Source organism: Lissotriton helveticus, chromosome 3_1 (assembly GCF_964261635.1).
Source record: "Lissotriton helveticus chromosome 3_1, aLisHel1.1, whole genome shotgun sequence".
In the NCBI taxonomy this organism is placed as follows: Eukaryota; Metazoa; Chordata; class Amphibia; order Caudata; family Salamandridae; genus Lissotriton; species Lissotriton helveticus.
This window is the reverse complement of record NC_136061.1, coordinates 21,124,379-22,277,811: the sequence shown is the minus strand read 5'-3', so window position 1 is coordinate 22,277,811 and position 1,153,433 is coordinate 21,124,379. Positions and strand designations below refer to the sequence as shown.

Here is a 1,153,433-nt window from a genome sequence, read left to right as displayed (position 1 = left end):
CGTGTGTCTGTGTGTAGTAGTGTGTTTGTAGCAGCGGCAGGCGTGTGTCTGTGTGTAGTAGTGTGTTTGTAGCAGTGGCAGGCGTGTGTCTGTGTGTAGTAGTGTGTTTGTAGCAGCAGCAGGCGTGTGTCTGTGTGTAGTAGTGTGTTTGTAGCAGTGGCAGGCGTGTGTCTGTGTGTAGTAGTGTCTGTAGCAGGCGTGTGTCTGTGTGTAGTAGTGTGTTTGTAGCAGCAGCAGGCGTGTGTCTGTGTGTAGTAGTGTGTTTGTAGCAGTGGCAGGCGTGTGTCTGTGTGTAGTAGTGTGTTTGTAGCAGCAGCAGGCGTGTGTCTGTGTGTAGTAGTGTGTTTGTAGCAGTGGCAGGCGTGTGTCTGTGTGTAGTAGTGTGTTTGTAGCAGCAGCAGGCGTGTGTCTATGTGTAGTAGTGTGTTTGTAGCAGCAGCAGGCGTGTGTCTGTGTGTAGTAGTGTGTTTGTAGCAGTGGCAGGCGTGTGTCTGTGTGTAGTAGTGTGTTTGTAGCAGCGGCAGGCGTGTGTCTGTGTGTAGTAGTGTGTTTGTAGCAGTGGCAGGCGTGTGTCTGTGTGTAGTAGTGTGTTTGTAGCAGCAGCAGGCGTGTGTCTGTGTGTAGTAGTGTGTTTGTAGCAGTGGCAGGCGTGTGTCTGTGTGTAGTAGTGTCTGTAGCAGGCGTGTGTCTGTGTGTAGTAGTGTGTTTGTAGCAGCAGCAGGCGTGTGTCTGTGTGTAGTAGTGTGTTTGTAGCAGTGGCAGGTGTGTGTCTGTGTGTAGTAGTGTGTTTGTAGCAGTGGCAGGCGTGTGTCTGTGTGTAGTAGTGTGTTTGTAGCAGCAGCAGGCGTGTGTCTGTGTGTAGTAGTGTGTTTGTAGCAGTGGCAGGCGTGTGTCTGTGTGTAGTAGTGTGTTTGTAGCAGCAGCAGGCGTGTGTCTGTGTGTAGTAGTGTGTTTGTAGCAGTGGCAGGCGTGTGTCTGTGTGTAGTAGTGTCTGTAGCAGGCGTGTGTCTGTGTGTAGTAGTGTGTTTGTAGCAGCAGCAGGCGTGTGTCTGTGTGTAGTAGTGTGTTTGTAGCAGCAGCAGGCGTGTGTCTGTGTGTAGTAGTGTGTTTGTAGCAGTGGCAGGCGTGTGTCTGTGTGTAGTAGTGTGTTTGTAGCAGCAGCAGGCGTGTGTCTGTGTGTAGTAGTGTGTTTGTAGCAGTGGCAGGCGTGTGTCTGTGTGTAGTAGTGTGTTTGTAGCAGCAGCAGGCGTGTGTCTGTGTGTAGTAGTGTGTTTGTAGCAGTGGCAGGCGTGTGTCTGTGTGTAGTAGTGTCTGTAGCAGGCGTGTGTCTGTGTGTAGTAGTGTGTTTGTAGCAGCAGCAGGCGTGTGTCTGTGTGTAGTAGTGTGTTTGTAGCAGTGGCAGGCGTGTGTCTGTGTGTAGTAGTGTGTTTGTAGCAGCAGCAGGCGTGTGTCTGTGTGTAGTAGTGTGTTTGTAGCAGTGGCAGGCGTGTGTCTGTGTGTAGTAGTGTGTTTGTAGCAGCAGCAGGCGTGTGTCTGTGTGTAGTAGTGTGTTTGTAGCAGTGGCAGGCGTGTGTCTGTGTGTAGTAGTGTGTTTGTAGCAGCAGCAGGCGTGTGTCTATGTGTAGTAGTGTGTTTGTAGCAGCAGCAGGCGTGTGTCTGTGTGTAGTAGTGTGTTTGTAGCAGTGGCAGGCGTGTGTCTGTGTGTAGTAGTGTGTTTGTAGCAGCGGCAGGCGTGTGTCTGTGTGTAGTAGTGTGTTTGTAGCAGTGGCAGGCGTGTGTCTGTGTGTAGTAGTGTGTTTGTAGCAGCAGCAGGCGTGTGTCTGTGTGTAGTAGTGTGTTTGTAGCAGTGGCAGGCGTGTGTCTGTGTGTAGTAGTGTCTGTAGCAGGCGTGTGTCTGTGTGTAGTAGTGTGTTTGTAGCAGCAGCAGGCGTGTGTCTGTGTGTAGTAGTGTGTTTGTAGCAGTGGCAGGCGTGTGTCTGTGTGTAGTAGTGTGTTTGTAGCAGCAGCAGGCGTGTGTCTGTGTGTAGTAGTGTGTTTGTAGCAGTGGCAGGCGTGTGTCTGTGTGTAGTAGTGTGTTTGTAGCAGCAGCAGGCGTGTGTCTATGTGTAGTAGTGTGTTTGTAGCAGCAGCAGGCGTGTGTCTGTGTGTAGTAGTGTGTTTGTAGCAGTGGCAGGCGTGTGTCTGTGTGTAGTAGTGTGTTTGTAGCAGCGGCAGGCGTGTGTCTGTGTGTAGTAGTGTGTTTGTAGCAGTGGCAGGCGTGTGTCTGTGTGTAGTAGTGTGTTTGTAGCAGCAGCAGGCGTGTGTCTGTGTGTAGTAGTGTGTTTGTAGCAGTGGCAGGCGTGTGTCTGTGTGTAGTAGTGTCTGTAGCAGGCGTGTGTCTGTGTGTAGTAGTGTGTTTGTAGCAGCAGCAGGCGTGTGTCTGTGTGTAGTAGTGTGTTTGTAGCAGTGGCAGGCGTGTGTCTGTGTGTAGTAGTGTGTTTGTAGCAGCAGCAGGCGTGTGTCTGTGTGTAGTAGTGTGTTTGTAGCAGCAGCAGGCGTGTGTCTGTGTGTAGTAGTGTGTTTGTAGCAGTGGCAGGCGTGTGTCTGTGTGTAGTAGTGTGTTTGTAGCAGCAGCAGGCGTGTGTCTGTGTGTAGTAGTGTGTTTGTAGCAGTGGCAGGCGTGTGTCTGTGTGTAGTAGTGTGTTTGTAGCAGCAGCAGGCGTGTGTCTGTGTGTAGTAGTGTGTTTGTAGCAGTGGCAGGCGTGTGTCTGTGTGTAGTAGTGTCTGTAGCAGGCGTGTGTCTGTGTGTAGTAGTGTGTTTGTAGCAGCAGCAGGCGTGTGTCTGTGTGTAGTAGTGTGTTTGTAGCAGTGGCAGGCGTGTGTCTGTGTGTAGTAGTGTGTTTGTAGCAGCAGCAGGCGTGTGTCTGTGTGTAGTAGTGTGTTTGTAGCAGTGGCAGGCGTGTGTCTGTGTGTAGTAGTGTGTTTGTAGCAGCAGCAGGCGTGTGTCTGTGTGTAGTAGTGTGTTTGTAGCAGTGGCAGGCGTGTGTCTGTGTGTAGTAGTGTGTTTGTAGCAGCAGCAGGCGTGTGTCTATGTGTAGTAGTGTGTTTGTAGCAGCAGCAGGCGTGTGTCTGTGTGTAGTAGTGTGTTTGTAGCAGTGGCAGGCGTGTGTCTGTGTGTAGTAGTGTGTTTGTAGCAGCGGCAGGCGTGTGTCTGTGTGTAGTAGTGTGTTTGTAGCAGTGGCAGGCGTGTGTCTGTGTGTAGTAGTGTGTTTGTAGCAGCAGCAGGCGTGTGTCTGTGTGTAGTAGTGTGTTTGTAGCAGTGGCAGGCGTGTGTCTGTGTGTAGTAGTGTCTGTAGCAGGCGTGTGTCTGTGTGTAGTAGTGTGTTTGTAGCAGCAGCAGGCGTGTGTCTGTGTGTAGTAGTGTGTTTGTAGCAGTGGCAGGCGTGTGTCTGTGTGTAGTAGTGTGTTTGTAGCAGCGGCAGGCGTGTGTCTGTGTGTAGTAGTGTGTTTGTAGCAGTGGCAGGCGTGTGTCTGTGTGTAGTAGTGTGTTTGTAGCAGCAGCAGGCGTGTGTCTGTGTGTAGTAGTGTGTTTGTAGCAGTGGCAGGCGTGTGTCTGTGTGTAGTAGTGTCTGTAGCAGGCGTGTGTCTGTGTGTAGTAGTGTGTTTGTAGCAGCAGCAGGCGTGTGTCTGTGTGTAGTAGTGTGTTTGTAGCAGTGGCAGGCGTGTGTCTGTGTGTAGTAGTGTGTTTGTAGCAGCAGCAGGCGTGTGTCTGTGTGTAGTAGTGTGTTTGTAGCAGCAGCAGGCGTGTGTCTGTGTGTAGTAGTGTCTGTAGCAGGCCCCTGTCTGTGTGTGGTAGTTCCTATGGTAGAAGAGCCGTAGGGCAGGCGCAGGGGGGGGGGGGGGTTCACCTACTTGGATAAGAAGGCGATCATAAGTACAGTAATGCCAGAACAGGAGACACCCCAACATTCGGGTGTTAGGAGGGAGTGAGTAACCACGTCTGCCTCCCATGCTGCTCCACACACCTCCACCCCCGCCCCTCCCCTTATGAGGTAATATTGATCAGTGTGACACTCTTCCCCCCCAGGGGTGGGGGGGGGTGCATTACAAGCCCGGTGTAAGGGATACACTTGTGAGTCACACTCCTCCCCTCAGGTCCAGCCGTGACCCCCCCCTGACCCCGCCGATGGCTCACACACCGGATCTGCGCACATCTGTAACCAGAGTCCAGCTGCCTTTGATGTGGCCCCCCTGCGGCCACTGTAGATCGACATCAGGTGCACTGCCTCCAGCGCGCGCCTTTGAAGCGCTAGACACGCCATCGGGGCGCTACAGCCAGGAGCAGGCCTGCCGTACTCTCAGTGACTGAACCCACAGACCTCCCCCCCTCCCTCGGCTGGTGGACGTCAGCTCTCGTGCTGAGAACACAAGGGGTGCAGCTGCAGAGGTACAGACCGTCACTGGGGCCACAACAGGCCTCTGCGGTGCAGGTGGGCCCCATCCCTTCAGGGGTCCCAGGGAGCCAAGGGCCACTGCATATCTCTGAGCTCCTCACATGTTGTAGGGGGGGCATCACTGTGGCTCAAGGCCCTAGATCCTCCCCATGTGCGGTGAGCCCCATCATACCAGCACAGAGTGGCGACACTGACTTACCTAAGACCGTGTGGGGTGGAGGCGTGACCCCACGTACCGCCCCCACTGCCAGGCACCCTGCAGCTTCACCTCTGTGTATTACAAAGTCACACAGTGCCAGGCACCCTGCAGCTTCACCTCTGTGTATTACAAAGTCACACAGTGCAAGGCACCCTGCAGCTTCACCTCTGTGTATTCAAAGTCACACAGTGCCAGGCACCCTGCAGCTTCACCTCTGTGTATTCAAAGTCACACAGTGCCAGGCACCCTGCAGCTTCACCTCTGCGTATTACAAAGTCACACAGTACCAGGCACCCTGCAGCTTCACCTCTGTGTATTACAAAGTCACACAGTGCCAGGCACCCTGCAGCTTCACCTCTGTGTATTCAAAGTCACACAGTGCCAGGCACCCTGCAGCTTCACCTCTGTGTATTCAAAGTCACACAGTGCCAGGCACCCTGCAGCTTCACCTCTGTGTATTCGAAGTCACACAGTGCGAGGCACCCTGCAGCTTCACCTCTGTGTATTCGAAGTCACACAGTGCCAGGCACCCTGCAGCTTCACCTCTGCGTATTCAAAGTCACACAGTGCGAGGCACCCTGCAGCTTCACCTCTGCGTATTCAAAGTCACACAGTGCCAGGCACCCTGCAGCTTCACCTCTGTGTATTACAAAGTCACACAGTGCCAGGCACCCTGCAGCTTCACCTCTGTGTATTCAAAGTCACACAGTGCCAGGCACCCTGCAGCTTCACCTCTGTGTATTCAAAGTCACACAGTGCCAGGCACCCTGCAGCTTCACCTCTGTGTATTCAAAGTCACACAGTGCCAGGCACCCTGCAGCTTCACCTCTGTGTATTCGAAGTCACACAGTGCGAGGCACCCCGCAGCTTCACCTCTGTGTATTACAAAGTCACACAGTGCCAGGCACCCTGCAGCTTCACCTCTGTGTATTCAAAGTCACACAGTGCCAGGCACCCTGCAGCTTCACCTCTGTGTATTACAAAGTCACACAGTGCCAGGCACCCTGCAGCTTCACCTCTGTGTATTACAAAGTCACACAGTGCGAGGCACCCTGCAGCTTCACCTCTGTGTATTACAAAGTCACACAGTGCCAGGCACCCTGCAGCTTCACCTCTGCGTATTCAAAGTCACACAGTGCGAGGCACCCTGCAGCTTCACCTCTGCGTATTCAAAGTCACACAGTGCCAGGCACCCTGCAGCTTCACCTCTGTGTATTACAAAGTCACACAGTGCCAGGCACCCTGCAGCTTCACCTCTGTGTATTACAAAGTCACACAGTGCCAGGCACCCTGCAGCTTCACCTCTGTGTATTACAAAGTCACACAGTGCCAGGCACCCTGCAGCTTCACCTCTGTGTATTCAAAGTCACACAGTGCCAGGCACCCTGCAGCTTCACCTCTGTGTATTACAAAGTCACACAGTGCGAGGCACCCTGCAGCTTCACCTCTGTGTATTACAAAGTCACACAGTGCCAGGCACCCTGCAGCTTCACCTCTGCGTATTCAAAGTCACACAGTGCGAGGCACCCTGCAGCTTCACCTCTGCGTATTCAAAGTCACACAGTGCCAGGCACCCTGCAGCTTCACCTCTGTGTATTACAAAGTCACACAGTGCCAGGCACCCTGCAGCTTCACCTCTGTGTATTACAAAGTCACACAGTGTCAGGCACCCTGCAGCTTCACCTCTGTGTATTACAAAGTCACACAGTGCCAGGCACCCTGCAGCTTCACCTCTGTGTATTCAAAGTCACACAGTGCGAGGCACCCTGCAGCTTCACCTCTGTGTATTACAAAGTCACACAGTGCCAGGCACCCCGCAGCTTCACCTCTGTGTATTACAAAGTCACACAGTGCCAGGCACCCTGCAGCTTCACCTCTGCGTATTCAAAGTCACACAGTGCGAGGCACCCTGCAGCTTCACCTCTGCGTATTCAAAGTCACACAGTGCCAGGCACCCTGCAGCTTCACCTCTGTGTATTCAAAGTCACACAGTGCCAGGCACCCTGCAGCTTCACCTCTGTGTATTACAAAGTCACACAGTGCCAGGCACCCTGCAGCTTCACCTCTGTGTATTCAAAGTCACACAGTGCCAGGCACCCTGCAGCTTCACCTCTGTGTATTCAAAGTCACACAGTGCCAGGCACCCTGCAGCTTCACCTCTGTGTATTACAAAGTCACACAGTGCCAGGCACCCCGCAGCTTCACCTCTGTGTATTACAAAGTCACACAGTGCCAGGCACCCCGCAGTTCACCTCTGTGTATTACAAAGTCACACAGTGCCAGGCACCCCGCAGCTTCACCTCTGTGTATTACAAAGTCACACAGTGCCAGGCACCCTGCAGCTTCACCTCTGTGTATTACAAAGTCACACAGTGCCAGGCACCCTGCAGCTTCACCTCTGTGTATTACAAAGTCACACAGTGCCAGGCACCCTGCAGTTTCACCTCTGTGTATTACAAAGTCACACAGTGCCAGGCACCCTGCAGCTTCACCTCTGTGTATTCGAAGTCACACAGTGCCAGGCACCCTGCAGCTTCACCTCTGTGTATTACAAAGTCACACAGTGCCAGGCACCCTGCAGCTTCACCTCTGTGTATTACAAAGTCACACAGTGCCAGGCACCCTGCAGCTTCACCTCTGTGTATTACAAAGTCACACAGTGCCAGGCACCCTGCAGCTTCACCTCTGTGTATTACAAAGTCACACAGTGCCAGGCACCCTGCAGCTTCACCTCTGTGTATTCAAAGTCACACAGTGCCAGGCACCCTGCAGCTTCACCTCTGTGTATTACAAAGTCACACAGTGCCAGGCACCCCGCAGCTTCACCTCTGCGTATTCAAAGTCACACAGTGCCAGGCACCCTGCAGCTTCACCTCTGTGTATTCGAAGTCACACAGTGCCAGGCACCCCGCAGCTTCACCTCTGTGTATTACAAAGTCACACAGTGCCAGGCACCCTGCAGCTTCACCTCTGTGTATTACAAAGTCACACAGTGCCAGGCACCCCGCAGCTTCACCTCTGTGTATTACAAAGTCACACAGTGCCAGGCACCCTGCAGCTTCACCTCTGTGTATTACAAAGTCACACAGTGCCAGGCACCCTGCAGCTTCACCTCTGTGTATTACAAAGTCACACAGTGCCAGGCACCCTGCAGCTTCACCTCTGTGTATTCGAAGTCACACAGTGCCAGGCACCCTGCAGCTTCACCTCTGTGTATTACAAAGTCACACAGTGCCAGGCACCCTGCAGCTTCACCTCTGTGTATTACAAAGTCACACAGTGCCAGGCACCCTGCAGGTTCACCTCTGTGTATTCAAAGTCACACAGTGCCAGGCACCCCGCAGCTTCACCTCTGCGTATTCAAAGTCACACAGTGCCAGGCACCCTGCAGCTTCACCTCTGCGTATTACAAAGTCACACAGTGCCAGGCACCCTGCAGCTTCACCTCTGCGTATTACAAAGTCACACAGTGCCAGGCACCCTGCAGCTTCACCTCTGTGTATTCGAAGTCACACAGTGCCAGGCACCCCGCAGCTTCACCTCTGCGTATTCAAAGTCACACAGTGCCAGGAACCCTGCAGCTTCACCTCTGTGTATTACAAAGTCACACAGTGCCAGGCACCCTGCAGCTTCACCTCTGCGTATTACAAAGTCACACAGTGCCAGGCACCCTGCAGCTTCACCTCTGTGTATTCGAAGTCACACAGTGCCAGGCACCCTGCAGCTTCACCTCTGTGTATTCGAAGTCACACAGTGCCAGGCACTCTGCAGCTTCACCTCTGTGTATTACAAAGTCACACAGTGCCAGGCACCCTGCAGCTTCACCTCTGTGTATTCGAAGTCACACAGTGCCAGGCACCCCGCAGCTTCACCTCTGCGTATTCAAAGTCACACAGTGCCAGGCACCCTGCAGCTTCACCTCTGTGTATTACAAAGTCACACAGTGCCAGGCACCCTGCAGCTTCACCTCTGTGTATTACAAAGTCACACAGTGCCAGCACCCCGCAGCTTCACCTCTGTGTATTCAAAGTCACACAGTGCCAGGCACCCCGCAGCTTCACCTCTGTGTATTACAAAGTCACACAGTGCCAGGCACCCTGCAGCTTTACCTCTGTGTATTACAAAGTCACACAGTGCCAGGCACCCTGCAGCTTCACCTCTGTGTATTACAAAGTCACACAGTGCCAGGCACCCTGCAGCTTCACCTCTGTGTATTACAAAGTCACACAGTGCCAGGCACCCTGCAGCTTCACCTCTGTGTATTACAAAGTCACACAGTGCCAGGCACCCCGCAGCTTCACCTCTGTGTATTCAAAGTCACACAGTGCCAGGCACCCTGCAGCTTCACCTCTGTGTATTCACAGTCACACAGTGCCAGGCACCCTGCAGCTTCACCTCTGTGTATTCAAAGTCACACAGTGCCAGGCACCCTGCAGCTTCACCTCTGTGTATTACAAAGTCACACAGTGCCAGGCACCCTGCAGCTTCACCTCTGTGTATTCGAAGTCACACAGTGCCAGGCACCCTGCAGCTTCACCTCTGTGTATTCAAAGTCACACAGTGCCAGGCACCCTGCAGCTTCACCTCTGTGTATTCAAAGTCACACAGTGCCAGGCACCCTGCAGCTTCACCTCTGTGTATTACAAAGTCACACAGTGCCAGGCACCCTGCAGCTTCACCTCTGTGTATTCAAAGTCACACAGTGCCAGGCACCCTGCAGCTTCACCTCTGCGTATTCAAAGTCACACAGTGCGAGGCACCCTGCAGCTTCACCTCTGCGTATTCAAAGTCACACAGTGCCAGGCACCCTGCAGCTTCACCTCTGTGTATTACAAAGTCACACAGTGCCAGGCACCCTGCAGCTTCACCTCTGTGTATTACAAAGTCACACAGTGCCAGGCACCCTGCAGCTTCACCTCTGTGTATTCAAAGTCACACAGGGGAGGCACCCTGCAGCTTCACCTCTGTGTATTCAAAGTCACACAGTGCCAGGCACCCCTGCAGCTTCACCTCTGTGTATTCAAAGTCACACAGTGCCAGGCACCCTGCAGCTTCACCTCTGTGTATTACAAAGTCACACAGTGCCAGGCACCCTGCAGCTTCACCTCTGTGTATTACAAAGTCACACAGTGCCAGGCACCCTGCAGCTTCACCTCTGTGTATTACAAAGTCACACAGTACCAGGCACCCTGCAGCTTCACCTCTGTGTATTACAAAGTCACACAGTGCCAGGCACCCTGCAGCTTCACCTCTGTGTATTACAAAGTCACACAGTGCCAGGCACCCCGCAGCTTCACCTCTGTGTATTCAAAGTCACACAGTGCCAGGCACCCTGCAGCTTCACCTCTGTGTATTACAAAGTCACACAGTGCCAGGCACCCTGCAGCTTCACCTCTGTGTATTACAAAGTCACACAGTGCCAGGCACCCTGCAGCTTCACCTCTGTGTATTACAAAGTCACACAGTGCCAGGCACCCCGCAGCTTCACCTCTGTGTATTACAAAGTCACACAGTGCCAGGCACCCTGCAGCTTCACCTCTGTGTATTCGAAGTCACACAGGGGAGGCACCCCGCAGCTTCACCTCTGCGTATTCAAAGTCACACAGTGCCAGGAACCCTGCAGCTTCACCTCTGTGTATTACAAAGTCACACAGTGCCAGGCCCCCTGCAGCTTCACCTCTGTGTATTACAAAGTCACACAGTGCCGGGCACCCTGCAGCTTCACCTCTGTGTATTACAAAGTCACACAGTGCCAGGCACCGCAGCTTCACCTCTGTGTATTACAAAGTCACACAGTGCCAGGCACCGCAGCTTCACCTCTGTGTATTACAAAGTCACACAGTGCCAGGCACCCCGCAGCTTCACCTCTGTGTATTACAAAGTCACACAGTGCCAGGCACCCTGCAGCTTCACCTCTGTGTATTACAAAGTCACACAGTGCCAGGCACCCTGCAGCTTCACCTCTGTGTATTACAAAGTCACACAGTGCCAGGCACCCTGCAGCTTCACCTCTGTGTATTCAAAGTCACACAGGGGAGGCACCCTGCAGCTTCACCTCTGTGTATTACAAAGTCACACAGTGCCGGGCACCCTGCAGCTTCACCTCTGTGTATTCAAAGTCACACAGGGGAGGCACCCTGCAGCTTCACCTCTGTGTATTACAAAGTCACACAGTGCCAGGCACCCTGCAGCTTCACCTCTGTGTATTCAAAGTCACACAGGGGAGGCACCCTGCAGCTTCACCTCTGTGTATTACAAAGTCACACAGTGCCAGGCACCCTGCAGCTTCACCTCTGTGTATTACAAAGTCACACAGTGCCAGGCACCCCGCAGCTTCACCTCTGTGTATTACAAAGTCACACAGTGCCAGGCACCCTGCAGCTTTACCTCTGTGTATTCAAAGTCACACAGGGGAGGCACCCTGCAGCTTCACCTCTGTGTATTACAAAGTCACACAGTGCCAGGCACCCTGCAGCTTCACCTCTGTGTATTCAAAGTCACACAGGGGAGGCACCCTGCAGCTTCACCTCTGTGTATTACAAAGTCACACAGTGCCAGGCACCCTGCAGCTTCACCTCTGTGTATTACAAAGTCACACAGTGCCAGGCACCCCGCAGCTTCACCTCTGTGTATTACAAAGTCACACAGTGCCAGGCACCCTGCAGCTTCACCTCTGTGTATTCAAAGTCACACAGGGGAGGCACCCTGCAGCTTCACCTCTGTGTATTACAAAGTCACACAGTGCCAGGCACCCTGCAGCTTCACCTCTGTGTATTCAAAGTCACACAGGGGAGGCACCCTGCAGCTTCACCTCTGTGTATTACAAAGTCACACAGTGCCAGGCACCCTGCAGCTTCACCTCTGTGTATTACAAAGTCACACAGTGCGAGGCACCCTGCAGCTTCACCTCTGTGTATTACAAAGTCACACAGTGCCAGGCACCCTGCAGCTTCACTTCTGTGTATTACAAAGTCACACAGTGCCAGGCACCCTGCAGCTTCACCTCTGTGTATTCAAAGTCACACAGTGCCAGGCACCCTGCAGCTTCACCTCTGTGTATTCAAAGTCACACAGTGCCAGGCACCCTGCAGCTTCACCTCTGTGTATTCAAAGTCACACAGTGCCAGGCACCCTGCAGCTTCACCTCTGTGTATTCAAAGTCACACAGTGCCAGGCACCCTGCAGCTTCACCTCTGTGTATTACAAAGTCACACAGTGCCAGGCACCCTGCAGCTTCACCTCTGTGTATTACAAAGTCACACAGTGCCAGGCACCCTGCAGCTTCACCTCTGTGTATTCAAAGTCACACAGTGCCAGGCACCCTGCAGCTTCACCTCTGTGTATTACAAAGTCACACAGTGCCAGGCACCCTGCAGCTTCACCTCTGTGTATTACAAAGTCACACAGTGCCAGGCACCCTGCAGCTTCACCTCTGTGTATTACAAAGTCACACAGTGCCAGGCACCCTGCAGCTTCACCTCTGTGTATTACAAAGTCACACAGTGCCAGGCACCCTGCAGCTTCACCTCTGTGTATTACAAAGTCACACAGTGCCGGGCACCCTGCAGCTTCACCTCTGTGTATTACAAAGTCACACAGTGCCGGGCACCCTGCAGCTTCACCTCTGTGTATTACAAAGTCACACAGTGCCAGGCACCCTGCAGCTTCACCTCTGTGTATTCAAAGTCACACAGTGCCAGGCACCCTGCAGCTTCACCTCTGTGTATTACAAAGTCACACAGTGCCAGGCACCCTGCAGCTTCACCTCTGTGTATTACAAAGTCACACAGTGCCAGGCACCCTGCAGCTTCACCTCTGTGTATTCAAAGTCACACAGTGCCAGGCACCCTGCAGCTTCACCTCTGTGTATTACAAAGTCACACAGTGCCAGGCACCCTGCAGCTTCACCTCTGTGTATTACAAAGTCACACAGTGCCAGGCACCCTGCAGCTTCACCTCTGTGTATTCAAAGTCACACAGTGCCAGGCACCCTGCAGCTTCACCTCTGTGTATTACAAAGTCACACAGTGCCAGGCACCCTGCAGCTTCACCTCTGTGTATTACAAAGTCACACAGTGCCAGGCACCCTGCAGCTTCACCTCTGTGTATTACAAAGTCACACAGTGCCAGGCACCCTGCAGCTTCACCTCTGTGTATTACAAAGTCACACAGTGCCAGGCACCCTGCAGCTTCACCTCTGTGTATTACAAAGTCACACAGTGCCGGGCACCCTGCAGCTTCACCTCTGTGTATTACAAAGTCACACAGTGCCGGGCACCCTGCAGCTTCACCTCTGTGTATTACAAAGTCACACAGTACCAGGCACCCTGCAGCTTCACCTCTGTGTATTACAAAGTCACACAGTGCCAGGCACCCTGCAGCTTCACCTCTGTGTATTACAAAGTCACACAGTGCCAGGCACCCTGCAGCTTCACCTCTGTGTATTACAAAGTCACACAGTGCCAGGCACCCTGCAGCTTCACCTCTGTGTATTACAAAGTCACACAGTGCCAGGCACCCTGCAGCTTCACCTCTGTGTATTACAAAGTCACACAGTGCCGGGCACCCTGCAGCTTCACCTCTGTGTATTCGAAGTCACACAGTGCGAGGCACCCCGCAGCTTCACCTCTGTGTATTACAAAGTCACACAGTGCCAGGCACCCTGCAGCTTCACCTCTGTGTATTCAAAGTCACACAGTGCGAGGCACCCTGCAGCTTCACCTCTGTGTATTCAAAGTCACACAGTGCGAGGCACCCTGCAGCTTCACCTCTGTGTATTACAAAGTCACACAGTGCCAGGCACCCCGCAGCTTCACCTCTGTGTATTCAAAGTCACACAGTGCCAGGCACCCCGCAGCTTCACCTCTGTGTATTACAAAGTCACACAGTGCCAGGCACCCCGCAGCTTCACCTCTGTGTATTACAAAGTCACACAGTGCCAGGCACCCTGCAGCTTCACCTCTGTGTATTACAAAGTCACACAGTGCCGGGCACCCTGCAGCTTCACCTCTGTGTATTACAAAGTCACACAGTGCCAGGCACCCTGCAGCTTCACCTCTGTGTATTCAAAGTCACACAGGGGAGGCACCCTGCAGCTTCACCTCTGTGTATTACAAAGTCACACAGTGCCAGGCACCCTGCAGCTTCACCTCTGTGTATTACAAAGTCACACAGTGCCAGGCACCCCGCAGCTTCACCTCTGTGTATTACAAAGTCACACAGTGCCAGGCACCCTGCAGCTTCACCTCTGTGTATTCAAAGTCACACAGGGGAGGCACCCTGCAGCTTCACCTCTGTGTATTACAAAGTCACACAGTGCCAGGCACCCTGCAGCTTCACCTCTGTGTATTCAAAGTCACACAGGGGAGGCACCCTGCAGCTTCACCTCTGTGTATTACAAAGTCACACAGTGCCAGGCACCCTGCAGCTTCACCTCTGTGTATTACAAAGTCACACAGTGCGAGGCACCCTGCAGCTTCACCTCTGTGTATTACAAAGTCACACAGTGCCAGGCACCCTGCAGCTTCACCTCTGTGTATTACAAAGTCACACAGTGCCAGGCACCCTGCAGCTTCACCTCTGTGTATTCAAAGTCACACAGTGCCAGGCACCCTGCAGCTTCACCTCTGTGTATTCAAAGTCACACAGTGCCAGGCACCCTGCAGCTTCACCTCTGTGTATTCAAAGTCACACAGTGCCAGGCACCCTGCAGCTTCACCTCTGTGTATTCAAAGTCACACAGTGCCAGGCACCCTGCAGCTTCACCTCTGTGTATTACAAAGTCACACAGTGCCAGGCACCCTGCAGCTTCACCTCTGTGTATTACAAAGTCACACAGTGCCAGGCACCCTGCAGCTTCACCTCTGTGTATTCAAAGTCACACAGTGCCAGGCACCCTGCAGCTTCACCTCTGTGTATTACAAAGTCACACAGTGCCAGGCACCCTGCAGCTTCACCTCTGTGTATTACAAAGTCACACAGTGCCAGGCACCCTGCAGCTTCACCTCTGTGTATTACAAAGTCACACAGTGCCAGGCACCCTGCAGCTTCACCTCTGTGTATTACAAAGTCACACAGTGCCGGGCACCCTGCAGCTTCACCTCTGTGTATTACAAAGTCACACAGTGCCGGGCACCCTGCAGCTTCACCTCTGTGTATTACAAAGTCACACAGTGCCGGGCACCCTGCAGCTTCACCTCTGTGTATTACAAAGTCACACAGTGCCAGGCACCCTGCAGCTTCACCTCTGTGTATTCAAAGTCACACAGTGCCAGGCACCCTGCAGCTTCACCTCTGTGTATTACAAAGTCACACAGTGCCAGGCACCCTGCAGCTTCACCTCTGTGTATTACAAAGTCACACAGTGCCAGGCACCCTGCAGCTTCACCTCTGTGTATTCAAAGTCACACAGTGCCAGGCACCCTGCAGCTTCACCTCTGTGTATTACAAAGTCACACAGTGCCAGGCACCCTGCAGCTTCACCTCTGTGTATTACAAAGTCACACAGTGCCAGGCACCCTGCAGCTTCACCTCTGTGTATTCAAAGTCACACAGTGCCAGGCACCCTGCAGCTTCACCTCTGTGTATTACAAAGTCACACAGTGCCAGGCACCCTGCAGCTTCACCTCTGTGTATTACAAAGTCACACAGTGCCAGGCACCCTGCAGCTTCACCTCTGTGTATTACAAAGTCACACAGTGCCAGGCACCCTGCAGCTTCACCTCTGTGTATTACAAAGTCACACAGTGCCAGGCACCCTGCAGCTTCACCTCTGTGTATTACAAAGTCACACAGTGCCGGGCACCCTGCAGCTTCACCTCTGTGTATTACAAAGTCACACAGTGCCGGGCACCCTGCAGCTTCACCTCTGTGTATTACAAAGTCACACAGTACCAGGCACCCTGCAGCTTCACCTCTGTGTATTACAAAGTCACACAGTGCCAGGCACCCTGCAGCTTCACCTCTGTGTATTACAAAGTCACACAGTGCCAGGCACCCTGCAGCTTCACCTCTGTGTATTACAAAGTCACACAGTGCCAGGCACCCTGCAGCTTCACCTCTGTGTATTACAAAGTCACACAGTGCCAGGCACCCTGCAGCTTCACCTCTGTGTATTACAAAGTCACACAGTGCCGGGCACCCTGCAGCTTCACCTCTGTGTATTCGAAGTCACACAGTGCGAGGCACCCCGCAGCTTCACCTCTGTGTATTACAAAGTCACACAGTGCCAGGCACCCTGCAGCTTCACCTCTGTGTATTCAAAGTCACACAGTGCGAGGCACCCTGCAGCTTCACCTCTGTGTATTCAAAGTCACACAGTGCGAGGCACCCTGCAGCTTCACCTCTGTGTATTACAAAGTCACACAGTGCCAGGCACCCCGCAGCTTCACCTCTGTGTATTCAAAGTCACACAGTGCCAGGCACCCCGCAGCTTCACCTCTGTGTATTACAAAGTCACACAGTGCCAGGCACCCCGCAGCTTCACCTCTGTGTATTACAAAGTCACACAGTGCCAGGCACCCTGCAGCTTCACCTCTGTGTATTACAAAGTCACACAGTGCCAGGCACCCCGCAGCTTCACCTCTGTGTATTACAAAGTCACACAGTGCCAGGCACCCTGCAGCTTCACCTCTGTGTATTCGAAGTCACACAGTGCGAGGCACCCTGCAGCTTCACCTCTGTGTATTCAAAGTCACACAGTGCCAGGCACCCCGCAGCTTCACCTCTGTGTATTACAAAGTCACACAGTGCCAGGCACCCTGCAGCTTCACCTCTGTGTATTACAAAGTCACACAGTGCCAGGCACCCTGCAGCTTCACCTCTGTGTATTCAAAGTCAAACAGTGCCAGGCACCCTGCAGCTTCACCTCTGTGTATTCAAAGTCACACAGTGCCAGGCACCCTGCAGCTTTAATGCGAAGAATGAGTGTTTAATAAGTAACCAGTTCCCTGAGTAGCAGCGGGTTGAGGTATCATCAATATCAGATCTGTTTCGTAACAATGCGTCAAGGTTGAAGAAAAGTACTCCTTTTGGCATGGTTACCCCCCACTTTTTTTCTTTGACTAAATGTGCCCTGGGTCCCTGCCAATCAGGTTCCCAAGTGTTGTGTTTTTTCCCCAAACGGTACCTTTGTGTCCCCAGTTGGCGCACCTCTTGCTCACATATATGTCCCTTGCAAAAGGCACCAGTGATACAAAGGGCCTTGTAGGGAGAACGGGCCTCTAACGGCACCGCAAGAGGTAAAGGTAAGTCACCCCTGCTGCAGGCCTTATAGCACCGCAAGAGGTAAAGGTAAGTCACCCCTGCTGCAGGCCTTACAGCACCGCAAGAGGTAAAGGTAAGTCACCCCTGCTGCAGGCCTTACAGCACCGCAAGAGGTAAAGGTAAGTCACCCCTGCTGCAGGCCTTACAGCACCGCAAGAGGTAAAGGTAAGTCACCCCTGCTGCAGGCCTTACAGCACCGCAAGAGGTAAAGGTAAGTCACCCCTGCTGCAGGCCTTACAGCACCGCAAGAGGTAAAGGTAAGTCACCCCTGCTGCAGGCCTTACAGCACCGCAAGAGGTAAAGGTAAGTCACCCCTACTGCAGGCCTTACAGCACCGCAAGAGGTAAAGGTAAGTCACCCCTCCTGCAGGCCTTACAGCACCGCAAGAGGTAAAGGTAAGGCACCCCTGCTGCAGGCCTTACAGCACCGCAAGAGGTAAAGGTAAGTCACCCCTGCTGCAGGCCTTACAGCACCGCAAGAGGTAAAGGTAAGTCACCCCTGCTGCAGGCCTTACAGCACCGCAAGAGGTAAAGGTAAGTCACCCCTGCTGCAGGCCTTACAGCACCGCAAGAGGTAAAGGTAAGTCACCTCTACTGCAGGCCTTACAGCCCTAAGGCAGGGCGCTCTGTACCTCATGTGAGGGCATCACTGCAGGAGCAGAGATGCCCATAGAGAGGCTAAGCCCATTCTTAGACATTATAAGTGCACAGTGAAGCTGTACTGAGTATATGGCTGGGAGCTTGTCACTACGAGCTCCACAGCCACATGATGGCTTCACCGAATACCAAGATGTTTGGTACCAAACATCTCAGATGAATGAGCCCACACTGACGCCGGTGTTGGATTCATTAATAAATGTACTCAGAGGGCTCCTCAGCGGTGCCCCCTGACCACCTACTAACCCACCAGTGTATGCCTGACTGGTGTGCGCCAGCCTGCCACCTCTGGACATGTTTATGACCCCTCTGGGTGGGGGTGCTTCACACCTACCCTCACGCAGGAACAGCAATGGAAGGCAGCGAGCTTCAAAGGCTTCCCATCCATTGTTATGCTGACCTGGGCCCTCCAGTTAGTGGAGATGCCCCCCCCGACCAAGCCCCTCTTTTAGCGGTGAAGTCGCTGGAAAAATTAGTAAACAAAAGAGATGTGTCCCCTCTTAGCCAGGACCACCCCTAAGATGCCCTGAGCTGAAGAGACCCCCTCCTTTGAAAATCCTCCATATTGCTTTGGAGGATTTTAGCCAATAGGGATAGGGGTATGCTCCCTCCCCAGAGGGAGTGGGCATACAAAGGGTGTACTCACCCTAACAGGTAAGAAGCCCTTTGGCTACTACCATATGACCTCTGTAAGGCCCCTAACTTGCATATATAGGAGCACTCCTGAACCTTAATCTTTAGATTCCTGGTGACCTAAAGAAGAAGAATGACCGAAGAGCTGCACCAGTAGTGAAGACTCTCGACAACAACTGACTCGGCCTCAGCCCAACAGGTCTACTTGCAGTTTGTGAAGAAACCTGCTTCAAAAATTGGCTCATCCTGTGGACCACAGACCTTCAAAATCCTCTGAGGGCTGTCTGCCTTCCCCAAAGACCAGGAACTCTTGAGGACAGTGCCCTGTCCACAAAGAAACAACAAGAGCTCCATTGCCTTGTGGAACTGCACAACCCGACCTCCAGACCTACCTCTGCACCGACACCACCGGCCGAGTTGAAGTGACCAATTGGTCTCAAGAAGGTTCCCCTGTGGTCCTAACCTCGAGTCCATCCCACAGTGACTTCTCCTGGACTCCACAACGACGCCTGAAGGCCTCAACACAAAGGACCACTAACCTCTACTGGCTCTGGTGAGGCTTTTCCGACGTCAAAACAAAGACACCCCTGCACCCACAGCCCCAAAGGCCTTGAGGAGATTAACCAATGGTGTCCCTGCATCCCCCAGCTTCTGAACTTACCTCCACAGACACTGGTGTCCTTCATCCAGCTTCCTGGTCCGAGCCTCAGCCTTTATATGAAACTGTCTTTCTCCATTGCCTCGGATTGGGCGCCAGACACAGTGTTGGCACTCTATACCCGGCCGCCCCTATGCCGCCGAGGGTGAATATTTGGTGCTGCCTTGTGGCTCACCCATTGGTGGTGTTAACCCTTGGAGATCTACCCCCAACTCTGCTTTACTTACTTATAACCCACACCACTTTGAGTCTCCCCAGTCTTCCTTGGTTAGCATTAGGGCATCCAACTCTGAATTTGACCTCTGCACCCGGCCACCCCAGTGCCGCTGATGGTGCAGTCTTGGTGCTAGCTTGAACCTTGCCCTGTGTTAACCTAAAACCGGGAAGACTGGGTTTGTGAGTAAAGTACTTACCTGTGATATACATTCTTGTTTTCCTCCCACAGGATGACATTGCTCAGTTGAGATTTTGGACCCAGTGTATATTTTACTTGCCTTGCAAAGTATTGATATTTCTAAAAATCTGTAACTATTTTGCTAAACTAAACTCTGCAATTAAGTTTTCATTTTCTGCATTGAAAAGTTTTCCAATTTGAAAACTTTACTGACCTGTATCTATGATTCTTTAGTTCTACTAACAAAGTAATATTTTTAGAAAGCATTGGTCTCGAATTGAGTCATTGAGTATTTATTTATTCATGATTTATTTATTCAAGCGTTTTATATAGCGCTGGCTAGACCCGGAGGTATCAGAGCACTTTACATGAGGTTACACAAAATTTACATTACAAGATTAAATCAGTTCCAATTTACATCAGTTGCTAGACAACCAATAACAAGACCATAGAAGACAAGATAATTGAGGTGTAGAGGGGAAGTGGTAAGGGTAAAGGGGTGGGAGGGAGAAGCGGCAGAGATACGAAAGGAAACTCTGTCCAAGGTCCGGCTGGGTAAGTGACGGTCGAGGAGAAGTCCCAAGGCCCATCTCCTCTATAGCTATCAGGTAGATCCACCGGGCATTGGCCAAATAGCTCGTAAACATTTCTTGCCTGTGTGGTCGAGGTTATCATCAGTAATGAGATCCGTGAGTAACAGTAGGTCGAGGCTATCATCAGTAGTGAGATCCGTGAGTAACAGTAGGTCGAGGCTATCATCAGTGATGAGATCCGTGAGTAACAGTAGGTCAAGGTTATCATCAGTAATGAGATCCGTGAGTAACAGTAGGTCGAAGTTATCATCAGTAATGAGATCCGTGAGTAACAGTAGGTCGAGGCTATCATCAGTAGTGAGATCTGTGAGTAACAGTAGGTCGAGGTTATCTTCACTAATGGGATCCGTGAGTAACAGAAGGTCAAGGTTATCATCAGTAATGAGATCCGTGAGTAACAGTAGGTCGAAGTTATCATCAGTAATGGGATCCGTGAGTAACAGTAGGTCGAGGTTATCTTCACTAATGAGATCCGTGAGTAACAGTAGGTCGAGGCTATCATCAGTAGTGAGATCCGTGAGTAACAATAGGTCGAGGTTATCATCAGAAATGAGATCTGTGAGTAACAGTAAGTCAAGGTTATCAGCAGTATTGAGATCCGTGAGTGACAGTAGGTTGAGGTTATCGGCAGTAATGAGATCCATGAGTAACAGTAGGTCGAAGTTATCATCAGTAATGAGATCCGTGAGTAACAGTAGGTTGAGGTTATCATCAGTAATGAGATCTGTGAGTAACAGTAGGTCGAGGTTATCGGCATTAATGAGATCTGTGAGTAACAGTAGGTCGAGGTTATCATCAGTAATGAGATCAGTGAGTAACAGTACGTCGAGGTTATCATCAGTAATGAGATCCCTGAGTGACTGTAGGCCAAGGTTATTGGCAGTAATCAGATCCGTCAGTAACAGTAGGTCAAGGTTATCAGAAACCCTGGGCAAAGTACTACGCTACTCTTGCGTAGTTTGCGAAGTTTGCGCTACTTGAGCAAAATGACATCCCAGCGAGACTTTTTCCTCGTTCGCGATCAGCAACATCAAGTTGCCTATCGCGAGCGTGGAAAATAAACCTCCCGGCGAGATTCTCAACGAGTGTAGGTAGGTTTGTCATTGCGAGCGGTCGCATATGCTCACAACCGCTCGCGATGAGAAACTACCAATCCGCATTGAGAAAGCTGCCGCTCGAATAGAAATCTACTAGAGCGGCAGAAAATGACCGCTTGCTCTGTGCAAGATGCGGTTTGCACTGATTGCACAGTGTGGACAAGCATCCGGCACTGTGCAATCAGTGCGAACAGCATCTTGCACAGTGCACTACACAGTTCGCGTAGCTCGCAAAGTGCACTTTGCGTAGCTATGCGTAGCGCTACTACGCAAACTATGCCCAGGGTTAGTTATCAGCAGTAATGAGATCCGTGAGTAACAGTAGGTTGAGGTTATCATCAGTAATAAGATCCGTGAGTAACACTAGGTCGAGGTTATCATCAGTAATGAGATCCGTGAGTAACAGTAGGTCGAGGCTATCATCAGTAGTGAGATCCGTGAGTAACAGTAGGTCGAGGCTATCATCAGTAGTGAGATCCGTAAGTGACAGTAGGTTGAGGTTATCGGCAGTAATGAGATCCATGAGTAACAGTAGGTCGAAGTTATCATCAGTAATGAGATCCGTGAGTAACAGTATGTCGAGGTTATCAACAGTATTGAGATCTGTGAGTAACAGTAGGTCGAGGTTATCGGCAGTAATGAGATCTGTGAGTAACAGTAGGTCGAGGTTATCATCAGTAATGAGATCCATGAGTGACAGTATGTCGAGGTTATCATCAGTAATGAGATCCCTGAGTGACTGTAGGTCAAGGTTATCATCAGTTATGAGATCTGTGAGTAACAGTAGGTCGAGGTTATCATCAGTAATGAGATCCGTGAGTAACAGTAGGTTGAGGTTATCTTCAGTAATGAGATCCGTGAGTAACAGTAGGTCGAGGTTATCATCAGTAATGAGATCCATGAGTAACAGTAGGTCGAGGTTATCATCAGTAATGAGATCCGTGAGTAACAGTAGGTCGAGGTTATCATCAGTAATGAGATCCGTCAGTGACAGTAGGTCGAGGTTATCTTCAGTAATGAGATCCGTGATTAACAGTAGGTTGAGGTTATCATCAGTAATGAGATCCGTGAGTAACAGTAAGTCAAGGTTATCAACAGTATTGAGATCTGTGAGTAACAGTAGGTCGAGGTTATTGGCAGTAATGAGATCTGTGAGTAACAGTAGGTTGAGGTTATCATCAGTAATGAGATCCGTGAGTAACAGTAGGTCGAGGCTATCATCAGTAGTGAGATCTGTGAGTAACAGTAGGTCGAGGTTATCTTCACTAATGGGATCCGTGAGTAACAGTAGGTTGAGGTTATCATCAGTAATGATATCCGTGAGTAACAATAGGTCGAGGTTATCATCAGTAATGAGATTTGTGAGTAACAGTAGGTCGAGGTTATCATCAGTAATGAGATCTGTGAGTAACAGTAAGTCAAGGTTATCAGCAGTATTGAGATCCGTGAGTAACAGTAGGTCAAGGTTATCATCAGTAATGAGATCCGTGAGTGACAGTAGGTTGAGGTTATCGGCAGTAATGAGATCCATGAGTAACAGTAGGTCAAAGTTATCATCAGTAATGAGATCCGTGAGTAACAGTATGTCGAGGTTATCAACAGTATTGAGATCCGTGAGTAACAGTATGTCGAGGTTATCAACAGTATTGAGATCCGTGAGTAACAGTACGTCGAGGTTATCATCAGTAATGAGATCCCTGAGTGACTGTAGGTCAAGGTTATTGGCAGTAATCAGATCCGTCAGTAACAGTAGGTCAAGGTTATCAGTAACCCTGGGCAAAGTACTACGCTACTCTTGCGTAGTTTGCGAAGTTATCGCTACTTGAGCAAAATGACATCCCAGCGAGACTTTTTCCTCGTTCGCGATCAGCATCATCAAGTTGCCTATCGCAAGCGTGGAAAATAAACCTCCCGGCGAGATTCTCAACGAGTGTAGGTAGGGTTGTCATTGCGAGCGGTCGCATATGCTCACAACCGCTCGCGATGAGAAACTACCAATCCGCATTGAGAAAGCTGCCGCTCGAGTAGAAATCTACTAGAGCGGCAGAAAACAACCGTTTGCACTGTGCAAGATGCGGTTTGCACTGATTGCACAGTGTGGACAAGCATCCGGCACTGTGCAATCAGTGCGAACAGCATCTTGCACAGTGCACTACACAGTTCGCGTAGCTCGCAAAGTGCACTTTACGTAGCTACGCGTAGCGCTACTACGCGAACTATGCCCAGGGTTAGTTATCAGCTGTAATGAGATCCGTGAATAACAATACGTTGAGGTTATCATCAGTAATGAGATCCGTGAGTAACAGTATGTCGAGGTTATCATCAGTATTGAGATCTGTGAGTAAAAGTAGGTCGAGGTTATCATCAGTAATGAGATCCGTGAGTAACAGTATGTCGAGGTTATCATCAGTAATGAGATCCGTGAGTAACAGTAGGTCGAGGTTATCATCAATAATGAGATCCGTGAGTAACAGTAGGTCGAGATTATTATCAGTAATGAGATCCGTGAGTGACAGTATGTCGAGGTTATCATCAGTAATGAGATCCCTGAGTGACTGTAGGTCAAGGTTATCATCAGTAATGAGATCCGTGAGTAACAGTAGGTCGAGGTTATCATCAGTAATGAGATCCGTGAGTAACAGTAGGTCGAGGTTATCATCAGTAATGAGATCTGTGGAAAAGTAAATTTTGCCATGTTATATGTGCCTACGTGTTCCCCATCCTATGTTATATGTGCATGATCGATATGCATATATCCCCCTATGATCGATTAAAGACGCAATTATAGTTGTGTCCAACTCTAGTATGCCAGTTTCCAGTTCTCGTGAAAGCAACGAGTATTAGGCCTATGTTGCCACGTTTTACAGTGTGCACGTTAATCCATCGAATTGTCCCCGTTTCTAGGCCTCAAAAGGGCCCGGACGCCAGATTCAAGCTCCAGTCTTCTGAACCCGCTCCGAGGAGCGATGCAGCCCCCACCTGCATCCCTGACCCTTCACTTATTTCCTGCCTCGCAGTGCCCGGCCCGTCTTGGCTCTGCCTGCCTGTCTGCCAAGAGTATGTTATGCTTCTAGTTATCAGTCCAGCCCTCCTTCTTTGCATTCCTAAGCTACTGAACCGCATCAACAGTTTCAGTCATGGTCTAGTCTTTCTGTCTCCATGTAAGAGAAATACTGTATTAATATTCATAGAATATTCCTAGCTCACGCAATACATGTAGAATTATGCATGCACCAGTCTTAGTGTCAAGTAGCCTTTGCCCTGATAACTTTTAGTTTCTATCAACATGTACTCCAAACACAAGATACCAGATATGCTATAGGTACATGTCGTGCTGACCCCACAGACTTTAGTCTCCTCTTCTAGCGCAGAAGTCATAGCCCCAGTTCTTCCTGGTAACACGTCATTGCCCGTTTGCGTGCACCACTAGGTTAAAGGTCCCAGCTGCTCAGGTAGCCCCCTCCATGTTTCCGCCCACTCATGACATTTCTGTGACGTTTCATACCACATGTCTATGTATACGCCCTGTACACGCCTTCTAGTTACACCCATTTTTGTTCTTATCTTTCGCGACTGCTACGAGTTACACCTACTGCTACGCCTATTGTATGCAATGTAATGAAATGTATTATACTATATATATGCTGCACTGTCGATGAGGCATTGCAGCTGCCATCCATTCTATTTCCGTGCAGGCTATCCCGTTCCTGTCCCTTCCCTTATGCCTGATTAAAGCCTGTTAGACTCAGATACCTCGAATCCTGTCTCTTATTTATTGAGCTATCTGTTTTATTCATTGTATTCAAAAATAGTACCGGTAATTAATTATTTATTTACCACATAATGGCGCCCGAACAGGGACTTGCCCTTTCCCCACGCGCCGGCGAAGCCACGCAGGCCCCCTGACCCTCTGCAGCCGTGACGGAACCATACCGTGCACGTGCAGATATTTCTGCTTCAAGTATCCCTCAGGCCCACGGAGGAGACGGAGGTTGCGGTCCAGCATCCAGACGAGGCGGTGAGGAACGCGGCGAGTCCCGACCAGAGCCCAAGCCGAGAGTACAAGGTCCGAGGTATCCGGAGGCCCACCTGTAACTGAAGTCCGAAGTTCGTAGTCCGACGTCGTAGCAGTCCAGTCCAGTCCGAGGCCTTCCAGTTTCTTGCTGCCCGGTGAGTACCGTTGCTGGGGTAGTATCTAGACAGGGTCAATTAATTTGTCTCTGGTCCGTTGGGTTTGGGTACGCAGATCCAGTCCGAAGTGTCCACCTAGGTGGATACGGGTCCGACGTGTCTCTTTATGGGACCGGTATGTTCTGTACTGTTTTAGCAGTGCATCCAGTAATTCTAGTAAGTCTGTTCTCGAGAAGTTCAAGTATTATGTTTTAAATGTACCAGGTAATATTCTGTTTGAACTGTTATTCTAATGTTATTTATTGTGTTTTCAATGTCGTGGTATGAGTGATTTGTTTTTCTATGCATTACTGTGTTTATCGTGTATTGTATTGTGTTCAGATTCAAGTCTAGGATGCCTCTGTTTTCCAAGTTACGTCAGATAGGAACCCGGAAAGGGTTACTCGAAGAATCAGTTCCTGTCCCGCCTAAGGACAGTCCAGGACATTTTATGTATCATAAGCATGGCTTAAGTGCCATATTGTATTTAGATTTATGGGTCGACTATACCAAGGATCTAGAAGAGAAATATAGATGGCCCATATCAGGTACATGGGATGCCGAGTGCATCATGCGAGTAGAAGAAGCATTATGGAAAAAGAAAGCCAGACAGTCTCAGAAAGATGCCATCGAGTTATGGCGCAAAGAATCTCATAGAAGAACCGAAAAAGAAATCAGAAAAACAGAATTAAGTAGGGAATCCTCAGAAAGAGCCCAAGAAAGGGAATTAATCGAAGTAGGTGAACGAGTTAAAGCAGAACAGTCAGACAGACAGAGAAATGCCCTTATTAAGGGTATGTATCCTCTTCTTGCCGAGGGCTTGCCAAAAGCAACCCCGGAAGCACCCTGTAATTTCCCGCCGCCATTGGTCCCGATTAAGTTACGTCATAAACCGACCGCAGCTGATATTTTTCTTTCGTCTTATTTGGACGATACAGTCCCAGAATATGCAAATCATATTCCGCCTGTTCAACCTCAGCACCCTGTTAATAATGTAATTCCTGCTCCTCCAGTCACTGGTCCCGTGGGTCCAGTTAATGTTACAGCATCTGTTACAGCACCCCCGGCCCAGCCCACAGTACATGTACCCGCTACATCAGCCACTCTCCCAGCACGTACAGTACACACTGACGATTCTAGTTTAGGAGCCGCGGGGGGAGATTCTCCTGGTACCCCGCCTCAACACAGACGTATGACGCTACATGAACTAGCGTTACAGCGTACGCCAAAAGTGAATACATACGTAGATATCAAGCGAGCACTTACCGAATGTCGTTATGATCCAGTTCCAGGCGATGGTACCATGGTCATATATTCATTACGTTTAAGACGGGTGACCGACTATTTGGACACCCTGCCCGATATGAGAGAACACCTAGACAGAATATATCGTTTTATCCGTACAGGAGCAAATCCAGAAAGTGTTCACGAAGCCATGGTTCAAAGAAAAGTCGAGACTCAGCTCATGCTTTTAAAGTTTTTAATTAACTGTTTAATAAGAGAACAAGATTGTCCGGAAAAAGATCAAGAAGAAATGAAAGTCCTGACCAGGTGGAGTGACAATATAGCCGAGGGAAAACACAAGACGCAAAATTGTATAGAGAGTATGTACAAGAAAATTTATAGGGAAATAATAAAGTTACACGAGAAACGAGAAGCAAAACAAGCAACCGAGAAAGAGAATGACTCTTCTACTGAAGAGGTAGACGACGAGAATCCCTCCAGAATAGCGTATGTAGGTAGAACTAGACTTTCCGACAGACATTCACGTCCAGATTACAAGAAAAGTTTTCCTCCTCCAGTGCCAGAACAATGTTCTCTTGAGCAAGTATTCCAAGCTACCGATAAAATTCTGAAATCACGAATAGGTTATAGTGAACTTAATACCATGCATGAACAAGAACTAGCCCGATCAGCAGTCCGATGGACTAGTGATTCTACCACGTTTCCAGATGAAATCGTGGCACAAATGTTCCTGAAACTGCCCCCAGCCGAGCAGCGTCTGGTGGGTATGTATATGATCCAGCACCTCATCACACTGTATGAGGTTCAGCATTCTGATCCAGGTCCTTTATATGATGTATTGAACGAGTTACTCCAGTACAGATGGAAAGGTCTAGGTACTGATTTAATTAATGTCATTCTAGAACAGCGCCACAAATACAGTACGTTCTTGACTCCGCATTTTGTTCCCGTTCCACCCCCAGTAAGGAAGTCATTCTACATAGACAGACAGAATCCGTTACGAGAAGTACATCCAGTTAGGACAGCGGGTGGTGATCTAGAACGAGTATTTGTTTACACCCCCATCACAAAAATGGAACTCTTAGAGATGAAAAAGCTAATTCCCTGTCACGATAAAGATCCAGCAGGGTTCCACCGTGAATTAAAAGACATGCTCCGTATGGGAGAATACACGTATCCTGATATCATTAAAATGCTAAAGGTCTTGTTGCCTGCGGGCATATATGAAAAACTTAAAGAAAAAGAATGGGAGGTGGGAGAGAATAAGATAGATTGGTCCGCATTAGAAGCCGAAGATAACACACGAGTACCAGGTACCGGTCTTGGGGATAAAGCTAAAGCTTTGCCCGAACTGTTAATACAAGTCTTGCCAAGATTACTAGCCACGAAAAAGGAAGACTGGGATGCCATCTCAGCCTGTAAACAGAAACAAGATGAAGATACTAGTGACTTTTATTCTAGATTCGAAAAATGTTTTATTATTAATAGTGGTCTGAAAACAAGTAGTGAATCGTACCCTCATCTTTTTGTTACCAAACTAGTCGAGAATTCAAGTCCACAAGTAAAAAATCGAGTACTGAAAGTCGAGAGTTCTTGGCAAGCTAATACTCCGTCACAGATGCTTCAAATGCTCCAGTATCACCAGAACAGAATCAGGGAAGAGCAGGAACATGAAAGAAGACGTATGAAAGACACGAAAATGAAAGTATTAGTTGCACAGTCTGTTCCACAAGACAGTCAGAAGAGGGGTCCGAATCAAGCCAGTCATCCTGCAGCTCCCGTTAAAGGGACATGCAATTATTGTAAACAGCCAGGTCATTTTATAAACGAATGTGCAGTTCTGAAACACAACATAGCTACTGGTAAGACTAAAGAAAGACCACATCCGCCTAGACAAGAACAAGTTTTACAGACTTCCCAGCCACCGCAGAACGCACAACAGACAGTTACAGTACCGCAGCCTATAGCTGCAACACAGCATGTTACACAGCAGATGTACCAGTATGCACAGTCAGAGTATCCAGATTATCAACCATATTCATGAAACAGCCTAGAGAGGGAGGTAGGCTTGCCTCTCATCGAGATTCCTGTAGATCAAGAGGGTCCCTATGTACATAGTCAAGTATTAGGGAAAGACAGAAAGTTTCTGATTGATACAGGGGCAAGTAGGACTACCATCAGTCATGACGAGGTTCCAGGGGCTCCGCTCTCAGGCTCAAGAAATGTTTCCCTTGGATTTTCAGGAAAGCCTATTGTTAATGAAATATCGAAACCAGTTACTCTAGAAGTTGGTCCACTGTCCCGAACTACTGATTTGTTACTCACGAAATCTTGTCCAGAAAATTTATTAGGCATTAAGACATTAAAAGAATTAGGAGCAGTCATATGCTGCTCCCCAGAAGGGGTCCGCCTGTTCCTGCGAGATTTTAAAGGTCATTATGTATTACGTGATTTTGATCCAAGATTATTGAATGTACCACAGCATTTATGGGCGCAAGGTCCAACTGATGTAGGTTGTATGCACATTACACCCTATCGTGTCACTCTGAAGCAAGGTGTTGTATTACCACGAATCAGACAGTACAAATTGCCACCTGAGGCTGTAGCAGCCTTATCCAAAATTATTGACGAGCTTATTGTTCAAGGAGTGGTTGTAGAAACTGACTCCAATGTATGTAATTCTCCTATCATTCCGATTCTTAAACGTACTGATCCAAATGCACCTCCAGTTTATCGATTAGTGATCGACCTTCGAGAACTTAATAAGTGTATCATACCCCAGTACCCTATGGTCCCTGATATTTCCTCACTCTTGACAGCCATTGATTCCGAAGCCACATTCTTTACAGTTATCGATCTCAAGAACGCATTTTTCAGTGTCCCCATTCATCCAGACAGCCAGTTTCTTTTTGGATTCTGTTTAAATGGAAGAAGCTATAAATTCACACGAGCTCCTCAAGGTTTCACAGAAAGTCCTAGTATTTACAGTCAAGCACTTAAGAGACAACTAGACAATATTCACATGCCAACTGACACTGCCCTGCTCCAGTATGTCGATGATCTACTGATCACAGCCCGTTCCGAACATGACTGCGAGCGTGCGTCACTTACAGTTCTGTATTTTCTGGCCGAGATGGGGCACAAGGTGTCCCCTTCCAAATTACAATTCTGTGTCCAGCAAGTGGTCTACTTGGGACACTTACTGTCCAAGAGGGGTAGGCAGTTGAAACCTGACCGTATCCAGTTAATAGCACATCTTCCACAACCCAAGACACAGAAGGAGGTACGAGCTTTTATCGGCCTCACTTCTTACTGTAGACAATGGATTCCTCAGTATGCATTTCTAGCCAAGCCACTGATACAGTTAACGACACAGGAGGCAGCCGTATCGACTGTCCTCCCTTGGACCCAGGAACATACACTTGTTTTCAATGAGTTAAAGAAAGCTTTATGCCAAGCACCTGTTCTAGCAACACCAAACTACAGTAAGCCTTTTACACTTTTTGTTACAGAACGTGATGGTACTGCATTATCTGTTCTCACACAAGATCAAGCAGGACAATACAAGCCCTGTGCTTATTTTTCTAGCACATTAGATCCAGTAGCCCAGGCTCTGCCTGCGTGCCTCAAGTCAGTTGCAGCCACAGCTTTAGCTATCAGACAAAGTGATTCCATAGTGTTAGGACACTCCCTGACAGTACAAGTTCCACACTCCGTGGAAGTTCTTTTAAACCGAACTCAGACTCAGCACTTGACAATTGCACGTTTAACAGGTTATGAACTGACATTGTTCCAGCCACACATAGAAATCAGACGCTGCAACATTTTAAATCCAGCTACACTGTTACCGTCAGTTACTTCAAATCCTGCCACACATGACTGTGTGGAAGTTGTTAACACCACGACAAAGCCAAGACAAGACTTGACAGATATTGCATTACCTGATCCCGACCTGACACTTTATGTGGATGGTTCATGTATGAGAACAAGTACAGGAGAACTAGTAGCCGCGTATGCAGTGACTACTGACACCGAAGTTATAGAAACACATCGTATTGACACCCTGTCTGCTCAAGCAGCAGAGCTAGTCGCTCTGACCCAAGCCTGCATACGTGCCAAAAACCTGAAAGTAAATATATACACAGATTCACGTTACGCATTCGGAGTCGTACACGACTTTGGAGTGCTCTGGCAGGAGAGAGGTTTCATGACTTCTCATGGAACCAAGATCCGGCATGGTGTCCTCATCCAAGCTCTGTTAGATGCAATACATTTACCGACAGCTATCGCCATCATGAAGTGCAAAGCACATACGAAAGTCACTGACATCATTTCCCAGGGTAGCGACCTGGCAGATCGTACAGCCAAGCTTACAGCTCAGACTCCAGACATTCCAGTTAACACGACACAGACACACCTTCCAGATCAGACTACTTGTATGACAGTCAAGGACCCTACACAAGATGTAATAGATATACAGTTACATGCCACTCCAGATGAAATCAAGAAATGGTCCGAACAAGGAGGGGTCCAGACAGATCAAGGATGGTTGACGAAGGGAAAAGCCACATGGTTTCTCCCCGACTCTATGGTTCAAGTCATTATTAATACCGCACATAGTCCAGCACATTTAGGAGAAAAAGCTATGTTAGACAGTATCCAGAACATTTGGTTCAACAAGCATCTACGTGCAGCCGCCAAACAGAAAGTACGTACCTGTATGATCTGTTGTCAGTTCAATCCAGGTAAAAGTGTCCCGGTGGAACAAGGTGGATTCCATCCTCCCGACCACCCTTTTGAAGTCCTCCAGATGGATTATATTCAGATGGAGCGATGTCGAGGTTTCAAGTATGTCCTCGTAGTTGTATGTGCTTTGTCCAGATGGACAGAAGCATATCCAGTTCCAGATTACACTGCCGCGACCACTGCCAGGCAGTTGGTTCGTGAGTATTTTCCCCGCTATGGACTACCTAGGGTCGTGTATTCAGATAACGGCCAGCCATTCTCATCTGAACTCATGAAACAAGTATCCCTTCTGTTAGGGTACCAGTGGAAGTTCCATTGTGTACGCCATCCTGAAGCAGCCGGTCTCGTAGAGAGACATAACCAGACTTTGAAAATCCGCATTGCAAAAGTGTGTACAGAAAAAGGTGTAGATTGGTTAGTAGCCCTGTCAGTTGCTCTTTTTTATATGAGAATGGTTGCACACTCCAGATCAGGTCTGTCCCCTTACGAGGTCGTATTCGGCCGCTCTCCAAACATGTGGGGTACACCTAGACCCCGTAGCATTACAGACGTTTCCAGTAATATGCTGACAGATTACCTAGCTTCCTTGATGTCTGCCCTACACTCTTGTCGTTCACAGGTTGCCGCTGCATTTCCAGACAACACTGAGGTAAAACCGCATGAAGTCGTTCCGGGAGAATTCGTCCTGGTGCGCAATTTCGATCGTTCAAGTCCGTTGGAGCCCCGTTGGAAGGAGCCCCAGCTGGTGTTATTAACAACAAGGACCGCCGTCAAGCTCGAAGGACGCAAAGGCTGGGTGCATACCAGCCACATCAAGAAATTCCATGGATTACGGCCAAAGACATTTATCAAAGACTGCCCCGTTCTTAAGGACTGCCCAAAGACAGACTCTGAATTCAAACTTCCCCTGTTAGAGAAAACTCCGCAGCAGGAGTATAAAGCCAAGTTGAGGTCTAGCCAGTCAGACAGTTTAATTGTTTAAGTCCCTCTCGGGTGAAGCGGTTAGACAGGTTCCTGACATGTATGAGATAGACCCACATAGTGAGAGAGTTAGTCAAAACTCTAAGAGAATACGCTATCAAAAGAATATTTGCAGTAGATGCATTGTTACTCTGTTATTTTTTATGTTTCTGAGTCTTATGGTTACCTGCATAAGTTATGCTTTTCATTTATGTTTTCCTATTTCACATATACATATGTTTCCTAATGTTACAGTAGAGCACACATTTAGTGATCTGCCTCCTCACGAGTTATCCTATCGTCTTGCTATGCGTAATAACACATTTATCAGAATGTTACACTATTCACACCAGACCAGCAATGCCACTAATTGTTGGGTGTGTGGTCGACTTCCCCCTTTCCAGACACCGAAGGGAGTTCTGCCACTCTTTCCTTATCCGTTTTCACACAATGGTTCGTGTGGAGCATGGTCCACGTTAACGTCATCCCTAACTGATATGTCCCTTCTGAATAGAACATGTTTTCCAGACAAGCAAGGTCTTTCCCATAGAATAGGGTTAGATCTAGAAAACGAAGTATATGATTTAGGTAATTATTCCTCGAATTTCATGGTTTTGAATGTTCAGTCCGATACAACTCCAGATTTGCCTGCTATTTCAGTACTACCAGTCAAAGGCGAATTATGTGTCAGAAAGAATGGTTCCGCACATGTAGGACATAGTGATTGTACTACTATTGTCGAGTATAGTGACAGTGGGAAATCTATTTTCAAAGCCTCACGTCATTCTTATTTTGTTTGTGGTCAGACCGCATATATACGTCTGCCCCTCGATTGGCATGGAACATGTTATATTGCCTTCCTACTGCCACCAGTTTTTCTAGCCCCATCCGATTATCACAGAAACACATATCTAGTACACGTGAGACATAGAAGGGAGACTGAGTCCCCAATTGTCGAACAAACTGAAACTGCTCTAGAACAGTATCAAGACTTCAATAAAGGTTTCTTTTTCTTTATAGGCCCTGTCCAGAATAGTAAGTTAATACGTAGGTTAACCAGAACTCTTGAAGCAGTAGTGAATGAGACTACTTCCGCTCTAGGTAATTTAACTGAAGAGCAATCTGCTATGAGATTTGTTGTGCTCCAAAATCGTCTCGTTCTTGACGTCATACTGGCCGATAGAGGAGGAGCTTGTAGAGTCATCGGATCTAGTTGCTGCATTTTCATTCCTAATAACGCGCCGTCTGTTTATTCAGCTATAACCAGACTTCATAAAATTGCCCATCAGTTACACCAAGATCCAGGCACCTGGACATGGTCCGGTTGGCTCTGGAGTATAATATCTGCCTGGGGATGGAAAGTATTGTCATTCCTAGGTATAGCAGTAATGATCATATTCAGTTGCTGCCTCTGTTTACAATGTGGCCCTGCGATTTGCGGCATGTGTGCTACATCCTGTATTCCTAGTCCTAAATCCCGTTCCAAAATAATTCGAGACGAGCAAATGATGCTATATGAACAGATAGATGGTATCATGAATATTGATGTTTCCTGATGGAAACGTAGGGCACAAGGAGGGAATGTGGAAAAGTAAATGTTGCCATGTTATATGTGCCTACGTGTTCCCCATCCTATGTTATATGTGCATGATCGATATGCATATATCCCCCTATGATCGATTAAAGACGCAATTATAGTTGTGTCCAACTCTAGTATGCCAGTTTCCAGTTCTCGTGAAAGCAACGAGTATTAGGCCTATGTTGCCACGTTTTACAGTGTGCACGTTAATCCATCGAATTGTCCCCGTTTCTAGGCCTCAAAGGGCCCGGACGCCAGATTCAAGCTCCAGTCTTCTGAACCCGCTCCGAGGAGCGATGCAGCCCCCACCTGCATCCCTGACCCTTCACTTATTTCCTGCCTCGCAGTGCCCGGCCCGGCCTGGCTCTGCCTGCCTGTCTGCCAAGAGTATGTTATGCTTCTAGTTATCAGTCCAGCCCTCCTTCTTTGCATTCCTAAGCTACTGAACCGCATCAACAGTTTCAGTCATGGTCTAGTCTTTCTGTCTCCATGTAAGAGAAATACTGTATTAATATTCATAGAATATTCCTAGCTCACGCAATACATGTAGAATTATGCATGCACCAGTCTTAGTGTCAAGTAGCCTTTGCCCTGATAACTTTTAGTTTCTATCAACATGTACTCCAAACACAAGATACCAGATATGCTATAGGTACATGTCGTGCTGACCCCACAGACTTTAGTCTCCTCTTCTAGCGCAGAAGTCATAGCCCCAGTTCTTCCTGGTAACACGTCATTGCCCGTTTGCGCGCACCACTAGGTTAAAGGTCCCAGCTGCTCAGGTAGCCCCCTCCATGTTTCCGCCCACTCATGACATTTCTGTGACGTTTCATACCACATGTCTATGTATACGCCCTGTACACGCCTTCTAGTTACACCCATTTTTGTTCTTATCTTTTGCGACTGCTACGAGTTACGCCTACTGCTACGCCTATTGTATGCAATGTAATGAAATGTATTATACTATATATATGCTGCACTGTCGATGAGGCATTGCAGCTGCCATCCATTCTATTTCCGTGCAGGCTATCCCGTTCCTGTCCCTTCCCTTATGCCTGATTAAAGCCTGTTAGACTCAGATACCTCGAATCCTGTCTCTTATTTATTGAGCTATCTGTTTTATTCAATGTATTCAAAAATAGTACCGGTAATTAATTATTTATTTACCACAGATCCGTGAGTAACAGTAGGTCGAGGTTATCATCAGTAATGAGATTTGTGAGTAACAGTATGTTGAGGTTATCTTCAGTAATGAGATCCGTGAGTAACAGTAGGTCGAGGTTATCATCAGTAATGAGATTTGTGAGTAACAGTATGTTGAGGTTATCAACAGTATTGAGATCTGTGAGTAACAGTAGGTCGAGGCTATCATCAGTAGTGAGATCCGTGTTGTAACAGTAGGTCGAGGCTATCATCAGTAGTGAGATCCGTGAGTAACAGTAGGTCGAGGTTATCATCAGTAATGAGATCCGTGAGTAACAGTAGGTCGAGGCTATCATCAGTAATGAGATCCGTGAGTAACAGTAGGTCGAGGTTATCATCAGTAATGAGATCCGTGAGTAACAGTAGGTCGTGGCTATCATCAGTAGTGAGATCCGTGTTGTAACAGTAGGTCGAGGTTATCATCAGTAATGAGATTTGTGAGTAACAGTATGTTGAGGTTATCAACAGTATTGAGATCTGTGAGTAACAGTAGGTCGAGGTTATCATCAGTAATGAGATTTGTGAGTAACAGTATGTTGAGGTTATCATCAGTAATGAGATCCGTGAGTAACAGTAGGTCGAGGCTATCATCAGTAGTGAGATCCGTGAGTAACAGTAGGTCGAGGTTATCATCAGTAATGAGATCCGTGAGTAACAGTAGGTCGAGGTTATCATCAGTAATGAGATCCGTGAGTAACAGTAGGTCGAGGTTATCAACAGTATTGAGATCCGTGAGTAACAGTAGGTCGAGGCTATCATCAGTAGTGGGATCCGTGAGTAACAGTAGGTCGAGGTTATCATCAGTAATGAGATCCGTGAGTAACAGTAGGTCGAGGTTATCATCAGTAATGAGATCCGTGAGTAACAGTAGGTCGTGGCTATCATCAGTAGTGAGATCCGTGTTGTAACAGTAGGTCGAGGCTATCATCAGTAGTGAGATCCGTGAGTAACAGTAGGTCGAGGTTATCATCAGTAATGAGATCCGTGAGTAATGGTAGGTCGAGGTTATCATCAATAATGAGATCCATGAGGAACAGTAGGTCGAGGCTATCATCAGTAATGAGATCCGTGAGTAACAGTAGGTCGAGGTTATCATCAGTGATGAGATCCGTGAGTAACAGTAGGTCGAGGTTATCATCAGTGATGAGATCCGTGAGTAACAGTAGGTTGAGGTCATCATCAGTAGTGAGATCTGTGAGTAACAGTAGGTTGAGGTTATCATCAGTAGTGAGATCCGTGAGTAACAGTAGGTCGAGGTTATCATCAGTAATGAGATCCATGAGTAACAGTAGGTCGTGGCTATCATCAGTAGTGAGATCCGTGTTGTAACAGTAGGTCGAGGCTATCATCAGTAGTGAGATCCGTGAGTAACAGTAGGTCGAGGTTATCATCAGTAATGAGATCCGTGAGTAACGGTAGGTCGAGGTTATCATCAATAATGAGATCCATGAGGAACAGTAGGTCGAGGCTATCATCAGTAGTGAGATCCGTGAGTAACAGTAGGTCGAGGTTATCATCAGTAATGAGATCCGTGAGTAACAGTACGTCGAGGTTATCATCAGTAATGAGATCCGTGAGTAACAGTAGGTCGAGGATCTCACAGGCTGTGTTCCCCTTCCACAGATAGTGATATTCTATCATCCTAAAGCCTTTGTTGACCTCTCACAGATAGTGATATTCTATCATCTCGAGGACCATGTTGACGATCTACAGATAGTGATACTCTATCATTCCAAAGGCTGTGTCCACTTCTCTGCCCGACCTTTGATGCCTATCTCCAGTCCTGGTCGTCCAGGTACTGGTGATTTTATAATGTGTCCCTGGGGACGAAAGGCCATTCCAAGGATGTTGTAACAGGTTCCAGCGTCAACCAACACCAAGGCCAGAATGGTACATAGGTTTGACTCCTACACTCCTGTTGTTCATACATAACTGTGACTCCTACTCTTCTGTTGTTCGTACTTAAGTGTGACACCTACACTCTTGCTGTTCATACATACGTATGACTCCCACACTCCTGCTGTTCATACATACGTGTGACTCCCACACTCCTGCTGTATATAAGTGTGACTCCCACACTCCAGCTATGTATACGTTTGACTCCCACACTCCTGATGTATATGTCTGACTCACACACTCCTGCTGTGTATACGTTTGACTCCCCCACTCCTGCTGTGTATACGTTTGACTCCCACACTCCTGATGTATATGTCTAACTCACACACTCCTGCTGTGTATATGTCTGACTTACACACTCCTGCTGTGTATGTGTGACTCCCACCCTCCTGCTGTGTATAAGTGTGACTCCCACACTCCTGATGTGTATATGTCTGACTTACACACTCCTGCTGTGTATGTGTGACTCCCACACTCATGCTGTATATAAGTGTGACTCCCACACTCCCGCTGTCTAAAAGTGTGACTCCCACCCTCCTGCTTTATATAAGTGTGACTCCCACACTCCTTCTGTATATACGTCTGACTCCCACACTCCTGCTGTGTATAAGTGTGACTCCCACACTCCTGCTGTATATAAGTGTGACTCCCACCCTCCTGCTGTGTATAAGTGTGACTCCCACACTCCTGCTGTGTATGTGTGACACACACACTCCTGCTGTGTATGTGTGACTCCCACACTCCTGCTGTGTATAAGTGTGACTCCCACACTCCTGCTGTGTATAAGTGTGACTCCCACACTCCTGCTGTATATAAGTGTGACTCCCACCCTCCTGCTGTGTATAAGTGTGACTCCCACACTCCTGCTGTGTATGTGTGACACACACACTCCTGCTGTGTATGTGTGACACACACACTCCTGCTGTGTATGTGTGACTCCCACACTCCTGCTGTATATAATTGGACTCCCACCCTCCTGCTGTGTATAAGTGTGACTCACACACTCCTGCTGTGTATGTGTGACACACACACTCCTGCTGTGTATGTGTTACTCCCACACTCCTGCTGTGTAGAAGTGTGACTCCCACACTCCTGCTGTATATAAGTGTGACTCCCACCCTCCTGCTCTATATAAGTGTGACTCCCACACTCCTGCTGTATATAAGTGTGACTCCCACACTCCTGCTGTATATAAGTGTGACCCCCACCCTCCTGCTGTGTATAAGTGTGACTCCCACACTCCTGCTGTGTATAAGTGTGACTCCCACACTCCTGCTGTATATAAGTGTGACTCCCACACTCCTGCTGTATATAAGTGTGACCCCCACCCTCCTGCTGTGTATAAGTGTGACTCTCACACTCCTGCTGTGTATGTGTGACACACACACTCCTGCTGTGTAGAAGTGTGACTCCCACACTCCTGCTGTATATAAGTGTGACTCCCACCCTCCTGCTGTGTATAAGTGTGACTCCCACACTCCTGCTGTGTATGTGTGACTCCCACACTCCTGCTGTGTAGTAGTGTGACTCCCACACTCCTGCTGTATATAAGTGTGACTCCCACCCTCCTGCTCCATATAAGTGTGACTCCCACCCTCCTGCTGTGTATAAGTGTGACTCCCACACTCCTGCTGTGTATGTGTGACTCCCACACTCCTTCTGTATATATGTGTGACTCCCACACTCCTACTGTGTATAAATGTGACTCCCACACTCCTGTTGTATATAAGTGTGACTCCCACACTCCTGTTGTATATAAGTGTGACTCCCACACTCCTGCTGTGTATGTGTGACTCCCACACTCCTGTTGTATCTAAGTGTGACTCCCACACTCCTGCTGTGTATGTGTGACTCCCACACTCCAGTTGTATCTAAGTGTGACTCCCACACTCCTGCTGTGTATAAGTGTGACTCACACACTCCTGTTGTATATAAGCGTGACTCCCACACTCCTGTTGTATCTAAGTGTGACTGCTACACTCCTTCTGTATATAAGTGTGACTCCCACACTCCTGTTGTATCTAAGTGTGACTCCCACACTCCTGTTGTATCTAAGTGTGACTCCCACACTCCTGTTGTATATAAGTGTGACTCCCACACTCCTGTTGTGTATAAGTGTGACTCCCACACTCCTGTTGTATATAAGTGTGACTCCCACACTCCTGTTGTGTATAAGTGTGACTCCCACACTCCTGTTGTATATAAGTGTGACTCCCACACTCCTGTTGTGTATAAGTGTGACTCCCACACTCCTGTTGTATATAAGTGTGACTCCCACACTCCTGTTGTATCTAAGTGTGACTCCCACACTCTTGCTGTATATAATTGTGACTCCCACACTCCTGTTGTATATAGGTGTGACTCCCACACTCCTGCTGTCTGTATATAAGTGTGACCCCCACCCTCCTGCTGTGTATAAGTGTGACTCCCACACTCCTGCTGTGTATGTGTGACACACACACTCCTGCTGTGTATATGTGACTCCCACACTCCTGCTGTGTAGTAGTGTGACTCCCACACTCCTGCTGTATATAAGTGTGACTCCCACCCTCCTGCTGTGTATAAGTGTGACTCCCACACTCCTGCTGTATATAAGTGTGACTCCCACCCTCCTGCTGTATATAAGTGTGACTCCCACACTCCTTCTGTATATATGTGTGACTCCCACACTCCTACTGTGTATAAGTGTGACTCCCACACTCCTGTTGTGTATAAGTGTGACTGCCACACTCCTGTTGTATATAAGTGTGACTCCCCCCCTCCTGCTGTATATAAGTGTGACTCCCACACTCCTTCTGTATATATGTGTGACTCCCACACTCCTGCTGTGTATGTGTGACTCCCACACTCCTGTTGTATCTAAGTGTGACTCCCACACTCCTGCTGTGTATGTGTGACTCCCACACTCCTGTTGTATCTAAGTGTGACTCCCACACTCCTGCTGTGTATAAGTGTGACTCACACACTCCTGTTGTATATAAGCGTGACTCCCACACTCCTGTTGTATCTAAGTGTGACTGCTACACTCCTTCTGTATATAAGTGTGACTCCCACACTCCTGTTGTATCTAAGTGTGACTCTCACACTCCTGTTGTATCTAAGTGTGACTCCCACACTCCTGTTGTATATAAGTGTGACTCCCACACTCCTGTTGTGTATAAGTGTGACTCCCACACTCCTGCTGTATATAAGTGTGACCCCCACCCTCCTGCTGTGTATAAGTGTGACTCTCACACTCCTGCTGTATATAAGTGTGACTCCCACACTCCTGCTGTATATAAGTGTGACTCCCACAATCCTGCTGTATATAAGTGTGACTCCCACACTCCTGTTGTGTATAAGTGTGACTCCCACACTCCTGTTATGTATAAGTGTGACTCCCACACTCCTGTTGTATATAAGTGTGACTCCCACACTCCTGTTGTGTATAAGTGTGACTCCCACACTCCTGTTGTATATAAGTGTGACTCCCACACTCCTGTTGTATCTAAGTGTGACTCCCACACTCTTGCTGTATATAAGTGTGACTCCCACACTCCTGTTGTATATAAGTGTGACTCCCACACTCCTGTTGTATATAAGTGTGCCTCCCACACTCCTGTTGTGTATAAGTGTGACTCCCACACTCCTGTTGTATATAAGTGTGACTCTCACACTCCTGCTGTGTATAAGTGTGACTCCCACACTCCTGTTGTATATAAGTGTGACTCCCACACTCCTGTTGTATATAAGTGTGACTCCCACACTCCTGTTGTGTATAAGTGTGACTCCCACACTCCTGTTGTATATAAGTGTGACTCCCACACTCCTGTTGTATCCAAGTGTGACTCCCACACTCTTGCTGTATATAAGTGTGACTCCCACACTCCTGTTGTATATAAGTGTGACTCTCACACTCCTGCTGTGTATAAGTGTGACTCCCACACTCCTGCTGTATATAAGTGTGACTCCCACACTCCTGTTGTATATAAGTGTGACTCCCACACTCCTGTTGTATATAAGTGTGACTCCCACACTCCTGTTGTGTATAAGTGTGACTCCCACACTCCTGTTGTATATAAGTGTGACTCCCACACTCCTGTTGTATCCAAGTGTGACTCCCACACTCTTGCTGTATATAAGTGTGACTCCCACACTCCTGTTGTATCTAAGTGTGACTCCCACACTCCTGTTGTATCTAAGTGTGACTCCCACACTCCTGCTAAGTGTGACTCCCACACTCCTGTTGTATATAAGTGTGACTCCCACACTCCTGTTGTATCTAAGTGTGACTCCCACACTCCTGTTGTATCTAAGTGTGACTCCCACACTCCTGTTGTATCTAAGTGTGACTGCCACACTCCTTCTGTATATAAGTGTGACTCCCACACTCCTGTTGTATCTAAGTGTGACTCCCACACTCCTGTTGTATCTAAGTGTGACTCCCACACTCCTGTTGTGTATAAGTGTAACTCCCACACTCCGGTTGTATCTAAGTGTGACTCCCACACTCCTGCTGTATGTAAGTGTGACTCCCACACTCCTGTTGTATCTAAGTGTGACTCCCACACTCTTGCTGTATATAAGTGTGACTCCCACACTCCTGTTGTATATAAGTGTGACTCCCACACTCCTGTTGTATATAAGTGTGCCTCCCACACTCCTGTTGTGTATAAGTGTGACTCCCACACTCCTGTTGTATATAAGTGTGACTCTCACACTCCTGCTGTGTATAGTTGTGACTCCCACACTCCTGCTGTATATAAGTGTGACTCCCACACTCCTGTTGAATATAAGTGTGACTCCCACACTCCTGTTGTATATAAGTGTGACTCCCACACTCCTGTTGTGTATAAGTGTGACTCCCACACTCCTGTTGTATATAAGTGTGACTCCCACACTCCTGTTGTATCCAAGTGTGACTCCCACACTCTTGCTGTATATAAGTGTGACTCCCACACTCCTGTTGTATATAAGTGTGACTCTCACACTCCTGCTGTGTATAAGTGTGACTCCCACACTCCTGCTGTATATAAGTGTGACTCCCACACTCCTGTTGTATATAAGTGTGACTCCCACACTCCTGTTGTATATAAGTGTGACTCCCACACTCCTGTTGTGTATAAGTGTGACTCCCACACTCCTGTTGTATATAAGTGTGACTCCCACACTCCTGTTGTATCCAAGTGTGACTCCCACACTCTTGCTGTATATAAGTGTGACTCCCACACTCCTGTTGTATCTAAGTGTGACTCCCACACTCCTGTTGTATCTAAGTGTGACTCCCACACTCCTGCTAAGTGTGACTCCCACACTCCTGTTGTATATAAGTGTGACTCCCACACTCCTGTTGTATCTAAGTGTGACTCCCACACTCCTGTTGTATCTAAGTGTGACTCCCACACTCCTGTTGTATCTAAGTGTGACTGCCACACTCCTTCTGTATATAAGTGTGACTCCCACACTCCTGTTGTATCTAAGTGTGACTCCCACACTCCTGTTGTATCTAAGTGTGACTCCCACACTCCTGTTGTGTATAAGTGTGACTCCCACACTCCTGTTGTATCTAAGTGTGACTCCCACACTCCTGCTGTATGTAAGTGTGACTCCCACACTCCTGTTGTATCTAAGTGTGACTCCCACACTCTTGCTGTATATAAGTGTGACTCCCACACTCCTGTTGTATATAAGTGTGACTCCCACACTCCTGTTGTATATAAGTGTGCCTCCCACACTCCTGTTGTGTATAAGTGTGACTCCCACACTCCTGTTGTATATAAGTGTGACTCTCACACTCCTGCTGTGTATAAGTGTGACTCCCACACTCCTGCTGTATATAAGTGTGACTCCCACACTCCTGTTGTATATAAGTGTGACTCCCACACTCCTGTTGTATATAAGTGTGACTCCCACACTCCTGTTGTGTATAAGTGTGACTCCCACACTCCTGTTGTATATAAGTGTGACTCCCACACTCCTGTTGTATCCAAGTGTGACTCCCACACTCTTGCTGTATATAAGTGTGACTCCCACACTCCTGTTGTATATAAGTGTGACTCTCACACTCCTGCTGTGTATAAGTGTGACTCCCACACTCCTGCTGTATATAAGTGTGACTCCCACACTCCTGTTGTATATAAGTGTGACTCCCACACTCCTGTTGTATATAAGTGTGACTCCCACACTCCTGTTGTGTATAAGTGTGACTCCCACACTCCTGTTGTATATAAGTGTGACTCCCACACTCCTGTTGTATCCAAGTGTGACTCCCACACTCTTGCTGTATATAAGTGTGACTCCCACACTCCTGTTGTATCTAAGTGTGACTCCCACACTCCTGTTGTATCTAAGTGTGACTCCCACACTCCTGCTAAGTGTGACTCCCACACTCCTGTTGTATATAAGTGTGACTCCCACACTCCTGTTGTATCTAAGTGTGACTCCCACACTCCTGTTGTATCTAAGTGTGACTCCCACACTCCTGTTGTATCTAAGTGTGACTGCCACACTCCTTCTGTATATAAGTGTGACTCCCACACTCCTGTTGTATCTAAGTGTGACTCCCACACTCCTGTTGTATCTAAGTGTGACTCCCACACTCCTGTTGTGTATAAGTGTGACTCCCACACTCCTGTTGTATCTAAGTGTGACTCCCACACTCCTGCTGTATGTAAGTGTGACTCCCACACTCCTGTTGTATCTAAGTGTGACTCCCACACTCCTGCTGTATGTAAGTGTGACTTCCACACTCCTGTTGTATCTAAGCGTGACTCCCACACTCCTGTTGTGTATAAGTGTGACTCCCACACTCCTGTTGTATCTAAGTGTGACTCCCACACTCCTGCTGTATGTAAGTGTGACTCCCACACTCCTGTTGTATCTAAGTGTGACTCCCACACTCTTGCTGTATATAAGTGTGACTCCCACACTCCTGTTGTATATAAGTGTGACTCCCACACTCCTGTTGTATATAAGTGTGCCTCCCACACTCCTGTTGTGTATAAGTGTGACTCCCACACTCCTGTTGTATATAAGTGTGACTCCCACACTCCTGTTGTGTATAAGTGTGACTCCTTGTCTCCTGTTGTTCACACACGCTCCTTTTGGGAGGTGTTTTATCCCCCATCCCTGGTCCTCTGAAGACCCCTGTGTTCCTCTTCACTCCTCCTCTTGGTCCCCCCCCCCCCCTTGGTATCACTAATCTGCCCCTTTACCTCCCAAGGTATTTTTTCTGAAGCCACTTAAATATTTAGGTCAAGATAGGACTTCGATCGATAGGTGCCCAGGATGTAATGTTTGATTTATGGGAACTGTTTGACTCTTTGCAGACAAGCTGTCCGGGTAGAAAACAGAAACCCTGCCATCATGATTAATGCGAAAGTCAGACATCAGGCCAGACCTGAAGAGAGAGAGGAGGCTAATGACAAGAGAGGCAGAGAGGACAGAACACCTTACAGGAAATGCAGACCAGAGAGAACACACAGAACTAGAGAAGACATAACACCTAGAGAGAAAGAGCGGGAGCGCAGACACAATATCTGAGAGGGAGAGAAGGACATCAAGGAAAAATAATACTAGAAGCGAAAACACAATACACAGGAAAGAAGGAAGGACAGAGAGAAGACACAATACACAGGAAAGAAGGAAGGACAGAGAGAAGACACAATACACAGGAAAGAAGGAAGTGCAGAGAGAAGACACAATACACAGGAAAGAAGGATGGACAGAGAGAAGACACAATACACAGGAAAGAAGGAAGGACAGAGAGAAGACACAATACACAGGAAAGAAGGAAGGACAGAGAGAAGACACAATACACAGGAAAGAAGGAAGTGCAGAGAGAAGACACAATACACAGGAAAGAAGGATGGACAGAGAGAAGACACAATACACAGGAAAGAAGGAAGGACAGTGCAGAGAGAAGACACGATACACAGGAAAGAAGGAAGTGCAGAGAGAAGACACAATACACAGGAAAGAAGGATGGACAGAGAGAAGACACAATACACAGGAAATAAGGAAGTGCAGAGAGAAGACACAATACACAGGAAAGAAGGATGGACAGAGAGAAGACACAATACACAGGAAAGAAGGAAGGACAGAGAGAAGACACAATACACAGGAAAGAAGGAAGGACAGAGAGAAGACACAATACACAGGAAAGAAGGAAGTGCAGAGAGAAGACACAATACACAGGAAAGAAGGATGGACAGAGAGAAGACACAATACACAGGAAAGAAGGAAGGACAGTGCAGAGAGAAGACACGATACACAGGAAAGAAGGAAGTGCAGAGAGAAGACACAATACACAGGAAAGAAGGATGGACAGAGAGAAGACACAATACACAGGAAATAAGGAAGGACAGAGAGAAGACACAATACACAGGAAAGAAGGAAGTGCAGAGAGAAGACACAATACACAGGAAAGAAGGATGGACAGAGAGAAGACACAATACACAGGAAAGAAGGAAGGACAGAGAGAAGACACAATACACAGGAAAGAAGGAAGGACAGAGAGAAGACACAATACACAGGAAAGAAGGAAGTGCAGAGAGAAGACACAATACACAGGAAAGAAGGATGGACAGAGAGAAGACACAATACACAGGAAAGAAGGAAGGACAGAGAGAAGACACAATACACAGGAAAGAAGGAAGGACAGAGAGAAGACACAATACACAGGAAAGAAGGAAGTGCAGAGAGAAGACACAATACACAGGAAAGAAGGATGGACAGAGAGAAGACACAATACACAGGAAAGAAGGAAGGACAGTGCAGAGAGAAGACACGATACACAGGAAAGAAGGAAGTGCAGAGAGAAGACACAATACACAGGAAAGAAGGATGGACAGAGAGAAGACACAATACACAGGAAATAAGGAAGTGCAGAGAGAAGACACAATACACAGGAAAGAAGGAAGGACAGAGAGAAGACACAATACACAGGAAAGAAGGAAGGACAGAGAGAAGGCACAATACACAGGAAAGAAGGATGGACAGAGAGAAGACACAATACACAGGAAAGAAGGAAGTGCAGAGAGAAGACACAATACACAGGAAAGAAGGAAGGACAGAGAGAAGACACAATACACAGGAAAGAAGGAAGGACAGAGAGAAGGCACAACACAGGAAAGAAGGAAGTGCAGAGAGAAGACACAATACACAGGAAAGAAGGATGGACAGAGAGAAGACACAATACACAGGAAAGAAGGAAGGACAGAGAGAAGGCACAATACACAGGAAAGAAGGAAGGACAGAGAGAAGACACAATACACAGGAAAGAAGGAAGGACAGAGAGAAGGCACAATACACAGGAAAGAAGGATGGACAGAGAGAAGACACAATACACAGGAAAGAAGGAAGTGCAGAGAGAAGACACAATACACAGGAAAGAAGGAAGGACAGAGAGAAGGCACAATACACAGGAAAGAAGGAAGTGCAGAGAGAAGACACAATACACAGGAAAGAAGGATGGACAGAGAGAAGACACAATACACAGGAAAGAAGGAAGGACAGAGAGAAGACACAATACACAGGAAAGAAGGATGGACAGAGAGAAGACACAATACACAGGAAAGAAGGAGGGACAGAGAGAAGACACAATACACAGGAAAGAAGGAGGGACAGAGAGAAGACACAATACACAGGAAAGAAGGAAGGACAGAGAGAAGACACAATACACAGGAAAGAAGGAAGGACAGAGAGAAGACACAATACACAGGAAAGAAGGAAGTGCAGAGAGAAGACACAATACACAGGAAAGAAGGAGGGACAGAGAGAAGACACAATACACAGGAAAGAAGGAAGGACAGAGAGAAGACACAATACACAGGAAAGAAGGAAGGACAGAGAGAAGACACAATACACAGGAAAGAAGGAAGGACAGAGAGAAGACACAATACACAGGAAAGAAGGAAGGGCAGAGAGAAGACACAATACACAGAAAAGAAGGAAGTGCAGAGAGAAGACACAATACACAGGAAAGAAGGATGGACAGAGAGAAGACACAATACACAGGAAAGAAGGAGGGACAGAGAGAAGACACAATACACAGGAAAGAAGGAAGTGCAGAGAGAAGACACAATACACAGGAAAGAAGGATGGACAGAGAGAAGACACAATACACAGGAAAGAAGGAGGGACAGAGAGAAGACACAATACACAGGAAAGAAGGAAGTGCAGAGAGAAGACACAATACACAGGAAAGAAGGATGGACAGAGAGAAGACACAATATACAGGAAAGAAGGAGGGACAGAGAGAAGACACAATACACAGGAAAGAAGGAAGGACAGAGAGAAGACACAATACACAGGAAAGAAGGAAGTGCAGAGAGAAGACACAATACACAGGAAAGAAGGATGGACAGAGAGAAGACACAATACACAGGAAAGAAGGAGGGACAGAGAGAAGACACAATACACAGGAAAGAAGGAAGGACAGAGAGAAGACACAATACACAGGAAAGAAGGAAGTGCAGAGAGAAGACACAATACACAGGAAAGAAGGATGGACAGAGAGAAGACACAATACACAGGAAAGAAGGAAGGACAGAGAGAAGACACAATACACAGGAAAGAAGGAAGGACAGAGAGAAGACACAATACACAGGAAAGAAGGAAGTGCAGAGAGAAGACACAATACACAGGAAAGAAGGATGGACAGAGAGAAGACACAATACACAGGAAAGAAGGAAGGACAGAGAGAAGACACAATACACAGGAAAGAAGGAAGTGCAGAGAGAAGACACGATACACAGGAAAGAAGGAAGTGCAGAGAGAAGACACAATACACAGGAAAGAAGGATGGACAGAGAGAAGACACAATACACAGGAAAGAAGGAAGGACAGAGAGAAGACACAATACACAGGAAAGAAGGAAGTGCAGAGAGAAGACACAATACACAGGAAAGAAGGATGGACAGAGAGAAGACACAATACACAGGAAAGAAGGAAGGACAGAGAGAAGACACAATACACAGGAAAGAAGGAAGGACAGAGAGAAGACACAATACACAGGAAAGAAGGATGGACAGAGAGAAGACACAATACACAGGAAAGAAGGAAGTGCAGAGAGAAGACACGATACACAGGAAAGAAGGAAGTGCAGAGAGAAGACACAATACACAGGAAAGAAGGATGGACAGAGAGAAGACACAATACACAGGAAAGAAGGAAGTGCAGAGAGAAGACACAATACACAGGAAAGAAGGAAGGACAGAGAGAAGACACAATACACAGGAAAGAAGGAAGGACAGAGAGAAGGCACAATACACAGGAAAGAAGGAAGTGCAGAGAGAAGACACAATACACAGGAAAGAAGGAAGGACAGAGAGAAGACACAATACACAGGAAAGAAGGAAGGACAGAGAGAAGGCACAACACAGGAAAGAAGGAAGTGCAGAGAGAAGACACAATACACAGGAAAGAAGGATGGACAGAGAGAAGACACAATACACAGGAAAGAAGGAAGGACAGAGAGAAGGCACAATACACAGGAAAGAAGGAAGGACAGAGAGAAGACACAATACACAGGAAAGAAGGAAGGACAGAGAGAAGGCACAATACACAGGAAAGAAGGATGGACAGAGAGAAGACACAATACACAGGAAAGAAGGAAGTGCAGAGAGAAGACACAATACACAGGAAAGAAGGAAGGACAGAGAGAAGGCACAATACACAGGAAAGAAGGAAGTGCAGAGAGAAGACACAATACACAGGAAAGAAGGATGGACAGAGAGAAGACACAATACACAGGAAAGAAGGAAGGACAGAGAGAAGACACAATACACAGGAAAGAAGGATGGACAGAGAGAAGACACAATACACAGGAAAGAAGGAAGGACAGAGAGAAGACACAATACACAGGAAAGAAGGAAGTGCAGAGAGAAGACACAATACACAGGAAAGAAGGAGGGACAGAGAGAAGACACAATACACAGGAAAGAAGGAAGGACAGAGAGAAGACACAATACACAGGAAAGAAGGAAGGACAGAGAGAAGACACAATACACAGGAAAGAAGGAAGGACAGAGAGAAGACACAATACACAGGAAAGAAGGAGGGACAGAGAGAAGACACAATACACAGGAAAGAAGGAAGGACAGAGAGAAGACACAATACACAGGAAAGAAGGAAGGACAGAGAGAAGACACAATACACAGGAAAGAAGGAAGGGCAGAGAGAAGACACAATACACAGAAAAGAAGGAAGTGCAGAGAGAAGACACAATACACAGGAAAGAAGGATGGACAGAGAGAAGACACAATACACAGGAAAGAAGGAGGGACAGAGAGAAGACACAATACACAGGAAAGAAGGAAGTGCAGAGAGAAGACACAATACACAGGAAAGAAGGATGGACAGAGAGAAGACACAATACACAGGAAAGAAGGAGGGACAGAGAGAAGACACAATACACAGGAAAGAAGGAAGGACAGAGAGAAGACACAATACACAGGAAAGAAGGAAGGTCAGAGAGAAGACACAATACACAGGAAAGAAGGAAGTGCAGAGAGAAGACACAATACACAGGAAAGAAGGATGGACAGAGAGAAGACACAATATACAGGAAAGAAGGAGGGACAGAGAGAAGACACAATACACAGGAAAGAAGGAAGGACAGAGAGAAGACACAATACACAGGAAAGAAGGAAGTGCAGAGAGAAGACACAATACACAGGAAAGAAGGATGGACAGAGAGAAGACACAATACACAGGAAAGAAGGAGGGACAGAGAGAAGACACAATACACAGGAAAGAAGGAAGGACAGAGAGAAGACACAATACACAGGAAAGAAGGAAGTGCAGAGAGAAGACACAATATACAGAAAAGAAGGAATTGCAGAGAGAAGACACAATACACAGGAAAGAAGGAAGTGCAGAGAGAAGACACAATACACAGGAAAGAAGGAAGTGAAGAGAGAAGACACAATACACAGGTGTTGGACTTGGCCCTTAGGGCAGGTTCACCCCTAGACTTGTTGCCTTTAAATGGTGACCTGGTGATGGTGATTTTTGAGTTCTGCGCACTTTCACTGTGTCCCAGTGGAAAGTGCGTGCGCACTTTGAGTGCATTTGATGAGCTAGGCCTGCCCTCCCATAGGAATGCATGGGGAATGTCTATGTCCCTGGTAGTTCCTGATGTGTGGGGAGTGCGGGCTCGAGTTTGGTATGTGTGCACTCGTGGGAGTGAATGCTGCGCGATGGTATGTGCAGCTTGTATGTGTCTAGTGAGGAAGCGCCACTTCTAGACATGGCTGTACGTGTGCTGTGAGGGTGCTGGCGTGTGATTGGCTGAAGCTGGCTGGCATGCCAGGCTCCAGGAAGTCTGGATGGGTCTGCCCGGTGGTGAGTGGGAGATTAGCATGCTGATGGCTGGGGAGGAGTGTACCTGTGTCCTGAATGAGGCTGGGTTTTCCCCTGACAATGCTGGCTCCGCCCCCCTGTGGTGTGTCTAATGACCCAAGCCCTGCCAGTGAATAGAGAGGGTGGTTGAGGTAAACAGAGTACTCAAGAACCAGCTGCGACTGGTTCTGCCCCCACCCTGCACCTACAGACAAAGGAAATGGTGTATAAAAATGGGGCTGTGTCCCCACAGTTTTCTGTTCTCTTCCAGGATCCTGAGGGGGCTGCTGCTGCTGACGCTGGGCCAGAGGACCGCCACTTGGAGTGTCTCCCTGCCTGGAGACCCAGTGTGCTGGCTCTGTGCCCAGCCTTGCCCCCCTGCCTACCTAAGGACATTTTTGGGACTCTGCCCTGCTGAGGGCACCTGGGAGCGTTGTGCCTGTGCTCACAGCGCTTGGAAGCATTCTGGACTTTCCCTGAGGTGCCTGGGAGCGCTGGATTCTTGCCTCTGGCGCCTAGAAGTGCTGTGGTTGCTGCTAAGCGCTGGGAGCGCTTTGCTTTTCCTTTTGCGGCTGCCCACGCCGCTGTTTGCCGTTTTGGAGTCCCTTGGCAGGTGCCCACCCTGCCAGGGACCTTGCGCTGTTCTTGGCTAGCGAGTGCCCACCTCGCTTTATAGTCTAGGGAGGGCCGATGCCCACCCAGCATTGCCCAGCTCAGTGGCGCCTTCATTTGCCCCGTAGTTGCCTGCAGAATCCTGAGAGCAGCGCGCCCCGGAGCCTGGGGGCTCGCTCGAGGGGCTGCGCTGCAATTGGCTGCCCGTCCGGAAGCCAGGCAACCCGTGGGCAGGACTTTGGGACATCCGGAAGCAGCCTGCCTTTCCTGCCCGGGGCTCCCAAGTGAGGAGAGAGCCCCGCAGCCAGCAAAGACGACCCGCTGCATATCCGGAGGAGCCCCCCCCTGCCACAGGAGCCCGGTGAGTGGAGCTGCCCGGGAGGAGGGGGTGTGAGGCCGAAGCTCCGTGGTGCGAGGTTGGGGAAGAGGGGGAGGCGTTGGGGCACATTGCCGGTGCCCGCCCCCCTCTCACTCGTGCTAACTTCGGTTGGGGGCATCATTGAAAGGGTAGAACGGCCCCGGCTGACAGCGGGCCGCTCCCCCAGTGCAGAGGGCATTTCGGTCCCTTAGAGTCCGGAGAGGCTCGTGGGGCCAATTTGTTCATTACGAGCCCAGAGAGGCTCCCCGGGGGGCATTTGTATTTAGGAGCCCGAGGCTCCAGGGCCCCATTGTTGTTTAAGAGCCCGGAGAGGCTCTAGGGGCATTCTTTTGGCCAGAGCCTGCGAGGCTCTAGTGTGTGGCCACATCCTCCTCACTTCACAGCTGCCCAGCACTTTGTGGGCAGCTGCCTCGTTTAGGCCCCCTGGACTTTGGACACAGGGCGTCCTAGCCCTAGAGAGGTCAGTTGGCCTAGGGACAGTCACAGGTGGTGACTTAAGTGAGTTTGGCGCAATTGTTCTCTTTCTGCACCTCTGAATGTGTTTTTATGCGTCATGTGCCTTGTTCCTACACCTCTGAATGTATTGTTGATGCATCATGTGTTTTCCTTCCTTACACCTCTGAATGAATGTTATGCATTGCATCATGTGTTATGTTCTTACACCCCTACAGGTATTGTGATACTTAGGTGGTTGTTTTCTCCCTAGTACAGGTGGTGCTAGTGAGGTCCTGGTTACCAGTGATTACTGGTTGTGTGCTATTTTGTGCTAAAGTAATTTTACATTCTAAGTGCTATTTCTAAAAAGTGTTACTTCGAAAAGTGCTGATTCCTGACAGTGGTCCAGGTGGCCCTGTCTTGTACATATCCCCTGTAAATTCTGCCCGTGCCTCTGGCACATTGTAAAGTGTGTGTTTTATCTAATGTGTTTTGGTGTAATACAAAGGCTATTTTATATAACCTTGTGTGGAGTTTCCTTTGTGGTGGGTCCTGGGTGTTGTTGCTGGGGTGCGTGCGCAAATACTTAACTCACATCGCCTCCAAGTTTAGCCTTGCTGCTCGCGCCTCGTTACCTAGAGGGTGAGCAGGGGTTATCTTGGCGTGTAACTCCCTTGCCCTGACTTGGGAGTGGTGGTCTCTGACTGACTTTGGCGAAAGCCCTGGCCAGCCAGGGGTCCCATTTCCAACACTGGCGGCAAGCGGTGAGGATGAGGATTTGTGTTTGCATTGTACCACAGTGGCAGCTGGCTGCACCACAAAACTCTGCATTTTAGATGACCACATTTTAGGGGATTGTTTTTGGAAGTTCCATTATTTTCTTCTGAAGGTATCTATTGCGTAATTGTGTCCAGTACATTTGTCCCCCGCCCTGCGCCCAGAGTCGGTACCTGTGTCACATGTGGTCAGGTTGAGGAATCAGGGGTGGCAGAAACTGCCTTACCAGTCCGAGGGGAGGGTTGTGTGTGGATGAATGGTGTGTGGCACTAGACCAGTGAGTGTGAGTTCTCTGGGGTAGAGAGCTTGCTGATACCTTTGTGAATTGGGTACTCCTGTGTTAGCTCAGACCCCTAGGTTCCCTGTGTGATCTTGTCTCTAGAACGTCCTGCCAAGATGGAGCTTGTTTTTGATTTCAATGATCTAGCCACATACGGTATGTGGGAGCTGAGAAGGTTCTGTGAAGAGAGAGGCATAGGGGCGGATCAGTCAGGCTGGTATGCACTTAGGAGATGCATGGTCAAATGGCAAGAGGAGCAATGGGATCTTGAGCGCAGTGAGGAAAGGGCCCGGGCCTCACACCAGGAGGGTGGTGGGTCTGTGGGGAGCCCTGAAGATTCAGAAGAGGAAGAAGAAGATGACAGCACCTGGACGCCAGTAGAGAGTAGAGACCCCATAGATAGGGAGTCCCTTGCTGGGTCCAGCGTAGGAGGCAGCGCCTCATCCCTTTCCCTGTCCCCAGAGGAGCTGGAAGATAGGAGGAGAGAAAGGGAGCACCAGCTGGCTTTAGAAAAGCTCAGACTAGAGCATGCCCAGGCTATGGCACAGCTGGGCGTTAGAAAGCAACAGCTAGAGACCGAGAGGGTCTTAGGACAGGAAAGGATAGAGGAGGCTGAGAGGGCCGCCACCAGAGGCAAAGTAGCTCTGGAGGGTAGACTATCCCCTGCGTGCAGTTTTAATTTTCTGGACTCCCCAGGGCGGGTTGAGTCCAGTGGTGGCAGCTATATAGAGCCCAGTGCGAGCAATCCCAGTCCCAGTTCCCCCAGTCTGGTACCTGTTTCCCAAGAGGAGGAGAACAGGTTGAAGTTCAGGAACCATAGGAAACCGCCTCACCAGAAGTGGGGGTATTTTGTGGATGACTGTTCTGATGCAATGGAGGATTGGCTGGCGGCTAACCCGGACGATGAGAGGGACGGAGTGGTGAATATGTTTCTCAAAGAGCAGTTGCTCAGTGTTTGTTGTCCAGAGTTGCGCCAGCACCTGTCGAAGTTTGGATACTTTTGCCCATGGGAGCTTGCTAAGGAAGCAGAGCGCTGGGAAAGTGCTAGAGGTTCTCTAGAGTCATTGGCGAGTGACTCCAAAAGTAGTGGTTCAGGTATCTTCCAGCCCAGCGTGGTGGAAGAGGCTCAGTGTAGCCCAGCTAGGTACCAGGATAGCGAGGAGGGTGTAGGGGCTCACTGCCTGGCTCAGTGGAGCAGGAGTGAGGGGGAGACCGAGGTTCCCCAGACGCCCAAAGCCCTGCCTCAGGACTTGGATGGTTTCTGTAGGGAACACCAGGTTGGGGACCTAGGCTGTCCTGTTAGTCCATTTGAGGAGGATCTCCTAGTGAGTAGAGGACCTGGAGCGTCTGTAACCAGAGCTCCTGTGGTTCTAGAGTCTGGCAGTACCGCTCCGGTAGGGAGGGTACAGGAGTCCAGTGTGAGGAGTGATTGGGGGATGAGTTTCCCAGTGGATGCACCAGTGGACCAGGGACTAGCCAGTGGGGCTAGATCTTCTTGGGGGGACCCAGGTGGTGCCACTTCTGGTCTGGGGGATCTCCGCGCACTGTCAGGTGGACAGGGGACGGGAGATCTGCGCCAGACAGACAGTCACACAACATATGTGTCATTTGTTAGCCTCAGGGGGATGGTATGTGAATCCCCAGAAGTCCTGGAGTGCCAGGCAATTGTTCCACCGAAGGTTTTAGACCAGAGGTTGGAAGGCCAGGTTCAGGATCAGCCTGACCTGAAGGGTAGGATGATTGTAACCAGTGTCCTGACCAGTTCTTCTTCCAGAGGAACTTCTCCAGTTGGGAGAGGGCAGACCTCTGGAAGGGGGTGCAGAGGGTGGGAGAGCCCACCTCTGACCCCAGTGCAACTTGAGGGGTTAAACCCTGGGTTGGAGTGGCGTTGTAAGGGTACCCCTCGCAGGAGGAGGAGGAACCCTAGAAGAAGAGGTAGGGGGAGGAGAGCCTTCCCTGAGACTCCTGGTCCGCCTGAGGTTGTAGACTCTAGGCTGGAGAACCAGTGGCAGTCTAGTCCTGTCTTGCAGACAGGGAGAGTAGAGAATGGCTACTATGTGCCAGGGGTTACTACCCCCCACTCTGTGAATAGTCAAGGACCGGTGGCACCTGGGTGGCCCAGGGCCTGGTCCTGGCCACGGACAGCTTGGGAGTACCAGTGGGGTAGCCCAGTTGGTCCAGACAGTGGTTTTAGAAGGAATCCCATGGGTTCACCGTGGCATAAAACAGGAGGGTGTCCCTGCAGTTGCGGGCCCGCGTCCGTGTTCTATCGCCCCAAGCAGGGAAGTCCATCACGGTGGTGATTGTTCTACCCTGCGTTTTGGCTGGAAGGGTGTTGTGTTGGACTTGGCCCTTAGGGCAGGTTCACCCCTAGACTTTTTGCCTTTAAATGGTGACCTGGTGATGGTGATTTTTGAGTTCTGCGCACTATCACTGTGTCCCAGTGGAAAGTGCGTGCGCACTTTGAGTGCATGTGATGAGCTAGGCCTGCCCTCCCATAGGAATGCATGGGGAATGTCTATGTCCCTGGTAGTTCCTGATGCGTGGGGAGTGCGGGCTCGAGTTTGGTATGTGTGCACTCGTGGGAGTGAATGCTGCGCGATGGTATGTGCAGCTTGTATGTGTCTAGTGGGGAAGCGCCACTTCTAGACATGGCTGTACGTGTGCTGTGAGGGTGCTGGCGTGTGATTGGCTGGAGCTGGCTGGCATGCCCAGCCTTGCCCCCCTGCCTACCTAAGGACATTTTTGGGACTCTGCCCTGCTGAGGGCACCTGGGAGCGTTGTGCCTGTGCTCACAGCGCTTGGGAGCATTCTGGACTTTCCCTGAGGCGCCTGGGAGCGCTGGATTCTTGCCTCTGGCGCCTAGAAGTGCTGTGGTTGCTGCTAAGCGCTGGGAGCGCTTTGCTTTTCCTTTTGCGGCTGCCCACGCCGCTGTTTGCCATTTTGGAGTCCCCTGGCAGGTGCCCACCCTGCCAGGGACCTTGCGCTGTTCTTGGCTAGCGAGTGCCCACCTCGCTTTATAGTCTAGGGAGGGCCGATGCCCACCCAGCATTGCCCAGCTCAGTGCCGCCTTCATTTGCCCCGTAGTTGCCTGCAGAATCCTGAGAGCAGCGCGCCCCGGAGCCTGGGGGCTCGCTCGAGGGGCCGCGCTGCAATTGGCTGCCCGGCCGGAAGCCAGGCAACCCGTGGGCGGGACTTCGGGACATCCGGAAGCAGCCTGCCTTTCCTGCCCGGGGCTCCCAAGTGAGGAGAGAGCCCCGCAGCCAGCAAAGACGACCCGCCCCAGCAGCTGCATATCCGGAGGAGCCCCCCCTGCCACAGGAGCCCGGTGAGTGGAGCTGCCCGGGAGGAGGGGGTGTGATGCCGAAGCTCCGTGGTGCGAGGTTGGGGAAGAGGGGGAGGCGTTGGGGCACATTGCCGGTGCCCGCCCCCCTCTCACTCCTGATAACTTCGGTTGGGGGCATCATTGAAAGGGTAGAGTGGCCCCGGCTGACAGCGGGCCGCTCCCCCAGTGCAGAGGGCATTTCGGTTCCTTAGAGTCCGGAGAGGCTCGTGGGGCCAATTTGTTCATTACGAGCCCAGAGAGGCTCCCCGGGGGGCATTTGTATTTAGGAGCCCGAGGCTCCAGGGCCCCATTGTTGTTTAAGAGCCCAGAGAGGCTCTAGGGGCATTCTTTTGGCCAGAGCCTGCGAGGCTCTAGTGTGTGGCCACATCCTCCTCACTTCACAGCTGCCCAGCACTTTGTGGCCAGCTGCCTCGTTTAGGCCCCCTGGACTTTGGACACAGGGCATCCTAGCCCTAGAGAGGTCAGTTGGCCTAGGGACAGTCACAGGTGGTGACTTAAGTGAGTTTGGCGCAATTGTTCTCTTTCTGCACCTCTGAATGTGTTTTTATGCGTCATGTGCCTTGTTCCTACACCTCTGAATGTATTGTTGATGCATCATGTGTTTTCCTTCCTCACACCTCTGAATGAATGTTATGCATTGCATCATGTGTTATGTTCTTACACCCCTACAGGTATTGTGATACTTAGGTGGTTGTTTTCTCCCTAGTACAGGTGGTGCTAGTGAGGTCCTGGTTACCAGTGATTACTGGTTGTGTGCTATTTTGTGCTAAAGTAATTTTACATTCTAAGTGCTATTTCTAAAAAGTGTTACTTCGAAAAGTGCTGATTCCTGACAGTGGTCCAGGTGGCCCTGTCTTGTACATATCCCCTGTAAATTCTGCCCGTGCCTCTGGCACATTGTAAAGTGTGTGTGTGAGAAGTTGGCCTGATGTGCAGTGTTCACTATTCTAGTGATCACTATATATCAGTCCAAACAACCCTTATTGATGATTGGTTGTAAGTCAACCTTATAGACCAGCTATCCTAGTAGCATGGATACGAGCAGTCTAAGGCTAAGACTCTAGAGGGCGTGTTAAGCCAGCTGTTTTACCATCACATTACCCCTTGAACACCCAGTGAAAGGACACCACACAAGTGTTATGAAAATAAACAATGTATTTATTAGAATCACAACAACCCTGTACTCTTTATGAGGACAGGGTGCTAGGCACACAACAAAACTCTTACGAAAATACTTAAGTTAGCACGTTATACACAAATGCCCGAGGGGCACGAAAAACCATATACTTAAAAAGTGGAATGCGAAATTACTAGCAGGTAAGTACAGTACTAATAGGCTTTGGAATCGCTAGGACTTAACTAGGGAATCGTTAGATACTTCTAGGAGACCTAGGGGACTCGGGTGCAGAGTGTGCACTCTCACGCGGGATGCGGGACAAAGTCTATGGAGGCTAGTAAAGGCAAAGTTAGTGTTCACGGGCGAACCCGACCTGGTAGGAAGAAAACGACAGTGGATCCTGACCCTAGGATAGTGAGGCTATGCTGGGACACCGAAGTGCCGAAGTTACCTAGCCCAGGGGCTGCAGCTGCATAGGTCTGAAAAGACGTCGGGGATCTCGTTGCCGGACCAGCAGCCTGGAAGAAGGAAGTTGCTGGCAGGCGACCAGTGAAGGAAAGTTCGTTGGATCCAAGCCTGGATCGAGGAAGAAGAAACCTGAAAGCAGAGGGGACCAAGTTCTTGAATCACTAGCCAGTGATTAAGTGGGCACCAGGATGGCACCGGGCGAAGTCACCTCGACTAGGTGAGTGGGCGACGCTGGCTCTGCAGATCTCACGGACCAGGAGGCGTTGTCGGCGACCAGGATGGAGAGGCGAGCTGTCCCACGATGGATGAAGCTGTCGGCGTCGAAGTTACCCAGGATTGGGCAACAAGCCTTGGCTAATTCAAGCCCACGCGGTGGACTCAAAATGGCGTCTTGAGTGGACCAGGAGGGTCCGGGTGCTCCTCTTTTGGAAGGGAGCAAGGGCCAGCCTGGAGCAACCAGACCAGCAGCAGAAATGTCGTCGGGCGTCGTTCAGAAGGCCACAAGCCAGTGGGCTAGTAGCCAAACAACGCGGTGAGCAGCAAAAAGCAGAAGGGCCCCACGCAGATCGTGGAGATGCTGGGAGGCTGCACTTCGGTGCTGGAGCTGCTCAGGGTCGGGGCTTCTCGGACCCCAAAGCACTCACCAGGAAATTACTCGGCGGGCTTGCTGGAAAGAAGTCGTGCAGTCTTGAAGATGGCCGGTCCCTCGAGGTCTCGTCACACCCACGAATCTCAGCGTGACTGATGATGCAGGTAGAGGTCAGAGGTGCCAGGGAAGCCGGTTCTCGTCGAGCTGGGCAGTCTTGATCCGGAGGAGAGACTTGCAGCAGACCGCAGTGTTCTTAAGATGGTGCCTGCGGATGCAGGGTGACTACTCCTTAGTCACAAGGGAGAAATCTTAGGAAGAAGTCTTGAGTTCCTTTCGTGGAAAGTAGTTTCAGGATTCAAAGATGATCTGATTTGGAAGGGGGCCAGTTCCTACCTTTATCCTGTAAAAAGGGGCTGGCACGCGACTAAGTCCTGCCCTAGGGGTGGGACTAGGAGGGGGGTGGTTACACCCACTTCCTTGGCGGGCTTTTCCCCAGCACAGGGTCTGGAGTGACCCTGGAACTGGTTCCAGCCAGCCTATGCACAGTGAGCACCGGGGGGCCACGTGCAGTCACCTTCCTCTAAAGCCCTGCCTACCTACAATACACAAAACCCTGTCTGGGACGGTGCTGGCACCGCCCCTGGCAGGAAACCCTTTGTCCTTATCTCCTGCTCTGGGAGGACTCCCCGCAGCAGGAGGGCAGACTTGTGTCTCGGTGGCAGCATCCATTTTGTGGAGCTGAGGCTCTGTTTGACTTTAACCGGGGTTAGGGGTTACATACATGTCGTGTCCCTCTAGAAGGGTGGAATGCTAACCCCGTCGCCAGAATTGGTGAGGGGTTAGTATTCCAATTCGTATGACACCTTACTCGGCATGTTTTGATAAAGCGATACCAGAGTTGGCATATAACCGCGAGGATTATAATGCACTTAAGAGTATATGGTATGCGATATCATGGAAACGGCTAAGGGATGGATCCCGAAAGCCGCAGACAGGCTCAGCTCATGCCAGAGCACCATCTCACACGATTCCAAGCACTCTGCCTTCAGGATTGTTAAGGCCTGCCATAGGAGTGACTGATAGGAGATCTGTGTGTCCATTTTTAGGGTTAGATATAGGTATACTATATCTAAAGCAAAGGGTGATTACACCACCTTGCCCCAGCTGTCGTGCAGCCAGTTGTGTCAGTTTAGTTAGTCAGCCCAGGGGTGGCATAATACATGCTTCAGCCCCTGGGAGACTTCTGGGTACACCTCAGCCCTGGGTACAGGGACTTGGAGAGGGCCCAGTGCCAATTCAGTACCTGAGTACAATTTGGATAGAGAGAACAGCTAGGCTGTGGGTCTGATTAGCAGGCCCACAGCCAGGGAAAGTCGTAAACCAGTGCAGCAAAAAAGCAAAAATCTGGGTGATCATAGGATTGCAGACCCTACTCTCCTACATGACCCCCCCCCCAAACTTTGGGACAATAAACTAACCTTGACCAGGTGAGTCTTCTTGCTCTAAGTGGAAATACCTGGAGAGCCCATCGGCATTGCTGTGATCAGTACCAGGTCTATGCTCCACTGTAAAATCCATCCCCTGTAGGGAAATGGACCACCTAAGCAGTTTGGGGTTTTCACCCTTCATCTGATTTAGCCACAAGAGGGGCTTATGGTCTGTCTGAATGGTGAAGTGAGTGCCAAACAAGTAGGCCCTCAGCTTCTTCAGGGCCCAGACCACAGCAAAGGCCTCCCTCTCAATAGCTGACCAATTTTTCTCTCTGGGTGTCAACCTCCTACTAATGAAAGCAATAGGCTGATCATTACCATCAAAATTCAGTTGAGACAGAACAGCCCCCACACCCAACTCAGAAGCATCTGTTTGGACAATGAATGGCTTGGAGTAATCTGGACTCTTTAGGATAGGTGCTGTGCACATGGCCTGCTTTAGGTCATTGAATGCTTTCTGACAGCTTGCTGTCCACTGAACTTTCTTTGGCATCTTTTTGCTTGTCAGGTCATTAAGAGGGGTCACTATGGACCCATAATTTCTGACAAACTTCCTATAGTACCCAGTCAGGCCCAAGAAAGCTCGAACCTGAGTCTGGGTGATTGGAGGAGTCCAGTCCTTGATGGCCTGTATCTTACTCTCCAGTGGCTGAACCTGGCCTCCACCTACAAGGTGGCCCAGGTATACAACCTGTGTCTGCCCTATCTGGCACTTTGTGGCCTTGATAGTGAGGCCTGCCTTTTGCAGGGCCTCTAACACTTTCCTCAGGTGGACCAGGTGATCCTCCCAGGTGGAGCTAAAGACAGCAATATCGTCTAGATATGCTGCACAGAAGTCATCCAGCCCAGTGAGGACTTGATTCACCAACCTTTGGAAGGTGGCAGGGGCATTTTTCAGTCCAAAGGGCATTACCACAAATTGATAATGCCCTCCAGGGGTAGAAAATGCTGTCTTGGGTTTGGCCTCCTCAGCTAACCTGATTTGCCAATACCCAGCTGTCAAATCAAATGTACTTAAGAAGTTGGCAGAAGCCAATTTATCTATAAGTTCATCTGCTCTTGGTATTGGGTGGGCATCAGTCTTAGTGACTGCATTGAGGCCTCTGTAGTCTACGCAAAACCTCATCTCTTTCTTACCACCCTGGGTGTGAGGTTTTGGCACTAGAACTACTGGGCTAGCCCAAGGGCTATCTGAGGGCTCAATGACTCCCAGCTCCAACATTTTCTGCACTTCAGTTTTGATGCAGTCTCTAACATGATCAGGCTGTCTGTAGATTTTACTCTTGACAGGCAGACTGTCTCCAGTGTCAACATCATGGGTACACCAATCAGTTTGGCTGGGTGTCAGAGAGAACATATGTCTGTAGGATTGCAGAACTTGCCTGCAATCCTGTTGCTGATGTTCAGTGAGGCTGCCACAAAAGACAACACCATCAACTGATCCATCATCAGGATTCTGAGTGAGCAGGTCTGGGAGAGGGTCACTCTCTTCCTCCTGTCCCTCATCTGTGGCCATGAGCAAGCTCATGTCCTTCCTGTCAACATATGCCTTGAGCCTGTTAACATGGAGCACTCTGAGAGGGCTCCTGGGAGTTCCAAGGTCCACCAAGTAGGTAACCTCTCCCTTTTGCTCAATGATGGTGTGGGGCCCAGACCATTTGTCTTTCAGAGCTGCTGGGGCCACTGGCTCCAGCACCCACACCTTCTGTCCTGGCTGGTACACAGTCAGAACAGCCTTTTGGTCATGCCAAGCTTTTTGAAGTTCTTGGCTGGCCTCAAGGTTTTTGGATGCCTTTTCCATATACTCAGCCATCCTGGAGCGGAGACCAAGTACATAGTCCACTATGTTGGTTGCAGGCTTTTTGAGAGGTCTCTCCCATCCTTCCTTCACCAAACACAGGGGTCCTCTTACAGGATGCCCATACAGAAGCTCAAAAGGGCTGTAGCCAACCCCCTTCTGTGGGACCTCTCTGTAAGCAAACAAGAGGCAGGGGATCAGGACATCCCATCTTCTCCTAAGAGTTTCAGGTAGTCCATGAATCATCCCTTTTAGGGTCCTGTTGAATCTCTCAACAAGCCCATTGCATTGTGGGTGGTAGGGTGTGGTGAACTTGTAGTTCACACCACACTCCTTCCACATTGCAGTCAGATATCCTGACATGAAGTTGGTACCTCTGTCAGAAACGACCTCCTTTGGAAAACCCACTCTGGAGAACACTCCAACTAGGGCTCTTGCCACCACAGGAGCTGTGGTGGTCCTCAGGGGAATAGCTTCAGGATACCTGGTGGCATGGTCCACCACCACCAGTATAAACTTGTGCCCTGATGCTGTCTGGGGTTCCATTGGACCAACAATGTCAATCCCCACTCTTTCAAAGGGAACCCCCACCACAGGTAGTGGTATGAGGGGGGCCTTTGTTGTGCCACCTGACTTACCACTGGCTTGGCAAGTGACACAGGAGCGACAAAACTCCTTGGTATTCTCATTCATATGGGGCCAGTGAAAGTGTGAGACAAGCCTGTCCCAAGTCTTTGTCTGACCTAAGTGACCTGCAAGGGGAATCTCATGGGCCAAGGTGAGAAGGAAACCTCTCAGAGACAAGGGGATGACCAGCCTCCTGGTTGCACCAGGCTTGGGGTCTCTTGACTCAGAGTACAGGAGTCCATCTTCCCAGTATACCCTGTGGGCACCTGTGGTATTCCCTGCAGCCTCAGCAGCAGCCTGCTGTCTGAGGGGTTCAAGGGAAGGGCAGCTCAACTGTTCCTTCCCCAGGTCTGCTCTGGAGGGTCCCCCTGAGCCCAGAAACTCAACTTGATCAAGTTCAAGCTCTTTAGGCTCAGTTTCCCTCAGTTCTCTCAGATCAGCCTCCTCAGAGACTTGATCCTCAACCTGGGGTAAGGGGGAAGGCAAAGCCTTACCCTTACTGCTCTTCTTCTTGGAAGGTGTCTGGTCCATCATTTCAGGATCCAGCACCTGTTCAGTGGGGCATTTTCTGGCCTGTGACCTAGTCACAGCAAGCACATGTGCTGGCAAGCCTAACATTTCCATGTGAGTCCTCTGCTCCACTTCTGACCATTGTGATGACTCCAAATCATTGCCCAACAAACAATCAACTGGGAGGTCTGAACTGACTACAACTTTCTTTTGTCCCTTCACTCCACCCCAGGAGAAAGCCACAATTGCCACACTATGACTAGTAGTGACATTGCTGGCATTGGTCACCAGGAAATCAGTACCTGGCATGATCTGTCCAGGGTCCACAAAGTTAGGTGTCACCATGGTGACACTGGCACAAGTGTCCCTATAGGCCTGAGCCATTTTGCCATTTATCAAACGTGTCTGCCTGTATTTGCCCAAAGTATTGGGACTTATCTCAGGGGACATATCCACATCCCCTGTACAGACAAGGACAGCCTGAGTGAGTGTGCCAACTAAGTTGTCAGACCCCTCAGTACCCAAGGTTAACCCAACTAATGCCTTGGGAGGTACACTACCACTACTGACTGTACTAGGGGGTGCAGTTGCCTTAGGGGCTGTAGTGGCAGGAGTTTGTCCTCCTCTTTTGGTGCACTCACTAAACCAGTGAGATTTACTTTTACAGTACTGGCACCACCTTTTTGACTGGCCTTCTTGAGTCTTCTTCTGGGAAGCCTGACCCCCACCCTCTTTGGTTTGTTGGGGACCTGGTGAAGACTTCTGGTCATTTTGCTCATTCTTAACATTACCCTTCTGGTCTGCTTTCTTCTGACCACCCTGGTTTTGGTTCTGGTTCTGCTTGATCCTTGTCCTGACCCATTTGTCTGCCTTCTTTCCCAATTCTTGGGGAGAGGTCAGATCTGAATCAACAAGGTGCTGGTGCAGCAACTGGTTCTGACAATTGTTTAAAATTTGTTCTCTCATCATTAGATTATACAATCCTGTGTAATCTGTAACCTTGCTACCCAGCAACCAGCCCTCCAAAGCCTTAGTGGCACAATCCACAAAGTCAGACCAGTCCTGAGACTGAGTTTTCTGGGTGTCCCTGAACAGCAACCTGTACTGCTCAGTGGTTAAACCAAACCCATCAACCAGTGTATTCTTCAGGACCTGGTAATTGTTAGCATCCTCTACTCTTGTAGTGAGGAGCTTATCTCTACCTTTACCATCAAAGGAGAGCCACAGTATAGCTGCCCACTGACTCTGGGGAATGCACTGCACAGTGCAGGCCCTCTCCAGAGCAGCCATCCATTTCTGGATATCATCCCCTTGCTTAAAGGGGGGCACTATTTTAGTCAGGTGTTTAGTATCTAAACCCTTCTCTCTATCTCTTGGGAGATTGCTGCCACCAGTGGGAGCTAGCCCACTCATCTGCTGCTCTCTAGCAAAGGCAAGCTTCTCTTTGGCCAGGGCAAGTTCTTCCCTTTCAATCCTCAGTTCAGCTTGTCTCATTCTAGCTTCATGCTCTTTTCTCTGAGGGGAAGTAAATCTCCTCTGTGGAGGATTCCTTCTCCCCTGAGAAGAGGCATTAGAGTGCAGAGATCTATTGGAGTCCCTAGAAAGAGATCTATCTCTCCTAACTCCAAGGTTAGGCCCACTTCGGGTTAGTACTGGGGGTCCCCCAGATCCTAGCCCAAGTAAGTCTAAGTTGGTCCTGGTTAGCCTTCTGACTACCTCAAGACCTTTGTCTACCTCATCCCCAGAGAGTTCCTCCTGATCCTCCTCCTCCTCAACTGCAGTAGCAGTGTTGGGGAGGTCTGGATCCCCAGAGGTTCCCTCTAAGGCTGGCATGTTCTCATGTAACTGAGAAAGCTTTCTGGCATCATATGTCTCTAAGAGACCTATCAGAAAGGGAATGGTGGGGTTAGACCCCTGCTTCAGTTTTCTGGAGACACAGATCTGTCTCATCTCCTGGAAACTGAGAGCTGCATATCTTGAAGTGACCTGTGGAGGGTCAACACTGACCAGGGGAGTCTCAGTAGAATCTCCCTGGGTAGACATGCTTTTCTAGTGAGGTGTAAGTGGTGCACTTACCTACACTATGTGTTTGCCTACTGATCCCTTGCTAGAGTTGTAGTTTAGGGTGTGCTAGGCCCTAGGAGCTACAACAGCTGGTTCAGTAGAACTCAGAGTATTCTAAGCTAAGTTATATGTACCTTTAGTACTTATGTGATCTTTCACAAGATATTCTTAGGGCATGTGTGGTAAAACAACAGCAAGCTCAAATCCCAACCGCTGCTCACCAATGTGAGAAGTTGGCCTGATGTGCAGTGTTCACTATTCTAGTGATCACTATATATCAGTCCAAACAACCCTTATTGATGATTGGTTGTAAGTCAACCTTATAGACCAGCTATCCTAGTAGCATGGATACGAGCAGTCTAAGGCTAAGACTCTAGAGGGCGTGTTAAGCCAGCTGTTTTACCATCACATTACCCCTTGAACACCCAGTGAAAGGACACCACACAAGTGTTATGAAAATAAACAATGTATTTATTAGAATCACAACAACCCTGTACTCTTTATGAGGACAGGGTGCTAGGCACACAACAAAACTCTTACGAAAATACTTAAGTTAGCACGTTATACACAAATGCCTGAGGGGCACGAAAAACCATATACTTAAAAAGTGGAATGCGAAATTACTAGCAGGTAAGTACAGTACTAATAGGCTTTGGAATCGCTAGGACTTAACTAGGGAATCGTTAGATACTTCTAGGAGACCTAGGGGACTCGGGTGCAGAGTGTGCACTCTCACGCGGGATGCGGGACAAAGTCTATGGAGGCTAGTAAAGGCAAAGTTAGTGTTCACGGGCGAACCCGACCTGGTAGGAAGAAAACGACAGTGGATCCTGACCCTAGGATAGTGAGGCTATGCTGGGACACCGAAGTGCCGAAGTTACCTAGCCCAGGGGCTGCAGCTGCATAGGTCTGAAAAGACGTCGGGGATCTCGTTGCCGGACCAGGAGCCTGGAAGAAGGAAGTTGCTGGCAGGCGACCAGTGAAGGAAAGTTCGTTGGATCCAAGCCTGGATCGAGGAAGAAGAAACCTGAAAGCAGAGGGGACCAAGTTCTTGAATCACTAGCCAGTGATTAAGTGGGCACCAGGATGGCACCGGGCGAAGTCACCTCGACTAGGTGAGTGGGCGACGCTGGCTCTGCAGATCTCACGGACCAGGAGGCGTTGTCGGCGACCAGGATGGAGAGGCGAGCTGTCCCACGATGGATGAAGCTGTCGGCGTCGAAGTTACCCAGGATTGGGCAACAAGCCTTGGCTAATTCAAGCCCACGCGGTGGACTCAAAATGGCGTCTTGAGTGGACCAGGAGGGTCCGGGGTGCTCCTCTTTTGGAAGGGAGCAAGGGCCAGCCTGGAGCAACCAGACCAGCAGCAGAAATGTCGTCGGGCGTCGTTCAGAAGGCCACAAGCCAGCGGGCTAGTAGCCAAACAACGCGGTGAGCAGCAAAAAGCAGAAGGGCCCCACGCAGATCGTGGAGATGCTGGGAGGCTGCACTTCGGTGCTGGAGCTGCTCAGGGTCGGGGCTTCTCGGACCCCAAAGCACTCACCAGGAAATTACTCGGCGGGCTTGCTGGAAAGAAGTCGTGCAGTCTTGAAGATGGCCGGTCCCTCGAGGTCTCGTCACACCCACGAATCTCAGCGTGACTGATGATGCAGGTAGAGGTCAGAGGTGCCAGGGAAGCCGGTTCTCGTCGAGCTGGGCAGTCTTGATCCGGAGGAGAGACTTGCAGCAGACCGCAGTGTTCTTAAGATGGTGCCTGCGGATGCAGGGTGACTACTCCTTAGTCACAAGGGAGAAATCTTAGGAAGAAGTCTTGAGTTCCTTTCGTGGAAAGTAGTTTCAGGATTCAAAGATGATCTGATTTGGAAGGGGGCCAGTTCCTACCTTTATCCTGTAAAAAGGGGCTGGCACGCGACTAAGTCCTGCCCTAGGGGTGGGACTAGGAGGGGGGTGGTTACACCCACTTCCTTGGCGGGCTTTTCCCCAGCACAGGGTCTGGAGTGACCCTGGAACTGGTTCCAGCCAGCCTATGCACAGTGAGCACCGGGGGGCCACGTGCAGTCACCTTCCTCTAAAGCCCTGCCTACCTACAATACACAAAACCCTGTCTGGGACGGTGCTGGCACCGCCCCTGGCAGGAAACCCTTTGTCCTTATCTCCTGCTCTGGGAGGACTCCCCGCAGCAGGAGGGCAGACTTGTGTCTCGGTGGCAGCATCCATTTTGTGGAGCTGAGGCTCTGTTTGACTTTAACCGGGGTTAGGGGTTACATACATGTCGTGTCCCTCTAGAAGGGTGGAATGCTAACCCCGTCGCCAGAATTGGCGAGGGGTTAGTATTCCAATTCGTATGACACCTTACTCGACATGTTTTGATAAAGCGATACCAGAGTTGGCATATAACCGCGAGGATTATAATGCACTTAAGAGTATATGGTATGCGATATCATGGAAACGGCTAAGGGATGGATCCCGAAAGCCGCAGACAGGCTCAGCTCATGCCAGAGCACCATCTCACACGATTCCAAGCACTCTGCCTTCAGGATTGTTAAGGCCTGCCATAGGAGTGACTGATAGGAGATCTGTGTGTCCATTTTTAGGGTTAGATATAGGTATACTATATCTAAAGCAAAGGGTGATTACACCACCTTGCCCCAGCTGTCGTGCAGCCAGTTGTGTCAGTTTAGTTAGTCAGCCCAGGGGTGGCATAATACATGCTTCAGCCCCTGGGAGACTTCTGGGTACACCTCAGCCCTGGGTACAGGGACTTGGAGAGGGCCCAGTGCCAATTCAGTACCTGAGTACAATTTGGATAGAGAGAACAGCTAGGCTGTGGGTCTGATTAGCAGGCCCACAGCCAGGGAAAGTCGTAAACCAGTGCAGCAAAAAAGCAAAAATCTGGGTGATCATAGGATTGCAGACCCTACTCTCCTACATGACCCCCCCAAACTTTGGGACAATAAACTAACCTTGACCAGGTGAGTCTTCTTGCTCTAAGTGGAAATACCTGGAGAGCCCATCGGCATTGCTGTGATCAGTACCAGGTCTATGCTCCACTGTAAAATCCATCCCCTGTAGGGAAATGGACCACCTAAGCAGTTTGGGGTTTTCACCCTTCATCTGATTTAGCCACAAGAGGGGCTTATGGTCTGTCTGAATGGTGAAGTGAGTGCCAAACAAGTAGGCCCTCAGCTTCTTCAGGGCCCAGACCACAGCAAAGGCCTCCCTCTCAATAGCTGACCAATTTTTCTCTCTGGGTGTCAACCTCCTACTAATGAAAGCAATAGGCTGATCATTACCATCAAAATTCAGTTGAGACAGAACAGCCCCCACACCCAACTCAGAAGCATCTGTTTGGACAATGAATGGCTTGGAGTAATCTGGACTCTTTAGGATAGGTGCTGTGCACATGGCCTGCTTTAGGTCATTGAATGCTTTCTGACAGCTTGCTGTCCACTGAACTTTCTTTGGCATCTTTTTGCTTGTCAGGTCATTAAGAGGGGTCACTATGGACCCATAATTTCTGACAAACTTCCTATAGTACCCAGTCAGGCCCAAGAAAGCTCGAACCTGAGTCTGGGTGATTGGAGGAGTCCAGTCCTTGATGGCCTGTATCTTACTCTCCAGTGGCTGAACCTGGCCTCCACCTACAAGGTGGCCCAGGTATACAACCTGTGTCTGCCCTATCTGGCACTTTGTGGCCTTGATAGTGAGGCCTGCCTTTTGCAGGGCCTCTAACACTTTCCTCAGGTGGACCAGGTGATCCTCCCAGGTGGAGCTAAAGACAGCAATATCGTCTAGATATGCTGCACAGAAGTCATCCAGCCCAGTGAGGACTTGATTCACCAACCTTTGGAAGGTGGCAGGGGCATTTTTCAGTCCAAAGGGCATTACCACAAATTGATAATGCCCTCCAGGGGTAGAAAATGCTGTCTTGGGTTTGGCCTCCTCAGCTAACCTGATTTGCCAATACCCAGCTGTCAAATCAAATGTACTTAAGAAGTTGGCAGAAGCCAATTTATCTATAAGTTCATCTGCTCTTGGTATTGGATGGGCATCAGTCTTAGTGACTGCATTGAGGCCTCTGTAGTCTACGCAAAACCTCATCTCTTTCTTACCACCCTGGGTGTGAGGTTTTGGCACTAGAACTACTGGGCTAGCCCAAGGGCTATCTGAGGGCTCAATGACTCCCAGCTCCAACATTTTCTGCACTTCAGTTTTGATGCAGTCTCTAACATGATCAGGCTGTCTGTAGATTTTACTCTTGACAGGCAGACTGTCTCCAGTGTCAACATCATGGGTACACCAATCAGTTTGGCTGGGTGTCAGAGAGAACATATGTCTGTAGGATTGCAGAACTTGCCTGCAATCCTGTTGCTGATGTTCAGTGAGGCTGCCACAAAAGACAACACCATCAACTGATCCATCATCAGGATTCTGAGTGAGCAGGTCTGGGAGAGGGTCACTCTCTTCCTCCTGTCCCTCATCTGTGGCCATGAGCAAGCTCATGTCCTTCCTGTCAACATATGCCTTGAGCCTGTTAACATGGAGCACTCTGAGAGGGCTCCTGGGAGTTCCAAGGTCCACCAAGTAGGTAACCTCTCCCTTTTGCTCAATGATGGTGTGGGGCCCAGACCATTTGTCTTTCAGAGCTGCTGGGGCCACTGGCTCCAGCACCCACACCTTCTGTCCTGGCTGGTACACAGTCAGAACAGCCTTTTGGTCATGCCAAGCTTTTTGAAGTTCTTGGCTGGCCTCAAGGTTTTTGGATGCCTTTTCCATATACTCAGCCATCCTGGAGCGGAGACCAAGTACATAGTCCACTATGTTGGTTGCAGGCTTTTTGAGAGGTCTCTCCCATCCTTCCTTCACCAAACACAGGGGTCCTCTTACAGGATGCCCATACAGAAGCTCAAAAGGGCTGTAGCCAACCCCCTTCTGTGGGACCTCTCTGTAAGCAAACAAGAGGCAGGGGATCAGGACATCCCATCTTCTCCTAAGAGTTTCAGGTAGTCCATGAATCATCCCTTTTAGGGTCCTGTTGAATCTCTCAACAAGCCCATTGCATTGTGGGTGGTAGGGTGTGGTGAACTTGTAGTTCACACCACACTCCTTCCACATTGCAGTCAGATATCCTGACATGAAGTTGGTACCTCTGTCAGAAACGACCTCCTTTGGAAAACCCACTCTGGAGAACACTCCAACTAGGGCTCTTGCCACCACAGGAGCTGTGGTGGTCCTCAGGGGAATAGCTTCAGGATACCTGGTGGCATGGTCCACCACCACCAGTATAAACTTGTGCCCTGATGCTGTCTGGGGTTCCATTGGACCAACAATGTCAATCCCCACTCTTTCAAAGGGAACCCCCACCACAGGTAGTGGTATGAGGGGGGCCTTTGTTGTGCCACCTGACTTACCACTGGCTTGGCAAGTGACACAGGAGCGACAAAACTCCTTGGTATTCTCATTCATATGGGGCCAGTGAAAGTGTGAGACAAGCCTGTCCCAAGTCTTTGTCTGACCTAAGTGACCTGCAAGGGGAATCTCATGGGCCAAGGTGAGAAGGAAACCTCTCAGAGACAAGGGGATGACCAGCCTCCTGGTTGCACCAGGCTTGGGGTCTCTTGACTCAGAGTACAGGAGTCCATCTTCCCAGTATACCCTGTGGGCACATGTGGTATTCCCTGCAGCCTCAGCAGCAGCCTGCTGTCTGAGGGGTTCAAGGGAAGGGCAGCTCAACTGTTCCTTCCCCAGGTCTGCTCTGGAGGGTCCCCCTGAGCCCAGAAACTCAACTTGATCAAGTTCAAGCTCTTTAGGCTCAGTTTCCCTCAGTTCCCTCAGATCAGCCTCCTCAGAGACTTGATCCTCAACCTGGGGTAAGGGGGAAGGCAAAGCCTTACCCTTACTGCTCTTCTTCTTGGAAGGTGTCTGGTCCATCATTTCAGGATCCAGCACCTGTTCAGTGGGGCATTTTCTGGCCTGTGACCTAGTCACAGCAAGCACATGTGCTGGCAAGCCTAACATTTCCATGTGAGTCCTCTGCTTCACTTCTGACCATTGTGATGACTCCAAATCATTGCCCAACAAACAATCAACTGGGAGGTCTGAACTGACTACAACTTTCTTTTGTCCCTTCACTCCACCCCAGGAGAAAGCCACAATTGCCACACTATGACTAGTAGTGACATTGCTGGTATTGGTCACCAGGAAATCAGTACCTGGCATGATCTGTCCAGGGTCCACAAAGTTAGGTGTCACCATGGTGACACTGGCACAAGTGTCCCTATAGGCCTGAGCCATTTTGCCATTTATCAAAGGTGTCTGCCTGTATTTGCCCAAAGTATTGGGACTTATCTCAGGGGACATATCCACATCCCCTGTACAGACAAGGACAGCCTGAGTGAGTGTGCCAACTAAGTTGTCAGACCCCTCAGTACCCAAGGTTAACCCAACTAATGCCTTGGGAGGTACACTACCACTACTGACTGTACTAGGGGGTGCAGTTGCCTTAGGGGCTGTAGTGGCAGGAGTTTGTCCTCCTCTTTTGGTGCACTCACTAAACCAGTGAGATTTACTTTTACAGTACTGGCACCACCTTTTTGACTGGCCTTCTTGAGTCTTCTTCTGGGAAGCCTGACCCCCACCCTCTTTGGTTTGTTGGGGACCTGGTGAAGACTTCTGGTCATTTGGCTCATTCTTAACATTACCCTTCTGGTCTGCTTTCTTCTGACCACCCTGGTTTTGGTTCTGGTTCTGCTTGATCCTTGTCCTGACCCATTTGTCTGCCTTCTTTCCCAATTCTTGGGGAGAGGTCAGATCTGAATCAACAAGGTGCTGGTGCAACAACTGGTTCTGACAATTGTTTAAAATTTGTTCTCTCATCATTAGATTATACAATCCTGTGTAATCTGTAACCTTGCTACCCAGCAACCAGCCCTCCAAAGCCTTAGTGGCACAATCCACAAAGTCAGACCAGTCCTGAGACTGAGTTTTCTGGGTGTCTCTGAACAGCAACCTGTACTGTTCAGTGGTTAAACCAAACCCATCAACCAGTGTATTCTTCAGGACCTGGTAATTGTTAGCATCCTCTACTCTTGTAGTGAGGAGCTTATCTCTACCTTTACCATCAAAGGAGAGCCACAGTATAGCTGCCCACTGACTCTGGGGAATGCACTGCACAGTGCAGGCCCTCTCCAGAGCAGCCATCCATTTCTGGATATCATCCCCTTGCTTAAAGGGGGGCACTATTTTAGTCAGGTGTTTAGTATCTAAACCCTTCTCTCTATCTCTTGGGAGATTGCTGCCACCAGTGGGAGCTAGCCCACTCATCTGCTGCTCTCTAGCAAAGGCAAGCTTCTCTTTGGCCAGGGCAAGTTCTTCCCTTTCAATCCTCAGTTCAGCTTGTCTCATTCTAGCTTCATGCTCTTTTCTCTGAGGGGAAGTAAATCTCCTCTGTGGAGGATTCCTTCTCCCCTGAGAAGAGGCATTAGAGTGCAGAGATCTATTGGAGTCCCTAGAAAGAGATCTATCTCTCCTAACTCCAAGGTTAGGCCCACTTCGGGTTAGTACTGGGGGTCCCCCAGATCCTAGCCCAAGTAAGTCTAAGTTGGTCCTGGTTAGCCTTCTGACTACCTCAAGACCTTTGTCTACCTCATCCCCAGAGAGTTCCTCCTGATCCTCCTCCTCCTCAACTGCAGTAGCAGTGTTGGGGAGGTCTGGATCCCCAGAGGTTCCCTCTAAGGCTGGCATGTTCTCATGTAACTGAGAAAGCTTTCTGGCATCATATGTCTCTAAGAGACCTATCAGAAAGGGAATGGTGGGGTTAGACCCCTGCTTCAGTTTTCTGGAGACACAGATCTGTCTCATCTCCTGGAAACTGAGAGCTGCATATCTTGAAGTGACCTGTGGAGGGTCAACACTGACCAGGGGAGTCTCAGTAGAATCTCCCTGGGTAGACATGCTTTTCTAGTGAGGTGTAAATGGTGCACTTACCTACACTATGTGTTTGCCTACTGATCCCTTGCTAGAGTTGTAGTTTAGGGTGTGCTAGGCCCTAGGAGCTACAACAGCTGGTTCATTAGAACTCAGAGTATTCTAAGCTAAGTTATATGTACCTTTAGTACTTATGTGATCTTTCACAAGATATTCTTAGGGCATGTGTGGTAAAACAACAGCAAGCTCAAATCCCAACCGCTGCTCACCAATGTGAGAAGTTGGCCTGATGTGCAGTGTTCACTATTCTAGTGATCACTATATATCAGTCCAAACAACCCTTATTGATGATTGGTTGTAAGTCAACCTTATAGACCAGCTATCCTAGTAGCATGGATACGAGCAGTCTAAGGCTAAGACTCTAGAGGGCGTGTTAAGCCAGCTGTTTTACCATCACATTACCCCTTGAACACCCAGTGAAAGGACACCACACAAGTGTTATGAAAATAAACAATGTATTTATTAGAATCACAACAACCCTGTACTCTTTATGAGGACAGGGTGCTAGGCACACAACAAAACTCTTACGAAAATACTTAAGTTAGCACGTTATACACAAATGCCCGAGGGGCACGAAAAACCATATACTTAAAAAGTGGAATGCGAAATTACTAGCAGGTAAGTACAGTACTAATAGGCTTTGGAATCGCTAGGACTTAACTAGGGAATCGTTAGATACTTCTAGGAGACCTAGGGGACTCGGGTGCAGAGTGTGCACTCTCACGCGGGATGCGGGACAAAGTCTATGGAGGCTAGTAAAGGCAAAGTTAGTGTTCACGGGCGAACCCGACCTGGTAGGAAGAAAACGACAGTGGATCCTGACCCTAGGATAGTGAGGCTATGCTGGGACACCGAAGTGCCGAAGTTACCTAGCCCAGGGGCTGCAGCTGCATAGGTCTGAAAAGACGTCGGGGATCTCGTTGCCGGACCAGGAGCCTGGAAGAAGGAAGTTGCTGGCAGGCGACCAGTGAAGGAAAGTTCGTTGGATCCAAGCCTGGATCGAGGAAGAAGAAACCTGAAAGCAGAGGGGACCAAGTTCTTGAATCACTAGCCAGTGATTAAGTGGGCACCAGGATGGCACCGGGCGAAGTCACCTCGACTAGGTGAGTGGGCGACGCTGGCTCTGCAGATCTCACGGACCAGGAGGCGTTGTCGGCGACCAGGATGGAGAGGCGAGCTGTCCCACGATGGATGAAGCTGTCGGCGTCAAAGTTACCCAGGATTGGGCAACAAGCCTTGGCTAATTCAAGCCCACGCGGTGGACTCAAAATGGCGTCTTGAGTGGACCAGGAGGGTCCGGGGTGCTCCTCTTTTGGAAGGGAGCAAGGGCCAGCCTGGAGCAACCAGACCAGCAGCAGAAATGTCGTCGGGCGTCGTTCAGAAGGCCACAAGCCAGCGGGCTAGTAGCCAAACAACGCGGTGAGCAGCAAAAAGCAGAAGGGCCCCACGCAGATCGTGGAGATGCTGGGAGGCTGCACTTCGGTGCTGGAGCTGCTCAGGGTCGGGGCTTCTCGGACCCCAAAGCACTCACCATGAAATTACTCGGCGGGCTTGCTGGAAAGAAGTCGTGCAGTCTTGAAGATGGCCGGTCCCTCGAGGTCTCGTCACACCCACGAATCTCAGCGTGACTGATGATGCAGGTAGAGGTCAGAGGTGCCAGGGAAGCCGGTTCTCGTCGAGCTGGGCAGTCTTGATCCGGAGGAGAGACTTGCAGCAGACCGCAGTGTTCTTAAGATGGTGCCTGCGGATGCAGGGTGACTACTCCTTAGTCACAAGGGAGAAATCTTAGGAAGAAGTCTTGAGTTCCTTTCGTGGAAAGTAGTTTCAGGATTCAAAGATGATCTGATTTGGAAGGGGGCCAGTTCCTACCTTTATCCTGTAAAAAGGGGCTGGCACGCGACTAAGTCCTGCCCTAGGGGTGGGACTAGGAGGGGGGTGGTTACACCCACTTCCTTGGCGGGCTTTTCCCCAGCACAGGGTCTGGAGTGACCCTGGAACTGGTTCCAGCCAGCCTATGCACAGTGAGCACCGGGGGGCCACGTGCAGTCACCTTCCTCTAAAGCCCTGCCTACCTACAATACACAAAACCCTGTCTGGGACGGTGCTGGCACCGCCCCTGGCAGGAAACCCTTTGTCCTTATCTCCTGCTCTGGGAGGACTCCCCGCAGCAGGAGGGCAGACTTGTGTCTCGGTGGCAGCATCCATTTTGTGGAGCTGAGGCTCTGTTTGACTTTAACCGGGGTTAGGGGTTACATACATGTCGTGTCCCTCTAGAAGGGTGGAATGCTAACCCCGTCGCCAGAATTGGCGAGGGGTTAATATTCCAATTCGTATGACACCTTACTCGACATGTTTTGATAAAGCGATACCAGAGTTGGCATATAACCGCGAGGATTATAATGCACTTAAGAGTATATGGTATGCGATATCATGGAAACGGCTAAGGGATGGATCCCGAAAGCCGCAGACAGGCTCAGCTCATGCCAGAGCACCATCTCACACGATTCCAAGCACTCTGCCTTCAGGATTGTTAAGGCCTGCCATAGGAGTGACTGATAGGAGATCTGTGTGTCCATTTTTAGGGTTAGATATAGGTATACTATATCTAAAGCAAAGGGTGATTACACCACCTTGCCCCAGCTGTCGTGCAGCCAGTTGTGTCAGTTTAGTTAGTCAGCCCAGGGGTGGCATAATACATGCTTCAGCCCCTGGGAGACTTCTGGGTACACCTCAGCCCTGGGTACAGGGACTTGGAGAGGGCCCAGTGCCAATTCAGTACCTGAGTACAATTTGGATAGAGAGAACAGCTAGGCTGTGGGTCTGATTAGCAGGCCCACAGCCAGGGAAAGTCGTAAACCAGTGCAGCAAAAAAGCAAAAATCTGGGTGATCATAGGATTGCAGACCCTACTCTCCTACAGTGTGTTTTATCTAATGTGTTTTGGTGTAATACAAAGGCTATTTTATATAACCTTGTGTGGAGTTTCCTTTGTGATGGGCCTGGGTGTTGTTGCTGGGGTGCGTGCGCAAATACTTAACTCACATCGCCTCCAAGTTTAGCCTTGCTGCTCGCGCCACGTTACCTAGAGGGTGAGCAGGGGTTATCTTGGCGTGTAACTCCCTTGCCCTGACTTGGGAGTGGTGGTCTCTGACTGACTTTGGCGAAAGCCCTGGCCAGCCGGGGATCCCATTTCCAACATCACAGGAAAGAAGGAGGTGCACAGTGAAAACACCATACACAGGAAAGAAGGAGGGACAGAGAGAAGACACACTACACAGGAAAGAATGAAGTGCACAGTGAAAACACAATACGCAGGAAAGAAGGAAGTGCACAGTGAAAACACAATACACGAGAAAGAAGGAGGTGCGGGGATAAGACATGATACACGAGAAAGCAGGAGTGGCAGAGGACAGACAGTCATTTAGAGGGAAGGAGTGGCAGACAAAATAGAGTGTCTTAAAGGGAAAGGTGACAAATGCTTCAGAGGGAATGCAGCAAGATGAAGGGATACAATGCCTTAAAGCGGATATGGGGAACAAAACAAGCACATACACAAGAAAGAGTCAAGGGCAGAGCGACACAGTACTTAAGAGAGAATTAACCAATGTTGCCATTTAACATGTCATGAGTCATCTGTGCGGTCATAAGTAGAGCATGGTTGACACGAAAGTTATAGTTAGCTTTGTAAACCAGAACTGGTGAGTTTCAGTGTTTTTTTTATGTTTTAATATTAGTTTTTATATTATTACACCACCTAAAAATAATGTCAATTTAACCTTTATTTTGTTAGTGAATTTCTAGGGATTTTTTAACCAATGCTACAATCGTATTACCTTACATAGGCATAAAGTCATGGCATTAAGGCTTAGGGCTTTGTGAAGCGCATGGGAGGGGGCGGTAATATAACTCAGGTCTTATATTTACTAAAGGCTTAGATTGGCTGAAAAAACAAAGGTTAAAGTGGCATTATACTTAAAGCTCCTTGTTTTCCGTTTTTACGGATTTTTACAGATAAATACAGACAAAAAACAGTGTGTATTCTGTCTGCATTTATTTTTAAAAGTGGATAAATACAGAAAATTGTGTTGCTTTTAACTCTATGTGCTATCTTACACGAATTATAGCCCAACAGCTGAGCGGGTGGACAGCATGGAAAATTAAAAAACAGGATGCGATTTCTTTAAGTAAGGGCTGGTGTCAATATACATGTGTGGTACAATGCTAGCACTTACCAGGATGTATTAAGTAATATTTTACAGCTTAGATAGCTAAAACACGACAGACATCAAAGTCTGAGTGGCCGTCTATCAATTAAATATTATGGAAATGTACAGTTTTACAACTTCTTTTATATGCAAAATAAATATGGTTAAATACAGACGTAAATGTTAAAAAAATAAATACCATAAAACCGGGAGCCCTCGTTATATTTAGCTGAAAATGTGAGTTAAAATGTAACATTTTGAACTCAAGCGAGCACTGAAATTCACCAATCACACTTTACTGAGCTTACTAGACCATGTGCCCCCATCGTACCCCGTGTGGTCATCAATGACACCATGATTAATACAATCTGTGAGGTCATAAACAGAGCACGGTAGGGGCATACTTCCTCCAAGTAGCTCCGTAAACTATAACTGATGAATTTAATTGTTTTTTTAGTTTAAATGTTGCATTTTAACTAACATTTTCACCAAACTATAATGCCACTTTAACCTTTGTGTTTTTTTCGGGAAATTTCAAGGGATATTTTAACTTAAAGTAAAATCTAATTACCCCAGCCATTCCCCCCCATGGTTGGGCAACACTCCAATCAATCAATCAATCGTATCATTTGTAAAGCGCACTACATAACCGTGAGGGTCTCAAGGCGCTGGGGGGGATGCTGCTACTGCTCGAAGAGCCAGGTCTTAAGGAGTCTTCTGAAGGTCAGTAGGTCGTGGGTCTGCCGAAGATGGATGGGGAGGGTGTTCCAGGTCTTGGCGGCGATGTGGGAGAACGATCTGCTGCCGGAGGTCGCTCTTCGGATGTGGGGGACTGTGGCGAGGGCGAGGTCGGCGGAGCAGAGCTGGCGGGTGGGGGTGTAGAAGCTGAGTCGTCTGTTGAGGTACGTTGGTTGTTGAGCGCCTTGTGTACGTGGGTGAGGAGCTTGAAGGTTATCCTCTTGTTGACGGGGAGCCAGTGCAGGTCTCTCAGGTGGGGTGTAATGGGGCTGTGGCGAGGGATGTTGAGGATCAGGCGTGCAGAGGCGTTCTAGATGCGTTGCAGTTGTCTCAGGAGTTTGGCCGAGCCTCCTGTGTAGAGGGCGTTTCTGTAGTCCAATCTGCTGCTGACGAGGGCCTGGGTGACCATTCTTCTCATTTCGGTGGCGATCCACTTGTAGATCCTGCGAAGCATGCAGAGGGTGTTGAAGCATGAAGAAGAGACGGCGTTGACCTGTTTAGTCATGGACAGGGTGGAGTCGAGGATGATCCCTAGGTTGCGTGCGTGGTCGGTGGGAGTTGGGGCTGTTCCCAGTGCGGTCGGCCACCAGAAGTCGTCCCAGGCCAAGGGAGTGGATCCGAGGATGAGGACCTCTGTTTTGTCCGAGTTCAGCTTCAGTCGGCGGCTTCTCATCTATTCGGGGATTACCTTCATTCCTTCGTGGAGGTTGGTTTTGGCGGTGTAGGGGTCTTTGGTGAGGGAGAGTATCAGCTGGGGGTCGTCAACGTAGGAGATGATGTCGATGTCGTGCAGTCAGGTGACGAGGGCGAGTGGTGACATGTAAATGTTGAACATCGTTGGGCTAAGGGATGAGCCCTGGGGTACGCAGCAGATGATCTCGGTGGCTTCGGAGCGGAAGGGGGGGAGGCGGACGCTCTGTGTTCTGCCAGAGAGGAAGGTGGTGGTCCAGACCAGGCCCTTCTCTTGGATCCTGGCGTTGTGGAGGCGTGTTCATAGTGTGCGGTGGCAGACTGTGTCAAAGGCGGCTGACAGGTCGAGAAGGATGAGGGCCGCTGTTTCTCCATTGTCTAGCAGGGTCCTCATTTCATCGGTGATGGCGATGAGGGCAGTTTCGGTGCTGTGGTTGCTGCGGAACCCAGACTGGGAAGGGTCCAGGATGCTGTTCTCCTCAAGGTAGTGGGTCAGTTGCTTGTTCACAGTCTTCTGGATGACCTTTGCTGGGAAGGGGAGCAGGAAGATGGGCCAGAAGTTCTTGAGGTCCTTGGGGTCCGCCTTGTTTTTTTTTGAGTAAGGCGTTGATCTCGTCGTATTTACAGCTCTCCGGGAAGGTTGCTGTCTCGAAGGAGATGTTGATGATTTTCCGGAGGTATGGTCCGATGGCTGTGCTGGCTTTGTTGAAGACGTGGTGTGGGCGTGGGTCTGACGGAGATCCGGAGTGGATGGAGTTCATGATCTTGGTGGTGTCATCGTCGGTGATGTTGGTCCGGGCGGGCATGCGGCTGGTGTGGGTGGCGGTCATGGGGGCAGAGGTCTCGGTGGTTGTCTGGGGGTTCATGGCATTGAAGCTGTTGTGAATGTCTGCGATCTTGCGGTGGAATAAGGTGGCCAGCGAGTCACACAGGTCTTGTGAGGGTGGGGCGTCCTTGGTGTTGGAACTGGAATTGGAGAGTTCCTTCACGATGTTGAAGAGCTCTTTGCTGTTGTGTGTGTTGTTGTCTAGGCGGTCTGTGAAGGGGGCCCTTTTGGCTGATCTGATGAGGTGATGGTGTCTGCGGGTGGCGTTCTTGTGGGCGGCGTGGCTGTCCGGTGTTCGTTCACGGTGCCAGTTCTTCTTCAGTTTTCGGCATGTTTGCTTGGAGGCCTGGAGGTCTTCAATGCACCAGCTGGCTTTCTTGCTGGTGTGGCTGTTGGAGGGACTTTTGAGCGGGGCGTGGGAGTTGGCGCAATCGTCGATCCACTGTCTGAAGTTGCGGGCAGCGGTGTCGGGGTATGTGGGGTCAGTGAGTGGGCTCTGGGCGATAAAGGTGGTTAGCTGGTCTTTGGTGACTTTGGTCCAACGGTGGCGGGGCATCTGTTGGGTGATGTGGTGCGTGGTGGGCTTCCTGAAGGTGAAGTGGATGCAGCGGTGGTTGGTCCAGTGGAGTTCGGAGGTGTGGTTGAAGGAGACTTGGGGAGCTTGCGGAGAAGATGGGGTCAAGCGTGTGTTGTGACGAGTTGTCTGAGTCCGAGGTTGCTGAGGTTGTCGATCAGGGTGGTAGAGCTGGTGTCGTTGTTGTCCTCGAGGCGGAAGTTCAGGTCACCGAGGAGGATGTAGTCTGTGGAGGCAAGGGCATGTGTGCTGACGAAGTCAGAGATGGAGTTGCTGAAATGTGGTCAGGGTCCGTGGGGTCTGTAGATCAGAGTTCCTCTGAGGGTGGAGTTGGGATCGGTGTTGATCTTGAAGTGTAGGTGCTGATGGTATCGTTGTTGTTGGTCGAGACTCTGAGAGTGTTCCTGTGGACTTTAACTTAAATTAAAATCTAATTACCCCAGCCATTCCCCCCCATGGTTGGCTCAACGCTGGAGTTCAGCGCCGGGCCTGGACCGCAGCCAGACTCTGCACCCCCCACCCTCCCAAGGACAGACACCCCCCATTGTGCACAGTCTCCAGCCATGCGCAGCGTGGTGTTGGGCGAGGGGGCTGGCCCGCAGCCACATTATCCCCCCCCAAGGTAGACACCCCCCACTGTGCACAGTCTCCAGCCATGCGCAGCGTGGAGTTGGGCGCCCAGCCTCTCCACCCTCTCCTAAGGACATCTTTGTGTTCACCCCTTGTGAGGACCTATTAAGGGGGCTTGAGTCCTCCAGCCCCCCTGTGCCTCAGCTGTGTTATCTGAGGTCCTTGCAGTGGTCTTCCAGACTCCTGTTCCCTCAGTTTGAGACCGAGCTCTGCCTTTGAACCCTTGAAACTCAGGGAAGCTGCAGCAGAGCAGAGAGGCCCCCTGGAGAGGGGAGGTGGTTTGGAAACTCACAACTCGGTCATGCACATCCTTACACTCAATACATCTTTATCCAGTCAGTGCTCTTACATTCAAAGTGTTATAATGCACAAGATTCCAGGTACCACACAAAACGACAGAGTGGACTGAGGCAGAAGAGTAAAGCAAGCCGCCAACCAGTCCTTGATGGGGATAACAATGTGAAGACACTCCTGAGGGGGTGAGGGGGGCACACCCTCTCTGTAAGGACTCATCACAGAGGCCAACTCACTCCCTAACCCGGATGTGTTATTTGTGGGGTACTAAGTGACTTGCCTGTTTCCCTAAAATTCAACATTTCCAGTAGCCCTTTATTAAGCAAATGGTATTAGTGTTTTGCAGATAAAAGTTAGGCCTACAGGCTTTGTCTGCAGTTTATCAAAACTCAAAAGGAAGCCAGCAGCCTTTAGCAAACCCTAAGTTGGATAAAAACACAAGCATGGGCATTAGGCCTTTTACTACCACATTTAAGGGTGGCCATTAAACGCCAGCACGAGGCCTCCCGGGGGAGGGGCCAGCATGAACATGGGGGTTGGTCCTATCAAGACTTTAGCCACATCCTTTAGATCTTAAACCTGGAGAGGAGGGGGTCAGAAGGATGAAGTTGAATATTTAAGATTTAGTTTGAGCCCTTCTGGGGATTCCATGGTGGTTTCAGTAAATGTGGATTGGCCTTCACCATTTAAGGTAAAAAGGTTTCATAGATTCCTGCATTTGCACATTTTTATTGTCAATTTATTGAGAACTTTGCAGCAATACACCTGACATCACTTGTGTTAAAAAGAAAAACACAAAGAAAGTTTTACAGTTGAAAGATCAAGCAGTAAAGCTTTTTGTTCACTCAAAGAGATGCTTGCCCAGCTCCAATGTTCTGTCATCCTGAGACTTCAGGACAGTGTGTTGTGGAAACAGAGGCTCCAGAGACAGGAGTTGTAGCCTTTTGTTACAGAAGCAAGTAAATGATACACAAGCTCACCCTGCTTCTCATTTCTCTCACATTTGATCAGAATCAAAGTGAAAATACTCAGTTCTTGTCAGAGAATGTTTAGCCATGGAAATGGGTCTTTTGATGTGCACGAGAGAGCCTTTTGAAATTCTAACTTGTAGGACATTGGGTTACTGGTTGAGGGGGTGAAACCCTACACAAGCAGCAACCACAGGTCTTATTAGGGTGAAACACCAGCAAACCTTAGATTGTGCTCAATGTCTAGTATTTATGCAGCAGTAAAGAAAGTAATAAGTGAAAAGACAACACAAGAAAACTCCCACATCAAGTTTGAAAAATAGAGTAAAATGTAATACATTATTTGACACCAAAACAACAAACTTCAAATCAGTAAAACTGGAGATACATTTTTTAAAAGATTTACGTGAAAACACTGCTTATAAGCAGAATAGTCAAAGATGCTGTCAACAGAGGCTTGCGATGCAAAGTCCTGTTACGAGGATGTGTCGTGCATCAGCATTTCTGAGAAGCTGCAATGTGATGTCCTGCATCGAGGATGCGTAGCGGATGCACCACGCAAAGGAATTTCTGAAGAAGCTGTGATGCGAGATCCTGCATCGGAGATGTGTCGCGCAGCAGCAGTTCTGGTGAAGCTATCGTAGGGGCTCGCGATGTGTGATCCTGCATCGGAGATGTGTCGCGCAGCAGCAGTTCTGATGAAGCCATCGTTGGGGCTTACGATGCGGGATCCTGCATCGGAGATGTGTCGCACAGCAGCAGTTCTGATGAAGTCGTTGTTGGGGTTCGCAATGCGACATCCTGCATCAGAGATGTGCCGCGCAGCAGCAGTTCTGATGAAGCCGTCGTTGGGGCTCACGATGCGGGATCCTGTATCGGAGGTGTGTCGCGCAGCAGCAGTTCTGATGAAGCCGCCATTGGGGCTCGCAATGCGAGATCCTGCATCGGAAATGTGTCGCGTAGCAGCAGTTCTGATGAAGCCGTCGTTGGGGCTCGCAATGTGACATCCTGCATCGGAGATGTGTCACAAAGCAGCAGTTCTGATGAAGCCGTTGTTGGGGCTCACGATGTGAGATCCTGCATCGGAGATATGTCGCGCAGCAGCAGTTCTCATAAAGCCGTCGTTTGGGCTCTCGATGTGAGATCCTGCATCGGAGATGTGTCGCGCAGCAGCAGTTCTGATGCAGCCTTTTTTGGGGCCCGCGATATGAGATCCTGCATCGGAGATGTGTCGTGCAGCAGCAGTCCTGATGAAGCCGTTGTTGGGGCTCACGATGTAAGATCCAGCATTGGAGATGTGTAGCGCTGCAGCAGTTCTAATGAAGCCGTCTTTGGGGATTGCAATGCGAGATCCTGCATCAGAGATGTGTCGCCAGTAGCAGTTCTGATGAAGCCATCGTTGGGTCTCGCGATGTGAGATCCTGCATCGGAGATGTGTCGCGCAGCAGCAGTTCTGATGAAGCCGTTGTTGGGATTCACAATGCGACATCCTGCATCGGAGATGTGTCGCGCAGCAACAGTTCTGATGAAGACGTTGTTGGGGCTCGCGATGTGAGATCCTGTATTGGAGATGTGTCACGCAGCAGCAGTTCTGATGAAGCCGTCGTTGGGGCTCGCAATGCGACATACTGCATTGGAGATGTGTCGTGCAGCAGCAGTTCTGATGAAGCCGTTGTTGGGGCTCGCGATGTGAGATCCTGCATCGGAGATGTGTCGCGCAGCAGCAGTTCTGATGAAGCCGTCTTTGGGGATCGCAATGCGAGATCCTGCATCAGAGATGTGTCACCCAGTTGCAGTTCTGATGAAGCCGTCGTTGGGGCTCGCGATATGAGATCCTGCATCGGAGATGTGTCGCGCAGCAGCAGTTCTGATGAAGCCATAGTGATGTGAGATCCTGCTACGGAGATGTGTCGCGCAGCAGCAGTTCTGATGAAGCCGTCATTGGGGCTCGCGATGTGAGATCCGGCATCTGAGATGTGTCACGCAGCAGCAGTTCTGATGAAGCCGCCTTTGGGGCTCGCAATGCGACATCCTGCATCAGTGATGTGTTGCAGAGCAGCAGTTCTGATGAAGCCGTTGTTGGGGCTCGCGATGTGAGATTCTGCATCGGAGATGTGTCGTGCAGCAGCAGTTCTGATGAAGCCATCGTTGGGGCTCGCAATGTGACATCCTGCTTCGGAGATGTGTCACGAAGCAGCAGTTCTGATGAAGCTGTTGTTGGGGTTCGCGTTGTGAGATCCTGCATCGGAGATATGTCGCGCAGCAGCAGTTCTGATAAAGCCGTTATTGGGGCTCGGGATGTGAGATCCTGTATCGGAGATGTGTCGCGCAGCAGCAGTTCTGATGAAGCCGTTTTTGGGGCCCGCAATGTGAGATCCTGCATCGGAGATGTGTCGCGCAGCACTCCTGATAAAGCCAATGTTGGGGCTCGCGATGTGAGATCCAGCATTGGAGATGTGTAGCGCAGCAGCAGTTCTGATGAAGCCGTCTTTGGGGATCGCAATGCGAGATCCTGCATCAGAGATGTGTCACCCAGTAGCAGTTCTGATGAAGCCGTCGTTGGGGCTCGCGATGTGAGATCCTGCATTGGAGATGTGTCACGCAGCAGCAGTTCTGATGAAGCCGTTGTTGGGGTTCGCAATGCGACATCCTGCATTGGAGATGTGTCACGCAGCAGCATTTCTGGTGAAGCCATCGTTGGGGCTCGCAATGCGACATAATGCATCGGAGATGTGGCGTGCAGCAGCAGTTCTGATGAAGCCGTTGTTGGGTCTCGCGATGTGAGATCCAGCATCGGAGATGTGTCGCGCAGCAGCAGTTCTGATGAAGCCGTCTTTGGGGATCGCAATGCGAGATCCTGCATCAGAGATGTGTCACCCAGTAGCAGTTCTGATGAAGCCGTCGTTGGGGCTCGCGATGTGAGATCCTGCATTGGAGATGTGTCACGCAGCAGCAGTTCTGATGAAGCCGTTGTTGGGGTTCGCAATGCGACATCCTGCATTGGAGATGTGTCACGCAGCAGCATTTCTGGTGAAGCCATCGTTGGGGCTCGCAATGCGACATAATGCATCGGAGATGTGGCGTGCAGCAGCAGTTCTGATGAAGCCGTTGTTGGGTCTCGCGATGTGAGATCCTGCATCAGAGATGTGTCGCCCAGCAGCAGTTCTGATGAAGCTGTTGTTGGGGCTCGCGATGTGAGATCCTGCATCGGAGATATGTCGCGCAGCAGCAGTTCTGATAAAGCCGTTGTTGGGGCCCGGGATGTGAGATCCTGTATCGGAGATGTGTCGCGCAGCAGCAGTTCTGATGAAGCCCTTGTTGGGGTTCGCAATGCGACATCCTGCATCGGAGATGTGTCACAAAGCAGCAGTTCTGATGAAGCCGTGGTTGGGGCTCGCGATGTGAGATCCTGCATCTGAGATGTGTCGCCCAGCAGCAGTTCTGATGAAGCCGTGGTTGGGGCTCGCGATGTGAGATCCTGCATCTGAGATGTGTCGCCCAGCAGCAGTTCTGATGAAGCCGTGGTTGGGGCTCGCGATGTGAGATCCTGCATTGGAGATGTGTCACGCAGCAGCAGTTCTGATGAAGCCGTTGTTGGGGTTCGCAATGCGACATCCTGCATTGGAGATGTGTCACGCAGCAGCATTTCTGGTGAAGCCATCGTTGGGGCTCGCAATGCGACATAATGCATCGGAGATGTGGCGTGCAGCAGCAGTTCTGATGAAGCCGTTGTTGGGTCTCGCGATGTGAGATCCTGCATCAGAGATGTGTCGCCCAGCAGCAGTTCTGATGAAGCTGTTGTTGGGGCTCGCGATGTGAGATCCTGCATCGGAGATATGTCGCGCAGCAGCAGTTCTGATAAAGCCGTTGTTGGGGCCCGGGATGTGAGATCCTGTATCGGAGATGTGTCGCGCAGCAGCAGTTCTGATGAAGCCCTTGTTGGGGTTCGCAATGCGACATCCTGCATCGGAGATGTGTCACAAAGCAGCAGTTCTGATGAAGCCGTGGTTGGGGCTCGCGATGTGAGATCCTGCATCTGAGATGTGTCGCCCAGCAGCAGTTCTGATGAAGCCGTGGTTGGGGCTCGCGATGTGAGATCCTGCATCTGAGATGTGTCGCCCAGCAGCAGTTCTGATGAAGCCGTGGTTGGGGCTCGCGATGTGAGATCCTGCATCTGAGATGTGTCGCCCAGCAGCAGTTCTGATGAAGCCGTGGTTGGGGCTCGCGATGTGAGATCCTGCATCGGAGATGTGTCGCGCAGCAGCAGTTCTGATGAAGCCGTCGTAGGGGCTCGCGATGTGAGATCCTGCATTGGAGATGTGTCGCGCAGCAGCAGTTCTGATGAAGCCGTCGTTGGGGCTCGCGATGTGAGATCCTGCATCTGAGATGTGTCGCCCAGCAGCAGTTCTGATGAAGCCGTCGCTGGGGCTCACGATGTGAGTTCCTGCGTCGTCATAGGGGATACCATTGACAGAAGCTTGTGATGTGAAATCCTGCATCTGGGATGCATTTCGCAACAGCAGTTACGAGGAGCTTTGAGCTGCGATGCGAGGTCCTGCATCGAGGATGCGGCAAATAGAGGAGTACCAATGAATAGCTGCATGAACTTGCGTTGCGCTGCATCAGTTCTGCTCGAGAGACCACATCTGGGTTTTCAGAGCACCTTTGAATCAACTTCTAAGGGTATAGTTGCTGGATTCAAGTGGTTGGAGCCTTTTCTGTCCCTGATGCTCTGATCAGGAGGCCAGCCAAGTAGCCCATTGAATCACTTCTGGTGGTCCAGTCCTTGTCAATCTGGCAGACGGGTAGCCAACAGCAGAGTAGCAGTCCTTCTTGCAGCAGACCAGCATAGCAGTCTTTCTGAGACTTCCACAGGTCCAGAGGTGAACTGTACAGTTGGCACTAAGGGTCTGATATTTATACTTGATGCCAGCTTTGAAGTAGGAGAAGGTTCTTGAGGTTTCCACCCCAGAGTTGTTTTAAATGTCTCCATGCCCTGGCCCCCGCTTGTGTGGGGGTACAATAGACTGGTGTGAGTGTGCTGAGGCAGGGTCTTGGTGATGTGCAGGTGTCGCAGGTGACAGCTCCTCCGCCTCACGTCAGAGATGGTCCATCCTGCCACCACCAATTCCCACTTTGTCGCACTGTCTGGGAGCAATCTACAAAGAACAACTGCCAGCTACACCTTGTCATGTCTCCCAGGACAGAGGCTGCATGCACAAAATGGTTGGGACAAGAAAATGGCAACTCTCGGAAAGTGGAATTTTCAGAATTGCGACTTAACAATCTGACTATCCCAATAAAGAGGGTTTTAAATTATACATTTGTAAACCCCAAACTTGACATTCCGACTTGCCCCCAATTGGAAATTACCACCTATTAAATGTAATCAGAAAACCTGATGTTATCCTATGGGAGAGGTAGGCCTCACAGTAGTGATAAACAAATTTAGTTACACTATCAGGAAATGTAAAGTGTAAAAATACTTGTCCAACTTTTTAAATGTGTGCACCCTCCTCTCTGGGCTGTGTAGGGCCTACCCTAAGGGTGACTTATATGTATTAAAAAGGAAAGTGTATACCTGTCAAGAGGTTTATTTTGCCAGATTGTAATGACAGTTTAAAACTGCACCCCAGGCTGCAGTGACAAGCCTGAGACATGTTTAAAAGGCTACTCAAGTGAATGACACAACTAGTGCAGTATGCCCACTTGTAGCATTTAATTTGCAGGCCTTGGATTCATGTAGTACCACTTTACTAGGGACTTATAAGTCAATTAAATATGGCAGTTGGATGAAGGCCAATGTTGGCAGGTTTTAGGGAGTGAGCACACGCACGTGAGCACTGGTTAGCGGTGGTAAAGTTCACAGAGTCCTAAGGCCAACAAGATTAAAATCAGCAAAAATGGATACGTAAGACAAATGTTTGGGGGAAGAGCAGACTGAGGGTAACGGGGCTAATGTAACTGATCGCTGGCATTTGCGGTCAATGCAGGATCTTCAGTGCCAGAATAACTGTCAGTCTAGATGCGTCTTTCCTTTGCACTGTATGAATTCGTCCTTACTTTCATTCCTAGTTTAAAGAATCTTCGGCTGCTCTTCTATGTTGCATTCATCCAGAGACAGCACTCGCTTCTCATCAACGTTTGTAGTTAGAATGGTTCAGTTCTTTTTTTGACAAAGTTAAGATGGCTCAAGTGTTGCTGGAATGTGAATTTAACTTGAAAAAACAAAAGACAAGAAGCATTTGGCAAAACAGAAACAGTTGGTTTAATTCAACGCTGCGGCTGGGAAACCATCACAGAAGTGGGTCTGAGGACGGTCTCAAAATACATTCGTTCTCATTCCTTTATATACTGTCTTTAGAGCACCATGAAACAACTTAGAGATCTTATTTTATGAAAATGAATACAGGCCTAGTCATGGAGCTGTGAATCAGGCCACCTGATAGCGATGCATGCGTGGAAACAATGAGGGCCAGCGGGTGAAGTGTCCAGATGTCCGGCATGAAGAGCACGTGATCGCTACATGTATTGTGTGTACTGAGTTCTGATTGGCTGAGTGTTCCTGTTAGAAAGGCGACCCCGGGGGAGGCAGAAGATGTCTGACTGACCACCCCTAGGTCCACCCCTCCGTCGAGAAGTAGCCGAGCGTTACCGAGAGGCCTCCTGGGTGAGGGCCCTCTCCTAGGATCGTACAGCAGAATAACCACAACACTACAAACGGACACCACACAAGAGGTTAAGTTCTTAGGCTTTATCAGGAATAAAGGTTGCTGGTTCTCAGCGGTATGTACAGGCAGATCGAGGGATCTGTAGAGTCTCGTAAAAGGGTCAGGGTAGCGGGACAGTCTCAGTATGGATACAGGAAGAGATCCCCTGCGCACAGCTCTCAATCCTCGAGCCGGGGGTTCCGAGAGGTCGAGCCGCGGCAGCACCAGCAGGACTCGACAGGTGGTCTTAACGGAGAGGAGGCCGCGGCAGCGCCAGCAGGCTCTCAAGATGGTTCAGCCGCGGCAGCGCCAGCAGGCTCTCAAGATGGTTCAGCCGCGGCAGCGCCAGCAGGCTCTCAAGATGGTTGAGCTGCGGCAGCGCCAGCAGGCTCTCAAGATGGTTCAGCCGCGGCAGTGCCAGCAGGCTCTCAAGATGGTTCAGCCGCGGCAGCGCCAGCAGGCTCTCAAGATGGTTCAGCCGCGGCAGTGCCAGCAGGCTCTCAAGATGGTTCAGCCGCGGCAGCGCCAGCAGGCTCTCAAGATGGTTCAGCCGCGGCAGTGCCAGCAGGCTCTCAAGATGGTTCATCCGCGGCAGCGCCAGCAGGCTCTCAAGATGGTTCAGCGAAGGTGGGCCGCGGCAGCGCCAGCAGGCTCTCAGGGTCTCTTCAGGTTACAGGCAATGAGTTCTTCTGGTGTTGGCCGTGACAGCGTCAGCAGGGCTTCCAGTCCAGGATACAACTGCCGTCCTAATCCAGGGCTGGCCCAGATATAGGACTGGAGTCCTTTGATGTCCGGACCCTCGCGCCTGGGGGTCAGAGGGGCCGGGATGATGGTGTTCAGACACCCAGCAGGGGGGTGGAGCCAGCGCCCAGGGAGGCCGGAGGGCGATCGAAACCAGGCGTCCGGGGACGGCTGGAGGGCCATCGAAACACCCTTTTCTCCGGGATCTGTCGGGTGGCCACTCGACCACCTGGGTGGATCTTGGTGCCTCGATGTCTGGGCTTCGCTGGGGCCGGGGCCGAGGCCACGTGGTCGTGACGTGGTGGGCCCAAGATGGAGTCGGGCGCGGCCTCGTGCTTAGGTCGTGAGGGGCCCACGATGGAGCCAGGTCGGCAGTGGGGGTCCGGGATGGTGGCCGGACCAGCAACGTTGGGGCGTGCAGTGTCGGGCAAAAGGGCTGCCCGATGCTGGGTGGAGGGCCGATGTCGTACCGGGCCCGCCATGCGGGAGGGGTAGGACCACGCCATGAGGCCGGGTCCAACACGCGTCCCCCCCAGCTGAAGGCAGGGGAGAGTCACCCATCTTCTTGGGGATTCTCCTCGCCGAGGCGGAAGAATCGGGACAGGCCGTCAGCATTGGCGTGGTCGTTGCTGGGGCGATGCTCCACAGTGAAGTCCATCCCTTGCAGGGAGATGGACCATCGCAACAGTTTCGGGTTTTCTCCCCGCATCTGCATCAACCACCGCAGGGGCCGGTGGTCGGTCTGGACCCGGAAGTGGGTGCCGAAGAGGTAGGGTCGGAGCTTCTTTAGTGCCCACACGACGGCGAAGGCTTCCCTCTCGATGGTGCTCCAGCGCTGTTCTCTGGCCAGCAGCCGCCGGCTGATGAAGGCAACGGGAAGGTCGATTCCCTCAGGGTTCACTTGTGAGAGGACCGCCCCAATGCCGTGTTCCGAGGCGTCGGTTTGGACCACAAACTCTCGGCTGTAGTCGGGGGCCTGGAGCACAGGGGCGGTGCAAATGGCAGTCTTTAGAGCCTCGAAGGCTGTTTGGCACTCTGGGGTCCAGCGCACCTTTTGGGGTAGCCTCTTGGAGGTCAGTTCTGTGAGGGGCCCCACAATGCTTCCATAGTCTTTTATATAGCGCCGATAGTATCCAGTGAGCCCCAGGAAGGCTCGGACGGCGGTCTGGGTGACGGGGGGCTCCCAGGCCCGGATGGCGTCGATCTTTGGCTGGAGGGGAGCCACCAGGCCGCTCCCCGCTTGGTGTCCCAGATACGTCACGGACCCTTGGCCGATCTGGCACTTGCTGGCCTTTATTGTTAGTCCGGCCTGTCGGAGGGCCGACAGGACCTCCCGGAGGTGGGTCAGGTGCTCACCCCAGTGGCGGCTGTACACCGCAATGTCATCGAGATAGGCGGCACTGAATTCTTCGAGTCCGGCCAGTACCCGGTTCACGAGTCTCTGGAAGGTGGCCGGGGCGTTTTTCATGCCGAAGGGCATCACTTTGAAGTGGTAGTGGCCATCAGGGGTCGAGAAGGCCGATCGCTCTTGTGCTCCAGGGGTGAGGCCGATCTGCCAATACCCCGCCGTGAGGTCAAAGATGCTGAGATATTTTGCGGCCCCCAGGCGATCGATCAGTTCATCCGCCCGGGGGATGGGATGGGCGTCGGTCCGGGTGACTGCATTCAGCCCCCGGTAGTCAACACAGAACCGGAGCTCCGGGGGTGTGCCAGGGACGGTGGCTTTGGGGACCAGGACAACCGGACTGGCCCAGGGACTGTCGGAGGGTTCGACTACCCGCAGAGCTAGCATCTTGGCCACTTCGGAGTGAATGCAGGCCCGAACTCGGTCGGGCACTCGGAAAGCTCGTTGTCTTACAGGCAGGTTGTCTCCGGTGTCCACATCGTGGACACACCACCGGGTGACTCCAGGGGTGAGGGAGAACAGGTCTGCAAATTGCCCCAGCAGCTCCCGGCAGTCTTGGTGCTGTTCTGGGGTCAGGGTAGAGGAGAGCGTGACCCCTTCGACTGAGCCGTCTTTCTCGGTGATGCTCATGAGATCTGGTACAGGTTCGGAGTCGTCTTCAGCTCCGTCATCGGTCGCTAGCAGCAGACTCAGTTACGTGCAGGCGAAGTGTGGCTTGAGCCGGTTAGCGTGCAGAACCCGGAGGGGGTTCCGGGGGGATTCCAGGTCCACCAGGTAAGTGACGGGGCTCGTGCGCTCCACCACTTTGAAGGGCCCCGTCCATTTGTCCTGGAGGGCGCAAGGTTCAACTGGGGACATGACCCAGACTTGCTGGCCTGGCTCGAATTCGATGGATGAGGCGTTCTGGTCATACCAGCGTTTCATCTCCTCCTGACTGGCCTCGAGGTTGGCCTCGGCAAGTTCCCGGAACTTCCGTGTTTGGTTGCGGAGTGTCAGGAGGTACTGGTAGAAATCTGGTGGGGCATCTCGGACAGCCGTCTCCCAGCCTTCTTTGACCAGGCTGAGGGGGCCTCGGACTGGGTACCCATACAATAGTTCGAAGGGGCTGAACCCCAGGGACTTCTGGGGTACCTCTCAGCTTGGACGCCTCTGGGCAGCAATTCGCGCTATATAAATCCACATCAAATCAAATCAAATCTCGATACGCAAACAGGAGGCAGGGCAGCAGGACGTCCCATCTGCGTCGTAGGGGCTCGTCTAAGCCTTTGATCATTCCCTTCAGTGTTCGGTTACACCGTTCTACAAGTCCATTTCCTTGGGGGTGATACGGGGTGGTGAACTTATATGTGACCCCGCACTGTTGCAACAGGGATCGCATATGCTTGGAGATAAAGTTTGTACCCCGATCACTCACGACTTCCCGGGGGAAGCCGACCCTGGAGAAGATCCCCATCAGCGCTCGGCCTACTACTGGGGCCGTGATGGTCCGGAGGGGGATGGCCTCAGGATAGCGGGTGGCATGGTCCACCAGGACGAGGATAAAGCCGTGCCCTTGAGAGGTGCGGGGGTCCAAGGGTCCCACAATGTCGATCCCCACTCTCTCGAAGGGGGTGGTGACCACAGGAAAGGGCTGGAGTGGGGCCTTGACTTTTCCCCCGCTCTTCCCGCTGGCTTGACACGTCGGACAGGATCGGCAGTGGTTGTGCACATCGTTGCGCATCTTTGGCCAGTAAAAATGGGTCACCAGGCGGCTGTAAGTTTTATCCTGCCCCAGGTGCCCGGCGAGGGGCACGTCGTGTGCCAAGTTCAAGAGGAAGTCTCTGAAACGGAGGGGAACGACCAGTACTCGGCTGGCCCCTAGTTCGGCAACTTTCTGCTCGCTGTAGAGAAGGTCGTGGTCCCAATAGACCCAGTGGGACCCCGAGGGGCCTCCAGCGGCTTGAGTGGCAGCTTGTTGTCGGATTCCCTCGAGGGAGGGACAGGTTTTCTGTTCCTGCCGGAATTGTTCGCGGGTGGGGGCCACCTTCTTGGCGCCATTGAGCTAGTTCTGGAAGGTGGCCGAGCTCGGTGAGGTCTTCATGGTTGGGCCCCCGAGGGCCAGGTTCAAGGTCGGCGTCCTCGGGGACGGCGGGCGGTGGCGGTGCGGGCCACTCTGGTTCCTCGGTCGGAGCATCCTCCGGTGGGGCGAAGGCTCGGGCGGACATGGAGCGGGTGGTCGCACAGACCCACTCTGGAAGGCCTAGCATCCCCAGATGCTCGACGCTGGCCCAGGGGGAACTTTCCAGGTCGTTCCCGAGGAGACAGTCCACGGGGGCATAGTCCCGGACGGTCACCTTCAGTATACCCGACACCCCTCCCCATTCGAAGGGGATGCGGGCCATCTGGCACAAACTCTCGGAGTTGTCCGCCGTCCGCACCGGGCACATGATATTGGGGAGAACTTGCTCTGGCGTCACCAAGTGGCGTCGGACCGCTGTTACGCTGGCTCCAGTGTCTCGGAGGGCTTCGGCCCGGCGGCCGTTGATGGTGACCCATTGGCGATATTTCTGGGTGTTGCCTGGAATTGGGTCTCGGGGGACCATGTCTCGATCACCCAGGCATGCCAAGATCATGGCGGTGGGCTCCCACCCGGCCTGCTCCTGGTCGTTGTCGTCGTCCTCGCCTCTTTCTTCCCCCAGGGCGGCGGCCGTGATCTGGCGGTTGGGAGGACCGGTGGTGCCGGGTCGCTGGTTCATCGGGTCGGGCTAGGGGAACCCCCCTTCGGCCCAGGGCTGGTGAAGTGGAGGTAGGGGAGGACCCCATGGGGGTGTCTCGTCCCCTGCTCTGGCCTCCTCCGCCGCCCCGTGGTCGGTGGATCCCCGGGGATCCCCGGCCGTAGTCTCCCATCGGACTCCGGGGGACTCGGGTGCTCACCCATCTATCCGCCTCGACAGCGAGTTTTCAGGGCTCAGTTAGTTTGCTGTCGAGGAGGTGCTGCCGGAGTTCGATGAAGCAGTTGTTGGACAAATGTTCCCATATAATGAGGTCGACCAACTACTGGTAGGTGGTGACCTTGCTGCCTTTGATCCACCCCTCGAAGGCTCTGCTGTAAAAGTTCACGTATTCCACCCAAGTGGTACCGGGTATTTTTTTACAGTCTCGGAATTGCTGCCGGTACATCTCGGGGGTGAGTCCATAGCGAGTGAGGAGAGCGGTTTTCATGTGCTCGTACGAGGTCATCTCGGCGTCGGGGAGCTCTAGCAGGGCGTCTCTCCCCTCATTGACGAACTTCCCCCACAGGCCGGCGCCCCAGTCCTTGAGGGGTACTCGATGGGCGGTCATGGCGACCTCGTAGGCTTTGAACCACTGTTGGATGTCGTCGTTCTTGTAATATTCCTTGACGACATCCTTGGGTATGTGCACCTTTGTGTCCAAGGGCGGGGGCGAGGTCTTGCCCCCGGAGGCGTTGTCATCATTCGTTTTGGCTTTGAGTACTAGTTCTTTTAGGCCGCGCTCATGCTCGAGCATGAGTCTCTTTTGATTGAGGTCTCTTTGTCTTCTCTTCTCTTCTAGGTCTCCTTCTAGCCGTCGTTGCTCGAGTGCGATTTTCCTTTCCTCCAGCTGTAGTTCTCCATCCAACCGGAGTCGGGCGAGCTCCAACTCGTGGAGCCGGTTCCTCTCTCGCTTTCGGGCATCTTCGTGGGGGCTCGTGTCGGTCTCCGGGCATCCGCTCGGGCCCGGGTTGTCTTCATTCCTGGGTGGTGTGTCATCGGTGTCCACCCATGCTTGTAGGGCTGATTTAAAGTCTTCCTTGGTGCTCAGCCCAGTGGTAGCGATGCCCCGATCTTTGCAGAATTGTTTTAATTCTTTGTGACTGTAATCTTCCATTTTCTCTTTCTGGAATTCCGTAGTCGGTCTTGTCTCTTGCGTAGTCATGGTCGTGGTGTGTTTTTCTCGGTAGTGAGTGAATCACCCTCTGTACGATCTGCGTCGGCTCGGATCCCGTCGCTTGCCACCAATGTTAGAAAGGCGACCCCGGGGGAGGCAGAAGATGTCTGACTGACCACCCCTAGGTCCACCCCTCAGTCGAGAAGTAGCCGAGCGTTACCGAGAGGCCTCCTGGGTGAGGGCCCTCTCCTAGGATCGTACAGCAGAGTAACCACAACACTACAAACGGACACCACACAAGAGGTTAAGTTCTTAGGCTTTATCAGGAATAAAGGTTGCTGGTTCTCAGCGGTATGTACAGGCAGATCGAGGGATCTGTAGAGTCTCGTAAAAGGGTCAGGGTAGCGGGACAGTCTCAGTATGGATACAGGAAGAGATCCCCTGCGCACAGCTCTCAATCCTCGAGCCGGGGGTTCCGAGAGGTCGAGCCGCGGCAGCGCCAGCAGGACTCGACAGGTGGTCTTAACGGAGAGGAGGCCGCGGCAGCGCCAGCAGGCTCTCAAGATGGTTCAGCCGCGGCAGCGCCAGCAGGCTCTCAAGATGGTTCAGCCGCGGCAGCACCAGCAGGCTCTCAAGATGGTTCAGCCGCGGCAGCGCCAGCAGGCTCTCAAGATGGTTCAGCCGCGGCAGTGCCAGCAGGCTCTTAAGATGGTTCAGCCGCGGCAGCGCCAGCAGGCTCTCAAGATGGTGCAGCGAAGGTTGGCCGCGGCAGCGCCAGCAGGCTCTCAGGGTCTCTTCAGGTTACAGGCAATGAGTTCTTCTGGTGTTGGCCGTGACAGCGTCAGCAGGGCTTCCAGTCCGGGATACAACTGCCGTCCTAATCCAGGGCTGGCCCAGATATAGGACTGGAGTCCTTTGATGTCCGGACCCTCGCGCCTGGGGGTCAGAGGGGCCAGGATGATGGTGTCCAGACACCCAGAAGGGGGGTGGAGCCAGCGCCCAGGGAGGCCAGAGGGCGATCGAAACCAGGCATCCGGGGACGGCTGGAGGGCCATCGAAACACCCTTTTCTCCGGGATCTGTCGAGTGGCCACTCGACCACCTGGGTGGATCTTGGTGCCTCGATGTCTGGGCTTCGCTGGGGCCTGGGCCGGGGCCGAGGCCACGTGGTCGTGACGTGGTGGGCCCAAGATGGAGTCGGGCGCGGCCTCGTGCTTAGGTCGTGAGGGGCCCACGATGGAGCCAGGTCGGCAGTGGGGGTCCGGGATGGTGGCCGGACCAGCAACGTTGGGGCGTGCAGTGTCGGGCAAAAGGGCTGCCCGATGCTGGGTGGAGGGCCGATGTCGTCCTGGGCCCACCATGCGGGAGGGGTAGGACTAACAGTTCCTAACTTCATGTGGCATCTTAATGGTGTTTTGGGAAGGTGCGCACCCCTCGGCCATATGTGTTTTATTGGGAACATTGGGGTGTTGCTGCCTATCGGTGGGACTAATCTGGGTTTTCCTGTTACCGCGTTTGTCTGGCTGGTTGCACGGCACCCCACCTGTGACTTGTCAATCAGTAGCCTCATGCCTAGGCCGCGGGGTCTGCCTGACTACATATTCTTTACTCAGGGTTGATGGAGCGGACATCTTGGGAGATTTTGACAACAGTGATTCGATCTCGTGTTTGAACATACGCGTACCGTTGCTTATATCAACATCGATATTAGCACAAGAACGGAAGAAGGAGAACAGCTTTGCCTAGCACTCCTTGAAATAGACTAAATTAATTTTATTTTAGCCAGCAAGCCATATCTGTGCCGAGGAGGGAACTACAGTTGGATGCGATGAGAACATGCCTTGACACTCTTTCTGGTCATGGAGGGGTTCTGGCCGATGCTCCCTCTATGCAGCACTCGTCCCTGCGCACAGCCTTTCTTCCTACAGCGCCTAGACACTCTCTGGAGTGCTCTCCCCTCAAAGAACAAAACACTGAACTCAAGGGAAGGGTGAACACGTCGAACAAAAGGGAAGGGTGGAAACTTCCCTCTCTGAGGCAGGCGGCACACCAGGAGGCAGGTACATCAAATAAATAACAAAGGGGCTGCTTCTTTTAGGAACCAGAGGTCCACAGCGGTCAGTGTGGATGTGAGTGTGTCTCACTCTGCAATGAGAGGGTCTGGATGTGGCCTAACGGCCAGTGCTGCTGACTTTGGAACTGGGGAAACAGGTTCCAGTCTTGATGCTCAAGTAAAGAGCAACAAATCTTCCCAGTCCAGGTTGCTCAAAAAACGGTAAAAAAACATGAAACTTTTACCTCCAAGGTTAGGCAAATACTTTCAAACCAATCCTCCCTTTTTTGTTCATCATCAGACATGAGGCCCCTCCAAGTACATGAATTCAGGTGTTGCAAGGTGCAAAGCATCTCCTGTGTTTGATTTAGTAGCTTGTAAAGTTGCTCCATCTTTAATTTTAACGTAGGCCACTTATGGGTACACGTGACCCCTGACCTGCCTTTTAGTTCACTAAAAGCGTTGTATTTAGAGCGGAGAAGGTGGGGGCGGGCAGGAACGAATCTCGGTTCATGTTTAATAAATACTTTGCACAAATTGCCGAAATAGAGAAAGAAAAGTGTGAGTGTAAGGAAGAGCAAGGTGAGAAGAGAACTAAAACAAGCATTTACAATGCAATGGTCTCAGCATTCTTAAAGTTAGAGCTGTTGGCATTGCTCATGACATTATTTTTATTTATATTTTTGTTTTTAAAACATAAATAAATGGCATTGTCATTTACAATGCCAATAGCTTAATCTCTCGCAAATGCGAGACCTTTTGCATTTGCACCCACACACACAGAGCGCCACACACAGAGCCACACACACAAAGCCACCCACACAAAGCCACACACACACACACACAGCCACACACACAAAGCCACCCACACACACATACAGAGCCACCCACACAGTCATTCACATAGAGCCAACCACACAGAGCCACACACACAGAGCCACCCACACAGAGCCACCCACACACAAACAGAGCCACCCACACAGAGCCACCCACACACAGAGCCACCACCCACACACAGAGCCACCCACACACACACAGAGCCACCCGCACACACACACAGAGCCACCCACAAAAAAGCTAGCCACACACACACAGAGCCCAACACACAGAGCCCAACACACAGAGCCACACACACACAGAGTCACACACACAGAACCACACACACAGAGCCACACACAGAGCCACACACAGGGAACAGAGGCCAGAAAAAACGCTCACAACGAGGGAACAGGGGGCAGGAAAGCAAGCACAACAAGGGGGCAGGAGAGCAAGCACAACCAACGAGGGGGGCGGAGATCAAGCACAACCAACAAGGGTAGAGGAGAGCAAGCACAACCAACGAGGGGGCAGGAGAGCAAGCACAAAGAACGAGGGGGCAGGGGAGCAAGCACAAAGAATGAGGGGGCAGGGGAGCAAGCACAAAGTACGAGGGGGCAGGGGAGCAAGCACAGCCAGGGGGCAGGGGAGCAAGCACAGCCAGGGGGCAGGGGAGGAAGCACAGCCAGGGGCAGGGGAGCAAGCACAGCCAGGGGGCAGGGGAGTAAGCACAAAGAACGAGGAGGCAGGGGAGCAAGCACGGCCATGGGGCAGGGGAGCAAGCACAGCCAGGGGGCAGGGGAGCAAGCACAGCCAGGGGGCAGGGGAGCAAGCACAGCCAGGGGGCAGGGGAGCAAGCACAGCGAGGGGGCAGGGGAGTAAGCACAGCCAGGGGGCAGGGGAGCAAGCACAGCCAGGGGGCAGGGGAGCAAGCACAGCCAGGGGGCAGGGGAGCAAGCACAGCCAGGGGGCAGGGAAGCAAGCACAGCCAGGGGGCAGGGGAGCAAGCACAGCCAGGGAGCAGGGAAGCAAGCACAGCCAGAGGGCAGGGAAGCAAGCACAGCCAGGGGGCAGGGGAGCAAGCACAGCCAGGGGGCAGGGGAGCATCCAGTATCACTATCTGCGTGTCTGGCAAAAGAGGTTTTACGAACACTGCTCAATGGCTCCCAGACATGGTGAGGAAATATCGGATTCACCAATACATTCAAGTGACATTCGAATGTCTCATTGATCTCTGTGTCATTTGTAATCAGGTGGCAAGGAGATGGCACAGGTGGCACCACTGAGTCAATGCTCAGAAAACAGCTAATAGCTGATGCATGCGCCAGCTGTAGATTGTGATGGGTAAGGTGAAACACAAATAACAACTCCAAGATTACTGCTCTTTGGGGTGGGAGTCAGTCATAGGTGACAGCCCGGCATCGCACTCAACAGTATCTCTCAGAGGCCGATAACAATCCAACAGCTTTGATGGGAGGTGGCACTGCAAGGGTTCCCCCTCCCAAGCGGACTCACCATGCTGGCAGCTCCACAGGCGTTGCGGTAAGTAGCTCCTAAAAAACCGGCAAAACAAGCCCTAGGCAGCAGCATGCTTTGGAAGATGATAGAAAGTAGGAGGAGCATAGAAAAGTAACACGACTATGGAAATAAAAAGAGGACGTAGTAACGAGTCTGAAAGTACTAAGATAAATAGAAACAGAAGAAGGTGTAAAGGGACGTCCCTCTCTGATGTGCATAAATATCGTGGCCATCTTTGAGATCTGCAGATGTTAAACACTTTATTAAAATTACCATTCTCATCCGAAATATCCATATTTTCTAAATATAATATACTACCAGAACTTAATAGTTTTTGTACCCTCTTGCGGTCTTCTTACCTCTTCCCTCAGCTCTGATTTTGCCTCGTGCTCTGTAAACTGCAGTAATACGTATTATTGGGGTGTGTGTACCAGCACGGTAATTTACTTTGTGGACACGTACTATGAATGGAAATAAACACACCAGGATCCCATAAACAATCATTTGGGGGTGGTGACAATATGGAGTTGAGTCTTCAAGTGCGAGGACTGAAATTAATAAAAATGCAAGTATTAGGGTGCCCGTCGCCTGCTCTTTACCTTGTCCTGGTGGAGATGGCGGGTCGGAGGAGGGCTGCGGGCAGAGGGAAGGGGGAGGCGAGCGGAGCCGAGCACCACTCACAGATACCTGCAGATCTCTTGGTAATTAGCCCCGTCCCTACTCCTCACCCAGGGATCTGTCACAGCGTCCCAGTGTCTCCTTCAGTTATCCTCCATAGCCCCTTTAACCGCCCCTCGTCATGTAATCTGTCCTTTGTAGCACTGCAGTTCTCCAATCCAAGGCACCCTATAACTGCACCCGCAGTTCACCATAATACCCCTCGAAGTGGTACCCTCAAGTCCCTAAATCACCTCACCAAAAGAAGACTGTGGCAGGCGCTGGGGATTTTGTCTGGGTTGAGAATCGTTGTGCCTGCCCTGTGCTCTCACTCCGGTGTAGCTTTAGACCCCGTAGCTGCCAAACTGTCCCTCTTCCATCAACAGTATCAGGGACGTGGACACGAAACTGCTGTCACCGTCAAAACAGAAAAGGGACAGTAGGCAAATTCCAACGGTACAAACAACGGACTAAACCATCGGCACTTCTTCGGGAATAGCAAAGTCGCACCCTGAAATCGTATCCACAACATCAGTTTGCAAGAAAGTGTAAAGACGCAGTCATGTCTATAAAAAATATTAACGCGTATGCTTATATAAGATGCTTATATCTTTCTGTCATACGCTACTGTTACGATACGTTTTTATTGATATTGCATTGCTTCTTTATAATAAACACGTAGTCTTCACTCAGTGTATACTTAATGATCCGAGATAGTTCTGTGTTAATAATACATCCCAACCACTCTAAAATGGCCGCTCTATGTGTGTACTATGAATGGAAATAAACGGATGTATGACATTACAACGCATGCTTTTACATCGCATGCTTTTACAACGCAGTTTTTACAACTCATACCATTACAACGCATAGTGCTTTTAGGCACTGGATAGTGAATTGTTTAATTTACTATTCCAACTCCAGTCCCCGTGGATAGTAGGGAAGGTGTTGGATAGTACATTAAACACATTCCCTATCCTAGAGCGCCCCCCAGCGCAATGCGTTGTAATGGTTTGCATTGTAAAAGTTGCGTCGTAAAGGCACTGCGTGGTAAAAGTTGCGTTGTAAAGGATGTTTCCCGAAATAAACACACCAGGATCCCATAAACAATCATTTGGGGTAGCGACAATAGGGAGTTGAGTCTTCAAGTGCGAGGACTGAAATTAATAAAAATGAAAGTATTAGGGTGCCCGTCGCCTGCTCTTTACCTCGTCCTGGTGGAGATGGCGGGTCGGAGGAGGGCTGCGGGCAGAGGGAAGGGGGATAGGCGAGCGGAGCCGAGCAGCTGCAGAAAGAGCCACCATGTTTCTCCGAGTCGAGGCTGGAATCCCTCGAGAAACGTGCCGCAATTTTTTGACTGGGGGGCGTGTTTTTCTTTCTCCCCTCTTCCCATTGGCTGGAATGTAAAATTCCAGCCAATGGGAAGAGGAGAGGGAGGGAGCCGGAGATGCGGAATGCCATCGCTTGGACTCTCCAAGTCCAAGTTCGAGAGGGTCGTAGATGCGAGGGAGCCGGAGATGCGTGACACCATCTCTTGGACTTGGACATTGACGCCATCCCCTGGACTCTCCAAGTCCAGGTTCGAGTGGATGTTGATGCGAGGGAGCCGAAGATGCGTGACGACCACCTTTTGGACTCTCCGTGTCCAAGTTCGAGGGTTGTTGATGCGAGGGAGCCAGGGATGCGTGAAGCCATCTCTTGGACTCTCCATGTCCAAGTTCGAGAGGATCGTTGATGCGAGGGAGCCAGAGATGCATGACGCCATCTCTTGGACTGTCCATGTCCAAGTTCGAGAGGGTCATTGATGCGAGGGAGCCGGGGATGCTTGACACTATCTTTTGGAATGTCCATGACCAAGTTCGAGAGGGTCGTTGATGCGATGGAGCCGGAGATGTGTGAAGCCATCTCTTGGACTCTCCACGTCCACGTTCGAGAGGGTTGTTGATGCGATGGAGCTGGAGATGCGTGATGCCATCTCTTGGACTCTCCAAGTCCAAGTTCGAGAGGGTCATAGATGCGAGGGAGCCGGAGATGCGTGACACCATCTCTTGGACTTGGATATTGACGCCATCTCTTGGACTCTCCAAGTCCAGGTTCGAGAGGGTCGTTGATGCGAGGGAGCCGATGATGCGTGACGCCATCTCTTGGACTCTCCGTGTCCAAGTTCGAGAGGGTCATAGATGCGAGGGAGCCGGAGATGCGTGACACCATCTCTTGGACTTGGATATTGACGCCATCTCTTGGACTCTCCAAGTCCAGGTTCGAGAGGGTCGTTGATGCGAGGGAGCCGATGATGCGTGACGCCATCTCTTGGACTCTCCGTGTCCAAGTTCGAGAGGGTCATTGATGCGAGGGAGCCGGGGATGCGTGATGCCATCTCTTGGACTCTCGATGTCCAGGTTCGAGAGGGTTGTTGATGCGAGGGAGCCGGAAATGCGTGACGCCATCTCTTGGACTGTCCATGTCCAAGTTCGAGAGATTCATTAAAGCGAGCGAGCTGGAGATGTGTGACGCCATCTCTTGGACTGTCCATGTCCAAGCTTTAGAGGGTCGTTGATGCGAGCGAGCCGAAGATGTGTGACACCATCTCTTGAACTGTCCATGTCCAAGTTCGAGAGGGTCGTTGATGCGAGGTGCGTGGCACTATCTCTTGGACTGTCCATGTCCAAGTTCGAGAGGATCGTTGATGCAAGGTGCGTGACACCATCTGTTGGACTCTCCATGTCCAAGTTCGAGAGGGTCATTGATGTAAGGTGCGTGATGCCATCTCTTGGACTCTCCATGTCCAAGTTCGAGAGGGTCGTTGATGCGAGGGAGCCGGAGATGCATGACGCCATCTCTTGGACTCTCCATGTCCAAGTTCGAGAGGGTCGTTGATGCAAGGTGCGTGACACTATCTCTTGGACTGTCCATGTCTAGGTTCGAGAGGGTCATTGATGCGAGGTGCGTGACACCATCTCTTGGACTTGGACTTTGACGCCATCTCTTGGACTTTCCAAGTCCAAGTTCTCGAGAGTCGTTGATGCGAGCGAGCCGGAGATGCGTGGTGCCATCTCTTGGACTGTCCATGTCCAAGTTCGAGAGGGTCGTTGATGCGAGGTGCATGACACTATCTCTTGGACTGTCCATATTCAAGTTCGAGAGGGTCGTTGATGCGAGGTGCGTGACACCACCTCTTGGACTCTCCAAGTCCAAGTTCTCGAGAGTCGTTGATGCGAGGGAGCTGGAGATGCGTGACGCCATCTCTTAGAGTGTCCTTTTCCAAGTTTGAGAGGGTGGTTGATGCGAGCGAGCCGGAGATGCGTGACACCATCTCTTGGACTTGGACGTTGACGCCATCTCTTGGACTCTCCAAGTCCAAGTTCTCGAGAGTCGTTGATACGAGCGAGCTGGAGATGTGTGGTGCCATCTCTTGGACTGTCCATGTCCAAGTTCGAGAGGGTCGTTGATGCGAGGGAGCCGGAGATGCGTGACGTCATCTCTTAGACTGTCCATGTCCAATCTTGAGAGATTCCTTAAAGCGAGCGAGCCGGAGATGCGTGACGCCATCTCTTGGTCTGTCCATGTCCAAGCTTGAGAGGGTTGTTAATGCGAGTGACCCGAAGATGCGTGACACCATCTCTTGGACTGTCCATGTCCATGTTCGAGAGGGTCATTGATGCGAGGTGTGTGACACTATCTGTTGGACTGTCGATGTACAGGTTCGAGAGGGTTGTTGATGCGAGGTGCGTGACACTATCTCTTGGACTGTCCATGTCCAAGTTCGAGAGGGTCGTTGATGCGAGGTGCGTGACACCATCTCTTGGACTGTCCAAGTCCAAGTTCGAGAGGGTCGTTGATGCGAGGGAGCTGGAGATGCGTGATGCCATCTCTTGAACTGTCCATGTCCAAGTTCGAGAGGGTCGTTGATGTGAGGTGCGTGGCACTATCTCTTGGACTGTCCATGTCCAAGTTCGAGAGGATCGTTGATGCAAGGTGCGTGACACCATCTGTTGGACTCTCCATGTCCAAGTTCGAGAGGGTCATTGATGTAAGGTGCGTGACGCCATCTCTTGGACTCTCCATGTCCAAGTTCGAGAGGGTCGTTGATGCGAGGGAGCCGGAGATGCATGACGCCATCTCTTGGACTCTCCATGTCCAAGTTCGAGAGGGTCGTTGATGCAAGGTGCGTGACACTATCTCTTGGACTGTCCAAGTCTAGGTTCGAGAGGGTCATTGATGCGAGGTGCGTGACACCATCTCTTGGACTTGGACTTTGACGCCATCTCTTGGACTTTCCAAGTCCAAGTTCTCGAGAGTCGTTGATGCGAGCGAGCCGGAGATGCGTGGTGCCATCTCTTGGACTGTCCATGTCCAAGTTCGAGAGGGTCGTTGATGCGAGGTGCATGACACTATCTCTTGGACTGTCCATATTCAAGTTCGAGAGGGTCGTTGATGCGAGGTGCGTGACACCACCTCTTGGACTCTCCAAGTCCAAGTTCTCGAGAGTCGTTGATGCGAGGGAGCTGGAGATGCGTGACGCCATCTCTTAGAGTGTCCATTTCCAAGTTTGAGAGGGTGGTTGATGCGAGCGAGCCGGAGATGCGTGACACCATCTCTTGGACTTGGACGTTGACGCCATCTCTTGGACTCTCCAAGTCCAAGTTCTCGAGAGTCGTTGATACGAGCGAGCTGGAGATGTGTGGTGCCATCTCTTGGACTGTCCATGTCCAAGTTCGAGAGGGTCGTTGATGCGAGGGAGCCGGAGATGCGTGACGTCATCTCTTAGACTGTCCATGTCCAATCTTGAGAGATTCCTTAAAGCGAGCGAGCCGGAGATGCGTGACGCCATCTCTTGGTCGGTCCATTTCCAAGCTTGAGAGGGTTGTTAATGCGAGTGACCCGAAGATGCGTGACACCATCTCTTGGACTGTCCATGTCCATGTTCGAGAGGGTCATTGATGCGAGGTGTGTGACACTATCTGTTGGACTGTCGATGTACAGGTTCGAGAGGGTTGTTGATGCGAGGTGCGTGACACTATCTCTTGGACTGTCCATGTCCAAGTTCGAGAGGGTCGTTGATGCGAGGTGCGTGACACCATCTCTTGGACTGTCCAAGTCCAAGTTCGAGAGGGTCGTTGATGCGAGGGAGCTGGAGATGCGTGATGCCATCTCTTGGACTCTCCATGTCCAAGTTCGAGAGGGTCGTTGATGCGAGGGAGCCAGGGATGCGTGACGTCATCTCTTAGACTGTCCATGTCCAATTTTGAGAGATTCCTTAAAGCGAGCGAGCCGGAGATGCGTGACGCCATCTTTTGGACTCTCCATGTCCAAGTTCGAGAGGGTCGTTGATGTGAGGTGCATGACGCCATCTCTTGGACTCTCCATGTTCAAGTTCGAGAGGGTCGTTGATGCGAGGGAGCCGGAGATGCGTGACGCCATCTCTTGGACTCTCCATGTCCAAGTACGAGAGGGTCGTTGATGCGGGGTGCATGACACTATCTCTTGGACTGTCCATATCCAAGTTCAGGAGGGTCGTTGATGCGAGGTGCGTGACACCACCTCTTGCACTGTCCATGTCCAAGTTCGAGACGGTCGTTGATGCGAGGTGCGTGACACCACCTCTTGTACTCTCCAAGTCCAAGTTCTCGAGAGTCGTTGATGCGAGGGCGCTGGAGATGCGTGACGCCATCTCTTAGAGTGTCCATTTCCAAGTTCGAGAGGATCGTTGATGCGAGCGAGCCGGAGATGCGTGACACCATCTCTTCGACTTGGACTTTGACGCCATCTCTTGGACTCTCCAAGTCCAAGTTCTCGAGAGTCGTTGATACGAGCGAGCCGGTGATGCGTGGTGCCATCTCTTGGACTGTCCATGTCCAAGTTCGAGAGGGTCGTTGATGCGAGGGAGCCGGAGATGCGTGACGTCATCTCTTAGACTGTCCATGTCCAAGCTTGAGAGATTTGTTAAAGCGAGCGAGCTGGAGATGCGTGACGCCATCTCTTGGACTGTCCATGATCAAGCTTGAGAGGGTCTTTGATGAGAGCGAGCCAAAGATGCGTGACACCATCTCTTGGACTGTCCATGTCGATGTTTGAGAGGGTCGTTGATGCGAGGTGCGTGACACCATCTCTTGGACTCTCCATGTCCAAGTTCGAGAGGGCCGTTGATGTGAGGTGCGTGATGCCATCTCTTGGACTCTCCATGTCCAAGTTCGAAAGGGTCGTTGATGCGAGGGAGCCGGAGATGCGTGACGCCATCTCTTGGACTGTCCATGTCCATGTTCGAGAGGGTCATTGATGCGAGGTGTGTGACACTATCTCTTGGACTGTCGATGTACAGGTTCGAGAGGGTTGTTGATGCGAGGTGCGTGACACCATCTCTTGGACTGTCGATGTCCAAGTTCGAGAGGGTCGTTGATGCGAGGTGCGTGACACCATCTCTTGGACTCTCCATGTCCAAATTCGAAAGGGTCGTTGATGCGAGAGAGCCGGAGATGCGTGACGCCATCTCTTGGACTCTCCATGTCCAAGTTCGAGAGGGTTGTTGATGCGAGGTGCGTGACACCATCTCTTGGACTGTCCATGTCCAAGTTCGAGAGGGTCGTTGATGCGAGGTGCGTGACACCACCTCTTGGACTGTCCAAGTCCAAATTCTCGAGAGTCGTTGATGCGAGCGAGCCGGAGATGCGTGGCGCCATCTCTTGGACTGTCCATGTCCAAGTTTGAGAGGGTCGTTGATGCGAGGGAGCCGGAGATGCGTGACGTCATCTCTTAGACTGTCCATGTCCAAGCTTGAGAGATTCGTTAAAGCGAGCGAGCCGGAGATGCTTGGCGCCATCTCTTAGACTGTCCATTTCCAAGTTCGAGAGGGTCGTTGATGCGAGGGAGCTGGAGATGCGTGACACCATCTCTTGGAATATCCATGACCAAGTTCGAGAGGGTCGTTGATGCGATGGAGCCGGAGATGTGTGAAGTCATCTCTTGGACTCTCCACGTCCACGTTCGAGAGGGTCGTTGATGCGATGGAGCTGGAGATGCGTGACGCCAACTCTTGGACTCTCCAAGTCCAGGTTCGAGAGGGTCGTTGATGCGAGGGAGCCGATGATGCGTGACGCCATCTCTTGGACTCTCCGTGTCCAAGTTCGAGAGGGTCATTGATGCGAGGGAGCCGGGGATGCGTGATGCCATCTCTTGGACACTCCATGTCCAAGTTCGAGAGGGTTGTTGATGCGAGGGAGCCGGAGATGCGTTACGCCATCTCTTGGACTGTCCATGTCCAAGTTCGAGAGGGTCGTTGATGCAAGGGAGCCGGGGATGCGTGACACCATCTCTTGGACTGTCCATGACCAAGTTGGAGAGGGTCGTTGATGCGAGGGAGCTGGAGATGTGTGACGCCATCTCTTGGACTGTCCATGTTCAAGTTCGAGAGGGTCGTTGATGCGAGGGAGCCGGAGATGCGTGACGCCATCTCTTAGAATGTCCATGTCCAAGCTTGAGAGATTCGTTAAAGCGATCGAGCCGGAGATGTGTGACGCCATCTCTTGGACTGTCCATGTCCAAGCTTGAGAGGGTCGTTGATGCGAGCGAGCCGAAGATGTGTGACACCATCTCTTGAACTGTCCATGTCCAAGTTCGAGAGGGTCGTTGATGCGAGGTGCGTGACACTATCTCTTGGACTGTCCATGTCCAAGTTCAAGAGGGTCATTGATGTAAGGTGCGTGACGCCATCTCTTGGACTCTCCATGTCCAAGTTCGAGAGGGTAGTTGATGCGAGGGAGCCGGAGATGCGTGAGGCCATCTCTTGGACTCTCCATGTCCAAGTTCGAGAGGGTCGTTGATGCGAGGTGCGTGACACTATCTCTTGGACTGTCCATGTCTAGGTTCGAGAGGGTCGTTGATGCGAGGTGTGTGACACCATCTCTTGGACTTGGACTTTGACGCCATCTCTTGGACTGTCCATGTCCAAGTTCGAGAGGGTCGTTGATGCGATGTGCGTGACACCACCTCTTGGACTCTCCAAGTCCAAGTTCTCGAGAGTCGTTGATGCGAGGGAGCTGGAGATGCGTGACGCCATCTCTTAGAGTGTCCATGTCCAAGTTCGAGAGGGTCGTTGATGCGAGGGAGCCGGAGATGCGTGACGTCATCTCTTAGACTGTCCATGTCCAATCTTGAGAGATTCCTTAAAGCGAGCGAGCCGGAGATGCGTGACGCCATCTCTTGGACTGTCCATGTCCATGTTCGAGAGGGTCATTGATGCGAGGTGTGTGACACTATCTCTTGGACTGTCGATGTACAGGTTCGAGAGGGTTGTTGATGCGAGGTGCGTGACACTATCTCTTGGACTGTCAATGTCCAAGTTCGAGAGGGTCGTTGATGCGAGGTGCGTGACACCACCTCTTGGACTGTCCAAGTCCAAGTTCGAGAGGGTCATTGATGCGAGGGAGCTGGAGATGCGTGACGCCATCTCTTGGACTGTCCTTGACCAAGTTCGAGAGGGTCGTTGATGCGAGGGAGCCAGAGATGTCTGACGCCATCTCTTGGACTGTCCATGTCCAAACTCGAGAGGGTCGTTGATGCGAGGGAGCCGGAGTTGCATGACGCCATCTCTTAGACTGTCCATGTCCAAGCTTGAGAGATTCGTTAAAGCGAGCGAGCCGGAGATGCGTGACGCCATCTCTTGGACTGTCCATGTCCAAGCTTGAGAGGGTCGTTGATGAGAGCGAGCCGAAGATGCGTGACACCATCTCTTGAACTGTCCATGTCCAAGTTTGAGAGGGTCTTTGATGCGAGGTGCGTGACACTGTCTCTTGTACTGTCCATGTCCAAGTTCGAGAGGGTCGTTGATGCGAGGTGCGTGACACCATCTCTTGGGCTCTCCATGTCCAAGTTCGAGAGGGTCGTTGATGTGAGGTGCATGACGCCATCTCTTGGACTCTCCATGTTCAAGTTCGAGAGGGTCGTTGATGCGAGGGAGCCGGAGATGCGTGACGCCATCTCTTGGACTCTCCGTGTCCAAGTACGAGAGGGTCGTTGATGCGGGGTGCATGACACTATCTCTTGGACTGTCCATATCCAAGTTCGAGAGGGTCGTTGATGCGAGGTGCGTGACACCACCTCTTGGACAGTCCATGTCCAAGTTCGAGAGGGTCGTTGATGCGGGTGCGTGACACCACCTCTTGTACTCTCCAAGTCCAAGTTCTCGAGAGTCGTTGTTGCGAGGGAGCTGGAGATGCGTGACGCCATCTCTTAGAGTGTCCATTTCCAAGTTCGAGAGGGTCGTTGATGCGAGCGAGCCGGAGATGCGTGACACCATCTCTTGGACTTGGACTTTTACGCCATCTCTTGGACTCTCCAAGTCCAAGTTCTCGAGAGTCGTTGATACGAGCGAGCCGGAGATGTGTGGTGCCATCTCTTGGACTGTCCATGTCCAAGTTCGAGAGGGTCATTGATGCGAGGGAGCCTGAGATGCGTGACGTCATCTCTTAGACTGTCCATGTCCAAGCTTGAGAGATTTGTTAAAGCGAGCGAGCCGGAGATGCATGACGCCATCTCTTGGACTGTCCATGATCAAGCTTGAGAGGGTCGTAGATGCGAGGGAGCCGGAGATGCGTGACACCATCTCTTGGACTTGGACATTGACGCCATCTCTTGGACTCTCCAAGTCCAGGTTCGAGAGGGTCGTTGATGCGAGGGAGCCGATGATGCGTGACGCCATCTCTTGGACTCTCCGTGTCCAAGTTCGAGAGGGTCAATATGGAGTTGAGTCTTCAAGTGCGAGGACTGAAATTAATAAAAATGCAAGTATTAGGGTGCCCGTCGCCTGCTCTTTACCTTGTCCTGGTGGAGATGGCGGGTCGGAGGAGGGCTGCGGGCAGAGGGAAGGGGGAGGCGAGCGGAGCCGAGCACCACTCACAGATACCTGCAGATCTCTTGGTAATTAGCCCCGTCCCTACTCCTCACCCAGGGATCTGTCACAGCGTCCCAGTGTCTCCTTCAGTTATCCTCCATAGCCCCTTTAACCGCCCCTCGTCATGTAATCTGTCCTTTGTAGCACTGCAGTTCTCCAATCCAAGGCACCCTATAACTGCACCCGCAGTTCACCATAATACCCCTCGAAGTGGTACCCTCAAGTCCCTAAATCACCTCACCAAAAGAAGACTGTGGCAGGCGCTGGGGATTTTGTCTGGGTTGAGAATCGTTGTGCCTGCCCTGTGCTCTCACTCCGGTGTAGCTTTAGACCCCGTAGCTGCCAAACTGTCCCTCTTCCATCAACAGTATCAGGGACGTGGACACGAAACTGCTGTCACCGTCAAAACAGAAAAGGGACAGTAGGCAAATTCCAACGGTACAAACAACGGACTAAACCATCGGCACTTCTTCGGGAATAGCAAAGTCGCACCCTGAAATCGTATCCACAACATCAGTTTGCAAGAAAGTGTAAAGACGCAGTCATGTCTATAAAAAATATTAACGCGTATGCTTATATAAGATGCTTATATCTTTCTGTCATACGCTACTGTTACGATACGTTTTTATTGATATTGCATTGCTTCTTTATAATAAACACATAGTCTTCACTCAGTGTATACTTAATGATCCGAGATAGTTCTGTGTTAATAATACATCCCAACCACTCTAAAATGGCCGCTCTATGTGTGTACTATGAATGGAAATAAACGGATGTATGACATTACAACGCATGCTTTTACATCGCATGCTTTTACAACGCAGTTTTTACAACTCATACCATTACAACGCATAGTGCTTTTAGGCACTGGATAGTGAATTGTTTAATTTACTATTCCAACTCCAGTCCCCGTGGATAGTAGGGAAGGTGTTGGATAGTACATTAAACACATTCCCTATCCTAGAGCGCCCCCCAGCGCAATGCGTTGTAATGGTTTGCGTTGTAAAAGTTGCGTCGTAAAGGCACTGCGTGGTAAAAGTTGCGTTGTAAAGGATGTTTCCCGAAATAAACACACCAGGATCCCATAAACAATCATTTGGGGTAGCGACAATAGGGAGTTAAGTCTTCAAGTGCGAGGACTGAAATTAATAAAAATGAAAGTATTAGGGTGCCCGTCGCCTGCTCTTTACCTCGTCCTGGTGGAGATGGCGGGTCGGAGGAGGGCTGCGGGCAGAGGGAAGGGGGATAGGCGAGCGGAGCCGAGCAGCTGCAGAAAGAGCCACCATGTTTCTCCGAGGCGAGGCTGGAATGCCTCGGAGAAACGTGCCGCAATTTTTTGACTGGGGGGCGTGTTTTTCTTTCTCTCCTCTTCCCATTGGCTGGAATGTAAAATTCCAGCCAATGGGAAGAGGAGAGAAAGAACCTAAACCCCCCCCCCCCGAATCCGGGCTTCAACGTAGTGAAGTCTCTCTCCTCCAATGGCTAGCCTCCGTTTAGGAAGCCAGCCAATGGAGAACAGTGGCGGGTTCAAGCCCCCACACTGAAAAACAAAATTTCTCGGCCAGCGAGACTGCGCAAGCGCAGCCTACGCAGGCCGAGACCTAAAAAATGGGAAGAAGGCAGTAAGGACAAGCTAGCACATCGAGCAGAAGTGAACAAGGATAAGAAAAGGTGCGAGGAGAAGATAAGAGTGGCTTGGAGATAGCAAATAGAGAGGAATTATAGGTAGCATGATTAGGACACAATATGCAGTTGCACCTATGCCCAGGGGTGCAAGGAACCCTCTACGCCCGAGTAATGGGTGTGTTCTAATACTAACCCAGAGGAGAGTGTGAGTGTTTTTCTGGTTTGCATTAGGGCCCATAGCACCCGTACTATGCCACTGAGTTTGGTAGCTTGTACCCCGCACCTGTTTGCATATATATATATTATTGCTTATTTTCTGTGCACGCAGCCACAGCTGCAGCCCACGGAGCACCTTTATTGCTGCACATAGAAAAAACAAGTTAGAGATGTGTGACACTATCACGCAGGTTGTCCGTATCCAAGTTCGAGAGGGTCGTTGATGCGAGGGAGCAGGAGATGCGTGACGCCATCTCTTAGACTGTTCATGTCCAAGCTTGAGAGATTCGTTAAAGCGAGCGAGCCGGAGATGCGTGATGCCATCCCTTAGACTGTCCATGTCCAGGTTCGAGAGGGTCGTTGATGCGAGGGAGCCGGAGATGCGTGATGCCATCTCTTGGACTCTCCATGTCCAAGTTCAAGAGGGTCGTTGATGCGAGGGAGCCGGAGATGCGGAATGCCATCGCTTGGACTCTCCAAGTCCAAGTTCGAGAGGGTCGTAGATGCGAGGGAGCCGGAGATGCGTGACACCATCTCTTGGACTTGGACATTGACGCCATCCCCTGGACTCTCCAAGTCCAGGTTCGAGTGGATGTTGATGCGAGGGAGCCGAAGATGCGTGACGACCACCTTTTGGACTCTCCGTGTCCAAGTTCGAGAGGGTTGTTGATGCGAGGGAGCCAGGGATGCGTGAAGCCATCTCTTGGACTCTCCATGTCCAAGTTCGAGAGGATCGTTGATGCGAGGGAGCCGGAGATGCATGACGCCATCTCTTGGACTGTCCATGTCCAAGTTCGAGAGGGTCATTGATGCGAGGGAGCCGGGGATGCTTGACACTATCTTTTGGAATGTCCATGACCAAGTTCGAGAGGGTCGTTGATGCGATGGAGCCGGAGATGTGTGAAGCCATCTCTTGGACTCTCCACGTCCACGTTCGAGAGGGTTGTTGATGCGATGGAGCTGGAGATGCGTGACGCCATCTCTTGGACTCTCCAAGTCCAAGTTCGAGAGGGTCGTAGATGCGAGGGAGCCGGAGATGCGTGACACCATCTCTTGGACTTGGACATTGACGCCATCTCTTGGACTCTCCAAGTCCAGGTTCGAGAGGGTCGTTGATGCGAGGGAGCCGATGATGCGTGACGCCATCTCTTGGACTCTCCGTGTCCAAGTTCGAGAGGGTCATTGATGCGAGGGAGCCGGGGATGCGTGATGCCATCTCTTGGACTCTCCATGTCCAGGTTCGAGAGGGTCGTTGATGCGAGGGAGCCGGAAATGCATGACGCCATCTCTTGGACTGTCCATGTCCAAGTTCGAGAGATTCGTTAAAGCGAGCGAGCTGGAGATGTGTGACGCCATCTCTTGGACTGTCCATGTCCAAGCTTTAGAGGGTCGTTGATGCGAGCGAGCCGAAGATGTGTGACACCATCTCTTGAACTGTCCATGTCCAAGTTCGAGAGGGTCGTTGATGCGAGGTGCGTGACACTATCTCTTGGACTGTCCATGTCCAAGTTCGAGAGGATCGTTGATGCAAGGTGCGTGACACCATCTGTTGGACTCTCCATGTCCAAGTTCGAGAGGGTCATTGATGTAAGGTGCGTGACGCCATCTCTTGGACTCTCCATGTCCAAGTTCGAGAGGGTCGTTGATGCGAGGGAGCCGGAGATGCATGACGCCATCTCTTGGACTCTCCATGTCCAAGTTCGAGAGGGTCGTTGATGCAAGGTGCGTGACACTATCTCTTGGACTGTCCATGTCTAGGTTCGAGAGGGTCATTGATGCGAGGTGCGTGACGCCATCTCTTGGACTTGGACTTTGACGCCATCTCTTGGACTTTCCAAGTCCAAGTTCTCGAGAGTCGTTGATGCGAGCGAGCCGGAGATGCGTGGCGCCATCTCTTGGACTGTCCATGTCCAAGTTCGAGAGGGTCGTTGGTGCGAGGTGCATGACACTATCTCTTGGACTGTCCATATTCAAGTTCGAGAGGGTCGTTGATGCGAGGTGCGTGACACCACCTCTTGGACTCTCCAAGTCCAAGTTCTCGAGAGTCGTTGATGCGAGGGAGCTGGAGATGCGTTACGCCATCTCTTAGAGTGTCCATTTCCAAGTTTGAGAGGGTGGTTGATGCGAGCGAGCCGGAGATGCGTGACACCATCTCTTGGACTTGGACGTTGACGCCATCTCTTGGACTCTCCAAGTCCAAGTTCTCGAGAGTCGTTGATACGAGCGAGCTGGAGTTGTGTGGTGCCATCTCTTGGACTGTCCATGTCCAAGTTCGAGAGGGTCGTTGATGCGAGGGAGCCGGAGATGCGTGACGTCATCTCTTAGACTGTCCATGTCCAATCTTGAGAGATTCCTTAAAGCGAGCGAGCCGGAGATGCGTGACGCCATCTCTTGGTCTGTCCATGTCCAAGCTTGAGAGGGTTGTTAATGCGAGTGACCCGAAGATGCGTGACACCATCTCTTGGACTGTCCATGTCCATGTTCGAGAGGGTCATTGATGCGAGGTGTGTGACACTATCTCTTGGACTGTCGATGTACAGGTTCGAGAGGGTTGTTGATGCGAGGAGCGTGACACTATCTCTTGGACTGTCCATGTCCAAGTTCGAGAGGGTCGTTGATGCGAGGTGCGTGACACCATCTCTTGGACTGTCCAAGTCCAAGTTCGAGATGGTCGTTGATGCGAGGGAGCTGGAGATGCGTGATGCCATCTCTTGGACACTCCATGTCCAAATTCGAGAGGGTCGTTGATGCGAGGGAGCCAGGGATGCGTGACGTCATCTCTTAGACTGTCCATGTCCAATCTTGAGAGATTCCTTAAAGCGAGCGAGCCGGAGATGCGTGACGCCATCTTTTGAACTCTCCATGTCCAAGTTCGAGAGGGTCGTTGATGTGAGGTGCATGACGCCATCTCTTGGACTCTCCATGTTCAAGTTCGAGAGGGTCGTTGATGCGAGGGAGCCGGAGATGCGTGACGCCATCTCTTGGACTCTCCATGTCCAAGTACGAGAGGGTCGTTGATGCGGGGTGCATGACACTATCTCTTGGACTGTCCATATCCAAGTTCGAGAGGGTCGTTGATGCGAGGTGCGTGACACCACCTCTTGCACTGTCCATGTCCAAGTTCGAGACGGTCGTTGATGCGAGGTGCGTGACACCACCTCTTGTACTCTCCAAGTTCTCGAGAGTCGTTGATGCGAGGGAGCTGGAGATGCGTGACGCCATCTCTTAGAGTGTCCATTTCCAAGTTCGAGAAGATCGTTGATGCGAGCGAGCCGGAGATGCGTGACACCATCTCTTGGACTTGGACTTTGACGCCATCTCTTGGACTCTCCAAGTCCAAGTTCTCGAGAGTCGTTGATACGAGCGAGCCGGTGATGCGTGGTGCCATCTCCTGGACTGTCCATGTCCAAGTTCGAGAGGGTCGTTGATGCGAGGGAGCCGGAGATGCGTGACGTCATCTCTTAGACTGTCCATGTCCAAGCTTGAGAGATTTGTTAAAGCGAGCGAGCTGGAGATGCGTGACGCCATCTCTTGGACTGTCCATGATCAAGCTTGAGAGGGTCTTTGATGAGAGCGAGCCGAAGATGCGTGACACCATCTATTGGACTGTCCATGTCGATGTTTGAGAGGGTCGTTGATGCGAGGTGCGTGACACCATCTCTTGGACTCTCCATGTCCAAGTTCGAGAGGGCCGTTGATGTGAGGTGCGTGATGCCATCTCTTGGACTCTCCATGTCCAAGTTCGAAAGGGTCGTTGATGCGAGGGAGCCGGAGATGCGTGACGCCATCTCTTGGACTGTCCATGTCCATGTTCGAGAGGGTCATTGATGCGAGGTGTGTGACACTATCTCTTGGACTGTCGATGTACAGGTTCGAGAGGGTTGTTGATGCGAGGTGCGTGACACTATCTCTTGGACTGTCGATGTCCAAGTTCGAGAGGGTCGTTGATGCGAGGTGCGTGACACCATCTCTTGGACTCTCCATGTCCAAGTTCGAGAGGGCCGTTGATGTGAGGTGCGTGATGCCATCTCTTGGACTCTCCATGTCCAAGTTCGAAAGGGTCGTTGATGCGAGGGAGCCGGAGATGCGTGACGCCATCTCTTGGACTCTCCATGTCCAAGTTCGAGAGGGTTGTTGATGCGAGGTGCGTGACACCATCTCTTGGACTGTCCATGTCCAAGTTCGAGAGGGTCGTTGATGCGAGGTGCGTGACACCACCTCTTGGACTGTCCAAGTCCAAATTCTCGAGAGTCGTTGATGCGAGCGAGCCGGAGATGCGTGGCGCCATCTCTTGGACTGTCCATGTCCAAGTTTGAGAGGGTCGTTGATGCGAGGGAGCCGGAGATGCGTGACGTCATCTCTTAGACTGTCCATGTCCAAGCTTGAGAGATTCGTTAAAGCGAGCGAGCCGGAGATGCGTGGCGCCATCTCTTGGACTGTCCATTTCCAAGTTCGAGAGGGTCGTTGATGCGAGGGAGCTGGAGATGCGTGACACCATCTCTTGGAATATCCATGACCAAGTTCGAGAGGGTCGTTGATGCGACGGAGCCGGAGATGTGTGAAGTCATCTCTTGGACTCTCCACGTCCACGTTCGAGAGGGTCGTTGATGCGTTGGAGCTGGAGATGCGTGACGCCATCTCTTGGACTCTCCCAGTCTAGGTTCGAGAGGGTCGTTGATGCGAGGGAGCCGATGATGCGTGACGCCATCTCTTGGACTCTCCGTGTCCAAGTTCGAGAGGGTCATTGATGCGAGGGAGCCGGGGATGCGTGATGCCATCTCTTGGACACTCCATGTCCAAGTTCGAGAGGGTTGTTGATGCGAGGGAGCCGGAGATGCGTGACGCCATCTCTTGGACTGTCCATGTCCAAGTTCGAGAGGGTCGTTGATGCGAGGGAGCCGGGGATGCGTGACACCATCTCTTGGACTGTCCATGACCAAGTTGGAGAGGGTCGTTGATGCGAGGGAGCTGGAGATGTGTGACGCCATCTCTTGGACTGTCCATGTCCAAGTTCGAGAGGGTCGTTGATGCGAGGGAGCCGGAGATGCGTGACGCCATCTCTTAGACTGTCCATGTCCAAGCTTGAGAGATTCGTTAAAGCGAGCGAGCCGGAGATGTGTGACGCCATCTCTTGGACTGTCCATGTCCAAGCTTGAGAGGGTCGTTGATGCGAGCGAGCCGAAGATGTGTGACACCATAACTTGAACTGTCCATGTCCAAGTTCGAGAGGGTCGTTGATGCGAGGGAGCCGGAGATGCGTGACGTCATCTCTTAGACTGTCCATGTCCAAGTTCGAGAGGGTCATTGATGTAAGGTGCGTGACGCCATCTCTTGGACTCTCCATGTCCAAGTTCGAGAGGGTCGTTGATGCGAGGGAGCCGGAGATGCGTGAGGCCATCTCTTGGACTCTCCATGTCCAAGTTCGAGAGGGTCGTTGATGCGAGGTGCGTGACACTATCTCTTGGACTGTCCATGTCTAGGTTCGAGAGGGTCGTTGATGCGAGGTGCGTGACACCATCTCTTGGACTTGGACTTTGACGCCATCTCTTGGACTCTCCAAGTCCAAGTTCTCGAGAGTTGTTGATGCGAGCGAGCCGGAGATGCGTGGCGCCATCTCTTGGACTGTCCATGTCCAAGTTCGAGAGGGTCGTTGATGCGAGGTGCATGACACTATCTCTTGGACTGTCCATATTCAAGTTCGAGAGGGTCGTTGATGCGATGTGCGTGACACCACCTCTTGGACTCTCCAAGTCCAAGTTCTCGAGAGTCGTTGATGCGAGGGAGCTGGAGATGCGTGACGCCATCTTTTAGAGTGTCCATGTCCAAGTTCGAGAGGGTCGTTGATGCGAGGGAGCCGGAGATGCGTGACGTCATCTCTTAGACTGTCCATGTCCAATCTTGAGAGATTCCTTAAAGCGAGCGAGCCGGAGATGCGTGACGCCATCTCTTGGACTGTCCATGTCCATGTTCGAGAGGGTCATTGATGCGAGGTGTGTGACACTATCTCTTGGACTGTCGATGTACAGGTTCGAGAGGGTTGTTGATGCGAGGTGCGTGACACTATCTCTTGGACTGTCCATGTCCAAGTTCGAGAGGGTCGTTGATGCGAGGTGCGTGACACCACCTCTTGGACTGTCCAAGTCCAAGTTCGAGAGGGTCGTTGATGCGAGGGAGCTGGAGATGCGTGACGCCATCTCTTGGACTCTCCATGTCCAAGTTCGAGAGGGTCGTTGATGCGAGGGAGCCGGGGATGCGTGACGCCATCTCTTGGACTGTCCTTGACCAAGTTCGAGAGGGTCGTTGATGCGAGGGAGCCAGAGATGTCTGACGCCATCTCTTGGACTGTCCATGTCCAAACTCGAGAGGGTCGTTGATGCGAGGGAGCCGGAGTTGCATGACGCCATCTCTTAGACTGTCCATGTCCAAGCTTGAGAGATTCGTTAAAGCGAGCGAGCCGGAGATGCGTGACGCCATCTCTTGGACTGTCCATGTCCAAGCTTGAGAGGGTCGTTGATGCGAGCGAGCCGAAGATGCGTGACACCATCTCTTGAACTGTCCATGTCCAAGTTTGAGAGGGTCTTTGATGCGAGGTGCGTGACACTATCTCTTGGACTGTCCATGTCCAAGTTCGAGAGGGTCGTTGATGCGAGGTGCGTGACACCATCTCTTTGACTCTCCATGTCCAAGTTCGAGAGGGTCGTTGATGTGAGGTGCATGACGCCATCTCTTGGACTCTCCATGTTCAAGTTCGAGAGGGTCGTTGATGCGAGGGAGCCGGAGATGCGTGACACCATCTCTTGGACTCTCCGTGTCCAAGTACGAGAGGGTCGTTGATGCGGGGTGCATGACACTATCTCTTGGACTGTCCATATCCAAGTTCGAGAGGGTCGTTGATGCGAGGTGTGTGACACCACCTCTTGGACTGTCCATGTCCAAGTTCGAGAGGGTCGTTGATGCGAGGTGCGTGAAACCACCTCTTGTACTCTCCAAGTCCAAGTTCTCGAGAGTCGTTGTTGCGAGGGAGCTGGAGATGCGTGAAGCCATCTCTTAGAGTGTCCATTTTCAAGTTCGAGAGGGTCGTTTATGCGAGCGAGCCGGAGATGCGTGACACCATCTCTTGGACTTGGACTTTGACGCCATCTCTTGGACTCTCCAAGTCCAAGTTCTCGAGAGTCGTTGATACGAGCGAGCCGGAGATGTGTGGTGCCATCTCTTGGACTGTCCATGTCCAAGTTCGAGAGGGTCGTTGATGCGAGGGAGCCGGAGATGCGTGACGTCATCTCTTAGACTGTCCATGTCCAAGCTTGAGAGATTTGTTAAAGCGAGCGAGCCGGAGATGCATGACGCCATCTCTTGGACTGTCCATGATCAAGCTTGAGAGGGTCGTAGATGCGAGGGAGCCGGAGATGCGTGACACCATCTCTTGGACTTGGACATTGACGCCATCTCTTGGACTCTCCAAGTCCAGGTTCGAGAGGGTCGTTGATGCGAGGGAGCCGATGATGCGTGACGCCATCTCTTGGACTCTCCGTGTCCAAGTTCGAGAGGGTCATTGATGCGAGGGAGCCGGGGATGCGTGATGCCATCTCTTGGACACTCCATGACCAAGTTGGAGAGGGTCGTTGATGCGAGGGAGCTGGAGATGTGTGACGCCATCTCTTGGACTGTCCATGTCCAAGTTCGAGAGGGTCGTTAATGCGAGGGAGCCGGAGATGCGTGACGCCATCTCTTAAACTGTCCATGTCCAAGCTTGAGAGATTCGTTAAAGCGAGCGAGCCGGAGATGTGTGACGCCATCTCTTGGACTGTCCATGTCCAAGCTTGAGAGGGTCGTTGATGCGAGCGAGCCGAAGATGTGTGACACCATCTCTTGAACTGTCCATGTCCAAGTTCGAGAGGGTCGTTAATGCGAGGTGTGTGACACTATCTCTTGGACTGTCCATGTCCAAGTTCGAGAGGGTCATTGATGTAAGGTGCGTGACGCCATCTCTTGGACTCTCCATGTCCAAGTTCGAGAGGGTCGTTGATGCGAGGGAGCCGGAGATGCGTGAGGCCATCTCTTGGACTCTCCATGTCCAAGTTCGAGAGGGTCGTTGATGCGAGGTGCGTGACACTATCTCTTGGACTGTCCATGTCTAGGTTCGAGAGGGTCGTTGATGCGAGGTGCGTGACACCATCTCTTGGACTCTCCATGTCCAAGTTCGAGAGGGTCGTTGATGTGAGGTGCGTGATGCCATCTCTTGGACTCTCCATGTCCAAGTTCGAAAGGGTCGTTGATGCGAGGGAGCCGGAGATGCGTGACGCCATCTCTTGGACTCTCCATGTCCAAGTTCGAGAGGGTTGTTGATGCGAGGTGCGTGACACCATCTCTTGGACTGTCCATGTCCAAGTTCGAGAGGGTCGTTGATGCGAGGTGCGTGACACCACCTCTTGGACTGTCCAAGTCCAAATTCTCGAGAGTCGTTGATGCGAGCGAGCCGGAGATGCGTGGCGCCATCTCTTGGACTGTCCATTTCCAAGTTCGAGAGGGTCGTTGATGCGAGGGAGCTGGAGATATGTGACGCCATCTCTTGGACTGTCCTTGACCAAGTTCGAGAGGGTCGTTAATGCGAGGTGTGTGACACTATCTCTTGGACTGTCCATGTCCAAGTTCGAGAGGGTCATTGATGTAAGGTGCGTGACGCCATATCTTGGACTCTCCATGTCCAAGTTCGAGAGGGTCGTTGATGCGAGGGAGCCGGAGATGCGTGAGGCCATCTCTTGGACTCTCCATGTCCAAGTTCGAGAGGGTCGTTGATGCGAGGTGCGTGACACTATGTCTTGGACTGTCCATGTCTAGGTTCGAGAGGGTCGTTGATGCGAGGTGCGTGACACCATCTCTTGGACTCTCCATGTCCAAGTTCGAGAGGGTCGTTGATGCGAGGTGCGTGACACCATCTCTTGGACTGTCCAAGTCCAAGTTCGAGAGGGTCGTTGATGCGAGGTGCGTGAAACCACCTCTTGTACTCTCCAAGTCCAAGTTCTCGAGAGTCGTTGTTGCGAGGGAGCTGGAGATGCGTGACGCCATCTCTTAGAGTGTCCATTTTCAAGTTCGAGAGGGTCGTTTATGCGAGCGAGCCGGAGATGCGTGACACCATCTCTTGGACTTGGACTTTGACGCCATCTCTTGGACTCTCCAAGTCCAAGTTCTCGAGAGTCGTTGATACGAGCGAGCCGGAGATGTGTGGTGCCATCTCTTGGACTGTCCATGTCCAAGTTCGAGAGGGTCGTTGATGCGAGGGAGCCGGAGATGCGTGACGTCATCTCTTAGACTGTCCATGTCCAAGCTTGAGAGATTTGTTAAAGCGAGCGAGCCGGAGATGCATGACGCCATCTCTTGGACTGTCCATGATCAAGCTTGAGAGGGTCGTAGATGCGAGGGAGCCGGAGATGCGTGACACCATCTCTTGGACTTGGACATTGACGCCATCTCTTGGACTCTCCAAGTCCAGGTTCGAGAGGGTCGTTGATGCGAGGGAGCCGATGATGCGTGACGCCATCTCTTGGACTCTCCGTGTCCAAGTTCGAGAGGGTCATTGATGCGAGGGAGCCGGGGATGCGTGATGCCATCTCTTGGACACTCCATGTCCAAGTTCGAGAGGGTTGTTGATGCGAGGGAGCCGGAGATGCGTGACGCCATCTCTTGGACTGTCCATGTCCAAGTTCGAGAGGGTCGTTGATGCGAGGGAGCCGGGGATGCGTGACACCATCTCTTGGACTGTCCATGACCAAGTTGGAGAGGGTCGTTGATGCGAGGGAGCTGGAGATGTGTGACGCCATCTCTTGGACTGTCCATGTCCAAGTTCGAGAGGGTCGTTAATGCGAGGGAGCCGGAGATGCGTGACGCCATCTCTTAAACTGTCCATGTCCAAGCTTGAGAGATTCGTTAAAGCGAGCGAGCCGGAGATGTGTGACGCCATCTCTTGGACTGTCCATGTCCAAGCTTGAGAGGGTCGTTGATGCGAGCGAGCCGAAGATGTGTGACACCATCTCTTGAACTGTCCATGTCCAAGTTCGAGAGGGTCGTTAATGCGAGGTGTGTGACACTATCTCTTGGACTGTCCATGTCCAAGTTCGAGAGGGTCATTGATGTAAGGTGCGTGACGCCATCTCTTGGACTCTCCATGTCCAAGTTCGAGAGGGTCGTTGATGCGAGGGAGCCGGAGATGCGTGAGGCCATCTCTTGGACTCTCCATGTCCAAGTTCGAGAGGGTCGTTGATGCGAGGTGCGTGACACTATCTCTTGGACTGTCCATGTCTAGGTTCGAGAGGGTCGTTGATGCGAGGTGCGTGACACCATCTCTTGGACTCTCCATGTCCAAGTTCGAGAGGGTCGTTGATGTGAGGTGCGTGATGCCATCTCTTGGACTCTCCATGTCCAAGTTCGAAAGGGTCGTTGATGCGAGGGAGCCGGAGATGCGTGACGCCATCTCTTGGACTCTCCATGTCCAAGTTCGAGAGGGTTGTTGATGCGAGGTGCGTGACACCATCTCTTGGACTGTCCATGTCCAAGTTCGAGAGGGTCGTTGATGCGAGGTGCGTGACACCACCTCTTGGACTGTCCAAGTCCAAATTCTCGAGAGTCGTTGATGCGAGCGAGCCGGAGATGCGTGGCGCCATCTCTTGGACTGTCCATTTCCAAGTTCGAGAGGGTCGTTGATGCGAGGGAGCTGGAGATGTGTGACGCCATCTCTTGGACTGTCCTTGACCAAGTTCGAGAGGGTCGTTAATGCGAGGTGTGTGACACTATCTCTTGGACTGTCCATGTCCAAGTTCGAGAGGGTCATTGATGTAAGGTGCGTGACGCCATATCTTGGACTCTCCATGTCCAAGTTCGAGAGGGTCGTTGATGCGAGGGAGCCGGAGATGCGTGAGGCCATCTCTTGGACTCTCCATGTCCAAGTTCGAGAGGGTCGTTGATGCGAGGTGCGTGACACTATGTCTTGGACTGTCCATGTCTAGGTTCGAGAGGGTCGTTGATGCGAGGTGCGTGACACCATCTCTTGGACTCTCCATGTCCAAGTTCGAGAGGGTCGTTGATGCGAGGTGCGTGACACCATCTCTTGGACTCTCCATGTCCAAGTTCGAGGGTCGTTGATGCAAGGGAGCCAGGGATGCGTGGTGCCATCTCTTGGACTCTCCATGTCCAAGTTCGAAAGGGTCGTTGATGCGAGGGAGCCGGAGATGCGTGACGCCATCTCTTGGACTCTCCATGTCCAAGTTCGAAAGGGTCGTTGATGCGAGGGAGCCGGAGATGCGTGACGCCATCTCTTGGACTGTCCATGTCGAAGTTCGAGAGGGTCGTTGATGCGAGGTGCGTGACACCACCTCTTGGACTGTCCAAGTCCAAATTCTCGAGAGTCGTTGATGCGAGCGAGCCGGAGATGTGTGGCGCCATCTCTTGGACTGTCCAAGTCCAAGTTCTCGAGAGTCGTTGATACGAGCGAGCCGGAGATGTGTGGCGCCATCTCTTGGACTCTCCAAGTCCAAGTTCTCGAGAGTCGTTGATACGAGCGAGCCGGAGATGTGTGGCGCCATCTCTTGGACTGTCCATTTCCAAGTTCGAGAGGGTTGTTGATGCGAAGGAGCCGGAGATGTGTGGCGCCATCTCTTGGACTGTCCATTTCCAAGTTCGAGAGGGTCGTTGATGCGAGCGAGCCGGGGATGTAAGACTCCAGATCAGTCCTCCTTGACCATGGATGGTGTGATGAGCGCTTTGATGCACTGAGATTGTCCGGTGCTCAGGGTCAGGGTGGCCTCTTCAACGCCCGGTCAAGAGCGCCATTGGCTGAGCTGGTTCTGAGACTGACAGTCTCAGGTTTTTATTGGTGATGGGTTAAGTGTGAGTCTCCTTCCCGAGATCACAGATTCTCCTGGAAAATCTCTGGCAAACTCTTCGCCCCTGGATTCCTCGAGCTGGTGCGAGGGGTGGAAGGTGGCCCTTGTATGACCTTGAAACGCCCTTGGGATAGGTTCTGGCTACAAGCATCATGTCTATAGGGTGCAGTGGCGTAACGAACCTTGAGGGGGCCCCCTTGCAGGGTAAGTGAAGGGGCCCCCACCGAACTCAAGCTTGAGCACCCCAGCAGAAGTGCGGTGCTGACGGGGCCCCCTGGAGGGTGAGCCCCCCCTCGCACCGCGGGGGCTGCAGAGGCCTGTGTTACACCCCTGATAGGGTGTCTTGTGGTCTTGCTTGTGGGCAGGGACTCCCCGGGAGCCTTGCACGGGTCCTTCCCTGGCAGGAGATCCCGTGGGGGGGTCTCGCTCTTCTCAGGGGGTGTGTCTGCCTGTGGGTGGTCGCTCTGCTGGGAGTCAGAAGCACCGGTGAAACAGGTGATCTGGCCAATCAACGGGAGAGGGTCCGGGGTGGTCAGGGGAGGATGACGTCAGCGGGAGACCTTTGACGTCAGAGTGAGACCGGAAGTGCAGGCCCGTCGCGTCTCACTTAGGAAGGCTTTAATTGCAGTAACACTCGTGTGGGGTCCTTTAATCATCCACTGTAAATGAGAGTGATCCGCGACGAGGGGGTGTGGCGAAGGGGCTCATCCGCCATAGGGTCCATCAGACGTCCCGTGACGATAGCATCTTTCCCCTGAGATGGGGTGGGGAGTGGACGCCCTCCGTGACCTCTGCTCTGTGACTTTGCTGCTGGGAGTGTAAGCGGACGAACACCACTAATCACGTCACCATCACCGATTACATCAATTATAACATTAGATATGACTGTATTACTTACGTCAGTAATGACTCCATTGATCAAGATACTGATCAAACCCGATACGTCACTCCGCTGCCATTACCTCTGAAATCACCCAGGGGTCCAGTGATCTTATCAGCAAGCACATATTCAGGGCTTTAAGTGGGCCGGGTCCTGCCGGTGCTCACCGACAGTTCTTCAATGCAGGCGCAGGGACGGGCCCCTCTCGGGCTCTTCGTGCTGCCCTCACCCTCAGGGGGAGAAACAAATCTCACCTCTGCAGCAGATGTTCAAGTAACTTCAAAGAGACTCGTTTCAGTTCTTTCACCGTCTCATCACTTCAGAACTGATCCTCTTTCAATCTTGTATAGAGCAGAGCTATAGCTGTTGCTTATTTATCTTATGCATCTAACAACCATTGACAAAGCCAATTGTCCTGGCTTGTTGTAGGTGTAATGTTACTTGTGGAACAATATATCTGGATGCTCTGACGGAGACAGCGACATGCCAGTCGGGCGGCACGCTGTGCTAAGCACAGATTTTAAGCTTACATGTTTTTAAACTACACTCTTAATTTCATTGGCCACGCCCCTTTGAGAGACCCCCAGTTATTTCATCCCCCTTAAAGCCCTGCACACATTTATTACATCATTATGACAAGTGCACTAATGCAGTCACTGCAAGGATCTGTGTTTGACCTCATGGTTACAGGTTCAAATCCTGGCACGGCGACTCCGCCTTTCATCCTTCAGAGGTTGATATAATAAGTACCATTGTGAAAAAATAAACATGTTATTCTGCGCCGAGATGTCCTTCTGAGTGCACGTGCGTTTTCAAATACACGTTATGTTCTCAATACTGGCCGATTTCTCATGAATTTGCAAATAATAATTTCATTTTTCATAACTCCTCTGAAATGAGATGTGCGACGTTGGATGATACGAGAACTCTTCATCTGTGACCCCAGTGCCCTCTGCCCATTCACAGCTGTGACAGAACCCTCCACATCTGGGCACGCGTCAGAGGAGGGGGCTGGGAGGCGCCCTGACGCCTGTCACCTGCCACGTGAAACTACAGGGTCACAGGTGTCGCTTCCATTGTAAACCTCTGCACGGGAGCAGTTTATGCAAATGAGTTCATGACTCCCATGATTCTTTGCGTTGTGCTGAGCGTTGAAGTAAAATTACAGATAATGGCCGACAGTGGCACAAAAGCCCCGTGACACCGGAGACACCAATAATATAGGGGTGAGAATGGGGGGAGGCGGCACTGGTGCAGACAAAGGGGTCTTCTTCGGTGACGTCTTTGTGCCTGGTGACGTCCAGGCGTGAACCATCTGAGGTACACCTTCAAGAACCTCTATAGGATAGGAGGGCCCGTTCTGGTAATAACACACCTGGGGTGAAGGCTGCCAGGGAGGTGCATTGGTGCAGGCGGTACATGAACCTTCCTCAGTGACGTCTTTGTCCCTGGGGACGTCCAGGCGTGAACCACGTCAAATACGCCCCCCCCAGGAGCTCTATAGGATAGGACGGCCCATTCTGGAAATAACAGGCCTGGGGTGGAGGCTGCCAGGGCGGTTCAATGGTGCAGACAGTACATGAACCTCCTCCAGTGACGTCTTTGTCCCTGGGGACGTCCAGGCGAGGACCATCTCAGACATACACTTTCAAGAAGCTCTTTAGGATAGGACGGCCCAGAAGGGAGGTTCCTTCGTGCTGCACTCACAGACATAAGCACAAAGAACAGTTGATGGACAGAATGCAGAACAATGTCATACATTCACCCCAGAAAAATGAGGAGGCCCCCTCTCTGGGTTTGTCTGGGACCAGGGGGAAAGAGAATGAAAATCACGTGGTGTCCCACTCTACAAGCCCCAATGCTGAGCTTATGGACGACTGTATGAATGTTGTTGTGAATCCGACTGTGCAACACAAACGGACCTGTCTAAGACTACTCAGGTACAGGAAGGGCAAGAGGTAAGAGGTTCTGGTACATCAAAGTTATAAATCCCCACAGGTTATTATATCGTTTTTACACAATGCCAGCATGAAAGATGGATTAATGAGGCTGTTCTCAAATAGTTTTTGGTCAAAGGCGTATACAAGATTTTATTATTATTAATATCACATACAGTTTGATTTGGCAGTACATTAAAAACATAGATGAGTACACATCTCAATTTAATACATAATTTATAAAAAGCAAAACATAATACATAAAACAAGAATTAGAAAAATGTCGACACGGCGTTTCGGCTTTTTCTTATAAAAACACCTTCTTCAGGACAGATTCTAGGTTAAAAGAACACAGAATTACCAAACATTGATAATCATAGTGTTGTCTTTGTATGCACATTGTAACAATTTTCTTCATTACCAATGCAGCTATTGAGTTCACATGCCCTCATTCTTTTGTATATGTATACACAGTTGATATACTTAACCATTTGTAGTCTGTTACCTCTCCCTTTATCCTAGTCTTTTTGGTCTATGTCTGTGCAGACTGACACCTATCCTAATATTGTAATTATAGTAACCCCAAGGTGTCACATACCTCGAAATTAAGATAAAATAAAGTGGATTATTCTGAACTCAATGGTATATTGGAGTTCGTGCTGCTTCAGGATCCCTTTAGTCATGTGGGTCTGTTGGCTATCAGTGCTTCTTATGAGGATAATGGCAACTGACTAAGAAGTAAGAAGGAAAAAACAGTATATTATCTGCTTCATTTATTTATGACCTTCCTATCTTTCAAATGGAGATCCATATATTACCTTAAGCGATAGTAAGTACGGCGATAAACACTGTCCAGGGGAGCCACCTATATGAGAGAAAATACTTCTTAATGGTATGTCTATAAAAAAAAAAATTGGTGATGATGATTGGTGTTAATTGGGTGGTTTTCCTATCTTGGTTTGATGTGCATCTAGTGATAAGATACAGGACTCACCATTCATAAAGTAAGCGGATCACTGAAAATGCAGACCTTCTTCTGCTGATGAGGGATGAAACCACAAAACCGGTCCCAGGATGCTTGTTTCCGGTCCAGTGAGGACCTGGCTTGGCAGCTCGGGATAGATTGTTCCCATGAGGCACAGGGTCAAGACTGATTTGCATATGGCTGGGTTCTAACTGGAATGGCGTGGGGAGCAATAAAACGATGGATTTAGGCCCAGATCTCTGTACTTTGGTGAATGTATGACATTGTTCTGCATTCTGTCCATCAACTGTTGTTTTTGCATTTGTCACCCCAAGTGGAACTGGTATGCTCAGACGTGAGTACCGTGATCTCCATACCACTGGAATCAGTCTATCCTGGCTGAAGAGGAGTGAAACCCCAAAACTGGTCCTAGGATGCTTGTTTCCAGTCCAGGGAGGACCTGGCCTGGCAGTTCGGGCTGGACAGGGTCAGACTGATTTGCATATGGCTGGGTTCAAACTGGAACGCATGGTAAACAAGAAAATGATGGATTTAGACCCAGATATCTGTACTGGGGGTGAATGTTTTGATTTGTTCTGCATTCCGTCCATCAAGTGTGTGTCTTTTGCGTACTCACAGACACAGCATCAGGATTCACCAATATGCCGATGATGCACAGCTCTAGTTGAAGGTCTCCTTTGCTTCAGACATCCAATGCCTCAAACACGGGCTGCACCTCAACCAGACCTGTGAGCCCAGTGCCCACCTGACACTCAACTCAATTTAGACAGAATTCCTGTTATTTTCCAAGAACAGTAAACAAGATGCAGAACAGACCCTGGCTCAATGACATGAACCTTGGTGGCTTCGAAGCACACTTGTCACCAAATGCCACGTCACTTGGATTCGCCGTGGACACCAACCTCACCCTCCTGGAATGGGCTGACAAAAAATACAAAGGTTGCCGGTACCAGCTCTCTCTTGTAAAGAAAGTCAAATGATTTCTCTCAGAGAGAGAGACTTCAGAACTGCTGTTCAAGCCCTCAGACCCTCGCATCTGGGTGGTGGTAATGTCCCACTCCATGGCCTCCCAGACCCCACTTCAATCAATCGATCAATCATGGAATTGTGAAGCGTGATACTCGCCTGTGAGGGCCTCAAGGTGCTGGGGGGGGGGTGCAGCTCCGGTTCAGCCATAGAGCCAGGTCTTGAGGCTCTTCCTGAAGGTGTGCAGAGTGGGGGAGCATCTGATGTTGATCGGGAGCTCATTCCAGGTCTTTGCCACGATGTAGCAGAAGGCTCTTCCGCCGGCTCGGGTTTTGCGGGTACGTGGGGTTTTGGCGAGGGCGAGGTCGGCGGAGCGGAGTTTTCTCCTGGGTACGTGGAAGGAGACTCTTTTGTTGAGGTATTTTGGTGCGGTGTAGTGGAGGGATTTGTAGGTGTGGGTGAGTAGCTTGAAGGCTACTCTCTTCTCGACGGGGAGCCAGTGGAGGTTTTGCAGGTGTTGAGTGATGTGTTCATGTTGTGGGATGCCGCGGACGAGTCTGGCTGTGGTGTTCTGGATGGTCAGGAGTTTTGGGAGCAGGGATTTGTTGATTCTGGTGTAGAGGGCGTTCCTGGAGTCCAGTCTGCTTGTTATGAGTGCGTGGGTGACGGTCTTTCTGGATTCGGGGGGATTCATTTGAAGGTCTTGCGAAGGATGCGGAGGGTGTTGAAGCAGGTAGAGGCGACGGTGTTGATCTGTCGGATCATGGTGAGGGAGGAGTCGAGCATGATGCTGAGCATTCGGGTGTGGTTCATGGGAGTGGGGGGTTTCCGAGGGTGGTGGGCCACCAGGTGCTGCTCCATGCGGAGGGGGTAGGTCCGAGGACGAAGACCTCTGTCTTCTCCGAGTTGAGCTTCAGGCAGCTGCTGCTCATCCAGGATGCGACGTCCTTCATTCCTTAATGGAAGCTCAGTCTGGTGGTGGGGGAGCCTTAGTTAGTTAGGGAGAGGATGAGCTGGGTGTCGTTGGCGTAGGATACTATGCTGAGTCTATTCTGTCTGACGATGGCAGCGAGGGGGGCCCTGTAGATGTTTAAGAGCGTGGAGCTGAGCAAGGATCCTTGGGGTAAACCGCTGTTGATCTCGGAGGGTTCGGAGAGGAAGGGTGGGAGTCTGATTCTTTGGGTTCTGCAGGTGAGGAAGGAGCGGAGCCAGTCGAACTCCTACCAGGCTGAGATGTGTAGGGGGTAGCAGCGCAACGACAGAGATGCTGGGGCGGAGAGCAGAGTTCCCTTACCAGGAGGTCAGAGGTCTTGCTCAATCGTCCAAGCTGAGGCCTCCATTAAACAGAGAACAGGGGAGAGAAACGCAGCCGGGAGGTGGGAGCGGGAACCGGCAGGGGGTAGGGGCCTCATTGGCAGCAGCGAGAAAAGGGCAGTAAAAAACAGGCACGATACAAATAAAATGAAACAAGGGACACAACAAGGCACAGTAATAAAAACAGGAAAGCAGGCAACCAGGCACAGTAACAGAACACAAGACAGACAAACAGGGAAGGCTGGATGAGCAAACCAGCAGAAGAGCAAAGCTCTCCCACTGGACCACCAGGGATGAGGTGCAGGCAGGAGCCTGGGGGTGGAGGAGGGCCTCAAACACCTACCAGGCAGAGAGGTGTTGGGGGCAGCGGCACAACAGCAGAGCTGCTGGGGCAGAGAGCAGAGTTCCCAGGCCACCTTGGCACCCCTTAAGGGTATCCTGCATGCCTCATCCATGACCTGAAAAAATATGGCAAAAGAAGGGAGTCACTATGTTCCACAAATTTGGGAGTATTTGTGTCAGTACCACTCTTTTAGAAGCACACAAAACCTGTACATGTATCATGAATAGTTTACTGAATAATGCAAATACACCGTTATTCAAGATTAAACCTGTTTGTACAGTTTATTAAAAATGTCGTATTTTCTTTAGCACTTAGTGCTCACAATGTTTTAGAAAATGAAACAAGAAGAACACAATTGGTAGAAAAATAAAAATAATTGCACTACAATTACTAACAACAGTTGTCAATGTACACCAGTTAAAAAACAGCAAAAAATTATTATTGCACATAAGTCCGTTAAAAAACAACAGTAGTTGTTGCACACAAGTCACAAAAATCAGTTAAAAAACAGCAATAGTTGTTGCACACAAGTCGACGCAGCGTTTCGGTTTTATTTTTACACCTTCATCAGGACAGTTTTCTAATCAGAAAAAGAAACATACAGTTAGGAATCGCACTGATCACATTTTGTTTTTTATACATTGTTGTTAGGTTATGTTCATTATACCATAGGAACATTGGTTCTTCCTGGTGCTCTTATAAAGGGAACGTGTGGTACTAAAAGAGGATACTCTTTTTGTGGGAATGAGATCACTAGAGGTACGGGTTAGATGCATGCAATACACACAGAGTGTTAGAATGTAGCTGTACCTTGTGATTGACAAGAAAGGGAATAGCCAGGAGTCCTCTATAATCAATTCGAGGTAATCAATGTTCTCGGGCCATCCGAATTACACACTGGCATCAATACAGAGTGTAAGGAGATCTATGAAATAATGGATAAGGGTCTTATTTATTCTGGAGTACAGCGTGAGATAGTAGTACTCGGCTCGTCGGGATTGTTCTAGTTACCTTTAAGTGTGTGATACACAATCCTTACATCTGAGGGTCGAGGGAGCCACCGTTTTATTTTCTTTAGGGTCTTTTGGAGAGATGATTGATCTAATTATCATCAAACAAAGGAAGAGCGGACAAGAAATGACCGTGAGAACTCATACTTCACTCAAAAGATTCTCACCCTACCCCTGATCTCACAGATAGATTAAATTCTGTGGGACTTACCATTTTGGAGTGGAAGAACAGACAGAATAGATGCTCTTGACGACAGCTTTATCAATTGCAGTGTCCGTCACCGAACAGTCGTCCGTTTTAGAAATACTTTTATATCCGTGTTTCATCCGGATCTGTAATTTAATACAGTTTTCATTTACTCAATTTATCCTTTTTTTAAAAATAGTGTATCGTCTAGCGTCTGTAGCGTTTACAGGGTTAGCGTAGATCTTAGATCGGTTTACAAATTGTATAATTTTACAACATTTTATGTTAGCCTGGCAATTCGGTCTACTTTACATAATTATATTTTTAGCACTTGCTTAATGGGCGGCATTCTCCTGTGGAGTTTTTTAGACAATGTGATTACGCGCATAGGTTTAAGGCGAATTATGTAGCCCTATTCGGCATTAAAAGGTGACATTTTCGCTCACGATACGTTCTCAATTGCATATTGGGGAGTCTTTCAAAATGCGGCTAACACTGGGAATGCGGTCATTTATATGACCTTCCATCTTTGCCGTTCCTAGGCAATAAGTTTAGGTGCCTTAAGGGTTTGTATTGCGCGTTTTGAATGCGGCAGAATGAATAGCTATCTTCCGAAATTAGAATATTTTAGCTCGTGTGTCATTCAGCCATAAGATAACAGACTAGCGCTGGGGAAGCGACAAATTATTATCAAATGTCAAACCCATTGGCAAATGGAAGTCTAGGTGGTAGGGCCTCTATTTATACTAAAGCGAGTCCCGCTGCTTATCAAAATTACGAGTGTCCCTTCGTTAGTATCCATATTCTTACCTTTTGTATACAGGTCGGCCTCCCTGCTCCTCTCGACACCCTCGTTTTCCGGTATTCCCTTACGCCTGGGGACTTCCTGTTTATAAGTCCGCAAGTGTATCCGGTCAATCGCCTATTTCCCGCTAAATTTTAATTGGATATCCTGTCTGGGGCGGGAACCTAAACTACATCTGTAGTTTTTTGTTCTTTTCGCGCTGCATATGCGCTGTCAGGTTCAGATTGCAGGACTACTCAAGTAGTTTTTATTACTTCCGCCCTAGATTTTTATTAAACGGGCTTGACTTACCGTTGCATTACATTTGTAGTTATTTGTTATTCCATAACTGTGTATGCGCAGTCGTATTTAAAATATAGAAGTACTCTGGTTGTTTTTAAGGTAATGCCATACATATCTTTTGAGGCGGGGCTCATTGAGTATTATAAACCGCCATGTATGCGCGGGTCATTTCTATTTTAAGAAGTTCTATGGAGGTTTATATTATAACCATCTTAAAGATTTTACCGAGGCAGGCATACGTTTCTGTTGATCAGTATTGTAATCGAAGCCTCTAGGTTAGTTTGAATTTTCTTCTTGGTGGTACTATTATCCCTCATGGGGAGAGTTTTATTCTATCATAGTTCGTTCAGGGAATAACTATGGACCCTATCCACAATCTAGGGGATGTTTACTTATTTGCCCCAAATATGCTCTAATGGCACACTTTGAGTTCAGAATTCCAACCAGCATTAATATATGTTGGAAATACATGGGAACCTCGATTATAGAATGCGTTCCCAGTCTTCTTTGGAATTAAGGCCCTGCTTAACACTGTTAAAGCGGGACATGAAAAATTGCTCTCGCTTCTTCCTTTTTATTTCCATATTGCCCCCACGAGCATTCATATGTATTGTTTCCAAGCCACACCATGTAAGTTCCTGTACTGTATGTTTTGCTGATTGCCAATGCTCAGTTAATGGGGCTCCTTTCTTTTTTGTCCGGATAGAGGATTTATGCTCATTAATCCGTAGTCTAATTTCTCTTGACGTTTCACCTATATAGACTAAATTGCAGGGGCACTTAATCATATATATAATGTTCTTTGACCTGCAGTTAATAAAAGATTTGATTCTATGTTTTGCGTTGTTATGTTCAACATACTCTCCTTTGTTAATTATTGAGCAGTTCGAACAACTGCCACACGGAAAAGTGCCCGTTGGTAATGGGGCCTTGTCCATGGTTGTTTGTATGAGAGTAGACTCTTCCCTATAGGTGTGCACTAGTTTGTTTCTGAGAGTTTGATTACGTCTGAAAGCAATCATTGGTCTGGGAATCTTTTCTTTATTTTTATTAGTTATCAGATGCCAATTCCTATTTATGATATTTTTGATTTTATTACTTATGGCACTGTAGTTGGTCACAAAAATCAGAGGTTTTTTCTGATCATTTTTGGCTTCCTTGTGAAATAGATTATCTCTGTTGAAGTACTTTGCCCTTTTATATGCATGTTTCACAAGGCGTTTGGGGTATCCCCTTTCAGTGAATTTTGTTGTAAGTACCTTGGAATGCTTCTCAAAATCTCTGTTATTTGTACAGTTGCGTTTAAGTCTCAAAAATTGACCAAACGGAATGTTATCACGTTGGCAGGGGGGGTGGTGGCTGGTGTAATGTAACATAGTGTTACGGTCTGTTTTTTTAGTAAAAAGTTCAACTGCTAATACACCATCTTCGTGTTTAATCACGATATCCAAGAACTCGCAGCTGCTATTGCTAAAACTAGAGGTGAATTTTAAATTACTATCTCCCAGGTTTAGCCATGAGATAAATTCAATCAATAATTCCACTGGCCCCGTCCACATAAAAAAAACGTCATCGATATATCGAGACCAGTGTGATATGTTTTCAAAGAAAGGTGCCATTGGGTTAAATATGTGTATATTCTCAAATTCTGCCACATACAGGCATGCCAGACTAGGAGCACAGGTAGCTCCCATGCTGGTGCCCTTAATTTGTTTGAAATATTCATTATTAAAAACAAAAATGTTGTTTTTCAAAACAACCTTAACACAATCTATAATGAACACTTCGTGTGGATTCAGATCTCTACTTTCTGTGCTCAAAAGGCTCTCTATCATTGTGATAGTACTGTCTTGAGGGATATTGGTATATAGGGCCTCTATATCAAGTGTTACCAATAGTTGAGTGTTATTGTTAAAACCTAGACCCTCTACTTTTTGTATTATTGCTGCTGTATCTTTAATGTATGCCTTTTGGGCTACAACATATGGCTGTAGAAAAATATCCGCGTATTTACTAAGTGGTTCGGTAAGTGAGCCAATGCTCGATACTATGGGTCTAAGGGGCGGGTTTTCTAGATTTTTATGCACTTTCGGTAATCCATAGAGTGCTGGTACTGTAGGATTCTCATTGTATAGAAAATTAAATTAATCAGTGCAGATAACCTCATCTTCCTTTGCTAGATCTAGCATTTGTTTGATTGTCTTTTTTAATTCTTGCCAGTCCTTTCTGTCAACTTTCTGGTAGTGTTCTTCATTGTTCAACATAGAGGCAATTTTTTCATTATAGTTCTCTGTGGCCATGATAACAATACTCCCGCCTTTGTCTGCAGGCTTAATCGTGAGCATATTGCAGTTCTGGAGTTTATTAAGTGACTCCTTTTCCTCTAGCTTTAAATTATAGTTTAGCCATTGTTTATGGTCTAGGAGGTCTGAGACACTCTTCTCTACAGATCTCTCGAATGCCTCTATGTCTTTATTAACCTGCCCTAACTGTGGAGTCCACTTGGATTTAGGTTTCAACCCTGATTTATTCGCTGATGGAATCCTATCTTTGTCTTCAAAGAAAGATTGTAATCTAATCTTACGAAAAAAAGTTTGTAAATCACGCTCTAGGTTAAATCTATCTATTGGCGAGACTATTGCAAAACCTAATCCTTTTGCTAAAAGTTTATTGTCTATGTCTGTAAGGGGAAAGTTAGAAAGATTTATTATCGGGGCTTTATCTGTTAGTCCCAGGTCTTTTGGCTCCTGGTGTTCGGTCTGCGATTGAACTGAGGTTGAGGGTTGAATTTGGCCCTCCCCCTGTTCCTCCCTCTCTGTTGTCCAAATTGTTGGCGCTGCTCTAAAAAAGAGAGGGATTATCTATCTGACCTTTGGGTAGTATCTTTGTCCTTTTGATTATGGTGTTCACTAGACATTTCTGGTTCAGAATCTGAACTCGTGTATGAAGTATCAAAGAAACGAACCTTCTTTTTTTGGAAATGTTTAGGCTGGTTTTGCCATGGTTTATAGTTTTGAGTGTTCTCACGGGGACGTTCATAATAATCTTTTTGAAGATACGGATAGACATGCTCTGGATTAAATTTAGCGATATCTTTCTTCAATTTGGTGCTTTTTTTACCAATTAAATAATCTCTATAGCCATTGACATCATTTTTAATATCCTCTAATTTTCTTTTGGCATCTTCTAAGGCAGTACTTTCTTCTAATTTTAGTTCCATCTCATTTATTTCCTGTCGTTCAATGATGAGGATAGCTGTAGCTGTTTCTATTATCAGGAGCATCCAGTCACGGCTGCATCTATTGGCTATAAATGTCCAATTTTCAATGAACTCTCGATTATTGATAAAGATACCCGGTTCGTTTGTAACTTGAAGTCCTTTAGGTATTATTCCTTTTTTACAATAGTCAATGAGGAAATCTGAGTGAAGTTCTGTTCTCACTAGTTTTTTCTTGGCGTTCCATAACTTCCGCCATTCCTCTTCATCACAGTTGTCTATTTGGACTGTTGTGATGTTCTTAGTGGTACCATTCACTATTCTGTTAAATTGGTCTTCACTATAGCTACTTGTTTTCAAGCTATCCATTATGGTCAGAGCATGAGGATTACTCAGAGGTATATCCACACCACCTCCCCGGTTAACCAACCGTTAATAACAAGTCAAAAAAATCAAAAGGAGGTCTCCTAATAGTTCCAGTTTAGGGACAAGGAGAGTTAACAAGGCAAAAGAAGGGAGTCCCTATGTTCCACAAATTTGGGAGTATTTGTGTCAGTACCACTCTTTTAGAAGCACACAAAACCTGTACATGTATCATGAATAGTTTACTGAATAATGGAAATACACCGTTATTCAAGATTAAACCTGTTTGTACAGTTTCTTAAAAATGTCGTATTTTCTTTAGCACTTAGTGCTCACAATGTTTTAGAAAATGAAACAAGAAGAACACAATTGGTAGAAAAATAAAAATAATTGCACTACAATTACTAACAACAGTTGTCAATGTACACCAGTTAAAAAACAGCAAAAAATTATTATTGCACATAAGTCCGTTAAAAAACAACAGTAGTTGTTGCACACAAGTCACAAAAATCAGTTAAAAAACAGCAATAGTTGTTGCACACAAGTCGACGCAGCGTTTCGGTTTTATTTTTACACCTTCATCAGGACAGTTTTCTAATCAGAAAAAGAAACATACAGTTAGGAATCGCACTGATCACATTTTGTTTTTTATACATTGTTGTTAGGTTATGTTCATTATACCATAGGAACATTGGTTCTTCCTGGTGCTCTTATAAAGGGAACGTGTGGTACTAAAAGAGGATACTCTTTTTGTGGGAATGAGATCACTAGAGGTACGGGTTAGATGCATGCAATACACACAGAGTGTTAGAATGTAGCTGTACCTTGTGATTGACAAGAAAGGGAATAGCCAGGAGTCCTCTATAATCAATTCGAGGTAATCAATTTTCTCGGGCCATCTGAATTACACACTGGCATCAATACAGAGTGTAAGGAGATCTATGAAATAATGGATAAGGGTCTTATTTATTCTGGAGTACAGCGTGAGATAGTAGTACTCGGCTCGTCGGGATTGTTCTAGTTACCTTTAAGTGTGTGATACACAATCCTTACATCTGAGGGTCGAGGGAGCCACCGTTTTATTTTCTTTAGGGTCTTTTGGAGAGATGATTGATCTAATTATCATCAAACAAAGGAAGAGCGGACAAGAAATGACCGTGAGAACTCATACTTCACTCAAAAGATTCTCACCCTACCCCTGATCTCACAGATAGATTAAATTCTGTGGGACTTACCATTTTGGAGTGGAAGAACAGACAGAATAGATGCTCTTGACGACAGCTTTATCAATTGCAGTGTCCGTCACCGAACAGTCGTCCGTTTTAGAAATACTTTTATATCCGTGTTTCATCCGGATCTGTAATTTAATACAGTTTTCATTTACTCAATTTATCCTTTTTTTTTAAATAGTGTATCGTCTAGCGTCTGTAGCGTTTACAGGGTTAGCGTAGATCTTAGATCGGTTTACAAATTGTATAATTTTACAACATTTTATGTTAGCCTGGCAATTCGGTCTACTTTACATAATTATATTTTTAGCACTTGCCTAATGGGCGGCATTCTCCTGTGGAGTTTTTTAGACAATGTGATTACGCGCATAGGTTTAAGGCGAATTATGTAGCCCTATTCGGCATTAAAAGGTGACATTTTCGCTCACGATACGTTCTCAATTGCATATTGGGGAGTCTTTCAAAATGCGGCTAACACTGGGAATGCGGTCATTTATATGACCTTCCATCTTTGCCGTTCCTAGGCAATAAGTTTAGGTGCCTTAAGGGTTTGTATTGCGCGTTTTGAATGCGGCAGAATGAATAGCTATCTTCCGAAATTAGAATATTTTAGCTCGTGTGTCATTCAGCCATAAGATAACAGACTAGCGCTGGGGAAGCGACAAATTATTATCAAATGTCAAACCCATTGGCAAATGGAAGTCTAGGTGGTAGGGCCTCTATTTATACTAAAGCGAGTCCCGCTGCTTATCAAAATTACGAGTGTCCCTTCGTTAGTATCCATATTCTTACCTTTTGTATACAGGTCGGCCTCCCTGCTCCTCTCGACACCCTCGTTTTCCGGTATTCCCTTACGCCTGGGGACTTCCTGTTTATAAGTCCGCAAGTGTATCCGGTCAATCGCCTATTTCCCGCTAAATTTTAATTGGATATCCTGTCTGGGGCGGGAACCTAAACTACATCTGTAGTTTTTTGTTCTTTTCGCGCTGCATATGCGCTGTCAGGTTCAGATTGCAGGACTACTCAAGTAGTTTTTATTACTTCCGCCCTAGACTCCTGGCTATTCCCTTTCTTGTCAATCACAAGGTACAGCTACATTCTAACACTCTGTGTGTATTGCATGCATCTAACCCGTACCTCTAGTGATCTCATTCCCACAAAAAGAGTATCCACTTTTAGTACCACACGTTCCCTTTATAAGAGCACCAGGAAGAACCAATGTTCCTATGGTATAATGAACATAACCTAACAACAATGTATAAAAAACAAAATGTGATCAGTGCGATTCCTAACTGTATGTTTCTTTTTCTGATTAGAAAACTGTCCTGATGAAGGTGTAAAAATAAAACCGAAACGCTGCGTCGACTTGTGTGCAACAACTATTGCTGTTTTTTAACTGATTTTTGTGACTTGTGTGCAACAACTACTGTTGTTTTTTAACGGACTTATGTGCAATAATAATTTTTTGCTGTTTTTTAACTGGTGTACATTGACAACTGTTGTTAGTAATTGTAGTGCAATTATTTTTATTTTTCTACCAATTGTGTTCTTCTTGTTTCATTTTCTAAAACATTGTGAGCACTAAGTGCTAAAGAAAATACGACATTTTTAATAAACTGTACAAACAGGTTTAATCTTGAATAACGGTGTATTTGCATTATTCAGTAAACTATTCATGATACATGTACAGGTTTTGTGTGCTTCTAAAAGAGTGGTACTGACACAAATACTCCCAAATTTGTGGAACATAGGGACTCCCTTCTTTTGCCTTGTTAACTCTCCTTGTCCCTAAACTGGAACTATTAGGAGACCTCCTTTTGATTTTTTTTACCTGAAAAAATATGATCACATCACCCCCACCCTAATGGAATTCCTTGCCTCCTCCTGCCGCCCTCACACCGTCTTCAAAAACAGGTGCATCATTTACAAACCATCACAACCAGCACCCCTGCTTATCTTGAAGACAGGCTCACCATCTCTAATGGTTCTCTGCACACACACCCCCAGGAGATCATCAGAGTGCAGACGAAGAAGTGTAAAAACAAAAAACAAACCAAGGCAGCAGGCCTTCTCCATCTATGAACCAAGGACCAGGAACAACATCCCCGTGTTCATCAGCACCCCTCCAACACGGCTCTAGTTTAGGAAAGAGTTGAAGTCTCACATCTATGAAGTACACGACATCACGATGTATTCACCGCCCACAATTCAGCGTTGTCTCCTATTAGTCCTTAGCCTTAGGGTTGCCTTTGATTATGTACGGAACCCTTCTCTCTTTTGGCTAGGTTTGTCCTATAGAAATACCACATGCCTACCATAAATCCATATAAAATACCTTTTTCCTTTCCAAGATCATAATCAAGTCCGCTTCAATATATTCATGTTTTTATGTCTGAAAGAACTCAGTTCTAATAATTGTTTTGGATTTATGAAGCAGGTTTGATGGAAGCTTATAACTTTACTTCTTGTTGTTTGTTGATTTATTTATTTATTTATAAAGTTGTATATAGAGCGAACGTGACCCACGAGGGTATCAGAGTGCTTTACAATATACAATTATTAAACATTACATGGTTGATGTGGTATACAAACATTTCGTATTCGCCATTCAGTACAAAAGAGGTATATAGTATTATATGGATAGCGTAGGTGACTAGAAGACGACTAAGAGTGATCCACGAGGGAATCAGAGCTCTTCACAATCCACTGTTATTAGACATTAGGAGGTTGAGGTAGAATATATACATTCGGTATTCTCCATTCAATACAGAAGAGGTCGACAGAAACATCAGGATTTCATAGGTAACTATTAGTCAACATTGTATTAAAGTCTTAGGATGTAAATTTGTTCATTAGAAGCATTTTTACTTCTTTTTTGAAGGAGGTAAAGGATGAGATTCCACGGGTAAAGAACCTGTGTAACGCAACTTTTACCACGCAGTGCCTTTACAACGCAACTTTTACAACGCAAACCATTACAACGCATAGCGCTGGGGGGCGCTCTAGGATAGGGAATATGTTTAATGTACTATCCAACACCTTCCCTACTATCCACGGGGACTGGAGTTGGAATAGTAAATAAAACAATTCACTATCCAGCGCCTAAAAGCCCTATGCGTTGTAATGGTATGCGTTGTAAAAACTGCGTTGTAAAAGCATGCAATGTAAAAGCATGCGTTGTAATGTCATACAACCGATTCCGCGTACCAGTGTAGGTAGGGAGGTCCAAATCTTCGATGCCATAACTGAAAAAGCTCTGCACCCAGTTCTCTTTTTATGGAGGGACTGTGGTTTCGGTAGTAGTGACTTCGCACTTCGCAATTGTCTGCGTCCTCCCGACCGCTCTAACTTTAGTGCTAAGTAAGAGGGGGTGTTGTTATGCAGGGCTTTGTGGGTCATTAGGTGTATTCTTGCCCCATGGGGCGGCCAGTTCAGAGCTTCCAAGGTTGGAGAGATGTGGTTGTTTCTTTTAATCCTTGAGACCAGTCCGGCCGCAGCGTTGAGCGACGCCCTCAGCGGGGACCGCTTGTATTTGGGGAGACCGCAAAGAGTGGTGCTTCTGTAATCCAATCTTGGTAACACCAGTTACCAAGTTGTTATTATTAAACAAAGAGCACGGTTTCACAGACAATAACAAAGTGGAAGGGTGCCGGCCATTTCTGCTAATTGTTTATTCTCAAAAGACCCAACAATGATCAGATACGTGATAACAACTAAGAACAGGGTGTGATGGAGAGAGAGGAACTTTATACCAGAGACTATGGGGCACATTGCGATCACGGTTTTCCCGCATCCTCCGGGCCGGCGGAAGCCACAGCCGGCCCGGAGGATGCGGGAAAACCGCTGCGGAGCCTCCAAAGACCCACCCCCAAATTAGGATGGCTGGTGGGTCTTGGTTTCTGTCCGCCGCTTTTCCGCCGCGGTCGGCTTACAACATGGGCGGAAAAGCTCTTATATGGTGGCGGTGTCTCTCAGACACCGCCAGATATATTAGGATTGCGTAGCAGATATGTTTTTCCGCGGCAGGTTCTCCGCCATGGAAAAGCATACGGATGTGCACTTCGGGGGCCTGTTGTGGGCCTCCTGGGTGAAGGGGGGGGGGGGGTGCACATGGAAGCGGCAGGCACCGCGCGGTGCCTGCCGCTTTCTGCATGTAAATGCAATGCGTGCTTTTTTAACATTGCGGCGGGTGCAGCTTGAAGCCGCACTCGCCGCAATGTTAAAAATAGAGGATGTGACCGCCATGGTGGCGGTCACATCCTAATTGCACAGGAGGGAACGCCGCAGCCCATGTGGACGTTCCCTCCTCCTCAGGGGTCGTGGACAGACTCAAGTCCGTCCGCGATCCTAATCGGCCCCTCAGTACCGCGCCCATACAGCACTGCATCACCTTCCTTTGCTGCAGGCGACCAGGAGGAACATATCATCTTTTTTTCAGCAAGGTTATCTACCTGCCTTCCAACATAGAAGAGGAGAACAGACACTGCTCTATTGCCGAACACTGTGTCTTGGTTCAGACAGGGTATGTGGGGGGAACCATCTTTGAAACTGAAACTAGGCCCTTTCTTTGGTGCTAAGATCAGTTTAGACAGGCAATGAGGTAAGGATGGAATTGTAAATACAACATAAGAAACTATAATGATCTCATTAAAACATGACATTATTATTTGCTTTTAACACTTTTGAATCTGGCCGCTACGGTATAGTTTACATTCGTAAGTGTTACTCTTCACATTGTGCACACTAGGATAGAGTTTTGATTTTAACAATAAATCTTTGAAATGTCCCCTTGGTTTCCTCGTGTTCTTGTGTGTCCTTCCACAGGGTTTGAACTCCACTAATCATCTCTGTGATACCTCAAATGATGGATCGTTTCCTAAAACAAATCTTGCTCAGATGCAGCTCGGTGGGTTGTGGGGTGGTTGCAGTCCAACTGGCCTCTGTCTCAGGGTGGCACATTGACAAAGTCCTTCCTGCTAGGGGATCAGGGAAGCCTAGTTCAAGGCCGTCTTCTCAAATATTAATACAAAAATTGTATCAAATCCAGCTTTCGCGGTTCCTCCATTCATGTCGATTCCAATCCCCTTCAGCTGGGTCTGGCTACACCACGACTTTATGATGACCGCATTCGTCACAATCTGACCCGATTCTCCTGTGTCACTGCTGTGACTCAAGCACGCCATGTATGTGACTCTATCATCACTCCCAGGGAGGGTCACGCCTGTCCACTCTGTGTCCCTAGGGACATCCCTCTCTTCTCCTTGCAAGACATCGCACTGTCAGGACATGAGGACATCTCTCGACTCAAACTCATCCTCCGATTCACTCTATGTGGGTCATACCGCCAACACGCTCCCCGTCCGTGCCATGTGCACCCCCATCACCCTCCATACAAGGCGACAGCGCCTTGAGGCCTCTGCGTGAGCCGCAGAGCGCTGCATGAACGCAATGACCAGGAGGCAGCCATGGCCGAGGGGCCTTCGGTGCTGAGGGCAGCAACCCTCAGATCAGGACAGCCACGGGGAAATGATCACACGTGTGAAACATGACACCAAAAGGGATCTACTGAGTGAAGTCACTGATGATGTCACAGGTGACGTCATCAGTAAAAGGGTGACCACACTCAGCTGGGTCGGGGACACATTGGTAACATTGCATCTTAAGGTTGGGACCCATGACAAAGGATTAGACTATTTATACTGCGAATTAACATTAGACCAATATATGCACAGTAAACCAATACAGAGAAAAATGCAGTGCATAGAAGTAAGAGCAGCTCCAATGCAGAGTGTGAGAGAAAGAGGCGTAGGAGCCACTGAATGATCATGGAAATAAAGTGTCATGGAAGGTCACCAGGAAAGCTTCAAAGCACCCAGGAACAGAGTCACTTCAGAAGAACTCTTGAAAACAGGGTTATTTCCAAGATACCAGCATCAGAACGCAAAACCGGAACTGAAAGCAGCCGCCATTCATGTTCAACCTGCAGCTCATAACCCCCAGATGCGAAACAACCCACCCTGAGGACCCTCTCTACATCCAGGTCACAACCCCCAGATATGAAACAACCCAACCTGAGCACCCTCTCTACATCCAGGTCACAACCCCCAGATATGAAACAACCCAACCTGAGCACCCTCTCTACATCCAGGTCACAACCCCCAGATATGAAACAACCCAACCTGAGCACCCTCTCTACATCCAGGTCACAACCCCCAGATATGAAACAACCCAACCTGAGCACCCTCTCTACATCCAGGTCACAACCCCCAGATATGAAACAACCCAACCTGAGCACCCTCTCTACATCCAGGTCACAACCCCCAGATATGAAACAACCCAACCTGAGCACCCTCTCTACATCCAGGCCACAACCCGCAGATATGAAACAACCCAACCTGAGCACCCTCTCTACATCCAGCTCACAACCCGTAGATATGAAACAACCCACCCTGAGCACCCTCTCTACATCCAGGTCACAACCCCCAGATATGAAACAACCCAACCTGAGCACCGCTCTCTACATCCAGGTCACAACCCGCAGATATGAAACAACCCAACCTGAGCACCCTCTCTGCATCCAGATCACAACCCCCAGATATGAAACAACCCAACCTGAGCACCGCTCTCTACATCCAGGTCACAACCCGCAGATATGAAACAACCCAACCTGAGCACCCTCTCTACATCCAGCTCACAACCCGTAGATATGAAACAACCCACCCTGAGCACCCTCTCTACATCCAGGTCACAACCCCCAGATATGAAACAACCCACCCTGAGGACCCTCTCTACATCCAGGTCACAACCCCCAGATATGAAACAACCCAACCTGAGCACCCTCTCTACATCCAGGTCACAACCCCCAGATATGAAACAACCCAACCTGAGCACCGCTCTCTACATCCAGGTCACAACCCGCAGATATGAAACAACCCAACCTGAGCACCCTCTCTACATCCAGCTCACAACCCGTAGATATGAAACAACCCACCCTGAGCACCCTCTCTACATCCAGGTCACAACCCCCAGATATGAAACAACCCAACCTGAGCACCCTCTCTACATCCAGGTGACAACCCGCAGATACGAAACAACCCAACCTGAGCACCCTCTCTACATCCAGGTGACAACCCGCAGACATGAAACAACACAACCTGAGCACCGCTCTCTACATCCAGGTCACAACCCGCAGATATGAAACAACCCAACCTGAGCACCCTCTCTACATCCAGGTCACAACCCCCAGATATGAAACAACCCAACCTGAGCACCGCTCTCTACATCCAGGTCACAACCCGCAGATATGAAACAACCCAACCTGAGCACCCTCTCTACATCCAGGTCACAACCCCCAGATATGAAACAACCCAACCTGAGCACCGCTCTCTGCATCCAGGTCACAACCCCCAGATATGAAACAACCCAACCTGAGCACCCTCTCTACATCCAGGTCACAACCCCCAGATGTCAAACAACCCACCCTGAGCACCCTCTCTACATCCAGGTCACAACCCCAGATATGAAACAACCCAACCTGAGCACCCTCTCTACATCCAGGTCACAACCCGCAGACATGAAACAACCCAACCTGAGCACCCTCTCTACATCCAGGTCACAACCCCCAGATATGAAACAACCCACCCTGAGCACCCTCTCTACATCCAGGTCACAACCCGCAGATATAAAACAACCCAACCTGAGCACCGCTCTCTACATCCAGCTCACAACCCCCAGATATGAAACAACCCAACCTGAGCACCCTCTCTACATCCAGGTGACAACCGCCAGATATGAAACAACCCACCCTGAGCACCCTCTCTACATCCAGGTCACAACCCGCAGGTATGAAACAACCCAACCTGAGCACCGCTCTCTACATCCAGGTGACAACCCCCAGATATGAAACAACCCAACCTGAGCACCCGCTCTACATCCAGGTCACAACCCGCAGATATGAAACAACCCAACCTGAGCACCGCTCTCTGCATCCAGGTCACAACCCCCAGATATGAAACAACCCAACCTGAGCACCCGCTCTACATCCAGGTCACAACCCCCAGATATGAAACAACCCAACCTGAGCACCCTCTCTACATCCAGGTCACAACCCGCAGATATGAAACAACCCAACCTGAGCACCCTCTCTACATCCAGGTCACAACCCGCAGATATGAAACAACCCAACCTGAGCACCGCTCTCTACATCCAGGTCACAACCCGCAGATATGAAACAACCCAACCTGAGCACCCTCTCTACATCCAGGTCACAACCCGCAGATATGAAACAACCCACCCTGAGCACCGCTCTCTGCATCCAGGTGACAACCCGCAGACATGAAACAACCCAACCTGAGCACCGCTCTCTGCATCCAGGTGCAACCCCCAGATATGAAACAACCCAACCTGAGCACCGCTCTCTACATCCAGGTCACAACCCCAGATATGAAACAACCCAACCTGAGCACCGCTCTCTACATCCAGGTCACAACCCGCTGATATGAAACAACCCACCCTGAGCACCCTCTCTACATCCAGCTCACAACCCGCAGATATGAAACAACCCAACCTGAGCACCGCTCTCTGCATCCAGGTGACAACCCCAGATATGAAACAACCCACCCTGAGCACCCTCTCTACATCCATGTGACAACCCCCAGATACGAAACAACCCAACCTGAGCACCCTCTCTACATCCAGGTCACAACCCGCAGGTATGAAACAACCCAACCTGAGCACCGCTCTCTACATCCAGGTCACAACCCCAGATATGAAACAACCCAACCTGAGCAACGCTCTCTACATCCAGGTCACAACCCGCAGATATGAAACAACCCAACCTGAGCACCCGCTCTACATCCAGGTCACAACCCCCAGATATGAAACAACCCAACCTGAGCACCCTCTCTACATCCAGGTCACAACCCGCAGACATGAAACAACCCAACCTGAGCACCCTCTCTACATCCAGGTGACAACCCCCAGATATGAAACAACCCAACCTGAGCACCGCTCTCTACATCCAGGTGACAACCCCCAGATATGAAACAACCCAACCTGAGCACCGCTCTCTACATCCAGGTCACAACCCCAGATATGAAACAACCCAACCTGAGCACCGCTCTCTGCATCCAGGTGACAACCCCAGATATGAAACAACCCACCCTGAGCACCCTCTCTGCATCCAGGTCACAACCCCCAGATATGAAACAAACCAACCTCAGCACCCTCTCTACATCCAGGTCACAACCCGCAGATATGAAACAACCCAACCTCAGCACCGCTCTCTACATCCAGGTCACAACCCGCAGACATGAAACAACCCACCCTGAGCACCCTCTCTACATCCAGGTCACAACCCGCAGATATGAAACAACCCACCCTGAGCACCCTCTCTACATCCAGGTCACAACCCGCAGACATGAAACAACCCATCCTGAGCACCCTCTCTACATCCAGGTCACAACCCGCAGATATGAAACCACCCAACCTGAGCACCCTCTCTACATCCAGGTCACAACCTCCAGATATGAAACAACCCAACCTGAGCACCGCTCTCTATATCCAGGTCACAACCCCCAGATATGAAACAACCCAACCTCAGCACCCTCTCTACATCCAGGTCACAACCCGCAGATATGAAACAACCCAACCTTAGCACCCTCTCTACATCCAGCTCACAACCCCCAGATATGAAACAACCCACCCTGAGCACCCTCTCTACATCCAGGTCACAACCCCCAGATATGAAACAACCCACCCTGAGCACCCTCTCTCCATCCAGGTCACAACCCCCAGATATGAAACAACCCACCCTGAGCACCCTCTCTACATCCAGGTCACAACCCGCAGACATGAAACAACCCAACCTGAGCACCCTCTCTACATCCAGGTCACTACCCGCAGATATGAAACTACCCAACCTGAGCACCCTCTCTACATCCAGTTCACAACCCGCAGATATGAAACAACCCAACCTGAGCACCTCTCTCTACATCCAGGTCACAACCCCCAGATATGAAACAACCCAACCTCAGCACCCTCTCTACATCCAGGTCACAACCCGCAGATATGAAACAACCCACCCTGAGCACCCTCTCTACATCCAGGTGACAACCGCCAGATATGAAACAACCCACCCTGAGCACCCTCTCTACATCCAGCTCACAACCCCCAGATATGAAACAACCCAACCTGAGCACCCTCTCTACATCCAGGTGACAACCGCCAGATATGAAACAACCCAACCTGAGCACCCTCTCTACATCCAGGTGACAACCGCCAGATATGAAACAACCCACCCTGAGCACCGCTCTCTACATCCAGGTCACAACCCGCTGATATGAAACAACCCACCCTGAGCACCCTCTTTACATCCAGCTCACAACCCGCAGATATGAAACAACCCAACCTGAGCAACGCTCTCTGCATCCAGGTAACAACCCCAGATATGAAACAACCCACCCTGAGCACCCTCTCTGCATCCAGGTCACAACCTCCAGATATGAAACAACCCAACCTGAGCACCCTCTTTACATCCAGCTCACAACCCGCAGATATGAAACAACCCAACCTGAGCAACGCTCTCTGCATCCAGGTAACAACCCCAGATATGAAACAACCCACCCTGAGCACCCTCTCTGCATCCAGGTCACAACCCCCAGATATGAAACAACCCAACCTCAGCACCCTCTCTACATCCAGGTCACAATCCGCAGGTATGAAACAACCCAACCTGAGCACCCTCTCTAAATCCAGGTCACAACCCGCAGATATGAAACAACCCAACCTGAGCACAGCTCTCTACATCCAGGTCACAACCCCCAGATGCGAAACAACCCAACCTGAGCACCCTCTCTACATCCAGCTCACAACCCCCAGATATGAAACAACCCAACCTGAGCACCCTCTCTACATCCAGCTCACAACCCCCAGATATGAAACAACCCAACCTGAGCACCGCTCTCTACATCCAGGTCACAACCCCCAGATATGAAACAACCCAACCTCAGCACCCTCTCTACATCCAGGTCACAACCCCCAGATATGAAACAACCCAACCTGAGCACCCTCTCTACATCCAGCTCACAACCCGCAGATATGAAACAACCCAACCTGAGCAACGCTCTCTGCATCCAGGTAACAACCCCAGATATGAAACAACCCAACCTGAGCACCTCTCTCTGCATCCAGGTGACAACTCTCAGATATGAAACAACACAACCTGAGCACCGCTCTCTGCATCCAGGTCACAACCCGCAGATATGAAACAACCCACCCTGAGCACCCTCTCTACATCCAGGTCACAACCCCCAGATATGAAACAACCCAACCTCAGCACCGCTCTCTGCATCCAGGTGACAACCCCCAGATATGAAACAACCCACCCTGAGCACCCTCTCTACATCCAGGTGACAACCCCCAGATATGAAACAACCCAACCTCAGCACCGCTCTCTACATCCAGCTCACAACCCCCAGATATGAAACAACCCAACCTGAGCACCCTATCTACATCCAGCTCACAACCCCCAGATATGAAACAACCCAACCTGAGCACCCTCTCTGCATCCAGGTCACAACCCGCAGATATGAAACAACCCACCCTGAGCACCCTCTCTACATCCAGGTCACAACCCCCAGATATGAAACAACCCAACCTGAGCACCACTCTCTACATCCAGGTGACAACCCCCAGATATGAAACAACCCACCCTGAGCACCCTCTCTACATCCAGGTGATAACCCCCAGATATGAAACAACCCAACCTCAGCACCGCTCTCTACATCCAGCTCACAACCCCCAGATATGAAACAACCCAACCTGAGCACCCTCTCTACATCCAGCTCACAACCCCCAGATATGAAACAACCCAACCTGAGCACCCTCTCTACATCCAGGTCACAACCCGCAGATATGAAACAACCCACCCTGAGCACCCTCTCTACATCAAGGTCACAACCCGCAGATATGAAACAACCCACCCTGAGCACCCTCTCTACATCCAGGTCACAACCCGCAGGTATGAAACAACCCAACCTGAGCACCCTCTCTACATCCAGGTCACAACCCGCAGATATGAAACAACCCACCCTGAGCACCCTCTCTACATCCAGGTCACAACCCGCTGATATGAAACAACCCACCCTGAGCACCCTCTCTCCATCCAGGTCACAACCCGCAGATATGAAACAACCCACCCTGAGCACCATCTCTGCATCCAGGTCACAACCCGCAGATATTAAACAACCCAACCTGAGCACCCTCTCTACATCCAGGTCACAACCCGCAGATATGAAACAACCCAACCTGAGCACCCTCTCTACATCCAGGTCACAACCCGCAGATATTAAACAACCCAACCTGAGCACCCTCTCTACATCCAGGTCACAACCCACAGATATGAAACAACCCAACCTCAGCACCCTCTCTACATCCAGCTCACAACCCCCAGATATGAAACAACCCAACCTGAGCACCCTCTCTACATCCAGGTCACAACCCGCAGATATGAAACAACCCACCCTGAGCACCCTCTCTACATCCAGGTCACAACCCCCAGACATGAAACAACCCAACCTGAGCACCCTCTCTACATCCAGGTCACATCCCGCAGATATGAAACAACCCAACCTGAGCACCGCTCTCTGCATCCAGCTCACAACCCCCAGACATGAAACAACCCAACCTGAGCACCCTCTCTACATCCAGGTCACAACCCCCAGATATGAAACAACCCAACCTGAGCAACGCTCTCTGCATCCAGGTAACAACCCCAGATATGAAACAACCCAATCTGAGCACCGCTCTCTGCATCCAGGTGATAACCCCTCAGATATGAAACAACCCACCCTGAGCACTGCTCTCTACATCCAGGTCACAACCCGCAGATATGAAACAACCCAACCTGAGCACCCTCTCTACATCCAGGTCACAACCCACAGATATGAAACAACCCAACCTGAGCAACGCTCTCTACATCCAGGTCACAACCCACAGATATGAAACAACCCAACCTGAGCACCGCTCTCTACATCCAGGTGACAACCCCCAGATATGAAACAACCCAACCTGAGCACCGCTCTCTGCATCCAGGTCACAACCCCCAGATATGAAACAACCCAACCTGAGCAACGCTCTCTGCATCCAGGTCACAACCCGCAGGTATGAAACAACCCAACCTGAGCAACGCTCTCTGCATCCAGGTCACAACCCGCAGATATGAAACAACCCAACCTGAGCACCCTCTCTACATCCAGGTGACAACCCCCAGATATGAAACAACCCAACCTGAGCACCCTCTCTACATCCAGGTCACATCCCGCAGATATGAAACAACCCAACCTGAGCACCCTCTCTACATCCAGCTCACAACCCGCAGGTATGAAACAACCCAACCTGAGCACCCTCTCTACATCCAGGTCACAACCCACAGATATGAAACAACCCAACCTGAGCACCGCTCTCTACATCCAGGTCACAACCCGCAGATATGAAACATCCCACCCTGAGCACCCTCTCTACATCCAGGTCACAACCCGCAGATATGAAACAACCCACCCTGAGCACGGCTCTCTGCATCCAGGTGACAACCCGCAGACATGAAACAACCCAACCTGAGCACCGCTCTCTGCATCCAGGTGACAACCCGCAGACATGAAACAACCCAACCTGAGCACTGCTCTCTACATCCATCTCACAACCCGCAGATATGAAACAACCCAACCTGAGCACCCTCTCTACATCCAGGTCACAACCCCAGATATGAAAGAACCCAACTAGAGCACCCTCTCTACATCCAGCTCACAACCCGCAGACATGAAACAACCCAACCTGAGCACCGCTCTCTACATCCAGGTCACAACCCACAGATATGAAACAACCCAACCTGAGCACCCTCTCTACATCCAGGTCACAACCCCCAGATATGAAACAACCCAACCTGAGCACCCTCTCTACATCCAGGTCACAACCCGCAGATATGAAACAACCCAACCTGAGCACCGCTCTCTACATCCAGGTCACAACCCGCAGATATGAAACAACCCACCCTGAGCACCGCTCTCTACATCCAGGTCACAACCCGCAGATATGAAACAACCCAACCTGAGCACCCTCTCTACATCCAGGTCACAACCCGCAGATATGAAACAACCCAACCTGAGCACCTCTCTCTGCATCCAGGTGACAACTCTCAGATATGAAACAACCCAACCTCAGCACCGCTCTCTACATCCAGGTCACAACCCGCAGATATGAAACAACCCAACCTGAGCACCCTCTCTACATCCAGGTCACAAGCCCCAGATATGAAACAGCCCACCCTGAGCACCCTCTCTACATCCAGGTCACAACCCCCAGATAAGAAACAACCCAACCTGAGCACCCTCTCTACATCCAGGTCACAACCCGCAGACATGAAACAACCCAACCTGAGCACCGCTCTCTGCATCCAGGTGACAACCCGCAGACATGAAACAACCCAACCTGAGCACTGCTCTCTACATCCATCTCACAACCCGCAGATATGAAACAACCCAACCTGAGCACCCTCTCTACATCCAGGTCACAACCCACAGATATGAAACAACCCAACCTGAGCACCGCTCTCTACATCCAGGTCACAACCCACAGATATGAAACAACCCAACCTGAGCACCGCTCTCTACATCCAGGTCACAACCCGCAGGTATGAAACAACCCACCCTGAGCACCCTCTCTACATCCAGCTCACAACCCGCAGATATGAAACAACCCAACCTGAGCACCGCTCTCTACATCCAGGTCACAACCCCCAGATATGAAACAACCCAACCTGAGCACCCTCTCTACATCCAGGTCACAACCCCCAGATATGAAACAACCCAACCTGAGCACCCTCTCTACATCCAGGTCACAACCCGCAGATATGAAACAACCCATCCTGAGCACCCTCTCTACATCCAGCTCACAACCCGCAGACATGAACAACCCAACCTGTGCACCGCTCTCTACATCCAGGTCACAACCCGCAGATATGAAACAACCCACCCTGAGCACCCTCTCTACATCCAGGTCACAACCCGCAGATATGAAACAACCCACCCTGAGCACCGCTCTCTACATCCAGGTGACAACCCGCAGACATGAAACAACCCAACCTGAGCACCGCTCTCTGCATCCAGGTGACAACCCGCAGACATGAAACAACCCTACCTGAGCACTGCTCTCTACATCCATCTCACAACCCGCAGATATGAAACAACCCAACCTGAGCACCCTCTCTACATCCAGGTCACAACCCACAGACATGAACAACCCAACCTGAGCACCGCTCTCTACATCCAGGTCACAACCCGCAGATATGAAACAACCCACCCTGAGCACCCTCTCTACATCCAGGTCACAACCCGCAGATATGAAACAACCCACCCTGAGCACCGCTCTCTGCATCCAGGTGACAACCCGCAGACATGAAACAACCCAACCTGAGCACCGCTCTCTGCATCCAGGTGACAACCCGCAGATATGAAACAACCCACCCTGAGCACCCTCTCTACATCCAGGTCACAACCCCCAGATATGAAACAACCCAACCTGAGCACCCTCTCTACATCCATGTCACAACCCACAGATATGAAACAACCCAACCTGAGCAACGCTCTCTGCATCCAGGTCACAACCCCCAGATATGAAACAACCCAACCTGAGCACCCTCTCTACATCCAGGTCACAACCCGCAGATATGAAACAACCCAACCTCAGCACCGCTCTCTGCATCCAGGTCACAACCCCCAGATATGAAACAACCCAACCTGAGCACCGCTCTCTGCATCCAGATCACAACCCCAGATGTGAAACAACCCAACCTGAGCACCGCTCTTTGCATCCAGGTCACAACCCACAGATATGAAACAACCCAACCTGAGCACCCTCTCTACATCCAGGTCACAACCCGCAGATATGAAACAACCCAACCTCAGCACCGCTCTCTGCATCCAGGTCACAACCCCCAGATATGAAACAACCCAACCTGAGCACCGTTCTCTACATCCAGGTCACAACCCACAGATATGAAACAACCCAACCTGAGCACCGCTCTCTACATCCATGTCACAACCCGCAGATATGAAACAACCCATCCTGAGCACCCTCTCCACATCCAGGTCACAACCCCCAGATATGAAACAACCCAACCTGAGCACCCTCTCTACATCCAGGTCACAACCCGCAGATATGAAACAACCCAACCTGAGCACCGCTCTCTACATCCAGGTCACAACCCGTAGATATAAACCAACCCAACCTGAGCACCCTCTCTACATCCAGGTCACAACCCGCAGATATGAAACAACCCACCCTGAGCACCCTCTCTACATCCAGGTCACAACCCGCAGACATGAAACAACCCAACCTGAGCACCCTCTCTACATCCAGCTCACAACCCCCAGATATGAAACAACCCAACCTGAGCACCCTCTCTACATCCAGGTCACAACCCACAGATATGAAACAACCCAACCTGAGCACCCTCTCTACATCCAGGTCACAACCCCCAGATATGAAACAACCCAACCTGAGCACCCTCTCTACATCCAGTTCACAACCCACAGATATGAAACAACCCAACCTGAGCACCCTCTCTACATCCAGGTCACAACCCACAGATATGAAACAACCCAACCTGAGCACCCTCTCTACATCCAGGTCACAACCCCCAGATATGAAAGAACCCAACCTGAGCACCCTCTCTACATCCAGTTCACAACCCGCAGATATGAAACAACCCAACCTGAGCACCGCTCTCTACATCCAGGTCACAACCCGCAGATATAAAACAACCCACCCTGAGCACCCTCTCTACATCCAGGTCACAACCCGCAGATATGAAACAACCCAACCTGAGCACCGCTCTCTGCATCCAGGTGACAACCCGCAGATATGAAACAACCCAACCTGAGCACCCTCTCTACATCCAGGTCACAACCCGCAGACATGAAACAACCCAACCTGAGCACCGCTCTCTACATCCAGGTCACAACCCGCAGATATGAAACAACCCACCCTGAGCACCCTCTCTACATCCAGGTCACAACCCGCAGACATGAAACAACCCAACCTGAGCACCCTCTCTACATCCAGCTCACAACCCGCAGATATGAAACAACCCAACCTGAGCACCGCTCTCTACATCCAGGTCACAACCCGCAGATATGAAACAACCCACCCTGAGCACCCTCTCTACATCCAGGTCACAACCCGCAGACATGAAACAACCCAACCTGAGCACCCTCTCTACATCCAGCTCACAACCCGCAGATATGAAACAACCCAACCTGAGCACCGCTCTCTACATCCAGGTCACAACCCACAGATATGAAACAACCCAACCTGAGCACCCTCTCTACATCCAGGTCACAACCCCCAGATATGAAACAACCCAACCTGAGCACCCTCTCTACATCCAGGTCACAACCCGCAGATATGAAACAACCCACCCTGAGCACCCTCTCTACATCCAGGTCACAACCCGCAGATATGAAACAACCCACCCTGAGCACTGCTCTCTGCATCCAGGTGACAACCCGCAGACAAGAAACAACCCAACCTGAGCACCGCTCTCTGCATCCAGGTGACAACCCCCAGATATGAAACAACCCAAGCTGAGCACCGCTCTCTACATCCAGGTCACAACCCACAGATATGAAACAACCCAACCTGAGCACCGCTCTCTACATCCAGGTCACAACCCACAGATATGAAACAACCCAACCTGAGCACCGCTCTCTACATCCAGGTCACAACCCGCAGGTATGAAACAACCCACCCTGAGCACCCTCTCTACATCCAGGTCACAACCCCCAGATATGAAACAACCCAACCTGAGCACCGCTCTCTGCATCCAGGTCACAACCCGCAGATATGAAACAACCCAACCTGAGCACCCTCTCTACATCCAGGTCACAACCAGCAGATATGAAACAACCCAACCTGAGCACTGCTCTCTACATCCAGGTCACAACCCACAGATATGAAACAACCCAACCTGAGCACCCTCTCTACATCCAGGTCACAACCCCCAGATATGAAACAACCCAACCTGAGCACCCTCTCTACATCCAGGTCACAACCCGCAGATATGAAACAACCCAACCTGAGCACCCTCTCTACATCCAGGTCACAACCCGCAGATATGAAACAACCCAACCTGAGCACCCTCTCTACATCCAGGTCACAACCCGCAGATATGAAACAACCCAACCTGAGCACCGCTCTCTACATCCAGGTCACAACCCGCAGATATGAAACAACCCACCCTGAGCACCCTCTCTACATCCAGGTCACAACCCGCAGATATGAAACAACCCACCCTGAGCACCCTCTCTACATCCAGGTCACAACCCGCAGATATGAAACAACCCAACCTGAGCACCCTCTCTACATCCAGGTCACAACCCCAGATATGAAAGAACCCAACCTGAGCACCCTCTCTACATCCAGCTCACAACCCGCAGATATGAAACAACCCAACCTGAGCACCCTCTCTGCATCCTGGTCACAACCCGCAGACATGAAACAACCCAACCTGAGCACCGCTCCCTACATCCAGGTCACAACCCGCAGACATGAAACAACCCAACCTGAGCACCCTCTCTGCATCCATGACACAACCCGCAGACATGAAACAACCCAACCTGAGCTCCCTCTCTACATCCAGGTCACAACCCGCAGATATGAAAAACCCAACCTGAGCACCCTCTCTGTATCTAGGTGATAACCCGCAGACATGAAACAACCCAACCTGAGCACCGCTCTCTACATCCAGGTCACAACCCGCAGATATGAAACAACTCAACCTGAGCACCGCTCTCTACATCCAGGTCACAACCCACAGATATGAAACAACCCAACCTGAGCACCCTCTCTACATCCAGGTCACAACCCGCAGATATGAAACAACCCACCCTGAGCACCCTCTCTACATCCATGTGACAACCCCAGATATGAAACAACCCAACCTCAGCACCGCTCTCTACATCCAGGTCACAACCCGCAGATATGAAACAACCCAACCTGAGCACCCTCTCTACATCCAGGTCACAACCCGCAGATATGAAACAACCCAACCTGAGCACCCTCTCTACATCCAGGTCACAACCCGCAGATATGAAACAACCCAACCTGAGCACCTCTCTCTGCATCCAGGTGACAACTCTCAGATATGAAACAACCCAACCTCAGCACCGCTCTCTACATCCAGGTCACAACCCGCAGATATGAAACAACCCAACCTGAGCACCCTCTCTACATCCAGGTCACAAGCCCCAGATATGAAACAGCCCACCCTGAGCACCCTCTCTACATCCAGGTCACAACCCGCAGATATGAAACAACCCACCCTGAGCACGGTGCACAGACATAATATCGACTACACAATATCGAATGGACAAAATATCGAGTTTTAAATATCGTTTGGAGAAAATATCGACAGGACAGAATATCGACAGCCAAAATATCGTTTTTAAGGTAAGTGAAGTAATATCGACTGTAAATAATATCGAAAGTAAAAAATATCTTTTTTTATATAATATGTAATTATTTATAGTGTTTTTATGTTGTAATATGTGTGAAAAGTGTCATTTTATGTTATAATTATTTTTATTTAATGATTTTTTTTAAATTATTGTGTAATTTTATTCTGTAGCGGGTTGTGGGTTTATAGGGGAATAGGGTGGGAAGTAATTTAATTATAATTAATTAAATATGTAAATTTATTAATTGGTAGTAATAATTAATTAATTGGTAATTAAATATTATATGTTAATTATTTAAAATTTAATTGGTAATTAATTTAATTTAATTGATTAATTGCTAATTATGTAAATTAAAATAATGTTTTTCCTGTAGCTGGTTGTGGGTTTATAGGGGAATAGGGTGGGAAGTAAATTAATTATTATTTATTAAATATGTAAATGTATTAATTGGTAGTAATATTTAATTAATTGGTAATTAAATAACATTTGTTAATTAATTAAAATGTAATTGGTAATTAATTTATTTTAATTGATTAATTGCTAATTATGTTAAATTAAAGGGGTATTTTTTGGGTTCAGGGTCAGTTTTTAGTTTTTGGGTAAAGGGGTATTTTTAGGGTTCAGGGTCAGTTTTTAGTTTTTGGGTAAAGGGGTATTTTTAGGGTTCAGGGTCAGTTTTTAGTTTTTGGGTAAAGGGGTATTTTAAGGGTTCAGGGTCAGTTTTTAGTTTTTGGGTAAAGGGGTATTTTTAGGGTTCAGGGTCAGTTTTTAGTTTTTGGGTAAAGGGGTATTTTAAGGGTTCAGGGTCAGTTTTTAGTTTTTGGGTAAAGGGGTATTTTTAGGGTTCAGGGTCAGTTTTTAGTTTTTGGGTAAAGGGGTATTTTTAGGGTTCAGGGTCAGTTTTTAGTTTATGGGTAAATGGGTATTTTAAGGGTTCAGGGTCAGTTTTCAGTTTTTGGGTAAAGGGGTATTTTAAGGGTTCAGGGTCAGTTTTTAGTTTTTGGGTAAAGGGGTATTTTTAGGGTTCAGGGTCAGTTTTTAGTTTTTGGGTAAAGGGGTATTTTTAGGGTTCAGGGTCAGTTTTTAGTTTTTGGGTAAAGGGGTATTTTTAGGGTTCAGGGTCAGTTTTTGGTTTTTGGGTAAAGGGGTATTTTTAGGGTTCAGGGTCAGTTTTTAGTTTTTGGGTAAAGGGGTATTTTTAGGGTTCAGGGTCAGTTTTTAGTTTTTGGGTAAAGGGGTATTTTTAGGGTTCAGGGTCAGTTTTGGGGTACAGGGGTACAGTGTAAAAATAAAGTAAAATTAAATTTACATTAATTTAATTTAATGAAATGAAATTAAATTAAATTATATTTAAATAATTTTAAATATTTTAAATTAAAAAAAATTATTATATACTTACCAATACTTACGTTGTAATGGTAGTGCGTTGTAAAAGTTGCGTTGTAACGTCATATATCAACTGTTGCACTCTTTGCAGTGGGAATAGTAATTTTTACTCTTTTGTATTTGTACGTTAATAATATTGGCTATTATTTAATTAAATTTTGTTACTATATATATATATATGTTTTAAGAAATATGATTAAAAAAATATAATTTTTTTACTTTCATTAATTATTTAATTATTAAAAGTTATTTTAAGTATTGTTAATTATATTTTAGTCATTATTTTTTTATATTAATGTAATTAAACATTGTTTTTATTAAAGTCGATATTTTTTACAACTATATTTTTGTTAACGATATTTTGTACTCGATATTTTTGTACTTACCTGTTTGTACATACAAACTCGATATTTTGGTTGTAGATATTTTCTCGTCGATATTTTGGGTAGTCGATATTTTGGTAGTCGATATTCTTTCAGTGATCCCCTGAGCACCCACTCTACATCCAGGTCACAACCCGCAGATATGAAACAACCCAACCTGAGCACCCTCTCTACACCCAGGCCACAACCCGCAGATATGAAACAACCCACCCTGAGCACCCTCTCCACATCCAGGTCACAACCCGCAGATATGAAACAACCCACCCTGAGCACCCTCTCTACATCCAGGTCACAACCCGCAGATATGAAACAACCCACCCTGAGCACCCTCTCTACATCCAGGTCACAACCCGCAGATATGAAACAACCCACCCTGAGCACCCTCTCTACATCCAGGTCACAACCCGCAGGTATGAAACAACCCAACCTGAGCACCCTCTCTACATCCAGGTCACAACCCGCTGATATGAAACAACCCACCCTGAGCACCCTCTCTCCATCCAGGTCACAACCCCCAGATATGAAACAACCCACCCTGAGCACCCTCTCTACATCCAGGTCACAACCCGCAGATATGAAACAACCCAACCTGAGCACCGCTCTCTACATCCAGGTCACAACCCGCAGGTATGAAACAATCCACCCTGAGCACCCTCTCTACATCCAGGTCACAACCCGCAGATATGAAACAACCCACCCTGAGCACCCTCTCTACATCCAGGTCACAACCCCCAGATATGAAACAACCCAACCTGAGCACCCTCTCTACATCCAGGTCACAACCCGCAGATATGAAACAACCCAACCGCAGCACCCTCTCTACATCCAGGTGACAACCCCCAGATATGAAACAACCCAACCTGAGCACCTCTCTCTGCATCCAGGTGACAACCCGCAGATATGAAACAACCCAACCTCAGCACTGCTCTCTACATCCAGGTCACAACCCCCAGATATGAAACAACCCACCCTGAGCACCCTCTCTACATCCAGGTCACAACCCGCAGATATGAAACAACCCATCCTGAGCACCCTCTCTACATCCATGTGACAACCCCAGATATGAAACAACCCAACCTGAGCACCGCTCTCTACATCCAGGTCACAACCCGCAGATATGAAACAACCCACCCTGAGCACCCTCTCTACATCCAGGTCACAACCCCAGATATGAAACAACCCAATCTGAGCACCCTCTCTACATCCAGGTCACAACCCCCAGATATGAAACAACCTACCCTGAGCACCCTCTCTACATCCAGGTCACAACCCCCAGATATGAAACAACCCACCCTGAGCACCCTCTCTACATCCAGCTCACAACCCGCAGATATGAAACAACCCACCCTGAGCACCCTCTCTACATCCAGGTCACAACCCGCAGATATGAAACAACCCACCCTGAGCACCCTCTCTACATCCAGGTCACAACCCGCAGATATGAAACAACCCACCCTGAGCACCCTCTCTACATCCAGGTCACAACCCGCAGATATGAAACAACCCACCCTGAGCACCCTCTCTACATCCAGGTCACAACCCCCAGATATGAAACAACCCACCCTGAGCACCCTCTCTGCATCCAGGTCACAACCCGCAGATATGAAACAACCCAACCTGAGCACCCTCTCTACATCCATGTGACAACCCCAGATATGAAACAACCCAACCTCAGCACCGCTCTCTACATCCAGGTCACAACCCGCAGATATGAAACAACCCAACCTGAGCACCCGCTCTACATCCAGGTCACAACCCGCAGATATGAAACAACCCACCCTGAGCACCCTCTCCTCATCCAGGTCACAACCCGCAGATATGAAACAACCCAACCTGAGCACCCTCTCTACATTCAGCTCACAACCCGCAGATATGAAACAACCCAACCTGAGCGCCCTCTCTACATCCAGGTCACAACCCGCAGATATGAAACAACCCAACCTGAGCACCCTCTCTACATCCAGGTCACAACCCCCAGATATGAAACAACCCAACCTGAGCACCCTCTCTACATCCAGGTCACAACCCCCAGATATGAAACAACCCACCCTGAGCACCCTCTCTACATCCAGGTCACAACCCGCAGATATGAAACAACCCAACATGAGCACCGCTCTCTACATCCAGGTGACAACCCGCAGACATGAATCAACCCAACCTGAGCACCCTCTCTACATCCAGGTCACAACCCGCAGATATGAAACAACCCAACCTGAGCACCCTCTCTACATCCAGGCCACAACCCGCAGATATGAAACAACCCAACCTGAGCACCCTCTCTACATCCAGGTCACAACCCGCAGATATGAAACAACCCAACCTGAGCACCCTCTCTACATCCAGGTCACAACCCGCAGATATGAAACAACCCAACCTGAGAACCCTCTCTAGATCCAGGTCACAACCCGCAGATATGAAACAACCCATCCTGAGCACCCTCTCTACATCCATGTGACAACCCGCGGATATGAAACAACCCAACCTCAGCACCGCTCTCTACATCCAGGTCACAACCCGCAGATATGAAACAACCCACCCTGAGCACCCGCTCTACATCCATGTGACAACCCCCAGATAGGAAACAACCCAACCTCAGCACCGCTCTCTACATCCAGGTCACAACCTGCAGATATGAAACAACCCAACCTGAGCACCGCTCTCTACATCCAGGTGACAACCCGCAGACATGAATCAACCCAACCTGAGCACCCTCTCTACATCCAGGTCACAACCCGCAGATATGAAACAACCCAACCTGAGCACCCTCTCTACATCCAGGCCACAACCCGCAGATATGAAACAACCCAACCTGAGCACCCTCTCTACATCCAGGTCACAACCCGCAGATATGAAACAACCCAACCTGAGCACCCTCTCTACATCCAGGTCACAACCCGCAGATATGAAACAACCCACCCTGAGCACCCTCTCTACATCCAGGTCACAACCCGCAGATATGAAACAACCCAACCTCAGCACCCTCTCTACATCCAGCTCACAACCCCCAGATATGAAACAACCCAACCTGAGCACCCGCTCTACATCCAGGTCACAACCCCCAGATATGAAACAACCCAACCTGAGAACCCTCTCTAGATCCAGGTCACAACCCGCAGATATGAAACAACCCATCCTGAGCACCCTCTCTACATCCATGTGACAACCCCAGATATGAAACAACCCAACCTCAGCACCGCTCTCTACATCCAGGTCACAACCCGCAGATATGAAACAACCCAACCTGAGCACCCGCTCTACATCCAGGTCACAACCCCCAGATAGGAAACAACCCAACCTCAGCACCGCTCTCTACATCCAGGTCACAACCTGCAGATATGAAACAACCCATCCTGAGCACCCTCTCCACATCCATGTGACAACCCGCAGATATGAAACAACCCACCCTGAGCACCGCTCTCTACATCCATGTGACAACCCGCGGATATGAAACAACCCACCCTGAGCACCCTCTCTACATCCAGGTCACAACCTGCAGATATGAAACAACCCATCCCGAGCACCCTCTCCACATCCAGGTGACAACCCCCAGATATGAAACAACCCACCCTTAGCACCCTCTCTGCATCCAGGTGACAACCCCCAGATATGAAACAACCCAACCTGAGCACCGCTCTCTACATCCAGGTCACAACCCGCAGATATGAAACAACCCAACCTGAGCACCCGCTCTACATCCAGGTCACAACCCCCAGATATGAAACAACCCACCCTGAGCACCCTCTCTACATCCAGCTCACAACCCGCAGATATGAAACAACCCAACCTGAGCACCCGCTCTACATCCAGGTCACAACCCCCAGATATGAAACAACCCGACCTCAGCACCGCTCTCTACATCCAGGTCACAACCCGCAGATATGAAACAACCCAACCTGAGCACCCTCTCTACATCCAGGTCAGAACCCGCAGATATGCAACAACCCAACCTGAGCACCGCTCTCTACATCCAGGTGCCCGGACAACAAGCACAGCACAAAGACCGCCCTACTCACTATCACCGACGACATCCGCTCCCTCCTCTACCAGGGACAAACAGCAGCCCTCATCCTCCTGGACCTCTCGGCAACCTTCAACTCCGTCTTCCACCGCACACTAGCCACCAGACTCCACGACGCCGGCATCCATGGAAACTCCCTTGACTGGATATGCTCATTTCTCACAGGCAGGACCCAGCGAGTCAGCCTCCCGCCCTAACTCTCGGAACCAACAGAGACCAGATGTGGAGTGCCCCGGGGATCCTCTCTCAGCCCCACCCTCTTCAACATCTGCATGGCCCCCCTCACAACCATCACCTGAAACCATGGGCTCAACATTGTCTCCTACACCGACGACACCCAGCTCATCCTCTCCCTCACCAAAGAACCCAACATCACCAGGCACAACTTCCAAGAAGGGATGAAAGCTGTCACCACCTGGATGAAGAAGTACTGCCTGACACTCAACTGTGAGAAAACAGATGTCCTCATTCTTGGCTCCACCCCCTCTACATGGGATGACTCCTGGTGGCCCCCCTCCCTCGGATACCCCTCCAATTCGACGTACCACGCAGGAAACCTCGGCATAATACTAGACTAATTCGCTCACAATGAACCGCCAGATCTAAGCCGTTTCCTTGGCCTGCTTCAACACCCTCTGCATACTCCGAAAATTGTTCCGTTGGATGCCCTCCAAATCCAGAAAAACGGTCACACACGCCCTCATCACTAGCAGACTGGACTAAGGTAACTCTCTCTATGCTGGAATCAACAAGAAACTACTACACAAACACCAGACCATCCAGAACGACACAGCCAAAGTGATCCTAGACATCCCCCAACACCTTCGCGATCTCCCCATCTAAAAACGAATAACCTTCAAGCCGATCATGCACGCATACAAGGCCCTTCACAACATCGGACCAGCATACCTAAACAACCGCCTCTCCCTTCACGCACCTAAGAGACTCCTTCGATCTGCCGACCTCTCTCTGGCCACTGTCCCACGCATCTACAAGACCAGGACGGGTGGAAAGACCTTCCCCTACCTAGTTCAAGTTCAAGTTCGGGCATTTGTATAGCGCACTACTCACCCAGAGGGTCTCAAGGCGCTAGGGGAAGGGGTTCATTATTATTTGTCGAATAGCCAGGTTTTAAGTTCTTTTCTGAAGGAGATGTGGTTCTGAGTAAGGCGGAGGTGAGTGGGGAGTGAGTTCCAGGTCTTGGCAGCCAGGAAGGAGAAGGATCTGCCACCCATGGTGGATTTCCGGATGCGCGGGATTGCGGCGAGGGCTTGATTGGACGATCTTAGTTGGCGGGTGGGTTTGTAGAAGGACAGTCGGGTGTTGAGGCATTCGGGTCCTAGATTGTAGACGGCCTTGTGTGCGTGGGTGAGAAGGCGAAAGGTAATTCTTTTGTTGACGGGAAGCCAGTGGAGGTCTTTTAGATGTCCGGTGATGTGATCTTGGCGCGGGATGTCTAGTATGAGTCTCGCTGACGCGTTTTGGATGCGCTGGAGTTTTTTCTGTAATTTTGTTGTGATTCCGGCGTAAAGTGTGTTACCATAATCCAGTCGACTCGTGACCAGCGCGTGGGTGACAGTCTTTCTAGTTTCGAGGGGGATCCAGAGGAAGATCTTTTTGAGAATGCGAAGTACGTTGAAACAGGATGACGAGACGGCGTTGACTTGTCTGGACATCGAGAGGGAGGAGTCTAGGATGAAGCCGAGGTTACGTGCATGGTCTGTGGGTGTGGGTGCTGTGCCCAGAGTGGAAGGCCACCAAGAGTCGTCCCAAGCTGATGGGGAGGATCCTAGGATGAGCACCTCCGTTTTGTCTGAGTTGAGTTTTAGGCGGCTCTGTTTCATCCATTTGGCTACTTCTTTCATGCCTTCGTGAAGATTGGTTTTGGCGGTGTTGGGGTCTTTGGTGAGAGAAAGGATTAGCTGGGTGTCGTCGGCGTAAGAGATGATGTTTAGGTTGTGTAGACGCGCGATGGAGGCGAGAGGACTCATGTAGACGTTGAAGAGGGTGGGGCTAAATGAGGATCCTTGAGGTACGCCGCAGATGACTTCGGTGGCCTTTGAGTAGAATGGGGGAAGTCGGACTCTTTGAGTTCTCCCAGCGAGGAATGAGATGAACCAGTCCAGGGCTTTTCCTTGTATTCCGATGTTGCTGAGGCGATGTATAAGGGTGCTGTGGCAGACTGTGTCGAAGGCGGCGGACAGGTCGAGTAGGATGAGGGCCACTGTTTCTCCGTTGTCCAGGAGTGCTCGGATGTCGTCGGTCGCTGCAATGAGGGCGGTTTCGGTGCTGTGTTTGGCTCGAAACCCGGATTGAGATGGATCAAGGGAGTTGTTGGATTCAAGAAAGGCGGCGAGCTGGCTGTTGACGGCTTTCTCGATGACTTTGGCCGGGAATGGGAGGAGGGATATGGGTCGGTAGTTTTTGAGTTCAGAGGGGTCTGTTGTGGGTTTCTTCAGAAGGGCGCTGAGTTCGGCGTGTTTCCAGCTTTCTGGGAAGGTGGCAGAGTTGAAGGAGCAGTTAATGATATCGCGGAGATGGGGTGCGATGATGGAGTCAGCTTTGTTGAAGATGTGGTGGGGGCAGGGGTCAGAAGGCGAGCCAGAGTGGATTGAGTTCATGAGGCGAATGGTGTCTTCAGTGGAGATTGGGTTCCAGGCGTTGAGGTTGTTAGTTGGCGGAGTGGGATCTGAAGGGGGTGGGGAGGGTTGATCGCTGGGGGAGTTCTCGAAGCTGTTGTGGATGTCGGCAATTTTGTTGTAGAAGAAGGATGATAACGCGTCACAGAGGTCTTGGGAGGGAGTGATGTCGTTAGATGCTGCGGTGGGGTTGGTGAATTCTTTGACGATGTTGAAGAGTTCCTTGCTGTTATGAGTGTTGTTGTCGAGACGATCCTTGAATGCTAATTTCTTGGCGGATCGAATCAGTTGGTGGCATTTGCGGGTGGCTGTCTTGAGGGAGGCCATGTTGTCTGAGGTTGGTTTTTTTCTCCATGTCTTCTCCAGGGTGCGGCATAGCTTCTTGGATATTTTAAGTTCGTCATTGAACCAGGGAGCCTTTTTGCTGGCTGATTTCATCTGGTGCTTTTTCAGGGGTGCTAATTCGTCAGCACTGTGGGTGATCCATTGCTTGAGGTTGGTGGCAGCTTGGTCTGGGTCCATTGAGAGGGTGGGAGGGTTTTGGTTGAGCGATGTGAAGAGTAGGTCGGTAGTGATTTTGTTCCAATTTCTCTGAGGAATAGGTTGTGGACGGTTGTGGGTCAGGGTGCTTTTGTAGCTGAAGTGAACACAGCTGTGGTCCGTCCAATGGAGAGTAGTGGTGCGATCGAAGGAGATGTGCTTGCTGGAGGTGAAGATAGGGTCGAGCGTATGTCCGGCTATATGGGTGGGGGTGTCAACAAGTTGTTTGAGTCCGAGATTGGCCAGGTTGTCCAGAAGGGTGGTGGTGTTGCTGTCGTGTTTGTTTTCAAGGTGGTCGTTGAGGTCTCCTAGAAGAATGTAGTTCTCGGAGGCGAGGGCGTGTGGGCTGATGAAGTCCGTGATGTCATCGCTGAATAGAGTGCGGGTACCTGGGGGTTGGTAAATGAGGGTGCCTCTAAGTGTGGTCCTGGGGTCGGTGTGGATCTGAAAGTGGAGATGTTCGGCAGTTACAAGATTGTCGTCGGAGCTGGTTGTGATTTTGATGGTGTTTCTGTGGATGATGGCGATGCCTCCTCCTGTATGATTGGTGCGGTCTTTTCGGATAATCTTGTAAGCTTCCGGTATGGCTATGGCGATGTCGGGTGCTGATGATGTGTTCATCCATGTTTCTGTAAGGAAGGCGATGTCAGGTGACGTAGTGTCGATTAGGTCCCACAGTTCAGTTGCGTGTCTGTGGACCGAGCGGGTGTTAAGCAGGTTGGAGTCGGAGCTGTGTGTGGAGGAGGTGTGGTTGGTGAGGGTCCTGAAGCAGTTGAACTTGCAGGAGATGCAAGCGAATGGGCCGTGGGTATGTCCTGGGGTGGCTACGCAGCATTGTAGTGTGCGTGCGGGGTTGAGGGCGAGGAGAGTTGCGGCATCATATGTGACTCTAGTGGGTTGGGTGCGGCGGGGACCAGGGGGTCTGGCACTGGGCGCGGTCCAGGCGCGGACGGGCGAAGACGGGCTTACCTTTGGCGCACCTTCGGCGCGCATGGGGCGCGACCGCTGCGCATGAACGCTGCGCGGAAATGCATCTGTCATATGTGGAGGGTGGAGGGGGAGGGGCGAGGGGGGATCAGCTGGGAGGCGGGAGCGGGGAGGAGGGACGGGCCAGGAGTCAACAACAAAATGGATGCACACACAAACAGCGATATTGGGGCACCACCGGAGCAATCCTCCGATCTGGGCAGTGGAAGCGGCACAAAGAGGCACAGCAAATGCAGCAGGCGATGCGAGCGCGACAGTGGCAATTATATCAGGAGCAAAGGCACAACAATTAGTCAAGCGCTACGATGTCAGGCTGCAAGCGCTATGATAACAGAGCAAAGGCACAACAATTAGGTAAGCGCTACGATCACAGGCCGAGTTACAGGCAATGGTATGGTATCATGCGCTACAGCAGCAGCCAGCAAGCGCTATGATACCAGACAGCGTTACAGGCAGCCGGATGGTCAGGGAGCGTGGGGAGCGACCGCTTCAGAGGGATCCTCGCAGCCAAGACCTGCAACGACCTCCAGCAAAGCCCTACACTGCTCCAGTTCAGAAAGGACCTCAAGACCTGGCTCTTCCGATGACCCCGGCACTCAACGGACCTATCCCCCCGGCACCTTGAGACCCTTGCAGGTGAGTAGCTGCGCTTTACCAACCCTGCTTGATTGGTTGATTGATTGATGGATGAATAGGGCTGTCCTGCTGCGTTTGTATTTTTGCACTGGTTGGCGCTATGATGTTAGGTGGCTTGAGACCCTCATGTGGGATTTGCTGCACTCCATAAACCCCTGATTGAGGTCAGCGTTGGTCAAAGACACAGAGACAGCGCAGTGGTGCCTCCACCAGGGATGATGGTGTGTGTTGATTCCATCAAGACTGTGAAGTAAGGCCGCTTTCCAACTGGCAGCGCCCCTTGCACCTTGAATCCCTGCATGCCACGGGGCGCTGGTCCTGATGCCGTCTCACCTCTTAGAGAGTAAACTCGGTGAGAGTGTGGAGCAGTGAGGAGAAGGTCAGAGGATGCTTGGGAGTTCCAGGAGCTGCCGGAGGAGAAGGCTCTGCTTATAGATCACATTTGTAATCTCAGGATCTCAGGGACAGAGCTGAGTGTAAAGGAATCTGTGCTGGACAAGGCTGTTAGTCTCACAAAAAGGATGTAAATCCACCTGAAACGTGTGATAAGGGGCCCCAGAGGCTTCCATTTCACAGATATTTCTTGGTCTTGGGTTGATGCCAATGAAAGATTGAGGGGTCCTTGAAGGGTGAGGCCCCCCCCTGTGCCGCTATACATCACTCTAGAGAAGAAGAGTTAGTGGAACCTTGAAAAGGAGTCAGAGTCTACAGTGGGCGGTGCAGAGGGGGTTGGAGCAGAAGCACGGAGAAGGATGTTGTGGATTTACAGGATTACCCCACATTGAATCATAGGGTGGACAATGTTGTGGATTTACAGGATTGCGGCATCTTCCACGATGGAGCAATCTTGAGAAGGTAAGTACCTTGTTCAAAATTGTGACCGTCTTGGAAGGGAAGGAGCAGGAGATTGGGAGGGGGTTGGAAGTTGTAGTGTCTTGGTTAGACCAACATTGCATATTGCATCATCTCCACAGTGTTCCACTGGTGAAGCAGTGGATGACATGAACAGCACTATGACCAAGATACTACAGAAGTAAAGCCGCATCAAGACAAGTCCTGGAGAAGGCAAGGACTGAGAAGGCATGGACTGAGAAGGCATGGACTCAGAAGGCAAGGACTGAGAGGGTCTCTCTGATGGCTCAATCACTCCAAGCTCCAACATCTTTTGCACCTCAGCCTTGATACAATCCCTGACATGGTCAGGTTGCCTGTAGATCTTATTCTTGACAGGCAGACTGTCACCAGTGTCCACCTCATGGGTGCACCAGTTTTTCTGGCTGTGTGTGAGTGAAAACAAGTGTCTGTGGGCTTACAAAACTTGTCTGCAGTCCATCTGCTGCTGGTCAGTGAGGCTGCCTGCCAAGGCTACTCCATCAACTGAACCATCATCAGGGTTCTGAGAAAGCAGGTCTGGGAGAGGGTCACTCTCTTCCTCCTGTTCCCCATCTGTGGCCATGAGCAAGCTCATGTCCTCCCTGTCCACAAATGCTTTCAAACGATTCACATGGAGCACCCTGTGGGGGCTCCTAGGGGTTCCAAAGTCAACCAGGTAGGTGACTTCTCCCTTCTTTTCAATGATAGGGTAGGGTTCAGTCCATGTGTCCTGGAGTGCTGCTGGGGCCACTGGCTCCAGCACCCACACCTTCTGCCCTGGCTGGAACTCAACCAGAACAGCCTTTTGGTCATGCCAAGCTTTTTGTAATTCTTGGCTGGCCTCCAGGTTTTTGGATGCTCTTTCCATATACTCAGCCATCCTGGAGCGGAGACCAAGTACATAGTCCACTACATCTAGCTTAGGCTTTTTGAGAGGTAACTCCCATCCTTCCTTTACCAAACATAGTGGACCCCTCACAGGGTGGCCAAACAAAAGTTCAAAAGGGCTGTAGCCAACCCCCTTCTGTGGGACCTCTCTGTAAGCAAAGAGCAAGCAGGGTAAAAGGATGTCCCATTTCCGCCTAAGCTTCTCTGGTAACCCTTTTATCATTCCCTTGAGGGTCTTGTTGAATCTCTCCACAAGCCCATTGCACTGTAAATGATAGGGTGTGGTAAACTTGTAGTTTACTCCACATTCCTTCCACATTGCTTTTAGATAACTAGACATGAAGTTAGTACCTCTGTCTGATAATACCTCCTTTGGAAAGCCCACCCTTGAGAAAACTGCAATGAGGGCTTTTGCCACCACAGGTGCTGTGGTGGTCCTCAGGGGAATAGCTTCTGGGTACCTGGTGGCATGATCCACTACCACCAGTATAAATCTGTGCCCAGATGCTGTTTGAGGATCCATGGGACCCACAATATCTATTCCAACTCTTTCAAAGGGTACCCCCACCACAGGTAGTGGTATTAGGGGGCCTTTGTTGTGCCACCTGACTTACCACTGGCTTGGCAAGTGACACAGGAGCGACAAAACTCCTTGACATTTTCTGACATATGAGGCCAGTGAAAGTGTGAAACAAGCCTGTCCCACGTTTTGTTCTGGCCTAAGTGTCCTGCAAGGGGAATATCATGGGCCAAGGTAAGAAGGAAGCCCCTAAACTTCTGAGGTATGACCAACCTCCTGGCTGTACCAGGCTTGGGGTCTCTAGCCTCTGAGTAAAGGAGTCCATCATCCCAATACACAATATGGATACCTTGGGCATCCCCAACAGCCTCAGCAGCAGCTTGCTGTCTGAGGGGTTCAAGTGAAGGGCAATCTAATTGAGCCTGCCTCAGGTCTGCCCTTGAGGGTCCCCCTGTCCCCAGAAACTCAACCTGGTCAGGTTCAAGTTCCTCAGAGACAGTCTCCTCTTGGACTGCAGAATCAGTTTCCTGTGAAACCTGATCCTCAACCTGGGGCAAGGTGGAAGGCTCAGCCTTTCCTCTCTTGCTCCTTCTCTTGGGTTGTGGTTGGTCTATTGTTTCCAGATCCACCACTGGTTCAGGAAGGCACTTCTTAGCCTGAGACCTTGTCACTGCAAGGACATGAGCTGAAATCCCTAGCATTTCTGCATGAGTCCTGTACTCCACTTCTGACCAAACTGAGCTTTCAAGATCATTGCCTAACAGACAGTCTACTGGGAGGTCTGCACTCACAACAACTTTCTTTAGGCCATCTACCCCTCCCCAGAAGAAGTTCACAACTGCCACACTATGGGAAGTAGTGGAGTTGCTTGCATTGGTCACTAGGTAACTTTCACCTAGTACAATATGTCCAGGGTCCACAAAGTCAGGTGTCACCATTGTGACACTGGCACATGTGTCCCTGTAGGCCTGAGCCAGTTTCTCATTGATTAAAGGCGTCTGCCTATATTTGCCCAGGTTACTGGGACTCACTGTAGTGGACAAAGCTAAGTCCACATCATATAGGAGAACTGCCTGAGTAGGGATTCTGACTAGGCCAGATCCTACTTCAGTACCCAGGGTTAACCCTACTACACCCTTTGGCTGTGTTCCACCACTGCTTACTGTACTAGGGGGTGCAGGTGCTTTAGGAGCTGCAGTGGTGGGGACTGGATTTGTCTTGGTGCATTCACTGCCCCAGTGTGAAACTGATTTGCAGTTATTACACCAAGGCTTCTTTGGGCCATTATTCTTCTTTTTCTTGTTTCCATTTTGGGAACCACCCTCCTTATTACTATTTTGGGGGCCTGAAGACTTCTGGTCCTTTTCTTTATCTTTCTGATTTCCACCCTTCTGGTCTGTTTTCTTCTGGTCACCACCTTGGTTCTGGGGTTTCTGCTTAATCCTTGTTCTGACCCATTTGTCTGCCTTCTTTCCCAATTCTTGGGGAGAGGTCAGATCAGAGTCAATAAGGTATTGATGCAACAGCTGGTTTGTACAGTTATTAAGGATCTGTTCTCTCATGATAAGATTGTACAATCCTGTATAGTCTGAAACTTTACTTCCCTGCAACCAACCCTCCAGAGCCTTAGTGGCACAATCTACAAAATCAGTCCAGTCTTGAGTCTGTGCTTTTTGGGTGTCTCTGAACAACAACCTGTATTGCTCAGTGGTTAGGCCAAACCCTTCAATAAGAGCACTCTTCAAGACAGAGTAGTTTTTGGCATCCTCGGGTCTAACTGTGAGGAGCCTGTCCCTCCCTTTCTCTGAAAAGGAGTACCATAAAATTGCAGCCCACTGATCCTGAGGAACCTGCTGTACCATGCAGGCTCTCTCAAGAGCAGTCATCCATTTGTGGATTTCATCCCCTTCCTTGTAGGGGGCCACAATTTTTGTCAGGTTTCTATTATCATAGCTCCTGTCTTTTTCTCTAGGATATTGCTGCCACCAGTGACATCTAAGCCACACAATTTCTGCTCTCTTGCCAAGGCAAGTCTAGCTTGGGCCAGGGCTACCTCCTCCCTCTCTATTTGGAGTTTGACAGCTCTCATCCTGGCCTTATGCTCTATTTTTTTGTGAGGCAGTCATGCCTCTCTGAGATTCTCTTGAGGCACTAGAAATATGAGAGTCCCCTGATGGAGATCTCACTCTTCTGTTGCCTGGGAGAATGCTCTGGTGGGATCTGGGGAGGTGCTGGCCCTCTCCATTTCCCAGTAGGTTTAAATTGGCCTGGTTAAGCCTGGCAACTACAACCTGGTTAACCCCTTGATCCCGATCTTCAGGGTCCTCTACCTCTGAGTCCTCCTCCTCTTCCACCTCCTCTTCTTCCTCCTCTGGGGTGGTCTCAGTGGCTGTGGGGTCCACTCCCTCTCCTGATTCTAAGGGAACTGCATTTGCCTTTTCCAAGTCATCCTGCTCTAGAATGGCTATCAGGGAAGGACTGGTGGGACTTCTGCCCCTTTTTAACCCTCTTGAGATGCACAAGGCAACCAAGTCTTTGTGGGTTAGTTTGTCATAGCTGGAAGTTGCCTGGGTAAGGTCAACTGTCACAGGAACAGACCCTGAGGCTTTTCCTGTGTCAGACATGACTCTAGTGTGGTGTAAGTGATGCACCTACCTACACTAAGTGTTTCCCTAATGTACCTTGCTAGTGAGTTGTAGTCAAGGTGTGCTAATCCCTTTAATCTACAACTACTAAGTTCAGTAGAACTTAAATATGCTAAGCTTTTGATTTATATGTACCTAGAGGTACTTGATGTGATCTTTCAATTTGATAAAAAGATTGCAATGGTAAAACAAACAGCAAGCTCAAATCCGCACCGCTGCTCACCAATGTGAGAAGTTGGCCTGATATATGATGTTTCCAATTCTGGAACCACCCTGTATCAGTCCAAACAACCCTTATGGTGTCTGGTTGTAAGTCAACCTTATTAGACAAGCTATCCTAGGGGTAGCATGGACTAAGCAGCCTAAAGGCTTAACTTAAGAGGTCGTGTTAAGCGAGCTGTTTTACCACATACAATCCTGTAATATCAAATGAAAGGACACCACACAAGTATATATTATAAAAATATATGTATTTATTACTAAAAACAATCCCCAGTATTCTTTATGAATAAAGGGGCACAAGCGTTAAATCAAAAGCACAGTATAACATACAAAGTTGCTCAATTTTGGATGAGGCCAAGGGGCCACTCAAACCATATACTAAAAAAATGGTATAAGAGAGACCATTCAATCAGTGGTTAGGCCTAGGGCCTAGGGAATCGCTGGGAGCAGTCGGGACAAGCAATGCTGAAGTCGGGAAAAGCCCGCGGGATTCGGGTGCAGTGCAGAAAGTGCACGCATGCATCAATGTTAACCAATGGTGCGTAAAAGTTACAAAGTTAGAGTTTAAGGACACTTCCGCTGAACCTAGAGGAACAAAACTTAAGACACAGACCCTAGAGGTGTGTACCAGTGTGGGAACACCGGCGTTGCAATGTTACCTCACCCACAGGAAGCGGGTGCACAGGGTCGAAGTTTAGTCGGGTTTCGTCACGCAGGTTCTTGGTGCTTGGAGCTGAAAGGGCTGCAGGCGAGGTGAAGGAGAAGTGTCCGGTGGAGTCCAAGGGTGGACTCGAGTCGAAAAGTACCTGAAAGCAGAGGGGACAGAGTCTGGGTCACTCAGCAGTGACCAGGGTGGAACCAGGACGGAACCAGGCAATGTCGGGCGCAATCAGGTGGTCGTCGAGGAGCTTCTCTCCACTGTCACGTGGGCTCTGGGGCATCTACGAAGTCCAGGAGCAGGTCACGATCTGTCCCACGCAAGCTCTCGCCGTCGGCGCTGTCGGCTTTAAGATTGGAGCAAACAACACTTGGCAAAAGCAATCCACGCAGAACTGGAAGATTGCTTCTCACTTGGACCAGGAGGGTCAGAGTTGGGGCTCCTTTTCAGGGGAGCTGGTGCAAATCTGGAGCAACCAGAATCACAAGTTGTATTTCAAGTTTCGTCGGCACAGGGGCCACAAGCCAGCTGGCAAGGGACTGGCCAACGCGGTGAGCCAAAGAGAAGCAGAAGGGCCCCACGCAGCACTCGTCGAGTGTAGGGGGCTGAACTTTGGTGCAAGAGTGGCTCAGGGTTGGAGCTTCTCAAACCCCGTTGTACAGCTTCGAGGGTCACTCGTAGGCTGCACGGTCAGCGTCTCGTGGTCTTTTCAAGATGGCGTGCCCCACGCTTCCGGTCGCCTCCACGGGTCTCAGCTCTGCAGGGACTGTGGATCGGGCTGTTAGAAGGTAGGCAAGCTTGATCTCGTTGATCTCTGTTGCTCGAGTTCCAGCAGGAACTGCAACAAAGTAGACGTCGAGGGCTGGATGGTGCCTGTTTGCACAGGGTGGTCACTCCATGACCACAAGGGAGATTCTTCAGTCTTCTACATTGAGTAGGATGTCGAAGGGTCCAGAGTTTTGTTTCTTATCTTTCATCAGGATAATCTGAAGTGCATTGGCACTGCTCCCACTCTTATTCGAATCTGGGGGGCTGGATTACCTGCTAGGTCCCCTCCTATGGGTGGGACCCAGGAAGTGGGTGGATACACCCCCTTCCTTTGATCCTGGCCGCGCTGGGACGGGGGCTGGAGTGCCCCAGAACCGGTTTGGACGGATTATGCAAGGGGCAGCCTTGTGCTCCCCAGGCACTGTCTGGTTTCTTTCAAATCTCCCTGCTACAATCCACTATCTCCTGTCTGGGGGGTTGTAACACCGCCCTGTGACAGGAAACCCTTTGTCCAGGCCCCTTGGGCTGAGTTTCGGTCAGCTTCAGGGGGTCAGACTCGTGTCTGTGGCAGAAGCATCCATTTTGTGGATCTGAGGCCCTTTTAGAAATTAACTGCATTTAAGTAAAGTAACATGTCTTACGCCTCTAGAGGGGTGGAATGCTATCCCCATCGCCAGAACTGGCGAGGGGATAGTATTCCAAATCGTATGACACCTTACACAACATGTTTTGATAAAGCCAAACCAAAGTTGCTATATAACCGCGAGGATTATAATGCACTTAAGAGTATATGGTATGGCATTATCCTGAAACAGCTTAGGGATTTGTTCCCGACGGCTGCAGACAGGCTCAGCTCATGCTAGAGCTCCATCTCACATTAAACCACGCACTCTGCCTCCAGGATTGATAAGGCCTTCCATAGGAGTGGCTCACAGGTTTATATGTGTCCAGATATAGGTTTAGATATAGGTATACTATATCTAAGCAAGGGGTGATTACACCACCTTACCCCAGCTGAGTGATCAGCCAGTTGTGTCAATTTAAGAACCAGCCAGGGGTGGCAAAAGATATGCTGCAGCCCCTGGTAGGCCTTGGTGGCCCCTATGCCCTGAGCACCTATAGTGCATTATACAGGGGCTGACAAGGAGTCCATTTCCAATTGTGGTATGTGCCTATAGCACATGTGTCAGTAATTTAGTGAGAGAACAGCAGGCTGGGGGTCTGATCAGCAGGCCCACAGCCTCAGTAGTCGAAAACCAGTGAAGCAAAAAGCAAAAATTTGGGGTGACCATAGGATAGCAGACCCTACTCTCCTACAAGGAGTCAGAGTCTACAGTGGGCGGTGCAGAGGGGGTTGGAGCAGAAGCACAGAGAAGGATGTTGTGGATTTACAGGATCACCCCACATTGAATCATAGGGTGGACAATGTTGTGGATTTACAGGATTGCGGCATCTTCCACGATGGAGCAATCTTGAGAAGGTAAGTACCTTGTTCAAAATTGTGACCGTCTTGGAAGGGAAGGAGCAGGAGATTGGGATAATTGATTTACATACTTGTACACAATGTGTGTGTGATGTAAAGTACTATGACACCCTACACTGATATGAGTAGCGCTATATAACAAATGAAATGCATATGAGAGAGGGGCTACAGGGAGATGAGGGGCGTTGGTGGAGGGTGGCAAAGAGGGAATCCGAGGAGGAGGTCATGGGATGGAGGGAGGGAGAGGGGGGAGCTACAGAGAGATGAGAGTGACAGTGAGGGAATCCGAGGAGGAGGTCAAGAGGAGGAGGGGCTATGGAGCAATGGGGGGTACTGGTGGAGGGTGGCAGTGAGGGTATCCGAGGATGAGGTCATGAGGAAGGGAGGTATGGAGAGATGAGGGGCACTGTTGGAGGGTGGAGTTAGGGGAATCCGGGGAGGAGTTCATGAGGGAAGGTTCTATGGAGAGATGAAGCCACTTTTGGAGGGTGGCAGTGAGGGACTCCGAGGAGAAGGTCATTGGGGGGGAGCTACGGAGGGACAAGGGTGGTAGTAAGGGAGTCTGAGGGGAGAGGCTACGGCGAGCTGAAGGGCACTGTTGGAAGGTGGTAGTAAAGGTATCTATGGAGAAAGAGGTCATTGGTGTGGCGCCAAAAAAGACTTTCGCATCAGCGCTAAAGCTGGCCCTGTCAAGGCCTTTCTGCTTTTGTTTATTTAATTAGCAGTCGGGTCATAAGCGCTACTGTGGAACATATTTTAAAGTGCGTTCTAATTATATTTACTGCTATATTCAATGTTTTAAGTTTTAAGGTGATCTTACTAATGTTTTTTACGGGAATAGTATAAGTGGAGCCGGATGGTTGCCTGTATGGGGCTGAGGCCCAAGGTCGGCTCTGAGATAAGGTGCACAAGAGATGGATGGTAGAAAAGTGGATACTCAGGCCTGGAAGTGAGTGCGCTGCAGAGTCCGGGGTCAGGTGGAGGTAGTAATGAAGAGGGATTCTCCCTGAAGGCTGCACAGAGGGAGCCTGAGAAGTATCACTTGCCTGATTCTCCCACTTCAGAAACCTCCTCTTCCCATCAAATGGACATTACATGAAAAATAAAACTTTTTGAGAGTGATAAGATTTAGAAAGAGATTTGTAAAAGAGTGTGTTTTACTGGGCCTTGTGAGACTCAGGAGATAAAGGAGGGCCGGGAACAGTAGCGGTCAGCAGTAGGAGTTTCTGCAGGGCGGTGACGTGGGCAGGGGGATGGGCAGGGTGGGGGGTAGTAATGTATGGATTACGGAGTTTTACAGGTAAGTAAACATTTCAATAAATAAAACGAATTTCGTTGCGCGAATTGCATCACAGAAGCAGGCCTGGCTAGTCATATAAGAGACAAATTGGGGCCACAGTGGCCCACCCGAATGCATCCTTGGCCCACCAAAATAAAAGTTCCTGGAGCCGGGCCTGCTTGGCACCCACACGCTGGAGTGATGTCCATAGAGCCAGGTAGGCAGGCCGGCCGCGTGCCCTGAAGGAGGACACGTGCTGGTGGTACAGAAGTGCGGGCTCCACTTTCACTTCCTGTCATGACCGAGGAGGTTCCGGTTTGCTCCACCAGGCCTGGCTCTAGGGCTAGCAAAGGGCAGATGGGAGTCCCCCTTGGCTGTCATCACACATTGTGCACTCTGTGAGCACGAGCCCCTGTGCTGCCACCATCAATGCATCTGACACCGGCCTCAACTTCCGGGAGGAAACATCTCTTCCCTTCCCGGGTTGAGAAACATTTCGATGATTGTGCCCACAGAGGTTGAAATGAGGCCCTGCGGTTCATTTACTTGTTTTGAAAGTGTGTAGGGTGCAGCATATTTCCTGAGCCTCAAAGCAGGAACTTTCTTTTTTCAACTTTTTACACAATTTGTTTGGTGCTCTCCTGTTTTTCACAAAGAAAGGAAAGCGCCCTCAGCACCGTGCTTTAAACTATCCTTTTCAATCAAAATTAACAGACTGACGTGTTCACTTCTCAAATTCCATATTCAACTGTACTAATTCACCACTAATCCTTTAAGGGTTCCGAAGTGGCGTGCTATTCGCCGAAAAGCGCTTTGATGCCCATCAGGGGTAACAAGTGCTATATGTAAATGTAGTTGAGCTTATATAGCGCACAGCTACCCGCAGTGGGTTTCCCGGCGCTTGCTTAGGGAACCCTTCCTGGTATTCCCCTGTGAGATATCAGGGTATCCACAAGGTGAAAGTCAGGCATCCCGCCGCGAGGGGCCGTTGTGGAGATTAAGCAAGCTATTGCCCAGAGTCGCAGAGTGTGAACCCGTGAGTCGAGGAGGCACCAGGGAGAGAATTATCTAGTCCGTGGAATTTTTAGCCCAAGACCCCGCCGAGGCGGGGAATTGAACCCTGGTCCAGGACCGATCTCAGCTTCTGGGTCTGCTGCCTCTAACCCCTGAGCCACACTTCTCCACAATGAATGCAAACCTTTCTTCCCCTTTTATCCCCTTGCTATCCTTCTCACTCCAAGTAACTGACTAATATCCACCACTGAAATTACTTCATATTTCACCATATTAATTCACCACTAATCCTTCATAGGCTTCCTGTATAGCGTGCTTCAACGCCTCATCAGGGGTAACAAGCGCTATATAAATACAAACCTTTTTCCTCCTCTATCCTTCTGCTATTATTCCAAATCCAAATAACAGACTAACCTATCCACCACTTGAAATGTGCTTGCATGTTTCACTATACTAATTCAACACTAATCCCTTTTGAGTCCCGGTGTAGCGTGCTACTCGCCGAAAAAGGCTTCAACGCCTCATCAGGGGTAGTAAGCGCTATATAAATGCAATTACAATACAAAAACAATTCAGTTAGACACTGGCGTCCATGAACACTCTGTGGAGTTCAGTTATTAGTTGCCATCCCATGCACCTCCGGTGGGGGGGCGCCAGAGATCTGCCACGCCCCTGACAGTGCGACCTCAGTGTCGAGAACAGAAGGGAAACAGTGCCCTGCTGAGCAAGCGCCTGGAGACCAGGGCTTTAAATTGAAAAAAAACCTGGTGTGTCTCTCAAAGGGGCGTGGCCAATGTAATTAGGGAGTGGCTTAAAAACGCCTAAGCCCAAAATCTGTGCTTAGCACAGTGTGCCGCCCGACTTGTATTTTGCTGTTTCTGTCATTGCATCCAGATATGTGATACAACAAGTAACATCATATCTACAACATGTCAGGACTATTGGCTTTATCAATGGTTGTTAGTTGCATAAGATAAATAAGCAGCAACTATGGCTTGTAGATAATATTGAAAAAGCTTCCACTTGAAGCCCTGATGACATCACGACAATGTCGCTGATTCTGAGTTTCGAAAAGAGAAGGGAAATCAAGAGAGAAAATGACTCTTTAAAGGATTTCCCTACCCTACAGCACTCACCTGGCATGACGTCACGCCGTAACTCATCTGCTAGTGAGAAGTGAGCAGTGTGAGCCGCGCACACTAGTGAGAAGTGAGCAGTGTGAGCATGCGCACACGAGTGAGAAGTGAGCAGTGTGAGCAGCGCACACTAGTGAAAAGTGAGCAGTGTAAGCAGCGCACACTTAAGCAGCGCACACTAGTGAGAAGTGAGCAGCGCACACTAGTGAGAAGTGAGCAGTGTGAGCAGCGCACACTAGTGAGAAGTGAGCAGTGTGAGCAGCGCACACTAGTGAGAAGTGAGCAGTGTGAGCAGCGCACACTAGTGAAAAGTGAGCAGTGTAAGCAGCGCACACTAGTGAGAAGTGAGCAGCGCACACTAGTGAGAAGTGAGCAGTGTGAGCAGCGCACACTAGTGAGAAGTGAGCAGTGTGAGCAGCGCACACTAGTGAGAAGTGAGCAGTGTGAGCAGCGCACACTAGTGAGAAGTGAGCAGTGTGAGCAGCGCACACTTAAGCAGCGCACACTAGTGAGAAGTGAGCAGCGCACACTAGTGAGAAGTGAGCAGTGTGAGCAGCGCACACTAGTGAGAAGTGAGCAGTGTGAGCAGCGCACACTAGTGAGAAGTGAGCAGTGTGAGCAGCGCACACTAGTGAGAAGTGAGCAGTGTGAGCAACGCACACTAGTGAGAAGTGAGCAGTGTGAGCAGCACACACTAGTGAGAAGTGAGCAGAGTGAGCTGCGCACATTAGTGAGAAGTGAGCAGTGTGAGCATTGCACATGGATGTGTCTGCTGTCACTGCAGTCTGCCTGTGCCACGGCACAAAACCGAGCCCGATAGAGACCCGTTTCGAGGCCCCTTTAAAAAACTGCCAGTGCTCAGACCCAGTGAGACCCGGCCCACTTAAAGCCCTGCTGGAGACCTTCTGGTGACAAGCAGGGCTCTACAAATACAACCTGATTGATTGATTATGGTCAAAATGCAAGAATTTCTACCTTTTCCTGCCCAGGAAGCAAAACTGGACCCGAGCCCCTGCAACATGAACAGGAAAAAAGCCTAGAAGCAGACTTGCTCTTTGAAGAACGTGATGGTCTGAGGGGGCGATGTATGTACCCTAAAGCTTAGTTCAGCCCCTCACAGTGATCACAGCAACTTCCCCGGCAGAGGGTCTGTGCGCAGCGCCAGCCTACAGGGCCTCCTGTCTGGCAGGCGCCGCACTCGAACTCCCCTACTGGGGAAAGCTTCTTTGTAGAGACCGGTCAGTGGCGGCCCATTATAATGAACCCCAAGTTAAATACATTGGCTGGCCCCCAGTGCTTAATTTGAGGCGGTGGTTTCCGGTGCTCAGCACCCGCCCTTAATTGTCAACATCTTTATGACAGTCCGCCACATGGTGGCGCTGATGGTCTAGTTCACGGGTACTCAAAGTACGGCCCGGGGGCCGCCAGCGGCCCGGTAAGCCTTCCTTCGCGGCCAGCGGACCTTACAGACATGGTACCTGAGTTCTTTTAATTTTACTTTATGTGTCAGCAAACATCGCCGGTACTGCTCTGTGGGGGCGGGCGATTCCAGTCAGAGTGGAGCTGCAGGGGCGCTGAACAAAGCCCCATTAACATGTAAATGGTCTTTTAAAGACCTGAGAAGTACTGGGGTGGGGCTGTGTGTGTCAGCCTGGGCTGACACTGTTTCCCGGACACCCCTTACTTCCTGGGCACGAAAGCAAAACACATGTGTGGGTAATGTTCCGACATTTTAATGTCTATCATGACTAATTAGTGCATGTTGCACACATCGTGCGTTGAAATGCCAGTAAATATGTCAAAAATATAAATCCGAGAGGCATTGTAAGTCCCAAACAAGGAACTTACTTGTGGCCTACTACTATGAGGAATAAGCATTCACAATGAAAATGTGTCTGGTATTTTAGGTCTCGCTTACTCATTGTACATTGGCCTTCCTGTATATCCATTTTCAATCGATCATGTAATGCACAATCACAAACTGGCATAATCAATAATTCTTCTCATTTTATCCATTCCCAAGAATGATGAAATCCGTTCATTGGCTTCCCGTGCTGGGCCTTACAAACCAAACACACTGCTGAAGGATCCACCCGGGTCCTACTCCTGGGAAGGGAAGAGAGAACTTCAATATGCAGGTAAATACAGTCTCCCTACACGCAGGGGGCGGGGGGGAGGGGGGTGGGAAGAGTGGGAGACAGGACAGCGGGTGTGGTGACAGAGGGCAGCAAGGACTGAGAGCCGGGTGAGGTGGGAGGGCGGCAGGGAGTGAGAGCCGGGTGAGGTGACAGAGGGCAGCAGGGAGTGAGAGCCGGGTGAGGTGCCAGAGGGCATAAGGGAGTGAGAGCCGGGTGAGGTGCCAGAGGGCATAAGGGAGTGAGAGCCGGGTGAGGTGACAGAGGGCATAAGGGAGTGAGAGCTGGGTGAGGTGACAGAGGGCATAAGGGAGTGAGAGCCGGGTGAGGTGCCAGAGGGCATAAGGGAGTGAGAGCCGGGTGAGGTGACAGAGGGCATAAGGGAGTGAGAGCTGGGTGAGGTGACAGAGGGCAGCAGGGAGTGAGAGCTGGGTGAGGTGACAGAGGGCATAAGGGAGTGAGAGCTGGGTGAGGTGACAGAGGGCAGAAGGGAGTGAGAGCCGGGTGAGGTGGGAGGGCAGCAGGGAGTGAGAGACGGGTGAGGTGACAGAGGGCATAAGGGAGTGAGAGCCGGGTGAGGTGCCAGAGGGCATAAGGGAGTGAGAGCCGGGTGAGGTGACAGAGGGCATAAGGGAGTGAGAGCTGGGTGAGGTGACAGAGGGCATAAGGGAGTGAGAGCCGGGTGAGGTGCCAGAGGGCATAAGGGAGTGAGAGCCGGGTGAGGTGACAGAGGGCATAAGGGAGTGAGAGCTGGGTGAGGTGACAGAGGGCATAAGGGAGTGAGAGCCGGGTGAGGTGCCAGAGGGCATAAGGGAGTGAGAGCCGGGTGAGGTGACAGAGGGCATAAGGGAGTGAGAGCTGGGTGAGGTGACAGAGGGCAGCAGGGAGTGAGAGCTGGGTGAGGTGACAGAGGGCATAAGGGAGTGAGAGCTGGGTGAGGTGACAGAGGGCAGAAGGGAGTGAGAGCCGGGTGAGGTGACAGAGGGCATAAGGGAGTGAGAGCCGGGTGAGGTGACAGAGGGAAGCAGGGAGTGAGAGCCGGGTGAGGTGACAGAGGGAAGCAGGGAGTGAGAGCCGGGTGAGGTGTGAGGGCAGCAGGGAGTGAGAACCAGGTAAGGTGACAGAGGACAGCAAGGACTGAGAGCCGGGTGAGGTGGGAGGGCAGCAGGGAGTGAGAGCCGGGTGAGGTGACAGAGGGCATAAGGGAGTGAGAGCTGGGTGAGGTGACAGAGGGCAGAAGGGAGTGAGAGCCGGCTGAGGTGACAGAGGGCAGAAGGGAGTGAGAGCTGGGTGAGGTGACAGAGGACAGCAGGGAGTGAGAGCTGGGTGAGGTGGGAGGGCAACAGGGAGTGAGAGCCGGGTGAGGTGACAGAGGGCATAAGGGAGTGAGAGCCGGCTGAGGTGACAGAGGGCAGAAGGGAGTGAGAGCCAGGTGAGGTGACAGAGGACAGCAGGGAGTGAGAGCCGGGTGAGGTGGGAGGGCAGCAGGGAGTGAGAGCTGGGTGAGGTGACAGAGGGCAGAAGGGAGTGAGAGCCGGGTGAGGTGACGGAGGGCAGCAAGGACTGAGAGCCGGTTGAGGTGGGAGGGCAACAGGGAGTGAGAGCCGGGTGAGGTGGGAGGGCAGCAGAGAGTGAGAGCCGGGTGAGGTGACAGAGGGAAGCAGGGAGTGAGAGCCGGGTGAGGTGACAGAGGGAAGCAGGGAGTGAGAGCCGGGTGAGGTGACAGAGGGCATAAGGGAGTGAGAGCTGGGTGAGGTGACAGAGGGCAGCAGGGAGTGAGAGACGGGTGAGGTGACAGAGGGCATAAGGGAGTGAGAGCCGGGTGAGGTGTGAGGGCAGCAGGGAGTGAGAACCAGGTAAGGTGACAGAGGACAGCAAGGACTGAGAGCCGGGTGAGGTGGGAGGGCAGCAGGGAGTGAGAGCCGGGTGAGGTGACAGAGGGCATAAGGGAGTGAGAGCTGGGTGAGATGACAGAGGGCAGAAGGGAGTGAGAGCCGGCTGAGGTGACAGAGGGCAGAAGGGAGTGAGAGCTGGGTGAGGTGACAGAGGACAGCAGGGAGTGAGAGCTGGGTGAGGTGGGAGGGCAACAGGGAGTGAGAGCCGGGTGAGGTGACAGAGGGCATAAGGGAGTGAGAGCCGGCTGAGGTGACAGAGGGCAGAAGGGAGTGAGAGCCAGGTAAGGTGACAGAGGACAGCAGGGAGTGAGAGCCGGGTGAGGTGGGAGGGCAGCAGGGAGTGAGAGCTGGGTGAGGTGACAGAGGGCAGAAGGGAGTGAGAGCCGGGTGAGGTGACGGAGGGCAGCAAGGACTGAGAGCCGGTTGAGGTGGGAGGGCAACAGGGAGTGAGAGCCGGGTGAGGTGGGAGGGCAGCAGAGAGTGAGAGCCGGGTGAGGTGACAGAGGACAGCAAGGACTGAGAGCTGGGTGAGGTGACAGAGGACAGCAGGGAGTGAGAGCTGGGTGAGGTGGGAGGGCAACAGGGAGTGAGAGCCGGGTGAGGTGACAGAGGGCATAAGGGAGTGAGAGCCGGCTGAGGTGACAGAGGGCAGAAGGGAGTGAGAGCCAGCTGAGGTGACAGAGGACAGCAGGGAGTGAGAGCCGGGTGAGGTGGGAGGGCAGCAGGGAGTGAGAGCCGGGTGAGGTGACAGAGGGCAGAAGGGAGTGAGAGCCGGGTGAGGTGACAGAGGACAGCAGGGAGTGAGAGCTGGGTGAGGTGGGAGGGCAACAGGGAGTGAGAGCCGGGTGAGGTGACAGAGGGCAGAAGGGAGTGAGAGCTGGGTGAGGTGACAGAGGACAGCAGGGAGTGAGAGCTGGGTGAGGTGGGAGGGCAACAGGGAGTGAGAGCCGGGTGAGGTGACAGAGGGCATAAGGGAGTGAGAGCCGGCTGAGGTGACAGAGGGCAGAAGGGAGTGAGAGCCAGGTGAGGTGACAGAGGACAGCAGGGAGTGAGAGCCGGGTGAGGTGGGAGGGCAGCAGGGAGTGAGAGCCGGGTGAGGTGACAGAGGGCATAAGGGAGTGAGAGCTGGGTGAGGTGACAGAGGGCAGAAGGGAGTGAGAGCCGGCTGAGGTGACAGAGGGCAGAAGGGAGTGAGAGCCAGGTGAGGTGACAGAGGACAGCAAGGACTGAGAGCCGGGTGAGGTGGGAGGGCAGCAGGGAGTGAGAGCCGGGTGAGGTGACAGAGGGCATAAGGGAGTGAGAGCTGGGTGAGGTGACAGAGGGCAGAAGGGAGTGAGAGCCGGGTGAGGTGACAGAGGGCAGAAGGGAGTGAGAGCCGGGTGAGGTGACAGAGGGCAGCAGGGAGTGAGAGCATGGTGAGGTGGGAGGGCAGAAGGGAGTGAGAGCCGGGTGAGGTGACAGAGGACAGCAGGGAGGGAGAGCTGGGTGAGGTGGGAGGGCAACAGGGAGTGAGAGCCGGGTGAGGTGACAGAGGGCATAATGGAGTGAGAACATGGTGAGGTGGGAGGGCAGCAGGGAGTGAGAGACGGGTGAGGTGGGAGGGCAGCAGGGAGTGAGAGCCGAGTGAGGAGACAGAGGGCGGCAGGGAGTGAAAGACGGGTGAGGTGACAGAGGGCAGCAGGGAGTGAGAGACGGGTGAGGTGTGAGGGCAGCAGGGAGTGAGAACCAGGTAAGGTGACAGAGGACAGCAAGGACTGAGAGCCGGGTGAGGTTGGAGGGCATAAGGGAGTGAGAGCTGGGTGAGGTGCCAGAGGGCATAAGGGAGTGAGAGCTGGGTGAGGTGACAGAGGGCAGAAGGGAGTGAGAGCCGGGTGAGGTGACAGAGGGCAGAAGGGAGTGAGAGCCGGGTGAGGTGACAGAGGGAAGCAGGGAGTGAGAGCTGGGTGAGGTGGGGGGCAACAGGGAGTGAGAGCCGGGTGAGGTGACAGAGGGCATAAGGGAGTGAGAACATGGTGAGGTGGGAGGGCAGCAGGGAGTGAGAGACGGGTGAGGTGACAGAGGGAAGCAGGGAGTGAGAGCCGGGTGAGGTGACAGAGGGCATAAGGGAGTGAGAGCCAGGTGAGGTGGGAGGGCAGAAGGGAGTGAGAGCCGGGTGAGGTGACAGAGGGCATAAGGGAGTGAGAGCCAGGTGAGGTGGGAGGGCAGCAGGGAGTGAGAACCAGGTAAGGTGACAGAGGACGGCAAGGACTGAGAGCCGAGTGAGGTGGGAGGGCAGCAGGGAGTGAGAGCCGGGTGAGGCGGCAGAGGGCATAAGGGAGTGAGAGCTGGGTGAGGTGGGAGGGCAGCAGGGAGTGAGAACCAGGTAAGGTGACAGAGGACAGCAAGGACTGAGAGCCGGGTGAGGTGGGAGGGCAGCAGGGAGTGAGAGCCGGGTGAGGTGACAGAGGGCATAAGGGAGTGAGAGCTGGGTGAGGTGACAGAGGGCAGAAGGGAGTGAGAGCCGGGTGAGGTGACAGAGGGCAGAAGGGAGTGAGAGCCGGGTGAGGTGACAGAGGGCAGCAGGGAGTGAGAGCATGGTGAGGTGGGAGGGCAGAAGGGAGTGAGAGCCGGGTGAGGTGACAGAGGACAGCAGGGAGTGAGAGCTGGGTGAGGTGGGAGGGCAACAGGGAGTGAGAGCCGGGTGAGGTGACAGAGGGCATAAGGGAGTGAGAACATGGTGAGGTGGGAGGGCAGCAGGGAGTGAGAGTCGGGTGAGGTGACAGAGGGCAGCAGGGAGTGAGAGCATGGTGAGGTGGGAGGGCAGCAGGGAGTGAGAGCCGGGTGAGGAGACAGAGGGCGGCAGGGAGTGAGAGACGGGTGAGGTGACAGAGGGAAGCAGGGAGTGAGAGCCAGGTGAGGTGACAGAGGGCAGCAGGGAGTGAGAGCCGGGTGAGGTGACAGAGGGCATAAGGGAGTGAGAGCTGGGTGAGGTGACAGAGGGAAGCAGGGAGTGAGAGCCGGGTGAGGTGACAGAGGGCATAAGGGAGTGAGAGCTGGGTGAGGTGACAGAGGGCAGATGGGAGTGAGAGCCGGGTGAGGTGTGAGGGCAGCAGGGAGTGAGAACCAGGTAAGGTGACAGAGGACAGCAAGGACTGAGAGCCGGGTGAGGTGGGAGGGCAGCAGGGAGTGAGAGCCGGGTGAGGTGCCAGAGGGCATAAGGGAGTGAGAGCTGGGTGAGGTGACAGAGGGCAGAAGGGAGTGAGAGCCGGGTGAGGTGACAGAGGGCAGAAGGGAGTGAGAGCCGGGTGAGGTGACAGAGGACAGCAGGGAGTGAGAGCTGGGTGAGGTGGGAGGGCAACAGGGAGTGAGAGCCGGGTGAGGTGACAGAGGGCATAAGGGAGTGAGAACATGGTGAGGTGGGAGGGCAGCAGGGAGTGAGAGCCGGGTGAGGTGACAGAGGGCAGCAGGGAGTGAGAGCATGGTGAGGTGGGAGGGCAGAAGGGAGTGGGAGACGGGTGAGGTGGGAGGGCAGCAGGGATTGAGAGCCGGATGAGGAGACAGAGGGCGGCAGGGAGTGAAAGACGGGTGAGTTGGGAGGGCAGCAGGGAGTGAGAGCCGGGTGAGGTGCCAGAGGGCATAAGGGAGTGAGAGCCAGGTGAGGTGACAGAGGACAGCAAGGACTGAGAGCCGGGTGAGGTGGGAGGGCAGCAGGGAGTGAGAGCCGTGTGAGGTGACAGAGGACAGCAAGGACTGAGAGCCGGGTGAGGTGGGAGGGCAGCAGGGAGTGAGAGCCGGGTGAGGTGCCAGAGGGCATAAGGGAGTGAGAGCTGGGTGAGGTGACAGAGGGCAGAAGGGAGTGAGAGCCGGGTGAGGTGACAGAGGGCAGAAGGGAGTGAGAGCCAGGTGAGGTGGGAGGGCAGCAGGGAGTGAGAACCAGGTAAGGTCACAGAGGACAGCAAGGACTGAGAGCCGGGTGAGGTGGGAGGGCAGCAGGGAGTGAGAGCCGGGTGAGGTGCCAGAGGGCATAAGGGAGTGAGAGCTGGGTGAGGTGACAGAGGGCAGATGGGAGTGAGAGCCGGGTGAGGTGACAGAGGGCAGAAGGGAGTGAGAGCCGGGTGAGGTGACAGAGGACAGCAGGGAGTGAGAGCTGGGTGAGGTGGGAGGGCAACAGGGAGTGAGAGCCGGGTGAGGTGACAGAGGGCAGCAGGGAGTGAGAGCATGGTGAGGTGGGAGGGCAGCAGGGAGTGAGAGCCGGGTGAGGTGACAGAGGGCAGCAGGGAGTGAGAGCATGGTGAGGTGGGAGGGCAGAAGGGAGTGGGAGACGGGTGAGGTGGGAGGGCAGCAGGGAGTGAGAGCCGGATGAGGAGACAGAGGGCGGCAGGGAGTGAGAGACGGGTGAGGTGACAGAGGGCAGCAGGGAGTGAAAGACGGGTGAGGTGGGAGGGCAGCAGGGAGTGAGAGCCGGGTGAGGTGACAGAGGGCATAAGGGAGTGAGAGCCGGGTGAGGTGACAGAGGGCAGCAGGGAGTGAGAGCCGGGTGAGGTGACAGAGGGCATAAGGGAGTGAGAACCAGGTAAGGTGACAGAGGACAGCAAGGACTGAGAGCCGGGTGAGGTGGGAGGGCAGCAGGGAGTGAGAGCCGGGTGAGGTGACAGAGGACAGCAAGGACTGAGAGCCGGGTGAGGTGGGAGGGCAGCAGGGAGTGAGAGCCGGGTGAGGTGACAGAGGGCAGAAGGGAGTGAGAGCCGGGTGAGGTGACAGAGGACAGCAGTGAGTGAGAGCTGGGTGAGGTGACAGAGGGCAGAAGGGAGTGAGAGCCGGGTGAGGTGACAGAGGGCAGAAGGGAGTGAGAGCCGGGTGAGGTGACGGAGGGCAGCAAGGACTGAGAGCCGGTTGAGGTGGGAGGGCAACAGGGAGTGAGAGCCGGGTGAGGTGGGAGGGCAGCAGAGAGTGAGAGCCGGGTGAGGTGACAGAGGACAACAGGGAGTGAGAGACGGGTGAGGTGAGACAGATAGAGATAGAGACAGATAAAGACAGGGGCAGACAGAGCTAGATAGGGTCAGAGACAGGGACAGACAGCGATAGAGACAGAGAAAGAGAGAGATAGAGAGACATAGAGGCAGGGACAGGTTGAGACAGAGATAGACAGGAACAGACAGATAGAGACAAAGAGGTAGAGACCGATAGAGGCCGAGACAGAACGAGACAGACAGAGACAGAGAGATGGAGGGGGAGACCAAGGGAGGGAGAGGGAGGGAGAGGGAGACATAGGGAGACAGACAGAGGGAGAAGACAGACAGAGGGTGGGAGACAGAGGGAGGGAGGGAGACAGAGAGAGGGAGGGAGATAGAGGAAGGGAGGGAGAGGGTGACAGAGGGAGGGAGACAAAGAGAGAGGGAGACAGAGAGAGGGAGACAGAGAGAGGGAGACAGAGAGAGGGAGACAGAGAGAGGGAGATAGAGGGAGAGAGAAGGAGTTGGAGGGAGGGAGGCAGAGGAAGCGAGTCAGGCAGAGACAGAGGGAAGGAGAGGGAGACAGACAGAGGGAGGGAGACAGACAGAGGGAGGGAGACAGACAGAGGGAGGGAGACAGACAGAGGGAGGGAGGGAGACAGAGGGAGGGAGGGAGACAGAGGGAGGGAGGCAGAGGAAGGAAGGGAGATGAAGGGAAGGAAGGAGATAGAGGGAGGGAAGGAGAAAGAGGGAGGGAGGGAGACAGACAGAGGGAGAGACAGAGAGAGATAGAGAGAGGGAGACAGGGGGTGACAGACAGAGGGATCCAGACAGAGGGAGGGAGCCAGACCGAGGGAGGGAGCCTGGCCGAGGGAGGGAGCCTGACCGAGGGAGGGAGACAGACAGAGGGAGGGAGACTGAGAGAGGGAGAAAGAGAGGGAGACAGAGGGTGACAGACAGAGGGTGACAGACTGAGGGTGACAGACAGAGGGAGACAGAGAGGGAGACAGAGGTAACGAGACAGAGGGAGACAGACAGAGGGAGGGAGCCAGACCGAGGGAGGGAGACAGACAGAGGGAGGGGGATAGAGGAAGGGAGGGAGATAGAGGGAGGGAGACAAAGAGAGAGGGAGACTGAGAGAGGGAGAAAGAGAGGGAGACAGAGGGTGACAGACAGAGGGTGACAGACTGAGGGTGACAGACTGAGGGTGACAGACTGAGGGTGACAGACAGAGGGAGACAGAGAGGGAGACAGAGGTAACGAGACAGAGGGAGACAGACAGAGGGAGGGAGACAGACAGAGGGAGGGAGACAGACAGAGGGAGTGAGACAGACAGAGGGAGGGAGACGGACAGAGGGAGACAGAGAGGGAAGGAAAGAGAGGGAGGGAGACAGCGAGAGAAAGAGGAAGACAGAGAGAGAGGGAGTCAGAGTGAGTGAGACAGAGTGAGTCAGAGAGAGAGGGAAGGAGGGAGGGAGAGAGAGAGAGAGAGAGAGAGACAGAGACAGAGAGAGAGAGAGAGAGAGATGTGTGAATGCCGGGTATGTTGGCTCAGTGAACGAAGGCGTGCGTTGCAGGGGCCTGAGTTCAAACTCACGGTCACAGTTTTTTTTTTCTAGCCCCTCCCCTACCCCACTGACCCCGCCTCCACCAGTGCTGCCCTCGGCCACAAACCACACTGTAAATTCAGCCCCCGAGAGAAAGTTTGTGATTACCCATGGTCTAGTTAGAGATGAGAAGAACAACAGTTGTCTTTAAATTCAACATACATTGAAAACGACTGATACCTGCCGCCAAGCCATTTTAGAAGTGAGGGTGGCCTGTAATCTGAATTGTCACATTGTAGGAGTGTGAGGGTTAGTAGTTGTGTTGGTGATGCCTTAGATAGGGCTGGTGGGCGCAATGAGTGGTGCAAGCTCCAATGCCCTCCTAGCGGGAGGCCTGGCACTGACCTCCCATGTCAAGAAGGAGCCGCCTTTGCCACTGATGACTGGGGTCAGACTGTTTACCTTCTGCCCCTCCCACTGGGACATTATCCTTTGTGTGGAAAATAAATGCATTTCGGACTGTAGCACTCTTTAGAAAACGCCATTATGTGATGGGATGTGAGGTTGAGGGGGTGTGAGTGTGTGTGAGGGTGAGGGTGAGTGAGGTTGTTTGCGGCTTAGAGTGTGTGAGGTGTAGTGAGTGTGAGAGTGTTGTGATGGGTGTGAGGGGAGCGTGGGTGTGTGAGTGTAAGGTGTTTGAGGGTGAGGGGGTGTGTGTGTGAGTGTGAGGGTGAGTGAGGTGGTGTGAGGCTTCGGGTGTGTGACGGTGTGTGAGTGTGAGTGTGTTTGAGGGTGAGAGAGGTGTTGTTAGGCAGAGGGTGTGTGACGGTGTGTGACGGTGTGTGAGGGTGTGTGAGGGTGAGTGTGATTGATTGTGAGTGAGTGTGAGTGAGTGTGAGTGAGTGTGAGTGAGGGGGTGTGAGGGTGTGGTTGTGTGAGTATGAGTGTGTCTGAGGGTGAGTGAGGGAGTGTGAGGTTGTGTGAGTGGGTGAGGGTGTGTGAGTGGGAGGGTGTGAGGGTGACTGAGGGTGTGTGAGGGTGACTGAATGAGTGTAAGGGTGTGTCAGTCTGAGGGAGTTAATGTTGAGAGAGGGTGAGTGTGGTGAGTCTGTGAGGGTGAGGGTGTGCGGTGTAGTGAGTGTGAGTGTTGTGAGGGGTGTGAGGTTGTGAGTGTAGCGATGTTGTGTGACGGTGTGTGAGGGTGAGTGTGTGTGTTTGATGGTGAATGATTGAGTGTGAGTGTGTGGGTGTGTGATGGTGTGAGGGTGAGGGTGTGCGAGGGTGATTTACGGAGTGTGAGGGTGTGCGAGTGGGTGAGTTTGAGAGTTAGGGTGTTTGAGGGTGACTGAGGGTGAATGTGGTTGAGGGGATGAGGGTAAGGGTGTGTGAGGGTGAGGGGTGTTGATGTTGATATTTTGCAAGGCTGAGGGTGGCTGAGTGTGTGTGAGGGTGTTTGAGGGTGATTGTGTGAGGTGTAGTGAGTGTGAGAGTGTTGTGAGGGGTGTGAGGTTGTGAGGGGAGTGAGGGTGTGTGAGGGTGATGGGGTGTGAGTGTGAGGGGGTGTGAGTGTGTGTAAGGGTGAGGGTGAGCGAGGGAGTGTGAGTGTGTGTGAGTTGTTGTGGGTGAGAGTTATGGTGTGTGAGGGTGATGGTGTGAGGGTGATTGAGGGTGTGTGAGGGTGAGGGGATGAGGGTAAGGGTGTGTGAGGCTGAGGGGTGTAGATGGTGAGAGAGTGTGAGGGGGGTGAGTGTGTGAGGGTGAGTCTGTGCGGTGTAGTGAGTGTGAGCTTGTTGTGAGGGGTGTGAGTTTTTGAGGGGAGTGAGGGTGTGTGAGTGTGTGTGAGTGTGAGGGGGTGTGATTGTGTGTGAGGGTGATTGTGAGTGAGTGTGTGTGAGGCTGAAGGTGTGTGATGGTGTGTGAGGGTGATGTTGTGTGAGGGTGATTGAGGGTGTGTGAAGGTGTGTGAGAGTTTTGGGGTGTGAGGGTGATGTTATGAGTGTGTGTATGTTAATAAGAATTTTTTAATATGTGTCGTGTGGAAAAACGCGTGATCGAGCTTCCCTTTGTAATTGTCCTGCCTTATGTGTATTTTTTAATGTAATTTAACTGTGTGTGTGTTTTAATTAATGTGTGGTGTTATGTTTGTTTTTTGTGTCAGTGGAGTCCCGTATTAATAGTATTATTTTTAAAATGGCCGACGCAATGTGTCACCTTGACGTTGCCTACGTTAGCGTTCTAGTTTTTTTTGTGTTGTGAGTGTTTACGTTTCCTTGACGTTTATTTGTAGCCAATCGGAATGCGACGTTTTTGACGTTGCGTTCTGATTTGCTTACGTCAACGGTGGAATTCCCCAGAAGATCGAGAATGTTGATGCGCGGAAGGAGTGTTCTTGTTCCTGTGCTGTTGCTGCGTCGTTTGACAGGTAAGAATGTATTCCAAAATTTTTTTTTAAGTAATGTAATGTAGTATCTATAGTATGTTTAACTTAACAAATGAATAGGAGTGTATTTTTATAAATGTTGACATTGTTTGTTTTCGATCGCAATATTTGTAAATGATTATTATGTAATGTAAATTAAAGTCTTGTTTTTATTCGTCGATATGTAATGTATATGTTTTCGTAAAGTGTAATGTAATGTATTTTTAGCTGGTGTTTGTTATTTGACGTACAAGAGCTGTTGTTTGAATTTCTAAGTACTATTTAGTTGCTATTATATTTATGTATGTTGTGTTTGCATTGTTTTTTTCCTGTGATGCTGAATTAGCCTGATTATATGTTATTGAGGTAATCGATGTATTAAAGGAAACTTTTTGTATTTGCAGAATTTATGTTCCCTATCAATGTATTAAGAGGATGCACAGTGATGTAATGTGTGTATTTTATGCGTTTTGTGAAAGAACTGTTTTATTTTCCAATCCCTGTTTGCATATTTGTGTATTAATAGCTGCACTCTCCTTGCGTTGCTTTAAGTTTGCATTTTGGAATAGGTGCAAGTGTGTAATCCGCGTTGTACGTGTATATGAAATAGTTGCTTAACGATTTTTATGTGTACAGTTGGAGGCTGGAGTTGTATTTGGAGCGTAGAGTTGTAGAGTGGTATTGTAGTTATAGAGTGTAGTTTGAGGCTGGACTTTGACGGTGTGAGTGTGAGGGTGAGTGCATGTGAGCCTTTTGGAGTTTGCCACAGTATGTGTGACTTTGTAGTACTGTATGCAGTCTATTTTTTTCCCAAGCGTTTTTTGTGTTTTTTAGCTTTCTATGTGTTAGATCAGAATGTGTATGTGAACTATCTTTGATGTATGCAATAGTGAGAATAAGGGTGTTGCTTCCAATTTATGGGCATAAGGGGAGACGTCTTTGGATGTTTTTGTATTTTCTGTACTTCCCTAGATGTTTGTGAACAGCTGCGTGTGCAAGGGGCGTTGGCTGTTGTGTTGTTGAGTTGTGGTCTTTTGATGCTGTTTGATGCTGTTTTGGTGTCTGGTGTTCCTGTGGTTGTGCACTTAGCACCACCAAAACACTTCGTGCAACAGCAGCATCAGTCAGAGCAACACCAGAGTCTCTTTTTTTTGTGATTACGCACTTTATTTGTGTTTTTGTTTTTTTCTTGCATTGTTTAATGGTTTATTTTCCCTTACTTTAGTAAGTGCTTTCTGTAGTGAATTTTATTTCCTTTAGCTCGCTTTATCCACTTTTAAATTGTTGCCTTATTTGCTGTGTATTCAGATGTTTGCCTATTTTGTGTGCATTTATGATCTTTGTGAAAGAAATGTTTTATTTTACAATCCCTTTCTTCATTTTTGTGTATTAATTGGTGCACTGTCTTTGCGTTGCATTAAGTTTTAATTTTTGAATAGCTACAATTGTGTAATCCGATTTTTACGTATTAAAATAAATGTTGGCTAACGTTATTTATGTGTGGAGTTGGAGGGTGGAGTTGTAGTTGGAGGGTAGAGTTGTAGGGTTGTATTATAGTTATAGTGTGTAGTTGGAGGGTGGACTTGGACGGTGTGAGGGTGAGTGGATGTGAGTCTTTGGGTGTTTGAGGGTGCGTGATGGTGTGTGAGAGTGATTGAGGGTGACTGTTTTAGTATGAGTGAGGGTGTGAGTGTTGTGAGTGTGTGTGTGAGGATGAGGGGGTGAGGGTAAATGTTGCGTAACGCTATTTATGTGTGGAGTTGGAGGGTGGAGTTGTAGTTGGAGTGTAGAGTTGTAGTGTGGTATTTTATTTTTAGAGTGTAGTTGGAGGTTGAACTTGGACGGTGTGAGTGTAAGGGTGAGTGGATGTGAGTGTCTGAGGGTTTGAGGTTGTGAGTGAGGCTGACCGTGTGTTGGTGAGTGATGGTGTGTGAGGGTATGAGTGTGATTGAGGGTGTGATGATGTGAGAGTGTGAGGGTGTGATGTAGGGTGAGGATGAGTGAGGGTGTGTGAGGCTGAGGGTGAGGGTGTGAGTGGTTGTGATGATGCCTATAAGTGATCATTTTTTCTCCGTGAATATTGTACACTTCAAATGTATTGATGTTGTGAAGCGTTGTTTTAGAAGCGAATCAAGACCTATGTAATGTTGATTGATGCTGTTGTTAACGCTGAATTAAAAAACAAACACATCAGTAACGTTTTTTATGTAATGCATGTAAAAAGTGTTCATGTTTTTGAAAGGTACACATAAATTTTCACTGCAAAAGCTTGGCTTGCATTAACATAGATGCGCATTGATTTTGTCTGTGTTTGCTCATTAGAGACAAAGTTTACCTCCTTTTATATTTCCGCCTACAGATGCGCATTAATTGTGGCAAAGTATAAGTATGAAGCCACCTTTAAAAATTGGAGGGTGGAGTTGTAGGGTGGTGTTGTAGGGTGGAGTTGGAGGGTGTACTTGGCCGGTGTGAGTGTGAGGGTGAGTGGATGTGAGGGTCAGGGGGTGTGAGGGTGTGTGATGTTGTGTAAGGGCGAGTGAGGGTGACTGTGTGAGTATGAGTGAGGGTGTGAGAGTTGTGAGGGTAATTAAATGTTGGCTAATGCTATTTTCGTTTGGAGTTGGAGGTTGGATTAGTAGTTGGAGGGTGGATTAGTAGTTGGAGGGTGGAGTAGTAGTTGGAGGGTGGACTTGTAAGGTGGTGTTGTAGGGTGGAGTTGGAGGGTGGACTTGGACGGTGTGAGTGTGAGGGTGAGTGGATGTGAGGGTCAGGGGGTGTGAGGGTGTGTGATGGTGTGTAAGTGCGAGTGAGGGTGACTGTGTGAGTATGAGTGAGGGTGTGAGAGTTGTAAGGGTAAGGGGGTGAGGGTGTTTGAAGATGAGGGGGTGAGGGTAATGGGGTGTGAGTGTGTGTGATGCTATGTGTGGGTGAGTGAGGGCGAGTGTTGTGAGGGTGTGAGTGTGTGAAGGTGAGTGAGGGTGTGCGAGTAGGCATGGTGAATGGGGGTGAGCCTGTGGCTTTTATTAATTTTGTACACAAGTATGTTTAAGTAAAACTATCCATCCCTCTTGTGACTTGCTCTTGCTTTCACTTTTGTGTTTGTGGTTTTGCGAAGTAGTATGAGCTTATGTTACGTAATGCTGCTGTGTGTGTACGTGTTGATGGCATTTAAAATAATTTGTGTATGTTTTTGTAGAAGCATGTACTCACCAGAGCTGTTGTGTGTGCCTAACGGGTAAATGTGCACAACCAGCAGGCTCTGTGTTTTTGTTCCGTTTGTAAAAAGCAATCTCCATTATGTTCCCAAATACATACCGTAATTTTCCGCATGGATCTATTGTTTCCAAGCATTGGAATTGTTCTAATAACGTTATCCCAATGAAGGCAACCTAGGAAATCTTTAGTATGTGCAAGCCTAGACGTACAATCCCCCAATTTTCCATAGCACGCTCTAGAGGGAGGCTGTGAAATAGTAGGCATGGTATGTGAACTATAGGAGTTTTCTTAAAAAAAGCATCACGTTTCCAGTGTTAGTATTTTCTTTCAGTGGGATGTGTTTTTTTTTGTTGTTTTGTTGTGGTTCTCGGGCTAACAACCGGCTCGCATCCTGCTGTTCAAATTAGCATATCCCAAAAGCAACTTGACAACTGATTACAATCTTGACGACGGCGCTTAAAGTACTCTAGCATCCTGTAGTTTTGTTGACGAAAGCCTTGGAGTCTGGGGCCTGTGTGTTTATGTTAATGGAATTGAAGAGTGGTCCGAGCGGTACCGACGTATTGTTGGGGGTTTGGGGGGGTTGGGTGGAGTGTTTAGTCAAGTGGATGTGAGAGAGGCTCTGTGTTTGATTCGTTCATAAAAATAAATCTCCCTTCTCAACCAACAGACATACTGTAAATGTTTGCATGTATTTATTGTTCGCAAGCATTGTAAAGGTTATAATAACGTAATCCCAATGATGTCAAAATAGGAAATGTTTTTTAGGTGCAAGCCTATAGATACAATCGCAAAAATGTGCGTAGCACGCTGTAGAGGGAGGGGGGGAAAATAGTAGGCCTGCTGAATGGGGGTGAGTCTGTGTCTTTTATTTCGTTTATACATAAGTATTTTGAAAGTAAAGCTAGCCATCCCTCCTGTGCCTCTAACTTGCTCTCATTTTTCTGTTTTTGGTGTGGCGAAGTGGTAAATTTGCGTAGCACGCTGTAGAGGGAGGGGGTTGGGGGAAATAGTAGGCCTGCTGAATGGGGGTGAGTCTGTGTCTTTTATTTCGTTTATACATAAGTATTTTGAAGGTAAAGCTAGCTGATGTATGCTGATGAATGGGACAGAGGCTGGATGAATAGTAATTAAAATAATGTATCCAATGTATGATGTTGAATGAGAGAGATGCTGGATGATTTGTGTGTAAAGACCGAAATGTAGACACAGGTGTGGCAAAATGGTATGAGTTGATGTATGCTGCAGAATGGGACAGAGGCTGTATGATTAAGATTGTAAATAATGTATTCAATATATGATGTTGAGTGAGAGAGACATGGTGATTGATTTGTGTGTAAACAGCAAAATGTATACGGCGATTTAGATTCTAATTCGTCTGTTAATTTATTTATTTTTTACGACGATTTCAGTTTCAAGTCTTTCGTTTATTGTGTTGTGCGAGCCTGGCTGTGTGTAGGGAGAGAGAGGGGAGGTGCTGGCGTCTGGGGAGGGGGAGTCGAATTGCGAGCCTGGCTGTGTCCGGGGAGAGAGAGGGGAGGTGCTGGCGTTTGTGGGCTGGGGAACAGATGTCGAAGGCTGGTGAATTTTGTTTACAAAATAGTCTGTTTCAGTGTCCCAAAAAGGATTTGTGCAGGTTAGGGTTTAAGACGAGACAAGGTTTAAGGGTTTAAGAGGAGAGAAAGCCGTGATACTGCAGGGAGAGAGAGGGGAGGTGCTGTCGGATGGGGGCAATAGGTCTTGTATTGGTAAGAGTTTAAGCTTTTGTCATTGTAAATGACAATGCCTTTAATTTATCAGTTTAGATAATTAACAATAAATTACAATGCCACTAGCCAGCGTTCAAATGCTGGTGAGCCCAACAAAATCAAAATACAATGGCAGCCCTCTATCTGTTTCGTGTGGCTTGATGGTGTGGGTGGCTGAGGGGGCTTTCAATGCGGCTTCCCTTTGCAGGCTCAGTTTGAAGCCCTGGTCTTAAGTATGCAGCCTCGGCACTCGATACAAACTAAGTATCAGCAGAAAGGAAGGGGCTGCAACTTGGAGACACGGCCGTGATACTGCAGGGAGAGAGAGGGGAGGTGCTGGCGGATGGGGAGGGGGAGGAGAATTGCGAGCCTGGCTGTGTCCGGGGAGAGAGAGGGGAGGTTCTGGCGGCTGGGGGCTGGGGAACAGATGTCGAAGGCTGCCGAATTTTGTTTTAAAAATAGTGTGTTTCAGTGTGTGAGTTGTGCATGTTTAAGGGTTTAAGACGAGACACGTCCGTGAAACTGCAGGGAGAGAGAGGGGAGGAGCTGGTGGCTGGGGAGGGGGGTGAGAAATGGCAGCCTGGCTGTGGAGGAATGCGAGCCTGTCTGTGTGCGGGGAGAGAGAGGGGAGGTGCTGGCGGCTGGGGGTGGGTATTGCCGTGGGAGGGAGCCTTGTAGCTTTCATGTGCGAGAGAGAGGGGAGGTGCTGGCGGATGGGGTTGGGGATTGCCGTGGGAGGGAGCCTTGTCGCTTTCATGTGCACGCGCTTTTAATGTCAATGTGCTTGCGCATTGAGCTTCAATTTGACGGGCACTGCGAGGAATCGCCATGGAATCGCAAGTTGGTTAAAGTCTGTTTAAGCCCCCATAGTCTTGCAAGCTCAATGCGCATGCGCATTGACAGGCGAGACCTAAAAAACCTTTTTCAGTTTTATTGCACATCACAGGAAAATATGGCTCTTAAGGGTGTAAATAAAAGATAGCATTGGCTGAGTTATTGTAAACTGAAGACATAAAACATACAAAGCTGAGTGCAAAATAAAAAAAAGAAGAAAGGAGAGAAAAAGCATTGGAAATGTAAAGTACTGGCCCTCATTCCTGGCACTGTAGTGCCCTTTTTTTAGGCAGATGTACATATACGAGCAGGAAACATGCTGTCACTCGCAGCGCAAGGCAGCCCGTGGATTGAGGGGGTTGACCCTCTGCACCTCGCTTCACGTGCAGTGTTGTAGGAATGAAAGATCTGCTCTCATGGTTACTCCCACTTTTTGCCTGGACTCAGTGTGTTTTGACTGTACTTTGCTGTGATCCTGCTATCAGGACCCTGCATCTGTGTTTACTCTCTCCCAAAATGGCTTTGGTAAGTAATTTTGTCAGTGGCGGCTCCTGCACTAAGGCAGAGGAGCGTCGCCCCACTGCTTAAAGCATTGTCACTAAAGGAAAAATAAAATGATAATAACTTTAAGGTATTATAATTTTATTTTTTCCTGGTTGCAGCAGCTTTGCGGGTGGGACGGGGCAGGGCTGCTCGACTGACAGAGCAGGGGAGGGAAGGAGTGGTTTGCACTCCCTAAGTGCGCATGAATGTTTGGCCGGCCTTTTGAGACCAGCCAAACATTCATGCGCACTTTGCATGTTCTCCTCAACGCTGCATTCCAGCCTGGGTGGAGAACGTGCCCAAGCCCCCATTGCCTGGCTGAGCGCCGAACCACAGTGCTCAGACCAATCACAATGCTGCATTGCAGCCTGGGTGAGGCTGCATTACAGCCTGGGTGGAGAACGTGCCCAGGCCCCATTGCCTGGCTGAGCGCTCAGACCAATCACAATGCTGCATTGCAGCCTGGGTGGAGGACATGCCCAAGCCCCCATTGCCTGGCTGAGCGCCGAACCACAGTGCTCAGACCAATCACAATGCTGCATTGCAGCCCGGTTGGAGGACATGCCCAAGCCCCCATTGCCTGGCTGAGCGCCGAACCACAATGCTCAGACCAATCACAATGCTGCATTGCAGCCTGGGTGAGGCTGCATTACAGCCTGGGTGGAGAACGTGCCCAGGCCCCATTGCCTGGCTGAGCGCTCAGACCAATCACAATGCTGCATTGCAGCCCGGGTGGAGGACATGCCCAAGCCCCCATTGCCTGGCTTAGCACCGAACCACAGTGCTCAGACCAAGCACAACACTGCTTTGCAGTGCTGTGATTGGCTCAGGGAAGCCTGGGTGCTTCTTGGCTAGTCTGCTCCAGAGATGACGATGGAGAGAGCGGGAAGACCGTCGAGGAGGTATTTTTTTTATTCTTTATCCCCTCTGCCGACTCCCCTTCACTCCCGATCTGTGCCAGCCGCCTCAGACTTTTGTAGCTCCACAATTGGCTACTGGTGTACCCTGATATGTCCCTAGTATATGGTACTACGGTTCCCAGGACATAGGTACACCAGGGATCTCCCATGGGCTGCAGCATGTATTGCGCCCATTGGAGACCACTTAAACTGTGACTACAGGCCTGAAATTGCAGCCTGTTTGAGATGCTGCGTGAACCTCTCGTGACAGATATGGGTTTTCTTATATCTGCGGTCACCACACTTAAAACCTGTAAGTTACCCCATGGTAGGCCTTTCAGTTCGAAGGGCAGGGTGCTCGGTTACAAGTGTGCGGGCGCCCCTGAATGAGCAGGACACCCCTATAAACCCGAGAGTCGATTCACCAGGCTTTGTAAGTGCAGTCAGCTATTTAATACATATAGTGGATATCAGTGACTATATAGTGGCTGCACCAAACGTTTCATATCAAACATGTTGGAATCATACCCGACACGATTCCGATGTTGCGGTATCATCCCATGTACTGGGGGGCCCCTTGTACTCTCGTTACCAGCCTTTTAGAGCAGGCTAGTGCTGCTGCCTACCCCTGACACGATTCTGCCCTCCGCTGCTGAGCTAAGCTCGAGCAGGGGACGGTAGAACAATAGGTTTCCTGTCACAGGGAGGTGTGACCTCCTCCCAGACAGGACTTAGTGTATTGGGCTGGGGTGGTGGCACTTACCAGCATCACAGACTGCTTTGAAGGGCACATGTGACGCCCTCCATGCAGACTCCGATTGGAGTCAGTTCAGGAACCCTTGGTTCCCACTCTGGCTCAAACCTGGACAAAAGACATGGGGAGTACCCTCCCCTCTGTCCAGCCCCTCCTCTGCACGGGACCCTCATTACATTCCAACCCTTTCCTTGGGTATTTAGGGGCGCCTCTTGGGTGGGTCCTCAGAATCATTGTGGAACAAGACTCACCTCTGAAACGAAGACGCTCTTCGACCGTCCGGACACTTGGACTTCTTCTGGAACCAAGACTGCATCAAGGAAGACACCTGCTGCTCCTGGCCTCTCAGTCCTTCAAGTCTTCTCCGTTGTCTGTGTCTGTGCTTTGCTCAGGTTCTCCAGGAGGCCTATGGGCATCAAGGACATCCAAAGAAATCTCCCTTGGAGCGAATGAGTCACTTCGCTGCATCTGCAGGCAGCACAATGAAGCTGACCGGCCTGCTGCTCCTGTCGTCCTATAGACTTCCCGAGGCCCAGCAACACAGGTGGTGGTTCTGAAGCTCTCCATGGGCCTGACCGGTCTTCCTTGCAATTTGGATGACAGTATCCCTAGTTGCAGTCACTGGAACAAAACCCCTGTGCACCGCGTCCACTTGTCGTTGCCAAGGCTTGTTGGCTCTGCACTCCAGAGATCTTCGGGCTAAAAGAAGCTCCAGCCAACCAGCACCTCATTCCTCGAAGATCCGCGTCCTCACTGCACCCCTTGCCCTGTAGGCCTCCATCTTTGGTGACCTGCCTGAGGTCCTCTTGCAACTCCAGTGCCTTCGGCCAATGGGTCCACTCAACGGTCTTCTCTTACTTTGGTGGGGTTCCCAGCTTTCTCTGGACCTGCTTTGACTCTCCTGCACTTGATGAGTCCCTTGAACCTTGCTGGTCCCAACGATGGCATCTTTTCCTCTTCCTAGCCAGTTGTGGCTACCAAGGTTTGTTGGTGCTCCCGCTGGACACTGACCACCTAGACACTAACATCTGACATGGGACAGCTCGTGTACCTCATCTTCCTCAGCATCGCCTGGTCCCCACAGCTGCAGCGGCAAGGCCTTTGTGAACACTCCTGAGCTCCCTGCTAAGGGTGGGCATTGTGCTTCCGTGCCTCCTGGTCACCTCCGAGTGGCATAGACTCTGTCCTCTGCTTGCAAGGTTCTCCTCTTCAAGAATCCATCCTTGCATCCCACTGGACATCTTCACAGACTGCTCCAGAGCCCTTTCCTCCAAAGTCTTTCATAGTCATCTATGGCAGTTTGCGACGTCACTTTACCCCCATGTACCCAGCTTCCCGGGTGTAGGTAACCTGACTCCTGGGGCATCCACGTGTGGGGTGCCTCTCCAACCTTCATACTACAAAGGGTTTCTTCAGGGTCAACTGGGAAGGGTCCTTTTTCTTTAAAAATGCAACCGCAACTTCTCCAAAGACTTCCATTGGACAAGCGGCTGTCTTTCCACTCTGCACACGGCCTCCGGGTGTTGTGGGTACTTACCTTGGGGGGTTCCTTGTGTCCCCAGCTCTTCTGCGATTTCTGGTCCAAATCCTGTTCTCCTTTGCAGTTTGCATTCCACTTCTTTAGTATACTGTTTGGTCTCCCCCTGGAGACCACTGTATATTTGTGCTACCTACCTGATTTCTTTGCTAGTATTTTCATGTGTATTGTGATATCTCCGGGTAGGAAATAAACCAATGTGTTGGTGACTGGGTTTTGTAATAAATAGACGTATTTTACTGTGCGGTTCTTTTGAATCTAGTCTACACTGTTGATTGAATGGGGTAAAACAAGCTGCTTTACACTCCTTCAAGATAGGCCTAAAGGCTGCTCTCCACAGCTACCACTTTAACCCCTTGGCTGCGGCGGTAATTCTGCCGCAGCGCTAGGGGGGAGGGGGCCGCGTGGCGCCGCCATGCTCTTGACGGAACCACTCCATCACGAGCCTCGGGCGCACTGTGCTTGTGACGGAGTGGTTCCGTCACGGCTCCGCCCGTTCAATGGAGCGCTCAGCGCAGGCGTGGCAGCCGGGCCGTGACGGAACCACTCCGTCATTAGCACAGCCCGTCCGAGGCTGGTGACGGAGTGGTTCCGTCACCAGCACCCAACGGGTTAAGAGCTTGCTATGGTTATCAAAGGCCTCTAAAATCATCATAAGAGGTGCCTGGATTAGTGTAAGGTGCATCACTCCTTTAAGTGTGCACCAAATACTATCCCATTATAAGCTAATGGGGTAACCCGATCACTGTCCGTGGACCTGGGTATCGTACGATATAGAACAAAAACTGGTCCTTGGACTCCTTTTTTCTCAATAAATCTAAACACGGTTTTTAATTCAGTTCGCATGCAGAAGCATATTTGGAATAGAATAATCAATACATAAAGCATCTTGCAAAAAGGAAAATATAGATACCCACTGTTTCAAACAAAGCGGTCTATTTTATTCACAGTATCAAAAACACAAGTTAGGACATAGTTATACAAATAGTTATAGAGAGGTAGTTCCAGAGAAGAGGAGGGAAGTGAAAAGTGTGCTCCAGTGCTCAATAGAACTTGTAATGAACAAAGAATGAAGGCAATTCAAACAAGCATTTACAATGCAATAGGTCTCGCAGCATTAAAGTTTGAGTTATTGGCATTGTGTATGACAATGGCAATAGTTATAACTTTTGCAAATGTGACACCTATAGCATTTGTAATGCAATATGTGTTGTATTTATGTGACTTAGATATATTGATATTACAAATAACAATGACTTTTAATATTTTTAAATAATTAATACTTGAATAAAAGTTATTGTAATTGAGTCGGTGGAAGGGTGAAGTGGGTGGGGCAGCAAGTTGTAGTGGAGAGAAATGAGGGTGAAGTTGGGAGAGAGGAAGGTGAGACAGAGAAAAAAGGGTGAGGTGTGGAGAGTAGAAAAGATAAAGCCCATAGGAACCAGGCCTGGGTACAGGGAGGTGCATCCTACATAAGGGACTTCGAGAGAGTGACTGGCTTTTGAACAGAAACATCTCCGCATCTCCCTGGAATTTAATGTTCATATGCGCAATATAAGTCTCTTCCACTCAGGCCAATATTTGCTCAAGTGGGTGGAAATGAGGCGCCTGAAGCTTCTCACAAACGTCACACCACATTTGCCTTCTTTCATAAGAGGCGCGCCGCTGGTGCAAATACATTGATTTGACCAGGATCACACAATTTGGGCATGTACCGAATCTAGGATTTAAATAAAGGCGGTATTTTCATTCTCATACTCAGCTTAGGTACTGGACCTCACATCTCCTCTACCTTGGGCACATGTGTCCAGAGCAGCTCAGAAGCACTGTGGATGTCGTGAATGGAACAGATGATTATAGTCTCCTCACTAGCGTCGTATTCTTGACCAATGAGTAAACTCCATTTTTATCTGGGGTAAGTGAAAACTAGATATGTGATCTTAGTCTGTAAAACTGGCTAATAACCGCTTTCGATGAAATGAGTGTAAGAAAGAGTAAATTCTCTGTATAAGTATCTAGAAAAAATATAAGTATCTTTTGTAGAGATAGAATAGATATAATAGAGATTCTCTTGTGTTCCAAATGACCAAGACTTCCCATTAGTGGAGAGAAGGAGCGGTATCAAGTATAAAACACCGAACTTTCAGACTCTTCCTTGTGTTTTTTCCATCTAACTTTTCCTTTGTATCTGTCCTATCTGAATGAGATTCATAGCTTTATTCTGATCACTCATGACTGATGTAGACATAGAGAATTCTTTCTGACACGTATATGGATGTATGTATTTTTGAGACTACTATGTTTTATAAATAATCATTTGTGACATAACGTTCATTAAATATCAGGACATGACAGAATGAGATCATGTATCAATAGTACACTATGCCATCAATAGACTTTGGTAATAATTGAAAATAGCAGCAGGCTATAATAGAGGTTATATTATGTGATTTATGCTTCGCCAATTTCGGATTAATTTAGGACCTTTGCTGTTTGAACAGTGTTTCCTTGCTTAAATAGAACACATAGTTGATACTAGTCATTTTTTAAGTTATTCATATTTATGTTAAGATAACATCGTAACAATTGAGAATGGAAAAATTAAACTATATACTGTCTTATTTTTTGCAGAAAGTTGTAATCTGTCTTGAGAAAGGCGCTGGTCGCCGAAACGCGTCGACACACAACTTACTCCTTAATGTTTAAGAATTTTTATGTTATGATTGATATATATTCAATTTTTATGAAATGTATATTTTTTAGCTATTGTTTATGTGATTGTAATAAACTTGTGTAACTATTTGGAAACTGTTCAGTCTTAGTGTTGGTCCTTGCATTACTGTATTATTAATTTACAATTACTGCCTAGGTAGTTTTTTCCACTGATTTATTCCCTGACCTAGGGGTTGACTGTTATTTATTCGTACAGGGAACCCTTGTTGTTTACAAGTATTGTACCCACAGCTTGTCTGTGTAGGGTTGGCTGTCCTCATTCTATATATTATATTGCTATCCTAACCTCTATTTTTATTGGTAGCCTGGTTAAGCACCTTCTATAAGATAGATTTTTCCATTTCTTTTGCATTCTATATCTAGAACCTTCTCTTATCACTCTATTCTTTGAGTAAAGAGATATTAACACCCGAACTAAATTAGGAGATGGCACAAATTCAAACCTTTGGCTTCTCTGATGCAGAATTTGCATTATTAATAGGTACATCAAATACCTTGTCAGATGCTACAAACTCCTCGTCTAATACTCAGAGAGGACAAGATGATTACAACAAACTATTTGTTCTTAAAAAGAAATTAAGACGAATGGAAGCCCATGGAGAATTCATGCTAGCTTATCTTAAATCAGGCATAATCCCTATGGGGCTGCGAGTAAGAAATATCCCAGGTTTATTTGTACACCATCGCAGCTTTATAGAAAAATGGAGCATGATCGCGAGTCGTTGCTCGCGAGATTTAATGATGCTTATAGTAGAGACTGCAAAAGAACTAGCATTAGATATTAAAAAAGAAATAGAGACTTTGGAAGAAGCTATTAAACAACTAGGTAATGTAGAAGAGACTATGAAAAAATTAGAAGACCTCAATAAAGAAGTGGAATCGTTTGTAAACTATTTAGAAAAGCGTAAAAATGACAAACTCACAAAAGAGAAAAGATTTTATTCGATAGAACTAGCTTATCCATATCTCAGACCTGACTTTTACAAACAAAACCACTATATGGATACCAATAGAAATCAACAACAGAGGGTTAATAATTTCTCTGCCTCATCTGAATCAGGAGGAGAAGGAGAAGATGCCTTTTATGAGTCAGATAGCAATTACAATTCTGCTCAAGGTAAACGAAACCAAAATCAGACTCCTTTTTTAGGCAATCGCGGTGGTCGCCGCGGGCGATCCAGAGTGAGGTTCCAAACACAGACCAGGGGAGGATACAAACCCCAGCATCATTACCAACAAGATCTCAATTACCAACAAGATCCCCAGAACCATTACCAACAGCAGGAACCTCAGTTTGTCAGAGAGACAAGAAACAGACAATACTGGAAAGCGGGAATGTAATTCCCATATTTAATCTTTCCAATACCACTCTAAATGATTCTAGTGTTAGTCTTTTATCGAAAGGATTGTCGTTTGTTCCCCATTGTGGCACTAATGTCTTTGAGCTATATAGCGATATAATATCTTTCTTTCGGAAGATCCGATTAAAAAAGTTCTTCGAAAATGAATCAGTTGATTCATTACCAGTAGAACCTGTCACCCTTAGACTTCCATCTACATTTAGCCCATCCCTAGATCAGATTGGACCGGAGGTAGCGGCTTTCGAGTTGGTTGTTCTTAAAAAACTGGAAAAAACCATTCGGTTTATTCCTAAACCAATTTATAATTTAGATAAATTGGAACATGCTGCTCTACATGAACTTGCCTCTGACACATCAATTACAATCAAGAGTTGTGACAAGGGAGGAGGAATAGCAGTACTCGATTCCAAAGTCTATGAGCTCAATATGCTAAAAATGCTGGAAAATCAAACTTTCTACCAGCCAGAAAGGTACAATCCAATTAACAAAATTACGAAGGAGATTCGTTCGATCACTGCCCGGGCATTAGAAAATGGTGAAATAAATGCCAAAGAGTTTGACTATTTAAATACCCATGCAGGCAAGACTGCTTGCATATACGGACAACCAAAGATTCATAAGGATGAAAAAAATCCTCCTTATAGACCTATCGTCTCCACGATAGGCACACCCACTGAGGCACTTTCTAAATATGTGGACAATTTCTTATGTCCCTGCATACCCAATGTTCCATCCTACATTAAAGATACTAGTGCTATGATAAACAAAGTGGAGAGTATTAGGTTTAACTCGTCGCGAGATCTTCTCGTTACTCTGGATATAGAGTCTCTCTACAGTAACATTCCCATTAAAGAGGCTCTATCAGCAGTAGAATGGTTTATTGACCTCTACTCTGTACCTTGCCCCAAGACTTTTTTACTGCAATGTCTCCGTATGGTGCTTACGGAGAATATATTTGAATTTGGACATAATCTTTATCGACAAACAAAAGGAGTCAGCATGGGGGCTTCGGTGGCACCTTCTGTAGCAAATATTTATATGGCTGAATTTGAGGCTCGCCATATTTACAATGAGGTAGCGCCCTTCCATGAGTCCGTTTCCCATTGGTCCAGATACATAGATGATATCTTTTTTATCTGGACCGATGGGAAAGAGGCATTGGATGAATTTTTGGCATGGCTAAATTCATGTGATCAAAATCTCAAATTCACCTCCCATATTAGCTCTGAGAGGGTGGAATTTTTAGACATTTGGATCTTCCACGAGGAAGGTAAATTGAAAGTAGATCTTTTTATAAAACCCACGGCCAGGAATACTCTCCTGCACTTTCGAAGTTTCCATCCCAGAAACCAGAGACAAAGTATCCCTTTCTCTCAATTTCTGAGAGTGAGGAGAAATTGCTCAAACCTCCAAGATTTTGACTTACAGGCAGCTCAGATGAAACAGAAATTCTTAGACCGTGGCTATCCACACCGATTAGTGCGAGATTCGTACAAAAGAGCCCGGTACTATGATAGAGATTGCTTGTTGAGAAGTAAACCTAAGACAGAAGCGAATAAACTAGTTTGCATCACACGTCATTCAACAGTCAATGCGAAAGTGAAACAAGTTATTAACTCCTCATGGCATATTTTGAATAGCAATGGAGCTATTAAATTAGAAAAACCTCTCTTCGCCCACAGGCGAAACAAAAATATTAAAGATCATATCGTCCATTCTAGAATGATAAGATCCACAGATTCCCAGTACTTGGCACAGAAATCTCTTACAGGAGATAATCCTGTGAAAGGCACGTTTCCTTGCTCAAGTTGTAAATCTTGTGCAAATATTCATAAAGGAGTAACCTTCACTCACAATGGATATACAACCAGTGCCAACGAGATGTTCAATTGTAAAACTTCAAACGTCATATACTTTTTAGAATGCCCATGCCCGCAGGGGTATGTGGGTGAAACATCTCGTGCAATACAGACACGATTGACCGAGCATCGCTCAGCGGTCAGAACGAAGAAAGTCACTGCACCAATTGTGAAACATTTCATAGACCATGGCCATGGTCCTAATGATTTTACTTGGCGCATATTAGAAAAAATTAACACTGCAGATGACAAAGGAGGTGAGGCGATACGCAAAAAACGCGAAGTTTTCTGGATTTTTTCCCTCAACACATTCCGTGAGGGGTTGAATAGCGAAATCCCATGGGAGAACGCAATTTTTTAAATATACGGCTATAGAAGCACATGGCTATAGGGGAATACAGAAAGAGAGGCTGCTTTGAAGTTAGTTTAAAACTGGTTAAAACATAGCTTCTATTAGCTGCATGGATATTTTCCATTTAATTAATTTTTTGTTTTATTTAATTTACTGTCGAATCCATAATAGCAAGTAAAGTCTGATATAGAGTAGCACATAACTGAGCACAAATTGTTTATTTTGCCCTTCTACAAATCACAGATCGTGACTAATGGTGTGTATCACTATAGCAGAGTCTTTTCTCGCGTTCCATGAGCCTGAGAACAAATTGTTTATTTTGCCCTTCTACAAATTACAGATCGTGACTAATGGTGTGTATCACTATAGCAGAGTCTTTTCTCGCGTTCCATGAGCCTGAGTGACGTCGGGTTTAGGCTAATTACTCGCAGCGGTGGACACATAAAAACGCGCGAATCCGTCCCAATCTTTATTCTACCACGGAACCACGTCCGAGTCAGACGTTCGCCTCCACGCGGCTGCTATCTACGAATCCAAGGTATGCTTCTTGCCGATACCAATTATGACAAATTACACGCTTTGACTCAGGAGTCGGGCGCTCTGATTATGCCTTTTTGAAAACACCGGCAAGATTTATAACGCTGTGTCATTTGTCATCCGGCAGGATTTTGACAAGCTGCGTAAACCCAATCTATTCGTGTGAACTTCGTCACGCCATATCACGGGAAAGTAAAAGAGTTCATTACATAGGTATGTTACATGGAAGCGTTAGCTATACCCCGAGAGAGGAGAGCTTTAATGATAAGCCCCATCTTTTTTAAATAATAACACTTATGGTGTTTGTTTTTGCTTTTATTTTATGGATTCTAGTCTATCTACGCACACGGCCATCAAGTGCCTATCAAGTGTCAAAGTGATATCGATCTCAAATCACTGACTTTCGTTATTTGGTGAGTAGCCCAGTAAGAATCCAACAGGGCGCGCTATAGAAAATATGTCGCATTTAGACATTAATAATTTATCGATTTTTTATGTTTTAATTGTATCATTTAACAGATATCGCTGGGAATCTAGATCTCTAAAAGTGATTATAAAAGAAACAAAGTGTGGAGGCAACGTAATTTAAAGTACTATCACGGGTAAGAAGCGCATCTAGGCTACACATCTCTTTGAGAGTTCAAATTGATGGGACATGGTCACTATTATAGTGTGTCTTGACCGGTATATTTTGTATCATTATCCAGGCAGGTCTCTTATCTTGGCGACATAAACTGAAATATCCAAACAGTCGCTACAGAATATAAAAACTGAAGAATCTTTAGAATAGGTCAGTTATTCTCTCTTTAATTAAAATGACCTTTTAAGAAATGAATCAATCCATTGTAGCCCTGTATACCTGTAATAATAAACGGTTTCTGTCTTCATTAATAACACTACAGAATCAATTTTATAAATCAGAAACGTGAACTCCGGTTTAAAGAAATAGATGGAACCTCACTAGCGTCGTATTCTTGACCAATGAGTAAACTCCATTTTTATCTGGGGTAAGTGAAAACTAGATATGTGATCTTAGTCTGTAAAACTGGCTAATAACCGCTTTCGATGAAATGAGTGTAAGAAAGAGTAAATTCTCTGTATAAGTATCTAGAAAAAATATAAGTATCTTTTGTAGAGATAGAATAGATATAATAGAGATTCTCTTGTGTTCCAAATGACCAAGACTTCCCATTAGTGGAGAGAAGGAGCGGTATCAAGTATAAAACACCGAACTTTCAGACTCTTCCTTGTATTTTTTCCATCTAACTTTTCCTTTGTATCTGTCCTATCTGAATGAGATTCATAGCTTTATTCTGATCACTCATGACTGATGTAGACATAGAGAATTCTTTCTGACACGTATATGGATGTATGTATTTTTGAGACTACTATGTTTTATAAATAATCATTTGTGACATAACGTTCATTAAATATCAGGACATGACAGAATGAGATCATGTATCAATAGTACACTATGCCATCAATAGACTTTGGTAATAATTGAAAATAGCAGCAGGCTATAATAGAGGTTATATTATGTGATTTATGCTTTGCCAATTTCGGATTAATTTAGGACCTTTGCTGTTTGAACAGTGTTTCCTTGCTTAAATAGAACACATAGTTGATACTAGTCATTTTTTAAGTTATTCATATTTATGTTAAGATAACATCGTAACAATTGAGAATGGAAAAATGAAACTATATACTGTCTTATTTTTTGCAGAAAGTTGTAATCTGTCTTGAGAAAGGCGCTGGTCGCCGAAACGCGTCGACACACAACTTACTCCTTAATGTTTAAGAATTTTTATGTTATGATTGATATATATTCAATTTTTATGAAATGTATATTTTTTAGCTATTGTTTATGTGATTGTAATAAACTTGTGTAACTATTTGGAAACTGTTCAGTCTTAGTGTTGGTCCTTGCATTACTGTATTATTAATTTACAATTACTGCCTAGGTAGTTTTTTCCACTGATTTATTCCCTGACCTAGGGGTTGACTGTTATTTATTCGTACAGGGAACCCTTGTTGTTTACAAGTATAGTCGTTTTATACACAGTATGCTCTTTTTGTCCCCTGTCCTCGCGGCCACTACAACAGTAGTTTCGTATATCTTAGTTACAGCTGTGTGTGCTTCTAAGGGCTACAGCGCCAATACCGCTTTTAGGGGGCTCCGCTCAGTATATTTCCGAATTTTATAACTGCCCAGTTGAGTGATAATAGCCAGCAGGGCTCTTCATGACACAGATTACAAATAAAACAATGCAACAAAATTTTTTAAAGGGTAACGAGGCGCGAGATGCCAGTGGTCCTTTAACAAATGAATCAAAGTAAATAGCGTGGGCCATGGTAAGCGAACCTTTGTAGGAGCAGACAGTCTACTTTTCACAAGGAGCAGTTGTGAGTGCTGAGAAGTTGACCCATACTCACACTGCAAGCACATGTAGGCACACAGTGCCATGGAAATGTATATATAGACAAATCGCACGTTTCACCAATAGGACACACAGAGGCACACTCCGTCGCACTCTGTCTCTCAGTTTTGCAGTCACTCAGACAGGCTCACTCATCACACACAGAGGAGCATGCAAAAACAACGGAAAGCAGGCATGTACGCACAGAGAAACGAACACAAACAGACTAACAAACAGGCAGCGCCCGCTGGGGGAGGGGGTGCTGCTGTAAGGCCGGCGAGCAGCGCCTCGTGCCTCAGGTGTGCCAGAGCCACATGCAGTGGGACTGCTGGGAGCCGGCGCCTGCTGAGCCAGCAGTAATGGAGCTGCGTGCAGAGTGTGTGTCACTGTCCTACGGAGAGCATAGTCACTTCAGGGCCACAGGAACCCCCCGCCCCCATATAACAAACATCCCGCAAATAACACGCAGACACAAGTGTTAAGATTGGGAAAAATTGCTGCAGGTTTATTGTTACATACAACATTATGTAATCACGTTGGGTTATCTTACGGGCAATCCAAGGGCAGGCCGCATTCTCGCCACCTGCCCGCCTGATGAGCCAATCAGCACAGTGGCGAACCACCCAGCTGCTGATCATTATGGTAATAAACTACTCACGCCCCTTGCGGGGCGTATCTAAGCGACCCCCGGTTGCACAGGCCCACAACCGCCCGAAGGACTACTGGGGCGCCGTCTCGGATTCCTAGCCTCCCATGAGGTTCTAGGTTAGGCTCTGGCACCCCTATGTGCCCGCTGAAGTACTGTGTTGCACCTCTCTGTTTCCGGATTGCCCTGTAACTCCGCCACAGCCCGTGCGATGGTCCCCGCCGCCGCACGGGCCCCCCACCAACGCTACTACCTTTACCTGCAACCTTTGCTCAGAAGAGCCTCTTTTAAATAGGGGAGGAATAGGTCAACGCCCACAGCGTGAGATGAACCCCATCCGCCTCAAAATAGCCTTAGACTTTGTATAAAATGTTTCAAGTTAGAAGAAACCCCGCCCCTCCGTCTGGGAAGATTTCTTCATGGCGCTGTGCTTTACTCCTAGACCTGACAATTGCTTGGCACAACTAGCGCCTCCCCAGAGACCTGATCCTGACATGAATACATGCCAGAAGAAGCCCAGGCCCTTCTGCCACTAATCTGCAGCTACCCCGGGTCTTACTCGTTTACAACATTATCGTAACCAACCCCGGGTCGTGTAGTCGAACTACCAGGAGGTGACAAAGTGAAGAGGAGTGGCCCCTACTGCTGAGGCGCTTCGTATCAATTGATAGACGTTCCAGCACAAGCCGTGAAACTCAAACACCCTACGACAAGAGCCAGCAGGCTACACCCAGCTTAGTTACAACCTGCTGACACGCCGCTGTCCGCAACACATAGGACATTGTGCTTATGATAACGCTTGTGCTGCTAAAGTCCAAGAGCACAGAGGCATGGAAGGCTATACTATATAACTAGGACAAAGCCCATGCCTGTGCCAATACAGATAAGAGGTATTAACAGCAGGCACCACCTGCCCTCAGGGTTTTAGTCTGGAACAGCTTAGGCCATGCTACCACTAAGATAGCTTGTCTGTAAGGGAGACTTACGACCACCACCCAGGGGTTGCAGGAACTGGAACCAAGTGCACACTTAAGATCCCGACCTGCATCATGACATGCCTGCTGACCAAAAGCCCCTCTGACACTAGAGCATAAACCCCCGTGACAAACCCTCTACAGCCATAGTGTCGACTATCCCAGGTTCGAGGGGTCCCTCGTAACGTATAACTTCTGCCGAAGCGCAGTTCTCCAGAAGCAAAAGTGCTTAGAGAATGTTTGTGCCATATACTCAAGCGAAGTACCGAGGGATAATACAGTGCGCACGCATAATTCAGTATAACTGCGAGGTGGACTTACACTTTATATACACGATAGCCAAGGTAAACAGCTGGTATCACATGCCCCCTAGACCTGGCGGCAGCTCCACCCTGCTACCTTAAGAATAGCCTGTATATAAAGTTGCATTACGACCCCCGCCAGGAGGGATTTAAAAGCTGAACCAAGGTGCTCCCAAAATGGCGCTACCAAACCACAGGCCAACTTCTCACCTAGGGAAGAGCACAAGGAAACCAGCGGAAACTCTTTTTTTTAAAACATAAATAAAAGGCATTGTCAGTTACAATGCCAATAGCTTAGACGTGTAAATGGGAGACCTACTGCATTGCAAATGCTTGTTTAAAGGAGACCTCGAAACGGGTCGCTATCAGGCTCAGGCTGTCCTTTCTTTTTCCAGACTGCAGTGACAGCAGGCACATCATGTGCGCGTGCTCACACTGCTCACTTCTCACTAGTGGAGAAGTTACGGCATAACGTCATGCCAGGTGAGGGTTGCAGAAGGGAAACACTTAAATAGCCGTTTTCTCTCTGATTTCCCTTCTCTTTTGAAACTCAGGAGCAGCAATATTGTTGTGATGTCACCGGGCTTTAAGTGGAAGCTTTTTCAGTATTATATACAACCTATAGTTGCTGCTTATTTTTCTTATGCAACTACAACCATTGACAAAGCCAATAGTCCTGACTTGTAGGTATGCTGTTACTTGTTGTAATCATATATCTGGATGCAATGACAGAAACCGCAAATAACAAGTCGGGCATCACACTATGCATGCACAGATTGTTTGCGTACATGTTTTTAAGTCACACCCTTATTATATTGGCCCCGCCCCTTTGAGCGACCCCCAGTTTTTTCAGACATTCTGTGTCTTCGTACAGCTGTTACTTCAATTCCTGAGCCATTCTATCTAGAGAGTTTGCTGGGGGCCCACTACAATAGGTATGATTGGCAGTCCAGGCTCAGGCAGTGGTTGCAGTTGCTCCACTAGAGCGTGAACTGATAGACACTGCAGGCTGTAAACCCTAAATACTACCGGGAGGTCCAGAACTGAAGGCGCAGCGGGTAGGCTGCCTTCCAGATAACAGAGCCTAGGAAGAACAGACAGACAACAGCAGTATGAAGGCGAGCAGATTGATCATTGTCAATGACCTATCTTTCCAGGAAAGTTAAAACAGTGCAGGTCTCGGGAATGTACATAAGCAAGACTAACTCTACCACTTGGTAAGGCCCCAGGATGATATGTGCATGGTTCTACAAGTCCTAATAGCCTAGGACTAGACCTAGGATTTGCTACTATCCTAATTTTGGCACTTCAAGGTAGACTCCCATATACTAAACCATACCCTGACAGGGCAGTCAGATGATATCCAAAAGTGAGGGCCCCACCCCAAGAGCGCCACAGGAGTCTGTCATATGTATAATAATCAGGGGCAATATAATTCCCACACCCAACAGAGTCACAAAACGCGGCGCGAGGTTCCCCATAGCACACCAACGAGTGATTCCAAACTGGCTCAATCTAGCATTTGCTCAATATCCAAATTATTGCACATCCAGAACGGACTTCCCTACAGGACTACCTTGCCATGACAGTACAGTATGCTAATACCCAAAAGTGAAGGCCCCAATGGCACGCCACAGGACAAAGCACAGTAGCAGTTCTGCAATATGTAAGCTATTCTGGTGCCATAACTTTCCACACAGCCCTAAGGAGTCACAACGCGGCTCGGGGCCCCCCCTAGTACACTTGGACGTATAATTCTATGGAATGCCAGCACTAAAGTATTGGAGCAGACCAAAAGACGCCAAATACATGAAAAGTGACTGAAAATAACCTTTGGCACACTTATTCCTCACTGATGTGTTCTACGTACATAAGTTCAGACAGTCGCCTATCTTGTTTTGAGTTAATGGTATCACGCGACTTGCACAGGGGCACCCAGACACGCGTACTCATTAACTGCCTTATGCTGAGTACACTAGATGGTGGCCTGGTGTACTACCCACTTCACTGCAGGTACTCCAACCCATAAGCAGACTGAATCACACCTTAATTTATCTTCAGGCACCCAGGATATACTCGGGGATGTGAATATCATATCTGTGAGCAGCAGGCAGTGACCGGCAAACGTGAGCGTGCTGGTACAGCAATAATGAACGCCACGCTGGAAGCCATTCTGAGCCCTGGCCCTGCTTGGTGAGACAGAGGGAAGCAATGAGGCAAGTCAAGTTTCAATTTGTATAGCGCACTACTCACCCAGAGGGACTCAAAGCGCTAGAGGGAGGGAAGGGAGCTTACTTCCTTATCACTGCTTTTGACCCGAGACCTGGTGCTAGCACATACCACAGGGGCGCGAGCTCAGCCCACAAGTAAGGAGCGCTTAATTGGCAGTAATTCTTTACCTAAACAGGCACATGCAGGGAAAACGAATTGGCCAAAGTCCCCTGGTAAAGAAGCGCAAACTCAGCACACAGACTGAATTGACAGAAATCTCAGCATGCAACGCGCTTGGTCTACGAACACTTAATTGGACGCGACCCAAGGCTCGCAACCTGGTACCGGCACCCGCGTCGGGAGTACGAGCGCGTCCCAGGCGAAGGAGCGCTTATGTGCAGTATACATTATCAAGCCAGGGCACATGCAAGGTCAGTGGGTACCTGGTCACTGCATGTGAACGCGATCGTGCGAAGGAACCATTAATAATGCAGCGCCATCTAAGCACACACTACTACAAGAAGCCACTATTACAGCCGCACCCTAGGTTAGCCAGCACGCACTAAACACTACTGAATAGATTCGGCCAGGAACCCTGTCTGTGACGCGGCCAAGAGGCAAGAAAACACTAGTCATACAGCGCGAACAAAAACCCTAAACAATCGGGCCAGACAAGCGTAAGAATATCACACACAAGAATACCTAGCGCCTAACAAGGACGGCTGGGATATGGAGTTAACAGCTTCGAACTGTGCTGAGTCCCTAACATTACAAATAGAGGTAGCCGCATCCAGACCCAGAATGGTTCATGTAGCACCCGCTATGTTGCATAGGCCAGGGGAAGAAGTGAATAGCCCAGGGCACAAATGTATGCGACATTACCGAAACTCGAACACAGGTCCGAAGTCGAGCACCTTAGCCAGTAAATACCCCCGAATGCACGACTCCGCGCGTGCGGAGCACCCACGATGAAACTCGCATCCTTCCAAAGTGACAGCTGAGGTCATGCTTGAATCGAGCCTAAGGATACTACCGCCTGGTAACCTGCACACGTCACATATTCTGCCAACATGCACCGAGTGCTACCTTCAGCCGACATGCACCGAGTGCTACCTCCCGATGTTGATTACTCGCATAGGCACCCAGCCTCATGAATGGAACCTCTGCAAGAGGTATCTACACTTTTAATGTTCCCCTGCTACGTTATGATCCAATTGAGTATCTCTCCGGCGCCCGGGGGTACCGTCAGCGCTATAGGCGACGCAAAACCACAGGCGACCCTAATTTGTTCCCCCGTGGAGCCAGACCAAGTAGCAGAACACCTGGGTGCAACTCACCAAGAAAGCGACGACCCCATGGACCAGGCTGACTGGTGTATACTGTTCTACCAGTGTGTAACTGTCGGTGTGCCGCGTGTGCATCACCCATCCTTAGAGCGACCACGTGGCAGTTCCTCGGAGAGGCACATACATGAAAACCCTCTGGGGCCTGGGTGTGCCGCGTGAGCTCCAAGCGTCTTCGCAGGAAGGACGAACAAAGACACTAAGCCAGACATTGCAAATAACGCGTCAAGAGGGAGGGCCTGAAACCATTGGCAAGAGCAAAGCATCACGTTAGCGCACGAGAGGGCCCCCACCACGGTACCACCCCGCTAAATGCCTAAAACACTCTGCCAGCCCCCACGCGCCACGTGTTGCGACAGCTGCCAAGGCGCTCCGAAAGGCAAGGACTGGCACAAATTCGTGTGTGATGTTCCTGACAAACATTGCGGGGTAATGCAAGATCCCCACTTAGTGCAAGAGCTGCTGTAAGTCTTTACCAACAAGAAAATTGACATCATACAACAAATTTATGATAAAATTATTTGGGGGCGCACATACCCCTAGCACGTGACATACATAGCTTATACATGTATGTACAATCGACATACTGTTTTTCAAGCCCCCGGTGTAAAACAGAGCGCTCAGCACATGTGCGCCAAATAGCAAAATGCAGGCTATCTTAAACCCTCGCAGAAAACAGCGTTATAAAGACATAATACCAACGTTATAAGCATGTACCCACGGAACCAATCGCGCCTGGCACCCTGTGCGCCACATAGGATAATACCCGCTTGATTAGCCCTTCGCAGAAAACAGCGTCAACATGACAAATGACCAACCTGACTGCATGTACACACGAAACATTAGCGCGCCTGGCACCCTGTGAGCCGCGAGAACAATGCAACATTTCGCGCACCAACCTTTATATGCTTGAAAACACGAAACATTTAGCGCACCATATACCGCCTTAGCATTTGAGCATTTGCATCTATATCATTGTGGCGCCAGGACGGAGCATCCGCTGCGCGAACACACTGAAGTGAGTTATAACGTCGAAGCATATGAGTATTTTCATGTAAAACATTATCGTGCCAGAAGCGTGCATCCGCCGTTACCAGAAGAAATAGTGCATTACAACGTTTTAAACAACGAAACAATTTAAAACTCCCTCACACGGAAACGCGCATTTACATGTAAAACATAATCATGCCAGAATGTGCATCCGCCGCTACCAGAGGATGTAGTGCGTTACAACGTTGTAAACAAAGAAACAGATAAAAAACTCCCTCAAATGGAATCGCGCATTTTCATGTAAACATTATCATGCCAGAACTGTGCATCCGCCGAAACCAGAGGATGTAGTGCGTTACAACGTTGAAAACAAAGAAACAGATTAAAACTCCCTCAACTGGAATCGCGCATTTTTCAAGTAAAAATTATCGTGCCAGAAATGTGCAACCGCCGTTACCAGAGGATGAATTGCGTTACAACGTAGTAAACAAGGAAACAGATTACAACTCTCTCAAATGGAATCACGCGCCAAAGAGGAAGGGGAACCGCATCGAGTCTTGGAGGGACGGAGCAGGTGGGGGAGGGGGGTCTACCGTACCCACCAGAACCATGGGGCCCGGCGCTTGACCACGCGGCCTCCGCCCGAGTACCCGAACCACCACTCGCCGCCTCGTGTGCGCCAGAGATGCGGGGGATCCAAAACTTACCCGGCACAAAGCGCGGCCCTCCCGTCCTCCTCCGCACGCGACTCAACTTGGAACAAGGGTAGCCAGGCGGGCCGGCGCCTCACGGACCCAACCGAGGCCCGGACCCTGACCCGGAAACACAAGGCCCCAGCCGAGGATTACGGACGAAAAGGGGTTGCCGCCCTAAGACCCCCAGAACACAAAGATGCGAAGCGAGTCGGCAGCGAGCCCCGACAAGGCAGCAAACCTGCCTGCAAACCCCCACCTCCCCAGCGGCCCGCCGCTAAGCGGGCCGCCTGGCCAGACTCGGGACCTCCGCAGGGAGGGAGTAGGCGGAGGGGGGGTAATGCCCGAAGGCAGCCCGAAAGACACTCACCGGCGACAAGAGTGTCCAAAAGAGTGTCCCGACGTGTTCGTCGCAACGTCCGGAGCGGCAAAGAGGCCACCACAACGGCCAGAGGGGGAGATATACCCTCTCCCTGCCAGCCCCGGACGTGCGTCACAGCTCCGCCCACCTCCACCAGGCAACCTGCCCTGAGGAGGGGTGGAACCATTAGCTGGGGGTCGGGGAGGCGCAAAGTCGGCGATGGTAGGGATGCTACTGAGGAGTTGGTAAGGGAGCTGTGCCAGCTGAGTGCAGCGTATCCTTCAGGGCGCACATACACTATATTAGGTGTGCTGCTCTGTGGTGCAGTTTGTCTGCCAGGAAGCTGCGTCGACAGCCCACAGGGGATGGCTCAGTTGTGCCATGTGAAGCCAGACGTAGCTGCGCTTTTAGAACCAGCCGCTACTCTCTGTACCACTTGCCATGCGTTCGAGTGCTGTACACTTCCGAACTAACAGGGTGCATATACCATGTGCGCATGTCCACCGGGCCTTCTTAGTGCACTTAGAGCTCAGGTCCATACGTTGTGTGTTGGTGCTCAGAGATAAAGTCTCCACTACGCTAAGATGAGCTTACTGTGGAGAAATCCTTAGGGAATAACCCTAGCCTTGGTGTAATTTCTGGGGTACAATCTTTAATTGGGAGCGGGTGTAATATACCCCCAGCGGTGCAACACACGTTCACTGCATGCTACAGGGAGTGAGACAGCACGCATGTGCATAGAAGTTAAGTGCCGCTTATATCCCGGTGTGCAGTGGCCTCTGCAGTGCTCTGCAATGGAGTTGAATGCAGAATATCTTCCAGGGGGAGGCCTCTTTTATTCATGTGCAGGTTAGTGGAGCGCCTTGATTAGGGGGTCAGTCTTCAATGCGCGTCCGGTCCAGTGCGACTCCATAACTTGAGGGCGCCGGGGGTAGTCCCGCAGAGGCATCAGCTGCCTGTGCTCTGGCCGAGTGCTAAAAATGGTAAAAATGTATAGACCACGGATTGCGGGTGGCGGCGCGATGCAAATCATTACATTTTTATGCTGTTTGCGAAGCTACCGGCGGATAGGAACAAAGCAAACCTGACTTGCGTACCCTTGCGGATTGAAAGCAGCATCGCCTGCATGCCAAGTGTCCTACTGAATTCCACCGTAGTGTAGCAGAGCTTGTCTGAGGTGAGCCGTGGAAGGGGGGGAGGGGGGGGGTTAACATTTAAAAATCGCAAAAATCTGATTAATGTGCACAGTGACATTTTGAAGGTAAAGCATATCTGTCAACTTGCCACGTGCCAAGAAGACAATTTTCAGCAATTCCTGATTTCAGCACTAAAGATACTGGTTGAAAGGCAAGCTCGTGACAAGGGGGTCAGTTGACGGCAAACCTGACACCTTTCAAAGATGTCCACTGACACCCGATGGTAGTGGGAACTCAAAATGAAAAGCCGTTGCTGCTTTTGGAAGGATTTCTCGCGTGACGTGCCACCGAGCTCCCCGAATGCGCACACGAACTGCTCACTGCTTGCAATGCATGAGGCCTGTTCCAAATGTCACGGCTTGGGTGTTTTTTGTTTTTTTGCATCGGAGACATTTCCCCAAGTGGAATTACTTTAAGTGCTTCCGCATACCTGAAAAAGACGCACTGTGAGTGTGAATGTACCTGATCAGTGAGGTCATCATTTTAGGAAACTCGGTGACTCGCAAACAAAAAAAGAGCCAACGTGTTACCCACAATGGCATTCCTGCATTCGCAGACGATTGAGCCACCCAAAAAAGAAAGCATTACTTCTAACGTAATGTATGCATTATGGAAGAACAGAATGTTCGGCAGGTCACTTAACTTTGGCGGATGTAGTGGAAGCACCAGTCGGGCGCCCAGATACTCTAAATCTTCCACATGCCTTCAAATCAGTCCTCAGCGGTTTTAGAGTCTATCTGCTGATCAAACGTAACACACAACGTAACACACAACTTCAAGGACAGGGAGAAGAAAAAAAATGTTTTTACACACAGCTACTCCTTCCGCGATGTGTCCGGAAGTCAGGCAAAGTCGCCTGTGACGGGGGCGGGGCTGCGTCTGCACCGGAAAAGAAGGCAGGCGGAGTGAAAGCGTCTCGGGACGCCAGAAGGAGAGCGGAGTCCCTCTACATTGAACTGGTAAGTTGGGGGGGGCTCGGTGCACTCGTGTGTGTGTGTATGATGTGTGCGACGGCGTGTGTGTCTGTGTGTGTATGTGCATGCGTGTGTGTGGTGTATATGCATGCGTGTTTGTGGTGTTTTGAGCTTCCTAGGAGACAGCGCCTGGCCGCAGCGCTCGTTCACGTGCGCGTGGCAGTTTGGAATCGCCTCCAAGGCGATGCGCGCGGCCAGGATTGTCTCCTGGGAAGCTCACATGGCAACAATAGGGGCTCGGCGGAGACGCGCTTCGCGCGGCTAGCCGAGACCTAAAAAGGGGAGGATTTTTCAATGATTTAACATATAGAACTGGTTATAACATTAGCACCAGTTGGTTGAGGCCTGTCCATGCAAACATATTTCTATTATTCAAAAAAGTTTGTGCGGCATTGCAGTGAAATGTATCATCTGTTTGAGGTACAGGGTGGTGGCAACATGTGGTACAGTATACAAAAGAGCGGTGGAGAGGAAAGAACAGCACATACAAGAGTGTACAAGCAGTGGCACATTTGTGTATAATAAAAAACTGCCCTCACTCACACACAATGTGTGTGACATGCTTCATCATCGGGTCTGCTGCGACGCCCAGGCGTAGCCACACACCGGGAGGAGCATAGGGAGGGGAAACAAATAATACAAGAACAAAGTGCAACACCAAACTGAAAGTGACGACAAAGTTCACAAACATGCACAAACAATTCAAGACTGGGTACAGTGATAGAACAAAAAATGCAGTAAGGGATAGTGAGATTAAAACTGGCTCCTGGATACCAAGTATAGCTTTATTAGTAGGTTCCAAGGTCAGGATTAAAACTAAATTACAGATGGTAGTGCTAAGGTAGGAAATACGGACCCCCTAACACCCCTTCTTTACTGCTACAATCAACATGTTTCGATCTATTCGTGCCCTCGAATGATTGGTCACCTCGGTCTTCTTCAGGATGTCTGACTGTCCCAGTCTCATGTAATACCCCCCTTACCTTAGTTTGGTGTTAAAAGGGTATTAGTCACTTTTGCCCATCAATATGAGGCAATGTGGAGGGAGTTCCGCCAACACGGGTGACATAAACTGCGAAAATAATAACAAATGGCACTCACAATTGTGGACAACACCAAATGTTACCTTTTATTCTAGTGTTATTAGGTGGCTAAATCCCTTGTCTTACACCATGCCCCTCTATCTCATGCATAATTGCTGGCCACTGCTGGACAGTCAGTTAACCATGTCTAGAACCAATCGTTCCAATGCTTAAAAAATAGATGTAGAGACATCCGTCCCAACACTCAACTTGGTTACCGAATACGTTTGTAAGAAAATTATTATCCTTAAGACCCTCATTATCACAAAATGGAATCAAGAACTCTTAATTTACCCCGGGAATGTAGCCCAATGGACGTTTTACTCCCCAACCCTTAAAGACCAGCCACAACTCACCGAGTTTATTGAAACATACCACTCGACCTGGCGTTTGGAGGGTGGGGTTCCAGGGAACACAACCTATATTTCAAAATAGTAGAGAATCACACATGGGGAAAGTCGGAACCATTGAAAGTATCCCTCTCAATTTTCATACGTGTCACATGAAAGATCCCAAGAGATGATGTGAATCCACTCTCAATCTACAACTCACTGGGAGACGAGAAATGGCCAATATTCGAACATGCAAGTGCTGTCTCTCGAGCTGCTATACACAAGTTGTACTCCATAGTTGCTCATTTCTCTCATTTCAAATTTCATATCGTTGCCACACATCAACATCCAAATTAAAAAGGAAAGTAATCCTCCTCGCACACTTTATGCAGTTCTCTCAAGTACGATATAAAACCTTCGTTTCAGGTCTATCGCATATAAGCCCCTTTTGTATAAACAATCGGCAGCAAAATCATACACGCTCTCCACACAAATGTCCGCTCTTAACGCGCCCCAAGTATGCTACATTCCCAGGGTGATTAAGAGGTCTTGATGCCATTTTGTGATAATGAGGGTCTTAAGGATAATAATTTTCTTACAAACGTATTCGGTACCCAAGTTGAGTATTGGGACGTGTTGGACCCGGCCTCGTGGCGTGGTCCTACCCCTCCCGCGTGGCGGGCCCCGGACGACATCGGCCCTCCACAGAGCCCGGGCGGCCTCGTCCGCCCGATCCTGCACGCCCCAACACTACCGGTCCGGTTACCACCACGGGCCACCACACCGGCCTGACTCCATCCTAGGCCCATCACGTCCTGAGCACGAGGCCTCGCCCGACTCCATCTTGGGACCACCACGTCACGAACACGTGGCCTCGGCCCCGGCCCAGGCCCCAGCGCAGCCCCGACATCGAGGCGCCCAGATCTACCCAGGTGGTCGAGTGGCCACTCGACAGATCCCGGAGGAAGGGGAGTTTCGATGGGCCTCCAACCGTCCCTGGACGCCTGGTATCGATCGCCCTCCGGCATCCCTGGGTGCTGGCTCCACCCCCCTGCTGGGTGTCTGGACACCATCTTCCCGGCCCCTCCGGCCCCCAGGCGCGAGGGTCCGGACATCAAAGGACTCCAGTCCTATATCTGGGCCAGCCCCGGAGTAGGACGGCAGTTGTTTCCTGGACTGGAAGCCCTGCTGACGCTGTCACGGCCGACACCAGAAGAACTCCTTGCCTGTAACCTGAAGAGACCCTGAGAGCCTGCTGGCACTGCCGCGGCCCACCTTTGCTGAACCATCTCGAGAACCTGCTGGCGCTGCCGCGGCCCACCTTTGCTGAACCATCTTGAGAGCCTGCTGGCGCTGCCGCGGCCCACCTTTGCTGAACCATCTTGAGAGCCTGCTGGCACTGCCGCGGCCCACCTTTGCCGAACCCTCTAGAGAACCTGCTGGCGCTGCCGCGGCTGACAAAATACACTAAAGGGGGTCTAAGGGAAATTTAACGACCTAAATGCTACATCCCTTAAGACTACTGAACACCAACTAACAAGTAGCATAAAGTCAAAAGAACCCTAACAAGTGAGGGTTGAGTGAATGCATGTGCTGATAGCAAAATCAATCATGGGGCACCTTCAAGTTTGTTACAGTGTTCCCATCAGAGTCCATCCTGTGCCGCCCTACATCATTTGGGAAGGCTACCATAGGTACACAAGGAGAGACCCAGTGTCCGATTTGGCACAGCGTAAGCCTGATGGTAAGAAATTGCCCAATGAGATATATCTGACAGGTAGGGATCAGGATGTGACTACTAAGCAGTGCTAAATAATAAAGAAAATAAAGAATTTTTCAAAAGGTGGTGGTTTAAAAATGGGTCGAAGAAGGAAAATGAATTTATTGACAACCTTCTGCTCCCACTCTCTAAAAACAGTGCAAGAGGTAGTGTCAAACAAATAACTACCTAGACAGTTCACATGGTCAGGGTCGACATGTTTCTGCAGCTTTACCTGTGCCCCGGGGTCACTTACTGCTTCGTCAGGACCTATGTTGCTACTGCTTAATTAGTGCATGGTAAACAAGAAAAAATCAAATGAATTAAATGTCACCTTCGATTCTCCTGGTGAGAGGACCGTTGGATTTCACACAACAGCACATGCATAAAAAGAAAAAGAGAACATGCCAATTAGCAACACTCTCTGGCGAGACGTCAGTCTATACAGTATCTCGCTAACAATAATGAATAATTCATTGCTTGTAGCACTTATCTTGTTCTTACAAATATTCACAAGAGAGCCAATTTTTCACTCGTATAAAAACACTCACCCTATTTTAAGGAGAATGTTGCCCCACCTCACCCGGCATTAGCTCAGGTACTGCGGAGCCCCGCTCTGTGCAAACAACAAACACACACAATGAACCAGTTAAAAGGAAGTACTCTCTGGCCAAAGCAAGCCACTCAACATCACATGGTTCTAAGAGATCTTACTTCGTGTCTCATAACTCACCTAACCGTCGGTACTCCAGACGTCCAACTGGGCTGTCTGTGGGAGGTACCGGCGGTGTCAGTAAGCAGGCTTTTATAAGTCTCAATTTACATACCGGGTGGTGGACGCTGCGCTCGTTACCAGGAGCGTCGTCTGTCCATTTCCGGATATTCTGTGTTCTTTCCCCATTGGTCGGCGCGGCGCGATGACACTCATGCGTCGCGCTCAGACTCATGGGTAATGTAGTTTTACCGTGGCCCATTTTGACTGTAGTCGCGGACTACTCGATCTCCGTTCTAGGGTTCACAGATGATTTGATTACAGTTATGGGGTGAAGACATCACTCTACATGGTATGCGAACCTCTAAAAATTTAGAGGAAACGTTTAAAACGAGTGTTTATAAAAAGTTATTGATGAACAATAATTCCTTACAAGTGCTCCCAAATCTACCGTCTCAATCTAGACAACGGCGCCTCACTCGTCTGAATTAGTATTGCGCTTTATCATTTATCCAATGCACTACATGCTGGTTACAGTATACATTCAAGAGGGCCACCTGGTGTCACGTGACCTTTGTTAGTGGAATCTAATGGGCAATGTAATCACGCTCTAAGCGTTTACCCATAGCGAACGTCTACCTTTCGTGTCATTTGCCACTCTGACTCCTGCTAGAACACTACTTGATCGTATCTAACGTCAGTGGGTAATCACGCCCCTCTGGCATGAAGTCATCAAATAGGCTATGTGTAGAAGAGGTATTATGATTCCGTCACATGACACTCATGACAACGGGAAGACCCATTAATGAGGTAATGAAAGTGCATTTTTCGGATATATAGCTCACGGATGTCAAGGCACTGATTTTAGATGCTGTTAACTTCAGAGTGACATCCAAGGAATATCTTCATTCAGTCCTTGCCTATCTGTCCCCAATTTGTAAACCCATCTCTGTTCACGTCGGAACAGGAAACTCTTTATGTCAGTGATGTGGGTCGGTATCAATGGTTGCTCTATCACAGTCCAATGCAGATCAGACGGAGTATGCTTAGTTAATAAAAAATGATTCGTCAGTCTGGTTGACTGTCTAGAGCATCGGATGGAGCTTTTGTGTTCACAAATACGTGTCTTAATTTTGCTGGTGGTCATGCCCACGTATCTCTTATTGCAAGGGCAGCTTATTAAGTACACCAAATTGGAGCTGTTGCAATTTGTGAATCTACGTTGCTCCCACGGTCTGTCGGTCCCTATGTCGATGCTTTGTGATCTAGTTGTATTGGGACAGGCTGCGCAATTACCACAGGGATGGTGTCCTGTGGCCGCAGGCATGTTCCACAATGTACCAAGAGTTCGTGGTAACTCTCCTTTGGGACGCGTGTGGACCAGTCTGTCCTTTAGATTTTGCCCTCTTTTGAAGGCGAACAACGGAGCTGGGATGGTATCACCTCCAGTATTGAGAATACTCCAGCGTTTTTTTATGATTCTCTGAATTTCGTTGGACTGTGTGGTAAAAGTGCTCACACAAGTCATCCGATTGTGATGAGGTTTAGGTGGTAAAACTTCCAGTAACCCCTCGCGGTTGTTATTGGAGGCTCTCTTTTTTGATCTCCTGACCAGGTGTTTAGGATAATGTTTCTGGCCGAGATCTTTTTCAAGGCATACGGCATGGTGTTCAAAACGATCTTTGGTGGAACAGTTTCTTTGTATGCGCAAGAATTGCCCATATGGCAAATTATCCCGAAGAGATTTCGGATGACAGCTGTTATAGTCTAGTAATGAATTTCTCGACATCGGTTTGCGATATAACTCAGAAGACAAACCGGTGGCTGATGGCGTTATCAAAATGTCAAGGAACGCTAATTTGGATCTACTGTGCTCCATCGTGAAGCGTAGAAAACAATTCCTACTATTGAGCCACTCATGAAATGTTGTTAATTCCTCTTCACTCCCTCTCCAGACCACCAAAATATCATCAATATACCGCTTCCACAGACACACCTTGTCTGTGAAAGGGTTGGTGTCTGAGAAGATGTTGTCTGTTTCAAATTTATGAACATACAAATTCGCTAACGACGGAGCAAAAATGCTGCCCATGCTCGTCCCACTGACTTGGAGATAGAGCGAATCTTCGAATTGGAAAAAAATTTCCGTCATGGCTATAGTTGCCAGAGTCATTATGAGCCTGACTGGGGTGATGGAATCAAGATCTCTCTCCAACAGGAGTGCTTCAATTACTTCTAATGTCTCTCTCTGTGGGATTGAGGTGTACAAACTCTCCACATCAAAAGATACTAGGATGTCAGTTCTATCATCAAATTCGATGTCTCTCAACAGTCTTAGTACATCCTTAGTATCCTTGAGATAAGTAGGCATTTCACTCACCATTGGTTTTAAAAACACATCAACAAATGTTGACAGGGGCTCTAAGAGAGAGCCAATCCCCAAAATGATGGGGCGACCAGGAGGTGGACGCTGGGGCTTGTGTATTTTTGGTAAGTGGTAGAAGTAGGGAATTCTTGGTTTCGTAGTGCATAGGAACTGCCCTTCTTTAGCTGTAATCCAGCCCTCACTGAGGGCCTCCTCCACTATCTGGGCTATTTGTTTAGTCAATCTTACAGTGGGGTCTGAGGTCAGCTTTTGATATGCCCTAGTATCCTCTAGTTGGCGAAGACACTCACGCCTATAGGCATCGGAGTCAAGTAGTACTGTTGCCCCACCTTTATCGGCCGGTTTAATGACCAAGGCCGGATTGTTGGCTAGATTGGTAATTGCATCTTGTTCTCTACGTGAGAAGTTCTGGAAAGGTCTATGTTCTTTCCGAAAAAGTTCTTTTAGATCTTGGTCTACAGCTTCTTCAAAAGTGATGACTTTAGCTGGAATCCCCATAGTAGTAGGATTGCTACAACTCAAACGACTACGACAATCATAAACACTGGGTTAAAAAAACCCTCTACTTTCAATCCTACTACTATGGGGATTCCAGCTAAAGTCATGTGGAGGAGGCCCTCAGTGAGGGCTGGATTACAGCTAAAGAAGGGCAGTTCCTATGCACTACGAACCCAAGAATTCCCTACTTCTACCACTTACCAAAAATACACAAGCCCCAGCGTCCACCTCCTGGTCGCCCCATCATTTCGGGGATTGGCTCTCTCTTAGAGCCCCTGTCAACATTTGTTGATGTGTTTTTAAAACCAATGGAGAGTGAAATGCCTACTTATCTCAAGGATACTAAGGATGTACTAAGACTGTTGAGAGACATCGAATTTGATGATAGAACTGACATCCTAGTATCTTTTGATGTGGAGAGTTTGTACACCTCAATCCCACAGAGAGAGACATTAGAAGTAATTGAAGCACTCCTGTTGGAGAGAGATCTTGATTCCATCACCCCAGTCAGGCTCATAATGACTCTGGCAACTATAGCCATGACGGAATTTTTTTTCCAATTCGAAGATTCGCTCTATCTCCAAGTCAGTGGGACGAGCATGGGCAGCATTTTTGCTCCGTCGTTAGCGAATTTGTATGTTCATAAATTTGAAACAGACAACATCTTCTCAGACACCAACCCTTTCACAGACAAGGTGTGTCTGTGGAAGCGGTATATTGATGATATTTTGGTGGTCTGGAGAGGGAGTGAAGAGGAATTAACAACATTTCATGAGTGGCTCAATAGTAGGAATTGTTTTCTACGCTTCACGATGGAGCACAGTAGATCCAAATTAGCGTTCCTTGACATTTTGATAACGCCATCAGCCACCGGTTTGTCTTCTGAGTTATATCGCAAACCGATGTCGAGAAATTCATTACTAGACTATAACAGCTGTCATCCGAAATCTCTTCGGGATAATTTGCCATATGGGCAATTCTTGCGCATACAAAGAAACTGTTCCACCAAAGATCGTTTTGAACACCATGCCGTATGCCTTGAAAAAGATCTCGGCCAGAAACATTATCCTAAACACCTGGTCAGGAGATCAAAAAAGAGAGCCTCCAATAACAACCGCGAGGGGTTACTGGAAGTTTTACCACCTAAACCTCATCACAATCGGATGACTTGTGTGAGCACTTTTACCACACAGTCCAACGAAATTCAGAGAATCATAAAAAAACGCTGGAGTATTCTCAATACTGGAGGTGATACCATCCCAGCTCCGTTGTTCGCCTTCAAAAGAGGGCAAAATCTAAAGGACAGACTGGTCCACACGCGTCCCAAAGGAGAGTTACCACGAGCTCTTGGTACATTGTGGAACATGCCTGCGGCCACAGGACACCATCCCTGTGGTAATTGCGCAGCCTGTCCCAATACAACTAGATCACAAAGCATCGACATAGGGACCGACAGACCGTGGGAGCAACGTAGATTCACAAATTGCAACAGCTCCAATTTGGTGTACTTAATAAGCTGCCCTTGCAATAAGAGATACGTGGGCATGACCACCCGCAAAATTAAGACACGTATTTGTGAACACAAAAGCTCCATCCGATGCTCTAGACAGTCAACCAGACTGACGAATCATTTTTTATTAACTAAGCATACTCCGTCTGATCTGCATTGGACTGTGATAGAGCAACCATTGATACCGACCCACATCACTGACATAAAGAGTTTCCTGTTCCGACGTGAACAGAGATGGGTTTACAAATTGGGGACAGATAGGCAAGGACTGAATGAAGATATTCCTTGGATGTCACTCTGAAGTTAACAGCATCTAAAATCAGTGCCTTGACATCCGTGAGCTATATATCCGAAAAATGCACTTTCATTACCTCATTAATGGGTCTTCCCGTTGTCATGAGTGTCATGTGACGGAATCATAATAACTCTTCTACACATAGCCTATTTGATGACTTCATGCCAGAGGGGCGTGATTACCCACTGACGTTAGATACGATCAAGTAGTGTTCTAGCAGGAGTCAGAGTGGCAAATGACACGAAAGGTAGACGTTCGCTATGGGTAAACGCTTAGAGCGTGATTACATTGCCCATTAGATTCCACTAACAAAGGTCACGTGACACCAGGTGGCCCTCTTGAATGTATACTGTAACCAGCATGTAGTGCATTGGATAAATGATAAAGCGCAATACTAATTCAGACGAGTGAGGCGCCGTTGTCTAGATTGAGACGGTAGATTTGGGAGCACTTGTAAGGAATTATTGTTCATCAATAACTTTTTATAAACACTCGTTTTAAACGTTTCCTCTAAATTTTTAGAGGTTCGCATACCATGTAGAGTGATGTCTTCACCCCATAACTGTAATCAAATCATCTGTGAACCCTAGAACGGAGATCGAGTAGTCCGCGACTACAGTCAAAATGGGCCACGGTAAAACTACATTACCCATGAGTCTGAGCGCGACGCATGAGTGTCATCGCGCCGCGCCGACCAATGGGGAAAGAACACAGAATATCCGGAAATGGACAGACGACGCTCCTGGTAACGAGCGCAGAGTCCACCACCCGGTATGTAAATTGAGACTTATAAAAGCCTGCTTACTGACACCGCCGGTACCTCCCACAGACAGCCCAGTTGGACGTCTGGAGTACCGACGGTTAGGTGAGTTATGAGACACGAAGTAAGATCTCTTAGAACCATGTGATGTTGAGTGGCTTGCTTTGGCCAGAGAGTACTTCCTTTTAACTGGTTCATTGTGTGTGTTTGTTGTTTGCACAGAGCGGGGCTCCGCAGTACCTGAGCTAATGCCGGGTGAGGTGGGGCAACATTCTCCTTAAAATAGGGTGAGTGTTTTTATACGAGTGAAAAATTGGCTCTCTTGTGAATATTTGTAAGAACAAGATAAGTGCTACAAGCAATGAATTATTCATTATTGTTAGCGAGATACTGTATAGACTGACGTCTCGCCAGAGAGTGTTGCTAATTGGCATGTTCTCTTTTTCTTTTTATGCATGTGCTGTTGTGTGAAATCCAACGGTCCTCTCACCAGGAGAATCGAAGGTGACATTTAATTCATTTGATTTTTTCTTGTTTACCATGCACTAATTAAGCAGTAGCAACATAGGTCCTGACGAAGCAGTAAGTGACCCCGGGGCACAGGTAAAGCTGCAGAAACATGTCGACCCTGACCATGTGAACTGTCTAGGTAGTTATTTGTTTGACACTACCTCTTGCACTGTTTTTAGAGAGTGGGAGCAGAAGGTTGTCAATAAATTCATTTTCCTTCTTCGACCCATTTTTAAACCACCACCTTTTGAAAAATTCTTTATTTTCTTTATTATTTAGCACTGCTTAGTAGTCACATCCTGATCCCTACCTGTCAGATATATCTCATTGGGCAATTTCTTACCATCAGGCTTAAGCTGTGCCAAATCGGACACTGGGTCTCTCCTTGTGTACCTATGGTAGCCTTCCCAAATGATGTAGGGCGGCACAGGATGGACTCTGATGGGAACACTGTAACAAACTTGAAGGTGCCCCATGATTGATTTTGCTATCAGCACATGCATTCACTCAACCCTCACTTGTTAGGGTTCTTTTGACTTTATGCTACTTGTTAGTTGGTGTTCAGCTGCCGCGGCTGAACCATCTCGAGAGCCTGCTGGCGCTGCCGCGGCCCACCTTTGCTGAACCATCTTGAGAGCCTGCTGGCGCTGCCGTGGCCCACCTTTGCTGAACCATCTTGAGAGCCTGCTGGCGCGGCCCACCTTTGCTGAACCATCTTGAGAGCCTGCTGGCGCGGCCGCGGCTTGACCTCTAGGAACCCCCCGGCTCGAGGATTGAGAGTCGTGCGCAGGGTATCCCTTCCTGTAACCATACCGAGACTGTCCCGCTACCCTGTCCCTTTTACGAGACTCTACAGATCCCTCGATCTGCCTGTATATACCGCTGAGACCCCGAAACCTTTATTCTTGATAAAGCCTAAGAACTTAACCTCTTGTGTGGTGTCCGTTTGTAGTGTTGTGGTTACTCTGCTGTACGATCCTAGAAGAGGATCCTCACCCAGGTGGCCTCTCGATAACGCTCAGCTACTTCTCGACGGAGGGGTGGACCTAGGGGTGGCCAGTCAGACATCTTCTGCCTCCCCCGGGATCGCCTTTCTAACATTGGTGGCAGGCGACGGGATCCGAGCCGACGCAGATCATACAGAGGGTAATCCACTCACTACCGAGAAAAACACACCGCGACCATGACTACTCAGGAAACCAGACCGACGGCAGAATTCCAGAAACAAAAGATGGAAGATTACAGCCACAAGGAATTAAAACAATTCTGCAAGGACCTAGGCATCGCTACCACGGGCCTCAACACCAAGGAGGACTTTAAATCAGCTCTGCAAGCCTGGGCGGACGCCGATAACGCGCCACCCCCGAATGAAGACAACCCGGGCCCGAACGGACGCCCGGAGACCGACGCGAATCCAGCGGTGGAAAGACCCGCCAAGCGCCAACCTAGACACGGGCCTCCCCCACGGAGACGCCCGAGAACGAGAGAGGAACCGGCTCCACGAGTTGGAGCTCGCCAGACTCCGACAAGAAGGAGAGATACAGCTGGCAGAAAGGAAATTAGCCCTCGAGCAACTACGGCTGGAAGGAGACCTAGAGGAAAGGCGAAGACAACGAGACCTCGAAGAAAAGAAACTCGTGCTCGAGCATGAGCGCGGCCTCAAAGAACTGGAAATCAAGGCCAAGACAAACGAAACCGGCACCGCCGGGGGCAAGCCCTCACCCCCGCCGGTGGACACGAAGGTGCACATACCCAAGGAGGTCGTCAAAGAATACTATAAGAACGACGACATCCAACAGTGGTTCAAAGCCTATGAGGTCGCCATGACCGCCCATCGAGTACCCCTCAAAGACTGGGGCGCCGGCTTATGGGGAAAGTTCATCAACGAGGGGAGAGACGCCCTGCTAGAGCTCCCCGACGCCGAGATGACCTCGTACGAACACATGAAGACCGCCCTCCTCACTCGCTACGGACTCACCCCCGAAATGTACCGGCAGCGATTCCGAGACTGTAAAAAAATCCCCGGTACCACTTGGGTGGAGTACGTGAACTTTTACAGCAGAGCCTTCGAAGGGTGGATCAGAGGCTGCCAGGTCACCACCTACCAGCAGTTGGTCGACCTCATCCTATGGAAACATCTTTCCAATAACTGCTTCATCGAACTCCGACAGCACCTCCTCGACAGCAAATTGACAGAGCCACGAAAACCCGCTGTCGAGGCAGATAGATGGGTGAGCACCCGAGTTCCCCGGAGTCCGATGGGAGACTACGGCCGGGGATCCCCGGGGAACCACCGACCACGAGGCGGCGGAGGAGGCCAGAGCCGGGGCTGAGACACCCCCACGGGGTCATCCCCTACCTCCCCGTCGCCATCCCTGGGTTGGAGGGGGGGCCCCCCAGCCAGACCCGGGCCCCGCCCGAATGTTACGTGCCACAGATGCCAGCGGCAGGGCCATTATGCGAATGACCCTCTCTGCCCGATGAACCAGCGACCCGGCACCACCGGTCCCCCGAGCCGCCAGATCGCGGCCGCCGCCCTGAGTGCAGAGGGAGGCGAAGAAGAAGGCGACGACACCGAGCAGGCCGAGTGGGAGCCCGCCGCCATGATCTTGGCATGCCTGGGTGATCGAGACATGATCCCCCGAGACCCGATCCCAGGTAACACCCAGAAATACCGCCAATGGGTCACCATCAATGGACGCCGGGCCGAAGCCCTCCGGGACACTGGAGCCAGCGTGACGGCGGTCCGCTGCCACTTGGTGACCTCCGAACAAATTCTTCCCAACGTCTTGTGCCCAGTACGGTCGGCAGACAACTCTGAGAGTTTGTGCCAGATGGCCCGCATCCCCTTCGAGTGGGGAGGGGTGTCGGGCATGCTGAAAGTGACTGTCCGAGACGACTCCCCCGTGGACTGCCTCCTCGGGAACGACCTGGAAAGTTCCCTCTGGGCCGGCGTAGAGCGGAGAGAGCATCTGGGGATGCTAGGCCTTCCCGAGTGGGTCTGTGCGACCACCCGCTCCATGTCCGCCCGGGCCTCCACCCCAATGGAGGAAGACCCTATCAAGGAGCCAGAGTGGCCCGCACCTCCACCGCCCGCCGTCCCCGAGGATGCCGAACCTGAACCCGGCCCCCAGGGGCCCAGCCATGAAGAAATCACCAAGCTAGGCCACCTTCCAGAACTGGCTCAGTGGCGCCAAGAAGGTGGCCCCATCCGCGAACAATTCCGACAAGAACAGAGCACCTGTCCCTCCCTCAAGGGAATTCGACGACAAGCCGCCACTCAAGCCGCTGGAGACCCGGCGGGGTCCCACTGGGTCTATTGGGACAACGACCTTCTCTACAGTGAGCAGAAGATTGCCGAACTAGGGGCCAGCCGGGTGCTGGTCGTTCCCCTCCGATTTAGAGACTTCCTTCTGAACTTAGCACATGATGTGCCCCTCGCCGGGCACCTGGGGCAGGACAAAACTTACAGCCGCCTGGTGACTCATTTCTACTGGCCGAAAATGCGCAACGATGTGCATAATCACTGCAGAACCTGCCCGATCTGTCAAGCCAGCGGGAAGAGCGGGGGGAAAGTCAAAGCCCCGCTCCAGCCTTTTCCCGTGGTCACCACCCCCTTCGAGCGAGTGGGGATAGACATCGTGGGGCCCCTGGACCCCCGCACCTCTCAAGGGCACCACTTCATCCTCGTTCTGGTGGACCATGCCACCCGCTATCCGGAAGCCATCCCCCTCCGAACCATCACGGCCCCAGTAGTAGGTCGAGCCCTAATGGGGATCTTCTCCAGAGTCGGCTTCCCCCGAGAAGTCGTGAGTGATCGGGGCACAAACTTTATCTCCAAGTATATGCGATCCCTGTGGCAACAGTGCGGGGTCACATATAAGTTCACCACCCCGTATCACCCCCAAGGGAATGGACTTGTGGAGCGGTTTAACCGAACACTGAAGGGAATGATCAAGGGCCTAGAGGAACCACTACGACGCAAATGGGATGTTCTGCTGCCGTGCCTCCTGTTTGCGTATCGCGAAGTACCCCAGAGGTCCCTGGGGTTCAGCCCCTTCGAACTATTGTATGGGCACCCGGTCAGAGGCCCCCTCAGCCTGGTCAAAGAAGGCTGGGAGACGGCTGTCCGAGGTGCTCCACCAGATGTCTACCAGTACCTCCTGACCCTCCGCAACCAAACTCGGAAGTTCCGGGAATTGGCCGAAGCCAACCTGGAGGCTAGTCAGGAGGAGATGAAACGCTGGTATGACCGGAACGCCTCGTCCATCGAATTTGAGCCGGGCCAGCAGGTCTGGGTCATGTCCCCGGTTGAACCTTGCGCCCTCCAGGACCAATGGACGGGGCCCTTCAAGGTGGTGGAGCGCAAGAGCCCCGTCACTTACTTGGTGGACATGGAGTCCCCCAGGAACCCCCTCCGGGTTCTACACGCTAACCGGCTCAAGCCGCACTTTGCCCGCACTGAACTAAGTCTGCTGTTAGCGACCGATGACGGAGCTGAAGACGACTCCGACCCTTTGCCAGATCTCATGAGCACCACCGAGAAGGACGGCTCCATCGAAGGGGTCATGCTCTCCTCCACCCTGACCCCCGAACAGCACCATGACTGCCGGCAGCTGCTGGGGCAGTTTGCAGATCTGTTTTCCCTCACCCCTGGAGTCACCCGGTGGTGTGTCCACGATGTAGACACCGGAGACAGCCCGCCTGTAAGACACCGAGCTTTCCGAGTGCCCGACCGAGTGCGGGCCTGCATCCAGTCCGAGGTGGCCAAGATGCTAGCGCTGGGGGTAGTCGAACCCTCCGACAGTCCGTGGGCCAGCCCAGTTGTCCTGGTCCCTAAAGCCGCCGCACCCGGCACGCCCCCGGAGCTCCGGTTCTGTGTTGACTACCGGGGGCTGAATGCCGTCACCAGGACCGACGCCCATCCCATCCCCCGGGCGGATGAACTGATCGATCGCCTGGGGGCTGCGAAGTATCTCAGCACCTTCGATCTCACGGCCGGGTATTGGCAGATCGGCCTCACACCTGGAGCGCAAGAGCGATCAGCCTTCTCGACCCCTGATGGCCACTACCATTTCAAGGTGATGCCCTTCGGCATGAAAAACGCCCCGGCCACCTTCCAGAGACTCGTGAATAGGGTGCTGGCCGGGCTAGAAGAGTTCAGCGCCGCCTACCTAGACGACATTGCGGTGTACAGCCTCCACTGGGATACGCACCTGACCCACCTCCGGGAGGTCCTGATGGCCCTCCGTCGGGCAGGACTGACCATAAAGGCCAGCAAGTGCCAGATAGGACAAGGGTCCGTGACGTATCTGGGACACCAAGTAGGGAGCGGCCAGGTGGCTCCCCTCCAGCCAAAGATTGACCCTATCCGGGCCTGGGAGCCCCCGATCACCCAGACCGCCGTCCGAGCCTTCTTGGGGCTCACTGGATACTATTGGCGCTTCATCAAAAACTATGGGAGCATTGTGGGGCCACTCACAGAACGGACTTCAAAGAGACTACCACAAAGGGTGCACTGGACCCCCGAATGCCAGGTAGCCTTCGACACCCTAAAGACCTCTATGTGCACCGCCCCTGTGCTACAAGCCCCCGACTACAGCCGGGAGTTTGTGGTCCAAACCGACGCCTCGGAGCACGGCATTGGGGCGGTCCTCTCCCAAGTGAACCCTGAAGGGGCCGACCTCCCCGTTGCCTTCATCAGCCGGCGGCTGCTGCCAGAGAACAGCGATGGAGCACTATCGAGAGAGAAGCCTTCGCCGTCGTGTGGGCACTAAAGAAGCTCCGGCCCTACCTCTTCGGCACCCACTTCCGGGTCCAGACCGACCACCGGCCTCTACGGTGGTTGATGCAGATGCGGGGAGAAAACCCGAAACTGTTGCGATGGTCAATCTCCCTCCAAGGGATGGACTTTACTGTGGAGCATCGCCCCGGCAACGACCACGCCAATGCTGACGGCCTGTCCCGATTCTTCCGCCTCGGCGAGGAGAATCCACAAGAAGATGGGTGACTCTCCCCTGCCTTCAGCTGGGGGGGACGCGTGTTGGACCCGGTCTCGTGGCGTGGTCCTACCCCTCCCGCGTGGCGGGCCCCGGATGACATCGGCCCTCCACAGAGCCCGGGCGGCCTCGTCCGCCCGATCCTGCCCGCCCCAACACTACCGGTCCGGTTACCACCACGGGCCACCACACCGGCCTGACTCCATCCTAGGCCCATCACGTCCTGAGCACGAGGCCTCGCCCGACTCCATCTTGGGACCACCACATCACGAACACGTAGCCTCGGCCCCGGCCCAGGCCCCGGCGCAGCCCCGACATCGAGGCGCCCAGATCTACCCAGGTGGTCGAGTGGCCACTCGACAGATCCCGGAGGAAGGGGAGTTTCGATGGGCCTCCAACCGTCCCCGGACGCCTGGTATCGATCGCCCCCGGCATCCCTGGGTGCTGGCTCCACCCCCCTGCTGGGTGTCTGGACACCATCTTCCCGGCCCCTCCGGCCCCCAGGCGCGAGGGTCCGGACATCAAAGGACTCCAGTCCTATATCTGGGCCAGCCCCGGAGTAGGACGGCAGTTGTATCCTGGACTGGAAGCCCTGCTGACGCTGTCACGGCCGACACCAGAAGAACTCCTTGCCTGTAACCTGAAGAGACCCTGAGAGCCTGCTGGCGCTGCCGCGGCCCACCTTTGCTGAACCATCTTGAGAGCCTGCTGGCGCTGCCGCGGCCCACATTTGCTGAACCATCTTGAGAGCCTGCTGGCGCTGCCGCGGCCCACCTTTGCTGAACCATCTTGAGAGCCTGCTGGCGCTGCCGCGGCCCACCTTTGCCGAACCCTCTAGAGAGCCAGCTGGCGCTGCCGCGGCTGAACCATCTCGAGAGCCTGCTGGCGCTGCCGCGGCCCACCTTTGCTGAACCATCTTGAGAGCCTGCTGGCGCTGCCGCGGCCCACCTTTGCTGAACCATCTTGAGAGCATGCTGGCGCGGCCGCGGCTTGACCTATAGGAACCCCCCGGCTCGAGGATTGAGAGTCGTGCGTAGGGTATCCCTTCCTGTAACCATACCGAGACTGTCCCGCTACCCTGTCCCTTTTACGAGACTCTACAGATCCCTCGATCTGCCTGTATAAACCGCTGAGACCCCGAAACCTTTATTCTTGATAAAGCCTAAGAACTTAACCTCTTGTGTGGTGTCCGTTTGTAGTGTTGTGGTTACTCTGCTGTACGATCCTAGGAGAGGGTCCTCACCCAGGTGGCCTCTCGATAACGCTCAGCTACTTCTCGACGGAGGGGTGGACCTAGGGGTGGTCAGTCAGACATCTTCTGCCTCCCCCGGGGTCGCCTTTCTAAGAGGACGGATGTCTCTACATCTATTTTTTAAGCATTGGAACGATTGGTTCTAGACATGGTTAACTGACTGTCCAGCAGTGGCCAGCAATTATGCATGAGATAGAGGGGCATGATGTAAGACAAGGGATTTAGCCACCTAATAACACTAGAATAAAAGGTAACATTTGGTGTTGTCCACAATTGTGAGTGCCATTTGTTATTATTTTCGCAGTTTATGTCACCCGTGTTGGCGGAACTCCCTCCACATTGCCTCATATTGATTGGCAAAAGTTACTAATACCCTTTTAACACCAAACTAAGGTAAGGGGGGTATTACATGAGACTGGGACAGTCAGACATCCTGAAGAAGACCGAGGTGACCAATCATTCGAGGGCACGAATAGATCGAAACATGTTGATTGTAGCAGTAAAGAATGGGTGCTAGGGGGTCCGTTTTTCCTACCTTAGCACTACCATCTGTAATTTAGTTTTAATCCTGACCTTGGAACCTACTAATAAAGCTATACTTGGTATCCAGGAGCCAGTTTTAATCTCACTATCCCTTCCTGCATTTTTTGTTCTATCACTGTACCCAGTCTTGAATTGTTCGTGTATGTTTGTGAACATTGTCGTCACTTTCAGTCTGGTGTTGCACTTTGTTCTTGTATTATTTGTTTCCCCTCCCTATGCTCCTCCCGGTGTGTGGCTACGCCTGGGCGTCGCAGCAGACCCGATGATGAAGCATGTCACACACATTGTGTGTGAGTGAGGGCAGTTTTTCATTATACACAAATGTGCCACTGCTTGTACACTCTTGTATGTGCTGTTCTTTCCTCTCCACCGCTCTTTTGTATACATTACATTGACTTTAGGGAGCTCGGGGTGGCGGAGTTGTGTGTAGACCCTCTCCCCTTCGATGTGTGAGAAAATATATGGTACAGGCCTTTGTAGGGGGCAAAAGTAGACGTTTCGACCCGTCTAAGGCGTAAGGGTACTTTAGAACCTACGCATGCGAGTCTTCCTCAGGACAGGGAAAGAGTGGGGCAACCTAAATCTGGTGCCTGACATTGGAAGGCCCTGTTGCCAGCTCCCACAAGTGCATAATCCGCATCACATTCGCTGAGGTGGGGGGGGCACAGACACTGAAGGTGGTGTGCCGGTGTGTAGTATTCCTTCAGGAAGAGTATTTACAATGAAGACTCTTCCGATACTTGGTGAGATAAAATCACCCTGTTTGCCATAGTTTAAAGGCTCAAGAAGTCTCCATGGAGTTCGTGGATTCCGTGGATGAAGAGGGCTGACCCAAAGCCCCTCTCTGTACTTATACAAGGCCAGCTATAGGGTGGTGCGACCGGTGCAGCTGCACTGGGCGCTGCCCTGGAGGGTGGCACTGACCTGGGGGGGGGGGGGCACTGTGTTTAGCAATAACTTACCATTTCAAAACACCTGCTGCAGAGTTCCTTGTGCGGCCAGCTTTGAAACAGCAATAAAAATGTCAAGATAACCCTTGTGATTAATGTTCCTGCTAGAGAGAGAGATCAGAGATTTGTCTAGTGGCCGTTTTGACTCCCCATAAAGTCTTAATGTGCCTGATGCACAGAACAGATGTGTATTTCATGTGGATAGCTGAGTGGATTAGTAAAGTCGGCCTTTACCAGGGCTTTTAAACAAATGAAATGTATGTGAGGAAAGGGCTATTGAGAAGTGAGGGGCCCTTTTGCCGGGAGGAGTTGAAGGAATCAGAGGAGGAGATCATGGGGGGGGCACCAAAAAAGGATTGTTGCTCCGGACGCCGCCAGCGCTAAAGCCGGTCCTGTATATATTTGTTTTTTTCTTTATGATTTTTGCTCATTACATGAGGGTCCTGGAAAAGCTAAACCTGTCTGCAGGCCAGACCTAAAGATGTGTTTGAACAAACCAGTCACCTCTTCGCTTCACAAGCATGATAGTTCCTTAGAAGTGATGATAAATGTAACTTGTTACCAATGATAAGTAGGTAACCAAACCAATATAAAAGGTTCATACTCACTATGTGGTCCGTCTGGATTAAACCAGGCGGCATTGCCAATATTGGACTAGATGTAGGTAATTTAAATTTACCGATTCGAAAATACCGAATTTTAAAGATTCGGTATTTTCGAATCGGTAAATGCTATGTAGATAAAAAATCGTAAAAATTACCGAATCGTTAAGATTCGGTAATGGAGGCCCATAGGAATGAATGGCAATTACCGAATCGGTAAAATAGGGAAAGAGTCAAGGGTGGCAGGGTGTCACTTTGACACCCTGTTGCACCCCTGAATAGTGCTTGTGTGCACATGTGGCACACATACATGCCCTAAGGGCATGTATGTCTGTCACATGGCACAGGTGTAAATGCACAGATTTGCATTTACAGAGGTATTCGTTATTTACCACCAACTAATTGTTGGTGGTAAATAACGAATCCTGTAAGCACAGAAGCACTCTTCAAAGTGCTTCCTACATCTCATTTACTGATTCGATAAATTCCGAATCGGTAAATGATGATTCGATAAATACCGAATCGGTAAATACCAATTTGGTATTTACCGAATCGGTAAATTTGCCACCTACATAGGAAAAGCCTATTATCGGTCGGTAACGGCCGATTTCGGCCATTCCCGACCGGTAATGGCCTTCCTACATCTGGCCCATTGTCTTTTTTTAAAACTTTTTCTTTGTGAGTCTTCCATTAATTTATCAAAACATCTTCTCTTTGAGTTTTACACTAGGCCTCTATGACACCACCAATTGTGATATCATCGGGGATCAGGGTGAAGGTCTTGTGACGCGGAATTACCGATTGTGACGCCATGATGCCACGTCGCGAAGCCGATTCTTTCATTCGGGGAAGATCGGAGCGCTGGGACTGCGGGATGCACGGAAGTAACGTGAGAGCGTGACCGCAGAACGCGCAGCAGTCATTTTGAGTCCGCGAGCGGCAGTACCTTCAATGCAGGCGGACACGGGGTAGCATTTTGTTTCGATTTTCAACTTGAGCGGCCAGAAAATCTACTCGAAATGCATTTTTGCGTTGAAATTTTACCTGAATTGATTGTTTCCGTATTTCTTCAGCACGAAGCACACGTTTTTCATTTTAAATGGGAAGGAAGTGCTTGTAATGGAACAAAATGAGGGTTGTCCATTCTTTGTAAATTCAATGATGTATTTATTCCAGTAGTATTCAGGAAGAGAGCACCACCAGGAGCAGGCTGCGCTCTGCTCAGCCCATTCAGCAACTGATTCAAGCATACCAACATTCTAACATTCAACATTCTAAGCTTCACACATCCTGGCTGAGCAGCATACTACAGTGCTATAGACACTGGGTGGATGCTGTACATTCATTAGCACACCTCTTCATGTCCTGAAGACTCCTCCCTGCGCGGCCTCCAGCCATTGGTCACTTTTGATTTAGGGTTTGGAGGGAAAGCATCACTCTCTTATTGTCTGCACTCCCCACTGCATCTACACTATTGGAATCTTCACGTTTCCAGAGAAATCAAATAAGTTCAATGCCTTGGAAAAAAGGTTGTCGCTTGAGGGAGCGCGTGCAGTGGGAGATTTTGTTCCTTTTTAGGTCTCGGCCTAGAGACGCGCGAAGCGCGTTCTCGGCAGAGAACTATTGTGATCATGTCAGCCGCCAAAGCCGACAAAAGGAGACAAGAGCTGGGCACGCGCCCAGCAATCCTAATGGGAGAGGGAGCGACAAGTGATGGCCACGCACGGATTTAGTCACGCGCACACTCATGGCGCCAGCATCCCCGCCGCGCGCCGATCACTGGTCTCTTCCTGGCCGGCATCCAGAAGTTTCGCAACGCAGTGAGGGCACTGAGAGGTAGGTGCTTGTTTTTCTCTCTCGGCTTCTTCTATCCCCAAATCTAGCTCCTGTATTCTTTTAACCACTTAATGTCATTACTCTACCCCTCTATGTTGCAGTCCTTTGCTGTGCATGTTCTGTCACCTTTATCCATCTCTTTCTTTCTCAGCTGTGTACATCTTCTATATCCCTTTTCATTGATCTTCACGTTACACCTCTTCCGTTGTCGGTGTCTTCGCTCAGCTGGTTGTGGGGTGGCTCAATTTGTAAACCAAAATACTGGACATTTAAAAATGTTTAATGTTTGTCTTACCGACACAATGATATTTGGATATTTTGTTAACTCTTAGATGGTCACACTGTGTTGCTTTAAGATGTTGCATGCATCTCTTCCTGTCCAGAGAACCGTCTGTCTTTTTCTTCTCAGGGGCCTAAGCAAGCTGTAGAAGGGGGGCCCACAACCCCCCTTCTACTCAAGGGTATGAGTAGCTGTGGATATGGGGGGCGGGGGCGCTCGCAACATTCTGCAGGGGTGGACCATCATGTTTTGTTAAGATACTGTTTGTTCTGTTCTCCGATTTTATAAGTTGCTCTCTCTTACTCTTCTATCACTCATCTTTTAATAGTTTATTCCGCCCCCTTCGGCGCGTGCTTTTAGTGTTGTATTTGTGTGCTCATCAGGCACCGTGTAAACCACCCACTGATGGGACGATCTCGTTTACAATAATGAGATAACGTGGAGATAAGTCTATGTTGTTACTTTTCAAAAATGTCGATGACGCAAATTTTAATGGAAGGGATATGGCTATACTAACAAAATGTATTTCCCCCCCCCCCCCCCCCTCCCCCAAATTGAACTTCGAGTCAGAGGAAGACTTTTATTTTTGGCATAAGGTGGACCGTTTGACACTCAAGTTCTATTATTTTAACTAATTATTTTACACTTCCTGTTTAGTCTTACAAATATTGTGGGCCATAGCATTTTATTTTGTGGATTTAAATAGTGCGTTCCAAATCATTGCCAGCGTTAAGGCGCTTTACAAAATGAAGATCAAATTAAATACATTGCTGTCATACATTGTTACGTGAAGGTGATGGTTATTTTTATATATATATATTTATTTATTTTTTTGCAGAGTTTTATATAGCGCGAACTAGAACCGAACCGAATCAGTTATCAGAGCGCTTTACATAGCACCAGTTACGCTACATGAGGACACACATTCATTTTTTTAGGCACGGGGAGATTAAGTGATTTGCCCAGAATCACAGGGGGTTTTTGGCGTCGTTACCGAGACTCGAACCCAGATCCCCAGGTCCGACCCCTCTCCCTACTGTTGTTAAAGCCTAATTACAGGAAGATGAGAACTACTTCCTAATGACCAAAAGATGCTTGTTGTAATTGTAATATTTGCAGTGGAGGTAAGGAAATGATAATGAAGACTGTCTTTTACAGTGTAAAATTTAGCAGGATGGCCTGATAACTATAAATAACTATAAATATAATAAATAATAGGGAGAGGTGTGGCGCCGCGGCCAGGGCGACTGACGCTGGAATCTGGGGATCACGATTCGATCCCCGGCTCCGGCGGCAGGTCAGCCCAGCACCATGTGACTCTGGGCAATAGCTCGCTTAATCTTCCCGACGGCCCCCAGCGCCTAGAGATCATAACGGGTGATTGTGCGCTATAAAAATGTGGATTATTAATAACTTCATGTAGGGCATTGGGAGGATCGCAGTATGACTCACCGGTATGAGTTTCGCCGAGTGGTTTTAGAAGATCACACAGGCAAGTTAAGGATACCACTCCGCAAAGTGAGGCCATTGCTAGAGCAATTGAGATGGACTTTGTGTAGAATTTCTTCCGCTCTCTCCTCAAAGAAGTGTATGAATGAGCTATCCTAAGTTACGGATGCTCCTTATTTTAGGCCCTGCACCAAAGTTGCACATAATGGTTGAACTGTTTCCTAGTGGGGCAGTCTGTGACTGTCAGCCTACGATGGGATAGCTATCGACTGTTTTTACTGACTTGAGTGTCATTTTTCATTTCTCACTTTAGCAACTCAAGCATAACTCTGCTAAGTCTATTTCAACGTTGCAAAGTTGGTTATGGCCTGTTATTGATTTGGTCCTAATAGCTGACCCTCTGACATCCTTCCACCGACCCTTTTGGAAATCCAGTCACATGAGATACAGGCACCCCAGCGCCGTTGCTGAATATAACAAACTGAGGAAAATTATAGAAGGCATGCAATTTGAACATTCTTGAGCTGTGCAAATGGAAGACTTACCTGCCCATTTTCCTAAAAAAAATGGGAATTTTATCAGACATTAAAGCTTTGGAGAAAAATATTTTTCCCCCCAACTAAAGTGCTTCGGGAGACGATGTGCTAGGCTTTTTAATTGTTCTTCTTTCCATGAAGGAGCAAACTGCTGCTTGAAAGATGCCTCGCCTCTTAGCATTTTGACTGTTGCTTTATATTTTATCTAGTGTCGTAAGAAGTGTATCACTTAAACATTCAGAATGCTTATGCTTTGGTACTGCCTGCGGCGAGTGTATTATTTCGTACTTGCAGTTGTTCTACAAGATACAGCTTTGACTGGGGAGTATTTATTTTGTTCCAAACGGAAACCTTACTGGCTGGGATCCATAAATAATGATGTAATGCAGTCTTTTGCGTGCCAGGCTTGTCCAGTTTAGAAGTGTCATTACTGACTGTGACGACGCAAATGCGGTATATCTGGCACTTAGTTGGCCATCTCTGTCCTGTCTGTATGCATGTATTGGGGTTCAACTTAATTTGTGTAATATTCGTAACACAGTTCATGTAAATTCTCTAAAATTGGTGGATAGCATTTAAGTAACCCCAGGAGAGACTGAGATATTCGTCCACTTCCTACTTTTGACCATCATTTAATCAAGCAAGAACTCTATATTTTCTAGTTTAGAGATAGTTGCTGATGTTGAGAGCACACGCTCATTACTTTTTATTGTCCTTAAATACTATTCTAGTAAGTTTTTTACAGGGACATCTTAAGGATTTTGAGGGCCCTGGGCCCAATGAATTTTGGGGACCCCTTTTTAGGTCTCGGCTAGTAACGCACGAAGCGCGTTCTCACCAGAGAACTATAGCTGTCGTCTCAGCCGACAACGAGCTGGAATGTGGCTACAAGACCTGGGCGCGCGCGCAGTGTTCTCTATGGCAGCGTCGGATTATGACGCGCGCCTTCGGATTGGGTCGCGCGCGTGAGCTTGTAACGTAGACAGCTCACGCGCACGACCCAATTGCAAGGCGTGCGTCGGAATCTTCCTCTGCCATGATAGGCTTTAAGTTTCGGTTTTGGTCAGCGTGCGTGTGAAGGACAGCGGGGAGCAGGGGGAGTCTGCAGAGGGGCGCGCTGCGCCGATAAGCAGGCTGGCGTTGAAAATAGCTCGTAGCGAGAGGTACACTGTGATTTCACCGGAATGAAAAGGTTGAAAAGCACATCTGACTGAGACCGGGGTTTGTGTCTGCCTACATGTTAGTTATATTGAGTGCTGCATTTAATGGTTATTCCTGCTTCCGCTCATTCCGCTCTCTCGCCCTGGCGTCGCATATGTGGTATGGCTGTTTTCACAATAGCGATCGCTTTTTTCATGTTTATTTATTTAATGCGATTGTATATAGCGCGAACTTTACCCGAAGGTGTTGCTCTCTTTAAATGCTGCTGGAAGCCTGAATCATTTTGACATTAACATGTAGGGGCCTCTTTCTCCCTCTTCAGTCTTATCAGCATCAATGGCTCCGCATTTCCCAAGTTAACACTCTGTTCCATCAGTTGCACTATTTACATAACCTCAAAGCTTCCCCAGAACACATCAAGGCCTGGGTCACATTGACTGAACAACACCGGGTGCTTTGTCATCTGCTATGGTTGACCTGCCAAGCCACCAAGCACAGAGAAACAGCTCATATGACGATGGCAGCATGAACACCAGGTGCTCATTTACGGGCAGTTATCTCTAGCTGCCCTGAAGTACCACCAGGCACACTTCGCAGTCAGGACAAATAAATGACTAATTTTGCCTCAGCATCTAAGCTCTCAGGAATGGTCTTTAAAGACCCAGATATAACTAGCTGTCAGGATTACAGGGCCTTCGTCCGTGCTGGTTCTGCCTGGCTCCTTTGTGTGTCGCTGTGAAGTATGAGATCTTAGGTCTTGCTGCTTAACCTTCTTTTAGTATAGCTAAACCATTTTGTAATATAATAATATAAATAATATAATAATAATATAATAAGAGCCACTTATGTCGAATAGCTCAAACTCGCGTAAATGCTGAGACCTGTTGCATTGCAAATGCTTGTTTTTTCTATGTTGGTTAGTGACCTGGACTTTGGGCTGGAGTAATGGGGACCCATGCGTGATTACCTTTTTAAAGGGGAAATAGAAATGTTTGCAATTTTTTGATGGGGTAGGTATAGGGTTAATTGAATATCATTTGAATCCATTATTTTGCGTGGGTTTTTATAAAACTTTATTCTGATTTGTTTATTATTTTACTGTGATGTTGTTTTACCGTTTGGGGCCTAGTCTGCCCAGCACTAGTCCTTGGGTGTATTTTTGATGTATGTTTCGTTTCACAAACTCACTGCTGCTGTGTTATACGTTTTTGAAAAACATTTAGAGGGTTTGGGATGTGTGCGGAGTAAATGCAAAAAAGTAGGTTATTTTATTTTGTGTCTGCACGTGCCTGTTGCCAACAATATCTTTGAAATTCTTTCCTTTCACTTCTACAAGATGTGTTCTTTCTGAGAGTGGGAAGGTGCAACAGGCAGGACAGGGCAACTGTCTTCTTTTTTTTCTATGCTCCTTGGTTTGCTGGCCATGCTGCACTGGTCATTTTGAGTAGCCAGTGTGTGTATTTGCCATAGGCTGCCATGTGTTCTTTGTTCTCCTTGACCTTTCATTGCAGGCCATGCAGTGGTGGCCATTTATTTAGCTAGTGCGTGTGTCTGCGTGGGCATTTTGGGCCTGATGTAGGTCGCCAATTACCGGTCGGTAACGGCCGATTTTGACCGTTACCGACCAGTATTTGGGTTTTGCTATGTAGGGGGCTGAAAATTACAGAATCGGTATATTTACCAATTCTGTAAAATTACCGAATCGGTAAATTACCGAATCGGTAAATATACCGATTCTGTAATTCCAAATGTAGGTGGCACAGTTTACAGTGCCACAGGCCCTTAGAAATTCGTTATTTACCATGTAATACTGTTGCATGGTAAATTACGAATTTCTGTGTACATGCACATGTACACCTATGCAATGTGGCACACATACATGCCCTACATACATACTAAGGGCATGTATGTGTGTCACATTGCACACAAGGCAAAAACTGGGGTGCTACAGGGTGTCAAAGTGACACCCCGTCCCCCTTGGCAATTCGGTAATTTTACCGATTCGGTAATTACCGAATCGGTATTTGCCATTGATTCCTATGGGCTTCAAGGCCCATAGGAATCAATGGCAAATACCGATTCTGTAATTACAGAATCAGTACATACCGATTCGGTATTTGTTACCGAATGAATACCTACATCAGATTTACCGATTCATGAATACCGAATCGGTAAAATTCGGTATTTATGAAGCGGTAAATCTGATTTACCTATATCTAGCCCTTAATCTTTGTTCTCTATGCCTCCTTGTTTACTTGGCCATGTGGAGACCACCATTTTGTGTAGCCAGTTAGTGTGTATGTGTGTGTTTGATGGCAATTTGTCTTTGTCCTCCATGCCACCTTTTTTAGTGACCACGCTGTAGGTGAGGTAGATTCCCCATTTGTGCAGCCAGTGTACGCTTCCACTAAAAGTAATTTTCTAAGACCATTAATAGAAAAGGCCTATGACATTTATTGTTTTTTTCTGATATATTTATTTGTGTTTCTTCTCAGTTATAGTACAATGTGTTCTTGGATTTAACCATTTTTTTCAATTGTATTTGCCTACCTCCCATAGAGTCTCCATGGGCCCCAGGGACTGGTGCGGGACCAACAATTATTTAATGTTATTTTTTTCCATTTTTGCCTGCCTCCCATAAAGTCCCTGTTAGACCTGGCATCCTTGGCGTGGGTCTCCCTTTCCATTTTCATTATGCCTCCTACATGTATGACCTATTTTTGTGCTGGACAAGATGCTCTGAGCACTGAGCCACTGCTGATCAGTGCCACAGCCCAAGTGCTCCTTCTGATAAATATGACATCTTATATTCGTATCTGAACCAGGGAAAATGGTAGAGATTACAGACGAGTGTCCCAGAACTCAGGAGCTCGTAATGCATTCTTTTAGGGGAATGATTTTTAGACTCTGAGCTTGGAAATAGCACTTTTAGAAAGTGACTATTGTCTTACCCAAACCTTGCTGTGTGCTGCTGAAAATGTGTAGTCAAATGTCCGGGAAAAGTGACACGGTCTGGGCCGTCTCAAGAGCCTGGTGTTAGCTGGCTGCATTTAGATGGGAGGGGTGGAGTAGTTTCTGTTGAGCGTCCTGCCTTCCACAGTGCCGGCCCCACTTCCCGCTGAGCGTCTGGCGACCCTGCCTCCCTCCTTCGAAGAGGGGTCTTTTGGCAGGAGACACCCACAACAAGGACCTGGGTACCCGGGAACCCCCTGCCGGATCAAATAACTTCAAAGACCCCTTTTGCCCTATAACTAGGGGCCTTTTTGGCTGTAGTTTTTAGATTGCTTTGGAGTAAGAAGAGCCCTGCTGACCTCGTCGCGGCTCCCATCTTTCACACCATACCTCCTGTACACCTCACATCTCATCTGACGAGCCCTGCTGACTTTGTCGGGGCTCGAACCGTACCTCCTGTACGCATTGCATCACATCTGACGAGCCCTGCTGACTTAGTCGCGGCTCACACCCTACGAACCGTACCTCCTGTACGCATTGCATCACATCTGACGAGCCCTGCTGACTTCGTCGCGGTTCACACTCTACGAACCGTACCTCTGGTACGCATTGCATCGCATCAGACGAGCCCTGCTGACTTCGTCGCGGCTCACACTCTACGAACCGTACCTCCTGTACGCATTGCATCGCATCTGACGAGCCCTGCTGACTTCGTCGCAGCTCACACTCTACGAACCATACCTCCTGTACGCATTGCATCGCATCTGACGAGCCCTGCTGACTTTGTCACGGCTCACACCATACGAACCGTACCTCCTGTACGCATCGCATTGCACCTCTACAGCCCAGCAGTATTTCAGCGTGGCTTGTACGCCTCGTACCGACATCTACAGCCCAGCAGTATTTCAGCGCGGCTCGTACGCCTCGTACCAACATCTACAGCCCAGCAGTATTTCAGTGCGGCTCATACGCCTCGAGCCGAACATCAAGTACGCCTCGTACCAACGTCTACAGTTCAGCAGCTTCTTATCCATCCAACTGGTGCGGTGTCCATTTGTAGAGTGTCAAGATATTACTGTACATGGTCATAAATGCGTTATTCCTTTCTTCGAAGATATGTCTAATCACTCGGCAATGCTACTAAGGGGGTAACCTTCTACCCTAACTAGAGGAGGTGGGTCCCTGCTTGGTCAGAAGTAACTACCTCTGCCAACCAGAGACAGCCAAATCTAACAGTCCCCATTGGCCTTGATGGGACACCAGCTAATATGTAATGTTTTTTTTTAGCCAGTGTGTTTGTTTGCTAATGCCATAGGCTGCCATATGTTGTTTGTTTTGGTGGCCATTTTGTGAAGGCAGTGTGTGTAGTCACAGTGACCATTTTTTCTTTGTTCTCTATGCCTCTTTCTTTGCTGGCCCTGCGGGGGAGAGGGAGAGAGAGGGGGAGAGGGAGAGAGAGGGGGAGAGGGGGAGAGAGAGGAAAAGGGGGAGAGGGGGAGAGCAGAAGAGGGGGAGAGGGGGAGAGAGGGGGAGAGAGAGAGAGAGAGAAAGAGATATTGTTTGGTGGCCATTTTGTCTTTGTCCTCCATGCCTTCTTCTTCAGCTGCTTTGTGGTGGGTGAGATATTTTCCTCCATTGTGTGCAGCCAGTGGGTGCTTCAATCCCTATATTATTTAAAAGCCATTTCCTAGGACCATTGATAGAAAAAGCCTATGATTTTTTTTCTTTTTTCGAGATAAATGTATTGTGGTAGAATTCGAAGTACAGTGATTTGTTGTGTTTTTAATCATGTTTTCAATTTTTGTTTGCCTGTCTTCCCCTGCCTCCCATGGAGTTCTCATATGTTCTAGGCCCTGGTGGGCCACCAGCAATTATGTCATGTATTTTTTCCCTACATTTACTGTCTCCTATAGAGTTCCCACCACGGTTCTGGTCGGTACAAACCGACCTCTTCTGTATAATGTTGTTTTCAGGTGAAACAATATTTGACAAACAAAAATTAGTGCTACTGTTCCTAAAGAGAAAGAGGAGATATCGACAGGCTGTGCAGGACTCGGGCATATGCACAGTGCTAGCCAGCAGGACTGTTTCACGTTAGCGTCACGCATCTCAAAGGGATATCATGCTTCCTCATAGCGCTATTGCTCCTTGGTGGGCCGGTGCTGCAGTGCCCAATGGGTGCTCCGTATGGTCGCTTTGGCGTAGATCTTTTATTGGTTTGTTGTATGATGAATGCAAGGTAGAGTCTAGGTGGGGCGGTATCTCAGGTGTGATGAGGTGGGTTAAAACTGGTCATGGAGGCCAACAACTACTTTTAATAACTGCCCGCACTGTCAGATTAAAAACCTTTATCGGTAATGCTACAAAGGGGGGGGGGTCATAAAGTACCCTGGTAGTCTGAGTTCTTACTTTATGGTCCAACTCTAGTCAGTCAACATGTTTCGCTCCCCGAGTGGTCAGGAGTATCTGTGGTGCTTTGTCAGGACAGGAATAGTGAGTGAATATTCCTACCCCACAAATGTGTCAAAAGTGGCGCCCTTTGAGTGGTACCTACTTTTTGATGTTGGCTTTCCAACCCGTCAAGAGAGAAAAAGGAGACAGAATTATCATGTTCCAGGCATGAGAGCGTCTTATGGACCAGGATGACCATTACTGTGGACCAAAATGTTCGCACACCATAACAATACGTAGGGTGAAGAGCCAATCTATGAGAATAGCCTGCATTTAGAATTTCTTTCAGCAAAGTTCCCGCCTAAAGAATCTGAGGATGGTCCCTCCGTACGACAGAATTGCCACAGATCACAATGGCATGCAGTATGAGAAAAGGAAACTTCATTGTGTAAGTGGCAGAAGCTTTCATACATAAGATGCCACTGTGCAAATAGTGTAGATTGCCAGTTTAGCAGTCAACTGTTTTATACACTCAAGAGAGTTCACCATAGTGCGTGCTGCTATCTCATAAGTGGTCATGATAGAGCAAGAATTCGCATATTACGCGACTTGCTTGAATCAAGAACCTCGAATAACTTATAATCCTGTAATTCAACCTATATGTCTTACTAATTTCCTTTTATTTTGGATGTGCGTGTATCTTAGTGACGCTTGCCTATGTGTTTTACTAATACGAATAACCCTTGTTCCTAAAATGGCCGCCGCTTGGGGGTTTTCTACTGCGCATGCGTTAGTCACACTCACGTGACGTAGTTGCAGTTCTGGTGGGAAAATGTGCGCATGCGTACTTGCCTCTAAAATGGCTGTCTGTGTCCTAACGTGGTGAAGCTTGCGCAGATGCTCTCGTGTTATTGTCTGTTGCACTAATTCATAATGGCATAGTATATTTTATAGTAAAAGGTATAAAGTAGCTATTCATGGTATACAGTGAATTCATTTATTTCTATGTTTTAATTTGTTTTCGCTTACTTTTCATGTACCACGGTATGGAGGGTTGATGGGACGTACGGGAGTCCATATTGGAGTACACTATTGCGCATGACAGAAATTCGGCCAGTGGCATTGAACGACTGCCAACCAGAGGTGGCAGCCAAGACGTGCCTGGGAAGATGCACCTTCACCCAGCCGAAGAAGTCAAATTGTACTGCAGTTGCTACAAATGTTATTTCTCTATTGTATTCTGTAGAATAGGTCATGGGAACCCCAAATCAATAGGCGGTCTCAGAAAATGTTAATTTAGGCTTGTAGAAGTTTGTTCTGATTGGTGTGTTAACCTATCCTACTTTAGGACCAATCGAAATTGGGGATTCTGACACTTGCAACATTTGGGGGGTGGTACACTGACCCGAAAACAGTATAACTAGCCTAGGTTTAGCTAGAGAATTTGTCCGACTTGTCTGAATAGCTGACTTGTCACTGACCCAACGCATTCAATAGGTGACCGATACAGAGGTGCTGCGGAGCACTCTGTCCGAATTTGACCATAGACTCAAAGGTTTTACTAAACCTTAAGTGCTGGCGGAGCACTTTGCTGGGGAGTTCGCTAACCCAATCGGGGTTCTGACTGATAGCTGTAGAGAGGGTGGAGCGCAGGCGCTGCTTCTGAACTGCGGGTGCTGGTCGTGCCTTGGTGGTCCTGTCCTGATACTAATCTGGTTTTCCTGTCCTGTCCTGGGGTATCCATTCTGCACCTGCTGTCCCATTGATGACTGTCCTTCCTTGGGGTATTTCCTGTCCTTGACTGATCCGTGGCCAGGGTTGGTCTTCACACCATTCTAGGTAAATATATTGCCGAAAACTCTATACTGCACCTTCTATTTTTCTGTCTTCGCTTCAATAAAAACATACCTTTGCATACGTTAATTTTCCATGCTTTCCGCATTCTACTATATGAAGAGTCAATGCATTTATTTCCATACTCATGCGCCGCATACTGAACCAAGGTACCTATCCCGACCCCTGGAAATTAACATCAGTCCTACCCTTGTTAAAAAAACCTAACCTAGACCCAGAAGAACCGGGAAACTACAGGCCAATAGCCAGGATCCCCTTCGGCGCCAAGGTGGTTGAGAAGATTTGGAATAAACAGCTTGCCCAGTTTATTGCCGAGGCAGACATCCTCGACCCATCCCAGTACGGTTTCCGCGAGGGACACGGTACTGAGACGGCGCTGCTGATGGCGGTAGAAGAACTCAGGAGCGTGTTGGACGCCGGGGGGAAGGCCGCCTTGATTTTATTAGACCTCTCGGCGGCCTTCGACACGGTAAATCACAACACGCTCCTGAACCGACTAGCAACAGCAGGAGTACATAAGGATGCACGAAAAATACTGGCATCTTTCCTAGATAAAAGAACCTTCAAAGTGGAAATAGGAGGGATAAAATCTAAACCCTTCAAATCACCCTGTGGGGTTCCGCAGGGATCATCATTAAGCCCTACGCTTTTTAACCTATATGTGGCACCATTAGCTGGAATCATCAGGGCTTCAGGATTATTGCCAGTATCGTACGCGGATGACACGCAAATTGTGGTGTCAATCAAAAATGATAGCTCAAATACCGCAGACAAATTTAAAAACTGCATGACGCAGGTCAGCCAGTGGATGGAGCAGAACTGCCTAAAATTGAATGGGGACAAGAGCGAGGTCATGATATTAGGAACAAATGCAGGAATATGGTCACCAGATTGGTGGCCGGCGGATCTGGGCAACTGTCCGTCACCTGTAACCAAAGTCAAAAACGTAGGCATCATGCTAGACAACAGGATCACCTTTGACGCCCAAACCAGCAAATTAGCATCCAATATGTGGTTCATCCTAAAAATGATTAGGAAACTAGTGCCATATATTCCTCTTGATTCCCGTAAAACAGTAGTGACCACCCTAGCCTTGTCAAGACTCGACTACGGAAATGCATTATACGCGGGGATGCAGGCACAACATTTGAACAAACTGCAACGCCTGCAGAACTCGGCAGCGCGATTAATCCTAGATGTCCCCAGAACAGAACAAATCTCACACCATCTGGATACCTTACACTGGCTCCCACTGGCGAAACGAATAAGATTCAAATCATTATGTTTAACATACAAGGCCCTCCAAGGTACGGGCCCCCTGTTCCTCAGAACCCACCTAAAATTATACACCCCAACAAGAGAACTACGATCCAGCCAGGCAAAACTTTTACAAGTTCCTAAGTTCAAAAAGGCAAGATGGGGGGGCAGAAGTTTCATACTGCATGCAGCAAAAGATTGGAATCGCCTTCCCCTTGCGATTAAGACCTGTTCCTCCCTGATATCATTTAGAATGTCAGTAAAGACATGCTAAAACCCAGCTCCCGTGACACTAGGACACCATCTCTTTCTGCAGCGCCAAGACGCCCACGGGCACACGAGCGCTTTACAAAACTATAAATCAAATCAAATCAATCAAATCACAACATGTTCCTATGTTTCCCTACCTTTTAGAGCACATTCTCTCCATACTGTTTATGAGTTATAGATGTGGTTTATACTTTTCTCCTGCAATCCGATTTGAAGTAATGATGCTAGAACTATAGCGTGTTCCACTTTCCCCCCTATAGAGATATAGGATCTCCATTCTTTATCCACTTTGAAGTAATTTCCCAAATAGTAAAATTCTAGTTTGTGTTCCATTCCCGAATCCGTTTAGCAAGTTTCACCTTGTTCTTACCTTCCTATACAATCATAAATGGTTGCCTTAATTTTCTTTTTATATGGTTATGTGCTCTTCGTTATTCTGATTATAGACTGCCTTCTTGTTGTAAATTGTATGCTCTCAGAATCTGAATTCTAAGATAAACTTTTAAAACTTTCCAGTAGTCTGTGTTCATTTAATGAATATTAAGACATATAAAGTTGGTATTTGTATTTGCCTGCCTTTCTTTTACAGCTAGCTCCCTGATCCATTGTGATCATAGGTACCCGTAACGGTGGATTGGTAAGTCGGGTACACTAGAAATAAATAGGAAGGAAACCAGGGTTACTGGTAGTAGAGTGTTAGGTCACCCGATCAAGGTATATGATAAATTGGAAATATTATGGGCCTGGTACGTGTATGGTGAAATTATATGGCCGGGTGACCTGCGATCTCTATCAGTAATTTTCTGGTAGCAGAGCTATGGTTAGGGACTAGTTAAAGTTAGGTAGGACTAGCTAAGCTAGATAGGTTGGTTACTGCTAGAAATGTATTTGCTGCTACAAGGGTAAACAATTTTTCTGTGACTTGATCACTCACATGAAATGTTTGCTTTGAAAAATTATGAAATGTTTTAAATTGTTTTTCTTATTATTATACTGAGATATGTATTAACCCACTCGTTAGTAAAGGGTTATATGTTTGTTGGGAATCCCCGGGGAATTGAATAGCGAGTGGTGAAGAGAATCCACTTCGCTTCGAGGTCACTGGCCTAAGGAAAGTTGGTGGAGGTTAGGCAGAACTGGAAGCACTAACTAGGGTTTTCTGAATGCATGTTTGAATAAATGATAGCAACGAGTTCGCTGGTGAAACTTCTATTGTGATATAACCTAGTAAGGGTCACACCGGAAGGAGTAGCAGGTTCGTCGGAGCTTGGGTGATAGCAAAGGGGTTCGCTGGTGAAACTTTAGGCTCTGTATATATCCCGAAAAGAAGTGGATGAGTCGAAGAAGTAGCAGGTTCCCTAATGCTTGAGTGAAGGGTAGGCAGAAGCGATCTGTCCGTAGTGTGTGAAAAGTAAATGGAAGTAGTTTACTTGCAGTGAAACAAATCTTTGCTGTCTAGACACTTGGGTACAGTGGCGAATGTGTATTCGTTGTTAAATAACAAAAGCACTTGCACTTTTAGAGAGAAATGAAGTTTCCGTTACCTTGTGAGGGAGGGAGTCAGTTGCGGAGCTGCTCTGACGTCACTCTGTGCCGCGTTGGGATTGGTAGACGCAGCGGGTGTGTAGCGGAGCTGGAATTGTAAAGGAGGGGTGAGTGCCGAAGCGTGAGAACCTGTCTCGCGAAAAGGCCGCGCACCCATTGGTCGAGATTATTTGAATTCGTGCATTTCATTGGTCGCACGAAAAATAAGAGACGCACTTGGATTGGAAGTGATTTTGTAAACAAAAAGTCACTTGCAGAAATCGTATGTGGCACACGTATAGACCGCATACTAGACCTGATCCACGACATTTGGGGTTTGAAAACGATCAGTGGAAAGGGCATAACACTAGCATTATGTACGGAAATAAGAGAAAATTATCCCTTGTAAATAAAGTCAAGAATTATTTCAAAAAGGATAAACCGATTAAAACCAGAGAAGGTGTTGTCATTCCGCCTCCTAATACTCCCGCATCGTTCATGATGTTTGATAAAGGGTACCACTCTTGTGTGTGGTTGGAAAACTGGGCGGAATACACCAAGGATGACGGAATTTTGGCTTTCCCGTTAGAGGGTACCTTTAATGGCAGAATTCTATTTAATTTGAGAACCAGGATGAATGATTTACATCCCAGACCTAGATTAACGCAGTACGAAGCCCTAGAGGAATGGGAGTTTGAGGCTTTTGAAAGAGACAAGCCCCGATTGGATAAAGGGTTAACAAAATGTTATCCAAAATTGAAGCAAGAGACCCGAGATAAAAAGATGAAACAGTGGAGGCAGAATATGATTGTAGAAGGGTTGTTTCCAATGATGCCAATGGGTGGTCCTCCTGCGGGGGAGAAGAAGACAGAAAAATGCAAACATTGGGTGCCCATTGGGGAGTCGGATGATGAATTATTAGATGACATGTTTATGAGAAGTCCGCCTCCTTATAATGAAGGACCCCGACCCTCCAGTGTAGGGGATACTTCCCAACGACCTCTGTGTCAGGGAGGGAGTAGATCTGCAAGCACAAGAGACAGTTGTCAAATGCCTCCTTATACTGAAAGCCTAGGACCCATAGGTGCAAGAGACACCTGTCTAAACCCATCATTTAGCGGAGAATCAAGATATTCAGGTGAAAGAGAGTTTGGTTCAAGACCTCCTTATGAGGAAGAACTGAGAGATCTAAACCTAGGAAGTTATTTCCCAAAACCTAATTATGGTGAAGGACCAAGTGAGACACATCCCACTGCCCCGAATTATGCTCCAACTTTGACTCCGCAGGTATTACATGAAAGGTCATTAGACAGGTTACTGGAGGAAAAGGAGCGAGAGGCTCTAGCTAAACAGAGAGCCGAGATAATTCAGAAAATCTCCCAGTTGAATACAAGTCCTGAGGCCTTGACAATCCCAGTAACTATTGGACCAGTGGTCCCGCTGTATGGGGATAGACAGGGAAGTCCAAAGACTCCAGTTATTACCCCAGTTATAGCACAGCCAAGACCAGAGCCCTTAATCGTGGATGACCAGACAAGTGAATGCGAGTCTGAGGTCTCGCTAATGGATTTGACCCTTAGGGATGCAGGGAAAAGGTTACAGAAAAGACATAATCCTTTCAATACGAGAGAGATTCAAATGGACTCGACTTCGGGTACCAAGAGTGTCACGTTGGTGACTCCTGAAGAAATTGAAAGATGGAGTCGAGAGTTAGAAAAACAAACTCCTCAGTCGAAACCTTTAGATATCTACAAGCTGAGAGTAGAGATGGAAGAACTGATGGCAGGAAATGTGGGATTAGACAGATTAAATACCTATTCCGAGGAAGAGCTGCTGTTCATCTGTAGGAGCTTTACCCGAAATACCAGAGTGCTCCATGAGAAACTAACAGACACTGCAGCTAGTATGGGAATAGATATTTCAAAATCAAAGCCGTTACAAAAACCCTATAGAGCTGATTTCTCAGACAAAGATTTGGAAAACATGAATGTGTCAGGGAAAAAGGCACAGATCAAAGAATTATTGACTGTGCTGCAAAAATGGGGAGACGTAGAAAAATGGAAAGCCAGGTGGGCAAAGAAAAAGGATGAGGCTAGATCTAAACAGACGTCTTCTGAGTTCGTTCTAAAAGAAGCTGACAAGCCAGAGCAATTATACCCCATGCGTGAAGTGCCAGGTGGAAAATACGTGCACGTTCCATGGTCCAGACAGGATATTGTGTCCTTTACCAATGACTTTCCAAAATTACGAGAAAAGCCTGTGGACTGGTATAGGCAGGTGGAAAGGTTTGTAAAGGTACAAAAGTGCTTGTGGGAAGACCTGGATGGGTTTTCGATATAGTGGTTCCTGTGGATTTATGGACCGAATGCAAGGTGGCCATTGATTGGCCCAACAAAGAATATCCAAGGGACCCTGTTACTGGTGCTCCCTCAGAGGAAGTGATGAGAAAATATGACCAGGTCATGTTACACCTAAAGAAAAAGGTGCCTGCAAAGGAAACTGATTGGACCAAGATAGATAGAACCACACAGGAAAGGGACGAGACTGTGCACTCCTTTTATGAGAGACTGTTACAGGTGTTTAAAATGTACAGTGGTATAGATAACATCGAGATGAAGGATATGACCCACTTCATTTACAGGTTTGTAAACGGTTTAAGACCCGAAATTTGCCAGTGGATAAAAGACAATAAAATTTGTTGGCAGTCTAAGAAAATGGATGAGGTTTTACGATATGCAAAGTATTGTGAGGATGAGATGGCAGACAAACGAAAGGCGCTGAAAGAGAAGGTCATGTGGGCACAGGTAAAGTTGGCAGAACAGCAGGAAAAGCAATTGAATAAAATGAATAAGAATTCCCAAAATTCAGGCTCTGGGGGTGGAGGGAAGCCCAAAGTAAAAATGAGCAGAGAAGAAGCTAAAAAGAAATTCCCCTGTCACCAGTGCGGAGAAATCGGGCACTGGAGAGACGAATGTCCATATTTACAACATGGTAACACCCAAACCACTGATTTAACTCCACAGACGCAGAATGAGAAACAAAGAAAGACCCAGCATCAGGTAAAGGCAAGTCAATTGCCCCGAGCGCCAAAACCGAATTATAAAGGGAAAACACCACAGGGTGAGGATATAGAAATCTGGGGAGGCAATGAGGATAGAAATGCAGCAACTTCGCAATTTTTGTTGAATGCCACTTTTCTCTGTGACGATCAATTCTGACGGGGCCTGAGAGGGGAGGACGAGGAGTGTGTACTTGGCGCCTCCTTGTCGGTAGACCAGTCAGGGCCATACATTAAAGGAAAGGTTGATGGAAATGATGTCACCTTCCTATTGGACACTGGTGCTACCCGTTCTACTGTGAGAACAGCGGACGTTCCAAACCTACCCCTCTCGGGAGAAGCAATTCAAGTAGTGGGTGTGTCTAATCAATTGATTAGTACCCCAGTTACTGAGGCCATGGAGATCACAATAGGGAATTTCAAAGAAATGCATAGATTTGTAGTGTGTGATACCAGACCAGTAAACTTACTGGGACGTGATTTGTTGTGCAAAATGAACTGCACCATCTTTTGCACACCAAAGGGCGTCGAAATTCAAATACCCCAGACGAGAATGGCATATACAAATTAATGTTAATCAGGCCTGACTCAGAAATTAAACAAATGACTATACAAGACTTACCCGAAAAACTCCAAAAGACAGTGAAGCCAGAAGTATGGGACTTTACTGGGAAGGATGTAGGATTAATGGCAAATGTAGACCCAATCAAAATAGCCATGAAAGAAAATGCAGTTTACCCCAATACCAAGCCATACAAAATGAGTGCCGAAGTGAGAGCAGGAGTTGCCATTGAAATAAAAAGATTGCTAGAAGCAAACATCATACAAGAAGTGATGAGTAGTCCGTGTAACTCACCCATAATTGGAATCAAGAAACCTAGTGGCAAGTACAGGGTAGTGCAGGACCTGAGAAAGGTAAACAAAATTGTAGTTCCTTGCTGTCCTATTGTTCCAAACCCAGCAGTGATCCTGTATCAGATTCCCTGGGATGCTGAGTGGTTTACCGTAATAGACCTATGTCACGCATTCTTTTCGATCCCATTGCATCCAGATAGCAAATTTCTTTTCTCATTTGCTTTCGACAGTCACGTGTTCGTTTGGAATCGTGTCCCTCAAGGGTACACGGAAAGCCCCTCGATCTTTAATCAGATTCTGAAAAAGTGTCTTGAATCTTTAGTCTTACCTGGAAAATCTGTTTTGGTGCAATATATAGATGACCTCTTGGTGGCATCTAAAAGTCATAGAGATTGTGTTATTGACACCATTGCTTTACTGAATCACCTAGGTGAAAAAGGACATAAAGTGTCCCCTGACAAATTGCTGTTCTGTACAAAGTCAGTGAAATATCTGGGGCACCAAATAGAAAAAGGCATCAGAAAAGTTACCACAGAGAGAGTCAAGATAATTCGAAACATGCAGTTACCCCGTACTCAGAAAGAAGTCAGAATGTTCCTTGGGGTGGTAGGTTACTGCAGGCAATGGATTGTGGGATTTGCAGTCCTGGCAAAACCTTTGATAAAAATGACAAAGAAAGGAGCAAAGGACCCAGTGGAATGGGATCATGAAAGCTTGACATCATTTACTAAGCTACGAGAATGTCTGTGTACAGCCCCTGCTCTAGGGATGCCTGACTATTCCAAAGAGTTTGCACTGTTCTATGATACATGAGATAATTGTGCACTGTCAGTCCTAACTCAGGAGCATGGTTTGACTAGACGTCCAGTGGCATATTTTTCTGCCACTTTGGATCTAGTGGCTGCTGGATTACCCGGATGTCTGAAAGCAGTAGCTGCAACTTGCACGAGTCTAGAACAGAGTGAAGCTATTGTTATGGGACATCCTGTAACTGTGTATGTTCCCCATGCAGATGTGATTTTATTGACCAGAACTAAAACTCAGAATCTCACCCCTAGTCGGCTGACTAAATACGAAAGGATTCTCGTGGGTGCTGCGAATGTAGTCATTACTCGGTGCAACATTCTGAATCCAGCTACCCTGCTCCCTGACACAATGCTTGTAGAAGCCAAAGGAGAGAACGAGCATGACTGTATTGACCTGACAGAATTCAGTACTAAACCCCGCCCAGACATTAAAGAAATGCCTTTGCCTGTGGAACATGAGGAGCTGTTCGTGGATGGCTCATGTATGAGACACGAACTGGTAGGCCTAAGTGCTGCTTATGCTGTAGTCTCTGTAGACGGCATTAAAGAAGCATCCTGTTTATTTGGAGTGAAGTCTGCACAAGTAGCCGAATTGATTGCATTGATAAGAGCCTGTAAAATTGGGAAAAACAAAAGAATGTTATGTTATGTTATGTTATATTTCTTTTTTATATAGCGCGCGGCGACTCAAAAAGAGTATCCCGGCGCTTTAACAACGAGACCTACGGCAGAATAACATAACACGGCAATAAAAACAGAGAAGGGAATGCAGTAATAACAAGCATTGGAAATGCAATAGGTCTCGCAGCATTAGAGTTAGTGCTTTTAGAATTGTTTATGGGTTTTTTTGTAAATCTTTAGCATTTTTGTTTCCTGTAGCCAATGCTAAAGAATTAAAAAAAAAAAAACATAAACATTTCTAAAAGCTCTAACTCAAATGCTCCGAGACCTATTCCACTGTGTGAGGGTGAGGGGTTGAGGGTGAGTGAGGGTGAGTGAGGGTGGGTGAGGGTGAGTGAGGGTGAGGGGTTGAGGGTGAGTGAGAGTGAGGGTGAGGGTGAGTGAGGGTGGGTGAGGGTGAGGGTGAGTGAGGGTGAGTGTGAGTGAGGGTGAGTGAGGGTGAGGGTGAGTGAGGGTGAGGGGTTGATGTTGAGGGTGAGGGGTTGAGGGTGAGTGAGGGGTTGAGGGTGAGTGAGGGTGAGGGTGAGTGAGGGTGAGGGGTTGAGGGTGAGTGAGAGTGAGGGTGAGTGAGGGGTTGAGGGTGAGTGAGGGTGAGGGTGAGGGGTTGAGGGTGAGGGGTTGAGGGTGAGTGAGGGTGAGGGTGAGTGAGGGTGATGGGTTGAGGGTGAGTGAGGGTGAGGGTGAGTGAGGGTGAGGGTGAGTGAGGGTGAGTGAGGGTGAGGGGTTGAGGGTGAGTGAGGGTGAGGGTGAGTGAGGGGTTGAGGGTGAGTGAGGGGTTGAGGGTGAGTGAGGGTGAGGGTGAGTGAGGGTGAGGGGTTGAGGGTGAGTGAGGGACCGCAAAGCTATGGGGGGCAGAAATACCACAGGAGGGGGCTATAGCATAAATACCACTGGGAGTTGATAGAGCGGGAAAACGGCCAGAGATTTGCAGGGCAGAGAGAGCACCACAGCGAGACAGCAAGGTGCGAACTGTGTGAGATATTGTGACCGGCGCACGGTGGGGCATTCCCAGGGTAGAAACGCACTGGGACAGTGGCAGGACAGAGAACCCGCGCGAAGCTGGAATGGCAAGAAGATCTCTGGGGTTGGTATGGGTTGAGTACCACTAAGGCTGGTAGGAGGGGTGTACCACGTGAGACTGGGGAGTGTGAAATAGGAGCAGCTTTGTGAAAAACGCCGGTCATATAACACTTTGCATTGAAGGATCGTCTCCTACAAACTATGTGTCACTTTCTGAAGACCGTGTACCCTGAATACAGCAGCAAAGGGGGTCCAGGTTAAAGAGGTAAAGATGGAGTCAGACAGGTCAGCGCCCCGTGACGTGCAGGCTCTGAACATGAAAGAAGCAGCTTTAGCCCGCACCATTGGGCAGAAAGTAAAGGAAATGGAGAAAGTGAGAAGTCATGCACAACACACGTCTATATAGTATGTTGTCGAAAGTCACGCATGCTTGCAAATGTGCATTACAAGACATGCAGGATCTTAGAAAAGCAGTTATCCCACTAGTGGTATGTTACCCACAAATTGGGAACATGAGATATCCAGATGGCAGGAGTTGTTGTCATCACCATGCAATCTGTTATCCGGAATGCAAAATGATGGTGTAGATCATCTGAACCAAAAATCGAAGTTTGTTCGGCCCAAGGGCCCGAGAGGGTCGGACAATTAGCCAGTGCCTGATGAGCTGATCTGACAGATCAATGTGTGGGCCGGTTTGTTAGCAGTGTGTGGGCCTTTTTCATGGCCAGGTGGGCAGGTCTTTAAAGTTTATTTCCCTGATATTACAACAAACATTGCCTGCAGCAAACACAAATGAATGCAGTCCTATACCTTGCAAAATAGCCATATAGCATGTTTTTACAAGTTCAAAACTGGCCTGATATATAAATATGGGCCACTGTCGGATTCGCTACACGAGCCAATTTTATTTTGGTGCCTATTTTTGTCCCAGTACGACCCTGCTTCTATTTCATCACAGTCATATCCGGCAACTGGCATTACTGGAAACATAAAATCTGTCCACAAAGTAAGTGTAAGGGCTGAAAGACTTCGCTCACTTTAATGTCCTTTTTGTGCCGTTTCCTCTCCACTTGCCTACACACATGGCTCAATCGCTCAGTTTTTTTCTTCTATTAATGATGTCTCTGGCCTGCTCTTCGCTGTCAGACATTTATGTTAGTAATAGACAGCAGCTGGAGCAAGGTTTCCGGGCCTGCAGCTGAGGAGGTGGCTGTGTGCGGGTGGGAACAGGATCAGGGGCACTGAGCCCAGACATCTAACCACGTCTGAAGATTCCCCAAGAGGAACCTGAGAGGGAGCGGGCGCGTAGGAAGGCTGAGAGGAAGCGCGCGGCGGGGGTGCTGGGGACCCGGCGGCTCGCACCACCTCCTCCTCCTCTGAGGTGGGAACATTTCCCAGCTCTGCACAGAAGTTTCCTCGCCTCCTGCCTGGCGCAGCATCCTTGGGAACAATGTACTAAGATGAAAGCCAGCCATAAGTTTTGAAGGGGGTGGGGGCGCTTACAAGACTTGGGGAGGGGCGAGGTTATTAAGGACTTCACTCCTGGCAGCATTTGGCCAAAATGGCGCATGCGGGCAAGAGGGAGGAGTGGACGAGAGCGGGAAAGGCAAGGAGCACTTTGGCTGTTTCTTTAATCTGTTTCTCTGCTGTTAAGGCTTAATTACAAAAATATGCACCCTGAGGCCTTTTCACAGTGAAAACAGAGTCGCATTTAATGCGCACGGCCAAGGATGCAGTGTAGGCTCGCTTCTGCAATGTAGTGTGGGATTTGTAACAAGAAGCTGGGGACGGGTAAAGGGAGCGCATGCGGGCAAGAGGGAGGAGTGGACGAGAGCGGGAAAGGCAAGGAGCACTTTGGCTGTTTCTTTAATCTGTTTCTCTGCTGTTAAGGCTTAATTACAAAAATATGCACCCTGAGGCCTTTCCACAGTGAAAACAGAGTCGCATTTAATGCGCACGGCCAAGGATGCAGTGTAGGCTCGCTTCTGCAATGTAGTGTGGGATTTGTAACAAGAAGCTGGGGACGGGTAAAGGGAGGAGGCCGACATAACTCGCCTGTCATCTCCCAAAGTGTGTCTGATGAGCAAAATGAAGAGGGAAAAACAACAAATTCGTTATCACGGACAGAACATTTAAAACCTGAAAGTCCCAATACAGAGATCTACAGGGTTGGGCCAGAGGAAAAGTGCTTGCTAGTCACTTCCACCGTTGGATGAACTGCACTGTAACAAATGGTGTTTTGCCGGTCTGTGCCTTAAAAGACAAGACGGAGGGAAGAGAGGGGAGGGGGGAGGAGAAATGCGACAAGGCGGGAAGGGGCAGGCAGGATGACTCAGGGGAGGGGGCGGAGCGGGGCAGAGCGGCATGTGGGTGTGAAGAAGCCGGGCCTTTGAAGTGAAGCTAAGCTTCACTTCAAAGGTGTCGGAGGAATGCGGGCGGCTGTGCACGCGCTTTTAAGCTCAATGCACATGCGCATTGAGCTTAAAAGTCACGGGCACTGCAAGGAATCGCCACGATTCCTTGCAAGTTAGATAAAGTGTGGATGAGCCCCTATAGTCTCGCTTGCTCGATGCGCATGCGCATCGACAGGCGAGACCTAAAAAGGGGAAGAAAGGCCTATAGAGTAAACAACCAGGTCTTTAGACCCTTCCTAAAAGCCAGCAGGCTGGTAGCGCCCCGGAGTGTCAGCGGCAGAGAGTTCCACAGCTGAGGTGCCCGCAGTCCAAAGGAGCGACCTCCGATACGAGCTCTTACCACGCGTGGCACCACAGCCAGGAACTGTGACTCCGATCTGAGAGCCCGGGCCGGGTGGTAAAAGGACAGTCTCCTTTGAAGGTACTTTGCGCCTCCAGAGTGAAGGGCCTTATAGGCCAAAGTCAGTATATACTGACAGTCAGTACTGTTATGGGGTTGTGCATCACTTCGGCCAATTGTGGCTACAGAGGGAGTTTCTGCCTTCTTCAGGTACTCCCATCAGAAATGGAAAAGTTGTACAAGATTTACTGGAGGCAATCCAATTACCAAAAGAATTGGCAGTGGTCAAATGTGCTGCTCATAAATCTGGCATTGACCATATAACTTTGGGAAATAGATTTGCTGATGAAGTGGCCAGACATTGCGCCAAAAATCGCATGTCTGTAAATATCAAACTGGGGGGACCTGGAAACAGCTGCCAACTTATGGTGTTTGAGGAGGTGCCTACCTGGGAAGAGTTGAGAGATTGGCAGCATGTGGTGCCATCAAAAGAGAAGGAAAAATGGAGGAAACTTGGTTGTCGACAGAGGAGTGAGGATGGTGTCATTGTGGGCCCTAATGGTATGCCTGTGTTGCCTAGACATCTGCTTGCTTCAATGGCCAGGTTGATACATGGAGATTCACACGTTGGTAGGGACGCCATGGTTCTGGTTTTCCAACAAACATGGTACAATCCGAAGTTCAGGAAAGTAGCAGAGTCACTCTGCCAGAGGTGCTTAACATGTCAGCAGTTTAACGCTGGGAAAAGAACAGTAGTCGAATTGGGAAAGATTGGAAAATCAGGAGGTCCCTTTGTAAGAATACAGATCGACTTTATCACACTGCCTCGCTGTGAGGGAATGAGATATGTCCTTGTCTGCCTGTTTTCAAAATGGGTGGAAGCCTACCCTGCTAGAAAAAATGACGCCATAACTGTAGCCAAATTGTTACTATGAGAATTAATACCTAGATTCGGGGTTCCAGTCACAATTGAATCAGATAGAGGCGGACATTTTCAGAATGAGATAATCGATCAACTCTGTAAAGCATTCAAGATCATACAGGTGCTGCACTGTGCATATCGTCCAGAGGCTTCTGGAGTGGTGGAGCAAATAAATGGCACTATAAAATCGAGATTAGGAAAGATGTGTGTATCTACAGGCATGAACTGGATAAATGCTTTGCCTCTTGTTCTGATGGGACTCAGAAGTATTCCAGACCGAAAAACAGGCCTGAGCCCTCATGAAATCCTGATGGGAAGAGTGATGAGACAAGCATGGGTACCAGGACATAAACTGCTAAACATTTCTGATGATTTAGTACTTGAGTACTGCAAACAACTGGGTGACCAAGTGCGTTCTATCTCTCGCCAGATTGGGGAAGACGCCGTCGCCAATCCAACGACTCCAGTCCATAAATTGGTTCCAGGTGATTGGGTCGTAATAAAGAAGCATACTCGTACAAATTGCCTTGCACCGAAGTGGGGAAAACAACGCCAAGTGATACTGATGACCATGACAACGGTGAAGTGTGCCGGCGTTCCAAAGTGGATCCATGCCAGCCATACACAGAAGGTGATTCCAGACGAGAAATCTGACGCTGAAGGTTGTCCAGCTGAGGGGTCTGCAGACGTTGGTCCTGAAGTAGCTGATGAAGAACAACCGAGCACAAGTCAAGATGATTGGATACCCATAATCGACCTGACTAATGACCCAATGCAGACAGAGAGTGGGATAGAGAGGAAGAGATAGGCACAGGCGAAGATCCTCAGATTTTTGAGATTCACGTCAAGTCTGAGGAAGAAGAAGGTCAGACAGGGACAGAGCAAGTGATCGACACACCTCCACAAACTCCTGAAATTGAAAAGGGACAGACAAGAACTAGTGTAAAAGTTTGAGCAGAAGAAAATCAAGGGTTCGAAGTGCTTGAACAGGATCAGTTAGAACTAGAAGAACGTGTTCAGGACACAGAAATAGAGACACCCGAAAGCCAAAACCAGAATACACCTGAACAAGGCCAGCTTATTAACCAGGCAGAAGAAATAGATACAAGACCTGGGACTAGTCAGACAGGAAGGGAAGAAGCGGAAACAGAAGTGCCACAAACAAACGAAAATAAAAGAGCATTAGAAGAAAGCCAAATAACAGTGCCAGCTAAAAGACTCAAGAAAAAGAAAAATATCGAACCTAGATATATTAAGAGACTGAAACGGAGACTGAAAACAGTAGAGGAAAACCTTGAGCAAAGAAGGAAAAGTTCCCGTATTTCAGAGCAAGCTGGAGAACGTTCCAAAAGAAGAAGTGATCGAATAAAGAGACTGAACGAAAAATATCAAGATCCTGAATGGACATATTTGATTTTGGAGGAGTTTGAGGATCTTGATATAACTGACGAAAGTGACGAAGAACAGACAGCTGATCATTCTGCCGAAGAAGACGAACCAACCTGAAATTGCGCAGTGTAAGCTACCTGTACAAAGTTACAAAGAGGGGTTGAGAAACTTCTTCTGAACGAAAATGTCTGATTCAAATGTGAATGGAAGGCCTAAACGCAATTGTTGCAAAACATGCTGTAAAGTACGTATATGTAGTATAGCTATAGTGTTAATAATTTGGATAGGACTAACAGTTTTCATTCCTTATATGGTGAGCAAAAATACTGATATTGACCCTACACAGACTGCAACAACTGACACTGAAGAACTGGCAACCCGAAGTGTAGCAAGACGTGAGAAAACACTTAGCCTCAGACAAACAAAACTAGACTTAGAAGCACCAGATGAGGAAGGACTACATTATCACGGAGTTAAGAACCAGACTAATTTAAACATTTTCGCAAACTTGTTAATGCATTACGTAGAAACTATGGAGATAGAAGACTGCTATGTCTGCATGAAGCTACCTACTTCTGTAGCTGACTTATCATCACCTACCCTTGACTTATGGAATTTCCTGTAGTATTTTAGCAAGCTTATTTTACAAAAGAGGACCGTTACAGTACTACTACTCTAACTCAGACGTGATATTTTCTGAACTTCCTATACGTGGCAATCTGAATCCTGTACATACTAAAAGTGACGTTACACATTATATGGGAGAATACTTTCTGACTATAGGTACAATAGACTTAAATGAAGCACACAGAGACAACTTGACCTGTTCATTACATGAACAAGAGAAAATGTTTTTAAACATGGCAGAGAAAAGAAGGGAGAGTTTCCAAAGAAAGGCAAATGATAAAAGACAGAAAACTCCTAAATGGGCTGAAAACATGGAAAGCACCTCAAATGGTGGGAGTGGTCCTGCTTTGTTGCTGGATTTCGAAAGGAAGGAAAAACTCTGTCTTCACTGAGAAAAGACTAGTTATTATAATAACATTTTCATTGGTTCCAGTCAATGTGAACACAATTACAAGGTAATTGGAGGTTGGGGTTTCAAAAATGGGTCAGAACCTGTGTTTCCTGGAATTTATTATATATGTGGAAATAAAGCTTATTTCAAATTGCCGGATCACTGGTATGGAAGTTGCTACTTTGGCATTGTCTTCCCGAAAATATATCATGTGAATGAAATTGCTGGAAGCAATGAAAACACTAATGGCTTAGTGCGTAGTAAAAGAGAAAGCGTAGGTGAAATAATGGGTAGTATTTTTAGTGCACTGATACCTGGAGTGGGAGTGGTTCTGAACACACACAGAATTTGCAAATTATCCACAATAGTGGATGTGCTGTCTACTGACACGGCTCATGGATTTCTGTTGGTCAACACCGAAATGGTTGCGATCAGATCAATGGTTTTACAGAACCGACTTGCTCTTGATACCTTATTAGCAAAAGAGGGCGGAGTCTGCCGGATGTTGAAAGCGCAACATTGTTGCACTTACATACCTGACAAAAGTGTACAACTAAATGTGAAAAATATTACAAATTTGGAAAAGGAGCTCAAACCACTGGAGGTTGATAGTGCCTGGAAGAGACTTGTTGATGGTCTCTCCGCGGTAGGTCATTGGTTTTCTAATCTAGGTAAAGGTTTATTGTTTAAGGTACTGATGCCAATTGGAGTGATAGGTTTCGTCATATTCCTCATATTTGTCTGTTGCAAATGTCGCAAACACACAAAGAAATACACTGTGAATAGAAGAGGTGTGAAACGGAGTGTGGATGAACTTGAATTGGAAGAAATGAATAATCAAATTTACAAAAGGGTGAAAAATTCTCACCCTAACAAACATGTGAAAGAGAAATTGAATCGCCTGTTGGAGGAGATTGAGATGAACAAAGTGTGAGAAAAGTTGGCATCTGGTTCCATTAGTTTGTGATGATAGTAAATATCATCAAAGAGGGGATTGATAGAGCAAGATTTCGCATATTACGCGACTTGCTTGAATCAAGAACCTCGAATAACTTATAATCCTGTAATTCAACCTATATGTCTTACTAATTTCCTTTTATTTTGGATGTGCGTGTATCTTAGTGACGCTTGCCTATGTGTTTTACTAATACGAATAACCCTTGTTCCTAAAATGGCCGCCGCTTGGGGGTTTTCTACTGCGCATGCGTTAGTCACACTCACGTGACGTGACGTAGTTGCAGTTCTGGTGGGAAAATGTGCGCATGCGTACTTGCCTCTAAAATGGCTGTCTGTGTCCTAACGTGGTGAAGCTTGCGCAGATGCTCTCGTATTATTGTCTGTTGCACTAATTCATAATGGCATAGTATATTTTATAGTAAAAGGTATAAAGTAGCTATTCATGGTATACAGTGAATTCATTTATTTCTATGTTTTAATTTGTTTTCGCTTACTTTCCATGTACCACGGTATGGAGGGTTGATGGGACGTACGGGAGTCCATACTGGAGTACACTATTGCGCATGACAGAATTTCGGCCAGTGGCATTGAACGACTGCCAACCAGAGGTGGCAGCCAAGACATGCCTGGGAAGATGCACCTTCACCCAGCCAAAGAAGTCAAATTGTACGGCAGTTGCTACAAATGTTATTTCTCTATTGTATTCTGTAGAATAGGTCATGGGAACCCCAAATCAATAGGCGGTCTCAGAAAATGTTAATTTAGGCTTGTAGAAGTTTGTTCTGATTGGTGTTTTAACCTATCCTACTTTAGGACCAATCGAAATTGGGGATTCTGACACTTGCAACATTTGGGGGGTGGTACACTGACCCGAAAACAGTATATCTAGCCTAGGTTTAGCTAGACAATTTGTCCGACTTGTCTGAATAGCTGACCTGTCACTGACCCAACGCACTCAATAGGTGACTGATACAGAGGTGCTGCGGAGCACTCTGTCCGAATTTGACCATAGACTCAAAGGTTTTACTAAACCTTAAGTGCTGGCGGAGCACTTTGCTGGGAAGTTCGCTGACCCAATCGGGGTTCTGACTGATAGCTGCAGAAAAGGTGGAGCGCAGGCGCTGCTTCTGAACTGCAGGTGCTGGTCGTGCCTTGGTGGTCCTGTCCTGATCCTAATCTGGTTTTCCTGTCCTGTCCTGGGGTATCCATTCTGCACCTGCTGTCCCATAGATGACTGTCCTTCCTTGGGGTATTTCCTGTCCTTGACTGATCCGTGGCCAGGGTTGGTTTTCACACCATTCTAGGTAAATATATTGCCGAAATCTCTATACTGCATCTTCTATTTTCTGTCTTCGCTTCAATAAAGACATACCTTTGCATACGTTAATTTTCCATGCTTTCCGCATTCTACTATATGAAGAGTCAATGCATTTATTTCCATAGCATGTTCCTATGTTTCCCTACCTTTTAGAGCACATTCTCTCCATACTGTTTAAGAGTTATAGATGTGGTTTATACGTTTCTCCTGCAATCCGATTTGAAGTAATGATGCTAGAACTATAGCGTGTTCCACTTTTCCCCTCTATAGAGATATAGGATCTCCATTCTTTATCCACTTTGAAGTAATTTCCCAAATAGTAAAATTCTAGTTTGTGTTCCATTCCCGAATCCGTTTAGCAAGTTTCACCTTGTTCTTACCTTCCTATACAATCATAAATGGTTGCCTTAATTTTCTTTTTATATGGTTATGTGCTCTTCGTTATTCTGATTATAGACTGCCTTCTTGTTGTAAATTGTATGCTCTCAGAATCTGAATTCTAAGATAAACGTTTAAAACTTTCCAGTAGTCTGTGTTCATTTAATGAATATTAAGACATATAAAATTGGTATTTGTATTTGCCTGCCTTTCTTTTACAGCTAGCTCCCTGATCCATTGTGATCATAGGTACCCGTAACGGTGGATTGGTAAGTCGGGTACACTGGTACACCAGGGTTACTGGTAGTAGAGTGTTAGGTCACCCGATCAAGGTATATGATAAATTGGAAATATTATGGGCCTGGTACGTGTATGGTGAAATTATATGGCCGGGTGACCTGCGATCTCTATCAGTCAGAGTGCTAAAAATTGTCACAGTATTAAAAACAGGAGCGTGGTTGTGTTTCCATTACTCCCTTATACACTGTTCAGTCCATCCACCTCATGGCGGACATGTGGAACAGTTGTCAAGTATGATTACCCACTGGACTCCTTTCCAGGGAGTAAGGAAAGGCTAGCTGCCAGGGCATTCGGCAGCATGCAACGGGTGCAATGTTTGCCATGGAGAAGTCGCATCCATTTGCCAACATCTTGGAAGCGTTTGATACAAAGCTCTACGAATAGCTTAAACCCAGAGGCCTCACAATGGATTTGTTGCCACTGACAATTGCAGTAATATAGTAAAAGCCGTGGCTGATGGTGGATATTTCAGAGTCCTGTGTTCAGCACGTTGCATCCATCTAAATGCACAGGACTTAGTCAAAAAAGAAGACAGTCAGCAACATACTGGCCACCTGTCTGAGAATATGTACACATTTCAATGCAGAGCGTGAAGGGCGCTGAAGGGTGCCGCCCCTTACACACTGCGGAGCATAAAGGGTGCTGCCCCATACACACTGCGGAGCATAAAGGGCGCCGCCCCTTACACACTGCAGAGCGTGAAGTGTGCTGCCCCATACACACTGTGGAGCGTGAAGGGTGCCGCCCCATACACACTGTGGAGCGTGAAGGGTGCCGCCCCATACACACTGCAGAGCGTGAAGTGTGCTGCCCCATACACACTGTGGAGCGTGAAGGGTGCCGCCCCATACACACTGCAGAGCCTTAAGGGCGCCGCCCCATACACACTGCAGAGCCTGAAGGGCGCCGCCCCATACACACTGCAGAGCCTGAAGGGCGCCGCCCCATACACACTGCAGAGCCTTAAGGGCGCCGCCCCATACACACTGCAGAGCCTGAAGGGCGCCGCCCCATACACACTGCGGAGCTTGAAGGGTGCCGCCCCTTACACACTGCAGAGCCTGAAGGGCGCCGCCCTTTACACACTGTGGCGCTTGAAGGGTGCCGCCCCTTGCACACTGCAGAGCCTGAAGGGCGCCGCCCTTTACACACTGTGGCGCTTGAAGGGTGCCGCCCCTTGCACACTGTGGAGCGTGAAGTGTGACGCCCCTTGCACACTGTGGAGCGTGAAGTGTGACGCCCCTTGCACACTGCGGAGCCTGAAGGGTGACGCCCCATACACACTGCAGAGCCTGAAGGGCGCCGCCCCATACACACTGCAGAGCCTGAAGGGCGCCGCCCCATACACACTGCAGAGCGGGAAGGGGGCTTCCCCTTACACACTGTGGAGCGTGAAGGGCGCCGCCCCATACACACTGCAGAGCGGGAAGGGGGCTTCCCCTTACACACTGTGGAGCGTGAAGGGCGCCGCCCCATACACACTGCAGAGCGGGAAGGGGGCTTCCCCTTACACACTGTGGAGCGTGAAGGGCGCCGCCCCAAACACACTGCAGAGCCTGAAGGGCGCCGCCCCATACACACTGTAGAGCCTGAAGGGCGCCGCCCCATACACACTGCGGAGCTTAAAGGGTGCCGCCCCTTACACACTGCGGAGCCTGAAGGGAGCCACCCCTTGCACACTGTGGAGCTTGAAGTGTGACGCCCCTTACACACTGCGGAGCACGAAGGGGGCTGCCCCTTACACACTGCGGAGCGGGAAGGGGGCTTCCCCTTACACACTGCGGAGCGGGAAGGGGGCTTCCCCTTACACACTGCGGAGTGCGAAGGGGGCCGCCCCTTACATACTCTACTCGGACCTTCAAAACTGACCTCAAATCTCTTCTCTTCCAAAGAGACTTCCAGAGCTAATACACCCCTCTTCTAGTCCCTCAATGAAGTTCTTTCTTATTGTAAATTTGTAATCTGTGCCTGTAGGACCGTAATCCTATTGTGTTTTTTTGTTTGTTTTTGAGTGGCTGCCATCTATTGCTTTATTTTACCTCTTCTTGTTTCTCGTTTGTTTTGTAACTTATACATTTTGTAACACTCTCCTTATGTAACGTACTTGGTTCTGTTGTGAAGCGCTCTGACACCTTTAGGTAAAGTCTGCGCTATATAAAAATGCATTAACTAAATAAATACTGCAGAGTATGACGGGTGGCAGTTCTTACAATACTCTGCAGTGATTAAAAGCTAATTACCGCAAAATACTCAAGGGAACGTGTAGTGGTAAATAAACTTTAGCAACCGCTGCCTACTTTAAGAATTGGATTAATTAAGCAATGCCACGTTACAAAGGTAACGCGGATGCGCCAACTCCGCTGCGGGATGAAAGCCTACTCTGCCCTACTTCAATAGACTGACCCTACTCCTCCTTACTAGTGTAATGATCTCCCCTTTCTGAGAGACCATTCCTGCCAGACAAAAGCCTCTCTAGCCCATGTACCCCCACACCACCCATGAATCACACGTCCTCCTTCCGTACAGCCTCATCTTGTTACATCCCACCTCCGACCTCCTCCAGCCCGTGTACTCACTCCTCTTTTCCTTCAGTCACACTTACTTATGCCTCAGTCAATCAGGGAATTGTAAGAGCGCTACTCACCCGTGAGGGTCTCAAGGCGCTGAGGGGAGTGTGGAGGGGTCCGCAGATCTGTTTAGCCGAAGAGCCAGGTCTTTAGGGTCTTCCTGAAGGAGCTGAGGGAGGGTGCGGATCTGATGACTGCTGGTAGCTCGTTCCAGGTCTTGGTTGCAATGTGAGAGAAGGATCTTCCACCTGCTCTGGTTCCGTGGATGCGCGGTGTTTCGGCCAGTGCGAGGTTGGAAGATTGGAGGTTTCTTTAGGGTACATGGAAGTTGATTCTGCCATGGAGGTATGTGGGTCCGTTGTTGTATTGGCATTTGTAGGTGTGAGTGAGGATTTTGAAAGTGCTTCTTTTGTCCATGGGGAGCCAGAGACTTTGTAGGTGTTGGCTGATGTGTTTGTGTCAGGGGATGCTGAGGACGAGTCTGGCGGCGGTGTTCTGTATTGTCTGGAGTTTGCATTATAGGGACTTGTTGATGCTGCCATACAGTGCGTTTCCATAGTCTAGTCTGCTGGTGAGGAGTGTGTGAGTGACTGTCTTCCCTCCTGAGTCTATCAGGAGGGATCCATTTGAAGGTCTTACGGAGGATGCAGAGGGTGTTGAAGCAGCTGGAGGTGACTGCTTTGACCTGTCGGTTCACTGTGAGCGATGAGTCGAGTACGATGGCGAGGTTCTTGGCGTGGTCTGAGGGGGTAGGTGGGTGAAGAACCGGAATAACCCACTTACGGGGTCTCGAGGGCGGGGGAACCGCCCAAGTCTTCCATACCTTTCATACTTAGTAAAAGGAGACACAGGAGCCTTCATCTGCAGGAGGAACCCAGATTTATTAAATAGCCCGGGCTATGGAACAGAGTCCCAAGCTCGTTAGAAACAAGACAGAGGAGGCTGCTGCTTTACTCCGCAGCTTACAAGCCTTTTATACTTTTTCATTCCAGTCTTTTGGCTGTTAGTCCATTGTTGAACCAGGGCAGTGTTTGCAGTTGATAACCAGATCCAGACGATGTTTGTAGATGGTGACCTGGTCAAGTCTTGGTACACAAATCATTGTTCACTCGGTTTGATCAAAGCTCTGTCTTTCAGGTCATTATTGACTCAGCTTGATCAAAGCCCGGTCTTTCAGGTCATTGTTTAATCACCCTAATCAAGACCCAGCAGTCAGACCATTGTCCAGATAACCTGATCACGGTGTCAAGGATGTTTATCAAGCTGGGAGCAGGAGATGGAAAACAAATCATTTACACAGGGCGTGGGTGTCTCGTGGCTTTCTGTTGAACTGCAAAGATCAGGGGGGGTTGGGTGTGCGACAGTTCCTGGGCAGAAATGCAGGCTGCAAGATGGTTTTTGTTGTGTCAGTTAGAATTTTCCCAGGCATCAGCAGAAACAACCAGGTGGGTCGAGTGGAAGTGTTTGACAGGAGATGGCAATAAAAAAAACAATGGAGTCCCGGTACAAATGATGCCGATCAGAAGAACACTTTTCCTCATGGGCTTCTGAGGGGAATCGGCCACCATGCTGTCCCATGCAGAAGGGGTGGTATCGAGGATGAGGACTTCTGTCTTCTCGGCGTTGAGCTTCAAGCAGCTGTTGGTCATCCAGACTGCGATGTCTTGCATTCTTTTCTGGAAGTTGAGTTTGGCAGTGGTGGGGTCTTTGGTGAGAGAGAGGATGAGCTGGGTGTCGTCGGCGTAGGATACGATGTTGAGGCTGTGTTGTCGGACGATGGCTGCGAGGAGGGCCATGTAGATGTTGAAGAGGGTGGGGCTCAGTGATGAACTCTGTGGTTTTCTGCAGGTGATTTTCGTGGGGTCGGAGAGGAAGGGTGGGAGTCTGATCCTTTGGCTTCTTCCGGTGAGGAATGATCGGATCCAGTCCAGGGCTGTTCCTTGTACGCCTGCGTCGTGTAGACTGGTGACTAGTGTGTGGTGGGAGACGGTGTCATAGGCCGCTGATAGGTCGAGTAGGATGAGTGCTGCGGAGTGTCCCTGGTCCTGGAGGGTGAGGATGTCGTCTGTGGTGGTGAGTAGGGCGGTCTCTGTGCTGTGGTTGCTTCGGAATCCAGATTGGGACGGGTCGAGGATGGCGTTCTCTTCAAAGAATCGTGTCAGTTTCCTGTTGACCCTCCCCCCCCCTGAAATTGGAGGAGATGCTTCTGACAGTTCCCTGACATCACAAGCCCCGCCGAGTAACGATGTAAGGTACATTAAAGGCCACACACTGTGGCGTGCACCCCCTCCCATAGAGCGCCAGCGCCTCATCAGGGGTAGAAGCGCTATAGTTCAAGTTCTTCTACTTGACTGTGTGTGTGGACGCGCTTCAGTCTCAGGCGCCATCTCTGCTCATGAGTGAAAACCCCTCAGAAGTTCAGTGACCCACTGGGTGTCCAACTCTGACGCTCAGTGACTGAGGCCCAGTGAGTGCAGGGCTGCTACCCTCACACACACACACACTGACCAGGGCAACGCGGGAAGCACACGGCCTAGCGCTGGGGCACAGAGTGTGTCTGTCCTCATTGTGGTCTGACATCCGGTCAGTGCAGAGCGCTTCCTCTGCACCCAGCTCTCTCTTGCACACACACACACACACACACATACAGCTCTCTCACACACCTATCTCTCACACACATCGTCTCTCACACACATCTCTCACTCGGCGCACTCACTCAGCGCTCTCTCACTGAGTTCTCACACACAGCTTTCTCAGCTCTCTCTCACACACATCGTCTCTCACACACATCTCTCACTCGGCGCTCTCTCTCATTCACTCAGCTCTCTCGCACACACACAAACATACAGCTCTCTCACACACCTATCTCTCACACACATCTCTCACTCAGCGCTCTCTCACACAATAGCACTCACTGAGTTCTCACACACACAGCTTTCTCAGCTCTCTCTCACACACACCTATCTTTCACACACATCCTCTCACACAACAGCTCTCACTCAGCTCTCTCTCATGCACACACATCTCTAACAGCTCTCACACACACATCTCTCTCTCACACACAGGGTGTTAGTGACTAAGCAGGGCAACTCCGAAAGTAGGAGGCCTAGAGCTGGGACACAGAACATGTGTCTGCGCCCACTGGGGTGTCTGACATTTTGTCAGTGCAGAGCGCTCTCTCTCTCTCTCACCCGGTCACACTCGGGTATGAAAGGACTCCCCCCACGTCACAGGTGACGTGTTCAGCCATCCCTGGATGCTGAAGCTGCGGTACAGCTGCAGTGCATGCTGGGACTTGTAGTTCTGCCTTGTCATTGAAGCCGCAGTCAGATCTGACGTGGGTCCGCCAGAGGCTGCGAGATATTGCAAGCTGTCTCTTGTGTGTCTCCGCTTGTGGTCTGCCACAGCTGTCTCTTATGTATAGCTCGCTCTGTGCACCCCACAGCTGTCTCTGCCTGTGAACCCCACAGCTGTCTCGTGTACAGAGCTGTCACGTGACTCTACTGGGCGTCTCGAACACCGTCTCTTGTGCGTATTGCTACCTGTGCTCGTGCTCAGCTGCCTCTTGTATGTCCCCTCTCACAGCTGTCTCTTATGTATAGCTCTCTCTGTGCACCCCACAGCTGTCTCGTGTACAGAGCTGTCACGTGCCTCTGCTGGGCGTCTCGCACTCCGTCTCTTGTGCGTATTGCTACCTGTGCTCCTGCTCAGTGGTCTCTTGTGTGATCCTCTGCCTATGCTCTCGCAAAGCTGTCTCTTGTATGTCCCCTCTCACAGCTGTCTCTTGTATGTCCCCTCTCACAGCTGTCTCTTGCGCGTCCCCTCTCACAGCTGTCTCTTGTATGTCCCCTCTCACAGCTGTCTCTTGCGCGTCCCCTCTCACAGCTGTCTCTTGTATGTCCCCTCTCACAGCTGTCTCTTGCGTGTCTCCTCTCACAGTTGTCTCTTGTATGTCCCCTCTCACTGCTGTCTCTTGTATGTCCCCTCTCTCAGCTGTCTCTTGCATGTCCCCTCTCTCAGCTGTCTCTTGCGTGTCCCCTCTCACAGCTGTCTCTTGTATGTCCCCTCTCTCAGCTGTCTCTTGCGCGTCCCCTCTCACAGCTGTCTCTTGTATGTCCCCTCTCACAGCTGTCTCTTGCGCGTCCCCTCTCACAGCTGTCTCTTGTATGTCCCCTCTCACAGCTGTCTCTTGCGCGTCCCCTCTCACAGCTGTCTCTTGTATGTCCCCTCTCACAGCTGTCTCTTGCGTGTCTCCTCTCACAGTTGTCTCTTGTATGTCCCCTCTCACTGCTGTCTCTTGTATGTCCCCTCTCTCAGCTGTCTCTTGCATGTCCCCTCTCTCAGCTGTCTCTTGCGTGTCCCCTCTCACAGCGGTCTCTTGTCTGTCCCCTCTCACTGCTGTCTCTTGTATGTCCCCTCTCACAGCTGTCTCTTGTATGTCTCCTCTCACAGCGGTCTCTTGTCTGCCCCGGGCGTCTCACGCAGCCTCCCTTCCTCCAGCCTCCCTGGGGGTGTCGCGCTGCTCGCCCCCCCTCTCTCCTTTGTCTCTGCCCCTCGGTGAGACGCGCTCTCCGTCCGGGCAGTAAAGGGTGCCTCCCCCCCCCCCCCCTCTCTCGTCCATTTAAAGGGGGGGCGGAGCCTGGTGCAGCTGAGCCCGGGCACCGGCAGCAGCCCCGGCCCAAGAGAGCGCTCAGCCCGGGAGGATGAATGAATGAGACAGACCCCGGCGGGAGATACCACAGAGAGACCGCTCAGCCACGCACAGCAGCCTGGGAGCTTGAATGAGACGCCGGCTGGAGAGCCCGCTGAGCCCACCGAGACATGCAGCAGCCTGGGAGGATGAATGAATGAGACACCCCGGCAGGAGAGACGGCCGGTCAGCAGCGACCCCTCCGAGCTGACAGCGGCCTCCGAGACTGGAAGAGACGGCTGCAGAGAGGAGAGGGGTCTCAGCATGGCGGCAGCTCGGGCCACATGAACCCGCCGAGACATCCAAGACTGGAAGAGACAGACGCCGGCTGGAGGGAGGAGCCACGAAGAGACAGCCGAGCCCTGGAGCGCCGGCAGCCGAGGGCAGGCGCTCCAGCACCGGCCTGAGAGACAGTCACGGGCGAGACAGCCACGGAGGAGACATCCACGGGCGAGACAGCCAGGTAGAGGCCCGGGACTGCCCTGGGGCAGAGACATCCGTGGCTTGGGAAGAGACCGCTGTCCTGCCCTGGGACAGAGCGCAGAGAGTGCGAGGGGAGCGGACCCCCTGGGGAGGAGCCCCCCGGGATGACGTCAGGGCAGCACCCACCAGCACTGAAGGCGAGTCGTGGGGGTCCCCCCAGCCTCACCCCTGAACCCCCACGGACTCCCGGGGTCCGGGCCTGACTCATCCCCGCAGCGCTGGGAAACACCGAGGACTTCGAGGCGCTTTGGCATTTCCGGGCTGTCGGGGCTTTAAACCTGTGTGGGACCGCCCTGTCCGGGCCATCCTGTGACTCACCACCACCGTGTGTCATACAGACCCCCTCTGTCTCACCTCCGACCCCCCTCTATCACCTCCGACCCCCCCTGTCACTAACCCCCTGTGTCTCACCACCACCCGTGTCATACAGACCCCCTCTGTCTTACCTCCGACCCCCCTCTATCACCTCCGACCCCCCCTGTCACTAACCCCCTGTGTCTCACCACCACCCGTGTCATACAGACCCCCTCTGTCTTACCTCCGGCCCCCCCTCTATCACCTCCGACCCCCCCTGTCACTAACCCCCTGTGTCTCACCACCACCCGTGTCATACAGACCCCCTCTGTCTTACCTCCGGCCCCCCCTCTATCACCTCCGACCCCCCCTGTCACTAACCCCCTGTGTCTCACCACCACCCGTGTCATACAGACCCCCTCTGTCTTACCTCCGGCCCCCCCTCTATCACCTCCGACCCCCCCTGTCACTAACCCCCTGTGTCTCACCACCACCCGTGTCATACAGACCCCCTCTGTCTTACCTCCGGCCCCCCCTCTATCACCTCCGACCCCCCCTGTCACTAACCCCCTGTGTCTCACCACCACCCGTGTCATACAGACCCCCTCTGTCTTACCTCCGGCCCCCCCTCTATCACCTCCGACCCCCCCTGTCACTAACCCCCTGTGTCTCACCACCACCCGTGTCATACAGACCCCCTCTGTCTTACCTCCGGCCCCCCCTCTATCACCTCCGACCCCCCCTGTCACTAACCCCCTGTGTCTCACCACCACCCGTGTCATACAGACCCCCCCTGTCTTACCTCCGGCCCCCCCTCTATCACCTCCGACCCCCCCTGTCTCACCTCCACCCCGTCTCCCCAGTGCACCCTGTGTCTGACCTCTGACCACGTGTGTCTCACCGCCCCTGTGTCTCACCACCGCCCCTGTGTCTGACCTCTGACCCCGTGCCTGACCTCTGACCCCGTGCCTCACCACCGGCCCTCGTCTCCACCATCCTACAGGAGTCCCGGCGCCGCCCCCGCCGGTGATCTTGCTCTCACTGCGCTTCCCGGTCCCTGGATCCAAAGGGAGGATCTTTAAAGCCGGGTCACTGCGGGGGTCAGGCCTCGGATGAGACCCCCCCCCCACCCGTGGAGCATGAGTGGGGGCTATCTCTGAACGAGGCACTGTGCAAGGGGTCAACCTGACATCCCCCCCTCCGCACCCCCGGGATGGAAAGCCTCGCCTGCGCATGGCATAAACCGCTGCCCGCCGGGTGCCCCCTGGCACTGCCCCCCTGTGTGTGCCCTGCTGGGCCCCTGAACTGACCCCTGGGGCAGAAGAGGGCGCTGACCCGGAAGGAGCCCTTGGGATGGAGACCTTGAAGGAGGTGAGTGAGGGGGGGGGGGGGGCGATGCGGGGTGCTTGATGCGGTCCAGGCCTCTATCAACTAGTCGGTGCACCATTCCATTCCACCGTTTTAGCTCACGTGTCAGTGCCTACAGCGCCCACCAGGTGTCCGTGCCAAGACAGGGCTGATGTCCAGGGTCCACAGGTAACACGGATGTGGCGAAGTCTCACCTGCCTGAAGGCCTCTCTTGAACCTAAAAAAAAATCGAGATTGAAATTCTAAACCCAAATGGAAGCAATGGCCGTGCTCTGGCTTTACTCCATTCCATCATTTTTAGCTCCTCTCACCCATTGCAGGCAGGAAGCGCTTTGTCTCAGCTCTACCCCAGAAGAGACAGTTACTAGAGTAAGCTAATGAAAGGGGTTCAGGGAAGGCTGGGGGTATTTGTCACACATTAACAATTGTGCTCCAATCTTATAACCACTTAGTAAAGTGCCTGGAGCTCAGAAGGAGGAGCGCGCTCTTAACGGCCCTCAAAACCAGTCCAAAATATACAGAATCACCTTTGAGCACCAACATTATAAAAAGGCTACCTGGTTTTAGGTTTAAACCCAAAATAACTGATAAAACCCCACCAAAAGGAAAATGGCAATCACCGGTGTAAACATATAAACACTGAAAAAACACCTTTGCAACCACAAACTAAATGCCATTCAAAGAAAGGAAAAGATGAGTGAAAGAGACGTTTTTATTTCCCCCTGAAAGGGCCAATATAATGTAACTTTGTCATACAAGGCAGCAGCAAGACAGACTGGGCGAACATTATTCTGCTTGAGTTTTGTTGTTTAGAGATATCACTAAAACATTCTCTTCTCTTTCTGCTTTTTTCAGTTTTGTGGTCTTTGGTCTAAGGAGGCAGTGTTTAGATGCATGTTTTAGACCTTAGAATCGGAAAATATCAAAATCATATTTGATATTTTAGCTAAATTTGATTTCACTGATAGGTAAAATGGCTGGTTTCATAAGAATCTTTCCTAATATGTAGCATCACATTTACCCACAGACAGAGGATGGGTGAAATCCTTTGATACATCGCCCCCTTTTCTAGTGAGTCAGTATTGATAGCAGGTGAATTGCCAAACACCCCAGGCTTCAAACATTAAATGCAAGATGTAGTGACTCGTAGATGTGAAAAGAATGTTGTCACCAAGCATCTGAGATTGTGGCGAAAACTTGACACCAGACCTTTTGTAAACATGGAACGCAGTGTCACTTGGAATGCTGCTACAAAAGTTCCTACCAAGTTCAATAAAGATTGGAGTGATAGTGTTTGTTTTTGCAGTAATTCAGCTACGTATTTTATTTATTTATAACATTTTATTTAGCGCGAACATGACCCACAAGGGTATCGGAGCGCTTTACAATATAACATAATTGAACATTAGATGGTTGAAGTAGTGTACATACATTCGATGCTCGCCATTATACAAAGGAGATAGGTTATGGTAAATAAATAGCATAGGTGACTAGTAAACAACAAAGAATGAGCCACTAGGGAATCCGAGCCATTCACGTTGCACAGTTTTTCAGCTTTCGGAGGTTGAGGTAGTCCAGGTACAAACGGCATTTGCAATTCAACACAAAAAGGAGATAATCTATATGGATGGCATCGGTGCCTATTAGTCGGCGGTGAGAGATCCACGAGGGAATCTGGGCGCGTCACATTACACAGTTATTCAAACTTAGCAGGATGAGGAGGTATACATACATTTGGTAATCGCAGTTCAACGCAAAAGAGGTAGACGGTAATAAATGGATAGCATGGTCACTAGAAGTCGGCGTGAAGTATGATGCCTTCGGATGTGAATTTGTTCATTGGAAGCATACTCGATTCTTTTTTGGAAAAGGAAGGGATTCCATGTACAGCTGGAGGTAGGGAGTTCCAAATCTTTGGTGCGATCCCTAAAAAAGCTCTGCGCCCGGTACTCGTTTTATGGAAGGACTGTGGTTTCAGTAGTAGTGAGCTCGCACTTCGCAGTTGTCTGCGTCCTCCCGATCGTTCTAGCGTTAGTGCTAAGTAACTGGGGGTATGGCTGTGCAGGGATTTATGGGTCATGCAAGCGATGGAAAAAGTTGTATGATGGCCTGTCCAATCAATACCTGAGCTGAAGTGCTTCCCTGTAAGAGATCCTTGCCTTGCCCTTAGGTCGGGCAGTAACTGGTCTGTGAAGACCTTAGATCGGTCAGTAACTGACCTTTGATGCCCTTAGGTCCGGCATCCAAGACCAGGTCAGTTACTGCCCGACCTAAGGGCATCACTGACCAGTTACTGCTGGATTTCTGGTGTGGCTGAACGCCACCTGTCCCAGGGTCGATAGCTAGTTAGCGCGGAGGAGTCGCGGAATTCACCCATCAGTTCGCTCCACCAACTAAGACCTGCCATGCATCACCACCCACAGAATCGAGAGAGAGCTAGAGATCCGTCACGCTTTTTTCTTTCCTGTCTGGGCCGTGTGAGGTTTCCTGTGTTGAGTCAAATTAAGCCCCAGGCTTCAGTGTTACACCGAACGGATCAGCGTGTGACTCACAGCCCCCCCCCTCATCGATGGAGCCCGCCCCATGCACAGCACCTCGGCCCCGCCCCATGCACAGCACCTCGGCCCCGCCCCCTCATCGATGGAGCCCGTCCCATGCACAGCACCTTGGCCACGCCCCCTCATCGATGCCCGCCCCATGCACAGCACCTTGGCCACGCCCCCTCATCGATGCCCGCCCCATGCACAGCACCTCGGCCCCGCCCCATGCACAGCACCTTGGCCACGCCCCCTCGTCGATGGAGCCCGTCCCAGGCACAGCACCTTGGCCACGCCCCCTCATCGATGGAGCCCGCCCCATGCACAGCACCTTGGCCCCGCCCCCACTGACGCTGAGGGTGCTGCTCGCTCCTTGAGAGGGCTGGTTGTGTTATGGGGTCCAGACATGGGTCTCGTGCACTGACGTGTCTGACGCTTCCTCTGTGGCCTGGATGCATGACGTGTTCTATCCCTACGTCATCCTTGCGTGGGATGATGGCTCAGTGGGTTCATGCACCTGCTGCAGAGGCTGCGCGTGACCTCATGTTACCTGTTGGAATCAGCACCTAAAAGCCCTGGGGCGCCTGCGCGCTCTGAAAGTACCGTTGGGTTATGCGACTCCTGGCTCTGGCTACAACTGCAGAGCTGCAAAGCGCCTCGAGTCCTCTTCCCCCTTTTTCAGAGCTGGCTCCCCAACACTCCTGACCCCTGCCTTAGAAACAGGACCTCGGTCCTTCCATGACCTCAACAGACCCCCCTAGAAAACCCAAAGTGTCCTGGATCCTCAGAGCCAGAGTGGAGGCTTCAGGGGGGCCCTCCTTAATGTCCACTCCCCTCAAACCACAGGTCTGGGTCCTATGCACCTCCCTCTACAAGGGCTCTTGTGTCTCACTGCCCTGGACTCTGCCCTGCACGCCCTGCTTGAGAGCACCCCTGTCCTGAACCCTGCCCTGCCCACCTTTCATGACATTACTGCTCCTGTCCTGGACTCTGCCCTACACGCCCCGCTTGAGACCACTCCTGTCCTGGACTCTGCCCTACACGCCCTGCTTGAGAGCACTCCTGTCCTGGAGTGTGCCCTGCTTACCCTTCTTGACAGCACTTCTGTCCTGGACTCTGCCCTACACGCCCTGCTTGAGAGCACTCCTGTCCTGGACTGTGCCCTGCTTACCCTTCTTGACAGCACTTCTGTCCTGGACTCTGCCCTACACGCCCTGCTTGAGAGCACTCCTGTCCTGGAGTGTGCCCTGCTTACCCTTCTTGACAGCACTTCTGTCCTGGACTCTGCCCTACACGCCCTGCTTGAGAGCACTCCTGTCCTGGACTGTGCCCTGCTTACCCTTCTTGACAGCACTTCTGTCCTGGACTCTGCCCTACACGCCCTGCTTGAGAGCACTCCTGTCCTGGACTCTGCCCTGCATACCCTTCTTGACAGCACTACTGTCCTGGACTTTGCCCTGCATACCCTTCTTGACAGCACTTCTGTCCTGGACTCTGCCCTACACGCCCTGCTTGAGAGCACTCCTGTCCTGGACTCTGCCCTGCATACCCTTCTTGACAGCACTACTGTCCTGGACTTTGCCCTGCATACCCTTCTTGACAGCACTTCTGTCCTGGACTCTGCCCTGCATACCCTTCTTGACAGCACTTCTGTCCTGGACTCTGCCCTGCATACCCTTCTTGACAGCACTACTGTCCTGGACTCTGCCCTACACGCCCTGCTTGAGAGCACTCCTGTCCTGGACTGTGCCCTGCTTACCCTTCTTGACAGCACTTCTGTCCTGGACTCTGCCCTACACGCCCTGCTTGAGAGCACTCCTGTCCTGGACTCTGCCCTGCATACCCTTCTTGACAGCACTTCTGTCCTGGACTCTGCCCTGCATACCCTTCTTGACAGCACTACTGTCCTGGACTCTGCCCTACACACCCTGCTTGAGAGCACTCCTGTCCTGGACTGTGCCCTGCTTACCCTTCTTGACAGCACTTCTGTCCTGGACTCTGCCCTGCATACCCTTCTTGACAGCACTACTGTCCTGGACTCTGCCCTACACACCCTGCTTGAGAGCACTCCTGTCCTGGACTGTGCCCTGCTTACCCTTCTTGACAGCACTTCTGTCCTGGACTCTGCCCTGCATACCCTTCTTGACAGCACTACTGTCCTGGACTCTGCCCTACACGCCCTGCTTGAGAGCACTCCTGTCCTGGACTGTGCCCTGCTTACCCTTCTTGACAGCACTTCTGTCCTGGACTCTGCCCTACACGCCCTGCTTGAGAGCACTCCTGTCCTGGACTCTGCCCTACACGCCCTGCTTGAGAGCACTCCTGTCCTGGACTCTGCCCTACACGCCCTGCTTGAGAGCACTCCTGTCCTGGACTCTGCCCTACACGCCCTGCTTGAGAGCACTCCTGTCCTGGACTCTGCCCTACACGCCCTGCTTGAGAGCACTCCTGTCCTGGACTGTGCCCTGCTTACCCTTCTTGACAGCACTACTGTCCTGGACTCTGCCCTACACGCCCTGCTTGAGAGCACTCCTGTCCTGGACTCTGCCCTACACGCCCTGCTTGAGAGCACTCCTGTCCTGGACTCTGCCCTGCTTGAGAGCACTCCTGTCCTGGACTCTGCCCTACACGCCCTGCTTGAGAGCACTCCTGTCCTGGACTCTGCCCTACACGCCCTGCTTGAGAGCACTCCTGTCCTGGACTCTGCCCTACACGCCCTGCTTGAGAGCACTCCTGTCCTGGACTCTGCCCTGCACGCCCTGCTTGAGAGCACTCCTGTCCTGGACTCTGCCCTACACGCCCTGCTTGAGAGCACTCCTGTCCTGGACTCTGCCCTACACGCCCTGCTTGAGAGCACTCCTGTCCTGGACTCTGCCCTACACGCCCTGCTTGAGAGCACTCCTGTCCTGGACTCTGCCCTGCACGCCCCGCTTGAGAGCACTCCTGTCCTGGACTCTGCCCTGCTTTCAATTTTTGAAGCAAGGTCGGTGCTTCTCCTAGAGCTCATTATGTTAAAAGATTATGTGGCAGACAGGAAGTTCATTCTCCCATAGTGCACCGCGGCCCAATGAGAAGCGCTCGAGGTGGAGGGTGATGCTGGAAGAAGCAAAGGAGCTTCACACGTGTCTCTTTTACACACAGGACTCACATCACTGGTGATGATCCGGACCAGACCAGCCGTGTGTGGGACACATGACCCCTGCCCGAGGCTGGAAGGGCTGGGGGTGCAGGGTTGTTCTTGGGGGCTGATTTTGAAAGCTCGGGCTGCAGAGTTCCTTGTGTATCCAGTAGTTTTCACTCTACAAGAAGTGTCAAGATAACTCTGGGGATCAATGTACCTGTTTGAGAGATAGTTGTGTCTAGTGGCAGTTTCAACTCGTCTAAGGTAGCCCAGAGGGTGAATGTGCCTGCTGCAAAGGAAGTGTATCATGCAGATCTGGAACAGTATTATCTGTGCATAGCTCAGTGGGTTCCTGCTTTGGTCCCACAGACCCTTGTGTTACTGTGCAGTTCATGAATCGCAACCCTCCCTCACTGCGCTAGATTATGACGTGTCACCAAAGAGCTGCATGCAAGCTACATGGGACAGGTTCGAAAGTTATGTCTTTTTTTCAGTTTTTCATCTTCCTAATGTTGCTAAAAAGGGTTTGTAATGACTGTTTGGGTGCCACAATTTCACAGATGAAGGGACAAATTGAAGTGACTATCGGTTTTGCTTCTAGGACTTTGAGATCCAATGAAAACGTTTTAATCTGTTATTGAACAATAACTTTTGGGCTGTTGTTGGGCAGTTGAAAGATTTAAATGTTTTGTTTGGGGAAGAAAATTCATTCTCAAGACTGACCACAAACCGTTAGTCGGTATTTTGAGTGGTTGGATTACCTTGAAGACAAAAGAAGGCGAGTGGAAATTAGTAAAAAGACAGTTGCCTCGCATAATCTAATATTGACTGGTGTAAAAGTACAGCCCTATTTGACCCTGTCGATGACAAATCATGATCGATTTCTCTTAACCCGATTTAGATTAAATCTTGTTTTTAGACTCTTGTCCTTCCCAGAAATGAACTTATGGTCGCGACATTTACCTACCTGCCCTTGTGATAAATCCTCACCCCAATCTGATAATCACATTTTATTCTTTAGTAAATTTTATATTATACCTCGCAGAAAAGTCATAATCCCCTTTCTCAAAGACATGAACTTAAATAGATGTCGTTTAGCTTTCTTAGAATGTCAGAGAATGGACACAGTTTTAACCGTTGTTGTGCTTTTTTAAATATGTTTTTAAACTACAAAAATCTATTGGTGCGAACGAAACCTAATGAAATAATGTGTTTTTCTTTTAAATAGATCTGTATAAATTGTAATTTCTTTCATGTTGCTGCTTTTATGGTTAACGATTTTTTTAACCGAATAAAGTACTTTCTGATTTTGAGTGGTTGTACCTTTAAAGATCACACGCCAAGAATAGCGAGGTTAAGTTAAAAACTTTTTTACAATACAATTTCATTGTTGAATACATCCCAGGTGGTGAGAACGTAAGGGCGGATTACTTATCTCGTCCACCTTTAAGATTTACTGAGTATCCAGAAAATAATGATGAAGAATGCTTAAATGCTTGTGTTGATGTTTGCCACAACACTACATTTACAGAACAAGAGTGGATGTCGGGATCTTCAAAGATGTTGAGCTGGATAGTGTGAGAAAGTATGTAATGAATGGTTGATAAGAAAAAGTTTTACCCCTGGATTTGCAACCTTATTTTAAAGTTTCTGATGAATTGTCAAATGAAGAAAATAGGATGTTGGTGCGGGGAGACACATTTATTCCACCTGTCTCTGAGAGACCGGATCATTGTGTATGGACATGAGGGACACTTAGGCCAGACCATAACCAAAAGAAACATCAGAGACCGTTATTGGTGGCCTGGGCTGGATTCTGCCATTATTGCTAGAGTTCGGGCACGTGTTATTTGTGCCACTAGTGATAAAGGACTCCACTGAAGCTGTTCCCCTTCAACCTGTAAAATTACCTGAGTTTGTGTGGTCCAAACTTGCCATAGACTTCATTGGACCATTTAGTGTTCTTTCACCGGTTATTGTGGTTGTTGACTACTATAGTAAATGGTGGGAAGTAAAATTTGTTTAAGAGGCAAACGCGGCTAGGGTTATCAAGTTTAAAAAAAAATTGTTGTTGAGAGAAGGTTTTCCTAAAGAAATCGTCTCGGACAATGTTATCTAATTTATTTCAAAGGAAATGAAAAGTTTTCTCAAATCTAATGCCATTAAACACAAGTGAGTTGCGTTATATCATCCCCAAGCAAACAGTTTAGTAAAAAAATGAACCGCACATTGGCAGAGTGTATACAGTGGGCTATTCAAAACAAGATAGACGTGTCCAAGGCTGTCGAAGCGATGCTGTGGTCACATAGGTCATGTCTTAATGCTGTCTCTGGGCTCTCGCCATTTGAGATTCTACGGGGACGTCCTCCTGCTTCCAGGTTGTGTCCTGCATGGCTAAGAGAGTGTCAGAACAAGAATGAACATATGTTAAATGTGGACAAAGTTGTTAGACCTAATGTGGAAACATTTCAAGCTAAAATGAAGAGTCACTATGACACACTGTATAGAGTAAAATCTATAGAAAGAGACTTGCGTGTGGGAGATTGGGTTCGGGTCAAAGATCCCAATCATGTCCTTGAGGGGATGTCTAAATTTAAACCTCCTGTCAAGATTGAAGTTGTGACCAGGAATGCAGTGAGAACCAGCAGGAACGAATGGTGGAATAAAGGAAGGGTTGTGAAGCTACTTCCTCGTGATCTTTCTGTTCCATTTAATTCTTCTTTGCGTCCTCGTGCTGTTCCTTTTTCATCCTCTTCTTCTTCTGACATTGATGTTTCAGAGTCCAAGGGTTCTGTTCATCCTTTGTCTCATCGAAGGAGTAGTGGACGGAATATTGTTAAACCTTAGAGATTTTGTGATTGAAATTCTTTGGTGATTGAAATTCTTTCATATTCACTTACTTATATTGTGTAGTATTTGTAGCTATTTTATTTATGGAATGTTTTGCTTTACTATTTGTTTTGCGTTTATTTATTGTAAGCAAGGGAGATATTGTGGTGGTCTCATGTTAACTACATTCCAGTTTACATCACTGGAATGTAGAAGTTCCAATGTTGGTTCATGGTTGAGAGATTGCGTGTCAGTTACTTTGGGACTGCTGAGGTTGTGCCAAATAAATACACAACGTGAAGTACTTCTGTCTGCTGACTTTTGTTGATGATTACTTCACCACACCCTCCTTGTAGTGGTTGGGCCCTCTCGCTGCGCTCACTCTGCACCCTGAAGGGACTGGACTCCTCACATTTGCCAGGGCCGTTTGGGGTTCCCAGTCCGACCCTGACTCTGTGTTGTCACTTGTTAGTGATAAGTTGTACCCAATCCATGCGACATTCTGGACAATTTATTTTAATATTGGGCCACGATTTGCATATTCAAATTAACCCGTGGCTGGAGCGTCGCTGTGTTTTTGTACCTTAATGTGATGCAACAAAGTTCTGGTGTGTGACAGTCGATTCGGTTCATCCAGCTTTATTGGGTTAGAGTAGCTACCAGAAAAGCAGCAAATATACATATACAACAATCCAATTCAATTACACAAATATAATCTTAATAGATTAGTACATTAAAATTTAAAAACAATTCAACAAATACAGTACTTTTTTCACTTGCATTGATTTCAGAATAAGAGTTGCAACAGAAAAACAGATCTCGGGGTCTCCTAGTGCAAACAATAGGCTTGTAGCAGCATTGGTTGTCTTTACATTCTGTTTCTTTCACAAGGGTTTTAAATAGACATATCTATAATTCAGATATCGATCAGACAAAAGTAGAAAGTGCATAGTGCTCTATTTAAAGTGCTCATCACATGGGCATAAAGTGACAGGCTGCGTTTTCATTTTGGGGAAAGCAACTAGATGGTGGACAATACCCAGTCTCATCCTTGTTAGTACATAACGGTGTGAGGGTCACGTAACTAGTGATAGATAGCTCTGGAAGCCTTCGGTATCTATAATCGATTAATAAAACAGGTATGTTGTTTGTTTACCACAGTTCGCATCCTACAATCCTTTTTATGGGCCAAGAGCATGTTCTTAAGCTCTTGTTTAAACAGGCCTATCGCATCAGCTGGACTGTCCTGAATATGAGCATAAATAAGTCTTGGTTAACATCTCCTATATATTTAAGCCAAGGAATCCTAAAACACTAGTCCAATTTGGAGCGATCCTTGACAATAGATTGAGTAAATTCTGTCTCTTCTTTCGACCAAATTGATCTCCATAGTGTTAGAGGTCAAAGAGCGATCAAATCTGACAGGTATCTTAGCCCAACATCACTGTGTATTAACTCAGAGGATGCAGGTGCAGGCAGGCATAAATTTTATTTTTTTACAGGAATTTTCCTCCACTTGCATTACCTGGCTGGTGTTGTTGCCGCACACCCCTGCAACATATAGTGCAATAGAGGCACATCTAGCGATGTAGTTGTCTGTCATGTCTTTAATGGCTTGTTCCCCCAGTTTGGAAGCAAACCGGAAGACCCGGAAGACCCCATGGATACTTTTGACATCTTTGCACGAACATTAGACATTTTGGAAGACCAATTACCATTGCCAGAAAAAGTTAACCCCAGATAACAAAAATTGTCAAAGTTATCCACTTTCGCACAACTTGTAAAAAAGTATTTTAATTTCCTGGGTTTTATACCAGAGACCATAGTATACGTTTTGGCCTTATTGATTAACAACTTCCTTCCCTATCAATCGCTGTAGGCCAACCAGAGTTCTAGATAAAAGCACAGCATTTTGTGTTCCTGCATGACACGGGCCCCGGGCCCCTGTGGCAGAAGGCAGCTCTGGTTTACTGTACTGCAAACGCGTTGAAGGTATTGCTACTGTCCTCGACTCTGCCCCGCGTTCCCTTCTTGACATTACTCCTAAATTCCCTCTCTGGTTTTTAATCTCTCCCGGACTCTGCCCCCATACAGGTTTTTGGTTCTTTCTATAGGTCCTGGGACAGTGGGGGCTGCTGTAGAATCTCTGCGGTGGGGGCTGTCACTTACCACTGTTGTCGCGTGGCCTTGAGACCTACTGTTCGCTTGACTCTGCAGGGGTAGTAAGGGTGGGCAGCGAAGGCTCACTCCCTGCTGGTAGAGGGTACTGAACATGCATCCGGGCTTAATATACGCAGGTGGGGGGGCACCACGGAGCCCTTTTGGGGTCAGACTGATTTTTATCCATTGTAATTTGACCCAGATCAAGAAATAAAAATATAGAATAAAGGAGAAAGATATAAAGACAGGGCAAATCAACGAAAAAGAGCCCTCGGGAGTGAGTGAAAGAGACCGGGAGTGGAAGGGGTGGGAGAAAGAGGCACGAGGTGGAATCAAGACTAGACAGCCTCGATATTCATGAGATAAAGAGACGGGGATGTAAGAAAGAGGCATGAGATGGAATGAAGATCTGGCAGCCTCGATATTCATGAGATAAAGAGACTGGGGGTGTAAGAAAGAGGCATGAGGTGGAATGAAGATCTGGCGGCCTCAGTATTCATGAGATAAAGAGACAAGGGGTGTAAGAAAGAGGCATGAGGTGGAATGAAGATCTGGCAGCCTCGATATTCATGAGATAAAGAGACTGGGGGTGTAAGAAAGAGGCATGAGGTGGAATGAAGATCTGGCAGCCTCAGTATTCATGAGATAAAAAGACGGGGGTGTAAGAAAGAGGCATGAGGTAGAATGAAGATCTGGCAGCCTCGATATTCATGAGATAAAAAGACGGGGGTGTAAAAAAGAGGCATGAGGTGGAATGAAGATCTGGCGGCCTCGGTATTCATGAGATAAAAGAGACAAGGGGTGTAAGAAAGAGGCATGAGGTGGAATGAAGACTAGACAGCCTCGGTATTCATGAGATAAAGAAACAAGGGGTGTAAGAAAGAGGCATGAGGTGGGATGAAGACTAGACCGCCTCGGTATTCATGAGATAAAGAGACAAGGGGTGTAAGAAAGAGGCATGAGGTGGAATTAAGATCTGGCGGCCTCAGTATTCATGAGATAAAGAGACAAGGGGTGTAAGAAAGAGGCATGAGGTGGAATGAAGATCTGGCGGCCTCAGTATTCATGAGATAAAAAGACGGGGGTGTAAGAAAGAGGCATGAGGTAGAATGAAGATCTGGCAGCCTCGATATTCATGAGATAAAGAGACGGGGATGTAAGAAAGAGGCATGAGATGGAATGAAGATCTGGCAGCCTCGATATTCATGAGATAAAGAGACTGGGGGTGTAAGAAAGAGGCATGAGGTGGAATGAAGATCTGGCGGCCTCAGTATTCATGAGATAAAAAGACGGGGTGTAAGAAAGAGGCATGAGGTAGAATGAAGATCTGGCAGCCTCGATATTCATGAGATAAAAAGACGGGGGTGTAAAAAAGAGGCATGAGGTGGAATGAAGATCTGGCGGCCTCAGTATTCATGAGATAAAAAGACGGGGGTGTAAGAAAGAGGCATGAGGTGGAATGAAGATCTGGCAGCCTCGATATTCATGAGATAAAAAGACGGGGGTGTAAAAAAGAGGCATGAGTTGGAATGAAGATCTGGCGGCCTCGGTATTCATGAGATAAAAGAGACAAGGGGTGTAAGAAAGAGGCATGAGGTGGAATGAAGACTAGACAGCCTCGGTATTCATGAGATAAAGAAACAAGGGGTGTAAGAAAGAGGCATGAGGTGGAATGAGGACTAGACCGCCTCGGTATTCATGAGATCAAGAGACAAGGGGTGTAAGAAAGAGGCATGAGGTGGAATTAAGATCTGGCGGCCTCAGTATTCATGAGATAAAAAGACGGGTGTGTAAGAAAGAGGCATGAGGTAGAATGAAGATCTGGCAGCCTCGATATTCATGAGATAAAAAGACGGGGTGTAAGAAAGAGGCATGAGGTGGAAAGAAGATCTGGCGGCCTCGGTATTCATGAGATAAAGAGACAAGGGGTGTAAGAAAGAGGCATGAGGTAAAATGAAGATCTGGCAGCCTCAGTATTCATGAGATAAAAAGACGGGTGTGTAAGAAAGAGGCATGAGGTAGAATGAAGATCTGGCAGCCTCGATATTCATGAGATAAAAAGACGGGGGTGTAAGAAAGAGGCATGAGGTGGAAAGAAGATCTGGCGGCCTTGGTATTCATGAGATAAAGAGACAAGGGGTGTAAGAAAGAGGCATGAGGTGGAATGAAGATCTGGCAGCCTCGATATTCATGAGATAAATAGACGGGGTTGTAAGAAAGAGGCATGAGGTGGAATGAAGATCTGGCGGCCTCGATATTCATGAGATAAATAGACGGGGTTGTAAGAAAGAGGCATGAGGTGGAATGAAGATCTGGCGGCCTCAGTATTCATGAGATAAATAGACGGGGTTGTAAGAAAGAGGCATGAGGTGGAATGAAGATCTGGCGGCCTCGATATTCATGAGATAATGAGACTGGGGGTGTAAGAAAGAGGCATGAGGTGGAATGAAGATCTGGCGGCCTCGATATTCATGAGATAATAATGAGTCAGTGTGGAAGATGGAAGCGTGAGATGGAGTGAAGACAACGTGACCTCGGTATCCATGAGATAAAGAAAGAGGGAGGGCAGTGAGGTGAAAGACCAGAGGTATGAGGTGGAATGTAGACCAGGCAGCCTCGGTATTCATGAGATAAAGAGACAGCAAGTGAAGTGAGGTTAAAGATGATGCATGAGGTAGAGTGAAGACTACGTGGCCTCGGTATCCATGAGATAAAGAGACAGGGAGTGATCTGATGTTAAAGACAATGCATGAGATGGAGTGAAGACTACCCTCAACACAACTCCACATAGAATCTTAAAAGTTGCAGAGTGACCCTGTGTTAGTTGAAAAATCTGCTTTGGGTGTCAAAGTTAAGGAATGGAAAGAGGACGTGACGTGATCGACTAACTTTTTAAAAACTCTCCATATCTGAGGAGTATTTAAGGGTAGTCGGAACTCCATGGCATTCCAGAGAGTAAAACCCCGTGAGTTCCGACTACCCTGAATTACTCCTCAGAACTTGGGCTGTTCCGTGTTGGCTGTGATGGATTAAGGGGTGCTTATATGGGACTGAAATATAATGGGGTGGCGGTCCAAAGCAGGTGTCTGGTGGTCTGTGGGTGAGATGTATTATTTACCACACTTTACAAAGGGTATCCTGCGTGGGGCAGTTGCCCAGAAGGTGTAACAGAGTATGAGTGAGGGGTCCAGGACCCCCCTCCCTCCTCCTCCCCCCATGTCAATGGATCTCCCTCCTCTGAACCCGTGGGGGGGTCATTTTCAAAGGGTTTCATGAGCTGCTTCCAGGGAAGGGGGGTCAGGCACAGTATTGACCATGTTGCGTCTGTTCGATCAATGATCACTGCTTTCGTTGTTAATGAGGGCTCTGGTCAGTGGAAGGGATGCATTAATTAGCGGTTTACATCTTCCTAATGCGTTCCGTCCTGTGCCGCGGTGTGATGTTCTAGACGGCTATGGTAATTGTCTCTTCCTCCGTCCACCTTGGGACCAGGGCCATTGTCGCACCCCACGGAGAGGTTTGCGCTGCGTCTGCGAGGATCTGGTCTGACCACCGAGATGGTGGAGAAAGTGCGGTTATCACACAAGCATGGGGTGGCACCATTTTAGGTCGAGCCTAGCGTTGCAGCGCATGCGCTGCTCGCTCTGCGAGGCATGCTGTAGTAGGGTATGTTTGAGGAGTGGAGTGGAAGCCCCGCCCATATTTTTCATTGGCTGGTGGCATTGTCTTTGGTGAACACTGGCTTCCGATTGATAATGAGTCTTTTTAGTCCCTCCTGGTTACCGCCCTGTCTCCATTTATTTATTTATTTATTTATTTATTTATTATGCATCTTGTACCGCGCAAACTAAACCCGAAGGTGTCACGGCGCCTACCAAGAAGGATCAGAAAGCAGGGCGCAACTACTCATACGCTTGTACAAAGAGGCGTGTTTTGAGGGCAGCTCTAAAGGTCTGAAGGGAGGGAAGGGACCTTAGCTCTAATGGAAGATCGTTCCTCCATTTTGGAGCCAAATAAGAAAAAGCCCTGCCGCCCCATCTAGTTTTCCGAATGCGAGGGATGCGGAGAAGAAGATGGTTGGAGGAGCGGAGGTTCCTGCCAGGATTGTAGTAAGACAGGATGGATCTAATGCCTGTAGGGCTACTTTTCGCCAGAGCCTTATAGACCATACACATGGACTTAAAGACTACCCGCTCCTTTATCGGAAGCCAGTGAAGTTGCTTCCTGGCCAGCGTGGCCGAAGAGCGTCGGGGAAGATCGAGGACAAATCTGGCTGCCGCATTCTGGACTACCTGCAAGCGCTGCAGCTGACTCTTATTCAGTCCAGCATACAGCGCATTGCAGTAGTCCAGACAAGAACCCAAAAGGGCCACAGCAAGTTGTCTTCTTGCCTGCAAGGAAAGGTAATTCCTAATCTTCCTGAGGATGTGGATTATACCCCAACAGGTAGATACCGTCCTGTTGACCTGTTGACACATACCAAGAATGGGGTCAATCATCACACCGAGATTTTTAGCCGAGGAGGTAGGTTTAGGACAGGCACCCAACGAGTCAGGCCACCACTCCATAGACCAAATGTCTTCCTTTCCGCCGAACACCATCACCTCGGTCTTCTCCCCATTCAATTTCAGTGAGTTGTAAATCATCCACTGGCTGACAGCCTCCATACAAGATCTAAACCTGAAGGCTGTCAGCTCGACCGACTGGGAGAGAGACACGAGGATCTGGGTGTCATCAGCGTAGGAAACTACCTCCATCCCAAAAGATCTAATAAGTCTGGCAAGGGGGGTCACGTAGATGTTAAAAAGGGTAGGACTAAGCGCCGACCCCTGAGGGACCCCACATTGCACAGACAGGGATGGAGATAGAAATTTTCCCAGCATTACCCTCTGCTCTCTATGATCGAGAAAAGAGGAGAGCAACCCCAGGGCTGCCCCCCGGACCCCAATCTCACCCAGTCGAGATGTTAAGACACGGGGAGATAGGGTATCGAAGGCAGCCGTGAGGTCCAGGAGGATCAGGAGGGATGTCCGACCCTCATCCACACTCATACGGATGGAGTCGAGCACCAGGGTGAGGGCAGACTCTGTGCTATGTTCCCTCCTGAAACCATGCTGGGAAGGGTCCAGGCAGCCCGAATTCTCCACGAAGACAGCCAGATGCCCATTTAAATGGGCCTCAAGCATCTTTGCGGGGGCCGGAAGCAGTGAGATGGGGCGGAAGTTTTTTAATACCCCGGGATCTAGGGAGGGTTTCTTAAGTAGAGGTTTTACCACAGCATTTTTCCACTGCTGTGGAAAGACACCCTCCCTCATTACCCCATTCATGATCTCTAGTAAAGGGGGTAAGAGATCCTCTGCACTGCTTCAAGATCTTAAGGGGACAGGCATCTAGCGGAGACCCTGACTTCGTTTTATCAAGCAGCGTCTCCAGATCTTGTAGAGATAGCGGAGGAAAAGATTCCAAACAGCCGGCCGAGGGAAGCTCCGCAGAAGAGACATCCGGGACCACAGTAGCCGATGGCTCAGCCGTTGAGAGCCTCAGTGACTCCAGGGAAGAATAGATGTCCGATATTTTGGACTGAAAGAAGAGAGCTATGTCATTGCAGAGCTCCTGAGATGGAATAACAGGATCGGGGACCTGAAGAGATGTGAGAGAGTCCACGATCCTGAAGAGCTCCTTGGGAGATGAGAGGGAGGAAGTCAGGGCCACAAAGTAGTCTTGTTTGGTCCCAATAACTTCAAGCTTACATCTCTTAAGCAGGGTTTTATGAGCTTCCCTGTCTTTGGGATCCCAACTGGCATGCCATTTACGCTCCTGTCTCCTTACTTCCTGTCTAAGGAGTCTAAGTTGTTCAGAGAACCAGGGGGCTGATGGTCTTTTCCTGGCTGAATAACAGGACCGAGCCGGCGCCAGTTCGTCCAAGGCCTCTGTAAGGACATTATCATAATGCGGCACCGCCAAAGAGGGATCCATCTCCCGAGTAGAAGACAGACTGGGGATCCACGGATCAAAAGAGTGTTCCCCGATGTTTTTAAAATTCCTACGCACTTTTATGACCGCCCATCAGGACTTCCTCTTTTACTTGCGGCGTTACACTGTCTCCGACATTAGTTGGTAAGCACTCTTTTTTTTTTTTTGTTCATTCGGCTTTAGCAATGTCGGCCGTGATGCAAATATAAACAAGTGGCTGCCTTTGCGCAATGGCCATAACTTGTTTATTTTTGCATCACGCTTTCACTTTAACAATAGCTGTCGGCCAACCCCGCGAGTGCTATGTGGGGCGGCAGCTGTTGATGCTTCTTTCTATTGACCGAAGTTTCACCTCGGCAAATAGGGAAACCCAATGTGGAGTTGTCCACAATAAGTGCAAGCTAAATTATTTTAAACAAATGGAGTATTCCATTTTATAAACCTATTTTAAACTTTACACCTTGTTATTGAGTTGAGGTGTCCAATACGGCCTGATGCAGTAAAGTACGAGTTTGCTGATGAGCAGTTCCATGTGGTCACAAGCAAAACACAAGAGACTTATAGTATATCACTATTAGTCGGACTGTCGTGGCTAATGAGACACGCTTTTTACTCTCACCCATTTGCACCATACTAAGACTCGGTGCATCGTACGCTTCCACTTTATTGCTGTCTTTCCCGCTGCACTTTTCCGTAGGTGAACTCTTCCATGGCGGCTGGTGTCGTAGTGATTTCCGCACTGAGCTCTTCGGCGCCTCCACCACCCTGCCACGCCCCGGCCTCAAGTGTTTGGACATTACCCAACTCCCATCGTCTCATTCCCGGCATCCCCCTTCATTGCTGTCCGCCTCCCTACTGTGGCAATGCGAGCTCTCCGTTAAAATGGATTCCTGCTCGCTTTTGCTTACCACTGACCTTATCGTAGTACCTCGTGCCCGTCGTACCTAACTAGCACTAAAAGAGGGAGTATTATCTGAGCGGTTGCTAAATTCGAGTGACTGTTTTCCAGGCGTTTGCCTTGTCTGTCCCAGGCACAAACCCATCCTGTGTCCATGTACTTATGCCCCTGCCCGACGGCGAGGTCGAGGGAGAGGCCTGAGCTCTCTTCCAGTTTGAGACAACTGCATTTTGCTAACTGCATAGCCGGGGTAAACAAGCATCTGCAATGCAATAGGTCTTGCATTTACGTGAGTTTACGCTATTGGCATTGTAAATGACAATGTGTTTTATTTATGTTTCAAAAACCAAAACATAAATAAAAAGCATTTTTAATTATGTTAATAGCTCAAACTCTCGTAAATGCGAGACCTATTGTATTGCAAATGCTTGTTTGCAATTCTCGTGACTGATTGTGAGATGCATAAAGTCACCAGGGCTTTTATCCTCAGAGACTGACGCAAGCCCACTTGCGCATGCAGACGACGCAGGCCTTCGGTCTCCGACTCCATCCATCAATCAATCAATCAATCAATCAATCATATCATTTGTAAAGCGCACTACTCACCCGTGAGGGTCTCAAGGCGCTGGGGTGGGGAATGCTCCAGGCCTTCAATGTCAACGGCTGATGTCCAGGGATGAAGCCAAGACCTCGGTCCTTGGCCGTCCCCCAAGCCTGGTCGGTGGGACCAGGGGCGATGAGTTTTGGAAGCGGTGAATCAATGGCCATGTTCGGTGCTGAATGACCCTGAGGAATGACCAGCCACGAAGCAGGGTCTTGAAAAGGTCCATGGGTCTGAGGACCTTCTCTGAAGCCCCTGGCATCGCCTGTGAGCGCCTCCTTGAGCCGCGAGCCCCTGCCGAGTCTGACATCTGGGCCTAGACTCTGGGGGCCCTGGGACTCTGGGGGCCCTGGGACTCTGGGGGCCCTGGGACTCTGGGGACTCTGGGGGCCCTGGGACTCTGGGGGCCCTGGACTCTGGGGGGCCCTGGACTCTGGGGGGCCCTGGACTCTGGGGGGCCCTGGACTCTGGGGGGCCCTGGACTCTGGGGGGCCCTGGACTCTGGGGGGCCTTGGACTCTGGGGGGCCCTGGACTCTGGGGCCCTGGACTCAGACCAAGGAGGGTGTTGAAGGCCTCGCTTGTCTTTGCTACGGATTACTCCTATTGGATTAACCTCCAGGCCTGGCCTGTGTGTGTGTGTGTTATTTGTACAGCGCAAACCTAGCCGAGGGCAGCAGCGGGGGGGTCCACGGCGGGAATGAAGTGCTCAAGGAAGAGAGGTGGCTCTGGGCTGTGATGTGGTAAGCTTTAAGGAGTCGAGTCTTCAACTCTTTCCTGGGGCGGTCCTGGGGCGGTCCTGGGGTGGGATTGGGGCGGTCCTGGGGTGGTCCTGGAGCAGTCTTGGGGTGGTCCTGGGGTGGTCCTGGAGCGGGATTGGGGCTGTCCTGGAGCGGGATTGGGGCGGTCCTGGGGTGGTCCTGGAGCGGGATTGGGGCTGTCCTGGAGCGGGATTGGGGCGGTCCTGGGGTGGTCCTGGAGTGGGATTGAAGGCATGGCTTGGCAGTTCGGGCTGGACTGTTCCCATGAGGCACAGGGTCAGACTGATTTGCATATGGCCATGTCTGAACTGGGGTGGCAGAGTGGGCTAAAGAACGGTGATGGATTAAACCCAGATCTGTTGACTCGGTGTGAGTGTTTGATTGGTTCAGATGCTCCGCCCATCACCACCCCCTTTTGTACCGTATTCAGGCTATAGGCATAAAGCTCTGCCGACTTTCCGCCCATCTTTTTAATTGACTCCTGTCCCTGTCCTTCGTAAATGGTGACTTTTCACTGACCAATAGATTAGTAGTCCTTCTTAGTCTCTTCTTGTAAACTCCGATGAGGACACCTCCTCTTACATGTAATGTTACTGCTATGTTCCTCAGAGCAATATTTTCTTAAAAGGCTTCAGGCCGGACGTACTCTTGGTCCTAAGCTCGGCTAGCGGTGGTTACGTCACTCACCAAAACGTCTCACATTTATGAGACCTTCTATAAATTTCCCTTCATCAGTTACACACCGAGTACAACCTAATCTGGAATTAATATAATCATTATTTTGTCACATTTCAAAGCTACTAATTGTATATATGTACATATCTATTTTAATGTACTTGAGGAACAGTCTTACGTGCAATGCATTATGGGTAGGGTGGATTTACCATTTCTTCTGCAGTGCGCAGTACCATATGTGGCCAAAGGAGGTCCCACAGGACTTCTTTTGGGCACATAGGGTACTGCACCCTGCAACATGGCTAGAGAAAAAAACAAGCATTGCCATTTATAATGCTAATAACGCCAATTCCAACAAATGCTAGACTGATTGCATTTCCAATGCAATAGGTCTCACATTTGTTAAAATTAGAGCTGTTGGCGTAGAGAACTAACATTTTTAAAACTTTTTTCTACAATTGGATATAATGCTAGGCAAATATAATCACTCCACTGCAAATAAAAAACAAAAATAAAAAAACGTTGTTTTCAACATCAACAGCTCTAACAAATGTGAGACCTATTGTGTTGCAAATGCTTGTTCGTATTATATATGGGGCAGGCCTGAATTCTGAACCGTGACCGTTTTGGTGTATTCTTTTTGAATTTCACGACACTGTAGTTTACTTGCATATATCTTCTAGGATTGTATCCTCACTTTGTGGGGGAGGGGATCTTTACGCTATTGCACAACGGGTGATGGTTTGTGGCGTGTTTGTTTGCTTGTTCTGTGCTTGGTGATGCTGCTTCGGGATGTTCTATGTGCACTTCAGATGATTTGTTGACAAGGAGCAGTGTTCAGCGACAGACACACAGATGATGGACAGAATGCAGAGCAAATCAAACATTCACCCCTAGTCAATAGATCTGGGTTTAATCCAACATTCTTTTGCTCACCAAGCCACCCCAGTTCAGACATGGCCATATGCAAATCAGTCTTGACCCTGTGCCTCATGGGAATAGTCCAGCCCGAACTGCCAAGCCATGTCCTCCCTGGACCAGAAACAAGCATCCTAGGACCGGTTTTGGGGTAACACCTCATCAGCCAGACTGAGCAGTCTCTCGGCCCTCTTTCTGCCCCAGCCCTCCATCACCCATCCCTCTGTCCCGCTCTCTGTCTCTCCCTCTGTCCTGCCCTCTGTCTGTCCCGCTCTCTGTCCCGCTCTCTCTCTCTCTGTCCCGCTCTCTCTCCCTCACAACCCTCTCTCTGTCCCTCGCTCGCCCCTCTCTCTGTCCCTCGCTCGCCCCTCTCTCTGTCCCTCGCTCGCCCCTCTCTCTGTCCCTCGCTCGCCCCTCTCTCTCTCCCTCGCTCGCCCCTCTCTCTCCCTCGCTCGCCCCTCTCTCTGTCGCTCGCCCCTCTCTCTGTCGCTCGCCCCTCTCTCTGTCGCTCGCCCCTCTCTCTGTCGCTCGCCCCTCTCTCTGTCGCTCGCCCCTCTCTCTGTCGCTCGCCCCTCTCTCTGTCGCTCGCCCCTCTCTCTGTCGCTCGCCCCTCTCTCTGTCGCTCGCCCCTCTCTCTGTCGCTCGCCCCTCTCTCTGTCGCTCGCCCCTCTCTCTGTCGCTCGCCCCTCTCTCTGTCGCTCGCCCCTCTCTCTGTCGCTCGCCCCTCTCTCTGTCGCTCGCCCCTCTCTCTGTCGCTCGCCCCTCTCTCTGTCGCTCGCCCCTCTCTCTGTCGCTCGCCCCTCTCTCTGTCGCTCGCCCCCTCTGTCGCTCGCTCGCCCCTCTGTCGCTCGCTCGCCCCTCTCTCTGTCCCTCGCTCGCCCCTCTCTCTCTCCCTCGCTCGCCCCTCTCTCTCCCTCGCTCGCCCCTCTCTCTCCCTCGCTCGCCCCTCTCTCTCTCCCTCGCTCGCCCCTCTCTCTCTCCCTCGCTCGCCCCTCTCTCTCTCCCTCGCTCGCCCCTCTCTCTCTCCCTCGCTCGCCCCTCTCTCTCTCCCTCGCTCGCCCCTCTCTCTCTCCCTCGCTCGCCCCTCTCTCTCTCCCTCGCTCGCCCCTCTCTCTCTCCCTCGCTCGCCCCTCTCTCTCTCCCTCGCTCGCCCCTCTCTCTCTCCCTCGCTCGCCCCTCTCTCTCTCCCTCGCTCGCCCCTCTCTCTCTCCCTCGCTCGCCCCTCTCTCTCTCCCTCGCTCGCCCCTCTCTCTCTTTCGCTCGCCCCTCTCTCTCTCTCGCTCGCCCCTCTCTCTCGCTCGCCCCTCTCTCTCGCTCGCCCCTCTCTCTCGCTCGCCCCTCTCTCTCGCTCGCCCCTCTCTCTCTCCCTCGCTCGCCCCTCTCTCTCTCCCTCGCTCGCCCCTCTCTCTCTCCCTCGCTCGCCCCTCTCTCTCTCCCTCGCTCGCCCCTCTCTCTCTCCCTCGCTCGCCCCGCTCTCTCTCCCTCGCTCGCCCCTCTCTCTCTCCCTCGCTCGCCCCTCTCTCTCTCCCTCGCTCGCCCCTCTCTCTCTCCCTCGCTCGCCCCTCTCTCTGTCCCTCGCTCGCCCCTCTCTCTGTCCCTCGCTCGCCCCTCTCTCTGTCCCTCGCTCGCCCCTCTCTCTCTCCCTGTCTCTGTCCCTGTCTCTGTCTCTGTCCTTCCCTCTGTCCCTGTCTCTGTCTCTGTCCCTCCCTCTGTCCCTGTCTCTGTCTCTGTCCCTCCCTCTGTCCCTGTCTCTGTCTCTGTCCCTCCCTCTGTCCCTCTCTCTGTCCCTCTCTCTGTCCCTCTCTCTGTCCCTGTCTCTGTCCCTGTCTCTGTCCCTCCCTCTGTCCCTCCCTCTGTCCCTCTCTCTGTCCCTCTCTCTGTCTCTGTCCCTCCCTCTGTCCCTCTCTCTGTCCCTGTCTCTGTCCCTCCCTCTGTCCCGGCCCTCCCTTCCTCCTCTGCTCTCTTTGGCCTCCGGACATCTGTTGTTCCTGGGTCGATTGAGCAGTCTGAACCCCCCCCCCCCCCGCTCGCCCCTCTCTCTGTCCCTCGCTCGCCCCTCTCTCTGTCCCTCGCTCGCCCCTCTCTCTCTCCCTCGCTCGCCCCTCTCTCTCTCCCTCGCTCGCCCCTCTCTCTCTCCCTCGCTCGCCCCTCTCTCTCTCCCTCGCTCGCCCCTCTCTCTCTCCCTCGCTCGCCCCTCTCTCTCTCCCTCGCTCGCCCCTCTCTCTCTCCCTCGCTCGCCCCTCTCTCTCTCCCTCGCTCGCCCCTCTCTCTCTCCCTCGCTCGCCCCTCTCTCTCTCCCTCGCCCCTCTCTCTCTCCCTCGCCCCTCTCTCTCTCCCTCGCCCCTCTCTCTCTCCCTCGCCCCTCTCTCTCTCGCTCGCCCCTCTCTCTCTCCCTCGCTCGCCCCTCTCTCTCTCCCTCGCTCGCCCCTCTCTCTCTCCCTCGCTCGCCCCTCTCTCTCTCCCTCGCTCGCCCCTCTCTCTCTCCCTCGCTCGCCCCTCTCTCTCTCCCTCGCTCGCCCCTCTCTCTCTCCCTCGCTCGCCCCTCTCTCTCTCCCTCGCTCGCCCCTCTCTCTCTCCCTCGCTCGCCCCTCTCTCTCTCCCTCGCTCGCCCCATTTCTCTGTCGCTCGCCCCTCTCTCTGTCGCTCGCCCCTCTCTCTGTCGCTCGCCCCTCTCTCTGTCGCTCGCCCCTCTCTCTGTCGCTCGCCCCTCTCTCTGTCGCTCGCCCCTCTCTCTGTCGCTCGCCCCTCTCTCTGTCGCTCGCCCCTCTCTCTGTCGCTCGCCCCTCTCTCTGTCGCTCGCCCCTCTCTCTGTCGCTCGCCCCTCTCTCTGTCGCTCGCCCCTCTCTCTGTCGCTCGCCCCTCTCTCTGTCGCTCGCCCCTCTCTCTGTCGCTCGCCCCTCTCTCTGTCGCTCGCCCCTCTCTCTGTCGCTCGCCCCTCTCTCTGTCGCTCGCCCCTCTCTCTGTCGCTCGCCCCTCTCTCTGTCGCTCGCCCCTCTCTCTGTCGCTCGCTCGCCCCTCTCTCTGTCGCTCGCTCGCCCCTCTCTCTGTCGCTCGCTCGCCCCTCTCTCTGTCGCTCGCTCGCCCCTCTCTCTGTCGCTCGCTCGCCCCTCTCTCTCTCGCTCGCCCCACTCTCTCTCTCGCTCGCCCCACTCTCTCTCTCGCTCGCCCCACTCTCTCTCTCGCTCGCCCCACTCTCTCTGTCGCTCGCCCCTCTCTCTGTCGCTCGCCCCTCTCTCTGTCGCTCGCCCCTCTCTCTGTCCCTCGCCCCTCTCTCTGTCCCTCGCCCCTCTCTCTGTCCCTCGCCCCTCTCTCTGTCCCTCGCCCCTCTCTCTGTCCCTCGCCCCTCTCTCTGTCCCTCGCCCCTCTCTCTGTCGCTCGCCCCTCTCTCTGTCGCTCGCCCCTCTCTCTGTCGCTCGCCCCTCTCTCTGTCGCTCGCCCCTCTCTCTGTCGCTCGCCCCTCTCTCTGTCCCTCGCTCGCCCCTCTCTCTGTCCCTCGCTCGCCCCTCTCTCTGTCCCTCGCTCGCCCCTCTCTCTGTCCCTGTCCCTGTCCCTCCCTCTGTCCCTGTCTCTGTCTCTGTCCCTCCCTCTGTCCCTGTCTCTGTCTCTGTCCCTCCCTCTGTCCCTCCCTCTGTCCCTCCCTCTGTCCCTCCCTCTGTCCCTCCCTCTGTCCCTCCCTCTGTCCCTCCCTCTGTCCCTCCCTCTGTCCCTCCCTCTGTCCCTCCCTCTGTCCCTCCCTCTGTCCCTCCCTCTGTCCCTCCCTCTGTCCCTCTCTCTGTCCCTGTCTCTGTCCCTGTCCCTCTCTCTGTCTCTCTGTCCCTGTCTCTGTCTCTGTCCCTCTCTCTGTCCCTGTCTCTGTCTCTGTCCCTCCCTCTGTCCCTCTCTCTCTCTCTGTCCCTCTCTCTGTCCCTCTCTCTGTCCCTCCCTCTGTCCCTCTCTCTGTCTCTGTCTCTGTCTCTGTCTCTGTCTCTGTCTCTGTCCCTCCCTCTGTCCCTCTATCTGTCCCTCTATCTGTCTCTGTCTCTGTCTCTGTCCCTCCCTCTGTCCCTCTATCTGTCTCTGTCTCTGTCTCTGTCCCTCCCTCTGTCCCTCTATCTGTCCCTGTCTCTGTCTCGGTCCCTCTCTCTGTCCCTCTATCTGTCCCTGTCTCTGTCTCGGTCCCTCTGTCCCGGCCCTCCCTTCCTCCTCTGCTCTCTTTGGCCTCCGGACATCTGTTGTTCCTGGGTCGATTGAGCAGTCTGACCCCCCCCCCCCCCTCCCCTCCGGAAGCGGGGCAGATGGGCATTATGGCCAGTGGTGGGGGACACCACGCCCAACCAGCACCCCAGGGAAAGAGGAGCGATCCCCCGATTATTTGTTTAAATATGTATGAGCTGTTCAATGATGCTGCACAACGGGGTGTTTCTGTAGAGCCCTCGGCGCACTGCGGCTGAGAGGCCTCGTGGCGCAGGGTCAGGAGGGGCGTGGCACTGGCAGCTCACGAGTGCATCACCAGCGGGGGCGCTTCTGGCACAGAGTTACATCGGGGTGGGGGGAGGAGGGCAGGAGTGCCCCAGGTGCTTCGAAGCTGTGGGAGCTGCAGCCCCCCCCCCCCCCCCTCCACATACGGAGTTATATGAACGGGCGGGGGGGGGGGGGGGGGCAGAGTCCTAGTGCCGAGATTAGACATGGATGCATTGATTGGATGTACTGACCTGCCTGACTGCTAGGGTGCTTTTGCAGCAGTGAGTCACGTCGACACTGTAAAGTTGGAGGTGGAGGGCCCTAGGCCCGCATGTCAGGAGCAGCAATGACGGACGCAGACACCAGATGAGGGTAGTGGGAATGGCCACGAGCACGTGCGCTCGGCCCCTTTTATTGCCAGCGTCATGTGACACCATGACGTCTGTGGTGGGTGGGTGTAACGTGTAATACAGACACTCTGAACACTAGACCGCGTTCAGGCTAGGACACTACAGACACAAGAGCCTGTTCTTCACCGCTGCGGTTGTGGAGTTCTTTTGCAGCAGTGAGTCGCGTTGACACAAGTGCCTGCCCTTCACCCCTGCGGTTGTGGAGTTCTTTTGCAGCATTGAGTCGCGTCGACACAAGTGCCTGCCCTTCACCCCTGCGGTTGTGGAGTTCTTTTGCAGCATTGAGTCGCGTCGACACAAGTGCCTGTCCTTCACCGCTGCGGTTGTGGAGTTCTTTTGCAGCAGTGAGTCGCGTTGACACAAGTGCCTGCCCTTCACCCCTGCGGTTGTGGAGTTCTTTTGCAGCAGTGAGTCACGTTGACACAAGTACCTGTCCTTCCCCGCTGCGGTTGTGGAGTTCTTTTGCAGCAGTGAGTCGCGTTGACACAAGTGCCTGTCCTTCACCCCTACGGTTGTGGAGTTCTTTTGCAGCAGTGAGTCATGTCGACACAAGAGCCTGTCCTTCACCGCTGTGGTTGTGGAGTTCTTTTGCAGCAGTGAGTCGCGTCGACACAAGTCCCTGTCCTTCACCCCTGCGGTTGTGGAGTTCTTTTGCAGCAGTGAGTCGCGTCGACACAAGTCCCTGTCCTTCACCCCTGCGGTTGTGGAGTTCTTTTGCAGCAGTGAGTCACGTCGACACAAGAGCCTGTCCTTCACCGCTGCGGTTGTGGAGTTCTTTTGCAGCAGTGAGTCACGTCGACACAAGAGCCTGTTCTTCACCGCTGCGGTTGTGGAGTTCTTTTGCAGCAGTGAGTCGCTTTGACACAAGTACCTGTCCTTCACCCCTGCGGTTGTGGAGTTCTTTTGCAGCAGTGAGTCGCGTCGACACAAGTACCTGTCCTTCACCGCTGCGGTTGTGGAGTTCTTTTGCAGCAGTGAGTCGCGTCGACACAAGTACCTGTCCTTCACCCCTACGGTTGTGGAGTTCTTTTGCAGCAGTGAGTCGCGTCGACACAAGGGCCTGTCCTTCACCGCTGCAGTTGTGGAGTTCTTTTGCAGCAGTGAGTCACGTTGACACAAGTACCTGTCCTTCACCGCTGCGGTTGTGGAGTTCTTGTCTTGATTGAAGGGGTTTCCTCATCCTCCAGATGGTGGGGACTGAAACGTGTGCTTCACCTCGCCTCCCCCATCTTAGGGGTGGGGTTAGCTGAGGTGGGCACACCTCCCTTTTTTTTCCGTTGAGATTTGGGGCTGCCATCTGCAGGTAGCAGCCGAGGCTGGGGGTTGCATTTTGAATGTGGCAGGCTTTTGAAGCTTCCCTCATCGATCACTGGCCCATCCTGGGGGAGGAGTCATGACGCCTCTGCCCGGAATGTGCATTGTTTCTGATCCCAGCGAGCAGGGGCTCTTTACCTATGGATCCAGAAACCTGTCTGGTGGCGGCTAGATGCCTGCAGTGAGTCTGAGATCACACCAGGGTTGGTAGGGATTTAGCGGGCACCTCTGAGGTGCCCTCTGGTACATGGTACAATAAATCCCACACTGGCATCAGGCCAGGGCAGCTGATTTTGGAGGAAAGGGTTCACGGTTCGATCTCCGGCTCCGGCGGCAGCTCAGCTCAGCACCATGTGACTCTAGGCAATAGCTCACTTAATTTCCATGATGGCCCCCAGCGCCTTGAGACCCGTAAGGGTGAGTACTTCATGCTTTACAAATACGGGTTTACATTTCTACATTTTATTTAGTTTGGTACCAAATACTCCTGTTTTCAGTGGAGTCATTGTGGTGGGTTGTCGAGTTCCCAGCTCATGTACTCTCTGTGGCTTCCCTGAGCCTTACAATATTCGAGAATAGGCCCTTATACTGTAGGGGCACATCTGGGAAAGAGTGCACCCTGCCTTACAGCTGGTAAGGCCTGCTAGAGGGGTGATTACCTATCTCTTAGGCAGTGCTAGCTGGCGTGGCACACAGGCAGGGTGCCATGTTTGACTTGGTTGTTATTTTCACCTCACAGGACATGCCAGCTGCAGGGCAGTGGCGTAACAATAGCCCCCTGGAGCTCGGGGCCCTCTCTGGCACTGTGCACTCTGCATGGGTGGCAGTCTGGAATGGGTCTGGAGCGTGGGGCCCCCCTCCATGTAGCTTGCAGAGGGTCTCCACAACTTTCATTGTGCCACTGCTGCAGGGCAGTGACATGGTCCTAGTGAGGGGTCCCAGGCGACACTCTTCAGCCTCCAGGCTCCTTGGTGCCAGGATATCACCTACTAGGGACTTACAGGGGCAGAAGTACCAATCATGGATATTTTTTAGGGAAAGAACACTGGTCCCGGGAACCTGGACAGCAGGGACACCGTGCATCAACAATGCATCGAAAGCCAAGAAAAAAGTGGTGGGGAATGCAACAAGAACCCAGTTTCTCACAGACCTGGATGTACTCACCTGCCCGAGGGCTGCCTGAGGGCTAGGATGTACTTGCATGCCCGCTGCTCGGCCTCCAGTGTCTGACCGTACTGAGCCCGCTGCTCGGCCTCCAGTGTCTGACCGTACGGAGCCCGCTGCTCGGCCTCCAGTGTCTGACCGTACTGAGCCCGCTGCTCGGCCTCCAGTATCCCCCGAGGGGGTTGACCAACCGGTGGCCTTCATCAGCCGGCGGCTGCTGGCGCGAGAACAATGGTGGAGCACCATCAAAAGAGAAGCTTTCGCCGTCGTGTGGGCCTTAAAGAAACTCCGGCCCTACCTCTTCGGCACCCACTTCCGGGTACAGACCGACCACCGGCCCCTGCGGTGGCTGATGCAGATGCGTGGCGAGAACCCGAAGCTGCTGCGATGGTCCATCTCCCTGCAAGGGATGGACTTCACTGTGGAACATCACCCTGGCAACAACCACGCCAACGCTGACGGCCTGTCCCGCTTCTTCCGCCTCGACGAGGAGAATCCCCAAGAAGATGGGTGACTCTCCACGCCTTCAGCTGGAGGGGACGTGTGGTGGACCCGGCCTCGCGGCGTGGTCCTACCCCTCCCGCATGGCGGGCCCTGGACGACATCGGCCCTCCATCGACCCGCTGTCGCCCTCGGACACCACCCTCAACAAACTCTCGACGAGAGCCACCCCCCTGGCAAACCCCGGCTCCCCCCCCCCCCCCCCCCTGCAACCCGGCGAACCCGGCTTGCCCCAACCCTTTCAGGCCCGACTCCATCTTGGGCCCATCGCGTCCCGAGCATGTGGCCTCGGCCCGACCCCGGCCCCAGCGAAGCCCCTACATCGTGGCACCAAGATCAACCCAGGTGGTAAAGTGGCCACTTGGCGGATCCCAGAGGAGAGGGGTTTCGATGGCCCTCCAGCCGTCCCCGGACGCCTGGTATCGATCGGCCTCCCTGGGCGCTGGCTCCACCCCCCTGCTGAGTATCTGGACACCTTCATCCCGGCCCCTCTGCCCCCCCGGCGCGAGGGTCCGGACATCAAAGGACTCCAGTCCTATATCTGGGCCAGCCCTGGGTCAGGAAGTCAGTTGTATCTGGGAGTCGAAGCCCTGCTGACGTCGTCGCGGCTGATCCTGATAAGAACTCTTGAACCTGGAACCTCTGAGCCCTGCTGACGCTGTCGCGGCTCTACCAAGCTGAACCATCCGCCAAGCCCTGCTGACGCTGTCGCGGCTCTATCAAGCTGAACCATCCGCCGAGCCCTGCTGATGCTGTCGCGGCTCCACTAAGCTGAACCATCCACCAAGCCCTGCTGACGTTGTCGCGGCTCTACCAAGCTGAACCATCCGCCGAGCCCTGCTGACGCTGTCGCGGCTCCACTAAGCTGAACCAACCTCCGAGCCCTGCCGACGCTGTCGCGGCTCCCCCAAGCTGAACCATCCGGCGAGCCCTGCTGACGCTGTCGCGGCTCGACCAAGTTGAACCATCTCCGGAGCCCTGCTGTCGCGGCTCCCGGCACCCCCCAGCTCGAGGATTGAGAGCTGTGCGTAGGGTTTCATAGTACCAGCTGGTACCAAGACTGTCCCGCTACCCCCTTCCCCGGACATTGAGACTTTGTTGGGATCCCACGATCCCCCTGTACATATTGCTGCGGAACCTTGCCTTTATTCTTTATATAAAGACTCTTAAATCTACTCTTGTGTGGTGTCTCTCTGTGGTGGTGTGATTGCTCGGCTGTTACGATAGTAGGAGAGGAGCCTCGCCCAAGAGGCCTCTTGACGGCGCTCGGCCAATTCCATACGGAGAGGTGGGTTTCAGGGCGGCAGTCAGACATCTTCTGTCTCCCCTGGAATCGCCTTTCTAACAGATGTGATCCTGCTCCTCTTATTCCGGTGGAATGGCCTGAGGTTCCGTAGCAAAAGGTTGGTTTTTACATTTCCGGTCCTTTTAATTTCATACCTCAGGATTGTAGATTTGCCCTCGTGAGGCTTGATTATCACTCCAAATTGCCATAAATTAAGCTGATACAGCATGCCAACTCTGGCAATATTGTTATATTTTTCAAAGACTTTTTTGCCCGCAAAGGTTACCCTGAAGTTCTTATCACAGACAATGCTGCTCGCTCTGAGCCACTGCCGGTGCTCGCTCTGAGCCACCGGCAGGGCCGGACTGAGGACCAAAACCGGCCCTGGCAAAGTACTCGGCCAGCCACCTGGGGGTGCGACCGAGCTCTTTGCCAGGCCGGTTTTCAGCCGATTTTGTTACAGGACCAATTTTGCAGCTATGCTGCAAAAACGGCCCTGTAACAAAAATGGGCCGCAGGGCCCAAAACCGGCCCCCACCCATGCAGCACACCGGGGGATTGCCCGGTGCCTGCAACGGCCAGTCCGGGCCTGGCCACCGGTGCTCGCTCTGAGGCCACCGGTGCTCGCTCTGAGGCCACCGGTGCTCGCTCTGAGGCCACCGGTGCTCGCTCTGAGTCACGGGTGCTCACTCTCCGGGCACTGGGACATCTTCCTCCTGAACTCCCTATCATAATTGAACCAACCACTCCCTCTTCCCCCCCACACTTCATAACCTCATTGTGTATCATCCTGGAGTACTGTACCAGCCCTGGGCTCAACTCCGGGAATCTCTCCATCATCACGGCAGCTAAGATAGAGAAAGCCTCGAGCCAGTTTTCTATGTTTTCACTTTTTTGTAATCCTCCTTTTGCCCCAATTTTCCTGGCGTCCAGGCCCTCCTGACCCAACATGAGCAGTGTAAAAATGTCTATAAACTCGCGCCTCTAAATACCTTCTTTGGCTGCTTGGGGCACTTGCCAGGCCAGCGAGCAATGGCCTGACGGCAGAGGGTGGAGGTAACTTGCTGGACCGTGGGGGCGCGAAGAGGGGCCGGCATACTATACGTGAGGGCGAGAGGAGACACTACGCTTACGGCCGCTGCACTAGTGGTACCCAGGGGTGGCGTCGGGCTGGATGTTGGGGGGGGGCAAGCCTGGTGGTGCCGTGCTGATATCTCCCCCTGAGGTGGGGGTTGTAGAACTGCCTGCGGCAGTGCTGGCCCCATCCTTGGACACCTTGGACACCTCACGGGTTGCGACAGCTGTGGCCCCCGTTGCCCTAAAGGCTCACAAACGCATGCTGACCATACACTCGCAGCCGCTAGCGTGCCCCCTTCCCTTAGGCTAATCCTGTCACCCAGATGCACAGGGCTGGGGCCAACAGGACCCGCTTTAAGCTGTGACATAAAACTGTTCATAGTGTCCGTGAGCTTGGCAAGCTCGTCGCTAGTGGCGTCGTTACCTGGGGCCGCAGTACTGTCCATCGGGGTGGGCGGCCCCGGGGGAGCAGCCAGCGCAGGAACGACTCCCTTGGGTCTGAAGTGTTCTGCGTCTGGTCGGCGGCAGCGGATCTGCTGGGAAGTACCTGATCGTGGGCCTGGGGACCCGCTTGGGCGTAGAGCGGCCTGCCTCCGCGCCGGGGGCCTGGGGACCCGCTTGGGCCTAGGGCGGCCTGCCTCCGCGCCGGGGGCCTGCGGACCCGCTTGGGCCTAGGGCGGCCTGCCTCCGCGCCGGGGGCCTGCGGACCCGCTTGGGCCTAGACGGGCCGGCCTCCGCGCCGGGCCGCTGTTCTGCAGCGTCAGTGGTGAGGGACAATGAGGCCTCCTGGTGGTCGGGGGAGGAACTTATACCTCTCCCCTTCCCCCACTTCGGCCGGAAGTGACGAGCGGGACCCCGAAGGGGTCTCCAGACACTAGGCTGCCCAGTGCGCCATCCTGTGGCTCTAAAGGGGTCGCCTTCTTTTGAGAGTCCCCTTTGGTGATGTCGGTCAGCCCACACTGTGATGAGCAGGCCGGACGGGCCTCTCGGGACCCGGGGCAAACCCCGGGAGGATCTGGGCCAGACCGCCCCCTTCAGGAAGAGAAACTGGGGCGCTGCGCACCGCCGCACTGCACACAGCGCAGAGGAGCAACGCGTCCGTGCGCTGCCGCAGCCCTGAACTTTGAGTAGAGTTAATGGGCTTCTCTGCTGAAATGTTTGTAAAACATCTGCGCTTCCAAGCCTCCTGCTGGGAAAGGAGGCGGCACAATGAATTCTTTGACCCCCGATTATTAGACATTTTGGAGGTGAGGCGATGTAAAGTCAGATCTTGGGGGGGGGGGGGGGGGAGCGGGGGGGGGGGAGCAGGGCACGCCTGGGCCTGTTGTGTGCGCTGGGTTCAGCCCTGAAATGCGGCCCCTTCTTCCCTGGGGAGGGGCCGGACGGCATTAAATGTGAGAGCCTCGAGTTGTGAAATGCGCTTTCACAACCGAGCCCTGGGCCGGCGCCTCGAAGCCTCGGGCGCCTCCTGAGAGCCCTGTGACGTCAGACACGGAGCCCTCTGACCTTGCGCAAGAAGGGGGGGGGGCTGCGGAAGTGCAGGCCACAGGCTAGGGGCCCATGGCACGGTCCGAGGCGCCCTGGCATTGAAGGGGCCACACGGGGGCCAGGGGGGGCGGTCCCAGCCGGACTCACCCCGGTTCAAGGCCCAGGATGGGGCGAAGGTTCCCGGCTCCGACTTTTAGCAGGAGGAGAAGATGCGCAGCCGCTGCTGGGCTCTGAGGGCCTCTCCTGGGGCTAGAGCGTTTCTCCCCTCCCGACTCTGGGGTGCCTTAGGCCGCAGTGAGGGTATCCTTCCGACAAGTAGTGCCCAGTAATCATCTCAACAAGTCTTCTGCTCCTGACTTTAGCAAGGTTCCCCCTGATGGTGTCTTTCCTAGCGCCAAGACACCTCGGTAGGTGAACAGCACGAATCACAAGTGTATTTCATGCATTAACTCCCAAAGAGCCCAAGGGGCGATCCACCCTCCTCCATTAGTACAACGTACCCTGTCCACCCTCGTCCATTGGGACAAGGAGCGCTGTCCCCCCTCTTATATTGGTATAAGGGACGCCGTCCCCCCTCTTCTATTGGTATAAGGGACGCCGTCCTCCCTCTTCTATTGGTATAAGGGACGCCGTCCTCCCTCTTCTATTGGTATAAGGGACGCCGTCCTCCCTCTTCTATTGGTATAAGGGACGCCGTCCTCCCTCTTCTATTGGTATAAGGGACGCCGTCCCCCCTCTTCTATTGGTATAAGGGACGCCGTCCTCCCTCTTCTATTGGTACGGGGTGTAGGAAGGTGGAATCTGACTATATGGTTACCCCCACCTTTGACTGCTGTTTTGCTGGTTTTCGACTTTAGTTCGGCTGTGGCCCTGCTAAGCAGGCCCACAGCCTAGCTTTTCTCTCTAAATTGATACCATGTACTTTAGGTACATACCAAGTTGGTTACTGGGTCTCTCTTGTGAGTCCCTGTATATGGTACCTTAGGTACCCAGGGCATAGGTACCACAGAGGCCTACCAGGGGCTGCAGGATGTATTATGCCACCCCTGGGAAGCCTTCCAAACTGACACCACGGGTCTGCACTTGCAGCCTGGGTAAGGTGGTGTAAGCACCCCTTACTTAGATATAGTATACCTATATCTACCTTTACATATAGACGCATATTAACCTATAAGTCAGTCATGTGGCAGGTGTTAACAATCCTGAAGACAGAGTGCTTGGTTTTATGTGAGAGGGTGCCCTAGCATGAGCTGAGCCCCTCTGCAGCTTTCGGAACCATCTCCTTATAGCTGCTCTGTGATATAGCCATACCATATACTCTTAAGGGCATTATAATCCTCACGGTTAATGCTAACTTTGGTTTGACTTTATAAACACATGTCGTGTAAGGTGTCAAACACTTTTGGAATACTACCACCCTCCCCCCCCCCCCCCCCACCAGTCCTGGCGGCGGGGGTAGCATTCCACCCTTCTAGAGGAAGAAGACATGTAGTTACTGCTTGACCCGGTTAAAGTTAAACAGAGCCTCAGCATCACAAAATGGATGCTGCTGCCACAGACGCAAGTCTGACCTCCTGCTGCTGGATGAAACTCCGGCAAGGGAGGCTTGGATAATAGGTTTCCTGTCGAGGGAGGTGTAACCACCTCCCATACAGGCTTAAGTGTATTGGGGCAGGGTGGGCTGCATTTAGTGAATGCTTTTCAGACCCTGCCTGGGGCACACAAGGTGCTTCATGCATTTCCCAGTTTAAACCGGTTGCTGTGGCACTTTGTCCCAGCTCTGGTGCGAAACTGGACAAAGGGGATGGGGTGTAACCAACCCCTCCCCAGGTCCTCCCATAGGTGGGACCCCAGAGTTAGCCCAATCCCTAAACTTGGTATAAATATAGGAGCCCAGCCCCTAGGACTTTAGATTACCCTGGACGAAACTCTGAAGAAGAAATCTTGGACCTTCAACATTTCATTTTGACTGAAGAATCTCCCTTGGGGTCAAGGAGTGACCCCCCCTGTTCAAACAGGCACCAAAGACGCATCTTGCAGGTCTGTATTTTCGAGGCTCCTGCCGGATCCCTAAGAATCTGCGACACAGGACACGGACTTCCAGACCTCTCCGAGGCTGACACGAGTCCCCAGCAAAGCTGAGACCTGCAGCCATCACAAGAGACGTGGGACCGGAACTCCTGGACATCCTGCAATTTTGCAACTGCAGCTACTTCCCGAAGTTTTCCGAAGATATGCGTTGGGCTATTTGTTTCCCTTGCCCCGAGCATGTTTTGCACCGAAGCTGAGAGGCCTACACTCCACGAGTGTTCCGTGGGCCCGCTTTCTTCACTGCAGCTCGAGGCTCCTTCGCTATCCCTAGTCCGTTGGCTAGTGGGTCCCCACGAAGGACAATCCTTTGTTCCTTGAGGTTTCCTGGTTGCTCCATACGTGCTCCCCTCCAAAGGGTGAGTCCCTCAGACCTTGTTGGGCTACACTGAAGCCAATCTTGTCATCTTGCGTGGGTTGCTGTTGCCAAGGCTTGTTTGGTCCGATCCGGATTCTGATGCTGCAGCACTCCACATCCTTCGTGTGACAGCTCGAAACCAGTTCCTGGTCTTCGTGGCTGAAGAGTCCAGCTTCACCTCTTTCACCTGAAAACACCCGACATTGGTTGGCATCTTCCTGTCGCCACACTGGTCACTGGCTAGTGACCCAGACTCTGTCCCCTCTGCTTTCAGGTTCTTCACATCTCCGATCCACCCGGACACTCTTCCTCTGGTTGCCTGCAGCACTTCTTCGCAGCTCTCCATTGGAATCGACGACGAAACCCGACACCAAAAGGCACCTATGCACCCGGCTTTCCTGGGTGAGGTAACACGAGTACTCAGGTGCTCCCATGGGTCTTGACTCTCGAAGTGTCCTAGTCTAAAAGGGTTCCATCGTAGTTCACCTCTAAGTGTCCTTAATCTTTCTTATTGTAACTTGTTCGTTCTCCATAGAAAGTCCAATGGTGATCCGCAGCTGTGTTTAGACACTGCACGCGTTCCCCGTGGGTCTCCTGCATCCTAACCTTTAGTGATTTTAGGTAGCCCCAGTGGTACTACAGGCCCTAGGCCTGCTTTCTATTCCTTACTTGGTTCTTATACCACTATTTTAGTATATGGTTTGTGAGGCACCTAGGGCAAACGTATACTGTGCAATTTAATGTATGCTAATTCAGTTCCTTATAATGTACTTTGGCCTCTAGTATCATAAAGAGACTAGAGGGGTTGTGTTTAGAGTAAATACATATATTTAATATATATATACCTTGTTGGTGTACTTTCATTTGATCATTCAAGAGATTATAGACTGGTAAAACAAGTTGCCTTACATTCCTTCAAGACTTAGCCTGAAGGCTGCTCTCCACAGCTACCACTAGGATAGCTTTCTATATAGGTTGTCTTTAACCTACCATCAATAAAGATCGTTTAGACTGGTGCAAGGTGCACACTAGAATAGTGGACAGCAGATGCCAGGCCAACTTCTCACTCGGGGGACGCCGTCCTCCCTCTTCCATTGGTACTGGGGACGCCGTCCTCCCTCTTCCATTGGTACTGGGGACGCCGTCCTCCCTCTTCCATTGGTACTGGGGACGCCGTCCTCCCTCTTCCATTGGTACTGGGGACGCCGTCCTCCCTCTTCCATTGGTACGGGGGACGCCGTCCTCCCTCTTCCATTGGTACGGGGGACGCCGTCCTCCCTCTTCCATTGGTACGGGGGACGCCGTCCTCCCTCTTCCATTGGTACGGGGGACGCCGTCCTCCCTCTTCCATTGGTACGGGGGACGCCGTCCTCCCTCTTCCATTGGTACGGGGGACGCCGTCCTCCCTCTTCCATTGGTACGGGGGACGCCGTCCTCCCTCTTCCATTGGTACGGGGGAATGCCGTCCTCTCTCTTCCATTGGTACGGGGGACGCCGTCCTCCCTCTTCCACGCCGTCCTCCCTCTTCCACGCCGTCCTCCCTCTTCCACGCCGTCCTCCCTCTTCCACGCCGTCCTCCCTCTTCCACGCCGTCCTCCCTCTTCCACGCCGTCCTCCCTCTTCCACGCCGTCCTCCCTCTTCCACGCCGTCCTCCCTCTTCCACGCCGTCCTCCCTCTTCCACGCCGTCCTCCCTCTTCCACGCCGTCCTCCCTCTTCCACGCCGTTCTCCCTCTTCCACGCCGTTCTCCCTCTTCCACGCCGTCCTCCCTCTTCCACGCCGTCCTCCCTCTTCCATTGGTACCGGGACGCCGTCCTCCCTCTTTCATTGGTATGGGGGACTCTGTCCTCCCTCTTTCATTGGTATGGGGGACTCTGTCCTCCCTCTTTCATTGGTACGGGGGATGCTGTCCTCCCTCTTTCATTGGTACGGGGGATGCTGTCCTCCCTCTTCCATTGTGATTGGGGACGCTGTCCTCCCTCTTCCATTGTGATTGGGGACGCTGTCCTCCCTCTTCCATTGGGATTGGGGACGCTGTCCTCCCTCTTCCATTGGGATTGGGGACGCTGTCCTCCCTCTTCCATTGGGATTGGGGACGCTGTCCTCCCTCTTCCATTGGGATTGGGGACGCTGTCCTCCCTCTTCCATTGGGATTGGGGACGCTGTCCTCCCTCTTTCATTGGTACGGGGGACGCTGTCCTCCCTCTTTCATTGGTACGGGGGACGCTGTCCTCCCTCTTTCATTGGTACGGGGGACGCTGTCCTCCCTCTTTCATTGGTACGGGGGACGCCGTCCTCCCTCTTTCATTGGTACGGGGGACGCCGTCCTCCCTCTTCCATTGGTACGGGGGAATGACGTACTCCCTCTTCCAATGGGATTGGGGATGCCGTCCTCCCGCTTCCATTGGTACGAGGGACGCTTCACATTCCATGGGAGTGTTTGAGCCTTACACACAGTATCTGGTAGGGCTAGCGTCATCTTTGTTGATTTTATTTTTTTTGTTTGGCAATCATTTGAAAACTTCGGAAATTGCGAGTGCCTGTCTATCGCTGTTCACTTGCTACTGTCTGTCTGTGGGTGTTCACTTGTGAGCGCCGCTAGCCTGTGGGTGTTCACTTGTGAGCGCTAGCCTATGGGTGTTCTGCCTTTGGGTGTTCTGCCTGTGGGTGTTCACTTGTGAGCGCTAGCCTGTGGGTGTTCTGCCTGTGGGTGTTCACTTGTGAGCGCTAGCCTGTGGGTGTTCACTTGTGAGCGCTAGCCTGTGGGTGTTCACTTGTGAGCGCTAGCCTGTGGGTGTTCTGCATGTGGGTGTTCACTTGTGAGCGCTAGCCTGTGGGTGTTCTGCATGTGGGTGTTCACTTGTGAGCGCTAGCCTGTGGGTGTTCTGCCTGTGGGTGTTCACTTGTGAGCGCTAGCCTGTGGGTGTTCTGCATGTGGGTGTTCACTTGTGAGCGCTAGCCTGTGGGTGTTCACTTGTGAGTGCTAGCCTGTGTGTCCTGCCTGGCTGCGGGTGAGATTCACTTGTGCGTGTTTGCCTGTCAGTGTCCTGCCTGTATGTGTTGACTTGTGAGTGTCCTACCTGTGGGTGTTCACTTGTGTTTGCCTTGAAGAACCGGGTTATTTAATACCCAGCGGCGCCAGGGGCATGCCCAAAGTCTTCGGGTTCCACCTGTCTTAGAATACAGAGACACGGAAACTTCTTGGTGGCGTCAAAGATCGAATTTATTGGCTGCAGCCAGTAACAGAAGTCCTAGAAATCATCATGGTATGAGGTCTCAGGAGACTGCTCAATTTTACACAGCAAGTCATCCCTTTTTATGCCAAACATTATGCTTCAGGCAAACATTCCTTGTTTGGTTAAACTGCAATCACATGTTTCCACAACAAAAGTATTGCATGACAGTAAAACCCACTTTTCAGTTGCCCAGCCCGTGATCAATCATCGGTCAAACCCAACATTCTTCTTTAGACAGGTCGAACGAACCCATAATAAAAAAGGCCACAACCCAATCATAAATAGACCATAAAGAAAGCAGAAACAGGTGAGAGTAGGATAAGGCATATTTGTGTGCAATAAAACTTTACGATGTCCTGTGCTCTGATCCTTAATCTTGATCAGCTAAAGGGCAGGAACTGGTTTAACAAGGTCAGCTTCAGGCAACAGGGTCAGTTCACTCAGGTCAAACAGGAGTCAGCACGAACTGGAGCTAAGGTGTACATGTCCTTAAAAGACTGGTTCAGCCACAAACATGGGCCTATGTGAGAGCAACCACAAAATGGCTGCCATACACGAAATGGAACCCAAGGGTTCAGAACGAAATCCCTAAATACGTAGTGAATCCATCGGTCTAACGTGATGAAAACACTCATACTTGCCGCACTAACTAGTTACGGTTCGCTAATAACAAATTCGTAACGAAACCATGACCTTTATGGAACGGGTTCAGAATTCACGGAACCTCAGCCCCTCCTTTTGCCCTTACATAGGCAATAACCTAAATTCACGTCAATCTGAGTCCAGGTCTATATTCATCATATCATCAAGATGTTGCTGGAGCATAATCCTATTACTTAGTACCTCTCTTGGGACAGGTCTCCTTGCACACGTAGTAGCACAGAGGCCACATATAGCATGAGCGCACTGCACACAGACAGAACAGGAAAAGAATGGCTAAAGCCATCCCAATGATCATCAGAATCTTCCATCCCCAGGTCGATAACCGTTCCCAAAACCATCCAAGCAACAACCAATCTCCTTTATCCACATTTATAGACTCAGAGATCTTATGTAACTTAGAAATGGCCTGATATACTGTAGGAGCATTGTCTGGTATGAAAACGCAGCCACTCGATTGGATCACTTTACATACCCCACCTCGATCTGCAAGTATTGTGGTAAATAAATAAATAATACCCTATTTTTGACTAGACATATATCATAACAGATAGCTCAATAAATAAGAGTCAAGATTCGAGGTAGTAGGAGTTTCGCAGGTTTATTACAGCATAAGGACAGGAACAGGACAACCTGCATAGGAATAGGATGACAGGGCCCAGCAGCTGCTGGGGCTGGATCTGGGATGAGCGCGCTGACTTTTAATAACAATAATTGAGCATATATACATAACGCAAACACATAGCATTACATTGCAGTGGGCGTAGCAGTGGGTGGAGCAGAAGGCGTGACGCGTAGCAGTCGCGAAAGATAAGGGTAAAAAGAAGGCGTAACTCAGACATGTGATGCAAACGTAACAGAATATGTCATGAATGGGCGGAAACATAGGAGGGGGCTACCTAAGGAGCCGGGACCTCTAACCTGGTGGTGCGCGCAAACTGGCAATGACGTGTTACGAGGAGAAGCTGGGGGCTATGAACTCTGTGCTAGGAGCAGAGACTAAAGTCTGGAGGGTCGGAGCGACATGTACCTAAACCCTATCTAGTATCTGATGTTTAGGGAACATGTTGATATAAACTAGAAGTCATGAGGGGAAAAGCTAACTGACTCTAAGACTGAAGCATGCATTTATTCTACATGTAGTGCGTGATGAAGAATATTAAATGACCATTAAATACAGTATTTCTCTTAACATGGAGCCGTGAAGGCTAGACAATGACGGAAACTATTGATGCAGTTCAGTAGCTTAGGAATGCAGAGAAGGAGGACTAAGCTGATAGCTGGAATCATAACATAGTCTTGGCAGACTCAGAGGCAGAGCCAGGCTGCACCGGGCACTGCGAGGCAGGAAGTAAGTGAAAGGTCGAGGATACAGGTGGGGGCTGTATCGCTCCTCAGCGAGGGTTCAGGAGACAGGAGCTGAATCTGATGTCCGGGCCCTGTTGAGGCCTGGAAACGGGGACTTTATAATGAAATAACGTGCACACTGAGAAACGTGGCAACATTACTTTACATAGGCCTGATATTCGTAGTATTCACGAGGACTGGGAAATGACATACCAGAGGTGGACACAACTATAATTGCGTCATTAATCGGACATGGGGAGTACATATGCATATTTAATCATGCACACATAACATATGATGGATGACACGTAGGGACACAGAACATGACAAAATTTACTTTTCCACATTCCCTCCTTGTCACTACGTTTCCATCAGGAAACATCAATATTCATGATACCATCTATCATTTCATACAGTACCATTTGTTCATCTCGAATTGTCTTGGGACGAGATTTAGAACGGGGCTTGGGACTAGGAATACAAGAGGTAGCACACATGCCGCAAATCGCAGGGCCACATTGTATACAGAGGCAGCAGCTGAATATGATCGCTACTGCGATACCTAGAAAGGACAGGACTTTCCATCCCCAGGCGGAAATTATATTCCAGAACCAACCGGACCATGTCCAGGTGCCTGGATCTTGGTGTAACAGATGGGCAATTTTATGGAGTCTGGTTATAGCTGAATAAACAGACGGCGCGTTATTTGGAATGAAAATGCAGCAACTAGATCCGATGACTCTACAGGCCCCGCCCCTATCGGCCAGTATGACGTCAAGGACGAGACGATTCTGGAGCACAACAATTCTCATAAAGGATTGCTCTTCGGTTAAGTTACCTAGAGCGGAGGCAGTCTCATCTACTACAGCTTCAAGGGTTCTTGTTAACCTACGGATTAGCTTACTGTTTACAACTGTACCTAAATATGGGAACACACCTTTATCAATATCAATGAATTGCTCTGCAGCAGTTTCAGTATAATCGACAATCGGGAGGTTTCTCTTGTGTCTAGTATGTACTAGGAAAGAATTCCTATGGTAGTCAGGTGGGGCTAGGAAAACAGGTGGCAGTAGGAAGGCAATGTAACAGGTTCCCTCCCAATCGAGGGGCAGACGAACATATGCAGTTTGACCACAAATAAAATATGAATGACGTGAAGCTTTAAAAATAGATTTCCCACTGTCACTATACTGGATAATAGTAGTACAATCACTATGTCCTACGTGTACAGAACCATAATTTCGGACACATAATTCGCCTTTGACTGGTAGTACTGAAATAGCAGGTAAGTCTGGAGTAGTATCAGACTGAACATTCAGGACCATAAAATTCGACGAATAATTACCTAAATTATACACTTCATTTTCTAGATCTAACCCTGTTCTGTGGGGGAAACCTTGCTTGTCTGGGAAACATGTACTGTTAAGAAAAGACATATCTGTTGAGGATGACGTTAACGTGGACCATGCTCCACACGAACCATTATGGGAAAAAGGATAAGGAAAGAGTGGCAGAACTCCCTTCGGGGTCTGGAAAGGGGGGAGTCGACCACACACCCAACAATTAGTGGCATTGCTGGTCTGGTGTGAATAATGTAACATGCAGATAAATGTATTGTTACGCATAGCGAGGCGGTATGAATATTCGTGAGGAGGCAGATCACTAAACGTGTGCTCTACTGTAGCATTAGCAGACTTATTTACATGTGAAACTGGGAAACACAGGAAAAATGCATAACTGGTGCAGGAAATCATTATGCTGGTGAATAATATGAAACTTAGAAAAACGATACATCGGATTGAGTTTTGACTGACTCTCTCACTATGGGGGTCTATTTTATACATGTCAGAAACAGTCTAACCGTTTCACCTAGGGGAGGACTTAGACAATCAAACTGACTGACTTATTTTACTAGACCTTAGCTTTTGCTTATACTCCTGCTGCGGAGTTTTCTCTAACAGGGGGGGTTTTGAATCAATGTCATTTGCGGGACAGTCCTTAGGAACAATGTTTTGACAAGTCTTGATATCCTGGGAAATGTTCTTAGAGACCGGCTTTAATCCGTAGAATTTCTTGACGTGCGAAAGGTGCACCCAGCCGCGGCGTCCTTCCAATTTCACGGCTGTACGGGTGGTGAGGAGGACCTGACGGGGCTCTTTCCATCGAGGCTCCAGCGGACTTGATCTGTCAAAGTTGCGTACGAGCACCATCGAACCTGGAACGATTTCATGCGGTGCCACCTCGGTATTGTCTGGAAATGTGGCGGCAACCTGTGAACGACATGAGTTGAGGGCAGACATCAAGGAAGCTAGGTAATCTGTCAGCATATTACATGAAACATCGGTAATACTTCGGAGTCTAGGAGTACCCCACATGTTAGGGGGGCGGCCGAATACGACCTCATACGGGGACAGACCTGATCTGGAATGTGCGATCATGCGCATATAAAACAAAGCAACTGGCAGGGCTACTAGCCAGTCCACACCCTTCTCTTTACATATTTTGGCAATTCGGATTTTCAGAGTCTGATTATGTCTCTCGACTAGACCGGCTGCTTCAGGATGGCGTACACAATGAAACTTCCACTGGTACCCTAACAACAGGGAAACGTGCTTCATCAACTCAGATGAGAATGGCTGACCGTTATCAGAATATACGACTCTAGGGAGTCCATATCGAGGGAAAAACTCACGAACCAACTGCTTGGCAGTGGTCGCGGCTGTGTAATCTGGGACTGGATATGCTTCTGTCCACCTGGACAAAGCGCATACAACTACAAGAACATACTTGAAACCTCGACATCGCTCCATCTGAATATAATCCATCTGGAGGACCTCAAAAGGGTGGGCAGGAGGCTGGAATCCCCCTTGTTCCACCGGGACACTTTTACCTGGATTAAACTGACAACATATCATACAGGTACGAACTTTCTGCTTGGCTGCAGCTCGTAAATGCTTGTTGAACCAAATGTTCTGGATACTATCTAACATAGCTTTTTCTCCTAAATGTGCTGGACTATGTGCGGTATTAATGATGACTTGAACCATAGAGTCGGGGAGAAACCATGTGGCTCTACCCTTTGTTAACCATCCTTGATCTGTCTGGACCCCTCCTTGTTCGGACCATTTCTTGATTTCATCGGGAGTAGCATGTAACTGGATATCTATGACATCCTGGGTAGGGTCCTTAACTGTCATACATGTAATCTGATCTGGAGTGTGTGTCATGTTAACTGGAATGTCTAGAGTCTGTGCTGTAAGCTTGGCTGTGCGATCTGCTAGATCGTTACCTTGGGAAATAGTGTCAGTAACTTTCGTATGTGCTTTGCATTTCATGATAGCAATGGATGTCGGTAAATGTATGGCATCTAACAGAGCTTGAATAAGGAGACCATGCTGAATCTTGGTTCCATGAGAAGTCATGAAACCTCTCTCCTGCCAGAGCACTCCGAAGTCGTGTACGACTCCAAATGCGTAGCGTGAATCTGTGTAAATATTAACTTTCAAGTTCTTGGCGTGTATACAGGCTTGTGTCAGAGCAACTAGCTCTGCTGCTTGAGCGGACAGAGTGTCAATGCGGTGTGTTTCAATAACTTCAGTGTCAGTAGTCACTGCATACGCGGCTACTAAATCTCCTGTACTAGTTCTCATACATGACCCATCCACATAAAGTGTCAGGTCGGGATCTGGTAACGGAATATCTGTCAGGTCTTGTCTTGGCTTTGTCGTAATGTTGACTACTTCCACACAGTCATGTGTGGCTGGATTTGAACTAACTGATGGTAACAGTGTAGCAGGGTTCAGGACGTTGCAGCGTCTGATTTCTATGTGTGGCTGAAACAGTGTCAATTCATAACCTGTTAAACGTGCAATTGTCAAGTGCTGTGTTTGTGTTCGATTCAAAAGAACTTCCACGGAGTGTGGGACTTGTACTGTCAAGGAGTGCCCTAAAACTATGGAATCACTTTGTCTGATAGCTAGTGCTGTGGCTGCAACTGACTTGAGGCACGCAGGCAGAGCCTGGGCGACTGGATCTAGTGTGCTAGAAAAATAAGCACAGGGCTTGTATTGTCCTGCTTGGTCTTGTGTGAGAACAGATAATGCTGTACCTTCACGTTCAGTAACGAAAAGTGTAAAAGGCTTACTGTAGTTCGGTGTAGCTAGAACTGGAGCTTGACATAAAGCTTTCTTTAACTCGTTGAAACTAAGTGTATGTTCAGATGTCCAAGGGAGGACAGTCGATACGGCTGCCTCCTGTGTCGTTAACTGTATCAGTGGTTTGGCTAGAAATGCATACTGAGGAATCCATTGTCTGCAGTAAGAAGTAAGGCCGATAAAAGCACGTACCTCCTTCTGGGTTCTGGGCTGGGGAAGACTCGCTATTAACTGGATACGGTCTGGTGTCAACTGCCTACCCCTCTTGGACAGTAAGTGTCCCAAGTAGACCACTTGCTGGACACAGAATTGAAGCTTCGAAGGGGATACCTTGTGCCCCAACTCGGCTAGGAAATACAGAACCGTCAGTGACGCTCGCTCGCAGTCACGTTCAGAACGGGCTGTGATCAGTAGATCATCGACATACTGGAGCAGGGCAGTGTCAGTTGGCATGTGAATGTTGTCAAGTTGTCTCTTGAGTGCTTGACTGTAAATACTAGGGCTTTCTGTGAAACCTTGAGGAGCTCGTGTAAACATATAGCTCCTTCCATTTAAACAAAATCCGAAAAGAAACTGGCTGTCTGGATGAATGGGAACACTAAAAAATGCATTCTTGAGGTCGATTACAGTGAAGAACATGGCTTCGGAATCAATAGCAGTCAATAGGGAAGAGATGTCTGGGACAACTGGGTACTGCGGAATAATACATTTGTTAAGTTCCCGTAAATCAATCACTAATCGATATACTGGGGGTGCATTTGGATCAGTACGTTTCATGACTGGAATGATCGGAGAGTTACATACATTGGAGTCAGTTTCTACAACTACTCCTTGAGCCATGAGCTCGTCTATAATTTTGGATAAGGCTGCTACAGCCTCAGGTGGCAATCTGTACTGTCTGATACGTGGTAACACTACACCTGGTTTGAGAGTCACACGATGGGGTGTGATTTGCATGTAACCTACATCAGTTGGACCTTGCGCCCATAAATGCTGCGGGACATTAGACAGTCTGGGATCAAAATCTCGTAATACATAGTGACCCTTGAAGTCACGTAGGAACAAACGTATTCCCTCTGGGGAACAGCATATAACTGCACCTAACTCTTTCAGTGTTTTAATGCCTAATAGATTTTCTGGACATGACTTAGTAAGTAACAGATCAGTAGTGCGGGACAATGGACCTACTTCTAGAGTAACTGGCTTTGAAATCTCATTAACGATAGGCTTTCCTGAAAATCCAAGGGAAACATTTCTTGAGCCTGAGAGCGGAGCCCCTGGAACTTCGGCGTGACTAATTGTAGTCCTACTTGCCCCTGTATCAATCAAAAACTTTCTGTCTTTCCCTAATACTTGACTGTGAACATAGGGACCTTCTTGATCTACAGGTATCTCGATGAGAGGCAAGCCTACCTCCCTCTCTAGGCTGTTTCATGAATATGGCTGGTACTCTGGATACTCAGACTGTGCATACTGGTACATCTGCGATGTAACATGCTGGGTTGCAGCAATAGGCTGCGGTGTTGTAACTGTCTGTGGTGCATTCTGTGACTGAGGAGTCTGTGAAACTTGTTCTTGTCTAGGCGGACGTGGTCTTTCTTTAGTCTTACCAGTAGCTATGTTGTGTTTCAGAACTGCACACTCATTTATAAAATGACCTGGCTGTTTACAATAATTGCAATTCCCTTTAACGGGAGCTGCAGGATGACTGGCTTGATTCGGACCCCTCTTCTGACTGTCTTGGGGAACAGATTGTGCAACTAGCACTTTCATTTTCGTGTCTTTCATACGTCTCCTCTCGTGTTCTTGCTCTTCCCTGATTCTATTCTGGTGGTACTGGAGCATCTGGAGCATCTGGGACGGAGTATTAGCTTGCCAGGTGCTTTCGACTTTCAAAACTCGATTTTTAACTTGTGGGCTTGAATTCTCGACTAATTTAGTAACAAAAAGATGAGGGTATGACTCACTACTTGTCTTGAGGCCACTGTTGATACTGAAACATTTTTCAAATCTAGAATAAAAATCACTAATATCCTCATCTTGTTTCTGTTTACAGGCTGAGATTGCATCCCAGTCTTCTTTTTTCGTTGTTAATAGTCTGGGTAAAACTTGAATCAATAATTCTGGTAATTCTTTACATTTCTCTCCTAGACCAGTACCTGGTACTCGTATCTTGTCTTCAGCTTCTAGAACTGCCCAATCGATCTTTTTCTCTCCCACCTCCCATTCTTTCTCTTTGAGCTTTTCATACACCCCTGCGGGCAACAGGACCTTTAATAACATTTTAATGATATCTGGGTAAGTGTATTCTCCCATACGGAGCATGTCTTTTAATTCTCTATGGAACCCTGCTGGATCTTTGTCATGACAGGGAATTAATTTCTTCATTTCGAGGAGTTCCATCTTTGTGATCGGAGTGTATACAAACACTCGCTGCATTTCGCCACCCGCTCCTCTGACTGGGTGGACTTCTCGTAACGGATTCTGTCTGTCTATGTAGAATGATTTACTTTCTGGGGGTGAGACATGAACAAAATGCGGGTTCAGAAACGTTCTATATTTGTGGCGCTGTTCTAGAATGACACTAATTAAATCGGTACCTAGACCTCTCCATCTGTACTGGAGTAACTCGTTCAGGATATCATGTAACGGGCCTGGATCAGAATGTTGACCCTCATACAGAGTAATGAGGTGCTGAATCATATACATACCCACCAGTCGCTGCTCGGCTGGGGGCATTTTCAGAAACATTTGTGCCACTATTTCGTCTGGAAAAGTGGTAGAATCAGTAATCCATCGGACTGCTGATCGGGCTAGTTCCTGTTCATGCATGGTACTTAACTCACTATAACCGATTCGTGATTTCAGAATGTGATCGGTAGCTTGGAATACTTGTTCTAGGGAACCTTGTTCTGGTGCTAAATGATGGGAAATTGGCTTGTGTTCTAGACGTAAATGGCGATCTGGAAATCTGGGTTTTCCTACATACGCTATTCTGGCAGTATTCTCATCGTCTTCCTCTTCAGGATCAGAGGTACTTTCTTTCTCGCTTACTTGTGCTGCTTTACGCTGTTCGTGTATCTTTATTATCTCTCTACGGATTTTCTTGTACATACTTTCCATGGCACCAATGGTATTGTGCTTTCCTTCGGCTATATTATCACTCCACTTTGTTAGAGTTTTCATTTCTTCCGGGTCTTTAGACGGGTAATCCTGTTCTCTTATTAGACAGTTAATTAAGAACTTTAATATCATGCGCTGAATCTCGGCTTTCCTTTGAGACATGGCATCACTAATACTTTGTGGATCATCCCCTGTACGGATGAAACGATATATCCTGTCTAGATCTTCTTTCATATTCGGCAGGGTGACTAGATACTCGGTCACTCTCCTTACGCGTACGGAATATAAAACCATATTAAACTCGCCTGGAACTGGGTCATAGACACATTCGCCAAGGGTTTGCCTGATTTCTGCAACAGACTTATTACTTTTAGGAGTACGCTGTGATGCTTGAGCATGTAATTCGAGTGCTGATAAACGCTTGTATGGCGGCGGAGTTTGAGGAAGACCTCCTCCTGCGGCCCCTAAACTAGAATCATCAACTGATGCTTTCCGTCCTGGCAGGGTCGGTAATTGTAACGTGGGCTGGACTTGTATGGCGGGCTGACCCGGGGGGGCTGTTAAGGGCACCCCGGTGTCTGGAGGAGCAGGAATTACCTGATTTACAGGGACTGGCGGAGCGCGAACAGGATTTGCATATTCGGGGACTGTGTCGTCCAGATAGGACGAAATAAAAATATCAGCTGCGGTCGGTTTGTGACGTAGCTTGGTCGGAACTAACGGTGGCGGGAAATTACTGGATGCCTCCGGGGTCGCTTTTGGCAAGCCCTCGGCAAGAAGAGGATACATACCCTTTATGAGGGCATTCCTCTGTCTGTCTGATTGCTCAGTTCTAACTCGTTCACCTATCTCGATTAATTCTCTTTCTTGGGCTCGTTCTTGGGATTCTCTACTTAGTTCTGACTTTCTGATTTCTTTTTCAGTTCTTTTATGAGCTTCTTTGCGCCATAACTCAATGGCGTCTTTCTGTGACTGTCTGGCTTTCTTTTTCCATAATGCTTCTTCTACTCGCATGATGCATTCGGCATCCCATGTACCCGATACGGGCCATCTATACTTTTCTTCTAACTGTTTGGTATATTCTACCCATAAATCTAGATACAATATGGCGCTTATGCCATGTTTCTGATACATAAAGTGACCTGGACTGTCCCTGGGCGGGACGGGAACTGCTGCTTCCAGCAGACCCTTTCTAGTTTTTAACTGACGTAACTTTGAGAAGAGCGGCATGACTGGACTATAATCTGGACATAATACAATACACAATGAAAACACGAAATCACGTCGCACTCATACCACAACATTAAAATACATGAAAAACATTATAAATAACAGTTCGAACAGAACACTACCTGGAAATACTGAGAACAGAACACATGAATTTTCTCGAGAACAGAAACTGACTAGAACAGAGACTAGATGCACTGCTGAAACAGTACGAAACTTACCGGTCTCTTAAAGAGACACGTCAGGACCCGCATCCACCGAAGTGGACACTTCGTTTGTGGGACTGTGTACCACCAACCCACAGACCAGAGTCAATTAAATTGACCCTGTCTAGATACCACCCCAGTAACGGTACTCACCGGGCAGCAAGAACGGAAAGCCTCGGACTGGACTGCTACGACGACGGACGACGAACTTCGGACTTCGGACTTCAGTTACGGGTGGACCTCCGGATACCTCGGACCTTGGACTCTTGGCTTGGGCTCTGGTCGGGACTCGCCGCGTTCCTCCACCGTCTCGTCTGGATGCTGGACCGCCTCCTCCGTCTCCTCCGTGGGCCTGAGGGATACTTGAGCAGAAATATCTGCCACTGCGCAGAAGAGTTCCGTCACGACTGCAGAGGGTCAGGGGGTCGGCGTGGCTTCACCGACGCGTGGGGAAAGGGCAAGTCCCTGTTCGGGCGCCATTATGTGGTAAATAAATAAATAATACCCTATTTTTGACTAGACATATATCATAACAGATAGCTCAATAAATAAGAGTCAAGATTCGAGGTAGTAGGAGTTTCGCAAGTTTATTACAGCATAAGGACAGGAACAGGACAACCTGCATAGGAATAGGATGACAGGGCCCAGCAGCTGCTGGGGCTGGATCTGGGATGAGCGCGCTGACTTTTAATAACAATAATTGAGCATATATACATAACGCAAACACATAGCATTACATTGCAGTGGGTGGAGCAGAAGGCGTGACGCGTAGCAGTCGCGAAAGATAAGGGTAAAAAGAAGGCGTAACTCAGACATGTGATGCAAACGTAACAGAATATGTCATGAATGGGCGGAAACATAGGAGGGGGCTACCTAAGGAGCCGGGACCTCTAACCTGGTGGTGCGCGCAAACTGGCAATGACGTGTTACGAGGAGAAGCTGGGGGCTATGAACTCTGTGCTAGGAGCAGAGACTAAAGTCTGGAGGGTCGGAGCGACATGTACCTAAACCCTATCTAGTATCTGATGTTTAGGGAACATGTTGATATAAACTAGAAGTCATGAGGGGAAAAGCTAACTGACTCTAAGACTGAAGCATGCATTTATTCTACATGTAGTGCGTGATGAAGAATATTAAATGACCATTAAATACAGTATTTCTCTTAACATGGAGCCGTGAAGGCTAGACAATGACGGAAACTATTGATGCAGTTCAGTAGCTTAGGAATGCAGAGAAGGAGGACTAAGCTGATAGCTGGAATCATAACATAGTCTTGGCAGACTCAGAGGCAGAGCCAGGCTGCACCGGGCACTGCGAGGCAGGAAGTAAGTGAAAGGTCGAGGATACAGGTGGGGGCTGTATCGCTCCTCAGCGAGGGTTCAGGAGACAGGAGCTGAATCTGATGTCCGGGCCCTGTTGAGGCCTGGAAACGGGGACTTTATAATGAAATAACGTGCACACTGAGAAACGTGGCAACATTACTTTACATAGGCCTGATATTCGTAGTATTCACGAGGACTGGGAAATGACATACCAGAGGTGGACACAACTATAATTGCGTCATTAATCGGACATGGGGAGTACATATGCATATTTAATCATGCACACATAACATATGATGGATGACACGTAGGGACACAGAACATGACAAAATTTACTTTTCCACAGTATGACGTCTAAAACCATTCGATTCTGTAACGTCATAAGGCGATCCGCTTGAAGCTCAGCGGTCAGATTACTAAGGGCACCGGCAGTTTCATTTATGGTGGATTCAACCACTCTTGTCAATTGCCGTAGGTTTCTACTGTTTGCCATAGGTCCCCAAAACGGTAGGAAACCCTTGAAAAAGTCTCCCACTACTTGTCCCGTAGTATCATCCTTACTGAAGACACCCCTAACAACTCTCGTTCTGTGGTAATCTACGGCAGCAGTATACATAGGAGGCAACAAATATGCAACATAACATGTTCCCGAAAAATCAGGGGGCAACCATGTATATGCTCTATCATAGCAGACAAAATACGTGCCCTTAGCTGCTAAAAACGGTGGGGAAGTTTGGGACGCAAAGACATACGTCTGAGTACAAACACTCTTCCCTAACTGAGCTCTCGGATTCTTGCCTTTCCCGTGCAGACAAAAATGACCATGATGGGGTACAATGTTATGTTATAAAATATTTTATTACGCGCTCTGCTACTACAGAGTATCCTGGCGTGACAATCCAAATCGGAGGTGACCTTTTTCGTCTCTACTTCTCACCCAGACTAATACTATATCCGGTTGCATTCCAACCAACATATGCCATTAACTCATCTCTGGGAATAGTTCTATAAGTATCGATCGCTCTACTCATGTTTAAAACTCCTTTCACCAAAGCTTGGTTACTCGTGTTCTCTCTTCCAAATCGCGGAGGATAAACCTCAAGGGCATAAAGGAACATAGTCTGAAAAGCCCACAAAGACCCATTCTGACTAAACGGTAAAATCAAATAGGGAACACCTCTATCCGTAGTATGCGGCATAAGACCACACACCCAGCAATTAGTGATGTTCACCACCAACTGATGTTGATGCAATAACTGTACGAATGAGTTCTCTACAAATTCTGACCTTCTAATCTGTTCGTGTTCAGGTAAAGCATGAAAAGAATGCAAAGAAGTAGTAGCAAGTAAACTCATAGGTTGGAAAATGGGTGCAGAAATCAGTTGAAGAGAAAATACAAACCAACCCACCAAAGCTAACGTCATGCTAAAAAACATCAAAAGACATGTGATCAGAAAACATTTGCTATGCATAATTTTACACAGTTTCTTCTTAAAGTTCATTTTCTCAATGGCTCTCTCAATCTCAAAAAACTCCATCCTCTAACCGATGCTGTTCACGGTGGTTGGTTTTCTTCTGCTAAAGAATGCTTCTGTCAGCCCAGGGAACTCCCTTAGACCAACCAGAACCGTCGACCTTGCGTCTTCGGCTTGCACTCTCTAGTCTTTACACCGTGACCCTACAGCTGAACCCGGATGGTGGTTCACAAAAATATACCAAAAAGTTTCTTGGCTGAGAGAGTTCAATTCCTGAGAGTTCAGTTCCAAAAATCAAAAAAAAAAAAATCATTTATTTTATTAGTCCATTGTTTCTAGGACGTAGATTATAACGCTCTTTTCCAGGCCTCGTTTGAGGCTGAAACAGTTCAGGTTCAGTAGTGTCTAATCTTTCAGACACAGTCACAGCTTCTTGAAGGACATCGTCCTCTTCTTTCTCGGAGCCTCTCCACACCAACTCAGCGTCGCTAAACGGTGCAAACTTCGGCACCCTTTCAGTCTCTGAAACTGCAATACCTTCACGGACCCACTGGTCGTACGGCAGAGGCAACGGCGCCCTCTTACAATGTACGCCGTGGATCCAGTTTTTCTTCCCGAAAACCTTTACTGAAGTCCTCGTAGATAGCAGGACTTGGTACGGTCCATTCCAGCGGGGCTGATCATTCTTAGTCCGCTGAAAATTTTTCACCAGGACCCAGTCACCGGGATTGAGGATGTGACCTGGGTCCGCAGAAGCTGGCGGCAATTTATCATGAACCTGTTGATGTAAGACACGCAATTTAGTTGTCAAGTCATACAAGTAGTCCACTAGCATAGGGTATTCGATGTCACTAAACTTCGTTGGCCTCGGCACTCCCCAAACGTTTGCCGGACGGCCAAAGACAATCTCATACGGACTAAGGCCTATCCGGGAATGTACTGTAGTTCTAGTCGACAAAAGTGCCAACGGTAAAGCATCAGGCCATTGAAGACCAGTGCTCGCTTGAATCTTAGCCAGCTTTAACTTTAACGTGCCATTATAGCACTCCACTAAACCAGCTGATTGGGGATGATTCGCAGCGTGGAATTTCTGGTGAGTGAATTCCCAACCCTTCACACACTCTCTTCATCACCTTCCCCACGAATTCACTTCCGTTATCACTCCATACCATCCTTGGCAACCCAAACCTAGGGAAATATTCTTTGACCAGGACTTTAGCAGTGGACGAGGCAGTATTATCTTTTAGGGGGGTATGCTTCTACCCATCTAGAAAAGGCGCAAACAACTACAAGGACATACTTTAAATTATTTCACCTTTCCATGTGGATGAAATCCAATAGCAAAACCTCCCTCGAACGGAACGTCTGAGGAGCAAAGTGACCAGCTGGAGTTGGGGTTCCCTTGCCAGGATTATACATTAACCACACCGTGCAATTCTTGACCACATTCTCCGCACACTTGGGAATTGCAGCATTCTGCCATACTGGAGCCAACAACTTACAAATCCCTTTCACACTGATGTGAGACAAACCATGTGCCATAGTAACCACTGCAAGCACGTACGCATCTGGCAACATCCATCTTTGGTGTTCTGACAATTCAACCCAACAACTAGTCGAATCCAATCTACCCGTAGTTTCTCTGCAAACATTCTTCTCACTTTCAGTAGCTTCAGCCTGTATCGATTTCACACTCTCAATCGTATCTTCGCACATTCCAACATCACCAATCCATCTCGCAGGGCCTGCCACATACATTCGACTCATCAGATTTCTTGCTGTGTCTTTCGCAACTTCATCCGCAAATGCATTCCCTCGACCAACATCGTCCACAACTCTCTTATGCGCACTACATTTCACAATTGCAATCTGCTTTGGGAGAGTGAGAGATTCCAAAAGTTCATTCACTAACTGCCCATGCTGAATCTTAGTTCCATGGGAAGTAAGGAACCCACGCTCTCTCCACAAACGCCCAAAACTGTGAGCAACACCAAACGCATACGGACTATCTGTATAAACATTCACTCGTTTTCCTTCCGACAACACACACACTCTAGTCAATGCAATCAACTCTGCTGCTTGCGCAGAATTCTGTGGTATGCGTGCTGTCTCAATAACTGTATTTAAAGTTGTGATAGCATACGCTGCAGTCGTCTCACCATTCGGAAGCTTAAAACACGAACCATCAACCCACAGCGTACCATCCACATTCTCAAAAGGAGTGTCTTTTAAATCCACTCTCGCTTTTGTTTCTTCCTCTGAGCGAAGAAAACAATCATGCTGTTCTTGGACATCCGTCTCTGTAGAGATCGGCAATAACGTAGCTGAATTTAATACGTTTCATCTCTTGATGCGAACATGGCTAGCCAACAGTGTCAACTCATAGTCTGAAATACGTGCACTAGTAAGGTGCTGTGTCTTAGTCCTGTTTAATAAGGTATCCACTGCATGTGGAACCATCACAATCAGCGTATTATCCATCACCAGTCCAGCAGACTGTCGGATAGAAACAGCCGCTGCCGCTGTAGCTCTCAAGCAACTCGGCAATGCTTTAGCAACTGGATCTAACGTTGATGAGAAATACGCGCATGGACGCTGCTTGTCCCCAAAAGATTGTGTCAACACTGACAACGCACATCCCTCTCTCTCGTGCACATACAACGTGAAAGGCTTGCTATAGTCTGGAGTACCCAACACAGGAGCCGAACACAATGCATCACGTAATTCCGAAAAACTTTTCTGACATTCTTCAGACCACGGAAGAGGATTCGGTGTATCTTTACAAGTCAAAGCCAACAGAGGTTTCGCCAGCAAAGAAAAGTTCGGAATCCACTGTCTACAATACGACGTGATACCCAAGAAAGCACGCACTTCTCTCTGTGTGCTTGGTACAGTCATTTGCGCAATCGCTTGAATTCGTTCTGGGGTCAACTTTCTTCCCTCCTTTGACAAGAGATGACCTAAGTAGGTCACTTCTTGGCAACAATACTGCAATTTAGAAGGTGACACTTTATGATGCAAGTCCGACAGATGTCGCAACAAAGAGAGTAGCTTCTTTACAAGTTTTCTCATCATCAGCGGCCACTAATAAATCGTCAACATACTGAATAAGAGCAGTACCAGCAGGCAACGCAAGAGTATCAAGTTGAGTCTTCAAAGCCTGGCTATAAATAGAAGGACTTTCGCAATAGCCTTGGGGAGCTCTCTTAAACCGGAAGCTTTGGCCTCCTAAAGAGAAGCCAAAAATATCTCTACTCTCCTCAGCAATTGGAATACTGAAGAAAGCATTTTTCAAGTCTATGACTGAAAACCAGGCAGCTGAAGGAGGAATCAAAGTCAACAAAGCAGTAATATCCGGAACAACTGGAAACTGTGGCACAACAATCTTGTTAACCTCTCTAAGATCGATCACAAACCTGTAAACAGGTGGCTGAGAAGAGTCCGTGGGTTTCAGGACAGGCAAAACAGGACTGTTACACACATTACCTCTCGTTTCTTCAATCACATCTTTCTCAATCAAATCATAGATGATCGCTAAAAGTGCTCTTTCACCATCGCTAAAAATCCGATATTGGGGAATACGCGCCATTTTAACATTCGCTTTAAGCGTTACAACATAAGGTGGAATCTCCAAAAGACCCACATCATTAGGACCAGTAGCCCAAAGAGTTTCAGGGAGAGAACGCAATTCCGGTGGAAGCCGATCTTTAGACAAATACATCGGAGAGATCACTTTCTTACCCAATGTAAGCTGTACTCCCGAAGGAGAACAATGCAATGTTGCATGCAACCTTTTCAACAAATCCAAACCCAACAAATTCTCACCACAACCTGTCGTTAAAATGAGAGGTGCTTCCAACTCACAAGGCCCTATAGAAAGAGACAAGGGACTAGAAACTGGGTTCCGAACTGGGGCGCCAGAGAATCCTACTGAAACATTAGTTAAGCCAGACAAAGGTGCGCCAGGGAGTTTAGAGTGCATGATAGAACTCTTCGCTGCACCAGTATCCAAAAGAAAAGGCTCTACCACACCCGATGTGGCTACTTCAACATAAGGCCCACTCTGATCTACTGGAACCAACACTACTCCCTCTCTTTGTCCATGGCTGTCCTAGCAATCATTATAATCCGCATTCTCACTCTCAACATAATAGTCATCAGCATAGTGCTGAGTCGACTGACCAGATGCAATTTTCTGTTGATCAAAACAATTCATAGAATTCTGTGGGGGAAAGGAACGTTCGTTCTGAGGAAACGCACCACGTCCTCTACCCCTAGACACTTGCTGAAAACCACCACGGCCTCTCGGGTCCGTCATACCACTCGCGCGCTGTTGCAACACAGGGCACTCATTTTTATAATGTCCTTCCTCCCTACAATATGCACACTGATTTAAACTCAAGGGTGGTCTTGGAGGAAAATACCCAGCGTTCTGTGGCGGTCTCTGAAATGGGGGAGGTTGCTGAAACTGTGGGCGTTGCTGTGACTCTTGCTGATTCAAGCGAGGCGGATACGCCTGATGCAAAAGAACCTTTGTCTTTAAGTCTTTGGTCTTTATCTCTACTCTTTCTTTCTCGTCCTTGTCCCTATTCTCGTAGTACTGTGCAGTCGCTAATATCTGGGCCGACGAGGAAACAGCCCAAGAACTCTCAGAATCTTTCAACTTATTACACAGTTCAGGAAGTAAGTTAAAGACGAACGTATCTACGAACAATCTTTGCCCACCTTCCGTACTCATATCCTGACCACTATGATCTATAAATGTTTCTTCAAATCTAGTGAAGAAATCAGATACACTTTCGTCCTTCTTCTGCTTACATGCTGCTAACTTGTCCCAATTTACTCGTAACGCTGGCATCATCGTCTTCATTAAATTAATAATTCTACCTGGCAATTCCGTAACCAAAGGTTCAGGTTTAGCACCTCCCTGTTGTCTACCATCCGCAGCAATAATATTTGCCCAAGTATCTCCTAATTCTATCGCATGATTCTCATGACGAATCTTTGCCCATAGAGGTTGAGGTACTATATTACCCAACAGCATATCTATGTCTGCCAAATTCATGATGGATGCGTCAACTGTCTGGGAAAATTATTTGTAATAGCCAGCAGGATTCTTACGGGGATCAGGTAAGGTCTGCTTAAGAGCCAAGACCTCTGCTCTCTTCCAAGGGACATGTACCCATATTCGCTGAAAATGAGGCAAAACAGGCGGATTAGCAGTTGCGTCTCCTTCTTTCCAAAGTGGAGGAACCTCTCTCATTGGATACTGTTTCGCTTTTCTTCTAACAGAGGAATCAGGTTCGTTCAATGTCTGAGGCGGAAGGCTAGATCTAAAAGCCAGTATCGTCTCTACGGCATCTGTAATATCAGATTCTACTATCATCCCTTTAGCAAAATCCGACTGAACATCAAGTAGTTCCTGCGGGATCAAACCCAAATCATTATCTTCCCATTCCTGACGCAGAAACATACACATCACATTAAAAACATACCTTTGCTTGGGCGGTTCCCACTGAAAGAAAACATCCATAACCGCTGGCAAACTATACCTTGAGGCATTTATAATCAATTTACGAGCCAACAAATCCAACACAGCCCGTTCCTCGGAACCAGGAAGCTGACTACGACTCTGCTTACGTTCCGAAAAAGGGGTCATATTCAGTGACCCAAACAATGGAGACAATAAACTAGAAACAGTTTCTGTCATTCGTTTTCGAACAGAAGGAGAAGAAGCAGTCATAAGAACAGGAGAATAAGTGTTTTGAGGCAAAGCAGGTGTAGGAATAAGATCAGTAGGAGTCTCAGATGCAGAAGCGGAAAGCAAAGGAGTTTGAGGCAAAGCTGATAGCAAAGCTGGCAACCCTAGAGCGGCTTGCGCAGGAGGAGGTAAAACCATCTGTGGAGTACCAGGTGGCTGAACAACAGCAGGAGGTTGAACAACAAAGGGTGGAACAACCGGTGGTAATGGAGGCGCAGTAGCACCCTGCACATACGGAGGTGGTAATCTCAGTTATTGAGACATCAAAGGATCTTTCTCAAGATCTTCAATCGCTTTCGGAAGAGTAGACGGCAAGGCCGGATAACATTTATCTATGGCCATGCAACGTTGCCTATCTGACACCTCAATTTCTTTATCTTCTTCGTTTTCTTTAAACTGCCTAGCAGCTTGCATTATTGATACATCCTTTTCTCTTTTATCTCTTTTAGCTGGTTTAATTTTTCGTTGTCTGGCTTCTTTACGCCAAAGGCGAAAGGAGTCAAACATTGTCGGCCGGGCTTTCTTCCTAAATAATTTAGTTTCTAAATTGTCTAAAATCTCTGTATTAAGCTACCATGTTGGGGCCATTGTAAGACACCATCTTTTCTAGTGTAGTTGACACCCTTACTTCATTAAATGTAATGGGGCCCACGCCGTGTTTAGAATAGAGCTCATAAGTCAGAGTTCCAACCGGAGGTATCGGACACGAATCCTACAATCTGGAATCCCTGTTGCAACCACAACCAAACCAAGTACCAAATTTGCTACGATTAGGCATCTTCGCTCACTAATCGAGCTTCAAACTTCAAGCGATTATCTCTACCGATACACTCGTAAATATACAAGACCCTCGGCTTTGGAAATTGTAATTTTCAAATCAAAACTAAGGACCAAACAAACTAAGAACCAAAGGACCAAAAACTAAGGACTGGGAGCGACCCACTGAGGTATCAGTCACGCCACCAGAAGACCCGTCTATCGTCTCGCCGTACAAAGCATCACAAATGGGTCCAAGAAAGGGCGACAGTCAGGGCAGCAGTCCTTCGTAGCCGTCAGGAAAGCGGGAAGCCTCGCAGCAAAGACCTTCAGTCCACGTTCGACATGTCGGGATCGATGAAGTGGTGGCCGTCCTCCAGAATTTCCTCACGAAGCTCCTCATGAACCTCAGGCTTGGACCGGTACCGCTGAAGTCGCCCCACGTTGGAAGCGCCAACTGAAGAGCCGGGTTATTTAATACCCAGCGGCGCCAGGGGCACGCCCAAAGTCTTCGGGTTCACCTGTCTTAGAATACAGAGACACGGAAACTTCTTGTTGGCGTCAAAGATCAAATTTATTGACTGCAGCAGTAACAGAAGTCCTAGAAATCATCACGGTATGAGTTCTCAGGAGACTGCTCAATTTTACACAGCAAGTCATCCCTTTTTATGCCAAACATTATGCTTCAGGCAAACATTCCTTGTTTACAGTTTAACCAATCACATGTTTCCACAACAAAAGTATTGCATGACGGTAAAACCCACTTTTCAGTTCCCCAGCCCATGATCAATCATCGGTCAAACCCAACATTCTTCTTTAGACAGGTCGAACGAACCCATAATAAAAAAGGCCACAACCCAATCCTAAATAGACCATAAAGAAAGGAGCAGAAACAGGTGAGAGTAGGATAAGGCATATTTGTGTGCAATAAAACTTTACGATGTCCTGTGCTCTGATCCTTAATCTTGATCAGCTAAAGGGCAGGAACTGGTTTAACAAGGTCAGCTTCAAGCAACAGGGTCAGTTCACTCAGGTCAAACAGGAGTCAGCACGAACTGGAACTAAGGTGAACATGTACTTAAAAAGACTACTTCAGCCACAGTCATCGGCCTATGTGAGGGCAACCACAAAATGGCTGCCATACACAAAATGGAACCCAAGGGTTCAGAACGAAATCCCTAAATACGTAGTGAATGCATCGGTCTAACGTGATAAACACTCATACTTGCCGCCCTAACTAGTTACGGTTCGCTAATATCAAATTCATAACGAAACCATAACCTTTATGAAACGGGTTCAGAATTCACGGAACCTCAGCCTGTGGGGGTGGGGGTTCAATTGTGAGTGTCTGCTGGGAGTATCTCATCTGTGGGTGTTCACGGTTAACTTGTGAGTGTCTGCCTCTGAGAATCCTGCCTGTGGGGTGTTCACTTGCGAGAGTGTCACCCTGTGAGTATCCTGCCTGTTGGGGGTTCACTTGTGAGAGTCTCACCCTGTGAGTATCCTGCCTGTTGGGGGTTCACTTGTGAGTGTCTGCCTCTGAGAATCCTGCCTGTGGGGGGTTCACTTGTGAGAGGGTCACCCTGTGAGTATCCTGCCTGTGTGGGGTTCACTTGTGAGTGTCTGCCTCTGAGAATCCTGCCTGTGGGGGTTTCACTTGTGAGTGTTTCTGTGAGAATCCTGCCTTGGGGGGTTCACTTGTGAGAGTGTCACCCTGTGAGTATCCTGCCTGTTGGGGGTTCCCTTGTGAGAGTGTCACCCTGTGAGTATCCTGCCTTTTGGGGGTTCACTTGTGAGTGTCTGCCTCTGAGAATCCTGCCTGTGGGGGGTTCACTTGTGAGTGTCAGCCTGTGAGTGTCCTGCCTGTTGGGGGTTCACTTGTGAGTGTTTGTCTGCGAGTATCCTGTCTGTGGGGGGTTCACTTGTGAGTGTCTGCCTCTGAGAATCCTGCCTGTGGGGGGTACACTTGTGAGTGTCAGCCTGTGAGTGTCCTGCCTGTTGGGGGTTCACTTGTGAGTGTCTGCCTCTGAGAATCCTGCATGTGGGGGGTTCACTTGTGAGTGTCAGCCTGTGAGTGTCCTGCCTGTTGGGGGTTCACTTGTGAGTGTCTGCCTCTGAGAATCCTGCCTGTTGGGGGTTCATTTATGAGTGTCTGCCTCTGAGAATCCTGCCTGTGGGGGGTTCACTTGTGAGTGTCTGCCTCTGAGAATCCTGCCTGTTGGGGGTTCACCTGTGAGTGTCTGCCTCTGAGAATCCTGCCTGTTGGGGGTTCACTTGTGAGTGTCTTTCTTTGAGAATCCTGCCTGTTGGGGGTTCACTTGTGAGAGTGTCACCCTGTGAGTATCCTGCCTGTTGGGGGTTCACTTGTGAGTGTTTGTCTGTGAGTATCCTGCCTGTGGGGGGTTCACTTGTGAGTGTCAGCCTGTGAGTGTCCTGCCTGTTGGGGGTTCACTTGTGAGTGTCTGCCTCTGAGAATCCTGCCTGTGGGGGGTGCACTTGTGAGTGTCAGCCTGTGAGTGTCCTGCCTGTTGGGGGTTCACTTGTGAGTGTCTGCCTCTGAGAATCCTGCCTGTGGGGGGTGCACTTGTGAGTGTCTGCCTGTGAGTGTCCTGCCTGTTGGGGGTTCACTTGTGAGTGTCAGCCTGTGAGTGTCCTGCCTGTGGGGGGTTCACTTGTGAGTGTCTGCCTCTGAGAATCCTGCCTGTGGGGGGTTCACTTGTGAGTGTCTGCCTGTGAGTGTCCTGCCTGTTGGGGGTTCACTTGTGAGTGTCAGCCTGTGAGTGTCCTGCCTGTGGGGGGTTCACTTGTGAGTGTCTGCCTCTGAGAATCCTGCCTGTTGGGGGTTCACTTGTGAGAGTGTCACCCTGTGAGTATCCTGCCTGTTGGGGGTTCACTTGTGAGTGTCACCCTGTGAGTATCCTGCCTGTTGGGGGTTCACTTGTGAGTGTCTACCTCTGAGAATCCTGCCTGTTGGGGGTTCACTTGTGAGTGTCTTTCTTTGAGAATCCTGCCTGTTGGGGGTTCACTTGTGATAGTGTCACCCTGTGAGTATCCTGCCTGTTGGGGGTTCACTTGTGAGTGTTTGTCTGTGAGTATCCTGCCTGTGGGGGGTTCACTTGTGAGTGTCAGCCTGTGAGTGTCCTGCCTGTTGGGGGTTCACTTGTGAGTGTCTGCCTCTGAGAATCCTGCCTGTTGGGGGTTCACTTGTGAGTGTCTGCCTCTGAGAATCCTGCCTGTGGGGGGTTCACTTGTGAGTGTCTGCCTCTGAGAATCCTGCCTGTGGGGGTTCACTTGTGAGTGTCTGCCTCTGAGAATCCTGCCTGTGGGGGTTCACTTGTGAGAGTGTCACCCTGTGAGTGTCCTGCCTGTTGGGGGTTCACTTGTGAGTGTCTTTCTTTGAGAATCCTGCCTGTGGGGGGTTCACTTGTGAGTGTCAGCCTGTGAGTGTCCTGCCTGTTGGGGGTTCACTTGTGAGTGTTTGTCTGTGAGTATCCTGCCTGTGGGGGGTTCACTTGTGAGTGTCAGCCTGTGAGTGTCCTGCCTGTTGGGGGTTCACTTGTGAGTGTCTGCCTCTGAGAATCCTGCCTGTTGGGGGTTCACTTGTGAGTGTCTGCCTCTGAGAATCCTGCCTGTGGGGGGTTCACTTGTGAGTGTCTGCCTCTGAGAATCCTGCCTGTGGGGGTTCACTTGTGAGTGTCTGCCTCTGAGAATCCTGCCTGTGGGGGTTCACTTGTGAGTGTCAGCCTGTGAGTGTCCTGCCTGTGGGGGGTTCACTTGTGAGTGTCAGCCTGTGAGTGTCCTGCCTGTTGGGGGTTCACTTGTGAGTGTCTGCCTCTGAGAATCCTGCCTGTGGGGGGTGCACTTGTGAGTGTCTGCCTGTGAGTGTCCTGCCTGTTGGGGGTTCACTTGTGAGTGTCAGCCTGTGAGTGTCCTGCCTGTGGGGGGTTCACTTGTGAGTGTCTGCCTGTGAGTATCCTGCCTGTGGGGGGTTCACTTGTGAGTGTTTGTCTGTGGGGGGTTCACTTGTGAGAGTGTCACCCTGTGAGTGTCCTGTCTGTGAGATTTCACGTGTGTCAGCGTCCACGTGTCCTGTCTGTGGGTGTAGTGCACGTCCACTGTGTGCAGGGTGCTCCCAGCCGAGAGGCCGCTGCAGTGACTCAGTCCCTGACTGTCCTGTGCTGCCTGCTGTGGCACAGGCAGGCCGGGTCCTGCCTGCAGGGGGGTGCGGTCGGGCTCGGCCGCGGGGGCTCGGCTCGTCCCCGAGGAGTGCCCCACTGCTCCTGGGACCGATGGAGACTGTAGGGGAGGGGGTGGATGGTGACAGGTGGGGAGGGCAGAGGGGGTGAGGGTGGCACTTACACCGACCAGCACCTGGTGTGGAGTCGATCCCTTTCTAATGGCTCACGTGCTCCCGGGCCCCAGTGACCCACCTGTAATGGGACTTTCTCACCACAGGCCGCGCCCCTGCTGACGTCAGAGAGGCCTCCGCGGTGAAAGGGTCACTTAAGAAGCGATTACCCTGCATTAGCGGTTCCTGCCCTAATTACACCTGCCCTGGGCACAGCTGTCATTACCAGACCCCACAAGCACCTCACCTGTCTGTGGCATCTGACACCGCCTGAGGTAATGGCACCTGTGGCTCTGACGTCACTCGCTGAGCAGAGGCGGCCTCTGACGTCAACAGCCCCCGCACCCCCCACACACTACTGCCACATGGCCTATGCGAGGTAAGGCATGGCGAGACAGGAGGCATGCACACTGCCCGCCGCAGGCATAGCACTGCCCGGGGACCGCCGGGCCCTCACACCGGGCACAGGTCCTGTCTGGAGTCTGAGGCCACAGTAGTGCAAGCTCACACTTACAATGGAGGTTCACCCACACTGGGCACAGGTCCTGGCTGGAATCCCTGATGGCCCAGTGCTTAATTTGTGAAAAAAGAAGTGCAGGTGCAGAAAATGTTGCCAAGGAGGCCGCAGCTCACTTCTTCCTCCTGTGAGCCTCATTTTAAACACTCTCACTGCCTCAGTCTTTATCTTCTACCCTTGATCTGTTGTCTGTCCCCTAAGTCTTTGCTCTAAGAGTCTATCCTCTCAACTCTCAGATTGTTTTCTATCATATTTTTCACACCTGGGTGCCCATTAGGATGTAGGGCGGATCGCCACCGCCCGCATGTTGGTGGCGATCCGCCCTACATCCTAGCCCGCCCGCCCTCCACCCATTTCCCACTGCCATATTAGTATGGCGGGGGGACCGTGACGGACGGGAAGACCGTCCGCCGCTTTTCCGCCTGGTCAACGAGTTTTTTCCTCTGTCCTGTCCTCTGCATCCTTTCATTCTATCTTCTCTCTTCTTAAGGCTCTCTTCTTCACATCATGGCTGCTTTCTCTTTGTATCTGATTTGATCTCCTCCTTTTCTTCTACTCCGCTCCATCTTATCTCTCTCCTCTCCTGTTGTTTCTTTCTCCTCTTCACACGTGCTCTCTCTCATCTCGAACAGTGCTGCTGCCTGTGACCCCTGTCGTCGGCCTGTACATGTCCCTGCTATTTTGAACTCTGTGTTTTCCTGTTGTCATTCCTAAAGAAGTGGAAGATGACGTGTTTTACTGTCTTACCTACACCGGGTGCAAAAACAAAATGTACACCAAATGCAAATGCTTTTTTTGCATATATTAATCCGTGTAGTATGACTGGGTTTATTGCGGAACAGACGGCTGCTCGAGCACAGCAGGTCATGTCGCTGCTAGTACTGCCTGTAATTAGTAGGTCCATGGATGGCGACGGCATCGGCATCCACTGCTCAGCTTGCTGTGACCCTGCCTGCTACAGCACAGGCATTGTCCCCAGCCGTAATGCTGCCAATGCCGGTAAGTATGGCTGGACTCGCGCACGCTCAGAAATTGCCATGCTGCGGTGCAGCGCACAGATTCTACAGGTGACGCCATGCCGCACAAAAGTTGTGTTGGTCCACAGCCGCATCGAGCACGTTGAGGATAGCAGCAATGCAGGGCTGCAGGATACGCTACTCTCGATACGCAGCACGTGGAAAGTGCACACTTACTTTTGTTTATTCTTCCTCAAGAGCCCTCGCTCCCAAGTTCCAAATGCGCTCTTGCAGCTTCCTTGCCTCAACTCCGTCATGAGCCAGCCCCCAGCTACAATTATCCAATGGGAGGTTTAGGCTCAGGCAGTGGCAGGGTGCAGCAGACTCTGGGAATAGAATGCAAGCCATAGTTTGTCGATGACTTCTTGGATTTGTGATCAGTGTGATGACATCATCACTAACGTGGTGATACACAATCATACCTGCCTGGACAGGCATATGCTGGTCTGTCTATAAACATTTACCAGCCAGTCACCATGCAATGTATGTTCTTTTTATTTTGAATTTGAACAATCAATATTGAGACCACCACCTGCAGGGTCAGGAATTATAGCCTCGGCCCTGTGAAAGAAGTGCAGGTGCTGAGCACCTGAAAGCACCTGCTCAAATTAAGCACTGATGAAGCCACAGTAGTGCAAGCTCACAGCTCATGAATGCACCCCACTCACTTGCTGTTAGGGTGCGCTCTCTCATACCCTTGCTGATGCAGCCCCCTCCCCCATTTGTGCACTGACACACCCTTGCTGATGACCTCCTCCACACACACACTCGCGCACTCACTGGCACTGTCGGGTGTACTCACTCACCCTCACTGATTAACTCACCTCTCCCTCATTCATGCCTAATTGGGTGCGCTCTCATGCACCCTCACTGATGCACCCCCGCACTAGTGTATTCACAGGCCCTGTGAGGTGCACTCACTCACCCTCACCGTTGCACCACCACCATTCGTGCACTCATTGGCTCTCCCTGGTGCACTCACACACTGGTGCCCCCGCCCCTCCCCCACTGGCTCAGATGAGTCTCTTCTCCACCTCGGCTGCTCTGCACCCACCACATCCTGGGGGGGCGGTGGGGGGGTTCAGAGGCCGAGACGCCTCGTGCACTCCTAGCCCTGCACAGTTTGTGGGGGCGGGGGGGCGGGGGGGGGTAGATTGAAGCAGGAAGTCGGTTACTTATCGGGGCCGCCAGGGCCTCGGAGATGAAGGGGGAGGTGGGGGCGGGGGGGCTCCAGCCCTTTTATCTCTTCTCCCCCCAGGGCAGTTCTGAGAGAGGCAGCCGCTTGTCCCTGTGGCCCCCGATGAGCAGGGCCCCTGGTTCAAACTCTAGAACCGGTGCCCCCGTGTGTGTCTCCGGACCCTCCGAGCCCCACGCACCTTTGTGGGGCGTGATTGGGTTGGTTTTATTTGAGAGATTTCACTAACCTTGAGGCTTCCCCGAGCCCCAGGTGCCAGAGACAGACCCCCCCCATGCAGGAGCGAGACCCCGCAGGGAGTGGGAGGAGCCAATGAAGGGGGTTCAGGTTGGGGGGGGGCGTGTATGTGGACTTATATTCCACACTTTTCGCCTTTCCAGACTTGTGAGACGAGCGCTCCGCGACCACTGTCTTGGAGGGTGGGGTGGGGAGTTGGTGGTGGGGGGAGGGAGAGATTGTTCCGAGGGTCCGCTCTAGCGGATAGAATATTCTTGGAGGGTTCAGGAGGTGCACAGCCGAGCGCCTCTAGAACCCTCCAAGAAGGCTTCTATCCGCTAGAGCTCAGGCCGTGCGCCTCCTGAACCCTCCAAGAAGGCTTCTATCCGCTAGAGCTCAGGCCGAGCGCCTCTAGAACCCTCCAAGAAGGCTTCTATCCGCTAGAGCTCAGGCCGTGCGCCTCCTGAACCCTCCAAGAAGGCTTCTATCCGCTAGAGCTCAGGCCGAGCGCCTCTAGAACCCTCCAAGAAGGCTTCTATCCGCTAGAGCTCAGGCCGAGCGCCTCCTGAACCCTCCAAGAAGGCTTCTATCCGCTAGAGCTCAGGCCGAGCGCCTCTAGAACCCTCCAAGAAGGCTTCTATCCGCTAGAGCTCAGGCCGAGCGCCTCTAGAACCCTCCAAGAAGGCTTCTATCTGCTAGAGCTCAGGCCTAGCGCCTCTAGAACCCTCCAAGAAGGCTTCTATCTGCTAGAGCTCAGGCCGAGCGCCTCTAGAACCCTCCAAGAAGGCTTCTATCTGCTAGAGCTCAGGCCTAGCGCCTCTAGAACCCTCCAAGAAGGCTTCTATCCGCTAGAGCTCAGGCTGTGCGCCTCCTGAACCCTCCAATATGGCTTCCATCCGCTAGAACTCAGGACGAGCGCCTCTAGAACCCTCCAAGAAGGCTTTTATCCGCTAGAGCTCAGGCCGTGTGCCTCTTGAACCCTCCAAGAAGGCTTCTATCCGCTAGAGCTCAGGCCGTGCGCCTCCTGAACCCTCCAAGAACTCTTCTACCTGCTATAGCTCAGGCCGTGCGCCTCTAGAACCCTCCAAGAAGGCTTCTATCCGCTAGAGCTCAGGCCGAGCGCCTCTAGAACCCTCCAAGAAGGCTTCTATCCGCTAGAGCTCAGGCCGTGCGCCTCCTGAACCCTCCAAGAAGGCTTCTATCCGCTAGAGCTCAGGCCGAGCGCCTCTAGAACCCTCCAAGAAGGCTTCTATCCGCTAGAGCTCAGGCCGAGCGCCTCTAGAACCCTCCAAGAAGGCTTCTATCCGCTAGAGCTCAGGCCGAGCGCCTCTAGAACCCTCCAAGAAGGCTTCTATCTGCTAGAGCTCAGGCCTAGCGCCTCTAGAACCCTCCAAGAAGGCTTCTATCCGCTAGAGCTCAGGCTGTGCGCCTCCTGAACCCTCCAATATGGCTTCTATCCGCTAGAACTCAGGCCGAGCGCCTCTAGAACCCTCCAAGGAGGCTTCTATCCGCTAGAGCTCAGGCCGTGCGCCTCCAGAACCCTTCAAGGAGGCTTTTATCCGCGGGAGCTCAAGCCGTGCGCCTCCAGAACCCTTCAAGAAGTCTTCTACCTGCTAGATCTCAGGCCGTGCGCCTCCAGAACTCTCCAAGAAGGCTACTATTCGCTAGAGCTCAGGCCGTGCACCTCTAGAACCCTCCAAGAAGGCTTCTATCCGCTAGAGCTCAGGCCGAGCACCTTTAGAACCCTCCAAGAAGGCTTCTATCCGCTAGAGCTCAGGCCGAGCGCCTCTAGAACCCTCCAAGAAGGCTTCTATCCGCTAGAGCTCAGGCTGTGCGCCTATAGAACCCTCCAAGAAGGCTTCTATCCGCTAGAGCTCAGGCTGTGCGCCTATAGAACCCTCCAAGAAGGCTTCTATCCGCTAGAGCTCAGGCCGAGCGCCTCTAGAACCCTCCAAGAAGGCTTCTATCCGCTAGAGCTCAGGCCGAGCGCCTCTAGAACCCTCCAAGAAGGCTTCTATCCACCAGAGCTCAGGCCGAGCGCCTCTAGAACCCTCCAAGAAGGCTTCTATCCGCTAGAGCTCAGGCCGAGCGCCATTAAAACCCTCTAAGAAGGCTTCTATCCGCTAGAGCTCAGGCCGTGCGCCTCCTGAACCCTCCAAGAAGGCTTCTATCCGCTAGAGCTCAGGCCGTGTGCCTCTTGAACCCTCCAAGAAGGCTTCTATCCGCTAGAGCTCAGGCCGTGTGCCTCCTGAACCCTCCAAGAAGGCTTCTATCTGCTAGAGCTCAGGCCGTGCGCCTCCAGAACCCTTCAAGAAGTCTCCTGCCCGCTTGAGATCAGGCCGTGCACCTCCAGAACCCTCCAAGAAGGCTACTATTCGCTAGAGCTCAGGCCGTGCGCCTCTAGAACCCTCCAAGAAGGCTTCTATCCGCTAGAGCTCAGGCCGAGCACCTTTAGAACCCTCCAAGAAGGCTTCTATCCGCTAGAGCTCAGGCCGAGCGCCTCTAGAACCCTCCAAGAAGGCTTCTATCCGCTAGAGCTCAGGCTGTGCGCCTATAGAACCCTCCAAGAAGGCTTCTATCCGCTAGAGCTCAGGCCGAGCGCCTCTAGAACCCTCCAAGAAGGCTTCTATCCGCTAGAGCTCAGGCCGAGCGCCTCTAGAACCCTCCAAGAAGGCTTTTATCCGCTAGAGCTCAGGCCGAGCGCCTCTAGAACCCTCCAAGAAGGCTTTTATCCGCTAGAGCTCAGGCTGTGCGCCTATAGAACCCTCCAAGAAGGCTTTTATCCGCTAGAGCTCAGGCTGTGCGCCTATAGAACCCTCCAAGAAGGCTTCTATCCACTAGAGCTCAGGCCGAACGCCACTAGAACCCTCCAAGAAGGCTTCTATCCGCTAGAGCTCAGGCCGAGCGCCTCTAGAACCCTCCAAGAAGGCTTCTATCCACTAGAGCTCAGGCCGAGCGCCTCTAGAACCCTCCAAGAAGGCTTCTATCCGCTAGAGCTCAGGCCGAGCGCCATTAAAACCCTCTAAGAAGGCTTTTATCCGCTAGAGCTCAGGCCGTGCGCCTCCTGAACCCTCCAAGAAGTGCTCTATCTGCTGGAGCTCAGGCCGTGCGCCTCCTGAACCCTCCAAGAAGTCTTCTACCTGCTGGAGCTCAGGCCGTGCGCCTCCTGAACCCTCCAAGAAGGCTTCTATCTGCTAGAGCTCAGGCCGTGCGCCTCCAGAACCCTTCAAGAAGTCTCCTGCCTGCTTGAGATCAGGCCGTGCACCTCCAGAACCCTCCAAGAAGGCTACTATTCGCTAGAGCTCAGGCCGTGCGCCTCTAGAACCCTCCAAGAAGGCTTCTATCCGCTAGAGCTCAGGCCGAGCACCTTTAGAACCCTCCAAGAAGGCTTCTATCCGCTAGAGCTCAGGCCAAGCGCCTCTAGAACCCTCCAAGAAGGCTTCTATCCGCTAGAGCTCAGGCTGTGCGCCTATAGAACCCTCCAAAAAGGCTTCTATCCGCTAGAGCTCAGGCCGAGCGCCTCTAGAACCCTCCAAGAAGGCTTCTATCCGCTAGAGCTCAGGCCGAGCGCCTCTAGAACCCTCCAAGAAGGCTTCTATCCACTAGAGCTCAGGCCGAGCGCCTCTAGAACCCTCCAAGAAGGCTTCTATCCGCTAGAGCTCAGGCCGAGCGCCATTAAAACCCTCTAAGAAGGCTTCTATCCGCTAGAGCTCAGGCCGTGCGCCTCCTGAACCCTCCAAGAACGCTTCTATCTGCTAGAGCTCAGGCCGTGCGCCTCCAGAACCCTTCAAGAAGGCTTCTATCTGCTAGAGCTCAGGCCGTGTGCCTCTTGAACCCTCCAAGAAGGCTTCTATCCGCTAGAGCTCAGGCCGTGTGCCTCTTGAACCCTCCAAGAAGTCTTCTACCTGCTGGAGCTCAGGCCGTGCGCCTCCTGAACCCTCCAAGAAGTCTTCTACCTGCTGGAGCTCAGGCCGTGCGCCTCCTGAACCCTCCAAGAAGGCTTCTATCTGCTAGAGCTCAGGCCGTGCGCCTCCAGAACCCTTCAAGAAGTCTCCTGCCTGCTTGAGCTCAGGCTGTGCACCTCCAGAACCCTCCAAGAAGGCTTCTATCCGCTAGAGCTCAGGCTGTGTGCCTCCTGAACCCTCCAAGAAGGCTTCTATCCGCTAGAGCTCAGGCCGTGCGTCTCCTGAACCCTCCAAGAAGGCTTCTATCTGCTAAAGCTCAGGCCGTGCGCCTCCTGAACCCTCCAAGAAGGCTTCTATGCGCTAGAGCTCAGGCTGTTCACCTCCAGAACCCTTCATGAAGGCTTCTATCCGCTAGAGCTCAGGCGGTGCATCTCCAGAACCCTCCAAGAAGTCTCCTGCCTGCTTGAGCTCAGGCCGTGCGCCTCCAGAACCCTCCAAGAAGGCTTCTATCCGCTAGAGCTCAGGCCGTGCGCCTCCTGAACCCTCCAAGAAGGCTACTATCCGCTAGAGCTCAGGCCGAGCGCCTCCAGAACCCTCCAAGAAGGCTTCTATCCGCTAGAGCTCAGGCTGTGCGCCTCCTGAACCCTCCAAGAAGTCTTCTACCTGCTAGAGCTCAGGCCGTGCGCCTCTAGAAATCTAGCGGATAGAAGCCTTCTTGGAGGGCCTGGAGGCGCACAGCCTGAGCTTTAGCGTATAGAAGCCTTCTTGGAGGGTTCAGGAGGCGCACAGCCTGAGCTCTAGCAGATAAAAGCCTTCTTGAAAGGTTCTAGAGGCGCACGGCCTGAGCTCTAGCGGATAGAAGCCTTCTTGGAGGGTTGTGGAGGCGCACAGCCTGAGCTCTAGCGGATAGAATGTCATGTATTCCTATCGGTTCTGAATCGATCCCCCTATTCCTGACCCTATTCTAGTTAAACAAACCAACAAGTTAACTAGCAGTCAGCCCATGAGGCAGAAATTCCCCATGATGCAGATACCGTTATCTGACGCAGTCACACTACGGCACAGGAACGTGTTATCTGATTAGGTCATAACGCTTGCGATCTAATTAGACAAGCGATATTCCTCCAGCCCCTGATAAGGCATACGGAGTTCTCATAACAAATCAAACCTATGACAACCTGGGCAAAACCCTGCGGCCATTGTTTTGATTTCACCGAGAACTTTAGTAAAAGAATGTGCTAACGAGCAAATCGTATGACATCTTTATTGACGTATCTATGTCCATCCTTGCGTCAATCTCGGCACCTTAAAGGTATAAATATTACCGATCTTGCCATATGCAAACACACGCGTGGTGACGAGACGGAGCAGCCATACTTGCCGAAGCCGAGAGCAGAGCAGACCCCGCTGGCAGCAGCCCCGCCTTCCTGACGCGCTGAGAGAAGCTGCTTTCTCCTGCCGAGAATCCAGCACCGGCGTTTCCGGGTAGCCCTCGCAGGCAGCCTGGAATATCGAGACCAGAGAGAGAGATACCATTCCTCATTCATCCTAACTTCCAGGTACAGAACTGAATAACCCCTCACAGAGAATTCTTTAGTTATTCACTTGGCAAAAACAAACTTAACTTAAACTGTAACTTTCTATTCCCGCCCACGTATTAGGCTTAGGTCAGGTACACGGGGTAGGCGTATCTAGAAACACCAGTTGAGTACGTTTAGTCAAATGTATATGTGTATGTAAATATATTTTATTCATTTTAAACATCATATGGCTTAGAAACCATATCAATGTTTTTACAGTATTACTTTATACTATTGCTTTTAATGTATGCACTTTACTTAACTATAAGTATTGCAATAATATCGATCCATTTCTCTTGTATGAGAAAAGAGACTGATCAATAAATAACACCTTTTTATTGAACACGCCCGTCTCTTCCTTTTCTCTACATTCTGATGAGACTAAGAATATACGTACTGACTGAGTAAAATAATTTGCCTTTTGTTCACACGACTCTCGAGATTGACTCTTGATTAGGGGAGAGCAAAGTTGTCATGTTCTATGGTTGTCAGAAACTAAATCCCTTCTTGTCTAATCAGGGAAGTTAATTCCTCCTTGAACATTCGAGAAAGTTTCTAGCGAACTCTGAGCTACGCTGGCAAACCCAAAACTTAAGTCTAGTATCGACAGTAGTAGACCTAGTTAACGTCTGGCCTAGGCCTTTACTGCTGTAGGTATTATTCCAATGCGCAGAGCCTATTGGGAAGATAGGAACTACACTACATGGCGCCCAACGCGTTTGGAAAGGGCGATAAAACTAACATAAGACATTTAGAGTAACTCAGTCGTGCTTTCTCACTCAGACCCCTTTTCCCACAATACTCCAAAGACGTCTGGAGTGGGTGAAAGGTAATATCCTCCAAAACCTCGCAGGAGGGAACTCCTATGTATGGTTCTTGGTATAGTCAACGTTGAAGGATAAACAGTTCCAAAATATTGTGCATCTAATCTCTGTTTCCATAAGAAACCTGATCTGCAAACAAACAAAATAACCTTCAGGACAGTAAAATGTCAGAAAATGAAGAAGAAAGAGAGGCAGTTAGATTAGCAACTGAACTCGCAGATGCTGATGCTACCATGCAAGCAGCAGACGCGGATATAATACTCATTCCGGTCATCAAAAGGAGATCTATAACTCTAAAACTTATAGAAAATGGACTGACACCTAGAGGTGGCACAGTCATATTCGTAATTGAGGCACACGAATATCGGCAGACAGAGGTATATTATTCATGGATACATTTTCCAGCAGCTAATGCTGTAACAAAGTACTTCCACTATTACAAAATAGAGGAACCTCCTAATGAGTACACTCCTTTTGAGGAGGTGGAAGTACCACTCAAATTCCAAGAGCATTTGCTCTTATTTGATGGCGCCCTAAAACATAATAATCACATCACCAGGCTCGGTCCTTTAGGTAGACCAGGAGCAACGTGGCCGGTCCTAGCCGGTTACACACCACATCCAGACATCGATGGGATGTCTGCACCAAACCTTTTAACACAGCTAAAACAATTAATAAAAATTCATAGACAATTAGTTCAGTATGTGATGCGGACTTCAACAATTCAGCCAGCAATTAAACTTCCACAGCTGACCCCTCACCAGGGGAACACAAATAAAATTACACCACAGAACATCCAGTCTTGCCTAGGTAAAGTACCGGCTAAACGGGAACAAATACCATTCTGGTTGGCACAGAAAATTACCCAAATAGAGGCGGTGTTTCCTGACACCACCCCATTAGAAAAACACAGGATTCTGACTATCTGTCTCCCAATGGGAATCGCACCACACATTGAGGACTGTGACACTTGGGGTACAGTCTTTGCTTCCATCTACACAAAAACGCACAGTGTTCCATACATTTTGGTGATACCAGATGTGCTAAAACAAATTCAAGACGAATACGGTCCAGAGCCCGCTTTAACTCTTGGTATGAAATTACTGAAAGACTTCAAGCAGGTCTCGGCTATATTATTAGCCAACATAAAAGGTGAAGCAGCCAACGTGGCGATCCGCCAGAGGTTAAAAGAGACAGATATAGCAGACCAACCAGCTGAAATTGCCAGAATCATAGAAAAATCCTATGAGGAACTAGGTAGAGATAGTTTAGGTGGAATACCAGTAAAACCGCAACTGACTGAAAGTCCAGAAAATATATATTTTTTAAATAATTCACCAAAAAAGAACTGGGATGGAAACAAACAATCCAATCCAAAAGAAATTCCAGTCCAGAGGAAGGTCTCCTAGGCGAAGGGAGAAATCTCCGAACCAGAGACACAGGTCACCCCAGAGTGACCCCTCTGGGAAAAGATATAACCTTAGAAACAGGGATAATATAAAGAAGCCTGATAGATATCAAGACATTGATACACGTCCCTCTCAATCTTTTCAGAATTCCTCGCAGAAATCGGAAAGAAGAGGACGATCAGAACAAAGAGAAGAGCACACCAAGTCCAAAGACAAGGAACCTGCTCAGCTAAAAAAGAAATTACAATTTCCAAAAAAGAAGGTAGCCAGTATCAAGGTAGTTAACAATGCCGAGAATACTGAGGACACAACTGAAAAACGGAGAATGGGCTCAGACAATGCTAGACAGCGCAGCAGAGGTGAGCATAGCTCGCAAAGTCCTTATGAATCATCTGGAGACAGTGGACACGAATGAATATCTTCAAGTGGAAACTGCAGACACCAGGGTTAGCAAACCTCACAAGATATACGAGATAACATTACGTATAGAGGGAGATAAGACTAGGAAAATAAGGGGACTATTTTGGGATAATCTCTCCAAGGGCTATGATATCCTTCTAGCTGAAAAAGACTGGCCACCAGAGTTTGTCAGGGAGTGCCCTCATGGCGAAGAAGTAATTATGCCGGCCTTCTCGAATCATATCCCAATTCATAAAAAATACACACTTGCTAGAAAGTGGGCAGTGGCTCTAGCACCTGCTTTATATAAAAATCATGTAGGATGGGATGAGGACTCTCCTCCTCACAAAATCCAGTTAAAATCACAACCAACTGCACAAAGGCAGTACCCAATTAAGCAAGAAGCTAAAAAACAGGTAAATGAAATACTAGATCAGCTAGAATACCAGGGGGTGATTGAAACTTGCACCTCACAAATGAACAATCCTTTGTTTCCGGTCTCCAAACATGACAATTCATATCGTCTAGTTTTGGATTACCGACACCTTAACACATGTTGCAAAACTTTTGCAGTGCAAAACTCACACAGTGCTGCACTAATGAATAACATAGTGCGCAAAAAATACAAAACAACCTTGGACATCTCCAATGGATTCTTTTGTCAAAACATAGCACCAGAGAGCAGATATTTAACTGCATTCTCAGTAAATGGCACTCAAAAGCAATTCTGTCGGTTAGCCCAGGGGTACAAGAACAGCCCGGGGGTATTCTCAGCGAGAGTAACAGAATTACTACAACTATATGATGATGAAGCATTATCTTATGTCGATGACATTTACTTAACAGATGATGACTTGGAGACTCACTTGAAAAGAGTGAACACCATAATACTTGGGTTCGCAGCAGAGGGTTACAAATTCAACTTTAAAAAGTCCAGAATTGCCCATCTGACAGTCCTGTTCTTAGGATATGAATTATCAAGTGAAGGCAAAAGCCTGGCTGACAATTTCCTAGAGAAATGTGCCGTACTCCAAGCACCTAGAACACTAAGAAACTTAGTCAATTCTAGGCTTCCTAAATTTCGGAAGAACATACATTGCAAATTACGCAGAAAGGGTCAAACCCCTTTATGATCTAATTAAACCAGATTTTAAAAGATCCAATTGGGCTCAAATACACACAGAAATTCTGAGATCCTTACAAACAGACATGCTAATTAAAACAAAATTAGAAACACGTGATAACACACGCAATCTTGTGATTCGAGTCATCCCAGGGAGATGCGGATTCACATACCTAACCTCTAATGAGGGGGAAAAGGTACCAATTGCATTCAAATCACACTTGTACACAGAAGCTGAACAGAAATTCAGCAACAAAGAAAAAATTGTTCATGCAGTTCAAACCGCAATAGCTAGAGAGAAAGATCAAGCGGACGGTAGACATATCACAGTCAGAACAGCAAAATCAGCCTTTGAAGCATTAACAACACCGTGGAATTTACCAACAACAGCATTGAATCCGGAATGGATACAATGGGTGAATTCTATCACAATGGACAAAGTGTACTACTACTTTGATCCAGAACTAGAAGAATTAAAAAATCTAGAATATGAAGAAACATATCCTCTGCCAATCGACATTCTGCCTCTACGACATTACGCCTGTGTAATCTATACAGACGGACATGCTCAACCCTCCGTTTGGGGAGAACAAGCATACAACCCCACATGTGAGATTACAAAAGAAGTGTGGCGCGGAGGTAAACTAAAACCTCTATTAACAAAGACACACTCAGTAGAAAGTAATTCAGAACAACAAACTGAAATAATAGCATTGAAAATGGCGCTAGATAATGCGGATCGCGAATTCCCGACACTTATAGTGTCAGATTCATATTACTGCGTCAAATCATATAACAGCGATTTGCAGACATGGATTCAAAACGGTTACAAAGATGACACAGATGCACCAATAAAGCAGAAACTGCTCTGGGAACAAATAGCTCTTTTACAGAAAGAGCTACCAAAGACTCACGTGACTCACTCACTGAGTCATCAACGTGATGGCGTTCACGTTGCAGGGAATTCATTGGCTGATGAGGCCGCGAAGGCAGCTGTGCAAACGGCTTCCGTAGCTGCCGTCACCCGGTCAAAAACAAAAATAGACAGCGAAATATTACAAGCTGTCAGCGCTACAGAAAAGGATTCGATAGAACCACTCCCTAAAGGCTTTCCAGTAAAATACTCATACATAACTGATGCAAACAATGTTCCTTTTGCTCGAATCCCTGGAGTGGGGGATAGGGCAATTCCAAACATGGAACATAGGTTAGGACTAATAATAGCGGCACATGAAGGGCTTGCTTCTATTCATGCTGGCGTCTCAGCCACAGTATCATTATTAAAACAGAGGTACTGGTGGCCACAAATGAGAAGACAAACAAGGAACTATGTTCTAGAATGTGAAATATGTCAAAAAATGAAAGTATCAACGGTGAGACGTCCAGCGCAGACGCCCCTTCTAATCTCGGATAAACCATTAGCCTGTGTTTATCTAGACCACTGCGGTCCCTTACAAAGCGATGGTAACTATAAATATATCTTGGTCGCAGTGGATTCATGCACGAGATTCATATGGATGTGGCCCCAGCGAACGGCTGACGCCAGAACTGTTATAAAAGATTTGCGAGTCTTTATCGGCACATACGCAATTGGCATGCTGCATTCGGACAATGGTCCTGCTTTTAGCTCTCGGGCTTATAAGGAGGCCATGGTCAGCATGGGCGTGCAATTGCGGTACTCTTGTCCATTTCACCCTGAGGGGAACGGAATTGTTGAAAGAAAAAACCGTGACATAAAGCAATCTATAACGGCAAAGGTATTAGGTTCGGGAGCTGGGTGGGTCAAACATTTAATAAGTGTCCAACGTAGTCTCAATAACTTGCCAAGAAATTCTCTGAAGGGATTCAGTCCGTACGAATTATTATGTGGAACTAGGATGTTAGTCTTAGACCTCGACAGTCAGACTTCAGTGGTGAAGGAAAAAAGCTTTGATATCAAAGACCGTTTGGCTATTTTGCAGGACTTAAACAAAACAAGAAAAGACCTGAGCAACATCAAGTTGAAACAACAACCAACAACCACTGAAGAACCACCACCTGTCCCAGCAAGACCTGTCTGGATTCCAAAAGTCGGGGATCTAGTCAGGGAAAAGATAGCGGTAAAGAAGGAATTTGGGCCTTCTTACAGAAAAGCAGTTCCTGTCTTGTCTGTCAACGGGACAAGATCAGTTGTACTACCGCCACTTGCTGGTAAAAAGGAGAACCGAGTTGTATCCATCGACCTGGTAAAACCACAACATGTGGCCGATAACAAACAGTAGGCCAAGTGGACTCCCAATAAGTAGCAGAACACCAAGGTTTGCTACCAGTACAGAGGTCCTAACGAAGAGGCTCATCACATTCGAAACGCCTACAGAAGAACAACAAGGACTATGCAATAATGCAATAGAACTAAGACCTCTGAAAACCCAAATAAAAACATTTAGCAGAGACACACCACTCTATAATGAAGTACCAAGTGACAATGCAAGAAACAAAAATCCTGAACCAATTGGAACAATTGACAGAACTGCATCCGGCTACTTCATAAACTTCGATGATTCCTCTGAAGGCTTCAGTGAATCAAAGACACAGCCATCATCAAAATCCTTTAAAGACAAAGCTAAGGAACTTTTGAAACAACTGAAAGAAACATATCTGATTTCTCCATGGATTGAATTTTGGGTGGGTTTTGGTGCATTTATCCTCATACTTTGGCTCATCATGGTACTTACTTTGGGACGCTTCATTGAGGGAAAATATGCTAAAATGGACACAGCAAGTCAGAAAATCAACTTGATCCTCAAACCACACACATCTTCACACGTCGAGAAAAGAGAACTTTCTTCAGCCAACTTCACAGCCAATCCAATACCTGGTGGGGTAGCCTGGGACAACACTGACTATGAAATTTATGGTCCGGTCGAGATCCTGAAATATCCACACCAAATTAAGATCTCATTGAGTGACTTTGCAAAACCAAACTCATTTGCTGATGATTGGGACTTCGAAAGCATTAATAACATGATGTCTGACTTAGTAATGTCTGCTAAATTTACCAAACATGATTATTTGCAGGGTTCTACAAATTATGACAGTATGTATTGCTATAACCACTATGGTAACCACTTTTTACATAGATCTGCACAACCTAGAAATGTTTTAAATTATAATCAATGGGAACATTGTGGAACACCTCCAAAAGGGAGCTCAAGAACCGTTTACGACAAATATTCATATTTTTCAGGTTTTAACACAAGTAATGCTGAAACATTTTATTTTAAATTGTCAAACAAGACAGGAACCAAAACCATGATAACCAACACAAAATTGTTATATTCAGACTCATTTTTCGAACAAATGAATACTTTTGGTTTTGATTATTGGGACAAAAATGTTGAATTGAAAAGTGTTTGGGGTACAAAAGATTGGCAAGTACAGGGTATAGAAGCTTTGTTTAGAGCCTGCATGATCCCAGAACAAATGATATTTTTAAATGACACTGTTCAACAAACCACCTGTCTTGGTCTAGCCAAAATCAAAGATTTAATTAAACCGTCTATTCCAAAGCCAACAATGTTTAGCAATAACTCTGATACAGATGAAGAGATAGACGTAAACCATATATTAAACCAAAACAGAACACATCCAAATTGGAAACAGTGGTTGATCTGGCCCACAGATACTAATAACTGTCAAGACAGATTCCTGAACAAAACACAGGGTTTCAAATTGAACAGGCCAGATCCTAGATATCCCCAAAGACATCACACAGGGATAATTACCACCTACAGTGTGGGCAAATTATGCCTTCAATGGCTACAAACTTCCACACTGGCTGAAAGTAAGCAACACCTAACTTTACTTACTGATGGTGCTGACTTGCGTGATTTCACTTTGGGACCACGCAAACAGCGTCAAAAGCGTTTCATAGCAGCCTCTGTATATGCAGCATACAATGAGGCCTGGAAGGTTACTCAAATTGAAACAGCAGAGAGAATACGGGAAATTGACCGTATTAATTTGGAAAAATCACTTTCTGTAGTGGACAATGGGTTAATGACTCTGTCCTCCAGAATTTTTTCATTGGACAGCATTGTGTCGTCAGCAATCGATATATTATCGCAAGACTTACTGTTATTACAACATGGTCAGTCACAATTGCGTTCTATTGTACAGCTTGGCTGGACGTTACAAAATCTGCGTTCAGGCTATGTGCCTTGGCGTTTAATCAACACAACGTCACTATTCCAAATCTTTAACCTTACTGATAGACAAATCGGTATGGCGCAAAAGGGTGCTGATTATACAATATTGAGCATTGAAAAACTAGAAAGATTACCAATGACAATGTCAGAACGACCTGTCAGTGAATGGATAATACACGGAATCATAAATATTCCAATCTCAACCTTCAGGTTTCAATACTGCCAAAAATATATACAGGCTGGCATGTACGAGAAATTGGGAAAGGGGTACCTTAAAATAACTTGGAACCTGCCCTATTCACATGCATGTGTCAGTAATAAAGGACAGAAAGTGTTTCTTAGTGGCAACAATTGTGAGATGTCACTAAGCGGCACACTTCTGTGTAACGGAATTAGTTTGCATGGAGCCTGTGAAGGGAATTCATACAACCTTTCATGTCACCAGCAAGGCGCACCTGCAACAGAAATAGAACCATTCTTTCAAAGACTCTATAATGGGAGTTACATTCTTATTGTAGACCGCAGATGTTGTAGTCTTATGCCCGGGACTCCTTATCTAGTAACTACTACTGCGAAGGTCAAGTGCTGTGGACGCACATTGTTCCCCAGCTCCTTCCCAGACAGGGAGGCAAGGGCATGGCCCGATTTGAAAATTACTTCTATTCGAATAGATACTTTAAGCAGAATGAAAACAGTCCTTCAGACGCCTACCAGGCTCTCGTCATCAAAAGAAACGTATGATCTACAAGTCGCAAGGACGACTGCAGAGATACATACATTATTATCAACTAATTCCCCCGTACATTTCGCGGAAATCCTGAATGAAATCTTAAATATTTCTGATACCAATGGGGTCTCAAAGGTATTTAAGACAGTATTTTCGATGGCATTAACACCATTCAAAGCCATACTGGGTATTTTTCCAGATTTCGTCCATTCGATTTTTGGCGGACTTCCCCTGATCCTGGGACTAATTGCAGGAATCCTATTCTTAGTCCTTATTTTTCGTTATGGCAACCCATGTCAGACAAAACTCTTGCGACAAGGGAAGAAACAATCCTAGCCATTGGATACCGGGACCGGATATCAAAAATCCTGGGACTCTCCCGGCTTAGAGACCTGAACATGACTTGGTTTCTATCATTTCGACCAATGTGGCAAAGATGTGTTTTACCTGTATTAAGGTGTCTGCTATGCGGAGAAGAATGCGTGTTGGACACCTGTCTGACGCTACAATCGGATGCGCCGATGGATGCAGAAACATTGTTGAGCCCGATTAAGGTTCATGCTTTGTGCTGCCCTCAAAGGCTACCAATCCTGATGACGGCATTCGTGGAAGCTTCACCACTACGATTGATGGGTAGTGAAGTTCAAGATGAAAGCAGCATCGAACAGGTACGACCTTCTGTCAGTAATGCAAATCAGAATGTCAATGGAGACAATCATGCGCAAGAATGCATGATTACACCTATTTCCGAGTTAGTGGAACTTTCCCAGGAAGCTGTTGACAGTTTTTTCGAAAGCCTAAATGATATGATGTTCTCACCCGAACAGAAATAGAAACTTTTGAGCAAGCTCGCACACGGCGTTCCCTGAATTCGGCCTTCAACTTTAAAAATAAAGTCACATGAACATTTTCGCTCCAGTTCACGGACAGCAGTTTTTCCAGCAGCCCCAAAATATTTTTGCATATTTTTCGGGACACTATCTTCTGCTTAAAGTAAGAACTATTCTTAAAGAACTAAGGTTTCTAATACAAAAAAAATTTTTTAGATAGCTTATAGACATTAGCTGCCCGCTGGCATGTTCATAAAGATATTTTATTCTGTGATGGAATGGTCTCGAAACTTTTTTCTGTCAGAAACCATTTCATGTGTAATTCTCATATACCAAATAAGCAATAATGTATACAAATGCGATTATCTTGGCATTTTTCTACAGCTTGAGTGCATACCATATATATATGTCTGCAATTTTTTTTTCAGTATATTTGAAAATTTCAAAATGCATTTATGTATTTTGGGGTGGTAAGGTATACACACTACTCTATAGTATGTTGTACTATGTTATACTATGCCTAGATTAGTAAATATGTCCATAGTTCGCGTGGAGTGGGTGTCATGTATTCCTATCGGTTCTGAATCGATCCCCCTATTCCTGACCCTATTCTAGTTAAACAAACCAACAAGTTAACTAGCAGTCAGCCCATGAGGCAGAAATTCCCCATGATGCAGATACCGTTATCTGACGCAGTCACACTACGGCACAGGAACGTGTTATCTGATTAGGTCATAACGCTTGCGATCTAATTAGACAAGCGATATTCCTCCAGCCCCTGATAAGGCATACGGAGTTCTCATAACAAATCAAACCTATGACAACCTGGGCAAAACCCTGCGGCCATTGTTTTGATTTCACCGAGAGCTTAAGTAAAAGAATGTGCTAACGAGCAAATCGTATGACATCTTTATTGACGTATCTATGTCCATCCTTACGTCAATCTCGGCACCTTAAAGGTATAAATATTACCGATCTTGCCATATGCAAACACACGCGTGGTGACGAGACGGAGCAGCCATACTTGCCGAAGCCGAGAGCAGAGCAGACCCCGCTGGCAGCAGCCCCGCCTTCCTGACGCGCTGAGAGAAGCTGCTTTCTCCTGCCGAGAATCCAGCACCGGCGTTTCCGGGTAGCCCTCGCAGGCAGCCTGGAATATCGAGACCAGAGAGAGAGATACCATTCCTCATTCATCCTAACTTCCAGGTACAGAACTGAATAACCCCTCACAGAGAATTCTTTAGTTATTCACTTGGCAAAAACAAACTTAACTTAAACTGTAACTTTCTATTCCCGCCCACGTATTAGGCTTAGGTCAGGTACACGGGGTAGGCGTATCTAGAAACACCAGTTGAGTACGTTTAGTCAAATGTATATGTGTATGTAAATATATTTTATTCATTTTAAACATCATATGGCTTAGAAACCATATCAATGTTTTTACAGTATTACTTTATACTATTGCTTTTAATGTATGCACTTTACTTAACTATAAGTATTGCAATAATATCGATCCATTTCTCTTGTATGAGAAAAGAGACTGATCAATAAATAACACCTTTTTATTGAACACGCCCGTCTCTTCCTTTTCTCTACATTCTGATGAGACTAAGAATGCACGTACTGACTGAGTAAAATAATTGCCTTTTGTTCACACGACTCTCGAGATTGACTCTTGATTAGGGGAGAGCAAAGTTGTCATGTTCTATGGTTGTCAGAAACTAAATCTCTTCTTGTCTAATCAGGGAAGTTAATTCCTCCTTGAACATTCGAGAAAGTTTCTAGCGAACTCTGAGCTACGCTGGCAAACCCAAAACTTAAGTCTAGTATCGACAGTAGTAGACCTAGTTAACGTCTGGCCTAGGCCTTTACTGCTGTAGGTATTATTCCAATGCGCAGAGCCTATTGGGAAGATAGGAACTACACTACAAGAAGCCTTCTTGGAGGGTTCCGGAGGCGCACGGCCTGAGCTCTAACGGATAGAAGCCTTCTTGGAGGGTTCTGGAGATGCACGGCCTGATCTCTAGCGGATAGAAGCCTTCTTGAAGAGTTCTATAGGCGCACGGCCTGAGCTCTAGCGGATAGAAGCCTTCTTGAAGATTTCTAGAGGCGCACGGCCTGAGCTCTAGCAGGTAGAAGCCTTCTTGGAGGGTTCAGGAGGTGCACGGCCTGAGCTCTAGCGGATAGAAGCCTTCATGAAGGGTTCTGGAGGTGCACAGCCTGAGCTCTAGCGGATAGAAGCCTTCTTGGAGGGTTCTGGAGGCGCACAGCCTGAGCTCTAGCGGATAGAAGCCTTCTTGGAGGGTTCTGGAGGCGCACAGCCTGAGCTCTAGCGGATAGAAGCCTTCTTGGAGGGTTCTGGAGGCGCTCGGCCTGAGCTCTAGCGGATAGAAGCCGCCTTGGAGGGTTCTAGAGGTGCACGGCCTGAGCTCTAGCGGATAGAAGCCTTCTTTGAGGGTTCTAGAGGCGCACGGCCTGAGCTCTAGCGGATAGAAGCCTTCTTGGAGGGTTCCGGAGGCGCACGGCCTGAGCTCTAACGGATAGAAGCCTTCTTGGAGGGTTCTGGAGATGCACGGCCTGAGCTCTAGCGGATAGAAGCCTTCTTGAAGATTTCTAGAGGCGCACGGCCTGAGCTCTAGCAGGTAGAAGCCTTCTTGGAGGGTTCAGGAGGCGCACGGCCTGAGCTCTAGCGGATAGAAGCCTTCATGAAGGGTTCTGGAGGTGCACAGCCTGAGCTCTAGCGGATAGAAGCCTTCATGAAGGGTTCTGGAGGCGCACAGCCTGAGCTCTAGCGGATAGAAGCCTTCTTGGAGGGTTCTGGAGGCGCACAGCCTAAGCTCTAGCGGATAGAAGCCTTCTTGGAGGGTTCTGGAGGCGCACGGCCTGAGCTCAAGCAGGCAGGAGACTTCTTGGAGGGTTCTAGAGGCGCTCGGCCTGAGCTCTAGCGGATAGAAGCCTTCTTGGAGGGTTCTGGAGGCGCACAGCCTGAGCTCTAGCAGGTAGAAGCCTTCTTGGAGGGTTCTGGAGGCGCACGGCCTGAGCTCTAGCAGGTAGAAGCCTTCTTGGAGGGTTCTGGAGGCGCACAGCCTGAGCTCTAGCAGATAGAAGCCTTCTTGAAGGGTTCTAGAGGTGCACGGCCTGAGCTCTAGCGGATAGAAGTCTTCTTGGAGGGTTCTGGAGGCGCACAGCCTGAGCTCTAGCAGATAGAAGCCTTCTTGAAGGGTTCTAGAGGTGCACGGCCTGAGCTCTAGCGGATAGAAGTCTTCTTGGAGGGTTCTGGAGGCACACAGCCTGAGCTCTAGCAGGGAGGAGGCACCTCCGGATCCCTTCCCATCTCCTCTCGGCTCCTTCCAGGCCTTTGCAGGGGCTCTGTGGTCCAGGGGTGGCCTCCTCACAGGACGGCTGGATGTCTCCTTCCGCCGTTACCGTCAGCAGTGCAGGCTGGGGGGAGGGGCTCGTCTCTCTGCTTTCATCGACCCCTGGACTCTTACCCAGGACACATGGGGCAAGTGACAGCCCTCTGTGGAAGCCCCTCCTGAGGCAACTGAAATCACCCCCACAAGGACGCCTACTTCCGGCGGAAGCTTCAGGCATAGAGATGAAGGGTGAAGAGGACTGGGTTCCAGGGACTAGTTCTGGATAGGGATCTGATAACTAGTATTCAAGCAGTCACTGTGGCCTTAACTAGCTGAGCTTGTTACCATCACCACTCTTTGATCAAGGCTTGTGTCCACAGGAATCGCTTCCTGAGGGTGAGGTAAAGCAGCAGCCCTCGGGTGCCACCACTAGGGGGCGCCAACTTACAAGGAAAGGCCAGAAACAAACCCTTTCTCTTGGTGGTCGGGGAGTGCGCCAACAGCAACCTTTCATCTTGATTGTGTCCAAAATATATGTTGCTACGTGTGTCCAGAAAATGAAGGAAAATCAAATCTTTCAGATTGTGATGCAACTTCCTTTAATGTTTGCCGGCGGGTTCCACAGGGGTCCTCTCTGTCTCCACACCAGGGGTCCGACCAGCCTCAATCCTGGTGGTTTGTCGACCATGTTTACAGTGGCGGCCGGCATGGCTTGCGGGTTGGGGCTGAGCTCAGGTGGTCACAGGAGGGGCGCAAGTGAGTAAAATAAAAAGTGCCGTGCCGCCGGGTCCCGCATCTCTGCTCCGGCTCTTCTGCCTCCGACTTCAGGAACGAGGAGCAAGCAGCGAGGCCTCCCCTAAGCCAATCACAAGGCTGGAATGCAATGCAGCGTTGTGATTGGTCTGAGCGCTGCCAGGGGCTGGAGGGATGGGCATGTTCTCCATGCAGGCTGTAATGCAGTCTGCATGGAGAACGGGGAACGTGCGCATGACTGGTTTGGGTGGCCCGAGAGACTCTGGCTTGGCATCTCCCGCTAGGATTGTTTACTGGACCTGCCTCATGAACTCCTGTCCAACATCTCCTTAAAGCTTCGTAGTTTAAAGGTCTGTTTTCCGATGGTGATTAAATCCCTAGTAGGGCGAGAGAAGTGTCGGCTGTGGTGCACGCACCCTTATCAATGGGGGTTCCTGAATAGGGCATTTCTCAAGTTGTGTCCGTCTTTTATGTCAATGCTGGTATCAGAGATCATGAGATCAGAGGACTTGGATTCTAAAGCTGGTATGAAAAAAGAGACCCATCAGCCTCTCGGTGATGAGACTGGAGGGGCCAGCCCCTATATCTGCTTCTCGAGGATGAGTGGAGAGGCCAGTCCCTGTATCTGCCTCTCGAAGATGAGACCGGAGAGGCCAGTCCCTGTATCTGCCTCTCGAGGATGAGTGGAGAGGCCAGTCCCTGTATCTGCCTCTCGAGGATGAGTGGAGAGGCCAGTCCCTGTATCTGCCTCTCGAGGATGAGTGGAGAGGCCAGTCCCTGTATCTGCCTCTCGAGGATGAGTGGAGAGGCCAGTCCCTGTATCTGCCTCTCGAGGATGAGTGGAGAGGCCAGTCCCTGTATCTGCCTCTCGAGGATGAGTGGAGAGGCCAGTCCCTGTATCTGCCTCTCGAGGATGAGTGGAGAGGCCAGTCCCTGTATCTGCCTCTCGAGGATGAGTGGAGAGGCCAGTCCCTGTATCTGCCTCTCGAGGATGAGTGGAGAGGCCAGTCCCTGTATCTGCCTCTCGAGGATGAGTGGAGAGGCCAGTCCCTGTATCTTCCTCTCGAGGATGAGTGGAGAGGCCAGTCCCTGTATCTGCCTCTCGAGGATGAGTGGAGAGGCCAGTCACTGTATCTGCCTCTCGAGGATGAGTGGAGAGGCCAGACCCTGTATCTGCCTCTCGAGGATGAGTGGAGAGGCCAGTCCCTGTATCTGCCTCTCGAGGATGAGTGGAGAGGCCAGTCCCTGTATCTGCCTCTCGAGGATGAGTGGAGAGGCCAGTCCCTGTATCTGCCTCTCGAGGATGAGTGGAGAGGCCAGTCCCTGTATCTGCCTCTCGAGGATGAGTGGAGAGGCCAGACCCTGTATCTTCCTCTAGAGGATGAGTGGAGAGCCAAGTCCCTGTATCTCTCCCCTCTCAAATCCATCCTCCATTCAGCAGCTCGCTTCATTTCAGGGTCTAAACAAAGCGACCACATCACTTCTAGCCTGTCCTCTCTTTGATGGCTTCCGATCGAGACAAGATCTATTTACAAAACTGCCTGCATCACACACAAAGCCTTGCACACGTTCTCCTGTCGTTACCTGGCAAATAAAGCTTCTGCTTGAGCCCCCCGTCTTCAAAAGGGAAAGATTTATGGCGCAATCCTTCTCAGGCAATGCGGTGAGAATCTGGAACTCACTTCCCCCATTGCTCCGTGCCACCTCCTCTACCCGGATCTTCAAAGCTGATCTCGAATCTCTTCTCTTCCAAAGACACTTTCAGAACGAATACTTTCATACTCGGGCCCCTCTTGGAAGTGTGCTCTTCATTGTAAATTTATATTTTTTCCTGTGCATTCCTCACCCCTGTGTGCTGTGTTGGATTTTGTATTTGTGTACCCTTCATTTTCAGTCTTTGTAATGTTCTATTTTGTACCACTTTTCTCTTGTAACGTAACAAGCTCTATTGTACAGCGCTCTGACACCTACGGTTGTTCATTCTCTGGTTTCTAAAGCTGGAGGGGCTGGGGGCATCGCCAGCTCCATCTGACGGCTCGCCCTGCTCACATCAGACTTGCAGCATTGGGTCACTGCAGTGTTTGACACAGAGTCACAAAATGCTCCTTTCCCTGCCCTGCAGCACTCCAGCACTTTCATGTAGCTCCCCCACCCGTGACCGTCATGTGTCCTCCCTGCGTGTTAGTGTTGGTTTATGTGTTTTTATTCAATGCAGCCCTTCCCCACCGCATATCAGCACAGGGGGAGAATGTAATGCTTACCCACCAACCAGCTTCCTTTCATTTCTTATCTAGTGCTGCCAGACCCCCGACTCACCCCGTGACATCAGTTACATTTTACTCCTACCATTAGACCCCACAAAAAATAAAATATTGTGCAGAATTCTGCTTGTTAAAAAAACAGGCCCTCCATTTGTCCCCATTTTGCGGGAATTGATTTATAACTGCATTTACTTGTGAAGTATTATGGCATTATACCAGTGCTTACGGGTGTACAGTTACCAACCCGCCAGCACCATCACCGTCTAAAGAGGAGCTTACTGGAAAGGAAATCACGGTGACGGGTGGGGGAGCAACATGAAAGCAGGCTCATGTCAAAAATAAGAAAGGCATGCAGCCCCTCCCCATTACCCCTGAGCCCTCGGAAACCACTAAGGAGGCCCCTCTGCACGGTGAAACCACCAGTCGCTGTGACCTGTTGCCCCAGCCCTTCCGCATGCACAGCCAATGGTAGATAAAGAAAATGAAAACAGTGGGCCAATACCTTGGACAACATGCTGGCTTTATGGAAGGAGGCCCCTCTGCACAGTGAAACCACCCGTTGCTGTGACCTGTTTCCCCAGCCCTGCTGCATGCACAGCCAATGGTAGATAAAATGAAAAGCAGGATGCCTAATAAAAACAAGGCGGAAGAGACGCCGAGCATGGGCAAAAGAGACGCCGTGTGCGAGCAAAATATCCGGTCCGTAAAAATAAGGCTGAAGAGATGCCGAGCATGAGCAAAAGAGATGCCGTGTGCGAGCAAAATATCCAGTTCGGGTGGTAAAAACAAGTCGGAAGACGCCGAGCATGAGCAAAAGACTCCGTGTGCGAGCAAAATATCCAGTCCGGGTGGGCGAGCCAAAAAGGAGACAGGGAGGGAATAAACAAGCCTCACTTGCAATGAAAAGCGAGCGTTCAGCATAAATTGGGATGTGCGCCAATCAAAAGCATGGGTGGAACTTCCACCCCACTTCCGAAAGCAACTCCACGACACTAGACCTCGCAGAGCGAGCAGCGCATGCGCTGCGACGCTAGGCGAGACCAAAAAATGGCCGACTGGAAGCCAACCTATCTCTTTGGTCTCCAGGTACACAATGCCACAGTGGTCCCTGACACTGAAGTAACTTCTCTGAGTGACGACCTTCAGCGCTTTCACGAGGAGCACATCACTCAGTGACTGAAGTGCCTGCCCAGGCTTCAGGGCGCTGAAGAAGCGTGAATAACAAACCACGACACCGGAGAATGAACAGGGGCTGTAAGTGTATTATGCATATAACATCAGTTAGATAAAAAGATTGTGGCTAACACCAGACCTGATTGATTTACAAAATAAAAGAAACAGCTGTGCAGTGTAGCGCGCTCACACAAACCGCTGCGGAGGACAGGAAGCGCCCTGATGCAACATCTGCAGAGGTGGCGCTGAGCGACTGTGGGAACTGGTAATAGTGAAAGTGACTACCGTGTGGGCGGGGGGAGGCAAGAGGCTGCAACTACTAGAGCAGCAGTGGAGCTGGGTGACTACCACCGCAGAGGGGCCGGAGGCTGCATTACTACATGGGAGAGGTACCGAGGGTTCGATACTACCATTCAAGGGGTATCACGGGGTTACTGCTACTATAGATACTATTATTACAGTCTACTTCCGATGGCTGACACTACAGAGGGGGGGATACAGAGTCTACTGCTATCATAAAAGAGGTACTTAGAGATGAATACTACCATATTGGGGGTATGACGGGTTTACTACTACTAAAGGAACTTTTAGAGTCTACTACCGATAGTCAGATGCCACAGAGGGGATACACTGGCAGAGCAAACCGCACCAGAGCTGTCACTGTACTGGCAGGACATCGAGCACAAGAAGCAAGGCTGACGGTAACTGCGCCTCTTTTACTGCCAGCCTTGCTTCTTCTAATCAGTGACTGTAAGTACAACATGCATGTTTACACACCAATGCCAATAGCTCAAACTCTTGCAAATGTGAGACCTATTGCATTGCAAATGCTTGTTAAGCTCTGAGACCGAGACTGCAGCAGCCATGGGAAGGCAGGCACCGGGACGCCAGGCCATGCGTTTCAAAAGCAAGAGGTGTCGGCTGCAGCGAAACCAGACCTCGTCTTTGAATGTACAACAAATGTGGCGAGATAAGAGCAGGATTTACAGTCCTGTTTACAACTACTGCTGTAGAGAATTACACATTTCATCCATTTTAAACCCTGCTGTAGTGAGTTACACATTGGGGGCCCGATTCACAAAAGTAACTTAAGACAAAATTCTAAATTTACTACCGTTTTGGTATTCACAGAAGTTAGGACTCCTAAACTGCGCACAATCCTAACATTAAGACTTTCGGTATTCACAGGAGACATTTAGGAGTCCTAACTTTACTACTCCTAAACTGAGAAAAATACTAACTTTAAGACTTTTGGTATTCACAGAAGGCACTTAGGAGTCCTAACTTTAGGACTCCTAACTTCTGTGAATACCGAAATAAGTAAGTGCCTTCTGTGAATACCGAAATAAGTAAGTGCCTTCTGTGAATACCAAAATGGTAGTACGTTTAGGATTTTGTCCTAAGTTAGTTCTGTGAATCGGGCCCTTCATCCCACTCAAGGGTAGGCTATAGTGAGTTACACATTTAATCCCACTTAAAGCCCTGCTGCTGGGCGTTACACATTTCATCCCATTTAAGGGTATGTTGTAGTGAGTTACACATTTCATCCCACTCAAGGGTAGGCTATAGTGAGTTACACATTTTATCCCACTCAAGGGTAGGCTATAGTGAGTTACACATTTCATCCCACTCAAGGGTAGGCTATAGTGAGTTACACATTTCATCCCACTCAAGGGTAGGCTATAGTGAGTTACACATTTCATCCCACTCAAGGGTAGGCTATAGTGAGTTACACATTTCATCCCACTCAAGGGTAGGCTATAGTGAGTTGCACATTTCATTGCACTTAAGGCCCTGCTGTACTGAGTTAGCTGTTTTTTATCTGCTACATTCAGTTTGTCTCCAGCACCGGAAACGGGGGTGAGGAGGTTTGATCCAAACCTCCTCTCATTGGCTGAGGGCAGTCACCCGTTCCAGTGTTGAGTGGCGGGTGTTCCGCTGGTCCCGTGGCGTCTTCTGTGGCTCACATTTGTAGGTCTCGCCTGGGCTGCGCTTGCGCTGCCCTGCGAGGCTTGCTGTATTCAGGTATGGGCTTGGAGCGCCTCCCATTTTCCGCCCATCTTTTCTATTGGCTCCTGTGACTGTCCCTTCTAAATGGTTGCTTTTGATTCATGAATAGGCTTCGTAATCCCTCCTTAGTGCCTCCTTGTCTGCATTTGTAACCTCCCATGAGGGCTGGACTTTTTACTTGTGTTGTTCATGGTCTGTTTTATCTACAGCCTGTGACTTCTGTTTTCTTTAATGATTTTCCCCTATTGAAGGCACAACGTGCTTTCCTGCAAGGTGACCCACTTGATTAATTTAGTTTAATATGCATGGGGACCTTGCTTGATCACTGCGCCCGCTTAATTTAATATGCAAGGGCACTTCGCATGATATTGTAGCATGGCGCCCATTAGAACATTTTTGTTTTTTTTATTCATCATCAAACATGACCGTCCCAGGACCCCGGCTGAGGGAAAGTCCACTGTTTTAATAAAATAAAAACTGAGGCCGTATTTTTATTTACCAGCACCATTGCTTTGACTTTAAACAGTTTAAGCTAAAACGAGGATTACTTAAAAAGCAAACAATTAGGAAAAAATGGCATTCTTTTTCAATTTCTTTACTTTTTAAGCAATTGCGGTACCCGCGCTTTAGCTTACGATGTTTACAGCTAAATTACGTGTGTCACTAAGGTCTCTCATTTGTGAAAGATTAAGGTATTGGCATAGTAAATGACAATGCCCTTCATGTATGTGTTTCGGAAACCTGCAAGTGGTGCGTACCATTTGCAGACTTTCAAAACACATAATTAAAAGGCGTTGTCATTTACTAGGCCAATACCTCAAAGGCATTGCAAAATGCTTGTTCTCTTGTTCCTATGAAGGTTCTGTAATCTGTTGTCCATTAATTAAATTCTGTGTTTTTATAAAAAAGTTCATTTTTTTAAAGTTTAAAAGCAGGGGTTTACTGTTGTGCATGCACCAAAGGCTTCAGCGGACAGCTGGTCTAGTGGCCGTGTAAAACAAGTATGCATCATACTGAAAATAATATTTCCAGGGGCGGAGCTTAGTCAGTGAGATTGGGGTGTAGGGTGAATGTAAATCTCAAATTTCCCAACTAAAAAAAAGCATTGGCCGCAGGGTGGAGGGTGAGATGACATGGGTGGCCTGTTCCATGAGGAAGCCGGGGCCGGACGGATTTGCATTAAGTGGGCCCGTGGGGGTGATCTAAATGTCGTCGAAGGTAATCAATTGCAACAGCGACAAAGTGCCCCGTCCACCAAACTCAAGGCCCATCCTCCCACCCGATCTGGAGTCCGGCAGAATAGAACTGTTAGGCTAACGGAGTAAAGTTTTCTCCATTAGTGTCAAACTTGCTCTGACCGCCTGAGGGAGTGGACTCCATTGGAGGTGACCCCTCCGACCTTCCACTCCTTTACAGTGGAGCATCAGATGGCTTTAATTTTTGTTCCTGGTTGTCTTTGCCAGGTATATCCTGGGGTGAGGGACAGTGACAAAAGAGAGATTCCCCCCACACCATAGGAGGGAACTCCTACAGTGTGGGGAACAATATTGTTTTCCAAAAACAAATTCCAGCTTTGGAAGTTTATTAAAAAAACGTCTTTTTTTTAAAAAAAAATCCCTGGGGACAAGTTCACCAGCCAGCTGTCCTGTTTGACAGTCATTCTTCTAACTTTTCCTACATTGACAGGAATCGACATGACAGTGGGTTCCGGTCAGTCTACAGAGGTGTCCATCATCTCTCAATTTGGTGGGCGGTGTAAAGGCAGGATGGTGGATGGAAAGTTCTGCACCACCCTGTCTGCCTCTACTCCAAATGCCAAACCCTAAACCAGGCCCTCAGTCTGACACTGGAGGCCTTTGCCAAAGGCGGGCGGGGCACCTTGAAGGTGTGCATTGTAGTTTTTGGTAGTGAGACTGGTAGTGAGGTGACACACTGGCCAGACTGCATTAACATACGTACAAATGGCAGATCAATAAAGTCATGGTATCAGAAAATGTGCTGCATTAGGCCACATAGTTTGCCTTTCTTGCCACATAATTTAGTCAACCTAGCACATAATTTGGTCCTCCTCGCCGCATAATCCTAGAGGGTCTGTATATACCACTGCGTTCACGCCTCGCCGAGTGTCGGTGTATGCTTTTTTAGGTCTCATCTAACTATCGCGTAAGCGATGATATGCGAGATTGTTGGACCCGGCCTCATGGCGTGGTCCTACCCCTCCCGCATGGCGGGCCCAGACCGACATCGGCCCACCACCGAGCCTCGGGCAGCCCCGTCTGCCCGACCCTGCACACCCTAACACTGCCGGTCCGGTTACCATCCCGGACCACCACTACCAGCCTGGCTCCATCTTGGGCCCATCATGTCCTGAGCACGAGGCCTCGCCCGACTCCATCTTGGGCCCATCACGTCACGAACACGTGGCCTCGGCCCCGGCCAAGGCCCCAGCAAAGCCCGACATCGAGGCACCAGGATCCACCCAGGTGGTCGAGTGGCCACTCGACAGATCCCGGAGGAAGGGGAGTTTCGATGGCCCTCCAGCCGTCCCCGGACGCCTGGTATCGATCGCCCTCCAGCCTCCCTGGGCACTGGCTCCACCCCCCTGCTGGGTGTCTGGACACCATCATCCCGGCCCCTCTGGCCCCCAGGCGCGAGGGTCCGAACATCAAAGGACCCCAGTCCTATATCTGGGCCAGCCCCGGAGTAGGATGCCAGTTGTATCCTAGACTGGAAAGCCCTGCTGACGCTGTCACGGCCTACACCAGAAGAACTCATTTCCCTGTAACCTGAAGATACCCTGAGAGCCTGCTGGCGCTGCCGCGGCCCACCTTTGCTGAACCATCCTGAGAGCCTGCTGGCGCTGCCGTGGCCCATCTTCACCGAAACCACCTCTAGGCCTGCTGGCGCTGCCGCGGCCTCCTCTCCGTTACCGACCACCTGTCGAGTCCTGCTGGCGCTGCCGCGGCTCGGCCTCTCGGAACCCCCCTGCTCGAGGATTGAGAGCTGTGCGCAGGGTATCCCTTCCTGCACCCATATTGAGACTGTCCCGCTACCCCGCTCTTTTTACGAGACTCTACAGATCCCTCGATCTGCCTGTACACCTCGCTGAGAACCAGCAACCTTTATTCCAGATAAAGCTTAAGAACTTGACCTCTTGTGTGGTGTCCGTTTGTAGTGTTGTGGTTACCCTGCTGTACGATCCTAGGAGAGGACCCTCACCCCAGGAGGCCTCTCGGTAACGCTCGGCTGCTTCTCGACGGAGAGGTGGACCTAGGGGTGGTCAGTCAGACATCTTCTGCCTCCCCCGGGACCGCCTTTCTAACAGTGGTGGCAAGCGACGGGATCCGAGCCGACGCTGATCGTACAGAGAGTGATTCACTCACTACCGAGAAAAACACACCGCGACCATGACTATGCAAGAAACGAGACCAACTATGGAATTCCAGAAAGAGAAAATGGAAGACTACAGTCACAAAGAATTAAAACAATTCTGCAAAGACCTGGGTATCGCTACCACGGGCCTAAGCAGCAACGAAGACTTTAAATCGGCCCTACAGGCATGGGTGGACGCCGGTGACACGCCACCCCAGAATGAGGACAGCCCGGGTCTGAACGGAAGCCCGGAGACCGACACGACCCCAGTGGTGGGGGAGAGACCCGCAAATCCAGACACGGGCCCCCACGAAGACGCCCGAGAGCGAGAGAGGAACCGGCTCCACGAATTGGAGCTCGCCCGACTCCGGCTGGATGGAGAACTGCAGCTGGCGGAAAGGAAAATAGCACTCGAGCAACTACGGCTAGAAGGAGACCTGGAGGAGAAACGAAGACAAAGAGACCTCGAGGAAAAGAGACTCATGCTTGAGCATGAGCGCGGCTTAAAGGAACTAGAAATCAAGGCCAAGACAAACGAGACCAGCACCTCCGGGGGCAAGACCTCGCCCCCGCCGGTGGACACGAAGGTGCACATACCCAAGGATGTCGTCAAGGAGTACTACAAGAGCGACAACATCCAACAGTGGTTCAAAGCCTATGAAGTAGCCATGACCGCCCATCGAGTACCCCTCAAGGACTGGGGCGCCGGCCTGTGGGGGAAGTTCGTCAACGAAGGGAGGGATGCCCTGCTAGAGCTTCCTGATGCCGTGATGACCTCATATGAACACATGAAAACCGCTCTCCTCACTCGCTACGGACTCACCCCTGAAATGTACCGGCAGCGATTCCGAGACTGTAAAAAAATCCCCGGTACCACTTGGGTGGAGTACGTGAACTTTTACAGCAGAGCCTTCGAGGGGTGGATCAAAGGCAGCCGGGTCACCACCTACCAGCAGTTGGTCGACCTCATTCTATGGGAACATCTTTCCAACAACTGCTTCATCGAACTCCGGCAGCACCTCCTCGACAGCAAACTGACTGAGCCACGAAAACTCGCTGTCGAGGCGGATAGATGGGTGAGCACCCGAGTCCCACGGAGCCCGATGGGAGACTACGGCCGGGGATCCCCGGGGAACCACCGACCACGAGGCGGCGGAGGAGGCCAGAACAGGGGCCGGGACGCCCCCACTGGTCCTCCCCTACCTTCACTTCGCCATCCCTGGGCAGAAGGGGGGTTCCCCCAGCAAGACCGGGGCCCCGCCCAAATATTACGTGCCACCGATGCCAGCGACAGGGTCATTATGCAAATGACCCCCTCTGCCCGATGAACCAGCGACCCGGCACCACCGGCCCCCCGAACCGCCAGACCTCGGCCGCCATCCTGGGTACAGAAGGAGGCGAGGAAAAAGACAACGACCCCGAACAGGCCGAGTGGGAGCCCGCCGCTATGATCTTGGCATGCCTGGGTGATCGAGACCTGATCCCCCCCCCCCCGATACCCGATCCCAGGCAACACACAGAAATACCGCCAATGGGTCACCATCAATGGACGCCGGGCCGAAGCCCTCCGTGACACTGGGGCCAGCGTGACGGTGGTCCGCTGCCACTTGGTGACCCCAGAACAAATTCTCCCCAATGTCCTGTGCCCGGTGCGGACGGCGGACAACGCAGAGAGTTTATGCCAGATGGCCCGTATCCCCTTCGAATGGGGAGGAGTGTCGGGTATGCTGAAGGTGACCGTCCGGGACGATGCCCCCGTGGACTGCCTCCTCGGGAACGACCTGGAAAGTTCCCCCTGGGCCGGCGTCGAGCGGAGAGAGCATCTGGGGATGCTAGGCCTTCCAGAGTGGGTCTGTGGGACCACCCGCTCCATGTCCGCCCGAGCCGCCGCCCCAACGGAGGAAGCCCCGACCGAGGAACCAGAGTGGCCCGCACCTCCACCTCCCGCAGTCCCCGAGGACGCCGACCCTGAGCCCGGCCCCCAGGGGCCCAGCCATGAAGACCTCACAGAGCTCGGCCACCTTCCAGAACTAGCTCAATGGCGCCAAGAAGGTGGCCCCACCCGCGAACAATTCTGGCAGGAACAGAAAACCTGCCCCTCCCTCGAGGGGATCCGACAACAAGCCGCCACTCAAGCCGCTGGAGACCCCTCGGGGTCCCACTGGGTCTATTGGGACCACGACCTTCTCTACAGCGAGCAGAAGATTGCCGAACTGGGGGCCAGCCGGGTGCTGGTCGTTTCCCTCCGATTCAGAGACTTCCTCTTGAAATTGGCACATGACGTGCCCCTCGCCGGGCACCTGGGGCAGGACAAGACTTCCAGCCGCCTGGTGACCCATTTCTACTGGCCGAAAATGCGCAACGATGTGCATAATCACTGCCGATCCTGTCCGACTTGTCATGCCAGCGGGAAGAGCGGGGGAAAAGTCAAAGCTCCCCTCCAGCCTTTTCCCGTGGTCACCACCCCCTTCGAGCGAGTAGGGATCGACATCGTGGGACCCTTGGACCCCCGCACCTCTCAGGGGCACCGCTTCATCCTCGTTCTAGTGGACCATGCCACCCGCTATCCTGAAGCCATCCCCCTCCGAACCATCATGGCCCCAGTAGTAGGCCGAGCCCTAATGGGGATCTTCTCCAGAGTCGGCTTCCCCCGAGAAGTCAGGAGTGATTGGGGCACCAACTTTATATCTAAATATATGCGGTCCCTGTGGCAACAGTGCGGGGTCACGTATAAGTTCACCACCCCGTATCACCCCCAAGGAAATGGACTTGTGGAGCGGTTTAACCGAACACTGAAGGGAATGATCAAGGGCCTAGAGGAGCCGCTACGACGCAAATGGGATGTCCTGCTGCCCTGTCTCCTGTTTGCATATCGCGAGGTACCCCAGAAGTCCCTGGGGTTCAGCCCCTTTGAACTATTGTATGGGCACCCGGTCCGAGGCCCCCTCAGCCTGGTCAAGGAGGGCTGGGAGATGGCTGTCCGAGGTGCTTCCCCCGATGTCTACCAGTACCTCCTGACACTCCGCAACCAGACTCTGAAGTTCCGGGAACTTGCCGAGGCCAACCTGGAGGCTAGTCAGGAGGAGATGAAACGCTGGTATGACCAGAACGCCTCGTCCATCGAATTCGAGCCGGGCCAGCAAGTCTGGGTCATGTCCCCGGTTGAACCTTGTGCCCTCCAGGACAAATGGACGGGGCCCTTCAAAGTGGTGGAGCGCAAGAGCCCCGTCGCCTGGGGGCCGCAAAGTATCTCGGCACCTTCGACCTCACGGCCGGGTATTGGCAGATCGGCCTCACCCCTGGAGCACAAGAACGATCGGCCTTCTCGACCCCTGATGGCCACTACCATTTCAAGGTGATGCCCTTCGGCATGAAAAACGCCCCGGCCACCTTCCAGAGACTCGTGAATCGGGTGCTGGCCGGACTGGAGGAGTTCAGTGCCGCCTATCTAGACGACATTGCGGTGTACAGCCTCCACTGGGATGAGCACCTGACCCACCTCTGGGAGGTCCTCTCGGCCCTCCGACGGGCCGGACTGACAATCAAAGCCAGCAAGTGCCAGATAGGGCAAGGGTCCGTGACCTATCTGGGACACCAAGTGGGGAGCGGCCAGGTGGCTCCCCTCCAGCCAAAGATTGACGCCATCCGGGCCTGGGAGCCCCCGGTCACCCAAACAGCCGTCCAAGCCTTCCTGGGGCTCACAGGATATTATCGGCGCTTCATAAAGAACTATGGAAGCATTGTGGGGCCCCTCACAGAACTAACCTCCAAGAGACTACCCCAAAAGGTGCGCTGGACCCCCGAGTGCCAGGTCGCCTTTGACACGCTAAAGACCGCTATGTGCACCGCCCCTGTGCTCCAAGCCCCCGACTACAGCCGAGAGTTTGTGGTCCAAACTGACGCCTCGGAGCACGGCATTGGGGCGGTCCTCTCCCAAGTAAATCCGGAGGGAGCCGACCTTCCCGTTGCCTTCATCAGCCGGCGGCTGCTGGCCAGAGAACAACGGTGGAGCACCATCGAGAGGGAAGCCTTCGCCGTCGTGTGGGCCCTAAAGAAACTCCGGCCCTACCTCTTCGGCACCCACTTCCGGGTCCAGACCGACCACCGGCCCCTGCAGTGGCTGATGCAGATGCGGGGAGAAAACCCGAAACTGTTGCGATGGTCCATCTCCCTGCAGGGGATGGACTTCACTGTGGAGCATCGCCCCGGCAACGACCACGCCAATGCTGACGGCCTGTCCCGATTCTTCCGCCTCGGCGAGGAGAATCCCCAAGAAGATGGGTGACTCTCCCCTGCCTTCAGCTGGGGGGGACGCGTGTTGGACCCGGCCTCATGGCGTGGTCCTACCCCTCCCGCATGGCGGGCGCAGACCGACATCGGCCCACCACCGAGCCTCGGGCAGACCCTGCACGCCCTAACACTGCCGGTCCGGTTACCATCCCGGACCACCACTACCGGCCTGGCTCCATCTTGGGCCCATCATGTCCTGAGCACGAGGCCTCGCCCGACTCCATCTTGGGCCCACCACGTCACGAACACGTGGCCTCTGCCCCGGCCCAGGCCCCAGCAAAGCCCGACATCGAGGCACCAGGATCCACCCAGGTGGTCGAGTGGCCACTCGACAGATCCCGGAGGAAGGGGAGTTTCGATGGCCCTCCAGCCGTCCCCGGACGCCTGGTATCGATCCGGCCTCCCTGGGCGCTGGCTCCACCCCCCTGCTGGGTGTCTGGACACCATCATCCCGGCCCCTCTGGCCCCCAGGCGCGAGGGTCCGGACATCAAAGGACCCCAGTCCTATATCTGGGCCAGCCCCGGAGTAGGACGCCAGTTGTATCCTGGACTGGCAAGCCTTGCTGACGCTGTCACGGCCGACACCAGAAGAACTCATTTCCCTGTAACCTGAAGATACCCTGAGAGCCTGCTGGCGCTGCCGCGGCCCACCTTTGCTGAACCATCTTGAGAGCCTGCTGGTGCTGCCGCTGCCCACCTTTGCTGAACCATCTTGAGAGCCTGCTGGCGCTGCCGCGGCCCACCTCTGCCGAACCATCTTGAGAGCCTGCTGGCGCTGCCGCGGCCCATCCTTGCTGAACCATCTTGAGAGCCTGCTGGCGCTGCCGCGGCCCATCCTCACCGAAACCACCTCGAGGCCTGCTGCCGCTGCCGCGGCCTCCTCTCCGTTACCGACCACCTGTCGAGTCCTGCTGGCGCTGCCGCGGCTCGGCCTCTCGGAACCCCCTGGCTCGAGGATTGAGAGCTGTGCGCAGGGTATCCCTTCCTGCACCCATATTGAGACTGTCCCGCTACCCCGCTCCTTTTACGAGACTCTACAGATCCCTCGATCTGCCTGTACACCTCGCTGAGAACCAGCAACCTTTATTCCAGATAAAGCTTAAGAACTTAACCTCTTGTGTGGTGTCCGTTTGTAGTGTTGTGGTTATTCTGCTGTACGATCCTAGGAGAGGACCCTCACCCAGGAGGCCTCTCGGTAACGCTCGGCTGCTTCTCGACGGAGAGGTGGACCTAGGGGTGGTCAGTCAGACATCTTCTGCCTCCCCCGGGACCGCCTTTCTAACAGAGATATTAAGTAAGGGGCTTTTAAAAGTGCTCCCAAAGGCTGCAGGTGGATCGGGTACAGTGCATGTGCGCCGGTCGCGCGCACCCTTTGTCAGCCTCCGTGATCACTTTCGCGGCCACTTTGATGTTCTCAATGAGCCGCGCCGCCACTGAGTACATCAAAGCGGCCGCGAAAGTGATCACCATTTGCAATGTTTACTCTTTCCATTGGACTGTAGCACTTTGCGTCCCCCGTGTTTTCTTGCTTCCAATAAGAAATATTTGCTTCAAATGTAAACATTGGCCCCAGCGGTGCAGCGTGTGTGCACAGACCTGTCCTTTTCGGGTGATTGGAAATGGAACGCACAGGCTGCCCCTGTCACAGGAACGATGCGCTCGCATTCCTCCTTTTTTGCTCCGCATAGCTGGAAATGTGTGCTCGGGCGAGCCTGTGATGTGCTCAGGTTGTCATTATTGGACTGTAGTGTTTCCTTCCAGAAACTCTGACCTTCTGTTTGTTTGTTTCTTGCCTTTTGACCGTGGTATACATTTGGCGCTAGGATTCCTTCCGCTCACGTGTACTTCCCTCCTAATAGCACCCATTAGTCTGCGTGAGTTCCTCTGTCGTTGGCACTGCTGTTTCACCTTTTTTGCTATCTACCACGGTTTCTACGAAACTGTTGCTAAACCTATGTTTTGTAACTGTGTGTAAATCCTTGCGTTTATCCGTTTATGGTCGATGTTTGGATTCTTTTTTTATATGAGGTTTTGCATTTGTTTTAAATTGTGTTTGTTTGCAGAACTCATCCCACCCCACAACCCGCTCAGTCAACCACTGTCTCCTGAGCGATGGGATATCCTGAAGAACCACGGTGCGGGGCCAGGCTGCCCCAGCGGCATTGGTGCGTCCCTGCACCGCTTCCCTTTAGTGTAGTCTCACTCTTTCCACCGACCGGTCCCTGTCCTGGCCACGTCGATCTGGAAACATGATTCTGTATGATAATGCATACCACATCCATTATGTTATGGCGTTCATTTCCAAACATGGATTCTCTTAATGCGTATAATTGTACATAGCCTCCTTAATCCAGCCCTTTCGAACTGAATTTGCTTCTTACTATCAATATAATTTACTTATCATGAGCAAAAGAAACAAAATACCGTATAACGCATGCCTTTGGTCTTTAGACATAGATTCTGCTTTGGCCTGTCTGCTGTAAAGAGGAAACTGAGATACCACCCTTTTTTCCTGCATTACAGACAAAGCCTACATCACTTGGTAAACTGGTTTGGCCGTTATCACTTTTTATACAAAATATCCTTTTCAACATAATGGGGCTGTGGGTACAGACCCAGGCAGGAGGACTAGGCACATGGGGTCTGGACTGCACGCGCCATAGGGGCACGTTGGTCCTACACAGGTCTTCCTGTGAGCAGCTCTTTGGGTGTTGTGGTTTGGTCTGCTCCAAACCCCTCTGCTACCTGGCCTGAATTGCTTAATCCCAAATGGGCACTGTCTTGCAAGTTTGTATTATATGTGTTTCATGTCGCTACTACTACATTTGCAGCATGGTTGCGTTCTTCAGCTTTGCAACAGCTGTCGCTCCCTGAGTCATTGTGGTCTGACTGGCGGGACTTGTTTCCTAGTCCTCTGCAGGTTCTTTGCCTCTCCATTCTGCGTCTTCCTATCTGTGCATCAGAGGTTTTGGGGTCATACCTTCTGCATGAACTCTTACCTGAGTTACGTTGGACTGGCCTATGTCGTGCACACCCATCCACACCCAACCACACATACACACAACCATAACCACACACAACCACACACACACATACACACACACACACACACAATCACACACACACAATCACACACACACAATCACACACACACACAATCACACAAACCACCCACACAACCACCCACACACACACAACCACACAAACACAACCACACAAACACAACCACACACAATCACACACACAACCACACACACACACACAACCACACACACAATCATACACACAACACACCACACACAAACAACCACACACAACACACACAAATACAACAATACACACAACCACACATGAACCACCACACACAACACACACAACACACACACAAACGCACACGCAACCACACACACCTCACACAACCACACACCTCACACATCCACACCTCACACATCCACACACACACATCCACACACACACATCCACACACACACATCCACCCACACACATCCACCCACACACATCCACCCACACACATCCACCCACACACATCCACCCACACACATCCACACACACACATCCACACACACACATCCACACACACACATCCACACACACACATCCACACACACACACATCCACACACACACACATCCACACACACACACATCCACACACACACACATCCACACACACACACACATCCACACACACACACACCCACACACACACACACACATCCACACACACACACACACATCCACACACACACATCCACACACACACATCCACACACACACATCCACACACACACATCCACACACACACATCCACACACACACATCCACACACACACATCCACACACACACATCCACACACACACATCCACACACACATCCACACACACACACATCCACACACACACATCCACACATACACACACATCCACACACACACACATCCACACACACACACAACCCACACACAACCCACACACAACACACACACACTACCACACATGAACCACCACACACAACCACACAGACACAACCACACACAACCACAAACACAACACACACACACCCACAACCGCGCACACAACCACACACAACCACACACACAACCACACACACAACCACACACACAACCACACACACAACCACACACACAACCACACACACAACCACACACACAACCACACACACAACCACACACACAACCACACACACAACCACACACAACCACAACCACACACACAACCACAACCACACACACAACCACAACCACACACACAACCACACACACACAACCACACACACACAAACACACACACACTACCACACACACACAAACAACCACAAACACAACCACACACACAACCACAGACACACACAACCACACACAACCACAGACACACACAACCACACACAACCACAGACACACACAAACAACCACAGACACAAACAACCACAGACACAAACAACCACAGACACACACAACCACAGACACACACAACCACACACACACACAACCACACACACACCCACACCGTCAGTGCACACTTTCACCAGACACAGACACCATCAGTCAGCTGTGCACGCTTTCACCGGGCACAAACACCACCAGCCGTCGGTGCACGCTTTCACCAGGCACACACACACCACCAGTTGTCCGTGCACTCTTTCACTAGGCACACACACACCACCAGCCGTCAGTGCATGCTTTCACCAGGCACAAACACACACCACCAGCCATCAGTGCACAATTTCTACAGGCACACACACCACCAGCCATCAGTGCACACATCAATTGTTAACGCATCCACAATTAACTATTGTAGCAATCGGAGTATGGCTATCTTTACTTTTAAACATATTAATCTAAAGCGCAGCATGCCACAATCGCTACAAAAATATATACACATTTGTTTGGCCTACAATTTATAGACTTTTGTTGCAATTGGTGTTGCAATATTTAGCAATGCCAATAGCTCAAACTTAATTAATGCGAGACCTATTGCATTGTAAATGCTTGTTGATTCTTGTAGAGTACTCGGCTCTAACAGCGGGGCGGGGCCTAAAGCTTCCTGACACAATGTACTTTTGAAGCGGACCTAAGAAGGCGGGGCCTGTGCCCCTCGGGAGTGGTCAATGCACGCTTTAAGGCCCCAGCTGTGCTTGGGGTCTAGAACCTTCTATGAGTGAGTGCCACTGAATGATGTAAGCAGCAATGACGGAGTTGCTCTAGCGCTGCTCCCGGACATCAGCAGCCATAAATCTGGGCGGATTCATATAACCGTCAAGGGCCGCTTCCCGCCACAGTCTGCTGTATAAATCTGACCCCCCCCCCCCGAGTGCATTAGTGAGATTATCTGAGAACTGAGTCATGGTGGCCAGCATCGGCCAGGAGCTACCTCTGTACCCGTCATAGTGCCAGAGAGCGCCCCGCCCTCCTATTCCCGTCATAGTGCCAGGGGGCATATACCCATCATAGTGCCAGGGGGAACCCCCTGCCTTCCTATACCCATCATAGTGCCAGCAGCCCCCCTCCGAGTAGAGAGACCTCCTAAGGTGGCGCACTTGCAAGGTGGCATCTTTCATGCCGTGGTCTGACTGTCGCAATGGTGCAGGGCGCCAAGTTGGAGGGCTGACTATGGGGCCCTGGGCAGCTGCCCACTCTGCCCATGCGTGGCGCCTGCCCTGCACCTCTACCCTGCACTCTCTTCCGCTCCCCTGGACACTCCTCTTCTCCCCTACGTTCCCTCCTCTTCTCCCCTACGTTCCCTCCTCCTCTTTGTCCTTCCCCAGTCTTTTCATTATCCTAATGTTTCAAAGACGGTTCTCATCAGGGTAAAAATCAATTCTTATTATTAAAGACCACCTCCAACCATGTTTGTATTCGAAGGGCCTCATTTGAGAAGTGTTGCGTGACAGCAGCGATGCAACACTTCTCAGTGCGCCCTCCTTCCGACACCAATGATGGGTCACATTTACTGTATGATGCATCATGTCCAAGGAATGACAGTACGTCAGAAATACTGATGTATCTGTTGGCGCAAAACTGACGCATTGCTGGGGTATGTCTGAAAATAGACGCAACTCCAGCAATGCATCCTTTCACATGGGGCTTGGGCCTGTGTCAGTCTTATGCCTGCTGTGTGGCAGCCGTAAGATATTGTCGCAATGGCATCCTAGAAGTGGCGCACTGAAATCACATAGATTTCAATGCGCCACTTCTACGATGCTTTTTGCAGGGGAACGCCCACCCTGCATACATTATACCTGGTGCAGGTATAATGTGGTGCAGCATTTTACAAAGTGACGCATCTGCCTAGATGCGTCACTTTGTAAATAGAGCACAAGGTGGTGCATTTTTTATGCTGCCAGTGCATCACAATGTGACGCACGTGTGGCATAAAAGTGACGCAAGGGCTCATAAATACACCCCAAGTTTGTGCTTCTGCAGACCAAGCGCACTCAAACTATCATGTCTACCAGTATGGATTACGTGGCGCCACCTTGTAGTCCTTTGTCTTATGTAACATTTCGTGTACACTGATTTACACACCTATGATCAATTGTCTCTGTGTCGTTAGTGTGTGTGTGTGATGTAAAGTGCTCTGACACCCTACAAAAGTATGAGTGGCGCTATATAATTAAAGGCATCTAAGAGCGAGAGTGGCCATGGAGACTTCAGGGGTACTGTGAAAGGATGGTAGTGACGGAATCCGTGGGGGAGGTGGTCATTAGGGGCGCGCCAACAAACCTTTTCGCACAGGGCGCCACCAGCACTAAAGCAGGCCCTGATCTTGGTGCAAGTGTAGGAAAGTCATCCTGTGGCCGTTGTTGTGGCCATCTTAAAGCAGGTGTAGGTGAACCATCATGTGGCCATCTTGGTGTAGGTGAGCAGGTGTAGGTGGACCATCATGTGGCCATCTGGGTGTAGGTGAGCAGGTGTAGGTGGACCATCATGTGGCAATCTTGGTGTAGGTGAGCAGGTGTAGGTGGACCATCATGTGGCCATCTTGGTGTAGGTGAGCAGGTGTAGGTGGACCATCATGTGGCCATCTTGGTGTAGGTGAGCAGGTGTAGGTGCACCATCATGTGGCCATCTTGATGTAGGTGAGCAGGTGTAGGTGGACCGTTATGTGGCCATCTTGGTGTAGGTGAGCAGGTGTAGTTTGACCGTCATGTGGCCATCTTGGTGTAGGTGGACCATCATGTGGCCATCTTGGTGTAGGTGAACAGGTGTAGGTGAACCATCTTGTGGCCATTTTGGTGTCGGTGAGCAGGTGTAGGCGGACCATCATGTGGCCATCTTGGTGTAGGTGAGCAGGTGTAGGTGAACCGGTGTAGGTGAACCATCTTGTGGCCGTCGTTGTGGCTACCTTAAAGCAGGTGTGGCTGAACTATCATGTGGCCATCTTGGTGTAGGTGCGTAGGTGTAGGTGGACCATCATGTGGCCATCTTGCTGTAGGTGAGCAGGTGTAGGTGGACCATCATGTGGCCATCTTGGTGTAGGTGAGCAGGTGTATGTGGACCATCATGTGGCCATCTTGGTGTAGGTGAGCAGCTGTAGGTGGACCATCATGTGACCATCTTGCTGTAGGTGAGCAGGTGTAGGTGAACCATCTTGTGGCCGTCGTTGTGGCCACCTTAAAGCAGGTGCAGGTGGACCATCATGTGACCATCTTGGTGTAGGTGAGCAGGTGTAGGTGGACCATCATGTGGCCATCTTGGTGTAGGTGAGCAGGTGTAGGTTGACCATCATGTGGCCATCTTGGAGCAGGTGTAGGTGAACCGGTGTAGGTGAACCATCTTGTGGCCGTCGTTGTGGCTACCTTAAAGCAGGTGTAGCTGAACCATCATGTGGCCATCTTGGTGGAGGTGAGCAGGTGTATGTGGACCATCATGTGGCCATCTTGGTGTAGGTGAGCAGGTGTAGGTGGACCATCATGTGGCCATCTTGCTGTAGGTGAACCATCTTGTGGCCGTCTTGGTGTAGGTGAGCAGGTGTAGATGAACCATCATGTGGCCATCTTGGTGTAGGTGAACAGGTGTAGATGAACCATCATGTGGCCATCTTGGTGTAGGTGTGCAGGTGAACTATCATGTAGCCATCTTGGTGTAGGTGAGCAGTGCTTCCGCTTCTTCAGCTGAATCACTTTTGTGTTCTTTCCACATCATGCCATTTGGGTGTTTTCCCCTCACTGACAGTCTTCACTGTATTACTGCTTGCCTTGTATGTGGTGTTGTCTCCCCTTCCCATCCCAGGTGCACTGTGGACTGTGGCAGGTATAAGAACACAGACACACTGGCCACAGGCAAACCAGTCTGGATGGTGTCTTAAGGATTTACTTCACTCATAGTGCGCGCACTCAGCGCCTTCACTCGGGGTGCAGACCTGTCTTAAAGATTCCTCAATGGTTTATAGCGAGAGCACACGTCTAACACGGTTAGCAAAAGGGACGGACTTGGCAAACCACACAATGAAGAGCCGGTCTTCAGACCGCACACGCTGCACAAGATCACACTGCGATAGTGCACGCAGTGTGATGTGTCTAGTTGTTCATTAGAATACTGTGGGGAGGCAGAGGGCAGGGACTTGGACTCGGACAATTGAGGGCAGGGAGGAGGGGGCAGAGGCAGCAAGTGGACTGTGCCGGGCAGGCGTGGCAGCACAACAAACCATGAATGGCAGAAAGAACGGTGGCAGTGGCAACAACCCCACCATGCAGAACCGGCCAGAGAGGCTGTAGGAAGATAACAGACCATTGAGGGCAGCAGGAAAAGGCAGTGGCAATACAACCATGACTGCCAACAGACACCATTCAGGCAGAAGACTCCCGATGTGTTTAAGCCCAGAAGGACTTTATTTTAGCGGTCTCCCTCCTAAAATATCCTCTTTTTAACTGTAAATCACAAAATGACCAAAATCAATTGCCCAGATTTTGATTAAAAAATGTTTGCATGAATAGTACATTGGACCATACAAGGCAGGAGGACTGGGGTAGGGACATGGACTCGGACAGGAGGGAGGTGGCAGGGGCACCAAACTGACAGTACAGAGTTGACATCCGGGGTTGTAGCAGCGCCATGCACCACACAGGGCAAGCGGGACATTGGTGCAGCACAACAGACCCTGGAAAGCAAGGGCAAGGGGAAGGGGACAGGGGCATGCACATGGGCAACAGAGGGCAGGGGGGAAAGAGGCAAGAGTAGCAAGCTGACCATACCGGACAGACAGGAGGGACAATTACAGCATAACGTACCAAACTAGGCAGGAGGGAGGGGATAGGGGTCTTCACATGGTAAACAGAGGGCAGTGGGCAAGGGGGCATGGCAGGAGCAGCAAGCTGACCATGGAGGGCAGGCGGGATGGGCACTGGAAGCACAACACACCATGGAGGGCAACAGTGAGACTATAATGGTAAGGAGGGCAGATAGGAGGGACTGTGACAGCACAACAGCCATGGTGGGCATGTGGGCGGAGGGGGCAATGGCAGGCACAAAGGACCATGAAGGACAGAAGGGAGGGGAGGGGCTGGACACAGACCAGAGAGGGCAGAGAAAGGGGTCAGGGGCTTCACGACTTACTATAGAAGGAACAGCTGCAGCACAGCAGAGCGTGGAGGGCAGAAGGGATTGGCAGCAAACTGGTCCATGGAGGACAAGAGGGAGGGGCTAGGGGCATTGAACTCAGACAGTGGAAGGTGGGGTGGAGAGGGCAGGGGACTGGTGGCAGCCCTCTGACCATGCTGGGCGGGCGGGTGTGGCAGTGGCATGTTAATGGAACATGGTGGGCAAAAGGGAGGCAGCAGGGGAATGCGCACAGACATTGGAGGAAAGGGGAGCAGGGGCAGCAAGCTAAGCACAGAGGCTCAGCAGGAGGGCAGTGACGGGCATAGACTCTGGCAACCGAGAGCAGGTGGAGTGGGCCGGGACCTCAAGCTAACTGGAGGGCAGTGGCAGCACATCAGGCCTTGCAGGGCAGGAAGCAGGGGGCAGGTGCATAGACTCAGACAGCAGAGGGTAGGGGGGAGGTGGGTAGCTGCAGGACAGGCTGAAAGGTCAGTGACAGAACGATGGCCACACAGGGCTACATTGAGGGGCGGGGGGTATTGACTTGGACAAAGGATGGCAAGGAGAAGGGGGGCAGGGGCATCAAGCTTCGACCAGGGCAGCACAACATACAATGCCAGGCCAGACCTGGCGTCTAGCCCCTCCGCCATGCATTACATTTGACATATTAGTTTGCGTAAAAATAAACTAGAAATTCACCGAAAAAAATCAAAGATTAAAGTGACGTTATAATTAGAAATGGTAAGAATCTCAAATTTTACATTTAAAAAACTTAGAAACTCACTAAAAAAACAAAGGTTAAAGGGATGTTATACTTAGTTGAAAATGTCACTTCAAATATAGCATTTTAAACCAAATCCAATGAAATTCGCCACTTACAGTTATCTCAAGTAACTATAACTCGTACCCTCCAGTAACAATAACTTGTGTCCTCGCCATGCACCTCTTTTATTCTTGTATACTTAAATCACCTATGACATATTCACTAACTACATTTATAACATCCCTACTCAGATCCGAAATATCATAATTGTTGCGCATACAGAGCATGGCGGGGCAAGAGTTATAGTAAATTTAATTATGTGTATATATAGTTATAGTTACTTATATCACCAAAGTACAAAGATAAATATTACAACTGCAATGTTTCGGCTTCATTTCCCCCCTGATTAGTACAGGAATTTTTGCTCAGTGGCCGCACAGCTAACACTCCTAGATTATCAAAAAGCATCATGAGGGAAGATTCCATTTGGAATGTGGAATCCATGCAGTCCGCAGATCTCTCAAGAGCCGCAGTAATCCGGTGCTATCGTCCGTAATGTTCAGTCCATCTGGATGCAGTTGTTCAGATCGGTACTTCCAGACGTTTTTTCTCGCGTCCAGTTCTTTTAACCAAACCCACACCTTTGCTGAGGACACTCTCCTGGTCACATGTGTGGTATGTTGGTATAAAATGATGTAACGTCATGAGGTTGGTTTTACGGCATCGTCTGAAGCTCTTAATAAAAGAACTATGTAAAAGCCATCAACAAAAGTGCTTATCTACTTTATAACTTTGCAATAATAAGAGTGAATATTAAATCCAAAAACGATCTGCCGATACAAGGGACCGCCATGGCCATTCGAGTGGCTCAGACCCCTGCAAATGTCTTCATGGGCAACTAGAACACCATATACTTGCTACTTTTAGCATCAAACCGCTGGTACGGATATGACACGTTGATGACTTATTTATACTATGAAATGCAGGAAGTAATAATTGGAAGAATTTACAGCTTCTATCACCAGTATCCATCCTACCATTAAACACGCCAGCAGTGATACTAAACGGAAGCATCGCGTCTCTTTTCTGGATGTGCTGTTCGTCATTTATAAACAGAACCTTGCATCTGGTCTGTACCATAAGCCTTCAGATGCTCATTTGTATCTAAACTGGACTTCACGTCACCCCATCATGCTAAACGCAGCACCGTCTACCGCCATTCACTCAGAATAAGACGCATCTGCAGCGATCAGGCTGCTTATAAAAGACATTTACGGGAACTTGCATGAGTATTTGAAGTACCCGGCGATCCTCTGCATTTCGTACAGCAACAAACGGGCACGTCTTCGCAGCCGCCCAAGCGAGCACTTATTTGGAATACCAACAGCAGAAACGAAAGTGACAGAACCCCATTTGTGGTCGACTATCGTCCATCAGCGCTTAAGTAGAAAAGGATAATGTGAAAAGCATTTCCTTTTATTATCCACCTGTGAGAAACCACAAAAAGGTTTCTCCAAAACCGCCAGTCATAGCTTATCGCAGAGCTCCCAATTTACGATCTCTTATTCTGAGAGCAGAACTGAAGCAAGCTGTAACACATACAGGGTTCACTGCTGTGATTCTAGAAGGTGCATCGCGTGCGAATACATCTCACAGACATCATCAGTAACTAGTTCTGTTCCAAAAAGAGACCTGCAGCAGAAGACCGTATTTATGTGATGAATAACATGCATTGTTTCTGCGATTCACTGCGAATGTCAAAACTGTAAACAATATATATAGGGCAAGAAGTGAATGACCTCTGTACACGATTCAGGAACCACAAATCAGCAATAATTAATGACACTTGACCCGCCTGAAACCAGGCACTTTCACCTTGTGATCAGATTTGAAGATTTTCCATGTGGAACAAGTTTTGAAGCAAGAACCGTTCCACATCACGGACTATACAACCAGATTACTAAACATGCAGAAATCCATCGTTTAAATATTTTTTATTTTAGCTTCGAATGCAATGTAATGGGGAGAGGAGTTGGGCTAACAGATAGGGTAGTCGACCTCATATCTGGGGAACCCAGTATAAGTCTTGGCAAGGACATGCAGCATCCTGTGATTCTGGGCAAATCACTTCATCTCCCCGTGCCCTAACAAATATGAGTGTTTCCTCATGTAACGCAACTGGTGCTTGTGTAAAGCGCTCTGATACCCAATACCTTCAGGTCAAGTTCGCACTATATGAAACTCTGGGGGGGGGGGAAATTTGACTGACATTTTAGCGCAATAACATCACCTTAACATTTGCTTTTTTGGGTAAAAATATATATAATATAATATATTAACTTTGAAATATGTTTTCTCATATTTTTTTCTTGATAAGGACATAAGTCCTGGGTTCCCTCAAGATCTAACGAAATCAAAAGATTAACAGCCTGATTCATGTACATGCCGTTTTGCGTGGCCCTAATAGCGAATCATAGCGACTCGCTATTGAGGACACGCAAAACGGCATTCATGTAGGAATTGCTAATAAAATAGCGATTCCTACATGTTCTTTATTTGCGAGTAGCAATTTGCTACTCGCAAAAACTCCCCATTCATTCCTATGGGCCAAGAGGCCCATAGGAATGAATGGGGAGTATCCCTTATTTGCGAGTAGCAATTTGCTATTTGCAAATAAGATAGCGATTTTAAGGGTGCCAGGGGTGTCCAAAGGACGCCCTGTAGCACCCCTAAAATGCACATTTGAACAGGTGTTGCGCACACACATGTCCAAAGGACATGTGTGTGTGCAACATGCAACTTAGAAAAATGCTTTTAAAAGCATTTTTCTGAGTTTTTGCTATTTACCGACAGGTCTGACCTCTCGGTAAATAGCGGCCCCAAAAGTGCAAAATCGCAATTTCTTGATGTGTCATGAATAGCATTTGAGGAATCTCTATTAGAGATTCCTTAAATGCCATTCCTCGCAAATATGCGAATTCTTAAATAGCGATTTTTGCATTTGGGATTGTGAATACCAAATGCAAAAATCGCACTCGCAAAGGGCCAGATTCTCAGAATCTGGCCCTTTTGCGAGCGCTATTGCCTACATGAATCAGGCTGTAAATCTTTACAAAACATACTCAAAAAGACCAGAAGCTTAAAATCAACAAGCAATGACCAAGCCAAATCGTCTCAATTACTTTTACCTACAAGTGAAACCAACTGGCCTTGTTATTGCCTGTATATAGCAGTATTTAATGTCTGTCACGGCTGATGTTGTATCTCCCACACTTCTGCTGCAGTTTTGTGTTGACTGCTAGGTGGCAATGAAATGTGCGAACAGGTGTCTTTGATGCTGTGTTCAGAGCACGGCGAATGATGAATCTACCAACTGCGAAACCGAAAAACTCCTGTTGTCACAGGACGTCAGAATATAGGGACCTGGTCTCTCTACCACGTCGGTACCTGAGGCCCAAATCTGGCCAGCTCGCAGAGCCTCCTCTGACCTCTTAACCTTTCCAGAGTAGCAGGTGATTTTGGCAAACCTATAACATGGCCCTTTAGTCCCCAAGGCAACCTTGGAGATTTCCACTGTTTGATATTTTTCACGGATTACATTATTAATGAGTGCCGTACTGTGTGTATTTTGAATTGCAAATTTGCATGTGTCCGTTTATATGTCTGTAGTCTAAGACGATATGATATGAATGGTCCGGTTTTAAGAAGCGTGGAGAAGCGTGGCTCAGTGGTTAGAGGCGGCAGACCCGGAAGCTGAGATCGGCCGTGGACCAGGGTTCGATTCCCCGCCTCGGCGGGTCTCGGGCTCAAAAATTCCACGGACTCGACAATTCTCGCTCCGGTGCCTACTCGACTCACGGGGTCACACTCTGCGACTCTGGGCAATAGCTTGCTTAATCTCCACTACGGCCCCTCGCGGCGGGATGCCTGGCTTTCACCTTGTGGATACCCTGCCGGGGTATCTCACAGGGGAATACCAGGACGGGTTCCCTAAGCAAGCGCCTTGATACCTTCGGGTGATACGTGCGCTATATAAGTCGCAATACATTTACAAAACCGGAACAAGGGTGGTTATTCATTTGGGTGATGGAGGGTTCAAATACTCCCTGGTGCTCCAATTGGAAGAGTCTTTCTCTAACAGCTGCTGTAGCTTCCCATTTTATTGGGTATTGAGGTTGCACTCGTGGGCTGGACCGTATTCGTAGGACATGATAAGGAGAGGCCGTATCCCAGCCGACATGCTTGCGAACCAAAGCCGGGGCTTGTGCAAGAGCCCATTCTGCCGCATCTGCTTGCTTGACCTCATCAGGGGCAAGCACAGATAATTGTAGTAGTATTACATCTCGCATTGTGGGAATGTTTGTATAAACCCCAGGGGCCAATCGACCTCCGGTAACAAATGTCGTATGAGAATGTTACATTTTCCCAGAATATTACCGGACTGGCGCGCTGTGTCACCCTCAATTTCTATATTCACATCATATAATCTGTCTGGAGGGGCTACGTGCCTGTCTGGGGTTTCAACTAATATATTTCTCAGTTGCTGTCGCTGCCAGGAACTCCTGGAGATTCCGGCGCACTGTAATGACTTCTGCCGCGCTGTCGAGGAGAGTCACCACCCAACTCCTGTTCAGGAGGAGAGTTATCAGTGTTTGTGATATTTTTTGTGGTTCTAGCCGCAACCTTTTTTTAATTTTTAATTTGGGGCTTTAATTCAGGAGGTTTCTCTATTTTCTTAATCTTCACGCCAGGCGAGCATTGTTAGTCCCTCTACGGGTTCACCTACTCTTCTTGCCTGTCAGAACACCCTCCTCTCTCTTATTGTTTTTCCGGATGATCCCAGAAGGAAGAGAAGGACGAGTATTGGAAATTTGATAGCCGTCAAGTGCTTTTAACTGCGTGCGATCACACAAACTATAGCGTTTGGGAGGCAAAGAAAAGACGCTACAATGAGGAATGGCTAAAACTACACCCGCTAATGGGGAGTAGATACCAAGCACCATTTCGGTACCACGTCAACAGCCTGCAAGAAACAGCGCAAAGTAACTGCATACCTTTAGGAAATCTAGTTAGCCCACTTAGGGGATCAACATAATTCAGCAGTTACAAGTGTGGCTTACATAACTCGGACCGTAGGCAACCTTCCACTGCAACCGAACTAGAACTGAACATTAATAAACAAGCATTTGCAATGCAATCAGTCTTGCCGTTGGGACCTTGTATGTATTTAGCTATGCAGCACATTAGCCTGGGTGCTGAAACATCTACTGTCGTTTAACATGGAGGGACAGTAAGCACCAAACTGTGGAACACACCAGGTATGGGAACACAAGGAGAGAAATATTGCCTTTCAGCGGAACATGGTATAGTCCAATGCTATGTTTTTAATATAAAATCAGGGCCTTTGGTGGTCATATCACTGAAAATACAAGATTTAAAAAAATATTGTCTGCGGGTGCTTGTGGAAGACAATTTCTATGGACTGGAAGCTAGAGAAAGCTAAAGTGATTTTAGTATTTTACTGACCTCTGCTGGTTGTTTTCTATCAAGAAAGTTAAATAGAGGCAGTTGCTAGAAGAATGAACAATAAAAAAAAGTCTTTCAGCAGAAGACAATTCTGGTATTTTACTGACCTCTGCTGGTCGTATTCTGTCAAGACAGTTAAATAGAGGCAGTTGAACAGAAAAAATTGTCCCTAAGTGGAAGCAGACAAGTCCTAGGGCTGCTCTCCAGAGCCCACAAAGTACATACAAATATAAGTATATACTAAAGTATATACAAGAGCTCTTAAATGCTTGACCTAAAAAACTGGTCAAGGCTATTTTTGAAAAGGCTGCACCAGGCCCTAATGGGCTGCCTGGCTCTTTATTCGATTTCGATTTCGAAAAACTTTTATTCGATTAACTTGAGATAATCATAAAAAGTACATCATACAATACAGTTTATATAAAAACACATTATTACATTATAAAATTACAGGTAAAAAGACATTACGTGAGATCTAGAAAAGATTTAAATCATGTAGGCAACAAACACTGAGGCGTTAAGCCTATTTTGCTACGAGTCAGTAAACAAGATTTTAGGAAAAGTGCAACGTTCTTAGCTACATATTGTGAATCTAACAGCTGAAGTGCCAGAAATGCTGGGCGACATGACCTCAACCCCATTTGGCGCAAGAGTGGAATGATCCAACGCTTGCGCGCTTGCTTGTAATAACGACAAAACAAAGTAAGATGAATAGTCGATTGGGGAGAGTCTTGGTCGCATGGGCATTTACTTAGTTCATGGGACCAATTGGACACAGTTGGAAAAGTGACAAGACGAAAGAATAAGTTAAAACGGAACCTAGTCAGTAAATATTTTTCGTAGTTGGATAAGTAAAAAGTAAGATAGGGCTGGATGCCAGCAGAAACTTGGACCATCAGCACTTGCACATTTGTTTGCTTTGTTACTTCAAGAGAAAGACGCAGTTCCCTTAGATGATTAAGACATACATTTTTCAAGGTACTTCTATTAATGTCAACCATCGTTGAGGGCTCAGTGAAGTATTGTGGGCAATTCAGGTCCTTAAAAAAGTTAAAAACATACAGTAACCATGGAATTTTTCTTTATTCAAATCCAACATCGAGTTCTGGTCTAAGCATCTTGCGCCATTATTTTACGCAGCATATTTGTCCGCGGACGTTCCAGGCTCATGATGTGGGTGCATCGTGCAACCCATACATAAACAAGCATTTGCAATGCAATAGGTCTCGCATTATTTAAGTTTGAGCTATTATTATTGTAAATGGCAATGTTTTTTGCTTTATGCTATAGTTTTCTTATGTACATAAAAAGCTACATATAAAGTATTTGTTGTTAAAATTATTTATGCAGTATTTAAATTTGTTTGCATAAAAGATTACAAGAATATCTTAGCAAAAAAGTAAAACTTTTTAATCGTAATTGACTAAATGTCCATTTGTACATTTTAATTTCAAATAGGTAAGTGTAAACATCACAAATATATTGTGCAAACAGTGCAAAATATTTTAGCCATAAATATTTGAGCGTACATGATATGTGTTCCATAAAAGTATTATTATCAACTGACGCTGTCAGCAGTGTGCAATATTCTTCAGCCTTTGCTTTGTTTTGCTTCACTTTGGATATGTATACCTGTCACTGCACTATTTACACTGTGCTGTTCACACACGCCTATATTTTTTATAGTGAACAAGAGCTTTGGTAATGGGCGACAGTCGGAAATGGGGCTCAAGCGCCTAACTGTTGCTCATCAGCACTGAGTTGTGTGCCTCGATTGCAAATCATTGTAAATAACTTACATTTTGTTGTAATTATTTTTTTAAATGCTGTTTAGTTACCCACTATGCAACAAGATTAAATTTGTGACGGATTTTAATACTAGACGTACAATTTTGAGGGATGTATGCCAGTAGTATGTTTTCACGGTTTACTTAATTTGTAGTTCTTGCACTATCACGTGATAGGCACTCGGGTGTATTTAATCAGGTTTAGCCAACAACGCAATTATGTGAGCAAGGCCACCCTGCTGGCCGAAACGCGTCATCCCGTCCTGCATGTTGCGCTGATGGAATGAAAATAAATACATTTTGAAGTATTCCAGCCTGCGGTGAATTATATTTCCTGTGTCCGTTTCTCGTGGTTGGTGAATTTCAACACCAGGAGAGGGTGTCTGTGCGCTGTACATACAAGAGAATGAGGTTACACACTTCAACAACACACATTAAGACTCACCCGCGAATGAAGCGCGAGTGATTATTAATATGAGAACAAGGTTTTCAATCCCGGGCGGAAGTCAGGCAGGCCGGGGGCGGGACGTGAAGACACACCGGAAGCCCGGGCGGGCTCCCGTGAGGTGAGAGAGCCTCGCACGCACAGAAGGAAGAGACCGCCGCCGCCTGCAACGAGCCCTCGCCTGAAGACAAGTACCGGTGAGTGGGGGCCTTTACTGAGCCTTTACTGAGCTGCGAGGGCGGGGGGCATGTGTGTGTGCGTGGGGCGGCGGGGGGCTCTGTATGTGTGTGTGTGAGCGTGCGTGTATGTGTCTTGAAGTCTGTGTGTATGCGTGCGTGTGTGTATGCGTGTGTGATGACTGCGGGGGGAGGGAGAGAGTGTGTGCGAGCGAGTGTCTCTGTGTGTGTATGCGTATGCATGCATGTGTGTATGTGTGGGGATGTGCACGGCGCGGGAATTCTTGTGAATGTGGACGGAGCCGACGTGCGCGTGCAAGCATCTGAATCCAGCCGGGGAGAAGCGCGTGACAGTTTTTTGTCCGTCATTCCCCCGTGTCAGCTCGCTATAAGTCTCCAGCCCTGGACGCATCCTTCGGATGCGAATTCCAGGGCGAGACCTAAAAAGCAGATACAAACAACCCTACCCCACCAATTACTCCTTGGGAGTACTTTTAGATGCTGAGGCCAAGGCTTCCGCAAGAATTCTACTAGAGGAGTTTCGGCCAACCTCATCCCAACTATCAGATGGGATTCAGGCAACGCGCTTCGACTATAGACAACGTAGTCACACTTTCATATCTCACTCACAGATCGAAACTGCCCTGTTAAGACCCCCATAATGGCATGCTTTGTGGATTATTCCAAAGCATTTGATGGCGTAGACCAACAAATATTATGGAAGAAACTAGCAGAATGGGGTATTCCTCTATGTCTCACCCCTCTAAAAGCCACAATTTCACCCTACTTGAATGCATGGATACAGATCAAACCGGACCAGGGGGACTGGGTACCCCAAGAAATATACACAAAGATAGACATTAAACAAGGCTGTGTACTAGCTCCACTACTGTTTATCCTTTAACTTTTACACAGCAGGCCTGGGGCCTGGAATTGCTAAAGTCAAATCCATTCCTCCAAGTCCCGGATCGCACAAAATTCAAATATATTCGCAAAGATCCAAGTTATACTGGACTGTAATACAACGGGGCTCCAGTGAGAGCTGGACCAACTGGATCAACATAATCAGACAAACAATTTGGTGGCAAACACAAATAAAACAAAAATAGTTTTTTGTCACACAAAGGAAAAACAAAAAAAGTCTGGAAAATTGGCCCATTGCGAATAGCGAGGCGTCTGGTTATCTGACTCTGGTAAAGAGCACACACCTGAGACCAATGGAAGACAAAGCACAAATTCTAATATTTGCACAATGAAAATTGAACGCGAAATTGCACTTGCAGACCCTGCTCTTGAAATAGAAACCCTAAAACGAGTAATCTGTCAAACGAGCACTCGCATAACTACTAAGAAAAGCAGTCCTTGTAAAATCCAGGTAACTTTATAAACAGAGCCTTGATCAGTAGGGTTACCTCAATCTCCCTTCTTATGACCTCAAAAGACCACAACCCTACCTGAAAGTCCCATGACGTCGGGAATGTAGGCGAAGCATCTTGATCGCGAGACTACTAGCCCACCCGACTCGCGACCTACAATCGCAGGGGTGTCTCGGTCCAGCAATAACGTCAACGTGTAGGTTTTGTAATTACAAAACCCCAACCTTCACCCACTCCTCTGCTGCCCGCAGTTTGGCATCCCCATCGCCCTCTCCTGAAACCCTGGTTCCTGTCTCACGGGTGTCGTACATGCCAGGACGCGACATCATTTTGTCGCACTCCCTCCGATACCATGGTCTTGGCTCATTATAGGAAAATGTCTTAAATACTTCTGAGAATAAATAGTTTGATGTTAGGACAACGTGATTTTAATGTAGATTCTTCTCCCTCTGTGCATGTTTTACATGGTATTACAGTTATGAATTATGTTTTCCTTGATTTTATCATGATGATTGCATTCTTGATGATTTTAATTAATCAAACAATTAAAAAGCCACAAATTTAGCGTTTGTCAGAAGACTCTGGCAAGAGTGACCTAGACTGAGTACCATGTGTGATGGGATAGACTGCAGCAAAGATTGTATCCCAAGTGGTGCAGTCACCTGTTACAGGAACCATCCCAGGGGGTAAGCACAGAGCCAATATTCTGTGCTTGTCTTCACTGTCACTTTTTTTTTTTTTGGGTGATCCAAAAAGGAGTTTCCTCATAATATGCAGGTCTGTTACCCATAATTGAATGTACAATTACAGGACTTATTGCAAATACAGCAGCTAACTGAGCCTGCCCTGCTAGCCCGGCCCTCATTGGGACTGCCGTCAAGGTGCGCGAAACATACTGAGTTAAGTGTCTGTGTAGTCCGACTAGACCAGTGTATAATTGCTGACGCTCATTAACATTGAGACCCTGTAAATCAGGGAATGGTGTATAACCAGCTAACGCTGGACCTGTGGCCCCTTCTTTACTAAGGGGACCTACGTTTAGTTTACAGGAGCAAGTACCTGCATTAGGCACCTCGGGACCAATTTTGATGTTCACAATGTGAAAGTGGAATGTCTAAGTGCTGGATTGCTCTGTATTGTTGCAGTGGTGAAGCATTAGCGTAGTCATGTAATGTTTGTGTATTAGCATCGCTAGCATTGACAGTAAATAATTGACCCAAGAATTGAAGTCTTACAACCGACAGGCCACGTGGGCTTCAACCATGAAGATAAAGTCACCGCCTGCAATGCCAAGGCCGTGTGCATGGACCGCAGGTCTGCAAATCCCAGCGATTGGTATTGGCTGCAGCACCACCATTATAAAAACAGTAATGGAAACACAAATAAGGGAAATCCTTTTAAAGGTTCAATCATGAACAACCAGCCAAAAACATGAAGTGCTTCCTAAAATACTGTTGAGGATGAATCTCAACCCCATGGACATCTCCTGTAGTCAGTGTAAGGCTACCGTGGCCAGGCACAAGGGCTACTCAGGGAACCCATTGAAGAAGTAGCAGACCATCGTTGGTGGCGCCATGTTGCAGGGATTCTGGTGGGAAGCAGAACTGTGCCTTGGGAGAGCAGGGCGTCGGAATGTAGGGACCTGGTCTCTCTACCACATCAGTACCTGTCGGCCCTAATCTGACCAGACACAGAGCCTCACCTGAACTCCTAACCTTCCCAGAGTAGCAGGTGACTTTGACAAACCTAGAACAGGATCCTCTAGTCCCCAAGGGAACCGTGGAAGCCGATCATCACCTTTTGTTTCTCACGCATGAATGTCCATAGTAAATACAAGAAGGTCACAGGGAAAGTTTACAATATTTATTGAAGCTATCCTAGTCCATTATGAAGCAGATGTGCGACGATAAGCAAATACAACCAAGGAGCGTAACCAGCATTACTAGCAGACTGTAAACCAGGAACAACCCAACTATGGCAACTGAGATACCTGTCTGGGCCTACCCTCACTATGTGAGCACAAGGACATGCTGTCTGGGCCTACCCTCACTATGTGAGCACAAGGACATGCTGTCTGGGCCTACCCTCACTATGTGAGCACAAGGACATGTCAGTGACCTCTGGAATTAGCACCAGACCTCATACTTTACTTTCTTTACTTTAAACCATTTTATAACGCGCTCCATTACTGGGGAGTATCCTGGCGCGAGACAAGGGAAAAAGAAACAGACATCAAGACTCAGAGAATGAAAGAAAACACATCAGATTGTACTCTTGAAGAGGTGAGTTTTTAGATGTTTTTTGAATGCAGCCACTGTTGGCAAGGAACGCAGATGGAAAGGGAGAGCGTTCCAGGCCCGGGCCACAATCACAGAAATCGACTGACCACCAAGTCTGAACCGCTTAAAACGTGGAAGAGACAATTTAGACAGAGTAGAAGATCTCAGGGTACGTGCAGGGACATATCTGACAAATCTCTTTCTCAAATAGATGGGGCCTTGATCATGGGTTGCCCGGAAAGCCAGCACCAGAGATTTAAACATAATGCGCTGTCTGACCGGGAGCCAATGGAGCGTGCGCATCTCCACGCGCACGCTCTTCCATCTAGGTATGTTAAATAATAGACGGACGGCCGCATTCTGAATAATTTGCAGACGCTGCACCAAATAGGCGGGTATGCCACTAAACAGTGCATTGGCATAGTCCAACCTAGCCAAGATGAGCGCCCGAGCAACCGACTCCCTCGCATCCCTAGGAAGTAGGGGGAAGAATTTGCGTAGCATTCTCAAAGTGGCGAAGCAGGTGCCTGTAAGCTTCTTAATGTGATGCTCAAATTTTAGGTCCTCCGTGAACCAAATGCCAAGATTTTTGGCAGGTCTCCCCATCTCACTAGGGCCGGGAATGTTAGAAGGCCACAGTGAGCTCTTGAACGAGGGGGGAAAGGAGCCATAAAAGAGCACCTCTGACTTGTCCTCATTGCACTTCAGCTGGGCCTCCGTTAACCAGCGAAATACAGAGGACAAACACAGGTGGACCGTGGATGTATCCAGATCGGCATCGGGCCAGGTAAACAGCAGTTGGGTATCGTCTGCATACCCTATGATCTTAGCCCCAAACTGTTCCGCTAGATAAACCAGGGGGGTGATATAAACATTGAACAGTAAGGGGCTAAGAGTTGACCCCTGCGGAACACCTGTGCACAGAGGTTTAGGCTTCGAGGCATGGGGAGGCAGCCAGACCTGCTGGGTCCTATTAGATAGAAAAGAGGACAGCCAATCCAGGACTACACCCCCGATGCCCACAGCCGACAGCCGGCCGAGGAGGAGGTCATGAGGGACAGTGTCGAAGGCAGCAGAGAGGTCCAATAAAATTAGGACCGCTCTGCCACCCCCGTTACAACCGACAGGCCACGTGGGCTTCAACCATGAAGATAAAGTCACCGCCTGCAATGCCAAGGCCGTGTGCATGGACCGCAGGTCTGCAAATCCCAGCGATTGGTATTGGCTGCAGCACCACCATTATAAAAACAGTAATGGAAACACAAATAAGGGAAATCCTTTTAAAGGTTCAATCATGAACAACCAGCCAAAAACATGAAGTGCTTCCTAAAATACTGTTGAGGATGAATCTCAACCCCATGGACATCTCCTGTAGTCAGTGTAAGGCTACCGTGGCCAGGCACAAGGGCTACTCAGGGAACCCATTGAAGAAGTAGCAGACCATCGTTGGTGGCGCCATGTTGCAGGGATTCTGGTGGGAAGCAGAACTGTGCCTTGGGAGAGCAGGGCGTCGGAATGTAGGGACCTGGTCTCTCTACCACATCAGTACCTGTCGGCCCTAATCTGACCAGACACAGAGCCTCACCTGAACTCCTAACCTTCCCAGAGTAGCAGGTGACTTTGACAAACCTAGAACAGGATCCTCTAGTCCCCAAGGGAACCGTGGAAGCCGATCATCACCTTTTGTTTCTCACGCATGAATGTCCATAGTAAATACAAGAAGGTCACAGGGAAAGTTTACAATATTTATTGAAGCTATCCTAGTCCATTATGAAGCAGATGTGCGACGATAAGCAAATACAACCAAGGAGCGTAACCAGCATTACTAGCAGACTGTAAACCAGGAACAACCCAACTATGGCAACTGAGATACCTGTCTGGGCCTACCCTCACTATGTGAGCACAAGGACATGCTGTCTGGGCCTACCCTCACTATGTGAGCACAAGGACATGCTGTCTGGGCCTACCCTCACTATGTGAGCACAAGGACATGTCAGTGACCTCTGGAATTAGCACCAGACCTCATACCAGGTGTGAGTAGTTTGGTGGTCCGCACCATGGGTGTAAACTCAGTTTACGCAAGGCTGCTGCCACAGTCCTGGACCTGTCTCTCTGCTGGAATTCTCCTCTCTGCCCCACGAGTGGACGAGACACAGTTTATATGATCAGAACTACTGTGTTGGAAAGCTGCAGCTGTGCTACCGTGTTAGGTCTAAAAATGTTCGGAGACATTGCTGACCGGGCACAAGAAAACAGTACAGCATGTTGTCTGACCTTGTACGAAATGTTCAGACTGCATCTCGAGAAGAGTCGCTGAATAACCGGGAACGTGCAGCGTTTTTGTAAAATAATATTGTGACATAAAAACAAATGCATTATGTTTGGCTGTGCACCAGCGCCGGCTTTAGCACTGGTGGGGCCCAGTGGGACAATGTTTGTTGGCGCCCGCCCCTCCCCAATGACCATCTCTGCCACAGATACCCTCACCACCGCCCTTTAACAGTGCCCCTCACGTCTCAATAACCACTCTCTCTCAGATTAATTTAGTTTTCTAGCGCCACTCATACCAGTGTCGGGAGTCGGAGCACTTTGCATCTCACACACACATTGCAATAAGGCAATCGTACATGTGTAAATCAGTGTATAGGAAATGTTACATAAGACAGAGGACTGCACGGTATTGGAGTCACATGTCATCCACACTGGTAGGCAGTATAGTTTACGGGTGCTTATTCTGGAAAAGAACAAATTCATAAAAGGTAAAATCATTGTCCTGGGTTCCCTCAAGTGATAGTGTGTAATTTATACCCAAATGAACCCTTTTTACAATTTTAGGATTTAATTTGTACCTTGGAGTTTGCCTGCAGCTCTGTGACAGTTAATAGCTCACTGTTCTATATTTGTATTTTATCTTCTAAACTGCAAGTAACAAAAGGATCTCTCAGACAAAAATAGTAACCCACTGAACTCTTAGCATGATATGCACTTTGTGATCTGCATGGTACACGTTCTTTGCAGCAGGCACATTAACCCGCTTCCCTACCTTATCATGCGTCAAAACTTTCACAAGACAAAACTGTCTGTCTGCAGGAAGAACATTAATCACTAGAGTTATCTTGACATTTGTATTGATGCCTGACAATTGCTGGAGGCCAGGAACCTGACAGCAGCTGCTTTAAAGATGATAATATACTTGCAAACATGGCACCCTCACCCCAAGTCCGCGCCCGGTGCGGTGGCACCAGTTGCACCGCCCTAGAGTCAGCCCTGCTGTGCAAAGCATTGGCAGGCGATTGGGATCTAGAATGTATTTACAATGGCCTCGTCGGGTTCCCTGCGTGGAACTTTTGTGGTTATCGGTGCGGCAGTTGCTGCCAGTGGCTGAGAGACGATGGACCTAATAAATTTGAGGTAACAGTACCTTGGTGTGACGCGCTTCCTTTCAGAGGCGACGAGCTGTCTGTCGTCTCCCGCATTCACCTACTAACTATACGTCGGATGTTGCAGCACCTATGGCTCTACTGGTCCCTGTAGCGCTGGGTCCTTGTATGAGGTCGGGTCTGCACGAGGCTGCGTCTGCAGCGATTCCCCGACAACTAGCGGTGTTTTCGAGGTCGGTACCCATATTAAGCACCACGGGATTTAGGACAACCCAACTGTGACATCAGAGGGGAAGGCGAGGTCTGAATGAGAGGCAGTGGTTGAAATGGACAAATAGAAGTGCAGGTACCGTGTAGCAGAGCACCTGCTTGTTTCTGAGAAGTGCCGGTACTGATGAGAGGCGGAGCATGAGCGCAATACCATTCGGTTACCCAGCAACCAATTGGAAGCATCTGTGTGCGTGTCACCCTGACAACGATTGGAGCATCTACACACACACCCCGAAACCGGTCCTCGGTAGCTTGTTTCCGGTCTAGGTAAGACATGGCTCGGCAGTTCGGGCTGGACTGTTCCCATGAGGCACAGGGTCAGACTGATTTGCATATGGCCATGTCTGAACTGGGGTGGCAGAGTGGGTTAAAGAACGGTGATGGATTAAACCCAGATCTGTGACTGGGGGTGAGTGTCTTGAAAGTTTCAGCGCTCCGTCCATCATATCTTTGCGTTTGCTTTGTTCGCCCTAAGTTGGCAGGGTAAGCCCACAGGTGGTTCCGTGTGCCACTGGATTCAAGCTAGCCTGGCTGATATGGGGTGATACCCCGAAACCAGTCCCAGGATGCTTGTTTCCTGTCCAGGGAATACATGACTTGGCAGTTCGATCTGGACTGTTCCCATGAGGCACAGGGTCAGACTGATTTGCATATGGCCATGTCTGAACTGGGGTGGCAGAGTGGGCTAAAGAACGGTGATGGATATAACCCAGATCTTTTGACTGGGTGTGAGTGTTTGATTGGTTCAGATGCTCCGTCCATCACCACCCCCTTTTGTACCGCTTTGGCCGCCATAAGTGTGGCAGGGTATGCTCTGACGTGAGTCCTTTGCTCACTTTGCCACTGGATTCAAGCAAGCCGGGCTGAAGACGGCTGTAATGCCAGAAACCGGTCCTGGGAAGCTTGTTTCCGGTCCAGGGAAGGCATGGCTTGGCTGTTCGGGCTGGACTGTTCCCATGAGGCACAGGGCAGACTGATTTGCATATGGCCATGTCTGAACTGGGGTGGCAGAGTGGGCTAAAGAACGGTGATGGATTCAACTCAGATCTGTGACTCGGGGTGAGTGTCTCAAAAGTTTCTGCGCTCCGTCCATCATCTCCTTGTGTTAGTGAAAAAGAGCACATTGCAATTAACCTGTAAATACATTTAGGAATTTACTCACTGAACAATTTGTATTCATTGGGTGAAAAAAGAACTTTGTAACACCGTGACCATTTTTCAGATTTTAATTTGAGTTTGAGGTTTGACTTGTTTGCTCCTATTTCTCACTAACGGTTTCTAATGTCCCCCCTGCATAAGAAAACATTGTTATCTTCATCTTTTGAGCAGTAGGAGACCGCCGAGGGGAGCACGTGTCAGCCCCAGGTACTGTCCAGTACACGTGGGGTGGATTACAAGGGGCGGCTCAAGGTGCAGCGCTAGGATAACTTTATGGATGCATCTTTGAGTGAAAGTGTCTTGGAATGCAGGGGAGCCTGTAGCAGCCATCACAAATGAACAAAGTCTTTTAAATCCACCCGTGTATGTTAGTTAAAAACATTAAGTGAATGAAGTCACCAACTTCTATTTGTCACCGAGCCCAGTGATTTTTTTTTTTCATATTATTTTTTTAACTCGCCTGAAATTATTTCAAGACAAGTTATGTAAACTTTGTGGTGTGTCATGAGATTTCGTGGGCCTGAAATTTCATGTGATTTTCACCCACAGGAGACCGGTTCGAGCGCAAGATGTTTCAGTGGAACAACAAAGTCACAGATGAGACATTGTTTCCTGAAGCCAGTTTCCTGTCAGTGTCTTATGTGACTAGTTGCACGTCAGGTGGCCCTCGTGTTCATTTTTTGGTCTCGCCTAGCGTTGCAGCGCATGCGCTGATCGATCTGCGAGCCATGCTGTAGTAGAGTATACTGTGGAAGCCCCGCCCACCCTCTGCCCATATTTGTCATAGGCTGGTGTCATTGTCCTTGGTAAACGCTGGCTTCCAATTCATTATGACGCTTGTCAGTCCCTCCTTGTTACCACCTTGTCACCATTTGTTACCGCCCATGACGACTAGACCTTTTAGTTTGCTTGTTACACGGTCTCTGTTTTAAGTGTTTTAAGTCAGTGAGAACTAATTTGTTTTGTATTTAACTAATGGGGCCAATAGCTGCTGCTTCCTGCATTTGCAGCGGGCCCTCACAGGACAATGGTGGCCTCTTTTTTTGTGCTTTATTACTTTTGTGATAAATGCTTGCTGAGCGCGATGCCCGCTTTAGGGACACAGCGCTCCGTTTCATTTTTGTAATTTTTTTGTTACTAGAATGTTTAGGGCTGCGCCCACTTCACGGACACCGCACTCTTTGTTTATTTTTTTAACCTTAAAACTGAGTGCGGCGCCGCTTCAAGGACACTGCGCATGGTTTCTTAATTTTTTTCACTGAGCGCGGTGCCCACCTCAAGGACACAGTGTTCAGTGTTAAAGTTAAAATACAATTTTTTTTTAAACGAGCGCGGTGTCCTTGAAGCGGCGCCGCACTCAATTTCAAACTTAAACAACCCTTTGAAATGCAATAGGTCTCGCTTTTATGCGAGTTTAAGCTATTGGCATTGTAACTGACAGTGCCTTTTATTTATGTTTTCAAAAACAAAACATTTGTAGGCATTGTCATTTACAATGCATATAGCTTAAACTCGCGTAAATGTGAGGCCTATTGCATTGCAAATGCTTTTTTAGGCAAGGGATTGGCAAGTACACATGTGCATACATTTACGAAATCGTGTGAAATGTAAAAAGAAACCAGCATTTGCAATGCAATAGGTCTCGCATTAGGAAAGTGTGAGCTATTGGTATTGTAAATGACACATTTTTTTAATATGTGTTGGCTTTGAAAATATATAAATTAATAGCATTGTTATTCACAAAGCCAAAAGCTTACACTTTCCTAATGCAAGTCCTATAGGCTATGGCAATGCTTGTTGGTAGCAAGGAAGGACAGTGCTGTTGTGGTGCTGAGTGATTATGTGGTTGGGCTGAGTGATGTGGTGGTGTCCCAGATTGATGTGGTGGTGTCCCAGATTGATGTGGTGGTGTCCCCGAGTGATGTGGTGGTGTCCCCGAGTGATGTGGTGGTGTCCCCGAGTGGTGCCCCTGAATGATGCCCCTGAGTTATGTGGTGGTGCCCCTGAGTGATGTGGTGGTGTCCCGGAGTGGTGTCCCTGAGTGATGTGGTGGTGTCCCGGAGTAGTGTCCCTGAGTGGTGCCCCCGAGTGATGTGGTGGTGCCCCTGAGTGATGTGGTGGTGCCCCTTAGTGATGTGGTGGTGTCCCTGAGTGGTGCCCCTGAGTGATGCCCCTGAGTGATGTGGTGGTGCCCCTGAGTGATGTGGTGGTGTCCCGGAGTGGTGTCCCTGAGTGATGTGGTGGTGTCCCGGAGTAGTGTCCCTGAGTGGTGCCCCCGAGTGATGTGGTGGTGCCCCTGAGTGATGTGGTGGTGCCCCTGAGTGATGTGGTGGTGTCCCTGAGTGGTGCCCCTGAGTGATGCCCCTGAGTGATGTGCTGGTGACCCTGAGTGATGTGGTGGTGTCACAGAGTGGTGTCCCTGAGTGGTGCCCCTGAGTGATGTGGTGGTGCCCCCGAGTGATGTGGTGGTGTCCCGGAGTGGTGTCCCTGAGTGGTGCACCTGAGTGATGTGGTGGTGCCCCCGAGTGATGTGGCGGCGTCCCTGAGTGATGCCCCTGAGTGATGTGGTGGTGTCCCCGAGTGATGTGGTGGTGTCCCCGAGTGATGTGGTGGTGTCCCCGAGTGATGTGGTGGTGTCCCCGAGTGGGGCCCCTGAGTGATGTGGTGGTACCCCCGAGTGATGTGGTGGTGTCCCGGAGTGGTGTCCCTGATTGGTGCCCCTGAGTGAGGTGGTGGTGCCCCTGAATGATGTGGTGGTCTCCCTGAGTGATGTGGTGGTGTCCCTGAGTGATGTGGTGGTGTCCCTGAGTGATGTGGTGGTGTCCCTGAGTGATGTGGTGGTGTCCCCCCGAGTGATGTGGTGGTGTCCCCCCGAGTGATGTGGTGGTGTTCCCCCGAGTGATGTGGTGGTGTTCCCCCCCCCCCGAGTGATGTGGTGGTGTTCCCCCGAGTGATGTGGTGGTGTCCCCCCCCCCCCCCCGAGTGATGTGGTGGTGTTCCCCCCCCCCGAGTGATGTGGTGGTGCCCCTGAGTGATGTGGTGTGTGGGGGTGTGAAGGGGTGAGCAGGGGTGAGGGTGTGTGGGGGTGGGAGCGTTGTGAGGATGAGGGGTGTGAGGGAGGGTGAGGTTGAGAGGGTGAGGGAGGGTGTATGAGGGTGTGGGGGTGTGATGGGGTGAGTTTGTGAGGATGAGGGTGTGTGAGGGTGTGTGGGTGTGGTTGAGTGAGGGTGGTGAGGGTGAGGGTGTGAGGGTGAGGGTGTGAGGGTAAGGGTGTGAGGGTAAGGGTGTGAGGATGAGTGAGGGGGTGGGAGGATGTGAGGGTGAGTGTGGGGGTGAGGGAGTGGGGGGGTGAGGGAGTGTGGGAGGGTGAGGGGGGTGAGGGAGGGTGAGTGAGGGTGAGGGTGAGGAGGTGTAAGGGTGAGGGTCCGAAGTAAATGGTGGCAGGGCAGACCTCATAAGACAGAGAGAAGAGACTGCATGGTGACTGTGTTGGTCAGTTTCAGAATCAGGAGGGGCAGAGTCGGCACAGTCTGCGAGGGATCAACGTGTCTAGAGGCAAAGCATAGCGGATGTAGCATTGCAGCTAGCAAGTCGAGTGTTTTCAAGCTGAGTGCCCCTAGAGAGATGGCAACACAGCAACAGCATTTGAGGAGCAAGGCTACTGTAAACAAGCACGGTAGGCTTTCTCTTTCGTCCAGAAACAAGCTCTCGGCATTGCTGTGGCGGGAGGCGGGGGAGCGGGAGCGCATTCCTTTGAAGTCTGATGCGGGGGGCGGGGGAATAGCAGCCTTTGTAGTCTGATGCCGAGGCACAGACAAATGGTGGTGCGCAATGTGCACGCGGGGGCGGGGGAGCGGCAGCCTTTGAAGTCTGATGCTGAGGCACAGACAAATGGTGGTGTGTTTTGTGGCTGGCGATGGCGTGCACGTGCATAGATCACATGAACTGTATGCGATCCGCAGCCGTTTTGGTAGACTTTTCTTTTCCGCTTACTATAATCTCGCCGAGCAATGCGCAAGTGCATTGGCTCAGGCGAGACCTAAAAAATAGGACTTTACCTGCCATTGTTATACGATCTACTTCTGGGAATAAGAATACGCATTTACAATCTTTGTGTGCATCCTCACAAATGTATTTCGTTCTTTTATGACCATTCTTGCAGGGCGCTTCTGTCTATACCTCACAGATGCAATGCATGGATGGTGTCACACCCTGTGGCTGCCCTCAGCCCCCGCAGTGGGCCACCTCAGAGGGCGGCCTCCCTTAGTTCCATTTGGGCACTTCCCCACCCCCACTCTCTACTGTGGGACTCCAGGAGGAGTCCCCTTACAGGGCGCACCAGACACGTCATGTCTGGCGCGCCGGGGGATGGGGAGAGTATTTAAACCTCCCCCCTCCATTTTAGATCCTCTTTGTTGCCTGTCACGCCGTGGGGTCCACCCCTCACAGGACAGGTCTCTAAGTAGGGGCACTCTGCACCCCCTGTCTGGATCTTGAGTGGTCTTGATCTGGGGGTCCCTCTTTCGTCCCCAGCATTGATGAAGCCCCCCTGAGGGCCCCCTGCTGTGCCTCTACCATCCCTTTCAGGACAGGTCTAACAGGGGCACTTGACACCCCCTGTCTGGATCTTGAGTGGTCTTGATCTGGGGGTCCCTCCTCCCGGCAAACCACCCCCACTCTAGCCACAAGGACACGCCGGGCACTGCATCCCAAGAACAGTAACTAATTCCTCAAGAGCTCAAGACCCCCCGACCTTCGAGGGTAGCGATCTACCCTCCATGAGGGATAGTGCCCACCCAGACCTTGAGGAAATACCAAATCTTGGGTTCCATCTGGCTCAAGACTACCCGACTTTGAGATTAGTGATCTACCCATCCTCAGGGCTGATGCCCACCCAGACCTTGAGGGAATACCTGATCTTGGGTCCCATCTGCCCAAGACCACCCCGACCTTCGAGGGTAGCGATCTACCCATCCTCATGGATAGAGCCCACCCACACCTTAAGGGAATGTCTGATCTTGGATTCCCTCTGGCTCAAGTCCACCCGACCTTCGAGGGTAGCGATCTACCCACCATGAGGGATAGTGCCCACCCAGACCTGGAGGGAATACCTCTTCTTGGATTCCATCTGGCCCAAGACCACCCAACTTTGAGGTAGCAATCTACCCATCCTCCGGGAGAGTGCCCACCCACACTTTGCGGGAGGACTTGTTCTTGGTAATGAAATGACTGAACCCTGGTGATGGAGCGAACTCTCCTCTAAGATTCTTCATCAACGAGTCGAGAGTAAAAGGCTTTACCCAGTAGAGTCTTGCCTTCAGCGCAACCTATAGAGACTGGGACAGAGCAGGAGTGTGCTGCGTCACCACTTCTTTTTATTAAACAAGAGCGGATATGTCCTGTTTTTTGTTGTTGTTTTTTTTAGTGATGTATAAGGTAATTTAGTTTTCTGGGGATAACTTCCTTCTTGTAGCTCATCCCAAAATTGCATTTACAGTGATTCTTGGCAGTTAAAGAGTTTTTAGGCTAACAAGTTACTGGAATGTATCTAAATTAATGAGTATAAACATCGTATTGGAAAAGGCGGTCGTTGATTTTTGGCATACAGAGCAAGTGATGTCATCATTTTGCAATTTGGAAATAGTCATCACCAAAAAACTAGAATAATGAATCCTTGTAAATTGAAAAAAATGTAATGAGTGAGCCCAAAGAAGGTATGAACATATGCTAGCTTTGGATCAGGTGAGCAATAAATGGGATCAAAAATGAATGTTTTGGTAAAATAGGTTTATATCCTAAGCTGCTTACATGTTAGGGTCTCTAGAGCTAGATTTCTTACTAATGGATTGCTTAATGAATTCCATAGATTGAAAGAGGGCAGTGTCCTCTGGCCAGGATAGCAAGCTCAGGTGATTCAGAATGATGTGAGATTACTGGAGGTCTCGGTCCCGAATCGAGGTGGATCCTTCTCACGAGCCGCAGTGGTAGTCGACTCGCCGACATCAGCGGTATTGGAGTCGGGGGGCCACAGAAAAAAAATGTGGAAATGCCTCCAAGATCAAGGATTGGTAAGAATAAGAACTAGAGAGAGAGTTTGCACCTATCTCGAAAAATCAGCAGAGGTCTGAAAAACACTATCTCTGAATTGGACCCCAAGAGTGGGCTTACATGTGAAGATTAATCTAGAATATAATCAGAGAGCAATTCTAGATCATTCTAAAGGGGATGAAATGAATGAGGCGGGTACAGCGACAATGGAACCGGTTGATTCTACATTACAAATAATCTTGTGCAATAATATTAGAAGTCATTCTAACTTGCTCTGATATTTGAAAGTAAATGACCTTGAAAAGGTTGTTGAAGAATCTTCTGTTATTATTTAGAGCAGACAAATGCTGTAGTGGGAACAAATTAAATGGAATTACCTCTAGTAGAGGTAAAAACCTGAACATTTTAACTAATTTGTAGAATGTACTAATGTGAAGAATCTATCCTACGACTTGAGATGCACAGATTAGACCGCTCACAAAATGGCCAAGTCTATTGCGGATGGTACTGGATCTGATATTCTGTAAAACATCTCTGAAGAAAATATTACTGCCCAACATCGGCTCACACAGCAGAAACCAGCCTTCAGATCTGATTGGCGCCGTCTTGTTATGCATATATTGCAATTATCCGCTGATGTTTAATAATGGAAACGCTAAGTAGAGTTGGGTTCGCTCAGTAATGCGCTTCTGTCATTCCTTGAAGTAATCGAGCCACGGGATGACATTTAGTGGTGAATTCTGATGGTTGAGAAGGCATCCCATATCCAGTAAGGAGAGGACCTCTTTGGGGCTAAAAGCTGATGGCTACTTCTGGAAGGAATATGAGAAGACATCCTTTAATCCAGCTGTGGAGTAGAGTTACACTACAGTGAGGTATTCAGCCCAAGCCACCCTCATTTAATCCTCTGGGTGTAAAATCGGTGTGAAATATTGCTTCAACACATCTCTCCCCCCCCCCCAACCCCCCCTCTCAGGGTTTACAGACGGATGTAGGTCCATTTAAACAGAGTTTACAGGGTTCATCTGCCCCTGTCTATCTCGTGATATCCCTCACGTCTCCTCTGTAATTTAGGCTCCCAGTTCTCCATTTTGGTATTGATTTTTTTTTCTTCTTTTTTGGGAGATAAATTCAGACAGAAATCCATCTATTCTCCTGTCTGCATATATTTTTAAATATGGATGAGAGCTGAAATGAAGTTCTATTTTGAGTGATTGTAAATGCTGTCTCGCGACTGCCAGGCTAATACCCGTGGGAATTGCAGGTGAGGGAGTTAAATTAAAATACAATTTAAAAGAACAGAGGCTCCTAATGCTGCTTAAACCGCTGTGGATGTGCACAAGGTTTATACTAAAATGTTCCTGTTTTCATGCGAGTCTTTTAGTTTTTCCTCTATGGGTGTTCACAGCATCGAAACTGCCACGCATTAAAGTCTGCTTTTAAACAAATGTAGAAATATAATCGTTTCTGCTTAGTTGTTTAACAGAACCTGAAATAAATATGGATAAACACGACGAAAATGTAAAAAAAAAAACAAAGCACAAAATCTGGAGCCTTTTTTTTAAATAATGTTAATATTAAAGTTGGATATACAGACATTTGTACATTGGCACACAAATCAAATACCTAAATATACAGATTTAATAAATTAATTTGAAAAAAAACACTGCACTCGTACAGTGTAATTCGACCACTGTTCAGATAATTATAGGTTTATCACAGCATAAAAGTGTCAAAGTGAAACTTTTCTCGAAGCGCAGTCACTGCTGGAGCTCTCACGCTGAGCGCAGTCACTGCTGGTGCTCTCACGCTGAGCGCAGGCACTGCTGGTGCTCTCACGCTGAGCGCAGGCACTGCTGGTGCTCTCACGCTGAGCGCAGGCACTGCTGGTGCTCTCACGCTGAGCGCAGGCACTGCTGGTGCTCTCACGCTGAGAGCAGGCACTGCTGGTGCTCTCGCTCGGCGCACAGGCACTGTTGTTGCGGGCGCTCAGAGCGCAGGCTCTGTTGGTGCTCTCACCGAGAGTGCAGGCACTGCTAGTACTCTCACGCTGAGCGTAGGCCCTGCTGGTGCTCTCACGCTGAGCGTAGGCCCTGCTGGTGCTCTCACGCTGAGCGTAGGCCCTGCTGGTGCTCTCACGCTGAGCGTAGGCCCTGCTGGTGCTCTCACGCTGAGCGTAGGCCCTGCTGGTGCTCTCACGCTGAGCGTAGGCCCTGCTGGTGCTCTCACGCTGAGCGTAGGCCCTGCTGGTGCTCTCACGCTGAGCGTAGGCACTGCCGGTGCTCTCATGCTGAGCGTAGGCACTGCTGGTGCTCTCACGCTGAGCGTAGGCCCTGCTGGTGCTCTCACGCTGAGCGTAGGCCCTGCTGGTGCTCTCACTCTGAGCGCAGGCACTGCCGGTGCTCTACCGCGGAGCGCAGGCACTGCCGGTGCTCTACTGCTGAGCGCAGGCACTGCCGGTGCTCTACTGCTGAGCGCAGGCACTGCCGGTGCTCTTACGCTGAGAGCAGGCATTACCGGGTGCTTTCACTCAGAGCGTAGGCACTGCTGGTGCTCAACGCTCAGAGCGCAGGCACTGCCGGTACTCTCACTCAGAGCGTAGGCACTGCTGGTGCTCACGCTCAGAGCGCAGGCACTGCTGGTGCTCTCACGCTCAGAGCGCAGGCACTGCTGGTGCTCTCACGCTGAGCGCAGGCCCTGCTGGTGCTCTCACTCGGAGTGCAGGCCCTGCTGGTGCTCTCACTCGGAGTGCAGGCCCTGCTGGTGCTCTCACTCGGAGTGCAGGCCCTGCTGGTGCTCTCACTCGGAGTGCAGGCCCTGCTGGTGCTCTCACTCGGAGTGCAGGCCCTGCTGGTGCTCTCACTCGGAGTGCAGGCCCTGCTGGTGCTCTCACTCGGAGTGCAGGCCCTGCTGGTGCTCTCACTCGGAGTGCAGGCCCTGCTGGTGCTCTCACTCGGAGTGCAGGCCCTGCTGGTGCTCTCACTCGGAGTGCAGGCCCTGCTGGTGCTCTCGCGCTGAGCGCCGGCACTGCTGGTGCTCTCGTGCTGAGCGCAGGCCCTGCTGGTGCTCTCACTCGGAGTGCAGGCCCTGCTGGTGCTCTCACTCGGAGTGCAGGCACTGCTGGTGCTCTCACTCGGAGTGCAGGCACTGCTGGTGCTCTCACTCGGAGCGTAGGCCCTGCTGGTGCTCTCACGCTGAGCGTAGGCCCTGCTGGTGCTCTCACGCTGAGCGTAGGCCCTGCTGGTGCTCTCACGCTGAGCGTAGGCCCTGCTGGTGCTCTCACGCTGAGCGTAGGCCCTGCTGGTGCTCTCACGCTGAGCGTAGGCCCTGCTGGTGCTCTCACGCTGAGCGTAGGCCCTGCTGGTGCTCTCACGCTGAGCGTAGCCCCTGCTGGTGCTCTCACGCTGAGCGTAGGCCCTGCTGGTGCTCTCACGCTGAGCGTAGGCACTGCCGGTGCTCTCACGCTGAGCGTAGGCACTGCCGGTGCTCTCACGCTGAGCGTAGGCACTGCCGGTGCTCTCACGCTGAGCGCAGGCACTGCCGGTGCTCTCACTCTGAGCGCAGGCACTGCCGGTGCTCTACCGCTGAGCGCAGGCACTGCCGGTGCTCTACTGCTGAGCGCAGGCACTGCCGGTGCTCTACTGCTGAGCGCAGGCACTGCCGGTGCTCTTACGCTGAGAGCAGGCACTGCCGGGTGCTTTCACTCCGAGCGTAGGCACTGCTGGTGCTCAACGCTCAGAGCGCAGGCACTGCTGGTGCTCTCACGCTGAGCGCAGGCACTGCCGGTACTCTCACTCAGAGCGCAGGCACTGCTGGTGCTCACGCTCAGAGCGCAGGCACTGCTGGTGCTCTCACGCTCAGAGCGCAGGCACTGCTGGTGCTCTCACGCTGAGCGCAGGCACTGCTGGTGCTCTCACGCTGAGCGCAGGCACTGCTGGTGCTCTCACGCTGAGCGCAGGCACTGCTGGTGCTCTCACGCTGAGCGCAGGCACTGCTGGTGCTCTCACGCTGAGCGCAGGCACTGCTGGTGCTCTCACGCTGAGCGCAGGCACTGCTGGTGCTCTCACTCGGAGTGCAGGCACTGCTGGTGCTCTCACTCGGAGTGCAGGCACTGCTGGTGCTCTCACTCGGAGTGCAGGCACTGCTGGTGCTCTCACTCGGAGTGCAGGCACTGCTGGTGCTCTCACTCGGAGTGCAGGCACTGCTGGTGCTCTCACTCGGAGTGCAGGCACTGCTGGTGCTCTCACTCGGAGTGCAGGCACTGCTGGTGCTCTCACGATGAGCGCAGGCACTGCCGGTACTCTCGCTCAGAGCGCAGGCACTGCTGGTGCTCTCGTGCTGAGCGCAGGCAGTGCTGGTGCTCTCGCGCGGAGCGCCGGCACTGCTGGTGCTCTGACGCGGAGCGCCGGCACTGCTGGTGCTCTCGTGCGGAGCGCCGGCAGTGCTGGTGCTCTCGTGCTGAGCGCAGGCACTGCTGGCGCTCTCGTGCTGAGCGCAGGCACTGCTGGCGCTCTCACGCTGAGCGTAGGCCCTGCTGGTGCTCTCACGCTGAGCGTAGGCCCTGCTGGTGCTCTCACGCTGAGCGTAGGCCCTGCTGGTGCTCTCACGCTGAGCGTAGGCACTGCCGGTGCTCTCACGCTGAGCGTAGGCACTGCCGGTGCTCTCACGCTGAGCGTAGGCACTGCCGGTGCTCTCACGCTGAGCGTAGGCACTGCCGGTGCTCTCACTCTGAGCGCAGGCACTGCCGGTGCTCTCACTCTGAGCGCAGGCACTGCCGGTGCTCTCACTCTGAGCGCAGGCACTGCCGGTGCTCTACCGCTGAGCGCAGGCACTGCCGGTGCTCTACCGCTGAGCGCAGGCACTGCCGGTGCTCTACTGCTGAGCGCAGGCACTGCCGGTGCTCTACTGCTGAGCGCAGGCACTGCCGGTGCTCTTACGCTGAGAGCAGGCACTGCCGGGTGCTTTCACTCCGAGCGTAGGCACTGCTGGTGCTCAACGCTCAGAGCGCAGGCACTGCTGGTGCTCTCACGCTGAGCGCAGGCACTGCCGGTACTCTCGCTCAGAGCGCAGGCACTGCTGGTGCTCACGCTCAGAGCGCAGGCACTGCTGGTGCTCTCACGCTGAGCGCAGGCACTGCTGGTGCTCTCACGCTGAGCGCAGGCACTGCTGGTGCTCTCACGCTGAGCGCAGGCACTGCTGGTGCTCTCACTCGGAGTGCAGGCACTGCTGGTGCTCTCACTCGGAGTGCAGGCACTGTTGGTGCTCTCACTCGGAGTGCAGGCACTGTTGGTGCTCTCACTCGGAGTGCAGGCACTGTTGGTGCTCTCACTCGGAGTGCAGGCACTGCTGGTGCTCTCACTCGGAGTGCAGGCACTGCTGGTGCTCTCACTCGGAGTGCAGGCACTGCTGGTGCTCTCACGATGAGCGCAGGCACTGCCGGTACTCTCGCTCAGAGCGCAGGCACTGCCGGTGCTCTCGTGCTGAGCGCAGGCAGTGCTGGTGCTCTCGCGCTGAGCGCCGGCACTGCTGGTGCTCTGACGCGGAGCGCCGGCAGTGCTGGTGCTCTCGTACGGAGCGCCGGCAGTGCTGGTGCTCTCGTGCTGAGCGCAGGCACTGCTGGCGCTCTCGTGCTGAGCGCAGGCACTGCTGGCGCTCTCATGCTGAGCGCAGGCACTGCTGGCGCTCTCGTGCGGAGCGCAGGCAGTGCTGGTGCTCTCGCGCTGAGCGCCGGCACTGCTGGTGCTCTGACGCGGAGCGCCGGCACTGCTGGTGCTCTCGCGCTGAGCGCCGGCACTGCTGGTGCTCTCGTGCTGAGCGCAGGCACTGCTGGTGCTCTCGCGCTGAGCGCAGGCACTGCTGGTGCTCTCGCGCTGAGCGCCGGCACTGCTGGTGCTCTCGTGCTGACCGCAGGCACTGCTGGTGCTCTCGTGCTGAGCGCAGGCACTGCTGGTGCTCTCGTGCTGAGCGCAGGCACTGCTGGCGCTCTCGTGCGAAGCGCAGGCAGTGCTGGTGCTCTCGTGCGAAGCGCAGGCACTGCTGGTGCTCTCTCACCCTCTGCACAGACACCCCTGGCTCTGCCAGGCTGGCTCAGGCCCCCAGGGCGGGGGTTGCAGGGGGCACATGTCTCTCCAGCATGAAGTGCCAGACCCAGGGATGGTGCTTGAGTGGTATCTGAGCCAGGGACCTCTGTGCTCTGGGATCATGCATCCCCCCCTCCCCCCCCCCCCCCCCTCACCGGTCATCAGATCCCAGAGACCGAGGCCCGCGGGCACCCTCTCTCGTGGGCACACGCGGGGCTGATGCCGGCAGTGCTGGTGCTCTCGTGCTGAGCGCAGGCACTGCTGGCGCTCTCGTGCTGAGCGCAGGCACTGCTGGCGCTCTCGTGCTGAGCGCAGGCACTGCTGGCGCTCTCACGCTGAGCGCAGGCACTGCTGGCGCTCTCGTGCGAAGCGCAGGCAGTGCTGGTGCTCTCGCGCTGAGCGCCGGCACTGCTGGTGCTCTCGTGCTGAGCGCAGGCACTGCTGGCGCTCTCGTGCTGAGCGCAGGCACTGCTGGTGCTCTGACGCGGAGCGCCGGCACTGCTGGTGCTCTCGTGCTGAGCGCAGGCACTGCTGGCGCTCTCGTGCTGAGCGCAGGCACTGCTGGTGCTCTGACGCGGAGCGCAGGCACTGCTGGCGCTCTCGTGCTGAGCGCAGGCACTGCTGGTGCTCTGACGCGGAGCGCCGGCACTGCTGGTGCTCTCGCGCTGAGCGCCGGCACTGCTGGTGCTCTCGTGCTGAGCGCAGGCACTGCTGGTGCTCTCGCGCTGAGCGCAGGCACTGCTGGTGCTCTCGCGCTGAGCGCAGGCACTGCTGGTGCTCTCGCGCTGAGCGCCGGCACTGCTGGTGCTCTCGTGCTGAGCGCAGGCACTGCTGGTGCTCTCGTGCTGAGCGCAGGCACTGCTGGCGCTCTCGTGCTGAGCGCAGGCACTGCTGGCGCTCTCGTGCTGAGCGCAGGCACTGCTGGCGCTCTCTCACCCTCTGCACAGACACCCTTGGCTCTGCCAGGCTGGCTCAGGCCCCCAGGGCGGGGGTCGCAGGGGGCACATGTCTGTCCAGCATGAAGTGCCAGACCCAGGGATGGTGCTTGAGTGGTATCTGAGCCAGGGACCTCTGTGCTCTGGGATCATGCACCCCCCCCCCCCTCCCCCCCCCCCCCTCACCGGTCATCAGATCCCAGAGACCGAGGCCCGCGGGCACCCTCTCTCGTGGGCACACGCGGGGCTGATGCCGGCAGTGCTGGTGCTCTCGTGCTGAGCGCAGGCACTGCTGGTGCTCTGACGCGGAGCGCCGGCACTGCTGGTGCTCTCGCGCTGAGCGCCGGCACTGCTGGTGCTCTCGTGCTGAGCGCAGGCACTGCTGGTGCTCTCGCGCTGAGCGCAGGCACTGCTGGTGCTCTCGCGCTGAGCGCAGGCACTGCTGGTGCTCTCGCGCTGAGCGCCGGCACTGCTGGTGCTCTCGTGCTGAGCGCAGGCACTGCTGGTGCTCTCGTGCTGAGCGCAGGCACTGCTGGCGCTCTCGTGCTGAGCGCAGGCACTGCTGGTGCTCTCGTGCTGAGCGCAGGCACTGCTGGCGCTCTCGTGCTGAGCGCAGGCACTGCTGGCGCTCTCTCACCCTCTGCACACACCCTTGGCTCTGCCAGGCTGGCTCAGGCCCCCAGGGCGGGGGTCGCAGGGGGCACATGTCTGTCCAGCATGAAGTGCCAGACCCAGGGATGGTGCTTGAGTGGTATCTGAGCCTGGGACCTCTGTGCTCTGCGATCATGCACCCCCCCTCCCTCTCCCCCCCCTCCCCCACCCTCACCGGTCATCAGATCCCAGAGACCGAGGCCCGCGGGCACCCTCTCTCGTGGGCACAAGCGGGGCTGATGCCTGGCTGCCGTGTGACCGGGCCGTGACGGGCAGGGAGGGGGGCAGCGGCCCCCTCAAAGAAGCCTCTGTGCCCACGTGTCTGGGGGGGGTGACTGCCCCCCCCCGCCCTCCCTGCGTCAGCCAGGCTGGGGGAGAGGGGGGGCTGGTATTCTAGGACAGGGGTGCACTGAGGAGGGCAGAGCCAGTGCTGTGGCGAGGGCACCGGGGGCCGGCACGAATGGTGGGAACCCCCCAGCCCCGGGAGGGTGGGACACCAGGACCATAACAGGGGTGCACCAGGCCCTGTAAACCCCTGGGAGCCGGTGCCACTGCACCCGCTGCACCGGTGATAGCCTCGCCCCTGGGTCGAACCGGGCAGGGGCAGTGAGAGGCAGAGGTGTGCCAGGGGTTTCTGGGAAAGATGAGCGACAGGAGGGCGGGTCTGAAGATACTGTCCCCCAAAGATGCCCCTTTAGACGCTGCGCCCTTGATCCGTCGGGAGACCCTTCCTGCCTGTGTTATAGTGTGTGTGCTGTAGGGGGCGCTGCTCAAATGTGAATTTTCCTCATTAAATCCTTCAGCCGGAAGCGTAGCCACAGAAGTGGGGTCTGAGGACTGTCTCAAAGTCCAGTGATCTGAACAGGGTTCTGATCACTTCTTTGGGCGTCATCAAATGTTTGTTGATCCTTTTTGGTACAGAATGCGGGCCTTGAGACTCATAAATAAGGCCCCTGATAACACATGCAGGTGGGCCTCGACCTTGAATGGACACAATCGGGCCAGTCGGTCATCATGTGTCCAGATGTCTGGCATGAGGGCCGCATGACCACTGCGTGTGCTCTGTGCCCTTGCTTCATGTGGCATTTGATTTCATGGTGTTTTGGGACTGCACGCCCCTCTGGCATGTATGATTTATTGGGGCCAATCTCTGGACCATTGGGGTGTCCCTGCTCTTATCTGTGTGAATGACAGTTTCCTGTTGCACGTTTGTCTGCCGGCTACGTGCCCCCCATCCTGTCAATCAGTAACCTCAGGCCTGGGTCACAGACCCTGCCTGACCAGGCATTTCTGAGTCGGGTTGATGGGGAGATCATGACTGGTGAATTTGATAACAGTGGTGTGTTTTCGTTCTTATGTGTGAATGTATCAATTTGTTTACATCAGCATTGATTTGATCAATATTCACATTCTCCCTCCCCCTCCCCCTGTTAAATTTTCAGCTACATTATCGAACCCGTATTTCATAACAGTCCTATTATTGGGGGCTGCTTGTTCTTCAGTTTTTAGGTCGAGCCGACAGCCAGCGCCCCACCCACTCTCCGCCCATATTTGCCATTGGCTTGTGTTGTTGTCCGTCCTGAATGGTGGCTTCTGATTTGTCAATAGGCTTGTTAGTCCCGCCTTAGTACCGCCTCCTTCATTTGTCACCTCCCCTGGCGACTGCCCTCCAACTTTGGTTGTTACATGGTACGTGTTTTTTAGACTGTGAGCACTATTTTCTTTAATGAGGTCCTACTGCAGGCACGACATGCTTTGGTGCCTTCTTTTTTTTTTTGTAGAGTTTTATATAGCGCGAACTAGAACCGAACCGAATCAGTTATCAGAGCGCTTTACATTGCACAAGTTACGTTTTTACATGAGGACACACACTTTCATGTTTTTTTTTTTTTTTTAGGCACGGGGAGATTAAGTGATTTGCCCAGAATCACAGGAGGTTTTGGCGTCGTTACCGAGACTCGGACCCAGATCCCCAGGTCCGAGGTCGAGCGCCTTAGCCGTTAGGCCAACTCCTCTTGTTGTGCCTTCTCACCCCTGCCCACCCTCCCGTTGTCTGTGCCTTCTCACCCCTGCCCACCCTCCCGTTGTTCCTGCCTTCTTGCCCCCCCGCCCTACCTTCCGTTGTCCGTGCATTCTCGCCCCCGCCAGCCCTCCCTCTCGTTATGCGTGCCTTCTCGCCCCTACCCACCCTCCCTCCCGTTATGCGTGCCTTCTAGCCCCTGCCCGCCCTCCCTCCCTCCCCGTTGTCCGTGCCTTCTCACCTCAGCCTGTCCTCCCTCCCGTTGTTTGTGCCTTCTCGCCCCCGCCCGCCCTCCCGTTGTCTGTGCCTTCTTGCCCCCGCCTGCCCTCCTTCTCGTTGTCCGTGCCTTCTCACCCCTGCCCACCCTCCCGTTGTCCCTGCCTTCTCGCCCCTCCTCCGCCCTCCCTTCCGTTGTCCGTGCCTTCTCGCCCCCGCCAGCCCTCCCTTCCGTTGTCCGTGCCTTCTCGCCGCCGCCAGCCCTCCCTTCCGTTGTCCGTGCCTTCTCGCCCCCGCCAGCCCTCCCTTCCGTTGTCCGCGCCTTCTCGCCCCCGCCAGCCCTCCCTTCCGTTGTCAGTGCCTTCTTGCCCCCGCCAGCCCTCCCTCCCTCCCGTTATCCGTGCCTACTCGCCCCGCCCACCCTCCCTCCCGTTGTCGGTGCCTTCTCGCCCCAGCCCCCCCCGTTGTCCGTGCCTTCTCACCCCTGCCCACCCTCCCGTTGTTCCTGCCTTCTTGCCCCCCCCGCCCTCTCTTCCGTTGTCCGTGCCTTCTCGCCGCCAGCCCTCCCTCTCGTTATGCGTGCCTTCTCGCCTCTGCCCACACTCTCTCCCGTTATGCGTGGCTTCTAGCCCCTGCCCGCCCTTCCTCCTGTTGTCCGTGCCTTCTCGCCCCAGCCCGTCCTCCCACCGTTGTCCGTGCCTTCTCACCCCTGCCCACCCTCCCGTTGTTCCTGCCTTCTTGCCCCCCCGTCCTCCCTCCTGTTGTCCGTGCCTTCTTGCTCCGGCCCGTCCTCCTTTCTGTTGTCCGTGCCTTCTCCTGCCTCCTCGCCCTCCCTCCCTGTCCGTGACGCCTACCATTTGCAATGCAATAGTTCTTGCGTAAATGAAAGACCTATTGCTTTGCAAATGCTTGTTACTATCACTACTTTCGTAGTTACTTGCATTCTACCCAATTTGAGGACTGCGTTTTTAGAGCAGGAAACACCCAATTGTGGGAAACCACTCAAAATAATATGAAGGCGAGAACAGCAGCAATGACGTACATAGACCAGTCAGCCACTGGGAGAGCCAGGAAAACCAACCCATGTACCACTCGTGCTCAGGGGCACCTCCCTCCTCACACATGTCTCTTTGTAAATGGTGCAATGCTTGAATGACAAGAGTCAGAGTCCCGTTGTCCATGTTGTTGCCTGGGATAAACGTGCAGCAGGATGACCGATCTTGACTCGCACCCCTCCCTCTATTGTGGTCATTAATTCCAACACATATCAATGTTGCATCACCATGAGGCAGATGGCTCTTAGTTCTTCCTTGATGGCATTAAGGCCAAGCTCAGTGCTGTTCAATCTTGAGCATTTCCCACCTGGTTATCTTTAACCAGCGGGCGTTTGCTTTTGTCTGCACTGTGAAGAAGGGCATGGACTCTCCCATGTTTACTTGTGTGTCGGAAACAGTCTGAACTCTACTCGGATGTCCTTGTACTGAGCCCAGCCGAAATGCTCAGCAGTTCTTTTCTCTTGAGCCTGATGCAAAAGTCGTCCTCTTCTTTAGTGGATGTCGGTGCAACTCTGATAGCTCTCTCCGGGAATGACCAGGGTTGGATGTGTATGGTGATGAGAAAGCAGAGGCCTCGCCCAGGGGCACAAGCTGAGTGTAGGCGAACTCACTGCATTTCCAGTAAATGTCCATCAGGGTAGAGGTGCCCCATTGCATATCTGGAATGTGCTGTATTGTGCCATAGTTTTCATTTGTTTTCTGTGGATTGGTTCCTCTACCTCTGAAACACAGGGAATACAGTGTAAGTTTCTGTACAGTTGGCAAATGCCCCTTCCCTCCTAACCACGTATATCTATTCACCTCAGTGTCCCAGATTTCCTTACATGGGGTGTCTAGGCTGTTGTTCAACCCTCCCTTATGAGACTCCATTCTCTTTGTATCATCGAGGTAGACTGCCCTGAACTGGAACTCCATGTCTGGGATTGCCTTGGCCTGCGGACCCGTTAGTCTCATGCCTGGATCGAATAGTTCATTGTTCGTCAGGGGATCTTTCGGCTCCCTTAACTGGAGTGTTGGTGAATCCTAATACGGGAAGAGCAGTGTTGAATAATCATGGATATCCAATAAAGTTGTGATGTATTTTATTAGCAGCATGGCAATCCATCCACAGGTAACAGAGTACAGCTACAACTGATTTCTCCAACAGCAACATATCAGTTCCACTAGCATGTGGAATTCAGAACACTGTTGAAAGAAAACATGTCGCATGCAGTGGCATGTGACAATGACCAAGCCACTTAAAGGAATATAACATGAAATGAGAATACAACATCTTCCCTTTTCAAAACCAAAGAAGAAAGAGAGAAACAAAAAAACAAATATGTACAATATTAAATAACAAAATAAAATTACACGTTACATTCAGTCAGAAAATCTTTTAGGTAAGTTGACAACTCGTTTTGCATCCTTGACTCTATGAGCTATAGAATCTTCTGTGTCTGCATCAACATGTTCATCAGTCAAACTGTTGTGAATATTATAAGGCTTAGCACATTTAGCTAACCTACACATATTCCAAATCCTACCGTCTTGGGTCATGACACTGTTGGTAAACACCTTTTTAATCTCAATTGGATCACTAAATTTGCTGGATCACTTGGGTAAAAGACCAGGTTTAAGAATCCTGACCCACTCACCCACTTGAAAAAATAGACGTTTGGTATTCCATTTCTTGTCATACCATGATTTAGTTTTCAACTGTTTACTTTCTACACGTTTAGCCACCTCAACAAGATTTTCCTTATCATCCAAAGAAACTTTGCTATACTTTTCTTTTAACCACCAAGGTAGAACACTGGAAGCTGGATTTCGACCTTTGAAAAGTTTAAAAGGACTCACCTCTGTAGTAGAGTGGGGCGTGATACGATAAGTCCACAACCTTTCTCGTAAAGCACTTACCCAATCTTTTCCATGTTTGACAGATTCCACAATAAAATTCTTCAACACTCGATTAAATCTCTCAACTTGCCCATTCTCATGTGGTTCGTATAAAGATGTTAATCTGTGGACAATATTACATTCTTTAAGAAACGTAGACATTTCCACAGAAGTCAACTGCACCCCATTATCAGATACCATTACCGAGGGACAGCCTTCTCTCGTAAAAATGTCCTTGAAAAATCCAATCACAGCTTCTGTAGAAGCTTTGGGTACAAATTTAACTTCTGGCCACTTGGAATGGTAGTCTATTATGACCAAAGCATACTTAGAAGATTCTGGCAACATGTGAAAAGGACCAGAAATATCAAATGCAACCTTTTCCCACGGCTCCAATGGCCACTTAACTACTTTGAGAGGTGGAGTAATGGTTTTCATCATCCTGTCACTGGATGCACAATCCTGACATTCTCTGACAATTCTATCAATGAATCTGTCAACCCCAGGCCACCAAAAATATGACCTGACTAATCTTTTCATAGAAGAAATGCCGGGATGAGTCCTGTGTGCCACCTTAAGTATGACATCCTGCATTCCTTCTGGAGGAACACACTTGCCTGACTTAAAAACAAAACCAGACTCCAATTCCAATTCCTCTTCCACATTATAGAAAGGCAAAAGTTCTGCTCTAATTTTATCTTTACTAGGCCATCCCCCATTGATATAACCTTTAAGCTCCTCCCATTTATCATCCTTCTGTACACAATCCAACCACAATGATTCAGAAATATCCTGAAAAGAATCTTGTAACACATCCTGAACAGTAACCACAAAATCCCCTTCATGTAAAGTGCCCACTACATCTTGTTCACACGGTAAACGCGATAAACAGTCAGCCATAATGTTCTTTTTACCAGGTACATAACAAGTGACAAAATTATATTCTTGTAACCTAGAGGAAAGTCTGGCTATCCTGGCTGTTGAATTCCATCCACCACCAACAGATAAAATGTTGACCAATGGTTTGTGGTCTGTCCTAAGAACGAATTTTGAGCCCCAAACATACAGTCTGAAATGCTCAATTGCCCAGACACAAGCGAGAAGTTCCCTTTCTATCACTGCATACTTTCTCTCACACTCGTTGAGTGTTCTGGATGCAAACGCTACAACCCACTCATTGTCACCTTCTTTCTGCGATAGAACACTGCCCAATCCATACAAACTCGCATCAACTGTAATTACACATTCCTTATTTATGCGGAACGGCTTAAGAGTAGGTGAACTTATAATGTCATTTTTGATTGTTTCAAAAGCTTGTTGTTGTGTAGTAGACCATTTGAATTCTTCACCTTGTCTCAATAATTTTCTCAGAGGTTCCATCTTAGTTGCAAAGTTTATTACAAATTTGCTGTAATATTCGCACATTCCAGCAAATGACAACAACTGATCCTTATTTAATGGAGCGGGAGCTTTGACAATAGCATGAACATTTGACTTTTTAGGAACAAACCCCTTCACCCGATAATGTGTGTCCTAAATACTCTACAGACTCCTAAAATAACTTACACTTATGTGCCTTAAGTGTAAGCCCATTTGACTCTAATCTTCTGCAAACCTCTTGTAAATGTGTTTCATGTTCATTCACATTTTTTGAAAAGACTAGGATGTCGTCCTGAAAGCATTTGACAAAAACATCCAAATCTCTGAAAATATGGAACATTGTCCTTTGGAACACGGACGCAGCCGATGCTAAACCAAACGGCATACGTACATATTGAAATAAACCTTGAGGTGTTATGAATGCTGTGAGTTTCCTAGAAGTTTCTGTTAACGGAATCTGGTGATAAGCTGATCTTAAATCCAATGTTGAAAATATTTTTGCCCCTCCTAACATTGACACCAACTCATTTATATTGGGTAAAGGATGACAGTCAATTACAATATTGGCATTCAGTGCTCTTAGATCTACACATAGCCTTAATTTTTGATCCGGTTTTCTTACCAAAACTATGGGCGAAACCCACTCGGAAGACTCAATTGGTTCAATGATGCCCTCATCTAATAAATCCTTTAACATGCTTTTAAGTTCTTCCCTGATGTTGATGGGTACACCTCTGAGCTTTTGTACAACTGGTGTATGGTTTCTTTTAAGAACAATATTATGTGAAAAATGCTTGAGCTTCCCTAATTTTTCACAAAACACTGAACCAAAAGATTTTACTAGATTATCAGCCTTTTCAACATAGGTAGTAACAATATTAGATGGTTCAACAAACGAAACAGTACCCATAAGACTGTCATCACAAAGTGAAATGGGATCTTTAGCACGTGGATTAATCAAAATTCCTAATTTCCACTGATCCAACCATCCTAAAACATTAACACCCCTGAGAGAAATGTACAATTTTATGTCAGCTTTCCTATGTCTAAATTGAATAGTTACCTGAAAAAAACCAAGAATATAAATTCTTGTACCTGAAAAATTCTTTGCAGAAATATCAGATTCATTCATTTCATTCAACATTAAAGACTTAGTTAAAGTTTGGTTAAAATACTCCTGAGTAATGATAGTCCAAGGCGAACCAGAATCCACCATGAGGGACAAATCACTTCCACAAATATTGAAAATGCAATCAGGTGCTTTAAGGTGCAACAAAGCCTGTTCATCAATGATGGATACCACAAAACCATTAGAATGTGACAGCAACAGTCATCGGATGTTTGTTCTTGAGATTTCAGCTTGAAAACAGGTAAACAAGTTGAAAAATTAAGCGATAATGTTAAGCGAGTGCCGCTATCAACTCGGTTAAACTCATAGAAGTACAAGTTGAATTAAAAATGACACAATAAAAATATAATAGAAATTGAAGTTCGTAAACGCGATAACATTGAAGTAAAAGCTTGTAAAATGAGTAAATAAAGTAGAATTCAGCTGCAGGTGCAATCATAGCACATAGACATTCAATTTCAGCCGCAGGTACAATCAATGTACATGTAGTAAAATAAATTGAGGATAGTACATACCAGAATTTCAGTAAAATTAAGCAAAATAGTGAGTTCAACACCACTGAAATCCATGCTGCTTAGTGGTGATTTCCCTCGTCGCCATATTTTGTTGAATAATCATGGATATCCAATAAAGTTGTGATGTATTTTATTAGCAGCATGGCAATCCATCCACAGGTAACAGAGTACAGCTACAACTGATTTCTCCAACAGCAACATATCAGTTCCACTAGCATGTGGAATTCAGAACACTGTTGAAAGAAAACATGTCGCATGCAGTGGCATGCGACAATGACCAAGCCACTTAAAGGAATATAACATGAAATGAGAATACAACAAGCAGGCATCGGGGAGGGAAGCTCCAGACCTTCATATGGCAGGGGCGGTGCGAATGCCTTGCTTGCGGACAATGGGATAGGATTATCGGTCTGGGTCTCCTCGAAGATGGCCCACAGCTGTAGCAGTGCCTCTGTTCTGTCCTGCATATTTGATCTGTATGTGCGTTCTCATGTGTTCAATTATTTTTAGTGTCAAAGGTTCCCTTCTTTGGCCAGGGAAACACGCGTGTCTTAGTATGTGCGTGCAATTCATGGCAAAACTTTCTATGTTTGTTAGCCCTTGTGAGGGGAACCTGGTTTGCATGTGTGTTAGTGGCGACTCCATGATAAGCTGGTTACTTTTTTAAGGGACAGATAAATCCTCGTTTTTAGGTGTCGCTGAGCCAGCGCATGCGCTGGTCGGAGAGACATTTAGTAGGTGAATTTTGAAAGTGCTACTGGCTGGCCTAGCACTTGTGTTCATGCGAGCGTGCATGAACGCTGCCACCATCTGTCTTTGATCGCGATCACTTTCATTTCACGGGCCGCGTGGCACTTTCACTTTCGCGGGCTGCGCGGCCAATACTTGGAGAGAAGGTTGAATTTCCATCTGTCCTGTGAGATGTTCCATAAATGACGGCCTCTTGGAATTTCAGTCCCAATGGTCATTAGCCATTTATAAGAGGGTGAGCGCTCTCGTGAACCAACTGTCTTCAGCATTATTTTTGAAGGATAAGATGCCCTTAATCGAAAACTTTTCTTGATCAAGAAATCTTTACGTTTTTCCTGTACTCTCAGCAACACATTCTGTTTATCATTAGAGCAGCTGAGGTTTGTGCTCCATGCACACGAGCATTTTTTCGCATAGAATGAAAGGCGGGCATTTTCTGGGTTACTTACTATGAGCTCAACGCAATTTACAGATGCATCAATATAGACATTTCACAAACCCATAATATCAATGCATAGGAAGGGTCACAACCTACAAGGAAGTGCAATTGTTGAAACGTCATGAAATGTGGCAGCAAATAGCAAACTTTACTTTGATATAAAATAATGATTCTGAGAAATAGCAACACCTTCATATAGCACATTGAGACATTGACAAAACACAATAGCCACGATAAAATACAGTTGCATTAATTTACCAGCAACAAATCACCACAAAATGAAATACACCTTGCATCACTTTCAATACTAGAAAAGAAAAAATTGACAGAGAAAAAAATGATGATTTTGTCGCAAATACATTAGCCCGCTCCTAGCTCATGCTACTCTGCGACCAGGGAATGTCCTGCGTGGTACACCAGACTAACTGTCAATATCGGCTCCAGGACAAAGAAAGCTGTAATGTTTTTTAGAGAAAATGATTCATTCAAAGAATCACAGGCGCCTCTTGGCCAAACACAAGATACACCTGATCTCCCAGATCTAAATCTTTTTTCCTAAGGTCCGAATTGTACCTGGTATCACACCCTGGGGCTAACCATACAATCAATCAATCAGGGGGTTATAAAGCGCACTACTCACCCGCGAGGGTCTCAAGGCACTAGGGGGAGGGGGCAGCTCTGGGTCAGTCAAAAAGCCAGGTCTTGAGGTCCTTCCTGAATGTATGCAGGTTTGGGCAGCATCTGATGTTCACAGGGAGCTCGGTCCAAGTTTTGGCTGCGATGTAAGAGAAGGCCCTTCCCCCTATTTTGATTCTGTGGATGCGGGGGACCTCTGCCAGGTCGAGGTCGGTAGACCGTAGGTTCCCCTTTGAGGGATTTGTAGGCCTGGATGAGGAGTTAGAAGGGGAACCTCTTCTCGATGGGGAGCCCGTGGAGTGCTCGTAGGTGCTGGGTCATGAGTTTGTGACCAGGTGTTCCGAGGACGAGTCTGGCGGCAGCATTCTTGATGGTCTGGAGATTGTGTAGCAGGGCTCTGTTCATTCCGGCATGTAGGGCATTGCTGTAGTCTAGTCTGCTGGTTATGAGCGCGTGGGTAACAGTTTTTCTGCAGTCGGTGGGGATCCATTTGAAGGTCTTGTGGAGGATTCGCATGCTGTTTTAGCTGGTGGAGGTGACGGCGTTGATCTGGTAGTTCATGGAGAGGGAGGAGTCGAGGATGATGCAGAGGTTCTGAGCGTGGTCTGTCGGGATGGTTGGGCTCCCGAGGGCGGGGGCTACCAGATGTTGTCCCAGGCAGAGGTGCAGGGTCCGAGGATGAGGACCTCGGTCTTCTCTGAGTTGAGTTTCAAGCAGGTGTCTCTCATCCAGGCGGCCACGTTCTTCATTCCTTCCTGGAAGCAGAGTCTGGTGTCTTCGGGTTCTTCGTGAGTGAGAGGATGAGCTGGGTGTCATCGGCGTAGGATACAAAGCTGAGCCCATGCTGTCTCACGATGGTGGCGAGGGGGGACCATGTAGATGTTGAGATGTAGGGTGTACAGTCTGTGTCACACCCAGTGGTCCAAGCAAACACCTCTCAATTCTTTCAGATGCCAACAGTGTTAAGAAACCGGTAGCACTGAGAAAACCCTTGTAGACTAAAAAATAAGATTGAGGTACCAGCTCTATATGACACCCGGGCTCATGCGTACCATTGTGTCTCGCCCTGCGGTCCAAGCAGTGAGGCCTCAACGTTGTATCACACCCAGCGGGCAAATGTACCATCTGTGTCCCGCCCAGCGGTTGAAGCAACAACCGACAGTCACCTTTCTTAGCATGCTATCCATAAAAGGTGACGTCTGCGGGAATACCTCCGAGGCTGCCTTGCGACTACTCGGTTCAGACACATAAAATAGGCAATAGGTCCATTTTCTGTCAGTGGCAGGACACTTTTTGTGCTTATTCCTAGTTTGCCTTATGCTTGGACTAAGGATCAGAAGTGGTTGCTTACCCTCTGATGGTGGCTTCAGGATGGACCGCCGCCCGTGGATTCAGGGGAGCTTCCAATCAGTTGTGGAGCCCACTTACCTTCCGTGCTGGACAAATGTGAATTCATCCGGGCGAAGTCCCTCTTTTTTGGCTGCAGTCAGGTCTGAGGTACTATTCTCTCCTATCTGGCTCACCAAAATGTTGTTCAAACATGAATTTACCTTGGAAAAAACAAAAGACGAGAGGCGTTTGAAAAACAGGAACAGTTGGTTGAATTAAACACATTGCCAGGAGCACAGTTGCAGAAGCGGGTCTGAGGACTGTCTCAAAGTAGAATCAGTCTGTACAGGGTTTTATACATTTCTTTGGGTATCATAAAGTACTTTCAATGTGGCCTTGTCTGTGGAGCCATAAATAAGGCCCCTGGTAACAAATGTAGGTGGGCCTCGACCTCGCGTGGACACAATGGGGGCCGGTGGGTAACGTGTCCAGATATCGGCAGGAGGGGAGCGTGATCAGTGACTGTGCTGTGTCGTGATTGGCTGTGTGTTCCACTTTATGGGGCATCTGACTTCATGGTGTTATGGGAATGCGCGCACCCCTCCAGCCGTGTGTGATGTATTGGGGCCCGTCTCCCTGGACCATGGTGCTGTTGCTGAGCTTATCTGGGGGGGTGGAGGGGGGGGTCCTTTTGCACACCTGTGACCTGTCAATCAGTAACCTTAGGCCTCGGGCGCAGAGCCTGCCTGACTACATGAGCTCATGACGGGCCAATTTGATAAATGTGATGCAGTTTCATTCTTATATGCAAATGTATTATAAACATTGACATTGATTTTATCAATATTAACATTGGGGGGGCGGGGGTGCACTGCATGTGCCGTGTGTACTGTGTGGGGGGGATCACTGAAAGAATATCGACTACCAAAATATCGACTACCCAAAATATCGAGGAAAAAATATCTACAGCAAAAATATCGAGTTTGTATGTACAAACAGGTAAGTACAAAAATATCGAGTACAAAATATCGTTTACAAAAATATAGTTGTAAAAAATATCGTATTTACTAAAAACAGTGTTAAATTAAATTAATATTAATAATTAATTACTAAAATATACTTAAAATTACTTAAATTAACTTATAATAATTAAATAATTAATGAAAGTTAAATAAATATTTTTTTATTTCATATTTATTAAACATATATATATAGTAATAAAATATAATAAAATAATACCCAATAACTGAAAACTGACCCTGAACCCTAAAAATACCCCTTTACCCAAAAACTGAAAACTGACCCTGAACCCTAAAAATACCCCTTTACCCAAAAACTGAAAACTGACCCTGAACCCTAAAAATACCCCTTTACCCAAAAACTGAAAACTGACCCTGAACCCTAAAACTATCCCTTTACCCAAAAACTGAAAACTGACCCTGAACCCTAAAACTACCCCTTTACCCAAAAACTGAAAACTGACCCTAAACCCTAAAAATACCCCTTTACCCAAAAACTGAAAACTGACCCTGAACCCTTAAAATACCCCTTACCCAAAAACCCAAAACTGACCCTGAACCCTAAAAATACCCCTTTACCCAAAAACCCAAAACTGACCCTGAACCCTAAAAATAAAAACGATATTACTTCACTTACCTTAAAAACGATATTACTTCACTTACCTTAAAAACGATATTTTGGCTGTCGATATTCTGTCCTGTCGATATTTTCTCCAAACGATATTTTGGAGTCGATATTATGTCCAAACGATATTTTGGAGTCGATATTATGTCTGTGTACCGTGTGGGGGAGGTGCCTCTTGTGTGCTGTGTTACACCTTGTGTCCTGTAAGGGGGGTTGCACAGCTTGTGTGGTGTTACACTATGTGTGCTGTATGATGGCACTGAGTGTGTTGTGTGTTACACTCTATTTTATTGTAATTGCATTTATATAGCGCTTACTACCCTTGACGAGGTGTCGAAGTACTTTTCGGCGAGTAGCACGCTACTCCGGGACCCATAAAGGAATAGTGTTGGATTATTAAAGTGAAATATGAAAGTAATTTGAGTGGTGGATCGGTTAGTCAGTTATTTGGATTCAGAAGGAGAGCGGAGAGATAGAAGAGGGAAAAAGGTTTGCATTTATATAGCGCTTGTTGCCCCTGATGGGGTGTTGAAGCGCTTTTTTGGTCTGTGTAGTGTAAGGGTGCACTGTGTGTACTGTGGGGGCTCATGTTGTATCTTACACTGCGTGAACGGTAAGGGGGGCACTGAGTGTGTCCTGCATTGCAGTGTTTGGGCAGTGCACGTTGTGTTACCGTCAGGAGAGGGGGTTGCACTTCCTGGGCAGTGTTACATTCTATGTACTGTTTGGGGGCGGGATTTTGAGTCGGGTGTGGTGAGGTGTCTGTCAGATTTCACCATCAAATTTACACACACATAGAACCACGCACACACACATAGTTCCACACACGCACATACACACACACACACAGAACCACACACACGCACACAAACACACACACATAGAACCGCGCACACGCGCACACACACACACACACATAGAACCGCGCACACACACACAGAACCGCACACACACATAGAACCACACACACACACATAGAACCACACACAATCGAACCACACACGCACACACACACAGAACCACACACACACACACACACACACACACACACACACACACAAAGAACCCCTCGCGCTCCCTCTCTTTGTTTTGTAAGTATTTAAAAATGTTGGTTATAATTTAACAAAATGTTGTGACCTCTCACTTTGATCCTCCACCAATCCGCACCCCTCTCCCTTCTGGCTGCCCCTTAAGCCCCTCCCACGGCCCGGTTTGTGGTAGAATGGACTGTAGCATCTTATTGTAGGCAGACCTGAAGCCCCCCCACACCTTACTAACCAATCCACGCCCCCCACACACACCTTACTAACCAATCCACGCCCCCCACACACACCTTACTAACCAATCCACGCCCCCACACACCTTACTAACCAATCCACGCCCCCCACACCTCACTAACCAATCCACGCCCCCCCATACCTTACTAACCAATCCACCCCCCCACACTTTACTAACCAATCCACGCCCCCCACACCTTACTAACCAATCCATGCCCCCCCACACCTTACTAACCAATCCACGCCCCCCACACACACCTTACTAACCAATCCACGCCCCCCACACACCTTACTAACAAATCCACGCCCCCCACACCTCACTAACCAATCCACGCCCCCCCATACCTTACTAACCAATCCACCCCCCACACCTTACTAACCAATCCACGCCCCCCACACCTTACTAACCAATCCACACCCCCCACACTTTACTAACCAATCCACGCCCCCCACACCTTACTAACCAATCCACGCCCCCCACACCTTTTTAACCAATCCACGCCCCCCCACACCTTACTAACCAATCCACACCCCTGCTATGGTCTAATAACAAGGAGAGGGGAGCGCTGATCTCAATTCTGGAGTATGAAGGTGCAGTGCCGGCTCATATCTCCTGTCCAGGGAGGGGCAGTGCCTGCTCATATCTCCTGTCCAGGGAGGGGCAGTGCCGGCTCATCTCTCCTGTCCAGGGAGGGGCAGTGCCGGCTCATCTCTCCTGTCCAGGGAGGGGCAGTGCCGGCTCATCTCTCCTGTCCAGTGAGGGCAGTGCCGGCTCATCTCTCCTGTCCGGGGGGGGCAGTGCCGGCTCATATCTCCTGTCCAGGGAGGAGCAGTGCCGGCTCATCTCTCCTGTCCAGGGAGGGGCAGTGCCGGCTCATCTCTCCTGTCCAGGGAGGGGCAGTGCCTGCTCATATCTCCTGTCCAGGGAGGGGCAGTGCCTGCTCATATCTCCTGTCCAGGGAGGGGCAGTGCCGGCTCATCTCTCCTGTCCAGGGAGGGGCAGTGCCGGCTCATCTCTCCTGTCCAGGGAGGGGCAGTGCCGGCTCATCTCTCCTGTCCAGTGAGGGCAGTGCCGGCTCATATCTCCTGTCCAGGGGGGGGCAGTGCCGGCTCATATCTCCTGTCCAGGGAGGAGCAGTGCCGGCTCATCTCTCCTGTCCAGGGAGGGGCAGTGCCGGCTCATCTCTCCTGTCCAGGGAGGGGCAGTGCCGGCTCATCTCTCCTGTCCAGGGAGGGGCAGTGCCGGCTCATCTCTCCTGTCCAGGGAGGGGCAGTGCCGGCTCATCTCTCCTGTCCAGTGAGGGCAGTGCCTGCTCATATCTCCTGTCCAGGGGGGGCAGTGCCGGCTCATATCTCCTGTCCAGGGAGGAGCAGTGCCGGCTCATCTCTCCTGTCCAGGGAGGGGCAGTGCCGGCTCATCTCTCCTGTCCAGGGAGGGGCAGTGCCGGCTCACCTCTCCTGTCCAGGGAGGGGCAGTGCCGGCTCATCTCTCCTGTCCAGTGAGGGCAGTGCCTGCTCATATCTCCTGTCCAGGGGGGGGCAGTGCCGGCTCATATCTCCTGTCCAGGGAGGAGCAGTGCCGGCTCCTCTCTCCTGTCCAGGGAGGGGCAGTGCCGGCTCATCTCTCTTGTCCAGTGAGGGCAGTGCCTGCTCATATCTCCTGTCCAGGGGGGGCAGTGCCGGCTCATATCTCCTGTCCAGGGTGGGGCAGTGCTGGCTCATATCTCCTGTCCAGGGTGGGGCAGTGCCGGCTCATATCTCCTGTCCAGGGTAGGGCAGTGCCGGCTCATATCTCCTGTCCAGGGTAGGGCAGTGCCGGCTCATATCTCCTGTCCAGGGTAGGGCAGTGCCGGCTCATATCTCCTGTCCAGGGAGGGGCAGTTTCGGCTCATATCTCCTGTCCAGGGAGGGGCAGTGACGGCTCATATCTCCTGTCCAGGGAAGGGCAGTGCCTGCTCATATCTCCTGTCCAGGGAAGGGCAGTGCCTGCTCATATCTCCTGTCCAGGGTGGGGTAGTGCCGGCTCATATCTCCTGTCCGTGGAGGGGCAGTGCCGGCTCATATCTCCTGTCCGTGGAGGGGCAGTGCCGGCTCATATCTCCTATCCATGGAGGGGCAGTGCCGGCTCATATCTCCTGTCGAGGGAGGGGCAGGGCCTGCTCATATGTCCTGTCCAGGGTGGGGCAGTGCCGACTCATATCTCCTGTCCAGCGAGGGGCAGTGCCGGCTCATATCTCCTGTCCAGCGAGGGGCAGTGCCGGCTCATATCTCCTGTCCAGGAAGGGGCAGTGCCGGCTCATATCTCCTGTCCAGGAAGGGGCAGTGCCGGCTCATCTGTCCTGTCCAGGGAGGGGCAGTGCCGGCTCATATCTCCTGTCCAGGGAGGGGCAGTGCCTGATTCCTCTCCTGATGCCTGAAGGGACAGTGCCAGTCTAGACAATCAATCTATCCATCAGGGAATTGTAAGCGCGCTACTCAACCATGAGGGTGTCAATGCGCTGGGGCGGGGGGAGTGGGGGGTGGAAGGAGAGTCTCTGAGGTATTGGGGTCCGGGGTTGTGGAGGCTTTTGTAGGCGTGAGTGAGCGTGTTAAAAGTGACCCTCTTCTCCTCCTGCACCTCAGGCGCTTCTTGCAGGAGCCCTGAGAGATCGAATGTTTGTCACTGCCTCACTTGGCGCTATGTCTGGGCGCTGTATGTGCAGGCGCTGCGCACAGACTGCCCTGTCTGTGGATCCCCTCGGGGAGACCTGGGGGGCCTGAGGTTAAAGGGGGCTGTACACCCCAGCCTCCCACCCTGCCTGACAAGCTGCCCCTCTGGCACCATTTGCACCGGATGTGTGCGACTTTACCCCCCCCCCCCTCCACTCCCCCCCCCCCCCCACACACACACACAGAAAGACCGACAGACACACTCACAGCGGCGCTGTACGCCGGCCCAAGAGCCTTCATTCCTCCATTCATCCTTTAACAGGTGTGCGCTCCCAGACAGCGGCTGCCCCTCCAGGTCTGATGGGGGGGAGGGGGGTGGTCTGTCTCCGGATGACGCGCCCCAGTGACGGGCAGGATGAAGTCACCGTCTCGATGTTGAAGGGGGGGGGGGTTCTAATCAGAGGGAGTGATGGGGGGGGGCACCTCTCACCCACAAATGGATCCTTCAGGCGCCGCCATCTGTGTCCGGAATCATCTGGGGGTCCCTGAGGGAGGGAGGGAGGGGGGGGGGGGGGTGGCACAAGGAGGACAAGCGGTGAATGAATGCAGAATATTGGGGGGGGCGGGGAGAGCCAGGGGATGACCTCACCTCGAGGGGGCGGGGGAGAGATGGGAGGGGCGATAACCCGGACGTGGGAGGGGAGGGGGGGGGGGTTCACAGGGCGGAGATGGGAGGGGAGGGGGCGATAACTAGACATGTGTTGTGGGGGGGGGGGCAGTGTGGAGACCCACCAATGGATTTAGAGGGACATCACAGAGGAGAGATGGAGAGTTTATATTCTTGATGTCTGTATTTTGATATAGCGCACACATTCCCCAAAGGCGCTCGAGCGCTTTACAGTGTCACTCACGACACAAGATCACACGGCCGTGAGATCACACGTCTACAAGAGGCGCCGATGAGACATCCAGGGATGTCTGGTTGCTGGCATCACTGGAGGGAGGGAGCCGCTCCCTAAAGATGCCCAGAGGGGAAGAGAAGATAAACCATGAGAACGGTCGTTGTTGACATCAAACAGATTGTCTTTCAAGGAGGAGGGCGTCCAGCTCTGGTCTAAACACAGACATCGAAGTGGTGGTGCGCGGGCTCGGGAGTGGTGGTGCGCGGGCTCGGGAGTGGTGGTGCGCGGGCTCGGGAGTGGTGGTGCGCGGGCTCGGGAGTGGTGGTGCGCGGGCTCGGGAGTGGTGGTGCGCGGGCTCGGGAGTGGTGGTGCGCGGGCTCGGGAGTGGTGGTGCGCGGGCTCGGGAGTGGTGGTGCGCGGGCTCGGGAGTGGTGGTGCGCGGGCTCGGGAGTGGTGGTGCGCGGGCTCGGGAGTGGTGGTGCGCGGGCTCGGGAGTGGTGTTGCGCGGGCTCGGGAGTGGTGTTGCGCGGGCTCGGGAGTGGTGTTGCGCGGGCTCGGGAGTGGTGTTGCGCGGGCTCGGGAGTGGTGTTGCGCGGGCTCGGGAGTGGTGTTGCGAGGGCTCGGGAGTGGTGTTGCGCGGGCTCGGGAGTGGTGTTGCGTGGGCTCTTTCCCAGGTAAGCTCAAGTTTAGATTTGAGCCAGTCTAGAGTGGAACGGGAAAGCATTTTATAAATAGCAGCTTTGAGAGGGATAGTGAAATCTGGTGGAGAGAAATATGACGGGTCCGTAGAGGATAGGGGACTGCGTTGGGATATGAAGGTGGTTAGGGCAAGTTTAAGCCAGGGATATTGAGAAGAGTAAGTGTTAGACAAGTTAAAGGATGTATGAATGTCCGAAAAGTCCCTCAGAGAATTGTCTTTGAGAAGACTATCGTAAAGGATACTGTCTTTATCAATCCATTCTTTCCAAAAGAGTGCTTTATTATTAATCTTTAGGGATTGATTATACCAAATCGAAGTAAGAGAATGAAATCACGCTTGTGAGAAAAAAGAGCTATATATTAATAGGGCAAGTGCTTTTGAATGTTTGAAGGTAGGTGTAAGAAAACGCTTGGGGGTTAAGATAAGCGTCTGGCTGTGAGAAAATAGAAAGGAGAAAGTTTCCCCAGATCTATTCTACTCCATGCTGTCACAGGAAGAGTCTGCTAAGAAAGGCCATATTTGTTTTAATGTAAAGGCGGAGTGGAAGCGAGTCTGATTGGGAAAGTTCAAAACCAAGGACCTGTGCACACATAAAAATCATACATATGATATGTCAGTTAACAGAACAGAAAGACAAACAGTTGACACGTCTTTTCTTGTTGATTTAATGCTCAGTCGCAAAAACGCCAGCCGACACGTGTTTCATCAGAGTACATTCAAATCTGACTCTTCAGGGCCAAATCCTAATGGCTGATAACGGTAAATCCCAAAACCGGTGGTAATTCCAACCCGGTTGGGGTCTGCGCTGACTGCTGGGTAAGTCAAGATCCAGTAAGATACCAAATGCTCCGCTGTACAATAAACAGTGTGCTTGCAAGTGGCCGATCACAGGGTCTGCACGAAGACGGGTACGTCCTGATGTGCTTAGCGATAGTTTCAAATTATGACCATCCAAATATTAATGGCCCCAGGGGATAACCTGGAAGTCCGTGTGACCCCGTGTAATCGCGTTTTTCCTTCTGTCTGAAAATATCTGATTGTAAAGTTGACCCCACCCATATCCTTTAGTTGTTGGAGGCGAGAAAGAGAAATCCTGGATTTGCGATTGTTCCATAAGAATTTGATAAGAGTGCGGTTTATAAGTGTGAAAAAGTAAAGTGGAAGAGAAATGGGAAGCATTGAACGATAAAAATTAACAATAGGGAGAAGCATCATTTTAATAGTTGCCAATCTTCGCCACCAAGATAGTAATAAGGGAGACCATCGATCAATAAGTGAGGAGAGCTTTGTAAGAATATCTTTGTGATTCATTTTAATAGTCTTTGATATTGTTAGTGTAGAGGATACCTAAACATTTGATACTTTTAGGGATCCATTCAAAACCGGAACCATGAAACATGTGAGGGGGGCAAAATTTATTGAGGGGTAATACTTCAGATTTATCTATATTCAATGTATATCCTGAAACCAAGGAATATTCCCTTAGTAGAGAGAAGAGAGCAGGTAAGGAAGTGACTGGATTAGAAATATAGAGTAAGATGTCGGCGTATGCAGTGAAATTGATATCATTTTTCTTATATAAAAAAACCGTATAAGACGTTGAGCGTCGAATTTTTTTCTAAAAATGGTTCTAAGGCTAAAATAAAAAGAAGGGGAGATAGGGGAAAACGTTGTCTGGTACCTCTATGTAAAGGAAAATAAGAAGATTGAGCCCCATTGACCCAAATAGAGGTAGAGGGGGCTGAGTATAACAGGTGAATACGTTTAATAATGTGGGGACTAAAACCATGCCACCTAAGTGCACCGAACATAAAATCCCAGCTAACCCTATCAAAAGCTTTTTCAGCATCGAGGGGGATAGCAGCAACTGGGGAATCCATCTTTGAAGCAAGATGAATAATATTAAGGAGAGTCCTCAAATTTTCTGTGATAGATCTGCCTTTGACAAACCCAGATTGATAGATATTAATGAGGTCAGGAATAACAATGTTTAATCGAATAGCTAAGGTTTTTGCTTATATTTTACAATCTGTGTTAATTAATGAAATGGGCCGATAATTTTTGCAAAGAGATGGATCCTTATCTTTCTTAGGGAGTAGACATAACCTCGCTTGTGTAAAAGAGCCCTTGAATTCCCCCAGGATAAGAAAATGATTAATCAATGAAAATAAGTGTGGTAATGAAACGGTCTTAAAATGAAAATAGAAGCGAACAGTGAAGCCGTCTGGACCAGGGGATTTATCTTTAGGTAAAAGAGTAATGGCATGGAGTATCTCTTTTTCGGAAATGGGTGCATCAAGGGAGGAGAGGTCTATACAAGTATCCGGGGATTTGGGACTAGTTTGAAAAAAAGAATCAATTTGAGTAGAGGAAGGTGTTGATTCTGGAGTATATAAGGAGGAATAATGTTGGACGAAACAATCAAGAATCTTATCAGTAGAATGACAATTCCCATGGACATCAGTGATAACAGTGATTTTGGATTTTTGTTTTTTGATTTTGAGATAATTCGCAAGGGATTTACCAGCTTTATTGCGCCCACCATACATTTTGAGAGTATTGCATGCGGCATCCCATGAGTGTTTATTGTATTGTATTTTTGCTTTAATGAGAGGAGCAAGTGCATCAGCGGAGTTAGTAGTGAAAAAAAGATGTTCAAGCTCTTTTATTTGTTTGAGAATAAGTGAAGGTTGAGAGAGAGCTTTTTTCTTCTTACGAGAAAGAGTCGATAATGTAGCCTCTGGCAGTTGCTTTGAAGGCATCCCAGATGAAGTGAAATTGAGATGTGGAGTGAAGATTATTGTGAAAAAATTCATCAATGAAAAGAGTAAATTGTTCAGTGAACTGAGGATCTAGAAGAAGGGAATTGTTGAAGCGCCAATGCCGAGTGGTAGGAATGGATGAGGGGTAGTCGATATCCAGGATAACAGGGTCATGATCTGAGATTAGGATATAACCTATTTCAGAGTTAGTCATGAATTGATAAGTGTGTTGAGAGAGAAAAATATAGTCTATGTGAGAGTGTGATGCATGTACAGGAGAAAAAAAAGGAGAATTCCAATGTATCAGGATAGGAGATCCTCCAGGAATCTATTAGGCCTATGGAGGATATAGCTTTGTAAAACGATTTTTGCATCTTATTGGGTACATATCTGGCTTGAGATTTCCGATCTAAAAAGGGATCCATGAGTTGATTACAGTCGCCACCAACAATTAAATCATCAGTTGCATGTGAAGAAAGAAGCATAGAGAAATCGTTCCAAAAAGTTACATCTACACCAGTGGAACCATAAACATTGCAGAAGGATACATTTGTATTATTAACCATAACATCCAAAAACAACCATCTACCATAGGTATCATGAAACTCATTTTTTAACTGAATAGATAACGATTTATGAAACAAAATAATAACACCATTTTTGTTGTTTACTGGCGGGGAGCAAAAGGCTTCACCCACCCATTGTTTGCGCAGTGAAGGCAAATCTTTAAGCGTAAGGTGAGTTTCTTGCAAAAAAGCAACTTGACATTTTAATCTTGCTAAGTTAGATAAAACCCGTTGTTTCTTAACAGGGTTGCGAATACCTTTAATATTCAAAGAAATGGTGCGAAGACCGCTCATCTTTGGAATCAAAGAAAAATAGGTGAACAGATATAAGAGGGATTGAAGAATAGTAGAGTTATAAAAAGATTCAATACAGGTAGGAAAGGTAAAAAAGTTAAGGAAGGGCTAACTAGGAAGACGTTAAACACCATGACCACCACAAAAGGGATAAATGTGAATTGAGAAAATGATAGAGAATCAGAAGCTAAATTAAAAAAGGAAAGAAACACAGAGTAGACTGAATATGAAGGATTGTATGGCTTAACAACTACTGCCTAAACCACGACTTCTGGAACAACGAAGGCTAAACCACGACCATTACTTAACCACTACATTTTAAACCACTACTCCCTAAACCACGAAAAAATAAGATTTAATGAAACTTTTACAATTTATGCCATTTTTTTTCTAAAATATTAGTTATCTGCTTACAAAAACGAGCACACTGGTCATATTCTGTTCGTGATTTGAAAGCATTTACAATTGTTATAAATCAAAGCAACACTGCCATCTCCTGACATAAACCGGTAAATTAATTTTAAACCAATTTCTTCAACAACCTTAAGCTGTATTTTAAACGTAACTTTTACGAATTTATTCATCATGTTTTATTTCTAAATATATATATTTTTTAATCGTATTTGTGGGGGGGGGAGTCCCCCCCACACCCCCATCTACCCATTTATACGTTTTCCTAAATTATCCTACGTGCAACTCCGGTGTTCTAAAAGTCGTGGTTCCATCCTTCGTTGTTCCGTCGTTTGTGGATGTTACCTTCGTGGATGTTACCTTCGTGGTTCAGCCCTCTTCGTTGTTCACTCTTCGTTGTTCCGGTAAGTCGTTGTTCATACATTGTGGTTAAGGATGTTTCCCAGGAAGAAGATTGCCTGAAAGAAAGAGATAATAAAAAAGACGTCCAGGGGGAAGAAAGAAAAGGAGAAGGAGGGAAAAAAGAAGAGGTGAAATGTAGAAAAGAGGAAAATTAGGGAGACAAAATCCCCCTAGAGGTGAAATCAAAAGAAAGATGACAAAAAGCCATGTGGCTTTAGTCGTAGAAGACACTTGACCAAAAGACCTTAAAGTGGGAGGGGGGCAGCGAAGAAACCAGACAACCGCACGAGCAGGAGACAAAGACAGAAATCAGGTCACCCATACAATAGGAATGACAAACGAAATAAAGGAGAAAGGAGTCCTAAGACTAATGGTAACCAAATGAGACAAGTGAAGGGGACTTACCAAACAATTAGGAGGGGATGGCAGCGAAATGGGTAGCACATTACAAACATCAGGGCAGTACGAACAAGCGGTATATGCAACAAAACTACGAGGAGGAAGCCTGTGAAACAAAAAGAGAAGAACAGAGATTATTACATCAAAAGAGAAAATATGGAGGAAAAATGTTATCGATACAATACATTGAACAATAAACAAAACAACTAAGGCTTGCTAAGTTCCATGAGTTCTCCCTTGTGGGTATGGATGAACTTCCGAAGGTCAGCAGGATCATCGAAGCTAAAAGTTCTTTCTTTATAAGTTACTTTGAAAAAACAAGGGTGAATTAGGCCATATCAAGCATTCATCGATCTAAGCGCAGTTCTCAGGTGCAGGAATTCTTTCCGTCGAGCAGCAGTTGGTTTGGAAACATCTTGAGTAAGAAATACTTTATGACCAGACCAGAGCATCTGCTTATGTTGTTTGGCAGAATGGAGAATCGTTTAGAAGTAGAAGAAGAGTTTCTTTGGTCCAAGGCGATGAGCTCTTTGAATATTGACATCCATGTGTTTAGGGAGGCCAGTAATTGGAAGGGCTTGAGACTTAAGAAATTGGATAATGTCAGACCCTTCAGAGCCCTCCGGAATACCATAAATACGCAGGTTATTGCGCCTATTGCGGTTTTCCAAATCCTCTAAAGTTTTCTTGAGTAGATCAACCTCTTTGGTAAGGCTAGCAACTTTGGCTACAACATCCTGAGCATCACTAACCTTTTGCTCTACATCTGTAAGTCTCATATCCAGACTAGACCATTTGTCATCCATTCTCTGAAGAGTTGTGGCCGTATCTGTCATGAATGGACGAATGAGACGCAGTTCCTCCATAATATCCTCTAGCGTAACAGGAAGCAGAGATTTTTGACGGAGATGGAGGATCTTTTGTAAGGCGTATACCAGGTGCTGCAGGATCTTTACGAGTACCAGAAGCGGTGCCGTGAGCCTTAGATGGTGTGAGGAATCCATTTTGACGGTGTGAACCCAGAGGGGATGAAACAAGGAGCAAAAAAAAAGCAATTGCCAGCAACCCCAAATAATATTGACAGAGAAAGAGTTAATGCAGAGCAGCAATCGGATAGACCATTTTGTGGCAAAAAATGAGGAAGTCCATTAAGACGGAAGCTAAAGGCGTTGAAATGAGGAGCCAAAATAAACAAGTTGAAATAACGATAGGCGTTCAATGGAATGAGATGCCATAATCGACACCAGGCGTCAAACTGTGAAATGAGTTTGCAAAAATACTTCAAAATACAGCACCGATGTAATTTGAACCCCTGTAGTAGATGTGTACCTGAAGTAATTAGCAAGCGTCACAACAGAGGTACATTTGGTAGGTTACAACCCAAAATAATATGTCCAAGGGAAAAACAGGAGATCTTGTCCAAGTTGTAGCAGAAAGGAGCCATGAAGATGGAGCACAAAGGTAGCACAGAGGTAGCAGCAAGGAAAAAGGAGGAAAAACGATGCGTGGAAAAAAAAACAAAAAAAATGGCGGCCGCTAGTGAGGGGGAGACCATTTAGGTCCTATCTCGCTAAAAAAACGCATTTTGAATCAACAACTTGCCCATAAGTGGTGGGGAGCTTCCGACGGTGTAAACAGCTGATTTATCAGGAAACGCCGCCGTGGAATCAGCCCTCCGTTCACGAGCGCTGCTCATCGGAACGGAGCTCCTCAAGTAGCGACCATCTTGGATCGCCACGCCCTGCGCCTCCAAAAAACAGTGCTTTCAAACTTCTGTTCTGGGTGAAATTTAACACCCCTCCCAGAGTTCAGCGCAGTCAGCCTGTCCCCAGCATTTGTGGACATGATCTTGAAGCTCCCGTTTTGTGCCCTGGAGTTGATCTACATTACAGAGCTCTTGCACTGCCCTCTGTGGCGATCTAAGTGTCTCTCTGGTTGAAATGCTCTCTTGGGGGCATGCGAGGGGGGCACAGTCCTTAGTGCATTGTTGTGGTCCCATCGGCAGGGTTTGCCATGGTTTCCCCTGGGTTGTGCTGCTTTTGTAGGCAGCTTTTAAAGCTATCCTGATTTGATGGGTAAATGTTGCCAGTCTCGAAATGTGGAAGGGGCCAGGGAACGGCTGGGACATTACTAAATGGGAGGGGCTGGGGCAGCAATTTTGGGCCTTGGAAGGGCTACAGGGAGGTTTAGAGGGGGGTTTAGGAAGGGACATGCACCCACCCACAAAATGTCAGCCCAGTGCTGTACCAAAACTGCACGTGTCCAGTTACTACAGCTGAAAAGGGACCTACAACAGTAGTAAATTACTCCAGCTCATAGTTGGAGTAAGTCCACCATTATAATGGCATACCTCTGGTACTGCAAAACCATTCCATAGAAAGCAATGGAGGTAGGGACGTAAAATAAAACCCCATAGGAAATAATGGTAAATTAAATTATTCAAAATACTTAAAATGTTGATAAATATAATTACATTTTTTAATGAAAACCTAATAATAAACCTATTTATTTAATGATAAAATATTTGTAACATTTTTAAAAATTTATAAAATTGATGTAACAGTAATGTTTATTAAAATGCAATTAAATTACTTAGTGGACATGTTTGCATTATTCAGGCTGTACGGGTCAGGACTCGGTACACGAGTGCCGAGAAGCCACCTGCACGGTGTCAATGCTCAGTGTAGGTGGCCTCCCTCTGCCTAAGTATGGTGCACAAGCGCGCATCACTGAACATGAGTATTGTGCGCGAGCGTGCATCACAGCGCCTGAGTATTGTGCACGAGCGTGCATCACTGCGCTGGAGTTTTGTGCGCGAGCGTGCATCACTGAACATGAGTATTGTGCGCGAGCGTGCATCACAGCGCCTGACTATTGTGCACAAGCGTGCATCACTGAACATGAGTATTGTGCACGAGTGTGCATCACTGTGCATGAGTATAGTGCACGCACGTGCATCACTACACCTGAGTATTGTGCACGAGCGTGCATCACTGTGCATGAGTATTGTGCACGAGCGTGCATCACTGTGCATGAGTATAGTGCACGCACGTGCATCACTACACCTGAGTATTGTGCACAAGCGTGCATCACTGTGCATGAGTATTGTGCACAAGCGTGCATCACTGTGCATGAGTATTGTGCACAAGTGTGCATCACTGCGCCTGAGTATTATGCACACGCGTGCATCACTGCGCCTCAGTATTGTGTAAGACTTGTGTTTACTGCTGCCCCCATTCTGGAGCAGACATTGACAGGGATGTTTCTCTTCCAGGGAAGCCGTGTCTGGCTGCGCGAGAAGGACCAGTTGCTGCCTTGCACCATCGCCTGCTGTGCGGACCGGTCCATTATCTTCAATACGGACTATGGAGAGGTGAGCAGTGGCTATTACGTCATCGTCATGGTGTGCATTTACACATTGCTGGCATCTGTGCTAGGCCGTGGCATATTAGGATGCGGCAGTATTCCTTTGATGTGGCCTCACTGGGGTCTGTGTGGTGCACATTCAGATGTGGCCTCTCACTGGGGTCTGTGTGGTGCACATTTATATGTGGCCTCTCACTGGGATCTGTGTGGTGCACATTCAGATCTCTCTGCTCACTGTGGTCTGTATGGTGCACATTCAAATGTGGCCTCTCACTGGGATCTGTATGGTGCACATTCAGATGTGGCCTCTCACTGGGGTCTGTGTGGTGCACATTTATATGTGGCCTCTCACTGGGATCTGTGTGGTGCACATTCAGATCTCTCTGCTCACTGTGGTCTGTATGGTGCACATTCAAATGTGGCCTCTCACTGGGATCTGTATGGTGCACATTCAGATGTGGCCTCTCACTGGGGTCTGTGTGGTGCACATTTATATGTGGCCTCTCACTGTGGTCTGTATGTTGCACATTCAGATCTCTCTGCTCACTGTGGTCTGTATGGTGCACATTCAAATGTGGCCTCTCACTGGGATCTGTATGGTGCACATTCAGATGTGGCCTCTCACTGGGTCTGTGTGGTGCACATTCAAATGTGGCCTCTCACTGGGATCTGTGTGGTGCACATTCAGATGTGGCCTCCCACTGGGGTCTGTGTGGTGCACATTCAGATGTGGCCTCTCACTGGGGTCTGTGTGGTGCACATTCAGATGTGGCCTCTCACTGGGGTCTGTGGTGCACATTCAGATATGGCCTCTCACTGGGGTCTGTGTGGTGCACATTCAGATGTGGCCTCTCACTGGGGTCTGTGGTGCACATTCAGATGTGACCTCTCACTGGGGTCTGTGTGGTGCACATTCAGATGTGGCCTCTCACTGGGGTCTGTGGTGCACATTCAGATGTGGCCTCTCACTGGGGTCTGTGTGGTGCACATTCTGATGTGGCCTCTCACTGGGGTCTGTGGTGCACATTCAGATATGGCCTCTCACTGGGGTCTGTGTGGTGCACATTCAGATGTGGCCTCTCACTGGGGTCTGTGGTGCACATTCAGATGTGGCCTCTCACTGGGGTCTGTGTGGTGCACATTCTGATGTGGCCTCTCACTGGTCTGTATGGTGCACATTCAGATCTATCTGCTCACTGTGATCTGTATGGTGCACATTCCAGATGTTTCTGCTCACTGTCTGTATGGTGCACATTCCAGATGTTTCTGCTCCCTGTCGTCTGTATGGTGCACATTCCAGATGTTTCTGCTCCCTGTCGTCTGTATGGTGCACATTCCAGATGTTTCTGCTCCCTGTCGTCTGTATGGTGCACATTCCAGATGTTTCTGCTCCCTGTCGTCTGTATGGTGCACATTCCAGATGTTTCTGCTCACTGTCGTCAATATGGTGATTGTAGGAAACCCACCTCTCTGTATTGTGCACCACAGTGGGGGTACACTGTGCCGAGAGCTCGGGGAGACCCTCATTGGTTGACGGAGGCAAATGTAGATAATGCTTACGCTCTATGTTGTGGTCGAGTGGGCGGGCAGTTAGGGCTGTCAGAGGGCAGAGTTAGGCATTTGTTCTACACACCAAGGTAATACATGATGCACTCCATGAACGAAGTTGGGACCAAATTATCAAAAAAGCTCTTCTTTTTATATAAATATTTACACCAAGATCTTTGGGTACAAGGTAAATATTTTTCTCAATATAGTAAAATCACAGTAAATAAAATATTCACAGTTGTGTGCCATTACGCACAATACATTTGTTAGAAATGGGATCCCTGGCTGGCCAAGGCTTGCGCCAAAGTAAGTCAGAGACCACCACTCTAAGTCAGGGCAAGGGAGTTATACGCCAAGATAACCCCTGCTCACCCCCCTTGGTAACGTGACACGAGCAGTAAGGCTAAACTCCGAGGCAATGTGAGTTAAGCGTTTGCACGTGCACCCAGCAACAACACCCAAGGCCACCACCAGGGCCGGACTGACCATAGCGGTCACCGGGCAATACCCCGGTGCGTCGCATGGGTGGGGGCCGGTTTTGGGCCCCTGGGGGCCTTTTTTGTTACAGGGCCGTTTTTGCAGCATAGCTGCAAAATCAGCCCTGTACCAAAATCAGCCGAAACCCGGAAAAGAGCTCGGCGGCACCTCCAACCCCCCCAGGTGGGGAGGGGTGGCTGTAGGGGGGGGGCGGCCGAGCACTTTGCCAGGGCCGGTTGTGGTTCCCAGTCTGGCCCTGCCCACCACAAAGGAAACTCCACACAAGGTTATATATCAAAATAGCCTTTGTTTTACACCAAAACACATTAGATAAAAACACACACTTTACAATGTGCCAACAGGCACGGGCAGAATTTATAGGGGATATATGTACAGGACAGGGCCACCTGGACCACCGTCAGGAATATGCACTTTTAGACTTAGTACTTGGTAGAATTAGCAGTTGTAGGAATAGTAATTAGCACATAGAACACTTGTAGTGTAGCTCATATATTCCCAATAGGCTCTGCGCATTGGAATAATATAAACAGCAGTGTAGACGTAGGACTGAGGTCGACTAGGTCTCTACTGACTAAATTAGACTTAATTAGTTTTGCCAGCTAGCTCAGAGGTCACTAGAAACTTTCTCGAGTAAACAAGGAGGAGTTTAACTTCCCTGGATAGACAAGAAGGGATTAGCTTCTGACAACCGCATAAACATGACAACTTTGCTCCCTCAGAATAAGAGTGTATCTCTAGAGTCGTGTGAAAACAATAGACAGCTATTTCGCTCAGTCAAGTGTGCATACTTCGTTTCACCAAGAGTGCAGAGAAATAGAGAGACGGGCGTTTTCAATAAAAGGTGTTATTTATTGAGCAGTCTTCTTTCTCATGCAAGAGAAATGAATTGCCACAATTGCAATACTTATCATGAAGTAAAGTGCGTACAGTAAAAGGAGTATTATAAAATAATACTGTAAAAGCATTGATATGGTTTCTTATCCATATGATACTTAAAATGGATAAAATATATACATACATAAAAACATTGACTAACGTACTCAAGTGGTGCTTCTAATCTACGCCTACCCCGGTGTACCTGACCTAAGCCTAATACGTGGGAAAGAGTAAGTAAGTTGCAGTTTAAGTTAAGTTGGTTTTTGCCAAGAATCTGACTCAAGAATTCTCTTAAGGATTTAGTCAGCTCCGTACCTTGGTAAATAGAATGTAGGAGGTCTTGTATCTCTCTCTCAGGACTCGATATCCCAGCAACCCGCAAGGGTGACTGGAAACACCGGAGCTGGATTTTCTCGGCTGGAGAAAGACAGCGTCTTTCTCAGTGCGTCAAAAGGGAGGGGCGGCTTCCTTCGGCTCTCGCATCAACTGGGCTTCTGGGCAAGTAGATAGCCGCTCTGCTCCAAACCACCGTGTGTTTGCTTAAGACAACGTTGGTATATTTATACCTGAAAGGTGCCGGGTTTGACGTAAGGTTGGACATAAGACATCACCAAGAACTAACAGTTCTTTCTGGACTCCAGGAGTTCTTGTGCAAATCAAAACAAAAGCAGGGGGAATTCCCGGGCTGCTGGAGGCTTGGTTTGTTTGAAGAACGCGTTGTACTTTCTAGGAGTCTAGGGGAGTAGCCTTGCCGTATTTGGACTGCATGGGCTATTACTAAATATGGATATTATTTTTATGCCTTTATAAGGATACTATTTATTACTACCTCATAAGGGCATAAATCGGGAATATCGAATTAGGATCCTAGATAGAAACACAACAGTAGCATCAAATAGCAAATGTAGCACAAAATATAAAAATAGAGCACACAACCAGTAACTACTGGTAACAGGTAAGTACCACCTACGCAACCCTAACCACCTTAGGAGAATGTCACGCAGGGAACCAGGACCTCACTAGTACACCTATACTAGAAGAACAACCACCTAAGTATCACCATGCATTTAGGGGTATAGGCATAGGAATATTACACATGATGCATCACAAGATTCAGAGGTGTAGGGAAGGAAAACACATGATGAATAAACATACATTCAGCGGTGTAAGAACAAGGCACATGATGCATCAAAAACACATTCAGAGGTGCAGCACAGAATAATTCACAGAAATCTCATTAGGCCACAACCAGTGACTGTCCCATATGTCAGGGGCCTAAACGGAGCAGCTGCCCACTAATTGCTGGGCAGCTGTAACAACACTGGGCAAACACACGTGGGCACCTCGTGGGCTTGGAAGAAATACTTGGGGCCTCAGGAGCCTCGTGGCTCTGAACAACAAATGCCCCCTCTGAACCTCGTGGGCTCTCAAAGCAATGCTGCCAACGTTGGAGCCTCTCAGGGCTCGAGAACAATGCTGGGCCTTCGTTGGAGTCCCGCTCGGGGGACTCAGGATACACAAATGCCCAGGAGCCTCTTAGGGCTCTCCACAATACTGTGCCCTGGTCGTTGGAGCCTCGTGGGCTCTAAAATACAAATGTGCCCCCGGAGCCCTCGTGGGCTCTAAACACAAAATGGCCCCACCGTTGGAGTCCCCCCTCTGGGGACTCGGAAATGCACAAATGCCCTCTGAGCCCTTGGGGACTCTAAAACTACAAGGCCCTAGGTGCTGCCGCTGCCCACTGTTCAGCGGGGCAGCGGGAAAGGAGAAGGGGGCCCAGGTCACGGGGGCGGGCACTGAAAGCGTGCCCCGACACACCCCCCAACCACCTCACTCAGAGCTCCACTCACCGGTCTCTGGCGGGCGCTCCCCGGGTCTCCTTGTTATGTTATGTTATGTTATGTTATTTTATTTTATATAGCGCACAGATGCCGCAGCCAAGAGGCGTCCCGGCGCTTAGGAGATGGAAGAACACAACACAGCAAAAATGACCAGGTAGGAAAAGAGACTAAGGTGTAGAAAATAGGAAGGTTTTTAATGCCTTCCTAAAAGGAAGCAGATCAGGAATGGAGCGGAGAGGAGCAGGCAAAGAGTTCCAGAGAGCCGCCGCCATCACTGAGAAAGAACGTCCACCCATTCTAGCTCTTTTAAAGCGTGGCACAATGACAAGATTTAGCCCTGAGGATCGAAGGGCTCTGGAAGGGACATAATGAAGGATTGTCTGCGAGAGGATGGGGGGGGAGGCTAACTTAAGAATTTTAAAAACGAAACAAAGAGCTTTAAATTTAATTCTTTGCCCAACAGGCAGCCAATGAAGATCTTGAATAGTTCGGCGGGCCGAGACAAACTTCGGAAGGCCGACCAACATCCTGGCCGCCGCATTTTGCACCCTCTGAAGGCGGGCTAGTTCTGCCTGATTCACACCCAGAAACAGAGAGCTGGCATAGTCCAATCTGGTAAGAACCAGAGCTTGGACAATGATCTGTCTGGTGTCTGCATCAAAAAACTTGAAGATAGGTCGAAGGCATTGCAGGGCACCAAAACATGTACCAGCTACACGTTTAGTGTGGGAGGTGAAGGAGAGTTTGTCATCAAGCCAGACCCCAAGGTTTCTAACTTCGGCCACCGGGGTGGGAACAGGGCCCAGTTCAGATGGCCACCATTGATCCCCCCAGAGCCCACTTTCCCTACCAAAAGTAATGACCTCGGTCTTTGAGGCATTAAGTTGGAGTCGATTAGTCCCCATCCAGCCCGCCACAGCTTTAAGAGCGGACTGAAAGGTAGGGGCATCCATGTTGGAGTCACCATTGAGTGCCACCGCCAGCTGCGTGTCATCGGCGTATGACACCAAGGAGAGACCAAAACTATGGGCGACCTCCGCCAACGGTCGAACATCTAAATTAAATAAGGTAGGGCTAAGGGCTGATCCCTGCGGGACACCCTGAGGGATGGGGCGAGGAGCAGAAACAAAAGGTGGTGTGGACACTTTGAAGGTTCGATCAGTAAGAAAGGATCGGAACCACTCAAGTGCCAACTCTCCAACTCCGGCTTCCATGAGACGGTGCAGGAGGATCTGGTGGGAAACCGTATCAAAGGCGGCACTAAGATCCAATAGGATCAGTGCCGCCATTTGACCCTGATCCAGCATCCTCCTGATGTGCTCCACCACAACCAAGAGGGCAGTCTCGGTACTGTGACCTGCGCGAAACCCATTCTGGGAGTTATTGAGTATATTAGCTTCCTGCAGGTGGGATGATAAAATGTGATTAGCATGTGATTCTGCTAATTTAGCTAGCCAGGGAAGCAGGGAGATAGGCCGGTAGTGTTCAGATTTGGTGGGGTCAAGGGCAGGCTTTTTAAGGATCGGAATGATGGTAGCCTGCTTCCATGCGCTGGGAACACAGCCGGTGTTAAAGGACAGCTCGATAAGATTATGCATAGCAGGGTAGCAGCACTCGGCGAGTTCCCGGAATTGAATGGGTCTCATGGGGTCATCCGGTGAACCGGATTTGACTTTCATCGTCAGGGCTTTGAACTCCTCCAGAGTGGGACTGGGGATGGTCAACAATGGTGTAGAGACCATAGGTACAGTAATATTCTCCCTGATGGAAGACTGGGAGAATGACCTATAAATGGCCTCCACCTTTTCAACGAAAAACGAAGCCAAATCCTCACAATGAGTTAAGGAGGCTACAAGAGTAGAAGTATCATTCTTTTTACTTGTAAGGTCCTTACATACCCTGAAGATCACCTTGGTAGGATTCTGTTAGAACCGGCTATTTCTGGTAGGCTAAGGCTGATGCCAAAGCCAGGCAGAAACCACCATTCTAGTCAGGGCAAGGAAGTCACACGCCAAGATAACCCCTGCTCACCCTCTAGGTAGCTTGGCACGAGCAGTCTAGGCTAAACTCGGAGGCGATGTGTAAAGCATTTGCGTCAGCGCACAACAGCAACAACATACTAAGCACACCACAAAAGAGACTCCACACAAGGTTATATGAAAATAACTTTTGTATTGTCAAAACATATCAGATAGAAATCACACATGTACATTGTGCCAACTGGCACGGGCAATATTCACAAGGGATTATTTACACAGGACAGGGCCACATGGGCCACTGTCAGAATCAGCACTTCTAGAAATAGAAATAGTACTTATAGAACTTAGAATAAAAGTATATAAAATCACTGTAACACAAAGTAACAGTTATAGATCACATCCAGTAACTACTGGGGACAGGTAAGTACCACCTACGTAACCCTAACCCCTTAGGAGACTGTCACGCAGGGGACCAGGACCTCACTAGGACCACCTGTACTAAAAAGAACAACCACCTAAGTATCACACAGCATTTAGGGGTCTAAGCAAGAACACATTACCCATGATGTATGAAACACATTCAGAGGAGTAGTAAAGGAAAACCACCTAAGTATCACACAGCGTTTAGGGGTCTAAGAAAGAACACATTACCCATGATGCATAAATAAACATTCAGAGGAGTAGTAAAGAGAAACACATAATGTATAAACCTACACATTCAGCGGTGTTACGAATAAAGCACATGATGCAATAAAAATACATTCAGAGGTACCATAACAAGACAGTAGCGCAAAAGTCACATGATGTCTAAAAACATTCAGAGGTGCAGGAATAAAACATGATGCAAGGAAATACATTCAGAGGTGCAATAACCATACAATTGCGCAAACACTCACATAAGCCACCACCTGTGGCAGTCCCTAGGCCAACTGGCCTTGCTGGGGCTAGAACGCCCTGAGTCTCAATGTCAAGGGCCTAAACGATGCAGGGGTCCACTACTTGCTGGGCCCCTGGGAACACTCACAAGGGCCTAAACGCTGCAGCTGGCACTAAGTGCTGCGCAGCTGTGACTGGCCGGGCACCTCTGTGCCATCTCTATCCCTCTCAGGGACTCCTTCTCCATCTTGCGCCTAAACGGTGCAGCTGCCCAAAAATTGCTGGGCAGCTGGAGAATCATCAGAACTGCGCCAGGGCCCTCACTGGCCCTCAGGTGCAAACTGCGCCACGCTGGGGCCCCACAGGCTCTACAAACATCTAGGTTCACGTTGGAGCCACTCAGGCTCTTCAAACACTGGTGTCCCCCCAAGAGCCTCACTGGGCTCTAATCACAATTAAAGGGTCGTTGGAGCCCTCCCTCGGGGGCTCGACATCAAGCACCTGGCCCCCGAGCCTCTCTGGGCTCAAAACACACAAGATGAGGCCGCTTGAGCCTCTCTGGGCTCTAGACTACGTTGGGGCGACCCGCTGCCAACCGGGGCCGCCCTGACTCTGTGCCCCGAAGCGGCACCAACATCCAGCAATGCGGGCCCTCAAGAGCCCCTCGCGGGCTCTGTAACCCCGGTGGGGCGACCCACTGCCATTCGGGGCCGCCCTTACTCGGTGCCTCGACCGGCACCGCACGGAGCTTCCTCCCCCGCAGCCCTTCACTCACCGGCTCTGCTGCGGGGAGGCTCCATCGTCGCGCCGCTCTCTGCGGCGTCCTCCCGGCTGCCGGCACCTCTCTCTCGGCTCCCAGCAAGGCCGGTCTCCCTCTCCACACTGGAGACCGGCGACGAGGCAGCCAGGCTTTTCCCCTTCTCTCGGGGCTCCCTCTCGGTCACGGGAGCCCCGCAACGGCCGCCATCTTCTCCTCCAATCACGGCACGACCAGGGCCATGACGCTGCGCCGCACGGGGCTATCCCGTCGCGGCGTTGGTGAGGGGGCCCGGCTCTCTCAGCCAATGAGAGCGCGGCGCCTTCGGTTCTTCAGGCGCTTCCAAGCCCGGGCGGCGGCGGTGGTGAATGGGAGGCAAATGCCGGGTGGGCACCGGCTTCTTTAAAAAAGAATAAATCGAGGTAGGCACTCGATCGGCCCACTCCATCAAATAAACAGAACACAATAAAGCGCTCCTAAGCGCTATGGCCAAGGATAAAGCGCTCCTAGGGGGAAATCGAGCGCTCCAAAGCGCTAGCAAGCAGGCAGAGCGCTCTGGGGGAAGCTCAGCGCCTCCAGGCGCTAGAAATACAGTTCCAGCGCTATCCACAGGAAAAGGCAGCTCCTCCATGCTGCCAAAGCCCCAGAGCTTCCCAGGGGGGCAAAGCCAAGTCCCCCCATCGGCCCAGGCAGGGCAGAGGGGTCCCCCAGGAGTCCAGGAAAGTCCATCAGGAGTCCAGGGGCTGGGCAGGACTCAGGGATTCCCCTGAACCCAAGCAGCAGCACGCCCCTGGCAGATTCAAGTCAGAAACAAGAACAAATTGGAAGGGAACACAGCCCCTTCTTATACACAGAAAAGGCTTTGAAGTCTTTTGAAGTCTTTGTGTAAGCGAGCCCCTAAGCCCTGGGTGTATCTGGTTTCCTTCTCCTGTCAGCCTCAGGTCAGAGGTGACAGTGGGCCATCAGGAGGGAGAGCCAGCAGGGGTGGGCTGACAGGCACAGCCCGGCACCACCAGAGCTCTTCCCTCCCATCCGTGACAGCAGATGGGGGCCTTTCATCTACGGCTGACTCAGACCCCCTCCTCCGGGGCCCTGCAGACCCCGTCCTACTCACCAGACAGTCCATCTACCAGCAGGCCCAGGCACTCGTGGGCCAGGCCCATCAGCCAATCACGTGCCAGCAGACTCACTACACAATTATGCCAACTTCTAAAACTGGCGCTTCTAGACTAGACACAGCCATGCCGCATACACCATTCTGCAGCATTCATTCTCACGAGTTCATACATATCAAACTCGACCCTGCACTCCCCACGCATCAGGAATCTACCATGGGCATACATATTCCCCATTCATTCCTATGGGAGGGCAGGTCACTCACCATCCATACACAGAGAGCACACGCACTTTACACTGTACCACAGTGAAAAAGTGCGCAGAGGCCTAAAAATCACCAACCCAGGTTCCAAAATCAGGCTGGGAAAAAGCAAAAAAGTCACGGGGTGAACCTGCCCAAAGGACCGGGTCCAACACATCCCCCTTCCAGCCAAAACGCAGGGTAGACCAATCACTACACTGATGGCCTTCACTGCTTTGGGCGACAAAAACCACGGACACGGGCCTGCACGGCAGGGCCACCTTCCAGTTTTTCGTCACTCTGAACCCACATAGATTTCCCTCAACAACAAAAAACTCTCGGGCACAACTAGGATACCCCACTGGTACACACTAGTCATCCACGACCAGGCCCTAGGCCAGCCAAATATCACAGGTCCTAACCAATCCACAGAGTGGGGGGCAGTAACCCCTGGCACACAATAGCCAATCTCCACTCTCTCTCTCAGTGTAGTCAAGTCAAGCCAAGTCAGGTCATTTATATAGCGCGCTACATACCCGGAGGGTCTCAAGGCGCTTGAAGAAGGGTGGGGAGTTACTTGTCAAATATCCACGTTTTAAGTTGCTTTCTGAATGCTAGGTGATTCTGAGTAAGGCGAAGGTGAGTGGGAAGTGAGTTCCAGGTTTTAGCTGCCAGGTAGGAGAAGGATCTACCTCCCATGGTGGTTTTGTTGATGCGAGGTACAGTGGCAAGGGCTTGGTTGGAGGATCGTAGCTGGCGGGAGGGGGTGTAGAAGGACAGTCGTGTGTTGAGGCATTCGGGTCCGATTTCGTAGAGTGCTTTGTGTGCGTGGGTTAGGAGCCGGAAAGTAATCCTCTAATTGACGGGGAGCCAGTGGAGGTTTTTCAGGTGACCAGAGATGTGTTCTTTACGCGGGATGTCTAATATGAGCCTGGCTGAAGCGTTCTGGATGCGTTGGAGTTTTTTCTGGAGTTTTGCGGTGGTACCGGCGTAGAGGGTGTTTCCGAAGTCCAGTCGGCTCGTGACCAGAGCGTGGGTGACTGTTTTTCTAGTTTCGGTGGGGATCCAGCGAAATGTTTTTTTGAGCATGCGAAGAATGTTGAAGCAAGATGAAGAAACGGCGTTGACTTGTCTGTTCATCGAGAGTGAGGAATCCAGGATGACGCCCAGGTTCCGTGCGTGGTCCGTCGGGATGGGTGCTTTTCCAAGGGCCTCAGGCCATCAGGAGTCGTCCCAGGCGGAGGGGGAGGTGCCTAGGATGAGGACTTCTGTTTTGTCTGAGTTCAGTTTCAGACGGCTGTGCTTCATCCATTCGGCTACTTCTTTCATTCATCAAGGATCAGTGTAGCTACACTACCACTGATCCTTCAACCTAGGGACCACACCCCCAGGCTTACCAGAGGTCACGGGCAAGCATGCCCCAACCTACCTCTACTTCTGTGTTCCCGCACCCTCACAGGGAAGCATTCACCTGAACACAATTCTCCTACCAGATCAGGACCTCACTCCGTCACTGGTCTACCACCTGGAAACTATTCCACTTCTGAGGTACAAAGCACACAGCACAGTCCCTCTTCAAGCAGGTGGGGGGACACAGCACACAGCAAAGCCCCCCTTTTCTCTACCTTAGTGGAAACAACAAACTGCAGGTGGGCCCCAGAACACACAGCAAGGGCAGCCCCCTCAGTCTCTTCAGCTGATCCACCTTAGTAGAGATTCCTCTTGACCTAGAAGTTTCCTAATCTCCCAACCTAGGATCTAAACCCTCAAGTTGCACCGGGGTCAGAAGTACACCGTCCTTCTGCACCCCCTTCCAGTTCCATGACTACAGGCCCAGTATGTCTCAGGCTAGACAAAGCACACGCCAGCGGCGTATCAGCGACACACTCTCCTCCAGTACTCCCTATCACAGGGTGATTCTCAGTATGTTCCAGGCTAGACAGAGCACACGCCAGTGGCGTATCAGCAACACACTTTCCTCCCACCGGGGTCAGAAGTAAGGACACCGTCCCTCTGCACCCCCCTCCAGAGTTCTGCACCCTCTCACCATGGAGCGGTACCCCTGGAAGCCAACAACCGGTCAGGACACTGATTACCGATGCCCTTCCCTCCAGGTCAGGCTGAACCTGAACCTGGCCTCCCCCCTCCTCGGGGAACGACCTCCAGAGGCCCCCCCAAAAAAAATGGTCAAGCACTCTAGACGCCCAGCGAACCAGGACTTCTGCACCCTCCACTTAGGAGCGGTACTGCCCAACACGAGGACCGCCGGAGGTCTGGTTACAGACACTCCCCATCCTCTAGACACAGGAAGATCCTCTTCAAATGACTTGTAAGTACAGCCTAGGCCCCTGACCTGGCGCTCCCTTAGGGAACCCTCCAGGCCCTGAGATACGGGTTTCGGGCCAACGTGGGACACACCGTCCCACACTCACTCTGCCTCCACTGAGACAGGATGTGAGCCCCTACACCCCTACCATCCTAATGGGACCTAGCTGGGCTACACATGAACCTCTTCACCTACACAGGATCATCAGATGCACAAGCCACTACTTTTAGAATCACTCCCTAATGCCTCTACAAGAAATCTAGCACACCGCCAGACATCACCTTTTTGTCCAATGACCTCTGCAGGACCTCCTGCACACCACCAGAGGTACACCTCACGTGCAAGCTCCTTTAAATAAAAAAAACTCACACCAACTCCTCCAGTTCAACACAGCACTCATCCACACACTCCCCCTCCAGACTGGTGAGACAGTTCCTCACTGCCTCTGACTCTCAACCTGTCACCCTCTTACTGAGCACCAGGCACCATACTCTGGGAACTGGGAATGGGACTTCACGCACTGGACACATTTAAGCTGCCACTACTGGATCCTACCCTACTGGGGAATCCAGACACACACACTACACTCAGGGAATAACCCCCCTCCTGAGCAAGCAATTTCTCCTCCACCCTCCCTCTATTCCATCTACCCACACAGGGACAGGAACAGGAATTGGACACTGGACCCAGCAAGGGATTCCTAATCTATGGGAACCTCCCCCCTCTACTGGCGTCCCGCCCAGTCATTTTCTCTCATCTGCCACTAAACATAAAGCGCAGGAACACCATCTGAAAATGACACTCGTGAGGAAAAACAAAATCAAAAACAATAATCCCAAACATGTGACTATCTGAAAAATGCAGAGTTTTGTAATGTAGCCAGTTGTTGCTATGGCACTGCGCAAACACACGTCCAAATCCGCACGGCTGACCAACAAATGTTAGAACCGGCTATTTCTGGTAGGCTAAGGCTGATGCCAAAGCCAGGCAGAAACCACCATTCCAGTCAGGGCAAGGAAGTCACACGCCAAGATAACCCCTGCTTACCCCCTTGGTAGCTTGGCACGAGCAGTCTAGGCTAAACTCGGAGGCGATGTGTAAAGCATTTGCGTCAGCGCACAACAGCAACAACATACTAAGCACACCACAAAAGACTCCACACAAGGTTATATGAAAATAACTTTTGTATTGTCAAAACATATCAGATAGAAATCACACATGTACATTGTGCCAACTGGCACGGCAATATTCACAAGGGATTATTTACACAGGACAGGGCCACAGGGGCCACTGTCATAATCAGCACTTTTAGGAATAGAAATAGTACTTATAGAACTTAGAATAAAAGTATATAAAATCACTGTAACACAAAGTAACAGGTATAGATCACATCCAGTAACTACTGGGGACAGGTAAGTACCACCTACGTAACCCTAACCCCTTAGGAGACTGTCACGCAGGGGACCAGGACCTCACTAGGACCACCTGTACTAAAAAGAACAACCACCTAAGTATCACACAGCATTTAGGGGTCTAAGCAAGAACACATTACCCATGATGTATGAACCACATTCAGAGGAGTAGTAAAGGAAAACCACCTAAGTATCACACAGCGTTTAGGGGTCTAAGAAAGAACACATTACCCATGATGCATAAATAAACATTCAGAGGAGTAGTAAAGAGAAACACATAATGTATAAACCTACACATTCAGCGGTGTTAAGAATAAAGCACATGATGCAATAAAAATACATTCAGAGGTACCATAACAAGACAGTAGCGCAAAAGTCACATGATGTCTAAAAACATTCAGAGGTGCAGGAATAAAACATGATGCAAGGAAATACATTCAGAGGTGCAATAACCATACAATTGCGCAAACACTCACATAAGCCACCACCTGTGGCAGTCCCTAGGCCAACTGGCCTTGCTGGGGCTAGAACGCCCTGAGTCTCAATGTCAAGGGCCTAAACGATGCAGGGGTCCACTACTTGCTGGGCACCTGGGAACACTCACAAGGGCCTAAACGCTGCAGCTGGCACTAAGTGCTGCGCAGCTGTGACTGGCCGGGCACCTCTGTGCCATCTCTAGCCCTCTCAGGGACTCCTTCTCCATCTTGCGCCTAAACGGTGCAGCTGCCCACTAATTGCTGGGCAGCTGGAGAATCATCAGAACTGCGCCAGGGCCCTCACTGGCCCTCAGGTGCAAACTGCGCCACGCTGGGGCCCCACAGGCTCTACAAACATCTAGGTTCACGTTGGAGCCACACAGGCTCTACAAACACTGGTGTCCCCCCAAGAGCCTCACTGGGCTCTAATCACAATTAAGGGGTCGTTGGAGCCCTCCCTCGGGGGCTCGACATCAAGCACCTGGCCCGAGCCTCTCTGGGCTCAAAACACACAAGATGAGGCCGCTTGAGCCTCTCTGGGCTCTAGACTACGTTGGGGCCACCCGCTGCCAACCGGGGCCGCCCTGACTCTGTGCCCCGAAGCGGCACCAACATCCAGCAAAGCGGGCCCTCAAGAGCCCCTCGCGGGCTCTGTAACCCCGGTGGGGCGACCCACTGCCATTCGGGGCCGCCCTTACTCGGTGCCTCGACCGGCACCGCACGGAGCTTCCTCCCCCGCAGCCCTTCACTCACCGGCTCTGCTGCGGGGAGGCTCCATCGTCGCGCCGCTCTCTGCGGCGTCCTCCCGGCTGCCGGCACCTCTCTCTCGGCTCCCAGCAAGGCCGGTCTCCCTCTCCACACGGGAGACCGGCGACGAGGCAGCCAGGCTTTTCCCCTTCTCTCGGGGCTCCCTCTCGGTCACGGGAGCCCCGCAACGGCCGCCATCTTCTCCTCCAATCACGGCACGACCAGGGCCATGACGCTGCGCCGCACGGGCCTATCCCGTCGCGGCGTTGGTGAGGGGGCCCGGCTCTCTCAGCCAATGAGAGCGCGGCGCCTTCGGTTCTTCAGGTGCTTCCAAGCCCGGGCGGCGGCGGTGAATGGGAGGCAAATGCCGGGTGGGCACCGGCTTCTTTAAAAAAGAATAAATCGAGGTAGGCACTCGATCGGCCCACTCCATCAAATAAACAGAACACAATAAAGCGCTCCTAAGCGCTATGGCCAAGGATAAAGCGCTCCTAGGGGGAAATCGAGCGCTCCAAAGCGCTAGCAAACAGGCAGAGCGCTCAGGGGGAAGCTCAGCGCCTCCAGGCGCTAGAAATACAGTTCCAGCGCTATCCACCGGAAAAGGCAGCTCCTCCATGCTGCCAAAGCCCCAGAGCTTCCCAGGGGGGCAAAGCCAAGTCCCCCCATCAGCCCAGGCAGGGCAGAGGGGTCCCCCAGGAGTCCAGGAAAGTCCATCAGGAGTCCAGGGGCTGGGCAGGACTCAGGGATTCCCCTGAACCCAAGCAGCAGCACGCCCCTGGCAGATTCAAGTCAGAAACAAGAACAAATTGGAAGGGAACACAGCCCCTTCTTATACACAGAAAAGGCTTTGAAGTCTTTTGAAGTCTTTGTGTAAGCGAGCCCCTAAGCCCTGGGAGTATCTGGTTTCCTTCTCCTGTCAGCCTCAGGTCAGAGGTGACAGTGGGCCATCAGGAGGGAGAGCCAGCAGGGGTGGGCTGACAGGCACAGCCCGGCACCACCAGAGCTCTTCCCTCCCATCCGTGACAGCAGATGGGGGCCTTTCATCTACGGCTGACTCAGACCCCCTCCTCCGGGGCCCTGCAGACCCCGTCCTACTCACCAGACAGTCCATCTACCAGCAGGCCCAGGCACTCGTGGGCCAGGCCCATCAGCCAATCACGTGCCAGCAGACTCACTACACAATTATGCCAACTTCTAAAAGTGGCGCTTCTAGACTAGACACAGCCATGCCGCATACACCATTCTGCAGCATTCATTCTCACGAGTTCATACATATCAAACTCGACCCTGCACTCCCCACGCATCAGGAATCTACCATGGGCATACATATTCCCCATTCATTCCTATGGGAGGGCAGGTCACTCACCATCCATACACAGAGAGCACACGCACTTTACACTGTACCACAGTGAAAAAGTGCGCAGAGGCCTAAAAATCACCAACCCAGGTTCCAAAATCAGGCTGGGAAAAAGCAAAAAAGTCACGGGGTGAACCTGCCCAAAGGACCGGGTCCAAAAGATTCGTACTATTCTTTATCTCCTGAGAGTAGAAGGCAGCCCTAGCTGAACATATGGCCCGATGGTACACTCTAGTACAGGCCCTGTAGGCCGACTTGAGGTCAACATCGTAAGTTTTGCGCCATGCGCGTTCCGCTTTTTTGCAGAAAGATTTAAGCGTTTTCAGAGCTTCATCGTACTAAGGGCTGGAGGGGCTTGATCTGGTCTTGCTCCACCTAGCCGGTATGAGAGTATCTTAGGAGTGATTTAACCACTCACAGAAGTTATCATAGCCAAGAGAGACTTCAGTGGGAGGTTGAGGATGGTGTTTCATCAAAAGCTGATGAAAATGCTCAAGATTCAAGTTTCTCCTGGGGCGTTTGAAAAGGTCAGGAGTGTTGTTTCTAAGGGGAGGAGTAGAGATAGTGATATGAGTTTCAATCAAATGGTGATCGGTCCAGGCCATGGGTCTTGGTTGGAGGACTGAAATGTTAGTAGCAAGGTTCGTTAAAAAGGGGTCTAGCAGATGGCCACCTATATGCGTCGGTAGTTGTACCAGTTGGTTTAAATGAAATGCTTCAAGATCCGCCAACAGGCTGTAAACCGAATTAGGGAGTGGAGCATCCATATGCAAGTTGAGGTCGCCAATAATCAAGAAATTGACAGTTTTCAGGACTAAAGAGGAGACCACCTCCAGTAGGCTGTGACGAAAGGCGCCCTCGGGACCGGGAGGCCTATAAATTAATAGTCCAGAAAAAGTAAAATGGGGATTCACTGTGATGTTAAAATGCGCGCTCTCACACCCTGCTATGATGGTGGGCTTCCAAACGCAGGGATAACAAGTTTTTACCGCAACTGCGATGCCTCCACCTCTAGCATTACGGTGGAGAGAGTGCATAGTGTATCCCGGAGGGAGGGCTAAAATCATGACAGCCGAAGATTGGTCATGCAGCCAGGTTTCGGTGAAGAAGAATAAATCCGGATTGTCATCTGTAATCAAAGAAAATACTTCTTGATGGTGGCATGTCAGCGATCTAACATTCAGATGAAAAATTTTAAGGATAGTCTGAGTGGCACCGCCTACCACAGAGTCTGGCTTGCGGGCACGGGGAGGTCTAGTTTGAAGACTTAAATAGGCTGCGGCTTAGGGATGTTAAAGGAGCAGGTGGGACACTGAAAGGGCCCACTAAGAGGATCCAGGGAGCCATGAAGGCAATGGCTTACCTTGTGGCGCAATACACGCAGGTTCGCAGACAATAACATCATGAGGGAGCCAGAGTCCCCTGCCCTAGCCCTGCCTTAGCGCTGACGGGCGCAGACGGGCAGGACTCTGGCGAGACTCAGGCGTAGCGAGGGCGCGACCGCTACGCTAGACCGCTACGCTCCAGGCGAGCATTAAGTAGGCGAGTGGCGGTGAAAAGCGCTAGCGCGCTGACCCCCAGACAAAGTAAGGGAACAGCCTTCCCAAGATGGCGTCACGTCGTAATCACGTGACCCAGGAGCCCCGGAGCCCGGACCCGCAAAATAGCGGTGCTTGACTTTGTATTATGTGCGGTGAGGGCCAGGGGGGGGTCGCAGCAGAATAATAAAAACAGGGGTAATAAAAAATAAATCAACACAAATACAAAACTAGGATAGTTAAAACAGAAGCGCGAGCCACAGCACAGCGCTGATCGAGTAAGTACTCTGCAAACGCGGTGGTCACCTTCTCCTTATCAGCAGCTGCGGGGCTCTCCCCACACCACGGGGGGCCCTGCTGCTGGACAGGCGGCTTCTCCTTCTTCTGGGCGAGTGCACCGGGGCGCAGAGTAGGCTCCTGCCTGCTCTGGTGCTTGTGCAGCCGCGACTCTTCCGGGGGAGGCGGGGTAGGCTCCCACCCTCCTACTTCAGGTTTCCGGATGTCCCGTAGTCCCGCCTCTGCCTGCCTGACTTCCTGGTCGCGGGCCGGGCGGCGATTTTCGGCTGTTCCGGGCTGCGGCGGTGATGCGGGGAGACATACGAGGGGTAGGCTCCCTCAAAATCAATAATAAAGCGAGGTGGGCACTCGCTTGGGGGGCACAACAATGGCAAGAAGCGGCAAATGAGCGGGGTGGGCTCCCGCGCCGCAAGACTTAATAAACACGGGGAAAATGCCGGGTGGGCACCGGCTCGTGATTCGGCAAAGGGGGGGGGGACCCACACGCTCGGGATTCCCTCGGCCGTCTCCTCTGCAGCGCGCTGCTCCCCCACGGTAAAACCAAGCAGAACAAGCCCCAAATGACAGGAGGAAGGCAGAGGGGGCAAATCCCGCGCTCTCATGCGCTAAGGCCCCTAAAGTCCAGCAACAAGTCCTTCAGGAGGTGGGGGGGCAAGGCTGAGCCCAGAGCCAGCTCGCAGGGTCCTCCTAGGCAGGGAGGCAATCCCCAGTGGCGGTCCTCCTGGCGCCCAGCATCAGTCCCCATCAGGAAAAAGGATCCAGGAAGAGAACCTTTTGTAAGGGGACACAGCCCCTTTTTATACAGTGAATTCCTTTGTCTCAGGGTGCAGGGTGGGGGAAAAACCGGTCGCAGCTGGTTTTGGAGCACTGTGATGTGCTCAACCACCCTTTCCTTTCACTGGCCAGGCTAGGGTCATTAGACGCACCACAGGGGGCGGAGCCAGCATTGTGTGGGGAAAGCCCAGCCCTATTCAGGTTCCAGGTGCACCCCTCCCTCACATCAGCATGCTAATCTCAACACTCACCACCGGGGCAGACCCATCCAGACTCCTGGAGCCAGGCTCACCAGCCAGCTCCAGACAATCACACTCCAGCACACTCACTGCACACGCACACCCATGTCTAGAAGTGGCACTTCCACACTAGACACATTCACGCCGCACACATCATTGCGCAGCATTCAATCTCACGAGTTTGCACATACCAGACTCGAGCCTGTACACCCCACGCATCAGGAACTACCAGGGACACAGACATTCCCCATGCATTCCTATGGGAGGGCAGGCCTATCTCACCACACGCACGCAGAGTGCGCACGCACTTTCCACTGGGACACAGTGAAAGTGCGCAGAAGCTAAAAAATCACCATCACCAGGTCACCATTAAAAGCAAAAAGTTTAGGGGTGAACCTGCCAGAAGGGCCAAGTCCAACGCATTTCCTATGGAAGGAAAGAGGCAAGTGGAAACCCATGGCCGTTCAATTACTGATGTGGTCACCTCTAGAGATCGGACGGTTCCAAGGCCATGTTCTCGGGATCTGGGCGACGCTGAACCAGACTTTGCTTTTTGTTGGTGCCTGTACCTCCGGGGAGATGGCTCCTCTATCTCAAGGGAGTGCCATCGCGATTAGTGAAGTGCTGGTGACCCTCTGGAGTTTTTGGCGGCCACGCATCGATAAGACAAGCTGGAGGATGTCGATTGTCGAGGTCTGTGACAGCAGGCAGGCAGGAGTACGCCATTGTCCTCCACAAGGTCTTCAGTGATTGGTCCAACAGTGTTTGTTCGTTTGTCGTCTTGTGTTTGTGGCGACTACGGTTCAGGGTCTGGGGATGCCACCTAATTCCTACATTTAGGAGTGTTTATGAGGGAGTGACAGGTAGTGGCCAATGGGCTCCTTACTTGGGGTGTCCTTACCCTTTATTATGCCCACTACCTGTGGGAGGGGGGCTAGCCCTAGCCCTGATTGGATAAGTCCCACCATCGTCAAGATGGTGGGCATTGAAAAGTGTACTTCCCCTTGCCTCCAGCACCTGGGGGTGGAGTGGTCACACCTCCTATTCGTTCTTGTTTTTCCTGCCTGTCTTCCCACTGAAAGGGGTCAGGACAGGAGGAGGAGAGGCAGTGGTCGCGTTTCAATGGCACAGGGCCTTTGAAGCTTCCCGCCACTGATGGAACTTCCTGACTGGGGGTAGTTGTGAACACCTCTGGCTGGGCAGGCCTTGTTTTCGATCTCTGACCATTGAAGGGCTCACTCCATGAGGTCAGAGCTCTGTCTGATGGTGACCGGCTGGCTTAGGCCAGTCGGTGGCCACATTCACGGTTGGTAGGTTTCAGGGGACCCCTCAAAGGGGTTCTGTGTGCAATTATTTATAAATAAGACACTGGTACCAAACATCTCGCCTTAGTAAACCTGCTCTGATTCCAAACATCCCATAACACAGTCAATCGATCACGGTGCTGGGGAACTCGTAATGACGAGTGTCGAGCCCGTGTACTCTCTATGGCTTCCCTGTGCACTTACGATATCCAAGAATCGACATGGATGCTGGAGGGGCATATCTGCTCTTGCAGACGTCCTCACAGGAGGGATGTATGACGTTACAACGCATACTTTTACAACGCCTGCCTTTACATCGCAAGTTTTACAACACATACCATTACAACGCATAATGCCTTTGGGCGCTGGATAGTCAATAGTTTAATTTACTGTTCCAACTCCAGTCCCCGTGGATAGTAGGGAAGGTGTTGGATAGTACATTAAACCTATTCCTTATCCTAGAGCGCCCCCCAGCTCTATGCGTTGTAATGGTTTGCGTTGTAAAAGTTGCGTTGTAATGGTAGTTTGTTGTAAAAGTTTTGTTGTAAACGCTGTATACCTCACAGGAGATAAAGTGCACCCTGCCTTAAGTAAGACATCCCTATAGCCAGCCTTATAAACCTATGTCCCTTGCAGTGTCTGTGGAAATGGCACACATGTGTGCCATGTCGACTCCTCAGTTTTGTCTGCACCAAGGCACAATTCATGCTGCTACCCTTGGGGTCCATCTACAGTGCCAATGCCCTCGGTACCAGGGTTACCTCTTACTAGGGATGTACGGGGGCAACTGAACTTGTGCCAGTTGAGAAATAAAAGGTACAGTTTAGGGAAAGAGCTCTGGCACGGGGGGCCTGGTTGGCAGGGACCCTGTGCACTTCCAGGCGAAGTTGCATCATTGCCCGGCAAAAAGTGGCGGCTAACCGCGTCCAAAAGAGCCCCTTCCTACAGCGCACAATTCACTGTGGTCTGTGTTGAGAATGTTCAGATGCTGCTCGTCGCTGAGGTCAGCAAGCTGCACATGGAGAGGTCATCTCTGTAGGCCCCACTTGTGGTGCACACACACGTGTGGGGTTCTAACAGGGGGGCTTGGGCCCTAGGCCTGCTCACACCTGAGGCCACCCTCACCTGAGACCTCCTGGGGGCGCACACTTCAGACCCGTCTGTAGGCTCAACTCATGGAGCATACGCAGGTGTGGGGCACTCACAGGGGGGCCTGGGGCCTGGCCAGCACACCCTGGAGACCTCCTGGGTGGCACACGCTTCAGACCCCTCTGTAGGCTCCACTCATGGTGCACACACACACACACACACACTCACACGCGTGTGGGCTACTTACAGGGGTGGCCCTGACCAGCACACCCCAGAGACCTCCTTGGGGCGTACACCTCAGACCCCACTGTAGGACTCATACGTACGTATGCAGGGCTGGTTCTAGAGCGGTGCAACCGGTGCCACCGCACCGGGTGCTGGCTTCCCAGTCTTCCTCAGTTCTAACTCTACTGTTGGTGACACTCAAATCTCTCCTCTGTACAGATTCCATTTTGACCACTTCCTGTCCCATTTCTTCGGGCACCCCCTAGCGATAAATACTTCCTTCTCAGCTATCATACATTTATCCATTTCCCTGTTCCACTCTGCCACTGCCGGTGGCGTCACTCCACCCCATCCCCTGGCGATTGCTCGTTTGAATAATGTGAAGCCCAACGTCACCAATTGCTGTTCTGTTTCAGTTAGATCTGTCGCCTCCCAGATGTTGAGCAGGCCCAATCGCGGAGTCAAGGTAATCGCCTTCCCTAGGGCAGAGTGCATATGTGTTGTGATTCGACCCCATCGGCTTTGTATCTCTGGGCAGTCCCATACCATGTGGTAGAAGGTGGCAGGTTGCCCGCAGCCCTTGAAGCAGTGATCGTCAGTTTTTGTCCCTATCCTTGCCAGAGTGTTTCCAGTCATATATGATCGACACGAAGCTGAACAAGGTGGGACCAAAGTGTGACGGCAATTACTTGCAATTTTTAGGTTAAAATCCTAATCTAGGATTTGAATTTATAAATTGCTAGAAACAAAATGATGTCTCTTTTAAAAGCAGTAAACCACTGACCTAGTTACATTCTGTGCACTTTGTAATTGCACTGAACTATTAACTTTTATCAAAGAACTGCATGCAGGCTGCAAAGTGTAGATTTGAGTAAAGATTAATGTTGCAAAAAGGACTAATTTGGACAGAAATCTATTCTGATTATGAAAGAGAACCGCCAGCTATGGTGTTCCTTTATTAATCCTGAGTTTGTGCTTCTCCAGACCAAGCACTCTTAAACTACCCTGCCTACCAGTGTGGATGACATGTGACCTTGCAGTCCTGTCTTATGTAACATTTCCTATACACTGATTTATAAAAGTATGATTGATTGTCTCTCTGTAATGTGTGTGTGTGATGCAAAGTGCTCCGACACCCTGCACCGGTATGAGTGGCGCTATATATGCATCTGAGAGAGAGTGGTTATGGAGACTTGGGCACTGTTAAGGGTGGTGGTTTATTATTTATTTATTTTATGGGGTTTTCTCTCGCGCGGACTTAACCCGAAGGCGTCAGAGGCTTCACATAGGAACAGGACTGAAACAAGAGAACATTAGAAGTGAACAAATCACAAAAGCAAACATTGCAACACCGAGCACCACCCGCGCTCAAGCCAGCCCTGCAGGTGTGGGCGCCCCCCGGTTTGTGAGCTCTCTTGGGATCCCCCCCCCCAGCCTCACCGTCTCCCCGTGTCATCTGCCAGTCCCTCTGCACCCCCCCCACCCTGGCCTCCACCCTCTCCCGCCCCCCCCCTCCCCCCAGCGGACTGTGGCAGATGGGCTTTGGGGTGGGGGGACTGGGGGGGCGTCACTGTCAGTACATTCTGCTGTTCTGGAAGTTTCCCAATACCCGGCGGCCATCTGGACCTGGAGACTGAACACATGATGGGGCCTTTCAAGTCTGCTGGGAGCGGTGTTAACCAGCCCCCCCCCCCCCCCAACACCCCTCGAGGCCCCCGCGGGCGGCATTGCCAGGGTCACCCCCGGGGCAGAGCCAACTTGTAAATGTGAAGACGAGTGAAAGAGATCCGCTCTCTTATTTATGTGTGTGTGCCCCCCCCCCAGATATCCCAGATGTGATGACCGTGACGAGCTGGAGGGGGGGTGATGACGACGACGGCCGTGAGTGACCGAGACAGGAATTTATTGTGTACCAGGGAGGGGCGCTGGTATCTCATCCGGCGCCCCCCCCCCCCCCCCCCCCCCTGCAGCCACGTGTGATCTTAAGCAAGTCAGACGAGGTTACGGCCGGTGCCCCCTCCCCCCTCCCTCCTCCCCCCTTCCCTCGAGCCCTCTGTCAACTGCTTACTTTTCAAGTCCAAGCGAATGGAGGGGTTTACTCAATAAAAATGTATTTTGTAGACGCCGGAAGTGCTAGCTAGTGCTTGTATTTTGTTGGCACACGATTGTCATTTTTTGCTTCATTTAATGTAACGTTTGCTTTTGTCATTTGTTCACTTGTAATGTTCTCATGTATCAGTTCTGTTCCTAGTGTGAAGCGCTCTGACACCTTCGGGTAAAGTCCGTGCTATATAAAAACGCATAAATAAATAAATAGCAAAGAGGTGTGTGCTTCTAGCTCTGGAGTTTTTTTTATTTTTATATAGCGCTAGCTTGACCCGTAGGTATCAGAGCGCTTTACATACACACAGTAAACAGCAAAAGGACATTACATTACATAGTAGGCCGGCAGTAAGGAAGCAAAGCAAAGAAAAAAAATACAGCATGGGAAATAAATATGCAGCGGAGGGGGAGAGCAGTATAAAGAAAAAGGTGCGAAAGACATAGTCCAGTCACCAACTATCCTTGAATGTCAAGAGAGAGGAGTCAACTCGGTAATTGAGGTCTAGGTGAGTTGAGGTTGTTCAGGAAAGTATTTGAAAGTATTTGTTAAGGAGATGGAGTTTCAGGTCCCTTTTGCCACAAAACGATCGGTATTGTCTAGTTTTCTTTTTTAGTTTCGGAGGAATGAGAAGGAGAGACTTGGAGCTTCTCAGAGTTCTGGATTGACCTGCTCTGCTCAGTTTGTTGTTCAGGTAGTTGGGGTCAGGAGAGTGGAGGGTTCTGTGTGTGATGCAGGCCAGCTTGTAAATCTCCCTTCCATGGGAAGCCGGTTGAGGCCGTTGAGAGCTGGAGTGATGTGTTCAAATCTTTTAACTCCAGATACGAGTCGAGCGGCCGTGTTCAGCACTGCCCTTAGAGGGGCTAGGTGAGCTTTTGGAGTCCCTGTAAGGATAGCGTTCCCGTAGTCGATTTTAGAGCGAACTAGGGATTGGACTACTGTCTTGAGGTCATCGTGGGGTAGAAAAGGTTTCAGTTCCTTGAGGTGTTTTAGAGCGAAAAGAGCACTTTTTGCAGAGTTTTTGATGTGGGCCTCCATTGATACGTTCTTGTCAAGGGTGATGCCCAGAGACTTAACTGAGTCGGATAGGGTGATGGGGCAGTTTAGGGCAACCAGATTCTTGAGCCACTCTTGGATTCGACGAAGGTTGCTTTTTGGAGAGAATAGGATTAGTTCTGTTTTGTCCTGGTTGAGCTTTAAGTGGTTAATGTTGAACCAAGTTTGGATCTCGGCTAGGGTGGTATTGAGGAGTTGGATGTCACTGGGAGACTTGATCCTGAAATAGATTTGGGTTTCGTCCGCGTAGAGGTGGTAATTCACTCCGGCTTTTTTCAATATGATTGTGAGGGGCTCCAAGAAGAGACTGAAGAGGGACAGGGAGAGGATCGAGCCTTGCGGGACCCCTAGTGTGACTTTTGTTGGCTTAGAGAGACAGGAGTTGATTTTAATTTGTTGCGAGCGGTGTTGAAGGAAGGAGGTGAACCATTTTAGCACTGTGCCATTTATGCCAGAACGTTTCGACAGGGTCTCCAGAAGGGCTGGATGGTTTACTGTCTCGAATGCCGCAGATAGGTCAATCAGGATGAGTAGGCAGGCATCACCTTCATCTAAAGCCTTGTGAATATCGTCAGAGACGTTGAGCATAGCTGTTTCCGTGCTGCAGCCTTTCCTGAATCCAGATTGAAAGGCGTCGAGGAGGTTGAACTCATCAATGTGTTTGAGTTGGAGGAGAAAAAATGGTGATGGATAAAAACCATGATCTCTTGACTTGGTAAGAGTATTCTGCATCATTCAGAAGCTCTGTCCATCACCACCCCCCTTTTCCAAAATCGGTTTTATCCACACTATGTGTGGGAGGGTATACTCAGACGTGAGTCCCTTGCTCATTGCACCATCAGGATTCAAGCAAGCCGGGCCGAAGAAGGCTGTGATGCCAGAAACCGGTCCCCGGAAGCTTGTTTCCTTCCCAGTATAAGAATTGGCTTGGTAGTTTGGTTTGCCCTGTTCCCATCATGCACTGGGACAGGAACAGACTAATTTGCATATAGCCAGGTTCTGAGCTGGGATGGTGCAGTGAGCTAAAAAATGGTGATGGATAAAAACCATGATCTCTTGACTTGGTAAGAGTATTCTGCATCATTCAGAAGCTCTGTCCATCACCACCCCCCTTTTCCAAAATCGGTTTTATCCACACTATGTGTGGGAGGGTATACTCAGACGTGAGTCCCTTGCTCATTGCACCATCAGGATTCAAGCAAGCCGGGCCGAAGAAGGCTGTGATGCCAGAAACCGGTCCCCGGAAGCTTGTTTCCTTCCCAGTATAAGAATTGGCTTGGTAGTTTGGTTTGCCCTGTTCCCATCATGCACTGGGACAGGAACAGACTAATTTGCATATAGCCAGGTTCTGAGCTGGGATGGTGCAGTGAGCTAAAAAATGGTGATGGATAAAAACCATGATCTCTTGACTTGGTAAGAGTATTCTGCATCATTCAGAAGCTCTGTCCATCACCACCCCCCTTTTCCAAAATCGGTTTTATCCACACTATGTGTGGGAGGGTATACTCAGACGTGAGTCCCTTGCTCATTGCACCATCAGGATTCAAGCAAGCCGGGCCGAAGAAGGCTGTGATGCCAGAAACCGGTCCCCGGAAGCTTGTTTCCTTCCCAGTATAAGAATTGGCTTGGTAGTTTGGTTTGCCCTGTTCCCATCATGCACTGGGACAGGAACAGACTAATTTGCATATAGCCAGGTTCTGAGCTGGGATGGTGCAGTGAGCTAAAAAATGGTGATGGATAAAAACCATGATCTCTTGACTTGGTAAGAGTATTCTGCATCATTCAGAAGCTCTGTCCATCACCACCCCCCTTTTCCAAAATCGGTTTTATCCACACTATGTGTGGGAGGGTATACTCAGACGTGAGTCCCTTGCTCATTGCACCATCAGGATTCAAGCAAGCCGGGCCGAAGAAGGCTGTGATGCCAGAAACCGGTCCCCGGAAGCTTGTTTCCTTCCCAGTATAAGAATTGGCTTGGTAGTTTGGTTTGCCCTGTTCCCATCATGCACTGGGACAGGAACAGACTAATTTGCATATAGCCAGGTTCTGAGCTGGGATGGTGCAGTGAGCTAAAAAATGGTGATGGATAAAAACCATGATCTCTTGACTTGGTAAGAGTATTCTGCATCATTCAGAAGCTCTGTCCATCACCACCCCCCTTTTCCAAAATCGGTTTTATCCACACTATGTGTGGGAGGGTATACTCAGACGTGAGTCCCTTGCTCATTGCACCATCAGGATTCAAGCAAGCCGGGCCGAAGAAGGCTGTGATGCCAGAAACCGGTCCCCGGAAGCTTGTTTCCTTCCCAGTATAAGAATTGGCTTGGTAGTTTGGTTTGCCCTGTTCCCATCATGCACTGGGACAGGAACAGACTAATTTGCATATAGCCAGGTTCTGAGCTGGGATGGTGCAGTGAGCTAAAAAATGGTGATGGATAAAAACCATGATCTCTTGACTTGGTAAGAGTATTCTGCATCATTCAGAAGCTCTGTCCATCACCACCCCCCTTTTCCAAAATCGGTTTTATCCACACTATGTGTGGGAGGGTATACTCAGACGTGAGTCCCTTGCTCATTGCACCATCAGGATTCAAGCAAGCCGGGCCGAAGAAGGCTGTGATGCCAGAAACCGGTCCCCGGAAGCTTGTTTCCTTCCCAGTATAAGAATTGGCTTGGTAGTTTGGTTTGCCCTGTTCCCATCATGCACTGGGACAGGAACAGACTAATTTGCATATAGCCAGGTTCTGAGCTGGGATGGTGCAGTGAGCTAAAAAATGGTGATGGATAAAAACCATGATCTCTTGACTTGGTAAGAGTATTCTGCATCATTCAGAAGCTCTGTCCATCACCACCCCCCTTTTCCAAAATCGGTTTTATCCACACTATGTGTGGGAGGGTATACTCAGACGTGAGTCCCTTGCTCATCGCACCATCAGGATTCAAGCAAGCCGGGCCGAAGAAGGCTGTGATGCCAGAAACCGGTCCCCGGAAGCTTGTTTCCTTCCCAGTATAAGAATTGGCTTGGTAGTTTGGTTTGCCCTGTTCCCATCATGCACTGGGACAGGAACAGACTAATTTGCATATAGCCAGGTTCTGAGCTGGGATGGTGCAGTGAGCTAAAAAATGGTGATGGATAAAAACCATGATCTCTTGACTTGGTAAGAGTATTCTGCATCATTCAGAAGCTCTGTCCATCACCACCCCCCTTTTCCAAAATTGAGTTGGAGGAGAACACATTTCTCCAATGTTTTTGCAAGGATTGGGAGGTTGGAGATAGATCTGAGGTTGTTAAGATCATTAGGGTCAGCCTCAGGTTTCTTGAGAATGGGTGTGATTTTGTCCTAGTTGAAGGGAGTCTGGGACACAGCCGGAGGTGAGAGAGGCGTTGATGATTTTTGTCCAGAAAGGGTAGATGGTGTGGTTGAGTTCTTTTATAATTGTGGATGGGAGGGGGTCCATGGTGTGGGAGGAAGGGTTTAGATTAGAAATTATATTGAAGACCTCGCTAACCGACATTAGCTCTAAGTCGGACCAGTGCGCATTGTTTTTCAGCTGGAGGCAGGTCTGTTTGCCCTTGTTAAGAGCTCTTTCTGAGTGGTCCAAGGAGGTTGAAGGGGGGGCGGTGAAGAGGGAAGGAGGGTTAGCGGTTTGTATGCAGGATTGATCAATTTTGGAGACTTTATTACTAAAAAAGGTGGCAATTTCTTCACATCACTCATTGGTGGCTTCGATTTCTTGAGGGGGTGCAGTTAGTTTGGATTTTAACAATGTTGAAGACTTCTCTTGGTCTGTTTTTCGCCAGATCTAGTTGGCTGCGGTAAAAAGATGCCTTTTCACTGAAGATGTGTTTTTTGTATGACCGCCGAGAAGATTTAAGATGTGTTAGGTGCAAGGATGAGGGGTTTTGTCTCCAAGACCTTTCTGTTTGCCTGACTTGACGCCGTTCATCATTCAGCTCCACATTAAACCAGAGTTTGATTTGGTTCTCCACAGTTGTTTGAGTTTGAGCAGAGCTACTTGGTCTAAAACCTCTTTCATTCTTGAGTTAAAGTGTGAAGTGAGGTCATCAGCCGTTGTGGTAAATAAAATATTACCCTGGCAGAATTTCTAGGCATTAACAAAGTATCATGCATCAAATGAGAGACAGAATCCGTGGTGTCCAAGTTAAATGGGCTTTATTCCAATAACTCGAGTCAAAGGGAGAATATGTTCCATCACCTCTGAGGTTCAGGAAGAGTCTTCTAACAATTATTTACTGAACATAGTATATATACATTTCTTGTACATAGGCTAAGCAAAGCAAGAAAGAAAATGAGATAAGAACATGTGGGTGTACATGAGGGTGTGTACTTTGATGAGTCATAGGTAGGTGATAGGTAGGTGTCATAGGTGGGTGGGTACTTAGGAGGAGTTTGCATGACCAGCTCGAACTGTGCCCTAATTGTGCAATTTGAGCATGACGTGCAATTGACGTGTAACTGGGAGGAGAGCTGACTTTCAGTCTAGCAAGAGATCTCTTGTGTCAAGGCGACTTGAGCACGTCTTGTACAATCTGATATGATAGGGGATGTATTATCTGGAGCAAAAGTTGTTCATCACTAGAAATATAGAAAAAGCATATTTATTCGTTCATTGCATGAGCTTTCTATGGGTGCAAGCACTGTAATTCACTTAGATGGAGACAGAATGGCTAGGCCCTATCTCCCTCGGACGGGTTCTGTTTAATTTTCCTCACCGGGCAGGGATGCCACTCTGTACAGCAAACAGATAACTGTTATTCATAATACTGTCTTGGCAGGCTTCTTGCTGACGTGACTGCAGTTTTCAGTGTCAGGAGTCATGAAAAAAATATTTCAGAAAGTGGTTTCAGGCTCAACCAAAAAAAAGGGTTCAGTACGATATTTATTTAAATGTGCACAATGCATAATGCAACAACATGGGCCTACACGTTAGCTTAACGTTTGGGAGACTTTGATGACTGGCATTTCTAATGCAGGACATGATTGCAGGGGCCTAGTGATTCAGGCCACTACGAGGAAGTGCATGGGTGACATGCACATGACATGTAACATAGGGTATATGTAGTGGACATTTTTGGTCAGGCAAAATATCATTTTCCTCATTCCCTCCTTGTCCCCTACATAACCCTTTAGGATACATCTATATTCATGAGACCGTATAGTTGATCATACAGAATCATTTGTTCATCTTTTATCCTTTGTTTACGTGGATGTGGAATACAGGCAGTGGCACACAGGCCTCAAATCGCCGGGCCACACTGCAAACAGAGACAGCAACCAAATATCATAAGTAGGATCATTCCTAGGAAAGACATAACTTTTCATCCCCAAGCAGATATTACACCCCAGAACCAACTGGACCAAGTCCATGTGCCTGGATCTTGATGTATGGCATGAGCAATCTTGTGGAGCCTTGTTATTGCTTCGTACAGAGATGGTGCATTATCTGGGATGAAAATGCAACAACTAGATCGGATGACTCTACAAGCTCCGCCCCTATCCGCCAAGATGACGTCTAGAACGAGGCGGTTTTGAAGAACGACAAGTCTAATAGCAGACTGTTCCTGGGTCAAGTTCGCCAGGGCAGATGCAGTTATATTTACAACTGTTTCAAGAGTCCTTGTTAACCTGCGTATCAGTTTACTGTTTTGGACGGGACCTATGAAGGAAAAAGAATCCTTTGTTGAAATCTGTATATTGCTCCCAAGAAGTTTCAGTCTGATCGATCCCTGCGGAATCTGTCTCTCTCTTTTGTCTAAAAAAACGTATTGCAATGTCCCTACGTTGGAGAATGACCAAAAGATTGGGTACCTACAAGGTAGGCTGCCCACTAAGCAAATTCCTTTACTGGACACAACCACTAGAACTCAAATGCAATATTGCAAATGGGTAAGTTCTCATAACAACAAACTTTTGTTTCAATCATGGACATATTAGCATATCAATGTATAAATGGTTTATTACACATTTGTCTTAAATTTTTAAAAACAGGTATATTGTACACAACAAATACGGCAAATACATAAAAAATTATACCTGTTTTTATGTATTTGCCGTATTTGTTGTGTACAATATACCTGTTTTTAAAAATTTAAGACAAATGTGTAATAAACTTATGTTTATTTTATATATACTAAATTTTGATTTAGAGTGCTTCTTGTCACATGAAACCATTTATACATTGATATGCTAATATGTCCATGATTGAAACAAAAGTTTGTTGTTATGAGAACTTACCCATTTGCAATATTGCATTTGAGTTCTAGTGGTTGTGTCCAGTAAAGGAATTTGCTTAGTGGGCAGCCTACCTTGTAGGTACCCAATCTTTTGGTCATTCTCCAACGTAGGGACATTGCAATACGTTTTTTTGTCATTTCCCCTGGTCCCAATCTGTACCTGAGGGGTCCCCCTATACTTTCTTTACATTCTCTCTTTTGTCTAACATGTTCTAGTCGTGAATCTCTATGATAATTTGATGGGGCTAGAAAAACGGGTGGCAATAAGAATGCTATATAACAAGTCCCACCCCAGTCTAAGGGCAGATGTACATAGGCTGTCTGACCACAAATGAAATAGGTATGGCGTGATGTTTTGAAAGAAGAAAGTCCTTTATCGTTAAACTCTACTACAGTGTTACACTCGCTGTGTCCCATATGTACTGAGCCTTTCTTACTAACACATAAATCACCTTTTGCTGGCAGGACTGATATAAACGGTGGACCTGTATTTTGCTTGGGCTGAACATTTAACATTATAAAATTAACGGATGCATTTCCCTGTTCGTACTCTTCATTCTCTAAATCGGATCCCTTTCTTTGGGGGAATCCATCTTTGTCTGGAAAGCATGATTCATTCATTACTTTATTCAGGTTTCCATATATCCAGCCACCTGGATAAGCTATGTACCTTCTATCTATTGAGGTCATTAGAGCAAACCATGCTCCACATGAACCATTGTGTGAGAACGGTAAAGGGTAGAAGGGCAGAACTCCCTTCGTTTCTTGATAAGGAGGCAGTTGGCCACATACCCAGCAATCAGTCGCATTGCTGGTCTGGTGAGAATGGTGTAACATTCGAATAAAAGTATTGTTACGTAGTGCAAGTCGATATGACAATTCATGAGGAGGCAGGTCACTAAATGTATGCTATGCGGTGCTATTACTGGAAGAATGTATATGTGAGGAAATGGGAAAGAAAACATGTAGCAATAAACTGATACCAATTATAACGATGCACAGAATAAAAAGAATGATCAAGGTAACTATACATCTACTGCGTAATATCTTGCAGTATTTTTCCTTCTTATCTCTCTTCTTGCTATTCTCATATGTGATCTTATACATGTCAGAAATCAAGTCTAACCGATTAACCACCGGGTGGGCTTAAACAATTAAACTACGTCTGACTTACTAGATCTTAGCTTGGACCTATACTCCTTCTGTGGAGTCTTTTCTAGCAAAGGCGGCACAAAGTCTGTATCGTCTTTTAGTGTCAATGTTTCTCTATAAAAGTTCCAAAGTTCCACAAAAAGTTCCAGTGATGGGCGTGGATCCACCCCTTACGTCCTTCCACCTTCTTCGGCGTCTTCCAACGAGGCTCGAGGGGGCTTGAACGATCAAAGATCCTGAGGAGTCCAAATTCTCCTGGTGCTATGGCATGTTCCTTGACCTGGGTGTTGTCAGGGAAGGCGGCAGCAACCTGTGAATGAAAAGAGAGTAGTGCAGACCTCAAGGAAGCCAGGTAATCTGTCAGCATATTACTGTCAACATCAGTAATTTTCTTTGGCATAGGTGTACCTCACATATTTGGCGGTCTACCGAAAACTATTTCATAAGGAGATAGGCCTGTTCTGGAATGAGCTACCATACGCATGTAAAAGAGGGCAACCAGCAAGGCCACCATCCAATCCACGCCTTTTTCTGTACAGATCTCAGCAACTTTTGTCTTAATTGTCTGATTATGTCTTTCTACAAGGCCTGCTGCTTCTGGGTGTCGTACACAATGGAACTTCTATCCTAACAGAAGTGACACTTGTTTCATTAATTCAGAGGAGAATGGCTGACTGTTATCTGAATAGATCACATGAGGTAATTCATATCTGGGGGAGTTCTGCGCACTAATTGTCTGGCTGTTGTAACAGCAGTATAATCTGGAACTGGATATGCTTCTGTCCATCTAGACAGTGCACATACAACTACCAAGACGTACTTGTAACCTCTACATCTGTCCATCTGGATATAATCCGTCTGGAGAACTTCAAAAGGGTGGTCAGGAGGATGAAATCCGCCTTGTTCCACCGGAATGCCTTTACCTGGATCATACATGTTCGTACTTTCTGCTTCGCTACTGCACGCATGTGCTTGTTAAACCAGATATTCTGTAAGCTGTCTAGCATTGCCTTTTCTCCTAAGTGTGCTGGACTATGGGCTGTGTTCATGATTATTTGTACCATAGAATCTGAAAGAGACCATGTACTTTTTTCCTTAGTCATCCAACCTTGGTTAATCTGGACCCCTCCTTGTAAAGTCCATTTCTTTATATCTCATCTGTGGTGGCATATGTCTGTATGTCGAGTACATCTTGTGAAGGGTCCCTGACTGTCATACATGTTGTCAGTAATGGTACCTCTGTCCTTGTCGTGTCTGTTGGGTTCTGGGCAGTAAGTTTAGCTGTTCGGTCTGCCAGGTCATTACCCTGGGAAATGGTGTCTGTAACTTTGGTGTGAGCTTTATATTTCAGGATAGAAATGGCTGTAGGTAAATGTATGGCTTCTAACAGGGCCTGAATAAGCTGGCTCATGCTGTATCTTGGCACCATGAGAGGTCAAGACTACGCCAAAGGCATATTGTGAGTCTGTATAAATGTTTACTTTCAAGTGCTTAGCTCTTATGCAGGCTTGTGTCAGAGCAATGAGCTTTGCTGCTTGTGCTGACAGTGTGTCTATTTTCTGTGTCTCTATGACCTCTGTAGCAGTGGTCACAGCATAGGCTGCTACTAATTCTCCTGCACTCGTTCTCATGCGTGATCCATCTACATAGAGTGTCAGGTCAGGGTCTGGGAGTACAATATCTGTCAGGTCTTGTCTTGGTCACTATATTCATAACGTCCACACAGTCATATGGTGGTGCATTTACTGTACTTGAGGGCAAAAGTGTTGCAGGATTCAGAATGTTACAACGTCTGATCTCTATGTGTGGTTGAAATAATGTCAATTCATTTCCTGTCAGTCTCGCTACAGTCAAATGTAAAAATAAATAAAAATAAAAAAGCATAAAATGTTTACTGTGACATGGAGTCGCGAAAACCGGCGCGTGACCTAATGCTAAGGTATGTTCTTATGTCCAGGGAGGACAGTTGGAGTAGTTGCCTCCTGTGTAGTTAACTGTATGAGTGGTTTGGCTAGATATGCATATGCATACAGTAAGAAGTAAGGCCAAAATGGTTATGTTAGCTGTATACCTGGTGTACCCTCATTGGAAAGCAAGTGTTGTACACCACTTGCTTTTCACAGAAAGTGTAAGACTGTCAGAGATGCAATGTCACAGTCTGGTTCTGACCTTGCTGTAATTAGAATGTCGTTTATGTACTGTATCAGTCCTGTGTTGGTAGGCATGTAAACACTGTCCAGCCGTTCCTTTAGTGTCTGACTGTAAATGCTAGGGCTCACTGTCATCAATCTAGCAAAAATGATATATATAAAAATAAAAAAATAAAATAAAAATGAATATTTAATTAAGAAGCACAATTTTTATTTTGGGGAAACCTCAAACAAACGCCCACGAACCTCTGTTAACCTCTAAGTTAAGTGGAGCCTCATTCCAAAAGCTCTGCAGTTTACACTAAAATCCTACTCTAAATCTTGGGAATAGTATGACCATACCACCTACAATATGCTCTCTAAATGTATTTGAATAAAACCAAAGTATTCTTGACATAGACAGAAGGCCTAGAGCCTCGCCACTCCTCACTCCTTTGAGAAGCAGCCCCTCCCTCTAGAATTATGTTCGCGCTCGGAGTTTTGAATCAATTCCAAGCCGGCCTATACTGTGATCTAAAATTGAATGACTGCCAGATGCTGAACCCATCGCAAGAGCAAGACTCCTGCCAATTATTCTGTTTACACTATTTTAAACTATACATTTGCAAGCGTGACTTATCTGTAAGGAAGAGCAACTATTTGTACACAAGTCAGAGGGGCTGGGGAGGTAACTTCGCTACGAACTCACTCCTTGCTCACCTACCCCTCCCCTCAGAGCCAGGAGCTGGCTCAGTGTCAAACATAACAAATAGGAGACAAGCCTCTCACTCGTCTCTGCTTCACTAAAATTGGGTCGCAGCCAACGCTGAGCTCATTGAAAGAGTCAAGCGTCTGCCAAGTTTCTTAAAGAGTGAGCTGCAAGCCTCCTCCCTCCACATTCGAAGGAAGCTAGTGTAAGTCGGAGCAGTAGCCCTCCCTTTACATAAACATTTCTCTGCGGCTCATCACGGAGGCTCTGAGAGCTGAGAACAGCTGCCAAGTTACTGAAGACAGAGCTCGGTCTCGTCCGCGGAAAAGAATTGGAGTATGGCCAATATCAACAAGACAGGCACAGGCCACCTCGCTCCAAGAGGGAAAAGCCCTCCCTTTACATAAACATCTGTCCCTGGGAGTCAGCCAGGAGAAGTTGTTCAGCCACTTCAAGGTCGAAAAACACATATCTTGTACGTCATAACATATCTCTTCCCAGGCCAGAACCATTAGTAAATTAATAAAGACATGTATTTTTTTTGTAACTAAGTGACATGCTAGCATTTTAAAATAATTCTGTACTGCTACTTAAAAGCTCCACTTTCTGCAAATTAGCACACATAAAAGGGACAATTTGCTTCTGCACACAATGCTAAGCACCTTGCAGTTGAGAGAGAAAAACGAATTATCATGGACTGTTGCGTTGGGACTGTTCTCTGCATATATCAATTGAGGCGTCTCCACTAAATGTTTATCTGAAACCATCTGTGTAAGTATTGCAGCCTAACTGACCTCTGAATCAGACATAATAAACCCTATTTACAAAGGCTGGTGGACATATAACAGGCAGCATGTTAAATGAACACTGCTTTCACTGTGCAAGTATTACCTTTCTATCAGCAGCCTGTCAAAGTACATAGGTGAGCCTTGAAACTAAATGAATGCAAATTAAACTAATGTAGGGGACACTTAGCAATGCATTAAGATGGTAGTGTATTATAGCTATCAAAAAGGGCCACGTTCATTAATTTACAAATAGCCACTTTTCCTAAGTAAGTGTGCAAGCTCTTCTATTCTACCTATAAAAAGGGCCAGATTCATAATTTTTCAAACAAATAAAAACCCATGTTTTCTAATTGAGTCTATTAACTGTCACAACGCTATTCTAAAGGGCAGCTTGCATTGGGAAAAATATTCTGTAGAAACATTCCTCTTTAAAAAAAAAAAACACACGGTTGCAGTACACTAATTAAAAGCACATTCTCTAATGGGTCTAATCTATAATTTCTACTCAACCGTGAAAACATCAAAGCACTCTTCGTGGTGCAAACCCCTATCTCAATTCGACTGGTCTATTTACAACTTTACCGACCTCTGAGCCAAACACATTAAATCAAGTGTTCCAAGGCAAACCCTTTACAAATACACTTCTTTACTCTCCATGCAACATTTTACCATTCAATCTGCAAACTGAATACGCCCATTGGATAACATGGCAAATCGCACCTCCACACAAAACATGCTTTTTCCACCACTTCCACAGCTCGGATCCTTTTCAAATTTGGCATCACAGTAGTCCAAGCTATTCCCTAAATCCTCACCAAAAAGCAACCAAATCCCTCCACTGGAACGGGTACGAATTTCCGCTCAAAAACACGCCCCCCCCGCAAACACCAAAAAAAACGCCAAAATCCCTCAACACCTTGTTAAAACAAATACTGCCTTCTCAATAAAAGATATTAACTCTTTGGCAGCTGAAGCACAATCATTCCCCAATGACTGCAGTACATGGGGAAAGTCATGAACTCATCTCTCCACGTTATCACATAACACGTACGCACATCTTCAAAACGTTTTCTCCAAGCACTTGAAAGAGATCCAGCTCTCTCCTGCCTAACGTAACGGCTAGGGACCTGATGATAATATGCTCTGCACAAGCCATAACTACATGGCGCTATTTACAAGCCATATTTACAAGAAACTCAAGTCACAGAAATGACACGCTATTCACAAGGCATTTTTTACAAGGCGCTATTTACAAGGAACTCCACAGTAAACTTATAGCTCTAACTCTAACTCTAGCTAGTTCTTCTGAGAGGACGTGATTCTTTTTCTTTGGCTTTTTCCTCTGCTAGTTTATTTCTCTCTACTTTGTTGAATTCTTTCTCTGATCACCTATGTGACTCTTTGCGCCATAACCCAATGGCATCTTTCTGAGAGGGTCTTGACTTTTAACACATATCATGACCAGGTGTGTCTCTAGGCGGGATATTAACTGACTCTTCTAGTATACCCTTTCTGGTCCCTATCTGACGTAACTTTGAAAACAGTGGCATGTTGAAATCAACACAATGGAAACACAATACACAAAAAATAGACTGTAACAATCAACAATCTTTCACACTAAACAATTTAAACACTGAAACAGATACAGATACAACCTAAACTGATACAGAGTTAAACATGTACTTGAAAAACAGTTTGTGCACTGAAAATACAGTACAACCATACCGGTCTCAGAAATGAGACACGTCTTTACCGGGCCCACGTTTAACCGTGGACCCGTCTTGACCGTTCCCACGTTTTACCGTGGGCCCGTCTTGACCGTTCTCATTTAAAATGAGCCCGTCTTGAAACTTGATGCATTCCCCATAGTGGTACTCACCGGGAAAGCAGAACTTGAAACTTGAAGGCCTCGGAAACTTGACTTGACTACGCTTGCGCCTTGGAACAGGTGGACCTCTGGAGACCTCGGACCTTGCTCTCTCACGGGCTGGGCTCTGGTTGAGACGATCCGCGTTCCTCACCGCCTCGCATGGATGCCTGGTCGCAGTCCGTCCTCCTCCTGGGCCTGAGGGAGTAGCGGGAAATCCCGATCACGTGTGCACTTGAAGTCCGTCACGGCTGTAGAAGGGGGCAAAGACTAGACCGACAACTCCGGCGAGTGGGGAAAGGGATATGTCCCTGTAAGGGCGCCAAATTATGTGGTAAACAAAATATTACCCTGGCAGAATTTCTAGGCATTAACAAAGTATCATGCATCAAATGAGAGACAGAATCCGTGGTGTCCAAGTTAAATGGGCTTTATTCCAATAACTCGAGTCAAAGGGAGAATATGTTCCATCACCTCTGAGGTTCAGGAAGAGTCTTCTAACAATTATTTACTGAACATAGTATATATATATTTCTTGTACATAGGCTAAGCAAAGCAAGAAAGAAAATGAGATAAGAACATGTGGGTGTACATGAGGGTGTGTACTTTGATGAGTCATAGGTAGGTGTCATAGGTGGGTGGGTACTTAGGATGAGTTTGCATGACCAGCTCGAACTGTGCCCTAATTGTGCAATTTGAGCATGACGTGCAATTGACGTGTAACTGGGAGGAGAGCTGACTTTCAGTCTAGCAAGAGATCTCTTGTGTCAAGGCGACTTGAGCACGTCTTGTACAATCTGATATGATAGGGGATGTATTATCTGGAGCAAAAGTTGTTCATCACTAGAAATATAGAAAAAGCATATTTATTCGTTCATTGCATGAGCTTTCTATGGGTGCAAGCACTGTAATTCACTTAGATGGAGACAGAATGGCTAGGCCCTATCTCCCTCGGACGGGTTCTGTTTACTTTTCCTCACCGGGCAGGGATGCCACTCTGTACAGCAAACAGATAACTGTTATTCATAATACTGTCTTGGCAGGCTTCTTGCTGACGTGACTGCAGTTTTCAGTGTCAGGAGTCATGAAAACAATATTTCAGAAAGTGGTTTCAGGCTCAACCAAAAAAAAGGGTTCAGTACGATATTTATTTAAATGTGCACAATGCATAATGCAAAAACATGGGCCTACACGTTAGCTTAACGTTTGGGAGACTTTGATGACTGGCATTTCTAATGCAGGACATGATTGCAGGGGCCTAGTGATTCAGGCCACTACGAGGAAGTGCATGGGTGACATGCACATGACATGTAACATAGGGTATATGTAGTGGACATTTTTGGTCAGGCAAAATGTCATTTTCCTCACCGTCCATGATGAGGAATGGAGTTGAAGATGGGGATGAATCTTGGCTTCAAGTTCGGATAAAGGTATTTCTTTGATGTTTCTGGTCAAGAGTTCAGGTTTGACAACACAAATATGTTGGAGGCTGGCAAGTGTGTCAATCCTGAACAGAATGAGGTGGTGGTCGGACCAGTCAATGGGAGAAATCTCTCTGAGAGACCAGTTTGTTGTTGGTAATGATCGCATCTAGAGTTGCACCTTTGATGTGAGTCGGTTTATTGCAGAGTTGCTTGAGGTTATATATATCCAGAAGGTTGGAGAGGTTCAGGACAGTGGAGTCTTCTGGGTCGTTCCAGTGGATATTGAGGTCACCCAAGAACACGTCTTTGGTGTCTGTCAAGGAGAACCGTGTTATTAGGTCTGTTAGTTCTTCGGGGAAAGGGTACGCTCTCCAGGAGGATGGTAGATGGTGTGGAATTTGATGGGTGAGGTGCCCTTGGTAGTGAGTTTGACGCCTAGGTATTAAACGAAAGGTACTCTGCAGGTTTGAGTTTGGTAATCTGTATTCCATCTCTATGAATGATGGCTAGTCTCCCCTCCCCCGTTTTGATCGGCCTGTCTTGTCTGATTATGTTGTACCCTGGAGGGGCGAGAATGTCAAGGATGGGGGTGGAGTGGATATTGAGCCAGGATTCGGTGAGGAAGGCGATGTCAATATCTTCAGCGAGCAGAGCTTCAGCAATGTCAGTGGCGTGTTGTACTGCTGATCTGCAGTTTAGGAGCATACAAGAGAGAGGACGGGGAGCCTCGATGATGGGGGGAGTTAGGTGGATGGAGGTGTATTGAGCAGGGGGTCTCGGCGAGTGGACCGTATTCACGATTCTGTTAGTGCCGAGAATAACAGGGATGTGAAAAGGGGCTGACTTCTGGTACCAAGCGAGGTGAGAGTCGTAGAGCTCCTCAGGTTTCGGTACCGAAAAGGGTTTGCTATCCCCGTTCGGACTGAGAGCCTGGAACGATGATGGGCTGGAGGGTCGAGGGGTGCTCTGAGGGGCCATATGAGATGTATTGAGAGGAGTAGGAGCACAACACCTCGGGGGAGGGAGCACAGACGCTTGGCCCGGTTAAGAAGGTCTTGTTGTAAGTAAAGGAAATCAGCAGCAAGGGAGTTAATTTTCTGCTCCATTCTGTTCAGTTGCTGTGCTATTGAGCTGAGGAAGTTTAAGGTATTAAGCAGGGGTCGAGGATGACTTGGGTCTATGGAGGGAGATTGAGCAGGGGTCAGGGGTTGGATGGAGTCCCTGGGATTAGGAGAGAGGGGGGTTGTACGCGGGGAGTTGGTATTGTAATGTTCCTACTAGAGGAGTTCGGTGGAGGAGAAATGGGACTGGAGTCCAAGTGAGGAGGGAGTGAAATTCTGGGATGGACGTCAGAGTTCCAGGCATTGCCAGAGAGATTGGCGGTGGAGGCAGGTTGTGAATGTGGGAGTGCGGCAGCCGAAGGGAGTGTGCAGTTGTAGTAGGGGGGAGAGAGACAACTGGATTGGAAATTACCTTAGACAGGGGGGAAGTAAGGGTCGGGGGAACAGGGACAGTGTAGGTGGTAGGGGAAGGTTGTGAGGGAGGGTTCCGATTATCAGGGGTAGAGAGGGGAGAGTCTGTGAGGTACCTGGGATTAGGAGATAGGAGAAGTTGGACACAGGGAGCCGTGGAGTTCAGCGGAGGAGAAGTGGGACTAGTGTCCAGGTGAGGAGGAAGAGAAATTAAAGAAAGGCCATCGGAGTTCCGGGGCGTGTCCAAGAGGACAGAGTTGAAGGTGGGTTGTGTATGGGGGGGGGGCAGCGGGAGGGGATGGTGCAGTTGTAGAGGGGGGGAGAGAGACCACTGGATTGGGAATGACGTTAGACCAGGGGGAAGTAAGGGTCGTGGGAACAGGGTCTGTGTAGGGGGTAGGGAAAGGTTGTGGGGGAGGGTTCAGAATCTCAGGAGTGGAGAGGGGAGTGTCTGGGGGGATTTCAGTCGCAGGAGGGCTGAGGTTAGAGACCAAGTTGTTAAGATTGGCCTTGAGGGGATTGTTCGTAGTGAGTTTGTTGCTCCTGGTGAGATCAATAGATGTGAAAAAGGTGGGTGTTTGACGACAGAGAGTAAGAATAGGGGTATTGTGATTGTAGTGAGTGATGGTGGAAGTCCATGAGTTGAGGAGAGGGTCTTCAGGGCCGAGAGATTGTATCGGTTCCCCAATATTAGTGAGGGTAGTGGGGGATGGGGGAGAAAGGGATTGAAGGCTCAGTTGAGTTAGCGAGGAGAGTAATGTGGGGAAGAGTCAGTCTCGGGGAGATGGTAGTGGAGATTTTTTCCCCATAGGCGATTGTTACTGACTTGGCGACTTGAAGGTGAAGAGAGAAGCGGTTTTTCCATTGAGCCGGGCGATTAGTGTAGAAAATGAAGTTTGTTTTCGTGCTGCCGTTGGCTGCTGAGTGATAGTTATCTACAATGAGTGTTTCAGGGTGTTGTTTTAGAGTGCTGTGCTTGAAATTCTTTTTTTGCATTACTGGTCATTTTGTTAGGGTAATTAATGGACCAGGAGTTGGGTCCGTAACGCATGAGATTAGAGTTCGGGGTGTGGTTAGATGGGCGCACGATTGAATGGTAAGAATGTCGAGACTTAACTAGAATCAAGCAGTGGGCTGGACACACTCTTGAGGAGCCCCGAAGGTACGGTGGAGGAGGGCACACTAGAGATTATAAAATGTTTACAGACTAGAGAGTAACAACATGCATAGTAGAGGGTCCGCGAAATGCACGCAAGTTATGCTAAGTTAGAAATAGTGATTCAGAGGAACATTTCAATAGAACGTCAGAGATACAATCTCTATGACGAACATGTCTATATGTAGCTTAAGCTTGGAACGTCGGCTTATGCATTTTCCTCAGTGGGAGGACCGAATGAATGGACAACCTCAATTACAAAGTCAATTATAAAATACACTAGAATAAAATAAACAGTCACAATGTGTCTTTAAAGTTTCTAAAAGTGTTCAGGAATGTCTGCTTGAGCATTAAATGGCCTGTAGTGGACTATGTAGCGGGGGTACATTTCTGACCGCTATTTTATAATCCGGCAGGTCCGGATGTTTCCCTGTTTCCTCATGAGGACGTGGCCTCAACGATCGCACGGCTATCAAGATTCTTTTCTACGATTCATTGGGTGCAACAAGGGAGGCTCCGGTGATAACAAGCATTTGCAATGCAATAGGTTCTCGCATTAGGAAAGTTTGAGCTATTGGTATTGTAAATGGCAAAGTTTTTATTTATGTTTTTTTTTTTTTTTAAATAGCTAAATTAATAGCTTTGTCATTTACAATGCCAATAGTTATAACTTTCGCAAATGTGATACCTATAGCATTTGTAATGCAATATGTTTTGTATTTACATGACTTAGATGTATTGATATTACAAATAACAATGGCGTTTAATTTTTTAAATAACATACTTAAATAAAAGTTATTGTAATTTATAATGGCAATAGCTTAGACTTTTCTAAAGAACTTTTGTGAAATTATGTTCAGTGTATTTGTCGCCCACAGGAAATCACAACGCGGTTGTTACAACGACCGCGTTGTGATTCCGCATACCATTACTCTGCAAGTCGGAAGAACGACTTGCGGAGGGTGGGAAGGTGTTGGATTTAAAATCCAACACCTTCCCTACTGTCCGCACAGACTGAAGTTGGAATAGTAAATTATACTATTCCAACATCCGGCCCCCTCCCCGCAAGCCGGTGTTACGACTTGCGGAGTAATGCTATGCGGAATCACAACACGCACGGTCGTTGCAGGGTTCTCTTCTCTTATGATAGATAATTTAATTAGCAGAAAAAAGGGGCAATAAAATTCAAAGCTGTTCGAACAGGGGACCCCAAGGTACGTCTGGCCTGGGGCCCCACTCAAAGTCGTAAAATGACACTGGGATCACCAGCTCAGGGTAGCATTCAGACGTTGTGAGTGCGCATCCTTGGCAGTGAACACAAGTAAACAAGAGTAGAACGGGTATAAATCTCATGTTTCCATGCATAAAGCAACATTTACCAGATGAGTGACAACCAGTCCCAGGGGGCGATGACTGGAAGGCAGGAGTGCCTTACAAGCCTTTAGATGAACAAACAGGAGCTAAGAATCCCCAGACTGGGTGGTACTATGAACATATGATATGGGAATCGTTGACCGTGAATGAATAAGTAGCCATGATGCTCAGGAACTAAGATTTCTTCACGGAGTGACACTTGGTAGATGTGAGTGAGCAGTACCCACAGCGAGTGACAGACTGGTGAGCCCTTCAGTGACAATGAGCAGTCCACTCTGATTCCCCAAGAGAGTGGCACTGTATAGCTGCAGGACTTACTCAGTGAGTGACACTCGCTCACCAAATGAGAATTCTTCACAGCGAGGGTCAATCAGAGTGTGAGACTGAACGACTAGCCTTAAGCGACACTAAGTGGGTGTGAGTGAGAGGCACTGACAGCAACAAAAGCCCTAATTATGCACTGCAGTGATTTCTTCTGGTGAGCAGCAACCACATGTGCGTGGGAATCGGTTCCGGTGAGTTATCACTCACGAGAACTTTTAGTTATTGATTTGTTGTCGCTTAAACAATGCCAGAGAATATCCAGCTTCAAGGTCGCAAGACGACAAACAGAAACGGTAAATGATTAAATAAACCTAAAATACGAATGTCTAGAGCTGCGTCACACACGGTAGATACAACACGCTGCACCATTAGAAGTCAACAGTAGCGAGTGCGCTCTAACGGGGACCGAGAATCTCTCAAGAAAAGCCGGGCTTTTGTGTGTTAAACGCCCTTCGAAGAGAAAAACACATTAAATGTGAGCACTATTCTCACGCGATGACTGACACTAGTGTGGTAGTGTGGTGAGCGATAATCTCTCAGAGCGACGGGGTGGGGTGTCTTCTCTCCCACCCTCTCATTTGCCCCGGGTTGTTGTGCCCCGACCTCTGTGACAGCCCCTCTTCTTGTTTAGTCAGCCGGCGCCTCTAGCTAGCTTCTCCGCCGCTGACCCACCCGTGCCCTTCCAGCTGCTTCCCGCGGGGCCCGCCCCGCTCCAGCCCCGCTCCCGCCCGCAGCCGCCCCTGTCTGCAGCTGCAGCCAAAGCCCCCTTGGCAGCAATGGCGTCCTTTTCCGGCTGCGGCAGGGGGCAACAGGAAGCGATCCCTTCCGCACGCAGAGGGCGGGCGGGGCGGCGCCCGCACCCTCCTCTCAGCCCGCCTTCACTCCACTGCGTGCCCTCCCCCGCCGCGCCTCCCCTCCACCCCCCCCCTTCCCTGCTGAATTCAACACCTCCCGGGCGCGCCGCGTTAGGAGGGCAGTGCCAACGTCTGCATACATTTTCCAAGTGTTTCATCGACGCGTTGCAGAAGTAATTCAGAGTCCGGTGGTGGAGCCAATCAGAGCGGGAAGGAAACCGGGAGCGGTGAGAGCGAGCGGGGGGGGCGGGGGGCTTGTATGGCGGTGGTCTCTGTGTGTGTGTGCGTGTGTAGGTGCGCTCCTGTGTGTGTGCGGGGGGAGGGGGGCTGCGGGGTGCCGGTGAGGCGGGGGGGGGGAGGGGGGTGCGGGTTGCCGGTGAGGCGGGGGAAGTAGGGGGGGGTGCGCGCGCGTGTGTGTCTTCCTGCCTGCGTGTGCATGTGTGTATGTCTGTGTTCAGGGAATCTGTGGCAGGGGACGCGCACGGCGCCGGGCTGGGCGTGCGCGTTCGCGTTCGCGCACCCAAATCCAAGCTCGTAACACCCTTTTGTCCCTCATCCCCCCCGAGTCAGGCAACTAAAAGGCTCCCAGCTGGACGCATCCTTCGGATGCAGTACCAGCGAGCCCTAAAAAAGGAAAAACCACTCACCCTAGCCTCACACGGGGGGTATGTGTCGTACGCCGCCTTAGGGAGCAGGATGTGGTGGATCGTCGCCATCCTATCCTCAGCAGGACTCCGAAAGCACACAACCAAAGTGATTTTCTTTGAATACCCCCCCCTTTAGTCTTAATACCACCTAAGCAGACGTGGTTTGAGGAATGGGAGGCGGGGGCGCGTCACCATCGAGATCGGGGGCCACATGGGGCCGAGCAAAAGATGGGCTCGATCTTGGCCCACGGGCAGGAGAGTCTAAGGCTTTAACGGTGGTTAGGAAAGGTGCTGCAGGACCGCTCCGGGGTGCTCTTTGAGGATGTCGCCAGGGGAGCTCGATCCGGCTCACGGGCCGGAGAGGCTTGGAATTGTGCTGCGGGCAGGCTCCGTCGTACACGGCGTCACACAGGCGGAGGGGCTCGGACCCATGAATTAGAAGATTTTTAGAGATCCGTGAAATCCAGTCAGACTTGGCGTGTTTTATGCTTAACAAAAGTACTGTCCGCACATATGTAACACATGCTAGGACCGGCTGCACTACTATTCTGTATTTAACACAGACCTTATTGGATAGGTAATTAAAAGAAGTAAGTTGCTTGTGAACCATTTATATCAATGTATCATATTTTAAGGAGACAGTGACACCTGCTGGCTAGGAAGGCCGCTGCATCTATTTCTGATCCAGAGTGGAAATCTCTCTGGGATGTAGTCCTCTGTCCCTTTCAATAGAGCAAAGTGCAGTGGATGGTCCTTCTTTTCTGTTTAGAGATGTGCCTAGATCATAGTCCTATGACTCTTTCACTGCATTGGTGCGAGCAATATGCAGTGGTTGGTCCTTCTTTTCTGTTTAGTGAAGAGCCTTGGATTGTAGTCCTAAGTCTCCTCCTTCGTATTGGTGTGAGGTTAGTAGTCTTTCCTCAGTTTAATTGTAATGACTGCCATTTTGAGGGAGGGAACTGAGGATGCTTCCAGAGCGCGCATACAAAATGGGGACCTTGCGTTGCCGACCTGGTCATAAAAGGAGACAAAAACTGTAGGTGCAAATCAGCATCGAGTGAGCAAATGACAGCACAACTGATCAAATCTGTGCAGATATGAGGGGGGCGCCCAGTCAAACAAAGTCAGGCTCCTCAGAACACACATCATCACCTGGTGTCGACAGCGTGTGACCAAAGTGCTCAGCAGCGCGTGACCAACGTGCACAACACGTCTGTTTTAAAATGGCAGTCAGCCTTACAGTAGCTCCTCCGCAGCCGATCGGGGCAGCAGCGATCCCACTCCAATCCCGGTGAAGATGTGGCCAAATAGGAAGTGTAAAAAAAAAACTCCCCAGCTGATCTCTCCATTGGTCAGTGCGCGCTTCCAGCTCTAGAGGCCACCGGCCTGCAGGCAGGAAAAACAAACGTGGACAACCGGCCGTGCACGGCATGCCGCCACATCCAGAACAATGGTTTTTTCAGACCCATGTCTGCAAAAGCGGCACGGCCGCAGATGGGCAGATATTCACCGGTGAAACTCCTGAGGGGGGAGGAGTGCACGGCTGCTCCCGGGATGGGCCGACTCAGAAGTTGGAAATGGCGATGCGAAGCTTGATTGCGAAGCTCGCCTCAACCACGCGACAGATATGTAGCAAGTCTCCGGTGGAACCCTTGGTGCGGACACGTACAGCCGCTTGTGGGGCTCGGCTCGATAGCAAAGTGGCAATAGGGAGTTTGCTCCCGAAAATGGTCGGCCTCTCCTCCGCAGGGTCGGCACCGTCACCGTGAACCATGACCTCCTCATTCTAAGGCTTCAGAAGTTGGGAATCTCAAGCTTCGCACGAAGCTTGATCAAATCCTGCCTTAACAATAGGTGACCGTATGTTCAGATTGATGGTTCTTGTTCAAAACTATTTTCACTTTCTTGTGGGGTAACGCAGGGCTCGTCTTTGAGCCCCCGCTGTTCAATCTGTATCTCCTTAACAAATGCTTTCCTGACCAAGGTCAACTAACCTAGACTTCTATATCCGAGTCGACTCCTCTCTGTCTTGACTTTCAAGGATAGTTGGTGACTGGACTATGTTAATCACCTTTTTCTTTTTGTTGTCTCCCCCTCCCATCCACTGTTTATTACATGTTTCATGCTGTATTTTTTCTCTGTGGTTTGCTTCCTTTCTGCCGGCCTACTAGGTAATGTAATGTCCTTCTGTTTTTTACAGTGTGTATGTAAAGCGCTCTGATCCCTGCGGGTCAAGCTAGCGCTATATAAAACTTTTAACATAAAAGTAAATAAAAGTATGTCACCCCCCTAGCTGATGTCATCAGGCAGTTTGGCTTCTCACTAGTGTCCTTCACGGATGATACCCAGATTGTAGTATCCATCTTGGGCAATCTAGAAGAAACGGCGGCCCGCTTTAATCAGTGAATGACCTGCGCGGATCACTGGATGAGCGCAAACCACCTAAAGCGTTACTGGAAGTAAAATAGAGGTGCTTCTGCTGGGCTCAGACTCCATCATTTGGTCTCAGAAATGGTGGCCCCCGGCTATGGGAATACTTCCCACCCCACTGCATAAAGCTAAAAATCTAGGCGTCATCTAGGTGAAACCTTATATTCCCCCACTTGCAGTAATAATGTCGGTAACCACCTTGGCACTGGCCAGACTGGACTATGGAAACGCCCTTAATCTGGGCCTTCAGAAACAGCATCTGCTGAAACTGCAGCGGTCTAAGTTCCGGTCGGTGTCCCAAGGCCTAAAACAATGACACTGGCTGCCGGTGAAAGAGAGAGCTGAATTTAAAGCCTGGTGTTAGCGTTTAAGGCTCTCCAGGGAACAGGACCCGAATATCTGAAACCGCATCTGATATGTTATCTTCCAGGCAGAACTCTTCGCTCAGCTCAAAGAAAACTCCTTTGGGCGCCCAAATTCAGGAGAGTGCGTTGGGGAGGAAGTCTCTTTCTCGTCAACACTGTCAAATTGTGTAACACACTTCCGTTTCCCATAAAAAACTGCCCAACATTACTTTCCTTTAGAAAGGCGTTGAAAACCTGTTTTTTCACGACCTAAATGTATTCCTTCCATTCCAAAGTCTCATGATGCCTGAGGCAGTGTGAAGCGGCAGTGAACATAACCCCCAGGCAGTGTGAAGCACGTAGCGATACAAAAGGGGATGATGGACGGAGCGTTTGAGCAAATCAAACACTCACCCCCAGTCAACTGATCTGGGTTTAATCCATCACCATTCTTTAGCTCACTCAGCCACCCCAGTTCAGACATGGCTATATGCAAATCAGTCTGACCCTGTGCCTCATGGGAACAGTCCAACCCGAACTGCCAAGCCATGTCTTCCCTGGACCGGAAACAAGCATCCTGGGACCGGTTTCGGATTCATAATCCTCATCAGCCAGGCTATCTTGAATCCAGTGGCCAAGTGAGCAAGGGACTCACGTCTGAGCATGCCCTGCCACACTTAGGGTGAAGCACATAGACATCTGAGGTCATGTGAAGCACATAGTTATATCTAAGGAAGTGTGAAGCACTAGGGAAGATGACGTCACGGTCTGAGGCAGTGTGAACTCTTCCCCCACGGGTCACAGTTGATCCAGGCCTCGCTGGCAGCTCAGACCTCTACTACTTGTACCATGGCTGGAGGTCACGTGCACCTGCGGACAGACAGAGTTTTGGTGAGGTCAGACATTGCACGTGTGAGTGTGAGTGAGGGGCAGGGCTGTGGGGGGGGCTCGTGGCTGCGGCCTGGGCTCCTTGACCTGGCTTGTGCTGGTCTCACCCACGGGGCTTTGGATTGCTGCCCCCATCGGTCCATCGGGGCCGGCCTTCCCCTTAGGGGGGCAAGGAGGGGGGCGGTGGGTCGCCCCCAGTAGACTTAGGTTCACTCCTTTCATGCTGTCCTTCGTCGCTGTCCGTGGTCCTGAACCTGCGCTCAGTGTCCGTCCGTCCATCCTTCTGGGGTTTGAATGTGAGAGGAGGCGAGCAGCTCCCCATGTAGGATCAGTGGGACGGAAGAGGATGGGGGGGGGTCGGTCATCAAATTCTGCGCCCCCCCTCCTCCCCATCATGTTAAGCCCCTGTGCAGAGCCCCGCAGTCTGCTTTCCAGACCCCAAACCCACCCGCTGCTCTTTGAATATTTTATTTTATTTATTTATTTCTAAAGTTTTATATAGTGCTAGCTTGACCCGTAAGTATCAGAGCGCTTTACATACACACAGTAAACAGCAGAAGGATAATACAATTACATAGTAGGCAAACCACAGACAAAAGTAGAGCATGGGAAGTAAATATGCAGTGGAGTGGAGGGGGCGAGCAATAAAAGAAAAGGCGAGAGTGACCTGGTCCGTCAGCCACTAATTCTTGAGAGCTCAGAGAGGGAGGAGACAACTCGGATATACTAGTCTAGGTTAGTTGACTTTGGTCAGGAAAGTATTTGTTTATGAGATGGAGATTGAGGTCCCTTTTGAAACCGGAGAAGGAGGGGTTGCATCTGAGTACTCCCGGGAGAGTGTTCCATATCCTGGGAGCGTTGCCAGAAAACGATCGGTATTGGGTGGATTTCTTTTTCAGTTTCGGAGGAATAAGAAGAAGTGAGTAGGAGCTTCTCAGCGTTCTGGACTGACCTGCTCGTACCAGTTTGTTGTTCAGGTAGTTAAGGGCCGGAGAGTGTAGGGTTTTGTGTGTGATGCAGGCCAGCTTGTAAATACATCTCCCTTCCATGGGAAGCCAATTGAGGGAGTTGAGAGCTGGAGTGATGTGTTCAAATCTTTTTACTCCAGATAAGAGTCGATCGGACATGTTCAGCACTGCCCTTAGAGGGGCTAGGTGAGCTTTGGAGTCCCTGTTAAGATGACGTTCCCGTAGTCGATTTTAGAGAGAACTGTCTTGAGGTCATCGTTGGGAAGAAAAGGTTTCAGTTTCTTCAGGTGCTTTAGAGAGAAAATAGCACTTCTTGCAGAGTTTTTGATGTGGGCCTCCATTGATAAGTTGTTAAGGGTGATGCCTGGAGAGTTAACTGAGTCGGATAGGGTGAGGGGGCAGTTTAGGGCAACCAGATTCTTGAGCCACTCTCGGATTGGACGATGGTTGCTTTTTGGAGAGAATAGGATTAGTTCAGTTTTGTCTGGGTTGAGCTTTAAGTGGTTAACGTAGAACCAAGTTTGGATCTCGGTTAGGGTGGTATTGAGGAGTTGGATGTCGCTGGGAGACTTGATTCTGAAATAGATTTGTGCGTCATCCACGTAAAAGTGATAATTCACTCCTGCTTTTTTCAAGATGTTTGTGAGGGGCTCCATGAAGAGACTGAAGAGGGACGGGCAGAGGATCGAGCCTTGTGGGACCCCAAGTGTGACTTTTGTTGGCTTCGAGAGACAGGAGTTGATTTTAATTTGTTGTGAGTGGTGTTGAAGGAAGGGGGGGGTCGGTGCTCGGACCAAAGTGCACCCCTCCCCCCCCCCACACTTTCAGTCCAGCCGTTCTTTTACCATATTGAGAGAATTAAAGGGCAGCCCCTTTTAAAACCATCCCTCCGGCTGCATCTTGCTGCGCCCCCTCCCTCCCCCTCACACCTCCGCGGGGGCCCTTGAGAGCTCCAGTCCATTCAACCCCCCCGGGGCTCCAAGGCCAGGCCTCCTGTCCCTCCCTCGCCTTAAGAACGCCCGCAGCGCCGCCTGGGACCCGCCGGCGCCCCGTGTGATCTTGGAAGCTCCTCAGAGGTCTGTCTGCAGGTACCCATGGCCTCCAGCCATGCTACAACTAGGGGCCTCAGCTTGATATATCTGCATCCTTGCAGTGACCAGGGGCGTAGCTAGAGCTTGTGGCGCCCGGGGCTATCCTTCAGATTGCCGCCCCCCTGGGGGGTGCTGGGTAAAAAGGACACCGAGCACCTGAAAGACGTCCGAGAGACACATTATATTGCCGCTCATAGTTACCTCGATCATGCAAGTTACATGCACATACATGACCCGGTCTAGTGCTAGACAGCCCCTATCCCCAAAATAGTGTCGCCAGGGGCGGACCGCCCCCACCTAGCTATGCCGCTGAAGGAAAAGCAGAAGGAAACCCAAAACTTACATCAGTTCTACCTACCCTTTTTGTGACATCTCACTCATAACATCACAGCTTGTGCAGGACCCTTGTCCCCTGTCCCCTATCTGCCCCGTCCATGACCTCAGCAATGTCTGCAGACCGGTCCACCACACTGGGTTTGAGCACGATTCCCCTGTCAGCACCTTCAGGATACTACAGGAGAGTCCAATGCACCTGATCACAAGACTAACTTGAGTTCTGCAGTTGGGCAGTACCAGGCCGGATAAGGGGGGAGAGGGTTATGAGGGGAAGTAAGTTAAAAACAAAGCTGGAAGGACAAAATGTTTATTCTGTCCCAAGTTTCTATTGTCTTTACCGTCAGGTAAAAGCATATAAAACAAAGGCACACTGTATGTTTAAAGATAAATCCAAGTTAAAGTAATTGGTAGGAAATGCATTTGTTTGCAGTATGATATTTTATTGATTAATTCAGTCACTACAGATGAGTGTAACCAGACAGTAAAAGGAATAGATTCCTGGTGGTGGTGGGTAAGGAGTGGTGGTGAACGACTTCTGTGTCCAAAGCAGTCGTGTTGAATGGTCACCTAATTCTGTTTCCTAGGAAACAGTCTATGGCTAATGAAAGGCACTGGACAAACACTGCCCTTAATGTCAATTTGAACCAGGACTGTTCAAACTCTGTTATTTGGCATCATGCAAGGACTAATCACATTCAGGGGCATCATATAGGTCCTGGAAGGTCTTCTGACATTCCGCAGTCCTAATCGGCTTCTAAGGCTGCTTCTTAATCAGTTGCAGGCTTTTGGGCTGCTCAACCATGCCATCCTCAAGCTCAGCAATACGGCATTCATTACTGTCTACTCTTCAAATCTGTATAGGCAGTTTTGCAGAAAGTTTACCCGGGAGGTGAGGCGCTTACCGCGCAGATGGGCGTTTGAGGTAAACAGGAAGTGAATATATACCAGTAAGTCTTTGTTAACCAAGGGCTGATATTAACAACGTGGCATAACACAACTGTGGAGTACTGTGGCGCACTGCCAATAATTGCAGATTTTAATAGGAACATGGTCTTGTGCATTGCTGTGGAGAGATTGGTAAAAAGGGGAAGGGGTTAACCAAAAGAAATTGATAACATGCTATGGGTTTAAGTAAGGGAACATGATTCATCTAAGCTGAGCACATAGTTTTCCAACGCCATTTTGTTAGATCACCTATAAGCGCTAAGAGGTGGTTAAAGCGAAAGACAGGCTCCGTTAAAGACAATGCTTCAAGTCATGTATTTCTGACCCGTCTGGAAGAAAGGGATGTGTTTCTCTCATATCTTTGCAAGGACGTGGTTGACGAAAGTGTATATTACTGTCATCTACGATAATCAACACAATTATTGGTGTTTCATCTGACCTTACAATTAAAAAAATAAAAAGTGTTTAAAAATCTTCAGCTAACTTGGCATGAGGTCCGAATGGAGTCAGACACAGGCTGTAAGTGACTGCAAAACGGCATCTAGAGCAGCCAGCTGAAGATACTAGGCGCTGCTAGTTTTAAAGGCAAGAACGTTTTTTTTAACTGTCTAAACGAGACATCTGTATTTATTTTTTTAAATATGTAGCTTGTCAGTTCGTGATGGTAGCAGCGAGTCTCACTTCCTGTGAGGAAGGTAACAAACCAGAGAATTTATTAACAGCAGTCCTGCCAAGCGTCACGCAACAGGTGTGACGCTCACGCATTTCAGTGCGGTGATCCGCATCACCGCACTGAAATGCGTTGTCACGCATTTTGCCACCTGCTGCCAGGCGAGCCACCAGCGGCGCCTGTGACTGTGCCCGGGCTCTCTCTGCTGCTCCGAGAGAGAGGTGCGCCTGCTTCCGTCGTGTTCCTAAACACTGCTCTCAGCTCTGAGAGTGCTACAAATGTATCGACTGCACTCTGCCAGGAGCTGCCTGTTGCCCTGGAAACAGAATGCGGTAAATGATGGTGCCGTGCGGCTGCGGCGCCAGCACGGCTCATGAGACAGCAGGGGGGCCGGGCTGCCTGCCCTCTCAGTCCGATACTGCAGCAATCTCCGACCGTGTCACCAGGGGGCCGGGATTAAATCCGTATGTGCGGCGGTAGGGTGCTGTCACGTCCGGCCCAGAACAGGAAGTAAGAAAAGCGGCGGGGAATCAATCTTAGAGTGCAGGCTGCAGTGCCTGCTCACAGCCTCTCTCATGCCATGATGGCAGGCCGCTCTGGCGACGTCACTGGGCCATGCTCGGAGCCAGAGGATCAACTCAGGTGAATTAAGGAGCGAGACCTTCTGTCACAGACTACGGGCACCCTGGCAAGCGCCAGTTATGTTTCTTTGCGCGCAACTGAATGTGCTGACACTTTGGCGCCTCCAAGAGTCACAGTGCCATGCTGCAAGACTCGTCTCGGCTGCTCTCCGGTCTGTGAGTATTATTGATGGCTGACATGTTCTTGATATATGTATTGATAGTAATAATAGCGTTCATTTAATTTATCAGCCTGCTAATAGACGTTACCTGCTCACCTCGGACTCGGTGCCGAGACGGGCCGGCCTCAGCTGACTTACTGTTGTGATTAGCAGCTGAGTTGGCCCCGCAGCCCCACAGGTGCTGTCTGTAATGTGCCCGTAGTTCCCTGCATCAGTAAAATAAATACATCCTGGATGGCACCTTCCCTGTTGCTGAGTGTTTTTCCAGCAAATCACGTGTTACCCCCAGTGTCACTCCACTGACCTTTCGGCAGCACAGCTTCTTTGGGCATTCTGAATGCGGGAGAATGACTGTCAATGCGCAATGGCACTACCTGTGTGAAGTTTTTTTCAATATTATCCAGCGCCAGAATGGGTCCGCTTTTGCCTCTGAAGTCGATCGGCTGGTCACACTGTCAACAATTAATAATACTATTGTGGCAACCATGATCCAACATAACAGATACCAAGGACGACGGACTAGCCCCTACAGGCGCAGGATGATTTTAATTTCTTGCCGGCCCATGCCCCCAGGAATTATTGCAGCCGCCCTGCAGCACAGTTAAATTAGAACAACACTATTTATTTGACCTGGACAAGTGCTGCTGTGGGTTCGGGTTCTGTCCGGTCAGTGAGTCCGAGAGCAGGTGCTGTCAGTGTCTTTTAAAGGCACAAGGAACTGCTCTCAAAGCTCTTCTCACTGCCCGTCGTGTCATTCAGACTTTAATCTCATCTACACTACAACACCTCAGTCTGCAGCCAGTCAGTGTGACAGAGACACTTCAACAACAACACATCGGCAGAAGACTTTTTTCCCCAGCTAGGTGCAGCAGTAGGTAGAATTGTTGTGGCTCAGTACTTCTGTAAGCAAGTCAAAAATGAAGGCTGCTGTAATTAAATATATCTGTTCAAAGGTCGTAAATGTTTCAACTGGCAGTTTGCTCTGCATGTTTTATCGCAGAAGATTCATATCCCTGCAGCAGAGAACGCCACTCTACAATGGAAATCGCAAAACTGTTTATGAGGATCTCTCTGGGTTAGTGGATGCTATGTTATAGCCCTTCCATTTCTAGTACTGTGCAGCAGTTTCAAGCTCTAAGTTCCTAGTTGCTCAAATGGGTGTAACTTCCGATTTTTATGTGTTGCCCTCATCTTCATGACTTGATTTTGATCGGGAGAAAGTGTCACTCATAGTCATTGAAATGTGGTAAATAAATAATTAAATACCTGATCTATTTTTCGGAATAATTAATTAACAGATAGCTCAATAAATAAGAGTCAAAATTCGAGGTAGCTGGAGTTTGCAGGTTTTAATACAGCATAAAGGACAAGAACAGGACAACCTGCACGGGAATAGGATGGCAGGGCCCGGCAGCTGCCGGGGCAGGATCTGGGATGAGCGCGCTAACTTTTAATAACAGTGCACAAGCATATATACTTAAACAAAATACATGGTATTCAATACAGTAGGCGTAGCAGTGGGCGGGGTTCGTAGCAGTCGCGAAAGATAAGGCAGAAAGTAGGTGTAACAAGAGGCGTGTACATAGACATGTGATGTAAACGTAACAGAATATGTCATAAATGGGGCGGAAACATGGAGGGGGCTACCTAAGGAGCCGGGACCTCTAACCTAGTGGTGCGCGCAAACTGACAATGACGTGTTACTAGGAGGAACTGGGGGCTATGACTTCTGTGCTAGAAGAAGAGACTGAAGTCTGGAGAGTCAGAGCGACATGTACCTAAACACTATCTAGTATCTGATGTTTAGAGAACATATTGATAGAATCCAAAAGTTATCAGGGTAAAGGCTAACAGACTCTAAGACTGGTGCATGCATTATTCTACATGTAGTGCGTGTTGAGGAATATTAAATGACCATTAATACAGTATTTCTCTTACATGGAGACGTAAAGGCTAGACCATGACGGAAACTATTGATGCGATTCAGTAGCTTAGGAATGCAGAGAAGGAGGGCTGGACTGATAACTAGAATCATAACATACTCTTGGCAGACTGAGAGACAGAGCCAGGCCGAGCCGGGCACTGTGAGGCATGAAGTAAGTGAAGGGTCAGGGATACAGGTGGGGGCTGTATCGCTCCTCAGCGAGGGTTCAGGAGACAGGAGCTGAATCTGAATCCGGGCCCTTTTGAGGCCTAGAAACGGGGACTTATACTGATTTAACGTGCACACTGTGAAACGTGGCAACATAACTTTACATAGGCCTAATACTCGTAGCTTTCACGAGAACTGGGAACTGGCATACTAGAGTTGGACACAACTGTACTTGCGTCTTTAATCGATCATAAGGGAATACATATGCATATTAATCATGCACATATAGCATAAGATGGGGAACACGTAGGGACACAGAACATGGCAAAATTTACTTTTCCACATTCCCTCCTTGTCACTACGTTTCCATCAGGAAACATCTATATTCATGATACCATCTATCATTTCATACAGCATCATTTGCTCGTCTCGAATTGTCTCGGAACGGGATCTAGGACGGGACTTGGGACTAGGAATACAAGATGTAGCACAAATGCCGCAAATCGCAGGGCCACATTGTATACAGAGGCAGCAACTGAATATGATCGCTACTGCAATACCTAGAAATGACAATACTTTCCATCCCCAGGTAGAAATTATACTCCAGAACCAACCAGACCATGTCCAGGTGCCTGGATTCTGGTGTAACTGATGGGCAATTTTGTGAAGTCTGGTTATAGCTGAATAAACAGACGGCGCGTTATTAGGAATGAAAATGCAGCAACTAGATCCGATGACTCTACATGCTCCTCCTCTATCTGCCAGTATGACGTCAAGAACGAGACGATTTTGGAGCACGACAAATCTCATAGCAGATTGCTCTTCGGTTAAGTTACCTAGAGCAGAGGCAGTCTCATTCACTACTGCTTCGAGGGTTCTGGTTAATCTACGTATTAACTTACTATTCTGGATAGGTCCTATAAAGAAGAAGAAACCTCTATTGAAATCTGTATATTGTTCTAGGGCAGTTTCAGTTTGATCGACAATCGGGGACTCGATCTCCCTTCTATGTCTAATGTGTACTAGATGTGTGTTTCTATGATAATCAGATGGGGCTAGGAAAACTGGTGGCAGTAGGAAGGCAATGTAACAGGTTCCATCCCAATTGAGGGGCAGACGAACATATGCGGTCTGACCACAAACAAAATAAGAATGACGTGAAGCTTTGAAAATAGATTTCCCACTGTCACTATACTTGACAATAGCAGTACAATCACTATGTCCTACATGTGCGGAACCATTATTTCTGACACATAATTCGCCTTTGACTGGTAGTACTGAAATAGCAGGTAAATCTGGAGTAGTATCAGACTGAACATTCAGGACCATAAAACTCGAAGAATAATTACCCAAATTATAAACTTCATTTACTAGATCTAACCCTATTCTGTGGGGAAGACCTTGCTTGTCTGGAAAACATGTACTATTCAGAAGGGACATATCATTTGAAGATGACGTTAACATGGACCAGGCTCCACACGAACCATTATGTGAAAACGGATAAGGAAACAGTGGCAGAACTCCCTTCGGTGTCTGGAAAGGGGGGAGTCGACCACACACCCAACAATTAGTGGCATTGCTGGTCTGGTGTGAATAGTGTAACATTCTGATGAATGTGTTATTGCGCATAGCAAGACGATAGGATAACTCGTGAGGAGGCAGATCACTAAACGTGTGCTCTACTGTAGCATTAGAAAACTTATTTACATGTGAACTTGGAAAACATAAATGTAATGCATAACTTGTGCAGGTAACCATAAGACTTAAAAATAAACAACTTCCATTCTCTCTCAGAGTCAGGCTCAGGCACTGTTGACGTCGCATCGGGAGGCACGTGACATGCAGTGCTGCACTACAAACGGCGGCCGTGGGGCACTGGCCCGTTATGGTGGCCCTTATAATGTATTTGGGTACACTGACGGACAGTGAGTGTCCCTAAATAAATTATAAAGGCCACCGCAACGGGCCAGTGCCGGGCAGGCTGCCGCCCTAAATTAGTGCCGCCTGGGGCGGACCGCAGCCCCGCACCCCCCTAGCTACGCGGCTGGCAGTGACAACGAAAGCACCCGTACAGAAGAGGACTATACCCTTCTTAATGGGATCAGGACGCCGCCACGGACTGACACGTGGGACTCGGTGAGCATTATGACAAACCTTTGGAGATACCCGACAATGCCCTGCATCCCGTATTGATTACACGGACTACCCTGATCCTTACATGGGAGTTTGACACAACTTTGGTTCTGAGGTTCCCCTCCCGTCCTGAAAAAGACCCGCAGGCCGAGGCACCCACTTACCCCAAAGCATTAAGTCGGGTCGAAACGTGACACCCCCATAACCCCTCTTGGACCACGAACCGCCCTAATCTGTGAAAACGTGCTACACCAGAATCTGTATTGTGTTACATTATTGATAAGGAACAATGTTTGAATAGTAAATGTGGCCAAGAAAAAAGTGACTGGGATCGGTGAACCAGCCTACATTTCTCTTTTGAAAAAACCACAAACATTTGCTCTTTTCCACTCACACTTTCATTTCTTGAGCACCTCTCTCTTGCACGTTCCTAGGAGTATCCTCCTTGTGTACCATACGTGTCTAGAAGTAAATTAACCTTTAATTTACCGTTGAATTTTGGTGGAATGAAAATTCCTTTATTCTCCAACATGTTAGTCTTGGTTGTTGCATTATCAGTCTAATGGTTGTATTTAATACTGTGAGCAATTGATGTTAAAGCTCAAAATTAGGAACTTACGATTATAGGCTTGCTTTGTTCTATTTTAAATTTAGGTCTAGGACAATTGTTTATCATAAAACATAATCTGATGGTTTTAACAAAAAATAGTTTGCAGCTCAAACAGATCAAAACACGTGACTTGTGTTGCTGTGAAGTGGAGTGACTGGTCACCCTTCTCTCTGCTGCACTTGTAGGTTAACCTGGTATTAATGAGGCGAAAGCTTTGCAGAGGCTGTTAGTATGTGTACAAATGCTGCTGTAATGTGGTAAGACGTGAAATGTATGTATTTTAATAAGTGGATGCGAACAGGTTGAATAGTATTCATATAATAATTGAATGTGGTAATACATGTGTACATGTGTGGTTATTAGCACATTATTTCACTGCTAGTTTATACATATGTATATGATGTGACGCGACAGCGAGTTATGTTCAGCGCCAGTCCACCCTGGGCTGCTCCGTGTGCTTGGAGGAGGAAAGAACCGCTGGTTGCCCAGAGCAAGCTGGCTAGCTTATGTCCCAAGAAGCTTTGTGCCAGCCTGGAAGCTGGCCTGGGGGCACCCCTCCCCCTCCCTTTGGAAGCCCTCCTGTGCTCTCAGGGCACAGGCAAGAGAGGGACCCTGGCCTGGCAGTGCCCACACTGTACCCACTGTTCATGTGGGCACCCGCGGCTTTGGAAGCATCTTACACAGCCAGGTTAGAAGGAAGAGCAATAGATTGGGTGAAGGGGGCATTCACCGCGCTCATGCCAGGCTGGGCATCTCCAACGAGCAGCTCGTGAGCTGCTGGGAGCTCTCCTGAGTGCACTCCAGCCTGAAGAATTAGAAACTCTTACTTGGATGAATGTTTGGAGGAAAACCGTTGAACTTAACATTACACCAGTGACGGATGTTTTATAGCTGCAGCTGTCCTGTATTAATCATGTAGAGATGTTCTCGTTGCAGTGCTCTCCGCCTGCTCACTGCGTGCAGTGTCACTGCTGCTAGTTCTGCACGTGGCCTTCTCTTATGCAGTCTCATTACATTGCAGATTACATTGCAGTGAACCATTGCAGCATTGGTAGATCACATTGCAGAGATCCATTGCAGCGTTTGTAGATCACAGAGCAGAGATCCATTGCAGCATTGGTAGATCACATTGCAGAGATCCATTGCAGCGTTTGTAGATCACAGAGCAGAGATCCATTGCAGCATTGGTAGATCACATTGCAGAGATCCATTGCAGCGTGTGTAGATTACATTGCAGTGATCCATTGCAGCGTTTGTAGATCACAGAGCAGAGATCCATTGCAGCATTGGTAGATCACATTGCAGTGATCCATTGCAGCGTGTGTAGATTACATTGCAGTGATCCATTGCAGCGTTTGTAGATCACAGAGCAGAGATCCATTGCAGCATTGGTAGATCACATTGCAGAGATCCATTGCAGCGTGTGTAGATTACATTGCAGTGATCCATTGCAGCGTTTGTAGATCACAGAGCAGAGATCCATTGCAGCATTGGTAGATCACATTGCAGTGATCTATTGCAGCATTGGTAGATCACATTGCAGTGATCCATTGCAGCGTTGGTAGATTACGTTGCAGTGATCTCTTGCAGCATTGGTAGATTACATTGCAGAGATCCATTGCAGCATTGGTAGATTACGTTGCAGTGATCTCTTGCAGCATTGGTAGATTACGTTGCAGTGATCCATTGCAGCATTGATAGATCACATTGCAGTGATCCATTGCAGCGTTGGTAGATTACATTGCAGTGATCTCTTGCAGCATTGGTAGATTACGTTGCAGTGATCCATTGCAGCATTGGTAGATTACGTTGCAGTGATCCATTGCTGCATTGGTAGTTTGTGTTGCAGTGATCTCTTGCAGCATTGGTAGATTACATTGCAGTGATCCATTGCAGCGTTGGTAGATTACATTGCAGTGATCTCTTGCAGCATTGGTAGATTACGTTGCAGTGATCCATTGCAGCATTGGTAGATTACGTTGCAGTGATCTCTTGCAGCATTGGTAGATTACGTTGCAGTGATCCATTGCAGCATTGATAGATCACATTGCAGTGATCCATTGCAGCGTTGGTAGATTACATTGCAGTGATCTCTTGCAGCATTGGTAGATTACGTTGCAGTGATCCATTGCAGCATTGGTAGATTACGTTGCAGTGATCCATTGCTGCATTGGTAGTTTGTGTTGCAGTGATCTCTTGCAGCATTGGTAGATTACATTGCAGTGATCCATTGCAGCGTTGGTAGATTACATTGCAGTGATCTCTTGCAGCATTGGTAAATTACGTTGCAGTGATCCATTGCAGCATTGGTAGATTACGTTGCAGTGATCCATTGCTGCATTGGTAGTTTGTGTTGCAGTGATCCATTGCAGTGTCTTTTATTGTTAAACTCGGCTGAGAGGTGGGGTCCTCCATACCATATTCGATGAAGGTGGATTGTCATCCTGGGTCTGACACAAGTTGTTCGTTCCAGTCGCTCTTGAGGCGGAAGATTTAATTTAGATTGGGACCCTGAAGGTGCCGAGGGGCTGTGTTCACTTCTCGGAGGGAATAAAGACCCTCTCACCCATGGCTCCCCCACCGTCCGTCCTCCCCCCCAGCAGGCCGAGGATGGAAGAGCCGGGTGGGACCTGCAAGTCCACCCAAGGTTGGAAATGTTTATTAAGCCAGGTTCATGTGACAGTCATGAGTTCAAGGTACACATAAGTTGTAGCATCTCCGGTGTCCATCGGGGTGGCGCAAGGGTCTTAGTCCGGCCGTGGTTGTGGACCATAGTCGGGTTTTATTGAGGTAGTGTCACACAGCCCTTCATTGAGTGAAGACTCACTAGGACCAGCATATTGGGGATTGCCGGAGACTGTAGGTGGGGGAGTCCCCATGGGGGTCACGTTGGCGTGAGTCGATGGCGCGAGTGTGATTTGCTCAGGGGGTGATGGTCAGTCTTGGTGGGATCACCAGCCAGGGCGGGGCAGGTGGAGGAGGAGGCGAGTCCATGACACAGCGAGTAAGCTGTGCAGTGGCTGTGTTTTATAGTATAGTGGATGTTATTGGCTCAGGGGAGCCCGTCATTGCCTGCACTGCGGGGGAACCAGCTGAGCCCGTGAGCTCGCCCCTGCCACGAGCAACATTGTCCTTGTCACCACCATCGCCGCTGCTGCTGGAAGGCAGGTGACTACACCTCCCAGTAAGCCTTGCACCAGGGATGCCGTGCCGACACCAGGGACACGCCAGGAGGCGCATAAAACTGCTCAGGGCTCCCGCGGGACGCACGAGGGCAGTGCCCGGGCCAAGGGCAGGCCTGTCCTTGCCCATCATTGACAGGAAGAGGCAGGGCAGGTCCACCTCTTTCGTTTGTGGCCCAGGTGTGGGGGAGCTGCTGTTGGGACCTCCCTGAGTCCACTGAAAAACCTCAAGGTACTTTTACACCCTTTGAACCTTACGGAACGGTAACGTCACTGATGGGCTGCCGGTCTGAAATAGCTGGACTTCGTGATTACTGCGTATTACTTTCTTACTTTCCCTATTGTATCCCATACAGTGATTGTAAGTCAAACCCACATTGTGGCTAAGCCAGCCCCTAGCACACGGGTTGGGAGAATTATCTGTTTTAAGGGGTTTGGCCATACAAGCTACAATTTATAACTATGGGAAAAAGAACGATACCAGAAGGAAGCGGGGATGGGGGTGAGGCTGGAGGCAACGGAACAGTAGGGGGGAAAAAGGCTAGGAAGCTTCAATTGCACGCAGGTAGTAATTGGGTACTAGATTGTATTGATACATTAATTAGTGAGCGCAAAAGTATTCTAGAGTCCTCGCCTACTATACAACCCCCTTCTACTACCACAACTACCGCCAGTTTGACGCAACAATCTAATCCTACCATCCCTACTATCCCTGCTATGTTTCGTAAAACACATAATGAAAACCTGCCCAACAGCAACGATGATGGGGAAAGGGAAACTATGGAAGCGTCCCCTCTAACTGCGGGTTCGACTATGCCTGAGCCGAAGTCTAATGACGAGCATATGGTCCCTACAAGTATTTGCACAAATAGATTTCTGCCATCGTTAGACAGACCTGATAATGAAACAGGAGGAGAAGGAAGGCTTTAGGCTGCACAGACGTCAACTGGGCAGAGCAAGGATGTAGGGATGGGCACCGATCTGGAGTACCAGGACACGATATAACAAGTCACCTTGTTGAGGCAGGAAGAGGTGTTGATGAAAAGCCAGATAGAGGATCTAACCTTGGTGGTTAAGCTACTAACATCTGATCCACTACAAAGAGGGAATGTAAAGGTAACAGAGAATAGCCGCCAGCACGCCCGCAGGGTACGATTACTGCCATGGCCACATCGGTCACTGCCCCCCTAGTTAATAATGCCACTGCCGACAGAGTACCACCATCTTCTGGAAAGACTAGGACAGATAAAATGAGGTCTCCACCATCGACGCCCAAGCACACTTCACACTCGACTGCAATTAACACCAATGATTCCTACAAAGCAGCACTTATGAGGGAGCAGACGTCGCCCAGCAGAGATACCATACTACTTGCTAATCGGTCACATGCTGGTGGGTCACCCAGGCACAAGAACATCATCCAACCAACTTACCTAGTACACACATCTCGTTGGACGCTGATTGGGGAGTCCACGCTGTTCTTATGCTGAACGCAAATATACGAGGGCATCATAGCCATTTTGGTCTCTCCACACGTCAACAATTGTTAAAAAAAATTATCTTCTCCACACCTATGGAAAACCCACATAATACAGTAACTATGGCGACACACTGGAATATCCTTTGAATTTTGGATCTATTTCCTATCCATCTACCTTTCGATCATGTGTTAATTAAGAGACTTTTCTGGTGTGAAACATACTGGATCGTGTAACGCAGGCATCTTCATGATATAGTGGGAGGATCCTGACATATTATTAAAAAATTCTTGGTTATTGCCTTAGCCGTTCTTGCAAAACTTTTAGCAACGCTATCGTATCCAATACCCCTTGGAATTAGGGAGAAAGCCTTGAGAAAGTCACTTGATGTGACTAAACACGTGTCGGCTGTTGCCTATCGTGGACCAGGATGAAGAGGACATAACTACTATTCTTAGTCTTATGAATGGTTTTCTAATTAGGGGATACGTGCTCTCTCTTCGTCTATGTTTTTGAATTCTTTTTGAAACTGTACTTCATGTTTGTTTAAAAATATTTTTGGGTAAATTACGATGTTTCAAAAACAGTTTTGAATTAAAATTCATTCGATTTTTGAGAACCTAAACTTGTCTGTTGCCAGTGATATTTGGGTTAACGCACAGAATATCTCGTTTTGATTAAATATAGACAACAAAAGCTACTTATGAGTGCTGGGATATCCGTACATAAACAAATACCATACTACTTGCTAATCAGTCACATGCTGGTCAGTTATCCAGGCAACAAGAACATCATCCAACCAACTTACCTAGTACACACAGAATCTTTATGGTGAACCTACCTAAGCTTAATGTAAGTAAAGGTTCCGGAAATGCGGATTCTATAACCAATAAAGTTATTCATTGGGTACGGCATGCCAGGGGATGTCGGTCGGTGATAAGGGAAGACAGCAAAAGCTCGTAGGTTGACCTCCCCTGTTCGCCACCCGGATTATATCTAGCTTACTCTGACTAGGGCAGACTTAGCAGAAAACCTCTTTGCTTTAGAGTTTCGCACGAGTCCGCCAGGACAGTCGGCCATTGAGTTCAGACGCTCTTCCCCCGAGTAGCAGGAGTGCCCACTCTCCCAGCCAAAGACTGTTTAGTATGCAGGGAAGCTCTACCTTGGAAAACAATGATTGACCAAGGGGAACATGTTCCGCAAGCAACAGGAACATGTAATAGCTAACACCACCATTAGGGGCAGTCCACCGAGCTCTAAGCGCTCATCTACAGTGAGGAGGGTCATTTATCGGAGGAGGAAGATATTAAGTGGGGCATTGCAAAGCTGGAGCTTGACCCCATACAAAGGTGGTCTGACGCGGTTATTCAAGTGAATTCCATTTGTATGGAGAAGGGATTGCGGGCTGCTAATGGTCGAACACCTTCAGATCAATTGGGGTCTAACACTTTTGATATTGGGTATAGTGCCAGTGGGATAGACTGCGTATTAATGAGTCTGACGTTTTGGCACGCCCTTGGGGATATGATGGTTAGAGATAGACTAGAAAGTGATCACAACCCCTTGTGTGTGACCTTGGATTAAACGAGGCATAAGGCTCCCACCCAATGACGAAACAAATACTCCGCCAGCGATGTTGTTCCAACTACTGACATGAACGCCTTAAATGGGTCAAGATAACTGAGCTGCCCCAAGTACTAGATTGCATTGTAAAGGATATGGATCGTGCTTGAGGTTAGTGTAGTAAATCCAATGGTCTTAGAGCAACCGGCTCACATTCACAACAAAGTATTTGCCCAACTGCGTACGCATTTTTCAAAAAGGGCAGATCTAAAAAGACCATAAACCTAAAAGCACGCAACTGCTTCAACAAAGACTGAAAAACGGCACGTATAGCTTCAGGGGAGGCTATTCAAGCAGGCGACCCGATAGCTGTACGAGCAGCCAGGGCTACCTATAGAGGCACTCAAACCAAGGCAAAGAAAGGATGGGATGACAGAAGATGGCAGGAACTTAGGGATGCATGTGCTAGGATAAACCCTGAACAGTTTTGGAATGTACACAAATGGGATAGAGGCGGACAGGCCCGACAGCCCCAAAATCACGTTTCACAGTCGGATTGGGTAAACTACTTTAAACCCCAATATGCCTCAAATGAAGATGAGGTAGAGGGTGACCTTGTTTAGAGGTTTTATCAGGATGTGGCCTTTAGCAGGGCAGAGGTTGAGGTGGCACTGGAATCCATATTGGCTGAAAAGGCCCCGGGCCCGGATAGAATTCCTGGGGATGTATTCCTCTATGATAAGGAAAGATGGTGCCTGTACATTCGATTACTGACTAAAGCCATTGCCCAGGGTGCGCCAGTCCCCGACTCCTCGCAAAGAACCGAAATGATACCGGTTTTCAAGAAAGGGGACAAATCGTGCCCAAGGAACTATAGGGCAATCAGCCTAATGGATTCTTTACAAAAGTTAATGGGGAGACGAGTGCTCCACCAAGTCCAAGAATGGATTGATGCGTTTAACATTTTATCGCCACTGTAGGCAGGTTTCGGGCTTTCACCAGCACCACAGATCAAGGGTTTTGGTTCATCTTGCTTTATTTGAAAACGGTGACTTTGGTTAAGGGTAGCTTGTAAGCTGCTTTTGTTGACCTAAAGTCAGTATTTGACCTCGTACCATGAGCCAAACTACGGGGGAAACTGCAAGAAATGGGGATGCCACCTGAATTACTGACACGCACCCCTGTATTGCACGAGGATAATGATGCTAAAATCCAGTGGGGCATGCAGGGTGAAGTTACTGATTCTTTCCCGTAGAAAAAGGTGTGCGCCAAGGAGTTGTGATGGCACCGACACGATTTTCTTTATACATTAATCGAATAGTGAACTGTATGCGATCCATCCCCACGGATGCCCCGATACTAGCAGGTGATAAAGTGCCCGTACTAATGTTCGCAGACGACACATTGATCATTTCCAAGACGCCGAGTGGCCTCCAGAGAGCCCTAACCATCTTTGAGGAGTGCTGCTTGAGGCGAGGCTCGGAGGTTAATGTGTCGGAAACTAAACCTATGGCCTTTAATCCGCACAGGGTTTTTAAGGGGGGCATCAAAATGAACGATAGTCTGCTAGAGCAAGTTAAGGAGTTTACATATCTAGGGGTTAACATTCAGGAGGGTTTGAATTGGACTCACCAGATTGACCCAGCATCCTAAAAACATCGGCAGTTGGCGGGGATGTTGCACACGGAATACAACACCTCATTTTCTAAACCAATTAGCCCGGCACTGGACATCTACAACATGAAAGTAATGAGTGCAGCCCTATATGGTACAGACCTTTGGGGGGACAAGAACTTATCTAAGCTTACACTATCAGAAAATAGGTTCTTTAGGAAAATGACTAGGGTACCGCAGAGTACCCCAACATGTCCGTTACTCTATGACCTTGGGAGGGAACCAGTTGCAGATACAGCTGAACTGCGTCCCCTTCTGTATTGGCAGAGACTTTGGACTACTCCAGGGCTTGCAGTAGATGCAGTGGGTTTCTTAGACATAATAAGGGCACACACCTCCCATCAAATAAAATAGCTAAGGGAGTTTAAAGCTACCCTAGCAAGCATAGGCTGAACTCCCTGTGGGTGGACCCAATACATTCTATCTTTCCCTCAAAAAAGATCTTGAAAACCATGTATTGGGAAATGGTCCATGTTAGAATTGGGGGTCTCTGGTTGACACAGGTATGCACTTGTGACAAACAGGGACCCTCTCCTCTAGTCAGGGCAAAAGACTACTCCCAGAAATAACCCCTACTCACCCTCTAGGCGGCGTGGCGCGAGCAGACAAGGCTAATTTCTAGAGTACATATGGTTAAGCATTTGTAATATCCCACACCGTAATTTACTAACCCACTACACAGAGACACAAGACTGTTCTTTTGTAAAAAATATACTCTTTATATCAAAATGCTCAAGCAGGCTTTAGATACAGCCTTAATACTTTCAGAATGGTTCCAGTAACTTTCAAAATGATGCCACAGTTCTTAGAAGCAAAGTTCAGTTCGTTCTTGGTTATTACAAAGCAGGCCGTGCGCTTTGTTGGCCTCCTGTGTGCTTCGTTGGCCTCCTGTGTGCCGCGTTCGGTGCGAACGGTGCGACCGTGCCGAACCTTACGCGCCTTGCAGTGCGCGAGGTGTGGTGCGATCAACTGGGCAAAGTCAGGGTGCGGTGCGCAGCACTCCTGTGCGATGCGTACCACGTTTCACAAACCAAAGCTTTCACGAGGCAGTGCGCTTCACGGACGTCTCAGTCCGAAGCGCAGCATTGGGCAAGGCGTACACGGGTACTGTTTCTACAAACAGCTGGTGCGAGTCGAAGTGTCACAGTGCGACTCGTACGGCAATGCGGACGGGCCCCGTAGAAGCTCACAGTACCTTAGTTTGCGGAGGGGGTCCAGGGCGGACGGTGCTGAGGGAGAGCCGACGTCCCACGTCACGGTTCCTTCCTCCTTCAGTGCGAGCTATGGCTCGATGGCTTGGCAGGCTCTTCACACAGAGGGCAGCGATGCGTTGTAGGGCAGGTTCTTAGTCTCTGCGACGCTCCGGTCCTAAAGAATGGGGGCAGCGGCTTGTGGTGATTCCAGCGGTGAGGCGCTTTCAGCAGGGCGTCTTCACGGAGGGGCGAGCCCAGGCGCAGTCCATCGTTACTGTGTGAGCTACGGCTCGGGGGCCACAGGTTCGCGTTGCTTGGACCGGACGGTCCGTTCTTGCGGTGCGAGCTCCGGCTCGATGTAGCAGCAGTCACGGTGCTCACGCCAGGCGGGGCTGGCCTTTACTGTGTGAGTTGCGGCGCAATCGTTCAGGAGTCGCGTTGCTCGGCGGGACGGGGGGGCACAGGCTCTCAGAGTTCGGGACAACTTCTCAGCGCACTCAGGTCTCCGGGGTCAGCGCTGCAAGGGAAGACAACACCAGCAGCAGCTTCCTTCTTCAGGGGGATAGAGCCCAATGTTCCTGGGGCTGAGGTCAGGGGGCAGGCTCACACGCAAGCCCTTGGAGATCTGCTTCAGAGATTGCACAAGTTGAATAAAATAAAGTCTTTCTCAGTCTTTCCTTCACTCCTTCTTGCAGCAAGGCACACACCACAGGCCAGTCTCTCAGGCCAGAGACAGTACTCCTCCATGCAGCTTTCCCAGGTCCTTCTCTTCGGGCAGAGTTTCTTCTAGGCACAAACAGGATCTGATTTCTTAAGAGCAGGGCTCCTACATTTATACTGAAAATCCTTTGTTCTTGCAGGCCAGGGGGCCTGAGCCTGGTTCAACCCAGTTTTGGAGCACTTTGCTGACAAGAATCTGCCTTCTTCTTTCAGGGTGCAGGGCAGGGACATCAGACGCTCCACAGGAGGTGGAGCCAGCATTGGGGTGGCAGAGCACAGCCCTATTCAGAGTCAAGGGGCACTCCTCCCACCTATCCTGGGGGTAATCTCTCTATTCACCACCTGGCAGCCCAGACTGTCCCCTGGAATTCCCCAGCCCTGTCACTCACACAACCCAGACAGCAGATACACATCCTAGCAGAGGCGGGCTGAAATAGTCAGGCAAGCAAATTGTAACTTTCTAAACGTTGCATTTGCAAACACAGGATATTAGAATAAACTTTACTAAAAGAAGTATTTTATTATTCTGAGTTCAGGCATACTAAACTTGACTTTCTACCATGTTCCCTGAGCCTGCTGGGATTATAGGGTGTAATAATTCCAGCAGCCCATTCTGGCCTATGAGAACAGGTAGCCTTACAATAGTGAAAAACGAAAATGGCTGTAATTCACTATTAGGAGATGCCCCACACATCAGGGCATCTCCTACCTTATGCTTACAATGCACCCTGCCCATGGGCCTACCATAGGGGTGACTAATATGAAGTTAAGGGAAGGTTTAGGGACTGGCAAGTGTGTGCACTTGCCCAGTCAGCATGACAGTTCCAGACTGCACGCAGGCTCTGCAATGGCAGACCTTGGACACATTTTACTGGGGGTGGCACAACCAGCGCTGCAGGCCCACCAGCAGCATTTGTATTTACAAGCCCTGGCACTCCTGGTGCACTTTACTGGGGACTGACAGTAAACCAAATAAGCCTAAGAACTGACACATCAACAACGATTGTCATAGCAATGGCGGAATATCTGGGGTGGTCGTGGGCAATGCGAGCAGGCCGCCTCCACTACGCACAAGGTTAAAAAATATTTATGTATTCAATATAGGTGCTGGAGTGGACAGTATGTGGATCTAATTGCCTGTCTTAAATCAATCACGCTGGAATTTGAAAATGTTATCATTTGTACAAAAAATATACTGTTTTATCACATGAATTTTTAATGAGTTCTTCTAATGTATATAGTATTTTAACTGTGATTCTATTAATCCATCCATTCAGGCGTGTATTAGATTTTAGCTGCTGTGTTTTGGAAATGTTTTGGATGTATTTTGTACGTGCTTTTATGACCAAACACGTCCAATACAGCTTTTGGGAATGGAATGGTTCAGGCACAGAGTTACAGGTCCATTGATGAGAGGCAGCGGTGCTCATAACCTGGGCGGGAGGCGTTTCTCCATCATCCATGTAGAATCCACTGTTTCAGAGGCGCAGACGGGTGGAGATGCTGTTCGCAGAGTGCATTGCGTCGCATGTGCTAGTGCATGAGGGTGGAGAGGATGTGGTGACCTGGGAGTGTGAGGGGTGGACAGGGAGCCAGAGGGGTGAGGGGTGGACAGGGAGCCAGAGGTGTGAGGGGCGGACAGGGAGCCAGAGGTGCGAGGAGCGGACAGGGAGCCAGAGGTGCGAGGGGTGGACAGGGAGCCAGAGGTGCGAGGGGTGGACAGGGAGCCAGAGGTGCGAGGGGAGGACAGGGAGCCAGAGGTGCGGAGGGGTGGACAGGGAGCCAGAGGTGCGGAGGGGCGGACAGGGAGCCAGAGGTGCAGAGGGGCGGACCGGGAGCCAGAGGTGCGAGGGGTGGACAGGGAGCCAGAGGTGCGAGGGCTAGACAGGGAGCCAGAGGTGTGAGGGGCGGACAGGGAGCCAGAGGTGTGAGGGGCGGACAGGGAGCCAGAGGTGTGAGGGGTGGACAGGGAGCCAGAGGTGCGAGGGGTGGACAGGGAGCCAGAGGTGCGAGGGGTGGACAGGGAGACCGTTGTGTAAGGGGTGGACAGGGAGCCTGAGGTGTGGACAGGGATGATGAAAAGCAGCGAGACTCCCAAGACTTTCGATGCCGCTTGGTGCAAACCACCTCTAATTCACCCTAAGATTAGCGATCAAAATAACGAGGCAGGCACTGGTACCTGGAAGGCGAAGAACAGGTTTATTACTCTAGAGGAGAACACATCACATCAGACACCGGGGCTATCGTCAGGAGGTGCTCTAACTGCATCTCTGTGGCATGGCCTTTTATATGCTTTTTTGTCAGTTTATTACATGGTCAAAACATTCCTGGCATCAGTTTATTGCATTGGCAAACATCCTTGGAATACCCGTCTCAAGCTAGTTCCCACACAAACCCAGCAGCAATCGTCCCTCCACCCAGATCTAAAAGATGATCGCTATCTCGCAGCTGTACATTCCGACAGGATCTAAAAGTACGTGGGATCGGTCAGATCTAAGGGTTCGTGTCTTTGATTAGATCAGGCCCCTTTGTTGGTGAAACAAGTTCTGTCGTATGCGGGTAATAAACTATGTCCGCAGGGGTCGGTTAGTGCATGGGACTGGATTGAGTAGCCAGGTGCAGTGGAGGAGGTTATCAAAGGGGCCTGCCCGTGCGCGGAGGATGAAAGGACAAGTGGGTTTGGCACAGGAAGTGACTCCGGGGCACTGTCATGCTGACATGGTATTACGACCCCAGTATGTGTGCTCGGGCTTAGTCAGAGCGCGGGGGATGATAGCGAGGTCAGGGTGGCACACAGGTGAACAGCAGTGTACGAAATGGCCGCGGTATCTAAAATGGTTGCTGCTTACGCGCTCGCAGAGGCCTTCACTAAGCAAGATTGCGCCGGCAATGTTCATATTTGTCATTTTATATTTTACAGTCGCCCCTTTGAACATATCCTAGCCAGCTTGTCAGTTCACGTCAATGTCCATAATGTCCTGTACCTCTGTCATACATTGCTTTCATGTTTTCGAATTGAGTGTCCAGAGTCTTAGGGCGCAAAGAGTTCAAACAAAGAGAGCACAAGGGTGGTATACAGTGTATCCCCAAACAGCAGCCACATATTACAAAGATTGGAACCAAGAGGATCATCACTATTTTCCAACCCCAGTCTTTCAAAATGCCCCAAAACCAGCTTCCAAGTGTCCAAGTTTCTGTTTCTTGATGGATCTCTGATGCCAACCTGTGAAGATGTTCAATTGCTTGATAGACTGAGGGTGAGTTGTCGTGGATAAAGGTGCAGCAGCTGGCACCGATGATGAGGCATGCTCCTCCACGATCTGCTAATACCACGTCCAGAACAAGGCGGGTCTGTAAAGCCACCAGGCGGACCGTCTGAAGCTCGGCAGTGTTGTTGGTGAGGATGCCAGCTGTGACGTTCAAGGCTGTTTCTCCTGCTTGGGTCCGGTGTCGAATGGCTCAGCTGTTTGCCATCGGACCCCATAGCGGGACGAGTCCCTTTGCTGCATCGAGGAACTGTGATGCGGCGGAGTCTGTTTGTTCTGTGTCTTTGGAACGCCTTTCTCTGTGATGGTCTGCAGGTGCTGTGTAAGTTGGAGGCAGAACAAAAGCGATGTAGCACGTGCCCCCCGAGCCTTTTCGAAGCCATGTGAAGGCTTTGGTACCACAGATGAAGTACATGTTGGGTGATGCAACAAATGAAGGGGGGGTCGGCGGTGTTCAGAGTCTTCGTTATTTGAAAAGAGCTGTGACCCACGATCTTAGTCCCATGGCCTTCGATGCAGACAAGGCCTGAGACGTTCACCACAGATAGGGTCACTGTCAGAGTTGCGGAAGTTCGTTTCTTTAGATAGGAAAAGGTAGGTCTGGCTGGGTTGTTCTACACTTGCATTTCAACTCGTTCTTTGGCGGGAATGTTCATTGGAGAGGTTGCATTTGAAGTCAGAGGGCAGAAGGGAGCGGATGTTCTTCCCGTTTTGTTCAGCCTGAACTCGTTGTAAAATTGTTTGATTGTCCAATCGGATGTGGCATTGTCTTTGTAGCTCTCTTGCAGGAGCATTAACCAGGCGAGGCAAGATCCATGAGCAGAAAAGGGTGAAGGGATGAAAGGAATGGAATGTTCAGTGGCATGAGGTAGCAACCCACAGATCCAACAGTTCGTGGCATTTGCGGCAAGATTGTGTTGGTGCAATACTTGTACCAAAGAATTATTCCAGAATTCTTTGCGTCGTTCTCGGAGGCGTGGTGACAGTGACACCTGATAGTGTTCTTTCTTGGTGGGTTGCATGGTGGGTGACATTGTCCTGTAAGCGGGAGCACTCTATTCAATGATCCAGACTGTGACCATCAGCAAGAGGCAGGTGAGAGATGCTGCCAGTTCGTCCGGGTTCTTCCATCACCTTCAAGAGGCTCGACGACTGGCAGGACCACATACTTTCATCTAGCGTTTCTCCTGGTAGCATTTGTAGTGTTAGCTACCGTTCTGAGACTTTTGACTCAGTTAGTGGCCTGCTTTTCGGAGTACTCTCCTTTCGTCGATCTCAAATTGTACCCTTTCTTGGATGGTACCGTGGGGTCGGGAAACTCTGCCAGTTCAAGTGTCTCTGTCTGTGGGTAGCAACTCAGGGCTGGTCGGTCTTTTGTCAGGAGCTCTTCTTGGCTGTTCACTTCTTCGGGGGCCGTCAGTGTAGGAGATATCTTCTTACAGTGGTGCGCATGAAGCCAGTTTCTTTTTCCTTCCACTCTAAGGGCAGTTCGGGTGGTGATCAAGACTTGCCAGGGGCCCGTCCACCTGGGTTACAGACTCTTCGACCTCTGAAAATTTCGCATCAGCATGAAGTCCCCAGGCTTCATATCGTGTCCTAGGCCCCTGGATACGTCTGGAATGGCTTGCTGCACCTGTTGGTGGATAAGTGTTAGTTCGTTCGTTAATTTGTACAAATAGTCAGACATTAGTATGTCCGGGACATCATTAATGGAGGTTGGCTCTGGTGCCGCCCAAATGTTGAAAAGCCTCCCGAAGACTACTTCGTAAGGGGTCAGTCGGTGTTTGGTTGGGGATGGAGCGCATTGACAGCAATGCCAGTGGGAGGGCGTCGGGCCATTTCAACCCAGTTGTGGCGACTATTTTTGCTAGCTTCATTTTTAACATGGCGTTGTGTCTTTCTACCAGGCCCGCTGACTGGGGGTGCAAAACGGTGTGGAACTTTTGCTTTACCCCCAACCCTTTCAGTATATTTTTTATTACTTCTGCTACGAAGTGGGGGCCATTGTCGCTCCATAAAATTCTACAAAGGCCATATCTGGAGAAGAACTCCTTCAGTAATACCTGCGCAGTAGCTAAGGCGGTGTTGTCACGGGTGGGGTAGGCCTCCACCCATTTGCTAAAGGCGCACACGATCACTAGAACATATTTTCAACCATGGCACCTCTAGCTGGATGTAATCCATCTGGAGGACTTCGAAGGGGTGATCAGGGACTCCAAACCCTCCCCGTGGTACTACGGTCCCTTTCCCTTGGTTTGTGTTGCAGGCATACTATGCATTGCTGTACTAGGCGTTTTGCTGATTCTGCGATCTTGCTGTTATGCCATACTCTGGTGATCAGTTCGGTCATGGGGGAAGATCCTATGTGTGCTGGTAAATGTGCCATGGTCAATATGGGGATCAGATAGGCATTAGGTAGCAACCATTTGTCCCCCGTCTTTTGTCCTCCAGCAGCCTTCCTCGTCTTTCAGTCCCACCCGACCCCATCCAGTCAGTTCGGCCTGTGTGCCTGTCGTTTGTATGTCCCTTACAGTCGTTCTAGCATCGGTTCATTGTTCTGCTTGTGACCTGGTCACGTACATTCGTGTTGTGGTTCTGTCCTGGGTTGTGGCTCGGGCAGTAACGTTGGCTGGTGCATTTCCCTGTCCAATGAGATCGGTCACTTTCTTATGTGCTTGGCATTTAATCACTGCTAGCTGCTTGGGGAGGAGGACTGCTTCTGTCAATGCGGAGACTAGATCTCCATGTAGGATGGGTGTGCCGTGTGAGGTCAGGTACCCTCTTTCTCTCCACAGGAGCCCAAAATGGTGAACCACCCCGAAGGCGTACTGGCTGTCGGTGTATATGTTTACTGTCATACCAGCTGCTAAAATACCTGCTCGCGTGAGGGCAATGAGCTCAGCTGCTTGGGCGGATCGTTGGGCAATGCGGGCTGTCTCTAGGATGGTCGGGCTGTCTCTAGGATGGTTCGGGCTGTGGTGACGGCATATGCAGCTGAGGTGGTGTCATCGGGAAGTTTGATGCACGAGCCGTCTACCCATAGTTCCCCATCTGGCTCTGGAAAGGCAGTGTCTCGGAGATCTACTCTACTCTTTGTCTGTTCATCAGTGAGGGTTACACAGTCGTGCACTGGAGTCACACCAGGGTCAGTTTCGGGTAGAGGTAACAATGTGGCTGGATTGAGAGTGGTGCATCGTTTCAGAGTGATGTGTGGTGCTAGCAGGGTCAACTCATAACCTGTCAGTCGTGCGCTAGTCAAGTGTTGGGTTTTGGTCTGGTTCAGTAGCGTGTCGACTGCATGGGGTACTAACACGGTGATAGGATTGGAGAGCACTATTCCTTCGCTCTGGCGTATGGATACTGCTGCAGCTGCCACAGCGCGCAAACACGCTGGCAACGCTCTAGCTACTGGGTCGAGGGTGGCAGAGAAATATGCACATGGGTGATGCTTGTCACCAATTGACCGTGATAAGACAGACAATGCACATCCCCCCCTTTCATGTGTGTAGAGGAAGAATGGTTTGGAGTAGTCTGGGGTTCCTAGAACAGGTGCCGAACAAAGGGCATCTCGCAATTCTTTGAATGCTGACTGGCATTCGGGTGTCCAGGGGAAAGGTGAGGGGGTGTCTTTGGCTAGGAGGGAGAGAATGGGTTTGACAATGAGGCTAATGTTCGGTAACCACTGTCGGCAGAATGAGGGGAGGCTTATCAGAGAGCGGACTTACTTCTGATTCTTGGGAACGGAGTGTCTAGAATTGCCTGGATCCTGTCGGGTGTGATTTTCCTCCCTTCTTTCGATAAGAGGTGACCTAATTATGTTACCTGTGGTTTGCAGAACTGCAATTTCTTTCGAGAAACTTTGTGGCCATTTTCTGCAAGGAAGTGTAGGAGTTGGATGGTGGCTGTGACGGCTAGTGGAGTGGTGTCTGCTGCTAGAAGGATATCGTCTACATACTGTATCAACACCACCCCGTCTGGTAACTGTACGGCATCCAACTGTCTTTTGAGCGCCTGGCTATAGATGCTCAGGCTCTCGGTGTACCCCTGGGGTGCTCGACAAAATCTACATGAGCGGGATCTTAGAGTGAATCCAAAAGGATAGCAACTGTCTTGGTGAATGGGTATGGAGAAGAAGGCATTCTTGAGATCGATAACGGTGAAAGTGGTAGCAGTTGACGGAATTAGGGTCAGGATGGTGGTGATGTCAGAAACTACTGGGTACTGTGGTACTACTATTTTGTTTATCTCCCGCAGGTCGATGATGAAGCGGTAGACTTTTCCATCCCCCTCTCCCTCTCTCTTTATGATCGGTAAAATAGGACTATTACAAACATTGCTGACTACCTCTTCTACTACTCCTGCCTCTACTAGTGACTGTATGATTTCGGTCAAGGCTTTCTTGCCCTCTGGCAATATCTTGTACTGGGGTATTTTCGGTAAGGTTGCGTCTTGTCGTATTGCCACGTGTACTGGGTCAATCATCATTCGTCCTACGTCTGAATCAGCCCTAGCCCACAGATGCAAGGGTAAAGTGTCTAGTAGGGATATGTCTGTCTCAGAAATGGGATACATGTGTTGGGATGGATTATCTCTTGGTGTTGGTGATTGTCATATAAGATGACTCGGACTCCGTCTGGCGAACATCTGATAGTCGCACGGAAATGCTTCAGTAGATCGAGACCCATAATGGCGTCTGGAGTGTTGGAGGAGAGAAGGAACGTCGTGTCGATAACATTGTTTTCAAGTCTGAAGGGGTTCGGTCTGGACAAAGGGTTGGTGGAGGGCGTACCGTCAAATCCTATTGAGGTTATATGTGAGCCAGACAAGGGTGCCCTTGGCATCAGTCGTTTGGATAGCGCACTACGTGTTGCTCCTGTGTCTACCAAAAATGGCGACTCTGTGCCCAGGACCTTTGCAGTAACATAAGGGCCTTGCTGATCAACATAGAGCTCGACTGGATCCCTCCCTTGCCCCTGGCTGCCTATGCAGAGTCATACATGTTGTCGTAATCTGTCTGTTGACACTGGTTCTGTCTAGGGCGGTCAAATGCGTTCACTCTTCCTGGCCTTCCTTCGCTAGCTTCACTTGCATACCCTCTCCCACGTCCTCTTCCTCTCTGTTCATTTGCTATCTCCCTCGCCCCTCTGCCCCTACCGATTCCTAGCAGAATCGGGCATTTTTTTTTTTTTTTATTTATTTGCAAACTTGTACCGCGCTAGGAATCGACTCCCAAAGGAGTATCTCCGCGCCATTGGCAGCATCTGAGAGCAAAGAAGGCCCAGTCATATATCTTCATTACCTAACCAGACATCTAGTAATTAAAGAGGAATGTTTTTAGCTTTTTTCTGAAGGGAAAATGTTCCCTGCATAGTCTAATTTCCTTAGGAAGTTCATTCCATAACTTTGGGCCGGCTACTGATAAAGCCCTTCCCCCTTGTCTTGTCTTCCTGAACCTGGGGACACATAACAATTCTTGATCCCCAGATCTCCGGGATCTAGAGGGAACGTAAGGAATGAATTTTTCGGTTAAGTAATCTGGACCTTTACCAATAAGGCACTTGTGAATGATGCAACAAGTTTTAAACATCACCCTCTGTTTCACTGAGAGCCAATGAAGTTTAGCTAATAATGGCTTTGAGGGAGTACGGGCCGGGACATTGAGAACTAAGCGTGCAGCAGTATTTTGCACAACTTGTAGTCTAACAATGATCCCCTCATTGGCAGCTAGCAGCAAACCATTACAATAATCCAGCCTGCTCAACACGAGCGACTGAACTAGTGTTTTCCTGGTGGTATCAGGTAACAGGGGGAATTGGGATTTCCAGTGTCCGTACTCTTTACAAAACGCACACTGATCCAGTCCTAAGTCTTGTCGTCCTGTATATGGCGTCGATGAATCATTTCTAGGCTGGTGCGCCCTAGGGGTATTCTGTTGGTGTGCTCCCTTATATTGCTCCCTTCCTGTATTCACTCCATGGAGCTGCGCTATCATTACCCTTTCTTTCAAGTCTTTCTTCTTCCTTTCCGTGGCTCTATCATTCTCGTTTTTCTGATGTTCATAATACTGGGCCATTTGGAGAATAGCCGCTGGCTTAGAGGCTGCCCAACTACTTTAGCTAGTTTGTAATTTCTGTGATACCTCCGGCAGCAGTCCTTTGACGTAATGTTGCAGGAATAAGTGGTGTCCGGTCGTAGTGGACATGTCCTGTCCACTGTAATCGGAGAACACTGTTTTGAATCTCGAGAAATACTCAGAGACATCCTCTTGTGGTTTCTGGCGGCACGCTGTTACTATGGACCAGTCTATCTTTTTCTCCGGTATCAGTGTTTTTACCTTCTGCACTATTTTATCAGGGAGGTCCAATATAGCTTTAACTGGTTTTTGGCCACGATTCCGCTGTTTATCTAATGTGCTGAGTTGTTCCCAGGTATGACCGAGCAATTCTGTGTGGTCTATCCTCCTAATCTGCTTCCACACATCGGCTGGCAAACATAACCCGAAGAACAAGTCAATGTCGGCAAGTTTCATTATTGTGGACCCCAGAGCAGTACCTAGTTCTGTGTAAAAGGCGGTGAGATTGTTTCGCAAATCTGGAAGAGATTTACGGAACGTCAGGATGTCTTGTCTGTCCCATGGCTGATATACCCAATTGTAGACCACCCTTCCTTTCGCATCCTGGTGGTTTATGTCCTCATTGTTCCCTTGTCCTGTGGAAAAGTAAATTTTGCCATGTTGTATGTGCCTACGTGTTCCCCATCTTATGTTATATGTGCATGATCGATATGCATGTATTCCCCTCTGATCGATTAAAGACGCAATTACAGTTGTGTCCATCTCTAGTATGCCAGTTTCCAGTCCTCGTGAAAGCAACGAATATTAGGCCTATGTAAACCTACGTTGCCACATTTTACAGTGTGCACGTTAATTCATTGAATTGTCCCCGTTTCTAGGCCTCAAAAGGGCCCGGACTCAGATTCAGCTCCTGTCTCCTGAACTCTCTCCGAGGAGCGATACAGCCCCCACCTGCATCCCTGACCCTTCGCTTACTTCATGCCTCGCAGTGCCCGGCCCGGCCTGGCTCTGCCTCCCAGTCTGCCAAGAGTATGTTATGCTTCTAGTTATCAGTCCAGCCCTCCTTCTTTGCATTCCTAAGCTACTGCATCGCATCAATAGTTTCCGTCATGGTCTAGCCTTTGTCTCCATGTAAGAGAAATACTGTATTAATATTCATAGAATATTCCTAGCACCCGCAATACATGTAGAATAATGCATGCACCAGTCTTAGAGTCTATTAGCCTTTGCCCTGAAAACTTTTGGATTCTATCAATATGTACTCTAAACACCAGATACTAGATATGCCTGGGTACATGTCGCTCTGACACTCCAGACTTTAGTCTCCTCTCCTAGCGCAGAAGTCATAGCCCCCAGCTCCTCCTGCTAACACGTCATTGCCCGTTTGCGCGCACCACTAGGTTAGAGGTCCCAGCTGCTCAGGTAGCCCCCTTCATGTTTCCGCCCCATTTATGACATTTCTGTTACGTTTACATCACATGTCTATGTATACGCCCTGTACACGCCTTCTTGTTACATCATTTTGCCCATATCTTTCGCGACTGCTACGAACCACGCTTACTGCTACGCCTACTGTATTGAATGCTATTGTAAATGAAATGTATATATATCATGTACTGTTAATATGATACAGCGATCCTGCCATTTTCCCAAGCTAGCCATTCCAGATCCTGTCCCCGGCAGCTGCCATCCTATTCCCATGCAGGCTGTCCTGTTCCTGTCCTGTATGTCTGATTAAAGCCTGTGACTCAAGATACCTCGAATCCTGACTCTTATTTATTGAGCTATCTGTTTATATGAGTATCCTGAAAAATAGAACCGGTAATTATTTATTTACCACATAATGGCGCCCGAATAGGGACTTGCCCTTTCCCCACGCGCCGGAGAAGCCACGCAGGCCCCCTGATCCTCTGCAGCCGTGGCGGAACCATACCGTGCACGTGCAGATATTTCTGCTTCAAGTATCCCTCAGGCCCACGGAGGAGACGGAGGTTGCGGTCCAGCGTCCAGACGAGGCGGTGGAGGAACGCGGCGAGTCCCGACCAGAGCCCAAGCCGAGAGTCCAAGGTCCGAGGTATCCGGAGGCCCACCTGTAACTGAAGTCCGAAGTTCGTAGTCCGTCGTCGTAGCAGTCCAGTCCAGTCCGAGGCCTTCCGTTCTTGCTGCCCGGTGAGTACCGTTGCTGGGGTAGTATCTAGACAGGGTCAATTAATTTGTCTCTGGTCCGTGGGTTTGGGTACGCAGATCCAACACGAAGTGTCCACCTAGGTGGATGCGGGTCCTGACGTGTCTCTTCATGGGACCGGTATGTTTCGTACTGTTTCAGCAGTGCATCTAGTCATTCCAGTAAGTTCTGTTCTCGAGAAATTCATGTGTTCTGTTCTCAGTATTCCAGGTAATATTCTGTCCGAACTGTTATTTTAAATGTTATTTCAATGTCGTGGTATGAGTGATTTGTTTTTCCAGTCATTATTGTGTTTTGTATTGTATTGTGTCCAGACTCCAGCCTAAACTATGCCTCTATTCTCGAAGTTACGTCAGTTAAAAACCAGAAAAGGTCTGCTCGAGGAAGCAGTTCCTGTCCCGCCTAGGGACAGTCCAGGTCATTTTATGTATCATAAGCATGGCTTAAGTGCCATATTATATCTAGACTTATGGGTCGAGTATACTAAAGATTTAGAAGAGAAATATAGATGGCCCGTATCAGGTACATGGGATGCCGAGTGCATCATGCGAGTAGAAGAAGCATTGTGGAAAAAGAAATCCAGACAGTCCCAGAAAGATGCCATCGAGTTATGGCGCAAAGAATCTCATAAAAGAACGGAAAAGGAATTCAGAAAAACAGAGTTAAGTAGGGAATCCTCAGAAAGAGCCCAAGAAAGGGAATTAATCGAAGTAGGTGAACGAGTTAAAGCCGAACAGTCAGACAGACAGAGAAATGCCCTTATTAAGGGTATGTATCCTCTTCTTGCCGAGGGCTTGCCAAAAGCAACCCCGGAAGCATCCAGTAATTTTCCGCCATCTTTAGTTCCGATTAAGCTACGTCACAAACCGACCGCAGCTGATATTTTTCTCTCGTCCTATTTGGACGACACAGTCGCAGAATATGCCAATCCTGCTCCGCCAGCTCCTGTAAATAATGTAATTCCCGTTCCTCCAGCCACCGGGGCACCCGTTACAGCACCTGTTACGGTACCCCCGGTCCAGCCTACAGTACATGTACCCGCTACATCAGTCACTCTCCCAGCACGTACGATACCCGTCGACGATTCTAGTCAAGGGGCCTCGGGGGGAAGTCCTCCTGGAACCCCGCCTCAGCACAGACGTGTGACATTAATCGAGCTACATGCCCGAGCGTTACAGCGTTCGCCCAAGCATCAGTCCGTTGCAGATATCAAGCGAGCCCTTACCGAATGCCGTTATGATCCAGTCCCAGGCGATGATGATATGGTTATATATTCATTGCGTGTAAGACGGGTGACCGAATATTTGGACACCCTGCCGAATATGAAAGGTTATCTAGACAGAATATATCGTTTCATCCGTACAGGAGCAGACCCAGGAAGTATTGGCGACGCCATGGTTCAAAGAAAAGTCGAGATTCAGCTCATGCTTTTAAAGTTTCTAATTAATTGTTTAATAAGAGAACAAGACTATCCAGATAAAGATCCGGAAGAAATGAAAGTCCTGACCAGATGGAGTGACCATATAGCCGAGGGAAGACACAAAACACAGAACTGTATAGAGAGTATGTACAAGAAAATCCGTAGGGAAATAATAAAGTTACACGAGAAACGAAAAGCAGCACAAGTTACCGAGAAAGAAAATGACTCTTCTACTGAAGAGGTAGACGACGAGAATCCCTCCAGAATAGCGTATGTAAGTAGAACTAGACTCCCCGACCGACATTCACGCCTAGATCACAAGAAAGTTTTCCCTCCTCCAGCACCAGAACAAGGCTCTCTCGAACAAGTATTTCAAGCTACCGATCACATTCTGAAATCACGAATCGGTTATAGTGAACTTAGTACCATGCATGAACAAGAACTAGCCCGATCAGCAGTCCGATGGACTACTGACTCTACCACTTTTCCTGACGAAATAGTGGCACAAATGTTTCTGAAACTGCCCCCAGCCGAGCAGCGGCTGGTGGGTATGTATATGATCCAGCACCTCATTACACTGTATGAGGGACAACATTCTGATCCAGGTCCGTTACATGATGTTCTGAACGAGTTACTCCAGTATAGATGGAGAGGTCTAGGTACCGATTTAATTAGTATCATTCTAGAACAGCGCCACAAATATAGAACGTTTCTGAATCCGCATTTTGTTCATGTCTCACCTCCAGAAAGTAAATCATTCTACATAGATAGACAGCATCCGTTACGAGAAGTACACCCAGTTAGGACAACGGGTGGTGATCTAGAACGAGTATTTGTTTACACCCCTATCACCAAGATGGAACTCTTAGAGATGAAGAAGCTAATTCCCTGTCACGACAAAGATCCAGCAGGGTTCCATCGAGAATTAAAAGACATGCTCCGTATGGGAGAATACACGTATCCTGATATCATTAAAATGTTAAAGGTCCTGTTGCCCGCAGGGGTATACGAAAAACTCAAGGAAAAAGAATGGGAGGTGGGAGAGAAAAAGATAGATTGGACAGCTCTAGATGCTGAAGATAATTCACGAGTATCAGGTACCGGTCTAGGGGGTAAAGTTAAAGAATTGCCCGAGTTATTGATACAGGTTTTGCCAAGGTTACTAACCACGAAAAAGGAAGATTGGGATGCAATCTCAGCTTGTAAACAGAAACAGGATGAAGACACTAGTGATTTTTATTCTAGATTTGAAAAATGTTTTATTATTAACAGTGGTCTGAAGACAGGTAGTGAATCGTACCCTCATCTTTTTGTTACCAAACTAGTCGAGAATTCAAGTCCACAAGTTAAAAATCGAGTTTTGAAAGTCGAAAGTAGTTGGCAAGCTAATACCCCGTCACAAATGTTACAGATGCTCCAGTATCACCAGAACAGAATCAGGGAAGAGCAAGAACACGAAAGGAGATGTATGAAAGACACGAAAATGAAAGTATTAGTTGCACAATCTGTCCCACAGGACAGTCAGAAGAGGGGTCCGAATCAAGCCAGTCATCCTGCAGCTCCCGTTAAAGGGACTTGCAATTACTGTAAACAGCCAGGTCATTTTATAAACGAGTGTGCAGTTCTGAAACACAACATAGCTACTGGTAAAACTAAAGAAAGACCACGTCCGCCTAGACAAGAACAAGTTTCACAGATTTCTCAGTCACCACAGAATGCACAACAGACAGTTCCAGTACCGCAGCCCATCGCTGCAACACAGCATGTTACACAGCAGATGTACCAGTATGCCCAGTCAGAGTATCCAGATTATCAGCCGTATTCATGAAACAGCCTAGAGAGGGAGGTAGGCTTGCCTCTCATCGAGATACCTGTAGATCAAGAGGGTCCCTACGTACACAGTCAAGTATTAGGGAAAGACAGAAAGTTTCTGATTGATACAGGGGCAAGTAGGACTACTATCAGTCATGACGAAGTTCCAGGGGCTCCGCTCTCAGGCTCTAGAAATGTTTCCCTTGGATTATCAGGAAAACCGATTGTTAACGAAATTTCAAAACCAGTTACTCTAGAAATTGGTCCATTGTCCCGAACTACTGATTTGTTACTCACGAAATCATGTCCAGAAAATGTGTTAGGCATCAAGACATTAAAAGAATTAGGTGCAGTAATTTGCTGTTCTCCAGAAGGAGTACGATTGTTTTTACGTGACTTTAAAGGTCACTATGTATTACGTGATTTTGATCCAAGATTATTGAATGTACCACAGCATCTATGGGCGCAAGGTCCAACTGATGTAGGATATATGCAGATCACACCCCATCGTGTGACTCTCAAGCAAGGTATAGTTTTGCCACGAATCAGACAGTACAGATTGCCACCTGAGGCTGTAGCAGCCTTATCCAAAATTATTGATGAACTTATTGCTCAAGGAGTGGTTGTAGAAACTGACTCCAATGTATGTAATTCTCCTATCATTCCAGTCATGAAACGTACTGATCCAAATGCACCTCCAGTATATCGATTAGTGATTGACCTTCGGGAACTTAATAAATGTATCATACCTCAGTACCCAGTAGTCCCAGATATTTCATCCCTATTGACAGCCATTGATTCTGAAGCTACGTTCTTCACTGTTATTGATCTCAAGAACGCATTTTTCAGTGTCCCCATTCATCCAGACAGCCAGTACCTTTTCGGTTTCTGTTTAAATGGAAGAAGCTATAAATTCACACGAGCTCCTCAAGGTTTCACAGAAAGTCCTAGCATTTACAGTCAAGCACTTAAGAGACAACTAGACAATATTCACATGCCAACTGACACTGCCCTGCTCCAGTATGTCGATGATCTACTGATCACAGCCCGTTCTGAACGTGACTGCGAGCGAGCGTCACTTACAGTTCTGTATTTTCTGGCCGAGCAGGGGCACAAGGTGTCCCCTTCCAAATTACAATTCTGTGTCCAGCAAGTGGTATACTTAGGACACTTGCTGTCCAAGTGGGGTAGGCAGTTGACACCAGACCGTATCCAGTTAATAGCGAGTCTTCCACAGCCCAAGACACAGAAGGAGGTACGAGCTTTTATCGGCCTCACTTCTTATTGCAGACAATGGATTCCTCAGTATGCATTTCTATCCAAGCCACTGATACAGTTAACGACACAGGAGGCAGCCGTATCGACTGTCCTATCTTGGACCCAGGAACATACACTTGTTTTCAATGAATTAAAGAAAGCTTTATGTCAAGCACCTGTTCTAGCAACACCGAACTATAGTAAGCCTTTTACACTTTTTGTCACAGAACGTGATGGTACTGCATTATCTGTTCTCACACAAGATCAAGCAGGACAGTACAAGCCCTGTGCTTATTTTTCGAGCACATTAGATCCAGTAGCCCAGGCTTTGCCTGCGTGCCTCAAGTCAGTTGCAGCCACAGCTCTAGCTATCAGACAAAGTGATTCCATAGTGTTAGGACACTCCCTGACAGTACAAGTTCCACACTCCGTGGAAGTTCTTTTAAACCGAACACAGACTCAGCACTTGACAATTGCACGTTTAACAGGTTATGAACTGACACTGTTCCAGCCACACATAGAAATCAGACGCTGCAACGTTCTAAATCCTGCTACTCTGTTACCTTCAGTTACTTCAAATCCTGCCACACATGACTGTGTGGAAGTTGTTAACACTATGACCAAGCCAAGACAAGACCTGACAGACATTGCATTACCTAACCCCGACCTGACACTTTATGTGGATGGTTCATGTATGAGAACAAGTACAGGAGAACTAGTAGCCGCGTATGCAGTGACTACTGAAACCGAAGTTATAGAAACACATCGTATTGACACCCTGTCTGCTCAAGCAGCAGAGCTAGTTGCTCTGACCCAAGCCTGCATATGTGCTAAGAACCTGAAAGTAAACATATATACAGATTCACGTTACGCATTCGGAGTCGTACACGACTTTGGAGTGCTCTGGCAGGAGAGAGGTTTCATGACTTCTCATGGAACCAAGATTCAGCATGGTCTCCTCATTCAAGCTCTATTAGATGCAATACATTTACCGACAGCTATCGCTATCATGAAGTGCAAGGCACATACGAAAGTTACTGACATCATTTCCCAAGGTAACGATCTAGCAGATCGAACAGCCAAGCTTACAGCTCAGACCCCAGACATTCCAGTTAACACGACACAGATACTCACTCCAGATCAGACTACATGTATGACAGTTAAGGACCCTACACAAGATGTCATAGACATACAGTTACACGCTACTCCCGAAGAGATCAAGAAATGGTCCGAACAAGGAGGGGTCCAGACAGATCAAGGATGGTTGACGAAGGGAAAAGCCACATGGTTTCTCCCCGACTCTATGGTTCAAGTCATTATCAATACCGCACATAGTCCAGCACACCTAGGAGAAAAAGCTATGTTAGACAGTATCCAGAACCTTTGGTTCAACAAGCATTTACGAGCTGCAGCCAAGCAGAAAGTCCGTACCTGTATGATATGTTGTCAGTTCAATCCAGGTAAAAGTGTCCCGGTGGAACAAGGTGGATTCCAACCTCCTGACCACCCTTTTGAAGTCCTCCAGATGGATTATATTCAGATGGAGCGATGTCGAGGTTTCAAGTATGTCCTCGTAGTTGTATGCGCTTTGTCCAGGTGGACAGAAGCATATCCAGTCCCAGATTACACAGCCGCGACCACTGCCAGGCAGTTGGTTCGTGAATTCTTTCCCCGCTATGGACTCCCTAGGGTCGTGTATTCTGATAACGGCCAGCCATTCTCATCTGAACTTATGAAACATGTTTCTCTTCTGTTAGGGTACCAGTGGAAGTTCCATTGTGTGCGCCATCCTGAAGCAGCCGGTCTCGTAGAGAGACATAATCAGACCCTGAAAATCCGTATTGCCAAGACATGTAAAGAGAAAGGTGTAGACTGGCTAGTTGCCCTGCCAGTTGCTCTATTCTACATGAGGATGGTTGCACATTCCAGATCAGGTCTGTCCCCATATGAGGTCGTATTCGGCCGCCCCCCAAACATGTGGGGTACACCTAGACCCCGCAGTATTACAGATGTTTCCAGTAATATGCTGACAGATTACCTAGCTTCCTTGATGTCTGCCCTACACTCTTGTCGTTCACAGGTTGCCGCCGCATTTCCAGACAACACCGAGGTGAAACCGCATGAAGTCATTCCAGGAAGCCTCGTGTTGGTACGGAATTTTGAACGTTCAAGTCCGCTGGAGCCCCGTTGGAAGGAACCCCGTCTCGTCTTGTTAACAACAAGGACCGCCGTGAAGTTAGAGGGCAGGAAAGGATGGGTCCACCTGTCCCACATAAAGAAATTCCATGGAGTTCGTGAAAAGACTTTTGCAAAGGACTGCCTCATTCCTACAGACTACCTAAAAACAGACTCTGAACTCAAAATTCCTCTGTTAGAGAAAACTCCGCAACAGGAGTATAAACTGAAACTCAGGTCTAGTAAAATAAGTCAGCCAGTTTAATTGTCTAAGTCCCTCTCGGGTGAAACGGTTAGACAGGTTCCTGACATGTATGAAATAGACCCCCATAGTGAGAGAGTTAGTCAAAACTCTAAAATATGTATTATTGTTCTAAGTTTTTTGTTATATGTGAGTCTAATGGTTACCTGCACAAGTTATGCTTTACATTTATGTTTTCCAAGTTCACATGTAAACAAGTTTCCTAATGCTACAATAGAGCACACATTTAGTGATCTGCCTCCTCACGAGCTATCCTATCGTCTTGCTATGCGAAATAACACATTTATCAGAATGTTACACTATTCACACCAGACCAGCAATGCCACTAATTGTTGGGTGTGTGGTCGACTCCCCCCTTTCCAGACGCCGAAGGGAGTTCTGCCACTCTTTCCTTATCCATTTTCACATAATGGTTCGTGTGGAGCATGGTCCACGTTAACGTCATCCTCCCATGATATGTCCCTTCTGAATAGAACATGTTTTCCAGACAAGCAAGGTCTCCCCTATAGAACAGGGTTAGATCTAGAAAATGAAGTGTATGATTTAGGTAATTATTCTTCGAATTTCATGGTCCTGAATGTTCAGTCTGATACTACTCCAGATTTGCCTGCTATTTCAGTACTACCAGTCAAAGGCGAATTATGTGTCAGAAAGAATGGTTCCGCACATGTAGGACATAGTGATTGTACTACTACTGTCGAGTACAGTGACAGTGGGAAATCTATTTTCAACGCCTCACGTCATTCTTATTTTGTTTGTGGTCAGACCGCATATGTTCGTCTGCCCCTCGATTGGGATGGAACATGTTACATTGCCTTCCTACTGCCACCAGTTTTTCTAGCCCCATCTGATTATCACAGAAACACACATCTAGTACACGTCAGACATAAAAGGGAGATCGAGTCCCCAATTGTCGATCAAACTGAAACTACTCTAGAACAATATCAAGACTTCAATAAAGGTTTCTTCTTCTTTATAGGACCTATCCAGAATAGTAAGTTAATACGTAGACTTACCAGAACCCTTGAAGCAGTAGTGAATGAGACTACTTCTGCTCTAGGTAACCTAACTGAAGAGCAATCTGCTATGAGATTTGTCGTGCTCCAGAATCGTCTCGTTCTTGACGTCATACTGGCCGATAGAGGAGGAGCATGTAGAGTCATCGGATCTAGTTGCTGCATTTTCATTCCTAATAACGCACCGTCTGTTTATTCAGCTATAACCAGACTTCATAAAATTGCCCATCAGTTACACCAGAATCCAGGCACCTGGACATGGTCCGGTTGGCTCTGGAGTATTATATCTGCCTGGGGATGGAAAGTATTGTCATTCCTAGGTATTGCAGTAATGATCATATTCAGTTGCTGCCTCTGTATACAATGTGGCCCTGCGATTTGCGGCATGTGTGCTACCTCTTGTATTCCTAGTCCTAAATCCCGTTCCAAGACAATTCGAGACGAGCAAATGATGCTATATGAAATGATAGATGGTATCATGAATATTGATGTTTCCTAATGGAAACGTAGGGCACAAGGAGGGAATGTGGAAAAGTAAATTTTGCCATGTTGTATGTGCCTACGTGTTCCCCATCTTATGTTATATGTGCATGATCGATATGCATGTATTCCCCTCTGATCGATTAAAGACGCAATTACAGTTGTGTCCATCTCTAGTATGCCAGTTTCCAGTCCTCGTGAAAGCAACGAATATTAGGCCTATGTAAACCTACGTTGCCACATTTTACAGTGTGCACGTTAATTCATTGAATTGTCCCCGTTTCTAGGCCTCAAAAGGGCCCGGACTCCGATTCAGCTCCTGTCTCCTGAACTCTCTCCGAGGAGCGATACAGCCCCCACCTGCATCCCTGACCCTTTGCTTACTTCATGCCTCGCAGTGCCCAGCCCGGCCTGGCTCTGCCTCCCAGTCTGCCAAGAGTATGTTATGCTTCTAGTTATCAGTCCAGCCCTCCTTCTTTGCATTCCTAAGCTACTGCATCGCATCAATAGTTTCCGTCATGGTCTAGCCTTTATGTCTCCATGTAAGAGAAATACTGTATTAATATTCATAGAATATTCCTAGCACCCGCAATACATGTAGAATAATGCATGCACCAGTCTTAGAGTCTATTAGCCTTTGCCCTGATAACTTTTGGATTCTATCAATATGTACTCTAAACACCAGATACTAGATATGCCTGGGTACATGTCGCTCTGACACTCCAGACTTTAGTCTCCTCTCCTAGCGCAGAAGTCATAGCCCCCAGCTCCTCCTGCTAACACGTCATTGCCCGTTTGTGCGCACCACTAGGTTAGAGGTCCCAGCTGCTCAGGTAGCCCCCTTCATGTTTCCGCCCCATTTATGACATTTCTGTTACGTTTACATCACATGTCTATGTATACGCCCTGTACACGCCTTCTTGTTACATCATTTTGCCCTTATCTTTCGCGACTGCTACGAACCACGCCTACTGCTACGCCTACTGTATTGAATGCTATTGTAAATGAAATGTATATATATCATGTACTGTTAATATGATACAGCGATCCTGCCATTTTCCCAAGCTAGCCATTCCACATCCTGTCCCCGGCAGCTGCCATCCTATTCCCATGCAGGCTGTCCTGTTCCTGTCCTTTATGTCTGATTAAAGCCTGTGACTCAAGATACCTCGAATCATGACTCTTATTTATTGAGCTATCTGTTTATGAGTATCCTGAAAAATAGAACCGGTAATTAATTATTTATTTACCACAGTCCTCTAGGGGGGACCCAATAAGGGGCAGCTTCTTTTATTGGCATCATGGTATCCGTTTTTTCTATTGAGGGCCCTGTCATTGTAGATGTCTTATCCTTAACTACCCGTCCTTGTTCTATGAGATGGCGGAATACCTCTAGTGTGTACGAGAAGAGTTCCGCTACATCAGTTATTTTCATCTCCCGTATCTACCTTTCTATTAAGAGCCATTAGTCGCTCGGGCCCTACATCTCTGTACTTTTCCTCGTAAGTAGTGAGTGTGATAACAGAGGCGTACAATGAAGTGTCGCTTATGGTTTTCGACATAGGAGTTGCATATGTCGGTTATATACTCTTCGGTCTCTTTCCTATCTACGAGCGTTTTAACTATTTTATCGATACCTACTTGTTCGTTTTTACTTAATCGTGGGATCCTCGGCAACCCTTTCTCTTTTGATTCAGCTTCTACTGACCCGCCTTTTGATGATGCATTAGGCACAAGAGTCTCTTTGTGCTGAGGCTATGGGAGTCGAGGCAATGGTGCTGCCTTCAACTACGCTTTGGGATTCCTGACGTTGTATTACAGGATGGGTGAGGGCATAAGGAGGTGGCATGTAGATGATCGGAGGGCCTAATAACAAATCATCATCTACTTTCTGTTTAGTTGGTAACTCAGGGTAAAGAGTCGAGGGCGTTCTAACTGGATATTGACCTGAAATCTTTGACTCTTGTTCTTTTCTATCCGTCTCTTTTTTTATATCTTCTTCTAACTTTTTACAAGCTGGGTGAGCTGCTTTTCACATCTCTTTATTTAGTCTAGCTTTGTTTCTTCTCTTTCGTTGGGTTGCTTCTTTTTGCCACAGACCGAAGTTGTCAAGCATGGCTGGCGTAGCTTTCTTTTTGTGGAGCGCTATTTCTAAGATTTCTATTTTAGCGAGATAAAAAGATCCCGTCAGTGGCCTCTGATTTGCCCGGTCCTTCCTAGTGTATTTGTGCCATAGTTTGCTATAAGCAACAATGGCTACTCCATATTTAACCACATGAATGCTACAGCAATTTCCCCTCAGTGCTGTTACTCCAGATTTCCCATTGTTCATGACGAGCTCAGCTTGTCATGAGCACACGAGCAGTGTACTGCATGACGAGCTGAGCTAGTCATGAGCATGGAAGGGGTTAACATACATGTCCTTGTTAGGGGTGCCTTCCGACGGTGCTGGATGACTGACCTCTAACAAACTGTCCGGTCCAAAACAATCCAACAATTTTGAGAAGACGGGCATGACGTACAAGCGGTCAACAAAAAATCTCAATAGGTCGTGGACAAAGGTCCGCACTACCTGTCCTTCGCTGCCTACAAAGAGGGAATATTCCTATTCTACATTGTTTTTAAGCCGGGAATGTCTCAATTACTACCAATAACTTCAAAGAGCGGAATACTAGTATTCGAGCAAACAATTTCAATACAATCAGACAATCAGTTTTGTCGTATTTCACGACCTTACCCGGACCGTTATGGACAGTTTCTTCGTCGTCCCCTTCCAGCGCCCGTTTGTCCTCTCACTCCCAAAAAATGTGGTGTTCCTGTAAGGTCCCGGTCAGGACCGTAGGTCACTCGAGAGAGGTCCGTTCGGAACCGGTGAAGTTCAGTTGATCGGCAGCCAGACGAGGGTATCTTTCAGGCAGGTGCACTCAAATCGTTTAGATGTTCACTCCGTCGTTAGGACCTCTCTCATCGGACCCAGGTGTCGCTGATGGGCCCTACGTTGGGCGCCAATTGATGAAAAGCAGTGAGACTCCCAAGACTTTCGATGCCGCTTGGTGCAAACCACCTCTAATTCACCCTAAGATTAGCGATCAAAATAACGAGGCAGGCGCTGGTAACTGGAAGGCGAAGAACAGGTTTATTTCTCTAGAGGAGAACAGATGACATTAGACACCGGGGCTATTGTTAGTAGGTGCTCTAACTGCATCTCTGTAGCATGGGTTTTTTATATGCTTTTTCGTCAGTTTATTACATGGTCAAACATTCCTGGCATCAGTTTATTGCATAGTCAAACATCCTTGGAATCCCTGCCTCAAGCTAGTTCCCACACAAACCCAGCAGCAATCGTCCCTCCACCCAGATCTAACAGATGATCGCTATCTTGCAGCTGGACAGTCCGATAGGATCTAAAAGTACGTGGGATCGGTCAGATCTAAGGGTTCGTGTCTTTGATTAGATCAGGCCCCTTTGTTGGTGAAACAAGTTCTGTCATATGCGGGTAATAAACTATGTCCGCAGGGGTCGGTTAGTGCCTGGGACCGGATTGAGTAGCCAGGTGCAGTGGAGGAGGTTATCAAAGGGGCCTGCCCGTGCGCGGAGGATGAAAGAACAAGTGGGTTTGGCGCGGGAAGTGACTCCGGGGCACTGTCATGCTGACATGGTTTTACGACCCCAGTATGTGTGCTCGGGCTTAGTCAGAGCGCGGGGGATGATAGCGAGGTCAGGGTGAAACACAGGTGACCAGCAGTGTACAAAATGGCCGCGGTATCTAAAATGGTTGCATTTCTACAGGGACCCAGAGGTGCGGAGGGTGGACAGGGAGCCAGAGGTGCGAGGATAGGGAGCCAGAGGTGTGAGGGGAGCCAGAGGTGCGAGGGGCGGACAGGTAGCCAGAGGTGTGGGGGGTGGACAGAAATCCTAGAGCCTTCCTTGTACCTCACTGGAGAGCAGACTGGAGAGGGCTGTGAGGGGCTGAGAAGCCCTGCTCGAAGGGTTGGGGAGGGGAGGAGATGGTGGTATTGACCAGCATTGATGGGAAGCCAAGGGTGGACAGTGTACTGGGGGTGGTGGACAGGAAGAGCACAGGGAAGCAAAGGATGAACTCCAGCGAAGGGTGGGCAGTGTCGGTGAAGAAGGTGGGGGGGAAGGGGAGGCTGCACCCAGAGGAAGAGAGGGGGCAGCAAAGCCTGCAGGGTCGGTCCGAGTCTGGGGGCCAAAGTCCTCGATGAGTTTAGAGCTTCCGGAACAGGTCAGTTGTTCCCACTCACAGAGGAGGCTTGGAGCGCTGGTTTTAATGTGGTGGGGATTCAAATGAGCTTTAATTAGTACAGAATGGGTCATTGAGACTTTCTGGGCAGGCAGGATCTTAGATTTGCAGGACACACACAGAGCTGAGTCCATCCAAGAGGAAGTGACGTGAGGGGCGAACATGAGGTCTGTTTCTGACTTCCTTCTACATTGTTAATCTATCTGTCCATAATCCGAGTTTAAGGATCTTCACGGAGTGGCTTGGGCTAAAAGTTTCTTGGGGCGACGTTGGGGCAGATTGTCAGGCGGCCCGATACTCTGGGTGCTGAGGCTGGCTGTGAGGGGTGGGAGGGGGCGGCGTGAGTTCCCAGGCATGTGTAGGGGGCATGACTGACATTTAGAGTCCAGTGACCCGGAGGGTGGGTGCTGAGCAGGCCTCAGTCATCAATAATAAGGGAGATAAGGTCAGTCAACGCCTCGTAGGTCTTTCCGTGCCGCGTGCAAAAGAATCCCTGCGCCAGGATACCCTCCGGGGTGATGGGGCCGCTACAGATCTGCATCAGATCACACAGTGCGGCCTCCCGTTCGCGCCGTGAGCCTCGGGAGGTTGTGAGGGTAGATAGACTCTCTCTGGACGGCGGAAGGCAGAGGAAGGCCGCGGTTCTTTAGGTTTTGGGGCTTTTTATAGTTTTAGCAGCATCAGGCCTCAAGTCCTATCTCACTTTCCATTAAAAGAGAAGGAGGCTTCCTGTGGTGCGCAGAGGGGTGGGGCTCCCCAAATCTGTATTTCACTCCTGTTATATTTAATAAATTACAATGAAGTCCTCCACTTCGAGGCGCTGCGAGCTCCGGCTCGTCCTGTTCATGAAGCGCCTAGAGTTGGTTCAAGGGCCGGGCGGGGCTGTGACACCTCCAGTGGGGCCGTTAATAACGGGGGCAGTAAAATGAGACTTTGAGGCACCGCATTGATGTTTCCATGAAGCGCCGTCTCTCCTTGTTGTCTCTGCAAGGATTTATTCACTGCATTTTTTGCACTTCTCTCGCTTTCATTTCACCGCTTTATTTCCTTCCCAGTGTAGTGAAATCCTTCGTATCTCGACCAGCAGCTGATCATCGATATATGGGGTGATCGTGTCCTTATTCAATAAGTGTCACAGGGCTGGGAGGGGGCGTTTCAGGCCGGGATCTTTGAATAAATACGCAGGCCTGCTCTGGGGACGTTTGCATATGGCCAGCACATGAGTGACAGGGAGGCCAACCAATGGCAAGCAGTGGGCGGGTCTTCGGCCCCTAGAAGCTAACACTAGGTCTTGCAATGCGCCTGTGTTTAGACCAGACCTTAAAACCGCACCTCTCCTGTTCAGAGGCGTCTCTGGGGTTCAGATTCGATTGGAAGCGAAGGTCCCCGCTTCCTATTGACCCCATGATTAAAGAAAGCACAGCTTACATTTTACAAGCCTCCTCGGCCTTGCGTCGGATTAAGGAACATTGTATCCGGGTTCATTGGAACACATCACTCCTCCAATCAGATCCTAGAAGCGCCTGGACACCTGCCTCGCAGTGCTAACCGCCTCTGACGTCGCACAACACCTGGTCCTCTAACCGCCTCCGACTTCACCTGACACCTGGTCCTCTGGACGTCACCCGAGCTGCGGACCGCAGGATATCTTCAGGATTTTGCTAAGGCACCAACCGGGACTTGGGCACGCTGCACTTATGGCGGTTGTGTCGGTCTCTGACGCCACAGGTGTGAGAGAGCACAAGTCTGAAAAATGTATAAGTGCACCATATTTACAAACACGTAGTTAGTTTAAACATGCTTTGCACACGAGTGTTTTATATCTAGAAGTGAAATATACAGAGTGCCTTATATTTAGTAGTGAAATGTATAGAATGCTTAAGTAGAATAATAATAATCATAACTGTGTGAGATTAATGTAGAAATGTTTGGGATGAATATGAAAACCTCACGTTCTCATGTTAAAGGAATCATGTAAGAGTTGAATGGAACTCTGAAACCCAGTTACATTGTGTAGGCCTTAGGGCAATTCACAGAAAATCTAAACGTGCTGCTAAAATAATGTGAGGTGGGGTTAACGTGGTTCTTCCAAAATTGTATTATCAAAACTTAGTATGGAAATATATGCTTTATAGATGTGTTGCTTTTAGAAACGTATGCTAGTTAAGAATGCTGTGAGTGCAGGGACCCGCTTCATGTAAATCAAGTAGGCCTGAACTGATAATGTCATCTCCTTTGATGTGCCATGTGCTCGTTAGAAGAGAAGATGAGAGGCGTCTAGTGCAGAGATTCGCGTGTGCTTTACGACCTATAGATATGGTGGAATCTGGAATTTGAGGCCCACTGCAGGACGGACTGTATGCAGGTGCGAGGGTCCTAATCAGCTAGAATGAAAGGGGCTTTGTTCAGTGGCGCTTGGCGCAGGCCTGTAGGAGTCTTCAGGAATTTCAGGGAGGTATCGGCGCACTGGAGAAGAAGCCTGGGAACCAAGGTCAACTTTAACGAGGGTCTTGAAGAGTATCATCATGGAGTTTACCGCGCAAAGATGTACCACGTGAGGGGCGTCCCAAGGGGCGTTCCTATTGGAAATGTGATTTGGTATTAGGGAAAGTGACCCGGGAGGAGAGGAGAGCAGATGACTTTGGGAGCCTAAGGAAGCGGATGGGTAGGCAGATAGACTGATCAGGAGAGACCCATTATCAGAGAAGAGACAAAGAGAAGTGCGTGATCTTCTTAGGAAGTCACCACGGCTGACACCTAGAGGGGTAAAGATCTTGTTAAGTAGGGATGTCACTTAGTATAGTGTAGGGACAGACTAACCTAAATTTTCTTTTCTGTAATGACTTTGAGGTTGCAACTTGTATCCATTTTAGCAACGCTTATGATATTCGAGCTTGTACTCATTATTCTGTTCTGTAGACTTAGACTATTCAAAGAATTCATGTTCATAGTGATACCAGTTTATCTTTTGAATCTCATCTTGAGAAGTTTGTATCTTCAGTTATCTTTGACTTTATATTAAATCTTTGAAACTTAATCCTGGTCAGTGGTCATTTAGAGTGGTGTAAGTTCTTAATTGATTGACCTATTGTTAGATTGCCTTTTACTCAATGACAGGTACCAACGATCCAGTCGACTTGGTTTGGGAGCTGGTAAGGTAACTAGTAACCAGTAATCCCGCGTTAGCAGTTGGTAGCAGAGTAGGATGGTTATCTTCTTGAGGAAGGTAATCTAGAGAGGTTAGTTTACCCCAAGGCCCCTAGACATCGAGAGACGAGCAGCGGAAGAATCGTGAGCCGAAGGTGCAGACGGTGCGAGAAAAGCAGCAGTATCGGAGGAGAGTGAGTATAACAAGGGTCATGCGTGAACAGATTGCGGTGTTTTGTGTTGCATTTGTATTGTAATGTCTTGCGGAGTTGAATGCCTGTAGTGTGAATGAGAGAAGGTTGTGAGCGCGCGCAACCTGGTAAACTGGTTACCTGGTAAACGGGTGAACTGGTGAAATCTTAAGTTCAGGCCAGAGCTTAAGTGGTTTTGGGTGTATCGAACATCCAGGGTAGTTGTCAACCATAGTACGGAGGTCACGAGGTACCATTGACCGCCGTGGGACCGAGATAGGGGGAGTGTTAGAGTGAGTGTATGAGTAACGGACGCTGGTCGAAAGTTACTGTGTGTGAGAAACCTATCAGTGAAGGCGATTGTCTGGAAGTAATCGGAAAGACACTTCGTCAAGTTAAGGTGACCACTACAGAAAAGACTGTGGGCGTACAGTCAAGAAAAGTGATCGCTTGGACGGAAGTAATCATTTTTCAGAGTATGAATGGGACGCGTGCATGACCGAGGAGACGAGCTGAGAAAGGAGGGGAACTGCTGCAAAGGGGGACGGGTGACGTCGGCGAGAGCCGCGCTGTGATTGAGCGGTTGGTGTGACGTTGGCTAGAGCCGCGCTCTGGTTGGGCGGTTAGAGTGACGTCGGAGGAAAGCCGCGTACGGATAGGCCAGTTGGTGAGAACCACGCTGAGATTGGTGGATTGTCATCAGGAAGTAAACAAACGCGGAAAAAGAAAGAAATCATGAAGTGTTTTAAGTGTTTGAAAGGGATTTTTAAAAGAAAAAGAAGTGAACATTATTACGGGGAAGAGGCTCCGCCGGAGGGTACACCAGCTCATTATATGGGAACGAATGTGGGGCTGCATACCATATTATGGATTGGGGCTTGGAATAAGCTTACGGAAGGGAATGAGGAAATGCAGTTCCCGAAGTACGGGACATTTAAGATAGAGGTGTTGCATCGGCTAAAAGCAACCATGTCCTCATTGAAACCCTCGCCCAGACCAACACAGTTTGAGGCCCTTAATGCATGGATTAGGGCTGCACACGACAGAAATTTGAACAGGCGTCAACAAAGACTGACGCGATCGGTAAGAGCAGTGCGCGATTCTAAATGGGATGAGGAAGCAAAGCAGTGGAGGGTACAGGCTATTGAGGTGGAAAAAATTTATCCGATGAGGGAGGTGGCAGGAGGAGGAAACCTCATGGAGGAAGACGAGGAAAGTGAGTCGGAAGACAATCTTATAAACAGATTGTTAATGGATAGACCACCTCCAAGAGTGGGGGTGATAGAAGATAGGGGGCTCGCAAGGGAAGATGGGAATGCCATAGAGGGGTATACACCACTCCCTATATCGGAATGGACACCTATCAAAGGCGGAGAAATACCTCAAAACAACACTGTACAGAGTGTAGTGGGAAGGTTTGTGGTGCAGAAAACGCCAACCACCGAAAGGGTTGCGTCTGTTGGATTGCCAGATGCTCTTCAGGTGCCTGTTACCATAGGACCCATAGTTTCGATCTATAACCCTGAGAGAGATAGGGAGGAAGAACAGAGGCGATCAGATAGAGAAAGGATTGAGATGGAAAGGAGGAATAATGTGACAAATGCATGGAAACAATTGCCAGGATCGGTAACGTGGAATACCCCATTAGACACGACTGTCGGTCCCAATGTAGGACAGGGAGGTCCGAGAGGACCAATGGATCTAAGGGGACCGCGGCCTAGGCCCTATTCAGAATTAAGAGCTGATCTGAGGGAATGGGATGGGTCCGCAGTAACCCCAAGCAACAGGACAAGAACAGAACCAGAGTGGGAAACTAGGGGTAACGGGACTGTATCTCATTGTGGGGCCAGCGAAAGTAGTCAGGGGCGGGAAGGCCAAAGTCAGGAGAACAGGGGGGGTTACACGTCCTACGGATGAGAGGGAACAGCAGGAGCGAAATAGTAGGAGTGTAGAGTGTGAGGAGATGTCCCGTCTTTGGGAGAAAGGGGGAGATCAGATGGTACAGGCTTTCCAGAATAGGTTTAGGTGCCTTCATCATGTACTCGGGGAAGACGTCCAACATTGGAGGAAAGAAAACAGTGATAGGTCCCGCCATGCTTCGAGTAATCAAGAATCGCAGGGAAATAGTGAGGAAAAGGGGAGCAGTGGAATGCCTTACTATGTACCCAGAGAAAACAGGCAGAACGGGGAAGGCGGGAAAATGAGAAACAAGGAAGTATTTCACCATCCACCCCGAGAGGATGGAAAGGCATGGGATCTAGAGAGATGGGAACAGGGGAGGACTCCCGCTAACTCACCGGTGCCTAGGCGCAGGACTAGGAGCTGGGACGGGAGGGGAAGGAGCATCTGGAGCGGAGGTACTAAAGGCTGCGATAAAGGTTAAAAGGCTTGATGTCTCCAGTCTGAAATCCGATCTAGACGAGATTATAGAAGGGACGGTGCCTTTAGAAAGGATCGATTTGTATGAACAAGATGAGCTACTGTTCATAGCGAAGGACATTACTAGGAGAGCTAGAGCGTTTCATGAGAAACTGACTAATTTGGCAGACAGGTATGCTGTAGATTTATCTAGGACAAGGGCATTACAGAGTAACCACAGATTACAATACTCAGACCAAGACCTAGATGAGAAGAGGACTACCGGATTGAAAACACACATAAGAGAATTGGTATCAGGAATAAGAGTGTGGAGAGAACTGGACAAATGGGAAGAAAGGTGGTCAAAAAAGGGCACAGTTAGACGAAGTACAAATGTGATGACCCCTGAGGGAAGGGTAATGCAGATGGAGGCATTCCCTTTGCGAGAAATATCAAACGGAAATTATGTCCATGTGCCCTGGAGTAGAGGAGACCTAGCTGCATTTACAAACTCATTTCCGAAGTTAAGGGACAATCCAGTAGAGTGGTATAAGCAGGTAGAAAGGTTTGTAAAGATCTCGAAAGTATTATGGATTGATTTGAACACGTTGTTTGACATTGTGGTCCCATCTGATTTGTGGACCCCGTGCAAGACTAGTGTTGAATGGCCAAATACTGAACCAGTGAGGGATGCTCGAACTAATGGACCGTCTGAGATTGTCATGCAAAAGTATGAAAGGGTAATAGCTTGGCTGAAAGATAAGGTACCACCTCAGGATATAGATTGGGTGAAAATAGACCGAACGAGACAAGAACCGAAAGAGACCGTTCATGAGTTTTATGAAAGGTTGTTGAAAACATTCAAGCAATACAGTGGACTCGATGTAATGGATCCCAAAGATATAGGACAGTTTGTGTCTAAGTTTGTTTTGGGGTTGAGACCTGATATCTGTTTGATGATTCAGCAACATTTAATATGTTGGCAAAACAAACCACTAGACGAGATCCTACGTTATGCGAGATACTGTAGTGACGAAATAGATTCTAAAGCTAAGAATTTAAAGGAGAAATTGATGGTGGTGCAAATGCAGTCAGCCGGGAAGGGCGGACAGCAGAAACAGGGAATGGGGACAATGGGACGGAAGTCAAATGGTCAGAGCAAGGATAATGAAGAAGGTCAGAGACCTAGGGTAGACTTTGCCACTTTAAAGAAAACGACAAAGTGCCACCAGTGTCACCAGGTGGGACATTGGCGACGCGAGTGCCCCTTTAACCCTGAAAATGGGGAGTTAGAAGTTGAAGAACAGGTTCAGGAGGTTCCAGCTCCAAAGGTATCAGTTACAGGCAGCAAGGGGGCCAAAGGGGGGACTCCGGCTCCACGAGCCCAGTTCCCACAGCCACCGAAAATATCGACAGGGGGAAAGGTCTTTAAACAAATGCCTCTCTTTATCGAGGAAGAAAAGTGTTATTATATTGATCCATTGACAGGACAGCGTGTGAGTAGTGAGGAGGACTGCACCCTCGGGGCAGTCTTAGAAGTGGATCAAAGAGGACCGTTTGTTGAGGCAGAAGTGTCAGGGTGTCCTACAACGTTCTTAGTGGATACTGGAGCTACTCGATCAACTCTGAGATCAGCGGTGGTTCCAGACTTGCCGATGTCAGGGGAAACAATCCAGGTGGTAGGAGTTGCAAATAAAAGAATGACTAGTCCCTTGACAGAACCAGTGTCTGTGAAGATAGGAAACCACATGAACGAGCATCAGTTTGTGGTTTGTGACTCGAGTCCGGTATGTCTGTTAGGAAGGGATTTGTTGTGCAAATTGAACTGCACAATATACTGCACCCCGCAAGGAGTGGAGGTACAGACTACAGACGATGATGCTACTTTCAAGGTGGCCAATTCAAAATCCTGTGTAGAATTATATCCTACTCTGACAGTAGAAGATCTTCCTCAAGACTTAAGAGATGCAGTGGCGTCAGAGGTATGGGATTTCACAGGAGAAGAAATAGGATTGATTAAAGGGGTAGAACCGGTAAAAATACTGGTAAAACCAAATGCCGAGTTTCCAAGAACGCCTCAATATAAATTGTCCCAGGAAACGATTGCAGGAATGAAACCTGTGATTGAGTCAATGATTCAACAGGGAATACTGAAAGAAATCGTGGGTAGTCCTTGTAACTCCCCGATTATGGGTTTGCAGAAACCTAGTGGGAAATTCAGGATAGTGCAGGATTTACGAAAAATTAACAACATAGTCGTTTCATGTTGTCCCGTGGTACCGAATCCTTCAGTGATACTGTTTCAAATACCATGTCAAGCAGAATGGTTTACAGTGATAGATCTTTGCCAGGCTTTCTTTTCAATCCCATTGGATGAAGAGAGCAGATATCTTTTCGCTTTTAAAATGGAAGATCGCGTTTTAACATGGTGTCGAATCCCACAAGGGTTCACAGACAGCCCATCTATCTTCAACCAGTTGTTGAAAAAGAATCTCGAAAATCTAGTACTGCCCCAGAACTCGGTTCTGGTCCAGTACATAGATGACCTACTTGTTGCGTCCGAGACAGAGGAAGCCTGTAAAGCAGATTCAATTGCCTTACTGAACCATTTAGCTGAGAATGGACATAAGGTATCTCCGAGCAAGTTGCAGTATTGTCTGACAGAAGTACAGTATTTAGGACACCGGTTAGAGAAAGGAAAACGTAAGGTGTCACCAGAGAGGATTGAGGCGATAATGAAGATGAATGCGCCTACAACACAGAGGGAAGTTAGAATGTTCCTAGGAATGGTGGGTTACTGCCGACAGTGGATAGTTAACTTTTCACTGAAAGCAAAGCCCTTACAGAAACTGACGCACAAGGAGGTGAGTGATCCGGTACCATGGGACGAAGAATGTCTGGTGGCGTTCCTGCAGCTGAGAGACGATTTATGTCGTGCTCCGGCTCTGGGAATGCCCGATTACGAGAAATAATTTTCACTCTATTGCTGCGAGAGAGAGGGATGTGCTTTGTCAGTCTTGGCACAGACCCACGGAAATGCCCGTAGACCAGTTGCATATTTTTTGGCTACATTAGATCCAGTAGCCGCAGCGTTGCCCGGATGTCTCAAGTCCGTTGCTGCAACGGGTGTCCGCATTGAAAGGAGCGAGAGTATTGTGATGGGACATCCAGTAGTGGTGTATGTACCGCATTCAGTTGAATTGTTAATGACCCGGACGAAGACGCAGCATCTGACCAATAGTAGGCTCACGCGCTACGAGCAAGTTATCCTTGCTGCGGAGAACGTGACCCTCAGGAGATGCTCTGTCTTGAATCCTGCTACCCTAATGCCATTACCTACTGTAATAGAAGGCGAAGGATGTGAAGACCACGATTGCCTTGATGTGACTGAACTATGCACGAAACCCAGACCAGATATTGTGGATGAGCCATTGTCTGACCCTGAGGAGATTTATTTTGTTGATGGCTCATGTTTAAGAGACGATACTGGTCGGTTGAGAGCAGCTTATGCTGTTTGTACCATTACTGGAGTTGTGGAAGCCGCTTGCCTGGAAGGAGTACATTCCGCACAGGTAGCAGAAATTATTGCCCTAACACGTGCCTGCATAGCAGGAAACGGAAAGAGAGTCACCATCTACACGGACAGCCAATATGGGTTCGGTGTGGTTCACGATTTCGGGCAGTTGTGGTCTCAGAGAGGTTACATGACCTCCTCTGGTTCGCCCATTCGAAATGGAGAATTTGTGCGATTGTTGTTGGAAGCATTGCAAGGTCCAGTTGCCATTGCCATAGTGAAATGTGTAGCTCACACCAAGAATACAGACTTTGTATCACAGGGCAACAGGTACGCTGATGAGGCCGCACGCTACTGTGCAGAACAAAATTATTCTTTCTCAAAAGTGGAAATTGATGGTACTGAAGAAAAGACAGAATTAAGCATGATGTTAGAGACTGTAGATACCTGGGAAGATTTAAGGGTAATGCAGGATAACGCACCAGAAACTGAGAAAAAGGCATGGGAAACAGCAGGCTGTGTGCGAAGTGAAATGGATTTTTGGGTTTCAGCAGATGGGAGGGCTGTGTTACCTGAAGAATTAGCTAATCCCATGGCAAGAGAAATACATGGTCCAGTACACCTAGGAAGAGATGCTATGCTGAGAGTTTTTAGGCAGACTTGGTATTGCCCAAAATTCAGGATAGCAGCAGAATCAGTATGTAAGCGATGTGTTACCTGCCAACAACTGAACGTAGGCAAACGTACACCAGTCACACTGAGTCACATTGGGAGGTCGGGGGGGGCCTTTCAATAGAATGCAACTAGATTTCATTGAAATGCCAAGAGTTAACCGCCTTAGGTATGTGTTGGTGATTGTATGCGTATTTTCCAGATGGGTTGAAGCGTACCCTACACGTAGGTGCGATACACTCACAGTGGCTAAATTGTTGCTCAGGGAGTTGATACCGCGCTTCGGGGTGCCTGCCTCTCTGGAATCGGACAGAGGAAAACATTTTAACAGCGAAATAGTGAAGATGTTGTGCTCCACTCTAAAGATTGATCAGAAACTGCATTGTAGTTATCGACCAGAAGCCTCAGGAATTGTGGAACAAGTGAACGGCACTTTGAAGAATAGGTTGGCTAAAGTAGTGGCATCCACATCTTTGAGTTGGCCAGATGCTCTTCCTTTAGTGCTCATGAGCATGCGCAGCACACCTGACAGGAGGACAGGTCTCTCCCCACACGAGATTCTGATGGGGAGGGCCATGAGACTTTCCACAGTTCCAACTGCTGCCCTATTGAATATTACAGATGATCTGATCTTGGATTATTGTAAAGGACTGTCTGACGCCATCCATTCTGTGTCCCTTCAGGTGCATGCGGCTGAAGTTCCAGCATCAAGGAATCTGTGTCATGATCTGAACCCAGGTGATTGGGTGTTGGTCAAGAAGCACGTCCGGAAGAACTGCCTGGATGTTCGCTGGCGTGGGCCCTTTCAGGTAATCCTGATCACGAACACCGCGGTGAAGTGCGGGGGGCTGCCAAATTGGATCCATGCATGCCATACTCGAAGAGTTCCAGCACCTCTAGAGGAAACAGCTCCTATCCCAGACGAAAGTCCAGAAGTGGAAGGAGAGCCACAAGAAGGGATCGAAATAGCTGAGGGGGTGTCGGAAGAAGTTGGGAACGCATCGGATCCAGACGAAGAGCGAAGACAGAACGGCAGTGAGACTGAGGACGCAACTGAAGGAGAGAGCAGTAGTGAATACGACTCAGACACAGATCAGTATCAGAGCGATCAAGAACCGAGTGAGAGGACGAGAAATAGGAGAATAAGGCTTGGAGCTGCCACTTGGCCGGAAAGGAGAAGGAGGCTAAGCTTAAGGACAGCTCAGGAAGAAACGCTTACTCCTATATCCGAAGACTCAGATCCAGAAGAAGATATCCAGGATCAAGCCGAGGAGGGTCTTAGAAGATCAAGGAGGGTGCGAGTGCCTAGCAGAAGATACTCTACTCCCGATTGGACCTACCTTGTTGCAGATGTCCGGGGGACACAGAACCGGGAGGATCAGGGAAGTGGACCTGGTCAGAACTGACCCGATCATTACAGTGCAAATAAGATTCCTGCTGCCAGGAGCAGAGACTGAAAGGTTGCTGACACTCCACATCGTTCATCCTCCTCTCCTGAGCGGAATAAGAAAATTGATTTTAGAGACAGTCGAGTTCCCAGTTTGCTGTTCACGATATCCAATATTGGAGGGAACTCTTCTTCGTTTGGAAATGCTTGAGCGAGTAGTAGAAGTTCTTGGAATGCTCATTGTTGTGGATTAATACCTTATTGTAAATGTCTTCAAAGGGGCGCAGAACTGGGAAAGTGAAGAAAGTGATTTTGGTCAGAACAGACCCCTTTGTAATTGTGGATGTAGAACTGATAGTACCAGGAGTGGAAATTGAAAAACGTTAACTCTCAATTTCGTCCGTCCACTTGTCCAGAGCGAAATAAGGAGAATAATCCTAGAAACAGTTGACTTTCCATGTTGTTGCACGAATTGCCCAGAACTTGAGGGAATGTTTCTTCGGATGGACATCTATGAAGACGTAGTGTCACTCCTAGAGCCATTTATAACTTCAGATTGCAAAAAGACTTTTTGAAAGGACATCATTAAAATCACTGCAAGATAACCTAGCGCCGAGTGGAAGAAGAAAAAATGGTAGGGGTTTCCTTTTAGCGGATGGAGAAGGGCTAGGGTTGTCTATATTTTACAGGACTTTAAACTGTTTTTGCGGAGTAAATTGTCAGCTTCCAAGTGTTCAAAAGAGAGACATTGCGTGAAAGAAAGACTTTGTTCGACAAGAGGGAGAAGTTAATGCTGGAAGAACATCCAAAGCTACACTGTTTGAGAACATGGAGGCTGGCAACCCGAACCGCAGGGCAAAATGTATAGTTGGCACACTGTTAGGAGTAGTGATTTCTCTTATAGTTTTAGTGGTTACTGTCTCATACATAGTGGGACACGAGAGGGATGCAACTGCAGACAAAGAAGTTAAGGGAGTGTCAACACAGAGAACCACTACTGTAAATTATAGGGGAAACATCAATGATAAAGACAAAGCGTTATTAGATGCAGAAATAAAAAGGTTACACACAGATGAGTCACAGGGAAATTTCAGGTCAAATGCTTATGCAAAATTGCTTTACGAGTACATTGATGTCATGGAGGCGAAGAATTGTTACGTTTGTATGCAGTTACCAGCTTCTGTGGATGAGGGTATCAGATACCATCATCTTCCATTGACATATGGAATCACATGCAGTTTTTTGTTGAGCATATTCTATGGACGAGAAGGATTCGAGTATTATTTCTCGAACTTCGACTCGACATTGCCAGAGGTTCCAAATTACAAGCATTTAAACAAGTGGGACTATTACAAGAGTGAAGACAGATTACAGAAATGGTTTCTTCCATGGAGAACGATAGACACATCACATGCCCGAAGAAATAATCTGACTTGTCAAGTATCAGAAATTGAGAAGAAGTTTATAGGGCAGGTGGATACTCGATACAGAAGGCAGAATATTCAGAAAACTTCAGGACAGTGGGAGACCGATTGGACCAAAGAGGAAAGGGAACACCAAAGGAAGGGTAGCAAAGGTCCAATTGCTCTAGACAAAGAGAAAAGGGGGAAACTATGTATTCATAGAAGTTCCTCCTATTATTATGAAAATTTATTTGTAGGGGAAGTCAGTTGTGAACATGCTTTCCAATTAGAGTATTACTCAAAAGATTTTCTGAAAGAGATGCAAGCCATACCAAATGTATATTTTGTGTGTGGAAGGAATGCCTATGTGAGGTTACCAGATAATTGGTACGGTTCATGCTATTTAGCAATTGTCTTTCCCAAAATATACCATGCTGAGGATTTAGAGACAACAAAGAGAGGAAAACAATCTAGGGGGAGAAGAGACCTTGCTGCTGAAGAAGTGGTTGGAGATGTATTTGGGGTGGTATTTCCATTTTTGGGATTGATATTGAATGACATTAAGATTAGGAGGTTAGCTACAGTCGTAGATAGGCTATCTGCCAGTACTGCTAGGTCATTGATGCTGGTGGAAGGTGAGATGCAATCGATTAGGGCAATGGTTCTTCAGAACCGACTTGCTTTAGACGTTCTGTTAGCTAAAGAGGGAGGAGTCTGTAAGGCTTTGAAGGTCCAGGAGTGCTGCACTTACATTCCGGACAATTCAAAACCTCTAGAGAAGTATATACGAAACATCACTGCAATTCACCATGAGATTGAGGATCTGGCAAAAGTCAATGTGTGGGGAAAAAGTAGGCCATGGAATGGGTAAAGTTGGAGGTTGGTTTGCCAACCTAGGAAAGGGTATCGTTTGGTACATACTGAAACCCATCATCATAATTGTGATTTGTGTAATCACTTTATGGGGACTGGTGCGTTTGTATCAGTGGTATAGAGCAAATAGGTTGCAGAGATCTATGAGGAAACAGGAGAAAAAGTTGACAGCGATGCAGGACACTCAATACAAGAGTCTGAAAGCATTGGAGACAATGAAAAGAGGTGGCACTGCCACGACTTCACTTTGAAGGGTTCTACATTTTTGTGATGGTGTCTTGATGGTGATGACTCCTGAAGGTCATCAAAGGGGGGATTGAGAGAGCACAAGTCTGAAAAATGTATAAGTGCACCATATTTACAAACACGTAGTTAGTTTAAACATGCTTTGCACACGAGTGTTTTATATCTAGAAGTGAAATATACAGAGTGCCTTATATTTAGTAGTGAAATGTATAGAATGCTTAAGTAGAATAATAATAATCATAACTGTGTGAGATTAATGTAGAAATGTTTGGGATGAATATGAAAACCTCACGTTCTCATGTTAAAGGAATCATGTAAGAGTTGAATGGAACTCTGAAACCCAGTTACATTGTGTAGGCCTTAGGGCAATTCACAGAAAATCTAAACGTGCTGCTAAAATAATGTGAGGTGGGGTTAACGTGGTTCTTCCAAAATTGTATTATCAAAACTTAGTATGGAAATATATGCTTTATAGATGTGTTGCTTTTAGAAACGTATGCTAGTTAAGAATGCTGTGAGTGCAGGGACCCGCTTCATGTAAATCAAGTAGGCCTGAACTGATAATGTCATCTCCTTTGATGTGCCATGTGCTCGTTAGAAGAGAAGATGAGAGGCGTCTAGTGCAGAGATTCGCGTGTGCTTTACGACCTATAGATATGGTGGAATCTGGAATTTGAGGCCCACTGCAGGACGGACTGTATGCAGGTGCGAGGGTCCTAATCAGCTAGAATGAAAGGGGCTTTGTTCAGTGGCGCTTGGCGCAGGCCTGTAGGAGTCTTCAGGAATTTCAGGGAGGTATCGGCGCACTGGAGAAGAAGCCTGGGAACCAAGGTCAACTTTAACGAGGGTCTTGAAGAGTATCATCATGGAGTTTACCGCGCAAAGATGTACCACGTGAGGGGCGTCCCAAGGGGCGTTCCTATTGGAAATGTGATTTGGTATTAGGGAAAGTGACCCGGGAGGAGAGGAGAGCAGATGACTTTGGGAGCCTAAGGAAGCGGATGGGTAGGCAGATAGACTGATCAGGAGAGACCCATTATCAGAGAAGAGACAAAGAGAAGTGAGTGATCTTCTTAGGAAGTCACCACGGCTGACACCTAGAGGGGTAAAGATCTTGTTAAGTAGGGATGTCACTTAGTATAGTGTAGGGACAGACTAACCTAAATTTTCTTTTCTGTAATGACTTTGAGGTTGCAACTTGTATCCATTTTAGCAACGCTTATGATATTCGAGCTTGTACTCATTATTCTGTTCTGTAGACTTAGACTATTCAAAGAATTCATGTTCATAATGATACCAGTTTATCTTTTGAATCTCATCTTGAGAAGTTTGTATCTTCAGTTATCTTTGACTTTATATTAAATCTTTGAAACTTAATCCTGGTCAGTGGTCATTTAGAGTGGTGTAAGTTCTTAATTGATTGACCTATTGTTAGATTGCCTTTTACTCAATGACAGGTACCAACGATCCAGTCGACTTGGTTTGGGAGCTGGTAAGGTAACTAGTAACCAGTAATCCCGCGTTAGCAGGTGTGGGTGGCGTGTGATGTGCACTTGGTGATACGGCCAACACCAGCCCCGACCGTCATACTGATTAGATGGGTGTAGGCTTGCCCGGAAGCACCTCAAGTGCTTCTGGAGCATAGAGGGAGGAGTTAAACCCGGATATTGCCGGTTACATATTGGGGGCGTTAAAAGGGTCTGTGGAGGGTAAGGTTCACACGCCCCCGCAGCTGTAATGGTGCATCTGGGAGGCAACGGCCTAGTACACCTTAGTAGAAAGAGCGTGATTGAGGTGCTGATCACCGAGGTGGGATGGTTGGCAAGGAGTTGCCCACAGGCAGGGTTGGCATGGTACCACACCATCCCCAGGTCCAATGGCAGGGGAGTGAGTCAGTATGGGCCCTGAACCACTCGGTGAAGAGATTTAATAAACGAATGGACAAGTTGCTTCGGTCCCCAAATTCGGGACATTTCACAGGGGTGCATCACGGGGAGAGGTTGTTCCCACAAGATGGTGTTCATTTCTCAAGATTGTCAGTGTGGTCCTTTCTTGAAAACTTGCTAGCCCGGTTGGAGGGGACAAGAAGCAGGTCATGACCTTTGGAATGTGAAGGGGGGCAATAGTCGGGCGGCAATGCTGGCCTGTGGCGGTAAGGTCATGATTGGTGGGCATTTTTACAGTCATTAGTGGGCATCACCCTGGTCGTTGGGGACACCGGAGGGGGGGGTGGCAGTGGTCTCTCATGGAACTCCAGGGGGTGCTTACAGCCGGTAGGCTGGAGGGTGCAGGGCTGGGGAAATTCCGCTTCAGGTAGGCTTTTGGGCGAACCCCCGCACAGAAGCAAGACGAAAAAGTTGACATAACAACACAGCCCCTGGGAGATATTTTTGAGGGCGTAGTGGTTGCCCGGGGGATATAACCTTCTGGGAAAACTGGGCCTCCCCCGCAAGGTCACTCCGGTGGGAGGGGTGGACCTAGCACGAAGTTGGACCAGTCATGACCTTGCCAGTAGTCTCAACTCGGGATACGCAGAAAAGCAAAAATGTATACAATTTACTTTGAAGGCAGGAATGGCTATGTATTACATAACATGATAAGGTTACCCATCTGAAAATAATTTAAATACATTTTGTATATGAATTTTTGGTGTAGTAATATCACGGATTGACCAATGGGTCTTTCTGCGTATTGTAAATATGTAAATATGAAATATTTAATTTGTATGTTATAAATAAAATAATGTCGGGGTTTTACGACCCCTAACCCAAGACTTTGTTTTAATGTTCATCTGTACCGAGGGGAAGAGAGGAAGGGGTTGGGATACCCAAGGGGTCATGGTTGGGAAGAGCTGTCAATGCTGGGGAGAGGACTCGGCAACACCTGGCCATAATTGTGTCGTCTCAAAATGCAGACTACAGCGTTGTCTTGTAGACGGCATGATGGTGCAAGAAGGGGCGCAGCTTGGTCAGTAAGATTGGGGGAGGGGTGAGCTTCAGATTTCCCAACAATCTCCCCCCCCCCCCTCCCCAACCCGGAGCTACGCCCCTTGGTGCATCCGCCTGCCGATCTGTCTTCCAAACTACACACTATACTATCCCCCCGATCACCAGCACCCCACCCCCCATCTAATAGACCTGTCAAAAAGCTTGTACATGTTAGGGGGGGTCTGTGTGAGTCTCTTTATGTGCCTCTGTCTCTCAGTAAGACTGGCCTTGAGGGCAGTCACTGGCGGGGTGTAACATTTGAGCTGCTCTGTTTTCACTGGCAGGGTGTGATCCTGGAGGTGCTCTGTTTTCACTAGCAGGGTGTGATCTTGGAGGTGCTCTCTTCTCACTTGCAGGGTGTGATCTTGGAGCTGCTCTGTTTTCACCAGCAGGGTGTGATCCTGGAGCTGCTCTGTTTTCACCAGCAGGGTGTGATCCTGGAGCTGCTCTGTTTTCACCAGCAGGGTGTGATCCTGGAGCTGCTCTGTTTTCACCAGCAGGGTGTGATCCTGGAGCTGCTCTGTTTTCACCAGCAGGGTGTGATCCTGGAGGTGCTCTGTTTTCACTAGCTGGGTGTGATCTTGGTGGTGCTCTGTTTTCACTAGCTGGGTGTGATCTTGGTGGTGCTCTGTTTTCACTAGCCGGGTGTGATCTTGGAGGTGCTCTCTGTTTTCACTAGCCGAGTGTGATCTTGGTGGTGCTCTGTTTTCACCAGCAGGGTGTGATCTTGGATTTGTTCTGTTTTCACTAGCAGGGTGTGATCTTGGTGGTGCTCTGTTTTCACTAGCCGAGTGTGATCTTGGTGGTGCTCTGTTTTCACCAGCAGGGTGTGATCTTGGATTTGTTCTGTTTTCACTAGCAGGGTGTGATCTTGGAGGTGCTCTCTTCTCACTTGCAGGGTGTGATCTTGGAGCTGCTCTGTTTTCACCAGCAGGGTGTGATCCTGGAGCTGCTCTGTTTTCACCAGCAGGGTGTGATCCTGGAGGTGCTCTGTTTTCACTAGCTGGGTGTGATCTTGGTGGTGCTCTGTTTTCACTAGCCGGGTGTGATCTTGGAGGTGCTCTCTGTTTTCACTAGCCGAGTGTGATCTTGGTGGTGCTCTGTTTTCACCAGCAGGGTGTGATCTTGGATTTGTTCTGTTTTCACTAGCAGGGTGTGATCTTGGTGGTGCTCTGTTTTCACTAGCAGGGTGTGATCTTGGAGGTGCTCTCTTCTCACTTGCAGGGTGTGATCTTGGAGCTGCTCTGTTTTCACCAGCAGGGTGTGATCCTGGAGCTGCTCTGTTTTCACCAGCAGGGTGTGATCCTGGAGGTGCTCTGTTTTCACTAGCTGGGTGTGATCTTGGTGGTGCTCTGTTTTCACTAGCCGGGTGTGATCTTGGTGGTGCTCTGTTTTCACCAGCAGGGTGTGATCTTGGATTTGTTCTGTTTTCACTAGCAGGGTGTGATCTTGGAGGTGCTCTCTTCTCACTTGCAGGGTGTGATCTTGGAGCTGCTCTGTTTTCACCAGCAGGGTGTGATCTTGGAGGTGCTCTCTTCTCACTTGCAGGGTGTGACCCTGGAGGTGCTCTGTTTTCACTAGCAGGGTGTGATCCTGGAGGTGCTCTGTTTTCACTAGCAGGGTGTGATCTTGGAGCAGTTCTGTTTTCACTGGCAGGGTGTGATCTTGGCGGTGCTCTGTTTTCACCGGCAGGGTGTGATCTTGGAGCTGCTCGGTTTTCACTTGCAGGGTGTGATCTTGGAGCAGTTCTGTTTTCACCAGCAGGGTGTGATCTTGGAGGTGCTCCGTTTTCACTAGCAGGGTGTGATCTTGGAGCAGTTCTGTTTTCACCAGCAGGGTGTGATCTTGGAGCAGTTCTGTTTTCACCAGCAGGGTGTGATCTTGGAGGTGCTCCGTTTTCACTAGCAGGGTGTGATCTTGGAGCAGTTCTGTTTTAACCAGCAGGGTGTGATCTTGGAGGTGCTCCGTTTTCACTAGCAGGGTGTGATCTTGGAGCAGTTCTGTTTTAACCAGCAGGGTGTGATCTTGGAGGTGCTCCGTTTTCACTAGCAGGGTGTGATCCTGGAGGTGCTCGGTTTTCACCAGCAGGGTGTGATCTTGGAGCAGTTCTGTTTTCACCAGCAGGGTGTGATCTTGGAGCAGTTCTGTTTTAACCAGCAGGGTGTGATCTTGGAGCAGTTCTGTTTTCACTTGCAGGGTGTGATCTTGGAGCAGTTCTGTTTTCACCAGCAGGGTGTGATCTTGGAGGTGCTCCGTTTTCACTAGCAGGGTGTGATCTTGGGTGTGCTCTGTTTTCACTAGCAGGGTGTGATCTTGGGGGTGCTCTGTTTTCACTGGCAGGGTGTGATCTTGGAGCTGCTCTGTTTTCACTGGCAGGGTGTGATCTTGGGGGGGGCTCTGTTTTCACTGGCAGGGTGTGATCTTGGCCCAGTCACTGTGTTCAATGTCAGAGCTCAGATCGTTTTTCTACGCCTGGTTTAGTGACACTGATTTGGTTTAACTCCTCTCTCCTCCCAGGTCCTCTGCCACCCGCAGGCCTCTCTTTCGTGCAAGAATGTCCTTCCGATGCACCAGACCAGCGTGGAGGGGGTGGAGGACATGTCCACCCTGGGGGACCTGAACGAGGCGGCCATCTTGCTGAATCTACACCTGCGCTACCAGCAGGACCGGATCTATGTGAGTGACGTCATGCTCTGTGATACGTCACGGAAGCTATGCTATGCTATGTAAGGGATGCTGTGCTCTGTGTGAGGCAGTGGTGGGGCTGTCCATCATCTCTGCCCGTGGGAGGGGGGTCCATCATCTCTGCCCGTGGGAGGGGGGTCCATCATCTCTGCCCGTGGGAGGGGGGTCCATCATCTCTGCCCGTGGGAGGGGGGTCCATCATCTCTGCCCATGGGAGGGTGGTCCATCATCTCTGCCAGTGGGAGGGGGGGCATCATCTCTGCCTGTGGGAGGGGGGCGTCCATCATCTCTGCCCGTGGGAGGGGGGTCCATCATCTCTGCCCGTGGCGGGGGGGGGGTCCATCATCTCTGCACGTGGAGGGGCTCCATCATCTCTGCCCCTGGGAGGGGGCTCCATCATCTCTGCCCCTGGGAGGGGGCTCCATCATCTCTGCCCCTGGGAGGTGCTCCATCATCTCTACCCGTGGGAGGGGGCTCCATCATCTCTGCCCGTGGGAGGGGCTCCATCATCTCTGCCCGTGGGAGGGGCTCCATCATCTCTGCCAGTGGGAGGGGCTCCATCATCTCTGCCAGTGGGAGGGGCTCCATCATCTCTGCCAGTGGGAGGGGCTCCATCATCTCTTCCCGTGGGAGGGGCTCCATCATCTCTTCCCGTGGGAGGGGCTCCATCATCTCTTCCCGTGGGAGGGGCTCCATCATCTCTTCCCGTGGGAGGGGCTCCATCATCTCTGCCCGTGGGAGGGGCTCCATCATCTCTGCCCGTGGGAGGGGCTCCATCATCTCTGCCCGTGGGAGGGGCTCCATCATCTCTGCCCGTGGGAGGGGCTCCATCATCTTTGCCCGTGGGAGTGGCTCCATCATCTCTGCCCGTGGGAGGGGCTCCATCATCTCTGCCCGTGGGAGGGGCTCCATCATCTCTGCCCGTGTGAGGGGCTCCATCATCTCTGCCCGTGTGAGGGGGCTCCATCATTAGCGCTGGGCCCCCTCACCCCCTCACACTACCGAGAGACCTAGCAAATGGGTTGTGAACCAGCGACAGAGAAGGTGCATGGCATGACATGGAACCAGCAGTGTGGCACAAAGCATGTAAAGGGGCCAACACGAATACAGTGGCCAAACCCAAAAAACGGTGGTATGCAGTGAGGTTTCAGAGCCTACAGGGACACGAGAGACAACAAAGCTGCGATGTAGTCACCCCACACAGCGATCGCTCCTGAAATGCTGCCTGTACCTGCCTAAAATGACGGCCGCAACAAACCCTCCTGCGTCTCTCCTGACCATATCTCCCTCCCCCTCCTACCCCCTTCCCCTCTCCACTCTACTCCACTTTCCTGCTACCGACCTTTGCCCTCACCTGTCCTGGCCCTTAGTCCCCACCCTGTTTATCTGTGAACTTTCCCTCGTATATTGAGATCTAGCTATTTTGTCTGATGCCCGATGGAGCTACCTGGTTTAGCTATAGGGGAGATAGGTCGGGGATTCCCTCCTTGGACGTCACCTACCCAGTCGGTCTTTAGACAGACTTCCTATCGTCTCTTCCCTTAGCCTCCCTTTCTCACCTCTCCTGCCCCCTCCACTACCTTTCTCTCTCCTTTCTCTCCTCTCCTAATTGTATTGCCTATTTCTTGATGTATTATGTAATTTTTGATCTTTTTCTGTTACATTGTTGATTCTTTTGTAAAGCGCTCTGATACCTTCGGGTCTAGCCAACGCTATATAAAACTCTTTAAATAAAATAAATAAATAAATCTCTGCCTGTGGGAGGGGCTCCATCATCTCTGCCCGTGGGAGGGGCTCCATCATCTCTGCCAGTGGGAGGGGGGGCATCATCTCTGCCCGTGGGATGGGCTCCATCATCTCTGCCCGTGGGAGGGGCTCCATCATCTCTGCCCGTGGGAGGGGCTCCATCATCTCTGCCCGTGGGAGGTGGGTCCATCACCTCTGCCCATGGGAGGGGGTCCATCATCTCTGCCCGTGGGAGGGGCTCCATCATCTCTGCCCGTGGAAGGGGGCTCCATCATTTCTGCCCGTGGGAGGGGGCTCCATCATTTCTGCCCGTGGGAGGGGGCTCCATCATCTCTGCCCGTGGGAGGGGGCTCCATCATCTCTGCCCGTGGGAGGGGGCTCCATCATCTCTGCCCGTGGGAGGGGGCTCCATCATCTCTGCCCGTGGGAGGGGGTCCATCATCTCTGGCTGTGGGAGGGGGGGTCCATCGTCTCTGCTCGTGGAATGGGGTTCCATCATCTCTGCTCGTGGGAGGGGGGTCCATCATCTCTTCCCGTGGAGAGGGGGGATCATCATCTTTGCCTTTGGGAGGGGGGTCCATCATCTCTGCCCCTGGGAGGGGGCTGCATCATCTCTGCCCGTGGGTGGGGGTCCATCATCTCTGCCCGTGAGAGGGGGGTCCATCATCTCGAGGATCTGCGCTGGTCCCCGGTGGGTCTGCGCTGGTCCCCCCTGTGGGTCTGCGCTGGTCCCCCCTGTGGGTCTGCGCTGGTCCCCCCTGTGGGTCTGCGCTGGTCCCCCCTGTGGGTCTGCGCTGGTCCCCGGTGGGTCTGCGGTGGGTGCGTGGCGGCCTGCGTGGGCGTGTTGAAGAACTGAAATCTTCATTCTCAGGGAATACTTACTAATATAACAAAGAACTTGGCACAGAAGCTGAAATATGAAAAGACATCTTTATTAAACTTAATTAAGTGAGGCCACATCACACAGAAGCCGTAGCAACTGAATGAGATAGTCTGAGGGGTACAGAGAACAGAGGCCTTATATACGCTCAGGGTTACAAAACTCAGCATAAAAGTAAGGGGCAGTTCTTGCTTTTGCAAACATGCAAAATGCCTAACATTCCTTCTTACACAAGCCGGACAAACCCATATTAAAAGGACCACAACCCATATCATAAACAGACCATAAAAGAAGGAACAGATAAGAAGCAGGATAAGGGGTGTGTGTGCGCATACCAAACTCTACAATGTCATGTGCTTTGATCCTCAATCTTGATCAGCTACTGGGCAAGGAACTGGCTTATAACAAGGTCAGCTTCAGGCAACAGGGCCAGTTCACTCAGGTCATCTAAAAGTCAGCTAAAGTCATCGGCCTATGTGAGGGCAACCACAAAATGGCTGCCATGCACAAAATGGAACCCAAGGGTTTGGAATTCACGGAACTCAGTGTGCCGGGCATGTGCCGTCCTGGTGGGCTTTTCGCCGGTCCTTCTGCACCTGTGCGGGTCTCTGCCAATCCTCGTGTGTCTGTGCCGGTACTTGTGCCGGTCCTCGTGGGTCTCTACCTGTTCCTCGTGGGTCTCTACCTGTTCCTCGTGGGTCTCTGCCTGTTCCTCGTGGGTCTCTGCCTGTTCCTCATGGGTCTCTGCCTGTTCCTCGTGGGTCTCTGCCTGTTCCTCGTGGGTCTCTGTGTGTTCGTCGTGGGTCTCTGCCGGTCCTCGAGGGTCTCTGGCGGTACTCGTGGTTCTCTGCCGGTCTTCGTGGGTCTCTGCCTGTCCTTGTGCGCCTGTACTGGTCCTCGCGTGCCTGTGCAGGTCCTTGCGTGCCTGTGCCGGTCCTTGCGTGCCTGTGCCGGTCCTTGTGTGCCTGTGCCCTCCTTGTGTGCCTGTGCCAGTCATCGCGTGCATGTGCCGGTCCTTGTGTGCCTGTGCCGGTCCTTGTGTGCCTGTGCCGGTCCTCGCGTGCCTGTGCCGGTCCTCGCGTGCCTGTGCCGGTCCTCGCGTGCCTGTGCCGGTCCTCGCGTGCCTGTGCCGGTCCTCGCGTGCCTGTGCCGGTCCTCGCGTGCCTGTGCCGGTCCTCGCGTGCCTGTCCTCGCATGCCTGTGCCGGTCCTCACGTGCCTCTCCCGGTTCCCCTGGGTCTCTGCCAGTTCCGTGTGGGTCTCTCCCGGCTCCCCGTGGGTCTCTGCCGGCTCCCCGTGGGTCTCTGCCGGCTCCCCGTGGGTCTCTCCCGGCTCCCCGTGGGTCTCTCCCGGCTCCGGGTGGGTCTCTCCCGGCTCCGGGTGGGTCTCTGCCGGCTCCCCGTGGGTCTCTGCCGGCTCCCCGTGGGTCTCTGCCGGCTCCCCGTGGGTCTCTGCCGGCTCCCCGTGGGTCTCTCCCGGCTCCCCGTGGGTCTCTCCCGGCTCCCCGTGGGTCTCTCCCGGCTCCCCGTGGGTCTCTCCCGGCTCCCCGTGGGTCTCTGCCGGTCCTCGTGGGTCTCTGCCGGCTCCCCGTGGGTCTCTGCCTGTCCTCGCGCACCTGTGCTGCTCCCCGTCGTCTCTGCCGGTCCTCGTGGTTCTCTGCCGGCTCCCCGTGGGTCTCTGCCGGTCCTCGTGGGTCTCTGCCTGTCCTTGCGCACCTGTGCTGCTCCCCGTCGTCTCTGCCGGTCCTCGTGGTTCTCTGCCGGCTCCCCGTGGGTCTCTCCCGGCTCCCCGTGGGTCTCTCCCGGCTCCTCGTGGTTCTCTGCCGGTCCTCGTGGTTCTCTGCCGGTCCTCGTGGTTCTCTGCCGGTCCTCGTGGTTCTCTGCCGGTCCTCGTGGGTCTCTCCCAGTCCTCGTGGTTCTCTGCCGGTCCTCGTGGTTCTCTGCCGGTCCTCGTGGTTCTCTGCCGGTCCTCGTGGGTCTCTGCCGGTCCTCGTGGGTCTCTGCCGGTCCTCGTGGGTCTCTGCCGGCTCCTCGTGGGCCTCTGCCGGCTCCTCGTGGGTCTCTGCCGGCTCCTCGTGGGTCTCTGCCGGCTCCTCGTGGGTCTCTGCCGGTCCTCGTGGGTCTCTGCCGGTCCTCGTGGGTCTCTGCCGGTCCTCGTGGGTCTCTCCCGGTCCTCGTGGGTCTCTCCCAGTCCTCGTGGGTCTCTCCCAGTCCTCGTGGGTCTCTGCCGGCTCCTCGTGGGTCTCTGCCGGCTCCTCGTGGGTCTCTGCCGGCTCCTCGTGGGTCTCTGCCGGCTCCTCGTGGGTCTCTGCCTGTCCTCGCGCACCTGTGCTGCTCCCCGTCGTCTCTGCGGTCCTCGTGGTTCTCTGCCGGTCCTCGTGGTTCTCTGCCGGTCCTCGTGGTTCTCTGCCGGTCCTCGTGGTTCTCTGCCGGTCCTCGTGGTTCTCTGCCGGTCCTCGTGGTTCTCTGCCGGTCCTCGTGGTTCTCTGCCGGTCCTCGTGGTTCTCTGCCGGTCCTCGTGGTTCTCTGCCGGTCCTCGTGGTTCTCTGCCGGTCCTCGTGGTTCTCTGCCGGTCCTCGTGGTTCTCTGCCGGTCCTCATGGTTCTCTGCCGGTCCGCGTGGGTCTCTGCCTGTCCTCGCGCACCTGTGCTGCTCCCCATCGTCTCTGCTGGTCCTTGCTGGACTGCTCAAGTCTTCTTGTGGAAGTGTCTGCCGGTGGTAGGAAGGTGGTTGCGGGCCGCCTCGGGTGTCATCACTAAGGGGGGGTGCCAAAGTGGCAAAATTATGGTTTTTAAACTCATATTTTTTCCATTTTGTCATTTTCTGCGCCGGGTACCGCCTGCCCTTGCTACCCACTGGTGTCTGCATACATTAGAGTCTTGAGTGGGCCCAGCTCGTGTCCTGCTGTGAGCCAGGAAATAATCACTGGGGCTCCTGATTGTGCACCGAGACATAGGGAAGTGATGCCTCACACCCGTCTCTGTCTCATGATGGGGTTCAGTCACGCTTGGAGCGGCCCCTCGGGCGCCCGGCCTGTCCCCGAGGGCTGCTTGTACAGCGGGGGGCTGCTGTTGTTGCCCCCCCTGCCTCCTGCACCCTAGGCCTGGTTTCACATGTTTGCCATCTCCTAGCAGGAGCCTAGCACTGCCCCCTGCGCCCCTGAGGTGCAGGGGCTTCGACCCTTCAGGGGCCCGGGCCCTCGTTCAGCCCAAGGGCAATGGATCTATATGAGCCTCAGGGGCCCCTCCTCTCATTCAGCGAGGGTGGGGCGGGGTTCAATCACTCTGCGTCACGTCACTGTTTCCGGGTCAATGCACGTGCTGCAGAGTGGCACCTGCTACTGTCTGCTGCTGTGCCGCCGCAGCCCGTGCACGAACCCCGGGTTTTTCCAGGTTCATGCATGTGCTGCGGACGGGGCAGGGTCCGGGCCCTGCGCTCACCTGCACGTGGTTTGGCCCCCGGGGCGCCGGGATCCCCCGCTTCTGCTGAAGACGCCCCCGTGGCTGGTGGTGTGCTGAATGGAGTGTCCCGCAGGAAGCTGTCATCCCAGCCACCCCCCTGAGGGCTGGACACACTGCACCCCACACCCATCCATCACGGGCGTCACGAGTGACGTGACCCGGCTAATGAAAGGGCCCGGGTGCACGTGCTCGAGGCCAGTCAGTACACTATCTCCCGTGAAAAGGAGCTCAGTCCACGAGGCCGGAGAGGGCCTGGCCAGCAGGAACCAGGAGCAGCTCTGACCGGGCCCTGCTGTCTTCCACCGGCGAGGGAGAAGCCAAGTTTGTAAGGTGCCAGCATCAAAGTGCCCACATCCAAAGAGAACCCCGGGACAGTGAGCAAGGAGGACCCCACCATGAAGGAAGCCGCCGGGGCCTTTGAAAATAAGGCAACAGGGCCATCTAGTGGCCGCTTCGCGCCACTGCAGTCAGGAACGTAAAACTTATAGTGTAAGTACAAGACCACGGCCTATCCCTGCTGACGAGGGGTAATACCCCGAAACATGTGTCCAGGGATGGCGAAGACAGCGAAGATAGCAGAAGATCGAAAGATGATGCATCGCGAACACTTTACTACATTGACCAGAGTCCTTAGGGGCGACACCGCCGGTGTGTGAGTAGTGTGCGACCCCACCCCCATTTGTAACTTTAAAGCTCCCTTGAGCAGCGGGCTGACGAGCCTGGGATCCCGCACCTACGCACCTGAGTGGTACTATACCTGGCAGATATTGGCAGCCATCGGCAACCCCAGTACACGGCCTATCCCTGCTGATGAGGGGTAATACCCCGAAACACGTGTCCAGGGATGGCGAAGACAGCGAAGATAGCAGAAGATCGAAAGATGATGCATCGCGAACACTTTACTACATTCACCAGAGTCCTTAGGGGCGACACCGCCGGTGTGTGAGTAGTGTGCGACCCCACCCCCATTTGCAGCAGAAACCACCCGGCTGCGGCAGCCTACAATCAGAGCCAAGGACAAAAGAAGCTACAGTTACTTGGCACACAACAACTCAGCTCCACACTCGGCCAATAAAAGGATATGTGCCCCCTCCAGCCCTGATCACGAGAACAGCCAGAGAGGGCCACCTAGGTGTCACGGTGAGACAGTCCCAGGAGAACACTCCCTTGTTCAACCATTACACCGGTGCTGCACAACACTGCCTGCAAGTGAAAAAAGCAGCCAGAGCAAAGCGCTGACAGAAGCCTCACATGGATTTCCCAGTCCTGTTCTACCTGTCTCAGCCCCAAGAACCCAAAGCTGCCTCAACAAGGATAAGGCACCGCCAGAGGAGAAACAAAGAGAGAGAGGGAGCAACACTACCTACGAGAGCAACCCACGTGTGAAGCTGGGGTAGTAACAGGAAAGTACAATAAAAAAATAAAAAAAGATAGACCCACACGGACGTACTGCCAAAGGGTTTTAGAAGAGGAGAGACAACCTCTGAAGAGAGCCCCTGCCAAGCCCGATGTGAAAGTGCAAATGAGAATCTACAAACAGGAATGGCCCCATTCAAGAACTGCTACTCTTGAGTGCAACACAACTCCACTGACCCCCTCGAGAAGCCCAAAGCGGCGCCAGCCCAGAAACGAGAAACGTATCAAGAGCAGCCAAGCTTAAGAAAGCAGCCAGCCTCACACGATATACAAGAAAAACGTGCAGAGAAGACGCAAACCGCAGTGGCTATCTTTCGCCACCACAAGCGAGAACATCACACCACCCGCTCCAAACAGGCACACCAAGTGCCAGAAGAAAACGGAGGGCACCACGTCAAAAGCGCGCAGGAGGCAGCGCCAGTGAACCTGATGCACAAGAAAGTGCCCAGGAGACCGAGACATCTCGACAAAGAAGCACTGCTGAACGCAGGTAGTGGAGCATCCACGTCTCCACCGCCTCATCGAAGCAATGCAGTGAGCCAAAAGCAATGCAAAGTGTCCTCCCTCGCACCGCCTCAGGACAGAGTTGGCAGTAACCCGCGACAGGCAAGAGAGGAGTCGCACACTACATGTGGCAGGCCATCACAGCAACAGGCACTCCGACAAGTGACGACACGTGCCCGGACGTCACATCGCCCAGCAAGCAAGGAGCACGTCAACCAATTGACCAGTCCGAACAAGCACGCCTAAACAAAGGCGGAAGCCGGCACCACCTCGAGATCCAAACGTGCACCCTCGAAAAAGGAAGAGAGTGACAGCCCTGTCACCCCGAAATCGGATGAACACAGGTAGGTCGAATAGACCAACAAAAGAAGACCGAGGACTCGTACAGCAAGCCAGGAGCACACCCTGACACACCCGACAGCCACGAAGGCGGACTGACGGCCTGGCGACAGCACCAAGGATAACCACACGTAAGCTGCAGCAAGTGCGAACCTAGTCTCATCCCACCACTTCCCCAGGTGAGCGTCAATCGGCGTCCCTGGACACAGGCTCAATGGAGAACCAAGAGCAAGCCGCAGCAAGCGCAAACTGAGTCTCATCCCAATGCGTCCCCAGGTGAGCGTCAATCAGCATCCCTGGATACAGCCTCAAGGGAGAACCAAGGGTAAGCCGCAGCGAGCGCAGACCGAGTATCATCCCAAAGTTTCCCCAGGTGAGCGTCAACCGGCGTCCCTAGATACAGCCTCACGGGAGAGGCGAACATAATCCGCACCAAGCGCACACTGTGTATCATCCCAACGCTTCCCCAGGCAACCGTCCACCCCAGAGTGTCAACAGTCTAAGTCAAACGGCATCCCTGCTACTGACTGCAGGTGCCATGGGTGAAGATCGGTATCTAGTGTCTTTTGAATGAATGAATGAATGAATGAATGAAAAATATTTGTAAAGCGCGCGATGGCCAAAACGGCTTCCTGGCGCTGGGAGCTCTAAAGAACCAGACAGACAGGGCCAGGAGGATTAGCAGGGGTAGGCCAGGGCAAACAGGAATGTTTTTAGCGCTTTACGGAAATGTGAAAAGATAGGGATCGAGCGCATAGAAAGATGAAGAGAGTTCCAGAACCGGGGGTCAAGAACAGAGAAACGGGTTCCACCAGTGCGAGTTTTATGAAAACGGGGAACAGTGAGGAGGGCAAAAGATGATGAACGGAGAGTGCGGACAGGGGTGTGAAGGGAAATCAGAGAGTTGATGAAGGCAGGTGCAGAGTGGTCAAGGGCCCGATAAACAAGGCACCCCAATTTGAACAAAGATCTCTGAGAAATGGGCAACCAATGAAGGGATTTGAGGACGGGAGTAATGTGATGGGTTTTGGGCAGATGAAAGATGAGACGGGCAGCCTGGTTTTGGATAGCTTGTAAGCGGCGAGATTCATAGGCAGGAATGCCAGCGAACAAGCTATTGCCATAATCAAGGCGGGAGGTAATAAGGGCAGAAATAATGATTTTAAGAGAGTCAAAAGAGAAGAAACGAGAGATTTTCCGGATCATCCGGAGGGAAAGAAAACAGGAGGACACCACGGCACTGACCTGGCCATGCATGGACAGGTCCTGTCTGACCTTGATGCCCAAAGTTTTAACGGATGGAACGGGGGTGGGAGGGGGACCAAGAATGGAAGGCCAGAAAGCAGGGGACCAGGGGCTGGATGAGCCGCCAATCAGGACAAGCTCAGTCTTATCTGGATTGAGCCTGAGGTGGTTGGCGCTCATCCACCCAGAGATAAAGACCATGGTGGAGTGAAAAAAGGATTGCGAGTGAGAAGAAGAAGAAAGATCAAAGACGAGCTGGAGGTCGTCAGCGTAGTTATACACAGAGACCCCCAGCTCAAGAAGAGAAGAAATAAGGGGGTGGATGTAGAGATTGAAAAGAAGGGGAGAAAGGGAGGAACCTTGGGGGACCCCACAGGGCACCGGGAGGGGGGAAGCAGAAAAGCCAGGAAGGTGAACGGCTTGAGAGCGACCTGTCAAAAAGGAAGTGATCCAGGAGAGAACAGAGCCTCGTATGCCCGCTGCGCTGACACGGTCCAAAAGAATGTTATGGTCGACCGTGTCAAACGCAGCGGACAAGTCGAGGAGGATCAAAGCTTGGGGAGAGTTGACGTCGGCCTTGGCTTTAAGCTCGTCAAGGACGGCTAGCACCACGGTTTCGGTCGAATGACCCGAACGAAAACCAGCTTGGTGAGAGGCCAGGAGCTGGTTCTGTTCAACATAAGCAGAGAGACAGGAAGTAACGTAAGATTCAAGAATTTTAGAAAGATAGGGGAGAAGAGAGATAGGTCTAAAGTTAGAAAGAACAGAAGAATCAAGACCAGGTTTTTTAAGAATAGGAGAAACAATAGCAGATTTAAATGAAGAAGGGACCAATCCAGTGGAAAGAGAGGCATTAAGAAGGGAGAGAAGGGGTATCAGAACAGGAAGAAAAAAGGATTTTGAGAATGCGAGCAGGGGCACAGTCAGTGGGGGAGCCAGACTTAATTTTAGAGAGCAGAGCTAGAAAAGAGTCCAAAGAAAGGGGGAGAAAAGAAGAAAAGGAGCATTTGAGCGCAGAGGGAACAGAGTGAGGAGGAGTAAAAGGAGTGATCAAGATGTTAGATTTAATTTTAACAATCTTCTCAATAAAGAAGTTGTTAAGAGAGGAGCAGAGGGCCTGGGAGGGAGTGAAGTGAGGGCAAGCACGATCAGAGGTGGCCAAGTTGTTGACCACAGAGAAAATTTCTTTAGGTTTGTTGGCCGAAAGCGCCACTTGTTCGGAGAAATACTTGATCTTGGTGGCCAAGATGGCCTTCTTGTACTCCTTAAGGAGAAATTTGTATTTGGCCTTGTGGTAAGGGCAGTAACTACGGCGCCAAAGGCGCTCAGAGCGTCTAAGCCTCGTGAGGGCGAATGGACTTGATTAACTTAAGGGGGGCTACTAAATCACATGCGGAAGAGAGCCAATTACCGACTGCGGTAGCCTGTGAATCAAGAGAAATGCCAGTGAGATCTGGGGGGGAAGAAGCAAGGGAGTGAGAGAGGGAGGCCAAGTCAGCACGATTCCAACTACGAGAAAAGACATTCTTGGGACGAAAGGGCTTGTGGGGGGAACCAATAGTAATAGAAAAAGAAATGAGAGAGTGATCAGACCATGTACATGGGAGGATGCTGGGGGGGGAAACTATGTCCTGGGAAGACCAGACTTGGTCCAGGATATGTCCAAGATTGTGGGTAGGGACCAAAACATGGGATTTAAGGTTAAGACAGAGGAGAGTGGCCGTGAAGTCCTTAGATGCTGGGTCCTCCCTGGGGTCGCCAGGCCAGTAGTTAAAGTCCCCAAGCAGGAGAACAGAGGAGTTATTAACCACCAGCGTGGCGAGGAGTTCCTGCAGGGAGGCCACAAACAGGGGCATGTTCAGGGGAGGGCGGTAGACAAGAACAATAGTAAGAGGTGCAGACAGATTGGAAGAGCGAGCGACCAGGAAGTCCACTCCGGCGATAGGTGCTTGAGGAAGAAGCTGGAATTGAATAGCAGATCGGACAATCATGGCAACACCCCCCCCAATCTTGTCCGCGGGGCGGTCAGCCCGAAGGACATAATAAGAATGGGGAAGGATGGCAAGAATGTCGGGGAGGGAAGCCTCCGAAAACCAAGTTTCCGTTAGAAACAGAAAATCTGGGGAGTCTGTAGTTAGAAGATTAAACAGGTCAAGTTGGTGTTTGCCTGCCGAGCGAGTATTGAGGAGATAGGCAGAAGCAGTGTGAGGGGGTGATGAGGGTCCAATGGGGGGGGAGTCAATGTCCGGCGTAGGCAAAGAAATAATTGGATATGAAAACACAGCACGGTCTGCATGGGGGACATAAATATCTAATGCAGCTAAGTGCTGCATAATGGTATGGGAAAGGGGCACCTCAGTGGAGCAGGCGAGGAGTTGTGCAGAAGTGTATGACAACAGGAGGGTAGGGGGAGTGGCCCCTGGTCCCGGCCCGTCGCGGACGGGCGCAGACGGGCTTGACTTAGGCGCAACTTCGGCGCGCCTTCGTCGCGCCCGCTGCGCTCGTCCGCTGCGCGGCCGGGATTGAAGTGCCATAAGTAGGGAACCGGAAATAGCAGGGCGTGGCGGGGGGTGGACGGACAGAGGAGCTGCCCCGCCAACCAGAGAGCAGCCCAAGATGGTCACCACGCCCGTCCCCGCCCTCGTGACCTGCCCGTCAGAGGGGGAGGGAACGCTCGGCGTGGGGCGCTCTGGCGGCAACAGGAGAGGGAGTCCCAAAAGGATGAGGGGTGCGCGATGACCTCGGCGCAGCCCCTGAAGCAAGAGGCAAGTGAATTAAAAGTGTCCAGGCACTGTTAGTAAAAGAGAGGTTGCGCCGCGCCTCAGCGGCGTTGTTGCTCCCGGCGAAGCCTCGGGAGAACTGTCGGTTCTGTAGACCTCACACCGCCTCAAGACGGAGTCAGCAGTGGCTCCAAGCCAGGCAAGAGAGGATCCACACACTCTACGTGTCACGCCATCACTTACTCAACCTCAGCACGGCGGAGGCACAGGGCTGCAAAGTCCCTCCTGACATCCAACTCTCCCAGCAAGTCACCACCACCGGTCATCCTGAGTCACCACATAGCTGGCAACCGCCATCACGCCAGCCATCAGCACGTGCGTCAAACACCACTCCAAGAGTATCGATTGACTGGAGTCACCAGCTGTTGACACACCAGCCGAGAAAAGAGACCAGAGGCTACCTGTGACCCGGGCACACCCTAGAACCGCGGTAGCGAGAACAAGCATCGACCAAGACATCTCCACCCTAGAGGGTTGCGCGTGCGACCATGTAACGGCTCCTCAGTGGTCCAGCAGCTGCCCCCAGTCGGCACTCAACCGGCCCTAGTGTAGCCTTCCTGCAGTCCTGCAGCAACCCCGGCAATGGGCCTCTCCAGGCGGAAGAGTGAAAAGAGACTTTGCCCCACCGACTGGTCATCGGTTGCAGCAAAAAAAGGTCCACAGAGACAAGTGATCAGGCAACACGTCCACGAACCATCACCATGAACTCCGTCCATGCTCATGACGCATCCCATTGAAACAACTGTTTGAATTCACCACGGACCATCACCGATGTCGACAAAAAGGAAGTCCTGCAAGACATGTCAGCACAAGTGAACTGTCGGTATGCAGCGGACATCTCCAAGTCAGCGGTCGTGTCCTGAACCCTTCAGGTTAAACTACGAGTGCCAACCAAGAAGGTCCTGCTGCAGGCAGAGTCATCAGCCCACGTCTGGCGACTTCCTACCCCCTGTCTCAGAAGACTGATGGACCCTGTGGTGTTTTAGTTAATTGTTTTGTCCCCACAGGTTGGACTAACATTTTGTTTGTTCTTTAAGAAAGTTGGAAAGGAATGTAGTGTCCTGTTCGGGTGAAACAGGCTGGTCTTGCTTGGGACACCCTCCAAATAAATGTGGACATCAATACCTCAGGGAAACCACTCGGCTTCTACCCTCCCGCCTCCCAAAACCCTATAATAACTCCAGCAGACCTATATTGCCCATATTTCCTACTGTCTATGATATTCCTCTATAGGCTGTTGCTATGTATATTTATTAACTCCATTTGTAACTTGTGTAGTTGCTGCTGTGCCAACACTGATGTGATACCTTTGGGTCAACTCTGTGCTGTACAAAACTCGATAAATAAAATAAATGACCTATGTGAGGGCAGACCAGTCACTGGAATCCTCTTTTGAAAGTTTCCAACTGACCACTCACTTGTCTCTAATGTAAAGGAGAGACGGCAATAAATGGTGACGAGGGTATATGAACACAAAAAGAAACCGGGCATGGGGCAATAATGACTGCACCTACCATACCGTTGGGTTATAATTATTCTTTTTCTCGGGGTGCCGGGGACCTGAGGCTCAATACCCCTAAACCTCGGAGGGAAAATCCCACAATTTTAGACAAGAACAAAATGATCCAGCGCTTCTCTCAATATCAAAACTGGTCTGATATAGCAAGATTTCACATCCATTCAGCGGGTCTTGTATACATTTTCTTTATTCATAATCTTCTTAAAAACACACGACCGTAGCCAACGCGTTTCGGTCATAAGGACTTCTTCAGGGCAAGTATAGTGTCGAGGAATCTTTCTTTATATTCATCAGGATAGTACTGGAGAGCAGTCACTCCCTCCCAGAACAGCCACCTTAGTTGCTTCAAAAGATATTTTGTTCTAAATATTGAATCTCCCTATTTGTTGGGGATCCAATTTTCATGATCAATCACTGGGCGGCTTTTTTGCATCAGCCAGTCACAATAAGTAAACGGCATTAGTCTGCGCCCATCCATGGTTAGAACAAAACATCTTTTGAAGCAATTGAGGTGGCTGTCCCTGGCACCTAGACAAAACACGCTAACACGTAATTCTAACAGTTCTTAAAGAAAAGCAATATGTTTTCTTAAAATAACCCTCACCCACCAAAGTGTCCCCTGGTGGCAGGCTTCATCATCGGGTTCTGCCTGCCCTGCTGCGGGACGGGTGTGCTACGACCGACGGAGGCGTGGGAGCACTTTGTAGGATGTGGGCTATAGAGTTAATGATGGTATGAGAGTGGGAGGGTCCGATTAGTGGGTGAAGAAATACCTGGCTATGAAGAAGATTAATATTTATTTCATCCTATAGCTGGTTTTGTTGAGAGAGGGGAGAGAAGAAACACACGTTAATGTGTGTGTGTGTGTGTGTGTGTGTGTGTCTTGTGGTCAACATGTTTTGAGCCTTTCCCCTAAGGCTTTTCATCAGGGCCCGTTGAATGACCAACTAGCTATAGTGTCTCATTCGTTCTCCTACATAATCACGAAGCTACAAATGATTATACAACCCAGAACACAACACTCTTGACTCTCTCAAGAATCGCGGTAGCAAGACGCACCGTTTCGCTCACTCACCCGTACTTGTCCACAATAAGGATGGTCAGAGTCACTGTAGAGGTAAAAAAAAATTTTTTTTAACTATCATGCTCTGTAATGCAGTATACAAGCAACTACCAGCAGCGAAATGCATAAACCTAGCACAGTTAGCATTGTTACTATACCATAGAATATAAAGGGGGAAGTCATCCTATACAGACAGTGGAAAAAGGACCAAAAGGCCTAACCACCCTCCCCTTGACTGGAAGAAGTTTATTATATAAAGAACGATCTCTGGGCTTTGTCAGCAGACCCAATACTTTAGTGCCTAGATGGACGTTTTACATCATAGGAGCTGAATAGCTCTTCTTCAAGGAAAGGTCTCTCTCCAAGTGTGTGTGAACAAGATGCATCCCCCTAATATCAAAGCACGAGTCTTCAGCAGTGCAGCTGTGTTAGCGTGTTTTGTCTAGGTGCAAAGGACTGACCAGAACAGTATAACAAGGGGCATTGTTTATTGACCTTGCACACACACTCCTCCCTTCTTCTTCTCTCTCTTCCTTTCCTCTTCTCTCTCCTCCTTTCCTCTCCTCTCTCCTCCTTTCCTCTTCTCTCTCCTCCTTTCCTCTTCTCTCTCCTCCTTTCCTCTCCTCTCTCCTCCTTTCCTCTCCTCTCTCCTCCTTTCCTCTTCTCTCTCCTCCTTTCCTCTCCTCTCTCCTCCTTTCCTCTTCTCTCTCCTCCTTTCCTCTCCTCTCTCCTCCTTTCCTCTTCTCTCTCCTCCTTTCCTCTTCTCTCTCCTCCTTTCCTCTTCTCTCTCCTCCTTTCCTCTTCTCTCTCCTCCTTTCCTCTCCTCTCTCTTCCTTTCCTCTCCTCTCTCCTCCTTTCCTCTTCTCTCCTCCTTTCCTCTTCTCTCCTCCTTTCCTCTTCTCTCCTCCTTTCCTCTCCTCTCTCCTCCTTTCCTCTTCTCTCTCTTCCTTTCCTCTCCTCTCTCTTCCTTTCCTCTCCTCTCTCCTCCTTTCCTCTTCTCTCCTCCTTTCCTCTCCTCTCTCCTCCTTTCCTCTTCTCTCTCCTCCTTTCCTCTCCTCTCTCCTCCTTTCCTCTTCTCTCTCCTCCTTTCCTCTCCTCTCTCCTCCTTTCCTCTTCTCTCTCCTCCTTTCCTCTCATCTCTCCTCCTCTATTCTGTTCCTCTTCTCTCTCTCGTCCTCTCTCGTTCTCTCCTCCTCTTCTCCTCGCTCTCTTCCTCTTCTCTCTCCTCACCACCTGTGCCTCACATGGTTCTCTCTGTCTCTTCCCTTCAGACAAACATCGGCTCCATCCTGGCCTCCGTGAACCCCTACAAAGCCATCTCCGGGCTCTACGAGGAGTCGGCGGTGGAGCTCTACAGCCGCCACCACCTGGGGGAGCTGCCCCCCCACATCTTCGCCATCGCCAATGAATGTTACCACTGCCTGTGGAAGAGGCATGACAGCCAGTGCGTCCTGATCAGGTGAGTGCCACTGGGGCGAAGCCCCACAGCCAATGCGTCCTGATCAGGTGAGTGCCACCAGGGCCAGGCCCTACCTGCCGGTGCGACCTGATCAGGTGAGGGTCACCGGGGGCCGACCCCTACCTGCCAGTGCGTCCTGATCAGGTGAGTGGAGCCCTACAGCCAGTGCGTCCTGATCAGGTGAGGGCCACCTGGGCCAGGCCCCGCAGCCAGTGCGTCCTGATCAGGTGAGTGCCACTGGGGCGAAGCCCCACAGCCAGTGCGTCCTGATCAGGTGAGGGCCACCTTAGCCAGGCAGGGCCACCCAGAGTATCCTGATCAGGTGAGTGCCACCAGGGCCAGGCCCTACCTGCCGGTGCGACCTGATCAGGTGAGGGTCACCGGGGGCCGACCCCTACCTGCCAGTGCGTCCTGACCAGGTGAGTGCCATCCGGGCCAAGCCCTAAAGCCAGTGCGTCTTGATCAGGTGAGTGCCACCGGGGCCAGGCAGTGCCAATCAGTGTATCTTTATCAGGTGAGTAGCACCTGGGCCAGGCCCTGCTAGCTAATTAGTCCTAATCCGATGAGTGCCATTGTATGTGCAGCTCACTCGCTGTAGAGTGTGCCAGGGCATCTTTGCGCATGCTCCGCGCAGCTCTCTCCCAGCGGGTGGCTCTTGCGTGGTCTTTCTTCAGTTGCTTCTCTTTCCTTCCTCTGCAGCGGGGAGAGCGGAGCTGGGAAGACCGAGAGCACGAAGCTCTTACTCCGGTTCCTGTCCTCCATGAGCCAGAACTCGACCGGGGCGCCCGCGGCAGAGAAGGGCACCCACGTGGAGGAGGCCATCTTGGAAAGCAGGTATGGGGTCGACTCTCAAACCGCTCTTGGACTGATCTACTCTGTTGACTTCTGTTTAATGTTATGTTATGAAACTTTTAAAGTGCACGAATACAATTAAATCAATCAATCATAGCATTTGTACAGCACACTACATACCCGTGAGGGTCTCAAGGCGCCGGGGGGTGCTGCTACTGTTCGAAGAGCCAGGTCTTGAGGAATCAATACCAATGGTGTCTTGGCGCTAGATGACTAGATGTTAAAGAGACAAGTTTGTATCTCTTCCTGAATGCTGTTAAAGAAGTAAAAGCTCTGAGGTGGGATGGGAGGCTGTTCCAGAGTTTGATTGTATTGTGGACTAAACCTCTGCCCCCCCATTGCATCTTCTTGAATGTTGGAACCACTAAAAAATTGGCACTGGCTGATCTGAGTTCTCTCTTGGGCTTGTATCTCTTGAAAGCTGACCTGAGAAAGTCTGGTCCGGAGTTGTGCAGTCCTTTATGGGCCAAGCAGAGGGCTTTAGATTTAGCCAGACTGCGCACGGGGGCCAATGCAACTTGCCTGCTTAATGGAATGGCATTTAAGAAGATTAAAAATGAGTCTTGCTGCAGCATTCTGGGCTAGTTGCTGTCGACTCATATGTGTTTCTAAGACGGTAAGATACAGACTGTTACAATAGTCGCACCTAGGAAGACCAAGTAGAGTTATTAATGTTTTTCTGTGACTGTCGGGGGGGAAAAAAGGAAGAATTTTTCTTATCATTTTTATGACATAGTAAGCTGCGGATGTGACGGACGATATGTGCGCGCTCATATTAAGGTTGTCTTCAATAATGATACCCAGATTCTTCGCCTTAGTGACAGGGTGGGGGGGTTGGGGCAGATTGTCAGGCCGCCATATGGTGGACCAAGCTGGGGAGGGGTTCCCAAACACCCTAATCTCTGGTTTCCCTGCGTTTAGCTTCAGGCAATGTCCACTCATCCAGCCGCTGATTGCATTGATGTGGGAGAGGAGTTGGCCTAACAGCTAGGGCGGTCGACCTCGAATCTGGGGAACTGGGTTCGAGTCTCGGCAAAGACGCTGAACATCCTGGGATTCTGGGCAAATCAGTTAATCTCCCCGTGCCTAACACAAATGATAGTCCTCATGTAATGCAACTGGTGCTATGTAAAGCGCTCTGATACCCGACTCGGGTCAAGTTTGTGCTAAATAAACCTCTGTAAGATAAAAAAATAATAAAAATTAGGGGGCCTGATGAGTCATTATGCGCTGCTGCAATTATTAACTGAGTGTCGTCAGCATAGGAAGTTACCCCCAAGTGAAAACTTCTTATAAGAGGGGCCAGATTCGCTAAATCCACGTTAAAAAGAGCGGGGCTAAGGGACGACCCCTGGGGAACTCCACAGGCAAAGCGAAGGGTGGGGAGTTGAATTTCCCCAATGCAACTGTTTGCGTTTTGTCCCTGAGGAACGAGACAAGTAGCTCGAGCGCGAGCCCCTTGACTCCTATCCCTTTTAGACCGCCAATGAGTGTGGTGTGATCAACGGTATCGAAGGCCGCAGATGGGTCCAATAAGATCATAACTGCTGAACCTCCACCTTCTACTGCCGTCCTCACTTCCTCCGTTGCCTTGACCAGGATGGTTTCCGTACTGTGCCCTGGCCGGAAGCCGTGCTGGGAGGTATCCAGGAGCCGATTATCGAAAATCTATTTGCATAGCTCCAGGTTCATTATCTTTTCACAGTTTTCACAGATGTTAGCCGGCATGGATAGGCGAGCGATAGGATGATAATTGGCTGTGTCGTTAATCTTTAGACTAGATTTTTTAGGAGTTCCTAGAGGCCAAGGGTCACACTTGCCGAAGTCCAAAAATATATCATTTACTTTCTCTTTGAAGGTGGTGGCGAGGGTATGAAATGAAATGAAATTTGTACTTGTAAAGCGCACTTATACCCCAACTTGGGTGTCCTGGCGCTGTAACGCACACCGCTGTGGAACCCTTCCTGGCTTTTCCCTGTGAAGTGCCCACTCCTGGGCACCCCCAAGGTGAAGCCAGGCATCCCAGCGCCTTTGGGGCCATTGTGGAGATTAAGCAAGCTATTGCAGAGTGGGACCCATGATTAGACTAGGCACCGAGGCGAGAATTATCCGGTCCGAAGAAATTGAGCCAAAGACCCGCCGTGGCGGGAATTGAACCCTGGTCCCGGGCCAGACCTCTGCATCAGGGTCTGCCGCTCTAACCATTGAGCCACACTTCTCCACAAAAGGATTGACTGTCTGAGGGATTAACTTTATTTGGGATAGTTGTAAGTCGCTGATCAACCTGGAAAAGTTATTTGGACAAGTTTGAGGCCTTATCGATTGCCTGGACAAAATAACTGCTCTTTTCCTTCTTGATGAGATCCTTATATGGGGTAAGAGTCGTCTTATATGGCAGTCTCATCTGGTCATCGTAATTGTTTCTCTAAATTCTTTCTTGCCTTTTGCAGGCTTGTTTTTTTAGCCTCAAGGTCTGAGAACCAAGGAGCAGAAGGTTCCTTCCTAAAAGAACGCAGATTTTTAGTAGGAACCAGTTCCCTAAAAGTGTGTGACCGCCAGTTAGTGTAGCATGACGCTGCCGACGCGGCCTCGGCCAGTAGCGGAGGGATGTTCTTGGCTAAGGACTGTTCTAATGTAACCGTGTCCACTTTGCTCCAGTCTTTGTAGCTGTGAATGACTCGACCATCATGCTGGGGTGGCCGAGCACTAAGGCTTTCAATGGAGAACCTGATGACCGAGTGATCCGGCCAGATCACAGGAAGGATGCTTAGATTTTTAAGGACGGATCATCAGTGATCCAGTGTATGCCCAGCTATGTGCGGGGGCTCCTTTACTAACTGTTCTAGTCCAAGGAGATTGGCTGTATGGCATGGCCACAAAAGAAGCCCCGCAAAAAACGAGCCAGCCTTAGAAGCTGTAATTCTCCAATTTTTTTTTCACTGTGCAGGATTTCTCCCATACACTACATGAATGTATTCATTTCAGAATTGCTTTCCATGAATACTGCCTTGTAAAATTTTTGATCTTTTTAGTAATGTCAAAAACCATAGCCAGCGGCTTACATCAGTCTGCCCATATTCCTGATTGTTTGATGTAACAAGTAATTGTTGATCTTTTTCTGGTATACTGTTAAACCACATTGTTGCACTTCCTTTCGTCCAAACTGTCGTCTCCTCCCGCATCCTCCCTCTATTTATTGTGTAATTGTTGAATTTTTCTGTAACATTGTTGATTCTCATGTAAAGCGCTCTGATACCTCCGGGTCTAGCCAGCGCTATATAAAACTCTTTAAATAAAAATAAAATAAATAAATAAATCTAGAGCCTCCGAGTAGATGTTAAAGACTCCTAGGATGGTGAAATATTTTGAGTGTAGACTGCTCTCAGATAAAACTTGAAATGCGTGGTAGAACATACTTTTATTGCTTCCAGGGGGTCTATAAAGACGAATCCCCGAGAAAGACTTGGATCTTGCTGGCGATTATGAACTGTACTGCTACGTGGGCTTCAATAATCGCATCCGTACAAGCAACAGAGAGTATATTGCAAAAGATACGTGCCAACCCGCGGTCCCTCTTTGCCTGTCTATCTTGCCTAAAAAGAGCATAGCCCTTAGGGACGGTTATCATAAGCAGAATCTCCCCATGTCTCCGTAATAAGCAAACAGTCCAGCCATGCTGTATCAATCGCCTCTGCAATTTCAACTTTATATTTAGGAAGAGACCGGGCGTTGACTAAGGCCCCGTTGAGTCTCCTAAACTTCTGCAAAGTGTCGGCTTCTTCTGAGGGGCCCATGGCAAGCTTCGGGTACCCCCCTGACGTCAGGGTCGCGTTTATATATTGACAGTTGCAAGCTAGACAAGAAATCGTCGAGTGCCGTGATCGCAACCTAGTATCAGTTCAAAAGCAGTCGGTCTTAGTTGCAGGTTGGGCATCCCAAAGCTCCTTAGGTGAGTAAGTCCCCCTTCCGTGGTTATAGAGCCAGGGGTCGTGGCCCATGAGCCCGGTCCAGGCACAGACGGGAGCAGACGGGCTTGTCTTCGGTGCGCGTGTCTGCTGCGCATCCGGTTCAGCATCTACATTTTATTGCTGGCCGGAAGCGGAAATGCAGTGGGGGGGAGGGGCTTTGTCTCCCCGCAACAATCGGCAGAGCTGTGGCGGACCGGAGGCACAGAAGCAAAAGGTGAACTGAAGTTAACACGCCTGCTCAGAATGTGGGAGAAGTGAATAAAGAGTCATTAACCCGGTAAAGTTATCACAAAATATCACAACGTTTGGCTAAAATTGTTAAGAAGTGTTGATCATAAAATCTGAATCGTAAAAGCCTAAAAACCGATTTAATGAAAATGTATTAAACTAGGGTCGCAGTAACCGTACCCCATGCGTGAAGTGCTCCAGGGAAAGGAGGGAATGTGTTGATGGAAGCTGTAAGGTCAGTCCCAACTCATGATCCCTGCAGAGAGGGAACAGAGGGCCTGGGGGCGGTGGGGGGGGGGGGGGCATTCTAACAGTTGAAGAATACTTCGGGGAGTTGAGCCAGTTTGCCCGAATAATCAAAAATCATGGTCAAGTGTCGTATGCAGACGACACCCAGTTAGTGGTGTCAGTTACGCAAAGTGTGGATACAACAGCTAGCAGGTTTCGTAACTGCCTCGCGGATGTGATGGCATGGATTAACTCGAATGTTCTGAGGCTCAACACAGAAAAAACTGAGGTAATTGAGTTTGGCCAGAAAGCTTCTGTTTGGCGCAAACTGTGGTGGCCCCTTGAGGCTGGGAGCTGTCCTGCCCCTGTGTCGAAGGTCAGAAACCTCAGTTTCATGTTTATAAAGACCTAAAGCTTGCTCCACAAATAAATCAAGTTTCCTCTGCATGCTTCTTTATGCTAAAAGTTTTGCGTACAATTCTGCCATTTATCCCACTACTACTCAGAAAAACAGTGGTCGGAGCTCTGGTTCTTTCCAGAGTCGATTACTGTAACGCCCTATATTTAGGAGCGGACAAAGGGCAGATCACCAAACTTCAGTCACTCCTTAATGCGGCGGCTCGAGTTTTGCTCGATCTACCCAAACATCACCCTACGTCCGCTAGCATTAAGCAGCTCCACTGGCTCCCAGTTCGGCCGAGAGTTGATTTTAAGGCCCTCTGTGTATAAGGCTCCGTATAGAGGTGGAGCCCTGGACAGTCAACCCATATTTCCCCGGTATCTGCCGCAACGCTGTCTAAGGTCGGACAATGCAGGATTGGTTCTGGTCCCCAAGATAAAAAAGCCAGATGGGGAGGAAAGGTTTTGTTGTATCAAGTAGCCAAACTTTAGACCTACCTTCCCCTGATGACCAGACTACAGCCAAAGAGGGCTCTGTTTAGTAAAGTGATAAAGACTCGGCTCTTCCTTAGACCCTAAGATCCCCCAGCGTTCACTTGGCTTCCACTCACCTCAGCGCTAAGACGCCTCGGCAATAGTGCGCTTTACAAGATATTAGTCAGTCAGTCAGCATTTGTTAGTGAGAGCTGAGTACAAACTACACAAGTGAAGCCCAGAAGGCAGGCGTCCTCTGGGTGGGCTGGCAGTAGGCAGAAGACCGCCTCTGTCTTGATTTACCATGGAGGCACCCCATGCCAGCTTGTCGCCTCCACAAGGTAGGTGTACTGGACTGTGCACAAGTCCAGTGTTGGCCATCAGTCAGGGACTGACCCACAGGGAAGGACAGGCTGTGAATCAGGCTGGACTTGTTGGCTCTTTCCCGAACACTAACCCTGGTGGTGAACAAACCGAGCCCTCTAATGATGGCCACCACCCTGAGGCTGCCCACGGCCCACGCAGGGGGCCCCCATAGGAGGGCGGCCACCTTGGTGCCACATGATGGCACGAACCCAACTGGGCTAGTGTTAAGACCCCTGAGGTTCCGGCGCTACCGCGTCATTTCCAGTGGGCAGGTATATCTACCTCCCCACCCACCTGGCGATCCTCTTTGCGCCGTGTATTTTGGCGTGGAACCTCAGCGCGAAAGGTTGGCCGGATGGGTGATGGAGGTAAATATACCTGTCCCCGCCCACTGGCGCGCTGGAAATGACGCCTGGAAGTGGTGTACCCCAGAGGTCCAGACAATAGACCATCGGGTTTGTGCCCTCATGTGGCACTAAGGTGGCCGCCCCCTTGTGGAGCCCCCTGCGTGGGCCGCGGGCAGCCTCATTAGTGCTCTCCAGACCTCTCCAAAGGAGCAGCGCCCTTCTTGCGCGCCGGGCCACCCGGGGCTCCGTGCACTCATTCGGGGTCATGCTACTGAGGATAGAAAACATATTACACAGCGCGGCTGCTGTCGTTTCAAATCTCCACCCCCACCACCTCGAGTCTCTGCCGGAAGTCCGGTCTGGCTGCTGAACTGGGGGTTTGCGCCCTTCCCCACCCCTCCCCTCTCAAGATAAAATCATCCCAGGTCCCTTCACTTGGAGACCCCCTGCGCCCTCCAATCCTGGTGCTTGTCGCACCCCTACTCTTAAGATCTCCTGTCCAGGACCGCGGGACAGGCCCGGGGGGGGGGGGGGGGGGGGGGGGGTCCAAGCACATGGGCTGAGGTTGCTCCCATCATCAGTGGGGCACATCCCAGCGTGCACCGGGAACACGCACCCGCCTCGTCTCTGTCGCCACGCCCTCTATTTTTGCCTCTTTTGCTAGTTTCTGACCTTTACTCTGCCTCTTTCTGCTAGTTTGCTCCTATGTGGTTTCCCTCCCTGGCGGACTCCAGGAAGAAACTCAGGCCTTGGCCCTTCCATGGAGAGGTCACATCCAAAGCGCCCAGATACCCCTGTGGTGACAGCGCAGCGCTATACAAATGCTGATTGATTGACAGCACCATGTCAGACTGAGCAGACGTCACCCCAGACACCCGGCCTTCGGGGCGCAGTCTGAGGCCTGACCCAGGGGGCGCCGTTCCTGCCTCGAGTCTTTCTCTGCAGAGACATCTTTAAGAGCCTCTTTAACACACCCGTGACCTTCAAACCCCAGCAGGAAGGCGCTAACCCCGCTTTGGGTGATGAGTGAGGGACGTATTCATATTGCAAAAAGAAAATGTGTCTAAATTCACGGGAAAGGTGAAATAGCGAAGGCGGGGTGAGCTAAAGACGCGGTATTATCAAGCCTTTTGTTTTTAAAGCTGCAGCCATAATTGTAAATGATTCTGGAGCCTCAGACACAGGAGCAGGTTTGTTACAGGGTGGGAGGGATCCCCTTCCGTCGAGGGTCTCCCGGGGTCCGTCGACAGTTCGCGTCCTGCCTTGAGAACAGCCCCCCCCCCCCCCCCCCCCCATACCCTCGGGGCCCCGCAGCATCGCTGGTATGGATTTATTTAATGCATTTTTATATAGCACGGACTTCACCCAAAGGGGTCGGAGCGCTATAGAACCAACTCATTGTTATTAGGATATTTACGCAGGTGTAAAAATGAGGTTAATACAGGTATAGGATACACATTTCCAAAGTTGAGCTCCGGTGATGCCGGGGGTCGCGAGGGTCATGATTTGGGTTGGATTGTTCCTGGAAGTGTCTGTGCCCCCCAGAGTCTGGTATTCGCGGTCCCGCCGCGCCCTCTGCCGGCCGGCGCTGGGATCGCGTCGTTAGCTTGTATTTACACTGGCATTAAGAAGTGTTCATGGCCCACCTGGGCCCCCTGGCCCCATAGCTCGTGTGAACTATTGGAAACTCCTGGTGTAACTGAACCCACTGCACCTTCGCCTGGACCGACCATAGGGGCGTTCCACTACGCTACACCCAAGACAAGAGACGCCTTAGTCACCTGGCAATTCTTTGACGTCATCTCGGAAGATGACCTCAAATGCATCCTCGAAACCAAACCCTCAAACTACTCTTCTGACCCCATCCCTAGTGTCATTGCCATTGATTTGTACACTAATACTCTCTCTTACTGGACCAGGCTAGTTCATTTCGTCCTCAGTCAAGGCTCCCTCCCTGGTGCCCTCAAAAGAGGACAGGTTACCCCTCTTCTAAAAAAACACTCCACAGATGCGAACGACCTCAACAACTTCCGCCCTATCACCAACCTCCCTTTTCTTTCGAAAATCACCCAAAAATATGTTGCGAAACAACTTTCCCTACATATTATTGACAATAATCTCCTTGACGTTTTCCAATCTGGCTTCATCCAAAATTGCAGCTCCGCAACAGCCCTGCTGCGAGTGATTGATGATGCACTGCGTATACTCGATTCGGGGGAATCGTGCCTTCTGATTCTTCTTGACCTCTCTACAGCCTTGGACACTGTTAATCATAGCACCCTCCTCAACACTCTTCAACAGAGAATGGGCGTCGAGGGCACTGTGCTTAAATAGTTTATCTCTTTCCTCTCGGACAGATCCCAAATGATTAAGATACTGAACAGTCTTTCATCTCCATTGGCTGTAGGTCAAGATGTCCCTCAAGGTTCTATCCTGGCACCCACTCTGTTTAATCTCTACCTGGAGCCATTGGGGAACCTCCTAAGCAAATTTGGGATCAATTACCATCTTTATGCGGATGACACTCAAATCTACCTCAAGGTGTCTTCCGCACACGATCTCTCACTACTCAACTCTTCTCTCAACTCCATTCACAACTGGATGTTAGCGCACCAACTCATCCTAAATCCAGCCAAAACTGAATTCCTCCTCCTTCCGACCTCTCTCTCACCTGCTCCCGTTCAATCGTGGATGGATCAGCTGAACTTGCTCAATAACAAACCCATCATTGTCGACTGCGCTAAATCCCTAGGTGTCATTCTTGACAAAAGACTCAACTTAATCTCCCACATCAACTCTATTGCCAAAAACGCACGATACCAGTTGCGCCTTGTGTGGGGGATCCGTCGGTTCTTCCCGGTGAAAGACTTAAAACCTTGGTACAATCGCTGGTTCTCAAGACTGGATTATTGCAATTCTCTTCTGACGGGCCTAACCAAATCCCACCTCTCCCCTCTCAAATCCATCCTCCACTCAGCAGCTCGCTTTATTTCAGGGTCTAAACTAAGCGACCACGTCACTCCTATCCTGTCCTCTCTTCGATGGCTTTCAATCGAGGCAAGGTCTATTTACAAATCTGCCTGCATCACACACAAAGCCTTGCACACGTCCTCCCCTCGTTACCTAGAAAATAAATTGAAATTGTCCGGAGGCTCTCGACCCTCTTGCAATGTGGAAACACTTCTGCTTGAGCCCCCCCATCTTCAAAAGGGAAAGATCGATGGCACAATCCTTCGAAGGGCAATGCGGTGAGAATCTGGAACTCACTTCCCCCATTGCTCCGTGCCACCTCCTCTACCCGGATCTTCAAAGCTGATCTCAGATCCTCTCTCTTCCAAAGACACTTTCAGAACTAATACTTTCATACTCGGGCCCCTCTTGTAAATTTGCTCTTCATTGTCAATTTGTATTTTTTCCTGTGCATTCTTCACCCCTGTGTGCTGTGTTGGATTTTGTGTTTGTGTACCCTTCATTTTTAGTCTTTGTAATGTTCTATTTTGCACCACTTTTCTCTTGTAATGTAACTAGCTCTAATGTACAGCGCTCTGACACCTTCGGGTAATGTCTGCGCTTTATAAAAATGCACGAAATAAATAAAAATAACATAAATAAAAACGCCTGTTCCCCTAAAAGTGCATCTACCAGCAGCGACTGGTGCTCTGTTCCCTGCAAGACTCCACCGTAGCCCCCCCATGGCTGTCCTCCCCCCTTTGGCGTCTAGGATAAGCCTGACGTCAAAAGTATTCTGCAGACTTTTACCAAAAACCAACCCAACTTCACAATGGTATCTGTAATAACCTTAGCGCTGCAAGATTGGTGCCGAGGTACCCCGGAAGCTCCCTGCACCTTGCAACACCCTCTGGCCAGGCGTGACCAAAGGAGGTAAATAAAAGGGGCAAAGACTACTTGGAGTCTTTCATGTGAGAAGTTAGCCAGGCATATGATGTCCACTAGTTCTAGTGGGCACCTTGCACCAGTCTATCGACCCTTATTGATGGTGGTTGTAAAGTCAACCTTATAGAAAGCTATCCTAGGGGTAGCATGAACCAGCAGTCTTCAGGCTAAGACTTCGTAGGCAATGTTAAGCACGTTGTTTTCCCAACTATAATCCCTTGAATACCAAATGAAAGGTCATCACACAAGGCATATATCAAATATATATGTATTTATTCTAAACACAACCCCTCTGCACTCTTTATGAGGTCAGAGGTAAAAGTACATCACAAGTTACTCAATTAGCATACGATAAGTTGCACATATACAGTAATGCCCTACGAGCCTCACAAACCATATACTAAGAAAGTGGTATAAGAACCACGTTGGAAATAGAGAGTAGGCCTAGGGAATCGCTGGGGCTACACGAAACAACCAAAGGATTGGAAGTAGGAGACCCACGGGAGACGCGTGCAGTGTCTAAACACAGTCACGAGTTACCATTGACCTATAATGGGAAACGAAGAAGTTACAAAGTTACTGTTTAAGGGCACTCCCGGATGGACTACGGTAAAACCCCTTTAAACTAGGACACTTCGAGAGTCAAGACCCCCGGGAGCACCGGAGTACTCGTGTTACCTCACCCAGGGAAACCGGATGCATACGTGCCTTTGGTGTCGGGTTTCGTCGACGTTTTCTATGGAGATCTGCAAAGAAGTGCTGCAGGCGACCAGAGGAAAAGTGTCCGGGTGGATCCAAGGGTGGATCGGAGATGTGAAGAACCTGAAAGCAGAGGGGACAGAGTCTGAGTCACTGGCCAGTGACCAGGAAGGAACCAGGCGATGTCGCGTGCTTGAAGGTGAAGAAGGTGAGTTTGTCTCTTCAGCCACGAGGTCCAGGAGGCATCGATGATGACCAGGCGCTGGATTCGAGCTGTACCACAATGGATCTAGTTGACTGCGGTGTCAGTATCCAGATTGGACCCAACAACCCACTCAGGATGTCGAGATTGGGTCTGTTGAGGACCAGCAATGTCTGTGGCACTTCTCTTTTAAAGGGAAGCTGGAGCAAGCCTGGAGCAACCAGGATCACAAGTTAGATTCAAGATGGAGTCTTCAGGGGGCTCACTAGCCAACGGGCAAGGAACCGGGAAGTTGCGTTGAGCACAAATGTAAAGGCGGGGCCCACGAGAAACTCGCGGAGTGTGGGGGCCTGAGCTTCAGTTCAAATGATGCTTAGGGCTTCTCGTACCCTAATGCACAACTTACAGAGGCTTCAGAAAAGGAGTGCAGGTAGCAAAATGCAGGATGTCCAAGATGTCCGGTCCCATGTCTCTCGTGTCTGCCACGGGTCTCAGCTTTGCTGTGGATGTGGGTCGGGTCAGAGAAGTCTGGAAGTCCAGTTCTTGAGTCGCAGAGTCTTCGGGTTCCGGTAGGAGCCTTGAAACTGCAGACTGGGGAAGTTGCTGATGGTGCCTGTTTGCACAGGGCGGTCACTCCTTGACCACAAGGAAGATGTCTTCCGTCTTCTAGTCAGAATAGAATGTCAAAGGTCCAAGAGTTCTGTATCAAAGTTTCGTTCCAGGATAATCTGAAGTCCTGGAGACACAGCTCCTTTACTTATACTAAGGATGGGGGCTGGATTACCTGACTAGGTCCCTCCTATGTGTGGACCTGAGAAAGGGGTGGTTACACCCCTTTCCCTTTGTCCAGTTTCGCACCAGAGTGAGGCTGGAGTGCCCCAGCAATTGGTTTGAACCGGGCTATGCATGGAGCGCCTTGTGTTCCCCAGGCAGTGTCTAGATCATTCACTGAATGCAGCCCTCCCTGCCCCAATACACAACACCCCTGTCTGGGGAGGTGCTGCCACCTCCCTGGACAGGAAACCTATTGTCCAGGCCGCCCTTCCTGGAGTTTCCCCCAGCTACTGGACGTCAGACTCGTGTCTGTGGCAGCAGTATCCATTTTGTGATGCTGAGGCTCTGTTTAACTTTAACCGAGTAAAGCAGTAACCAACATGTCTTCTCCCTCTGGAAAGGTGGAATGATACCCCCGCTGCCAGAATTGGCGGGGGGGGTAGTATTCCAAAGTGTTTGACACCTTACACGACATGTTTTGATAAAGCCAAACCAAATTTAGCATTAACCGCGAGGATTATAATGCACTTATAATTATATGGTATGGCTATATCATACAACAGCTATAAGGAGATGGTTCCGAAAGCTGCAGAGGGGTTCAGCTCATGTTAGGGAAACCTCTCACATAAAACCTAGCACTCTGCCTCCAGGATTGTCGATGCCTACCATAGGAGTGACTTATAGGTGCATATGTGTTTATATATAAAGGTAGATGTAGGTATACTATATCTAAGTAAGGGGTGATTACACCACCTTGCCCCAGCTGAGTGATCAGCCAGTGGTGTCAGTTTGGAGGGCCAGCCAGGGGTGGTATAATATATGCTGCAGCCCCTGATAGACCTTGGATGCACCTATGCCCTGGGTACCTATGGTACACTATACAGGGGCTCACAAGGGTGACCCAGTAACCAATCTGGTATGAACCTAAAGTACATGGAGTCCATTTTATAGAGAAAGCAGATAGTCTGGGGCCCTGAATAGCAGGATCCCAGGCCAACTAAGGCGAAAACTAGCAAAACACCAGGAAAAAAGTTGGGGCAACCATATAGTCAGATTCCACCTTCCTACATTCCGCCCAGAGCATTCCACTGGTGTGTGCGTCCTCTATCACCGCTGGCGCTCCGGGCCTGCGACACCCTACACAGAGCGCAGCGCAACAGTATCACCTAGGTTCACTAGATTTTTAGAATCAAAAACCAGGATAGTGGACATAAACGTAGGACAAAACATTGTCATCTACCAAACACGTCGCAGTAGCACAACGGCAAGACCGAAACACAGGCATAACTTACAAATCTACTAAAAAGAATATTTATTAAAAAAAAACATGAAAAGAGTTCTAAAGTTTGTACACCTTGTTCCATTAAAAAAATGTAAAACTAGCTCACATTCAGTCTGGCTTCTTTACATTCTGGGACTTGTGGTCGATTTATATAATGGTAAGAAAAGATTACAAGCACCAGAAAACGAATGAAAAAAACAGGACTGTATCGGCTTTAATGTATGTGTTTGTATCCGCTGCACCCGAGACTGTGCAATCTAGGATGCCTCCTTCTCCTGGTCAGCCCTGCCCCATCCTCTGCCCGAGTGAACGAGCTCTGCCATTAACGGCCTGGCCATGGGGAGTGAGCGAGGGCTCTGACCGGTGCTCGCTGCTCCACACCACTTCACTACCTGCTGAGCTGTGAGAATGACCCCGCACAGGGATCTGCGTGATTTAGGCTCCACCCATATATGTCACAGAAATGCATTTATATTCACTGTGTCTTAACAATATTACCATGTGTAACACATTTACACGCATTATTGAAATGTATTCACTGCAGGACTTAGAGATTTATAAACCGGTTGAACATTGAATGTTCAGTTAAAGTTCGCCTGACTAAAGACCTTGTGTTTGCAATATATGTCGCTCTGCCAGGTTGTTCTTTTCCTTTGCATGTGTGTTTTCAAGATGTCATTAGCTAGAGAGCAGGAGTATTGTTGTATGTATTAGTTTCTTGATAGTAAGGCCTGAGAAGAGACCTCTTGGTAAGAGTCTGATCTCATTGGTTCTTGTTTCCAGCCCTGCCAAAGGTAGCTGCACTTATTTGTTCCCATTTAATGTACCGGGGAGGGCAAGGAGTACTGGGCAAAGCAACGCTTTCCACACATACGTGTGCGAGAGGGCCCTGCTCAAAGCAGCCCTATTCGGGATTTGCAAAACGAAGGCGACACTCCGCAAAGCCTCTGTGGGCGTGTCGTTGGTGTAATCCACCCCTGCAGAGCAGATGGTTCTGACCACTGTGGTTAAGGTAAGTCCGACACCCCTGCTGGCTGTCTGCCTCTACTCTGTATGCAATTGTATTTGCATTTATACAGAGCTTACTATCTCTGATGAGGTATTGAAGAGCTTTAGGCTGGGCAGCCGCAGCACACTGCTCCGGAGCCCAAGGTTTGTGTGGAGGAGTGTGGCTCAATGGTTAGAGCGGCAGACCCTGATGCAGAGTTCTGGTCCGGGAGCAGGGTTCAATTCCCGCCTCGGCGGCTCTTGGACTCAATTTCCTCGGATCTGATAATTCTCGCCTCGATGCCTATTCTAATCACGGGACCCACGCTGCAACTCTGGGCAATAGCTTGCTTAGCCTCCACACCGGCCCCAACAGCGCTAGGATGCCTGGCTTCACCCTGGGGGTGCCCAGGAGTGGACACTTCACAGGGAAAGCCAGGATGGGTTCCACAGCGGTATGAGTAATAGCCCCAGGAAACCGCTTGGTGGCAGTGCGCTCTACAAATACCTTGACATTTACATTTACATGTACGGTTTGTGGTTAGTTCAGTGTTGTGTGTAGGTTGTTGTTGTAGTACACCGCACGCACAGCAGAAGGTTCTGTGCGCTGTGACAAGGTTCATGTAAAACCTCTGCTCTGTGTGTGTGTGTGTGTGTGTGTGTGTGTGTGTGTGTGTGTGTGTGTTGTACTTAGTACACCGCCCGCACAGCAGATGGTTCTGTATGCAGTGGGTAAGGTCACCAGCTGCGTGTTGTACCCTCGTACAGCGCCACCATGGCTCTCTTGCACTGACCGCCTGCCCACTCTCCTCTTCCTCCCCACAGCCCCATCATGGAAGCCTTCGGGAACGCCAAGACCGTGTACAACAACAACTCGAGCCGCTTCGGAAAGTTCATCCGCCTGCACTTCTCCCAGCACGGACACATCCAGGGCGGACGCATCGTGGACTGTATCCTTCCGCGAAGGGGGAGAGGAGGGAAGGGGCATGGGGGGGGGGCAGTGACTGCTCCATTCATTCCAGTGCTTACCTGTCAGTCTCTTATTAAACACACTCACCCCAGTAACAAGACACGTTTCAGAATCTGTCACCTCTGCAGAAACCGATCAACACATCAATTCTTTCCTCCAGATAAATGGGCCATCCCTTCGAAGGACCCCCCCACCCGCCTCCAATGGTGCAAACCAAGAACATTGGGGTGAATGTCTATCTACAGGGAGATCGGGGCCAGGAATATCCATTCATCCATTCATCCATCCATCCATCCATCCCTCCCTCCATCCCTCCCTCCATCCCTCCCTCCATCACTCCCTCCATCACTCCCTCCATCACTCCCTCCATCACTCCCTCCATCACTCCCTCCATCACTCCATCCATCACTCCATCCATCCACTCCATCCATCCACTCCATCCATCCACTCCATCCATCTTCTCCATCCCCCCACTCTATCAATCCATCAATCCACATACATATCGGGAAGGGATAGATACCATCCCACATATACATATGAGAATGGGGGTCGTTTTCTTCACATATACATACAAGGAGGAGTGAACAGATACCTTCCCACCAATACATATGAAGAGTGTGCCTGTTTAATGACTATTAAAACAAGCATTGGAAATGTAATAGGTCCCACATTTGCTTCAGTTAGAGCTATTGGTGTTGTAAATGACAATGTCTTTTACTCATGTGTTATCGAGTGTTCGTATGTGGTGTGTAGTGGGATTATGTGTGTTGCATTGGAATTGTTAGTTATGGAAATGTGTGGTGTGTAGTGGATTTGTGTAGTGTTATGTGGGACGGTGTGCATTGGGATTATGTGGATACTAATTAGGAGTTATTGTATGTACTGGAATTATGGGGAGTGGGATTGTGTGTGATGGAGTTTAATTATGTGGCATGGTGTTTTGTGTTGTGGAGTGGTATGTAGTGGAGTTTAATTATGTGGTGTGCTGTTGCATTTTGTGGCATGATGTGGAATTCTGTTGTGTGGCTTGGATGTATTTGGTGTGTTGTGTGATTGTGTTGAGTTGAATTATGGTGTCAAATCGTGGTGTGGCTTGTAAATGTGTGGAGTGGAATTGTGTGGTGTGGAACTGTGTGTCTATAGCTTTGCTTTTTTGTTGACTAAAATAAACAAACAGGTCGCAGTCAGTGGCGAGCGGGCTTGGCTTAGGGCTGGCGCCATCTGGCTCGGAGTGCGCGTCTGCGATTCTTGCTACCGTGTGTTTGTTGGTTAGGGTGGGTGCAACTGACGTCATTCTAGTGAATACCTGGTGAAGGCGTGTGTCAAGGGGAGCAGCAAAGGTGTATAGTGAGTCCGTGGAGTCATGGAGGCGAGAAGGGTCTGGGGTGACTGTCCGGGGTAAAGGGGGGTTTAGGGCACATGGCCAGGTTGTGTTAATGAACCGAGAAGGGAGGGGGTGGGGAGTGTCCGTCAAAGATGGTCAGGTGATGTCTGTAGCTTGTATAAGTGCGTTCCCTGCCATGAAAATAGAACGGGAGATTCCCCCTCTAAAGCTTAGGAAGGGGGAAGTGGTGAGTTCAGATCCAGAGGGGATTGTGATTGATTTAGTAACTTGTAGGCGGAGAAAGAAGATGTTTCTCCACTTTGCAGGGCGCTTTGACTAGAAGACGCAGTTGGTTTTTTTGTTGTCATAGCTCACACAAGGCTAATCGGGTGCTGGGAATTTTAAATGTTGTTACAACATGAATAAAGACTCCTAAACAGCAAGTACAATTACCTTTCTGGATCTCTGTTTCGGATCAATATTGTCTTTTCTGCTCTTAGTATAAGCAAACATACCCAAGGATCTTATGAATCTGACCATTACTGTTTATGGATGAATAGTTGATTTAATGGTGTGCTGCTAGAGCCTCAGTGTTTGCCTGTAAGTGGTTGCACATTGGCTTGTGCTGAGAACACCTTTAGGTAGCAGGTGTTTGGGGCTACCTCGCACCCGCTTGCAATAATATAGCAAAATATTTTGATTTGTCACGCCTAATTAGTGACGGACTATATTGTGTTTATTGAATGTGCGGACATTTCCCTGTAAGGGAGGGACACAACTACCAGTGTGTTTATGTCAATTGCTAACACTGTGTTCGGTATCGGCTATTCGTGTTTCCAGAAGTTGTTTAAGTAGACTGTGTTTGAAATTCTTTTCTGCATTATTAGAGATATTTTAAGGATAGCTGAGGCTCCATGAGTTGGGGTCATCTCTCTCGAGTGCAGGGTCCAGGGGGTTGGGGATGAACTTTCAACCCCTGGCCGCCCGGCAGATTCAGGAGGGCTCAGGATGCGCCGAGAGCTGAAGGCTGGTAATAGCGCTGCGAAGGAGTGTTGCTTCACAGTGAGCTATAAATGTAGATAATTTGAAGCCCCGGGGCGCTTTAATAGTGATAATAGTTTGCATGCCTGTCAACTAAGAGCTAAAAAGATATGGACATATACCACTTTGCAATTCTAATTATTCTCCAAACCCAAGATATATAGAAATACCTATAAAATGGACAAAGAATAAATATGGGTTAATACAGACTGAAATAACGACCCTAAAACCGGAGCCCTAATATTAATGTGGTCGTTGTTCATAATTCGGCCACTAGGTGGAGCTCCAGGCTCGGAAAGGATCAAAGTTGTCTTTTAGTTTCCTTGTGTGAATAGATCTGGCTGGGGTAGGGTAGTCCGTTTACTGTTTTGGTAGAGAGTGTAGGGAGCGAGGCAAGATGGCTGCCAAGGGAGAGAAACAAAGGAGGGGCAACAAATCCAAAATGGGGGTGATTGCCCAGGGCTTCAATTGTATTCCAAAAATGTTTGTAGTTCAGACTCTGGCGGAGGGTAGTCATGGGGCTCCTCCTCTTTCTTTTCATACAGTTGAAGGAAGGCCCGGCCCTGTCATGGCTGCCGGGTGCGGTACGATGCTGTTATCGGTGTATGAGTAGGTACAGGAGTTCACTGGGCCCTGCTCATCCTATCTCCATCTATGCGGGAAAAACTGCGGCATAGAGGTGGGGACCGGCTCATGAGCCTCAAAAAGGCTGCAGATGGCCTGCTCCCCAAACAAGGGCGTAAAAGGGATACATGGCGCCCACATACCCAGCGCACCTCATAGCCCCTCGCCCTTGCATCCTTCAGTACCTCTGGGAATGCCGGCACAGCACGGCGGGCCAGGGGCAGCCGATAACGCGGACGGGGGTCTCACCGGGAAAGCTGGGATCGAGGCCGAGCCATGCAGACAAAGCGCGTGCCCACCCAGAAACCAAGGACTCCGACCCACGCATGCGTATCACTCTGTAGGAATGTACAGGGCGTCCCATGATGGGGTTTATTTAAATAAAATACCGTATAAGTTTCCTTTAAAATAATATTTATGCCAGTAGGACAACACTGTTGCATGTACCATACATTACCCAGGTCTTAGCGCTTCTTGGGTTACCCTGTTAGTTTATAATAGTATCTTGAGATGGTGTGATGAAGAGCCAGACAAGGCGATCGGACAGGGGAGAGCCCACAGCAGACACCGTGCCGGTCAGGGGAGAGCCCACAGCAGACACCATGCCGGTCAGGGGAGAGCCCACAGCAGACACCGTGCCGGTCAGGGGAGAGCCCACAGCAGACACCGTGCCGGTCAGGCCATCGGGAGGCACCAAATCCAGCCAACACGGGACTCAGGCCGGCAGAGGCTGCATTCAGTCATCGGTTCTTCAGGTATGGGGCAGAGTGAAAAACCAGGCATGCGCTGGGTGAAAGGCCGTATGGCAACAGAGACCATACCGGGAGGAGGACAACCACCGGAGACACCGACCAGCCACAGCCAACCCTTCCCGAGCAGGGAGTCTGGGAAGAGGGAACTGGAGGGGATGAGTGGCAGCACCATTGGGAAACCCGCGACAACGTCCAGGTCAAGAACACGCGATAAGGGATCGCGGGTCTCCACACCACAGGCCTGGCCACTGCACGCCAGGACTAGCATTTCAGGTTACCGGCCACTCACCAATAGTTCAGAGCGATAGTACTGAAGCAGGGGCCCTGCAGACCTCACCGGGAGCCGATCCATGATCCCTGGAGATCCAGCAGAGGATTCCTCCAACCCAGAGCTCCAGCGAGCACCAATCCTGAGATCCTTACAAGAGGGTCATCACACCCCTTGCCGGACGATCTCTCACCGGTCAGGCACGTCGAGATCTTTTGACAACTATACGGAAATGCCTCCAGTGTACACATAAACTGAGATAAATCACACAAAATCCTCCCTGACGGGCCCGGCCCCCTCACCAATCCCAGAACCATGGTTGAGGGTCACCAATGAGCCCTTTCGATACTTAGGAATACCCATCATTGAGACATCCGAGTTGCCTGGAAACAAAATATTGTCCCAATCACTAGACTGGTACATGGGGTCCCATACGTCTAGGCCAGCCTTCCACTCAATCTTATGGGTTGGGGAGCACCTTATAAGATGAGTGTTCCTGTCACTACTTAGATGTCCTGCAAAATTACCCCACCATACTGGCCTGACCCTCTTTGCTGATGTACGCTCCACAGCTGCAACGTTCTATTGGGCAACCAAGGGCACGGCCTCCGCGTATGAGGGTGGCCTCGGCAGCTCACCCAGGGGGTTTTCAACCAAGGGCACGGCCTCAGCGTATGAGGGTGGCCTCGGCAGCTCACCCAGGGGGTCTTCAACCAAGGGCACGGCCTCAGTGTGCGAGGGTGGCCTCGGCAGCTCACCCAGGGGGTCTTCAACCAAGGGCACGGCCTCAGTGTACGAGGGTGGCCTCAGAATTTGAACTATACTACACTCCGATCCTTAGGTACTTACACATCAGACATGCATTAGAAGCTCCCAGAGAGGCCCTCAGACCAGTCCCAGATTTGAATCCTCTGTAGGCAAAGCTGGTGCTGCGCCCTCTGGGATGTGAAGGTCTGTCTTAGCTCTACAGCTCACTAGTGCTCAATGCGCCACACTCCTTGATCAGACTCCGTGAGAGGTGGGCAGAAGACCTAGGAGAGCGAGCCGACAAGGACTGCTGTGAAGCCAAACTGGCCCCTAAGTTATTGAGCATCCCAGCAACCCCGAGACTGACTGAGTTCAATGCTTCACCGCACACATTACAGGCCAGACCGGCTTTGGAGCGAATGGGGCAAGCCGAGTCCAGCTGTTGGAGCTGTGGAGACCAGGGGGGCTCCTTCTATCCTATTATATGGGTCCGCCCCCCCTTTAGTACTGGAGGTCGGTCCACGCTGGTTAACAGATCTCCTGTGGATTAACGAGAGCTAGATCCGAAGGTAGCCCTGCTGGGGGTCATGGAGGGGTTGGCGCTCACCAGATATCAGAGTCTCTTGATGCGGCTGGGATACTTATTAGCGTAAAGAGACACTGCGAAGACCTGGAGGTCACCAGTGCCCCCGACAACTGCAATGTGGGCAGCCAGAATGGACTATTGTAGAGCAGAGAGAGATCAGTAATGAAGAGGCTGCCGTGCTTCATTTGAGCCGGTGCTTTCTGGTGCTCAGCACCGGCACCAAATTGTCAACACCGTACTTACAACAATCTACCACAAGGTGGCACCGCTCATCTAATTTAGAGATGACCAGAACAACGGTTGTTAGGAATACAATATACATTACGATTGCTTATACCTGCTTCCCGAGCCATTCCTTTAGCTTTGGGGACCTGGAATAATCTGAACTGTTGCACTTACATGCAAGAGAGATGGTTAGAGGTTGTTTCGGCTGCAATGACGAGGGCGATGGGTGGTGCAAGCTGCAGTGGACTCTGGGTCAGAGCCCTGGCACTTAATATTTTACTAATTAAGCACTGAGAGGTTGCACCTCTAAGCACCAAAAGGTCTGGTGCTGGTGGTCATCTGGGCCGGACTCCGCTAGTGATAAACCTTTTTCCTAAATGTTTCTCACTCGAATCATGTGGAATTTGAGCAAGATGGCGATATGACTGATTTGCATCGTTTAATGCCTTGCCATGTTTTTTATTGTATCGTAGTACTCGTACCAAAAAAGCCAATAAATCCTTTTATAAGAAAATAAAAAAGAAATCATTGTTTAAATATTTTTCTAGCTAGTCCCATTCCTAAAATACAGTATTAAGATTGTAATCTATATTCTGGTTTTCTACACAGGGCAGCGAGGCCTGGCCTAGTGAAAAGTAGCGTCCAGGTGCTAGTTATCGCAAGTACGTGTTAACATTACATTTCTATATGTCCTACTTTTAAATACCATCAGGTGAAGCCGACACAGGTAAGAGCAGTGGGGTGGGGCGGCGAGCACAAGTTAAGTGTTTATTTTTTATTTTTACCTAAGCCGTCATCTGTTGACTTCCCCCCACCCCACCCAGTGGGGTATGAGGCTTACATAGGAGTCATTTACTAATGTTTAAAACCTATGTTTTAGACTGTCAAAGGGATTTATTTGCACTCATGCACTACGGCTTTAGGAGCAGATACTGCCCTCACTCATACACTGCAGCATCAGGAGCAGATACTGCCCTCACTCATACACTGCAGCATCAGGAGCAGACACTGCCCTCACTCATACACTGCAGCATCAGGAGCAGACACTGCCCTCACTCATACACTGCAGCATCAGGAGCAGATACTGACCTCACTCATACACTGCGGCATCCGGAGCAGATACTGCCCTCACTCATACACTGCGGAATTGGGAGCAGATACTGCCCTCACTCATGCACTGCGGCATCGGAAGCAGACACTGCCCTCACTCATACACTGTGGCATCAGGAACAGATACTAACCTTACTCATACACTGCGGCATCAGGAGCAGATACTGCCCTTACTCATACACTGCGGCATCAGGAGCAGATACTGCCCTCACTCATACATTGCAGCATCGGGAGCAGATACTGCCCTCAATTATACACCAGGACGTCAGGAGCAGACACTGCCCTCACTCATACACTGCAGCATCAGGAGCAGATACTGCCCTTACTCATACACTGCGGCATCGGGAGCAGATACTGCCCTCACTCATACACTGCAGCATCAGGAGCAGATACTGCCCTTACTCATACACTGCGGCATCGGGAGCAGATACTGCCCTCACTCATACACTGCGGCATCGGGAGCAGATACTGTCCTCACTCATACACTGCGGCATCGGGAGCAGATACTGCCCTCACTCATACACTGCGACATCTGGAGCAGATACTGCCCTCACTCATGCACTGCAGCAACGTGAGCAGATACTGCCCTCACTCATACACTGTGGCATCAGGAGCAGATACTGCCCTCACTCATACACTGCGGCATCGAGAGCAGATACTGTCCTCACTCATACACTGCGGCATCAGGAGCAGATGCTGCCCTCACTCATACACTGCGGCATCGGGAGCAGATGCTGCCCTCACTCATACACTGCGGCATCTGGAGCAGATACTGCCCTCACTCATGCACTGCGACATCAGGAGCAGATACTGCCCTCACTCATGCACTGCGACATCGGGAGCAGATACTGTCCTCACTCATACACTGCGGCATCGGGAGCATATACTGCCCTCACTCATACACTGCGGCATCGGGAGCAGACACTGCCCTCACTCATACACTGCAGCATCGGGAGCAGACACTGCCCTCACTCATACACTGCGGCATCTGGAGCAGATACTGCCCTCACTCATGCACTGCGGCATCGGAAGCAGACACTGCCCTCACTCATACACTGTGGCATCAGGAACAGATACTGCCCTCACTCATACACTGCGGCATCAGGAGCAGATACTTCCCTCACTCATACACTGCGGCATCAGGAGCAGATACTGCCCTCACTCATGCACTGCGGCATCCATAGCAGATACTACCCTCACTCATACACTGTGGCATCCATAGCAGATACTACCCTCACTCATACACTGCGGCATCGGGAACAGATACTGTCCACACTCATACACTGCGGCATCTGGAGCAGATACTGCCCTCACTCATACACTGCGGCATCGGGAGCAGATACTACCCTCACTCACACACTGCGGCATCCATAGCAAATACTGCCCTCACTCATGCACTGCGGCATCGGAAGCAGACACTGCCCTCACTCATACACTGTGGCATCAGGAACAGATACTAACCTTACTAATACACTGCGGCATCAGGAGCAGATACTGCCCTTACTCATACACTGCGGCATCGGGAGCAGATACTGCCCTCACTCATATGCTGCGGCATCAGGAGCAGATACTTCCCTCACTCATACACTGCGGCATCAGGAGCAGATACTGCCCTCACTCATGCACTGCGGCATCCATAGCAGATACTACCCTCACTCATACACTGTGGCATCCATAGCAGATACTACCCTCACTCATACACTGCGGCATCGGGAGCAGATACTGTCCTCACTCATACACTGCGGCATCTGGAGCAGATACTGCCCTCACTCATACACTGCGGCATCGGGAGCAGATACTACCCTCACTCACACACTGCGGCATCCATAGCAGACACTGCCCTCACTCATACACTGCGGCATCGGGAGCAGACACTGCCCTCACTCATACACTGCGGCATCTGGAGCAGATACTGCCCTCACTCGTGCACTGCGGCATCGGCAGCAGACACTGCCCTCACTCATACACTGTGGCATCAGGAACAGATACTAACCTTACTCATACACTGTGGCATCAGGAACAGATACTAACCTTACTCATACACTGCGGCATCAGGAGCAGATACTGCCCTTACTCATACACTGCGGCATCGGGAGCAGATACTGCCCTCACTCATACGCTGCGGCATCAGGAGCAGATACTGCCCTCACTCATACACTGCGGCATCGGGAGCAGATACTTCCCTCACTCATACACTGCGGCATCAGGAGCAGATACTGCCCTCACTCTTGCACTGCGGCATCCATAGCAGATACTACCCTCACTCATACACTGTGGCATCCATAGCAGATACTACCCTTACTCATACACTGCGGCATCGGGAGCAGATACTGTCCTCACTCATACACTGCGGCATCTGGAGCAGATACTGCCCTCACTCATACACTGCGGCATCTGGAGCAGATACTGCCCTCACTCATACACTGCGGCATCGGGAGCAGATACTGCCCTCACTCATACACTGCGGCATCCATAGCAGATACTGTCCTCACTCATACATCAAGACATTGGGTGCATTTCTGCCCTTGCATGTACATCAGGATATCAAAATTTCCCCTATTATTTGGTTTAGATTCTTGGCTCATGTAGAGGTGAAAGGTTCATGCATAGCAGTGAGGATGGTGTGTACTTCAAAATCATCACTATGTCCTTAACCTACCTGTACAGATTTACTGGAAAAGGTGAGTACTGATGCTGTCAGCATCTGCAGGCGTCTTGATGTCACCTCTCTCCAGGCCGTTCATGGACCATCCCACTCCACGCGCACTGGTGATCCACCTCGGTGCTGGCTGATTTCTGTCCTCTCCTCACCTCCACAGGCTTCTCTGGTCCAGTGTTCTTGGTTCTTCATGCCTGGTCCTAAGGGGATACAGCTAGTCTGACCCCTTCCATGTCACAGCATGTGCCCTAATCCCACCCTCCCCGTCATATTCCTGTAACATTTCTGTGACCTGTCTCCATGCTTCCGCCTCACTCCTCTGCCTCTGACATTTTGTGTGTTTCAGAACCGGGTGGTTCGTCAGAACCCTGCTGAGAGGAACTACCACATCTTCTATGCACTGCTGACCGGAGTCCAGGGGGAGGAGAGAGGTGAGAGGCGCTCCCGGTGTCTCTAGGACTCTGAGAGCTCACTGGGTCCAGTCCATGCTTCAAGTTCATCTATTTATTTGGAAAGTATTGGGTAAGCATGAACCAGGCCCAGGAGGTGGGAAGAGGGGATTCTACCAGAGCCCCAGAGAAGGAAACAGTACCACATCTTGGTAAACATGGGTGGCAGTACAGAAAAGAAGCGTGAGTTGCCAGCAGCATCAGCCAAACTGAGAGAGCGAAGGAGACGGGTACACAAGGCAGAAATTGCCTCTCTGTAGACGGAAGAGACTTGGTGCCATGTTCATAAAGGTACATTTACAGGCGTGGATTTACTCACAGGTAACTCTAGTCCTGCACCTAGGTGTAAGCCTACACTTTTTCGCTATTCACAATTTCTGAGTGTAGATTTATTCAAAAGTGTACGCAGTTCGCGGGTTGGAGACATCTAAAACTGAATGTTTGAGGCATGCGAGCTGTAAATCACATGCCATGCATCATGCTATACATATATCGCCATCTGGGATTTGGCCCGGACATTTGCACTTTGTCTTTCCGGTCACGAGGTAGGTGACTCCTCCTTTCGGTGATAGCGCACATAGCATCGACTCCATTGTTAGATTGTTTTCCCACAGAGGGTGAGAGTGGAGTTAGTAAGAGTAGAATAGAGATGCCCATGTGTATGTATCTAAGTAAGATAGTACTGGAACAGATACACGTAGCCGGGGAGGTGGGTGGGCGCAGGTGACTCTGCAGCTCTACATACCAAGAACAGATGCTTACTGGGTAAGTAGCATTTTCCGTTCGAGGCGTGTGAGCTGTAGATCAAAAACAAAGTGCAAGCGTCCAGGCCCAACACCAGATGGCAATCTATGCATAGCATGTGGCTCTACAGCTCTACATGCCAAGAACAGATGCATCCTGGGTAAGTAGCATTTTCCTTACAACTGTAAAGTTTCTACAAGGATATGTTAGCACCACGGTGGGAGAGATCTCCCTATGGGAAAATATAAGAAAAATAATGTTTGTTATTTAAACCATTTTTTTTAATGTATATGTGGTTTGAGTACACATGAGGCATATGCTTGATATAACGTCTCGTAGTAAAAAACAACAGGAGTATAACCCATAGACCGAATTGAGATCTGGGTGTTTCTGTAGTAAGAGCAACAATATCTCAATCGGATTTAATGGGAAAGACAAATAAATGTGTATGTACAAGACATTACAGGATCGCCAAAGAATGAGAGACTCTCAATATCAAGTTTTTTAGAAAGTGCATGTAGCATCATATATTTAAAAACATTTTATACAGGACAGTTGTGGAAGCACTGTTGGCATAAAATGCTGTGGCAGCCCAAGGGGGCTTTGTGCACTCGGTGATCGTGAGACAAAGAGTGACGGCGCGAGTGACAGGTGTAAAAACACAGCGAAGGACGCAGGTAACAAAGTGGAAGACAATAAGTACAGAAACAGTGGTTCGTCATCAATAGATGGAGAAGAATGTTTTTGTTTGGGAACCAAAGTTGAGGGTGCGCCGTAAGTTGCACTGTACGTTGGGATATAACGTCTCAACAGTGGTGCTCAGGTATGGCCTAACCGTCCGTCCTGTAGGACGTAAAACACAGAGCTCCTGCAGACATCGTAGACTCCGTATCTTAAAATCCTGAATTTAATCACCTGACCTAGCCAAGGGAGCAGCACAACCCGGTGACACTAAGGGGGATACCTGCGTCCCAGCTACCCACAAGAGTGGTGCAGAGTCAAGGATTGCTGCTGTGCCAGCCAACGAGAACCAGCAGGCAAGATGGAACCTGGCTGGTGACCGATCGGAGCCAGCAAGTGCCTGAGAGCCACTGGGAGGAAATTGTGACCCTCAGGCATAGAGCGGGTGAGCAGAAGCCTTATCCCAGGCTCCCTGAACTGAGGAAACTGGCCAGCAGGTACTGTAGTGCAACCCTGACTGGCGTGAGGCTCGTCTGGCCCATCCAAACTGCTGTGAGGAGTCGGGAGGCCAAGGTGTGGTCTGTCAGACCCTGCAGCTGGAAGCCCTTTACACTTAGGATGATGAGCGGAGGCAGCGAACGGGTCGGACTGCATTCGTAACACGCAAACTCCATGCAGACCCGAGCCATGGCATAAGTGAGAGTGGGAGCTGGCCCTGGTGTACATCGGGTGCACACGGCATACGTGAGAGTTGGGAGCCAGCCCTTGGGGACATCGGGTGCTCACGGCATAAGAGAGTGGGAGCTGGCCCTTGGGGACAGCGGGTGCTCACTGCATAAGTGAGAGTGGGAGCCAACCCTGGAGGGCAGCGGGTGCACACGGCATAAGTGAGAGCGGGAGCCAAGTCTGGAAAGCCCAGAGATGGATGGGAATCATACTGGCCCATATCACTGCTTAACGCAGATGTCAAGATCCTGGCTAAACTCCTTGCGACCAGACAAATGGTGGTGTTGACAGAGTTGGTAAACCCGGATCAGAATGGATTTTTGCCAGGTCGCACAACCAGACTGAACCTGAAAAGACCACTGTTGGAAAGGCGTTCCCAGGGGAGACAGAAGGTGTCTGACTGCCCGCCCCGAGACCCACCTCTCGGTATAGAATAGGCTGAGCGCCGTAGGGAGGCCCCCTTGGTGAGGTTCCTCTCCTACAATCGTAACAGCAGAGCAATCACACTACTTACAGATGGACACCACACAGGAGGAGTATTCACAAGAATCTTTATATAAGTAATTAAGGCAAGTTCTTGGCAGGATAGCAGGCAGGGATCGAGGGATCCGTAAGTCTTGGTTTCGGGGATAGGGGGTAGCGGGACAGTCTCGGCACCAACTGGTGCGTGGATAGTTCAAGGGGTCAGGCCGCGACAGCGTCAGCAGGGCCTCGAAGGTGGTTCAGCTTGGTCAGGCCGCGACAGCGTCAGCAGGGCCTCGAAGGTGGTTCAGCTTGGTCAGGCCGCGACAGCGTCAGCAGGGCCTCGAAGGTGGTCCAGTTCGGTCAGGCCGCGACAGCGTCAGCAGGGCCTCGAAGGTGGTTCAGCTTGGTCAGGCCGCGACAGCGTCAGCAGGGCCTCGAAGGTGGTTCAGTTCGGTCAGGCCGTGACAGCGTCAGCAGGGCCTCGAAGGTTCCAGGTGCAAGAGTTCGGATCAGGATCAGCCGCGATGAGGTCAGCAGGGCTTCGACTCCAAGATACAACTAAAGCCCTAATCCGGGGCTGGCCCAGATATAGGACTGGAGTCCTTTGATGTCCGGACCCTCGCGCCTGGGGGTCAGAGGGGCCGGGATGAAGGTGTCCAGACACCCAGCAGGGGGGTGGAGCCAGCGCCCAGGGAGGCTGGAGGGCGATTGCTACCAGGCGTCCGGGGATGGCTGGAGGCCCATCGAAACTCCCCTTCTCCGGGATCCGCCAAGTGGCCAATCAACCACCTGGGAGGACCTTGGTGCCTCGATGTCGGGGCTTGCTGGGCCGGGCCCAGGGAAGGCTGCGGCCACGTGCTCGGGCCGTGATGGCCCCAAGATGGCGTCGGGCCGGACATGGTGGCCTGGCATGGGCGACCGTCCGGCAGCGTTGTTGAGCGGGGACCGCCGGGGTACCAGGAAGGGGGAGAGCCGTAGGTTGCCGGGGAGGCTGCTCTCGCCGAGGGTTCATGAATGTTCATATCAGGGGGGTTGATAGTAGGTTGATGGAGGGCCGAGGTCGTCCTGGGCCCACCATGCGGGAGGGGTCGGACCACGCCACGAGGCCGTGTCCAACAACCACACAACAACTTGACGGGGGCCTTTCCCGCTGGACGGGTGATTGCCTCGCTGGACGCAAATAAGGCCTTCGACTTGGTGGAATGGTCATACCTCTTTGGGATGCTGGCTAAGATAGGGTTTGGCCCCAAATATATCAGGTGGGTCAAACTGCTCTATGATCGGCCTATGGCCAGAGTGCAGATTAATGGCCACATCATGCAGGGATTTAGAGTGAGAAGGGTTATGCGTCAAGGGTGTCCACGCTCACCGATGTTGTCTGCTCTGGCAAGAGAAGTCTTGGCGGAATGTGTGCATCTGGACAGCAGGTCTGGGCTGGCCGGGGGTGGAGAGGGGGGGGGGGCGGAAGAGATGAGTGCATATCTCTCTATGCTTACGAAATGTTATTATATCTGACAAACGCGTTCCCAACACTGGACACTGGATATTTTCTGCATAGTTGGGGACCATTCAGGCTTTACCATAACTTGGGACAAATCTTTCTTGTTCCCTTAAAGAAATGCAAATCCAGAGCAACCAAGATTAAAAAACTGTGATGTACGAGTACAAAATAGTCCTTGTTCTTCGTTTTTTTATTTTCATTTTCTTGACATTTCCATTGGTGTTCTCACTACACTTCATAATCACTCTGGTAACTTCTGTAGCCAACACGTGTTTCGTCCGTTAGATACATACACCTCTGACTTCATCAGGGCTGCCAGCATCAACCATCTATTCATGATAAGTAAACGCGACTTGTCAACACCAGTTCTTCAGTAATTCTATGATAAATTAATAATCAACGCCTCTTTTTATCGTATCGTTTATTCCATAAATCAGAAGGTGAATGCCTGTATCTAGCGGTCACATCCAAAGGAGAGTACTCCAACCATGTGTGTGTACCAGCATTACGAAGAACAAAGACTATTTTGTACTCGTACATCACGGTTTTTGACTATTGGTTGCTCGGGTTTGCATTTATTTAAGGTGATTGAGGTTTTCCTCAACATATTGAGTGTGGTGGTGGCGCTCCTTTCCCCTTGGAGCACCGTGATTTTTGAGATTAAGTTGGGAATACTCAAGGTTGCGCTAGCAATTATCCTTACCACAATATTTATTGTTTCTTTTTGTTCCCAATGGGAGAATGGACCCAGGGGGAGACACTTGCACAGCTGCTAAGGGTAGAGGCAGAACAATTTAAATATCTGGGGATCTGGATTACTAAATATCCAGGCTCATGCAACGAGGCAATTCTGGGAGATCTGCTCAAAAGTTGGCCTGGACGGTGAACTCCGCTCGGTTCGCCTTAGATTTCTGTGCTCTGCGGAACACAGAGATCCGAAAAACTCCACTCTGCTGAGCGGAGCAGACTTTTTTCTTGCTCGTGCTCGCCAATGTCAAATTGACAAGTGAGGAAAATCCACCTCCCAGTGAGATTTCCCAATGAGGGCGGTCCGGTTTCTAAATGCGGGCGGTCACAGATGGTCACTCTCGCTCGCGTTGAGAAACCTTCCATTCGCATTGAGAAAGCTGCCACTCGGGTAGAAAATCTACTTGTGCGGCAGAAAGAAGCAGCGCCCTCTTGTGCTGTGCATGGTGCAGTTTGAGCATTTTATAACCCGGGACAGACACCTGGCGCTGAGAATAAATCCGAGCGGCATGACCAAAAGCACTCCAGCTCTTGAGGAGTATTTTGGTCTCTTCACAGAGTTCTCCTCCCAGGCCTACTCAAAAGACTGGAGCAAGATGTGAAACATTGGCCGTCACTGCCGCTTTTGCTGTTCGGGAAGGCGGCCATGTTGAAAATGGCAGCACTGCTGAGATTTTTCTTCACTAAGGTGGACGCATTTGTACGGACACTACTCGGGACAAGGGGACGGCCTCGTGGTGATATGAGAGTCCCTCAGAGATCTAAACATGAGGGGGGCAAAGCCTTCTAAAATGTTCGGAAATATTTTGAAGCATCACAAGCGAGCGTAGTGAACGACTGGGCATTTGCAGATTGGGCTGGCCCAGCATTTCGACAGGATAGGACAGGAGTGAGAGGCAGGAGGTGGCTTCACTCCCCGTACAGGGACAGGCTCATGGCTGAAGGAAGCCCGGCGTTGGGGACCGTGGTGGATATCTGGAGGAGACGGACTAGAAAGATGGGGTGGGGCCGCAGATTGAACCCGAGGACACCATTGCGGGAGGGTCCAGTCTGAGACCTGTTGTGGCTCTGCAAGGCTTTCAGGGATGGGTGAACATCGCCATTTCCACGCTGGCGGATGTGTGGGATGCACACAGGGTGGGTCTCTGCGTCCTTCTGAGGAAGGAGTATTGAATATCAGCCATGCGATGGCTGCGCCATGGTCAGTCGAGACATGACCTCAGGGAACGTGTGTCTCTAGAAGAGGAGACACCAGAAGACTCCCCGCTGGAAGGTAGACTCCTAGATGGTGGGTTGAAAGGAAATTGATCACCGATTATATATCAATCAATCGGGGAATTTTAAAGCGCGCTACTCACCCAAGAGGGTCTCAAAGTGCTGGGGGTGGGGGGGCAAGGAGCTCCGAGTCCGCTGAAAAGCCAGGTCTTGTATATGGGATGGTAATGAGTCACGTGACCCAGTCTGTGAAATTACCGGGTACATAGGAGCATGACCAGGGGGGATTAGATGAGGGTGGGCTTGCGGCAGTGGCATAACGAAAGTTGAAGCGGCTCCCCTGCAGGGTACGTTGAGTGACCCCCTCCGGACTCAATCTAGAGCTCCCCAGCAGAAGTGCGGTGCTGAGGGGGTCCCCTGAAGGTGAGTTTCCTCCTGATCCCACTTAAGTCCACACACCGGGCCTCCCATACCCGCACCTTGCTATGTAGGACCGTCAGGGTGGGAGAGGCCTTGGCGGGGGGTGGGCAAGAAGGCACTTTTTTAGACACACTCTGGAACTGTCCCGTGTCCGAGTCTTCTGAGAGGCGGCTGGGAGTCCCCTGGAGGGGGCATCAGGGCGACCCCTGGGGCTGCTGGCACCGCTGGGTATATGCTGGGTTTATGGGGCCCGACAGACCTCAGAAACTATGGGTAAATCCAGGGTGTATGGTGGCAAAACGGGACACTGCCCAGAAATGGGGTCTGGCATCCCCCCAGGTGCAGGACCGGGGGCTCAGAGTGGAATATTCTAGAATCAAGGAAAATGAAGTCTGCAAAGGAAGAGGGGGGCAGGGCAGGTTTGATCAGACATGGGGAGGAGGGGGCGCAATGTGGGGTGAGAGCGGAGATGGGTGCACAAGCCCAGATACAGGCTGGGAGGGTGGGGGTCACGTGACTCAGCAGCCCCTACACATGCGGATTCAGGGGGGGGAATGGATGGGGAAGCATAGACGGGAAGTGATTAGGTGAACTTTGATTCGGGGGTTATGCAGTGCCCGGACTCCGAGGTGCTCAAGAGATGATGTGATTTGTGTGTTAAATAACCCTGGGCACAGCACTACGCTTCGCTTGCGTAATTTGCGCTACTTTGTACTACGCGAATTGCATGTAGCACAGTGCAAACACGCGTAGCGTAGTGCAGCGGTAATTGTTTCTTGCTTGTGGTCCTCCATGTCAAGTTGGCGACCGCGAGCAAGCAAAATGACATCCCGGCGAGACTTTTTCCTCATTCGTGATCAGCAACATCAAGTTGTCGGTGGCAAGCGTGGAAAATAAACCTCCCGGTGAGATTCTCAACGCGGGGAGGTCAGGTTTCTCATTGCGAGTGGTCGCGTATGCTCGCGACCGCTCGCGATGAGAAACTACCAGTCCGCGTTGAGAAAGCTGCCGCTCGAGTACATATCTACTCGAGCGGCAGAAAACGACATCTCGCACTGTGCAAGATGCCGTTTTCAATGATTGCACAGCGCAGACAAGCATCTGGCACTCTGCAATCATCACGAACAGGGTACTACGCAGTTCGCGTAGCTACGCGTAGCACTTCTTGGTAAACTACGCCCAGGGTTAGTGTTAATGTATATGTCATAATGCATAAAAACAATAACACATTTTTTTTTTAAACAATTGGTGGTGGCGTAAGACCAGCAGTCCTGTAAGTCGAGTGTGTAAATCTGTCCCTCTTTCCCCCCTGCAGAAGCCCTGTCTCTGTCGGAGCCCGAGGCCTACCACTACCTTACGCAGTCGGGGTGCGTGTCCGACGAGAACCTCGACGACCTGGACATGTTCAATAAGGTTATGGTGAGTCCGGCTCCGGTGCTGCTCCATCAGTGCCCCCCCCCCTCAATCCCTGAGGTGTCAGACCCTGCAATAAAGCCAGACTACTCCCAGCAGGTATTCCTGTCCCTGAGAGGGGGCTTGGCTCCTCATAGCGAACAGGCTCCTCCCACAGGGGTCTGCAGCCGATGCGGGGCCCCTCGTATCGAACAGGCTCCTCCCACCAGGGGTCTGCAATCAATGCGGGCCCCTTGTAGCGAACAGGCTCCTCCCACAGGGGTCTTCTATAGAACATGGGGCCCCTCACAGTGAACAGGCTCCTCCCACCAGGGGCCTGCATTAGATGTGGGCCCCCTCATAGTGAACAGGCTCCTCCCACAGGGGTCTGCATTAGAACATGGGCCCCCCCCCCTCATAGTGAACAGGCTCCTCCCACCAGGGGTCTGCAATCGATGCGGGGCCCCTCGTAGCGAACAAGCTCCTCCAACCAGAGGTCTGCATTAGAACATGGGGCCCCTCACAGTGAACAGGCTCCTCCCACATGGGTCTGTATTAGAACATGGGGCCCCTCACAGTGAACAGGCTCCTCCCACAGGGGTCTGCATTTTAGAACATGGGGCCCCTCACAGTGAACAGGCTCCTCCCACCAGGGTCTGCATTAGAATGCGGGGCCCCTCACGGTGAACAGGCTCCTCCCACCAGGGGTCGTCATTAGAATGAGGGTCCCCTCACGGTGACAGGCTCCTCCCACCAGGGGTCTGCATTCGATGCGGGCCCCGCACAGTGAACAGGCTCCTCCCACCAGGGGTCTGCATTAGATGCGGGCCCCGCACAGTGAACAGGCTCCTCCCACCAGGGGTCTGCATTAGATGTGGGGCCCCTCGTACTGAAGAGGCTCCTCCCACCAGGGGTCTGCATCGGTTCACAATCCTTGGGTCTCACTAGTGATGTACACCCCCAAACCTGGTTCACTCTCCCTGGGTCTCACTAGTGATGTACACCCCCAGACCTGGTTCACCCTCCTTGGGTCTCACTAGTGAGGTACACTCCCAGACCTGGTTCACCCTCCTTGGGTCGCACTAGTGAGGTACACCCCCAGACCTGGTTCACCCTCCTTGGGTCTCACTAGTGAGGTACACCCCCAGACCTGGTTCACCCTCCTTGGGTCTCACTAGTGAGGTACACCCCCAGACCTGGTTCACCCTCCTTGGGTCGCACTAGTGAGGTACACCCCCCAGACCTGGTTCACTCTCCCTGGGTCTCACTAGTGAGGTACACCCCCCAGACCTGGTTCACCCTCCTTGGGTCTCACTAGTGAGGTACACTCCCAGACCTGGTTCACTTTCCTTTGGTCTCCCTAGTGAGGTACACTCCCAGACCTGGTTCACCCTCCTTGGGTCGCACTAGTGAGGTACACCCCCCAGACCTGGTTCACTCTCCCTGGGTCTCACTAGTGATGTACACCCCCCCAGACCTGGTTCACCCTCCTTGGGTCTCACTAGTGAGGTACACCCCGAGACCTGGTTCACTATCCTTGGGTCTCACTTGTGAGGTACACCCCCAGACCTGGTTCACCCTCCTTGGGTCTCACTAGTGAGGTACACCCCCAGACCTGGTTCACCCTCCTTGGGTCTCACTAGTGAGGTACACTCCCAGACCTGGTTCATCCTCCTTGGGTCGCACTAGTGAGGTACACCCCCCAGACCTGGTTCACCCTCCTTGGGTCTCCCTAGTGAGGTACACCCCCAGACCTGGTTCACCCTCCTTGGGTCGCACTAGTGAGGTACACCCCCAGACCTGGTTCACCCTCCTTGGGTCTCACTAGTGAGGTACACCCCCAGACCTGGTTCACCCTCCTTGGGTCGCACTAGTGAGGTACACCCCCCAGACCTGGTTCACCCTCCTTGGGTCTCCCTAGTGAGGTACACCCCCAGACCTGGTTCACCCTCCTTGGGTCTCCCTAGTGAGGTACACCCCCAGACCTGGTTCACCCTCCTTGGGTCGCACTAGTGAGGTACACCCCCAGACCTGGTTCACCCTCCTTGGGTCTCACTAGTAAGGTACACTCCCAGACCTGGTTCACTCTCCCTGGGTCTCACTAGTGATGTACACCCCCAGACCTGGTTCACCCTCCTTGGGTCGCACTAGTGAGGTACACCCCCCAGACCTGGTTCACTCTCCCTGGGTCTCACTAGTGATGTACACCCCCAGACCTGGTTCACCCTCCTTGGGTCGCACTAGTGAGGTACACCCCCCAGACCTGGTTCACTCTCCCTGGGTCTCACTAGTGATGTACACCCCCAGACCTGGTTCACTCTCCCTGGGTCTCACTAGTGAGGTACACTCCCAGACCTGGTTCACTTTCCTTTGGTCTCCCTAGTGAGGTACACTCCCAGACCTGGTTCACCCTCCTTGGGTCGCACTAGTGAGGTACACCCCCCAGACCTGGTTCACTCTCCCTGGGTCTCACTAGTGATGTACACCCCCCAGACCTGGTTCACCCTCCTTGGGTCTCACTAGTGAGGTACACCCCCAGACCTGGTTCACCGTCCTTGGGTCTCACTAGTGAGGTACACCCCCAGACCTGGTTCACCCTCCTTGGGTCTCACTAGTGAGGTACACCCCCAGACCTGGTTCACCCTCCTTGGGTCTCACTAGTGAGGTACACCCCCAGACCTGGTTCACCCTCCTTGGGTCTCACTAGTGAGGTACACCCCCAGACCTGGTTCACCCTCCTTGGGTCTCACTAGTGAGGTACACCCCCAGACCTGGTTCACCCTCCTTGGGTCTCACTAGTGAGGTACACCCGAGACCTGGTTCACCCTCCTTGGGTCTCACTAGTGAGGTACACCCCCAGACCTGGTTCACCCTCCTTGGGTCTCACTAGTGAGGTACCCTCCCAGACCTGGTTCACCCTCCTTGGGTCTCCCTAGTGAGGTACACCCCCCAGACCTGGTTCACCCTCCTTGGGTCTCACTAGTGAGGTACACTCCCAGACCTGGTTCACCCTCCTTGGGTCGCACTAGTGAGGTACACCCCCCAGACCTGGTTCACTCTCCCTGGGTCTCACTAGTGATGTACACTCCCAGACCTGGTTCACCCTCCTTGGGTCTCACTAGTGAGGTACACCCCGAGACCTGGTTCACCCTCCTTGGGTCGCACTAGTGAGGTACACCCCCCAGACCTGGTTCACTCTCCCTGGGTCTCACTAGTGATGTACACTCCCAGACCTGGTTCACTATCCTTGGGTCTCACTAGTTATGTACACTCCCAGATCTGGTTCACCCTCCTTGGGTCTCACTAGTGAGGTACACCCCCAGACCTGGTTCACCCTCCTTGGGTCTCACTAGTGAGGTACACTCCCAGACCTGGTTCACCCTCCTTGGGTCGCACTAGTGAGGTACACCCCCAGACCTGGTTCACCCTCCTTGGGTCTCACTAGTGAGGTACACTCCCAGACCTGGTTCACCCTCCTTGGGTCGCACTAGTGAGGTACACCCCCCAGACCTGGTTCACTCTCCCTGGGTCTCACTAGTGATGTACACTCCCAGACCTGGTTCACTATCCTTGAGTCTCACTAGTTATGTACACTCCCAGATCTGGTTCACCCTCCTTGGGTCTCCCTAGTGAGGTACACCCCTGACCTGGTTTAGGATTCTTGGGTCTCATTCGTGAGGTACACCGATAATGAGCTACACCCCCAGACCTGGTTCACCCTCCTTGGATCTCACTATTGAGCTACACCCCCCGACCCGGTTCATCCTCCGTGGGCTTCAGTGAGGTACACTCCCAGACCTGGTTCACTATCCCTGGGTCTCACTAGTGATGTACACTCCCAGACCTGGTTCACCCTCCTTGCGTCTCACTAGTGATGTACACCCCCGAGATCTGGTTCACTTTCCTTGGGTCTCACTAGTGATGTACACTCCCAGATCTGGTTCACCTTCCTTGGGTCTCACTAGTGAGGTACACCCCCAGACCTGGTTCACCCTCCTTGCGTCTCACTAGTGATGTACACCCCCAGACCTGGTTCACTTTCCTTGGGTCTCACTAGTGATGTACACTCCCAGATCTGGTTCACCGTCCTTGGGTCTCATTAGTGAGGTACACCCCGAGACCTGGTTCACTTTCCTTTGGGCTCACTAGTGATGTACACTCCCAGATCTGGTTCACTGTCCTTGGGTCTCACTAGTGAGGTACACCCCCAGACCTGGTTCACCCTCCTTGGGTCTCACTAGTGAGGTACACCCCGAGACCTGGTTCACTTTCCTTGGGTCTCACTAATGAGGTACACCCCCAGACCTGGTTCACCCTCCTTGGGTCTCACTAGTGAGGTACACCCCGAGACCTGGTTCACTTTCCTTTGGGCTCACTAGTGATGTACACTCCCAGATCTGGTTCACTGTCCTTGGGTCTCATTAGTGAGGTACCCTCCCAGACCTGGTTCACTTTCCTTGGGTCTCCTTAGTGAGGTACACCCCCCAGACCTGGTTCACTTTCCTTGGGTCTCACTAGTGATGTACACTCCCAGACCTAGTACACCCTCCTTGGGTCTCACTAGTGAGGTACACCCCGAGACCTGGTTCACTTTCCTTTGGGCTCACTAGTGATGTACACTCCCAGATCTGGTTCACTGTCCTTGGGTCTCACTAGTGAGGTACACCCCCAGACCTGGTTCACCCTCCTTGGGTCTCACTAGTGAGGTACACCCCGAGACCTGGTTCACTTTCCTTTGGGCTCACTAGTGATGTACACTCCCAGATCTGGTTCACTGTCCTTGGGTCTCATTAGTGAGGTACCCTCCCAGACCTGGTTCACTTTCCTTGGGTCTCCCTAGTGAGGTACCCTCCCAGACCTGGTTCCCCCTCCTTGGGTCTTCCTAGTGAGGTACACCCCCCAGACCTGGTTCACTTTCCTTGGGTCTCACTAGTGACGTACACCCCCAGACCTGGTTCCCCCTCCTTGGGTCTCACTAGTGACGTACACCCCCAGACCTGGCTCACCCTCCTTGGGTCTCACTAGTGAGGTACACCCCCAGACCTGGTTCCCCCTCCTTGGGTCTCACTGGTGTGGTACACCCCCAGACCTGGCTCACCCTCCTTGGGTCTCACTAGTGATGTACACCCCCAGACCTTGTTCACCCTTCTTGGGTCTCACTAGTGATGTACACCCGAGACCTGGTTCACCCTCCTTGGGTCTCACTAGTGAGGTACACCCCCAGACCTGGTTCACCCTCCTTGGGTCTCACTAGTGAGGTACACTCCCAGACCTGGTTCACCCATGTCATCTGATGGAAGGAGCTCTTGTGCACTGGGAGACCAGATCCCAGCTCACAGGGTTCTGTGATCTGATACCAGGAGCTCTTGTGCACTCGGACACCAGGTCCAAGCTCACGTGTGCGGGCATCCGATGCCGGGAGCTCTTGTGCACTGGGACACCAGGTCCCAGCTCACTGGGTGGGGTCATCTGATGCCAGAAGCTCTTGTGCACTGGGGCACCAGGTCCCAGCTCACACGGTGCTGTGATCTGATGCCAGGAGCTCTTGTGCACTGGGGCACCAGGTCACAGCTCACACGGTGCTGTGATCCGATCCCACCAGGATCTGGTTCTTGACCCCAGACTCACAGCGGACTCTGTCCCTTTCACTTGTGTCCTGGTGCAGTCAGTTCAGCTCTTGTGTTTAACCCTTTCCCTCTCTCTGCAGACGGCGCTGAAGGTGATGGGCTTCAGTGGGGAGGAGATTCGAGATATCTTCAAACTTCTCTCGGGCATCCTGCAGCTGGGCAACATCCAGTTCATGACAGCAGGGGGCGCGCAGATCACCACCAAAGCAGGTGAGCACTGGGGCACTGTGGGGGCAGGTGAGCACTGGGGCAGTGCTGGGGCCAGGTGAAATTGGGGCAGGTGTGCCCTGGGGCAGTGCCGAGGGCAGGTGTGCTCTGGGGCAGTGTGGGGGGCAGGTGAGCCCTGGGGCAGTGCCGGGGGCAGGTGAGCCCTGGGGCACTGTGGGGGGCAGGTGAGCCCTGGGGCAGTGCCGGGGGCAGGTGAGCCCTGGGGCACTGTGGGGGGCAGGTGAGCCCTGGGGCAGTGCCGGGGGCAGGTGAGTACTGGGGCACTGTGGGGGCAGGTGAGCACTGGGGCAGTGCCGGGGGCAGGTGAGCCCTGGGGCACTGTGGGGGGCAGGTGAGCCCTGGGGCAGTGCCGGGGGCAGGTGAGTACTGGGGCACTGTGGGGGCAGGTGAGCACTGGGGCAGTGCTGGGGTAGGTGAAACTGGGGCAGGTGTGCCCTGGGGCACTGTGGGGGCAGGTGAGCACTGGGGCAGTGTTGGGGGCAGGTGAAACTGGGGCAGGTGTGCCCTGGGGCAGCTGTGCCCTGGGGCAGTGCTGGGGGCAGGGGAGCACTAGGGCAGTGCTGGGGCCAGGTGAGCCCTCAGGCAGTGCTGGGGGCAGTTAAGCACTAGGGCGGTGCCGGGGGCAGGTGAGCCCTGGGGCAGTGCCGGGGGCAGGTGAGCCCTGGGGCAGTGTGGGGGGCAGGTGAGCCCTGGGGCAGTGCCGGGGCAGTGCCGGGGGCAGGTGAGCCTTGGGGAAGTGCTGGAGGCAGGTGAGCCTTGGGGAAGTGCTGGAGGCAGGTGAGCCTTGGGGAAGTGCTGGGGGCAGGTGAGCCCTGGGGCAGTGTGGGGGGCAGGTGGGCCCTGGAGAAGTGCTTGGGGCAGGTGTTCATTTGTTTCTTGTATTGTTGTTTGCTGAGACACCTTTAAGGGAAGGTGGGGGGTAATTGATAGGGGTTGCAGTATGTTCTTCTGTTGCCTTCTGAAATGCATTGAGGGTGGGGCTGATTGACAGGGGTTGCAGTATGTTCTTCTGTTGCCTGCTGGGATGCCTTGAAGGGGGGTGGGGTGATTGACAGGGGTTATAGTTTGCTCTCCTGCTGTTGCTTGCTGAGATGCATATAGGGTGGGGCTGATTGACAGGGGTTGCAGTATGTCCTTCTATTGCCTGCTGAGATGCATTGAGGGTGGGGCTGATTAACAGGGGTTGCAGTTTGTTCTTCTGTTGCCTGCTGAGATGCATTGGGTGTGGGGCTGATTGACAGGGGTTGCAGTGTTCTTCTGTTGCTTGCTGGAATGCCTTGAGGGTGAAGCTGATTGACAGGGGTTGCAGTTTGTTCTTCTGTTGCTTGCTGAGATGCATTGAGGGTGGGGCTGATTGACAGGGGTTGCAGTGTCCTTCTGTTGCTTGCTGGGATGCCTTGAGGGTGAGGCTGATTGACAGGGGTTGCAGTATGTTCTTCTGTTGCCTGCTGAGATGCATTGAGGGTGGGGCTGATTGACAGGGGTTGCAGTTTGTTCTTCTGTTGCCTGCTGAGATGCAATGAGGGTGGTGCTGATTGACAGGGGTTGCAGTTTGTTCTGTTGCCTGTTGAGATGCATTGAGGGTGGAGCCGATTGTCAGGGGTTGCAGTATGTTCTTCTGTTACCTGCTGAGATGCATTGTGGGTGGGGCTGATTGACAGGGGTTGCCGTTTTTTTTCTGCTGCCCGCTGGGATGCCTTGAAGGGGGGTGGGGTGATTGACAGGGGTTGTAGTTTGCTCTCCTGCTGTTGCTTGCTGAGATGCATTGAGGGTGGGGCTGATTGACAGGGGTTGCAGTATGTTCTTATGTTGCCTGCTGAGATGCATTGAGGGTGGGGCTGATAGACAGGGGTTGCAGTTTGTTCTTCTGTTGCCTGCTGAGATGTATTGAGGGTGGGGCTGATTGACAGGGGTTGTAGTTTGCTCTCCTCTGCTGAGACACCTTTAAGGGAAGTTGGGGGGTAATTGATAGGGGTTGCAGTATGTTCTTCTGTTGCCTGCTGGGATGCCTTGAAGGGGGGTGGGGTGATTGACAGGGGTTATAGTTTGGTCTCCTGCTGTTGCTTGCTGAGATGCATTGAGGGTGGGGCTGATTAACAGGGGTTGCAGTTTGTTCTGTTGCCTGCTGAGATGCATTGAGGGTGGAGCCGATTGACAGGGGTTGCAGTTTGTTCTTCTGTTGCCTGCTGAGATGCATTGGGGGTGGGGCTGATTGACAGGGGTTGCAGTGTTCTTCTGTTGCTTGCTGGGATGCCTTGAGGGTGAGGCTGATTGACAGGGGTTGCAGTATGTTCTTCTGTGGCCTGCTGAGATGCATTGAGGGTGGGACTGATTGACAGGGGTTGCAGTTTGTTCTTCTGTTGCCTGCTGAGATGCATTAAATATGGGGCTGATTGACAGGGGTTGCAGTATGTTCTTCTGTTACCTGCTGAGATGCATTGAGGGTGGTGCTGATTGACAGGGGTTGCAGTTTGTTCTGTTGCCTGCTGAGATGCATTGAGGGTGGGGCCGATTGACAGGGGTTGCAGTATGTTCTTCTGTTGCCTGCTGAGATGCATTGCGGGTGGGGCTGATTGACAGGGGTTGCCGTTTTTTTTCTGCTGCCCGCTGGGATGCCTTGAAGGGGGGTGGGGTGATTGACAGGGGTTGTAGTTTGCTCTCCTGCTGTTGCTTGCTGAGATGCATTGAGGGTGGGGCTGATTGACAGGGGTTGCAGTTTGTTCTTCTGTTGCCTGCTGAAATGTATTGAGGGTGGGGCTGATTGACAGGGGTTGTAGTTTGCTCTCCTCTGGGATGCATTGTGGGTGGAGCTGATTGACTGGGGTTGCAGTGTGTTCTTCTGTTGCTTGCTGAGATGTCTTGAAGGGGGGTGGGGTGATTGACAGGGGTTGCAGTTTGCTCTCCTGCTGTTTGCTGAGATGCCTTGTGTTGGAAATGGGATCCCTGGCTGGCCAGGGCTTTCGCCAAAGTCAGTCAGAGACCACCACACCCAAGTCAGGGCAAGGGAGTTACACGCCAAGATAACCCCTACTCACCCTCTAGGTAACGTGGCACGAGCAGCAAGGCTAAACTTGGAGGCGATGTAGGCTAAGTATTTGCGCACGCACCCCAGCAACAACAACCAAAGGCCCACCACAAAGGAAACTCCACACAAGGTTATACAAAAAATAGCCTTTGTATTACACCAAAACACATTAGATAAAACACACACTTTACAATGTGCCAGAGGCACGGGCAGAATTTACAGGGGATATGTACAAGACAGGGCCACCTGGACCACTGTCAGGAATCAGAAGTAGCACTTTCAGAAATAGCACTTAGTACATAGAATATAGCACAAAATAGCACACAACCAGTAATCACTGGTAACCAGGACCTCACTAGCACCACCTGTACTAGGGAGAAAACAACCACCTATGTATTACAATACCTGTAGGGGTGTAAGAGGAAAACACATGATGCAATGCATGACATTCATTCAGAGGTGTAAAGGCACCTGACGCATAAACAATACATTCAGAGGTGCATAGAAAGTACAATTGCGCCAAACTCACGTAAGTCACCCTCTGTGACTGTCCCTAGGCCCTCTGGCCTTGTTGGGGCTAGGACGCCCTGTGTCCAGTGTCAGGGTCCTAAACGTAGCAGTTGCCCACAAAGTGCTGGGCAACTGGTGCAATTGAGGGGGCCACGTGGGAGCCTCTCTAGGCTCTAAACAAATGGACTGCCCCTGAGCCTCTCGGGGCTCGCAAGAAGGTGGGGCAAGGTAGGGCCTTCTGGGGCCACTCCACCACAGACACCAAATGCCCCCTGAGCCTCGCAGGCTCTTCGAACCAACAATGCCTACACGAGCCTCTCTGGGCCCGTCACTAGCGTTGGAGTCCCTCCCGGGGGACTCGAAATGGCATTTGGGCCCCTGAGCCTCTCAGGCTCACCAACAAATGGGCCCTCAGGTCGTTGGAGCGGCCCTCTGCCAACCGGGGCCGCTCAGAAACAAAAGGAAACTGCCCCTGAGGTCGCGGTAATGAGAGGGGGCGGGGCGGACACCGGCAATGTGTCCCGACGCCCCCCTCTCCTTTCCAAGGCACCAGCACTCACCGGGTTCTGGCGCTGCAGCTCTCCTCTCTCTCCTGCACTCCTCCGCGTGCAGCGCGGGGCTCTCCTTCCGGCACCGGAGCCCCGGCAGGCAACAGCTTCCGCCTGCCTCTCTCCTGCCCCCGGCCTGCCTGACTCCCAGGTCGCGGCTGCGGGGCGGGACTTCCGGTCGCTTCCCCCGGGGCCGCGCTGTGATTGGCCGACGGGCCCTGCACTTCCGGGTCGTCGCGGGCAGCGCGGCGGCCCGTTCCAAACACTCGTAGGCGGGGGATGAGTTTACCGAGGAGTGGGCTCCCTCGAGGTAAACTTAAAATATAGCGGCAAGGTCCCTGGCAGGGTGGGCACCTGCCAGGGGGCAATTTAACCAAAATAAGCGAGGTGGGCACTCGCTAGGCAGGCAAAACGCTCCTCAGCGCTAAAAGGCAATTTACAGCGCTCCCTGCGCTAAATGCCAAATACAGCGCTCTCAAGCGCTAGAACAAAATCAAGCACTCCCAAGCGCTAGAGGACCAACATAGAGCGCTCCCAGGCGCTATAAGTAAAATAAAGGTCCCAGGTGCCCTCAGCAAGCAGGGCAGAGTCCCAGCAGTCCTTGGGCAGGCAGGGGGGACAAGGCTGGGCCCAGAGCCAGCTCACTGGGTCTCCAGGCAGGGAGACACCCCAAGTGGCGGTCCTCTGGCCCAGCAGCAGCAACAGCCCCCTCAGGATCCTGGAAGAGAACAACTTCTGTGGGGACACAGCCCCATTTTTATACAGTGCATTCCTTTGTTTGAGGGTGCAGAGTGGGGGCGGAACCAGTCGCAGCTGGTTCTTGAGTACTCTGTTTACCTCAACCACCCTCTCTATTCACTGGCAGGGCTTGGGTCATTAGACACACCACAGGGGGGCGGAGCCAGCATTGTGTGGGGAAAACCCAGCCCATCCAGGACACAGGTACACTCCTCCCACACATTACTCATGCAGATCTCCCACTCACCACCGGGCAGACCCATCCAGACTTCCTGGAGCCTGGCATGCCAGCCAGCTCCAGCCAATCACACGCCAGCACCCTCACAGCACACGTACAGCCATGTCTAGAAATGGCGCTTCCCTACTAGACACATACATGCTGCATACACCGTTGCGCAGCATTCACTCACACGAGTTCACACATACCAGACTCAAGCCTGTACACCCCACGCATCAGGAACTACCAGGGACACATACATTCCCCATGCATTCCTATGGGCGGGCAGGCCTAGCTCAGCACATGCACTCAGAGTGCGCACGCACTTTCCACTGGGACACAGTGAAAGTGCGCAGAATCCAAAAATCACCATCTCCAGGTCACCATTTCAAGCAAAAAGTCTCGGGGTGAACCTGCCCTAAGGGCCAAAGTCCAACATAACCCCCTTCCAGCCAAAACGCAGGGGAGACCAATCACCACCGTGATGGACTTCCCTGCTTGGGGCGATAGAACACGGACGCGGGCCCACAACTGCAGGGACACCCTCCTGTTCTACGCCACGGTGAACCCATGGGATTCCTTCTAAACACACTGTCTGGACCAACTGGGCTACCCCACTGGTACTCCCAAGTTGTCCGCGGCCAGGACCAGGCCCTGAGCCACCCAGGTGCCACTGGTCCATGCCAATTCGCAGAGTGGGGGGTAGTAACCCCTGGCACATAGGAGCCATTTTCCACTCTTCCTGTCTGCAAGACAGGACTAGACTGCCACTGGTTCTCCAGCCTAAGGCCTACAACCTCAGGCGGACCAGGAGTCTCAGGGAAGGCTCTCCTCCCCCTACCTCTTCTCCTAGGGTTCCTCCTCCCTCTGCGAGGGGTACCCCTAGAACGCCATTCCAACCCAGGGCTAATCCACTCAGGTTGCACCGGGGTCAGAGGTGGGCTCTCCCACCCTCTGCACCCCCTTCCAGAGGTCTGCCCTCTCCCACCTGGAGAAGTTCCTCTGGAAGAAGAACTGGTCAGGACACTGGTTACAGTCGTCCTACCCTTCAGGTCAGGCTGATCCTGAACCTGGCCTTCCAACCTCTGGTCTAAAACCTTCGGTGGAACAATTGCCTGGCACTCCAGGACTTCTGGGGACTTACACTCCATCCCCCTGAGGCTAACAAATGTCACATCTGTTGTGTGACTGTCTGTCTGGCGCAGATCTCCCGCCCTCTGTCCACCTGACAGTGCGTGAAGATCCCCCAGACCAGAAGTGTTGTTACCATGGTCACTACACGGGAACCTAGCCCAACTGGGTAGTCCCTGACCCACTGGTCCTTCCACTGGGGAACTCTCCCAATCACTCCTCACTCCGGACTCCTGTACCCTCCCTACCGGAGCGGTACTGCCAGACTCTAGAACCACAGGAGCTCTGGTTACAGACACTCCAGGTCCTCTACTCACTAGGAGATCCTCCTCAAGTGGACTAACAGGACAGCCTAGGTCCCCAACCTGGTGTTCCCTCAAGAAACCACCCAGGTTCTGAGACAGGGCTTCGGGCCTCTGGGGGCTCTCAGCCACCCACTGACTCCTGCTCCACTGAGCCAGGCAGTCAGCCCCTCCACCCTTCTCACTATACTGGGACCTCGCTGGGCTACACTGAGCCTCTTCCACCACGCTGGGCTGGAAGATCCCTGACCCACTACTTTTGGAGTCACTCACCAATGACTCTACAGAACCTCTGGTCCCTTCCCAGCGGTCTGCTTCCTCTGCCAGCTCACATGGTTCAGACAATCCACACCCTAACAGGTGTTGGCGCAACCCTGGTGAACAACAACTGAGCAACTGCTCTCTGAGTAACATATCGAACAATAGGTCCCAATCACATTTCGTGGGCTCCCGTACCCAATCACACAGGGCTCTACAACAGTCATCCTCAAAGTCTTCCCAAGACTGATGAGACGGTTTCCTAAGGTTCCTAAACCTCAACCTATTCTCCTCCTCTGGGGAAACAGGAACCATACTCTGGGAACTGGGACTTTCTAGACTGAGATTTAAATAGCTGCCACCACTGGACTCAACCCTCCCTGGGGGATCCAGAAACTCAACACTGCGCGCAGGGGATAGTCTACCCTCCAAAGCTACTTCGCCTCTGGGGGCGGCCCTCTCAGCCTCCTCTATCCTTTCCTGCGCTAAGACCCTCTCGGTCTCTAGCTGTTGCTTCTTAACCTCCAGCTGTTGCTTTCTAATGCCCAGCTGTGCCATAGCCTGGGCATGCTCCAACCTGAGCCTCTCTAAAGCCAGCTGGTGCTCCCTTTCTCTCCTCCTATCTTCCAGCTCCTCTGGGGACAGGTAAAGGGATGAGGCGCTGCCTCCTAAACTGGACCCAGCAAGGGACTCCCTATCTATGGGGTCCTCACTATCTGCTGGCGTCCCTGTGCTATCATCTTCTTCCTCCTCAGACTCTTCAGGGCTCCCCTCTGACCCACCACCCTCATGGTGTGAGACCCGGGCCCTCTCCGCACTGTGCTCACGCTCCCAGTCATCCTCCTGCCATTGGATCAGGTTACCCCTAAGTTGGGACTGGGTGTCTGACTCATTCACTGCAATGTCTCTCTCTTCGCAAAACTCTCTCAGTTCATGCAAAAACAGACCCCAGACATTAAAAGCAGACTCCATCTTGGCAAGATGCTCACAGACACGTGCAACACAGGGGACTTAACAATCTGAAGTAAGAGTACACAATTCCAGAACTTCAACAATCTCCTTATCAAAGAGAACTCATACTCATGCGTCCAGGAAAACACACCATTCATCCACACACACCCTCCCCTCGGATCGGTAAGGCAGTTTCTACCACCCCTGACTTCTCAACCTGACCAAAAGCGACACAGGTACCAAACTCTGGAAGCAGGGCGGGGGACAAATGTACTGAACACAATCAAATGACACTCTTCAGGAGAAGAAACAATGGAACTTCCAAAACAATCCCCTAAAATGTGGTCATCTAAAATGCAGAGTTTTGTGGTATGGCCAGTTACTACTAAGGTACAACGCAAACACAAATCCTTATCCCACCGCTGCCACCAATGTTGGAAATGGGATCCCTGGCTGGCCAGGGCTTTCGCCAAAGTCAGTCAGAGACCACCACACCCAAGTCAGGGCAAGGGAGTTACACGCCAAGATAACCCCTACTCACCCTCTAGGTAACGTGGCGCGAGCAGCAAGGCTAAACTTGGAGGCGATGTAGGCTAAGTATTTGCGCACGCACCCCAGCAACAACAACCAAAGGCCCACCACAAAGGAAACTCCACACAAGGTTATACAAAAAATAGCCTTTGTATTACACCAAAACACATTAGATAAAACACACACTTTACAATGTGCCAGAGGCACGGGCAGAATTTACAGGGGATATGTACAAGACAGGGCCACCTGGACCACTGTCAGGAATCAGAAGTAGCACTTTCAGAAATAGCACTTAGTACATAGAATATAGCACAAAATAGCACACAACCAGTAATCACTGGTAACCAGGACCTCACTAGCACCACCTGTACTAGGGAGAAAACAACCACCTATGTATCACAATACCTGTAGGGGTGTAAGAGGAAAACACATGATGCAATGCATGACATTCATTCAGAGGTGTAAAGGCACATGACGCATAAACAATACATTCAGAGGTGCATAGAAAGTACAATTGCGCCAAACTCACGTAAGTCACCCTCTGTGACTGTCCCTAGGCCCTCTGGCCTTGTTGGGGCTAGGACGCCCTGTGTCCAGTGTCAGGGTCCTAAACGTAGCAGTTGCCCACAAAGTGCTGGGCAACTGGTGCAATTGAGGGGGCCACGTGGGAGCCTCTCTAGGCTCTAAACAAATGGACTGCCCCTGAGCCTCTCGGGGCTCGCAAGAAGGTGGGGCAAGGTAGGGCCTTCTGGGGCCACTCCACCACAGACACCAAATGCCCCCTGAGCCTCGCAGGCTCTTCGAACCAACAATGCCTACACGAGCCTCTCTGGGCCCGTCACTAGCGTTGGAGTCCCTCCCGGGGGACTCGAAATGGCATTTGGGCCCCTGAGCCTCTCAGGCTCACCAACAAATGGGCCCTCAGGTCGTTGGAGCGGCCCTCTGCCAACCGGGGCCGCTCAGAAACAAAAGGAAACTGCCCCTGAGGTCGCGGTAATGAGAGGGGGCGGGGCGGACACCGGCAATGTGTCCCGACGCCCCCCTCTCCTTTCCAAGGCACCAGCACTCACCGGGTTCTGGCGCTGCAGCTCTCCTCTCTCTCCTGCACTCCTCCGCGTGCAGCGCGGGGCTCTCCTTCCGGCACCGGAGCCCCGGCAGGCAACAGCTTCCGCCTGCCTCTCTCCTGCCCCCGGCCTGCCTGACTCCCAGGTCGCGGCTGCGGGGCGGGACTTCCGGTCGCTTCCCCCGGGGCCGCGCTGTGATTGGCCGACGGGCCCTGCACTTCCGGGTCGTCGCGGGCAGCGCGGCGGCCCGTTCCAAACACTCGTAGGTGGGGGATGAGTTTACCGAGGAGTGGGCTCCCTCGAGGTAAACTTAAAATATAGCGGCAAGGTCCCTGGCAGGGTGGGCACCTGCCAGGGGGCAATTTAACCAAAATAAGCGAGGTGGGCACTCGCTAGGCAGGCAAAGCGCTCCTCAGCGCTAAAAGGCAATTTACAGCGCTCCCTGCGCTAAATGCCAAATACAGCGCTCTCAAGCGCTAGAACAAAATCAAGCGCTCCCAAGCGCTAGAGGACCAACATAGAGCGCTCCCAGGCGCTATAAGTAAAATAAAGGTCCCAGGTGCCCTCAGCAAGCAGGGCAGAGTCCCAGCAGTCCTTGGGCAGGCAGGGGGGACAAGGCTGGGCCCAGAGCCAGCTCACTGGGTCTCCAGGCAGGGAGACACCCCAAGTGGCGGTCCTCTGGCCCAGCAGCAGCAACAGCCCCCTCAGGATCCTGGAAGAGAACAACTTCTGTGGGGACACAGCCCCATTTTTATACAGTGCATTCCTTTGTTTGAGGGTGCAGAGTGGGGGCGGAACCAGTCGCAGCTGGTTCTTGAGTACTCTGTTTACCTCAACCACCCTCTCTATTCACTGGCAGGGCTTGGGTCATTAGACACACCACAGGGGGGCGGAGCCAGCATTGTGTGGGGAAAACCCAGCCCATCCAGGACACAGGTACACTCCTCCCACACATTACTCATGCAGATCTCCCACTCACCACCGGGCAGACCCATCCAGACTTCCTGGAGCCTGGCATGCCAGCCAGCTCCAGCCAATCACACGCCAGCACCCTCACAGCACACGTACAGCCATGTCTAGAAATGGCGCTTCCCTACTAGACACATACATGCTGCATACACCGTTGCGCAGCATTCACTCACACGAGTTCACACATACCAGACTCAAGCCTGTACACCCCACGCATCAGGAACTACCAGGGACACATACATTCCCCATGCATTCCTATGGGCGGGCAGGCCTAGCTCAGCACATGCACTCAGAGTGCGCACGCACTTTCCACTGGGACACAGTGAAAGTGCGCAGAATCCAAAAATCACCATCTCCAGGTCACCATTTCAAGCAAAAAGTCTCGGGGTGAACCTGCCCTAAGGGCCAAAGTCCAACACCTTGAGGGTGGCTGGGTGCTGCTAGACAGGGGTTGTAGTTTGCTCTCCTGCAGTGGCTTGTTGAGATGCCTTGAGTGTGGAAGGGGGTGATTGACAGGGGTTGCAGTTTCTTCTTCTCTTGTTTGCTGAGATGCCTTGACTGTGGGAGGGGGTTGCAGTTGCTTCTTCTGTTGCTTGCTGAGATGCATTGAAGGGGGTGGGGTGGTTGACAGGGGTTGCAGTTTGCTCTCCTGCTGTTTGCTGAGATGCCTTGAGGGTGGCTGGGTGCTGCTAGACAGGGGTTGTAGTTTGCTCTCCTGAAGTGGCTTGCTGAGATGCATTGAGTGTGGGAGGGGGTGGTTGACAGGGGTTGCAGTTTCTTCTTTTCTTGTTTGCTGAAATGCCTTGAGGGTGGCTGGGTGCTGCTAGACAGGGGTTGTAGTTTGCTCTCCTGCAGTGGCTTGTTGAGATGCCTTGAGTGTGGGAGGGGGTGATTGGCAGGGGTTGCAGTTTCTTCTTTTGTTGCTTGCTGAGATGCCTTGAAGGGGGTGTGGGCTGATTGACAGGGGTTGCAGTTTGTTCTTCTGTTGCTTGCTGAGATGCCTTGAAGGGGGTGCGGGCTGATTGACAGGGGTTTCAGTTTGTTCTTCTGTTGCTTGCTGAGATGCTTTGAGGTGGGTGCTGCTTGACGGGGGTTGCAGTTTCTTCTTTTGTTGCTTGCTGAGATGCATTGAGGGTGAGGCTGCTTGACAGGGGTTGCAGTTTGTTCTTCTGTTGCTTGCTGAGATGCATTGTGGGTGGGGCTGATTGACAGGGGTTGCAGTATGTTCTTCTGTTGCCTGTTGAGATGCATTGAGGGTGGGGCTGATTGACAGGGGTTGCAGTTTGTTCTTCTGTTTCCTGCTGAGATGTATTGAGGGTGGGGCTGAATGACTGGGGTTGTAGTGTGCTCTCCTCTGGGATGCATTGTGGGCGGGGGTGATTGACAGGGGTTGCAGTGTGTTCTTCTGTTGCTTGCTTAGATGTCTTGAAGGGGGTGGGGTGATTGACAGGGGCTGTAGTGTGTTCTGGTGCTTGCTGAGATGCATTGAAGGGGGTGGGGTGATTGACAGGGGTTGCAGTTTGTTCTTTTGTTGCTTGCTGAGATGCCTTGAGTGTGGAAGGGGGTGATTGACAGGGGTTGCAGTTTCTTCTTCTCTGGTTTGCTGAGATGCATGAAGGGTGGGGCTGATTGACAGGGGTTGCAGTATGTTCTTCTGTTGCCTGCTGAGATGCATTGAGGGTGGGGCTGATTGACAGGGGTTGCAGTTTGTTCTTCTGTTGCCTGCTGAGATGCATTGAGGGTGGGGCTGATTGACAGGGGGTGCAGTATGTTCTTCTGTTACCTGCTGAGATGCATTGAGGGTGGTGCTGATTGACAGGGGTTGCAGTGTGTTCTTCTGTTGCTTGCTGAGATGTCTTGAAGGGGGGTGGGGTGATTGACAGGGGTTGTAGTTTGCTCTCCTGCTGTTGCTTGCTGAGATGCATTGAGGGTGGGGCTGATTGACAGGGGTTGCAGTATGTTCTTCTGTTGCCTGCTGAGATGCATTGAGGGTGGGGCTGATAGACAGGGGTTGCAGTTTGTTCTTCTGTTGCCTGCTGAGATGTATTGAGGATGGGGCTGATTGACAGGGGTTGTAGTTTGCTCTCCTCTGCTGAGACACCTTTAAGGGAAGTTGGGGGATAATTGATAGGGGTTGCAGTATGTTCTTCTGTTGCCTGCTGGGATGCATTGAAGGGGGTGGGGTGATTGACAGGGGTTGCAGTTTGCTCTCCTGCTGTTTGCTGAGATGCCTTGAGGGTGGCTGGGTGCTGCTAGACAGGGGGTGTAGTTTGCTCTCCTGCAGTGGCTTATTGAGATGCCTTGAGTGTGGGAGGGGGTGATTGACGGGAGTTGCAGTTTGTTCTTCTGATGCCTGCTGAGATGCTTTGAGGTGGGTGCTGCTTGACGGGGGTTGCAGTTTCTTCTGTTTGCTGAGATACCGTGAGGGTTGGAGGGGTTGATTGGCTGGGGTTGCAGTTTGTTCTTCTGATGCCTGCTGAGATGCTTTGAGGTGGCTGCTGCTTGACGGGGGTTGCAGTTTCTTCTGTTTGCTGAGATACCGTGAGGGTTGGAGGGGTTGATTGGCTGGGGTTGCAGTTTGTTCTTCTGATGCCTGCTGAGATGCTTTGAGGTGGGTGCTGCTTGACGGGGGTTGCAGTTTCTTCTGTTTGCTGAGATACCATGAGGGTTGGAGGGGTTGATTGACGGGGGTTGCAGTTTGTTCTTCTGATGCCTGCTGAGATGCTTTGAGGTGGGTGCTGCTTGACGGGGGTTGCAGTTTCTTCTGTTTGCTGAGATACCGTGAGGGTTGGAGGGGTTGATTGGCTGGGGTTGCAGTTTGTTCTTCTGGTGCCTGCTGAGATGCTTTGAGGTGGGTGCTGCTTGACGGGGGTTGCAGTTTCTTCTGTTTGCTGAGATACCGTGAGGGTTGGAGGGGTTGATTGACAGGGGTTGCAGTTTGTTCTTCTGATGCCTGCTGAGATGCTTTGAGGTGGGTGCTGCTTGACGGGGGTTGCAGTTTCTTCTGTTTGCTGAGATACCGTGAGGGTTGGAGGGGTTGATTGACGGGGGTTGCAGTTTGTTCTTCTGATGCCTGCTGAGATGCTTTGAGGTGGGTGCTGCTTGACGGGGGTTGCAGTTTCTTCTGTTTGAGATACCGTGAGGGTTGGAGGGGTTGATTGACGGGGGTTGCAGTTTGTTCTTCTGATGCCTGCTGAGATGCTTTGAGGTGGGTGCTGCTTGACGGGGGTTGCAGTTTCTTCTGTTTGATGAGATACCGTGAGGGTTGGAGGGGTTGATTGACGGGGGTTGCAGTTTGTTCTTCTGATGCCTGCTGAGATGCTTTGAGGTGGGTGCTGCTTGACGGGGGTTGCAGTTTCTTCTGTTTGCTGAGATACCGTGAGGGTTGGAGGGGTTGATTGGCTGGGGTTGCAGTTTGTTCTTCTGATGCCTGCTGAGATGCTTTGAGGTGGGTGCTGCTTGACGGGGGTTGCAGTTTCTTCTGTTTGCTGAGATACCGTGAGGGTTGGAGGGGTTGATTGACGGGGGTTGCAGTTTGTTCTTCTGATGCCTTCTGAGATGCTTTGAGGTGGGTGCTGCTTGACGGGGGTTGCAGTTTCTTCTGTTTGCTGAGATACCGTGAGGGTTGGAGGGGTTGATTGACTGGGGTTGCAGTTTGTTCTTCTGTTGCTTGCTGGTATGCATTTAAGGGGGTGGGGTGGTTGACAGGGGTTGCAGTTTGCTCTCCTGCTGTTTGCTGAGATGCCTTGAGGGTGGCTGGGTGCTGCTAGACAGGGGTTGTAGTTTACTCTCCTGCAGTGGCTTGTTGAGATACCGTGAGGGTTGGAGGGGTTGATTGACGGGGGTTGCAGTTTGTTCTTCTGATGCCTGCTGAGATGCTTTGAGGTGGGTGCTGCTTGACGGGGGTTGCAGTTTCTTCTGTTTGCTGAGATACCGTGAGGGTTGGAGGGGTTGATTGGCTGGGGTTGCAGTTTGTTTTTCTGTTGCTTGCTGAGATGCATTGTGGGTTGGTGCTGGCCGAATTGGGGTACAGCCCGCCTCCCTCTCACCCCCCTTGAGTCCTCTGCAGCTCCCCCTGCAGCCCCCCCAGTGACCCCCTCTCTCTTCTCCCCAGTGGTGGGCACTGCCAGTGACCTGCTGGGCCTGGACCCCTTCCTGCTGTCCGAGGCGCTGACCCAGCGCTCCTTGATCCTGCGAGGAGAAGAGATCAGCTCCCCCCTGACCCTGGAGCAGGTAAGAGGGCTCGGTGGGCCTGCTGACTCCCCCCCCCCCCCGTCTTGTTTGGGGGGCTCCTTCTTTGTGCCCATTAGTGAGATCCACGTCTCTCTCTACCTCGCTGCCCCCCCTTCCTTCTGTCTGTGCCCCTCTGTTGAAGGCCAGCTGTGCCCCTGGCCTCTTCGCCCCCTTTTTCTGCTGCCCCCCCCTCGTCTCCCTGACAGCTGTTCTATCTTAGTCACTCAAAATGGCGATTGCCCATCCCTTCTCGTGCCTCTTGTATGTCGAGGTTCTTGGGAGGGTGAGGCCGGGGTCTTGATGGTCGGTGCCTCACTATAGGGGAACTGTTTTGGTGCGTGAGGAATGCTCCAGATACGGCCGCCGCAGGGGGGCTAGGAGGGGGGGCGCGGGGGGGACTTCCCAAAGTCCACGTAAATCATTATGTATATTTTGAAACAATTTCTGGACGTGTTTCTCGTTCCAAAGGAGGATGAGTGGATGCGACCCTGACACTTCTCAGACTTTACACCACACTTCCCCCACCCCCTCCTCCCCCATCCTCTCCTGTTCCTGTCTGTCTCTGTCGGTCTATTATCCACCCCAGGTATCCCCTGTCTGTCTCCGCCTCTGTCGGTCTATTATCCACCCCTCTCACCCCTGTCTGTCTCTGCCTCTGTCGGTCTATTATCCACCCCTCTCATCCCCTGTCTGTCTCTGCCTCTGTCGGTCTATTATCCACCCCTCTCACCCCTGTCTGTCTCTGCCTCTGTCGGTCTATTATCCACCCCTCTCACCCCTGTCTGTCTCTGCCTCTGTCGGTCTATTATCCACCCCAGGTATCCCCTGTCTGTCTCCGCCTCTGTCGGTCTATTATCCACCCCTCTCACCCCTGTCTGTCTCCGCCTCTGTCGGTCTATTATCCACCCCAGGTATCCCCTGTCTGTCTCCGCCTCTGTCGGTCTATTATCCACCCCTCTCACCCCTGTCTGTCTCCGCCTCTGTCGGTCTATTATCCACCCCAGGTATCCCCTGTCTGTCTCCGCCTCTGTCGGTCTATTATCCACCCCTCTCTGCCCTGTCTGTCTCTGCCTCTGTCGGTCTATTATCCACCCCAGGTATCCCCCGTCTGTCTCTGCCTCTGTCGGTCTATTATCCACCCCTCTCACCCCTGTCTGTCTCCGCCTCTGTCGGTCTATTATCCACCCCAGGTATCCCCTGTCTGTCTCTGCCTCTGTCGGTCTATTATCCACCCCTCTCACCCCTGTCTGTCTCCGCCTCTGTCGGTCTATTATCCACCCCAGGTATCCCCTGTCTGTCTCCGCCTCTGTCGGTCTATTATCCACCCCTCTCACCCCTGTCTGTCTCTGCCTCTGTCGGTCTATTATCCACCCCAGGTATCCCCCGTCTGTCTCCGCCGCTGTCGGTCTATTATCCACCCCTCTCATCCCTGTCTGTCTCCGCCGCTGTCGGTCTATTATCCGCCCCTCTCATCCCTGTCTGTCTCCGCCTCTGTCGGTCTATTATCCACCCCTCGTATCCCCTGTCTGTCTCTGCCTCTGTCTGTCTATTATCAACCCCTCTCATCCCTGTCTGTCTCCGCCTCTGTCAGTCTATTATACACCCCTCGTATCCCCTGTCTGTCTCCGCCTCTGTCGGTCTATTATCCACCCCTCGTATCCCCTGTCTGTCTCCGCCTCTGTCGGTCTATTATCCACCCCTCTCATCCCTGTCTGTCTCCGCCTCTGTCGGTCTATTATCCACCCCTCTCATCCCTGTCTGTCTCCGCCTCTGTTGGTCTATTATCCACCCCTCTCATCCCTGTCTGTCTCCGCCTCTGTCGGTCTATTATCCACCCCTGTCATCCCTGTCTGTCTCCGCCTCTGTCGGTCTATTATCCACCCCTCGTATCCCCTGTCTGTCTCTGCCTCTGTCTGTCTATTATCCACCCCTGTCATCCCTGTCTGTCTCCGCCTCTGTCAGTCTATTATACACCCCTCGTATCCCCTGTCTGTCTGCGCCTCTGTCGGTCTATTATCCACCCCTGTCATCCCTGTCTGTCTCCGCCTCTGTCGGTCTATTATCCACCCCTGTCATCCCTGTCTGTCTCCGCCTCTGTCGGTCTATTATCCACCCCTCTCATCCCTGTCTGTCTCCGCCTCTGTCGGTCTATTATCCACCCCTGTCATCCCTGTCTGTCTCCGCCTCTGTCGGTCTATTATCCGACCCTCTCATCCCCTGTCTGTCTCCGCCTCTGTCGGTCTGTTATCCACCCCTCGTATCCCCTGTCTGTCTCCTCCTCTGTCGGTCTATTATCCACCCCTCTCATCCCTGTCTGTCTCCGCCTCTGTCGGTCTATTATCCACCCCTCGTATCCCCTGTCTGTCTCCGCCTCTGTCGGTCTATTATCCACCCCTCTCATCCCTGTCTGTCTCCGCCTCTGTCGGTCTATTATCCACCCCTCGTATCCCCTGTCTGTCTCTGCCTCTGTCTGTCTATTATCCACCCCTCTCATCCCTGTCTGTCTCCGCCTCTGTCGGTCTATTATCCACCCCTCTCATCCCTGTCTGTCTCCGCCTCTGTCGGTCTATTATCCACCCCTCTCATCCCTGTCTGTCTCCGCCTCTGTCGGTCTATTATCCACCCCTCTCATCCCTGTCTGTCTCCGCCTCTATCGGTCTATTATCCACCCCTCTCATCCCTGTCTGTCTCCGCCTGTGTCGGTCTATTATCCACCCCTGTCATCCCTGTCTGTCTCCGCCTCTGTCGGTCTATTATCCACCCCTCGTATCCCCTGTCTGTCTCTGCCTCTGTCTGTCTATTATCCACCCCTGTCATCCCTGTCTGTCTCCGCCTCTGTCAGTCTATTATACACCCCTCGTATCCCCTGTCTGTCTGCGCCTCTGTCGGTCTATTATCCACCCCTCTCATCCCTGTCTGTCTCCTCCTCTGTCGGTCTATTATCCACCCCTCTCATCCCTGTCTGTCTCCGCCTCTGTCGGTCTATTATCCACCCCTCGTATCCCCTGTCTGTCTCTGCCTCTGTCGGTCTATTATCCACCCCTGTCATCCCCGTCTGTCTCCGCCTCTGTCGGTCTATTATCCACCCCTCGTATCCCCTGTCTGTCTCTGCCTCTGTCTGTCTATTATCCACCCCTCTCATCCCTGTCTGTCTCCTCCTCTGTCGGTCTATTATCCACCCCTCTCATCCCTGTCTGTCTCTGCCTCTGTCGGTCTATTATCCACCCCTGTCATCCCCGTCTGTCTCCGCCTCTGTCGGTCTATTATCCACCCCTGTCATCCCCGTCTGTCTCCGCCTCTGTCGGTCTATTATCCACCCCTCGTATCCCCTGTCTGTCTGCGCCTCTGTCGGTCTATTATCCACCCCTCTCATCCCTGTCTGTCTCCGCCTCTGTCGGTCTATTATACACCCCTCGTATCCCCTGTCTGTCTCTGCCTCTGTCGGTCTATTATCCACCCCTCTCATTCCTGTCTGTCTCTGCCTCTGTCGGTCTATTATCCACCCCTGTCATCCCCGTCTGTCTCCGCCTCTGTCGGTCTATTATCCACCCCTCTCATCCCTGTCTGTCTCCGCCTCTATCGGTCTATTATCCACCTCTCTCATCCCTGTGTGTCTCCTCCTCTGTCGGTCTATTATCCACCCCTCTCCTCCCTGTCTGTCTCCGCCTCTATCGGTCTATTATCCACCCCTCTCATCCCTGTCTGTCTCCGCCTCTATCGGTCTATTATCCACCCCTCTCATCCCTGTCTGTCTCCGCCTCTATCGGTCTATTATCCACCTCTCTCATCCCTGTCTGTCTCCTCCTCTGTCGGTCTATTATCCACCCCTCTCCTCCCTGTCTGTCTCCGCCTCTATCGGTCTATTATCCACCTCTCTCATCCCTGTCTGTCTCCTCCTCTGTCGGTCTATTATCCACCCCTCTCATCCCTGTCTGTCTCCGCCTCTATCGGTCTATTATCCACCTCTCTCATCCCTGTCTGTCTCCTCCTCTGTCGGTCTATTATCCACCCCTCTCATCCCTGTCTGTCTCCGCCTCTATCGGTCTATTATCCACCTCTCTCATCCCTGTCTGTCTCCTCCTCTGTCGGTCTATTATCCACCCCTCTCATCCCTGTCTGTCTCCGCCTCTATCGGTCTATTATCCCCCTCTCTCATCCCTGTCTGTCTCCTCCTCTGTCAGTCTATTATACACCCCTCGTATCCCCTGTCTGTCTCCGCCTCTGTCGGTCTATTATCCACCCCTCGTATCCCCTGTCTGTCTCCGCCTCTGTCGGTCTATTATCCACCCCTCGTATCCCCTGTCTGTCTCTGCCTCTGTCGGTCTATTATCCACCCCTCTCATCCCTGTCTGTCTCCTCCTCTGTCAGTCTATTATACACCCCTCGTATCCCCTGTCTGTCTCCGCCTCTGTCGGTCTATTATCCACCCCTCGTATCCCCTGTCTGTCTCCGCCTCTGTCGGTCTATTATCCACCCCTCTCATCCCCTGTCTGTCTCCGCCTCTGTCGGTCTATTATCCACCCCTCTCATCCCCTGTCTGTCTCCGCCTCTGTCGGTCTATTATCCACCCCTCTCATCCCCTGTCTGTCTCCGCCTCTGTCGGTCTATTATCCACCCCTCTCATCCCCTGTCTGTCTCCGCCTCTGTCGCTTTGGATTCTCACCACGCGGGGGCAGCATTCACCAGCTCATCACCCGCAGCTTTATTTTATTTATAGCGTTGAATTTGCCAGAGTACTTCACAGCGCTTTACAATCGGAACAAAACAATCACATCGTAAACAGCCTCAGTCAGTCAGATTCGGGCGTAAATTGAAGGCACTGCATAGTGTCAGACCAGCCCTCGCACGGTGCATAGTGTCAGGCCAGCACGGTGCATAGTGTCAGCCCCTGCTCGGTGCATAGTGTCAGACCAGCACCCGCACAGTGCATAGTGTCAGACAATCCCACGCACAGTGCATGGTGTCAGACCAGCCCCCGCACGGTGCATAGTGTCAGGCCAGCCCTCGCACGGTGCATAGTGTCAGGCCAGCACGGTGCATAGTGTCAGACCTGCACAGTGCATAGTGTCAGACCATCCCACGCACAGTGCATGGTGTCAGACCAGCCTCCGCGCGGTGCATGGTGTCAGACCAGCTTCCGCGCGGTGCATAGTGTCAGGCCAGCCCTCGCACGGTGTATAGTGTCAGGCCAGCCCCCGCACGGTGCATAGTGTCAGGCCAGCCCTCGCACGGTGCATAGTGTCAGGCCAGCCCTCGCACGGTGCATAGTGTCAGGCCAGCACGGTGCATAGTGTCAGACCATCCCACGCACAGTGCATGGTGTCAGACCAGCCTCCGCGCGGTGCATGGTGTCAGACCAGCCTCCGCGCGGTGCATGGTGTCAGACCAGCCTCCGCGCGGTGCATGGTGTCAGACAAGCCTCCGCGCGGTGCATAGTGTCAGGCCAGCCCCCGCACGGTGCATAGTGTCAGACCAGCCCCCGCACGGTGCATAGTGTCAGACCAGACCCGCACGGTGCATAGTGTCAGACCAGCCCCCGCTCGGTGCATAGTGTCAGACCAGCCCCCGCACGGTGCATAGTGTCAGACCAGCCCCCGCTCGGTGCATAGTGTCAGACCAGCCCTCGCACGGTGCATAGTGTCAGACCAGCCCTCGCACGGTGCATCGTGTCAGACCAGCCCTCGCACGGTGCACTGTGTCAGACCAGCCCCCGCGCAGTGCATAGTGTCAGACAAGCTCCCGCACAGTGCATAGTGTCAGACCAGCACGGTGCATAGTGTCAGACCAGCCCCCGCTCGGTGCATAGTGTCAGACCAGCCCCCGCTCGGTGCATAGTGTCAGACCAGCCCCCGCTCGGTGCATAGTGTCAGACCAGCCCCCGCATGGTGCATAGTGTCAGAGCAGTCCCCGCCCGATGCATAGTGTCAGACCAGCCCCCGCCCGATGCATAGTATCAGACCTGCCCCCGTACGGTGCATAGTGTCAGCCCAGCCCCCTGCACGGTGCATAGTGTCAGACCAGCCCCCTGCACGGTGCATAGTGTCAGACCAGCCCCCTGCACGGTGCAGTGTCAGACCAGCCCCCTGCACGGTGCATAGTGTCAGACCAGCCCCCGGACGTTGCATAGTGTCAGACCAGCCCCCGCACGGTGCATAGTGTCAGACTAGCCTCCGCACGGTGCATAGTGTCAGACCAGCCCCCGCACGGTGCATAGTGTCAGACCAGCCCTCGCACGGTGCATAGTGTCAGACCAGCCCTCGCACGGTGCATAGTGTCAGACCAGCCCTCGCACTGTGCATAGTGTCAGACCAGCACAGTGCATAGTGTCAGCCCCCGCTCGGTGCATAGTGTCAGACCAGCCCCCGCACGGTGCATAGTGTCAGACCAGCCCCCGCACGGTGCATAGTGTCAGACCAGCGCCCGCCCAATGCATAGTATCAGACCAGCCCCCGCACGATGCATAGAATCAGACCTGCCCCCGTACGGTGCATAGTGTCAGCCCAGCCCCCGTACGGTGCATAGTGTCGGACCAGCCCCTGCACGGTGCATAGTGTAAGACCAGCACGGTGCATAGTGTCAGACCAGCCCCCGCACGGTGCATAGTGTTAGACCATCCCCCATATGGTGCATAGTGTCAGACCATACCCGCTTGGTGCACAGTGTCAGACCGTCCCCCGCATGGTGCATAATTTCAGTCCATACCTGCTTGGTGCATAGTGTCAGATCATCCCCCGGATGGTACATGGTGTCAGACCAGCCCCCAAACCGTGCGTAGTGTCAGACCAGCCCCCGCACGGTGCATAGTGTCAGACCATACCCGCTTGGTGCATAGTGTCAGATCATCCCCCGGATGGTACATGGTGTCAGACCAGCCCCCAAACCATGCGTAGTGTCAGACCAGCCCCCGCACGGTGCATAGTGTCAGACCATACCCGCTTGGTGCATAGTTCCGACCATCACATGCATGGTGCATAGTGCCAGACCAGCCAACGCACGGTGCATAGTGTAAGATCATCCCCCATATGGTGCATAGTGTCAGACCATACCCACTTGGTGCATAGTGTCAGACCATCGCCTACATGGTGCATAGTGTCAGTCCAGCCACCATACCGTGCATAGTGTCAGATCAGCCCCCGCACGGTGCATAGTGTAGGATCATCCCCCATATGGTGCATAGTGTCAGACCATACCCACTTGGTGCATAGTGTCAGACCAGCGCCTACATGATGCATAGGGTCAGTCCAGCCACTATTCCGTGCATAGTGGCAGACCATCCCGCGCACGGTGCATAGTGGCAGACCATCCCGCGCACGGTGCCTAGTGTCAGACCATCCCCGTATGGTGCATCGTGTCGGACCATCCTCGGTACGGTGATTAGTGTCTGACCATCCCCCGCATGGTGCAAAGTGTCAGACCTGCCCCTGCACGGTGCATAGTGTAAGACCATCCCCCCTACGGTGCATAGTGTCAGACCAGGCCCCGCACGATGCACGGTGTCAGTCCAGCCCCTGCACGGTGCATAGTGGCAGACCATCCCGCGCACGGTGCATAGTGGCAGACCATCCCGCGCACGGTGCCTAGTGTCAGACCATCCCCGTATGGTGCATCGTGTCGGACCATCCTCGGTACGGTGATTAGTGTCTGACCATCCCCCCTACGGTGCATAGTGTCAGACCAGGCCCCGCACGATGCATAGTGTCAGTCTAGCCCCTGCACGGTGCATAGTGTCTGACTAACCCCCATACGGTGCATAGTTTCAGAACACCCCCGTGCGGTGCATAGTGTCAGACCACCCCCCGCACGGTGCATTGTCACACTAGCCCAATACGGTACATAGTGTCAGACCATCCCCCGCACGGTGCATAGTCTCAGACCATCCTCCGCATGGTGCTTAGTGTCAGACCAGCCTCTGTACAGTGAATAGTGTCAGACCAGCCCCCGCACGGTGCATAGTTTCAGTCCAGCCCCATATGGTGCATAGTGTCAGACCAGCCTCAGTACGGTGCATAGTGCCAGAACATCCCCTGTACGGTGCATAGTGTCAGTCCAGCCCCTGTATGGTGCATAGTGTCTGACCAGCCCCAGTACAGTGCATAGTGTCAGTCCTGCCCCTGCATGGTGCATAGTGTCAGTCCAGCCCCTGCACGTTTCATAGTGTCAGTCCTGCCCCCGCACGGTTCATATTGTCATACCAGCCCCAATACGGTGCACAGTGTCAGACCAGCCCCGTACGGTGCATAGTGTCAGACCATCCCAAGCACAGTGCATAGTGTCAGACCATCCCCCGTACGGTTCAGTGTCAGACCATCCCCTGCACAGTGCATAGTGACAGCCCAGCCCCTGTATGGTGCATAGTGTCAGACCAGCCCCCGTACGGTTCAGTGTCAGACCATCCCCTGCACAGTGCATAGTGACAGCCCAGCCCCAGTATGGTGCATAGTGTCAGACCAGCCCCCGTACGGTGCATAGTGTCAGTCCAGCCCCCATAGGGTGCTGTGATCCATGGAGCCCGACACTTCTCCCATGTGTCCTCCACCTGTGCTCTTCTTAGATCTGTCTCTCCATTATGTCCCGTAGCCTGTGCTCCATGGAGACTTACATGTCTCCCTCTGCTTGTAGTTGTCCGTCTCTAGGTCATTGGCTTCCCACCACCCAGAATTGTAGTTATGTTCATCTTCCTCCTGTTTGTAGATCCTTGGTCCCCCCCCTCCCTGTGCTGGTAGTTCTTTCTCATCCTCCTGTCTCTAGAGATCGTTGGTTCCCTCTCCCCCCCCCCCACCCCCCCACTTGAAGTTCTGTTTCCCTCCCTTCTGTGGTGGACCCATCTCTTCACTTCCACCTCCCTCTGTTTGAGTTCTCTCTTTCCCTCCTGTCTTTAGATGGGTGGCCCTCCACTGACGCTTGCTCGTAGTTCTTTCTTTCTCTCCTGTTTGTAGAATCTGAAAGTAATAGTTAGTTATAGATGGCGTCAGAATGGATCCGGAAAGTTTTTCATCAGCAGTACCCCTGCGAGTCGGTAGGTGGCGTCGGTCGACTCTGCGTCACTCATCTGTGTCGTGGTCACCGGGATGACATTGCGGAAGTTACTTGGATGCAGCTCTCTTGTGCTGACGTGCCTGGAGCTTGACTACGACCCCAATTCGTGCTCCGACTGCCGAACCATGGCCTCAGTCTTTGCGCGAGTGGTCCTGAAAGCTCCTCGAGGCCCGGCAGTCAGCTCTGTGCCCGAGTCGCAAGGGAGGTCGCGAGACCGATCGCGGAGCCATCACCACCACTCATCATCTAAATCTTCGCACTCTGGATCAAGTAAGTTGAAGCACAAGAAGAAGTTGAAGCTTCCCTGAAGCTGAACGGCGAAAAGACGGAGGTGCTGATTTTTGGGAAGGACCAAGATGCTTGGTCTGATGAGTGGTGGCCATCTTCGCTTGGTATCTGCCCCACCCCCTCCCAATCCGCCAGGAATCTGGGTGTAATATTTGACATCTCGCTCTCTATGACCCTCCAAGCCAATAGAACCGTGGCTACTTGCTGGGGTGTGATCAGGATACTCCACAAAATCCGAGGATATCTCTCCCCCCAAGCTCGTAAACAGGTCGCAGTTGCCTTGGTAGGATCAAGGTTAGATTATTGCAACTCCCTCTATGCGGAAGCTAATAAAAGTCTTGTTCACCGACTGCAGATAGTGCAGAATGCGGCAGCTCGGTTTGTTCTGGCTCTCCCTAAATCCTCCTCCGCCACTGCAGCCAGGAAAGAACTTCATTGGCTCCCTGTTCACTACAGAATTTCTTTTAAAATTCTGTGCCTGGCCTATAGAGCTTTGGTAGAAGGCCCCTCGAGCGCCATTGGTTCCCTGCTTACATGTTATGTCCCTACACAAGATCTTCGTTCTTCGGGACTGTGCCAGCTGGTCGTTCCTCGGGCTAAATCAGTCAGATGGGGAGAAAGAGCTTTCTCTGTGGTCGCTCCGAAGCTTTGGAACTCTATCCCTATCCTAATAAAAACCCTTCCCTCAATTCAAACCTTTAAAAAGGCTCTTAAAACCTGCCTCTTCAAGAGGGCATACCAATGACAGAAGGCTGTAGAAGCGGGGACACTGCTGCTATATTTGATTTAGGCGCCTTGACGCCCATTGGGCTAAGTTTGCGCGCGATAAGATCCGATTCATTCAAGAATCCTCGTCGCTCTTCGACTTCCCCTCGACCATCGGCCAACGCGACGCAGGGTGCAGGTGATGCCCCTCCCGTGGCTCCGCGTGCGGAGCCTTCAGGGTCGACTCCGGCCTTCCCGGGACCGGGAGCAACCCCTTGCAAGCTTCATACATTTTGCGAAGCAATGCATGCCATCTTTGGGCAGCCCGACTCCGCCAGCTCGCCTTCAGGCCCACGGACTCGGAAGGGGTCCTAGGCCTTCCGATGCAGGCGGCTCCGGCCTCGGCTCCGCAGGGCCCCTTTGGATCCAGGCCTTGATCCGGATCGGCGCCGGTCGACCTCGTAACACCTCCACCAACTCCAATTTCACCAGCACCACGTCTGCAGCCTAAACAGGTTGGACCTCCATCTGGCGTCGACCCTGGCTCCTACCCCGATGTGGACACAGTGCCGGATCGGCGTGGACCGATGCCGGATCCGGCGCCGATGGGTACTTTTGTCCCTCTGTTCCACCCTGACCATTTTCAACCAGATTGGCAGCCATAGGAGGGTGAGCAAGACTGGGAGGGGCTGGTGACCCTTAGAGAGACCAGCTGGAGTACGAGCCGGACTGGAGAGAGGAAGTGGGGGATGCCAGTGGTCTGGATGCTTCCCCAGACTTAGGCACGTTGTCTCCTCCTTCTGTGGCTACGGAGGAGGGAGCGTCATACCTCATACGCAATGGTGTTGCGTATGGCGTCCGAGGTTCTCCACCTCGAGCTTCCTATGGTGGCAGTAAGGACTAACCTCCTGACAGAGGTGCTTCAGCCGGCAGTGAGCTCTTCGGAGTCCCTGCTGCTGTTCAATGAAGCCCTAACAGACATCCTTTTGGGCACCTGGTCCAGGGGGTTCCTGCAGATAGGATAGTTGCCCGATGCCCGGGCCCGAGCAACCCCACTTTCCTCACCCAATAACCTACCCCTGAGAGCTTGGTGGTCCAAGCCTCTACGTCCAAAGGCTCTTTGCCTACAGCTCCACCTGATAGGGAATCCAAGAAGCTGGACCAACTTTCGAAGTCTGCATGTCTGTTGGGCCTTTAGTCCCACTCTGTGTGCTATATGGTGGCGCAAGTGCTGCCTCAGTGCCCCGAGGAAGCCCGGGCCATGCTCACCCATGCAGTCACCGAGGGGAGAGATGCAGGAAAGTTTACCATCCGCTGTGGGCTGGATACCGCCGACGCACTTGGCAGGACGATTGCCACGTCATTAGCACTTTGGCTCTGCGCCTGGTTGCGTTCGACTGGTTTTTCTGGGGATGTCCAAACCACACCTATGGACATGCCCTTTGATGGCCGTTGCCTTTTCGGCGACAAGGCAGACAACTCGCTAGAGCGCTTTAAGGAGTCTCGGGCAAAGGCCAGGCCCTTGGGCCTCTCCACAACCACCCCTACACAGTCTGCCTTATGCCCCTTTCGTGGCTACAGAATGGGTGCCCCACTACGACCCTCCCAGAGCCACAGGCCGGTGCAGGCTGTTCAGCCCCAGCGTGGCCGGGGACGTGGAAACCACCATCTTGCTTCTGGGGGCCAGCGAGCGGGCCAGTCCACCACAGCCCCCTCTATATCAGCCTCCAAACCCTCCTAGTCTGACCTTCCAGGGCCACCGAACGCCAGTGGGCGGCAGGATCTGCCATCACCTCCCCCACTGATGCACCGTCAAGTCAGACAAGTGGGTTCTGCAGCTAGTCCAAAGAGGCTACTCCCTCCCCTTCAAGACTACCTCTCCCTCCATGCCACCTCAGTACCATCGCATGTCGGAGGATCACCTGGCCCTTCTTCAACAGGAAGTTTTGGCCCGCTTGGCCAAGGGTGCCATCGAGCGCGTTCCGGCCCCAGAAGTAGGTTGTGGTTGCTATTCCCACTACTTTCTTGTGCCCAAGAAGGACAAAGGCCTGCGTCCTATCTTGGATCTCAGGAACGTCAACCACTTCCTCCGGAAGGAGAAGTTCAAAATGTTGACGCTCGCTCAGGTTTTGTCTGCCCTAGCCCCTGGAGACTGGTTAGTAGCGCTGGACTTGCATGACGCTTATTATCACATCCCCGTCCTGCCGGTCCACCAGCGTTACCTACGGTTCACGGTAGGCCATGAGCACTTTCAGTTTACCGTGCTCCCCTTTGGCCTTATCAGCGCCCCTCGGTGTTCACGAAAGTGACGGCAGAGGTCGCAGCTCATCTGTGCAGATCGGGGTTTCCAGTCTTCCCCCTATCTTGATGACTGGCTGTTGAAGGTGGGCTTGTCCCAGGCAGTCGTCTCCCACCTCCAGACTACAGCCAACCTCCTGCATTTGCTGGGGTTCTCCATCAACATGCCAAAGTCGCACCGGATTCCCTCTCAGAAGCTCCTTTTCATCGGAGCGGTGCTGGCCACGACGCAGTTTCGGGTTTATCATCCCAAACAGCGAGTCCGGGATATGCAGGGTATGATTCCGATCTTTCAGCCTCTATCCTGGGTTTCGGTCAGAATTACCCTGAGGCTGCTGGGCCTCATGGCCTCCTGCATCCTGCTGGTTGATCATGTCAGGTGGCATATGTGGGCTCTACAGTGGGATCTGAAGTTCCAGTGGGCGCAGCATCACGGAAATCTGTCAGATTGCGTCCAGATCTCCGAGGGCACTGCACAACAATTGCAGTGGTGGCTCACGAACCAGGATTGGGTCAATGGCACATCCCTCTCCTTTCCCCAACCAGATCACACAACGGTGATGGACGCCTCCCTTCTGGGATGGGGTGGCCATAAGGGAGAGGCATGGATCAGAGGTCTCTGGAGGAGTCCGAGCTCCACATCAACCTTCTGGAGCTTCGGATGATCCGTCTTGCACTAAAGGCATTCCTTCCCTCTGTTCGGGGAAGAGTAGTGCAGGTGTTCACAGACAACACCACCGCCGTGTGGTACTGCAACAAACAAGGCAGGGTGGGGTCGAGGTCCCTATGTCAGGAGGCTCTGCGCCTCCGGACATGGCTGGAACATCAGGGCATATCCCTGGTGGTTCGACACCTGGCAGGTTCACTGAACGCCAGGGCGGACAAACTTCGCCGCAGGTGCATGATGGATCACGAATGGTGTCTTCACTTGGAGGTGATGCAAGGTCTCTTTCTGCAGTGAGGAGAGCCTTGGTTAGATCTATTCGCAACTTAAGAGAATGCGCAATGGCAGCAGTTCTGCCATTGGAATTTCAAAGGTGGCACTCGCTATGGAATGTTTTTCGTTGCAAGTGGATTTGCGGTCTTCTATACACCTTTCCGCCTATACCACTTCTGCCCAGAATGCTGTCGAAGATCAAGTGCGACCGGATTTTTGTGGCTCCGGATTGGGCACGAAGAGTCTGGTATCCCGAGCTGCTCAACATGGGCATCGATCCTCCAATCCGACTGCCTCTTCTGGAGGATCTTCTGTCGCAGCAGCAGGGGACAGTCCTCCACCCGAACCTGTTCAGCCTCCACCTCATTGCGTGGAGATTGAGCGGCGTCAGTTGACGTCATTTGACTTGCCTCCTGATGTTTGTGATGTAATCTTGGCAGCCCGGAGTCCCTCCACTAAGACGGTATACGCCTGCAGATGGAATAAGTTTGTGGCATGGTGTATATCAAAGGCTGTGGATCCCCTTTCTGCCCCTCTTTCTGAGGTTCTCTTGTTCCTCCTTTCTGTGGCCCAGCAGGGCTCAGCTCAGGGGATTTTAAAGGGCTACCTCTCAGCCATTTCAGCCTTTCTTAGGCTTCCTGATCAGCCTTCTCTTTTCAAGTCCCCTGTTGTAAATCGCTTTCTTAAGGGCATTACTCATCGGTTTCCTCCTGTTCCCTTCGTAATGCATCAGTGGGACTTGAACTTGGTGTTAACCTATCTTGTGTGTGCTCCCTTTGAGCCGCTACATAACTGTCCTCGCAGACTCTTAACTCTCAAAACTGCTTTTCTGGTGGCCATCACCTCTGCGTACAGGATGTGTGAGCTACAAGCTCTGTCTTCCAAGCCTCCTTTTCTGGCGGTTCATCCGGACAAGATCGTCCTCCGAACCCAACCTTCCTTTCTTCCAAAAGTGGTTGCTTCTTTTCATATTCGCCAAACCATCCCTTTGCCCACCTTCTTTCCGCATCCTTCAAAAGAGGAAGAGAGGCTCCACTGGCTGGATCCAAAACATGTGCTTTTTTTTTACTTGGATCGCACCAAACAATTCCCGGTGGACGACCAGCTCTTTGTTGGTTACGTGGGCACTAAGAAAGGTCGGGCCGTACACAAACAGACCATCTCTAGGTGGGTCGTTCTGTGCATCAAAGCCTGTTACTCTTTGGCTAAGAAGGAGCCTCCAGTGGGGCTCCGTGCCCATTCTACCAGGGCGACGGCAGCTACTACTGCTTTGGGGCAGGGAGTCCCTTACATGATATCTGTCAGGCAGCTACATGGGCATCGCTACACATGTTTACGAGACACTACTGCCTGGACAGCCAAGTCCGGAGAGACGGCTTCTTTGGCCGTTCTGTTTTCCCGGACTTTCTGTTGTGATCTTGGTTCGCAGACCCACCTCCGGGATTGGTGTTGCTGGGGTATCTATTCTAAGGTAAGGAAGCTATAACTAACTGTTTCTTTCAGATTAACCAGTTAGTTACCTTTGGTAACAATATATCTGTAAGAAACATAGGTTAGTTATAGATTACTTACCGCCCCACCCATCCTCCCCATTCTGCAAACTGATTTCTAGGGTTAAGGACATCCTTTAAGGGCCCTAGTTTTGGGCACCAGTGGTCAGTGTCTTGCATGGCTCTGCGTTCCTGGCGCGGAAAGTCATGTACAGAACTGACATCTGCGCGTGAGGGCGGCGTCTAAGTAACTTCTGCAAAGTCATTCCTTTGACCACTACGCCGATGACGGATGCAGAGTCGACCGACACCACCTACCGATGTGCAGGGGTATTGCTGATGAAAAACTTTCCGGATCCAGTCTGACACCTGGGGGATATTCTAAGGTAAGGAATCAATAACTAACCTATGTTTCTTACAGATCTATTGTTACGGAAAGTAAGTAACTTGTGCTTCTCGCTTCCCCCAGTTCCATCTGAGTGTGTTTCTTGTGTTTCTCTTTCCCTCCCTCCTGCCTGTAGATCCTTGGTTCCCAGCTCCCCACACTTGAAGTTCCTTTACTCTCCCCCCATCACTAGATAGTCGAGTTTCCATCTTGTAGTACTTTCACCTCCCTTGTGTTTCCAGATGTTCTTTTCTTCTCCAGCCCCCAGGATCCTCCTCACACTTCCACTCTTGGTTTTGTCTGTCTTCCTTGTATATAGTTGTTGGGGTCTTCCTACTCCCAGTGATGTAGAAAGGGTAAGAAACCAGAATAGCCCCTTGAGGTCCCTCGTAGGTTATACAAATATAACCATACCTGGCAGGAGGCAGGCCTTTACACACTTGGTGCCCTGCACCTGCTGCACAAATGTCAGCTACCCCCTCCGCCTGAGTGATGTGCTTCAGTGATCACCCGGTCCTCCCCCTCTCACCCTATGAACTGCTCTCTCGTGCTGCAGACTCCAGGGACTCCCTGGCCATGGTGCTGTACTTCCCGGGCTTCTCCTGGGCCTGGTGCACTGCACCTGCTGCACTAGGGACAGCCCCCCACTTCCTGCCCTGTGAGTGATGTGCTTCAGTGATCACCTGGTCCTCTCACCCTCTGTACTGTTCTCTCCTAGACGACCTCTCCCCCTTGCTGCCCTGTGTGTGATGTGCTTCAGTGATCACTGGTCCTCTCACCCTCTGTACTGTTCTCTCCTAGACGACCTCTCCCCCTTGCTGCCCTGTGTGTGATGTGCTTCAGTGATCACTGGTCGTCTCACCCTCTGTACTGTTCTCTCCTAGACGACCTCTCCCGCTTGCTGCCCTGTGTGTAATGTGCTTCTGTTCTCCCCTAGGCCGCAGACTCCAGGGACTCGCTGGCGATGGCGCTCTACTCCCAGGGCTTCTCCTGGCTCCTGGGCAGGATTAATGCCAAGATCAAAGGGAAGGAAAACTTCAAGAGCGTGGGGATTCTGGACATCTTCGGCTTCGAGAACTTTCAGGTGAGCGCCGGCTCTTGGATCAACAAGGTGTGCGCAAGAGCAGAAGGTTTGTATCGGGACTGGCCTTTAGGTTGGAGGGCGGGGCATCTGATGCGGAGAGGGGTGTACCTTCTGCCTCATCTGTGTGTACATGGACTGAGTACATGCTCATCTGCTCCCGCGTGGCTGGGTCCTACTAGACGTCATGGAAGACTAGACCAAAATCCCACTAGACGTGGAAGACTAGACCAACGTCCCATCATGCCAACATCCCAGCACCCATCGAGGAGGACACCAACATCCCACAAGACCTCTTGGGGACCAAACCAACATCCGACCAGACGTCATCGAGGATGACACCAACATGCTACCAGACATAATGGAGCACCAGACCAACATCCCACCAGACGTCCTGGAGGACCACACCAACCTCCCCTTGGGACATCATGGAGAACCAGACCAACATCCCACCAGACGTTATTGAGGATGACACCAACATCCCACAAGACATCATGGAAACCAGACCAACTTCCCACCAGATCTCGAAGGACCAGACCAACATCCCATCAGACATCGTGGACGACTTGTCCTGTGTCCCTGCACACATCAAGGAGGACCAGTCCAATGACCCATCAGACGTCATCAAGGGCGACACCAACATCCCGCCAGACGTCGAGGAGGACCAGACCAACATCATCCCACCAGACGTCAAGGAGGACTAGACCAACATCCTACCAGACGTCGAAGAGTATCAGACCAACCTCTCCTTGAGACATCATGGGGGAACCAGACCAACATCCCACTAAACATCAAGGAGGACGAAACCAACATCCCACCAGATGTCGAGGAGGACGAGACCAACATCCCACCAGACGTAGAGTAGGACGAGGCCAACTTCCCATCAGACGTCGTGGACGACTTGTCCGACGTCAGGGAGGACCAGACCAATGGCCCACCAGACGTCATCAAGGGCGACAGCAACATCCCTCTAGACATCTTGGAAAACTAGACCAACATCCCGCCAAACGTCAAGGAGGATGAAACCAACGTCTCACTAGACTTCTGAGAGAACGAGACCACCAGGCATTGACAACCAGCTATCTTACTATCGAAGTTATAGAGTTTTGAAGACCATGGAGGAGAATAAGAACAAAACAGGTTTTTGATTTCACCTGGTTACCCTGCTCTGCGATGGACGCTCCAAAGCTCAAGTTGTGTGTTGTGATCCCGCCCTGAAGGCAATGGCACCGGAGACCCTTGCGCAAGTTTTCACTTTAATATACACGTTCGAAACCCCAAAACTGGGAAACATCAAATGGACTGTGTTCCAGAATCTGAAACCAGCTCCTGGATCTGAGACTGGTAATAGCTGAAAGCCCTTTTCTTCCAGAGTAGGTCACCAAAAACGCTGCCCACATGTCCTAAAGGGTCCTCGAGCTAAGGTGTCCTTCACAGTGAAATGTGCTGCTCTGTCTGCTCAGGGTGGCAAGGCTTCAGGGGCACACCTGACTCCGCCAGGTAGCAGGCATTCAGTCTGTGCTTAACTCTTTCCTAGAGTGACTGATTGATTGATTCATCTCTAATCGCCACCTCTTGTGTTCACGTGGGCTCCAGTACAGCCATACACTTATCTACAGGTGTGCGCATGTTTAGCCATGGTGATACCGTTCTGTAAGTACACAGGCATGTGATGTGCATGTATGGACCCATTGGAGTCAAGCCTCGGATTCAATGTATGCAGTGTAACCTGGCGCACAATGCAGCTTCTGACCAGGACTCTTGGAGCAGGGCTGGGAATCTCCAGCCCTAGTGTGTGTCCATGTGCAATACCTTTTTCTAGAATTTGGTGCTTCCAAAAATCAAAAAAGCAGCCAGGGTGGTCGGAGGCTAGGGGTGGAGGGGAGCAGCTTTATCTTCTGCACTGTAAAACTGTGGAATATGCTACTTAGGCACCTGAAAACCTAAAATAGGTTTACCATTTTTCGGAGATCCCTCAATACATGGCTGTTTATAAACACGTAGTTTCAAGGGCTATCCTAGTACGCCTCCGTGTTCTTTCCGTTTATTGCAGTCTAATGTTTTCTGCATCTCACCAGTGCCAAGACCCCTATGGGCAGTCGGCCACACTATAAAATGTTCTTTCTTTCTTTCTTTCATTCATTCATTCAATAGACTGAACGCAGTGAGTAAATACTCCTGTCTAAGTCCCTATCCTTTTATTGATATTTTTGATACTCGTGAAGTTGACCACGCCAGCATGTTTTGACTGACACAGGTGTTTCGCCTTGCGCCTCTGAGTAGCAGATCTAGTCTTAATTTTCATGTTCAAGCCCTCTATCAAACATATGTGAAGTGTGCCCAGATGGTACCGCCTTCGTTTACTACTGGCGCTGGATACAGTCCTGCTGCTACCTTGTACAGAGTCATCCGGCTTCATACGGCACCCAGGCGCTACCACCCCAAGCTCCTCTTCTTTAATGCAGGTACACCTCTGATGTCTGTGTATGGTAATTGCTCCATTCAATGCTGCTTCACCCACATATTATCAACTAGGATTGCCCTACGTTTATCTAAACTGTAATGGTGACGTGCTTCGTAAAGTTGATACTGTTCACTTGTATTACGATTACAGCATTGGCTTCTCCCTGTGCAGCACCCCAACATCTCATCTTGCCTTCAAAAACCTCAAAATAAATAAAGAAATAGACAAGAAGCCATCTCAATGGTCCTCTGTCCTTATAGGAATGGCGCCACATCCTCCGTTAACATACTGGTCCTTTCTGTATACAGAAATGATACAGCTACCCCATGGATATCTGTGTCCTTTCTGTTTGCAACAATGGCACCGCTACTGCGTCAACATACTGATCCTTTCTGTTTACAGGAATGGCGCCACTCCTCTGTTAACATACTGATCCTTTCTGTTTACAGGAATGGCGCCACTCCTCTGTTAACATACTGATCCTTTCTGTTTACAGGAATGGCGCCACTCCTCTGTTAACATACTGATCCTTTCTGTTTACAGGAATGGCGCCACTCCTCTGTTAACCTACTGATCCTTAGATTACAAGAATGGCCCCACTCCTCCGTTAACATACTGGTCCTTTCTGTATACAGAAATGATACAGCTACCCCATGGATATCTGTGTCCTTTCTGTTTGCAACAATGGCACCGCTACTGCGTCAACATACTGATCCTTTCTGTTTACAGGAATGGCGCCACTCCTCTGTTAACATACTGATCCTTTCTGTTTACAGGAATGGCGCCACTCCTCTGTTAACATACTGATCCTTAGATTACAAGAATGGCCCCACTCCTCCGTTAACATATTGGTCCTTTCTGTTTACAGGAAGGACGCAGCCCCTCTGTTAACATACTGATCCTTTCTGTTTACAAGAATGGCACTGCTCCTCTGTTAACATACTGATCTTTTGTTTACAAGAATGGCACCGCTCCTCTATCAGGAATGTGGGGTGTCCCAAATAAAAGACCCTCATGCACGTGATGGGTATGGTGGTATCTTAAGCGGTATATCTTGGTTTTCCGCTTTTTTTGTCACGAGTGTGCATAATCATCAGGTCGATCAGGTTATGCAGCCTCCACCAGGAGGTTCTTACCCAAGGTTGACACAGTAGTGAGCCAGTGAGGGGGATATTTAAAAAGTCCCGGAAAGCCAGATAAAGACTTTAATAATTCTGGATTCGGGTCTGGTAACCTCTGAATTAGTGCATCTTAGGGACCTGCTATGGGTAGTAGATGTACTCAGAGAGTTGGGGTCATAAATAGTGAGTTAAAAAAGTGGTTTCCGGGTCGGCGAGAGCAGTGCGCACACAGAGGCCGCCAGTGCAAGAAGCAGCAGTCTGCCTGGAGCTCCGCCGCCTGACTGGAGCGCGTTAGTAAAGCGCGCGAGGTACACTGAGACCTCCAAAACAGAGAAACAGGTTTACAATCCCTATTTCTTATCACCATTTTCAAGAGCACTTTATTTATACCTTATCCACTTTATTCACCTAAGGGTCCTGATGAATGCCCGTAAGTCCTAACCAAGGCCATGGAGGCAGAAACATGTCGACCACTTTTTTAACTCACTATTTATGACCCCAACCCTCTGAGTACATCTACTACCCATAGCAGGTCCCTAAGATGCACTAATTCAGAGGTTACCAGACCCGAATCCAGAATTAATAAAGTCTTTATCTGGCTTTCCGGGACTTTTTAAATATCCCCCTCACTGGCTCACTACTGTGTCAACCTTGGGTAAGAACCTCCTGGTGGAGGCTGCATAACCCGATCGACCTGATGATTATGCACACACGTGACAAAAAAAGCGGAAAACCAATATATACCGCTTAAGATACCACCATACCCATCACGTGCATGAGGGTCTTTTATTTGGGACACCCCACATTCCTCCTGCGTACCAAAGGTTGTGCAGGACAAGTGATCCTTCTCCATTTGATTAGCATATCTACTCAGGAAACTGAACGGATCAGTCTTTTCACCTCCCCCTTTTGATCAGAGAACCGCTCCTCTATCAACATACTGTTCCTTTCTGTTTACAAGAATGGTGCCACTCTTCTGTTAACATACTGATCCTTTGTTTACAAGAATGGCACCACTCTTCTGTTAACATACTAATCCTTTGTTTACAAGAATGGTGCACTCCTCTGTTAACATACTGATCCTTTTTGTTTACAAGAATGGTGCCTCTCCTCTGTTAACATACTGATCCTTTGTTTACAAGAATGGCACCACTCTTCTGTTAACATACGAATCCTTTGTTTACAAGAATGGCGCACTCCTATGTTAACATACTGGTCCTTTCTGTTTACAAGAATGGTGCACTCCTCTGTTAACATACTGATCCTTTCTGTTTACCGGAATGGTGCAGCCCCTCTGTTAACATACTGATCCTTTCTGTTTACAAGAATGGCACTGCTCCTCTGTTAACATACTGATCTTTTGTTTACAAGAATGGCACCGCTCCTCTATTAACATACTGTTCCTCTCTGTACACAAGAATGGCGCCACTCCTCTGTTAACATACTGAACCTTCTGGTTTACAAGAATAGCCCCGCCCCTTCGTTAGCATAGTGGCCCTTTTTGTTAACAAGAATGGACCCGCTCCTCTGTTAACATATTGATCTTTTCTGTTTACAAGAAAAGCACCACTCCACCGTAAACATACTGATCTTTTCTGTTTACAAGGATGACGCTGCTCCACCGTATGCAGGAACAATGCTGGTCCCCCACTGACATATGGGTCCTTTTTGTTTACAAGAATGTCCTCACCCTTCTTTAAAATACGGGTCCTTTCTGTTTACAAGAATGGCGCTGCTCCTCATTTAACACACACTCCTGTTTCTCTGTTCCCTTCTAGGTGAATCACTTTGAACAGTTTAACATTAACTATGCGAACGAGAAGCTGCAGGAATACTTCAACAAGCACATCTTCTCCCTGGAGCAGCTGGAGTACAACAGGTGGGAGCCCTTGCTCTGTCATGTGTTCACTAGTATTGCATGTTATGACTTCTATAGTGGTATCAAGACGATGAGGTAGTAGTAACGTCATGTGGTACCCAAACTCAGAAAAGTATCACCTTAAAGGACGAGCATAGCTTTTACCACTGAGAGAAGCTCAGATTTGGACAAACCAAGGGATTGGGAGCGGATGACACTTGTGCCTCACTGCAATGAAAGTCACTGGAAGGGAGTGAGGTGGAGCTTAAATGGTCAACAGAAACCCCTTCATTGGAAGACATTACTGGGTGAGAATGGATGATGTAAGTCACTTCCACAGATTATATTGCTAGGTCATTATTTTTTAAAGAAGACCGGTTTGGAAGATGAGAGTGCAGAGTGGAAGTGACTGTAAGGTGTCTCTTTAAATATGGGAAGGTTGGATGAACGTATGTTTAGGAAAAGAAAGACCTCAGGGAAATCATCAGGACACTATGGCATTTGAAGATGAAAGTGTTAGTTGCCTTTGATGGAAACAATACTATATCCATTGGAGGGTAGTGTTGGATGAGAATGATAAATAGAGCGTCATTTTCCCAGCAGTAATATTGAGACAAGGCGAGATAATTGGTGAGATTGAGAGAAAGGAAATCTTAGGAAGAGATTGACTGAGGATTCTTGATTCAAGATAGGTTTTTTGAAGATGATTATGTTGCATGTAAATGAATGAGAGACTAAATCTATGTTGGAAAAGTGGTTAGTGGAAACGATTGATATATACTTAGGGGTGTATGGAACTCGCAGAATTTGGCTCAGCATAATTTTGCAGAGTTGCATGAAAACTCAGCGAGTTTCCACTGCAGTTTAGCACTGGTAGCATGAGCAGCGCTGACAATCAGCGCAAGTGTCACCATGCATTGCTCAAGAACTTGCCGCCATTTGAGTTGATTTTGCTGCCACTTGAGTATAAAATCTACTTGAACAGCAGCTCTGACCGCGAATGCCTGCGTTAGAAGTGTCACTAGAGGACACCAATTCTTGCACAAGCTCGCCAGCTTGCATTTTCTGGAGCCTCGTGGGAGAAAAATTCGACCACATGACGTTTGGGAGAATTGGCCCAGAACTTTTTGTTAAAGAGTAATGCGGAGTGACCAAACTTTCTCCAGTTACGCGGGAGGAACAAAACATTTCGCCCTTCCCTAGATATAATCTGCTTTCAGACTATGATCATGTAGAGGGGGGGGGGTAACGGGAGGATACAAATTTCAAAGATAATAGTACAGAGATAAACAGTAGAGTCAAGTGTGCATGATGGAAAGGAGGCTCGTCTTTGTGCGATGACGGTGTTGGGTGGTTCCGATAGTGAAGATTATTAGCATTAAGAAGGTTATATGTGGGCCAGAGAGTGAAGCCTCCTCCTCCCCCCATTGAGCTGATCCTGATGACAATAAGCTGCATCTGTCCTCAACTGTCCTTCATGTGTGACCATGACTGGTCATCTAAGCCCTGGCTGTCTCAGGATCAGCACTCATTGTCCTGTGGATTATGGGACGAACTCCAATGAGACCGGTCTTAGCTCCTCTCCTCTTGCTCTGACAAGTCATACAGTATATGTCATATCCTCCCTCAGACATACAAGTAATGTCTAGAAGTGCCTCCATTTTCCCCCCTAAAGTAGCTGCTGGGATATCTAAAGGGATATATCTTGCCTCCTGGAGCAGCTTCATAGACTACAAACCTCAGCAGCCCGTCTACTAGTGAGCCTTCGACAACAGGACCATGCTGGCGTCAAAATCCTACACTGGCTATCAGTTCGCCTTAGGATGATTTTGAAGGGCTTTCATCTGAGCTATCTCCTTTCCTGAAAAAACATTCCCCCGTAAATTCCTGCAAGCCCCCAAATTCTTTCAATTCTTTGTTGCTTTTTGCCCTGTGGAGCATGAAATCCTGTGAGGACTCCACTTTTTTGCTTTGGGCTCTGGGTGATGAAACAAATTATATTTTTCTCTTCAACCCACTTGTGCCTTGAACATATTTAGGGGACTATTAAAGTCCTTTCTATTTCCCAAGTAAATTTTGCTCTGTATTACATCAAACTAGTGCAATCACAAGAGTACACATTCCGAAGAACAATGCGCGGTAAGCAAATGTATTGTAACATAACACATTAGCTGTGTCTAACACATGTCGTTGCTGTCTCCTACAAGAGTCCACCACTCACAGCTGAGGCTTGTACTCACGAGTGCACAAATGACCAGATCTATGTGTTGCATTGAGTAAATGGCCGAAGAAGTCTGGGGTTCAGGGGTGAAAGCCCACACCAGGAGCTCCGACATTTGACCATTGTCCTTCCACCACATGCTGCAGTGAACTCACCTGACTGTTTGACAAAAGCCTCACCTCACGGCAATGCAGAACCCGCCACCCGCGGAGAGCGCTTCACGAATATTCAATGTCTGTCCTCACTAATATGGACTGCAAGAGCTCAAGGAGAAGGCCCAGCTGTAGGGACCAGGCTGATTGTAATGAGGTACACATCCCCCTTGTGGGTTGGCCATCTAGCCAGCTACATGTTTTCCATCTCACCTCGCTGGAGATCATGCTAGCCAGGAGGTTTCACGGTTCGTCTGATCAGAGTGAACCGGGCTCAGGCATGTCTGCTCAGAGAGAGGTACTAATGGTATCCCAGAAGCCATGAGAGGTGGTTCTCCCAGGGGAGGCCCGTGGGGACACACGGATGTTCGAGACCAACAGGAGGGTCCAGTTGCCACTGGTCAGCTGGGCAGCTGCAGGAAAGGCCTCTTGTAGCTTGTTGTATCCCTGCAGCTGAACAGGAGGTTGGCTTCTGACCCTTGGAGTCCACTTCATGTCCTGGATACAAGAGGGAGTACTTCCCGTCCTTCGGCGCTTTCCTCCGGTCCCAGACAGCAGGTTCAATCCTCTTCTCTTGTTCCCCAGGGTCAGGAGTGTTCTGAAGCGGGTGCCTGGAGATGCCACATTGTTGCCTGGCACAAACCAAAACTAGTTGGTGAGAATGACTCCTGGGCACGCCCTAACCAATGGGGTTAAAAGTTTTCAGAACCAACCCTACCCACTGTTGAAATTTTCACCATGAAGATAGTCTTTGACCTCAATGAATGTGGGCTCTGAGGGCTGAGTGTGTGTGTGTGTGTGTTCATGCGAGGAGAAAGGGAGCAGCCAGAAAAATAAAATACCCCCCAATTTGACCCATAAATAGCAATAAATGTGCAAGTAAAGTGAGGAATTCCAACACTTCCAATGAAGTGTCGTGGGAATTGAACCCACGGGGAACATTTGCAGAATATGATGCAAAATGATGACTATTCTAGCATGATTGTGAAGGAACTTGGACAAAACAACACATTTGCCTGCATTGACCTATTTCTCTCATTCATCCTTCTCATCTTCTTTGTTTTTGTGGTTCTTTATTTTTTAAAAAATTTTTTTTATCTGTATTCCATTCTTTCTTTCCATCTTTCTTTCCTTAGGTCTACTCTTTCTCATTCCATCAGAGCGTTCTATCCTTCTTTATATTCGTTTATTCGTATGTTGCTTCCGGCATTCTTTCACAACTTCTTTGCATCTTTGCTTTTTGTGGTTCTTTAGTTTCTTTTTTTGTTTTGTTTTTTAATCCGTATTCCATTCTTTCTTTCCATCTTTCTTTCCTTCTGTCTACTCTTTTCTCATTCCATCAGTGTGGAGGAGTGTGGCTCAATGGTTAGAGCGGCAGACCCTGATGCAGAGCTCTGGCCGGGACCAGGGTTCGATTCCCGCCTCGGCGGGTCTTGGGCTCAATTTCCCCGGACCTGATCATTTTCGCCTCGGTGCCTATTCTAATCATGGGTCCCACTCTGCAACTCTGGGCAATAGCTTGCTTAATCTCCACAACGGCCCCCACAACGCTAAGGATGCCTGGTTTCACCCTGGGGGTGCCCAGGAGTGGACACCTCACAGGGAAAACCAGGAAGGGTTCCTCGGCGGTATGAATAATAGCGCCAGGAAACCGCTTACAAATACCTTGACATTTACATTTACATTAGTGTTCTATCCTTCTTTATATTCGTTTATTCGTATGTTGCTTCCAGCATTCTTTCACAACTTCTTTGCATCTTTTCTTTTAGTTTTCCTTTCATTCATTCTTTCTTTATATTCTTTCTGTCAATCACCCGTCCTGTCGTCTCAAATCTCTTCTTTGTTCTTTCATTATTTTTCTGCTTCCTTTCTTTTTTCTTTTTTACTTAAATTTGTCTTTATTAGTTCTTTTGTATTTCCTTTTCTTCCTTCCACCCTTCAGTCTTTCTTTTCTTCCTTCCTTTTCTTCCTTTACACCTAGTTTCCTTATTTCCTTTGTCCGTCTGTACCCTCTTTCCTTCATTCTTCCTTTTTCCTTCCCTCATCATCTGCATTTCACTTGCTTTACTCTGCGCTTTCTCACTCTATTACCTTCTATCTTTTTTTCTTTGTCATTTTAATAGTTTTTTCCTCTGTCCCCATTTTGGGCTTCTTCTAGGCCTCCTGTTGGTCCCCATGTGCTACTTTTAGGTACAATGCCCCCTGCGTTGTGGACTGCAATTCCTACATACGGGTGACTTTCAAATATTTAAAAGGAAGGTTTTTACCTGCCAAGGGTTTATTTTGACAGCTAGAATTGCATTGTTTAATTTGTTATGAAAGCAAGAATAGCAGTGTTTACCCTGCCATGGGCTGGCTACAATGGATGGCTGCAGGCCCCAGGTGACATTTTAATCACAAGCCCTGGGTTCATTTTGTACCATACAGTAGGGACTTCTAGGCAGTAAATTTTCAATCAGCAATATGCCAGTCCAACCATATTTTAAGGGAAGCACTTGCACTTACTAGTAAGCAGGGGTAAAGTGTGCAAAGTTCTAAACCTAGAAAAAATATAGATTGCCGCAAAAGGCAAAAAATCTGTGTACCCCGCAGGCGAGGTGGATTTCCTACATCTTCACTTCTGGAAACAAAACGCCTGTTTGAGAACTCCGCGATCTCACGTAGACCTTCCTTAGTCTTTCCCACGGATTGTTATTGTGGAGGTGTTCACAGCTGAACGTGGCCTCCACGTGATGCACGGGGGGCACAACGGCACCTTACCTGTCTCACCCGACTGCCCTTGCACCCTGGTATAAAATCCACACCCTTGTGGATTGTATACAAGTCACTGTTGAGCACGTGCCTCTCTAGCAGCACCAGGCAGTTGAAACCGTTGGTTCCAACCCACATTTTGTAGTCGGCAAGTAAAGTCCTTCTCAGTGCAAAGATACACCAAGGATTTGTAATTTTAGTCCAAGCAGACGTCATAAGGGTGGACGCTCCGCCTCTGCAATCCAGTAAAAAGCTTGACCCACATTTCCAAGACTGAGCTTCTTTGCAGTTCTTTAGTTGCTCCATAGCATCCAGATATCAATTGGCAAGCAAGTGCTTTATAAAACAAATATAACAAACTCCTGCAGCTTCCTTGGTTCTTCTTCTTGGTAGAAAGGTTTCTTGTTCCAGAAGTGGTTTAATTTCTTGGGTTCAGGGTCCCAATATTTATACCCCAAAATAATTTGTTCTCTCAAGGCAGAGCGGCCTCTGCCAAGTCCAACCCAGTTCCTGAGCACTTTGTTTACATGACTCTCTTCTTCCTTTCACTGTGCAGGTCAGAGACATCAGCCGCCCCACAGGAGGTGAAGCCAGCATAGGGGAGGGAAGATACAGCTCTGGAGCACTCGGTTGACATGATTCCTCCTCTCCTTTCACAGTGCAGGGCAGAGATATCAGACAAGCCACAGGGGGTGGAGCCAGCATTGTAGAGGGAAGGCCCAACCCTATTCAGGTCCCAGGTGCAACTCCTCCCTCCCATCTAGATGCAGATCTCTCTTTTCACCACTGGGCTGCCCCAGCCTGTCTCGTGGAATCTCCCAGCCCTGTCACTCACAAACCCAGAAAAGGAATACACAACCCAGCAGAGGCAGGCTCAAATAGTTAGGCAAGCAAATACCTGCTTTCTAAAAGTGGTATTTGCAAACACAGAATATTAAAAAATGTTTTACTAAAAGATGTATTTTATCATTCTGAGTTCAGGCATACTAAACTCGAATTTCTACCATGTTCCCTGAGTCAGTTAGGATTATAGGAATGTAATAATCTAACTGCCCATTCTGGCATATGAGAACAGGTAGCCTTCAAAAGTGAAAAACGAAAATGGCTGTAATTTACTATTAGAACATGCTACACACATCAGAGGATGGCCTACCTTAAACTTACAATGCACCCTGCCCTTGGGCCTACCATAGGGGTGTCTAACATGAAGCAAAGGGAAGGTTTAGGGACTGGCAAGTGGGTGCACTTGGCCAAGTCGACATGGCAGTCCTAGACTGCACACAGGCCTTGCAATGGCAGGCCTGAGACACACTTTACAAGCTGCTTCTGTGGGTGTCACAACCTGTGATGCAAGCCCACCAGCAGCATTTTATTTACAAGCCCTGGGCACACTCGGTGCACTGTTCTAGGGGCTGACCGATAAATCAAATAACCCAATCCTGGAATCCAATCAATACATTAATTTAACATAGGGAGAACTTGCACTGTGGCACTGATTAGCAGTGGCACAGTGCCCAAAACATAAAACCAGCAAAAACATATCAAAACACGAGGCAAAATGGAAGGGAGACTCACCCCAATGATGCCAGGTCTAACAGGTGCCCTTATCGATGCTATAAAATCAAAAGATAGATCCCTGATAAAAACAAAAAGGGCTCTATATAATGATAGTTTAAAGCTAGCCAAAAAGAACTCGGACCTTGAAAGATGGGATGCAATCAAACAGGCTCTCACCAACTGGGATATGAAGGTGTTTTGGAAGCTGGTTCGTACAGATAGCTCCACAGAGAACTCACCTATTGAGCCGAACATCGCTGCAGATGCCTGGAAATGTCATTTCTAATCGCTGTATTCTGCACAGGAAACTTTAGAGCTCATTGAGGGAACTTTGTGAACTGCAGAAGGGAATCCCCTTGAAGATGATGTAGGGTTCACTCTGACTGAAGTGCTGAGCACAATTGGGAAGCTTCCCCTTGGAAAGGCCCCCGGCTTAGATGAGATCCCTGGGGCCCCTATTTATGGGTAATATTTAACGTCATTTTAAAAGGCCTGAAAATCCTGGATACTTGGCTAGGGGCTGGACATTTTTCCAGTATATAAGAAGGGCTCACCCCTTCTGCCCACCAATTACAGGCCGATCAGCCTGATTGACGTAACTCAAGTTGTTTGCCAGGATTGTTCTGGAGCGTCGCCAGTCCTGGTTGGACGAGTGCGTACCAGGCTGGGTTTCATAAAAACATTTCAACTATTGACCAAATCTTCAGGCTCCAATTATTATATTGGAAGACGACGTCAATAGAGGGTGGGAGCCTTTATTCGATCTTCATTGATCTTAAATCAGCCTTTGATTTGATTCCTCGAGACAAACTGTGGGTGGTTTTACAACAAGTGGGCCTTCCGCCATACTTGTGGTCTTTGATTAAGCGACTGCACACTGGAAATTTTGCCCAGGTGAGATACAGGTAATATGGGGAGTTAACCCCACGCTTCCCAGTGAATAGAGGTGTAATGCAGGGCTGTGTTCCGGCCCCCACACTGTTCTGTCTTTTTATTAACGCTCTGGTGGACCAATTAAAGGAGGTAAATAACAATGATGCCCCGAAGCTGGTCCGTGACAAGGTGCCAGCAGTGATGTTTGCGGATGACACCTTGTTACTATCCAAGTCTCCCATGGGCATCCAAAGGATCCTTGTCGGCTTCTCTCTATTTTGCAGAGACAGGGGGCTGGAGATCAACACTTCAAAAACCAAGTACATGGTTTTAAACACAAGCAAAACATCTCGCGTAAATCCCTCCCTTAATGGCACCCAGCTAGAGAGGGTAGCTGTCTTTGATTACCGTGGTGTTACACTGTCAGAAACATTAGGATGGGGCCCCCAGCAAGAAAAGGCAGGATTAAGGCTAGCACAGATGGCGGGAGGAATAGTAAAATCATTCAGGAACGCTTTGTGTAGACAGCCGGGACCCCTGGCCGAGATTTATAAAGTCTAACTCAGCAGTGCTATAATGTATGGGGCAGAACTCTGGGGCCATCTTCTTGCAGGTGGACTGGCTAAATCTAAGAACAAGTTTATGAGGCAGCTCCTGGGTCTACCGCGAAGTACCCCTCTCATCCGGCTACGTATGGATCTAGAGATTAGACCCATAAAGGAGGAGTTTGGACTGCGACCCTTGACTTTCTGGTGTACACTACGGGCGACCCCTGAATTAACAGCCTATCGGTCTGAACTCGAGGCGATTCTGGGACTCCCAGGGGTGGGAAAACTAACCTGGTTTGTACACACAAGATCTGTGCTTCAGATCAGGTCGGCCAAACATATGGACCCGCCCTGAGGAAGTGTCCCCGACAATATCGCGGCTGAACTAGTTAAAGCTTACAGACTGCTTAGACTGGCTGAAATTCAGGTGAGCATACAACTAGGCCGTCTAACCTCTGACTTTCTTAATTTTAAAGACCAGTATCTATTTGAGGCCTTCCTTAATGTTCATCCTTTCATGGCAAGGAAACTTTATACTCGGTTCAGATTGGGATCCCTGCCGGTTCATGCATTTACAAGCAAATGTTCAAAAGCTTCTCCTTTGGGATGTCCGTCTTGTAACAGTCAAGAAGAGTCGGCCATTAATGTTTTCTTCTTTTGTCCTGGCTATAATGCACCCCGGAGGTATGGCTCTTACCATTATGCAGGAATCTGGGGTATAGGCAGTGTCTGGAGGCTTTTAGAGTTTTGAGAACCGACACTCATCCTCAGATTGGGTTTGCTGTGTCCCGTTTCCTTAATTCTATGTGGCATAGGCACCGTAAGGTTTTTAATTCCCCTCGCATATGTTAAATGTCCTATTTGTATTTTCTACTGTTTTAACACTATCAATTCATAAAATCATTGTTTTAACCTCTTTTTAAATGTTCTGGTCATATTCTGTAGTGTTTACTGATGTTTTTATTGCCCAAATCCAGTGATGTTTGTATTTTATTCTCTGCTTTTATGGTCTATAATGTCCAAAATAAGGTTTGGAAATGGAATGTCTGAGAGAAGAGAGTCCTCTTTGGAAGACCCGAGCATGGATGTAACTTGGGGTGCGAGTGACGGAGGAGGATGGAGGGAGAGGGGTCTTGTGACAAAGGTAGCACTGGCAGGAGTGGTGTTGGGGGAGCATGGTGTCTGGATTGGGGCATCTCTTCACATTCACACCACAAAATACCAAATTCAAAACTGGCAGGGCTCAATAATGTCTTCCAGCACAATGTGTGCCACTTAAGGTTTTTTCATCCAGTAAAGTGATTTCTTCTGCTTTGCTTCCCTTCTCCCTTGAGCTGGGTTCACATGCTGTCAGACAGTAGCTAATAACCCTGTAGCGGATAAACCACAAATAGCCAGGCAGGCTGCCAGAGGATTCCAGAAGCTCTCATTTCCTCCCCTGGGGAGCTGACTGCGGAACATTCTTTCGAAAACACACCACATTCGTAGGCAGAATAAATGTTACATCTTTCGACAGCTGCGATTGTCCATGCGGCCGGCCATATCAGAATGGCTTCTTTCTGCGGTGTCAACATGTCATAGTCCAAGCAGCTAAGACCCTAGGAAGCTGAGAGTACATTCCACAAGCCTGGGTGTGGCAGCCCATTTGGGTTTCTGCAAGTCCCAACCCTTCCAGTCCCTGAACCTTGAAAGTTTGTTGCGTATAGCTCCTTGTCAATGATTCCCCCCAGTATGGGTGCCCTGTTGTGATTCCCATGCCTGTATCTGACCCTATGGAAGGAGTAGGCCTTTGCAGGTCCAACCCCCTGTCCATGCTTCACCAGGAGCATTGTGGGTAAGTGCTTGTTGGAAAACGAGGCAGCATCTGTGAGGCCTGCACAAATACCATGACACATTTGTCCTTCACTGGGAACCAAGCACCCAATTGCAGCGCCTGACTCCCAGAGGGTAGCGTTGCAGAGCAGTCTGAGGCTTACTCAAGGGAGGTGGTGTGGGCTAGTAATCGCCATTTGCAGGTGCGCAGAAATAACACTCAATAATTGATTGTCCAGTCTGTAGTTTGCTTTATAAAAGTAAGAGTGCATTTACTAAACACACACACCACTCAATACTATGCACCAATTTACAAATATACATAAGCTGTTGGAATTACTTTGTGACATTGCATAACATCTCCACCCCTCCTGCAGGGGGGTGGGGTCTAGTCTCACCACTCCCGTGTATGCACATCATCTTGCCCCCAAATGCAGGTAGTTGAACTTAACCTGGTGCGAGGGCCCTGCGCAGTGCACTGGCACCATCCCAGTGGCGACCCCCCCCATCACCTCAACAAGCATTAAAAAAGGGTACACCTGCCTTGGTGACACATGACCCTGACTGTGCATGTCCTCCTGACCATAAAGTATGCACCTCTATATCTTAGGGGCTAGCGGTCTGGGGTCTTCACCTAAATGCAGCAGCAAGAACACATGTTTACTTTCCCTTTTTCTTTTTTGCAAGAGATGTGGCGTATTATCCTGAGTTGCTCTGTTTCTCATATTCGGGTGTCAGGTATTTGATTTCCATTATCTTGATTTACGGGTGGGCTGGCTCTGACGACTTTGGCTGTTTGTGATCTGCAACGTACTGTTTTGCTCCACTTATATACCTGTATTGTTGACTTTCAGATGCCTTTTAATTGGTATGTATTTCTTCCGTCTATTTGCTGGTTCACCGCTGTAATGTGTCCCGCTGTATGATACCCGATATGGCCATTTCTTCTCTTGTTTTATTATCAATAAAAATATATATAAAAAAAAAGAATACATGTTTACGCACACTTTAGAATGACAGCACTCAGCACATTTGTGGCTCATTAGAATGCATTGCAATTACAGCCCCTAAAGGCATCACAGATGAAATCCATATGCAGCAAGACACCCATATACAGCCAGACCCCCTGGCTGGAGTGTCTGACAACATGACCACTCTTTGCTTATGACATCACCTTTATCATGTACTTCACATTAAAATCATGATCTTTACTCCCCCTACAAGAAATAACCATTAGTAAATGCAGTTCTGGTGCAATTACACCTCTTCACCTCAAGGGGATGCCCTTCTCCAGACATCCCCTACTCCGCCTTTCACTCTATGAAACACTTTTCAATTCACCCTCCGCTGAAGAACACACGTTCCATCCCAGAAGGTTTAAAATGCAGGCTGAGCCCTTGAGGGGTTATTCTTTCCAATCCCCAAGACACTTAGGGTGGGACTTTCATATGGTGGTGACCCCGTCTTCCTGGGGCCACCCCAAGCAAAGAACACGCTGTTTTGACCCTGCAGGGTGGCCCTGGCCTGCAAGGCATTATGGGTAGGCTCGCATATGGAAGCAGCGGCTCTCCCACTGTTCGGGGGAGAGTCGCGATCAGCTTTATGGCGCTCCGCGCCACGTCCCAGGCCTTGGTGGGGGGCAGGGTTCCACCCGGACCCCCAGGTAAGAGGATGCGGCTCGGGGAGCCCCACCCCAGCCGCTCTGCCAGTTGTTGAGGGGCCCAAGCCCCTGACGCCTACTCCGTTGTTCCGGGGGTCCCGGTCCCACCCGGGACCCCTGCACGTCGTCTGTGCTGGAGGGCAGCCCAGGGAGCCCACCCCTGGCCAGCACCTATGATTACTGCCCGGGGAGCTGGCAGTCCATTTCTGGTCTGCGGGCAGAATCGAGGCCGCTTCCTGCTCCAGCGGGCCTTCGGGGGAATGCAACGGCACTCCCCCCCCCCCCCCCCACCTCCTCCTCACTTCGGGGCCCGGGGATGGGGTCCTGGGCCCCGAAAATCTTTGGGGGGGTGCGACGGCGCTCCCCCTCACTCCGCCACCTCGATGCCCAGAGATATGGTTCCGGGCCCCTCCTCCGGATGGGGTTGCGCGACGGCACGACTCATTACCATTTTCATCGGGGGCCAGGGTGGGGGGGCACGACAGCGCTCCCCTGCCTCCATCCTCGGTGGGGGCCAGGGTGGGCTTCTACCCCACATGCAGGGCCCCTTCACGGGGAGCGCGACGGTGCTTCCCGGCTTTACTTCTCCTTGGGGGCAGCCCCCGGACCTGATCCACCCCGGGGGCATCTGTGAGACCGGCGGGGGAGCCCCACGAGCTTCATTGTCGTTCTTCTTAGGGGTCAAAGGTCGCCTACCTTCTGGGGACCATATCTCAGCCCCTGGGGGTCTGATCTACCCCATTTTCAGGTCTTCTTGCTCCTGGTGGTGTCCCCCAGCCACTGGTAGCACTCTCCTTCACACTCCGGGTCTCCAAGAGGGTGCACTCTGCAGGGAGCGGTATTCACTGGCTACCTGCGCCTCTCTTCTCCCTGCGCAGAGGCCCCTGCCTCTGCGCACTGGTCCTGGGCGCCTCTTCTGATGCTGTTGGGGGCCTATTTGTTACACGATCATGCTGTTGGGTGCGGCTATAGCTATTGACAACGGGTGTAGTGCACGGCATATTAATTGTGTGTTATTCTATTTTACTTGCAGATTGAAAAATCCAAATTGAGTTTGTAAGTCCCTTTTGCTCTGGGTTTCTTTGATTGTTTTTTCAGGAGTAGTTTTTTAGGAGTAGAGTGTAAATGTTGTATTTGTGGTTTCCCTGTATAGGGTCGACTACTGAGAACACCAGCTCTGAATTAGAGTGAGTATGATACATAGGTGTTTGGGTTAGACCATTTTTAAAGAATGTGATGAAGCTTTTTTGTAAATAGTAGATGGCTTTTTCAATATTTTCTAGATTTCTGGACATTGGCTAATTTAAACTTCCGGCTGGAAGTATTAGGTAAGATTTTTAAACCCTGGGTTTCTGTCTTATACCTGTGTTGGGGAGCACCCCTTAAACAGTCAGTTTAATATTTGTACACGTGGTGTCGCAAGACTCAGATCTTGTATTCTCACCTTTTGGGTGTCTTTTGTCTTTTGTGGTGAGCAGACGATACTTTTTTTGCAGGGATGTAAAGAGGTTTTTATTGATTGTGCTTACTTTGAATTGAAACTAGGGATGTGCAACGTTTTCGTCCTGAAGATGGTCCTGGGAAATGTTTAAACCAATACTGGACCGAAACGTCGACGCTTAAACATCAATTTGCTTACAAATGAACCTTTGTGTTAATTTGAAACCGTCATATGTTTGGAAAATTTTATGATGTATGGTATTTTGTTTGTCCATGCAAATGAAGCAAAAGATGTTATATACTACTCACAATAAGATCTAAAATGTTAGTAGTATTGTTGTTGCCATACTGAATCTTGATCACAATAAATAATGATATTTGAGAAGAATCCCATGCACTGTTTAACATATGTTCACTTTCTGTGACTATTTATAAATGAGAAATAATTGAGAAATAATTCCTTAGGGGACACTTGTGTAGTTTTGTCAATCTTGTACCCAGTCCCCGAGGGATAATTGGGTGGCTCTGTCTTTGTTACAATATAATTGGATCAGGTCTTTCCTTAGCGACCGCACTCAAGCGGTTCGCCTGGCTCCTTTTACTGCCCCCAGAATTCAGACGACCTGCGGGGTCCCTCCGGGCTCATCGCTGTCTCCCCTTTTGTTTAATTTGTACCTTGTTCCTCTGATCCAGTCCCTAGGAAAGTTTAAAGTCGCCACATTCAATTATGCTGATGACCTACAGCTCATTTTCACTATCGACGGGTCCTCCAACTCAATCAGGGACTTCCAGGACACCATGTTACACATCCGCCACTGGATGGACACCAATCATTTAAAACTGAACCCTGGAAAAACGGAAATAATCCTCAATGGCAAGAGCCAAATACTTTGGGGCCCCCAATTTTGGCCCCCGGAATTGGGTCTCGCGCCTCCCCCCTCGGCATTGGTCAAAAGCTTGGGAGTAGTCATTGATAGAGACCTTTCACTGAAAACTCAGGTGGGCATGGTGGTCTCTTCCTGCCTCTACCAGCTGCGCAGGATAAAGAAAATCAGCCGCATTTTGACCCAGTTGGCCCTGATCCAGGTGGTGAGAGCGTTAGTTCTATCCCACCTAGATTACGCCAACTCCATCTATCTAGGCCTCCCTCTGTATCTCGGCAGACGTCTCCAACTGGTCCAGAACCAAGCTGCCAGACTGATCCACCAACAGCCCTGTTGGCAGTCAGCTAGGCCCATCATTAGACCACTTCATTGGCTTCCCTTCCCCCAGCGAGTGCAATTTAAAACTGCCTGTATTGTTTTTAAATCACTCTACACCCGCAGCCCCCAATTTATCAATACCCTTCTGTCCAGGTACATCCCTTCTCGCAATCTCCGCTCTTCCAAACCTTCATCTTCTGTCTACACCAGCCTTTAAGCTACAACGCCCAGGTCGACGCAGGTTTGCTGTACTCGCCTCTAAGCTATGGAATTCCCTCCCCCTTGGGATTCGCTCTCGCACTGATCTTTTAGCATTTAGGAAACAGCTTAAGACCTGGCTTTTCCCCCAGCCTAGGTTCTACCCTTTGTTCATCTGGGTCACTCTGTTCAGTCAGCGCCATGAAGCCCGTGGGTGTACGCGCGCTATACAAAAGATTGTTAACATAACATAACCGCAACGGACAAGGGAAACTCTTGGTCCTTTGGGTCTATGGCCTCTCATAAGGTCACCAGAAAACAAACGTGTTACTTCACAAGCCAGCACCTCTTGGGAGGCAACTCATGTGGTGCCGTGCACCAGCAAGCGTCTCATGTATTGTGCGGTTAGCAGTGTGGTGCCGTGCACCAGCAAGCGTCTCATGTATTGTGCGGTTAGCAGTGTGGTGCCTGCACCAGCAAGCGTCTCATGTATTGGGAGGTTAGCGGTGTGGTGCCTGCAAGCGTCTCATGTATTGGGAGGTTAGCGGTGTGGTGCCTGCAAGCGTCTCATGTATTGTGAGGTTAGAGGTGTGGTGCCTGCACCAGTAAGCGTCTCATGTATTGTGAGGTTAGCAGTGTGGTGCCTGCACCAGCAAGCGTCTCATGTATTGTGAGGTTAGCGGTGTGGTGCCTGCACCAGTAAGCGTCTCATGTATTGTGAGGTTAGCTGTGTGGTGCCGTGCACCAGCAAGCGTCTCATGTATTGTGAGGTTAGCGGTGTGGTGCCTGCACCAGTAAGCGTCTCATGTATTGTGAGGTTAGCGGTGTTGTGCCGTGCACCAGCAAGCGTCTCATGTATTGTGAGGTTAGCGGTGTGGTGCCTGCACCAGTAAGCGTCTTATGTATTGTGAGGTTAGCTGTGTGGTGCCGTGCACCAGCAAGCGTCTCATGTATTGTGAGGTTAGCTGTGTGGTGCCGTGCACCAGCATGAGTCTCATGTATTGTAAGGTTAGCGGTGTGGTGCCTGCACAAGCAAGTGTCTCATGTATTGTGAGGTTAGTGGTGTGGTGCTGTGCACCAGCAAGCGTCTCATGTATTGTGAGGGTAGCTGTGTGGTGCCGTGCACCAGCAAGCGTCATGTATTGTGCGGTTAGCGGTGTGGTGCTGTGGACCAGCAAGCGTCTCATGTATTGTGAGGTTAGCAGTGTGGTGCTGTGGACCAGCAAGCGTCTCGTGTATTGTGAGGTTAGCAGTGTGGTGCTGTGGACCAGCAAGCGTCTCATGTATTGTGTGGTTAGTGGTGTTGTGCCGTGCACCAGCAAGCTTCTCATGTATTGTGAGGTTAGCGGTGTGATGCTGTGGACCAGCAAGCGTCTCCTGTATTGAGCAGTTAGCGGTGTGGTGCCAGCACCAGCAAGCGTATCATATATTGTGAGGTTAGCGGTGTGGTGCCTGCACCAGCAAGCGTGTCATATATTTAAGTCTGGGCGAATTTTGCGAATTTGCAAACAAATCTGCGGATTTCCCCGCGAAATCGCTGATTTTTTAGCAATTGCACTATACTCAACTGGAGTACTTTCTACTGGCTAATCAGAAAGTGCTACCTCGTTGGGTAAATGTATCATGCATTTCCTACCCTACAGCTGTGTAAAGGCCCAGAAGTGTTGTCCAGTCACCACATGTGTCTGTAACTTTGCCACCGCGCCCATAGGCGCCGAGGTCCCTCGAGTGAGCTGTCCATCACAGTGGGGGAAAAGGCGGGAAGAGGTTGCATAGCCTAGTGTGTGTGGGGCCGGGCTTCTGTGCGAGTTCACATGCCTCTTGTTTATAAAGGGTCAGAGACCGATCAGAGCAGCAGATGAGAAAGCAGCCTCCTGGTCACTGGAAGTACAGGGGGATTGCGCTCGAAACTCGTGGATGCCTAGACCTCCATCACAGATTACAGCTATTTGTCGACTGTAGATTTGGGGAGAAAGCACACCTGCTTAGCATCGACGGTGCTCACTAGATTCTTGGGCTGATTGCAATGCGTTACTGAATTTGAGCTTCAACTCGGGCACCCGCTTTATTTATATCTGTAAGTGCTTCCTGCTGAGGTTTAATTTTTGTGAAAGGAGACTCGTTGCCTAATTGTAACTATTCTCTGACCCTGCTTCGAGGGGCAGAGCAGGGTCAGAGAATAGTTGCAAGTAGGCAACGAGGCGCCGCTCAGGAAGCACTTACAGGGTTGCTGCAGGTGCCCAAGTTGAAGCTAATTTCTTTGTAACCCTTTTGTAAATGGTTACAAAGAAATTAGCTTCAACTTGGGCACCTGCAGCAACCCTGTAAGTGCTGCTTCATGGAAAATTCATCCCGCTCGCGGATTTTTCTGCGATATCACGAGATTCGCGGATTGAGAAATTGCAGAAAATCTGCAAATTCCATGAGCGGAACGAATTTTTGGCCCACACTTACATATATTGTGCAGTTAGCAGTGTGGTGCCAGCACCAGCAAGCGTCTCATGTATTGTGAGGTTAGCGGTGTGGAGCCTGCACAAGTAAGTGTCTAATGTATTGTGAGATTAGCGGTGTGGTGCCTGCACCAGCAAGCGTCTCATGTATTGTGAGGTTAGCGGTGTGGTGCCTGCAAGCGTCTCATGTATTGTGAGGTAAGCAGGGTGGTGCTTGCACCAGCAAGCATCTCATGTATTGTGAGGTTAGCGGTGTGGTGCCTGCAAGCGTCTCATGCATTGTGAGGTTAGTTGTGTGGTGCCTGCACCAGCAAGCGTCTCATGTATTGTGAGGTTAGCGGTGTGGTGCCTGCACCAGTAAGCGTCTCATGTATTGTGAGGTTAGAGGTGTGGTGCCGTGCACCAGCAAGCGTCTCGTGTATTGTGAGGATAGCGGTGTGGTGCCGTGCACCAGCAAGCGTCTAATGTATTGTGCGGTTAGCGGTGTGGTGCCGTGCACCATCAAGCGTCTCATATATTGTGAGGTTAGCGGTGTGGTGCCGTGCACCACCAAGCGTCTCCTGTATTGTGAGGTTAGCGGTGTGGTGCCGTGCACCAGCAAGCGTCTCATGTATTGTGGGGTTAGCGGTGTAGTGCTGTGGACCAGCAAGCGTCTCATGTATTGTGAGGTTAGCAGTGTGGTGTCGTGCACAGCAAGCATCTCATGTATTGCGAGGTTAGCGGTGTGGTGTCGTGCACCATCAAGCATCTCATGTATTGTTAGGTTAGTGGTGTGGTGCCGTGCACCAGCAAGCGTCATGTATTATGAGGTTAGTTGTGTGGTGCCGTGCACAGCAAGTGTCTCTTGTAATGTGAGGTTAGCAGTGTGGTGCCGTGCACCAGCAAGCTTCTCATGTATTGTGAGGTTAGCGGTGTGGTGCCGTGCACCAGCAAGCGTCTCATGTATTGTGAGGTTAGCGGTGTAGTGCTGTGGACCAGCAAGCGTCTCATGTATTGTGAGGTTAGCAGTGTGGTGTCGTGCACAGCAAGCGTCTCATGTATTGCGAGGTTAGCGGTGTGGTGTCGTGCACCAGCAAGCGTCTCATGTATTGTGAGGTTAGTGGTGTGGTGCCGTGCACAGCAAGTGTCTCTTGTAATGTGAGGTTAGCAGTGTGGTGCCGTGCACCAGCAAGCGTCTCATATATTGTGAGGTTAGCGGTGTGGTGCCGTGCACCACCAAGCGTCTCCTGTATTGTGAGGTTAGCGGTGTGGTGCCGTGCACCAGCAAGCGTCTCATGTATTGTGGGGTTAGCGGTGTAGTGCTGTGGACCAGCAAGCGTCTCATGTATTGTGAGGTTAGCAGTGTGGTGTCGTGCACAGCAAGCGTCTCATGTATTGCGAGGTTAGCGGTGTGGTGTCGTGCACCATCAAGCATCTCATGTATTGTTAGGTTAGTGGTGTGGTGCCGTGCACCAGCAAGCGTCATGTATTATGAGGTTAGTTGTGTGGTGCCGTGCACAGCAAGTGTCTCTTGTAATGTGAGGTTAGCAGTGTGGTGCCGTGCACCAGCAAGCTTCTCATGTATTGTGAGGTTAGCGGTGTGGTGCCGTGCACCAGCAAGCGTCTCATGTATTGTGGGGTTAGCGGTGTAGTGCTGTGGACCAGCAAGCGTCTCATGTATTGTGAGGTTAGCAGTGTGGTGTCGTGCACAGCAAGCGTCTCATGTATTGCGAGGTTAGCGGTGTGGTGTCGTGCACCATCAAGCATCTCATGTATTGTTAGGTTAGTGGTGTGGTGCCGTGCACCAGCAAGCGTCATGTATTATGAGGTTAGTTGTGTGGTGCCGTGCACAGCAAGTGTCTCTTGTAATGTGAGGTTAGCAGTGTGGTGCCGTGCACCAGCAAGCTTCTCATGTATTGTGAGGTTAGCGGTGTGGTGCTGTGGACCAGCAAGCGTCTCATGTATTGTGAGGTTAGCGGTGTAGTGCTGTGGACCAGCAAGCGTCTCATGTATTGTGAGGTTAGCAGTGTGGTGTCGTGCACAGCAAGCGTCTCATGTATTGCGAGGTTAGCGGTGTGGTGCCGTGCACCAGCAAGCGTCTCATGTATTGTGAGGTTAGCGGTGTAGTGCTGTGGACCAGCAAGCGTCTCATGTATTGTGAGGTTAGCAGTGTGGTGTCGTGCACAGCAAGCGTCTCATGTATTGCGAGGTTAGCGGTGTGGTGCCGTGCACCAGCAAGCGTCTCATGTATTGTGAGGTTAGCGGTGTAGTGCTGTGGACCAGCAAGCGTCTCATGTATTGTGAGGTTAGCAGTGTGGTGTCGTGCACAGCAAGCGTCTCATGTATTGCGAGGTTAGCGGTGTGGTGCCGTGCACCAGCAAGCGTCTCATGTATTGTGAGGTTAGCGGTGTGGTGCCGTGCACCAGCAAGCGTCTCATGTATTGTGAGGTTAGCGGTGTAGTGCTGTGGACCAGCAAGCGTCTCATGTATTGTGAGGTTAGCAGTGTGGTGTCGTGCACAGCAAGCGTCTCATGTATTGCGAGGTTAGCGGTGTGGTGTCGTGCACCATCAAGCATCTCATGTATTGTTAGGTTAGTGGTGTGGTGCCGTGCACCAGCAAGCGTCATGTATTATGAGGTTAGTTGTGTGGTGCCGTGCACAGCAAGTGTCTCTTGTAATGTGAGGTTAGCAGTGTGGTGCCGTGCACCAGCAAGCTTCTCATGTATTGTGAGGTTAGCGGTGTGGTGCTGTGGACCAGCAAGCGTCTCATGTATTGTGAGGTTAGCGGTGTAGTGCTGTGGACCAGCAAGCGTCTCATGTATTGTGAGGTTAGCAGTGTGGTGTCGTGCACAGCAAGCGTCTCATGTATTGCGAGGTTAGCGGTGTGGTGCCGTGCACCAGCAAGCGTCTCATGTATTGTGAGGTTAGCGGTGTAGTGCTGTGGACCAGCAAGCGTCTCATGTATTGTGAGGTTAGCAGTGTGGTGTCGTGCACAGCAAGCGTCTCATGTATTGCGAGGTTAGCGGTGTGGTGCCGTGCACCAGCAAGCGTCTCATGTATTGTGAGGTTAGCGGTGTAGTGCTGTGGACCAGCAAGCGTCTCATGTATTGTGAGGTTAGCAGTGTGGTGTCGTGCACAGCAAGCGTCTCATGTATTGCGAGGTTAGCGGTGTGGTGCCGTGCACCAGCAAGCGTCTCATGTATTGTGAGGTTAGCGGTGTGGTGCCGTGCACCAGCAAGCGTCTCATGTATTGTGAGGTTAGCGGTGTAGTGCTGTGGACCAGCAAGCGTCTCATGTATTGTGAGGTTAGCAGTGTGGTGTCGTGCACAGCAAGCGTCTCATGTATTGCGAGGTTAGTGGTGTGGTGTCGTGCACCAGCAAGCGTCTCATGTATTGTGAGGTTAGTTGTGTGGTGCCGTGCACAGCAAGTGTCTCTTGTAATGTGAGGTTAGCAGTGTGGTGCCGTGCACCAGCAAGCGTCTCATGTATTGTGAGGTTAGTGGTGTGGTGCCTGCACCAGCAAGTGTCTCTTGTAATGTGAGGTTAGTGGTGTGGTGTAGTGGATCAGTAAGCATGTCTTCTAATGTGAGGTTAGTGGTGTGGTGTCCTGCACCTAAAAGTGCCTCATGTATTTTGAGGTTTGTGGAGTGGTGCTGTGGGGAACTAGTGCCTCTTGTATTGAGGTTATCGGTGTAGTGCCCTACACCCTGATCATCCTACAATGGGGCTGGAACAGTGGCTTGAAGTTACGATTATGGGCTTCTAGGGTTGTACATGTTAACATAGATGATCCTTGTCGGATGCTGTTACTATGGATGGGTGTTACAAGGCTGCAGCATTGATGCAGCAGGTGGAGTGAAACTGGCCCCACAGGTCTGTTCCAACAATTAAATTTACATCTGTCTTTTAGTGCTCTGGTGGGAGGACACTATTTTTCTTGCTCGTGCTGTGGTCCATGGTCACATCTCTGGACAGTTATGCAACCACTGCAGAGTTGGGCTTTTGGTGTCATCTCACCTATGGTATCCATGCAAACTGACTGTGGCAGCTGCAGGTGGTTAATGTTCTGGCGCTTTTCACCAGTGCCAGCCTCCACACAATCACCCCGAGGGGTATCCTGCTAAGAAGGATCACCCGGGTACCCGCATCCTGTGAGACGTTGGGTTCAATGCCTGGGACTGATCGCAGTCTTGGTGATGGGGCTTGGTAAGGTGTTTGCAATCAAGTGGAGCTTTTGCATCAGCACTTTATTCAACCACATTAATTGATGAATGGGAAGTCTCCTAACAGATGTTCTGCAGAGCATCAGACAGTAATGGGTGTGACCCCTAGGCAAGCAGCACCCACAGTCCTAGTCCGGGTAAGTCACAAGCAACCTCTAAATAAAACTGTGCTCAACCCATGGTAGCTTCGCACCGAGCATTCCGGCTTAACTCAGAGGCAACGTGTAAGGTATGTTTGCAACACTTCACACAATAAAGCAGTGACAACACCACACAAAGATCCCAAACCAGGTTAGAAAAATAGAGCTTAATTTAATAAATAAAACAAGACCAAAACGACGATAATCCAATGAGTAGAGTCCCGTTCGCATTCATGAGCCTCGCAGTAAGTGGCCGGTGTGTTGCAAAGAGCAGGCCGGGCGTCATCGGTGTGCGTGCTGGATCTTCGCCGTGGCATTCCTCTACAGCATTGATGCTGACTGTGCGAGGAGACAGACTGGCAGCAGTTTGTGCTAAACAACAGTACGGTTCCAGTGTGACTTCTGGCCTATCCCTTCAGATAAGCCACTGATACTTTCTGATATGGTGCGCACTCTGGGGGATAGTATCTGACGATAAATTGTGTCTAGCAACTCAAGTGAATAAAACCGTCTGGACCAGTTTTTCCCTTATCAGAGCGCTATAGTAGATACTTCCAATGCTACCAACTCCAACTAGAGCACTGGTAGTGAGAAGTGTCATTCTGAGCCGGTCTGATTGGGAGGCTTCAGAGAATTCCGATAATAGCTGCTAAGCTAGTCCCAATGAGATCATCCGATCATCCGCCTCTTTGGCTCTTAAAGAGCTTCACTGGATCGCAGTGTTACAGAGGACACAATTTAAATCGCTCTGCATTGTATTCAGATCTCTGCATGGACTCAGGCCCAAACCTCTGCAGAACAAATTTGAATGATATGCTCCAACTATAAGCCTTATATCATCATCAGCTAAGTTGGTAAAAGTGCCTAGGTTTAAAAGAACAAAGCTGGGCGGAAGAGCTTTTAGCTCTGCAGCCTCTTGACCCTGGAATTAACTTCCGCCCAGTCTTGCACATATAGAAGACTTTTTGCAGTGCAGGAAAAGGCTACAAACCTGGCTTTTTCCCAAATGTGTAGTCTAGACCTTCATCATTTAGCGAGTGCTACCCTCACAGTAACATATGTGAATAGGAGGGCTAGTGTTAGTCAGCGCCAGGATACCCGTGGGGTGATAGTGCGGTTTTTAAGTTTGAATAACATTAACCGGCCCATTTGCGGTAACAAAGAGTTGAAAAGCTTAAATTAAGAGCCTGCCGAGTCACACCAAAGGGCCAGGACTTGAGAGGCACCACTTGGGGGTCAGGAGCTCGCTGAGGGCCTAGGACTGGGGAGCCTTTTATGTCTCTGAGGTTCAGATCAGAAGGCTAGCATACTATCCTTTTGAGTCACTCTAGGGTCCTGGGTCCAGTATGGAGGTTGCAGGTCCAGTTCTTCTTCAGCACAACAGAGAAGCAGCTCATTCAGCATAGCAATCTAGCACAGTGGCAGTCCTTGTAGCAGCACAGCAGTCCTCCTTCCTGGCAGAGTATTCACAGGTCCAAAAGGGTACTCTGGTGATGTCTGAGGTCCTTCTTTTGTACCCTGGCGGCCTGGTTCTGTGAGGTGGGAGAAGCATCTAGACATTATCTTTGACGTGCATGGACTTCCCAACCTACCCTGTCCTGTCGCCAAGGTGGTTTAAGTGACAATACAGGATTGTTAGTGGGCTTCTCCCTCCCATTATGCCAGTGATTGCACATCCAGTCACATCTTAGCTCTCACTGGGTGTGGCTGTCTAGGAGGAATACACAAAGCCCGACTGTCCGCTACACCCAGCCATGTGACCCAAGCATGCTGCAGGCAACAAATGGCTAAGGTAAGAAAATGCAAACTTTCTAAAAGTGTCATTTTCTGAATTTTAATTTAAAATCTGACTTCACCATGAATCAGGATTTTAAATTAGGATTATAGAGACACCAAACGTGAACGGGTTATCTCTTCCCATTTGGAAATGACACTTTTAAAATTTAATAAAGTAACTCCGATGTTATCCTATGGAAGAGTCCGGCCTTGCAGTAGTGAAAACGAAATGAAACAGTTTTTCACTACAGAACATGCAAAACTTAAAAGTACAGGTCCAATTTTTTAAATAGATTGCAGCCTGCCCTCTGACTGTCCAGGGCCTACCCTACGGGTAACCTACATGTATAAAAAAGGAAGGTTTGGACCTGGAAAACTGCTTATTTTGCCAGTTCAAAATAGCAGCTTAAAATTGCACATACAGGCTCTGTAATGGCATGTCTGAGACTTGTATAAAGGGTTACTTAAGTGCTGCAGGCTCATTAGTAGCATTTAATTTAGAGCTCTGGGTATATGGTATACCATTCTACAAGTATCTTACAAGTACATCATATATGCGAATTGGGTATACGCCAATTGCACCATGTTTTAGGGTGAGAGCACAAGCACTTAGACATTGGTTAGCAGTGGTAAAGTGCACAGAGTCCTAAGGCCAGCGAAGATCAAATTCAGCAACAAATAGGAGGAGGAAGGCAAACAGTCCGTGGATGACCCTGCAGCGAGGGCCGGGTCCAGCACAGTTGTTTTGTTAGTGATGTGTGATGAATAGAGAAGTAAGACTAGACTCGGACATGAGTTTACTGGACAGTTTGGTTTGCAGCTAAGAGACTTGTCAATCACAATGAGAAGTGGTTAGTAGCACAGTATGTACACGTAGGTCTATGGCAGTAGGAATAACGCCGACGTTGATCTGACAAAATATCCCTGGTGTTCATTGTATGAGACACACACAATTAGTCCACTGGCGTAATGAAAGATGAGGGGGGACCCCTGCAAGGTACATGGAGGGCCCCCCGCTCCGGTTTGAATCCGGAGCTGTCAGTACTGACTACCGTGCAGAAGGGGGCTCCTACAGCTTGGGCTCCCCTGCACTGCGGGGTATGCGGGGGCCTGTGTTACGCCACTGACTTAGTCGTGGATTGCTTGCAATGAAAAACATAGGTACTAACAAATTGCTACTTTGAGGGGTGGTGGAAGATGGGGGTGTGGTCATTCCTGTTTACGGAGAGAAGATTTGAGGTGGGACTTAAATTCAGTGGCTACGGGCCTGTTTCTGAGTTCATAAGGGAGAGCGTTCAGAAGAGGACCCCCTATTTCAAGTGGTCAGAACAAGACACTTGGGATCCACTGAGAGCAAGGAGCTTAAAGTTGGCAGAAGGTAGGGGGCATGATAGGATGTGGTGTGTGACCAGGCTGGGAAGGTTTGGAAGGGCATTGTTGTTTAAGGCTTCGAACACTAGGATGAGTGTTTCGTGCTGTGCCAGCTTGATGTCGGTGATGTGAGGTGGGTGAGAGTCCGGTTACGATAAACCAAGTCCAAGTGTTGTATGTGTAGAAGATTTTTAATTTGCTTCTCATGAGAACGCGGCACAAATGACATAGCTTCCTCATTACCAATGATTTTACTCAAAGGTAAACCAATCTTCATTTTGTGTGGAAAATGATTTAAAAATATGTAGGTGTATAGTTAAGGATATATAAATAACAAAGGGGGAGGGAGAGAGAAAGTGGATTCAGTCTCTCCTGGCAATTTACACAAACAAAATGGAATCCACTCTATGGGTGGGGGTGGTGGTCCCTACTTTAGTGGGGAGCACACCGTGTTGTTTAAATACCCCTCACACACCAACAGGCCCCTTGGTGTCATGCTTCATCATCAGGGTCTTCGCACCCTTCTACGGGGTGCGGCGTGCTGCGACTCACGGATACGTAGGAGCACTCTTTGTGAACTATGTGTTGGTGTGTGATGGGAAATGAATGTGAGAGGTGGGGGAGTGAGACGTGATAATTAAAATAATTTAAAAAATACCTGGCTCGTAGGGAAGAAAAAATACTTTATTAAGCCCTCGGCTGGTATTGTTAAAAAGAGAGGTGCAATATGAGGTTGTTATTGTATAATTATGTACATCAACCTCAGAAAGTGCGTCGACATGTTTCGGAGTGTAGTAGTTAAGGATATACCCTCAAGTCCTTGTGATGTTCCAGCCAATCGAAGGTTCATTTGTTGGTGCGGTTTGTAGAATTGTTGCCCAGGTGGAGGTTCATTTGTTGGTGCTGCTTGTTAAATTGTCTCCCAGGTGGAGGTTCATTTGTTGGTGCTGCTTGTTGAATTGTCGTCCAGGTGGAGGTTAATTTGTTGGAGCTGCTTGTTGAATTGTCGTCCAGATGGAGGTTCATTTGTTGGTGCTGCTTGTTAAATTGTCGCCCAGGTGATGCATTTGCGGGGTGGAGCTGAGTGAGCAGACGGCCTCTGGGTAAAATTGATTTTTCTGTTAAATCATTTACTACAGGAGGAGCCTAATTGGACACTGGAGGTCCTCATGCGGTGTAGGCTACTCCAACCTTCCATTGGGTCCCGTTCCAGGATCAGTTGCTTGTGTTGTGGAAAGTCAGAAAAATGGTCAGGCGATTTAGTCGATGTTTCTTAAGTAATTTTGCCCGGCGTTAAACGCCTCTAATACCATACGAAGTTCATCAATAAAGAGGCAGGCGCTGGAGACAGGAAGACAGGAAACAAGTTTTATTCCGACGGAGCAGAACACATCAGATCGGACAACAAGGTATCGTCTCGAGGTGCTCTCCAACAGCTTCTCTGAGGCCTGGCCTTTTATACACTGGTTTACAACATGTGACCGCTCTTTATTACAATAAAGACATTGTGAAGTAAGGAAAAAGACATCCCCGGTACCCCCCAGCTCCGGCTCATTCCCACACGTGGCTACAGTAGAGGTCCTCACCCCCCATACAATAGGAGGGGGCTATCACGCAGCTGAGCGTTCCGCCGATTCCTTTGGAATGTGTGCGTCTGATCGAATCTCAGGGGGTGGGGAGGTCATGATTAATAGTAACTCCTTTGAAGACAAGCAGATGGCCGCCTTCCTCGAGACGAACGGATCCCTCGACCCCTCACAGTCCGGCTTCCGAGCCAACCACAGCACCGAGACCGCCCTCATCGCCGCCACCGATGACATCCGAGCCCTGATGGACAATGGAGAAACAGCGGCCCTCATCCTCCTAGACCTCTCCGCGGCATTCGACACTGTCTGCCACCGCACCCTAGTGCAGCGCCTCAGCGACGTCGGAATTCAGGAGAAGGCACTGGAATGGATCATCTCCTTCCTCGACGGAAGAACACAGAGAGTCCGCCTGCCACCGTACAAGTCAGAGGCCTCCGAAGTCATCTGCGGCGTCCCCCAAGGATCATCTCTGAGCCCCACCCTCTTCAACGTCTACATGAGCCCCCTCGCGGCCATCGTACGCAAACACAACCTCAGCATAATCTCCTACGCCGACGACACCCAGCTGATCCTCTCCCTGACCAACGACCCCGCCGCCGCCAGAGCCAACCTGCACGAAGGGATGAAAGAGGTAGCCGAGTGGATGACGACCAGCCGCCTGAAACTGAACTCAGACAAGACGGAGGTCCTCATCCTGGGCTCTTCACCCTCCGCCTGGGACGACTCCTGGTGGCCACCCGCCCTGGGCACCGCACCCAAACCGACAGACCACGCACGCAACCTGGGATTCATCCTGGACTCCTCCCTCTCCATGACCAGACAAGTCAACGCCGTCTCCTCGTCGTGCTTCAACATCCTGCGCATGCTACGAAAGATCTTCTGGTGGATCCCCACCGAGACCAGGAAGACCGTCACCCAGGCCCTCGTCACCAGCCGTCTGGACTACGGCAACGCCCTATACGCCGGTACCACCGCCAAGCTCCAGAAGAGACTCCAGCGGATCCAGAACGCCTCAGCCAGACTCATCCTCGACATCCCACGAACCAGCCACATCTCCGGGCATCTGAGAGACCTTCACTGGCTCCCCGTCAACAAAAGAATCACCTTCCGCCTCCTCACCCACGCACACAAAGCTCTACACGATCAAGGCCCGAGCTACCTCAACAGCCGAGTCAACTTCTACGCTCCCAAACGCCACCTCCGATCAGCCAACCACGCCCTCGCCGCCGTCCCCCGCATCCGAAGAGCGACTACAGGAGGAAGGTCCTTCTCCTACCTGGCCGCCAAGACCTGGAACTCCCTCCCGACCGACCTGCGCCTGACCCAAGACCACCTCTCCTTCAGGAAGAAGCTGAAGACCTGGCTGTTCGAGCAGTAGCGGCACCCCCCCCCCCCCCCCCAGCGCCTTGAGACCCTACGGGTATGTAGCGCGCTTTATAAGTGTCACTGATTGATTGATTGATTGATTGAAGAGGGGCGAATGCATACAGTAGTGGGCAATAAACTGTATCCTCAGGCCAAGGGATGACCAGCGGTCCGTGCAGACAATCGGGCTCAGAGGAAGGGTCATCAAAGGAGAGATATTCATGAAAGGAAGGATCGGTGTGGACAATCGAGCGTAGAGGAAGGGTTTATCAAAAGAGGGGTATTCATGGAAGGAAAGGAGGTGTTGGTCAGGCACGGGGTGTGATTCCCAGAGACAGAGTCATGCGGAAGGGGAGGGTTCATGACTTGTGCATGTGGGAGCGGGGGCAGCCAGGGTGCATGGGGGATGCTTGCAGGGTCAGGGAAGTGCGCTGACGAGCGATCGTGAACAGGGAGACCATGGTACCTAAAATGGCTGTTGTGTATGTTCATACGTGAGTCTGAGGAATGGGCAAGATGGCGCAGATGATGTTCAGTTCACGAACTAAAATTCCACAGTCCTCCCTTTTAACATGGCTCGCCAGCTTGTCAATTCGGATCTATCCCCATAAGACCACGTATTTCTATCTCATAGAGGGGACTCATGTGCTCAGTTCTAAAGTCCAAAGTCTTAGGGCACATACAGTTGGAAATGAGTGAACACAAAGGTGGCAAACATTGAATACCTAAGCAACACCCACACAGTACCACGACTGGTATCAGTATAAATGTAAACAACCTCCATCCCCAGTCCTTCAAAGTGTCCCAAAACCAGCTTCCAAGCGACCATCCTTCTTGCTCCTGGTGAACCTCTGAGGATAGTCTGTGGAGGTGTTCGATTGCTTTGTAGACTGAAGGCGAGTTATCTGGCACGTAGGTGCAACAGCTGGAGCCGATGATGCGGCATGCTCCTCCACGGTCGGCCAGAACCACATCTAGAACAAGGCGGTTTTGAAGAGCCACCAGGCGGACTGCCTGAAGCTCAGCCGTGTTATTAGCGAGGATGCCAGCCGTGATGTTAATGGTTGTTTCTACTGCCTGAGTCAGGTGTCGGATAGCGCGGCTATTTGCCATTGGGCCCCACAGAGGAACAAGTCCCTTCACCGCATCCAGGAACTGTGCTCCGGTGGAGTCGGCTTGTCCAATGTCTCCGGCGCGCTTTTGCCAGTGATGGTAGGCTGGGGCCACATACGTGGGGGGAAGAATGAAGGCGATGTAGCACGTACCCCTCCAACCTTTCGGGAGCCAAGTGTAAGCTTTGGTGCCACAAACAAAGTACATATTCGGAGAAGCAACAAAGGAGGGGGGATCAACTGAGACCAATGTTCTGGTGATGTGGCAGGAACTGTGACCCACCAGCTGTGTTCCCTGGCCTTCGAGGCACACGAGACCTGTGACATTGATGACAGACAGGGCCACAGTCAGAGTGGCAGCCGTTCGCTTCCGCAGGTAGGAGAAGGTGGGTCTAGCTGGATTGTGGAGCACTTGCATTTCAACTCGTTCTTTGGCAGGGATGTTCATATGGAAGGCGGAACCTGAGGTCACAGGACAAAAGGGGGCAGACGTCCTTCCTGTTTTGTTCAGCCAGAACCCATAGTAGAAGTGTGACACTGTTTGACCAGAAGCGGCGTTGTCCTTGTGGCTTTCCTGCAAGAGGATCAACCAGGCGAGGCAGGAGCCGTGAACTGAGAAAGGAGAAGGGATGAAGGGGATGGAGTGTCCAGTGGCATGCGGGAGCAACCCGCAGATCCAGCAGTTCGTGGCATTTGCAGCAAGGTTGTGCTGGTGCAATAGTTGTACGAAGGAATTGTTCCAGAACTCCTTACGCCTTTCTCGGAGCTGAGGCGAAAGGGAGATCAGGTGGTGCTCTTTCATGGTCGTTGGCTGTGCAGTGGTCGGCAATATCTGATGAGCGGGTGTGTTGTCCTCCAAGATCCAGAAGGAAGTCATGAGGAGGAGGCAAAGGAGGAAGACAATGAAGAAGGCGATTGTCTTTGATTTGTGCAAATTGTCAGCCTTTGGGTTCCTGTAGTGGGTATTTCCGGTTGCTTCCATCATCTTCTTATCTGGCGCTTCCATCATCTTCTTATCTGGTGCTTCCATCATCTTCAAGGTGCTCGGTAATGGGCAGAACCACAGACTTTGTTTAGCTTCTCTCCGGGTAACCCTTGGTTGTTTTAGGCCACCGTTCTGAGATTTTAACTTAGTCCGTGGTCTACTTAGCCGAAGCTCCCTCCTTTTTGACGCAGGAAATACCCTTCCCGGGATGGCACAGTGGGATCAGAGAATTTTGCAAGTTCAAGTGCCTCAGTATCAGGATAGTAGTTCAGTGATGGCCGGTCTTTGTTCATGGCCAGAGTCGAGGAGACCTTCTTGCAGTGATGTGCGTGCAGCCAGTGCCTTTTTCCCTCCACTCGAAGAGCCGTCCGAGTGGTGATCAGTACTTGCCAGGGGCCCGTCCACCGAGGTTCCAGACTCTTTGCCCGTTGAAAATTCCGGACTAAAACATAGTCTCCCGGTTGCATATCGTGACCGGGACCCCTGGAAGCATCGGGGATGGCCTGCTGCACCTGTTGATGAATGACAGACAACGTTTTAGTTAATTTGTATAAATAATCTGACAGCAGGACGTCAGGGACATCGTGAATGGAGGTCGGTTTGGGGGCAGTCCAGAGGTTCATTGGTCGCCCAAACACAACCTCGTAGGGGGTCAAATGGTGCTTAGTGGGAGTGGAGCGCATCAATAGCAATGCCAGTGGGAGGGCATCTGGCCACTTAAGTCCTGTGGTGGCCACTATTTTTGACAGTTTCAGTTTCAGTGTAGCATTGTGTCGCTCAACTAGGCCAGCGGATTGGGGGTGGAAGACCGCATGAAACCTCTGCTTTACCCCCAGCCCCTTCAAGATTAGTTGGATAACTTCAGCTATGAAGTGGGGGCCATTGTCGCTCCATAACATTCGACAAAGGCCGTAGCGAGGGAAAAACTCTTTCAGTAGTACTTTGGCAGTAGTCATGGCAGTGTTATCACGGGTTGGATAGGCTTCCACCCATTTGCTGAAGGCACATACAATGACTAATACGTACTTCAAGCCTTGGCATCTCTCCAGCTGGATGTAATCCATCTGGAGGACCTCAAAGGGGTGGTCGGGGATCCCAAACCCTCCCCGGGGTACCACAGTTCCTTTCCCGGGGTTGTTGTAGGCAGATAAGGCACTGCTGGACCAGGCGTTTGGCTGAGTCGGGTTATTTTGTTGTTTTGCCAGACTTTGGAAATGAGTTCAATCATGGGGGCAGAACCTATGTGTGCAGGGGAGTGTGCCATAGTCAGTATGGGAATCAAGTATGAGTCAGGCAGCAACCATTTGTTTGTGTCTTTTGTCCGCCAGCAGCCTTCATCGTCCTTTAGACCCACCCGTGCCCACTCAGTCAGTTCGTGTGGTGTGCTGGCCGACTGGATGTCCCTAATCGTTTCCCTAGCGTCAGTCCATTTTTCTGCTTGTGACCTGGTCACATACATGCGTGTCGTCGTCCTATTCTCAGCTGTGGTTCGGGCAGTGATGTCGGCCAGTGCGTTTCCCTGTCCAACTAAGTCCGTCACCTTCTTGTGTGCCTGGCATTTGATCACTGCTAATCATTTGGGGAGGAGAACTGCTTCAATCAGGGCGGAGACTAGATCTCCGTGAAGGATGGGCGTGCCGTGGGACGTCAGGAATCCCCTTTCCCTCCACAAGAGCCCAAAATGATGAACCACCCCGAAGGCATACTGGCTGTCCGTGTAAATGTTCGCCGTGGTTCCTGCTGCTATGATACATGCTCGTGTGAGGGCAATTAGCTCTGCCGCCTGTGCGGATCGTTGCGTGATGCGGGATGTTTCAACTACTGTTCGGGCTGTCGTCACCGCATAGGCAGCTGAAGTGGTGCCGTCTGGGAGTTTGATACAAGAGCCGTCTACCCATAGCTCTCCATCAGGGTCTGTAAAAGCAATGTCTCGGAGGTCAATTCTACTCCTGGTCTGTTCGTCCGTGAGGGTCACACAGTCGTGTATAGGGGGCACATCGGGGTCATTTTCAGGCAAGGGCAACAGTGTAGCAGGATTCAAAGTCGTGCATCTCTTCAGAGTGATGTGGGGTGCAAGTAGGGTCAATTCGTACCCCGTCAGTCGTGCACTAGTCAGGTGTTGAGTCTTGGTCTGGTTCAAAAGGGTGTCAACTGCGTGGGGTACCAACACCGTGAGAGAGTTCGAAAGTACAATTCCCTCACTCTGACGGATAGAGACAGCAGCGGCGGCTACTGCTCGAAGGCAGGCAGGTAAAGCTTTGGCGACTGGGTCAAGAGTGGCAGAGAAGTAGGCACAAGGGCGTTGTTTGGAGCCGATGGGCTGAGTTAGAACAGACAATGCGCATCCCTCCCTTTCGCGAGTGAAGAGGGAGAAGGGCTTGGAGTAATCTGGTGTTCCTAGGACGGGTGCCGAGCAAAGGGCATCCCGCAACTCCTTAAAGGACGCTTGGCATTCGGGGGTCCAAGGGAGTGGGAAGGGAACATCTTTGGCCAACAGGGAAAGTAGGGGTTTTATAATGAGACTGAAATTTGGTAACCATTGTCGGCAAAAAGAGGTAAGGCCCACCAATGAACGGACTTGCTTCTGTGTTTTTGGGATGGGGGTGTCTAGGATGGTTTGGATTCGGTCGGGCGTAAGTTTCCTCCCTTCTTTGGACAGGAGATGGCCTAGGTATGTCACTTGAGGCTGGCAGAACTGCAGTTTCTTTTTGGAGACTTTGTGGCCATTCTCCGCAAGAAAGTGCAAGAGTTGGATAGTGGCCGTGATTGCAAGTGGAGTGGTGTCGGCCGCCAAAAGGATATCATCGACCTATTGGATCAACACCACTCCATCTGGTAGCTGGACTGCGTCCAGCTGTCTTTTGAGGGCCTGGCTGTAAATGCTGGGACTTTCAGTGTAGCCCTGGGGAGCTCTACAAAATCGGTACGAACGTTTTTTTAAGGTGAAGCCGAAGAGATAGCGGCTGTCTGGATGGATGGGGATAGAGAAAAATGCATTCTTGAGATCGATAACGGTGAAGGTGGTGGCAGTGGACGGGATGAGGGTCAGAATGGTGGTGATGTCTGAGACTACGGGGTACTGTGGCACCACCACTTTGTTGACTTCTCGCAGGTCGATGATGAAGCGGTACGCTTTCTCATCTCCCTCACCTTGCTTCTTAACAATGGGTAGGATAGGGCTGTTGCAGACATTACTAACCACTTCCTCTACCACTCCTGCATCTACCAGGGACTGAATAATCGCTACCAATGCCTTCTCGCCTTCGGGCGATATCCGGTACTGTGGGAGTTTCGGGAGTATTGCGTCTGGTCGAACAGTTATGTGCACAGGGTCGATCATCATTCGTCCTACATCCGAGTCGTTTCTGGCCCATAGGTACAGGGGTAGGGTGTTGAGCAAGGATAGGTCAGCATCAGTTATAGAGTACATATGTCGTGCGGGGCGGGATCTGGACATGCTCGGGTTGTCGTACAGGATGACTCGGACTCCATCTGGGGAACACCGAATAGTAGCTCGGAAATGTTTTAGTAAATCAATACCCATAATGGCGTCAGGGGAGTTGGAGGAGAGCAGAAATGTTGTGTCAGTGGGGTTGTTTCCTAGGTCAAAGGAGATAGGTACAGACAGGGGATTAGTGGAGGGCGTTCCATCGAAACCTATCGATGTAATGTGTGAGCCAGACAAGGGTGCCCTTGGAATCAGTCGCTTTGATAATACACTACGTGTCGCTCCAGTGTCTACCAAGAATGGAGACTTTGTACCCAGGACCTTAGCGGTGATGTAAGGACCTTGCTGGTCAACACAGAGCTCGACTGGATCCCTCCCTTGCCCCTGGCAGTCCTATGCGAAGTCGGGAGTGTTCTCACTGTCAGATAGTTGGTACTGGTTCTGTCGGGGACGGTCAAATGTGTTCGATCTTCCTGGTCTGTCGCTGTTGGTGGCGTTTGCGTACCCCCGCCCCTGCCCTCTAGTCTTGGGGCCATTCGTCATGTCCCTCGTTTCTTTATTTTTAATTAGTTCCAGAAGAACCGGACATTGAGACTTCCAATGCCCGAATCCTTTGCAAAATGCACACTTATTATCTTCTATGTCCCTACGTCCAGAGTAGGGAGTGGGTGTGCGGTCCTTTGGGGGTGGATTTCTAGGGGTGATTGATTGGTAGCTCCCCCTGTGTAGTTCTTTCCCGACTGCCACCCCTTGTATCTGGGCTATCATCACCCTTTCTTTCAAATCTTTCTTCTTTCTCTCGGTTGCCCTATCATTCTCATTCTTTTGGTGTTCGTAGTACTGAGCCATTTGGAGGATAGCGGCGGGTTTGGAGGCCCCCCAACTACTCTCGCTCGTTTGTAACTTTTGGGAAACCTCTTGTGACAGACCCTTTACGTAGTTTTGCACGAATAGGTGTTGTCCGGTTGCGGTGGTCATGTCTTGGCCACTGTAGTCGGAGAACACCGTTTCAAATCGGGAGAAGTATTCTGATACGTCTTCCTGGGGTTTCTGACGGCAAGCCGTGACTATTGACCAATCTACCTTTTTCTCTGGGATCAAGGTTTTTAGCTTCTGGACTATTTTGTCCGGAAGTTCCAGTATGTCTTTTATCGGTTTCCTTCCGGGCTCTCGTCGTCTATCTAGCTCACTGAGTTGATTCCAGGTATATCCGAACAGATCTGTGTGATCGGCTTTCCGGATTTGCTTCCACTCGTCAGCCGGTAGACATAACACGAAAAACAAATCAATGTCTGCTAGAGTCATTATCGTTGAGCCCAAGGCTGTGCCTAATTCAGTGTAAAATGCTGTCGGGTTCTTCCTTAAATCAGGCAGGGTTTGCCTAAAGGTTAAAATATCTTGTCGATCCCATGGTTGGTAAACCCAATTGTACACAACCCTCCCTTTTGCATCTGCGTGGTTGATATCGTCGTTTGTTCCCTGACCTCTTGGGGGAACCCAGTAGGGGGCGGCTTCTCTGATAGGCATCATAGTGTTGGCTACTTCTAATGGGGACTCAGCTGTTTCAGGGACTGTGATCTTAACCTCCGGTTTCTGTTCCGTGAGGTGGCGGAAGACTTCAAGCGTTTGCATGAAGAGGTCCGTCACATCGCGCTCAGTCCCATCTCCAACATCGACCTTTCTATATAGAGCCATCAGCTTAGCAGGACCCTTATTTTGATACCTATCCTCATATGCGTTCAGGGTGTGGTAGCTGAACCGTAAAATGAAATGCCGTCTGTGGCTACCGGCATGTGAATTGTGCATATCCATCGTATATTCTTCGCTCTCTTTCCGTTCTACCAGTGTCTTTGCTATCTTGTCAATCCCATCCCGCTCGTCTTTGCTCAACCTATTTGGTCTGGCTGTTGGCTGCTTGCTAGTCTCGAGTTCATCTGATGTTGTTACCAATGCGGCCGGTGCGAAGGCCGTAAGAGCCGGGGCACTAGCGCTAGGGTCACCCTCGCCCGCACTCAGAACTGGTAGGTGCTGTGCTAGAGGCTGGCAGGGGGCATAAGGAGGGGGCATGTAGATGATCGGGGGACCTAGCAGTAACTCATCATTCGCCCGTTGTTTGGAGGGCAGCTCAGGGTAGAGCGTAGAGGGGGTCCTAACAGGGCATTGGCCTGCCGACCCTGATTCTTGCGTTTGTCTAACTTCCTCTCTCCTTCTTATTTCTTCATCTAGTTCCTTAGCGGCCAGGTGGGCTGCCTTTCGTAACTCCTTCCCTATTTTTGCTTCTTCTCTTTTCCTTCGTTGCTCTGCTTCTTTGCGCCACATGCCGAAACTATCGAGCATGGTGGGCGTTGCCTTATTTGTTCTAACAGCTGCTTCTAACGTTTTTATTTTATGATCATCAAAGGAACCTATCAGTGGCCACTGACTTTCGGGGTCCTTTTTTGTATATTTATGCCATAACTTACTATAAGCTATAGCGACTAGTCCTTGCTTAGTGAACATGTCCTTATTAGGGATGCCTTCCAATGGAGCTGGATGGTTCATCTCTAATAAGCGGTCCGGGTTGTACCAACTACCAATCAGTGGGGAGAAGACAGGCATGACTTATTACAACGGGGGACAAAGGTCCGCACTACCTATCTTTCACTATTTGCAAAGACTAGACAGAATATTGCTATTCTACGTTATTTGCAAGCAGAGAACCTCAAAGAAAACTATACTCCAAACAATCTATGTTCGGACAATCAATCAGTGGGGAGAAAAATAGGTACGGCAAATTACAATGGGGGACAAAAGTCTGCGTTACCTACCCTTCACTATCCGCAAAGGGAGAAAGAATATTCCTATTCCTCCCCGTTTGCAGGCAGCGAATATCTCAAAGAGCGACAAAGCAAATACTAGTATTTCAATCAATCAAACAATCAATCAATTCGCAATTCGTCGTGTGTCACGACCTTACACGGACCGCATGGACAGTTTCTCGTCTTCCGCTTCCAGCGCCCGATCGTCCTCTACTCTCTGCTGCCGCGGCACTCCTGATGGTTCCCAGTCAGGACCGTAGATCACTCGGGAGAGGTCTGCTCGGAATCAGTGAAGTTCAGATGATCGGCTGTCAGACGAGGGTCTATCGGACAGGAGCTCTCCCGATCGTTGCAGTCGTTCACTCTGTCGTCGGGACCTCTCCCACTGGATCCACGTGTCGCTGATGGGCCCCACGCTTGGGACGCCAATTGTGGAAAGTCAGAAAAATGGTCAGGCGATTTAGTCGATGTTTCTTAAGTAATTTTGCCCGGCGTTAAACGCCTCTAATACCATACGAAGTTTATCAATAAAGAGGCAGGTGCTGGAGACAGAATGACAGGAAACAAGTTTTATTCCGACGGAGCAGAACACATCAGATCGGACAACAAGGTATCGTCTCGAGGTGCTCTCTAACAGCTTCTCTGAGGCCTGGCCTTTTATACACTGGTTTACGACATGTGACCGCTCTTTATTACAATAAAGACATTGTGAAGTAAGGAAAAGACATCCCCGGTACCCCCCCAGCTCCGGCTCATTCCCACACGTGGCTACAGTAGAGGTCCTCACCCCCCATACAATAGGAGGGGGCTATCACGCAGCTGAGCGTTCCGCCGATTCCTTTGGAATGTGTGCGCCTGATCGAATCTCAGGGGGTGGGGAGGTCATGATCAATAGTAACTCCTTTGAAGAGGGGCGAATGCATACAGTAGTGGGCAATAAACTGTATCCTCAGGCTAAGGGATGACCAGCGGTCCGTGCAGACAATCGGGCTCAGAGGAAGGGGTCATCAAAGGAGAGATATTCATGAAAGGAAGGATCGGTGTGGACAATCGAGCGTAGAGGAAGGGTTTATCAAAAGAGGGGTATTCATGGAAGGAAAGGAGGTGTTGGTCAGGTGCGGGGTGTGATTCCCAGAGACAGAGTCATGCGGAAGGGGAGGGTTCATGACTTGTGCATGTGGGAGCGGGGGCAGCCAGGGTGCATGGGGGATGCTTGCAGGGTCAGGGAAGTGCGCTGACGAGCGATCGTGAACAAGGAGACCATGGTACCTAAAATGGCTGTTGTGTATGTTCATACGTGAGTCTGAGGAATGGGCAAGATGGCGCAGATGATGTTCAGTTCACGAATTAAAATTCCACAGTGTGTTGTACTGCGTAGGTTATGTTGATGGTTTTCTAACCCTTTTCTCTCCTCCTCTTTCCAGGGAAGGCATAAACTGGGAAGCCATTGACTGGATGGACAACGCCGAGTGCCTGGACCTGGTGGAGAAGGTGACCTCACTCTTTAGGGTTTCAAGGCGCGGGGTTGTTTTCCCTTCTTTGAGTCTGGCTTTAGTTCACTCCAGAGCACAGCAAACTAAGCAGGAGAGGCCAGGCCACTTACACACAGAGTAACAACTGTCCCCCGAGGACGAAACAAGTCCTTAACCTTCCTCTCAGACAAGGAGCAGTGAGCAATCAATGGTGACACCACCTTTATAGAACATTCTTCATTGTAAACGTCTCTCCAGCTGTAACAGATGCAATCTATGCGGCTAAGATCCCGCAGATGATCCTAGACAGCAGTAACTGTGGGTCAGGCCAAGTGGAGGGACCAACACGCTCCTTGTTATCATACGTATGGTACAAGGTTCGGGTCCAATTCAGCTTGTAATGAGCTTTCTGGTTCAGCATCTTGTACAAGTCTCCTGCCTAGAACTGAGCAATTTGCATTGGGAAGACCCATGGCCACGCCTGTCGCCCACTCCCCTCTTCTGCCCCTCCCTACACAATGTCTTGTTAAATTGGGGATTTCACTCGAACCCTTGTCCACTCTCCTTTTCCAGCCCACTACTGTATCCAGCAGTGGTTTCCTTCCGACTTCCTGTCTTGGTGTGTCCAGCTGCTCGCCTGCTGCCTCCTTTGATTTCACCCTCTTCCTGCCTGCACACACTATTACCCTTTGCCTCTTACTTCCGCCTGCTGCACACTACTTCCCTTTCCCTCCTGCCACCCGATAAGTATGAGCCTGTCTGTTTCCTCTCACTCCTCCACTCTCCCAGTCTTCATGCCCCTACCTTCCTTCTGCCCATCTCTTCTCCTTCCCACCCCCTCAGCACCCCCACAACTCTTTCCACCTTTGCCCCCTGGTCCCAGCCTGTCCACCCATTCTCACTCCTCGCCTCACTCTCCAGCTCTACCCTTCCTGCCTCCCACATGGTGACCCGACATCTACCCAACATCTACCCTTTCTCGCACCCTGTTCCACCTCCTCCCACCCTCGCTGCTGACTACAATGAACGCTGTGTTCGTCAGATATGTCGCGTGTCACGACATACCAATACGTGGCCATCAAAGAGTGGGTGTCCTATGCTGTTATAAGTAAATAAGTGTGTGGTGGCCACAGCGAGGGGGGAAACTTGGACCAGCCTAGGTGAGTTATCCAGTTTCATCAACAGTGTATCAAAAGACTGGAGGAAACCATTCTCACATGAAGGGCAGGTGGAGGAACGTCCTATCCAAGGTGGTCCCTCCGGTTCCCAACGTCATGCCCACCTGGTCATAGAGGACGTCTAGAATATCAGTGTTAGAATAGACCCCCCAGCCCCTTCTTGGAGTGCAGTGATGTCACTGCACTCATCCCATTGGTGGTCCACCCCCTGTGAGGTGACACAGCCAATGTTGGCTTCTTGTCCAGCATTGATGTCCTAATCCGCCAGAGAGAGAATTCTTTCAGGTAGACCAGAGGTGGTATTTTTTCAAGTCTTCCTTCAATCGGTAAGTGATTCTTGGAGCCTGAGGAGGGAGCAGAGACACAATGAGATGATCATGAGATTCAGCCATGTTTGTAATGAGTGTGAGAAGATGCACCGAAGATCTCTCCTAATGTCATTTCTCTTCTCTTCCCTTCCTCTCTCTCCTGAAGAAACTGGGCTTGTTGGCTTTGATAAATGAAGAGAGCAGATTCCCTAAAGGTACTGACAGCACCCTCCTGGAGAAGCTGCACAACCAGCATGCAGTGAGTACACTTTGATAACTTTCATAATCCCCCCTTACCTTGCCAGTCTGTGAGGCAGCCAGATTCCTAGTGCCCATACCGATGGCACACACCGTCCTCTAACCCCATTCTCTGAAGGCATCCACCACCTCCCATACACCATGAACCAACCACATTCCTAAAACCCATGCTACCACACACCATGGCCCAACCCTGTTCTGAGTGAGCATCCGCCCCCTCCCACATACTGTATGAGCCCTGACCCAGCTCTGTTCTCTGGATGCATTCACGTTCATGTTTTCTGTAAGCATTCTCCACATCTAAAGCTCAGCACATACCATGTCCCAACCAGATGGTGGTTCCTAGAGGCCATGCCTTGAGCAGATGGCGTTCCATAAAGGCATCTTATTAAGCACCCCTCAGCAGCAACACATGGCAAACACCACAAACATCCCTGTATTACAAAGTGACCATATCTCCGAGTGATCCGCGCAACGACCAGCACTCCTCGCCTGCCCACAGCACACATTGTAATCCCACACCATCCCTCTTCTCAACCCACAGCATATGTTGTAAACCCACACTCATCTCTTTGTCTAACCCACTGCACACATTGTAATCCCACACACATCTTTTTCTAACCCACAGCACACATTGTATCCCACACACATCTTTTTCTAACCCACAGCACACATTGTAATCCCACACACATCTTTTTCTAACCCACAGCACACATTGTAATCCCAAACACCTCTTCTTCTAACCCACAGCACACATTGTATCCCACACACATCTTTTTCTAACCCACAGCACACATTGTATCCCACACACATCTTTTTCTAACCCACAGCACACATTGTATCCCACACACATCTTTTTCTAACCCACCGCAAATATTGTATTCCCACACATCTTTTTCTAACCCACAGCACACATTGTATCCCACACACATCTTTTTCTAACCCACCGCAAATATTGTATTCCCACACATCTTTTTTAACCCACAGCACACATTGTATCCCACACACATCTTTTTCTAACCCACAGCACACATTGTATTCCCACACATATCTTTTTCTAACCCACAGCACACATTGTATTCCCACACACATCTTTTTCTAACCCACAGCACACATTGTATCCCACACACATCTTTTTCTAACCCACAGCACACATTGTATTCCCACACACATCTTTTTCTAACCCACAGCACACATTGTAATCCCACACACCTCTTTTTCTAACCCACAGCAAACATTGTAATCCCAAACACCTCTTCTTCTAACCCACAGCACACATTGTATCCCACACACATCTTTTTCTAACCCACAGCACACATTGTATCCCACACACATCTTTTTCTAACCCACCGCAAATATTGTATTCCCACACATCTTTTTCTAACCCACAGCACACATTGTATCCCACACACATCTTTTTCTAACCCACCGCAAATATTGTATTCCCACACATCTTTTTCTAACCCACAGCACACATTGTATCCCACACACATCTTTTTCTAACCCACAGCACACATTGTATTCCCACACATATCTTTTTCTAACCCACAGCACACATTGTATCCCACACACATCTTTTTCTAACCCACAGCACACATTGTATCCCACACACATCTTTTTCTAACCCACAGCACACATTGTATCCCACACACATCTTTTTCTAACCCACAGCAAACATTGTAATCCCACACACCTCTTTTTCTAACCCACAGCAAACATTGTAATCCCACACACCTCTTTTTCTAACCCACAGCACACATTGTAATCCCAAACACCTCTTTTTCTAACCCACAGCACACATTGTATCCCACACACCTCTTTTTCTAACCCACAGCACACATTGTAATCCCAAACACCTCTTTTTCTAACCCACAGCACACATTGTAATCCCACACACCTCTTTTTCTAACCCACAGCACACATTGTATCCCACACACCTCTTTTTCTAACCCACAGCAAACATTGTATCCTACACACCTCTTTTTCTAACCCACAGCACACATTGTATCCCACACACATCTTTTTCTAACCCACAGCAAACATTGTATTCCCACACACATCTTTTTCTAACCCACAGCACACATTGTAATCCCACACACATCTTTTTCTAACCCACAGCAAACATTGTAATCCCAAACACCTCTTCTTCTAACCCACAGCACACATTGTATCCCACACACATCTTTTTCTAACCCACCGCAAATATTGTATTCCCACACATCTTTTTCTAACCCACAGCACACATTGTATCCCACACACATCTTTTTCTAACCCACAGCACACATTGTATTCCCACACACATCTTTTTCTAACCCACAGCACACATTGTATCCCACACACATCTTTTTCTAACCCACAGCAAACATTGTATTCCCACACACATCTTTTTCTAACCCACAGCACACATTGTATCCCACACACATCTTTTTCTAACCCACAGCACACATTGTATCCCACACACATCTTCTTCTAACCCACAGCACACATTGTATCCCACACACATCTTTTTCTAACCCACCGCAAATATTGTATTCCCACACATCTTTTTCTAACCCACAGCACACATTGTATCCCACACACATCTTTTTCTAACCCACAGCACACATTGTATCCCACACACATCTTTTTCTAACCCACAGCACACATTGTATCCCACACACACCTTTTTCTAACCCACAGCACACATTGTATCCCACACACATCTTCTTCTAACCCACAGCACACATTGTATCCCACACACATCTTTTTCTAACCCACCGCAAATATTGTATTCCCACACATCTTTTTCTAACCCACAGCACACATTGTATCCCACACACATCTTTTTCTAACCCACAGCACACATTGTATTCCCACACATCTTTTTCTAACCCACAGCACACATTGTATCCCACACACATCATTTTCTAACCCACCGCAAATATTGTATTCCCACACATCTTTTTCTAACCCACAGCACACATTATATTCCTACACACATCTTTTTCTAACCCACAGCACACATTGTAATCCCACACACATCTTTTTCTAACCCACAGGAAACATTGTAATCCCAAACACCTCTTCTTCTAACCCACAGCACACATTGTATCCCACACACATCTTTTTTCTAACCCACCGCAAATATTGTATTCCCACACATCTTTTTCTAACCCACAGCACACATTGTATCCCACACACATCTTTTTCTAACCCACAGCACACATTGTATTCCCACACATATCTTTTTCTAACCCACAGCACACATTGTATCCCCCACACATCTTTTTCTAACCCACAGCACACATTGTATCCCACACACATCTTTTTCTAACCCACAGCAAACATTGTAATCCCACACACCTCTTTTTCTAACCCACAGCAAACATTGTAATCCCACACACCTCTTTTTCTAACCCACAGCACACATTGTAATCCCAAACACCTCTTTTTCTAACCCACAGCACACATTGTATCCCACACACCTCTTTTTCTAACCCACAGCACACATTGTAATCCCAAACACCTCTTTTTCTAACCCACAGCACACATTGTAATCCCACACACCTCTTTTTCTAACCCACAGCACACATTGTATCCCACACACCTCTTTTTCTAACCCACAGCAAACATTGTATCCTACACACCTCTTTTTCTAACCCACAGCACACATTGTATCCCACACACATCTTTTTCTAACCCACAGCAAACATTGTATTCCCACACACATCTTTTTCTAACCCACAGCACACATTGTAATCCCACACACATCTTTTTCTAACCCACAGCAAACATTGTAATCCCAAACACCTCTTCTTCTAACCCACAGCACACATTGTATCCCACACACATCTTTTTCTAACCCACCGCAAATATTGTATTCCCACACATCTTTTTCTAACCCACAGCACACATTGTATCCCACACACATCTTTTTCTAACCCACAGCACACATTGTATTCCCACACATATCTTTTTCTAACCCACAGCACACATTGTATCCCACACACATCTTTTTCTAACCCACAGCAAACATTGTATTCCCACACACATCTTTTTCTAACCCACAGCACACATTGTATCCCACACACATCTTTTTCTAACCCACCGCAAATATTGTATTCCCACACATCTTTTCCTAACCCACAGCACACATTGTATCCCACACACATCTTTTTCTAACCCACAGCACACATTGTATTCCCACACATCTTTTTCTAACCCACAGCACACATTGTATCCCACACACATCATTTTCTAACCCACCGCAAATATTGTATTCCCACACATCTTTTTCTAACCCACAGCACACATTGTATCCCACACACATCTTTTTCTAACCCACAGCACACATTGTAATCCCACACACATCTTTTTCTAACCCACAGCACACATTGTATCCTACACACCTCTTTTTCTAACCCACAGCACACATTGTATCCCACACACATCTTTTTCTAACCCACAGCACACATTGTATTCCCACACATATCTTTTTCTAACCCACAGCACACATTGTATCCCACACACATCTTTTTCTAACCCACAGCACACATTGTATTCCCACACATATCTTTTTCTAACCCACAGCACACATTATATTCCTACACACATCTTTTTCTAACCCACAGCACACATTGTATCCTACACACCTCTTTTTCTAACCCACAGCACACATTGTAATCCCACACACCTTTTTCTGCCAGTTCTACACTTCCGCGGATTCTAGATCAAGGTTCTCCAGAGCCGGTCCTGGAGGGCCGGATCCATGCCTGATTTTTAAGATCACTACATTTATCTAAAGGAGGACATGCTAGAAACCTGGCAGGGATCTGGCCCTCCAGGACCGACTTTGGAGCACCCTCTTCTAGGTCATCTCAGGGCTTTCTGGGACGAATCAGCATCCAGGTTTGATGCATACGTTCTCCTCGGGTTACTGAGGGCCGGGCGCTACATTTAGTGGTGTGAGAATGTCTGCGTTTGGAGAGAAACCCCATGAGGCTGCTATGCAAGGAACAGGAACACAGCCAGGCGTAGTTTTTGTGAGTAAATAAAATATTTTTTTAATGTCTCTAATTCTACCCATGGTATGAAGTTGTCTGTACCAATACATCAAACAAAGAGTCCTGTTTTAGTGTTTGGACATTGTTTCTTTATGTACAGGCATTAGGCAGGAGCCTGACATGAATGTTTGGTGTAAGGGCGTGCGCATATACACATACATTGAGTGTGCTCCCTGTAAGAGCGGTGTCGGCGTCTGCACATATGGAGGGAGAAGCTTCAGTGCCGCTGCACTTCCTGCTGTGCAGGCGCTGCACTTCCTGCTCTGCAGGCGCTGCACTTCCTGCTCTGCAGGCTCTGCACTTCCTGCTCTGCAGGCTCTGCACTTCCTGCTCTGCAGGCTCTGCACCTCCTGCTGTGCAGGCTCTGCACCTCCTGCTGTGCAGGCTCAGCACTTCCTGCTGTACAGGCTCTGCACTTCCTGCTGTGCAGGCTCTGCACTTCCTGCTGTGCAGACGCTGCCCTTCCTGCTGTGCAGGCTCTGCACTTCCTGCTCTGCAGGCTCTGCACCTCCTGCTGTGCAGGCTCTGCACCTCCTGCTGTGCAGACGCTGCACCTCCTGCTGTGCAGGCTCAGCACTTCCTGCTGTACAGGCTCTGCACTTCCTGCTGTGCAGGCTCTGCACTTCCTGCTGTGCAGACGCTGCCCTTCCTGCTGTGCAGACGCTGCCCTTCCTGCTGTGCAGACGCTGCACCTCCTGCTGTGCAGGCGCTGCACCTCCTGCTGTGCAGGCGCTGCACCTCCTGCTGTGCAGACGCTGCACCTCCTGCTGTGCAGGCGCTGCACTTCATGCTGTGCAGGCGCTGCACTTCATGCTGTGCAGGCTCTGCACTTCATGCTGTGCAGGCTATGCACTTCCTGCTGTGCAGGCTCTGCACTTCCTGCTGTGCAGGCGCTGCACTTCCTGCTGTGAATGAATAATAGATGATTTTTAAGGCGCAGACTTAGCCCAAGGGCATCAAGATGCTAAATACAGAACAGAATGCAGGCAGACAGGATCACACTCCAACCAGCCTCTCAGGGAACAACCAGGTCTTTAACACCTTAAGTGCTCATGACGAGCTCAGCTCGTCATGAGCCGTGGAACGCTCGCACGCGGGGATAATTCCCCTGCTGTGCTGAACGTTCCACGGAAACGGGCGTGGTCATGACGAGCTCAGCTCGTCATGAGCACCGGGGCGCTGTGCGCGCCCCCCGCTCACCAGCACAGCCGGGGAATTACCCCCGCTGCGAAGGGGTTATGGACTTTCAAAAGATTGTGTGAGATCGTTGCCCCGAAATATCATCCGGGAGAGAGTTCCACACGTTCGCAGCAGCAAATGAAAAAGCTCTCCCGCCCCGTCTCATCCTTTTAAACCTAGGAACTGTGAGGAGATTCTTTTTTGCTGACCTAAGATTCCTCGAGGGCGCATCTTGTTGGAATAAGGCCTTGATGCCCACCGAGCCCAGGCCATAGTAGGCGTTGTGAGTGAGGCAGAGGGTCTTAAACATAGTTCTGGGGGCCAATGCAGCAAAAGAAGGGAAGACGAGACTGAGTGATGTTTGGGTAGATCCATCACCCACCTAACAGCGGCATTCTGCACCAGCTGCAGGTGACGCAGCTGTCCTTTGTTGATGCCTAAATAAGGGCGTTGCAGTAGCCCAATCTCGACAATATTAGTGCAACCACCACTTTTTTGTGTGCATCAAATGAGAGGAACTGAGGAATGTTCCTTATGAGCCCAAAACATGTGGCCACTGTCCTGGAGACCTGCAGATTCAAAGAAAGGGAATTGTCAACCACAACTCCCAAGTTTTTACCCTGGGAAACGGGAGTTCGCAAGTGCCCAGGGAATCAGGCCACCACTCCCCTGACCAGATGTCTGGCTTTTCCCCAAAAATCAGGACCTCCGTCTACTCGCCATTCAATTTTAGATAGTTTTGTACCATCCATGACGAGACTGCTTGCATGCAGTTTTTAAAATTATGCACAGAGTCACTGACATTCTACGTGATAGACACCATTATTTGAGTGTCGTCCGCATAAGACAACACCTCCAGCCCAAACGATTTCAACGCCACCAGCCTCTGCACCTCCTGCTGTGCACACTCTGCACCTCCGGCTGTGCACACTCTGCACCTCCGGCTGTGCACGCTCTGCGCCTCCTGCTGTGCAGACTCTGTGCTTCCTGCTATGCGGGCTCTGCGCTTCCTGCTATGCGGGCTCTGCACTTCCTGCTATGCGGGCTCTGCGCTTCCTGCTGTGCAGGCTCTGCGCTTCCTGCTGGGCAGGCTCTGCGCTTCCTGCTGTGCATGCTCTGCGCTTCCTGCTGTGCGGGCTCTGGGCCTCCTGCTGTGCAGGCTCTGCGCTTCCTGCTGTACGGGCTCTGCGCTTCCTGCTGTGCGGGCTCTGCGCTTCCTGCTGTGCGGGCTCTGCGCTTCCTGCTGTGCGGGCTCTGCGCTTCCTGCTGTGCGGGCTCTGCGCTTCCTGGTGTGCGGGCTCTGCGCCTCCTGCTGTGCAGGCTCCGGGCCTCATGCTGTGCAGGCTCCGGGCCTCCTGCTGTGCAGGCTCCGCGCTTCCTGCTGTGCAGGCTCTGCGCTTCCTGCTGTGCGGGCTCCGCGCCTCCTGCTGTGCAGGCTCTGCTCTTCCTGCTGTGCAGTTCCTCTTCCCAGAGGGCTTTGTTTTCCAGTCCACAGAGCCTGTCCCCTCTGTTTAGTCTGATGCATCGGAGACCCCGGCTGGTTGGGTGTGGCGCCCCGTCTTCTTCGGGATAACAAAGGCGGGATTGTTGGCTTGTTGTCTGGGAGATGTTGGCTTCTCTTAGTTGTGTTGCACTCATGGGACCCTCTCTGGCCAGAGTGGTCCAGTCCCTGACGCTGATCCCACGACAGCTGCTCGGTGTCTCCTCCTGAACCAGGGGCTTCCCACAAGCTGCGCCTGGACGCACTCCAGGGCCCTGCGTCATTGGCTCTTCTCGGTGCTGTGTGAGTCTCGTCAGTTGTGTGGCTCTGTGTTAACCATGGGATGTCCCCTTTGGCCCTGAGTGCAAACTGCATGTATATCTGGTATCCTGACTTTAATGGTGGGCCTGGCATCATGCTGATCTAAGCATGTGGCTACAGGCCCCACCACATGTGAGGTACTGGATGGGTGCACTGTGACCTGGGGGGGTGAACTGTGATCTGGGGGGTGCACTGCCCGTACCCCCATTGCTGGCAGTCGGGTGCTATTGTCTTTGGTATAACGCTCAGAGCAGTGCAGGGAGCACACTGTGGTTGAGAGAAATCCTTAGGGCGACTAAATATGTTTCACCGTGTCACTGGTGCATGGCCGGGGGAGGGGTGGGACTGCGAGCTCCGGTGTGACAGAGGCTGTCCCCGAGTGTGAGAAGTTGGCCTGATATGCAGTGCTCACTATTCTAGTGATCACTATGTATCAGTCCAAACAACCCTTATTGATGATTGGTTGTAAGTCAACCTTATAGACCAGCTATCCTAGTAGCATGGATACGAGCAGTCTAAGGCTAAGACTCTAGAGGGCGTGTTAAGCCAGCTGTTTTACCATCACATTACCCCTTGAACACCCAGTGAAAGGACACCACACAAGTTGTTATGAAAATAAACAGTGTATTTATTTATAACAAGACTACCCTGGCTCTTTATGAGACAGGGAGCTAAGCACACAACAAAACTCTTATAAAAATACTTCAAGTCGCACAATTTACACAAATGCCCGAGGGGCACGAAAAACCATATACTACAAAAGTGGAATGCGAATTACTAGCAGGTAAGTAACGATTCTTAGAGGCTTTGGGATCGCTAGGACTGGACTACTGAACCTTTAGATTACTAGCAGGAGGCCTAGGGAACTCGGGTGCAGAGTGTGCACTCTCACGCGGGATGCGGGACAAAGTCTATGGAAGCTAGAATTCACAAAGTTAGTGTTCTCGGGCGAACCCGACTAGGTAGGTCAAAAACGAAAGTGGATCGGGACCCTTGGATAGTGAGGCTATGCTGAGGCACCGAAATGCCGAAGTTACCTAGCCCAGGGGCTGCAGCTGCATAGGTCTGAAAAGACGTCAGGATTCTCCGTTGACGAACCAGGAGCCTGAAGGAAAGGAGTTGCTGGCAGGCGACCAGTGAAGATTGTTCGGGTGATCCAAGCCTGGATCGAAGATAGATGACACCTGAAAGCAGAGGGGACCAAGTTCGTGACTACTAGCCAGTAGTCAGGTGGCACCAGGAGGGCACCGGATGGTAGTCTCCTCGAGTAGGTGAGTGGGCGACGCTGGGCTCTGCAGATCTCACGGACCAGGAGGCGTTGTCAGCGACCAGGATGAAGGTACGAGCTGTCCCACGATGGATGATGCTCTCGACGTCGCTGGACCCAGGATTGGGGCAACAAGTCTTGGCAAATTCAAGCCCACGCGGTGGACCTAAAATGGCGTCTGGGGTGGACCAGGAGGGTCCGGGGTGCTCCTCTCTTGGAAGGGAGCAAGGGCCAGTCTGGAGCAACCAGACCAGCAACAGTGATGTCGTCGGGCGTCGTTAAGAAGGCCACAAGCCAGCGGGCTAGTAGCCAAACAACTCGGTGAGCAGCAAAAAGCAGAAGGGCCCCACGCAGATCGTGGAGATGCTGGGAGGCTGAACTTCGGTGCTGGGGCTGCTCAGGGTGGGGGCTTCTCGGACCCCAAAGCACTCACCAGAGGATCCCTCGGCGGTCGTGCTGGAAAGAAGTCGTGCAGTCTTGAAGATGGCCGGTCCCTCGAGGTCTCGTCGCACCCACGGTTCTCAGCTTGGCTGTAGAGGTGGGTAGAAGTCAGAGGTGCCAGGGAAGCCGGTTCTCGTCGAGCTGGGCAGTCAGATTCCGGAGGAAGGACTTGCAGCAGACCGCAGTGTTCTTAAGATGGGGCCTGCGGATGCAGGGTGACTACTCCTTAGTCACAAGGGAGAATCTTGAAGAAGAAATCTTGATGTCCTTTCGTAGAAAGTCGTGTCTTGATTCCAAAGATGATCTGATTTGGAAGGGGGCCAGTCCCTACCTTTATCTTGGAAAAGGGGACTGGCACGCGACTAAGTCCTGCCCTATGGGTGGGACCAGGAGGGGGGTGGTTACACCCCTCTCCTTTGGCGGGCTTTCCCCAGGCCAGGGGCTGGAGTGCCCCTGGAACTGGTTTCAGCCGGCCTATGCACAGTGAGCACCGGGGTGCCACTTGCAGTCACCTTCCTCTAAAGCCCTGCCTACCTAGAATACACAAAACCCTGTCTGGGACGGTGCTGGCACCGCCCCTGGCAGGAAACCCTTTGTCCTTGCCTCCTGTGCTGGGAGGACTCCCAGCAGCAGGAGGGCAGACTTGTGTCTCGGTGGCAGCATCCATCTTGTGGAGCTGAGGCTATGTCTGACTTTAACCGGGGTTACAGGTTACATACATGTCGTGTCCCTCTAGAAGGGTGGAATGCTAACCCCGTCGCCAGAATTGGCGAGGGGTTAGTATTCCAATTCGTATGACACCTTACTCGACATGTTTTGATAAAGCGATACCAGAGTTGGCATATAACCGCGAGGATTATAATGCACTTAAGAGTATATGGTATGCGATATCATGGAAACGGCTAAGGGATGGATCCCGAAAGCCGCAGACAGGCTCAGCTCATGCCAGAGCACTATCTCACACGATTCCAAGCACTCTGCCTTCAGGATTGTCAAGGCCTGCCATAGGAGTGACTGATAGGAGATCTGTGTGTCCATTTTTAGGGTTAGATATAGGTATACTATATCTAAAGCAAGGGGTGATTACACCACCTTGCCCCAGCTGTCAAGCAGCCAGTTGTGTCAGATTTGGATGGCCAGCCAGGGGTGGCATAATACATGCTGCAGCCCCTGGTAGGCCCTGGGTACACCTATGCCCTGGGTACCTAAGGTACACTGTACAGGGACTGATAAGGTGACTCAGTATCCAATTAGATATGTACCTAAGGTACATGGAATCCATTTTACAGAGAGAGCAGTAGGCCTGGGGTCCTGAATAGCAGGGCCCCAGGTCAACTAAGTCAGAAAACCAGCAAAACACCAGGCAAAAAGTTGGGGGCAACCATAGTCAGGGATCTACCTTCCTACATAACCCCCCCCTCCCCCAAACGAAAGGAGATAAGGCTATCCTTGCCAGGTAAGCCTATATTGCCTGAGTGGCCATATAAGGAAGTACCAGCACTGGCATGGTTACCCCCTATCTCATGGTCCACTAAGCAATCCCTCACCCTAAGGGTATCTGAGGGTCTCCACCATAGGGAATCTCTACCTGTGGTGTGTTTTGGCAAAGGAAAAGGCTGGTGTTGAAATGGAGTACTGAAGTGAGGCTCCACTAATTTTGGGCTCAGCTTTCTCCAATCATTTTCCACCATAGAGGCCTTTCTTTCCAAGACTGAGTTGTTTTGGGCTCTCAGGGTCAACCTCTGGCTACCTACAGCTGGAGGTTGGGTCCCTCTGTTTGGCTTACTGGAGGGACAGGTCAGGTTTGGGGACCTTAGGTCCCAGGTCTGGCTGTGCCCAACAGTGTCCATCTGTGGGAGGTCCCTAACTAAATTTAAGGGGGATCCCTCAGGAGTTTGTTTTATTTTCACTTGGCTAGGACTACTAGCTTCAGTGCCCTTAATCTGCTGATTGGGGGGTTCTTTTGGACAGGGGGCCCTTTGGGGTCCAACACTGGCCTCCCTGACCTCTACAGCCCTGGGCTGACTGAGGCAGGGTAGAGAGGGGCAGGTTACCTGCTCCAGACTGGGTCCCACCTTGGAAGGGTCCACTGACATCAGGGGCTCTGCCAGGCTAGGCCTGACTACCTCTGGGGCAGTTCCTTCACAAGGGGTCAGATCAGTTCCATGAGGAGGCTGATCCTTTCCTAAAGTCTGGTGGGAGGGAGATTTCTCTTCCTCCTCAATGCTCTCTGTCTGAGTGGAGTGATCCATAGTTTCAGGCTTCACAACACTATCATCTGTCTGAGTTTGAGCTGTGGCCATCACAACTCTCCCAACCTTTTCAGGAGGGGGCTCAGTTTGGGTGTGGGCTGTGACCATCACAGCCTTTACAACCTGTTCTGGGAAGGAAGTTGTCTGAGATTGGGCTGTGACTGGCACAGCCCTCCTGACCTGTTCAGGGAGGACATCTTGGACTGGGGCTGTGGCTATCACTGCCCCACTAACCTTACCATGGAAGTTTACCATTTTAGAATGGGTTTCTTGCTCTACTTCAGCCCAGGCTGAGAGCTCTAAATCATTCCCCAGTAGGCAATCTACAGGCAAGTTTGGTGACACTACCACTCTCTTGTGGCCAGTGACACCTCCCCAGCTGAGATTGACCACTGCCATGGGATGATCTCTCTGTACTCCATCAATATTGGTCACCTGGTATGTGGCACCAGGTAAAAGTTGCCTTGAGGGGACTAGACTCTCAGTCACCATGGTGATGCTAGCCCCTGTATCTCTATAGGCCTCAACTTTTATACCATTGATGAGGGGCTCCTGCCTGTACTTGCCCAAAGTGTTGGGACAAGTTGTGAAGTTGGCAAACCCCATGCCAGTCTCACAGACAAGAGTATCTAAGTTTGGGGACCTGGTTAGGCCAGAGTCCCCAGGAACTCCCAAAGTAAATGCACCCAAATTCTTGGGGGCACTCCCACCACCTGGGGGATTACTACTAGTAGTAACAGGAGGTTTGGGAATGTTACTTGGGGGTATGTTCTCCTTATTGTTATTCTTTGGGCAACTGCTGTCAGTTTTCAAATGACCCACCTGTTTACAGGGATAACAATAAGGTTTCTTCTGGTTATTAGAAGGATTCTGTGACCCACCCCCCTCAGAGGATTTTTGGGGCCCTGATGTGGTTTGATCTGGAGATTTATTCCCACCCTTCTCTTGAGGCTTGGTTGATTCCTTTTTCTGGTCACCACCTTGGTTCTTGGGCCTAATCCTGGTTCTGACCCATTTGTCTGCCCTCTTACCCAATTCTTGTGGAGAGGTCAGATCAGAGTCTACCAGGTGCTGGTGTAATAACTAGTTCTGACAATTATTTAAGACTTGCTCTCTCATAATAAGATTTATAATCCTGTGAAGTCAGTAACCTTGCTACCCAGTAGCCAGCCTTCCAAAGCCTTAGTGGCACAATCAACAAAGTCAGACCAGTCCTGAGACTGAGTTTTCTGGGTGTCTCTGAACAGCAACCTGTACTGCTCAGTGGTTAAGCCAAACCCATCAACCAGTGCATTTTTCAGGACCTGGTAATTGTTAGCATCCTCAACTCTAGTAGTGAGGAGCTTATCTCTACCTTTGCCATCAAAGGAGAGCCACAGTATAGCTGCCCACTGACTCTGGGGAATGCACTGCACAGTGCAGGCCCTCTCCAACGCAGCTATCCATTTCTGGATGTCATCCCCTTGTTTAAAGGGGGGCACTATCTTTGTCAGGGGTTTAGTATCTAAACCCTTCTCTTTTTCTCTTGGGAGATTGCTGCCACCAGTGGGAGCTAACCCACTCATCTGCTGCTCTCTAGCAAAGGCAAGCTTTTCTTTGGCCAGGGCAAGTTCTTCCCTTTCAATCCTCAGAGTAGCCTGTCTCATCCTAGCTTCATGCTCCATTCTCTGAGGGGAAGTCAATCTCCTCTGGGGAGAGTTCCTTCTCCTCTGAGAAGAGGCATTAGAGTGCAGAGATCTATTGGAGTCCCTAGACAGAGATCTATCTCTCCTAACTCCAAGGTTAGGCCTACTTAGGGTCAGTACTGGGGGCCCCCAGATCCTAGCCCAAGCAAGTCTATGTTGGCCCTAGTTAGCCTTCTGACTACCTCAAGACCTTTGTCTACCTCATCCCCAGAGAGTTCCTCAGGATCCTCCTCCTCAACTGCATTTACAGTGTTGTGGAGGTCTGGATCACCAAGGTGCCCTTCTAAGGCTGGCATATTCCCATCTCCCTGAGATGCTTTCCTAGCATCATAAGTCTCTAAGAGACCCAACAGAAAGGGAGTGGTGGGGTCAGACCCCTGTTTCAATTTCCTGGAGGTACACAAGTGTCTCAACTCCTGGAAATTGAGAGCTGCATATCTTGAGCTGACATGTGGAGGGTCAATAACCACAAGGGGAGTCTCTGAAGACTCTCCATGGGTAGACATGCTTTTCTAGTGAGGTGTAAGTGGTGCACTTACCTACACTATATGTTTACCTACTGATCCCTTGCTAGAGTTGTAGTTTAGGGTGTGCTAGGCCCTAGGAGCTACAACAGCTGGTTCAGTAGAACTCAGAGTATTCTAAGCTAAGTTATATGTACCTTAGTACTTATGTGATCTTTCACAAGATATTCTTAGGATATGTGTGGTAAAACAACAGCAAGCTCAAATCCCAACCGCTGCTCACCAATGTGAGAAGTTGGCCTGATGTGCAGTGCTCACTATTCTAGTGATCACTAGATATCAGTCCAAACAACCCTTATTGATGATTGGTTGTAAGTCAACCTTATAGACCAGCTATCCTAGTAGCATGGATACGAGCAGTCTAAGGCTAAGACTCTAGAGGGCGTTAATCCAGCTTTTTTACCATCACATTACCCCTTGAACACCCAGTGAAAGGACACCACACAAGTTGTTATGAAAATAAACAGTGTATTTATTTATAACAAGACTACCCTGGCTCTTTATGAGACAGGGAGCTAAGCACACAACAAAACTCTTATAAAAATACTTCAAGTCGCACAATTTACACAAATGCCCGAGGGGCACGAAAAACCAAATACTACAAAAGTGGAATGCGAATTACTAGCAGGTAAGTAACGATTCTTAGAGGCTTTGGGATCGCTAGGACTGGACTACTGAACCTTTAGATTACTAGCAGGAGGCCTAGGGAACTCGGGTGCAGAGTGTGCACTCTCACGCGGGATGCGGGACAAAGTCTATGGAAGCTAGAATTCACAAAGTTAGTGTTCTCGGGCGAACCCGACTAGGTAGGTCAAAAACGAAAGTGGATCGGGACCCTTGGATAGTGAGGCTATGCTGAGGCACCGAAATGCCGAAGTTACCTAGCCCAGGGGCTGCAGCTGCATAGGTCTGAAAAGACGTCGGGATTCTCCGTTGACGAACCAGGAGCCTGAAGGAAAGGAGTTGCTGGCAGGCGACCAGTGAAGATTGTTCGGGTGATCCAAGCCTGGATCGAAGATAGATGACACCTGAAAGCAGAGGGGACCAAGTTCGTGACTACTAGCCAGTAGTCAGGTGGCACCAGGAGGGCACCGGATGGTAGTCACCTCGACTAGGTGAGTGGGCGACGCTGGGCTCTGTAGTCTCACGGACCAGGAGGCGTTGTCGGCGACCAGGATGGAGGTACGAGCTGTCCCACGATGGATGATGCTCTCGACGTCGCTGGACCCAGGATTGGGGCAACAAGTCTTGGCAAATTCAAGCCCACGCGGTGGACCTAAAATGGCGTCTGGGGTGGACCAGGAGGGTCCGGGGTGCTCCTCTCTTGGAAGGGAGCAAGGGCCATTCTGGAGCAACCAGACCAGCAACAGTGATGTCGTCGGGCGTCGTTAAGAAGGCCACAAGCCAGCGGGCTAGTAGCCAAACAACGCGGTGAGCAGCAAAAAGCAGAAGGGCCCCACGCAGATCGTGGAGATGCTGGGAGGCTGAACTTCAGTGCTGGGGCTGCTCAGGGTTGGGGCTTCTCGGACCCCAAAGCACTCACCAGAGGATCCCTCGGCGGTCGTGCTGGAAAGAAGTCGTGCAGTCTTGAAGATGGCCGGTCCCTCGAGGTCTCGTCGCACCCACGGTTCTCAGCTTGGCTGTAGAGGTGGGTAGAGGTCAGAGGTGCCAGGGAAGCCGGTTCTCGTCGAGTTGGGCAGTCAGATTCCAGAGGAAGGACTTGCAGCAGACCGCAGTGTTCTTAAGATGGTGCCTGCGGATGCAGGGTGACTACTCCTTAGTCACAAGGGAGAATCTTGAAGAAGAAATCTTGATGTCCTTTCGTAGAAAGTCGTGTCTTGATTCCAAAGATGATCTGATTTGGAAGGGGGCCTGCTCCTACCTTTATCTTGGAAAAGGGGGCTGGCACGCGACTAAGTCCTGCCCTATGGGTGGGACCAGGAGGGGGGTGGTTACACCCCTCTCCTTTGGTGGGCTTTCCCCAGGCCAGGGGCTGGAGTGCCTCTGGAACTGGTTTCAGCCGGCCTATGCACAGTGAGCACCGGGGTGCCACTTGCAGTCACCTTCCTCTAAAGCCCTGCCTACCTGGAATACACAAAACCCTGTCTGGGACGGTGCTGGCACCGCCCCTGGCAGGAAACCCTTTGTCCTTGCCTCCTGCTCTGGGAGGACTCCCAGCAGCAGGAGGGCAGACTTGTGTCTCGGTGGCAGCATCCATCTTGGGGAGCTGAGGCTATGTCTGACTTTAACCGGGGTTACAGGTTACATACATGTCGTGTCCCTCTAGAAGGGTGGAATGCTAACCCCGTTGCCAGAATTGGCGAGGGGTTAGTATTCCAATTCGTATGACACCTTACTCGACATGTTTTGATAAAGCGATACCAGAGTTGGCATATAACCGCGAGGATTATAATGCACTTAAGAGTATATGGTATGCGATATCATGGAAACGGCTAAGGGATGGATCCCGAAAGCCGCAGACAGGCTCAGCTCATGCCAGAGCACTATCTCACACGATTCCAAGCACTCTGCCTTCAGGATTGTCAAGGCCTGCCATAGGAGTGACTGATAGGAGATCTGTGTGTCCATTTTTAGGGTTAGATATAGGTATACTATATCTAAAGCAAGGGGTGATTACACCACCTTGCCCCAGCTGTCAAGCAGCCAGTTGTGTCAGATTTGGATGGCCAGCCAGGGGTGGCATAATACATGCTGCAGCCCCTGGTAGGCCCTGGGTACACCTATGCCCTGGGTACCTAAGGTACACTGTACAGGGACTGATAAGGTGACTCAGTATCCAATTAGATATGTACCTAAGGTACATGGAATCCATTTTACAGAGAGAGCAGTAGGCCTGGGGTCCTGAATAGCAGGGCCCCAGGTCAACTAAGTCAGAAAACCAGCAAAACACCAGGCAAAAAGTTGGGGGCAACCATAGTCAGGGATCTACCTTCCTACACCGAGTGAGGCCGGCCCTTCATCTTGTCCAGAGACTCCTTCACCTGCGTAACGCCAGCCAGCGGCAGAGATCTCGCCCCTCCATCGGCCTCTGCTCTGGGGGCCACAGGATGGAGACCGCCCCTGTGCCACCTGTTGTGAGAAGCATCACTCTACACAAATGCTGCATCGGGGAAACTCACCCCGAAACTGTCCTGAACTTTGGGACAGTGGATCCACACCCCGGTTTGGGAAGTTGTGTATAAACTCCCCACTTACCAGCGTCATGGAGGCGCCCCAGGTAGGTCCAGCGATGACGAAGGAAGGGGGTTGTTGTGACACCTGAAGTCATCAGAGCCCAGAGCCTACAGGTGCAGAGGAGCACACAGCCGCACAGAGAGTAGGATCGTCCCAGTAATCGTAGCCAACTCCCTCGTTTTTGCAGGGACAGTCCCGGCAGGTTGGCGACTGTCCTGGTGATATTGTTTTTATCACACACAGGTACGCCAAGAAGAACAGTCTCTCTGCAGAAGCCCCGTGCTGCAAAGGGTCACAGGAATGTGTTTCCAAATGTTGGCAGTGACGACCTGCGCGTCATCACTTTGTGCCAATATCGGCAAACAGCCTCCCCATACAGCATTCTCCTAGAGCAATAACCAGAAAAGACACCTCCTTTGTGGAGAAAATTGCTGCAGGTCTATTAGCATTACAGATATGCCAACATTGGTGGGTTATCTTACGGGCGATCCCAAGGTAGGCAGCCCCTTGCTGCCGGCCACCCAATTGACACCGGGGCCCTGCCCAACGGTGTTTGCCATATTTTTGGGGAGGGGAGACCCCTCCCTCCGGTGGGCCAAAAGCCCACCCCTTTGCTCATGCCCATAGGTGGGGCGAAGCCTGCCAGGCGACCGCCGGTTGCTCCGGTCCACAACTGCCCGTAGGACTAACGGGGCGCCGTCGCTCCTCCAGGGTCCAACGCGAGGACCTCCCTGTGGATATTTGGCTTTTGCACTCTTGTTGTGCTCCTGCAGAGGGTACCCGTATGTACCTTACAGCCTCTGGATCGCCCTGTAACTCCGCCACAGCTCTGGGTGTGGCCACCGTCACCCCAGAGCCCCCACCAAGATAGCCTTCCTTACTTACGCCCTGCTGTCTCTAAGGCCTCCCCCAGGTCAAGTAGGAACAGGTCCATCCGCACTCTGGACAGGTGCACCCCATCTTCATCAAAACACCCTGTGGCCTTTGCGTGCAGCAACCCATGACAGATGAAGCCAAACCACCTTTGCTTAGTGAATTTTTTCATGGTGCTGTTAACCTTCCTGCTAGAGACCTCCATGGCGTCCTTCGATCGTGCACCCTGCCACTCCCGCCGGGGCATCATCTCAGACCACCATATCTCACAGGTCCCTAGCTGGTTGCTCAACTTACACATGGTGACCCTCATTTCTTGCAGCAGTGCCCTTCTCCCCAGAGATGCCAGGTCATTCCCTCCCAGGTGTATCACCAGCACATTAGGAGGAGGACCCCCCGTCTCTGCTGTAGCTTCTTCAGCAAGCAGGTCCAGTGCATGCCTGGGTATCCTACCCAGATAATATCTGTGGCCGCGAGGCCGTGCTTCCATTTTTTTTCCTCGGCCCACCGTGCCACTCGCAAGACGCCTGCATGGTCAATCACCCAGACCATAGTCCCTGGCAAGTAAAGAGATGAAAGTTTGCACATCTACAATAAATAAACTGTACATATTGCACTTCACTGCAAGCCACCGGCTTCTCGTGCCCCAAAATGTCCTTTATGTCCATAAGTTGTCATTGTCAAACATTATATTGCCTCACTGAACATCTTTAATAATTAAAAATTCACTGCAATCCCCCGGCATCAGGTGCCACCAAATGTTACTGACGTCCCAACGTTTGTCCGTACCACACCATCTCAGAGTCCCCAGCCCCAGCACGGTGCCTTCAAGACCGGATGTATCTTTTGTAACACTGGGACTCCCAGCGCCCCACCTGTTTGATGCGCTCAGCTGACCGGCCTGCCCTAAATGCTGTGGTCGCTGCTCCTATGCGGAATGAGTGGCTGCAGAATCGCTTTCCCTGTACTTTGTTGCCTGAGAACGCCAAACATGCCTGCATGATGCTATGAACTTGGAACTTAGTGAGGGGGTTACTGTCTGCGTGTATCAATAAGTAACCTTCAGTTGCTGGGCGCAATGCCAGGTAGGCAGAAACCAGGCGCACTGGGCAGTACCTGGACGTCTCGAGCTGGTGCAGAACAATCAACCTCCACTCCCCTGCTTGGTCTGTTTTCAACCTCCTTAACACTATTGTGAGGGTGTCTCCCGCCAAGCTCGCATCCTGCCTGCTCAATGCCCGCCCAGACTTGTCCTGCTTGGACCTCGCACCAACTCACCGACTCTGAATCCCTCCTTCCGAGGTTCCTGCCACTGTACAAAATTTTGCAACACATGTTTTGTATCGCTTACTGGTCCTTGGCGCAAGGGACAGCTCACCCACCCCCTTCAGCCACATTTGCACCCGTGCGGACCTGGGCAACATTCAACCCCCGCGGCGCAGCACGCAAATTAACCGGCCACGACAGAGTGCTAAGGACAGCCGGCCCTGTGGCTCCAAAACTCCTCCGCAATCCGTGCTGCATGGCCCTTTACAAATAGCTCGGCCCACCAGCGGTCTAAACCCCTTTATTTACAGCCTCTGGCCACACCTCAATAATGTGCGCACACACCCACACACACTCACACTCAGGGATGTGGTATGGGTATAGGACCACCAGCTGTCTACACTCCTCTGGCCACACCTCAATAATGTACACACACACTCACAGACATGGGGATGTGTATGGTAGGGTGACCAGGCGTCCCGGATTTGCCAGGAGGTCCCAGTTTTTCACCAGCTGTCTGGGCAGATTTCGAGAAATTTAGCTCATGTCCCGGTTTTTGGAGAGGGTCGACTAAAAACAGGGGGAGGTGGGTTTTTTATGTTTTACAAAGCAGGGATAGTTAGCAGTTGTTCCAAGAAAGTAATTTAATTCACAGGCAAGCTTCCAGGTTTAAAAATAGCATATTATGTATGTTCTAAGTGCCTGTTCTGTAATTCTCTGCTGAGGAGCGCTGTCATTCTGTGCGCTCGCTTGACGTAAAATGATAGTCCTTCCTCTATTTTTGTGAAATGTCCCGTTTTTTTGTTTTAAAATTTTGGTCACCCTAGTACATGGGCGTAAGACCACGAGTGGTCCACTCCCCTTTATTTAAACCCTCTGGCCACACCTCAATAATGTACACACACACTCACACACAGGGACGTGGCATGGGCGTAGACCACGAGCGGTCCACTCCCCTTTATTTACATCCTCTGGGCACGCCTCACCAGAGGATGCAGTGGGTGTACATCCGGGTGACTTCATTTCAGCAGCACCCCTACCCTGCTATATCCCTCCCCAAGTCATACTTGAAATCAATGTCATTTCATGTGACATATAGTCCTTGAGTCGCAGGCTGGGTTGAGGGTTCGGGTTGAGAGTTCGGCCAGGGGTGCTATCGCGGATGCTGGGTTCGATGATGTGGATCCTTGATGGGGAGTGACTGGGTGGCATCAGCTGGGGCACTGTTGGCGCCCAACGGGCATCGATTCGCGTTGCCTCCTATAGACTCATTGTTTTCTTCACTCTCCGGCCAGTGAGCTTCTCCTTCATTGTCGCACTGACCCTGGTGTTGGGTGAGACTTCAATTCTTTTAAACCAAGAGATATTCCTGGCTACAGTTTCTTAACCTTTCCTAGCGGTCACCATGGTTCAGTCACTACTTGGGACTTTTCAGATCCCTGGCTCAGAGTCCTAAACTTCCATCCTGGCTTGCAGTCTCTGATGATGGCCTGGTCCACAGGCAGGAGAGATGGTGTCTTTGCTCCTTGTTTTTTACTGGTAAGGGCATTACGTCAAAAGCGTTGTGCCTGGCTCTCCAGGATGTTTAAGGTCAAAGTATGCTACAAGGGACTAAATTCAAAGAAAAATGAATCTCAGTTAGGGAGTCGTACAAACGTATCACACTCCAGTGTATCAGCAGAATATCACACTTAAAATTTTTGCCAGAATGAATCAAGGGAAGGGAAAGAGAACACACGGAGGAAGTAAATCGTATTCAAAGAAAATTTATGTTGAGTGATAAGGCATCAAATGAAAATCTGGGGAAACAGATACAAAGAAATCAATTCAAGCAAAACCGTTATGAACAGAAGTATATATGACATCTACTCATCAGTTCACAACTAAACATCAACTCCTAATAAATATCACAAACAACCAAATTCATTGATAAATAATGGTCGTTAGTTCGTGCCAACGCAACGCTTCTGGAGATGATGGAAGTGTCGACGTTTCGGTCTAGTATGCAGTCGTCATGAAGACCATCATCAGGACAAAATAATTTGTTGCTGGGACAACCCCCTATGTTAAAACAATAAATCCATATTACTATCTATACAAGTTAAAAAATCACTAAACTTAAACATAATCAATGTTGCATCAATTAATTTAAAACATTTTTTAAGGAAAAACTGTTAAAACTCTGTGTGTCAGGTAAAAACCTGGTATCTAATTAGTCTAAGCATATTACCCCTTCCTGGTACTGCTTAGTAGAAGCATTCAATCAAAGAATGTGTTTATAAACTCAACTTAATAATTTTAATGAGCGTCAAAGGATACAGATAATGATCTTCATTTCGTAATCAATGACAGACAGTAAATGATACATTTTTATGTCTTAAGAGCGTTAATAAAAAGCACTGTAAAGTTAACATTCGCACAACAGCATGGAGAAGATTCCATCGTTACTGAATCAAAATACTATTACACAGTCAATAAGTTACAGCGCTGATACAGCAAAACGTTTGTCTCCTGAAATTTCCACAAAGGCTTGCTTCTAGTTTCAATGAGCAGCAAGAGATGTGGGGATAAGGATCCAATAAATGAATTGGGATCTAGAGGGATGCATAACTAATATTAGTTCGCTTTGCAGAATGGCACTTATGGCAACCTACTGCAGAAAATTTGGTAAAAACCTACCTGCAAAACGGCGTATATACGCTTGCTGGTGAATGGTTCTAGAACAGCTAGTCGTTAAGCACTCGGCGTAATTGTGAGAGTCTAAAAACTTAAACACAGCGTCTTAGTTACCTAATAATGTTATGACATATGTCTAGTTATACCGCATAGCTTGCCATATCGTCTGCAGTAGGTTGCCATAACTGCGATTCTGCTAATCGAACTAATATTAGTTATGCATCCCTCTAGATCCCAATTTATTTATTTAGTAACGATGGAATCTTCTCCATGCTGTTGTGCGAATGTTAACTTTACAGTGCTTTTTATTAACGCTCTTAAGACATAAAAATTTATTATTTACTGTCTGTCATTGATTACGAAATGAAGATTATTATCTGTATCGTTTGACACTCATAAAAATTATTACGTTTAGTTTATAAACACATTCTTTGATTGAATGCTTCTACTAAGCAGTACCAGGAAGGGGTAATATGCTTAGACTAATTAGATACCAGGTTTTTACCTGACACACAGAGTTTTAACAGTTTTTCCTTAAAACATTTTTTTAATTAATTGATGCAACATTGATTATGTTTAAGTTTAGTGATTTTTTAACTTGTATAGATAGTAATATGGATTTATTGTTTTAACATAGGGGGTTGTTCCTGCAACAAATTATTTTTTCCTGATGATGGTCTTCATGACGACTGCATACTAGACCGAAACGTCGACACTTCCATCATCTCCAGAAGCGTTGCGTTGGCACGACCTAACGACCATTATTTATCAATGAATTTGGTTGTTTGTGATATTTATTAGGAGTTGATGTTTAGTTGTGAACTGATGAGTAGATGTCATATGTTCGAGGCATGTGGGCTGCTAAATTCATATCATTTGCATTAGATCGCCGCCTAGTGTTGGGTCCGGATGATCGCACATTGTTGTCCTGGAAGAGTCTTCGAAGTATCCTGAGATAGGTGGCTCCTCCCCTGGACTACAGTGCGCATGGGCATCGGCTCCATCCCCAGATTGTTTTTTTCCGCCATTGGGTTCGGATGCGGTCTCGACGTCTCTCTGTCGGAACCGAGAAAAACTAGCTTTTTTACGGCCAAAAGGCCTTATATTCTTTGCGTCGGTATTGTTTGCGCACGGTCTCGAGTTCTTCCGTCTCTTTGCGTCGGAATCAGCGGAGTCGTTTCACTCTTCGGACATCGAGGCCTTCTCATCGCAACACGACCGCAACTTTTCAGCATGGAGCGGAGCCCGTTTAAAAACTGTCCACTCTGTGGGTCCAAATACCCACATATCGACGTGCACCCGGTCTGTAACAAATGCCTTTCACCAGACCATAACGAGGACAACTGCAAGGCCTGCGCCAGATTCAGGTCAAAGAAGACACTCAAGCTTCGGCGCGCGGTGCGCCTTGAAGCCAGACAAGCGGCCCCGGATCCAGAAAACATCTTCGGCGACCAAGAAGAGGAGGAACAGAGCCATCATCTTCAAATCTCCCCGCCCGAGACGGAGGTCGAGGCGGATCCGGAAGACGACGACGGAGTCGTGGGTCAAGGCCTTGAATACGTCGACGAGGTAGGGGACGTCGAAGAGGTTTATGGGGCCGCGGAAGATAGCTCAGGGGATGAGCTATGCCCCGAAGGTTACGAGGATCAGGATCGGGTCACGGGATCGCCTGTCGGCCTTACCCAAGACCCCGTACTGCAAGCCACGGCCCCGCCTTCAGGCCCGGCCATGGACATACTTGCGGCACAGCCCGTATCGAAACCGAAACTTAAACCTACGGTATCGACTACACCTAAAATGGCCGACCCGAAATCGAAACCGAAACTTACGGATTCGAGCGTCCCTAAGATGGCGGCCGTTACACCAAAAACACATAAACCGGCTGCCTCATCGACTCCGTCGGCCACCGGTCCACAGAAGTCGAAGAAAACTGTCGATTCCACAGTGTCGAAATCGTCGCCAGAGGAGGTTTCCTCTAAGAAAGGAGTTCGGCACGGGTCAACCGCTGCGACGCCGTCGAAGCCCGCCAAGGCCAGCGACAAGGCTCCGGTTCCGACTGGGACTTCGTTAGTCGGACGCGTGCTGGAGACGGACCCGGCGAAATCACACGGATCGAAAGCTGGAACGTCAACGCATCGGTCCAAGGACTCTGGGTCGGCGGCTGCGGCATCATCGTCCAAGACTCAGAAGGGCCTCCAGGACGTCGGATCCGAGGGCTAGGTCAAGACCTCCTCGTCGGCGCCAAAGGCCGCTGTAAGTGACGCGTCCCCCATCGCCTCTTCACTACAGAGAATCAGGGAGAAGGCCTCTGCTACGTCGGCTCCGATGCCATCGCCACAGAAGCCGATGGACATTCCGGCAAAGCCTGCTAGTAAACTTCTCTTCCTTCTGCCGCCAAAAGAGGCGCCGAAGGCCTTTACAACGAAATCGACGCCAAAGAAGTCGGATTCTTCAACGTCTGGAGCACTTTCAGGTCAACTACTCCACTCAGAAGAGGAATCTGAGCGTTTTATCGACGCAGACACGGGCAAATTGACCCTTTACAAGAGGAGAATCACTTCACAGCCAGTGGACTCCTATGTTATTCCCCTAAAGAAGAAAAGGCTTGCTCAGGACGCTTCAGCCCTGATGGAGCCTATCCAGCCTCCTCCTAGAAGGAGCCCTACACCTTCCCCAGAACACTCTGAGGGTGAGGGATATGGTGAAGATGACCAATACACTTTCCCCATCAATGAACCCGATGCACAGCAAGATTCCTATGATGACATAGGTGACCAAGGCACACAAACTGTGGGGCAGGACCCACAGCCTTTCAGTGCACGTGCATCCCCGACAGAAGACTCTGCAGGTTTTCATGCACTTATTGAAAGGGCATTTATAGTTAAACAAGGGAACCCAAAGAATACCTATGGACCATGGGTAGCTAGTTTTTAAAGACAACAAAGGTCCTTAGGACAACCAGGATAGACACAAAAATGAATTTATAGACCACAATCGGTACTACAATCAAACTTCCAGACCCAGCCGGGTGAGGAATTTTTAATTTTAAAGATAATAAGCAATAGGGTGACCAAGCGGTGGTCAGTAAAACACACTTTTGATAGGGTACAGTCCTGTACCTATCTTTCAAGAAAGAAAGCGTAATAGAGGTGAAGAAAGAGACAAAAGTTTTTCAGGCAAGAAGCTTTGGAGCCAAACATGTCGCTTGCAGATTAGTGATCAATACACACAAGTTCCGACATACAGTAAGTACAGTTTAGCATACAAATGAATTTGTCTGGACTACTGTTTTAACCGTCAACGTTTCGATCCCCTGGCTCCTAATGAACCGGGATCATCATCAGGACTATTACAATCATTTGCCTGTGTTCTAAGAACGCCTGCCAGGTAATCGGATTGCCTAAGTCTGGTCAGGTGCTGGATGGGGGGGAAGTGCGGCAGCCAAATAACGCCGGTTCCTTATCTCAAGGCACAGCTGTTGAACCTTAATTGCGCGTGCGCTGGGTGCCGCGTATTGCTGAGATATGTTTACTCGTCCGAGTTTGCTGCATCATAGGTATGGGTCGAGGCAAGTGCAACGCCCATGCCGCTTTAACGTCCGCGGAAGATGAGGCGGGGTGACGGCGAGACGCAGTGGTCTCTGTCCGTGTCTCTGGCAGCGTGGATCCTTATTGAAAGGGCAGCAGCTAATCATGATGTGGACATGCATGCTGACCCAGTAGAAGAGGACTTTCTATTTGACACTTTTTCAGTCTCTGAAAGGACTGTAAAGACACTGCCTATGCTCAAAGGGGTCATTAAACATGCTGCGGACATCTTTAAAGAACCTACCAGGGCAAGAGTGGTCAATCCACGTATCGAAAAAAAGTACAGACCAGCACCTGCAGACCCTGCATACATTCGGGGACAGTTGCCGCTTGACTCCCTTGTGGTCGCAAATGCCCGCAAAAGGGCGAACTCCCAAACAACGGGTGAAGCTCCTCCCCCGGATAAGGAGTCAAAAGTGCTAGAGGCAGGAGGCAAAAGGGTAGCCGCACAGGCTGCCAATTTTTGGCGTATTGCGAATACACAGGCACTCTTGGCACATTATGATAGGGCGCATTACGACACCCTAGAGCACGTTTTAGAACACCTGCCTCCGCAGTTTCAAGAGGGCACCAAACTGCTTATAGAAGAGGGAAAACTGATCTCCAACGCAGCCATAAAGTGTGCACTTGATGCCGCAGACACAGCAGCTAGGGCTATTAACACTAGCGTCATGCTGAGACGACCGGCGTGGCTCCGCATATCGGGGTTTAAACCAGACATTCAAACAACCATACTTAATCAGCCCGTCAATCCTGATAGACTGTTTGGTCCAGATGTTGACACCACCTTAGAAAAGATTAAGAAAGACAACGAAACTGCTAAGTCTATGGGGGCCCTACAATCACAACAGTTCCGTGGCAACAATTTTCGTCGCTCAGGTGCACGTGGAGTCACCAGAGGACAGATGGGTCAACAATCACAATTCTCTAGAGGTGGAGCACAATCCTCGTACCCCAAGCAGAACAAAGGGGGTTATCGAGGAAACAGCACCAGAGGATGTGGCAGAGGAAACAACAACTCCCGCTCCTCTGCCCCAAGCAAACAGTGACTCTCTGTCACTGCCCCCCGACCACTTAACACCTGTCGGGGGGAGACTCCAGCAGTTCCTGCCCGTCTGGAGAAACATCACCACAGACAGGTGGGTGCGACAACTTGTCCAGTACGGTTATTGTCTAGAGTTAAAGTCCACTCCACCCAACATTCCACCAAGGCAACGGCCTATGTCCGCAGAGCATTTGCACTTATTGCAGCAGGAGGTAGTGGTGATGCTGCAAAAAGGCGCAATCGAGCTCGTGCCGGTGGAGGAGGAGGGCACAGGGGTATATTCCCTGTACTTCCTTATTCCAAAAAAGGACGGATCTCTCAGACCCATTCTGGATCTGCGTCCCCTCAACCTGTATATACTTTCAGAACATTTCCATATGCTTACACTGCAACAGATTCTTCCCTTGTTAAACCAAGGGGACTTCTTAGCAACCTTAGACCTCAAGGATGCTTATTTCCACATTCCACTACACCCATCCCACAGAAAATACCTCAGATTCACTATCCAAGGCAACCATTATCAGTTCAAGGTCCTACCCTTCGGAGTGACCACAGCCCCAAGAGTGTTTACCAAGTGTCTGGCGACAGTGGCGGCGCACCTCAGGAGGCAGAACATCCATGTCTACCCCTACCTAGACGACTGGCTCGTTCAAGCCAAGTCGGAACAACAGTGCGCCGCGGACATGTCGACTACCATTCACCTCCTTCACGATCTGGGCTTCTCGTTGAACTACCCAAAGTCGCATCTTCAGCCAGCGCATGTCCGGCAGTTTCTAGGTGCGACAATCAATACCCTGACGGCCATGGCCCAGCCAAACCAAGTCAGGATAGACAGCATGCAGTCGCTAATCCAAAAGTTCAGACCGCAACACTCGCTTCCAGCGAGAGTGTTCATGCAGATGATTGGCATGATGGCCTCCTGCATCTTCATAGTCCCTCACGCACGTCTACATATGCGTCCGCTCCAGGAGTGCTTAGCAAATCAGTGGACGCAGGCTCAGGGACAATTGACAGACCTAGTGTTGGTTACCAGTCGGGCATACGACTCTCTGCATTGGTGGACTCCACACAACCTTTGCAAGGGCCGACTGTTCCAGGAGCCAGTGCCACAGATTATCCTGACAACGGACGCATCTCTCCAGGGATGGGGAGCTCCTCTGCACACTTACACGGTGCAGGGACTATGGACGACGCAGCAACAGAAGATGCACATCAACTATCTGGAACTGATGGCAATCTTCATGGCGCTCAAGTCCTTCCTTGTACATCTGTGCAACAAGGTAGTGTTAGTCCGGACGGACAACATGACCGCGATGTACTACATTCAAAAGCAGGGGGGCACCCACTCGCCACAGCTGTCTCATCTGGCTCATGGCATATGGAAGTGGGCCATTCAGAGGAACATTTTCCTCATGGCAGAACACCTCCCGGGCAAGGACAATCAGATGGCGGATCTGCTCAGCAGATACAGCCATCAAATGCACGAGTGGGAGTTACACCCATCTGTACTCCACCCGTACTTCCAGCAGTGGGGTCATCCAGAGATAGACCTGTTTGCCACAAACAAAAATGCAAAATGCCAACACTTTGCCGCCAGGTTCCCGCACCCACAGTCGCAGGGTAATGCGATATGGATGAACTGGTCAGGCAGATTTGCGTACGCTTTTCCGCCAGCCCCTCTGATACCGCTGGTGGCAAAAAAGCTAAGGCAGCACTCGATGACTCTCATCCTGGTTGCTCCAACGTGGGCGCGCCAAGCATGGTACACCACGTTCCTCGAACTCTCGGTGGAGCCGCATCAAAGGCTGCGCCTCACGCCCAGACTTTTGACGCAGAACCATGGAGACATTCAGCATCCAGATCCGCAACAGCTCAACCTGGCGATCTGGCTCCTGAAGTCCTAGAGTTTGGATACCTTCACCTACCTCCAGAATGCATGGACATCATCAAGGAGGCAAGAAAGCCTACTACCAGAGCATGCTATGCTGCAAAATGGAAGCGTTTTGTCATTTACTGTACAGCCAATAACATCAACCCGCTAGATGCATCTATCCCTAACATCATTTGCTATCTGTTACATCTTTACAAGTGCAATCTAGCGTACACTTCTATTCGGATACATCTATCCGCCATAGCAGCTTATCTTCAGAATAGGCAGCATCTCTCTGTCTTCAGGGTGCCTGCCATTAAAGCTTTCCTTGAAGGCCTGAAACGAGTCATTCCCCCAAGAACACCGCCAGCTCCGGTGTGGAACCTCAATGTGGTCCTCACCAGACTGATGGGACCACCTTTTGAGCCACTACACTCGTGTGAACTCCAGTTCCTAACGTGGAAAGTAGCTTTCCTAATAGCTATTACGTCACTGAGGCGTGTTAGTGAGCTACAAGCGCTCACAATCCAAGAGCCATTCATTCAGATTCATCCAAATAGGGTAGTGCTACGTACTAACCCCAAATTCCTTCCGAAGGTGGTGTCACAGTTTCATCTCAACCAAACTATTGACTTGCCGGCATTCTTCCAAAACCCACAAACGGTGGCGGAAAGAATGCTTCATACTTTAGATGTCAGGAGGGCGTTGATGTACTACATTGACAGGACACAACACTTTAGGAAAACAAAACAGCTTTTTGTTGCCTTCGCGCCACAGCACAAGGGCAACCCTATTTCCAAAGCAGGAATAGCCAGGTGGATTGTTAAGTGCATCCAAATATGTTATCAAAAGGCAAAACGTACCTTGACAATACCCCCAAGGGCGCACTCCACACGCAAATTGGGGGCATCTATGGCTTTCCTGGGGAACATTCCTTTAGAAGATATTTGCAGAGCAGCCATGTGGGTTACTCCACATACCTTTACAAAACACTACTGTGTTGATGTGCATTCCAAGCAGCAAGCAGCTGTAGGACAGGCTGTTCTCAAAACACTTTTTCAGGTTTCTGCAGCTGGCACAGGCAACCGCCGCTAATGGAGGGACTGCTATTTATTCTATGCAAAAGATATGAATTTAGCAGCCCACATGCCTCGAACTGAATATGCTACTTACCAGTATGCATCTGTTCTTGGCATGTAGGGCTGCTAACATTCATATCGCCCACCCTCCTCCCCGGTGCCTGTTGCAGCTGCAGACATACTCTTGTATTCAATCATTAGCATGGACATCCTTTACACTTTACACTCCATCTCTGCCACAATGGCTAAAAACAATCTGGGGATGGAGCCGATGCCCATGCGCACTGTAGTCCAGGGGAGGAGCCACCTATCTCAGGATACTTCGAAGACTCTTCCAGGACAACAATGTGCGATCATCCGGACCCAACACTAGGCGGCGATCTAATGCAAAAGATATGAATGTTAGCAGCCCTACATGCCAAGAACAGATGCATACTGGTAAGTAGCATATTCAATACTTCTGTTCATAACTGTTTTGCTTGAATTGATTTCTTTGTATCGGTCTCCCCAGATTTTCATTTGATGCCTCATCACTCAACATAAATTTTCTTTGAATACGATTTACTTCCTCCGTGTGTTCTCTTTCCCTTCCCTTAATTCATTCTGGCAAAATTTTTAAGTGTGATATTCTGCTGATACACTGGAGTGTGATACGTTTGTACGACTCCCTAACTGAGATTAATTTTTCTTTGAATTAAGTCCCTTGTAGCATACTTTGACCTTAAAAGTCTAATGCCCAAGCCTACAAGGGTTTATTGGGTTACCCCTGCCTATATCATGGCTCTCCAGGATGGCGTGAGGTGGCGGCATCCAGCCCCGGTATGTGGGAATGGTGACCCGGCTGGGTCCATTGAACATCAGGATCCCTTGGGCTTGTTGAGTAGTGCAGTGGGGGATCCTCCAATACTCTCAGAGAAATTACTGGAGGTGACGGTCAAGATTAGCTTGTTCGGCCACAGCGATATGGAGCGACTTGTTCAAGGTGCGCGTTCATCTTTTGGCTTCGCTATTGACCTGTGGCCATTGCAGTGTAATGCGGCGTGTCCCCGGGTGTTTGAGAAAGTATCCGAACTCTGAGCCATGAAAGGGTGGTCAATTCTCGCTCTTAATTTCGGTGGTTAAGCTGGATATATTGAACGTTTTCTCAAGGATGGAGGTAACATGGGTGAATGCTGTTGAATCGATTACTTCCACAACAGGATATTTGGAATAACTGTCCATCTGGAGCATTGTGGCTCTCCCATCTGGGAAGCTTCCGAAGTCTGGACTCCGCTTAGATAACGGTATCATACATGTCTCATCAGTAATTTTCAGTGCTGGTTACTCGGGCGTGCTCATCAGTTGGCGCACTGAACATTTCCAAAGGATTTCTTCCACCATGTTCTCAAGCCCAATGAATCACAATTTGTCTCTCATGCAGGACTTCATCTTCATGGTGCCTTGGTGGCCACCATGCCCCGACTGTGTCATGTGGCATTGCAGGGCAGGTGGTATTACCAGGGTGTCCTTAGGCATGTGCAAGCTGTGCACCTGCACAGGGCCATCAAACCCCAGGGACCACCACGCCAATATATATCCTTAATATAATAATCCTCTGAAGATGGATACATATTTGTGTGGCGCCCCCCCCCCCACCCCCCCCCGTCTTCACTGGCCTCCACGCTCCCCCCCACGCGGACCCCCTCTTCCAGGGGCCCCTACCTACGCTCCTTGCCCAAGGCCGCCATGAGCCAAGAACCGCCCCTGGTATTACAATGGGAGACCCTCGCAGGAGGAATCCATCCTGGCTTATCTGAATTCATCTCGTACTCTCCACATTCTCATCAACCCTTCCTTGTCTTGCTCGGGCCACTTGTTGGCATCTTGAAGGAAGTTCCACCATGTTCTGTTCTGGATGGCGGCCTGCACATGAGTGATACCAGGGTCTGTTCCGGCCGCCTCTTGGATGTCCTCCAGGTTCAGAGCTCTGGGACAGGCAGCACTTGAGACCCTATTGATATATTCTTCCACTGCGTCAGTGCTGTGGACATTTTGGTTGACTGAAGACATGTGGTGGCGACAGAGGAAATCGCCAGGGTATTTAGATTAAGGTCGGTATACCACCTCCATTTAGTAATGCTGTAGCTGGATGGCCCATCTCTCAATCTTCAGGGGCAGGTGTGGAGTGGACCCACGAAACAGCAGGAAGAGAGCTGGTGGTTTGTGATGACTTTAAACAGTTGCCCGCTTAAATATAGGTGGCTATGTCAGCGTGCCCACTTAATTGCCAGGGGCTACCGCTCAATTTCAGCGTAACGTGCTTCAGTCTGCATTAGCGCTTTGCTGGCAAATGCGAACGCCGACCATTGATCAGGCTCCTGCTCTTGAGCCAGCACGGCTCCCAGAACTATAGGAGCGGAATCCACTTGTAGTTCAGTGTATTTGTCTGGGTCAAAATACACCAATATGGTGTTGTCCAGGATCGCATCTTTGATCTCCTGGAATGTGTCTTCTTCCTGGCGGCCCCATATCCAATTTGCATCTGCCTTTGTGAGGGCCCTTAAAGGTTCTGCAAAAGTGGTTAGATTAGGAAGGAACCTCCTGCAGTATATGGCCATCCCTAGGAAGCTGGGCGCACTTCCAACACTGTAGTTGGTGCTGGTGCATGTTTGATGGCTTGTGATTTGCGGGGATAGACTTGTATTCCATTCTGATTGAATACATATCCAAAGAATTCAATGTGGATGACTAAATGAATGAACACGTTTCCTTATGCAACGAGACTCCGTGCTCCCATAGGCGCCTCAAGGTTGCTCGGAGGTGCTTCTGATGTTCGGCCGCTATGGCGGAGTGGATGAGAATATCATCACTGACATTCAGGATACCCGGTACTAATGTTTTACGTAGTGAATTCTGGAATACTTTGGCGGCTGATGATATGCTAAAGTTTAGACAAGTGTACTGGTATAATCCCTATTTGCGTGCTGAAGGTGGTAATGTATCGGCTTTCTTTGTCTAGCAGCAGCTGATGATAGCGAGCATTTAAGTCCAACTTAGCAAACCATCAGGAGCCATTTATATCTGCTATAATATCATCCATGGTGGGCATTATTTGTCCTTCCCGTTTGAGGGCACGGTTCAGCAGTTGCATGTCAATGCAAAAGCTTACATTCCCTGGTTGCTTTGGTTTTCCACAATTATCATTGGGGAGGCCCATGGTGTGGGCACAGAAACCTTCTCTATCACTACTTGCTCCTCGAGCTTCTCGATATCTTGCTCCACCACAGGTTGGAGATGGAAGGGAATGCTTTGCTGACACAGTGCTACAAGTGCGACCGCAGGGTCGATATGCAGATTGACAGGAGAGTACTTAAGGCCCTGAGCCTACTAAACAGTTCAGAGAATTGATCTACCAGGTAATCAACTTGATGTGACCTCACACTCTTCGCAAAGGACACTATACCAAGATCTTCCGCAGTGTGACTTCTCATCATCATGCTAGCTTCCTTGTCAATAACGTGGAACTTTGTCATGACTTCTTGGCTATTGGATTGCACTGGCACGGACATGCGTCTGCAGAGGAGTAAGGGCGATTGTTAGAAATGGGATCCCTGGCTGGCCAGGGCTTGCGCCAAAGTCGGTCAGAGACCACCACTTCCACGTCCGGGCAAGGGAGTTACACGCCAAGATAACCCCTGCTCACCCTCTAGGTAACATGGCGCGAGCAGCAAGGCTAAACTTGGAGGCAATGTGAGTTAAGTATTTGCGCACGCACCCCAGCAACAACACCCAGGACCCACCACAAAGGAAACTCCACACAAGGTTATATAAAAATAGCCTTTGTATTACACCAAAACACATTAGATAAAAACACACACTTTACAATGTGCCAACAGGGACGGGCAGAATTTACAGGGGATATGTACAAGACAGGGCCACCTGGACCACTGTCAGGAATCAGCAGCACTTTTAGAACTTAGCACTTTTAGAACATAGCACATAGAATGTAGAATATAAATCTGTAGCTCAAATTAGCACACAACCAGTCACTACTGGTAAACAGGACCTCACTAGCACCACCTGCACTAGGATAACAACCACCTAAGTATCACAATACCTGTAGGGGTGTAAGCACATAACACATGATGCATAACATACATTCAGAGGTGCAGGAAATAACAATTGCGCAGAAATCACCTTAGCAAGTAAATCACCAGTTGCGCCAAACTCACATTAGTCACCACCTGTGACTGTCCCTAGGCCAACTGGCCTCTCTAGGGCTAGGATGCCCTGTGTCCCAAATGTCAGGGGCCTAAACGTGGCAGCTGCCCACGAAGTGCTGGGCAGCTGTGAAGCAATGCTGGTGGGGACAACGTTGGAGCCTCTCAGGCTCTGCACAAGCACTTGTTTCCCCCTGGAGCCTCGCTGGGCTCTTCACAAACAGAATGGCACTCCAGAGCCTCTCAGGGCTCGCAAAACAATTATGGCTCTCTGAACATCAATTATGCCCCTGAGCCTCGTGGGCTCAAGAACACAAAATGGCACCCTGAGCCTCTCTGGGCTTGTGGACAAATGTGGGCGGTGAGCCTCTCTCAGGGCTCTCAAACAAGAACTGGCACTCGAGCCTCTCAGGGCTCAGAGAAGCAAGGAAATGCCCCCAGAGCCTCTCTGGGCTCTAAATACAACTGCGGCGCTTCGGAGCCTCTCGGGACTCTGGAAACCAATAGGGCACCTCTCGCCTCTTAGGCTCATCAAACAACTGGGGTGTCGTTGGAGTCCCTCACGGGCGACTCGAAAATCCCTAGGTGGCCCCAAGAGCCTCGGGGGCTCTACAGACACGGAAATGCCCCAGGAGATCGTGCCGTTCTGAGCACACTGATTGCCACTTCGGAGCCCCCGGCACTTCCCTGAGCAGAGGAGCGACCCGGAGCCCGCCCGCACTCACCGGCTGTCGGAGGCGGCGGCTCCTTGCGGCGTCAGCTCCTCTCTGCTGGGCTCTTCTGGGTGGCGGCTGTAGACGGAGAGCTCCCGCTCCTCGGGACTCTCCGGGGCCGCGGCTAGACTTTGTTGTCTTTTTCCCGGGGCTCTCCCTTCGCTCGGGAGCCTCGAGACGGATAATGCAGCCTGCTTCCTGCTTCTTCCTCCTCCCCCGATGACGCGGCGGGAGGCTCGGCAGGCTGGGCCAATCCCAGCGCGGCCTGGCGGTGACGCTGGCGGCACCTTCCTCTTGGCCCGGTGCTGTGGCAGTGATCTCGGGGCTACCACGAGGGGTAGGCTCCCTCCGTAATTAAATCATAAAAACGGGGCAAATAAAGGCGGCAAGGGAGCGGGGTGGCCCCCCGCGCTGCTCGGTCACCACACGGGGTGAAAAGATGCCGGGTGGGCACCAGCCAAAGCACACAATGCGCTCCCAATCGCTAGAAGTGAAATAAAGCGCCTTCCAGCGCTAAAGGCAATCCACAGCGCTCCCAGGCGCTTAGGGGCAAAGTACGGCGCTCTCAGCGCTATAGGCACAAGCAAATCTCCAGCAGGGTCTGGAGGCAGGCAGGGGGGCAAGGCTGGGCCCAGAGCCAGCTCACTGGGTCTCCAGGCAGGGAGACAGTCCAAGTGGCGGTCCTCCTGGCCCCAGCAACAGCAGCAGCCCCCTCTGGCAGGATCCTGGAAGAGAACACCTTTCATGGGGACACAGCCCCTTCTTATACTCTAAAATCCTTTGTTTGTAGGTGCAGGGTGGGGGGAGACCAGTCGCAGTTGGTCTTGGAGCACCCTTGATGGCCCAACCACCCCTTTCATTCACTAGGGAGGCTAGGGTCGTTAGACGCACCACAGGGGGCAGAGCCAGCATTGTGTGGGGAAAGCCCAGCCCCATCAGGAACCAGGTGCAGCCCTCCCTCACATCACTCATGCTGATCTCTCCACTCACTCCTGGGAAGACCCATCCAGACTTCCTGGAGCCAGGCTTGCCAGCCAGCTCCAGCCAATCACGCTCCAGCGCCCTCACAGCACACACACATCAATGTCTAGAAGTGGCACTTCTCCACTAGACCACACGTTCACTAAGGGTTGAATGAGGCCCGATTACTTTAATTGTCTCGCCTCAATACCCCTTATCGTTCCTTTTAATAAAGCAGTGAGCCATACCATTAAAAATTTTTGCCCCATGGACTCTACTGACTTTTTTTAGACCACACCCACGCTCACTATTGCACTTTTTTAGGCCCCTCACACTCACACACCCTTTGGCTAAGGAATAAAAGAACCCCGCTGTAGGAGAGTAGGGTCTGCAATCCTATGATCACCCAGATTTTTGCTTTTTGCTGCACTGGTTTACGACTTTCCCTGGCTGTGGGCCTGCTAATCAGACCCACAGCCTAGCTGTTCTCTCTATCCAAATTGTACTCAGGTACTGAATTGGCACTGGGCCCTCTCCAAGTCCCTGTACACAGGGCTGAGGTGCACCCAGAAGTCTCCCAGGGGCTGAAGCATGTATTATGCCACCCCTGGATTGACTAACTAAAACTGACACAACTGGCTGCACGACAGCTGGGGCAAGGTGGTGTACTCACCCTTTGCTTTAGATATAGTATACCTATATCTAACCCTAAAAATGGACACACAGATCTCCTATCAGTCACTCCTATAGCAGGCCTTAACAATCCTGAAGGCAGAGTGCTTGGAATCGTGTGAGATGGTGCTCTAGCATGAGCTGAGCCTGTCTGCGGCTTTCGGGATCCATCCCTTAGCCGTTTCCATGATATCGCATACCATATACTCTTAAGTGCATTATAATCCTCGCGGTTATGTGCCAACTCTAGTATCGCTTTATCAAAACATGTCGAGTAAGGTGTCATACGAATTGGAATACTAACCCCTCGCCAATTCTGGCGACGGGGTTAGCATTCCACCCTTCTAGAGGGACACGACATGCCTGTAACCTATAACCCGGTTAAAAGTCAGACAGAGCCTTAGCATCCACAAAATGGATGCTGCCACCGAGACACAAGTCTGCCCTCCTGCTGCTGGGAGTCCTCCCAGAGCAGGAGATAAGGACAAAGGGTTTCCTGCCAGGGGCGGTGCCAGCACCGTCCCAGACAGGGTTTTGTGTATTGTAGGTAGGCAGGGCTTTAGAGGAAGGTGACTGCACGTGGCACCCCGGTGCTCACTGTGCATAGGCTGGCTGGAACCAGTTCCAGGGTCACTCCAGACCCTGTGCTGGGGAAAAGCCCGCCAAGGAAGTGGGTGTAACCACCCCCCTCCTAGTCCCACCCATAGGGCAGGACTTAGTCGCGTGCCAGCCCCTTTTTACAGGATAAAGGTAGAGACTGGCCCCCTTCCAAATCAGATCATCTTTGAATCCTGAAACTACTTTCTACGAAAGGAACTCAAGACTTCTTCCTAAGATTTCTCCCTTGTGACTAAGGAGTAGTCACCCTGCATCCGCAGGCACCATCCAAGAACACTGCGGTCTGCTGTAAGTCCTTCCTCCGGAATCCGACTGCCCAGCTCGACGAGAACCGGCTTCCCTGGCACCTCTGACCTCTACCCACCTCTACAGCCCAGCTGAGAACCGTGGGTGCGACGAGACCTCAAGGGACCGGCCATCTGCAAGACTGCACGACTTCTTTCCAGCAAGCCCGCCGAGTAATCTACTGGTGAGTGCTTTGGGGTCCGAGAAGCCCCGACTCTGAGCAGCTCCAGCTCCGAAGTGCAGCCCCCCAGCATCTCCACGATCTGCGTGGGGCCCTTCTGCTTTCCGCTGCTCACCGCATTGTTTGGCTACTAGCCCGTTGGCTTGTGGCCTTCCTGACGACGCCCGACGACATTTCTGCTGCTGGTCTGGTTGCTCCAGACTGGCCCTTGCTCCCTTCCAGAAGAGGAGCACCCCGGACCCTCCTGGTCCACTCAAGACGCCATTTTGAGTCCACCGCGTGGGCTTGAATTAGCCAAGGCTTGTTGCCCAATCCTGGGTAACTTCGACGCCGACGACTTCATCCTTCGTGGGACAGCTCGCACCTCCATCCTGGTCGCCGACAACGCCTCCTGGTCCGAGAGACTGCAGAGCCCAGCAGCGCCCACTCACCTGACTGCGGTGACTTCGCCCGGTGCCATCCTGGTGCCCACTTAATCACTGGCTAGTGATTCAAGAACTTGGTCCCCTCTGCTTTCAGGTTTTCTTCTTCCTTGATCCAGGCTTGGATCCATCGAACTTTCCTTCACTGGTCGCCTGCCAGCAACTTCTTCCTTCCAGGCTCCTGGTCCGGCAACGAGATCCCCGACGTCTTTTCAGACCTATGCAGCTGCAGCCCCTGGGCTAGGTAACTTCGGCACTCCGGTGTCCCAGCATAGCCTCACTATCCAAGGGTCAGGATCCACTGTCGTTTTCTCCCTACCAGGTCGGGTTCGCCCGTGAACACTAACTTTGTGAATTCTAGCTTCCATAGACTTTGTCCCGCATCCCGCGTGAGAGTGCACACTCTGCACCCGAGTCCCCTAGGCCTCCTAGTAGTAATCTAACGATTCCCTAGTCCAGTCCTAGCGATTCCAAAGCCTATTAGAACTGTTACTTACCTGCTAGTAATTCGCATTCCACTTTTAGCGTATATGGTTTTTCGTGCCCCTCGGGCATTTGTGTAACGTGCTAACTTAAAAGTATTTTCGTAAGAGTTTTGTTGTGTGCTTAGCTCCCTGTCTCATAAAGAGCCAGGGTAGTCTTGTTATAAATAAATGCACTGTTTATTTTCATAACAACTTGTGTGGTGTCCTTTCACTGGGTGTTCAAGGGGTAATGTGATGGTAAAACAGCTGGCTTAACACGCCCTCTAGAGTCTTAGCCTTAGACTGCTCGTATCCATGCTACTAGGATAGCTGGTCTATAAGGTTGACTTACAACCAATCATCAATAAGGGTTGTTTGGACTGATATATAGTGATCACTAGAATAGTGAGCACTGCACATCAGGCCAACTTCTCACATTGGTGAGCAGCGGTTGGGATTTGAGCTTGCTGTTGTTTTACCACACATGCCCTAAGAATATCTTGTGAAAGATCACATAAGTACTAAAGGTACATATAACTTAGCTTAGAATACTCTGAGATCTACTGAACCAGCTGTTGTAGCTCCTAGGGCCTAGCACACCCTAAACTACAACTCTAGCAAGGGATCAGTAGGCAAACATATAGTGTAGGTAAGTGCACCACTTACACCTCACTAGAAAAGCATGTCGACTCAGGAGGACTCTACTGAGACTCCCCTGGTCAGTGTTGACCCTCCACAGGTCACTTCAAGATATGCAGCTCTCAGCTTTCATGAGATGAGACAGATCTGTGTCTCCAGAAAACTGAAGCAGGGGTCTAACCCCACCACTTCCTTTCTGATAGGTCTCTTAGAGACATATGATGCCAGAAAGCTTTCTCAGTTACATGAGAACATGCCAGCCTTAGAGGGAACCTCTGGGGATCCAGATCTCCACAACACTGATTCAGCAGTTGAGGAGGAGGATCAGGAGGTACTCTCTGGGGATGAGGTAGACAAGGGTCTTGAGGTAGTCAGAAGGCTAACTAGGACCAACTTAGACTTACTTGGGCTAGGATCTGGGGGGCCCCCAGTACTAACCCGAAGTGGGCCTAACCTTGGAGTTAGGAGAGATAGATCTCTTTCTAGGGACTCCAATAGATCTCTGCACTCTAATGCCTCTTCTCAGGGGAGAAGGAATCCTCCACAGAGGAGATTTACTTCCCCTCAGAGAATAGAGCATGAAGCCAGAATGAGACAAGCTGAACTGAGGATTGAAAGGGAAGAAATTGCCCTGGCCAAAGAGAAGCTTGCCCTGGCAAGAGAGCAGCAGATGAGTGGGCTAGCTCCCACTGGTGGCAGCAATCTCCCAAGAGATAGAGAGAAGGGTTTAGATACTAAACACCTGACTAAAATAGTGCCCCCCTTTAAGCAAGGGGATGACATCCAGAAATGGATGGCTGCTCTGGAGAGGGCCTGCACTGTGCAGAACATTCCCCAGAGTCAGTGGGCAGCTATACTGTGGCTCTCCTTTGATGGTAAAGGTAGAGATAAGCTCCTCACTACAAGAGTGGAGGATGCTAACAATTACCAGGTCCTGAAGAATACACTGGTTGATGGGTTTGGTTTAACCACTGAGCAGTACAGGTTGCTGTTCATAGACACCCAGAAAACTCAGTCTCAGGACTGGTCTGATTTTGTGGATTGTGCCACTAAGGCCTTGGAGGGCTGGTTGCTGGGTAGCAAGGTTACAGATTACACAGGATTGTATAATCTAATGATGAGAGAACAAATTTTGAACAATTGTCAGAACCAGTTGCTGCACCAGCACCTTGTTGATTCAGATCTGACCTCTCCCCAAGAATTGGGAAAGAAGGCAGACAAATGGGTCAGGACAAGGATCAAGCAGAACCAGAACCAGAACCAGGGTGGTCAAAAGAAAGCAGACCAGAAGGGTAATGTTAAGAATGAGCAAAATGACCAGAAGTCTTCACCAGGTCCCCAACAAACCAAAGAGGGTGGGGGTCAGGCTTCCCAGAAGAAGAAGACTCAAGAAGGCCAGTCAAAAAGGTGGTGCCAGTACTGCAAAAGTAAATCTCACTGGTTTAGTGAGTGCACCAAAAGAGGAGGAGGACAAACTCCTGCCACTACAGCTCCTAAAGCAACTGCACCCCCTAGTACAGTCAGTAGTGGTAGTGTCGCTCCCAAGGCATTAGTTGGGTTAACCTTGGGTACTGAGGGGTCTGACAACTTAGTTGGCACACTCACTCAGGCTGTCCTTGTCTGTACAGGGGATATGGATATGTCCCCTGAAATAAGTCCCAATACTTTGGGCAAATACAGGCAGACACCTTTGATTAATGGCAAGATGGCTCAGGCCTATAGGGACACTTGTGCCAGTGTCACCATGGTGACACCTAACTTTGTGGACCCTGGACAGATCATGCCAGGTACTGATTTCCTGGTGACCAATGCCAGCAATGTCACTACTAGTCATAGTGTGGCAATTGTAGCTTTCTCCTGGGGTGGAGTGAAGGGACAAAAGAAAGTTGTAGTCAGTTCAGACCTCCCAGTTGATTGTTTGTTGGGCAATGATTTGGAGTCATCACAATGGTCAGAAGTGGAGCAGAGGACTCACATGGAGATGTTAGGCTTGCCAGCACATGTGCTTGCTGTGACTAGGTCACAGGCCAGAAGATGCCCCACTGAACAGGTGCTGGATCCTGAAATTATGGACCAGACACCTTCCAAGAAGAAGAGCAGTAAGGGTAAGGCTTTGCCTTCCCCCTTGCCCCAGGTTGAGGATCAAGTCTCTGAGGAGGCTGATCTAGAAGAGCTGAGGGAAACTGAGCCTAAAGAGCTTGAACTTGATCAAGTTGAGTTTCTGGGCTCAGGGGGACCCTCCAGAGCAGACCTGGGGAAGGAACAGTTGAGCTGCCCTTCCCTTGAACCCCTCAGACAGCAGGCTGCTGCTGAGGCCGCAGGGAATGCCACAGGTGCCCACAGGGTATACTGGGAAGATGGACTCCTGTACTCTGAGTCAAGAGACCCCAAGCCTGGTGCAACCAGGAGGCTGGTCATCCCCTTGTCTCTGAGAGGTTTCCTTCTCACCTTGGCCCATGAGATTCCCCTTGCAGGTCATTTAGGTCAGACAAAGACTTGGGACAGGCTTGTCTCACACTTTCACTGGCCCCATATGAATGAGAATACCAAGGAGTTTTGTCGCTCGTGTGTCACTTGCCAAGCCAGTGGTAAGTCAGGTGGCACAACAAAGGCCCCCCTCATACCACTACCTGTGGTGGGGGTTCCCTTTGAAAGAGTGGGGATTGACATTGTTGGTCCAATGGAACCCCAGACAGCATCAGGACACAAGTTTATACTGGTGGTGGTGGATCATGCCACCAGGTATCCTGAGGCTATTCCCCTTAGGACCACTACAGCCCCTGTAGTGGCAAGAGCCCTAGTTGGAGTGTTCTCCAGAGTGGGTTTCCCTAAGGAGGTCGTTTCTGACAGAGGTACAAACTTCATGTCAGGATATCTGACTGCCATGTGGAAAGAGTGTGGTGTGAACTACAAGTTCACCACACCCTATCATCCACAATGCAATGGGCTTGTTGAGAGATTCAACAGGACCCTGAAAGGGATGATTCATGGACTACCTGAACCTCTTAGGAGAAGATGGGATGTCCTGATCCCCTGCCTCTTGTTTGCTTACAGAGAGGTCCCACAGAAGGGGGTTGGCTACAGCCCTTTTGAGCTTCTGTATGGGCATCCTGTAAGAGGACCCCTGTGTTTGGTGAAGGAAGGATGGGAGAGACCTCTCAAAAAGCCTGCAACCAACATAGTGGACTATGTACTTGGTCTCCGCTCCAGGATGGCTGAGTATATGGAGAAGGCATCTAAAAACCTTGAGGCCAGCCAGGAACTTCAAAAAGCTTGGCATGACCAAAAGGCTGTACTGACTGTGTACCAGCCAGGACAGAAGGTGTGGGTGCTGGAGCCAGTGGCCCCAGCAGCTCTGAAAGACAAATGGTCTGGGCCCCACACCATCATTGAGCAAAAGGGAGAGGTTACCTACTTGGTGGACCTTGGAACTCCCAGGAGCCCTCTCAGAGTGCTCCATGTTAACAGGCTCAAGGCATATGTTGACAGGAAGGACATGAGCTTGCTCATGGCCACAGATGAGGGACAGGAGGAAGAGAGTGACCCTCTCCCAGACCTGCTCACTCAGAATCCTGATGATGGGTCAGTTGATGGTGTTGTCTTTTGTGGCAGCCTCACTGAACATCAGCAACAGGATTGCAGGCAGGTTCTGCAATCCTTTCGACATATGTTCTCTCTGACACCCAGCCAAACTGATTGGTGTACCCATGATGTTGACACTGGAGACAGTCTGCCTGTCAAGAGTAAAATCTACAGGCAGCCTGATCATGTTAGAGACTGCATCAAAACTGAAGTGCAGAAAATGTTGGAACTGGGGGTCATTGAGCCCTCAGATAGCCCTTGGGCTAGCCCAGTAGTTCTAGTGCCAAAGCCTCACACCCAGGGTGGTAAGAGAGGGATGAGGTTTTGCGTAGACTACAGAGGCCTCAATGCAGTCACTAAGACTGATGCCCACCCAATACCAAGAGCAGATGAGCTTATAGATAGATTGGCTTCTGCCAACTTCTTAAGCACATTTGATTTGACAGCTGGGTATTGGCAAATCAGGTTAGCTGAGGAAGCCAAACCTAAGACAGCATTTTCTACCCCTGGAGGGCATTATCAATTTGTGGTAATGCCCTTTGGACTGAAAAATGCACCTGCCACCTTCCAAAGGTTGGTGAATCAAGTCCTCACTGGGCTGGATGACTTCTGTGCAGCATATCTGGACGATATTGCTGTCTTTAGCTCCACCTGGGAGGATCACCTGGTCCACCTGAGGAAAGTGTTAGAGGCCCTGCAAAAGGCAGGCCTCACTATCAAGGCCACAAAGTGCCAGATAGGGCAGTCACAGGTTGTATACCTGGGCCACCTTGTAGGTGGAGGCCAGGTTCAGCCACTGGAGAGTAAGATACAGGCCATCAAGGACTGGACTCCTCCAATCACCCAGACTCAGGTTCGAGCTTTCATGGGCCTGACTGGGTACTATAGGAAGTTTGTCAGAAATTATGGGTCCATAGTGACCCCCCTTAATGACCTGACAAGCAAAAAGATGCCAAAGAAAGTTCAGTGGACAGCAAGCTGTCAGAAAGCATTCAATGACCTAAAGCAGGCCATGTGCACAGCACCTATCCTCAAGAGTCCAGATTACTCCAAGCCATTCATTGTCCAAACAGATGCTTCTGAGTTGGGTGTGGGAGCTGTTCTGTCTCAACTGAATTTTGATGGTAATGATCAGCCTATTGCTTTCATTAGTAGGAGGTTGACACCCAGAGAGAAAAATTGGTCAGCTATTGAGAGGGAGGCCTTTGCTGTGGTCTGGGCCCTGAAGAAGCTGAGGGCCTACTTGTTTGGCACTCACTTCACCATTCAGACAGACCATAAGCCCCTCTTGTGGCTAAATCAGATGAAGGGTGAAAACCCCAAACTGCTTAGGTGGTCCATTTCCCTACAGGGGATGGATTTTACAGTGGAGCATAGACCTGGGACTGATCACAGCAATGCTGATGGGCTCTCCAGGTATTTCCACTTAGAGCAAGAAGACTCACCTGGTCAAGGTTAGCTTATTGTCCCAAAGTTTGGGGGGGGGGGTCATGTAGGAGAGTAGGGTCTGCAATCCTATGATCACCCAGATTTTTGCTTTTTGCTGCACTGGTTTACGACTTTCCCTGGCTGTGGGCCTGCTAATCAGACCCACAGCCTAGCTGTTCTCTCTATCCAAATTGTACTCAGGTACTGAATTGGCACTGGGCCCTCTCCAAGTCCCTGTACACAGGGCTGAGGTGCACCCAGAAGTCTCCCAGGGGCTGAAGCATGTATTATGCCACCCCTGGATTGACTAACTAAAACTGACACAACTGGCTGCACGACAGCTGGGGCAAGGTGGTGTACTCACCCTTTGCTTTAGATATAGTATACCTATATCTAACCCTAAAAATGGACACACAGATCTCCTATCAGTCACTCCTATAGCAGGCCTTAACAATCCTGAAGGCAGAGTGCTTGGAATCGTGTGAGATGGTGCTCTAGCATGAGCTGAGCCTGTCTGCGGCTTTCGGGATCCATCCCTTAGCCGTTTCCATGATATCGCATACCATATACTCTTAAGTGCATTATAATCCTCGCGGTTATGTGCCAACTCTGGTATCGCTTTATCAAAACATGTCGAGTAAGGTGTCATACGAATTGGAATACTAACCCCTCGCCAATTCTGGCGACGGGGTTAGCATTCCACCCTTCTAGAGGGACACGACATGCCTGTAACCTATAACCCGGTTAAAAGTCAGACAGAGCCTTAGCATCCACAAAATGGATGCTGCCACCGAGACACAAGTCTGCCCTCCTGCTGCTGGGAGTCCTCCCAGAGCAGGAGATAAGGACAAAGGGTTTCCTGCCAGGGGCGGTGCCAGCACCGTCCCAGACAGGGTTTTGTGTATTGTAGGTAGGCAGGGCTTTAGAGGAAGGTGACTGCACGTGGCACCCCGGTGCTCACTGTGCATAGGCTGGCTGGAACCAGTTCCAGGGTCACTCCAGACCCTGTGCTGGGGAAAAGCCCGCCAAGGAAGTGGGTGTAACCACCCCCCTCCTAGTCCCACCCATAGGGCAGGACTTAGTCGCGTGCCAGCCCCTTTTTACAGGATAAAGGTAGAGACTGGCCCCCTTCCAAATCAGATCATCTTTGAATCCTGAAACTACTTTCTACGAAAGGAACTCAAGACTTCTTCCTAAGATTTCTCCCTTGTGACTAAGGAGTAGTCACCCTGCATCCGCAGGCACCATCCAAGAACACTGCGGTCTGCTGTAAGTCCTTCCTCCGGAATCCGACTGCCCAGCTCGACGAGAACCGGCTTCCCTGGCACCTCTGACCTCTACCCACCTCTACAGCCCAGCTGAGAACCGTGGGTGCGACGAGACCTCAAGGGACCGGCCATCTGCAAGACTGCACGACTTCTTTCCAGCAAGCCCGCCGAGTAATCTACTGGTGAGTGCTTTGGGGTCCGAGAAGCCCCGACTCTGAGCAGCTCCAGCTCCGAAGTGCAGCCCCCCAGCATCTCCACGATCTGCGTGGGGCCCTTCTGCTTTCCGCTGCTCACCGCGTTGTTTGGCTACTAGCCCGTTGGCTTGTGGCCTTCCTGACGACGCCCGACGACATTTCTGCTGCTGGTCTGGTTGCTCCAGACTGGCCCTTGCTCCCTTCCAGAAGAGGAGCACCCCGGACCCTCCTGGTCCACTCAAGACGCCATTTTGAGTCCACCGCGTGGGCTTGAATTAGCCAAGGCTTGTTGCCCAATCCTGGGTAACTTTGACGCCGACGACTTCATCCTTCGTGGGACAGCTCGCACCTCCATCCTGGTCGCCGACAACGCCTCCTGGTCCGAGAGACTGCAGAGCCCAGCAGCGCCCACTCACCTGACTGCGGTGACTTCGCCCGGTGCCATCCTGGTGCCCACTTAATCACTGGCTAGTGATTCAAGAACTTGGTCCCCTCTGCTTTCAGGTTTTCTTCTTCCTTGATCCAGGCTTGGATCCATCGAACTTTCCTTCACTGGTCGCCTGCCAGCAACTTCTTCCTTCCAGGCTCCTGGTCCGGCAACGAGATCCCCGACGTCTTTTCAGACCTATGCAGCTGCAGCCCCTGGGCTAGGTAACTTCGGCACTCCGGTGTCCCAGCATAGCCTCACTATCCAAGGGTCAGGATCCACTGTCGTTTTCTCCCTACCAGGTCGGGTTCGCCCGTGAACACTAACTTTGTGAATTCTAGCTTCCATAGACTTTGTCCCGCATCCCGCGTGAGAGTGCACACTCTGCACCCGAGTCCCCTAGGCCTCCTAGTAGTAATCTAACGATTCCCTAGTCCAGTCCTAGCGATTCCAAAGCCTATTAGAACTGTTACTTACCTGCTAGTAATTCGCATTCCACTTTTAGCGTATATGGTTTTTCGTGCCCCTCGGGCATTTGTGTAACGTGCTAACTTAAAAGTATTTTCGTAAGAGTTTTGTTGTGTGCTTAGCTCCCTGTCTCATAAAGAGCCAGGGTAGTCTTGTTATAAATAAATACACTGTTTATTTTCATAACAACTTGTGTGGTGTCCTTTCACTGGGTGTTCAAGGGGTAATGTGATGGTAAAACAGCTGGCTTAACACGCCCTCTAGAGTCTTAGCCTTAGACTGCTCGTATCCATGCTACTAGGATAGCTGGTCTATAAGGTTGACTTACAACCAATCATCAATAAGGGTTGTTTGGACTGATATCTAGTGATCACTAGAATAGTGAGCACTGCACATCAGGCCAACTTCTCACACCCGCCAAAGTGCAGCATCCGTTGCTGCCCGACAGGCATTGCACCGCCAGTCTGTCGCAGGGGCAGGATACCGATGATGACGCTGGACGATCGCCGGGTGGGATGACAATAGTCGTCCAACCGGTGACCTGTGTGAGGCATCCCCAAATTCCGTAAAGGGTTCACAACATTCACTTTTTCTGTTGAACTCAATAAGAGAGAGGTTTATGTTAGTCATTTAGTTGACTCTTTCCGGGGAACTCTGTAGATTCTTTGTTGTTGGTACTTTCTGGGACACGTACATTGGACCCCGTTAAAAATTGTCCTATTTTCATGTTTCCCCCTTGTTGATACACTTCTCCACTAGACACATACACGCCACACATACCATTGCGCAGCATTCACTCTCACAAGTTTGCACATACCAAACTTGAGCCTGCACTCCCCACACATCAGGAACTAACATGGACACACACATTCCCCATGCATTCCTATGGGAGGGCAGGCCAACCTCACTGCACGCACACACTTTACTCTGGGACACGGCAAAAGTGCGCAGAGACCCAAAAATCACTAACACAGATCACATACTAAGAGCAAAAAGATTAGGGGTGAACCTGCCAGGAGGGCCAAGTCCAACAGCGATTGACTTCCATATGCAAAGATCTTGGTGTGTGATGGCACTAGCTGAAGCTTTGGTCAAAGATGGTTGTGTTGCTGCATTCCTATCCCGTTGACAGATGCTCCATTATCGATAATGGATTTCACTTCGGACGCAGCAACATGGATGACACACGTGGGTTGTGGCCTCCGGTAGCGCTTTAGTTCTCTCATGAATGAGATGAGGAACATCTCTTCTTCCTCGGGTAAGGAATCTTCCAGGCAGTGACTCTGTCTTGACGGAAGCTTCGTGTCGTCCGGGTGTGTGAGGTTGATCAGGGACAGCTGACACACTGCTTTCATTGGCAGCCCGCCTCCTATGGAGGTCTTGTTCCTTATCTTCCTCCTGTAGATGGATGCAAAGTGGTTGTTGATTCCACAATTGGAGCACGTGTGGCCTTGGGCCGGGCACTTGCTGACAGGATGTTTCGAACGGGAGCACTTGTGTCTCATGGGTGGGTATACTCGCCCCTTGGTAGTCTCACTTCTGCCCTTTGTACGGATGGCATCAGCCGGTTCGACTTTGACGGTTGTGGCTTTCTCACGTGTTTGTGGAATGGCTAGATCCATCTCATTGGCTCAGGCTGCAGACCAGTTGTGCGACCTCGCTAAAATCAGGATATCACCTGGACTGATGTTGGGTTGCCTCAGGATCAAGCTACGCAGTGTGTTTTTTGCGGCATCCTTGAATCAGTTGAGCTGTCGTGTAGCGTAAAACGCTTCGATCGACTCTCCTTCTGGCTGGGGGGCTTGGTGTAATTTAAATCTCTCGAAGTCCGGGTTCAATTGTGGGTCAAAATCAGCGTTAGGCGCTCTCACAGCCACGTCATAGTCTGTGTCTGGGCTGGTGTTAGGCAGGTGTTCGAATAACTTATATATTTCCTACCCGCATAGTGGAGTAACAAGGATCATTTAATGGCGCCATCCGTTTCTGATGTGGCGATTGAACAGTTATCGAGTCATCCTATCCACGTCTTCCATCGAGGGGAGGCTGTCACCGGGTCCGCAAGTTAACTGAATGGTGGCAACACCCCTGTGAGCGCGTGTTGTGGAGTGGCATGTCCCGAGATTGGGCTGCATTCACCTCATCGGCCATGGTGGACTTTGTTGGGGCTGTGACGTGTGGCCTTTGGGCAAATTCCACAGTGCGTTATGAGGTTGGTCCCTATCTAGTCAAATTATCAGCGTGATCCACACTAAGCCCTGAGTATTGGGAATGTCACACATAAGCACACTGCGCACATGCGAATGCCCCACATAAGCACACTGCGCACATGGGAATGTCCCACATAAGCACACTGCGCACATGGGAATGTTCCACATAAGCACACTGCGCACATGGGAATGTCACACATAAGCACACTGCGCACATGGGAATGTCCCACATAAGCACACTGCGCACATGGGAATGTCACACATAAGCACACTGTGCACATGGGAATGTCCCACATAAGCACACTGCGCACATGGGAATGTTCCACATAAGCACACTGCGCACATGGGAATGTCACACATAAGCACACTGCGCACATGGGAATGTCACACATAAGCACACTGCGCACATGCGAATGTTCCACATAAGCACACTGCGCACATGGGAATGTCCCACATAAGCACACTGCGCACATGGGAATGCCCCACATAAGCACACTGCGCACATGGGAATGTCACACATAAGCACACTGCGCACATGGGAATGTCACACATAAGCACACTGCGCACATGCGAATGTTCCACATAAGCACACTGCGCACATGGGAATGTCCCACATAAGCACACTGCGCACATGGGAATGCCCCACATAAGCACACTGCGCACATGGGAATGTCACACATAAGCACACTGCGCACATGGGAATGTCACACATAAGCACACTGGGCACATGGGAATGCCCCACATAAGCACACTGCGCACATGGGAATGCCACACATAAGCACACTGCGCACATGGGAATGCCCCACATAAGCACACTGCGCACATGGGAATGCCACACATAAGCACACTGCGCACATGGGAATGCCACACATAAGCACACTGCGCACATGGGAATGTCCCACATAAGCACACTGCGCACATGGGAATGCCACACATAAGCACACTGCGCACATGGGAATGCCCCACATAAGCACACTGCGCACATGGGAATGCCCCACACATAAGCACACTGCGCACATGGGAATGTCACACATAAGCACACTGCGCACATGGGAATGCCACACATAAGCACACTGCGCACATGGGAATGCCACACATAAGCACACTGCACACATGGGAATGTCACACATAAGCACACTGCGCACATGGGAATGTCCCACATAAGCACACTGCGCACATGGGAATGTTCCACATAAGCACACTGCGCACATGGGAATGTCACACATAAGCACACTGCGCACATGGGAATGTCACACATAAGCACACTGCGCACATGGGAATGTCCCACATAAGCACACTGCGCACATGGGAATGCCCCACATAAGCACACTGCGCACATGGGAATGCCACACATAAGCACACTGCGCACATGGGAATGTTCCACATAAGCACACTGCGCACATGGGAATGTCCCACATAAGCACACTGCGCACATGGGAATGCCCCACATAAGCACACTGCGCACATGGGAATGTCACACATAAGCACACTGCGCACATGGGAATGTCACACATAAGCACACTGCGCACATGGGAATGTCACACATAAGCACACTGCGCACATGGGAATGTCACACATAAGCACACTGCGCACATGGGAATGTCCCACATAAGCACACTGCGCACATGGGAATGCCCCACATAAGCACACTGCGCACATGGGAATGCCACACATAAGCACACTGCGCACATGGGAATGCCCCACATAAGCACACTGCGCACATGGGAATGCCACACATAAGCACACTGCGCACATGGGAATGCCACACATAAGCACACTGCGCACATGGGAATGTCCCACATAAGCACACTGCGCACATGGGAATGCCACACATAAGCACACTGCGCACATGGGAATGCCCCACATAAGCACACTGCGCACATGGGAATGCCCCACACATAAGCACACTGCGCACATGGGAATGCCACACATAAGCACACTGCGCACATGGGAATGCCACACATAAGCACACTGCGCACATGGGAATGTCCCACATAAGCACACTGCGCACATGGGAATGCCCCACATAAGCACACTGCGCACATGGGAATGTCACACATAAGCACACTGTGCACATGGGAATGTCACACATAAGCACACTGTGCACATGGGAATGTCACACATAAGCACACTGCGCACATGGGAATGCCACACATAAGCACACTGCGCACATGGGAATGCCCCACATAAGCACACTGCGCACATGGGAATGTCCCACATAAGCACACTGCGCACATGGGAATGTCCCACATAAGCACACTGCGCACATGGGAATGTCCCACATAAGCACACTGCGCACATGGGAATGCCCCACATAAGCACACTGCGCACATGGGAATGCCACACATAAGCACACTGCGCACATGGGAATGTCCCACATAAGCACACTGCGCACATGGGAATGCCCCACATAAGCACACTGCGCACATGGGAATGTCACACATAAGCACACTGCGCACATGGGAATGCCACACATAAGCACACTGTGCACATGGGAATGCCACACATAAGCACACTGCGCACATGGGAATGTCCCACATAAGCACACTGCGCACATGGGAATGTCCCACATAAGCACACTGTGCACATGGGAATGCCACACATAAGCACACTGCGCACATGGGAATGCCCCACATAAGCACACTGCGCACATGGGAATGTCACACATAAGCACACTGTGCACATGGGAATGTCACACATAAGCACACTGCGCACATGGGAATGTCACACATAAGCACACTGGGCACATGGGAATGTCACACATAAGCACACTGCGCACATGGGAATGTCACACATAAGCACACTGTGCACATGGGAATGTCACACATAAGCACACTGCGCACATGGGAATGTCACACATAAGCACACTGGGCACATGGGAATGTCACACATAAGCACACTGCGCACATGGGAATGCCCCACATAAGCACACTGCGCACATGGGAATGTCACACATAAGCACACTGCGCACATGGGAATGCCACACATAAGCACACTGCGCACATGGGAATGCCACACATAAGCACACTGCGCACATGGGAATGTCCCACATAAGCACACTGCGCACATGGGAATGTCACACATAAGCACACTGCGCACATGGGAATGTCACACATAAGCACACTGCGCACATGGGAATGCCACACATAAGCACACTGCGCACATGGGAATGCCACACATAAGCACACTGCGCACATGGGAATGTCACACATAAGCACACTGCGCACATGGGAATGTCACACATAAGCACACTGCGCACATGGGAATGTCACACATAAGCACACTGTGCACATGGGAATGTCACACATAAGCACACTGTGCACATGGGAATGCCACACATAAGCACACTGCGCACATGGGAATGTCACACATAAGCACACTGTGCACATGGGAATGTCACACATAAGCACACTGCGCACATGGGAATGTTCCACATAAGCACACTGCGCACATGGGAATGTCACACATAAGCACACTGTGCACATGGGAATGCCACACATAAGCACACTGCGCACATGGGAATGTCACACATAAGCACACTGCGCACATGGGAATGTCACACATAAGCACACTGCGCACATGGGAATGTCACACATAAGCACACTGCGCACATGGGAATGCCACACATAAGCACACTGCGCACATGGGAATGTCACACATTAGCACACTGTGCACATGGGAATGTCACACATAAGCACACTGCGCACATGGGAATGTTCCACATAAGCACACTGCGCACATGGGAATGTCACACATAAGCACACTGCGCACATGGGAATGTCCCACATAAGCACACTGCGCACATGGGAATGTCCCACATAAGCACACTGCGCACATGGGAATGTCCCACATAAGCACACTGCGCACATGGGAATGTTCCACATAAGCACACTGCGCACATGGGAATGTCACACATAAGCACACTGCGCACATGGGAATGTCACACATAAGCACACTGTGCACATGGGAATGTCCCACATAAGCACACTGCGCACATGGGAATGTTCCACATAAGCACACTGCGCACATGGGAATGTCACACATAAGCACACTGCGCACATGCGAATGTTCCACATAAGCACACTGCGCACATGGGAATGTTCCACATAAGCACACTGCGCACATGGGAATGTCCCACATAAGCACACTGCGCACATGGGAATGTCACACATAAGCACACTGCGCACATGGGAATGTCACACATAAGCACACTGCGCACATGGGAATGTCACACATAAGCACACTGCGCACATGGGAATGTCACACATAAGCACACTGCGCACATGGGAATGTCACACATAAGCACACTGCGCACATGGGAATGTCACACATAAGCACACTGCGCACATGGGAATGTCACACATAAGCACACTGCGCACATGGGAATGTCCCACATAAGCACACTGCGCACATGGGAATGTCCCACATAAGCACACTGCGCACATGGGAATGCCCCACATAAGCACACTGCGCACATGGGAATGTCCCACATAAGCACACTGCGCACATGGGAATGTCCCACATAAGCACACTGCGCACATGGGAATGTCCCACATAAGCACACTGCGCACATGGGAATGTCCCACATAAGCACACTGCGCACATGGGAATGCCCCACATAAGCACACTGCGCACATGGGAATGTCCCACATAAGCACACTGCGCACATGGGAATGCCCCACATAAGCACACTGCACACATGGGAATGTCCCACATAAGCACACTGCGCACATGGGAATGTCCCACATAAGCACACTGCGCACATGGGAATGTCACACATAAGCACACTGCGCACATGGGAATGCCCCACATAAGCACACTGCGCACATGGGAATGTCACACATAAGCACACTGCGCACATGGGAATGCCCCACATAAGCACACTGCGCACATGGGAATGCCCCACATAAGCACACTGCGCACATGGGAATGTCACACATAAGCACACTGCGCACATGGGAATGTCACACATAAGCACACTGCGCACATGGGAATGCCACACATAAGCACACTGCGCACATGGGAATGTCATACATAAGCACACTGCGCACATGGGAATGTCATACATAAGCACACTGCGCACATGGGAATGTCCCACATAAGCACACTGCGCACATGGGAATGTCCCACATAAGCACACTGCGCACATGGGAATGCCACACATAAGCACACTGCGCACATGGGAATGTCACACATAAGCACACTGCGCACATGGGAATGTCATACATAAGCACACTGCGCACATGGGAATGTCCCACATAAGCACACTGCGCACATGGGAATGTCACACATAAGCACACTGCGCACATGGGAATGTCCCACATAAGCACACTGCGCACATGGGAATGCCACACATAAGCACACTGCGCACATGGGAATGCCCCACATAAGCACACTGCGCACATGGGAATGTCACACATAAGCACACTGCGCACATGGGAATGTCACACATAAGCACACTGCGCACATGGGAATGTCCCACATAAGCACACTGCGCACATGGGAATGCCACACATAAGCACACTGCGCACATGGGAATGCCACACATAAGCACACCCAGAGCTTGGCAGGTGTGGCGGTGCCCGGGTCTTGCCACCCAGAGCCCGGCTCCCTCGTGCCTGTTTCTCTACCCCCACCGCAGCGCCCTCCAGGCGGGTCTCCGGCTTCGCCTGAGCTCACTCTGTTGGCAGTGCCAGTCTGAGGGGGGCGTTGGTCCATTGTTGCACCCTTTGGTTTGACCTTGGCGGGAGGTCACCAACGGTGCATTAGGGCCTGGCTCTGGGGGCAGGGAGGGGGCCTGGATGCAGCACGTGTCCCAGGACCCGAATGTGACTGTGGGGCTCTGTATCTGCGCCCCCCCTTTCCAGGCCCCAGCTCCGGCCTGCTCTTCAGTGCGCTTTGCATCCGCTGCCCGGGCCCCCCACGCCCGGCGGGGGCCGCTTCCGACTCCGCTTCCTTTTCCGCTCAAATTATTTTTAAATCTTTCATTGTTGGGGTTTCTTGGCGTCCTCGGGGCTGTGTCCGCTCAGAGACCCGGGGGCGCCCCCAGCCCCTCGTTTCCTTGTCTGCGCGTGTGCGTGCGCCCCTGCATGGACGTGTGTGCACATGTGTATGAACGTGTGTGTGCGTGCACACCATGGAAGGACTGAGTGTTGCTCAAGCTGAGGGCCGGTGGCCTCCCCGTGGGGCCCCTTCTCTCAGGACTTCTCATTCATGACATGTGCCCCCCCCCCCCAGACCAGCACACGGTAAGCGGGTGAGACCCCTCTAGTGGCCCAGACAGTGGTGGGAGCCCCGCCCTCCTCCTCTACGCTGTCCTTGGATTGCGCAATTACCACTGAAACTTCTGATGTGACCGTAAAATGAATTCACCCGCCTCTCCAGAGGTCTGTATTCTGTATTCACCCTCCTCTCCAGCACTCCATGTTCACCCCCCTTTCCAGCATTTTTTATTTACCTACCTCTACGGCAAACGGCAGTCTATGGTCACCCACCTCTCCACCAGTCTATATTCACTCACATCTCCAGCAGTTTGTATTCTATATTCACCCCACTTTAACAGGCTATATTCACACACCTCGCCAGCGGTCTGTATTCACCCACCTCGCCAGCGGTCTATATTCACTCACCTCTCCAGCGGTCTATATTCACACACCTCGCCAGCGGTCTGTATTCACACACCTCGCCAGCGGTCTGTATTCACACACCTCGCCAGCGGTCTGTATTCACACACCTCTCCAGCGGTCTATATTCACACACCTCGCCAGCGGTCTGTATTCACACACCTCTCCAGTGGTCTATATTCACACACCTCGCCAGCGGTCTGTATTCACCCACCTCGCCAGCGGTCTGTATTCACACACCTCGCCAGCGGTCTGTATTCACACACCTCTCCAGCGGTCTATATTCACACACCTCGCCAGCGGTCTGTATTCACACACCTCTCCAGTGGTCTATATTCACACACCTCGCCAGCGGTCTGTATTCACCCACCTCGCCAGCGGTCTGTATTCACACACCTCTCCAGTGGTCTATATTCACCCACCTCTCCAGTGGTCTATATTCACACACCTCGCCAGCGGTCTGTATTCACCCACCTCGCCAGCGGTCTATATTCACACACCTCTCCAGTGGTCTATATTCACACACCTCTGCAGCTGTCTGTATTCACCCACCTCTCCAGTGGTCTATATTCACACACCTCTGCAGCTGTCTGTATTCACCCACCTCTCCAGTGGTCTGTATTCACCCACCTCTCCAGCAGTCTATTTTCACCCATATTTCCAGCAGTCTGTATTCACCCACCTCTCCAGCGGTCTATATTCACCCACCTCTCCAGTGGTCTATATTCACCCACTTCTCCAGCGGTCTATATTCACCCACCTCTCCAGCGGTCTATATTCACCCACCTCTCCAGCGGTCTATATTCACACACCTCTCCAGCGGTCTATATTCACCCACCTCTCCAGCGGTCTATATTCACCCACCTCTCCAATGGTCTAAATTCACCCACCTCTCCAGCGGTCTATATTCACCCACCTCTCCAGTGGTCTATATTCACCCACCTCTCCAGTGGTCTATATTCACACACCTCTCCAGTGGTCTATATTCACACCCCTCTCAAGTGGTCTATATTCGCCCACCTCTCCAATGGTCTAAATTCACCCACCTCTCCAGCGGTCTATATACACACCCCTCTCAAGTGGTCTATATTCACCCACCTCTCCAGCGGTCTATATTCACCCACCTCTCCAGTGGTCTATATTCACACACCTCTGCAGCTGTCTGTATTCACCCACCTCTCCAGTGGTCTATATTCACACACCTCTGCAGCTGTCTGTATTCACCCACCTCTCCAGTGGTCTGTATTCACCCACCTCTCCAGCAGTCTATTTTCACCCATATTTCCAGCAGTCTGTATTCACCCACCTCTCCAGCGGTCTATATTCACCCACCTCTCCAGTGGTCTATATTCACCCACTTCTCCAGCGGTCTATATTCACCCACCTCTCCAGCGGTCTATATTCACCCCCCTCTCCAGCGGTCTATATTCACACACCTCTCCAGCGGTCTATATTCACCCACCTCTCCAGCGGTCTATATTCACCCACCTCTCCAATGGTCTAAATTCACCCACCTCTCCAGCGGTCTATATTCACCCACCTCTCCAGTGGTCTATATTCACCCACCTCTCCAGTGGTCTATATTCACACACCTCTCCAGTGGTCTATATTCACCCACCTCTCCAGCAGTCTATATTCACCCACATCTCCAGCGGTCTATATTCACCCACCTCTCCAGTGGTCTGTATTCACACACCTCTCCAGTGGTCTGTATTCACCCACCTCTCCAGTGGTCTGTATTCACCCACCTCTCCAGTGGTCTATATTCACCCACCTCTCCAGTGGTCTATATTCACCCACCTCTCCAGTGGTCTATATTCACACATCTCTCCAGTTGTCTATATTCACCCACCTCTCCAGCGGTCTGTATTCACAGACCTCTCCAGTGGTCTATATTCACCCACCTCTCCAGCGGTCTGTATTCACAGACCTCTCCAGCTGTCTATATTCACACACCTCTCCAGTGGTCTATATTCACCCACCTCTCCAGCAGTCTATATTCACCCACCTCTCCAGTGGTCTGTATTCACACACCTCTCCAGTGGTCTGTATTCACACCCCTCTCAAGTGGTCTATATTCGCCCACCTCTCCAATGGTCTAAATTCACCCACCTCTCCAGCGGTCTATATACACACCCCTCTCAAGTGGTCTATATTCACCCACCTCTCCAGCGGTCTAAATTCACCCACCTCTCCAGCGGTCTATATACACACCCCTCTCCAGTGGTCTATATTCACCCACCTCTCCAGCGGTCTATATTCACCCACCTCTCCAGTGGTCTATATTCACCCACCTCTCCAGCAGTCTATATTCACCCACCTCTCAAGTGGTCTAAATTCACCCACCTCTCCAGCGGTCTATATTCACCCACCTCTCCAGCGGTCTATATTCACACACCTCTCCAGCGGTCTATATTCACCCACCTCTCCAGTGGTCTATATTCACCCACCTCTCCAATGGTCTAAATTCACCCACCTCTCCAGCGGTCTGTATGTATGTATGTATGTATAGGCATTTATATAGCGCACTACTTACCCGTAGGGTCCCAAGGCGCTTCGACCGCTGCGAAACCCTTCCTGGCTTCCCTGAGAGATGGTCCCTTAATGGGTATCTCCAGGGTGAGACCAGGCATCCCCGGCGGTCTGGTGGGGCCGTTAGTGAAGATGAGGCAAGCTAATGCCCAGAGTTGCCGAGTGTGATCGCTGATCAGAGTGGGCACCGAGGCGAGAGAATTATCGAGTCCGCTGACCCTGGTCCAGAAACCTGCCGCGCCGGGAATCGAACCCTGGTCCCAGGCCGTCCTCTGCTCTCGGGTCTGCCGCCTCTAACCAGTGAGCCACACTACTTCACACTATTCACACACCTCTCCAGCGGTCTATATTCACACACCTCTCCAGCGGTCTATATTCACACACCTCTGCAGCTGTCTGTATTCACCCACCTCTCCAGCAGTCTATTTTCACCCATATTTCCAGCAGTCTGTATTCACCCACCTCTCCAGTGGTCTGTATTCACCCAATTCTCCAGTGGTATTCACCCACCTCTCCAGCGGTCTATATTCACACACCTCTCCAGCGGTCTATATTCACACACCTCTCCAGTGGTGTGTGTTCACATACCTCTGCAGCTGTCTGTATTCACCCACCTCTCCAGTGGTCTAAATTCACCCACCTCTCCAGTGGTCTGTATTCACCCACCTCTCCAGTGGTCTGTATTCACCCACCTCTCCAGTGGTCTGTATTCACCCACCTCTCCAGCGGTCTATATTCACACACCTCTGCAGCTGTCTGTATTCACCCACCTCTCTGGCAGTCGATATTCACACACCTCTCTATTTTCACTCACCTCTCAGCAGTCTATACACACCCTCTTCTCCAGAAGTCTCTATTCTATAGTCACCCACTTTGCCAGCAGTCTATAGTCACACACCTCTCCAGTGGTCTGTATTCACCCACCACTCCAGTGGTCTATATTCACAGACCTCTCCAGCAATTTGCATCCACCCACCCTTCCAGTGGTCTGAATTCACCCACCCCTCCAGTGGTCTATATTCACAGACCTCTCCAGTGGTCTGTATTCGCACAACTCTCCAGTGGTCTGTATTCGCACACCTCTCCAGTGGTCTGTATTCGCACACCTCTCCAGCGGTCTGTATTTGCCCACCTCTCCAGCAGTCTATATACACACCCCTCTCAAGTGGTCTATATTCGCCCACCTCTCCAGTGGTCTATATTCGCCCACCTCTCCAGTGGTCTATATTCGCCCACCTCTCCAGTGGTCTATATTCATCCACCTCTCCAGTGGTCTGTATTCACACACCTCTCCAGTGGTCTGTATTCACACACCTCTCCAGTGGTCTATATTCACCCACCTCTCCAGCAGTCTGTATTCACACACTTCTCCAGTGGTCTGTATTCACACACCTCTCCAGCAGTCTATATTCACCCACCTCTCCAGTGGTCTATATTCACCCACTTCTCCAGTGGTCTATATTCACCCACCTCTCCAGTGGTCTATATTCACACACCTCTCCAGTGGTCTATATTCACACACCTCTCCAGCGGTCTATATTCACACACCTCTGCAGCTGTCTGTATTCACCCACCTCTCCAGCAGTCTATTTTCACCCATATTTCCAGCAGTCTATATACACCCACCTCTCCAATGGTCTGTATTCACACACCTCCCCAGTGGTCTATATTCACCCACCTCTCCAGTGGTCTATATTCACACACCACTCCAGCGGTCTATATTCACCCACCTCTCCAGTGGTCTATATTCACCCACTTCTCCAGCGGTCTATATTCACCCACCTCTCCAGCGGTCTATATTCACCCACCTCTCCAGCGGTCTATATTCACACACCTCTCCAGCGGTCTATATTCACCCACCTCTCCAGCGGTCTATATTCACCCACCTCTCCAGCGGTCTAAATTCACCCACCTCTCCAATGGTCTAAATTCACCCACCTCTCCAGCGGTCTATATTCACCCACCTCTCCAGTGGTCTATATTCACCCACCTCTCCAGTGGTCTATATTCACACACCTCTCCAGTGGTCTATATTCACACCCCTCTCAAGTGGTCTATATTCGCCCACCTCTCCAATGGTCTAAATTCACCCACCTCTCCAGCGGTCTATATACACACCCCTCTCAAGTGGTCTATATTCACCCACCTCTCCAGCGGTCTATATTCACCCACCTCTCCAGTGGTCTATATTCACACACCTCTGCAGCTGTCTGTATTCACCCACCTCTCCAGTGGTCTATATTCACACACCTCTGCAGCTGTCTGTATTCACCCACCTCTCCAGTGGTCTGTATTCACCCACCTCTCCAGCAGTCTATTTTCACCCATATTTCCAGCAGTCTGTATTCACCCACCTCTCCAGCGGTCTATATTCACCCACCTCTCCAGTGGTCTATATTCACCCACTTCTCCAGCGGTCTATATTCACCCACCTCTCCAGCGGTCTATATTCACCCACCTCTCCAGCGGTCTATATTCACCCACCTCTCCAGCGGTCTATATTCACCCACCTCTCCAGCGGTCTATATTCACCCACCTCTCCAATGGTCTAAATTCACCCACCTCTCCAGCGGTCTATATTCACCCACCTCTCCAGTGGTCTATATTCACCCACCTCTCCAGTGGTCTATATTCACACACCTCTCCAGTGGTCTATATTCACCCACCTCTCCAGCAGTCTATATTCACCCACATCTCCAGCGGTCTATATTCACCCACCTCTCCAGTGGTCTGTATTCACACACCTCTCCAGTGGTCTGTATTCACCCACCTCTCCAGTGGTCTGTATTCACCCACCTCTCCAGTGGTCTATATTCACCCACCTCTCCAGTGGTCTATATTCACCCACCTCTCCAGTGGTCTATATTCACACATCTCTCCAGTTGTCTATATTCACCCACCTCTCCAGCGGTCTGTATTCACAGACCTCTCCAGTGGTCTATATTCACCCACCTCTCCAGCGGTCTGTATTCACAGACCTCTCCAGCTGTCTATATTCACACACCTCTCCAGTGGTCTATATTCACCCACCTCTCCAGCAGTCTATATTCACCCACCTCTCCAGTGGTCTGTATTCACACACCTCTCCAGTGGTCTGTATTCACACCCCTCTCAAGTGGTCTATATTCGCCCACCTCTCCAATGGTCTAAATTCACCCACCTCTCCAGCGGTCTATATACACACCCCTCTCAAGTGGTCTATATTCACCCACCTCTCCAGCGGTCTAAATTCACCCACCTCTCCAGCGGTCTATATACACACCCCTCTCCAGTGGTCTATATTCACCCACCTCTCCAGCGGTCTATATTCACCCACCTCTCCAGTGGTCTATATTCACCCACCTCTCCAGCAGTCTATATTCACCCACCTCTCAAGTGGTCTAAATTCACCCACCTCTCCAGCGGTCTATATTCACCCACCTCTCCAGCGGTCTATATTCACACACCTCTCCAGCGGTCTATATTCACCCACCTCTCCAGTGGTCTATATTCACCCACCTCTCCAATGGTCTAAATTCACCCACCTCTCCAGCGGTCTGTATGTATGTATGTATGTATGTATGTATGTATAGGCATTTATATAGCGCACTACTTACCCGTAGGGTCCCAAGGCGCTTCGACCGCTGCGAAACCCTTCCTGGCTTCCCTGAGAGATGGTCCCTTAATGGGTATCTCCAGGGTGAGACCAGACATCCCCGGCGGTCTGGTGGGGCCGTTAGTGAAGATGAGGCAAGCTAATGCCCAGAGTTGCCGAGTGTGATCGCTGATCAGAGTGGGCACCGAGGCGAGAGAATTATCGAGTCCGCTGACCCTGGTCCAGAAACCTGCCGCGCCGGGAATCGAACCCTGGTCCCAGGCCGTCCTCTGCTCTCGGGTCTGCCGCCTCTAACCAGTGAGCCACACTACTTCACACTATTCACACACCTCTCCAGCGGTCTATATTCACACACCTCTCCAGCGGTCTATATTCACACACCTCTGCAGCTGTCTGTATTCACCCACCTCTCCAGCAGTCTATTTTCACCCATATTTCCAGCAGTCTGTATTCACCCACCTCTCCAGTGGTCTGTATTCACCCAATTCTCCAGTGGTATTCACCCACCTCTCCAGCGGTCTATATTCACACACCTCTCCAGCGGTCTATATTCACACACCTCTCCAGTGGTGTGTGTTCACATACCTCTGCAGCTGTCTGTATTCACCCACCTCTCCAGTGGTCTATTTTCACCCATATTTCCAGCAGTCTGTATTCACCCACCTCTCCAGTGGTCTGTATTCACCCAATTCTCCAGTGGTATTCACCCACCTCTCCAGCGGTCTATATTCACACACCTCTCCAGCGGTCTATATTCACACACCTCTCCAGTGGTGTGTGTTCACATACCTCTGCAGCTGTCTGTATTCACCCACCTCTCCAGTGGTCTAAATTCACCCACCTCTCCAGTGGTCTGTATTCACCCACCTCTCCAGTGGTCTGTATTCACCCACCTCTCCAGTGGTCTGTATTCACCCACCTCTCCAGCGGTCTATATTCACACACCTCTGCAGCTGTCTGTATTCACCCACCTCTCCAGCAGTCTATTTTCACCCATATTTCCAGCAGTCTATATACACTCACACCTCCAGCGGTCTGTATTCACATACCTATCCATCATTCTATATTCACCCACCTCTCCAGCAGTCTATATTCACACACCTCTCTGGCAGTCGATATTCACACACCTCTCTATTTTCACTCACCTCTCAGCAGTCTATACACACCCTCTTCTCCAGACGTCTCTATTCTATAGTCACCCACTTTGCCAGCAGTCTATAGTCACACACCTCTCCAGTGGTCTGTATTCACCCACCACTCCAGTGGTCTATATTCACAGACCTCTCCAGCAATTTGCATCCACCCACCCTTCCAGTGGTCTGAATTCACCCACCCCTCCAGTGGTCTATATTCACAGACCTCTCCAGTGGTCTGTATTCGCACAACTCTCCAGTGGTCTGTATTCGCACACCTCTCCAGTGGTCTGTATTCGCACACCTCTCCAGCGGTCTGTATTTGCCCACCTCTCCAGCAGTCTATATACACACCCCTCTCAAGTGGTCTATATTCGCCCACCTCTCCAGTGGTCTATATTCGCCCACCTCTCCAGTGGTCTATATTCGCCCACCTCTCCAGTGGTCTATATTCATCCACCTCTCCAGTGGTCTGTATTCACACACCTCTCCAGTGGTCTGTATTCACACACCTCTCCAGTGGTCTATATTCACCCACCTCTCCAGCAGTCTGTATTCACACACTTCTCCAGTGGTCTGTATTCACACACCTCTCCAGCAGTCTATATTCACCCACCTCTCCAGTGGTCTATATTCACCCACTTCTCCAGTGGTCTATATTCACCCACCTCTCCAGTGGTCTATATTCACACACCTCTCCAGTGGTCTATATTCACACACCTCTCCAGCGGTCTATATTCACACACCTCTGCAGCTGTCTGTATTCACCCACCTCTCCAGCAGTCTATTTTCACCCATATTTCCAGCAGTCTATATACACCCACCTCTCAAATGGTCTGTATTCACACACCTCCCCAGTGGTCTATATTCACCCACCTCTCCAGTGGTCTATATTCACACACCACTCCAGTGGTCTATATTCACCCACCTCTCCAGTGGTCTATATTCACACACCTCTCCAGTGGTCTATATTCACCCACCTCTCCAGTGGTCTATATTCACACACCTCTCCAGTGGTCTATATTCACACACCTCTCCAGTGGTCTATATTCACCCACCTCTCCAGTGGTCTATATTCACACACCTCTCCAGCGGTCTATATTCACACACCTCTCCAGTGGTCTATATTCACACACCTCTCCAGTGGTCTATATTCACCCACCTCTCCAGTGGTCTATATTCACCCACCTCTCCAGCGGTCTATATTCACCCACCTCTCCAGCGGTCTATATTCACCCACCTCTCCAGTGGTCTGTATTCACCCACCTCTCCAGTGGTCTGTATTCACCCACCTCTCCAGTGGTCTGTATTCACCCACCTCTCCAGTGGTCTATATTCACCCACCTCTCCAGTGGTCTATATTCACCCATCTCTCCAGTTGTCTATATTCACCCACCTCTCCAGCGGTCTGTATTCACAGACCTCTCCAGTGGTCTATATTCACCCACCTCTCCAGCGGTCTGTATTCACAGACCTCTCCAGCTGTCTATATTCACACACCTCTCCAGTGGTCTATATTCACCCACCTCTCCAGCAGTCTATATTCACCCACCTCTCCAGTGGTCTGTATTCACACACCTCTCCAGTGGTCTGTATTCACACACCTCTCCAGTGGTCTGTATTCACACACCTCTCCAGTGGTCTATATTCACCCACCTCTCCAGTGGTCTATATTCACACACCTCTCCAGTGGTCTATATTCACCCACCTCTCCAGTGGTCTATATTCACACACCTCTCCAGGGGTCTATATTCACCCACCTCTCCAGTGGTCTATATCCCCCCACCTCTCCAGTGGTCTATATCCCCCCACCTCTCCAGTGGTCTATATCCCCCCACCTTTCCAGTGGTCTATATTCACCCACCTCTCCAGCAGTCTGTATTCACCCACCTCTCCAGCGGTCTATATTCACTCACCTCTCCAGCGGTCTATATTCACTCACCTCTCCAGCGGTCTATATTCACCCACCTCTCCAGCGGTCTATATTCACACACCTCTCCAGCGGTCTATATTCACACACCTCTCCAGCGGTCTATATTCACCCACCTCTCCAGCGGTCTATATTCACACACCTCTCCAGTGGTCTATATTCACACACCTCTCCAGCGGTCTATATTCACACACCTCTCCAGCGGTCTATTTTCACCCACCTCTCCAGCGGTCTATATTCACCCACCTCTCCAGTGGTCTATATTCACCCACCTCTCCAGTGGTCTATATTCACCCACCTCTCCAGTGGTCTGTATTCACCCACCTCTCCAGTGGTCTGTATTCACCCACCTCTCCAGTGGTCTGTATTCACCCACCTCTCCAGTGGTCTATATTCACACACCTCTCCAGTGGTCTATATTCACACACCTCTCCAGTGGTCTATATTCACACACCTCTCCAGTGGTCTGTATTCACCCACCTCTCCAGTGGTCTGTATTCACCCACCTCTCCAGTGGTCTGTATTCACCCACCTCTCCAGTGGTCTGTATTCACCCACCTCTCCAGTGGTCTATATTCACCCACCTCTCCAGCAGTCTGTATTCACACACCTCTCCAGTGATCTATATTCAACTAGTGCGCAAACACTCTATATTCACCCACCTCGCATCACAAGTAGTGTGTTCTGTGTATTCGTCAGAAGCGGTGGCTGCAGTGTGTGAGTCAGTAGTGGTGTCCGCGGTATATGTGTCAGTAGTGGGGTCTGCAGTGTGTGCGTCAGTAGTGTGGTCTGAGTCAGAAATAGTGTCTGCGTGGGGCCTGCATTGTATGTATCAGAAGTGGTGTGTGAGGTGCATGCTTCAGGAGTGGTGTCTGTAGTTATATGCTTCAGAATTGTTGTCTGTGGTGTATACATCAGAAGTGATGCAGGCAGTGTGCGTGCCAGAAGTGGTGTCTGCGCTGTACGTATCAAAAATAATGTCTGCGGTGTGTGTCAGAAGTTATGTCTGAGGTGTATACTTCAGAAGTGGCGTGTGCATTAGAAGTGGTCTCTGCTGGGTATTCATCAGAAGATGTGCCTGCTTTGTATGTGTCATAAGTGGTGTCTGCGGGTGTATGCATTGGGTGTGTTTGCGGTGTATGCATCAGTAGTGATGTCTCAGAAGTGGTGTCTGCGGTGTGTCAGATGTTATGTCTGAGGTGTATACTTCAGAAGTGGCGTGTGCATTAGAAGTGGTCTCTGCTTTGTATTCATCAGAAGTGGTACCTGCATTGTATGTGTCATAAGTGGTGTCTTTGGTGTATGCTTCAGCTGTGGTGTATGCATCAGTAGTGATGTCTCAGAAGTGGTGTCTGCGGTGTATGCCTCAATTGTGGTGTCTGGGGTGTATGCATCAGTAGTGATGTCTCATAAGTGGTGTCTGTGGTGTATGCGTCAGTTGTGGTGTCTGTGGTGTATGCATCATTAGTAATGTCTTAGAAGTGGTGTCTGCGGTGTATGCTTCAGTTGTGGTGTCAATGGTGTATGCATCAGTAGAGATGTCTCAGAAGTGGTGTCTGTGGTGTATGCGTCAATTGTGGTGTCTGGGGTGTATGCATCAGTAGTGATGTCTGAGAAGTGGTGTCTGCGTTGTATGCCTCAATTGTGGTGTCTGTGGTGTATGCATCAGTAGTGATGTCTCATAAGTGGTGTCTGTGGTGTATGCGTCAGTTGTGGTGTCTGTGGTGTATGCATCATTAGTAATGTCTTAGAAGTGGTGTCTGCGGTGTATGCTTCAGTTGTGGTGTCAATGGTGTATGCATCAGTAGAGATGTCTCAGAAGTGGTGTCTGTGGTGTATGCGTCAATTGTGGTGTCTGTGGTGTATGCATCATTAGTAATGTCTCAGAAGTGGTGTATGCTTCAGTTGTGGTTTCTACGGTGTATGCATCCATTGTGGTGTCTGCGGTGTATGCGTCAGTTTGGTGCATGCGTCAGTTGTGGTGTCTGTGGTGTATGTGTCAGAAGTGATGGATACATTAAAAGTGATTCTTGCAGTGTAAGTGTCAGAAGTGGTGTTGTGGTGTGTGTGTCAGAAATGGTGTCTGTGTTGTATGTGCCGAAGAGGTGACTGAAGTGTATGGAATTTAGGCTTTTCACCGACTTGTCCAGTGGAACGAAAGATGTTGGTCTTATTTTGGAAGTCTGTCCAAATAAGAATCTGATTTTCTTTTTCCTTTTTCCAGGGCAACCACTACTATGTGAAGCCCAGGGTGACGGACCACCAGTTTGGCATCAAGCACTATGCCGGAGAGGTGAGCTTAGACTGGCATACAGCTTCTGTCTCATGACTGATAAGGCATTTGGTGATGTAATGGTAGGTGTGACACAGGTACATCTGATAGAGACTTCTAGCTGCAGATTCCTTAGCCCTGAATTTCCCAGGCAAAGGCATGGATCTGGAAACTTTTGCTGAGCAATAACCCTTGCATGTGCCGTCGGGAAGTTCCATTCGGCTCCACGTGATGTCAGTAGTGTCGATTATGACGTGCCACCCAAGTGCCCAAATATCAGTTCTTTTCTTTCTGCACCAGTTAAGCACCGATCTATGAAGAGCTACCCCTCTGTTGCTTTTTGACATTTTTATTCTCGTCTTTGTCGAATCAGAAATGTTTTCCATCTTTGTGTGCAAGGGATGTCTCTGAGGAAGACCGGTTTCAAGGCATGCGGTGCCTGCCACTGCATGATTTCAGTTACCGACCCCCACGTCGTCTGTCTCTGGTTTCACGAGTGAAACCACAACTCGAAGTTGTGCTCGAACTGCCAGGCCATGGCTCCTAAGGCTTTGAGGGATCAGGCAATGAAGATCCTTGTGGCCCGGCAGTCGACACCGTCGAGCGAGACTCTGCAGAGGTCCTGGTTCCAATAGAAGAAGAGTAGGTCACTGGCGCGCTTCTGGAGCCCTAGGTCCTCTTTGTCTCAATCGGGGTGCTCGGGACATTCGGGTAAAAGGCATAAGAAGTCCAAGCGAACTTCATCTTCACCCCAGCTGTTGTCCGTCAACAAGAGAGGTAAGGAACACCGATGCTCTAGGGACGGTTCCACAAAGGGGGAGCCTGGGCCGACTTGCGCCTCCCTTCATTTCTGGGAGATGGAGTGACTTCCCACTCAAATAAAATAATTTTACGAGGCCATGCGGCATGTATTTGAGCGGGCCAACCCTGCTGCTGCATCCTCGGGCCCTTCGGGGTCGGAAGAGGTCCCATTGGGTTTGACGCCGTCGGCTCCGGCCACTGCACCAGTTGGGCCTCATGGATCTGATCCCGGATCCGGGTTGATGCCAGGCATGCCAATGCGGCCTCCTCGGGCTTCAGACCCAAAATCGGAAGCTGCAGTGCTTGTTGCCGGTGCGCATCGGCAGTGCCAGCCCCAGCCTCATCCGGGACGACATGGAGTCAGAACGTTGTCGCTTGATGCCGATTCTGACGTTGATTGAACACATGGGTTCTTTGTTGTTGCCTGAGCACTTTGAGAATGACTCAGGAGAGGAATGGGAGGAGTCTATGGACCATCTGGAACACCAGGAAGACTCTGTGGAGAAGTTGGACTAGTATGGGGAACTTGTGGAAGCAAGTGGACTGGACACTTCTCCAAATACTGGCATCCTCTCTCTGCCAACAGTGGCTACGGAGGAGGGGCATCCAATGCCACGGTAGTAAACAGGGCAGCTCAAGTCCTTGGACTGGAGCTACCCTCAGGCAGGTCAGGACTGATCTCCTGACTGAAGTGCTTCAACCTGGGGCTTCCACTTGTGAACAACTTGTTCCCTTAAATAAGACACTTAGACATCCTGCTAGGCACGTGGTCCAAGCCTAGCACAGGGGCTCCTGTGAATAGGACAGTTCCACACTGCCATCCCCCAGCACTGGGTGATCCGAAGTTCCTCAGCCAACACCCGACTCCAGAGAGTTTGGTGGTGCAGGCCTCTACTTCCCAGGGTGCACTCCCTTCCGCCCCTCCGGACAAGAAATCCAAACGGTTGGATGCATTTGGGAAGAAATTGTTTTCTTCCTCCAGCGCCGGCATTGCGGTCCGTGAATACTGCATGATTATTTGGCTGTTCCTCTTACTCCCTTTGGGAGACAGTTGCGGAAGTGCTGCCACAGGTTCTGGAGGGGGCCCGGGCTGTGCTCTCTCAAGAAGTCAAGGATGGGAGAGATGCATCAAAATTCACCATTCGGTGTAGCCTGACACGACTGATTCGCAGGGCAGAGCATTTCCATTAACAGTGGCCTTAAGACGCCACGCCTGGCTTAGGAGAACTGGCTTCTGGAGCGATGTCCAGGCAGACTTGATGGGCGTGCCCTTTGATGGAATCTGTCTTTTTGGGGAAAAAGGCAGACATGGCCTTGCAGATGTTCATGGACTCTATGGCTACGGCCAGATTCTTGGGCCTCTCTTCTACTCATGGCCAGTCTACCTTTCGCCCCTTTCGTGGCAACAGAAGGCATTTCCAGCCGCGTCAACCCTAGCCCAGCCACTGTCCTGCACAGGCTTCCCAAGCTGTGCGCGGACATAGTGCATTACGATCCAGGAATGGAGGCCTGAAATTGTTGGCCACCCTCCCCTCGGCAGGCTCAGCCTCCAAGCACTTCTAGTCTGAGTCTGCAAGACCACACTACCCCAGTTGGCTGGAGAATTCGTCATAGTTTTCACCACTGGAGTTCCATAACATCGGACAAGTGGATCTTGCAGACCATACAGGAGGGCTATTCTCTTCTCTTCTCTTTTCCTTTCTTTTCCTCCTCTCATTCTGCCAAATCAGGAACGGCTGGCGGAGGATCATCTGAGATTGTTCGAGGAGGAAGTTACAGCTCTCTTGGCCAAAGGGTACTGGGTCCAGAAGTAGACAGTGGTTGTTGTTCCCATTACTTTCTGATTCCAAAGAACAAGGTGCTACGGCCCATTTTAGATCTTTGGATCGTCACTCTCTTCCTCAAGAAGAAAAGTTAAAGATGCTTACTTTAGCTCAGGTTTTGTTTGTCTTCGACCTAGAATACTGGGTGGTAGAGTTGGACCTGCAGGACACGTATTTCCACATTCCCATCCTGCAGGCCACAGGCTTTACCTGTGGTTCAAGGTAGGCCACAAGCACTTTCAGTTCACTGTGCTTGCCTTTGGCTTTACCAGCACCACATGTGTGTTCATGTTGGTGATTGCAGTGGTCGCAGCTCATCTGTGCAGGTTAGGGGTTGCAGTCTTCCCCTACCTCGACGACTGGCTGTTGACGGGAATCCTTGTCCTAGGCTGTCATCTCCCTTCTGTAGACTACGGAGAACCTCCCACATTTGCCTGGGTTCTCTATAGACTTGCCAAAGTCAAACCTGACTCCTTCTGAGACGCTCCCTTTCATCGGAGCTGTTCTGGACACACTGCAGTTTCGGGCCTATCCTCCCGAGCAGCAAGTCCAGGATATTCAGGTTATGATTCTGATGTTTCGTCCTCTGTCCTGAGTTTTGGTGAGGCTGACTCTGAGGCTGTTGGGCCTCATGGCCTCCTGCATCCTGCTAGTAAAGCACGCCAGGTGGCGTATGCGGGCTCTGCAGTGGGATTTGTAGTTCCAGTGAGCGCAGCATCCTGGAAATCTCACCGACATGTTCCAGATCTCGGAAGGAACTGCGAAAGATCTGCAGTGGTGGTTGACGAACAGCGATTGGGTCAATGGCAGACCACTCTCCATTCCCCAACCAGCTCTCATGGTTGTGACAGATGCGTCACTTCTGGGATGGGGTGCCCATGTGGGAGAGATGAAGATCAGGGGACACTGGTCTCGGCAGATACGGGGCTCCACATAAATCTGTTGGAGCTCCAAACGATTCGGTTGGCATTGAAGGCATTCCTTCCCTCTGTCAAGGGGAAGCTAGTGCAGGTGTTCATGGACAAAGCCACCGCCATGTGGTATTGCAACAAGCAGGGCAGGGTGGGGTCGTGGACCCGTTGTCGAGAGGCCCCTTATCTCTGGACATGGCTGGAACAGCAAGCATTACGCTGGTGGTTCAACACCTGGCAGGTTCTCTGAATGCCAGGGTGGATAAACTCCGCTGTCGATGCCTAGCGGATCACAAGGGAGTTTCCAGTCGGAGGTGGCGCAAGGTTTCTTTCAGCACTGGGGAGATCCTTGGTTAGACCTGTTAGCCTCCAAAGAGAATGTGCAGTGTCAGCAGTACTGTGTGCTGGATTTTTTAACTGGCTATCTCTCGGCGACGCCTTTCGTCCGTAGTGGAGGTCAGGTCTGCTGTACACCATTCTGCCTATACCACTCCTGCCCAGGCTTCTGAAGAGGATCAGGAGTGACGGGCCCAAGTCATTCTTGAGGCTCCGGACTGGGAGAGGAGAGTCTGGTATCCAGAGCTTCTGAAGATGAGTATTGATCCTCGGATCAGGCTGCCCCTTCAGGTGGATCTTCTGTCACAGCAGCAGAGGACGGTCCTCCACCTGAACCTGTTAACCCTGCCCCTCCATGTGTGGAGATTGAGCGGCTGTAGTTGATGGCTTTTGACTTTACTCCCGCGGTTTGTAGCAGCCAGACGGCCCTCCACTTAGACAGTATGCCTGCCGTTGGCATACATTTATATTATACTGTACAGAAAGGTCTATTGACCCTCTTTCTGCTTCTCTTTCCGCTGTCTTATTATTCATTCTAACCCCTGCACAACAGGGCGCTGCTTTGGGAACTCTCAAGGGTTATATCTCTGCTCGGTCTGCTTTTTTGCGGCTGCCAAACCAGCCCTCTCTCTTCAAGTCTCATATTGTACATACATTTGTAAAAGGGCGGCTCACCTGTTTCCACCAATGCCCTTTGTTATACCACTGTGGGACCTTAATTTGGTCCTCTCCTACCTGATGTGCACTCCCTCTGAGCCTCTACACAATTGTCCCCTCTGGCTGTCGACCATCAAAACAGCCTTCTTAGTGGCGATTACATCAGCCCGGAGGGTGAGTGAGTTCCAGGCATTATCTTGCTTGCCTCCCTATCTAATTTATGTTCCGGACAAAGTGGTGCTTTGCACCCGGGCTTCATTTTTGCCGAAAGTTGTGACTCATTCCATCTCTGTCAATCCAACACGTTGCCCACCTTCTTTGCTCCCCTGCATCCCTCTAAGGAAGAGGAACGTCTCCACCGACTGGACGCAAAAAGAGCATTTTTGTTCTACCTTGACCGCACAGAAGGGTTCTGGGTGGACAACCAACTCTTTGTGGGGTACATGGAAGCTAAAAAGGGAAGGGCGGTGCAGAAAAGGACAGTTTCTTGCTGGGCCATTCTCTGCATTAAGATCTGCTATGCCCTAGCAAAGAAGCAACTCCCTGAGAGATTAAGGCCCAATTTCACCAGGAGAAAGACTTTTACTACGGCCTTCAGCTCAGGGTGTCCCACTCCAAGACATCTGGCAGGCGGCAACGTGGGCATCATTACACACGTTTGCTAAACACTGCTGCCTGCATGGTCAGGTCCGCAGAAACAGACATTTTGCCTGTTTAGTCCTGTAGGACTGCCTAGTTTGAGGTGTTGGTCCACAGCTCACCGTCGGGATGGTATGGCTTGGGTTTCTAATTCAAATGTAAGGAATCGGCAGCTAGAAGTCTCTATCAAATTAACAAGTTACTTGCCTTGGGTAATGCATTATCTGGTAGAGACTCTAGCTGCAGGTTTCTTACAGCCCCATCCATGCCTCCCCTCTTTGTGGACTAATATTGTAGAGCTCGGGTTATTCCTTTTTCTGGGCCCTAATGCTGCATACGACTGTGTCAGTGGCTCTGCACTTCTGGCATGGAAAAAATTTAAAGTACTGATGTCTGTGCGCCTGGGTGGTGCCTATATAGGGACCGCAAAACACACAAGATGATGGACGGAATGTTGCACAATGGCAAAACATTCACCCCCAGTCACAGATCTGGGTTTAATCCATCGTTATTTTGCTCACCAAGCCACCCACGTTCAGACATGGCCATATGCTAATCAGTCTTGACCCTGTGCCTCATGGGAACAGTCCAGCCCGAACTGCCTACCCATGTCTTCCCTGGACCGGAATCAAGCATCCTAGGACCGGTTTCTGGCATTACAGCCGTCTTCAGCCAGGATAGCTTGTTCTGTATTCTGTCCATCAACTGTTGTTTTTGCATTTGTCACCCCGAGTGGGACGGGTATGCTCAGACGTGATTCCCGTGCTCTCCATGCCACTGGAATCAAACTATCCAGGCTGATGAGGGCTGAAAGCCCGAAACCGGTCCTTGGATGCTTGTTTCCAGTCCAGAGAGGACCTGGCTTGGCAGTTCGGGCTGGACTGTTCCCATGAGGCACAGGGTCAGACTGATTTGCATATGGCTGGGTTCAAACTGGAATGGCATGGTGAGCAAAACAACGATGGATTTAGGCCCAGATCTCTGTACTGGGGTGAATGTATGACATTGTTCTGCATTCTGTCCATCAACTGTTGTTTTTGCATATATAGGGACCACAACATCATAACTGACGCTACAGACGCAGTCACGTGGAACCGAATGGAGCCATCCAAAGGCGCGCGCATGGGCTAAAAAACTTTCTGGATCCAGCCTGACGTCTAGGAAATCGAAGGTAAGGAATCTGCAGCTAGATAGTCTCTACCAGATAATGCGTTACAGAAGGTAAGTAACTTGTTCGTTCAGGAGAGGTGAGCTTAGACTGGTATACAGCATCCGTCTCATTACTGGTAAAGTATCTGGTGATGTAATGGCAGGAGTGACTTAAGTATGTGCCAGAGAGGTGAGCTCAGGCTGATATACAGCTTCTGTCTCATGACGAGTAAGGTAACTGGTGATGTAATGACAGGTATGATGCAGACATGTGAGGGAATGACTCGTGACTTGTAAGGTATTTAGTGATGGAATGACGTGTGACACTTGTATATGACGGAGAGGTGACCTAGTAAAGAATGCATTGCAGGAGGTGTTCCAGAGTCACGGCTGATGTCACAAGTGTAGGTTTCTTGCGCTAGGATGGCAGGTAGGTTACAGGTATGTGCTGGAAAGGTGACAGGACAGAATGAAGGAGGGCCTTTGTTATCTGCCCTCAGCTGGGTAGATCTACAGGTGTTAGAAGTAAGAGTGAGGAGCACGTAAAGGCCGCCCGTGAGGTGTGCTCGATGACCCTCTTCTGATGGTGCTTTTGTGAAGACCTGCAGGTCTGTAGACTTCCATTCACAGGGGCACCAAAACAAGACAGGACCAGACACCGTGACCTGAGGGCACAGACAAGGGCACAGCTCTTCAAAGTATGGGTGCCAATCTCCATGGGTAAAGCCAGAACAACAAAATTACCAGCTCGGAGCAGGAGGACCTTCTGCCAAGTAGGGGAATGTAGTGGGGTCCACGGAGGATGGGTCCCTGGCACTGCTGGTGCTCCCCGGGGTGAGATCTTATATACAGAGAGTTACCTCTGCACGGCTGTTCTTTGTATTCTGCAATTTAGGGGATACAGCAAAGGCTGGGACAGGCTTCGCCCTTTTATTGTTGAGCTACAGTGGGTGAGTTTGCTGCTTGTACAGGACTTTAAGGTTGTTTTGGAACATGTTTGGTTCCATGACGCATGACCGTGTTCTGCTAGACGCAATGTTGTGAACCAGGTTTTCAGCTGTTGAATTTAGACCCATGATCCTAATGATGCAAATTTCCCATTCCTTGCAGGTGCTTTACAATGTGAGGGGGTTTCTGGAGAAGAACAGGGACACCTTCAGAGACGACATCCTGAACATGCTCCGCGACAGCAGGTAGGCAGGTGGCAGGCACCCAGGGTGGGCGCATATTATAAACCAAGTAGGTGCAACAAGATTCATGCAGCCTCACACGCATTGAGATTCACGGTTCATTTCACTCTAGGATTCACGGTTCATTGCACACTGTGGGATTCACGATTCATCACACTGTGGGATTCACGGTTCATTGCACACTGTGGGATTCACGATTCATCACACTGTGGGATTCACGGTTCATTGCACACTGTGGGATTCACGATTCATCACACTGTGGGATTCACGATTCATCTCACTGTGGGATTCACAGTTCATTGCGCACTGTGGGATTCACGGTTCATTGCACACTGTGGAATTCACGATTCAGCACACTGTGGGATTCACGGTCATTGCAAACTGTGGGATTCACGGTTCACTACACACGTTGGGAACAAATGAATAAGGGTGGTTTCCCATGCGCCGGGTGGGCGTGGCTCCATGTCCTATGCGTGCTGGCTTAGAACAGGAATGTCCTGCAGGGTCACTGGGGTTAGATCTCCACTTCCTTCTAGTGATGGCCGGGGTGGGGGGGTCCTCCATTTCCTTCTACTGTTGATGACGCATAAAGGCTTTAATGTCACACTGGACAGCGGTACGCACCTTTGGTGGCGGTGATGGATAATGGGCTGAAAGGTCGTGATGGGTCACTGAGAAGGACGCGCTCTATTGACCACTGTTGTTGATGAAGGAGAGTGGCTGCGTACATGAGTGAATGAATGTTTCATTCAATCAGATGGGCCCAAGTGTCAGTCTGGGTCCAGTTCATGAAGTTCTTCCGTGTTCATTGATCTCATCTATGACCCTCCCCGAATGCGTTCTTCCACTTCGTAAGGTTCAGTCATGCTTCCTTTCATCCACAGTGTTAACATGTTCACAGTTCCCCATCCGCTCAGACCTTATACTTGTGACCCTTTGGTTTAGCATTCCGCGTGCATTGCACATTTGTTGCAATTGTTCTGGAAAACTGAGTAATTTCAGTGTGAGGCCCTTTGTGGTTTTTAAAGTGGACATTGCTACATTACAAAAAAACAGTTTATCATGAAGAAGGCACCCATTACTATCTGGCATGCCGAAACATCAACATAGAACCAAGAGGCTATACCATTGAAAAGAGTGTTCCTGTGAGTCAAATCTATGGTTAAACAAATTGTTTTGATTGATCTGTCTTGTTTAATGAGGGTTGTTGTTTTCAAAATACAATTTTTCCTTCTTGAGTTAAAGCTTCTTTTGTTATGTTGCTAACATCACATTATTTCTTTTATTTTATAGTGTAAATGTTTTATGTGTAAACGTTATTCTTAATTTGGTTTAGAGCTGTATCTTTACCAATTGTGTGTATCTGACTGTCAGATAAGATATTGTGCTTAGTTGGGGTTTGCACATCCTGTTGCGGGTCCCCACTCATAACATCCCTATGGAGAAAGTACTCTTTTTCGTTAAATATTAAAAATAACTCGCCTTCTTATTGCGCCCTGACATCAATCGTTTGTGTATAGTCGATTTATGAATATGAATGTGCTTGACTCTGTTTTGTCGGCACTGATTTTATTTGAGCACACTTGTTCTGCAGTCACTTTGTACTTCTGAAGAAGGCTCCTGAAAGGTTATCAAAGAAGGATATCCGCTCTCCAGGTCCATGGTGGGTGCAAGGATCATTGATTCCCTGAAGGTTATGTTCTGCCAGCCTGGGCTAGCGTACAGCCTGGCACCCTCTACCGGTGGCAAACTAGGACCTGCCTAGTGGTGTCGTAATGTGGCGCAAACCCATATCATCGCCATAGAGAGGGTTCTTAAACACCTCGGGCCCGATTCACAGAAAGAACTTAAGACTCAATCCTAAACTTACTACTATTTTGGTATTCACAGAATTCCCTTACTACTTTTGGCATTCACAGAATGAACTTACTACTTTTGGTATTCACAGAATTCCCTTACTACTTTTGGCATTCTGTTGGAAATGGGATCCCCGGCTGACCAGGGCTTTCGCCAAAGTCAGTCAGAGACCACCACACCCAAGTCAGGGCAAGGGAGTTACACGCCAAGATAACCCCTACTCACCCTCTAGGTAACGTGGCGCGAGCAGCAAGGCTAAACTTGGAGGCGATGTAGGCTAAGTATTTGCGCACGCACCCCAGCAACAACAACCAAAGGCCCACCACAAAGGAAACTCCACACAAGGTTATATAAAAATAGCCTTTGTATTACACCAAAACACATTAGATAAAACACACACTTTACAATGTGCCAGAGGCACGGGCAGAATTTACAAGGGGATATTTACAAGACAGGGCCACCTGGACCACTGTCAGGAATCAGAAGTAGCACTTTCAGAAAGTAAAATTACTTTAGCACAAAATAGCACACAATATAACAATAGAGCGCACAACCAGTAATTACTGGTAACCAGGATCTCACTAGCACCACCTGTACTAGGGAGAAAACAACCACCTATGTATTACAATACCTGTAGGGGTGTAAGAGGAAAACACATGATGCAATGCATAACATTCATTCAGAGGTGTAAAGGCACATGACGCATAAACAATACATTCAGAGGTGCATAGAAAGTACAATTGCGCCAAACTCACGTAAGTCACCACCTGTGACTGTCCCTGTGTCCCAATGTCAGGGGCCTAAACGTAGCAGTTGCCCACAAAGTGCTGGGCAACTGGTGCAGGGAAAGTTAGGGCAACATTGGAGCCTCTCTGGGCTCAAGAACCACCACTGTGGCACTGTGGGGCCTCACTGGGCTCCAGACAAGAAATGGCGCCCTGAGCCTCTCTCAGGCGCTTCTCTCCAGAACTACTGCCCCAGAGCCTCTCTGGGCTCCACGAACAACAATGGCCCCCAGGAGCCTCTCTGGGCTCCTCAACAATAATGCGGGCGTCAGGGCCCCTCACGGGGGACCCTCGAACACTTGGGGCCGCTTGGAGTCCCCCCTCTGGGGACTCAGGACGACAAATGCCCCCTAAGAGCCTCTCTGGCTCTAGACACAAGGGCGCGAGGTCGCGCTGCTGAGGGGGGCAGGGGGGGGGCGGACACCGACAACGTGTCCCGGCGCCCCTCCCCTTGCTTCTGGGCAACACTCACCGGCTCGGGCTGCAGTGCGGCTCCTCTCGTCCCGGGGCTCTCCTCTCCACTCGGGGAGCCTCGGGGACCCGGCCGGCAGCTTCTCTCTCCCCGGCTCGTCGGAGGAGGCGGGACTTCCGGTCGGCCTTTCCTGGGCCGCGCTGCGATTGGCCGGGCCGCTTTACCACTTCCGGGTCGCCGCGGGCAGCGCGGCGGCCCGCTTCCTAGGCAGGCAGGCGGCTTCCCAGGATCCGAGGAGTGGGCTCCCTCGTGAATCCACAACAACGGGCACAACGAAGCGGCAATGAGCGGGGTGGCACCCGCGCCGCCCAATCGCCACACGGGGCAATTTGATGCCGGGTGGGCACCGGCCTTCCCAAATAAATACTCCAATCGAGGTGGGCACTCGATCTGGCAGGCCAAGCGCCCCCAAGCGCCGGAGGGGCAATCACAGCGCTCCAGGCGCTACAATCAGAAAACAAAGCGCTTCCAAGCGCTAGAGGGCATAAAGCGCGCTCCTAGCGCTACAAACAGGATCAAGCGCTCCCAGGGGCAAGGACAGAGCACAAGTCCAGTCAAAAGTCCTTCAGGCAGGCAAGGGGGGGCAAGGCTGGGCCCAGAGCCAGCACACTGGGTCTCCAGGCAGGGAGACACCCCAAGTGGCGGTCCTCTGGCCCAGCGACAGCAACAGCCCCCTCAGGATCCTGGAAGAGAACAACTTCAGTGGGGACACAGCCCCATTTTTATACAGTGCATTCCTTTGTTCAAGGGTGCAGAGTGGGGGCGGAACCAGTCGCAGCTGGTTCTTGAGTACTCTGTTTACCTCAACCACCCTCTCTATTCACTGGCAAGGCTTGGGTCATTAGACACACCACAGGGGGGCGGAGCCAGCATTGTGTGGGGAAAACCCAGCCCATCCAGGACACAGGTACACTCCTCCCACACATCACTCATGCTAATCTCCCACTCACCACCGGGCAGACCCATCCAGACTTCCTGGAGCCTGGCATGCCAGCCAGCTCCAGCCAATCACACGCCAGCACCCTCACAGCACACGTACAGCCATGTCTAGAAATGGCGCTTCGCTACTAGACACATACATGCTGCATACACCGTTGCGCAGCATTCACTCACACGAGTTCACACATACCAGACTCAAGCCTGTACACCCCACGCATCAGGAACTACCAGGGACACATACATTCCCTATGCATTCCTATGGGCGGGCAGGCCTAGCTCAGCACATGCACTCAGAGTGCGCACGCACTTTCCACTGGGACACAGTGAAAGTGCGCAGAATCCAAAAATCACCATCTCCAGGTCACCATTTCAAGCAAAAAGTCTAGGGGTGAACCTGCCCTAAGGGCCAAAGTCCAACATAACCCCCTTCCAGCCAAAACGCAGGGGAGACCAATCACCACCGTGATGGACTTCCCTGCTTGGGGCGATAGAACACGGACGCGGGCCCGCAACTGCAGGGACACCCTCCTGTTCTATGCCACGGTGAACCCATGGGATTCCTTCTAAACACACTGTCTGGACCAACTGGGCTACCCCACTGGTACTCCCAAGTTGTCCGCGGCCAGGACCAGGCCCTGGGCCACCCAGGTGCCACTGGTCCATGCCAATTCGCAGAGCGGGGGGTAGTAACCCCTGGCACATAGGAGCCATTCTCCACTCTTCCTGTCTGCAAGACAGGACTAGACTGCCACTGGTACTCCAGCCTAGGGCCTACAACCTCAGGCGGACCAGGAGTCTCAGGGAAGGCTCTCCTCCCCTTACCTCTTCTTCTAGGGTTCCTCCTCCTCCGGCGAGGGGTACACCTAGAACGCCATTCCAACCCAGGACTTATCCACTCAGGTTGCACCGGGGTCAGAGGTGGGCTCTCCCACCCTCTGCACCCCCTTCCAGAGGTCTGCCCTCTCCCACCTGGAGAAGTTCCTCTGGAAGAAGAACCGGTCAGGACACTGGTTACAGTCGTCCTACCCTTCAGGTCAGGCTGATCCTGAACCTGGCCTTCCAACCTCTGGTCTAAAACCTTCGGTGGAACAATTGCCTGGCACTCCAGGACTTCTGGGGACTCACACACAATCCCCCTGAGGCTAACAAATGACACATCTGTTGCGTGACTGTCTGTCTGGCGCAGATCTCCCGCCCTCTGTCCACCTGACAGTGCGTGACGATCCCCCAGACCAGAAGTGGTGTTACCATGGTCACTACACGGGAACCTAGCCCAACTGGGTAGTCCCTGACCCACTGGTCCTTCCACTGGGGAACTCCCCCAATCACTCCTCACTCTGGACTCCTGTACCCTCCCTATCGGAGCGGTACTGCCAGACTCTAGAACCACAGGAGCTCTGGTTACAGACGCTCCAGGTCCTCTACTCACTAGGAGATCCTCCTCAACTGGGTTAACAGGACAGCCTAGGTCCCCAACCTGGTGTTCCCTCAAGAAACCACCCAGGTTCTGAGACAGGGCTTCGGGCCTCTGGGGGCTCTCAGCCACCCACTGCTCCACTGAGCCAGGCAGTCAGCCCCTCCACCCTTCTCACTATACTGGGACCTCGCTGGGCTACACTGAGCCTCTTCCACCACGCTGGGCTGGAAGATCCTTGACCCACTACTTTTGGAGTCACTCACCAATGACTCTACAGAACCTCTGGTCCCTTCCCAGCGGTCTGCTTCCTCTGCCAGCTCACATGGTTCAGACAATCCACACCCTAACAGGTGTTGGCGCAACCCTGGTGAACAACAACTGAGCAACTGCTCTCTGAGAAACATATCGAGCAATAGGTCCCAATCACATTTCGTGGGCTCCCGTACCCAATCACACAGGGCTCTACAACAGTCATCCTCAAAGTCTTCCCAAGACTGATGAGACGGTTTCCTAAGGTTCCTAAACCTCAACCTATTCTCCTCCTCTGGGGAAACAGGAACCATACTCTGGGAACTGGGACTTTCTAGACTGAGATTTAAATAGCTGCCACCACTGGACCCAACCCTCCCTGGGGGACCCAGACACTCAACACTGCGCGCAGGGGATAGTCTACCCTCCAGAGCTACTTTGCCTCTGGTGGCGGCCCTCTCAGCCTCCTCTATCCTGTCCTGCGCTAAGACCCTCTCGGTCTCCAGCTGTTGCTTCTTAACCTCCAGCTGTTGCCTTCTAATGCCCAGCTGTGCCATAGCCTGGGCATGCTCCAACCTGAGCTTTTCTAAAGCCAGCTGGTGCTCCCTTTCTCTCCTCCTATCTTCCAGCTCCTCTGGGGACAGGGAAAGGGATGAGGCGCTGCCTCCTAAACTGGACCCAGCAAGGGACTCCCTATCTATGGGGTCCTCACTATCCGCTGGCGTCCCTGTGCTATCATCTTCTTCCTCCTCAGACTCTTCAGGGCTCCCCTCTGACCCACCACCCTCATGGTGTGAGACCCGGGCCCTCTCCGCACTGTGCTCACGCTCCCAGTCATCCTTCTGCCATTGGATCAGGTTACCCCTAAGTTGGGACTGGGTGTCTGACTCATTCACTGCAATGTCTCTCTCTTCGCAAAACTCTCTCAGTTCATGCAAAAACAGACCCCAGACATTAAAAGCAGACTCCATCTTGGCAAGATGCTCACAGACACGTGCAACACAGGGGACTGAACAATCTGAAGTAAGAGGACACAATTCCAAAATTTCAACAATCTCCTTATCAAAGAGAACTCATACTCATGCGTCCAGGAAAACACACCATTCATCCACACACACCCTCCCCTCAGATCGGTAAGGCAGTTTCTACCACCCCTGACTTCTCAACCTGACCAAAAGCGACACAGGTACCAAACTCTGGAAGCAGGGCGGGGGACAAATGTACTGAACACAATCAAATGACACTCTTCGGGAGAAGAAACAATGGAATTTCAAAAACAATCCCCTAAAATGTGGTCATCTAAAATGCAGAGTTTTGTGGTGCAGCCAGCCGCTACTAAGGTACAAGGCAAACACAAATCCTTATCCCGCCGCTTGCCGCCAATGTTGGAAATGGGATCCCCGGCTGACCAGGGCTTTCGCCAAAGTCAGTCAGAGACCACCACACCCAAGTCAGGGCAAGGGAGTTACACGCCAAGATAACCCCTACTCACCCTCTAGGTAACGTGGCGCGAGCAGCAAGGCTAAACTTGGAGGCGATGTAGGCTAAGTATTTGCGCACGCACCCCAGCAACAACAACCAAAGGCCCACCACAAAGGAAACTCCACACAAGGTTATATAAAAATAGCCTTTGTATTACACCAAAACACATTAGATAAAACACACACTTTACAATGTGCCAGAGGCACGGGCAGAATTTACAAGGGGATATTTACAAGACAGGGCCACCTGGACCACTGTCAGGAATCAGAAGTAGCACTTTCAGAAAGTAAAATTACTTTAGCACAAAATAGCACACAATATAACAATAGAGCGCACAACCAGTAATTACTGGTAACCAGGATCTCACTAGCACCACCTGTACTAGGGAGAAAACAACCACCTATGTATTACAATACCTGTAGGGGTGTAAGAGGAAAACACATGATGCAATGCATAACATTCATTCAGAGGTGTAAAGGCACATGACGCATAAACAATACATTCAGAGGTGCATAGAAAGTACAATTGCGCCAAACTCACGTAAGTCACCACCTGTGACTGTCCCTGTGTCCCAATGTCAGGGGCCTAAACGTAGCAGTTGCCCACAAAGTGCTGGGCAACTGGTGCAGGGAAAGTTAGGGCAACGTTGGAGCCTCTCTGGGCTCAAGAACCACCACTGTGGCACTGTGGGGCCTCACTGGGCTCCAGACAAGAAATGGCGCCCTGAGCCTCTCTCAGGCGCTTCTCTCCAGAACTACTGCCCCAGAGCCTCTCTGGGCTCCACGAACAACAATGGCCCCCAGGAGCCTCTCTGGGCTCCTCAACAATAATGCGGGCGTCAGGGCCCCTCACGGGGGACCCTCGAACACTTGGGGCCGCTTGGAGTCCCCCCTCTGGGGACTCAGGACGACAAATGCCCCTTAAGAGCCTCTCTGGCTCTAGACACAAGGGCGCGAGGTCGCGCTGCTGAGGGGGGCAGGGGGGGGGGGGGGGCGGACACCGACAACGTGTCCCGGCGCCCCTCCCCTTGCTTCTGGGCAACACTCACCGGCTCGGGCTGCAGTGCGGCTCCTCTCGTCCCGGGGCTCTCCTCTCCACTCGGGGAGCCTCGGGGACCCGGCCGGCAGCTTCTCTCTCCCCGGCTCGTCGGAGGAGGCGGGACTTCCGGTCGGCCTTTCCTGGGCCGCGCTGCGATTGGCCGGGCCGCTTTACCACTTCCGGGTCGCCGCGGGCAGCGCGGCGGCCCGCTTCCTAGGCAGGCAGGCGGCTTCCCAGGATCCGAGGAGTGGGCTCCCTCGTGAATCCACAACAACGGGCACAACGAAGCGGCAATGAGCGGGGTGGCACCCGCGCCGCCCAATCGCCACACGGGGCAATTTGATGCCGGGTGGGCACCGGCCTTCCCAAATAAATACTCCAATCGAGGTGGGCACTCGATCTGGCAGGCCAAGCGCCCCCAAGCGCCGGAGGGGCAATCACAGCGCTCCAGGCGCTACAATCAGAAAACAAAGCGCTTCCAAGCGCTAGAGGGCATAAAGCGCGCTCCTAGCGCTACAAACAGGATCAAGCGCTCCCAGGGGCAAGGACAGAGCACAAGTCCAGTCAAAAGTCCTTCAGGCAGGCAAGGGGGGGCAAGGCTGGGCCCAGAGCCAGCACACTGGGTCTCCAGGCAGGGAGACACCCCAAGTGGCGGTCCTCTGGCCCAGCGACAGCAACAGCCCCCTCAGGATCCTGGAAGAGAACAACTTCAGTGGGGACACAGCCCCATTTTTATACAGTGCATTCCTTTGTTCAAGGGTGCAGAGTGGGGGCGGAACCAGTCGCAGCTGGTTCTTGAGTACTCTGTTTACCTCAACCACCCTCTCTATTCACTGGCAAGGCTTGGGTCATTAGACACACCACAGGGGGGCGGAGCCAGCATTGTGTGGGGAAAACCCAGCCCATCCAGGACACAGGTACACTCCTCCCACACATCACTCATGCTAATCTCCCACTCACCACCGGGCAGACCCATCCAGACTTCCTGGAGCCTGGCATGCCAGCCAGCTCCAGCCAATCACACGCCAGCACCCTCACAGCACACGTACAGCCATGTCTAGAAATGGCGCTTCGCTACTAGACACATACATGCTGCATACACCGTTGCGCAGCATTCACTCACACGAGTTCACACATACCAGACTCAAGCCTGTACACCCCACGCATCAGGAACTACCAGGGACACATACATTCCCCATGCATTCCTAAGGGCGGGCAGGCCTAGCTCAGCACATGCACTCAGAGTGCGCACGCACTTTCCACTGGGACACAGTGAAAGTGCGCAGAATCCAAAAATCACCATCTCCAGGTCACCATTTCAAGCAAAAAGTCTAGGGGTGAACCTGCCCTAAGGGCCAAAGTCCAACACATTCACAGAATGAACTTACTACTTTTGGTATTCACAGAAGTTAGGATTTTGTCTTAAGTCTGTCTTAAGTCTGTCTTAAGTCTGTCTTAAGTCTGTCTTAAGTCTGTCTTAAGTCTGTCTTAAGTCTGTCTTAAGTCTGTCTTAAGTCTGTCTTAAGTCTGTCTTAAGTCTGTCTTAAGTCTGTCTTAAGTCTGTCTTAAGTCTGTCTTAAGTCTGTCTTAAGTCTGTCTTAAGTCTGTCTTAAGACAAACTTAAGACAAAATCCTAACTTCTGTGAATACCAAAAGTAGTAAGTTCATTCTGTGAATGCCAAAAGTAGTAAGTGCATTCTGTGAATACCAAAATAGTAGTAAGTTTAGGATTGAGTCTTAAGTTAATTCTGTGAATCGGGCCCCTCCAGGCTATCTTTGCTCACGCTCGTCCAGTAGAAGGTGTTTCTACGGAAGACGTACACAGAGGAGTCAGACGTGTTGCTGCTTCTCTATCTTATACATGGTATGTTTCATTCTGACTATATGTTTTTCAGGTTGGATTTCATCTATGATCTTTTTGAAAACGTCTCGAGCAGAAACAACGAGGAAACTCTGAAGATGGGAACCCAGCGGCGGAAACCAACAGTCAGCTCCCAGTTCAGGGTAAGAAGGCCGAGGCTCCCAGTGTTGTTGTATTGGAGAGGAGAGGCATTTGCCAGTATGGCACATACTGTGGCAAGTGAGATGGGGCGGGGGTCCAGGGTGCCCTGTAGGAGTACGGTCGGTGAAGAATTGATGCTTCTCCAATTGGGATCTTCAGCCTTGGTCCAGGGTGACTAGTCCCATGCCTGATTTTCAGGATAATCCCTGCCTATGTACAAAAAAAAAGGAATCAGTACTTAGATTGTGTATATGGAAATACTACTTGTGCATTGCTGGAATCTATTGGGAGAGGGCTGAGGGGAGACTTGGACAAGGGGCTGTAGGGACAAAATAGAGTGAAGGAGTAAGTGATCACGCGTAAAGTTTGGAGGACCCACTAAATCGTTGAATGACTAAATAACAGGCAGTCACCTGTCGAGGAGAACAGCATCCTGGACCTGTCCCAGCCCGGGTTCCGCAGTAACCACAGCATCGAAACTGCCCTCATCGACGCCACCGATGACATCAGCGCCCTGCTGGACAACGGAGAAACCGCGGCCCTCATCCTCCTGGACCTATCAGCGGCCTTCGACACAGTCTGCCACCGCACCCTGCACACATGCCTCCACGACGCTGGAATCCAAGAGAAGGCCCTGGACTGGACCACCTCCTTCCTCTCTTGCAGAACCCAGAGCGTCCGCCTCCCCCCTTTCTGCTCCGGAGCCACCGAGATCTGTGGCGTACCCCAGGGCTCATCACTCAGCCCAACATTGTTCAATATCTACATGGCACCGCTCACCCTTGGCCAAACTCCAGAAACAACTTCAACGCATTCAGAACGCCTCTGCACGTCTGATCCTCGACATTCCTCGCCACAGCCACATCACACCTCACCTGAGAGACCCGCACTGGCTCCCTGTCAACAAGAGGATCACCTTCAAGCTCCTCACCCACGCACACAAGGCACTCCACAACACCGGACCAATATACCTCAACAGACGACTCAGCTTCTACATCCCCAACCACCAGCTCCTCTCCCCCAACCTCGCCCTTGCCACCGTCACCCGCATCCGAAGAGCGGCCTCTGGTGGCAGATCATACTCCCACCTCGCCGCCAAGACCTGGAACACCCTCCCCATCCTCCTACGGCAGACCCAAGACCTACCGGCCTTCAGAAGACTCCTCAAGACCTGGTTATTTGAGCAGTAGCAGCATCCCATCCACCCCCAGCGCCTTGAGACCCTCACGGGTAAGTAGTGCGCTTCACAAATGTTCCGATTGATTGATTAATTGAGGCAGAAAATGCAAATAAACCACAAGCCGAAGGCTTTCGGCCAGGCAGGTAAAGTTTGCAAAAGACTGGAATGTCTCATCTGTTAATAGTTAAACGTGGACGTTTGCCGGTGGCGGACTCAGCTTGTTCTTAATCAGGTGAATGCTGGATGTTTTTGGTATTTTGAAATGCTCTGATGTGTTGGTGTGTGTGCAGTTGGTGGCTTGTTCTTTTGGAAAATGCTGCAGGGATGTTCTTTACATTTGGGGAGATGTTGCAGTTTACTGATGTTTGGCTGAACGGTGCTGCTGTTTGTTGGGGTTTGTGTGAATGTTGCAGTTTTCTTGTATTTGAGTGAACTCCTGGCCACAGGTGAGGTCATGCTTGTCTCTGGGTTTGTGTCAGTGCCACAGCCTGTTGATTGTCAAGGTAAGTGTTGATGTAGTTGAGTATTCGTCCTGTTTGTGAGATGATCAGAGCAGTCCGTGGTTTGGTGTCTCAGCTCGGTCTGGTTGATGTGAGTAGTTGTGGCTGATGCTCTTTCCTTTCATCCTCAGGATTCTCTGCATTCTTTGATGGCCACGCTGAGCACCTCCAACCCCTTCTTCATCCGATGCATTAAACCAAACATGGAGAAGGTAAGTCATGTCCTGCTGAAGTCCGACATCTGTGTAGCATCCGTGAAGTAAGGGAATGTGATGATAGATCAACAGGAAAGGGATCTGCTGCGAAGAACGACCGGGAATTTTCTTTAGTTGTCCTAAGGCACACGAGCGACTGTCAGTGGATGCTGGACAATGGAGAAAGTCTGATGTCCACTGCAAGGAGTTCTTGTTCACCACCGGGTTCAAGAATACAGCTCCACACTGCGGGGGTTCTCCCCGTCCCCACATAGGGTCAGATGCCACGCAGCGGTCAAACTTGATTCCCGCAGGCGATGCTGAGTTGCATGGGCTCTCCATCGGTGGCCCCTTTCTGGGATTGTGGGGGTGTCACAGATCACTCAAAGGGTGTGGGAGCAGCACTCCCAGGCAGCCAGAAAACTGCATTTCTGAAGGACAGACTACTTGGTCAGTTGTGCTTGTGATGGTCGATGCTGGCACGCCACTGTCGGTGCTGACTCTTGAGTCTTCTCGTACGGGGCCAGGCAGATTGAGGGGGTCTTCTGAGCACTAGGTCCCTCGTGCTGCTTTTAGCAAGAGGAATCCCGAAAGGTTCATCTTGTTGTCAATTGTGATTTCTCCTGCAAGTCAACTTAGCGGCCAACAGTTCATCACGTCTCTTCGCCAAGTTTTTCTGTATGAGAAACATCGGACAAGGTTTTCTTATTGGGAACCATCTTGCAAGTTTCCGTCTTCTGTGGGTGGGAAGATGTGTCTCCAGTCTTACAGCTGGATGGTGGGAAAACCACAGCTGGGGTTCGGCTCAAAGTACTGGCCCGAAAGGCCTTGGCTGCTAGGAAGAAGGAGGTGCAACCCTTCATTTGGAGAGAGTTTCTCTGATCAAGTGGGCCATCCTAAAGCTACTGGCCAAAGAGCTCTTCTCGCCCAGTACTGATGTGCAAAATGAACAGTCCCATTTGTTTGTGGTTGTGTGTGTCAATCACTGGTCAGCAGCAGGTAAAGCACCTGGGCAAAGCCATGAGCAAGCTAGTTTGGAATATTTTCCAGAACGATTTTTTTTTATCATGACTTTGTCTCCATGAAGCTTATTCCACATACTGGCTCCCATGGCCACACGCACTCTTTCTTGGCATGTGCACCTCTCGTTAAGAGGAGAGTTGAATTGCACCGATCTTTGTTCTTTACAGACCACTGCTACCCAATGGCTGACGTCCAATGAATGGAGCTCTTTGGATGTAAGAATAGGAGGATAAGCACCAGGCTTAGAAACAGGATGTCTCCTTGATTGGTGTCAGTTCAAAGAGCAGAGGAGAGGGGAGATATGCCCAAACTGTCCCTTCCTAGGACCACTCAGGGTGTTATGTTTCCATCTTCTTCAACCTCTTAATGTATCCTGTAATCTAATGGGGAGGCTTCAGCGTTAGCCAGTCCTTGAGCCCAGAGCACCCCGTTTATAGTGGCCAGAAAAGGGTGCAACTTCGCCTAGGACCCTAGAAGCTTCATCTGCTCCAGAGAGAAAAGACCACCTTAGCATGGAACTCCTCGCCGCATTACACCACCGCTGAAGGGTCTGCCTTGTACCTCGTCAAGCAGTCCACGAGTCACAAGGCTCCCCGCGTGCACCGTAGAGTTGAGGAGATTTCACATCAGCTAGATCATGGGTCTGTAATTAGAGCTACTACCCTGGGCAATGAAAAACACTCAAGCTCCTACCAGTATTAGTGTTGTAATAGTGACCGCATCAGACAAGATTACATTGGTAGCCACACCGTTCAAGATTACTAGTGGTAATCACCTCGGTGCATCACGCAGCGGTGCAAGCAGTAATGGAAACAAGGCTTTGTCAGTTTGGAAAGTCTTTCCTTAGGTGATACATAATGCCTATTGTTTGAATGCTCCTGGCACCCAGGTTATATTATCACTAAGCTTTCCATATATTTTGGGAAATCAACCATTTTTCCACAAATATCTGGTTATGAGTTCTGAAACAACAGAAATGTTTGTCTTGAATACGCAATTTCCAATTGTGGCATACCTATATTCATCCAGATAAGAGTCTAATTTAGAAGACTGGGCTGGCGACAGGAGAGATACTTCCTGGTAGCTAGAGAGCTACTCGTCGGAGAAGCCTGAACTAGATGAACCCGCTCTATCATCCGCCTGTACGTCTTCGTGCGGCCAATGATACCAAGCTGTCCGTTTCCCAGAGGAGTAGCCATGCTTTGGAAGTGATCCGTACCTATGCAAAGCTCAGACCTTTAGACCCCCCACCCCCAGCGCTAACTTCTCAAAGCCCATTCTCTGGACTAACAACAGCACCTGCTTTGCTTGGATACTATATTTCATCCAACAGTCACCTGCGGCTCTTGTAGCATCAGGAAGGTGCTAGGGCGCTCTGCGTATAACTCATCCACAAATAACCAAGCGCAGTGAACTCTTCATGGGTCCTGAACATTATAAAAAGACATTTAAAGGAGGCAGACGTCAATCAATAGAAATCATTTGACACACATTATTGTTTTTTTGAGGGGGATGGACTGGGGAAGGCATTACTGCAGGAACAGATGCAAAAAGGCGGGTTGTTCTATACTTCCCGGGTGGGCTGAGAGTTCTGAGGCCAGAGGCGAGGTGGTCCGGCCAGTAGTCGCAGGCCTGGACACAGCTGCTGGGATGTTCACAATTGCTGTGTTGTGTTGCAGCTTGGGGAGCACTGAGCAGCCCAGAGCAGCTTGCCTGCCTGTGACGAGAGAAAGAAATGAAGCTTTATGACTTCCTACCTCTGGAAGAGATAATACATATTTATAATAAATGCACAGCATAACCTGATCCGTAAAGAACGTTCTTGTATCTTGAACTGCCTTCAACAAGGTATAAATCCATTAATAGACCTAGTCCACCATCTGCAAAACAACGAATACTCCCTAGTAATAGCTTTCACTCCTGGTGACGTGCATTCCCTTCCCCACCTCTGGCAACATGTTAATATCATACGTGATTCGAGATAAAAGCAAAGTCTGTGCAGACAGAGGGTTGGCTGGGCCCTCTCATGACCAGGGGCTTGAGTGCATGACCTTTGACAGGATGGCTCCAGTACGAAGTGCAAATTTAAATCTAAATCCTTAGTTTCCAGAATCCTTTTCTGAACTCCGGATCCTTGATGACTCCAGTTGAAAGTAGAGTAAATCCCAAACTCTTTGCGAAAAGGTTGCAGTCGCAGATTCTAAGTCTCACCATTGCCCAGCGAGGAATGCTCCGAAACACAGGGAGGTCACTCTGTGGACGCAAGATGGCCACCACCGCTGCAGGTCCTGCCAGAGTCGAAGGGTGCTCCGGGAAGCGGGGTTTGCTTCGATCCACTGCATCCTTTCTCAAGTAGAACTGTTGAAGACTCAAACGGGCACATGCATCAACGGTAATTGAATTCGCAAACAGTGCGAATCGCAATTTTCGGCCGTTAGCGAATGCAATTATCAAATTTGGAATGCATCATGTATTTCGCAATTTTAGGAATCGCAATCATGTTGCGATTTCTAAAATTGCGATTGCATTTAAGAAATCGCAATTTCAGATTTCTTAAATGCAATGCATGATCATTTTTAAATTGCGATTTAGCTGTTTGGAAGTGCTAAATTAGCATGAGGTTGAACCTCATGCTAATTTACCGAAAATCTTCAAACATGCACAAAAATGCATTTTTGAAAGTTGCATTTTACACACACATGTCCTTGGGACATGTGTGTGTGTGTACATTTTACTTAAGTTTAATTTCAGGGGTGCAGGGAGGGGTTCTTAGGACCCCCCCTGCACCTTTGAAATTGCATTTTCAATTTGCGATTCGCAAATTGAAAATCGCAAATTGTAAAGGCCTTCCCATTGATTCCTACGGGCCTCTTGGCCCATAGGAATCAATGGGAAGGGTTTTCCTTAATTGCGATTCGCAAATTGTGAATCGCAATTAAGGAAAAATAAGAAATCGCAAAAAAAAATGTGAATTATCCATGCATTGCCGTTTGCGAATTCTTAATTGTGATTCCCTAATTTTCGCAATTAAGGATTCGCAAACGGCAAGATTGATGCATGTGGCCGTAAGTCTCACACCAAGGGGTGGCCGCACTCTGCACACCCGCTGATCGCCTCTGCGGCAGAAGATTCGAGCACCACAGAGGGGTCCGCGTCACTTCTACTCCTCTGAGGAGCCGAGGCCTCCTGGCTTCTCTTCTTGCAATCAGTAGCTTTCCTTCTGCATTGTAATTACACTCTGTATATCTAAAAGTGACCCAGGCAGCTGCATGTTTCTCTAACAGCCTTGCTTGTGATGGCAGGAGGCCTGTGTTGTGTTGACATGCTCTGTTGTTTCCCCTTTTCCATTTAGGCTCCCAACACCTTCAATCCAGAGGTGATCCTGAACCAGCTGCGGTACTCCGGGATGCTGGAAACGGTGAAGATTCGCAGGGCGGGATTTCCTGTACGACGACAGTTTCAAGACTTCCTCTGCAGGTAAATGTGCAGGACATTGAGGTGTGCCAGGGAGATGCTGCCAGTACTCTGCTTCAAAGTTACACACGTGCATTCTGTGGCACTTTTGAGAAATGCACATGAGCTACAACTAACTACAAGGCGTGCTCATGTCAACACACCAGGGCGATGATGCAAGGCCATGGGGTGGTGCTTTATCGACTGCAAATGAGCGTGTCATGCAAGAGGTTGTGCAGTAGGTGTCCATCAGCATTTGCTGGAGGTTCAAGTCCACGAGCCATTAAAAATTGTCAAATAAAATGGCACACCAGGGAGACACACCAGGGAGACACAACACAGAGGTGGGGCTTGACCCCTGTGTTATGTGGACACAGCTTTGCCACTTTTCCAATTACCTGTAAGTAAATGATGACCAGGAGCTCTGGTGTGCTGCATTCCTTTATGTAGGCGCAGGTCTTAAAGAAACAGTACTGATATAAACCTATTAAAGCTATCGGAATGATCAGCTCACCTGTGCTCCACTCATCAGACACTCCTCACCTGCGCTCCACTCATCACACTCCTCACCTGTGCTCCACTCATCAGACACTCCTCACCTGTGCTCCACTCATCACACTCCTCACCTGTGCGCCACTCATCAGACACTCCTCACCTGAGCTCCACTCATCACACTCCTCACCTGTGCTCCACTCATCAGACACTCCTCACCTGTGCTCCACTCATCAGACACTCCTCACCTGTGCTCCACTCATCAGACACTCCTCACCTGTGCTCCACTCATCAGACACTCCTCACCTGAGCTCCACTCATCAGACACTCCTCACCTGCGCTCCACTCATCACACTCCTCACCTGTGCTCCACTCATCAGACACTCCTCACCTGAGCTCCACTCATCACACTCCTCGCCTGTGCGCCACTCATCAGACACTCCTCACCTGTGCTCCACTCATCAGACACTCCTCACCTGTGCTCCACTCATCAGACACTCCTCACCTGTGCTCCACTCATCACACTCCTCACCTGTGCGCCACTCATCAGACACTCCTCACCTGAGCTCCACTCATCACACTCCTCACCTGTGCTCCACTCATCAGACACTCCTCACCTGTGCTCCACTCATCAGACACTCCTCACCTGAGCTCCACTCATCAGACACTCCTCACCTGTGCTCCACTCATCACACTCCTCGCCTGTGCTCCACTCATCACACTCCTCGCCTGTGCTCCACTCATCACACTCCTCGCCTGTGCTCCACTCATCACACTCCTCGCCTGTGCTCCACTCATCACACTCCTCGCCTGTGCTCCACTCATCACACTCCTCGCCTGTGCTCCACTCATCACACTCCTCGCCTGTGCTCCACTCATCAGACACTCCTCACCTGTGCTCCACTCATCACACTCCTCACCTGTGCTCCACTCATCAGACACTCCTCACCTGTGCTCCACTCATCACACTCCTCACCTGTGCTCCACTCATCAGACACTCCTCACCTGTGCTCCACTCATCAGACACTCCTCACCTGAGCTCCACTCATCAGACACTCCTCACCTGTGCTCCACTCATCAGACACTCCTCAGCTGTGCTCCACTCATCAGACTCCTCACCTGTGCTCCAATCAGACACTCCTCACCTGAGCTCCACTCATCACACTCCTCGCCTGTGCTCCACTCATCACACTCCTCGCCTGTGCTCCACTCATCACACTCCTCACCTGTGCTCCACTCATCACACTCCTCACCTGTGCTCCACTCATCAGACACTCCTCACCTGTGCTCCACTCATCAGACACTCCTCACCTGTGCTCCACTCATCAGACTCCTCACCTGTGCTCCACTCATCACACTCCTCACCTGTGCTCCACTCATCAGACACTCTTCGCCTGTGCTCCACTCATCAGACACTCCACACCTGAGCTCCACTCATCACACCCCTCACCTGAGCTCCACTCATCACACTCCTCACCTGAGCTCCACTCATCACACTCCTCACCTGAGCTCCACTCATCACACTCCTCGCCTGTGCTCCACTCATCAGACACTCCTCAGCTGCGCTCCACTCATCACACCCCTCACCTGAGCTCCACTCATCACACTCCTCACCTGTGCTCCACTCATCACACTCCTCACCTGAGCTCCACTCATCACACTCCTCACCTGAGCTCCACTCATCACACTCCTCAGCTGTGCTCCACTCATCAGACACTCCTCGCCTGTGCTCCACTCATCAGACACTCCTCACCTGAGCTCCACTCATCAGACACTCCTCATCTGAGCTCCACTCATCAGACACCCCTCACCTGAGCTCCACTCATCACACTCCTCACCTGTGCTCCACTCATCAGACACTCCTCACCTGTGCTCCACTCATCAGACACTCCTCACCTGTGCTCCACTCATCAGACACTCCTCACCTGTGCTCCACTCATCACACTCCTCACCTGTGCGCCACTCATCACACTCCTCACCTGTGCTCCCCTCCTCGGACACTCCTCACCTGTGCTCCACTCATCACACTCCTCACCTGTGCGCCACTCATCAGACACTCCTCACCTGTGCTCCACTCATCAGACACTCCTCATCTGTGCTCCACTCATCAGACACTCCTCAGCTGTGCTCCACTCATCAGACACTCCTCACCTGTGCTCCACTCATCAGACACTCCTCACCTGTGCTCCACTCATCACACTCCTCACCTGTGCTCCACTCATCAGACACTCCACACCTGAGCTCCACTCATCACACCCCTCACCTGAGCTCCACTCATCACACTCCTCGCCTGTGCTCCACTCATCAGACACTCCACACCTGAGCTCCACTCATCACACTCCTCACCTGTGCTCCACTCATCAGACACTCCACACCTGAGCTCCACTCATCAGACTCCTCATCTGAGCTCCACTCATCACACTCCTCACCTGTGCTCCACTCATCAGACACTCCTCACCTGTGCTCCACTAATCAGACACTCCTCACCTGTGCTCCACTAATCAGACACTCCTCACCTGTGCTCCACTAATCAGACACTCCTCACCTGAGCTCCACTCATCAGACACTCCTCACCTGAGCTCCACTCATCAGACACTCCTCACCTGTGCTCCACTCATCAGACACTACTCACCTGTGCTCCACTCATCACACTCCTCACCTGTGCTCCACTCATCAGACACTCCTCACCTGTGCTCCACTCATCAGACACTCCTCACCTGTGCTCCACTCATCAGACACTCCTCACCTGTGCTCCACTCATCACACTCCTCACCTGTGCTCCACTCATCAGACACTCCTCACCTGTGCTCCACTCATCAGACACTCCTCACCTGAGCTCCACTCATCACACTCCTCAGCTGTGCTCCACTCATCAGACACTCCTCGCCTGTGCTCCACTCATCAGACACTCCACACCTGAGCTCCACTCATCACACCCCTCACCTGAGCTCCACTCATCACACTCCTCACCTGTGCTCCACTCATCACACTCCTCACCTGAGCTCCACTCATCACACTCCTCAGCTGTGCTCCACTCATCAGACACTCCTCATCTGAGCTCCACTCATCAGACACTCCTCAGCTGCGCTCCACTCATCACACCCCTCACCTGAGCTCCACTCATCACACTCCTCACCTGTGCTCCACTCATCACACTCCTCACCTGAGCTCCACTCATCACACTCCTCAGCTGTGCTCCACTCATCAGACACTCCTCGCCTGTGCTCCACTCATCAGACACTCCTCACCTGAGCTCCACTCATCAGACACTCCTCACCTGAGCTCCACTCATCAGACACTCCTCATCTGAGCTCCACTCATCAGACACTCCTCACCTGAGCTCCACTCATCAGACACTCCTCATCTGAGCTCCACTCATCAGACACTCCTCATCTGAGCTCCACTCGTCAGACACTCCTCAGCTGTGCTCCACTCATCACACCCCTCACCTGAGCTCCACTCATCACACTCCTCACCTGTGCTCCACTCATCAGACACTCCTCACCTGTGCTCCACTCATCAGACACTCTTCACCTGTGCTCCACTCATCACACTCCTCACCTGTGCGCCACTCATCACACTCCTCACCTGTGCTCCCCTCCTCGGACACTCCTCACCTGTGCTCCACTCATCACACTCCTCACCTGTGCGCCACTCATCAGACACTCCTCACCTGTGCTCCACTCATCAGACACTCCTCATCTGTGCTCCACTCATCAGACACTCCTCAGCTGTGCTCCACTCATCAGACACTCCTCACCTGTGCTCCACTCATCAGACACTCCTCACCTGTGCTCCACTCATCACACTCCTCACCTGTGCTCCACTCATCAGACACTCCTCGCCTGTGCTCCACTCATCAGACACTCCACACCTGAGCTCCACTCATCACACTCCTCACCTGTGCTCCACTCATCAGACACTCCACACCTGAGCTCCACTCATCAGACACTCCTCACCTGAGCTCCACTCATCAGACACTCCTCAGCTGTGCTCCACTCATCACACTCCTCACCTGAGCTCCACTCATCACACTCCTCAGCTGTGCTCCACTCATCAGACACTCCTCGCCTGTGCTCCACTCATCAGACACTCCTCACCTGAGCTCCACTCATCAGACACTCCTCACCTGAGCTCCACTCATCAGACACTCCTCACCTGAGCTCCACTCATCACACTCCTCACCTGTGCTCCACTAATCAGACACTCCTCACCTGAGCTCCACTCATCAGACACTCCTCACCTGAGCTCCACTCATCAGACACTCCTCACCTGTGCTCCACTCATCAGACACTCCTCACCTGTGCTCCACTCATCAGACACTCCTCACCTGTGCTCCGCTCATCAGACACTCCTCACCTGTGCTCCACTCATCAGACACTCCTCACCTGTGCTCCACTCATCAGACACTCCTCACCTGTGCTCCACTCATCACACTCCTCACCTGTGCTCCACTCATCGGACACTCCTCACCTGTGCTCCACTCATCAGACACTCCTCACCTGTGCTCCACTCATCACACCCCTCACCTGAGCTCCACTCATCACACTCCTCACCTGTGCTCCACTCATCAGACACTCCTCACCTGTGCTCCACTCATCAGACACTCCTCACCTGTGCTCCACTCATCAGACACTCCTCAGCTGCGCTCCACTCATCACACCCCTCACCTGAGCTCCACTCATCACACTCCTCACCTGTGCTCCACTCATCAGACACTCCTCACCTGTGCTCCACTCATCAGACACTCCTCACCTGTGCTCCACTCATCAGACACTCCTCACCTGTGCTCCACTCATCACACTCCTCACCTGTGCGCCACTCATCACACTCCTCACCTGTGCTCCCCTCCTCGGACACTCCTCACCTGTGCTCCACTCATCACACTCCTCACCTGTGCGCCACTCATCAGACACTCCTCACCTGTGCTCCACTCATCAGACACTCCTCATCTGTGCTCCACTCATCAGACACTCCTCAGCTGTGCTCCACTCATCAGACACTCCTCACCTGTGCTCCACTCATCAGACACTCCTCACCTGTGCTCCACTCATCACACTCCTCACCTGTGCTCCACTCATCAGACACTCCTCGCCTGTGCTCCACTCATCAGACACTCCACACCTGAGCTCCACTCATCACACTCCTCACCTGTGCTCCACTCATCAGACACTCCACACCTGAGCTCCACTCATCAGACACTCCTCACCTGAGCTCCACTCATCAGACACTCCTCAGCTGTGCTCCACTCATCACACTCCTCACCTGAGCTCCACTCATCACACTCCTCGCCTGTGCTCCACTCATCAGACACTCCTCGCCTGTGCTCCACTCATCAGACACTCCTCACCTGAGCTCCACTCATCAGACACTCCTCACCTGAGCTCCACTCATCAGACACTCCTCATCTGAGCTCCACTCATCACACCCCTCACCTGAGCTCCACTCATCACACCCCTCACCTGAGCTCCACTCATCACACCCTCCTCACCTGTGCTCCACTCATCAGACACTCCTCACCTGTGCTCCACTCATCAGACACTCCTCACCTGTGCTCCACTCATCAGACACTCCTCACCTGTGCTCCACTCATCAGACACTCCTCACCTGTGCTCCACTCATCAGACACTCCTCACCTGTGCTCCACTCATCACACTCCTCACCTGTGCGCCACTCATCACACTCCTCACCTGTGCTCCCCTCCTCGGACACTCCTCACCTGTGCTCCACTCATCACACTCCTCACCTGTGCGCCACTCATCAGACACTCCTCACCTGTGCTCCACTCATCAGACACTCCTCATCTGTGCTCCACTCATCAGACACTCCTCAGCTGTGCTCCACTCATCAGACACTCCTCAGCTGTGCTCCACTCATCAGACACTCCTCACCTGTGCTCCACTCATCACACTCCTCACCTGTGCTCCACTCATCAGACACTCCTCGCCTGTGCTCCACTCATCAGACACTCCACACCTGAGCTCCACTCATCACACTCCTCACCTGTGCTCCACTCATCAGACACTCCACACCTGAGCTCCACTCATCAGACTCCTCACCTGTGCTCCACTCATCACACTCCTCACCTGTGCTCCACTCATCACACTCCTCACCTGTGCTCCACTCATCACACTCCTCACCTGTGCTCCACTCATCACACTCCTCACCTGTGCTCCACTCATCAGACACTCCTCACCTGAGCTCCACTCATCACACTCCTCACCTGAGCTCCACTCATCACACTCCTCACCTGTGCTCCACTCATCACACTCCTCACCTGTGCTCCACTCATCAGACACTCCTCACCTGTGCTCCACTCATCACACTCCTCACCTGTGCTCCACTCATCAGACACTCCTCACCTGTGCTCCACTCATCAGACACTCCTCACCTGTGCTCCACTCATCAGACACTCCTCACCTGAGCTCCACTCATCACACTCCTCACCTGAGCTCCACTCATCACACTCCTCACCTGAGCTCCACTCATCACACTCCTCACCTGTGCTCCACTCATCACACTCCTCACCTGTGCTCCACTCATCAGACACTCCTCACCTGAGCTCCACTCATCACACTCCTCGCCTGTGCTCCACTCATCACACTCCTCACCTGTGCTCCACTCATCAGACACTCCTCACCTGAGCTCCACTCATCAGACACTCCTCACCTGTGCTCCACTCATCAGACACTCCTCACCTGAGCTCCACTCATCACACTCCTCAGCTGTGCTCCACTCATCAGACTCCTCACCTGTGCTCCAATCAGACACTCCTCACCTGCGCTCCACTCATCACACTCCTCACCTGTGCTCCACTCATCAGACACTCTTCGCCTGTGCTCCACTCATCAGACACTCCACACCTGAGCTCCACTCATCACACCCCTCACCTGAGCTCCACTCATCACACTCCTCACCTGTGCTCCACTCATCACACTCCTCACCTGAGCTCCACTCATCACACTCCTCAGCTGTGCTCCACTCATCAGACACTCCTCATCTGAGCTCCACTCATCACACCCCTCACCTGAGCTCCACTCATCACACTCCTCACCTGTGCTCCACTCATCACACTCCTCACCTGAGCTCCACTCATCACACTCCTCAGCTGTGCTCCACTCATCAGACACTCCTCGCCTGTGCTCCACTCATCAGACACTCCTCACCTGAGCTCCACTCATCAGACACTCCTCATCTGAGCTCCACTCATCAGACACTCCTCAGCTGCGCTCCACTCATCACACCCCTCACCTGAGCTCCACTCATCACACTCCTCACCTGTGCTCCACTCATCAGACACTCCTCACCTGTGCTCCACTCATCAGACACTCCTCACCTGTGCTCCACTCATCACACTCCTCACCTGTGCGCCACTCATCACACTCCTCACCTGTGCTCCCCTCCTCGGACACTCCTCACCTGTGCTCCACTCATCACACTCCTCACCTGTGCTCCACTCATCACACTCCTTACCTGTGCTCCACTCATCAGACACTCGTCAGCTGTGCTCCACTCATCAGACACTCCTCAGCTGTGCTCCACTCATCAGACACTCCTCAGCTGTGCTCCACTCATCAGACACTCCTCACCTGTGCTCCACTCATCAGACACTCCTCACCTGTGCTCCACTCATCAGACACTCCTCACCTGTGCTCCACTCATCAGACACTCCTCACCTGTGCTCCACTCATCAGACACTCCTCGCCTGTGCTCCACTCATCAGACACTCCACACCTGAGCTCCACTCATCAGACACTCCACACCTGAGCTCCACTCATCAGACTCCTCATCTGAGCTCCACTCATCACACTCCTCACCTGTGCTCCACTCATCAGACACTCCTCACCTGTGCTCCACTCATCACACTCCTCACCTGTGCTCCACTAATCAGACACTCCTCACCTGAGCTCCACTCATCAGACACTCCTCACCTGAGCTCCACTCATCAGACACTCCTCACCTGAGCTCCACTCATCAGACACTCCTCACCTGAGCTCCACTCATCAGACACTCCTCACCTGTGCTCCACTCATCAGACACTACTCACCTGTGCTCCACTCATCACACTCCTCACCTGTGCTCCACTCATCAGACACTCCTCACCTGTGCTCCACTCATCAGACACTCCTCACCTGTGCTCCACTCATCAGACACTCCTCACCTGTGCTCCACTCATCAGACACTCCTCACCTGTGCTCCACTCATCAGACACTCCTCACCTGAGCTCCACTCATCACACTCCTCAGCTGTGCTCCACTCATCAGACACTCCTCGCCTGTGCTCCACTCATCAGACACTCCTCACCTGAGCTCCACTCATCAGACACTCCTCATCTGAGCTCCACTCATCAGACACTCCTCAGCTGCGCTCCACTCATCACACCCCTCACCTGAGCTCCACTCATCACACTCCTCACCTGTGCTCCACTCATCAGACACTCCTCACCTGTGCTCCACTCATCAGACACTCCTCACCTGTGCTCCACTCATCAGACACTCCTCACCTGTGCTCCACTCATCACACTCCTCACCTGTGCGCCACTCATCACACTCCTCACCTGTGCTCCCCTCCTCGGACACTCCTCACCTGTGCTCCACTCATCACACTCCTCACCTGTGCGCCACTCATCAGACACTCCTCACCTGTGCTCCACTCATCAGACACTCCTCATCTGTGCTCCACTCATCAGACACTCCTCAGCTGTGCTCCACTCATCAGACACTCCTCACCTGTGCTCCACTCATCAGACACTCCTCACCTGTGCTCCACTCATCACACTCCTCACCTGTGCTCCACTCATCAGACACTCCTCGCCTGTGCTCCACTCATCAGACACTCCACACCTGAGCTCCACTCATCACACTCCTCACCTGTGCTCCACTCATCAGACACTCCACACCTGAGCTCCACTCATCAGACTCCTCATCTGAGCTCCACTCATCACACTCCTCACCTGTGCTCCACTCATCAGACACTCCTCACCTGTGCTCCACTCATCACACTCCTCACCTGTGCTCCACTCATCAGACACTCCTCACCTGAGCTCCACTCATCACACTCCTCACCTGTGCTCCACTAATCAGACACTCCTCACCTGAGCTCCACTCATCAGACACTCCTCACCTGAGCTCCACTCATCAGACACTCCTCAGCTGTGCTCCACTCATCAGACACTCCTCACCTGTGCTCCACTCATCACACTCCTCACCTGTGCTCCACTAATCAGACACTCCTCACCTGAGCTCCACTCATCACACTCCTCACCTGAGCTCCACTCATCAGACACTCCTCACCTGTGCTCCACTCATCAGACACTCCTCACCTGTGCTCCACTCATCAGACACTCCTCACCTGTGCTCCGCTCATCAGACACTCCTCACCTGTGCTCCACTCATCAGACACTCCTCGCCTGTGCTCCACTCATCACACTCCTCACCTGTGCTCCACTCATCACACTCCTCACCTGTGCTCCACTCATCGGACACTCCTCACCTGTGCTCCACTCATCAGACACTCCTCACCTGTGCTCCACTCATCACACCCCTCACCTGAGCTCCACTCATCACACTCCTCACCTGTGCTCCACTCATCAGACACTCCTCACCTGTGCTCCACTCATCAGACACTCCTCACCTGTGCTCCACTCATCAGACACTCCTCAGCTGCGCTCCACTCATCACACCCCTCACCTGAGCTCCACTCATCACACTCCTCACCTGTGCTCCACTCATCAGACACTCCTCACCTGTGCTCCACTCATCAGACACTCCTCACCTGTGCTCCACTCATCAGACACTCCTCACCTGTGCTCCACTCATCACACTCCTCACCTGTGCGCCACTCATCACACTCCTCACCTGTGCTCCCCTCCTCGGACACTCCTCACCTGTGCTCCACTCATCACACTCCTCACCTGTGCGCCACTCATCAGACACTCCTCACCTGTGCTCCACTCATCAGACACTCCTCATCTGTGCTCCACTCATCAGACACTCCTCAGCTGTGCTCCACTCATCAGACACTCCTCACCTGTGCTCCACTCATCACACTCCTCACCTGTGCTCCACTCATCAGACACTCCTCACCTGTGCTCCACTCATCACACTCCTCACCTGTGCTCCACTCATCAGACACTCCTCACCTGTGCTCCACTCATCAGACACTCCTCACCTGTGCTCCACTCATCACACTCCTCACCTGTGCTCCACTCATCACACACTCCTCACCTGTGCTCCACTCATCAGACACTCCTCACCTGTGCTCCACTCATCACACTCCTCACCTGTGCTCCACTCATCACACTCCTCACCTGTGCTCCACTCATCAGACACTCCTCGCCTGTGCTCCACTCATCAGACACTCCACACCTGAGCTCCACTCATCACACTCCTCACCTGTGCTCCACTCATCAGACACTCCACACCTGAGCTCCACTCATCAGACTCCTCATCTGAGCTCCACTCATCACACTCCTCACCTGTGCTCCACTCATCAGACACTCCTCACCTGTGCTCCACTCATCACACTCCTCACCTGTGCTCCACTAATCAGACACTCCTCACCTGAGCTCCACTCATCAGACACTCCTCACCTGAGCTCCACTCATCAGACACTCCTCACCTGAGCTCCACTCATCACACTCCTCACCTGTGCTCCACTCATCAGACACTCCTCACCTGTGCTCCGCTCATCAGACACTCCTCACCTGTGCTCCGCTCATCAGACACTCCTCATCTGAGCTCCACTCATCACACTCCTCACCTGTGCTCCACTCATCAGACACTCCTCACCTGTGCTCCACTCATCAGACACTCCTCACCTGTGCTCCACTCATCAGACACTCCTCACCTGTGCTCCACTCATCAGACACTCCTCACCTGTGCTCCACTCATCACACTCCTCACCTGTGCTCCACTCATCAGACACTCCTCGCCTGTGCTCCACTCATCAGACACTCCACACCTGAGCTCCACTCATCACACTCCTCACCTGTGCTCCACTCATCAGACACTCCACACCTGAGCTCCACTCATCAGACACTCCTCACCTGAGCTCCACTCATCAGACACTCCTCAGCTGTGCTCCACTCATCACACTCCTCACCTGAGCTCCACTCATCACACTCCTCAGCTGTGCTCCACTCATCAGACACTCCTCGCCTGTGCTCCACTCATCAGACACTCCTCACCTGAGCTCCACTCATCAGACACTCCTCATCTGAGCTCCACTCATCAGACACTCCTCAGCTGCGCTCCACTCATCACACCCCTCACCTGAGCTCCACTCATCACACCCCTCACCTGTGCTCCACTCATCAGACACTCCTCACCTGTGCTCCACTCATCAGACACTCCTCACCTGTGCTCCACTCATCAGACACTCCTCACCTGTGCTCCACTCATCAGACACTCCTCACCTGTGCTCCACTCATCAGACACTCCTCACCTGTGCTCCACTCATCACACTCCTCACCTGTGCGCCACTCATCACACTCCTCACCTGTGCTCCCCTCCTCGGACACTCCTCACCTGTGCTCCACTCATCACACTCCTCACCTGTGCGCCACTCATCAGACACTCCTCACCTGTGCTCCACTCATCAGACACTCCTCATCTGTGCTCCACTCATCAGACACTCCTCAGCTGTGCTCCACTCATCAGACACTCCTCAGCTGTGCTCCACTCATCAGACACTCCTCACCTGTGCTCCACTCATCACACTCCTCACCTGTGCTCCACTCATCAGACACTCCTCGCCTGTGCTCCACTCATCAGACACTCCACACCTGAGCTCCACTCATCACACTCCTCACCTGTGCTCCACTCATCAGACACTCCACACCTGAGCTCCACTCATCAGACTCCTCACCTGTGCTCCACTCATCACACTCCTCACCTGTGCTCCACTCATCACACTCCTCACCTGTGCTCCACTCATCACACTCCTCACCTGTGCTCCACTCATCACACTCCTCACCTGTGCTCCACTCATCAGACACTCCTCACCTGAGCTCCACTCATCACACTCCTCACCTGAGCTCCACTCATCACACTCCTCACCTGTGCTCCACTCATCACACTCCTCACCTGTGCTCCACTCATCAGACACTCCTCACCTGTGCTCCACTCATCACACTCCTCACCTGTGCTCCACTCATCAGACACTCCTCACCTGTGCTCCACTCATCAGACACTCCTCACCTGTGCTCCACTCATCAGACACTCCTCACCTGAGCTCCACTCATCACACTCCTCACCTGAGCTCCACTCATCACACTCCTCACCTGAGCTCCACTCATCACACTCCTCACCTGTGCTCCACTCATCACACTCCTCACCTGTGCTCCACTCATCAGACACTCCTCACCTGAGCTCCACTCATCACACTCCTCGCCTGTGCTCCACTCATCACACTCCTCACCTGTGCTCCACTCATCACACTCCTCACCTGTGCTCCACTCATCAGACACTCCTCACCTGAGCTCCACTCATCAGACACTCCTCACCTGTGCTCCACTCATCAGACACTCCTCACCTGAGCTCCACTCATCACACTCCTCAGCTGTGCTCCACTCATCAGACTCCTCACCTGTGCTCCAATCAGACACTCCTCACCTGCGCTCCACTCATCACACTCCTCACCTGTGCTCCACTCATCAGACACTCTTCGCCTGTGCTCCACTCATCAGACACTCCACACCTGAGCTCCACTCATCACACCCCTCACCTGAGCTCCACTCATCACACTCCTCACCTGTGCTCCACTCATCACACTCCTCACCTGAGCTCCACTCATCACACTCCTCAGCTGTGCTCCACTCATCAGACACTCCTCATCTGAGCTCCACTCATCACACCCCTCACCTGAGCTCCACTCATCACACTCCTCACCTGTGCTCCACTCATCACACTCCTCACCTGAGCTCCACTCATCACACTCCTCAGCTGTGCTCCACTCATCAGACACTCCTCGCCTGTGCTCCACTCATCAGACACTCCTCACCTGAGCTCCACTCATCAGACACTCCTCATCTGAGCTCCACTCATCAGACACTCCTCAGCTGCGCTCCACTCATCACACCCCTCACCTGAGCTCCACTCATCACACTCCTCACCTGTGCTCCACTCATCAGACACTCCTCACCTGTGCTCCACTCATCAGACACTCCTCACCTGTGCTCCACTCATCACACTCCTCACCTGTGCGCCACTCATCACACTCCTCACCTGTGCTCCCCTCCTCGGACACTCCTCACCTGTGCTCCACTCATCACACTCCTCACCTGTGCTCCACTCATCACACTCCTTACCTGTGCTCCACTCATCAGACACTCGTCAGCTGTGCTCCACTCATCAGACACTCCTCAGCTGTGCTCCACTCATCAGACACTCCTCAGCTGTGCTCCACTCATCAGACACTCCTCACCTGTGCTCCACTCATCAGACACTCCTCACCTGTGCTCCACTCATCAGACACTCCTCACCTGTGCTCCACTCATCAGACACTCCTCACCTGTGCTCCACTCATCAGACACTCCTCGCCTGTGCTCCACTCATCAGACACTCCACACCTGAGCTCCACTCATCAGACACTCCACACCTGAGCTCCACTCATCAGACTCCTCATCTGAGCTCCACTCATCACACTCCTCACCTGTGCTCCACTCATCAGACACTCCTCACCTGTGCTCCACTCATCACACTCCTCACCTGTGCTCCACTAATCAGACACTCCTCACCTGAGCTCCACTCATCAGACACTCCTCACCTGAGCTCCACTCATCAGACACTCCTCACCTGAGCTCCACTCATCAGACACTCCTCACCTGAGCTCCACTCATCAGACACTCCTCACCTGTGCTCCACTCATCAGACACTACTCACCTGTGCTCCACTCATCACACTCCTCACCTGTGCTCCACTCATCAGACACTCCTCACCTGTGCTCCACTCATCAGACACTCCTCACCTGTGCTCCACTCATCAGACACTCCTCACCTGTGCTCCACTCATCAGACACTCCTCACCTGTGCTCCACTCATCAGACACTCCTCACCTGAGCTCCACTCATCACACTCCTCAGCTGTGCTCCACTCATCAGACACTCCTCGCCTGTGCTCCACTCATCAGACACTCCTCACCTGAGCTCCACTCATCAGACACTCCTCATCTGAGCTCCACTCATCAGACACTCCTCAGCTGCGCTCCACTCATCACACCCCTCACCTGAGCTCCACTCATCACACTCCTCACCTGTGCTCCACTCATCAGACACTCCTCACCTGTGCTCCACTCATCAGACACTCCTCACCTGTGCTCCACTCATCAGACACTCCTCACCTGTGCTCCACTCATCACACTCCTCACCTGTGCGCCACTCATCACACTCCTCACCTGTGCTCCCCTCCTCGGACACTCCTCACCTGTGCTCCACTCATCACACTCCTCACCTGTGCGCCACTCATCAGACACTCCTCACCTGTGCTCCACTCATCAGACACTCCTCATCTGTGCTCCACTCATCAGACACTCCTCAGCTGTGCTCCACTCATCAGACACTCCTCACCTGTGCTCCACTCATCAGACACTCCTCACCTGTGCTCCACTCATCACACTCCTCACCTGTGCTCCACTCATCAGACACTCCTCGCCTGTGCTCCACTCATCAGACACTCCACACCTGAGCTCCACTCATCACACTCCTCACCTGTGCTCCACTCATCAGACACTCCACACCTGAGCTCCACTCATCAGACTCCTCATCTGAGCTCCACTCATCACACTCCTCACCTGTGCTCCACTCATCAGACACTCCTCACCTGTGCTCCACTCATCACACTCCTCACCTGTGCTCCACTCATCAGACACTCCTCACCTGAGCTCCACTCATCACACTCCTCACCTGTGCTCCACTAATCAGACACTCCTCACCTGAGCTCCACTCATCAGACACTCCTCACCTGAGCTCCACTCATCAGACACTCCTCAGCTGTGCTCCACTCATCAGACACTCCTCACCTGTGCTCCACTCATCACACTCCTCACCTGTGCTCCACTAATCAGACACTCCTCACCTGAGCTCCACTCATCACACTCCTCACCTGAGCTCCACTCATCAGACACTCCTCACCTGTGCTCCACTCATCAGACACTCCTCACCTGTGCTCCACTCATCAGACACTCCTCACCTGTGCTCCGCTCATCAGACACTCCTCACCTGTGCTCCACTCATCAGACACTCCTCGCCTGTGCTCCACTCATCACACTCCTCACCTGTGCTCCACTCATCACACTCCTCACCTGTGCTCCACTCATCGGACACTCCTCACCTGTGCTCCACTCATCAGACACTCCTCACCTGTGCTCCACTCATCACACCCCTCACCTGAGCTCCACTCATCACACTCCTCACCTGTGCTCCACTCATCAGACACTCCTCACCTGTGCTCCACTCATCAGACACTCCTCACCTGTGCTCCACTCATCAGACACTCCTCAGCTGCGCTCCACTCATCACACCCCTCACCTGAGCTCCACTCATCACACTCCTCACCTGTGCTCCACTCATCAGACACTCCTCACCTGTGCTCCACTCATCAGACACTCCTCACCTGTGCTCCACTCATCAGACACTCCTCACCTGTGCTCCACTCATCACACTCCTCACCTGTGCGCCACTCATCACACTCCTCACCTGTGCTCCCCTCCTCGGACACTCCTCACCTGTGCTCCACTCATCACACTCCTCACCTGTGCGCCACTCATCAGACACTCCTCACCTGTGCTCCACTCATCAGACACTCCTCATCTGTGCTCCACTCATCAGACACTCCTCAGCTGTGCTCCACTCATCAGACACTCCTCACCTGTGCTCCACTCATCACACTCCTCACCTGTGCTCCACTCATCAGACACTCCTCACCTGTGCTCCACTCATCACACTCCTCACCTGTGCTCCACTCATCAGACACTCCTCACCTGTGCTCCACTCATCAGACACTCCTCACCTGTGCTCCACTCATCACACTCCTCACCTGTGCTCCACTCATCACACACTCCTCACCTGTGCTCCACTCATCAGACACTCCTCACCTGTGCTCCACTCATCACACTCCTCACCTGTGCTCCACTCATCACACTCCTCACCTGTGCTCCACTCATCAGACACTCCTCGCCTGTGCTCCACTCATCAGACACTCCACACCTGAGCTCCACTCATCACACTCCTCACCTGTGCTCCACTCATCAGACACTCCACACCTGAGCTCCACTCATCAGACTCCTCATCTGAGCTCCACTCATCACACTCCTCACCTGTGCTCCACTCATCAGACACTCCTCACCTGTGCTCCACTCATCACACTCCTCACCTGTGCTCCACTAATCAGACACTCCTCACCTGAGCTCCACTCATCAGACACTCCTCACCTGAGCTCCACTCATCAGACACTCCTCACCTGAGCTCCACTCATCACACTCCTCACCTGTGCTCCACTCATCAGACACTCCTCACCTGTGCTCCGCTCATCAGACACTCCTCACCTGTGCTCCGCTCATCAGACACTCCTCATCTGAGCTCCACTCATCACACTCCTCACCTGTGCTCCACTCATCAGACACTCCTCACCTGTGCTCCACTCATCAGACACTCCTCACCTGTGCTCCACTCATCAGACACTCCTCACCTGTGCTCCACTCATCAGACACTCCTCACCTGTGCTCCACTCATCACACTCCTCACCTGTGCTCCACTCATCAGACACTCCTCACCTGTGCTCCGCTCATCAGACACTCCTCACCTGTGCTCCGCTCATCAGACACTCCTCGCCTGTGCTCCACTCATCAGACACTCCTCGCCTGTGCTCCACTCATCAGACACTCCTCGCCTGTGCTCCACTCATCAGACACTCCTCGCCTGTGCTCCACTCATCAGACACTCCTCGCCTGTGCTCCACTCATCAGACACTCCTCACCTGTGCTCCACTCATCACACTCCTCGCCTGTGCTCCACTCATCACACTCCTCACCTGTGCTCCACTCATCAGACACTCCTCACCTGTGCTCCACTCATCAGACACTCCTCACCTATGCTCCACTCATCAAACACTCCTCACCTGTGCTCCACTCATCAGACACTCCTCACCTGTGCTCCGCTCATCAGACACTCCTCACCTGTGCTCCGCTCATCAGACACTCCTCACCTGTGCTCCACTCATCAGACACTCCTCACCTGTGCTCCACTCATCAGACACTCCTCACCTGTGCTCCACTCATCAGACACTCCTCACCTGTGCTCCACTCATCAGACACTCCTCACCTGCGCTCCACTCATCACACCCCTCACCTGTGCTCCACTCATCAGACACTCCTCACCTGCGCTCCACTCATCAGACACTCCTCACCTGCGCTCCACTCATCAGACACTCCTCACCTGTGCTCCACTCATCAGACACTCCTCACCTGTGCTCCACTCATCACACTCCTCACCTGTGCTCCACTCATCAGACACTCCTCACCTGTGCTCCACTCATCACACTCCTCACCTGTGCTCCACTCATCAGACACTCCTCACCTGTGCTCCTATCATCACACTCCTCACCTGTGCTCCACTCATCAGACACTCCTCACCTGTGCTCCACTCATCAGACACTCCTCACCTGTGCTCCACTCATCAGACACTCCTCACCTGCGCTCCACTCATCACACCCCTCACCTGTGCTCCACTCATCAGACACTCCTCACCTGTGCTCCACTCATCAGACACTCCTCACCTGTGCTCCACTCATCACACTCCTCACCTGTGCTCCACTCATCACACTCCTCACCTGTGCTCCACTCATCAGACACTCCTCACCTGTGCTCCACTCATCAGACACTCCTCACCTGTGCTCCTATCATCACACTCCTCACCTGTGCTCCTATCATCACACTCCTCACCTGTGCTCCACTCATCACACTCCTCACCTGTGCTCCACTCATCACACTCCTCACCTGTGCTCCACTCATCACATTCCTCACCTGTGCTCCACTCATCACACTCCTCGCCTGTGCTCCACTCATCACACTCCTCACCTGTGCTCCACTCATCAGACACTCCTCACCTGTGCTCCACTCATCAGACACTCCTCACCTATGCTCCACTCATCAAACACTCCTCACCTGTGCTCCACTCATCAGACACTCCTCACCTGCGCTCCACTCATCACACCCCTCACCTGAGCTCCACTCATCACACCCCTCACCTGAGCTCCACTCATCACACTCCTCACCTGTGCTCCACTCATCACACTCCTCACCTGTGCTCCAATCAGACACTCCTCACCTGCGCTCCACTCATCACACTCCTCACCTGTGCTCCACTCATCAGACACTCCTCACCTGTGCTCCACTCATCACACTCCTCACCTGTGCTCCACTCATCAGACACTCCTCACCTGTGCTCCGCTCATCAGACACTCCTCACCTGTGCTCCACTCATCAGACACTCCTCGCCTGTGCTCCACTCATCAGACACTCCTCGCCTGTGCTCCACTCATCAGACACTCCTCACCTGTGCTCCACTCATCAGACACTCCTCACCTGTGCTCCACTCATCACACTCCTCACCTGTGCTCCACTCATCACACTCCTCACCTGTGCTCCAATCAGACACTCCTCACCTGCGCTCCACTCATCACACTCCTCACCTGTGCTCCACTCATCATACTCCTCACCTGTGCTCCACTCATCAGACACTCCTCGCCTGTGCTCCACTCATCAGACACTCCTCAGCTGTGCTCCACTCATCAGACACTCCTCACCTGTTCTCCACTCATCACACTCCTCACCTGTGCTCCACTCATCAGACACTCCTCACCTGTGCTCCACTCATCACACTCCTCACCTGTGCTCCACTCATCACACTCCTCACCTGTGCTCCACTCATCAGACACTCCTCACCTGTGCTCCACTCATCACACTCCTCACCTGTGCTCCACTCATCAGACACTCCTCACCTGTGCTCCACTCATCAGACACTCCTCACCTGCGCTCCACTCATCAGACACTCCTCACCTGTGCTCCTATCATCACACTCCTCACCTGTGCTCCTATCATCACACTCCTCACCTGTGCTCCACTCATCACACTCCTCACCTGCGCTCCACTCATCAGACACTCCTCACCTGTGCTCCTATCATCACACTCCTCACCTGTGCTCCTATCATCACACTCCTCACCTGTGCTCCACTCATCACACTCCTCACCTGTGCTCCACTCATCAGACACTCCTCACCTGTGCTCCACTCATCAGACACTCCTCACCTGTGCTCCAATCATCAGACACTCCTCACCTGTGCTCCGCTCATCATACACTCCTCACCTGTGCTCCACTCATCACACTCCTCACCTGTGCGCCACTCATCAGACACTCCTCACCTGTGCTCCGCTCATCAGACACTCCTCACCTGTGCTCCACTCATCAGACACTCCTCACCTGTGCTCCACTCATCAGACACTCCTCACCTGTGCTCCACTCATCAGACACCCCTCACCTGTGCTCCACTCATCACACTCCTCACCTGTGCTCCACTCATCATACACTCCTCACCTGTGCTCCACTCATCAGACACTCCTCACCTGTGCTCCACTCATCACACTCCTCACCTGTGCTCCACTCATCACACTCCTCACCTGTGCTCCACTCATCACACTCCTCACCTGTGCTCCACTCATCATACACTCCTCACCTGTGCTCCACTCATCAGACACCCCTCACCTGTGCTCCACTCATCACACTCCTCACCTGTGCGCCACTCATCAGACACTCCTCACCTGAGCTCCGCTCATGAGACACTCCTCACCTGAGCTCCACTCATGAGACACTCCTCACCTGTGCTCCACTCATCAGACACTCCTCACCTGAGCTCCACTCATGAGACACTCCTCACCTGTGCTCCACTCATCAGACACTCCTCGCCTGTGCTCCACTCATCAGACACTCCACACCTGAGCTCCACTCATCAGACACTCCTCACCTGTGCTCCGCTCATCAGACACTCCTCACCTGTGCTCCACTCATCAGACACTCCTCACCTGTGCCCCAATCATCAGACACTCCTCAGCTGTGCTCCACTCATCAGACACTCCTCACCTGTGCTCCACTCATCAGACACTCTTCGCCTGTGCTCCACTCATCAGACACTCTTCGCCTGTGCTCCACTCATCAGACACCCCTCACCTGTGCTCCACTCATCACACTCCTCACCTGTGCTCCGCTCATCATACACTCCTCACCTGTGCTCCACTCATCACACTCCTCACCTGAGCTCCACTCATCAGACACTCCTCACCTGTGCTCCAATCATCAGACACTCCTCACCTGTGCTCCGCTCATCATACACTCCTCACCTGTGCTCCACTCATCACACTCCTCACCTGTGCGCCACTCATCAGACACCCCTCACCTGTGCTCCACTCATCACACTCCTCACCTGTGCTCCGCTCATCATACACTCCTCACCTGTGCTCCACTCATCACACTCCTCACCTGTGCTCCACTCATCACACTCCTCACCTGTGCTCCACTCATCACACTCCTCACCTGTGCTCCACTCATCATACACTCCTCACCTGTGCTCCACTCATCAGACACCCCTCACCTGTGCTCCACTCATCACACTCCTCACCTGTGCGCCACTCATCAGACTCCTCACCTGAGCTCCACTCATCACACTCCTCACCTGTGCTCCACTCATCACACTCCTCACCTGTGCTCCACTCATCACACTCCTCACCTGTGCGCCACTCATCAGACACTCCTCACCTGTGCTCCGCTCATCAGACACTCCTCACCTGAGCTCCACTCATCAGACACTCCTCACCTGTGCTCCACTCATCACACTCCTCACCTGTGCGCCACTCATCAGACACTCCTCACCTGTGCTCCGCCCATCACACTCCTCACCTGTGCTCCACTCATCAGACACTCCTCACCTGTGCTCCGCTCATCAGACACTCCTCACCTGTGCTCCGCTCATCAGACACTCCTCACCTGTGCTCCACTCATCAGACACTCCTCACCTGTGCTCCACTCATCAGACACCCCTCACCTGTGCTCCACTCATCACACTCCTCACCTGTGCTCCGCTCATCACACTCCTCACCTGTGCGCCATTCATCAGACACTCCTCACCTGTGCTCCGCTCATCAGACACTCCTCACCTGTGCTCCACTCATCAGACACTCCTCACCTGTGCTCCACTCATCAGACACTCCTCACCTGTGCTCCAATCATCAGACACTCCTCACCTGTGCTCCACTCATCAGACACTCCTCACCTGTGCTCCACTCATCAGACACTCCTCACCTATGCTCCACTCATCAAACACTCCTCACCTGTGCTCCACTCATCACACCCCTCACCTGAGCTCCACTCATCACACTCCTCACCTGTGCTCCACTCATCACACTCCTCACCTGTGCTCCAATCAGACACTCCTCACCTGCGCTCCACTCATCACACTCCTCACCTGTGCTCCACTCATCAGACACTCCTCACCTGTGCTCCACTCATCACACTCCTCACCTGTGCTCCACTCATCAGACACTCCTCACCTGTGCTCCGCTCATCAGACACTCCTCACCTGTGCTCCACTCATCAGACACTCCTCACCTGTGCTCCACTCATCACACTCCTCACCTGTGCTCCACTCATCACACTCCTCACCTGTGCTCCACTCATCACACTCCTCACCTGTGCTCCAATCAGACACTCCTCACCTGTGCTCCAATCATCACACTCCTCACCTGTGCTCCACTCATCAGACACTCCTCGCCTGTGCTCCACTCATCAGACACTCCTCGCCTGTGCTCCACTCATCACACTCCTCACCTGTGCTCCACTCATCACACTCCTCACCTGTGCTCCAATCAGACACTCCTCACCTGCGCTCCACTCATCACACTCCTCACCTGTGCTCCACTCATCAGACACTCCTCACCTGTGCTCCACTCATCACACTCCTCACCTGTGCTCCACTCATCAGACACTCCTCACCTGTGCTCCGCTCATCAGACACTCCTCACCTGTGCTCCACTCATCAGACACTCCTCACCTGTGCTCCACTCATCACACTCCTCACCTGTGCTCCACTCATCACACTCCTCACCTGTGCTCCACTCATCACACTCCTCACCTGTGCTCCAATCAGACACTCCTCACCTGTGCTCCAATCATCACACTCCTCACCTGTGCTCCACTCATCAGACACTCCTCGCCTGTGCTCCACTCATCAGACACTCCTCACCTGTGCTCCACTCATCAGACACTCCTCGCCTGTGCTCCACTCATCAGACACTCCTCACCTGTGCTCCACTCATCAGACACTCCTCAGCTGTGCTCCACTCATCAGACACTCCTCACCTGTTCTCCACTCATCACACTCCTCACCCGTGCTCCACTCATCAGACACTCCTCATCTGAGCTCCACTCATCACACTCCTCACCTGTGCTCCACTCATCAGACACTCCTCACCTGTGCTCCACTCATCAGACACTCCTCACCTGTGCTCCACTCATCAGACACTCCTCACCTGTGCTCCACTCATCAGACACTCCTCACCTGCGCTCCACTCATCACACCCCTCACCTGAGCTCCACTCATCACACTCCTCACCTGTGCTCCACTCATCACACTCCTCACCTGTGCTCCAATCAGACACTCCTCACCTGTGCTCCACTCATCAGACACTCCTCAGCTGTGCTCCACTCATCAGACACTCCTCACCTGAGCTCCACTCATCAGACACTCCTCACCTGTGCTCCACTCATCAGACACTCCTCACCTGTGCTCCACTCATCAGACACTCCTCACCTGTGCTCCACTCATCAGACACTCCTCACCTGTGCTCCACTCATCAGACACCCCTCACCTGTGCTCCACTCATCACACTCCTCACCTGTGCTCCACTCATCATACACTCCTCACCTGTGCTCCACTCATCACACTCCTCACCTGTGCGCCACTCATCAGACACTCCTCACCTGTGCTCCGCTCATCAGACACTCCTCACCTGTGCTCCACTCATCAGACACTCCTCACCTGTGCTCCACTCATCAGACACCCCTCACCTGTGCTCCACTCATCACACTCCTCACCTGTGCTCCGCTCATCATACACTCCTCACCTGTGCTCCACTCATCACACTCCTCACCTGTGCGCCACTCATCAGACACTCCTCACCTGTGCTCCACTCATCAGACACTCCTCACCTGCGCTCCACTCATCAGACACTCCTCATCTGAGCTCCACTCATCAGACACTCCTCAGCTGCGCTCCACTCATCACACTCCTCACCTGTGCTCCACTCATCAGACACCCCTCACCTGTGCTCCACTCATCACACTCCTCACCTGTGCTCCACTCATCAGACACTCTTCGCCTGCGCTCCACTCATCACACTCCTCACCTGTGCTCCACTCATCAGACACTCCTCACCTGTGCTCCACTCATCAGACACTCCTCACCTGTGCTCCGCTCATCAGACACTCCTCACCTGTGCTCCACTCATCAGACACTCCTCACCTGTGCTCCGCTCATCAGACACTCCTCACCTGCGCTCCGCTCATCAGACACTCCTCACCTGCGCTCCACTCATCAGACACTCTTCGCCTGTGCTCCACTCATCACACTCCTCGCCTGTGCTCCACTCAGCAGACACTCCTCGCCTGTGCTCCACTCATCAGACACTCCTCGCCTGTGCTCCACTCATCAGACACTCCTCACCTGTGCTCCACTCATCACACTCCTCACCTGTGCTCCACTCATCAGACACTCCTCGCCTGTGCTCCACTCATCACACTCCACACCTGAGCTCCACTCATCAGACACTCCTCACCTGTGCTCCACTCATCAGACACTCCTCACCTGTGCTCCACTCATCAGACACTCCTCGCCTGTGCTCCACTCATCAGACACTCCTCACCTGTGCTCCACTCATCAGACACTCCTCACCTGAGCTCCACTCATCACACTCCTCACCTGTGCTCCACTCATCACACTCCTCACCTGTGCTCCGCTCATCAGACACTCCTCACCTGTGCTCCGCTCATCAGACACTCCTCGCCTGTGCTCCGCTCATCAGACACTCCACACCTGTGCTCCACTCATCACACTCCTCACCTGTGCTCCACTCATCAGACACTCCTCAGCTGTGCTCCACTCATCAGACACTCCTCAGCTGTGCTCCACTCATCACACTCATCACCTGTGCTCCACTCATCAGACACTCCTCAGCTGTGCTCCACTCATCAGACACTCCTCAGCTGTGCTCCACTCATCACACTCCTCACCTGAGCTCCACTCATCAGACACTCCTCAGCTGTGCTCCACTCATCACACTCCTCACCTGTGCTCCACTCATCACACTCCTCACCTGTGCTCCGCTCATCAGACACTCCTCACCTGTGCTCCGCTCATCAGACACTCCTCGCCTGTGCTCCGCTCATCAGACACTCCACACCTGTGCTCCACTCATCACACTCCTCACCTGTGCTCCACTCATCACACTCCACACCTGTGCTCCACTCATCACACTCCTCACCTGTGCTCCACTCATCACACTCCTCACCTGTGCGCCACTCATCAGACACTCCTCACCTGTGCTCCGCTCATCACACTCCTCACCTGTGCTCCACTCATCAGACACTCCTCACCTGTGCTCCGCTCATCAGACACTCCTCACCTGTGCTCCACTCATCAGACACTCCTCACCTGTGCTCCACTCATCAGACACCCCTCACCTGTGCTCCACTCATCACACTCCTCACCTGTGCTCCGCTCATCATACACTCCTCACCTGTGCTCCACTCATCACACTCCTCACCTGTGCTCCACTCATCAGACACTCCTCACCTGTGCTCCACTCATCAGACACTCCTCACCTGTGCTCCACTCATCAGACACTCCTCACCTGTGCTCCACTCATCAGACACCCCTCACCTGTGCTCCACTCATCACACTCCTCACCTGTGCGCCACTCATCAGACACTCCTCACCTGTGCTCCGCTCATCAGACACTCCACACCTGTGCTCCACTCATCACACTCCTCACCTGTGCTCCACTCATCACACTCCACACCTGTGCTCCACTCATCACACTCCTCACCTGTGCTCCACTCATCACACTCCTCACCTGTGCTCCACTCATCACACTCCTCACCTGTGCGCCACTCATCAGACACTCCTCACCTGTGCTCCACTCATCAGACACTCCTCACCTGTGCTCCAATCATCAGACACTCCTCACCTGTGCTCCACTCATCACACTCCTCACCTGTGCTCCACTCATCAGACACCCCTCACCTGTGCTCCACTCATCACACTCCTCACCTGTGCTCCGCTCATCATACACTCCTCACCTGTGCTCCACTCATCACACTCCTCACCTGAGCTCCACTCATCAGACACTCCTCACCTGTGCTCCAATCATCAGACACTCCTCAGCTGTGCTCCACTCATCAGACACTCCTCACCTGTGCTCCACTCATCACACTCCTCACCTGTGCTCCGCTCATCATACACTCCTCACCTGTGCTCCACTCATCACACTCCTCACCTGAGCTCCACTCATCAGACACTCCTCACCTGTGCTCCAATCATCAGACACTCCTCAGCTGTGCTCCACTCATCAGACACTCCTCACCTGTGCTCCACTCATCAGACACTCTTCGCCTGTGCTCCACTCATCAGACACTCCTCAGCTGTGCTCCACTCATCAGACACTCCTCAGCTGTGCTCCAATCATCAGACACTCCTCAGCTGTGCTCCACTCATCAGACACTCCTCACCTGTGCTCCACTCATCAGACACTCCTCACCTGTGCTCCACTCATCACACTCCTCACCTGTGCTCCACTCATCACACTCCTCACCTGTGCTCCACTCATCAGACACTCCTCACCTGAGCTCCACTCATCACACTCCTCACCTGAGCTCCACTCATCAGACACTCCTCACCTGTGCTCCACTCATCAGACACTCCTCACCTGTGCTCCAATCATCAGACACTCCTCAGCTGTGCTCCACTCATCAGACACTCCTCACCTGTGCTCCACTCATCAGACACTCCTCACCTGTGCTCCACTCATCAGACACTCCTCACCTGTGCTCCACTCATCAGACACTCCTCACCTGTGCTCCGCTCATCAGACACTCCTCACCTGTGCTCCGCTCATCAGACACTCCTCACCTGTGCTCCACTCATCAGACACTCCTCACCTGTGCTCCACTCATCAGACACTCCTCACCTGCGCTCCACTCATCAGACACTCTTCGCCTGCGCTCCACTCATCACACTCCTCACCTGTGCTCCACTCATCAGACACTCCTCACCTGTGCTCCACTCATCAGACACTCCTCACCTGTGCTCCACTCATCAGACACTCCTCACCTGTGCTCCGCTCATCAGACACTCCTCACCTGTGCTCCACTCATCAGACACTCCTCACCTGTGCTCCACTCATCAGACACTCCTCACCTGCGCTCCACTCATCAGACACTCTTCGCCTGTGCTCCACTCATCACACTCCTCGCCTGTGCTCCACTCATCAGACACTCCTCGCCTGTGCTCCACTCATCAGACACTCCTCACCTGTGCTCCACTCATCACACTCCTCACCTGTGCTCCACTCATCAGACACTCCTCGCCTGTGCTCCACTCATCAGACACTCCACACCTGAGCTCCACTCATCAGACACTCCTCACCTGTGCTCCACTCATCAGACACTCCTCACCTGTGCTCCACTCATCAGACACTCCTCGCCTGTGCTCCACTCATCAGACACTCCTCACCTGTGCTCCACTCATCAGACACTCCTCACCTGAGCTCCACTCATCAGACACTCCTCAGCTGTGCTCCACTCATCACACTCCTCACCTGTGCTCCACTCATCACACTCCTCACCTGTGCTCCACTCATCACACTCCACACCTGTGCTCCACTCATCACACTCCTCACCTGTGCTCCACTCATCACACTCCTCACCTGTGCTCCACTCATCACACTCCTCACCTGTGCTCCACTCATCACACTCCTCACCTGTGCTCCACTCATCAGACACTCCTCACCTGTGCTCCACTCATCACACTCCTCACCTGTGCTCCACTCATCACACTCCTCACCTGTGCTCCACTCATCACACTCCTCACCTGTGCTCCACTCATCACACTCCTCACCTGTGCTCCACTCATCACACTCCTCACCTGTGCTCCACTCATCATACACTCCTCACCTGTGCTCCGCTCATCATACACTCCTCACCTGTGCTCCGCTCATCAGACACTCCTCACCTGTGCTCCGCTCATCAGACACTCCTCACCTGTGCTCCGCTCATCAGACACTCCTCACCTGTGCTCCGCTCATCACACCCCTCACCTGAGCTCCACTCATCACACTCCTCACCTGTGCTCCACTCATCACACTCCTCACCTGTGCTCCAATCAGACACTCCTCACCTGCGCTCCACTCATCAGACACTCCTCAGCTGTGCTCCACTCATCAGACACTCCTCACCTGAGCTCCACTCATCAGACACTCCTCACCTGTGCTCCACTCATCAGACACTCCTCACCTGTGCTCCACTCATCACACTCCTCACCTGTGCTCCACTCATCACACTCCTCACCTGTGCTCCACTCATCAGACACTCCTCACCTGTGCTCCACTCATCACACCCCTCACCTGAGCTCCACTCATCACACTCCTCACCTGTGCTCCACTCATCAGACACTCCTCACCTGTGCTCCACTCATCAGACACTCTTCGCCTGTGCTCCACTCATCAGACACTCTTCGCCTGTGCTCCACTCATCATACACTCCTCACCTGTGCTCCACTCATCAGACACTCCTCACCTGTGCTCCACTCATCAGACACTCCTCACCTGTGCTCCACTCATCACACCCCTCACCTGAGCTCCACTCATCACACTCCTCACCTGTGCTCCACTCATCAGACACTCTTCGCCTGTGCTCCACTCATCACACTCCTCACCTGTGCTCCACTCATCACACTCCTCACCTGTGCTCCACTCATCACACTCCTCACCTGTGCTCCACTCATCACACCCCTCACCTGTGCTCCACTCATCACACTCCTCACCTGTGCTCCACTCATCAGACACTCTTCGCCTGTGCTCCACTCATCATACACTCCTCACCTGTGCTCCAATCAGACACTCCTCACCTGCGCTCCACTCATCAGACACTCCTCAGCTGTGCTCCACTCATCAGACACTCCTCACCTGAGCTCCACTCATCAGACACTCCTCACCTGTGCTCCACTCATCAGACACTCCTCACCTGTGCTCCACTCATCACACTCCTCACCTGTGCTCCACTCATCACACTCCTCACCTGTGCTCCACTCATCAGACACTCCTCACCTGTGCTCCACTCATCACACCCCTCACCTGAGCTCCACTCATCACACTCCTCACCTGTGCTCCACTCATCAGACACTCCTCACCTGTGCTCCACTCATCAGACACTCTTCGCCTGTGCTCCACTCATCAGACACTCTTCGCCTGTGCTCCACTCATCATACACTCCTCACCTGTGCTCCACTCATCAGACACTCCTCACCTGTGCTCCACTCATCAGACACTCCTCACCTGTGCTCCACTCATCACACCCCTCACCTGAGCTCCACTCATCACACCCCTCACCTGAGCTCCACTCATCAGACACTCTTCGCCTGTGCTCCACTCATCACACTCCTCACCTGTGCTCCACTCATCACACTCCTCACCTGTGCTCCACTCATCAGACACTCCTCACCTGTGCTCCACTCATCACACCCCTCACCTGTGCTCCACTCATCACACTCCTCACCTGTGCTCCACTCATCAGACACTCTTCGCCTGTGCTCCACTCATCATACACTCCTCACCTGTGCTCCAATCAGACACTCCTCACCTGCGCTCCACTCATCAGACACTCCTCAGCTGTGCTCCACTCATCAGACACTCCTCACCTGAGCTCCACTCATCAGACACTCCTCACCTGAGCTCCACTCATCAGACACTCCTCACCTGTGCTCCACTCATCAGACACTCCTCACCTGTGCTCCACTCATCACACTCCTCACCTGTGCTCCACTCATCACACTCCTCACCTGTGCTCCACTCATCAGACACTCCTCACCTGTGCTCCACTCATCACACTCCTCACCTGTGCTCCACTCATCACACTCCTCACCTGTGCTCCACTCATCACACTCCTCACCTGTGCTCCACTCATCAGACACTCCTCACCTGTGCTCCACTCATCACACTCCTCACCTGTGCTCCACTCATCAGACACTCCTCACCTGTGCTCCACTCATCACACTCCTCACCTGTGCTCCGCTCATCAGACACTCCTCACCTGTGCTCCACTCATCAGACACTCCTCACTCGTGCTCCACTCATCACACTCCTCACCTGTGCTCCACTCATCAGACACTCCTCACCTGAGCTCCACTCATCAGACACTCCTCACCTGTGCTCCACTCATCAGACACTCCTCAGCTGTGCTCCACTCATCAGACACTCCTCAGCTGTGCTCCACTCATCAGACACTCCTCACCTGTGCTCCACTCATCACACTCCTCACCTGCGCTCCACTCATCAGACACTCCTCACCTGCGCTCCACTCATCAGACACTCCTCACCTGAGCTCCACTCATCAGACACTCCTCACCTGTGCTCCACTCATCAGACACTCCTCACCTGTGCTCCACTCATCACACTCCTCACCTGTGCTCCACTCATCACACTCCTCACCTGTGCTCCACTCATCAGACACTCCTCACCTGTGCTCCACTCATCAGACACTCCTCACCTGTGCTCCACTCATCACACTCCTCACCTGTGCTCCACTCATCACACTCCTCACCTGTGCTCCACTCATCACACTCCTCACCTGTGCTCCACTCATCAGACACTCCTCACCTGTGCTCCACTCATCACACTCCTCACCTGTGCTCCACTCATCACACTCCTCACCTGTGCTCCGCTCATCAGACACTCCTCACCTGTGCTCCACTCATCAGACACTCCTCACTCGTGCTCCACTCATCACACTCCTCACCTGAGCTCCACTCATCACACTCCTCGCCTGTGCTCCACTCATCACACTCCTCACCTGTGCGCCACTCATCACACTCCTCACCTGTGCTCCACTCATCAGACACTCCTCGCCTGTACTCCACTCATCACACTCCTCACCTGTGCTCCACTCATCAGACACTCCTCACCTGTGCTCCACTCATCAGACACTCCTCACCTGAGCTCCACTCATCACACTCCTCACCTGTGCTCCACTCATCACACTCCTCACCTGTGCTCCACTCATCAGACACTCCTCACCTGTGCTCCACTCATCAGACACTCCTCGCCTGTGCTCCACTCATCACACTCCTCACCTGTGCTCCACTCATCAGACACTCCTCACCTGTGCTCCACTCATCAGACACTCCTCACCTGAGCTCCACTCATCACACTCCTCACCTGTGCTCCACTCATCACACTCCTCACCTGTGCTCCACTCATCAGACACTCCTCACCTGTGCTCCACTCATCAGACACTCCTCACCTGTGCTCCACTCATCAGACACTCCTCAGCTGTGCTCCACTCATCAAACACTCCTCACCCGTGCTCCACTCATCAAACACTCCTCACCTGTGCTCCACTCATCAGACACTCCTCACCTGAGCTCCACTCATCAGACACTCCTCACCTGAGCTCCACTCATCAGACACTCCTCACCTGAGCTCCACTCATCAGACTCTCCTCACCTGCGCTCCACTCATCAGACTCTCCTCACCTGAGCTCCACTCATCACACTCCTCGCCTGAGCTCCACTCATCAGACACTCCTCACCCGTGCTCCACTCATCAAACACTCCTCACCTGTGCTCCACTCATCAGACACTCCTCACCTGTGCTCCACTCATCACACTCCTCGCCTGTGCTCCACTCATCACACTCCTCACCTGTGCTCCACTCATCACACTCCTCACCTGTGCTCCACTCATCAGACACTCCTCACCTGTGCTCCACTCATCAGACACTCCTCACCTGTGCTCCACTCATCACACTCCTCACCTGTGCTCCACTCATCACACTCCTCACCTGTGCTCCACTCATCAGACACTCCTCACCTGTGCTCCACTCATCACACTCCTCGCCTGTGCTCCACTCATCAGACACTCCTCACCTGAGCTCCACTCATCACACTCCTTACCTGTGCTCCACTCATCACACTCCTTACCTGTGCTCCACTCATCAGACACTCCTCACCTGTGCTCCACTCATCAGACACTCCTCACCTGTGCTCCACTCATCAGACACTCCTCGCCTGAGCTCCACTCATCAGACACTCCTCACCTGTGCTCCACTCATCAGACACTCCTCGCCTGAGCTCCACTCATCACACTCCTCACCTGTGCTCCACTCATCAGACACTCCTCACCTGTGCTCCACTCATCACACTCCTCGCCTGAGCTCCACTCATCAGACACTCCTCACCTGTGCTCCGCTCATCAGACACTCCTCACCTGAGCTCCACTCATCAGACACTCCTCACCTGCGCTCCACTCATCACACTCCACACCTGTGCTCCCCTCATCGGACACTCCTCACCTGCGCTCCACTCATCAGACACTCCTCACCTGTGCTCCACTCATCAGACACTCCTCACCTGTGCTCCACTCATCACACTCCTCGCCTGAGCTCCACTCATCAGACACTCCTCACCTGTGCTCCGCTCATCAGACACTCCTCACCTGAGCTCCGCTCATCAGACACTCCTCGCCTGTGCTCCACTCATCAGACACTCCTCACCTGAGCTCCACTCATCAGACACTCCTCACCTGTGCTCCACTCATCAGACACTCCTCACCTGTGCTCCACTCATCACACTCCTCGCCTGAGCTCCACTCATCAGACACTCCTCACCTGTGCTCCGCTCATCAGACACTCCTCACCTGAGCTCCACTCATCAGACACTCCTCACCTGTGCTCCACTCATCACACTCCACACCTGAGCTCCACTCATCACACTCCTCACCTGTGCTCCAATCAGACACTCCTCACCTGCGCTCCACTCATCACACTCCTCGCCTGAGCTCCACTCATCACACTCCTCACCTGTGCTCCACTCATCAGACACTCCTCACCTGTGCTCCACTCATCACACTCCTCACCTGTGCGCCACTCATCAGACACTCCTCACCTGTGCTCCACTCATCAGACACTCCTCACCTGTGCTCCACTCATCACACTCCTCACCTGTGCGCCACTCATCAGACACTCCTCACCTGAGCTCCACTCATCACACTCCTCACCTGTGCTCCACTCATCAGACACTCCTCACCTGTGCTCCACTCATCAGACACTCCTCACCTGTGCTCCCCTCATCGGACACTCCTCACCTGAGCTCCACTCATCAGACACTCCACACCTGTGCTCCACTCATGCTCACACAACACACACTCACATGGTGACTGAATATTGGTGTCTTTGCAGGTACAAGATGCTCTTGGACTCGAAGGATCACCCCAAAGATGCCCGGGCGAAGTGTGGAGCCTTCCTGAAGTCCTATGAGGGCACCCAGAAGCAATGGCAGCTGGGCAAAACCAAGGTAAGCTGGGCAAAACCAAGGTAAGCTGGGCACAACCAAGGTAAGCTGGGCACAACCAAGGTAAGCTGGGCAAAGTCCAGAGCAGTCTGGGGCAAATCTGAGGTTTCTGGAGAAATCCAGATGAGTCTGGGGATATCAGCGGGATACACAGGATACCTGAAGGAGTCTAAAGAAATGTCAAACGCGTCTAAGAAAGCCAAAACTTCTGGGAATAACCTAGAGTCAAAGAGGGATTCTGGAGATGTCTGGGAGAGTCTGAAGCTGTCTGGGAGAGTCTGGAGCTGCCTGAGCGTGTCTGGGTGAGCCTGAGCGTGTCTGGGTGAGCCTGAGCGTGTCTGGGTGAGCCTGAGCGTGTCTGGGTGAGCCTAAGGGTGTTTGAGTGAGCCTGAGGGTGTCTGGGTGAGCCTGAGGGTGTCTGGGCGAGCCTGAGGGTGTCTGGGCGAGCCTGAGGGTGTCTGGGCGAGCCTGAGGGTGTCTGGGTGAGCCTGAGGGTGTCTGGGTGAGCCTGAGCGTGTCTGGGTGAGCCTGAGCGTGTCTGGGTGAGCCTGAGCGTGTCTGGGTGAGCCTGAGGGTGTCTGGGTGAGCCTGAGCGTGTCTGGGTGAGCCTGAGCGTGTCTGGGTGAGCCTGAGCGTGTCTGGGTGAGCCTGAGGGTGTCTGGGTGAGCCTGAGGGTGTCTGGGTGAGCCTGAGCGTGTCTGGGTGAGCCTGAGGATGTCTGGGTGAGCCTGAGGGTGTTTGGGTGAGCCTGAGGGTGTCTGGGTGAGCCTGAGGTTGTCTGGGTGAACCTGAGGGTGGCTTAGGCTCTTAGGGTGGTGTTGGAGAGTGCATCTATCAGCCCTAGTGTTGAGATGAGTTTTGGGGTGTGGCTTAGGGTTGTGTTGGAGAGTGCATCTGTCAGCCCTAGTGTTGAGTTGAGTTTTGGGGTGTGGTTTAGGGTCTTTGGGTGTGTTGGAGAGTGCATCTATCAGCGGTAGTGTTGAGTTGAGTTTTGGGGTGTGTCTTGGGGTCTTAGGGTTGTGTTGGAGAGTGCATCTATCAGCTGTAGTGTTGAGTTGAGTTTTGGGGTGTGTCTTAGGGTCTTAGGGTTGTGTTGGAGAGTGCATCTATCAGCTGTAGTGTTGAGTTGAGTTTTGGGGTGTGTCTTAGGGTCTCAGGGTTGTGTTGGAGAGTGCATCTGTCAGCTGTAGTGTTGAGTTGAGTTTTGGGGTGTGTCTTAGGGTCCGAGGGTTGTGTTGGAGAGTGCATCTATCAGCTGTAGTGTTGAGTTGAGTTTTGGGGTGTGGCTTCGGGTCTCAGGGTTGTGTTGGAGAGTGCATCTGTCAGCTGTAGTGTTGAGTTGAGTTTTGGGGTGTGTCTTAGGGTCTCAGGGTTGTGTTGGAGAGTGCATCTGTCAGCTGTAGTGTTGAGTTGAGTTTTGGGGTGTGTCTTAGGGTCCGAGGGTTGTGTTGGAGAGTGCATCTATCAGCTGTAGTGTTGAGTTGAGTTTTGGGGTGTGGCTTCGGGTCTCAGGGTTGTGTTGGAGAGTGCATCTTTCAGCCCTAGTGTTGAGTTGAGTTTTGGGGTGTGGTTTAGGGTCTTTGGGTGTGTTGGAGAGTGCATCTATCAGCGGTAGTGTTGAGTTGAGTTTTGGGGTGTGTCTTAGGGTCTTAGGGTTGTGTTGGAGAGTGCATCTGTCAGCCCTAGTGTTGAGTTGAGTTTTGGGGTGTGTCTTGGGGTCTTAGGGTTGTGTTGGAGAGTGCATCTATCAGCGGTAGTGTTGAGTTGAGTTTTGGGGTGTGTCTTAGGGTCTCAGGGTTGTGTTGGAGAGTGCATCTATCAGCCCTAGTGTTGAGTTGAGTTTTGGGGTGTGTCTTAGGGTCTCAGGGTTGTGTTGGAGAGTGCATCTATCAGCCCTAGTGTTGAGTTGAGTTTTGGGGTGTGTCTTAGGGTCTTAGGGTGGTGTTGGAGAGTGCATCTATCAGCCCTAGTGTTGAGATGAGTTTTGGGGTGTGGCTTAGGGTTGTGTTGGAGAGTGCATCTGTCAGCTGTAGTGTTGAGTTGAGTTTTGGGGTGTGTCTTAGGGTCCGAGGGTTGTGTTGGAGAGTGCATCTATCAGCTGTAGTGTTGAGTTGAGTTTTGGGGTGTGGCTTCGGGTCTCAGGGTTGTGTTGGAGAGTGCATCTTTCAGCCCTAGTGTTGAGTTGAGTTTTGGGGTGTGGTTTAGGGTCTTTGGGTGTGTTGGAGAGTGCATCTATCAGCTGTAGTGTTGAGTTGAGTTTTGGGGTGTGTCTTGGGGTCTTAGGGTTGTGTTGGAGAGTGCATCTATCAGCTGTAGTGTTGAGTTGAGTTTTGGGGTGTGTCTTAGGGTCTTAGGGTTGTGTTGGAGAGTGCATCTATCAGCTGTAGTGTTGAGTTGAGTTTTGGGGTGTGTCTTAGGGTCTCAGGGTTGTGTTGGAGAGTGCATCTGTCAGCTGTAGTGTTGAGTTGAGTTTTGGGGTGTGTCTTAGGGTCCGAGGGTTGTGTTGGAGAGTGCATCTATCAGCTGTAGTGTTGAGTTGAGTTTTGGGGTGTGGCTTCGGGTCTCAGGGTTGTGTTGGAGAGTGCATCTGTCAGCTGTAGTGTTGAGTTGAGTTTTGGGGTGTGTCTTAGGGTCTCAGGGTTGTGTTGGAGAGTGCATCTGTCAGCTGTAGTGTTGAGTTGAGTTTTGGGGTGTGTCTTAGGGTCCGAGGGTTGTGTTGGAGAGTGCATCTATCAGCTGTAGTGTTGAGTTGAGTTTTGGGGTGTGGCTTCGGGTCTCAGGGTTGTGTTGGAGAGTGCATCTTTCAGCCCTAGTGTTGAGTTGAGTTTTGGGGTGTGGTTTAGGGTCTTTGGGTGTGTTGGAGAGTGCATCTATCAGCGGTAGTGTTGAGTTGAGTTTTGGGGTGTGTCTTAGGGTCTCAGGGTTGTGTTGGAGAGTGCATCTATCAGCCCTAGTGTTGAGTTGAGTTTTGGGGTGTGTCTTAGGGTCTCAGGGTTGTGTTGGAGAGTGCATCTATCAGCCCTAGTGTTGAGTTGAGTTTTGGGGTGTGTCTTAGGGTCTCAGGGTTGTGTTGGAGTCTGAATCTACCAGCCCTAGTGTTGAGTTTTCGGGTGTGAGGTTGGGGTATGTCTATTGGCCCCAGTGGTGTGTGGTGGAAGGTTTCTCTCCTGTCCCTTGAGTTCTGTTCTGGTTTTGGGGTGTGGCTGTGGCTGTGAGTTTGGGGTGTGTTGGTAAGTATGACTCGGCTTCAATAGTTCTCTATGTACCAGTTAATATCTTGTCCTTGCTGTGCCCTTTCGATTGTTACCTTTTTGTTTGGTATGCATGTTTTATTTGTTTGGGTTGGCATTCCTTTTGATGCCTGCACAGTGCAGGCTGCACTGCAACTGTTACCTCCTTTCCCTAACATTGTAAAGCGCTCTGATGTCCTTCGGGATCATGTTCGCGCTATATAAAACTTTATAAAATAAAAAATAATACTGTGAGTTGTGTTTGGGGGGGGGTTGATATTTCGCCGAGTGATGCCCGTTGGGTTTCTGGGGTGGGCGAGGGGGTGTTAGACCTCGTAGGGTTTCCAGTGGTGCATTGATGGCGGTGACGCGTCATCTGCCCCTCCACTGTCCTGGCCCCTCTGCTGCTCCCTGTGGACAATGCCGGCCTTCTGCGGACCGCGGCCCTGTGCCCTGGAGACAAGGCTGCTTTGTCTTCACCCCCTCAAGAGCCCTGGCAGCCCGGGCACCCCGTGCCCTGCGCAGGCCTCCCTGTGATCTGTGACATCACCGTTGCCCTTTGACCCTGTGCCCAGCATGCTGGGTGGACAGAACTGAGGCCTGTTGTGTTCAAGAGGAGGCGGTCACCGGCCTGACCGGGGGCATGTGCCAGCCCCGGGCACCCCCGGCATGTGCTTGGTGTACAATGAGCACTCTCTCCTCGGGGACACCCTGCCCTTTGTTTCTGCCGGAGCCAGCCTTGTGATCCTGGGCAAGACTAGGAGCGGTGGGAGGAGGGGGTGGGGCGAGGCAGGGTCCGTCTCCCGCACCCCCCTTCAGAAACACAGGGAGCGGGGGAGACCTGGGGCATCTCCTCCCTTCAGAGCCCTCACTCCCGGCTCTCCCCCGCTCCTTGTGTGCTCCTCGGCCCCTGTGCAGTTGATGAACTCTTGGCAAAAACACCGCTTTCAAAAATAAATAAAATGAAGTAAGATAAAGAGAAGAAGCCAGCCCCCCCCTCCAGGGAGAAGGAGATACAGGTGCGCACACGCCAACATGTCAGAACAGGACACCAGTGTGAGAAGTTGGCCTGGTATATGATGTCCACTATTCCAGTGGGCACCTTGCACCAGTCTAAACGACCCTTATTGATGGTAGGTTTAAAGACAACCTTTATAGAAAGCTATCCTAGTGGTAGCTGTGGAGAGCAGCCTTCAGGCTACGGCTTGGAGGAATGTAAAGCAGCTTTTTTTTACCAGTCTATAATCTCATGAATGACCAAATGAAAGGAGAACCACACAAGAGATGTATAAAATATATGTATTTATTCTAAGCACATCCCTCTAGTCTCTTTATGGGGCTAGAGGCAAAAGTACATTCAGTAAACTTATTTAGCACACAGTAAATTAGCACAATATACGTTGAGCCCTAGGGGCGTACCAAACCATATACTAAGAAAGTGGTATAAGAACCACGACTGACATAGATACAAGGCCTAGAGCCTTTAGAACCGCTGGGGCCACCAGGAACCACCCAAGGTAGAGATGCAGGGGACCCACGGGGGACGCGTGGAGTGTCTAAACACACCTGCGAATCACCATTAACTTCTATTGAGAAAGTTGCAGTTGGAATTTAAAAGTTTAAGGACACTTAGAAGAGGACTTGGAGCAAACCCCTTTAGAACTAGGAGGTTCTAGAGTCAACACCCATGGGAGCACCGGAGTACGTGAGTTACCTCACCCAGGGAAGCCGGGTGCATAGGTGTCTTTTCGTGCCAGGTTTTGTCGTCTATTTCAATGGAGAGCTTCTGCAAAGTGCTGCTGGCGTCCAAGTGGAAAGTGTCCGGGTGGATCCAAGGGTGGATCGGAGATCTGAAGAGCCTGAAAGCAGAGGGGACAGAGTCTGGGTCACTTGCCAGTGACCAGGAAGGCATGGAGAAGATGTCAACCAATGTCGGGTGATTTCAGGTGAAGAAGGTGAAGTTGGACTCTACAGCCACGAGGACCAGGAGGCGTCGATGATGACCAGGTGCTGGATTTCAGCTGTCCCATGAAGGATGTCGAGTGCTGCGGTGTCGGTATCCGGATTGGACCCAACAAGCCTTGGCAACGGCAACCCTCGCTGAAAGCAAAGATTGCATTCGGTGCAGACCATCAAGGCCTGAGGGACTGACCCTTTGGTGGGGAGTCAGGGCACGTCTGGAGCAACCAGGAAAGCCCAAGAAACATATTGGAATCCTATTATGACTGATTTCTTTCATGCATTTCGATGGTAGAGGGTCATTAAAATGGTTGTTGGGTTTTGTGGATGCAAGTGTTTTAGCAATTTCATTCTGGTCTAATAATTTGAAGGTGTTCCAGTGTGCATTGTTTTTGGTCGTCATGTTCTCATAGTTCGGATCGGAAGGTGATGTATTAGTGTTGTCTTTGATGTTATCCGCGGCGGTCTTAAGCTCTTCTTCCAGCTTATTGGCTTTGTTAATGAAGAAGCTAGAAAATTCATTGCAACTTGTGTTTTAGTGACCTCTTGGGCAGATTTTGTTAGTTTGTTTGATTGTTGTTTTATGATTTCGAATAATTTACGTGGTCTGTTTTTAGCGTTATCCAATTCAGTTCTGATAAATTCCTTTTTTGTATTGATGATCTTGTTATATTCATTTCTGATTTTTCTGAGTGTTTTCAGTGTAGGGGAGGATGGGTGTTGTCTCCATTATATTTCTGCTCGTCTCAAGGTACGTCTTTCTTCATTCAGTATTCCATTGCACCATGGATTTTTATTCTTTTCTGTAACTCTTTTTAATTTGAGTGGAATGATGTCATTGACTATTTTCATTACTGAGGTATTGTAGTGGTTTGTTAGATCGTTCACATTTTTCAGATTGTCAGGTGGGTTCAAGTCTCTCTTGCAACTTTCAGACAGCTGATTCATATTAGCGTCTCTGGTATCTCGGATCCATTTTTTCATTTTGGTAGTTTGAGTAGTTTTTATTTTTTCCCGTGAATGTATTCATATACAATCAATCTAATCATATATTGTGCTAATTTACTGTGTGCTAAATAAGTTTACTGATGTACTTTTGCCTCTAGACTCATAAAGAGACTAAAGGGATGTGTTTAGAATAAATACATATATTTTATATATATACCTGGTGTGGTTCTCCTTTCATTTGGTCATTTCATGAGATTGACTGGTAAAACAAGCTGCTTTGCATTCCTTCAAGACTTAGCCTGAAGGCTGCTCTCCACAGCTGCCATTAGGATAGCTTTCTATATGGTTGTTGTTAGATTTGGGGGTCTCTAGTTGGCACAGGTAGGTACTTGTGACAAATAGGGACCCTTGCCTCTAGTCGGGTAAGGGGGTACACTCATAAAATAACCCCTGCTCACCCCCTTGGTAGCTTGCACGAGCAGACAGGCTTATCTCAGAGGCAGTGTGTAAAGCATTTGTGACCACATACAGTAACCCAGTTGCAACACTACAAATGGACACCACACAAGGTTTAGATCAAAAATAAGTATTCTTTACATAAACTTAACACAAGACCATTAAACGACAGAAATCCACAATACTATACTTAAAAATGGTAGTTTTAGCTTAGTTCAGTTCAGTTCTTAAGATGTGACACTTTGCGCCAATGGAACTTACGATGCGTTGCGCTTCCACAACAAGTAATGTTACAGCGAAGGAAATGCGGCAAAGTTCTGGTGCAAAGAAATAAAGACGTGAAGATCTTCCAGATGCGGCACGGTTCTTCGATGATGCGAGAAGTCTCGGCTCGATGCGTCAACTGCAGCGGCGACACCCTTGTTCAGCGATACGACGGCAACAGCCTCAGCCGCTGCACTCTTCTCCGGCGTTGCGAGAATCTTCCGCATAATGCGACAACTACAGCGGTGACACCCACGATGCGACGGCAGCAACAGCGACACGCTTCTCCTTCGTTGCGAGACTCTTCTCCTGATGCGGTGCAATACGACAGCTACAGCGGCGACGCCCTACCTTGGAGTAGCGACGGCAGCAGCAGCAACAGAGACACGCTTCCTCTTCGTTGCGAGATGCTTTTCTCGATGCGGTGCAATACGACAGCTACAGCGCCAACATTCACGATGCGACGGCAGCAGCAGCGACGGTGAAATGCTTCTTCCTCGTTGAGTCCCGCTTCCAGCTCCTTGCGACACTCAGTCCCTCAGAATGCCCAAAACAGCAGCAGGCACTTCCAAAGAACTATGGGGAGCTGGGGTTTTGAAGTCTGTTGTCCCTGAAACTTCAGCAGGAGGCAAGCTGTTTTCCAAGCCTTTGGAGATCCTTCACAAGTTGAAAATAAAGCACACAAAGTTCTTTCTCCTTTCTTTGGCAGTCAGACAACCACTGCAGGCCAATCCCCTAAGCAGCACTTCAGTTTAGGGATAGTCTCTCCTCAGTTTCTTCAGGTTCCTCTCCTCGGCAGAGGTTTCTTTTTGTAGTCCAAAAGTGATCTAATCTCTTGGGATCAGGGTCCCAATACTTATACCCCAAAATCCTTTGTCCTCTGAGGGCAGAGGGGCCTTTGTCCAGTCCAAACCGGTTCTGGAGCACTCTGTTTACATGACTCCTTCTTTCCTTTCACAGTGCAGGGCAGAGACATCAGACACACCACAGGGGGCGGAGCCAGCACTGTGGGGGGCAGGCACAGTCCTATTCAGGTCCCAGGTGCAACTCCTCCCTCCCATCTAGATGCAGATCTCTCTATTCGCCACTGGGTGGACTCACCCTGTCTCCTGGGACCCCCCAGCCCTGTCACTCAAACTCCAGACAAGGAATACACAACCTAGCAGAGGCAGGCCTGGATAGTTAGACAAGAAAATACCTACTTTCTAAAAGTGGTATTTAACACAGAATGTTAAAATCAACTTAACTAAAAGATGTATTTTATCATTCTGAGTTCAGGCATACTAAACTCTAATTTCTACCGTGTTCCCTGAGTCAGTTAGGATTTTAAAATGTAATAATCTAACTGCCCATTCTGGCCTATGGAGAACAGTAGCCTTGCAATAGTGAAAAACGAAAATGGCTGTAATTCACTATTAGGACATGCCACACTCACCAGGGCTTGTCCTACCTTTTGCTTACAATGCACCCTGCCCTTGGGCCTACCATAGGGGTGTCTGATATGAAGAAAAGGGAAGGTTTAGGGACTGGCAAGTGGGTGCACTTGCCCATTCAGTATGTCAGTACCAGACTGCACACAGGCTCTGCAATGGCATGCGTGAGATACGCTTTTACAGGCTGCTTCTGTGGGTGGCCCAACCAGTGCTGCAAGCCCACCAGTAGCATTTGATTTACAAGCCCTGGGCACACATGGTGCACTGTACTAGGGTCTGACAAGTAAACCAAACCAGCCAATCATGGAATCACTAATCCATATATTAATTTACATTAGGGAGAGCATATGCACTGTAGCACTGATCAGCTGTGGTAAAGTGCCCAGATTCAAAAAACCAACAAACAGGTCGGACAAAATACAGGAGGAAGGCAAAAAGTTCAGGGATGACCCTGCAAAAAGGGCCAAGTCCAACAGTTGTCTTTAACCTACCATCAATAAGGGTCATTTGGACTGGTGCAAGGTGCCCACTAGAATAGTGGACAGCATATGCCAGGCCAAATTCGCACAGTGAGTATGCCATGCTGTGAGTGTGCTGTGCTGCTCTGACTATTCTAGGATGGCTGAAGAGGCCATGCTACTATGAGTATGCCATGCTGTGAGTACGCCATGCAGTGAGTATGCCATGCTGTGAGTGTGCCATGCTGTGAGTATGCCATGCTGTGAGTGTGCTGTGCTGCTCTGAGTATGTCATGCCGCTGTGAGTATTCTAGGATGCCTGAAGAGGCCATGCTACTATGCCATGCTGCTGTGAGTATGCCATGCTGTGAGTGTGCTGTGCTGCTGTGCCAGACTGTGAGTATGTCATTCTGTGAGTGTGCTGCTGTGTGCATGCCATGCTGTGTGAGTATGCTGCTGTGCGTATGCCATGCTGTGTGTGTGCCATGCTGTGTGTGTGCCATGCTGTGTGTATGCCATGCTGTGAGTGTGCTGTGCTGCTCTGACTATTCTAGGATGGCTGAAGAGGCCATGCTACTATGAGTATGCCATGCAGTGAGTACGCCATGCAGTGAGTATGCCATGCTGTGAGTGTGCCATGCTGTGAGTATGCCATGCTGTGAGTGTGCTGTGCTGCTCTGAGTATGTCATGCCGCTGTGAGTATTCTAGGATGCCTGAAGAGGCCATGCTACTATGCCATGCTGCTGTGAGTATGCCATGCTGTGAGTGTGCTGTGCTGCTGTGCCAGACTGTGAGTATGTCATTCTGTGAGTGTGCTGCTGTGTGCATGCCATGCTGTGTGAGTATGCTGCTGTGCGTATGCCATGCTGTGAATGTGCTGTGCCATGCTGTGTGTGCCATGCTGTGTATGTGCCATGCTGTGTGTATGCCATGCTGTGAGTGTGCCATTCTGTGAGTGTGCTGTGCTGCTGTGAGTATGCCATGCTGTGAGTGTGCTGTGCTGCTGTGAGTATGCCATGCTGTGAGTGTGCCCTGCTGTGAATGTGCTGCGCTGCTGTGTATGCCATGCGGGTGTGGGTATGCCATGCTGTGAGTATGCCATGCTGTGAGTATGCCATGCTGTGAGTGTGCCATGCTGTGTGTGCCATGCTGCTGTGAGTATGCCATGCTGCTGTGTATGCCATGCAGCTGTGGGTATGCCATGCTGTGAGTATGTCATGCTGTGAGTATGCCATGCTGCAAGTATGCCATGCTGCTGTGAGTATGCCATGCTGTGAGTGTGCTGTGCTGCTGTGAGTATGTCATGCCGCTGTGAGTATTCTAGGATGCCTGAAGAGGCCATGCTACTATGCCATACTGCTGTGAGTATGCCATGCTGTGAGTGTGCTGTGCTGCTGTGAGTGTGCCATGCTGTGAGTGTGCCATGCTGTGAGTGTGCTGTGCTGCTGTGAGTATGCCATGCTTTGAGTGTGCCCTGCTGTGAATGTGCTGCGCTGCTGTGTATGCCATGCTGTGAGTATGCCATGCTGTGAGTATGCCATGCTGTTAGTGTGCCATGCTGTGAGTGTGCCATGCTGTGAGTGTGCCATGCTGTGAGTGTGCCATGCTGTGAGTGTGCCATGCTGCTGTGAGTATGCCATGCTGCTGTGAGTATGCCATGCTGCTGTGAGTATGCCATGCTGCTGTGGGTATGCCATGATGTGAGTATGCCATGCTGTGAGTATGCTATGCTGTGAATGTGCCATGCGGCTGTGGGTATGCCATGCTGTGAGTATGCCATGCTGTGAGTATGCCATGCTGCTGTGAGTATGCCATGCTGCTGTGAGTATGCCATGCTGCTATGAGTATGCCATGCTGCTGTGGGTATGCCATGCTGTGAGTATGCCATGCTGTGAGTATGCCATGCTGTGAGTATGCCATGCTGTGAGTGTGCCATGCTGTGAGTGTGCCATGCTGTGAGTGTGCCATGCTGTGAGTGTGCCATGCTGTGAGTATGCCATGCGGTGAGTATGCCATGCGGTGAGTATGCCATGCGGTGAGTGTGCCATGCGGTGAGTGTGCCATGCGGTGAGTGTGCCATGCGGTGAGTGTGCCATGCGGTGAGTGTGCCATGCGGTGAGTGTGCCATGCGGTGAGTGTGCCATGCTGTGAGTGTGCCATGCTGTGTGTGCCATGCTGTGTGTATGCCATGCTGTGAGTATGCCATGCTGCTGTGAGTATGCCATGCTGCTGTGAGTATGCCATGCTGCTGTGAGTATGCCATGTTGTGAGTATGCCATGTTGTGAGTATGCCATGTTGTGAGTATGCCATGTTGTGAGTATGCCATGTTGTGAGTATGCCATGTTGTGAGTATGCCATGTTGTGAGTATGCCATGCTGCTGTGAGTATGCCATGCTGTGAGTATGCCATGCTGTGAGTATGCCATGCTGTGAATGTGCCATGCTGTGAATGTGCCATGCTGTGAATGTGCCATGTTGTGAGTATGCCATGTTGTGAGTATGCCATGTTGTGAGTATGCCATGCTGTGAGTATGCCATGCTGTGAGTATGCCATGCTGTGAGTATGCCATGCTGCTGTGAGTATGCCATGCTGCTGTGAGTATGCCATGCTGCTGTGAGTATGCCATGCTGCTGTGAGTATGCCATGCTGCTGTGAGTATGCCATGCTGCTGTGAGTATGCCATGCTGCTGTGAGTATGCCATGCTGTGAGTATGCCCTGCTGTGAGTATGCCTTGCTGCTGTGAGTATGCCATGCTGCGAGTATGCCATGCTGCGAGTATGCCATGCTGCGAGTATGCCATGCTGCGAGTATGCCATGCTGTGAGTATGCCATGCTGCTGTGAGTATGCCATGCTGCTGTGAGTATGCCATGTTGTGAGTATGCCATGTTGTGAGTATGCCATGTTGTGAGTATGCCGCTGCTGTGAGTATGCCATGCTGCTGTGAGTATGCCATGCTGTGAGTGTCATGCTGTGAGTATGCCATGCTGTAAGTGTGCCATGCTGCAGTGAGCCATGCTGTGAGTGTGCCATGCTGTGTGTGCCATGCTGTGTGTGCCATGCTGTGAGTGTGCCATGCTGTGTGTGCCATGCTGTGTGCCATGCTGCTGTGAGTATGCCATGCTGCTGTGAGTATGCCATGATGTGAGTATGCCATGCTGTGAATATGCCATGCTGATGTGAGTATGCCATGCTGCTGTGAGTATGCCATGCTGCTGTGAGTATGCCATGCTGCTGTGAGTATGCCATGCTGTGAGTATGCCATGCTGTGAGTATGCCATGCTGCTGTGAGTATGCCATGCTGCTGTGAGTATGCCATGCTGCTGTGAGTATGCCATGCTGCTGTGAGTATGCCATGCTGTGAGTATGCCATGCTGTGAGTGTCATGCTGTGAGTATGCCCTGCTGTGAGTATGCCATGCTGTGAGTATACCATGCTGTGAGTATACCATGCTGTGAGTATGCCATGCTGTGAGTATGCCATGCTGCTGTGAGTATGCCATGCTGTGAGTATGCCATGTTGTGAGTATGCCATGCTGCTGTGAGTATGCCATGCTGTGAGTATGCCATGTTGATCTGGGTGTGCCATGCTGCTGTGAGTGCCATGCTGTGAGTATGCCATGTTGTGAGTATGCCATGCTGCTGTGAGTATGCCATGTTGATCTGGGTGTGCCATGCTGCTGTGAGTATGCCATGTTGATCTGGGTGTGCCATGCTGTTGTGAGTGCCATGCTGTGAGTATGCCATGTTGTGAGTATGCCATGCTGCTGTGAGTATGCCATGCTGCTGTGAGTATGCCATGTTGATCTGGGTGTGCCATGCTGCTGTGAGTGTGCCATGCTGTGAGTATGCCATGTTGATCTGGGTGTGCCATGCTGCTGTGAGTATGCCATTTCCGACTGATGCGGATTGCCGTTTTTTTAGGTTTTGCCTCGCCAAAAAGATGCGCTCTGCGCATCTTTTTCGCGCAGGCGAAAACCTGATGAGAATTGTAGTGTGCTTTGGGTCGGCCCTCCTCATTCATTGGCTGGCTCCGTAAATGGAGCCTTGCCATTGGACGAGGGGCCTGTCCGTCAATGCCGGACCAGACACGGGGGCGTTCCCGACATTCTTTGGCTTTTGCCGACGTCACGCGACGCCGGGAACGCCCCCGAGTCTGGTCCGGCATTGACGGCACCTCCCTTGCTCCCCCTCCCTAATTCTGTGGCGGAGATTGCCAGAGTACCGTGCACGTATAGGCAGTCCGTGACGGAGATCGCCAGAGCCCCATGTACTACTAGACACACCAGCTCTAATGCACAGTGGCATAGATCGCCGGAGCACCGTGTACTCCTGGGAACTCTGTGGCGGAGATTGCCAGAGCCCCGTACACTCCTAGGCAGTCCTAGGCAGTCTGTGACGGAGATTGCCAGAGCCCCGTGTACTGAGTGGGCCGCGGCTGACGGAGAGCGCAGAGCGCTCAGGCCCCCACCCCTCCCGTCCCCAGCCCCCCATCCTGAGCTCTAGAGACGGGTCCCCGGCCGCCCAAGAGCCACCGGTGACAGGTCTGAATGTTCTCTTGTCCGGCCCAGGATTGCATGAGCGGACGAGAGAAACAAACCACGTCCAAGGTCACCGTCAGACTAGAACAGCCACCGCGAGACGATTGTCATGAACCAACTCTGTCACGACACGATCGACACCGCTTTCTGTTACATACACATGTATGCACGCACACATGCACCCCCACATGTGTATCACGGATCCCTGCGTTTCTTGGTCACACACTGACACCGAAGGGTAGTGGTGCGTCATGGTGTCCCAGAACTGTCCTTTCAGGAGCACAGTGCAGAGTGGAGCTTCAGAGTGCAGAGTGGAGCTTCAGAGTGCAGAGTGGAGCTTCAGAGTGCAGAGTGGAGCTTCAGAGTGCAGAGTGGAGCTTCAGAGTGGAGCTTCAGAGTGCAGAGTGGAGCTTCAGAGTGCAGAGTGGAGCTTCAGAGTGCAGAGTGGAGCTTCAGAGTGGAGCTTCAGAGTGCAGAGTGGAGCTTCAGAGTGGAGCTTCAGAGTGCAGAGTGGAGCTTCAGAGTGGAGCTTCAGAGTGCAGAGTGGAGCTTCAGAGTGGAGCTTCAGAGTGCAGAGTGGAGCTTCAGAGTGGAGCTTCAGAGTGCAGAGTGGAGCTTCAGAGTGCAGAGTGGAGCTTCAGAGTGCAGAGTGGAGCTTCAGAGTGCAGAGTGGAGCTTCAGAGTGCAGAGTGGAGCTTCAGAGTGCAGAGTGGAGCTTCAGAGTGGAGCTTCAGAGTGGAGCTTCAGAGTGGAGCTTCAGAGTGGAGCTTCAGAGTGGAGCTTCAGAGTGGAGCTTCAGAGTGGAGCTTCAGAGTGGAGCTTCAGAGTGGAGCTTCAGAGTGGAGCTTCAGAGTGGAGCTTCAGATTCAGAGTGGAGCTGCAGATTCAGAGTGGAGCTGCAGATTCAGAGTGGAGCTTCAGAGTGGAGCTTCAGAGTGGAGCTTCAGAGTGGAGCTTCAGAGTGGAGCTTCAGAGTGGAGCTTCAGAGTGGAGCTTCAGATTCAGAGTGGAGCTTCAGATTCAGAGTGGAGCTGCAGATTCAGAGTGGAGCTGCAGAGTGGAGCTTCAGAGTGGAGCTTCAGAGTGCAGAGTGGAGCTTCAGAGTGGAGCTTCAGAGTGCAGAGTGGAGCTTCAGAGTGGAGCTTCAGAGTGCAGAGTGGAGCTTCAGAGTGGAGCTTCAGAGTGCAGAGTGGAGCTTCAGAGTGCAGAGTGGAGCTTCAGAGTGCAGAGTGGAGCTTCAGAGTGCAGAGTGGAGCTTCAGAGTGCAGAGTGGAGCTTCAGAGTGCAGAGTGGAGCTTCAGAGTGCAGAGTGGAGCTTCAGAGTGCAGAGTGGAGCTGCAGAGTGGAGCTGCAGAGTGGAGCTGCAGAGTGGAGCTTCAGAGTGGAGCTTCAGAGTGGAGCTTCAGAGTGCAGAGTGGAGCTTCAGAGTGGAGCTTCAGAGTGCAGAGTGGAGCTTCAGAGTGGAGCTTCAGAGTGGAGCTTCAGAGTGGAGCTTCAGAGTGCAGAGTGGAGCTTCAGAGTGGAGCTTCAGAGTGCAGAGTGGAGCTTCAGAGTGGAGCTTCAGAGTGCAGAGTGGAGCTTCAGAGTGGAGCTTCAGAGTGGAGCTTCAGAGTGCAGAGTGGAGCTTCAGAGTGGAGCTTCAGAGTGCAGAGTGGAGCTTCAGAGTGCAGCTTCAGAGTGCAGAGTGGAGCTTCAGAGTGCAGCTTCAGAGTGCAGAGTGGAGCTTCAGAGTGCAGAGTGGAGCTTCAGAGTGCAGAGTGGAGCTTCAGAGTGCAGAGTGGAGCTTCAGAGTGCAGAGTGGAGCTTCAGAGTGCAGAGTGGAGCTTCAGAGTGCAGAGTGGAGCTTCAGAGTGGAGCTTCAGAGTGCAGAGTGGAGCTTCAGAGTGGAGCTTCAGAGTGCAGAGTGGAGCTTCAGAGTGGAGCTTCAGAGTGCAGAGTGGAGCTGCAGAGTGGAGCTTCAGAGTGCAGCTTCAGAGTGCAGAGTGGAGATTCAGAGTGCAGCTTCAGAGTGCAGAGTGCAGCTTCAGAGTGCAGAGTGGAGCTTCAGAGTGCAGAGTGGAGCTTCAGAGTGGAGCTTCAGAGTGGAGCTTCAGAGTGGAGCTTCAGAGTGGAGCTTCAGAGTGGAGCTTCAGAGTGGAGCTTCAGAGTGGAGCTTCAGAGTGGAGCTTCAGAGTGGAGCTTCAGAGTGGAGCTTCAGAGTGGAGCTGCAGAGTGGAGCTGCAGAGTGGAGCGTGGAGCTTCAGAGTGGAGCTTCAGAGTGGAGCTTCAGAGTGCAGAGTGGAGCTTCAGAGTGGAGCTTCAGAGTGCAGAGTGGAGCTTCAGAGTGCAGAGTGGAGCTTCAGAGTGCAGAGTGGAGCTTCAGAGTGCAGAGTGGAGCTTCAGAGTGCAGAGTGGAGCTTCAGAGTGCAGCTTCAGAGTGCAGAGTGGAGCTTCAGAGTGCAGCTTCAGAGTGCAGAGTGGAGCTGCAGAGTGGAGCTTCAGAGTGGAGCTTCAGAGTGCAGAGTGGAGCTTCAGAGTGCAGAATGGAGCTTCAGAGTGGAGCTTCAGAGTGCAGAGTGGAGCTTCAGAGTGGAGCTTCAGAGTGGAGCTTCAGAGTGGAGCTTCAGAGTGGAGCTTCAGAGTGGAGAGTGGAGCTTCAGAGTGGAGCTTCAGAGTGGAGAGTGGAGCTTCAGAGTGGAGCTTCAGAGTGGAGAGTGGAGCTTCAGAGTGGAGCTTCAGAGTGGAGAGTGGAGCTTCAGAGTGGAGCTTCAGAGTGGAGAGTGGAGCTTCAGAGTGGAGCTTCAGAGTGCAGAGTGGAGCTTCAGAGTGCAGAGTGGAGCTGCAGATTCAGAGTGGAGCTGCAGATTCAGAGTGGAGCTGCAGATTCAGAGTGGAGCTGCAGATTCAGAGTGGAGCTTCAGAGTGGAGCTTCAGAGTGGAGCTTCAGAGTGGAGCTTCAGAGTGGAGCTTCAGAGTGGAGCTTCAGAGTGGTGCTTCAGAGTGGTGCTTCAGAGTGGAGCTTCAGAGTGGAGCTTCAGAGTGGTGCTTCAGAGTGGTGCTTCAGAGTGGAGCTTCAGAGTGGAGCTTCAGAGTGGAGCTTCAGAGTGGAGCTTCAGAGTGGAGCTTCAGAGTGGAGCTTCAGGGTGGAGCTTCAGAGTGCAGAGTGGAGCTTCAGAGTGCAGAGTGGAGCTTCAGAGTGCAGCTTCAGAGTGCAGAGTGGAGCTTCAGAGTGCAGAGTGGAGCTTCAGAGTGCAGCTTCAGAGTGCAGAGTGGAGCTTCAGAGTGCAGCTTCAGAGTGCAGAGTGGAGCTTCAGAGTGCAGCTTCAGAGTGCAGAGTGGAGCTTCAGAGTGCAGCTTCAGAGTGGAGCTTCAGAGTGCAGCTTCAGAGTGGAGCTTCAGAGTGGAGCTTCAGAGTGCAGCTTCAGAGTGCAGAGTGGAGCTTCAGAGTGCAGCTTCAGAGTGCAGAGTGGAGCTTCAGAGTGCAGCTTCAGAGTGCAGAGTGGAGCTTCAGAGTGGAGCTTCAGAGTGCAGAGTGGAGCTTCAGAGTGGAGCTTCAGAGTGCAGAGTGGAGCTTCAGAGTGCAGAGTGGAGCTTCAGAGTGCAGAGTGGAGCTTCAGAGTGCAGAGTGGAGCTTCAGAGTGGAGCTTCAGAGTGGAGCTTCAGAGTGGAGCTTCAGAGTGGAGCTTCAGAGTGGAGCTTCAGAGTGGAGCTTCAGAGTGGAGCTTCAGAGTGGAGCTTCAGAGTGGAGCTTCAGAGTGGAGCTTCAGAGTGGCGCTTCAGAGTGGAGCTTCAGAGTGCAGAGTGGAGCTTCAGAGTGGAGCTTCAGAGTGCAGAGTGGAGCTTCAGAGTGCAGAGTGGAGCTTCAGAGTGGAGCTTCAGAGTGCAGAGTGGAGCTTCAGAGTGGAGCTTCAGAGTGCAGCTTCAGAGTGCAGCTTCAGAGTGCAGCTTCAGAGTGCAGCTTCAGAGTGGAGCTTCAGAGTGGAGCTTCAGAGTGGAGCTTCAGAGTGGAGCTTCAGAGTGGAGCTTCAGATTCAGAGTGGAGCTTCAGATTCAGAGTGGAGCTTCAGATTCAGAGTGGAGCTGCAGATTCAGAGTGGAGCTGCAGAGTGGAGCTGCAGAGTGGAGCTGCAGAGTGGAGCTGCAGAGTGGAGCTGCAGAGTGGAGCTGCAGAGTGGAGCTGCAGAGTGGAGCTGCAGAGTGGAGCTTCAGAGTGGAGCTGCAGAGTGGAGAGTGGAACTTCAGAGTGGAGCTTCAGAGTGGAGCTTCAGAGTGGAGCTTCAGAGTGGAGCTTCAGAGTGGAGCTTCAGAGTGGAGCTTCAGAGTGCAGAGTGGAGCTTCAGAGTGCAGAGTGGAGCTTCAGAGTGGAGCTTCAGAGTGCAGAGTGGAGCTTCAGAGTGCAGAGTGGAGCTTCAGAGTGCAGCTTCAGAGTGCAGAGTGGAGCTTCAGAGTGCAGCTTCAGAGTGCAGAGTGGAGCTTCAGAGTGCAGCTTCAGAGTGCAGAGTGGAGCTTCAGAGTGGAGCTTCAGAGTGCAGAGTGGAGCTTCAGAGTGGAGCTTCAGAGTGCAGAGTGGAGCTTCAGAGTGGAGCTTCAGAGTGCAGAGTGGAGCTTCAGAGTGGAGCTTCAGAGTGCAGAGTGGAGCTTCAGAGTGCAGAGTGGAGCTTCAGAGTGCAGAGTGGAGCTTCAGAGTGCAGAGTGGAGCTTCAGAGTGCAGAGTGGAGCTTCAGAGTGCAGAGTGGAGCTTCAGAGTGCAGAGTGGAGCTTCAGAGTGGAGCTTCAGAGTGGAGCTTCAGAGTGGAGCTTCAGAGTGGAGCTTCAGAGTGGAGCTTCAGAGTGCAGAGTGGAGCTTCAGAGTGCAGAGTGGAGCTTCAGAGTGCAGAGTGGAGCTTCAGAGTGCAGAGTGGAGCTTCAGAGTGCAGAGTGGAGCTTCAGAGTGCAGAGTGGAGCTTCAGAGTGCAGAGTGGAGCTTCAGAGTGGAGCTTCAGAGTGGAGCTTCAGAGTGGAGCTTCAGAGTGGAGCTTCAGAGTGGAGCTGCAGATTCAGAGTGGAGCTGCAGAGTGGAGCTGCAGAGTGGAGCTGCAGAGTGGAGCTGCAGAGTGGAGCTGCAGAGTGGAGCTGCAGAGTGGAGCTGCAGAGTGGAGCTGCAGAGTGGAGCTGCAGAGTGGAGCTTCAGAGTGCAGAGTGGAGCTTCAGAGTGCAGAGTGGAGCTTCAGAGTGCAGAGTGGAGCTTCAGAGTGCAGAGTGGAGCTTCAGAGTGGAGCTTCAGAGTGCAGAGTGGAGCTTCAGAGTGGAGCTTCAGAGTGCAGAGTGGAGCTTCAGAGTGGAGCTTCAGAGTGCAGAGTGGAGCTTCAGAGTGGAGCTTCAGAGTGCAGAGTGGAGCTTCAGAGTGGAGCTTCAGAGTGCAGAGTGGAGCTTCAGAGTGGAGCTTCAGAGTGGAGCTTCAGAGTGGAGCTTCAGAGTGGAGCTTCAGAGTGGAGCTTCAGAGTGGAGCTTCAGAGTGGAGCTTCAGAGTGGAGCTTCAGAGTGGAGCTTCAGAGTGGAGCCTCAGAGTGCAGAGTGGAGCTTCAGAGTGGAGCCTCAGAGTGCAGAGTGGAGCTTCAGAGTGGAGCCTCAGAGTGCAGAGTGGAGCTTCAGAGTGGAGCCTCAGAGTGCAGAGTGGAGCTTCAGAGTGCAGAGTGGAGCTTCAGAGTGCAGAGTGGAGCTTCAGAGTGCAGAGTGGAGCTTCAGAGTGCAGAGTGGAGCTTCAGAGTGCAGAGTGGAGCTTCAGAGTGCAGAGTGGAGCTTCAGAGTGGAGCTTCAGAGTGGAGCTTCAGAGTGGAGCTTCAGAGTGGAGCTTCAGAGTGGAGCTTCAGAGTGGAGCTTCAGAGTGGAGCTTCAGAGTGGAGCTTCAGAGTGGAGCTTCAGAGTGGAGCTTCAGAGTGGAGCTTCAGAGTGGAGCTTCAGAGTGGAGCTGCAGATTCAGAGTGGAGCTGCAGATTCAGAGTGGAGCTGCAGATTCAGAGTGGAGCTGCAGATTCAGAGTGGAGCTGCAGATTCAGAGTGGAGCTGCAGATTCAGAGTGGAGCTGCAGAGTGGCGCTTCAGAGTGGCGCTTCAGAGTGGCGCTTCAGAGTGGAGCTTCAGAGTGCAGAGTGGAGCTTCAGAGTGGAGCTTCAGAGTGCAGAGTGGAGCTTCAGAGTGGAGCTTCAGAGTGGAGCTTCAGAGTGCAGAGTGGAGCTTCAGAGTGGAGCTTCAGAGTGCAGAGTGGAGCTTCAGAGTGGAGCTTCAGAGTGCAGAGTGGAGCTTCAGAGTGGAGCTTCAGAGTGCAGAGTGGAGCTTCAGAGTGGAGCTTCAGAGTGCAGAGTGGAGCTTCAGAGTGGAGCTTCAGAGTGCAGAGTGGAGCTTCAGAGTGGAGCTTCAGAGTGGAGCTTCAGAGTGGAGCTTCAGAGTGGAGCTTCAGAGTGGAGCTTCAGAGTGGAGCTTCAGAGTGTCAAGAGCAATGCCAATAGCTCTAACTTTAACAAAGGCAAAACCATTGCATTGTAAATGCTTGTTTAGAGCAAGTGACAGCGTTGCGAGTTACTGAGAATCGTACAGACACGCTAAAGGTCTTCAAACTAAAGGGGAAGCCGCAGAGAAAACACACCGAGCGCCGAGAAAAAGGTACAAAGATAGGACCACCGCCGGCCCGGCGGCTGGGATGAAATTTTGAACTGCGCGCTCCCGGGGTGCTGAGAGATCTAGTCAAGTGATAGACCTACAATTCACAGAAATCACCCATTTTGACCAAAAAAGAATATATGAACTTTGGAAACCCGCTGTCTACCCCAAAAAAAGAGGATTAAAACGAGAAAGCCCTGATGAGAACTTGTATAATGAAAAAGCAAGTTTGAAACGCGTCGGCAAAAGCAGGAAGGAACTAATTGATCGGTGTATCAACCAGAATATTGCGAAATCTGTATTTGTTATAGTCAATTTGTTTCCCCTTTTCCTTCCTGTGAATAGCTTCACTTTCAATATTTATTTTCACCTAAAGATTAATGCTTCTCGTATTCATGAATTTTTATATGTACATTGAATGAAGGAATGTTTTTCTGTTTATTGTGGTAAGAAATATGTATATGTAGTATTGTGTAAATGTAGTGTAAATGTAGTGTTTTTCTCATGCAATTTATGCTTTAAGCTAATGAGATTTATAAAAGAAAAGTGATTGGTTTAAATAAATCAGACCATACAAATCAAAAATAAGTTTGGTTTGTTGCTCCAACTAAGTAGCTATATGAAATGAATTGCAGGGCCGGCATCTCTTTTTCTAAAAATTAGTTTATGGTCCAGCCGACCCTGTGCCCCGGGACCTGTCTCCCCATTTTTTGCAAAATGCTGTGAGTATGTCATGTTGATCTGGGTGTGCCATGCTGCTGTGAGTATGCCATGTTGTGAGTATGCCATGCTGCTGTGAGTATGCCATGCTGCTGTGAGTATGCCATGTTGATCTGGGTGTGCCATGCTGCTGTGAGTATGCCATGCTGTGAGTATGCCATGTTGATCTGGGTGTGCCATACTGCTGTGAGTATGCCATGCTATGAGTATGTCATGTTGATCTGGGTGTGCCATGCTGCTGTGAGTGTGCCATGCTGTGAGTATGCCATGTTGATCTGGGTGTGCCATGCTGCTGTGAGTATGCCATGCTGTGAGTATGTCATGTTGATCTGGGTGTGCCATGCTGCTGTGAGTGTGCCATGCTGTGAGTATGCCATGTTGATCTGGGTGTGCCATGCTGCTGTGAGTATGCCATGTTGTGAGTATGCCATGTTGATCTGGGTGTGCCATGCTGCTGTGAGTATGCCATGCTGTGAGTATGCCATGTTGATCTGGGTGTGCCATGCTGCTGTGAGTATGCCATGCTGTGAGTATGCCATGTTGATCTGGGTGTGCCATGCTGCTGTGAGTATGCCATGTTGTGAGTATGCCATGTTGATCTGGGTGTGCCATGCTGCTGTGAGTATGCCATGTTGTGAGTATGCCATGTTGATCTGGGTGTGCCATGCTGCTGTGAGTATGCCATGTTGTGAGTATGCCATGTTGATCTGGGTGTGCCATGCTGCTGTGAGTATGCCATGTTGTGAGTATGCCATGCTGCTGTGAGTATGCCATGTTGCCCGAGGACGCCTTGCCGAGTGTGCCACGCTCCCGGGGGTGCCCAGCCCTCCGTACCTGCCCCCCCACCTCCTCTGCCGTTGAGCCGTCTGCAGCTGCCCTGGGGCTGTGCCAGGCCCCGAAGAGACGCGCATTGTTCTCCGGGTCAGAGGGCAGCCCCGCCCCTCCCCGCACACGGACTTATTTGGCCTTTTAAAGTTATTAATGAATCTGAACTGTTTACCCCACCCTTCCCCCCAACACGGGGTGTGTGTATGAGAGGACTGCGTCCAGCCCTCATACAGACACAGGGCAGGTGACTGGAGGCACTTCTCTGCCCTGTGTGTGTGTGTGGGGGGGGGGTGAGAGGGCAGGGTGTGGGGATGTGAGAGGGCAGGGTGGACTTCTCTGTGTGAGGGATGAGAGGGGGCAGGATGCACTTCTCTGCCCTGTGTGAGGGGTGTGAGAGGGCAGGGTGCTCTTCTCTGCCCCTTGTGAGGGGTGTGAGAGGGCAGGAATCACTTATCTGCCCTGTGTGAGGGGATGTGAGAGGGCAGGGTGCACTTCTGTGCCCTGTGTGAGGGGATGTGAGAGGGCAGGGTGGACTTCTCTGCCCTGTGTGAGGGGATGTGAGAGGGCAGGGTGCACTTCTGTGCCCTGTGTGAGGGGATGTGAGAGGGCAGGGTGGACTTCTCTGTGTGAGGGGATGTGAGAGGGCAGGGTGCACTTCTGTGCCCTGTGTGAGGGGATGTGAGAGGGCAGGGTGGACTTCTCTGCCCTGTGTGAGGGGATGTGAGAGGGCAGGGTGGACTTCTGTGCCCTGTGTGAGGGGATGTGAGAGGGCAGGGTGGACTTTTCTGTCCTGTGTTAGGGGATGTGAGAGGGCAAGTTGCACTTCTCTGCCGTGTGTGGAGGGATGTGAGAGGGCAGGGTGGACTTGTCTGCCCTCTCTGGGGGTGCAGTCCTTGACCCCCCTCTGGGATGAGTTCTCACCTGCCCTGTGGCTGGTGTGAGAGGGACCGAGAGTCCCTCCCCGTCCATGGTCCCTGTGGGGTGTGTGTGTGCGGTGCTCTGGCATGGGGGGGCGGGGGGGCTGTGTCTCCTTGTTTCTCTGAGGAGGTTGGGGGGGGGCGGGGGGGGTCTCTTTCCTGCGCCTTCAGTGGCTTCCATAAGTGATTGTTTGGAGGCGGAAGGAAGGGCCCGCGGCTCCGGGGGGAGGAAGGAAGGGGCGTCACATGGGGGGGGGGGGGGGGGGATCTTTACGTGGCTGAGGGCGCGCGGCTGCACCAGTGTGTCTGTGTGGGGGTCTTCGAGGGTATCCGACCACCTCTCTTGATCCCGTGGGGAGCCTGGAGCTCCCCACGGGGGGGGGGGAGGGGGGTTGCCTGGTGGGGGGGGGGGGTGATGCAGCAGAGGGTGTGCCAGGGCATGAGGCTGGCACTGCTGTGACAGTGAGGGGGGGTGATACAGGAGAGCAGGTGCCAGGACATGAGGCTGGCACGGATCAGTACGGAGGGGGCTGATACACCCAGGCTTTAAGTGGGCCGGGTCTTGCCGGAGCTCAGCACCGGCTTTTCTAAAAAGCAGGAGCAGAGACGGGTCCCTCTCGGGCTCTCCATTTCATCCTAAGGATGAAACAATACATCTTGGCTCTGCGGTGGTGCCAGCCTGCAGTGCCAGCCTGCAGTGCCAGCCTGCGGTGCCAGCCTCCAGTGCCAGCCTGCAGTGCCAGCCTGCAGTGCCAGCCTCCAGTGCCAGCCTCCAGTGCCAGCCTCCAGTGCCAGCCTGCAGTGCCAGCCTCCAGTGCCAGCCTCCAGTGCCAGCCTGCAGTGCCAGCCTGCAGTGCCAGCCTCCAGTGCCAGCCTGCAGTGCCAGCCTGCAGTGCCAGCCTGCGGTGCCAGCCTGCGGTGCCAGCCTGCGGTGCCAGCCTTCAGTGCCTAGGGGGGAGGTGGGGGGGGGGTCACTTCAGAGACGCCTTGCAGTTCTTTCACGGTCTCATAATTTCAGGACCGAAGCATGTTCCATATTCTATACAAAGACGCCTCAGTTGTTGATTATTTATCTTATGCAACTAACAACCACTGGCAGCGCCAACCGTCCTGGCTTGTTGTAGGTGTATTGTTACTTGTTGTATCATATGTCTGGATGCAATGACCGGCGCAGTCAAGGCAAGTCAAAATTAACTTTATTTGGTTTGTCACAACCCTAAAGTATACATATAAAAATAACAATCAAGATAAAAAAATATAAAATTCATATTCTTAAAAATATTTACAGTTTTCTAGAAAAGTTCTCATTCCAGCGCCAACTCTTAGTCTATTCAGACGCAGTCGGCGGCACACTATGCTAAGCACAGATTTTAAACGTGCGTATTTTAAAGCCACGCCCTTAGTTACATTGGCCACGCCCCTTTGAGAGACCCTACATTTGTTTCATCCAAACTTAAAAGCCCTGGATACACCGACTGTGCAGGGCCCTGGCTGGGCTGCTGGGCGGGGGGGGGGGAGGGGGGCACAGGGAAGGGACAGCCGGTGCCTACAAACCACTGCAGGCGCTGTGGGCGCTATAGGAACCCTCTTGTTGGAAAGGCGACCCCAGGGGAGACAGAAGGTGTCTGACTGTCCGCCCCGAGACCCACCTCTCTGTATGGAATAGGCCGAGCGCCGTAGGGAGGCCTCCTTGGCGAGGCTCCTCTCCTACAATTGTGACAGCTGAGCAATCACACTACTTACAGATGGACACCACACAGGAGGAATATTCACAAGAATCTTTATATAAGCAATTAAGGCAAGTCCTTTGCAGGTTAGCAGGCAAGGATCGAGGGATCCGTAAAGTCTTGGTTTCGGGGATAGGGGGTAGCGGGACAGTCTTGGCACCAACTGGTGCGTGGATAGTTCAAGGGGTCAGGCCGCGACAGCGTCAGCAGGGCCTCGAAGATGGTTCAGCTCGGTCAGGCCGCGACAGCGTCAGCAGGGCCTTGAAGACGGTTCAGTTCGGTCAGGCCGCGACAGCGTCAGCAGGGCCTCGAAGATGGTTCAGCTCGGTCAGGCCGCGACAGCGTCAGCAGGGCCTCGAAGGTGGTTCAGCTTGGTCAGGCCGCGACATCGTCAGCAGGGCCTCGAAGGTGGTTCAGCTTGGGCAGGCCGCGACAGCGTCAGCAGGGCCTCGAAGGTGGTTCAGCTTGGTCAGGCCGCGACAGCGTCAGCAGGGCCTCGAAGGTGGTTCAGCTTGGTCAGGCCGCGACAGCGTCAGCAGGGCCTCGAAGGTGGTTCAGCTTGGTCAGGCCGCGACAGCGTCAGCAGGGCCTCGAAGGTGGTTCAGCTTGGTCAGGCCGCGACATCGTCAGCAGGGCCTCGAAGGTGGTTCAGCTTGGGCAGGCCGCGACAGCGTCAGCAGGGCCTCGAAGGTGGTTCAGCTTGGTCAGGCCGCGACAGCGTCAGCAGGGCCTCGAAGGTGGTTCAGCTTGGTCAGGCCGCGACAGCGTCAGCAGGGCCTCGAAGGTGGTTCAGCTTGGTCAGGCCGCGACAGCGTCAGCAGGGCCTCGAAGGTGGTTCAGCTTGGTCAGGCCGCGACAGCGTCAGCAGGGCCTCGAAGGTGGTTCAGCTTGGTCAGGTCGCGACAGCGTCAGCAGGGCCTCGAAGGTTCCGGGTGCAAGAGTTCGGATCAGGATCAGCCGCGACGAGGTCAGCAGGGCTTCGACTCCAAGATACAACTGAAGTCCTAATCCAGGGCTGGCCCAGATATAGGACTGGAGTCTTTGATGTCCGGACCCTTGCGCCTGGGGTTCAGAGGGGCCGGGATGAAGGTGTCCAGACACCCAGCAGGGGGGTGGAGCCAGTGCCCAGGGAGGCTGAAGGGCGATCGATACCAGGCGTCCGGGGACGGCTGGAGGCCCCTTGAAACTCCCCTCTTCCGGGCTCCGCCAAGTGGCCACTCTACCACCCGGGAGGATCTTGGTGCCTCGATGTCTGGGCTTCGCTGAGGCCGGGGCCAGGGCTGGCTGCGGCCACGTGCTCGGGACGTGATGGGCCCAAGATGGAGTCGGGCCAGAAATGGTGGCCTGGCATGGTCACCAGACCGGCGGGGTTGGCGAGCAGGGTCCGCCGGGGTCCCAGGGGGGAGAGCCGTGGGTTGCCAGGGGGGCTGCTCTCGTGGAGGGTTCGTGTTCAGGGGGGTCGACAGCGGGTCGACGGAGGGCCGATGTCGTCCCAGGCCCGCCATGCGGGAGGGGTAGGACCACGCCACGAGGCCGAGTCCAACACACGTCCCCTCCAGCTGAAGGCGGGGAGAGTCACCCATCTTCCTGGGGATTCTCCTCGTCGAGGCGGAAGAATCGGGACAGGCCGTCAGCATTGGCGTGGTCGTCGCCAGGGTGATGCTCCACCGTGAAGTCCATCCCTTGGAGGGAGATGGACCAGCGCAGCAGCTTTGGGTTTTCGCCACGCATCTGCATCAGCCACCGCAGGGGCCGGTGGTCAGTATGGACCCGGAAGTGGGTGCCGAAGAGGTAGGGCCTGAGTTTCTTGAGGGCCCATAAGACGGCGAAGGCATCTCTCTCAATGGTGCTCCATCGCTGCTCTCTGGCCAGCAGCCGCCGGCTGATGAAGGCCACGGGATGGTCAATCCCCTCGGGGTCAATCTGGGATAGGACCGCCCGATGCCGTGCTCCGAGGCGTCGGTCTGGACTACAAACTCCCGGCTGTAGTCAGGGGCTTGGAGCACAGGGGCGGTGCACATGGCGGTTTTCAAAGTCTCGAAGGCCACCTGACACGTGGGTGTCCATTGTACTTTTTGTGGCCGGTTCTTCGAGGTCAGTTCAGTGAGGGGCCCCACAATGCTCCCACAGTTCTTGATGAATCGCCGATAATATCCATTGAGCCCCAGGAAGGCCCGGACGGCTGTCTGGGTGACCGGGGGCTCCCAGGCCACGATGGCGTCAATCTTGGGTTGGAGGGGAGCCACGTGGCCGCTCCCCACTTGGTGTCCCAGGTAGGTCACGGATCTGACCTATCTGGCACTTGCTGGCTTTCACAGTTAGTCCGGCCCGGCGGAGGGCCGTCAGGACCTCCCAGAGGTGGGTCAGGTGCTCGGCCCAGTGGAGGCTGTACACTGCAATGTCGTCTAGATAGGCGGCGCTGAATCCTTCTAGCCCCGCCAGCACTTTGTTCACCAGTCTCTGGAAGGTGGCTGGGGCGTTTTTCATGCCGAAGGGCATCACCTTGAATTGGAAGTGGCCATCGGGTGCGGAGAATGCCGACCGCTCCTGGGCGCCTGGAGTGAGGCCGATCTGCCAGTACCCGGCTGTGAGGTCGAAGGTACTGAGGTACTTGGCGGCTCCCAGGCGGTCGATTAGTTCATCGGCCCGGGGGATGGGATGTGCGTCAGTTCTGGTAACAGCATTCAGTCCTCGGTAGTCGACACAAAACCTGAGTTCTGGAGGGGTGCCAGGTGCGGCGGCTTTGGGGACCAGGACCACTGGGCTGGCCCAGGGACTGTCGGAGGGTTCGACCACCCCCAGGGCCAGCATCTTGGTAACTTCTGTCTGGATGCAGGCTCGAACTCGGTCGGGAACTCGGTAGGCCCGGTGTCTCACTGGCTGGCTGTCCCCGGTGTCGACATCGTGGACACACCACTGGGTCACCCCGGGGGTGAGGGAGAACAGGTCCGTAAATCGCCCCAACAGTTCTTGGCAGTCTCGGCGTTGCGCTGGGGTCAGTTCGGAGGAGAGAGAGATTCCCTCGACGGAGCCGTCTTTCTCAGCGCACCTTAGGAGGTCGGGCAGGGGCTCGGAGTCGTCTTCTGCCCCATCGTCGGTAGCTAGCAGCAGGCTCAGTTCTGTGCAGGCAAAATGAGGCTTGAGCCGGTTGGCGTGCAGAACCCGTAGGGGGTTTCGGGGGGACTCCATGTCCACGAGATAGGTGACAGGGCTCTTGCGCTCGATCACTTTGAAGGGGCCCGACCATTTGTCCTGGAGGGCACAAGGTTCGACCGGGGACATGACCCAGACCCGCTGGCCCGGCTCGAACTAGATGGATGAAGAGTTCTGGTCATACCAGCGTTTCATGTCCTCCTGACTGGCCTCAAGATTGGCCTCGGCAAGGGCCCGGAACTTCCGAGTCTGGCTTCGGAGGGTCAGGAGGTACCGGTAGACATCCGGCGGTGTGTCTTGGACTGTAGTTTCCCAGCCTTCTTTGACCAGGCTGAGGGGCCCTCGGACAGGGTGCACGTACAAGAGTTCAAAGGGGCTGAAGCCCAGGGATTTCTGTGGTACCTCCCGATAGGCGAACAAGAGGCAGGGCAGCAGTACGTCCCATTTGCGGCGGAGGGGCTCTTCTAGGCCCTGGATCATCCCCATGAGTGTCCGGTTAAACCGCTCCACAAGTCCATTCCCTTGGGGGTGATACGGGGTGGTGAATTTATACGTGACCCCGCACTGTTGCCACAGGGACCGCATATACTTTGATATAAAGTTTGTGCCCCGATCGCTCACGACTTCTCGGGGGAACCCCACTCTGGAGAAGATCTCCATCAGTGCTCGGCCCACCACGGGAGCCGTTATGGTTCGTAGGGGGATGGCTTCGGGATAGCGGGTGGCATGGTCCACCAGGACGAGGATGAAGCGATGCCCTTGCGAGGTTCGGGGGTCCAGGGGCCCCACGATGTCTATCCCCACTCGTTCGAAGGGAGTGGTCACTACTGGAAAGGGTTGGAGCGGGGCCTTCACCTTCCTCCGCTCTTTCCGCTGGCTTGGCATGTCGGGCAGGTGCGGCAGTGGTTATGCACATCGTTGCGCATCTTCGGCCAGTAGAAATGGGTCACCAGGCGGCTGTAAGTTTTGTCCTGCCCCAGGTGCCTGGCGAGGGGCACATCGTGTGCCAGGTTCAAAAGGAAGTCTCTGAATCGTAGGGGGACCACCAACACTCGGCTGGCCCCTAGCTCGGCAATTTTCTGTTCACTGTATAGGAGGCCGTGGTCCCAGTGGGACCCCGAGGTGTCCCCGGCAGCTTGGGCGGTGGCTTGCTGTCGGGTCCCCTCGAGGGAGGGGCAGGCCTTTTGTTCCTGCCGGAATTGTTCTCGGGTGGGACCACCCTCTTGGCGCCATTGGGCTAGTTCGGGGATGTCGCTGAGTTCGGCGCTGCCTTCTTGGTCATGCTCCGATGGCTCGGGCTCGGGGTCGGATTCTTCATTGACTGCAGGCGGTGGGGGCGCGGGCCACTCTGGCTCTTCAGTCGGGGTGGCCTCGGGTGCCGCCAGGGCCCGGGCAGTCATGGATCGGGTCATCGCGCAGACCCACTCTGGTAGTCTCATCATTCCTAGATGCTCTCTCCGTTCGACTTGGGCCCAGGGAGAGCTCTCGAGGTCGTTTCCAAGGAGGCAGTCCACGGGGGCGTCGTCCCAGACGGTCACTTTGAGGGTGCCCGACACCCCCCCCACTCGAAGGGGATTCGGGCCATCTGACACAGAGTTTCGGAGTTGTCGGCGGCCCTCACGGGGCATCGCACGTTTGGTATGATCTGTTCTGGGGTCACCAAGTGGCAGCGGACGGCCGTCACACTGGCTCCCGTGTCTCGGAGGGCTTCGGTCCGTCGTCCATTGATGTGGACCCACTGACGGTACTTTTGGGTGTTCCTCGGTAGCGGGGCCTGGGGGACCATGTCTCTTTTGCCCAGGCAGGCTAGGGCCATGGCGGCCGGTTCATACTCGGTCTGATCTTCGTTGTAGACCTCTTTGTCTTCTTCTCCCCCTTCCCCCAGGGCCGCCGCAGCGAACTGGCGGGTCGGAGGCCCGGTGGTGCCGGGGCGCTGGTTCATGGGGCAGAGGGGGTCACTGGCATAGTGACCGGTCCGCTGGCATCTGTGGCAAGTAATGTTCGGGTGGGGCCCCGGCCACGCCGGTGGGGGCCCTCTTCTGGTCAGGGATGGCGAAGTGTGCTTCTGGGGGGACCCCAGAGGCGGACTCCGGCCCGGGGCCGACGGGAAGTCTCGGCTCCTGTTCTGGCCTCCTCCGCCGCCACGCTGGCGAGGGTGCCCCTGGCCGTTCCGTCCCGTTTCTCCTATCGGGGTCCGGGGGACCCGGGTGCTCACCCATCGATCCGCCTCGACGGCGAGTTTTCGGGGCTCGGTCAGCTTACTGTCGAGGAGATGCTGTCTGAGCTCGACAAAGCAGTTGTTGGAGAGGTGCTCCCAAACGATGAGGTCGAACAGCTGCTCGTAGGTGGACACTTTGCTGCCCTTTATCCATCCTTCCAGGGCCCGGCTATAAAAGTTTACGTACTCCACCCATGTGGTACCGGGAATCTTTTTGCAGTCTCTGAACCTCTGTCGGTACATCTCGGGGGTGAGGCCATACCGGGTGAGCAGGGCGTCCTTCATGTGGTCATAGGAGGACATCACGTCCTCGGCCAGCTCTAGCAGGGTGTCTCTTCCTTCGCTGACGAATCTCCCCCACAAACCGGCACCCCAATCTTTTCGCGGGATGCGGTGCGCGGTCATGGCAACCTCATACGCCTTGAACCATTGCTGGATATCCTCACTTTTGTAGTATTCCTTGACGATATCCTTGGGAATGTGGACCTTCGGGTCGGCAGGAGGTGGAGGGTTCCGGATTACCGCGGCGCCAGCCTCTTCGAGCTTGGCTTTGATCTCTAGTTCTTTGAGGCCACGCTTGTGTTCGTACGTGAGCTTTTTTTCGTCCAATTCTCTTTGCCTCCGCCTCTCTTCCAGATCTCCCTCTAATCGTAGTTGTTCAATGGCCATTTTCTTTGCTGCTAATTGAAGCTCTCCATCCAGCCGGAGTCGGGCGAGCTCTAGTTCGTGGAGCCGACTCCTCTCTCGCTCCCGGGCGTCTTCGTGGGAGAGGCCCGGTTCTTTGTTGGCGGTTCTTTCTTCCACTGGGGCTACGACTGTACTCAGGGGTACTTCTAGGACAATGTCCTCGTTGGTTTGGGGTGGGGTTGCTCCGGTCTCCACCCATGTTTGTAACGCGTCTTTAAAATCGTCTTTTGTGCTTAGTCCGGTGGTAGCGATACCTAGGGCTTTGCAGAATTGTTTGAGTTCTTTATGGGTGTACTCCTCTAGTAGTTCTTTCTGGAATTCTGTGGTTGTTCCGGCTTCTTTAGTAGTCATCATGGTTGTGGGTCTCTGTTAGTAGTGGCGAGTTACTCGCTGTACGATTTGCGCGGGCTCGGATCCCGTCGCTTGCCACCAATGTTGGAAAGGCGACCCCAGGGGAGACAGAAGGTGTCTGACTGTCCGCCCCGAGACCCACCTCTCTGTATGGAATAGGCCGAGCGAGGTAGGGAGGCCTCCTTTTCGAGGCTCCTCTCCTACAATCGTGACAGCTGAGCAATCACACTACTTACAGATGGACACCACGCAGGAGGAATATTCACAAGAATCTTTATATAAGCAATTAAGGCAAGTCCTTTGCAGGTTAGCAGGCAAGGATCAATGGATCCGTAAAGTCTTGGTTTCGGGGATAGGGGGTAGCGGGACAGTCTTGGCACCAACTGGTGCGTGGATAGTTCAAGGGGTCAGGCCGCGACAGCGTCAGCAGGGCCTCGAAGGTGGCTCAGCTTGGGCAGGCCGCGACAGCGTCAGCAGGGCCTCGAAGGTGGTTCAGCTTGGTCAGGCCGCGACAGCGTCAGCAGGGCCTTGAAGGTGGTTCAGCTTGGTCAGGCCGCGACAGCGTCAGCAGGGCCTCGAAGGTGGTTCAGCTTGGTCAGGCCGCGACAGCGTCAGCAGGGCCTCGAAGGTGGTTCAGCTTGGTCAGGCCGCGACAGCGTCAGCAGGGCCTCGAAGGCGGTTCAGCTTGGTCAGGCCGCGACAGCGTCAGCAGGGCCTCGAAGGTGGTTCAGCTTGGTCAGGCCGCGACAGCGTCAGCAGGGCCTCGAAGGCGGTTCAGCTTGGTCAGGCCGCGACAGCGTCAGCAGGGCCTCGAAGGTGGTTCAGCTTGGTCAGGCCGCGACAGCGTCAGCAGGGCCTCGAAGGTGGTTCAGCTTGGTCAGGCCGCGACAGCGTCAGCAGGGCCTCGAAGGTGGTTCAGCTTGGTCAGGCCGCGACAGCGTCAGCAGGGCCTCGAAGGTTCCGGGTGCAAGAGTTCGGATCAGGATCAGCCGCGACGAGGTCAGCAGGGCTTCGACTCCAAGATACAACTGAAGTCCTAATCCAGGGCTGGCCCAGATATAGGACTGGAGTCTTTGATGTCCGGACCCTCGCGCCTGGGGTTCAGAGGGGCCGGGATGAAGGTGTCCAGACACCCAGCAGGGGGGTGGAGCCAGTGCCCAGGGAGGCTGAAGGGCGATCGATACCAGGCGTCCGGGGACGGCTGGAGGCCCCTTGAAACTCCCCTCTTCCGGACTCCGCCAAGTGGCCACTCTACCACCCGGGAGGATCTTGGTGCCTCGATGTCGGGGCTTCGCTGAGGCCGGGGCCAGGGCTGGCTGCGGCCACGTGCTCGGGACGTGATGGGCCCAAGATGGAGTCGGGCCAGAAATGGTGGCCTGGCATGGTCACCAGACCGGCGGGGTTGGCGAGCAGGGTCCGCCGGGGTCCCAGGGGGGAGAGCCGTGGGTTGCCAGGGGGGCTGCTCTCGTGGAGGGTTCGTGTTCAGGGGGGTCGACAGCGGGTCGACGGAGGGCCGATGTCGTCCCAGGCCCGCCATGCGGGAGGGGTAGGACCACGCCATGAGGCCGAGTCCAACACACGTCCCCTCCAGCTGAAGGCGGGGAGAGTCACCCATCTTCCTGGGGATTCTCCTCGTCGAGGCGGAAGAATCGGGACAGGCCGTCAGCATTGGCGTGGTCGTCGCCAGGGTGATGCTCCACCGTGAAGTCCATCCCTTGGAGGGAGATGGACCAGCGCAGCAGCTTTGGGTTTTCGCCACGCATCTGCATCAGCCACCGCAGGGGCCGGTGGTCAGTATGGACCCGGAAGTGGGTGCCGAAGAGGTAGGGCCTGAGTTTCTTGAGGGCCCATACGACGGCGAAGGCATCTCTCTCAATGGTGCTCCATCGCTGCTCTCTGGCCAGCAGCCGCCGGCTGATGAAGGCCACGGGATGGTCAATCCCCTCGGGGTCAATCTGGGATAGGACCGCCCCGATGCCGTGCTCCGAGGCGTCGGTCTGGACTACAAACTCCCGGCTGTAGTCAGGGGCTTGGAGCACAGGGGCGGTGCACATGGCGGTTTTCAAAGTCTCGAAGGCCACCTGACACGTGGGTGTCCATTGTACTTTTTGTGGCCGGTTCTTCGAGGTCAGTTCAGTGAGGGGCCCCACAATGCTCCCATAGTTCTTGATGAATCGCCGATAATATCCATTGAGCCCCAGGAAGGCCCGGACGGCTGTCTGGGTGACCGGGGGCTCCCAGGCCACGATGGCGTCAATCTTGGGTTGGAGGGGAGCCACGTGGCCGCTCCCCACTTGGTGTCCCAGGTAGGTCACGGACCCTTGGCCTATCTGGCACTTGCTGGCTTTCACAATTAGTCCGGCCCGGCGGAGGGCCGTCAGGACCTCCCAGAGGTGGGTCAGGTGCTCGGCCCAGTGGAGGCTGTACACTGCAATGTCGTCTAGATAGGCGGCGCTGAATCCTTCTAGCCCCGCCAGCACTTTGTTCACCAGTCTCTGGAAGGTGGCTGGGGCGTTTTTCATGCCGAAGGGCATCACCTTGAATTGGAAGTGGCCATCGGGTGCGGAGAATGCCGACCGCTCCTGGGCGCCTGGAGTGAGGCCGATCTGCCAGTACCCGGCTGTGAGGTCGAAGGTACTGAGGTACTTGGCGGCTCCCAGGCGGTCGATTAGTTCATCGGCCCGGGGGATGGGATGTGCGTCAGTTCTGGTAACAGCATTCAGTCCTCGGTAGTCGACACAAAACCTGAGTTCTGGAGGGGTGCCAGGTGCGGCGGCTTTGGGGACCAGGACCACTGGGCTGGCCCAGGGACTGTCGGAGGGTTCGACCACCCCCAGGGCCAGCATCTTGGTAACTTCTGTCTGGATGCAGGCTCGAACTCGGTCGGGAACTCGGTAGGCCCGGTGTCTCACTGGCTGGCTGTCCCCGGTGTCGACATCGTGGACACACCACTGGGTCACCCCGGGGGTGAGGGAGAACAGGTCCGTAAATCGCCCCAACAGTTCTTGGCAGTCTCGGCGTTGCGCTGGGGTCAGTTCGGAGGAGAGAGAGATTCCCTCGACGGAGCCGTCTTTCTCAGCGCACCTTAGGAGGTCGGGCAGGGGCTCGGAGTCGTCTTCTGCCCCATCGTCGGTAGCTAGCAGCAGGCTCAGTTCTGTGCGGGCAAAATGAGGCTTGAGCCGGTTGGCGTGCAGAACCCGTAGAGGGTTTCGGGGGGACTCCATGTCCACGAGATAGGTGACAGGGCTCTTGCGCTCGATCACTTTGAAGGGGCCCGACCATTTGTCCTGGAGGGCACAAGGTTCGACCGGGGGACATGACCCAGACCCGCTGGCCCGGCTCGAACTCGATGGATGAAGAGTTCTGGTCATACCAGCGTTTCATGTCCTCCTGACTGGCCTCAAGATTGGCCTCGGCAAGGGCCCGGAACTTCCGAGTCTGGCTTCGGAGGGTCAGGAGGTACCGGTAGACATCCGGCGGTGTGTCTTGGACTGTAGTTTCCCAGCCTTCTTTGACCAGGCTGAGGGGCCCTCGGACAGGGTGCACGTACAAGAGTTCAAAGGGGCTGAAGCCCAGGGATTTCTGTGGTACCTCCCGATAGGCGAACAAGAGGCAGGGCAGCAGTACGTCCCATTTGCGGCGGAGGGGCTCTTCTAGGCCCTGGATCATCCCCATGAGTGTCCGGTTAAACCGCTCCACAAGTCCATTCCCTTGGGGGTGATACGGGGTGGTGAATTTATACGTGACCCCGCACTGTTGCCACAGGGACCGCATATACTTTGATATAAAGTTTGTGCCCCGATCGCTCATGACTTCTCGGGGGAACCCCACTCTGGAGAAGATCTCCATCAGTGCTCGGCCCACCACGGGAGCCGTTATGGTTCGTAGGGGGATGGCTTCGGGATAGCGGGTGGCATGGTCCACCAGGACGAGGATGAAGCGATGCCCTTGCGAGGTTCGGGGGTCCAGGGGCCCCACGATGTCTATCCCCACTCGTTCAAAGGGAGTGGTCACTACTGGAAAGGGTTGGAGCGGGGCCTTCACCTTCCTCCGCTCTTTCCGCTGGCTTGGCATGTCGGGCAGGTGCGGCAGTGGTTATGCACATCGTTGCGCATCTTCGGCCAGTAGAAATGGGTCACCAGGCGGCTGTAAGTTTTGTCCTGCCCCAGGTGCCTGGCGAGGGGCACATCGTGTGCCAGGTTCAAAAGGAAGTCTCTGAATCGTAGGGGGACCACCAACACTCGGCTGGCCCCTAGCTCGGCAATTTTCTGTTCACTGTATAGGAGGCCGTGGTCCCAGTAGACCCAGTGGGACCCCGAGGTGTCCCCGGCAGCTTGGGCGGTGGCTTGCTGTCGGGTCCCCTCGAGGGAGGGGCAGGCCTTTTGTTCCTGCCGGAATTGTTCTCGGGTGGGACCACCCTCTTGGCGCCATTGGGCTAGTTCGGGGATGTCGCTGAGTTCGGCGCTGCCTTCTTGGTCATGCTCCGATGGCTCGGGCTCGGATTCTTCATTGACTGCGGGTGGTGGGGGCGCGGGCCACTCTGGCTCTTCAGTCGGGGTGGCCACGTGTGCCGCCAGGGCCCGGGCAGTCATGGATCGGGTCGTCGCGCAGACCCACTCTGGTAGTCTCATCATTCCTAGATGCTCTCTCCGTTCGACTTGGGCCCAGGGAGAGCTCTCGAGGTCGTTTCCAAGGAGGCAGTCCACGGGGGCGTCGTCCCAGACGGTCACTTTGAGGGTGCCCGACACCCCCCCCCCCCCACTCGAAGGGGATTCGGGCCATCTGACACAGAGTTTCGGAGTTGTCGGCGGCCCTCACGGGGCATCGCACGTTTGGTATGATCTGTTCTGGGGTCACCAAGTGGCAGCGGACGGCCGTCACACTGGCTCCCGTGTCTCGGAGGGCTTCGGTCCGTCGTCCATTGATGTGGACCCACTGACGGTACTTTTGGGTGTTCCTCGGTAGCGGGGCCTGGGGGACCATGTCTCTTTTGCCCAGGCAGGCTAGGGCCATGGCGGCCGGTTCATACTCGGTCTGATCTTTGTTGTAGACCTCTTTGTCTTCTTCTCCCCCTTCCCCCAGGGCCGCCGCAGCGAACTGGCGGGTCGGAGGCCCGGTGGTGCCGGGGCGCTGGTTCATGGGGCAGAGGGGGTCACTGGCATAGTGACCGGTCCGCTGGCATCTGTGGCAAGTAATGTTCGGGTGGGGCCCCGGCCACGCCGGTGGGGGCCCTCTTCTGGTCAGGGATGGCGAAGTGTGCTTCTGGGGGGACCCCCGAGGCGGACTCCGGCCCGGGGCCGACGGGAAGTCTCGGCTCCTGTTCTGGCCTCCTCCGCCGCCACGCTGGCGAGGGTGCCCCTGGCCGTTCCGTCCCGTTTCTCCTATCGGGGTCCGGGGGACCCGGGTGCTCACCCATCGATCCGCCTCGACGGCGAGTTTTCGGGGCTCGGTCAGCTTACTGTCGAGGAGATGCTGTCTAAGCTCGACAAAGCAGTTGTTGGAGAGGTGCTCCTAAACGATGAGTTCGAACAGCTGCTCGTAGGTGGACACTTTGCTGCCCTTTATCCATCCTTCCAGGGCCCGGCTATAAAAGTTTACGTACTCCACCCATGTGGTACCGGGAATCTTTTTGCAGTCTCTGAACCTCTGTCGGTACATCTCGGGGGTGAGGCCATACCGGGTGAGCAGGGCGTCCTTCATGTGGTCATAGGAGGACATCACGTCCTCGGCCAGCTCTAGCAGGGTGTCTCTTCCTTCGCTGACGAATCTCCCCCACAAACCGGCACCCCAATCTTTTCGCGGGTTGCGGTGCGCGGTCATGGCAACCTCATACGCCTTGAACCATTGCTGGATATCCTCATTTTTGTAGTATTCCTTGACGATATCCTTGGGAATGTGGACCTTCGGGTCGGCAGGAGGTGGAGGGTTCCGGATTACCGCGGCGCCAGCCTCTTCGAGCTTGGCTTTGATCTCTAGTTCTTTGAGGCCACGCTTGTGTTCGTACGTGAGCTTTTTTCGTCCAATTCTCTTTGCCTCCGCCTCTCTTCCAGATCTCCCTATAATCGTAGTTGTTCAATGGCCATTTTCTTTGCTGTTAATTGAAGCTCTCCATCCAGCCGGAGTCGGGCGAGCTCTAGTTCGTGGAGCCGACTCCTCTCTCGCTCCCGGGCGTCTTCGTGGGAGAGGCCCGGTTCTTTGTTGGCGGTTCTTTCTTCCACTGGGGCTACGACTGTACTCAGGGGTACTTCTAGGACAATGTCCTCGTTGGTTTGGGGTGGGGTTGCTCCGGTCTCCACCCATGTTTGTAACGCGTCTTTAAAATCGTCTTTTGTGCTTAGTCCGGTGGTAGCGATACCTAGGGCTTTGCAGAATTGTTTGAGTTCTTTATGGGTGTACTCCTCTAGTAGTTCTTTCTGGAATTCTGCAGTTGTTCCGGCTTCTTTAGTAGTCATCATGGTTGTGGGTCTCTGTTAGTAGTGGCGAGTTACTCGCTGTACGATTTGCGCGGGCTCGGATCCCGTCGCTTGCCACCAATGTTGGAAAGGCGACCCCAGGGGAGACAGAAGGTGTCTGACTGTCCGCCCCGAGACCCACCTCTCTGTATGGAATAGGCCGAGCGCCGTAGGGAGGCCTCCTTGGCGAGGCTCCTCTCCTACAATCGTGACAGCTGAGCAATCACACTACTTACAGATGGACACCACACAGGAGGAATATTCACAAGAATCTTTATATAAGCAATTAAGGCAAGTCCTTTGCAGGTTAGCAGGCAAGGATCGAGGGATCCGTAAAGTCTTGGTTTCGGGGATAGGGGGTAGCGGGACAGTCTTGGCACCAACTGGTGCGTGGATAGTTCAAGGGGTCAGGCCGCGACAGCGTCAGCAGGGCCTCGAAGGTGGCTCAGCTTGGGCAGCCGCGACAGCGTCAGCAGGGCCTCGAAGGTGGTTCAGCTTGGTCAGGCCGCGACAGCGTCAGCAGGGCCTCGAAGGTGGTTCAGCTTGGTCAGGCCGCGACAGCGTCAGCAGGGCCTCGAAGGTGGTTCAGCTTGGTCAGGCCGCGACAGCGTCAGCAGGGCCTCGAAGGTGGTTCAGCTTGGTCAGGCCGCGACAGCGTCAGCAGGGCCTCGAAGGTTCCGGGTGCAAGAGTTTGGATCAGGATCAGCCGCGACGAGGTCAGCAGGGCTTCGACTCCAAGATACAACTGAAGTCCTAATCCAGGGCTGGCCCAGATATAGGACTGGAGTCCTTTGATGTCCGGACCCTCGCGCCTGGGGGTCAGAGGGGCCGGGATGAAGGTGTCCAGACACCCAGCAGGGGGGTGGAGCCAGCGCCCAGGGAGGCTGAAGGGCGATCGATACCAGGCGTCCGGGGACGGCTGGAGGCCCCTCGAAACTCCCCTCTTCCGGGCTCCGCCAAGTGGCCACTCTACCACCTGGGAGGATCTTGGTGCCTCGATGTCGGGGCTTCGCTGAGGCCGGGGCCAGGAGTGGCGCTTCAGAGTGGAGCTTCAGAGTGGAGCTTCAGAGTGGAGAGTGGAGCTTCAGAGTGGAGCTTCAGAGTGCAGAGTGGAGCTTCAGAGTGGAGCTTCAGAGTGCAGAGTGGAGCTTCAGAGTGGAGCTTCAGAGTGCAGAGTGGAGCTTCAGAGTGCAGAGTGGAGCTTCAGAGTGCAGAGTGGAGCTTCAGAGTGCAGAGTGGAGCTTCAGAGTGCAGAGTGGAGCTTCAGAGTGCAGAGTGGAGCTTCAGAGTGCAGAGTGGAGCTTCAGAGTGGAGCTTCAGAGTGCAGAGTGGAGCTTCAGAGTGGAGCTTCAGAGTGCAGAGTGGAGCTTCAGAGTGGAGCTTCAGAGTGCAGAGTGGAGCTTCAGAGTGGAGCTTCAGAGTGCAGAGTGGAGCTTCAGAGTGGAGCTTCAGAGTGCAGAGTGGAGCTTCAGAGTGGAGCTTCAGAGTGCAGAGTGGAGCTTCAGAGTGGAGCTTCAGAGTGCAGAGTGGAGCTTCAGAGTGCAGAGTGGAGCTTCAGAGTGCAGAGTGGAGCTTCAGAGTGCAGAGTGGAGCTTCAGAGTGGAGCTTCAGAGTGCAGAGTGGAGCTTCAGAGTGGAGCTTCAGAGTGCAGAGTGGAGCTTCAGAGTGCAGAGTGGAGCTTCAGAGTGCAGAGTGGAGCTGCAGATTCAGAGTGGAGCTGCAGATTCAGAGTGGAGCTGCAGATTCAGAGTGGAGCTGCAGAGTGGAGCTGCAGAGTGGAGCTGCAGAGTGGAGCTTCAGAGTGCAGAGTGGAGCTTCAGAGTGCAGAGTGGAGCTTCAGAGTGCAGAGTGGAGCTTCAGAGTGCAGAGTGGAGCTTCAGAGTGGAGCTTCAGAGTGCAGAGTGGAGCTTCAGAGTGCAGCTTCAGAGTGCAGAGTGGAGCTTCAGAGTGCAGCTTCAGAGTGCAGAGTGGAGCTTCAGAGTGCAGCTTCAGAGTGCAGAGTGGAGCTTCAGAGTGCAGCTTCAGAGTGCAGAGTGGAGCTTCAGAGTGGAGCTTCAGAGTGCAGAGTGGAGCTTCAGAGTGCAGAGTGGAGCTTCAGAGTGGAGCTTCAGAGTGGAGCTTCAGAGTGGAGCTTCAGAGTGGAGCTTCAGAGTGGAGCTTCAGAGTGGAGCTTCAGAGTGGAGAGTGGAGCTTCAGAGTGGAGCTTCAGAGTGCAGAGTGGAGCTTCAGAGTGCAGAGTGGAGCTTCAGAGTGCAGAGTGGAGCTTCAGAGTGGAGCTTCAGAGTGCAGAGTGGAGCTTCAGAGTGCAGAGTGGAGCTTCAGAGTGGAGCTTCAGAGTGGAGCTTCAGAGTGGAGCTTCAGAGTGCAGAGTGGAGCTTCAGAGTGCAGAGTGGAGCTTCAGAGTGCAGAGTGGAGCTTCAGATTCAGAGTGGAGCTGCAGATTCAGAGTGGAGCTGCAGATTCAGAGTGGAGCTGCAGAGTGGAGCTGCAGAGTGGAGCTGCAGAGTGGAGCTGCAGAGTGGAGCTTCAGAGTGGAGCTTCAGAGTGCAGAGTGGAGCTTCAGAGTGGAGCTTCAGAGTGCAGAGTGGAGCTTCAGAGTGGAGCTTCAGAGTGCAGAGTGGAGCTTCAGAGTGGAGCTTCAGAGTGCAGAGTGGAGCTTCAGAGTGGAGCTTCAGAGTGCAGAGTGGAGCTTCAGAGTGGAGCTTCAGAGTGCAGAGTGGAGCTTCAGAGTGGAGCTTCAGAGTGCAGAGTGGAGCTTCAGAGTGGAGCTTCAGAGTGCAGAGTGGAGCTTCAGAGTGGAGCTTCAGAGTGCAGAGTGGAGCTTCAGAGTGGAGCTTCAGAGTGGAGCTTCAGAGTGGAGCTTCAGAGTGGCGCTTCAGAGTGGAGCTTCAGAGTGGAGAGTGGAGCTTCAGAGTGGAGCTTCAGAGTGCAGAGTGGAGCTTCAGAGTGGAGCTTCAGAGTGCAGAGTGGAGCTTCAGAGTGCAGAGTGGAGCTTCAGAGTGCAGAGTGGAGCTTCAGAGTGCAGAGTGGAGCTTCAGAGTGCAGAGTGGAGCTTCAGAGTGCAGAGTGGAGCTTCAGAGTGCAGAGTGGAGCTTCAGAGTGCAGAGTGGAGCTTCAGAGTGCAGCTTCAGAGTGCAGAGTGGAGCTTCAGAGTGCAGCTTCAGAGTGCAGAGTGGAGCTTCAGAGTGCAGCTTCAGAGTGCAGAGTGGAGCTTCAGAGTGGAGCTTCAGAGTGCAGAGTGGAGCTTCAGAGTGGAGCTTCAGAGTGCAGAGTGGAGCTTCAGAGTGGAGCTTCAGAGTGCAGAGTGGAGCTTCAGAGTGGAGCTTCAGAGTGCAGAGTGGAGCTTCAGAGTGGAGCTTCAGAGTGGAGCTTCAGAGTGGAGCTTCAGAGTGGAGTGGAGCTTCAGAGTGGAGCTTCAGAGTGGAGCTTCAGAGTGGAGAGTGGAGCTTCAGAGTGGAGCTTCAGAGTGCAGAGTGGAGCTTCAGAGTGGAGCTTCAGAGTGCAGAGTGGAGCTTCAGAGTGGAGCTTCAGAGTGCAGAGTGGAGCTTCAGAGTGGAGAGTGGAGCTGCAGATTCAGAGTGGAGCTGCAGATTCAGAGTGGAGCTGCAGATTCAGAGTGGAGCTGCAGATTCAGAGTGGAGCTGCAGATTCAGAGTGGAGCTGCAGATTCAGAGTGGAGCTTCAGAGTGGAGCTTCAGAGTGGAGCTTCAGAGTGGAGCTTCAGAGTGGAGCTTCAGAGTGGAGCTTCAGAGTGGAGCTTCAGAGTGGAGCTTCAGAGTGGAGCTTCAGAGTGGAGCTTCAGAGTGGAGCTTCAGAGTGGAGCTTCAGAGTGGAGCTTCAGAGTGCAGAGTGGAGCTTCAGAGTGGAGCTTCAGAGTGCAGAGTGGAGCTTCAGAGTGGAGCTTCAGAGTGCAGAGTGGAGCTTCAGAGTGGAGCTTCAGAGTGCAGAGTGGAGCTTCAGAGTGGAGCTTCAGAGTGCAGAGTGGAGCTTCAGAGTGCAGAGTGGAGCTTCAGAGTGGAGCTTCAGAGTGCAGAGTGGAGCTTCAGAGTGGAGCCTCAGAGTGCAGAGTGGAGCTTCAGAGTGCAGAGTGGAGCTTCAGAGTGCAGAGTGGAGCTTCAGAGTGCAGAGTGGAGCTTCAGAGTGCAGAGTGGAGCTTCAGAGTGGAGCTTCAGAGTGGAGCTTCAGAGTGGAGCTTCAGAGTGGAGCTTCAGAGTGGAGCTTCAGAGTGGAGCTTCAGAGTGGAGCTTCAGAGTGGAGCTTCAGAGTGCAGAGTGGAGCTTCAGAGTGGAGCTTCAGAGTGCAGAGTGGAGCTTCAGAGTGGAGCTTCAGAGTGCAGAGTGGAGCTTCAGAGTGCAGAGTGGAGCTTCAGAGTGCAGAGTGGAGCTTCAGAGTGCAGAGTGGAGCTTCAGAGTGGAGCTTCAGAGTGGAGCTTCAGAGTGGAGCTTCAGAGTGGAGCTTCAGAGTGGAGCTTCAGAGTGCAGAGTGGAGCTTCAGAGTGGAGCTTCAGAGTGCAGAGTGGAGCTTCAGAGTGGAGCTTCAGAGTGCAGAGTGGAGCTTCAGAGTGCAGAGTGGAGCTTCAGAGTGCAGAGTGGAGCTTCAGAGTGCAGAGTGGAGCTTCAGAGTGCAGAGTGGAGCTTCAGAGTGGAGCTTCAGAGTGGAGCTTCAGAGTGGAGCTTCAGAGTGCAGAGTGGAGCTTCAGAGTGGAGCTTCAGAGTGGAGCTTCAGAGTGGAGCTTCAGAGTGGAGCTTCAGAGTGGAGCTTCAGAGTGGAGCTTCAGAGTGGAGCTTCAGAGTGGAGCTTCAGAGTGCAGAGTGGAGCTTCAGAGTGGAGCTTCAGAGTGCAGAGTGGAGCTTCAGAGTGCAGAGTGGAGCTTCAGAGTGGAGCTTCAGAGTGGAGCTTCAGAGTGGAGCTTCAGAGTGTCAAGAGCAATGCCAATAGCTCTAACTTTAACAAAGGCAAAACCATTGCATTGTAAATGCTTGTTTAGAGCAAGTGACAGCGTTGCGAGTTACTGAGAATCGTACAGACACGCTAAAGGTCTTCAAACTAAAGGGGAAGCCGCAGAGAAAACACACCGAGCGCCGAGAAAAAGGTACAAAGATAGGACCACCGCCGGCCCGGCGGCTGGGATGAAATTTTGAACTGCGCGCTCCCGGGGTGCTGAGATCTAGTCAAGTGATAGACCTACAATTCACAGAAATCACCCATTTTGACCAAAAAAGAATATATGAACTTTGGAAACCCGCTGTCTACCCCAAAAAAAGAGGATTAAAACGAGAAAGCCCTGATGAGAACTTGTATAATGAAAAAGCAAGTTTGAAACGCGTCGGCAAAAGCAGGAAGGAACTAATTGATCGGTGTATCAACCAGAATATTGCGAAATCTGTATTTGTTATAGTCAATTTGTTTCCCCTTTTCCTTCCTGTGAATAGCTTCACTTTCAATATTTATTTTCACCTAAAGATTAATGCTTCTCGTATTCATGAATTTTTATATGTACATTGAATGAAGGAATGTTTTTCTGTTTATTGTGGTAAGAAATATGTATATGTAGTATTGTGTAAATGTAGTGTAAATGTAGTGTTTTTCTCATGCAATTTATGCTTTAAGCTAATGAGATTTATAAAAGAAAAGTGATTGGTTTAAATAAATCAGACCATACAAATCAAAAATAAGTTTGGTTTGTTGCTCCAACTAAGTAGCTATATGAAATGAATTGCAGGGCCGGCATCTCTTTTTCTAAAAATTAGTTTATGGTCCAGCCGACCCTGTGCCCCGGGACCTGTCTCCCCATTTTTTGCAAAATGCTGTGAGTATGTCATGTTGATCTGGGTGTGCCATGCTGCTGTGAGTATGCCATGTTGTGAGTATGCCATGCTGCTGTGAGTATGCCATGCTGCTGTGAGTATGCCATGTTGATCTGGGTGTGCCATGCTGCTGTGAGTATGCCATGCTGTGAGTATGCCATGTTGATCTGGGTGTGCCATACTGCTGTGAGTATGCCATGCTATGAGTATGTCATGTTGATCTGGGTGTGCCATGCTGCTGTGAGTGTGCCATGCTGTGAGTATGCCATGTTGATCTGGGTGTGCCATGCTGCTGTGAGTATGCCATGCTGTGAGTATGTCATGTTGATCTGGGTGTGCCATGCTGCTGTGAGTGTGCCATGCTGTGAGTATGCCATGTTGATCTGGGTGTGCCATGCTGCTGTGAGTATGCCATGTTGTGAGTATGCCATGTTGATCTGGGTGTGCCATGCTGCTGTGAGTATGCCATGTTGTGAGTATGCCATGTTGATCTGGGTGTGCCATGCTGCTGTGAGTATGCCATGCTGTGAGTATGCCATGTTGATCTGGGTGTGCCATGCTGCTGTGAGTATGCCATGCTGTGAGTATGCCATGTTGATCTGGGTGTGCCATGCTGCTGTGAGTATGCCATGTTGTGAGTATGCCATGTTGATCTGGGTGTGCCATGCTGCTGTGAGTATGCCATGTTGTGAGTATGCCATGTTGATCTGGGTGTGCCATGCTGCTGTGAGTATGCCATGTTGTGAGTATGCCATGTTGATCTGGGTGTGCCATGCTGCTGTGAGTATGCCATGTTGTGAGTATGCCATGTTGATCTGGGTGTGCCATGCTGCTGTGAGTATGCCATGTTGTGAGTATGCCATGTTGATCTGGGTGTGCCATGCTGCTGTGAGTATGCCATGTTGTGAGTATGCCATGTTGATCTGGGTGTGCCATGCTGCTGTGAGTATGCCATGTTGTGAGTATGCCATGTTGATCTGGGTGTGCCATGCTGCTGTGAGTATGCCATGCTGTGAGTATGCCATGTTGATCTGGGTGTGCCATGCTGCTGTGAGTATGCCATGCTGTGAGTATGCCATGTTGATCTGGGTGTGCCATGCTGCTGTGAGTATGCCATGCTGTGAGTATGCCATGTTGATCTGGGTGTGCCATGCTGCTGTGAGTATGCCATGTTGTGAGTATGCCATGTTGATCTGGGTGTGCCATGCTGCTGTGAGTACGCCATGTTGTGAGTATGCCATGTTGATCTGGGTGTGCCATGCTGCTGTGAGTATGCCATGTTGTGAGTATGCCATGTTGATCTGGGTGTGCCATGCTGCTGTGAGTATGCCATGTTGTGAGTATGCCATGCTGCTGTGAGTATGCCATGTTGCCCGAGGACGCCTTGCCGAGTGTGCCACGCTCCCGGGGGTGCCCAGCCCTCCGTACCTGCCCCCCCACCTCCTCTGCCGTTGAGCCGTCTGCAGCTGCCCTGGGGCTGTGCCAGGCCCCGAAGAGACGCGCATTGTTCTCCGGGTCAGAGGGCAGCCCCGCCCCTCCCCGCACACGGACTTATTTGGCCTTTTAAAGTTATTAATGAATCTGAACTGTTTACCCCACCCTTCCCCCCAACACGGGGTGTGTGTATGAGAGGACTGCGTCCAGCCCTCATACAGACACAGGGCAGGTGACTGGAGGCACTTCTCTGCCCTGTGTGTGTGTGTGGGGGGGGGGGGTGAGAGGGCAGGGTGTGGGGATGTGAGAGGGCAGGGTGGACTTCTCTGTGTGAGGGATGAGAGGGGGCAGGATGCACTTCTCTGCCCTGTGTGAGGGGTGTGAGAGGGCAGGGTGCTCTTCTCTGCCCCTTGTGAGGGGTGTGAGAGGGCAGGAATCACTTATCTGCCCTGTGTGAGGGGATGTGAGAGGGCAGGGTGCACTTCTGTGCCCTGTGTGAGGGGATGTGAGAGGGCAGGGTGGACTTCTCTGCCCTGTGTGAGGGGATGTGAGAGGGCAGGGTGCACTTCTCTGCCCTGTGTGAGGGGATGTGAGAGGGCAGGGTGGACTTCTCTGCCCTGTGTGAGGGGATGTGAGAGGGCAGGGTGCACTTCTCTGCCCTGTGTGAGGGGATGTGAGAGGGCAGGGTGGACTTCTCTGCCCTGTGTTAGGGGATGTGAGAGGGCAGGGTGCACTTCTGTGCCCTGTGTGAGGGGATGTGAGAGGGCAGGGTGGACTTCTGTGCCCTGTGTGAGGGGATGTGAGAGGGCAGGGTGGACTTTTCTGTCCTGTGTTAGGGGATGTGAGAGGGCAAGTTGCACTTCTCTGCCGTGTGTGGAGGGATGTGAGAGGGCAGGGTGGACTTGTCTGCCCTCTCTGGGGGTGCAGTCCTTGACCCCCCTCTGGGATGAGTTCTCACCTGCCCTGTGGCTGGTGTGAGAGGGACCGAGAGTCCCTCCCCGTCCATGGTCCCTGTGGGGTGTGTGTGTGCGGTGCTCTGGCATGGGGGGGCGGGGGGGCTGTGTCTCCTTGTTTCTCTGAGGAGGTTGGGGGGGGGCGGGGGGGGTCTCTTTCCTGCGCCTTCAGTGGCTTCCATAAGTGATTGTTTGGAGGCGGAAGGAAGGGCCCGCGGCTCCGGGGGGAGGAAGGAAGGGGCGTCACATGGGGGGGGGGGGGGATCTTTACGTGGCTGAGGGCGCGCGGCTGCACCAGTGTGTCTGTGTGGGGGTCTTCGAGGGTATCCGACCACCTCTCTTGATCCCGTGGGGAGCCTGGAGCTCCCCACGGGGGGGGGGAGGGGGGTTGCCTGGTGGGGGGGGGGGGGTGATGCAGCAGAGGGTGTGCCAGGGCATGAGGCTGGCACTGCTGTGACAGTGAGGGGGGGTGATACAGGAGAGCAGGTGCCAGGACATGAGGCTGGCACGGATCAGTACGGAGGGGGCTGATACACCCAGGCTTTAAGTGGGCCGGGTCTTGCCGGAGCTCAGCACCGGCTTTTCTAAAAAGCAGGAGCAGAGACGGGTCCCTCTCGGGCTCTCCATTTCATCCTAAGGATGAAACAATACATCTTGGCTCTGCGGTGGTGCCAGCCTGCAGTGCCAGCCTGCAGTGCCAGCCTGCGGTGCCAGCCTGCGGTGCCAGCCTCCAGTGCCAGCCTGCAGTGCCAGCCTGCAGTGCCAGCCTCCAGTGCCAGCCTCCAGTGCCAGCCTGCAGTGCCAGCCTCCAGTGCCAGCCTGCGGTGCCAGCCTGCAGTGCCAGCCTGCGGTGCCAGCCTGCGGTGCCAGCCTTCAGTGCCTAGGGGGGAGGTGGGGGGGGGGGGTCACTTCAGAGACGCCTTGCAGTTCTTTCACGGTCTCATAATTTCAGGACCGAAGCATGTTCCATATTCTATACAAAGACGCCTCAGTTGTTGATTATTTATCTTATGCAACTAACAACCACTGGCAGCGCCAACCGTCCTGGCTTGTTGTAGGTGTATTGTTACTTGTTGTATCATATGTCTGGATGCAATGACCGGCGCAGTCAAGGCAAGTCAAAATTAACTTTATTTGGTTTGTCACAACCCTAAAGTATACATATAAAAATAACAATCAAGATAAAAAAATATAAAATTCATATTCTTAAAAATATTTACAGTTTTCTAGAAAAGTTCTCATTCCAGCGCCAACTCTTAGTCTATTCAGACGCAGTCGGCGGCACACTATGCTAAGCACAGATTTTAAACGTGCGTATTTTAAAGCCACGCCCTTAGTTACATTGGCCACGCCTCTTTGAGAGACCCTACATTTGTTTCATCCAAACTTAAAAGCCCTGGATACACCGACTGTGCAGGGCCCTGGCTGGGCTGCTGGGCGGGGGGGGGGGAGGGGGGCACAGGGAAGGGACAGCCGGTGCCTACAAACCACTGCAGGCGCTGTGGGCGCTATAGGAACCCTCTTGTTGGAAAGGCGACCCCAGGGGAGACAGAAGGTGTCTGACTGTCCGCCCCGAGACCCACCTCTCTGTATGGAATAGGCCGAGCGCCGTAGGGAGGCCTCCTTGGCGAGGCTCCTCTCCTACAATTGTGACAGCTGAGCAATCACACTACTTACAGATGGACACCACACAGGAGGAATATTCACAAGAATCTTTATATAAGCAATTAAGGCAAGTCCTTTGCAGGTTAGCAGGCAAGGATCGAGGGATCCGTAAAGTCTTGGTTTCGGGGATAGGGGGTAGCGGGACAGTCTTGGCACCAACTGGTGCGTGGATAGTTCAAGGGGTCAGGCCGCGACAGCGTCAGCAGGGCCTCGAAGATGGTTCAGCTCGGTCAGGCCGCGACAGCGTCAGCAGGGCCTTGAAGACGGTTCAGTTCGGTCAGGCCGCGACAGCGTCAGCAGGGCCTCGAAGATGGTTCAGCTCGGTCAGGCCGCGACAGCGTCAGCAGGGCCTCGAAGGTGGTTCAGCTTGGTCAGGCCGCGACATCGTCAGCAGGGCCTCGAAGGTGGTTCAGCTTGGGCAGGCCGCGACAGCGTCAGCAGGGCCTCGAAGGTGGTTCAGCTTGGTCAGGCCGCGACAGCGTCAGCAGGGCCTCGAAGGTGGTTCAGCTTGGTCAGGCCGCGACAGCGTCAGCAGGGCCTCGAAGGTGGTTCAGCTTGGTCAGGCCGCGACAGCGTCAGCAGGGCCTCGAAGGTGGTTCAGCTTGGTCAGGCCGCGACATCGTCAGCAGGGCCTCGAAGGTGGTTCAGCTTGGGCAGGCCGCGACAGCGTCAGCAGGGCCTCGAAGGTGGTTCAGCTTGGTCAGGCCGCGACAGCGTCAGCAGGGCCTCGAAGGTGGTTCAGCTTGGTCAGGCCGCGACAGCGTCAGCAGGGCCTCGAAGGTGGTTCAGCTTGGTCAGGCCGCGACAGCGTCAGCAGGGCCTCGAAGGTGGTTCAGCTTGGTCAGGCCGCGACAGCGTCAGCAGGGCCTCGAAGGTGGTTCAGCTTGGTCAGGTCGCGACAGCGTCAGCAGGGCCTCGAAGGTTCCGGGTGCAAGAGTTCGGATCAGGATCAGCCGCGACGAGGTCAGCAGGGCTTCGACTCCAAGATACAACTGAAGTCCTAATCCAGGGCTGGCCCAGATATAGGACTGGAGTCTTTGATGTCCGGACCCTTGCGCCTGGGGTTCAGAGGGGCCGGGATGAAGGTGTCCAGACACCCAGCAGGGGGGTGGAGCCAGTGCCCAGGGAGGCTGAAGGGCGATCGATACCAGGCGTCCGGGGACGGCTGGAGGCCCCTTGAAACTCCCCTCTTCCGGGCTCCGCCAAGTGGCCACTCTACCACCCGGGAGGATCTTGGTGCCTCGATGTCGGGGCTTCGCTGAGGCCGGGGCCAGGGCTGGCTGCGGCCACGTGCTCGGGACGTGATGGGCCCAAGATGGAGTCGGGCCAGAAATGGTGGCCTGGCATGGTCACCAGACCGGCGGGGTTGGCGAGCAGGGTCCGCCGGGGTCCCAGGGGGGAGAGCCGTGGGTTGCCAGGGGGGCTGCTCTCGTGGAGGGTTCGTGTTCAGGGGGGTCGACAGCGGGTCGACGGAGGGCCGATGTCGTCCCAGGCCCGCCATGCGGGAGGGGTAGGACCACGCCACGAGGCCGAGTCCAACACACGTCCCCTCCAGCTGAAGGCGGGGAGAGTCACCCATCTTCCTGGGGATTCTCCTCGTCGAGGCGGAAGAATCGGGACAGGCCGTCAGCATTGGCGTGGTCGTCGCCAGGGTGATGCTCCACCGTGAAGTCCATCCCTTGGAGGGAGATGGACCAGCGCAGCAGCTTTGGGTTTTCGCCACGCATCTGCATCAGCCACCGCAGGGGCCGGTGGTCAGTATGGACCCGGAAGTGGGTGCCGAAGAGGTAGGGCCTGAGTTTCTTGAGGGCCCATAAGACGGCGAAGGCATCTCTCTCAATGGTGCTCCATCGCTGCTCTCTGGCCAGCAGCCGCCGGCTGATGAAGGCCACGGGATGGTCAATCCCCTCGGGGTCAATCTGGGATAGGACCGCCCGATGCCGTGCTCCGAGGCGTCGGTCTGGACTACAAACTCCCGGCTGTAGTCAGGGGCTTGGAGCACAGGGGCGGTGCACATGGCGGTTTTCAAAGTCTCGAAGGCCACCTGACACGTGGGTGTCCATTGTACTTTTTGTGGCCGGTTCTTCGAGGTCAGTTCAGTGAGGGGCCCCACAATGCTCCCACAGTTCTTGATGAATCGCCGATAATATCCATTGAGCCCCAGGAAGGCCCGGACGGCTGTCTGGGTGACCGGGGGCTCCCAGGCCACGATGGCGTCAATCTTGGGTTGGAGGGGAGCCACGTGGCCGCTCCCCACTTGGTGTCCCAGGTAGGTCACGGATCTGACCTATCTGGCACTTGCTGGCTTTCACAGTTAGTCCGGCCCGGCGGAGGGCCGTCAGGACCTCCCAGAGGTGGGTCAGGTGCTCGGCCCAGTGGAGGCTGTACACTGCAATGTCGTCTAGATAGGCGGCGCTGAATCCTTCTAGCCCCGCCAGCACTTTGTTCACCAGTCTCTGGAAGGTGGCTGGGGCGTTTTTCATGCCGAAGGGCATCACCTTGAATTGGAAGTGGCCATCGGGTGCGGAGAATGCCGACCGCTCCTGGGCGCCTGGAGTGAGGCCGATCTGCCAGTACCCGGCTGTGAGGTCGAAGGTACTGAGGTACTTGGCGGCTCCCAGGCGGTCGATTAGTTCATCGGCCCGGGGGATGGGATGTGCGTCAGTTCTGGTAACAGCATTCAGTCCTCGGTAGTCGACACAAAACCTGAGTTCTGGAGGGGTGCCAGGTGCGGCGGCTTTGGGGACCAGGACCACTGGGCTGGCCCAGGGACTGTCGGAGGGTTCGACCACCCCCAGGGCCAGCATCTTGGTAACTTCTGTCTGGATGCAGGCTCGAACTCGGTCGGGAACTCGGTAGGCCCGGTGTCTCACTGGCTGGCTGTCCCCGGTGTCGACATCGTGGACACACCACTGGGTCACCCCGGGGGTGAGGGAGAACAGGTCCGTAAATCGCCCCAACAGTTCTTGGCAGTCTCGGCGTTGCGCTGGGGTCAGTTCGGAGGAGAGAGAGATTCCCTCGACGGAGCCGTCATTCTCAGCGCACCTTAGGAGGTCGGGCAGGGGCTCGGAGTCGTCTTCTGCCCCATCGTCGGTAGCTAGCAGCAGGCTCAGTTCTGTGCAGGCAAAATGAGGCTTGAGCCGGTTGGCGTGCAGAACCCGTAGGGGGTTTCGGGGGGACTCCATGTCCACGAGATAGGTGACAGGGCTCTTGCGCTCGATCACTTTGAAGGGGCCCGACCATTTGTCCTGGAGGGCACAAGGTTCGACCGGGGACATGACCCAGACCCGCTGGCCCGGCTCGAACTAGATGGATGAAGAGTTCTGGTCATACCAGCGTTTCATGTCCTCCTGACTGGCCTCAAGATTGGCCTCGGCAAGGGCCCGGAACTTCCGAGTCTGGCTTCGGAGGGTCAGGAGGTACCGGTAGACATCCGGCGGTGTGTCTTGGACTGTAGTTTCCCAGCCTTCTTTGACCAGGCTGAGGGGCCCTCGGACAGGGTGCACGTACAAGAGTTCAAAGGGGCTGAAGCCCAGGGATTTCTGTGGTACCTCCCGATAGGCGAACAAGAGGCAGGGCAGCAGTACGTCCCATTTGCGGCGGAGGGGCTCTTCTAGGCCCTGGATCATCCCCATGAGTGTCCGGTTAAACCGCTCCACAAGTCCATTCCCTTGGGGGTGATACGGGGTGGTGAATTTATACGTGACCCCGCACTGTTGCCACAGGGACCGCATATACTTTGATATAAAGTTTGTGCCCCGATCGCTCACGACTTCTCGGGGGAACCCCACTCTGGAGAAGATCTCCATCAGTGCTCGGCCCACCACGGGAGCCGTTATGGTTCGTAGGGGGATGGCTTCGGGATAGCGGGTGGCATGGTCCACCAGGACGAGGATGAAGCGATGCCCTTGCGAGGTTCGGGGGTCCAGGGGCCCCACGATGTCTATCCCCACTCGTTCGAAGGGAGTGGTCACTACTGGAAAGGGTTGGAGCGGGGCCTTCACCTTCCTCCGCTCTTTCCGCTGGCTTGGCATGTCGGGCAGGTGCGGCAGTGGTTATGCACATCGTTGCGCATCTTCGGCCAGTAGAAATGGGTCACCAGGCGGCTGTAAGTTTTGTCCTGCCCCAGGTGCCTGGCGAGGGGCACATCGTGTGCCAGGTTCAAAAGGAAGTCTCTGAATCGTAGGGGGACCACCAACACTCGGCTGGCCCCTAGCTCGGCAATTTTCTGTTCACTGTATAGGAGGCCGTGGTCCCAGTAGACCCAGTGGGACCCCGAGGTGTCCCCGGCAGCTTGGGCGGTGGCTTGCTGTCGGGTCCCCTCGAGGGAGGGGCAGGCCTTTTGTTCCTGCCGGAATTGTTCTCGGGTGGGACCACCCTCTTGGCGCCATTGGGCTAGTTCGGGGATGTCGCTGAGTTCGGCGCTGCCTTCTTGGTCATGCTCCGATGGCTCGGGCTCGGATTCTTCATTGACTGCAGGCGGTGGGGGCGCGGGCCACTCTGGCTCTTCAGTCGGGGTGGCCTCGGGTGCCGCCAGGGCCCGGGCAGTCATGGATCGGGTCGTCGCGCAGACCCACTCTGGTAGTCTCATCATTCCTAGATGCTCTCTCCGTTCGACTTGGGCCCAGGGAGAGCTCTCGAGGTCGTTTCCAAGGAGGCAGTCCACGGGGGCGTCGTCCCAGACGGTCACTTTGAGGGTGCCCGACACCCCCCCCACTCGAAGGGGATTCGGGCCATCTGACACAGAGTTTCGGAGTTGTCGGCGGCCCTCACGGGGCATCGCACGTTTGGTATGATCTGTTCTGGGGTCACCAAGTGGCAGCGGACGGCCGTCACACTGGCTCCCGTGTCTCGGAGGGCTTCGGTCCGTCGTCCATTGATGTGGACCCACTGACGGTACTTTTGGGTGTTCCTCGGTAGCGGGGCCTGGGGGACCATGTCTCTTTTGCCCAGGCAGGCTAGGGCCATGGCGGCCGGTTCATACTCGGTCTGATCTTCGTTGTAGACCTCTTTGTCTTCTTCTCCCCCTTCCCCCAGGGCCGCCGCAGCGAACTGGCGGGTCGGAGGCCCGGTGGTGCCGGGGCGCTGGTTCATGGGGCAGAGGGGGTCACTGGCATAGTGACCGGTCCGCTGGCATCTGTGGCAAGTAATGTTCGGGTGGGGCCCCGGCCACGCCGGTGGGGGCCCTCTTCTGGTCAGGGATGGCGAAGTGTGCTTCTGGGGGGACCCCAGAGGCGGACTCCGGCCCGGGGCCGACGGGAAGTCTCGGCTCCTGTTCTGGCCTCCTCCGCCGCCACGCTGGCGAGGGTGCCCCTGGCCGTTCCGTCCCGTTTCTCCTATCGGGGTCCGGGGGACCCGGGTGCTCACCCATCGATCCGCCTCGACGGCGAGTTTTCGGGGCTCGGTCAGCTTACTGTCGAGGAGATGCTGTCTGAGCTCGACAAAGCAGTTGTTGGAGAGGTGCTCCCAAACGATGAGGTCGAACAGCTGCTCGTAGGTGGACACTTTGCTGCCCTTTATCCATCCTTCCAGGGCCCGGCTATAAAAGTTTACGTACTCCACCCATGTGGTACCGGGAATCTTTTTGCAGTCTCTGAACCTCTGTCGGTACATCTCGGGGGTGAGGCCATACCGGGTGAGCAGGGCGTCCTTCATGTGGTCATAGGAGGACATCACGTCCTCGGCCAGCTCTAGCAGGGTGTCTCTTCCTTCGCTGACGAATCTCCCCCACAAACCGGCACCCCAATCTTTTCGCGGGATGCGGTGCGCGGTCATGGCAACCTCATACGCCTTGAACCATTGCTGGATATCCTCACTTTTGTAGTATTCCTTGACGATATCCTTGGGAATGTGGACCTTCGGGTCGGCAGGAGGTGGAGGGTTCCGGATTACCGCGGCGCCAGCCTCTTCGAGCTTGGCTTTGATCTCTAGTTCTTTGAGGCCACGCTTGTGTTCGTACGTGAGCTTTTTTTCGTCCAATTCTCTTTGCCTCCGCCTCTCTTCCAGATCTCCCTCTAATCGTAGTTGTTCAATGGCCATTTTCTTTGCTGCTAATTGAAGCTCTCCATCCAGCCGGAGTCGGGCGAGCTCTAGTTCGTGGAGCCGACTCCTCTCTCGCTCCCGGGCGTCTTCGTGGGAGAGGCCCGGTTCTTTGTTGGCGGTTCTTTCTTCCACTGGGGCTACGACTGTACTCAGGGGTACTTCTAGGACAATGTCCTCGTTGGTTTGGGGTGGGGTTGCTCCGGTCTCCACCCATGTTTGTAACGCGTCTTTAAAATCGTCTTTTGTGCTTAGTCCGGTGGTAGCGATACCTAGGGCTTTGCAGAATTGTTTGAGTTCTTTATGGGTGTACTCCTCTAGTAGTTCTTTCTGGAATTCTGTGGTTGTTCCGGCTTCTTTAGTAGTCATCATGGTTGTGGGTCTCTGTTAGTAGTGGCGAGTTACTCGCTGTACGATTTGCGCGGGCTCGGATCCCGTCGCTTGCCACCAATGTTGGAAAGGCGACCCCAGGGGAGACAGAAGGTGTCTGACTGTCCGCCCCGAGACCCACCTCTCTGTATGGAATAGGCCGAGCGAGGTAGGGAGGCCTCCTTTTCGAGGCTCCTCTCCTACAATCGTGACAGCTGAGCAATCACACTACTTACAGATGGACACCACGCAGGAGGAATATTCACAAGAATCTTTATATAAGCAATTAAGGCAAGTCCTTTGCAGGTTAGCAGGCAAGGATCAATGGATCCGTAAAGTCTTGGTTTCGGGGATAGGGGGTAGCGGGACAGTCTTGGCACCAACTGGTGCGTGGATAGTTCAAGGGGTCAGGCCGCGACAGCGTCAGCAGGGCCTCGAAGGTGGCTCAGCTTGGGCAGGCCGCGACAGCGTCAGCAGGGCCTCGAAGGTGGTTCAGCTTGGTCAGGCCGCGACAGCGTCAGCAGGGCCTCGAAGGTGGTTCAGCTTGGTCAGGCCGCGACAGCGTCAGCAGGGCCTCGAAGGTGGTTCAGCTTGGTCAGGCCGCGACAGCGTCAGCAGGGCCTCGAAGGCGGTTCAGCTTGGTCAGGCCGCGACAGCGTCAGCAGGGCCTCGAAGGCGGTTCAGCTTGGTCAGGCCGCGACAGCGTCAGCAGGGCCTCGAAGGCGGTTCAGCTTGGTCAGGCCGCGACAGCGTCAGCAGGGCCTCGAAGGCGGTTCAGCTTGGTCAGGCCGCGACAGCGTCAGCAGGGCCTCGAAGGCGGTTCAGCTTGGTCAGGCCGCGACAGCGTCAGCAGGGCCTCGAAGGTGGTTCAGCTTGGTCAGGCCGCGACAGCGTCAGCAGGGCCTCGAAGGTGGTTCAGCTTGGTCAGGCCGCGACAGCGTCAGCAGGGCCTCGAAGGTTCCGGGTGCAAGAGTTCGGATCAGGATCAGCCGCGACGAGGTCAGCAGGGCTTCGACTCCAAGATACAACTGAAGTCCTAATCCAGGGCTGGCCCAGATATAGGACTGGAGTCTTTGATGTCCGGACCCTCGCGCCTGGGGTTCAGAGGGGCCGGGATGAAGGTGTCCAGACACCCAGCAGGGGGGTGGAGCCAGTGCCCAGGGAGGCTGAAGGGCGATCGATACCAGGCGTCCGGGGACGGCTGGAGGCCCCTTGAAACTCCCCTCTTCCGGGCTCCGCCAAGTGGCCACTCTACCACCCGGGAGGATCTTGGTGCCTCGATGTCGGGGCTTCGCTGAGGCCGGGGCCAGGGCTGGCTGCGGCCACGTGCTCGGGACGTGATGGGCCCAAGATGGAGTCGGGCCAGAAATGGTGGCCTGGCATGGTCACCAGACCGGCGGGGTTGGCGAGCAGGGTCCGCCGGGGTCCCAGGGGGGAGAGCCGTGGGTTGCCAGGGGGGCTGCTCTCGTGGAGGGTTCGTGTTCAGGGGGGTCGACAGCGGGTCGACGGAGGGCCGATGTCGTCCCAGGCCCGCCATGCGGGAGGGGTAGGACCACGCCATGAGGCCGAGTCCAACACACGTCCCCTCCAGCTGAAGGCGGGGAGAGTCACCCATCTTCCTGGGGATTCTCCTCGTCGAGGCGGAAGAATCGGGACAGGCCGTCAGCATTGGCGTGGTCGTCGCCAGGGTGATGCTCCACCGTGAAGTCCATCCCTTGGAGGGAGATGGACCAGCGCAGCAGCTTTGGGTTTTCGCCACGCATCTGCATCAGCCACCGCAGGGGCCGGTGGTCAGTATGGACCCGGAAGTGGGTGCCGAAGAGGTAGGGCCTGAGTTTCTTGAGGGCCCATACGACGGCGAAGGCATCTCTCTCAATGGTGCTCCATCGCTGCTCTCTGGCCAGCAGCCGCCGGCTGATGAAGGCCACGGGATGGTCAATCCCCTCGGGGTCAATCTGGGATAGGACCGCCCCGATGCCGTGCTCCGAGGCGTCGGTCTGGACTACAAACTCCCGGCTGTAGTCAGGGGCTTGGAGCACAGGGGCGGTGCACATGGCGGTTTTCAAAGTCTCGAAGGCCACCTGACACGTGGGTGTCCATTGTACTTTTTGTGGCCGGTTCTTCGAGGTCAGTTCAGTGAGGGGCCCCACAATGCTCCCATAGTTCTTGATGAATCGCCGATAATATCCATTGAGCCCCAGGAAGGCCCGGACGGCTGTCTGGGTGACCGGGGGCTCCCAGGCCACGATGGCGTCAATCTTGGGTTGGAGGGGAGCCACGTGGCCGCTCCCCACTTGGTGTCCCAGGTAGGTCACGGACCCTTGGCCTATCTGGCACTTGCTGGCTTTCACAGTTAGTCCGGCCCGGCGGAGGGCCGTCAGGACCTCCCAGAGGTGGGTCAGGTGCTCGGCCCAGTGGAGGCTGTACACTGCAATGTCGTCTAGATAGGCGGCGCTGAATCCTTCTAGCCCCGCCAGCACTTTGTTCACCAGTCTCTGGAAGGTGGCTGGGGCGTTTTTCATGCCGAAGGGCATCACCTTGAATTGGAAGTGGCCATCGGGTGCGGAGAATGCCGACCGCTCCTGGGCGCCTGGAGTGAGGCCGATCTGCCAGTACCCGGCTGTGAGGTCGAAGGTACTGAGGTACTTGGCGGCTCCCAGGCGGTCGATTAGTTCATCGGCCCGGGGGATGGGATGTGCGTCAGTTCTGGTAACAGCATTCAGTCCTCGGTAGTCGACACAAAACCTGAGTTCTGGAGGGGTGCCAGGTGCGGCGGCTTTGGGGACCAGGACCACTGGGCTGGCCCAGGGACTGTCGGAGGGTTCGACCACCCCCAGGGCCAGCATCTTGGTAACTTCTGTCTGGATGCAGGCTCGAACTCGGTCGGGAACTCGGTAGGCCCGGTGTCTCACTGGCTGGCTGTCCCCGGTGTCGACATCGTGGACACACCACTGGGTCACCCCGGGGGTGAGGGAGAACAGGTCCGTAAATCGCCCCAACAGTTCTTGGCAGTCTCGGCGTTGCGCTGGGGTCAGTTCGGAGGAGAGAGAGATTCCCTCGACGGAGCCGTCTTTCTCAGCGCACCTTAGGAGGTCGGGCAGGGGCTCGGAGTCGTCTTCTGCCCCATCGTCGGTAGCTAGCAGCAGGCTCAGTTCTGTGCGGGCAAAATGAGGCTTGAGCCGGTTGGCGTGCAGAACCCGTAGAGGGTTTCGGGGGGACTCCATGTCCACGAGATAGGTGACAGGGCTCTTGCGCTCGATCACTTTGAAGGGGCCCGACCATTTGTCCTGGAGGGCACAAGGTTCGACCGGGGGACATGACCCAGACCCGCTGGCCCGGCTCGAACTCGATGGATGAAGAGTTCTGGTCATACCAGCGTTTCATGTCCTCCTGACTGGCCTCAAGATTGGCCTCGGCAAGGGCCCGGAACTTCCGAGTCTGGCTTCGGAGGGTCAGGAGGTACCGGTAGACATCCGGCGGTGTGTCTTGGACTGTAGTTTCCCAGCCTTCTTTGACCAGGCTGAGGGGCCCTCGGACAGGGTGCACGTACAAGAGTTCAAAGGGGCTGAAGCCCAGGGATTTCTGTGGTACCTCCCGATAGGCGAACAAGAGGCAGGGCAGCAGTACGTCCCATTTGCTGCGGAGGGGCTCTTCTAGGCCCTGGATCATCCCCATGAGTGTCCGGTTAAACCGCTCCACAAGTCCATTCCCTTGGGGGTGATACGGGGTGGTGAATTTATACGTGACCCCGCACTGTTGCCACAGGGACCGCATATACTTTGATATAAAGTTTGTGCCCCGATCGCTCACGACTTCTCGGGGGAACCCCACTCTGGAGAAGATCTCCATCAGTGCTCGGCCCACCACGGGAGCCGTTATGGTTCGTAGGGGGATGGCTTCGGGATAGCGGGTGGCATGGTCCACCAGGACGAGGATGAAGCGATGCCCTTGCGAGGTTTGGGGGTCCAGGGGCCCCACGATGTCTATCCCCACTCGTTCGAAGGGAGTGGTCACTACTGGAAAGGGTTGGAGCGGGGCCTTCACCTTCCTCCGCTCTTTCCGCTGGCTTGGCATGTCGGGCAGGTGCGGCAGTGGTTATGCACATCGTTGCGCATCTTCGGCCAGTAGAAATGGGTCACCAGGCGGCTGTAAGTTTTGTCCTGCCCCAGGTGCCTGGCGAGGGGCACATCGTGTGCCAGGTTCAAAAGGAAGTCTCTGAATCGTAGGGGGAACACCAACACTCGGCTGGCCCCTAGCTCGGCAATTTTCTGTTCACTGTATAGGAGGCCGTGGTCCCAGTAGACCCAGTGGGACCCCGAGGTGTCCCCGGCAGCTTGGGCGGTGGCTTGCTGTCGGGTCCCCTCGAGGGAGGGGCAGGCCTTTTGTTCCTGCCGGAATTGTTCTCGGGTGGGACCACCCTCTTGGCGCCATTGGGCTAGTTCGGGGATGTCGCTGAGTTCGGCGCTGCCTTCTTGGTCATGCTCCGATGGCTCGGGCTCGGATTCTTCATTGACTGCGGGTGGTGGGGGCGCGGGCCACTCTGGCTCTTCAGTCGGGGTGGCCACGTGTGCCGCCAGGGCCCGGGCAGTCATGGATCGGGTCGTCGCGCAGACCCACTCTGGTAGTCTCATCATTCCTAGATGCTCTCTCCGTTCGACTTGGGCCCAGGGAGAGCTCTCGAGGTCGTTTCCAAGGAGGCAGTCCACGGGGGCGTCGTCCCAGACGGTCACTTTGAGGGTGCCCGACACCCCCCCCCCCCACTCGAAGGGGATTCGGGCCATCTGACACAGAGTTTCGGAGTTGTCGGCGGCCCTCACGGGGCATCGCACGTTTGGTATGATCTGTTCTGGGGTCACCAAGTGGCAGCGGACGGCCGTCACACTGGCTCCCGTGTCTCGGAGGGCTTCGGTCCGTCGTCCATTGATGTGGACCCACTGACGGTACTTTTGGGTGTTCCTCGGTAGCGGGGCCTGGGGGACCATGTCTCTTTTGCCCAGGCAGGCTAGGGCCATGGCGGCCGGTTCATACTCGGTCTGATCTTTGTTGTAGACCTCTTTGTCTTCTTCTCCCCCTTCCCCCAGGGCCGCCGCAGCGAACTGGCGGGTCGGAGGCCCGGTGGTGCCGGGGCGCTGGTTCATGGGGCAGAGGGGGTCACTGGCATAGTGATCCGTCCGCTGGCATCTGTGGCAAGTAATGTTCGGGTGGGGCCCCGGCCACGCCGGTGGGGGCCCTCTTCTGGTCAGGGATGGCGAAGTGTGCTTCTGGGGGGACCCCCGAGGCGGACTCCGGCCCGGGGCCGACGGGAAGTCTCGGCTCCTGTTCTGGCCTCCTCCGCCGCCACGCTGGCGAGGGTGCCCCTGGCCGTTCCGTCCCGTTTCTCCTATCGGGGTCCGGGGGACCCGGGTGCTCACCCATCGATCCGCCTCGACGGCGAGTTTTCGGGGCTCGGTCAGCTTACTGTCGAGGAGATGCTGTCTAAGCTCGACAAAGCAGTTGTTGGAGAGGTGCTCCCAAACGATGAGGTCGAACAGCTGCTCGTAGGTGGACACTTTGCTGCCCTTTATCCATCCTTCCAGGGCCCGGCTATAAAAGTTTACGTACTCCACCCATGTGGTACCGGGAATCTTTTTGCAGTCTCTGAACCTCTGTCGGTACATCTCGGGGGTGAGGCCATACCGGGTGAGCAGGGCGTCCTTCATGTGGTCATAGGAGGACATCACGTCCTCGGCCAGCTCTAGCAGGGTGTCTCTTCCTTCGCTGACGAATCTCCCCCACAAACCGGCACCCCAATCTTTTCGCGGGTTGCGGTGCGCGGTCATGGCAACCTCATACGCCTTGAACCATTGCTGGATATCCTCATTTTTGTAGTATTCCTTGACGATATCCTTGGGAATGTGGACCTTCGGGTCGGCAGGAGGTGGAGGGTTCCGGATTACCGCGGCGCCAGCCTCTTCGAGCTTGGCTTTGATCTCTAGTTCTTTGAGGCCACGCTTGTGTTTGTACGTGAGCTTTTTTCGTCCAATTCTCTTTGCCTCCGCCTCTCTTCCAGATCTCCCTCTAATCGTAGTTGTTCAATGGCCATTTTCTTTGCTGCTAATTGAAGCTCTCCATCCAGCCGGAGTCGGGCGAGCTCTAGTTCGTGGAGCCGACTCCTCTCTCGCTCCCGGGCGTCTTCGTGGGAGAGGCCCGGTTCTTTGTTGGCGGTTCTTTCTTCCACTGGGGCTACGACTGTACTCAGGGGTACTTCTAGGACAATGTCCTCGTTGGTTTGGGGTGGGGTTGCTCCGGTCTCCACCATGTTTGTAACGCGTCTTTAAAAATCGTCTTTTGTGCTTAGTCCGGTGGTAGCGATACCTAGGGCTTTGCAGAATTGTTTGAGTTCTTTATGGGTGTACTCCTCTAGTAGTTCTTTCTGGAATTCTGCAGTTGTTCCGGCTTCTTTAGTAGTCATCATGGTTGTGGGTCTCTGTTAGTAGTGGCGAGTTACTCGCTGTACGATTTGCGCGGGCTCGGATCCCGTCGCTTGCCACCAATGTTGGAAAGGCGACCCCAGGGGAGACAGAAGGTGTCTGACTGTCCGCCCCGAGACCCACCTCTCTGTATGGAATAGGTCGAGCGCCGTAGGGAGGCCTCCTTGGCGAGGCTCCTCTCCTACAATCGTGGACAGCTGAGCAATCACACTACTTACAGATGGACACCACACAGGAGGAATATTACCAAGAATCTTTATATAAGCAATTAAGGCAAGTCCTTTGCAGGTTAGCAGGCAAGGATCGAGGGATCCGTAAAGTCTTGGTTTCGGGGATAGGGGGTAGCGGGACAGTCTTGGCACCAACTGGGTGGTGATAGTTCAAGGGGTCAGGCCGCGACAGCGTCAGCAGGGCCTCGAAGGTGGCTCAGCTTGGGCAGGCCGCGACAGCGTCAGCAGGGCCTCGAAGGTGGTTCAGCTTGGTCAGGCCGCGACAGCAGTCAGCAGGGCCTCGAAGGTGGTTCAGCTTGGTCAGGCCGCGACAGCGTCAGCAGGGCCTCGAAGGTGGTTCAGCTTGGTCAGGCCGCGACAGCGTCAGCAGGGCCTCGAAGGTTCCGGGTGCAAGAGTTTGGATCAGGATCAGCCGCGACGAGGTCAGCAGGGCTTCGACTCCAAGATACAACTGAAGTCCTAATCCAGGGCTGGCCCAGATATAGGACTGGAGTCCTTTGATGTCCGGACCCTCTCGCCCTGGGGGTCAGAGGGGCCGGGATGAAGGTGTCCAGAACACCCAGCAGGGGGGTGGAGCCAGCGCCCAGGGAGGCTGAAGGGCGATCGATACCAGGCGTCCGGGGACGGCTGGAGGCCCCTCGAAACTCCCCTCTTCCGGGCTCCGCCAAGTGGCCACTCTACCACCTGGGAGGATCTTGGTGCCTCGATGTCGGGGCTTCGCTGAGGCCGGGGCCAGGGCTGGCTGCGGCCACGTGCTCGGGACGTGATGGGCCCAAGATGGAGTCGGGCCAGAAATGGTGGCCTGGCATGGTCGCCAGACCGGCGGGTGGTGAGCAGGGTCCGCTGGGGTCCCAGGGGGGCTGCTCTCGTCGAGGGTTCGTGTTCAGGGGGGTCGACAGCGGGTCGACGGAGGGCCGATGTCGTCCCAGGCCCGCCATGCGGGAGGGGTAGGGACCACGCCACGAGGCCGGGTCCAACACCTCTATTATCGCCAGAGGGGCGTGGCCTGAGGGCTTCGGGCACCCCCACCCCACAATGCAGTGGTGCAGGGGGTGGGGGGGGCGCTGCTGTCAGTGTTGCATCTGTGACGTCACAGGGATTGTGCAACATCCATGTCCCTAGTGAGCCCGCCCGCTCAGCAGGAGAGTGGGGGGCTGGGAGGCGGGGCGGGGGGTAGGGGAGGGGAGGGGGGGTGCATTGAGTGGGTGCATTCTGGAGCTCACTGAAGCCGATGTATGCCAGTGGTCGGGGCCACCTGGAATCAGGCGATTGTGCGGCGATTTTCACGATTATAAATGTGCCTCATAATCCTTCATCTGCGCATAATCTGCACATTTTAACACAAACAAAGTTAAATTTCTCCCTCCGAGGGTTCAAACCGATCCTAAACATGCAGCGCGCCGCGAGTGGCCGAGAGTGGGCGGCCTTGGAGGGCGGCGGCTCACCTCTCCGTTGTTTGCTGCCACACGTGGGTGCTCCACGGGGGCTGATGAGGGGCTACGAATACCTTGACAATGTCACCACCTTTAAAAACGAGGAAATCACGAAGCATTACTGTTACAGAATGTGCCGCATTATGCCACGTGATAATTGCCATTTCGCAGCGTAATCCACTCACCCCGCCGCGTAATGCCCTCACCCCTGCTGCGTCATCCACTCACCCCCCCCCCGCAACGTAATTCACTCACCCCGCTGTGTAATCCACTCACCCCCCCCCCTGCGTAATGCTTTCACCCCCCTGCGTACTTCGCCGCCCCGCCGCGTAATTCGATCGACCCCCCTGCTAATCCACTCACCCCCATGCGTTATTCGTTCACCCCCCCCCCCGCTGCGTGATTCACTCACCCCCCCCCGCTGCGTGATTCACTCACCCCCCCCGCTGCGTAATTCACTCACTCCCCGCTGCGTAATTCACTCACCCCCCCCCCCCCCCGCCGCGTAATTCACTCACACCCCCCCCCCCCGCTGCGTAATCCACTCACCCCCGCCGCGTAATTCACTCATACCTGTTGCGTAATCCACTCACCCCCGCCGCGTAATTCACCCACCCCTGCTGCGTCCTGTGCCCCTCTTCTGCCGCACAGTCCCAGTGGCCCTGGGTGTCGCCCGGCGCTGTGGCGCGCACTCACAGGCGGCACGGCTTCCATTGAAAGGGCCACGACATTTGCCCAAAAAATGGCGCTGTACTGACCACCGCGCACAGTGCACAGAAGGCACAGGGGGAGCTCGGGGCTCAGTGAACATTGGTCACTTGTGCCCCCCACGGAGGGCCGGGATCTCTCCAGTCCCCGCGTTAGAAGAAGCCGCGGTGTCCGAGGCGCAGCCGGACCGACAGCGCAACAAAATACAAAGACATCTATAGTGTCCGTTCTCATTCTGAGCCCAGCCTCAGCGCCCCCACTCCAGCGCCTCGGGGCCCAGGGTAGGTGCACCCCCACTCCAGCGCCTCGGGGCCCAGGGTAGGTGCGCCCCCACTCCAGCGCCTCGGGGCCCAGGGTAGGTGCACCCTCACTCCAGCGCCTCGGGGCCCAGGGTAGGTGCACCCCCACTACAGCGCCTCGGGGCCCAGGGTAGGTGCACCCTCACTCCAGCGCCTCGGGGCCCAGGGTAGGTGCACCCTCACTCCAGCGCCTCGGGGCCCAGGGTAGGTGCGCCCCCACTCCAGCGCCTCGGGGCCCAGGGTAGGTGCACCCTCACTCCAGCGCCTCGGGGCCCAGGGTAGGTGCACCCTCACTCCAGCGCCTCGGGGCCCAGAGTAGGTGCACCCCCACTCCAGCGCCTCGGGGCCCAGGGTAGGTGCACCCCCACTCCAGCGCCTCGGGAGCGCAGCACCCCCACTCCGGCGCCTCGCGAGCGCAGCACCCCCACTCCAGCGCCTCGGGGCCCAGGGTAGGTGCACCCCCACTCCAGCGCCTCGGGAGCGCAGCACCCCCACTCCGGCGCCTCGCGAGCGCAGCACCCCCACTCCAGCGCCTCGGGGCCCAGGGTAGGTGCACCCCCACTCCAGCGCCTCGGGAGCGCAGCACCCCCACTCCAGCGCCTCGGGGCCCAGGGTAGGCGCTGCAGGGCAGCGATGGACGGATTGGGGCGTGCTGGGGAGGGCCGGTGTCCCTGGGGAGGGAGAGGCTGGGGTGGGGAGCAGTGACGGGGGAGGCTGGGGATGGGCGGGGGGTGGGGGGGAAGGCTGGCTGCGGATGTGGGAGGCGGCGGAGGGCGCATTCCTCTCTGGACCGAGAGAGCCGGGGCCGAGGGACACAACGCAGCCGGCTCCGCACACCGCACCCGGCGCACACCGCACCCTGCACACGCTGACACTCGCACACACCATAACTTGCGCACACACTGACTCGTGCTTACACGCACACAGACCCATCCAGACCTCACCCCTACAACCACTGCCTGCAGTCACGCACCCAGGCCACCCGCATAATTCACAAACACGCACCGCTGACACTGCACAGCTGCACACTTTTCACACCTTCACTTTCGCAGAAGAAAGAACATTCCTTGCACGGACGTGTGCGCGCCTGGGAAGGATGCACGTGCCCGGGATTGACTCCGCACTGCACGTGTCCTGGGATTGACTCCGCACTGCACGTGCCCGGGATTGAGTCACCACTGCACTAGGATTGAGTCCGCACTGCACGTGCCCGGGATTGACTCCGCACTGCACGTGCCCAGGGATTGACTCCGCACTGCAGTGGGATTGAGTCCGCACTGCACGTGCCCAGGATTGACCCCGCACTGCACGTGTCCTGGCATTGAATCCGCACTGCACGTGTCCTGGGATTGACTCCGCACTGCACGTCTCCTGGGATTGACTCCGCACTGCACTTGCCCACCCAGGGATTGACTCCACACTGCACGTGTCCTTGGATTGACTCCGCACTGCACGTGTCCTGGCATTGAGTCGGCACCACGTGTCCTAGGATTACTCCGCACTGCACGTGTCCTGGCATTGAGTCCGCACTGCACGTGTCCTGGGATTGACTCTGCACTGCACGTGTCCTGGGATTCACTCCGCACTGCACGTGTCCTGGGATTGAGTCCGCACTGCACTGGGATTGACTCCGCACTGCACGTGTCCTGGGATTGACTCCGCACTGCACGTGTCCTGGGATTGACTCCGCACTGCATGTGTCCTGGGATTGACTCCGCACTGCACGTGTCCTGGGATTGAGTCCGCACTGCACTTGCCCGGGATTGACTCCGCACTGCACATGTCCTTGCATTGAGTCCACACTGCACGTGTCCTGGGATTGACTCCGCACTGCACGTGTCCTGGCATTGAGTCTGCACTGCACGTGTCCTGGGATTGACTCCCCACTGCACGTGTCCTGGGATTGAGTCTGCACTGCACGTGTTTTGGGATTGAGTTCGCACTGCACTGGTATTGACTCCGCACTGCACGTGTCCTGGGATTGAGTCCGCACTGCACGTGTCCTGGGATTGAGTCCGCACTGCACGTGTCCTGGGATTGAGTCCGCACTGCACGTGTCCTAGGATTGACTCCGCACTGCACGTGTCCTGGGATTGAGTCCGCACTGCACTGGGATTGAGTCCGCACTGCACGTGTCCTGGGATTGACTCCGCACTGCACGTGTCCTAGGATTGACTCCGCACTGCATGTGTCCTGGGATTGACTCTGCACTGCACTGGGATTGAATCCGCACTGCACGTGTCCTGGGATTGAGTCCGCACTGCACGTGTCCTGGGATTGACTCCGCACTGCACGTGTCCTGGGATTGACTCCGCACTGCACGTGTCCTGGGATTGACTCCGCACTGCACGTGTCCTGGGATTGACTCCGCACTGCACGTGTCCTGGATGGACTCCGCACTGCACGTGCCCAGGGATTGAGTCTGCACTGCACGTGTCCTGGGATTGACTCCCCACTGCACGTGTCCTGGGATTGAGTCTGCACTGCACGTGTTTTGGGATTGAGTTCGCACTGCACTGGTATTGACTCCGCACTGCACGTGTCCTGGGATTGAGTCCGCACTGCACGTGTCCTGGGATTGAATCCGCACTGCACTGGGATTGAGTCTGCACTGCACGTGTCCTGGGATTGAGTCCGCACTGCACGTGTCCTGGGATTGAGTCCGCACTGCACGTGTCCTGGGATTGAGTCCGCACTGCACGTGTCCTAGGATTGACTCCGCACTGCACGTGTCCTGGGATTGAGTCCGCACTGCACTGGGATTGAGTCCGCACTGCACGTGTCCTGGGATTGACTCCGCACTGCACGTGTCCTAGGATTGACTCTGCACTGCATGTGTCCTGGGATTGACTCTGCACTGCACTGGGATTGAATCCGCACTGCACGTGTCCTGGGATTGAGTCCGCACTGCACGTGTCCTGGGATTGACTCCGCACTGCACGTGTCCTGGGATTGACTCCGCACTGCACGTGTCCTGGGATTGACTCCGCACTGCACGTGTCCTGGATGGACTCCGCACTGCACGTGCCCAGGGATTGACTCCACACTGCACGTGTGGAGACACAGATGGGCTATTTGGCGTGTCCAGGAATGAACCCTCCAGTGGGATTGACTCTGCACTGCACTGGGATTGAGTTCGCACTGCAGGTGTCCTGGGATTGAGTTCGCACTGCACGTGTCCTGGGATTGACTCTGCACTGCACGTGTCCTGGGATTGACACCAGGATTGACTCCGCACTGCACGTGTCCTGGGATTGACACCAGTATTGACTCCGCACTGCACTTGCCCAGGGATTGACACCGCACTGCACGTGTCCTGGGATTGACTCCGCACTGCACTGGGATTGACTCCGCACTGCACGTGTCCTGGGATTGAGTCCGCACTGCATGTGTTTTGGGATTGAGTCCGCACTGCACGTGTCCTGGGATTGAGTCCGCACTGCACGTGTTTTGGGATTTACTCCGCCCTGCACGTGCCCTGGGATTGACCTCAGGATTGACTCCACACTGCACGTGTCCTGGGATTGACCCCAGGATTGACTCCGCACTGCACGTGTCCTGGCATTGAGTCCGCACTGCACGTTTCCTGGTATTGAATCTGCACTGCACGTTTCCTGGTATTGAATCTGCACTGCACGTTTCCTGGTATTGACTCTGCACTGCACGTTTCCTGGTATTGACTCTGCTATTGACTCTGCACTGCACGTGTCCTGGGATTGACTCCGCACTGCACGTGTCCTGGGATTGACTCCGCACTGCACGTGTCCTGGGATTGACTCCGCACTGCACGTGTCCTGGGATTGACTCCGCACTGCACGTGTCCTGGGATTGACTCCGCACTGCACGTGTCCTGGGATTGACTCCGCACTGCACGTGTCCTGGGATTGACTCTGCACTGCATGTGTCCTGGGATTGACTCCGCACTGCCCGTGTTTTGGGATTGAGTCCGCACTCCACGTGCCCAGGGATTGAGTCCGCACTGCACGTGTCCTGGGATTGACTCCGCACTGCAGGTGTCCTGGGATTGAGTCCGCACTGCACGTGTCCTGGGATTGACTCTGCACTGCACGTGTCCTGGGATTGACTCTGCACTGCACGTGTCCTGGGATTGACGCCAGGATTGACTCCGCACTGCACGTGTCCTGGGATTGACACCAGTATTGACTCCGCACTGCACTTGCCCAGGGATTGACACCGCACTGCACGTGTCCTGGGATTGACTCCGCACTGCACGTGTCCTGGGATTGAGTCCGCACTGCACGTGTCTTGGGATTGAGTCCGCACTGCACGTGTCCTGGGATTGAGTCCGCACTGCATGTGTCTTGGGATTGAGTCCGCACTGCACGTGTCCTGGGATTGAGTCCGCATTGCACATGTCTTGGGATTTACTCCGCCCTGCACGTGCCCTGGGATTGACCTCAGGATTGACTCCACACTGCACGTGTCCTGGGATTGACCCCAGGATTGACATTGCACTGCACGTGTCCTGGCATTGAGTCCGCACTGCACGTTTCCTGGTATTGAATCTGCACTGCACGTTTCCTGGTATTGACTCTGCACTGCACGTTTCCTGGTATTGACTCTGCACTGCACGTTTCCTGGTATTGACTCTGCTATTGACTCTGCACTGCACGTGTCCTGGGATTGACTCTGCTATTGACTCTGCACTGCACGTGTCCTGGGATTGACTCCGCACTGCACGTGTCCTGGGATTGACTCCGCACTGCACGTGTCCTGGGATTGACTCTGCACTGCATGTGTCCTGGGATTGACTCCGCACTGCCCGTGTTTTGGGATTGAGTCCGCACTCCACGTGCCCAGGGATTGACTCCGCACTGCACATGTCCTGGAATTGACTCCGCACTGCACGTGTCCTGGATGGACTCCACACTGCACGTGCCCAGGGATTTACTCCGCAATGCACGTGTACAGACACAGATGGGCTATTTGACGTGTCCAGGAATGAACCCTCCAGTGGGTGGGTTCAGAGAACTGACCAGGGCAGACCATATCAAGGGATGGACCCACGCTTAGATGCGTGAAGCATTGACTCTTTACTCGAAAAGGTGCGTGGATAGACCAGACGCTCAATTGAAAGGACCGCTGCCCAGAGAGTACTGGGCTGTCCACTGTTGGACGTATGGAAGTGGGTCCTGGGTGGTCTCACTGTTGGGTGTCTGGAAGTATTGACTCTCTTAGAAGTGTTCTTCGGTGGTCCCACTGTTGGACATGTGTTATTATTGACTCTCTTAAAAATGGTTCCTGGGTGGTCCCACTGTTGGGTGTCTGGAAGTATTGACTCTCTTAGAAATGGTTCTTTGGTGGTTCCACTCTTTGTGTGGAAGTATTGACTCTCTTAGAAGTGGTTCCTGGGTGGTCCCACTGTTGGATGTGTTGAAGTATTGACTCTCTTAGAAGTGGTTCCTGGGTGGTCCCACTGTTGGATGTGTGGAAGTATTGACTCTCTTAGAAGTGGTTTCTGGGTGGTCCCACTGTTGGATGTGTTGAAGTATTGACTCTCTTAGAAGTGGTTCCTGGGTGGTCTCTCTGTTGGATGTGTGGAAGTATTGACTCTCTCAGAAGTGGTTCCTCAATGGTCCCACTGTTGGATGTGTTGAAGTATTGACTCTCTTAGAAATGGTTCCTGGGTGGTCCCACTGTTGGATGTGTTGAAGTATTGACTCTCTTAGAAATGGTTCCTGGGTGGTCCCACTGTTGGATGTGTTGAAGTATTGACTCTTTTAGAAGTGGTTTCTGGGTGGTCCCACTGTTGGGTGTCTGGAAGTATTGACTCTCTTAGAAATGGTTCCTGGGTGGTCCCACTGTTGGATGTGTGGAAGTATTGACTCTTAAACATGGTTCCTGGGTGGTCCCACTGTTGGATGTGTGGAAGTATTGACTCTCTTAGAAATGGTTCCTGGGTGGTCCCACTGTTGGATGTGTGGAAGTATTGACTCTTAAACATGGTTCCTGGGTGGTCCCACTGTTGGGTGTCTGGAAGTATTGACTCTCTTAGAAGTGGTTCCTGGGTGGTCCCACTGTTGGGTGTCTGGAAGTATTGACTCTCTTAGAAATGGTTCCTGGGTGGTCCCACTGTTGGATGTGTGGAAGTATTGACTCTCTTAGAAGTGGTTTCTCAGTGGTCCCACTGTTGGATGTGTTGATGTATTGACTCTCTTAGAAGTGGTTCCTGGGTGGTCCCACTGTTGGATGTGTGGAAGTATTGACTCTCTTAGAAATGGTTCCTGGGTGGTCCCACTGTTGGATGTGTGGAAGTATTGACTCTCTTAGAAGTGGTTTCTCAGTGGTCCCACTGTTGGATGTGTTGAAGTATTGACTCTCTTAGAAGTGGTTCTTGGGTGGTCCCACTGTTGGATGTGTTGAAGTATTGACTCTCTTAGAAATGGTTCCTGGGTGGTCCCACTGTTGGATGTGTGGAAGTATTGACTCTCTTAGAAGTGGTTCCTGGGTGGTCCCACTGTTGGATGTGTGGAAGTATTCACTCTCTTAGAAGTGGTTCCTGGGTGGTCCCACTGTTGGGTGTCTGGAAGTATTGACTCTCTTAGAAGTGTTTCCGGGGTGGTCCCACTGTTGGATGTGTGGAAGTATTGACTCTTAGAAATGTTTCCTGGGTGGTCCCACTGTTGAATGTGCGGAAGTATTGACTCTCTTAGAAGTGGTTTCTCAGTGCTCCCACTGTTGGATATGTGGTAGTATTGACTCTTAGAAGTGGTTCCTGGGTGGTCCCACTGTTGGATGTGTGGAAGTATTGACTCTCTTAGAAGTGTTTCCGGGGTGGTCCCACTGTTGGATGTGTGGAAGTATTGACTCTCTTAGAAATGGTTTCTCAGTGGTCCCACTGTTGGATGTGTTGAAGTATTGACTCTCTTAGAAGTGGTTTCTCAGTGCTCCCACTGTTGGATATGTGGTAGTATTGACTCTTAGAAGTGGTTCCTGGGTGGTCCCACTGTTGGATGTGTGGAAGTATTCACTCTCTTAGAAGTGGTTCCTCAATGTTCCCACTGTTGGATGTGTTGAAGTATTGACTCTCTTAGAAGTGTTTCCGGGGTGGTCCCACTGTTGGATGTGTGGAAGTATTGACTCTCTTAGAAATGGTTTCTCAGTGGTCCCACTGTTGGATGTGTTGAAGTATTGACTCTCTTAGAAGTGGTTTCTCAGTGGTCCCACTGTTGGATGTGTTGAAGTATTGACTCTCTTAGAAGTGGTTTCTCAGTGCTCCCACTGTTGGATATGTGGTAGTATTGGCTCTTAGAAATGGTTCCTGGGTGGTCCAACTGTTGGGTGTCTGGAAGTATTGACTCTCTTAGAAGTGGTTCCTGGGTGGTCCCACTGTTGGGTGTCTGGAAGTATTGACTCTTAGAAATGGTTCCTGGGTGGTCCAACTGTTGGGTGTCTGGAAGTATTGACTCTCTTAGAAGTGGTTCCTGGGTGGTCCCACTGTTGGGTGTCTGGAAGTATTGACTCTCTTAGAAGTGGTTCCTGGGTGGTCCCACTGTTGGGTGTCTGGAAGTATTGACTCTTAGAAATGGTTCCTGGGTGGTCCAACTGTTGGATGTGTTGAAGTATTGACTCTCTTAGAAGTGGTTCCTGGGTGGTTCCTCTGTTGGATGTGTGGAAGTATTCACTCTCTTAGAAGTGGTTCCTGGGTGGTCCCAGTGTTGGATGTCTGGAAGTATTGACTCTTAGAAATGGTTCCTGGGTGGTCCAACTGTTGGATGTGTTGACGTATTGACTCTCTTAGAAATGGTTCCTGGGTGGTCCCACTGTTGGATGTCTGGAAGTATTGACTCTTAGAAGTGGTTCCTGGGTGGTCCCACTGTTGGATGTCTGGAAGTATTGACTCTCTTAGAAGTGGTTCCTGGGTGGTCCCACTGTTGGATGTCTGGAAGTATTGACTCTCTTAGAAATGTTTCCTGGGTGGTCCCACTGTTGAATGTGCGGAAGTATTGACTCTCTTAGAAGTGGTTTCCCAGTGGTCCCTCTGTTGGATATTTGGAAGTATTGACTCTCTTAGAAATGGATCTACGGTGGTTCCACTCTTTGTGTGGAAGTATTGACTCTCTTAGAGATGGGTCCTCAATGGTCCCACTGTTGGATGTGTGGAACTATTGACTCTTCTAGAAGTGGTTCCTGGGTGGTCCCACTGTTAGATATGTGGAAGTATTGACTCTTACACATGGTTCCTGGGTGGTCCCACTGTTGGATGTGTGGAAGTATTGACTCTTAGAAATGGTTCCTGGGTGGTCCCACTGTTGGATGTGTGGTAGGATTGACTCTCTTAGAAATGGTTCCTGGGTGGTCCCACTGTTGGATGTGTGGAAGTATTGACTCTCTTAGAAATGGTTCCTGGGTGGGCCCACTGTTGGATGTGTGGAAGTATCGACTCTCTTAGAAATGGTTCCTGGGTGGTCCCTCTGTTGGATGTGTGGAAGTATTGACTCTTAAACATGGTTCCTGGGTGGTCCCACTGTTGGATGTGTGGAAGTATTGACTCTCTTAGAAATGGTTCCTGGGTGGTCCCACTGTTGGATGTGTGGAAGTATTGACTCTCTAAGAAGTGGTTCCTCAATGGTCCCACTGTTGGATGTGTGGAAGTATCGACTCTCTTAGAAGTGGTTCCTGGGTGGTCCCTCTGTTGGATGTGTGGAAGTATTGACTCTCTTAGAAGTGGTTCCTCAATGGTCCCACTGTTGGATGTGTTGAAGTATTGACTCTCTTAGAAATGGTTCCTGGGTGGTCCCTCTGTTGGATGTGTGGAAGTATTGACTCTTAAACATGGTTCCTGGGTGGTCCCACTGTTGGATGTGTGGAAGTATTGACTCTCTTAGAAATGGTTCCTGGGTGGTCCCACTGTTGGATGTGTGGAAGTATTGACTCTCTTAGAAGTGGTTCCTCAATGGTCCCACTGTTGGATGTGTGGAAGTATTGACTCTCTTAGAAATGGTTCCTGGGTGGTCCCACTGTTGGATGTGTGGAAGTATTGACTCTTAAACATGGTTCCTGGGTGGTCCCACTGTTGGATGTGTGGAAGTATTGACTCTCTTAGAAATGGTTCCTGGGTGGTCCCACTGTTGGATGTGTGGAAGTATTGACTCTCTTAGAAATGGTTCCTGGGTGGTCCCTCTGTTGGATGTGTGGAAGTATTGTCTCTTAAACATGGTTCCTGGGTGGTCCCACTGTTGGATGTGTGGAAGTATTCATTCTCTTAGAAATGGTTCCTGGGTGGTCCCACTGTTGGATGTGTGGAAGTATTCATTCTCTTAGAAATGGTTCCTGGGTGGTCCTACTGTTGGATGTGTTGAAGTATTGACTCTCTTAGAAGTGGTTCCTCAATGGTCCCACTGTTGGATGTGTTTAAGTATTGACTCTCTTAGAAGTGGTTCCTGGGTGGTCCCTCTGTTGGATGTGTGGAAGTATTGACTCTCTCAGAAGTGGTTCCTCAATGGTCCCACTGTTGGATGTGTTGAAGTATTGACTCTCTTAGAAATGGTTCCTGGGTGGTCCCACTGTTGGATGTGTTGAAGTATTGACTCTTTTAGAAGTGGTTTCTGGGTGGTCCCACTGTTGGGTGTCTGGAAGTATTGACTCTCTTAGAAGTGTTTCCGGGGTGGTCCCACTGTTGGATGTGTGGAAGTATTGACTCTTAGAAATGTTTCCTGGGTGGTCCCACTGTTGAATGTGCGGAAGTATTGACTCTCTTAGAAGTGGTTTCTCAGTGCTCCCACTGTTGGATATGTGGTAGTATTGACTCTTAGAAGTGGTTCCTGGGTGGTCCCACTGTTGAATGTGCGGAAGTATTGACTCTCTTAGAAGTGGTTTCTCAGTGCTCCCACTGTTGGATATGTGGTAGTATTGACTCTTAGAAGTGGTTCCTGGGTGGTCCCACTGTTGGATGTGTGGAAGTATTCACTCTCTTAGAAGTGGTTCCTCAATGTTCCCACTGTTGGATGTGTGGAAGTATTGACTCTCTTAGAAGTGGTTCCTGGGTGGTCCCACTGTTGGGTGTCTGGAAGTATTGACTCTCTTAGAAGTGTTTCCGGGGTGGTCCCACTGTTGGATGTGTGGAAGTATTGACTCTTAGAAGTGGTTCCTGGGTGGTCCCACTGTTGGATGTGTTGAAGTATTGACTCTCTTAGAAGTGGTTCCTCAATGGTCCCACTGTTGGATGTGTGGAAGTATTGACTCTCTTAGAAGTGGTTTCTCAGTGGTGCTTCTGTTGGATATTTGGAAGTATTGACTCTTACACATGGTTCCTGGGTGGTCCCACTGTTGGATGTGTGGAAGTATTGACTCTTAGAAATGGTTCCTGGGTGGTCCCACTGTTGGATGTGTGGTAGGATTGACTCTCTTAGAAATGGTTCCTGGGTGGTCCCACTGTTGGATGTGTGGAAGTATTGACTCTCTTAGAAATGGTTCCTGGGTGGGCCCACTGTTGGATGTGTGGAAGTATCGACTCTCTTAGAAATGGTTCCTGGGTGGTCCCTCTGTTGGATGTGTGGAAGTATTGACTCTTAAACATGGTTCCTGGGTGGTCCCACTGTTGGATGTGTGGAAGTATTGACTCTCTTAGAAATGGTTCCTGGGTGGTCCCACTGTTGCATGTGTGGAAGTATTGACTCTCTAAGAAGTGGTTCCTCAATGGTCCCACTGTTGGATGTGTGGAAGTATCGACTCTCTTAGAAGTGGTTCCTGGGTGGTCCCTCTGTTGGATGTGTGGAAGTATTGACTCTCTTAGAAGTGGTTCCTCAATGGTCCCACTGTTGGATGTGTTGAAGTATTGACTCTCTTAGAAATGGTTCCTGGGTGGTCCCTCTGTTGGATGTGTGGAAGTATTGACTCTTAAACATGGTTCCTGGGTGGTCCCACTGTTGGATGTGTGGAAGTATTGACTCTCTTAGAAATGGTTCCTGGGTGGTCCCACTGTTGGATGTGTGGAAGTATTGACTCTCTTAGAAGTGGTTCCTCAATGGTCCCACTGTTGGATGTGTGGAAGTATTGACTCTCTTAGAAATGGTTCCTGGGTGGTCCCACTGTTGGATGTGTGGAAGTATTGACTCTTAAACATGGTTCCTGGGTGGTCCCACTGTTGGATGTGTGGAAGTATTGACTCTCTTAGAAATGGTTCCTGGGTGGTCCCACTGTTGGATGTGTGGAAGTATTGACTCTCTTAGAAATGGTTCCTGGGTGGTCCCTCTGTTGGATGTGTGGAAGTATTGTCTCTTAAACATGGTTCCTGGGTGGTCCCACTGTTGGATGTGTGGAAGTATTCATTCTCTTAGAAATGGTTCCTGGGTGGTCCCACTGTTGGATGTGTGGAAGTATTCATTCTCTTAGAAATGGTTCCTGGGTGGTCCTACTGTTGGATGTGTTGAAGTATTGACTCTCTTAGAAGTGGTTCCTCAATGGTCCCACTGTTGGATGTGTTTAAGTATTGACTCTCTTAGAAGTGGTTCCTGGGTGGTCCCTCTGTTGGATGTGTGGAAGTATTGACTCTCTCAGAAGTGGTTCCTCAATGGTCCCACTGTTGGATGTGTTGAAGTATTGACTCTCTTAGAAATGGTTCCTGGGTGGTCCCACTGTTGGATGTGTTGAAGTATTGACTCTTTTAGAAGTGGTTTCTGGGTGGTCCCACTGTTGGGTGTCTGGAAGTATTGACTCTCTTAGAAGTGTTTCCGGGGTGGTCCCACTGTTGGATGTGTGGAAGTATTGACTCTTAGAAATGTTTCCTGGGTGGTCCCACTGTTGAATGTGCGGAAGTATTGACTCTCTTAGAAGTGGTTTCTCAGTGCTCCCACTGTTGGATATGTGGTAGTATTGACTCTTAGAAGTGGTTCCTGGGTGGTCCCACTGTTGAATGTGCGGAAGTATTGACTCTCTTAGAAGTGGTTTCTCAGTGCTCCCACTGTTGGATATGTGGTAGTATTGACTCTTAGAAGTGGTTCCTGGGTGGTCCCACTGTTGGATGTGTGGAAGTATTCACTCTCTTAGAAGTGGTTCCTCAATGTTCCCACTGTTGGATGTGTGGAAGTATTGACTCTCTTAGAAGTGGTTCCTGGGTGGTCCCACTGTTGGGTGTCTGGAAGTATTGACTCTCTTAGAAGTGTTTCCGGGGTGGTCCCACTGTTGGATGTGTGGAAGTATTGACTCTTAGAAGTGGTTCCTGGGTGGTCCCACTGTTGGATGTGTTGAAGTATTGACTCTCTTAGAAGTGGTTCCTCAATGGTCCCACTGTTGGATGTGTGGAAGTATTGACTCTCTTAGAAGTGGTTTCTCAGTGGTGCTTCTGTTGGATATTTGGAAGTATTGGCTCTTAGAAATGGTTCCTGGGTGGTCACACTGTTGAATGTGTGGAAGTATTGACTCTCTTAGAAGTGGTTCTTTGGTGGTTCCACTCTTTGTGTGGAAGTATTGACTCTCTTAGAGATGGGTCCTCAATGGTCCCACTGTTGGATGTGTGGAACTATTGACTCTCTTAGAAGTGGTTCCTGGGTGGTCCCACTGTTAGATATGTGGAAGTATTGAGTCTGTTAGAAGTGGTTCCTCAATGGTCCCACTGTTGGATGTGTGGAAGTATTGACTCTCTTAGAAGTGGTTCCTCAATGGTCCCACTGTTGGATGTGTGGAAGTATTGACTCTCTTAGAAGTGGTTTCTGGGTGGTCCCTCTGTTGGTTGTGTGGAAGTATTGACTCTCTTAGAAGTGGTTTCTGGGTGGTCCCTCTGTTGGTTGTGTGGGAGTATTGACTCTTAGGAATGGTTCCTGGGTGGTCCCACTGTTTGTTTGGAAGTATTGATTCTCTTATTAGGGGTTCATGAGTGGTTCATTTATTGAATGTGTGAAAGTATTGAGATTGTACTGGAAAGGGTCCTTGGGTGGTCCCACTGTTGGGAGTGTGGGGATACTGTCTCTCTTGGAAAGGGTTAATGTGTCGTTCTACTATTGGAAGTTTGGAAGCATTAATACTCTTCTGGAAAGGGTTCATAGGTGGGCACGCTTTTGTATGGTGTGGAAGTATTAACACTATGCTGGAAAAAGTGCATGGGTGATCTCACTGTTGGATCTGTGATTGTAGGACGCCGGCTCTCTATATGGGTAACTAAATGTAAATGTCATGGTATTTATAGAGCGCACTGTCACCAGACGGTCACCTTGCAGTGTCGCCTATTCGGCTTCCTGGCGCTGATACTCATACCGCTGTTGAACCCCTCCTGACTTTCCCTGTGAAGTGTCCACTCCTGGGCACCCCCAGGGTGAAGCCAGGCATCCTTAGCGCTGTTGGGGCCGGTGTGGAGGCTAAGCAAGCTATTACCCAGAGTTGCAGCGTGGGTCCTGTGATTAGAATAGGCACCGAGGCGGGAATTAACAAGTCCGAGGAATTTGAGCCCGAGACCCCGCCGAGGCGGGAATCGAACCCTGGTCCCCTGGCCAGAACTCTGCATCAGGGTCTGCCGCTCTAACCATTGAGCCACACTCCTCTGGAGTACACGGTACCCAAGGTACCCAATGGGTGTGCAGAGGTAAAAGCAAAATAATTTGAACACTCTTTTTAGGGCTCGTGGCGTTAGCCGCGCGAATCGCGGTCTCGCCAGAGACCCTATTGTCAGCGAGTCTGCTTTCCAGCAGAGGGGACAGGAGCTGGCTGCGCGCTCGGAATTGAGCGGGCCACGCGCACGTGAATGCGCTCGCTGTGCCCAGCTCCTGTCTCCTCTCCTGGAAAGCTGTACCACACAGCCACACCTCCCCTGCACGCATGCGCACACACACGAGTGCACCTACACACAAGACACGCACCAACGCATACAGACACCCCCGCCGTTGCACACCTACCCACACACACACACACGTGCACCCCTCCCCCCCCCCCAAGCCCCAGTTACCACCACTCCGGACTAATGCATCCTCCGCGGGGCTCTCCCTCGGGCATGGGAGCCCCGCGTCACCAGCACTGCTTTTCTAGCCAGCCACTCCGTGGGCGCGGGCTTCCGAAGACGGAAGTCCCGCCCCACGGCCGGTTTCGTTTTTGCCCACGGTTTCGTTTTTGCTTACTTCTTATGCCGCATGCACAAGTAGAGCACAGAGGCAGCAATCAATTTACAAACCCCAAGGTGTGGAGAGTGACCACACACCAGACAGTGCAGACACAGAAGAGGTGCCCCGTCGCAGCCTCTGAGACCTGTGCCAGCAATAGAAGTGGCTGGTGCACTAATCACACTCTACGCCCTTCTCCAACCAACGAGACATATTCTCTGAGCAACTTGATAATAATTCCCTCAAACAAACATGCGATGGAATGAATAGGGCGGCAATAAGAAGTGTGTTAAAAAGGCGAAAGTTTTTTTTACGTTCCTTTCGCATGATGTGAGCCCCACACCTAAAGACCTAAAGAGGCACCTTCCGTCCTACAGTGGCAGTATAGACGCACTACTGGGAAGGATGCGTGGGCGGGCCCGCTGATGCATATGTAAAAGTATTGACCCTATTGGAAGGGGTCCCCCCGTTGGAAGTGTCCAGGTTCTGACGTGTTTCTGCCCCCCTTGTCTCCCTCAGGTCTTCCTGAAGGAGGAGCTCGAGCAGAAGCTGGAGAAGAACCGGGAAGAAAAACTGCGAAACGCAGCGATGGTTATTCGAGCCCACCTGCTGGGCTATAGAGACAGGTGGGTGTGAGACCCATGAGAGAGGTGGGTGTGAGACCACAGAGACAGGTGAGTGTGAGACCCTAGAGACAGGTGGGTGTGAGACCCTAGAGACAGGTGGGTGTGAGACCCCGGAGAGAGGTGGGTGTGAGACCCCGGAGAGAGGTGGGTGTGAGACCCCAGAGACAGGTGGGTGTGAGACCGCAGAGGCAGGTGGGTGTGAGACCCCAGAGACAGGTGGGTGTGAGACCCCAGAGACAGGTGGGTGTGAGACCCCAGAGACAGGTGGGTGTGAGACCCCAGAGACAGGTGGGTGTGAGACCCCAGAGACAAGTGGGTGTGAGACCACAGAGACAGATGGGTGTGAGACCCCGGAGAGAGGTGGGTGTGAGACCGCAGAGACAGGTGGGTGTGAGACCGCAGAGACAGATGGGTGTGAGACCCCGGAGAGAGGTGGGTGGGAGACCCCAGAGACAGGTGGGTGTGAGACCGCAGAGACAGGTGGGTGTGAGACCCCAGAGACAGGTGGGTGTGAGACCCCAGAGGCAGGTGGGTGTGAGACCACTGAGGCAGGTGGGTGTGAGACCACAGAGACAGGTGGGTGTGAGACCCCGGAGAGAGGTGGGTGTGAGACCCCGGAGAGAGGTGGGTGTGAGACCCCAGAGACAGGTGGGTGTGAGACCCTAGAGACCGGTGGGTGTGAGACCACAGAGACAGGTGGGTGTGAGACCCCAGAGACAGGTGGGTGTGAGACCCTAGAGACAGGTGGGTGTGAGACCACAGAGACAGGTGGGTGTGAGACCCCAGAGACAGGTGGGTGTAAGACCCCAGAGACAGGTGGGTGTGAGACCCTAGAGACAGGTGGGTGTGAGACCCCAGAGACAGGTGGGTGTGAGACCCCAGAGACAGGTGGGTGTGAGACCACAGAGACAGGTGGGTGTGAGACCCTAGAGACAGGTGGGTGTGAGACCCTAGAGACAGGTGGGTGTGAGACCCTAGAGACAGGTGGGTGTGAGACCCCAGAGACAGGTGGGTGTGAGACCACAGAGACAGGTGGGTGTGAGACCCTAGAGACAGGTGGGTGTGAGACCCTAGAGACAGGTGGGTGTGAGACCCTAGAGACAGGTGGGTGTGAGACCCTAGAGACAGGTGGGTGTGAGACCCCAGAGACAGGTGGGTGTGAGACCCTATAGACAGGTGGGTGTGAGACCCTATAGACAGGTGGGTGTGAGACCCTATAGACAGGTTGGTGTGAGACCCTAGAGACAGGTGGGTGTGAGACCCCGGAGACAGGTGGGTGTGAGACCCCGGAGACAGGTGGGTGTGAGACCCCGGAGACAGGTGGGTGTGAGACCACAGAGACAGGTGGGTGTGAGACCCCAGAGACAGGTGGGTGTAAGACCCCAGAGACAGGTGGGTGTGAGACCCTAGAGACAGGTGGGTGTGAGACCCCAGAGACAGGTGGGTGTGAGACCCCAGAGACAGGTGGGTGTGAGACCACAGAGACAGGTGGGTGTGAGACCCTAGAGACAGGTGGGTGTGAGACCCTAGAGACAGGTGGGTGTGAGACCCTAGAGACAGGTGGGTGTGAGACCCTAGAGACAGGTGGGTGTGAGACCCTAGAGACAGGTGGGTGTGAGACCCCAGAGACAGGTGGGTGTGAGACCCTATAGACAGGTGGGTGTGAGACCCTAGAGACAGGTGGGTGTGAGACCCCAGAGACAGGTGGGTGTGAGACCCTATAGACAGGTGGGTGTGAGACCCTATAGACAGGTGGGTGTGAGACCCTATAGACAGGTTGGTGTGAGACCCTAGAGACAGGTGGGTGTGAGACCCCGGAGACAGGTGGGTGTGAGACCCCGGAGACAGGTGGGTGTGAGACCCCGGAGACAGGTGGGTGTGAGACCCCAGAGACAGGTGGGTGTGAGACCCCGGAGACAGGTGGGTGTGAGACCCCGGAGACAGGTGGGTGTGAGACCCCGGAGACAGGTGGGTGTGAGACCCCAGAGACAGGTGGGTGTGAGACCCCGGAGACAGGTGGGTGTGAGACCCCGGAGACAGGTGGGTGTGAGACCACGGAGACAGGTGGGTGTGAGACCCCGGAGACAGGTGGGTGTGAGACCACAGAGACAGGTGGGTGTGAGACCCTAGAGACAGGTGGGTGTGAGACCCTAGAAACAGGTGGGTGTGAGACCACAGAGACAGGTGGGTGTGAGACCCCGGAGAGAGGTGGGTGTGAGACCCCAGAGACAGGTGGGTGCGAGACCCTAGAGACGGGTGGGTGTGAGACCCCAGACACAGGTGGGTGTGAGACCCTAGAGACAGGTGGGTGTGAGACCCTAGAGACAGGTGGGTGTGAGACCCTAGAGACAGGTGGGTGTGAGACCCCAGAGACAGGTGGGTGTGAGACCACAGAGACAGGTGGGTGTGAGACCCTAGAGACAGGTGGGTGTGAGACCCCAGAGACGGGTGGGTGTGAGACCCCAGAGACAGGTGGGTGCGAGACCCTAGAGACGGGTGGGTGTGAGACCCCAGAGACAGGTGGGTGTGAGACCCCAGAGACAGGTGGGTGTGAGACCCTAGAGACAGGTGGGTGTGAGACCCTAGAGACAGGTGGGTGTGAGACCCTAGAGACAGGTGGGTGTGAGACCCCAGAGACAGGTGGGTGTGAGACCCCAGAGACAGGTGGGTGTGAGACCCCAGAGACGGGTGGGTGTGAGACCCTAGAGACGGGTGGGTGTGAGACCCCAGAGACGGGTGGGTGTGAGACCCCAGAGACAGGTGGGTGTGAGACCCCAGAGACAGGTGGGTGTGAGACCCCAGAGACAGGTGGGTGTGAGACCCTAGAGACAGGTGGGTGTGAGACCCTAGAGACAGGTGGGTGTGAGACCCTAGAGACAGGTGGGTGTGAGACCACAGAGACAGGTGGGTGTGAGACCCTAGAGACAGGTGGGTGTGAGACCACAGAGACAGGTGGGTGGGAGACCCTAGAAACAGGTGGGTGTGAGACCGCAGAGACAGGTGGGTGTGAGACCCTAGAGACAGGTGGGTGTGAGACCCTAGAGACAGGTGGGTGTGAGACCCTAGAGACAGGTGGGTGTGAGACCCTAGAGACAGGTGGGTGTGAGACCCTAGAGACAGGTGGGTGTGAGACCCTAGAGACAGGTGGGTGTGAGACCCTAGAAACGGGTGGGTGTGAGACCCTAGAGACGGGTGGGTGTTAGACCCTAGAAACGGGTGGGTGTGAGACCACAGAGACAGGTGGGTGTGAGACCCCAGAGAGGGGTGGGTGTGAGACCCTAGAGACGGGTGGGTGTGAGACCCTAGAGACGGGTGGGTGTGAGACCCTAGAAACAGGTGGGTGTGAGACCCTAGAGACAGGTGGGTGTGAGACCCTAGAGACAGGTGGGTGTGAAACCACAGAGACAGGTGGGTGTGAGACCACAGAGACAGGTGGGTGTGAGACCCTAGAGACGGGTGGGTGTGAGACCCTAGAAACAGGTGGGTGTGAGACCCTAGAGACAGGTGGGTGTGAGACCCTAGAGACAGGTGGGTGTGAGACCCCAGAGACAGGTGGGTGTGAGACCACAGAGACAGGTGGGTGTGAGACCACAGAGACAGGTGGGTGTGAGACCCTAGAGACGGGTGGGTGTGAGACCCTAGAAACAGGTGGGTGTGAGACCCTAGAGACAGGTGGGTGTGAGACCCCAGAGACAGGTGGGTGTGAGACCACAGAGACAGGTGGGTGTGAGACCCTAGAAACAGGTGTGTGTGAGACCACAGAGACAGGTGTGTGTGAGACCACAGAGACAGGTGGGTGTGAGACCCCGGAGACAGGTGTGTGTGAGACCACAGAGATAGGTGGGTGTGAGACCCCGGAGACAGGTGGGTGTGAGACCCCGGAGACAGGTGTGTGTGAGACCACAGAGACAGGTGGGTGTGAGACCACAGAGACAGGTGTGAGACCCCGGAGACAGGTGTGTGTGAGACCCCGGAGACAGGTGTGTGTGAGACCACAGAGACAGGTGTGTGTGAGACCCTAGAGACGGGTGGGTGTGAGACCCTAGAGACGGGTGGGTGTGAGACCACAGAGACAGGTGGGTGTGAGACGCTAGAGGCAGGTGGGTGTGAGACCCTAGAGACAGGTGGGTGTGAGACCCTAGAGACAGGTGGGTGTGAGACCCCGGAGAGAGGTGGGTGTGAGACCCCAGAGACAGGTGGGTGTGAGACCACAGAGACAGGTGGGTGTGAGACCCCAGAGACAGGTGGGTGTGAGACCACAGAGACAGGTGGGTGTGAGACCACGGAGACAGGTGGGTGTGAGACCACGGAGACAGGTGGGTGTGAGACCCCGGAGACAGGTGGGTGTGAGACCACAGAGACAGGTGGGTGTGAGACCCTAGAGACAGGTGGGTGTGAGACCCTAGAAACAGGTGGGTGTGAGACCACAGAGACAGGTGGGTGTGAGACCCTGGAGAGAGGTGGGTGTGAGACCTCAGAGACAGGTGGGTGCGAGACCCTAGAGACGGGTGGGTGTGAGACCCCAGAGACAGGTGGGTGTGAGACCCTAGAGACAGGTGGGTGTGAGACCCTAGAGACAGGTGGGTGTGAGACCCTAGAGACAGGTGGGTGTGAGACCCTAGAGACAGGTGGGTGTGAGACCCTAGAGACAGGTGGGTGTGAGACCCCAGAGACAGGTGGGTGTGAGACCACAGAGACAGGTGGGTGTGAGACCCTAGAGACAGGTGGGTGTGAGACCCCAGAGACGGGTGGGTGTGAGACCCCAGAGACAGGTGGGTGCGAGACCCTAGAGACGGGTGGGTGTGAGACCCCAGAGACGGGTGGGTGTGAGACCCCAGAGACAGGTGGGTGTGAGACCCTAGAGACAGGTGGGTGTGAGACCCTAGAGACAGGTGGGTGTGAGACCCTAGAGACAGGTGGGTGTGAGACCCCAGAGACAGGTGGGTGTGAGACCCCAGAGACGGGTGGGTGTGAGACCCTAGAGACGGGTGGGTGTGAGACCCTAGAGACGGGTGGGTGTGAGACCCTAGAGACGGGTGGGTGTGAGACCCCAGAGACGGGTGGGTGTGAGACCCCAGAGACGGGTGGGTGTGAGACCCCAGAGACAGGTGGGTGTGAGACCCTAGAGACAGGTGGGTGTGAGACCCTAGAGACAGGTGGGTGTGAGACCCTAGAGACAGGTGGGTGTGAGACCCTAGAGACAGGTGGGTGTGAGACCCCAGAGACAGGTGGGTGTGAGACCCCAGAGACAGGTGGGTGTGAGTCTTCTGAAGGTCAGCAGGTCTTGGGTTTGTCATAGGTTCAGTGGGACGGTGTTCCAGGTCCTGGCAGCGAGGTGGGAGAAGGACCTCCCGCTTGTGGTATTCCTTGGTAAGCGCGGGATGGTGGCGAGTGCGAGGTCGGCGGAGTGGAGCAGGCGGTTGGGGGTGTAGAAGGAAAGTAGTTTGTTGAGGTAGGCTGGGCCAGTCTTGTGGAGTGCCTTGTGTGCGTGGGTGAGGAGCTTGAAGGATATCCTCTTGTTGGCTGGTAGCCAGTGCAGGTTTCTCAGGTGGGGGGTGATGTGGCTGTGGCGTGGTATGTTGAGGAGCAGTAGTGCCGAGGCATTTTGGATGCTTTGCAGTAGTTTGATGAGCTTGGTCGAGGCTCCGCGTAGAGAGCGTTTCCGAAGTCAAGTCTGCTACTGACAAGGGCCTGGGTGACTGTTCTTCTTGTTTCTGTCGGGATCCACCAGTAGATTTTTCAGAGCCTGCGGAGTGTGTTGAAAGAGGAGGAGATGGCGTTGACTTGCTTGGTCATGGAGATCGTTGAGTCGAGGATGATTCCTAGGTTGCGTGCGGGTGCCGTTGGCCACCAGGAGTCGTCCCTGGTTGAGGGGTTGGAGCCGAGGATGAGGACTTCCATTTTGTCCATGTTCAGCTTCAGTCGGCTGGTCTTCGTCCAGTTGGCGTCAGCCTTTATTCCTTCGTGGAGGTTGGCTTTGGCGGTGATGCGGTCCTTGGTGAGGGAGAGGATCAGTTGAGTGTTGTCGGCATAGGAGATTATGTTGAGGTCGTGCTGTCGGGCGACATGTGCGAGCGGGTTCATGTAAATGTTGAACAGTGTCGGGCTACGGGAGGAGCCCTGGGGTACGCTGCAGATGATCTCGGAGGCTTTGGATTGGAATGGAGGGAGGCGGATGCTCTGGGTTCTGCCGGAGAGTAAGGAGGTGGTCCATTCTAGGGCACTGTCACGGATCCCTACGGCGTGGAGGCGTGTGCGTAGTGTGCGATGGCAGACGGTGTCGAAGGCGGTGGAGAGGTCCAGGAGGATGAGGGATGCGGTCCCACCATTGTCCAGCAGTTTTCTGATGTAGTCGGTGGCAGCGATGTGGGCCGTGTTGGTGCTGTGGTTGCTTCGGAATCCTGACTGGTAAGGGTCCAGGATTCTGTTTACTTCGAGGTATCGGGTTAGCAGTCTGTTGACAATCTTCTCGATGACCTTGGCCGGGAACAGGAGCAGAGAGATGGGCCCGAAGTTCTTGAGGTCTTTAGGGTCAGCCTTTGGGTTTTTTGAGTAGGGCTTTGATCTCGGCGTGTTTCCAGATTTCTGGGAAGGTCGCCGTCTCGAGGGAGAGATTGATGACGTAGCACAGGTGGGATGCGATGGAGCTGCTGGCTTTGTTGAAGATGTGGTGCGGAAATGGGTCTGATGGGGAGCCAGAGTGGATTGTGCTCATGGTCTTGATGGTGTCATCGATGCTCAAGCTGGTCCAGGCTAGCAGGGGGTCGTGATCGATGGTGCGCGGAGAGACTGTTGTGTTGCTGTCTGTTGGGGCTGCCTAATTGTTGAAGCTGTCGTGGATGTCTGCTGTCTTGCAGTGGAAGATAGTGGCGATGGAGTTGCACAGGGTTAGCGACGGCGGGATGTCGTTGGTGTTGGAGCTGGGGTTGGAGAGTTCTTTCATGATGTTAAAGAGCTCCTTGCTATTGTGTGCGTTGTTGTCGAGGTGGTCCTTGAAGGAGGTCCTCTTGGCCATCCTGGTAAAGTGGTGGTGGTTGCGGGTGGCGTACTTGTGTGTTGCGCCGCTGTCCGAGGGCTATTCGCTGTGCCATTTCTTCTCTAGCTTTCGGCAGGCTCGCTTGGAGGTTAGGAGTTCTGGGGTGAACCAGCTGGCCCTCTTGCTGGTGTCTCTGTGGGGGAGTTTTGTCAGCGGGGCGAGGGTGTTGGTGCAGTCATCAATCCAGCGTCTGAAGTTGCGGGCAGCGTCGTCGGTGTTGGAGGGTTCGGTGGGTGGGCTGAGAGCGAGGTTTGCGTGAAGTTGGTCTTCGGTGATTTTGCTCCAGCAGCGGCCGGGGATCTGTTGGGTGCGGTGGTACGTGGTGGATTTCTTGAAGGAGAAGTGGATGCAGCGGTGGTCGGTCCAGAGGAGTTCGGTGGTGTGGCTGAAGGCAACGTGGGGGCTTGCGGAGAAGATGGGGTCAAGCGTTTGGCCTGCGGAGTGGGTGGGCATTGTGACGAGTTGTCTCAGTCCGAGGTTGGCGAGGTTATCGATCAGGGTTGTCGAGTTGCTGTCGTTGTTGTATGTGTCAGCCCTGGTGTCTGATTCTAGTGAGTCAGGAAGCCATGCTGGGTGATCCTGGCCCATGCGGTAGCCATGTGTGATGATTCTGGTCTATGCATCAGTCATGGGGTCTGACTCTGATGCGTGTCCAGCACCGTTGCCTGGTTTTCGCTCCTGCTCGCCCCGCCGCCCCTGGGCCCGGGTGAGTCCACTGGCCCCCGCCAGCCCTACTTCCTAAAGCTTTCTTTTCTGACCCCCCTGCAGGAAGCGCTTCCGGGCGCTGCAGCTCAGCGCGCTCACCCTCCAGAAGCACCACCGGGCCTTCTTGTGCAGGCGCTACTTCCGGAGCCTGCAGGCGGCGGCCCTCCTGCTCCAGAGGGTCTGGAGAGGGCAGCTGGGCCGGCGGAGGTACCTGCTGCTGCAGCAGGAGAAGCGCAGGCGCCTCGAAGAAGAGCGCAGGCGCCTAGAAGAGGAGCAGAGGCGCCAAGAAGAGGAGCAGAGGATGAGGAGGGTGGAGGAAGAGCGGAGGCTGCAGGACGAAGAGCGGAGGAGGCAGGAGGAGAAAGCGCGGGAGGACGAGGAGAACAGGTTTGTCAGCTCCGGACTGCGGCTATGCCAGCCATGAGGGCATCTTCCAGGGCGAGGGAGGGCGTGAGGGGCAATGAGGCACTGGGGGTACATTCACGAGGTGAGGTGACATTTCAGGAGCAGACACAGCTTTACCAGGGCCCCCCAGGCCTGACCCAAAGCACCCTTCCTCGGGTGAACCCCTCCCCCACACCCTCGACTGCTCCTCAGGCCTGGCCTGCAGCAGAACTTCAATGCCCAGCACTGCTGCACAGGTCTGCACACAGCTCTGCACACAGCTCTACCACTGCTCATCATATCTGACCTGCACAAGGCCCTGGTCCAGCCCTGAGTCCTGCACACAGCTTTACCACTGCTCATCCTATCTGACCTGCACGAGGCCCTAGTCCCAACCCTGAGGTCTGCACACAGCTCTGCCACTGCTCATATCTAACCTGCACGAGGCCCTGGTCCCAGCCCTGAGGCCTGCACACAGCTCTGCACACAGCTCTGCACACAGCTCTGCACACAGCTCTGCCACTCCTCCTCCTATCTGACATGCACAAGGCCCTGGTCCCAGCCCTGAGGCCTGCACACAGCTCAGCACACAGCTCTGCCACTGCTCGTATCTAACCCACAAGAGGCTCTGGTCCCAACTTTGAAGCCTGCACACAGCTCAGTCTGTGTTGCGCTCTGTCTATCCTGTCACAGTTCAGTCTGTGGTGCTCTCTGTCTCTCCTGTCACAGTTCAGTGTGCGGTGCGCTCTGTCTCCCCTGTCACAGTTCAGTCTGTGGTGCGCTCTGTCTCCCCTGTCACAGTTCAGTCTGTGGTGCGCTCTGTCTCCCCTGTCACAGTTCAGTCTGTGGTGCGCTCTGTCTCCCCTGTCACAGTTCAGTCTGTGGTGCGCTCTGTCTCCCCTGTCACAGTTCAGTCTGTGGTGCGCTCTGTCTCTCCTGTCACAGTTCAGTCTGTGGTGCGCTCTGTCTCTCCTGTCACAGTTCAGTCTGCGGTGCGCTCTGTCTCTCCTGTCACAGTTCAGTCTGTGGTGCGCTCTGTCTCCCCTGTCACAGTTCAGTCTGTGTTTCATTCTGTCTCTCCTGTCACAGTTCAGTCTGTTGTGCGCTCTGTCTCTCCTGTCACAGTTCAGTCTGTGGTGCACTCTGTCTCTCCTGTCACATTTGTCTATTGTGCGCTCTGTCTCTCCTGTCACAGTTCAGTCTGTGGTGCGCTCTGTCTCTCCTGTCACAATTCAGTCTGTGTTTCATTCTGTCTCTCCTGTCACAGTTCAGTCTGTGTTTCATTCTGTCTCTCCTGTCACAGTTCAGTCTGTGTTTCATTCTGTCTCTCCTGACACAGTTAAGTCTGTGATGCGCTCTGTCACTGTCTCTCCTGTCACTGTTCAGTCTGTGGTGCGCTCTGTCTCTCCTGTCACAGTTCAGTCTGTGGTGCTCTGTCTCTCCTGTCATAGTTCAGTCTGTGGTGCGCTCTGTCTCTCCTGTCACAGTTCAGTCTGTGTTTCATTCTGTCTCTCCTGTCACAGTTCAGTCTGCGGTGCGCTCTGTCTCTCCTGTCACAGTTCAGTCTGTGGTGCGCTCTGTTTCCCCTGTCACAGTTCAGTCTGTGGTGCGCTCTGTCTCTTCTGTAACAGTTCAGTCTGTGTTGCGCTCTGTCTCCCCTGTCATAGTTCAGTCTGTGGTGCACTCTGTCTCTCCTGTCACATTTGTCTGTTGTGCGCTCTGTCTTTCCTGTCACAGTTCAGTCTGTGGTGCGCTCTGTCTCTCCTGTCACAGTTCAGTCTGTGTTGTGCTCTCTCACTGTCTCTCCAGTCACAGTTCAGTCTGTGGTGCGCTCTGTCTCTCCTGTCACAGTTCAGTCTGTGTTTCATTCTGTCTCTCCTGACACAGTTAAGTCTGTGATGCGCTCTGTCACTGTCTCTCCTGTCACTGTTCAGTCTGTGGTGTGCTCTGTCTCTCCTGTCACAGTTCAGTCTGTGGTGCGCTCTGTCTCTCCTGTCACAGTTCAGTCTGTGTTTCATTCTGTCTCTCCTGTCACAGTTCAGTCTGTGGTGCGCTCTCTCTCTCCTGTCACAGTTCAGTCTGTGGTGCCCTCTGTCTCTCCTGTCACAGTTCAGTCTGTGGTGCGCTCTGTCTCTCCTGTCACAGTTCAGTCTGTGGTGCGCTCTGTCTCTCCTGTCACAGTTCAGTCTGCGGTGCGCTCTGTCTCTCCTGTCGCATTTCAGTCTGTGGTGCGCTCTGTCTCTCCTGTCACAGTTCAGTCTGTGTTGTGCTCTCTCACTGTCTCTCCAGTCACAGTTCAGTCTGTGGTGCGCTCTGTCTCTCCTGTCACAATTCAGTCTGTTTCATTCTGTCTCTCCTGTCACAGTTAAGTCTGTGATGCGCTCTGTCATTGTCTCTCCTGTCACTGTTCAGTCTGCGGTGCGCTCTGTCTCTCCTGTCACAGTTCAGTCTGTGGTGCGCTCTGTCTCTCCTGTCACAGTTCAGTCTGCGGTGCGCTCTGTCTCTCCTGTCACAGTTCAGTCTGTGGTGCGCTCTGTCTCCCCTGTCACAGTTCAGTCTGTGTTTCATTCTGTCTCTCCTGTCACAGTTCAGTCTGTTGTGCGCTCTGTCTCTCCTGTCACAGTTCAGTCTGTGGTGCGCTCTGTCTCTCCTGTCGCATTTCAGTCTGTGGTGCACTCTGTCTCTCCTGTCACATTTGTCTATTGTGCGCTCTGTCTCTCCTGTCACAGTTCAGTCTGTGGTGCGCTCTGTCTCTCCTGTCACAGTTCAGTCTGCGGTGCGCTCTGTCTCTCCTGTCACAGTTCAGTCTGTGGTGCGCTCTTTCACTGTCTCTCCTGTCACAGTTCAGTCTGTGGTGCGCTCTGTCTCTCCTGTCACAGTTCAGTCTGTGTTTCATTCTGTCTCTCCTGTCACAGTTCAATCTACGGTGCGCTCTGTCTCTCCTGTCACAGTTCAGTCTGTGGTGCGCTCTGTCTCTCCTGTCACAGTTCAGTCTGTGGTGCGCTCTTTCACTGTCTCTCCTGTCACAGTTCAGTCTGTGGTGCGCTCTGTCTCTCCTGTCACAGTTCAGTCTGCGGTGCGCTCTGTCTCTCCTGTCACAGTTCAGTCTGTGGTGCGCTCTGTCTCTCCTGTCACAGTTCAGTCTGTGTTTCATTCTGTCTCTCCTGTCACAGTTCAGTCTGTGGTGCGCTCTGTCACTTTCCTGTCACAGTTTCCTCTGTCTCAGTTTCTGATTCACTCATGTGTGCACCTTTCTCCACAGGGAGCACGAGCGCCTGGAGGCCGTTCTTCGAGCAGCTTCGGTGAGTTAAGTCCTCTCTTTTTATTTCCTCCCTTGCATGCTTCTGGGGTGTGTGTTGATCTATCTGGCAGCAGCACTGGTGTCTTTCACTCTGAAATGCACCCAGAAACCACTTAAAGGGGCCCAGAGACATGTGTGGGGCCCAACCAGTGAGGTGTACCGGGGAGTATAACCACCTCCAGTGGGTTCCTTTTGGGGTTTTCATAGTTCATTCCCAGGCACCTGGGCCGGGCAGAGTTCTGCCCCAGGCGCCTGGGCTGGGCAGAGTTCTGCCCCAGGCGCCTGGGCTGGGCAGAGTTCTGCCCCAGGCGCCTGGGCTGGGCAGAGTTGTGCCCCAGGCACCTGGGCTGAGCAGAGTTCTGCCCCAGGTGCCTGGGCTGGGCCGGGTTCAGCCCCAGGCGCCTGGGCTGGGCCGGGTTCAGCCCCAGGCGCCTGGGGCAGGCCGGGTTCAGCCTCAGGCGCCTGGGCCGGGCAGGGTTCAGCCCCGGGCAGAGCAGAGTTCTGCCCCAGGGGGCTTCTCCGGGCAGGGTTCTGCCCCAGGGGGATGCGCCAGGCAGCGTTCTGCCCCATTGGGCTGTGCTGGGCAGCGTTCTGCCCCATTGGGCTGTGCCGGGCAGCGTTCTGCCCCATTGGGCTGTGCTGGGCAGACTTCTGCCCCATTGGACTGTGCCGGGCAGGGTTCTGCCCCAGGCGGCTGGCCCGGGCAGAGTTCTGCCCTAGGCTGCTGGGCCGGACAGCGTTCTGCCCCAGGCTGCTGGGCCAGACAGCGTTCTGCCCCAGGCGGCTGGGTGGGCTACAACTCTACAAAGGAGAGGAGCTGAGATGTTTATTTCTGGATGAGGGTCTGGTACGGCGAGAGGCAGAGTGCTATTTACACAATTGTGATGAGTTAAAACCATCTCCTGGTAGGCTAGGTATCCGTTTTATTCTGGTTCCCCCAGTGGATAAAGATAAACAGACCCGACGTCTCCCCGAATATTTCCATAATACGTAGTAGGCGCGTTCCCGTCTTATCGATATTAGTAAGAAAAAAGAGTACATCATCCGCATATAAGGCAGTGCGATCCGAGAGGCCCATTGCCCATTCTAGTCCCGTAACCTAGGCGTCAATGCGCACCCAGGACGCCAGAGGCTCCATAGCCAGCGCAAACAAATAAGGGGACAGAGGGCAACCTTGCCTAGTGCGCTGATCAATCGAGAACGAGGGGGAGATGGCACCCGCCACTGGTACAGATGCTGTCAGGTCAGTATAGAGAAGGGTCAGGTAGGAAAGAAATTGTGGTCCAAAGTTTAATCTACTGAGAAGTGCGAATAAATATACCCAGCTTAAGGAGTCAAAGGCTCTGTCCATATCTGCAAGTATTAACGCGGCCCACTCCCCCCAACCCCTGGACGGTTGCCACTGCAACATGTGCGCGCCTTATATTGTGCCGGGCCGCCCGATGGGGCATGAACCTGGCCTGATCGGTATGCACTAACGATGTAATAGGGGCACGGAGGCGATTGGCCAATGCCTTGGCCAACACCTTGGCCTCCACATTAAGGAGGGATATAGGGCGATAAAATGCATGTTGTTCCGGGGGTCTTCCCGGCTTGTGGAACACAACCATCTCCGCGTGCCTCCAGTCACGTGGCATGCAACCCCGCTCCCTGGCCTCCTCCACCACTCTACAGAAATGAGGTCCCAATTGCAGAAAATAATGTTTAAAAATCTTGCATGGGAAGCCATTCGGCCTGGGGCGTTTCCAGGCTGCATCTCACCCAGCTCCTTCTCGGTGAGCGGGAGATCCAGCTCCTCACGCACCTCATCAGAGAGTGCCTTAGGCGGTAGATCGTCGAGGAATTGACCCACCATCGCTTCGGGGATGCACTCACTAGGGGCATAGAGGTCCGCAAAATTCGTGGCAAAGCTGTCAGCAATCATAGAGGGGTCAGTGAGAGCGGACCCATCTGGGCCTAATACACCCGGTAGGACCTCGGAGTACAACGACTGCTGGCACAACCTATGTAACAATTTGTTGCATTTGTCCTCCCCATCGATAAATTCTACTGTGTGTTGGGCTCCATTAAGCAGAATATGCGCATATTCCTGCTGCATCAAAAGAAGGTGGCGGCGAGCACGGTTGTCAGCGCCATCCCTGCTGCGGGATTCCAATGCCAGGAGCTTAACCTCCGCCTGAACAAGAGTCTCCCTACGCAATCTGCGGGCCTCTGCGCAATATGATATATCCACCCCTCTAAGCGTGGGTTTCATAGCCTCCCACAGGCAATCAGCCCCCTCCACCGTCCCCACATATTGCGTCTCCCATATGTTCTCGATTGTCCTCCCTCTGGAGGTTCCACACCGAAAGACGCCACCGAAATGGCTGCTGTGCTTGAGACATATTTAATGTAAGAGTGATCGGTGAGTGATCCGACAGTCCACGTGGGAGAATATCGGCGGCAATTACCCTGTGCTCCAGGGCACGAGGGACGAAGATGTAATCAAGGCGGGAGAGGGAGCCATAAATGGCCGACAAGTATGTGTAGCCCTGTGTCGTCCCATGCAGGCAACGCCAGGGGTCTATCCAATCCTGACCGACACAAGTGCATTCAGCTTCGTAGGAACACCCGTGGCCGACGGGCCGCCAGGCCACCAACGATCCCCAACCGGGTCTAATACATCATTCCAGTCTCCCCGCACGGGCCCATCAGGTATGTCTGTCAGCAGTGTCATGAGCCTGTCAACCATGCCCCAGGAGTGGGTAGAGGGGCATAAACACTACCCAGGACTATGGATTCCGTCCCTATCGTCCCCTGGAGGAAGATACCTGCCCTGTGTGTCCCTCCATATCTTAACGTGCGTGTACGGGGCTCTTCTATGGATCGGGATTGCAACCCCCCGGGATCCCCTTACAAATCCAGAGTGAAAAATGTGCACGTATCCAAAACGTTGAAAACAGAGCGCCTTATTCCCCATAAGATGTGTTTCATGGAGCAGGAGAATGTCGGCGTGTACGCGCTTCGCCTGTTTAAGTATTGCGCCACGCTTGATTTTGTCAAGCACCCCCGAACATTCCAACACGATATTTGAAGTGTCCCCAAGGGAACCCGCCTATCGCTAAGGGGGCCCGTCGTGGGACAGTGCGGAATATGGGTGTGTACCAGGCAAGACCATGCGAACTGGACAAGATGACTCTGAGGCGATGTAGGCTAGTACGATCTAGCAACGACCACCCTAACCCCCAACCAAACCAACAACAAACCCCCCCCCCAACCCAATACCTCAAAAATAATGAAGTACCTGTTGCGGCGAGCGTATGTGGCAGACCCCAACAAGGGGTCCCCCCCCTCCGCCCGCCAATGGATCCCAAACTTACAACCCATTGTCAGCTGGCCCTTTCCCCATTCACAGATGTGCTGCAGGGGTAGCGGCCCTCAATCGTGCTACCCCGGGCAAGGCAAACAGGACAAGAAATCAGTGAATTATAACATTCTCCATAAGTCAGTTCAAAGTGGTAGGTAGACGCTGAACCGATGCCACACGGGATGAGGCGTCGCCCGACAAAGATCTTCGCCTGGACCTGGAGCGCCTGTTCCCTTTCCTCTTCTGCGCGGGTTGTTTGCGAAGCATCTCACTCTACGAAGAATCTGAATCCATGCGGGTCAGAGTGTGTGGACGCAGACGCACAATCTCATCTGTCCATTGAAGGACCTCCTCTGGTGAATCGAAAAAATGGGTGCAGGATCGATAAACCACCCGCAGTCTAGAAGGGTATAGCAGGGCACATGGGAGCTTGAGCACTCGAAGATGAGAGTTTGCTGCCATTAAGGATTGTCGTCTGGGAATATCAGGATACGGGCATTATCAAACAGCAACGGTTCCTTGGCCCTAGCCTGTTTTAGGATAATGTCTCTATTGTGATAGTTCAGTAATTTTGCAATGACAGGCCTCGGGTGAGCGCCAGGAGGGGGCTTCTGGGTCAGCGCCCTGGGTACAGGACATTGCTGAAATCCAGTCGAGACTGGATCAGGCACTGAACGGCCACTTGCTTGGCATCCATAGGTAAGAGTGGAAGAACTTTTTTAGCATCCTAAGGAGGCTAAAACAGGTTGCAGAAAGTTTAGTGGCCTGGGTGCTAAAGGACAGAGCTTTGTCCAGCCACACCTCAAAGATCCTCACAAATGGTATCATTGCCATCACCACAGCATCCACATGACGCCCGTGGCAGGCTCACGTGGCTCGATTGACCACTGAGGTGAACCCGCCACTCCAGCAGCGAGGGGGAGAAGTATGCGGCAGGTAAGCCCCCTCCGGGACCCCAGGACCACGCCCGACCCTATTTATGCCAGCCGAGCCTATATCAGGCCTCCATCTGCGGCGTGGGGCAGGCCCAACAGACCCCACGTCAGGTGCCAGCAGGGCCAAGGAGCTCTGTCGCGGAACAGTATGCGATCACAGCCCCGTCCGCGGCCCGACAAGGCCGCCGATCCACGACACAGGAGACTCCAGGGGGCAAAGGGCGGCTAAGGAGCACTCCCAGGGCGCTGGGATGTCACTCCGTGTCCACCCACTAGGGCCCGTGCGGCCCGACTGTGCCGCCAATGCGAGTCCCCACCACGGGGGGGCGCCAGCACACAGCAAGGCCTCAAGCCCGGGGGATCTGCTATCCGCCGCCCGGAGCAACCCTGGGGGTCCGATACTGAGCCCCCGTCTCGGTGATCAGCCTCACTTACTGCTTCTCCGCAGGCAGAGGGGCTCGCAACCAGCCCCGGCGGCCGCGTCCCAGGCTCGGGTAGAATCCGCCACGCTCCGGATGACCTCCAATACAGCCTGCCACAGAGGCCGCGCCTCAGCAGCCGAGCGCGGCAAGGCCCCTGCGCAGTCTAGTGTTCAGACTGCCGCCGCGGGCCACCCTATCCCCACAGCCGCTAGACGCCCGATCACCAGAAGAAGAGGCCCGGTCCAGGCCCTCGTCGGCAGCGCCCGCTCCTGAGCACGGAGCCGTCTGAAACTTGGCGATTGTGGTAGTATGTAGAGCGAGATGGCTTCAGGACACCATTCAGGTAGAGGAAGAGACCAGGGAAGCAGGATAATGGAGGATATTAGAGCGGGCTGGACGGAGCTCTCCTAGCACACGTCCGCCATGATGGCTCGCTAGGCCACGCCCCCTTTATTTGCTGAATTAACATGGTGGACAACACTTGGGGCCAGATGCATCAACAATCCATTTTGCGATTTCCTAATTGCAAATTCTTGCAATTTGCAATTAGAAAATCGCAAAATGTGATGCATGAAAGTGTGTTTAACACTTTCTGTGATTCCTAAGGGATCGCAAATGACCTACCTCATGAATATTAATGAGGTAGGTCGCAATTTGCCATCCACTAGCCATCGCAAAAATCACAGGGATGGTGGCCTGCTGGGGTCAGCAGACCCCCTGTAATGATGCTACATGAAATGAAACCACTGACTCTCTATGTCTTAATAACGGTTCTTTTATTTAATACAACTCTTGCTGAAGAGCGCCGAGCCGGCGCTACGCTCTCGCGGCTGCCGCGCCTCTGAATGCGCTGCGCGCGCAGTCCGCCTCAAAATGGCCGCCGCACGTCACGTAGCTACGTGACGTGCATAGACTAGTGCGCGCCACTACATATCTCCCTTTTTTCCAAACAGTATAAGAGTCACTTACAGTTCAAATGTCAATTTCAAAATCTCGAAACCTTGCTGGTCTCACCACAGACCTTCCGCTCCTGGTCACCTGGGTCGAGCTCTCTTGGGACCCTTGATTCGGCACCTCGTCACTTCTTTCCTCTCTCTGTCCTGCCATGTTCTCCTCCATGCTTCTTCTTTCCCCTCTTAGTTCATCTCTACCGCTTCCTTCTCCATGTTGCTCGCCAGTGCCTTGCTCCCCCTCTGCATTCGGTTCTTCTCCGTCGTCCCACTCAGCTCCAGGTTGCTCCCATTGTAGAACTTTGTTACACCTGGCCATGCGATCTTGGGACCACACGTTGCCGTCACTCAGCAAGGCCGCTCGATCGTACACCTCCTTGACTTGCATGGGCCTGCTGTATTTACTGTCTCCCTTCTTCTGTAACATTGCCAACTTTAGTCTTACCCACTCATCCTTTTCCAATCTTGTCCCTTTCACATTCCTCCGTTTGTTGTAGTGGTTGGTATATATCAACTGTGCTTTTTCTAGGTTGGCACGTACCACCGCCGGGGACCATTCACTGGTGATAACCTTCTCCTTCCAAATCCGATTGTCATGGGTGAAGGGTTCTCGCCCTCTCAGGATCTGAAAAGGGCTATATCCTGTTCCCGTTGGGGTAATCCTGTAGGCCCATACCATATTCTCTATGGCTTTCTCCCAATCTTTGTTGCAGGAAATCGCTGCTTGTACGGCACCCATCACCACTCGGTTAAACCGTTCCACCAAGCCGTTCCCAGCGGGATGGTAGATCGCTGTGTGTTTGATGGCTATGCCGTTCCTTTGCATGAATTTGTTCCACTTTTCTGACGTGAATTGGGGGCCATTATCGCTCAAGATGGACTTGGGTATGCCCTCCCTCACGAAAGTGTCCGACAGAAATTTCAGGATGTTCTCAGTGTCCATGGTCTCATCCACTTTCAACTCGGGCCATTTGGAGTACCGATCCATGAGGACACATACGTACTTCTGAGTGCCCTGGCCATCAAGGATGGGTCCCAATATGTCTATCGACAATTCTTCCCACGGGTTCTGCGGGGTTTCGAACTGTCCTAACGCGGGGCGCAGGGGCTTGAGTGATTTGTCCGCTCCCTGGCACTGTGGACATTCTCTGACATGCCTCTCCGCTCTTATGTCCATGCCTGGCCACCAGTAATTTTGTTTGGCCCTTGACTTCAGCTTCCCAATGCCTAGATGGCCCTCATGTAACAAGTCCAGTAACTGGGTTATGAGTTTTCTCGGAGGGATTACCTTGTCCCCTCTGTATGTGAACACTCCTTTGTCCCCCACCGACAATTCTTCTCTGACTTCATAGTATGGCTTGACATCTTCGCTCACATGTCTTTTGTCTGGCCATCCCTTGATAATGTACCTCTTCACTTCCTTCAATACGCTGTCCTCCTCGTATTCTTCAGTCCACTCCTGGTAGCTGATGACTTTACCTTGATCCCCCACCAGGGCCACCAGTTCCCTTTGGTCTGTGGGGTCTTCTTCTCCAGGCTCCATTGCTGCTGCCCTGCTCCGATAGTCAGCCACTCGGTTGCGATTCCCTGGGATGTACTCCACATCATATCTGAATTCGAGTAGTTTCAGAGACATCTTCGATATTCTGGGCGTAGCGTTGGCATGCCCACTCGATATTAGCACCTTTACCAATGGCTTATGATCAGTCTTGAGCAGGAATCTGGTGCCCCATAGGAACTGCCGAAATCTCGCTGTGGCCCACACTACCGCCAGCATCTCCTTCTCGATCACGCTGTACTTGCTTTCGGTGGCCGTCAGCGCCCTGGATGCAAAACTGATCGTCTCCATCTGTCCTTGTCCTCGTTCTTGCATGAGCACTGCTCCCAGGCCCTTGTCGCTGGCATCGGTTGTGAGCACGGTAGCGCCCTGTGGGTCGTATCCTTTTAGTGGCACTGCTCCCGTGACATCCCTCTTGATGGTATCAAACTCCTGTTGCGCCTCTGGTGTCCATTCAAAACTGGTGCTTTCCCTGGTCAGCATCCTCATATGGTGCGTTTTGGAGGCAAAGTGTACCACAAACTTACTGTAATACTCCGCCATGCCCAAAAACGACCTGACCTCCTCCTTGTTGGTGAGGGGCGGAGCTTCAGCGATTGCCTTTACATTGTCCGCTTTTGGTGTGATGCCCTGTGCCCCGATCTCATGACCTAGGTAGGTCACCGACTCCAGGCCCAAACGGCATTTGGTCCATTCTGCCGTGAGGCCTTTGCTTTCCAGGGTTTTCAGCACTCTCCCCAATTTCTGATCGTGGTCCATTCTGTCTCGCCCCATTACCAAAATGTCGTCCTGGAAATAATGGATACCAGTTAAGTTCTTAAACAGTTGGTGCATTAACCTTTGGAATACCGCAGCCGCCGAGGCCAGCCCGAACGGCATGCGGCAGAACTGGTAGCACCCGAATGGGGTGATGAAAGACGTAAGTTTCCTGCTGTCTGGGTGCAATACTACTTGGTGGTACGCGGAGGTCAAATCGATGGTGGAGTACCATTTGACCCCTCTGGTCTTTGCTAACATTTCGTCGATCCTTGGGAGGGGAAATTTCTCCACGACAATGTTCTTGTTTAGCTCCCTCAGGTCGACGCAGAGCCTGACCTTTCCATTCGGCTTCATGACTACCACCAAGGGTGCGAGCCACTCTGCGCAGGTGATGGGTTCAATTATCCCCTTACTCTCCAATTCTTGAAGCTCCTTTTGGACTGCCTCTCTTACCGCTATGGGTATATTTCTCACTTTGTGGGCGACCGGAACGGCGTCCTCCTTGAGCACGATCTTATGTTGGAATCTTTCAAGTTTTCCCACCGTGCCTCCAAACACTCTTGGGTAGTCCTCTTTCCATTTGGTGAGATTGGGCCATGTGTCTGGTTCCGTGAGCAAAATCTGTTCCTTGCCTCCCGGGTCTAACTTGATTCCCAGGTCGCCCTGGTCCAGCCACCCTAAGACGGACGGTCCTCTCTCTGAGATGTACAGCTTGCAGAACGCTGATCTGCCTCTGAACTCAAACTTCAAGAGTCTGTACCCCACCATTGGGATGCGATCGCCATTATATGTGACCGGTCGGATGTCCAATTTCTCCAGCTCCGGTCCTATCTTCGGTCTGAATGTTTCCTCCCACACTGTTTTTTGTATTATCGTGTAGGGGGAACCTGTATCCGCCACTACACTGATGGTTACTCCTCCCATCTTCATTTCCAACACAGGTTTGTTTGTCCTTTTTCCATCTATACACATTATCTGGTCGTATATGCACAGGACGGTGATGACCTCTTCCTCCGCCGTCTCTTCCTGATTCTCGTCTTCCTGGTCTACGTATTTTACCACGCTCTTGGACATTTTCTTCCGGCACACTTTCTCGTAATGGCCGATGATGCCACAGTGTAAGCACTTGGCCCTGAACGCGGGGCATCTTCTGTCGTGTGCCTCATGGGACCAGCTCCCACACCTGTAGCACGTTTTCTTGTTGCCACTGCCTTCCTGTCTCTTTTGCAATCCGGTGTTGCCCTGCCATTTGTTGGATCCCTTCGGCGTAGCGCCCCTGTACCTCAGATCTTTGCGAGGTTCTTCTTCCTGTATCTTGTTCACCATGGCTGCGGTTGGCGGTTCTTTCTTGGTTGCGTCGGCGCACCTCCGTGCGAGTTCTGCCCTCTTGACGATGACCATTACATCCTTGAGTGTGGTGTCTCCACTTACCCATAGCTTGTCCTGGACGTTCGTGCTGGATGTGTGCATTACTATTTGGTCTTTGATAAACTCTTCCTCCCACAGGCCATACCTGCACGTGGTCGCTAGTTTCTTCAGGGCCGCAACATATTCCTCAATCGACTCTCCGGCCCGTTGCTTTCTCTGCTGGAAGTTGAATCTATCGACCGACACACATACCGTGGGTCGATAATGTTCGTTCAGGTTGTCGATAGCATGGGCGTACACATCATCGTCAGAGCCATCTCTCTGTTTGGGCACCAGGCTTTTATATATTCTGAGTCCTTCTGGCCCCAGATTAAGTAATAATATAAGTTTTTTCCTGTTGGGTTTGAAAGTCTCTTCATTCTCGTCCTCTAGGACCTCTATGAAGTTATTTATGTATTTGCGCCAGTCCTCCCACTTCATCAGTGGTTCTCCCGGCTTCGGGAGGAACTGGACTGGTGCAATAGCGTATCCCGCTGGTGCGCTCATTTTCTCGTCCTTGACCGTCGTCGCTCTGTTACCTTTCCCTGTGGGGCTCCCTGGGGTGCTATCCGTCTCTTCTTTCTTGGTTTGCTCTTGGGGACTCTCCGTGTCAGCCCCCTCACCCTCCTTTAAGGTAGCCAGTTCGGACCTCCTTGTGGATAGCGCAGGCGGAGTGCGACGCGCTGTCTGGCCACTGTGGGGTCTCTATGCCACCTTCTTATGGTGTGGGTGGTGATGGCTCTGCCGTGCTCTTCAGGGTACGGTACCTTGTGTGGTGCCTGTAGTCCTGGTGGTTCTCAGTTGCGCTGCACAGGGTTGCTGCTCGGCTGTGCTAGTCCCACTTCAGACTGGGTGATACTGGTTGCTTGGAGATCTGCTGGCTCCTTGTGCCTGCGTGGATGGGGCTCTGCAGTGTCTCCCTCTGCCACGTGTTGAGTGAGTTGCCTTCCGTTTTTTTTTTTTCTAGGTGTTCTGGTCGAATCCCGACCTCGTCGCCACTGTAATGATGCTACATGAAATGAAACCGCTGACTCTCTATGTCTTAATAACGGTTCTTTTATTTAATACAACTCTTGCTGAAGAGCGCCGAGCCGGCGCTACGCTCTCGCGGCTGCCGCGCCTCTGAATGCGCTGTGCGCGCAGTCCGCCTCAAAATGGCCGCCGCACGTCACGTAGCTACGTGACGTGCATAGACTAGTGCGCGCCACTACACCCCCTTGTCTGTGATTGCTTTTAAATAAAGCAATCATTTTTTTGTAAAGCAGCCCATTTTCCTTAAAGGAAAACAGGCTGCTTTACCAAAGATATAATGCATTTACAAACATTCACAAAGGGGTAGGGGTCCCTTGGGGACCCCTTCCCATTTACAAATTGGTTACCACCTATTTGAAGTAGGTGGTAAAATTCAAATATTCCGCAACCGCATTTCAGTCGCAAAACATTCATGCATACTGATGCGATTCGGTATTAGGAAGGGACGCCCTAAACACGCCCCTTCCTAATAGCGAATTGCAAAATAGGGTTTGCTGCATCAGAAAGGCATCTTTTTGCATTTATAAACACCCGATTCTGTGAATCGGCCGTTTGCAAAGGCAAAAAATGCGTGGTGCATATGGCCCTTGGTGCGGTAAATATAAAATACTATTTAGATTGCGCTAAAATGCATTTGTGAAGGTAGTTGGTGGCAAAACAGATGTAGGGGCCACTCAAAAAAAAGGCAAAGAAGTAATAAAATGACAGTGAGGGGTGAAGGGAAGCCATGTGAAGTGGGTGGGTGGGAATCAGAAAAATAAAACATGTTGTGATGTAAGTGATAAGGAATGAGGGGAAAACCTTACACGAGAGAGAGAGCATCACAGAACGCAAGACGTTTGCCAGAGGAAAAAGCACACGAGCAAGCAGCACACAAGGGCGAGGTGCATGGATCGAGAGTCCCTGATGAGGGAGCGAGCTGGAAAAACCGTGCACGGTCACAAAGAGCTAGACAAAAAAAAATAGTAGTTCACAAAGTGTTAACTGTTGAAGGGTATTAGTCAGCCAATCAAAAGCATGGTTAAGAGGCTGTCCTTCAGGGTGGGAACAAACAAAAAAAGGGAAAAGAAGCAGGAAATAAGTGACAATAAACCAACCCATGGAAGCAATGGGCGGGCTCCAAGCCCACTCTTAAGTTTTGGGAGAGTCCTCAACAGATCCTTCACAGCCGGACAGCAAAAGCTACCTGATAGACTAAGCGTACATTGACTTTAGAAGGCCAGTGAGAGCCCCAACTAGTCATACCCTGAACCGTGTCTGTGTCCCACATCTGTCTGCCTAAGCTACACTAGCTCAAGAGTTTTGGAATAATCACAGACACTGTTAAGGTGCCATCTTTGACTTGGGCTGAACCCCTGCTCATTCTGGTTGCCTGCATGTCTCATCTGGTGCCCAGACATGTTGCAGACGAGCTCCGAGAGAAGAATCACCCTTGTTTACCTGATGCTTTGGTGCTTCGGCATGAGTATCTCTGCTCCAGTCTCTCAGTTGGTCAAGCTGCAGGGCATGACAACCCAGGAGGTTGAGTCCAGACGGCTGCAAACCCATAAAACGAAGTCCCAGAAGTAGCATCACCTAAAAACTACCTCTGGAAATGAACATTAGTCCTGCATAAGTCAAAGCTGGTAACTTCAGGTTGCCACAAGTGAATTGTAATCGATCTTGAACCCACCATGAGCTGACGCATGCCGGCCATGAGCTGACGCATGCCGGCCATGAGCTGACGCATGCCGGCCATGAGCTGACGCATGCCGGCCATGAGCTGACGCATGCCGGCCATGAGCTGACGCATGCCGGACATGAGCTGACGCATGCCGGCCATGAGCTGACGCATGCCGGCCATGAGCTGACGCATGCCGGCCATGAGCTGACGCATGCCGGCCATGAGCTGACGCATGCCGGCCATGAGCTGACGCATGCCGGCCATGAGCTGACGCATGCCGGCCATGAGCTGACGCATGCCGGCCATGAGCTGACGCATGCCGGCCATGAGCTGACGCATGCCGGCCATGAGCTGACGCATGCCGGCCATGAGCTGACGCATGCCCACCACACCCACAGGCCTTCGACCTTCCCGATGATGAAGGCGCTCCTGGGATACAGAAGAACCTCACGGCTGCTGATATCTCACTCCCTAGAGGGGACCCTTGCATGGATGTCAATCCACTGCTTGCTTCCACGCCTTCCTTTCACGGACCTGCTCCTCTCCTCAGGAGGCAGGACAGTTTCCTGTTCCGGGTCACGACAGAGAAGCTTCCTGATGGATCCCAGGCCTGGTTTTGGTTATAATGGGTCAGAGCATCCAGCGGAGTCCAGTCCAGAGCAGGCCTCCATCCGAGCTGGGGCAACAAGTCTCATTTTCAGCCCAAACAAGGTCCCACTGCTTGCGTACTTAGTCTAGTGTTTATCTGAGGGCACTAGCAGGGTGCCAAACCAAAAACTTCCTTTCAAAATGTCAACTCTCCTGTTTTCATGGGCTTTTTATCTTGTTTCAGAGAATTATGGAAGAGACGAGGGGCTGGTAGCGACTTGTCAAAAATTGTGTATGAGCTCTGACCAAACTGAAGTATCCAAAGAAGTGATGGATGGATGTTTGAATTAATCTCAGCCTCTGTTACATACTTGTCCACATCCCCGTCCATCGTTATTTATCTCTGACCAATGGCAAGGTCTCTCATGCAAGGGTTCTTGGATGCTGCGCAATGCCCAGCACAGCACTCGTGGTGGGAGCCGCAAGCGTTGAACGTGGACACACTGCGGCCAAGCTGGCCTGGGGTGTCTGTCACTTCACCTACACAGTAGGGAAGTCTCTAGGAGTGAGCCCCTCAGACAGTATTGGGAGGGAGTTGTGTTCCCAGGAGGAGATCATGGCTCCACCTGCAGGAACAGCCTGTTTTGTACAGCAGCCTCATCCGCTTCGAGGCGCCATTTCTCGCCGCACATGTGTAATGTGCCACAGATCACACCTTTGTGAGTTGCTGCTATTTTTAACACTGTACGTATTCTAACTCGGTCAGCATCATTGAACAGGGGTAGTCGCAGCCGCTCTTAATTCTAAGCGAGGTTATTGAAATGCGATTTACACTCAGGTCCCTACATTGATTTTTGCTGAGCCCCAGAGAACGTAAAATGCGATGTGAGAGTCACTAAAGATCACAAATCGACAGCCCAGAGGTGCCCCACCAGCGCCCGATAGACACCGAAGGCCGGTCTGTGCTATCCATGCACCACCAATGGCTCCCCCATATCTTGCCCCATAGTTCTGCTCCCCCTTCCAAGGGGAAGAGCAAGGATAGATCTCTTTTGAGTTCTACTCCACCTCTCACGGTGCATGCACCTCTTCAGAGCAGGTCCTTCAAGCTTTGAACTCACAACTCATGGACCTCAGGGTTTCCCTTCCTCTTCTCTGGAAAACTAAATTGAAGGCAGCCTGTGTGCGCAGCGCCAAGCCACCCAGTCGAGTATTGGGTGCTTTACAAGTGTAATCATAAGATAGACATGGTGGCAAGGTCCAACGGATGCGCAAAATCATGTGTGCCTAGTTATTTGGAAAAACACAAATTGTAAAGGTGCTCCACAGAGAACACATAGCCACCATACACTCCAACAGGGAGACCGTGCTCCCGACAATAATTTGAGGTCCCGTACCTGCAAAGTGTGGGGGAATCAAGGGCTTTATATAGGGGGGGTCTGAATAGATCCATATACAGCTACGGTCTAGTAGAACACTCCCTCATTACATACACTGCACCGAAGTGAGATCCTTGCACTGCTGGTCAGTCCTTCGCTTGATGTGGCAGCTCGGTGGTCTCCCTCGTCCATGGGTGAAGCGACTGCTAGTAAAGTTCATGGGGGGATTGATACCGAAGACCCTAATAAGCCGTACTGGGTCAGGCTGACACAGCTTGCTTTGCCATGATGAGTTTGTGTTGACAGAGCCACACACGCTGTCAGGCTGTGGCATTGCCCCCTGTTGTAGGCAGATCTTCTCACGGTCTTACTCTGTCTTTGGTTTTCAGAAGGAGCTGAGTTGTCAAGAGGAGGACGTCGCTCTGCAGGAGGAGGAGAAGCGTCAGATGGACGAGATCCTGCGGCTAGAGATTGAGATAGAGAAGCTGCATCGGCAGCAGGAGGTGGACGGCGTATCCATTGCTGGTGATGACGTGCGCAACGAGCTGTCGCGACAGCGGGAGAAACAGATTCAGCATCTGGAGAAGGAGGCTTCACGCGTCGCTCAGGAGTTCCTGGAGCTCCTGGACTTTGGCAACCTGGACGAGTGCGTCCATAGCCTGGACCACTCGTTGTCCAATGAGGGAACACTCAGCATGGACCCTGGCCTGCGGGCACCTCTGGCCGAGTCAGAAGAGGATGAAGGGTTCCCCGCTGATGAAGAGGGCACGCAGGGCACCAACCTGGCTCCTTCGGATCAGTACAGCACTAGAACCAGTGAGAACTACTCGGAGGAGGACATATACATGAATATTGCGTTCCCACCACCACCTGATGCGGTGGCCGAGGACGGCCCAGGAGACCATCGGCAGACAGGACTCTCAAACGCAGAGAGCCTATTGGATGGACAAGATGTGTACAGCGCTGCTTCTGAAGGTTCGGAAGGAATTTACAACCTCGTGTCGGAGACCTTGAGCAGTGGCGAGGAGATGCTGGAACCCATCTACAGCCTTCCTCCAGACGTAGAGTCTGATTACGACCATGATGACTTTGATGACGCCCTGGCCAGCTCGGGCGATGGCGCCAGCTCTTTTGACGGTCACCTGTTGGACGATGAGCTGCTGGAGAGGCCCAAAACCTCAGCCATTGACAGCAATCGATACAGCCTGGACTCGGTAGGTGACCACCACGTCTTCTCCTTTTACACCATGTTGGGATACGTCATGACATTCTATTTGTGTTTAATTTCACAGCATTATTCTAAAGTCAGATTTAGTTCAGATCATATTTGTAAAGTGTTACGTCATGTTATGTTACTTTGTGTTGCATTGTGTTTTGGGACTCGTTACACTTGTGTACTACACCATACAAAGGAACTGCTTCCTTCCGTCAAGTCAGAGTCACTTCTTTATGATTTCTCTAAACTTTGACCAATTGGGTGATTCTTAGAGGCTTATTTACAAGCCCCCTGCGCCGCCGGTGCGTCACTTTTCCCACATTAGAAGTGACGCATCGGCTGCGCAAGTGTCTTGTAAATAAGCCCCTTCTTTTTTAGAGAATGTGTATCAGATGGAGCTGTCTCCCGGTGGAACCCCCACTGGTGTGGAACCGGGTGATAAGTTTCAGTATGCAGAAGTTGATCTCAAACAGCAAGTGGAAAGGGAAGGAAAGAGTGTGGAGTTCAGGTATTTTGTGCAGCACAAAATAGGTGGATGGAAAGGCTTAAATTATTCTTCACTGTTTGCCATTGATCTACATAGCATTCCATTCCATTGTCTTTTCACTTGCCCAAGTCATTATAGACGGAGATTAACTACAAGAAATCCACCTCAAAGTGGACACCCCTCCTGAACGGTCAGGCCATGGCCCTCTGGATGGCGACGCGAGCTGATCCTCACTTGTGCGGTTCTGTTTGAGCCTCAATGGCACAGTCCGCTTGAGACTTCCATCTGGGCATACTCGCGCCATCCAGGACAACTCAGTTAGGGCTTGCTTAACACTTAAGTAGGCCTGGGTGTGAAATTCTACTCTGAGCACGGATTTTGCAGCGTTTTTCACACTCCATCCTCCACATAGCGCATAGAGTTCCGGAAAATGCAACTCGTTTCCTCGCTCACTCCCTCACACATTTTAAGTTGGCGAGCGCAAGCGAGGAAAATCTTACTCCAGACCACCTCCCAGAGAGATTTCTCAATGCGGGCGGTCCCAGATGTCGGCTACCGCTCGCGGTGAGAAACCTTCCGTTTGCACTGAGGAAGCTGCAGCGCGAGTAGAACATCTACTCGAGCAGCAGAAAGAAGCAGCGCCCTCTTGCACGTCGCATGGTGCAGTTCACACTGATTTTCTAGCACAGGACAAACACCCAGCACTAAAAAATCGGAACGACCTAACACACTCCACCGCTTACAGAACAGGTAGCGCGGTGGAGATTTTTTTTTTTTTTTTTTTTTTTTTTTTTAAAAACCTTTATTGTAAAACGTCAGAAACAAATACGGGCCTACAACCATCCGGCCGGCCTCAACAACGTTTCGAAGCACATAAGCGCACAACATAGCATCGCAGCAGTACGTCAAACAAATTACAGTCGATTCATATCACATCGGCAGACATATACCACTGGGAAACAGGAGAAGGGGAAGGACCATCGTTAAAGGTTTACTTTTTTATGCTTGTAAATAAAATAGTAAGTTGGAAGGACTAGAAAGGATCAAGGACCAGACAGATCAACAGAATTGAAGCGGGCAACTCACAGCAAAGATCCAGCGCGCATGAGAACATCGTCAAAATGGCGGCACCAACACAATACATAAGGATTGACATTCGCAGGACACGTCGTGCGCCAATAGCTACCCACCCCCGGACAGCTAAAACCCTTGACCCAGAAAAAGGGAAAGAAAAAGGCTTAAAACAAAAAGGAAATAAAGGCCCATAGAAACCAAAAAGAACGAAATAACCCCCCACCCTACAGCAATGCGGAGGCTACGGCCTACCCCCCCCCCAGCAGAGTGTCTGTCGCCCACTAAGGAACCCGAAATATAGACAAGAAAGGAAGAGAGGAAAAAGGAAAAATGAAGAAAAAGGAAGAAGAAGCCCTAACAGCAGAGAAAAAGGGAGCGAGAAAAGAATAAACTAATCCACTACTCCCCGAAAAAAGAAAGGTGAGGTGAGGAGGAGCCCACCCAATATCAGGATCTCCCGGACATCCCGGCCAAATACACCATCTACGCCACATGCAACAGTAAATTCGGAAGACATGAAACAAAAAGAGAAGCAGAATCTGTTACGCCCAGAACCTGTGGCCAAAACACAACCCCCCCGCCAATACATCAGGAAGAAGAAGGACCGAAAATTTCAGATAAACGTAGGCAGGGAAAGTAAAGCAATCAACGTGCGCAACCACAATCGCCCATCCCCGAACCCCAACACCAATACAGAACCAACACCCCACTACCCGGCATGTGGATTATAGTCCCAACACTAAGAACTTCAGCAGGCGAAGAAAAAAGAAAACAGCCTCAACCCAGCCCCTTACGGTCCAATGTGCCAACAGAGTCCAACTGCGCGATATTCATCACTGGTGGGGCAAGCAGACGAGACGACCTCAGCAGAGTAGGAAACTGGCCGCCATGAACTGTCCAACACAAAGCCCAGCACGGCATGAGCACAGCAGGAGAAAGACCACGCAGCAGTAGAGCACAAAGAAAAGTCAGCCCAAGCAGTAGAATCAGTCCCGGGGGAAGATGACGAGTTCCAACAGTAGTCCCCAATGAGGCTGCCAGACATGGCTCTTGGAGAGAGTTCCCACTCCGCCGCATAAGGCCACGAGCAGCAGATGTCTTCCAGGCTAGTACATGTAGCGACACGGTGGGAGCAGGATCTTGCGCCGGCAGCGCAACCGTGGACATCGGAGTAGACAATCCGCAGTAGTAGGGCATAGGATGTGGCGCAGCGCCCTGCACTCGCAGGCAAGCTTGGTCGGTCGGTATCACATTGGATGAAATAGCGTCCAGGCGGTCCCCCAGTTCTCGAGCAACAGTACGGTGGGCGACACGTAGCTCACCCAGGGCTTCCAAAACGTCGACAATCCGCAAGGGCGTCTCAGGGAATAAAGGTGCAACAATTCCCTGTGCGTCGGGCATACCAGCAGAAATCGGTGCTCGAGAATGAGCGTCGTCGTCCCAAGGGACCAGGCGATCCCCGAGTTGCCACTGCACACACCGCTCACAGGCGTATACCGAGTGCTGATGTCGGACGCCATCTCCCCACACCGTTAGCCAGGTTCCCCGCCGGCGACCACCACAACACAGCCAAACTGGGGGTACAGGGGCAACACAATCCATTCCTGCACCTCGCATGATGTCAGGGCAAAGCAACATTAAACGGGCTCCAGCAGCACCCTGGGCAGTCTCTCCCCAATAGCGAGTGCGAGCTATCTAAAATGGCGGTCACCGCGCTGGGGGAAACAAATGTAGCGAGAGTAGCCGTCCGAGGCCGGGGCGAAGATAGAATGTAGCGATTTCAGCCTGGAAGCAGCGCGAGGGGCAACAGAGCAGGATGAGCTGCCGAGAGGAATCAAAGGCAGCAGTCGTTCTCAACAGTCAGCGCCGCCCAGCTCGAGATGGCCGCTGTCGTTGTTCACAGGGTCGGCCACACAAGCAGAACAAAGATCCGGGCTCAGCCGCGAGGCATCAGGGAAGGGCGAGGGCGCTCCGTCACTGTTACAGCCCAGAACGCGAAGTTAAGCACATCCCTAGAACCGGGTTCGTCTCCCGACTCCGGTAGCGCCGGTCAGATTCAGGATCACGAGCAGGATAGGGCAGGAGACGGGAGGAAAGCGAGAAGGTCGGCGGAGCCGAGGAATCAGGCGGCCATCGCGGCTGCTGCTAGGCTCCTCCCCCTGCGGTGGAGATTTTTGGTTACTTCACAGAGTTCCACCATGCAGAACTCCGGGAACTCCGCCCAGGCCTAGTGCTAAGTAAGCAATTTCAATTCCATTTTCAAAGTGATAGTGAGTGTGCCAGTGCAGAGCCCACAGTCTGCATCAGTCTAACTGAGGCACTTCAGTGCAGAGTTTAGAAGAAGGTTTGCGGCGAGCTCTAAACAGGTCCCATTACATTAGTCCAGCTGAGGTGGCGTGGCGCTGAGGTGGCGTGGCGCTGAGGTGGCGTGGCGCTGAGGTGGCGTGGAGCTGAGGTGGCGTGGCGCTGAGGTGGCGTGGCGCTGAGATGTGTGGCACTGAGATGGCATGGCGTGATGCTGAGTTGGCGTGATGCGGAGGTGGCATGGTGCGGAGGTGGCGTGGTGCGGAGGTGGCGTGGTGCGGAGGTGGCGTGGTGCGGAGGTGGCGTGGCGCTGAGGTGGCGTGGCGCTGAGGTGGCGTGGCGCTGAGGTGGCATGGCACTGAGGTGGCGCGGCGCTGAGATGGTGTGGCACTGAGATGGCATGGCGTGATGCTGAGATGGCTTGACGATGAGATGGTGTGATGCTGAGATGGCGTGGCTAGGTGTTGGGTTGGCGTGGCGCTGAGGTGGCGTGGCGCTGAGGTGGCGTGGCGCTGAGGTGGCGTGGCGCTGAGGTGGCGTGACGCTGAGATGTGTGGCACTGAGATGGCATGGCGTGATGCTGAGTTGGCGTGGTGCGGAGGTGGCATGGTGCGGAGGTGGCGTGGCGCGGAGGTGGCGTGGCGCTGAGGTGGCGTGGCGCTGAGGTGGCGTGGCACTGAGGTGGCGTGGCGCTGAGGTGGCGCGGCGCTGAGATGGTGTGGCACTGAGATGGCATGGCGTGGTGCGGAGGTGGCGTGGTGCGGAGGTGGCGTGGTGCGGAGGTGGCGTGGTGCGGAGGTGGCGTGGTGCGGAGGTGGCGTGGTGCGGAGGTGGCGTGGCGCGGAGGTGGCGTGGCACTGAGGTGGCATGACGCTGAGGTGGCATGGCACTGAGGTGGCGCGGCGCTGAGATGGTGTGGCACTGAGATGGCATGGCGTGATGCTGAGATGGCTTGACGATGAGATGGTGTGATGCTGAGATGGCGTGGCTAGGTGTTGGGTTGGCGTGGCGCGGAGGTGGCGTGGCGCTGAGGTGGCGTGGCGCTGAGGTGGCGTGGCACTGAGGTGGCGTGGCGCTGAGGTGGCGTGGAGCTGAGGTGGCGTGGCGCTGAGATGTGTGGCACTGAGATGGCATGGCGTGATGCTGAGATGGCTTGACGATGAGATGGTGTGATGCTGAGATGGCGTGGCTAGGTGTTGGGTTGGCGTGGTGCGGAGGTGGCGTGGCGCTGAGGTGGCGTGGCACTGAGGTGGCGTGGCGCTGTGGCGTGGCGCTGAGGTGGCGTGGAGCTGAGGTGGCGTGGCGCTGAGATGTGTGGCACTGAGATGGCATGGCGTGATGCTGAGTTGGCGTGGTGCGGAGGTGGCATGGTGCGGAGGTGGCGTGGTGCGGAGGTGGCGTGGCGCTGAGGTGGCGTGGCGCTGAGGTGGCGTGGCGCTGTGGCGTGGCGCTGAGGTGGCATGGCACTGAGGTGGCGCGGCGCTGAGATGGTGTGGCACTGAGATGGCATGGCGTGATGCTGAGATGGCTTGACGATGAGATGGTGTGATGCTGAGATGGCGTGGCTAGGTGTTGGGTTGGCGTGGTGCGGAGGTGGCGTGGCGCTGAGGTGGCGTGGCACTGAGGTGGCGTGGCGCTGAGATGTGTGGCACTGAGATGGCATGGCGTGATGCTGAGTTGGCGTGGTGCGGAGGTGGCGTGGCGCGGAGGTGGCGTGGCGCGGAGGTGGCGTGGCGCGGAGGTGGCGTGGCGCTGAGGTGGCGTGGCGCTGAGGTGGCGTGGCACTGAGGTGGCGTGGCGCTGAGGTGGCGCGGCGCTGAGATGGTGTGGCACTGAGATGGCATGGCGTGATGCTGAGTTGGCGTGGTGCGGAGGTGGCGTGGTGCGGAGGTGGCGTGGCGCGGAGGTGGCGTGGCGCGGAGGTGGCGTGGCGCTGAGGTGGCGTGGCACTGAGGTGGCATGGCGCTGAGGTGGCATGGCACTGAGGTGGCGCGGCACTGAGATGGTGTGGCACTGAGATGGCATGGCGTGATGCTGAGATGGCTTGACGATGAGATGGTGTGATGCTGAGATGGCGTGGCTAGGTGTTGGGTTGGCGTGGCGCGGAGGTGGCGTGGCGCTGAGGTGGCGTGGCGCTGAGGTGGCGTGGCGCTGAGATGGCGTGGCGCTGAGGTGGCGCGGCACTGACGTGGCGCGGTGCTGAGGTGGCGCGGTGCTGAGATGATGTGGCACTGAGATGGCATGGCTTGATGCTGAGATGGCTTGACGATGAGATGGTGTGATGCTGAGATGGCGTGGCTAGGTGTTGGGTTGGCGTGGTGCGGAGGTGGCGTGGTGCGGAGGTGGCGTAGTGCGGAGGTGGCACGGAGATTGCGTGGCTAGGTGTTGGGTTGGCGTGGTGCGGAGGTGGCGTGGTGCGGAGGTGGCGTGGTTTTTAATGCCATGCTTCAAGCTCACTGGAGAGCTCAGAAGACATCCTCAGCAGTTGTACAAAATGTGGCGTTTAGCTGTCCCTTGAGTGCGGGAAGGCGTTATATACAAAGTACATCTCTTACCTCCATAGAGTTTACCCACCTTGTCTGACCCCTCATGGCTGTGGTTGGTGTTCACAGCCTCTCTTCAGTAACATTGTGATACATGGTAGACATGAGCGGGAGTTTACACTGTGTAGCTCCTCTCCCCAGATCCCTGCGCTGGGAGAGGATTGCTTCTAGGAGACTCTTGAATCACATGGACTTTGAGGAGGAGCAACCTTTGTGTGCGTGACCCAGGCTGGGTGGGAGCTGTGGGTGGGTGCAGCATCCCCAGGCACAGACCCTGCCTCAAGATCTCAGGGACTGCAGTCATTCCCTCTAGAGACTAGAGGGTCACACCTCAGGAGCAGGACAGCATTCCCGTGGGAGGAGGTGTGGTCTGTTACCACAGTCCCCCCTGGACTACACTGCACTATAATGGTATTCCTGCTGTGAAGGACATATTGTTAAAACCCCTTATAATGCTGAGCATTCTCAGATGTGCCCTGCAAACTCATACATGGGGCAGTGGACTGTTACCGCTCAGACTGTGTGTACGTTCTAGCTACGGTTCCACACACACAATTGGTTGTAAGTTGTTCCCACTGAGATGGTGTATGATTCCTGGTTACACTTCCACTTCCAGGTATGTCACTTCCCATTGGTCGGTGTGGGATGCCTGTATTCCTGGGTACACTCCCTCCCTCCTCCAGGACTGGACCAGTTTCCAGTGTGAAGGGATGAACTTCTGGTCCGCCCTTAATCCCTCCATCAGATCCCGGCAGTTTTCTGGCAGGAGGACGTTTTCTCCCTGGGTTCAGTCAGGTCCTTCTGATGGAGAGACGCAGTTTGACTGTCTTTAGTCTTGTGTAAAGCCGGCTCCGGAGCCATTCCAGCCAATGCCCAGGAGTGGAATCAGAGACTTGGCTACTTATAGTCCCAGTCTGAGTAGAGTCTGTGTCTGGAGAGCCATCTCTTGTTCACCCACCATACCCTCCTAGTAGCCTGGTCTTCAGTAAGTTTGATTATGAGACCCTCTCAGTTGATGAAACAATAATATACAGTAACGACCTACTGTCAGATATTCAGCTGATGAAACAGGACAGTGTGTCACTGAGACACTCGTGTTAGAAGCCCCGTTGGAAAATCTATATAGTTTAGTAATGAGACCTCTCGTTAGAAGCTAACTCAAAGCGACACTGTGGTCCGGAAATGTGTCCCTCTTTTCATAAACTCCTTCGGTGAGTCTGAGTAAGGTGGTGATGTTTTCCCCTTGTTAGAGCGTGTGAGGTGAGAGCAGATAGCGCTGCAACGAGTCTGTCTCATTACATCGCATGCAGTGAGACGGTATGAGGCTGCATCGAGTCCGTCTCATTACATCGCATGCAGTGAGACGGTATGAGGCTGCATCGAGTCCATCTCATTACATCGCATGCAGTGAGACGTATGAGGCTGCATCGAGTCCATCTCATTACATCGCATGCAGTGAGACGGTATGAGGCTGCATCGAGTCCGTCTCATTACATCGCATGCAGTGAGACGGTATGAGGTTGCATCGAGTCCGTCTCATTACATCGCATGCAGTGAGACGGTATGAGGCTGCATCGAGTCCATCTCATTTCATCGCATGCAGTGAGACGTTATGAGGCTGCATTGAGTCCGTCTCATTACATCGCATGCAGTGAGACGGTATGAGGCTGCATTGAGTCCGTCTCATTACATCGCATGCAGTGAGACGTTATGAGGGTGCATTGAGTCCGTCTCATTACATCGCATGCAGTGAGACGGTATGAGGTTGCATCGAGTCCGTCTCATTACATCGCATGCAGTGAGACGGTATGAGGCTGCATCGAGTCCATCTCATTACATCGCATGCAGTGAGACGGTATGAGGCTGCATTGAGTCCGTCTCATTACATCGCATGCAGTGAGACGGTATGAGGCTGCATCGAGTCCGTCTCATTACATCGCATGCAGTGACACGGTATGAGGCTGCATCGAGTCCATCTCATTACATCGCATGCAGTGAGACGGTATGAGGCTGCATTGTGTCTGTCTCATTACATCGCATGCAGTGAGACGGTATGAGGCTGCATCAAGTCCATCTCATTACATCGCATGCAGTGAGACGGTATGAGGCTGCATCGAGTCCATCTCATTACATCTCATGCAGTGAGACGGTATGAGGCTGCATCGAGACCCTCTTGTTAGAGGCACACACATTCACCTCCAGCTCAAAGCGCTTGGCATAGGACAGGACAGAGATGTCTTCTGACCACATAGAAGTTGATCTTTGAGTCAGTAGCTCAATTGGTGAGAGAGTATCTATAAGTTTCTTTAGTTACAATTAATTAATAAAATAATCACCATTAAGGCCAACATCCCGACTGTGCCTCACCTTGACCTCCCGGCCCACCCCCCTTCCTCTTCCTCTGTTTTTGATCACTTCGCACCCATCTCACCCGAGCTTTTCCTTGACCTCCTCGTCAAGGTCAAGTCCGGCTCCCCGGCGGATTGCGCACCTGCTCGCATCCTCAGAACTCTATTTACCTGTTGTCCCACCCCTCCCCTTTCCTTCCTTAATTCCTGCCTGGCTCTGGGTTCTGTCCCTTCCTTCTTTAAGTCTGCCATTGTGCTTCCCATTTTAAAGAAAGCCGGCCTGGATCCCTCTCTTCCATCTAATTTTAGGCCAATCTCCCTCCTTCCCTATCTTGGGAAGATTCTTGAGAGCCACGTAACATCCTGTCTCTCACCCTACATCGAGGAGAATAACATCTTGGCCTCCCACCAGGCTGGCTTTCGACCGGGCCACTCCACTGAGGGCGTGGTCCTTGCGGTCCTTGACGAACTGAAGGGCAGGGCCGATGGTAATCTCCCTCAGGCCTTGGTCCTCTTGGACTTGTCCGCTGCGTTTGACACGGTCGACCATGCTATTCTTCTTGACCGTGTCAGCGCAGCGGGCATCCAGGGCACTGCCCTCTCCTGGATCGCCTCTTTTTTGCAGGGACGCTCTCAGGCAGTCCACCTTTCCACTTTCTCTGCCCCCCCCCTCCCAGTCACGTGTGGGGTACCCCAGGGCTCTTCCCTTTCTCCCCTTCTTTTCAACCTCTATATCCGCCCCCTTATTTCCTCGCTTCTAGAGCTGGGGGTCTCGGTGTATAACTACGCTGACGACCTCCAGCTCGTCTTCGATCTGTCTTCCCCCACTCACTCTCTTCCCAAGCTCAGGTCGACTCTTGTCTTTATTTCTCAGTGGATGAGCCTCAATCATTTGAAGCTCAACCCTGATAAGACAGAGCTCGTCCTCACTGGTGGCCCCTCTAATCCCTGGTCCTCTGCTCATTGGCCCCTTTCCTTTGGTCCTCCTCCTTCCCCGGTTTCCTCTGTTCGGACTCTGGGCATCAAGGTCAGCAATGATCTTTCGATGCATGCGCATATTAGTTCTGTTGTATCCTCTTGTTTTCTTTCCCTTCGTCTTATCCGCAAGATCTCCCGGTTTTTTTCTGTTGATGCACTCAAAGTTATTATCACTGCCCTCATTACATCCCGCCTGGATTATGGCAATGGCCTGTTTGTAGGCATCCCTGCCTACGAGACTCGTCGTCTCCAGGCCATCCAGAACCAGGCGGCCCGTCTTGTCCTTCGTCTTCCCAAGTTCTCCCATATCACTCCCGCCCTTAAAACCCTTCACTGGCTCCCTGTTCAGTACAGGTCCCAGTTTAAACTTGCTTGCCTGGCCTTTCGGGCGCAAGCCCGCTCCGCTCCTTTTTTCATTAACTCCCTCATCTCCTCTCATGCCCCTTCCCGCTCCCTCCGCTCCTCCTCCCTCTCTCTCCTTCACGTTCCCCGCTTCCGAAAGTCTCGCACAGGGGGCACCCGCTTCTCTGTGCGCGCGCCGCAGATCTGGAACTCCCTCCCCCTCTCCATCCGTTCCATCCCCATCTTTTCTCACTTTCGGAAAGCCCTCAAAACTTTTCTCTTCCTACAGGCTTTCCCGGACTAATTCCTCCCCCTATCTGTTAGGCAGATGTTGATGTGTTCTCCAGCGCCAGGAAGCCGCTTGGCCACAGAGCGCTTTATAAATCCCTTTTTCATTTCATTTCATTTCATTTCATTTCATTTCATTTCATTTCATTTCAATGTCCCTTGGTGAGATATGATGTTGTCTGTGAGGACTCGTTCCAGAGAAGCTGCTGACGTGGGATGGGATGTGAGCCTGGACATGAGATCAATAGCTTTATTCAATGTCCTGTGAGTGAGAGTCAACCACAAACCCATCTTTTTGTCTGACAGGAGTCTCAGAAGTTGATGGTCCTTTTCTTTTCTTCCTTCCTTCACCTCTAGTTCCTGGACAGTGAAGAGGAAGTCGACGCCCACATCGACACAGATGAAGAATTGTCCAATGGGCGAGTCACTCTCTTCAACGGATCTGGACCCCCCTACTTCCACAGTTACCTCTACATGAAGGGTAAGATCAGCAGAGATGGTGGTCTCACCTCAACGCTGGGCCGCCACATGCAGGGTTGGACTGACCCACAGGGCAGTCGGGCAGTGCCCAATGGGCTGGTCCAGCAGATCAGGGTGTGGGCCACTTTTATGGCCAGCTGGGAAGGTTTTATCTGTTCATTTCTCTGCTATTACAACATACATTGCCTGCGGCAAGCATAAGGGCATGCAGTCTCCTATTCCTTGCAAAATACCCATGCGGCGTGTCTTTACAGATTCAAAACGAGCCTGATTTGCAAGGGTGGGCCACGTTTTCAGATATCTAGTTCGCGAATGAGGGTCCCCTTTCGTTTTTGTGACAACCTATTTTTTGACCCTGTCTTCCATCCTCGAGCCTTCCCCCATACCTTTGTAACTTTGTGGTAGGCAGGTTGAATTGCCAAAACAGTGAGTATTTTGACATCTTTGATACCCTGCTGAGAGCCTGCATTACGAAGGCGCATGAGCGGCGGTGGAGGTGCACCTGCTGTAGCAGAAGGCAGTGATGTCCAGGGAAGCATCTGAGGTCCCTGCGTTATGGGGGTTTTACTCTGACACATCTGTGTAGACTGAGGATTTGTTGCTGTGAGGACCAGGAGCTAGTATTGTGGCTGAGCACTTACTGGGACAGGAGGAGCAGCGTTTCTGTGAGTCTGTACGAGCAGGTCCTTCTGTCAACTCATGGATGAGGAGGGTTCCTGCTACCTCTGAGGTACGTCTGTTGTTTGGGTGTGCAGCAGAGTGGAGCGGGCCATCTTCTCAAGACCCCTCGCTCTTGGTACATACAGATGGAACTTTTTCCATGCTTGCATGTCCACAATCAAATACCATGGCACCATTTTACAAGTTGCTCTTTGCTTGTGCCAGGCTTCAAGAACCCACCTATAAAACTAACTGGCAGAAGGGTGAGGCTGGAATGAGGCAAGCAGACCATCCTGGACTGGATCAGGACAGTGCAGACGAGGGAGCTCTGAAAGCAGATCCCTCGCCCGCTGTCCACCAGGAAGATGCTAGGGAGCCCAGATTGCTAAGGAGCATAAGGCAGCAGCACGAAGCGCACAATTCTGAATATTCCGCGGTGGTTTAATCTTGAAGTGCCCCTATTTATTCACGTATCGGGGTTTGGGCAAAAAAGAGCTAAAGTAACCAGATGAAAGGAAGTGAGCTCCCACTGCGAGGTGCTGGTTGGAAAGACTCCAGCACGGTGATAGAGTGCAGATCTGCTGAAATTACATCCCGGAAAGATCAAAGGCCATTGGTCGCCGTTCTCCTATTGGAAGTGAATGGAACTCAGAAACTCCTACAGAGAACAAACTATGAATTTGTTATCCCATAACTTAACTCCATGGCATGATTTTCTATGCGTAAGCTGGCATCCTCTAAATGGCACAATGAAGTAGTCCATCCAGAGCGCCCCTCTGCCCCCGCTGATGTATGGATTTCAGCTCAATGGAAGTACTCCAGCAGAGCTGCCCTCCATTCGGCAGTGGGAGTAAGGAAGGGTACGGCATAGCTACGAGGTAAGACTGCTGCTCGACACAGTACTAGAGCAATTCTGCCTCTCGATGCCTCTCCACCACACCATGCACACTCCTGCCGCTACCCCTCTGGCTGAACATCTCTACATTATGCACAGCTTCTCTGTTTCAAACCTATAGAAATTAGGGAGGTAGCACGACTAGTCAACAAGTCATGGCATCAAACAGCGGATCCTGGTCCATATTCCTTCTGCTACATTTGTCGTAGCGGACATCACCATATTGGTTATACATGAGCTGCAAGAGAAAGTGTTCTGGGGCCTCACAGTTCATTGAATTATCGCTCTACTGCTGAAAAAGATGGCAGCTGATATCTGTCCTCCAACACCTTGGTTTATCCTGGAAGGAGAGGGGACAACAGCTGCAGGAGTCAATGGAAGGGAGCAAGGTCATCTACAACCAGCAACAAGAGTGCAACCCTTGTCCGGTGCTGAATCTACCCTGGTCAGACATGGCGGTGCTCCACGCTGGCAGTCCTGGGAGGTAGGCTGCAGTCATCTTTCTCCATCTCCACCTCACAACATCCAACAGGCAAGACATAAACTGAGGGCTTCTCAGGTGCATCTAGCGTCACCTTAGATGCTGGCCTCTTCTTCGTCTCCAATTAGCTGTAGAAGAATTGAGTTATCAGAATCTCCCACATGAAGACCAGCGTGGCGTTTACCACCTTGACTCTCTGTGGCTGTTTTATAAATTACTTCACCAGGATCTCATGAAGTCTCCTCCGTACAGCACTCGCAGAGGTTCAAGAGTCTAAGCACTCAATACAAGATTGAACAGTGGTCAGCGGTCTATGCTTCTCCATACGTTCCATATCGACTTGACTGGAGTTCACTCGAGCCGTGTGAGGGCATGGCTGCGTGTCTTTAATTTAATCTATTTGATGTTCCCAGAATAGCTCACCAACACACTCCAGATATATCAGAAACACGCTGGCAGATTTTGCATGAATCTGTGGAAATGGGATCATGTGAAAGCCACGCGGAAAGCATCTCTTGATTGATTCCCAGTCGCTGGGCTTCATGAGTGACAGTTACAGGGCCCAGGACAGAAGATCAAGAGCTGGTCTTTCTCGATACAGCAGCGAGGAGCCTTCGTATGGCCGGCTCCCGCTGGATCCACCAGATCTCTGTGCTACTCGAGGTGGCTCTTTCTTATATTCGATATCCGCGCACAGATGGTTGTACCATTATAGTGTGATCACATCATGCCAAGGGAGAGCCTCGCGGCACTAGTGTGATCCAGTTGGAGCGGTTACATTGAACCGTTTAGATAAAACAGTGTAAACCGCATTGCCGTACATATGCTCGTATCTACGGTAGAGGAACACAGTGTGTTATCGTGTGAAATCTAGTAACGAGAAGAGTCCATGAGATGGGGACGGCTGGAGAAGAGGAGCGGAGGTGATGACATGGACGTGTTCTGTCACCTGCTGTTGTTGGAGTAATAAATACAATTTACCAATAAAACTGGGATTGCAGTCTGTTTATGGCTGTTGGCCAGGACCAGTGGAGGAGTAGATGGCATAGACATGCTCTGCGAAAGAGGAATATATATTTTTGATCACATTGAGGTAAATGTGGCATCCTTGGTCTGTTCATCGAAATGTGAGTTAGGATGGCACATCTGGATGACCTCGCACCCCCAGCCAGGCAAGGAATAATCTGTGTAGCTCCTCCAGAACATTTCATGAAACGGTCAGGCGTCCAGGTCAGTGCTCTTGGCCAAGGGGCGCATGTAGTAAAGAGATTTGGCAAGAAGGGGGAGCCTCGAACACCTTCCTGCACACTTATCTGACCACTCAGCGGTAAAATTAACTTTATTTTTACCCAAAGATATAAATCCTTCTAAATGGACAGTAGATCAATCCTTAACAACCAAAAATATGTCAACCAGCTAGAAATTGCCTCATCACACTATTTTGAAGATAACACTATAGGCACCTCGAAATAAACAACTTGGGATGCTTACAAAGCCGTGATAAGGGGTAAACTACTTAGTTTAGGGGCACACAAAATAAAAACTAAGAAACTAGAAATTAAAAAGATGGATTTAGACATTAAAAACGCGGAGTTACAACTAGAGAATGAAACGTCCCCAGAAACAAAGGAAGAACATCGAAGATTAAAAGAAAAGCTAACAAATTATTTGGAAAACATCGTGAGCGAAAAATGGGAAAACAGTAAATTAGCAAATTATGAATATGGGGAAGGGTGCGGAAAATTACTGGCATGGAAAACAAAATGCGAACAATCTAGGAATAATATACCATGCATCCAGATATCAGAACAATTACCACAAACATCTGAAGATAATATAATAAGACAGGAGTTCTCAAAATTTTACTCCGGCATATACAAAGAAGATATAAATCCAACTAAAGAACAAATTGGTAAATATTTAGAAGCTACTCCCCTGCCAAAATTAACAAACTAAGAAAAGATAGAATTAAATCAAAAGATTAAGCCTGAGGAAGTTAGAGAAGCGATAAGCAACCTAAAAAGAGGAAAAGCTGCTGGGCCAGATGCTCTTCCAAATGAATTCTATATAACACTAAAAGAGCCCCTAGTCGATAAACTAACAGATCTAATGAATAACATATACTTAGATCATGAAAAAATCCCAGATACCTGGAACGATGCAATAATTAGTATTATCTTAAAACCTGGGAAAAATCCAATATTATGTGAGTCATACAGACCAATATCGCTACTTAACTGCGACTATAACATTTTTACGCAAGTTATAGCAAAAAGACTCGCTAAGGTAATGCCAGGACTGATTAACTTAGATCAGAAGGGGTATATAAAAGGGCGGCAAATTCATGAGATTACACATGAGTTGTTTGCAGCAATTGATATTGCCACTACCAAAAAACTTCCCCTCACTATAATTACCTACGACGCCTCTAAAGCGTTCGATAGGGTAAATTGGGCTTTTCTAAACGAAATTATAGGAAAATACAGTTTGGGGGAAAGTGTGGCCCACACAATAAAAGAAATATACAAGAATCCAAGGGCTAAAATATTAGTTAACGGCAGTTTGACTAATAACATAAAAATACAACGTGGTACAAGGCAAGGTTGCCCGTTGTCGCCGCTACTTTTTAATCTTTACATTGAACCACTGGCCACTCTGATTAGGAACCACCCACAAATCTCTCCTTTTAAACATCAAAGCTGGTCAAAGAAAGTAGCACTATATGCTGATGATTTAATGGTATTTACCACAAACTATGAAAGTGCCTACCAAGCATTGGATGATATGAACAATTTTGGTAAAGTCTCCGGCTACTCAACAAATAAAGAGAAAACTGAAGCAATGAGCTGGAACTGTAACCCAACTACACCTTATAGTAGGGACAAATTAAAATATCTAGGAATCACCCTGGTAAAAGAAATGGAGAAAGTCCCGCAACTAAACTTAGCGATAATCGCTAAAGAAATGAGAAGACTACTCAAAACATGGTCAAGCCTACCATTAACCTTTCTGGGAAGATCCAATGTAATAAAAATGTCTATTATTCCAAAATTCACATACCTTTTCAATACCATGTCATTGGATTTCAAAAAAGAATCCATAAAAAAGATTCAAGGCGAAATTGCAAGCTTTATCTGGGCTTCAAAAGCAACGAGAATAGCCTGGAGTAAACTCAGGAGGAAGAAAGATCAAGGAGGAATAGCTAGCCCCGATTTATTTGAATATTGTAGGTCCTTTCAATTTAAGAACTTCAGATCATTATTGAGGAAGTACCAAGATTACCCAAGTTTCCTGCAAAACATGACTGAAAAAACAGACTATTTCCTTTTTAAATTCGGACATCCAAAAATTTTCAAAAAAATAAAACTGAAGATTTTACATAATGCCGCCAGAATTTGGTTTCAAGTCAGAAGTTCAGTAAATATACCGTACTACAGTACAAAAGCGCCAATATGGGATTCCCCAGGGTTACCGGAATGCTTAAAAGACTCTTAAGCAGTACCACTTAAAGCAGCAGGAATAGAACTATGGGGGCAAATATTAAAAGGAAATGAGATAATCCCATGGAACATGTTATATGAACTCACAGACGGTAAGATATCGAAATTTAAATATTACCAGTTATCAAATTGGGCCAAATCGCTACAAGAGAAAAATACCGGAAACGAGACACTTGAAAGCGAAATGATAAAAATCACATTAATAAGAAAGGAAATATCAAAGTGGTATTGGACACTTATTGAAACAGGAGAAAAAGATTTCTTAATCCCGGAAAAAATCTGGAGGAAAGACATACCTGATCAAGAGATAGATTTACAACTGGTATGGCAAAACTCTATGGAAAAATGTTGGTCCTGTATAAAATCAGCACCATTAAGGAGGAATCACCTGTTTACAGTCCACCGTGCCTACTGGACCCCAAAATAATAACTCTGGCCCAAGTGCGGAGAAGTGAGAGCGGATGACATCCACATGTTTCAAAAATGCCCCGCAATAACCAACTATTGGGAGGAGATCGGTAAGACACTGAACACGGTACTGGGAATCAACATAACAGTAAGTATTCTCTTATAATTTTTGGGATACACAACAATACAGGTACTGATAGAAATAAATTAAACAAAAAACAGGAAAGCTTACTCTTTGTTTTAATGTTTATTAGCGCGGAGAGAAATATGCATTAACTGGGTTAAACCAGTCTCTCCAAGTCACACAAACTGGTTAAATTACACCATTAAAATCAATACCCTTGATAGAAACAGGAAACACTCGAAAAGAACAAACTTTTGAGAAATTTGGGAACAGCACTTTCAAATTAATTAAAATCCTCTACTGGGTCATGGACAAACAAATCCAATGATTAACGCGATAATCCATAATACCAGGTAGAAATTATTTCTGCAGAGTAGCCAAACTGGCTAGCTCCCCTCCACTAACCAATGGTATTATTGGAAACGATAAAAGGTAAGTGGAGAAAAACTGATGGATCATAACAGCGAAAGGGATACTTCCCAAAAACAACTTCGGAAAGTGATGACGCTGTGAAGGCAAAGGCAATTAAAAAGATCATCAGACTCCCGAAACCTCCTTATCTATACAATCGCAAAATGAGGATTAAAAAAAAAAAAAAAAAAGAAGGGGGAGCCTGAAATCAGGAAACTAAACCTGGTATCTTATGCACATCTGTGGTAGATGGACCTATTTTTGGGTTTCGCCTGCCAGGTGAAATCCTATGTCGATACTAAGCAGTTCGGGAACGTCCCCCGGCTCTCATTGGCTAGCTCCATAAATGGAGGCTAGCCATTGAGTGCCGGATCTGTCCGTCAAGGCCGGACCAGATTCGGGGGCGTTCCCGAGATTTTTTCCCAGGGCGGAGTTACGCTTTTCCCCGTTCCCTCCCCTTTCACTGAAAGTGAATTCAGATGCGCTGTCCATTCCCGCCCCCTCCGTGTGCCTCCCGCCCCTCCCTCGCTGTCCTGTGCACGTTTCCCGCCGTCCGTGTCCTGTCCCGCCCCCTCCCGCCGTCCGTGTCCTCTCCCGCCCCCCTCCCGCCGTCCGTGTCCTCTCCCGCCCCCCTCCCGCCGTTCGTGTCCTCTCCCGCCCCCCTCCCGCCGTTCGTGTCCTCTCCCGTTAAATTCACCATCTCCCAGACCGGCTGTTTTGGGACGAGAGAGTTTACAGTAGCGTTAGAAATATCACAGTGAAAAGCTGCCTCAGCTGCTGACAGTATTGCTTTGTAAAACGTCATATCTAACCGAAAAAACTTTGTTGGTAATTGTGGAAATGTAAAGAAAATAATAGAATCACACACGTTGGTACAGCTATTCCCTTATATATAGGTTATTAGTAACCAATGTAAGATTGGGAAATATTTTAACGCATCAAATAAACTTCGTGATAAGTCGAAAATATAATTTAGAAAACCGTCATTGTTCTAGCGAAATTCACTTGACTCTTGTCCTAATGTTCAGGATAAGACGCGTTTTCATCAGTCTATTCCAATATGGCCGCCAACATGCATACTAAACGCAGTGTTTATGCACGCCTACTCTTATTCACTGTTTGGCTTTGGGAATACTTACACCACAGCCAGCAAGGGTCCTGTAACAGTTGGCAGCGGGGGCTGCTCGTTACTAAACGTACGCCCTGGGCTTCTGCATTTGTTTGTTGCTTGCTGGCTGAAGATGGAAGCTACACTGTTTCTCCCTATGCTACTGCTTCTGTGGCGTGTTTTCAGCGCCTCTGCAACAACGGCCCCACCACCTGCGGACCTTAAGGTATCAGAGAGTGGGGCAGGAAAGAGGGGCAGCGGCAGGTGCAGTGAGTGGGGTATTGTGGAAGGAATCCCCGTAGATTCACAGAGGAGTGGCTGCTCGCAGTGGGTTAAAGCAAAATACACCCCCGCCCCAGAATGTGATGCTGGTCCCGAGTCTTTCACGTCTCGCAGATATTCATTGGCTTATGCTGACCTTTGAAGGTTTGAGAGGCTACGTTAGACCCTTGCCTGCTCGTAATTTAGAGGATGGGGTTCTGTAATGAGGGAATAAGAAAGTGCTCAAGGAAAAGATAATTTCCCCAATACCTCCTTCAAAATTTGTAATTGCTAAGCATTGATCTGGGCATAAAACGAACTGAGCTTTCTATTTACAGGGAGTTTATTTTGTGTCTATGTTGGAGAGTGATCAACACTTGTGCGCCTAGGAGGCTGGTTCACCAGGCTATTGGTGGGACCAGCTCATGGCTATGTCCTCTCCCGCCCCCCTCCCGCCCTCCTCCCGCCGTCCGTGTCCTCTCCCGCCCCCTGTGTCTTCGTAGGTGCTTGTTTTTTTTTAATACATTTCCTAGAGGCTGGCTTTTCTCTAGACTAACCAATTACAGACGTTGTGGGCCAGGACAGCCACCCAATCCCTGTCAGACACTCTTCGTCCCCTATGGGTGATTTTAAATTTCTATTCCGATTGGTTCGAGCGGTTTAAGAGGCGGAGGCTGCCTCTGGAAGCGGGAGCTGTGCGGGTGTTTGGGTTAGAGCGTTTTCCGGTGTTTTGCCTTGAATTTATTTATGCATTTTTATATAGCGCGGACTTTACCCGAAGGTGTCAGAGCGCTTCACAATAGGAACAGAACTGATACATGAGAACATTACAAGTGAGCAAATTACAAAAGCAAACGTTACATTACATGAGGCAAAAGTGACAATCGTGAGCAAACAAATATAAGAGATAGCAAACGGTGCATTACAGGTGGAAAAAAGTGACATGTGTGCAGGTTACAAAAGCGTTAATATATGGAGGACACAAAAACAAACATTACGTAGGCAATGGTGGCACTTGTGCAAGAATTGAAGGCAAACAAAATGTAAGAGGTAGCTGTGCCTTCACAGTGCAGTTTGTTTTTTGACTCCCAGTTTCTTTGCGCAGTCTCCTTTGTGGTTGGTACATGTTGCGAGTAGCCCCCTTCGCAAGTTAGGGGATACAGTGACTTCTGGGGTGCAGGTCCAGTAGCGGATAAGCTTTACCCATAGGGAATGAGAATTTACTTAACCAAGTTATGTCTCTGGTGCATGCCCAACCTCTGATGCATGTGTGAGGAAGCAGATTGTACTTATCTTGTACCTGTGGCCTCAAGAATGTGTTCATCCATGAGCTTCTGTATAGCCGCCTTTGGGGTTCTGGATCAGTCCGTCGGGCACCTATGTTTTTCAAAAGGCTGTGCCTGCATTAACCCTGGTAATGGGTCAGTCTCTTGTATCGGCGTGATGATTTCTCCCTAGCAAGTCTTTCTTCATCCATCTTCTGAGTGCCTACACACATTTATAGACCTCTTCCATACGTGTCCATACAGTCAAGTTTCAATTGAGGACGTAGTTTCGGGTACACCCCATGTTGTATGCTCTGTGCCTCACAGGGCACAAGTCCTAAACAAGCATTTACAATGCAACGGTTTCGCCTTTGGAAAAGTTAGAGCTATTGGCAATGTAAAGGACAATGCCATTTATTTATCTGTTTTCAAAACCAACACATAAATACAAATGTTGTCATTTACAATGCCAATAGCTCAAACTTTTCCAAAGGCGAAACCGTTGCATTGTAAATGCTTGTTGTTTTCTGCATGCAACCCTGCGGAAGGCAATGTCGACTCTGGGGCCAACTGTGTGATAACCATGTGATCTTGGACACATAGGGTTAGGTGTGGTCAAGCAAGTCGTACACTCTAGAGAGGTTGAGTAAGACGCTGATCCTCATCTGCTGTTCCTAGCAGCTCTTCAGATACTGCCATGAAGGTGAGGATCTTTTTTCCTCCACCAGCCTAAATCCATACTGTTGGCCATATAAAATGTCCTGGCGCTCACTGCATTATTGTAGTTGGCTTCAGGTCTCCTTCCAACACGCGAACCTTGATGGGAACAACCACGATGGGGTGGCAGCTGGCCATGCTCCCTTCATCTCTGTATTTTATTTTTAGTAGAGCGAGGATTGGCTGTTTATTTGGGTTCTTTGTTGGCGTCACATACAGCAAAGAGTTCAGTTACATTAGCAGCAAGGGCGTTTGTGCCCCCTCACTGGGCTTCCAGGACCTGATACACGATGAGCTAGTGATGAGTAGAGGTACACACTTTTTTATTACTGGTTCAGCTGTTGTAGACTACAGCATAGGAGGAGTTAATTATGATGATTCTGAGACTACCGTGTGTGTTTGAGTGAAGGTTGTACGCAGCCAAACAGAAGCAGTTATTGATGGTGATTCCAACTAATTTGGGTGTTTCAGTGAAGGCTGTACACGACAGAATAGAAACCGTGATGGTGATTCTGAAATGTTAGATCTGGGGGTCTCTAGTTTGCAGAGGTAGGTACCTTTGACCAAATAGGGACCCTTGCGGCTAGTCAGGGTAAGGGGGTACACTCTTAAAATAACCCCTGCTCACCCCCTTGGTAGCTTGGCACGAGCAGACAGGCTTATCTCAGAGGCAGTGTGCAAAGCATTTGTGAACACATACAGTAGCACAGTGACAACACTATAGATGGACACCACACAAGTTGTAGTATAAAAAAAGTATTTTTATATACACTTACCACAAGACCACAAACAACAAAAATCCAGAAAACTGTAGTTCAAAAATGGTAGAAATAGCTTACTTCTCCTTAGATGTAAAATGCAACACCCTTATTCAGTAATGCGACGGCGACCCGCTACTTCTTTGTGAGTCGCGCTTCCAGCTCCTTGCGACACACAGTCCCTCAGAAAACACAACAGCAGGCACTTCAAAAGAACTCTTGGGGAGCTGGTTGTTGAAGTCTGTTGCCCCTGAGACTTCAGCAGGAGGCAAGCTCTATCTCAAGCCCTTCGAGATCCTTTACAAGCTGATTTTCAAGTAGCACAAACTCCTTTCTCCTTTCTTTGGCAGTCAGGCAACCACTGCAGGCCAATCCCCCAAACAGCCCTCAGTTTAGGGATAGCCTCCTCCTCAGTTTCTCTGGTTCCTCTCCTCAGCAAAGGTTCTTCTTGTTTCCCAAAAGTGACCTAAAGTTCTAGGGGTTGGGTCCCCTCTTTTATACTCATTTTCACTTTGTTCTCTAAAGGCAGAGAGGCTTTGCCTAGTCCAAACCAGTTCTGGTCAGTCCTGGAGCACTCTGTTTACATGAATTCTTCTTTCCTTTCACAGTGTAGGGCAGGGACATCAGATGCACCACAGAAGGTGGGCATTGTGGAAGGCAGGCACAGCCCTATTCAGGTCCCTGGTGCAACTCCACCCACCCATCTACATGCAGATCTCTCTATTCAGCACTGTGCTGACTCACCCTGTCTCCTGGAATCCCCCAGTCCCTGTCACTCAAACTCCAGACAAGGAATACACAACTTAGCAGAGGCATGCTTAGATAGTTAGGCAAGAACATACCTACTTTCTAAAAGTGGTATTTTCAAACATAGAATGTTAAAACCAACTTCACTAAAAGATGCATTTTATCATTCTGAGTTCAGGCATACTAAACTCAAATTGCTACCTTGTTCCCTGAGTCAGTTAGGATTATAAAATGTAATAATCAAACTGCCTATTCTGGCGTATGGGGAACAGGTAGCCTCGCAATAGCGAAAACAACGGAAATGGCTGTAATTCACAATTAGGACATGCCACACACACCAGGGCATGCCCTACCTTTTACCTACAATGCACCCTGCCCTTGACCCTACCATAGGGGTGACTAATATGCAGAAAAGGGAAGGTATAGAGACTGGCAAGTGGGTGCACTTGCCCAGTCAGCATGGCAGTACCAGACTGCACGCAAGCTCTGCAATGGCAGGCCTTAGACACACTTTTACAGGCTGCTTCTGTGGGTGGCGCAACCAGTGCTGCAAGCCCATCATCAGCATTTGATTTACACGCCCTGGGCACACTCTGTGCACTGTACTGGGGTCTGACATGTAAACCAAACAAGCCAATCATGGAGTCACTGATCAATACTTCAATTTAACCTAGGGAGCACTTGCACTGTGGCACTGAATAGCAGTGGCACAGTGCCCAAAGCATCTATAACCAGCAAAAACATATGAGGCAACAGCAAAAAATGGAAGGGAGACCCACGCCAACAGTGGCAAGTCTAACATGAGACAATCATTGGTGTTTGAGTGAAGGTTGTAGACTACGACATAGAAGCAATTAGTACTAGTGATTCTGAGACTCATGTGGGAGATTGAGTGGCACCTTTATGATTGATCTCCATCTTTGTTTCAGAAGATTTATATAAAGATTTTTTGTTGTTGTTGGCATCTGCTTATCGTTTTCTGTAAGAGGCTTTCGTTTGGTGATGTACTGCCGCCTGATAACCGTTGCTGTCATTGTCCACTTTGAACCCTCTCCATTTTGCGGTCAACAAGCATTTAGTTGTACTGCTCGTTTGCTGCTTTAGATTTAGTCACAACTTTTTGGTTGTTGAGTTCAGCTAGAATAGCAAAGATTGTGGTTAGGTCTGCACCGAAGTTGATCAGTAGATTAGTAGAATATTATATCAGTTGTTTAGTATTCGTAATGAGCTTTAAGGTGACATAGAATGCTCCCCCAAAGCAACTTTAGCAAATATTGGTCTTTTTGCCTCAGCTGGATGAGGCCTAGAACTTAGAACATAGCCTATCAAACAGTACCTTCCGTCCTGGTTGCACGGGATAATGCGAGTGACCTCCTTAGTAAGCTTGAGCGGGCGACCCAGCGAAGCGGCGCGGCTCAGGGGAGAGCGGCGCTGCTCGAGGCTTGGACGGGCTGCCGGCACGGTACAAGCGTTTCTCTGGGGCGACCAATGTGTGCGGCTCAGAAGAGGAGGGGGAGGCAGGATGCGGGCGACCCAGCGAAGCGGCGCGGCTCAGGGGAGAGCGGCGCTGCTCGAGGCTTGGACGGGCTGCCGGCACGAGCTGCCGAGGGGAACGAGCGAGGCACACTTCAGCGAGGCCCCAGGGGCCCAGGGAGATCAGACAAGTCCCATCAATTTGGCAGGAAAGGCACCATAGAGTCCACTGGTCCTGGGACTCTGGTCAGGGGGCAAGCTTAGTATCAAGCCCTTGGGATCACTTATAACAGAAGATCACTGTAACACAAAATAGGACATAAAGCACAAAACCAGTACCCACTGGTAACTGGTAAGTCCCCCCTACGCAATCCTAACCACCCTAGGAACAGGTCACGCAGGGAACCAGGACCTTACTAGCACCACCTGCACTAGCAAGAACAACCACCTCAGTATCACAATACAAGTAGGGGCATAGACCTGGGGACAAAACACATGATGCAGAACCTACATTCAGCGGTGTAAGGAACACATGACGCATCAACACACGTTCAGCGGTGTAAGGAACAGGGCACATAATGTATCAACAACACATTCAGAGGTGCAGAACACAGGGTGCGCAAAACATACTACACATTGTACATTTCCTAACACCCAAAAGCAATAGGACATAGATCATAACAGCATCTAAACCTTTAGCGTAGAACTCACGAAGTCCAGGTTGCGCCACTGCGCCAAGACCTAAACGTAGCAGCTGCCCACAAAGTGCTGGGCAGCTGAGGGACAGAACAGGGGGCCTAAACGCTGCAGCTGGCACTAAATGCTGCGCAGCTGGGGAAAGGCCAGGGATGAAGGAGTGCGCCTCACTCCTAAAGTCCACAGTGTATGTCCCTAGGGAAAGAAATACCTACACGGTGCAGCTGCCCACTACTTGCTGGGCAGCTGGGATCAGAACACGCCAGGGGCTCTCACTAGCCCCTCAGGAACACTGCGCCACACTGAGCCATCTGGCTCTCGAAATACTGGCACTCGAGCCTCTCTGGGCTCGTAAAACAAGGATGCCCCCTGAGCGTTGGAGTCCCCCCTCTGGGGACTCTGGATCGCAACCGGCCCTCGGTGGCCTCGGGGCTTCAGCAATATTGCCCCATTGAGCCTCTGTGGCTCTGACAACAAACATGCCCCTGTCGTTGGAGCCTCTCTAGGGCTCAGGAATAGGGTGGGGGCCTTTGCTGGAGTCCCCCCTCTGGGGACTCGATATCAAGGGGGGGGCCCTCAGGAGCCTCACGGGCTTAAGACATCACCATAACAATGCCCCCGGGCCCTCGTGGGCTCTCAGTAGATCAGAATGCCCCTTTGAGCCTTTCCGGGCTCACAATGAAGCAATGCAGCCCCTTCCACGTTGGAGTCCCTCTCGGGGGACTCGAGGACAACTGGGGAGCCTCTCGGGCTCAAGAGAACAAAGGAGCCTCTTGGGGCTCAACATCTGGGAGCCTCTCGGGGCTCCGGGCAACAGCGGGGGAGCCTCGCAGGGCTCAGCATCTCAGAGCCTCTCGGGGCTCACTAGCAAGGTGGGGGGGGTAGGCGGAGTCCCTCTCGGGGGACTCGGCATTGCTGGAGGCCTCACGGGCCTCGGGACACACAGGGTCTCTCTATGGAGGGGAGGGGCGGGCACCGGCAATGTGCCCCGACGCCCTCCTCCCCCTTTAGCACACACTCACCGGGTCTCTGGCAGCAGTCTGCCGGGGCTCTCCCTCGCTCACGGGGGCCTCGGCGGACATCCTCTGGTAGCGAGCAGGGCTCTCCCTCACCTCATGGGAGCCCCGCCCGCTCGCTCTCTCATCTTCACCCGGTCCTCCATCTCGGGACCGGGGCACAAGGGGGAGCTGCAAGGCTCCGGGTCAAACTCCTCATCCTGGTGGCGCTGGCCAATCGCAGCGCGGCGGCGGGCGGGACTTCCTCCGGCAAACCGGAAGTCCCGCCCCGCGTCAGGCACAGTAGTGCCTGGCTTCCTGTTTTGTGGCGCTCGGGCCGCGGCGGTGAATCTCGGGGGCATTAAAGAGGGGTGGCACCCTCCAGAGATTAAATAAACAGCAATCAAGCGAGGTAGGCACTCGCTGGGGCCCAGGGGCCCTTCTCAGAACGGGGAAAATGTCGGGTGGGCACCGGCTTGAATAAACAGCGCTCCCAAGCGCTGTGGGCATGAATACAGCGCCTCCAGCGCTATATGCAGGATACAGCGCTCCCAAGCGCTAGGAAGGAAAATATAGCGCTCCCAGCGCTATGAAGGCACAAACAGCCACAAAGTCCTTCAGGAGGTGGTCATCAGAAGTCCAGGGGCTGGGCAGGGCTCAGGGAGGCAAGCCATCCCTGAGCCCAAGCAGCAGCACGCCCCTGGCAAGATTCAAGCAGCAAACAAGAACATTTTCATGGGGTCACAGCCCCTCTTTTATACACCTTTCTCTTTGTCTTTAGGTGCAGGGTGGGGGCAGAACCAGTCGCAGCTGGTCTGGGAGTACTGTTGATGGCCCAACCACCCATTCTATTCACAGGCAGGGCTAGGGTCATCAGTCACACCACAGGGGGGCGGAGCCAGCATTGTGTGGGGCAAACCCAGCCCATCCAGGACACAGGTACACTCCTCCCACACATCACTCATGCTAATCTCACACTCACCACCGGGCAGACCCATCCAGACTTCCTGGAGCCTGGCATGCCAGCCAGCTCCAGCCAATCACACTCCAGCACCCTCACTGCACACATATCTCAATGTCCAGAAGTAGCACTTCCCTTCTAGACACATACATGCCCCATACACCATCTCGCAGCATTCACTCTCACGAGTTCACACATACTAAACTCGAGCCTGCACTCCCCACGCATCAGGAACTACCAGGGACACATACATTCCCCATGCATTCCTATGGGAGGGCAGGCCTATCTCACACACGCACTCCAAGTGCGCACGCACTTTACACTGCGCCACAGTGTCAAAGTGCGCAAAGACCAGAAATCACTATAATTTCAAGGCAAAAAGTTCAGGGGTGAACCTGCCACAAGGCCCAAGTCCAACACTTCTGTCTAGATTCTTGGCTTCCTGCAGGTCTAATATAGGGTGAACAGTCTAGCAATTCTGTAGGGGATGGCTCATTTGGTAGATAGCTCGACTCTGTGGTTCCTAAACGTTTGCGCTGCCTGCCAATACTGCTATTGTCATCATTATATGTTATAATACCCTTTTACCATCAACTTTCCTTAGGTGGCCGAATGAACCCCTGGAGGCGCCGCTGGTGTGTGTTGAAGGACGAGACCTTCATGTGGTTTCGGACAAAGCAAGAAGCGCTCAAGTCCGGCTGGCTCTACAAGAAGGGGGGAGGCATGTCCACTCTGTCGAGGCGCAACTGGAAACGCCGCTGGTTCGTGCTACGAGAATCCAAGCTGATGTACTTTGAAAACGATGCAGAGGAGAAGCTGAAAGGGACCATTGATCTCCGGAAGGCCAAGTAAGACCACCTTTGATGGGAAGAGTTTGGAGGGTTGTGCAGGAAACCATATGGGAAGCAAAGTAATGGATGAGACCAAGAGCAGAGAGACTATAGAAATTGAGGAAGGTAAAACATGCGGAGAGTATTAGGAAGCAAAGTCTATCAGTGACGTGTTAAAAGCTTTGTGAGGAAGGAGGTAAGGTAAGCTGACATAAGTGGAGAGTTAATGGGAGCTCAAAGGATAGTAGAGAACAAACCGTTCAACTGCTGCTGAAGAGCGAGGAGTGGAGAGGTGAAGAGAGATAGAGGTAGAAATGAAAAGTAATGTGAAAGGATGTATGCATGGGAGAGAAAGGACTGAAGAGATGCTAACCACTATGGTAATGGAAGTGAGAGCATTGAGAGGTATTCTAAGTGAGAGACGGCAGAAGGTAATACCAACGAGTGCGTAGAGGAGGTGAGGACGCGAGAGGATGAAGAATGACTATGTGGTGTCAGCCGAGACCATGTAGAAAGTAATGGAAGTTAAGGAATGGAGAAGTTCATGCACCTGAGTGGATGAAAAGCAAAAGGAAATAAGAAAACAAGGACGTAATGAAGGCTGCGTGGATAGAAGTGTTAGACGCGGAAGCTGAGGGAATAGTAATGGAGTGTCTGCTGGCATGTAAGGGGGTAGGTGAGCTAAACAAGATCGAGGCTGGAACCATTCATTTCAGATTGTGAGGGATACACTCAAGGTATCCACCTGATCGGCGTATAACAACTCCACCTGATCGGCGTATAACGACTCCACCTGATCTGCGTATAGCGACTCCACCTGATCTGCGTATAGCGACTCCACCTGATCGGCGTATAACAACTCCACCTGATCGGCGTATAACGACTCCACCTGATCGGCGTATAGCGACTCCACCTGATCGGCGTATAGCGACTCCACCTGATCGGCGTATAGCGACTCCACCTGATCGGCGTATAGCGACTCCACCTGATCGGCGTATAGCGACTCCACCTGATCGGCGTATAACGACTCCACCGGATCGGCGGCCTATAACGACTCCACCGGATCGGCGCATAACGACTCCACCTGATCGGCGCATAACGACTCCACCTGATCGGCGCATAACGACTCCACCTGATCAGCGTATAACGACTCCACCGGATCGGCGTATAACGACTCCACCGGATCGGCGTATAACGACTCCACCGGATCGGCGTATAGCGACTCCACCGGATCGGCGTATAGCGACTCCACCGGATCGGCGTATAGCGACTCCACCGGATCGGCGTATAGCGACTCCACCGGATCGGCGTATAGCGACTCCACCGGATCGGCGTATAGCGACTCCACCGGATCGGCCTATAACGACTCCACCGGATCGGCCTATAACGACTCCACCGGATCGGCCTATAACGACTCCACCTGATCGGGAAGCTGGATGGACAGGAGATGTTATTGAGCAGCGTGTACGCGCCTAATGTGGCCCAATAACAGTTCCTGGCATGTATTTGGCACTGATGTCGAGATGGTCCCACCTGCCGTGGTTCACTGGGAGAGACTTTAACTGTGGACTGGACCCACTCATCCATCGGTCCTCCCTATTTCTCCCATCGCTTGGGCAGTGATACACTGGTTAATTCTAGTCCCTATGCTGTCTGAACGTTACATGACCGCTCTAGCAGACGGACACCTGCCACTTTCCATCAGAGAAGGCGCTCTTAGTGCTGCAGAACTTTGGGAGACAGCAGGGGAGGGCAGGCTGGGCAATCTTTTCCAAGGCAGAGCAATTATCCGGTTTCATTTACTGTTGGAACAAACAGACCTCCCGGCAGGTCAGCCCCTAACACATAGCAGTCTTGTGGCAAAGATGGAGCATCTGTGGGGCATTACAGACATGGAACCGACCTCCCTACCCCCTGATGCAGACCCTGTACATACTGGGAAATAGACGCCGACTGATCGCCTGGCTCACGAATGCGATTTCCTATAAGGCACATCATCCATTAGCGCCTCTACGGCACACCTGAGAACAGGATATTAGCTGTGCACTGTCCACAAAGGAGTGGTGAGAGCACTGGGCTACCTTTGTAAGGTCTCTGGCAGTGCCTGGTTTCAGTCCTGTACAATATGTTGAACAGAGCCTATTTAACGCCAGCCAAATTACATAGAATATATCCTGTAGTGGCACTGGAATGCTGTCGCCCCCCTCTAGCAAATATGTTACATATAATTAGGAATCGTCCATGAGCTCGTAGGTTGTGGACGGAGGTCTGTAAGAACCTTGCCCATATTACGTGCTGGTCCAACATAGACGGCACGGCCAGTTGCATGCTGGGCCTTTACAGGTGCAGAAAAGCTGGTGGCGCCATAAACATCTTAGTAGACCTCATAGTAGACCTCTCATTGATGCTTGTTAGACCAACAATTATCGCAGTCGGAAAGCCACTGCGCTCCCAGTGGTGAGGGTTGAAGGCTCGATAAGGTGAGGTAGAGGCGCCTTTTTGGAGGAGCGCTTTGATCGCTTCCTTGAGGAGGGTGAGGTGACCTTCGCTGATGAGCCGTGAGCATGAGGAGGAAGTGGACAGTATTTTCTATTTTCTAGAGGGTCTCCACTAAAACGTTGCCCTCATCCATTAAGACGTGTATGTCAAATTTATGACAGCGGGTCGGTGTCCGAATTACGGCAAGATACGTTCTGGTATCATCTGGTGATGATAACTTGGCTGGCTATGTTTCCAAATCTGCATCATCCACTTGGTCAACATTGTAGTCATCCCTGTCCCCTGCCCCAGCAGGCTGCTTTTAAGGGTCTTCCTCCCCATAAGGGTTACCTGGGTCAGAATAAGAATGCACAGACCTGTCAGGAGCTACTGGTGGAGGTGGAAGGAGGTTTGAAGAAGGGTGTGTTGGTGGTGGAGGTGCAGGTACAGATGGAGAGGGTGGTGGTGGTGCGGGAAGAGATGATGATGGTTGTGGTGATGGTGCAGAAGGAGATGGTAGTGGTGGTGCAGGAGGAGGTACTGGTGGTGGAGATGCAGGAGGAGATGGTGGGGCTTGTAGCCATGCCCTCATCCTACTTGGGCACCAGATGCCAGGGAGCATCAAAGGCATGGTTGATAGTTTTCCTGGGAACAGCTTGTCCGAAGTCTTGCCAGTTTCTGGGTGCATGAAGAGACGCTTCTGCCCTGCATCACACTCATCTACCATCCTCTCCAGGATGGGGGCCTTTGATTCCTCTGATATCCCCATGGAAGGGCCCTCTCTGTCATCTCAGCGCATGGTCTGGGCAGCACTCTGTGTGGCGATTTTGGCTCTGAAGTGTGGTGGGTCTGCCCCCTTCTGATTAGGGGTGGTCTCGGAATGTCTCGGCTCGACGCCCTTCGGTGGGAGCTTGCTCGTCTCCAAGGCCTTGTCTCTATGCTGACAGGAGCTGGAGAGCAGCAGTATGCCGGAGGCTTGAATTTTCATTCTGCCCTGCTCCCAGCTCTATGCCGGACTCATGTGGGGTGGTGCTCTGCCTCAGCATGGGGACCTTTATGTGAGCAGACCTTCAGCCCGCGGCTATGTGCCCAAGTAAAGCTCACTCTCCTCAATGTCTTCTTGGTACGGGGCTCAGTTTGTGTAGATGCCGTAGATGCTCCGTCTTGATTTTCGTAAGTGGAGGATCCCGAGGGCAATGTCTCTGGGCTGGTCGTCGGGTGGACCAGGAGGATTCAGGAGGGTCTACCTCGATTGCGGGTGGGTCCTGTTCGCTGAAAATGTTGAAATGTTGGATGTCTTGGAGGATGACTGCTGCTGTATTGGTGAGTGTGCCACATGCCTTTCACTTCGGTTCCTCAAGGCCTTCTTATACCAAAATTTGAGACACAATTCCAGGAAGTTCTGGTGCAGGGACCCTGTAAGTCTGCACACAGGGTGGCTCGTGTGGCTTGCTGCCCTGTGCACATTAGGCCTGGGGAGGTTTTGTGCCGGTTCGTTGGACTCTTCCGTTGCTGTGATTGTTTCCTGAGGGCTCCTTTGCCTTTGGTTCTGGTGACTGAAGTTTTTTTTTTTCTTTGGTGATTCCTTGTCCTTTTGTAATTAATAACCAGCAGAACTTATATATCTTTCAGAGAAATCATTGACATTCATGAGAAGGAGAATGCTTTGGACATCGTCACCAACGACCGGGTTTACCACATTGTGGCGGAGTCACCGGAAGACGCCAGGTACCAGCATACACCTACGCACAACGTATGTCAGCCACATTCACACCTCTGACCACCTGTTTCTGCCAGGGCTGAGCATCACACAGCGGGCATCTCTTGCAGACACTCACTTGACTCCCCAAATCTAGGCTTTCCCTCCTGAATGCAGCTCTGGACCCAGCAGCCGGCTTATCTCTAACCCATATAAGACAGACCACATCTAACCCTTCCTAAAATCACTACACTGGCTTCCGATAGACGATGGATTCTAAGAACTGCTCTATCTATATATATAAAAACGAATGTATGTCTGTCTGTCTGTCTGTCCTTTATGCATTACTACACCATTCATCCGATCGCCATGAAACTTTGGGAAGTTGAGTACACTCCCGCGAAGGTTTCTGGCATAAAAATGTTTTAAATATCGGCCCCTCAGGGCCCTCATAATCTTTCGAATTGTACGCACCAGATGGAAAAACAACAAATCGTGTATCCACAAGCACTCGAATAAATAAATAGAAATAAAACCGCATTCATCCGATCGCCAGGAGACTTTGGGAAGTTGTTGAGTACACTCCCGCATAGGTTTCTGGCATAACATTTTTTAAAATATCGGCCCCCCAGGGACCTCATAATCTTTCGAATACTGATGTACCCACCAGACGGAAAACCAAAAAATCGTGTATCCACAAGCACTCAAATAAATAAATAGAATCAAAACGCCACTTTGAAATGTTTTCCATATTAAAATGAATACGTTTCAATAAAAATGACACAATGTAAATTGAATGTTATCATAACGAGTTTCCTTAAATTTCCTTTCTTCGGAGATCGCAGCAACGCGCGACGGGTAAGCTAGTCACTTATAAACGCCTTACACCAGAACTACCTGAAATACTTAGTGTGAAAATGAGAAGTCTTAGAGAAAAACAGAAATTCAATCATGACACATGTAAAGTAAAAGTAATTCGTGGAAAATTTAGAGATTCAAGGAACAAATCGAAAGACTGACATTCAATGTACATCACCACTAAGAGCCCCTACACCTCCCAGTCCTACACACGCATATTTTAGTCAAGGGCCTTCACACGTGCCAGGTATTCATTAGCCAAGGCCTTTAATACTCACAGCCAGCTCCCCAAAAGTGTCTTTAGGCCTCACACCACTCCCAGACCCATCTTGCCTCCAGCCCTTTAGCGCTCGCCAATAAAAAGTCCATCTCTTGTAGAGGCATGGATGGTGGGACCAACTTATCTAAGAGGAAACATCACTCCATCAAACTTAGATGAATGATCAGACGAGGGGAGCAAGGTTTCTACATTCACTTTACACACCTAGGTTCTAAATCGTTGCCCATGAGAGATTCCCACTGTTTGTGTATTTGTCTTTGTGTCCGTTATGTTTTTCCTGTATTTGCTAAAGGGACTAGTGTTGGTAAATAACATGGATTTTAAAAACATTATACATTATTGCTGTGTCAGAAACATAAACGCTCCTGAAATTGGGCAGTTCTTGTTTGATACATAGTCATATTACCCCATAATGCATTGCACTTAAACTCATACGACATCACAAATGATTTCATTGTTGACACGACTGGCGGCATCACATATCCCTTCACCATTGACTTCACTGGATTAATGACCATTAACTCTGAACGTTCACTAGGCTTAACTTTTGGCCATGCCCAGCATGCTCTACACAGAACCGTAGCCTCACCCTACACAGATCTGCAGCCTCTCCTCGCCGCGCTCTAAACATCCGCAGCCTTGCCTCGCTCTACACAGATCCGCAGCCTCGCCTCGCTCTGCACAGATCCACGGCCTTGCCTCTCTCTACACAGATCCGCAGCCTCTCCTCGTCGCGCTCTACACATCCGCAGCCTCGCCTTCCTCTACACATCGCAGCCTTGCCTCTCTCTACACAGATCCGCAGCCTCGCCTCGCTCTACACAGATCCGCAGCCTCGCCTCGCTCTACACAGATCCGCAGCCTCGCCTCGCTCTGCACAGATCCACGGCCTTGCCTCTCTCTACACAGATCCGCAGCCTCTCCTCGTCGCGCTCTACACATCCGCAGCCTCGCCTTCCTCTACACATCGCAGCCTTGCCTCTCTCTACACAGATCCGCAGCCTCTCCTCGCCGCGCTCTACACATCCACAGCCTCGCCTCGCTCTACACAGAATCTCAGCCTCACCCTACACAGATCCGCAGCCTCTCCTCGGCGCGCTCTACACATCGCAGCCTTGCCTCGCTCTACACAGATCCGCAGCCTCACCCTACACAGATCCCCAGCCTCTCCTCGCTGCGCTCTACACATCCGCAGCCTCGCCTCGCTCTACACATCCGCAGCCTCGCCTCGCTCTACACAGATCCGCAGCCTCACCCTACACAGATCCGCAGCCTCTCCTCGCCGCGCTCTACACATCCGCAGCCTTGCCTCGCTCTACACATCCGCAGCCTCGCCTCGCTCTACACAGATCCGCAGCCTCTCCTCGCCGCACTCTACACATCCGCAGCCTCGCCTCGCTCTACACATCGCAGCCTCGCCTCGCTCCACACATCGCAGCCTCGCCTCGCTCCACACATCGCAGCCTCGCCTCGCTCCGCACATCGCAGCCTCGCCTCGCTCCACACATCGCAGCCTCGCCGCACTCTACACATCCGCAGCCTCGCCGCACTCTACACATCCGCAGCCTCGCCGCGCTCTACACAGATCCGCAGCCTCGCCTCGCTCTACACAGATCCGCAGCCTCGCCTCGCTCTACACAGATCCGCAGCCTCGCCTCGCTCTACACAGATCCACGGCCTCGCCTCGCTCTACACAGATCCGCAGCCTCGCCTCGCTCTACACAGATCCGCAGCCTCGCCTCGCTCTGCACAGATCCACGGCCTTGCCTCGCTCTACACAGATCCGCAGCCTCGCCTCGCTCTGCACAGATCCACGGCCTTGCCTCTCTCTACACAGATCCGCAGCCTCTCCTCGTCGCGCTCTACACATCCGCAGCCTCGCCTTCCTCTACACATCGCAGCCTTGCCTCTCTCTACACAGATCCGCAGCCTCTCCTCGCCGCGCTCTACACATCCACAGCCTCGCCTCGCTCTACACAGAATCTCAGCCTCACCCTACACAGATCCGCAGCCTCTCCTCGGCGCGCTCTACACATCGCAGCCTTGCCTCGCTCTACACAGATCCGCAGCCTCACCCTACACAGATCCCCAGCCTCTCCTCGCTGCGCTCTACACATCCGCAGCCTCGCCTCGCTCTACACATCCGCAGCCTCGCCTCGCTCTACACAGATCAGCAGCCTCGCCTCGCTCTACACAGATCAGCAGCCTCACCCTACACAGATCCGCAGCCTCTCCTCGCCGCGCTCTACACATCCGCAGCCTTGCCTCGCTCTACACATCTGCAGCCTCGCCTCGCTCTACACAGATCCGCAGCCTCTCCTCGCCGCACTCTACACATCCGCAGCCTCGCCTCGCTCTACACATCGCAGCCTCGCCTCGCTCTACACATCGCAGCCTCGCCTCGCTCCACACATCGCAGCCTCGCCTCGCTCCGCACATCGCAGCCTCGCCTCGCTCCGCACATCGCAGCCTCGCCTCGCTCCACACATCGCAGCCTCGCCGCACTCTACACATCCGCAGCCTCGCCGCACTCTACACATCCGCAGCCTCGCCGCGCTCTACACAGATCCGCAGCCTCGCCTCGCTCTACACAGATCCGCAGCCTCGCCTCGCTCTACACAGATCCGCAGCCTCGCCTCGCTCTACACAGATCCGCAGCCTCGCCTCGCTCTACACAGATCCGCAGCCTCGCCTCGCTCTGCACAGATCCACGGCCTTGACTCGCTCTACACAGATCCGCAGCCTCGCCTCGCTCTACACAGATCCGCAGCCTCGCCTCGCTCTACACATCTGCAGCCTCGCCGTGCTCTACACATCTGCAGCCTCGCCGCGCTCTACACATCTGCAGCCTCGCCGCGCTCTACACATCTGCAGCCTCGCGGCGCTCTACACATCTGCAGCCTCGCGGCGCTCTACACATCTGCAGCCTCGCCGCGCTCTACACATCTGCAGCCTCGCCGCGCTCTACACATCTGTAGCCTCGCCGCGCTCTACTCATCTGCAGCCTCGCCGCGCTCTACACATCTGCAGCCTTGCCTCGCTCTACACAGAACCGCAGCCTCACCCTACACAGATCCCCAGCCTCTCCTCGCTGCGCTCTACACATCCGCAGCCTCGCCTCTCTCTACACAGATCCGCCGCGTCGCCTCGCCTCTCTCTACACATCCGCAGCCTCGCTCTACACATCGCAGCCTTGCCTCTCTACACCCCTCTTTTGAACATCTCACTAGATATCCTCTTGAGGACAGGCGCCAAGGCCCCTCTTGTGAACATCTGACTAGATCTCCTCTTGAGGACAGGTACCCAGGCCCCTCTTGTGAACATGTGACTAGATCTCCTCTTGTGAACATGTGACTAGATCTCCTCTTGCAGACAGGTGCCCAGACCCCTCTTGTGAACATGTGACTAGATCTCCTCTTGAGGACAGGTGTCCAGACCCCTCTTGTGAACATGCGACTAGATCTCCTCTTGAGGACAGGTGTCCAGACCCCTCTTGTGAACATGTGACTAGATCTCCTCTTGAGGACAGGTGCCCAGACCCCTCTTGTGAACATGTGACTAGATCTCCTCTTGAGAACAGGTGCCCAGACCCCTCCCGTGAACATGTGACTAGATCTCCTCTTGAGGACAGGTGCCCAGACCCCTCCCGTGAACATGTGACTAGATCTCCTCTTGATGAAAGGTGCCCAGACCCCTCTTGTGAACATCTGACTAGATCTCCTCTTCAGGACAGGTGCCCAGACCCCTCTTGTGAACATCTGACTAGATCTCCTCTTGAGGACAGGTTCCCAGACCCCTCTTGTGAACATATGACTAGATCTCCTCTTGAGGACAGGTGCCTAGACCCCTCTTGTGAACATGTGACTAGATCTCCTCTTGAGTACAGGTGCCCAGACCCCTCTTGTGAACATGTGACTAGATCTCCTCTTGAGGACAGGTTCCCAGACCCCCTCTTGTAGGCATGTGACCGGATCTCCTCTTGAGGACAGGTGCCCAGACCCCTCTTGTGAACATGTGACTAGATCTCCTCTTGCAGACAGGTGCCCAGACCCCTCTTGTGAACATGTGACTAGATCTCCTCTTGAGGACAGGTGCCCAGGCCCCTCTTGTGAACATGTGACTAGATCTCCTCTTGAGGACAGGCGCCCAGACCCCTCTTGTGAACATGTGATTAGATCTCCTCTTGAGGACAGGTGTCCAGACCCCTCTTGTGAACATGTGACTAGATCTCCTCTTGAGGACAGGTGCCCAGACTCCTCTTGTGAACATGTGACTAGATCTCCTCTTGAGGACAGGTGTCCAGACCCCTCTTGTGAACATGCGACTAGATCTCCTCTTGAGGACTGGTGTTCTGACCCCTCTTGTGAACATGCGACTAGATCTCCTCTTGAGGACAGGTGTCCAGACCCCTCTTGTGAACATGTGACTAGATCTCCTCTTGAGGACAGGTGCCCTGGCCCCTCTTGTGAACATGTGACTAGATCTCCTCTTGAGGACAGTTGCCCAGACCCCTCTTGTGAACATGTGACTAGATTTCCTCTTGAGGACAGGTGTCCAGACCCCTCTTGTGAACATGTGACTAGATTTCCTCTTGAGGACAGGTGTCCAGACCCCTCTTGTGAACATGTGACTAGATTTCCTCTTGAGGACAGGTGCCCAGGCCCCTCTTGTGAACATGTGACTAGATCTCCTCTTGAGGACCGGTGCCCAGACCCCTCTTGTGAACATGTGACTAGATCTCCTCTTGAGGACAGTGTCCAGACCCCTCTTGTGAACATCTAACTAGATCTCCTCTTTACGACAGGTGTCCAGACCCCTCTTGTGAACATGTGACTAGATCTCCTCTTGAGGAAAGGTGTCCAGACCCCTCTTGTGAACATCTAACTAGATCTCCTCTTGAGGAAAGGTGTCCAGACCTCTCTTATTAACATGTGACTAGATCTCCTCTTGCAGACAGGTGCCCAGACCCCTCTTGTGAACATGTGACTAGATCTCCTCTTGAGGACAGGTGCCCAGACCCCTCTTGTGAACATGTGACTAGATCTCCTCTTGAGGACAGGTGCCCAGACCCCTCTTGTGAACATGTGACTAGATCTCCTCTTGAGGACAGGTGCCCAGACCCCTCTTGTGAACATGTGACTAGATCTCCTCTTGAGGAAAGGTGTCCAGACCCCTCTTGTGAACATCTGACTAGATCTCCTCTTGAGGACAGGTGCCCAGACCCCTCTTGTGAACATCTAACTAGATCTCCTCTTGAGGACAGGTGTCCTGACCCATCTTGTGAACATCTGACTAGATCTCCTCTTGATGACAGGTGTCCAGATTCCTCTTCTGAACATCTAAATAGATCTCCTCTTGAGGAAAGGTGTCCAGACCCCTCTTGTGAACATGTGACTAAATCTCCTCTTGAGGACAGGTGCCCAGACCCCTCTTGTGAACATGCGACTAGATCTCCTCTTGAGGAAAGGTGTCCAGACCCCTCTTGTGAACATCTAACTAGATCTCCTCTTGAGGAAAGGTGTCCAGACCTCTCTTATGAACATGTGACTAGATCTCCTCTTGCAGACAGGTGCCCAGACCCCTCTTGTGAACATGTGACTAGATCTCCTCTTGAGGACAGGTGCCCAGACCCCTCTTGTGAACATGTGACTAGATCTCCTCTTGAGGACAGGTGCCCAGACCCCTCTTGTGAACATGTGACTAGATCTCCTCTTGAGGAAAGGTGTCCAGACCTCTCTTATGAACATGTGACTAGATCTCCTCTTGCAGACAGGTGCCCAGACCCCTCTTGTGAACATGTGACTAGATCTCCTCTTGAGGACAGGTGCCCAGGCCCCTCTTGTGAACATGTGACTAGATCTCCTCTTGAGGACAGGTGCCCAGACCCCTCTTGTGAACATGTGACTAGATCTCCTCTTGAGGACAGGTGCCCAGGCCCCTCTTGTGAACATGTGACTAGATCTCCTCTTGAGGACAGGTGTCCAGACCCCTCCTGTGAACATGTGACTAGATTTCCTCTTGAGGACAGGTGTCCAGACCCCTCTTGTGAACATGTGACTAGATCTCCTCTTGAGGACAGGTGTCCAGACCCCTCTTGTGAACATGTGACTAGATCTCCTCTTGAGGACCGGTGCCCAGACCCCTCTTGTGAACATGCGACTAGATCTCCTCTTGAGGACCGGTGTTCTGATCCCTCTTGTGAACATGTGACTAGATCTCCTCTTGAGGACAGTGTCCAGACCCCTCTTGTGAACATCTAACTAGATCTCCTCTTTACGACAGGTGTCCAGACCCCTCTTGTGAACATGCGACTAGATCTCCTCTTGAGGACTGGTGTTCTGACCCCTCTTGTGAACATGCGACTAGATCTCCTCTTGAGGACAGGTGTCCAGACCCCTCTTGTGAACATGTGACTAGATATCCTCTTGAGGACAGGTGCCCTGGCCCCTCTTGTGAACATGTGACTAGATCTCCTCTTGAGGACAGTTGCCCAGACCCCTCTTGTGAACATGTGACTAGATCTCCTCTTGAGGACAGGTGCCCAGACCCCTCTTGTGAACATGTGACTAGATCCCCTCTCGAGGACAGGTGTTCAGACCCCTCTTGTGAACATCTAACTAGATCTCCTCTTAAGGACAGGTGCCCAGACACCTCTTGTGAACATGTGACTAGATCTCCTCTTGAGGACAGGTGTCCAGACCCCTCTTGTGAACATGTGACTAGATCTCCTCTTGAGGGCAGGTGCCCAGACCCCTCTTGTGAACATCTGACTAGATCTCCTCTTGAGTACAGGTGTCCAGGCCCCTCTTGTGAACATGTGACTAGATCTCCTCTTGGAGACAGGTGCCCAGACCCCTCTTGTGAACATGTGACTAGATCTCCTCTTGAGGACAGGTGCCCAGGCCCCTCTTGTGAACATGTGACTAGATCTCCTCTTGAGGACAGGTGCCCAGACCCCTCTTGTGAACATGTGACTAAATCTCCTCTTGAGGACAGGTGCCCAGACCCCTCTTGTGAACATGCGACTAGATCTCCTCTTGAGGACTGGTGTTCTGACCCCTCTTGTGAACATGTGACTAGATCTCCTCTTGAGGACAGGTGCCCAGGACCCTCTTGTGAACATGTGACTAGATCTCCTCTTGAGGACAGGTGCCCAGACCCCTCTTGTGAACATGCGACTAGATCTCCTCTTGATGACCGGTGTTCTGACCCCTCTTGTGAACATGTGACTAGATCTCCTCTTGAGGACAGTGTCCATACCCCTCTTGTGAACATCTAACTAGATCTCCTCTTTACGACAGGTGCCCAGACACCTCTAGTGAACATGTGACTAGATCTCCTCTTGAGGACAGGTGTCCAGACCCCTCTTGTGAACATGTGACTAGATCGCCTCTTGAGGGCAGGTGTTCTGACCCCTCTTGTGAACATATGACTAGATCTCCTCTTGAGGACAGGTGCCCAGACCCCTCTTGTGAGCATCTGACTAGATCTCCTCTTGAGGACAGGTGTCCTGACCCCTCTTGTGAACATCTGACTCGATCTCCTCTTTAAGACAGGTGTCCTGACCCCTCATGTGAACATCTGACTAGATCTCTTCTTGAGGACAGGTGTCCTTGACCCCTCTTGTGAACATCTGACTCGATCTCCTCTTTAGGACAATTGTCCTGACCCCTCTTGTTAACATGTGACTAGATCTCCTCTTGAGGACAGGTGTCCTGACCCCTCTTGTGAACATCTGACTAGATCTCCTCTTGAGGACAGGTGTCCAGATTCCTCTTCTGAACATCTAAATAGATCTCCTCTTGAGGAAAGGTGTCCAGACCCCTCTTGTGAACATCTGACTAGATCTCCTCTTGAGGACAGGTGCCCAGACCCCTCTTGTGAACATGCGACTAGATCTCCTCTTGAGGAAAGGTGTCCAGACCCCTCTTGTGAACATCTAACTAGATCTCCTCTTGAGGAAAGGTGTCCAGACCTCTCTTATGAACATGTGACTAGATCTCCTCTTGCAGACAGGTGCCCAGACCCCTCTTGTTAACATGTGACTAGATCTCCTCTTGAGGACAGGTGCCCAGGCCCCTCTTGTGAACATGTGACTAGATCTCCTCTTGAGGACAGGTGCCCAGACCCCTCTTGTGAACATGTGACTAGATCTCCTCTTGAGGACAGGTGTCCAGACCCCTCTTGTGAACATCTGACTAGATCTCCTCTTGAGGACAGGTGCCCAGACCCCTCTTGTGAACATGTGACTAGATCTCCTCTTGAGGACAGGTGCCCAGACCCCTCTTGTGAACATGTGACTAGATCTCCTCTTGAGGACAGGTGCCCAGACACCTCTTGTGAACATGTGACTAGATCTCCTCTTGAGGACAGGTGCCCAGGCCCCTCTTGTGAACATGTGACTAGATCTCCTCTTGAGGACAGGTGCCCAGACCCCTCTTGTGAACATGAGACTAGATCTCCTCTTGAGGACTGGTGTCCAGACCCCTCTTGTGAACATGTGACTAAATCTCCTCTTGAGGACAGGTGCCCAGACCCCTCTTGTGAACATGTGACTAGATCTCCTCTTGAGGACTGGTGTTCTGACCCCTCTTGTGAACATGTGACTAGATCTCCTCTTGAGGACAGGTGCCCAGGCCCCTCTTGTGAACATGTGACTAGATCTCCTCTTGAGGACAGGTGTCCAGACCCCTCTTGTGAACATGTGACTAGATCTCCTCTTGAGGACAGGTGTCCAGACCCCTCTTGTGAACATGTGACTAGATCCCCTCTTGAGGACAGGTGTTCAGACCCCTCTTGTGAACATCTAACTAGATCTCCTCTTAAGGACAGGTACCCAGACACCTCTTGTGAACATGTGACTAGATCTCCTCTTGAGGAGAGGTGTCCAGACCCCTCTTGTGAACATGTGACTAGATCTCCTCTTGAGGGCAGGTGCCCAGACCCCTCTTGTGAACATCTGACTAGATCTCCTCTTGAGTACAGGTGTCCAGGCCCCTCTTGTGAACATGTGACTAGATCTCCTCTTGCAGACAGGTGCCCAGACCCCTCTTGTGAACATGTGACTAGATCTCCTCTTGAGGACCGGTTCTCTGACCCCTCTTGTGAACATGTGACTAGATCTCCTCTTGAGGACAGTGTCCAGACCCCTCTTGTGAACATCTAACTAGATCTCCTCTTTACGACAGGTGTCCAGACCCCTCTTGTGAACATGTGACTAGATCCCCTCTTGAGGACAGGTGTTCAGACCCCTCTTGTGAACATCTAACTAGATCTCCTCTTGAGGGCAGGTGCCCAGACCCCTCTTGTGAACATCTGACTAGATCTCCTCTTGAGTACAGGTGTCCAGGCCCCTCTTGTGAACATGTGACTAGATCTCCTCTTGCAGACAGGTGCCCAGACCCCTCTTGTGAACATGTGACTAGATCTCCTCTTGAGGACAGGTGCCCAGGCCCCTCTTGTGAACATGTGACTAGATCTCCTCTTGAGGACAGGTGCCCAGACCCCTCTTGTGAACATGCAACTAGATCTCCTCTTGAGGACTGGTGTTCTGACCCCTCTTGTGAACATGTGACTAGATCTCCTCTTGAGGACAGGTGCCCAGGCCCCTCTTGTGAACATGTAACTAGATCTCCTCTTGAGGACAGGTGCCCAGACCCCTCTTGTGAACATGTGACTAGATCTCCTCTTGAGGACAGGTGCCCAGACCCCTCTTGTGAACATCTAACTAGATCTCCTCTTGAAGACAGATGCCCAGACCCCTCTTGTGAACATCTGACTAGATCTCCTCTTGAGAACAGGTGCCCAGACCCCTCTTGTGAACATCTAACTAGATCTCCTCTTGAGGAAAGGTGTCCAGACCCCTCTTGTGAACATCTGACTCGATCTCCTCTTGAGGACAGGTGTCCAGACCCCTCTTGTGAACATGCGACTAGATCTCCTCTTGAGGACTGGTGTTCTGACCCCTCTTGTGAACATGTGACTAGATCTCCTCTTGAGGACAGGTGCCCAGACCCCTCTTGTGAACATGTGACTAGATCTCCTCTTGAGGAAAGGTGTCCAGACCCCTCTTGTGAACATCTGACTAGATCTCCTCTTGAGGAAAGGTGTCCAGACCTCTCTTGTGAACATGTGACTAGATCTCCTTTTGAGGACAGGTGTTCAGACCCCTCTTGTGAACATCTGACTAGATCTCCTCTTGAGGCCAGGTGCCCAGGTCCCTCTTGTCTGTTTAAAACAACAAGGGAACCCATTCGGTTATCCGGGGACCGTGGGTAGCTTTAATCTAGAAACAACAATGGTCCCCAAGAATATGTAGATTCAGAATCAGATAAAACAAGAGTCCACAATGGGAGCTATATTGGCCACTGTCCAGCCGGACAGGGTAATTTATTTTTTACAATAGAACAAATACAACAGACACCACGGAGATTAACAAAACGAGGACCTATTTCAACACCTAAATTTCCCTGAAAAACCCCCCGACCCTTATGGGCGGTTGTGTGTTTAAATGTATATACCAGGCAAGCAAATGTATGTATTGTTAGTCCTGATGATGATCCCACAATATTGAGCATAAGGGATCGAAACGTCGACTTGTTTTAAGTGTTTTCACAGCCTCACTATTATGTCTGATTTACGCTGTGTCTAGCACTTGTATTGGCACTACTTTCAATCTCTACTGAATTACAAGTGGCCAACTATGCTCCTTCTTGCCTAAAAACTCTCCCTGTTTGTTCCCAAAAACGGTACAGGACTGTGCCCTTCCACACCCCAATATTTGTTCTATTGTAAAAAATAAATTACCCTGTCCGGCTGGACAGTGGCCAATATAGCTCCCATTGTGGACTCTTGTTTTATCTGATTCTGAATCTACATATTCTTGGGGACCATTGTTGTTTCTAGATTACAGGTCCCTCTTGTCAGCACGTGACCAGATGGCATTCTTCTTTATTTCCGGCCTGATCTCCTTGTAGGTCTTTACCCGCCATGTTACCAGATCCCCTCTTGTGGACAGTGTCCAGATTATATCTTGTGGAAATGTGGTTCCTGTGGACACGTGACAAGACTTTACTGTGAGCATGTGACCAGATCCCCCTTGTAAATATGACTAGATATCCTCTTTAGGACCGGTGCCCAGATCCCCTCTTTGTGGGCACGTGACCAGATCTCCTCTTGAGGACAGACCCCCTTTTGTGGGCACGTGACCAGATCTCATTCTTGTGCTTTTCCCTCCAGATCTCTCCTTAGCCCCCCTTCCTCTTGCATCCCAGGCTTGCCCTGGCCTCCATCTTGTATCCCTCCCTCTTGCGGCTGCAGAGACGCCGAGAACACATTGTCCTGGAAATGTGTGATCTGAAGTTTGGCGCTTGATTTATTTCTCGCATGTGGAGCTGAACAAAGCGGTTCATTCATGGGCTTGAGGGGGGCGTGTCCTGGGCACAGTCCAGCAGACAGAGTGGAACAGCCCCCCCCCCCCCCCCCCCCGAGCTCTCTGCCACTTGATAAACCCTCGCACTGTAAACAGGGGGATTACTCACGTCCTCCCCGGGCACGCGTCCAGCGCCCGGTGCCAGTCTGGGCGGTTCACTGAGCTGGCACCTGCTGCCCTGGCAGCCTCAGGAGTGTCCCTGCGTGTTTGTGGCCCTTGGAGAGGTGTGACTGTGGGACCAGCGGTGTGCCAGGGGCCCGGCGGGGTCAGCCTCTGGGGTCTTGTTCTGTGAACCCCAAGAAGGGTGCACTGTGTGCCCCATGACACCCCGCTCTTTCGCTCTCTTTTATACTTTATTTATAGGTCGGAGGGTAGGCCGGGCCTTTTGATGTCACTAAAATAATGTCTATAATATACTTACTTATAGGGGCTTTCAGCCAGCCCTCTCCAGCTATTGGTCTTTTATTTTCCTATTCACATTCTCTCCACCCCCCCCCCCCCAGTAAACAGCGGGTCCGCCCCCCTCAGCCATTGGCTGACTCCACTCTGAGTGATGGCTTCTGCCGTCTCACAAGCAGCGCACCCTCACACAAACTTATTTTCTTAAGTGCCCGGAACTACTATGGTAATGTGTGTTTTCTGAGACAAAAAAGTAGTTTTCCTTTTAGTTGCTTATTTTATAGATTGATTGGGGCTGGCAGCATCCCCAACAGCACAATAAAGTTATTGCAAAAACCACGACTAAACAAAACAAACATTGATAAAGCCAAAAAAGCTGGCGCCCACTCACAGACCGGTTAGGTTTGCCAGTGTGTCTTCGGTTGACTCCATTCATCCTTCACGCTTTTGCTTTCTTCAGCATTACTGTTTTCATTCCTTCCTCCAGTTCTTGCTCTCCCTCCTTTTTCATTCCTTCCTCCAGGTCTTGCTCTCCCTCCTTCCTTTCATTCCTTCCTCCAGTTCTTCCTCTCCCTCCTTTCTTTCATTCCTTCCTCCAGTTCTTCCTCTCCCTCCTTCCTTTCATTCCTTCCTCCAGTTCTTCCTCTCCCTCCTTTCTTTCATTCCTTCCTCCAGTTCTTCCTCTCCCTCCTTCCTTTCATTCCTTCCTCCAGTTCTTGCTCTCCCTCCTTCCTTTCATTCCTTCCTCCAGTTCTTGCTCTCCCTCCTTCCTTTCATTCCTTCCTCCAGTTCTTCCTCTCCCTCCTTCCTTTCATTCCTTCCTCCAGTTCTTACTCTCCCTCCTTCCTTTCATTCCTTCCTCCAGTTCTTGCTCTCCCTCCTTCCTTTCATTCCTTCCTCCAGTTCTTCCTCTCCCTCCTTCCTTTCATTCCTTCCTCCGCTTCCTCCTCTCCCTCCTTTTTCATTCCTTCCTCCGCTTCTTCCTCTCCCTCCTTTCTTTCATTCCTTCCTCCAGTTCTTGCTCTCCCTCCTTTCTTTCATTCCTTCCTCCAGTTCTTCCTCTCCCTCCTTCCTTTCATTCCTTCCTCCAGTTCTTGCTCTCCCTCCTTCCTTTCATTCCTTCCTCCAGTTCTTGCTCTCCCTCCTTCCTTTCATTCCTTCCTCCAGTTCTTCCTCTCCCTCCTTCCTTTCATTCCTTCCTCCAGTTCTTCCTCTCCCTCCTTTTTCATTCCTTCCTCCAGTTCTTCCTCTCCCTCCTTTCTTTCATTCCTTCCTCCAGTTCTTGCTCGCCCTCCTTCCTTTCATTCCTTCCTCCAGTTCTTCCTCTCCCTCCTTCCTTTCATTCCTTCCTCCAGTTCTTGCTCTCCCTCCTTCCTTTCATTCCTTCCTCCAGTTCTTCCTCTCCCTCCTTCCTTTCATTCCTTCCTCCAGTTCTTCCTCTCCCTCCTTCCTTTCATTCCTTCCTCCAGTTCTTCCTCTCCCTCCTTCCTTTCATTCCTTCCTCCAGTTCTTCCTCTCCCTCCTTCCTTTCATTCCTTCCTCCAGTTCTTGCTCTCCCTCCTTCCTTTCATTCCTTCCTCCAGTTCTTCCTCTCCCTCCTTCCTTTCATTCCTTCCTCCAGTTCTTCCTCTCCCTCCTTTCTTTCATTCCTTCCTCCAGTTCTTCCTCTCCCTCCTTTCTTTCATTCCTCCTCCGCTTCTTCCTCTCCCTCCTCCGCTTTTTCCTCTCCCTCCTTTTCATTCCTTCCTCCAGTTCTTCCTCTCCCTCCTTCCTTTCATTCCTTCCTCCAGTTCTTCCTCTCCCTCCTTCCTTTCATTCCTTCCTCCAGTTCTTCCTCTCCCTCCTTTATTTCATTCCTTCCTCCAGTTCTTCCTCTCCCTCCTTCCTTTCATTCCTTCCTCCAGTTCTTCCTCTCCCTCCTTCCTTTCATTCCTTCCTCCAGTTCTTGCTCTCCCTCCTTCCTTTCATTCCTTCCTCCAGTTCTTCCTCTCCCTCCTTCCTTTCATTCCTTCCTCCAGTTCTTCCTCTCCCTCCTTCCTTTCATTCCTTCCTCCAGTTCTTGCTCTCCCTCCTTCCTTTCATTCCTTCCTCCAGTTCTTCCTCTCCCTCCTTCCTTTCATTCCTTCCTCCGCTTCCTCCTCTCCCTCCTTTTTCATTCCTTCCTCCAGTTCTTGCTCTCCCTCCTTTCTTTCATTCCTTCCTCCAGTTCTTGCTCTCCCTCCTTCCTTTCATTCCTTCCTCCAGTTCTTCCTCTCCCTCCTTTCTTTCATTCCTTCCTCCAGTTCTTGCTCTCCCTCCTTTCTTTCATTCCCTCCTCCGCTTCTTCCTCTCCCTCCTTTTTCATTCCTTCCTCCAGTTCTTGCTCTCCCTCCTTCCTTTCATTCCTTCCTCCAGTTCTTCCTCTCCCTCCTTCCTTTCATTCCTTCCTCCAGTTCTTCCTCTCCCTCCTTCCTTTCATTCCTTCCTCCAGTTCTTCCTCTCCCTCCTTTCTTTCATTCCTTCCTCCAGTTCTTCCTCTCCCTCCTTCCTTTCATTCCTTCCTCCAGTTCTTCCTCTCCCTCCTTCCTTTCATTCCTTCCTCCAGTTCTTCCTCTCCCTCCTTCCTTTCATTCCTTCCTCCAGTTCTTGCTCTCCCTCCTTCCTTCCATTCCTTCCTCCAGTTCTTGCTCTCCCTCCTTCCTTTCATTCCTTCCTCCAGTTCTTGCTCTCCCTCCTTTCTTTCATTCCCTCCTCCGCTTCTTCCTCTCCCTCCTCCGCTTCTTCCTCTCCCTCCTTTTCATTCCTTCCTCCAGTTCTTCCTCTCCCTCCTTCCTTTCATTCCTTCCTCCAGTTCTTCCTCTCCCTCCTTCCTTTCATTCCTTCCTCCAGTTCTTCCTCTCCCTCCTTTCTTTCCTTCCTTCCTCCAGTTCTTCCTCTCCCTCCTTCCTTTCATTCCTTCCTCCAGTTCTTCCTCTCCCTCCTTCCTTTCATTTATTTATTTTATGTAGTTTGTAGAGCGCACAGCTACCCCCGAAGGGGTGTCCCGGCGCTAGAACCTGAACCTCCAGAGGAGAGGAGAGGAGCAAGACGGGGAAGTAGCGTAGTAAATCAGAGTCCAGAGAAGAGCCAAGTTTTGAGTCTGGCCCGGAAAATGGGTTCGGAGGGACAGAATCTAAGATCGACTGGCAGCGCGTTCCATAGTTTTGCCGCAATGACGCTGAACCCTCTGCCACCCATTCTGGATAGTCTAAAACGGGGAGAGATCAGAAGGCATAGGTCATTGGATCTCAGAGATCTGATGGAACGGGATATTGAAACACGTTTTTTCAAGTAGTTAGGACCGCGATCGTTGATGGCTCGGTGAGTCAGAGTGAGAATCTTAAACTGGATACGGCTGGCCACAGGTAGCCAGTGCAGTTCCTTACGATATGCGGCAACTGATTGACGATAGGGAATATTGCCAATCAGTCTGGCCGCCGCATTCTGCACAATCTGCAGCCGGTCAATCAGGTATTGGGGAGCACCAGCATAGAGGCTATTAGCATAGTCCAGGTGGGACGTGATGAGGGCATGGGTAACTGTACGGCGGGAGTCCAGAGGGAGATAGGGGAGTATTTTTCTAATCATGCGCAACTTCAGGAAGCAGGCAGAGGTCACTTTATTAATCTGAGTCTTGCATGAAAGGGAGTCGTCAAACTGGAAGCCCAGGTTGCGGGCCGAGTGGACGGGAGAGGGGGCGGGATCAAGTGCCGCGGGCCACCACCAGGAGGAGGGGATGGAGTTTTTCTGGTTAAAAAACAGCACCTCTGTTTTGTCTGCATTGAGTCTTAGATGGTTTTCAGACATCCAGCCACTGATGTTGTTGAGGCACAGGCGGAAGTTGGAGAACGCGGAGTCAGAGTGGTCTCTGAAGGAAAACACTAGCTGGGTATCATCAGCATAGGAGACCACCCTGACTCCGCAGGACTCCACCACGCCGGCCAGTGGGGCAAGATAGATGTTAAAAAACAGAGGGCTGAGGGCAGAGCCCTGTGGCACACCGCAAGACAGGGGTTTTTCCTCCGATTAAAAGGCCGCAGCAATACCCTCTGACTTCTTCCTGAGAGGAAGGACTCGATCCAGCTAAAGGCAGTGCCGCCAATGCCAGTCTGTTTTAGTCGGTCAAGGAGGATGGGGTGAGAGACCGTATTGAATGCAGCGGACAGGTCGAGGAGGACTAGCATGGCCTCCTCGCCCCTGTCCACGCATTCCCGGATTGTCTCTGATACTTCCTCCAGTTCTTGCTCTCCCTCCTTCCTTTCATTCCTTCCTCCAGTTCTTGCTCTCCCTCCTTCCTTTCATTCCTTCCTCCAGTTCTTCCTCTCCCTCCTTCCTTTCATTCCTTCCTCCAGTTCTTCCTCTCCCTCCTTCCTTTCATTCCTTCCTCCAGTTCTTCCTCTCCCTCCTTTTTCATTCCTTCCTCCAGTTCTTCCTCTCCCTCCTTTCTTTCATTCCTTCCTCCAGTTCTTGCTCTCCCTCCTTCCTTTCATTCCTTCCTCCAGTTCTTGCTCTCCCTCCTTCCTTTCATTCCTTCCTCCAGTTCTTGCTCTCCCTCCTTCCTTTCATTCCTTCCTCCAGTTCTTGCTCTACCTCCTTCCTTTCATTCCTTCCTCCAGTTCTTCCTCTCCCTCCTTCCTTTCATTCCTTCCTCCTCTCCCTCCTTTTTCATTCCTTCCTCCAGTTCTTCCTCTCCCTCCTTTCTTTCATTCCTTCCTCCAGTTCTTGCTCTCCCTCCTTCCTTTCATTCCTTCCTCCAGTTCTTCCTCTCCCTCCTTTCTTTCATTCCTTCCTCCAGTTCTTGCTCTCCCTCCTTTCTTTCATTCCCTCCTCCGCTTCTTCCTCTCCCTCCTCCGCTTCTTCCTCTCCCTCCTCCGCTTCTTCCTCTCCCTCCTTTTTCATTCCTTCCTCCAGTTCTTCCTCTCCCTCCTTCCTTTCATTCCTTCCTCCAGTTCTTCCTCTCCCTCCTTTCTTTCATTCCTTCCTCCAGTTCTTCCTCTCCCTCCTTCCTTTCATTCCTTCCTCCAGTTCTTCCTCTCCCTCCTTCCTTTCATTCCTTCCTCCAGTTCTTCCTCTCCCTCCTTCCTTTCATTCCTTCCTCCAGTTCTTGCTCTCCCTCCTTCCTTTCATTCCTTCCTCCAGTTCTTGCTCTCCCTCCTTCCTTTCATTCCTTCCTCCAGTTCTTCCTCTCCCTCCTTCCTTTCATTCCTTCCTCCAGTTCTTGCTCTCCCTCCTTCCTTTCATTCCTTCCTCCAGTTCTTGCTCTCCCTCCTTCCTTTCATTCCTTCCTCCGCTTCCTCCTCTCCCTCCTTTTTCATTCCTTCCTCCAGTTCTTCCTCTCCCTCCTTTCTTTCATTCCTTCCTCCAGTTCTTGCTCTCCCTCCTTCCTTTCATTCCTTCCTCCAGTTCTTCCTCTCCCGTTCTTCCTTTATTCCTTCCTCCAGTTCTTGCTCTCCCTCCTTCCTTTCATTCCTTCCTCCAGTTCTTGCTCTCCCTCCTTCCTTTCATTCCTTCCTCCAGTTCTTCCTCTACCTCCTTTCTTTCATTCCTTCCTCCAGTTCTTGCTCTCCCTCCTTCCTTTCATTCCTTCCTCCAGTTCTTGCTCTCCCTCCTTCCTTTCATTCCTTCCTCCAGTTCTTGCTCTCCCTCCTTTCTTTCATTCCTTCCTCCAGTTCTTCCTCTCCCTCCTTTCTTTCATTCCTTCCTCCAGTTCTTCCTCTCCCTCCTTCCTTTCATTCCTTCCTCCAGTTCTTCCTCTCCCTCCTTTCTTTCATTCCTTCCTCCAGTTCTTCCTCTCCCTCCTTCCTTTCATTCCTTCCTCCAGTTCTTGCTCTCCCTCCTTCCTTTCATTCCTTCCTCCAGTTCTTCCTCTCCCTCCTTCCTTTCATTCCTTCCTCCAGTTCTTCCTCTCCCTCCTTTCTTTCATTCCTTCCTCCAGTTCTTCCTCTCCCTCCTTCCTTTCATTCCTTCCTCCAGTTCTTGCTCTCCCTCCTTCCTTTCATTTCTTCCTCCAGTTCTTGCTCTCCCTCCTTTCTTTCATTCCTTCCTCCAGTTCTTGCTCTCCCTCCTTTCTTTCATTCCCTCCTCCGCTTCTTCCTCTCCCTCCTCCGCTTCTTCCTCTCCCTCCTTTTTCAGTCCTTCCTCCAGTTCTTGCTCTCCCTCCTTTCTTTCATTCCTTCCTCCAGGTCTTGCTCTCCCTCCTTTTTCATTCCTTCCTCCAGTTCTTCCTCTCCCTCCTTCCTTTCATTCCTTCCTCCAGTTCTTCCTCTCCCTCCTTCCTTCTTCCTCTCCCTCCTTCCTCCTGTTCTTAGTCACCCTCCTTTCTTTCATTCCTTGCTCCCCGCCTTCAAGTTCCCCTTCCTGCCTTCTGTCCTTCCTTCCTCCACAGTCTGTGTTTTAAGAGCTCCTCGCCCTCTTTACTGCCCAGTGTTGGAGGAGGGCATGCCTGGCACCCCAGAGTCCAGAGCCCCCCCATACAGATGTACTGTCACAGGAAGGCACTAGCCTGCAATGGGACATGTCATCTCATACTGGGGCTCTGGACTCTGGGGCGTCGGGCTCGCTCGCCTCCTTCATACATGTCCACTGCCACAGAGGAGTCTCACCTCGTACGAGTGTCACCACACACACACGAGCACTGCCTCCGGGCCGGTGTCCACGAAGGGGGCAGTGGACTTGGGGCAGTTGTACGTCCACCCTTGACACTTTCATCCACTGTTAATATAGAGGTACCCCAACATGAGGCATTCGCCTTCCCTTCGTGCATGTATGCACCCCCCTAGGGCTCTGGTCTCTATCATACATGTGTACCACATTCACTGCATGTGTGCGCTTATACTTGTGAACCCCACAAATTCTTCACTTGCCTCCCTGTGGGAGTGTGTCCCATCTTTGGAGCAATGAACTCCCCGGGCATGTGGTATATGTAGGGCAGTGGCTTCACCTTTAATCGGCGACCGCTTACCCTCATATATGTATACCCGCGCCCCCTGGCACTGCTCATGCTTCTACGTGTGCCCACCCCGAGCTCTGTAGGGGCATCCCGTCACAGGGGTCCTCCCCCACAACATATGTCCTTCCATACTTCGGGGTGGCCTCCGCTCACACGTGTGTGCCCCTGCACTGGGCAGCTGACTTCCACCCTCCATGTAAGCCAAACTAGGACCGTGCCACCCCCATGTGACTGAGTGTCTTACAGTGGGCACTGGACCCTCCGCGTGTGTTGAGGTGGGGTACATCACACTCGTGTCTCAGACCCCTGTTTCCTATTGTGTGGCCCCTGTAGTGCGACTTTGGTCTCCTCGGGGCGTGTGTACAGCCACCCAAGGGCACTGGGCACCTTTTCCAAGATGCGCCCCCACACAGGGCACCTATCTCCCTACGGGTAGTTCTTCTACCATCCTCCGGGGCAGTGCTCCAGTACGTACGGGTGTTTTACCACCTTGGAGCACTCGTCTCTTACCCTACAAAGCATTACCACGCTTGGGCACTGTGCACCGTGGCCGTGGGACACTGTGTGGAGGAGTGTGGCTCAATGGTTAGAGCAGCAGACCCTGATGCAGAGGTCTGGCCCGGGACCAGGGTTCAATTCCCGCCTCGACGGCTCTTGGACTCAATTTCCACGGACCTGATAATTCTGTCCTCGGTGCCTACTCTAACCATGGGTCCCACTCTGCAACTCTGGGCAATAGCTTGCTTAATCTCCACAACGGCCCAACAGCGCTGGGATGCCTGGCCTCACCTTGGGGGTGCCCAGGAGTGCACACTTCACAGGAAAGCCAGGATAGGTTCCACAGCGGTATGCGTACAGCGCTACGAGGCCTTTGGGTAGAAGTGCGCTATATAAATACAATACATTTACATTTACTCTGTGCCCAGTCATACCAGTGATCCAGATTTCAGCCTCTGGGGTGCATGTGACATTAGAAGCCCCTGAGGTCTCTAGCTTCATGCCTTGGGCTCGATCCTAAAGCCATGTCTAGGAAAGAGGCAGTCCCCGCCCCAACTAGAGGGGTCTGAAGATTCACCAGTATTTGGGGGCCAGTGGTAACGATGAGTTGACCCTTCTGTGTTGAGAAATCCTTACACCTCAGTGTATAATGCTTGTTTTCTCTTTCTGCAGTGGTTGGTTCAATGCTTGTTTTCTCTTTCTGCAGTGCTTGGTTCAATGTTTGTTTTCTCTTTCTGCAGTGGTTGGTTCAATGCTTGTTTTCTCTTTCTGCAGTGCTTGGTTCAATGTTTGTTTTCTCTTTCTGCAGTGCTTGGTTCAATGTTTGTTTTCTCTTTCTGCAGTGGTTGGCTCAATGCTTGTTTTCTCTTTCTGCAGTGCTTGGTTCAATGTTTGTTTTCTCTTTCTGCAGTGGTTGGTTCAATGTGCTGAGTCGTGTTCACAGCGCGACAGCTCAGCAGCTGCGGGAGATGCGGGACGAGCAGGCGAACCCCAAGAACGCCGTGGTGAGTGAGATATCTCCTGGACCATTACTACTGATGGGACCCCAAGGTGCTCGTAGAATGTGGGGTCAGTGTCCGCATTGTAGAAGAAGAGTATTGATGGAGTGGGAGTGATTTGTGGTGGTCTGAGCGCAGCATCCCATCTTTTGTAGAGCAACCCGTGGCCAGACTCAGGAGTGGGAAGTGGTGCTTACCAGGGGCAAATTTGTAATACAGTGTGGTAACTTGTGATGGGGTTTAGTGCAGAGCAAAGTCTGTCTGGAAAAGCTTCTTAGTGTGGTGCGTGTGATGGGGCTTGATGCAGTGACCGGTCTATTTGAAGAGGATTCATAGTGCGGTGCGTGTGAAGCAGATCAGCACAATGGAGCATCCGTTCGGAGAAAATCCACAGTACGGAGCAGGTAGCTTGTAAAGGGGTTTCAGCATAGTGCGGGGCACGCTTGGAAACTATTCATAGAGCAGATTCGTGATCATATGATGGGGCCTTAAATGTACAGCGTGCAGCGAGGGAACTTTTATATTCCAGTGTGGCCTCCGGTTGCCACCTTGTATAGCCCGGGTACCGACAGAGAGAGCGGTGCCTCACATCCCGAGCTTTTGCCAGAAGAGGTGTTGTCCCTCACTCGCAAAAGACGGGTTGACTTGTACACATGGAACTTCCAACTGAGATCTAGTGTGGTACAAGTTATATTGTATCCATTCAAAAATAATTTTTTCGTTATGCCTCTTTTTGTAGCACATATAACGCAGTGGCAATTTACATCTAGGTCCTGAAGAAGGCTACACACCTGTAGGGTCATGAGAGCCGAAACATGTAGACACTGTTGCATTTATTATGTTAAAACTGCTCTATTTGCACTGTTTTTAATCCTGACATCAGGAGGCGGCCATTAAAGAATGTTATGCCTCCTGATAGTTAGTTTTAGTTCACATCAGCACATTATTGCTTTAGTTAAGCTCAATCCTCACAATCTACAACAATAGCTCTTCATTCAGGGTTTTAGGAGCCCTAAGATGGGGATATCACTAATGAAAACATCCCTGCGCTCCTCCCTCACAGTGAGGGGGTTGTAGCCCTCGGTTGTACTAGGATTTACAGCCGGGAGGAGATCCCAGATGATGAAGCATGCCACCTCGGTGAGTGATGGGATTCCGTCCTCTAAGGTAGGACTTACTGTGAAGGTTTAGTTCTTTGGTGCACTTATAGGCACATAGGTCATCATAGTTTTAGGTGGCTTTCAGAGACCCTCCCACTTGTTTGTTTTGTAAATACACAGTGTGCACCAGGAGAGCACTGACCGTTGGAAGCAGATAAGGCGGTGCAGTTTGCACCGGGAGGTTGAAGCACGAGCTGGGGGAGGAGTAGCCAGACCCGATAGGGGCCCGTGTCGAATGCCTCCTGGAGTTGGGAACAACCCTCCAGAGGGCCTGCAAAAAGGGGGGCGCACCGGATTGGTCGCCCCCTAACCAGCTGCTATCCACCCAATCATGGAGGGAGGTGGTAAGCGGCCGGGTGTTCAAAAGGGGGTGTAGGTCCCCAGTTTGCGCGTGAACCCACCGATCTGAAGAGGAAGCCCACCCACGCCAGAACGAACGCTTCGCTGTGGAAATCCTGAGTCTGTATAAAACTGCGTTTACTTTGACTGGAAGAGTGTGAGGGACATGGTCCTAGGTTAAGCAGGTGTTGTAACCTCATTTTATAAAACCCTCAAATGGCCATCTCCCACAAGACCATCTCCCACCAGAGAATATCAAGATTGGATTTGAGTAAACTGAAGGTGAAACCAACCACCTTTCCACCCAATCGATTCTATGAGTGGGAAAGTGGAATACTATTAGGAAAGGAAACTAGCCGGAAAGATCCACGCTCACCCTAGGTAGGAACAATACGAATTTAAAAAACATTTTGACAAAGCCAGTGTTCTGCTGCTGGTCCTCCTGTTTTTATTAAGAATCTCCTTGGAAATGAATTTGTGATTGATTTGGATACTTCCAGGCTGTTGTCATGCTACCAGGCTTCAGTTCGTAACGCCAGGACAGTGCTCCAGTATTTAGTCCATTATATCTTTTGTAATTTTCCACCAAGGTCCTTATTTTGTCTTTCTCTGTGTGTTAACTGTGTTCAGAAGTGTGTGCAACATGAGAAGTAAGTCCAGCAGCGTTCTTGCCTCTGAGGAACGTGTTACTATCCCTGCCCCCCCAGTCAGTCCTGCAGCTGTGTCTGTGCTTTCAGCTCAGCCTGGGATGGCTTTGGTGCATGCATCGTCTGAGAGGATATATGCAATTTATAACACCCTTTGTGAATGGATCTGTTGGCAGTGTCTGAGGCGAGCAGCGATTGGTGTCATCGTGAGAGGAGGCGGAGTTCCCTATCTGTGCAATCATTGGTCAGCACAGCTCGGTACATTTAAACGTTGTATGAATGAAATTACAACAAGCTGGCTGTTATTTCTGTCCAGATTCTAATTGTACTTTACATTTCACTCGGATGCTGTGATATTGCGCTGTTCTGGAGCTCCTCCTACTTGTGATGTCTCTAGAGCTCTGACCTCTGTGCTCCTTTCTTCTTCCCTCTGTGCTCCTTTCTTCTGCCCTCTGTGCTCCTTTCTTCTGCCCTCTGTGCTCCTTTCTTCGGCCCTCTGTGCTCCTTTCTTCTGCCCTCTGTGCTCCTTTCTTCGGCCCTCTGTGCTCCTTTCTTCGGCCCTCTGTGCTCCTTTCTTCTGCCCTCTGTGCTCCTTTCTTCTGCCCTCTGTGCTCCTTTCTTCGGCCCTCTGTGCTCCTTTCTTCTGTCCTCTGTGCTCCTTTCTTCGGCCCTCTGTGCTTCTTTCTTCTGCCCTCTGTGCTCCTTTCTTCTGCCCTCTGTGCTCCTTTCTTCTGCCCTCTGTGCTCCTTTCTTCGGCACTCTGTGTCCTTTCCTCTGCCCTCTGTGCTCCTTTCTTCTGCCCTCTGTGCTCCTTTCTTCTGCCCTCTGTGCTTCTTTCTTCTGCCCTCTGTGCTCCTTTCTTCTGCCCTCTGTGCTTCTTTCTTCTGTCCTCTGTGCTTCTTTCTTCTGCCCTCTATGCTCCTTTCTTCTGTCCTCTGTGCTTCTTTCTTCTGCCCTCTGTGTCCTTTCCTCTGCCCTCTGTGCTCCTTTCTTCTGCCCTCTGTGTCCTTTCCTCTGCCCTCTGTGCTCCTTTCTTCTGCCCTCTGTGCTCCTTTCTTCTGCCCTCTGTGCTCCTTTCTTCTGCCCTCTGTGCTCCTTTCTTCTGCCCTCTGTGCTCCTTTCTTCTGCCCTCTGTGCTTCTTTCTTCTGCCCTCTGTGTCCTTTCCTCTGCCCTCTGTGTCCTTTCCTCTGTCCTCTGTGCTTCTTTCTTCTGTCCTCTGTGCTTCTTTCTTCTGTCCTCTGTGCTTCTTTCCTCTGCCCTCTGTGCTCCTTTCTTTTGTCCTCTGTGCTTCTTTCTTCTGTCCTCTGTGCTTCTTTCTTCTGACCTCTGTGCTCCTTTCTTCTGCCCTCTGTGCTCCTTTCTTCGGCCCTCTGTGCTCCTTTCTTCTGTCCTCTGTGCTTCTTTCTTCTGCCCTCTGTGCTTCTTTCTTCTGCCCTCTGTACTCCTTTCTTCTGACCTCTGTGCTCCTTTCTTCTGCCCTCTGTGCTCCTTTCTTCGGCCCTCTGTGCTCCTTTCTTCTGCCCTCTGTGCTCCTTTCTTCTGCCCTCTGTGCTTCTTTCTTCTGCCCTCTGTGTCCTTTCCTCTGCCCTCTGTGCTCCTTTCTTCTGCCCTCTGTGCTCCTTTCTTCTGCCCTCTGTGCTCCTTTCTTCTGCCCTCTGTGCTCCTTTCTTCTGCCCTCTGTGCTCCTTTCTTCTGCCCTCTGTGCTCCTTTCTTCTGCCCTCTGTGCTCCTTTCTTCTGCCCTCTGTGCTTCTTTCTTCTGTCCTCTGTGCTCCTTTCTTCTGCCCTCTGTGCTCCTTTCTTCGGCCCTCTGTGTCCTTTCCTCTGCCCTCTGTGCTCCTTTCTTCTGCCCTCTGTGCTCCTTTCTTCTGCCCTCTGTGCTCCTTTCCTCTGCCCTCTGTGCTCCTTTCTTCTGCCTTCTGTGCTCCTTTCTTCTGCCCTATGTGCTCCTTTCTTCTGCCCTCTGTGCTCCTTTCTTCTGCCCTCTGTGCTCCTTTCCTCTGCCCTCTGTGCTCCTTTCTTCTGCCCTCTGTGCTCCTTTCTTCTGCCCTCTGTGCTCCTTTCTTCTGCCCTCTGTGCTCCTTTCTTCTGCCCTCTGTGCTCCTTTCTTCTGCCCTCTGTGCTCCTTTCTTCTGTCCTCTGTGCTTCTTTCTTCTGCCCTCTGTGCTCCTTTCTTCGGCCCTCTGTGCTCCTTTCTTCTGTCCTCTGTGCTCCTTTCTTCTGCCTTCTGTGCTCCTTTCTTCTACCCTCTGTGCTCCTTTCTTCTGCCCTCTGTGCTCCTTTCTTCGGCCCTCTGTGCTCCTTTCTTCGGCCCTCTGTGCTCCTTTCTCCTGTCCTCTGTGCTCCTTTCTTCGGCCCTCTGTGCTCCTTTCTTCTGTCCTCTGTGCTCCTTTCCTCGGCCCTCTGTGCTCCTTTCTTCTTCCCTCTGTGCTTCTTTCTTCTGTCCTCTGTGCTTCTTTCTTCTGTCCTCTGTGCTTCTTTCTTCTGCCCTCTGTGCTCCTTTCTTCTGCCCTCTGTGCTCCTTTCTTCTTCCCTCTGTGCTTCTTTCTTCTGTCCTCTGTGCTTCTTTCTTCTGTCCTCTGTGCTTCTTTCTTCTGCCCTCTGTGCTCCTTTCTTCGGCCCTCTGTGTCCTTTCCTCTGCCCTCTGTGCTCCTTTCTTCTGCCCTCTGTGCTCCTTTCTTCTGCCCTCTGTGCTCCTTTCTTCTGCCCTCTGTGCTCCTTTCCTCTGCCCTCTGTGCTCCTTTCTTCTGCCTTCTGTGCTCCTTTCTTCTGCCCTATGTGCTCCTTTCTTCTGCCCTCTGTGCTCCTTTCTTCTGCCCTCTGTGCTCCTTTCCTCTGCCCTCTGTGCTCCTTTCTTCTGCCCTCTGTGCTCCTTTCTTCTGCCCTCTGTGCTCCTTTCTTCTGACCTCTGTGCTCCTTTCTTCTGCCCTCTGTGCTCCTTTCTTCTGCCCTCTGTGCTCCTTTCTTCTGCCCTCTGTGCTTCTTTCTTCTGCCCTCTGTGCTCCTTTCTTCGGCCCTCTGTGCTCCTTTCTTCTGTCCTCTGTGCTCCTTTCTTCTGCCTTCTGTGCTCCTTTCTTCTGCCCTCTGTGCTCCTTTCTTCTGCCCTCTGTGCTCCTTTCTTCGGCCCTCTGTGCTCCTTTCTTCTGTCCTCTGTGCTCCTTTCTTCGGCCCTCTGTGCTCCTTTCTTCTGCCCTCTGTGCTCCTTTCCTCGGCCCTCTGTGCTCCTTTCTTCTTCCCTCTGTGCTTCTTTCTTCTGTCCTCTGTGCTTCTTTCTTCTGTCCTCTGTGCTTCTTTCTTCTGCCCTCTGTGCTCCTTTCTTCTGCCCTCTGTGCTCCTTTCTTCTTCCCTCTGTGCTTCTTTCTTCTGTCCTCTGTGCTTCTTTCTTCTGCCCTCTGTGCTCCTTTCTTCTGCCCTCTGTGCTCCTTTCTTCTTCCCTCTGTGCTTCTTTCTTCTGCCCTCTGTGCTCCTTTCTTCTGCCCTCTGTGCTCCTTTCTTCTGCCCTCTGTGCTTCTTTCTTCTGCCCTCTGTGCTCCTTTCTTCTGCCCTCTGTGCTCCTTTCTTCTGCCCTCTGTGCTTCTTTCTTCTGTCCTCTGTGCTTCTTTCTTCTGCCCTCTGTGCTCCTTTCTTCTGCCCTCTGTGCTCCTTTCTTCTGCCCTCTGTGCTTCTTTCTTCTGTCCTCTGTGCTTCTTTCTTCTGTCCTCTGTGCTTCTTTCTTCTGCCCTCTGTGCTTCTTTCTTCTGCCCTCTGTGCTCCTTTCTTCTGCCCTCTGTGCTCCTTTCTTCGGCCCTCTGTGTCCTTTCCTCTGCCCTCTGTGCTCCTTTCTTCTGCCCTCTGTGCTCCTTTCTTCTGCCCTCTGTGCTCCTTTCTTCTGCCCTCTGTGCTCCTTTCTTCTGCCCTCTGTGCTCCTTTCTTCTGCCCTCTGTGCTTCTTTCTTCTGTCCTCTGTGCTTCTTTCTTCTGCCCTCTGTGCTCCTTTCTTCTGCCCTTTGTGCTCCTTTCTTCTGCCCTCTGTGCTTCTTTCTTCTGCCCTCTGTGCTCCTTTCCTCTGCCCTCTGTGCTCCTTTCTTTTGCCCTCTGTGCTCCTTTCTTTTGCCCTCTGTGCTCCCTTCCTCTGCCCTCTGTGCTCCTTTCTTCGGCCCTCTGTGCTCCTTTCTTCGGCCCTCTGTGCTCCTTTCTTCGGCCCTCTGTGCTCCTTTCTTCGGCCCTCTGTGCTCCTTTCTTCTGACCTCTGTGCTCCTTTCTTCTGACCTCTTTTCTTCTTTCTTCTGCCCTCTGTGCTCCTTTCTTCTGACCTCTTTGCTTCTTTCTTCTGCCCTCTTACCTTCATCTCTTCTAGGCTCTGTCCTTTCACACTGGTCTCTCCTAGAGATTCTGTCAAAGTCCTCCTTTTGCACCTTTACCGTTTCACATTCAATATTTCCCTGTCCCTTTGCACTGTCCTTCATGCCTGCCCTTTGTGGCTTCATTTTATGCTGACTGTAGGACTTCTCTTTGCAGATTTCTTTTCATGTCCCTCATACACTTCACTCTCTTGGACTCCACTTTTCTCTCCAAAAGACTCACATTCCTTTCCTGGGAAACAATCCTCTCACTTTCCTCTCCTACAGTTTCTGCTTCTCGCACCCCTCTCTTCGGTGGGCACTTCCACAGTCCTACCCTCTCAATGCATTTATTTCTGTGGGTTCAGCCCTCTCACATGCCTGATTTCTTGAGGGTCTACCTTGCCCCTGCCTTTCCTCTGCCCACTTACAATGATGTCTTGTGTGGTCTCTACCCTCTCACATCCCTGTCTATCCTTATCCAACTCCTGTTACTTAGGGTTCCTACCCTCTTTGACTCACTTAGTATATGGGGTTTACTGTCTCACATTCCTTGTTTCTAGCAGCTCTACCCTCATACATTCTTTTCTTCTACCCACTCATCTTCTTTGTTTCAAGCAGCTCAACCCTCATGCACTCTTTTACCCCCTCCCATTCCTTGTTTTTTATGCAGGTCCACCCTCATGCACTCCTTTCTTCCAACCTCACATTCCTTGTTTCTAACAGCTGTACCCTCATACATACTTCAACCCTCTTACCTTATATTTTTCTTGGGCTCTGTCTTCTCTGATAGGAGCTCTTCCCACAGACACTCCTTTCTTCTACCTTCGTATGGTCCTCTCTCCTAGATGTTCTAGCTTCCTCTCCTCTCTTTTAGGGACTCTACCGCTCACTATCCGCTCTTGTAAAGCTCCCTCACAGTCCTAATTTCTAGCACCTATGGCCTCCTACACCCTCTTCTACCCTCTCACATCCCTAGTTTTTAGCACCTCTACCCTCATACACTCTCTTCTACACTCACGTTCCTTTTTCTAGTGGATCTACCCCATACACTCTTTTACCCTCTCACATTCTTTGTTTCTAGCAACTCTAGTCTCTTATACTCTTTTCGACTACCCTTTCCCATTCCACGTTTCTAGCATCTCGACCCTCATGCACATTTCCTCTATCCTCACATTCCTTGATTCTAGGGGTGACTCTCATACACCTTTTTGTCCTACCCACCCACATTCCTTGTTTCTAGTGGCTCTACCCTCATCCATTCTTGTTCTCTCCCACAGTTCTCCTTTCTTGTGGCTGTACCCTCATACTGTCTTCTTCTACCCTCTTACATTGTCCCTTTCTTGGGATCTATCTTCTCTATTGATAGTTCTTCCCATAGAGACTCATTTCTTCTACCTTCGTATAGTCCTCTCTCCTAGATGTTCCAGCCTCTCACTCTTCTCTTTTAGGGGCTCTACTCTTCCACTTTCCTGTCTTGTAGAGCTCGAATCTCTTATTTTCCTTTTTACCCTCTGGCATTCCTCTGTCCTGGGGACTCTCCTCTCTCGTAATTCACTTCACTACGACGGCTGCACACTCACTCTCCTCTCTCCTAAGGGCCCTACCCTCATGTGCTCTCTCCTAAGGGCCCTACCCTCATGTGCTCTCTCCTAAGGGCCCTACGCTCTCACTTTCTCTCTCCTAAGGGCCCTATCCTCTCACTTTCTCTCTCCTAAGGGCCCTACGCTCTCACACTCCTCTCTCCTAAGGGCCCTACCCTCTCACGTGTTCTCTCCTAAGGGCCCTACGGACTCACGTGATGTCTCCTAGGGGCCCTACGGACTCACGTGATGTCTTCTAAGGGCCCTACGGACTCACGTGATGTCTTCTAAGGGCCCTACGGACTGATGTGATGTCTCCTAGGGGCCCTACGGACTCACGTGATGTCTTCTCAGGGCCCTACAGACTCAAGTGATGTCTTCTAGGGGCTCTACGCTCTTACGTTCCCTCTCTTATGGACTATCACATTCCTTGATGCTTTGAGCTCCGCCTCACTCATCTCTCTTCTGCCCTCCTCAATAATCCTCTTGTCTGCAGCTGTCGTTTCACCTCCCTCCCTCCCCCCCCCCACAGTCCTCTTTTAAGTCTCTGTTCTATGACCGCACTCCTTGTCCCTTCATTGGCTCCTGATGGTGGTCTCCCCTCTCCCTCCCATGCAGGGCACTCTGGATGTGGGACTCATTGACTCGGTCTGTGCCTCGGACTGTCCAGACAGGTAAGAGCTCCAGGGGGCGACAGGTGGCAGGCTTTGCGGGTAAGGAGAAGTTGGCAGGTGCCTGTCTAGAGGAAGGGACAGGGGGGTGGTCCATCTTGAGTAAGAACTGTAAGCCGGTGGCCTACCTACAGGAAGAGTTTAGGTCCACCTAGAGGAAGAGTAGCGTGCAGGAGACCCACCCAGAGGAAGGGTTTAAATCCACCTAGAGGAAGAGTAGCGAGCAGGAGACCCATCTAGAGGAAGGGTTTAAATCCACCTAGAGGAAGAGTAGCGAGCAGGAGACCCATCTAGAGGAAGGGTTTAAATCCACCTAGAGGAAGAGTAGCGAGCAGGAGACCCATCTAGAGGAAGGGTTTATGTCCACCACGAGGAAGAGTAGCGAGCAGGAGACCCATCTAGAGGAAGGGTTTAAATCCACCTAGAGGAAGAGTAGCGAACAGGAGACCCATCTAGAGGAAGGGTTTAAATCCACCTAGAGGAAGAGTAGCGAGCAGGAGACCCATCTAGAGGAAGGGTTTAGATCCACCTAGAGGAAGAGTAGCGAGCAGGAGACCCATCTAGAGGAAGGGTTTAAATCCACCTAGAGGAAGAGTAGCGAGTAGGAGACCCATCTAGAGGAAGGGTTTATGTCTACCTAGAGGAAGAGTAGCGAGCAGGAGACCCATCTAGAGAAAGGGTTTAAATCCACCTAGATGAAGAGTAGCGAGCAGGAGACCCATCTAGAGAAAGGGTTTAAATCCACCTAGATGAAGAGTAGCGAGTAGGAGACCCATCTAGAGGAAGGGTTTATGTCTACCTAGAGGAAGAGTAGCGAGCAGGAGACCCATCTAGAGAAAGGGTTTAAATCCACCTAGAGGAAGAGTAGCGAGCAGGAGACCCATCTAGAGGAAGGGTTTATGTCCACCACGAGGAAGAGTAGCGAGCAGGAGACCCATCTAGAGGAAGGGTTTAAATCCACCTAGAGGAAGAGTAGCGAACAGGAGACCCATCTAGAGGAAGGGTTTAAATCCACCTAGAGGAAGAGTAGCGAGCAGGAGACCCATCTAGAGGAAGGGTTTAGATCCACCTAGAGGAAGAGTAGCGAGCAGGAGACCCATCTAGAGGAAGGGTTTAAATCCACCTAGAGGAAGAGTAGCGAGTAGGAGACCCATCTAGAGGAAGGGTTTATGTCTACCTAGAGGAAGAGTAGCGAGCAGGAGACCCATCTAGAGAAAGGGTTTAAATCCACCTAGATGAAGAGTAGCGAGCAGGAGACCCATCTAGAGAAAGGGTTTAAATCCACCTAGATGAAGAGTAGCGAGTAGGAGACCCATCTAGAGGAAGGGTTTATGTCTACCTAGAGGAAGAGTAGCGAGCAGGAGACCCATCTAGAGAAAGGGTTTAAATCCACCTAGATGAAGAGTAGCGAGCAGGAGACCCATCTAGAGAAAGGGTTTTAATCCACCTAGAGGAAGAGTAGCGAGCAAGAGACCCATCTAGAGGAAGAGTTTAGATCCACCTAAAAGACAAGTAGCGAGCAGGAGACGCCCTAGAGGAAGGGTTTAGGGCAGTTAGTCCACCTAGAGGAAGAGTAGTGAGCAGGAGGCCCACATAGAGGAAGGGTTTATGTCCACCTAGAGGAAGAAATAGGAGTAGGTGGGACACCTAGAGGATGGGATATCAAACCAACCCAGGCAGAAAGAGGGGTGGTGGCAAATTCCTTCCAGCATGGGCTCATCCTTTGGTGTATGCTCCTCTCCAGGCTCATTGCCCCCAGAGATCAAGAGATCCCCCAGCCCCCGCTTGCCTTACACCCTCACATGTGCCCTCACATTGGTCATGGTGTCGGAGGAATGTTGCATGTTAGGTCTGGAGAGGCAGCAGAGTCTCCAGGTTCAATGTGTCGCAAGCGCAGAGATGCTCCCTGTACGTCGAGCCCTCCCCGGCATTTGATGTCAGTGTTGTCTTATTTGCTTAGGGCTTCAGATGGAGGGAGGTGTGCATGAGGAAGCATTACTAACCCTTACCTCTGCTCCTCCCTATGCAGGCCGAACTCCTTTGTGATCATTACTGCGAACCGTGTGATCCACTGCAACTCAGACGTGGCGGAGGAGATGCACCACTGGATCTGCCTGCTGCAGAAGCCCAAGGGGGAGTCCAAGGTGGACGGGCAGGAGTTCCTGGTGAGAGGTAAAGTAGCCAGTAGCCTGCAATGGCGTGCGTAGCACTGCGGTGTCATGGCCGACACTGCAGAGTATGAGACAGACTCTGAGTGCAGGAGAAGGGTGATGGGGGTATAGATCATAGAGGACCACCTAGCCTGAAGAGCAACATCCACCTGGTGACCGCCAAGTGAACTGCAGCTGTAAGGTAAGCACTATTAAGTAGATGGAACTGGCACTGCGGAGTTATATACGTGTACTCCCAAGGTGTACTGTTTGCGTGCTGCAGGGGACTCGCTGTCTGTTCCTCACAGCGTGGGTATGGAACAATATCGTATGTGGCTTCCCCTGTCAGAGCGGAAGGCTCCTCTGCGCACAGCTTCGAAGACGAAGTCTTAGTAACTCTGTCCTAAACCCGGGTAGGGTTTATACAATAATCAGTAGGCTGGTCGATGTAAAGTTACTTCACTTCTGTATTTACTTTTTTTCGTTCAATGCATGGTATAACTCATTTCATTGCATGGTTATCATACATGACGCATCCTCATGTCAGCCAAGTTTATATTACATGTCCCAATGCATTTCGGGCTTTGGGGCAGCCCTTCATCAGGGGATAACTCTACAAATCAAGAAAATGAAAGTCCATCAGTACACTGGACTGCAAAGTAAATAATCAGACTAGCATGATGATTAATGGTCATGTGATACCAGGTGCTGGAAGATAATTACGGTGTTCACTAAGCGATTGGTAGAAAAATGAACGAAGGTATTAAGGCGGTGGGTGTGAATGGCGACAGGAATACGAGGAGTGATGTGAGATTACAGGGCAAGTTGTGCTCGGTGCTCGTGATGAAGATAAGGGCGGGTGCGGCTGCTGGTCGGGTGCAAGGTAAACGCTTTGCGCGATAGTGCTCTATGTGGAGAACAACAACGACCGCAACACCATCAGCCTGATCGACAACCTCGCCAACTTCGGACTCAAGCAACTGGTGACCACCCCCACCCACCTCGCCGGACACACACTCGACGCCGTCTTCTCATCCAGCAACGACGTCACCTTCAGCCACGCAACAGGACTCCACTGGACGGACCACAGCTGCGTCCACTTCACCTTCAAAAGGTCGACGATCCACCACCACCAGCAACAAGTTGCCCGAAGAAGCTGGAACAAGATCACAGCCGACCAGCTCACCGCTTCCCTGAGCCAGCACCCTCCCGCCAGCTCAGCGAACCCCAGCCAGGCCGCCGACAACCTCACGAAGTGGATCAACAACTGCGCGGACGAACTCGCCCCTCTGAGAACCCCACCCAGCAGACCCTGCAGCAGAAAAACACCATGGTTCACCGACGAATTCAAGAGCTCCAAGAAGAACTGTCGAGCCCTCGAGAAAGCCTGGAGAAGGGAGCCAACCACGGACAACATGACCACCCTCAAGCTCGCCACCCGTAAACACCTGTAAACACCACCAACTGATCCGCGCCACCAAGAAAAATACATACAAGGACCGGCTGGACAACAACGCACACAACTGCAAGGAACTCTTCAACATCGTGAAAGAGCTCTCCAACCCCAACGCCGGAACAATGACATCACCCCGTCGCAAGACCTCTGCAACTCCCTCACGTCCTACTTCCACAACAAGATCGCGGACATACACAACAGCTTCAGCAACCAACCAACGCAAGCCACAACCGCTACAACGCCACCCACCACCACCCTCCGCACCTGGACTCCGATCAGCACCGAAGACACCATCCGCACAATGAACTCCATCCATTCCGGATCTCCGACTGACCCCTGCCCTCACCACGTCTTCAACAAGGCCGACGCTGTCATCGCACCCCACCTGCGGGACATCATCAACACTTCCTTCGACACCGCCACCTTCCCTGAGAGCTGGAAGCACGCCGAACTCCGCGCTCTTCTCAAGAAACCCACAGCAGACCCCACCGACCTCAAGAACTACCGTCCCATCTCGCTCCTCCCGTTCCCCGCCTTCCTCGAGACGAATGGATCCCTCGACCCCTCACAGTCTGGCTTCCGAGCGAACCACAGCACCGAGACCGCCCTCATCGCTGCCACCGATGACATACGAACTCTGATGGACAACGGAGAAACAGCGGCCCTCATCCTCCTGGACCTCTCCGCGGCCTTCGACACTGTCTGCCACCGCACCCTAGTACAGCGCCTTGGCAACATCGGAATCCAGGACAAGGCACTGGAATGGATCACCTCCTTCCTCGACGGAAGAACACAGAGAGTCCGCCTACCACCGTACAAGTCAGAGGCCACCGAAGTCATTTGCGGCGTCCCTCAAGGATCCTCACTGAGCCCCACCCTCTTCAACGTCTACATGAGCCCCCTCGCGGCCATCGCACGCCAACACAACCTCAACATAATCTCCTACGCCGACGACACCCAGCTGATCCTCTCCCTGACCAACGACCCCGCCACCGCCAGAGCCAACCTGCACGAAGGGATGAGAGAGGTAGCCGAATGGATGACGACCAGCCGCCTGAAACTGAACTCGGACAAGACGGAGGTCCTCATCCTGGGCTCCTCGCCCTCCGCCTGGGACGACTCCTGGTGGCCCCCCGCCCTGGGCACCGCACCCAAACCGACGGACCACGCACGTAACCTGGGCTTCATCCTGGACTCCTCCCTCTCCATGACCAGACAAGTAAACGCCGTCTCCTCGTCTTGCTTCAACATCCTGCGCATGCTACGCAAGATCTTCCGGTGGATCCCCACCGAGACGAGGAAGACGGTCACCCAGGCCCTCGTCACCAGCCGACTGGACTACGGCAACGCCCTTTACGCCGGAACCACCGCCAAGCTCCAGAAGAGACTCCAGCGGATCCAGAACGCCTCGGCCAGACTCATCCTCGACATCCCCCGACGCAGCCACATCTCCGGACACCTGAGAGATCTGCATTGGCTCCCGGTCAACAAGAGAATCACCTTCCGTCTCCTCACCCACGCACACAAAGCCCTACACGACCAAGGCCCGAGCTACCTCAACAACCGGATCAACTTCTACACTCCCAAGCGCCTCCTCAGATCAACCAGCCACGCCCTCGCCGCCGTCCCCCGCATCCGAAGAGCGACAACAGGAGGAAGGTCCTTCTCCTACCTGGCCGCCAAGACCTGGAACTCACTCCCGACCGACCTACGCCTGACCCAAGACCACCTCTCCTTCAGGAAGAAGCTCAAGACCTGGCTGTTCGAGCAGTAACGGCACCCCCCCCAACCCAGCGCCTTGAGACCCTACGGGTGAGTAGTGCGCTCTACAAATGACCTGATTGATTGATTGATGTGCACGTTAACAGTATAAAAGGTGTGCTCGTGATTAAAGGATGCAAATAGTTGCTGGTCTAAGTGGTCGGAACTTACTTGGAGCTGAGAGCGCTGTCGCGAACGTCCGGGAGGATGCAAGCGATTAGCGCATTCGCGTTGGGAGTGAATAAGCAGACGTGAGAGTGCGTGAACACTGTAGAAGGACTGCTCCTGGAACAGTGTACACGGGCGCCATATTGGAGTGTGGGGTCAATGTGTCGACGGTGAAAACAATGGTGACACGAGTGCAGCAAGGTTAAAAGGAGGATGGGGACATCAAATGAAATGAAACAATAAAGGAAAAATAAAAGGTAAAATACTAGTAACATAGACAAAACATAAAATGGTATGACCATGGTCTGAATCGGAAACGTTAATGATACATCCAGTTATATTGCTACAGGTAGCAAAGGAATTCCATCCGATCATTGAGTCCGTACGGTTGCATCGTAGCCATGAGTCGGATCCAAAAGTTCTCACGTTTCAGTAGTGTGTTTTTGTTGTTTCTGCCTGGTTTGATTTGTTCCAAAATCAAGAACTTCAGTTGTGGCACTGTATGGTGTTTTTCATGAAAGTGTGCTGCCACTGATGATTTTAAGTTGTTAGTCCTGATGTTACTCTTGTGCTCCAGTATGCGTGCTCGTATCTTTCTCTCTGTGTGTCCTATGTAGCTCAAACCACAGGGGCACTTGAGCATATAGATCACATTGGTGGTGTTGCATGTGGCATTGACTTTGAGTTTGATTTGGTGACCTTTCATGGGATGGTTAGTAGAGACTCATGGCTACGATGTAACCGTACGGACTCAATGATCGTCTGCTACAGAGCCTCGTGTCACATGTGTGCACAATGCAGGGTAGAGGATCCCATTCTGTTGAGACCTTCACAATAGATTGTCGGTGTCTCCTCAGACTACAGACATTTAGCACTGCTGATCCGTCCATCCATCTGTCCACCCATCCATCCGTCCTTCCGTCCATCCATCCGTCCATCCATCTATCCTTCTGTCCATCCATCCATCCATCTATTCAGCACAGGGAGCCTTGAGAAGAGGAACGCTCAAGGGACAGAGAGTAAGGGAAAAATGGAGACTGCGACAGACCACCTCAGAGACTTCTAGTCTAGTAGAACCAGGAAAGCAGGTTGTTGGGAGGCTCAGTATCAGAGCACTGGATGATAGAAAGACATATACAAGAAGAGAGATTCGAGCAGGAAGTACGGCACACAATGACACCGTGACAATGACTTTGACAATAACGAAATGGAAAGAAAGCGTCAGATAAGTCTCAGGTACAGACGAAAAAGCTCCGGCAACCTCCAGTCTATTCAAAGCAAGGTCAGGATCTAACACCCGCGCCAGAGAGAGACGCGGCTTCTTCCTGGAAGCCGCATCTCTGACGGTGCTTCCAGGTTATTGGTTGTTTCCTGGTCTTGCAGTGTCTGAGCTTGTGGCTCTCTACCGCCCCCTAGTCTAAAGCTTCAGTGCTCCTCATCGCTACTCCGGGCAATCAAGAGCCCACACGGAGTTCCTTGGTTACCCCGTTGCACCAGTCCCTTTGATCCTGGACTCCAGTGATAACCTTCAGGACCCCCCAGATACCGCCTACCAATCACTGGTTGTCCCAGGACCCCAGGAACGTCCTAACGTGCCCAGTATGAGGCCGGACTGGGGTAGCGCCTGTCTGCTTGCAGGGAAGGAACTATTTACAAACAGTGTCATTGGTTCATGGATCTTCCCAAAGAAGTGGGGAAGGGACTGGTTTTTAAAGCCGCTGAAGGCAATGCACCAGTAGTGATGGCAGGTAAGAAAAGTACCAGAGACCACGAGCTGCTATAAAAGTATAATGAATGCAAAGCTACAGGGGCAGTCCAACAACCCTGAACTAGGGACTAACACACGATATACCCAACAGGAGGTTCAGGTAGAGAAGTCACAGAAAATTTGCAACCTATTGTGTAGAATAACAAATAACAAGGAAAAAGGAGAGGGAAGAGAGAAAGAAAAGAAGCCTATACAGTCATATATTAAAAATAAACTTTATATAAATTTCAAAGGAATATCGTGATTTATTACAGTTTGGGAAAAACATTTAAATATTTAAAAGGACAATTACGCTCAAGACAAAAGGTTGGCATATAACAAACAAACATATCATAAACCAAACCAGTGGCTTAACAAAAAAAAATTACATATAACAGAAACAGCACAAACAAAAATAATGTGCCCTTCAAATACATTATGGCCACAAAGAGCGTCGACGGCGTTTCGACCACTGTATTAATATGCGGTCATCATCAGGACTTGAATTTGCTTGAGCATAACATCACTTGTAATTAAAATTGTCGGACCCACCAATGGTCAATAGTTGGTAGTTCAGTTCAAACTTGAAAACAAAATCCAGATTAGGCACTGAGCATCCAAAGATGTGGTTCAAATTGATAATCGCTATCAAAAATCCGCTTGATTCTGCACCCAATAAATTGGCATGATTCGTATATTCGAGGGGACTGTCTGACTCCGTCCACGCTTCGTGAATGAATTTTCATTCCTGTTAGAAACGGGACCCTGGCCGGCCAAGACTCGCGTCGAGGTCAGTCAGGGATCACCATTTCTAAGGTCAGGGCTAGGGAGTCACACACCAAGATAACCCCCGCTCACCCTCTAGGTAACGTGGCGCGAGCAGCAAGGCTAATCTCAGAGGCGATGTGTAAAGCGTTTGCGCGCGCACCCCAGCGACAACAACCAAAGGCCCACCACAAAGGAAACTCCACACAAGGTTATATCAAAAATAGCCTTTGTATTATAATAATAAAAACACATTAGATAACACACACACTTTACAATGTGCCAACAGGCACGGGCAAGATTTACAAGGGATTATGTACAGGACAGGGCCACCTGGACCACTGTCAGGGGTATGCACTTGTTAGAAATAATACTTGTAGGTATAACACTTTAGCACATCAACATACAATGACTGTAACACAGAAATAGTAAATGTAGCATACAACCAGTAACTACTGGTAAAGGGAAAATACCTCCTACGCCACCCTAGTCTCTGTAGGGAAATCACGCAGGGAGCTAGGACCTATGGAAGGAAAACCTATCACCTACTACGCCACCCTAGTCTCTGTAGGGAAATCACGCAGGGAGAAGGAAACCTATGGAAGGAAAACCTATCACCTCCTACGCCACCCTAGTCTCTGTAGGGAAATCACGCAGGGGGAAGGAAACCTAAAATAATCACCTAGGCAAGTAACATTTAGCAAAGGCAATCAAACATCAACATTCCTCTAAGCAGGTTACTTTTAGCAAAGGGGAATAAAAGAACAAGGCATTACCTAAGCAGGTCACTTTTAGCAAAGGTAATGACACCAACAATCCTCTAAGCAGGTCACTTTTAGCAAAGGGGATAAACACATAAAGAATTACCTAAGCAGGTCACTTTTAGCAAAGGTAATAATAAACAAGAATTGCACATGTAACATTAAAACACATTCAGAGGTGCAGGTTAGAACTTTTGCGCAAGAATCATATAGCAAAGAAATCACAATGCGCAGGGTGCATGTAGCACAACACTCAAAATGTCCCTCAGGCCAACTGGCCTCGAAAGGGGCGGAATGCCCTGAGTCTCAGTGTCAGGGAGGTCTGCGCAGGCAGCACAGACACAAAAGCCTAAACGTAGCAACTGTCCACTAAGTGCTGGACAGTTGTAAATATGCACTGGGCAAACGTTGGAGCCAGGAGGGCTCAAGGACCAAATGGGCAAGGAGCCTCTCAGGGGCTCACCAAGCAAAATGTGCCAATAGAGCTCAGCGCTCTAAATAATGAATATGCCCCCAGAGCCTCTCTCAGGGCTCTAAACGATGTGGGCAATGAAGAGCCTTTCTGGGGCTCATAAACAAATAGGGCACGAGAGCCTCTCAGGGCTCAAGGAACAAAGGATGGCCCCTCTAGTTGGAGTCCCCCACGGGGGACTCAGGAATCAGAAATGCCCCCAGGAGCCTCGGGGCTCCAAACAGTCACAAGCGCTAGGTCGCGCTATGGGGGAGGGGCGGACACCGGCAATGTGTCCCGCGGCCCCTCTCCCTCCTTTCAGGCACTCACCGGGTGTCTTGCTGCTGGAGCAGCGCGGGGCTCCTCACCTCACTCGGGAGCCTCGCAGACACGGGAGCAGACGTCCTCGGTCTCCCGCCTGGCCTCGTCTCCTTTCCCTCCGCCTGACTTCCGCCGGGGCCGCCAATGGCAGCGCGGCCCTGGGGGTCAGGAGGCGGGACTTCCGGGTCGCAACAGGCAGCGGCCCGGCAACGGATTTCAGGGCTCCCGGGCTGCGGCGGTGAACACGGGACAATGCGGCGTGGGCAGCCGCTCTTAAACAAATAAATACCACGGGGCAATGCCGGGTGGCACCGGCCTTCAATTAATAAGATAAAGCGAGGTGGCACTCGCTACGCCGAAAATCGGCGAAATCAGGCGGACAGATGCCGGGTAGGCACCGGCTGCATACAGCGCGCTCCCAAGCGCTTAGGGGCCACAGAAAGCGCGCCTAGCGCTAAAAATAGAAGCAAAGCGCTATTGAGCGCTGGGGCACCAGGAAAGCGCGCCTAGCGCTATAAATCAAATAAGAGCGCCTCCAGGCACTCTAAGTCAAAAGCAAAAGCTCCAGCAGGGACTGGAGGCAGGCAGAGGGGCAGGGCAGGGCCAGAGCCAGCACACTGGGTCTCCAGGCAGGGAGACAGTCCAAGTGGCGGTCCTCCTGGCCCCAGCAGCAGCAACAGCCCCCTCTGGCAAGGATCCACAAGTAGAACAATTTCTGTGGGGACACAGCCCCATATTTATACAGAGAAATCCTTTGTTAGGAGGTGCAGGGTGGGGGGAAACCAGTTGCAGCTGGCTTGGGAGTACCCTTGATGGCCCAACCACCCCTTTCATTCACTGGGGAGGCTAGGGTCATTAGACAAACCACAGGGGGGCGGAGCCAGCATTGTGTGGGGAAAACCCAGCCCATCCAGGACACAGATCTACTCCTCCCACACATCACTCATGCTGATCTCACACTCACCACCGGGCAGACCCATCCAGATTTCCTGGAGCCTGGCATGCCAGCCAGCTCCAGCCAATCACGCCCCAGTATCCTCACTGCACACATACATCAATGTCCAGAAGTAGCACTTCCCTTCTAGACACATACAAGCCGCACATACCATTGCGCAGCATTCATTCTCACGAGTTCATACATACTAAACTCGAGCCTGCACTCCCCACACATCAGGAACTACCAGGGCACACACATTCCCCATACATTCCTATGGGAGGGCAGGCCAGCCATACTACACGCACGCACTTTCACTCTGGGACACAGGGAAAAAGTGCGCCAAGACCCAAAAATCACTACACAGGGTCACAAATAAAGGCAAAAAGATTCGGGGTGAACCTGCCCTAAGGCCCAAGTCTAACACGACCCCCTTCCAGCCAAAACGCAGGGCAGACCGATCACCACCGTGATGGGCTTCCCTGCTTGGGGCGATAAAACAAGGACGCGGGCCCACAACTGCAGGGACACCCTCCTGTTTTACGCCACGGTGAACCCCTAGGGTTCCTTCTAAAACTACTGTAGGGACTAACTGGGGTACCCCACTGATACTCTCCAGCTGCCCTCGGCGAGGACCAGGCCCTAGGCCATCCAGGTACCACTGGATCCTGTATACTCACAAAGTGGGGGGTAGTAACCCCTGGCACATAACAGCCATTTTCCACTCTTCCTGTCTGCAAGACAGGGCTAGACTTCCACTGGTTCTCCAGCCTAGGGTCTACAACCTCAGGCGGACCAGGAGTCTCAGGGAAGGCTCTCCTCCCCTTACCTCTTCTCCTAGGGTTCCTCCTCCTCCTGCGAGGGGTTCCCTCTAAACAACATTCTCCCAACCTAGGGTTTAACCCCTCAGGTGGTACCGGGGTCAGAGGTGGGCTCTCCCACCCTCTGCACCCCCTTCCAGAGTCCTGCTCCCTCCCAACCGGGGCGGTACCTCTGGAGAAAGAACTGGTTAGGACACTGATTACAGTAGTCCCACCCTTCAGGTCAGGCTGATCCTGAACCTGGCCATCCAACCTCTGGTCTAAAACCTTCGGTGGAACCAATGCCTGGCATTCCAGGACTTCTGGGGACTCACACACCATCCCCCTGAGGCTAGCAAATGACACATATGTTGGGTGACTGTCTGCCTGGCGCAGATCTCCCGCCTCCTGTCCACCTGACAGTGCGCAAAGATCCCCCAGCACAGAAGTGGTGTCACCATGGTCACTACACGGGATCCTAGCCCCACTGGGTAGTCCCTGACCCACTGGTTCTTCCACTGGGGAACTCCCCCAATCACTCCTCACGCTGGACTCCGGTACTCTCCCTACTGGAGCAGTACTGCCAGACTCTATAACCATGGAAGCTCCGCTTACAGATGCTCCAGGTTCTCTACCCACGAGGAGATCTCCCTCAAGTGAACTAACAGGCAAGTCTAGGTTCCCTTCCTGGTGTTCCCTAAAGGAACCATCCAGACTCTGTGACAAGGCTTCGGGCGTTTGGGGACTCTCGGTCACACACTCACTCCCGCTCCACTGAGACAGGCAGTCAGCCCCTACACCCTCCTCACTAACCAAGGACCTAGCTGGGCTACTCTCACCCTCCTCCACCACACTGGGCTGGAAGACACCTGACCCACTATTGTTGGAATCACTCACTAGTGACTCAGAAGAACCTCTCGCACTGTCCCATCGCTCTGCTTCCGCTGCCAGCTCACATGCGCCAGACAATCCACACCCCAACAGGTGTGTGCGCAACCCTGGGGAACAACAACTGAGCAGGTGCTCTTTGACAATCAAATCAAAAAAGATGTCAAAATCATCTTCCGTGTGAACCTTTACCCAATCAAACAGTGTCCCACAACATTCGTCCTCAAAATCTTCCCAAGACTGGTGAGGCAGTTTTCTAAGATTCCTGAATCTCAACCTTAACTCCTCTTCTGGGAAAACAGGCACCATACTCGGGGAACTGAGAGTGGGACTGTCTACACTTATATTTAAAAAGCTGCCACCACTGGACTCCACCCTCTCTGGGGAATCCAGACAATTACAACTGTGCGCAGGGGAGAGTCTATCCTCTAGGGCTGCTCTCTCACGGATGATGGCCCTTCTCTCCACCTCTATCCTCTACTGCGCTAAGAGTCTTTCGATCTCTAGCTGCGCCATAGCCTGGGCATGCTCTAACATGAGCTGTTCCATCGCTAACTGGTGCTCCCTCTCTTCCTTCCTATCTAACCAATCCTCTGGGGACAGGACAAGGGATGGGGCGCTGGTACTGACACTGGGCCTAGCAAGGGACTCCCTATCTATGGGGTCCTCACTATCTGCTGGGGCCCAACCACTGTCATCATCCAACTCACATTCTTCATCAGAATCTTCAGGGCTCCCCACAGACTCACCACCCTCATGGCGTGTGGCCTGGGCCCTTTCCTCGCTGCGCTCAAGATCCCTTTGATCCTTATACCATTGGACCAGGTGGTTCCTAAGTTGGTTCTCAGTATCTGACTCATCCACCCCTATGTCTCTCTCTCTACAGAACCTTTCCAACTCCTGCATACTGTACCAAACTAGATCACTGAGATCAAAAACAGGCTCCATTTTGGCAGACGTTCTAGAGACGAGATCACACAGGGAACCTGGGGGTCTGAGCTAAACAGGAGTACACAATTAACACAATTCAGCAAGATTCCTATCTCAGAACTTGCACTCCACTGTCCAGCGTAACACACACTCATTCACACACAACCCTCCCCTCGGACTGGTAAGGCAGTTTCTACCACCCCTGATTATCTCAACCTGACCACTAGCGACACAGGTACCAAACTCTGGGAGCAGGGCGGGGAACAAGGTACTGGACAAAATACAAATGACACCTTTCAGGAGAAGCAAAACTGAACTTCCCTAAAAACAATAATCCCAAAAAATGTGGTTATCTAAAATTGCAGAGTTTTGAAGTGTGGCCTGTCGCCACTGTGGTACAACGCAAACGCAAGTCCAATCCCACCGCTAGCCACCAATGTTAGAAACGGGAACCTGGCCGGCCAAGACTCGCGTCGAGGTCAGTCAGGGATCACCATTTCTAAGGTCAGGGCTAGGGAGTCACACACCAAGATAACCCCCGCTCACCCTCTAGGTAACGTGGCGCGAGCAGCAAGGCTAATCTCAGAGGCGATGTGTAAAGCGTTTGCGCGCGCACCCCAGCGACAACAACCAAAGGCCCACCACAAAGGAAACTCCACACAAGGTTATATCAAAAATAGCCTTTGTATTATAATAATAAAAACACATTAGATAACACACACACTTTACAATGTGCCAACAGGCACGGGCAAGATTTACAAGGGATTATGTACAGGACAGGGCCACCTGGACCACTGTCAGGGGTATGCACTTGTTAGAAATAATACTTGTAGGTATAACACTTTAGCACATCAACATACAATGACTGTAACACAGAAATAGTAAATGTAGCATACAACCAGTAACTACTGGTAAAGGGAAAATACCTCCTACGCCACCCTAGTCTCTGTAGGGAAATCACGCAGGGAGCTAGGACCTATGGAAGGAAAACCTATCACCTACTACGCCACCCTAGTCTCTGTAGGGAAATCACGCAGGGAGAAGGAAACCTATGGAAGGAAAACCTATCACCTCCTACGCCACCCTAGTCTCTGTAGGGAAATCACGCAGGGGGAAGGAAACCTAAAATAATCACCTAGGCAAGTAACATTTAGCAAAGGCAATCAAACATCAACATTCCTCTAAGCAGGTTACTTTTAGCAAAGGGGAATAAAAGAACAAGGCATTACCTAAGCAGGTCACTTTTAGCAAAGGTAATGACACCAACAATCCTCTAAGCAGGTCACTTTTAGCAAAGGGGATAAACACATAAAGAATTACCTAAGCAGGTCACTTTTAGCAAAGGTAATAATAAACAAGAATTGCACATGTAACATTAAAACACATTCAGAGGTGCAGGTTAGAACTTTTGCGCAAGAATCATATAGCAAAGAAATCACAATGCGCAGGGTGCATGTAGCACAACACTCAAAATGTCCCTCAGGCCAACTGGCCTCGAAAGGGGCGGAATGCCCTGAGTCTCAGTGTCAGGGAGGTCTGCGCAGGCAGCACAGACACAAAAGCCTAAACGTAGCAACTGTCCACTAAGTGCTGGACAGTTGTAAATATGCACTGGGCAAACGTTGGAGCCAGGAGGGCTCAAGGACCAAATGGGCAAGGAGCCTCTCAGGGGCTCACCAAGCAAAATGTGCCAATAGAGCTCAGCGCTCTAAATAATGAATATGCCCCCAGAGCCTCTCTCAGGGCTCTAAACGATGTGGGCAATGAAGAGCCTTTCTGGGGCTCATAAACAAATAGGGCACGAGAGCCTCTCAGGGCTCAAGGAACAAAGGATGGCCCCTCTAGTTGGAGTCCCCCACGGGGGACTCAGGAATCAGAAATGCCCCCAGGAGCCTCGGGGCTCCAAACAGTCACAAGCGCTAGGTCGCGCTATGGGGGAGGGGCGGACACCGGCAATGTGTCCCGCGGCCCCTCTCCCTCCTTTCAGGCACTCACCGGGTGTCTTGCTGCTGGAGCAGCGCGGGGCTCCTCACCTCACTCGGGAGCCTCGCAGACACGGGAGCAGACGTCCTCGGTCTCCCGCCTGGCCTCGTCTCCTTTCCCTCCGCCTGACTTCCGCCGGGGCCGCCAATGGCAGCGCGGCCCTGGGGGTCAGGAGGCGGGACTTCCGGGTCGCAACAGGCAGCGGCCCGGCAACGGATTTCAGGGCTCCCGGGCTGCGGCGGTGAACACGGGACAATGCGGCGTGGGCAGCCGCTCTTAAACAAATAAATACCACGGGGCAATGCCGGGTGGCACCGGCCTTCAATTAATAAGATAAAGCGAGGTGGCACTCGCTACGCCGAAAATCGGCGAAATCAGGCGGACAGATGCCGGGTAGGCACCGGCTGCATACAGCGCGCTCCCAAGCGCTTAGGGGCCACAGAAAGCGCGCCTAGCGCTAAAAATAGAAGCAAAGCGCTATTGAGCGCTGGGGCACCAGGAAAGCGCGCCTAGCGCTATAAATCAAATAAGAGCGCCTCCAGGCACTCTAAGTCAAAAGCAAAAGCTCCAGCAGGGACTGGAGGCAGGCAGAGGGGCAGGGCAGGGCCAGAGCCAGCACACTGGGTCTCCAGGCAGGGAGACAGTCCAAGTGGCGGTCCTCCTGGCCCCAGCAGCAGCAACAGCCCCCTCTGGCAAGGATCCACAAGTAGAACAATTTCTGTGGGGACACAGCCCCATATTTATACAGAGAAATCCTTTGTTAGGAGGTGCAGGGTGGGGGGAAACCAGTTGCAGCTGGCTTGGGAGTACCCTTGATGGCCCAACCACCCCTTTCATTCACTGGGGAGGCTAGGGTCATTAGACAAACCACAGGGGGGCGGAGCCAGCATTGTGTGGGGAAAACCCAGCCCATCCAGGACACAGATCTACTCCTCCCACACATCACTCATGCTGATCTCACACTCACCACCGGGCAGACCCATCCAGATTTCCTGGAGCCTGGCATGCCAGCCAGCTCCAGCCAATCACGCCCCAGTATCCTCACTGCACACATACATCAATGTCCAGAAGTAGCACTTCCCTTCTAGACACATACAAGCCGCACATACCATTGCGCAGCATTCATTCTCACGAGTTCATACATACTAAACTCGAGCCTGCACTCCCCACACATCAGGAACTACCAGGGCACACACATTCCCCATACATTCCTATGGGAGGGCAGGCCAGCCATACTACACGCACGCACTTTCACTCTGGGACACAGGGAAAAAGTGCGCCAAGACCCAAAAATCACTACACAGGGTCACAAATAAAGGCAAAAAGATTCGGGGTGAACCTGCCCTAAGGCCCAAGTCTAACAATTCCCAAAGCGTGGACGGAGTCAGACAGTCCCCTCGAAGATGCTATGTTATGCTCAAGCAAATCCAAGTCCTGATGATGACCGCATATTAATACAGCGGTCGAAACGCCGTCGACGCTCTTTGTGGCCATAATCTATTTGAAGGGCACATTATTTTTGTTTTGTTTTTCACCAAAGTTGGTGCAGACATTGCTGTATATCTCTAGACAGCTGTTTCTGGGTTCAGCCCTTCATCAGTAGAGAACAGAGTAGTGCCATCGGGAGTTGCTGAGATGCTGCCCCCATGTCCCAAGGTCACAGGACCACTTCACAGGTGCAGCCCAGGGGAGCTCGTCAGCTCGAGGGAACTCTTTCTTTATCTCTGGCTCATCCGCTATAGATCGTGGTCTTAGCTCTGTTCCCCGCCCCATCCCTATCATCCTTTCTAAAACCTTGTGTTTGTCTGCTCTCCCAGGCTGGCTTCATAAAGAAGTTCATGGCGGCAGCAAAATGTCCTCCCTGAAGTTGAAGAAGCGCTGGTTCGTCCTCACCCACAACGCCCTGGACTACTACAAGTCCTCCGAGCGCGCCGCGTCCAAGCTCGGGACCCTGGTGCTCAACAGCCTGTGCTCGGTGGTGCAGCCGGACGAGAAGGTCTTCAAGGAAGCAGGTAAGTGGTGCACATCTGGGGGTTTGCTGGGTCAACATTGACACATCTGGAGCTACAGGTGTGCAAGGCTACTGTGTCAGCAGGAAAGAAGGACAAAAGAAAGTCCAGCATCATGTCTGTTAGTAATTCTAGAAGTGAAGAGAATGAAAAAGTTCAGTATTGCCAGGGTAGTGGGGCACAGTGGCAGCTGGTAAACCTTTAAAGTGGTAGGGCAGACATGTATACATCAGCTTGCAGGATGTGGGTAAGCACTGCCTCGTCCCAGGAGGGTTCCAGCAGTATGGAGGAGGGCTTTCCTCTGAGAAGTATGAAAGCGGGGGCTGAACACGACACATTTGCAACAGGGAAGGGAGATAGAGAGGAGTGTAAATCTGACGGAACACAACGGATGGTGGCAGGGAGAAAGGTCAGAATGGCGCATGGATAAAGAAGAGGGCCGCGTGCCACAGTAATAAGGGGGCGTGTGCGAGGTGAATCAAGGTCGAGAGTGATAGAATTAAATGAGAGGTGTGAGAGGTGTGACGTAAGGCTGAGTTAAGAGACAACACACTATAAACAGAGCTGAAAGCATCACAGTGAAGAAAAACAAAAGCAGACAATCGCAAAGAGTTAAAGAAATAGTTAAAGAAGACACAGGGTGACCACAAAAATGATGGAGATAAGAGGCGAAACATATAAGAGAAGACCGAGTGACTCAGAGAGAAAAGAGCAGGGAGTGATGAGGTCAGGTATCCAGGAGGAGGCATGGAAAGGAGCATGGTGCGTGACAGCGAAAGGAAAGAGACCCGCCCCCCTCTCCAGACCATCCAATCATGCCATGCAGCCCTGTAGGAGGCTACCTTGGCATATGGTGCACACTTATTCAAGTGTAGCACCCTGCACCAATCCAGATAACCCTTATGCTGTTTTAGTGGTTTAGACAACCTTAGAAAGCTCTCCAAGTGGTAGCTGTGGAGAGCAGCGTTCAGGAGGAGTGTAAAGCCGTTTGTTTCACCAGAGCATAATCTTATTGATATAGATTAAGTGAAAAAGAACCACACAGTGTATTTATAAAAATATCTATTTATTACATAAACTCACTAACCAATGCAACATCTCCTACCCGTAGATATAATTACAATACACACAATACTTTAGCAATATGACCGGTAAGTATCACAAGAACACAGTGGGCTCCAGGGGGAGACCAAACCATGTACAAAAATAGTAGAATGCGACTAACGACCGAAGTCAAGAGTGGACCCAGAAGACTCGGAAGTGTTGAGGAACCAACCGAGGTCCAGAAAGGCCACTCAGGGCCCCACTGGGGCGCTGGCAGCATCCGAACACACCAGACACAGCCCAACTCGACCCCCCAGCCTGCCAAAAATACAGCCCACAGCTACAACTTCTATACCGTCCCCTCTGCCATTGCCCAGGTGCCCGCCTTACCAATCCGACCCGGACGGAGGGTGATGGATTTCTCCGACCTTGATGACTGACATGCAGCCTCCGAGCAGGCTGCACATTGAAGCCCCCGGAGCTCGATGGACTAATGGCCTGAGCTGCACCTCTGAACACTCTCTCGGAGTGGACACAAAACACGTTTTAAAATACACATCCGCATTGCTTCACAGATGAAAACTGTTTACATTGGAGGGTGCAAAATGGGAGAGGGGCAAAGCCCCAACACCCTATTGGACAAACAGTCCTTAATAACCAAGTTATAATATATGCAATACATACTAACCCTTCAATATTACACCCACCAGAAGCCTTAAATAATCTGCAGACGTCTTGGGGGTTACCCATAACTTATTTCAAACTTCTGCCTTACAAAAGAGGAAGGTGCGCTGTAACTCCCAGAGAAGGCACGATCAAGCATTCTTACTCGAAAGGAATGACCCTCGAGCAGGGGTCCATCAGCAACAAAAAACAGCTGTCCTGAAGAGTCCATCATAGCCGATATTAAAGAAAAGAACACTCCTAAAACATAACATGTGTATGTGTGAAGCACACGTTCACTCCTGACGGGGCATCATGCCGCTGAATAACAGATGTTTGCTGTTACCCAACTCAATGGTACTCGTTTTATCGACCTCAGAAGGATGAAAGGCTGAGTGGACCCACCGGGATCTGAACCTGTCGCCATGAGGTCGAACACAGACCCCTACAGTGGATGCATTAGTCAACTGAGCCACCAGACCCGGCTATGACCCAACAATATGGTCACTATAGCACCCTCACCCCACTACCATTCTGAGGCCCCCCAGGGTAGGACAACCAACCCGGCCTCCCTCTGAGCAGCTGATGAGGGTGAGACACGTGTCTCGAAGGGCTGCGGGACCTAACGTGGGAGGGAAAGAGGGGCCAGCTCCAAAAAAAAAACATTACTGGAGGGCCCGGCTCCTTAAGACTCCCATTACTAGAGGGCCCGGCTCCTAAAGACCCCCGTTACTAGAGGGCCCGGCTCCTAAAGACCCCCGTTACTAGAGGGCCCGGCTCCTAAAGACCCCCATTACTAGAGGGCCCGGCTCCTAAAGACCCCCGTTACTAGAGAGCCCGGCTCCTAAAGACCCCCATTACTAGAGGGCCCGGCTCCTAAAGACCCCCATTACTAGAGGGCCCGGCTCCTAAAGACCCCCATTACTAGAGGGCCCGGCTCCTAAAGACCCCCATTACTAGAGGGCCACGCTCCTAAAGACCCCCATTACTAGAGAGCCCGGCTCCTAAAGACCCCCGTTACTAGAGAGCCCGGCTCCTAAAGACCCCCGTTACTAGAGGGCCCGGCTCCTAAAGACCCCCATTACTAGAGGGCCACGCTCCTAAAGACCCCCATTACTAGAGAGCCCGGCTCCTAAAGACCCCCGTTACTAGAGAGCCCGGCTCCTAAAGACCCCCATTACTAGAGGGCCCGGCTCCTAAAGACCCCCGTTACTAGAGGGCCACGCTCCTAAAGACCCCCATTACTAGAGGGCCCGGCTCCTAAAGACCCCCGTTACTAGAGGGCCCGGCTCCTAAAGACCCCCATTACTAGAGGGCCACGCTCCTAAAGACCCCCGTTACTAGAGGGCCCGGCTCCTAAAGACCCCCGTTACTAGAGGGCCCGGCTCCTAAAGACCCCCGTTACTAGAGAGCCCGGCTCCTAAAGACCCCCGTTACTAGAGAGCCCGGCTCCTAAAGACCCCCATTACTAGAGGGCCCGGCTCCTAAAGACCCCCGTTACTAGAGGGGCAAAACAAATACTCACTACAGACCCTCCAACGGCTCCCCAATTGCTAGGCCCTATCGTCACCAACTTTGCCAATATCTGGGTGGACAAGCCCATCCCTTCACCTGGACCGACAATTCCCTCATCTGCTTCAATCTATATTTCAACCACCAACGATGAACCACCCCACCCAAAACCTCCTTTCACAACTAGAACATCAACTCAGAAGAAATCTGGACCTCAGAACTGCAACAACACCACACCAACTCAAACACACCTGTTCATTCAACAACATAAACCACTGGATCACCTCCAGTGCAGGCGCCGTGGCCCCTCTCAAAAGCACAACCACCACAATCAATCAGGGTACCACAAAGACGAGACTGCTAGGAACATGGTACAATTTATTATCTTCGATGCACCAAGCAACACTGCAAGCTGCTCGCCACAAACACACCGACAGGCAACCTACAAATCCACTCTCCAGCAACTGAAACCCCCAAACACACAGCACTGACCGAGAAAATAGACAAAACACTAATAGCTTTAAGGAAATCTTCTCCATAGTGAAGGAATTCACCACGTCCGCTGCCGGTTCCTCTCGCCATCACCCTCTCTCACGCTCCTCTTCTGTGCAAGATAAGCACAACCTACAACTTTGAACACCAACCAAACCTCTATACTCAGGTAGACCTCCTTCAAGACAATGACAGCACCTGAGAAACCACACTAACTTACTGGCCCACCATCACCTACATGGAAACCACCAAAGACATTTGCTCCATCCATTCAGGAACCCCATTGGACCCCTGCCTGCACTTCGCCTTCAAAAGAGGTCTCAAGTCCATCTGCACCACCCGCAACCCAATCCTCAATGACGCCCTTACCACTGCTACCTTCTTGGACCACAGAAAACCCACCACAAACCTGCCTCTACTGATAAAACTGACAGCAGATCCAACTTAACCAGCAAACTACAGACCCATCTCCCTGCTACCCTCCCCAGCACAAGCCTTGAAGAACCTCACCAACAAGAGACGAACAAACCACCTGAACAACCACCACCTCCTGGACCCATCCTAATCAGGCTTCAGACTGTACCACAGCACAGAAACCACTCTCATCGCTGCCACTGACGACATCGGGCCCATCATGGACCGAAGCGACACCACAGCCAACCATCCTACTCGATCTCTCTGCGGCTTTTGATACAGGCTCCAACCTGATCCTCATCCAGCGCCACCACAAATTTGGTATTGGAGGAAGAGCTCTTCAGTTGATCAGCTCCTTCCTTATAGGACACAGACAGAGAGGCAGCCACCCCTGAACCCACCGAGCTGCTCTGTGGAGTCTCCCAGGGGTCATCACTCAGCCCCAAACTCTACCATATCTACATGACCCCACTCGCCAACATCATACGAACCTATGTAACCAACATCTCAGATGCAGACGAGACACAACTCTTTCTCTTTCCTCCACTAACACCACCAGCCCCCAAGCAAAGTTGAGTCCGAAGTTGACTTTTTAATCTCTGATAAGACGGAGGTAGTACTCGGTTTGGAAATAATCATCACTTTGGTCTTCGGCCTGGTGGCCATTTGAACTCTAGCCCGCACCCCATGTATCTCACACCTCGTCTGCCAAGCTAGGATCTTGTAAATCATGGCTGACAACAAACTATTGATGTCCAGCCAAGTGAACTTGATTCCCTCTCCCTGCTTCAACACCCTCAAGAACCTCAGGAAATTCTTCATGTGCCTTCCTCTCAATGCCCTCAAGCAAGACTGCGGACACACTCTCTACGTGACCATCTCCACCCAACTCACCAAGGGTCTCCGTATCATTCAGAATGCAGCAGCCAATCTCTCATTCAATCTCCCTCCACAAACCATCATTTCTACCTCCAATGATTCCCGATCCAGAAGCTTGCACTGATTACACAAAGCATTGCACAACCTAGGCCCCACTGACCTGAACAGCCGCGTCAGCCTCTGCACCTCTCCAACCACCTCACTGTAGCCAACCTCCTGATTGCTGCTCCCCCCTGATCCACAAACCCAGAACCAGCGGCCACGCCTTCACGTATCTGACTTCTAAAGCCTGGAACGAACTCCCCCCCCCTCCCCCTCACGGAAAGGCCGCCAGCTCAGTCCTTGAATTCAGGAATACAATGTGGCACCAGATAGGCCTGCGTCTACCCCATATTTCCAGTGCCAGGAAATCCCTTTGGGGTAAGAAGCGTGCTTTAAAAGTGTTCTGAACATGGCATACCTAAGGGCCCGATTTAGATGTTGGCAGAGAGAGAACTTTGTTGCAACTTCGATTTAGTGACAGCGGAGACCACTCCGTCTCTGCCTTGGTCAAGCGTCTCCAACCGCCCGATGGAGGAAGGGCCTCTGGAGCTTTGGCTATAGGTCTGTCCACCTCATTTAGATGGGCGGCCGTATAGCCATTTTTCAAAGCTTGTCACCGCCAGGAAAAACATGGCAATAAGGGGCATTGAAAAGTGCTCAATGCGTCAGGGCGACCAAGTGCTATGTTCTGTTTCTCTGCCGGAGGGTAAACTGACCACGAGGAGGTAAATGAGGCCCTTAATCGACAGCAAGGAAATGTTTGCATTCTTCAGTTGCGAGGTTCCCTCACCATCTACTGCTGTGTGTGCCTGGTTCCTACCACCACTGCTCTTTAAATAACGTCCCAGCCCAGGGCACGCGTCCCAGCACATGGCACGCATTGCAGCCCAGGGCACTCGCCAGAGCCTAGGACTCACGCACAAGCCCAGGGCGAACTACCTAGCCATGGGTACGCGCTCCCGGCCCAGGGCAGGCACCACACCCCAGGGTATACACCACAGCCCTGGGTACATGCCTCAGCCCAGTGCAGGTGCCTCAGCCCAGGGCCAGCACCACAGTGCTTTTGTCCAAGGATTGTTGCAGGGATTCTGCACAAACACAGAACTATGCGTAGGATTATGGGACCTTACTGCATAGGGACTGAGTCATCCTACTACCTTGGTACCCAAGAGCCCCGGACCGACTAGCTATAGTGTCTCAGTTGCTCTCCTACTCACTCAGAGAGAAACAAGTGGTTACACACCGCAGAACAAAACACTACCAACTCTCTCAGGAATCGCGGTTGCAGGACACACCCTTTCTCTCACACACTCCTACTAGACCACAATAAGATCTGATAGAGATATGGACAAGGTTAAAATATTTATTTTAACTAATGTGCTCTAGTATTAAGTATACGTGCCACAATAAGCAGGAAAATGCATAACACAAATACGGTCAGCATAGCAAGTAGTCCGTAAATCATGAAAGGAGCGGCCATTATGAAAAGAGAGTGTAGCTTAATCTCCCTCCCCTTGTATAGAAGCAGAGTGATTATATACTAGAAGGTGTCTGGGTGTTATCTGCAGACCCTGTACCGGTCTGTATATGGTATATCTACATCATAGGCGCTGTCTCACTCTTTTCCCTGGAAAGGTCCCTCTCTAAGTGTGTGTTACCTATTCGCGTATTCCAATAAGACCAAAGTATGTATTCCCAAACAACAGCTGCATCGGTATGTTTTGTCTAGGCGCCAGGGCCTCACCAGAACAGAATACCAAGAGGCATTGTTGATCGACCTTGCTCACAATGTTCAGACTCAAACCCTAGAACCTGCTGAGTGTGAGCACAGCAGTAGATTCTCATGTGCAAACAGCAAAAGAGGCCTTTGCAAAATAAACCTGTGTAGTAACGTGCGCAAAGCAGCGGACAGTCTGCAGCGTGCCCATGCTAACTTAAAGACGACAATGTCCCTTTGGGCCATGAGACGGGATGTCTTCACTTACGCTGTAAATACACATCCTTGTGATGTGGAGGAGATACTCCGTGTTTCATAATATGAACATTAGTAACAGATTGTTTTCTCATACTCCTAGGGTATTGGAATATCATCATTCATGGACGTAAACATTCCTATCGGCTGTACACCAAACTCCTAAATGAGGCGATGAGGTGGGCGTCGGCCATCCAGGGTGTGATTGACAGCAAAGTGCCCATAGAAACGCCCACGCAGCAGCTGATACGAGACATCAAGGTAGGTTGTGGCATAAACTAGGGAGACTTTTGAGTTCAGACATCCACAGGGCCCCTCCCCCAGTGCTGCACAGATGTATCCATGTAACCCCAAGACAGACATCCACGGGCCCCCATCCCCAGTGCTGCACAGATGTATCCGTGTAACCCCAAGACAGACATCCACGGGGCCCTCCGCCAGCGCTGCACAGATGTATCCATGTAACCCCAAGACAGACATCCACGGGGCCCCTCCACCAGTGCTGCACAGATGTATCCGTGTAACCCTAAGACAGACCTCCACGGGGTCCCTCCGCCAGTGCTGCACAGATGTATCCATGTAACCCCAAGACAGACATCCACGGGGTCCCTCCGCCAGTGCTGCACAAATGTAACCCCAAGACAGACATCCACTGGGCCCCTCTGCCAGTGCTGCACAGATGTATCCATGTAACCCCAAGACAGACATCCACAGGGCCCCTCCGCCAGTGCTGCACAGATGTATCCATGTAACCCCAAGACAGACATCCACGGGGCCCTCCCCCAGTGCTGCACAGATGTATCCATGTAACCCTAAGACAGACATCCACGGGGCCCCTCCCCCAGTGCTGCACAGATGTATCCATGTAACCCTAAGACAGACATCCACGGGGCCCCTCGCCAGTGATGCACAGATGTATCCATGTAACCCCAAGACAGACGTCCACGGGGCCCCTCCACCAGTGATGCACAGATGTATCCATGTAACCCCAAGACAGACATCCACGGGGCCCCTCCCCCAGTGATGCACAGATGTATCCGTGTAACCCCAAGACAGACATCCACGGGGCCCCTCCCCCAGTGCTGCACAGATGTATCCATGTAACCCCAAGACAGACATCCACGGGGCCCCTCCGCCAGTGCTGCACAGATGTATCCGTGTAACCCCAAGACAGACATCCACGGGCCCCTCCACCTGTGCTGCACAGATGTATCCATGTAACCCCAAGACAGACATCCACGGGGCCCCTCCGCCAGTGCTGCACAGATGTATCCGTGTAACCCCAAGACAGACATCCACGGGGCCCCTCCGCCAGTGCTGCACAGATGTATCCATGTAACCCCAAGACAGACATCCACGGGGCCCCTCCGCCAGTGCTGCACAGATGTATCCATGTAACCCCAAGACAGACATCCACGGGGCCCCTCCCCCAGTGCTGCACAGATGTATCCATGTAACCCCAAGACAGACATCCACGGGGCCCCTCCGCCAGTGCTGCACAGATGTATCCGTGTAACACCAAGACAGACATCCACGGGGCCCCTCCGCCAGCGCTGCACAGATGTATCCATGTAACCCTGATCAGACATCCACGGGGCCCCTCCGCCAGTGCTGCACAGATGTATCCATGTAACCCCAAGACAGACATCCACGGGGTCCCTCCGCCAGTGCTGCACAGATGTATCCATGTAACCCTGATCAGACATCCACGGGGCCCCTCCGCCAGTGCTGCACAGATGTATCCATGTAACCCCAAGACAGACATCCACGGGGCCCCTCCGCCAGTGCTGCACAAATGTAACCCCAAGACAGACATCCACTGGGCCCCTCTGCCAGTGCTGCACAGATGTATCCATGTAACCCCAAGACAGACGTCCACGGGGCCCCTCCGCCAGTGCTGCACAGATGTATCCCTGTAACCCCAAGACAGACATCCACGGGGCCCCTCCGCCAGCGCTGCACAGATGTATCCGTGTAACCCCAAGACAGACATCCACGGGGCCCCTCCGCCAGTGCTGCACAGATGTATCCATGTAACCCCAAGACAGAAATCCACGGGGCCCTCCCCCAGTGCTGCACAGATGTATCCATGTAACCCTAAGACAGACATCCACGGGGCCCCTCCCCCAGTGCTGCACAGATGTATCCATGTAACCCTAAGACAGACATCCACGGGGCCCCTCGCCAGTGATGCACAGATGTATCCATGTAACCCCAAGACAGACGTCCACGGGGCCCCTCCACCAGTGATGCACAGATGTATCCATGTAACCCCAAGACAGACATCCACGGGGCCCCTCCCCCAGTGATGCACAGATTTATCCGTGTAACCCCAAGACAGACATCCACGGGGCCCCTCCCCCAGTGCTGCACAGATGTATCCATGTAACCCCAAGACAGACATCCACGGGGCCCCTCCGCCAGTGCTGCACAGATGTATCCGTGTAACCCCAAGACAGACATCCACGGGCCCCTCCACCTGTGCTGCACAGATGTATCCATGTAACCCCAAGACAGACATCCACGGGGCCCCTCCGCCAGTGATGCACAGATGTATCCATGTAACCCTAAGACAGACATCCACGGGGCCCCTCGCCAGTGATGCACAGATGTATCCATGTAACCCCAAGACAGACATCCACGGGGCCCCTCCGCCAGTGCTGCACAGATGTATCCGTGTAACCCCAAGACAGACATCCACGGGGCCCCTCCGCCAGTGCTGCACAGATGTATCCGTGTAACCCCAAGACAGACATCCACGGGGCCCCTCCGCCAGTGCTGCACAGATGTATCCATGTAACCCCAAGACAGACATCCACGGGGCCCCTCCGCCAGTGCTGCACAGATGTATCCGTGTAACCCCAAGACAGACATCCACGGGGCCCCTCCCCCAGTGCTGCACAGATGTATCATTTGGACTCCACCCCAGATACCCGTATGTGTCCTCCAAGACTGCCCAGATGTACCTGTATATCCCCCAGACATACACTTACAGGGGGGCTGCATAGCTGCCCTGATACAGCATATATAATCCCACAGATCTACCAGCATCACCCCCAGGGGCCCTGCAGAACTGCCCTTGGTAGTAGTACATGCCCATGTATGTGGTCTTACCTGCACACCAGCCTCTCTGTGATAATGTTTACATTGATCTGATCACAACCGCACTCTGAAACTGACTGCTTATTTTTAGGAAACCAGTTCTAACTGCGAGTTGGTTGAGCAGACGTACAAGAGGAACCCGATCCTGCGGTATACCCAGCACCCGCTGCACTCCCCGCTACTGCCACTGCCCTACGGAGACGTCCGCCTAAACCGTAAGTCCTTTTAATATTGAAGGCGCAAAGTAGCTGTATGAATAGAAACTCCTTCTTTTCAAGTCTTCATAACAAAAAAATTGCTATTTACTTTTAGATGTCTACATTTGATTGTCCCTTACTAGTGTGCATGTACTCCCTCAGTGTGTGTTTACCTCCTCAATATACACTCACACTCATAGTGCACACTTACCCGTTCCTCCGTGGTTCATCTACTCACTCAGCGTCTCCCCTGAGAGAGTCGTCACCAGGTAAGAGAACCCTCCTCAGTTCAGTGTGCTCGATCTGTCAATGTGCTGATAATGTGTGCTGACCTCCTAAGTAGGCCCACCCCCCCTTCACTGTGCCTCCATCAGTCATGTGTCCTTCTCGGCTACTGTCTTCAGTTGATCACACCACACCCTGATTCAACTCCTTCACAAGACTTGAATCCAAGGAGACGCCCTGAAGTGAATCACCTCTTTCCTCGCAGGCAGAACCCAGAGAATCCGCCTCCGGCCCTTCCCCTCCGATCGTAAGAACATCTTACAACATCTAACAACATCGTAAGAACATCTGTGGTGTCCCTCAAGGTTCATCCCTCAGCCCTACCCTGCACAACACCTACATGACTTCCTTGACCAGCGTTGTAAGATCGCATGGACTGAACATGATAGCCTACGCCAACGATACCCAGCTCATCTTCTCCTTATTAGAAGACCCTCCGTAACACTGAAAAGTATCCACAGATGCATGAAGAACATTGGCAAATGGATAAGGACAACTGCCCGCAACTCAACACCGACAAGATGGAAGTGCTGATCTTAGTAAACACCTCCCTGTGGAATGACGCCTGGTGGCTCACCGAACTAGGAACCACACCAACGCCGACCAAACACACCCGCAACTTCAGCTTCATTCTGTACAGCAAGCTCACCATGAAAAAACAAATCAACACAGTCTCCTCCACCTACTTCCTCATCCTCCACAAGCTCTGGAAGATTTTAGAATGGCTCCCATAGACATTAGACACTCCGTCCCACAGGCTCTGATCACCAGCCGACTGGACTGCGGCAACGTACTCTATGCAGGAATCACCTCGTACCTCCTGAAGAGACTGCAAACGATACAGAACACAGCAGCCACCATTGCCTCTTTGAGTTAAGCCTGTCCTCTGTGCCAAGCTACCAGAGGGAGAGCACCGGCTGTGCATCTGACTTACCCTGACTCGCGTGGTGGTCCCTACTTGGACAGGGTGCATACGTCTGCCAGCTAGAGACACCATTTCTAACACGGGGTCACCCCACCTCTCGCCTAGTCTCCTGCACTAATGCTACGATACAGGAATCTACAACCTCTGAAGGGATTCATGCCCAACTCCAGACGAGCGCAGGCGCTTTTGGAACCTGTCCTATATTTTCAAAATGAGGGACCGACATGCTCCCCCCCTGTATTCATTAAACACTGCTCTGATCAACCAGGGAAGTGCATGCCCAGGTTGGCCGGTAAGTCCTGAAAACAAATTTGAAGAGATCGGGTCTGGTCATGATGTCGATGGCCATCGTAAAACTGTCCTTTTGATAGATTCCCAGAGACGAGAGATGTAGCAAGAATGGGCTCATCGTCTGTATGCCCTCCCAGCGTCATCCATAAACGTCCTTCATTGTTCTTGTCTTCAAGCTCTCTTGCATCAAATTTGTTGGAAAGGCGACCCCAGGGGAGACAGAAGGTGTCTGACTGTCCGCCCCGAGGCCCACCTCTCTGTATGGAATAGGCCGAGCGCCGTAGGGAGGCCTCCTTGGCGAGGCTCCTCTCCTACAATCGCAACAGCAGAGCAATCACACTACTTACAGATAGACACTACACAGGAAGGATGTTCACAAGAATCTTTATATAAGTACTCAAAGCAAGTTCTTGGCAGGGTAGCGGCAAGGATCGAGGGATCCGTAATGTCGTGGTCTCGGGGGAAGGGGGTAGCGGGACAGTCTTGGCACCCACTGGTGCGTGGATAGTTCAAGGGTTTAGGCCGCGACAGCGTCAGCAGGGCCTCGAAGATAGTTCAGCTTGGTCAGGCCGCGACAGCGTCAGCAGGGCCTCGAAGGTGGTTCAGCTTGGACAGGCCGCGACAGCGTCAGCAGGGCCTCGAAGGTGGTTCAGCTTGGTCAGGCCGCGACAGCGTCAGCAGGGCCTCGAAGGTGGTTCAGCTTGGACAGGCCGCGACAGCGTCAGCAGGGCCTCGAAGGTGGTTCAGCTTGGTCAGGCCGCGACAGCGTCAGCAGGGCCTCGAAGATAGTTCCAGGTGCAAGAGTTAGGATCAGGATCAGCCGCGACGAGGTCAGCAGGGCTTCGACTCCAGATACAACTGCCGCCTTGATCCGGGGCTGGCCCAGATATAGGACTGGAGGGCTTTGATGTCCGGACCCTCGCGCCTGGGGGTCAGAGGGGCCGGGATGAAGGTGTCCAGACACCCAGCAGGGGGGCGGAGCCAGCGCCCCGGGAGCCGGGAGAGCGATCGATACCAGGCGTCCGGGGGCGGTGGAAGGCCCATCAAGACTCTCCTCCTCCGGGGTCTGGTCGAGTGGCCACTTTACCACCTGGGAGGATCCTGGTGCCTCAATGTCTGGGCTTTGCTGGGGTCGGGCCCGGGATGGCTGCGGCCACGTGTTCGGGGCGTGAGGGTCCCAAGATGGAGTCGGGCCGGAAAGGGTGGCCTGGTCAGGGTGCCAGGCTGGCAGCGTTGGCGAGCAGGTTCTGCCGGGGTACCAGGGAGGGGGAGAGCTGTAGGTGGCCGGGGAGGCTGCTCGCGCCGATGGTTCGTGAATGTGCGTGTCAGGGGGGTCGATAGTAGGTAAATGAAGGGCCGATGTCGTCCCGGGCCCTCCATGCGGACGGGGTCGGACCACGCCACGAGGCCGTGTCCAACAAAATTCATCCTCCCTCTTCTGACCTAAATTCCTAGAGGCTCCTCACGTTGTTTCCAAGAAAGACTCACAAGTTAACTGACGCTGTCTCTCTTACATTAATTATTAGGATCCTTTTATGTAATTTCCTATTTTCTCATTTGCATTAAATGCTACATGCTGCCTTTCAATACTTCCTGCAAAGTCCTCTTGCATTCATTTCTACAAGCCTTTCTATGTCACTTCCTGTAAGTCCCGTTGTATAATGTTCGAGGCATGTGAGCTGTAGATCTAGTGTTGACCTAGCCTGCCATCTAGTGTTGGGTCCGGAAGTTTACACTTTGTTTTTCTTCGAAGAAGTCTTTTCCAGTCACAAGGTAGGTGACTCCTCCTTTTGATGACAGTGCACATGGGCATCAACTCCATTGGTAGATTGTTTTTTTCCACCATCAGGTTTGGATGTGAATTGCGGCGCTCCGGTTCCCCTCGATGCTCAATCCACTACCCTCAACGGTATTGTTTCTTGATCGCGTTTCCCCTTCTCTGCATATCGTTTAGAGTCAAAGTCTTCGATCTAAATATTCGTGGAGGCCCGTTGGGCCTACCCACATCGGGCTCACTTGCAGTCGATGAAACGGAGACCATTCAAATTCTGTCCCAGATGTTAAGCTAAGTTTCCGCGCACCAAGTTGCACAAAGTGTGCAATCTCTGTCTATCCCCGTAACACAACGAACAAGACTGCGACGCGTACCAATCGTTTCAATCCAAGAAGACACTCCGCGACTGTCAGCTTTGACATCACGAAATGCACCATCAAAGTGGCTCTGCACCCAACATCTTTAGTGAAGATTCCGACCAGGAAGAATTCCACGCACAAGGAGCTGAAGAAGAACTGGAACACATCTCTGTGTCCGAAGCCAACTCCGACATGGAAGAACAAGACAAAGTGACACCGGGTCAGCGTACCGTGAGTACAGACACCCCCCTGACCCAACACTTGTTGAAGAAAAAGGCTCCGGGCCTTCCTCTGCCCTCGAGCCAAGGTCGGCACCGAGAAAAAGTTTGAGGCCCGTCCTCCGGTCGGGCACTGAAACACAAATGAAAGCCTTCCCACACGGGCTCGCGTCGGCCCCATGCTGATGCCGAACCGAAACCTTCGGCATCGAAGCACGTCGTTGCAGCCATTCCCACGCTACTGAAGAGTAAATCTTCTGACCCGAAAGCTTCAGAGCTGAAACCTTTGACGCCAAAAAGTACAGCACCCAAAGGGAAAACTACTGTTCCATCCAGAGAGCCTTGTGTCGACGTTCCACCAGCAAACACGATCCAAAACAAAAAGACCTGGTTATCCATCCAGATACTGGACATATTCGTGTGAGAATGCTAGAGAAAATGAAAATGGGCTTACAAGAGGACTACCACATTCATTTGAAATGCAAGAATGTGGCCACTAACCCTTCACCTCCTCCCATTACACATCCTTCACCAATTGACCCAAATTTGCTCATCACACCCACAAATTCCCCACAACCTCAATCACCTAATACGCAAGATGAAGGGATGGGGATGAAGAGAGGCCACAGGACATTAATTGCCCCTGGGAGGATTATAATACAGATCCCAACACCGATAACGATCCGGATCTAATCCCCTCTAGACCCTCCCCACCTGATGATAACATAGAGTATATAGAGCTACTTAATAAGGCTGCTCAATACCACCGGGTGGAATTACGCTGAGAGGCTTTTGAAGAGGATTTTCTATTTGATGTTGGATTCCAACCCGTTTATCCCACACCACAGAAGGGAGGATGGCCCCAATCCTCTGTCCCTATTCGGACCGTAATACGCTCATTAGTACACAGCGTAAATACAGCCAGAACAAGGGGAGAAGGTGGGAAAGTCCAAATAAGAGAGAGAGGTCCCAAGACTCTTTCGTGGCTCAGCTTAAGCAGACTCAGAAAGATATATGTCTTCTATTCTGCAGAGGGAAAGAAAAGAAGAGACAAAGAGACAAGCCTTAATCCCAAACACAATGTCCTCTCATCTGTACCACCCACAGAACATACCCATAATGCCCAACACCACCCTGTTCCCCTCCTTACTTGTGGTGCCCAGCTGAATCGTCCATAAGAGTCTTCTAGGATATCCTGGAGTTTCACAAACGACTCCTGAATCCACTTCGTGGAAGGAAAAACCAATGGACACTCCCTTACAAAAGATCCGAGTTTCGGGGAAAAAAGTCTCCAGACTAAAAAAAACCCCGTTGTAGATTATCAGGCAAGAAATCGCTATTTCTCCATAGCGAATTTATTAAGATGTGGCCACAAAACTAAAGGAAAGGATTCTCAATACAAAAAAAACGCCCGAAGCGCAGAGCTCCGTAAATGCGCCCAAAGAAAACACACAAGGAGATGGTCCGGCTACCAAAAATCCGGAAACGGGTGACTCCTTGTAAATGTAATTACCCGCAAAATACACCACAACCCCGTTTAAGGAACGAGATCCAAGGTAGCTACACTGTGCAGATTAACACAGCGTTTGAAGGTCCGTACTTTTTCAAGTAAACACACAATAGTCCGTGTGTATCCGAAAATAGTCCGCCTTTCACTCGAGCAGAGCGAAGCCTCGCTCGGCCACAATCCAATCCAAAGTGAAGCGCCCAAATCCACAGAAAGTCCTCCGTGGACCACAATACCCAAAACCTGGAAGAACCCAACCAGGCTAGAAACCAAGCACTGATCCCGAGTGCCGGCTCCCTTGATAAAGCAAAAAGAAGGAAGGAGGGGCTGACAAGGGGAGGGGCTACCTCCATGACTGACACAAAGAGAGGACATCGTGCAAACACACAACAGAGTGAAAGGAGGAAGATATCAAAAAGGCAGCTAGCTCCCCTGATTCCCAACAGTACCTCCCCGTAAGGGCCTCCCAACGGGACGGGGTTTTGTAGGATGACGTAAATGAAACAATCTAACTAAGCGAGGAGCGTGCACCCCACTTGCAGGTTCCCACGTCCGGTCTTCAGGAGGATACCCTTTCCAATCGATCAGATACAATAACCTCCCTCGTCTCCTCTTAGAATCAAGGATAGCATTAACCTCAAATTCCTCAACCCCATCAATCAACAAAGAAGGAGGTGGAGGCAAAGACTGTTCAGTATCCAGGTAAGGCTTCAATAACGAAGTATGAAACACCGGATGAATGCGATATTCATCAGGCAATTCCAACTTCATTGCCACAGGATTAATCACGGTAGTGATGGAAAAAGGACCTACAAATCTAGGTTGTAACTTCTTTGAGCCGCCCAGTCGTAGATTCTTTGTGGACAACCAAACACGGTCCCCCACAGCATATAGCGGAGCAGGAACCCTATGTCTATCTGCCTGTTTCTTCATGTCTTCCTTGGCCTTTATCAGATGCTCCTGAGCTACACCCCAAATCCGTCCCAAAGTGACCCCCAATGTGTCCACAGCTGGTACATGCCCCGATGGTTGGATGGGAATAGCCTTCGGATGAAAGCCCAAGGAGCAAAAAAAAGGGGACATCCCCACCGCTGAATGAACACTGTTGTTGTACGCAAATTCAGCCAGCGGAAGGGCCAATACCCAGCTGCAGGTCAAAGAAGTCAACAAGCACCGCAAGTATTGTTCCATGGTCTGATTAGTCCGTTCGGTTTGACCATCGGACTGAGGATGATAGGCAGAAGACAGACATATTTTCATTTGTAGGGCGTCACACAATGCAGTCCAAAAGTGCGAAATAAACTGGGCCCCCCTATCCGTTATAATAGCAGATGGCAAGCCATGAAGTCTCACTATTGATGTTACAAATATCAAGGCCAATTCTTTAGCAGTTGGTAATTTAGCCAAGGGAATAAAGTGGGCCATCTTGGTAAAAGAATCAACCACTACCAATATTACAGTACAGCCCGATTCCAGCGGCAAATCAGTAACAAAGTCCATGCTAATAGTGTGCCATGGCGCAGGGGGCACAGGTAAAGGCTGCAGCAGTCCAGATGGACTGGAGTGAGTTGGTTTACTCACAGCACATACCGGACAAGAAGCCACAAACAATTGCACATCATGTGCCAAAGTCTCCCACTAAAACCAGCGTAAACAAAATTCCCTGGTCTTATTCATTCCTGGGTGGCCCACTAAGGCCGATGAATGACACCACTTTAACACTGATTCTCTCAAAGAAGGAGGGATGTACAATTGGGTGTCATGATACAATAACCCATCTTTCACAGAGAACGAAGGCTGAGATACCCAAGGGTCCAGATCTATATCCCTCAACTGATCCTTCACTGACTCCAAGAACTCATCCACGGTAACACTACCAACAATTCTTTCTGGTGATATAAATGAGCCCAAGTCTCTTTCTGTCCCCCACTCCACTTGCTTCACATGTATCCGAGACAAAGCATCGGATTTCAGTTGTTGGGCAGCGGGTCTATATGTAATTATAAAATCATATTCATTGAAGAAAGAAACCCACCTCATCTGTCTAGGAGTTAAGGCACGAGCAGACCGAAAGAACTCAAGATTCTTATGATCAGTAAAAATGGTGATGGAATGGCGTGCCCCCCATAAATGATGACGCCATTCCTCAAAAGATAGCTTAATGGCCAGAAGTTCTCGCTCAGCCACCGTATAGTTTCTCTCAGCTGCTAATAACGTCTTTGAGAAGAAAGCTACAGGATGCATGAATCCAGTGTTAACATCCCTCTGGGACAACACTCCCCCTACTGCTCCTAAGGAAGCATCAGCTTCAACAAAGAATGGCAAAGCAGGATCAGGGTGGACAAGGACAGGGGCCGAGGTGAACCGTTCTATCAGCTGATCTAATGCCATCTGTGCCCGATCTGACCACACAAAAGGAACTCCCTTTCTCAGTAGCATAGTCATAGGGGCGACTATGTCTGACAAATGAGAGATAAACCGCCGGTAGAAGTTAGCAAACCCGAGTAACACCTGTACTTCCTTTACACAAGAAGGGGATGGCCAAGTTGTTATAGCCTCAATCTTACGGGGATCCATTCTAATTCCCTCAACCGACACAAGAAATCCCAAAAACTCCACTCGGTCAGTATGGAAACTACATTTCTCCAGCCGAACATACAGCTGATGATCTAACAATTTCTGTAAGACTTGACTGACATGTCTTTCATGTTCGGCCACAGTATTGGAAAAAATCAAAATATCGTCTATGTAGACGATGACGCTCAAATCCAAATATTCCCTTAATACCTCGTTGATAAAAAACTGAAAAGCAGCCGGAGCGTTACAAAGTCCGAAGGGCATAACACAGTACTCATACAGACCAAACTTAGTCCGGAAGGCCGTTTTCCACTCATCGCCTTCACGGACTCTTATGAGGTGGTATGCCCCTCGGAGATCTAATTTCGTAAAAACCGTCGCATGCCTCAGTTGATCAAGCAACACAGGTGTTAAGGGAAGTGGGTATTTGTTCTTAATAGTACCCTTGTTGAGCGCCCTATAGTCCACACACGCTCTGAGCCCTCCCTCCTTCTTTGAAATGAAGAAGATAGCAGAGGAAGCGGGAGAAGAAGAGGGACGAATGAACCCTTTAGCCAACATTTCCTCTACGTAATCCTTCAAGTGTTGTTCTTCCGGGCCAGACAACGCATAAATGCGACAACAAGGTAATGTAGCCCCTGGCACCAAATCAATCCTACAATCAAAGGAGCGATGAGGAGGTAAATCCTGCGCTCCGCCTTTGTCAAATACTTCGGAATACTTCATATATGATGCAGGGATCTTTCGCTCCCCTCCTTCCACTTCACCCACAGCACAAGTCAAAGGAGTACTCCAATCCGTTGCTTCCTTATAGCACTGCTGTAAACAATGGACTGAATCAAGAGTCACGGTCTGACCAATCCAATCAATCTTCGGATTGTGGGTTTGTAGCCATGGTACCCCTAACACAATACCAAAGGATGGAGCATCGATCAAATCAAAACCGAGAAACTCTGAATGCCCATTATCACAAATCATGCACAAAAGTTCTGTTTGGCGTGTAATGGTTCCAGAAGACAACTCGGTGCCATCTATGGCCCTTACTGGTTCCGGTTGATCTTTATAAATCCAGGGAACTTTTAAAGTCTCCGCTAACTTGATGTCCATAAAGTTCCCAGTAGCACCTGAATCTAACAAAGCGGATACAGGGGCCCTATGGCTATTGGTTATGACTAAACAGACCGTGATCATGAAATGTTTAGGTACTCTCTTGACTATGCCAGAAATCTGATAAGAGGGATTATACTGTTTATCTAACATCCGGTCCTCAGAATGCCGCACACATGCGACCACCTTCTTAGATGGAAAAGAAGTCGGTTTTACTGGGCACTCTCTAGCATAATGCCCACCTTGCCCGCAATATAAGCACAGGTTCTGGGTACGTCTTCTACTCTTTTTCTCTGTGGACAGAGAACCCCTCACTCCCCCTATCTCCATAGGTTCAGGAATAGTTCTTGGTTCAACAATATTCCGTGTGTCACTTTTACCAGGCACTACCCGAGATACCTGGAAACGAGTCCTTTCACCTCTCCTTTCCATTAATCTATGATTCAGCTTCACAACCAAGTCTATAAATTCTACACAATCCTCAGGAGGATTCACAACCTGTGAAACAATATCTTTTAAATCCTCTGATAACCCCTGGTAGAATAAGGAGGTTCTCTTGTCTGTGGGCCAATGGGTCTCGGAAACTAAACGATTAAAAGTGGACACATAGGTCAACAGATCCTGTTTCCCTTGCCTCAATTTCAATAGCTCAGCATCACTCGCTTGCATGAATGCATGCTTAGCAAAAAGACATCTCATCTGTTCCTTGAAAGCTCGAAAATTATACAATACAGGGTCATCGTTGTCTACTAATGGTACAGCCCACGTGGCAGCTGTTCCCGCCAAATAGGATATTACAAAGGCCACTTTAGCAGAGTCATCAGGAAAAGAAGCGGGGCGACACATAAAGTGGAGATGGCATTGATTCATAAATACACTGTACTTACTAGAATCCCCCGAGAATCTCTCAGGAACCGCCAAAGGGACAGGGGTAGGGGTGGTAACATTTACAGTTAAGGGAATATTACTTGCACCAGTACTCCTATCATACTGAAATGTGGCAGGCTGTACTAGGGAAGGTTTTCCTCCACCCCAACCCTGCTCCTTAGATCTCATTTCCTGCCTTATCCCCTGATTCTCCTGCTTCAATTCGAGCATCTGTGTCTGTAGGGAATTTATTGCTCCCATTAAGTCCTGCATAGTAGGAACCCTGTCTTCCAAAGCATTCCCATCCTCATCCATTCTCGCTCGGGTGGCTTAGAATTCGTGGGCTTGGTTTTCTGTTGGATTCCAACCCGTTTATCCCACACCACAGAAGCGAGGATGGCCCCAATCCTCTGTCCCTATTCGGACCGTAATACGCTCATTAGTACACAGCGTAAATACAGCCAGAACAAGGGGAGAAGGTGGGAAAGTCCAAATAAGAGAGAGAGGTCCCAAGACTCTTTCGTGGCTCAGCTTAAGCAGACTCAGAAAGATATATGTCTTCTATTCTGCAGAGGGAAAGAAAAGAAGAGACAAAGAGACAAGCCTTAATCCCAAACACAATGTCCTCTCATCTGTACCACCCACAGAACATACCCATAATGCCCAACACCACCCTGTTCCCCTCCTTACTTGTGGTGCCCAGCTGAATCGTCCATAAGAGTCTTCTAGGATATCCTGGAGTTTCACAAACGACTCCTGAATCCACTTCGTGGAAGGAAAAACCAATGGACACTCCCTTACAAAAGATCCGAGTTTCGGGGAAAAAAGTCTCCAGACTAAAAAAAACCCCGTTGTAGATTATCAGGCAAGAAATCGCTATTTCTCCATAGCGAATTTATTAAGATGTGGCCACAAAACTAAAGGAAAGGATTCTCAATACAAAAAAAACGCCCGAAGCGCAGAGCTCCGTAAATGCGCCCAAAGAAAACACACAATGAGATGGTCCGGCTACCAAAAATCCGGAAACGGGTGACTCCTTGTAAATGTAATTACCCGCAAAATACACCACAACCCCGTTTAAGGAACGAGATCCAAGGTAGCTACACTGTGCAGATTAACACAGCGTTTGAAGGTCCGTACTTTTTCAAGTAAACACACAATAGTCCGTGTGTATCCGAAAATAGTCCGCCTTTCACTCGAGCAGAGCGAAGCCTCGCTCCGCCACAATCCAATCCAAAGTGAAGCGCCCAAATCCACAGAAAGTCCTCCGTGGACCGCAATACCCAAAACCTGGAAGAACCCAACCAGGCTAGAAACCAAGCACTGATCCCGAGTGCCGGCTCCCTTGATAAAGCAAAAAGAAGGAAGGAGGGGCTGACAAGGGGAGGGGCTACCTCCATGACTGACACAAAGAGAGGACATCGTGCAAACACACAACAGAGTGAAAGGAGGAAGATATCAAAAAGGCAGCTAGCTCCCCTGATTCCCAACATTTGAGACCTTAACTCCCTCTCAGACATCAATACAGACACTACCTATGCTAAAGGGAATGCTTAAAAGTACTGATGAGATTTTAAAGACCTTGTATGGGCAAGAATTATCACGCCCAGAATTGAGAAAAAGTACAAGCCAGCCCCTACTGACCCCAGTTACATCAAGAGTCAACTGCGATTACACTCCCTTGTAGTCTCGAACGCTCGCAACTCACAAACTACAGAAGATGCCCCTCCTCCTGATAAGGAGGTGAAATTAATTGATACTTCGGGCAAAATAATAGCATCGCAACTAGCCAATCACTGGCAAAGTGCGAATGCGCAAGCTCTCAGCTCGCAACGACAGAGCTCATTATGATGAGCCAGAAACGTTAGTGCAGTTTTTACCGACTAACACAAAACCAAAGCCAATTACCTAATTCAGGAGGGGAAATTACCAATACTTCTATTAGGTTCGCCTTAGACGCAACAGGCACAGCAGCCTGCGAAGTCAACACCACTGTGTTGCTACACAGACATGCTTGGCTCAGAATTTCAGGGTTCAAACCCGAGGTCCAAGCCTCTATTTTGAACCAACCTTTTGATAAAGAGCACCTCTGCGGTCCTACAGTGGACACTTCTCTAGAGAAGATGAGAAAAGACACTGAGGTCGCAAACTCTATGGGGGCTTTACAACTCCCTTCCAATCGGAGATCCTTTTGCCGTCCCTTTTACTGGGGTAGCTCAAAAACACTTCTTAAGAGAATCCCCCCTCATCTTACAAGAGCAGTAATAAATCACCCTCCTCAAGAGGTTACTTTAGGGGAGCATTTAGAGGGAACAACGGCAAGGGAAGAGGCAGAGGCAACTCAACATGCACTTACCCTGCAAACACCAAGCAGTGACTTCCTTCTTCTACACCCGAGCATTCTACTCCTGTCAGGGAACTTCTCTTCCAATTTCTACCCATCTGGAATTCAATCACCTCAGACAGAAGGGTTCTACAAATAATCCAATATGGTTATTGCCTGGAAGGGGGCGTGGTTTGGCGCCGACCGGGATGGCCGTATGAGCGTGTAGCTCCGCGCCAAGTCCCGTAATATATCCTGGTATTGCCGCCTGCGGAACCCCTGGAGGCACAAATTCACCATCTGAGGTGAATTTAAATCGGTGCAGAGAGTCTGGTTGCTGACGGGGCCTCGGAGGATGGGCGGAGACCGAGATCCGACCACAGAGGTGCCCGGCCGTGGACAAAGGCAAGATGGCGGCGTGAGGCTCCGGAGCGCATCGGAGACGGAGGGCGCTGGCAGCTGATATCCTGGTGGCTGCCGAGTGGAGCGAGGGGTGCGGTGGACTCCCTGAGGGCATGTTCGGTGCTGAGTGGGGGGCTGAAGACGCCATCCCCCGGATCGCGGTGAGTGCGGCCCCCTCGCGGCCCCCCCTCCCCCTCCCGCTCCCCGTCCTGGAGGCTGGTGCGGGACGGGTGGACCTGGGACTGCGGCACCTGCAGCGGGCAGCGGGCGCGCAATCAGAGTGCTGGACTGGGACGCCCCGGGGGGGCCGCACAAGCGAGCGGACCCGGCCGCCTACGAAACAGCTGTTGCAGCGAGCGGTGGATTCTGGAGCCGCAGAGGCAGAGGGGCCGGGGCACGCACAGTTGGGGACCCTGACCTTCGGGAGGCGAGGCACCGACAGTGAGCTCCTGGCAACGGTGGGCGCCCTGCATTCAGGTCGGGACGGCGGGAGCTTGCTGTTTTAGCGGGGATCGCCCGCCTGAACTACTGTGACTGCGGAGTTGCAGAGGTGGGGCACACGTGGAGCGAGGACTGCGGCCGTACTGCTGGCCTGCTGTGCTGCGGTGCCCTGGGCCGGACACCCAACACGATCGGCCCCTGGGGGTGCCCGCCTCCTTGCCTGGGGGGACGCTGCTGGCCCGGGCGGCTGGATTTGAGAGGTGGCCCGGAGCCCTGATGGTGGCTTAAAGACTGTGTACTGCTGGTGACGGTCGGAGCCTGAAGGTGTGTTCTGGGGACGCAGACGACATAGGGAAGGAGCAGGAACTATCTTTGCCGAGGTGTGGGGAGCCCTGGTACACTTGGCCGCTATCTTCCCTGGAAAGGGGCAGCAGGCGGTGTGACTGTCGGGAGAGCTGTGGACAGCGTGGCCATAGGCAGTGGTCCAAGAGGAGCATCAATTGAGCTCAGGATGGCTGCTACGGGCGGGGTTCTCAACACACCGCCTGGGCAAGGCGATGCATCCACCTTAACTCAAAATGGCGGTAACCGGGCCCCACAGGAAGACACTACGCCGGAACAGCGGCTGAACCTGCGTCTTGATGCTATCCTGGATGCGATTACCATGACAAAGGAGACGCTGCACCATGATATTGCGCAGGTTGCCACGGGGCTGGGCCTACTGAGAGCTGACCACGCCAAGCTCTCGAATAGGGTGAAGGAACATGAACAGTTACTCCTAGACCTGAAACCTGCTGTGGTGACGGCGGAACACAAGCTGACAGACATTATGGGCCGTTTGGCGATTCTGGAACGACGGGCGGAGGATGCGGAAAGTTGTAACAGGAGGAGCAACGTGCGGGTGGTGGGCCTTCCTGAAAGGATCGAGAAAGACGACGCTGTGGCATATATGGAGGACTGGTTCAAAACGGTCGTGGCGCCGGAGGGGCTTTCTCCTTTCTTCTCCCTGGAAAGAGCACACAGGGTCCCGGCCAAGCCGCCCCTGGAGGGCCGGCCTCCCCGACCGATGGTAGTGAAACTGCTGCATTACAAGGACCGCGATCTTTTGATACAGAGGGCACGGACTCAGGGTCCCTTTCAGGTGGACAATAGCAAGGTCACGATCTTTCCGGATTACACACAAGAAGTGCAGAGAAACAGGGCATCCTTTCTGTCAGTTAAAAAAGAACTGAGGGAAGAGGGGATTCAGTACTCCTTACTCTTCCCTGCCAAACTGAGGGTTATCCTCGATGACAGGACACACTTCTTCCAAACTCCGGACGAGGCTTGGTCGTGGCTGGAGTTATACCGTGCTGGAACAGACCGCACGAATAAAAGCGGAAGGGAAAGACCGAAACCGATCCGGATCAGGAAATCGCAGCGTATTCGCTCACGGAACAAACTCCAGAGGGCCTTGCGGGAGGCCCAGATGGCGGATGACAGGAGAGGGGCTGTGGCTGCAACGGCAAACATTACAGGTTCACTGCAGGAGAGAACGTCGGAGGGGTCGGCCTCGGAGGAGGAGGGAGGGAAATCTGGAGGCGATGAATCGGAAACGGGGAGTGCCGGGGGACCGGTGGTTACCCCACAGACTTCGGATGGAGTGTTTAATGAGTGACGTTCCGAAGAATCCAGTTACCCCGGGGTACCTGTTGGGACTGACTCTCCAGTCTTTTGGTTTGCTGTCAGGTATGGGGCGGAGAAAGCAGGGTGGGACTAGGGGGGCGGGGGGGGAGCTCTGCTGGCCCTGGTTCGGTGCTCTATCACCCTCTTGTGGCCCCTAAGGCCTTCTGTGGTGGCGACCACAGATTAGTGTGAGTGTGTGGTTTTGATGGTTTGGAACGGGGCTGAAGCTGGGTTATTAGGTCCTGTCCTGGGGAGTGGGGTTTGGGGTGTTTTGGGGGGAGATTGGGATGGGGGATGCAACTGCTGCAGTGCGGGGTACAACTGTTTGATGGTGGAACTGCTCAGAACTGTCTACTATGGGGTCGTTACCTAATGTGAAATGTATTACATGGAATGTCCGCGGAATTCAGACGATGGTGAAACGCCACAAGGTGCATGCATACCTGGTGAGGCGGGGAGTGCAGATAGCAATGCTTCAAGAGACTCATTTAACTAAGCAAGAATGCAGAGCTTTACAGAGGAGGTGGCGGGGTCAGGTGTTTGGCACAACCTAAATTATCAACGAAGGGAGGTAGAGAAAAGAGATAGGATTCCTTCTCCACGGGCACTGATACATAAACAAGGAGAATCCTACTGCCAGTGTGCACCACAGTGATGGGGAACACTCAGTGTAGTGTAAAATACCCCTCACACACCAACAGGCCCCTTGGTGTCATGCTTCATCATCGGGGTCTTCGCACCCCGCTAAGGGGATGCGGCACGCTACGACCTGCGACTACGAGGGAGCGTTAACAAGTAATAACTATGTGTGGTGTGTGTTGAGTGCACGTGAGGGGATTAATGTGAGTGAAGGGTGTGGTGAAAAATTAAAAAGTACCTGGCTAGTGGGTGTAGTGAAAAAACTTTATTCCATACCCCTAGCTGGTGCTATTAAAAAGTGTGCAAAAGGCGAGGTTCAGAGTCTTAGTTAGGGACTCGACCTCTGGTGTGCGTCGACATGTTTCGGAACTGGTGTTCCTTCTTCAGGACGGGGCACAACTTCCCAACCCTACTCACGTATTTCTATTAAAAAGTGAAATTCTACTTCTTAAAAAGTGAAAATGACCTCACAGAGGCTATCAATGTGCCTACAGCGGTATCTTCGGTTCATGCAGTTGCATGCCCTGAAAAAAAGGAAAAAATCACCTTTAGTTTGGTTGTCAAAATAAGACTGACTCAGACAGGTGCAGTCACCTGGAGCCCCAAACAGTCAAATTGACCTGTAAAACTCGGGTCTGGCCATGTAATTGGTAGGGCAGCGGACTCTCCTTATTTGGTCTTCAGGAAAACCCGGCAATAAACCAATAACGAAAGAACACATGCACCATGGTGCACGCGCAAGGGACATGATAGGCGGACATACGGATGTACCTTTTTAGGCTAGCATCCGATTTCCGCTAATTAGCGAATGAGAGACCGCCTGAATCCCCAATATATACCACCACTGTGCGTACATTCGCATTTACGGCGGAGCAGCACAGGGTGGTAGAAGGAGGCCAATTTAGGCGGATTTTGTGAGTATACATATGGAACATAAGGACAACTCTCTGACACCTAGATCTAGTGTGGAGTCCAACAGTGAGTAATAGGAGTCACAGTAGTGAAACCACTTCTTTATCCTCACAGATTGTGGATCCACCTACCTACCCTGATGTTTCTGGATATGCTCATGACGCAATTCACAACAGTGACAATGAGTATGAAAAACATATACAAAAAACCTTTTGTGTGCCTTATGTGTTGTGTGTCTTGTATGTCAATCTTTTTACAGGTCAATTTGACTGTTTGGGGCTCCAGGTGACTGCACCTGTCTGAGTCAGTCTTATTTTGACAACCAAACTAAAGGTGATTTTTTCCTTTTTTTCAGGGCATGCAACTGCATGAACCGAAGATACCGCTGTAGGCACATTGATAGCCTCTGTGAGGTCATTTTCACTTTTTAAGAAGTAGAATTTCACTTTTTAATAGAAATACGTGAGTAGGGTTGGGAAGTTGTGCCCCGTCCTGAAGAAGGAACACCAGTTCCGAAACATGTCGACGCACACCAGAGGTCGAGTCCCTAACTAAGACTCTGAACCTCGCCTTTTGCACACTTTTTAATAGCACCAGCTAGGGGTATGGAATAAAGTTTTTTCACTACACCCACTAGCCAGGTACTTTGTAATTTTTCACCACACCCTTCACTCACATTAATCCCCTCACGTGCACTCAACACACACCACACATAGTTATTACTTGTTAACGCTCCCTCGTAGTCGCAGGTCGTAGCGTGCCGCATCCCCTTAGCGGGGTGCGAAGACCCCGATGATGAAGCATGACACCAAGGGGCCTGTTGGTGTGTGAGGGGTATTTTACACTACACTGAGTGTTCCCCATCACTGTGGTGCACACTGGCAGTAGGATTCTCCTTGTTTATGTTTGGCACAACCTATTCAGCATTTGCCAGAGAGACCCTAATCTGGGTGAGAGCAGGGACTCCGTTCGACGTCACGTCACAGCGGGTTGATCCCGAGGGTAGATATGTGGCGGTGGAGGGGCGGCTTTATGGGAGGGAGGTGGTCCTGTGCAGTGTGTATGCCCCCAATTCTGATCAGGCCCGCTTTTTTGACGGCTTAACAAGTTCGCTGGCTCACTTTTTGGCTGGCCCGGTCTTATTAGGGGGCGACTTTAACTCGATCACTGATGTAGTACTGGATAGGTCGCACCCGCCGTTGGTCGACTCCCCAGTGCGCAGGCTGGCGGCTCATAGGAAGGCTTGGCAGGAGAAGTGGGGACTGCTTGATGTGTGGAGGGTACAGCATTCTGGGATGAGGGATTACTCCTACTTTTCTGCAATACACGACCTACATGTTAGATTAGACGCAGTGTTGTGTAGTGGCACTTTGGCAACGGCGGTGACGCATACTGAGTACCTGGCTAGGACCATATCGGATCATAACCCCTTATTGGTGTCAGTGCAGTGGCAACGGGCTAGGTCGGCGGTCCCATCGTGGCGGCTTCGGCCGGCGGCGCTGGAAGATCTGGTGTTCAGTGACATGGTTCAACAGGGCATTGACCGCTACTTTGCGGAGAATGAGGGCTCCGCGACGTCGCGATCAATAGAATGGGATGCGATGAAAGTGGTGGTGAGGGGCGTGTGCATGGGTGGGTTCTCGAATGCGCAGGCGACTGTCCTGAATGATTTAGCGAAAGCAGAAGTGGCGTTGCGAGACCTGGAACGTCGGAGGCCTGAACGGCCGGATCTGCAGGAGAGATTGGTGGAGGCTAAGGAAGTGGTGGCAACTGAAACTGACGGCTGCGGTGTTATGACTATAAGTTGTATAACATCAGGGTACATGAGGAACGTGATAAAGTGGGCGCGCTCCTTGCCAAACTTGCGGATCCTGAGCCTAGGGGGTGCCCGATCATGAGTATAAGAGCAGAAGGGGGGGAGGTAGTCTACTCGCAGTCAGCTGTGTTGGCGTGCTTTCAGTCCTATTACACGGGACTGTATGAATGCCACCTGGAGGCGGGGAGGGACGAGATAGGCGAACACTTGGCCTTGCTCCCGCTGCCAGTGCTGGATAGTGAGGATGCTAAGGAACTGGGAGGTCCTATAACGCTGGCAGAGGTGAGAGTAGCTATTAAACAGATGGCTCGAAATAAAACCCCAGGAGTGGACGGTTTGCCAATAGAGTTCTATGCCAAATTTGTTGACATCCTAGCGCCAAAACTATTGGTGGTGTACTCGGAGGCCAGGCAACGGGGTTGCCTGCCTGAGTCAATGAGGGAGGCACTGGTGGTGCCACTGTTGAAGCCAGGCAAAGATGCGTTGAGTGTGACATCTTACAGGCCCTTATCGATGCTGACAGTGGACTACAAGATCTTGAGTCGAATCCTGGCCACCAGGTTACTAAGCAAGCAAGGTTGTACACAGTTCCCCTAGGGTTAGACAGGTAATAAGGTCTCTCTCCTAGTTAGCTGAGAGTCAGCAAGAGGGTGTGGAGTGCTAAAAAATCAGCAAGTTCCTTGACGGAACTAAGGAAGCCTCACACAACTGAAGAGCTGGATGACATGTCTCATTCAGCCTACTAGAGATGTTGTTTAAATCATCGGCTTCCTGCTCCTTCGTCGGGCCGGCGCTGCAATGCCCGACGGGTGACAACAAGTGTCACTCTTTTGCGGAGGTCTTTTGTTCCTTGCCGTGATATGTAGAAACTTGTGAGGCTTAAAAAGGTGAGGTAGTGAGCAAAAGGTGAATAATTTTAAAAAAAGTTGGATAGTCCACAGGGAAACCTTTATTCATGTGGCTAGCCACTTTGTTAAAAGGTGCAGGGAGGGGTACTGAGGACCAACGTATCTATTAGTGTGGCCTCATATCGACCCTCCACTTGGTCAACCTGTTTCATGCCCAGCAGGGCAATTCTTCAGGACCGAAAAAAGTGCTCATATAAACCTAATGTGCCCAAAAGGTGAGCTACAGGCTATTGTTGATACAACCTGAGAGGTCTAGGTCTAAGGCTGGCGAGGGACACTGCATCACCGTAAGACCTAGGAATAAAGTAAACATAACAATTGCTACAATATCGTTATTAATAACAACGCTGACAAGCTAAGCGTTGACTTCACCCCAAAAGTCAATCACGCACCCAGTTATACGTCATCTACTAGGTGTCAAGGAAACAATGGAGTGCAACGTGGTGAGGGGAGAGAGACCATTATTACGTGTAACAGGACATGACCCAGAGGGTATTCAGGGCATGTGTGAGTACTACTCGTTGCAAAGGTGGTCTGTTATTTACTAAAACTACAGCCACTGTAATGGGAGAAAACATTCATTACAATTAAAACGCCACTAAGCCACGAGGAGGGAGGCAAGCACTCTGTGGGATGGTTTTGGTATAATATGTATAACCTACCCTTAGGAGCCCAATGGCAGTCTGCGCGGCTCGTTCCTGTGGGGACTGCGCTAGGGATCTAGCCCTAAGGGAGGAAAAGAACAGAGGAAGAAAGCATGTCAAAACAGGATCAACCCAAGAGGTTGTCACCAGGGGAGTAGTACAGGTAAGGCAAGGGGACATCGGTCGCCCCGCCTCGCCAGGCTGTCAAGTGCCAAAAAGGCTGTGCAGACATAGGGGTGTATGTTAACCCGTTTATGAGCACCTGGGAACTGAAGTGTACAAAGATTGTACCAGGAGTGATGGTAAAGGGTTGGGAACTAACAAGGAGTACTGTTCGGAGGGCAGCTATAAACTAGCTGAATATACAGCCTAGACAGCCCGGCGGTGCGGTGCGCCCCACGTGAGCCCCAGCATGAGTTCCATAGTCAAAGAGCGGCGGCGAGCGATTGCTCGATCTGGCAGGCTTACCTTGGCGACGGGGAGAGTGCACCGATATCACCTACCCCCCCACACACGGTGTGTACTTCACGCGGAACAGCCGGTGGAGAGTGGAGACACCGCCGCCATTAAGAGTAGGGCGTCCGAGTGCGGGGGGGGCGTGGCCGTGATGACAGAGACGCCGGGGGCGCCAATCAGAGGCCATTCTGGAGGGCTCATGGGAAAGGTAGTTTGCCTACCTAAGCGCAATCTGTTGAGAAAGCATCCGCTTTGATGTGCGGTCATGGGGAGTCAGGGGCGCTGACGTTGCTCGCATGGTACAGCGCGGCTGCGCCAAAACGGGTCCTCGGTGTGAGGATCCAAATTTATTAATGCAACATCACTGTCATAGTCCGTTAACAGACAACGAGTTCCTGATTATAGGAAATCAAAGTGCCATTAACGGGAGCGTTGCCAGGTGGTGTGTGAGGTTAGGGGTAGGGGTAACATAGACGTCTCCATAGTCATATTGGAGGCTGATCCACCCAGGTAGGGATCGCCAGTGACATGAGGACTGATGGCTGGCTCAGACACCCTATGGCCAAAGGTGGGTGATAGATCGGGCTAGGGTGGGCCGGCTGACCCCGGGGAGTTGACTAAGGGGTGGCGGGTTAGCTCAGGGGTGGGGGGATACTACAGTGCCCATGGGATTAGTATATCCTAGGATTAGGGATGTGATGTAATGGCCGTGCTTAGGTCAGTATACAGGGCCAGACGGGACAGGGTGACCCCGGGGGGGTTTTTTAATTCAGGGGTGGGGATACCACGGTGCCCCTGGGACTAGAAAAGCCTCGGGTTAGAGGTGCCCCTCCGTCCGTGGGACTGGTATGATGCTGTAGTGTAAAAATTATTATTCAAGAGGGAGGATGACCGGTCTCTTGAGCACTAGGCAAAGCAGGGGTTGTCAAGTGGCGGAGTCATCTCGCTAGTTGATTCCACGGGATAGAATCGTTCAAACCACAGGTGTCCAATTGAAGACGGTGCACCCACCTCTGTTCCAGTCTGTATAGTGCATGTTGGTGGATGGAGGGATGACATTCCAAGACTATCCATTGAAGGTTGTCTGCCCTATGTCCCGCTTCTTTACAGTGTTCATAGAGCCTGGTGTGTGTCTTAGTACAGCGAATGTTACTATTGTGCTCAATGATCCGTGTTTTCACAGTTCGCATAGTCATGCCTATGTACTTCAGCCCACAGGGGCATATGAGCATGTATATACAGCGGCTACTGTTACAATTAGTATGTTTGTTCATGTGCCAGGTAAACGTTGCTGTCAGCTTGATATCTTTGCTTTGTATGGCTTGAGGACAGACGATGCAACTACCACACCTGTAGTGCCCAACCACTGGTGGCAAGTCCCACAAGGGGTTCTCACGGTGGGTGCTTGACTTCTTGGGTCGGGTGTGGGTCAGGGTGTCCTTTAGGTTAGCAGTTCTTTTGAAAGCAAAGCGTGGACGTGGGATATCCAGCCCAGCAGAGTTCAGAGTGCCCCAGTGTGAGTTGATCGTTTTCTTGATAAAGGTGGAATTCCTGGTGTATGTTGTTACGCAAGTAATGACATCATTTATTGGCTTTGGGTTCGACTCCAACAGGGCTTCTCTATTGTTGTTACGTGCCCTTTTAAATGATTGTTTCAGAAGTCTGGTCGGGTAGCCTTTATCCTGGAGTTTATTTTGGAGGGTAGAAGCTTCACGTACAAAATCAGTCAGTGACGTGCAATTTCTTCGGATTCGGAGAAATTGTCCAAAGGGTAGATTATCCCTCAAGGCACCAGGTTACTGCCGCACATGACAAGGCTAGTGCATAGGGACCAAGCGGGGTTTATCCCGACTAGGAATACCTCTATGAATATACGACGGCTGGTCCGAATTTTGGATAGTGCCGGGTCTTCGGCTCTTGACTCCGTGGTGCTAGCGGTTGATGTCGAAAAGGCTTTTGATAGCCTTGAATGGCAGTATTTAGATGAGGTGCTGCTGAAGTTCGGAGTTGGGGAGGGATTCCGGAGCTGGACGAGGGTCCTTTACACGTCGGCTAGGGCAAGGGTGCGCCTGGGCCCGCTGATATCTTCGGCCTACCCTGTTTGTAGGGGGATGAGACAGGGCTGCTCATTGTCCCCCCTGCTGTTCGCATTGGCGATGGAACCGCTGGCAGCGCCGGCGAGGATGGGTACAGTGTATGGAGGGATCACGCAAGGGCCGGAGTCGCATTATATCTCGTTATACGCTGATGACTTGCTGCTGTACTTAGCGGACGCTGAACGGTCACTGGAGGGAGCGGTAGATATGCTGGTTGGATTCGGTCGGCTGTCGGGCCTCAGGGTGAATTGGACTAAGACCTGTGTATTCCCATTGCGGGCAGGTACGCCCTGTCCCCCATTAGCAAGGGAGGTAGTATGGGAGCCTTCTGGCTTCACCTACCTCGGGGTGCGAATTTATCACGAGGCAGCTGATCTCCTGGAGGGGAACGTAGGGCGGTGCATACGTGCGCTGAAGGGCTGCATGGCATTCTGGGCCTCTCTCCCTCTGTCGGTACTGGGCCGAGTAGCACTGTTGAAGATGGTGGCGCTTCCCCGGCTGCTTTATTACTTTCGAACGCTGCCGGTATGGATTCCGCAGCGGGTCTTTAAGGAACTGAAGATGTTGGTGACTGGCTTCCTTTGGGGCCAAGGTCGGCGGAGGGTGGCGTTGGAAACTCTGATCAGGCCTAAGATTGAAGGGGGAATGGCGGTCCCCGATTTTGAGCTATATTACCTAGCGGCGCAACTGCAGACCCTAACGCAGAATGTGGCTAGAGAATTCAGGGGTCCTGAGTGTGACCGTGGTGCTGGTATTCCAAAGTACATCCTTTCTTATATAGTTATGCAACAGAAACTGGATTCGAGGGAGCTAACGGTGGAGGAAAGGACGCTTAGAATGTGCTGGCAGCGGAGTCTGAAAAGAGCGAGGAAGGTCCGGCCGTATGCACCGGAGATACCGCTGGGGATGGTGACCGCGCTGCCGCATGGGGTGACTGGTCCAGGCTTCTGGAATGGGAGGAATTGGGTCTACAGATGGTGGGGGACCTGTACATTGATGGAGCATTGGTTCCCTATCAAGTGCTTCAGGAGCAGTTTGGCTTGCCAGACGGTACCTTTCTATTGCACGCGGCAGTGGTGGCGGCGCTGCAAAAACATTGGGGAGTAGGGCTTGCCGAGCCGGAAGTGACCATGGCATGCCAATATGTGGTGATGGCAGCGGGCACTGTTAAAGCGGTGACGTGTCTCCACATGAGAATGTTGAACGAGGGGCTAGCTCCACTGCTGGCCTTGAAGTCGCGATGGGAGGATAGCATAGGCAAGCCCATTCTGGACACGGTCTGGAGTCAGGTCCTGCGGCGGACGTGGAAGGGCACGAGGAACGCACGGTTTCAGCAGGTGCATTTCTTTATAATACATAGGGCGTACTTGACTCCGGAGAGGATAAAACGGTACTTCCAGGTGCATGACGCCGTGTGCCCACGATGCTTGGCGCCCGAGGTTGACTTGGATCACATGTTGTGGGGATGTCCGACACTGGGGACGTACTGGCCGGAGGTGGGGGTGCTCTTGAATGCGGTAACGGATAGGGAGGTGGACTTTGATATGGCGGCATGTCTCCTGCTCTGGTTCCCGCATACAAAAAAGACGAGAATCACCAGTAAATTTATTGATTTGGGACTTATATTGGCACAAAGAGAGATAACCTGGCACTGGAAGTCTAGTGAAGGCCCTTCAGTGAGGAGGTGGATGAATGAGCTGTTGAAGTGGGCGGGCTGTGAAAGCATCATTAGAATGCGGCAGGCTACTAGACTTGGCAAGGAGAGCTGTCTGGACATGGCAAGAGCTTGGGAGATGGTGGTGCAAGCGTTGCGTGATTACATGGTGGGGGATGACGAGGAGGAGTGATGATCCATGCGGCTTCCATGCACTTTTAGCGATTGCGAACGACTCCTGGTGGATGGCGAGCCTCTGAGATAGCACGGATTTGGACAGCCCGCATTAGCAGCAGCAGCAGTAGTTGGGGGGGGGGGGGCGTTTTGAGGAGGGTAGCTCGACTTAGCGGCCCGGAGTAGAATAGGAGGATAGCACGTAGGTTGGACCCAGGGAACCGGGGCTCCCGGGATAGCAGGCAGGTATTCTGACAGTGATACAGGGGAGGCCCGGGAAGGGGGACTCTGGAGCGACTTGGTCGGCACTGGATTGGGCGAGGTATGAGCTGTTGACGGTTTCTCCCTGAAAATTCAGAGTTCGCTTGTTGATGCATGGGGGGGGGGGAGTTTTAGGGGGGTAAAAGCAGATACTAAAAAGTGATGCTGGTCGAATACCTGGGAAAGGAGGACACGGAAGCATCCTACTGAGAAGGGTAATCCTGCAGCGCCGCCCAGCCTCCGGGATGTGGGCCAAATGGCTGTGTACGATATATCTGTAACTTTTAAGATTGTGATGCTGCAAGTGTACTGATTGGCTTAAGATGTGGTCTTGTTCTTAATTCTGCAATAAAAATATATTTACAAAAAAAAAAAAAAAAAATGGTTATTGCCTGGAACTTACAGACACTCCCCCAAACATTCCTCCAAGATCACACACAATGTCACAAAAACATCTTAACCTTCTCAAACAAGAAGTGCTCTCTCTGTTACAAAAAGGAGGTATAGAACCAGCCCCATTACAATATCAAGGGGCCGGTGTATACTCTTTAAACTTCTTAATTCCCCAAAAATACGTCTCTCTCAGGCCTATACTAGACCTCCGAGACCTCAATCCATAGATCCAAACGGATCACTTTCATATGGTGACACTCCAAAAAGTACTCCGGCTCCTTCAGCAAGGCGACTTTCTGTCCACTTTCGATTTAAAGGACACCTACTTCCACATCCCGATACACCTCACTCAACGCAAATACCTTAGGTTTGTGGTAGCGGGGCAACATTACCAATTCAAAGTACTCCCATTCGGAGTCGCTACTGCTTTCAGGGTTTTCACCACATGCCTGGCAGTAGGCACAGCTCATCTACGAAGACAACGTATTCACATCTTCCCATACTTAGATGACTGGCTCATAAAAGCCAGCTGGCAAGCATACTGTCTACGACATATTCCCACAACAGTGCTGCTCCATGATCTCGGATTCACAGTCAAGTCAAGTCAAGTCAAAAGATTTATATAGCGCGCTACATACCCAGAGGGTCTCAAGGCGCTTGTAGAAGGGTGGGGAGTTACTTGTCGAATATCCACGTTTTGAGTTGCTTTCTGAATGCTAGGTGGTTCTGAGTAAGGCGAAGGTGAGTGGGAAGTGAGTTCCAAGTTTTAGCTGCCAGGTAAGAGAAGGATCTACCTCCCATGGTGGTTTTGTTGATGCGAGGTACAGTGGCAAGGGCTTGGTTGGAGGATCGTAGCTGGCGGGAGGGGGTGTAGAAGGATAGTCGTGTGTTGAGGCATTCGGGTCCGATTTCGTAGAGTGCTTTGTGTGCGTGGGTTAGGAGCCGGAAAGTGATCCTCTTATTGACGGGGAGCCAGTGGAGGTTTTTCAGGTGATCAGAGATGTGTTCTTTACGCGGGATGTCTAATATGAGCCTGGCTGAGGCGTTCTGGATGCGTTGTAGTTTTTTCTTGAGTTTTGCGGTGGTGCCGGCGTAGAGGGTGTTTCCGTAGTCCAGTCGGCTCGTGACCAGGGCGTGGGTGACTGTTTTTCTAGTTTCGGTAGGGATCCAGCGAAATGTTTTTTTGAGCATGCGAAGAATGTTGAAGCAAGATGAAGAAACGGCGTTGGCTTGTCTGTTCATCGAGAGTGAGGAATCCAGTATGACGCCCAGTAAATCTGTCCAATTCCCATCTCCAACCCTCCAACCCGCAAGTGTATTTGGGAGCCACTCGAGATACACAAACGGCTCCTGCCTATTCCAATCCAGCCAGAATCTGCGGCATTCAAACTCTACTTTGCCAGTTCCAGCCTCAACACTCATTGCCAGCTCGAATGTTCATGCAGTTACTATGAATGATGGCGTCTTGCATCCTAATAGTCCCCTACGCAAGACTTCAAATGCGTCCCCTTCAGGAATGCTTTGCATGTCAGTGGAATCAGTCTCAGGGTCAATTATCAGATCTAGTGTTGGTGGACAGCCCACTTATCGTTCTCTGCAGTGGTGGAATCCACAAAACCTTTCCAAAGTACGGCCCTTCATCGACCCAGTTACACAGACAGTGCTAACAGGAGACTCATCGCTCACTGGTTGGGGAGCTCATCTCCAAACTCACACAATTCAGGGCATGTGGAGTCAGCAGCAAAAGCAGCTTCACATAAATCATCTAGAGCTCCTAGAAATATTTCTAGCACTCAAAGCCTTTCAAGTTCATCTAGTAGACAAAGCTGCCCTGATAGGCACAGACAACATGACATCAATGTATTACATGCAGAAACGGGGGGGGGTGGAACACTCTCCAGCTGTAACAACTAGCACAGACCATCTGGAGGTGGGTCATACATCGCAAAATGTATCTCCTCGCAGAACAACTTCCAGGAGTAGACAATTAAATGACAGATCTGCTCAGCAGACAGAGCCAACAGATCCATGAGTGGGAACTCCACCCTCGAGTTCTCCTCCTGTTCTTTCAGATGTGGGGCTTGCAAGACATAGATCTGTTTGCCACAAACCTATGCGCAAAAGGCCCAAGCTTCGCCTCCAGGTATCCACACCCATTGTCCAGAGGCAAATCACTATGGATGAATTGATGAGGGATATTTTCCTACGCTTTTCCGCTTCTCCCACTCATTCCACTAGTGGTTCAAAAGCTCAGGCAGGTGTCCCTGACACTAATCCTAGTTGCTCCCACATGGGCCCGTCAACCGTAGTTCACCACCCTGTTGAAGCACTCACTAGTCCTTCACCGAAAACTACATCTTACAGAGCCGTGAAGAGATAAGACATCCAGATCCCGGTCATCTCAACCTTGCGATCTGGCATCTGAAGTCATAGTTTGCTACCTTAATCTTCCGCCAGACTGCACAAAGAGGCTAGACGTCCTACTACAAGGGCTTGCTATGCAGCAAAGTGGGAACTGTTTGTTATTTATTGTAATAACAATCAAATCAACCTGATTGATGCTTCAGTTCAGAACATCATCTGCTATTTACTGCATCGACAGCGTTCAAATTTAACGTACACATCCATACGCGTACATCTTGCTGCAATACCCGCATGCCTTCAAAGTAGACAGCACCTGTCTCTCTTCAAAGGGCCTGTTATTAAGGCATTTATGGAAGAACTCAAAATAATCATTCCCCCAAGACTTTCACCTGCCCCAGTGTGGAATCTCAATATTGTCCTCGCCAGACTTATGGGTCCACCCTTTGAGCCATTACATAAATGTGAGCTGCAATTTCTAACTTGGAAAGACGCTTTCCTCATTGCTATTACATCTCTAAGGAGAGTAGGTGAGCTTCAGGCACTAACCGTAGAAGAAGCATGTTTACAAGCACACCAAAACAGAGTGGTTCTTCGGACTAATCCTAAATTTCGACCCAAGGTGATTTCTACCTTCCATATCAACCAATCTGTTGAGTTTTGTGTGTTCTTCCCTCAACCAGATTCTGTGGCAGAACGTGCTCCTCACATCTTAGGCATTAAAAGACCATTACTCTATTACATAGAAAGGACAAAACCTTTCCATAAGACAAAACAACTCTTTGTGGATTTTGCCCCACCTCATAAACGCAATCCCATCTCAAAATCAGGTATTGCACGGTGGATAGTCAAGTGCATTCAGACATGCTGTGCAAAAGCAAAACTAACATTAACAATTCCCCCTAGAGAGGCCGAGTCCTTCACGACTCGGAGTGGACACTGGCGCTAGAGTACCCAAAAAAAGTTCCTCGGAACGCCCGCTTCAAAAATATACAATTCAACATACTACACCGCGTTTATCTAGCTCCCGACAAACTGCATAAATATTACCCCGACACGGACTTCCGCTGCCCCCGCTGCCAGGTGCTGAGCGCAACCTTTCAACATATGTTCTGGGACTGCCCGTCCCTGCAAACGAATTGGAACAAAGTGCACCAAACGCTACGTGCGCTGGTGTCCCTACAACACATCACCACCTGGGAGACTTGCGCTCTAGGTATCTATAGAAGGAAGAAATCCGAGAAGTTGCAGTGGCGGTTCGCATCCCTAGCCATTCTCCTGGCCAAGCGGAATATAGCCATGCATTGGCGAGCCCCTACGGGACCACCGGAAGCGGCTTGGGTAGGAGCCGTAAATAAGTGGGGCGCAGCGGAGGAGGAGATTCTAAGAGATGAGGAGGTAAACGGGACACGCAAACACCCTATCTCTATGGAATGGGCACACCTGCTGATACAGTTTAAGCACGAAACGGCAGTCCAAGACGCCCCAGACCTGACGCAGACCCCACCTGACGGCCTCCCCCGGACCCCAGCCCACAAACCCACTCGCCACCACAAACACAATGCCCCTGTAGGGTAGCCGATGCGTCACGGCGACCCACCCGGTAGAGGAGGTCAGCAGCTACGGCCACAGACCCCCCCTCCCCGTTATCATGCTAGCCCCCGCCATGACACGCACTACCAGCTCCCGCCGGGTGGTGCCCACCGAGGCATCGCCTGCTAGCGGCGCGACCCCTACGCTCGATGTTCTCTCCCTCACGCTGCCTCCCTCCCCTTCTTTCTTATACACCCCTCGGGGAGGTTACCCCCCCACCCCCCCGCAGATCCCAGTTTAGCCTCAGTCGGCAAGTTCAAGTCCGACGAGTTCGTATATAACATTGCTGTTAGTATAAGTTGTGTGGGGTGGAACACTGACAGAGGGCAACAGCCCCACATGACCCCATAATCATACCGACCACGGACTCAGGTACACAAAGACATGGCATTCTACTACGCGATAGCCTGCTGACGAACTCGGGTACTCCTTACATACACGCCACACCCAGGAGACAATAGCTAACCCATGTTCGTTGAACCAATACTATATCTGCCATGTCATGATTTCTCCTATGTTGATTGTTTTATGACCTGTCCTGGAAATGTACAAAATCCTAATAAAAAAATGTAAACAAAAAAAAAATTTAAAAAAAATTCCCCTAGAGCGCACTCCACTCGCAAACTAGGGGCTTCTATGGCTGTCTTAGGAAACATCCTCATAGATGACATCTGCAAAGCTGCAACATGGTCTACACCTCACACATTCACAAAACACTATTTGGAGATGTGTTAACAAGACAGCAAGCTAGCGTGGGCCAGGCAGTTCTACGTACACTCTGTCAAAACTCTGCAACAGCTACAGGTTATCCACCGCTTTGGGAGATTACTGCTGTATAGTCTATGCAGAGCATGTGATCTACAGCTCACATGCCTTCGAACGGAAAATGCTACTTACCCAGTATGCATCTGTTCTTGGCATATAGAGCTGTAGATTCACATGCGCCCACCCGCCTCCCCGGGTACCAATACCTGTTGCAGTTACATCTTACTTAGATACATATGTACATGGACATCTCCTTTTACTACTCTTAGAAACTCCATTACCACCCTCTGCGGGAAAACAATCTAACAATGGAGTCGATGCCCGTGCGTACTATCACCAAAAGGAGGAGTCACCCACCTCATGACTGGAAAAGACTTCTTCGATGAAAAATAAAGTGCAAATATACGGACACAGTACTAGATGGCAGGCTATGCAAAGCATGTGAATCTACAGCTCTACATGCCGAGAACAGATGCATACTGGGTAAGTAGCATTTTCCTTCTACAGGTCGTCTTTGTGGACCTTTCTTTTGCAGAGAATCTTAAAATGGACCCTCTGTTCCACTGAGAGCCAGCGGAGGTCCTTTAAGTCTCGTTTTACAGACTCGCGCCTCTGAATTTTCAGAAGAAGCTAAACAGCGGCATCAGCGGCATTCTGCGTAGTCTGCAATCTTTGTGATGTAGCTAGGCAAACCCAGAAGGAGGGCATTGCCATAATCTAGGCGGGAGATAAGATTCTAGACAATTCAACTTCAAGCTAGGAAAGGGAGCAAACTTAACACCTTTCTAAGCATTCTCAGGATGCAAAAGCAAGTGGCTGCACGTTTCCTTGCCTGGCAGTCCACGGTGAGATCGGCGTCTAGCCAAATTCCAAGGCTCTTTAGCTGGACTGGGGAGATTCAAAAGTCAGTCTGGCACAATGGGTGGGGACTTTATATTAAGATTGTTTCCTAATATCATCACCTCAGTCTTATCTCCATTGAGCCTCAAGTTAGATGTGGCCATGCGTTTGGCCACCTCCTGAAGACCAGGGACCAGGCTGAGGTGGCTGGAGCTGGGGTTCGGGGAGATTGAGATCACTAGCTGGGTGTCGTCGGCGTATGAAACCAACGACAACCCAAAAGAATTCACGATCTCAGCCAAAGGGCACAAATAAAGGTAAAAAAGGCTGGGGGGGGGCTAAAGCACACCGCAATTTAGGGACGCCTCAAGGGATTCCGTAATTAAATTTTTTCACTTTGCTAATTCAGACCTAATGGTTGAGATGTGAGCTGTAGGAAAGGCATGGGGTGAGCTATAGAAGCCCAGTGTTTAATGTTTGCCTATGCATGCCAAAGTGTGGAAGGACGTGGTGCCCATGGTACTACCAGTGTGCCGTGCACTGTAAGGATGCCACCTTTTGTTCGTTTGTTCCCCTGGCACTCATGGAGAGGTTCATGCCCTTCCATCATGGCTGCTGGGAAGGCATAGCTTTGGCTCCTTCGGGTTCTCAGTTTGGGATGCTCTGTCTAGATCCTCTGCTGGACTTCAGATGCCCACATACGTCTGGATCATACAGCGTCGCCACTTGTTCCTTTGCAATAACTGATCCTCGATGAGATATGAAACTGATTCCAGAACTTTTTATGGTAGGTAAAATATTACCAAGGAAATTATTCAACCCTTTTACCAACTGCATTATAGTATGCACATAGCGAGCGCTGCAGGATGAGTTCCCTTTCGATGCCTGTTGATGGATTGATGGACTCTGTTTTTTTTGCAGTGCAACGGGAGAAGGGCTACACCACCCTGCAGGACGAGGCCGTGAAGGTCTTCAACTCTCTGCAGGAGCTCGAGACGGTGGCAGACCCGGTGCCCATCATTCAGGGAATCCTTCAGACCTGCCAGGACCTGAAGCCCCTCCGGGACGAGATCTACTGCCAGCTGATCAAGCAGACCAACCACGTGCCGCAGCCGAGCAGCCGCGGGAACCTCCATCACTGGCAGCTCTTGTCGTGCATGAGCTGCACCTTCCTGCCCAGCCGCGGGATCCTCCGCTACCTCCGCTTCCACCTCAAGAGGTAAGGCGCCCTCCGTTGCTCCCGTCATGGTCATGTTATGTTAGTAACACTTGTATAGCGCACAAATACCACAGGTCTTCTGACACTTACTTAAGGGTTAAGATAACATGTTGCAGCTGATATTATTAAAATGATAAAGTCAATCTCTTCTGAAAGCTTGTTCAAGTAAGAACGTTTTCAATCTCTTCCAAAAGAGCAGGAGAACAGTTTCTCTCCTCAGACTTTCCGATAGTCCTTTCCAGATCTGAGATATCTAATCTGAAAATGCCCGACCACCCAAAGTTATTTTGTTAAAGCATGGACAGGTCAGCAAGATCGCCTCAGTGGATCGTAGCCCGCGTCCAGGTAAGTTGTGCCTCAGCCGTTCCTCGGTATAGTCTGGTACTGTGCATGTAACGTCTTGTGCGCAGTGCACGGACCTTTGAACATGGCCCTCTGTTTGACTAGCAGCCAATGCAATTTCTGCAGCAGTAGCGTAGCGTGTGCTCGTCTTTTTAGCTTGAACAGTAGTCTTGCTGCATGTTGGAAAGGGGAGTCTCTGGTTGGCGCAGTGCAGCACTGGCGACAAGCAGGGACCCTCTCTTCCACGTCAGGGCTAGGGGTTACCTTCAAGAACAACCTCTGCTTACCCTCTAGGTAGTGTGGCGCAAGCAGTCTAGGCTAATCTCTGGGGCACATAGGGTTAAACATTTGCAATATCATACCATCACAAACAACCCACCACACAATGACACCAAACTGTATTGTATTAAAAATATATTCTCTTTATATACTTTTCAGAAGCAGGCTTGTAAATACAGTCTTGGTTACTTTTGAGAATGCAAGGTTCCAGTTACTCTTAATAATGTCACAGTTCTTCAAAATACGATGTTTTGGGCCTTCTGCCCAATTTCTGTAAGATAATGTGCCTTCTAGCGCTTCTGGGCTTTGCGGCGCTCCTGTGCGCTCCGTTCGGTTTTCCTGCGCGGCCCCCCCCCAAGCCTCACCCATCACGCGTGAGCGGCGTACAGTGCGGTCCTGGCGAACCGGCGGTGTGAGGCGTACTGCTCTCAGTACGGACCCCACTGGTCAGGGTACGATGCAGCCCAGGCAAGGGCAAGGGCCAGGGAGCAGAGGCAGGGCTCAGGGCACGGTGCGCCTCGAGCGTAGGAGGGGGTGTGAAGCGCACGACTCTCAGCGCGCGCACTCCGGCTCCAGCGAGGCACACAGGTCGTTTGATCAGCGCACAGTACCTTGAGTCTTGTGGAGCGGACGGCTGAAAGGGGGGCCTGTCCCACGTCGTGTTGCTTCCCTGGGGTCGCAGCGAGCTGCGGCTCTCAGCTGGGCAGGTCACGGGTCACCCGGGGCGGCGGTGATTAGTGGCGGCAGGGTCCTTTCTTTTGGGGTTCGCTCCTACCCTGAAGGCGGCGGCTGTGAGGTGGCGGCAAGTGGCAGTACGGTCCCCAAGTGCGGGACGTACCCAGCCAAAGTGCCGATGGCAGCTGTGCACTCACAGCTGAGCTGGTCGGGCAGGATGCCGATCAGAGGGGGGTGATCACAGGGCGGCAGTCCGTCGTTGCAGAGGGGTCTACGGCGCAAAGCGCAGCCAACTCGGGTGCTTGGACCGGACGGGTCCTCCTTCACGTTGCTCTCGGGGCTCACAGGCAGATGCAGTCACGGTGTTCTGGCCAGCGGCGGCTGGGCTTCACGTTGCTCTTGCTGTCCACGTTGGGCCCCTGTCACGGTGCTCGGGGGGGATTTCGATGTCCTGGATCACGGGGAGCGTGGCAGAGACGCACAACGCTCTCAGACTCCTCAATCAGCGCTGCAGCGATAAGCAGCACACACAGCAGCTTTCTTCAGAGGGGTAGCACCCACTGTTCCTGGGGCGCTGGTCAGGGGGCAAGTTCAACAGCAAGCCCTTGGAGATCTTTAGCAGAGTTTGGCACAAAGTTCAATAAAAGCAAAAGTCTCTTGTAGTCTCTTCTTTTCCTCTCCTTCTGCAGCAAGGCATCAGACACAGGCCAGAGACAGCACTCCTCCTTGTAGTCCTTCCAGGTCCTTCTCTTCGGGCAGAGTTTCTTCTGTAGCGCAAACAGGATCTAATTTACAAGGAGCAGGGCTCCTACTTTTATACCCAGTTTCTTTTGTTCTTACAGGCCAGGGGGGCCTTTGCCTAACTGCTCTCAGCTCCTGAGCACTTGTGGTGGGTACTTCTGCTTCTGCATTCAGTGTGAGGGCAGGCGCATCAGCCGCTCCCCAGGGGGGCGGAGCCAGCATTGTGAGGACAGGGGCAGCCTGAGCACTTTGTTGACAAGCTTCGGTCCTTCCTGGGCCAGGTGCAGGCTGAGTCATCAGTCGCTCCCCAGGAGGGCGGAGCCAGCATTGTGGAGGCAGAGCACAGCCTGATGCATCATTCAGGGAAACTCCCACCCCCCACTAAGGTATCATCCTGCTATTCACCACCTGTCAACTCCCAGCCCTGTCACTCACACAACTCAGACAGTCAGATACACACAAAAGCAGAGGCGGGCTGAAATGGTTAGACAAGCAAATGCTAGCTTTCTAAAAGTAGCATTTGCAAACACAGGATATTAAAATAAACTTTACTAAAAGAAGTATTTTATTATTCTGAGTTCAGGCATACTAAACATTAAATTCTACCATGTTCCCTGAGCCTGCTGGGATTATAGAGTGTAATAATTCCAGCAGCCCATCTGGCCTAAAGGGAACTGGTAGCCTTACAATAGTGAAAAACGAATTTGGCAGTAATTCACTATTAGGACATGCCACACACATCAGAGCATGTCCTACCTTACACTTACAATGCACCCTGCCCTCAGGCCTACCATAGGGGTGACTAATATGAAGTTAAGGGAAGGTTTAGGGGCTGGCAAGTGTGTGCACTTGCCCAGCCAGCATGACAGTACCAGACTGCACGCAGGTTCTGCAATGGCAGACCCTAGACACATTTTAAGGTTGCTTCTGTGGGTGGTGCAACCAGCGCTGCAGGCCCACTAGCAGTATTGGCATTTACCAGCCCTGGCACTCCTGGTGCACTTTACTGGGGACTAACAGTAAATCCAATGAACCAATCATGGACATCAATCACATGTACACTTTACAACAGGGAGAGCATATGCACTTTAGCACTGGTCAGCAGTGGTAAAGTGCCCAGAGTCATTAAACCAACAAAAACAGGTCAGAGAGAGTATTGGAGGAAGGCAAAAAGTTTAGGGATGACCCTGCCAAGAGGCCCAGGTCCAACACTGCATCATTCATAACCACCTGGAGTTTAATGAACAACTTATTGGGGTGACCGGTTTACAAGGCATTGCCATAATCCAACCATGACAAGATCATTGTTGCCACCACTGTTCACATAGTTGTGAAAGAGAGAATTGGAGCCAATATCCGGAGCTGCCTCAGGAGACCTGTGCAGCTCCCACTCTGCCGCCACCTGCCCCCCATCGATAGGTTCCTATCCAGCTTGATACCAAGACTTTTCACTCCTGGCACGGAGTCTGGGGCAGGACCGAACTCCCAGGGCCATGAACCATCCATCCATGGATTCCCCTTCATGGTGATAGTGGAGCCTCAGTCTTGTCTGGATTCACTTTCAGAGAGTTCGCTGTCATCCAGTTCTCAGTGAACCGCAGAGTATTGTGTATGTTCAGCTGCGCCTGCGTGGAACTCTCAATCCGTAAGACCAGCTGGGTGTGATCTGCATAGTTAGAGTTGGCAATCCAGCTGTGCCAATGATACATTCAAAGGGTATAAACAGATGTTGAAGAGCAGTGGGGACAGCGCAGATCCCTGGTTGAGGGATGTTGGATTGCGGATCCCGTTGTATTGTATGTATTGTATTGTATGGCACATTTATAGAGCGCAACTGTGCAGCTTGTTTCTCAGCAGTGCAAAAGATCTCCACACCCTCGCTCCTCTTCTCAGTCTTCTGCATTCCCACCGTCTCTCAGCTGGAAGCTAATGCGGTTGGACAGTGTCCGTGGGCACCATGGGTTAGTGCGGCCACATCTACACAACCCCACCGCTTGCAGCACACAGTGCTGTGGCAGACGGGGGCAGTGGTAAGTTTGGAAAGATTAGGCAGTTGTTGTACTGGCCACCGCCTTTACTCACAGACGATTTTATTACCAGATCAGAGATGTCCATATTCCCACTGATAGATGTGATCCGTTACTGGAAGAGAGGCAGCGGGTGAGATGTGCCCCACTAGCTTATTTTAGGATGACGCAAGTGAACAAGAATACTAGGAGCACAAGAACCTTCTTTGCCACCTAAGGTTAGAAGCATTGTGCTGAGGTGTCATGCAAAAGTGATGCCAGCAGAGACCTGAAGCTTGCGCACGTCACAAGTCAATGATGTCATTAACATCGTACACATCCTGTCATTAGTCTGTCCTTGCAGTGCTTTCGAGTCTGGGCGCTTACAATGCTCAGTTAAGAAGGTTCCACCGCAGAGTTGAGTCTGATTATAATTGTTAGTTGTGTTGTAATTGATGTTCCTGTACAGTTTTCAATAGGCAGGAAAATTGTTATAGGTGTCTGTGAGTTAGTGTTTGGTGGGTGTGGTTATTTGTAGTTGTCTGTGTGGGTCAACGTTCAGTGTGTGTGGGCAGAGGAGGTATTCTTGGGGGGTGCTTTGCTTGTAGCATTTTATTGAGGTAGCTTAAAGTAGTGTTCTTTTGAGGTTCCACTGTAGCCTTATAATGGCCTGCGTCAGATGTGTTGGTATTGGGGCTTTAGATTCGCATGTGCTTTTCTGGATTTGTAGGTGTCTTGTCAGGAAGGAAGGGGCTTTTGCGAGCATGGCTTAACCCAGGTTTAAGGCATGTCAGAACGGTGGTCGAAGTTTGTGTATTGTTCTGTCAGATGTTGTTTGTTAATTAATGATGTTTGCTGCTCTTGTGAGCACGGTCACACCTGACTACATGGCTTAGCTTCCTTTTGTTCAATACATGACATCAATTGTGCCTAATGATTTACTCTGTAGGCACATCATTGAGTGAAAACTATGCATTCTGTGTCCGCACGTTCCATTGTATTGCTTGACTGGCTGCAGTGAACATTCAACCCTGAATGAGAACCTTTTCCAGGCCTCCACAGCCATATCAAGGGAGCTCTCTTGTTCCAGCTTTGAAAACACAACTAGATGGTCCCCTTTGCAGGAGCACCAGGGGCCAGATGTACGACCATGTCATGTAGCGACTCACAAATTGCACTCAATTGCGAGTCGCAATTTGCGAGTTGCTAAATGCCATGTACAACAGTGTCTTAGACACTGTTTGCGATTCCCAGTGGGGTCGCAAATTGTATGCCTCATCAATATTTATGAGGAATCGCAATTTGCAACCCCATTGGGAATGGCAGGTCCTCCCAGGTATGGTGGCCTGCTGGGCTCAGCAGACCTCTGTCTGGGACTGCTTTTAAATAAAGCAGGCTGTGTTTCTGGGTTGCACGCTAAAGTTTAAATTCTGACTAATATTGGATAGTGAATAAACCAGTGGAAACAGTAGTGCACTTGGTTACCCCTTTTTGAATTCATTGTACACATCCCTGCGTGCCATGCCTACTACCCACTGCCTGAAGCCTAGGTAAGACACCCCTCTAGCCGGGTGCCCTATGCCAGTGGTGACAGTACAGGTGCACGATCCCTGTACCACTACAGTGTCTAAGTCCATTCTTAGACATTGTAAGTGCAGTGCTGCCATTAAGAGTGTATGGTGCTGGGAGGTCGTCGTTACAAACTCCACAGCACCAAAATGGCTACAATGAAAACTGAGAAGTTTGGTGTCAAACCTCTCAGCATATTAAACCCACACTGATGCCAGCGTGGGATTTAATGAAAAATGCACACAGAGGATATCTTAGAGATGCCCCCTGAAAACGGACCTACCACTACTATCCAGGCTGAGTGTCTGCTCACCGGCTGCCACCACCAGACATGTTTCTGGACCCCTGGGTTGAGAGCTTGCTGCTCTCTGAGGCCTCAAACAATGCACATCCCAGGACGAGGTGCCAAGCCTCCTCCCCAGGATGAGCAGGGTTCACGAAGAGGAAACTTCAAAGGCTTGCCGCCTTTGTGAGCTTCCCCAGGCCACTTGATGCTTTCAGCAACTGGTCCCCACTGGTTCTGACCCCCACTTTGGACGGGAGAGCCGGCGGGAAAAACAAGTGAGGAAGAGAGGTTGCCTACCCCTGCCAACTCCACCCCTCAGGTGGGGGGGGGGTGAAGCACAACTCTCAGTCCCTGCCATCTTGCAGATGGGGGGACCCAGCCAACCAGGGAAAGGCTTATGCCCCCCTCCAACTAGTATTTAGGGGCACCCCTGAACCTTGCTTCCTCAGACAAGAACCTGCAAGAAAAAAAGGACCGAACAGCCGTGCTGCAGCTAACAAGAGGACACCCACTTACTTGGCCTCAGCCCTCCCGGCCTGTCCCCACCTCGAACCGGCTTCAGCAAAATCCTGGCGTGGCCTGCAGCCAGCAACCTCAAAAACTCCGGAAGACCTGCCTGCCTACAATCCCAAAGACTGTCTCCTGTGAACGTATTTGTTCAAACACCAGACTCCATCTCCGCAAGGATCCGCAAATCTGCCTCACTCTGCACCCGGTGCCCACTGCCCAAGTTCAAGTGGCCCAACACCAAGCAGAGGTCTCCCCGGCGATTCTGACCCAAGATCCGGTGACCCCTGACCTGCCTCAAGCTTCCAGCCGACGCCTGCAGCCTCAAACCGGTAGGTTCCCCCGACAGCGACCAGTAGTTGGTAAGAAGATCTGACCCTAAAAGGCACCTTTGCACCCGATGCCCACGTTCTTGAGTGGCCCAACCGACAGTGCCTAACCAACCCCCAACATCCCAACTTACCTCTCCAAGTGGTGGTCACGCCCAGAAGACCATCGTCCGCGAGCCTGCAGTGCTTTTGCAAAACAGAGACTCGCCATTGAAAGCTACAGGGATTTCGACGCCAAAACAGCATTCTGTACCCGGCTGCCCTAGTGCCGCTGAGGGTGCAACGCTTGTGCTGGACTAAACCCCCGTTTGCCCTGAGCTATAGTCCAGGAGCTTTGCTCCCACACCCAGCGGCCAGCTCGTCAGCAGCCACCAACCGGAGGCTCCCTAACCCAACTGGATAATATTGGGCCTCAGCACTCTGCACCCGGCCGCCCTAGTGCCGCTGAGGGTGTAATAAGAGCGCATCCTTGACCCTGGGGGACCCATGAGTCTAACCCCAGAACACCAACTCCCACAATAAAGTACTTATTTTTGAACCAATAACACTATGTTCGAGGCATATGAGCTGCAGATCATATACTGTGCATTAGATCGCCACCTGGTGTTGGGCTCGGATTATTGCAGGTTGTTGTCTTCTTGGAAGAAGTCTTTGTAGTCACAAGATAGGTGACTCCTCCCTTGGACAATACTGCATGGGCATCGACTCCATCCTTAGATTGTTTTTTTCCGCCACTGGGTTCGGATGAAAGTTTTCCGCTCCGGCTAGAAAAGACTTTTCAGCAACTTCGAAGCGCAAAAACTTTATACAAACATCATCGACATCGAATAAACTACTTTCGACATCAGCTACATTCCGGTGTTTTCCTCCATAGGATAACATTGACTGTTTTTTCTATGAAAAGTTTCTAAGTGTGGGGTTGGAAAACGAAATTCTTTAAAATTATACTCAATAAAAAAAAACGATTTGACGTACCTGTTTACAGGAAATGTCCCAGTGTAGTATCCAGGTATACTACACTGTGTAAGCAAAGCAATCCCAAAAGTAACTTACCTGTAATTTTACTACAAATCCTATACAATGTATATGTGCTGTATTTACAAAGCCTTGCATTTCTAAGTAACAATACTGTGAGTCAAAACAAAGTGCATATACAACTGACAAACTGTATTACAACTGTATATTTACTACAAAGTGTTTATGATTTACCTCTGCCAGGCTTGCTTGGTTCAGGGAATAAAAGAACTAAAAGAATATTTTTGTACAAAAACAATTGGCCTAGAGTTAGTTCTTGAGTGTGTGAATTCATTTGCTGACTGAGTGTGTACAATTAATGCTTAACACTGTCCTCTGATACTGCCTTACTGCTCGACCACACTACCACCAATAGAGAGGGTTCTATCTAACTCTGCCTCTGGGGTTCCACTGGATTCTGTACACACTATACCTCACTTTGGTATAGTATAGTCAGAGCCAGCTGCCTACACCTATTAACTGAAATTTTGCAAAATCCACAGACGTAGTTTTCCAAAGAGTATAAGAATGAGATGTGACGTAGAAAAAACAAAAGTGGGATTGTGGAGGTGGTGGCTCAAAGATTCGAAAAAGAGATAATCTGAGCAGGATGGGATATTGAGGGCCAGATGAACGACAATTACATTCAGCGACTCGCAAATTGTGCTCAATTGGAGTCGCAATTTGTGAATCACTAAATGCCATGTACGACAGTGTCCGAGACACTGTTACCGATTCCTATTGGGGTCGCAAATTGCATGCCTGATGCATATTAATGAAGCACTTGCAATTTGTGACCCCATTGGGAATGGCTGGCCCTCCCAGGGATGCTGGCCTGCTGGGCTCAGCAGACCTCCATGTCTGGGACTGCTTTTAAATAAAGCAGTTTTTTAATGCAGCCCTGTTTCCTTAAAGGATAACTGGATGCATTTAAGAAAAGAAAAATGAAACGTTTTCGTTTCATTTTTTAAGGGCAGGCAGTGGTGGCCCCTGGTACCAATGCCTGCCCCAAAAAATATTTCCCCCGGGTTTCACGATGGGAAAGGGGTCCCCTGGGAACCCCTTTCCATTTGCGAGTGCTTTACCACCCTGTTGAAGAGGACAGTAAATTGCGAGTGTTTTGCGACCTCAATCGCGGTCACAAAACATTCTTACATAGGGTAGAGAGTCGCTATAGGAAGGGACGCCCTTGGACGCCGCTTCCTAATAGCAACTTGCAATTCCTATTTAGCGAGTTGCAAAAAAAATTGCGACTCAATAAATAGGGATTGTACATGGTCCTATTAGATTTTGCATGCACAAACTGGTCACAAATTCGTTTACGTTTGCAAAATAGGGTTGTACATGTGGCCCAAATTCTTAAATGTCACCCAGTAGGAGAGCGCTTTTGTTTGGTGAGCTGTGGTATTTTCAACCAATCATTTGGCTACACTCTAGTGTGTACTCGAGGATTGGAAAAGACATTAGATGAGATTCAAGAGGAAGGCGGGGAGATGAAACCTGATGATGTGTTACAATGAGTCGTGGTGAATATGCCGTTAAAGAGAGTTGAACATGTGATGGAGACAGGTCAAAGGGAGGTTATGGACGAGTGATGGAGACGAAGCAGATTAGAACACTTGATGGGTTTGTGGTCGAGTGAGAGAGAGTTTGAGATTAGTGATGGAGGCCGGACAATCAAAGAGATGAGGCTGGAGGGGAGAAAGCAGACCTGAAGAAGATCTTAGGAAGGATGGTGGAGGCAGGACTGGAGAATGGGATTGGGGGAGGAATGTTGAAGGCTACAATTGCAGGAGGGCTTCAGAAGGGTATTCGAGGTTGTTTACTTGTAGACTTGCCGAGACCAGTGAAGGAGATGGGACAAAGTGAGGATCTGGGAGAATATGGCTGCGATTGACAGTGTTTGAGAAAAGTCAAGAAAAATGTTGAAGGGGCAATAGAATATGAAGGAGATGAAGCCCTGGTGGGAACAGTAATGAAGATGAGCGGTGCCAGTGAAGATCTGGAGAGGGAAGAAAGAGCTCAAAGACGAGGGCCAGGAATGACTAGATACAAATGGATCAAGACGCCACACTGGATGAATGTGTGAATGTGGTGGTGAGGAGCTGGCCTGGTAGAGTATTACAATAAAAGACGTCTAGATGGGGCAGTGGGGATGGAGACAGGGGGAGTTGGAGAAACCCAACAATGAAAGCTGCTCTGCCACCAGGAAGGACATCTATTCTGTGCCTAATGTCCGTGGGATCAGTTTTCTGGTGCCCCCAGTGTTTCCAGAGAGTGAGCGTGAGTGATGAACCTGGGCCCCCCTTTATCAGAAGGGTGGTCGTGCACCAATGAATCAACGCACACAGCCTCGATCGATGGTGCTGAGTCTGACCCGTTGCGCCAGAGGGATGGGTGGTGAGGGGCTACAGGATGGCAATGGAGGGGAGAGCATAGGCCGGTGGTCAGTGTGGAGCAGGGGAGTTCAGTGCTCGGGAGTGCGGAGAGGGAGGGAGGGAGTTTCTTGTGTTCGGGGGGAGGAGAGCGGGTTTGGGGGTTGGCATCCACTTTGCAGTCTTATAAAAACGAGGAATTCTCTTTTCTCTTCATTTTTGTAACCTATTTTCTCTCTCTTCTGTAAAGAGTGAAGGAGCACTTCCCTGGTTCACCAGTAGACAAGTTCGCCCAGTTCATTACAGATTCCTTGAAGAAGACCAAAGCTCGTGAGTTCGTCCCATCGCAGGAGGAGATCTCGGCTCTCATCACGCGGCAGGAAATGACGACAACCGTTTATTGTCATGGTGGCGGCTCCTGTAAGATCAGCATCAACTCCCATACCACAGCCGGGGAGGTAAGATGGGCCTGCCTTGTGCATCAGTCAATCGAAGGGTGTAATGAGACCGGGAGGCAGTCCACAGGGGTCCTGAGGGGTAGTCGTGCTTAGAGGAATTTTGTGCCATAAAGAGGTTCATCACAAATAACCTGTGGTTCATCTTATTGTTTTGAAACTGAATTTCTTATGGCAGACCCATAAAGTGCCCCCGATGTTCTCTGTTCCCTCCTTCGTTACCTCCCATGGTTGATTCTGCTTAATATATTATTACGAAGAACAACTTCCCTATGGTCTGTTTATCACTCTCCATGGGGGTGATCACTCGAGCCAAGGCACTCACACTGTTGGATGTACAGCATCAAGTCCTTACTCGCACTGTGAGTGATAAACTACACACAGCTTATCTGAATATTGCTATATTCTGGTTTTTTTAAATCCCACAATACTTCATGCATTCCCAAACCTCGAACGTCTCCTAGAACTATTCTATTTGTACAAGAAACGCGTATCCGAGGCCACAGATCGCGGTAAATTCTGGGATACCATCCTCTCAACGAAGGATGGCGGCGCGAACTCTTCATTTATTGTGCTGGTGTTTATGCAGTGCTGCATTTTATGCACAAATGGTGTTTTGTTTTGTTGTGCAGAATCATGTCCAGGTTTAAGGTGAACTGACACTATCTAGGTTTTGACCCATAAATGTTGCCCTGTATTCTTTTGTGAGTGCTGGATGTGCCTCTCCGTCCAGCAGTGGCTTCATCCAGACTAAATGATTATCTTTTCGATTACTCCTTTATTGTATTTCTCTGGGGTTCCTTTTCTGTTTTGTTTTAGTTGAGGATGATGGTCATTGTGTTGATGATGATGGCGTGATAACGATCTTTGTTATTACACAGGTGGTGGAGAAGTTGATCCGCGGACTCGCTATGGAGGACAGTCGAAACATGTTTGCACTATTTGAGCGAAACAAGCTTGTGGACAAGGCCATCGAGAGCCGGGTGATCGTTGCCGATGTTCTGGCCAAGTTTGAGAGGTGCGTGAAGCAGTTGGGTGCACACTCCTCGACATCGCGGGCCCAAGAGCTGTTCTTTCTTGCGGCTATCGTCTTCTCAAAGCCTCTCCTTCTCCTCATTGGACTCCAATCTCTCGTCCTCATCACAACTGTTCTTTAATCAATCAATTAGTATTTGTTAAGTGCGACTACTCACCCACTGGGGTCTCACGGTGCTGGTGGGGAAGGGAGGCTGCAGGTCCTACAGGGCGCTGAGGTTCAGTCCAAGAGACAGGTCTTGAGATCCTTCCTGAATTAGGTTAGCGATGGGGCTAGCCTGAGGTGGAGAGGCAGGGGTTCCAGGTTTTGGCAGCGAGGTAGGAGAAGGATCTTCCTCCAGGCCTGGTCCCTTTTAATGGTTCCTCTTCCTCGCATTATTGCTCTCCGACATTATCAGGTCTCTCCTTTTACTATTTCTCTCTCTCTCTCTCTCTCTCTTTCTCTCTCTCTCCTTACCTCTCATCTACTGACACCTCCCCACATACTTCTCAAACCCTCACTTCTCTCTCCCTCACATCCTCAATCCATCCTCTTAGCTCCTCCCTCTGCCCTCACTACTCTCCTCACCACCTTTTCCAATATCTGCTCCCCTCTCCTGTTTCCTGCCTCTAGTCCCTTCTTTCCTCACATTCACTCTACCCTCCCATCCTATGCTTTCCCTGTCTCTCCTCATTACATCATCTGCTCTTCATGAAACCTCTCCCCTACTCCTCTCTGTCTCGGTTCTCTCCTCCCTGTCACTCTCTCCACTCTCTGTATTCTCCTCGTCTGCAGCGTTCTGTTCTTCACCTCTTTGCAGCTCACATTTCCTTTACCTTACCTTCTCCTCATATCCACACACTATCACCTCTCATCTCCTCTTAACTTTTCATACCACTACCTTTGCCACCTCTACATGCCTTTAGTTTATTGCCACCTCTACTTCCGCTCACTCTGGTTAATAAGGCTGTGTACCTGTTGTCCACACCTCTTCTTCTGCTCACATTGGCTACTATGACTGTGGGGCTGTTATCTCCTCCCCTCCTTCCCCTTGAAAGCACTACTAATCCCCTGAGATGACTAAGCACTAACTTCTGAGAACAGCATGAGACAGTGTAGAAGCATGGGGGGGGGGTACTGATTGAATAGCCAGGTTTCCAGACCTTTCCTGAATCCAAGCAAGTTTGAATCTTTCTTGAGAGTTAGGGGAAGGGAGCACCACAGCCTAACTCTGGTTGTGAAAAAAACTCCTCCCGCCCCATCTATTTTTTATTTTATTTGGGAACAGCAAAGTTTCTGCTGGCGGCAGACCGGAGCGCTCATTAGGGGGTGTAGGGTTTAAAATAGTGAGTGGAACGCTGGCCGTGCACTGTGGGGCTGCTGTCTCCGGCTCTCCTTCCACTGACACTGGTTGCTATGACTGTGGGCTGTCTACCATCATTCTACCCTTCCCGTTGTTTACTAACACTGATTCTCTTCCTCTGCTCTACAGGTTCGCCGGCACTGAGGAGGGGGCGGAGGAGGGCCAGTGGAAGCTTTACTTCAAGCTCTATTGCTTCCTGGACATCGAGAATGTTCCGAAGGAAGGGGTGGAGTTCGCCTTCATGTTTGAGCAGGTGAGTGCACTCATACTGATGGTTGTTCGGTGGTGTCAGGCTGCTCTTGCTGTTCTTGATGGGAGTGGCAAGGCTACCAGACCATTTAAAAATGGACCCTTCTCAGAGACTGGAGCACGGATTTAGACTCTGCGATGGTTGCCGAAAAGGCAGTATATTTAAATCGGAAATGTCCGCGAAAGTGGGGGACAATTTGGGGAGCCTGGAATGAGTATAGAGGAAATATTTGTGAACCACCCCAGTTGGAAAGTGATACTGATTCAGATTGTTAGGAAGGGGAGACGGGATTATCCAGGATTGGAAAGCTTATGATGATTAGATATACTGGTTGTGATATTTGTGTTCCCTTGCGATCATATAACGTGTCCACCACATGTCTTCATATTAACTATGCACGATTGATAAGTACAATGTATACCTTGAAAATGTCCATTGTTCACTTGTATTATCAATAAAAATTGTTTTTAAAAAAAAAATGGACCCTTGGGGTGGAAGGTGCAAGGACCATGGAGGGGCTTACTTCCTATAACAGAGCATGATTTTATTGAGCGTGACCAGAACTCCAAGATAGTCTCTGTCTGTGTCACATTATAAAACTACGGAAACTGAGACATGAGTAAATTCATTGGACATTTTTTTTTAAAAGAGTTTTATATAGTGTGAACTTGACCCTAAGATATTGGTTATCAGAGCGCTTTACATGAGCATCAGTTGCGTTACAGATGGACACATTAATTTCTTTGTTTGGCACGGGGAGATTAAGTGATTTGCCCGGAATTTGCCCAGGATGTTGAGCGTCCCTGACGAGACTCGAACCCGCTTCCCCAGCTTCAAGGGCAGCCACTCGAACCGTAATGCTACATCCTCTCTGCTGACATTCTGCTCCCTTCTTTCACCCCTGAACAAATCTGCTGAACCTGGTGCAACCTAAGCCTTTTCCAGCCTCCCCTTTATAGCATCTCCTGTTAGCTGCACCCCACAGCCCAATGCATTGACCAGAATCACAGGTTAACTTACTAATCTGATGTTAGAGTGGTAACTTATCCAGTGATCTGCGCAGCACAACGTATTACCTGCATCCTATAGCCAGTCTTATTAACCCTTTGCATGCTCATGACGGCCCCCGGCCATCATGCGTCACAGTGGGCATGTGCTCACAACGGCCGGGGGCCGTCAGAATCCCGACCACCATGTAAATGACCCACACAGCACGAAAATTCGCTGCGCATGCAAGGGGTTCCAAGGGATGCCGATGCGGGTCGTGACATAGGCGAAATAGTGGGTGCTTTGGTCCTCATGCAATAGTGCATAACACCAGCACCTTGACCCTGGCGTACATGAGGCACGCGATTTTGCTTTTTAAATCACTCTCTTTCAAGAATTGAGAAAGGGATCACCTAACTGTGAGTAGACGGTTGGGTTGCACATTGACCAAGGGTTGGGTACACCTTAGCGTGTGTAGACCGCCCTGGTCACTTTCACTGGTCCTGACGAAAACCTGGCATTCTCCACCTAGAGGTTGAAACATGTAGACCGTTTTTTAATTCACCAACTATCACATAAAGATACTGAGGGTCAATTATACCTAACACGGTATCGCCAGAATCCCCTTTTTTAATATTGTTCAGTTTGCTCCAGAATAAATCGTTCCCGCGAAGGAGTTAAAACTGGCCAATTTTTCATTCATTCACTTTTTCCACACAATCATAAAATACCCGCTCCACTTTAATCAGGTGTCGCAGCACATGCGATCGGCACTCGGCTGTTTGGGTGGGACCCCGATGATGAAGCATGTCACCAACTAGGTTGGTGAGTGAGAGGTCTTCTTAAAAAGGAGAATTTTTTCCTTTTTTGTGTGCACCGCCTGTCTGACTTCAGAGACATCGCCATGTCTCTAGGGTGTACCCCTCCTAATGTTTTGACTATCAAATGACTCTCACAAAGACCGCTTATCTTCTAAACCTCACAGACCCACTTCTTAACGAGACATTGTGACTCCATTGCATTAACTGGACCTCACAGCCCAGTTTTCCACCCGACCTCAGATCTGCAGCTTATCAACTGAGCTTCACGGCACGTTCCGTGATCTCTACTCCAAGGTCCCAACCAGGACTCATGGCACCTTTCTTACAACCTCCGTGTTGCCCCCTCAAACTTTGCCCGCAAGTCCTCCCACCGCACCTGTTTCTAGGGCTTGGACTTTGCATTTTACCGCTCTTATTACTCTCCTTCTCTTGACACATCCCTCTCCGTCTGGTGAACTACATACTGAACGTCTGTACCCTCCACCACAAACACCCACACCTGCTGGCCGGACTGGCCATATGGTTGTAAAACTTTACCTCCGAGGCCCTCCTCATCTGACCCTGCTCGGAACACGAAGGGCTTGATTACGGTCTTGGCAGTTGTGTTACAATTTCACAAATGCATCGATATCCCGTCCGCCGTACTACAAGTACCATAGGATATAATGGAATTGTAATTTGTCAGGCGACATATCCGTCACGTTTGTGGTGGAGTAACCCTGTCTTCCAAGATCATAATCCGGCCCTAGGTTGCCGGGGCTGTACATTACGCAATCCCGTTCCAAGCTTCAGGACGAACCAGTCTGGGAGTAGTTGCTCCGAGGAGAAGTGAGATGCTCCGAAGGGCTTGCTGCCTTGTAGCCGAACACTTGAGAAACAACTTTATTTATTGTAGCAGAAGCTTCATGAACAAGGGGGACTGCACATAAGACAGATGGACGTGTGGGACACTTTAGGAATGGATTATGTGTAGTTATGATTAGATCAGGACTTAACGTGAAAAGCAATTTTTTGTTTTTTTATTGACTTCTGCACCGTTAAACAAATCAGCATATATCCTTAAAAAAATAAGTACATCCATTTTGGGTTCTTCATAGCTAGTTTCATGCAGACCTGCTAAAAGGGTGCAACAAAAGAGTGGGGTTCCAAAAGGGAAGTATCAGATTTGAACTTTGATAGGACTCTTTGCTCCTCAATGCAGAAAGCAATGATTGAACTGACTTTCTCCAAACTTGGCATGTAAACAGGACCTCACTCGAACAAATGCCTGTGATTCGTTTGGTGCAAATCCGTTCAATAGTCTTAGAGAATTTCACATTTTAAAGTGTTCCACTTTGGGAATTAAGTGCTTACGTTTCATAGATTGCATGGCAGTTGAAAAGATGTATTTTTGATTTGCCTGCAACTCGCCATTGGACAGATGGACATGAGGTCTGACAGACATTTAGCTTGTTAAGTCTTACGTGGCAGCAACAACTTTTGTGCACATCCATCTGCCGCGGGCAAAACCATGTTCATGCTCTAATAGCGTTGGTGACCCTTAATGAATCTGCATGAAGGTTGTCCGTCTGTCTGCACAGCAAGTGCAGTGCAGGAGTCTCAGGGTTCATGCTTTCCTGACAACGGAAACACCAAGTTAAGTGGAAGGACAGAAAATAGTTCATTTTGACCTAAAGTTGGTGGTGATCCACAGATCTGCAGAACCCTGATAGGCCCTTCTGATGCTCACCCTACTCTTAAAGTTTGAGTTTGCTACAAATCCGTCAAGAGGACGAACACTTAATGGGGTGATTGAAACCGCAGCGTTTCCCGTTTTAAACCCACAGGGATCTGAGCTGTCTGCTGCTGAATGAACCTTGAACGGACTTACAAAGTTTGCGTGGAACTAGAACTTCACTCATGGAAGCGCCTTTGCTTGGTTTGGTGTGATTTATTCATTAGATCTTAAGATATTAGCATTAGTGATGTGTTGGAGTTGTGGAGGGGAGTTCTAAGGTATTAAACTTTGGGGAGACCTGGAGCTTTAGTTCTCTAATCCAAGTTGCCAGACTGTAAACAGGCTTACATTTTGAAATAAAAGCCCCCCCCCATTGGAACAGGAAGCCTTTGGCTCCTGTAGTCATTTTAGTAAGTAATGAAACAAGGAAAGGATCAGGAGTTTTAAGATTACTGTTAAATAATCCACTCATTGTTCTGACTCCTACCTGGTGGGACAGCCCCCCCCGCTGCCCCCAGACTGAACCCCTGCACCTCTTCCTCCCTTGACTAAGCGAGCAGGTGTCTAGGCGCTGTTGGTAAATGCACGATAAAGACAACACCTAGAAATCTTTGCATTCATTTATCTGTATGTTTCTGTGAGGTGGACGGGCCCCAGGGACGTCGGTGCGTATCACAGACGTCAATAGGTAATAAACCTAAACCTAGCACAAGAGAGTGGTATGTACACCGCTCCAAGTACTACAGTGTGCAGATGGGACGGCACATCAGAGTGCACACATAATATCAGATAGTAGAAATTAGAACCAGAGCAGTGGTGCCCAAGTAAAGATACATAGAGCATGCAGTAGAGACCGTGCCATTTAAAGACAACCCTGAGCCCGATTTCTCATCCACAATTCAAACCCAAAACAGTCCAAGACGTGTCTGCACCTCTGCTCGTCATCACATACCCCGAGCCTCCACTCGGGCCAGAAGAGACCTGGTCACCTTCCTTCACACAACAAAAGAGGCGAATAGAAATATTTACTTCACAGAGAAGAAATACATCCGTTTCAGAAGAGCACGGCTGTTCTTTAGTTCATAGCAATGTCTCGCAAATCCTGAACATATTACTTATACTTGTAGATGGTTCACTACCGAACTTCGAGAGTCCAGACGCACTTGCCGCCGCCTCGAAAAGGCCTGGAGGAACACCAAATCCACAGAAGCCCACAACAACTTCAGAGCCGCCACCAACGCCTACCACCAACTCATCAGAAAAACAAGGAAAAAAGCTATTGAAGACAGAAACTCCACACATGCACACAAGAGCAAAGAACTCTTCAACATCAAGGAGTTCGCCCAACCCACCAGCGAGTCTACGGACATCCCTCCCTCACAAGTCCTCTGCGACAAACTCAGCACCTTTTTCCACCACAAAATCAAGAGCATCTATGACAACTTCGATGAAGACAACCAACACACTGAACCCTCACCAACCACCCCCAACACCCTGAAGCCAGTGATCGACAACTGGACAGCCCTCACCACCGCAGACACACGGAAGACAATGAAGTCAATCCACTCCGGGGACCCCACGGACTCCTGCCCCCACCACATTTTCAACAGAGCTGCTGACGCCATCGCACCCATGCTCTGCCACACCTGCAATCACTCCCTGGCAACGGCCTCGTTCCCTGACGACTGGAAACATGCTGAGATCAACCCCCTCCTGAAGAAACCCTAGGCGGACCCTACCGACCTCAAAAACTACAGACCCATCTCTCTGCTCCCGTTCCCAATGAAAGTAATCGAGAAAGCCATCAATAGCCAACTCACATTCATCGAAGAGCACAACATCCTCGACTCCTCCCAATCTGGATTCAGAATAAAACACAGTACGGACACTGCCCTCCTCGCCACAACAGACGACACCCGTACCTTACTGGACAAAGGAGAAACAGCAGCCCTCATCCTCCTCGATCTCTCAGCGGCGTCCGACAGTCTCTCACCGCACCCTAATATTCAGACTCCATGGCGCAGGGATCCAAGACAAGGCCCTCGACTGGATCCGCTCCTTCCTCTCCGGCAGAACATAGCGGGTCAGACTTCCCCCCCCCCCCTTTCCACTCGGACCCTACACCTACCACCTGTTGAGTCCCCCAGGGGTCCTCCCTCAGCCGTACGCTCTTCAACGTCTCCATGGCTCTTCTGGCCCCCATCGTCAGAACCTACGGACTCCACATTGTGTTATACGCAGATGAAACCAACCCGTCCTCTCCCTATCCAACTAACCCAACACTGCCAGACATAACTTTCGAGAAGGCATGAAAGCGGTTGCCAAATGGATGAAAAACAGCTGCCTACAACTAAACACCAACATAACGGAAGTACTCGTCATGGGCCCAAACCCAGATGCCTAGAAAGACACCTGGTGGCTCCCCGCCCTAGGAAGCCCGACTACCCCACGGACCACGCACGCAACCTGGGAATCATCCTGGACTCTGAGCTCAAAATGGACCGCCAGTTAAACTCCGTCTCGTCCTCCTGCTTCCACACCCCCTGCCTCCTACTTAAGACCTTCAAATGGATCCCCCTTGAACACAAAAGACCGTCACTCACGCCCTGGTCACCAGCAGGCTCGACTACGGCAACACACTCTATGCCGGAATAAACAAAAACCTCACCCGCAAGCTACAGAACATCCAAAACGCTGCCGCAAGACTGGTCCGAAACCTGCCAAGACACTCCCACATTCCCAGCACCTGCGCACACTCCACTGGCTCCCCATTGAGGCCAGAGTCACCTTCAAGATGCTATCCCACGCTCACTAGGCACTCCACGACACCAGACCAGCATACCTGAACAGCCGACTCAAATTCCACGCACCCCAAAGGACCTCGATCAGCCCAGCTCTCCTACGCCGTGGTCCTCTGCACCAGAAAGACCAGATTGAGAGGCCGCTCCTTCTCCTTCCGCGCGGCCAGAGCCTGGAACGACCATCCGCTCCACTTCAGACAGATATCATCGCTCCCCATCTTCGCAAGGAACCTCAAAACCTGGCTCTTCGACAGACCCCCTCCTTGATGGACTGGAACCTGCGAACACCCCACCCCTCCCCACCCCCCGCGCCTTGAGACATTTACTGGTGAGTAGTTACGCTTAACAAACACCTGAGTTGATTTGATTTGATTTGATTAACCTATCCCCATATTACATTTAATAACCCTCACCTCACTGGGGCAATTGAATATTTAGACCGTTTTCATGCCCAGCACGAATGTCTCGCAAAACTGTGAAAGGAGGTAGTGGAAAACCCAGAGGATTTCCATAAGCTGGCCCTTGTGCTGGCGTTCCCACACTTCCACCTCCTGGCTACCAGCCAATAGTAACTTATGATGCAATGCTATGCATGCCAGGCCATTACAGAACGGACATATGTATACTAAAAAAATACGCACACAGGAATATAGACTGCACATATTAACAATACGTAAGATAACAAAAATGTAAGCTCCTACATTCTGCTAAAACCGACTTCTTACTGCTTGAAGGATTAGGTTAATTTACTGTTTTTATTCCAAGCCTTGCCTATTCATGTTTCACAAGAAGAGAGAGTATTTTAGATTCAGTATGTTCTCCAAATATAATTTTACATATCATCCCAGATCTTGCTTAAGCCAAGGTTTAGTCTAAATCTATCCTCCGACTCCTCGTGAACAATGTACATTACTGAATGTCCTTCCTGACTTCTTTTAGGCTCATGAAAGTCTCGTCAGTGGACACTTCCCCGCTCCGGAGGAGACGTTGCAGCACCTGGCGGCCCTGCGGCTCCAGTACCTGCACTGCGACTACAACAAGGTCTCCTGGAGCCTGGAGAACGTCTACCCCGTGACACGTCTGAAGGCCAAGATACTGCAGTCCACCAAGAGCAGCAGCACACTGTCCTCCGGCCACACCCTGGAGAGGAGAAGGACCAGCTTCCTGGAGGGGACGCTGAAGCGCGGCTTCAAGGCGGGCTCCATGAAGAAGCAGCGGGTGGAAGAAGAGCAGATGCTGGAGATGTGGGTGAAGGAGGAGCTGGCCGCTGCACGCGTCAGCGTGGCCGAGAAATGGAAGCGGCTCCAAGGGATGGCCCAGCACCAGGCGATGGTCAAGTACATGACCATAGTGAAGGAATGGCCGGGGTACGGATCCACGCTCTTTGATGTAGAGGTAAGGATTCCATGCACGAGGAGACATCAGTACCACTAGTCCACTGTCTTATGTCTGTTCTTATTGAAGGTGTTATTGAGTGAGTGAGGTGTAAAGTGTTCAAGAATGTTTGTTGTTAGTGGATAGATTGCCTTGTTAGTCCCCATTTGTGAGTGCTGAAGCTTCTTCCTGAATACATTGTTTGGTTCTCTAAATATTCACACCTTCCACAACTGGTAAACAACGCCTGGTCCATCTGTGGTCTAGCCTCACCAGTCGCCGTGGACCGCTTGCCTTCCTTCTCTCGTCATGCCTGTTTTTTTTTTTTATGTTTTTCAGTACAAAGAGGGTGGATTTCCCAATGACCTGTGGCTGGTGGTCAGCGCAGAACACGTGTCGGTCTACAAACGAGGAGACCCAAAGCCGTTGGAAACCTTCCAGTATGAGCACATTGTCTTCTTCGGGGCACCACAACCCAACGCCTTCAAGATCACGGTGGACGAAAGGGAGATGTACTTTGAGACTCCCCAGGTACGTGTTTGGACATGGTGGTTTCATGACGCACACAGGATGGGCTTAGACTCCGTTGATGTCCCCAAGAGGCTCATACCAGGACGCCCTAGGAAGGCCTCAGGACAGGGGTTGGTTTCATTACGCCTTGTACGTGGGAAGGTCTGATGCTCTTGAGATGGCTGCAGAGATGCTCAGTTCACCTTACCTTTGCACTAGGAAACCATGATGTTTGGTATGATCACAAGATAGGGTCTAGACTAGAGACATGGTGTAAGAATATACATCTGGCAGATACTCCGAGACGCCCTAGGCAGGTTGAATGTGTGGGGGAAGAGACAGCTTCAAGATGGTGGCGGAATGTTTTCAGCCTTCTTTTATCAATTTTATTGATTAAAGATTATCAGCACCTCTCAGAAGGCGAAAAAGACCCATCTTTTGCCAAACTGTCGTCTACATAAAAAGCCCCATCGATGCAAGGCAGGCTCGATAAATCAACTAGTAGATCTGTAGAGCACCCGTGAGGCGGCCTGTTCATTTTTGTTTAAAGCCATGATGTTCATCCTACAGAAAATACATTTCCTCCAAAAACTTCTTTATTCCCTTCTGTGTTCCTGCTTCATTGCAGCGCGCACAGGTTTGGTCGACGTAGAGCTCAATGTATGAACGTTTGTCCTCAATGGAAACGTTTCCTTTTATTTCATTCGCTGGGTTATGATTTGATTTTAAATGTGACTTTGGTGCTGAGACCATACGCGGTCCATGCCTGTATGGAGCGTTACATACGCCTGGGGCGCGTGCTCGGGCAACACGTGGCACAAGCCCTACATTTAGAACAGAATCTTAATCTGATATAAAGCGGTTGTAGAAGAGATTTCAGAATATAAATCAACTATACATCAAACCTGTAGAACGTGAGACAAGGGACTTCTTTGTGGAGAGACTCACTTGGCCTCATTATCTTTTTGTATTTTTATATCAAAATCTAGGCTAAACAAACTTTCATATTAATAGAGAAATTGAGCCAAGGTCTCACTTTTATTTTCCCATTACACATAGTGAAAGTCTTCTACAGAAACCTTTCATGAAACAGAAATCTCAAAGATGCATTTTCATCTTCCAAAGACGACAGATCGTGTTTAATGTCTCTGTAAAAACGTACGTTTGTGCTTGTTTACGCTGTGATAAAGTTATTTTGCACAAGTTCATGCAGTGGTGCAAGACCAACTCCATGATTTCCTGCACCCTAAGTTCTCTCTTCTTTCCATGACCCCCTCCTCTGAGGTGTCCTAGGTCAGGTTGAGCAGGTTCCCTGCGTGAGTAGATGGTCTGTGCACTATGAGTGGAGGACGAACTACGAAACATGGTAGTTGTCTCCAGACTTAACACGTATGACTGTGAGGGATCTTCCTGAACAGAGTTCACATGCTCTACATTGATAAGGGGTGGCTCGACAGAGCATGACGCGTGTGCCCTGTGGTTCCAATAATAAACAAAAACAGTCGTTCACCTGTGTTTTTAAGCACATACTTTCGTAAGTTGTCAAAGTTATATTCAGAGGACTCATTCAAAATAAAGAAGACCGAAAACCACATCAAAGTAGAAACTAACCACATCGCCCTGTGATTTGTTTCCTGAAATTTTAATTTATCAATGGTATGTGCAATCGCTAAACAATTGTACTGACCACAGTAAATATATATATAATCAGCCACTACACAGATATATGATGAAGAAGCAATGCATATAAAATAGAGAGCTCAGTGTCCCAGAGCAGAGAGAACACATTCAACAACCATCTAATGCACACACGTGATATAATGGCAATTCCTTCTAGTTTATAACAATTAGTGTGCTGTGATGTTGACAACATTTCGTACTCATTGGGAATGCGGAGTTCTCTTTAGGACTGTATGACAATTGGGACTTGATTGATGGGAGAAGTGTGGCTCAATGGTTAGAGCGTCAGACCCTGATGCAGAGGTCTGGCCCGGACCAGGGTTCAATTCCCGCCTTGGCTGGTCTTGGCGGATCTTGGGCTCATAATTTCTCGGACCTGATTTTTCGCCTCGGTGCCTACTCTAAGCATGAGTCCCACGCTGCAACTCTGGGCAATAGCTTGCTTAGTCTCCACAACGGCCCCCTACAGCGCTAGGGATGACTGGTTGCACCCTGGGGATGCCCAGGAGTGGACATTTCACGGGGAAAAACCAGGAAGGGTTCCCTAGCGGTATCAGTACAGCGCCAGGAGTATCAGTGCGCTTTACAAGTACGGCTACATTTACATTTACATTTACATTGATTGTAGGAGGCTAAAGGGTCCAAGATAGTCTAAGGGAACCCAGGTGCTCATAAGTAACTCCACAAATTGAGGAATAAGGAAATGCACTCTCGGTTGGATGAATGACCAACCAATCCCACTGACTGGCGTCTAAATTACGCTTCAACCTTCCATTTTAAAAGAGGTCTGGACTCCCTCCAGCTCTATAGGTCTGACGTACAATAAAGAGTCCCATCACCGCCTCTGAAACCCCTTGTACAGCCGGTGCAGTGTACCGTCACTGTCCGTGATATATGTGGGCGGGACAGCATGTGCGGCATACCAACACGGCCCGTGACATATGTGTCCGGTATAGTAGGTACAGCATACTATTACGCCCCCCCCTTAGATCTTTCCTTTCTGTACTGTACCCCTTAGTTCTTTACCTTTCTAAGCTCCCTCCCTTCCAACACTCTCCTAATTTGTTTCCCTCCGTTTCTCAGCTCTCTCCCTTCCCTCCATCTCTCTGCAGTTACTTAGCTCCCTGCACTCCCTTAGCTCCTTCCCTTTCTTAGATCCATCCCTTCCCTACACTCCCTTCTTTCCCATACTACCCACACTCTCTTCGCTCCCTACCTTCCCTGCAGTTACCTACTCCCTTCCTTCAATGCACTTCCCGAACCGTAACTGCATTTTTTTATCAACCCTTACAATTCCTATTTTTTAAGCAACTTCTCTAAACTCCTCCACTAGCTTTAATTACTATTTTAATTATAAATTAAGCGTTCATTCATTTGTACCCTGTTTCTTTTACTTCCTGATCTGGGATTCCTTTCCAGATCATGCGCAGCTTTTTTACCAGTTTGTTTTAAGCCTAATTAACTTTCCCCCCATTAGGTCTTTGGTCAGTGTAGGCTTTAAATAGGCACCTGGAAACCACAGGCCTCTGTGTTGCCGGTCTGCCTTTAGTGCGGTCTGCTGGTGGTCATTCATACAGTCCTGTTTATTGGTTATGTGACCGATGAAGTGATATGTGCGTCAGTTCCATATTGTCTATGTAGTGTAATCGTTAGCTGTCTGCATTCTCACTTTAGTACCTAAACCATTGCTATACTCTGACATTCCCCTAGGTGTCGTTCTGCAACGGTTTGCATGTGCCATACTCCCACTTGTCTTTAGATGGCGATGTTGTAGTGCCTCGTACAGTCTGGAACTCCTGCTGTCCCCTAGGTGTCACTGTAGGACCGTTATATGTCTGGTCCTTTATCACAGGTGCTATGGAGGCTGGTGGAATCTATGCTCTCAGCCTTGCTACCTTGGCATGCATACCTTCCCAGCCTTGCTACCCCTCAGAGATGTTGCAGTGAAGCAGGACAGAAAGATCATGTTCTCCAATGAAGAAATATGCTAATTCTTTTTAATTTCTTCTTTTTTTAGGTGGGAGAAATCATAAAGATTATGAGAGCTTATATCAACATGATCGTGAAGAAACGGTGCAGTGTTAAGTCTGGTGTCAGCCAAGACAGCCGTGCAGGAACCTGGATCAGATGATCGGAGGCCTTAATAAAGCAAATGCCAACAGTTGATTTGGGATGGGACATTTAGGTTTTCAAACAGAAAATATGTTTAAGTATTAAAAAAAAGCTGCATTTCATCGACATGGCAAAAGGCTCTGTTGCCACATCTGCTTGAAAGAGCCCTGCTGGGTTGCCTTGGTCTCTCAACGTGGGTATGTCTGAATGAATCCATACCTCAAAGGTTCAGACGACAGTGAGACATGACCGGCAGAGCATCCCCAGAGAAGCGGTTACGTCGGTGTTATAGGTTGGAGGTACCTTACCAACAGTGGATTTTTGGCACATCTTTTTGTACGAATGGGACGAGGCAGAGCCTCGTATGTCCTCGATGCGTACATGTGTGGTATTCGTGTCACGACAGTCTTTGCTGAAGGTACATACTATAGACTACTGGTACATCCAATGTCCAAAGATGATGAGAGCCACTTGGCCAAGGCCCCCACTGGCCACGTATGTGTCATTGACGTGACATGAGTCATGGAACTCCTATCTCCACAGAGGAGCAGCAGCGGATACCCTGTCCTTGCTGGTGCTTGGAACAGAAGTTGATTCAATCTTGAAGCCAACTCCGTCACTCGGCGGTGTTATCGGTCTTCAAGAAGCACTGAGGCGAGGTCATCCTGGCCATGGTGACTTTGACATTCAACAAGTGTCTTACAGATGTTCCGAGAAGGTGGACAAATAACTGCATTCTGAATTTCTGAATTGCTTTTGAGATAAAGTGAAGAAAATAATTTCTGACTGTTGACTCAAAAAAGGGTGATAGATGTCATGGGATGATGGACTTGCCCCAGTCTCTGAGCCCTACCCCCACATTGGACAGTGCGGCACCTAAACATTGTAGGTTTTGACACCGAGCGCATTTCATGGGACGACAGCTGAATTTACTGCTCTGGTACAGTGTTTGGCGAGAGATTAGAGGTGCCCCGTTGAAGAAAGTGTGCATGGTAAATTCATGAACGATGGGTTCAAGACCGCGGAAGACGACAGTATGAGCAAGTGACAGACACTCAAGGGGGTGATTGCTTTCGCTGCTTCAAAGACAATTTAACTCTTTCACTCCATATCCGCTCTTCCCCTAGACATTGATGCAATTTTCATGCTTCCAATGACTCACAGGATGTGCAAGTCTCCAGACACCATCTCAGGGCTTTTTACCAAATGTCAAGAGAAAGAGATTTTATTGCAGTGGCACTGCAGGTATACTTCATGGACCCATTCTTGTTGAACATAATCATGTTATTTATTGTTTACTCATTGAAGTGAGATATTCCCGGAAGGAGGAAGTGTTAATGGGAACGGTGAAGGTTTGTAGAGTCCCCTTTTATCTACCGCTATGCTCACTGTACCACATCCATCCATCAATCGCCTTCTGTGTCAGAGAATTGTACACCCATGTCCATCACAGAGACCTGCTGCTCTCTGGACACCACAGAAAGCTAGGCTCCCGAATATCCCCACAGACGTTGACACATTTCAGGAGAGAGATTTTCATGTCCTGCACATAGTCCTCAAATATCCAGGAAGAAATGCAACCTATGAGGCGTATGGTCCGCACCCTTCTAACTACTAAAGAGGCGTGTGGTCTGCACCTTTTATCTAGTAAAGAGGCGTGTGTTCCACACCTTTTATCTAGTAAAGAGGCATGTGTTCCACACCTTTTATCTAGTAAAGAGGCGTGTGTTCCACACCTTTTATCTAGTAAAGAGGCATGTGTTCCACACCTTTTATCTAGTAAAGAGGCGTGTGTTCCATACCTTTTATCTAGTAAAGAGGCGTGTGTTCCACACCTTTTATCTAGTAAAGAGGCGTGTGTTCCATACCTTTTATCTAGTAAAGAGGCGTGTGTTCCACACCTTTTATCTAGTAAAGAGGCGTGTGTTCCACACCTTTTATCTAGTAAAGAAGCGTGTGTTCCACACCTTTTATCTAGTAAAGAGGCGTGTGTTCCACACCTTTTATCTACTATAGAGGCGCGTGGTCGGCTCTCCCCCAGGCAAGGTTCCATCCGTCTACTGCCAGAGGGGAGCTTGGCCAACACTCTACTAGGATGCATCATTCCTCCCAGCTGGTAGGTCTGCCTCGCTACCGATCAAGGGTAACTCCTTCTGGGCACCAGAGGTGTGGGAGGGGGATACTCCTCTGGGATTCATCTTTCGGTTCCCAGAGGTGCTTGGGCAGAGCGCCCTGAGGCTGGTTGGATCATTCTGCCCACTATAAAGGTTTGCGGTCCCTGTTTCACCCAGCACTGATACTTCCATCTCCGCAAAGGAGATGTGTGAAGCTCTCTTGCCTCCAGAAATGTACATTCCTCTCTTTGCAACAGAAAAGGATGTGTTGAAATCCTTTCTCTACAAGAAAAGTAGTTTAGCCCCTCAGATTATCAGCCGCTCTTCCTCCATTAGACAGTTGTGGAAACCCTATTAGCCACTAAGGCTTTACGGTACCTGTTCTAGAACCCACAAGACATAGTGTCACAGACCCTGCCTGAACCTCTGTCGCGCACATCTGCTTCACTGCCAGGACAGTATACGCCCTCATTATCTTAGCAGCATCCATAGGCACCTCACTTACATTATGGTTAGTATATTTTCAAAGCTTACAAGCTTCCGGTAGCCTTACGACGCCTTAGTACCAAGTCTTATATATGATGCCTTCTATTTGTCTCCTTCACCAAGGGCGAGAGGTGAAGGAGGTGTTTGTTAGGTGCACAAATGAAAGAGGAGTGAGGTGGGGGGTCCTTTCCCTGTCTTTGGTCGTATACACTGGTCCCTCGTTGAATAAACCCCCCGCGCCCATCCCCCCTCGCTCCAGGTATGCGTTCCCTGCTCTTGGGTTGCTGCGGGCAGCTCCACCCCAGGTGTGAATGTATTTCTCTTGTATTGCTGCTTTCATTTGTTTTTGATTTGTAACTGGCTTTACATGATGCTTTAATAAATTATTGTCTTTAGTCTGACTTCATTTATTACAAATAATGATTATCTACAGGGTTCTCTTCAGTAATGGTTGAACATTTCAAACATCTGACTACATTAAAAGGCTGTTTGTCCGGGTCAACTCTCCGCCTCTGATGATGCAATAAGCTCTCCCTTTGTTCATGGAAAATGAGTCTTACCTGTTTCTAGATCATGTAGCAGGTCCAGATATTTGTAAACATCAAGGTCAAACCTATTATATAAGGAAACTGCTCCAGCTTGTAATGAATGTATAATCTCAGCTGTAATTTCTGATACACTCGAGATACTGTTTTTTTTAATATATTTGATTGCATATATAGTATACATTTAAGATTAGAGCTCTAGTTTGGGATATATTTAAGATTACAGCTGTAGTTTGCTGTACATATTTAAGATGACAGTTGTAGTTTGATACATTACTCACCCTTCTGAATAAGAGGCTTTCTCATGTGAACACACTTTCCTACAGTAAGCTTTAGATCTCCCTTTCTCACCTTCACACACAATAATTTATTGCTCCTTTTTTGATTCCCCGTTATCTCGTCTCATTCTTTATCCACCTCTGCCTGGTCACTGCGGTGACCGATCCAAGCAGGACATAACTGCAATACGGCTGGGCTTCCTGTCTTCAAAGTAAACAACACACACTCCGGAAGACTGTGGGGGTGTTATTCTGTACACCCCTGTACACCACTGTCATACCATATCACTTGTCAAAGCCAACTGGATATTACCAATGGCTAGCGATGAACCACCTCAACGAGATTGTTGGTATGTGTATTTTACAATGAAGTACTCAACTCCATGTTTTTCAAAAACTTCCTTCATCCCCCGCAAGCGTACTTGCACATCACTGTCTGGGAAAATAATTTTGGGAAGCCCTGCCCTCAAGAAAATGTTTTAAAGTAACTTAAGATCCACTTCAGCCCTCTTGGACAAATACTTAACATCACCACTGCAAATCCAAAACTGGTCAGAGCCTCTGAAATTCAAGCATTATCTCCAAAGCTAGCGGTGCCTTCTCTGGAACTCCCCATCCGCAACACCTTGACACTCAAAGGACGTGCCATGCACCTCTGCACCACCTCTTTTACCGTCTTGTTCAGTTCAGGCCACCAAAGGTCTTCTCTTTGGCAGCTTTTTGTTAATCCTCTTGCTACATGCTCCTCAAAAGCCATGTTTGCCAATTTCCTTCTCAAAATCACTTGAGGTACTAATCTATAATTTCTGCACACACCAGTTTCATCCATGTACAGGTCATTCTTTACTCACAAACAATGTATTTTTTACCATTGTAAGGTCTATAAGCAAATCCCCTCTCATAAACGACTTCAATTTACTCAACACTCTTTAATCCACTTTTGCCTTACACCATTTCTGCCTAGTAACTGCAGTACCACCAGCGACGTACCCATTCAGAAACCCATCTGCCACTTGCCATTCCTTTGTGAATTAACTTTCTTAGGTAAGTAATCCTGTAATACATTGTGCCACCTAGTCACATAATCCACTTTAAACGTATTACTCTGAAGCACTATATTTCATTTACCAATGCTGGAAGTAGCCCCCTCAGGTCTGGTGTCTGTCAGTAGTTTCTGTAGACCTTTCTAAAGTGATTTCAGACCTAAATAAACAATAAGACCTCCTGCTCCACCACCGAATAGGTTTGTTCAGCATCAATCAGCCTGTGATGCTCCAGCCATGTATTCTCTTTTCCATTTCTGAATCTGAGACAAATATGACTCCAAACCTTAGGCACTAGTGTTAACCATTAGAATTGGTTTATGCTTCACATTGAAAGTTGAAAAGATAGGGCTCATGCTTCTCTCCCGTTTGAGACATAAATACATCTTGCTTCAGTCTACTCTAATGTACCAACCCTCAATTACTCTAGGCTTTGAGAAACCATCGATACAAACTTTGCATAATACTGAAGGAATCCCCCAAAAAGATTGCAAATTGTCTTTCTTTCTTGGAGCAGGACAGTTTACTATGGCCAAGCCCAACTCATCCTTTGATCACTTTCCTTTCTTTGAAATTTTGTGCACCAAATACATTACTGTGTTCACTTTGCTTTTGTATTTTTATTGCTTCAAATATGATCTTTCTCTTTGCGTGGCTTTGACACGATGAAGCAGCTCAACATGCACTCTTTGTCGTGGCATACACTAATATATTATTTTGGAAGATTGATATCTCTTTAACCTTTACAAGCAAATTATCTTTAAGTTGTGAAATAACAGATGTAGCTGCTGCCAATTTGCACGTATTATGAGAAAACCTTAAATTCCCCCATGTTATTTATTTGAATTCCTCTTCAATTTTATTTGCTGATATGCTGACAAACTTGTTGTATGAACCATTTCAATCATTATCACCCTACCTCCAATATTGGACAAAGGATACCTATCTACCCAGAACCCTGAATTTGCTTGTCTGAAATCTACACGCATTCTCAATGAGTTGTCTGCTTTATGAGCTATTACTACTGGCTGATGAGAAACAAATGGGAGAGAAAGGGTGTTTGACTGTAGGTAGGGAGGAAACTCCTGGTCCCCTTAATCAATATTTAACAACAAATGGAGGAGTGGGTGTCGGATTCCTCACAAAAGTGAGTAGAGTGTGCTCTCTTCTGGCATTTGTTTAGAATTTTTGCAGGGTAGCCTCTTGCATAGAGTGTAGACGTGAGGTCAGTGGCTTGTTCCCGGTAGTTACTGGGTTTGCTGCAATTCCTGCAAATTCTCAACGAACAAAACCGTTTGGCTCGAATATCCTTTTCTGGAGACATTATATTGAAGATGTCCTTGCAATCTGGCAAGGATCGGAAGACACTTTAACATCCTTCTTTGAATGGATCAACTCCTGTGATGAGAATCTCAAATTTACCTACACCAAAGATCCAACAACCATGGTCTTCCTTGATCTTGTCATCAGTAAAGAGAATGGACGCCTGGAAACAAAGACACACTACAAACCTACAGCTAAAAATAACTTGCTTGGATTTGAAAGTTTCCATCCAAGGCCCCTGAGGGAAAATCTCCCCTATGGGCAATATTTGAGAATGTGCATGAATTGCATTATTCCAGGTTCACAGGTCACTTCATTTCATTTCATTTCATGCCAATGCTGCTGAAATCCATTCCAATACCTCAATGTGTTATCATATAGCCACCTTTTAGCCTGGGCTGTGGGTAAAATTTGACTCGCTTTACAGTTCAAACCTTTTCTCTCCCCCCCCGTTAACATTCAGTACATTACTACAAACGGCTAGGGTCCGCTTGTTTTGCATGAAAAACCTCTCATGCTTTGGCGTGTGACCAATTCTTCTTTTTCTCCATTTTTTTTTTTTAGTCACACTCCCCACTTTCTAATCTTTATTGATCCACAAAGTCGACGGCCATTAAGAACGAAACCAACACCGTTACGGTTGCGCTGTTAACCAATGACGCACCATGGACCACATGGTTCACACGACCACGCTCCGCCTTGCCCCTTCGTCATACCCGGAAGCGCGGCTTCTATAACATCCCCATCAAAGCCCGCAGTCTGTATCCACGGTGCTCCGCACAGGTTACTCGCTAGGTGAATTTACCTTCCATAATCATCCCACAAGTAAGTCACCGCCGGACATTCTTCAGAAAGACTTTGGCATTTATGACGATGCCGATCTTACCCCCTACCTCCCGTCCCGCTTCTCTCTTACCCAGGTTGTGGCATTGAGTGTGTGCAGTAACCGGGACACCCATGAAGCAGGTAAATTGACCGCTTCCAGTAAGCGCGTCCTCTCTTATTCTTTCCCGCACAGCGTGGAGTGTTTGTCTTTGGCCAGTAGCACGTTGGTTACCGGGCGCCTGTGTACATAACTGTGTTTTGCAAAGGCTTTTAAAGCTGTATATACGTACGTATGATATTGGGCCAATTTACGCTCTACTCACTTTTGTGAGGAACCCGACACCCACTGATAATCTGTATGATATTACCCACTCACAGTTGAATCGGAGGAGTGGGTTTTGAACGAAAACAACACTGTATCGAGTGGGTTGTACTAATCACTATCACAGACGTAGTCTGTCACCTAGCAGTACGATCGTCTGTGCACTTTATGTTGACTAAATAGACTAGTCATTGAACAACATCCACAACATTGCCTTCACATGGTTGGATGTCGGACACGAGGAGCACCTCAAGCACCATATATCTACAATGCTCATGTACCGTGTGTTTGTTGCCCCAACCCCTTCCCTGTTTGTTTCCACAGGTTTTTTTTCTAGGAATCCTGGAGAAGAACACCACTTTTTAACAAACTACGATTTTGTGGTTTCTGTTTTTTCACGTACTCGAGGGCAGGGTACACCTTAGCGTATGTACACTACCCAGACTACCACCACTGGTCCTGATAAAAACCTTATACTTACATCATGGTTGAAACATGTAGACCAATATTTTAACTCACTACACCACTCTTCTGACACCACCAGCCTACCTAATTAGGCAAAGGTGTCCCACGTTGTTTTATCCGTTGTCCAATCAGTCAGTCAGTCAGTAAGAGAACTTTATTTGATTGGTTACAACCATAAAAGTGTACCCTATACATAAAATTGTTATTAAAATATAGCCAGAATCATATTATAAACATGGTATATATACATATCATAAAATACTCATTTTCCTTCATGTAAGATACAAATGTCTCATCTTCCTCAGAATCCTTCCAAGGAATTCCAAGCCATACCATTACCTTTTACATGCACAGCATTATCTTACCCCAAGTGCTCATATAAAATAAAAGTTTTTAACTCTGTACACTTGAGGAACACCCTGACCTTACTCATAAATTTCCCAATAGGACAAGCAATGTCTAGGGTCTTCATTTCAACTAGAAGGCTAACGGCGTACATCCTATTTCTGATCATATATTTTTTAAATATCGGGCATAAAATCTCTTTCCGAGAATCTAAAAACTTCGTACAATCTAGTAAAATATGCACAATATCGCAATGATTGCCTAACGCACAAGTACAGGTACCATTACTATGCAACATAAAAAAATTTATCTCAATATTCCCATAGCAGGGGTGTATCCCCATTCGCACTTTTAGTACCTCCCGTCGTAGGTGGAAGCTCGGCAATCTGCCTAGATAGGGGTACTGTTTATTAGATTCCCAAGCCAAAGTCGTATGTGACACTGAAACTTTCCGCAAGAGGTACTCTCTATCATATGTTCGGGAGGTCTCAGCTCCCAGTGTTCTTAATTCTTTCTTAGCTATGCTTGGGTGACTCAGTTGCGGACATCATTTTAAAACCAACTCTCCCTATGCTTCACTTAGTGCGGCTCTTGTCTGTTTCACCCAGGTCAGTTCACTAGTAACAATTTCCCTTTTACACCACTGGGACATTAAGTGCTCTTCAGACCCTAGGTGCTGCCAAAAGCGAATAAGTGCCATACAGGCAGTTGCCACCCAAGAGGTAATTCCCAACTCAAGTCTTGCAGCTTGTACCATGGAGGATTTTGGCAGTGAGAATAAGTTTTTTAGGATATTTCCTTCTTCTTTATCCCAGCCTTTTTTCTCACTTAGGTAAAGCACTTCTGTCCCGTACAAAAATTGAGGAGGGACCATTGCTAAATAGGCTTTTATAACCGGCCTATCTGAGTTTTCTCCATACACACTGTTGAATCTTTTTAGTCCCTTCACCGAGGCAGATGCCCTCATTTTAAGTGCCTCCAGATGGGTATACCATTTGAGGTTACTCATAAACCAGATTCCTAGGTATCTATATTCATTCACCCTTTCAAGCAAACTTATGCCTAAACGCCAAGGGAACCGAGGTATATTCTTAACGAAGCATAAAATGTTGGTCTTTTCCATGTTCACTATTAGCTTTTTATATAGACAATATTCATTGAACATGTTTAGTTTTCTCTGGAGACCTATCTTCGTCAGGTCCATAATCACTAGATTGTCTGCGTATAGTAGACACGAGACATGATTACCACCCACTTTTGGGCTAGCCCCTTTTACTTCTCTTAATTTTGCTGGTAGGTCGTTGCCCAATCACTCCAGAATAAATTCGAGGAGTGAGTAGTATTGGACAACTTTTAAATATTCACTAACAATTCTGTACATATAAAATAAACAAAAAAACCCGCTCCACTGTAGTCAGGTGTCGAGGCACAACCGGATGGCACTCGGCTGTCCGGTTGGGTCCACGATGATGAAGCATGTCACCAACCAGGTTGGTGAGTGAGGGGTCTTCTAAAGGACAAACTCTGTCCCCTGCTCTGTGGCACTGTGTGCACCTCGATATCTTCTAAATAGAGGCATTATATAGCCTCTAGGGGGCACTATTACTACTGGCCTCAACCATTCAAATGCTTCTTCCTGTTCAGTCTCAATCCTCTACACAAAACAAGCTTGTCTTTAAAACTCCTTCAGTTTCTCAAGAAATTCACTGAATGCTTCCAGATATAATTTTCCCAAAGATTCTGCTATGATACGATCAACAATTTTTAGTATCAGCGCCATGATGCTTGGTCTTCATACAATTCTTAATATTGCTTGATGACGCCCCAGCAATATACACTGTCGCACGTCCTGTTTTTTAATCTTCTTTTTCTATCCTTAACCCCACATTTATATGGGAACATACCTATAAACCCAAAGATGCAAATCTGATGGACTTAGGTCTTTCAGGCACGCTTTTATAAAATGTGTAAATACTTCTGGTGACAAAATTATAAATGGTAATCCTGAATCGGCCATATCCTGCTTAGAAACCCGATCGGTCACCTACTCATAGCAATAAGGACGACCATCCCCATCTGCTGGAATTTTTGACCACAGCCTCTACCTATACCACAATACCCTCATCATAAGTCTAAACACTTTATCTCCTTCATCTCATCATCTGACAAGGCAACACCAAACACACCTGCTGAAAGATTAAGAGAAAGTCCTTCCTGTGTCACATTAATCTGATTGCTGGATAGAGCACGGTCTTTTATTCTAGCCTTCACCAGCACTATAGCATGACAATGTAACCTGGAAGTGTTGAACGTATTTTTGTTTCCTCCTCTTCCAACATAAACACAGAGTATTAGATCCCTCATACTCTTCTCTTCCTTCTACGGGATATTGTACTGAATAACACACCTTATTTCAGCCTATTCCAACGTATTTTAGGGAAGCGTGCCTTCCATCCACACTTCGACACTCACTATTACATCTCAGACCATCTTTATCATTAGCCATATGGCCTAGTTCCCAAACTTGTGAAAACCTCCCTTAAAGTTTCCACTAGAGGATCCTCCAATCCCTTTGCTCCTACCATCTTTTTCATTATTGTTTTACCATTTGCTTTATCCTTTATTTTTACATCCCCTTTATTAACCATATGCAATTCCATATTTTTGCATAAATCCGTGCTTTGAGCAATGGTTATCACCATTCTTGATTTAGGATCTTCACAACCATTAAATTTGCCCAATTTAAGGATTGCGCATTTTCATACTCTATTAATCCCTAATGTAGTCATATAAAGTATTCGTAATATATATCCATTAAATTACATAATTATTTGATTAAGAGTCTGTCTCGAGTACAAGTGGCAGCGGCTAAACCTGCGTTGGTCAGACCCCGTAGATCCTCTGCGTTCAATGCCCTAGAGGAGGCACACTCGTAACCTCTGAAGCAAAGGATCATCTTCAAAGCCTTGTGCATTGTGTTAAAGGCACTGCTGGGAAAAGGCCTGGTGCATCGACAACGCAGACTGAAAGGATATACTCCGGGGAGATATCTTCACTCCAGCTCTGCAAATTTTGGTTGCATAACCAAATTTCAGAAGTCAAGACAAGTTGGTGGGTCCTTCACAGTGAAAGCGCCCCAGCTGTGGAATGAGTTACCACCCTTATTGAGGGCCTCAACTGAACTGTTGCAATTTAGGGAAGCCTTGAAGACCTGGCTTTTTCCTAGGTAGCCAGTTCCCATTCATGTGCATCCCAAATACAAGTACAGTACCCATATATAAGCTTAACGCCAGGATACCAGTATGGTGACAGTCGCGCTCTACAAATACAATAAATAATAAATAAAATATAAAATATCCTGTAAATATGCATTTTAATAAGGAACCTCTTAATACTGCTATATACTTAACTGCTTCACTGGCTCTCCGTTTCTGGGAGAAAAAACCTTGAACCTTTCGAAACCTTTTAAAATATTGCACTCACTTTCTTCCCAAACTTCTCTGAGTAGTCGCAGGGCCTGAATATACCTGGACTCCTTTGCCCGCGTTCTGCACCATTTTCTGTAAGTGGGTTTTTGGGTAAATTCTCCACCACCTTAACCCTCCTGCTTCTAAAATGTTATATAACTATAAAAATGTACAATCATCTCTATATCCTTCATCTTGCGGTGCTGGTACATATACTTTACAGTATATTTCCTTTGTTCCCATGGTATATGTAGATTTCCTAAACATGGCGGCATACTGGTGGACGATTTGTTGCCATCTCCTTAGCTGTGTGGCAGTTTTCTTGCAGCCAAACAAATTCCGACTTTCATACAATATATTCACATCCACTGTGGTTTGTAAATGTATATCAACAAATGGAATAGCTTGGAACAACATAAAAAGTACTTTTATTCGCTGTGTCGAATCATAACCTGCTGAACAGCATTTTTTTGTTTGAGTTAACCGGTTGTGATCCCATATGCAGTATGAATCAGAGTATCTCAATGTACATCTAATGACACGATGCATCTATTTTGCAGAAAAGCGCCTGGTTGTAAATTGACCCTGGCTGACACTTAAACATCCTCGTGCATGCACGCTTCAATGCATCCTGATGTTGGCTACCATGCACATCACATTCTGCAAGTCTGCCTGACCGGAAAGTGGTATCATCCAACTGCCCGCACAATTTCACTGTTGACGATGAGAGAAATGAGATGACAAAACCTCTCCATCTCAAGCAGTTGACTACACACTTTTGCGCAGGACAAAGCACGGAGTCCGTTCTCCTGGCAGGCTCTGATAATCTTCATTTGGTGTTTGACGGTGACAGTGTCGAGGACACCGTGAACCTCTCCTTTACTTTGTACTTTTCTGAAGAAAGGGCGACTCCTTCCATCAGCCATGGTGCCACCTTACACCTAACAGACGTGCACCTCCTTAAGGGGGTTCAAGTTAATAGAAAACAGTTAAAAGGGGCAGAAACGCTGCCAATATAAATAGTTTTTGATTGAAGGTGAAACATATTATGAGAATAAGGAAGCTAGACACCAAAACTTCCAGGCCAAAAAATCTAAAAAAGAAAAAAAACTGTAACAAAAAAATCACAGACAAAAAGTAAGGTGGGTGATGAATGTTATGAAAAATAGAAGAATCAAAAGCATTGTGATCCAAGCTCTCTTGTTTATGAGTAGAAAAGAACATGACTTCACTAGAAAAAGGTCTAACAAAATCTTGGACACTGAAACTGTAGCACAACAAAACTGGTAATTTAACTCTAACCATCTCCATCAGCACAGAAAAAATTACAATCTTCTTCCATATCAAGTGTGATAAGAGAGATTGTGCACCTAACACCAATTCTTTGCTCCATCTGGCATCTCTGACCCTCCATACCACTGTGCTCTTTCCACTAAACTCTCAGCCTGACATCCTGGGCTATGCACAAAGCAGCCCACAGCCAACGGAAACTCAAGCCACAAGCACACCAACGCCGGCCCACGCTCCAGGGTAATGCATATGTGGGAGCCTTCTTGCATGCCAAGTGCCCCACCTCTGTTAAACCAAGATAGCAAGCCAGTGAGTTCCATCTGTGGATTTAACAGTATACCCTTCTTCAAATGCTCCAGGTTTATCAGGATAAGCTTTAAAAAAAACAAAGAACCAACAAGATGGCATGAACTACAGAAGCATTTTCCCACAAGTGTTCTCTAGACTGATCGTATTTCCAATATACCAAAATTTAGAGAAGATCTTGAAGACTCTGGACTAACAAATGTTTTTTAAACCTCATATTCAGGTCACCTTGAACCATAACGGGAGATAGTTCAGAAAGTAAACAATGACAAAGATCAGAGACATAAAGCCTTCAATTGTGAAGAAGGACAAACTGGATGAATTTTCCAAGTACAAGTGAAGCCACAGGATTAATTTAAAGAGTAATGAGAAATAGATTGAAATAGCATGCTTGAAATTTCCCTAGGTGCTGTATGAACCGGAAGAAAGCAAGAATATTGTCAGAATGTTAACCAGGAACCAAAGAGGAAGAAGCCAATCTGATTTTCATTACATTTTTTATCCTGCCCCTGGAATGATATAGACGATCAGTGACTAGTTGTCCTTGATCCTGTAAGTGATTCAAAGGATCAGTAGCAGCTGGAATAAAGGAGAAACATGAGGCGAAGAAAGAAATCTCCTTGGTTGAAATCCTTGTAATTTGAAAAAGGGTAAAAACTGGTGGCAGTGCGAGTTATTTATGTATTGGTAGAAAGAGGCCCATTTATCTTGGGATACCTTCAAGTAACAATACTGTTCTAGCATATGATTTGTACGCTTTGTTAGTCCATTGGTCTGCGGGTGGTAGAACCATTTCTATAACCTTACAAAGAGCCTTCCAAAACATAATAGATATAGAATTCCATTATCAGAAATGATCCTGTGTCTCAAACCATGAAGAGTAAAGATATCTGTCGAAAAACATTAGCCCAGCTCTTCAGCTGAAGGCAACTTGGATAGGGGAGAAAAATAAGCCATCTTTGAAAGATTATTAGTCTTTACAATAATGACACGATATCCTATTGAAGGCATAAGAATAGGTATTACATTTATAGATATGGTATGCCATAGTTCTGGAGCTAAAGATGAAGGTTGCTGGTAACCAAAAGGTTTGGACTGTAAATACCTTAATGATAGATGCTTCTAACTGCAGATTCGTCACCTTTAGAATATCCCAGGTACCAAACCGGTTCATGAAAATTCTCCCAGCAATGACTCTCAGACTGCTACCCTGGCACCATGGTCTACGCTAGTCCCTCTGCGGACACAGCTGCCTACTCAGCCACTGTGCCATCCAATCCTGACACTGGTCTCTGACCCCGAACAGACACTTGTCCGCACCTGGCTTGTATCACGCACAGCGAGTACCCAGTGAACCAGACCCTCAGCCTTTTGCTTGACACCTCTATTACCAGAGGCTAAAGGTGCTATCCAGGGCATACAAAATGTTCCTTATGACACTGATGATCAGAAAGCAGAAAGTCTACTCCCTCCTCCCTACACTGGTGAAGGCCTTTCCTAGACCTATCCTTTGAATTCCCTGGACAGGGAATCAAAGCGTATTGAGGCCTTTTGCAAGGACCTCATAGGTCCTCGCACGCATTGTGGGTAATGGTCGTGAGATCTTGCCTATCATTCCAGAAGACCTTATGGCATCATTTGCCTAAATTCTTCAGGCATGGAGAGGATGTGGTGAAATGTAAACGTAATGAAAATAGTGTGTATATAGGCCACACTATTTGCGCCGTTGTAGTGCTTGGAGGTGCACTAGGAAGCAAACAACTGGATTTTCAGAGGATGTCTAGGCAATGCTCATGGACATGCACTTCAGTTAGTCTAGACTTCTAGGAGAAAATGCTGATTTGGCACTTGAGCGTTTTAAAAGATATTTGTTCCGTGGTATTATTGTCACTATGCCCACCAGTTCCACTAGCAGTATAGGAAATCTTGTGGATACTCAAAAGACCTAGCGTTCTGGCAGTGTGTACCTTCCTAGCTAGTGCAGCAACCCACCAAGCCCTTTCAGGACAGAGGATGTGGGGGCAGTTAAAACCATTCACACCAGCAGGGGCAGCAACCCTCTACCACCTCATCCCCTGCTTCACGGTCCTAAAACTACTTTTATCTGCCGTCACCGACCCACTGCCGACAGGTAGGAAACATGATCCGATATTTCCTTCCCAACTAAAAATCCATCACATCAGATTGATGAGTGTTACAAATTGTTCAAAAGGGTCACACCTGACTTTCATGTTGTTGCTACCCCTTATCCTTCCCCCCCTCCACACCAGGAGCAATTTCATCAAACCAGACCTCAAACTGGAAGCAGGAAGTCAACCGCCTGCTGGCCAAGGGTGCCATCCAATGGGTGCCTGACCCGGAGAGGGGCGAGGCTTGCTGCTCTAGATACTTCCTCGTGCTGCAGAACGATGAAGACCTCTGGCTTAAACTAGGCCTCTGACCACTGAACACCTTTGAAGCAGGATGAGTTCAGAATGCTCACTCTGATGGGGATCCTCTCTGCTCTAGATCCTGGAGACTGGATGGTGTCCTTGGACTAGCAGGACACTCGATTTCATAAACCAGTCCTGCCAACACTCAGACACTATCTGCGGTTCATAGAAGGGGCCGAACACTTTCAATTTGCAGAGCTGCCCTTCGGCCTTACCTGAGCCACTTGTGTGTTCATGTGATTGTGATTGTGGTGGTCTAAGCTCATCTTCGGAAGTCGGGGATACGTGTATTTTCATACCTTGCCCATGGGCTGCTCATGGCAGGTTCACCACAGTTAGTCGCAGACCTTCTCAAGACGACGGCTACTCTTGGCTTCCCTGGGGTAAACTAAGTCCCATCTAGGCTCTCGGTAGAATAATCCCTTAACAGTGGCCATTCTTAACACAATGGCACTCAAGGCTTTTAACCACCACAGTGAGTCTGGGTCCTTCAGGATATGATCCCGATGATTCCACTCAGTCCTGGGTCTCGGTGAAGATGGTTCTGCAATGTCTTGGGCTCATATCCTTGTGTATCCTCCCAGACCTGTGAGCAAGATGGTACACACGTGTTCTATAGAGGTACCTCAGGTTTCAGTGGGCCCAACTCTGAGGTAGCCTGTCCAGCTCCATCCAGGTCTCGCAGGGGACCGCTAAAGACCAGCTGTGGTATTGGATAAACGTCATCCTTACTTATGGTAGGCTGCTTTCCGTCCCCTCGATAGAACTCATGGTGGTGACCGATCCATCGTCGCTGGTTAGGGGGATCATCGGGGAGAGACAGATCAGAGGCATGTGGTCTCCAGTCGAGCACCGGCTGCATATCAGTCTGTTAGAGTTTCATACTATCTGCTTGGTCCTGAAAGCCTTCCTCTCTACCATCAGGGAGTGGCTGATGCCGGCCCTCATGGACAAGATGACACTATATCTTTCTGGTGACCAATCACTTAGCAGGGTCCCTGAGCAGGCATTGGCTGGTGAAACACAAATGTTGGCATCATCCGGTGGTGTCGCAAAGCATCACTGAACATTGGTGCAGATCGGTTTGCCATCGCCAAGAGCATACAGGGCACTGCAGTTTCCTCCAGGAAAGTAGATTCCTCCACCAATGGGATATAGGTCTTCTGTGCACATTTCCATGGCTGCCTCTCCTGCCTTGAGTACTGAGGAAAGTCAGGACATAAATCCTCTTGATGGTCCTGGACAAGCCAGGACGGAGAAGCACCCAGAGATCTTTGCATGAGCATTTGTTCTCGGATCCAGAAAGCTCTTCTGGAGGACCTCCCATCTCAACAATAGGAGAGATTCCTGCACTGCATCCCAGTGAACCACTTCTCCAGGACAAGAAATTGAGGAGCAACAGATAACCTCTTTCATATTGACCTTAGAGGCAGTGGAAGGCAACCTTGAAGCTAGATCTTCCTCCACAAAATCCATTTACGCTGAACGACGGGAGAAGTTTGTGGCCTGGGCTGGAGTCCACCACCTGAATCTTCTACAGGCCAAACTTTCTGATGAATTGTTTGTATTTTCATTGGAGTAGCAAGGTGTTGTTTACATGTCGGCTACTTCCACCTTGTTATGTTTGCCAGACCAACCTTCTCTTTTCTAATCACCGGTTGGAAGGGCAGACACGCTAGTTTCCCTTCGTCATGCCACAACAGGCCTCTATTTAGTCCTCTTGTTTTTTATGCGCCCACCATTTGAGATGATTCATAATTGCTCCCTACATCTCCTGAGAATCAAAGCAGCCTTACTTATCGCAATCATTTCTGCACACCGCATTTGTGAGCTGTAGGTGCTGCGATGAAACTTCCTTACCCTATCTTCAACACATTACTGGAACCAGGAATACCGAGTGAATTGGAATTTTGAAAATAAAAATGCCCACCTGCTTGGTAAGTGTTGTTGCACTGGAGTTCCATAAACATTCTAAGCTCCTATGATCAGCTCAAGTGTCCAATGCTCCATTCAGCACAAGCCTTTCTCAAAGCTAATGACAAACGCATCTGGCACAGCTGGGACTTGTAGTTTGCATTCAACGTTGTAGGCGTGGCTCAAAGACATGAGTGTGCAAAGTGCTGCTAAGTTAAAAGCCCGGAGTGGAGGAAGCTGTCATAAGTGACATCAAACCTCCTTGGGAGAACTACTTGCAGAAGTAAAGAGAGAGGTTTGGGGCAGTTAGCAGAGTAGAAAATTGTCTAGTGTATGTGTTAGAAATGGGATCTCTGGTTGGCTAGGGCTTGCTGATGTGGTAGAGGCTGGGCACACCTATTTTTTATGTAAGATAATTAATCTTTCTTGACTCGGTTTATCTATGCGTGCTGCGTAGGTAGGCACGATGTCCCTCTCGTGCATAAACTAATAAACACAATTATTCAAGCGTAACCGCTTGACCTGACGCGCACTGTTGCGTTTCCAACTGGAATCGTTTAAACGTAGTACATGTAATACTGTTTCATGAAACAATTTCGAATTCAAACAATTAGAAAACCATCACTTTTTGTTAACAAGCATTTATAATTTGCTGTTTCTGCGTGTGATCAAATAATAAAACATTTCATTCATGTTGCATTATGTTACATTATAGACATTGCATGACTTATAACAACCACGTTCATGTATATCTTATTTTACATTGCCCGCCCAATGCATTTCGGGCCTCCAGGCCCTTCTTCAGGGGCTGTATCTAGAAAATAAATAAACAGAACCAAACATTTTTTATAATCATGTAACGATCCTTCATACATATACAGTAAGCAATCTCTCACTGGTTACCACTATGTTGCTATATGCTTATATTTACAACCAATGGTCAATAGACCTTGTGTGAGTGAACTTTGGTGGTTTGCTGAAAGGATAAAGGAAATGAAAATTCCAGTGCAAACGAGTAGTATACTAACAAAAGAAATGGCCATGAAAAATTAAACCCAGAGTGTAACCCAAAGGTGCTCAAAACTCGCCGCTCAATCTATGTGCCCAAAACGAACACCCTAGTGTGTTGCTAGAGAGGAAGCATACAACTTCTATACTGACCTTATTATTTAGACAGTTAAACCAATACTGAATAGAAAGATGCGTCCTGTGTCCTACAACATACCGGTACTTCGTTAGCACGAGTAATATAACCAACAAGCTTTATCAACATACATGAAACATGAAATATGCTTCAAAGCTCAGACTACTCATACCTTGTGATTAAAGCGAAATACATTAAATCGTTTTTCATGTAGACCGCTGTCTCCGTGGAGTTGCGGCAACAATATGCCTCTCACTGCAAATGATGAGGAACGCGATTAGTACGCATAATAAACGGCCTTTAATGCCCGCAATACGAACGTTTAGAGAGTTAAGCTTACCGGGAGTCGTTAGAAGTACTCTCGGATTCGATCAGGTCGCCCGCGTTCTAAACCGCTTGTGTGTGTATTGGGTCGCGCATGCGTGATCTATACTGAGTATGTAGATACTGAGAAAGGACTATCTAAAGGTGAAAAGACAAGAGATAAACCGGCGCCATGTTACAGAGACTACCCAAGAAAGCCCTGGATAGAATAAGGAGTGTAAACTGTGTGAAGGCGTGTTAGGGAAATTATAAAGGAGGTTGTAAAGAGAAAAATAACGGAACAGAATAATAATGGACAACATAATGACCAAAATAATATTAATAATCACTCATCGGTGTGTATGTACATTGATTACAATTTCTATGGCTATTTACAGTTATATCGATGAGCTATGAACCCACTGTCGCACGCAGGCGACCCTTGAACAATATTTCATAAATAACATCCTAGATCCACTCTATCATTGATCCCTTTCGGATCCTGAGAATCTAATTTCCTTATCCAAAAAATTTCTCGCTGCAGTAACGTTTTGGTTACATCCTTTCCTGGGGTGGGCTTAACTACCTCGAGTACCTGGAATTTTAGCTGCGCTATGGTGTGTCTATGATTAGTCCAATGTACCGCTAGACTACTGTTGGGATTATTATTGCGTATTGTGCTTTTGTGTTCTGATATACGAGTTTTAATTTTTCGCTCTGTCTTCCCTACGTACAATAGTCCGCAGGGACATTTTATGGCGTATATCAGATTCATGGAATTACAATCTGCATTATGTCTTGTTTTTATAGTTTGGCCTGTATATGGATGTTTTACATTGTCACTCACGATGACATTATTGCACTGTACACAATTTTGGCATTTTCTTGTTCCTCTGAAGTTTTCTTCTGTTTGCTTAGATGATGATTTCAACATTTCTTTAATATTCCTGGATCTTTTGTATGCAAAAATTGGTTTTTCTTTGAATTCTCCTTGAAAATCATTCTCATTGCTTAATAGATCCCAGTGTTGGTTTATACTCTTTTTTATCTGTTTTGAACTCGTGGAGTATTTGGATACAAAAACTTGCCGTTTCGTTTTAAGCTTGTCTACAGGAGATAGTAGTGATTCTCTGGTTTTGCTGGCAATCTTAAGTTTAGTGTCCTCCAGTAATGTTATAGGATATTGTTTTTCTAAGTATTTCTCAGTGATTATTTCAATGTTGGTCTTCAGAGATTGTGTTTCTGTACATATTCTTTTTGCTCGCAGCAACGACTCCCGGTAAGCTTAACTCTCTAAACGTTCGTATTGCGGGCATTAAAGGCCGTTTATTATGCGTACTAATCGCGTTCCTCATCATTTGCAGTGAGAGGCATATTGTTGCCGCAACTCCACGGAGACAGCGGTCTACATGAAAAACGATTTAATGTATTTCGCTTTAATCACAAGGTATGAGTAGTCTGAGCTTTGAAGCATATTTCATGTTTCATGTATGTTGATAAAGCTTGTTGGTTATATTACTCGTGCTAACGAAGTACCGGTATGTTGTAGGACACAGGACGCATCTTTCTATTCAGTATTGGTTTAACTGTCTAAATAATAAGGTCAGTATAGAAGTTGTATGCTTCCTCTCTAGCAACACACTAGGGTGTTCGTTTTGGGCACATAGATTGAGCGGCGAGTTTTGAGCACCTTTGGGTTACACTCTGGGTTTAATTTTTCATGGCCATTTCTTTTGTTAGTATACTACTCGTTTGCACTGGAATTTTCATTTCCTTTATCCTTTCAGCAAACCACCAAAGTTCACTCACACAAGGTCTATTGACCATTGGTTGTAAATATAAGCATATAGCAACATAGTGGTAACCAGTGAGAGATTGCTTACTGTATATGTATGAAGGATCGTTACATGATTATAAAAAATGTTTGGTTCTGTTTATTTATTTTCTAGATACAGCCCCTGAAGAAGGGCCTGGAGGCCCGAAATGCATTGGGCGGGCAATGTAAAATAAGATATACATGAACGTGGTTGTTATAAGTCATGCAATGTCTATAATGTAACATAATGCAACATGAATGAAATGTTTTATTATTTGATCACACGCAGAAACAGCAAATTATAAATGCTTGTTAACAAAAAGTGATGGTTTTCTAATTGTTTGAATTCGAAATTGTTTCATGAAACAGTATTACATGTACTACGTTTAAACGATTCCAGTTGGAAACGCAACAGTGCGCGTCAGGTCAAGCGGTTACGCTTGAATAATTGTGTTTATTAGTTTATGCACGAGAGGGACATCGTGCCTACCTACGCAGCACGCATAGATAAACCGAGTCAAGAAAGATTAATTATCTTACATAAAAAATAGGTGTGCCCAGCCTCTACCACATCAGTTATACTCTAGCCCCATAGGCAGGAGCACCCATTGAAAATATGTCTTTTGACGCTATAACCAGCCTCACAGATAACAGGGCCACTACTCTGGCATACACCAACGATCAGGCAAAAGAAATATATTCATTGATTGAAGATATTCGTTCCTTCAACACACAGGGAAGCAATCTTCCTCACCAATTAAAACAACTAGAATTTCTCACCAAGCGACGATTGAACCAACGACTGCACGCGTCCACTCTAGTACAATATCACAGAGCGAAAAGGATACCCCGCGGATTAAGAATGCCCATTAAACCAATGTTATTCAGGTTCCACACAAAAAAGGACTTTATGGACAAATGGTACGCTGTACTAAACAAATGTTCTCTAGATTTATTATTGTTATTGATTGAGGAATTAGCAGTCGTCATTAAAGAAATAACAGAAGAGATCACATTGATAGAAACTGATTTGGAAAGTCGAATGGACTCCTCAGATTGGGCAACATTTCTTGAAGAAATGAATACAAGACTGGATACTTATACCAAAGACATTCAAGAAGGCAAACTAAGGAAGTATAAAAGAGACACCTTAGATTATAAATTAAACGAGGTATACACATGGGCCGAAGTATACGCACAAAGGAGAACCTCCTTTAAGAGAACCACCAACACCTCATCTCAAGAAAGTGTAACCTCGGAGAGTGAAACGCGTACCACAAGAGCACCCCCCACTACTGAAACTGCAGATAAAACACCAGACACTACAGTTGATCGTACCAACGTAGGAGCATCAAGTAGTAAAACGTCTTTTTCTCCACAGGACGGGGATTCAAGCCAACCACCAGGGAAACCAAAGGGAAAACAAGGCGAGGCAAAAGAAACAACAAAACCAAACCTAAGAAGCACGAAGCAAACATAGTGGTCAATATTTCTTCTCAAGTGATCAATAAACAACAAATTCAGACACTAAATAAAGGTTTCAATTATGTACCAACGTATCATACTAACCAACTAGAGACTGAAATTGAATTCTTCAAATTCATGCGAGTACTTCGTTTAAGATATTTTTTCATGAACATACCGGATCTTGGAACCACACGTGAAGTATCTGATTACGAGGAATTCAAACCGAAATCCACATTTATTGCTCCTACATCTCATAAAATCCTGGACGCGTTTGAAAGGCTTGTGTTGAATGACTTAAAGAACATTAATACACCCAAACAAAAACGGATGAATTTCTCTAGATACGAGAAACAAGCGTTAAAATCACTAGCTGAGAATCCGAACATTCGTATTGAAAGAGCAGACAAAGGAGGAGCCATTGTAATCATGGATCAGAAATTTTACAATGACAGCCTGACAGAGCATATTGACGACATTGAGACATACCTGAAACTGGATAAGGACCCCACTGAAGAATTAAAGAAGACCTTAAACCTAATACTTGACAAAGCAGAACAAATGAAATGGATAACCACCAAAACCAGGCAATTCCTCACAGTTCAACATCCGAAACAACCAACCATCTATATGCTACCTAAAATTCACAAAGACCTCTACAAACCCCCGTTTCGTCCAATAGTGGCCGGGTGTGGCACTATCTTCGAACCCCTGGGAAAATATTTGGATCATTTTTTACAACCATTCGTACAATCATGGTACTCATACACAAAGGACACCACCCATTTCTTACAGAAACTAGCAGCTGTTGAAACCTATGAGGGTATGACATTATGCACACTGGACGTAAAATCACTGTATACCTCTATTCCACATACCGGAGGCATTGAAGCGGTTGAATGGGCTCTATTAAAACAAGAAACACTTGGAGCAGATAAAGTTTTTCTACTCGAACTTCTTCACTTTTGTCTTCACCATGCATACTTCAAACATGAAAACGAATTCTTTTTACAAAACCGAGGTACATCCATGGGATTTTCTGGGGCGCCTGCATACGCCAATACCTACATGGCGAGATTTGAAGAGACATTTCTACTATCAGATAAAGAATGGATTGACAATCTAACCATATATTGTCGGTATATAGATGATATTTTTCTGATATGGCACAACAACAAAGAACTCTTAAAACAGAAGATCCAACAACTGAACACATACGATGAGAACTTACAATTCACACAAACCATAGAGGACAAGATGATACCTTTCTTAGATGTGCTAGTACAAATAGATGGAACTCGTATCAACACAGAGGTATACCACAAAGCCACCGACAAAAACACAGCACTGATGTATAAAAGCTTTCATCCCAGGAACCTCATCGAGAACTTACCTTACTCACAGATGCTGCGAGCAAAAAGAATATGTACAGAAACACAATCTCTGAAGACCAACATTGAAATAATCACTGAGAAATACTTAGAAAAACAATATCCTATAACATTACTGGAGGACACTAAACTTAAGATTGCCAGCAAAACCAGAGAATCACTACTATCTCCTGTAGACAAGCTTAAAACGAAACGGCAAGTTTTTGTATCCAAATACTCCACGAGTTCAAAACAGATAAAAAAGAGTATAAACCAACACTGGGATCTATTAAGCAATGAGAATGATTTTCAAGGAGAATTCAAAGAAAAACCAATTTTTGCATACAAAAGATCCAGGAATATTAAAGAAATGTTGAAATCATCATCTAAGCACACAGAAGAAAACTTCAGAGGAACAAGAAAATGCCAAAATTGTGTACAGTGCAATAATGTAATCGTGAGTGACAATGTAAAACATCCATATACAGGCCAAACTATAAAAACAAGACATAATGCAGATTGTAATTCCATGAATCTGATATACGCCATAAAATGTCCCTGCGGACTATTGTACGTAGGGAAGACAGAGCGAAAAATTAAAACTCGTATATCAGAACACAAAAGCACAATACGCAATAATAATCCCAACAGTAGTCTAGCGGTACATTGGACTAATCATAGACACACCATAGCGCAGCTAAAATTCCAGGTACTCGAGGTAGTTAAGCCCACCCCAGGAAAGGATGTAACCAAAACGTTACTGCAGCGAGAAATTTTTTGGATAAGGAAATTAGATTCTCAGGATCCGAAAGGGATCAATGATAGAGTGGATCTAGGATGTTATTTATGAAATATTGTTCAAGGGTCGCCTGCGTGCGACAGTGGGTTCATAGCTCATCGATATAACTGTAAATAGCCATAGAAATTGTAATCAATGTACATACACACCGATGAGTGATTATTAATATTATTTTGGTCATTATGTTGTCCATTATTATTCTGTTCCGTTATTTTTCTCTTTACAACCTCCTTTATAATTTCCCTAACACGCCTTCACACAGTTTACACTCCTTATTCTATCCAGGGCTTTCTTGGGTAGTCTCTGTAACATGGCGCCGGTTTATCTCTTGTCTTTTCACCTTTAGATAGTCCGTTCTCAGTATCTACATACTCAGTATAGATCACGCATGCGCGACCCAATACACACACAAGCGGTTTAGAACGCGGGCGACCTGATCGAATCCGAGAGTACTTCTAACGACTCCCGGTAAGCTTAACTCTCTAAACGTTCGTATTGCGGGCATTAAAGGCCGTTTATTATGCGTACTAATCGCGTTCCTCATCATTTGCAGTGAGAGGCATATTGTTGCCGCAACTCCACGGAGACAGCGGTCTACATGAAAAACGATTTAATGTATTTCGCTTTAATCACAAGGTATGAGTAGTCTGAGCTTTGAAGCATATTTCATGTTTCATGTATGTTGATAAAGCTTGTTGGTTATATTACTCGTGCTAACGAAGTACCGGTATGTTGTAGGACACAGGACGCATCTTTCTATTCAGTATTGGTTTAACTGTCTAAATAATAAGGTCAGTATAGAAGTTGTATGCTTCCTCTCTAGCAACACACTAGGGTGTTCGTTTTGGGCACATAGATTGAGCGGCGAGTTTTGAGCACCTTTGGGTTACACTCTGGGTTTAATTTTTCATGGCCATTTCTTTTGTTAGTATACTACTCGTTTGCACTGGAATTTTCATTTCCTTTATCCTTTCAGCAAACCACCAAAGTTCACTCACACAAGGTCTATTGACCATTGGTTGTAAATATAAGCATATAGCAACATAGTGGTAACCAGTGAGAGATTGCTTACTGTATATGTATGAAGGATCGTTACATGATTATAAAAAATGTTTGGTTCTGTTTATTTATTTTCTAGATACAGCCCCTGAAGAAGGGCCTGGAGGCCCGAAATGCATTGGGCGGGCAATGTAAAATAAGATATACATGAACGTGGTTGTTATAAGTCATGCAATGTCTATAATGTAACATAATGCAACATGAATGAAATGTTTTATTATTTGATCACACGCAGAAACAGCAAATTATAAATGCTTGTTAACAAAAAGTGATGGTTTTCTAATTGTTTGAATTCGAAATGGCTAGGGCTTGCACCTAAGCCAGGCAGAAACCACTAATCTAGTCAGGGCAAGGGAGTTACACGCTGAAGATAACCCCAGCTCACCCCCTTGGTAACTTGACACAAGCAGTCAGGCTTATCTCAGAGGCAATGTGTAAAGCGTCTGTGCAACACATACACAGCAGCAACACACTAAAAATAAATGTAAATGTCGGAATTTGTAAAGCGCACAGCTACCTCCACCGAAGGTGTCCCGGCGCTGTCCGTATACCGCTTAGAAACCCTTCCTGGCTTTCCTGGGAAATGTCCACTCCTGGGCACCCCCCAGGTGCAGCCAGGCATCCCAGCGCTTTTGGGGCCGTTGTGGAGACTAAGCAAGCTATTGCCCAGAGTTGCAGCGTGGGACCCATGATCAGAACAGGCACTGAGGCGAGAATATCCAGTCAGGGGAATTAATGAGCCGGAGACTCACTGAGGCGGGAATCGAACCCTGGTCCCTGGCCAGAGCTCTGCATCAAGGTCTGCCTGCTCTAACCATTGAGCCACACTTCTCCACTAAGCACACCACAAAATAAACTCCACACAAGGTTATATATAAAAATAGCCTTTGTATTATCCAAAACACATTAGAATAGTACAAATGGGGGTGGGGTCGCACACTACTCCCACACCGGCGGTGTCGCCCCTAAGGACTCTGGTCAATGTAGTAAAGTGTTCGCGATGCATCATCTTTCGATCTTCTGCTATCTTCGCTGTCTTCGCCATCCCTGGACACGTGTTTCGGGGTATTACCCCTCATCAGCAGGGATAGACCGTGTACTGGGGTTGCCGATGGCTGCCAATATCTGCCAGGTATAGTACCACTCAGGCGCGTAGGTGCGGGATCCCAGGCTCGTCAGCCCACTGCTCACGGGAGCTTTAAAGTTACAAATGGGGGTTGGGTCGCACACTACTCACACACCGGCGGTGTCGCCCCTAAGGACTCTGATCAATGTAGTAAAGTGTTCGTGATGCATCATCTTTCGATCTTCTGCTATCTTCGCTGTCTTCGCCATCCCTGGACACGTGTTTCGGGGTATTACCCCTCATCAGCAGGGATGGACCGTGTACTGGGGTTGCCGATGGCTGCCAATATCTGCCAGGTATAGTACCACTCAGGCGCGTAGGTGCGGGATCCCAGGCTCGTCAGCCCACTGCTCACGGGAGCTTTAAAGTTACAAATGGGGGTGGGGTCGCACACTACTCACACACCGGCGGTGTCGCCCCTAAGGACTCTGGTCAATGTAGTAAAGTGTTCGCGATGCATCATCTTTTGATCTTCTGCTATCTTCGCTGTCTTCGCCATCCCTGGACACGTGTTTCGGGGTATTACCCCTCATCAGAAGGGATAGACCGTGTACTGGGGTTGCCGATGGCTGCCAATATCTGCCAGGTATAGTATCACTCAGGCGCGTAGGTGCGGGATCCCAGGCTCGTCAGCCCACTGCTCACGGGAGCTTTAAAGTTACAAATGGGGGTGGGGTCGCACACTACTCACACACCGGCGGTGTCGCCCCTAAGGACTCTGGTCAATGTAGTAAAGTGTTCGCGATGCATCATCTTTCGATCTTCTGCTATCTTCTCTGTCTTCGCCATCCCTAGACACGTGTTTCGGGGTATTACCCCTCATCAGCAGGGATAGACCGTGTACTGGGGTTGCCGATGGCTGCCAATATCTGCCAGGTATAGTACCACTCAGGCGCGTAGGTGCGGGATCCCAGGCTCGTCAGCCCACTGCTCACGGGAGCTTTAAAGTTATAAATGGAGGTGGGGTCGCACACTACTCACACACCGGCGGTGTCGCCCCTAAGGACTCTGGTCAATGTAGTAAAGTGTTCGCGATGCATCATCTTTCGATCTTCTGCTATCTTCGCTGTCTTCGCCATCCCTGGACACGGGTTTCGGGGTATTACCCCTCATCAGCAGGGATAGACCGTGTACTGGGGTTGCCGATGGCTGCCAATATCTGCCAGGTATAGTACCACTCAGGCGCGTAGGTGCGGGATCCCAGGCTCGTCAGCCCACTGCTCACGGGAGCTTTAAAGTTACAAATGGGGGTGGGGTCGCACACTACTCACACACCGGCGGTGTCGCCCCTAAGGACTCTGGTCAATGTAGTAAAGTGTTCGCGATGCATCATCTTTCGATCTTCTGCTATCTTCGCTGTCTTCGCCATCCCTGGACACGTGTTTCGGGGTATTACCCCTCGTCAGCAGGGTTACTCCGAGTTCTGGGGATGCTGTCAGTATCTGGGAGGGGGCGCTGTACACAGGAGGGGCCCTGCACCAAGCAGGTGAAAGAGACGCTTGTCAGTGTCTGGGATGGGGCGTTGTACACAGGAGGGGTCCTGTACCACGCAGGTGAAAGAGATGCCGTAAGTATCTGGGAGGGGGCGTTGTACACAGGAGGGGTCCTGTACCGTGCAGGTGAAAGAGATGCTGTCAGTATCTGGGAGAGGGCGTTGTACACAGGAGGGGTCCTGCACCATGCAGGTGAAAGAGATGCTGTCAGTGTCTGGTAGGGGGCGTTGTACACAGGAGGGGTCCTGTACCGTGCAGGTGAAAGAGATGCTGTCAGTGTCTGGGAGGGGGCGTTGTACACAGGAGGGGTCCTGCACCATGCAGGTGAAAGAAATGCTGTCAGTGTCTGGGAGGGGGCGTTGTACACAGGAGGGGTCCTGCGCCATGCAGGTGAAAGAGATGCCTGTCAGTGTCTGGGAGGGGGCGTTGTACACAGGAGGAGCCCTGCGCCATGCAGGTGAAAGAGATGCTGTCAGTATCTGGGAGGGGGCGTTGTATGCAGGAGGGGTCCCGCACCATGCAGGTGAAAGAGATGCTGTCAGTATCTGGGAGGGGGCGTTGTACACAGGAGGGGTCCCGCACCATGCAGGTGAAAGAGATGCAGTCAGTGTCTGGGAGGGGGCGTTGTACACAGGAGGGGTCCTGCACCATGCAGGTGAAAGAGATGCTTGTCAGTGTCGGGGAGGGGGCGTTGTACGCAGGAGGGGTCCCGCACCATGCAGGTGAAAGAGATGCTGCGAGTGTCAGGGAGGGGGCGTTGTACACAGGAGGGGTCCTGCACCATGCAGGTGAAAGAGATGCTGTCAGTGTCTGGGAGGGGGCGTTGTACACAGGAGGGGTCCCGCACCATGCAGGTGAAAGAGATGCTTGTCAGTATCTGGGAGGGGGCGTTGTACACAGGAGGGGTCCAGCACCAGGCAGGTGAAAGAGATGCTGTCGGTATCTGGGAGGGGGCGTTGTATGCAGGAGGGGTCCCGCACCATGCAGGTGAAAGAGATGCAGTCAGTGTCTGGGAGGGGGCGTTGTACACAGGAGGGGTCCTGCACCATGCAGGTGAAAGAGATGCAGTCAGTATCTGGGAGGAGGCATTGTACACAGGAGGGGTCCTGTACCATGCAGGTGAAAGAGATGCTGTCAGTATCTGGGAGGGGGCGTTGTACACAGGAGGGGTCCTGTACCGTGCAGGTGAAAGAGATGCTGTCAGTGTCTGGGAGGGGGCGTTGTACACAGGAGGGGTCCTGCACCATGCAGGTGAAAGAGATGCTGTCAGTGTCTGGGAGGGGGCGTTGTACGCAGGAGGGGAATGCACAGTGCAGGTGAAAGAGATGCTGTCAGTGTCTGGGAGGGGGCGTTGTACACAGGAGGGGTCCCATGCAGGTGAAAGAGATGCCTGTCAGTGTCTGGGAGGGGGCATTGTGCACGGGAGGAGTCCCGCACCATGCAGGTGAAAGAGATGCAGTCAGTGTCTGGGAGGGGGCGTTGTACACAGGAGGGGTCCCGCACCATGCAGGTGAAAGAGATGCTTGTCAGTATCTGGGAGGGGGCGTTGTACACAGGAGGGGTCCAGCACCATGCAGGTGAAAAAGATGCTGTCAGTATCTGGGAGGGGGCGTTGTACGCAGGAGGGGTCCCGCACCATGCAGGTGAAAGAGATGCAGTCAGTGTCTGGGAGGGGGCGTTGTACACAGGAGGGGTCCTGCACCATGCAGGTGAAAGAGATGCTTCTCAGTATCTGGGAGGAGGCGTTGTACACAGGAGGGGTCCTGTACCGTGCAGGTGAAAGATGCTGTCAGTGTCTGGGAGGGGGGGTTGTACACAGGAGGAGTCCTGCACCATGCAGGTGAAAGAGATGCGGTCAGTGTCTGGGAGGGGGCGTTGTACACAGGAGGGGTCCCATGCAGGTGAAAGAGATGCGTGTCAGTGTCTGGGAGGAGGCGTTGTACACAGGAGGGGTCCCATGCAGGTGAAAGAGATGCCTGTCAGTGTCTGGGAGGGGGCGTTGTGCACAGGAGGGGTCCCGCACCATGCAGGTGAAAGAGATGCTGTCAGTATCTGGGAGGGGGCGTTGTACGCAGGAGGGGTCCCGCACCATGCAGGTGAAAGAGATGGTCAGTGTCTGGGAGGGGGCGTTGTACACAGGAGGGGTCCTGCACCATGCAGGTGAAAGAGATGCTTCTCAGTGTCTGGGAGGGGGTGTTGTGCACAGGAGGGGTCCCGCACCATGCAGGTGAAAGAGATGCTGTCAGTATCTGGGAGGGGGCGTTGTACACAGGAGGGGTCCCGCACCATGCAGGTGAAAGAGATGGTCAGTGTCTGGGAGGGGGCGTTGTACACAGGAGGGGTCCTGCACCATGCAGGTGAAAGAGATGCTTCTCAGTGTCTGGGAGGGGGCGTTGTACACAGGAGGGGTCCCGCACCATGCAGGTGAAAGAGATGCAGTCAGTGTCTGGGAGGAGGCGTTGTACACAGGAGGGGTCCTGTACCGTGCAGGTGAAAGAGATGCAGTCAGTGTCTGGGAGGAGGCGTTGTAAACAGGAGGGGTCCTGTACCGTGCAGGTGAAAGAGATGCCTGTCAGTGTCTGGGAGGGGGCGTTGGGCACAGGAGGGGTCCCGCACCATGCAGGTGAAAGAGATGCTGTCAGTGTCTGGGAGGGGGCGTTGTACATAGGAGGGGTCCTGCACCATGCAGGTGAAAGAGATGCTGTCAGTGTCTGGGAGGGGGCGTTGTACACAGGAGGGGTCCCGCACCATGCAGGTGAAAGAGATGCAGTCAGTGTCTGGGAGGGGCGTTGTACACAGGAGGGGTCCTGAACCATGCAGGTGAAAGAGATGCTGTCAGTGTCTGGGAGGGGGCGTTGTACGCAGGAGGGGTCCCGCACCATGCAGGTGAAAGAGATGCAGTCAGTGTCTGGGAGGGGCGTTGTACACAGGAGGGGTCCCGCACCATGCAGGTGAAAGAGATGCTGTCAGTATCTGGGAGGGGGCGTTGTACACAGGAGGGGTCCCATGCAGGTGAAAGAGATGCAGTCAGTGTCTGGGAGGGGCGTTGTACACAGGAGGGGTCCCGCACCATGCAGATGAAAGAGATGCAGTCAGTGTCTGGGAGGGGCGTTGTACACAGGAGGGGTCCCGCACAATGCAGGTGAAAGAGATGCTGTCAGTATCTGGGAGGGGGCGTTGTACACAGGAGGGGTCCTGCACCATGCAGGTGAAAGAGATGCTGTCAGTATCTGGGAGGGGGCGTTGTACGCAGGAGGGGTCCCGCACCATGCAGGGGAAAGAGATGCTGTCAGTGTCTGGGAGGGGGTGTTGTACATAGGAGGGGTCCTGCACCATGCAGGTGAAAGAGATGCTGTCAGTGTCTGGGAGGGGGCGTTGTACACAGGAGGGGTCCCGTACCATGCAGGTGAAAGAGATGCAGTCAGTGTCTGGGAGGAGGCGTTGTACACAGGAGGGGTCCTGTACCGTGCAGGTGAAAGAGATGCCTGTCAGTGTCTGGGAGGGGGCGCTGTACACAGGAGGGGTCCTGCACCATGCAGGTGAAAGAGATGCAGTCAGTATCTGGGAGGAGGGGGCGTTGTACACAGGAGGGGTCCTGCACCATGCAGGTGAAAGAGATGCTGTCAGTATCTGGGAGGGGGCGTTGTACGCAGGAGGGGTCCTGCACCATGCAGGTGAAAGAGATGCAGTCCGTGTCGGGAGGGGGCGCTGTACGCAGGAGGGGTCCCGCACCATGCAGGTGAAAGAGATGCAGTCAGTGTCTGGGAGGAGGTGTTGTACACAGGAGGGGTCCTGTACCGTGCAGGTGAAAGAGATGCTTCTCAGTGTCTGGGAGGGGGCGTTGTACACAGGAGGGGTCCTGCACCATGCAGGTGAAAGAGATGCAGTCAGTATCTGGGAGGAGGGGGCGTTGTACACAGGAGGGGTCCTGCACCATGCAGGTGAAAGAGATGCTGTCAGTATCTGGGAGGGGGCGTTGTACGCAGGAGGGGTCCCGCACCATGCAGGTGAAAGAGATGCTGTCAGTGTCTGAGAGGGGGCGTTGTACACAGGAGGGGTCCTGCACCATGCAGGTGAAAGAGATGCTGTCAGTATCTGGGAGGGGGCGTTGTACGCAGGAGGGGTCCTGCACCATGCAGGTGAAAGAGATGCAGTCAGTGTCGGGAGGAGGCGTTGTACGCAGGAGGGGTCCTGACCGTGCAGGTGAAAGAGATGCCTGTCAGTGTCTGGGAGGGGGCGTTGTATACAGGCGGGGTCCAGCACCATGCAGGTGAATGATATGCTTGTCAGTTCAAAGGCTAGCAGCTTGGGGGCGGGGGGGTCCACATGACACTCCTTTTTTTGGCGCTTACTCAGTCTAGGGGCTTTGTCTTGGTCAGACACATGACATGATGAGGAATCCTCATTGTCGTCATGGAGAGATTCTGCGGACGCCGACTCAGGAAAGGTGGCGGTGTGATCGTGGTCACTGGACATGGTCTTGGCCAGTTTGGTAAAATCTGCTGCATGTGGGATTCTGGGACCTGTCCCTCTGGGTCTGGGCCGTATTCGAGGGGTGGGGAGCCAGTCTTGTTGTTGGGCGTAGCCACAAAGGTGGCATTTCAAAGGCTCTGTGGCTGCCTCTAGGACTTTATTGACGGAATTTTGCAACACTGCATCCAGTGCATTTGCGAGATCGTGCTCCAAAGAGCCAGAGGGTTCCTCATCAAAATACTCCTCATCATAATAGTGCTCTGCCACGATGGGGGTGTGCAGTGAAGCTGTACTGTCCCAAGGCAGGAGGACCAATAACGCAGATATGAGGGATTAAAACCCCAGCTTAGGAGCAATATCAAGGGGGAGTGGGCCAACTCCAGGCAAGCCAAGCAACAATATTAATGATATGATGGGGAATGAGGGCTTGCCACAACCATTCCAAGCAATGAAATGCGTATGTGTGGGGCCACTTGTGCAAACTAGAAAGAGGGCTGTGCGTCTACTAGATGTGTGTCCTCACTCCCGTCTTCTGCTCCACCCGTAAAATGGACGTGAGCGCTCCCAAAACAAACGACCGATATCGCTGCACGAGCGCTGCTCTTGAACTGGAGCGCACCAATTGTAAAGTCTGCTAAGCCGGCAGCGCTGTAACGAGCAAAAAAGCAAGAGCCTCTAACGCGGCCACTTGCAGGTAATTTGACCATACAGTGGGATATACAATACAAGCGCAATCAACCCTAAAGCACAATTGTCATACAAATTCACATTAGAGTAATGGGAGAGCACTTAACGGTATTCATGGGTAATGAAGTGTTATTGAAACGTTTTCTTTCATTGGCTGCTGTGAATAAAGTAGTAAAGAATTGAGAAGCATAATCGGAGCCTCAGGTCCTGAGATGGAATTTTGAAATACTTCCCTCCTAGGATCGCAAAACAAAGACAACTCTTCCAACCCCAATCAATCAATCAATCATGGACAATTATAGAGCGCACTACTTACCCGGAGGGTCTCAAGGCGCTAGGGGGGGGGTGCTGCTACCCCACACCCTCCCTCCATGGTGTTGCTTGCTGGGTGGGAAGGCAGGCGCTCTAGCGCCCCCCATAGGGGTAGTAAATGCTACATAAATACTGCAGGACTGAGCCAAGGCAGACCCCTTCCTCTCCTCTGAAGGGTGAGGCTTCAGTGATGCCTGCAGGTGCTGCTGCTCTGAAGCTGCTACCTGCTCAATGCCCAGCAGAGGGCGCTCGCTGCCCGCTGATCAGAGGAGGCGCCTTTCAAAGAAGAGTCTCTCCTTCCGGGTCAGCCAGGGCAGGGGCAGCAGGAGCAGGGCTCGCTTCCGGTGCCCAGCCTCCAGGGGAGGGAGGGAGGGAGGGCTCTGTGTCTGTCTGCAGTTCTCCTCATTATCAGACCTCACAGGCACCCCCAGACATCCCAGGAGGGGGAGGGGGGCCTGGACATGTCTGCTCAGGCAGGGGATTGCAGCCCCTTCAGTTCTGTCTGCAGAAACAGCACCCATGCCAAAACACCTGGTGCAGTAAAAAAAAAAAATGCCTTTTTTAAAACTTTATCATGCTTAAAATTGTCTCCATTTTAACGAACGTCAGTGGGGAAAATAAAAACTACAGTTTTTTACCCCAAAATATCCTACGTTCTTTCCCCTTTCCAAATTTATGAAATAGATTGAAAGGTCCTGGAGGAACTCTGTGCTGGGAGCCGGGCTGAGCTGGGCCCCTCTGGCTCCTCGGGCCCCTCTGCACAGCACCTTCTGGACAGGGACATCTGTGCACGCTGCACTCCCTTCCTCTCCCCAGTGAAAGAGCTGTACCCACTGCACTCCCTTCCTCTCCCCAGTGAAAGAGCTGTACCCACTGCACTCCCTTCATCTCCCCAGTGAAAGAGCTGTACCCACTGCACTCCCTTCCTCTCCCCAGTGAAAGAGCTGTGCACACTGCACTCCCTTCCTCTCCCCAGTGAAAGAGCTGTACCCACTGCACTCCCTTCCTCTCCCCAGTGAAAGAGCTGTGCACACTGCACTCCCTTCCTCTCCCCAGTGAAAGAGCTGTACCCACTGCACTCCCTTCATCTCCCCAGTGAAAGAGCTGTGCACACTGCACTCCCTTCCTCTCCCCAGTGAAAGAGCTGTACCCACTGCACTCCCTTCATCTCCCCAGTGAAAGAGCTGTACCCACTGCACTCCCTTCATCTCCCCAATGAAAGAGCTGTACCCACTGCACTCCCTTCCTCTCCCCAGTGAAAGAGCTGTGCCCACTGCACTCCCTTCATCTCCCCAATGAAAGAGCTGTGCCCACTGCACTCCCTTCCTCTCCCCAGTGAAAGAGCTGTACCCACTGCACTCCCTTCCTCTCCCCAGTGAAAGAGCTGTACCCACTGCACTCCCTTCCTCTCCCCAGTGAAAGAGCTGTACCCACTGCACTCCCTTCCTCTCCCCAGTGAAAGAGCTGTGCACACTGCACTCCCTTCACCTCCCCAATGAAAGAGCTGTGCCCACTGCACTCCCTTCCTCTCCCCAGTGAAAGAGCTGTACCCACTGCACTCCCTTCATCTCCCCAGTGAAAGAGCTGTACCCACTGCACTCCCTTCCTCTCCCCAGTGAAAGAGCTGTACCCACTGCACTCCCTTCATCTCCCCAGTGAAAGAGCTGTACCCACTGCACTCCCTTCCTCTCCCCAGTGAAAGAGCTGTGCACACTGCACTCCCTTCCTCTCCCCAGTGAAAGAGCTGTACCCACTGCACTCCCTTCCTCTCCCCAGTGAAAGAGCTGTGCACACTGCACTCCCTTCCTCTCCCCAGTGAAAGAGCTGTACCCACTGCACTCCCTTCATCTCCCCAGTGAAAGAGCTGTGCACACTGCACTCCCTTCCTCTCCCCAGTGAAAGAGCTGTACCCACTGCACTCCCTTCATCTCCCCAGTGAAAGAGCTGTACCCACTGCACTCCCTTCATCTCCCCAATGAAAGAGCTGTACCCACTGCACTCCCTTCCTCTCCCCAGTGAAAGAGCTGTGCCCACTGCACTCCCTTCATCTCCCCAATGAAAGAGCTGTGCCCACTGCACTCCCTTCCTCTCCCCAGTGAAAGAGCTGTACCCACTGCACTCCCTTCCTCTCCCCAGTGAAAGAGCTGTACCCACTGCACTCCCTTCCTCTCCCCAGTGAAAGAGCTGTACCCACTGCACTCCCTTCCTCTCCCCAGTGAAAGAGCTGTGCACACTGCACTCCCTTCATCTCCCCAATGAAAGAGCTGTGCCCACTGCACTCCCTTCCTCTCCCCAGTGAAAGAGCTGTACCCACTGCACTCCCTTCATCTCCCCAGTGAAAGAGCTGTACCCACTGCACTCCCTTCCTCTCCCCAGTGAAAGAGCTGTACCCACTGCACTCCCTTCATCTCCCCAGTGAAAGAGCTGTACCCACTGCACTCCCTTCCTCTCCCCAGTGAAAGAGCTGTACCCACTGCACTCCCTTCCTCTCCCCAGTGAAAGAGCTGTACCCACTGCACTCCCTTCATCTCCCCAGTGAAAGAGCTGTGCACACTGCACTCCCTTCATCTCCCCAGTGAAAGAGCTGTACCCACTGCACTCCCTTCCTCTCCCCAGTGAAAGAGCTGTACCCACTGCACTCCCTTCCTCTCCCCAGTGAAAGAGCTGTACCCACTGCACTCCCTTCATCTCCCCAGTGAAAGAGCTGTACCCACTGCACTCCCTTCCTCTCCCCAGTGAAAGAGCTGTACCCACTGCACTCCCTTCATCTCCCCAGTGAAAGAGCTGTACCCACTGCACTCCCTTCCTCTCCCCAGTGAAAGAGCTGTGCACACTGCACTCCCTTCCTCTCCCCAGTGAAAGAGCTGTACCCACTGCACTCCCTTCCTCTCCCCAGTGAAAGAGCTGTGCACACTGCACTCCCTTCCTCTCCCCAGTGAAAGAGCTGTACCCACTGCACTCCCTTCATCTCCCCAGTGAAAGAGCTGTGCACACTGCACTCCCTTCCTCTCCCCAGTGAAAGAGCTGTACCCACTGCACTCCCTTCATCTCCCCAGTGAAAGAGCTGTACCCACTGCACTCCCTTCATCTCCCCAATGAAAGAGCTGTACCCACTGCACTCCCTTCCTCTCCCCAGTGAAAGAGCTGTGCCCACTGCACTCCCTTCATCTCCCCAATGAAAGAGCTGTACCCACTGCACTCCCTTCATCTCCCCAGTGAAAGAGCTGTACCCACTGCACTCCCTTCCTCTCCCCAGTGAAAGAGCTGTACCCACTGCACTCCCTTCATCTCCCCAATGAAAGAGCTGTACCCACTGCACTCCCTTCCTCTCCCCAGTGAAAGAGCTGTACCCACTGCACTCCCTTCCTCTCCCCAGTGAAAGAGCTGTACCCACTGCACTCCCTTCATCTCCCCAGTGAAAGAGCTGTACCCACTGCACTCCCTTCCTCTCCCCAGTGAAAGAGCTGTGCCCACTGCACTCCCTTCATCTCCCCAATGAAAGAGCTGTGCCCACTGCACTCCCTTCCTCTCCCCAGTGAAAGAGCTGTACCCACTGCACTCCCTTCCTCTCCCCAGTGAAAGAGCTGTACCCACTGCACTCCCTTCCTCTCCCCAGTGAAAGAGCTGTACCCACTGCACTCCCTTCATCTCCCCAGTGAAAGAGCTGTGCACACTGCACTCCCTTCATCTCCCCAGTGAAAGAGCTGTACCCACTGCACTCCCTTCCTCTCCCCAGTGAAAGAGCTGTGCCCACTGCACTCCCTTCATCTCCCCAATGAAAGAGCTGTGCACACTGCACTCCCTTCCTCTCCCCAGTGAAAGAGCTGTGCACACTGCACTCCCTTCCTCTCCCCAGTGAAAGAGCTGTGCCCACTGCACTCCCTTCCTCTCCCCAGTGAAAGAGCTGTACCCACTGCACTCCCTTCCTCTCCCCAGTGAAAGAGCTGTACCCACTGCACTCCCTTCATCTCCCCAATGAAAGAGCTGTGCACACTGCACTCCCTTCCTCTCCCCAGTGAAAGAGCTGTGCACACTGCACTCCCTTCCTCTCCCCAGTGAAAGAGCTGTGCCCACTGCACTCCCTTCCTCTCCCCAGTGAAAGAGCTGTACCCACTGCACTCTCTTCCTCTCCCCAGTGAAAGAGCTGTACCCACTGCACTCCCTTCATCTCCCCAGTGAAAGAGCTGTACCCACTGCACTCCCTTCATCTCCCCAGTGAAAGAGCTGTACCCACTGCACTCCCTTCATCTCCCCAGTGAAAGAGCTGTGCACGCTGCACTCCCTTCCTCTCCCCAGTGAAAGAGCTGTACCCACTGCACTCCCTTCCTCTCCCCAGTGAAAGAGCTGTACCCACTGCACTCCCTTCATCTCCCCAGTGAAAGAGCTGTGCACACTGCACTCCCTTCACCTCCCCAGTGAAAGAGCTGTACCCACTGCACTCCCTTCCTCTCCCCAGTGAAAGAGCTGTGCCCACTGCACTCCCTTCATCTCCCCAATGAAAGAGCTGTGCACACTGCACTCCCTTCCTCTCCCCAGTGAAAGAGCTGTGCACACTGCACTCCCTTCCTCTCCCCAGTGAAAGAGCTGTACCCACTGCACTCCCTTCCTCTCCCCAGTGAAAGAGCTGTACCCACTGCACTCCCTTCATCTCCCCAATGAAAGAGCTGTGCACACTGCACTCCCTTCCTCTCCCCAGTGAAAGAGCTGTGCACACTGCACTCCCTTCCTCTCCCCAGTGAAAGAGCTGTGCCCACTGCACTCCCTTCCTCTCCCCAGTGAAAGAGCTGTACCCACTGCACTCCCTTCCTCTCCCCAGTGAAAGAGCTGTACCCACTGCACTCCCTTCATCTCCCCAGTGAAAGAGCTGTACCCACTGCACTCCCTTCATCTCCCCAGTGAAAGAGCTGTACCCACTGCACTCCCTTCATCTCCCCAGTGAAAGAGCTGTACCCACTGCACTCCCTTCCTCTCCCCAGTGAAAGAGCTGTACCCACTGCACTCCCTTCCTCTCCCCAGTGAAAGAGCTGTACCCACTGCACTCCCTTCATCTCCCCAGTGAAAGAGCTGTGCACACTGCACTCCCTTCATCTCCCCAGTGAAATAGCTGTACCCACTGCACTCCCTTCATCTCCCCAGTGAAAGAGCTGTACCCATTGCACTCCCTTCCTCTCCCCAGTGAAAGAGCTGTGCACACTGCACTCCCTTCCTCTCCCCAGTGAAAGAGCTGTACCCACTGCACTCCCTTCATCTCCCCAGTGAAAGAGCTGTACCCACTGCACTCCCTTCATCTCCCCAATGAAAGAGCTGTACCCACTGCACTCCCTTCCTCTCCCCAGTGAAAGAGCTGTGCCCACTGCACTCCCTTCATCTCCCCAATGAAAGAGCTGTACCCACTGCACTCCCTTCATCTCCCCAGTGAAAGAGCTGTACCCACTGCACTCCCTTCCTCTCCCCAGTGAAAGAGCTGTACCCACTGCACTCCCTTCATCTCCCCAATGAAAGAGCTGTACCCACTGCACTCCCTTCCTCTCCCCAGTGAAAGAGCTGTACCCACTGCACTCCCTTCCTCTCCCCAGTGAAAGAGCTGTACCCACTGCACTCCCTTCATCTCCCCAGTGAAAGAGCTGTGCACACTGCACTCCCTTCATCTCCCCAGTGAAAGAGCTGTACCCACTGCACTCCCTTCCTCTCCCCAGTGAAAGAGCTGTGCCCACTGCACTCCCTTCATCTCCCCAATGAAAGAGCTGTGCCCACTGCACTCCCTTCCTCTCCCCAGTGAAAGAGCTGTACCCACTGCACTCCCTTCCTCTCCCCAGTGAAAGAGCTGTACCCACTGCACTCCCTTCCTCTCCCCAGTGAAAGAGCTGTACCCACTGCACTCCCTTCATCTCCCCAGTGAAAGAGCTGTGCACACTGCACTCCCTTCATCTCCCCAGTGAAAGAGCTGTACCCACTGCACTCCCTTCCTCTCCCCAGTGAAAGAGCTGTGCCCACTGCACTCCCTTCATCTCCCCAATGAAAGAGCTGTGCACACTGCACTCCCTTCCTCTCCCCAGTGAAAGAGCTGTGCACACTGCACTCCCTTCCTCTCCCCAGTGAAAGAGCTGTGCCCACTGCACTCCCTTCCTCTCCCCAGTGAAAGAGCTGTACCCACTGCACTCCCTTCCTCTCCCCAGTGAAAGAGCTGTACCCACTGCACTCCCTTCATCTCCCCAATGAAAGAGCTGTGCACACTGCACTCCCTTCCTCTCCCCAGTGAAAGAGCTGTGCACACTGCACTCCCTTCCTCTCCCCAGTGAAAGAGCTGTGCCCACTGCACTCCCTTCCTCTCCCCAGTGAAAGAGCTGTACCCACTGCACTCTCTTCCTCTCCCCAGTGAAAGAGCTGTACCCACTGCACTCCCTTCATCTCCCCAGTGAAAGAGCTGTACCCACTGCACTCCCTTCATCTCCCCAGTGAAAGAGCTGTACCCACTGCACTCCCTTCATCTCCCCAGTGAAAGAGCTGTGCACGCTGCACTCCCTTCCTCTCCCCAGTGAAAGAGCTGTACCCACTGCACTCCCTTCCTCTCCCCAGTGAAAGAGCTGTACCCACTGCACTCCCTTCATCTCCCCAGTGAAAGAGCTGTGCACACTGCACTCCCTTCACCTCCCCAGTGAAAGAGCTGTACCCACTGCACTCCCTTCCTCTCCCCAGTGAAAGAGCTGTGCCCACTGCACTCCCTTCATCTCCCCAATGAAAGAGCTGTGCACACTGCACTCCCTTCCTCTCCCCAGTGAAAGAGCTGTGCACACTGCACTCCCTTCCTCTCCCCAGTGAAAGAGCTGTACCCACTGCACTCCCTTCCTCTCCCCAGTGAAAGAGCTGTACCCACTGCACTCCCTTCATCTCCCCAATGAAAGAGCTGTGCACACTGCACTCCCTTCCTCTCCCCAGTGAAAGAGCTGTGCACACTGCACTCCCTTCCTCTCCCCAGTGAAAGAGCTGTGCCCACTGCACTCCCTTCCTCTCCCCAGTGAAAGAGCTGTACCCACTGCACTCCCTTCCTCTCCCCAGTGAAAGAGCTGTACCCACTGCACTCCCTTCATCTCCCCAGTGAAAGAGCTGTACCCACTGCACTCCCTTCATCTCCCCAGTGAAAGAGCTGTACCCACTGCACTCCCTTCATCTCCCCAGTGAAAGAGCTGTACCCACTGCACTCCCTTCCTCTCCCCAGTGAAAGAGCTGTACCCACTGCACTCCCTTCCTCTCCCCAGTGAAAGAGCTGTACCCACTGCACTCCCTTCATCTCCCCAGTGAAAGAGCTGTGCACACTGCACTCCCTTCATCTCCCCAGTGAAATAGCTGTACCCACTGCACTCCCTTCATCTCCCCAGTGAAAGAGCTGTACCCACTGCACTCCCTTCCTCTCCCCAGTGAAAGAGCTGTACCCACTGCACTCCCTTCCTCTCCCCAGTGAAAGAGCTGTACACACTGCACTCCCTTCATCTCCCCAGTGAAAGAGCTGTACCCACTGCACTCCCTTCCTCTCCCCAGTGAAAGAGCTTTACCCACTGCACTCCCTTCATCTCCCCAATGAAAGAGCTGTGCACACTGCACTCCCTTCCTCTCCCCAGTGAAAGAGCTGTGCACACTGCACTCCCTTCCTCTCCCCAGTGAAAGAGCTATGCCCACTGCACTCCCTTCCTCTCCCCAGTGAAAGAGCTGTACCCACTGCACTCCCTTCCTCTCCCCAGTGAAAGAGCTGTACCCACTGCACTCCCTTCATCTCCCCAATGAAAGAGCTGTGCACACTGCACTCCCTTCCTCTCCCCAGTGAAAGAGCTGTGCCCACTGCACTCCCTTCCTCTCCCCAGTGAAAGAGCTGTGCCCACTGCACTCCCTTCCTCTCCCCAGTGAAAGAGCTGTACCCACTGCACTCCCTTCCTCTCCCCAGTGAAAGAGCTGTGCACACTGCACTCCCTTCATCTCCCCAATGAAAGAGCTGTACCCACTGCACTCCCTTCCTCTCCCCAGTGAAAGAGCTGTACCCACTGCACTCCCTTCCTCTCCCCAGTGAAAGAGCTGTACCCACTGCACTCCCTTCCTCTCCCCAGTGAAAGAGCTGTGCACACTGCACTCCCCTCATCTCCCCAATGAAAGAGCTGTACCCACTGCACTCCCTTCCTCTCCCCAGTGAAAGAGCTGTGCACACTGCACTCCCTTCCTCTCCCCAGTGAAAGAGCTGTGCACACTGCACTCCCTTCCTCTCCCCAGTGAAAGAGCTGTGCACACTGCACTCCCTTCATCCCCCCAATGAAAGAGCTGTACCCACTGCACTCCCTTCCTCTCCCCAGTGAAAGAGCTGTGCACACTGCACTCCCTTCATCTCCCCAATGAAAGAGCTGTACCCACTGCACTCCCTTCATCTCCCCAGTCAAAGAGCTGTACCCACTGCACTCCCTTCCTCTCCCCAGTGAAAGAGCTGTACCCACTGCACTCCCTTCATCTCCCCCAGTGAAAGAGCTGTACCCACTGCACTCCCTTCATCTCCCCAATGAAAGAGCTGTACCCACTGTACACCCTTCATCTCCCCAATGAAAGAGCTGTACCCACTGCACTCCCTTCCTCTCCCCAGTGAAAGAGCTGTGCACACTGCACTCCCTTCATCTCCCCAATGAAAGAGCTGTACCCACTGCACTCCCTTCCTCTCCCCAGTGAAAGAGCTGTACCCACTGCACTCCCTTCCTCTCCCCAGTGAAAGAGCTGTACCCACTGCACTCCCTTCATCTCCCCAGTGAAAGAGCTGTACCCACTGCACTCCCTTCATCTCCCCAAATGAAAGAGCTGTACCCACTGCACTCCCTTCCTCTCCCCAGTGAAAGAGCTGTACCCACTGCACTCCCTTCCTCTCCCCAGTGAAAGAGCTGTGCACACTGCACTCCCTTCATCTCCCCAATGAAAGAGCTGTACCCACTGCACTCCCTTCCTCTCCCCAGTGAAAGAGCTGTACCCACTGCACTCCCTTCCTCTCCCCAGTGAAAGAGCTGTACCCACTGCACTCCCTTCATCTCCCCAATGAAAGAGCTGTACCCACTGCACTCCCTTCCTCTCCCCAGTGAAAGAGCTGTACCCACTGCACTCCCTTCCTCTCCCCAGTGAAAGAGCTGTGCACACTGCACTCCCTTCATCTCCCCAATGAAAGAGCTGTACCCACTGCACTCCCTTCCTCTCCCCAATGAAAGAGCTGTGCACACTGCACTCCCTTCATCTCCCCAATGAAAGAGCTGTACCCACTGCACTCCCTTCCTCTCCCCAGTGAAAGAGCTGTGCACACTGCACTCCCTTCATCTCCCCAATGAAAGAGCTGTACCCACTGCACTCCCTTCATCTCCCCAGTGAAAGAGCTGTACCCACTGCACTCCCTTTCTCTCCCCAATGAAAGAGCTGTGCACACTGCACTCCCTTCATCTCCCCAATGAAAGAGCTGTACCCACTGCACTCCCTTCCTCTCTCCAGTGAAAGAGCTGTACCCACTGCACTCCCTTCCTCTCCCCAGTGAAAGAGCTGTGCACACTGCACTCCCTTCATCTCCCCAATGAAAGAGCTGTACCCACTGCACTCCCTTCCTCTCCCCAGTGAAAGAGCTGTACCCACTGCACTCCCTTCCTCTCCCCAGTGAAAGAGCTGTGCACACTGCACTCCCTTCATCTCCCCAATGAAAGAGCTGTACCCACTGCACTCCCTTCCTCTCCCCAATGAAAGAGCTGTGCACACTGCACTCCCTTCATCTCCCCAATGAAAGAGCTGTACCCACTGCACTCCCTTCCTCTCCCCAGTGAAAGAGCTGTGCACACTGCACTCCCGTCATCTCCCCAATGAAAGAGCTGTACCCACTGCACTCCCTTCATCTCCCCAGTGAAAGAGCTGTACCCACTGCACTCCCTTCCTCTCCCCAATGAAAGAGCTGTGCACACTGCACTCCCTTCATCTCCCCAATGAAAGAGCTGTACCCACTGCACTCCCTTCCTCTCCCCAGTGAAAGAGCTGTACCCACTGCACTCGCTTCCTCTCCCCAGTGAAAGAGCTGTGCACACTGCACTCCCTTCATCTCCCCAATGAAAGAGCTGTACCCACTGCACTCCCTTCATCTCCCCAGTGAAAGAGCTGTACCCACTGCACTCCCTTCCTCTCCCCAGTGAAAGAGCTGTACCCACTGCACTCCCTTCCTCTCCCCAGTGAAAGAGCTGTGCACACTGCACTCCCTTCATCTCCACAGTGAAAGAGCTGTCCGTTGGGGAGACAAATAGGTTACAACCTGCGAGGCTTTCTCAACTGAAAAAGTGCATTCAGCGATCCCTCGACCCCCGCGGTCCATGAAGCGCAATTTTGCTTCTTTAGAAATACTATGTGACAAAAGTATTGATTGTATGTATAGAAAACGCATGCTTTATTAGTTGCAGCATACATTTCAATTGTTTAATATCTTTATTTCCTTACTTATGCTAATTAGGAGTGGCATACACAGGGCTGGTCCCTGTGTGGTCCCGACGAAGAGCTTAGGGGTAAGCTCGAAACATGTTGATCTATACATAGAATCTCTAACTCATTATAGTTAGTTTATTCCTTGTATCACCTCTTTTTAGACATACCAATCTAGGAGCAACAATAAAGTATTTTGGCCCAATAGCAAGGTATTTTTAACTCACTTTAGCCCACTCCACTCCACTTTCAGCACTACACATAGTCTTGCACATAAGTGCTCCAACGTAAATCCCGCAAGTCGGAGCACGCCCCAGTTCGTAGAGAGCTGGGATGAACCCTATGATGAAGCATGTCATCGTGGGGAAACCCTGGTGAGTGAGGGGACTCAAGGAAGAAATGTTTCTTTCCTGGAGGCATTCCGGATCTCCCTGTGTTGGACCCAGCCTCGTGGCGTGGTCCTACCCCTCCCGCATGGCGGGCCCCGGACGACATCGGCCCTCCATCCAGCCCGGGTTGGCCTCGGGCACACCTCTGCACGACCTACAAACCACCAGATCCGCCACCCGGCGGCCCACAACCACTGACACGACACACTCGGGCCGCCCCAGCATTACCGGTCCGGTGCCCACCCCGGACCCTCATTCCAGGCCCGACGCCATCTTGGGCCCATCACGTCACAGACACGTGGTCCCGGCCCAGCCGCGGCCACGGCCCCAGCGAGCCCGCCATCAAGGCACCAAGAGCCCTCCGGGTGGTAGAGTGGCCACTCAACCAGAGACAAGGAGAGGGGAGTTTCGATGGCTCTCCAACCATCCCCGGATGCCTGGTTTCGATCGGCCCGCGGCCTCCCTGAGCGATGGCTCCACCCCCCTGCTGGGTGTCTGGACACCATCAGCCCGGCCCCTCTGACCCCCAGGCGAGAGGGTCCGGACATCAAAGGACTCCAGACCTATATCTGGGCCAGCCCCGGAGTAGGACGGCAGTTGTATCCCGGAGTCGAGAAGCCCTGCTGATGCTGTCGCGGCTGACCCTGAGACGAACTCCCCTGGCTGTTCTACCTGGAACCTGCTGGCGCTGCCGCGGTCCATCTTCGCTGTAACCACTTTGGAGCCTGCTGGCGCTGCCGCGGTCCATCTTTGCTGTAACCATCTTGGAGCCTGCTGGCGCTGCCGCGGTCCACACTCGCTGAACCATCTGAGAACCTGCTGGCGCTGCCGCGGTCCACACTCGCTGAACCATCTTGGAACCTGCTGGCGCTGCCGCGGTCCACACTCGCTGAACCATCTTGGAACCTGCTGGCGCTGCCGCGGTCCACACTCGCTGAACCATCTTGGGACCTGCTGGCGCTGCCGCGGTCCACACTCGCTGAACCATCTTGGAGCCTGTTGGCGCTGCCGCGGCCCAACCTTCCGGAACCCCCCAGCTCGAGGATTGAGAGCTGTGCGTAGGGTCTCCTTGCAACCGACCATCTACAAGACTGTCCCGCTACCTTGCCCTTTGTCACGAGACTTTCCAGATCTCGGGATCTGCTGTATATATTGAAACGATACTTATTACCAGATAAAGATTGAAAACTCTATCTACGTGTGGTGTACATTTGTAGTGGTGTGGTTACTCTGCTGTACGATTCTAGGAGAGAGCCCTCACGTCGGAGGCCTCTCGATATCGCTCGGTCCCTTCTCTGAAGGAGGGGTAGACCTAGGGGTGGTCAGTCAGACACCTTCTGCTTCCCCCGGGTTTGCCTTTCTAACATTGGTGGCAGGCGCTGCGATCCGAGCCAACGCAAAATCGTACAGAGAGTGATCTACCCGCTACGACGGAAAAACACACAGAGACCATGACGACACAAGGAACCAACCTACCTGCCGAATTCCAGAAAGAGAAGATAGAAGAATACAGCCACAAAGAACTAAAACAATTCTGTAAAGACATGGGTATCGCTACCACTGGCCTGAGCACAAAAGAGGACTTCAAATCGGCCCTACAAGCCTGGGTGGAAACCCGAGACAGACCACCCCAAGAGGAGAATAGCCCGAACGGGCAACAGGAAACCAGCGCACCCCCGACGGGGGAAAGAACCGCAACACTAAACGCGGACCTCATCTATGAAGACGCTCGAGAACGAGAGCGCAACCGGCTACACGAATTGGAGCTTGCACGACTCTGGCTAGACGGAGAACTCCAGCTAGCGGAGAAAAAGATAGCCCTCGAGCAACTACGGCTGGAGGGGGATCTAGAAGAGAAACGGAGACAACGGGACCTCGAAGAAAAACGACTAGCATATGAACACGAACGAGGCCTTCGAGAACTAGAAATCAAGGCCCAGATCCCTCCCCCCTCCCGTGGACACCAAGGTTCACCTACCGAAAGATGTAGTCAAAGAATACTACAAGAACGATGATATCCAGCAATGGTTCAAAGCCTACGAGGTGGCCATGACCACCCATCGGGTGCCCCTGAAGGATTGGGGCGCCGGCCTGTGGGGAAAGTTCATCAACAAAGGGAGGGACGCCCTGCTGGAACTCCCGGACACCGAAATGACCTCCTATGAACACATGAAGACGGCCCTACTCACGCGCTACGGACTCACCCCCGAAATGTACCGGCAGAGGTTCAGAGACTGTAAAAAAATCCCCGGTACCACTTGGGTGGAATATGTGAACTTTTTTAGCAGAGCCTTCGAGGGGTGGGTCAAAGGCAGTCAGGTCACTACCTACCAGCAGTTGTTCGACCTTATGTTATGGGAGCACCTCTCCAACAACTGCTTCATTGAACTACGACAGCACCTCCTCGACAGCAAGTTGACCGAGCCGCGAAAGCTAGCGGTCGAAGCAGATCGGTGGGCGAGCAACCGCGTCCACCGGAACACCACAGGAGAATACGGACGAGGGTCCCCGGGGAACCACCGGCCGCGAGGCGGCGGGTCTGGCATCCGCCGAGGCCGAGACCTCCCGCCGGGGTCTTCGCCTGCCTCCTCTACACCAGCCTCCAGCCCGAGGGGGGCCCATCCTGCCCGACCAGGGCCACGCCCCAACGTTACGTGCCACAGATGCCAGCGGCTGGGTCACTATGCCAATGATCCTCTCTGCCCCATGAACCAGCGGCCCGGCACCACCGGGCCCCCCGGTCGACAAATCGCTGCAGCCGCTCTGAGCGAAGAAAAGGATGAAGAAGAAGAGGTCCCTATGGAACCAGAAGAATGGGAGTCCGCGGCCATGTGCCTCGCCTCCCTGGGCGACAAAGACATGATCCCCCGAGACCAGATTCCGATCAACACCCAGAAGTACCGCCAGTGGGTCACCATCAACGTACCCCGGGCCGAGGCTCTCCGCGATACGGGGGCCAGCATAACCGCCGTACGCTGCCATCTGGTGACCCCAGAACAAATCTTGCCCCACGTTCTGTGCCCTGTCCGGTCAGCGGACAATTCCGAGAGCCTGTGCCAGATGGCTCGCATCCCCTTCGAGTGGGGAGGAGTGTCCGGCATGCTGAAAGTCACCGTCCGAGACGATGCCCCGGTGGACTGCCTCCTAGGAAACGACCTGGAAAGTTCCCCCTGGGCACAGATCGAGCGAAGAGAGCATCTGGGGATGCTAGGCCTTCCTGAATGGGTTTGCGTAACGACCCGCTCCATGTCCACCCGGGACGTCGTTCCAACTGAAGACAATCTGCCCGAAGAACCTGAATGGCCGGCACCTCCGCCACCCGCCACTGCCACAGCCGAACCCGAACTGGGGCCGCAGGGCCCCAGCCATGAAGAACTTCCCGAGCTCGGGCCCCTTCCCGAACTAGCCCAGTGGCGCCAAGAAGGGGGCCCCACCCGCGAGCAGTTCCATCGGGAACAAAAGACATGTCCTTCCCTCGAGGGACTCCGACAACAAGCCGCCACGCAAGCCACAGGAAACTCCTCGGGGTCCCACTGGATCTATTGGGACCAGGACCTCCTGTACAGTGAACAAAAGATCGCCGAGCTGGGGGCCGGCCGAGTGCTAGTCGTCCCCCTCCACTTCAGAGACTTTCTCTTAAACCTGGCACATGATGTGCCCCTCGCCGGGCACCTGGGGCAGGACAAATCCTACAGCCGCCTGGTGACCCACTTTTATTGGCCGAAGATGCGCAGCGATGTGTACAACCACTGCCGAACCTGTCCGACCTGCCAAGCCAGCGGAAAGAGTGGGGGGAAAATCAAGGCCCCACTCCAACCGTTTCCCGTGGTGACCACTCCCTTCGAGCGAGTAGGGATCGACATCGTGGGGCCCCTGGATCCTCCAACCTCTCAGGGGCACCGCTTCATCCTCGTCCTGGTGGACCATGCCACCCGCTACCCAGAAGCTATCCCCCTCCGGACTACCACAGCCCCCGTAGTGGGTCGGGCGCTAATGGGGATCTTCTCTAGGGTCGGCTTCCCCCGAGAGGTCGTAACTGATCGGGGCACAAACTTTATATCGAAATATATGCGGTCCCTGTGGCAACAGTGCGGGGTCGCGTATAAGGTCACCACCCCGTATCACCCTCAAGGGAATGGACTAGTGGAGCGATTTAATAGGACCCTGAAAGGAATGATCAAGGGCCTAGAAGAGCCCCTCCGGCGCAAATGGGACGTTCTGCTGCCATGCCTCCTGTTCGCCTACCGGGAGGTACCCCAGAAGTCCCTGGGGTTCAGCCCCTTTGAACTATTATATGGACACCCTGTGCGAGGCCCCCTCAGCCTGGTCAAGGAAGGCTGGGAGCTGGCCGCCTCCGATACTCCGCCCGATGTTTTCCAATACCTCTTGACTCTCCGCAACCAGACTCGGAAGTTCCGGGAACTGGCCGAAACCAACCTGAAGGCCAGTCAAGAGGAGATGAAGCGCTGGTATGATGAAAATGCCTCGTCCATTGAATTCGAGCCGGGCCAGCAGGTCTGGGTCATGTCCCCGGTCGACCCCGGCGCCCTCCAGGACAAATGGACGGGGCCCTTCAAAGTGGTGGAGCGCAAGAGCCCCGTCACCTACCTAGTGGACATGGAGTCCCCCCGGAACCCCCTCCGGGTCCTACACGCCAACCGGCTCAAGCCCCACTTTGTCCGCACCAAACTGAGCCTGTTGTTGGCTACCGATGACGGAGCAGAGGACGACTCCGAGCCCCTACCAGACCTCCTGAGCACCTCCGAGAAAGATGGCTCCGTCGAGGGGGTCTCCCTCTCTCCCGCGCTGACACCCAAACAGCGCCAGGACTGCCAGAAACTGCTGGGTCAATTTGCGAACTTATTTTCCCTCACCCCCGGGGTCACCCAGTGGTGTGTTCACGACGTCGACACCGGGGACAGTCCGCCCGTGCGGCACCGAGCCTACCGCGTCCCCGACCGAGTCCGGGCCTGCATCCAAGCCGAAGTTTCCAAGATGCTAGCCCTAGGGGTAGTCGAACCCTCAGACAGTCCATGGGCCAGTCCCGTCGTCCTGGTCCCTAAGGCCGCCGCCCCCGGGGTGCCCCCGGAGCTGCGGTTCTGTGTCGACTACCGGGGACTGAATGCCGTCACCAGGACCGACGCCCATCCCATTCCCCGAGCGGATGAACTGATCGATCGCCTGGGAGCCACCAGGTACCTCAGCACCTTCGACCTCACGGCCGGATACTGGCAAATCGGCCTCACGCCAGGGGCACAAGAACGATCTGCTTTCTCGACCCCCGATGGCCACTTCCACTTCAACAAGATGCCCTTCGGCATGAAGAATGCTCCGGCCACCTTCCAGAGACTAGTGAATCGGGTGCTGGCAGGGCTGGAAGTGTGGTAAATAAACCCTGGCATAATTTCTAGGCATTAACAACTAGCATGTATCAAATGAGAGGCAGAGAGTCCGTGGTGTCCAAGTTAAAAGGGCTTTATTCCAATAACTCGAGTTAAGGGAGAATCTGTTCCATCACCACTGAGGTTCAGGAAGGGTCTTCTAACATTATTTACAAAGAACAACACATATATACATTTTTCCTTGTACATAGGGAGGAGCGCTCCAGGCAGAGCATGAAAGAAAGAGATAAGAGCAAGTGGGCGTGCATGAGGGTGTACACTTAATGAGTCACAGGTGGGTGATAGGTGGGTGGCCACTTAGAGGAGGAGTTACATGGCAGGCTGGAACTTTGCCCTACTTGTGCACGCAATTTGAGCATGACGTGCAATTGACGTGTAACTGGGAGGAGAGCTGACTTTCAGTCTAGTAGAGAGATCTTTAGTGTCAAGGCGACCAGCACGTCTGGTACTAACTGATATCTTAAGTCAGGGGATGTATTATCTGAAGCAAAGGTTGCTCATCGCTAAGAATCAGAAAAGCATATATTTCTTCGTGCATTACGTGGGGGCTGTGAGCTTTTTTATGGATGCAAGCACTGTGATTTACTTCAATGGAGACAGAGAGGCTAGGCCCTATCTTCCGCGGACGGGTTCTGTTTACCTTCCTCACTGGGCAGGAATGTGACTCTGTACAGCAGGCAGATAACTGTTATTCATAATACAGTCTTGGCAACCCTTGCTGGGTCTCTTTCGGCTGAGCTAGAAGTATGCGAGGTCAGAGATACGTAACTGCAGTGTGTTAGGAGTCATGAAAACCCTAATTCAGAAACTGGCTCAGGCTGAACCACAAAAAGGGTTCATCGTGACTTATTTAAAAGTGCACAATGCAAATACATGGGCCTTAAATGCTAACTTAATATTTCTTACATGGGAGACTTGAAGACTGGCATCCTAATGCAGGACGTAAATGCAGAGGCCTTGTGATTCAAGCCACTAAGAGAAATGTGCATGGGTGACATGCACATACATGTAACATAGGGTACACGTAGGGGGACATCTTGGTCAGGCAAAATTTCATTTTCCTCATTCCCTCCTTGTCCCCTACTTAACCCTTCAGGATACATCTATATTCATGAGACCGTATAGTTGATCATACAGAATCATTTGTTCATCTTTAACTCTTTGCTTACGTGGATGGGGAATACAGGCAGTGGCACACAGGCCGCAAATGGCCGGGCCACACTGCAGACAGAGACAGCAACCAAATACCATAAGTAGGATCATTCCTAGGATGGACAACACTTTCCATCCCCACGCAGATATCACACCCCAGAGCCAACTGGACCAAGTCCATGTGCCTGGGTCTTGATGTATGCCATGAGCAATCTTGTGGAGCCTTGTTATCGCTGCATACACAGATGGCGCATTATTTGGGATGAAAACGCAACAACTAGATCGGATCACGCTACAAACTCCACCCCTATCCTCCAAGATGACGTCTAGAACGAGACGATTTTGAAGAACAACAAGTCTCATAGCAGACTGTTCCTGGGTCAAGTTCGCCAGGGCAGATGCAGTCACATTCACTACTGCCTCAAGAGTCCTTGTTAACCTGCGTATCAGTTTACTGTTTTGGATAGGACCTATGAAGAAAAAGAATCCTTTGTTGAAATCTGTATATTGCTCCCAAGCTGTTTCAGTCTGATCAATCCCTGAGGCATCTGTCTCTCTCCTTACTCTAACATGTTCTAGTCGTGAATCTCTATGATAATGGGATGGGGCCAAGAATACAGGCGGTAATAAGAATGCTATATAACAAGTCCCACCCCAGTCTAAGGGCAGATGTACATAGGCTGTCTGACCGCAAATAAAATAGGTATGGCGTGATGTTTTGAAAGAAGAAAGTCCTTTATCATTAAACTCAACTACAACTTTACACTCGCTGTGTCCCATATGTACTGAGCCTTTCTTATTAACACATAAATCACCTTTTGCTGGTAGAACTGAAATGAACGGTGGACCTGTATTTTGCTTGGGCTGAACGTTTAACATTATAAAATTAACGGATGCATTTCCCTGCTCGTACTCTTCATTCTCTAGATCGGTTCCCTTCCTTTGGGGAAATCCGTCTTTGTCTGGAAAACATGCTTCATTCATTACTTTATTCAGGTTTCCATATATCCAGCCACCTGGATAAGCTATGTACTTTCTATCTATTGAGGTCATTAAGGCAAACCATGCTCCACATGAACCATTGTGTGAGAACGGCAGAGGATAGAAGGGCAGAACTCCCTTCGCCCTTTGATAAGGTGGCAGTTGGCCACATACCCAGCAATCAGTCGCATTGCTGGTCTGGTAAGAATGGTGTAACATTTGAATAAAAGTATTGTTACGCAATGCAAGTCGATATGACAATTCATGAGGTGGCAGTTCACTAAATGTATGCTCTATGGTGCTGTTACTGGAAGAGTGTATATGTGAGGAAATAGGAAAGAAAACATGTAGTAATAAACTGACACAGATTATAACAACGCACAGAATAAAAAGAATGATCAAAGTAACTATACATCTACTGCGTAATAGCTTGCAGTATTTTGCTTTCATGTTTTTTTTCTTACTTTTCTCGTATGTGATCTTATACATGTCAGAAATCTAGTCTAACCGATTCACCACCGAGTGGACTTAGACAATTAAACTACGTCTGACTTACTAGATCTCAACTTGGACCTATACTCCTGCTGTGGAGTCTTTTCTAGTAAAGGCGGCGCAGGCGGCGCAAGCGGCGCAAAGTCTGTATTGTTTTTTACTGAAGTACCAGATTGTCCAAAGTGTCTTTTACAATGCTGAGCGTGGATCCATCCTTTGCGTCCCTCCACTTTTATTGCGGTCCTCGTGGTCAGTAGCACCAACTTCGGGGTCTTCCAACGTGGCTCAAGGGGGCTTGATCGATCAAAGTTCCGCACAAAAACGAAATCACCAGGGACTATGGCCTGTTCCTTGACCTGGGTGTTGTCAGGGAAGGCGGCAGCAACCTGTGAACGACAAGAAAGTAGTGCAGACATCAAGGAAGCCAGGTAATCTGTCAGCATGTTACTGTCAACATCAGTTATTCTTTTAGGCATAGGCGTACCCCACATGTTTGGCGGTCTACCGAAGACTACTTCATACGGGGATAGGCCTGTTCTGGAATGAGCTACCATACGCATGTAAAAGAGGGCAACCGGTAAGGCTACCATCCAATCCACGCCTTTTTCTGCACATATCTTAGCAAGTTTTGTTTTGATTGTCTGATTATGTCTTTCTACAAGGCCTGCTGCTTCAGGGTGTCTTACACAATGGAATTTCCAAGTATATCCTAACAGAAGAGACACTTGTTTCATTAATTCAGAGGAAAATGGCTGACCGTTATCGGAATATACGACCCGAGGCAATCCATACCTGGGGAAGTACTTGCGCACTAATTGCCTGGCTGTTGTCACAGCAGTATAATCTGGAACTGGATATGCTTCTGTCCATCTAGATAGTGCACACACAACTACCAAGACATACTTGTAACCTCTAGATCTGTTCATTTGGATATAACCCATCTGGAGGACCTCAAAAGGGTGGTCAGGAGGATGAAATCCGCCTTGTTCCACCGGAATGCCTTTACCTGGATTGAACTGGCAACAGATCATACATGTTCGTACTTTCTGTTTCGCTGCTGCACGCATGTGCTTGTTAAACCAGATATTCTGCAAGCTGTCTATCATTGCCTTTTCTCCCAAGTGTGCTGGACTATGTGCTGTGTTTATGATTACTTGTACCATAGAATCTGGAAGAAACCATGTACCTTTTCCCTTAGTCATCCAACCTTGTTCAGTCTGGACCCCTCCTTGTTCAATCCATTTCTTTATCTCATCTGCAGTGGCATGTGTCTGTATGTCGAGTACATCTTGAGTGGGATCCCTGACTGTCATACATGTTGTCAGTAATGGTACCTCTGTCCTTGTCGTGTCTGTTGGTGTCTGGGCTGTCTGGGCTGTAAGTTTAGCTGTTCGGTCTGCCAGGTCATTACCCTGGGAAATGGTGTCTGTAACTTTGGTGTGAGCTTTGCACTTCAGGATAGAAATGGCTATAGGTAAATGTATTGCTTCCAACAGGGCTTGAATGAGCTGGCCGTGCTGGATCTTGGTCCCATGGGAGGTCAAGAAACCTCTCTCCCTCCAAAGTACCCCGAAATCATGAACTACGCCAAAAGCATATTGTGAGTCAGTATAAATGTTCACTCTTAAGTGCTTAGCTCTTATGCAGGCTTGTGTCAGAGCGATGAGCTCTGCTGCTTGTGCTGATAGTGTGTCTATTTTCTGTGTCTCCATGAATTTAGTAGCAGTGGTCACAGCATATGCTGCTACTAATTCTCCTGCACTCGTTCTCATGCATGATCCATCTACATAGAGCGTTAAGTCTGGGTCTGGAAGTGCAATATCTGTCAGGTCTTGTCTTGGTTTCGTCACTATATTCATTACTTCCACACAGTCGTGTGGTGGTGCAATTACTGTACTTGAGGGCAAAAGTGTTGCAGGATTCAGAATATTACAACGTCTGATCTCTGTGTGGTTGAAATAATGTCAGTTCATATCCTGTCAGTCTTGCTACAGTCAAATGTTGTGTCTGTGTCCTGTTTAAGAGAACCTCCACTGCATGTGGAACCTGTACTGTCAGAGGGTGACCCAACACTATCGAGTCACTTTGTCTTATGGCTAGGGCTGTTGCTGCAACTGACTTTAGGCACGCAGGCAGAGCCTGGGCCACTGGATCTAGTGTACTAGAAAAATAAGCGCAAGGCTTGTGTTTTCCTGCTTGATCTTGTGTGAGGACAGATAACGCTGTTCCATCTCGTTCAGTTACGAAAAGCATAAAAGGTTTGCTGTAACTTGGAGTCGCTAACACTGGAGCTTGACATAATGCTCTTTTTAATTCCTCAAATGCCAAGGTGTGTTCTTGTGTCCAAGGGAGGACAGTTGGAGTGGCTGCCTCCTGTGTAGTTAACTGTATGAGTGGTTTGGCTAGATATGCATACTGGGGAATCCATTGCCTACAGTAAGAAGTGAGGCCAATAAATGCACGTACTTCTTTCTGTGTCTTGGGCTGTGAAAGGTTAGCAATGAGCTGTATACGGTCTTGTGTTAGCTTTTAAACTAAATCCAAAAAGGTATTGGCTATCTGGATGAATGGGTACACTAAAGAAAGCATTCTTCAAGTCTATGACAGTGAAGACTGTGGCCTCAGAATCAATAGCAGTCAATAATGAAGAAATGTCTGGCACCACTGGATATTGTGGTACTACACATTTGTTCAATTCTCGTAGGTCAATAATTAGTCGGTACACTGGCAGTACACTAGGGTCTGATCGTTTAAGGATAGGGATGACAGGCGAGTTACATACATTCGAGTCAGTCTCTACCACTACTCCTCGTGCAATAAGTTTGTCAACTAATTTCAATAAGGCTGTCTCGGCGTCAGGTGGTAACTTGTATTGTCTAATACGTGGAAGTACTACTCCTGCTTTGAGTGTGACATGGTGAGGCGTAATGTCCATGTAACCTACGTCAGTCGGTCCTTGTGCCCATAGAGTCTGTGGCACATTCTTGAGTCTGTGGTCAAAATCAGTCAGTACATAATGACCTTTAAAATCACGTAAGAACAGGCGTACTCCTTCTGGAGAGCAGCAGATAACTGCTCCTAGATCTTTTAATGTCTTCATACCAAGTACGTTTTCTGGACATGACTTAGTAAGTAGCAAGTCAGTGGTACGTGACAGTGGACCAACCCCTAGGGAAACTGGTTTCGATACTTCATTAACAATAGGCTTTCCTGAAAATCCCAGGGAAACATTCTGTGAGCCTGAGAGAGGTGCCCCTGGAACCTCGTCATGACTGATGGTAGTCCTGCTCGCCCCTGTGTCAATCAGAAATTTTCGGTCTTGTCCTAGTACACGACTATGTACATACGGACCCTCTTGATCTACAGGAACCTCAATAAGGGGCAAGCCTACTTCCCTCTCGAGGCTGTTTCATGAGAACTGTTGATACTCAGGATAGTCAGACTGTGTGTACTGATACATTTGTGGTGTGCCCTGTACAGGCGGTGGTGGAGGAAAATTCGCTACTGTTTGTTGTGTGTTCTGTTGCGTGTTATTCTGTCTAGGAGTGTACTGTCGTTCTTTTCTCTTGCCTGTAGCTATATTGTGTTTCAGAATAGTGCAGTCCTTTACAAAGTGACCTGGTTGTTTGCAATAATTACAGTTCCCCTTGACAGGTGTCGTGCTATGTTTGTTTGAATTTGCCGGTACCGTCTGGGCAACCAGCACTTTCATTTTTGTCTCTTTCATGCGTCTCTTTTCATGGTCCTGCTCTTCTCTAATCCTGTTCTGGTGATATTGTAGCATCTGTAACATTTGTGAAGGGCTGTTTGCTTGCCAAGTACTCTCAACCTTCAGTACTCTATTCTTGATCTGGGGCAAGGAATTCTCAACTAATTTGCTCACAAAAAGGTGTGGATATGATTCACTACCTGGCTTAAGGCCACTATTAATAGTAAAGCATTTCTCAAATCTAGAATAGAAATCACTTGTGTCCTCTTCTTGCTTTTGTTTACATGCTGAAATAGCATCCCAGTCTTCCTTTTTAGTAATCAATAATCTCGGTAAAACTTGTATCAGGAGTTCAGGCAGTTCTCTAGCTTTATCCCCAAGACCAACCCCTGGGAGCCTACCTTTTTCTTCCGTTTCCAGTGCATCCCAGCTTAACTTTTTCTCGCCTACCTCCCAGTCTTTTTCCTTAAGCTTTTCATAAATACCAGCAGGTAACAGTACTTTTAATAACTTCAGAATGTCAGCGTACGTATAATCTCCTATGCGGAGGATGTCTTTTAATTCTCGGTGAAACCCCCCGGGTCTTTATCATGGCAGGGCAGCATCTTTTTCATTTCTAGTATTTCTATTTTTGTTAAGGGGGTGTAAACATACACCCGTTGCAACACATTGTCCGCATCTTTGACGGGATGTACCTCTCGTAGGGGGTTCTGTCTGTCTACGTGTAAGTTATTTCCGCCGTGGTGTGAGGTTGGAGGCATACATGTGGTCAGAGAATTTATGTACTTATGTCGTTGATCCAGGATAACATTAATTAATTCAGTACCTAGACCTGTCCATCTGTCTAGAAGCAAGTCGTCTAATAATTTATACAGTTTACCGGGATCGGAATATTGACTCTCATACAACGTTATTAAGTGTTGGACCATGTAAATACCAGCCAAACGCTGTTCGTTCGGTGGAAGGCTTAAGAAAGTCTGAGCCACTATATCACTGCTGTATATATTGGAATTGGACACCCACTGGGTGGCTGACCGGGCCAATTCAATTTCGTGTGAGGTGGGAGGTCTCTCACTCCCTATCCGCTTTTTCAGGGCTTGTTCAGTAGCTTGGAATAGAGCTTCAAGGGAATATCTTTCTTTTATAGCTGGCCCTTGTTTACGGTAATCAAGGCACTTGGGTCTGTCAAACTGTCGCGCTTTTCCTACATAATTAATCTTGCCTTTCGGATCCTGCTGATCCTCTACCTCTTCCGCTGATGACTCGCCCTTCTCGTCAGACTCTTTTCTGTGTCTTTCTATTATTTCCTTTCGTATTTTCTTGTACATGGCATCTATCTGTCCCTGTTTATCATGTCTACCGGCATCTATGTGCTCGCTCCATTCTATCAAACCTTGTTTTACATCTCCGTCTCCTTCGTCTTGTTCCCTGATCAGGCAATTAATAATAAAACGTAGGATATGGTTCTTAACCCCTACCTTTCTTTGTGCCATGGCTTGTGCTATACTATCTGGTCCCTCCCCCGTTCTAATAAAACGGTACATTTTATCTAGGTGTTCTTTCATGTCTGGTAATGTCTCTAGATATGCAACGGCTTGTCTTAGCCTAAGTGAAATCACGACCATTGAACCTTTTCCTGGTTCTGGATCATATACACAAAATGGAATGGCTACATCTACAGTAGGCACCCCTCCCACTGCCCCGGGACCTACGTCATCTTTTACTAGCTGCTGCTGAAGTTGCTGGAGCTGATCTGCTGGTGGGGGTGGAGGGAAACCTGCATTAACGTAGTCCGGAAGGGAATCATCTAGATACGAGGAAATGAACGCCTCTGATGCTGTCGGCTTTACTCTACGTTCTCTATATGGTACAGGTGGTGGCGTTCGCGACCTACTGGGTCTCTCTGAGGTGGTCACTCTAGCTAGTTCTTCAGCTAGGACGGGATAAATACCAGTAACGACGGCGTTTCTTTCTCTATCAGTCTGTTCTGTTTTGACCCGTTCCCCCTCCTCCCGCAATTCTTTTTCTTTGGCTCTTTCCCCTGCTTGTTTAGTTCTCTCTACTTTATTGAATTCTTTCTCTGTTCTCCTGTGTGACTCTTTGCGCCATAACTCGATGGCATCTATCTGAGAGGGTCTTGACTTCCTTTTCCATAGCGCTTCCTCTACTCTCATAATGCATTCTGAATCCCATGTTCCTGAGATAGGCCATCTATACTTTTCCTCCAGGTCCTTTGTATAGTCTACCCATAAATCTAAAAACAAGATGGCGTCTAATCCATGCTTATTATACATATAATGACCAGGTGTGTCTCTAGGCGGGATGTTAACTGACTCTTCTAGTATACCTTTTCTGGTCCCTATCTGACGCAATTTTGAAAACAGTGGCATGTTGAAACCAACACAATGGAAATATAATACACAAAAATAGACTGAAACAATCAACAATCATTCACACTAAAACATCATAACATTAAAACAAACATGATCTAAACCAATACAGAGAACTAAACATGTACTTGAAAAACTATATGCACTGGAATACAGTACAACCATACCGGTCTCAAAAATGAGACACGTCTTTACCGTGCCCACGTTTACCATGGACCCGTCTTGACCGTGCTCGTGCGAACGAACCCGTCTTTACCGTTTTCACAAATAACGTGAACCCGTCTTTACCGTTTCCACGAATAACGTGGACCCGTCTTGACCGTGTTCATATAAAATGAACCCGTCTTGAAACTTTATGCATTCCCCATAGTGGTACTCACCGAGAAGCAAAACTTGAAACTTGAAGGCCTCGAACTTCTACGCATCTACGTCTATGCATGCGCCTCGGAACGGGTGGACCTCTGGAAACCTCGGACCTTGCTCTCTCACAGGTCGGGCTCTGGTTGAGACGATCCGCAATCCTCACCGCCTCGTATGGATGCCTGGTCACAGTCCGTCCTCCTCCTGGGCCTGAGGGAGTAGCGGGAAATCCCGATGGCGTGTACACTTTAAAGTCCGTCACGGCTGTAGAAGGGGGCAAAGCTGGACCTACAACTCCGGCGCGTGGGGAAAGGGATATGTCCCTATTCGGGCGCCAAATTAATGTGGTAAATAAAATATTACCCTGGCATAATTTCTAGGCATTAACAATTAGCATGTATCAAATGAGAGGCAGAGAGTCCGTGGTGTCCAAGTTAAAAGGGCTTTATTCCAATAACTCGAGTTAAGGGAGAATCTGTTCCATCACCACTGAGGTTCAGGAAGGGTCTTCTAACATTATTTACAAAGAACAACACATATATACATTTTTCCTTGTACATAGGGAGGAGCGCTCCAGGCAGAGAATGAAAGAAAGAGATAAGAGCATGTGGGCGTGCATGAGGGTGTACACTTAATGAGTCACAGGTGGGTGATAGGTGGGTGGCCACATAGAGGAGGAGTTACATGGCAGGCTGGAACTTTGCCCTACTTGTGCACGCAATTTGAGCATGACGTGCAATTGACGTGTAACTGGGAGGAGAGCTGACTTTCAGTCTAGTAGAGAGATCGTTAGTGTCAAGGCGACCAGCACGTCTGGTACTAACTGATATTCTAAGTCAGGGGATGTATTATCTGAAGCAAAGGTTGCTCATCGCTAAGAATCAGAAAAGCATATATTTCTTCGTGCATTACGTGGGGGCTGTGAGCTTTTTTATGGATGCAAGCACTGTGATTTACTTCAATGGAGACAGAGAGGCTAGGCCCTATCTTCCGCGGACGGGTTCTGTTTACCTTCCTCACTGGGCAGGAATGTGACTCTGTATAGCAGGCAGATAACTGTTATTCATAATACAGTCTTGGCAACCCTTGCTGGGTCTCTTTCGGCTGAGCTAGAAGTATGCGAGGTCAGAGATACGTAACTGCAGTGTGTTAGGAGTCATGAAAACCCTAATTCAGAAACTGGCTCAGGCTGAACCACAAAAAGGGTTCATCGTGACTTATTTAAAAGTGCACAATGCAAATACATGGACCTTAAATGGTAACTTAATATTTCTTACATGGGAGACTTGAAGACTGGCATCCTAATGCAGGACGTAAATGCAGAGGCCTTGTGATTCAAGCCACTAAGAGAAATGTGCATGGGTGACATGCACATACATGTAACATAGGGTACACGTAGGGGGACATCTTGGTCAGGCAAAATTCAGTGCCGCCTATCTGGACGATATTGCGGTGTACAGCCTTTGTTGGGACGAGCACCTGACCCACCTCTGACAGGTCCTGACGGCCCTCCAACGGGCCGGACTAACAATAAAAGCCAGCAAGTGCCAGATCGGTCAAGGGTCCCTGACCTATCTGGGACACCAAGTGGGGAGCGGCCAAGTGGCTCCCCTTCAACCCAAGATCGACGCCATATAAAAATAAAAAAATAAAAAATAATAAAAAAAATCCAGGCCTGGGAGCCCCCCGTCACCCAGACCGCCGTCCGAGCCTTCCTGGGGCTCACTGGATACTATCAGCGGTTCATAAAGGACTATGGGAGCATTGTGGGGCCCCTCACAGAACTAACCTCCAAGAGACTACCCCCGAAGGTGCACTGGACCCCCGAGTGCCAAGTAGCCTTTGAGACACTAAAGACTGCCATGTGCACCGCCCCGGTGCTCCAGGCCCCCGACTACAGCCGAGAGTTCATCGTCCAAACTGACGCCTCGGAACACGGCATTGGGGCCGTACTCTCCCAAATGAACTCTGACGGAGTCGACCTTCCTGTGGCCTTCATCAGCCGGCGCCTGCTGGCCCGAGAACAACGATGGAGCACCATCGAGAGGGAAGCATTCGCCGTCGTATGGGCCCTAAAGAAGCTCCGGCCCTACCTCTTCGGCACCCACTTCCAAGTACAGACCGACCACCGGCCCCTGCGGTGGTTGATGCAGATGCGGGGCGAGAACCCGAAGTTGCTACGTTGGTCCATCTCCCTCCAAGGGATGAACTTCACCGTGGAGCATCGCCCTGGCAACGACCACGCCAACGCTGACGGCCTCTCCAGATTCTTCCGCCTTGGCGAGGAGAATCCCCAAGAAGATGGGTGACTCTCCCCTGCCTTCAGCTGGAGGGGATGTGTGTTGGACCCGGCCTCGTGGCGTGGTCCTACCCCTCCCGCATGGCGGGCCCCGGACGACATCGGCCCTCCATCCAGCCCGGGTCGGCCTCGGGCACACCTCTGCACGACCTACAAACCACCAGATCCGCCACCCGGCGGCCCACAACCACTGACACGGCACACTCGGGCTGCCCCAGCATTACCGGTCCGGTGCCCACCCCGGACCCTCATTCCAGGCCCGACGCCATATTGGGCCCATCACGTCACAGACACGTGGTCCCAGCCCAGCCGCGGCCACGGCCCCAGCGAGCCCGCCATCGAGGCACCAAGAGCCCTCCGGGTGGTAGAGTGGCCACTCAACCAGAGACAAGGAGAGGGGAGTTTCGATGGCTCTCCAACTGTCCCCGGATGCCTGGTTTCGATCGGCCCCCGGCCTCCCTGAGCGATGGCTCCACCCCCCTGCTGGGTGTCTGGACACCATCATCCCGGCCCCTCTGACCCCCAGGCGAGAGGGTCCGGACATCAAAGGACTCCAGACCTATATCTGGGCCAGCCCCGGAGTAGGACGGCAGTTGTATCCCGGGGTCGAGAAGCCCTGCTGATGCTGTCGCGGCTGACCCTGAGACGAACTCCCCTGGCTGTTCTACCTGGAACCTGCTGGCGCTGCCGCGGTCCATCTTCGCTGTAACCACTTTGGAGCCTGCTGGCGCTGCCACGGTCCATCTTTGCTGTAACCATCTTGGAGCCTGCTGGCGCTGCCGCGGTCCACACTCGCTGAACCATCTGAGAACCTGCTGGCGCTGCCGCGGTCCACACTCGCTGAACCATCTTGGAACCTGCTGGCGCTGCCGCGGTCCACACTCGCTGAACCATCTTGGGACCTGCTGGCGCTGCCGCGGTCCACACTCGCTGAACCATCTTGGAGCCTGCTGGCGCTGCCGCGGCCCAACCTTCCGGAACCCCCCAGCTCGACTGCACACTGTACTTCCTTCATCTCCCCAGTGAAAGAGCCATGCACACTACACTGCCTTCATCTCCCCAGTGAAAGAGCTGTGCAAACTGCACTCCCTTCATCTCCCCAGTGAAAGAGCAATGCACACTGCACTGCCTGCAGCTCCCCAGTGAAAGAGCTGCGCAAATTGCACTCCCTTATTCTCCCCAGTGAAAGAGCTGCACAAACTGCACTCCCTTCATCTCCCCAGTGAAAGAGCTGCGCACACTGGACTTCCTTCATCTCCCCAGTGAAAGAGCTGTGCACACTGCACTGCCTGCAGCTCCCCAGTGAAAGAGCTGTGTACACTGCCCTGCCTTCATTTCCTAGTGAAAGAGCTGTGCCCACTGCCCTGCCTTCATCTCCACAACGAAAGAGCTGTGCACACTGCACTCCCTTCATCTCCCTGTGAAAGAGCTGTGCAAACTGCACTCCCTTCGTCTCTCCAGAGAAAGAGCTGTGCACACTGCACTCCCTTCATCTCTCCAGTTAAACAGCTGTGCACACTGCACTGCCTGCAGCTCCCCAGTGAAAGAGCTGTGCAAACTGCACTCCCTTCATCTCCCCAGTTAAAGAGCTGTGCCCACTGCCCTGCCTTCATCTCCACAACGAAAGAGCTGTGCACACTGCACTCCCCTCATCTTCCCAGTGAAAGAGCTGTGCACACTGCACTGCCTGCAGCTCCCCAGTGAAAGCTGTGCACACTGCACTCCCTTCATCTCTCCAGTTAAAGAGCTGTGCATACTGCACTCCCTTCATCTTCCCAGTGAAAGAGCTGTGCACACTGCACTGCCTGCAGCTCCCCAGTGAAAGCTGTGCAAACTTCACTCCCTTCATCTCACCAGTGAAAGAGCTGCACATAATGTCCGCCGAGTAGGAGCTTCCATAGGAGCTCCCGGTTTGAGGATTACCTCTTTTTGGTAGTTATCCTCGCTTAAACTGTCTCACTAGCCTTCCCAACTGCGTGTCTGAGGTTCGAATACGCCCCGCATCGGATTAACACAAAATAAGTAAATGTTGTACTCACCTATCGCATGTTGGAGCAATAGCGGCGACTCGGGGCTGTGCTGACCCTGCATTGTGCACTGCCTTGATTCGCAGCATCGCTCCGTGCCCTCCTCTTCTGGAATCATTCTAGAGTTGTTGGGATTTTGGACTTTACACTCCTGTGAGCCCTGAGGATCCATCGCTTCCGGCCCCGCACTTGTGCCTTTTGCCTTTGATATGGTGTGATTGCCTGGTTTGACCCGTTGACCCGCCAGTCTGGCGCCGTTTCTCCGAGCGAATTCGGTTTCCCAGTTTCCATGGTGCACTGCCTGGGTTCGCAGCATCGCTCCGTGCCCTCCTCTTCTGGATTCATTCTGCGGTTGTTGGGATTTTCGACTTTACACTTTCTCTGAGCGGGTTCGTTTTCCTAGTTTATCCCGTCTGGAGCCCGGTTTCTTGGGGGCTGTGAGACCGTGTATCCTATGCCCCGATGCAACTTGCTTTCCGAGCGGAACTCCCACCGGTTGCGTCCCGTCTATGCTCACAGTCCGACCTCCTAATTGTGGGGACTGCGGGAGCTGGCGTATATTAGATGACTCGAGTGAACTGCTCAAGAAGTTTCACTCCTGTGCCCGTGATATCGTGCAGATCAGTCTGTCTACAGGTACTTTGTCCCCAGTCCTGCTGTTTTTCACCGAGATACTGTCTGTTAAAAATTCAGGGTCAAATAGCGGGACGGGAACAAAATGGCTGCGGTTTAAGTAACCCGGAGCGCTTTTTCTAAGGGGACACGTTTTTATATGCCCTACAAGGCTTTATGCAACTTTCTTTGAAGGTAGTTTTCTCTCCCTATTGTCCCAAATTTAGTCAATGGGTGATATAAGTCTATTTATTATTTGTTGTATCAATATTTTGCCTGACCCTAAAATGGCCGGCACATTGAAGACAATTTGATTCGCCTGCAGTGCCTGACTTTAAAATGGCGGCTTATATATTTCACCTTCCGCAATGTTTTTTTTCTTTTTTTTTCTTTATGGTATCCTTTCTTGATGGTATCCTTTCTGGCCTGTAAACATTGTGGTTTTTGCTGTGGCATCGTCACTTTATTTAAACTGATGCCCATCTCAGTTGCTGAAGCCCTGGAACCGACTCCAACCCTTGGACTTAAAATTTTTGGGACCCTTCGGTGGGCTTTCAGCAAGCTCTTTCTCAACTAACGTGTGATCTTTTACGCTCCCTCACCTATTCCACTGAGAGCTCGTGGATTGTAGCCACATTCAACCTCTTCCTATTCTCTTATTTGAGCTCAATCCTCACATGGTGCTCTGCTTAAAATGGAAATAAGTCCCGATCCTAACGGTAGCAATGCCTTTATCATCAACTACCCAGCCAACCTCTCCAAGAACGCAGCAAAAAAGTTCAAACATCGAATCCTCAAAGCTAGCCCAGAAACTCTAATCTCCGACCCCTATTTCTGCACTAACGAGGGTAACCGGGTGAACAACCTTATATTCTATACTAGGAAACGGGCTTGCTGGCACCCAGTGCTCTACTCTAAGCTGAGAATCTCAGGATCTAAAAAGACTCCACATGGTCTCAAGCTTACAACGTCTCCCTCGCCCTTCCTCAAAGCCACCACCACTATCACCCTCTACAATAATGGGATCATTCTAATACAAGCCTCCAATTACAACCTTGCTAAGTTGGCCACAATCTACCCCACCTGTAAGAAATTGGTATACGGCAACTCCACTGACCCCTACACAGCCACCACCTCTCTGTTGGGATTATCTAGTACCCCCCATTAACAGTTGCGAGTCCCTCTCCCTCCCTGAACCCCTCTCCATCTGGCAACCTCAGAACCTCCTCGCCCTCGGCAGGTTTCTTCCCCCCCGAATCTGCTTTGTCTGAAGTGTGTACTATTAAATTGCAGATCAGCCAGTAAACACGCCTCTGATATCTTTGACCTCATCCAACACAATGATTTAGATATTATCATCCGCATCAAAACTTGGCTAAATCCCACTTCTACTCCTATTTTAGACCTCCTAGTACCTCCCACTCACGATATAGTCAGGTTTGACAGAAATCTGAAATTGGGTGGTGGTCTATCTGGATTTATAGGAATACTCTCTTGTCCTCTCAGGTGGAGTCCTCTCCCCCCTCCTCCTGTGAATATCTCTGTCTCAGCATCTCAAGTAAGAACCTACCGATCTGTGAACTTCACACCTTTTACCACCCACTGGGAGGTAATCTCCCTTTCATTCAGCACTTAATGGATATAATCTCTAGCAATGTCGACTCTGCAGTATCAAAAAACAACAATGGGAGAGGTAGGGAGAGTCAAGAAGGCTTCTCTCAATCCCCGGTTCAATGTAGATAAACAAAAAGAGAGAGGCCAAATCAGTCTCAAAAATGCCACTAGATTGGAGCGAGATAACTAAGGATCACACACTCACTTAGGGTGAAAAGGAAAGCCCTCACACACCGACCTAGTCAGTGTCATGCTTCATCATCGGGCCCCACCAAAGAGGCCGAGTGCCTCTTTGGTGTGCTACAACGCCAGAAAGACTGCGGAGCTGGTTGTGTGAAGGAGGACGTGTTGTGAGGGTGAGTTAAATTAAAAGTGTCTAAACGAGTATCAAAAAAATTTTTTTTATTAAATGATCCCTAAGACACGATTTAACAGGTATTATGGGGTATTACGGGGCACATTTGGTATCCCTGTGCATAGCCCAGTTCAAACCAGTTGCAGGGGCTACCAGCCCCTGCTCTGGCGTGAAACTGGACAAAGGAAATGGGTGTAGCCACCCCTCTTTCCAGACCCTCCTATAGGTGGGTCCGCAGAGAATGTCCAACCCTTTTCTTAGGTATAAGTAAGGAACCCCTGGCAACAGGACTTTAGATTACACCCAGATGAAACTCTGAAACTGAATCCTGGAACTTCGACGCTCTATTAAAGACTAGAGGAAGGAAGAATCTCCCTTTGGGTCAAGGAGTGACTCCCCTGCTTTGCAGGCACCAACGAAGCCTCTTGACGGTCTGCATTTCCGAAGCTCCCGCTGGACTCCAAAGTATTTGCAACACAGGAAAAGGATTTCCAGACTTCTCAGAGGCCGACCCAAGTCCTCAGCAAAGCTGAGACCCGCAGCCCTCACGAGTGACGTGGAACCGGTACCCCTGGACACCGTTCACATTTGCTAGTGCATTGACTTCTCAATGTCTCTTGAAGTTGTGCTTTGGGTTACTTGTAGCCCAAGCCCCGAGCACATTTTGCACTGAAGTTTGTGGGCCTACACTCCATGAGTGTTCCGTGAGCACACTTCTTGCTGGTCCACACCGAAGCATTTCTCTGATTCCTGCGTGGGTTGCTGTTGCCAAGGCTTGTTGGGTCCAATCCGGGCACCGACACCTCAGCACTCGGAGGGGGCACATCAGCAACAGATGGCGATAAATATTGCAAAGCGCGCTTAGCGCTTTAATAGTTATCTCCGTCTGTCTCTGGAAATTATCTCCCGGTTAACGCGCTATCATCAACGCGTATCGCCGAGGCGATCACAAATCCTGCAAAAGCAGCGATATGAAGGAATATCGCTGGAAATCCAGTGATATTCCCGCAGCGATAGGGGAAAGCTTGATGATAGGGAGATGTGGATTCAGCCATAGAATCCACTTCCCATGATATGCATAGCTAAGTCTGTTTTTTTGCAGCGCTACTTTTCTGGACCCAACACAGGCATTGATAATAGGGAGAACTTGTCTTTGCGACTGTTTCCCTTTACTGATACTGAGGAACGCCTACATTGCATGTCATTAGCGATAAATATCGCTGACATGCAAAGCGGCAAGAAAACGGGAGGTATTGCCAGTGAACTGTCGCTAACAGCTGTTAGTGACAGCTTGCTAATAGGGCGATAAAAATATTGCCGCTTTAGTGGCAAAAAGTGCAGCTAAAGCGGCGATATTGCCCTTGATAATATGCCCCGACATCCTTTGTGGGACCGCTCGATTCCAGAACCTGGTTGTTGGCGAGGCCTCCTGGTCCTCGTGGCTGAAGAGTCAAGCTTCACCTCTTTCACCTGAAATCACCCGACATCGGTGGACATTCGACTATCGTTCCCCTGGTCACTGGCAAGTGACCCAGACTCTGTCCCCTCTGCTTTCAGGTTCTTCTGATCTTCGATCCAGGCTTGGATCACACCGGACACGTTCCACTTGGATGGCAGCAGCACTTTGAAGCAGATCGCCATTGAAAAGGACGACGATTCTCAACACCAAAAGACACCTATGCACCCGGCTTCCCTGGGTGAGATAACTCGAGTACTCCGGTGCTCCCATGGGTGTTGGCCCTAGAACCCCTTAAGTCTAAAGGGGTTTGCTCAAAGTCCTCTCCTGAGTGCCCTTTAACTTTAAATTTCCAACCGTGACTTTCTCCATAGAAGCTAATGGTGATTCGCGGCTGTGTTCTCACACTGCACGCGTCCTCCGTGGGTCCCCTGTGTCGCTACCTTGGGTGGTTCCTGGTGGCCTCAGCGATTCTACAGGCTCTAGGCCTTGTGTCTAATCAAGTCATGGTTCTTATACCACTTTCTTTTTTTTTTTATAAATCTTTTTATTATTTATAGAAAAACAAAGAACAAATAGGCGTATCAAGTGCAATACAGTCAATGATGGACGTTAAATCGAACAATTGTAAAATCAGGATATTAGCGGGACATCAAGCAGGACACTGAGACCCAACACCTATAGTTTGTCAAAAAATACAAAAACAAATGACATTTACGATATACCCTCAGCGTGCAGCACTCGGGTCCCGCCCACCTACTGAATCAGGATATCTAAGCTTGTGTAGCCCCCTCGATATTGAAGTCATATGCAGGATAAATTATGGACATCAACAACTACCATACATGAGTCAGAAACATAGCGCTTGTACTGCCACCCGATACTGCAATATAAACAGGATAAATGACGGATATTCGTACTTGGAAAGACCAAGAAAAGGAGAGGAAACCAAAAGAAAAATAAACAGCGCAGCAAGCGCAACTCCCCACGCCCCACCCTACACCCCTGCATATAGCTTACGCCGACCCCAACTAGCAGTGGGCCTGTTGCCCCATCTAAACTAAGTTAACTAAAAGTAATAATCGGAGGAGGACCTTCGTTCAGGCTCCCGGCCTCTCCACCCCCCCCCCCCCCCCCGCCACATTTGAGCCTCCCCTTTGTTTACAGAATAACTAAATATTACTGGAACAGACTGAGAGTTGGGGAATTGTTTTTCGCCAAGTTCACCCCAGTTACCAATGTTTTGTAAGTGAGTCCCACACATCCACCAAGCCAATAAATGTCTCCAAACAGTCAGTTGTTCTCAGCCTTGGCCCGCTCGATCAGAGGCACGGATATTACCTAGCCGGACTACTGCCATCTCAAGAGAATAGAAGGGCCAAAGATAGTCGTCTAGCTGCACACAGAAGCAAGCCGGGAACAACTGGGCATATTCGACCACACTGTCTCTGAGTTCCGTCCGTACCGACAAGAACCCCCGGCAATGTTTCCAGACCAGTTGCTTAGAGTCCGGGAAGGAGGAAAGGGCCATACAGTCAAACCACCCTTGCGTCGCAGTCCGATCAGTCAGTAGACTAGCGCCACGCAGACTTTCCACCACCAGAGCTGCCATTGAGTGCCAGGCTTCATCCAGGACCTTCAGTGGTCAGAGAGTGGTAGATGTGTAGTCTAGACACTCCCGAATCTCCGGTTTTCTGGGGTTTACGTCGTTGGTTGGTTTGGCTGCTGTGGGCTTCCTGGCTCTCGGTTTGTCGATCGGTGGGGTAATAGTCGTTCTCATTAGCCCAAGTTCAGAAGTAATAGCGACCAATTTATTTTCCAAGGCTCGGGCTCTCTGGCCCAGGGAAGAGTGTAAGTTTCCGATAGCCGCCATGACCGCTCCAATCGTCGGTCCAGCCCCGGCCAGCGCTAATTCTTCTCCCCTATCATCGACATTCTTACCATCCTTGGACAGGATATATCGACCCAAGTGGTGTGTTGGATCTTTCTCGGTCACTTTGGAGGAGCGAGTCTGATTTGCGATTAGTTCAAACTCTGGCGCCATTTCGTTCTTCTCGATCGCAGCTTGAGCCCCGTGTCTATCGATATAGACCCAGCTTTGCTGTAAAGTCACAGTCCAGATGTTAACCCATCAATTTGTTGGGAGATTTCAGGGTAATGTTTAGGATTGCGCCCGTATCCAACGGGCAAGTCCCAAATAATGTCCAAATCGTACATATTCTGGGCAGCGTGAATTGGGGCCATCCAAATATTTTCTGGCGTGCTATTTTATCGCTCCACTTGCGCCACTAATCAATTTGGATGTTTGCCGCTGGAATTGGGCAAAACTCCACCTCCATGTTAGTTGACCGGTCCCTCCCGGACATTAATGGCCTATGTTGTTCAACTAGTGGCCGGCTGCTCCCATACTCGAGGCCCTGCTCAAATGCTGATGTAGGCCGCAAACTTCAAGGCGACGTTTCTTTGTCCTAGAAGCTGGTGGATCGCTCGGGATCACTCGATCAGGCGTCGTTACGATTCATCTGTACGAGGGTGTTGCATAGGCGCAGGATAAGTAACAGGATCTTGTGGCAGGATAAGGAGGTCTACGGAGCCGGGAGCCTAAGCGGCCATCTTGGTCGCCAGCTTGGCTCCTCCTTTATACCACTTTCTTAATAATTGGTTTGGTACACCCCTGGGGTTCAACGCATATTGTGCTAATTTACTGTGTGATATTAAGTTTATTGTACGTACTTTTGCCTCTAGCCTCATACAGGGACTAGAGGGATGTGTTTAGAATAAATACATATATTTTTTATATATATATATATATATATATACACATACACCTGGTGTGCTTCTCCTTTTATTTGGTCATTCATGAGATAAAAGACTGGTAAAACAAGCTGCTTTACATTCCTCCAAGACTTAGCCTGAAGGCTGCTCTCCATAGCTACCACTAAGACAGCTTTTATTAAAGGTTGTCTTTAACCTACCATAAATAAGGGTCATTTGGACTGGTACAAGGTGCCCACTAGAATAGTGGACAGCATATGCCAGGCCAAGTTCTCATAGTAGGTAACAACGCAGTTGTTACAACGACAGCGTTGTTTAAACGCGATGCCATTACTACGTAAGTCATTACATCAACTTGCAGTAGATGGCGTTGCAACATTAGAAATGTATAATTTACTATTCGAACTCCAGCCTACGCAAAAGTAGAGAAGGTGTTGGAATAGTAAATTATACTATTCCTTACGTTAGAGTGCCATCTACTACAAGTCGATGTAATTACTTATGTAGTAATGGCATCACATTGTAACAACCGTGTTTTAAAGGCATCGCGGTCTAATGACCACAATGTAAAGGTTGTTTCCCTTTACGGTTAAGCTGTTTCATTCCACCACTGGCCCTTACAAACATTTAGAATTGGGCTGAAGCCACAGTGAGAAAGCTTCCCAGCTGAGCCCCGAGAGGCTCCCAGAATGGGCATAAAGCCAGCTTACTACTTTTTAGGTCGAGCAGACCTGCATTCAATGCGAAGCATTGATTGCTGTCTGCTTCAGACCTATTGTCAGCCATATTTGGGAATGTGGACACGAGATGTGCACGTACGCAGATTGCACCTCGTGGGTGCGCACCGCGCCGTGCCCATCTCCTGCCTCGGAAGCTCCAACACGCATGCGCATACCCAGAGACACACACACGAGCACCCATGCACGCACCCATACATACAGAGAACCCACCCCCACCGTCGCAAACACACACACGCGCGCGCACACACACACACTGCATACACACACGCTCCTCCCCCCTCCCCCTTACCTCACCAGGCTCTTTTCTTGCCCTGTTTTCTTGTGGGCTCCTTCTGCCCGGCTCCCAATGGATGGGTGGGTGGGCGGCCGGGCGGGTGCGATGCGGCCAGGGGCTCCAGTGCTGCTACGGCGGGCGAGGGCGACGCGGCAAGGGACGACCAGGGACTCCAGTGCCGTCCATGTACGCCATCAGCAAGCGGAGCCGGAGACGCGGCCAAGAACACTCTGCGCCTGCGCGGAAGTGCGTGCGTGCGCCCGCCTGACGTCACTTGTTTTGCTTGGTGTTTTGAACACTGCCTCCACCAATCTGTGTAGAAACTGCTTTCCCTTGACTCCACCTACACCCCCGCCTCCTGCCCCCTCAAGCGGTTCTGTCCCTTTAAACAAGAGCTGGGGCTTTAGTTCTGCTCTACCTCAGTCATACCCTGTCAACAGAACACAGCTCCTGAATCCAGAATGGGAGATGCTTGCTTTGCTCTGCAAGAGACCTCGAAATTACACAAAGACAAGGTAAAACATGTATTTTTATTCTGCCTATAGGCTCAGCAGTTGTTGAGAAGAACCCACCCCCTGCGCAAGCGTTACGTAACGTTACCCTAGGTCAGGCGTATTATAGGACAAATCTGCACAGGAAATGTTTTTGTGACCAAGTAGCCTCACCCGGAAGTGATATTTGCATAGCGTGTACGAAAGGAGGAGGATACGTATAACGTAGAATATGGGAAACAACAGTCCAGTGACACACATTAAGCAGAAGACATGCTGAGTTCTTAATCGCTCTGCTTCTTGTTTTGAGCAGTTATGCTGCAATACGGCACTTTAAGAATTTTACGATAGCTGCATGTAATATTAATTTTCCATTGAGAGGTCCCACCTTTGAGGCAATGTTACCATTGTATGTTTTTGTAAAAAATAGAACGTGTTGGGGGTGGGGGTACAATCCCCCTTCCTCTAGCTCTCTGTCTCTTTTTACTGGAATGCGTGTCTTTGGGGCGAGAGAACTTTTAATTCCTATTAACCTGTCGACTCTATATTGAGGGTTAGCAAGACTGCCATGATTACAGTCCATGTGACATCGGATTTCGTGTGACATTGTTGAGTGACACTTGTGCGACATCGTTGAGTGACACTTTTTGCAAGACAAGAGGAAATATGCGGCAGGATAACCCGTAGAGCAATGCTCACTGATCCTGCGAAGTAGAATTGCCCCTCAGCACATATTGTCTGAATTGTTTGCGACCTTGTAATTTCAGTACTACCCTGCCAGCAATAACTCCCTCATAGCTGCCAATATTTCAGATTGCTGTGTGTGACACTTTTATAATTGCAGTGTAATTATGAAGTGACATTTCAACGACTATGAGTGACACCGAAGTGGAACAAAAAGACAGTGGCTGCTACCTGCCCAGCCACAGCGGCACCAGTGATCACACCAGCTAACTTTGGGATTATTAACAAGGACCCAGGGGACAAGCACGTTTATGTTGTCTCATTTAATAACAATAAAAACAAAACTGTTTCAGACCGCAAGGCTGGAGTGCGAATCCTGTTACTAACAAGGAAAATGTGTCTAATAATTTAGTCCAAATGCAGTGCCACCTGGATCAACTTTCAGTTTCAACATTGGCACCCCCACTTGAAGCATGGGAAAGTCAAATGCATAATAAGAAGCGTTTCCTTAGTAACAGAGAAGAGCCGTCTTCGACAAGCAAACTAACAAGACTTTTTTTCTTAGAAAATATAATTCCAATTTGATTTTGCTCCTGAAAATCTGGGCTCAGAAAAGGCCTGGATGACTCAGGCCTCTATCACTTAAATACAACACATATTGCATTACAAATGCTATAGGTGTCACATTTGCAAAAGTTAAAACTATTGGCATTGTAAATGACAAAGCTATTCATTTCGCTATTTTCAAAACCAACACATAAATAAAAAAATTGTCATTTACAATACCAATAGCTCAAACTTTCCTAATGCGAGACCTATTGCATTGCAAATGCTTGTTCAATTCTGTTTTTGTGGTACGTCTCTCCTTGGCCACTCGCAGGGAGAGTCTGGGTCTCAAACATCAAAGAGGAGTGTGGTCAGAGGCAGGAAATGGAGATTCTTTGTTCTTTTCATTGTGTTTGGAAAGTAAGTATTTTTATTTATTTATTTCAAAGGTTTTATATAGCGCTACTGGACCCAAGAGTATCCGAGCGCTTTACAAGGATGGTGAACATAATGAGATAAAATTAACAACTAAGCGAAAAAGAGTTACATTATGATAATGCATTCAACAGGGCTAAGGGGCAAAGAAACAGAGAGATAAAATTGAGTGGAAAGTGAATATTAAAAGTTAGGAGAGAGAGGGGGTGAAGAGAGGGGGGTGAGAAAATGAAGGGATTGAGAGGGGGTGGGAAGAGGAGCGGACAAGGGAAGAGAAAGGAGTGAACATGGTCAGAGTCAGTAACATTAGATACCCCAGTATTTGTTGAGAAGAAGTACTTTGAGTTTCTTTTTGAAGAGAGGGTAAGAGGGGTTGCAGCAAAGATCCTTAGGGAGAGAGTTCCAAATTGTTGGAGCGTTACCAGAGAACGCACAGGATTGGGCCTTTTGACAATTGAGTCTGGCTGGGATGAAGACAAGGGAGTTTGTGCTCCTCAGGGACCTGGAGCAACCTGCTTTGTGTAGTTTTGTTGTAAGGTAAGAAGGGGTGTTTTGGTGAAGAGCTTTGTGAGTGATGCAGGCAATCTTGTAGGTGGATCTTCCTTCTATTGGGAGCCAATTGAGATTTTTGAGGACAGGGGAGATGTGATAAAAAAATTTACAATCAGAGATGAGTCTCGCCGCTAGATTGAGGACAGATTTAATCGGTGCAGGGTGGATTTTAGGGGTGCCAGCCAAAGTGGCGTTGCCATAGTCAATCCTGGAAAGGACAAGGGATTGGACAACAAGTTTGAAATTGTGTGCTGGAATAAATGGTTTCAGTTTCTTGAGGTGGAGAAGGGTGAAAAGCGCACTTTTGGATGCATTTTTAATGTGGGGGATGAGATTTAGATTCTGGTCGATACTGATGCCTAGGGATTTGACAGAATTAGAGGTGGAGAGTGGGCAGTTAAGAGCTTTGATGTCCTTTATCCAGAGTTGAATGGGAAGGGAGTTGTTTTTGGGGGAGAAAAGGATGATTTCAGTTTTATTTGGGTTCAGTTTGAGATGGTTCCGATGGAACCAGGTTTGAATTCTGGTCAAGGTCTCATTAAGGTGGAGAATGTCTTTGTGGGATTTGATCTTGTAATATAATTGGGTGTCATCGGCATAGAGATGGTAATTGATTTTAGCTTGTTTGAGGATGAGGGTGAGAGGTTCCATGAACAGATTGAATAGGGTTGGGGAGAGGATGGATCCTTGAGGGACGCCGAGTGAGACAGGTTGAGGTTTAGAGAGAAAGTGGCTGAGCTTGATTTGCTGTGATCTGTTTTGAAGGAATGAGGAGAACCATTTGAATACGTTGCCATCTAATCCGAACCGGTCTTTGAGAGTGTTGAGAAGGGTGGGGTGGTGGACGGTATCAAATGCAGCTGAGAGGTCGAGGAGGATTAGTAACGAGGATTCCCCTTTGTCTAAGGAGCGATGAATGTCGTCAGTGATATTTAGTATAGCAGTTTCTGTAAGCCGGATTGAAAAACATCAAGGAGGTTGAAGGAGGCGATATGTTTCTCTAATTGCAATAGGACACATTTTTCGAGGGCTTTAGAGAGGAATGGAAGGTTAGAGATTGGGCGAAGGTTGTTAAGGTCATTGGGGTCAGCAGTGGTGTTTTTGAGAATGGGTGAGATTTGACCAAGCTGAAGGGAGGTGAGGACACAGCCAGTGGAAAGAGAGGAGTTGATGATTTTGGTCCATAGAGGGGCAATGATAAATGTAAGTTCTTGAACCAAAGGGGCGGGAAGAGGATCTTTGGAGTGGGAGGAGGGTTTTAGTTTGGAAATGATATTAGTGATCGTAGATTCAGATACTAGACTAAAATCATCCCATGAGGCATTGTTTTTAGCAGGGGGGCTTATTTTCGGAAAGGTATCTTGGTGGGGGAGAGCAGGGAGCGGATGAGAGGGATCGAGAGGTGTGGAAAAAGTGGACGGAGGAGAGTTAGGAGTGTTGGGGAGGGTGTATAGGGTGGGAGTAGGTTGTAGTGAGAGTGGGGGGGAAGAGAAGGATAGTTCGATCTTGTTGATTTTGTTCGTAAAGAAACTGGCAATTTCTTCGCATCTGTCAATAGAGGCTAATATTTTAGGAGGGCCAGAGGAGGTTTGTTTTTTAACAATGTTAAAGAGTTCTCTAGGGCGGTTTCTGGCTTGATCAATTTGTGATCGTAAAAAGGAGGCTTTCTCATTAAAGATATTTTTTTGTACTGAGCTCTAGCAGTTCTAAGGAGAGCCATATTGTCAACGGTTGGATGATTCCTCCAAACCCGTTCAGAATGTCTAGGGGTCCGTCTTTCGTTGTTAAGTTCAGAATTAAACCAAGACTTAGGAGGGTTGCTTTTTTGTTGTTTGAGTTTGATTGGAGCAATTTGGTTGAGGGCATCAAGAATAGAATTGTTATAATGGTTAGTTAGGTCGGTGGTGCTGTCAGAGAGAGGGGGAGAAGTAAGTGGGCCTTAATTGTGGCTTCCAATTCGCCAGGAGGAATAAGGTGAAGGTTGCGTGTGGATTTCTTAGGTAAAGAGCTGATGGGGGCGGGGCGAGTCATGGTTCTATTTAAGGTGAAGAGGATAAGGTAGTGGTCAGACCAGTCTACTGCAAGTATATTTGAGGGGGAGGCCAGGTCGTTGTTAGCAGGGGTGGGGGAATCCTATCGCCCGACGCCCGAACCATGTTGATTTTCATGATGGGCAAGAAGATTTAATGTCTATTTTGTCCGACGGACAAGTAGACATTAAATCTCATAAATATTATCGGAACTGTGGACACCATGAGGCTCACAATCAATCAGGAATGGGTAATGGAAGTCAGAGAATTTTTGGAGGACTCTAATCCACGTGAGCACCGGACCGCGCTACCCCCATGGCACCCCCGCTATGCCATCAAATTACCAGGCACAGGAAATAGCTATGCCCCGCCCCACCCGTAAAACATGGATTAAGCACTGTCAGCAGCTCAGCATTGAAACACGCGAGTTAACATTGGCCTTTGGCTGCACCTCTCTACCCGCAGCCACCGAGGAATGTAGTAGGTGACTATCACGAGGAATGGCGTAAGTGCCTGCTGTGCAATGGGCCGAGGGGCCCGAGGTACCAGCTGCTGCAGGGGGCGTTCTCCCGCCGTCACTTCTACCAATCTGTGTTTTGTAGAGAGCACCAAGAAGGAGGCGAGCAAGAGGCAAGGCAGAGCACAGAGCTGGCTGAGGGCTGTCGGAGGGAAGTGGTGAGAATCAGAGGCCAGTGGGGAGGCCTAAGACTGTGACGATGTTCATTGTGCGTTTGCATGCTCCTGAGGCATAGGGGTTGTCGAGTGTGAGCCTGCGTAGGTGTGTTAAATGGGTCTGTTCTCCCGTAGACGTATGTGTGCCACTCGTCAGCGTGGGACACTGTGTGTCACTTATTTGTTTGTGAACTGTGACTCCAAATGTGGGTATTTATAGAGCGCGCCATAGACTCATTTGGCCTGTTTCTAAGCGCTCGTGGTTTTCAGGAGACACTGGAGGTCAACTTGTCTCGTCAGGATCACAAATCATCTATAACGAAATCCACGATTAAACGCTTTTTTTGTTGGAAGCGGGGCTCTAGGCAATATTGATTTAAGACTATTGGTAAACTCAGCCTGGTGGTGGACTTAGGGGCCCTGAGCAGAAAAAATAGAATGCCCGTGCATTTCCCAAGGTCGTGAAATACAGGGAATCTCAATTACCCAGGAAAGCTGCACATAAAGGAGCAGGAAAACATCGCTTCAAAGCAACGCATTTCCAGCATTCACTTGTAAGAGGCTGGGGAGGGGGTGGGGCAGGAGGGGGGTTTTCACTCCCTGTATTTTCTTGTCTAGTCAGCTGCTTATTTCACCCTGTGTGGCCCTGAGTTCCGAGATCTGGCCCCCTCAGCACCCTCTACAGCGCTGAACGGTCATAAAAGATATACAAACTCCATGGTGTGCTGCAGCACGAAAGCCAGTTTTCACAGGGGTTACACGTCCCAGCTTTCTCTCTGACACGGCTGGGCCATGTCTTGCAGTTTCACTTAAGCGGCCTGCCTCCGATAAACCAGTGCATCAGAAACTGACAGGTATCCGGAGTGCAGGTGCAGAGGCAGGCCCACTGTATTTATTTAGTGCTGCAGCCAAGTACTGGCCCATCAACCCCAATGCTTCCGCGCCAATTAAAACAAATATGCAGCTGATGCGCACATGTGCAAGGATCTTTCTGCCAGTTCCTAAGGACTTTGTCTTACTCTCAACTGAAAAGAAAAGTTCTGTGCTCGGACCCTGGATCCCTTCGACATTAGAATGTAGTAGCTGATTAAGAGCTGGACTTGTGGTGGGACGGAAAGAGTCATTCTATGGTGTGAGGGAGAACACCACATACCAGTAAGATAGCACAGCCTGGGAGCGCACCTGCGGCATAATTCTGGTGCTATGCATGTCTTAAGTGTAGGTCGAAGTACCTGCACACCCATTCACTTATCCTTCAATAGGCAGAACATAGCACCTACATGAATAACAATACAAGGTGCATAAGCAAGAAAAACAGCTCAGTGAGTTCACATAACTACTGCCACCATAACTGGAATTGCTTAGTTCACCCTTACTCTAGCATGGTGCTCTTAGATTCCTAATGTCTTCGTTCTCTGCCTCGTGCGGAAATGCAAGATGAGTTCTGGTTGCAGTAGTACTCAGGCTAAAGGCTCACTCTGAGTGCGCCTGGCATCTATTAAGATCTAACTGGTTCCATAATTGCTACAGATCTATATTTTAGCAACCTACCCCCCTCCTAGCTAAACGTGTGAAGAAACAGTAGCATATATTTGTGTCTCATTGTATTTACATTTTAACCACTTGGATGCTAAGCCATTTACAACGATGGTATGTAATTTCCATTGAAATCAATGGAAACTCCATGACGAGCTGGGCTCGTCATGAGCGTCGAAGGGGTTAACTGGAATGAAGGGTGGGGGCGACTACTGGAGGGTCTTTGTGCCAGCAACCATCAGAGTAGGTGCTGTATACATTGCTATATGTTATTAATAGGAGTCTTTACTTTATTTGCTATCAGTACAAGGTGTGCATGTCTATTGTATTTGTCTGGGGAGGTTCATGTTGAGAGGATTTGTAGATTTTCCTTAATAGCCAAAGTATTAAATGTACTGTACATGGAGGGATCTTGTGTATTTGTAGACCTTTACACCTTATGTGGTTAGAGCTAGGAAGCAGGGAGAGATGGGCTTGTGACATGTTGGCATTTGTGTAGTGTGTTGGGCCGTGCTCTGCTTATGGTTTTGGTGTACTTCCTGCTCCCTTCCTCCAAAAGCCTTTTCTGGTCATTCAGGGAAATACTACTAGGCAGGCTGCAGAATAGGTTAGGTGATGGTCACAGAGCACAATGACTAAGAGAGAACATTAAAATGAGTTGTGGCACTTTTGGACGTTTGTTCAGCTGTATATTTAATATTGGATTTAGACATCCTGGTAGCTGAAGCGTAAATAAATGTAATTAGTCAGATAGCCTCTGACTAGCCATCAGGCCAAGAAAGTGTTTCCAACTCTACTGTGATTGAGCCCAAGTGTCCTTGCGAGGTGTGACATGGAATGCTGAGTCATTCCAATTACTCACTACCCCTCCATCTCAATGATCCTGATCCCTTCACATCTAGATTGACAGTTTCTTCAACTTGGTTCTCCTTCTCTTTGCTGTGAGAATGGAATGAAGTTTGATTTGCTGATGTGTGTGTGTGTGTGTGTGTGTGCTACATATATTACATATCTCTTATTCTGAGTGAGAAACTTCCACATATGCCGAAGTTGCATCTCTTCATGTCAGTGAACCGTATGCTGCTGCTGCCATAACTGCACCTGTACTGTGCAAGAGACACTTGTACGGATACTGCCAGTTTTGTATATGATGCTTGTTACACCAGCCAAGGAGTGTAAAAGGGGAAATTGATTTAACTTCCCCATTAAACGTATAGAAACCCTGCCAAAAATTGTGTATAAGCTCGGCAAGAAGTGCAGTTATTCCCATCCACACATGTTTATCAGAACATCTTGTGAGTATTTTTTAAGCTGGAGAGCTATGAGTTGGCCCTACGAAGGAGAAAACCCTTCTGTCCAACATGTTCATATTCCGACACAGTCTGCCCCAAAGACAGAGCAAGATATGTAGTCCATAACAAGTCTGCACTCTGCCTTTTTTACTACATATGAAAATCTGTCACAGGCAGACTGACTGATAAGTGGGTGCAGTGCACAATGACACATCTTCACACATGCTGTGCAACTAGCCAGTACAACGTTTGCATGTAACGCTGCATCACCATTCACTACATAATTGTACTGGCATTTGAAATATATATTGCATGGTATGTTGCACTGATTGCAGTGCAGGCGCTCTCTGTACAGACCTATCTTAGTGATTTATTGAGTAGGTAGGACAAGCAGAATTTACAGAGGGCAAGTAGATTTCTGTAACATTTTGTCCCTTGGCCAAGTAGAATTTTTAAAGATTTCCACACCCCTGTGTTAGTCATAATAGCATCAAAGGTGGCACCTTTGTAATGGGTGGGAGAATGGCAGAGTTGGGTCATATTGGTGATGTCCATGGTATCATTAAATAGGATGACAGTAGGATCATCACTTTTGTTCCAATGAATGTTGTAGTCACCGAGGAAGAGATTTTTAGAATGTGAGAGCGATGATTGTATGATAAGATCAGTCAACTCTTCCGTAAAGGGGATGTTATTTCCAGGGGGATGGTAGATAGTGTGCAACCGGGTGGTAGGGGAGTCGAGTATAATGAGATCAGCGCAAAGGTATTCAAAGGATGAAGGGTCTTGCAGATGAACGAGCGAGATGTTAAGTTCAATTTTAAAAATTATGGCGAGTCCTCCTCCTGTTTGTTCGATTCTATCTTTTCTAATGATAGAGTAACCAGGGGGGATAAGCAAGTCGAGGATGGGAGTGGAGTGGGAGGTGAGCCAGGTTTCAGTTAGGAATGCAATGTCAATATTTTCACTAAGAATGGTTTCAGCAATCTCAGTAGCGTGGCAGGAGGCGGATCGGCAATTAATCAGCATGCAACAGAGGGGAATGGGGTTGGGCGATTTGGAGGGGGGACAAGGGGGGATAGGTCTAAGTTATTGGGGTGGTCTAAGGGAAGTCTGAGGAAGGGGGAGTCTGCTTAATCCTAAGAGAATTGGGATGGTAGACAGTTGGGTAGGGGGGATAGTGGACGAAGGTGGTGAGGGAGAGGTAGTTAAGTCGGTGGAACTGTTAGCTTAAGAGGTTTTTGGGCGAGTACCAAGTTGTGGCGGTGTGGGTATGTTGGTATTGTAGGGAGTGACGATTAAGGAGGGTTGAGTGGGTAAGGTCAGTCAGTCAAACAAAACTTTATTTGGTTTGTTAAAACCTTAAAAGTACATTTACCACATTCCGTGAAAAGGAGACAGAACAGCAGCATAACATGACAATATTCAGCAAACAGAAAGAACAGCAGCATAACATGACAATATTAAAACCACAATTACACCTCAAGATACGTGTAGTTTAACTTCTCTTGTTCCTTTTAAAACGGAGTATTATACATTTATTTTGTTAAAATCGCTAAAATCTTACCTATACATAACTTCTTCAGAATGCGGCTCTTACTATTGTCATACCTTAGTATCTCTACCTTTATTCGGTGGTAAGGGCTGCACTATAAGTATTCTTCTGCGCATTTGAGGAACAACTTGACTTTATTCATATATTTCCCCAACGCACAGGCTATATCTAAATTCTCCATTTCCACCAAGAGTAGCAGCTTGCATTCTGTGCGTAATCTTATATTTTTTTTAAATCGGACATAAAAACTCCTTTCGAAAGTCTAAAAATCTCGTACAATCTAATAAAATATGTAAAATATCACAGGTGGTTCCTAAAGTGCAAGTGCATTTCCCATGACATCCTATCATTAGGTTTCGAACCCCGTTATTCGCATAACCTGGGTTTATACCAATTCGCATTTTCAAGACTTCTCGCCTCAGACTTCCACATAGGGGAAGTGTTGGCTGCTCTCCCAAGCCACTTTCATGTGTGCTACCGAGGACTTTAGAGCAAGGTAGTCCCGATCAAAGCTACGGGACATATTGACCCCTTGAATCTTTAATTCTTTTTCCCAAATATTATGGGGTCTTGCGGCACGCATACCTTCAAATCTAGCACCCCATAAGCCTTACTTATTGATGCTCTCACCTCTTTTGCCCAGGGTAGCTCACTAATGGTAATTTCCTCCTTAGCCCATTGGGAGATTTTAGTAAGTTCCCCTACTCCAAACCGCTGCCAGAAGCGTACAAGGCTCATACAAGCTGTTATAGCCCAGGAGGTTATTCCCAGCTCCAATCGTGCTGTCTGCACCATAGATGATTTAGGCAGCGCGAATAAGCTTTTTAATATATTTCCCTCCTCTCTGTCCCAGGAGGTCTTCCCACCGAGGTAAAGAACCTCGGCTCCATATAAAAATTGTGGGGGAACCATTGCTTGATAGGCTTTTAGGACCGGCCAATCGGACATTTCACCATAGGTATTATTAAATCTTTTTAGGCCTTTGACCGACGCCAATGCCCTTATTTTTAATGCTTGCAGGTGTGTGTGCCATTTCAAGTTACCTGAGAACCACATTCCCAAATATCTGTAGTCGGTCACCCTCTCAAGCAAAACAGTGGCTAGATACCACAAGAACTTCTCCCAAAACATACAATTTTAGTCTTAACCATATTTACCACAAATTTTTTACTCGTACAGTGTTCTTTAAACCTATTTAGTTTTCTCTGGAGGCCTATCTCCGTCTGGTCCATAATCACTAGGTCATCGGCATAAAGGAGGCACGATATGTGCTTTCCTCCCAATTTCGGGTTCGCCCCTCTGACATCTCTTAATACTTGGGGTAGGCCAGCTAAAAACAGGGCAAACAGCAGGGGGGCTAAGACGCACCCCTGCCTTAAGCCATTCCCAATAGGGATGCTCCCAGTCAGTCCTCCGTCCGTGTCCAATATTATCTGTGCCCAATTTTCTGTATGCAGAGCTTGGATAAGGACCAGCAGGTCATCCTGTAGTTCATACCCTACTAGTGTTGACCACAGCTGCTCCCTGTCCACAAGATCAAATGCTGCACGGAAGTCAACGAAACAGCAGAATAGTTTACCCCTCTGATCAATTGACTTCCGTGCAATGGACCAAAGAGCAAAACAATGCTCAATCGTTGAGTGGCCTTCTTTGAACCCCCCCACCCCCTGCTCTGGGGGTATAATCTGTTTGTCTTCCACCCACTCGTTTAGTATCCCTAGAATTACCTTGGAAAATACCTTTTCACCTATATCCAGAAGGTTTATTAAGCGGTAATTTTTGGGGGGGTTTGCAACTCCTTTTATATGGAGTGGCCTAACAATGGCCCCATTCCAATTTGCAGGGAATTCACCTGTATTTAGGATCCCTAGAAACACATTTGAAAAGAACTCTGCCCACCATTCTATGTTTGTTTTTATTATGACAGCTGGCAGGTTATCAGGGCCAGCTGCCCGTGTTAGGTTTAGCCTAGTTATTATGTTTCTAGTTGAGTAGGGGGGATAGTGGACGAGTGTGGTGAGGGAGAGGTAGTTAAGTTAGTGGAACTGTTAGCTTCAGAGGTTATCGGGCGAATACCAAGTTGTGGCGTTGAGGATATGTTGGTAGTGTGGGGAGGAACGATTAAGGAAGGTTGAGTGGGTAAGGTGCTGGTTGTGTAGTTGCTAGAAGATAAGTTAGTAGAACTGTTAGCTTCAGAGGTTATTGGGTGAGTACCAAGTTGTGGTGGTGTGGGTATGTTAGTATTGTAGGGAGGGACGATTGAGGAAGGTTAGTGGGTAAGGTGCTGGTTGTGTAGTTGCTAGAAGTTAAGTTAGTGGAACTGTTAGCTTCAGAGGTTATTGGGTGAGTACCAAGTTGTGGTGGTGTGGGTATGTTAGTATTATAGGGAGGGACGATTGAGGAAGGTTGAGTGGGTAAGGTGCTGGTTTTGTAGTAGCTAGAAGGAGGAGTGTTTCTGTTGGGGATAGAGTTTGGCGGACAATATGTGGGTGTGTTGAGGAGAGTGTCGTTGTGCGAGGAGATGGTTTTAGTAAGGAATGAGATATCGCTTCTGAGTGAGGAGAGTTCTAAGATGAGGGACATAAGGACAAGTTCAATGGTAGGGGAAGCCAGTGTGTGTGTTGATGAGTGCTGTGGGTCCGTATTTATTGGGCTGTTGGTCAAGTTAGGGTTGTTTAGGGAGGGGGATAACTTGTGGATGATGAGGAGGAAAGTCTGGAGGTGGGTGAGATTATAATGAGGGGGAGGATCATTTTTGGAGAGCGGAGGTGAACAAGAGGAGGATATAGGAAAGGTATTCATTTCGGACAGACAGTTCGGTGAAAGTGGCATAGAGGAAGTAGGTGGTGGTGGTGTATTTGTTGGATTGTGAGTTGTTGAAGAAAGCATGGAGGTGTTGGAGGGTGATTGTGGGGGATATGTGGGGGCAGTTAAGGGGCAGTGTGGAACTGAGTCAGAGATAGATGTGGTAAGGGAGTCAGGGGGAGGGAAGAGCATAGAAGAGAGTGTGTTGTTGTAAAGGGGGGTACAATGGGGTAAGTGGCAGAGGGAGAATTGATACGGGAGTCAGGGGGAGGGAGGAGTATAACAGGGGGAATCTGGGGATAAGTGGCAGAGGGGTAAGGGATGTGGGAGTCAAGCGGAGGGAGGGGCATAGAAGAGAGTGTATTTATGGGACACGGGGTCCCAGGAGGTAAGAGGCAGAGGGAGAAGCGGGAAGGGAGTCGAGTGGAGGGAGGAGCGTTGAGTAGAGTGTATTTTTGGAATCGGGGGAGATCAAATGGTAATTGGGGATGCAGGAAGTAGGCGTATACAGTTTGTAGGCGGAGCAGGTGCTTTAGTGTTTCAAATGTTGAGCTCATATAATGTTTATGGACAGCATATCCCCTGCTCTGTGAGGCATGCTGTATTCCAGTAGGGACTTGAAGCTCCTCCCACTCTTCACCCATATTTTTCATTGGCTTGTGTCATTGTCCACTGTAAATTGTGGCTGTTCATTCGTCAATATGCTTAGTAGTCTCTGCTTAGTACCGCCTTGCCTCATTTTGTAAACTCCCATGGTGACACACGCTGTTATGTGTGTTGTTACTCGATAGGCTTGAACTACAGCCTCTGAGCACTATTTTCTCAAATAGCTTTGCCCTGCGTCCAGCACATGCTCCCTCTTAACTCTTTTAAAACATTTTTATAGCACAGGAGCCAAACATATTTGCCATGCAATAGGTCTTGCATTTGCTAGAGTTTAAGCTATTGGTATTATAAATGACAATGTTTTAAAAACAACACATAAATAAAAGGCATTGTCACTTACAAGCCAATAGCTCAAACTCTCATAAACGTGAGACCTATTGCATTGCAAATGCTTGTTTTTAAAAGCAGTGCTGCACAGTATCTGGTATGCTGTACTGCATAGCTGAAAAGCTAATAGGGTCGAGGGGTGAGATATATTGGCTTTGAGAAAAGTTGGTTGATAAACTCACCTTCTCTGACATCTGAGACAGGCCCATTCATCTCTATGAAACCTTGAACTCATCAGCAAATCTCACATTGAGGTGTAACCTGAAGTTCTTTGGTGTGGCGATCACTTTTAGGTCTTCTGTGTGGGAATTTATCACACATGTTGGTGATACTAACAGAGCCTTCAGTTTCTATGTATCACTTTACAGTTGTTTTTACTACACCCTGTGATTTGTTTCACATGTTTGTATTGGTGATAACTTGAACAAATAGCAGCAGAATGTGCTAAAAAGTGGTCTAAAGCATATAATAGTTCATGAGAGGACACTCAAATATGTTGAACGAGTAGCCAAAACCACATAATTACTCTCTGATCAAAACCACATAAATACATCTCACATAAAACCACTCTACGCCACATAGCAACATTCCATATAAATAGACTCCACGCTACATAATTCCCATCAGCATAATTGCACTCAGTGCCACACAGTTCTACGCTACACAATTCAGCGCCACGCCAAATATGAAAACAAACTACATAATTCAACTCAATTTATTTACACAACAAACTGCATGCATCGACGCCACAAAATTCCATAGCACTCCACTACATACCACAACACAAAATACCAAACCACATAATGATATTCCGTAACACACAATCCCACTCTACATAATTTCAGTACACTCAATATCATATAACTACTATCCACATAATCTCACTGCACACCACACCATTCCACTACTCAAATCCACCCCACACCACACTATTCCATGCCACACAATTCTACAACTAACAATTTCAATCCAACCCACATAATTCCATTGCACTCCACAGCAGATAAATCCACTCCATTAACAGAAGTAAAAGTCATTGTCATTTACAACACCAATAGCTCTTACTTTCACAAATGCAAGACCTATTGCATTGCAACTGCTTGTTAAACTTTGCCTTTCCCAAGGTGGAGATAGGAAGCAGGAAGGATTATCCCAAGGTGGGGTAGAGATATAGCAATCCAGATAGAGACTAGTACAGTATTGTTGAATCTATGACTCTACCACAGAGAAGGGGCTTAATCTTGAGGGCAGTATGAAAATGAGCGCTGCTGGCTCTGAGGCAGGATCCTCACAGTGTGTTCATCCTCCTCCTCCTGCTGCTGGGAGAGCCCCTCCCCCATCACTGAGACATGGAGTCCTGGGCGCGTCATGGCCGTTGGCTTCAAAAGCCGTTGATGAGCCTCGTGCAGCACCTGAGTGCGGAAATGACGTCATTCAAATGAATAGCGCCGAGCGTTCAAGCTTTTAATCCAGTGAAAATATTCAAGTGAACTACGGCAGGATAATGATAATAAAACTCTTTCACGCTTGCAAGGTTGACAGCTTCAGAGACGGTTGTATCAGCTCCTGGCGGCTCTTCCCCCGCCCTCGCGCGCAACTTACACAGAGGTGGGCGCTCTAGTCTTTCCATGGAAGGCTGTGACGCGCAGGAGGGGCGTGGCGTCAGCGTTTGAGGGGCCGCATGAGCAGTGGGCGGCCCAGGCGGGCGCGGCTTCGAAGGGAGAAGGAGGCTAAGCTGAGGGCGTGGCTTCGTTAGGAGGGCGTGGCTTCCCTGGAGGCGTGGCTCCGAGGTGAAGGCGCTCCACTGGGCACGGAGGCCGAGGCAGCGACCCCTGCAGGTGAGCCTCCGAGGGGCGGGGGGCGCGGCTTCGAAGGGAGAAGGAGGCTAAGCTGAGGGCGTGGCTTCGTTAGGAGGGCGTGGCTTCCCTGGAGGCGTGGCTCCGAGGTGAAGGCGCTCCACTGGGCACGGAGGCCGAGGCAGCGACCCCTGCAGGTGAGCCTCCGAGGGGCGGGGGGGGCGCGGCTGCGTCAGTCGCAGCGCTGCCGGAGGCTCCCTGCTGCCTGACATGACCTCTGCGTGCCGCCAACATCCTTGCATGAGCCAATGCTTGTTTAGAGCAGCCTGGGCTCCCAGCGGCCTGGAGGACCCTCCCTTCCTCAGCAGCCAACGGATCTGCAGGCGCGCGCTCGCTTCAAGTTTTTATTTTATTTTTTATTTTATTTGATGCGTTTTTCTCTCGCGCGGACTTCACCCGAAGGCGTCAGAGGCTTCACAATAGGAACAGAACTGAAACAGAAAATTACAGGTGAACAAATTAGAAAAACAAACGTTACCTTACATGAGGCAAAAGTGACAATCGTGAGCAAACAAAATATATGAGGAGCAGAGGATACATTACAGGAGGAAAAATGACGTGTGTGCAAGTTACAAAGGCGTACAAAGTACAAGTATAGGAATAAAACTGCAATATATGGAAGTGATATCTCTGCTCCTTTTCAAAACACCCTATCCCAAACCTGTAATGTCTGCCGCGTGATCAGAGATGAGTACAGCCCCCCATGCACGAGAAGCTCTAGGCAACCACGCCTCCCTCCAGATATGGCACCCAGCGACGGTCGGATCCATAAATACCCAGTCTTTCCCCGTCATCGGCCGGTTCCATTCCACCAGGTAGCGTAATAAAGATTCCTGAAAAGAGCGATTAATGTTCGGCAGAGCAAGGTCACCTTCCCTTTTCGGTCGCTGCAGTAGCGTCTTCTACAGCTTAGGGAAGACCGGGCCCCAAATGAAGCGCTCTCTCTCTCTGGATGTTAGGGTCACACCTACGGGTGGGCGAAGTGGGAGACTCTGGAAGATGTACAGCGACCGTGGTAGGACATTCTTCTTAACCGCAGCCAGCTACCCAGCCTCGACAGGGGCAGGCGCTGCCACTGCGACAAGTCTTTGCAAATACGTGCGAGCACGGTTGAGTAGTTTACTTTAGATTTTTTAGCTCGGCTCTTATTGAGGACCAGCCCCAGGTATGATAAGTCTTCTGCTACCCAGTCAAAGTCATACTGAGCCCACAGGGTGTCTACCGTAGACTGAGTAGCGGTCAAGTTCAATATTTGTGATTTCTGCAAATTCATTTTAAAACTGGACACCTGACCAAAGGCCTGCAGAGCTCTAAGGGAAGTCAGTGGAGGAGCGATAGAGAATATGTCATAGGCGTAGAGGCTGACCAAATGGGGGTCAGCTCCAAATGAAATTCCCTGCGCGTTGGGGTTGTGCCGGAGTCTTTGAGCCAGAGGCTCCATGTAAAGTGCAATCCGGAGAGGGGGCAGCCCTGCCTTGTCACTCCCCCGACCACAAGCCGTCCGAGGGTACCTTGTACGCCTTGACCGAGGCGCTTGGAGAACTATATATACTTGCTATCCACCTACGGAAACGGGCACCCATGCCAAAGCGTTCCAGAGTAGCGAACAAGTAAGGCCCGTGTACCCAGTTGAACGCCTTTTCGGCATTGACCGCCAGTAACATCGCTTCCTCGTTGAAGCGATGCACCTTATTTATTTATTTATTTTTAAAGTTTTATATAGCGTGAACCAGTCCCTTGCGGGTATCAGAGCGCTTTACAGGTGACATTGTTACATAAATACAAAAAAAATACCATAGGGGTCAATGCTGGTCCTTGATGTTAGAACCTACTATCATAGATAGATACATGGGTATTAGATGCAAAAAAAAAAACAGTGCATAACAAGCAAAAATATAGTTAAAGTATCCAGGAGACAAGACTGGCCAATATACAATAAATGGATCTGTGAAGAAGAAATGTTATGTAGCAATAAAGTCATAATCTATGCTCAAGTGAATTTAGCCATGAGGAGCGATTTCACTTCTTTTATGAAAGATGCCGTATAAGGATTAAGTTTGCTTTCTGGGGGTAGCGCATTCCATATTCTGTGCGCCATTCCTGAAAAGGTTTGGGTATTTGTTTTTCTTCTTGTGGAATTTTCGTGGTTTCAGTAGAAGGGTTTTAGCCCTTCTTGAGGCTATAACCCCACATGAGGGCTCGAGTTTCTGTACCAAATAGCTAGGTGCATTGTAGTGAATGGCTTTATGTGTCATAACTGCTTTTTTCAGGTGTATTCTAGTTTCAAAAGGTAGCCAATTAAGGGATTTTAGGTCAGGAGATATGTGTGAGCTTCTTTTGGAGCCTGTGATAAGTCTTGCTGCAGCGTTGAGGGAGGCTCTTAGAGGGGCTGTTGCCGCTCTGGGGAGGCGGCAGAGAGATATACTCCCATAGTCAATTCTTGGGATAACTAGAGCTTGTACTGCCAATTTGAAGTCCTTTTCCGGCAGGAAGGGTTTCAGTTTTCTCAAAGTATGTAGCTGAAAATGTGCTCCTTTTGTCTCGTTGCTGATGTGTTTTTGCATATTGAGGTTTCTGATATAACAAAAATGTGTGTGGAGGGTCTAGGGGAATATTTAACGACCTGTCTGTTCGTACCCCTACTATCAAGATACCAAGCACGTAAAGGAACAGACCAGGTCTGGGGGTGGTGTGTACCTTATGCAAGTAACTGCGAAACAGTTGGATGCATGTGTGAAAAAGTGCTGTTGAGGAACATCGGCTAGAACCAGTCCCATCTGCCCACCATTTTGGTGGAGTTTTTCGTCATGTAGGGGTTATCTGGTTATTCAACACCCCATCCGACCTGGTGGTGTCGGTGCGGGAATGAATGTCAGTACTCTAGCCATGGTGTTCATCGTGAAGTGGTGTTACTAAAGTGCAGTGCCACAGTGATGGTGATACATAAGAATGACTACTTAGACTCGGCATGAATGTGCAACTCGAAGTCTATGTGTCAGGAGTTAAAAGCACGCCAAGTAGGAAAACTGCCTAATGGCGCTGTGCAGAGCGGTCGACATGCTTCAGCCTATAGTGGAATTACCCCGGCTTTCTTCAGGACCATAGAAATGGAAAACATACTGCAACTACAAAGTGTATTGAGTGAAAAAATAAAGAAAGAAAATAAAGGTACTAAAAGAAGTTACATATCTGCCAGGAACTTTGGCGATTCAATGTCCACTGGAGGGAAAGAAGCATGTCTTCTACCTATCGAGAGACAAAAGATTTCTTTCAGCAACACTAAAACCCACATACAACCGCATGAATACACAAAAAACCGCATAGATAAGCACACCTGCATGAACAATTTACATTCTGCATTATAAAAAAAGGCATAATAGCTTAATCACACAGAGGCATTTCCTCAGAGTGATACTCACCCAGCTTTATGTGGGTGAAGACCTCACCTCACCCGGCAACCGCTCGGGAGTATGAGGCCCCGCTCTATAGTGTAGAAAAAAGGGCACAATTAGCACACAGATCTAATGTGCCCAAGCCAATAGCTCTACACAAGTAACCCAACAAACGTGTGATAGCAACCCATCTAACAAACCTAGGACTAGCCCACATCTAATTTCTCATAGGACACTTTAGAGAGTGCATATGTAGCAATATCTTTCACATCTCTTGAATATCAAGGAAAGTGAGAAAAACAAAATCCCAAATGAAATCCGTGGGATTGAAGGGCACTCTATGCTCCTTCTTGTCATCTCCCCTTAAAAAGAACTAAGTAAAATAGAACAGAAAACAGAAAACCTGACAGGCGACTCACCTGTCCGTCGGTACCTCCGAATCTGGACCGAGCGGAAGGGGAGGAACTCGTAATACCGCCTTACACCCTTTTATATTGGCCGGTACTGGGAACAAGAGCCAAACGGGGCATTCGTAAACAAAATGCGGAAGGGGGCGGGGTAAAAACCACTACTCCTTCGCGCATGTGTAGTGAGTCAAAGAGCCACACGATGATCACATCTAATCTCTACACATGAAAACCCTCGCTACTTAAAACAAGGAACTTGCCATTTCAGGTCGAGGGAACAGTCGGAAGAACCCTTGCTGAAGAGAGGGAAGTCCAACTAATTGAAGATGCAAACGTAAGCATTTCCTATGTTGCTCAATCTGACATCCACTTGACAGTCGCGCGCATGACCGAACGGGAAACACTACTCCCTCTGTGTGCGTACAAATAACATCTCTTTAAAACGGGCTGTACAGTTGGTGAAAGGCTAGCTGCCCTTACATATCGACATCGCGCTTCAGTTTGCAAAGGCTTCATGCCCTTGGATAAGCGCGCTTATCCAGATTATAAAATTACCAATGTACCATGAAGTTGATGGTTTAGTACAACATTAACGTGAAGTGTGGAGGATGCGTCTTATGATCCTATTATACCAACGTGAAGTCCATCCTAACCGTTCAATAGGATAATATATGCCATGAGACATTAATCCTATCATACCTCCATCTAAACTGTTTATACAGAGGACACCCGGAGTTGCGGCTATCGCTATGCCCAAAGATGGAACTGAAATTGGAACACGCTGACAACAGGTTTCTGTCCAGTGTGATTCCCAGCGATTTCGCTGAGTCAACGATGGGAGGTTGGCAGTTGAGTGCCGTAAGGTGTTTGATCAATTCTTGCATTCTGGGTACTTGTGCGGGAGGAGTGATTAGGAGGAATTCTGTTTTGAGGGCATTCAGTTTTATATGGTTTTCGGCCAGCCAGATCTGAGTTTTTCCGAGAGTTGTGTTGAGAGCTTTGATGTCTTCTAGGGTATGAATCTTAAGGTATAGTTGTGTGTCGTCAGCGTTCATGTGATATTGCACGTTAGACGAGTTGAGAGTTTCAGTGAGTGGCTCCATGAATACATTGAACAATGTTGTTGATAGTGAAGATCCCTGAGGGACTCCTAACGTGACCGGGACGAGTTTGGACAATGCAAGATTGACCTTAAATCGTTGCGATCTATTTTGAAGGAACGAAGAAAACCAATTTAGAACTGATCCAGATAGTCCCATTCTGTCTTTCAGAAGGTCTATCAAGTTTTCGTGTTTGACTGTATCAAAGGCAGAGGAAAGGTCTAGCAAGATGAGTAAGCAGGTTCCGTTCGGATCTAGGATTTGTAGAGCATCATCAATTATATGAGTCATGGCTGATTCAGTGCTGTGCCCTGCACGTACGCCTATTTGGTATTTGTTGAGTAGGTTAAAGTGTTCAATATGTCTTACCAGCTGGAGGTGTACACATTTTTCTAAAAGTTTGGCCAAGGTAGGGATGTTGGATATAGGGCGGTAATTGCTTAAGTTCGCAGGGTCCGCTGTGGGTTTTTTTAGGATGGGGGATACCTGCCCAGCTTTGAGGGTGTCAGGAATGCACCCTTGGCTTAGGGAGTTATTTATAATCTTGGTCCATAGAGGCAACAGAAACGGGATGAAGTCTTTTACTAGGCTTGGAGGGAGAGGGTCGGTGAAGTGATTAGCCGGATTCAGTGCAGTAAGCATTTTAAGAATAGATTGTTCATTGTAGGTATTAAAAGATGACCAAGGTGTATTATTTTTTAATTCGAACTTTGTTGCGTTTGACTGCGGAGCATTCAGAAGGGAGGGTGAGGGGTTCGTATGTGAGGCCGTGTGAGTGATTAAATCGTTGTGCAGGTCTTTTTTTTATGGTTTCGGTCTTCTGCGTGAAGAAGGTGGCAAATTCTTCATTTTGGTCGTGGACCACATTTATCTAGGGGGAGGTGAGATGCCTCTTTCGACTAGCTCCAAAAGGTTTTCTGGGACGATTTTTTGCCTGGTCTAATTGGTGTGTGAAGAAGTCTGCTTTAGTGCGCTTGATCTTTTTATAGTATGCATTTCTCTTCTTTCTTAGTATCATGAGATGATTGGCGGATGGAGCATCTCTCCATCTGCGTTCAGTCATTCTTAGGGCTCGTCTGTCCTCGTTTAATCTTCCATCGTACCAAGGCTTAGAATCTTTTGTGGAGACTCTCTTCAATTGAAGGGGCGCCACCTCATTTAGAATCACATTCATGGAATTGAAGTAGTGGTTGGTGAGCTCATGAACATCTGATATCCCTTCCGGAGGAAGAAGTAAGTTGTAGCTCTAAGCAGTGTTTATGTTAGAGTCGATATTTTTCAGGTCCCTTTTCCTTACTTCAGGTCTTGAGGGCTGAACCAAATTATATTTCAATGTTTCATTGATACAGAAGGTGATGATGTGATGATCTGACCAGTCGCATGGGTGGATTGTGTCTAGCTGTATGGACTCTGCTTTGGAAATTACTAAATCAAGGGTTGCACCTATATCATGTGTAGAGCTTTTGCAAATTTGGATGAGGTCAAGGTCAGCGAGGACGTTTTTGAGGCTATTGACCACTGCATCATTGGCGTCATTCCAGTGGAGATTAAGGTCTACAAGAAATATTTGGGTAATTTGATGTCCAGCATTGGTGGAAACTATGTCCATGAAGTGTTCGGTGAAAGTGAGCTTATCACCAGGTGGGTGATACAGGGTGTGAAGACAGCATATAGGTTTGCCATTGCTATTGATGTCAAGGCATATGTATTCACAAGAGGGGAATGTGGATTTGTTTACTGAGATATTATTCCGGTGTATGCAAGCGATACCACCACCTATCTTATCAATTCTATTAAGTCTGATGATGTTGTAGTTCGGAGGCACAAGTATGTCAATGATGGGTGTAGAGGAATCCTTTAACCAGGTTTCAGTTAGCATGAGCAAATCGGATTCTAATGAGAGAATGAGGTCAGCTATTTCGGCTGCGTGTCTTGAGGCTGATCTACAGTTTAATAGTATACACTTAAGGCGGGGCGTAATGAGGGATGTTGTGGGTTCCTGACTGAGGGGAACTTGTCTAAGGTTGTTATCGACGATGCCTCTAGGGTTGTGTTTGGTGGTTCTGTCAGTGTTGGGGGGAATAGTAGGGATTGAAGCTATATTGTGCGAGCTATCTGGAGGCAAAGTGTTATGATGTTGTATTAAGGGCTCATATGCCTGTAGGGGAGCCAGTAAGTCTCTCTCCGATACCAAATTTATCCTTCGGATTGGGTGGGTTGAATTATTTTGAAAAGGAACTGATTTCCATCTAGGAGTCTAAAATTTCTGCTTATTTGCTGAGTGAGACAAGTGACAGTTTGCTTTGTTCTGTGAAGCACAATTAATCGTCGAGGGTTTGCTCAGAAAGACCTCAGATAAAGCTTGAAGTTCTTCTCTGATTAGTCGTAACAAGAGTATGATCTCGTCAAATCTGGGGTCTGGTGAGGGTGAGGGCAAGAGTTGTGGAAGTGTTATTGCTGTGAGAGGTGTACTTATCTCCCATGGATGTAAGGAGGGGGGCGCATCTTCTAGGATGTTGTTGTTGTGGCGCTTCCTATCTGGTTCCAGCTCCATACCATTGCGGGGAGGACAGGACTATGTAGCGGGTGTAGGAGGCATAGAGATGGGTGTTGAGGTTATGGTTGCGGGATTGAAGAGTTTGCCTGGGATAATGGAGACAGTGGGGAAAGGATAGTGGTTGGGATAGGCGTATTGGTGTGTTGTGAGGGTGTGATTGTGGTAATGCTGGTTTTGCATAGAGTAATGATGGCCCTCGTGGACGGTGTGTAAATTGTTGTGTAGGATACATAATCTGATAAAGGTGTGGATGCTGGTGTAGCAGTCACGGGGCAGTGTCTTATGGATGAATCTGTTGGGGGGAGCTTAGTTGTAACTAATGGTCGTGATATTAATATGTTGATGAAAGGGTCAGTGATGGGTGTAAGATCTGGCGAAGTGATGGGTTTAAGCGCTGGAGGGGATGGAGGGGGCATGTCTTATGGCTACGTCGAGCAAAGGGGGGTAGCATATAATTCGGGTGTGCAATTTAGTTGAGATGATAGTGGTGCGTGGCTAGGGGTGGAATTTGGAGGTGTGCTAGATTGTGTACTGGTGTTCTGCGTTGCCTGGGGAGGGGTTTGGGGTTTTATCACTTGTTCTTTTATAAAGGGGAAGATCATATCCAATAGGTTTAAGCTGCGGTCTGTTGATTGCATGAGAATGATTCCATTATTATATATGGTGACGGTTGCGGCAGCTTTGAAAATTTGGGAAGGGGATATAGAGATAATGAGACCGTGAGCGGTTTTCCTAGAGGAGGAGATCGAAAATATAGTTAGGAAAGATTTCCTCCATTGTTCTCTTCGTTTGGTGTAGAAGATGATATCAGATGTTATATTCCCTTTGTTTGTTGAAAAGTAGGGATCAGAGATGGGTGTTTCAGGTTGTAGTTTTATCAAATTGTGTTTAAAGCGTTTGGTTGCTTTTCTTGAGGGGTTGGGGGGTAGTTGATGTTGTAAGTATGCGCACCCTGTGAGTTCCATGATGATGTTCTTATAGAGTGGGCTAAGATGCTGTGGGGCGAAATGTGTGTATGAGACATGAATTCGGGGGAGGGAAGATGAAGGAGGGT

The 1,153,433-nt window shown here is 50.6% G+C and overlaps 1 protein-coding gene across 1 annotated transcript; it reads left to right on the top strand.

Annotated features, from left to right (window-relative positions):
• Positions 1–443,328: 443,328 nt before the first annotated feature.
• On the top strand, positions 443,329–1,061,782 carry LOC144822056 (unconventional myosin-X-like). The gene is made up of 40 exons (XM_078679130.1): positions 443,329–443,423; positions 554,866–555,024; positions 571,256–571,443; positions 572,143–572,277; positions 586,969–587,093; positions 596,458–596,471; positions 596,796–596,880; positions 604,713–604,816; positions 610,497–610,626; positions 625,003–625,121; positions 641,198–641,344; positions 646,705–646,805; positions 683,856–683,922; positions 685,556–685,648; positions 752,194–752,262; positions 759,668–759,750; positions 769,882–769,990; positions 771,800–771,880; positions 776,238–776,362; positions 809,377–809,491; positions 886,419–886,525; positions 894,330–894,653; positions 897,913–897,952; positions 912,380–913,204; positions 923,928–924,051; positions 940,115–940,358; positions 944,451–944,546; positions 965,861–965,954; positions 974,614–974,669; positions 976,696–976,838; positions 991,599–991,793; positions 998,912–999,069; positions 1,002,002–1,002,125; positions 1,033,282–1,033,579; positions 1,043,953–1,044,160; positions 1,045,039–1,045,175; positions 1,046,665–1,046,788; positions 1,054,051–1,054,506; positions 1,054,825–1,055,016; positions 1,058,693–1,061,782. The coding sequence occupies exons 2-40, from the start codon at positions 554,914–554,916 to the stop codon at positions 1,058,804–1,058,806; spliced, it is 6,060 nt and encodes a 2,019-aa protein (XP_078535256.1). The 5' UTR covers positions 443,329–443,423; positions 554,866–554,913; the 3' UTR covers positions 1,058,807–1,061,782.
• The last annotated feature ends 91,651 nt before the right edge of the window (positions 1,061,783–1,153,433 follow it).

What these genes read in the sequence shown, in the direction of transcription:
- LOC144822056 (XM_078679130.1), top strand. Translation starts at nt 554,914, where the DNA reads ATGCACCAGACCAGCGTGGAGGGGGTGGAGGACATGTCCACCCTGGGG. An exon ending in CAGTCAGCTCCCAGTTCAGG is followed by an intron (nt 769,991 to 771,799) that starts GTAAGAAGGCCG and finishes TTTCATCCTCAG; the next exon opens with GATTCTCTGCATTCTTTGAT. An exon ending in AGCTGATACGAGACATCAAG is followed by an intron (nt 999,070 to 1,002,001) that starts GTAGGTTGTGGC and finishes GCTTATTTTTAG; the next exon opens with GAAACCAGTTCTAACTGCGA.